Source organism: Musca autumnalis, unplaced genomic scaffold, assembly GCF_047663935.1.
Source record: "Musca autumnalis isolate F117 unplaced genomic scaffold, ASM4766393v1 scaffold_1, whole genome shotgun sequence".
NCBI lineage: Eukaryota > Metazoa > Arthropoda > Insecta > Diptera > Muscidae > Musca > Musca autumnalis.
In genome coordinates, this window is record NW_027411644.1 from 6,477,133 (window position 1) to 7,630,565 (window position 1,153,433).

Consider the following 1,153,433-nt stretch of genomic DNA (forward strand, 5'->3'; position numbering starts at 1 on the left):
GTGTATATATATATATATAAAATTGAAATTTGTTTGTCTGTTTGTTTGTTTGTGCCTTATAGACTCGAAACCCGCTGAACAGATCTTACTTAAATGTTTAGGGTACATTGCCACATGGCCTGGAATGAAAATAGGCTATATATTTTTTTGAAATTTCGCGTTGATCTGGAGATATAACATCAAAACCGGAGGTACCTCCAAAAAATTTAGATTTTTTATGCAAATATCTTTAGAACTGTTACAGATACAATCTCCAAATTTTGTATGCGTGACGAAGTTTGATGTAGAAATAAATTTACCAAATTATATTCAAATCGGTTCAGCTCCCAATACATGTATTTTCGGCCGACTTCCTTATTTTATGCACCAAACACGCTATATATGTCCAATTACGCTGAAATTTTGGATTTCTCAGGGAAATTGTTCTAGAAATAAATGTGCCAGATTATATTGAGATCGGTTCAGATTTGAATATAGCTCCCATATAAATTTTCGGCCGATTTTCTGTAGTTTATGCACCAAGCACGCTATATATGTCCAATTTCGCTGAAATTTGGAATGTGTTACAGAATTTGGTCTAGAAATAAATGTGCCAAATTATATCGAAATCGGTTCAGATTTGGATATAGCTCATGTATATATTTTCGGCCGATTTCCTGTATTTTATGAACCAAGCTCGCTATTTATGTCCAATTTCTGTGAAATTTGGAATGCGTAACGGGATTTAGTCTAGACATAAATGTGCCAAATCATATCGAAATCGGTTCAGATTTGGATATTGCTCCTATCTATATTTTAGGCCGATTTTCTGTATTTGATGCTCTAAACACGCTATATGTGTCCAATGTCGCTGAAATTTGGGATGTCTGACGGAATTTGTTCTAAATATAAATGTGCCGGTTCAGATTTGGACACACTACATATGTCCAATTTCACTGAAATTTGGAAAGCGTGACGCAATTCGTTCTAGAAATAAATGGGACAAATTATACCGAAATCGGTTCAGACTGATTCAGGCTGATTTTCCGCATTTTATGCACAAAATGTGAATGTAAGACGGGATTTGGTTTAAAAATAAATATGACAAATTATATCGAGAGCGGTTCGTATAGGAATATAGCTACCCATACATATATTTTCGGTCGATTTAATATATTTTCGGTACTTTAGGGGGAAGTAATTCTTTCTTACTTTTTCCATCTATTATTTCCATGGGTTTACGTCATCGATCGTTCCCACACCCTTTCTCAACCGGGCTTGGTACCGGCTATGAAGTTAATACAATACCGATACTCACCGTCAACAGAGATGGGACCACAGCTTTTTATATGAATTGTCTCCTACTTCTCGCGCAAGTATCCAGGTTTCGAAAGAACCAGCTTGGGCTTATCTCCGTTTAATGCCAAAGCCGCATTAGCAGATCCTCCTTCCATTTTTCCTTTAGTGATCGACCCATGATGGCTATTTTATGTTGTTGTTGTGCCATTTTGTCTGTCCAAAAGAGCGTTGGTACTAAACTGTTCGGACATATTACATTCTGATAACGGGTCGGTATCATCTTACAAAACCGAATGAGCTTTGCGAGAAATCAAATTAAGATACAGCTTAAAATACCTTTGAACGTATAGGTATGTCGAAGGCAACTTTATAATAGGCAAAATTATGGTAAGTGTTGATCCATATATCTGGCCTTTTCCAGGATTTGTTCAAGGTAAACGTCTGATCAATGGTGGATTTCTAAAGTTCTACAGCCGTATTGGTATGGCCCAATTATTTCATTGACCATAGGCGTAAGTCTTTAGCAGAATATCCCAGACACTATTTTATATGCAATAGGGAGTAGAGTCGTATCTCCTTTCGTGTGGATGGATGGATCATAGGGTAAATGTTCTTTCCATCTCTCTCATTTTTCTCCAGATGCCTTTCTCTTGCGCTACGTGTAATGACTGTTAGCCCTATATGCAACATTCTTCTCTTCAGTAGCAGCACAGCAGTCCTGGTCATACCTCGGGTTACTTGGTTGAGTATTGATTTTGCGACTGTTTTCATGGACTGGGAGCGAGGAGTGCTATCGTTAAGCAATTAGACAAGTTTAGTAGAATATTCTCTGGTTGTCTACTGTTATTGCGACTTACCAACTTCCATGTTGTATCTGTTCGTACTTTATTTGCTACTTATAATCGGGTGCGTTCCTTAGCTACAAGAAGGTATTGAACCGATTCGATGGTTTCTTTAATAGTAGGATGGTAGAGGCGGGCAGTGTCTACTTGAGCAAAAAGAATGGGCAAAATAATTGGAAGACTTTGCAATGTTAAAGCCGGTCAGGGTCATTTCTTTTATCTTTCATACTCTACGTCACCCATATGGTAGTTTCGTGGAGTTTATTGGTTAAAACGCTAAAAAATACATAAATTTCAAAATGAACAATGACTTCATAAGCAGGTAACCATGAAAACTATCTTAGTTTGAATTGTATACAGTGAGTAAAATAATTAATTTCATATCGCAATTGAAATTCGTCAGCTTTAAATTTTTTGACAAGCCACAAAATGTTTTAAATGATTGACCTTAGAAATATCGCTAGTTTGACGCCGGTTTTTTAGTTTCATATTCTTGTTGTTGTTGAAAGTAAACAAATTGAATTTGCATGGGTGCATTGTAAAAATAACAAAACTCTTAAGTATTCTATAATTAATTTTGTTATTTTTGAATATAGTTGTATTCATACCTAAATTACACCTAATAGCAATATAGGTATTTGTATTCCTTTTTGGGCTAAAGGTGAATGGCTGTGCTCCGACGAAATTCTTTTAATTTTATTGAACAACAAAACCAGAGCTTAAATTATATTAACAACAATAACAAAGATAAATAGAAACGCGATTATCATCAGTAAAAAGTATTAAGTAAACAATTTGAATAATAATGCAAACGTAAACACATAAACCTTTCCCAGCAACAATCTCCTTTGTACAGAAACCAAGAAACATTCACTGAATGAATACAATAGACAGCATTCACAACAAAGCCTAAATTACTAAACTATGCCACGGTGCGCTTTAACTAACTTTAAATGAAAGGTGAACTTTGACCGCGATTTATTTGAAAAATCCCTCCGGCGATTTTTTTATTTTTCGATTTTTCTCTTCTATGAACAGTGTAGTTTCAGAATCCGCAAAAACTTCCCAGGTGTAAGCACCTTTCATTTAAAGTTCGTTAAGGTGCAACCTGCATGTCATTGTTTTATAAGGAGGCGATACAGTCAGTACATTGTCCGAATTTGAACTTCTATATCTCAAAAATGGTAAAACCTACGAAAATACCATTAAGGTCAATCTTGCAGAGAATTTTCACTGCTACAACATTTTTGCTAATCCCATTTTGATAGGGCTTGCGGTTCTAAGCAAAATCGTGAAAACCTAAAAAAATGACAACTTTGACATTTGAAAATCCGCCCGGCGATTTTTTTTGTTTTTTCGGTTTTTCACATCTATGAAGATTGTAGTTTCAGAAACAGCAAAAACGTCATGTAAAATTAGTTAAGGCGCACCGTACTTTCCCTTTTAATTTGTTATCAAAAGCAATAGGTGTTGTTATTCGGTGTAGGTGTAGTTGGAGGTGGTGTATAGAATATCAGCCAATAATGAGACTTCATAAACGAAAATCTGTGTGCGAATATATGAATGTGCATGCGTGTGTGTTTAACTCTATAAACATACACATGTTTCATTACAGAACATATTGTTGTACTTAGCGCACGGATTATAATGAATGTGGGTTTCTCTTGCCTTGGTTTCGCAAAGGAAATTCCCCTAGTAGCGGTTAAGCATTGCCTCATTCATATTGTTGTCCTTGTTGTTCATACTATCATTGCTTTATTCGTACACTCTTTACCGGCCTGTTTCACTAAGACGGTTCGAATTCAATTTAGTTCGAACTACTTACTACATAACTCCTCCTATTGTAGTACTTTTTGTTTGAAAACAAAAATGAATCAAATATTTTTCAAAAAAACAGAAATTATGTAGATGTTCGAAAAAATTTCGATGACGACAACATTTAAAGCTCATGGGGTAGTAATCTGACACTCTGTGACATTTGGCAATTCCTTGCCATAAAAACAGGTTCTTTTAAAAATGTTAAACTCCTTGTTTTCAGCAGACTGGGCAAAAAAATAATTACAAATTTATATACAAAATGAAAAAAGAGGATATCAGCCGTTTATAAGTTATGAACTCCGTACATATCTAAAAGAAATGTAAATTTCCACAATGAAAGTCGAATTTATAAAAAGTCAAGTATGAATTAACACTTGGTCACTTGGTTTGAGTTCTACATGTATATGTGTTTTTCTCATATTTTTTACCAGCGGTCATTGAATAATTGAGTTGTTGTATTGAGTCTCTGGCCACATCCCACCATTATTTTTTATTTTTCCCTAGTCAAGTCTTGAAATAAGTTTTGTTTGATATTTCCCAACAACATATAGTCCGTTTAATAAATAGGTTTTATCTCTGAGATATCTATAGATATGACTACTCAAATCTGTGTAAAATATTATTAATAGGCAAGCAGTGAAGTAAGCAATAATAAAATCATTGGGCCGTCGCCATAAAATATGTATGTGTGCCTGTTGCACGACATTGTTTAGCCAGCAAAATGCTTGTAGCCGAAGAAGTAAATGAATCATGAGTGCAAATGATTTCAGAAAGTCGTGCTTTTTACAAGAACATGGTGTAGCGAGAATGCAGTCAATTTTGTTTCCACAACACACGTCTAGGAAGCACCACTTTTTCGATCCACGGCACGTCTTTTGATTGAGTGCTTTGGATTGAATTTATATACATTCATCGGAATGTGTTTTTAATGTATGAATGTAAAGTGAATACGCAATAAAAAGAGTAAAAAAGAACTTTATTATATTAATACAAATTATAAAAAGTATCAATTAACTTCAATCTCTATTGTGTTTACTTCCTCTGCTCTCCATCATCATGTTTCGCTCATCCAAAATGTGTTTTTATATTGTCTTTTCATCGCCAGTTTAGCTTTCGGCATGCTCCATAGAACAACTTTAAATACATTTTGCTGGGTATTTGTATTTTTATGTTTTGTAGCTTTGCCATTTAAAAAATAACGAATTGAGCGTATGAGTAACACCGAAAGTTAAAACATTCCTAATACGCTCTGGTATCCTGGGAATTGAAAATATTATGGGTGAAGCGAATGTTTGGTAGTGAGATCTTGTCAAATAGGATTTTCACTTTAATGACTCAACCAAATTGGTGAGCCAAAAAAATATGCATATTTTTGGTATATTAACGGAAAATAATGTCTAAAGCATATTATTAGAGATTATAGTATTACTTCTGCCCCTTAAAGGACTTGCGGTGGGGATAAAGCATAAATTCAGTGGAATACACTATAAACTAACTAATACGAGCTATTCTTGTATAAAAATGTACATCAATTAACCTTAAAGTTCATTTAACTACTAATTTCAATAATTAGCAGGCCAGGCTAATATGGACCATTTTTAGAAAAGGGGGTTGTACTTCCCCCACATATGGAGAATTTCCGTACATTTTGACATCACTCGATAGTGCTTATACCAATACCTTATATGCAAAATTTATTTCATCAAAATCTTCACATTTTTAATGTAGTCGAGTAATCTATTAAACTGAATTTATTGTCCCTAATTAGCTGGACGCAACTGCATATGCATATCTAATTTGGTTTAAAGAAGGTATTAAGCCACGTTGGCATAATACATATTTAAAATTCATATTTGAAGGCAACACCATGGTGCCATCTTATGCAGCAAACCTTTGTCTTGAATGTTAATGTATTGAAGTGTTTCTTTGGTGCTATTTCGTTCTGATTATATAATTATTCATACTCAGCAAAAATCGCTTCGGTGTGTCTTGCAGAAATCAAAATTATTACGATTCGTTTGCAACTTTTTAAGATGGAATTATCTCTCAATTCTTATCTATTCAGATTATTTTTTAGGTTATTTTTTTTAGTTTTTCTATTATGCCATAAATAAAAATATAAAGCCGTTAATATTTTCCATCTAAAAGGGTATTTTTTAATTTTGTTACAGGTAACTATTTTTCGTAATAAAAAAACTTCCCATATTTGTATACCTTGTTTACCCCATTCTCTGAAAGTCTTTTTATACCCTCAGCATTTATGCAAACGAGGGTATATAAACTTTCATAAGGGCAAAATGTGCCTCATCGAAATAATGGTTTTAGACCCCAAGTATGTTTGGACGAAATGTGTTTCAGACAATTTGGAGTTCATTGAGCAATGTCCGTCCGTCTGTCTGTCTGTCTGTCTGGCTGGCAGGAGCGCACGATAACTCTCGAACGGATAAACCGAATCGGTTTAAATTTTGGCTTTCGCAATATTTTACCCAACTTAGTTTAAGTTCGAAGATGGGCTATATCGGTCCACACCTTCCGGTACCTCCCCCACAAAAGTTCGAAAATGTTCGGAAAATTTGTGCGCACGATAACTCCTGAAGGGAGTAACCGATCTGGTCCATACTTTGCCCATCATGAAATGTGTACCAGACTTAAATAAGGTTTCAATATAAACTCAATCGGTCCACTCCTTCGGTTACCTCCCACACCAAAGTTCAAAAATGTTCGAAAAAATTGTGGCCACGATAACTCTTGAAGGGAGTGGCCGAATTGGTATATACTTTACACATCCTAATATATCTACTGGATATAGACCAGGTTCAAATATGGACTATATTTGTCCACTCCATCCGGTACCTCCCACACAAAATTTCGGATAAGTTCACCTTAAAACCTGATATCGAATCACTTTGATTTTTGTTGAGGCAACTTGCATTCGCTGCCTCAATTACGATGGTTAAAGTTTTGTTAGGGGCAAGTCCATACTTCTTGAGCAAACAGCCCGAAGAGTGCAAAAACCCCCTATGGCACCATATGTTGTGGCTGGAGATCCACTTCCTTAACGGTCAATGTCGATCCATTCCTTTTAGTATCTCCTCCGCAAAACTTTTGTTCTTTAATCCTAATCAAGATTTTTCGGTTCAAACGCCCAACGTTTTTAAAACCCCCTAAATACATATGTACGTATTTTGGGAAAAAATTGTTTCAATATACACAGGCTGAGGGTATATCTCTGTCGGCAAAGCCGACTCATACTTTTTTACTTGTTTATTTTTAACAAACAAAACGGAACCCTTTGTGGTTGTGAAGCTCTATCAAAGTTATAAACATGTGTGTTAACAGAGACTTGACTAGTTTGCTAGCTTACAAAAGGACAACAACAAAACGTATATTTGGCAAAAAATTACACAGATATTTTGCACAACGATTCCTTCATTGACACAAAATGAAGGCAAAAACTATAAAATGTTCATTCTATAAAGTATTAGAGTTACATAGATTTTGAGCAAATGAAAAACAGGCAATACATGGTATAAGATCTACATCTAGATGAAAACAATTTATAAAACCCTGGTGTTTTTATGAATTCTTATGACTTCAAAATCAGTAAACACAGAAGCAACTGGTGGGTTTGTTTATATATTATTAAATACGTTTTTTGGGCATTTTATAAAAAAACTCGACAAATGAATGAACTGCCAAAGTTTCTCCACATAATCGGATAGTGGATATGATGAAATGATTGTTTCAATGCAAATAGAAGAATTTCTTCCATACAATTTTATGGAATCGACTGTTTTGAACATTTTTTGTTTACCAGTTAAGGAGATCATTTTTTTTTTAATTTTGTTATTTTTCTCCTTCGAGACGAGCTGCTTCATCAGAAGGTTTTGTAAATGAAAATAATGTCAGAGAAATTGTCATCGTAAACCGCTACACTACATGTTTCGCACTTTGGTGAGAAGTGCTCATCAGGTGTATATTGTGCTGTAATCTGACTATGACCCTAAATTTTTCGTTCTATATATACTGAATTTATTGCGAAATTGCAATTAGGAATTCAATACAACGGATTTTTAAGGCAGATGGCATTGCCAACTCTAACAATCTTATTCATTTACTTCTCACCAAAGTGCGAAACATGTAGTGGTCTGTGATGACAATTTCTCTGACATTCTTTTTCATTTAAAAAACCTTCTGATAAATCAGCTCGTCTCGAAAGTTTTTAAAATAGTTTGGCATATTATTCAAACAGCACACACACATACGCAGATTGTGTATATAATTTTGAAGTTGTAGGAACACTCGAAAGAAAAGATTTAAACTGACAGAGAGCTTCAGCCAATCTTTCTAATTAAACCATGAGATAATATTTTTTCCCTTTTTTCCTCTCCATAACAATGGACAGTTTGAGTTCCGCATTACAAAACTAATAAAAAACATGAAAATATGTCAATCAATAAATAAAGTAATTTCGGACACGAAACGTAATTTTTCTCTCTCTTGTATAACATTGAAAAGGTAAAAAATAAACTTTTAAAGTTTTGACTTTTCCTATGCCAAAAGGAAATGGAAATGCTGGACCCGTACTTTATGATTTTTATACGTTCCGCCATAAAAAAGCATTTCCGTTGAAATGACAAAGAAATAAGAAACATTGGATTTTTATTTTTGAATACAATCACGTATGAACATGTGTACGTTTGTTATACCTACGTTGTGGCAAAGAAGTAGGCAAATAGCTGATGTTCTTGTGCCTCGTCGTCGTAACATTGGTTATTACACAAATTTACAGCCCGACTAGAAGTATGCTGTGGCAATATAAATTACGGCAACATTTCCATTCGTTTTTGCCCATTTCTAAATTCAGTGTGACAGACCGACAGAAGCATGCAAATATTTTATGTATGCCTAAGCGAGCAAGTGTGGAAAAGCGTAATATTGTTCATTTATGGTGCATTCCAAATTGCTGGACATTACGGAAGCATTACAGAAATTGATTACGACTCATTTCAATGTAATGCCATCAGTTATACTGGTCATATACATATTGTATATCAGATTATTACATTCTGTAAAGGCACGGGAAGGTGTTTTGCAATTGCAAGAAATTTGTAGACAGTGAATTTCCACATGTAATTCGAAGAACTTCAGTTGTAATTTGAATAGAAAACTAAATCCAAACGAAAAAAGTTCAAACTACAAATGGAAAAATTCGAATTACAAATGAAATAATTCAAATTACAAATGAAAAAATTCAAATAGCAAATGAAATAATTCGAATATCAAATGGAATTCTCAAACTTCAAATGAAATAATTCAAAATTCAATTGGAATTCTCAAATTGCAAGTGAAATGTTTCTAATTACTGCTAAACCTAAATAACAATGGGACGTACACAAATATTTCACCAACCCACAGTGGATCCACTTGTATGGAGAAAGTGGCCAAAAATATTTAGAGTAGAAAAATCAAGCCAATGCGCCGACTACAGCTTTGTGCTGCTGCGAAGAGTGTTTTAAGAAACCACGAGCGTAACATTCTCCCCCCTTTCCCCTCTGGAGGGGGTATACGGTGAGAATTGTTTTATGCTGTTAATACAAAATGACATGAACAAAGGTCGCGATTATGTTATGATGCAAAAATAGGCTTGGGGAAACAAAACAATCTCCAATACAACATAAAATCCAACCAATTTAGCGACTTAAAAAAATCAACATTTTTGTCTGAAAATTGGTAAGCTTTTTAATATAGATCTTCCTGGAAGGCACGTACCGCCAACGTAAGACAAATTTGGAAGAAGATTTCTTCATCTTGCCACTGATACCAATTATGTTTATATATGTGGTCAGATAACAGAGTTATACGCTATTATTTCCCACCATTTATAATCTGGCACTAGATGGCAGCTAATTTTAATACTGAATAATATTAAACCCATGACCTACTTTGGAAAATTATTGCCGAGGTGGGCACTGGTGGGCATCATGACTAAAACCTTAGGTCAAATGTAAGTATATGATCGAATTGACATTAGAAAATACACTAAGAAAATATGCAGCTAACTAGAATTCCACAACACGCTAAAACAATATTTTTTAATGAAAATTAGGCTGTTACCTCCTCCTTAAGAATCCACTATAATATTTTGATATACGTATTAGTTTCGCGATATTTTGAATATATTTACTTGCACTTAAAATATAGGTTGTACTCCCAACAAAAAAATATTAGTCAAATGTTCCGACTTTTGAAGCTATTCTTAAGAAGATCGCGTTCGAATGAAATAAAAAAATAATATGTTTTTAAAAAGGTCCATGTCATAGCTGTCAGATTTGTCAGATGTTGTACCAAAATATTGACATTAATTTTTTAATTTTTGGTCAATGCACGGTGGTCGAAAGCACTGATCTTGCGGCGCGAAATTCATAACTTGCAAACGAATTGAGATACGTCATTGAAATTTTGCACAAACTCAGCTTGTACCTGTGGGTAATAATGGGCCAAATATGAACAATATCGGCTAATGTTTTGGTATAGCCCCCATATAACGGTACCTTCCGATTTTCGGTATTTTGAGGATTTAAGCCGCAATTTCGTAGCAAATTAGCTGTAATTTGGTACTTAGGGTTCCTAGTGGTCACAAAATATTTCCACCAAAAATTATGAACATAGGTCCACGTTTTGATATAGCCCCCATGTAACCGTACCTCCCAATTTAAGGTATTTTGAATAGCATGACCACATTTTTAATTCAACGTGGCTGTAATTTTGCATTTCGTGTTCTCACTGCGTATAAAATCTTCTTGCAAAACATTTTCAATACGGATTCATGTTTCAATGTAGCCCCTTTTATGGTACCCCCGATTCATTGATTTTTTACTTGTTAAACCATATTTAATAACATATTTAGCTATAATATGGTATTATAGTGCCTCCGGGGGTAGAACTCCTCCTTGCAAACATTTCTCAAGATAGGTCCATATTTTGATTTAGCTCCCATACAAATGCACAGCTAATTTTGTATGAATTTCATGAAAAATCCCTTATATTAAAAGTGCAGTCATCAAAAGATTTGCAAATATTTGCAGCCCGAATGTGGTTATTCAGTATCCAGAGAGTCCAATTTCCTTCCCCAAAATATAATCGGACCTAAGTTCGGCCAAGTTTACAAGATGCACTCTATGGAACAAGCGCGTACAACACATAAAAACACTAAAAAATTTAATTTTTTAAAAATTTATTGCTATATTACTAAGTACCTCCAGACCCCAAACTAATTTTTATAATTTTAATCACACCCTCTGCTATTAATTAAAAATATATCTTGTCCATTTTCATTACGAATTTATTTAACTTTTAAACAAATATGAAGTTAATTTTTTGCAACAATTTTTTAAAATCTGATGCAGCAAAAACTCTTGTATTTGATAGTGAATAACTGAGTGAATATTTACAACAACAAAAATGAAAAAACAAAATCTTTGTCTGCAAAGTTTCTGTAATCGATACAATGGAAAATATTTCGCAATTTTATAGTTCGATTTTTTGACTTTTGCGCCGCTAGATCAGTGGTTTCGACCAGTGTGCAATGGGTGGATCCAATGAGCTTTGGAAAGACTTTATGAACACTATTCCTATAATACAGTACATTTTTTTTCTGTGTAGACATCATTGAAATAACGGAAACAAAATTAAACCTTCTAAACTAAGCTAAAGTGCACGCAAAGAAGAGATATTGCAGGAGCAATCATATTCTAATAACAAAATAGTAGGTATATTTTAAAAAACTGAAAAAAATCTATTGTTGGTGCAGCAATACATTTTGTCTCATTATGGTACCTGACACAAAATATATGGTTAAAACAACAATATATATTTTTAGATTTTTAAAATACACTATTTTGTTCTTAGAATATGATTGCCCCTACAATATATCTTCTTTGCGTGTGACCGGGGGCCATATAGTCGATGTTGTTGTCGATGTAGTTAGCATTCCCTCCATTTAAATATTTTTACGGCTTGGCATGCCACGCACAAAATAGACATGTCGTTGCTGATACAGCCATACTCGAGGACAATAAGGTCGGGACACTTTGAGGTTAACAACAAAATTTGTTTATTTTGAAATGCATGTCGTTCGTTACCGAAATGTGCGGGTGCAAGTGCCAGCATTGTAATTGTGTGTGTGTATTTTTCGAGTTATGCTTAGTATAAATGGTGTCGGTTCACAGACTTATAACCATTTGGTTGGTCGTTTGTTTGGTGTAAAATTGAGTGACACATTTGGGTGTGAGGTTAAATGTCATGACTCAACTTGTTGGGACATGTGTGGTCTAATTGTAAAATATTATTTTACACCAGTTGACACATCCACAAAATAACATAATCTAAATAACACTGTACAACACTGAAAATACAAACACCTTCTAAGGGACATTTGGATTTTACAGCTTTATTTCAGAAGCTAAAACGAATTTTGCTTTGTGGTCTTCAGTAATATTTTAGCCCTTAGGTAGTAGAACTTACGTGTCAAACAGAAGAACTAAGAAAAGATCCATTTAGCGCATCAAAATCGATAAAATATACGAAAGTTTACCTAATTTCTGGCATTATGATTAGTAGCACCTACATTATTCGGAGTTGAACCAAGTAACTTTTCGCAAAAGTTTTCCGAAACTCTAAAATACTTACTTCATGGTGCTTAGGCGGTATTTTGTATCATACTTTCTACAAAACATATTTCAAATACTCATATTTGGAATTTTTATGCATTGTTAATAAATTCATCAAATTGTCTTGGAAAAATTAGCTGGAAAAGGCATTTTACAAGAATGGAATGTTCTGAAGACTTGTGAATTACATCCCAGTTGATATTTTTTTAGGGAAAGTCAACGAAATATGTAAAATTTTGGAGATATGGTGCGAAATATACAAAATAATGACATTTTTAGATATGTTATTCATCTTGCGGCAATAAATCCAGATTTTCGAGTTGATTGTTTCTCCAAATATGTTCTTCATGTCATTTTCAGAGATATTGCCTTGGATTGCACTAAAGCCATGTTTAGATTGGACCATAATATCTTAACCCGATCTAACAAAACCAAAGTAGGATTATTGTCGATTGGGTCTGTACTTTCATAAAATCCGCAGTAGAAGTTTTTTGCACACAATTACCTTGAAAATGTTGCACAGTGTAATATACCGAGATATACTTGTATCTTTGTTTTAATAGGGTTATTTTAAAATTACTTGGGATTTGGAAACACACATGGCATTTTTATAATATAATCATATCGCAGATGTGGTCTGTTTTAGCTGGCGACTACTAAAGAATCCACGGAAGTTGAATCCACGAATACTTCAATAGCAGCAGAAAGTTGAAACATGCTGACCAGAGTTGTGCCAAGCCAGTTGAACGATCTAGTTCACTACCTAGTTCCCATCGTTTGCATAAAAAACTACGTATGACTGATTTCATACTTCTGTTTGTATGAAAACATTCATACGTTTAGGATCTAGAACAGTGAACAGCCATTCCCAGAATATCGTTTATACACACCCTATTGTTTATACACCCCCTAGCCCAAATAAGTTCAAGATGATAGGACGACTGTGAGTTCCAACACTCCTATTCGTGTTGTTATATACATTAAAAGAGTTAGTATTTACGAAATCGGACAAGGCAATACTTTGAAAAATCTAAAGACCGAACTGCATAAACAAAGAATATCGAGGAGCATAGTTTTCAGTTTAAGCGGAAAATCAAGTAAAAAAATAATTCTAGGCACTTTCGTTACGGCTCCAATTATAACCCTACCTTGACTGATAAACAGCACCATTAAATTGTGTTGCCCCAACATGTAATGAATTCCATATACACACATTTAAATGTCATGTGAAAACTCAACCGGATGTGATGTCTAGAATTCGATTATTTTCATTGGCAACATGTTGAATATCAACTTTTGCATGCGAGGTTATGCGAGGCAACAGCAACAAACGCCTAAACTGACAAACATAATTATTGACCGAGAATAATCTCTATTGGTTGTATGAAGGATACATACATATGTGCCTGACTTCATTTTAACAGAGATAACCATGGACAATGGACAACTGTGTTTGCTTATCGAATTATTTTCGTATATATGTGTGACTGTGTAAATAGTATTCATTGGATGCTTATAATTGATTGGTATTGTGACTTGTAGGATTTAATTAAATATGCAAATTTATAAAATTAAGCAATGTGATTGTAAAATGTTTCATCGATGTTGGCATGTCTATATGGCTGGTTATCAATTATTTCTAAAATTGAGCTAAAAGAATATAGATATAGTTGTCAAATGTTCAATACAGAAAACAGTATGCATCTAATAATGAATAATGATGAAAACATTAAAATATACTTTTTGTTTTACAAGTTTTTTTTTGGATTCTGAAAATTTTTGACAAACTTTATTAAAATTTGTAATGAAGCCAATTTCAATAATACATGTTTCAGAAGAGTATTAATAACTAAGATAATGTAAATAAAATAATCTTATTATTGCTTTTTTATGGTCACAGAAGATAGCACTCACTCAACTTAATAAATCGTCATTTTGTCTTTTAATATCGGTTTAACTAAAGGATTATTCTTAGTTTAAAACTTTATAAATAGACTTCGTACTTCCGATTGTTTGATATTGTTTCTACTATCACCCTGTGTTCAATTAATAGTTTCATAAATCAAACCCATCATTTGCGACTAAAAATTTGTTATGTTTTCTAAAAATAAACAAATCAGTATTTTTTTGTTTCAAAAACAAACAAAATCATTATTCTAAGCAAATCGATTCACAGCCATGCACAGATGTTGGTTGCTGCTGGAATTGATAAAATGTTGCTGACAGCTTCTCTGTTGATTTATGATTTGAAAACCATTACAAGACATGATTGGATAAAATACATGTTCGTCAATCCTTTTCAATTTGAATAGAAATGACTGCTAATCCTTTGGGGCAGTTGACCAAGTATACTAGACGAGTGCATATGTACATACATAACTATGCACACATATGAAGACGAAGTAGTCATTTTTTGTATTTGTATAAACGTAATAACAATGCAAATATTTCAAATGAGAGATATATATGTACATTATAATGAATATATCATGTAATCTATATATATAAAATTGAAATTTGTTTGTCTGTTTGTTTGTTTGTGCCTTATAGACTCCAAAATCGCTGAACAGATCTTACTGAAATGTTTAGGGTATATTGCTACATGGCCTGGAATGAAAATAGGCTATATCATATTTTGAAATTCCGCGTTGTTCTGGAGATATAGCATCAAAACCGGAGGTACCTCCAAAAAAATGTAGATTTTGTATGCAAATATCATTAGAACTGTTTCAAATACAATCTCCAAATATTGTATGTGTGACGGAATTTGATGTAGAAATACATTTACCAAATAATGTTCAAATCGGTGCAGATTTGGATATAGCTCCCACATACTTATATTTTCGGCCGATTTCCTTATTTTATGTACCAAACATGCTATTTATGTCCAATTTCAATGAAATTTGGAATGTGTGACGGAACTTGATCTGGAAATAAACGTGCCAAATTATATCAAAATCGGTTCAGATTTGGATATATCTCCCATACACATATATTTTCGGCCGACTTATTTATTTTATGCACCAAACACGCTGTCCAATTTCGCTGAAATTTTGAATGTCTGACGGAATTTGTTCTAGAAATAAATGTGCCAAATTATATCGAGATTGGTTCAGATTTGGATATAGGTCCATGTACATATATTTTCGGCCACTTTCCTTATTTTATGCACCAAACACGCTATATATGTACAATTTCGCTGAAATTTAGAATGTGTGATGGATATAGCCCTAGAAGTATATGTGCCAATTTATATCGAAATCGGTTCAGATTTGGATATAGCTCCTATATATATTTTCTGCCGATTTCATGTATTTGAGGCTCCAAACACGCTATTTATAATCAATTTCAATAAAATGTGGAACGTGTGACTGAACTTGGTCTAGAAATACATGTGCCAAATTATATCGAAATCGGTTCAGATTTGGATGTTGCTCCCATATATATTTTCGGCCGATTTTCAGAATTTTATGCACCAAACACGCTATATATGTCCAAATTCGCTGAAATTTAGAATGTGTAACGGAATTTTGTCTAGACATAAATGTGCCGAATTATATCGAAATCGGTTCAGATTTGGATATAGCTCCTATATATATTTTCTGCCGATTTCATGTATTTGAGGCACCAAACACGCTATTTATAATAAATTTCAATAAAATTTGGAACGTGTGACTGAACTTGGTCTAGAAATTAATGTGCCAAACTATATCGAAATCGGTCCAGATTTGGATATATCTCCCATATATATTTTCGGCCGATTTTCCGCATTTGATGCACCAAACCCGCTATATATGTCCAATTTCGCTGAAATTTGGAATGTGTAACGGAATTTGGTCTAGACATAAATGTGCCGAATTATATCGAAATCGGTTCAGATTTGGATATAGCTCCCATATATATTTTCGGCCGATTTTCGGCATTTGATGCACCAAAAACGCTATATATGTCCAAATTCGCTGAAATTTGGAATGTGTTACAGAACTTGGTCTAGAAATAAATGTGCCAAATTATATCGAAATCGGTTCAGATTTGGATGTAGCTCCATTATATTTTTCCGACCGATTTGCTGTATTTTATGCACCAAACACGCTATTTATGTCCATTTCAATGAAGTTTGGAATGTGTGACGGAATTTGGTCTAGAAATAAATGTGCCAAATTATATCGAAATCGGTCCATATTTGGATATTGACCCTATATATATTTTCGGCCTATTTCCTGTAATTTATGCACCAAATACGCTATGTATGTCCAATTTCGCTGAAATTTGGAATGTCTGAAGGAATTTAATGTAGACATAAATGTGCCAAATTATATCGAAATCGGTTCAGATTTGGATATTGACCCTATATATATATTTTCGGCCTATTTCCTGTAATTTATGCACCAAACACTCTATGTATGTCCAATTTCAATGAAATTTGGAATGTGTGACGGAATTTGGTCTATAAACAAATGTGCCAAATTATATCGAAATCGGTTCAGATTTAAATATAGCTCCCATACATATTTTCGGCCGATTTCCTGCATTTTGTGCACCAAACACGTTATGTATGTTCAATTTCATTGCAATTTGGAATGTGAGACGGGATTTGGTGTAAAAATAAATGTGCAAAATGATATCGAGATTTGTTCAGATCGGAATATAGCTCCCATATATATTTTCATGTTTTTGTTACGTATGTCCAATTTCAATGAAATTTTGAAGATACTTAGAAGTCATAATTATATACACAAGTACTTATAGTTGAGAAGGAATTGACCAAGGCTACAGCTTCAAAAATTATATCTTAGAGAGACTTCTTAAGAATAATGTTTTAATATGATATAACTAAATCATTATTTGAGTAAAAATTATTAATACGAGTGGGAGTTATCCCAAAAGTAATTTATGATATCACAATATGTTAATATGTATATGACCTGGAAATAATAAATCCCATTTATAAAATAAATTACAACTATCCTCAAACCTAAGGTTCTCAAACCTGATTCTATTCTTAATTTTATTCTCTCCAAATCCAATCTGTACAAATAAAGAGAAATTAATACTGTAAGAGTATATAACTACCGTAGCAATACTTATAGTCGAAAAGGCTTCAGGAGGAGTGTTACCTCCTGAAACATACAAAAATATCATATTAGCTCCAAAACAGCCCTGAATGGGTAGAGAACGCCTTCATATCTCCTATATTTTTACGTTAACATATTAAAAAGAATTCCATTATATTTTATCTAAGTCGGGGTAGCAAAGCGCACCGGGTTCAGCTAGTGTAATAATAAATGTAATATTGTTCCTAAAAATAAATTCAAATAAAATAGAAATCCTCAGCGGCTTGGAAATAAAATAGGAATAAAGACATACATTGGCACACTTATGTCGGCGACACACAGTGTTGCCGCTTCCATACAAATGTGGACAAAAATAGAAGGCGTTGACCTAGGTTGATGAATTTTTGCACAAGTGCTTATGAGTGCACAGGAATGAAAAATATGAACTTTGGTCCATATCGGTTCAGGTTTGGATATAGCCCCCATATATATCTTTCCCCGATTTTGCTATAACTCGGTCAATTTTAATCGAATAGCCTTCAAAATTAATATGTGATATTTTCCTTTGAAGGCTATTCGATCAAAATTGAACGAGTTGTAGCAAAATCAGGAAAAGATATATATAGGGGCTATATAAAATCTGAACCGATATATCTCAGAAGGTTGCAGAGATGGGCAGAATGTTTTTACACATTTTGATTTGGAAGAGATGTCCAATTAACGGAAAACAGGAGCCAAGGTGGCAATAGGTGGCAATCAAAAGATCTGCTCTACTAAATATTAAGAACTTTGAATATTTTTTATCAAATTTAAATTTGGATTTCTTGATAACGGTACATTGCCCATGTGCAGTTAATGTCAACTTTTTGTACTAAAACGTTATATTTATAGTCCACTCATCAAATCCCCATCCAAAACTTTTAGTATTATCAACAAATTTTTCAGAAAATGTTATTTTAAATGTCGCCTTATTTTCATATGATTATCGCCTTAGATTACCTGGGAAAATTGTTTTCATATTTGAAGAGCTATAACTTCATTACGGATGCACATATCGACAAAATTCTTTCAGATTCCTTGTTTTGCATGTGTTTACTGTAAGAAAAAAACATAAACATATGTAAAAGTTAACATCACATTTTTTGATTTTTGTCCACGCGGCAACACTGTGCGACACCAGTATCATTGTTGATGTAGTAACGCAAACGTTTAGCTTAAAGATGCAGCGTGGCGGACGGTGTTGGATATCATACTCCTAATTTAGGTCCAATACGAATTGACGCGGTTGTATCGTCAGGATCTTAATTGAGCTAAATCCACTCGTGCTTGCATAGGTAGCTGGCGTTCTTCTACTGCGAAGGATAGAGGATGGTCTCCGAGTGCTACATTCAAACTATACCTTTGAACAGCCTGTGCAACTGCATCAGTGTGAATGATATTCAAGCCTGCCTAAGAGGTTGATTTAGAGGTTTTCGTTTGAACCTCTCCCTCTAGTTCATGAAGATCACCCTTAACGTGCCATAGCATTCTGCCAGGTTTGTATATTCTTCCACTGGCTAGAGATAACATTAGCATACCAAACTGGCACCGCTTAGCTTACTACAGACCGGTAATATTGCTTTATAAAAGGTCAACAATATTTCTTAGTCAGCTCCCCATATGCTTGAGGGACCCTATTCCTACATCTGATCTTGTCGCAAATAGCCTTGGCATGTGCGGACAAATAAAACAGGCTATTAAACGTTACGAGTACATACAATATATTTGGATAGTTAGTGGCCGAAGTCGAAATGCGATCGACCAATGTGTCCAGGGGGAGCCATATTTCAGCCATCCACGTGGTGCACAACATGGCAGTAAATTTAGTGGCAGGTATATTCATATTAATAAATGGAAGAACTGCATTAATCTTTTTAATCTATTACATACATATGTATGTATGTCATCGACGATAGGAACCGACGCAACCGATACCGTATAAACATCGGCATACATTACGATCTGCATCCCGGCTGGAGGGTGTCGATTTTCAGAAATAGTTTCTCAGATATCACCCTTGGGGCACCCCTTTTTTCACTCTACGAGCTTTCGATTTCTTATTCGTGAATTTCTCAAACGACTGGTACCCACACATATAGTTGATTATCAAACGTTTCAAACACGTCTGGAGGAAAGTACTGCATGTCGTCGAACAGATTGACATGTTTGACGATATCGAAGGCCTTCGTTAAAACAGTACGCTCCATACTAGTATTATGTATGTGATGGTAGGATAAACGGGCATAGTATACATAGGTTCCAATCATCGGATATGCATCCTCTATTGTATACAACATATCGTCATGTCGCATCCGACCCCTAACAATACGACAGGTATCCTGGTTCATCATTATTCATTATCTTAGCCTCATTCTGACTGCATACATTTATATGAAATGCCCAATAACAGCTTGAAAAAGTATATTTTCCATAAACTTACCCTCTTCCGTCTTTCAAGCAAGACAAAAGTCAAGAGTTTGATGTTCTTCAATCTCACTTCAGTGCATCTGCATTTTTTCCACACAACAGTTTTTAAATTTGTTAGGTGCGGAAAAGTGTTTTCTTTCTACCTTTTCTCGATAGCTGCTTCGTGAATATGTTGTGCTATTGATATCGTAAAATACCATTCTCACCATTTCGGTAAAAGCAGGACACTCCTTGTAGTACAAGGATTAATGGATGTTGCGTATGTATGGAGTTGAAGCAATTGGATAATTTAATAGGTGTTTACCTCAGCTTTCCATTGTGATTGCAACTTTCCTATTAGGTTGTATAATTGCGTTCATTATTCGTTATCTTAAATTGAATTCAAAACTATGCAGCAAATACATAGTTATTAGAAATATTGTTTGCTCTTCGAATGTGCTTTATGAATGCCTTTTCCTACAGTAGCATAATCATTATGACTTCTTGCTAGTAGATTTGGAGGCATCCAGAAGGCCTTATGTGTTTTTTTAATTCTGAAACTGGTGTACTACTAACAATCACTTTTGGCACCTCGAAGTCTATCAGCAGCAGCCCATTGTCGAAAGTTTTATTGTGCTGGCAAAATTTTTTGACATTTTAGTTAAATAAAATTCAAACTATTAAAGATTTTAACTGACGAATTGTAGCACTTCTTTCATCCGCCGGGGATGAATCTGAAGACTATACCACAAACAAACAACTCCTCTAGTTCCATGTTAGTTAAAATACTTTAAGGCGCTGTAAAGATGTTGAAGATTGAGGGCATTCCAGCTGCAGCTGGGACTTCCTTCACCACTTTCTTCGTCTTCGTAGTAAAGCAGTTTTTATAAATGTAATAAATGAAGGTGCAAGAGTTTCTCAACGCTTAGCCCGTATCCTATTGTTTTCAGGTGATTAAAAATAACTATTTTTTGCTGTGTTCCCTCATCATTTTTCATCATCTTCAAAGTAGAGTTAAAAAATCAATGTTATTTATAACAACAACTGCATTTATTTTGTCGAATAATTAATTTTAAGTTAGAATTTCCATAAACAAATCCAACAAGTAAGCCAAGGCTATAGTCGGACGGGGCCGACCATGCAATACCCTACACCTTTACCCTTGGGAATTAGCTTTCCACATATCAACATTTCTAACAAAATAATTGTTTCGCTTTATTGCAATTTTCATCAGGGGGAAGATCAGTAGTTCTATTTCATATGTAGTATACTTTGCCGGTATATGCCCTCCAGGAAATAAAATATAGACCAAAAATTTTTTTTTTATTTTTCATACAAAAGTAGTGGTCCATTTCACCCGCTAAATAATATAAGATCATCATCCAAAATTATAGGCATCTTCCTCTACCTAACTCCCAACCTCGTGCAAAATTTCGTGATTATTGGGCTATAATTGCTACCTCTAGTGTGTTTATCATTACACTACAAACAAATAACAGGGTATATTAGGCTGTAACTCTGTTATCTTATCATGTACACCAACACAATTGACATCAATAGAAAGGTCAAGCGTTCCTCTTCCAAGTATAGCTTACTTGCCCGGAATGTCTCTTCCAAGAATAAAGATTTAAGCTGTATACTAAAATTTTTCACAATTTTCACACAAAAGTTTTGGTTCATTTAACCCTCTAAATATTATCTGATCGCAATCTCCAATTGCAAGCTACTTCTTCGTTATATAATCTTACCTTACTTCGAGGCGATCTGACTATTATTGCGACCTACAGAACATCTACAAAATCGGATAAAATTATGTTTTTGGTCCATTTCACCCGCTAAATATTTCACGATCATCACCAATTAAAATAGCGATCTATTCTGATGTGAAACAGACCTCCATACCAAATTTCGTGACGATCGGTCCGTAATTGCGGCCTGGACTTTGATTACAATTTATAATGGACAGACGGACACGCGGACGGACGGACGGACACACATCTCAAAATCGCTTTATCTCGCCGAGATATGAAGATTGGTATACCACATTGGGGGTCTCCGACGAATATTTCGCGGTGTTACATGAATTTTTACCAAAACAAACTTATAATACCCTTTCCACATTGTGGTGTAGGTTATAAAAACACCAAAACCAAATCAAATCATTGAAAAAATCTGAACCCTCCACAATGTGGATTAACCAAACAAGAATTATATGATGCTTAAATCTCTATAAGATGTCGGCCATGATTAATGAAGTGTTGTAAATAAATATGTTTATACGTTTGTTTATCTTGTTAAGTCTTCATAAAAACAATGTATAAATAGACATAAATAACTTTGTATCTTTGTTTTTATGGGTAATGAATGTGTCTGTCCTCGCACGATATAATGGATATGAGAGGGAGTATTTACATTTTGACTTCAACCACTCTGGTGGTTGTGGCAACTGATGAAATTTCATGTAAATGTAAAAGTTTTCCATTTCGATTGTAATCTAATTATATTCTGCCCGGAAGAATTTCATGTGGTGTCCATACGAACAATCTCTGCAACATCCAAGGAAGTGAGAAAGTGTCTTGTTTTTAGGAAATATTTACAAGTGCTTTCTTAAAGAATTTCTGCTATATAATTTTTAGTAGAGGAATTTCTTTGTAAAATCTAATAATAAACTTCAGTGCTTTAAGTGAACTTAATAAGCTTTTGGCGAACTTGGCAAAATGGTTTGAATCATTACTACATTCAATTAATACTTTAAAAGCTTTTTTCTCAGTTTAACCCATGCTGCTGGAATAATTTGAAGTAAAAAGCTCCATGTTTAAGGAAATAATTTTTTTGCTGAATAAGTTTTTCAGTTTACAAGACATATGAAGGAGCTTTAATATGTAGCGTATACATAACATATTTCAATCTTATATTATATTCGTTATACGTTGAGGTGTTTTGTTAAGTGTTGACAAAGTTGACAAAAGAAGACGTAAACGAAGGAAATTACATTAAGAAAAACAAAAGGTTGTATATTTTCGTTATTGTTATGACGTATATTTTAGTGTAGTTTTTCTTTGAAATTTTTGTTAATAGTCTTTAAATAGTCGTAGTGTTGAAAGGGAGCTGTATTGAAAAGTCTATCCAGCGACGTTTTGTGGTAAATCTTTGACGCGAAATAAGGACCTACAACCCAATGGGCATTTGCTTTCGAAAAGATTTCGCAAATAATTCCAAATGTTTATTTTAGTTTTGGTATCAAACCCATTATCTGTCGGTCAGAACCGATTGAAATCAAATTTGGTAAAGGTACTTCGTATGATTCTGCTTAAATACCTTTGAAACAACATAGGTTGAACTAACTCTTGATCATATAACACCATTGCAGCTTTTGTGTTGGTTAATGGAAAAACGGAAGGAACTTATGCACATATGTATGAGTCTCCCCAATATATGAATCGATATTAAAAACAAGTAGGAAAAGCGTTAAGTTCAGTCGGGCCGAACTTTTTATACCCTCCACCACAAATTTCAGCCATTTCGGTGGATTAATGTGGCCACAACCTTCAAACTACCGAAAATCGGTAGGTACCGTTTTATGGGGGCTATATGATGGCGTGGACCTATACCTACCAATTTCTGGGGGAAAGTTCTATACCCCCAAGGAAGACTAAATACCAAATTTCAGCCATCACGGTGTGATTCAATACATCACATTCAAAATATATTAAAATGACGCGTACTTTATATGGGGCGTTATATGGGGGGTACTTTTCATGAAAAAATATAAAAATATTAGCATGTTTTATGGTTCACCAGGATAGAATTAAGAATTTAAACAAATAAAGGTAGAGAGTAACGACTGCCAACCAATATTGAGCAAAAAATGTTTATTAAGGTCCTGGAATATGATGCAAATCGATTTTTAGAACTCCAAAAACTATTCTTGAGGAAATATCAAAATTTACAAAAATGCGTGTTCAAAAATTACAAGACCCCAACAAAATTACAAAAAGTCACATTTGATGGATTTAAAGTCCGAAATAGAGGAAATATTTTAAAGATAAGTCAAATTTCTGACTTTTCTATTCAAAGTTTGATATTTTTCTGGAAAATGAATGCAAATCGATAGGTTCCATGCAGTTTCGATAGCGGTGGACATCTACAGCTCCGAAAAATAACAAAAATCCCACCGCTGAACGCATTCCGAACGTTCTTTCGGACTTATAAACCGAAATACATAATACCATTTACCGTGTGGTATAGGATATAAAACAAGTATCAGTCGGCTTTGCCGACATAGATATACCCTCAGCCTGTGTGAATTAAAACTTTAATCTATTGACAATATCGATTCTAATACCGGCTAAGCAGATTTTGTGGCCGTTTTTGGAAGTATCAACTTCCCGACAACTCAAACGTATTGCGGAGGAAGTACTTGAAGGAATGAACCGATATAGTCCATTTTGGAAGTGGGTCATATTTTAGGAGGCATTGATCATATTTAGGACTTTCCCACGAAAAACATAACTTTACTTAAACACGACCATACAGAGTAGCATCGACATAATTTTCCAAAGGTTCTTAAACAGGATCTTAAACAGCACTTAAACAGAAATGTTGAACTTTTGTGGGGGAGGTACCCTAAGGAGAAACCCGACATTGACCATTTGCAGTAAAACTATATTTGGACAAAATTGTAGGAGATCCAAAATTTAAACGGTTGCTCCGTACCACGTACCATTTTAGTGACATATTTTTAACTTTTGGGGGGAGGTACCGAAAGTTGCGCACCATCCATAGTGTCCACCTTCGAACGAATTATCGTGCGCTCCATCCACTACATGTGGTGTTATAGGGGTTTTTACAGTCTGGGGGCAATTTTCTCAGGAAGTATGGGCTTGTCCCTGAAAAACCTTGTATCGTCGTTCTGGGGACAGCGAATACCAGTTGTTACAACAAAGATCAAAGCAATTCGAGAGTAGATCTTATATTGGATTTTTGTCCAAATGTTTGTGTGGGAGATACGTGAAGGGGTTGACATATCGTCGGTGTCATGCTTAAGTGTTCCATACGCCTTTTTTGACTTTTTCGGATGCAGGTCGTTTCTAGGGTTTTCCGGTATACTCTTTCTGAATTTTTGGTCGGCTTTCTCCTATCTGCTCTAGTCTACGAGATATCCACGCCTCGACGTGAAAACTTTTTTCAGTTATGAAATTAAAGTTTAAAAACACATTTCAAAAATCAGAACTTTAATTTTCGATTACTTACTTACTTAGCTGGCCCATTACATAACATTTGTTCCATAGGCCGAACTAAGAAAAGATCTCCATTCCTCTCTATTTGTTGCTTCGCACTCTAGAATACCGCGCCTTTTCATCTCATCATCCACTTGTTTGCTTCATCTATTCCTTGGCCTGCTAATTCTGCGCGCACCGCCAAGTGGTCCGTATTTATACGCCTTTTTAGCGGGTTCATCATCGCTCATTCTTATGATATGGCCTAGCCAACGCAATCGCTGCATCTCGATACGTTTAACAATATTGATGTCGTTGTATAGCAGATACAGCTCGTGGTTCACGCGACGTCGATATTCGCCGTCAACGCAGATTGGTCCGTAGATCTTTCGAAGAATTTTTCTCTCAAACACACCAAGCACTGCCATGTCTGCTTGCGCAAGTACCCAGGCTTCGGAGCCATACATCAGCCCGGGTAGTATCAGTGTTTTGTAGAGCGTTATTTTTGTTTGACGAGATGTGGCTTTGTTTTTAAACTGCTTACTTAAACCAAAGTAGCATCTGTTGGCCAATACAGTTCTTCTTTTTATTTCACAACTGATGTCGTTTGTTGTGTTTACGGAGGTGCCGAGGTAGACGAAGTCTTTTACTACCTCAATATTATAGGAACCAACTTCCACAGTCGGCCCGAGCTCAATGGACGCATTGCGCGTCGACACCATCAACTTGGTCTTCTCACAGTTTACCGCCAGATTCTCCTTCGACCTTTATAAAGGTATCAGTTACTTCTTTTACTGATCGGCCCATGATGTCTATATCATCAGCATAAGCAAGTAACATGTGACTATTGGTGTAGATTGTGCCACTTCTTTTGACGTTTGCATCTCGTATAACCTTTTCCAGCAGGATGTTGAAGAGATCACACGAAAGGCTGTCTCCTTGTCTGAAACCTCTTTTGGTACCAAACTCTTCTGAGAGGTTCTTTCCTATTTTAACTGAGGACCTCGTGTCAGTTAAAGTCATTTTACAAAGCCGGATGAGCTTTACCGGGATACCAAATTCAGACATGGCTTGGAATACCTTTGAACGCAGCGGGCTGTCGAAGTCGGTTTTATAATCGACAAAAAGGTGTCTCTTGGGTCTTCTCCAGTATTTGCTGCAGGGTAAATATCTGGTCAATGGTGGACTTGCCAGGTCTAAAGCCGCATTGGTATGGTCCAATTATCTCGTTGACCATAGGCGTTAGTCGTTCGCAGAATATCCCTGACACGATCTTATAGGCAATATGGAGTAGATTTATGCCCCTATAGTAAGAGCATACAGTCTTATCTCCCTTCTTGTGGACGGAGCACAGGATACTCAGGTTCTAATCGTCGGGTTCTCGTTCTTCCTGCCAGATGGTGAAAACACTTTATCAGCGTGTCGCCTCTGGTTTTGAACAGCTCGGCTGGTAAGCCATCGGCCCCTACTGCCTTATTATTCTTCAGCCGATTTATTGCTGTCCTTTCCTCATCTTGGCAGGGCGGTATACATTCAATACCATCTTCTGGGATTGGGACTGTGGTATCTTCGTCGTCTTCGCTGTATCCAATGATACCAACAGTTTTGAAAAATGTTCTTTCCATATCCTGAGTACACTATCTGTATCAGTTACCAAATTACCTTGCTGGTCTCTACAGGAGGATGTGCCTGTACCAAAGCCATCGGTTTGATGCTTGACTCTTTGGTAGAATTTTCGGACTTCATTCTGGCTCCTGTACATCTCGATTTTTTCACACTCTCGCTTTTCCATCTCTCTCTTTTTCCTGCGGAAAAGACGTTTCTCCTCTCTCCTTTTCTCCCTGTATCTCTCTCGTGCGCTACGCGTTGCTACGGATTGTAAAGTAGACTTATATGCCGCATTTTTCTCTTCGGTGGCAACACGACACTCCTGATCATACCATGGATTCCTTGGTGGAGGTCTCTGGTACCCAAGTATGGATTTTGCGGCTGTTTGCATGGAGTGGGCAATACTTTGCCATTGCGGTGATATGTTATCGGGATGAGGAGTGTTTTGATTAAGCAATTGGGCTAGTTGAGTGCTGTGGCTATCTGTTGTGATTGCAGCTTACCGATGTCTAACTTTCGTGTTGTGTCTGTTCGTACTTTGTTTGCTATGTTTAAGCGGGTGCGTACCTTTGCTGCAACCAGGTAGTGATCTGAATCAATGTTTGCGCCTCGGAACGATCGTACATCCAACACGCTCGATGAATGTCTTCCATCTATCACAACATGATCAATTTGGTTTCTTGTTTGCTGATCTGGAGACAGCCAGGTGCCCTTATGAATATCGAGATGATTAAATCTGGTGCTGCTAACTACCATGTTTTTTGCAGCTGCAAAGTCTATCAGCCTCATACCATTGTCAGATGTTTCACTGTGGAGACTGAATTTTCCGACTGTTGGGCCAAAGATATTCTCTTTTCCAATTTTGGCATTAAAATCGCCTAGAATGATTTTAATGTCATAGGCAGGGCAACGGTCATTTGTTTCTTCTAAGCGCTCGTAAAATATATCTTTGGTCTGTTCGTCCTTTACTTCAGTGGGAGCATGAGCGCAAATAAAGCTGATGTTGAAGAATTTAGCTTTTATTCGAATTGCAGCAGCAAGTCTTTCATTCATTGGGTGAAGATGTTTTAGCCTCCGACTAACTACGAATCCGCAACCAAACTCATGCTTTTTGTCATGGTAGCTATAATACAGTGCGTCACCTTTAGGTGTTGTTGTGACGCCTTTCCCAATCCATCGTATTTCCTGTATGACAGTAATATCGGCCTTGTACTTTTCAAGTACATCTGCCAATGGGAAGACTGCACCTTCTCTATAAAGAGTGCGAACATTCCAGGTGCAGATTCGCAGATCATGGTCCTTAAAACGTTTGCGGGGTTCGTCAACTTTAGAAGGGGTTGTTTTTCTTTTCTTTCGTTTTTTCATAGTATGCTGTTTTTTCTAGGGGAGGGTTACTAGCCCGACGCCCAAACCCAAGTTTTTAACGTTCTTATGGGAGAACGCGCAGCACATGTTAGCTCACTACCTTTAACGGGTGTTAAAGGCAGTTCCCCAGGTGACACCACGGGGAGGTCAGTGTCCACTTGGACTGAAAGAGGGACCAAGATAAATCCTGGGCTTTGCCATGTTAAAATCGGTCAGGACCGTTGCTTGGTATCTTCCATCCCCTACGTCACCCTATCCTATAATTTTCGAAGTGTTTAATTTATTGAGGCAAATATTGAAAATGTTTTTATCACTTTGTTCGATATGGTGTACAATATTTCACATTTGTGTCATAAGTGTGGATATGGAACAACTCGACAATAAATCTATTTTTAAAATATTCTCTATAACTATATTTTTGCAAATATGTTTATTTACTATTATAAATAATTGAAGTCAAAAATATAAGTATTTTCTTTAGTCAGCAAAACATTAAAATGCGATTATATCAAAACGGAAAAATGGCGTATGGAACACTTAAGCATGACACCGACGATATGTAATCCATATTCAAACCTGATCTATATCTCGTAGAAATATTACGATTTGCTTTGCTACTTAAAAATATTGGTAGTTTCCTTGACAAAAATTCATGGCCCGTTAGGGCCATTATCTCAGGACTTAAATACAAAATCTTATCGTTTTAATCAGTACCAAGAGTACTACTTTTTGGTAATACAGTACAACATTTTACAGTTTTTTGAACAATTTTATAATTTTACAAAAATGGGATATCACGCATTTCATAGTTCATTTAATAAATTGAGTTCATACACACACAAAATATTTCAAAGCTTAAAACTACTACCACAATTTTAACTCATCTGTCCATGTCCTTTAAATTTGTCAATTGCAGGTAAATGTTTTGAATGTGTCATTGGATACCACCAGCTAGCAAGGCCATTATTCTTCCTTTGAACGACATTTTTGCTCTCTTCATTTTAAGAGCTGTCAAGGTGTATCATCCTCAGTAACGTACTTGCCCTCTTACTAATGTTTACTGTTATTAGATACCTTTAAAGTGTCGAGGGAGGATTGGCTTGAGTGCTATGCTGTTGTTATTGGGCAGATTGACGAAGTGTTCCACAACCTCAAGCAGATATTTCATTTCAACAAAAAAAAGTATTTTGTAATAATATTTAAACTATGAACTTGATTGCTTGCTGGCGACAAGAGGAGACGGAAGTTTGTTTACGCAGGGACAATTACTGTTCTAGACTTTCCGAAAAGAAGACAAAAGTTGTTTATTCTTGTGGTCTGATGCAATGATGTCTGAGCTTGTGGGTCATTTTTGGTCAATCAATCAATTTTTCTCTCTTTTTATGAAATCAAATTTGCTGTTGTTCGGACATTATGCAGATAGTTAAGCAAATGCCTATGTCGGAGTAGTAAAAAAGGCAAAGCCGTTTATGGCCAATGCGGCCACTCCTTGTAGTCAATGTAAGGAAATACTATTAACAAATATTTCGCGTAGCCTAGAGGAGAAAAAAGAGTAGCTTGTGTTTTGTAAATATGTTTTATATTTCTCGACAAAAGTAGATGCGTGTGTTTGAAAGAAAGTGTTCAGCCGACCTCAAACTCATAAACATTTCTGACATGGAAAAATACAAATGAAAGCGTCCATCATGAAGAAAGAGTATAGTATATTATGAAACTATTTTACTTTAAGAAACAAATAAAAGTCTTCTGGAAAGTAGTCTATCGCAGATTGTCAATACTAGGAATTCCATTTACGCAGGCATTTGAAACAATTATGGTAGCAGACCTTATAAAACTGTGCACTATAGGATATGGATCTATTTTAAATACTATGTTAAGTTTGGGCTTTTGTATTCCAACATAAATTTTAAATTGAACTCATTCTGAGTTTTGAAAGGGTTTCCAAAACACATTCTTTGCTTTGTAACATCTTCTGGCAGAAACATTTTTTGAATAGTTTCTACAGTAAGACACGCCTCTGACACTGGCGGTAATTAAAATTTTGGTTCTGTAGTATCCTCAATTTCTTCGTTACAATTTCATTCAACTAATACTTCCAATACTACGTTGTCGTCGTTATACATGGCAAATGTGAAAACATTGTCATTGATGCCAACTAATTCATCTTTATCTTCTACGAGTTGGGAGAAATGAGAATGAAGTAAATGTCTTCAGAATTGTTCAAAGGACCATTAACAAATCCCGCATGATGAAAACAATTAGCAATGACAGAAGACATTACATTTTTCACGTTTCTGCTAAGAATAACACGTCGTCCAACACATTTTATTTTTTACTTTGATCCTTTTCTATTCTTGCCAAGATAGTGGATATTTTCCGATTCCGTCAATGCGATTTTAATGACTTTATTACACCTTGGTACATGGGTTGTAAAACAGATGTGACATTGGGTGGCAAATATTCAAGCTTAATTAAATATTTAAGACCGCCTACATGTAAATCGTAATTTAGTTGTCCAACCACATCTTCAAAAAATGTAGTGCGAGTGTTTGGTATTTTGTTGTATACTTACAACAAAATATTGAAATAAATTTTCTTCTTAGTATGGTTCGACGTTATAACCGATAGTAAAATTCAAATATTTCACCAAACACCGACGTTACAACCCATATGAAGTTATAAGGGAGAAACTCAGGACTTTTGGATTTCGTAGTTACGAGTATAGGGTGACGTAGGGGATGGATGATACCAAGCAACGGTCCTGACCGGTTTTAACATGGCAAAGCCCAGGATTTATCTTGGTCCCTCTTTCATCTCAAGTGGACACTGACCTCCCCGTGGTGTCACCTGGGGAACTGCCTTTAACACCCGTTAAAGGTAGTGAGCTAACATGTGCCGCGCGTTCTCCCATAAGAACGTTAAAAACTTGGGTTTGGGCGTCGGGCTAGTAACCCTCCCCTAGAAAAAACAGCATACTATGAAAAAACGAAAGAAAAGAAAAACAACCCCCTCTAAAGTTGACGAACCCCGCAAACGTTTTAAGGACCATGATCTGCGAATCTGCACCTGGAATGTTCGCACTCTCTATAGAGAAGGTGCAGTCTTCGCATTGGCAGACGTACTTGAAAAGTACAAGGCCGATATTACTGCCATACAGGAAATACGATGGATTGGGAAAGGCGTCACAACAACACCTAAAGGTGACGCACTGTATTATAGCTGCCATGACGTAAAGCATGAGTTTGGTTGCGGATTCTTAGTTAGTCGGAGACTAAAACATCTGGTATCCAGCTTCACTCCAGTGAATGAAAGACTTGCTGCAATTCGAATAACCCTAAAATCATTCTAGGCGATTTTAATGCCAAAATTGGAAAGGAGAATATCTTTGGCCCAACAGTCGGGAAATTCAGCCTCCACAGTGTAACATCTGACAATGGTATGAGGCTGATAGACTTTGCAGCTGCAAAAAACATGGTAGTTAGCAGTACCGGATTTAATCATCTCGATATTCATAAGGGCACCTGGCTGTCTCCAGATCAGCAAACAAGAAACCAAATTGATCATGTTGTGATAGATGGAAGACATTCATCGAGCGTGTTTGATGTACGATCGTTCCGAGGCGCAAACATTGATTCGGACCACTACCTTGTTGCAGCAAAGGTACGCACCCGCTTTAACATAGCAAACAAAGTACGAACAGACACAACACGAAAGTTAGACATCGGTAAGCTGCAATCACAACAGATAGCCACAGCATATTCCACTCAACTAGCCCAATTGCTTAATCAAAGCACTCCTCATCCCGATAACATATCAGCGCAATGGCAAAGCATTACCCACTCCATGCAAACAGCCGCAAAATCCATACTTGGATACCAGAGGCCTCCACCAAGGAATCCATGGTATGAACAGGAGTGTCGTGCTGCCACCGAAGAGAAAAATGCGGCATATAGGGCAACTTTACAATCCGTAGCAACGCGTAGCGCACGAGAGAGATACAGGGAGAAAAGGAGAGAGGAGAAACGTCTTTTCCGCAGGAAAAAGAGAGAGATGGAAAAGCGGGAGTGTGAAAAACTCGAGATGTACAGGAGCCAGAATGAAGTCCGAAAATTCTACCAAAGAGTCAAGCATCAAACCGATGGCTTTGGTACAGGCACATCCTCCTGTAGAGACCAGCAAGGTAATTTGGTAACTGATACAGATAGTGTACTCAGGATATGGAAAGAACATTTTTCAAAACTGTTGGTATCATTGGATACAGCGAAGACGACGAAGATACCACAGTCCCAATCCCAGAAGATGGTATTGAATGTATACCGCCCAGCCAAGATGAGGTAAAGACAGCAATAAATCGGCTGAAGAATAATAAGGCAGCAGGAGCCGATGGCTTACCAGCCGAGCTGTTCAAAACCGGAGGCGACACGCTGATAAGGTGTATTCATCAGCTAGTTAGCACCATCTGGCAGGAAGAACGAGTACCCGACGATTGGAACCGGAGTATCCTGTGCCCCGTCCACAAGAAGGGAGATAAGACTGTATGCTCTAACTATAGGGGCATAAGTCAGCTCCCTATTGCCTACAAGATCGTGTCAGGGATATTGTGCGAACGACTAAAGCCAATGGTCAACGAAATAATTGGACCATACCAATGGGGCTTTAGACCTGGCAAGTCCACCATTGACCAGATATTTACCCTGCGGCAAATCCTGGAGAAGACCCAAGAGATGCAGATCGACACATACCACCTTTTTGTCGATTATAAAGCAGCCTTCGACAGCCCGCTGCGTTCAAAGGTATTCCAAGCCATGTCTGAATTTGGTATCCCCGCAAAGCTCATCCGGCTTTGCAAAATGACTTTAACTGACACGAGGTCCTCAGTTAAAATAGGAAAGAACCTCTCCGAAGAGTTTGGTACCAAAAGAGGTTTCAGACAAGGAGACAGCCTTTCGTGTGATCTCTTTAACATCCTGCTGGAAAAGGTTATACGAGAGGCAAACGTCAAAATAAGTGGCACAATCTACACCAATAGTCACATGTTACTTGCTTATGCAGATGATATAGACATCATAGGCCGATCAGTAAAAGAAGTAACTGATACCTTTATGAAGGTCGAAGGAGAATCTGCTAAAGTGGGTCTGGCGGTAAACGGTGAAAAGACCAAGTTGATGGTGTCGACGCGCAATGCGTCCATTGAGCTCGGACCGACTGTGGAAGTTGGTTCCTATAATATTGAGGTAGTAAAAGACTTCGTCTACCTCGGCACCTCCGTAAACACAACAAACGACATCAGTTGTGAAATAAAAAGAAGAATTGTATTGGCCAACAGATGCTACTTTGGTTTAAGTAAGTAGTTTAAAAACAAAGCCACATCTCGTCAAACAAAAATAACGCTCTAAAAAACACTGATACTACCCGTGCTGATGTATGGCTCCGAAGCCTGGGTACTTGCGCAAGCAGACATGGCAGTGCTTGGTGTGTTTGAGAGAAAAATTCTTCGAAAGATCTATGGACCAATCTGCGTTGACGGTGAATATCGACGTCGCATGAACCACGAGCTGTACCTGCTGTACAACGACATCATTATTGTTAAACGTATCGAGATGCAGCGATTGCGTTGGCTAGGCCATATCATAAGAATGAGCGATGATGACCCCGCTAAAAAGGTGTATAAACACGGACCGCTTGGCGGTTCACGCAGAATTGGCAGGCCAAGGAATAGATGGCGCAAACAAGTGGATGATGAGATGAAAAGGCGAGGTATTCCAGAAAGCGAAGCAACAAATAGAGAGAATTGGAGATCTTTTCTTAGTTCGGCCTATAGATCAAATGTTCTGTAATGTTCCAGCTAAGTAATAGTACGTTTATATATAACCGGATTTAACAAACCCACTGGGTTTCAAATGTCAATTCCTTTGTGTATACGTCAAATAAATCCTCATTCAGAAGGTTAACCCTGTAAAGGCTATAATATAAACATAGCCTAAGTAAGTAAGTTACGAGTATAAGCGATATGACGTTATAAGCGATTTCGACTGTATTGGTTTCTAAATAGAAGGAACAAATAATGGTGAACAATTTAAGTTATATTGTTTCGATATTTTTTCCGGAAGGTTTATACGTCCAAAAAAGGTCACGAAATTCTGAAACTCCTGACTACAAACTCTTAGGAAAATATTTTGGTTATGGAGCACGTACGTGATACCACTGACCGTCGATAGCTCAAGGATAGGTGTGTGCAATAGGTGTGTGACTCCTTCGAAAGTTAAATAGCAAGTGTCGTTGCCAGTGAGCATAATAGCGCTAACAAGGTCGTGATTAACAACGACGATCGCAGCATTGGAAAGTGCCCCTCTGCATCCGAACTGAGCGAATGTGACTTTTAGGAGAGAGTGTGGGAAAGAATGAATATTCCTCCCAGCATCCGAACCAGGCGAATACGACTCCTAAAAGAAAGGTAGAGAAGATTTCCCCATTGAGCTCGAAAGAGCGGCAAATTAATGCGGTTAATTGTAATGCTGCGGAAGGGGAAAACAATGTATCGAACGTATACATTGGCGTAACCAATGAATCGAACTTAAACACACTGTATATCTCTATTCGGCATATTCGCGAATGCAATACCCTTATTCAAGCGTGGATCTTTCAATCCAAGATCCAAAAGGAATTCCAAAACCCATATTACAGACAATATTTTTAAAAATTAGCCTAAATGTTGAAAATCCTTTTTTCTCTACGGGAATTTGCCAATATTAACTCTTATTTGGCATTTTGGGTTTGTGGTTGAAAATTCTGGCATACACCAATTAGGAAACATAACTGCGTCAATTCTGTTGGAGAATCTGGTTAAAAACTTCAAAATTCATGGCGGAACTTTTGTATGGAGACTATACCGAACGTGGTCTGATATGGTTAATTTTCAATTCTATATACATATATATACTAGCTGACCCGGTCCGCGTTGCTGGCCCGTTTTTAGTTTTCCGTGTAAACATTTATAACCCATCTACATATTTATATATCTACACCTTTTCAGATTCAATTCGAATCATTTTAGTTGTAATTCGAGAATTCCATTTTTAATTCGTAACATTTTATTTGTAATTCGAGAATTGCATTTGTAATTCGAAACATTTCAATTGTAATTCGAATTATTCCATTTGAATATTTGAATTTATCTGTTTGTAATTTGAATTATTATATTTGTAATTCGATTTATTCCATTTGTAATTCGACTTATTTTACTTGTAATTCGAACTATTTTATTTCTAATCCGAATTATTCCATTTGTTCCTTTTTGTTCCTTTCCTTTTTATAAATGGAATAATTTTATAAATGGAATAATTCCAATTACAAATGGAATAATTTGAATTACAAATAGAATAGTCGAATTGCAAATAGAATAATTTGAATTACAAATAGAATAATCGAATTACAAATGAAATGTTGCGATTTTCGAACCCAATTGATGTAACTATGCATTCTTCTTGAAACTTCATAAAATAAAATTTTTAGCAAAACTCTCATGTAATTGTATCTCCAGATTTAAAATAGAAAATTCTTTTAATTATTATAAAGGGTATAACTAACTTTTGGTTTCTGTTTGTAACACTTCGAATTTTTTTTTTTTTTTTTTTTTGATCAAAATAAACGTGATTTAATGTAACGATGTAGCGAACATTGAACTTTGTAATGAATTTCCCCTAGGATGTTTGGTATTGGAAATGGGTTATACCGGTCCACGTTTTGATATAATTCCCATGGAACTGTACCACCGATTTTCGGTATTCGTCATTAAATGGTATTTAGTCTTCCTTGGGGTATAAGCATTCCCATTCTGTGTCCAGTTTTTGATAAAGCACCCGACGTTGGGTATTTTAAAGATTTTACCTAAATTATTAAACTGAAATGGATATAATTTTGTTTGTTGGTGTCCGTTTTGGGTCGTAAATACTCCTGCAGAGAATTGTCGCTACAGGTCCACTTTTTGATAAAGCTCGGGGGTCGTTAACATACCTGCAGAGACTTGTCGGTATAAGTCCACGTTCTGATATAGCTACAATAGAACAGTTTGAATGTTTCCCACCGTCATGGCTACAATTTTGTATTTAGTCTTCGTTGTGGGTAGAAGACATTCCCACATAGACTATTCGGTACATGTTTACGTTTTTATATAGACTACATAGAACGGTACCTCCCGATTTTCAGGTTTTAGTCGCATTACTCAACCGATATGGCTATATTTGGTATTTAGTCGCACTTGGAGGTTTAGCCACATTATCCAACCGAAATGGCTAAAATCTGGTTTCAATATAAATTGTGGTGAATGGTAAAAAAGTTCGGCGCGGTCGAACTTAACGCCGTTTTTACTTCTTGTTAAGAAAGTGCTGATCCACTGAATACGTTATTATTTTAAGATCCTAAACATGTAAACATCAGTGATTCATGAAAAATGAATTTAAAATGCTAGTTGAATTTATCTAGACTTTGCTGTATAAAAAACCTGATCGTGATCGAGTTATTCCAAGCACTGAAGTCGAAGTTCATGGCGTGTTTGCATTAAGAATAAAGTTTTCAAAAATTGAACGTAATCGCGGCATTCTGCTTCCAAAACACCCATTAATGGCAGAGGCCACCATTGCTGATGTATTTGTTAAAACGCGATGTGGTGGAGGTCCCCCCCACCCACTACATTTTCGGTATTCTCGCATTGTTGGTCCGTCGTTTTAGTGTCCAATGCTAATTTTTTACACGTTCTTGTTATTTAACCATCTTTAAAATTAGGTTTTGCATGCTTTCTCAATCGATTTTTTTGAAACTTCGGTCAAGCGACATTTGTACTGTATACCAAAATGTGGTATACCTTCTGTATACCAGTGCTCATAGCGTTTTTGTAGTCACGCTTACTAAAATTAAGTATATTATCTATAATTATACAATTTTGAAAAATTGGGCTGACCGCGATATTCCACTTCCGAGATGACCACTCAGGATCAAGACAGTTATTACCATAGTATTGCAATAAATTTTTAAACAATACGTTCAAAAATATCTTTGATTTCACGTTTTCTGAAAAAAATTTGTGGGGAAGGTACCCTAGTCACTCATCTGACCAGTATAAAATATAGCTAAAAACCTATTCTCAGACCTAAAAACTCCACATACAAAATTTCGTGGTATTCGGTCCAGCCGTTTCGGAGGAGTTTAATTTCGAACATCATGGCATACTCAAAGAATTTTATATATATATAGATATATATATATATATATATATGAATATATATATATATATATATATATATATATATATATATATATATATATATATATATATATATATATATATTCTCGGTTCCAAATTTCGAATTTGTATCTAAAATACTGTGGATACTCTATATTGAATTTATTTACTTTGTGTCAATATTGCATATAAATCAACTAAGAGCCTAAAAATAGCTTTACGTAAAGTTACAAAACATTTTTAAATTTCATGATTTTTGGCCAAGGTGTAATTTTGCGTTTTAATGTTAACGGTTTTTGTCGGTAAATCAAAAAATTATTTGCGGAATTCCACTACAGATCTCGAGCTCCAATTTTTGTTAGTGTGTTATAAATACGAAAATTTTTAAACTTATATTTAGGAATAGCTTGTAAAAATTTTGTAGAGGCCCTATGCTCCTACCAGTTAATTGGAAGTAAAGAAGAGAACAAATTCGGCTGATAGGTTCAGGAGAAGCACTGTTTATTCAACTAGGCATTAAGTATTTTTAACTACGTAGATATCATTACCGGTGGCAGTAATATACAGTGCCAAGAAAAGAAATGAGGAAGTTACGGGGAAAATCTATTTATTATTTCAAGAGGATCATTAAAGCATCATCAAAAACCCACAACATCTCCAAAGGGACAAGTGAGACTACTCTCATATCAATGAGTGCACGGCAATTCGCATTGGCTCAAAGATATGAAATCTACTTTTAAATAAATCGGTCAATGTTTGATAACCGATTTTTATCAAAATCGGTAAAACTAGACAGGGGCCTAGGAAAATATCCCATGTTAAATTTAAAGGCTATTCATCGAAAATTTACCGATTTATAGCTAAATCGGTGAAAGATATATATGGGAGCTATATACAAATCTGAACCGGTGTGGACCCAAAGTTTTAATTTTTCATTCCTCGTGAACCTAGGTAAACTCCCTTTATGAAATATGAATAATTTATATTTTTTATCAAATTTAGTTTTTTAATTCTTGTTAACGGTATTTTGCCCATGTCTAGTGGATGTCAAATTATTGTACTAAATTTTTATATTTATAGACCACCCAAAAACCCACTTAACAAAATTTTCGGAAATAGTTATTTTAAAGGTCGTCTGAGTTTCATATGAGTATCGCTTTAAATTATCTAGGAAATATTTTTCATATTTAAATAGCTATAACTTCCCAGCAAAATGTTCGATGCCAAGGATGCCATTGAATCATGGGTGCAAGTGATCTGGCATGTCATCTTTTTAGCATTTTCACTCATGAATTTTATATGAGCGTGACCACCATAAGATGACATTCATTTTCGGATCTTAAGATGACATTCATTGTCGGATCCTAAGCATGTCATTTTGACAAATGCTTTGACATGTAATTTTCACCAACCCTTTGCATAACATTTTCATGTCTTGTTTGGAAAATGGAAAATTCTGTATTGAAATATGATTTTCATGACAAACCAAACTCTTTATTAATTCAAATTAATTCATGAAATAACTAGAACTAATTTATCAGCATAAAGTTTACACTCAAAATTTCAATTTAATCACCGCCGCTGCATCGCAACAGAGTTTACTTCGTCCACTCTCAGCCACTGATTTTGTTTCATCTTACAAAAGGTTTTCTATTATCTACTCATCACCAGTTCAGATTTCGACATGGACTCCAACAGCACTCCTTTAAGAATTTCTAGTTCGTGAACCTACATTTAATTTGTAATTTTGTAATTTTATAACAACAACTTTGGAAATGTATACTCTTTTGTTTTGATGTCGCTACATGTAGGGATGTACAAATCGACTTGTTTGTTTATAGTGATATGTACAAATGATTCAAATGCTGATGAAAAGATCGGATCTTTCACGACTTCCTTTGCATGGGTTTAAATGCTAATGAAAAGATCGGATCTTTCACGACTTGCTTTGAACCAATGCAAAATATGCCATGAAATCACGTCATCGCATAGAACCCCTTCCTTCAAATTTTGCTGGGTTCATTATGGATGAACATATCGACATAATTCTTTGAGATATGACGTACCTGTAGTGGAATTCTGTAACTCATTTCTTGACTTACCGACAAAACTCGGTAAAATTGAAATGCTTTTATTTTTTTGGTAATTAACAAAATTTTTTGGTAAATTAACAATCAAAATAAAGCGGTCGCTAAATCTTACCAATGGCAACAGTGTTGTTAACTTTTATTAATACTTTTCATTCATAATTTTGCGTTTTTATTTAACGATTTTTGTCAGTAACTCAAAAAATGTGTTACAGAATTCCACTACTGATCTGTCTACTTTAGCATCACATTTTTCGATTTTTATCTACTGCTGCAACACTGTGCGGCGTGTATCACGGCTCCACTTATAGAGAAGTATTTCATGACTGAAATACTCAGGACATGCAAGGCAGCATTACGCTGAGGGGATTTGATACCGCTGAGAATTTTGATGTTTTGATCAGGGTTTGAACCACAGACCTTCTGAGTACAAGGCGAACGTGTTAACCACTGCACCAATGTAGCATTTACGGTCTTAGAGAAGTATAAGGAGGGTAGATCTAAAGGGTAGTATCTCTAATAGGAAACCAGTATTTAATATTGTATTTGTGATTTACTGTTAAAGGGATAGGTCTTCTATGCTAGTACAAGGAATGGTGATAAGTTACCATTTTTATACTCTTCACCAAAGTGTAATAAAGAGTATTATGTCCTTAAGCATTTGTATGTCACATACATAAGGTATATATAAGCGAGATAGTCCTATAATTCCTTTCAGGGTTATACATACTGAGTCGATTTATGCATGTCTGTCCGTCTGTCCATGTAAGGTCCGTCAAAGTAGAGGTCGCATTTATTATAATATCAGAGTGAAACTTGAGTATGGTAATTTTTTATCCAAAGTACGAACGCTACTACTTTTACTGAGAATCGGTTTAGATTTGAATATATAGCTCCCAAATATATTTTCGTCCAATTTTATGTACAGTGATGGCTAATGCATTTGCAACAAAATTGCTGCTTTTAGGAATTTTTTTTTTTTTTGCTGGCCCGTCGTAATGAGTTATAATGACAACTTTTTATCGATTTTATGCTTGACAATCCAAAAAAAGATATATTCTACCTCACTTCTTCGGTCTATTGTCAAACCGAGGAGGATTTTTTATTTATCATCAGATCTGGTCTGTAAGCTTTCTTTTCTCTTACGGATTTTGCCAGTTTTTTCTCCAATTTATGCTGGTTAGGATTTATTATCGTCCATATTCCTGTCTTTATACTAAAGAAATCTAATTATAAAAGTTAAAAAAATGGTTAAGTCGAATTCTCCCGCTTATTGAGACTTATACATATATTTTAGTTGTTCATGGCTCACCTCACAATTTAAGGAAATTTGTGAATGTATAGTTTTTCTTGGTCGGGGGCGCAGCCACCGTTGTCTCGAAAATTAATTTGTAACCCGATGCCCTCATAAGTTTAGGAAATATAGCGATTATAAAACAATAGGCCCCGAAATTCGTCTACAAATATATAGCATTTTGGACCACGGGACATTCCTCAACATTTTCTGAAAATTAGGTTCAGTAGTTTTGGAAAAATAATGTTTTGAAAAGAGTGGGCGTGGTCATCAGTTTTCAAGATATAACATATTAAAAAAGTGGGCGTGGTCCGGCATTTGCATTTTAAATTGCTATTTTTATTTTCAAATTTCATTTTACAAAAGGTGCTTAATAGCTAAAGCAATACATAAATAATAAATAAACATTCTCTTACTTTTTCCAAGTTTATAGAGACTACTAAATAATGGTATAAATGTGCTGCACTATGTGCTAGCAGACGTTCATTTAATCTTGTTTTATTACAAATTAAATCAATTAATTCAAGGCCCGCAAAAATTTAGAAAAAACAGGCTAACAAGGTAACATATGATGGTATTAAAAAGGTAGAAAATTACAAACTAATATATAATAACTTACATACTAAACTTAAAAATAACTATATACAATATTTACAAAGTTTCATTGATCAATCTTATAAACAGGATTTGATGCCCAATCAAATTGGTCATATCTTCTGTTATAGTACATGAGGCGCCCATCATTATCGAACAGCAGGCCCTCCGAATCAAGCTTAGTTAAAGCCGAGGGAGGTAAGTGCTTTCTGTTAAGTAGAGTTGGAAGTTCGTCTTCCAATTCTAGAAAATTCTTAATAATGCCATTATCGATATCACTACATCTATGTAGGAATCTTAAGGCACAATTTGTCATGAAGACATCGATTCGGCTAAACTCAATGGAGTCATATAGTGTTTTGTTTGCTGGTAGCAAAGGAATTCCTTCATTATTAAGTCTCCGCCCTTGGCCTAGGCAAGAGCATAATATCATCCTCTCCCATTTCCTTATTCTTTCCATCTGGGCAGACGAAAGGTCAGCCCAGGCAGCAAAAGAATATGTAACCACTGGTCGTATAACGTGTTGGTATATCATTAATTTAACATCTTGGGTTAACCTCCACCCCCCCCCCCCCCCCCCTTATGGCAAAAAGACGTTGGTACCCAAAATTTATTGGCTTAAGACATTTATGTAGTCTACATGTCTACAAAAGTCGAAATTATCGTGAAATACTACACCCAAATATTTCATCCTGTCTGATCTTTTAATTACGTTGTTTCCCACTTTAATGGCTGGTATAAATTTTCTCATATTGGGCAGTGATGTTTTACCCTTGCCTTTAAAGACCACAGCCTCGCATTTATTTGTATTTAGATTTAGTCCCCATTTCAGAAAGTACTGACGTAGTTTCTCCATGTACAGGTTTAGTCTATTTTCTGCGCTTTTAGCATATTTGCCACGTGATGCAAGCAAAATGTCATCTGCATAAATGAGTAGCAGGCCCCCTTCCGGCGGCCCAGGGATATCGCAGACGAAAAGGTTAAAGATAACCGGTCCTAGTAAAGAGCCTTGCGGCACTCCATCCAGGATCTGCCGTTGCTCCGAAATCCTCCCACCTACTTTAACCCTGAAAGCTCTACCATCCAGGAAGCTCGCTACCATTCTGCACGACTGCTCATCAAACCCAAACGATTGAATCTTATATAGAATACCCTCCTGCCATACGGTATCGAAAGCCTTAGAAAAGTCTAAGCTGACGCCTATGGTACCCATTTTTCGCTTAAATCCCTTAGAGACATAATCAGAAAATGCCGTTAATGCATGCGTAGTATAATGTCTTGTCTTAAAGCCGAATTGACAATCTCTAAGTATATTTCTGCTATCTATAAATTTCCATAACTTATCTAAAATTACGCTTTCTAATATCTTTCCAGAAGAAAACAAAGAAATGGGCCTATAACTGGCACAATCCTTAGCATCACCATTGGGCTTTTTAATTGGAACAACCAGTGCTTCCTTCCAGGAGGATGGGAAGTACCCGATGTTCAAACATTGGTTGATCAAAATCGCAAGGAATATTGATATTATATCACCCACTTTTTTCATGGCAATATCGGGGACTTTATCAACGCCAGACGACTTACGGGGAGGTCTTTTGTCTATAATTCCCTCTATAGTTTGGGGTTTAACAAACCCAACTTCATTCCAGCGAGATGCATCCCCGATGATGGAGGCATCTGCGCGAAAATCATCCGAAAAATTAACTAGAGGATCCCGATTGGCTATCCCTTCCACTGCCTCGGGAACGAGATTGCGAAAGGGAACACCATCCGGGTTGTCCTCTTGATGATAAATATTTTGCATGTAGTCAGCAATTAGCTCGGCTTTCTCGACATCATCGGATATTTGCATCCCGCTGTCATTAGTTAGAGTCTTTATGGGTTCTTGAAAAGAGATGCCCGCAGCCCTTTTGACCTTCCCATAAGTACGTGGGTTTACTTCCAAATTTTATATCTTTGCCTTTCAAAGTTTGTTATTAATTCTTTAATAATAGTGCTAATATTCCGAATATCAGCCTTAAGAGTGTTGTACCTGCCAGGATCGGAAGTTCTTCTAAGCGCTAGTTTCATTCGCTTACGTTCTCTAATAAAACGGAGTATATTATTGGGTAACTCACCCAATAGGGAACTTTTACATTTTCTTTTAGGTACACATGCCTCAATAGAATCTGTAAACACCGTGCTTAGATTATCCACACAGCTATCTATTTCTGAGACAGAGGAGTTTCTGTCAATAGGTAAAGTATAACTTACAAGATCATCTTGAATTTTTCTTCTAAATCGACGCAAATTCATTCTATTGAAGTTATAGAAGACCTGCTCTTCGACGGTTTGTATGTTGCCAACACATAACCTTATCTCAACCGCTCTATGATCCGATGATCATAGTAATGTGTTGGCAATAAATCTTCACTTTCCAGAACTATACCTGGTGTTTTAAAAAATAATCAATAAACTAGTCGTTCCCAACATTAAGCCTCGTGGGCTCTGCCGTGGGATATAATACTAGGGTTAGACAATCTGTCAAATACCCGTGAAGCTCCGTCCCTCTCCTGTTAGTAACTCGACCTCCCCAGTCCGGATGTTTCGCGTTCAGGTCGCAACCAATGATAACTTCATTGGCAGAACCCAAACGTGCGAGTTCATCCATACCGGAGAAGTCGAGTGGTGTAGCAGGAGGGAGGTATAATGAAACAAAAACTATTGAACTACCATCTTGTCGGTAAATTCTGGCACAGCAAGATTCTATACTGCCTGTGTTTATCATTATTTGTTCTGATTTGTATGAGCTTTTAACTAAAATGGCAGTTCCGCCACCTAATCTTCCACTCACCTTCACTGTTTATAAAGTGCATACTCATCAATGCTTAGTTTGTGTCTGTTATTTAGTTTATGTTCTGCAATAAGCAGAACATCAGGCTTATGCTTTTTTAGAAATAATTGTAAATAGTGTATTTTTTCTATAGACACCATTGAGTTCACATTAACAAATATACACTTAATCATTATAATTTTTTATGTACATTAAGAGTCCCATTAAGGCATCAGGTGCCCCTTGAGACTCTTAAATTCTACGATATTCCCGTGGTAGTCGTCTAAATCTTTGAGGAGTTGAGTCAACCCTTTGCCGAAATAAGTTTGACTATCCTCCCCAATTTGTTTGGCCACATTCAAAGGGCCCTGTTGGGGTTTTATTGTTGATGGTTTCGGACTATTTGAACCTAAATTTTTTGTTGATGAGGAGCTTGTGGCTGAAGCAAACGAAATGCCTGCCTTTAAACCAGCCCAGCGATCTGATTTGGTTTTTTTAATGGCCTCCTTTTCTTCAAGACGTTCAGTCTTTTTTAAGAGGATAGCATTGCGCCGGGGGCAATCCGGCGACGCAGCTGTATGACCGTCAACATTACAATTTACGCAACGAACTGTATACGTAGGTGCATCTTTTGGCAGATTTTCCAATTGTTCTTTAGAGGGAATGGCGCAGTTACCTGGGCCATGGTCTTTTCCACATTTAACACAGCGGTATGGCATACCACAATTAAATGAAATATGTCCATACCGCTGACAATTTCTACATTGGACGATTCTGCGTCCCTTATCTTTCTCGTAAAATACATCACAATGAATGATTTTCTTCACTCGATATAGTTTGCGCATTTCTGTGGACCTACCAAGTTTAATTAACCACTTGTCCTCAGCTATACATATTAAATCGATAATATCGATTTTAAATCCTTGATTTTTAAGAAAATCTTCTATAGTTTTTTCGTATAGAGATGTGATAATCTATGAATCACAACTGAAAACGGCACCAAAGGCTTTGGAGTATGCGTGTGAAACTTGTAACATCTTTCTTTCAACATTTTTGTTACTATTTCAAAGTTATTTAGTCCTACTACTCTAAGGGAAAGCAAGTTCTTTTTTAAAGGTCTTAAAGAGAAATTTTGTCTACCAATAAATACTATTATCTAATATATTGGCTATTTCCGATAGGCTTGTGTCATTAATGGTAATGGCTGGCAAATGTTTACCTTTATTTCCTGAATTTGTTGTTGCATCTTTGGCTGATGTTGTTGTTGTAGCTGCTGCTGATATGCGTGGTCCGGTATTTTATGTACCAAATATGTACCTAGGGTGCACAACTTCATTGCATACCAAAACGTATGCTGAAACCGATATAATCATAAGTTTGGCTTATACATATAGCGTTTAAAAAAAACGCATGGGAAGGTACTCCACCTCTTCCGAAATTCATAAAATATACATAACAACGGCAAACACTGAGCTTTTGCTGCAAATTTTATGGAAATCCCTTCAGTAGTATTGGAGTTATGGCATATTAAAAAAAAACAAACAGGCGTGGTCAGCTCTTTAGGCCCTAAAGAAGTACGTAGATTGTAGATTTATCCGTAAATTTTTAAACCGATACATGTATAATTTTTGCAAATATAAAGTTTTTGTTTTAAAATATCGCCTTGGGGAAGTATCCCGCCCCTCTGGAATTCAATGAAATATGTAGCCTGTTTTCGGGGGCCATCCCTGTACATTCCCTGACAATTTCAGTGCTTTTTGCAGAAAAGATTAAAATTGAAAATTGAAAAAAGTGGGCGTGGTAAACTTTTCTTCCATAAAAACCTAAGTTGGGTTATGACAGCATTTGATTTTTATTCAAAAATATAAGGCGTTTTTTAAATATGCCCCATTCATACATTGATGGTCCCCGGTGAAAATAGTATGCATATTTTCTTGAATTTTGAATGGGGCATATTTCCTGAAATTTTCAGGAAAATCGGTTCAGTAGTTTTGTAGATGTAACATATTTTAAAAAGTGGGTGTGGTCAAGTCTTTGGGTCCTAACAAAGTGAGTAAGGTCGGAGACACAACCCCAATTGTCTCTAAATTAACTTTAAATAGGGTATAGGGGAAGTAACCCGCCCCTTCTAAAATTCAACTAAATTTGTAGCCCATATTTTACGGGGGGGGGGGGGGGGACATCCCTGCACATTCATTGGAAATTTTAGGAAAATCGGTTCAGTAGTTTTTGTAGAAATTATAAAAATTGAAGAAAGTGGGCGTGGTCAAATTTTCTTTGCATAAAAACCCAAGTCGTGTTTTGGCGCACATTTTACAGAAAAATATCGAAATCGGTCCAGCCGTTCTCAATTGATGCCATTACCAACGAACAACATTTGGTTTTTATTTTAATAAATATTTTTTGAATGTAAAATTAAGTATTTTTTGAACTAAAATATAATTTTTTATATGTTTCAAATCATTTGTTTTTGTTTTGGGAAGATTAAAAGTGAATACAATTTTGGCGGGTCGTACGGGAGAAGCATGGACATGGGACCAAGAGTCAAAAACTACAAACGTAATGGAAATCTCTTTACATTTCAGTTGTCAATTTAATAAAATTCTAAGTTTAGAGTGCACTTGCATCATTTATTAGCAAAAGTCAGAAGTCTGAGTCTCGAAAAACGCAGGATCGTAGGGTTGGGTCCATATGACTGATATCAGTTTCAAAATTTATTCATTTTTAATCTCTCCAAAACAAAAACAAATGATTTGACAAAATGATATTTTACAAAATATTGAAGATTTTTCCATGGGATTTGGTTCAGTTGCATATGTTTTGACCATTAAATTTCAAGGCGTGTTATGTATTTTCATATTTTTTCACAATTTGTGTCGTATAACGTGTCAAAACCTTTTTATTTTCTTATACTGAAGCAATAAGCTATAAATAATTGCAAAAAATACTTAATTGTACTTACAAAAAACTATTTTAAATAAAATTTTCTAAAACGGTCAATTTTGTTGGAAATGTATTGGCCACCACTGAATTTGACGCACCAAACACAAAATTAGACAGACATTTGGGTAGACAAATTTCTCCAAATTATATTGAAAACGTGGTGGGGTAGTGTATCATATAGTCGGCCCGACCGATTTTATCCTTTACCTACTGTTTCTTTTTTAATTTTAAACATTAATTTAATTTATTAAAAATGTATTCTTTTATTGTAAGTATGTATGTATCTTATTCCTCGATTTTGTTTCAAAATTCATTAAAGTTATTGTAACTCCCTTCTCATTTAATGGGGAATTCTATTTGAATTATCCCTCCCTTCTTGTCTAGAAAGAGTTAAAAATGGTAAAAATTATTATGACAATCATCCGATTTGTTTGGAAAATATTTGCCAAATGTAAACAAACACGAAATCCTATTCAAACAAACACCAACATTTTGCCACAGACAAGGATACATTTACAATTTGGTAATAACCGAAGCTGCAAAACAAGTCAAAGAAAACAAAACAAAAGTAGGCGAAAAATGTCAAAAACAAATTTTGTTAAACGCAACCTCCTGAAAATTGTTTTCTGCCAGTGTTGTTGTTTTTTGTTTTTGCCTTTGTTAATGTAAATATTGTCAACCGAGTCATTATAGGTAAAGGATAAAGCTTTGCTCCTCGCGTGCTCCAATGTTCTTGTTTTTGTATGAAAAGCTCTATATTCGCCGTAAAAAGCTTACGACTCGAACATTCATGAATGACTGGCTGCCTGACTGCTGGTAAATTCATTCAATACAGTTTACGAGTAACTTTCAAACCGTTTAGACAGCATCCCGGAAAAGTTGAGAGGTGTAACCAAAACAACTCCACCTCTAAGTGTTGTTTTGCAAAATAATGGAGATGTCATAAATTGTGGATTTCCGTTAATGTAAAACCGTGAATTGTGAAGGAATTTCGGTGCGACATTTTCCACAAAAATTGTGTGTCTTTTGTTCGTGTCCAACAGAAATAATTAAAATACCGACAAATACGCATTCATTCCGCTAACAAAATTGCCAAGTCGAAATACTTTTGCATAAATATGTCGGCACCTACTACCTCCCTCTCGGTTGGTCAATAAACAAAACAAGTGCGGGTCTGTGACTGTATGGGGTGGTAGTGCGTGTCTTCCTTACATTTGACAAACCAAATGAGAAGAGTGAAAGAGGAGTGATTACGAAAATCTATTTTCACTTTTATCGGCGTCGGTGTCTTGTTGTGCCACCTTCTCTTTCCGTTTTGTTGTGTTGTGTGCTAAAGTGTTTGTTATCTATCGTCACGCCGAACTGAAACTCCTCTTTGTGGCCAAGATCCTTATATAAACTTCAAAGGATTAAATAGACATATCACTACGTGTGTGTGTGCATTTGAGTATTAGGGAGAGTATCTCCTCAATGTATGTGTATGTGCGGATGCTTGCTGGGAAGATACCCATATGTACGTTTGTACACTCGGATGTCTGCATGCGAGAAATATATGTTGTCTTCAAGAATATTAATAACAACAACAATACCAGCACAAATAGTTGTTGATAATAAAAGGCAACAACACCATCCAAGTGATTTTAGTCTCTAACTTAAACACAAAACAAAAAGTGAAAAAAACGTGGAAAATAATAAAAAACGGAAATAAACCACAATAATATTATGGTTTTTGCCAAAGTTCCATTTTTTTGTTTACTTTCATAAATTGAATCTACAAAGTAATTGAAGTTACCACGTTCCAAAGTTTAGTTAGTCAGTGTGTGAGTGAGTGAATATGTACTGGTTTCTTGGCGCACAACGCACACGATTACATTGCTATGGAAAATAACATAAATTAAAAACAAACAGCAAAAGAAAAATAAAATGTTTTTCAATTGAAAACCAACAAAGTTATTTATGCTGCTTTATCTTCACCCTCCAACAAAAATACCTGGTTTAAGGATTTACTCAAGCTGTACTAAAAGATAATGGTATGTGTTTTTTTGACCAAGTTTATTTATTTACAACTTTATAATACTTTGAAGTTGGTTTTATATTAAAAAAAAAATACTAAAAGATATTCCAACCATCACCATAAACTTGTTGGATGGAAGTAAATGCTGAAATATCCTTTGAAGCATAAGGCTTTTATTGTGAGATAACTTTGGTCATAAGATTGGTGAACAACGATATTATGGTCATATAAAAAAGTGAAAGATGTTGGATTTTTAAAAATATTTAGGAACAAAATATAATATTCTGTTCGCAAATTGTACATAAAAGGCATGAACATTGTTTACAATATATTTTCCCAAGAAAAAATTGTATTTCTTAAGATCTGATAGATAATTTCTCTCCTAATTCCTAATAATTCTTGCACAAACATCCCAGAAGGGACTTCTCTCATATCAATGAGTGCCCCCCGATTCATATTAGTTCAATGATATGGGACCAACTGTTTACCGCCGCGTCCCACAGTAGGAAAAATACCGATCTAGCTTGCAGAAAATCAAAAAATTGACTTGAAAGAAGACATGAAACATTAAACTAGAGTGTCAAGTGTATTTAACGGCATATATAACAATTGGAATTAATTGGTCAAAACGCAACTTTAACATAGATATTTTTTTGCAGTGTTCACGATGATGTTTTTCAGTTGTGATAGACGTGGGCAGTCTGTAAATACATTATTGTCGAATCTTTTGCATTTTGGAATTATCGTAAAGGTATTTAATTTAATTAAATAGTTTCATAAGCCATAAGTTATTTTAATTTAGATGTTACGGGCTAATTATATGTAACTTCCATTTTATTCCATTCCGGCGATTGAAATAGGGGTTTAGTATGGATATTAGTCGAGTTTAGCTTCCATATTTGTTTTAATTTTTTATATATCTTGTCTAGAATAACGTCTGAAATTATTTCCTGCGACTTTTTGCGATTTTAATTTTTTTTTTTTTTTGATTACATACACATGTTCCCACACACATCCCCGAAGGGGCACGGGAGACTTCTCACATATCTATAACTGAACGCCGTTTCATATTAGTTTACAGATATGGGATCTATTTGTTAACGCCGAGACCGAACGGTGTGTCTTACGACACCACTTATAGAGAAGTTTTACATGGCTGGAATACTTGGAATTATCTCCAGTATGATTTATAAACTTCTTCATGCGCTCAAACCACTTCGATTCCACTTCGATTGAGACACCTCCAAGATATGGATTTTGAACTCTTTAACAGCATCTTCAGAAGACGAAAATCGTTCACGACGCCTTTTCTCTTGATATGCTGGAATCAAATGAAGTAATTGGATCCCCAATTAGGGATGTACGGCGGATGACCCATCAATTCCACGTTTTGTCTGGTCAAACAGGCGCTTTGAATCGATTTTTGATTCGTCTTCTCCTATTCGTTTTTCGAATTTCTCAGGAGACTTCAGGCAAACAAATTGTAGTGTACAACTCAGTCAGTTTTGCCGAAGAAAAAGACGAACATTTGCTTCGAAGGGCTTCTTAAATTAACAACTTTCGTTGGATTTGGGTAGTTCCACAATTCCACAATTTCTTCTTCAGATATGTTTCGACCACTAGGAATCCTAAATACCAAATTGCAGCTTATTCAGTCTTCAAATTTGGCTAAATTCCTCAAAATACCATTATATGGGGCAATACAAAAACATGGACTTATGTTAAAAATTTTTATACCCTCAGCATTTATGGGTAATCGAAATAATGGTTGTAGACCCCAAGTATGTTTGGACGAAATGTGTTTCAGACAATTTGGAGTCGATTTAGCAATGTCCGTCCGTCTGTCCGTCTGTCTGGCTTGTGCGCACGATAACTGTCGAACGAAGCAACCGGTCGGGCCCAAAGTTCGACAATGTTCAGAAAATTTGGGCGCATGATAACTCTTGAAGGGAGTAACCGATGACATTTTACCAGACTTAGATGAGGTTCCAATATGAACTCAATCGGCTCACTCCTTCGGGTACCTCCCACACAAAATTTCGGAAAAGTTCCACTTAGGACCTACTCTCGAATCGCTTTGATTTTTGTTTTAACCACAGGTATTCACTGCGTTCATCAATTATTTTTAGTAACAGTGACAATGTGGATACATTTTTGCAAAAAATTAAAAAAAAAATTTCAGCGAGCTGATCCTAAACAGCACTTTTGTGAAAATTTTTGAAAAGTTGTCCATTATACAACCTAGGTTTAAATTATGTTTCTATGAAATTGTGAAATGAAAAATTTTATAAAGGAAATAAATGTCAAATAAAAAATATTATAAAGAAAATATTTTTCATTTCAAATTTTCATAGAACTAGAATCCAGGTCCTGATCTATGTATGGTAGAAATATTACGATTTGTGAATTATGAACCAAGTAGGTTACTCTTTTTCGAAGAAAATTTAACTTTTGTGGGGTAGGTACCCTTAGGTGTTGACCGATATGACCCATATTCTAACTTGTGGGTACCAGACATCCAGACAGAGAGACGAAGAGCACTAAATCAACTCCAAAAATACTTGGAATCTAATCATGGTATACTACAAGAAAATTTTTTAATCGTTTGAGGATACAACTAAGAAAACCAAAGACCAAACGAATCAACACGCAATAACACAGAAATTGGACCTGTGAATTTTCAAATTCTCAACAAGAACGCACGATCTTTCTTTTGCCCAAAATTTGTTAAAAAAAAAACTTAGCACCTCTGAAAATAAAGACTTTGACATTGTTTTCTTATCGAAGGTCATGTTAAACAACAATAAAAACCAACATCTTTTTCATCCCCAAACGCTTTTAGAAGGTAAATTAATGAAATCATTTAAAAAACACGGTATAGACAGCGTAGCCCTTTTACACAAATTTTTGTTAAAGAATTTATAATTAAAAATAAACAAAGAATATGGCGTGTAACCCCATGTTTACCACAAGTGTGGCTTTGCCGACTTGTGTGTATGAATGTAACCCCATGGCATCGAGACAATAAAAAACACTTTATATCCCATCAACACAACTTCATTAACATGCAGCTGTGGCAAAGACCTTTTTTCAATATCCTACCGCAACACGAACGAGAATGTGGGCCACAATGTCATCTATGTCAGGCAAGGGCGGTGGGGGATAAATAAAAGAACAACATCATTTTAATTTTAATTGACAAAAGAGAAAATACAAAGCAAAAAGAAAGTAATGCAAATATGAGATGACAACTTTACGGCAAAAAGATTTAGCAATTTACTTTGCAAAATAAAACAAACACAACAACAAGAAGAAGTTTAGCATATTTTTCTTTCAACATCAAAAGAGGAAACTTGCTTCGTCGTACACTAACGTTTTTTAGCTATGACAAACATTTCTGCTTTTCTGTTTTGCCCGTATTAATCATAACAATAGACAATCAATGTATCAACAATTCTTCTTTTGCAATGTTTTCTCTTTGGAAAAAGTTATCCTTTTTCGTTTTTATTGTATTTCATGAAATTTCCATTACTGTCAATTCTAACAACAGAAGAAGCCTGCAACCTGACAATGTGATTGAACTGGATATAATGAACAATTGTTGGCATTGAAAGGACTTGCTGAACAGAATTCTATAGAACTTTCATTGATGTTCACAGGCCAAACAATAATGTTGGCATTCATTGGATTTTTTAAGAGTTCGCAATTGCTGTCAATAACAATTAAGGTGCATACATTGGTCAGCAAATAATGCTGATTGTCTTTAATACTAATTTAAATCTCTTCACAAGTGTATAAACGCATTTTAGACAAATTCGCATAAAGAACTATTTCCATAAAAATTTACGAAATAATAAAGCAAAATGATAACAGGTGTCAAACGTTTGGCCTGATAACTAAGACCGCTTAAAATATCGCAGGGTCAAGGTCTGGGGAAGGAAATTCTAGGTTGAGGTGGTGGTTTTTTGGTAGGTTGTCAAAACCACATCTACCAACCAAAAACCACCACTTTACCTGTAATTTTCTGTCCCAGGCCATGATTCTTTAATATTTTGAACTTGATACAAAAAGAGGCTGACCTAACCGAAATTTAAGGGGTTGTCTGAAAGAAGTGAGTCGATCTAAAAATAAGTATGACTATGTAAAATATGTCGAAATGTATGTATTTTGATAAGAATTGCCCTTTTTTACCGTATCAAATTGTATATACCCCTTTTGGCCATAAGTCGTAGTATCGCATAATTATACATCTGTTAATGCTACTTCATCTCTTAAAGCTAAATAACATTATAGCACTCTTAGATTTTTCATATAAATTCAACTATAAAATGTAAAATGTTTTCAATTTTTCATGACATGTCACACAAAACAACTTAACTTTTATTAAAAGCGAATCTTTCAAGTCATAAAAAGAAAGACAACAGGAGACAGCTGCACAGTGGTCGCTGCCATTGGACAAGTACAGACAGAGATATACCCTCAGCCTATGTGAATTGAAACTTTCATCTACGGGCAGATCAAATGTATTTAGCGTCTTTTCAGAATTTGCTGATTCTTTTCGGACATTTGAAGTTCAAAAGTGTTGAGGAGAAGGTACTTAAAGGAATGGACCGACATAGTCCATTATGGAAGAGCATCTTATTTTGGGAATCAAATCTTTTCGATAGATATCGCGCCACCTAGTCATTTCAGTGGGTCATAACCTTTGGAGCAGTATGCCAGGAAGCATGTACATGTCCACGGAAAACATAATATCGCTATAAACAGGACCACAACGAACAGTATACATTTCCAAATGATCTTTGAACAGACCCTAAACTGCACTTAGACACAAATGTTGAACTTTTGTGGGGGAAGGACCCTAAGGAGAGGCTCGATGTGGGCCATTTTGGAAGTTAAACTAAATTGGGACAAAATATTAGGAAATTTCTTAATTATTGGGGGAAGTACCGGAAGTTGTGGGCCGAACTGAAACTAAGTTTGGACAAAATATGACGAGGGCCTAATTTTGGACCAAATCGGTTGATCAGTTCGAGAGTTATCGTGCTCTCCAGCCACACATATGGTGCCATAGGGGTTTTTTACACCTTTCGGGCTGTTTTCTCCAGAAGTTTGGACTTGCCTCTGATAAAACTTTCACCGTCTTAATGGAGGCAGTGAATGCAAGTTGCTTCAACAAAACTTAAAGTGATTCGAGAGCAGGTCTTAAGGGGTTATTCCTATTTGTGCTGGCCAAAAAAAAAAAAAATTTCATAATTATTTCTGAGAAAACTACCAATATTTTTAGGTAAATCTTTTATTATTATTATCTTAAACTACCTTTGGAATTTTTGTTGTTGAAAAATATTGCACAGTTTTGTGGTCCAACGCGTTTTGCTGTCCAACGCTTGCTCGAAAACGAATGGGCCGATGTTCATATATTTTGGTGCGTATTAAGAACCTAATAATCTTGTCTTTAAGCGAGACAGAATTTTCAAAAATCTATTTTAACAAAAAAAGTGACCAGTGAAAGTCAAAATTTCGATTTAAAAAAAAAATCTGAACCGCTTAAAGACAAGCTTTTTATATATTTAATAAGCTCACCAAAATATACGACGATCGGTCCACCCGTTTTCGAGCTATCGTTGGCACCGACTTCAAACGTGGCATTTCGAGAAAAACGCGTTTTATGTTTTTATTTCGGTATACATGAATAAAAAATATATTTTTGGTAAAATTACAAGGAGTCATCTATTCCTGGTCCATACAGGAGCTCTTCCGCCGACGATGCAGCTTGTAAAATGGAAATTTGGTGTTGCCTTCGCAACATTCTTCCTTCACGAATGTACTCGGTCGCACGTCTCAATTCGTGCTTGGTCGATTTTTTTAGCATATTCGTGTGCGTTTTGTCCACAGCTCACTCCGATCGAGCTAAAATAAAAGAACAATGATTTTGTACCTTCGTTAAAAAGACCAATCGCAATGTAAGCTGCACGAGTGCTTCACTTGAAAGGGTTTTGGGGCAAATTTTCCAAATAAGTTGATTGAAGCTTTCGTTGCTATTTTGATTGAAGCCGCCGACGCATATTTCGAGTAGACTCTTTATTTAGATCGTTGTATATAGGTCTAATAACATCCAAAACAATTGATGGACGTGATCTGTAATCGTGCATGAAAGTCTATTTTCTTGCCAACAGGTAGTCATTGTGAGTTGCATTAAAATTATGCAAAAAGAAGTGGTACAGTAAACCAATAAAGTACACCTTAACACACAAACCACTACGGGTTCTCCATATTGAAAGGTCATATCTCAGCCAATTTTACTCCGATCGACTTTTTTGCGGCACACTTTATACTACCTGTACTTCAAAATAAGCCAATATTTTTTCGACTTTTTGAAATTGACAAGTAGGAATAACCCCTTAAAGTTAACTTATTCGAAATTTTGTGTGGGAGGTACCCAAAGGAGTGGACAAATATAGTCCATATTAGAACCAGTATCTGATAGATATATTAGAATGTGTAAAGTATGGACCAAATCGGTCACTCCCTTCAAGAGTTATCGTGAGCACAATTTTCCAATTTTTTTGGGGGAAGCACCCGAAGGAGTGCGCCGATATGGTTTTTCTTCGAACTTAAACTAAGTTTGGACTAAATATTACGAACGCCAAATTATCTTGCGCTCAAACCACTACACAAGGCGTCATAGAGGTTTTTTTCAACTTTCAGGCTATTTTTTCAGGAAGTATGGACTTGCGCCTGAAGAAACTGGTACCGTCGTGTGGGGGGCAGTGAATGCAGGTCCCAAACTGAACTTACCGAAATATTGTGTGGGAGGTACCCGAAGAAATGGACTGATTGAGTCCATATTGGAGCCTCATATAAGTCTAGTAGAAATGTCACGATGTTCAAAGTATGGAGCAATTTTCCGAACATTTTCGAAATTTTGTGGGGGAGGGACAGGAAGGAGTGGGCCGATGTAACCCATAATCGAACTTAAACTAAGTTTGGATAAAGTATTACATGCGCCCCAGCCAGCCTGACAGACGGACATGGCTGAAACGGATTTGTCTGAAACGGATTTGTCTGAAACGGATTTCGTCCAAATATACTTGAGATCTAAAACCATTATTTCGATGAGGTACATTTTGCCCGTATGAGTGTGCATACCCTCTTTAGCATAAATACTGAGGTTATAAAAATAAAATTCAAGTGCATAACGTGTTGCTATCATATAAAATAAAGTCAGTGGAAAAGTAGTGCCCAGATGAAGTGATGTAGGGTATCACATGGTCGGCCCCGTCCTACAACAGCCCTCTCTTACAAGTTTTGTAATATTTTTGATGTACTTAAAATGTGTGCAAAATTTTCCTCAAAAGGCAAGTAATCAAAAGATCTGTGATTAGTAGACAGATCTCTTGATTACTTGCCTTTTGAGGAACATTTTGCACACATTTTAAGTACATCAAAAATATTACAAAACTTGTAAGAGAGGGCTGTTGTAGGACGGGGCCGACCATGTGATACCCTACATCACTTCATCTGGGCACTACTTTTCCACTGACTTTATTTTATATGATAGCAACACGTTATGCTATTGATATAATTAATAGATATTTTTGTATCATTTAGGAGAGGTCAAGAGTTGGTTTTCAAGTTTCGAGTTCGTAATTCGTCAAGATATGCCGCAATAATTTAAATTTTGGTTATTTTTTCCACAGTGGTCAAACCTAGTTGGTCAAACCCACGATCATTTTTCAAAGTTATTGGCATTTTCTCGTGCAAAAATTTGCCAGTATTAGAATATAACTGCTACCTCTAGCGTGATTAGGTTACACTACAGACATTTAAAACTGTGAGATCCCTGTATATACTAGGCTATCTAACTATGTTGTTGTCCGTACATCAGCACAATTACCATCGATGGAAAGATTAAGAGTTCCTCTTCCAAATTTAACTTACGGGGGTGAAAGATATCTTTCATAAATAACAGTCATTGCCACCGTGGTGCAATGGTATGCACACCCCCGACTAGGCAACATCAAATTTCCAACTGTGGCAAATACCCCTCAGTAATGTTAGCGATATTTCCTGAGTATTTCAGCCATGTAAAACTTCTGACTCGGCAATAAACTTTAGGTCCCATATCATTGAGCTAATATGAATCGGGGTGCACTCATTGATTTGAGAGAAGTCTCCCTTGTCCCGTATGGGATGTTGTGGAACAATGTTTCATTATACTAAAAATTTTACCAAGTTTTACACACAAGTTTTGCTCTATTTCACTTATAATACCCTTTCGACATTGTGGTGGTTTTTGAACAGAACTGGAATGAATTTTAAAGTAAATTGAAGTTTAATAGATTTCTTTTCGGGAAAGTCTGAGAAGAACACAGTTTCCTATGGTCTATATCGCGCGTGTCCTTTGTTCGTCAATTTACACGCACACTACCCTAATGCAAGAAAGGGCCAGCATCGATGTGTTGACTACATTCACATTTCTGTCTGGTCTATATAGTAGATTATAGTACATTTACAATGAATTTTGACCCTTGGTAACACAACATTTCGAGGTATAGAATAAATGTAACGAAAACATGTAAAATTGTTCGAACTAAAACATTACGTTGTGAATCATCTATACATAAACATGGACCAACCACAGACATTATTATTATTACTCTCTTATAATTTTGTTATCTGCACGGAAATTATTTTGACAGTTGTTTGTACTACGAGATCACTGTGTCAGTAGTTCACTGCATCTTTCAAAACAATTTGTTTTTCTTAGCACTCACTTTGCTTGAAGACGTGACTTTTGACAAGTTTTGTGACATTTTTGTTATTTTGTTATATCGACTCCATTTGTGACCGAATACCACCACTACTATAACAATGCTCCTTTGATATGGGTATTTAAAATGCATTGTGTGTATAAAAATTCATTACAACAAAATTCGGTTTATGTGAAATAACATTTTTCAGTGAAATATACGTATATTAAATAAGTAACAGTAGCGACAAAATAACTTCGTAAAGAAAATACACATTGGTCTCCTACTTTTAACCAACTAAATCCAACAATATGGTATTGTAATGTATTTCCATTGACAAGGAATGTAATTAAGCTTTTTGCGAACGAATTATATAAACATTATTTACTTTAGAATTTAGTATCAAGATAAATTGTTCTACTTTTATATTTGTTATGTAAATTATTATGTAAATGAGCGTTCATATAACTATAGCTTTAATTCGTGATAAAACTAAGAGTTACGGCCACGCCAATATTCACAATAGAACGAACACATACACACACATTAGCATATGTATGTATGTAATTTCTTTTGTATGCCGGCACGTGTAACACTTCCGCCACAATCCGAATCAGTCTTCCAATAATTACCCAAAATTTTATCAGGCCACTTATTTTCATTGTCCAAATAGTAACATGCACTTTTGCAACAATCAAAATCGACCAAATATTAATTCTTTGGAAATTTACCTTTTTGCAATTGCCCAATATTCACATATAAAATTCTTAATATGCAAATGCAGTTCTTTTTCGCAACCAAAGTTGATCCAATAATTCATTGGAATTACTTTGTATCACTTTGATCATGGTTGGCTATAATTTGTCAATGTGAATATTGAACTATCAGCTATTTAACAAATAAACAATTCCCGGTATTTTGTCTGGCCGAATGAGCCCATTTCCTCTTTTCCATTCTATGATTATTGATATAAATAAGAGACACTAAAATAAGTAGTTTTAGTTATCATCTTGGTTATAATTGTGCATTACCACAATTTAATAAAGAGTTACTCGTGAAATAAAATAATGTTGTTTTATTTTTCCTAAAAAATAATAACAACATCATATCTACTAAGCACGTGAATGCTAGTGTGGGATAATTACATATGTATATCGCACATGTTTAAAAAATTTTTGTTTTTCAGCAGAGACAAAACACAGTTGACACACAATTCGATAGTCTTTGGAAAGTCAATTGTCTCTTCATTGCATTACCAGTAACTAGTCAATTCAATAGTGTTGGAAAACCGACTTGTCCCTTCATTACATTACCTGTAACCAGATAATTCGGTTGTCAGAATTGATAGCCAAAATCAATAGGAAGTTATAATCAATATAGCAGTTTAAACAATATAATTATGACAGTTAATCTGTATATTTTGTATTTGCGCTAACCACACTTTATTTAATTACATTATGTGTAGATGTTGTGTGAGAATCCTTATATTTGAACTTCTACTTATTTGGTTCTGGGAATGTTCATCTCAATTATCCCTCAGATCATTAAGAAGTCCCTGAAATGAAATGTGTAAAAGTTTAATGATAATGGGCTAATTGTATTATCCCAAAATTAATTATGAATACTTACCTGTCCCGCCTGGGATGTTTGTGGAACAATTATAATTATTACTTACCAGCAAAATTTGAAGGAAGGGGTTCCATGCGATGACATGGTTTCATGGCATCTTTTGCATTGGTTCAAATGAAGTCGTAAAAGATCCGATTTTTTCACTAGCATTTGAACCAATGCAAAGGAAGTCGTGAAATATCTGATCTTTTCATCAGCATTTGAACCCATTCCATCGATCTATTATTTACACACAATTTCTAAATATATAAGATTAATTACACTGTGCAACAATGAAAATTTACAGGGGTTCTGATGCATAAATTCGGTATTGTGGGAGTCTATGGAAGAAGAAAATACCTTTGGTTTCTTTGGGTCACTTCGTTTTTTGATTTTATAACGGTAAATGTAGTGAAAAACGGGGCTTCTTGGATTTTCAACTTAAAACAGACATAACTTCTTTTTTCTACAACGGACTTTTACAGTTTATTTTTTATTTGAAAGGTGAAAATCATGTATTTCGAACAAGCCATAATTTTCATTGGGTTTCTTCATTTTGTAAAGCTAACTAAATTTCCTTTTCTATAAAAATAAATAATTACGCAGTTTGTAGTGTTGGGCAATCTCGTTCATTGAGCGGATCGATCTTTTTCATTCCGTTCACCAAAAAGATCCGGGTCAAAAAGATCCGGGTCATTTACTTACTGTGTTATTTTCTTTTGAAGTCGTTCGTTCTCTGCTGAATATGACTCCGTCGTTCTTTTCACCGAATCGTTCTTTTGAAAATGTTCGTTCACGAATGACACAACTGTTGTGTTACTTGCTTGTTTGTGTGCTAATGGGGGTGGTTTTGTTTCTGAACGTAGTGGTGGTGGTTTTGATATAAAAGAACCAGATGAACGAATGATGCAAAAGAAAGATATGACCGAAATGTGCTACTGAATGAGGTGAGTTACTGAGCGAGAGTAGCTCTCTGAATCATTGTTTGTTTTGTGTGGAAATTTGTGCTGCTTCCGCTAACGCAGCGTTTGTTTAGAGTTTGACTGCAAAACCAATGCTGCTAATTTTGTAAGCAGCAATGACTCGTCCATCGGGGATCTAAATGAACGATATAAAAGAATGAGCTGGATACGGATCCGTTCGTTCTTTTCACGGAATCGTTCCTTTGAGCCGGTTCGTTCATGAACGACGCAACTCTAGCAGTTTGGTGTCTTTTACGCAGCCCAGAGCACGAGGAAAAGCATTTTCCTGTTTTTAATGAGTTTTTGTCACACTTAAATCACTATAACTTAACCATTTGTTACCATTTGTTAAAAATTATGGCTTGTTCGAAAGACATGATTTTCACCTTTTAAGTAAAAAATAAGCTGTAAAAGTCCGTTGTGGAAAAAAGAAGTTATGTCCGTTTTAATTTGAAAATCCAAGAACACCGTTTTTCACTACATTTACCGTTATAAAATCAAAAAACGAAGTGACCCAAAAAAATAAAGGTATTTTCGTCTTCCGTGGACTCTCACAAAACTGAATACATACATCAGAACCACTGCAAAAAAAATTTTGTCAACTTTTGTAGCACAGTGTTATTTACAATAGGCTTGATGTTGTTGGAGACTCGAAATCGTTAAAACTTTCGTCGTATTGGTAATGTCATTGCAAAGGGATGGTGAAAATGACATGTCATAGCATTGGTGTAAATGACATGTTTTGGATCCAAAAATGAATAGCATCTTTAGGGGTCCACGTTCATATAAAATTCAATCTTTGGCATCGAACATTTTGCTGGGTATCTGTGTAATAAATATTCTTCTGAAAATATTCATCCTACTGATAAATTTGGTCAATAGCATGCTCGTTTACTTGCACTTCTATGTAACAATACATTCTCTCATAACAAACACATTAAAATAAGTTTTTTTTTATAAATTTTGAGTGAAAAATAGATGCTAAACAAAATGATACAATATTTTTTTCTATTTTTTCAAAAAAGAGAAATAATTTCGAAAAAAAAATGTCAAAAGAGAAACACGCTATCCATCAGTAGTCAATAAAATGGTCAATATATTACAGGCCGCATTACTTGTAACTATAAAACTACTTACTTCACTACTTACTAAGTAATGAGTATGGTGACACAGTGCGTATGTGTCCGACCACAAACCCGAGGGTTGTTTGCTCAATGCTCACCATCGGTTGTTAGTGCACGTGTAAGCGTTTAAACAACCTTAATGTTCGTACGAGTAACACAGTGTGCAGTGTGTTCTGCTACAAATCTGAAGTTCGCATGATCAAATCTAGCAGAGAGCAAAAGTAAATAAGATAAAAATATAAAGTGTGTTGAATTCCACCCCAACTGTTCTAGATAAATATAATATGTTTTTTAGCTTATTTTTAAAATTCTAGAGGTTATAAAATATCCAGTTATTCTAGTGGTTATAGAATAACAATTATTCAGAGCGACATGCCCTTGTTAAAATATTGTACTAACACATTTTGTAAGTAGTTACGACTACCAAAAAAGTACTATACAAACCCATAATTTGGTAATGATTTTTTCTGGGTCAGTGTGTTAGCTTTTGACAGATTGCTAAATTGCAGCTGTTGAATATCGTCAACGATGATACATATTACCTCAAAAAGGTCATAACTGGTGACGAATTATGGTTTCATGGCTATGACATTGAAACGAAACCCCAATCAAACCAATCGAAACGTCCAGGAGATCCAAGACAGAAAAAATCACGTCAAGTTTGGTCAAATATGAAGGTTTTGCTCACAGTTTTCTTCGAATGCAATGGCGTGCTGCATCATGAATTCCTGTCACAAGGTCGTACGGTCAATAAGGAATACTACCTTGAAGTTAATCGCAGTTTACGCGAAGCAATTTGTGTGAAACGCACAAAATTTTTGGAAACAACAATCATGGATTTTGCACCATGATAACCCATCAACGCACACATCGATGCTTGTTTTTTCCTCTTCCGAGAACTAAAGACACTGATGAAAGGAAAGCTACGATTGAGGAAATAAAAGAAAGCTCTTGAATATACATACCAAAAAGCGCGTTTCTGACGTATTATAATGATTCGAAAAAATGCTGGCATAAGTGTATTATATCAAAGGGGAATTATTAACAAGGGGACAAGATAGTTATGAATTAAATTTTACATTAAATGACTTTTTTAAAATTAATTGTCTTATAAAGTGCTAAATAATTGATATAATTAAAGTAAACGTTTCATACCTACACAAATGCATGCATGTATGCATGTACATATGTACATACAAACGCAAATAACAAGACCCGTTATACCAATGTTTCAATTAAAATGTACCATTAAAGCAATTTTATTAATTAAATTCCTTTAAAGTTCTCCGTTTGCGCCATGAAGCCTGCTCGGTTTCTGTTTTTAGACAACCAATCATTAGAGAAGTTTCTGGGTTTCCAATCTAAAATGAAATATTAAAGAAATTCGTCAAACAAGTTTTCTTGGAAATAAAATTACATATAAATGTAGAAATAAACTACAAATACAGTCTCAAAACCTACATACACATTTACACACGCTTTTGAATAGTAATTTGTTTTTCTTTCATAATTGAATCATTTCAACTTTGCCCTTAGGTATAAACTTAATAAACGTATGGTAAAGGTAGGGTTTAGTTGTTTTAATTAAAAACTTCCACTAAATGAATGTTCGTTCTTTAATTTTAGAAATAATATAATGTTTATTTTTCTATTTCAAGTATCACTCCTAGATATGTATGTATATTACTTTATAAAGTGCATACATTTTGGTTTGTTTAGAAGCTCACACACACACTCATAATCTGCGTAGGTTTATTTGTGTTGCGATATTTGGGCAAATCAAAGCTGTGGCATCTTTTTTGATTTACAATACCCTGTAACGTTGTATTTGTGGTATTTATATGGCTTATAAATCGTGAGGTATCCGTTGGCTTGTGGGCTCATTGCGAAAACAATGAGCTGGTATCGTTGTAGGCCACATTTATGGACCGACCAACAATGTTTGTTTATGCAATGTTCAACGTTGTGTAAAACACATGGATTGCGCTATTCATTCAACTTAAAGCCATTCATGTAAAAATATTTTTGGTTGAATGGATTTTATTTGAAATTATTCCGTATCAACGTGCAAGCGAGTAACCATATATTTGAAATGTCATACAGCCTTGTCCGGATGGCCTTGAATTAAACTAAAATTGGACACCAACTAAAAAGTGACACAATATGTTCAGCCATTTTGTTTGAGGTGTGCGCCAAGGTTTTAAAATGAAATATTCAAATTATTCATGGGGGACTATATCCACACCTTTTAAAATAAACGAGACTCTGAAAACACCTACCTGCTAGAATAATATTAAGAACCAGTAAGGAAAGGATCAAAGTCGGGCGGGGCCGACTATATGATACCCTACACCACTGTGAATATGTAAAATATAAATCGGAGCTATATCCAGATCTAAACCGATTTTGATATAATTTGGCACATTTATTTCCAGACCGAATTCAGTCACACATTCCAAATATCATTGAAATCCGACTTATATAGCGTGTTTGGAGCAGCAAATACGCGAAATCGGCCGAAAATATATATGGGTGCTATATCCAAATCTGAACCGATTTCGATATAATTTGGCACATTTATTTCTAGACTGAATTTAGTCACACATTCCAAATTTCATCGAAATCGGAAATATACAGCGTGTTTGGTACAGAAAATACGTGAAATCGGCCGAAAATATATATGGGAGCTATATCCAAATCTGAACCGATTTCTACATAATTTGGCACACTTATTTCTATACCAAATTCAGTCAAACATTCTAAATTTCATTAAAATCGGACGTATATAGCGTGATTGGTACATCGCATACGTGAAATCGGGCGAACATATATATGGGAGCTATATCCAAATCTGAACCGATTTCGATATAATTTGGCACATTTATTTTTAGACCAAATTCAGTCACACATTCCAAATTTCATCGAAATCGGACATATATAGCGTGTATGTTACAGAAAATACGTGAAATCGGCCGAAAATATATATGGGGGCTATACCAAAACTTGGACCGATATAGCCCATCTTCGAACTTGATCTTCCGACGGCTAAAAAAATGGTATTCCCCAATTTTCAGCGAAATCGGTCAACAAATGCGACCTGTATGTTGCGAACGGACGGACGGACGGACGGACGGACGGACGGACGGACGGACGGACATGCATAAATCGACTCAGAAAGTGATTCTATGTATATCCCTAAAAGGAACTATGGGTCTATCTCGCTTCCTTTTGTATGTTACATACAAATGCACTAACACATAATACCCCTTACCACATAGTGGTGTAGGGTATAAAAATACAATCGTTTTTGGCCAAAATTAAAGTCATATTCCAAAGACAAGCACGTTTGTATTACTGTTTTGAGCGATCCATCATTTTTTAGTGAGCTGAACTGAACAGAGTCATGTACTCGCTTCGTTACATGCATTCTTTGTCAATGAAAACATGCAATCTAACAACAACAATGTTGTGTCCTCCAATACAATCAAAATGGAATTTATTTATTGGTTTTTATTCCAAAATCCAATTTAGTTTACAAGATTGAAATAAAAACACATCGTTTTTCATGATAACAAAATAAAAAATACATATTTTTATGAAGTGTATAGGAAGTGAATTTGAAATGGTTGGCTTTAATATACCAATAGCAAGAACATTTGCACACTTTTATATCATTTGTAAATAAATACATTTAATATTGATCAATATGACATCTCAATGAAAAGTCCTTGCAAATTGTATATTAAAGCAAACCCATTCAACATTCACTTACTGCGAATTCCACATAAACATATATTTTTATTTTTTATTAAAAAATAACTATGTGTTTTATTCCAATATTGTAAACGAAATTGGATTTGGATTTCGCAACAAAACCCAATAAAAATTTTCATTTTTATTGCGTTATATGCACAATATTGTTGTTAGATTTCACTTTTCATGAGAGAGCTTAAAACGATTTTTTTCAATGTTACGTATTTATTTCGCGCCTCGTTTCATTGAAAGCTTTATAACTGTTTAGACCTTACATCACCTGGTGGGTAGGTTATTAATAATAACATATTATATACATACGTATGTAGGTTTTAGGTGTAGCTCAGATGTGTATAAGATTTTGAAATAATTTTAATAGACCTCCATCTAAACATTGTAGTCAAATTGGCGCTATGGGGGTGATAGAGTCTATTCATTTTGGTGATGGTCAAATAAAATGTTGATGGCGAAATCGCCAAAAAAAAACTTTCAATTTTATTGGGATAGCTGTTACAATGTTGATTTTTCTAAAATTGTCTCGCTTAATCCCATTGTTGTTTTTTTAATATTTAAAACAACTAATTTATTAGAGGAGAAGGTTTGGCATTGTTCGCTAAGGGGTCAGGAATCGAAGACTAGTTTCGATCCTCTCCACAGGATTTCATCAAATGCCAAACCTTCTCCACTTATAAATTAGTTGTCTTAAATATGAAAACAACAACAATGGGATTAATTTTTTGTACACATAAGAACGAATTTCCGAAATCTGTCTCAATCCTCAAAAGTAATCATAATTCCAAATTTCACGATACTTTTCGTACACATAAATACGAATTTCCAAAACTACCTCAATCCTGTACTCCAACAATAATTATTATTACAAATTCTAGGTTCCCAGCTCTATCCGTTCACCCGAATCTAAATTGTACCAAATTTATTACCATTTAATACTTTTCGTACACATAAGTACAATTTTCCAAAGCCATTTCCATGACTCAATCCTCCCCTACAACAGTAATCGTAATTCCAAATTTCCGGTTTGCAGCTCTATCTGTTCACCCAAATCCAAATTGAACCAAATTTAGAACAGTTTAGTACTTTTCGTACACATAAGTACGAATTTCCAAAACTACCACAATCCTATACTCCAACAGTAATCACTATTCCAAATTTTAGGATTCCGCCTCTATCCATTAATCCAAATCCATATTGTACCAAATTTAGTACACTTTAGTACTTTTCGTATACATATGTAAGTACAAATTTCCAAAGCTACCTACATAATTCAATCCTACACTTCAACAGTAATCCTAATTCCAAATTTCAGGTTTCCAGCTCTATCCGTTCACCCAAATCCAAATTGTACCAAATTTAGAACAGTTTAGTACTTTTTGTACACATAAGTACGAATTTCCAAAACTACCACAATCCTACACTCCAACAGTAATTATTACTCCAAATTTTAGGATTCCGCCTCTATCCATTTATCTAAATCTAAATTGTACCAAATTTAGTACCATTTAGTACTTTTCGTACACATAAGTACGAATTTCCAAAGCTACCTCAATAATCCACATTTCAGGTTTGCAGCTCTAGCTGTTTACCCAACTCCAAGTTGTACCAAATTTAGTACCATTTAGTACTTTTCGTGGACATAAGTACGAATTTACAAAACTACACCCATATCTCATTCTTATACTTTAACAATAATCATAGTTCCAAATTTCTGGTTTCCAGCTCTATCCGTTCACCCAAATCCAAATTGTACTAAATTTAGTACCATTTAGAACTTTTCGTGCACATGAGTACGAATTTCCAAAACCATTTCCTTTTATAAACACCACTTCCCAACATTGATTACTATACCAAATTCCAGGATTCAGTTGAAAATATACAACTGGTACTAAATTTAGTAACTTTTAGTACACTTATAGGTCGAATTTGCAGAAACCCTTTGGTCCATTTTTCTAACTCTCCATCAGTGACCCACATTCCAAATTTCAGAATTCCCGCTCTATCCGTTCACCCAAATCCAAATTGTACTAAATTTAGTACCATTTAGAACATTTCGTACACATGACTACTAATTTCCAAAACCACTTCCTTTTATAAACACCACTTTCCAACCTTGATTTCCATACCAAATTCCAAGTTTCTAGCTAAATCCCTACAAAATATACAATTCGTACAAAATTTAGTACTTTCCGTACACTTAGAGGTCGAGTTTCCAAAAATCCGTTGGTACATCTTTCTAACTCTCCATCAGTTACCCTCATTCCAAATTTCAGAATTCTAGCTCTTCCCGTTTGCCTAATACAAAGGGTACCATATTTAGTACTTTTCGTAACCTTCTAGGTCGAATTTCCAAAAACCTTATCAGCCTTATCTCACCCCTACACACCGACAGCAACCCACAGTCAAAATTTCAGCTTTCTAGCTTCAGCGGTTTCGTCTGGGCGATGATATCCATGTCACTCACTCACTTATCACTAAGCTCAATTTACAAGATTTACACCATATCGCTCCACCTTATTGGAACCCACACAAAATGTCAAAGTTTATTGGACATTGTTGCAGCGGTATGTTCCGGCAGCTCTTATTACACGTTACAAATGTTTGAGGGCAAGTCCATACTTCTTGAGATACTGGCCCAAAAAGCACTGACAACCCTAAACGGCAACAACGGCAATGCCTGATAAACACGATTGCTTACAAATTGATCATCCAATGGAGTATTGGTCAAAATTGTGCACATATTTAATATTTATGCTTCTGGACATAATAGTCCAAAAACCCAAAAAGATGACAGCTGGAGGATGACAATACTTCATGAGATATGGGCGCCGAAATTACAAAATATTTAGGGCCACTCCACCATACACTCGCACTATATTTTTAGTAGTATTTATTTTGAATCCCAGCATATTTTTTTCGAAATTTCTTGCACCGATCAACACGGGATCCAACGAGAAAAATCCCACATTTGCGGCCAGGTGATTTTGCAATATCAAATGTTAGTTGGTAGAATAAATGCCAAAGGATGCCTTTATCTCACGATTTTTGGACAGCCCTAATGATCTTCGTTTTTTAGCGAGTGTCGGCCACGATTGAATTCACTATAGCAGCTTTTCATAGAGCTATTTGATGGTCCTTAATCATGTTCTTCTGTTATCCTTCACTCCCTGTGGAGGATAGGGCCTGAACCATCCCTCTAAATCGAAATTTGTTGTGTGGTGCTTGACCGACATCGTTCTAGAATAGTTTGCTGCTTGTAGTTCTGCGTCGATTGACCTTCTATACGTTTTAGCTGGTGCACCAACACGCCGAACTCTATCCTGGGGATTCCAACAAATCGCTTGAGGAGCAATGTTTTCTGCAGGTCTCCATAGCGTGTGGCCTATCCGACGCCATTTCCGTTTACAGACCTCAACAGCATTCAGCATTCCGTATGCGGTTCGGCCACCATCTGTTTAAAATTTGCCTCAGATATTTATTTGTTAAGGCGTCTATTGAACTCGTGGGTTTCCAGGTTTTGCATCCGTAAAAGTGGACAGATTTAACATTCGAATTATATATACGAAGGGGATCTCCAAATAGGCTGAAGCATGTCGAAAGTATCCTTTGCTTTATTTAATCGAACGTTGATGTCTTCATCAGCCAAGGTAATTGAATTTGTCCACCCATTCGATGTCAACATTGTCAATGCGGATGTGTGAATCAAAGTTAGCTCCATAGCCTCTCGGCTATGGACTTCGACCCCGACTGAACGCGACTCATTTTGGAGTTGAGTTTTTTTCTGCAGGTGACTAGTTATTTGGCTCAGTAGACATACGTCATCAGCTTATTCCAAGTCATCCAGGTGTTTAAACGGTGTCCACTGGATTCTACGTCTGTCATTCAAAGCTGAACGCATTAGGTCGTGGATGACAAGGATGAAAAGTATTGGTGGCAGAATACATACTTGTCTCACCTCTGTTTTGACCTCAAGAGGACCTGATAAATTACCATTATGAACAACTCGGCCTTCATTCAATTGAGAATTTTTGGCGGTATACGTCTTACTAGGATATTCCATAAAGAGAGTCGGTTAATACTATCAAAAGTTTTCATGAGACCCCCATACCAGATGCGGATATTATTCGAATGTCCGGCACAACTTTCGGAAACGATATCACATTCGAAGGATTGGCAAATGTTTTCGGGTGTACACAAGCACGTTGTTCTTTTGTTCGTCAAATGTTTAAAACGATATTATTTTCGAACATTTGGCGAATGTTTTTTCTTTACAAGAAAAATTGTTTCGAGAAACATTTTGTAATTCGGAAATTTGTTTGTTTTAAAAAAGTATTTTATGTAGTTCGTATAAAATTCCCATTTGCTTTTTTCAAATAGTTTCGATATAAATGCTACGTATCATATAAACAAGAAGTGTTGATAAACACAACATATGCCTGTGTTATAAAATACAAAACAACAATGTTTATAAACAGTTACCGCACATCGTATCGCAAATATTACAAAGAAGAAAAAGGTACATAACAAAAATATCAAGAGACGTCAGATAAAGTTAAACACGTCATAACACCGAAACTCCGCCAAAAATTCGTTTTCGGCACTATCGTAAAAACTATCATCTTTCATTCGCTAATAATATTATTAACGATATTCGAATTCGAGGGTTTTCCTGCCACAAACTGAGCGACGAATGAATCGTTTTTAATTCGTTCTCGTGTGTCGTTCTCGAACAAAATATCCGCAAAACTATCGAAAAACATTCGTAAACGAATCGTTTGCGTTAGCGATGGTATGGGGGGAGTCTATAAATGTCAAGTATACTGGTGTGCAAAACTCATAGCACTGCTCCAATACTATTCTTACAGTGTTAATAAGGCCAACACAGGAACGATTCTCTCTGAATCCAAATTGATTCTCTCGGAGTGTATCAGATATTCGGGTCAGAATAATGCGACTTAATATTTTGCTTGGGATTGGCAGTAAGGTAATACCGCTGTAATTGCTGCAATTTTTGGGGTCCTCCTTTTTTGGTATTTTTATCAGGATGCCTTCATTCCAAAATTTAATATATTCGGGTGCCATAATGTTGCTGATTGTTCAGCATCACAGAGAAACATTTCCGTAGAGATATTATGCATGCCTGGGGCCTTGATATTTTTAAGGTTTTTTATTGCAATTTGTATCTCCTGTTTAGTTGGCGGGTTATCCACAATTCCGGTAAATGTTATATAGCGGTTAGCGACAAAGTGCGTCTCATTGGCGTTATTAGTCCAATTTGGTTATTTAGTGTTGACTTGAAATGTTGGCGTGATTATCCACAAAGAAAGTTGTGAAAACTTATCGATGATTGATGTTCACAAATAAATTGCATTTTTTAGCAAAGTGATTTTTTCAGTCACTGTAAACAACAAAACACATGGTCGTTTGTTAAACTTATATATACCAAAATTATTGTCCTGACGAGCTGAGTCGATCTGGGGGGAAAACATGGTTTGTGAAAAAGCAAAGCCTGCCAATGGAAGAAGAAAAGTTCACATTTACAAAGATGCAAAGTCGATAATACATTCAGTTTTACCATTCCAGAGAGAAAGAAAGCTATTGATTTTGGTGATGGTCGGGAAATATTGAGGAGTCAGAATTGGCAATAAACTTACATATGTGGAGTAAAACTCAACGTTTGATTCTTATGCTAATATCTTCGGTTCTAACAGGGGTATTCCAAAAGAAAAGCCCGTCAATGGAAAACGAAAAGAGCACCTTACAGTAGCGAAATAGGATGGCATACATACCACTTTTCCATTTTTTATTTGAATTGTACTGACGAATATTCCAGCTATTTTTGGGTGGGTGTACTTCAATAAAAATGACATTCTGAGCTTTAAATTGATCCCAGCTGCGTTACAAAAACTGGTAAAATAATAGAAATATAGAAAAAGATGTCCAGATGTCCAAATTTCTGGAATTTTATTTCCAATGCGGATATCTCTGCTTCTGTTGGACATATTATTAGGGGAGAGCTTGATAGTGAAATTAGACCATCTGAGCTGGAAATTAATACCAACTATTTTGCCATTGATTAAAATTTCAGAGTTATTGCAAAATGTGTTAAACTATCTCAATTTTTTATTTTATTCATTTATTTAACAATAATGCCCAGTCTTAAGACCAAAGGGCTGTAAACTACAGTACGATTAATATAACATGATTTATATAAAGTATGTATAATTCCTTATGTATCTAATATCAAAATGTGTAATCATAAATCATATTGTTACAAACAAATATTATTATTAAGTAGAAAAGGAAAATTAAATTTCCTAAACTCTTTATATGTATGTATGTATATATCTGATAAAACCCGAAATGTCATAAAAATAAAGAAATGAAATGAAATATAAAGTATAAATAAAAGGGATCGCTTACTACTCAAACAGAAATACAATAATATAATAATATTATGGTTAAAAATGTTTCTTTAAAAAAATATTAAAGGGTTGAAACTACCCATAAAAAGCAGTTGAGAACTGTACAAAATGTATTCTAAGAATCGGAAAAAAATTAATGATAAATACCTCAGCTTCTTTTCTTTTTCTCTTCTGTAAAGCGTTTAATCAGCACCAAGAACATTGTCGACAATAGTCAAATATTAAATTATTAATTATTTTGGTTCCTTTAGAACTAAGTCACCTGATATAAAAGCCAGTATGGTGAAAACTTAAGTCACTACCTAAAAAAAATATTTAACACTGAAAAGCCTATGCGCAGGGATAGTGGTGTAGGGTATCACATAGTCGGCCCGTCCTGACTATAGTCTTTGCTAACTTGTTTTTACATAATTTGTTGCCATAAATTAACAATTAATATGAACAGTTTTACAATATTGTTTTTTGCAATTATTTAGTTGTCAAACTGTATGTATGCATCCTCATTAACATCACATTGAACATTTGCCCTTGTTTAACAATTATTTAATTTACTTTTAATTAATTATTCTGAAAATGTCTATCAAGATTGTCATTGCAACCAATTAATCAGTAGAAGATAAGTATGTATGTCTGTGTAAATATTATTTATTAATTTTTGTGTTTTTATTTGATACGTCAAATAGTAGACATATTATGTGGTTAGCAACAATTATTGCTGATTTTCAATAATAAAATAATAATGAACTTGTGTTTGTTTACAATCACATAACGCCACAAGGCATTGACCATTTAAGAAGTTTATATGTGTGAGGAAAAATAAAATCCTCAAAGGACTCACATGGAATGAAAAAAATACATATAAACGTTATGGTTATAAAATGGTTGCTTTTGAAATCAAATACTCTGTTGTCTGGCGATATTACAAAACAATATTGAAAATTAATTATCATTAAAGTTCAGGGCTTTCCAAGCTAGATTGTTGTCGTGAAAATAATAAATACTTTACACAGGGAATTCAAATTGGACCTGTAGTGCTTTTCTGTATCATAATTTCAACCATTAACTTGCTACAACTTTCATTGCTTGGAAAAGTTTATCCAAACATCAAATTTTTCAATAACATTAGCGTCCATTAAGACACTTCTTTTAAATAATTAAATGATAATAATAAGCTGATTTTCTCTCAATTCTACTTAAAAGTAATGTATAATAAAAAATGTTCTACTTAAATTTTTCTTTATATTCCAACAATTACTAGAACCATCAATCATCATCAATATGTTCAGCTATTTATTTAAGATCAGCATTAAGCAGAAGCTATTCATATAATATACTTAACAAAGTTTGTGTCAAGCATATTTAAAGTTCAGTGAACCAAAAGATGTTCCCAATAATCGGAATCATCATCACTTAGACCACAAAATTCATTCACAACTAGGCATTAAGGACTTGTTAATTGATAGTCATCTCTTACGTTTATTGACTTTGCCAATTACACCCAATTCACACCAGCAACTGCCTGCCAACACGCCTCCCTAACTTTCAACTTCTTCATCATCACTTGACGTATTTACAATGCTGAACTGATGACAAGACCAAACAAGAACCAAATATCATTATAATTTTCCTGTTAATTAGTTGGCCATTATTGCCGTTTCTGCATTAATAGACTATTTACGGCGCTTTTTTGTAGAGGCGCGCCATAGTGGCTGCAGCAATTCAATTCAACAAAATTAAAACAACAAAAAAAACTAATACCTGAATTTTAGCCCATAATGTTGTCTGTTGAGTAAGAAGAAGAAAGAAAAAAAGAAGAAATCTAAATTATTGTGGAATATATATTTTGTGCTGATTAATCAGATTAAATAAATTTGTTCACAAAAATTAAAAACAAATACGCAAACAACGACGTTGATAATCATAATTGTAAATAACCTCAGGGGAGGTAAGACCAGACAACACTCAATGATCTGAATGTAAAAGTTTTTTGTTCGGTCAGCAAAACTTTGTTGCTCGATAAATAATTAAGGCCATAATTAGAATGTTGAGGAGGATAATTGAATGACTATTTTCATATTGTTCTATAAATCAAACAATAATTAAATATGATAATTGAAAATAATTTCGGTACTAAATGTTAGCATTCATAATTGGATGTTGGATGATTTATGACCTTAACAGTGTTGAACATTTGCAAAGGGTTATCATTGTGTGCACCGGAATCTGTTGTCATGAGCATGTGACATTTTTATTAAAATATGTGGGAACAGATCATTGCAAATTTACAAGAAATATTTTAGCTTTTTCCGTAGATCTTACGGAGAAATTTTTTTATCAAATGTACATAATACTGCTTCTTCTGTATGCGCCAAATCTTGTTGCCTTTTATAATTATGTACATTATTCCCACGAAGCTTCAATAAATTATTAATACTTCTAACTAACTTGTTATAATTTTATTTTGAAACGTTGTTTCGTGGATGATCCTAAACATATGATACGCACTGTTAAATAAATTCTTTCGTTTAATATATACAAATGACATTCTCCTTTCCGTATTGCCTAAGGACTTTGGCACAGATTAGTTTTTCTTCTCATTTGGCTTCTTCGTCCCTCTAGTAATATGAAGTTGGTGTGCAATAGTGGTCTGGGTACATGGTGAAAAATTAGTCAAAATAAATAGCATCATGATTAGTGATGGTAGTTACCGGCATTTATACCTAATTATTTTTTATACCGAATTCCACTATAACAAGTTAGTGACAAAATTACAAACAATGGCGGGAATATATTTCGAATTAAAGATACATATAGCTACGACTTGCCGCTTATGAGGATTTATTTGGCGTATACGCAAAGGAATTAGCAGTGTGTTTGTTAAATCCGGTTATATATAAACGTACTATAACAGTGTGTTAAAATACTACATTAGGTAAAATAATATTTTAGCCTATGCACATTCTCATGACGATATACAAACACACTCATATTACTTCTGACTTTTACAAAATTAAATCTGAGTTCTTCTACAAATTTTACACAACGAAGCCATCATTTTTAAGGTGTACCAAGAATTTCAAATTATTTCCATTAAATCTAAAAACACACAATGAAAACTACGCCCACACCGCTTTTATGGCGAACATAATATTTCTCCTCCAAATTTAACCGCTAATGTGCTCCAGGCAATGAATTCTATTCGCGTACACGCTGCTGTATGCCCTTTCTTTGTCCTGTACACCGTGGATGCTGTTTATGCTTTCATGCATCATAAAAGCAAATGAAACTGGCAGTTTGACTTAATTATAGGTCGACGGAAGTTAGTTGGCTCGTCAGTCAGTATGTCGGTGGTGTTGCCTTTGCTTTGCTCAATCACGGTTCGTTAAATTTTGTGTTTGTTGCGACGTTGATGGTTTACGGTTTTACGGTAAAATGCTAATGTTTAGCTGGCTACCGCTACTGCTGCTATAGAATACTACAAAGGACGCTTAGAATATTTGAAAACATAACATAAACGGAAATTAGTAAAGAAAAGAGAGTGAGAGGAATGGATTGGGGTGATTTGCATTTGTTAAAATATGGAAAATATTTAAGTTATCAATATAAAATATTTACTATATAAACAAATTTGCCTTCATATCATCGACCCACTAAAGATCGTCAAATACAGTTTCTGATAGGACAATATGCTGTTTTAGTATGATCCTGATACAATCGAAATAGACCTTGTTGGTTGTTATTCACATTGGTTAATGTGTAGATATAAAGAGTATTCAAATTGTTTATTTGTCGCTATTAATTATTATTTTATATATTCGTTAATTTATTATTATGCCTTGAAATCGATATCAAAGTTTTGTTATATATTTTCTATTGATATTCAAACCAAATATAATATTAAAGATATACAGTATCGGACAAAACATTTGCAACTGGCACATAACATTTAGTTTTAGCGCTATAATATTTGCAAACGAAAAACAAATTTTTATTCAGTTTTTCAGCATTAAAATGTTCTTCATACTGCGAAAAAACACCCACCATTACATTTTATACCTTATAACAGTGTTTCACTTTTAATAGTATATTTAAAAAATATCCCATATTTTAGCAAGACAAAACAATTGCAGCTCTATCCGTCGCTATATAAATAAGGCTCAAAACTATGATATTTATACCCTACACCACTATGTGGTAAGGGGTAATATGTGTTAGTGCATTTGTATGTAACATACAAAAGGAAGCGAGATAGACCCATAGTTCCTTCTAGGGATATACATAGAATCACTTTCTGAGTCGATTTATGCATGTCCGTCCGTCCGTCCGTTCGCAACATACAGGTCGCATTTGCTGACCGATTTCGCTGAAAATTGGGGAATACCATTTTTTTAGCCGTCGGAAGATCAAGTTCGAAGATGGGCTATATCGGTCCAAGTTTTGGTATAGCCCCCATATAACGGTACCTCCCGATTTAAGGTATTTTAAGGATCTTAGCCGCATTTGTTGACCAAACCAGCTGAAATTTTACATTTGAGGTTCTCAATGGCCGCGAAATTGCTCCACTAAAATTGTCAAGATAGGTCCACCGTTCGGTATAGTCCCCATATAACGATACCTCCCGATTTAAGGTATTTTAGGGATCTTAGCCACATTTTTTGCTTGAACTAGCTGAAATTTTACATATGTGGTTCCCAGTGGCCACGAAATTTCGCCACTTAAATTGAGCCAAATTATATCGAAATCGGTTCAGATTTGGATATAGCTCCCATATATATGTTCGCCCGATTTCACGTATTTGCTGCACCAAACACGCTAAATACGTCCGATTTTGATGAAATTTGGAATGTTTGACTGAATTCGGTCTAGAAATAAGTGTGCCAAATTATATCGAAATCGGTTCCGATTTGGATATAGCTCCCATATATATTTTCGGCCGATTTCACGTATTTTCTGTACCAAACACGCTATATATTTCCGATTTCGATGAAATTTGGAATGTGTGACCGAATTCAGTCTAGAAATAAATGTGCCAAATTATATCGAAATCGGTTCAGATTTGGATATATCACCCATATATATTTTCGGCCGATTTCGTGTATTTTCAGCTCCAAACACGATATATAAGTCCGATTTCAATGATATTTAGAATGAGTGACTGAATTCGGTCTGGAAATAAATGTGCCAAATATACATATTCACAGTGGTGTAGGGTATTATATAGTCGGCCCCGCCCGACTTTGATCCTTTCCTTACTGGTTTTACATTATTTTTGTGTAATATCCAGATTTTTATTAGTTAACGGTCTCTTTGAATACATCAATATATGAAACTAGAAAGGTTACACAATGAAAAAGAACAGAATATTTGAATCTATTTTTTATTAGGCAATTGATAAGTTTTTAAATGGCTTAGAAAACCGTATAACGTGAGAATATAATCTAGAATCGTCCTCAGAATTAGCTTGTAGTTGAATACGAAGCCCATACAACATAAATTAAATGAATTTTTTCACTTTTTTGAGTGACTTAGTGTGCTGAAGTTCATAAAACGAGGGTCTGCTGTGAATAACGGGCCCATGCCGGACACATTTATGGAGGTTCCTTAAAACGACAGAAATGAAAAATGTTAGTTTTGTATCGGAATTAACCTTACAAAAAATATTACGATTATATAAAACAACTTGAACAATATACGGTCGCCCCTCTTACCATATGCTCAAACTTATTAGCGAGTAAAGGCCCTGACACATAACAAGCATGGCATTCTTGCTTAAGTCATATCTGGTAAATGACTAAAGACCAAGTTCGACCTTATTCAAATGTGATTCTGAAATCTTTTTATTAGGTCGAACTTGGTCTTTAGTCATTTACCAGATATGACTAAAGCAAGAATGTCATTCTTCTAATGTGTCGAGGCCTTAAGGCCCAACGACGCATAATGTAACAAATTATTAAGTTGGTAATGGTAAGACGGGGTCTATATTAGAGTTGGCCAATCTGGTTCATAGTACCAAAAAGTATGCATAATGTCATTCACAATAACGTACGAAATTACATATACGCAGTTCTTTCATACAAACTATCCTCCGATTGGAACCGCGTAGTGAACTAGATCGTTCAATTCAACTAGATTGGCACACCTCTAGTCTGTATACAGTCCAAGTGTTATTATATAATCGTAATATTTTTCTAAGGTTAAATCGGATGCAAAACTAACATTCTTCACTTTTGTCGTTTCAAGGAACCTCCATAAAGTGGTCCGGTATAGGGCCGTTATTCACAGCAGACCCTCGTTTTATGGACTTCAGCAGACTACTGTTGTATGGGCTTCGTATTGAACTATATATTCTCCTAATTAAAATTAGATTAAAATATTCAGTTTCCTATTCATGTAACTTTTCCAGCTTTATAAATTGATGTATTCAGTCTTAAAGAGACTGTTAACTAATAAAAATCAGGATATGACAAAAACTAATATAACTAATGTAACGGAGTGAGTTACTATTGTTATGTCTATCTCTAATATGGGATATCTTTTTAAGTACGCCATTAAAAGTGGAACACCGTTATAAGGTACAAAAACTTTTTGTGGGTGTTTTCTTTGGAATATGAAGAAAATTTTAATGTTGAAAAACTGAACAAAACTTTGGTTTCTACGAATATTATAGCACTTAAACTAAATGCTATGTGTCAGTTGTAAATGTTTTGTCCGATACTGTATATACAGCTGCGAAAAAAATAATAGCACCAACTCCTAAAAAAATGGTTTTCATGTGCAAATTTTGTCGACCGTTTCATGCGATTTTAGAACAAAACGACTCTAAGGAATATAAAAGTAACAACAATCGCAATTATTTTCGACGCTCTTAAAAAAATAAACCAAATTTTACAAAAACTCCAAAAAGTGGGCGAAAAAAATAATAGCACCACCATTGAAAATTGTCTTAAAATGATAGAAGTTTTACAAATGTTTTCACTTTATTGCTCAAGAATAGTAGTACATCAAGAGAAACTAGTGCCTACTGATTTATTGTACAGTTGAATTCGATAGTAACGCCTCGGGATAGGCTTGGTATCGAACAAGCGGATTCTGGTATTTTTCGCAGGATTATTCTTAATGACCTCTAAATAACTATCCAAAATATTTTTTTGATCTTTGGTTTTGATGCCGTAGTTGCCTTATTGACCTTAGCTAACACTTTGTTGATTTGTCATAGCTCAGGGACAACACGGTGTGCCTTAACCAAATTTAAATGGAAGGTGCTTACACCTGGGAAGTTTTTGCAGATTCTAAAACTACAATGTTGATAGATGAGAAATATCAAGATACAAAAAAAATCGCCGGAGGGGTTTTCAAATAAATCGAGATTTAAGTTCGCATTTTTAGGGGTTTTTTAGGTATTCACGATTTTGCTTCGAAACCGCGAGTCCTATATGATGGGCATAAAAATATGTTGTAGCCGTGAAAATTCTCCACAAGATTGGCCTTTATGATATTTTCGTAGGTTTTACAGGTTTTGAGATATAGAAGTCCAAATTGAGACAATGCACTTACTGTATCGCCCCCTTATAAAACAATATCATGCTCAGTGCGCCTTAACTAAATTTTATTGAAATCCGCTTACACATTGGAAGATTTCGCGGATTCTGAAACAGCAATGTTCATAAATAAGAAAAATAAAAAAAACAGAAAATATCGCCGGAGGGATTTTTAAATAAATCGCGGTCAAAATTCACAATTTTAGGGTTTTTTTAGGTTTTCACGATTTTGCTTGGAAACTGCAAGTCGTATCGAAATGAGTCTGTTGTAGCTGTGAAAATTCTCTACATGACTGAACCTTAGGTTTTATCGTAGGTTTTAAAATTTTTGAGATACAGAGGTTCAGTTCAAATTTTTAGGTTTTTATCTTAAGTCTTCGAGATTTTGCTTGGAAACCGCAAGTCGTATCAAAATGGGACTAAAGAAAAAGTTGAATCTGTGAAAATTCTCTACAAGATAGGATGATTTATTTCCTAGCTTGTACCATTTTCCAGACATATAAGTTTAATTTGGGAAATTGCAGTAATGACATTGTTTTATAAGGAGGCGATACAGTCAGTGCATTGTCTCAATTTGAACTTCTATACCTCAAAAACGGTAAAACCTACGAAAATATCATAAAGGTCAATCTTGTGGAGAATTTTCACAGATACTACATTTCCTTTAGGCCCATTTACAAAGGACCCGCGGTTTCCAAGCAAAATTGTAAAAACTTAAAGAACCCCTAAAAATGTGAATTTTAATCGCGATTTATTTGAAAATCCCTCCGGCGATTTGTTTGTTTCTTGGTATTTCTCATCTATGAGCATTATAGTCTCAGAATCTGCAAAAACTTTCCAGGTGTAAGCACCTTCCATTTAAAATTAGTTAAGGCGCACCGTGACAACGCACAACCTTAGAGAATGGCCAAGGAACTTCTAAAAGACAATTTCTTTGACTTTCTTCCAGATTATAACCCAGTTTATTACTGTTCATAGCCTTTTGGAAGGACCAAACTAGTGGCATTTAATTTTCTATATGAAATAGAGTCTTATTTTTTAGGATTTTAACGTTAATAAGTAAATTCATTACAGTTTTCTTGCCATGTATAGGGCTCAGTCTCTAACGACAAAATCAGCTCTATACTATTACGGTTAAACAATCCTTTCATAATGGTTTTGCTATATATTTTTTTTGTTCTATTCAGAGTTTTTTGAGAACATGTAACTGAAAAAAGAAATTATTTTCCTGCAAACATAAATATTTAGAGCCACAACTACATAAAATATTGCCCCACAGTTGGTCTTGCAAATGTAAAATTTCATTGCGACTATTATTCGGCTCTGTATCGTGTAATCCGTTAAATTATGGGGTCTTCAGGCACTGTGTGCTTTGAAATAATGTTCTCTGAGATATTTGCGAACTTTGTGTACTGTTTCCGATACAATATGGTCCTTTTGTAGCCTATTAAGATGATGTTATGTCAGGGATCAATTAATTCCACTACTTTACGCATTTTCTTTACAGTTAATAGCGTGATGAATCATTTTCTTAGATTTTCAAACAAATCTGCCATATTATCTGTAAAAATTTGCTATAAACAGAGGTGTTGTTCATTATTTTGGGCTTCTCTGTACTGTAGGCCCTTTTATGACCTGTTTTAATTTAAAACATCGTTTTTTTTAATGTGGTAAGTCAGAAATTTTGAATTTATATTTGATAAGTAAAACAAGTGTTTAAATGCAAGAAAATGTCCCGAAAGTAATATATTTTCAATAGTAAATGTAAGTGTTGCTATTATTTTGTTCGCCTCTTTCTTTTGATATTTTTTGGTTAAAGCTGCAAAAAACAAATATTTATAATAATTTATAATAATATTCATAATATCCACCGATTGGACTTGCTCACGAAAAACATTATGCCATTATCATACTGCAAACAGGACCATAAGAGGTACTTTCGGGATAAATTAGCGAAATATACACGGAGAGATTTTAAGGTGTGACCAACTTGTAAAGCCAAAAAACGCGATTTTTTCATGATTTTTTCTAAGAAACCAACCGAACTTTTTTGGTAGATTTTACTGAAAATGTGAACAAAAATTTCAAAGTTTCAATTTTTGGCTTAAAAAACTGATGTTTTCTGGTCATAAAACGGACAAAAACTTAAGGTAAAATCGATCGATGAAGGACTAGATTTTGATGTCCTTGAAACCCCCACAAAACCCCCTTCCAAAGCTCATATCTCGGGAAATATTTTCCGATCGACTTGATTTTTTACCACATATTCTATGCTACTTCTACTTTAAAATAAGCCGATAAAATTTTTTTCGATTTTCTGAAATGTATAATTTGTTGAACTTTTGTGAGGGAACTTGATGTACGGATTCATCGTGTACGATCAATTCGTGTACGATGAGTTCCATAGATCGACTAAATCACCGAACATCGAGTACTAGTATGCTCGTCAAATCCTGCTAAAAAAGACGATATGAGGTTTCACTTTAGTCACTTTATTGAGAGGAGTGAGGTCCATTTTGTAAAGTTTGAGCAGATCCCGCTGGAACTCTCGTGCCATTTTTGCTCTTCTTACGTTTATTCGGATGCCTGAAATCCGGGAAAGGTTGTATAAAATCGTCTCATTAATTTCATACTATTCGGTTGATCTCTGGTTCAGTAGTAAATTTTTCCTTGAAGAATGTCGGGAATGATGATGAAACTTTAATCAGTATTACCCGAAGCAACCAGTGCTGTGAGTGTGCGATCAGAGTTATAAAAGGTTTACATAACTCCTTCCTCAAACAAAAAATAGCCACTCACTGAGGTGCATCCTCTCCAATGACAACCTGAATATGTAACTTTTGTGCTTTATGATCTTATGTAATGCTATATATACATATGTATATAGTTCTACTTACATATGTTCAGTTATATATGTGCTAACAGTGACTATAAAAAATTGACCTAAAATATAAATAACAAATTTAAGATCATTTTGTGCGTGAGGTTTTTTATCGAATCACCTTATATGTACGGCTTTATCTAATCTTTATAAAAAAATCAAATGTCGTTCATTGGTAATTACATCAATAAGACAAATTTTTGAAATGTTCGTCATAGTCCAAGTTAGGTTTTTTCGGAAAGAAAAATTGACCAAGTCCACTTTTTTGAATATGTTATATCTACAAAACTACTGAACCGATTTTTCTGAAATTTTCAGGGAGTGTACATGGTTGTCCCCTGGTGAAAATAGTATACATACTTTGATGAATTTATGCCCTATTTTTTAAAAAGCTATATACGCTGACTTCATTTATTTATGTCAAGAAATAAATTTGTCAAATTATATTGAAATCGGTTCAGATTTGGATATAGCTCCAATATATATTTTTGCCCATGTATTCGACGAACCAAACACAAAAGACGGCAAACATTTAAATGAAATTAGGCTAATTTGACGAAATTTGAATCGTGGCGAACCCGGTCTGCTAGTATTAAATAAAAACTCTTCAATATATGGTACAGGGTTATGAGGGTGTAATAAAGTCATCACCCTAGTATATAGATTTTGATACGATCAAAAAAGATGCCTCATCAAAAAAATGATCTGTTGATCATAGAGACAAACGGACGAACAGGCCTAAATCGTCACCAAATTTTCTAAAACTGTTTAGACCTGCCTGCCCTCTGTCTGCATGATCAACTGATATGGGCCAAACTTTGGATATTTTAATACTTCTTCTAGATATATACCAAATTCGAAGTTGAACCAAATCGGTCTACTCATTCGGTCAGTTTAAGACCAACTCTTTGATCCTTCTGAATATTCTTGCAATAGGTTGTCCTAGCGGCCCCTATTACAACGGGATAAGTTTTTTTGGACAAAATGACGCAAACGCCGTAACCAACCGCATCGAGTGAAGCGGCTGGCACGGACGAAAGAAGCAACCGAATTGGTCCAAATTTTGCCACCAGTACTATTTTGTATACAGTCCAACATCTCTACAATGAATAGTTTTATTAACGATTATTTGAATTCTCAACAAAATGGAACCTCTTTATTACAAAAATTTCATATAACGTACTAATTCTTCGTCCTCAGCTACGTTATAGAAAATTTCGATTGTAATTTTTTTTCGTGGGAATGATCGTACTTCCTGGATTAATGCTTCGAAAGGTCAAAGTCCATGCTGTGAATAACAAAAATGGCTACGGCTTTTGTAATATTTGTACAAAGCTTGGATTCTGTCCAATGCACAGTGGTCCCACTTGCATGGAAAGGAGTGCCCAAAAATAGTTCTAATCGAGCTACCGCCTTGAAATGTTAAACATATGGTTATAACGAGGCAAAAAGATAGAAAAAACATATAAGTGGATGTAGGTCCACATTTACGTATAGCCCCCATATAAAGGTACCGCCCGATTTTTGGTATTTTGGCAAATTTAGACATAGTTTCCAAGCTATTTGGTTGAAATTTTGCATTTTGAGTTCTGACTGAACAAAATACATACATCCTCGCAAAAAATGTTCAATATAGGTTTAGGTTTAGGTATAGCCCCCATATGAAGGTACCGCTCGATTTTTCGGTACATAAAATACCTCCGTGCAAAAAATTTTGAATATACGTAAAGCTCCCATATAAATGTACCTCCCGAATTTCGGAATTTTGATTTTACGGGCGTGTTATAAGGCGACCTGACTGGAGACTTTCCCCTGTATTTAAAAAAAAAATACAGAGTCCCCCAAATATACCAGAAAAAGTCATTTAAAAAGGATTTATTTTTAAGGAAGTTAGACAACTTAATATGTTTTTCGCAGAAACATTGTCAATACCATCAACTATATGTTTCATTCAGGAAATTTTACATTTACCTCTTTAATATTTTATAATTTTATCCATAAGCTGCGAATACTTTGCGGATGTATTTTAAAAATTTTACACAAATTTCAACTTTTTCAACTTAACTTATTATATTACCGCCGTAAATTGGCAAAAATTGTATACTAACAATTAGATGTGTTTATAGATTATTTATTTCAATCGCAATCAAATTTGTTGCCATAAATTTTTCGATTTTTGACCACGGGCGGAACCACAGTGCAATGGTGGACTAAATCGGAGCAGTCTTTATGGGAGCTTTCTCGGATCGTTCCTAAATGTTTTCCGTACGTATTTTTGTGGTACTGAATACTTCTATCCAAAATAGGTCAAGTTTGAGAATTAACTATATCAGTTTACGGCTCGGGGTACCTCCTCTCAAAAAGATTAAATTTAGTTTGCATAAATCCAAAAACTTTTAAAACTTGTCCCTTTTTAAATTTAAAATAACAAAACTGAAATTAAGAAGGGTTGCAGGCATTTCACTAAACATAGGATTTGTTCCTTCACAAAATATCACCGGATAGAAGTTTGAAGCTTATTCATCTGCATTACCTATTGTCGAGAATATGTATAAGAATTAAAATCTGTATTTATAACCATTACGAAATGGATAATTTTCTCTTGGTTCAAGTATTGAAACACTATTCGGAATTAATGTACACTGACCTTGCATTTGTTTCAATCAAAATCCTCTTAAAGGATACAACATCAGAGGAAAATTCCAGAATTCAAGCATTTTCAATACTTATATATTCTACAACATTTTCAATTCAATTCCCTTTAATCATTCAGAAAAATCGTACTAAAGAAAAAATAATAATGATTGAATTTCCTTTGGAAATGAATAAACAAAAGATGGCCATGAATGTTGTTCGGTGACATTACCTGTAAATGCTACAACTTGCGGTTAAATACTATACGGATGTACACAAATATGTACAAATTTGTATGCATACGACAATGAACAAATGTGAAGGAATGATAATGTATTCGTTTCGATGTATGTTTGTATTTATGCATGTGGTTCATCATCTACATGTGTGAAAATAGGCGTTAGTACCGGATGTGCACTTGAATGCCTTGTGTGGGGGGCGAGCGGAAATGGAAATGCAATTTGTACACAACTAACATTGTTGTAGACAACTAACGACTTTGGCTCAGTTCATTTCTAATGCTCATTTTTGCTTCTTCTTCTATGGTTAGCCGTTGAATGTGTGAAGGTACTACCACAATCGAACTATATGCAGACTTACATATATATTTTACGAAAAACGAAAGTGAAAGAGAATTTAAACCAACCATAACCAACAGCAGGATTGTCTGGCAATAACCATGAAATACAGCAAACATCTTCTTAAATACGAAAATGAATTTCATGCAAAACTAAAATGTTACTCTTCCATTGCCGGAATGTTGTTTGCTATCTCTTTCTTGTTTTCATTACAACATTTCTTGTTGTTTCACTGTGAATTTATTATGTTTGTTTTCCTGTCTCTGGGGGGTGTAAGTGTATATATGTATATTCGAGTATGACAGAATATTTCACAGTCTTAACTATACTTACTAATAGGGAGCGTTAAGGTTGACAACAATGGGTTACTATGTTTGGTAACTAAGCAAATTAGATTATTGGAACCTAGGAAAATGTTGGTGCTAAGAGAGAGGTCCAGCATAAAGGAATCTCGTTTTTTGGGTGCTAGTGCTACGTGCGCAAATTAGTTTCAACATGGCTCATCAAGATATGAATTAAATGCGAGTGTCACCCAATTAAAAATCTCTTAAAAAGAAACACAGTAATATGTTTATGTAAACGTGTAGCCCATTCTAACAGCAAACTGATAAAAATATTTTTAAAATTCCTCCCAAATTTGTGCTCTATGAAATATTTTAAAAATGTTTTAACTTAAGAGATAAGTTCTTGCAAATTTAAACTGGTTATAATTTGTGGAAATTGTGTAATATTTGTGTAATTATTTTCCCTTTTTAGCTTTTTGTTGTAACTAAATGACACAAGCGTTGTTCATATATATTATGGGACTTTTACATAAATTGTTTTCCCTACTAGAAGAAAAAAAGAACAGAAAATAAATGTGTGCCTAGAATTTATACGTACTGGTACATTAGAGTGGCGCAATGAAAAAAATTATGCCTCATGAAAAATAAAACCTTTCATTTGTTTCTTGATTCTGGCATGATATTGTGTGAAACTTGTACAACATTTTGTGATCGTTTTCAAAAATGACTCGGTCGATTTATGTCCTTCATATTGAATTTCTTGTCAGGTTAGACTATACGGTTTATACTCTCTGATTTTATCGAAATAATTTGCCATACGAGGGGTTCTAAAAAACCTTCTGGCCTAGGCAACTCGCAGTGTCGACAGGTGTCATTTGAATTTTTTTTTTTTTTTTTTTGAAAGTTTGACAGTTTTTAGCCTAAGCGTACTCAGGTCAGTTTGGCATATGACCATATCGACACCTCCAAATAATAGTATGCTAAGTCTAAAAAGTGAGTTTTGCAGGAGAAGCTCTCAAAGTGTGGAAATTTTTTTGAACTTTAGTACTATGCTAAGTCAATATTCGTTTATAACTTCTGTTCGGATTGACCGATCGTTACCAAAATTTGACAGAATTTAAGTTAAAGGACGTTCGACACCTCCAAGTAATAGTTTGCTAATTCTGAACAGTGAGTTTTGCAGGACAAGCTCTAAAAGTTTGGAAATTTCTTTGACCTTCAGTACTATGCTAAGTAAATATTTGTTTATAACTTCTGTTCGGATTGTCCGATTATTACCAAAATTTGACAGAATATAAGTTAAAAGACGTTAAATATAAAAATGTAAAGAACTTGAAAACATGCTAAGTCGACTTAGCATACTATTGTTTGGATGCGTCGATATGTTGGGTTGTTTACAGTGGCTTGATTGAGACACCTCCAAAACATGGTTTTTGAACGCATTTACAACATCTTCTGGCGACGAAAATCGTTGACCACGCCTTTTTTTCTTGATTTGCTGGAATCAAATCATTGGATCCCCAGTCAAGGCTGTATGGCGTATGACCCATCAATTCCACGTTTTTTCCGGTCAAACAGGCACTGGTTTGAATCGATCGATGTGTGAGAGCTCGCATTGTCATGATGCAGAACAATTCGTCTTATCTTGTTCGTTTTTCGAATCTCTCAAGAGACTTCAGGCAAACAAATTGTAGAGAAAAATCCATTTTTGCGGCCAGGTGTTCATGCAATATTGAATGTTAGTTGGTGGAATAAGTACCCAAGGATGTCTCTATCTGGCGGTATTTAACATGGCGATCTTGTATTATCAGTTCACGCACGGCTTAATTGTTTTCTGGCACAACGGCCGTTTTTGGACCACTTCCCGACCTTCGTCTTTTGGCGAGTGTCCGCCACGATTGAATTCATTGAACCAGTTTTTCATAGTCCTATAGGATGGTCCTTTATCGACACACAAAGATTTAGTTTGATCGATGCACTCTTGCCTTGATTACCTACGTCGAAATTTGTGAAAATTTTTCCGACGTAAATGTTCACAAGTAAATTCCATTTTTTTCGCAAAGTAATTTTTTCAAGACACTGTAAAGAACCCAACACATGGTCATATGTCAAACTGACCTGAGTACGCATAGGATAAAAACTGTCAAACTTTCCAAAAAAATGTGAAATGACACCTGGCGACGATGCGATTTGCCTAGGCCAGAAGGTTTTTAGTGCCCCTCGTATAAGTAAGTATGTAGTATAACCATATGTATGTTCCAGAACCTGCAAGAATCTACAAATTTTTAATACGATAACAATTTTTCCTTTATGATATCGAAAAATTTTAAAAATTAGTAGTTCTGGAACAATCTACATATGGTAAAAACCAAATATCCTTTACAATTCCAATTGAAAAAAATTAAAAAATTTTTTTGTGAGCACATCTTCGATTTTTGGTATAAAGGTTAAGGAAAAAATTCTGGTTTCAAATCTGTTCGCGTTCACGAAATTGGCCGATGCGCCCAAAACTTATAGCGGTCTTTATTCTCTTATAAAGCAAAAACCTTTTAAAATTTCTTATTTGTTTCTTAAATGTACGCATATATCAGTAACAGCATTTGATATCCATCCGCAGATGCACCATAATTTCTAAAATTTGTTTTATTTTCGCGAAAAATCAAGAAAATTAAAAAAATCTGGGAACAAATCTAAATTGTACTACATCAGAGTCCGTATAAACCTCCAAAAAAAAAATAAATTGAAAATACGTACAGAATCTAGACAACGCGTAAAAAAATATGAAACCAATATTATAAACATTGGCTTTATAAATTGCATATTATAACAACAACAAAACAGAAAAAATATATTGTTAAAATATTATTGCAAATACATTTTTTGGTTCGATTAGAAAAATTAGAAGAAAATACTTGCGAGTTCTCCAACTATTTCCCTAAAATCCCACACAATAAATAGTGTATACTGCTAAAACTTCATCAAAAAATATGGTTTGCCATCGCGAAAGCTTAACTGCTTACTGTGATAACTTAAAAGGATAGAAAATTAGGAGTAATATTGAAATTACAATCATTCAAAAAATATGAAAATTAAAAAGCCTGTTATTCACGAATTAGTTAAAGTCGTTTAATGCGCATCCGACTTTCGATACAGCGAATCAATCTCATTCAATACCTATTTATATTTCGATGTTTCATTTGGCGGGCATTGTGTGACGTCAGTTGCATCTTACAATGCCAAAAACTTTAAAGTGGGTAAAAGTCGCGAAATGTGCATACGATTTCATTAGTGCAGATCAAAAATACGTCAATATACACCTATTTCAAATAGATTCTTCAAGAACCGCGGATGTGCCTCCACAATATGGGTTTTGGTAAGATACTCATATCTCTGTAATTTATGACACGGGTTTTCGCAAATATAAATGATTCCATTTATCTAAAACTTTTTAAAGAAAATCGCGGTTTAGTTCGCCGATTTGTCAAAATATATTTCTGCTGATTTTTCGTTTTCCAAGGTATCTATATCCGCGGTTTTAGTGAATGGATTCGATCGCGGAAGGTCTCATTAGATCCGTCGAATAAAAAAAACTAAATTGACGAGGGGTTCAAAGGAAATTGAATGACAGTTGTAAATTTTAAACGCAAAAAATAGATTTTTAAGAAAATTCACGCATCAAATTTTGACCTTTAGACTCCAATTACAATTACTAGGATATTATAAGTTTGAAATATCATCCTTTTGTGCGTCCGGATTATAAAAAAAATTAAAAAAACCCAAATTTCGGCTTCAAAATGTCTGCATCAATTTTAGGTGGATGCAGGGGATATATCAAATATCCATACACGAGTGGCATGTTGCTCATGGAGTATTCTGTAATTCCTTCTTTGGGCATAGGTCTATAAACTGTAAGGTTAAGCCAGAAATCGGAAGGGAACATAAAAAAAAACTTGTTGGCTCCAACCCGTTTTTACCTATTTTTCTACATTTATGTCAACACAGCTTCCACGAACATTAATTTTTATGGTCGATATTATGGGATCCCTCCTAAAGCACTTCATTTTAACGATTTTCAGTCATACTATATAGAATATGTTAACAGGTCCAAATTCTGAATGGGAAAAACTCGGATTCATCGATTGTAAAATAGTTTTGGGTTTTACCATATGTATATTATTGTGAATAAATTTCCTTTAGTTTTCCAAGACATCCCAATATTTGTGCTTGGGTTCACATGAACATTTGCCTGAATTCGAATAAACTTACATCTTAATCATGTAGGATTCCACACATACACACACAAAGAAATAAGTATGAGTGTGCTCCGTGTCTGTTTGCCTGAGTAAAAACAACCAAATATTTACAGTTGTTCGGAACTCTTCTCCCCTTCTTTGCTTGCTATGTGTGTGTTTGCCTTCTACTTCAGCAAATGTTGGCTTGCAAATTTTTACTAATAGACTCTAATAATGCTCTCAAGAAAAATAACGAAATTTCTTTGGACGATGATTATTACTTATACAGAGGAGGAAGAAGAAGATGAAGAACTAGCTTAAATTGTCTAAACGAAAAGCAAATGGCTTGGATAGAAGGAAACTTTTAAGGCTTCTTATTGCTTTGGCCAATTCTCAAGGAAACTTGTAATGCCATCATCGTATCAAGTTGTCACGATAAACAGTTGAGTTCTTAATTGGCCTTAAATAAAATCCTGAAAATGAATGTTGGTTTGATTTCCAAGGGCAGTTAGAACGGATTTTTTTGCTAGCATAATAAAGAGAATGAATGAAGTAATGATGTACATATGTATGTATGTTTGTTGATTAGTATGTACATCAGAAACATATTTTTAAATACTATGTTAGCTATGTTTTTTGAATATTAAAAAGTTTGTTCGAATTTATCAAATATGTTGCACATAAATGCATTTTGTTATACCTAAAACCAGTAAATTCGTAGGGACAAGTCTGTCGGAATCGCACCCCTCTCTGTGAAGGGACGGAAGACACGAACTTCATAGACGGTGGAAGAAGAACTTCATGTCGTCCCTCCAGCACATTTTTTATATCAGTTTTACCATTGCGGAAGGTAATTGCCCATAATTGCTCATGAAATCCATGGATGCGATCTTCCATGACAAAGCAAAGAACGCCATATTGCGGCAACTTTGATGGCTACTGACTAAGTTGGTGTGCATGCTCTACTTCTCCACACAACTACTCCTTCACCCGAACAGCTTCGTTGAAGATAGCCTTATGGATTCCTGACTGACATGTGGTTGGGATTTCAGTCCCCTCCGAGAAAAGCTAGTGGAACACCGTTACTGCTTTGTGGGACGACAGATTTGAGTTTATAACAAATAATCTTTTGCTTGTTGGTGCGGTATTGGCTTCCTCCCAAAGACTTTAGAAACAATCAGGTATCGCTGAGCTGTTAAGCGTAGACACAGTCGCTTCCATTGCACAGTGGTTGCTGCCATTGGCCAAAATTAAAAAAATGAAAGTCCATTTTTTGGTACTAAATGTGTTCATATCTACTCCTAACATTTTAAATTTCACTAAAATAAATTTGATATGGATTACTTCTTACTGTATTCTTTAAGAATAGCATCAAAAAAGAAAAAAATGTAACAGGTTGGATTTCGAGGTGAATTCAGTGCAAAAGTTAGGGGAAAGTAAAATATTAATATCAAAATACATGAACTCTATACTGACCAAACTTATCTCGAATATTGACAAGAAATGTATTACCTTAATTTTTATGCAGTTTTGTGTTTGTCATTTCTTCAGTATAATTAAAATTCATTTAAAGTTTTAGTTATGTTCCCCCTCTTTCCTCCTAACGATTTTTTTTTTAAAGATTAGTAGTAGTCCAAGTATTCTGTTTTCAAAATATCAGCTGCATCTTTTCGCATCTTTGGAACTTGTTCCCAAAATACTAAGGATACCTTTCAGGGTGTGTTTGTCATTTTTTCAAATGTGCAGGTGATACATTTCAGATTTTTTAATATATACATTGTGACATTGTGCGGTTCAGTTATATGAAAGATACGTCAAAATGTTTTCCCTCAATGTAAAATTTCGATAATTCAGCCATTTTCGGTAAAAATACCGAATATTGGGCGGTACCGATTTACGGGGACAACATCAAACGGGGACAACCTACATTGATCGACAATTTTCTGGTTAGCCTACCTCCAGGAAAGATTAAGTGGCATTTCAGCCATTTCGATTTAATAATTTATATAAAACCTTTAAAATTCCGAAAATCGGGCGGTACCATTATATAGGGAAACCAATTCAAAAAAATGTTTGCAAAAAGGGTTTCTAACACTAGGGAGTACCGATAGCCAACTTTTAGCCAATTTCATTGAAAGATCTGGTCAAGACCCCCAAAATGCCAGAAATCAGGTGGTACCGTTCTATGGGGGCTATACCTAAAGTTGGACCTATGTTGATTTTTTTTTTTTTTTTGCTTTTTTGTTTGTGTTGCTAAACCAAAATTTGCTGAAATTTTCGTATTGATACCTGCACAAGAAGGATTTTTGGCCGCTTTTCCCATACAAGTTCTACCACAGTGCATTGTCCTCTGCCAGTTTGAGAATTGGCAAGCAATTCCTTAAATGAATGACAATATTCTCGGGAAAATATTTGTTGCACCAAAGAAGACTAAATACCAATCTTTTGCCATTTCGAACTGATAATGAGGCAAAAATCTTTAAAATACCTAAAATCGGGAGGTACCATTCTATGGGGGCTATATCAAAACATGGAACTGTGCCGACAAATTTTTAAGGGGAAAGATTTGTAGTCCCAAAGAAGACTTAATGCAACAGTTCAGCCATTTCGGTGTGATAATGAGGCTAAAACCCACAAAATACAGAAAATTCGTGAGGAACCTTTGTATGGAGGATATATTAAAACGTTAACCTATAAAGCTCATTTTCAATATCAAACATCTTAGGAGTAATAGAAACTTTTGGACCAAATTATAAAGCTCTATATTAAATATTGCGGGTTGTATTTTGATTTAAACAGACGGACTGATAGACGGTCATTGTTATATCGAATTAGAATTTTAAGCTGATCAGGAATATATACTTTATAGGGTCTTCTATAATAGAGGATATTAAAAATGCACTTTTCTCTTCTCCCCTCAAGTTAAATGTAAACGAAGTAGCTGTCATAAAAGAATCAGAAGAGCAATTCAGCATAAATATAGGAAAGCGTTAAGTTTTACCGAAAAGCGTTAAGTTCTACCGGGTTGAATTTGTTATACCCTTCACCACGGAATATTTTGAGCTTATACGGAATAATGTATTTTCTTTCTGTTACGTCCACTATACCAATGCCCACAATTTTAGGTAGAAAATACTTTTTTACCACTGGGAACCTAAAATACCCAATTTTAGTTAGGCCAGCCACAAACTTGAAAATACCTAAGGGCTATACACCTACGTAGGCTTATATCCACAATTTGTGATGGAGAAGTTTTTAACCACTGGGAACCATAAATACCGAAGGACATCCAATCATGCCCGAAAATGTAGATAAAAACTAAAAAACAAGTAAAAAATTGTCAGTCGGCTTTGCCGACAGAGATATACACTCAGCCTGTGTATATTGAAACAAATTTTTTCCAAAAAACGTATATTTAAAATATTGTGGGCGTTTGAACCGAGAAAAATGTTGATTAGGATTAAAGATCAAAAGTTTTGTGGAGGAGATACTAAAAATAATGGATCGACATTGACCATTATGAAAGTATATCTCCAGCCGCTACATATGGTGCCATAGGGGGTTTTTACACCCTTCGGGCTGTATGCTCATGAAGTATGGACTTGCCCCTGAAAAAAACTTTTACCATCGTAATTGAAAATCAAAGTGATTCGATAGCAGGTCTTAAAGTGAACTTATCCGAAATTTTGTGTGGGAGGTACCGGATGGAGTGGACAAATATAGTCCATATTTGAACCTGATCTATATCTGGTAGATATATTAGGATGTGTAAAGTATGGACCAATTCGGCAACTCCCTTCAATAGTTACCGTACGAACAATTTTCCCGAATATTTTTGAACTTTTGTGTGGGAGGTTCCTGAAGGAGTGGACCGATATGGCTTATTTTCGAACTTAAAGTATGTTTGGACAAAATATTACTAAGGCCAAATTTTGGACCGAATCGGCAGATCCGTTCTAAAGTTATCTTGCGCTCCAACCACCTCACACGGTGTCATAGGGGTTTTTGAAACTTTCATGCTACTTTCTCAGGAAGTATGGACTTGCCGCTAATGAAACTTGTACCGTCGTATGGGGGGCAGTGAATGCAAGTTACTAAAACAAAAATCAAAGCGATTCGAGAGATGGCCCTAAACTGAACTTTTCCGAAATTTTGTGTCGGAGGTACCCGAAGGAGTGGATCGATTGAGTCCATATTGAAACCTTATCTAAGTCTGGTACAAATTTCACGATGTGCAAAGTATGGACCCCATCGGTTACTTCCTTCAAGAGTTATCGTGCGAACAAATTTTCCGAACATTTTCGAAATTTTGTGTGGGAGGTACCGGAAGGAGTGGACCGATATAGCCCATCTTCGAACTTAAACTAAGTTTGGGCAAAATATTACGAAAGCCAACATTTGAACATTTGAATCGGTTCATCCCTTCGAGATTTATCGTGCGCTCCAGCCAGACGGACGGACATTGCTCAATCGACTCCAAATTGTCTGAAACGCATTTCGTCCAAACATACTTGGGGTCTAAAACCATTATTTCGATGAGGCACATTTTGCCAGGTATTTCGACAATAAACTGTAGCTAATATCTTTGAAATACATACAATCGGGAGGTACCGTTATATGAGGCTATTCCAAAATATGCACCTATGTTGATTATTTTATCTGGAGAAGTTTTGTGACCTTTTGAAAAATGTAGCAAAAATTACACCTTGTTCGTTTAAAAACTGTAGCTAAAATCCACAAAATATCGAAAATCGGGAGGTACTATGTCAAAAATTGTTGGTGGATTTGTCTTGTGACCGCTAAGAACCGCAAATGGTATATTACAGTTAGTTCGGTTAAAAATTTTCGCTACAATCCTCAAAATACCGAAATTATTGCGACGCTAGAGTGATTGCGACAGACGGACATGGCTAGATCCATGCTGGGTTGGCATCCGTTGGCCGAAACGCTTTTGTTTTCGGATCAACCCTGTTCAAAAAATCCAAGTGCCGTGATATTTTTTCATAGGTGATGTGGCTCTTCGTGAAAGTTATAAAACTTGTCCGATGATTATTTTTTCCATAAATATAATTTCAAAGTGATTTGCGCTCAAAATGTTTCCATATTTTAATCCTTATTTTTATACCCTCCACCATAATATGGAGGGTATAATTACATTTGTCATTCCATTTGTAAAACATCGAAATATTCATCGGAGACTCTTGATCAGGATAAAATTCTAAGTCGATATAACCATGTCCGTCTAAAATCAAGTTTCTATTAATCCTAGGTTGTTTGGTATTGCAAATGGGCTATATCGGTCCACGTTTTGATATATCCCCTATAGAACGGTACCACCCGATTTTCGGTATTTTGAAGGTTTTAGCTTCATTATCACACCGAAACGGCTGAATTTTGATACTTAGTCTTCGTTAAGGGTACAAACATGTTCCCCAGAATTTTGTCAGTACAGGTTCACGCCTTCATATAGCTCATATAAAACGGTACCTCCCGATTTGCGGTATTTTAAAGGTTATAGCCTCAATATTCCACCGAATAACAACGGTGGTATAACAACTTCGGCCGGCCCGAAGTTAACGTCGTTCTTAATTGTTTTTTTATTATTATTTGTTTTTCGCTTGTGCCGAGGTTGGTCGACTATCCGTAGTAATCATAGTTCACTACTGTTTCGGTTATTAGTCTTTAATAGGCAAAAATTCATTAATTCGTTCAGCAGCAAATATTTTTTTAAAAAAAGAGGTCGAAAAGTCATCACTCTAACTTTCTCATCTTTTGATTTATTTACATTTGTCATAAATTAATTTTTATCCACAGAAAGGCAATGTCTAAAAGTAGTGCTGTGCGTAATGTATTTTTTATATCTTCAAATTTGTTTTTTAGTGCGATAAATCGTCATGGACCAAAGAAATTTCTCAATTTTAACATTGATGAAATAGTGATATCCCATTTGTTTTTTTTTTTTAAAGAACGGAAATAAAATGATGAAAAATGCATATTTGTATGTATCTACTAGCAAAATGCCCGCTACTTCGTATGCGGAAAGGGAATAATATACAAATAAACAATATTTCATATGAAAATGGTGGACACTGAAAATTTTGATGTACTAATACCTATTTTAATTGATATTTAATTTCTTTTAAGTATTGTTCATATATCTATAGTTTGAATTTCCAAAAAAAATACCCATTTCAAATTCCAGTCCTTTTTTTTATTAGAACGGTAGGGGTAGTTTTAAGATTTTATTCACATTTTCTAACCGAAGTATCTGCAATTTCGGCATTTGTAATATCAACATGTAGAAAACCTTTATTCAAAAAATGTTACTTAATGCGCACGCTTTGTTTGACATGGCCCCTATATAACAGTTATTTTTTTACACATTTTTATTTACACTTTTTTGTTCACAGGGTATAAAAACCTTATTGCAAAACAATAGTTGTATTTTCTAAAACGTCCAGAATAAAAAAAAACAATTTTGTTCAAAAGATATGTTTGACTGTTTGATTTCAGTGGAAAATTTAGAAACCACCTTAGCGTTAACATTAAAGCATTAGCACACTATTCGATACAATTTTAAAACTCCATGGTATTACATGCAGAAACATTGCATACATTTTAAATGCGGATTTTTATAGACATTCTCAATACCAGTGCTTCAATATTTAGTACTATTTAATACTTCTAGTACACTTATTGTACTAACACCTCTAACAGTGAAACTGACAACTTCTCCTTAGCCCAATATACAATTTATTGCACTTTCGTACTCTGCGCACACTAACTATAAAATTCCAGCATCACCCAACACCAAATTTCGTACTATTTTGTATTTTTTGTATTTCCAATACCAACCCAATAATTCAGTCCTTAGCAACCTCCATACCTAATTTCAGATTTTGTATGCATTTCAAAAACTCCTTATCTGAACACCAACAAACAACCAAATTTTGTACTTATAATAGGTTTCGTTTCAAAAATAACATCGCGATGTCCCAAATTATATCCCAATCGCGATACTTATTTACAATTTAATCTGAATATTTTAACCAAATTTTGTAGCGTTTAGTAATTTTCGTTCACTTATCTCAACCCTACAATCAACAGCGACTATAATACCAAATTTCAGAATTCCACCGTTATTCGTATACCATTTAATACGAAAGTTCGAATTTCAATAACTATCTCAATCCTCCACTCCAAATAGTACCATATTGTACCCATATCCAAATGGTACCAAATTTAGTACCATTCGAATATTCGTACTTATGTGTACAAAAAGTATTTTGTACACATAAGAACGAATTTCCGAAATCTACCTCAATCCTACACGCAAAAGTAATAATAATTCCAAATTTCATGATACTTTTCGTACACATAAGTACGAAGTTCCAAACCTACCTCAATCCTGTACTCCAACAGTAAATATTATTACAAATTCTATGTTCCCAGCTCTATCCGTTAACCCGAATCCAAATTGTACCAAATTTATTACCATTTAATACTTTTCGTACACATAAGTACAATTTTCCAAAGCTATTTCCATGACTCAATCCTACCCTACAACAGTAATCGTAGTTCCAAATTTCCGGTTTGCAGCTCTATCCGTTCACCCAAATCCAAATTGTACCAAATTTAGAACAGCTTAGTACTTTTTGTACCCATAAGTACGAATTTCCAAAACTACTAACAATCCAACAGTAATCACTACTCCTAATTATAGGATTCCGCCTCTATCCATTTATCCAAATCTAAATTGTACCAAATTTAGTACCATTTAGTACTTTTCGTACACATAAGTACGAATTTCCAAAGCTACCTCAATAACCCACATTTCAGGTTTGCAGCTCTATCTTTTTACCCAACTCCAAGTTGTACCAAATTTAGTACCATTTAGTACTTTTCGTGGACATAAGTACGAATTTACAAAACTACACCCATATCTCATTCTTGCACTTTAACAATCACCCAAATCAAAATTGTACTAAATTTAGTACCATTTAGAACTTTTCGTGCACATGAGTACGAATTTCCAAAACCATTTCCTTATATTAACACTACTTCCCAACCTTGACTTCTATACCAAATTCCAGGATTCTAGATATATCAGTGGAAAATATACAACTGGTACTAAATTTAGTAACTTTTAGTACACTTATAGGTCGAATTTGCAAAAACCCTTTGGTACATCTTTCTAACTCTCCATCAGTGATCCACATTCCAAATTTCAGAATTCCCGCTCTATCCGTTCACCCAAATCCAAATTGTACTAAATTTAGTACCATTTAGAACTTTTCGTACACATGAGTACTAATTTCCAAAACCATTTCCTTTTATAAACACCACTTTCCAACCTTGATTTCCATACCAAATTCCAAGTTTCTAGCTAAATCCCTTCAAAATGTACAATTCGTACAAAATTTAGTACGTTTCGTACACTTAGAGGTCGAGTTTCCAAAAACCCTTTGGTACATCTTTCTAACTCTCCACCAGTTACCTTCATTCCAAATTTCAGAATTCTAGCTCTTCCCGTTTGCCTAATACAAAGGGTACCATATTTAGTACTTTTCGTACCCTTCTAGGTCGAATTTCCAAAAACCCAGCCTTATCTCACCCCTACACACCGACAGCAACCCACAGTCAAAATTTCAGCTTTCTAGCTTCAGCGGTTTCGTCTGGGCGATGATATACATGTCACTCACTCACTCACTCACTTATCACTAAGCTCTTTTATATATATAGATGTACAAATAGAGCGTATATGGAAGATACATATATCATTTTTTGAAATTCATTCATATTTTTGTACATAAACATTGTATATTTTGTATTGTATTATTGCCTTGCCTTCTCTTCACAAATAACAGCCTATCGGACCCACAATCATAAACATGACAAATCAAATTTAACAATTTATTTGACATAAATTGATTATATTTCGCAATCAAAGATCCAATTGAATGTTCATGACATTTCACATTTCGACATAAATATGTTGTGAGCATTTTATGATATAACAATAATGTTTCTCTTTCATGGAAGTAAAAACATGTCATTCTCCATACCCTACATCAATATGATTTATTAAGTTCTTTGAAGTCTTTTCGAAACTAATGTGAATAGCATTTGAGAAATGTGGATATGTAATAATTGGAATTACCAGGGATTGTTGGTTGCCTAGTTTCAATTTGATTTTTTATTTGATTTAGTTTTGAGAAATATACAATATATTAGTCTAAAAATTATTGACTTTACTATATATTTGTTTTTAATTTTAATTAAAAAATTGTTGTCTATGATTAGTATATTCCTGTATCAATAAAACTCATATTTGTAGATGTTTATGGGTAACTTGTATTTATAGAAAATCAATTGAAAATCGTTTCAGCAAGAAAGTTGGTGTAGGTAACCACATTGTCGCTTCCGTCGAATAAAACGTCTCTATTTGTTTTGTATTTTACACGTTTTCATCCATCACAATTCAAAACCGCCCCCTCCCCCATTTCAATTTTCTATGGAATCCTTCATAAATTGATTATTACAGGGCATTTATGCATGAATACGCCGAAATGTCAGCAATTCAACCGTGCTTGTCACAAACAAAGAATATTTATTTAAAACTCTAACGAACACTGTTCCATCCAAACGGCTTTATAGCGTTTATTTGTTGTTCTGGTGAATCGACCAACAGTAAAAACAAACAAAAAATACAAGGAATAAAAAAACAATGGAGTTGTAGAAGGGCAAAAAACGAAAATATAGCGGCGATAGCATATTGTCCAAGGTGCAATCAATTTTATGACAAAAACCAAAATTTATGACCAACTCCCAATCAGAGTGATTTTTCCAAAGGTATTAAAGTGAGATTTTTTTTCTGTTGTGCTGTCTAACTGAGAGTTTTTTTTTTTTTTTTTGCTCTGTTGAAGAGCGACAATTTGGAACTTCATTACAATTTTATTACGCTAATTGATAATAGGATTCTTTACGATAGGGAAAATGGAGAAATTGGGAGAAAGTAAATAGCTTAATAAAGTATAGTAGTAAAAGTTATGTATAGCTTAAAAATAAAGGCTAGCAGAACTTTGTATGCCCCCTAGAGATTTAACACTCATCAGAATATGTTGGAATTAAATAATATTGATATAAGTAAACAAATATCGGTCAACATTGCCGACAGAGATATACCCTCATCCTGCGACTTTACAAAAACAAAAAACAACAACATCAGTTTTAAGAATAAATAGCATTTTTGTAAGAAATAAAATAAGTTGTGGAAGTTTTTAGCGTAAATCTTTTACCGTTTGTGACGTAGGTATGTATCATAATCAGTGGGCCAACTTTCTCACAATAGAAATTATAGCAGTGTAACTTTAGAGCGAGAGAGATATAAAACAGTAACCCTAAATATTCATTTCGGGGATCATATCTCAGGAAGTACTCATTATACAAAGACTATTCGCTAGTGCAATTTCCACAAGCAGTAGTAAACCTTACTCACGAAAAAAATTATATCGATGTAAACAAAATCACATGTACTACCTTCGATGAAAATGAAAAAATCCCCCGATTTTGAACTTTGGTGAGGGGGGTAACCGAAGGTGTTGTCCGATATCAACATTATTGGAACTTGATGTAGGTTTAAGAGAAATATTACGATGTGCACTTACACTTTACGCTATAATCTATCTTCTACCAATATATATAAAATTCGACTGTAAACTCCTCCTAAACGGCTGGACCGAATTTGATGAAATTTTGTGTGTAGGACCGTTTATTGTGAGAATAGGTTTTTACCTATTTTTTATACGAAAAATGGAGGTTCAAGGGTCCCCCCACAACGGGATTTCCAAAAACGAGAAATCAAGGAGATTATTATACGTACTGGTATATCAGTTTGGAAATAACAAACTGTTAAAAACTCAAAGAATTTAAAAGGTTTTTTATTTACGGACCTGAACAGGAAAGAATGATCTAAAATAATATAATTTTGAGCTTGAAGAGTCGTTCCAAAATCTTCATATGTTTTAAAAAGTTGTTTACTGAAATCTTAGCTACATTTTTGTGGTTGACGGTATCCCTAATTTTTGGGCGGTTGGGTATCTTTGAACCAGAATCGGAGAAAAAGTGTAAAAATTGAATATTTTCAAATGTTTTTTTGTTTTTTCACCTTTAACTTCATTGATGTCTTCGCTACATCATTCCAGTTGGTTGTTTTCTTGAATATTGAATATTTGTGGATCAGAACCAGAGAAAACAGGATAAAAATCCCATTTGCTTTGTTATTTTGACCTTTAAGAACCGAATATTCAGAGTTCATATGTTCTAGAAAGATGTTTATTGGGATCTGAGGTACAATTTTGTAGTTGGTTGTTTGCTTTAAATTTGATCGGTTTGATAACTGCAGACCAAAACCCGAGAAATATTTTTAAATTAAATTTGACCTTGGCGATTTTGACCTTGCATATGAAGTTTGATGTATTATATGTGTTCACAATTTTTGTGTCTTAAGACAAGATCTACAACTTTGCCTCTGAGATAAATTCAAAACTCCTAACGGTTTGGAAGATATAGTCTTGAACAATGACCCCTTTTTACATCAAAGCCTCAAACCTTTGGAGGCCTACAACCGCGAATGTTGATGAGATAGGGAAAAACGGCGAGACACGTGTCTTCTATTTTTTGGTCTTCTATCACGCTGCGGTGTCAGAATAAGGTTAATAATTTTCGTGTTGCACAGTGGTATTCAATACAATAGTAATTGTGGCCTTTATCATTAATTGGTGTATTGGAACAAAAACAAAGAGATCGCGACCAATAGTTTTTTCATAAATAATTTCATAATTAGTGGGACTATGAAAACGAAATTTACATTGATTTCAATGCTTGAAATAACACGATGAAGATCACATTTTTGAATACAGTAAAGCCCCGATAATTGCAACTCTCATTTAAAAGTTATTCTTTGTAAATTATTGAGGTTTTTATCTTAACGAGTTTAAAGTGATAAGGTGTTCAATGAAACAATAATATGATTTTTTATTTAATTTTCTATTATAAATCTGGAGAAACGATTGTATGAGGGTTATGCCAAAGTGCTTATTTATGGTAAATTCGGTTCGAAGACTTTACTGAAAATTAAAAATAAATAAATTCTGAAAGTACCAATACGTGGGCCCTTCTTAAAATAGGAAACATATTTGTAAGGGAAGCTTTTGTATACTGAAAGAGATCCGCAAAACGCCAGAAATACTAAATTTTATAGATAGATACGTTTGAGAGGACCAATTGAGTTAAGATGGAGGTTAATAGCTACAGTATATTATGTGCAAGTGACGTACGTGTCTCCTGTCTTCAGCGAGAATATTGCAAGAAGCATGCAACTGCGTAATCATGTGCGATAAGAGTCATATCTGCATATAACAACTTCAACACCTTCTGTGCTGGCCGGATTCACCTAACCCTACGTGAAATGGTTTTATATACGATAAATGAAAGTAACTTCCAAACGGACACACAAAAAGGGAGGTATCAACATGCACGTTGACATAACGAAAGCCGAAAAGGCTCTTCCAAGAATGGCGATGTTCATGAATGACTCAACTTCCATTTAACTCCAGTCTTCAGCATTCATGGAAATTTCGGCAGTCACCCGTTGAGATTCCATTGAAAAGATAATGTAGTATTCGAACTATGCAACAGTGTGGAGCATATCCTAATTCAGTGCAAAATGTGGGAGGATTAAAGAGTGCAATATGAAATATCTAAGCAGATTATTAAAGATATGCTAGAGACAAAGGAGGTATGGAAGAAATAAGTTACATTTTTACGAGCAATTATGGTGGAGAAAAAAAATATTGCTAAGACTGCAGCCGAACCCCTAACTTCAATTCACAATGGATGGGAAAGTGGATACAACCAGTCTATGAACCCCCTAAATCCCCTTCGAAGTAATGAGTAAGCGGTTTCGGAGTGGTTGTTCTATTACGCTTATTAAAAGAAAAAAGATATATACATATATATAGACATACATATAGACAACTAGATAGAATACTAATATTAGCACGGAGAACCCAAACAACGGGCCAGCAAAGCGGAAAGCCAGTATAATATATAATTGTTCCACAACCATCCCATGCGGGACAAGGGACACTTCTCTTATAACAATGAGTGCACCACGTTTCATATTAGCTCAACAATTTGGGACCTAATGTTTATAGCCAAGTCCGAAAGGAGCATCTAAAGACATCACTTGTAGAGAAATTTTATATGGCTGATTGTCTGTCCGGGGAATCGAACCCACGATCTTGTGCGTGCAAGGCGGATGTGCATACCATTGCACCACGGTGGTACCCACGTTTAACACTATAAACTGTAAACGCTGTAAACGGGACCACAAGGAGTACCTTCGGTAAAAATTTAAAAACTACCTCAAACAGATTTCAAAAAATCAGTTTATGTCCTGTCTGAGCATAATTTTAAATTTTTTACAGAAGGTACTCCTTGTAATCCTAGTTTCATGAAGGTCCATATCGAACAAAACACCTTCATGAAACTAGGATTACAAGGAGTACCTTCTGTAAAAAATTTAAAATTATGCTCAGACAGCCCATAAACTGATTTTTTGAAATTTTGCTGAGGGTGTTATCCGATAGGGACCGTCTTGAAACTAGATGTAAGTTCGTAAGAAATTTTACGATATACAAAGTTTCAGCCAAATCGGATACTCACGTTTTAAGTAGTCGTGCTCATAAGTCCTTTTAATTGGTGCCGATAGGGTGTTTTAGAGCTTTGGGCCATTATTTCAGACATTCATTTCAGACGTTCTGCAAAAAAATTGAAAATATTACGGGACATGTCCTTTAAGAGTTTAAATCCCCTTATTGAATACCATAAAAGCCATTTTTCATGAACTTTTTACAAGAAATCTACCTTTTTTTGAAGATTGTTTTTTGTGGAAGGTCACGTCGTGAACTATAGACCTTTTTGTTTTGATTGAAACTCCCATCCCCTATTTTTTCCATTGTTATATATGAAATTGTATGACGTTCGGTTAACGTTAACCCGTTTGTTTTGTATGGGGTCAAAGGTGCATTTTCACGAAAATGATCAAAAACCCACATTCTTGGTCCAGTCGATGAAAATTTTCCACCAGTTCATTGTTCTGGCTAAGAAACGAATCGTACAAAAATTGGGAAAATCGGATCAGATTTCGATATAGCTATATAGGGCCCAATGCAGACGGGTTTAAGCGATCGCCATAAAATGGATCAAGTGGAAAACAAATAAACCGATCAGCATATATTTGTGTGGGATCAAAAAGAAACTAAAATGTTGTTCTTAAACGATTTTATTAAAAAAAAAAACAAGTAAGAAAAGTCTATAGTCGTACGGAGCCGACCATGGCATACCCTATACCACTATCCATGGACAATCGCTCTCCACTGAACTTGTATTCACTTATTGTGAAAATTTAATTATCAAATATCAGAGATGTAATGTATAATACTTATGGCCAAAACCAAAAAGTTATCTAGCATGACAAAGACATTTTTGTAGCAGGAAAGGAAAATTTAGTTCACACAAACTAAAATGTAATGAAACCCACTTATGCAGTACTACTACTTCCGTTGTTTAACCGCTACGTTATTGAAATTTTTACCAATTTCACACAAAAGTTGCAGTCCATTTAACCCGCTAAGTATTATCTGATCTTAACTTTGGTTTGTACGCTTCTTCTTTATCATTAACTCAAACTTTGTTTAAAATTTTGCGGGTTATTATTCTGACCTACAGAGCCGCTACACAATTGGTTAAAATTTTGTTTTTGGTACATTTTATCCCCTGAACATTTCACGATCATCACCAAAAACCAATCATTTCTATTCTGGCCCGAACCCAACCTCCTTAAAAAATTCTTTACAATCGGTCCATAACTGCGGCCTTAAGCTTGTTTACAATTTTTTATGGACGGACACACATCGCTAAATCGCTTTATCTTGTCGAGATATGAATTTTGGCATACCAAATAAGGGGTCTAGGACGAATATTTCGTGGTGTTACATAAACTTTTGGAGAGACAATATGTAGCATGGGATAAAAATGTGTTTCTCTACACAGAACCCATTATATGTTAGGCAGTAGGCCCGTTATCTAGCAAACACTTTATTGTAATTTACATCAGAGGAAAGGTCAGTAGTTTTTTTCCTTATGTAGGCTACTTTGAGAAATATATATGTCCCCAAGGAATTAAAATATCGACCAAAACTAAAATTTGTATATTTTTCATACAAAAGTAATGGTCCATTTCACACTCTAAAGAATATCAGATCATCATTCAAAATTGTAGGCATCTTTTTCGTCCTATACTCTTACCCGGTGCAAAATTTCGCGACTATTGATGTATAATTGCGACTTCTAGCGTGTTTATGATAACACTACAAACAAATAACGGAATATATTAGGCTGTAACTCTGTTATCTGATCATGCACACCAACATAATTGGCAACAATTGAAAGGTCAAGCGTTCCACTTTCAAGTATATCTCACTTGTCCGGAATGTCACTTCCAGGAATTAAGATATAAGCTGTATATTAAAATTTTTACAATTTTCACACAAAAGTTTTGGTCCATTTAACCCTCTAATATTATCCGATCGCCATCTCAAATTGCAAGCTTCTCCTTTGTGATATACTCTTACCTTATTTAAAATTACGCGTTGATCGGACTATTATTGAGACCCAAATAGCCGCTAGAAAATTGGATAAATATTATGTTTTTGGTCCATTTCATCCGCTAAATATTTCACTATCATCACCAATAAGAATAGGGATCTATTCTGATCTGAACCCGACCTCCATACAAAATTTCGTGACGATCGGTCCATAATTGCGGCCTGGAGCGTGTTTACAATTTATAATGGACAGACGGACGGACGGACGGACACACATCTCAAAATCGCTTTATCTCGTCGAGATATGAAGATTGGTATACCACATTGAGGGTCTCCGACGAATATTTCCCGGTGTTACATGAATTTTTACCAAAACAAACTTATAATACCCTTTTCCACATTGTGGTATAGGGTATAATAATAGAAAAGTTAGCTTTTTCACCATAAATCCGTCCAAAAATTAAAAGAAAAGTCAAGAAGTGCTATACTTGAGGTGGTTTAAGATTGATTTTATAAATAAGTTGATTGTAGTTTTCGTTACTATTTTGACAGAAACTATCGGTTGTAGATTCTTTATATAAATTTGATGGCATCCAATACATCTGATGGAAGTGGTCTGTAATCCTTAGTATAATATAATACAAATAAGCTGTGCCTCTACGTACAGGGTTATAGCCATTTGCCATTATGTGTGGGAGGTACCCAAAAAAGAAGACCGATATATTCCATATGCGAACCAGATCTATTTCTAGAAGAAATTTACAAGGAACAAATTTTGGACCAAATCGATTAAGTTATAGATTTATTAAGGTACCAAAAAGACAGAAATGGACAGATAGGTTTGGACCAAATATAACGAGGACCATATTATTGACCAAACCGGTTGATCCGTTCTAGAGTCAAGGTGAACGGACTGAGCTAAATCGACTCCAAATTGTCTAAAACGGATTTCGTTCAGCTTGTTTCATAGCTTGTTTCCTACAAAAAATCATTCTGAACTACTAACAAAAAGCATTCGCTAACAAACACTTGTAAACATTTCAGGTTGCTTTGAACTACACTGCAATGCAGAACACGTTTAAAGCCTGTTTAATGTTTACCTGCATTGCCTTCTCAATTTTTGTGTGAAATATTTATGCGAAAAATGAGCTTGTACTGAGATTTTGAATCTTTGTCCAATGGGAATGTTTACTTCACTACTTTTTCATTTCATTTTCCAAAATACACACGAATGCATATTTGACGACAATGACTGCGATACGTGCACATTTTGAACAAACATATACGAATGGCGTTGAATGTTGCTGCAAAGCGAAATAAATGACAGACATACAGACAAATGAAACGATGTACGTGATTTGAACGCTTTCGTTTTATCTTTTGTCTACCTATAAAGGGGGGTTTCTAGTCTGCTTTTTCACGTGAGAATTAAAATGAAAAAGAAAATTGGGGCAAATGATTTTGGAAGAAAGTTGTTGTATTTTTTAAGTTTTGTATAAATTTTGTCTCGTATTTAGAATTTTAGATAAAGTAAGAATACTTAACAAATTCTTAAGCTATATTTAAAGCTAATGTGTAAAATCGTAAATGAGCTTATAGATTGTATAAGAAAACTTATTTTAAGCACTTTAATTACAATTTGCTAGAAATGATTGCTTATATCCTTCTTACTGTTGTTTAAAGACTTAATATATCGAAATTCTCAGCGTTAAAGCAAAAAAATCAGTGCCCTTAATAAAGTGAATAATATATTGGGAGTGAACAAAAATTCCTTGAATCTTTTTCAGGACTGATAAAAATATTTGTGTTTTGTTCCACCCTTATTTTATTACGGATATTGCTCCTTTTGATATTTCTCCTTTTGTTTTTCCTTGAAACTCAATACACTTAATATGGTTTGAATAGCTTCAATGAGTAAAGCTCCCATAGTCTTTTGTTTATTATGTCTTTTTTGTTCATGTAAAAAGGCTGCCATTGGTGACATGGGGTCGTATGAGCATCATCAATGAGATCAATGGGTCGTATAATTTATCACAACGCATAATGAATAATTCGATACAAGCATTTCGTAGAAAACTGTGATTATATGTATTTCATCTAAGGTTTAATGTTCAATTACTAAAAAATTTTAAGCTAAGCAATTATTTAGGAATACATGGAAAAGGAAATGATGCGTATCAAGGATACCACAAAATTCGTTACTTCTCCAATCATCTAACAGAAAACATATAGTTTGTAAGGAAACGTCTGACTAATTTTTTGAACTTCTTCAATAAAATATTAATACTAATTAATGTTTATTTTCGTTACAGAAAAATACTCCGGTGACCTCCTTAAAATTTTTAACACGAAATCAAAAACAAAAATCTTCCACAAACAAAAAATTGCAAATACAAAAAAAAAAAAGAGAAATTCTGAACGAAAATGAAATTCGCAATATTGGACAAATTGCCCACAAACAAAATACGAATGCACTCTAAAAGTCGAACGAGAAATCTACAAATGTTGGCCAAATGAGTAAAACGGAATTCAATTCATCGAGCTACAATCAATTAACTGCTTGGCATTTCTTCTGTTTGACACTTTGCCTTCGTTAAACGGGATACTGAAGATTAATATCCGAAACTTTCCCGCATAACAAGCAACAGAAAATAAAACCAGTACCAAACTTAAAAGGTAGCTGCGTCTAAATGAAGTTTCACATCTGTCAATTTCGTAAATTGTTTCTGCTGCTGACAGCCTCTTTCGTCGCTAGAAAATCTGTGAAAACTCTACTTGTTGTTCTTCTCCTCATTGCTGGCAATGTTGCTGTCGAAGGCGTCATTGAGCGGAAATTTGAACAAAGCCATCAACAAAAAAATCGATCAGAATCACAGGAAAATAAACAACAACATCAGGCACATGTAACAACACGATTGGAAGGACACTATCTTCATCCAATTGTCCAGGTTAAAATTCCCATAAATAATACATTCAACTTGACTTTTAGCGATAGCAACTTGAAGCAAATCAAAACTGGCCAAGTGCAAACGAGTGGAAATGATCCAAGCAAACACATTGACGTGGAAACGCCTTTAGATGTGACTTTAACAAATATCACAGTTAACAATGTTTTGGAAATGGAACCACAACTACACTCTGTCAATGTCAATGCAACTGCGACTGCAACTACTACAATTGCACCATTGTCGACCGACAGCATATCTGAACCAGAAATGCTTGCCTCAGCACACGTGATAAGTTTAATGAAAAGAGGACGGCAAAGAGTCACTGTGAACAATGACTTTGAATTACCACTAAAAAAGAAACGTTCCAGCAGCAGCAGCAGGGGCATGAAGCAAACAGCAACAATGGAGCCAATGACTGACAAGCCATCAAGCCCACATTTACCTCAACCGCAATTACAGACATTATCACCATCATCATCATCGTTGTCGTCGTCATATTCGTCTCAAACATTATCATTCTCATCAGCATCGACGACATCTTCATTGTCGTTGTCGCCATCATTGCTATCCTTAAAATCCCAACACTATCAACAGTCAGTGCAGCAACCAAAAGCGCAATCACACGACAACAAGGACAGTTCTCCACTTCCATCAAATCATCATAGCCAGACGTTGTTGCCAAAGAAACAAAAGCAACAGCCCTCCATTGCTGCCACCACAACAAAGCACAATGGCCGTGTGGCCATCCTTGTACCCTCCCAATTATTCTACAAAATGCATGTGCAACAGGGCTTTTACGATTTTGTGGAATTCTTCCAAGTGAACTTGAACAATGTCATTGTTGATTTTATACCAGATGATGGTAAGTTTAGGTTTTCTTTTATTTTGCATTTCTCTTGCTTTTGAGACTTTATTTTCAGATGTTGTTTAAATTTCTGAAAAATGGAAAGTTTTAGGAATTCCTACTTCATATTAGGTGACAACTTTCAACTGCAACGTTTTTCGGATCAAAGAGACAGACTGCTAAGTTGAAGTTGTTTTTACTTCAATGACTGCAGAAATATTATCCAGCCTTTGATAGTCACTTTGAAAGTGATGTAAAACTTGAAAACATTTTTCCTTAATTATACAATTTCCAAAGTTTTCCCGAGTGTGGATAATTATTTATGAAAGCCACTTAAATTAATATTCTCTTGAAAGAATCTCCTTTGTCACATAAAATTAGATTTATAACAACTTTTTAAGTTTTCATAAAATATGTTCTCTCATTTGGAAAAAAACAAAACAAAAAAGAACGAAAACAACAGAAATCACAACAAGAAAACTTCTTTGTAAATATGCAAATTTATGGGGAAGCAAAGAAGATAAACGAAAACAAAAAAAGAAAAACAAACACACACAAAAATATAAATAAGTAAACATAAAATAGATTTCCATTTTAATTCTTACGGCTGCGAATTTCAATTTCCTCCATAAAATTCTATTACCAAACATAAACAAATGAAATAGAAATTGTCGAATGGCAAGGACATTCTCAGTCTATTCCATTTTGCTTTGCTATTTCCATAGAGAATTTATTTTGGATTTCATAAATTCAGATGTCAGTTTTTGTATTTTGCTTCTCTCTTAAGTTAAATAATTTGCAAATATTTATGGAATTATCAAAGCAAGAAAACAAAGCATTTTCTATAAGTTATTGTTATTCTGGCAATTGTAATCAAAGGAATGTTTACGGATTCTGGTAATAAGAAGTAGTTTTCAGGAAAAATACATATAATAAATTTCTTGAGAAAAATTCTGCGTGCAGATTTTTTGGGGGTTCCAATCATATCGCTAAGTAACCGAGAAACTATCCTCACATATGGTAAAACCAAAAAATGTTATCGCGGCGTGTTAACGTTCAAAGCCAAACTCATAACTTCAAAGGCAGCTCAAAAAAGCGTTTGTCATGAAGAAATACAATTCAACGGCCAAATATCCGTGAATGTATAAAAACACATTTGCATTTGAAAAACCAAAAGTTCTAGGACAGAGAAGCCATCCCGCAGTCGATACGTCTGAAGAGCTACTCAACTAATAGCGAAACCAGGTCACGTAAATTGGTGACTGTGTCGGTTCGAATCCCTGGCTTTCCTTTTTCACTTGCAAAACATTTTCGATCATCAAGCTTAACTCTAAACGAGAAAATGAATAAAAATCATTAAAACAATTAAAAAAGTATCCGTCGGCTTTGCCGACAGAGATATACCCTCAGCCTATGTGAATTGGAACTTTCATCTACGGACAGATCGAATGTATTTAGGGTCTTTTGAGAATTTTGTGACCCTTTTTGGACATTTGCACTTGCAGACAAAAATGTGGTTTAGGATTAAAATTCAAAAATGTTGGGGAGGAGGTACTTAAAGGAATGGACCGACACAGTCCATTACAAACGTTGATCTTATTTTTGATAGATTTCGCGCCCACTAGACATTTCAGTGGGTCATCGCATAAATTTTGGACCGGAAAATCGATATCGGTCATTTTGGAAGTTAAACTAAATTTGGACAACATATTAGGAGATCCAAAGTTTTGAACAAATCGGTTGCCCCTTCCATGAGACATCGTGCATTCCATTTTGCATATTTAGTGAAATTTTTTAAATATTGAGGGGGAAGTACCAGAAGTCGTTGCCCATCTTCGAACTGATACTAAGTTTGGACAAAATATGACGAAAGCCAAATTTTGGAGCAAATCGGTTGATCAGTTCGAGAGTTAAGTGCTCTTCACCGACTACTTATGGTGTTATGGGGTTTTTACACCTTTCGGGCTGTTTTATCAAGAAGAATGGACTTGTCCCTGAAAAACTATTACCGTCGTAATTGAGGCAGCGAAAGCATATGGCTTCAACAGAAATAAAAGTGATTCGACAGCAGGTCTTAAAGTGAACTTATAGGAAATTTTGTGTGGGAGGTACTCAAAGGAGTGGGCAAATATAATCCATATTCAAAACTGATATACATCTGGTAGATATATAAGGGTTGTAATGTATGGACCACATTGGTCACACCCTTCAAGACTTATCGTGCACATATTTTTTTCGAAGATTTTTGAATTTTTGTGGGGAGGTACCTGAAGGAGTGGACCGACATGGTTTATCTTTGAACTTAAACTATGTTTGAAAAAATATTACGAAGGCCAAATTTTGGACCGAATTGGCAGATTCGTTCGAGATTTATCTTGCGCTCCAACCACTACACACGGTGTCATAGGGGTTTTTTGCACCTTTCAGGCTATTTTCTCAGGAAGTATGGACTTGCCCCTTATGAAACTTGTACCGTCGTATGGGGGACAGCGTATACAAGTTGCTACAACAAAAATCAAAGCGATTCGAGAGCAGGTCCTAAACTGAACTTTTCCGAAATTTTGTGTGGGAGGTACCCGAAGGAGTGGACCGATTGAGTCCATATTTAAACTTCATCTAAGTCTGGTAGAACTTTCACGATGTACAAAGTGTGGGCCAAATTGGTTACTCCCATCTAGAGTTATCGTGCGCACAAATTTTCCGAACATTTTCGAACTTTTGTGGGGGAGGTACCGGAAGGAGTGGACCGATATAACCCATCTTCGAACTTAAACTAAGTTTGGGCAAAATATTACGAACGACAAATTTTGAACCGAATCGGTTGCTCCGTTCGAGAGTTATCGTGCGCTCCAGCCAGCAGGACACACAGACAGACAGACGGACGGACATGGCTAGATCGACTCCAAATTGTCTGAAACACATTTCGTCCAAACATACTTGGGGTCTAAAACCATTATTTCGGTGAGGCACATTTTCATCGTATCAAAGTGTATATACTAGGGTGGGGCGATTTGTGTGGAACGAAAAAAAAACCTTAATGGGCTCTTCGCGTTTCTGATTCCTGGGATTGAACTGAGCAAAAAAGTCCACTGGACCATATATCTACCGTAAAAATCGAGCCTCCCGATTTTGACTTTAAGTTTTTTATTGACGTTTTTTGGAAATTTTGCCATATAACAGCCAAGCCATTTAGATTTTCGATCCACCACAAAGACATAAATTGTAGCCAAGACAGTAATTAAAAACTCTCTAGTACATCTCAAAAGCATTGGAACGCTCCTACAGGCAGTTTTGGCCTTGAGAATGTGCAAACTCTTCGGAAAATGAATATATTTTTACACAATAAGATTGAATATGACACAGACAACCTAGACGGATACAATCGCGTTCTTCGGATGCTGATAACATGGAACATTTTCAAAATAATTATGAAAAACGTCAAAATTTCTTATAAAAACCTTGATGTTTTGTTTAATAAAATGATTTTTCGGCGAACAAGTCTGCCGTTGAAAGGTTTGGAAATATGCTCCAGATTTGGGGGAAGATAATCTGATACGAAAACAACCGTTATTTCAATACACTGAGGGAAATTTTAGTGATTTTTAAATCAACATAGGAAACCTAAAATCTCAATTTCTATGACCGCGTTTTCCGCGAAAACGGGGCTTTTAGATTTGCGAGTTCAGTTAAAAAAACTACTAATTCGTAAAATCCGGTATGGAGAGCATAACTTGGTCCATTTATATTGGAACATGAAGCTGTTGAGAACAGTCGAGGACACCAAAATAAGAACACATATAAAATTCAAAGTCCAAAGGGTGTATTCAATTTGAAACATGCGCTAAAATTTCCCTCAGTGTATTAAAATAGCAGATATTTTCATATCAGATTATCTTCCTCTAAATGTGGAGCATATTTCCAAACTTTTAAAAGGCATCAAGGTTTTTATAAGAAATTTTGATGTTTTTCATAATTATTTTGAATATGTTCCATCTTATCAGCATCCGAAGCACTCGATTGTATCATATTCTATTGTGTCATATTGTGTCATATTCTGTCTTATTGTGAAGAAATATGTCAGCCTGGTTTTATCGTCGTTAATATTTCAAAAATTCACGAAAATAAAGTGACTGCTCTATCCTGAGACCAAAAATAAATATCTATTTTTCATAGTACTATCGGAAAATTGATCAGAAAATCAATTCGCGAAGAGCTAGAAACATGATTTTTTTGTGTTTGATACGGAACATCATTGACTTTAAATTCCCACAAGATTAAAAACGTACATTTATTCGTTTTGGGATAAATAGGTTAACATTAACAAAAATTTAGGTGTTCTATTCTACTGACGTGGAGTGTATATGTAGCTCCGATATGCATTTTGGTCGAGTTTGGTATTTGCGGCCTTTAGAGCAATTTCGTGAAAATGCGCCTTTGGCCTCCATACAAATTACTATGGCAACAAACATCGGTCGTGGGTCACGGGTTAATGTTAACCGATCGCCATAAAAGTTCATACTTAAAATTTTGTATCAAATGGAAAAAATAGAGGATAAGCCTTTCACAAATATCCTTTTTAGGTCACCTTAATATACATACCCTTGATATGAGCTAGAACGGTATATTTTTGCACCAGAGTGTCATATGCAGTTCAAGTTGGAATATGGAATATATCGGCCCACGTTTTGGTATAACCTCCATATAATCGTACCTTCCGATTTTCGGTATTTTGAGGATTTAAGCTACAATGTTTAACCAAACTAGCTGTAATTTGACATTTTAAGTTCTAATTGGTTCCACGACTTCTCAACCAAACATTTGAAAACCAAATTATATAAAACACTGTAAAACAGTGTAAAAATGGACCAATATTGGTTTTGATTTCATAATAACGTATTGTCATCCAAATCTGAAAAGTGTGCAAAGTTTTAGTCCGATTGGTCAACTGCAACTGTGTCATAATTGAGTCACCAGATTTGAAATGCAATTTAAATAAAACACCGTTTAAACACTATAAACATGGACCAATATTGGTTTTGAATCCATATTCATGTATTGTCATCTAAATCTGAAAAGTGTGCAAAGTTTCAGTTCGATTCGTCAACTGCAACTATGTTAAAAAGTTACCAGATTTAAACTAAACGGACACCAAAGCAAGTTAAATAAAACACTGTAAAAACGTCAAAATTTTTTATAAAAACCTTGATGTTTTGTTCAATAAAAAGATTTTTCCGCGAACAAGTCTGCCGCTTAAAGGTTTGGAAATACGCTCCACATTTAGAGGGAAATTTTAGTAAGTTTTAAAAGCAACATGCGAAACCTTATTTCTCGCTCTCCATGACTGTGCTTTCCCGCGAAAAAGGGGCTTTTACATATGCGAGTTCAGTTGAAAAACTAAAAACTAACAAAACATCAAGGTTTTTATAAGAAATTTTGACGTTTTTCATAATTATTTTGAATATATTCCACGTTATCGGCATCCGAAGCACTCGGTTGTATTCGTCGAGGTTGTCTGTGTCATATTCTATCTTATTGTCAAGAAATATGACATAACTGCGCGACTGCTCTTGATATTCCGAGATGTTTCAATTATGTGTTAATTTAAACCCTTTTCCGCTGTTATTTCGGTGTTCACGGAATTATTTATACGTTTCTTTGGTGAAAAACAGAGATATTCCCTCAGCCTGTGAATATTGAAACAATTTTTTCCCCAAAAAACGTATGTATTTAGGTGGGTTTAAACATTTTCGGCGTATGAACCGACAAAAATGTTGATTAGGATTAAAAATCAAAAATTTTGCGGAGGAGATATTTAAATGAATGGATTGACCATTAAGGAAGTGTGTCTCCAGCCACTACATATGGTGCCATAGGGGGTTTTTACACCCTTCGGTCTGTTTGCTCAAGAAGTATGAACTAGTCCCTAAAAAAAAACTTTTACCATCGTAATTGAGGCAGCATATGCAAGTAGCTTCAACAAAAATCAAAGTGATTCGATAGCAGGTCTTAAAGTGAACTTATCCGAAATTTTGTGTGGGAGGTACTGGATGAGTGGACAAAAATAGTCCATATTTTAACCTGATCTATATCTGGTGGATATATTAGGATGTGTGAAGTTTGGACCAGTTGGACCCTTCAAGAGTTACCGTACGAACAATATTTCCGAAAATTTTTGAACTTTTGTGGGGAGGTACCTGAAGGAGTAGACCGATATGGCTTATCTTCAAAATTAAACTACGTTTGGACAAAATATTACTAAGGCCAAATTTTGGACCGAATCGCAGATCCGTTCGAGAGTTACACGGTGTCATAGGGGTTTTTTGCAACTTTCAGGCTATTTTCTCAGGAAGTATGGACTTGCCCCTGATGAAACTTTTACCGTCGTGTAGGGGGCGGTGAATACAAGTTGCTAAAACAATCAATTAAAGCGATTCGAGAGCAGGTCCTAAACAGAACTTATCCCAAATTTTGTGTGGGAGGTACCAGAAGGAGTTGACCGATTGAGTCCATATTGGAACCACATCTAAGTCTGGTAGACATTTAACGATTTGCAAAGTATGGACCAAATCGGTTACTCCTTTCAATAATTATCGTACGTAAAAATTTTCCGAACATTTTCGAACTTTTGTGGGGGAGGTGCCGGAAGGAGTGGACAGACAGACGGACAGACATTGCTCAATCGACTCGAAATTGTCTGAAACACATTTCGTCCAAACATACTGGGGGTCTATAACCATTATTTTGATGAGGCATATACCCTCGTTAGCATAAATGCTGAGGGTATAATGATTAGAAAGACTTGTTTTATCGACGTTAATATTTCAAAAATTCTCGAAAATACAGTGACTGTTCTATCCTGAGACCAAAAATAAATGCCTATTTTTCATAGTACTATCGGAAAATTGATCAGAAAATCATTTCGCGAAGAGGTAGACACATAATTTTTTTTTGTGTTTGATACGGAACATCATTGAATTTAAATCCCTACAAGATTAAGAACGTAGATTTATTGTTTTGGGATAAATAAGCTAACATTAACAAAAATTTAGGTGTTCTTTTCTACAGACGTGGAGTGTATATGTAGCTCCGATATGCATTTTGGTCGAGTTAGGACCTTTAGAGCAATTTCGTCAAAATGCGCCTTCGGCCTACATACAAATTACTATGGAAACAAACATCGGTCGTGGGTAACGAGTTAATGTTTACCGATCGCCACAAAAGTTCATACTTAAAATTTTGTATCAAATGGAAAACATAGAGGGTAAGCCTTTCACAAATATCCTTTTTAGGTCACCTTAACTGTATATTTTTGCACCAGAGTGTCATATGCAGTTCAAGTTGGAATATGGAATATATCGGCCCACGTTTTGGTATAACCTCCATATAATAGTACCTTCCGATTTTCGGTATTTTGAGGATTTAAGCTACAATGTTTAACCAAACTAGCTGTAATTTGACATTTTAAGTTCTAATTGGTTCCACGACTTCTCAACCAAAAATTTGCAACATAGGACCATGTTGTGGTATAGCCCCCATATAACGGTACCTACCGATTTTCCGTATTTTGAGCATTTTACTTACTATTTTTAACTTGCTGTATTTTGATATTTTAGGTTCTCAGTGGGCGCGAAACTTCACTAAAAATCGTCAACATAGGTCCATGTTTTGGTATAGTCCCCACATAACGTTACCTCTCGATTTTCTGTATTTTGAGGGTTTCAGCTACAATTTCTAACCGAACTAGATGTAAATTGACATTTGAGGTTCTCTCTTGTCACGAAATTCATCCACTAAAAACATAGATCCACGTTTTGATATAGCGCCCATAAATCGGTACTTCCCATTTGTCGGTATTTTGAGGATTTTAGCTAAACATTTTTAACCGAACTAGCTGAAATTTCAGATTTGAAAATTTTGATTAAAAGCTTTATCACCATATTTTTGTCGAATGGCGATAAAATATTACGAATATATAGGGAAAATGTTTATCAAACATGAAAATGTTACTAGAAAGCGATCGATAAATGATTTCAAACAAAAAATTTATTGAAATTTGTTTATGGTTATTAATGAATTTCTGTTGTTAAAATGGTTTTCAACGTTTGTCGCATGTTCTAGCTCTCAAGAGCGAGAGAAAAAAAACTTTACGGCATAGAGAGAGAGAGAGCGCTACAACAATTTGCTGTGTGTTTTCTTGAGATGTGAGTGTCGTTGCTATGTTTATGGGCATTTTTGGCATAGAGCGATGATGCGTTTGTTAGGCATTTGGGTTGTTTATCTACTTGTGCTCGGGTGAAGGCTTGTATATATACAATAAGTTTCTTACTGTTTTTTATGAACCTATCAAACGAAGAGGGAAGGAAAAAAATGTATGAGTTCTCATGTTTTGTTATGTTTGGTGGTTAAGTTAGGCAGATAATATTTTTTAACCGTCGCACGATGGGGCCAATAGCAGGTTTTCGAGGCAAAAAGTCAATTTTTGAAGTGAACAATTTGAAAAAAATAATAACGGATTTCGATTGCCAACACTCTGAATCACTAAAAATAAAAAAAAATAAATCAATCTGGTAACATCACATAGCGACATACTGATCTGGCAATGGTGACATATTGTCTTATGCATAATTTTCCGACATTCATTATAAATAAGTAGTGAAAGCATTTTAGGCGCCAAAAAGAACATTTCAACATTTTTATATTTTTTAAACATGGAAAGTTCTTGAATGGGTATGTAAAATAAGATAGTGTTAACAAATAATAAAAATGTTATGTGTGGTAAATGTATTTTTGAGTTAAGATGTCTTTTTTGGAGTATTTTGCTTTGTTATCCATGTGTTCTCTGGAGTATAACTTTTGAGATCTAGGTAGATCTAGGATATTATATATATGTGGTGAAAGGTATTAATGTGTACTATCATTTTGTGGAAAAATTAGCTGCGCCCAGCTGCGCCTTTTCATAAAAATCTGATTTCAGATGTCGTAATAGTAAAAAATATGGACATTTTTATGTTTTGGTTGTAGATTAATCGGAAACCCATTAATGTTATCAGTTGGATTTCGGAAAAATTTAATAGATGTATATAATAATATATAATCTCCAAGATATCGCAGACAAACTTTGTCTTTTGTGACGGAATCTTAGTCGATTTTTACTAAATTTGGAACCTTGTTTTATTAACTTATAACAAACCACAGACAAAACCATGAAATTTGAACATATGTATATAGGGGAGCTATTTCTATATCTGAACCGATTTCAATATAACTTGAAAAACTTATTTGTTGTCCGAATTCCGTAACATTTTCCAAATTTTATTGTAATTTGATGGAATTTGCATGCTTGGTCAATCATTTGCCTAAAATCGGGCGAACATATATATGGGAGCTATATCCAATTATGAACCGATTTCAATATGATTTGCCAAAAATGTTTCTATACAAAAATCCGTCACAAATTTCCAATTTCATCAAGATTGGACATACAAAGCGGGATTGGTGACCAAATACCTAAAATCGGGCGAAAATATATATGGGAGCAATATCAAAATCTGAACCGATTTCAATATAACTTGGCAAACTTATTTGTAGTCCTAATTCCTTGGTATTTCCCAAATCGCATAAAAATTGGGCAGAATTTGCGTGTTTGGTCCATCAATTGCTTGAAATCGGACGAACATATATACGGGAGCTATATGTATATATGAACCGATATGAACCAAATTTGGCATATTAGTTTCTAAGCCCATTATAAACATCTGTACAATTAAATAAAAAATTTGGAAGGTCTAGCTTGCCCCAGTGATTTGTTGCCTCGAAAACCTGTCATTGGCCCCATCGTGCGTCGGTTTGGTTAATTTTGGCAGTCTCTTTAAAGAAGTCGTTGTGTGTGGATCGGTAGTGCAGAAATAAATCAGTGTTTCTGTGTTTTCCTAAAGTAAAGGTGTCTTTCAAATAAATTAAATGCCCAATACATTTTATAATTGAATTCACGTATCTGAAAAAGGAGAATAAAAATATTTTATTGGACAAAGAAGAAACCGCATGTGATATTGGTAATAACGTCAATACATTTTATATATTTGAAATATGTATATAATATATTATGTAATTACAGATATCCATTTTTCCGCTGATGATTTTCAATGTGGCAGAAGAATGGGTTTTATTTCACAACTACCGAGAAGCGTTCAACGATGTTCCCTGTATTTTATATTTAAAAGTGATTTTTTTGTTTGCTTTTATTAAAATTGAAGTGTGGCACTAAATAATTATTTACTTCTGTTACCACGGTGCCACCGTGGTGCAATGGTATGCACGCCTGCCTTGCACGCAGAAGGTAGGGGGTTCGATTCCCCGGCCAAGCAACATCAAACATTTTCCAACGGTGGCAAAATACCCCTCAGTAATGTTGGCGACATTTTCTGAGTATTTCAGCCTTGAAAAACTTCTCCACAAGTGGTGTCTTAAGACACGCCGTTCGGACTCGGCGATAAACAGTAGGTCCCATATCATTGAGCTAAATATGAATCGGGGTGCACTCATTGATATGAGAGAAGTCTCCCTTGTCCCGTATGGGATGTTGTGGAACAATGTTTTTGTTTGTTATTTATTATTCCATTCCGTTTTTATTTCTTTCATCAGTTATTTTTTGTATCTGTGTGTGTGCTGTTGCTTTTTGTTTGGCATTTTTATGCGTTTTAATTAAATAAATAACCACCTCCACCATTTATAAATGTGTGTATGTACCTTTTTTGTTGCTTTTGGGTTTGTATTTAACAAATAACAACGAAAAAATTGTAAATATGAACAATTTTTTATCGATTGAAAAATGCATTCAAAAATTTTTTAATCAAGAAAATATTTTGTTTTTATCAAGCAAAATGTGGAATATTTTGATAAATATTTTTGTCAATATGTGAAATATTTTAACAGTTCATGATAAAAAAATTCGATAAATATTTTAGTCAATAAAAGAAAGAGTTTTTTTCGAGCTTGAGGTCTTTTTGTAATTTTTTCCTTTATTTTCCAATATTTCGGAATTCCTTGAATTCCATCTTCAGGGATTTTTATTGCATCTACAAAAATATAAATAATAAAGTACGACTTAATCTATATCACAGCATTTTGTTACAAACTAAATAAATTGTATAAATAAATAAAAATTGTATAATCACAGAAAAATAACAAGATCGCTTACGTGTAAATAATATGAATAATAAAAACTTAAAAAACTAGCGTAGCATGTCTACCGTCGTCAAGAGTTTTTATTGCACTGAATATTATTTTCTAATTTCGCGATCTCTCTTCTGTGTAAGTTGTCTGTAACCATAGGCTGTGTTGTCAGTATCTGTTTTGCTATTTATTCTTTTTGTTGTTGTTAAGCTATTTATGTGTAACATCTCTAGTGTGAGTCTCTTGTTGTAATTGTTTTCTGTTTGTAATATTCTCACTTCGTCAATGTTTGGTACGTGGTTGTTCTGCTTGCACCAATTCGAAAATCACAGTGCTCTTGAACCAAATTTAAATGAAAGGAGCTTACACCTGGGAAGTTTTTGTTCTGAAACTACAATGTTCATAGATGAGAAAAATCAAAAAACAGAAAGAAATCGCCGGAGAAATCGCGGTAAAAATTCACATTTTAAGTGTTTTTTAGGTTTTCACGATTTTGCTTGGAAACCGCAAGCCCTATTGAAATGGGATCAGAGAAAATATTGTAGCTGTGAAAATTCTCTACAAGATTGCCCTTTATGATATTTTGAGATATAGAAGTTCTAATTGGGACAAGCAAAATCATGAAAACCTAAAAAAACTCTAAAAATGTAAACTTTTACCGCGATTTATTTAAAAAGCGCTTCGGCTTTTTTTTTTTTTTTTTTTTTTTATTGATTTTTCTTATCTATGAACATTGTAGTTTCAGAATCCGTAAAAACTTCCCAGCAGTTCCATTTAAAGTTGGTTCAGCAGCACCTTTAGGTGGATTTGTTAGTTTCCGATTATTCGCTTTGTTTAGACCAAGGCTTCGGAGTCGAGCCATTTTTGGGCAGACTCCGACTCTAGTCCAATTTTTTTCTCGACTCCGACTCCAACTCCGGAGTCGACTCCGAAAATAGATAAAATAAAATTTACAAATTACAGTTATTTCAGTTTGAACTTTCAATATACATTACATTGGGAGGATACCAAAACATAGTTGTTCGTTTTTTTTTTCGTTGACAATACAGAATACAAAGTAACAAGCACTTCAGTATACTTCACACTTCAGAACATGTAGCAAACCCCTTCAAAGCAACTGCAATCAGACGGTATCGTTACAAGGTTTCTCTACCTAAACACCAACATACGAGTATATTTACAATTTTTCGAATTTGACTTATGTACCCAATGAACCTCGAAATATCAAATTACCATAATTACTGTCCGGTAACACTCTTTGTAATTTTTTGAGTTATGAAAAATTAACGATATTTTAACACGGCATCGTGATAGAAGACCAAAATAGCCTATTTCCCCTTAACATTTCGTGGTTAAGGTTACTTGAAGTTTACATTTTTAGGGGTTTTTTATTTTTTCACGATTTTGCTTGAAAACGGTAAGTCCTATCGAAATACGGCTAAAGAAAATATTGATTCTGCAAAAATTCACTAGAGGATTGACCTTCACAATTTCGTAGGTTTTACCATTTTTGAGATATAGAAGTTTAGGTTTTTATTATTAGGTTTTCACCATTTTGCTTGGGAACGGCAAGTTTTATCGAAATGGGACTGGAGAAAATCATATAGCTGTGGAAATTCTCTACAATACTGACTTTTGCAATAATTTCCTAGGTTCTACTATTTATACCTTATACCACAATGTGGAAAAGGATATTATAAGTTTGTTTTGGTAAGAATTCATGTAACACCGCGAAATATTCGTCGGAGACCCCCAATGTGGTATACCAATCTTCATATCTCGACGAGATAAAGCGATTTTGAGATGTGTGTCCGTCCGTCCGTCTGTCTATTATAAATTGTAAACACGCTCCAGGCCGCAATTATGGACCGATCGTCGCGATTTTTTGTATGGAGGTCGGGTTCAGATCAGAATAGATCCCTATTCTTATTGGTGATGATCGTGAAATATTTAGCGGGTAAAATGGACCAAAAACATAATATTTATCCAATTTTCTAGCGGCTCTGTAGGTCTCAATAATAGTCCGATCAACGCGTAATTTTAAATAAGGTAAGAGTATGTCACAAAGGAGAAGCTTGCAATTTGAGATGGCGATCGGATAATATTTAGAGGGTTAAATGGACCAAACTTTTGTGTGAAAATTGTGAAAATTTTTATATACAGCTTATATCTTAATTCCTGGAAGTGACATTCCGGACAAGTGAGATATACTTGAAAGTGGAACGCTTGACCTTTCAATTGATGCCAATTATATTGGTGTGCATGATCAGATAACAGAGTTACAGCCTAATATATTCCGTTATTTGTTTGTAGTGTAATAATAAACTCGCTAGAAGTCGCAATTATACATCAATAGTCACGAAATTTTGCACCGGGTAAGAGTATAGGTCGAAAAAGATGCCTACAATTTTGAATGATGATCTGATATTCTTTAGCGGGTGAAATGGACCATAACTTTTGTATGAAAAATATAAAAATTTTATTTTTGGTCGATATTTTAATTCCTAGAGAACATATATATTTCACAAAGTAGCCTACATATGGAAAAAAACTACTGACCTTTCCTCTGATGTAAATTGCAATAAAGTGTTTGCTAGATAACGAGCCTACTGCCTAATATATAATGGGTTCTGTGCAGAGAACCACATTTTTATCCCATGCTACATATTGTCTCTCCAAAATTTTATGTAACACCACGAAATATTCGTTCTAGACCCCTTATTTGGTATACAAAATTCATATCTTGACGAGATAAAGCGATTAAGCGATGTGTGTCCGTCCATTAAAAATTGTAAACAAGCTTAAGGTCGCAATTATGGACCGATTGTAACGAATTTTTTAAGGAGGTTGGGTTCGGGCCAGAATAGAAATGCTTAGTTTTTGGTGATGATCGTGAAATGTTCAGGGGATGAAATGGACCAAAACAAACTTTTAACCAATTTTGTAGCGGCTCTTTAGGTCAAAATAATAACCCGCAAATTTTTAAACAAAGTTTTAGTTTATGATGAAGAAGAAGCGTACAACGTGAAGATCAGATAATACTTAGCGGGTTAAAAGACTTAAACTTTTGTGTGAAATAGGTAAAATTTCAATAACGTAGCGGTTAAACAACGGAAGGAGTAGCACTACATAAGTTGGTTTTCCAACATTTTAGTTTGTGTGAACTAAATTTTCCTTTCCTGCTACAAAAATGTCTTTGTCATGTTTTGGTTTTGGTCTTAAGTATTATACATTACATCTCTGATATTTGATAATTAAATGTTCACAATCATTGAAAAGAAGTTCCGTGGAGAGCGATTGTCCAGGGATAGTTGTATAGGGTATCCCATGGTCGGCTCCGTCCGACTATAGACTTTTCTTACTTGTTTTCAGATATATAAGTTTAAGTTGGTAAATTGTAGTCATGACATAGTTTTATAAAGAGGCGATACAGTCAGTGCAGAGAAAATTTTCACTGCTACAACATTTTCTTTACATCATTTCCATAGGACTTGCGGTTTTCAAGCAAAATCGTGAAAATTTAAAAAACCCCTATAAGTGTGAAGTTTGACCGCGATTTATTTAAAAAGCCCTCCGGCCATTGCAGTTTCAGAATCCGCAAAAACTTCTCATTCCATTTAAATTTGGTTAAGGGGCACAGTGGTAAGTCTTTCGTATGATTTCCCTTAAAGTACTACAAGGTCTTTCATAGAAGTCCAACAGGTTCTTTTACAGCAGACCGACTCCAACTCCGACTCCGAAGCCCTGGTTTAGACATATGATCACCTAACTAAACGGCACCACAACAAAAGCCCGAGACAAAACTTCAATCGACTTATTTAGTGATGCTACTTAATTGATTCGAGGCCATTCAGAGGTCTTTAAAATATAATATTATACAAAGTTGGAAATTAAAGTATTGAACAATATTTTCTTAAATTCTCTAATGCCACAGGCAATCTATTCTGCATATTGTCTGTGGCTGCTGTTGTTGTTGTTATTTTCTCATTTCTATTTTCGTTTTCCCAACTTTGTAATAAACCTTTTGGGTCTGCTTTTGAGTTTCAATTTAAAGTTTTCTATTCTTTTTCGTCATGAATGCTTGTTCTGCTACAGTTTAACAGGGCATGCAAGATTTTGTCTCCCTCTCAATGCTGTGGGGATGTATAGACGATACATGCTGGTAGTTGTGATAAATTGATAACAATCAATAAAAGATGTATCCCGCAGACATTAAATCTTTTGCCAACTAAAATAGTCAAAGTAAGATTTCTGTTCCTTCATCTGTAAAGATTGTTGCAAAGATTTGCTGTCTTCTTCGAGGAGAATTTTAAAATTGTTCTACCAGTGACCAATGGAATACTTTCGTTTTCTTTTTGCTGACGAAATGAAAGTCTAAATAAATGTTAGTGAAAATTATATGGAACACAAATAAATCAGAATAAAAATCACATAAATATGCAACCACATAAAACAACTATTACCAAGATTTTTAATGACATTTTTATTACTATTTATTAATAAATCCTTCTTTAGGTGAGGTTTAAGCCATATCTGCAAAGCTATTGCTTCCTCCTTCATTCCGTTTTATTACCATCTAATTATTCATTTCCCAAAAAATATCTTCACTTAACTTATTAACATTCTAACTTGGCCTTATCTATGCCACAATTATTCGCAATTATTTGGGTACAGACAAAGCCATTAAAATCACTAGCCAAAGCATTTTAAAACACCATCTTGGCCAGAATATATATTTATGGAAATTAATCCAACGACCCAAGACCCAAAAGTAGCAGAGGTCTTTGGATAATTAAAGGCAGCGGTAAAACAGCAAATTAAATCATTTTATTTCTCAACATATTTTGTAACGGAAAATTAGAAATATCTTGGGCATGTTAAGCAGATCAAAAGGTTATGGCGCCCACAAAGAATGTTATTAAAAAAAGAAAAAATCAACAAAAAACCCCTTGTGCATGATAAAGAGGCGCATGGCAGAGGGAAAAAGCTTGTGTAATTAAAACGTATTTTAGGATAAATACGAAGAAGAAGAATAAATCCTTTGAAATAAGATTTCATAGTAAATTTGCCAGAGATAAAAAACTGCTGAGTTTGAGATATTTTATCATTATTTTTACTGTTTCCAACGACTTTCCTAATTCATTTCACTGTTGTTGTTTTCTTTTCTTCTTTTTTTCCTTCCTTCTCTTACTTTGTAATAGATTTAACAACGTTCATCAAGTTATTAGAGCAACCAAATTATACAACGGTGGTGAAGACCTTAAATGCCGGTATTAATCTTGACGATGATGACCTTCATGAAGGAGTTTTTGCCAAGATGGGACAAACGCAGGATGGCAGCAACCTGACCTCAAATCTCATAAAGGAAAAAGAAAATGAAGAAATGAAAGGGAATAAAATAATGCACGAAACTGGTACGAACGATAATGTCGGTAAAAGTTCAGAGGATTTGCTAAGTGATAAGGAACAAATCCTACAAAGACGTTTTAAGCAACATCAACAATCTTTGAATATTGGTTATTGTCACATGGCAAAAGCTCTGCAGTATGATTTCAATAAAACTGTTTTACTTTGGCCATGTCCTAACATGAAGGTAAGTAAAGAATTGAATATTTTTTTCATTTCTAATAGTGACTAAGAGTCTAACATTAAAAAATTACCGACCGACCGCTTTATAGTACTTATTAAAGCATATGTATTGATATGTATGTACTTTGCAGACCCTTTCATACCCATTCTAACCACTAAGATCTGGACCATTCTCCTCAGGATCAATGAATTACTTAGGAAATGAATGAATACGAAGCCTACAATTGTTGTCTAAAAATAAACTAAAATGTCACAAGCAAAACACCAAAACAAAAATAAAGTCATGAATATCCTTTACAATATATTACAACAACCAAGATAAAATCCGAACAATAAATTCAAAAACAAAAGTAGGGACAAAACTTGCGTCACCATCGAGAAAAAAAAACAACAGATAAACTAAGAAAGTATACACCTTAATCAAAGCGTGACTCCTTTATTTGTGCGTCAAGACACAAATGGGACAAGATGGCCCTTGTATATGGTAATGGTCTGGCTTTTAATCCCCAAAACTAACAATGGCACCAAAGCACACAACGTTTTCTATATCTTCATACTTATGTGTACTTAAATGTCTATATGTTCATCACTTGTTGGAATGGGGGATGGGGCTGTGGGTATGTAAGACTTATCTTTGCTGAATATCTCTCACATCAAGTGTGTGGATACTTGGCTCCCCATACAATCTGGTTTTTCTTCTAGTCATTTATTTGTTCATCCGTTTCTTGTCATTCTTGACTATTTCCTTACAAACGAGTTAAAGTTCAGCTGAGATTTAGAGGTAACCTTTTCAATTTGTTCATCCTCCATTTTTTTTGTGTTGCTTTCCCTTACTTATCTATGTAAGTATGTGTGTACATTAGGGTTATGACTTGTTTACAACCTCGTTTCCCTGTATGATATTTTGATGATTTTTACATAAAATTACATAAAATGTTAATTATAATGTGTTTCAATAAAATATCTTCCGCACAAAATGCTTTTAAAATTATGATTTATCAGAACCTTGGACAATTACTAACTGTTTGTTTCTCACTAATTCATCATATCATTACATATATATAATTTTATTCTATATATAACTTTATAACATATATAATCTCAATTAAAAGTGGTTTGTGCGTGACCTTTTTCAATAACTAATTGGAATTAAAATTATTTTAGTCATTAATAGACAGAAGGTCATTCATTCGAGCAACAGGAAATATATATTTTTTTTTTTGAGAATTTTTGTTTTCATTTTATAGTATATAATACTTAAATAAAATGTACGTTATTTTATGGGAAAATCCATTCGCTCTCGCTACAAGAAATAATTTTTTGAGAAAAAGATGTCAAAAAGTCCTAGCCCTAATGTACATGCGTAGATATTCTCCATCTATGGTTACGTTGCTTGTTGAAATGAACGATAAGAAAATCCATTCAATTTGCTATCATTCAGGCAAATGAAAGACTAATGAGAGGGATAAACTAACCCGTTCACATTGATATCTCTGTAGGATGGAGATTGTTTTCCAAGTTGAAAAAAACATATCAGAAAATTGATTCAAAGGTTAGAGATTTAAACATATGTATTTTAATTGATTTTGTGATGTATTTATAACGCTATAATATTTCAATATATTTATTGGGAATGCTTTTGCTTTCATTAGTTTATTTGTAAAGTAACATTTAACGATATGGGGGGTTTAAACTTTAGTTTGTTTTTTAAGCTAGGTATTTTATTCATCTAATCCCCATTTTGAAGGCTTGATATAGTCGACTGTAAATAGACATTTTGTGTTAAAAAATCGTAGAAAATATCATTATGAAAATTTTCAGGATCACGTTTTGGTATTATGCTACTGCCCGATTTTAGGAGTTTCGAAGGTTTATGACATATTTCACTGTGAACACAAATTTTTTGGCAGAGATAATTCCTTTTGGAAATGAAAGCCCTCGGTGAGTATATTAGGAATCACAAAGGATAGATCCGCCTTGAGTCGAACTTCCGCGTTATGGCGTGATGAAGTTTTTGCTAAGTAAGGCGTAAGGAATTAGCGTTATATCTTTGTTCATTGTTGTTTTAGCTTATTTTTGAGACGACCTGTCTTCAGTGGAATCGAATGAGGATTATACTCGTAGAGCACTTCGACCTTCTAACTCGCTTCCTTCAATGCCCTTTTCGTCCTTTATTTTAAGAGCCGCTATAAAAGTTCCACAAGATGACGTTTCGAAGACATGTCATCTCAAAAATAAGCTAAAACAACAGTGAACAAAGATGTTTTAAAATATTAAAACAACAACAATGGGATTAAGCCAGACTATTTTGAAATAACAAAATCAAAAATTTTCGATAAAATGGTGCGCACAATAACTGTCGAAGATAGTAACCGAATTGGCACAGAAGTTTGAATGTGGATTAAACCGGTATACTCCTTCGTCAACATTCCATACAAAATTTGGAAAATTCGCAGTTTAACAGCTCGTCTCGGATCGCTTTGAAAGTTTTTGGAACAAGTTCTTCTTGCTGGTCTGCACAGTGGATGCGCCCAACGACAAAAATCAAAAACTTTAGGTCATAATTTCAAAAATTTAAAAATGCAAATCGCTTCTAAACACATGCCTTACAAACATGACTAATTTTGGAAAAAAAATGTATTTAATAGTTATAATATAAGCGAGATTTTGAAACAAAGAACTTTTCGCTCATTTACTCAAAGAGTGGCATAACTCAAGCAATGAGTTAGCAATCTCTATTTTTTCTACGTCTTCTACTTTATCTTGTGTCAAATTTTCATGCTGATATCTCCAAAACTCATCGAGTTACATCTCATTTATCATGCTTGATATTGCACAGAAATTTAGCACTGATATCTGTCTAGCTGTTTGCAAAATATGGACTTTAGAAAAATTGGCCACATCGTACCACTATAACCCTCGAAGAGAGGATCCACACGTTGTATCGTATTGTTTCTTACAGTCTCGGATTATGTTAAAATATTAACTAAGCCGAAACACAATTTCGGGTATCACCCACACAAAGTTTAAGGACTCGTCAGGAATCGTTTCCAAAATTGTTAGCAACATGTTGTGTATACGCACTAGTATACGCTAAAATTGTTCGGCGGAAAGTTTACTTCTTTTCTTAAGGTCCGAGACTGAAGGTATATCTCTTTCGGCACAGCTGACTATCGCGTTTAGATTTCATGGACTCATTTAAACCGGGCTAAAACTACCCTTTTTGCACTGAGTCGGAACGAATAGGAATTTTGATTTGCAGTCTTTAGCAATATCGTAGCCCTTAAGTAGTAGAACTTATGTGACCAAACTTAGATCAAGTTATAAAAATGGGCCATACGGACCACTTCTTCGTGTGCCTCCCTTACAAACATTTTTGATAAATGGCGCTCACGATAACTTTCAAAGGGAGTAACCAATCCGGCCCAAACTTTGCACTCTGTAATATTTCTTCCAGGTAGAGATCAGAATCATATATGGATTATACCCTATCAGGGTACCTCCAACACAAAATTTAAAACTATTTGCACAAGTACAGTCTAAATATGTCGGCCCCTATTACAATGGATAATTTTTTTCGGGTGCATGCCCATACTTCCTGTTATAATGTCCCAAAGCTCTAAAACATCGTAAAATGTGACCAGCTAAAATGGCTTATTGGCAAGATTATAATAGAGCGAATGTCTCCCAAAATAAGATTCACTTCCAAGATGGATTATGTCGTTCCATTTCTTCAGGTACCTCCTCTCCAAGAGTTAAAAATGTTTACGCTTTACTGCAAATCAAGTTTTAGGTCGTATTTGTTCGGAACGTCCACAATAGTAAAGATAATTACCCCAATAGTTCCCAAAACCCATATTCCATGTTCATACTTCCTTCTCTAAAAGGCCACCGTTTTATTACCTATTTAGGGAAAATGATGGCGGCTATTCGATTCAATTCACACAGATTTAGAGTATATCTCCGTCGGTAAAGTCCATTTCGGACCTCCAGTATATCAAACTACCAACCTTTGCATGTCGCTATTTGTCCACTTTTTGATAAAGGCATTCTTAAAAAATAGTATCTCATAAAATTTACCGACGTTGACAATTTTTTGCACGGAGAATTTCTACCCTGGAGACACTAACATACGAAATTGTTGTTAAATTATATGAAAATGAAGGCATAACAAGTAAACATTCAACAAATTGGCGTACCATATATGAAGGTTATATAAAAAGTAAGAAGATATCATGGAATGAAAATTGCAGCCAAGTCTTTTGGAATATGACAATAAAAATAGCATACATCGGGGTACGATTACATGGAGACTATTTTAAAATGTTAACATATATTTAACGTTTTTGGTGAGATGGCTTTTACTCCCTGAGAAGCTAAACCAAGAGATTAAACTCAATGTGGTTGAACAATGAAGCCAAGACCCAAAAATAAAACTTAAATTTGATTAAAGAATTTAATTGGTGGTTGTGGAAATAAAAATTCTTCAAAAAAATGAATAGACCAATTTGGTTTCAAATTTAATATTCACAGCGAATAAACCACGACCTGTACTATCTATGCACGCGATAATTTATTCGATAGGTCATGTAATGTAGAGGAATAGAAAAAAGCCATATGAGCACGAGTCTTTTCACGGTATACCTTGTAGGAGAAGTTCAGTGGACTGAACAAAATTTCAATCCAACCAAGCATAGTCTCTTTAATATATTTGTTTGAATCGTAAAAATCTAAAACTATTTTAATAAAGTGAAATTTATTATTTGAAAATTATCATAATTTGTCTATAGTCTAACCACAATAAATCCAACCAAGTATGCAAATTGGTCATAGTTCATTAAAGGCAAATCCGTCAGGCCACAATTCATTCGAACTGTAATTGACCAGTCCAAAATTGTCATCAACAACCAATAGTTTATAATTTACAACGTTGGCAGTCTGCAATCACAGAGGACAAAAAGAGAAATTCATCACTTCAAAATGTCAAAACTAGTAAATTCACAATACTCCCAAACTCTTCAACTTGTCACTCAGCTACTGGAGCCATTGTTTTTATTGTTGTTTCTTCTTCAGACGAAAAGGAGAATAACACAAAAGAGAATGTCGCCAACAAACTTGTTTCATAAAATATGGCAAACACAATTGTTGCCCCACCTTTGACTCAATTTCAAAAAACATTCCTCGATGTATTCACTCCTACGAATGTTGAGTCATTTTTGGAAAGAAGACACTTAAATGGCTGTTTGTAATTGAGGTATTAACTTTTGCTTTCACCCTTGGTCCTGCTGTTTTACAGAAATTATCTTTTAATAAGTGGAATGGGGGTGGGGGAGTATAGGTTGTAACTGTGTGTTAATGTGTCACAGAGGTGAGAGTAAATGTTGTAAAGTTTTCATTTTTGTGTCTTTACTGGGAAAGTGTAACATTAACACTTTTTTGGTGTTCGTGTCAATAAGAAACGAGACCATGTAGAAAGTAAAAAGTTCAGCGTGAAGTTCAATGTTCACCGAAAAGGAAAATTTTATTTTTTATCGTCATGAAACATGAAGCGATAAATGCTTGGTTTGTTATTTATAGAATAGACACTAAAATAATGAATAGAATTCGGATTTTAGCATGTTTTTATTTCTTATTCGATTGGACTCAAATTCGATATTTTGGTTCATATCAAAAACATGCAAAATATATTTGCAAAAAATATGCAAATTATACAAAAAATATGCTAAATATGCAATTGGTTTTTGACGAAAATCTTCAATTAAAGTGTTCTAAATTAAGTTTTTTACCGTATAACGTCGATTTTTTGTTATTGAGACTCTCCAGATAATCCGCCACAGCAATAAATCTGGACTAATAAGTCTTAAATCAGTTTTCACAATTTACAAATTTCGGTAAAGGAAATTTACAAAAATTTCAACAAAAAAAAACTCAATCAAAAATGTCAAAATCAACGAATCCAAATGTGGTGATTGTTTGTGGTGTTCTTCGGCCAAAATTGTCTAGCAGAAAAACAAAAGACGTCAACAATCGTGGAATTGCCTTTAATACGGCAAAACCACTCACATATTTCTGCTGGAAAAGCATTTAGAATGCAAAAAAAAATATAGATTCAAATAGGTTTCTTCGTGACCTCTCTTATATTTAAAAAGAATAACCGTTATTTTAATCAATAATATTCAAAAGTTCATTCATTCCTGCTACAGGAAAACAATTTTGATAACACAGTCGAATAGTCGTAACCCTTTTGTACACACAATTAATTAATTTATGACACATTAGTCTTGCTGTATAGGATATAAATAAATGTATTAAGAAAAATATTCACAACAATCTTGTCAGTTGTAACGACAGGAGTTTCCTCTGATTGCTGGGAGAGCTTTCGGGGGGACAGAGTCTGCCACAGAAATGTATAAAAGTGACCGAGAGAGAGAGAGAAAACTCGTTTTGTTTAGGTTTTAACCAATTTGTGGCTTTATTTTTGGATTGATTGGTGGATTTCCGATTATATATACACAAACTGCTAAGTTAATGTGTGTCAGCTACGTCTTCTAAGTCCGCACTAACGGGGCGACCTGGATAAGTACGCCCAGCGGATTATTCTCCCGTTGGTCGCTGTAGGAGAATTGGATAAGTACTCCGGTAGGCCTGGGTAAGTACTCCTTGCCAAGACGTTATCTTTGCTGGCCCTGATGGAGACCTGAATAAGTACTCCCTTCTGTACCTGGTTCTGGTTCCGGTGGTTGATCTGGGGTTGAGATTTGCTGGAGACCCACGGCCGACCCTAAGGTCAGACGAGGGTTGACGAAGGGGAACCCGAGAGTTACGGACACTACCCATGTTGACAAGAGGAGAATCCGAGAGTTACGGTCACTACTCAGTTTGGCACGAGGGAACTCCGAGAGTTACGGACACTACTCAAATTGGCACGAGGTAAGTCCGAGAGTTACGGACACTACTCAGATTGGCACGAGGGAAGACCGAGAGTTACGGACACTACTCAGATTGGCACGAGGGAAGCCCGAGAGTTACGGACACCACTCAGGTTGATACGAGGGAAGTTAAAGAGATACGCACACAATACTTAGATTGGCACGAGGGAAGCCCGAGAGTTACTGACACTACTCAGATTGGCACGAGGAAAGCCCGAAAGTTATGGACACTACTCAGATTTGCACGAGGGAAGCCCAAGAGTTACGCACACCACTCAGGTTGACACGAGGGAAGTCCGAGGGTTACGAACACTACTCAGATTGGCACGAGGGAAGCCCGAGAGTTACGGACACTACTCAAATTGACACGAGGGAAGTGGTGTAAGTATTAAAATATGGTTATGTTTTTTATATGTTATATGTTTTTATAAAATATAAAAGATTTTATGTAAAATACAATATTTTCTTAGTCCTAATGTCAACCTCATTTGTTTTTCTGCTAGACAATTTTGGCGGAATATCTGGAAAAAATCGACGTTAAACGGCAATAAACTTAATTTAGAACACTTTTTGATGATTTTCCAAATTTAATTGACGATTTCCGTCCAAAAGAGCTTGCATATTTTGCATATTTTTTGCATACATTTGAAATTTTTTTCAGTTTTGAAAAAATTTTCAGTATGTTCCCTTTACTGCTCCCTTTACGACGGTACAATTTTCTTCTTGCGCAAGTCCATACTAAAAATGTTTGGTATAGCCCCACATTTCGGTACCTACAGATTTTAAAGCAAACTCGTTATATAAAATAAATTAATTTTATATATGGCATAACTAATTTGTTTGGTTTAGTTTTGTTGTTGTTTTTTTTTTCTTTTTGTAAATGGCTGAGAGTATATCTCCGTTAACACACCTGACTGATACTTTCTTACTTGATATTGTACTGGTCAGTTCTTATTTTCCTTGAAGACATTAAGAATCAATGTTAGGTATTATATAAACGCAATATACATCAGAATCAAATATTTTTCCATGTACATACATACTCCTTCAATTACCATTATCCTTAATAACATCAAACATATAATACAAAGTCAAAAACGTCTAAATGTCATCTACCCAGCAAAAAAAGTCCTCCCAAAATCATGGGTTTCGTAAGGGATTTTTGGCAGCCGTAACTACTCTCAAACCCCCTTTCTTCCCCATTATTTTTACAAGAGCATGTCGCACTCAGTTTGTAGTTATTTTATGACCACTAGAATAACTAGTTATTCTGTGGCCACTAGAAGTTGAAAAGTAAGGTGAAAAAAGTCTATTTTTAGACAGTTGATGTAGAGAATTTGTTTTTAATTTCATCACACATCTTACTTTTATTTTACTTCATTTTATTTGGCCGTCTGCCCGAATTGGACCCACGAACCCTCTGATTTCTAGCCAAAGACACTACACGCACACGAATATTAAGGGTTGCTTAAGAACTTAAATGTGCAGTGCACATGTGCACCACGAACTGTTATTTTTAATTAAAAAAAACTCGCGTGTCGACGGTGAGCGTTGAACACACAACCCTAGGATTTATAGTCGGACACACACTCACTGGGCCACCGTCGTCATTACTTAGTGAGGAGTAAAGTAAGTAGGTTTACCTTGTAAATTTTTTAAGAAGTAACCCATTACTTTTCAGATTACTTGTAATGCGAGAAGAAGCTTGTTTACATTACTTTGTAAAGGGTTATGTAATGACTACCGGATCCAAATTTTTGCTGGGTATACATATAAAAGAGCTTAGTGAGTGAGTGAGTGCCTGCAAATCATCGCCCAGGCGAAACCGCTGAAGCTAGAAAGTTGAAATTTTGACTGTAGGTTGCTGTTGGTGTGTAGGGGTGAGATAAGGCTGGGTTTTTGGAAATTCGAACTAGAAGGGTACGAAAAGTACTAAAATGTTCTAAATATGGTATCCTTTGAATTAGGCCAACGGGAAGAGCTAGAATTCTGAAATTTGAAATGAAGGTCACTGATAGAGAGTTAGAAAGATGCACTAATGGTTTTTTGGAAATTCAACCTCTAACTGTACGAAAAGTACTAAATTGTGTACGAATTGTGTATTTTGAAGGGATTTAGCTAGAAACTTGAAATTTGGTATGAAAATCAATGTTGGAAAGTGGTGTTTATAAAAGGAAATGGTTTTGGAAATTAGTACTCAAGTGTACGAAAAGTTCTAAATGGTACTAAATTCAGTACAATTTGGATTTGGGTTAACCGATAAGCGGGAATTCTAAAATTTGGAATGAAGGTCACTAAAGGAGAGTTAGAAAAATGTACAAAGGGTTTTTGGAAATTCGACCTATAAGTGTATTGAAAGTTACTAAATTTAGTACCAGTTGTATATTTTCAACGGATATAGCTAGAATCTTAGAATTTGGTATGGAAATGGTTTTGGAAATTCGTACTCATGTGAACGAAAAATTCTAAATTGTACTAAATTTAGTACAATTTGGATTTGTGTGAACGGATAGAGCTGGAAACCAGAAATTTTGAACTATTATCATTGTTAAAGTGTAAGAATGAGATATGGGGGTAGTTTTGTAAATTCGTACTCATGTGTACGAAACGTACTAAATGGTACTAAATTTGGTACAACTTGGAGTTGGGTAAACATATAGAGTTGCAAACCTGAAATGTGGATTATTGAGGTAGCTTTGGAAATTCGTACTTATGTGTACGAAAAGTACTAAACGGTACTAAATTTGGTACAATTTGGATTTCGGTGAACGGATAGAGCTGGAAACCTGAAATTTGAAATAATGATTACTGTTGAAGTGTAGGATTGAGATATGTAGCTATTTTTGCAAATTCGTACTTAAAAGGTATTAAATTTGGTACTATTTGGATTTGATTGAACGGATAGAGATGAAATTCTAAATTTTGGAAATAAGATTACTGTTGAAGTATAGGATTGAGGTAGTTTTGGATATTCGTACTTATTGCGTACGAAAAGTACTAAGTGGTACTAAAGTTAATACAATTTGGTTTTGGTGAAGGGATAGAGCTGGGATCCTGAATTTAATATTACTGTTAAGATTTATGACCGCGCTATGGAGACAGCTTTGGAAAATAGGACTTATGTGTACAGAAAATACTAAATGGTACTATAATAATTGTTCAACAAACATCCCTGAAGGGATAAGGGAGACTTCTCTCATATCAATAAGTGCACCCCGATTCAAATTAGCTCAATGATATGGGACCTACTGTTTATCGCCGAGTCCGAACGGCGTGCCTTAAGACACCAGTTTGTACAGAAGTTTTACTAAATGGTACTATATTGGGCACAATTTGGATTTGGGTGAAAAGATAGAGCTGAAAACTTGAAATTTGGAATTAAGATTACTGTTGAAGTGTAGGATTGGGATATGGAAAACTATTAAAGTGTGCTAAATTTTCGTGAATGGATAGAGCCTGAATTGTGAAATTTGGAATTATGATCACTTTTGCGTGGAGGATTGAGACAGATTTCGGAAATTCGTTCTTATGTATACAAAATACTTTTGTACACATAAGTATGAATTTCCAAATGGTACTAAATTTGGTACAAATTGGATTTGGGTACAATATGGTACAATTTTGTGTGGAGGATTGAGATAGTTATAGAAATTCGAACTTTCGTACGAAAAGTATTAAATGGTAAACGAATAACGGTGGAGTTGTGAAATTTGGTATTATAGTCGCTGTTGGTGTGTAAGGTTGAGATAAGTGAACGAGAATTACTAAAATTACAAAATTTGGTTAAAATTGTTCTGATGAAGTTTTAATAAAGTATCGCTGTTAGGATATAATTTTGGATATCGCGAAATTTTAACTTTTATAAGTACTGAATTTGTTTGTTTGTTGGTGTTCAGATAAGGAGTTCTTGATATATACAAATTCTGAAATTAGATATGGAGGACGCTAACGACTGAATTATTGGGTTGGTATTGGAAATATGCAATACATTTTGTATTGGCTATGGAGAAGTTGTCAGGTTCACTGTTAGAGGTGGTAGTACAATAAGTGTACTAGAAGTATTAAATATGTACTACTGTACTAGTACTAAATATTGAAGCACTGGTATTGAGTATGTCTATAAAAATCTGCCTTTAAAGTGTATGGAATGTTTCTGCATGTAATACAATGGAGTTTTAAACTTGTATCGAAAAGTGTGCTAATGCTTTCATGTTAACGCGAAGGCGGTTTCTAAATATTGCACTGAAATCAAACAGTCAAACGTATCTTTTCAACAAAATTGTTTTTTTTTATTCTGAACGTTTTAATAAGTACTTTCGTAGATCTATGCGACTATTGCTTTAAAAGAAGAAGAATTTTTTGAATACAGCTTTGCTTTATGTTGATATCACAAATGCCGAAATTACAGATACTTCGGTTGGAAATTTCAATAAAAATCTCCGTTCTAAAAAACATGGACTGGAATTTAAAATGGGTATTTTTGCGAAATTCCAACTAAAGGTATATTAACGGTACTTAAAAGAAATTAAATATCAATTAAAATAGGTATTAGTACATCAAAAATGTCATTGTCATATTAAATATTGTTTATTTGCTTAGTATTCCCTTTCCGCATACGAAGTAGCGGGCATTTTGCTAGTGTATTACAAAACGCCTCTATTTAAGCGTTCCAGTCTCAATTTTTCAAATATTAAAAACGTTTTATTGATAAATTGCCTAAACGTGTCATTCGTGACCAAATTGGTCACCATCTGGTGTTACATTTTAGTACATAAATAACCTGCAATTTTTCATTTTTAGAATTTTTGACTAATTGTTAGTCATGATGGCGGAAACAATTCGCACACAAAAACACTCCAATAACCATTAATAAAAGTAAACGGCTTTTTCATTTTAAAATTTAAAACTACAAAAACTATTGTATTTTTTATATACTACGAACATGTATGAGAGGCAATTATACATATATCGAACTAACAACAAGAGCTCGTCAATTGTCCATTACACTTTACAAAGCAGGATCCTGTACATAATATTACACTTTCATCAGCCAATTCAAACAATAACAAAGTGTGCATATTTTATGTCGCTCTCTGCAAATGCTAACATTAACATTAACAAAGCACTTCACGTTCTTTGTTGCTGAGGATGATGGTGTTCATGTTGCCGTTACTGTTCGTACGTACATTGAAATGAACACAGCTACACACGATATGGTAGATGGTGGCTTGAAGTTGCTGTTGAATCCCATATAAGTTTGTTGGCAGAGTGGAGGGTTAACAACTCTTTGTGAATGACCGACGACCATTCACATTAAAGCACCTCTCTCTGCCAGTTGGCAGTGGTGGCGTGTGATGTGATGTGGATTAGCTAATGTTGAATAATTTACAAAGTATATTATGGGACTGGCAGATTGCTGGGTAGGTGCTTAAGTACATTTTTACTACATGAATTGTTGGCAAATTTAATTAAAAAATTCAAATGAAAAGGATAATAAAAGAGTTGTTTGATGGCATAAAGAGCAGATTTCATGGCGTATGATCAACGAATTCTACTTAATGGACTATAGGGCGTATACGTTATGTGTTAAGCAATAATCAGAAAATAGTTGGAAGTAGTGGAATATAGATTTGTAACTTTATCCATGTTATGAGATATAAAACAGGTGCGGCGGAAACAAAATGAACTTCATCATAAGCGAGCACCTCCTGGTAAAGACCATGAGTAATTTGTGGAAAAATAATCATTCAGAAGCACGTGCGCTGGGGATTTGTCTGCATTTTGGATGCCAACTTTTTACTGCGTAGTACATTAAATTTGTCTGCGAAATCAAAAAATCAAGAAGAAAGTATTAGTCAGCTTTGTCGACAGACACTATAATTTTGAGGTCTATAGGAATTTTTGAGTTTTGGGTTAATTTCTGAGGAAGTCTGGATTCGTTTTGGAATAAATAGTACCGTTTTAAAAAACGGTAAAAACAACCCCAAAGGAATCCTTAAACTGCACTCTTTCTAAACTTTGTGTGTGAGGTACCCGAAAGAGTTTTCCAATAGTCGATATTCGGACATTATTCGAGGCTGTTATGTGTTACCCAGTTTAGTTGGCGCCGACAGGTTTTTTTTTGAGCTTTTCGGTCATTATCTCAGGAAGTATTAACCTGCTACAGAACAAAATGTGCCATCGTAGCAGGGCCAGCAAGAAGAACTTTTTGGAAAAAAATTTCAAAACGATCCGATCCGTGTACCCTAAGGATGAGACCGATAAAATCCATATTCCAACCTAAGACATGACTTGATGAAATAATAAGATGTGCAAAGTTTGGACTAAACAGAAACTCCCTGCGAGAGTTATCTTGCGGATTTGCCATTTTAGTTTGTGCCGTCAATGTTTCTTGGAGCTTTTAGTCTATTACCTCAAGAAGTATTGATATTCCCCATCGTAAGTGGGCTGCTATGACAATTTGCTAGAAAAAAAAAAATAACAAAACGATCCGAGGGGAAATCTTAAATTACACTTTTTCTGAATTCTGTGTGGGAGGTACACGAAGGAGTGCATCGATATAGCCCATATTCGAACCCGATCTATGCCTGAAAATAATATTAACATATGCTAATTTTTGACCAATTCGGTTACTCCCTTCGAAAGTGATCGTGCGCATCATTTTAGCAAACAATTTTGAACTTTTGTGGGGGAGGTACCGGAAGGATGAGGTCAAATCAAAGTGTATATACCCTCTTTAGCCTAAAGGCTGAGGGTATAAAAATACTTACAAACGTCTTACTCACTTCCACAGAGTTATGCACAAAAAACGATGACCAATGACTAGGTGGTCAAATTAATGAAGTTTGTTATTCTTTTCCTTCAGCATTTGCAACCTAAATTTTTTAATTTTAAACATAAGATGGCTAAAGTTGCGCTTAACATGTTGGAACATCATGTTTAAAGATTTTTAAGAGATGAAGTAGGGGCCAAGTACCTATCTGACATTGTCATGTTAAAGTAATTAATACGTTTTCTTGGTATCTGCCACCCATGGTACAATGTCAAAAAATAACGTCCAAATACGATTTCGGTAACTGTTGCTACCCAGTAAAAATTTAGAAGCCACAAAAGCAACTGGTTTTCTGCACTACCAGTAAACTGGAAAATAATAGGTTATTTCCTAAAAATTTCACTAGGCAAAACTACTTACCTTACTAAGTAATGAGTGCGGAAGCACAGTGTGTGTGTGTGTACGAATGCAAATCCGAGGGGTTGTGTGTTAAACGCTCACGGTCGGCACGCGATTTTTTGTAAAAAAAAGTAAAAAGTAACGAACAGTTGGTGGTGCACATTAAATTGTTTAAATAACCCTTAAAGTTCGTACGATAGCACAGTGTGTAGTGTATTTGGATACAAATCATAAAATCCAGCACAGAGCAAAATAAAACAAAATAAAACAAGTAAAAAAGGATCAGTCGGCTATGCCGGCAGAGACATATCCTCAGCCTGTGTGAATTGAAACACTTTTTCCCAAAAAACGTATATATTAACAGGGTTTGAACATTTTGGGCGTATGAACCGACAAAAATATGGATTTGGATAGAATCTCAAAAAGTTTTGCGAGGAAGGTATCGAAAGGAATGGACCCGACATATTCCACTTTGAAAGTGGGTGTTATTTTGGGTGTCATTCCCCTCGATAGACATCGCTACCACCTGTCGTTTCAGTTGGTCACCATATAATTCACAGGTTTTGGACCATTATATCAGGAAGCATGTACTTGCCTACAAAAACCTTATATCGCTGTAAACAGGACCATTAGGTTAAAATTTTCAAGGGATCTTCGCACAGACCCTTAACCGGGTTGCTCTGTTTATGAGATACTGTTTTAGCTAATATTTTCGAATTTTTGTGGGAAGGAGTGAATCTACAAGCACCACCTTCGAATTTCATCTAATATTCGAAGAAATATTATGATATGAAAAGTGTGGATCAACTCAGTTATTGGTTCGAGAGTTGTCGTGCTCTCCACTACATGGTGCCATAGAGGGTTTTTACACTATTCGGGCTGTTTTCTCAAGAAGTATGGACTTGCCCCTGAAAAAACTTTTGCCGTCGTAATTAAGGCAGCGAATGAAAGTTGCTTCAACAAAAGTCAAAGTGATACCAGAGCAGTACTTAAAATGAATAGTCCATATTCGAACCGGACATATATTTGGTAGATATATTGGGGTGTGTAAAAAAAGCGCACAATTTTTGAACTCATGGGGGGAGGTACCTGAAGGAGTGGACTGATATGGCTTATCTTCGAACTTAAAGTAAGTTTGGACAAAATATTACGAAGACCCTACACCACTATGTGGGGAGGGTATTATAAGTTGGTTTTGACCAAAAAGTTTGTAACGCATCGAAATAATGGTTGTAGACCCATATTTATATATATACCAAAATGAATGTCTCGACAAGCTGAGTCGATCAGGCTATGTGTGACCGTCCGTCTGTCCATCTAAACCTTGTAATCACGATACAGATCGCAATTTTGATCGGATCGTCACGACATTTTGGGGGTTAATGGGGGTACCACAGAGGAAGAAGACTATTGATTTTGATGATGGTCGGATAATATTCAGGGGCCGGAATGGACAAAAACTTGTTTGGAGAAATGTCAACGTTTTATTTCAAAGCCAATATCTCTGTTTCTTTAAGAGGTATATCAAAAGCAAATCCTGACAAGGAAAGTAGAAAATATCACCTTTACAACGATATAAAGTAGGTAGTCGTAGGTGGTCAAACAACAGAGATATCGCAAAAGTCGGTAATGCATCCCATTTTCCGATTTTTTTTGTAATCACGCTACAGGTCGCAATTTTGATCGGATCGTCACGAATGTTTTGGGAGTTGATGTGAGTCCCACAGAGGAAGAAGCCTATTAAGTTTGGTGATAGTCGGATAATATTCAGAAGTTGGAATAAGCAAACAGCTAATGTGGAGAAAAGTCAACGTTTTTTCTGTTGGCGTAAGTGGGCAAACAACCGAGATATCGCAAAATTCAGTAATATATCCAATTTTTCCATTTTTTGTAATCACACTGCAGGTTGAAATTTGTTGATCGGATAGTCACGAAATGTTAGGGGTAGATGGGGGCCCCACAGACTAAGAAGCCTATTGATTTTGGTAATAGTCGGATAATATTTAGGGGTCGGAATGGGGAAAACTCATGTGAAGACAAATTCAAAGTTTTTTTCTTTGTGAATGTATCGGCTTCTAGTAGGGGTATTCCAACGGCAAAGCCTGTCAATGGAAGAAGAAAATATTACCTTTACATTGGTGTAAAGTAGGTTGGCGAAGGTGGTCAAAGAAGGGAGATACCACAATAGTCGGTAATGCATCCAATTCTTCCATTTTTTGCAATCCCGCTATAGATCGTAATTTTTATCGGATGGTCACGAGAGGGCCAGAGAGAAAAAGGCATATTATGTTTGGTGGTAGTCGGATTATATTCCCTAAAAGAAATGTTTACCAGTGAATAGCTTATGTACAGGGGTAGTGGTGTAGGGTATCACATGGTCGGTCCCGTCCCGACTATAGCCTTTGCTCACTTGTTTTAGCTTATTTTTAACATCTAGTGGACATAGAATAACAAGTTATTGAGTGCGACATGCCCTTGTTAAAATAATGGGTTAGTATGGTGTTTTTTGTAAGTAGTTACGACTACCCAAATTCATTATAAATACCCCTTATTTGGTATATTTATATTACTATTTCAGTACATATATTAATATTATAGCTACAAATTTCGTACAAGTTTCTCATCCGTTTATATTGAATTTTACTTTCCAAAAATGTTTTAATATCTGTTTAATATTAACACATGACAGCTGCTCTTTAAGCAGAGTGGATAAAAATTACCCAACACATATAGTAATCATACTCCACTTCACTGCAATTGACTTGGTTTCACAGACATAAATCTCTCGCCGTGACAACAATCAAATAAACCATCCACGAAGCAGGAATCATAACTCATACAAGAGGAAAACAGATGAGTCCGTAAACCACAAGTCGATTTATTTCAAAAGATATCATTAATCTTTTCGGTCATGTTTATGATGTTATAACATTCAGCAAATTGTATGTTGTTACTTACATATCATTGTGTTTAGGGTTACCATACTTTATAAAAGTAAAATATAATCAAGCCAATTTTGAGAGTGTTTCTTGGCGAGATGGAAGTTAGAATCAAGTCAAATCAAAAGACATACATAAATATGTATAATAAGAAGAGACATTTCACTGTTATTATATATGTATGTGTATGCACTCCTGTAGGTGTTGTTGGAATTTAACATTATGTAATGTAACGATATTGCCACGGTAGTTTAATTTATTAATTAATTTTAAAATATTAATACGTATTTAACCGATTTTAATGATACAATGTACCAGAAATTGTTCTGAAATACACCCTAGAATTGATATACTTTATTGCAGACTAACTATAGCTATTTTTAATTAACATATAGCTGTAATGTTTCTGTTGTGCTCTGCTTTGGTTTCTGTTAAATGTTAAGTAGCAAAATTAAACTTGCATGTCAATGTTGTCTAATCTATACTATTTTATGTCTTTGCCTTAGTATCCACATGCTATCGAAAATACATATTTTGCAAGGTAGAAAACGATAAAATATCATTAACAAATTGTACATTTAAACGTTGTATAGTTTTGGAAATATTTGCTATTTATTTGTAATCAACACTATTATTGTTCATTGCACCATTGAGCGAATATTAAGAATATTATAACAAAAGAAAAGGAATTTGCTATATACTTTTAGAATATTCACAAAAGTATAATGAAGAATAAGTTAATTATATTCGCAGTCTCATATATGTATGTGCATTAGGGTTATGCATTTTTGAACTTTTTTCTCAAAAATGATTCCCTGTAGCGGGAAAGAATGAAATTTTGCCTATTAGTGACTAAAATAATGTTTATTCTATTTAAATATTGAAAAGGTCCCACGCAAACCACTTTTATGATATATTATATGATATATGAAATAAAATTATATATGATATAAAAACAAAAGATTATGCCATTGTGGTTATGTCGTGTACCTTATTTTTAGTTATATATCTGGTTATAATGACTTTAAATGTTTATCAAACAAGTAAAAAAGTATCAGTCGGCTTTGCCGACAGAGTTATACCCTCAGCCTGTGCAAATTGAAACACTTTTTTCACAAAAAAACGTATGTATTTAGGGTGTTTCAAAATTTCGGTCGTATGAACCGACAAAAATGTTGATTAGGATTAAAGTTCAAAAATTTTGCGGAAAAGGTACTCAAAGGAATGGACCGACATAGACCATGGGGTGCCATAGGGGGTTTTTACAACCTTCGGGCGAATGTAAGTTGCTTCAACAAAAATCAAAGTGATTCAATAGCAGGTCTTAAAGTGAACTTATCCAAAATTTTGTGTGGGAGGTACGGGATGGAGTGGACAAATATAGTCCATATTCGAACCTGATCTATATCTGGTAGATATTATGAGAATGTGTAAAGTATGGACCAAATTGGTCACTCCCATCAAGAGTTATCGTGCGCACAATTTTTCCGAATATTTTTGAACTTTTGTGGGGTTGGTACCTGAAGAAGTGGACCGATATAGCTTATCTACGAACTTAAAGTATGTTTGGAAACAATATTACGAAGGTCAAGTTTTGGCCGGAATCGGTATTTCCGTTCGAGAATTATCTTGCGCTTCCACCCATAAAACATGGTGTCATAGGGTTTGTTTTTCAACTTTCAGGCTATTTTTTCAGGAAGTAAGGAGTTGCCTCTGAGGAAACTTGTACCTTCGTATAGGGGACAGTGAATACAAGATGCTACAACAAAAACCAAGGCGATTGGAGAGCAGGTCCTAAACTGAACTTTTCCGAAATTTTGTGTGGGAGGTACTCGAAGGAGTTTACCGATTGAGTCCATATTGGAACCTCATCTAAGTCTGGTAGAAATTACACGATGTGCAAAGTATGGACCAAATCGGTTACTCCCTTCAAGAGTTATCGTACGCACAAATTTTCCGAACATTTTCGAACTTTTGTGGGGGAGATACCGGAAGGAGTGGACCAATATAATCCATCTTTGAACTTGAACTAAGTTTGGACAAAATATTACGAAAGCCAAATTTTGGACCGAATCGGCAGATCCGTTCGAGAGTTATCTTGCGCTCCAACCACTACACACGGTGTCATAGGGTTTTTTGTAACTTTCAGGCTATTTTCTCAAGAAGTATGGACTTGCCCCTAATGAAACTTACAGCGTCGTATAGAGGACAGCGAATACAACTTGCGTAAAGAAAAATCAAAGCGATTCGAGACCAGGTCCTAAACTGAACTTTTCCGAAATTTTGTGTGGGAGGTACCCAAGGAGTGCACCGATTGAGTCCATATTGGAACCTCATATAAGTTTGGTAGAAATTACACAATGTGCAAAGTATGGACCAAATCGGTTATTCCCTGCAAGAGTAATCGTGCGCACAAGTTTTGCGACAATTTTTGAACATATGTGGGGGAGGTACCTGAAGGAGTGGACCTATATGGCCCATCTTCGAACTTAAATCGAATCTGGACAAAATATTTCGATACCCAAAATTTGAACCGAATCGATTGATCCGTTCGAGAGTTATCGTGCGCACCAGCCAGCCAGACAGACGGACAGACAGACGGACGGACATAGCCAGATCTACTCAAAATTGTCTGAAACGGATATCGTACAAACATACTTGGGGTCTAAAACCATTATTTCGATGAGGCACATTTTTGGTCGTATCAAAGTGTAAATACCCTCTTTAGCCTAAAGGCTGAGGGTATAAAAAGATCATACAGAAAAGTGTTCAAATGACTTTGTGCATTTAACACGGTGCTCTTGAATTAAGTTTAAATGGAAGGTGCTTACACCTGGGAAGTTTTTGCTGATTGTGAAACTACAATGTTCATAGACGAGAAAAATCAAAAAACTAAAAAAATCGTCGGAGCTTTTTAAATAAATTTGAAATGGGGCTAAAAAAAATACTGTAGCTATGAAAAATCTCTACAACATTGATTCTTATGATATCTTCGTAGTTTTTACCGTTATTGAGATAGAAGTTCAAATTAGGAAAATGGATTGACTGTATCGCCTCCTTATAAAACAATGTCATGACTGCAATTTCCCAACATAAACCTATATATCTCAAAAACGGTACAACCTATGAAACAATTGCGAAAGCCAATCTTGTAGAGAATTTTTACAGCACCATCATATTCTTTAGTCCCATTTCGAAAGGATTTGCAGCGTTCAAGCTAAATCCTGAAGAAATATGAACAAATCTGAAAGTTTGATCTGAACCTCAATATCTCAAAAATGGCAAAACCTAGGAAAATATCAATCAGCCAATCTTGTACAGAATTTTCATTGCTACGACATTTTCTTTAGTCCCATAGGACTTGCGGTTTCCAAGCTAAATCGTGAAAACCTAAATAAAATTTAAAAATGTGAACTTTGATCGCGATTTAATAGAAAATCCCTCAAGCGATTTTTTCTTGCTTTTGGAGTTTTTTCATCTATAAACATAGCTGTTTCAAAATCCGCAAAAACTTCCCTAGTGTAAGCGGTTTTCACTTAAAGTTAGTTAAGGTTCACTGTGTATAACATTGTTTTATAAGGAGGCGATACAGTCAATCCATTGTCCTAATTTGAACTTCTATATCTCAATAACGGTAAAAACTACGAAGATATCACAAAGCCAATCTTGTAGAGAATTTTCATATCTACAACATTTTCGTTAGACCCATTTACATAGGACTTGCGGTTTCCAAGCAAAATCGTGAAAACCTAAAAAACCCTTAAAAATGCCAACTTGAATCCCGATTTATTTAAAAAGCGCTCCGGCGATTTTTCTATTTTTTTTTTAATTTTTTTCATCTATGAATATTGTAGTTTCTGAATCCGCAAAAACTTCCCAGTTGTAAGCACCTTCTATTTAAATTTGATTCAAGAGCACCGTGTTAAGTATTAAAAAATGTCACGCACAAAAAAAAAACTTTAAAAAAATTTAAAGATATTAAAAAATAAAAAAAATAAAATGGTTTTTAAAAAAAAAATATTTACTGTTGCATGAATGAATGGCATTTTGCCTATTATTGACTATAATAACTTTTATTACCGAATCACTTTATAATTAAAACTTTATCTAATCTTAGGTAAAAACTTATCAAAATATGATACAGCCTAATGTAAACAAGTCATAACCCTAGCAGACCATACCTGCATATGTATGTATGCAAATGATTATGCCTGAAATGCACACGCTTCTTGTCTTTGTATGTGCAAATTGAATATCTTGCAATTCTTTGGTAGTCTTTTCCAAATATTTTAATGCAAATACTGCAGCAAAAGTTCATGAATATTTCCGTCCTAATAAAAATGCTGTTTGGGAATTCGTTTGTCAAAACAGTGCATATGCACACACATGTTCAAGAATACAAATTAATTTTTATCAATTTTCTTAAGTACAGTTGTATAGAAGTATATATCATAAAATCATAAAATTATCATAAAATTATCATAAAATTATCATAAAATTTTAAATTATTTTAATATTATTCATTGCGGTATTCGTTATTAAATTAATATGTTTTTATTTGCTTCCCGGTTCAATTTCCTTAAAATCAGTTCTCATTAACAACTAATCGATTTTGTCGCGTTTTTATAGTAATTTTTGAAATTTACCCCTGTTTGCTCAGAAAAATACAGTGTTTTGTGTTTTTGTATGTTCTGTAACGAATATACAAAAAAATATAGTCTTTTTCGGAACAAATACAGGGTAAATGCATAAAACGACCACGAAAACGCGACAAAATCGATTAGTTGTCAATGAGAGCCGTACCTAAAATTTTATGAGCGACATTTTTGCAGATCATTTCGAAGCTGAAAAACGTCATATTGTGGTACTTTTATAGCTGCTCTTAAAATAAAGGACGAAAAGGACATTGAAGGAAGCAAGTTAGAAGGTCGAAGTGCTCTACGAAAATAATCCTCATTTTATTTGATTGAAGACATGTCATCTCAAAAATAAGCTAGATCAACAGTGAACAAAGCTATAACGCTAATTTCTGACGGCTTACATGGTCTCTAGTAAAAACTTCATCACGCCATAACGCGGAAGTTCGACACACGGCGGATCTGTCCTTTGGGATTCTTAGTATACTCACCAAGGGCTTTTATCTCCAAAAGGAATTATCTCTGCCCCAAAATTTGTGTTCACAGTGTAATAAATCTACGCAATAAAAGTCCATTCTATTAATTAATTTTGAAACAAATGTAATACAAAAATATCTACATTTTGGAATGAATATAATTGATATTTAAATTGATGGACAGCATCTTATAATATGTTCTATTACAACTATTAAACATGTCAATTAAATAATCGTAAACTAATATTATTCCTAGTCTTCCATTCGTGTTGGTGACATTTGAAACCTTTTTCATTTCAATATACCAGCACCAGATACAAACATAAAGTCAATATCATTAGCGTAATGCTAATGTTCTGGTAATCGTTCTCATTAATCGTCAACCATTGTCATACCACTACTACCACCACCACCACGAAATGCGAAGTGTCCGAAACTCAAATATCTTGCATTCACATTAAATTTTATGTTGTAATTGTTGTTGTGGTGTTTACGGCAGTTGGTTGGAGCTGTTGGTCCACTTTATGTTTTATGACTATGCATGCTGGAGTGTTCGCCCGCTTGATTCTCTGCGTGAGTAATTGTATTTTATTCACTTCCCAGTCAACAACAACAAATGTCAAACTGCAACGTGATGCTGTTTCATTGTTATTTTGTTCAAGTGTTTCTTCTAACCATAAACGATGTGTTTTTTCTACATGGGATTATGTATAAGATGGGGTTGTAAATATAGTATATTTGAATTGAAATATGTATAGTGTTAAAACCCGACACATATAAATTTACGTAAAATCTTAACAGAATCTATTCTGTACTTCGTAACATTATATTTTGCTTCATATGGCATTTATGTTTTACTCAAAAAAAAAAGGAATTTATTCAACGGAGTGTAACCACATTAATATTCCTACGAACACATGGAGATTTGATGGTCAAGTGACCATATTTTTCTATATATTTATCCCTTCAGCATTGCTTGTTTCCTTACCAAACCATTACAAGGCGGGTAAATAACAACATGAAATACAACGAAACTGACGAATGAAGAGCGGAAGGGATTGAGATACACAATAAACATTTCACATGGTTTATAAAGCTATGTTCTAAAGGATTCGAATAAAATATTTTGACACATTAATGGGATAATAAATAATCTTATAAGGGAAGTCAAGTTGAACTTTTTTGGCAAGGCTGGCCAGTCCCAATTCTTATCCTACTTATTGGATGATATATACAAATTATAGGTTGTGCCATTCCAGTACAAAATGTATATAATATGTATTATTCAATTAAAATATTAAACTCAATGGTAGTTTACTCCATACTTAGGTGGCCTCATGAAGCAGATTGTGTGTGGTATAAGATGAACGTAAAATATTCCTGTCATTCTAATGAGATGGCCTAAGCAATGCAATCGTTATAAGTCGTACGTTTAGCTATGCTGATGTAGTTGTATAGGCGATGCAGCTCGTCGTACATATCACACACAGTGCACGATGGGGCCAATGACAGGTTTTCGAGGCAACAAATCACTGGGGCAAGCTAGACCTTCCAAATTTTGTACAGATGTTTATAATGGGCTTAGAAACTAATATGCCAAATTTTGTTCATATCGGCTCATATATACATATAGCTGCCGTATATATGTTCGCCCGATTTCAAGCAATTGATGGACCAAACACGCCAATTCTGTCCAATTTTTATGCGATTTGGAAAATACCACGGAATAAGGACTACAAATAAGTTTGCCAAGTTATATTGAAATCGGTTCAGATTTTGATATTGCTCCCATATATATTTTCGCCCGATTTTAGGTATTTGGAGCACCACTCCCGCTATGTATGTCCAATCTTGATGAAATTTGAAATGTGTGACGGATTTTGGTCTAGAAACAATTTTTGGCAAATCATATTGAAATCGGCTCAGAATTGGATATAGCTCCCATATATATGTTCGCCCGATTTCAGGAAAATGATTGACCAAGCATGCAAATTCCATCAAATTACAATAAAATTTGGAAAATGTTACGGAATTCGGACTACAAATAAATTTGTCAAGTTATATTGAAGTCGGTTCAAATATAGAAATAGCTCCCCTATATACATATGTTCAAATTTCATGATTTTGTCTGTGCTTTGTTATAAGTTAATAAAAAAAGGTTCCAAATTTAGTAAAAATCGGCTAAGATTCCGCCACAAAAGCCAAAGTTTGCGATATCTTTGAAATTATATATTATTATTATTATATACGTCTATTAAATTTTTCCGAAATCCAATTGGTAACATTAATGGGTTTCGCCAACCAAAACATAAAAATGTCGTATATTTTTAAGTATTACGACATTTGAAATCAGATTTTTATGAAAAGGCGCAGATAGGCGCAGCTAATTTTTTCACAAAATGATAGTACACATTAATACCTTTCACCACATATATATAATATCCTAGATCTACCTAGATCTCAAAAGTTATACTCCAGAGAACACATGGATAACAAAGCAAAATACTCCAAAAAAGACATAACATCTTAACTCAAAAATACATTTACCACACATAACATTTTTATTATTTGTTAACACTATCTTATTTTACATACCCATTGAAGAGCTTTCCATGTTTAAAAAATATAAAAATGTTGAAATGTTCTTTTTGGTGCCTAAAATGCTTTCACTACTTATTTATAATGAATGTCGGAAAATTATGCATAAGAAAATATGTCACCATTGCCAGATCAGTATGTCGCTGTGTGATGTTACCAGATTGATTTATTTTTTATTTTTAGTGAATCAGAGTGTTGGCAATCGAAATCCGTTATTATTTTTTTCAAATTGTTCACTTCAAAAATTGACTTTTTGCCTCGAAAACCTGCTATTGGCCCCATCGTGCAGTGGTTCAGAATCGTTTTTTTTTCTAGTCGAAATTCTGTAACTTTTGAACGGATGGAGATATTTTCATAATTCTTTTTTTGTTAGACTGATAACTTTCAATTTAGTCTGGTAGTTGCAGAGGAATTGAAGGTCAAATTTAAACTTTTGATTTTTTTACTAATTTGCATCAAAATATGAGTGTTTTTATGTTTTTTATATCTTCCTATATATTAAAGATGGTCAAACACCGATAAATAAACAATAAAAATACCATTTTTCAAAAAAAAATCTCAAATTTTTCAAAAATTAAAAAAATTATATAAAATTTATTTTTTTTCCAAAATTAAAGAAAATACTCCTTGAGTTTTCATAAAAGTTATAAAACTCATATACTCCAAAAAAATTTAATTTGTGTAAAGAAGCTGTAATTCATATGGGAAATGGTATAGAAAAACACACATTTTTACCCATGTAATTTCAATAAATTTAAAAAAGTGTTAAACGGACGGAACGGCACTGGTACAAAAGTATATATGGGCTCAAAGAGGAGACTCTCGGGTATCTTTCTGTGAAATCAGAACATTGTTCCATTTTGTTCCACAAAAGTTCTAGTACAGTAAATTTGGAATTGCAAAAAATGTAGTAACTGAGGAAAAATAAAATAGCTCATCTAGTGTAAATGCTACGGTAATTTTTTAAAGGCCACAATCCTACCTACCTAACAAAAAATCAATGAACACAATATCTGTTATAGTTTCCGAGAAATAGCTATTTCTTTCTCCAGAAGTTTGCAAAAATTACGTATTTCTCAAACATGGCCAAAATGTTCGTCTTCAGGGGCACCCCACGCCCGCACCTTCCAATATTTTGACCAAATTTCTTGGTTTCCTTAGTTTCAATATGTTTACTATCGAATTCCATATAGAAGTTAAATATCTGTGACAAAACAAAATTTTGATTTTTGGCCAGGAAAATGATTTCTTGAAACATTGTGCGACGTCGATATTCTCGTCAACCCATATTGTACCGTAGATCTTTCGAAGATCTTTTTTCTCTCTAACAAACCAAGCACTGGCTTATCTGCTTGGGCAAGTACCCAGACTTCGGGGCAATACATTTGCAGGAATAGAATCAGTGTTTTCAAAACACTGTTTTGTGAAGTCTTTTTTTTGGCTTAATGTGGCTTGGTTTTCAAACTACTTACTTGGTCCAAAGTATCATCTGTGGTCCAGTAGTACTATTCTTCTTATTTCATAACTTATGTTGTCTGACTAAATCTTTAACTACCTCAAAATGTTAAATACCAACTTGCACAGTTGGACCGAATCTTCTGTATCCGATGAGCGTCGATATTGTCTTCTTTGTCTTATCGCCAATAACGGTCAGACTCACTTTAGAAGAATCCCTTTTGCCTTTTTTAATATCATGGGTAAGAAAGGCAGTGGTCATATATTTTCTCTGAGAGCTTTTAAAATATTTGTTTACTCTGCTCGTCCTAGTCTTCGGTGTGGGCATGGGAGCAATAATACAAAGCCTTTACCTTTAGTTGTTGTTGTGACGTCTTTCTCAATCCATCGTATTTCCAGAATGGCAGTAATATCCGTTTGTACATTTGTTATTGCGTTTTCCGTGTGCAGATTCCTAAATCATGATTCTGAAAATCTTCGCCGTGGCCGTCTATTTTAGATGTTTGTTGTTGTTTTCTTTTTCTTTGTTTTTGCATAGGGGTGGGTTATTACGCCTTATGGATGAAACGGTGTTAAAGGCAGTTCCCCAGGTGACATCACTTGTGATAAAAGAGGGACCCAGAACAGTCCTGTACTTTTAAAGCCGGTCAGGACGGTTTGTTGATATCATACATCCCTTACATAATCCGAATGAGCTACCTCTATCGTGGTCATTTTTCATCCCCTACAGCTACGTTATAGCAGTGTTCGAAAAGAAACAGTACACTAAAATAACGTACCGCTCCAGGTACGGTATCACTAAAAAATATTTTAGTGTACCGTACCGGTACACAACGAAAACCGTAGTGAACCGCAATCGGTACACTAAAAAATCGTAGCGTACCGCAGTCGGTACACTAAAATATCGTAGTGTACCACTGTTCGGTTCACTAAAAAAATAACGTACCGGTAATGTACCACACATGTGTTTTTTATTTATGAGGAAATATGAATTGCTATATGCAAGTATAATAAACAAATTCAATATTATATAAATTAATTACATTTTAATCGTTTGTAAATATTGAGAAAATTACTAGAAAATATAATGTTGTTAACCAAGTTAGGCACTAAGACATTTATGATATGTAAAAAGGGTGAAAATTCATGAATTATAAAATCATGTTTAGCCGATAGCCTTAGATGCTAGTGCTATTTTTTATATAATTTTATTGTAATTTTTTATTATAATAAATATTTGAAATAAAAAAAATAAAAAAAAAAATAAAATCATGCGAAATAGATTATTCAAAAAATTTAATATTTGCACATTAATATTACCTGTACCAACAAATAATACCCATGTATTTTGTTTGTAGTGAACAGTATTCCCTTTTTAAACCCTCCACCATAATATGGATGGTATAATTAAATTTGTCATTCCGTTTGTAACAAATCGAAATATTCATCGGAGACCCCACAAAGTATATATATTCTTGATCAGGGTAAAATTCTAAGTCGATATAACTTTTTTTCGTCTGTCCGTCCGTCCGTCTGAGAATCAAGACACATCTCGCAATTTTTAAGATAGAGCGTTGTAATTTTGTATAGAAATTTCTATTACTCCTAGGATGTTTGGTATTGCAAATTTGCTATATCGGTCCACGTTTTGATATAGCCCCATAGAACGGTACCACCCGATTTTCGGTATTTTGAAGGTTTTAGCAAAATTATCACACCGAAATGGCTGAAATTTTATATTTAGTCTTCGTTGGGGGTAAAAAACTTTCGTCCAGAAATTTGTCGGTATAGGTCCACTCCTTCATATAGCCCCCATAGAACGGTACCTCCCAATTTTCGGTATTTTGAAGGTTGTGGCCTCAATATTACACCGAAATGGCTGAAATTTGGTCTTCATTTGGGGTATTAAACGTTCCATATAAAGTTTTTCGGTATACGTTCACGCCTTAGTAAAGCCCCCACAGAACGGTATCACCATATTTCCGTATTTTGAAGGATTTAGCATCATTATCTCAACGAAATGGCTGAAATTTTGTACTTATTCTTCGCTGGGGATATAAAACGTTTTACCAGAAATTTGTCGGTACAGGTCCACGCCTTAGTATAGCCCTCATAGAACGCTACCTCCAATTTTCTGTATTTTTAAGGTTGTGGCCGCAGCAATCCACCGAAATGGCTGAAATTTGGTATTTAGTCTTTGTTGGAGGAAAAGGCCTTTCTGACTGAAATTCGTCGATATAGGTGCATAGAACGGTTTGATTCTGAAGGTTGTGACGTCATTATTCCACCGAAAGAGTGAAATTCGTTATTTAGTCTTCCGTGGGGTTATTTAATATTCCAGAAAAGAATATTTTGAAGGTTTGACCGGATTATTGGAAATTTGGTATTTAGTCTTCTTTGAGTCTAAAAACTTTCCGCCTAAAATTTGTAGTTATAGATCGACTTTTTGATATAGGCCCAAGGAACGGTATCTCCCGAATTTCGGTATTTTTAAGGTTATCCACGTTGTTTTACCGAACTTGCTGAAATTTTGTATTTAGTCTTCTTCATAAACGAAAGGAAACTAATAGTTCCATTTTGCTTCAATACAACTCGTATTGGAGGGTATAACAAGTTCGGCCTGGCCGAACTTAACGACGTTCTAACTTGTTACTTGTAAAAATTGTCGAATTATTTAACTAAGGAACAAACAATATTTTAAAAACAAGTAAGAGAGAACTATAGTCGGATGGGGCCGAACATGCGATGCCCTACACTACTTGCACTGGGCATTAGTTTTCCACGATTTTTTTTTATATTATTGCGACACGTTATATGTTATTTTAGAATGTGTATTAAGAAAAAATGTGATATCACAAGTTTTCTTCAAAATTAGTGGAATAATAATACTAAATCATTGGCATATGCCAACAATTTTAATTAGCAAACATCTGCTTCAAACTTCTGTTGAAAAAAATTCAAAACGATCCCAGAGGAGCTCTTAAACTTCACTTTCTCCAAATTAAGTGTAGAAGGTACTCGAAAGAGTGGATCGATAAAGTCTATATTCGAACCCGATGTATGTATATGTAGGAGGAATAACATAATGTACTGGACCAAATAGAGTGCTCCCTTCGAAAGTTATCGTTCACAACATTTTTTGGAAATTTTTTGAACTTTTGTGGGGAAGGAGTGACCCGATATGGCGCATCTTTGAACTTGAACGTAGTTTGGGAAAAATATTACGAAGTTCAAAATTTTGTTCGAAAGCAGACGGACAGGCCTAAATCGACGGACACACGTCTCAAGATCGCTTTATCTCGCCGAGTTATGAATTTTGGTATACCTCATATTTCGCGGTGTTACATGAATTTCTCGAAAAACAAATTTATAATACCCTTTCCACATTTTCTAAACGAATCCCCTCCAAACATACTTGGTCTAAAACCGTCATTTCTATTAGGCACATATTTGGTCGAGATAAAAGAAGACTAAACAATATATCGAGGTATTGCATCGCTTTTTACCAAAGGTTATACACAAACTTCAGACCCCGCACAGCATTGCAATTTGCATAAAAAAAAAATATATATAAATTTCTCTATCATGGTTTAAAAACATTTCTATAATGATTGCGACATTTTGTAGCATGAGGTAAATGTAGTTGTTTGCAAACAAACCTTAACGACAAGCAACCCACTTATATGTTCTACAGTAGTTCTGTTATTCAACCACTATATTGCTATAATTTACATGGGGGAGAGGTCAAGAGTTAGTTTTCAAGTTTCGCGTTCCGATTTTGTCGGAATATGTCCCCTAGAACTCAAAATATGGAACAAAAACTAAATGTAAATATTTTCACAAAAAAATGATGACCGATTTCACCCGCTAAATACTGTCTTGTTATTATCCAAGATGATTGGTATTTTTTTTTTTACCAAAACCCTAACCTCGTGAAAAATTTTTCCAGTATTGAACTATAACTACGACAACTATGTTGATTATGATTACACTGCACAATTGAAACCGAGGGATCTATGCATAAACTATGCTGTAACTCTGTTATCTGACCACGTACTTCAACATAATTAGTATAGAGAGTTCCTCTTAAATATAACTTACGAGGAAGGAACATGCCTTCCAGCAATAAAGAGATAGTCATTTTATTAAAAATTGTAGTAAATTTCACACAAAAGTTTTGGTTCATTTTACCCGCTTAATATTATCTGATCATCACGTTAAATCGCAAGCTACTTCTCTGTCGTATACCCAAAACCAACTTAAAATGTCGCGTCTCTCAGACTGCCATTGCGACCTACAGAGCCGCTACAAATATGGATACAAATTATGTTTTTTGTCCATTTCACCCCATAAATATTTCATCGCCAACTATAGAGGTCTATTCTGGTCTGAACCCGACCTCCATATACAATTTCGTGACGATTGGTTCATAATTGCGGCCTGTAGCGTGATTACAATTTTTAGTGGACGGACGAACACACGTCTCAAAATCGCTTTATCTCGCCGAGTTATGAATTTTGGTATATTTCGCGGTGTTACATGAATTTCTCGAAAAACAAATTTATAATACCCTTTCCACATTGTTGTGTAGGGTATGATAATGTTTTGATATGTACATTGACTTCAAGGACCCTAATGAGCCCACAATAAAAAATTCTCAAAGGAGTAAATAGAAATACATACATTAATAATTTGGATTTCAACCCATATGCCAAAATAGGAAGTGGTTCACTTAAAACTTCTTATAGAATTAATTAAAAATATGTATTGATTGGCAATTTTAGCTATCTTCATATTTCACAATAATTTTCGCAAAATTCGTAACCGACCGAATTTACCACATTCGTGCTTTTAATTTATATAATCTTGAATTGTATTTACTATTCTTACTCTTATTATCAAAAACATCAACATACATTTTTTCATCACAATTCACAAACCACACATGTACGGTACATTACCGGTACGCTATGTTTTAGTGAACCAACCAGCGGTACATTACGATCATCGTACTGTACCGCAGTCGGTTCACTAAAATATTTTTTAGTGTTTGTGTACCGGTACAGTACATTATCGTAGTGTACCTATCCACCTTGGTACGGTACAGAATGGTACGGTACGATACCATAGTGTTTATTTTCGAACACTGCGTTATAGAGATGTTCAACTTTAACCCACTTAGTGCCGAGATCTTTTTTTTGCGGGAAAACTTAAAATTGTATATGAAAATGGTATTTTTGCACCTTTTTAAGCCTTTAAAAAAATTCTCTAAAACGTATAGTTTTCCTGCAATCGGGCTTTGTTTTAAAAATGCCGAAAACTTCGGAGGGTAATATACTCATACATGCCAATTCCTTAGGTTTTGATTGAAAAAATACTCTTACTACATTCCTAATAAATCCCTGACTTTATATGAATCTAACATTAATGATTAAACTTTTATCGCATATTTAAATTGTTCTTCAAAGGTCGAAAATTACAAAAAAGTAATTTTTTAATAGCTTGGGGGTTTAAGTGCAATTGCTTGGAAATAAATAGGTCGACTGAAGCTTTATAAGTATGAAATGACAGATAACAGACAATACTATAACAAAATGCAAATTATTTATTTGATCATTTTGCATAATTAATTTCTCGTTGGAGTCGAGCTTTATGACCTAACATTTTTTGTAAGCGAAAAAGGAAAGCCGAAGATTCGAACCCACACAACCACCATTATGCTACCGGTTTCGCTGTTGATAGCAGCTTATCAGACATATCGACTGTGGAGTGGCTTCTCTGTCATCGAACTTTTCATTTCTCAAATGCAAATTGTTTTTTACAGTGATGAGCTTTTCTCTCATTCAATCGGTATGGCTTCCACGACAAACGCTTTTATTGCATCCTTCCATGGCACAATTACCCAGGTAGTGGCATCGTAAAATTTTGAATATGTTATGTCAAAACTTTCTTTATGTTGTTGGGGAAATTACAACAAAAATAATTTTTTTATAAAGGGATTTGACTTTTCATATTCGATCAGCTGGTGTGATACCACTACCTGGTAGTTTTGCCATGCATCCTTCGAAAGTTATGAGTTTGGCTCTTAACGCAAACACGCCATGATAACACTTTTTTCATAAGTTTTTTTAAGGACGTGGGTTCAAACCCCAGCCTGGCTCAAGCTAATTATACCCAACACCACATAGGAAAATATTGTTTTTCGAAAATTCATGTAACACCGCGAAATATTCATCGTAGACCCCCAGTGTGGCACACCAAAATTCATATCTCAACGAGATAAAGCCATTTTGAGATGTGTGTCCGTCAGTCCATTAAAAATTGTAATCAAACAGGCCGCAGTTATGGACCAATCGTTACGAAATTTTTCATGGAGGTCGTGTTCCGACCAGAATAGACTCCTATAGTTATTGGTGATGATGGGAAACTATTTAGTGGGAGAAATGGACCAAAAACATAAATTTTAGCCGATTTTGTAACTGCTCTGTATGTCGCAATTATAGTCCGATCCGTGCGATATTTTCAGTAATGTTTGAGCTAATGACAAAGAAGGTTACATGATGATCACATCATATTTAGCCGCTTAAATGGAGCAAAACCTTTGTGTGCAAATTGGTAAATTGACCTTTCCATTGATGTCAATTATGTTGATGTATATGATCAGATAACTGAGTTACAGCCTAGAATATACAAGAATTTCACAGTTTTAATTATGTGTAGTGTCAGCGTAATCACGCTAGTGGTCGCAGGTATCGATCAATACCGACAAAATTTTGCACGAGGTAATAGATTTGGCCAAGGAAAATGCCAAGATTTTTGGATAATGATCGGTATATTTTGCGGGCGAAATTGTCCATATTTAATGTGGGAAAATTATCCAAAATTTAATAATTTGGTCCACGTTTTAAATTCTGGAGCATATTTCGACAAATTACGGAAACAAAATTTGAAAACCAACTGTTTACCTCTCCTTTGACCCTAATTATATCAATGTAGCGGTTAGAATACGAAACTACTGCCTAACATATCAGTGGGTTGCTTTATCGTTTTGTTTTGTTTGTAAAGAACTACATTTGCCTTCCATGCTACAAAATGTCGGAATCATGACAGAAGAGTTTTCAAATCATGATAGAGAAATTCTACCTTTTTTAATTGATGCAAATTACAACGCCGAAAGTCATCTTGAAGTGGGTAACAACACATTGAGATCCTATCCACAGAATTGGAAAAATAAATTTTTGGGTTAGCTTAACATTATAATTACTTTTGTTACACAGTTAAATTAAATACAAATGTCAACGGCATGTATGAAATAACTCTATCTAAGCATTGTTACGTGATATAGAATTACGGAAAAAGTTCTCCGTTACAATACTCATAAAGATTGTACAAACAAAATTATATTATTTTACTCATTGACATAATCCTTCATTATACTCATAAGACAACTCGTTAACCAAAAGTTCAACACAAGAAGTTAAGTAATATGCCTCCAAGGAATCATTCCGGAATTACCTCTTTAACGCAGAGCATACGTATGTACATACGCGTCTACATAAAACGGAAGGTCTCAGCAGGACCTTTGTTTGCCTTTTCCCATGTCTGTACTTGCGTTTTAGCATATCCCAATCAGCTATTGCTTCCTGTCTTTGCTTTCTGTTCATTGCTCCCATACGCATTGCCTGAAGTTATCGAATATTTTACTCACGTGTTATGAACTTTTATTTGTGGCAAAAGGGGGAGTGAACGAGAAAAAAAAAAACAAATCATCCAACGTTAACGACAGTAGAAAATGGAGAAAAATTGTTGCTCTTCATGTGTGCGTGCTCTGCATAAAAACATTCGGGCTCCTTTTGCTGTTGTGTTCTTTTTAATGACTACGTGCGTACCACTCTTGCAACGAGGATTTGGTTGAGGATGTGTACTGAAAATGCAAAGTGTTTCAACGCTTTAAAAGTAATGCCACTAATACATTCCAAGTTGCTTGAATTGTTTCCCTTTTTATTTTATTTTTGTTAACAGAAATTAAATTTTCTAAATTGAGATTAACTTTTAAGACCCTACTTCTGATTACCTACACACAGTTTATTGGAAGCTCACCGCAGTGGATGACAAACATACACCCAAGAGCAAGTTAAATACAACATCGAAATAAGATCCTTTAGAAACGTTTTAACGAAAATTTGTTATTTTATTTGAAGTAAATTGCTACAATTTAAAATTGATAAGAGTGTTCAGAAACATTTAAGGGATTTGCAAGCTAATTACAACCGTTTATATTCAACGTCTGTGTATTGCTTTACGTATCTGTAACAAAGCACGGTTATCAGACAGAAGAATTTCTTGGATAATTCTGTAAAATTAATTTTTGTTTTTTTTTTTTATACCCTCAGCCTTTAGGCTAAAGAGGGTATTTACACTTTGATACGACCAAAAATGTGCCTCATCGAAATAATGGTTTTAGACCCCAAGTATGTTTGTACGATATCCGTTTCAGACAATTTTGAGTAGATCTAGCAATGTCCGTCCGTCTGTCTGTCGGTCTGTCTGGCTGGTGCGCACGATAACTCCCGAACGGATCAATCGATTCAGTTCAAATTTTGGGTATCGAAATATTTTGTCCAGATTCGATTTAAGTTCGAAGATGGGCCATATAGGTCCACTCCTTCAGGTACCTCCCCCACAAATGTTCAAAAATTGTCGCAAAACTTGTGCGCACGATAACTCTTGTAGGGAATAACCGATTTGGTCCATACTTTGCACATCGTGTAATTTCTACCAAACTTAGATTAGGTTCCAATATGGACTCAATCGGTCCACTCCTACAGGTACCTCCCACACAAAATTTCAGAAAAGTTTAGTTTAGGACCTGGTCTCGAATCGCGAAAGTTCGAAAATGTTCGGAAAATTTGTGCGTACGATAACTCTTGAAGGGAGTAACCGATTTGGTCCATACTTTGCACATTATGAAATTTCTACCAGACTTAGATGAGGTTCCAATATGGCAAACCAATCGGTAAACTCCTTCGTGTACCTCCCACACAAAATTTCGGAAAAGTTCAGTTTAGGACCTGCTCTCGAATCGCCTTGGTTTTTGGTGTACCATCTTGTATTCACTGTCCCCTATACGAAGGTACAAGTTTCCTCAGGGGCAAGTCCATACTTCCTGAAAAAATAGCCTGAAAGTTGAAAAACAAACCCTATGACACCATGTTTATGGGTGGAAGCGCAAGATAATTCTCGAACGGAAATGCCGGTTCCGGCAAAAATTTGGCCTCCGTAATATTGTTTCCAAACTTAGTTTAAGTTCGTAGATAAGCCATATCGGTCCACTCCTTCAGGTACTTACCCCATAAAAGTTCAAAAATATTCGGAAAAATTGTGGGCACGATAACTCTTGATGGGAGTGACCGATTTAGCCCATACTTTACACATTCTCATAATATCTACCAGATATAGATCAGGTTCGAATATGGACTATATTTGTCCACTCCATCCCGTACCTCCCACACAAAATTTTGGATAAGATCTGCTATTGAATCATTTTGATTTTTGTTGAAGCAACTTACATTCGCTGACTCAATTACGATGGTAAAAGTTGTTTCAGAGGCAAGTCCATACTTCTTGAGAAAACAGCCCGAAGGGTGTAAAAACCCCTATGGCACCCCCATGGTCTATGTCGGTCCATTCCTTTAAGTACCTTTTCAGCAAAATTTTTTAACTTTAATCCTAATCAACATTTTTGTCGGTTTATACGAGACCAAAATTTTGAAACCCCCTAAATACATAAGTTTTTTGTGAAAAATGTTTCAATTTGCACAGGCTGAGGGTATATCTCTGTCGGCAAAGCCGACTGATACTTTTTTACTTGTTTTTTTTTTTTTGCTTCAAAAATTTGTAATGCTTAATATGGGCATGGATAGCCAATTTTGAAGGGTTTTGGTTTTGTTAACTCCCTGGTGCAATGGTAAGCACGTCCGCCTTGCACTCTGACGGACTGCGCTTCAATCCCTGACCAGAACATCAAAGCGCATAGTGGTTCAGACCAAAACCCTAATTTGTCATCACAGATTGTTAATTTCTATATGGGACTCGATAATAAACATATTAAAACTAAGGAAACCAAAAAATAGGTCAACATTTTGAAAAATAGGTCAACCAAAAAAATAGGTCAACATTTTGAAAGGTGTGGGCATGGTTCAAATTTCTAGAGAAAGATATAGCTATTTCCTGGAAACTATAACAGATATTGTGTTCATTGGATTTTTGTAAGGTAGATAGGACTGTTGCCTTTAAAAACCGTTTTAATAAATTACCATAGCGTTTACACGAAGTGAGCTATTTTATTTTTCATCATGTACTAAATGTTAGTGAAATTCCCAATTTAGGATACTAGAACATTTTGGGAACAACATGGAAAAAAGTTTCATTTTCCCGGGAGTGTCCTATTGCACCCCATATATACTCTTGTACCCGCATCGTTCCCTACGTTTAACATTTTCTTAAATTTTTTGAAATTACATAGGTAAACATGTTTCTTTTTTTCTTAAAAATTTACAAAAATTAAATATTCTTTTGTATTTTTATGGTTTGTTTATTGGCGTTTGATTTTTATATTTTCTACAATGTTTTTTTTTTCGAAAATACAGGTAACACCGCGAAATATTCATCGTATACCCCCAATGTGGTATACCAAAATGCATATCTCGCCGAGATAAAGCGATTTTGAGACTTGTGTCTGTTCGTCATTTAAAAATTATAAGCAAACTACAGGCCGCAATTATGGACCAATCGTCACGAAATTTTGGGTAGAGGCCAGGTTCGGGCCAGAATAGACACGTACAGGTGTCTATTGGTGATGATCAGAATATATTTAGTGGGTGAGATGCACCAAAAACAAAAAATTTAATGCTTTTGTATAGGCTCTGTCGGTCGCAATTATGGTCTGATCGGCGCGAAATTTTGAGTAATGTTTCAGTGTTTGATAATGAAGGAGGTTGCAATTTGACATGATGGTCAGATAATATTTGATATTTGTGTGAAAATTGGTAAAATGTTCAATATGTTTCTCATATGTATTTCTGGAAGACACATTCCACCCAATTGAGTTATATTTAGAAGAGGAAACTTTGACCTTTCCACTGATGTCAATTATGTTGATGTACGTGATCAGATAACAGAGTTACAAGGATTCCACAGTTTCAATTGTGTGTACCCAGCAAAAATTCGGATCCGTTAGTCATTACGTAACCCATTACAAAGTAATGTAAACAAGCTTCTTTTCGCATTACAAGTAATCTGAAAAATTTACAAGGCAAACCTACTTACTTTACTCCTCACTAAGTAATGAGGACTGTGGCACAGTGTGTGTGTGTCCGACTATAAATCCTAGGGTGGTGTGTTCAACGCTCACCGTCGGCACACGAGTTTTTGTTAATCACAAAATAACAGTTCGTGGTGCACATGTGCACTGCACATTTAAGTTCTTAAGCAACCCTTAATATTAGTGTGCGTGGCACAGTGTGTAGTGTCTTTGGCTAGAAAACAGAGGGTTTGTGGGTTCAATTCGGGCAGACAGCAAAATAAAATAAAAGTAAGAAGTGTGATGAAATTAAAAAAAATCTCTACATAAACTTGGTCCAAACGTTGCACATCGTATTATATAGACGTCGGAAGTATTGGGTGTCACTTCTTTTCTTTAGGTCCGAGGCTGAGGAAGACCTTGTGTGGAAGAAAAATAAATATAACTTACGATAACTGCCAACACTGGCAATGACTTGAAATCAATTGTTGAATTTCATTTAACACCATGAAATGCTTCAGTGCATAACGTGAGAACAAACGGGATTAAGATCTATTAAAAAAACATATCCTGGATAAAAATCTTCAATTTTATCACATCAACATTAAATTGTCATTTGATCGTTGTTAAGAGGATGGCAAGTTTTTGTCCCATTTTCTCTTTGGTGACAACATCACAAAATGGTTTTTAATTTTAGTGACAGATTTTCCAATGGCATGGCTTGCATAGTTGCCACAACCATTTGGACATCACATTCGAACAACAGCGCTTATGTTGTCAGAAAGTACTTTCAATTTCATGAGTACTAAAGCACCAATGGATACACTCGTCTAGATGTGTATTAGGGTGAGGACCTAAAAATAATCTTTAAATCATTCAATGAATTAAGTTTTATCATCAATTTTTAATAATCTCAGTTCAAAACACCAAATAAATTGACATGTGTACTATTTAACATGTTGTAGATTTGTCTTGTATTATGTTCATCACATTCGATCGAACTAGGGTTTTTTGTTCATTACTTGTTTTGTTGTTCATGAATGTTCTTCCTTGGTAGGAAATAGCAAAAACTGCACCCCTATGTACATGCTATCTCACCTACCATCTTCCCTCACCTCATTTTGATATGTGATGTGTGTACGTTAAATGAAGTTTAACCGCAAAATGCATAAAATTTCCCCACGCAACCATTGCACACTCACACACACACAAAATACACTTGCCACACCACACAATGCAATACACTTGCCACAAAGTGCGATGATTGTTGCACCCCTTAAAGTGTCTGAAATGAATAAGTGACTGAATGATGATCATGACGATGACGATGCATCAAAACCAAAAACAAAACCATTTATATTTCACACACCCACACACACACTTCATTCCTGCTCAAACAAGGACAAGTTGTCGTAAAAAACGGCAATTTAAATATTTATTAAAACATTCATAAAATTCAAACCAGCAAACCATACATTTTCAGGAAGTGAATTACTGGTATTCAAGTTGTTGACTTTAAGTGTGCATGTGCGTGTGTGTGTGTGTGTTTTGAGTGGTATTATTGATTGAACTAAAGTAGAGATTTAATCGAAAACACCAGTTGATTGTGGATAATCGTTCGGATGAAGGTAATAAATACTTATTTTGGTTTTTTGGTTACAAAATTGGCATGGTGTCAAATAATTTCGTTACACTTTACTTAATCATGGTGCAACATTGATATTCGATGAGGATTAATGTGCTGTAATGCCACTAATTTGCATATCGACAATCAGCATTTTGAATATGAATAATAAAATGAATAATAATAAAAAAAAGTCTTAACTAAATAGAAGTTTCTTAGGCATATATTTTCGGGCGTTGGTGTGGTAGGTGTCAAAAATTGTGGGCTTAAACAGATTGAAAGTATTTAATAATTTATTCAATATAACATGTATAACAAAGCCAATAGGCCAAATAATGAAATACAATATGCTTAAACCAGTGACTCACTACTCCAACAAAAGGACAAACGTCCACACTAAATGCAATTACTAACGTAATGAAGAAAAAACTAAATAAATAATAATATTAATTACTAAAAAAATGAAAATTAAACACGTATATCATAAATGAAAAACACTATGCATCACACAGTGAGGTACTACTCTAACAAAAGGACATATTCAGCATGTCCAAAGTAAGTAAGGGAAAATACTACAATCAATATGAGATAAAAAAACTCGTGATAAAAGAAAACATTCCTACCTTCACCAATAAGTGCAACCTGAAGCATAATATAGAACATTAGTATATATTATATACATTCATACAGAACATTACACAAGGTGACGAATAAGATGTTTATAGAATGTGCTAGGGGTAATGCTAAAATTCTTGAGTGCAGAGGGTCCCAGCAAAATTAAATGGAAGTGATTCCATGTGAAATCATGATTTCACTGGTTCTTTTGCATGAGTGCGAAAGGAGTCGTGAAAGATCCGATCTTTTTCATCGAATTTTCATGAGTGCAATTGAAGCCGTGAAAGATCCGATCTTTTTCATCGAATTTTCATGAGTGAATTGAAGTGGTGAAAGATCCTATCTTTGTCATAATATTGTCGTGAGTTTGAATAAATTGATAAGTATCCGCACAATAAATTATCAAATACTCGTACCCGAATAATTGTATACTTGCAAAAGTAATTGTTAAAATGAAAATAAAAGTCAGATGAAAGTGATCGATAGTGGCAAAATTTATATACTTTAATTAAAAATACAATGTAAATTGATATAAAACAAAAGAAAAATATATTTTGTGTTTGGAAACCTGTTTCGTTTTGTGGATATTAAAAAGAAGTATTAAAAAGACCCGGTCCATAAACCACGAGCTCCACCAGCCGAACAACACCGATATATTAAAACATATCGAGCTGCAATTATTGGGTTGGCTGGGCTATATCAACAGGATGGATAAAGATGCCACCGGTATATTAATACGAGCCATTTGAAGTTATGCGACCCGAGGGAAGAACAAAACTCCAATGGAAAGATCAAGTTCGATATGATATCACAAAACATGACATCCAAAGTTAGAGAAGCAAAGTAGAAGATCGGTAAAATAAGTAAAAAAGAGACCATAACATTGTAACTATTACATGATAAGTTTTTTCTTTTGAAATAACATAACAGAATTAAAATTTATACTATATTTCCCAAATGATGAGCTTGGTTCAGAGATTGACATATAATTAATCGAATATTGGAAGAACGGAAACCCCCAAGTTGAAAAAAATATCTTGCAGCCATCGGAAGAGTTAAATATGATATTCCAGATTAATATAATATATAATTTTGAAAATTATGCAAAATGCTATGACAATGAATTGGTGAAAATGTGTGTCACTCCCTTGAAAATGTCATCGGTGATTCACCTAAATTTTCACCTATGATGTGTCACTTGCACCCATGATTAAACCCATGATTTGTCATCGAACATTTTGCTGGGGTAGCATGTTGTACAACAGTGCCACACGAACCAGAAACGAATCATCCATCAGATGGTGGACAATTGGGATAAGAATTTGATTGCGCCTAGTATACGAGCCAAACACAAATCCGTTTACTAAAAATAAAGAACATTGAAACCTTAGAACTTTAAAAAATCTCAGAAGCAAACGCGAATCAATATAGGACTGAAAAGAACAGCCAAAAAAAATTAAACACATAAGGTGTCATATGAACACGGGGATTTAGCCTATATACAAAACGCAAAACTCAGTTGACTGCTAAATGAATCAGATGTTGATGTAGCATAATTACTGAGACCACTTAAAACTGTAGCGCGAAATATGTATGAACAAGTAAAAAAGTAGACATACCCTCAGCCTGTGTGGATTGGAATCCTTTTTTTTCACAAAAAAAAACCCTTATGTATTTTGGGGGGTGAGGGGGGATATCGATAGATAGACCTTTTGTACCATACTAGCCTACGAAAAACATAATATAGCTGCAAACTGGGTCACTAGGAAACCCCCGGTAAAAATATCCAAAGGATTCTCGAACGGACCCTTACCAAACACAAATGTTGAACATTTGTGTGGTTGGTAAGCAAGGATTGGACCGAAATAAATTAAAATTGAAAATGAACTAAGTTTACACAAAATATTTCGATATCCAAAGTTTGGACCAAATCGGTTGCTCCGTTTGTGAGATATTGCAAATATTTTCGAACTTTTGTGGGGGAGGTACCGGAAGGAGTGGACCTATAAGCACCACCTTCGAATTTCATCTAACATTCGAAGAAATATTAAGATATCCAACGTGCGGACGAACGCAGTATTCGGTTCAAGCCACTACATATGGTGTCATAGGGGTTTTTCACCTTTTGGACTGTTTTCTCAAGAGTTTTCGTGCGCACAAATTTTCGAACATTTTTGAACTTTTGTGGAGGAGGTACCTGAAGGAGTGGGCCGATATGACTTATCTTCAAACTTAAACTAAGTTTGCACAAAATATTACGAAAGCCAACTTTTGGACCGAATCGGTTGATCCGTTCGAGAGTTATCGTGCGCTCCAGCCAGACAGACGGACATAGCTAAATCAACTCCAAATTGTCTAAAACACATTTCGTCCAAACATACTTGGGGTCTAAAACCATTATTTCGATGAGGCACATTTTGCCCGTATGAAAGTCTATATACCCTCGTTAGCATAAATGCTGAGTCTATAAAAAGTGGCCGTAATGTTGTAGTCATGATTGCAATGACTACATTCTGTTAAAATGTCCATCTTGGAAATTGATATAATTGTGGGAGTCATTCCTTTCGGTAGCCAAGCATCTATTTTAGTTGGTCACCGTAAGATTTTTTTGAACTTTTGGATCATTACGTCTGGAAGTATGGACTTACCAACAAAAAAGTGTTTTATTATAATCAGAATCACATGGACTACCTTCCATGAACATTTCAAAACCACCCTCGGACAGCCCAAAGACTTCATTAAAGTAAAGATATTAATAATTTCATGGGGAAGTTATCCGAAGATATTCTATATAGATAGACCGTCTTAGAAATTATAAGATGTGCATAGGTTCGACCAATGCCAGGCACTACTCTTGATTATCGTGGCCGCCAACAATTAAGGTTGGTCCCCGCTGTAAATTTTTAGAGCTCGTTACGTCTAGAAACATGATCTTCGTCACGAGACATATTATGTCACTGTAAATAGGGTCGCAGGGAGTTCTTTCTAAAAAAAATTTCTAAAATATCGTCGAACAGCACTTAAACTACACCTAAGAGAAAATGTTAACCTTTTTCAAGGGAGGTCCCGTAAGAAGGAAAAAACTACGTTGTGCAAAGTTTTCTTTGAAATCGGGTAGTCAATCATTTTAGTTGGTCCCGGGAGATTTTTATGAGTCTTGAACCATTATCGCAGGAAGTATGAACTTGTCCACTACCAAAATTTACCGTTGCGGCCCCAATTGCGAACACAACCTACTGCATCAATATTTAAAACGATCCGAGGCATGTGCTTAAAGTGCACTTGTGCAAAAAATTTTGAGATTTTGGTAGGAAAATGTTAGGAGAAACAAATTTTGGACCAAATCCAGATATATCCAGACCGATATACTTCATCTTCGGTAGGTCGTTAAAATGTTGTAGTGAGCTCCAGCCAGCAAGACTGGCAGACGGACGAATAATGCTAAATCAACATCAAATTTTCTAAAACGGATTACATCCAAACAATGATGCTCATTTTCATCGTATTAAAATGGCTGAAGGTATAAAAATGAACATGTTAAATTTTTAAGCCGAACCGAACATTAGACCAAAAACGCAGATAGCAAGTAAAAAAGTATAAGTCAGCTCTACCGACAGAGATATACATACCATCAGCTCGGACCTAAAGAAAAAAAGCAAACACAATACTTGTGACGTCTATAGGGATTTTTCAGTTTTTAAGCAAATTTCTCTGGAAGTATGGATGTTGCTGTATTAACTAGGGCCGCATACACAACATGTTTCTAAAAATTTATAAAGGATCCCAGACGAGTCCTTAAACTACCCGTTTCCCAAATTTTGTGTGCGAGGTACCTGAAGGACGGGACCGATATAAGCCATATGCTTGTTGAAAAAATGTCAAAACGATCTGAGGGGAGATCAAAAACATCACTTCTTCCGAATTTTGGGTGGGAGGTACCCAAAGGCGTGGACCGATATAGTCCATACTCAAACCCGATCTATGTCTGGAATTAAAATTACCATATGCAAATTCGGTTACACCCTTCCAGTGTTATCGTGCGCACAATTTTAGAGACAAATTTTGAACTTTTGTGCGGGAGTTACCTGAAGGAATGGACCGATAGGGCTATATTCGAATTTTGGACATGATCCGTTGCTTCGTTCGAGAGTTATCGTGTGGACCATCCAGACAGACAGTCGAGCGGACGAATATTGTTTAATCGACTCCAAATTGTCTGAAACAGATTTCGTCCATACATACTTGGGGTATAATCCCATTAATAACACTGTACAACACAAATATTTATCAATATTTTCCCTATATATATTCACCATAGATATTCAAAAAAAAAAACAGTTTGAATTGAGCACATATAATCTTCTGAAAGATTTTATTATGAAAAACATTAATAAAATATATTTTGTGACCGCAGATAACGAAAATATGAATAAAAACGGTAGAATATGGTCCTAAATCATATATAAAAAGCGAAAGCTTTTGGAGATGTTAAATATTATAGCTACAAATTTCTTTTATTCAGAGACTCATAATGAAATTTGATTTGAAACATTTCTTCTTTTGGCACAATCCCCAAAAAGTGAAGTATTTTAGGAGATTTTGACTCAGTATGGAATAAATTTTAATTTAGAGTCTAAAAGTTTAATATATAATTTCTACATATAATATCTAATTTTGTAACGTCATTTTCTTAACAAAGTATGTTACTTAGATATATAGTTTGTTCTGGGACTTACAGTGAAATTTTGTGTGGAATATTTCTACTTTTAACACCTTTCGTCTAAAACTAAATTTCATGTTACTTTCATGCATCAACTCTAAAAAAGAACAAACCAAATTTATTCAAAAAATATTTGAGTATTTTGTTGGCAAACTTGATGTATGTATATATTTTCTTGATATATATGTTGTAAATACATATTTCATTTATTCGTCGACTTATATTAAAATTTGATGGAGAATATTTTTGTCTTTGATGTCTTCTATCTAAAATGAAGTTTTGTGGGACAAAACTTAATAAACTCAGATAAAGTACAACATTAACCCTAAAACGTGATTTTACTTTTGGCAGATTCCTGGCCTTTAGGTACGATATAGTAAAATTTTATGACAAATAATTTTGTAGAATATTTTGATTTGATACGATCACATTTTAAAGGAGTTTTTAATCGTTTTTGAAAAGAGGGACCAAAAAGACCCCTTTAGTGACTCACATGAGGGTTAAATTTTTTCATAAAAAGATACCCCGCGTTGTTGTCAGTAATATTGCCAAAGACACCTTATACCTAAAATGCAAGGATTCCAAGGAATCTGATGTCGAATATTTCAAAACCTGTAGAAATGGGCGGAACTTGCAACGCCTATTTAGGTTACTTACCGACCTAATACACGTTTCTTCTTTTTTTCGGCCCTCTTTCATAAACTGTGCGGGATTTCTTGTAATTTTAAAACAAGTTCAATTTTGTTGTACAGTGTAATATGGGAAATGTTGCCAACCCTTTCGTATTCCAATTCCAAAAAAATTAAATTTTTGTTTTCGCGCTACAGCAACGATTTTTGGTACATAGGTTAAGAAAAAATTATTATAAAAACGCTAATTATTTTAATGAGCTCAATTGTCATTAAAAAGTTACCATGAAGGGACATCAGTAAGCAGATTTAATAATATTTGTAAAATGTTACTCAGCATTCGCGGACTTTAAAAAAAATGGACAAAATTTAAAATGTAATCCGACTTCCTTTCAAAACATAGGTCCATTTACCCGTCACAAGTTACAAAAAATAGTTTTAAATCTAAAATGAGACCAAAATTATAATGATCGGGATAATAGTTTGGATGTTATATCTAAATATGCACATATTTGCGTAAAAAAATAAATGTTGGCTTAAAAAATAGTAATATTCCAAAAACTGGACCTATGTCCACCATTGATGGAGACGGTTTTTGTGCCGAAGTTCCGTTATATGGGGAATATTCTAAAATCTGGACCCACATATGTCCACAATTTTTTATAGGAAGTTTTTTGATCACTACAAACCCTATATACCAAATGGCATACAATTTGTGCCGAAAATCGCGATAAACACTTCAAAATTTCTGAAATTGAAAGGTACCGCAACATGGTAACTGTTCCAAAACGTGGACCTAAACGTTCCAAATGTAAAAACAAACTTAATATATCCTCCATACTATGGTGGGGGGTATAAAAACAAAGGCACAGATAACGATACAGAATTACACTCCCTAATCAGTTTATTTCTTTAAATATTAAAAAAATATATTTCAAATATCATCTTAATAAATAATAAGATGATTTAAAAGAGATTTATGAATGTATTCGCAATGTCGAAATCCATTTTTAGTGGATCTCTGTGAATTTTGAAGACTTCGTGTCAGCTTAAATGTCAAGCATCATTGACATTACTTGTGTGCTTTGTGTTTGTCGAATTGTTTTTTTTTTTTTTTTTTTTTTGGTTTTGTAGGTGAAACATTCATTCGGTCGTGAATTTAAATAGGATGTTTTGATTCCTGTAACGTTGTCTTCTTCTTTCCTCTTCTTGTTTGCTTCTTATTTAACTTGATATTGCATCCACAAGCGGAAGTACGAAACAAATTTCAGATGTATATTTATGTCGTTGTTGTTGTCGTTGTCGTAGTTATTTTATGATGCTTACTTGGATGACTGTTCTATGTAAATATGAATTATTAACGATTCAATAAATTTCTATGGGAATCTGAAGAAAATAAATTCACACAAACAAATACTTTCTTACATATGTGGTTATTAGAGTGGCTAGAACAACATATGATATGGTGTTCATTTGCTTCTGTTAAATTTCATTTCCAAAGGAAGCCCTTGATAATGAAAGTAGACCATATGAGCTTTAAATCAGTACCACATGTGTTGGTGTTGAGGGCCGTATGCCACAGTTATTGCAAAACCACATTCTTAGATAAGTTTTTTCTCTGAGCCATATTTCAGTTTCTTATTTTTAGTAAATTAGCATTTCTTTCCACCACACTAGTGTACATAGATGCACACCAATCCCTTCTTTCCACTTCCTGGCACTTCTATACCACATAAGAAATCTTGAAACAGCATAAACATAATCACGAAGAAAGCTTCAATGGAAATAAATGAATGAATGTGGAAAGTTAAGAAACCCAACAAAAGAGAAAAGAAAATAAAAACACAACAACAAGAAACTTTTCCAATCTAAATACGTTCACTTACATACATATATTTTTCTTTTATAAAAATCATGGGATTCTAAAGTAGTGGGACAAGGAGTACCATCATCACGATGATGATGAGATGATGATGACGACATGGAGAAGATAAGCTTGAAGGACTTTACACAAAAATATGTAGAGGACCTGTTTTCTTTTTCTAATGGTATCGTTGCTTTTGTGTTCATTCCATGAGTCTCGGTTGCTTTCTTCTACCTTATACATCGTATCCAGTACTACATCCTACAAAAGGGCACCATCAGCAGCGGCAGCAACAATGTCAAATATTTGTTGAATTGTAAATTAAATTAAATTTGTATAAACACAATTTGTTGAAATTGTTAGGGATCAAGATTTCGCAAATATTTTAATAATTTACAGTTACATTGATTGCATGAAAATAAACGAAGAGGACGACAACAACAAATGACAAAGTAAGGTGCTGATATGTCGGATGCTCGTTTAGATATTCTTCATTAATGTTTTACGTGGACTTTTGCCATTTGAAAAAGAAAAGAGAAATGTAGGAAAACAAGAAAGCAAAAGATGAAAATGTTGGACATTTAAAATGCAAATTTAATAAGTTATTAAATGTGATGTATTTAGGGCAATCTAAGGAATATTAAATTTTCAGCTAAAAACGCATACAATGCCTATCACTTGAATAGAAACCCCCTCAGATTTAATATTTATATTCAATTTACTGCTCAAAATCAAACGGTTATTAAGGCGATAGAGAACCAAAAAAGAAAAGACAATATCTCATCAACTTTCCCGGTTATAGGCCTCCAAAGATTTTATGACTTGATGTCGAAAGGGATCATTTCGTCAGACCCATATCCTCTAAACCGCTAAGAAATTTAAGTTACTCTCGGAAGCAAAGTTTTAGCTCTTGTCATAGGGAAACTTGTAAACACATAAAATCCATCACACTTAATCTTTAAGGTCAAAAAGGTCAAGGTCAAATTTTCTTTATAATTTTTTGTCTACAGATATCACAGCGAATAAAATTCAAGCAAACAACAACAAGAAAAATTTACCTTAGATCTCAATAAAGAATTTTCTAGAACATACGAACCCTGAACAGTTTTGTATGTATGAACCAAAATCGGAGAAAAAAGGATAAATATCGAATATTTTCTAAAGTTATTTGCTATTTTTATCTCTATGAACAGTTTATAGACAGTGTATTGTTCATTTATTCAGGTTCAGTTATCAGGTTCTGGTTCCTTCGTACCCAGACTTAAAAATTCTGAAACTTGGACTGGTTACGTCCATAAAAAATCACGTGACAGGTGAGTGGGGTTAGCTGGGCAGCTAAACAAATGCAGCGTGTCGTGTGGTACCAATCTCCATGACGGGCATAAGTTGGGTATCGTGGCATCAATTCTGGCCCGATACGAATTTAGGCGGCTTGATCGTCCGGATCTTAACTGGGCTAAAACAACTCGTGTTTGCCTTGGCAGCTGGCGTTCTTCTGGGGTGTGGACCCCAAGAACGGCATTCACATTGTATCTGTGCATTGCCTGCGCGAATGCATCAGTGTGAATGATATTCAAGCGTGTTTGATAGGCTCGTTGGTCTAAAGGTTATCGTTAAAACTTTTGGACCTTTCTCTAGATCATGAAGATCTCACCTGACGTCACTGGATGGAGGAAAGCCTGTCTATTAAATTGTGACAGGGATGCTCTTTGCGATAACACAAAAGCAGGTACTGCATCAACAACATCCTCTTGTGTTAATGTACCGTTAAAACCAAGGCCTATAGAAGGTCGGCCATTCAGAGTTCTGTTAACAACTTTTGACAACAAACATAATAGATTTTACATTATTGTGATTTGAGTTTCTTTGTATTTTAAATCACAATAATGTTTTTGACAACAAATATAACAATCATGTGGGTTTAGTGTCCAACTGTATCAACTGTGGTTAAAACCTTCGTCTCCTTATGACGATCCCTGTTACATTCCTCAGGGTGGCATTCTGGCAGGTTTGAATATTCTTCCATTGCATAGACCTAACATACCACGCTTGCGCCGCATAGCTTACCACAGACCGGCCTATTACTTTGTAGGTGGTCAACAAGGGTTCTTTGTCAGCTGCACGGTCGGCTTAAACATGTTATATGCGTTACACCCAATACTTTGGGGTAGTTAGTGGTCGAAATCAGTACACCATCGACCACTATGTTCAGTGCGAGCCTCATATCAGCAGTCCAAGTTGTGAACAGTGTGGCAGTGGATTTTGTGGCGGATATATATGTTCATCATATTATAAAATGCAAACACGAGAAACAATTGACATGAAATAAACCAAAATTAAAAATAACAAAATAACAATAATGCCAATGGTCATTAATGGGTTAAAAAGGCCTCTCTATAAGGGACTGACAGGAGTCCCCCATAAAAACTGCAAGGTCGTGTCTATTGACGGTTGAAAAACGTCTCTATATACAACTTAAAAGGTGTCTCAATATTCGACTGAAAAGGTCACTCTATTGACGACTGAAAAGGCGTCTCTATAGGCGAGTCGGCTGCAAATGCGTCGCTATAGACAAATACAAAGGAAGACGACTGAAAGACGTCTCTATAGACGACTGAAAAGTTGCCTCCGTAGACTACTGAACAGGACTTTCAATAGGCAACTGAAAGGAGTCCCTATAACAAATACAAGTCGTCTCTATTGACAACAGAAAATGTGTATCAACAGACGACTGCAAAGTTCTCTCTATGGGTGACAGAAAGGAGTCCCTATAAGGACTGCAAAGGCGTCTTCATTGACGATTGAAAAGGTTACTATAGACGACTGATAAGGCCTCTCTATAAGCGACTGACTGGAGTCCCCAAAAGGACTGTAAAGACGTCTCTATTGACGGCCGAAAAACGTCTCTATAGACGACTGAAAGGTGTCTCTATAGGCGGCTGAAAAGGCTTCTGCTTAGGCGACTGAAAGGAGTCTCTATTAACGATTGCAATGGCGTCTCTATTGGAGACTGAAAAGGTGTCTCAATAGACAATTGAAAATGCCTTTATATAGGCGACTGAAAAGAGACTCTAGAGGTGGCTGAATAGCTTCTCTATTGACTACTGAATGAAGTCTCTATTGACGCCCGAAAAGGCGTTTTTATTGAGGAGCCCCTACAAGGACTCCAACGGCGTCTCTATTGACGACTAAAAATATTATTCTACAGAATAATGCTGACTGAAAATGCCTTTCTATAGACGACTTAACGGGGGTCCACTCTGTTGACGACTGAAAAGGTCTCTGTAAAGGTGAGACGGCTGCAAAGGAGGATGACTGAATGAAGGTCTGGGTACATAAGCTGCCTAGCCTGCTTGCCTTGATTGCTTCTGAAAAAAGAATAAAAAAGAAAAGGGAAAACTAGTTCGAAAATTTGCTCGGCCTTCTTCGTTCTTTTATCAGAAGCAACCAAGGTAAGGATGCGAGGCAGCTTACGTACTCAGGCCTAGAGGTCTCTATAGACGCCTGAAAAGGCCTCTATAGCCGACTGAAAAAGTATATCCATATGCGACTGAATGAATCTCAATAAACGAATAAAAAGAGTCTCTATAGGCGACTAAAGGTTTTTCTATAGACGCCTGAAAGAAGTCTCCACAGACGAGAGCAAAGGCGTTTTTATAGGCGAGTGAAAGGGCATCTATGTAGACATTTAACCAATCTCATATGTCGTCGACGATATGGACAGACTGCAAGATCGTACAATCATCCGCATACATTACGATCTCTTGCCGTCTTGAGGCCAACGTGAACGTGGTTATGTCGTGGTGGTGTTAAACCTCTTAGCTGAGCAAGACATGGACCAAGAAGGCAAAATGGAACTTAATTTTAAAAAAAATTTTTTTTTATTCCTTTTTTATTCCTCTTGGGAACATAGGACTTCTACAAAGTTATTCCATCTTAATCTGTCATGACATAATACTTTAATTTCATCGAATGATTTGTTTGCCTTCTTCAGGTCTGCATGCACTGTTCTCCGCCAAGTATTCTTTGGTCGGCCAGTGCGCCTTGCTCCTTGGGGGTTCCATTCTAGGGCTGCCCTTGGAATAGCTTCTGGGGGCTTTCGGAGGGTATGTCCAATCCATTTCCATTTCCGCCTCATGATTTGCTTTTCAATCTTCTCTTCATTAGTCAAGGTAAGCAGATCAACATTGGAAATTGTTCTTGGCCAAAATATTCCACATATTATCCATTTGTTGACAAAAGTTTGCAGCCGTTGGGATATGCTCTTAGACATGAAAAAATAGTAAAAAAGAATCGGTCAGCTTTGCCGACAGAGATATACCCTCAGTCTGTGTGAATTGGAGCTTTCATCTATTAAAAATATCGAATCAAATACCGCCTACGCAACCGAAATCCTTTTTCCCAACAATTATGTATTATAGGGTTTTCAAATTGTGTGGACCTTGCCGACAAAACAATATATAAATTTGGATTATAGCTCAAAAGTGTTGCGGAGGAGGTATCTTAAGGAATGGATCCACATAATCCATATTTAAAGTGGATCTTATTTTGATATCGCGCCCACCAGTAATTTCAGTTATTCACCGTAAAATTTAGAGCTTATTGATAACTATGTCAGGAACCATGGACATGTCCTGTAAACACACAAGGAGAAGCAAGGACCACAAGGAGAAGCAACGATACAAAATCGCATAGGATCTTCGAGCAGAGCCTAAACTGCACTTACACAAAAATATTGAAATTTTGTTGGGGAGGTACACTAACGAGAAGACCGATGCGGACAATTTTCGAAGTTAAACTAAATTTTGACAAAATGCTCTGTTCAAGATTTAAGTGAAATTGTATTGCCCATCTGTGAACATAAACTTTATTTGGACAAAATATTTCAATGGTCCACTTTTAGACTAAATAGGGTTTTTGTTACAACTTTTGAGCTATTTTCTCAGTAAGTCTAAAATCATTATTTCAAAGAAGCACATTTTGTTCGTATGAAAGTGTATATGGTAAAAACTAAATTTCCTTTACAATTCCATTTGAAAAAAATATTTTTTTTGCGAGCACATCTACGATTTTTGGTATAGAGGTTAAGGAAAAATTCTGGTTTCAAATCTGTTCGCGTTCACAAAATTGGCCGATGCGTCCTAAAGTTATAGCGGTTTTTATTCTCTTATAAAGAAAAAAATATTTTAAAATGTTTTATTTGTTGTATTGAGAAAATGTATGCATATGGTAATATTCAAAAATGTTTTACAATCGTTGAAGTTGAGGTTCACCATTTAATAAGTCGCGAACTGTCAATATATTTTATACAATATGAATATATTTATATTAATTGAAGTGTTTTAGCCACGATCTCATAATATGGACCATAACAAATAATTTTCGTGGAAGCTGCGTTGGTGGTAATATTAAAAAATGGGTAAAAATGTGTTGAAGTTTACAAGTTTTTTTGTGTTCTTTCTTGATTTCTGGTCAAACCACGGAAAATTCAGACATAAGCTAAAAGAAAGAATTGAGGAATACCCCTCGGGCAACATGGTTCTAATGTATGACTTTTCGATATATACACTGCATCCCCCTAAAATCGATGCTGACATTTTGAAGTTTTGAAATCTGGGTTTTTTGAATTTTTCTTACAATTGGAGGGCGCAACCAGATAATTACCCAAACTATTTACTGGATTGTAGAACTCGTGATTCCACGTCGTTTGATGTATATCTCATGAATGTGCTTCATACAGCTTCCTAGTAATAGAAGTCCAAAGTCGAGATTTTGGTGTGTAAATTTTCTTTAAAAACCTATTTTTTGGTTTCAAAATTTACAACTGTGACTTAGGTACCCTTGAACCCCGCGTGATTTTAGTTTTTTTACGCGCCGGATCTAATGAACCCTTCCGCTTTCAAATCCATCCACTAAAACGGCGGTTATAGATACCTTGAAAGTAGGAAATTCTGCAAAATTATATTTTGATGATTCCGCGCATTGAACCGCGATTTTCTTTGGTTATTTTTACATAAATGGAACCTTTTATTCGCGATGATATTATTTTCCAAAACCGTGGGGCATAAATTACCGAGATTCTGGAGTAATATTCGTATTTCATATAAAATAGAATTTGGTAGCACATCCGCGGTTCTTGAAGAATTTGTTTAAAATTTGTTATAATGACGTATTTTTTATAGGCGGTCACTGAAATCAGATGCGCCTTATAATCTTATGTAGATCGCGCAATTTTTACCCACATTAAGGTTTTTTGAACAGTAAGATGCAGCTGACAGCACATTTTGGCCGCTGAATGAAAAGTGGAAAAATCGCTACATATTGACAGAGATGCACTAGCTGTATCTGAAAAGCGCATGCGCCTTAACTGATTTTAACGAATTCGCGAATTATACGTTTTTTAACTTTTATGTTTTTTCTTTGGATGTAATTTCAATATCACTTACTATTTCATAATCCTATTGTTTATCAAAGTAAGCAAATACACTTTCGGGTTTATCATCGCATTTTCCCTGAAGAAGTTTCAGCAAAGTCCGTCAGTCCTTGCATCGAAATTTAGCGAAGTAGTAGAATAACTCCCAAAAATGTTTTTTCTATTTTTCGTATTGAACAAAAAATATATTTTTGAAATAATATTCCAACAATAAGTTTTCGTCTTTTGTTGTTGCTGTAATATGGCAGTTATAAATCCTATCTTTAAAATTTTGGTCTCATATTTTTCTACGCGTTGTCCAGAATCTGTACGTATTTTTAATTTATTTTTTCGAGTTTTATTTGGACTCTAAATTAGAATAAATTAAATTTACTCCAAGATTTTTTCAGTATTTCTTGATTTTCCGCGAAAATAGAAATATATTTAGTAAATATTTAGGCATCTACGGATAGATATTAAATGCTGTTAACGCTTTATATATAAATTTTCTTATTACAACACAAAGGGAATTTTTAAAAATTTTTTTCTTTATAAGGGAATAAAATCCCCCTAACTTTTGGGCGCAGCATCCGATTTTGTGAACGCGAACAGATTTGAAACCACGATTCTTTTCTTAACCCATGTACCAAAAATCGTGAATGTGCTTGTACAAAATTTTTTTAATTTTTTTTCGATGGAATTGTAAAGGAAATTTGAAATTTACCATATATCAACAAAACTGAACAAAAACAGGGTAAATTGACAAAACGACCACGAAAACGCAACAAAATCGATTAGTTGTCAATGAGAGCCGTACCTAAAATTTTCTGAGCGACATTTTTGCAGAACTTTTCGAAGCTGAAAAACGTCATCTTGTGGTACTTTTATAGTGGCTCTTAAAATAAAGGACGAAAAGGACATTGAACGAAGCGAGTTAGAAAGTCGAAGTGCTCTACAAAAATAATCCTCATTCGATTTGACTGCAGACATGTAATCTCAAAAATAAGCTAAAACAACAGTGAACAAAGATATAACGCTAATTCCAGATGCCTTAGAGGTAGAGTTTGGGAATTCCCGACTTTTTTCATTCCCGGGAAATCGGGAATGAAAATTTCTCATTCCCGGAAACCCGGGAATTCCCGGGACTATGGCAAATCGAATTCTTGGGGCATAGACGTGACAGAGAGTAAGCAAACATGAAATATCTACTCCCTTTATGTGCAGTTGTGTCATTAGTTATCTCTTTGGAACAATATTAAAGGTAAACAAGTTAAAAAGTATCAGTCGGCTTTGCCGACAGAGATATACCCTCAGCCTGTGCAAATTGAAACACTTTTTTCACAAAAAAAAAAAAAAAAACTTATGAATTTAGGGGGTTTCAAAATTTTGGTCGTGTGAACCGACAAAAATGTTGATTAGGATTAAAGTTCAAAAATTTTGCGGAAAAGGTACTTAAAGGAATGGACCGACATAGACCATGGGGGTGCCATAGGGGGTTTTTACACCCTTCGGACTGTTTTCTCAAGAAGTATGGGCTTGCCCCTGAAACAACTTTTACCATCGTAATTGAGGAAGCGAATGTAAGTTGCTTCAAGAAAAATCAAAGTGATTTAATAGCAGGTCTTAAAGTGAACTTATCCAAAATTTTGTGTGGGAGGTACGGGATGGAGTGGATATTTGTCCACTCCATATTCCATATTCGAACCTGATCTATATCTGGTAGATATTATGAGAATGTGTAAAGTATGGACCAAATCGGTCACTCCCATCAAGACTTATCGTGCGCACAATTTTTCCGAATATTTGTGAACTTTTGTGGGGTAGGTACCTGAAGGAGTGGACCGATATGGCTTATCTACGAACTTAAAGTAAGTTTGGAAACAATATTACCAAATTTTGGCCGGAATCGGCGTTTCCGTTCGAGAATTATCTTGCGCTTCCACTCATAAACATGGTGTCATAGGGTTTGTTTTTCAACTTTCAGGCTATTTTTTCAGGAAGTATGGACTTGCCCCTGAGGTAACTTGGACCTTCGTATAGGGGACAATGAATACAAAATGTTACAACAAAAACCAAGGCGATTCGAGAGCAGGTCCTAAACTGAACTTTTCCGAAATTTTGTGTGGGAGGTACTCGAAGGAGTTTACCGATTGAGTCCATATTGGAACCTCATCTAAGTCTGGTAGAAATTTCATAATGTGCAATGTATGGCCCAAATCGGTTACTTCCTTCAAGAGTCATCGCACGCACAAATTTTCCGAACTTTTTCGAACTTTTGTGGGGGAGGTACCGGAAGGAGTGGACCGATATAATCCATCTTTAAACTTAAACTAAGTTTGGACAAAATATTACGAAAGCCAAATTTTGGACCGAATCGGCAGGTCCGTTCGAGAGTTATCATACGCTCCAACCACTACACACGGTGTCATAGGGTTTTTTGTAACTTTCAGGCTATTTTCTGAGGAAGTATGGACTTGCCCCTAATGAAACTTACAGCGTCGTATAGAGGACATCGAATACAACTTGAGTAAACAAAAATCAAAGCGATTCGAGGTCAGGTCCTAAACTGAACTTTTCCGAAATTTTTGTGTGGGAGGTACCCGAAGGAGTGGACCGATTGAGTCCATATTGGAACCTCATCTAAGTTTGGTAGAAATTACACGATGTGCAAAGTATGGACCAAATCGGTTATTCCCTACAAGAGTTATCGTGCGCACAAGTTTTGCGACAATTTTTGAACATTTGTGGGGGAGGTACCTGAAGGAATGGACCTATATGGTCCATCTTCGAACTTAAATCGAATCTGGACAAAATATTTGGATACCCAAAATTTGAACCGAATCGATTGATCCGTTCGAGAGTTATCGTGCGCACCAGCCAGCCAGACAGACGGACAGACAGACAGACAGACGGACGGACATTGCTAAATCTACTCAAAATTGTCTGAAACGGATATCGTACAAACATACTTGGGGTCTAAAACCATTATTTCGATGAGGCACATTTTTGGTCGTATCAAAGTGTAAATACCCTCTTTAGCCTAAAGGCTGAGGGTATAAATAGCAATAGGGTCAAAAAGCAATATCAAACATCTTAAACGACGTTGTGCCAAAATCTTGAAAGAAACAATAAATCATATATGACATATGGCAGCTGCTCAAGAATATCTATATGTATGCGGTCAAAATCCAATTATTCCTGACTAATTAGCGGAGGTTATATAAAATATCTTTTTCCAACAACCTAGCAAAGCTTCCTTGATATCAAGAGTGCTGTCCGATTATATTTTTAAAGTCAACGATATCGTATGTTCTTCTTATGGTTCGAAATGCGCGTTGATCATATTGCAAATCCGTTTATAACGAATTTTTACAAGAATTCACAATGGCAACACGGTGGCACCAATGGTATAGAGTCGTACTTACATATATGAATATACATACCATTGTTATTACTGGTTTCCAATCCTGATATGCTCTATTTGCCACACATTATACAGTGTTTTATATTACAAACAATAATTTTGGAGAAAACAACAATTCGAATTGATCACAGCTTTTATATCTTAGCAAGTTAATGTCCTTCAAGTATGCCACCAATAAAAATTTACACTAGAACAACCGTGATAAACTAAAAATTAAGAATTATGTGAGGTTATACAGACTTAGAATTCCAGAAAAAAAAACCAATTATCGAGAGGACCAATGGGCCCGCAATTACGAATAATCGGGGCACGAATTATCGCCATTCTACTATATTTCCAATATGAAATAACTATAAGGCAAATAATATATGACTTATACATGAAAATACAAATACCCGTATTCCCGGGAATTTCAAAAAATTTTCCCGGGAAATCCCGTTCAAAAAATTTCGGGAATTCCCGGGAAATCCCGGGCCGGGAATTCCCGACCAGAAACTCTACTTACAGGGTCTCTAGCAAAAACTTCATCACGCCATAACGTGGAAGTTCGACTCACGGCGGATCTGTCCTTTGGGATTCTTAATATACCCACCAAAGGCTTTCATCTCCAAAAGGAATTATCTCTGCCCCAAAATTTGTGTTCACTGTGTTGTAGCAACAACAAAAGAGAAAAAACTTATTGTTAAAATATTATTCCAAATATATTTTTTGGTTCGATTAGAAAAATTAGAAAAACATATTTCGCTAAAATCCCATACAATAATTAATGTACTCTACTAAAACTTCATCAAGAAATATGGTTTATCATCGCGAAACCTTAACTTCTTGCTGTGATAATTTATAGCGATAGGAAATTAAAAGTAAAATTACAATCATTCAAAAAATATGAAAATGAAAAGCCTGTTATTAGCGAATTAGTTAAAGTCGGTTGATGCGCATACGATTTTAGATTCTTCAATTAAAAAATTAGGGCCCCGTTTATGATCCTACCTACACAAACGTCTTAAAATTCAAGAATTCAAGAAAAATCACGGTGCTCTTGAATCAAAGTTAAACGGAAGGTGCTTACACCTAGGATGTTTTTGCGGATTCTGAAACTACAATGTTCATAGATGATAAAAATCAAAAAACAAAAAAAATCGCCGGAGCGCTTTTTAAATAAATCGCGATTCAAGTTGACATTTTTAGGGGCTGTTTAGGTTTTCACGATTTTGCTTAGAAATCGCAAGTCCTATCAAAATAAGACCGAAGAAAATGTTGTAGGCATGAAAATTCTCTACAAGATTGATCTTTACGGTATTTTCGTAGGTTTTACCATTTTTGAGATATTGAAGTTTAAATTGGGACAATGCACTGACTGTATCGCCTCCTTATAAAACAATGTCATGAAGGGTGCGTCTTAACTAACTTTTAATGAAAACCGCTTACACAGGGGAAGTTTTTATGAATTCTGAAAGAGCAATGTTCATAGATGAGAAAAATTTAAAAACAAGAAAAAATCGCTGTAGGGATTTTTAAATAAATCGCGGTCAAAATTCAAATTTTTAGGTGTTTTTTAGATTTTACCGATTTTGCTTGGAAACCGCAAGTCCAATCGAAATGGAGCTAAAGAAAATGTTGTAGCTGTGAAAATTCTCTACAGGATTGACCGATATGATTTGTTTTCAGGCTGTACCATTTTTGAGATAAAGAAGCTCAGTTTATATTTTTAGGTTTTTTTTGTTAGGGTTTCGCGATTTTGCTTGAATAGGGCAAGTCCTATCGGCATGGGACCTGAGAAAATCTTATAGCTGTGAAAATTCTCTACAAGACTGGCTTATGTAATTTTTCCTAGGTTGTACCATTTTTTTAGATATATAAGTTTAAGTTGGGAAATTGCCGTCATGACATCGTTTTATAAGGAGACGATACAGAATTGAATTGAATTTGAATTGTCCCAATTTCAACTTTTATATCTCAAAAGTTGTAAAACCTACGAAAATATGAGTAAGGTCAATCTTGTAGAGAATTTTGATAGCTACAAATCGCGCTCCGGCGATTTTTTTGTTTTTTGATTTTTCTCATCTATGAACATTGTAGTTTCAGAATCCGCAAAAACTTCCCAGGTGTAAGCACCTTCCATTTAAATTTGATTCAAGAGCACCGTGAAATATTTGGCTCATTTAAACGTAATTAGAATTATTCGAATTACATGTAGTTTTTTCCAATATTTTCGTAACAAATTGTATTTCAAAGCTTTACACATTTACAAAGCCTTAAAATATAAAAAAATGTTTAATTTCCCTTCATTTGTTTTACAAGCAATATTAACAAAATTTTTGTTTATTTATGAGCATTTCATTTTAAAGGTAAGCTGGTGACAAGAATTAATGGACTTTAACTAAACAATATTTATGATTGATGAGATCCTATGCCATATACACCTACACATGCAATAAATCAAATAAAAGTCATTCTTAGACTTGGTATCCTTTAAATCTCAATTTATGCAAAGTTAAGACCTATAAAGCTTAATTAATTTTCCATCAACAATAGATGATATAATTAAACGATATCGTTTAAAAGAGTGTGGGTATGTGTGTATACAAGCATTTGAATATAAGCAACTACAAATCACATTTTCACAGAGTTCATATGTTCGCATAGTTTTAAATGCCTTCAATTGTTTCGACTGCTGTTCCTGCTGAAAATCACGAGTTTCATATCTCTTTAAATTGAAATCATTTAAAAGGCAGAATTAGCATAAATTATGAACATTTTCTACGAACTATTTTTAAGGTGCGATAGATACATTTAAGATAAAAAAAAAACGTTTTTTTTCGGATAATTAGTTTGTGATAACTGACTAATAGTGTATCTGAAAAAGAGACCATGAAAGTTAATGGAGATATTGCAAATCAAAGTATTAGTGTATTAATACCGTACCAACTTATCCCGGTTGCCAAGGAACATACTTACACACATTTCATTATGTTAAATTGAAGAACAGCAATAAAATTCAAGGTAAATCTATTGCTGTTTCGCTTATGGTAAGATTTTCACCTACAGTCGTTCCTTATTTTAATTTGTCAACGTACAAATCACTCACAGCCCATAACAATGCCACAAACTTGACACTTACGGGCGTTTTTTTTTTAATATACTTCTCGCGCATGGATGGGCGTTAACGTGTAAGGGGAACATTTACATTGCAATAAAATACTCGTCAGTCAGTCCTTTTATCACTCAGTCATTGTACCTGTGACATTCGCGTTATTTATCCATTCGTTTGCATTTTTCAAGATGTAAAACTTCCCATCTTCATTCACCATTAAGCTTTTAATACCCACATATCCGGATTGTCAGACAGTTGTTGAATTTGTTTATAGGCATGTGTGTATATTTAAATGTATGCAGTGTATGTAATTGTTAGTGTGCTCATGTAAGTGTTTATAGCCCAGAATGGCAAAGCAGATGTGACAACGCATCCTTATCCATATCAATGGTATTAGTTAAGCACTAACTACAGGTTGTTAAGCGACACACTTTATTTCGTTTCATTAGTAATGACTTAAAGTACACATCGGTATTAAAAAATTGTGTGTATGTATGTATGTATGTATGTCCGGGTATATGAGATTGAAACGAATAATTGTTTATTCGCTCATGGCATGTGGAACATCAGGTGGTATGGTTAATACACAAGTAAATGTGTATGTTACGTATCCGCATTAGCTTTCGTTGAGCTGATGAAAAATATGCATTTAAATAAAAGTCTAATACAATTGAAATCTCCCAAGCAATTTCGTTACACTCTATTGATGTGACATAGTGTGCTCATTTAATACCTCATAAATTTACAGAAGAGTGGCACGTAAATAAAATCTACTCATTTACAATTTGTGTAAACGTTTATGTTACGGAGCTCAGGATTTTGTATCCCCAAACCATTATTATTTCCGGTAACGAGCCAAATTATCGCTTATATTTCTTAGATAATGAATCAATGCACGGTGCGCCTTAACTAATTTTACATGAAAGGTGCTTACACTTGGGAAGTTTTTGGGGATCCTGAAACTACAATGTTCATAGATGAGAAAAATCAGAAAACCAAACAAAAATCACCGGAGGGACTTTCAAATAAATCGCGGTTAAAGTTCACATTTTTATGGTTTTTTTAGGTTTTCACGATTTTGCTTAGAAACCGCAAGTCGCATCAAAATGGAATTAGAGAAAATGTTATAGCAGTGGAAATTCCCTATAAGATTGACCTTAATGGTATTTTCGTAGGTTTTACCATTTTTGCGATATAGAAGTTCAAATTGGTACAACACACTGACTGTATCGCATCCTTATAAAACAATGACATGCAGGGTACACCATGACTAACTTTAAATGAAAACCGCTTACACCTGGGAAGTTTTTGCGGATTCTGAAACAGCACAGTTCATAGCTAAAAAAATCCAAAAACAAGAGGAAATCGCTGAAGGGATTTTTAAATAAATCGCGGTCAAAGTTCATATTTTTAGGTTTATTTTAGGTTTTTGAGATTTTGCTTAGAAACCTTACGTCCTATCGACATGGAACTCAAGAAAATGTTGTAGCTGTGAAAATTCTCTAGAGGATTGACTGTTATGACTTGTTCCCAGGTTGTACCATTTTTTAGATAAAGAAGCTCAGTTTAAATTTTTAGATTTTTTTGTTAGGGTTTCGCGCTTTTGCTTAAATACGGCAGGTCTTATCGAATGGGACCTGAGAAAATCTTATAGCTGTGACTTCTCTACAAGACTGGCTTATGTAATTTTTCCAAGGTTGTACTATTTTTTAGATGTATAAGTTTAAGTTCGGAAATTGCAGTCATGAAATTGTTTTATAAGGAGACGATACAGTCAGTGAATTGTCCCAATTTGAACTTCTACATCTCAAAAATGGTAAAGCCTACGAAAATATCATTAAGGTCATTCTTGCAGGACATTTTCACTGCTATAACATTTTCTCTAATCCAATCTCGATAGGACTTGCGGTTTCTAAGCAAAATCGTAAAAATCTACAAAGTCATAAAAATGTGAACTTTAAACGCGATTTATTTAAAAATCCCTCCGGCGATTTTTGTTGTTTTCCGATTTTTCTCATCTATGAACATTGTAGTTTCAGAATCCGCAAAAAATGCCCAAGCCCAATTTCAAATTAGTTAAGGCGCACCGTAAATGAAATAAAATTGTTTTTTTTTTTTTTTGTGGCATCTTTAATTCTTGTTAGGTAATCAAAGTCAGTACTAGTTAGAAAATATATCTACTCCCAGCAGATTAGAGCACACGTGTGCACAATACACATACATACATAGATTATTGTATGAACATACATATGAGAGGAACAATTTTTAATAAGGAAGTAAAACAAAACAAGCAAAACAAGAATCATTCGACTTAGCAGACCGCTAAATACCCTCAGCCTATAACTGTACAAAAAAAAATAATTGAAATGTTGTACTTAAAGGGACTATCGACAAATTCCTAATTTTAAAAATAAAGAGAGTTTTCGTATATTAGACAAAATTTGCAAGAAAACCACTAGTTCAGGGTTTTTATGAACATTCGGCCATTATCACGAATAAATAAAAATTAACTCCTTTCGATAGTTGTTGTGATCACCAGTCATTTTTGTTGGTCACCGGTGGACTTTTTAGGCAACATTGTCTTGTCCACGAAGAATATTTTTTAGCTGTTATCAGTATCACCAGGAGTATGTGTGGTAAAGATTTAAAAAACTATCTTCGAACAGCCCTAAATCTGTCCATAAGCTTTGAACTTTGGGATGTAGTTACCCCCAGGTGTTGTTCGATGCATGATTTTTAGTTACCATCTGTCACTTTCTGTGTCAACTATGCCCCCTACTTGACTCTTCTCCACCTAGCTGATGAGTTCCAATGTCAGTATTCGAATGTAAGAGATATTATTCGTAACTTCGTGTATGTAGATTGTGTGTTTTTCTGTGCATTTTCGATACCTACTACAATTAATTTCAAAAATGAGGTCAAATTGAATCTAGATTGGCTTAGTTTTTGCCTTTAGAAAAGGACAAACAACTTTTTTCACAAAGACTTTTTGAACGTCGATGACTAAAGCACGGCCAAAACGTTGGAAATTCGGCGGAACTAAGTTCTGAGTCATTCTTCTTTTCAAGAACACCGTTCTCTTTTACATCTTCATATACATAGAGGGAGATTTTTTTCAGACCTCCACGCTACTTGATCCCACAGGCTGGCTTTGTGGTTAAAATTCTAATGCAAAACATTTGGTTGGATGGTATTGTTTGGAGGTCATTAATTCCACCACATTCAACTTTTAACTTTGTCGGCTGAAATTCTCTACCTCTACACCTGACATATTCCAAGACAAGAGTTGTTCATGTAAAAACACTATGCATTCTATGCTTAGAGTTATGTGCAGCTGTTCCTCTTATAGAATAGTACGATACCTTACTATCAATACATAATATTTTTAAATTCTGTGCATTCTGCTAGACCGACTTCATTATCGTTCTGTCCAACATTTCCCGAACTGTCGGTCATTGGCAAACATTCGTTGCCCACAGAGTCACTAATATCATTCAAGTAGTCGACCCTTCAAGATTTCACCGTGACAGACAAACTTTTTACAGGGCAAGTAATGAATAGGTTTTTTAGATTCCTTAGCACTTGGAGTAACCTTTGGCAACCGAATGGTTAATAATTTAATCTTCCATCTCCTACGTCAGCCATCAATTATTGACAAAAAATTCCCATTTCAATTCCCTCCATTTATTTTATTTTATTTTATTTAGGAATTGTGCAAGTAATCACGGAATTCTTTTTCTGTTTGTTTTAAGGATTTATTTTCTCCGCCAAACAAACATCAACACAAGCAATTTCCTCCGGCCACTCAAGAAAACAGTTACATGTGAAATTGTTAACATTTAATGACCCATTAAAAGACCAATCAGAAAAAATAGGTCGAACTTTTGTTGTTCAATAAATGACATTTGTTAAAACGTGGCAGCAGAGGCTGTTTCATTTGATGTGTTTTAAAACACCATTAGCTCACAGTTCAGTTCATGTTCATGATTTATTCTCATCTTTCAAATCACATGTCAAGCACAAATGTTGTACATATTGTTCAGAGGTTGGAGGAGGCGGAGGCGGAGAAGGGGATCTAAGAGGCGCCAACGACCAAACGACACTTTAAATGCTCTGGCATTTGGTTTGACTTTGAAAGTAAATATTTTCTCAACATTTGTCAAGAGTTTAAGTTTCACAGGAATTTCTTTGCAAAATGTTTAGATTTTTTATACTGGCATGTGGAGTTCCCCTAAGTAAGCCAGCTTCCGTGACAATACCCGTAGGCAGCACATGTGGCAAATCACACGTGCTGTCCTTTTTTACCTTTTTGGGGGGTTCGTTTTACATTTTTTTTTTTTTAATTTCTAGGAATAAATAATTTGAGAATTTAAGGATTTCCGCGTAAATTCCTTTGGGTTGTATTCCAGTTTTTAAATTTATTTTAAAAAATATTTTATGAAAATTTATAAGCAACAAAAAATTTGAGGTTATTTTTTAAATACTGATACATTCCACCTATAGGATAATGTTAATTATACCTAATGTATTTCGAGCAGAGACAATTTTTAACTGTGTCTAGAGGCACAGACCTCTTTGTCAATTAGAAAAAAATCTACTTCGACTCTACAGCTTGGGTTTCAGCACAAGGTTAATGTCTATATAAATAAAAATCAAATGTCGTTGGTTGGTAATGGCATCAGTTTAGAACGGCTGGGCCGAATTGGATAACTCTTTTTTTGAAATGTTCGTCATAACCCAACATGGGTTTTTATGCAAAGAAATTTGATCACACCCAATTTCTTCAATTTTTTCTACAAAGACTACTGAACTGATTTTCCTGAAATTGTCATTGAATGTACAGGGATGGCCCCGGTGATATTAGGCTACATCATTTGTTGCACTTCCCCTCAACCCTATTTTTTTAAAATGCTACATTTACAATAATTACGAGTGTATCGGTTTGGAAAATAATTTGAGAGACAATTGTGGTTGTGTTTCCGTTTTTACTTTCTCTTTGCCATATTTAAAAATCCGATATCTTTATGAATAAAAATCAAATGCCGTCAAAACCCAACAAAGTCAATATATATATATTAGGCAATTTTCTTTGAGGCAATTGTCAGTTTGATGGAGAGAGAGGTGAGGCTACCATATGCCTTTGCCTCTAAACACCCTCTCTCACAGACAGACTGAAAATTGCCGCAAAGAAAATTGCCTAATGTAAATATGGACTAAGGCCTCTATGGAAAGAAAAGTGTGCGTTTTCAATTTCCAATTTAACATTTTTCTACAAAAAACACTGAACCTATTTTCCTGAAATTGTCAGGGAATGTACGGGGATGCCCTCCGAAAACAGACTACATATTTTATTGAATTCCAGAGATGGCGAGATACCTTTCCTATGCGATATTTTTAAAAACGCTATATTTACAAAAAATACGAATGTATCGATTTAAAAATTTACGGATTAATCTACAATCTAGGTACTTTTTTGGGGCCTAAAGACCCGACCACCCCTGCTATTATTAAATATGTTATATCTCCAATTCTACTGAACCGATTTCCGTTAAATTGGCAGCAACAGCTCAAGGTTTGCCGTTGTTATGCATAGTTTATGAATTTCGGAGGAGGTGAGGTACCTTCCCCTCGCCTTTCTTTTAAACGCTATATGTATAAGACATATGCATATTATAATTGAACAGTCGGCTGAATGGAGATCCCCTCTTTACTTGGTATTCGTCGACTTCAAAAAGGCATTTGACTCTGTACGGCGAAGTGCAATTTGGTCGGTATTAAAGAAGAAGGGAGTACCTCAGAAAATAATAAACATTATACAAGCTATGTATACAAACAACAAGCTACATGTGCGTCACAACGGAACCACCAGCGATATATTTGAAACAAATACAGGAGTCAAACAAGGGCGTCCGTTATCCCCACTCTTGTTCGCCGTAAAGTTTGATCAAATTATGCTACAACTTGAAATGAATTTCCCTTTGCATCGAAAACTAGAGGACCTTGATTTCGCAGATGACATCTGCTTATTGTCGCCGATATGCAAGGAAAACTCAACGAGCTTGTCGAACTGGCCAAAAATGTGGGTCTAGAAATAAACATAGGCAAGACAGAAGCAATGCGGATAAACAACACAAGGTAAATATGCATATACATATTGGAAACCAACAGATTGAATACGTATCGGTTTTTTGTTACCTTGGTAGCGTAATGGCAGAGGATGAAGGAATCGATGATGATTTAAAAAACAGTCTCAATAAAGCGCATGCCGCTTTCGGCCGACTTAACAAAATATGGCGATCAACACAAATTTCAATGAAGACAAAATAACGAATTTTTAACGCGTGTGTAAAATCCACCCTGCTTTATGGTAGAAAAACGTGGAAAACTTCTTCATATGTAATCCAAAGATTTCAAGATTTAATATGTCGCATATTCTGGCCAAACCGAATCACAAATTATAATCTATGGACAATGACAAACGAGGAACCCATAATCCGCCAAGTAACAAGAAGAAAATTGAAATGTATAGGTCATACGTTACGGAAGCCACATTACAGTATAGCTAGAATTACCTTGGAATGGACCCTCAAGGTAGCGGACGTCCTGGACGACCTAGAAACACGTGGAGAAGAACAATCCTGCAAGAAATTGAAAAGCAAAAAACAAACTTTGAAAATTTAAAACATATCTGTAATGATAAAGTAAGATGTAATTCTTTTGTAGAAGCCCTATGTTCCCAAGTGGAATAAATAACTACTTACTTACTTAGCTGGCCCGTTACAGAACATTTGTTCCATAGACCGAACTAAGAAAAGACCTCCAATCCTCTCTGTTTTTCGCTTCGCTTTTTGGAATACCGCACTTTTTCATTTCTTCATCCACTTGTATGCTCCATCGAAGCTTAGGCCTCCCGATTCTGCGTGCACCGCCATGAGACATGTACTCATAGCGGGTTCATCATCGTTCATTCTTATGATATGGCCTAGCCAACGCAATCGTTGCATCTCGATACGTTTGACTATATTCATGTCTTTGTATAGATGACATAGCTCGTGGTTCATACGACGTCGATATTCACTCTCAACGCAGATTGCCCCGTAGATCTTTCGAAGAATTTTCCTGTCAAATACACCAAGCACTGCCTTATCTGCTTGCGCAAGTACCCATGCTTCGGAGCCATCCATTAGCACGGGTAGTATCAGCGTTTTGTATAGTGTTATTTTTGTTTGACGAGATGCGGCTTTGTTTTTAAATTGCTTACTTAAACCATAGTAGCATCTGTTGGCCAATACAATTGTTCTTTTTAATTCACAACTGATGTTGTTTGTTGTGTATGGTAGTGCCGAGGTAGACGAAGTCTTTAACTACCTCAAAATTATAGGTACCAACTTCCACAGTTGGTCCGAGCTCTATGGCGAGCCCACTTTCGCAGATTCTCCTTCGACCTTCCTAAAGGTATCAGTTACTTCCTTCACTGATGGTCCTATGATGTCAATGTCATCATCATAAGCAGGTAACATGTGGCTATTGGTGTAAATTGTGCCATTTCTTTTGACATTTGAATCTCGTCTTACCTTTTCCAGCAAAATGTTGAATAGGTCACACGAAAGGCAGTCTCCTTGTCTGAAACCTCTTTTGGTACTGAACTGTTCGGAGAGGTTCTTTCCAATTTTTACTGAGGACCTAGTATCAGTTAAAGTCATCTTACAAAGCCGGATGAGCTTTGCGGGGATACCAAATTCAGACATTACATGGAATACCTTTGATCGGAGGGGGCTGTCGAATGCTGCTTTATAATCGGCAAAAAGGTGATATGTGTCGATCTGCATTACTTGGGTCTTCTCCATGATTTGCCGCAGGGTAAATATCTGGTCAATGGTGGACTTGCCAGGTCTAAAGCCACATTGGTATGGTCCAATTATTTCGTTGACCATTGGCTTTAGTCGTTCGCACAATATCCCTGACACTATCTTATAGGCAATAGGGAGAAGACTTATGCCCCTAAGTTGGAGCATAAAGTCTTATCTCCTTTCTTGTGGACGGGACACAGGATGCTCAGGTTCCAATCGTCGGGTACGCGTTCTTCCTGCCAGATGGTGCTAACTAGCTGATGCATACACCTTATCAGCGCGTCGCCTCCGGTTTTAAACAGCTCGGCTGGTAAGCCATCGGCTCCTGCTGCTTTATTATTCTTCAGCCGGTTGATTGCTGCTTTTACCTCATCTTGGCCGGGCGGTATACATTCTATACCATCTTCTGGGATTGGATCTGTGGTATCATCGTCTTCGCTACTATTGGATACCAACAGATTGGAGAAATGTTCCTTCCATATCCTGAGCACGCTATTTGTATCTGTTACCAGATTACCTTGCTTGTCTCTACAAGAGGATGTGCCTGTACCAAAGCCATCTGTCTGATGTTTTACTGTTTGGTAGAATTTTCGGAATTCATTCTGGCTCCTGTATATCTCGATTTTTTCACACCCGCTTTTCCATTTCTCTCTTTTTCTTGCGGAAAAGACGTTTCTCCTCTCTCCTTTTCTCCCGATATCTCTCTCGTGCGCTACCCGTTGCTACTGATTGTAAAGTAGTTCTATATGCCGCATTTTTTTCTTCAGTAGCAGCACGACAGGGTGCCACCGTGGTGCAATGGTATGCATACCCGCCTTGCACGCTAAAGGTCGTGGGTTCAATTCCCCGGCCAGTCAACATCAAACTCTTTTCAACGGTGGCAAAATACCCCTCAGTAATGTTGGCGACATTTTCTGAGTATTTCAGCCTTGTATAACTTCTCTACAAGTGGTGTCTCAGACACGCCGTTCGGACTCGGCGATAAACAGTAGGTCCCATATCATTGAGCTAATATGAATCGGGGTGCACTCATTGATATGTGAGAAGTCTCCCCTGTCCCGCCTGGGATGTTTGTGGAACAATTATTAGCAGCACGACACTCCTGGTCATACCATGAATTCCTTTGTGGAGGTCTCTGGAATCCAAGTATGGATTGCTATTGTGTTGTTATGTTATCGGGACAAGGAGTGCTCGCATTAAGCAATTTGGCTAGTTGAGTAGAATATGCTGTGGCTATCTGTTGTGTTTGCAGCCTATCAATGTCCAACTTCCGCGTTGTGTCTGTTCGTGCTTTATTTGCAACGTTTAGACGGGTATGTACCTTTGCTGCAACAAGGTAGTGGTCCGAATCAATGTTTGCGCCTCGGAACATCCAACACGCTCGATGAATGTCTTCCACCTATCACAACATGATCAATTTGATTACTTGTTCTTTGATCTGGAGACAGCCAGGTGCCCTTATGAATATCGAAATGATTAAATCTGGTACTGCTAACTACCATGTTTTTTGCAGCTGCAAAGTCTATCAGCCTCATACCATTGTCAGATGTTTCACTGTGGAGACTGAATTTCCCGACTGTTGGGCCAAAGATATATTCCTTTCCAATTTTGGCGTTAAAATCGCCTAGAATAATTAATGTCATGGGCAGGGAAACGGTCATATTTTTCTTCTAAGCGCTCGTAAAATATATCTACGGTCTGTTCATCCTTTTCTTCAGTGGGAGCATGAGAGCAAATAAAGCTGATGTTGAAGAATTTAGCTTTTATTCGAATTGCAGCAAGTCTTTCATTCACTGGGGTGAAGCTGGATACCAGATGTTTTAGCCTCCGACTAACTACGAATCCTCAACCAAACTCATGCTTTACGTCATGGCAGCTATAATACAGTGCGTCACCTTTAGGTCCATCGTATTTCCTGTATGGCAGTAATATCGGCCTTGTACTTTTCAAGTACATCTGCCAATGTGAAGACTGCACCTTCTCTATAAACAGCGCGAACATTCCAGGTGCAGATTCGCAGATCATGGTCCTTAAAACGTTTGCGGGGTTCGTCAACTTTAAAGGGGTTCGTTTTTCTTTTCTTTCGTTTTTTCATAGTAGGCTATTTTTTCTAGGGGAGGGTTACTAACCCGACGCCCAAACCCAAGTTTTTAACGTTCTTATGGGTGAACGCGCGGCACATGTTAGCTCACTACCTTTAACGGTTGTTAAAGGCAGTTCCCCAGGTGACACCACGGGGAGGTAAGTGTCCACTTGAGATGAAAGAGGGACCAAAATAAATCCTGGGTTTTGCCATGTTAAAACCGGTCAGGACCGTTCCGTGGTATCTTCCATCCCCCTACGTCAGTGGAAACAATAAAGGATACAAAAATTATAAGACAAACTTATGATTATATCGGTTTCAGCATAAATTTAAGAGGCAATGGTGCCCTAAGTACATATTTGGAGCCAAAATACCGGACCACGTCCACTTTTTTAAATATGTTATATCTTGAAAATTGATTACTACGCCCACTCTTTTCAATACATTATTTTTCCAAAACTACTGAACCTAATTTCATGCAATTTTCAGAAAATGTTAAGGAATGTCTGGTGGTCCAAAATGATATATGTTTGTGAACGATTTTCGGGGGCCTATTGTTTTATAATCGCTATATTTGCTAAACTTATGAGTGCATCGGCTTGCAACTTAATTTTTGAGACAACCGTCGTTGCGACCCCGATCAAGAAAAACGACATATTTACTAATTTCCTTAAATAGTGAGGTTCAACGGTCCATCAGTCATGAAAAACAAAAAGATGTAAGCCTAAATAAGCGGGAGAATTCGACTTAATATTTTTTTACAATTAGATCGCTTTAGGATAAAGACAGGGGACATGGACGATCATAAATCCTAAACACCATTAATGGACAAACAAATCCGATAAAGTCCGTAAGAGAAAAAAAAATTTACAGATTAATTTAAAATCCTCCTCGGTTTGACAATGAACCGAAGAAGTGAGGTAGAAAATACATATTTTTGAATTGTCAAGCATAAAGTCCATAAAAAGTTATCATTAAAACTGAGTATAACAGACCAGCAAGGCGGACCGGGGTCTGCTAGTTATAAATTAAGGATTTTGTAGAACTTCAATATTAATTTCTTAATTTAACCAACTTCATACTTGTAATTTTCCTTCCTAGTGCCCCACAAATGATTTGACATTCCCATTTCATGCACTTCTATGTAAACATTGATGACAAAGTGCCAACAATGAGAATAAAAAATGGAATTCTTTTTTTCTATCATTTAACACATTTCCATTAAAAATCATCAATTCTCTATAATTAACATTGGCAAATAAAAAACATGATTTCATTAATTTGCTTCTTTTTTAACTATTTTTCTTTTCACAGTAATTCTCTCTGTTCACAGTCATGAATAAATTGCATTATAATTTTGCAATTGCATTTTCATTCATGCACTTCCTGCCAACGGCAATCTTTTTTCAATCCCTTTCGAAATTATCAGCAATCGTTGGTAATCAATTTTTATCGATATCACTTTTTTCTGTTTTTCTCTTCAGTTTTGTACTCACCCACCCTTATTTTTGTTGTTTCTGCATGTTAAAAATGAAAGAAGGAGTGAAAGTTGTGTTAAGCTCAAGACAATTAATTACTCTGAATTTTTTTGCTATGTTTCATTTCTTCTTCGTTATTAGTTTATAGTTTTGGATAAATATGTGCAGAAATAAATTAAAAAAAATCGAATGATATGGAAATTAAAAAAAGATAAACTAGGGAACCTATTAACATGTTATATTCTTCAAAATATTCTGGATATGTGAAATTAGTTTACTGTGATGAAATCAAACAAGTAAGAACGCCGTTAAGTTCTACCAGGCCGAATTTGTTATACCACGAATTGTATTGAAATAAAATGGAAGAATTAGGTTCCTTTCGTTTATGAACAAAGACTAAATACCAAATTTCAGCAAGTCCGGTAAAACAATGTGGCTAACCTTCTAAGTACCGAAATTCGGGAGGTACCGTTCCTTGGGACTACATATATCAAAACGTCGATCTATACCTACAATTTTCTGGCGGAAAGTTGTTAGACTCAAAGAAGACTAAATACCAAATTTCCGATATTCCGGTAAAACCTTCAAAATACCAAAAATCAAGAGGTATGCTTCTATGGGTGATATAAGAACCCGCGGACCTATACAGATAATTTTCTTCTGAAATATTTGATAGCCCCATGGAAGACTAAATAACAAACTGTGGGATATTGACGACACAACCTTCAAAATTTCGAAAATCGGAAGGTCCCGTTCTATGGGGGCTATATCGAAACGTGGATCTATACCAACGAATTTCAGTCAGAAAAGCTTTTGACTTCAACAAAGACTAAATACCAAATTTCAGCAATTTCGGTGGGTTGCTGTGGCCACAACCTTAAAAATACCGAAAATACCTGTATGAAGGCGTGCACCCATACCGACAAATTTCTGGGGGAAAGTTTTATACCCCCAACGAAGTCTAAATACCAATTTTCAGCGATTTCTGAGGAATATTAAGGACACAACCTTCAAAATACCGAAAATCGGGAGGTACAGTTGTAGGGGGGTATATGAAGGTGTGGACCTATACCGACAATTTTCTGGCAGAAACTTTTTAAGGGGGTATAAGAACCCGCGGACCTATACAGATAATTCTTCTCTGGAATATTTGATAACCCCATGGAAGACTAAATAAGAAATTTTCTGTGGGATATTGACGTCACAACCTTAAAAATTTCCGCGATTTCTGAGGAATATTGATGCCACAACCTTGAAAATACCGAAAATCGGGAGGTACCGTTCTATGGGGGGTATATGAATGCGTGGACTTATACCGACAAATTTCTAGGGGAAAGTTTTGTACCCCCTACGAAGACCATGTTTCAGCCATTTCGATGTGTTACAAACGGAATGACAAATTTAATTATACCCTACATATTATGGTGGAGGAGATAAGGACTTAACAACTAATCAATATTTTAAGAGTACGAAAATATACATCGAATTTCCTTAGGTGTATTGTTCAGATGCAAAAGAAAAAGTGCTGTTATGTTTTCGGCGGAACACTGTCACATTTTATACATATGGTTGTGTGATTCAATGTTCCCATAGTATGCAAAGAAAATAAAATCCCCCTCAATGTAACATTCCCAGCATTGTGGGAAGAAGGCTTATGCATCCTGTTCTCTATGCTCTTTGACAATCTAATGAAAATGTTGTTCCTTTCATACACAAAAATCATTCATGTGACACATTTGTGTTGAGAAAATTTCAACAGTATCTATTATTTTAAATGTCACAAACTCTGTTGCTGTTGATTTCCTGTAACCTTCGCCATTTACGATGAGTTTGATGGTGCTGTGTGTCATTTTGTTTATTTTTGTTGGATGCGAATGTGTATTTAAATCACTTTCCGTTTTCTGGAAAAACAGGTTGCCTCCAGGCTCTTTGTTTTCTATTTATGAATATTATTATTTGATTTGGTTTTACTCTGACTGACGGATTTGCCTTGAATGGGTTGTTGACTGATTTGCATCTATTTTTATTTCATTATTTATTTATGCACGCAAGCATAAAAATATGATTTACATAACATCAATATATTCAAATTAATTCAGTTTTTTTGTCGTCCTTTCAATTAAACGGTCATTTTCTATTTTCGTGGAATTCGTTGCATCGTAAAGTAAATTAATATTGTAATGAACAGATATAAAAATAAAAATAAATACAATTTTGAAATAAAATACAATTACGACAATAGTAATGAAGTTTGTCTGAAGATCAGTTGGAATTTATTCAGAATTACAAATGGAAACTAAAATATTACAAAAAGGTATTTTAATGGAAAATTAGAGGGAACAATGAGACCTGGTTCTACGGCCTCCTTAAGGAAAAATTGTTAAGACTTCAAGGCTTCGAGAAGTATCGCATCCGCAATTATGTCTTTAACAAAAACAACAAACGTTTGGGCTGCAATTTCCTAAATATTTTCATTTAAAAAATATTTAAAAAAATTGCGCAATCAGTCTGGGACAACTTAACAGTGTACGGTAAGCTAAAATAATGAAAACCTTTGGATAGCGTAAGGGATTTTCGAACATACTCTAGAGGTAAAATCTTGGCATTTATCACGTTCTTCGATCCCTACTTGTAGTACTTAAATATAGGAACAGTTCAACAGAAGAGGTTGTCTCTAGGTGTTGTTATTATTTTATAATCATAAGAGCGTACAGTCATCAATTAGGTACTTATTAAAAACGGTGCCGTGACATAACTCCCAAATCTATTTTGGGAGTTATCTCAAGGTTTTCGAAAAAAATAACTCGACTCCGACTCCAGGCACAATTTTTTCCCACATATTCGGTTTATTTTATTCTTATGTGAAATATATTTTGCCATGTCAGTATGTTTGTTAAGTTATATATTTTAAATTCGTCAGAGAATTCTTATCAAGATTTTTTTTTTTTTTTTTTTGCCTTATTAAGGCGAAGGTCATTTATAGTGATATTTAATTAATTCTCTTTCGAGTTGAGCTTATTAGACCTATTCTATACATTGAAAAATTAGGAGTCTACCGAAGTCCCACACATTCAACCATTACGCTACGTTTCACGGGTGGTTAAGCCGATCTTCAGGCGTATTGAATGTTGTTTTTGTGGCAGACGAAGGCAAAGCTTGGGAACTAGTATACATATCGCACTTCATTAGATAAATGCATATGCGAAATTATGTCAGTTAATTGAAACTCCAAACTTTTCCTATAGTCCTGCTTAGTAATCCCATTTTTCAATGTTCACAAATACTATGGTAAGTTTTATTCCTACGTCATTAGTATTGCTCTCCTATATCAGAAGATTTTTGATCATCAATTATTGTCTACTAAAGTTTTGACAAGTTGATGGTGGCTCAGAACGCTAAGACGCCGGCAACCTTGACACGCAGTTGTCGGAGACCCAGGTTCGAATCCCAGCCTGGCTCATGCTGAAATTATTTTTTTTTTTTTTTTTTGCCTTATTAAGGCGAATGTCATTTATAGTGATATTTAATTAATTCTCTTTCGAGTTGAGCTTATTAGACCTATTCTATACATTGAGGAGAGCAATACTAATGACGTAGGAATAAAACTTACCATAGTAAGCTCAACTCGACAGAGAATTAATTAAAAAATTGTTTTATTTTCAAATATTGTGTCTTATATTGGTCAAAATTTTTATAGTCCCTTCAAGCTGACAATGTTCAAGCTTAAATATTTTATCAAGGGGAAGTGTGCCAGTGGAACATAATTTCGGTTTTATTGAGTTTTCTTTCAATGGGATAAGTTCAGGATTTATATGCAAGTTTTGTAGTTAAGTATTATATTAGAACGAATACTCGCTCAAGGAATATTATATGAAGAAGCCAACATATAGGAAAAAATTGGAAACTTTTACATATTTAATATTTTTGAGTGGTATTGAAAATTACGGTAGGAGTCTGGAGTCGTGAAAAAGTCGACTCCAGAGTCGGAGTCGAAATAAAAATGGCTCGACTCCGAAAGCCTGGTTATGTCCGGATTTAATGTCGGAAATAACTCCCAAAAATGTTGGATCCAATATCCGATGTTATGTGGCGACATACGTATTCTTTGTGAATTTAAATAATTTGTTAAAATTTGAGGAAGGCAAACAAACAACCCTCGGCCGGAATTTAAGAAATTCAGCCGCTGGGCAGATACAAAATTCGACCACGCGAACAAAATCTTATTTGCTTCATTGACTTTTTCAGCAATATTAGATGAAGTAGACGGTCAGCTTTCGGCCGGTATTTGAGAGTTCAACCCTTGCCAACACCGGCAACACATGCTAAATTTTCTTCGAAATGTTTTGGGTGTTAATTCTGCAATTTTCTTGAGAGTTTTGTCTGGGAAATTCCAAAAAATCGGAGTTATGTCCGAACCCAGCAAAAATTGGGATCCGTTAGTCATTATGTAATCTATTACAAAGTAATGTAAACAAAAATAACTACTTATATTACTCCGTACTAAGTTATGAGTATGGTGGCACAGAGACTACAAGTCCTAGGGTTGTGTGTTCAACGCTCACCGTCGACCGGTAATTTTTGTTAGCAACAAAAAGAACAATTGGTGGTGCACATGTAAGCATTTAAACAACTCTTAATGTTCGTAGGCGTGGCGTAGTGTGTTCGGTTACAAAACAGAAGTTCGTGTGTTCAAATCCAGCAAGGAGCGAAATAAAAATATGAAGTGTGTTGAAATTGAAAACAAATTACATTTCAACTGTTCTTAATATAGAAAATATTTATTTTAGCTTATAGCTTATTTTTCAAATTCCAGTGGCCATAGAATAACTACTTATTCTAGTGGTCATAGAATAACTAGTAATTCAGTGCGGCATGTCCTTGTTAAAATAATGGGTTAGTAGGCTGTTGGTAAGTAGTTACGTATACAATTATATAAAAACCCATTATTTTTTGCTGGGAATTAATTGATGAACATAAGTCCCAAAATCATTTTGGAAGTTATGCCCGTGGGAATGAATGAATATTTTTAAAACTGAAGGAATATCTTTAAAAAACGTTTTGTTTTTTATTGAAAAAATATCTTACGGGCCTTTTTGAAACTTTTAAAATCACCCCAAACATGGACTCATTTCATATTTGTTTGAGTAAATAGCATTTTCGAAGGAGACAAAAAAAGTTTGGGAAGTTTCCAGTGTACATTTGTTTTGGGGTAGGTATCCTGCATATCCACAGACAGAACCAGTCAACACAATCTACCCAAAAAAATCGTAATCCTTCTAATTTTGCAGGAATGCCACTTGGATGAGGTTTTCTAACATTTTGACTTACATATAGAGAAGTAAAACTTTAGTACGAGAGGTGCATGAAGGAGTGACGTTAAATACGGAGCTCACATCTTTCTCTAGAAAAATATAATGTTGTAGAAACGATCACAATGGGGTAGTAGAAAAAATCCTATACGAGTAGTGGAATTAAATTGGATTAAAGCGCAAAAGGAATGGTCTGCCATATTCCACCTTAGAAAGGTAACTTCCATTGGAAGTCATTCCTTTGGATAGGTATCGTACCAACCAGACATTTTAATTGGTCGCAGTAGGATGTTTTAGAGCTTCTGGATACATTTATCATAAAACATGAACTTTCCCTTAAACTGACCTTATATAATAAATCCAAAAGAAGTCGATAGTTATCGTTCACAACAATCACACATGGCCATTCGGTTATAATTGGAAAACGGTCCTCAAACAGCCTTTAAACTGCAAATAAGCGACATTTTTGAACTTTTATGAAGGACATATTCGAAAGTGTTGTCCGATTTAAACCTTCTTGGGACTTAATATATGTTTGGAAGAAAACTCAGTTCGTACTCAGACAATTTAGTTGGTGCGGCCCGACATGGTTTTTTATAGCACTTTGGCTATTATCTCAAGAAATATGAACCTTACCCTTTGCTGCAACAGAGGGGGTAGACAGACTTAGTTCATATTCGAACCTGATCTAGTTTACAAGGCATATTACAAGGAACTTAACTGTGGTAGAGACTATTTATTGTGCGTTCAAGATTTATATATTTTTGTTTTGGTAACTATTTATTAGTGTATTTTTTCACACTTGTATATTTTTTTGATATATGATTTATAGAAAATCAAAATGAAAAACAAGGAAAAATGTTAAGTTCGGCCGGACCTATCTTTTTTATACTCCCCACCATGAAATATTCTGACCTCAAATGCAATAATTATTTCATATCCATATTATCAGGCGGAGACGTTTTTTCACCACTGAGAACCCTATAACCAAATTACAGACGATTTAGGTCGAAAATGTAGATAAAAATTTCAAAAAACCTGAAATCTGACAGTACCGTTATATGGGGCTATACCAAAACCTAAAACCTATATCTTTGTCCACACTCTTAGATGGAAAAGTTTCCAGATCAATGAGAACTCTAAATACCAAATTGTAGCCAATTCGGGCCGAAAATGTAGATAAAAACTTCAAAGTACCTGAAACTTTATATGAGGCCTATACCAAAACCTGGACCTATGTCCACAATTTTTCCTGCAAAACGTTTCTGACTACGGGGAACTCCAAATATCACATTACAGTCAATTCGAGTCGAAAATGTAAATAAAAGCTTCAAAACACCTGAAGTCGGGGGGTACAACTTTTGGGGGCTATAGGAAAACTAGACCCATATTGATGATTTTTTGGCTAAAGTATTTTTTACTTATTTTAAGAATTTACTGAAAAAATCAGATCGATCCGACGATTAGAAATGTTTTTGTCGCACCTTGCCATACCTTCTTATATCAACCATATATAACAACCGCGATTCTCATTTCCATCTCTATATTATACTCCAAAACCAATTATAGTACTTAACATATAAATTCATAAGTACAAATTTCCGAAACCTCCTCCTAATATTTCAAAATTCCTGCTAACTCCCATATACAATAACAAATTATGTACCATTTAGTCCTTTTCATAGAAGCATTTCCAAATCCATCTTAACCCACATACCAACAGTGATTCTGTTCCTACAGTGACAGCTCTGTTCATACACCGGATACACAATTTAGACCGATTTAGTAACTTTCGTAAAGTTATGGTACATATTTCTTAAAACCAGTGTTTCGGAGTCTACGAGTCGGAGTATGAGTCGAAAATAAAAATAACTCGACTCCGACACCAGGCTAAAATTTTTAAATTTATCAAATGAATGAATGAAACTTTTTACTTTGTTAGCTTTGGCTACTTCTCAGTATTAAGTATCAGTACTAAGTATTATATTCGAATAAAAATATAGGAGAAAAAACAAAAACTTATGCATATTTTATTCATTATGGGAGATATTGGAAATAACCCTCGGAGTCGCCTCCGAAGTCGGAGTCGAGAAAAAACGACTCTGGAGTCGGAGTCGAATCAACAAAGGTTAAACTCCGAAATCCTGCTTAAAACACGTCGGTATACCAACGTTACAACCCAGTACTCACTTTAACTCCAAAAAATACAGATCTGTGCCTACATCCAATAACAAATTGAGTACCATTTAATAATTTTCTTAGTAATTTCGTCGCTCAACGCCAAAACAGCATAACCCACTTGTTCAAAAAAATCAAACAGGCTATTAAGATCTATCCGAAACCTTTTGAAATAAATACTAAAAAACTCCCTATTGCATTGTATATCACTAGGTTAAACAATGCACCATGGAAGTTTTTATACCCTCAGCATTTATGCTACCGAGGGTATATACACTTTCATACGAGCAAAATGTGTCTCATCGAAATAATGGTCTTAGACCCCAAGTATGTTTGGACGAAATGTGTTTCAGACAATTTGGAGTCGATTTGGCAATGTCCGTCCGTCTGTCTGTCTGGCTGGCTGGTGCGCACGATAGCCGATTGGGTCTAAAGTTTGGCTTTCGTAATATTTTGTCCAAACTTAGTTTAAGTTCGAAGATGGGTTATATCGGTCCACTACTTCCGGTACCTAATTTGTGCACATGATAACTATAAAAGGGAGTAACCGATGTGGTCCATACTTAGCATATCGTGAAATTTCTACCAGACTTAGATGAGGTTCCAATAAGGACTCAATCGGTGCACTCCTTCGCGTACCTCCAACACAAAATTTCGGAAATGTTCAGTTTAGGACCAGCTCCCCCATTCCTTTTAGTACCTCCTCCGCAAAACGTTTGAACTTTAATCCTAATCAACATTTTTGTCGGTTCATACTTCCAAAATTTTGAAACCCCCTAAATACATAAGTTTTTTGGGAAAAAAGTGTTACAATTTACACAGGCTGAGGGTATATCTCCGTCGGCAAAGCCGACTGATACTTTTTTACTTGTTTAGTATCTATTTCAGAAAAGTCCCACTAAATTTTATAGTTAGTTTGATTTTTTTGAACATGTGGCCATTTTGGTGTTGATCGCCTCATATCTCATACCTCAGGATTCCTGCCGTATCCGATCCTCTAAATCCAAATTGTTCAAAATTGAGTACCATTTAGAATTTTTCGTTAACATAAGCACGCATTTTAAAAACCTCAATCCTACACTCCAACAGAAATCTAAATTACAAATTTCGGGGTTTTAGCGCTACCCGTTCACCCAAATCCAAATTGTACCAAATTTAGTACCATTTAGCACTTTTCGTAAACATAAGTACGAATTTAGAAAGCTACCTCAATCCTAGACTTCAATAGATCAATCAATCCTAGACTAGATTGGTAATCGTTCGTTCTTTAATCGTTCTTCGAATAGGTCCGACACGAGTCCTCAAACTGCACTTTCTCAAACTTTGTGCGGGGGTATTCTTACGGTGACCAACCGTACTCTATTATAGAGTACAGTACTCTATTTAAGGCGTCCGTACTATATTTTTTAAACGTACTTTATTTGTCTTTTATTTTTATTGGACGTACTCTATGTCCTCTATTTTTGATTTGTTTTGTGACTACATACGTAATCCAATCCGAAATTAAACAAAACGATCGAAAACGAATAAACCGATCAGCAACGCCAAACAAAATCCATTTTTTTTTAATTTGCAAGTGTATAAGCTCTTAAAATTAGTTGAATTTTTTGTTGAAGTATTACAAAATTCCAGTCCTCTGTTTTGGCCTGTAACTTTTCTTCAATCTGAAATCCATTTTTTTTTAATTTGCAAGTGTATAAGCTCTTAAAATTAGTTGAATTTTTTGTTGAAGTATTACAAAATTCCAGTCCTCTGTTTTGGCCTGTAACTTTTCTTCAATCTGTATATGTACTCTATTTGCATCCAAAAGTGTTGCTCACCGTAATAATAGGCCACTTCTTCACTCCATATTCTAAGAAAGGGTGTTTCATTTTTGTGGTAGTCACTGTATCAACTAATGATTAAAGATTTTGACAACAGTTATTATCACCAAGTATTAATTTTTAAATATATATATCTTCTCTATTAAATACCATTTTCACTTTATTAAACTTTAATAAAAGCATTTCTTTTTATGAAATTCAAACCAAAAACATAAAACCATTCCAAAAAACGATTATAATAATGCGGTTTACCTCAAAATTTGGCATTAAATTAAACTGTATTTTGTTGTTCATTTCATTCATTTAATTTTTTCATTCGTTTGGAGAAAATAAACAAAAAATGCCATGCCGCTCCGCAGTATTTTTCCCCACAATCATCTCATTAAATGTTTCCCCCAAAACCCGAAAAATTCCCACAAACCAATTAAGCTGCAATAAAGGAGGCAAAAAAGAAATTTATATGAAAAAATGGCGTATAAAATATAATTGCATTTCGACTATTATGGTCGTCGAATCTATACGCAAAATTGCAATAATTTATAGTCACACTGAACTGTGATATGAAAAATGAAAGGGCGAACGAATGAAATGAAAATACCAACATTCAACTCAATAAACTTGGTCATAAAATTATTTAAATTTCATTTCATTTATGGCCAACAAATGGTGATGGGTGTTTGACTCAATGGAAATTTAAAAATGCAAATGGACTAACTCACACATACACATGTATCGCACGCACATGCACTTGACCACCTTCAACTATCTCCAAAGTATGTTCGTTTTATTCTCCTTCTGTCTAATAGAAGATGGTATAATGTTGATGGTAAAACATGACTGCATTACACTTTTTTTGTGTTCATGTGGAAGGTTATTGGACCTAATATGAGTGCGTGTGTGCTTGATGAGATGTTTATGTATTAAATTCCATTTCAAATGACTTTTAAGAAAATCCTTTAATTCTACTGTTATGCGATCTTTTTTATTTCATTTGGTATTCTGCCGATTCTATTATTTTTTATTCATTTTAATGGCAATTTTATTAATCTGTCTTTCATGCATAAAATTAGGTAATGCCCACTTAAGAATCTAATTTAATCCAGAAACCCAAACTCATTGAGCTGCAAATCAAAATTCTTAATAAAATATAACAAAAAAAAAGGTTGAATAAAAAGGGCTAAACAAGTGATGGACAATGTCATGATAAAGCCTTCTTTTTTCACTTCTCATTTAAAATCCTTTCTTTATTCAACATAGAAAAAAAGAAACTGTTAACAGGCAGGCAACAGTTATTGAATTGTCAGCATTGATGAACTGAAAGTCTATCAATCGGACTACTGTATTTGCGTTGCTCTCTACAATGGGCCTGTTGAAAAAGTGAATTGCTTTTAATGGAAATGTAACAAATCGTCTGTAGATTTTTGTATCTTTTGGTATATAGAAATAGTTTTAAATTGTAAGGCACTTCTTATATTTAAGCCTATGGTATTCGTATATTCTAGTATTTAACTTTATGCTATTTTTTATTTTATTGGTAACACAATGGACTACTTCATAGCCACATTCTTAAAAAAGTGCCTAGCTCATTTTTGGGAAGGGCTGATAGATAAATTAACAAACTTTCAATAGGCGATTAACAGATTTCAACCTTATAAACAGGCTGTAACGGGTGGCATGATACCAACTATGCATCAGAACGTAGTGGAGCCGGTGTTCAGGATCCTGGCGAGATTTTATGGCCTATCTGTGTTCGTCCAACATACCTGGAATATGGAAAGCGGAGAAGCTTTAAAGCCTATACACCAATTAGCGTTTCTTCCTCTCTTTTAAATATGATGTCTTTTGATGGATCCAGTAACCTGACCATGAAATTACGACACAAGTATCACATAGATATCAGCAGAACGCTTACTTCAAGGGCAAGTCACTAGCAACAGCCTTGAGGTTGTTCACGACGCACAGTGCGAAATTGGGGAAGTTTAGTGGAACTTTAAGGGATTTTCAAAGTACATGAAATTAATTAACTTTTATTGAATTCGTTAGCTAAGTACTCCACTGCAAATGGTCCATACTCAGTTTGCCGATTTACTCCACGAAACGACTAAAAAATGCACTTAAAGTTGCACTTTTGTTTAATTTTTTTTTTTTTTTTTTTTTTTTGTAAGAAATATATTTTTGATTCATTAAAAAAATGGAGTAGCGCGGACAAATGGTAAGTCAGTATGCCATGATTTATTTTTCTTAATATTTTACAAAACTATTATGATATTTTACACCTTTAAAAAATGCAAAAAACCCTTATTGTTTTCGTGCAATTTTAGTCGGAAAGAACTGATTTTTTGAAGTTTTCAAAATTATAATTTTTTATTTTCCGTGGACATTTCAAAAGTGAGTTCCGTACATTCACGTGTTAAGATATATATAATCTGAAAGATTGGATTCTCCTCTGTTCGCAAAGCTATAAAACTGCTGCGGTATCGCGCGGTCTTTGGAGATATTCAGGATTTTCTAAAAAGACTTCGGGAATTTCAATCAGTTGCATTTTCCAAAAGTGGAAGGTAATCGCGACAATGAACGCTATTGTTGACTGTGTTTTGAAGAAATGGACTCACTAATTCTAACATTGATAATGTCTGTAAAATTAAGAAACCTCTAGCAGTTTTTCATAGTCTTGACCTCTAAATGTTGGTGATTTACATATAGTGCAACATATTTAGATGCTGCGGTGCAAATACCTAAATACGTTAAAAATTGTAATGCAGTGCAGACCTGAACTTGATCTGAAAGACATTATTAACAAAATTAATGGTACAGACCTACTGAATGGACCAATAAACTTTATAGATACAAATGAAAACAAAAAATATTGACATTTTAGTCCTTAATAGATGTGTAGGGTTGTGGGGCTTCACCCAGAAGTGGACCTATGTTGACAGCTTTTGTGTGAGGAGGTTTTTTTATTCGCTATCATCTTAAAATTTACATTTGCATCAAAATCGGCTGCAATTTTTGTCTTTAACCTTTAAAATACCCAATATGAGGGAACCCGGCATGTGGGGGCTATTCCAAAACGCGAACCTATATTGAAAATATTTTGTACATAAGTTTTCTATCCGCTGAAAACTCAATATACCAATTTGCATCAAAATCAATTGAAAAATGAATGTAAAACCTAAAAACGGCAGCCACCGTTACATGAGCGCTACAGGAAACCGCGGGTCTATGTGGCCCAATTTGAGCCCCACACTGTCCACTAACATAAGAAACATTTGTACAAAATTTTAGGGATCTACACCTTTTCCTTTAAAAGTTATTAGTAAAGTTCCGCAAAAGTACTCATATTTTGCACTATGCGACGTTAAGAAGAATATGGAAATTCAAATTTTCAATAATTATTGAGATTTTTCAGTGAGATCTTAGGTTCATTTTTGTAGTTGATCGTTTCCTTGAATTTTCAACTGCTAAAATTTTGAACCCGAGGTTCATTTTCCATAGGCAGGTCAAGTTCTAAGGGGGGTATATAGATCCACGTTTTGGTATAGTACCACACAATTTAAGGTAGTTTGAGGATTTTAGCTAAATTTTTGACCGAACTCGGTGAAATCTGACATTTGAGCTTCCCAATGCCCAATGAATTTCTCCACTAAAAGTTGTCAAGATGGGTCCACGTTTTGGTGTAGCCCCCATATAACGGACCTTCCGATTTAAGGTATTTTCCGCCCAAATTAGCTCCAATGTGGAACTTGGAGTTTTAAGGGATCAAAAATCTTCTGCACCAAAAATGGTGGACATAGGTCCACGTTTTGGTATAGGCCCCATATAACGATTTAAAATATTTTGAAGCTTTTAGCTACATTTTTTGACCGAATTAGCTGAACTTTGACATTTGATGTTCTCAGTGACCAAACAACTTTTCCACTAGAAAATACCAAGATAGGTCCACGTTTTGGTATAGCCCCATATAACAATACTTCCCGATTTAAAGTGTTTTGGAGATTTTAGTCAAATTTTTTTACTAAACTATCTGTAATTTGACATCTGAGGTTCACAGTGGTCGCGAAACTTCTCCATCAAAAATCGTCAATATGGGTCCATGTTTTGGAAGAGCCCCCACATAACGGTACCCTCTCCCCATTTTCGGTATTTTGAGGATTTTAGGTACAACTGTTCAACCGAACCAACTGAAATTTGATACTTGAGGTTTTCAGCGGACACGAAACTTCACAGTTAAAAATGGTCCATGTTTTGGTTTAGCTACCATAAAGCGATACCCCCTTATAATCTGGTATTTTGAGGATTTTAGCTACAATTTTTAACCGAACTAGCTGTAATTTGACACTTGAGGTTTTCAGCGGTCCCGAAACTTCTCCACCAAAATTCGTCAGCATCTGTTCATGTTTTGGTATAGCCCCCATATAACGGTACCCCAGATTTTCAGTATTTTGAGGATTTTAGGTACAATTTTTTACCGAACCAGCTTAAATTTGACATTTGAAACGTGTCTTCTTATTTTTGGTCCTCTCTCATGCTGCGGTGTCAGAATATGGTAAATATTTTTGGAGTCGCATAGTGGAATGTAAAGCTGGAATCCATCCGTAATGCTCTCAACAACACAAGAATTTCGTCCATACTAGTGGAATGGATTGATGAGATGCTGGAAAACAGGACTATCAATTCGCACATGGCACAGTGTCCGATTTTCCGAAAAACCTGGCCAAAACTCTAAAAATGAATGGATTTTGACGTAACCTTTGGTTCTTATGTTTTTCTGGCCGCTGATTTCATTTTTGATATTATTTAAACCTCAGGCGGTCATTTAAGGGGTCTTTTTGGTCCCTCCTCCTATAAAATATGATCTTATCGGATCAAAATATTCTACAAATTTGTTCGCCCTCAATTTTTAATATGGGTCCTAGAATACACCAAAACTCTATACCTTACCTAAACTCCAGAAATATGCAAAATTATAAACACCTTTTAGGGTTAAGGGCGTACTTCATGTGAGTTTTGGCAAAATTGTCAAACAAACACTTTAGGTGTATAATGTCTTTGGTAACTATACTGACAAGAATGCGAGGAATATTTTTCGTAAAAATATTAACCCTCGTGCGAGTCATAAAAGGGGCCCTTTTGGTCCCTTTTTCCACAAATCTTTAAAATCTCCTATAAAATGTGATCGGATCAGATCAAAATATTCTAGAAATTTTTTCGCCATAAAATTTTACAATAGGTCTTAGAATATACCAAAACTCCAAATTATACCCAAACGCCAGAAAGTGACCCTATACTATACTATGACATTCTGAATGAAAGAAAATCTGTACATACCTGCAAGACAAAATATCACATAAAAACAAAAAGTGCAAATATGTGCAGGATGTTTCGATGGAAATTGGTAAAAAACCCTTCCTTTTTTTATGAAATGATAAATTACACGGTCCAACTCGAAAAAAATTAACAAGTACGGACATCAATTACACTGTGCGACAACAAAAAAATTACAAGGAAAACGAGTAGATTATGAAAGTATAGCTAAAAATATGAGACACGTATATCGGCGTTTTTAAAGTTTACGTCGGAAAGTAACCAAAATAGGCGGGGCAAGTACCGCCCATTTTAAAATTTTTCGAAATATTCGAGTTTAGATATCTTGGAATCCTTGCATTTCATGTATATAGTGTCTTTGGCTACTTTACTTAGGAGGGTGTGAGAAATAATACCCCTCATGCGGTTCATCAAAGGGGTCTTTTTTGTCCTTTTTTCGAAAATCTTTCAAAAACTCATTAAAAATGTGTTCGTATCAAATCCGAATATTCTACAAAATTGTTTGCACTAAAATTTTACTATAGGTCTTAGAATACACCAAATCTGTAACTCATTTCTAATCGCCAGGAATCTCTAAAAATGAAAAACACGTTTTAGGGTTAAAGTCGGACTTCATCTGAGTTTATTCAAAATTGTCCCACAAAACATAATTTTAGAGAGATGATGTCAGAGACAAAAATATTCTCCGTCAAATTTCACCATAGATTGCCAAAGAAATGAAATGTCTATTTACATTATATAGCATAAAAAAATATTAGTATCTATTTTGCTGAAAGAACATGAAAATATTTCCCAATTTTTTGATGAAAATGTTTTCCTTCTTTTTTCTAGTTGATACATGGAAGTAATATAAAACTTGGTTATAGGTGAAAAGTGTCAAAGGATGAACAATTCTACACAAAATTTCAATATACGAACCCAGTTATGATATAGTCATTTATGTCATTTTATAAGGTTTATTCCGTAAATGCCACCAAAGTAGGAGTGAGTTCCATCATTATAGTTTTTTGGACCACACCAAATTGTGCATGTTAGAGTCCATATGACACCTATATTTTCACTGGACTATAGCCGTAGACCTCTAATGTATTTTCGCATGCAATATAAGTAACCAATGGCTTATCCTAACTACGGAATTTAAGTTGAAAGTATTAAAAATACGCAATTTTGGCAGGTCCGATCTGGGTTTTTTATATTTTTCAAATATATATTCACCACAAATGTTTTAAAGCTGTTTAAAATGAACGCACAACATCTTATGTATGAATTTATAACGAAAAACCATCAATAAGATATTTATATTTTTCAATCACAACGACAATCTGTATGAAAATTGGAAAATATGGCCCTAAAACCTATATATCAAAAACAAGTGCTGCTAAGAATGTTATTTAAAACATTTCTTTCTTTAACAATATTCCCAAAAAGTAAAGGATTTTGCTAAATTTTGATCCAGTATGGAATTGTGTAAAATTAACAGTCCAAAATTAAAACATATAAGATCTGTTCCTTTACGTGCAAGAATCTTCAAGTTTTACCACTTTTTACTTGAAAAGCGTTCCTTTACTTCAGACACCTTACAATTCATATGAGGGCAGTTTGCAACGTTTACTACTTTTGCCAGTTTTACTATTTTTAAAAGTAAAGGAACAGAACAATAATTTCATCCTAATATATATAAATTTGTAATCAAATTTTTTAAGGAAATAGTGTACATAATTTATAGTTTATTTTGAAACTCATAGTGAAATTTTGTGTAGAATTTTTCATCCTTTGACACTTTTCACCTATAACCAAGTTTTATATTACTTCCATGTATCAACTAGAAAAAAGAAGGAAAACATTTTCATCAAAAAATTGGGAAATATTTTCATGTTCTTTCAGCAAAATAGATACTAATATTTTTTTATGCTATATAATGTAAATAGACATTTCATTTCTTTGGCAATCTATGGTGAAATTTGACGGAGAATATTTTTGTCTCTGACATCATCTCTCTAAAATTATGTTTTGTGGGACAATTTTGAGTAAACTCAGATGAAGTCCGACTTTAACCCTAAAACTTGTTTTTTCGATAAAAGGACAAAAAAGACCCCTTTGATGAAACGCATGAGGGTTAAGATTTTTAACAAAAATATTTCCCACATCCTCCTAAGTAAAGTAGCCAAAGACACTATATACCTGAAATGCAAGGATTCCAAGATATCTAAACTCGAATATTTCGAAAAATTTAAAAATGGGCGGTACTTGCCCCGCCTATTTTGGTTACTTTCCGACGTAAACTTTAAAAACGCCGATATACGTGTCTCATATTTTTAGCTCTACTTTCAGAATGTATTCGGTTTTTCCCATCATTTTGAAAAAAATTGAATTTTGTTGCACAGTGTTATTAAAGAACGCACAATTCATTGGCGACACTGAACATCTTAAACACGTTTCACATACCTTTCATTACAATTACGAAAAGAAAATATTTAATAACCGTTGTTTATTTTGCATATTATCATAGATTTATAAACAACTTAAATATTAAAAAAAAATCCAAATAGGGTTACTTCGACCCGCATTTATACCCACTTATTAACAAGAAATGTATATATTTTTAATAACTACACGCACTATAAACAATATCTGACCCTTTTTAGTGTAAATTGATAATTTTTTTTCCGATTTTTGGCCAGGTTTTTTGGAAAATCGGACACTGTGCATGGGTGAGAATTCCGTGAGAAAACTATTAAAAAAGGTAAACCGCAAGGATTTAAAAAATATTTACTTTAAAAACGCTTTAAAAAAATAAGACACGTGTTCCGACATTTTTCGGCACTTTCGCGGTTATTGGCCCCCAAATACTTGACACCTAATAACTGTTCTTAGAAAATGCGTGTGTTTCAAAAAACTGTTTACATATATCTACAGTATTGTAGTTGTTTTCTTTAATTTTGAACCAAAACCCGAGAAAAAATGATAAATGAAATTTGAACTTGACGATTTTGACATTGAAGATGAAGCTTGATGGATTTTATGTGTTATGAGAAGGGCTAAAACTTTGCCTCCTAAATTCTTAACGGCTTGGCAGATGTGAACCTGACAAAATGGTCCCTTTTGACATCAAGGACTCAAGTGCTTTGAGGGCCCATAACCTTTTTTTGGTCTTCTATCACACAGCGGTATCGGAATATGTTTAACAGTGAAAACTCTTTTAAAACTTTACAACACACTTACGTTTAAACTAAATATGGAATTGTACTGAACAAAAATAATACACATACCTAACCATAAACACCAAGAACCCCTAATCAATCCGGATATTGAATTACTTATCGAAACTTTACAAGAAAATTTAATAATAAGTTATATAAGTTAAATAATAAAAATCTTATTAATACAAATCACATTTTCCCAAGCAGGGTGTATCTGTATCAACTTGATGGATCCCATATCACACAAATCCAATCTCAACAATTCAAAATATTCACACAATTCTATAAATATTATCTGGCATATGAGACTCTGCATGTGTGGGCGTGATTACAGTGAAGAGGATTTGCCACTCTTTGTCTCTGTCGACGTAACTTAATGAAATGCAATTCAATTTTCCCACATTGATGGGCCACCACCATATGTGTGCCATGTATTACTGAAAAAGGATTTATTTGTTTCCGATTTTGCCACAACTTTTTCTGCTATCCGCCTCTTTCACATCCTGTGATGTGTGATGATAGAAGTACTTCAGACCACAACGAGGATAAACAAAAAGAAAACTTTTATTAGATTGCTTTCTAATAACATCGTTTGCATCGAACACAAACAATCTTGAAAAAAGGTCAGAAGAATGTATCGCAGCGAGAAGTAACAACAAAAAGATACCACAAAGCAAAATTTTATTAAGGCACAGGAATATATCCATCATGCTCAAGGATTGTCCATAACTGGGCAGTGTTTTAATCAACACACAGTTGCAACTGTTTCCTTTTGTAATCAAAACTACGCACACACAGATGCACTGATTCTCACAAAGGTACTGTCTTTGTGCCATGCTTCTAATCAAAGTCCATTGAAATCCAAAAGACAAACAGAAGCCGATCAATGGTCGTAACTTTCACATTGTCTTTTCTTTTTCTTGATGGCACGTTGCTATCATGGCTATCATGGCCAAGCCCAATAGGTTTAAACTGTTCACTGAATTCACATTCCCAATAACGTTATTCTTGTTTTTCACATTCCAAAATCCAATTGTTCCAAGGTTCCGCCCTGCTTTTTACCATAGGCAGACAGGTGATAAACCTCAAACAGGTACTGCCATTAAAAGTGGCAAAATGTTGTTGTCGATTGTAAATAAAGTGGCATGTTGGGTGGGGTAGCATCAGGAAATCGAAAAATCGAAATTCACATAAGCCAACATGTTGTGCTGCTTGATTGGGTGCATGGTGAGAATGGTGGGCAATCCCATTGGGCGATTGTTACAGGAGCATTTACATAAAATTGTATGTTAAGATATACTGTATAAACAAACAAAATATAAGTCAAGGATTGCAAATGAAAATTCGATTTTTATTAACAACACGACCTAGGAGCAGAAATATATTTTTAAAGTCATAATACCACGATTACAATTGTAAATACGAAAAGAATTTTAATAACAGAATTTTTTCTTAACTTGGTTCCAATTATGTGCATTCTTCTGCCCTTAGCCATAATATTGAGGGTATTTTTGTTATTCTTTTGTTTAGAGCCCATTACGTACATATCGCTCATTGACTCAAAGAGTGACACATCTCAAAAATCCAGTTTCGAGAAAAACACGTTTTAAGTTGGCGATTGAAATTTGACTTCCTCACTTAAAAATATTATTAAACAAAAACTAAAATAAATACTTGGACCATATTTTGTAAGCAGCTATGCAGATATCAGTGCTAAATTTCTGTGCAAGATCAAGCATGATTTGAAGTGTTTTAGTGCTTCATAAACTCAAAAAAAAACTCAAAAAACTCGTTGAATTATTCCAAACTCGTAGCAAATGAGCTGTAAGCTCGTTGAGTTTTAGGGATATCAGCATAAAAACTTAACACAAGAAAAAATAGATGTCGTAGAAAAAATAGAAATTACTAACTCAAACAAGTAATAAAGTATCGGTCGGCTTTGCCGACAGAGATATACCCTCAGCCTATGTGAATTGAAACTTTCAATATTTTGTGGCCTTTTTTGAACATTTAAACTTGCCGACGAAAATATTGATTAGGATTAAAGTTCAAAAGTGTTGCAGAGAAGGTACTTAAAGGAATGGACCGACATAGTCCATTAGGGAAGTGCATCTTATTTTGGGAGTAATATCTTTTCGATAGATATCGCGCTCACTTGTCATTTCAGTGGGTCATCGTATAAATTATGGACCATTATGCTAGGAAGCATGGACTTGTCAACGGAAAACATAATACCGCTGTAAGCAGGACAACAACGAACAGCATCGGCATATATTTCCAAAGGATCTTCGAACAGACCTTAAACTGCACTTGGACACAAATGTTGAACTTTTGTGAAGGAGTTACCCTAAAGTACCTCCATTTTAGAAGTTAAACTAAATTTGGACAAAATACTAGGAGATCCAAAGTTTGTACCAACTTTGTTCAAGCGATATCGTGCATACCATTTTAGTGGCATATTGGGGGGAAATGCCGGAAGTTGTGGACCGGTATTGCCCATCTTCGAACTGAAACTAAGTTTCTATAAAATATGACAAATCCCAAATTTTGAACCAAATCGGTTGATTAGTTCTAAAGTTATCGTGCTCTCGAGCCACTACATATGGTGCCATAGGAGTTTTTTTACACATTTCGGGCTCTTTTCTCAAAAAGTATGGACTTGCTCCTGAAAAAGCTTTTACCGTCGTAATTGAGGCAGCGAATGGAAGTTGCTTCAAAAATATCAAAGTGATTCGAGAGCAGGTCTTAAAGTGAACTTATCCGTAATTTTGTGTGATAGGTACCCGAAGGAGTGGACAAACATAGTCCATATTTGAACCTGATCTATATCTGCTAGATATAATAGGATGTGTAAGGTATGGACCAAATCGGTCACTCTCTTAAAGAGTTATATTGCGAACAATTTTTAGAATATTTTTGAAATTTTGGGGGGGATGTACCTGTAGGAGTGGTCCGATATGGCTTATGTTCGTATTTAAACTATGAAGGCCAAATTTTGGACCGAATTGGTTGGTTTTGTGTGGAAAGTACACAAAGGAGTGGACCGATTGAGTCCATATTAGAACCTCATCTAAGGCTGGTAGAAATTTCACGATGTTACTCCCTTCAAGAGTTATAGTTCCACAAATTTTCCGAACATTTCCGAACTTTTGTGGGGGAGGTACCGGAAGGAGTGGACCGATATAACCCATCTTCGAACGTAAACTAAGTTTGGACGAGATATTACGAATGCCAAATATTGGACCAAATCGGTTCATTCAGACAGACAAACGGACGGACATTGCTAAATCGACTCCAAATTGTCTGAAACGGATTTCGTCCAAACATTCTTAGGGTCTAAAACCATTACATATTTCAATGATGCACATTTGCCCGTATGGTAAATAACAAAAATGTTTTGCAATCGATGAATCCGAGTTTCACCCTTTCAGAATTCGCGAACTGTTAACATATTCTATAAAGTATGACTACAATTCTTTAAAATGAAGTGTTTTAGGAGGGATCCCATAATGTCGACCATTAAAATTAATTTTCGTGGAAGCTGTGTTGGCATCAATGTAGAAAAATGGGTTGAATCCAACAAGTTTTTTTATGTTCTCATGCGATTTCTGGCTTAACCTTACATTTTATAGATCTATTCCCAAACAATAAATCACAGAATACTCCATGGGCAATAAGATTTTTCGATATATCCACTGCATCCACCTAAAATTGAAGCTGACATTTTGAAGCCGGAATTTCGGGGTTTTTTGAATTTTTTTAATAATCCGGACGCGCAAGAAGATAGTATTCCAAACTCATACCACGATTATAGAACTCGTGATTTTACGTCGTTTGGTGCATATCTCATGAGTGTGCTCCTTACAGCATCCTAGTAATTGGAGTCGAAAGGCCAAAATTTCATGCTTGAATTTTCTTACAAAACATATTTTTTGCGTGTAAAATTTACAACTGTCATTCAATTTCCTTTGAAATACGCGTGAATTTAGTTTTTTACGCGACGGTTCTAATGAAGCCTTCCGCGATCGAATTCATCTACTGAAACCGCGGATATAGATACCTTGAAAATCGGAAAATCATCAAAAATATATTTTGACAAATCCGCGTACTAAACCGCGATTTTCTTTAAAATTTTTTACATGAATGGAATCCTTTACTGGCGATTATAATATTTGCGAAAACACGTATCATAAAAAAACAGTTATATGGGTATTTCGCCAAAAATTGAATGTGGAGGCACATCCGCGGTTTTTGAAGAATCTATTTAAAATAGGTGTATATTGACGTATTTTTGATGGGCGCTGATGAAACCGGATGCGCATCAAAATCGTATGCACATTGCGCGACTTTTACCAACTTTAAAGTTTTTTGCAGTGCATGATGCAACTGGCGGCACACAATGGCCGCTGAGTGAAACATCGAAATATGCACAAATATTGAAAGAGATTGATTCGCTTTATCCAAAATCGGATGCGCATCAACCGACTTTACCTAATTCGCGAATTACAGGCTTTTTAATTTTCATATCTTTTATATGATAGTAATTTCAATATTACTCTTAATTTCCTATCCTTATAAGTTATCACAGTAAGCAGTTAAGCTTTCACGATGGTAAACCATATATTTTGATACAGTGTTAGCAGAATACTTTAATTTATGTATTAGATTTTAGCGAAATAGTTGGATAACTCTCAAATATTTTTTTCTAATTTTTCGAAACAAACCAAAAAATATATTTGTAACAATATTTTCCAACAATGAGTTCTTTCTCTTTTGTTGTTGTTATAATATGCAATTTATAAAGCCAATGTTTATAATTTTGGTTTCACATTTTTTTACGCGTTGTTTAGTTTCTGTACGTATTTTTAATTTAGTTTTTAGAGGTTTATACGGACTCTGAGTTAGTATAATTTGAATTTATTGCCAGATTTTTTTAATTTTTTTGATTTTCCGCGAAAATAAAAACATATTTTTGAAATTTTGGTGCATCTACGGATGGATATCAAATGCTGTTACTGATATATGCTTACATTTTCTTAATACAAAAAATAAAAAATTTTAAAATATTTTTTCTTTATAAGAGGATAAATACCGCTATAACTTTTGCACGCATCGGCCAATTTCGTGAACGAGAGCAGTTTTGAAACCATTTTTTTTTTTTTCAAATGGAATTGCAAAGCAATTTTGTTATTTGCCATATACCCTCGTTAGCATAAATGCTGAGGGTATAAAAACAAATTTTTTGAGTTATGTCACTGTTTGAGTAAATGCGCGATATATGTTGTGGAACAGAGTAAAGTCCATTTAATTTATCTAGATGTATCCAAATGCTTCTGTCTGTTGTAATTATCGAGCCAATATTTTCGATATTATCTAAAAGAGTAACTTCCAGACAGGTAAAGTTCGCAACGTTTTAAGATTAATATATATATTTTTTTTGCTTTTCTTCAAATTCAACATCAAATTGATATTTAGGTTGTTCTTATCTCAGCTATATTAGGTCCATTTGGATATAGCACCTATATAAGTGCACATATTTGCTTATAAACACACAGAATGACCCAAAATCGACAGCGATTTTCATGATTCACATTAACATTAAACACCAACACCAAAATTTTCAGTATGAATCAATATTAGAATTCAATCTGTTTTGCATTCAATTTCGTATAGATTTTAACAATCACTGTCAACATAAATAACGAACATGATTTCCAATACATGGATCTATTGCAATGATTTCAATATTGAAAAACAAAAACAAATAATAAACAATGATGACATTTCGATTAGCTGCGAAACCTTTTATTGTAGTCGTTGATAACAACATCAAAAGCAACAACACATTAAATCAATATTGTTTTTCATTTAAAAATAAACAATGTTGGCGAACTTTTTGTCAGCAAAATAGGCTACAGGTGAGCTGCAGATGACAAGATATGTTGATGCAAAATATATATATATATATATTATGTCAAGGAAAAAAGAACTATAGTAGGATGGACAGTGGGATGATGTCTTTTTTTACAACTTCATATTTTGATGATTTTTTATTTAAGACTAGAAAATATTAGTTAAATCACTGTAAGCAGATACATAATTGAACACAAGGTTTAGACCACATCTTTATAAATAAAAATCAAATGTCGTTCGTTGGAAATTGCATCTGCTGGGAACGGCTGGACCGATTTGGATTTCTTTCCAAATGTTCGTTATATTCCAACATAGGTCCCCACTTTTACGCTCACTTTTTGAAAAAATTTCAAGACCATGGTGGTTGTGTCTCCGACTTTACGTACGTATTTAGGCGGGTCACGCCCACTTTTAAAATATGTTATATCTACAAAACTACTGAGGGGATTTTCATGACATTTGCATTTTAAGTTGTCCCATGGTGAAAATAGAAAATATATTTTTATCAATTTTGTAGGTGGTTGGGGAAATTCCTCTCTGCCCTATTTTGTAAAATTTTATATTTGGAAAAAGTATAGATGTATCGGCTTAAATATTAATTTGCGGAAAACATGTTTGTTATATCTAAGACTCTCGGTATTTCTTTGGGGCAGCAAGAGCCGACCACGCCTACTTTTTTAAAATTGTATATCTCTTTAAATATATTTTATCTTGAAACCTGATGACCACGCCTACTCTTTATAATGTGATGATTATGCTTTAAAAACTACTGAAGTTAATTTCATGAAATTTTCATAAAATATTCAGGAATGTCCCTAGGGAAAACTAGGCTACATATTTGTTAATGAATTTCGTAGGGCCCTATTGTCACAGTGGTGCAATGGTATGTACACCCGCCTTGCACGCTGAAAGTCATGGGTTCAATTCCCCGGCCAGGCAATATCAAATTTTCAACGGTGGCAAAATCTTCTCAGTAATGTTGGCGACATTTCCTGAGTATTTCAGCCGTGTAAAACTTCTCTACAAGTGGTGTCTTAGGACAACCATTCGGACTCGACGATAAACTGCAGGTCCCATATCATTGAGCTAATATGAATCGGGGTGCACTCATTGCTATAAGAGAAGTCTCCCTTGTCCGTTCTGGGATATTTGTGGAACAATTGTTATACTTATACTTTATACTTCATTGAAATAGAAAATATACAATATTTTTGGGAACAATTATTATTATATTGTTTTTAAATCGCTATATTTGCTAAACGTATCAACGACAACGATGTATGTGCCCCAGATGAAATGTTCTTAGTTGGGGCCCGAAGTCACGAAAACTAATGAACCGATTTTCACATTCTTAACTATAATGGAATAATTGGTTTCCTTTCCTGCCAACAATTTTAGATGCAAAAATTTTGCAATCACTGATACCCCGAATGTCTATATTATCTAATCTAAAAAATGTTTTCAACCAATACCTTTACATGGGGGCTATATCAAAGTGTGGACCTATCTTGACAATTTTAGATGGAAAAGTTTTTTTTAACTGCAGGGAACCTCAAATGTCAAATTACTGGTATTTCTGACAAACAATGTAGCTAAGACTCATACAATGCCGAAAATCGGGAGGTACCGTTATATGGGGGCTATACCAAAATATGAACCTATGTCCACAATTTTTGGAATATAAGTTTTTTGGTCACTAGGAACAAATATAGTCAAATTATAGCTAATCCGGGCTGAAAATGTGACTAAAAACGTCAAAATACCTGAAATGGGGCGGTACTGTTATATGGGGGCTATACCAAAACAACCAAAAGACGCATCTTCCCAAAATATCAGCGTCCTATCTCAATTTTAGAGGATTCTAGAGTGATTGCAACAGACGGACGGACATGCATAGATCGATACAGAATTTTACCCTAATGAGGAATATACATATGCGGATTTCTGAGTGAAATCGGAGATTTCAGCGTGAAATGAGATTTTTGGTTTTCATCAGAAAAACATTTTAGTATATTTTCGTTTTTTTTTTTCTTTACTAAAAGTTCCAGAAAATCGTGCCTTGAAAAACTCGAATTCTGTAAAAATTGTATGGAAATAAATACTCATAACTTCTTTAATATTGGTTCAAAAAAAATTTATTTTTATACCCTCAGCCTTTAGGCACTTTCATACGGGCAAAATGTGCCTCATCGAAATAATGGTCTTAGACCCCAAGTATGTTTGGACGAAATGTGTTTCAGACAATTTGGAGTCGATTGAGCAATGTCCGTCCGTCTGTCTGTCTGTCTGTCTGGCTGGAGCGCACGATAACTCTCGAAGGGATGAACCGATTCGGTTCAAATTTTGGCTTTCGTAATATTTTGTCCAAACTTAGTTTAAGTTCGAAGATGAGCTATATCGGTCCACTCCTTCCAGTACCTCCCCCACAAAAGTTCGAAAATGTTCGGAAAATTTGTACGCACGATAACTCCTGAAGGGTGTAACCGATTTGGTCCATACTTTGCCCATCGTGGAGCGTGTACCAGAGTTAGATCAGGTTTTAATATGGACTCAATCGGTCCACTCCGTCGGGTACCTCCCACACAAAATTTTGGAAACGTTCAGATTAGGAACATCTCTCGAATCGCTTTAATTTTTGCTTTAGCAACTTGTATTCACTGCCCTCCATACGACGGTATAAGTTTCATCAGGGGCAAGTCCATACTTCCTGAGAAAATAGCCTGAAAGTTGCAAAAAACCCCTGTGACACCGTGTGAGGAGGTTGGAGGGCAAAATAACTCTCGAACAGGTCTGCCGATTCGGTCCAAAGTTTGGCCTTAGTAGTATTTTGTCCAAACATAGTTTAAGTTCGAAGATAAGCCATATCGGTCAACTCCTTCAGGTACCTCCCCCACAAAAGTTCAAAAATGTTCGGAAAAATTGTGCGTACGGTAACTCTTGAAGGGAGTGTCCGAATTGGTCCATACTTTACACATCCTAATATATCTACCAGATATAGATCAGGTTCAAATATGGACTATATTTGTCCACTCCATCCGGTACCTCCCACACAAAATTTCGGATACATGTTCACTTTAAGACCAGCTTTCGAATCACTTTGATTTTTTTTGAAGCAACTTGCATTCGCTGCCTCAATTGCGATGGTAAAAGTTGTTTCAGGGGCAAGTCCACACTTCTTGAGCAAACATCCCTGAAGTTATAAAAAACCCCTATGGTACCATATGTAGTGGCTGGAGATCCATTCTATTTAGTATCTCCTCCGCAAAACTTTAGATCTTTAATCCTAATCAACATTTTTGTCAGTTCAAACGCCCAAAATTTTTAAAATTCCCTAAATAAAAGCGTTTTTTGGGAAAAAATTCTTCCAATATACACAGGCTGAGGGTATATCTCTGTCGGCAAAGCCGACTGATACTTTTTTACTTGTTTTTTTATTTTTTATCAACTATCTAAGAAATAATAGAAACAATTTTTGTGGGCTTGGATGCAATTTTCGCGATTTAATATTTTAAATAAATTTTTATCAATTATTGTACTCTTCGAATTTCTTGAAATTGTTTTGACCTACGATTAGCTACAAATATTTTAAGTCCTATTTGGTAGTATGATTCGAATAATTATTATTTTTCCTAATTACTATTTTTCGTTTTTATTTTTAAAATATTTTATTATTTTATTTTCATTTTCAAATAAATCGCGGTCAAAGTTCAAATTTTTAGGGCTTTATTATGTTTTCACGATTTTGCCCAGAAACCGCAAGCTCTATCGAAATCGGATTAGAGCGGATATTGTAGTAGTGAAAATTCTCTATAAGATTGACCTTAATGTTATTTTCGTATGATTTACCGTTTTTGAGATGTAGAAGTTCAAATTGGGACAATGCACTGACTGTATCGTCTCCTTATAAAACAATGTCATGTACGGTGCGCCTTACCTAACTTTTAATGAAAACCGCTTACACCTGGAAAGTTTTTGCGGATTCTGAGACTGCAATGTTCATAAATAAGAATAAACCAAAAACAAGAAAAAATCGCTGGAGGGATTTTGAAATAAATCGCTGTAAATATTCACATTTTTAGGTTTATATTCGATTTTCAGGATTTTGCTTGGAAGCGGCAAGTCGTTTCGCAATGGGACTAAAGAAAATGTTGTAGCAGAAATTAACAAATTTTAAAAAATTAGAAAAAATATTAATTATTCGAATCCCACTACCAAATAGGACTTAATATTTTTGTAATTAATCGTAGTTTAATACAAAAGAAAATCAAAAAAATCGAAAAGTACAATCATTGATTAAAATTGATTTTAAATAATAAATAGTGAAAATTGTATCCAAGCCCACTGTGCAACCATTTTTTCTATTTTTATTAGATAACTGATAAAACAACAAAAAATACCAAAAAAATTCTATTTGGATCAATATTAGGAAGTTATGAGTATCTTTGGAATACAAGGGACTTTCTCACTAATCGGAGGGCAAATGAACTAATTCCTTTAGTGGAAAGTAACACGCCACATCGAATTTTCAGGGAACAGTAGTGGAATTCTCTAACTCATTTTTTGAGTTACCGACAAAAATCTGTAAAATTAGAACCCAAAATTATGAATGAAAAGTATCATTAAAAGTTAACAACTCTTTTGCTATCGGTAGGACTTAGCGACAGCTTTATTTTGGTTGTTAACTTACCAACAAATTGTTAATTACCGAAATTAAAAGCATTTTAATTTTACCGATATTTGTTTACCCAACACTATGTTTTAAATATTGTTGTTTATCATAGCCAGTCATCAATGATTGAACGGTAAGAAAATCATTTGACAGATTAAAATAGTTAATTCCATATTCCAATGAAATAAATAAGAATGTAATGTGCTGTATAAAAAAAATATTGATGTCCAGATTATCGAGGTAAGAAAAATATGTGATGTCCGGATTACAGAGTCTACAATGTAAAAAATTTTGTAGTCCGGATTACCGCGTTGTCCGGACTAACGAGTGTCCGGATTATCGAGACTATACTGTATTTCTCTGTCTATAGGTTTTACAGAATTCGATATTTTTCAAGGCACAATATCTCTGCAACTTTCAGTACAAAAAAAATATATATATATATATGTATATCGTAAATGATTATTTCAAAGTGTTACAAACGGAAAAACAAAGTTAATACACCCTGCATACTATGGTGGAGGGTATAAAAGCGATATATTTAAAAATTTCCTTAAATGGTGAGGTTCAACGGTAAAACAAGCGTAGATCTGTCCACTAGCGATTATGCTAAAGAAAGCAACAGAATTCAACTATAACACTTTTTTCAAAACTTTTAAAAATAGATCGCGTTATTATAAAGATAGGGAACAGAGACGATTATCAATCCTAAACAGCATCATTGGGCGGAAAATCCGACAAAGTCCTTTAAAGAAAGGAATGATTACAGATAAATATATTGATAAATTGAAAATCCTCAGTGATCCGTTTGACAATGGAAACGAGATAGACACATACATACATAAAATCACTTTAAGAGTCGCAACGTACAGTACGCATTTATTGCCCGATGCATTTAAGAATTGATGAAGATCTTTTTTAGCCATCGGAAGAACGCTATTGCTTGTGATGAAAATCAGTTCAGATTTGGACAAAGCTCCCATATATATTTCTCTAAGTATGCCCAATTTTGATGAAATTAGAAATTTATGAATTTGCTTTAGAAAAAAGTTTGCCAAATTATATTGAAATCGGTTCAAATTTGGATATATGTAGCTCCCATATATACGTTCGGCCGATTTGAGGCATTTAACGCTCCAAGAACACTATGTCTATCTAATTTTGAAGAAACTTAGAAAATGTAACGCAATTTGGGCCAAAATAATTTCGCCAAATTATATTGAAATTGTGGTGGAGTAGGGTATCATATAGTCAGCCCCGCCCGACTTTGATCCTTTCCTTACTGGCTTTAAACTGAAAAGAATAAAAGGCAAAAAAGGTTGACATTTAAAAACAAAACTACGGGACAGCAGTACATATATGTGGGTCCGCTAGTACATATATGTATGTGTAATCGGATGTATCTGCTGTACCGTAGCTTACATGAAATATGAGTGCGATTCACGTTTTCTCTGACAATCACCATTACCTACAAATCAATATGGAAATATTTACATATGTTCATAATTTAGACTGACATAAATTTGTATATACATACATACATACATATATACACTTTCATATACATAATCAAAATCTGTGTGTTTTTTGTCTGATTTTTTGTTTGTTTTATCTATTTCCAGGAATCGAGCAATTTTCTACCATCATACGAGGCAATTTCCTTTGCCGTTAAAAGTATTGCGACAAAACTTAATTGGACACAAGTTGACATCTTTGTTGGTGGTAAGTAAATGGAAATGGAGGAGGAAAGCAACAAAAAATAATAGAAAAAGCGTGAAAACGCAAAACGGCAACTGATAAACACCCACTTAAACAAGAAACAGAAACACAAACATAACAGCTTGGTAAACAGAGATTTCTTTCTTGCTGTGAGAACCATTACCTAGTTTCAGTTTTCTTCTGTTGCTGCCTTAAGGAAATTTCAACAAGATATATTTACATACATCTAAGCAAATTGTATATCACTTGTTGTTGTTGGTGTTGGCGAAAACGAAAGACTAACTTTATTTGGGACAGATTCTCCTAGACTCCGTTGCCATCTTGTTTCCATCTTAATTGTATTATGTCGGCTATTTATTTCTGGTAGTTGTGTTAGTGAAATGATAAGACAAACATTGGCTGACTGGTTGACTGACTGACTGACGGACGGGCTATGTAGTTGGCAGGTGGGAGTAGAAATTTTAAGAAAAATTTACATTTAAATTTAAATTGAGACAATGTTCGCCAGTGAAAGTGGATCTTTTAGCGAAAATTGTCTGGCTAAAGGTGTTAAACGTTTTGCGTCTCCTTTTTCTTCTTTGGAAGATTTATGGGGGTTATTGCTAAAGACACTTTTGCTTAGAATTCCTTATCTATTCGAAATATCGTTGGCAACTGTTTTCTTTTTGACAAAAGAATGCTTTGTTGAGGGGACAAAAAAACTTTCCTTTTAGAATTTCATAAATAAAATTTTAAGCAAGGGAATAGTCGGCAGCTTCTGTTTTGTGCTGCACTATACAATTGAAACTCAATTATTCTTAAGGCAATGTGTTGTTTTTTTACAAATCGAGTTTTAAAATTCTGCTATGGAAATGATTTTTTAGAGATATATAACACGAAAATAAGTCCATGGAAAAGTCCAGTGGAAAATAATACAATAAAAAAAGCTGTATTCCTGTCCTTGAGAAACTATAACCCCTTTCCATGTATCACTTCAAGCGTCTCGACAGTGTGTATATTGCAAACAAACTTTTATACATAAACCATCTCAAAGTGTGTTGTCGTGTAGGGTATAAACATCTCCAACCACCTGTTTATGGCCAATTCCATTATGTAGTTTTCTTTTAGCTAAAGCTATTACCTAAATTTGAATTTCCTTCCTTTGAATAGGATGGAGGGTGTATGTGTGTGAGTTGTTCTTATGTCTTCCTTGGACGAGAATGCTTTTTAAACAAAGCAACCAACATAACAATATATTCACAAAGAACATCATCCTCGAAGTAGAGATTTGACATTCCGTAATGACCTTTAATAATATTCAGGTTCTTTGAAGACTGGTATCGTGAAAAACTTTGAGGCGAAATTCAGCCAAAGACACTATAAATGAGTCACTTTTGTGATGGTGGCATAACAAAATTGTTTCCAAGTTATTAGAGCGGGAAATTGAAAAAAAACAACAACAACAAAATCTTACACATGACTAAACATTTTATTTCTCTCCCTCCACAACTGCTAACATTCATAAGTATAAACAATGAGGTAAATTTTTGAAATAACCTTTAAAAGCTATTTAAACTTTTTTTATGATATCCCTTACCTAAGCAGATAACAACGGAAAATTAAAAGAGAGGTGGTATCTTATCGTAACATTTGGTTTGAATCTGCCTGAATTATATGACATTTATTATGTTAAAAATGTCTATTTTAAAAAAATGTCTATGATCTAAGAAATCCTAAGATGGAATACATTCTTCGATTATGTACGTGTGTGTAGGTATTTTGTATGTCATTTTCAAAGGAATTTTGCTACACATTCAAAGTCATATCTTACAGCCTGTTTCTGTATGTCGAAAGAAGAATGTGTGCGAATGAAACACGCCCAAACTTTACTTTTCGAAATAATTTTACCTTTGCTTTTGCTTCAAAACAAAAAAAAAAATTAAAAAACACACAAGAGTTTGGACGTGTTTCATTCGCACACATTTTTCTTTCGACATACAGAAACTGGCTGTTAGAAGTATTTTCAAAAGCATCATAAACGAGTATTAGTATTTAGTTGTAAACAAAAGCATTCTTAAAGCCAAGAGTAAAGATATTTTCACATTCTTAATTACTTATTTAATTAATCATAATCGGATAAATTACAGATTCATTCAGGCGAACCAACGGCCATAAGACCGAACAAAAATGTTGGGCTTTATGACAATTCAGACCACGATTGTCACAAAGAAAAAAAATTATTCCATTTAAGTATTGAAAATCGTCACGCACTAACTACTTTGAAATTACAATTATTTTTTTTTTATTTATTAAATACAAGACGGATGTGTGTTTAAAAAAAAAAGTTGACACTTTTTTATGATTCTGAGAAAAAAAGGATATATCATTTTTATGGTTGTGTTAGGAAACTAATAAACTCGCTTAAATCTATGCTGAATTGCTTTTTGGGTTCTTTTATGGGAGCAACTCAGTTTACATTAAGTTGAGGGGAAGAGCTATCATGTACTAGAAAGTGGGTCCTCCAAACATCGAGTACTTTTTTTTTTAGAATAGGATATGACAGTTATGATAAATAAAAACAGCCTTCAGCAATGGTAAAAACGAGATTAAGGAAACTGCTGGCCGGAGAGGCGACATTAAGATTCTCTTCCACTTGATTCGTGTCTTTCGTCACTTCACTAAGAAGAGTGACCCCTTTTGTACGACCTATACAACTCCTGCATCTTAAATACAGATTGGTACGTGGAAAAAGCCCCAGCCTTCGCAACGAATCCTTACAGAAAAGCTCGTAGCATCAGTGTCTTGTAGAGTGAGATTTTTTAAGCAACAGCGGACATTGTTTTTATACCCTCAGCCTTTACACTAAAGAGGATATATATATGTATGTACACTTTAATACGATCAAAAATGTGCGTGATCGGAATAATGGTTTTAGACCCCAAGTACGTTTCAGACAATTTGGAGTCGATTTAGCCATGTCCGTCCGTCTGGCTGGTTAGTGGGCACGATAACTCAACCGATTTGGTAAAAATTTTGAGTATCGTAATATCGTCGGTGTCATGCTTTAGTGTTCCATACGCCATTTTTGACTTGAGATACTGGTGGTTTTTATGGTTTTCCGGTGTGCTTTTTCTGAATTTTTGGTCGGCTTTCTCCCATCTGTCCTAGTTATATATACGCTTTGAGATATATACGCTTTGACGCTAAACCATACATATTTTCAGTTATGAAAAAACGTACAAGTTTAAAAACACATTTCAAAAATCAGAACATTAATTTTCGATTAAAAAGTTTTTAATTTATTGAGGCAAAGACGCGATTTTTTTTTTACTTCAAGATATTTCACATTTGTGTCATAAGTCAAAAGTTTGTCCCAATTTGAACTTCTATGTCTCAAAAATGGTAAAACCTACGAAAATACCATTAAGGTCAATCTTGTAGAGAATTTTCACTGCTACAACATTTTCTCCAATCCCATTTCGATAGGACATGCGGTTTCCAAGCAAAATCGTGAAAACCTAAAAAAGCCCAAAAAATGTGAACTTTGACAGCGATTTATTTGAAAATCCCTCCGGTGATTTTTTTGTTTTTCGATTTTTCTCATATATGAACCTTGTAGTTTCAGAATCCTCAAAAAGTTCCCTGGTGTAAGCACCTTTCATTTAAAATTAGTTAAGGCGCACCGTTACATCGCAAACTTTTTGCTTTTTATGACATATGTAACACATAAGCCCGCCACCGACAATGTGAGCTTCATATCACAGATAATGCAATTGTTTCACACTGATGTTCACATTCACAAGTGTGTTAATCGTTTACTGTCATGATTTCATACACATGTCAAACATGTTTGGCGGCATAAACTACATAAATTATTTGTTAATCTGTCATTTGATTCTGATGACATCCGCACATTAACACAGCGTGAAATTTGTATTAATATTTAATTTATAAACATCAACACACTTCCTTCCGCAGGGTACATATGTACATACAAATATATATCCTCTTTGGTAGAGGTGTGGTTTCACCTGATTGGTGGCATTAAGTTGGAAATGTTAATCATGTTACAAAAACAATTAACAATTTTTCCAACGAATATGGTAAACTGGAAGACATCCGTACATATTTAAATAGTTACATATGTATGTGCATATACATATGACTGAATTTGACCACAATGGATAGGCATTTAATGTAATTAATTAATGTAATTATACAGCTAATTTAATTATACACAATTAAATACATTTTTCTTTGACACAGAAATAGAGAAATAAAAGTACAGTTGATTTTATCAATAACCTCGAATTGAGGACAAACGAAATTATGGGTGTGAATGAAGATGTTGTCACTTTTTTAACAACTACTGAGGAAAGAAACAATATAATATGCAGATTTTTTCGACAGTATCATGTTTCCCATGTTTCTACTTTGATATATTTTTTGATGAAGTCTTCATTTAAAATCTTCAAAACTATATCTCAAATCTAAATACACATTGAAATTAATTTAACGTCCCAAGGCATATACATCATTAAAGCTACCTCGCTAAGCTCACAAAAGGCAATGCCTTTAGATACATTAGCTCTTGATGCAACAACTATCTATGACTCATTTGACACCCAATCGCTAGGGGGCAACGAAACAATACACCATAAAAACAATAGACTTACATGAAACCTCTGGGAATATAAATTGGCACAAGCGGCATAATGATAATATACACAAAACGTACATACATACATATAAAAGAAAATAAAGAAGAAAAGCTCGCTTCCTCAATTACAAAAAATTGCCTAGAGAAAAAAATAAAAGTACATATGTACTTTGCCAAATAAACATTCATACGCACACCGAGGTATTCACATAAAATCATTTAGGCATGACACAATGTCCTCTGAGTATGGAAAATATAATAGGAGATCCACTTGAAATATCTGTCATCATCATCATATAATTTCATCTCACTCATCATGGATTTTTTGTAACTAAATACATATGTATGTTTATTTACAAGTAAAACATGGTGTATATACATACAAATGAATATAAATGCTGCATAATTTTATATAAAATTTAAATGTGAAATGTTATCATTTCCTTGCTTGGCTTTTCTACACTCACAAACATACAAAAATATATATAAAAAAGTACTGAAAGCAATTCCCATATACAACAATACGTATCACAGGGATATCGAAAACATCCGTGTGTCGCCAATTTTATCGATGTGACTGGTAAACATACTACATATCACCAATGCCAATGTCCTCCACAACAGCAGATATGGGATAATTCCAACAGTAACTACTAGTATTAATTTGATTTGCAAGGATCTGTTGGCAAATATGTGTAAAACAAGTAAAAACGGGATAGGGATATCGTTTGTGGGATAGGTATAATAAACGGGGCCCTAATTGTTCCACTGACAGTTCTTACCAACACATTCTACACAGAATAAAAAAAGGAAGTCGTGTAAAGATGTATTATTACTTTGGATCCTATATTTCAGGAAGTATTATCTTCCCCTAGTTTAATGCTGTAGTCATGATTAATTACAAAGCCTACACTTTATTAAAATTTCTACACGCCATAGTTCATCTTGGAAATGGATCTAGTTTTGGGAGACATTACTTTAGAGAGTTATCGTTCCAAATATCCATTTTAGTTGATCACAAGAGTTGGACAGTATCGGAACTACCTAGCTCCTCCACCAAAAATCTAAATTTTCTATGTATCAACTCCGAAGATCAGAACTATGAAGAAGCATGAAAAAACGACAAAAGAACGGTTAATGAAAAGATTAATTTTATTATATCGGCCTGGGAAGTATTTAGAAGGAAAGAAAAACGAACATTGTATCGGTGTTGGAAATATTTGGAACTATATTTGCTCAACTCAATTAATCCCCGTAGGATTTTTTTGAGCTTTTGAATCATTTCGTCTGGAATCATGAAATTACCCACGAAAAAATATTTAGTTGTAATCAAAGTCATTTGGACTACCTTCTATGAAAACTTCAAAACTATCCTTGAACAGTCCTTAAATGCACGTAAGCGAAATATTTCAACTTTTGTGAGTCAGGTACTCGAAGCTGCTATCCGATGTGAACTTTATGGCCACTAGCCATTTAAGTTATTCAGCGTAGGATTTTTTTGAGTCTGTAAGCATAGACTCACGCTTGAAACATAAAAACTGTAAAGAGGACCACAAAGAATACCTTGTGAAAAAAACGAACGACCATTCAAACGTTTATTCAAAATGTTGGAATTTTTTACGGAAGGAACCCAACTTGATCTTCTTGGAACTTGATATACGTTTGGAAAAAATTTTACGATATGCAAAGTTTCAGCCAAATCGTGCCGTCATGGATTTTTATTTGCGAACATTTTTCTTTTTAATTTTATATGGGAGGTACCCGAAGGAGTGGAGCGATATAGTCTGTATTTGAGCCTGATCTATGTCTGGAAAAAATATTACGAGCACCATATTTTGGACCAAATCAATTGATCAATTCGAGAGTTATCCTTTCAATAGATATCGCACCCACCAGTCATTTCAGTTGGTTACCGTAGAATTTAAAGCTTTTGGACCATTATGGCAGGTAGCATGGGCATGCCAACGAAGAACATAATATCGCTGAAAACAGGGCCACAAGTAGTATTGTCGAAAAAAAAAATTCCAAACAAATCCACGAACAGGCAAGGAGGCCCCCAAACACGTTGTCCTATATAGATCCTCTTGGAACTTCATTTACATTTGGAATAATTATTTTTATTTTTGTACAAAGTTTCGGCTAAATCGAATACTAATTTCGAAAGTTATCGTGCTCATCAGTCATTTATATTGCTGCCGACGGCAGTCGCGTGGGGCAGGCATGTCATATTGTTATTAAGATTGAAATTTTGTGTGGGAGGTACCTGAAGTATAGAAAAAGGTTGTAGTATGAACCAAATCTGTTACAACTTCACCTGCGTTCCAACGCAGTATCCTGCCCAAAAGTTTTCGTGCGCACCAGTCACTAAACATGGTGGCCGTATGGGCTTTTTGAGCTTTTGGGCTATTTTTTCAGCAGTGTCCGCTTTGCTTTGCGGACATAACTCCCAAAATTCGCTCAAATATGCCCGCAAATCAAGGCGGACATAACTCCCAAAATCGTTTTGGGTGTTGTATCCGTTGCCGTTATCACGGCACCTCCTATTGTTATTAAGATTGAAATTTTGTGTGGGAGGTACCTGAAGTATAGAAAAAGGTTGTAGTATGAACCAAATCTGTTACAACTTCACCTGCGTTCCAACGCAGTATCCTGCCCAAAAGTTTTCGTGCGCACCAGTCACTAAACATGGTGGTCGTATGGGCTTTTTGAGCTTTTGGGCTATTTTTTCAGCAGTGTCCGCTTTGCTTTGCGTACATAACTCCCAAAATTCGCTCAAATATGCCCGCAAATCAAGGCGGACATAACTCCCAAAATCGTTTTGGGTGTTGTATCCGTTGCCGTTATCACGGCACCTCTCAAGAAGTATGGGCTATTCTCCGAAAAAAAAAAACTTGTAACGTCATATTAGGGTCTGCCAGGAAAGGATGTTGCAAAAAATGAAAATCATTCGAGAGGTTGTCTTTAAATGCACTTTTTCAAAAAAATTTAATTTTGTGTGGGAGGTACCCGAAGTACTGAACCGATATATGTCATCTCAAACCAGATCTATGTCTGGTAGAAATATTACGACGTGCAATGTATAGGCCAAATCGGTTTCTCCTTTCGAGAGTTATCGTGCACCCAATTTTAGCGAACAATTTAGAAATTTTATTGTAGATGTCCCCGATTGTGTGGACGGAATCGGTTAATCCGTGGTCAAGAGTCGTCGTGTGATCCATCCAGATAGACAGACTGGGGGACGGACAGTTTTAATCGATTTCAAAGTGTCTAAAACCGATTTCGACACGCTTGAGGTCTCAATCTATTGTCTTTATGAGGTCCATGTCTTATAAAACTGTATATACCCTCGTCAGTCTAAAGGCTAATGGTAAAAAAACTTGGTATACCTGCGCTCTGAAGAGTCATAGGGACTTCTCTCATATCCATCGTACAATGGATTTCTAGATGGAGGCTTCTGGTACCCAAATAATGCAAAATATTAATAAAAACCAAAACAAAATTTAAAATTTATGAAACATATTTTGTTGTTTTCTTCTGTTTAGCAATTGAACAGTGGGAAGACTAAGGCTTGAATTCGCTTTCAGTGTCACCTTAATAAACTCGCATTACTTACCCAGCAAAATAAATTGGAAGTAGTGCAATGTGGACTAGTTCTGTCACGGCATGTTTTGAGGAGTCGTGAAAAAGGCACTCCAGTCCTCACATTTTAACTGCATTTGAATGCAATCCAAAGAATCACATCCACTTGTCACATTTTAACAACATCCGGATGCAGTTCAGCGGAGTCGTGAAAAAGGCACTCCAATTCCTCACTATTTAACAGCATCCGGATGCAGTCCAAACGGAGTCGTGAAAAAGGCACTCCGTTCGCTACATTTTATTAGCAGTGGTTAGAGATCCCTACATGTACATAAATCAGTTTGTACATCTCTACAGGCAGCGTCATACATTTTCCAATAAGAGATAAGCGTGTTAACATTTGTTAATACAAACTAAATAATATTTCATTTGTGAACATTTTTGCGGTAACTCAAGAGAAGAAAATTTCCGAATGGAGTGCTGTTGGAGTACATGTCGAAATCTTAACTGGTGATGGGAAGACAACCCATTTAGCAAATGAAGCAAAAACAGTTCAGCTTGGAACAAATGGAGAGCGGAGGAAACACACATGTTTGCGATTGAATTCAATGGAGAATTTTCATAATTTGTGTTAATGTAATAAAGTTCTTAATATTTTTGTTTTACACAAATAATGCATTTTATTTGTTCTGGCATATTTTGTAATGGCTTGCACAATTTCCGCAGAATACCTGTATCAAAACACGTGCTTTGGACTGCCTCCTATTCTACCCCAAAGGGTTAGTTAAAATGCAATGCCAAAGGGTCAGTTAAAATGCTGTGCCAGAGGGTCAGTTAAAATGCAGTGCCAAAGGGTCAGTTAAAACGTAGTGCAATGGAGTGCCTCTTTCCGTAGTCACGCTCTTGTAAAAATCATGAGTGAAAATGCATAATTTGATGCACTTCCAGATCACTTGTACATATCATTTAACTGCCTCTTTGGAGGCAAACTTTTTGCTGGGTTACTTACTTAGCTGGCCCATTACAGAACATTTGTTCCATAGACCGAACTAAGAAAAAATCTCCAATTCTCTCTGTTTTTCGCTTCGCTTTCTGGAATACCGCGCCTTGTCATCTCTTCATCAACTTGTTTGCGCCATCTATTATTTGGCCTGCCAATTCTGCGTGCACCGCCATGTGGCATGTATTCATACACCTTTTTAGCGGGTTCATCATCGTTCATTCTTATGATATGGCCTAGCCAACGCAATCGTTGCATCTTGAAATGTTTAACTATATTCATGTCTTTGTATAGCTTATATAGCTCGTGGTTCATACGACGTCGATATTCACCGTCAACGCAAATCGGCCCGTAGATCTTTCGAAGAATTTTCCTCTCAAACACACCAAGCACTGCCTTATCTGCTTGCGCAAGAACCCATGCTTTGGAGCCATACATTAGCATATGTATCAGCGTTCTGTATAGTGTTATTTTTGTTTGACGAGATGTGGCTTTGTTTTTAAATTGCTTACTTAAACCATAGTACCATCTGTTGGCCAATACAATTCTTCTTCTTATTTCACAACTGATACTGAGCTTTGCGGGGATACAAAATTCAGAAATTGCATGGAATACCTTTGATCGGAGGGGACTGTCGAATGCTGCTTTATAATCGACAAAAAGGTGATATGTGTCGATCTGCATCTCTTTGTCTTCTCCAGGATTTGCCGCAGGGTAAATGTCTGGTCAACGGTGGACTTGCCAGGTCTAAAGCCACATTGGTATGGTCCAATTATTTCGTTGACCATTGGCTTTAGTCGTTCGCACAATATCCCTAACACAATCTTATAGGCAATAGGGAGAAGACTTATGCCCCTATAGTCGGGTACGCGTTCTTCCTGCCAGATGGTGTTAACTAGCTTATGCATACACCTTATCAGCGCGTCGCCTCCGGTTTTAAACAGCTCGGCTGGGGGCCATCGGCTCCTGCTGCTTTATTATTCTTCAGCCGGTTGATTGCTCTTTTTACCTCATCTTGACCGGGCGGTATACATTCTATACCATCTTCCGGGATTGGATCTGTGGTATTATCGTCCTCGCTACTATTGGATACCAGCAGATTGGAGAAATGTTCCGAATCAATGTTTGCGCCTCGGAACGATCGTACATCCAACACGCTCGATGAATGTCTTCCATCTATCACAACATGATCAATTTGATTACTTGTACTTTGATCTGGAGACAGCTCGGTGCGCTTATGAATATCGAGATGATTAAATCTGGTACTGCTAATGTTGTGTTTTTAGCAGCTGCAAAGTCATGTCAGATGTTTCTCTGTGGAGCCTGAATATTCCCACCGGTGGGCCAAAGATATTCTCCTTCTTTCCGATTTTGGCATTAAAATCGCCTAGAATGATTTCAATGTCATGGGCAGGACAACGGTCATATATTTCTTCTTCTTTCTTCGTAAAATATATCTTTGGTCTGTTCGTCCTTTCTTCAGTGGGAGCATGAGCGCAGATAAAGCTGATGTTGAAGAATTTAGCTTTTATTCGAATTGCAGCAAGTCTTTCATTCACTGGGGTGAAGCTGGATACCAGATGTTTAAGTCTCCGACTCACTACAAATCCGCAACCAAACTCATGCTTTACGTCATGGCAGCTATAATACAGTGCGTCACCTTTAGGTGTTGTTGTGACGCCTTTCCCAATCCATCGTATTTCCTGTATGGCAGTAATATCTGCCTTGTACTTTTCAAGTACGTCTGCCAATGCGAAGACTGCACCTTCTCTATAAAGAGTGCGATAATTCCAGGTGCAGATTCACAGATCATGGTCCTTAAAACATTTGCGGGGTTCGTCAACTTTAGAGGGGTTTGTTTTTCTTTTCTTTCGTTTTTTTTATAGTAGGCTGTCTTTTCTAGGGGAGGGTTACTAACCCGACGCCCAAACCCAAGTTTTGAACGTTCTTATGGGTGAACGCGCGGCACATGTTAGCTCACTACCTTTAACGGGTGTTAAAGGCAGTTCCCCAGGTGACACCACGGGGAGGTCAATGTCCACTTGAGATGAAGGAGGGCCCAAGATAAATCCTGGGCTTTGCCATGTTAAAACTGGTCAGGACCGTTCCTTGGTATCTTCCATCACCTACGTCACCCAACACATTTATTATCAAGTTGATAAATTTTTTGAAAACTTTACATGATATCAAAACTGGTTGTCATTTTTTTTTCTTATCACTACCCTTTTTTGTAATTACCACATTGGAAAAGATTTACATGACAAACTGTAGAAGGACTGCTAAGAACGTGAAACAGAATCGTCCCTGCAGTGGGGGATGTTATGAAAAATTCCAAACACTTAACAGGCAGAAATGAAAAAACGTCGGTATTAACGTTAGGAGATAATATGTAAATAAAAGAATTTACATTTCTCCCATTCACACTTTTGAACGGCAACTCTGCAAAAGTGTGAGTGAAAATATAAATATGAATGAAATAAAGAAACCTTTAAATAAATCACAAGAAACTTTAGAAAAAAAAACAGAAAAATCGATTGGCATTTGTGGCAGTGGGTGTTCTTTTCCAGTTTTTATTTTCTCTTTAGTTTTATCCGTTGAATATTACGAAGGTAAACAAAATAATTACTTTAAAATAAAAAAAAAAGTTGTTTTCCGTTCTTTTACAAAATATGATCAAAATTTAAGAAAAAAGTGTCACCAATAATAAAAATGCGGGTTTCAAATGTCAATGATACAGTTCGTTAACTTCGTTATTGGACATGGTGTTGGACTTTGTATTTTTTTCTAAATCATTGTCACAAGGCATCGATTGTAAATTGTGAGGCCAAAATACAGCATTTGTGCGTCAAATTTCGTTTGTTTTAATTGAGTAATGAAGTATTAATTATCGTTTAAAAGCTTACAATAGCTTTTTTGCTTCACGTTTATTACTTTTATTTTTTAACTGCGTTTATATCGAACATTAGTTGTTTGTTCATCTTTATCTACATCGGTTGGCATATTTATTGTGCATCGCACTGTCCCTGTTATAAACGAAAATAACGTTTTGTTGCTGCAATTCTTTGAAATGCCATTCGTCGTCTCACTATTCAAAGTCATTGAACTTGGTCCAGACGCGCTTTTTATAATTGAAGTTTTTCCATAACCTCCATTCTGTTACATCAGTAAGCATTTGCATTGTTTTCATTTACTGACTGACATGATAACTTTATGACTCCAAAGAATTTTTATGTCCCTGTTTGACAAAAGACACTGATACGTTTTTATTACAATTTTATGAATATTAAAAGGAAGAGTAAATTATTAAAGTTATGGATAAAACGGCTGTTACACTAGTAAAACATTGAGTAAAAAAACTTTTAATGTAAAAATTAGTTATGATGGTATGGCAAATAAAGATAATAATAAGAAGTTATTGTTTTTGCTTACACGGCCACTAGGGAACTTTCAAATCAGTAAATTCACCTCTTTTTGGGTTTGAATCGATATAAAGTTGGGGAAGAATATTTTGTTTTATTACAAAAACCTAAGAAATCTGATGATCATGTGTCCGAATTTTAAAGCCAATCAACTTTAACTACATCTGAGATTAAGCTAATATAAAGATACTAGCTATAAATTTCCACGTTCAAGGTGTAGAATGGATCTTAACATTCTTTTGTATTAAATTATTCTTCAACAAATATAAACTGTCATTATAATTCGGAATAAGTTGCCTGGTGGAACTAAAAAACATATTTAGTATAATATATACTTTTTATTCTGCACCACAAAGAAAGAATCACCCGTCAAAATTCACCAACATACATTTTCAACACAACATTGGAAAAAAGATATTGTCAATGTGATTAATGATCCCACAAACATCCCCGAGGAGACAAAGGAGACTTCCCACCCATTCATATAAATTCAATGAGATGATACCTTTAAATTACCTAGTCCGAACAGAGCCAAACTCTTTAATTCCAAAGGCAGCGCTAAGCATTTTTCATGAAAGCACAACTAAATGGGAAACTCCCCATTGTTGTTGTAAAAACAAAACAAAATGCATTTGAAAGAAGAAAAGTTAGAGGACAGCGAAGCCGCTCCACATCAGATATGTCTGAAGAGCCTTTACCGAAGGCGGCTTTCCTTTTTCAGATGTATTATTGATCAGTAAGCTCGATTCAAAGGAGAAATTAATTAAAAACTTGAAGAGAAGTTTTACATAACTTATACTTACTTACTTAGCTGGCCCTCTACAGAGCATTTGTTTCATAAACCGAACTAAGAAAATATCTTCATTCCTCTCTGTTTGTTGTTTTATTTTTCCAATCTGGGATATTGAGTTCCCTGATTCGACATTTCACTTGGTCGCCACATCGAAGCCTTGACCTTCCAGTTCTGTGTGTGCCGCCATTCGGCCCGTACTTATACGCCTTTTTAGCGGGTTTATCATTACTCATTCATATGACATGGCCCAGCCAACGCAATCGTTGTATCTCGATTCGTTTAACTATACTGTAGTCGTTGTACAGTTGATATAGCTCATTGTTCACACGACGTCGATATTCACCGACAACGCAGATTGGACTTATCTGCTTCCGTAAGTACCCATACTTGGGACACATACAGTAGCACGGGTAGTACCAGTGTTTTGTAAAGTGTTATTTTTGATTGACAAGATGTGACATTTATTCAAACTGCTTACTTAAGCTAAAGTAGCATCTGTTGGCCAACACAATTCTTCATATTATTTCACAACTGATGTTATTTGTTGTGTTTATGGTGGTGCCGAAGTAGACAAAGTCATTAACTGCTTCAAAATTATAGGAAACAACTTCCACAGGTATCAGTTACTTCATCTACAGATCGAGCCATGATTTCAATATCGTTCGCATAAGCATGTAACATGTCGCTATTGGCATATATTGTGCCATGTCTTTTGACATCTGCATCTCGTGTAACCTTTTCCAGCAGTATGTTGAATAAATCAGCCGCAGGGTAAATATATTGTCAATGGTGGATTTGCCAGGTCTAAAGCCGCATTGATATGGCCCAATTATTTCATTCCCTGACACTATCTTGTAGGTAATAGGGAGCAGACTTATGCCCCTGTAGTTAGAGCACACAGTCTTCTTGTGGACGGGATACAAGATACCAACTATCAGGAACGTGTTCTTCCTGCCAGATGGTGCTAACTAACCACCACCTTATCATCGCGTAGTCTCCGGATTTGAACAGCCCGGCTGGTATGCCATCTGCTCCATCCATCCATATCCCGAGCACATTATCTGTATCAGTTACCAAATTACCTTGCTGGTCTCTACAAGAGGCCATCAGTTTGATGTTTCACTCTTTGGTAGAATTTTCAGACTTCATTCCGGCTCCAGTACATCTCGATTTTTTCACACTCCTGCTTTTCCATTTCTCTCTTTATCCTGCGGAAAAAAAAGTTTCTACTCTCTCTTTTTCTTCCGATATATCTCTCCCGCGCTACATATTGCTACTAATTGTTAAGCCCCATATGCCGTAGTTTTCTCTTCGGTAGTACGACACTGCTGGTTATACCATGGGTTCCTTGGAGGAAGTCTCTGGTATCTGAGTATGGATTTTGCGGCTGTTTGCATGGAGTGGACAATATTTTGCCATTGTGTTGATATCTTATCGGGACGAGGAGTGCTTTGATTAAGCAATGAAGCTAGTTGAGTGGAATATGCTGCGGATATCTGTTGTGAATGCAGCTTACTTTATTTACTACGTTTGACCTGGTACGTAACTTTCGTACCTACCTTCTTCCATCTATCACAACGTAATCAATTTGATTTCCTCTTTTTATACCCTCAGCATTTATGCTAACGAGGGTATATACACTTTCATACGGGCAAAATGTGCCTCATCTAAATAACGGTTTTAGATCCCAAGTATGTTTGGATGAAATCCGTTTAAGACAATTTGGAGTTGATTTAGCCATGTCCGTCCGTCAGTCTGTCTGGCTGGCTGGAGCGCACTATAACTCTCGAACGGATCAACCGATTCGGTCCAAAATTTGGCTTTCGCAATATTTTGACCAAACTTAGTTTAAGTTCGATAATGGGTTATATCGGTTCTCGCCTTCCAGTACCTCCCCCACAAAAGTTCGAAAATGTTCGGAAAATTTGTGCGCACGAAAGCTCTTGAAGGGAGTAACCGATTCGGTCCATACTTTGCACATCGTGAACTTTCTACCAGACTTAAATAAAATGCCAATATGGGCCCAATCGGTCCATTGCTTCTGGTACCTCCCACACAAAATTTCGGAAAAGTTCAGTTTAGGAGCTGCTGTCGAATCGCTTTGATTTTTGCTGGACAATCGCTTTGATTTCTGTTGTATCACTTTTATTTTTGATGAAGCTACTTGAATTTTCTGCCTCAATTATGACGGTAAAAGTTTTTTTTCAGAGGCAAGTCCATACTTCTTTAGAAAATAGCCCCAAAGATGTAAAAACCACTATGGAATCATATGTAGTGGGTGGAGAACACGATAACTTCCAAACCAATCAACCAATTTGGGCCAAACAATTACCCAATATTATGTCCAAATTTAGTTTAACTTCTGAAATAGCCCATTTAGGTCCTCTTCTAAGGGTACCTCTCCCATAAAAGTTCAATGTTTGTTCCTAAGTGCAATTAAGGCTCTGTTCGAAGATCGTTTGTAAATATTCGTTGTGGTCATGTCTAGAACGATATTATGTTTTGCGTGGACAAGTCCATGTTTGCTGGCATACTGGTCCGAAATTGATACGATGACTAGTGGGGGCGATTTGTATCGGAAAGATATGACTCCCTAAATAAGATCCACTTCCATTCTTCTAGGTGCTTGTATCTTTGGCCTTTTCGTCCTCCTCTTCTGTGGGAGCATGAGCGCATATAAAGCTGATATTAAAGGATTTTGCTTTTATCCGTATTGTAGCAAGTCTTTCATTCACTGGGCTGAAGGTGGAGACCAGATACTTTAACCTCCGAGCAACTACAAATCCGCAACCAAACTAATGTTTTGTGTCATGGCAGTTATATGGCCTTGTACTTTTCAAGTACACCTGCCAGTGCGTAAACTGCACTCCAAAGCTTATATAAACAGGAAATGTTGCAAACATTTCGCCTAGAAATATTTCTTTGAAAATCCGACGTCGTCTGACCTGGAAATAGAACCCGGGTATTCAGTATGTAAAGCGGGTGGGTGTTCTTACCATTGCACCACGGTGACATCCCCTTTTTAATTTTCGTATACAATTTATCTCTACATTTTTTAAACAATTAATACTTTCTGACACAACACACCTTCTTGGCATTTGATTATTATGTTTCCTGTGTACTGATAAATTTACAAGGAAATAACTAATGACAACTTGCTTTATAATCTTTTTCTCACAAACAATTACAAGCACCGAAGACAAGCCAGTGCACAGTCCTTCGGATTCCTTTTGTTTTTCTCTTAACAAATGTCACACTAAATATATTCACTAAGGATGTTTCTGATGAAAAAACCAACCTCATAATGTAGCATTTTACAGCATCCATTGCCACTGGGGGTGATAGTAGTAGCATTCAAAGCCTTCACAACCCGGACAACTGATTACTTTACAAATCTGATTAGTGTTGGTTTGTTTAGCCACGGTTTCAGTGGTAATTAACTTTGATGCATGGTTTATTGTTGTTATTTTTCTTTTTTGCTTTCTTTAGATCTTCTTTGGAAACCCAACAAAAAAGTATTTGTATAGCTGCCACGCTAGTGGTATAGAAAAGAACACTAGTTTTTACACAGACATCCCACACACACAGATAAATAACCAAGGCAACCCGGACATGGTTGTGGCATCCTTGTGGTACCCTAATTTGTAGAAACAATTCTGTTTGCTGTGGCCGTATTGATAAGTTCTAAAGGAGATTTTCACAAAAACAGAAGCAAGCACACATACATACATACTACTTCTTAACTTTTACTTTAGTAATGATTATTGGCTGGTAGTGTGTGTGTGCGTGGGTCTCAGAACATTCTGTTGAAAAACAACAGAGCAAGACATATCCTTTCAAAGAGTAGAGTAGAAACTTCTTCTATTTAAATTAATTTCTGCATAGCTTTGCTAAATGTTTTCGTTCGTTCGTTCGCTCACCCGTTTGTATTTTCATATTTCTTAAAAGACAAATTAAAACTAAAATGTTTATGTTTTATATCTGGAAAATATTTCAATTCGGTCAGCATAAGAAAACAAAAAAACGAGAAACAAAAACAAAGATAAACATTCCAGCATTCTTAAGTAAATAGAAATTGTTCGATGAAACTTCCAGTAGCATTTTATGATATTTGCAAGAATGGGAATTAGAATAAGTAGTTCGGCTTGTTGAAAACGAACAAACATTGCTACAAGTTGATAACAAACAAATAGACTCTGGGTAAAGAATATGAAAAACCATTGTCGACAATTATGCGGGAGTGCTTAAGAAGCATTGGGTGGATAAAAATCATTAGAATCCTTCGATTTCCACACGATTTAAAGTGTTTTGTTTAAATATTTAAACATTTATATCTATTTAGTTTGTTTATGTATTGCGGAGCTAAAAATTAGAATATTTGCGGTATCGGCATATTGGGTTTGTTGTAGATTGTAAACATATACACAGTCGCATGTACATCCCCGCATTTCAACTTGTACAAATATATTAGCTACTTTTTCCCATACCCAATGTTCTCTGTAAAATAATTTCAAATACGAAACTAGCACGCCATAAATGTAAATGGGTTTAATAGGTGTATATGTGTATATGTGTTTGTATGTATATGTAAACTAATTGCACACTAATTGAGTTTGTTAAGAAATTTGTGGAGCCACACACACACCCAGTCAGACGAACACTCCCCCAGTAAAAGAGTACTCTTTGGAGAAAGATCTAACTATTGTAAGAGATATTATTTGGGTTGTCATCTGCAAGGAAACTTTTCCTCACAACAACATCTGGGGCTAAGTGCGCTACAAGAGCAGCTTAAGAAATTTTTGTGACATCATCATGGCAATACTACTGCACACTGCTGCTGCCTGCCATCGTGAATGGCAGCCACTTGTTTTTCATTATTTTGAGATGCCTTCAGGTTTAATGGTAAAATTACCTTTCAACTCATCTTCAAGGATATGCACCAAGGAGATATCCATTCAAACTTACAGACATAGCTAGAAATATTGTAGTATGAACGCGTTCTTTATGTTTTTGCAAGAAAATGCAGCAATTCGTCCAATGCACACACAGACAGGCAAAGACAACACATGTTAATCAAGCGATTTATCTTTTTTTAACGGAAAGTGTTAGGGAGTGTGTGCGCGCACACACATAACATGTATTTTCACTTAATATTCCCACACGGAAACATGCATCGCTTATGGTGGTAGCTAACAGACAAAAATTGTTTCAAGTTTCATTATCAGCTTTGATGTCCTTGTTTCCGTTTTTGAGCAGCGGCAAAGGATTTGTAAACATTTTAACGGATTGCTTTCCGTTTATAATGCATTTATTGCCTTCCACGTGTGGGTCTCACACATTTCACTCTCTCACTTTCTGTCAGATTCGAACTTTTTAACATATTCTATGCATCTGTTGAAGAATTTTGAAGGTTTTTATCTTGTGTGAAATTCATGTGGGTTATGAAAAATAATTTCTGGAAAAACAATTTAATTATGGACGTAATGGAAGTGATAAGATATTAAATGTCAACCGTTGGATGATTCAATAGATAGAAAAAATTTCTGTCAAGTAAACGAAGTTTAAGAAGAAAAAGTACTATAATATTGCATCAAAATTATATAATTAGAAAATGGAAAATATGTAAACAGAATTACTGCAGACAGATAATCATAGCTACCAAACGTGTCCATATGTTGTGAATTGTGAGAGGCCCCTTCGATTTATTGGGTGGATACAAATCAAAGTATATGTGGGATATGGATACAAATACTAATGAACTCCTCTAATGTAGTCCACCCTCTCAAGTGTTTCAAATCTAATTCTTTGCAAATCTGCAAAAGGGAATGACGAAGATACCACAAATCCAATCCCAGAAGATGGTATGGAATGTATACCACCCAGCCAAGACAGCAATAAACCGGCTGAAGAATAATAAGTAGAGCTGATAGTCTACCAGCCGAACTGTTCAAAACCGTAGGCGACACGCTGATAAGGTCTATGCGTCAGCTAGTTAGCACCATCTGACAGGAAGAACGCGTGTCCGATGATTGGTATCCTGTGTTCCGTCCACAAGAAGGGAAATAATACTGTGTGCTCTAACTTCAGGGACATATGTATGTAAGTCTGCACCCTATTGCCTACAAGATGGTGTCAGGAATATTGCGCGAACGACTAGAGCCTATGGTCAACGAAATAATTAGGCCATACCAATTGTGCTTTAGACCTGGCAAATCCTAGAGAAGACCCAAGAGATGCAGATCGACATATATCGCCTTTATGTCGATTATAGAGCAGCCTTCGACAGTCCCCTACGTTCGAAGGTATTCGAAGCCACGTCTGAATTTGGCTTAGTAAAATTACTTTAATTGACACTCGATCATCAGCTAAAATAGGAAAGAACTTCTCCGAACATGTTTGTACCAAAATAGGTTTTAGACAAGGAGACAGCCTTTCGTGTGACTTATTAAACATTCTGCTGGAAAAGTTTATACGAGATGCAGATGTTAAAAGGAATGGCACAATTTACACCAATAGCCACCTGTTGCTTGCTCATGCTGACTATATAGACATCATAGGACGATCAGTAAAAGAAGTAACTGATACCTTTGTGAAGATCGAAGAAGAATCTGCTAATGTGGGTCTGGCGGTAAACGGCGAGAATACCAAGTGTCAACGCGCACTGCGTCCATAGAGCTCGGACCAATTGTTGAAGTTGGCTCCTATAATTTTGAGGTAGTAAAAGACTTCGTCTACTTCGGCACCGCAATAAACAAAACAAACAACATCAGTTGTAAAATAAGATGAAGAATTGTATTGACCAACATATGCTACTTTGGCTTACGTAAGCAGTTTAAAAACAAAGCCACATCTCGTCAAACAAAAACAACGCTTTACAAAACACTGATACTACCCGTGCGAATATATGGTTCCGAAGCCTGGGTACTTGCGCAAGCAGATAAGGCAGTGCTTGGTGTGTTTCAGAGAAAATTTCTTCGAAAGATATACGGGCCAATCTGCGTTGACAGTGAATATCGACGTCGTATGAACCACGAGCTGTATCTGCTATACAACGACATCATCTGCTATACAACGACTATCGAGATGCAACGACTGCGTCGGCTAGGCTATATCATAAGAATGAACAAAGCAACAGACAGAGAAGAAAGGAAATCTTTCGTTCGGCTTATAGGACAAATGTTCTGTAATAGGTAAACAAAAAAAAAACATTGTTCCACAACATCCCATACGGGACAAGGGAGACTTCTCTCATATCAATGAGTGCACCCCGATTCATATTAGCTCAATGATATGGGACCTACTGTTTATCGCCGAGTCCGAACGGCGTGCCTTAAGACACCACTTGTAGAGAAGTTTTTCAAGGCTGATATACTCAGGAAATGTCGCCAACATTACTGAGGGGTATTTTGCCACTGTTGAAAAATGTTTGATGTTGCCTGGCCGGGGAATCGAACCACTGACCTTCTGCGTGCAAGGCGAGTGTGCATACCATTGCACCACGGTGGCAACCATAGGAAAACTAAGTAAGTAAGTAAAAATAAATGTTCTCACTTGTTAAAGCAGTTGCACTTTACGGAGGCGAAGTTACGTGAAATGTAGAAGAGTTACATCCCCGCATTTACAGAAAGACGTAACACGACACATTATATTATAGCTGCAATGAATGTGGACATGATATATAATTTTCTTCTCCAGGTTTGGAATGGTGAATGAAAGACGAAATTTAAATTCGTCGATATGATCACCAACAGGGTGAAGGAAAGTGAATTTTTTAAGGATGATTTTGTTCAAAGAGACACTTTTATAAGGATTCTTTATTCAAAGGTCTTGCAGCCCAAATTGTTCAAAATTAAAAACACTTCCGTAAGAGTACGAGTGGTGCAGAAAAAACTAAAAGTTCATTAAATGAAGTACAGTTGTGTAGTTCCGAAACGAACTAGTTACAAGGAACTATTCCGCACTAGGAAATATTGAACTATATCAAGCTCTTGCGTTTATATAGTTCCTTTAGTTCATATAGTGCCTTTAGTTGTTCTAGTTCCTTTAATTTAAACCCAATTTATTTATTGACATAAAATTCATCCTCCAAACATTGAAAAGATTTCGGTCTCGGAACTATTTGAAACGAAGGAACGAAAAGAACGATGAAAGATTCGTTGAACTTTTGGAAAAAAAGAACAACTCTAAAATTAAGGAAATGCTTGGCAGCACCAAGGTAAAAGGATAATGGATGTGCAAAGAAGGAAAAACATGAAACATACTGAAAATTGGGAACAAAATCAGCATTGGTTACAAATTTCGTTAATTACCGTAATTATAAGTATTTTAATTTTTACGAATTTTATCGGTAACCAAAAAATGCGTAAGCAAATCCCACCACAGAATGTATTAGATAAGCTCAACCTGTGGTCATCAGTTGAAATTACTGTTGCCAATGCAAAAATCGTTGTAGTTCTACTGCAGCAAATGTTCGAAGATAAAGATTACCCCACACCTAAGTTCATCAGTTGCCAGCATCGTGTGCTGGATCACGTTGTCATTGAAGATTAGCTCCATGGGTCATATAAATCACAAAAACATCTACTACTTCCCGCCTCCCTTAGGATTGCAACAGGGTCCCTCCTCATGACACCAGTGGACCATCTTCATGAGGATACGAAGGTTTTACCGGTGGTGCATCAACACAACAAAATGTTGTCGATGCAGTAACTGCTGGGGTGTTATCCCCGTGAACATCCCTGCCACGATCCAATGGCAATGTTGATATGGAGACAGAGTTCCAAAGATACAAGCGAGAATCTCTAGACAAATAAACTATCAGACATGCTTGGATAACATTCACACTGACGCAGTCGCGCAGGCAGTAGAGATACAGTGTGAATGCCGTACTTGGGGACCACCATCGCAGCAAAAGTACGCCAGCATCCAAGGCAAACACTAGTGGTTTTAGCCCAGTTAAGATCCGAAGTATTGCCATGATGCCACCGCATGTGAATTGGGGCCACACAACATGCTGCCTTTGTTTAGCTGCCCAGCTAACCCCGCTCAGCTGTCTCCTAATTCTTTATGGACGCAACCAGTCCAAGTTGCATAATTTTTGAGTCTGGATTCAGAGGAACCAGAACCTGATATATGAAATAATACACATAAGGAAACATGTGGCTGCAGAGACAACATGAAGTTTGGACCAATACTTCGGAAAACATGGACTTGGCACGAAAAACATAATCAGGGAAATTCCGTGCAGAATTTGTTCCCTTTCCCCAATTTCACAATTTTTTATTTCCGTATTTATGACCAAAAAAGAATATTTTGTCGATTAGGCAAGAATTCTACAAAATTAGGTGATTCTTCCGAGGGAAATATTCATGATTGGCCAGAATGTCGCTGTAAACAGGAGAACAAGAAGTGCTATCGGTAAAAATATCCAAAGGACCTTAAATTGCATTTAAACAAAAATGTTGTACTTTAGTGAGTGGGTTCAATAAAGGAGTGGAAAATATTGCACATTTTCGGACTTAAACCAAGTTTGGACCAAATTGGTTGCTCCGCTCAAGATTTCGCGCGTGCCATTTTAACGTATTGCGGCCATAGAGGTGTTGTACAGCTTTCGGGTAACTTTCTCTAAAAGTATGGACCTGCCCCCGAGAACAACCTTTCGCAAAAAAAACTATTCGAGAGCAGGTCTTAAACTACATTTTTCCAGCAATTTTTGAAATTGTGTATGGAATCTAACCAAAGAAGTGATCCGATGCAGTTCATTTTCGAACCTGATATATGTCTTGCAGAATTATTGCGACGATCATATTATGGACCAAATCGTTTACTCTTTCGAGAGTTGTCTTGCGCACCATTTTTGCCAAAAATGTTTAACTATTGTGGAGGTGGTTCCCGAGGGAGTGAATTCATCTTCAAATTTTATCTAATTTTTACCAAATATTATTAGGGCCATTCGGTTGATCTGTTCAAAAGTAAGCGTGCGCACCAGTCAGCTGTACAGACAGACGGACGGACATGGCAACATCGATATCAAATTGTCTGAAACGGATTTCGTCGAAACATTTTTGAGGTGTAGGAACATTATTTCGATGAGGCACATTTTGGTCGCAGATTGAGGGTATAAAAAGTCATCACCCTACTGTATAACCGTTATGCTGACCAAGTCGAGCCATTTTTTGCTCGGCAATTTAACTGCCGACTTGAAGTAAATACGCTCTTTTAGAACCACCGGAATAAGTCTGTAAAAACTTAATGTTCACAATAAAATTTAAGTCCCATCATTTTCCTTTTTAAATGTTAATTTTAAGCTGTAAAGTTACCCAGCAAAATTTGAAGGAAGGGGTTCCATGCGATGACGTGATTTCATGGCATCTTTTGCGTTGGTTCAAACGAAGTCCTGAAAGATCCGATCTATTCATTAGCATTTGAACCAATGCAAAGGAAGTTGTGAAAGATCCGATCTTTTCATCAGCATTTGAACCCATGCTAAGGAAGTCGTGCAAGATCCGATCTTTTCTTCAGCATTTGAACCTATTCCATCGATGCAATAGAGATGAATTTTGTGTTTTTATTTATACACATTTTTCTAAATATATAAGATTAATTATTTACAATAGGCTTGATGTTGTCGGAGACTCGAAATCACAACCAACGCTGTTAAAACTCTCGTCGTAATGATGTCATTGCAAAGGGTTGGTGAAAATGACATGCCAAAGCATTGGTGTAAATGACATGCTTTGGATCCAGAAATGAATAGCATCTTTTGGGGTCCACGCTCATATAAAATTCATCGATGAAGATGCTAAAAAGATGACATGCCAGATCACTTTCACCCATGATTGAATGGCATCTTTGGCATCGAACATTTTGCTGGGTAGCCGACATAAATCCCATTTTATTAATATGAAAACAACATGTTTTCTAAACTAGGCCATAATCAAATTATTTACTTTCGGGGAAGACAACAGATTTCACCATAAATAAGTTTTATTACAGGTCATTTACCAATATCAAGGATGTAAGAATGTACAATCCAACTTGAACCACCCTTCAACTGTGATTAATATACTCAGTAATTTCATAATCACATTTTCAAATTATTTGCGCAAATAACATCATTAAATTTACTCAGCCATTGCACAGTGTGTCAAAAATGTTTTTTTGTGTCAAAAATCTGTATTTTCTAAACGGATGAAGATAGAGCTATGAAATTTAGAGGAGATGTTTATCAAATGGAACCCTTTTAGTTTACCTATTAAAAAAATATAAAATCAAAGCGGCGGTACCGTTATATAGTGGCTACATCAAAACGTGGACATATATTAAAACTTCTGTGCAGGGATGCTTCTTACTCGCTAAGGTGCCACAATGTCAATTGTCATCCATTGGTTCAAAAATGTGCCAGAAATCTTAAAAACCCCTTAAATGGCATGTACCGTTGTAGGAGAGGGTGCCACCGTGGTGCAATGGTATGCACACCCGCCTTGCACACATAAGGTCGTGGCCAGGCAACATCAAAACACTTTTCAACGGTGGCAAAACACCCCTAAGTAATGTTGGCGACATTTCCTGAGTATTTCAGCCATGTAAAACTTCTCTACAAAAGTGGTGTCTAAGACACGCCGTTCATTGAACTAATATGAATCGGGATGCACTCATTGATAAGAGAAAAGTCTACCTTGTCCCTTATGGGATGTTTGTGGAACAATTATTATTACCGTTGTAGGAGATATATATATCAGGATGTGGACCTATATCGTTTACTCTCAGAAAAATCTATATTTCAATTTTTAGGTAATTTGTTTGATTATTGTCGGTAAAATCCTGAAAATACATAAAACTGGCGGTACCGTTATAGGTGATCTATAACGCGACGTCGCACGTGGTCGCAGCTAATATATTGAGAAATTTACAGTTCGAGACCTCCTCTAAATTCGTGTACCATTAGAACAGCGGGACACCGTGAGACTTTTTAGATATATATAACGGAAAAAAGACTAAAAATATTCACTAAAAAAGTTCCCAAAACAAATCCGGTGGCTCTATAGAACTGTAACGCAAATACAATTACTTCTAAACAGCTTTTAATACGCCAGACTTCATACTATCGGATTTAATTTCAAAATTTCCAACAACTCTTGATAATATCTTTTTACATCAAAGTACCAATGTGTCTTTTTTACTAATTAGCATTCGCTACATTTTTAGTAACTGTCATTTTGCTTACTAGTTACAATCTTTGTTCACTTCGATTTCAACCATCAACCAGATTGACTCCATTTTTAATCTTAATCTTTAATAATTAAAGTATTTTATTTAAACTTTCCCCATCAAAACTATAAATCAACTGCTGAAACATGCAAAGTCTAGCAAAACTCAGAATACAGAACCAAAACAAGAAAAAATATATAAAAGGTCCACATACGTCCTTGGCTTTCCTGAACGTTTTTCTAAATCAAACCTTTACAATTCGGACCAATATCAACTAGCTTTAAAGAATAATAACACCAATAACAATTTCTTCAGCCGGACAAAATCAAAAATTCCTATTGACGACAAATCAAATGTTGTTTATAAAATCAGCTGTAATGGTGACGAGTCCAATATTAGCCACAAGGCATATGTTGGTACTACAAAAAGCAAACTAAAGACTAGGCTAAGTGGCCATAAATCCGACCAGAGAGCCAAAAATAAACCTATGGAACAAAAAACTGCTTTATCAGCTCACTGTTCCTTAACTGGACACACGCCCAACTTAAAAGAAGTTCAAATCCTACCGCAGGAACATAATTATAAGCGGAGATATATGTTAGAAATGCTACATATCATAAATATTCCTGCAGAAAAGCGCATCAATTACAAAACGGACACCGAACACTGTGCGCAGATATACAGAAGCATAATTAAAAAACATCAAAGAGTTAGTTAGTTGTATTCTGAACTCGAACAAGATCGAGACATAGAATGTAGTGCAAGAAAGAAAACAACAAAAGTAATTATTCTACAGTGTACAAATTTGTATCTTTGTTTTTCTTTTAAAATCAAAACACCCTGATGATGACCATAGATTATGGTCGAAATATTGGCAAAATAATAAAAAAAAATCTTAAAAATAAAAACAAAAATTTAGTTTTTATTTCTCTCTGACCTCGAGCCAAAAAAGTAAGAAAAAGATAATTTTATTTAAACATTATTTTCTATCACTTCATATAAAATGTTTGAAAAAAATATTTTAGCATTTTTGGCACAAAATAATGGATTTGGACACACTGTGCATTGCTGCAGTTTATTTGTGTCATTGTGTTTTACAGTCGATTAGTCTTAGAAATAATAATCATCAGAAATTCATTTAATTGCGCTATGGTTTTATTCCGAACTACAAAAGAAGATGCAATTAATTTTCTTGTCATTATAATAAGTAATAAATATTATTATTAACACATCCTAATACGTATTTTCTTTCCTTTGGATGACCACAAAACTGGTTGGCAGTATTTAAACTAATTAAAAATTTAATTATGTTGATATTATAAACATACATATGTATAAAGTGCAAGAAAGGCTATAACACACACTCTTAACTGTCCACATTTACATTTTATAATAATCACATAAACACAAACATACATGCATATGTATATCCCTCCACATTTCTCTTACCAAAGTAAACAGAGACGTTATTGCAGTGCAAAAATCCAAGAACAAGAACAAAAATAATGATTTACAATACCTCGGTGACACATTTATGATGGTAATGACTCCACAAGCCATAACATTATTTTATTATGATTTGTATGCGTCCGCCATCGGGATATTCGAGTGCCGATGTGTATACAGAACTTGGGTAAATGGTATTTTACCACTTTATGGTCATGGCCAGCAGCAGCAGCAGCTTTACCAAACAGCAATAACAATGCTATAGAAGTATGTACGAATATCTCAACCCTTACGGGTTTTATGTTGGTCAGCAAATAAAGTAGACGAATGTGCAAGAGTTTTTTTTTTGTAATGAGCAATTTAACTTTAACATTTTTGATGAAGTCCATAAAAGTTTTGTACAATGTTGAGAGATTTGCTACTTAGAAATATTTATGTAATTAACTTAATAATATAATTATAAATATAAAAACATAGTTTATAATATAATATGAATAGTAAATTTGTTTCATTACAATTAAGAAGATAAGGTGGAAAGAATTTAAAAATGTAATATCTACAATTCATGATTTCTTTTACATTTTGTACGGAATTCTCTTCTTTTGAATCATCATTAAAACATTTGAAATATTCTATGGGTTACATTTTAAAAGATTCGCAAAAATGGTATGTGTGGCGTATGACTAATGTATTTGAGTTTTCATACGCCACACATGTATGCCTTCTTATACATATTTAGAAACTCCGACTAAATTGCCAGCTAAGCACCTCAATAGGCAATTACGTCTGAGCCTATGTTAGGTCCATACACAGTTTTAAATGTACATATGTGTCAGAATTATGACTTTTTGACCTTATTTCTCAAAAATTATTTCCTGTATCAATGAACTTTTGCTATTAATGTCTAAAATAAAATTTATTCTATTTAAGTATTAAAAAAGCGGCTCATTTTGAAAAAAAAAATGAAAAATTACTATGAAGTGAAAAAAAATCTCAAAAAATTATTTCCTCTTGCACAATCCACTTTTAATTGATATTATATATTAAATAAAATTATATATGATATAAAATGATATATATTTAATGATATGATGATAAATTTAGTGAGAAACAAATGATTATGGCATTTTGCTTATGTCGTGTGGCTCCAAAGCCTATTTTCAGTCATATATCTGCTTATAGAGAATTCAAAAGTTTACCAAAAAAGATAATATAGAACAAATTTTCAAATGATTTTTGCTTGAGTTTTTTATCGAAGATTTTATATAATCTTAAGTAACAACTATCTTTACACAGCCCTTAAACTGCACTTAAGAAAAATTGAACTTTTGTTGTTGTTGTAACCCCTGCAGGTAAATATTGTATCGGTAGAAAAGAAAGAGAAGAAACATCCACATCCAGTCCCAGAAAGCGGGCACATTCAACTGGATGTATCCAAAGTGACTCCGGCGTCAGGTCGGCCGTATGTGCAGGACACGCGAGGAGGTGCCGTTTGATGTGCGGAGATTGGCCACATTTTGGGCATGCGTCTGCTATCTCAGGATTCGGGAGGGAGAGGTAACTGTTTCGGTACCTAGAGATGCCAGACCGAAGTTGAGATAGTATTGATCTGGTCTCTCTAGGTAGTATCCTCTTATCCTTGCCTATGGGTGGGGGTTTCCCACCGAGCACAACACAGCTTGAGTATGAGGAGATATGGTTCTCCACAATCATTGTATGTACCTGTTTGAGGGCGTTGGATTATGGGGAATTGGGGGAATGTTAGAAAGTTCCTTGCGAAAATCGTGTCTGATTGGCTCGCTTCTTTCGGAGGGGGATCTGCTGCAGCTCACATGTTTAGGGTGGTTCAGTTTGTTCCTTTTTGTGTGTTGCCTCGTTAAAAGGGTACAGTGTGATTTCACCGGGAGAAGCTTAGCTTCATGGTGTAGGTGGTCTTCGGGTGCCTTGGAGTGGCACCCTGCGTGTGGTTTGGACCGTTTGGATGTTCTTGCGTATCACTGATACCTTGTGATCATATAGGAGCTGCATAGTCTAGGAAGGGACGACCTATGGCTTTTATGTGGTCAGGATGGTCTCCTTGTCTTTCCCCCATGTGCTACCTGAAAGTGCTTTAAGGATTTGTTCCTTTTCCCCACGTTCCCAGCCACAATCTCAACATGTTTACAAAAGAGGAACATATTGTCAAAGGTTACGCCCAGTATTTTGGGTTCTTGATTGTTGGGATGGCTTATCCGCGCGTATGGATATCTAGTTTTGTGTTGACCTCTTTTGTCTACGATGTCAAGATGGTTGCTAAGTGACTACTTGGGGCGGATAGCTGTAGGTTACGATCTTCGAAGAAATCTGTGAAGGTTGGGAGGTAGTTATTTATATGTGCCTCTATGTTTTTAACGTTCCTTCCAGTGGACATTACCGTACAGTCATCAGCACACGATATTAGGTGGAGGTTATCGGATGGGTTTGGGGCCTTAGAGTCATAAAAATTGAAGAGTAGCAGGGATATTACGCCCCTTGGGGTACTCCTTGCTTTTTCTTCCTTGGTGGGGATTTGTGTCCACGAAATTCCACGTAGGACTGTCTACCCGCCATATAGTTAACCAGCCATCTCTTGAGGTAGTTTGGGAGTGATGTTTCCATCACGTCTCCCAGGAGAGTGTCATGCTTTTGACAGGTCCAGAGCCACTAGTATATTTCATTTATGTGGTCTCTTGCTATTCAGTCCTTCTGTTATCCTTGAAGTGACTTCTCTGAGAGCTGTGTAGTGCTTCTTCCAGATCTGAATCCGTGCTGATGGAAGTGTTCAGTGAAGCACGGTAAGATAAGAGTCGTAAGATTGAGTTTTAGAGGTGCTTTCCCCGAATGTTTACGCCATATTTTTTATGGTTAGATACCATTTCATTTTTTTCATTATTGAGGTTCTGTACTCTGGTGTCAGACGGATTGACTTTCCTGATGGAATATCTAAGATCGGCAAGCTTCGCGGCTTCCGTCGGGAATTTTGGTCTGATGTTTTTTATTCGCCCGGTCGGTATGTATCTTTTGCATGCTTGCAGTAGAGTCGTTCTAAAGAATTTTTCACCTGCAGGTGCCGAGAGAACTCGGCTTCCGTTAATCTGTTAAACAGAACCCAGTCAGCCATATAAGGTAGTCGTTTCTGCCGTGATAAGCTTTATTGTGATGGCGATGTGGTCTGATTTTAGCGCGATATTAACATGCCAGGTGACATACGCGACTAGACTTGTACTGACTAGTGTGATGTCAATGGAACTATGGCAGGAAGCTGTGATTCGGGTTGGAAGCTCCTCATTTATAGGGCAGTAATTTGGATCATCTACCTGTTTCGCTATGCTGTTCCCTCTGGCATCACAGCCTAGTTCTGAATGCCAACTGTCGTGATGCGCATCGATGACTTGTATCCTGATTGACAAACAGAATCTGAGGGTATGTATATGTTTATGATATTGATGTCGTTTCCCCCCGATGGGATGGATTTCTATATGGGGATTTGATGTGGATACTGGGAGCGGTCGGTATGATAAAGAGTCATGGATCCAATCCAATTCACCGCCTATATCTCTATCTTGTCTGAGTATAGAGTATGATGATGATCTCGTCAAGTTGTTTCTGTTGGACAACTCTCCTGGATTGCAGAGAGTGGAATGCCCTTCCTATCCATGTAATCTATGATTTCGGTTAGTTTTCTGCTCAGACCATTGGAGTTCCATTGTAGGATTTTGAAGCCTTGTATATTGACGCCCTGTATATTGGTGCTGTTTGCCGAGGTGGTGTTGGTTAGGATTATGTTGTTCCCAGGGGAACTGGTAGTGGTTGATTGGGTTGTTACTGTGGCGTGGTAGGATGGAGTGTGTGGCAGAGCCTGCTGGGTTCGACGATAACAGGGGTCAACAAAGTCGGGAGAGTGTTGTGTAGTGTTCCTGAGGCCTGAGCATATGAGATGTGTCTCAGTGTTGCACACGGAACTTTTAACTGGGCGTGTAACTCGGTTTAATGCTCTTCTGCACATCCTTCAGTTTAGTCTGTCATTGTTGGTACTGTTTGTATTATATGGTTGATTAATTGTTATTTGGGGTGTTATTTGGGGGCATGCAGTTTGGTTTGGGGTGGTATTAGTTGAGAGTGGCGGAAGGGTTAGGGATGAATTCTGAGCTGGAGGTATTGGTAGTGGGTGTGTAGTGGTGTTATGTGTTTTCGGGGTATGTTGGGTGTTCGGGAAGCCTGGTTGGTACATGGAGGACACCAGTATATACTGGTGTAGTCACGGGCCCTCCTGAGTCCTGAGCATTTGAGGTGTGTCCATTTTTTACACAAGTTTCACATCACTGAGCATCCTCGAGTGACCTGCCTCAAGCAGACCGGGCACACGTATTGCACTGGACCTGGATTGCATTCGATGTCACCGGCGCAGAGGAGAAGGAGGCTGAACAGACAGGCCGGTGTTTTCTGCTCAGTTAGAGGAAAAATGATTGAGATAGGTGTAGGAGAAGGTAGGAAAGTGAAAGGGGATAGAGAAACATACTTTGGTTCCTGTATTGGGGAGGTAGCAGACCTTGGGCAAGGGGTTCCTTGCATCGGTCCCCGAACATAGATCCAACTGATGTGAGGACCGAACTATTGTTGTTGTGGTTGTTGTTGTAGTAGCATATACTTACCTACGTAGTTACCGTGTGTTCCAGCCAGCAAGACAGACCGACGAACGGACGGACAGGGCTAAATCCAAACTATCTGATTTCGTCTAGATTATTTCGATTAGGCTCATTTTAATCGTATAAAAGTTAGCTTAAGGCTGAGGGTATAAAAAGGCACTAACTGAATTGAGATGCAATTGTTTGAACTTTAGAGGGAACGGTACTGGAAGGAGTATACCGATATACACCATTTTCGAACTTTATTAATAAGCAAAATATTACGATATGCAAAAATTGGAGCAACGAAGTAAACGAAAGTTGCGTACCGGTCTTAAATGTTGGCCGTGGGGGGTTTTGCAGCTTTCGGGCAATTTTCTCAGGAAGTATGGACTTGAACCTAAAAACTTGTACCGTCGTAATGGGGGCCTCGAATACAAGTTGTTACAAAAAAAAAGTCCAAGCTATTCGGGAGCTGGAATTTTTCCGACATTTTCTGTGTGATGTTCCTGAAGGAGTGCACCGATATAATCCATATTCGAGCCTGATCTATATCTGGTAGAAATTTTACGATGTATGAAGTATGAACCAAAGTTGTTACGGCCGAACTGGCCTTTCTTCGAACTTGATCTAACTTTGGACAAAAAATGTCGATGCCAAATTTTGGACTTAATTGTTAAATTCGTTAAAGAGTGTTCGTGAGCTACAGCCAGTCAGACAGACGGACGGACGGGTGGGGCTAATTTGACACCAAATTTTCTGAGACAGATTTAATCCAAACATACTTGGAGGCTAAAACCATAATTTCGATAAGGCGCATTTGGTCGTAGCCTTGTTAGCCTAAAGGCTGAGGGTATAAAAATTTGGTTTTTCTGACGATTTTGTAAGTTAGGTGGCCTATTGTTAATATACCCTGGTACTTTATTAGTCGACCTGACAACTCTCCTAATCGAATTATTATTATTAGTTGATATTTATCATAATATATTGCAGTCCACCCTCACAAACTAAAAACTATTAGTTTTGAGAACTATAATTGTAACCTGGTACTTCATCGTCATCTTAATGGGGTTATTCTATACCTAATCTTGTTGATCTTTTATCTTATCTTGATCATTGTTCCTTTAGCGGTGGTACTTAAATCCTTCTTTGAACATATTAAAACAATCTCAATAAAACTAAACATGTTTTGCTTTGCCATCTTTACAGATGAAAATTGGGCATTACCAATGGCCATAGCTGCCAACATGCATATCCCATACAAAATTGAAATCGGAGAAGATGATATACGTGACCTGCATGCGGAAGATCATTTTGGTAAAGGTAAGTACGCAGTCAAAATACGCCGTATTTCACACACATTTAACGCACACAAACAATATGTATGTGGCCATTATTTGTTTCTGTATAAGTTTCACTTTCAACCAAGCAAATGATGCTACAGTCTGTATGTATTTGTTTGTTACGATGTGTGTTCAAGCGCTTAGCTTGTTTGCATGGCGTTGTTAATGAATCTGTTGTTTTTGACTTTTTTCTCTCTTTGTTACGTTTTGCGACTGTCATTGCAGCAATTATCATTACGGCACCCATGAACGACGACAGCACTCTAAGACTGTTAAGCCGATTGGAGCCCTTAACACACACCAAGGTGTTGCTCATTGACATTGTGGCGACATCATTTAATGCCGAGAATCGTTTCTACAAATATCTGACACGTATTAATCCTGAATCGGCTTTAATGTCCAATCTGCTGCTGTTAACCGTGTTAAGTGACAACTATCGGCATTTCCTTAATGTGGCTTTCGATGACAATGGCATTAACTTGGTACAGAATTTTCGCCAGAATCGCAAACGCAAGGAAATCCATCGACCGGCCCAGTTAGCAGCCCAGCAAGAAGCTGCTAATAGTGATTGGCCCATTCATTTGGACAAATCGGTAACAAAGGTTTTGCATTTAAGGGAAAGTGAAAATAATGACACCGTTAGGGAGAGGGGAGAAGGAGAATCATCATTAGCAGATGGTCATGAAACAGCTGCAAATTCCACTCATCATCACCACCACGAAGAAAACAAATTACAGCTGTTGTACGAATGGCTATTACCTTGTCCATACATAAACAAATCTCATCACGATTTAAATGAAATTTGCCAAAACTATCAACAATGCCTGGACACAGTGGGGGCGAAAAATGAAAGCCTAGTCAATGTCATAGCAAAATTGTGCCACGAACATTTCAGGGAATTCGATGAACAGCGCCTAATAGAGAAACTTCGTAGTTTTATAGATTTTTTCAACTTTTACGATTTTCTAATTGCCAACCTAGTGCCAGTGCCAGCAACGCCATCAAAGGATGAAGCATCAGCGTTGGCAAATGGCACGGCAAAAACTTTTGCTAAACCCTTAATTAATGAATCCGAACATGTGCCAAAATACGACTTCATTGTACTCGATGTGGTACGAAAAGGGGCGGCTTTAACAAGTCCTATATCCGTTGTGTCAAAAGCCACAGGCAGCAACAGCAATAACGGCGGAAGTGAAAAAAGTTTTAATACCACCAACGCAGCAGCAAACACCAGCAATGCCAGCAACAATGACAGGAAGCGTTTGAAAAGTTTATCACCAACTAGCATCGATGTCAATGCAACAATGCCCAGGGAAAGATCTGCGGCCGCCTTTAAATGGCGACCCCTACTGATATTGGAACAACACGAAATCCACTTGAAGACATACATCACCCACTCAATACGACCTGGCTACGATGATTGGCTTTTGGTTAGCACAGCACAACTTTGGCAATGTGGTTCGATTTGTTGGACGATTATTGCCATTTCAGCCTCTCTATTGATAGCAATAATCGTGGCTAGTGTGGCTGCTGGTATTGCCATGAGGTAAGTATCACAACAATAACAATAATAAAAACAACAACAACGACAAGATTAAGTACAAACACCAGCCATGGAATCATAGATCACAAAACTTTGGTAATATTAAGAAGAAAAAAAACAGGCACAAACTTTTACTCAGGTACACTTGAGGAAAAAAAAATTGAGTACGATGAATGAAGAAAACTTGTGCCAAATGGTATGAATACATATTGGAGGAATATTCTGTAATTGGTTTTGTAGATTCCAAGAGCTCCATATTAAAAACGAAAGAAAATAAATGCTGAACTGGAAGAGATAATAACTAAAAGGAATTAAGGAGATTTTTTTTGCTTATTAAATTATTCTCTTCTAAATAATAAAGCCAATTCGGTTTAGCAGGAGATGCAATGAAAAGCCATGAAATGTATGTTGTTGTATCACTTGCTTGAAATGGTACGACAAAAACATTTCTAATTAAAATATGGGGGCGGACAAGATTTAGCATAGTCCTCATATAATGTCATCGAGAGATTTTCGATATTTTAACGGTTCTGCCAATATTCGTCTTGGGTTCTGCAAAAATGAACGGCATACAACCCATATAAATATATCGTCTGTTTTTAGTTATTTTAACGGGTTGGGATACTTGCTATAAGGAACATTTATAACTTATCAGGTGGAATCTGATGCTCAATCTTTTTTGGTCGTAAACTGGAGACTTCTTCCTAATTTAATAAATCTCAGCATCATTTAATAATATATAAAAACTACCAAACAAAAGCTTTGCCGACAGAGATATACCCTCAGCCAGGGAGTCACTCCCTTCGATAGTCTTCATGCCAATCAGGCATTTTAGTTTGTTTTTTATGTTTCCACAAACATCTATAACTAGTGTTTTTATCTACGGCTGAGGTAAGCAAAGTCGCGAAGTAGTAGTGGTCGGTTTATTGATACTAGTATATAGCATGTATATAGTTTGTACTCGGTTTGGTGCAAACGTGTTGATGGCCTTCTGTTTGTTAAGATCGGGTTGATGATACTCGCCTTCGATTAGTTCTGTTAAATCCTCACAGCAAACGAACGAATCAAAGGAGTCCACCAAACTAATCCGACTGGAGCTTTTGGATCATTATGTCAGGAAGCATGTACTGACCCACGAAAAACATTTTATCGCTGTAACTAGATCCACAAGGAATATCTACGGTAAAAAATGCAATACTCTCCTCGAACAGGCCTTAAATTGCACTTAATCGATAATGTTAAACGTTTTAGAAAGAGGTACCGAAAGAAGTATTCCTGTATAGACCTTCTGGAACCTGAAGTACATTTGGAAGACGTTTCACGATGTTCAAAATTTCGACCAAATTGGGTACTCAATTCGTAAGTTATCGTGCACGTCAGTCATTATACCCTCAGCCTTAAGGCTAAGGATGATACGACCAAAAATGTGCCTCATCCAGATAATGGTTTTCGACACCAAGTATGTTTGGACGAAATCTGTTTCAGACAATTTGGGGTCGATTAAGCCATTCCGTCCGTCTGTCTGGCTGGGTATCTCCACAACAAAAGTTTAAAATTTTCCACTAAAATTATGCACACGATAACTCTTGAAGGGAATAACCGACCATACTTTGCACATCGTTAAATTTCTACCAAACAAAGATGAGGTTCCAATATTGACCCTATTGGTATACTCCTTCGGGTACCTACATAAATTCTCGGAAAAGTTCAGTTTAATACCCGCTTTTGATTTTTGTTGTAAAAGCTGGTATTTGCTGCTCTCATTACGACGGTAATTTTTTTTGAGCAAGCCCATATTTCCTGCACGATAACTCTCGAACCGATAAACCGATTTGATTCAAAATTTGTCCAAACTTAATTTAAGTTCAAAGATGAGCCATATCGATCCCCAACAAAACCTTAGTCGACATGATATCCAAAACTTCAAAAACTGAAGGCATTACAATTCATGAAGAAAACCCCCCTTCGATTGTATATGTGTATGTATTGAGAAAATGATTCCTAGACAAGACACTAGGGTGACTTGATAAAGAAACAAGTAAGAACGGCGTTAAGTTCGGCCGGGCCAAACTTGTTATACCCTCCACCACAAGTTGTATTGAAGTAAAATGGAATAATTAGTTTCCTTTCGTGTATGAAGAAGACTTAATACTAAATTTTAGCAACATGGGTAAAACAATGTGGGGCACCATTCTATGGGGGCTATTTCAAAACGTCGATCTATACCGACAAATTTCCGACGGAAAGTTTTTAGGCTCAAAGAAGACTAAATACCAAATTTCCTATATTTTGGGTAAGTTAATGTGGCTAAAACTTAAAAAATACCGAAAATCAAGAAGTACGCTTCTATGGGGATATAGAAGACGTGGACCTATACTAATAATACTCTTCTGTAATATTTTATAACTCTTGGAAGACGAAATAACGAATTTCAGCCATTTCGGTTGGATATTGACGTCAAAATCTTCAGTATTACGAAAATCGGGAGGTACCGTTCTATGGGGACTATATCAAAACGTGGACATATACCGACGAATTTTAGTCAGAAATGGGGCAATATGAAAGCGGACCAGTACAGACATATTTCTGGCGAACAGTTTTATATCACATTGAAGACTAAATACCAAAATTCAGCCATTTTGGTGGAATATTAAAGACACAACCTTCAAAATACGAAAAATCGGAAGGTACCTTTCCATGGGGACTATATGAAGGCGTGGACCTATACCGACAAATTTAAATGGTCAGTTTGAGTACCCCCAACGAAGTCTAAATACGAAATTTCAGCCATTTCGGTGGAATATTGAGGCCACAACGTTCAAAACACAGAAAATCGGGAGGTACCGTTCTATGGGGGCTATATGAAGGCATGGACCGATACCGACAAAGTTCTGGGGGAAAGTTTTATACCACTAACGTGGACTAAGTACCAAATTTCAGCCATTTCGGTGTGATAATGAAGCTAAAACCTTCAAAATACCGAAAATCGGGAGGTACCATTCTATGGGGGCTATATGAAGGTGTGGACCGATACCGACAAAATTCTGGGGGAAAGTTTTATACTCCTAAAGAAGACCACGTACCAAATTTCAGCCATTTTGGTAGGATAATGAAGCTAAAACCTTAAAAATACCGAAAATCGGGAGGTACCGTTCTATGGGGCCTATATCAAAACGTGGACCGATATATCCCATTTTCAATACTTATGTACCAAATTTTGACTCTCTATCTTTAAAATTGCGAGCTGTATCTTGATTTCAACAGACAGACGGACAGACAGACGGACGGATAGACGGACATGGTCAAATCGACATAGAATTTTATGCTGATCAATAATATATATACTTTACAGGGTCTCCGACGAATACTTCGATGTGTTAAAAAAGGAATGACAAATTTAATTATACCCTCCATATGGTGGAGGGTATAAAAAGACTTCAATAAATACTTCATAATTACAAATTTGTAAAAATGTTTGTACAAATAGAAGTTATCAAAATCAACCTTTGTCTTCTAACCATTAGCATTCAAATACGCCTGATGAGCCTGGCTTAAACCACCAGGCGAAACGATCGTAGCGTAATGGTTGAGTGTGTGGTATTTCGCTAGAATTCATTTTTCAATACAAAACTCCTTAGGCCATGCTAGCTCGATTAATCCAATTAATTAATTAAAAACCTTAAAACGTTTCACTAAAATGGTGGGCACGATAACTTTAGTAGGGATATAGATCAGGTTCGACTATGGACTATACCGGTCAACTCCTTTGGCTAACACTCAAAACAAATTTCGGAAAAGTACAGTTTAAGAATTCCTTTTGAATCATTTTGATTTTCTTGCAACACGCTGTATTCGAGGTCCCTATTACGATGGTATACGCTTTTTAAGGCGCAAGTCCTTACTTCCTGAATAAATTACCCGATAGCTGTAAAAAATCCGTAGTGGTTGGTGCGCACGATAACTCTCGAACCGAATACTGCGTTGGTTCTACTTTGCATGTTGTAATTTTCTTCGAATATTAAATGAAATTCGAAGATGTTGCTTACCGGTCCACTACTTACGGTACCTGCTCCACAAAAGTTAAACAAAACTAAAAATCGCCTAAAAAGGCAAACATTTCAAATAAATAAAATCAGCTGAGCCAGGCTGGGGTTTGAACCAACGTCCTTGAAAAACACAAGGAAAAAAGTGTTGTCACGGCATGTTACTGTTCAGAGCCAAACACATAACTTTCAAAGACTACGCTAAGCGTTTGTCATGAAAGCCAAACTGCATTTGAAAGAGTAAAAGTTAGATGATAGCGAAGCCATCCCACATCCGATATGTCTGAGGAGCCTTCTGTACCAAAGGCGAAACATGTCATGTCATCTAGTGGTGGGTGTGTGGGTTCGAGTCGTCGGCTTTCCTTTTTCAGATGCATTATTGATTAATAAGCTCGATTTCCAACGAGAAATTAATTAAAAATTAATAATAAAAATGATCTTCGCCTAAAAAGGCAAAATTTTCAAATAAAGTTAAACATTTTTGTTTAAGTGTAGTTTTAGGTCTGTTCGATGATTCTTTGTAGGTACATATTGTGGTCCAAAGCTCCATCCCCATGCTTTCTGATACTTATAATGGTTCAAGAGCTCTTAATTATATGGAAAACAACTGTAATGACTGGTGGGTGCCCTATCCATCGAAAGGAATGACTCCCAAAAAAAGGTCCACTTCCAATATAGACAATGTGGTCCATTCCTTCAGGTATCACCTTCGCAACACTTTTGAGCGTTATTCCAAAAAGAGCCACGGCAAAGCCGACTGATACTTGTTTTAGTCTGTGTCACCAGGGTTTTTTTTAACTTTTGGAACATAACCTCACGAATTATGGACTTGACTATTACACTTATGCGGTGAAGGTATTTGAAGCAGTGGACCGACATGACTCATCTTCGAACTTGAACTAAGTTTGGACAAAACATTACGAGGCGTGAAGTGTGGGCCAATTCGTTAATTCAAGGCTTAATTAACTCCAAATTGTCTAAAACGGATTTCGTCCAAACGTATTTAGGGCCCAAAACCTTTATTTCGATTAGGAATATTTTTCTGGTATTATTGAGATTTTTCAACAATTTACACACATATTCCCGGATTGCCTAGAAAAGGCGTAAGAGAGAGAACAAATGATTTGATTTTGATTTGCTTCTGTTTATGTCCAACGTCTGTAGCTACTGCTAACCCTAATACCTTAAAAAATACTTAATATCGATTATAAAGGCATAGGACTATATCAGACTTCTTTAATATATCCAAGAAACAAACAAAATGGTTTTAACACATTTCAAAGCTCTATCTTAAATATTGCAAGTCTAGCGTATATACATACATATATATACGCACTAGAGGCACTAAATGAATCAAATATTCCAAAAGCGATACAAGACCACGCATCAAGCTGAACCAAATCATCACAGTGAACAACTGTTAAATTTTAAAAAGATTATTTAAATGTGTGTAAATCAGGAGTCGTCTCATTTTAGTCACTTATATCTTAAGAACTAATTTTAAATCAGTCAAGATCACCCATATACGTTAACGTGACTACAACAAAAACATATGTTCTCTTTATTCTCATCTGTCCTTGTATAGCAAAGGAAAGACTCGCTCAGAGAGACTAATGCACCAAATTTTTGAGCACCACCGTTTTAAAGTGACAAGGAAACACTATTCGAAGCATTTCAATATAACCATGGAAAGAAATTCCCTTTAAATGTCGTTTAGTTGACCAAAAAGTCATATAATAATGTCCATTAAATGTGACTGTCGACATTGTGGTTGAAATAAATGTCTTCATAAATACTTTATTACCGCTTTGGTACATACATACATATTTCATGTACACATGTATGTAATGCACCATGTACATATTTACAAACATGCATACTTCCGACACTTTCATTGTTAAGCCATAACTGTCTGTTACATCGTCGGTTATTCTTTGCATGATACGATGTTCTGACACTATACATATATCTACTCTAGAAGCCATGCGAAACAAACACACAACAACTGTATAGTAAACCCCCTATGCGTACTTACCATTAAACAACAAATATATGTGTTTGGCTGGGTTTGAACACACTCTTCATTGTATATGAGGATAATTGCTGTTGTTGTTTTATGTTTCCACTTAAAGAGGCTCTTTTGTCTTAACTTAATTTTTATGGGCCTTTTGTTATGTTTATGTTGTTATTCTGTCATATCACAATGTGGGGGGGGATATACTTCCCACACACACCACCAACACAACGCTGCAGATGAGTACCAATATACATGCATATATAGTTTTCTTTTTACCATGCCATGATAACAGCTCATGAGTTGAAGTAAAGTTTTTACAGCCATCGTAATGTGGGAACCTTTCACAGAGTTTTAAAGGATATAATTAGTAACAGAATTATGCTTGGCATAGTGGTTGAAACGGAAATCCTAGAAAAGGCTAATCGCAATAACATAGAGCATAAAAAGGTCATGTCATAAATATATTTTACACCTCTACGGTGAGAAAGTAGCATAACTTAAACTGAGATTAAGCTGAATTACTTTACAAATAATAAATAATGTGACACCACCTTTAACATTTTAATTTGTTTGTTTGAAATAAAGTTTAGACAATCCCTTGTTGGATTTCTTACATTAGTGAGTTAACTTGTGATTTTGCGCTATTCCAACTCACACCAAATTTCGATGTGACTTTATTCACTTGAGGTTTTATAATGACGTTTTTGTCTTTCTTTTTATTTTGTCTTTAACTTCCGTATAAAACGTGAGTTTGCCTGGCCGGTGGGAGAAAATCGATGTCGAATTTATTTAGGCGACACGCCCCAAAGAGTTTTGTTTTGTAAAATTTTAAGATTGCCAAACTTTGAGTATATTTGGAATATCTTAACACGGGCCACTGGGTCCTCAAAGTTTCCATAGTAATTTGTATTGGGCCAAAGTTGAATTTTAACGAAATTGCTTTAAAAGCTGAAATTATTGTCCAATAGATGAGAAAATTTACCAGTTCATTTGTGTGGCCCTAGTGGACCTGCTAACTATTGCACCACAGTGACAATTAATTCATTTGGGTTGTATTTATTTTTTCAGATTTATTTTTATTTTTTGCTTCATTCAATACTCACAATGTTATGTAGGGTTCCTACAAAATGTTAACAAATCCCTTTTAGGGACCTCCTAATTCATGTCGATTGTCTTGTTTCTTTCAAATTTATTTTCATTTTTGCCGCAATATCACACTCTCACAACGGCTTCAACTCAACAGAGAATATATTTTTGGTTTGTTGTTACCTTGACACTTTCACAATAGATAGAAGATACCTGCAGGGATGATGTGACATAAAACTAAGGCACACGAACAAAACGTTACGTTGTTTGTTCTGTTTATATTTATCTGACCCCCAGAGAGATTGTCTCGACGCGTGACAATAATTCGATGAACTTAGTTGACATCTTTTTTCACATGTTGAAATACTTTATATCGTTCTATGCTTACTTGTGTAAGTAAAACACATACACTACACACACGTAGTATATGGTATATGGATATGCATTTTGCTCAAGAATAAAGTTACATTAAGTAGAAATGATCAGTATCTAAAAATATATTTAACAATTAGTCTTGCGAAAGCCTCACATCAGTTCTGTGGGAAGGTGTCAATGATTATAAACATTTGAACATTTTGATTCACAAATTTGGGTTTTTTGTTGGCGACGCACAGTGGTTCAGGAATCGATTTTCCTGGCCAAAACCCCAAATTTTTGTCGCCTGCGATTGTTAATTTCTATACGGGATTCGATAGTAATCATATTGAAACTAAGGAAACCAAAAAAGTAGATCAAAATATTGGAAGGTGTGTACTCCTAAAGGCGGCAAGTTTTTCCAATTTTGGAAATAGGTAATATTTGGAAATTTCTGGAGAAAGAAATATTTATTTCGCGAAAACTATAACTAATTTTGTGTTAATTTTTTTAGGTAGGTAAGATTGTTGCCTTTATTGTTTCTATTTTATTCTTCCTCAGGTATTAAATTTTAGCGAAATTCCAACTTTAGTGGACTAGAACTTTTAGGGAACAGCATTGAACAAGGTTTTCAGCCCATATATACTTTTGTGCCCGTCCCGGTCCGTCCGTTTAACACTTTTTTTTAAATTTATTGGAATTGCTTGGGAAACAATTTGTTTTTTTTTCATACTGTTCCCCATATAAATTACAGCTTTTTTTACACAAATTTACATTTTTAACATATATACGTTTTATGAAAACCCAAGGAGTATTTTTAATTTTTTAACAAAATTTAATTTTTTTTATTTTTTGTATTTTTATAACATATTTATTGAGATTTAGTTTAGTTTAAGTTCGAAGATGGGCCATATCGGTCCACTACCTAGGATACCTCCCCCACAAAAGTTCGAAATGTTTCCAAAAAAATTATGCGCATGATAACTCTCGAAGGGATTAACCGATTTGGTCCATACTTTGCACATCGTTATATTTCTACCAGTCATAGATTAAGTTCGAATATGGACTATATCGTTTTATTCCTTCGGGTACCTCTCACACAAATTTTCGGAAAAGTGCAGTTTAAGAGCTGTCCTCGAATCGTTTTGATTTTTGTTGTAACAACTGGTTTTTCGCTTCGCCCATTACAACCGTACAAGTTCTTTCAGAGCCAAGTACATACATCCTGAGAAACTGGCCCGAAAGCTGTAAAATCTCCAACCGATAAACCAAATTCTATCCAAAATTTGGCAGTCGTAATATTTTGCTCAAAATTAAATCAAGTTCTAGGATGATGTCCACTCCTTTGGGTACTTCCTCCACAACAGTTCAAAACTTTTCGCTAAAATGGTGCACAACATAACTCTCAAAGGCAGTAACCGATTTGGTCCATACTGTGCACATCGTGATATTTCTACAAGACATCGATCAAGTTATAATATGGACTACGTCAACTCCTTCGGGCACCTCCCACACAAAAAATCGGAAAAGTGCAGTGCAGGAACGGTACCTCCCGATTTTCGGTATTTTGAAGGTTGTGGCATCAATAAAACTTTCCATATGAAATTTGTCGGTATAGCCCCCAAAGAACGGTATCTCCCGATTTTCGGTATTTTGAAGGTTGTGGCCTCAACATTCCAACAAAATGGCTGAAATTTGGTATTTAGACATTATTTGGGATAAAATATTTCCATATGAAATTTGTCGTTATAGGTACACGCCTTCATATAGGCCCCATAGAACAGTACCTCCCGATTTTCGGTATTTTGAAGGTTGTAGCCTCAATATTCCTCCAAAATGGCTAGACTTTTTTATTAGCTCTTCTTTACCCTGAAATGTGTCGGTACAGGTCCACGCCTTATTATAGCCCCATAAAACGGTACCTCCCGATTTTCGGTATTTTGAAGGTTGTGGCATCAATAAAACTTTCCATATGAAATTTGTCGGTATAGCCCCCAAAGAACGGTATCTCCCGATTTTCGGTATTTTGAAGGTTGTGGCCTCAACATTCCAACAAAATGGCTGAAATTTGGTATTTAGACATTATTTGGGATAAAATATTTCCATATGAAATTTGTCGTTATAGGTACACGCCTTCATATAGCCCCCATAGAACAGTACCTCCCGATTTTCGGTATTTTGAAGGTTGTGGCCTCAATATTCCTCCAAAATGGCTAGACTTTTTTATTAGCTCTTCTTTACCCTGAAATGTGTCGGTACAGGTGCACGCCTTATTATAACCCTCCGATTTTCGGTATTTTCAAGGTTATGGCCACAATATTCCATCGAAATGGCTGAAATTTGGTATTTAGTCTTCGTTGGGGGTGCAAAACTTTCCTTCTGAAATTTAGAAGTGTACCTCCCGATTTTCGGTATTTTGAAGGATGTGGCCTCAATTTTCCTCCGAAATAACAAAAATTTGGTATTTAGTCTTCATTTGGGGTAAAAAACTTTATATATGAAATTTGTCAGTATACGTCCACGCCTTCACATAGCCCCCATAGAAGGTAGCTCCCGATTTTCGGTATTTTGAAGGTTGTGGCTGAAACTTGGTGTTTAGTCTTCATTTTGGGTATAAAACTTTCCATATGAAATTTGTCGGTATAAGTCCACGCCTTCATATTGCCCCCATAGAACGGTACCTCACGATTTTCGGTATTTTGAAGGTTGTGGCCTCAATATTGTTCCGAAATGGCTGAAATTTTTTATTTAGTCTTCGTTGATGGTATACAACTGCTGCCCTAATAGAACCGTACCTCCCGGTTTTCGGTATTTTAATGGTTGTGGCTTCAATATTATACCGAAATGGCTGAAATTTGTCGGTATAGGTCCACCTCTTCATATAGCGCCCATAGAACAGTACCGCCCAATTATCGGTATTTTGAAAGTTAGCAACATTTTTTTACCGAAATTGCTGGAATTTGGTATTTAGTCTTCTCCATAAACTAAAAGAAAATAAATTGTTCAGCTTTACTTCAATACAGCTTGTGGTGGAGGGTATAACAAGTTCGGCCGGGCCGTTCTTACTTGTTTAAATATATGAGTGTTTTATATGACTTATATGATTTTTTTAAAACACAAGGAACATTTTTTTTAATTTTTGAAAAGATTTAAATTAAAAACATTAGACAAATGCGAACATTGATTGAAAACCACAAAAACACTCATATTTTGATGCAACATATGAAAAAATCAACATTTTAAGAATACATAGATATGTCTCTCTGTACTTTCAAAAGTTACAGAGTTTTGACCAGGAAAAGAACGATTCTGAACCACTGTGCGACGTTCTTTTTATACCTTCACGCAATGTACACAAATATTCATTTCGGGGGTGCCCCTAGGTCAAATATAAATATTTGGAAGCAAAATGTGCCATGCAACTGGGCTCCTTACATGGACCACCAACGTGTACAGAAATTCATTTTTGGGGAGACCCCCAAAGATTAAATTTGACTTTTTGGGGGCAAAGTCGTTCTCAACATCTCCGATTTTTGTTTTGTTAATACTCCTAACGTTCAACCTCCTTACTTTCAACCTAATATTAAACATTTGTTAATTTCATTTTACAGAAATTATTTACTACGCAAACGATTGTCCAAGGGACCCAATAAAATTGTGTTGTCATCAAATGATTTCGTATTTCCTGTGGATTCGAGAAGGGTAAGTGTTTGGTTTTCCTCAATTGAACTAAAATATACCAACTAAATAAACTAACTCTATATCATTTATCCAATTTCTCAATTTCAGGTCGATGAAGGCATTGAGGCAATGCTCTGCTGTTGGCTTCAACAATTGCAAGAATTTGGTGGCCCTGAAGTGGATAAACCGGATTTACTGAAAGGTTCCATTGGTTCATTGAAAAACCTGGGCTTCCTTATACCCGGAGCATCAGGAGCTACACAAATTAATGGTCTCAATGGCAAGACCAGCTCAGGATCGGCCAGTTTGGCTCGTCATAACCCGGCCCTATTAGATATGAGGGCACGCTATAATGGTGATTTGGTGCAGCTCAAAGAAATACCACTCAATGGCTCCACGGAACTTAAATCCAAAGCCATGGACTTATTGGTTATGGCCCATGGCCTTAGGCATGAAAACATTAATCCACTCATTGGTTGGCTCTCAGATCCCAATCGTACTGCCATGGTATTCGATTATTGTTCACGCGGTTCATTGCAAGATGTCCTAATTATGGACGAAATCAAATTGGATTGGTCTTTTCGTTTGAGTCTGCTCACCGATTTGGTGCGTGGCATGCGTTATTTGCACACCTCGCCGCTGCGTGTTCACGGCACATTAACGTCACGTAATTGTGTGGTCGATGCACGTTGGGTACTCAAAATAACCGATTATGGTTTGCCTCAATTCTATGAGGCTCAGGGCTTGCAACCGACACCAAGGACAGCAAAAGAAATGCTGTGGTGTGCACCCGAACTGTTGAGGGCAATAAAACCACATTCACACCACAACCACCATCATTCACGTATGGTGGCCACTCAAGCGGCTGATGTCTATTCATTTGGCATTATTATGCAGGAGGTTGTGGTTAGAGGTGAACCCTATTGTATGCTCTCACTATCGGCTGAGGAAATAATAGCGAAAATTAAAAAGCCACCACCACTTATAAGGCCATCGGTTTCGAAGGGTGCAGCACCGCCAGAGGCCATAAATATTATGCGTCAATGTTGGGCTGAGCAGCCGGAAATGCGTCCAGATTTTAATTCGTAAGTATTGGTTGTATGTAAGGGTGTAAAGTAAAAGCAAATATACACAAATGAAAACTTGAAACTACAATCGTAAATTTATCGAAAAAATTTAAATTTTGAAGTTGTATAAAAAGAAATGAGGAAAGCATTCTATAAAAGTATTTAACAGACGCAATGTTGGCTACAAGTTTGGAACCTACTTGACCTTATAATCAATTTGAATGAAAAAATGACCTTATAATCAATTTGAATGAGAATCGCACTACTGCTTAAGTTTTTTTTTTTTTTTTTTTTTTTTTTTTTTTTTTTTTTTGTTAAAAGCGGACTCAACATTCAATGGGCATTTTGAACTAAATTTTGCTCATCATCGCGGTCTGGACGGCCAAAACCTCTAAGATTAATTTTTGCTTTATGTATATTAGCCGTTATGTCAGGCCGCCAACGGCACACAGGGGTCACAAGCCAAAATAATATTCATGCTATGGCTACAAAGTTTGACTTGACGCTAATTTTAATTTATGGGTCTTTGGCCTCAATTATTGTTCTTTGAAAACGTGAAATAAAAATGTCTAAGATCTATCAAATGGAATATTATGAAGAAAATTTGATGATGAATGTTTTTGAAAATTCTTGTTTTTCTACCATTACACCCTCATACACTTGCATAAAAATTAAAAACCTTAATTTTGCTTTTGATGGACATTTCTTATTGTTTTCCCTGTTTATTGTCCATTTTCCATTTCCTTTTTTAACTATGTACTTACCCGCATGCATTCATTCAATGTTGTTGCGAAATTTGTCCTGGACACTTTTACAACATTGATTGACGATGCCACTGTCGCCGCTATAAATGACAAACAATGATGATGCTTATATGTATTAACAATTATGATCCTGATGCCCCTATAAATAATGACTTCGATTATAACCTAACAATCACCCAATCAATCAATCGAAACAGAGTTTATGAACGTTTCAAGTTATTAAATCATGGACGGAAAGTCAATTTTGTTGATACAATGTTTCAAATGCTCGAAAAATATTCTAACAATTTGGAGGAATTGATACGTGAACGCACCGAACAATTGGATATGGAACGTAAAAAGACTGAGCAACTTTTAAATCGAATGTTACCAAGGTGAGAATCTTTGCGCAAAAATAGCAAAGAATGCAGAGACACATTCATCCTTTTATTTTTTTTTAATTTCCAGTTCTGTGGCGGAAAAACTGAAAATGGGTCTGGCCGTTGAACCAGAAGAATTTTCCGATGTGACAATTTATTTCAGTGACATCGTTGGTTTTACAACGATTGCTGCCCACTGTACACCAGTCCAAGTTGTGGATCTACTCAATGATCTTTATACGATTTTCGATGCCACCATTAATGCTTATAATGTTTATAAGGTAAGTTCGAGGAAGAGGTACCTCTTCTGAAACAGGACCGAGAGAAATCTTAAAAAAATTTCTGTGTGAAACTTTAACGTGAAAACTTGATTTTTAAAAGACGAAAGACTGTAGGAAAATTCTAGTCGAAATCGCTTCTTTTAATAAAATTACCGTCAAATTCGCTTATAGCAACCGTTAATAGACCTATGAATTTTGGTCGCCAAAAGAGAGTTAGTTATAAGCGATATTAGAGGTACAATAGATTCATGACTTTTAGATTTCGTCATCATAAACAATATGTCGTTATAAGCGATTTCGACTACACTTTAGAGCTACTTATGGAGGATCTTTTTCATTTTAAGTTCTAAACAAGTAATAAAAGCGTTAAGTTCGGCTGGGCCGAACTTTTTATACCCTCCACCACGAACTGTATTGAAGTGAATTCAAATATTCCGAAAATTGGGAGATATCGTCCTATGGGGGCTATATGTGGGCGTTGACCTATACCGAAGACTTACTGCAAAATTTCAGTCACTTCGGTGGGATATTGAGGTCACAAGCTTCAAAATACCGAAAATCAGGAGGTACCGTTCTATGTGGGCTATACTAAGGCGTGGACCTGTACCGACAAATTTCTGGGGGAAAGTTTTGTACCCCCAACGAAGACTAAATACCAAATTTCAGCCATTTCGGAGTGATAATGAGGCTAAAACCTTCAAAATACCGAAAATCGGGAGGTATCATCCTATAGGAACTATATCAAAACGTGGACCTATGTAAACATTATATGGTAGAAATGTTTCTTAGCCTCTGAAAACACAAAATACAAAGTTACAACCGATTCTGTGGTCAAATGGGACTTATACATTCAAAATATCGTAAAGTGACGCGTACTATATACGGGGTGTTATATGGGGGCTATACCAAAACGTGGACCTATATAAACAAACTTTGGTAGAAATATCTTTCTCTTCTTCTTTATTTGCGGATCCGTTATTCGGATATAAGCGATCATACAATACTATATGTATTACAAATTAATATATTTTAATGTTTTATGTTATGAAATTATTGACAGCTCTCGATTCTTCGCAGCATATATTAGATTCGTTTCATCCCAGTATCCTGTCCATTCTTGGATGTTCCTTAACCAGTACGTCTCTCTTCTGCCTCTTGTTCTGTGTCCTTCTATATTACATTTAATAATGGCTTGTATAAATTTATATTTATGGTTCCTCATCAGGTGCCCCAGGTATGCGATTTTCCTTGATTTTGCGGTGCGTAAAAGTTGCCTATCGAGGTTCATTCGTCTTAGAATTTCTTGATTCGTAATATGCGATGTATAGGGTATCTTCAGTATTCTTCGGTATACCCACATTTCAAATGCTTCAATTTTTTTCTCATCTGCACTTTTTAGGGTCCAGGTTTCTACTGCATATAGTAGTATAGACCAAATGTAGCATTTGACAAATCTTGCCTTCGTTTTGAGACCAATTTCATGGTTTGTAAGTGTTTTTTTGTATTTAAAAAAGGCATTTCTGGCCATCTCCACTCGACGCTTAATTTCGTTTGATGTGTTCCATTGGTCGTTAATTAAAACGCCGAGGTATGTAAAAGATTTTACGCGTTCGATGTTTTCGTTTTTGATATTTAGTGACGTTTCACAACTGACATATTTTCGACTTACAATCATATATTTTGTCTTCTTTATATTTATTTTGAGGCCATATGATTCGCTTACGTACGTGAGTTTGTCTAAGAGTTGTTGCAGCCCAGATATACTGCTAGCAATAATTGTGGAATCATCAGCATAGCGTATATTATTTATAATTTTACCCTGAACTCTTATTCCAATTCGTTCTCCTTCAATTGACTCATTAAATATCTTTTGGGAGTATATATTAAAAAGAAGCGGCGATAGTATGCATCCTTGCCTGACTCCTTTTGATATGGGAATTTCGTCAGTCAGATCACCATTTATTTCAATTCTTGCAGTTTGGTTCCAATATAAATTGCGTATGCATCTAATTTCTTTTTCTTGTATTCCAATTTCCCTTAGTATATTTATCAATTTGTCGTGTTGGACGTTATCGAATGCCTTTTCATAATCAATGAAACATATATAAACATCTTTTTGAACTTCGCGGCATTTCTGTACCAGTACTTGGATGGATAATATGGCTTCTCTGGTGCCCATACCCTCCTTGAAGCCGAACTGGGACTCTCCCATAGCACGTTCGCATTTCGTGTAAATTCGTTTGTGGATTATTCTCAAAAAAATTTTTAATATGTGGCACATAAGGCTAATAAGCCTGTAGTCACAACACTTTTTTGCATTAGATTTCTTTGGTATCGCAATAAAAGTTGATTTCAGCCATTCGTTTGGATATTGGCCAGTATCATACACATGATTGAAAAGTCTTACAATGAGTGAGATGTTATCACCATCTATTAATTTTAAGACTTCAGAAGGAATTTCGTCGGGTCCGGTTGATTTCCTATCTTTTAGTGATTGAATTGCATATTCTACTTCGGATTTGGTAATTGGGTTTCCCGTTAAAGATGTATTTATGTTGTTATCATATCTTGACCGTTGGTCGTCAGTGAATAATTGTTCAATATAGTTTTTCCATCGTTTCTTTATGTGTAATGGCTCAAAGATTGGTCGATTGTTGTCATCCATTAGTACTGATGGTGATGCTCTCTTATACACTCCTGCGGATTCTTTTAGTTTTTTATGAAGATTGTAATCATCGTGAATATTTTGTAGATGTTCAATTTCTCTACACTTTTCATTCAATAGAGCATTTTTTGCAGCACGCGTAGCGGTGCGGATTTCCTTGTTGATTTCCCAGTAACGTTCATAGTCAACATTCCTATATTTGCTTCGTTCCACACGAAGTTCCATAATTTCATTATTCATCCATTCATTTTGGGGTCTTCTTGTACAGTTTCCAAGATATTTTTAGCCTCTGAAAAGACATAATACCAATTTATAAGCGGTTCGGTGGTCAAATGGGACAAATATCTTAAAAATTCCTTAAAACGACGACGCGTCACGCATCACTTTGTATGGGGGCTATACGAAAACGTGGACCTACATAGCCAGCTTTCAATACCAAAAGTCCTACGTACATATAATAGATTTTACCAAAATGTCATCCACCTACTTCAATCCGTTCGGACGCTAGAGTAATTTACAAAGACGAACAGTTAGACAGACGGACAGACGGACGGACATGGCTATATCGATGTAGAATTGCACGCTGATCAATGGTCATTTCGAGTAGTTACAAACGGAGTGACAAACTTAATATACACCCCATCTTATGGTGGAGGGTATAAAAATCTTAAATCATTCTCGAAAGAAGAAAAGTTTCAATTCATGTTTTGATAAAATATGTAATTACCCTACCATTTGTTTTTTGTTCAGGTTGAAACAATTGGTGATGCTTATATGGTTGTGAGTGGACTTCCAGTGCGAATACCAGATCATGCCGAACAAATTGCTACGATGGCCCTAGATCTACTGCATCAAAGTGGACGTTTCAATGTGAAACATTTACCAGGTGTTCCATTGCAATTGAGAATTGGCTTACACACAGGACCCTGCTGTGCAGGGGTGGTAGGTTTAACCATGCCACGATATTGTCTTTTTGGTGATACAGTCAATACCGCCTCACGCATGGAATCAACAGGTAAATTACATACATATATCGATTTTTCATATTAATTCATTTAATTATTAAAAACTCCCCTTGAAGGTTCCTCATGGCGCATACACATGTCCCAGGAGACACGCAATCGCCTGGAGGCCCGTGGTGGTTACATGATTGAGCCCAGAGGGCTAATCGACATCAAAGGCAAAGGCATGATGAACACATTTTGGTTGTTAGGCAAAAAGGGCTTTGACAAACCCCTGCCAAATCCCCCACCGATCGGGTAAGTAAATGGGCTTTTGTACTAACCTTTTTATTCTACTAACATTACTAGTCTCTTACTAAATGCTGCGGAAAAATTCTTATAAAACAATAGAGAATCACATGGGTAGGTTTGTTAGACCAATAACTACTATTGTAATATATACTCTGTTCCAGAACCTGCAAGAATCTAAAAATGTTACTACGATAACAACTTTTTCATTTAAATAAATTTTCTTTCGAGTTAAGCTGCATTGAAAAATTAGGAGCCCAGGAAGTCCCACACATTCAACCATTACGCAACGTTTCACGGATGGTTAAGTCCGACCATCAGGCATATTAGAATGTTATTTTAATGGTTCTGTGAAGGCTAAGCTCGAAAATTAGTATTTATACGTAAATCATTCAAAAATTTTATATACAAATTAATGTCAGTTATTTAATTTCAAACTTTTGCTTTAGTCCGACTTTCAATTAATGGTAACAAAAAATAGTAAAATTAGTAGATTCTTGCAGTTTTTGGAACATAGCAACAAATAAACACACATTTAATCATTCCTTTGTGTGCTTGTTTCGTTGCAGTTTGGATGAATCATTGATACGCAACTCCATTACCCTAAAGGCCCAGGCCAACAAATCACGCAATAGTACAAATCCCTCGTCCAGCCAATCATCTTCCCTGGCCGGTGAGTCAGTCGAGGTGAAAGTAGAAATAACACCGCCCACAAATGTCGAAGTATCATCACCCAACTTACCGAATTCATATTCATTGGATTCCAATTCTACCACAACCATCAGCCCCAACATGACTCTGTGTCCTGAGTTTCCCATTAAAACACCCACAACATCACCACAACCCAGAAAAATAACCGATCTGGCCACAGATAATCTCTTGAATCCCAACAATTTCAATCGTTTGCCATCCTCCACAGCGGGTTCTTCGTCTCGCCTCTATAAGAAATTGGAAGAAATGATGGACCTTAGCTCGCCCTATAATCATTATAAATGTCTCAGTCCCAGTGAGAGTAATCTTACGCAATTTTATGATGGCAAATATGTGTATTGTGGTGGTACTGGTGGTCTTGGTCCTGTAGGCACTATTCAAAGCACTAGCGGCGGCAATTTACCAATCCATTCAAATCGTTTTGAAAATCCCGGCTCCTCACGTTTGTTACGACGTCAATTTAGCTTGGATCGTGATGACCCACACTCCAAATCGGAACACCACCACCATCAGCAACATCACCAGTCTTCCTTACAATCGAACCACACCATGTCATTATCGAACAAGTCTTCAATGCTCGAGATTCCTATAATACATGATACCTCAAGAAGTCCCAAGGGGACTATAAATCGTATCCACAAACAAAACTCCAATTCCATAGCACAAGATTTGGAGAAAATCGAGGAGATACCCTTATCACCAGCCTCGTCCCAGCAGCACAGTAGTTTAGATAGTAACATGAATCGTAGTCCACCGTCCACAGTGGATGCCCAATCGCCTCCGCCGCCAAAACAAGCAACACTGGCTAGAAGATCGCCGAGAAGAATGACTGGTGGCTATTTGTCATCGACATCGCCACCAACATTGCTGTCAGCACCGACATCACCTGCCCCATCAAGATCTTTGAACGGAAATGTGCCGCTGCAAAATAGTGTTATCATGGAGAGTCCCACCACAGATGTTTCCTCGACGGCAACAACAATATCGGCTTCAACCAATTCAAATAACATAGTTCCCATTGAAGATCACAGCAATATTAAGAAACCTGAAATTACTCTCAATGTTGAGGCTTTGCTAAGTAGGTAGGATACGGTTTAAATTCTTCCACTTTTGATGGAAGAATAACAAACAGAGAAATACAAATTGAAATTATTTGTCAGATATCAGAAATGAGCTTTGGAAATTGCTAAAATAAGTACATAATACATAATGGCTGTTAGAAGATCCTCTCTCACAACTAGAAAAAGAAAAGAAAATCTTAACTTTGAAACTGAAGATATTGAAAAAAATTATTTTCTAAGTAAATATTACACAACATCAATATACGGCACCTGACATAACGCCCAACCGAAGTAACGCCCGAAATGAATTTTGGGAGTTTGGCCGACACAATGCCTGTCATATAGCCCATTGGGCGTTTAGTTCGTTTTTAAAAAAAAAAAATTACTAAAGTAAGGAGAATTTTTAATGCGAACTAATCATTTTCGACCATCGAACTAATCATTTTCGACCATATATAGTATATATATTCTTGATCAGGATAAAATTCTAAGATGATCTGGCAATGTTGTAATCACTCTAGCGTCTGCAATAATTGAGATAGAACGCTAAAATTTTGCACCCATGTGTCTTTATTCATAGTCAGGTCAAGTTCGATGATGGGCTATATAGGAACTAATCATTTACGACCATATATAGTATATATATTCTTGATCAGGATAAAATTCTAAGACGATCTGGCAATGTCCGTCTGTTGTATTCACTCTAGCGTCTGCAATTATTGAGATAGAACGCTAAAATTTTGCACCCGAGTGTCTTTATTCATAGTCAGGTCAAGTTCGAAGATGGGCTATATAGGTCCACGTTTTCGTATAGCCCCCATATAACGGTACCACCCGATTTAAAATATTTTAGCTAAACTTTTTCACCGAATTAGCTTCAATTTGGCATTTGAGGTTCGCAAAAGCTCAAAAGTTTTGCGGGGGAGATACCTTAAGAGAATGAACCGACATTCCTTTTAGTACCTCCCCTCATTATTCTCGATAGATATCGGGCCCACCAGTCATTTCAGTTGGCCACCATATAATTTAGACCTTTGGATCATTATATCAGGAAACATATTATCGCTGAAAACAGGGACACTAAACGTACCTTCGGTAAACATTTCCAAAGGATCCTCGAACAGAAGTGGACCGATAGGCCCAATTTTTGAACCTAAAGTTTGAACACAACATTTCGAGATCCAAAGTTTGGACCAAATCGGTTGCACCTTTTATGAGATATCACGCGCACTATTTTGGGGAATATTGTCGAACTTTTCTGGGTGAAGAAGTGGACCTATAAGCACCACCTTCGAATTTTATCTAATATTCGAAGAAATGTTACAATATGCAAAGTGCGGACCAACGCAGTATTCGGTTCGAGAGTTGTCGTGCGCACCAGCCACTAGACTTGCTGACCGTAGGGTTTTTTTTTTACGGCTTTCGGGTCATTTTATCAAGAAGTACGGACTTGCCATTCAAAAAATGTGTACCATCGTAAAAGGGGCTTTTAGTGCAACCTTTTGCAAGAAAAATCAAAACGATTTAAGAGGAGGTCCTAATCTGCTCTTTTCCGAAATTTTGTGTGGCCGGTACCCGAAGGAGTTGACATAATATTATAATCTGATCTATGTCTCGTAGAAATATCACGATGTGCAAAGTATGGACCAAATCGGTTATTGTCTTCGAGAGTTGCCGTGCGCACAATTTTATCGAAAAGTTCTGAACTGTTGTGGGGGATGTACCCAAAGGAGTGGACCCATATTTCCCATCATAATACTTGATTTAAGTTTGCCCAAAATATTACGACTGCAAAATTTTGGATCAGATTGGTTTATACGTTGCAGAGTTATTGCGCGCTGCATTACTACACATGGTGCCTTAGCAGGTTTTTACAGCTTTCGGCCCATTTTCTCAAGAAGTATGGACTTGCCCCTGAAAATATTTGTACCGTCGTAATGAGGGCAGCGAATACAAGTTGTTACAATAAAAACCAAAACGATTCGAGAGCAGGTCTTAAACTGCACTTTTCCAAAATTTTGAGTGTGAGTTATTCGAAGAAGTCTGGTAGAAATATTATGATGGGCAAAGGATGGACTAAATCAGTTTGTCCCTTCGAAAGTTATCGTGCGCATAATTTTTACGACAAAAAATTAAGTTTTGAGAGGGAGGTACCTGTGAGAGTGGACCGATATGACCCATCTTCGAACTTAAACTAAGTTTGAACAGAATATTAAGAAACCAAATTTTTGAACAAATCGGTTAATCCGTTTGAGAGTTATCGTGTGCTCCAGCCAGACAGACGGACGCACGGACATTGTCTGAAACGGATTTCGTAAAGCATACTTGGGGTCTAAAACCATTATTTCGATGAAGCACATTTTGCCCGTATGAAAGTGTATATACCCTCGTTAGCATATATGCTGAGGGTATAAACAATTATCAAGATAGGTCCTTGTTTTGTATAGCCCGCATATATATCGGTACCCCCGATTTTCGGTCTTTTGAGGATTTTAGCTAAAATTTTTAACCGAACTAGCTGTATTTTTACACTTGAGGTTTTCAGCAGTCACGAAACTTCTCCACCACATACATAGGTCCATTATTGGTATACCCCCTATAAAGGTATCAACAGATTGAAGGAATTTTTAGATAATTTTTTGACCATTTTTAGATAATTTTTTGAATTTAGGCATTTGGGGTATCCTTGGTCAAACAAATTTTGTACCTAACAGGAAACTAATTATTCCATTTTAGTTTAGAATATTTTATGGTGGAGGTTATAAAAAGTTCGGCCCGGCATTGGGCGTAATGTCAGGTCGCCTCAATATTCATACATCGTATGTATGTAGGGTAATTTATGACCCTTCCAACAAGCAACCATAAATACATCCATGTATGTATGTAGTTTTCATTCCTGTTATTGAAAGAATCAACTCTGTATCAGTCTTGCCGCAAATTATGACACTATGAGTATGGTGGCCTTGGACTAAATATTACGACTTTAATTTAAATTTGAAAAGCTTTATTATAGAAAACAAAAATAGAACGAAGTGATAAAATCAAATGAAAATATGAAGGTACCTCAAGTAACAGACAAATCTTTGATTTATTTTTTTCCAAAAAAAAAAAATAATATTTACGACATTTGTTAAGAATTATTAAAATAGTATGTATGTTGGAACTTTAATTATGTTATATTTATATTTATAAACATTTAAGCCATTTGCAATAAGTAAAAAGAGGATAATTCATCGTTTTTCCATATTGTCCATTCCGAGATCCTCGCCTTTCAAACGAACAGAAATGTACAAAATTAATACTTTATTAAAATTTGCAGCTTGCTGGATTTGATAACTCGCAAAATAAACAAATTTGGAGGATTAAAAAACATAATTTTCACGCCGGCGCCACTTTCCAGACAACAACAAACATTTTTTAGTTTAATGTTTACTCGCATTTTTTCATGAGTACTTAGAGCCATGTAAATTGTCTCAACAATTGGTGCCGTTAGACACGACATTCTATATCGACCATAAAAGCAGGTCCTGTAGCATTCAGCTTACAATAAAATTGGGCTACAAGAAACCTTCCCTTATCCTTTGAAAAATTTTCGTGTGAAATATATTTTTATTTTGTATTAAAAGAAAACGGTAGCAATGTACTCTGTTTTCATTTAATAATTACTTTGAACTTTAAGATAATCAAAAGGCTATAAATCTGTGCGAACAATACAACACATAACAGAAAGAAAATGAAATTGTCGTAATTATGTTTTCGGGGTCCGCTGTGTTCCTTTATTTATTTTGACAATGTCAGATTCATACTAAAATTCCCATTGAGATCTCAGCAATAATCTCTCCCATAACAGTGTAGCTCAGGCTGCTCTCGTAATTGTTATCTAGTCCATGTCTAATCAGAAGTCTGGATGAAAACTAAAATACCAGGCATCCATCAAACAGTTAGCCATAAAAAAGTAGTAAAAGAAGAGTGCGTTTCTTAAACTCACATGACAATCGTTAACAAAAACACTCCACGTAAAATCGTATTAGATTATAAAAATATAAAAATACCAACCTTTATCATGTTCATCCTGACCATTGATCACTAAAAACCTTCTATAAAAACCCATCCATAAAAATAAAAAAATAAACATATATAGTCAATGTTACTTGTTAAGATTAAAATTGTTAAGACTAAAAATAGTTTCTTTATTCTCTAGACCTCCTCCTTTAGCATGTATCCGCATATAAATATGGATATACGCACAAATTACATACAAATCGTACTCATACTCACCCTGGTGGGTATCTACATATGTATCTTTGTAAGATCCTAGTAAAACAAAAGGTATGCCTGTTTTTAAAACTACCATTTATAACAAAATAAAATTTAGTTAACATAAATATGTGTGTATGAAATCAAAAGTTAAAATAAAGACAAAAACTAAATCCTAAATAAATTAATATGAGTTTTTTGTATTGAAAACAAAAACAACAACTATAACTAAAACTTAACTTTTTATATATATTTCAAATATAAGCCAAAGAATTGTTAAACAAATAAAACTAATGTTTTCTATTTATTAAGTTATTGGAAACCAACAAACAGCCAAAGAAATTCCTAATGTAATGAAGAAATTAACCTTTTACCGATTAAACATAACAAAACTCCACCCACCCAACAACCAACCTTTCTCAACACTTCAGACCTGAAAACTAAACCCAAACCAAACTATCAAAGCCATAGATTAATTTCCATAATTGTTCTTCAATTTTAGAGTTAGTTAACCCAATCCCTAAACAAATGCTAAAAAAAAATTAAAGTGAATTCCTAAAAACGAAAATTATAAACTGTTTAGATTAAAAAGAAAATTGTAAACCGTATATAAACTGAAAATTTAAAAAATAAAAATTATAACACTAAACATCGTAGATGAATCAATAATTAACTTTTATATATTTTTTATGTTTACAGAATCGTTACAATTTTTAATGGTCCTCCGACCAAAGACCCAAGGCTGAATAAAAATGACACCATCACTTTTCAAGGCAACTAAATAATCGACAGGACTGCTATTTAAATGAATTAGGGACTGCGAAGTCACATTCGAATTAGCTCATCGTTTCCTACTTCATTTTACATGACATAGGCTATTGACTTGCTTTACTCGTATGTATTTCAGCCTTAAATTTTTTTTTTTTTAAATTCTGAGAGGCAAGAAAATAAATTATCACGACCTAATTGGAACAAAATGATGGAGTTCCTTTGGGAAGGTATATGCTAATGTAGGAAGAAGAATTTGGGGTACAAAAACAAAGTTTTATCTCGACTTTCAGAGACAGGTGATGACTCAGATTCCGGAGGCGATAGCAACAGCAATGTCCGGATTACCGAGCAGTAAAAAAACATATAACTTTGTAAGTTTAAGTCATTAGAAGCGGGCGTCTGAGAAATAATAACCTCACATCTAAGGTAAACGAATTGATTTTAAGCAAACATCATGGGCTGTCAACATTTTGAGACTGGGAGCCACTTTCCTAGCTACCAGATTATTTTTTGCTTACCTGCACATCCAAAAATTGCAAGACTTTGCAGGAATCTTTAATATCGCTTACGTGGCTATGAGGTGCAGCTATAAGCAATGTTGAAATAATAAAGTGAGAGTCATTTCATGCTCGAGAGAAAACGTTATATTTTTACTTTGAATTCTCTTTTCTTGTGCTGTCCTTTGTTCTGCACACTTCTTGTCAGGGGTGCCAAGTTGGTGGTTTTCCCGCTACTTGTGGTGATTTTTGACGTACAAAAACCACTGTTTGAGCAGAAATATCAACTGTTTTAAGGTAAAAATCGCTAAAGACCTATGGTGCGTATGTGGCTGTAGCGGTTTTTACTTCGGAACAGTTGGCATCCCTGCTTCTTGTCAATACAAAATCAGAGTGGTTGAATTTTGTGCCTGTTTTGAGTTCGCAAAAAAAATTTTAAAAATTGTTCCCCAAAATGTTGATGCAGCTACGCTCAAAATGCATATATTTGTATATACTTATTGTTATCCGCTTACTCGTTATTTGCCGGTACCATATGAAACCACCGCAGGGACTCCTTATAAAACAAAGAGTTTAATTGATAAAAATAAAAAAATAATATAGTTTATGTACAAATGTTTGAGTTCAAAGATTTTTCAAATTAAACAAGGAGGAAAAACGAATTTTACGTTTTCCAATCAATTTTGTTGGCTGAAAATGTGATATTTTTCGAAACATGGATAAATTTATAAGGCCACATCGCATTTTTGGCACCTTGTACGTGAACGATGTATGCAAGTTTAGTTTTGATATTTTTTTGTTCAAATCTTTTTTGTTTAAATAAGAAATGACCCTAATTGCTGCAATCCCTAAAGCTTGCGTCTGGAAAATAGAAATGCAGACTTGGACCATTTGAATTGGCCCTTCAAGTTTGGCATATTTGACGAAATATTTATTTATTTCTTTACTTCGATGGAAGATGTGATATATTGGAATTTTCGACTTTAGGCATTTCTTCGTCGATTCCCTCTTCCAACATCGATTGGACTATAAATACGGCCTTTAGAAAATTTTTGTGAAAATTCACCTTTGGACCAATACAAATTACTATGTTGCACGGGTTTGCAATATTCGATCGGAAAAAATTTCATATATAAGGTTTTCGGATCAAATAGAAAAAAATTTTGTAATTATTTTGGGGCAGGCCTACTGTACATAAACATAAATAAACGTCAACGATTTCTTCATCTATACAATCCTCGTCACTCAAAGCATCTAAAAATTCTTGTATATCATACCGACACCTCCAAATAATAGTATGCTAAGTCTATAAAGTGAGTTTTGCAGGAGAAACTGTCAAAGTGTGGAACTTTTTTTGAACTTCAGTACTATGTTAAGTCAATATTTGTTTATAACTTCTGTTCGGATTGACCGATCATTACCAAAATTTGACGTAATTTAAGTTAAAGGACGTTGGACACCTATTTCTGAACAGTGAGTTTTGCAGGACAAGCTCTAAAAGTTTGGAAATTTCTTTGACCTTCAGTACTATGCTAAGTAAATATTTGTTTATAACTTCTGTTCGGATTGCCCGATTATTACCAAAATTTGACAGAATTTAAGTTAAAGGACGTTAAATATAAAAATGTAAAGAACTTGAAAACATGCTAAGTCGACTTAGCATACTATTGTTTGAAGGCGTCGATATAGTGTCATGCTTAAAATAAACCATACTAAATACAAATTAAATAAAATCCTTATAAGTGTCTGAAAATGCCAAACTCTGGATTTTCCTAGAAAAGCTAGGATGGTTAATTGTTGCGATGAAATGGAAAAACTTTCTTCGAATTAGAAAGAATTTCCCCTCAGGATAGTATGAAAATGAAAAGAAAAAGAAAAACACAAGATTTTTTCAGCGAAGAAAGTGAACAATATTGGATTTTATTGAAGCAAATTAGAAATTTTTGGAACTAGTCTTACCACGAAATATGCGTTTGCAGGTTAAACAAGAAGTGACGTTTTAATTATCAGAAAGAAAAAGGGATACCAGTAGGAAAAGAGAACATTTGCATTAAGTACCAAGAGAGAGATGCAAATTTAGAACGAATGAAATAAAAATTAGAAATTGGAAATTGGGTGACCAGAACAATTAACTTTGACGTTAACATTTTAAAAAATATATAAACAATCCTTTTTATATACTTAAAATCTGAAAAAATAGGAATATTATTGCTTTGACCGTTTTATAGTGCGTCCCTGCGGTGATTCCATATGAAACCACTTTTTTTGGACACATTTTTTAAAAATAATGAATGAATATTAATGTTTTGCTTGAAAAATATATACCTAGAAATATGTTTAATTTTCACTTGCCACTTGCGAGAACTTTTTTCACTTTTTTGTTCAATTCTTTTTTAAACACTTACACTTTAACTTGCTTCTAGAACTGCACCTGTAACTGGAATGCCCGAAACGTACGAGACAAAGTAAGCTGCATGTGTTTACTGTTAGAAAAATTTGCCAAAATATCAAAATATTATGCTTGTAGTGTTTTTTTCGCTGAATCGAAAAACACTAAAAGTGGTTCCATATGGAACCAGCGGAGTGATTGAGTTATGTGTTTTCTCGTAACTCATGTGTATACATTGATTTCACGTGTCCATGGGACATGATACATTGTTTTACATAAATGTTATAGCCTACGAATAAGATAAACCGCACTTTAAATTTACTGGTTTTAAAATTGCGCCAGTACAATACAACGACTTTTTAATTTTATAAAAAAGTGCCAACTTTGACAGTGCACCAACTAACGGCATCTATCGGTATTTACAAATACTAATTATTTTCGTTTGAATTGAAGTGTTTTTTATTATACTGCGCAAAAAAAAATACAATTTTAAAACCTCCAAAAATTTGTTTTGGACAAAAATTTCCCGATTGAAACCATTTGGTAATAAAGAAAAACTTTATTGACAAATATTAAAAAATAGAACAAATAGTTATTTTATTATTCGAAATCCACTACCAAATAAGACTTTAAATTTTTGTAACGAATCGTAGTTTAACACAAAAAAATTAAGAAAATCGAAGAGAACCATCATTGATAAAAATTGATTTTTTATATTAAATTGCGAAAAATGCATCCAAGCCCTTTGTGCAATTTTTATTTATTTTCTATTAGATAGCTGATAAAACAACAAAAAATACTGAAAAAGAATTTTTCAATTTGGACCAACATTAAACAAGTTATGAATACTTCCTTGCATTTAGTTTTCAGAGAAGTCGACTTTTCCAAGGCGCGGTATCTCTGGAGCCGTTAGTCAACAAAATCTAAAATGTTAAATAATGGAAATCAAAAACCACTTTTTGAAAAAGTGTCCGATTTCACTCGGAAATCCCCGTATACAAACATAATATCACACGATGGTAGATGAAGTGAGCGGGAGCTTGCAAAGTGCACACTAAAAGCATTCAAATTCTACGGCTCTGAACACTGCCCCCATGAAAGCAGAATACAGCGAACTATTTATCGCGATCGTTAAGCTTTGGCATAAAGTATGAAGCATACATTAATTCAACTCTTCGTGTTCATTATTGGATAAAGTGTTGGGTGAAAAAGAGTTTCCACTCTCCTTCAAACACTCTCGCAAGTACTACGAGGTACTAGGACTCGAAATCAAGTGAAAAACTTTTACATCTGTCAATGAAGGTACCTGTAAAATTTTCAATTATTATTATTTGCAATATAGACGATAACGACAATCCACAGTTTATATCGTCGTAATTTCTCTCTCGACTATTCTCCTTCAATTTGTTTCCTGCTACAACTGTGACGTGGTAAGTATTTATCAATTATGACATTTATTTAGGATTTGTTAACTAGTCTGTTATGGTCATCGAATGAATATTTACCTCAAATCAACAAAGAATAGATTTGTTCGTTTAAGTTGCCACACCCCTCGGAAACGCTGACGCTAACAAATAATAGTTTATTTGCCCAAAGGAATGATTTGTCCTTTTAAGTGTTGGAGTGTCGATTTGATTGTTAACCTCAGACAATTATTAGGAAGTAAATATGCATACATATATTAGGGTGGCTGTCAGTTTGAACATCAATCATAATAAGGGAGACTATATTTACCAGAATGCAAAATTCATTACAAAACTCATTCTGTCAAAGTATGTTTATTTTGTTTGTTTTCAACTTAATTTGTTGAATCTTTTTTAGTGAATACACGAACAAATACTAATCGAAATTGAATCAATTTTGACACTTGGTTAATAATTTTGAACAATTGATTGTGCCATGGTCCTAAAGTACCATGCAAAAACCATGCTTTGGTATTAAATGTCTACGATAGATAAGGCCGGAATCCGCTTAATCTTGACTACATTTTCAGAGTATTAAGTTCTATATTCTATAAAGACGCGATGTTAATAAAAGGATCGCATATTATTGAGGTAAATTATGATTTCAGAGAAGTGATTTCACGAAAAATATTTGTTTGATCGTGTTTAAAAACGTTCAAATTTCCACTAAAATTGAAATATATTTTTGTTAAAATAACCACCCTAACATATGTATGTAGCTCACCCATCGAAATCATACTGTGCGACTTGGTGGTCATATAATTGGTCAATAAAAGGCGTAACACTTAAACATTTGATTTGATTTGCATATCATTTGTGCCAACTCATCGTCCTTTGACATGACCTGTCAATTGTATCGAATGTATTGGCGGTTAACGAAAACCAAGTGATAAACAAACATTAAATCAGACAACTTGCGAAGCGCAGTAACATCAATATGTGACTGGCTATAAATATTCTAACTTGGAATAGAGGACATTTCAGTTTTACCCAGAAGATGACACATAAAAGACAAACTACTGGATTGGAAGAATATCGTTTAACGGATATGGATTTATCACCGCAAAAGTTGTTACTTTGCCAGGTGTGTGGAGATCAAAGTTCGGGCAAACACTATGGAGTCATTTGTTGCGATGGCTGCTCGTGCTTTTTTAAACGCAGTGTTCGTAAGGGTAACATAAACGCCTACAGCTGTATAGCCGGAAAGGGAAACTGTATTATCGATAAGGCCAGAAGGAATTGGTGTCCGTTTTGCCGTTTTCAACAGTGTCTTAAAGTGGGTATGAATGTTCAAGCCGTACAGGAAGAACGAGGACCTAGACAACAAAATGCACCATCTTTAAATTGTTCCCCTGAATCTTCAAAGGCCATTTTGAAGTCGACCGCCTCAAAACGTTTAAACTATTCATCCAGTTTAATGTATTGCTATTCGGTATCATCACCCCTCCCATCGCCTTCCACTAGGCGGCTAAGCAGCTCAACAACATTGTCATCACAAACAAACGAAAGTGCCTTAAATTTTCAAATGTTGGCTCAAATTCTGGTAACGTGTTTACGTCAGGCCAAGAGCAATGAACAATTTCGTACCCTGTCTCGTTGTCAACAAGATGCCATTCTACACTTGGTTTGGAGTGAATGTTTTGTGCTGAGGGCATCGCATTGGACACTTGACATCTCGGCCGTATTTGAAGCCTGTGGTGATGTGACCTTGCAACGCATCATCAACGAAGCAAAAGAAATCAACGCCGATGTAATGGAATTAAATTTTCTTGAGACACTTATTCTATGTCGCAGGGGTAAGGGGAAGGAAAAAATTGCAGTGTTATAAAAATAATAATTTATTTTTTTATTTCTTCAGAATATGCTTTAAGCGCAGAGTATGCATCTCTATTGGAATCGTACAGCAATAATGCCCTCTTGGCACTAGCCCGCTACACCGCCCAACAGTCAAATTGGTTGCGTTTTGGTTCTTTATTGTTGGCCCTGCGTCAATTGTCACTGAGACGTTATGAATGCACATTGAACAGCCTTTTTCGTACTATTGTCAAGGATATTATTAAGACATTGTAAGAAATAAATAAGTCCCTGGATTAATTAAGGAATGAAAGGAAATGTTGGTGTTATCTTTAAACATAGAAATGCAATTTTGGTGCATATTTCATAAGAATACATAGATTTTCTCCATAAACAAAACTCAACTGGAAGGAGTTGGGAAGTTATTCTATATTTATTTTTTCTGATTGTTACCCTAGGTGTTGGTGCAGAGCAGAGCAGCAGTCGAGCATGTGGCTTAAGCTTTATTGAAAATAGGTTAGATTTAGGAAACGATGATGGGTATAATAAAGTTATGGTAGACAATAGAGAAACTAATGAAAGCACAAACGAAAAAGTTCAATTTTTACAAGCGGCCGGCATTTTCCCCGGTGAAGATGCAAGTAAAGAGAGTATTGATTTCTCACTCGTCATTGTAAATGAGTCGTCCGGTTCGCACACATCTGGTCAAATAGATGTTGTGCAACATTTATTCCTTCTTTCGAGGGATAAATATGAATACATGATAAATTTATTCGGGTTCCCTGTCCTGGACTGATCGCGTTCGAAGTTGGCGAACGAACACAACTCTTGTGGGATTTGACAATAAGGTATTGGGTTTTAGCGTAGGGACATAGAGAAGAGGACTTTACAGCAACGTACGTGAGGTCTACAGTTTGATCAGCTTAACGTGACGGACGGACTAGTAGTAGGGTATGTATTAACACCAATATATTCTTTATCAGGTCTGGACTACATACTTAAGGCCTGCGTACATAAGCTGCCTTGCCTGCTTACCTTGCTTACTTCTGATAAAAGAAGAAAAAAGAAAAGGGCAACCCAGTTCGAAATTTCCTCGACCTTCTTTATTCTTTTATGTCAAAAATGAAGCAGGAAAGCAAGGCAACCAGGCAAAGCAGCTTATGTACGCAAGCCTTTAGGGAAGTATGTAGAAAACTACAATAACTATAGGTTAATTTAACTGTTTACATTTGAGATAGACATCAAGTTCATGTCAAATTTGTTGAGCATTACCGTGATTACAGTGGTCAAAATAGTCTGCGATTTCCACCAGATTCAAACGACATTTGAAGTTGTATGTACGACATTCCCCACCTGCATACAAATTTCATTAAAAGTTTTTTGAACAACAATATGACTTTTCCAAAACCTGCAAGAATCTACACATTTTTAATACGATAACAATTTTTCCTTTAAGTTATCAAAAAAGTAGTAAAAAGTTGTAATTTGTTGAGAGATTGTTTTCAAAGGCAGGTTGCGCCAACAAATAGATTACGTTCATCCCGCAGTAAATTTCAACTTTTTTTAGTCGGAATCCCACTTATATATATTTTTTCTCCGATTCTGGGCCATAGATACCGAACCGTTCAACATTCAACAATACAAACAACTACAAAAATTTACCTAAGATCTTAGTAAACAACTTTCTATAACATATGAACACTCTGGGAACGGTCCTTCAAGTTCAAAATTAAATAAATTTTACCCATTCTTTCCTGTCCAGTAGTGCGTTTCTGTAACTTTTTTAAAATAACGAACCGACATCGGTAGTTAACAAAAATATTCGGTTGAATTAACGATTGTGCTATTCTGTAACTTTATGTTACCGATTGTAGAAATCGTTAACTAATACCGACGAATATCAATGTGAAGAAAAATGTCAATTAATATTTTAATATTAATTAAAATATATTTTGAAGCTGAAAACATTATTTCATCGCGAATACAAAACATAAAGCTTTCAAGAAGGAAACAATTCAGATTTTTGAAGGAATGTGGCTCAAATGTGTGTCTTTTGGATGACTACGGATGCCAGTAAAGAAGCATTTCTTAAGATGTTTTTATTGTGTGTGTGATTTAAAAGTAATAAAAGTGATAAAACCATCATTAATCTTTTTTAAAAGCGCAGTTGTATTTTTTAATTAAAAGTTGGGATCATATTTTGGGTTGTGGCGCTCTGTATGGAAATTCAGAACAGTGTAAAAAGAGCTAGTTTCCCCATATGATGATTGAGCTTTGATATTTGACATGACTTAAGTCCCTTCATTTATTGTGGATCCACGTTACCGTCATTTGAGTTTATATGTTCACATTAAATGAAATTTCTCATAGCGGAGAGTATGAAAAGTTCTAAAATCCAAGCTTATACGTCATTTTTAACATTCTGATTGTTAGTGATGCTGAGTTTAAATCTATAAGATTACCACAGAACAAAGTAAAGTAATACTATTCACGTGTTGACCTCAATGCTAAATTAAAGCCAACGAAATCCTCCTAGAAAGATAGTGTTAAGGTCATTGGTATATGTCTTACATAGCAGTACTAGGGATACGTAAAATCGATTTCGGTTAATCGATTATTAACCGTAAAAATAGAAAAGTCGTAGTCGACTATTGACTGTGCGAAAACCGAATAATCGATTATTCTTAATCGACTTTCGGAAGACGGAGTCAACTATTATTCGTAGGCAACCATTAGTCGTAGTCGGCTATTAATCGTGGTCGACTATTAGTCGTAGTTGACTATTGGTTGTGCTAAAACCGCATAATTGACGGTACTTTTTTTATAAATATAACCATCACGGATCGTATCAACGAAAATGGTCGATTATATTCGATTATAATCGGTTTTTGGCGGTTAACGATTAATCGAAAGTCGACTTTTAGAACACTCACAAATAATCGACTAACCGAAAATCGAGTTTTAAGTTTTTCACGAAAACCGAATAATCGAAAAACCGATTATTGCAATTCACTGCGTATCCCTAAGCAGTACCACACTTGAGTTCTTTTGAAGCATTAGCTAACGTTTTTCCTCTTTAATAAGTAAAACAAAGGTTAGCGCAGTCTTCATACGTAGGGTAGCATGGGGCAGGTTCGCCACTGTTGTGCCAGCGCCGATTTAATTGATGCTACATAAAGATGGTCCAAGGGAATCTTATGAGTTAATCGAAGATCTAAAAGTTCTCTTTGATGATCTTTATGCAGCTTCAATAAAATCGGCGCTGTCGAAAGCACAACAGTGGCGAACCTGCCCCATGTTATTCTACACCAGTGGAAGGCATTGTGACTCACAAGAGAGCCCATTGCTTATCGCTCACAGCCTGTGTAGATGCTAACACGTTGCGAACAACAACAAATTTACGCTCATTGAGAGCACAAGGGAGATCCAAAAAAATTCTCTGCCTCACTCTGTTCTACACATTTCCATAGCATTAAGAAGATTTTTCTCAATAAGGCGGAATTTACCTTGTGTACCATCCTTATTAACATAACATATGTTCATATAAAAACGGCGTTGTTAAAAGAAATCAGCGAAATATTGTAATAATGTACCGTCGTTTACACTTAACGACTACATTTTTTGGTTGTTAACTTAACAATAATTTTCGGTAATTAACGACAAAATTTACCGACAAAAATCGTTAAAACTGGTATACAGAATAGCACTTACCGAACATTGTCGTTAACTACAGACATTTGTCGTTAATTCTGTCGTTAAGGAGTTACAGAATCGCACTACAGATTTTTCTTCCTCTTTCTTTCGGACTTTTTGTACAAATTTCGAGAAGCGAGATTTGATTGATTTCATTCTATGTCAGATTTGGAACCATTGTACCATGACATGATTTGGAACAGACAACGGAACTTTTAAAGTACCAAAGAGTGCAGTACGATTCTATTTGTAGCTCCATGATTGGGACTTCCTTTTTATTGCAGAGTCTGAACGACGTTTCGAACTAGGTACAACACCAATTGTTTGGAAGTTGTACTTGTCTGATGTACAGAAAATGAAGCGGCCCATACACTATCAAATTGGACTGTCCAGCCGATGAACCCCTTACGTTCGTGAGTGCTTCATAAGTGTGTAGCAAAGCATTTAATCAGCCTTCAATCTGCAATCGAAATCTTAAAATTTTCCTCTAAAAGTTAATGAACTTAACATTTTTTTATTTTTGTTTCAGAATTGCTTTTTGAGAATTTGAATTGAAAATAAACCACATTCATCGGATTGACTGGGTTTCATTTCGAAAATCAAAACTATTTTGATTTTCCTCAAACCATTAAATTCACACACACATTCTCATATTAAATTAAATGACATTGAATGACACAGTTTATATTATAGATTTTTGGCGGGTTAATACCCCGGTTACACTATTGAAGGTTAACCCACTGGGTTTAATAGATCCAGTGGGTTAATCTTTGCTGGTTACACTTAGCTTTTCGAGGATATAAACTGTCAGCTGATGTTTGTTTACGTATACATACAAAATAACTAATAAAGTCGTGTTTTACACTTTTACAATTTCTCGTATGACAATTTCTCATATTGGTATATTTTACACACAGGGATACATTTTTGTATCATGGTATCAAGCGTACTTTTTGTTTAAAATAGTGTCTAAAGTAAAAAAATAAATAATTTTATGATTTTCAAATAACTTTAGATTTATTAACTCCATAAAATCTCATGCGACCAATCGTAAACGTGTAAAACACGACTAACTCTGTTGCAAAAACAGTTGCAACTTTTGGTACTTTTTGAGTAGAGTTGGATTTTTTTGCACAAATACCGAATACAACACTGTATTTTTGGTGGATTTGTGCCGGATTTAAAATAAACCCAGTCATAAGAGGATTTAATTTTTGTATGGCAAATCTGGTCAGATTTGACCAGATTAAGCAATAAATCCTCATGAAGTGGGTTAACCCGGCAAAAAGCTGTAGTGTAACCGTGCTATAACCTTCTTTATGAGGTTTTATTTCATGTATACGAAATGGAATTGACATCTGAAACCCAGTGGGTTTATTAAATCTGGTTACATGTAAACGTACTACAAAACTTAGTTAACCATTCCAATCGGACGATACGATGTGAACCTACTTACAACTAAGTTCCAATTTACATTGGGCGAGTTTACTTGCGGCAATTGTCATTTTGTAGGAGAGAGGGGTGAGGCATATGGTAACCCTTTGCCTCTCATCACCCTCTCTCACCTACAAACTGACAATTGCCGCAAGTAAACTCGCCTAATGTAAATTGGGACTAACATTTGGCTATTTGTACTCTAAATCAGCTGTTAAGCCATGTTGTCTCTTCCCCCATTCGTCAACATTGTTGTGTCAGCTGTCTTGGTTTTGTTCTTTATCGTCCATTTTGCCATTCTCCTGTGTTTATTCTTTTACGACGGTAAGTTTTTGAGGTTGGCTTTGTTGTTATCATAGTTCGGTGTTTTGCTTCATAGTTCGAGCAACTCTTTTGTTTTTAATTGAAAAATACTAATTAAATTAATTTTGTTGGCTGTTTTGGTGATTTCCTTGTCGTGCATATATTGAAGAAATTAATAATCAATGTGGAAGTAGGTATGATAGGGAATGACATTCCTATACTACTATAACATGAAAAGTTTTTCTTGAACACGTTTTTCGTCTGTGTTTTTTCTTTTAGTTGATCTCCCTTTTAATTTCAAATCATTTTCGCCCGTGGATCCTTTATTAATCCCCGATATGACAAATTTATCCCAAATCAGTCACTCTTATAGAGAGGATGTGTGTGAATTGGAGTTCCAAGTTAGAAAAGCAAAAGGAAATGCTGGTGGTGATGGTGTCGTAGGAAGATTTGTGGAGAATGTAAGGAATTGTGATATCTTCATAGAAGACTATCATGTTCTTGTCTATTTAGACGTCCAGCTCTATAAGTAAGTATGAGGTTCATTTGTTTGTGATAAAATTATTAAGATAATGATTCTGCTCCAGGTTTCGTTCTTCACGCCGTTTTGATATGAAAGATTTGAAGAACATTTACTTTACATATGACACCAAAGACAGTGCACTAAGAGTTTCGCTACCATGCTTACCCCATAGTGAGGAGGAACGTCCTGAGAAAAATTCTCAAGAAAACAAAACCAAGAATGCGGATGCGAATAAAAACATGTGAGTATATTATTTTTATTCGCCGCGGCGAATTTTTTTCAATTTTTATTCGCCGCGGCGAATAAAAACATGTGAGTATATTATTTTTATTCGCCGCGGCGAATTTTTTCCAATTTTTATTCGCCGCGGCGAATTTTTTTCAATTATTATTCGCCGCGGCGAATAAAAACATGTCTGTACATTATTTTTATTCGCCGCGGCTAATTTTTTTTCTATTAAGATTCCTTATCCCTTTTAAATAAAATATTTTAATTTTTCTATTCAAAAATTTTTATTATAGTTGATTAATAAGTAAGTAATAATAGCATGAACATGAAGTAATAATAGTAAGTAATGAAGTAATAATAATATCATGAAAGGTAAAGGTAAGTAAAGTAATAATAGCATGTAATAATGGTAAGTAAAGTAATAATAGCATGAATAATTATAATAATATTAATTTTAATCCTACTGCAAATTTACATTTGCCATTTCTGCTGGCAAATCCACGTGATTTTGTTGCTGTTGCAGTTGCATTTGTTGATGTTGTTGCTGTTGCAGTTGCAGTTGTTGCAGTTGCATTTGTAATTGTTCAATTTGATGCTGTTTTTGCTGCATCTGTTGCACAAACTCTTGCTGTTGCTGCTTGCAGCTGCTTCTCCACCTGCCATAGGTGCTCTTCCTGTGGCAGCAGCTCTTCCACGTCGTCCTCCCCTGTCAAATCGATGGAAGCCACCACCACCCCCACCTCTCGTTCTTCCCTTCTCTCTCTCTTAATACGGCGCTCCACCTTCACTGTTGGAGCACATAGGCGACATCCACACTCGAAATCTTGTTCCGTGGTGTTTCTGGTGGTCGACTGGGACTGGCTGCCATTTATGCACGTTTTTATGTGTGTTTTTATTTCCTGTATGGTTCCCTAAAAAAAAAGAAAAAACAAATATATTTAAATAAAAAATAAAATAAAAAAAAAAATAATAAAATATATACTTACATTTCTCGGCATTTGTCGTTTTCGGTACATGGTGGTTTCTTCCTGAAAATGAAAAATGAAAATGAATTTAGGAAATGTATGAAAAATAATCATGTAAAATTACAAATTTACAATTACAATTTTTAATGGATGGACGGACGGACGGACGGACACCCATCGATAAATCGCTTTAATATGAAGTTTGGAACACATACTTACTGCGCTGATTTGATTTGCTTCGCTTTGATTTGCTTCGCTTTGATTTGCTTCCTTTGATTAAAATCCTGCTGTTTTTCAGGCTGCTTCCAATCCAATTCGGCTGTGATTGTGAAATGAAAATTATTTTTCAGGCTGCTTCCAATCCAATTCGGCTGTGATTGTGAAATGAAAATTATTTTTCTTGTCACAATGAAATGACATTATTTTCAAAATCATTGGTTGCTCGGTCGCAAGGTATTTTCCAAAGTAATGATTTTGAAAATTATGTCATTTCATTGTGCAGCGATCATTTTACGTATAACGATGATTGCGGGGGTAATAGGGTATTCACCTCATCGGTACCAAGCCGAAACTTACCCTTGCCACAAAGACCAATCATTGTTAACGTAGACGTTTTAGCAAATGTACAACCCAACGCCCCACAAAATAATAATCTTCCCGCAGATAATGCGGAACCAGTTGTGGAGGAAATTCTTCAAGATAATGCGGAAGCAGTCTTGGAAGACATTCACCAAATTATAGAGGGCATACAACCCAACGCCCCACAAAATAATAATCTTCCCGCAGATAATGCGGAAGCAGTTTTGGAGGACATTCTCCAAGATAATGCGGAAGCAGTCTTGGAAGACATTGACCAAATTATAGAGGGCATAGAGCCAAACCCCCTAAATAATAATAATAATAATAACGAAGATAATGGGGAAGCAGTTTTGGAGGACATTCTCCAAGATAATGCGGAAGCAGTCTTCGAAGACGCTCTTCAAGATCATGTTGATAACGTGAATGTTCCCCAACATGATGCGGAAGCAGCCTTCGAAAACGTTGCTGATAGAGTTATTTTCGCTGGGCTTATTAGTGGTCAATATGTACAACCCTACAATGTAAGGCAAATGAGAATACTTCATACTTACTTACTGAAGTCTAGAACAATGTATGAATCATTGAGAATAGACGAAAATGCTCCCATTCCACCAGCATCATTTCTAGAAGCGCAGCTCTCCAAAAGAGATGTAGGTTTTGATGAAGAAACCACAATTTTTTTAAGAGATTCCTTCAATGAAATGCCTGAAAATGAAAGGCTATGTGTACTAACACTCGATGGAATGGAAGTAGAATTGTTTGAAGATGTAATACGTATAGCATACATTTTCCAAATACATGGCCTTCATTCTGACTGGGAACTTATATTAGGCCTTAGAGTTTTTTATAACAAAGCATGAAGTATTACATATCGCCAATAGCATAAACGCTATAATTGTGTTGAACGTTTTAGATTTCGCGCCATCACATTCTAAATTTTTGCGTAGCACATTAAACCAAATGTTTAATGAAATTGTGCCAGGCTATATAATACCCATTGCAATTGATTTGATGCATATCGTATGCTCAATAACAATAAACTTCGCTAAAAACAACATAATTTTCAATGGTATTGCGATATCTATGCGATTTATCATACTTCCACGTAAAATTCCAAACATCACTTGTACACTCCACTAGACGTAGATATCGTGAAACAAGAAACTTTGTAACAGGCATGATAGGAGTTAATTGAACATGAAGATTCTTATTCTATAGAACAGAAAATAATAAAACTTGAAAGATTCATACTATTTTTACGGAATATTGAGGAAGATACAGCTTTGCCTTGGATACAAACAATGAAGAATATCCTTCTCATATGGCAAACATATGGTGATATTCCGCTAAAAAAATTAACTACACATTTCAAACCAACTGATACACAAGTATTAGCTTTCAAGTGTAGATCAGATGCTGTCATAAAGTACACACGTACTTTGGATAGACAAATACTGTGGTCTCATATATTTGATAACACATTGCCATCTCGCAGGCTTTTAGGAAATTAATTTTGCATAAGTTTGTAATTTCAGATTTTATTTTGCGGAAAAGACAAGCAAATACCTTTGCTTTACTTAAAGAAAATAAAGAAAGGAAAAGAAAACAAGATTAAGGTCAGTGAGATACAGGTAAGTATACTACGGTAAGTAAAAGCAAAGACGTCTTTACACAAGCCATCAATAGCTGTGTCTTTTTACCTAATAATTTGTAATAATTATTACTGAAAAAGTAAAGAGACGAAACTAATGTCGACTGACATGTCAAATTTGCTACCTGCGACCACAAAAATTATGTGGCAACTCATATGACAGCTGTTTTTGTTGGCAGCCGGCAGACGTAAATTTGTCAAAAATGAATGAAAAAGTGACATGTAATTCGACATTGATGACTTTGTACGTCGTCTGGCATAAGACTAAATACGTAATGCTAGCTGTGTCTTTTTACGTGATAATTTGTCCCAATTATTACAAAATGTTACTAAATGCTGCATTTTTACTTTCCGTATAAAAGAAAAAATCTTTTTTACTCTCTGAAAATAAATTACTGAATAATTATTACTGAAAAAGTAAAAAGACGCAACTACTATAGTATACACTAGCTGTTGAAGAATTCTTCTGTAACTGGTATTCAATGCAAACTTTTATCCCATCATGCTCCGGATCATGATGTGTACGCGATCCCTACGTAATGGGGAGGTCGCCCCCGCGGTCGGAAGGGGTGGGAAAGAGTGGCGTTGGGAACGTTCGAACATGATCTTGATATTTCCAGGCGATGAACAATGTTGCCTACTAATTTTGGTTGTCATACGTACCATTCAATACAATATGCTGAAAATGCGCGACAAATATTTGCATACAAATTGTTTGGCGGCATTGTTTGAGTTTAGTGTTTAATTATTAATTAAGAGGCGCTAAAGGAAATTTAAGCCTCCATTTATAATGCAATGACCAGAAAATTGTTGACAGAAACTTGGCTTAATTTTGAAATCTTGCAGAGGTACAATAATAAGAAGAAAGAACTGATTAATTTTTTAGTGTGATAATCATTATGCTTATTTTCATTTCACTTTTTTTATTTCATTCAATTAATTCATCAGTATAACACACACACAAAATGAATCTTCCAGTCGGTGCAGGCGGAGCTCCTCGGTTTGTACGTGGCAGAGGACGTGGAGGCGGCGTTGGTGGTTATAGACCATATTTCTTTTTTAAACGGAATGGACGAAATATACCCGCTTGTGGGCGCGGTGGTGTTAATCGCGGAGGACGTGGTAGAGGTAGTGGTGCTCCTGTTCCGCCTCTAGTATGTAATACCCAAAATCCAATTTGCAGTAGCTTTCTGCGTCCCCATTTCTACGCTGCTCCAGATGATGCCGAACAAAATGTCTCCTCTATGGCCATCGATACACCAAATTCTTGTGCTGGTTGGCGTTTGTATTTCTATGGAGAAACATATGATGACAATAGTGAAATTGCAAATCCTATGGATTTCAGATGAGTTTTCTTTTGACTTATACGCAAAAGAATTGACAGTTGAAATCGTATGCATAAACAAAAATCAGCTGATTGCCATTTAAATCCTCCGAAAGGTGTAAAATCTTTATAATGATTCAAATCCACTGGAGGATTTATTAGTAGCATAAATGAGGCATTATTCGTTCTATGTCACCTATGTAGACAATTATCTGCAGGGATTAAATGACATTTAATGACACAGTTTATATTATAGCATTTTGCAGGGATAACCTTCTTTATGATGTTTTATTTCATGTATACGAAATGGAATTGACATTTGAAAGCCAGTGGGTTTATTATATCTGGTTACATGTAAACGTACTACAAGACATAATTAACCATTCCAATCGGACGATACGATGTGAACCTACTTACAACTAACATTTGGCTACGTGTACTCTAAATCAGCTGTTATGCCTTGTTGTCTTTTCCCCCATTCGTCAACATTGTTGTGTCAGCTGTCTTGGTTTTGTTCTTTATCGTCCATTTTACCATTCTCCTGTGTTTCTTCTCTTACGGCGGTAGGTTTTTGAGGTTGGCTTTGTTTTTATCATAGTTCGGTGTTTTGCTTCATCGACTCTTCTGTTTTTAATTGAAAAATACTAATTAAATTAATTTTGTTGGCTGTTTTGGAGATCCTTGTCGTGCATATATTGAGGAAATTAATAATCAATGTGGAAGTAAGTAAGATAGGGAATGACATTCCTATACTACTATAATATGAAAAGTTTTTCTTGAACACGTTTTTCATCTGTGTTTTTTCTTTTAGTTGATCTCCGTTTTTTAATTTCAAATCATTTTCGCCCGTGGATCCTTTATTAATCCCCGATATGACAAATTTATCCCAAATCAGTCACTCTTATAGAGAGGATGTGTGTGAATTGGAGTTCCAAGTTAGAAAAGCAAAAGGAAATACTGGTGGTGATGGTGTCGTAGGAAGATTTGTGGAGAATGTAAGGAATTGTGATATCTTCATAGAAGACTATCATGTTCTTGTCTATTTAGACGTCCAGCTCTATAAGTAAGTATGAGGTTCATTTGTTTGTGACAAAATTATTAAGATAATGATTCTGCTTCAGGTTTCGTTCTTCACGCCGTTTTGATATGAAAGATTTGAAGAACATTTACTTTACATATGACACCAAAGACAGTGTACTAAGAGTTTCGCTACCATGCTTACCCCATAGTGAGGAGGAACGTCCTGAGAAAAATTCCCAAGAAAACAAAACCAAGAATGCGGAACGTCCCTTAGATTTGTGGAAATTAAAAAGAATTACAGAAAATTGCCTGCTAAAAATTGATAACAATGCTGAACTATTGCGACCTGAAGGATCATTCGCCTATGGATTTGCCAGTAAATTCCGTGGAAAAATAAAAAGTTGTGACGTAAGTTTTACCCAAAATTACAATTATTCAAGTATTTTTAATCATATAGGTATTTACAGTGTGATTTAGATACAATTACCCGCATGCCAGAACCCGATAGAGTTAGTCCGTTGCAACGTCTTATAGATCGAGATGTTGATGAAATGAAAAACTTTTGCCGTGATCAATACAAATTGAATTTCGTAGAGTTACAAGTACCTGATGGTTTGGACAATCCCATGCATTTCACATTCAATTTCAAAGGTATGTATAGCAACATTTTTAACAGATTCTATTGGTTTTTAAAAAGAAAGGGATAAGAATATGTTGTTAAGTCAGAATTCATGGTATTGAAAACGGGACATACGGGTTTTTGTATAGCTTCTTTATAGCGGCACCGGCCGTCTTACGGTAGTATGTGGGATTTAGCCATATTTCCAAATGAAATTTTTGTAAATTGAAGTGTATTGAAAGTTTTAACTACTTTCGCAAATAATCACAACCGAATTGGTTGAAAATTGGCACTTTGTTTTGCCAAAAGGTAAAAAGATTTGGGATGCATTTTCAGAACCAACTGTCTGTAAATAGTATTTTTTTGGAGAAAATATTTACAATAATAGCTCACCATACTATTGCTATCGAACACGATATCGTTTTCGAATGTTTCTCGATAGTTTTGCGGACATTTTGTTCGAGAATGAAATGAAAACGATTCATTCGTCGCTCAGTTTGGTGCAGGAAAACCTTCAATTTGGAATATCGGCACTAATATTATTACCGAATGAATGACGATAGTTTCTACGATAGTGGCGAAAATTTTTTTTTGAGTTTCTTAATGTTTCTATTATGTACCTTTTCCGTTTTTATTTCTTTGTTTGCGACTCGATATGTAACTGTTGATAAACATTGCTGTCTTGTATTTTGTGTCTTTACCAACATTTAGTACCAATTTTCATTAGGCAAGTTTACTTGCGGTAAGTCTCAGTTTGGTTAGGGGAATGGAAATGGAAAAAAATTGCTCGTACCGGCAATTTTCAGGCAATTCCTTTTATATTTTTCGTTTTTATACCCTCAGCCTTTAGGCTAGGGAGGACATATACACTTTGATACGATGAAAATGTGCCTCATCGAAATAATGGTTTTAGACCCCAACAAGTATGTTTGGACGAAATGTGTTTCAGGCAATTTGGAGTCGATCTAGCCATGTCCGTCCGTCTGTCTGTCTATCCTGCTGGCTGGAGCGCACGATAACTCTCGAACGGATGAACCGATTCCGTTAAAATTTTGGCTTTCGTAATATTTTGCCCAAACTTAGTTTAAGTTCGAAGATGAGCTACATCGGTCCACTCTTTCCGGTACCTCCCCCACAAAAGTTCGAAAATGTTCGGAAAGTTTGTGCGCACGATAACTCTTGAAGGGAGTGACCAATTTGGTCCATACTTTGTATAGCGTAAACTTTCTACCAGAGTAATATGAGGTTCCCATATGGTCTCAATAGGTCCACTCCTTCGGGTACCTCCCACACAAAATTTCAGAAAAATCCAGTTTAGGGCCATCTCTCGAATCGCTCTGATTTTTGTTTTAGCAACTTGTATTCACTGCCCTCCATACGACGGTACAAGTTACATCAGGGGCAAGTCCATACTTCCTGAGAAAATAGCATGAAAGTTGCAAACAACCCCTATGACACCGTGTGAGGTGGTTGGAGCGCAAGATAACTCTCGAACGGATCTGCCGATTCGGTCCACAATATGGCCTTAGTAATATTTTGTCCAAACATAGTTTATGTTTGAAGAAAAGCCATATCGGTCCACTCCTTCAGGTACCTCCCCCACAAAAGTTCAAAAATGTTCGGAAAATTTGTTCGTACGGTAACTCTTGAATGGAGTGACCGAATTGGTCTATACTTTACACATCCTAATATATTTACTAGATATAGATCAGGTTCAAATATGGACTATATTTGTCCACTCCATCCGGTACCTCCCACACAAAATTTCGGATAAGTTCACTTTAAGACCTGACATCGAATCATTTTGATTTTTGTTGAAGCAACTTGCATTCGCTGCCTCATTTACGATGGTAAAAGTTTTTTTAGGGGCAAGTCCATACTTCTTGAGCAAATAGCCCGAAGAGTGTAAAACCCCCTATGGCACCATATGTTGTGGTTGGAGATCCACTTCCATAACGGTCAATGTCGATCCATTCCTTTTAGTATCTCCTCCACAAAACTTTTGATCTTTAATCCTAATCAACAATTTTGTCTGTTCAAACGCCCAAAATTTTTAAAACCCCCTAAATACATACGTATTTTGGGAAAAATGGTTGAGGGTATATCTCTGTCGGCAAAGCCGACTGATACTTTTTTACTTGTTAATATTAATTCCAATGTTTTGAAAACAAAACTTGCGAAACAGAATTGCCTGTATAAACGCAAGAGATAATTTTAAAAAGGAACGAGAAAATTTGCCACAAGTAAAGTCGCCTAATGTAAATCGGGACTTACGCGATTTTCATTGTGGCAATTTTTCTCGTTCTCTTTTTAACTTGCCTCTTGCGTTTATATAGGCAATTCTGTTTCGGAAAAAACCATTGGAATTAATGTAAAAACGAAAAATATAGAAGGAATTGCCTGAAAATTGCCGGTACGAGCAATTTTATTCCATTTCCATTCCCCTAACGTGTCTCTTCCACAAACTGTGACTTGCCGCAAGTAAACTTGCCTAATGTAAATTGGGACCAAATGGAAAATAAACGAAACCGGATTCTCTTAAAAATATTGAATGCATATGCTAACTATTAGCTTATCCGTGTAATTGTAGAACGTGTTTATACAAGTTATTTTTCGTAAATTTTATAAAATCCGACTGGACGATAGTTGGGAAACCATCAAAATGTTTGTGTTTGAAAACCAGCACAACATGGTACAATTATCCTACCATGCCAACACAATAACAAAATATATTTTTATTTGTATGAGCAGGCCTGTTGTAGAGCCCAAGTATGTGTGAACGAAATTCGTTTCGGACAAAATTGGAGTCGATTTAGGCATGTCCGTCCGACTTAAAACTTTTAATTGGTTTTTTACTTATTTTTGCAAATTTTCAGATAATACACTTGACCGTGATGAAGAATACTTATTACATAACCTGACTTCTAAGCCAGAACTAATGGAAATGCCAGATCAATATGATCCAATGGAAATTGATTGTGGTCTCATAAGTATATTGCTGGCCATATGTTATGATGTTAGGTAAGTTATTTGATAAGCATAGTTTTTCATTTAGAGTTTCATTTTATTTTTAATTCATTTCAGATTCACATCGAATGAACCCAATTGTGAATCGGCCTGGACTCGTAGCATTCTATCGGCCACGTTAACCTATTTCGAACCGTTCACATCACTTAAAGATGTGGTTATTAGTTTCATGAGGCGATCCCTTATCTATCCCCTGTATCGTAATTATGAATTGAGTAGACAATGTGTGGAAGATTGTATTGCGGCATTACAAAACAATTCCCAATGGATTCTGAAACAACTACTGATTACACACGACTGCTTCAGTCTAAACGAGCGAGCGGTATTCAATTATTACTACATTGAGGATTACATTAGATATGTTGCAAATCAAGCCATTTGTCCCAGTTCACATTTACAAATGTTGGCACACAATTTGAAAAATGTTCTATTTGATGTTTTCAAAAAGAATTTGGGATTGGGATTACAAGAACTGGAAACGGAATTGTTAAAAGAACTAATAACTGATATTCATATTGCTGCCAATTCGACTAGTGAAGATGAATCTGTTGAAACTGAGTCCGATACATCGTCGGACAGCAGCAGCAGTGACGATAGTGACAGTGATGATGACAGTGTAATAGAACAAAAAATGGAAAATTTAAAATTGTAGGATCACATTAATGAAGGTGGGTGATTGTTTTCTACATACAATTGAAAATCAATCGATGTATATCAATGAGAATATATAAGAAAAATTAATATTAATGAATTTTTTATAAATAAAAATCTATTGTTGTTTTCAATGAAACCATGAGGTTTGTAGTTGATTTTCAATTGATATATGTACATATCGTCACTATAAATGCCCGAAGACGTAACACACAAAATCAAAACTTTACAGAAGAAGCAAAAAACGTTATAAAATGAAAATCTGTTTTATGGTATATAATTCTTATGCGGACGAGTATTCCGGATATTATCAATCCTATACGAATGTGAGTAATAAATGAAATGAAATGGGATAAATGAATGGGATCCGTCATTACAACAAAATCTGCAATATTATCCCATTTTCCGAAATGCCATTTCTTGAATAGCATCGTTGTTTTTGAACGTAGAAGCTTGAAATTTTGCCAGAGCATGTATTTTAACTTTATGTATCAGATCCCATCAAAAAACGATTTGCGTGTTGTTTTCGTCTTCGGGCATTTTTGGTGACGATATGTATTATTTATATCTTTATTTTATTATTACATTAATTTTGCCAAGAAAAAGCTTCGACGCAATTATGTTTGTACTATTGTTACACGAACACAAACACATAATTGTTGAGGTGCATAGAACCGTGGACTTGTGTACTATTTTTGGACACCTCGAACCACAACATTCAGAAAATTTGCTTAAAAGTTCCTTGCGGGTTTTAGCCACCACCTAAAAGTTGTGGAAGTTTTGAACTCACGACTTCTGCATCACTATTCCCATCTAAAAACACAATTTGATTAATTTTTGGAGGTTTTTATTATTATTTCGAACTTAGATTTAATTATCGTTTGCACGTGTAAAACTAAGCAAAAGTAAAGCTAAAAATTATACAATGCCTTTCATGTGTGGTTAAAAATAAAATATAAAAAAGGAAGGAGTTATACCATGGTTGGAATAAATACATGATTTCGTTTTGATTTTTGGGAAGACAAATAGATTAATAGACGTACAAAAAATAATACAGATTACATAGTTTTATATACAAAATATTATAGAAAAAACAAAGACATGTAACTGGAAATGAGTACTATACTTAAGACTATTTTGAAAATTATTTTTCATTTTTTTTTTCTAAATAATGGCTTTTAAGTTAATTTTCGTTTTTAGGAAAAACATACAGTACACATTATTTGGGCCAATTTAGATAACATTCTCGTTCACTGTTCACTTTGTTTTCTCGTTTTAATTACATTCTGGCACTTTACTACAGCTATTATTTTTATATTTTATTCACTCATTTTTATTAGTCGTTCATTGCTTGGATTGTTTTTTTTGGGAAATGGTTTAACCAATTTTTGTTTCATTGTTTTTGAATATCGAATTACAAAAATATATATATTGCTACATATGTATTTAGTATTATAGTATATATGTATGTGTTGTATATATGTATAATGGGAATTCGTTTTGTTTCATTTTAAATATTTACATAAAATTTGTTTTTCAAACCTATTTACTAAGACACAACTAGGATTTCATGTTTTGATTTTGAGTAGAAATTAGAGAAAATGTACGATGACAAAGGATTTCCAAGAAATCCAATAGGTAATCGTTTAAAACCGCTACAGATCTGTAAAGACATTTTTTTTTAATAATAGAATATTTATTGTAATCTTTTTAAAGAGGACTTACTCATTGTTTCTTGTTGTATATCAACTTTGTACGATGGATTATCGTAGGCGGCATCACTCTTACGGGGTGGTGTTATCGATGCAGTTTGATGAACACGCCTTCTGGTCAGTATCAGCAATAGAACTAATGTTGACATAATAGCTAAAGCTGCAACAACTGAAACAACTACCAATGGTCCATAGTAATCTCCCACGGGTTGGTCAACACCAGCATGCAATAGTTTACCTAGGAGAAAATATAAGATCAGGATTAAAGTAAAGTTTGGTTTCAAAACAAAATTTCAATGTAAATTCAAAATTCTATAGCGAATTAAGTCAATAATTGTCTGCTTGCGCTATGTTTATTATTCCAGTTTTTTTTAAGGATTCCTCATTCAAGTTTTCTATTGAGTACATCCTCTGTTGTAAAGACAAGTTAAAAGGGCGTTAAGTTTGCGGTGGACAATATTTGGTAGAAATAATTGTTAACCTCTGGAAACAAAATCCCATATTACAACCAATTAGGAGAGCAAATAGGACTAATACCTAATTCCTTAAAGCGACTCTTCGCATTATATAGGCGCTATACGAAACGTGGACCTACACTGGTGTGCGAAATAATAGAGCCACAGTAGTCGCAATATATTTAAACGTTTCTAGAACACTTCCGCGCAGTGTGTTATGGCGGATTTTGCATTTTTGTAATAAAATAACAGCCCATAAATAAAATTAAGTCAACATTTGTCCAATTTCGGGTTCGATGTTGTATTCGGCAGGGAAGTGATAAGATTGGGCCTATAGGGAGGTGTGAAAAATAATATCGAAAATTATTTTTTTTTGCATTTATTATTTAATGGGTCGAGTCGTGTCGCGTTGCCAGATGCAATTTTTACATTTTCATTTCTTTAATATTATTATTTAATATTATATACCATACTATTTGGAGGGTATAAAAATATGCATTCTCACACAAATTTGGTTCTTTCTAAAGACATTTTCTCTAGAGAAGTTCAAGGCTTACTTCCGTATCGTCAGTTGCTTGGCAAATGACTGGAAATGTGTGAAGTATTATGTTTCTTAACGCCGTAGTACTTAAAAACTGCGAAGCTACGTATTTCAAAACGTCAAATATACGTATTTTTAACACAGCTAAAAGCAAACATATATCATTTTTATTTCTGGTGCATTTAGTAACATTTTCGAGGAACAATGCATAAATGTGCAACTGAGATATTTTGACGAAGTTTAAACAACACAAAGCAACTGACGATACGGAAGTCAGCCCAACTGTATATCGCAAACAATTTCTCAATATTAAACAGAAGTATAAAATCGTGACAATATTTTCAAAATAACTTCAATATTACCAATATCTCCAAAGAAGGCTTGCATCCTTTGGTAAGCAGTTAAAACTTTAGAAAATTTTGCGAAATTAATTGTTAATCAAAGTTCTTGATATTGAATTTCTGTTTAAATAAATCCAACTTACCAGTTTTACCGGGAGCAGCATTGCCACCTGGCTTGGTGATAAAGTTCACAACATTACTCTTCTTAATCTTGCCGTTGGTCATGTACATCTCCAGCCATAGGCGATATTTGGTGCCAGGTTTCAAGTCCATAATCAATGTGCCTGTTGAGCTGTCTCTCTTCGCCACCTTGAATACACTTGAATCCTCCTTACCCGAATCACTTTGGTAAATCGCCCTATAGATGTTGACATATTTATCTTCAGGATATGGTACTCCACTCCATGTGACTTCCACACTTTGAGCCTTAATCTTGGTAACATTAACGGTAACATCGAAAGCAAACACATCAACCTTGGGACTGGTGCGAACCTTAATCATGTGGCCAGCTCTTAACTCAGCACCATGACCGGGGAATGGTATGTAGTAGAGTCCAATTTCATATCCGGTGTCAGGTTGCAAATTCTCAATGGTATATGAAGTGAGTGAACGGTGTATCAGTGGTGAGGAAGAGTAAATCATTCCCGTTAATTCCTTGTATCTCAATTGTATACCATCAACATAATCCAAATGGTCATCAGACAACTTCTTCCAGGTCAAATGCAACCACGTCGAGTTACTTTCACTGACATTCAATTCTGGATCTTCAACAGTCTTGAAGATGTCTTGGAAGTCGGGACGATAATCGGATGGTGGTGGAGGTGGTGTAATGGTTCTTTCCGCGGGTGTCTTCACCGTGTATATAGAACTTGTGGGTTGTGAGTTCAAATCTCTTAAAATGAGAGTGATTTTAATTTTATACAAAGAGTTTGGTTCCAGACTGGGTAAATCGAATTCCATTTGTGAGGTGGCAATTAAATCTTCTGGTGGGGCAAATATTTGTTGATCCCACTTGGATGTATCATTGCCAGGTCCATTGGTATAACGTAATTCCACGCGACCATGTAAGTTAACATAAACTTGAGGAACGGTAAAGACAATGCGTACTGTACGGGCATCAATGGCCTCCAGGGTGTGGACTTCAATGTCAGGTTGTAAATTATTGAAACCTGAGAGTATGAAAAAAGGTTTTGAATAAATATATAAATAATATAGATTGATTACTGGTGGGGTTTGATTCCAAACTAAAAGCTTTTCTACAGGCAAATATTGGAGGAATATTTGGGAGTGGCTAACCACTTCCCTTGTACGTTTTCAGTTGTGTATTTACAAATGTTAATTGTGTGCTGTGCTGTGATCTTGAGTTGTGTTTGTGCATAAATGAAAAAGTGTCTGACAATGACCACAACCTATTTTTAATGGAATTGTAGACTTAATAGTTTTTTTTTTGTTTGGGATTAGTAACAACTATTCAATGGGAGAATGCAATGGAAATGTGGTAGATTAATGCGAAATATGGAGACAGACAGAGAATAAGAGACAGAAAGAGATATTAGGGTTTTAAAATCAACCTGTTTTTTGGGTCTTCGTTACAGCACCATGCTCGGAAGATTGCGTCTGCAAACCGTTGGCCGATGTTGTTGATGTATGTCCGGCATTGTGGCCGAGATGTGCGGGTGCTGGTCCCACACCAGGTATTACAGGATAACCACCGTATGAAACAGGCTGACCATCAACAATGGCAATGCCATGTCCTGGTGGTGGCGGTGGTAGGCCACTATGAACTATGGGTACATATTGTGGAGCCTGTCCACCCGCTCCACTTGTGTTCACATGTACAAAAGGTCCCTGTGGTGGAGCTCCATTCTGTGCTCCCGCATTGACATTTTGTTGCAAATGTTGGAGGATATGTTCTATTCTAACATGTGGTGGTAAATTAGACTGCCCCAACTTTCCGCCACCTGGAACTCCGGCTCCTATTATATTAAATAGATCCGATTGACTTGTGGGTGCTGGTGGTTTTCCTTGGGGTATACCGTTTGGATTTAGATCATATTGTTCATAGGGATTAAAGGCTTCATTGTGGTAGAAGGGTCCATAAGGTCCCTGGCCTGGATGTTGTGGTGCCAAATTTTGATTATAATTAACACTGTCATAAGGTGAAATGGCCACCCCGCCGGGTGTTAAATGAACGGGAACATATCCTGGTCCCAGACCGGGATGTTGATGCACAGGTATATCATCTTCTTGTGGCTCGTGGACATCATATTTGACATCGTTCTGTTGAGGTTTAACCGGAATTGGTGGTTTCTTGGCATGCTTGTCGTGCTTTTCATGTTTCTCATGCTTTTCAGTTTTATAATCGAACCCAAATGGCGTCGAAGGGGCACCACCTTTTGGTGGTTTACCATCCAAAGTCGGATAAAATGCATTTCCGGTTGGTTTCTTTTCTGCCTCGGCTTTGTTAATGCCACCCATAGAGAAGTCAGGTTTTTTGGTGGCATTCTCCATTTTTGCTGTTTCTGAAGGTGTGGCGGTGAAGATTTGTTTTTTATATTTTTGTATGTACAAATGCAAATTAATTTAATGAAGCGTTTTATTATTATGTGAGTGCATAATTAAATAGAACAAAGCCAAGGATGACTGAAACACCATTGAGGATTATTTATTTTTTAGGCCTGTATTTTACTTACTATGGCGGAACTTGTTTTCTTCTTCGTGAATATAAGGAAATTCAAATCAAAAACATATCAAAAGACATTTAAATATATATTTTTGAAATCCATATATTTAATTTCTAGTCATTAGTCATCCTTGGCTTTAAACCAATAATTAAAAAATATATATGTAAATTAAAAATAATAAGAAAGGAAACCATAATAGGAGAGAGGAGGTTTTATCAATCAATTGGTTATTTTAAGTTATAGAAAAGAAGTTAATGAATTTTTATTTTGAAGAAAAGGTAGAGAAGGAGAGATGGTTATAGAGCAAGAGCATGATTTACATACGAAAATGACCTGATGGATGCTTGACATTTAATGGAGCTACAAAAGAAGTTATTTTACGGCGTTATCATGCTTATTTCGCTTTTATATCCAGGCGGACAGTTTTTTCTGATGATAAGAAACTTGTATGGATTTAGGTTCATTTTTCGTCTTTTTCATAAGACACACTTAAATTTGTACCCACAACAATAACAACATCATTGCTCTACTCAAACAAAGCATATCCAATTTAGGTCCATGGATGGACCCTTTTGGTAAATTAGTGAGAAAAACAAAACATAGAAAAACACATTCAAAGTGAGAAGAAGCATCATTCATTTCATGCACCCTTTAAAAGAAAAGCTTTGAATTTTGTTTTCGTAACTCGTATATTTACCATTGTGTCCCAAGTGTTCCTGTGAGGCCTCCTCCTCTTCTTCATCCTCTTCGTGTTGTTGGCCACCATGATATGGTCTTTCTGTTTGATTTGGTATAGGAGCACAAGCCCAATGTTTGCAACATTCATCATCGGGTATGGGTACTAGACGGGCTTGGGCTGGGTGACAAGGCAAATCGGCAGGTGGCAATGCCAAAACGGGGGGACAGGCTGGGCGGCACTCTACCTTACCATTTTCACAATAACAATGTTGGTCACAACCTGTGGCAATGTTATGTAGGGGGGCAATTGCATATGGAAGTTGAGGGTTAGTAATTGTTCGAACTCAAATACATTGTATATGATTAGCATAAGCATAAGACAGCCAATGAAAGCTTCGAGTATTATTACTTACCAGTCAGATTGGTGGGTATTTGAGACCAATTTTCAAATTCTTCACCATGATATTCACAGGTACCATTGTCTACACAACGCATACTATCTGGACAACAATTGGGTGCAATGGGTTGGAAGTTGGCTGGCTCCGGTTCCCAACGTAAACAGTGTGGATTCAAAACATCCAAACCAAATGAAGTGGGACACTGCAATTTGGCACAATGTACTCCTTCGGAAGTACACAAACACAATTGCTCACAACCATCATGGAATTGTTTGCCCTCAGCATAGACCTGGCCCTTATATTCGCATGAGCCCTGTCCAGCAGCACCATCGATATCTCGTGCCTCTTGGAAACCATAACCATCATCTCCTATCGAGTTATGGGCGGCCGATGGTGGTGGTCGCTGTTCATGATCGTCCAATGTGACATCACAGAATTCCAACTGACAGCAAACATCTTTGGGATCTTTGACAAAGACACATTTGTCGGGACGAGTGTGGTTGCGTTCGGGGCAACGTGGTCTACAGTTCATAATGCCTCCCTCATCACAATGGCAAATTTGTTCACAGCCAATTTCCAGACGTTCACGGAATTTATAAATACCACCATTGAAATAGCAATCGGGACGTGTTTTATGTATGGATGCTGCATTTGTGTGTGTATTGTTGTTGTTGTTCGTATTTAGAAGCAATGCAAATGATGACATGAAATGAAAATTACACACATACAAATAAGGAATGAATGAATGGATCTAAGTGGATCTATGTTGTATAAACTAAACTGCAGTTCATCAGTACAACTACATACTCTCACTGTTTGTTGGTAGAAGATGTTAAAGGCATCTAATGTAAAACCCCTCTCTTCTAACTATGTATGTATGTAAGTATTCTGACTAGTATTGTTTTTGTTATTGTACCTACCATTCATAGCTTCATCAGTATGCATTGTAGATTGTGTGGGCAGGAAGGTTTCTTCATTCGAAGAACATTCCATTCGGCTGCAACATTCATCATCTTCGACAGCAATTTCACGGCATTTCGTTGTTTCTCCTTCTTCTCCGCTAGATATCTGCTCCAACATGGTGCCACGTTTAAAGGTTTTGCCCTGACAGCGAGGTGAACAAATCCATTCTCCACGATTACAAGTACAACGTTCATCACAGCCACGTTCCATATTCTCGCCATTCTAAATTGAGCAAAGACAGACAAAGAAACCAAAAAAAACAAAACAATCAGAAAATAAATTTCAAAAATTGAACTCGTTACAGTTGTTTGGCTTTCTAAAGAATTGCATTAGACGCTGGTGTTTACTTCTTTTTTTTGGTTGTGTGTGTTTGAATGTCTGCAAATTGCTAAAAAAAAGTATTCCATTATGCTTAAAACAAAATGGAAAGAAAATTTCCAGAGCATGGCATTTTGTAGCCTGAAACAATCATTGTTATCTAAATAGAACTTACCAACCAGAATGGTCTAGGCTATGCGACAAAAACAGAAATTCTATCATCCATCCATAAAATTATGGCATTTTTAGTACTACAAATTGTCATGGTAATTTTCATTAAGTTACCATTACAATCTTCAATGTCTTGCTAATGAGAGAAATTCAACAGAAAGTAAAAGAAGAACGCTAAGTACAAGGTACAAGCGAAATGGAGTAACATTTAAGGTAGATAACTTATACACTTGTTTATGTAGATTACACTACTCGAACATATCGCTCATTTACTAAAAGAGTGACACATCTTAAAAAATCCATTTTCGAGAAAAACGCGTTTTAAGTTAGCGATTGAAAGTGGTTTATTGAATTATGCCAAACTCGTTGTAAATAAGCTGCAATTCTTTTCGAGATATTAGCATGAAAATTTGACACAAGATTAAGAAGAAGTCGTAGTAAAAATGGGAATTGCTAACGCATTTTTTTGCCATTCTTGGAGTAAATGAGAGATATGTAAATATCTTTTCTTATCACTTTCAATATTATTGTTGAAATTCTAACGAATTTATTACCTTAAAATACAGGTCTTGATATTTTAAGTATTCATCAGATTTCAGGGATAGTAGTTAGAAGAAGTTATTAGGCCCGCAAGCAACATCAAAATCTCAACAAGAAAAACTTTCAAATCAAAAGAGGATGTTTCTTCTTTTATGTAATCAATAATCAATTGGTTCAAATTCTTCGTAATATTTATTCTAGACGTAGATCAATTTCGTATACGGACTATATCGGTCCACTCCTTGGGATAATCGGCACAAAAAATTTCAAAAGCTGCCGCAAAAGTGCAGTTTAAGGACACGTCTCAGATCGTCTTGATTATTTTCAGCAAATTTTTCTCCCGGCCCCTATGACGATGGTACAATTTTTGCGGAGCAAGTCCATACATTCTGAGATACCCAGAAGCTTTAAAAAATCCGGCTCCAACTAAAATGACTGATGAAACGACTACATAGGAATTACGTAACCGATTTGCCTGAAACTTTACACATCGTCAAATTTCTTCCCAAAGTACACCTATCAAGTTTTAAGAAGTTTCATATCGGACAACACCTTTGGGTACCTTGCTCACAAAAGTTCGAAATTATCGCTTTAAGGGTTTTTAGTGGATCTTTTTAAAATATTTACCGAAGGGCAAGTCCACATTTATTGACATAATTATCCAAAAAGCTATAAAAATCTTACGGTGACGTACTAAAATTACTGTTGGACACGATAAGTCTCGAAAGGGGTGACTAACATTGGTCCAACTTTTCCACATCGGAATTTATCTCTAAAACTTAAAACAAATTCGAAGATGGATTATCATCATTGACACGACAACTCTCGAAAGGAATGACTCCAAAATTAGATCTAGTCCCTAGATGGACTATTTTTTATACCCTCAGCTAACGAGGGTATATAAACTTTCATAGGGCAAAATCTGCCTTATCGAAATAATGATTTTAGACCCCAAGTATGTTTGAACGAAATCCGTTTCAGACAATTGGGAGTCGATTTAGCAATGTCCGTCCGTCTGTATGGAGCGCACGATAAGTCTCGAATGGATTAACCGATTTCGTCCAAGATTTCAGGTACCCCCAGACAAATGTTAATTTTTTTGTAAAATTTATCAGCACAATAAGCCTCGGAGGGACTAACCGATTTGGTCCATACTTTGCACATCGATCAAGTTAGAATAGGGACTAAATCGGTCCACTCTTTCGGGTACCTCTAGCGAAGAAATGGTGTTCGCTACCCTCATTACGACGGCGCAAGTTTTTCAGGGGCAAGTGCATACTTCCTGAGAAAATGGCCCGAAAGCTGTAAAACCCCACTAAGGCACCATGTTTAGTGTATGCAGCGCACAATAACTCTCCAACGGACAAACCAAAATTTGGCATTCGTAATATTTACACCACCACCGTGGTGCAATGGTATGCACACCCGCCTTGCATACATAAGGTCTTGGGTTCAATTCCTCGGCCAGGCAACATCAAAACACTTTTCAACGCTGGAAAAATACCCCTCAGTAATGTTGGCGACATTTCCTGAGTATTTCAGCCATGTAAAACTTCTCTACAAAAGTGGTGTCTTAGACACGCCGTTCGGACTCGGCGATAAACTGTAGGTCCCATATCATTGAGCTAATATGAATCGGCGTGCACTCATTGGTATGAGAGAAGTCTCCCTTATCCCGTATGGGATGTTTGTGGAACAATTATTAATATTTACATCAAGTTCTAAGATGGGCCATATCGGCCCACTCCTTCGGGTACATCCCCCACAACAGTTCAAAAATTTTCCCTAAAATGGTGCGCACGATAACTCTGGAAGGCAGTAACCAATTGGGTCCATACTGTGCACATCGTGATATTTCTACGAGTCATAGGTCAGGTTATAATATGGACTATATATGTATGCCACCTCTTTCGGGTACCTCCCACACCAAATTTCGGAAAAGTGCAGGTTAGGACCTCCTCTCGAATAGTTTTGATTTTTCTTGCAACAGGTTGTACTCAAAGCCCTATTACGATGGTATAAGTTTTTTTGGGTTGCAAGTCCATACTTCTTGAGAAAATTACACAAAAGCTGAAAAAACCCATACGGCCAGTAAGTGCAGTGGCTGGTGCGCACGACCATACTTTACATATCGTAATATTTCTACGAATGTTAGATACAATCCGAAGGTGGTGCTTATAGGTCCACTTCTTCCTGTACCTCCCTCCCAACAGTTCGAAAGTATTCGCTAAACTGTAACGCGTGATACGGAGTAGCCGCAAAAATGTTGAGCTTTAATCAAAATCCATATTTTTGTCGGCAAGTTCATACGCCCAAAATTCTGAAAACCCCCTAACTTTTCTATTACTCCTAAGATGTTTAGCATTGAAAAACTAGCATCGGTCCACGTTTTGATATAGCCCCCATTAAATCACCGAATTTGGAATTTGGTCTTAATTGAAGGTATAATACATTTCCGCAGAGGATGGTTGTTACAGGACAACGTTTTTATATAGCCCCCATAGAACGGGACTTGCCGATTTCGGGAATTTTGAAGGTTTTAACCACATTATCCAACCGAACTAGCTGAAATTTGGTATTTAGTCTCTGTTGAGGGCTGAGAATTATCTGTACAGATCCACATTTTGATATACCCCCAATGGGGCGCTTGGGCCCATTTTTGGTATTTTTAAGTTTCAGCCACACCATCCAATCGTATGTGTGTATGTATGTCAAACAATGTAGAACCATTACCATGATACTAAAAGAAACTTTAGTTAAGGTATTTTTGAAAACTTTCCGCAAATGTTTGGTATTAAACGAAATATTGTTGGTGTTTCGTTCTAAATTCAACCTGTTTCCCCTATTTGGTAATTTGAAATACCATTCTAGCCAATATGCCAGTAGTTAACAATAAACAACTTCAGAACCATTTTTAAGTGCATTCAACAATCGCTTATAAGACCCACAATCACTCATTATGAACAATCAATGACAAATGACATAAACCGCTTTCCTAAATCATATGACAAAATATTTAAACACAGCTTTAATTGCCATGGCTAATTTATGTTATGAATGCAGTCAAATGATTATAATTTCAAACATGTAACTTTGAAAACCTATAACCTAGTGAACCCCTTTTTCTGGGTACACTGTGTCGAAAGATAACAACCTAAGGTCATCTGCACACATCATCTCCAACACCAACGAGTAGACATGCAACAATTTTCAGGCCATCTTTCATTAGCTGTTGTAATTGTTGTTACACATTTCGGTATATGGTATCTTCGACTGCCTCTAATTAGCTCTTGGTTTAATGATAACATTAACTTTTGAAAATTTGAGCATGCAATCGTGTAATTAAGTTGAACACAAAGGCTATTACAAAAAAAAAAAAGAAAACACAGCAACAAAAACTACTTCAACAACCAATAGATAGATACATAAATGGTCATTTTGTTGCTCTTGTTGTTGGGTTTTGTTGTCTAATCTTAAAAAGGCCGGTTAATGTACGTCAGTCTAAGATTGCACGTGTGGCATGGTATAACACCAGCACACCAGCTATACAGTCTGTGCTGCCTTACTCACATGACAACGACAATTCATGTGTAATGTGTGGGATATTGCATGGCAGTGCGAGTGTGTTTGTGTATTGACCATTTTACAAAGAAAATTACAACGTCTCTCCCATTGCAAAAGTGAAAGTAATTTTGTGTTGGCTTGTTTTTTTCATTTTTTTGCAAAAAGCCCAAAAAATAAGAAAACGCTTAGTAATATCACATCACTGCAAATATGCATGCACTGACTGCTTGGCATTTTTTTCTTTGTTATTTGGTCAGTGGTAATATTTGTGTTTTTTATGCAACGTATTTTTGTTTTGCATTCCATTGAATGAAACTGACGTCGATATTAATATTTAAGTTCCAGTCATGCGGTTTATGGCAAATAATTTTTTCATTGCAACTCAATTTGTTTGCACTGGCTGATGTTGGAGGAGCAATCTCTCAGGGTAATTAACCTAAATGTAAGACAATGTGAAATGCCAGTAGAAAAGTGAAAAGTATTGGCAAAAGGCTTTCTTGAAAAAAAGGAACAGATGCTGGTTAATGTTGACCCACGTGATTGCAATTGTTCTTTGCGTTGGACGTTTGTTTGACCTTTAACGTTTTACCTCCGCCTCATCTTTAGAGTTGTCATTTTTTTGCAATTTTCAAAAAACAAAAAAAAAAAAATTGCACATTGCCACGAAAAACCTGAAATGATTAAAAATGTGGTGTCACTTTTTTCTCAATTCAGTTTTTAGTAATGCCAGAGGGTCTTAAAGATCACCCCAGCAGAATTTTTCGCCCCTGTACTTATTTCTTTATACACTCAGCCTTTAAATTTGGATCATATGGAATATGGTTTTAGACCACAAGTATGTTTAGACGAAATCTTTTTCAGACTATTTGTCGGTCTGTCTAGATGCCAGCTGCGCCCGAAAACTATCCAAGGGATCAACTGATTTCAGCACGAAACCCCACGAAAAATCAACCGCATTGTTCCAAAAATTGACCCTAGTAATATTGTGTTCAAACCAGGGTTTCGGAGCCGAGACATTTTTGGGTTGTCTCCAACTCTGGCTCCGGAGTCTGTTATTTATCAATACTACTCAAAATGAAAACAAGTGAGAACGGCGTTAAGTTCGGCCGGGCCGAACTTGTTATACCCTCCACCACAAGTTGTATTTAAGTAAAGTGGAATAATTAGTTTCCTTTCGTGTATGAAGAAGACTTAATACTAAATTTCGGTAAAACAATGTGAGGCACCGTTCTATGGGGGCTATTTCAAAACGTCGATCCATTCCGACAAATTTCTGACGGAAAGTTTTTAGACTCAAAGAAGACTAAATACCAAATTTCCTATATTTCGGTAAGAGAATGTGGCTAAAACTTAAAAAATACCGAAAATCAGGAAGTACGCTTCTATGGGGATATAGGAAGACGTGGACCTATACTGATAATACTCCTATGGAATATTTTATAACTCTTGGAAGACTAAATAACGAATTTCAGCCATTTCGGTGGAATATTGACGTCACAATCTTCAGTATTACGAAAATCGGGAGGTACCGTTCTAAAGGGGCTATATCGAAACGTGGACCTATACCGACGAATTTTAGTCGGAAATGGGGCAATATGAAAGCGTGGACCTGTACAGATTTCTGGCGAACAGTTTTATATCACATTGAAATTTAAGCCATTTTGGTTGAATATTGAAGCCACAACCTTCAAAATACGGAAAATCGGGAGGTACCTTTCCCTGGGGACTATATGAAGGCGTGGACCTATACCGACAAATTTAAAGGGGAGGTTTGAGTACCCCCAATGAAGTCTAAGTACCAAATTTCAGCCATTTCGGTGGAATATTGAGGCCACAACTTTCAAAATACCGAAAATCGGGAGGTACCGATCTATGGGGGCTATATGAAGGCATTGACTGACACCGACAAAGTTCTGGGGGAAAGTTTTATACCACCAACGTAGACTAAGTACCAAATTTCAGCCATTTCGGTGTGATAATAAAGCTAAAACCTTCAAAATACCGAAAATCGGGAGGTACTGTTTTATGGGGACTATATGAAGGCGTGGACCGATACCGACAAAATTTTGGGGGAAAGTTTTATACCCCTAAAGAATACTACGTACCAAATTTCAGCCATTTTTGTGGGATAATGAAGCTAAAAGCTTAAAAATACAGAAAATCGGAAGGTACCGTTCTATGGGGACTATATCAAAACGTGGACCGATATATCCCATTTTCAATACCAACCATCCTGCAAGTAATAAAAACTTCTGTACCAAATATCTTTAAAATTGGGAGCTGTATCTTGATTTCAACAGACAGACGGACGGACGGACATGGTTAAATCGACATAGAATTTTATGTTGATCAATAATATATATACTTTATAGAGTCTCCGACGAATATTTCGATGTGTTACAAACGGAATGACAATTTTAATTATACCCTCCATATGGTGGAGGGTATAAAAATAAACATATTTTTTACCATTTTTTGGTTACAAGTTCTCTCATAGTTTTGTTATAATATGAATAAACGGGCCATCGAAATCATTGCTCATATCTCTATCATATAAGAACAAAATAAAGATTGTATTTATAAATGTACAAAGAATTTTGCCCGGAGTCGGAGTCGAATTATTTTTTCGACTCAGACTCCGGCTCCAGCAAAATTGCTCGACTCCCACTCGTAGACTCCGGCTCCGAAACCCTGGTCCAAACTTCTCCCACAAAAGTACGCTCGAAGGGAGTAACCGATTTGGTCCATACTTTGCCAACGTAATATTTTACCAGACATAGATCAGGTTAGAATATGGACTATATCGGTCCACTCTTTCTGGTGCCCACACAACATTTTAAAACATTTCGCAAAAGTGAAGGTTAAGTCCAGCTTTTGGATCGTTCTACTCGCTGACCTATTACAACGGTATATTGTATTGGGGCCAAGTCCATACTTCCTAAGATATTGGCCCAAAAACTCTATAAAAATCTGCCGGCATCAACTAAAATGACTGATGGGCACGATAACTTACGAATTAAGTATCCGATTTGGCCGAAACTTTGCACATAGTAAAATTTCTTCCAAACGTACATCATGGGTAGGGTGACGTAGGGGATGGAAGATACCAAGCAACGGTCCTGACCGGTTTTAACATGGCAAAGCCCAGGATTTATTTTGGTCCATCTTTCATCCCAAGTGGACACTGACCTCCCCGTTGTGTCACCTGGGGAACTGCCTTTAACACCCGTTAAAGGTAGTGAGCTAACATGTGCCGCGCGTTCACCCATAAGAACGTTAAAAACTTGGGTTTGGGCGTCGGGTTAGTAACCCTGCCCTAGAAAAAACAGCCTACTATGAAAAAACAAAAGAAAAGAAAAACAAACTCCTCTAAAGTTGACGAACCCCGCAAACGTCTAAGGACCATGATCTGCGAATCTGCAGTGCAGTCTTCGCATTGGCAGACGAACTTGAAAAGTACAAGGTCGATATTACTGCCATACAGGAAATACGATGGATTGGGAAAGGCGTCACAACAACCTAAAGGTGACGCACTGTATTATAGCTGCCATGACGTAAAGCATGAGTTTGGTAGCGGATTTGTAGTTAGTCGGAAACTAAAACATCTGGTATCCAGCTTCAACAAAGTGAATGAAAGACTTGCTGCAATTCGAATAAAAGCTAAATTCTTCAACATCAGCTTTATTTGCGCTCATGCTCCCACTGAAGGAAAGGACGAACAGACCAAAGATATATTTTACGAGCGCTTAGAAGAAACATATGACCGTTACCTTGCCCATGACATTAAAATCATTCTAGGCGATTTTAATGCCAAAATTGGAAAGGAGAATATATTTGGCCCAACAGTCGGGAAATTCAGACTCCACAGTGAAACATCTGACAATGGTATGAGGCTGATAGACTTTGCAGCTGCAAAAAACATGGTAGTTAGCAGTACCAGATTTAATCATCTCGATATTCATAAGGGCACCTGGCTGTGTCCAGATCAGAAAACAAGAAATCGAATTGAAAAACAAACAACAAAAGAAAAACAGCCGCAAAATCCATAGTTGGATACCAAAGACCTCCACCAAGGAATCCATGGTATGATCAGGAGTGTCGTGCTGCCACCGAAGAGAAAAATTCGGCATATAGGGCTACTTTACAATCCGTAGCAACGCGTAGCGCACTTGAGAGATACAGGGAGAAAAGAAGAGAGGAGAAACGTCTTTTCCGCAGGAAAAAGAGAGAGATGGAAAAGCGGGAGTGTGAAAAAATCGAGATGTACAGGAACCAGAATGAAGTCCAAAGATTCTACCAAAGAGTCAAGCATCAAACTGATAACTTTGGTACAGGCACATCCTCCTGTAGAGACCAGCAAGGTAATTTGGTAACTGATACAGATAGTGTACTCAGGATATGGAAGGAACATTTCTCCAATATGCTGGTATCCAATAGCAGCGAAGACGACGAAGATACCACAGTCCCAATCCCAGAAGATGGTATTGAATTTATACCGCCCAGCCAAGATGAGGTAAGGACAGCAATAAATCGGCTGAAGAATAATAAGGCAGCAGGGGCCGATGGCTTACCAGCCGAACTGTTCAAACCCTGAGGCGACACGCTGATAAGGTGTATTCATCAGCTAGTTAGCACCATCTGGCAGGAAGAACGAGTACCCGACGATTGGAACCTGAGTATCCTGTGCCCCGTCCACAAGAAGGGAGATCAGACTGTATGCTCTAACTATAGGGGCATAAGTCTACTCCCTATTGCCCACAAGATCGTGTCAGGGATATTGTGCGAACGACTAAAGCCTATTGACAACGAGATAATTGGACCATACCAATGCGGCTTTAGACCAGGCAAGTCCACCATCGACCAGATATTTACCCTGCGGCAAATCCTGGAGAAGACCCAAGACACCTACCACCTTTTTGTCGATTATAAAGCAGCCTTCGACAGCCCGCTGCGTTCAAAGGTATTCCAAGCCATGTCTGAATTTGGTATCCCCGCAAAGCTCATCCGGCTTTGTAAAATGACTTTAACTGACACGAGGTCCTCAGTTAAAATATGATAGAACATCTCCGAAGAGCTTGGTACCAAAAGAGGTTTCAGACAAGGAGAAACCTTCAACATCCTGCTGGAAAAGGTTATACGAGAGGCAAACGTCAAAAGAAGTGGCACAATCTACACCAATAGTCACATGTTACTTGCTTATGCTGATGATATAGACATCATGGGCCGATCAGTAAAAGAAGTAACTGTTACCTTTATAAAGGTCGATGGAGAATCTGCTAAAGTGGGTCTGGCGGTAAACGGTGAGAAGAACAAGTTGACGGTGTCGGCGCGCAATGCGTCCATTGAGCTCGGGCCGACTGTGGAAGTTGGTTCCTATAATATTGTGGTAGTAAAAGACTTCGTTTACCTCGGCACCTCCGTAAACACAACAAACGACATCAGTTGTGAAATAAAAAGAAGAATTGTATTGGCCAACAGATGCTACTTTGGTTTAAGTAAGCAGTTTAAAAACAAAGCCACATCTTGTCAAACAAAAATAACGCTCTATAAACACTGATACTACCCGTGCTGATGTATGGCTCCGAAGCCTGGGTACTTGCGCAAGCAGACATGGCAGTGCTTGGTGTGTTTGAGAGAAAAATTCTTCGAAAGATCTACGGACCAATCTGCGTTGACGGTGAATATCGACGTCGCATGAACCACGAGCTGTATCTGTTATACAACGACATCAATATTGTTAAACGTATCGAGATGCAGCGATTGCGTTGGCCAGGCCATATCATAAGAATGAGCGATGATGAACCCGATAAAAAGGCGTATAAATACGGACCGCTTGGCGGTGCACGCAGAATTGGCAGGCCAAGGAATAGATGGCGCAAACAAGTGGATGATGACATGAAAAGACGCGGTATTCCAGAGTGCGAAGCAACAAATAGAGAAGAATGGAGATCTTTTCTTAGTTCGGCCTATGGAACAAATGATCTGTAATGGGCCAGCTAAGTAAGTAAGTACATCATGCTCCAATAAGCTGTATATCGGACATCATCGAATGCCGACTTCAAGAAAGTTAAAAATTGTCGCTTATGTGTAGTTTAAGCGCGGTTTGTGGGTGAATCCAAGCTTCCTGACATAATGGTCTAAAAGCTTAAAAACCCAACAAAAATGGTTGGCGGCATTCGTTATGACATGACACATCGTAATATTTCCCTTAAAGTTAAATCAAGTCTAAGGTGGACTATATCGGACAACCTCTCACACACAAACGTTCAAAATTTTGCACTGAAGTGCAGTTTAAGGGCTGTTTTGAAATATGCATACAAGGTAGTTCTTGTGATTCTAATTGCAACGATATAATTTAGTTTTTCGTGGCAAGTTCCTTACTTTTTCACATAAAATCATACGGTGACCAACTAAAATGATTGGTTGGCACGGTAACTATTGATTGATTCCCAAAATTAGACCCACTTCCAAAATCGCCTATATTGGTCCATTCCTTTAGGTCCCTCCTTCTCAAAAATTCAAAACTTTTGCGCTTTAAGCGAAATTAAAAAATATTCGTATTTATTCGGAACGTCAACAGTCGGCAAAGCCTACCATACTTTTTTACTTGTTTTTTTTTTTTTTTTTTTTTTTAACAGTTATATGCCGATCGCTCCTAACATTGCGGTATTGGTTATAAAGTTTTTATAGTCCTTGAATGCTTATGTAGCAAACATCTGACAGAATTAATTTGTTATAAAAAAGTATCTGTCATTGGTTCCTTCAATTTACATATGTATGTGTTAGACGAACAGTTTTCTTTGTGATTTATTTCTTAACGAAAACAAAACAATACGTCCTTGCATGAAATATGTGTAAATCTTTGAAAATTTATTAAACATAGATTTTATCGCTGAAGAGTCAGACAAAAACTAAGATTTCAAAAATTAAACACCTACCTACAAAAACCTGCTGAAATATTGGCACCCTACAAAGACGACCGGTTATGAGAACGATGAGGAGAGTATTAGTTTGATTGTTTCACTACATATTTGGCGCTAGTATGGGGTTTCATTGTTTGTGATTTTATTTTATTGTTAAAACAACAAAAGGCCGACGATTGTTGCATTAGAGTCGTAGTAACCTAAGCAAATGCCTACATTACAATTTGAAATAAAGCTGAATTAGGAAAGCAAAAAAGCAACAAAAAGAAACATTAACAGCTAAACAGCAAGTGGAACAAAAAAGCCGCACTCATTTTTCTTACAACAGTTCAGACAGCCAGTGTCTGAGTTGTTGTTGTTACTATGGAGGCAGAGATTAAGCAGACCAAACTAAAAAAATAAAAACAATTCCACCAGGGACTGTTACCATCTCGATGTTTTTCGTTTTTTTTTGTTTTGCTTCCTAAATAAGAAAACTAAAACAGCAACAATTTAAACTTTAAATAGAAATAGTGCACCATAATCAGTTTAGTTTAAAACAAAAGTTATGCCATTCACAAATCAAAAGCAAACGAATGCATTCACTTTTTTGGCTGGTGGTGTCTCCCAAAACTTGTTGAACTGTTTGCACCATTAGATATTGGTTTATGTTTTTTCTTCTTTTATTAATGCTTCGAAAATCAAAAGATTTTGATATTCATATACATATGTACGTAAATGTATCTCATTATGAATGATTGTGGACACACCCATTTCTATTTCGAAATTTACAATTTTAATCACTTCTTGTCTAAGAATGTCTATACTCGTAGGTATTTTTTACATATACTATATATGAATGTATCTATGTATATACCGTAGAATCCAGAGAATTGACAAGCATCTGTGTTTGTGAAGTACGGGATATTAATTCAACGAATTGACATTGGATCAAAATTCAGAATAGCAATCATTGTAAGTAGGTTCTGTTTTTAAGAAAAATAAATATAAATGTTCCCTCAAACATCCTAGAAAAGAAAAAGAAACTTCATATCATTTTTGAAAAACGTCAAAATACTGGTGTTCATTCTTCGGTCATGCTTCTTCAAATACAACTTTTTGTTCCGTTAAAAGAATACCACGTTGGGGAAGTATAAAAACAAAACCAAATTTAATGAATAACAATTGCAAAAGCTCAACACTTTTTTACACAATTGTTTTATAACACGTTAATTGTTAATGTTTAATACGGAAACGCAAAAATTTGTTTACTTATTGCAAAAAAAACCTGTTGCCCACAATAAAAGTGTTAAATTTGGCAAATAATATCGTGTCATTATACAAATAGGATATTTTAAACATAAAATCAACTTTGAATTCCTGCTACAGCTCAACAGGGAAATGTGTTGGACATGGTGCAAGACTGATATTAGGATCATGTGATTTCCCTCGCCTCTGTCATTGTACATGGTCTATTTCCATTTTCATTTCCATTTTATCCATAATTCATAACATCATCAACACGTTTTACAACCTCGGCATATAAAAATAAAATAAAAAACACAACTGGTGGTGTCTGCAAAACAGACAAAAACTAGCTTAACAAGGAAACGCTTTTTCAGATGCAGTGTAAATGAAAAATTCAATAAAAACAAGAAATCAAAGACATACATACATATATTACCAAAAAAATGTAAAAGCTATGAAACCAAACACAAGAAAATATAAAAAATTATCATATAAATACTTTATGTTTACATACCCAGCAAAAATTTGGTAGGCACATGTCATTACTTTCTGCATTACCAGGTAATGAGTACTCATTACCCTCCGCATTATCAGACAGTACATATATAACAGTTAACATATAACTAGTTACATCCTTACTTACTACTTACATACAAAGGAATAAGTTCGGTGGCACAGGGCTAGTGTGTCTGACTACAAATCCTAGGTTTGTGTGTTCAAAGCTCACCGTCAGCATGGGAGTTTTTTGTTGACAAAATTACGAAGAAATCTTAATGTACATGGATGTTTTTAAACAACCCTTACTATTTGTACGAGTGGTCTAGTGTGTAGTGTGTTTGGCTAGAAATCAGAAGTTCATGGGTTCGACACCGGGAGGGACCGGAATAAAAGAAAAAGAAGAAATAAAAACGACAAATAATAGGAGTGTTGAATTTGAATATAATTTCACCACAATTGTTCTAAAAATAGAACATATGCTTTTTAGCTTTTTTTTGACTACTGGTAAGTGGTTAAATATGTACTTAAAAAACACATTTAAGGAAGTACTTCCTCCCTATGACATCCCCATGTAAAAATAATGACTTTTACGGTCAATTAGTAAGTAGTTACAACTGCAAAAATTTACTGAATAAAGTCATTATTTGGTAATGACATTTTTTGCTGGGTATGTATGTATATGCAATGCCATATTATGGTTATTTGTAAGCAGGAAAATTTAAAAAAAATAAAGTCATTTAAGGCATTCGAAAACAAATTTGTTATTTGTGTACATTTACCTTGAGCCTGTTGCTTGCATATGGAGATTAATGATTAATTGTAATCAATATTGTATTAGTAAAACTCCAATCGGTTATTTATTCGATTTTATAAATCTTTAATAACAACATTTATTTAACAAACAGAAACCTCATTAATAAATTATCATGACGTCAAAGTGTTTGTGCCTTGAGTCTTTCGATTTTTTATACCTTCCACCATAATATGGAGGGTATAATTAAATTTGTCATTTCGTTTGTAACACATCGAAATATTCATCGGAGACCCTTTAAAGTATATATTCTTGATCAGGGTAAAATTCTAAGTCGATATAACCATGTCCGTATGTCCGTCCGTCTGTTGAAATCAAGATACAGCCCGCAACTTTTAAGATAGAGCTTTGTAGAGCTTTTTTGAAGTTTCTATTACTCCTAGGATGTTTGGTATCGCAAATGGGCTATATCGATCCACGTTTTGATATAGCTCCCATAGAACGGTACCACCCGATTTTCGGTATTTTGAAGGTTTTAGCTTCATTATCACACCGAAATGGCTGAAATTTGGTACTTAGTCTTCGTTGGGGGTATACAACTTTTCCCCAGGCTCAATATTCCACCGAAATGACTGAATTTCGGATTTAGACTTCATTTGGGGTATAAGACTTTCCATATGAAATTTGTCGGTACAGGTCACCGCCTTGGTATAGCCCCCAAAGAACGGTACCTGCCGACTTTCGGTATTTTGAAGATTGTGGCCTCAATATTCCACCAAAATGTCTGAAATTTGGTATTATTTGGTATTTTGAAGGTTGTGGCCTCAATATTCCTCCGAAATTGTTGAAACTTGGTATTTAGTCTTCATTTGGGGTATAAAACTTTACATGGTGTGGAAAACTTTCATTCATCTCCGATGAACTTTCTATACGAAAAGTCATTCATCTCCGATGAACTTTTCTATACAAAAAGTCATTAATCTCCGATGAACTTTTCTATACGAAAAGTCATTCATCTCCGATGAACTTTTCTATACGAAAAGTAATTCATCTCCGATGAACTTTTCTATACGAAAAGTCATTCATCTACGATGAACTTTTCTATACGAAAAATCATTCATCTCCGATGAACTTTTCTATACGAAAAGTAATTCATCTCCGATGAACTTTTCTATACGAAAAGTCATTCATCTCTCATGAATTTTTCTATACGAAAAGTCATTCATCTCCGATGAACTTTTCTATACGAAAAGTCATTCATCTCCGATGACCTTTTCTATACGAAAACACATTCATCACCGATGAACTTTTCTATACGAAAAGTCATTCATCTCCGATGAACTTTTCTTTACGAAAAGTCATTCATCTCCGATGAACTTTTCTTTACGAAAAGTCATCTCCGATGAACTTTTCTATACGAAAAGTCATTCATCTCCGATGAACTCTTCTATACGAAAAGTCATTCATCTCCGATGAACTTTTCTATACGAAAAGTCATTCATCTCCGATGAACTTTTCTATATGAAAAGTCATTCATCTCCGATGAACTTTTCTATACGAAAAGTCATTCATCTCCGATGAACTTTTCTTTACGAAAAGTCATTCATCTCCGATGAACTTTTCTTTACGAAAAGTCATTCATCTACGATGAACTTTTCTATACGAAAAGTCATCTACGATGAACTTTTCTATACGAAAAGTCATCTACGATGAACTTTTCTATACGAAAAGTCATCTACGATGAACTTTTCTATACGAAAAGTCATCTACGATGAACTTTTCTATACGAAAAGTCATCTACGATGAACTTTTCTATACGAAAAGTCATCTACGATGAACTTTTCTATACGAAAAGTCATCTACGATGAACTTCTCTATACGAAAAGTCATCACTGATGAACTTTTCTATACGAAAAGTCATCACTGATGAACTTTTCTATACGAAAAGTCATCACTGATGAACTTTTCTATACGAAAAGTCATTCATCTCCGATGAACTTTTCTATACGAAAAGTCATTCATCTACGATGAACTTTTCTATACGAAAAGTCATTCATCTCCGATGAACTTTTCTTTACGAAAAGTCATTCATCTACGATGAACTTTTCTATACGAAAAGTCATTCATCTCCGATGAACTTTTCTATACGAAAAGTCATCTACGATGAACTTTTCTATACGAAAAGTCATCTACGATGAACTTTTCTATACGAAAAGTCATCTACGATGAACTTTTCTATACGAAAAGTCATCTACGATGAACTTTTCTATACGAAAAGTCATCTACGATGAACTTTTCTATACGAAAAGTCATCTACGATGAACTTCTCTATACGAAAAGTCATCTACGATGAACTTTTCTATACGAAAAGTCATCTCCGATGAACTTTTCTATACGAAAAGTCATCTACGATGAACTTTTCTATACGAAAAGTCATCTCCGATGAACTTTTCTATACGAAAAGTCATCTCCGATGAACTTTTCTATACGAAAAGTCATCTCCGATGAACTTCTCTATACGAAAAGTCATCTCCGATGAACTTCTCTATACGAAAAGTCATCTCCGATGAACTTTTCTATACGAAAAGTCATCTCCGATGAACTTCTCTATACGAAAAGTCATCACTGATGAACTTTTCTATACGAAAAGTCATCTCCGATGAACTTTTCTATACGAAAAGTCATCTCCGATGAACTTTTCTATACGAAAAGTCATCTCCGATGAACTTTTCTATACGAAAAGTCATCTCCGATGAACTTTTCTATACGAAAAGTCATCTCCGATGAACTTTTCTATACGAAAAGTCATCTCCGATGAACTTCTCTATACGAAAAGTCATCTCCGATGAACTTCTCTATACGAAAAGTAATCTCCGATGAACTTCTCTATACGAAAAGTCATCTCCGATGAACTTTTCTATACGACAAGTAATCTCCGATGAACTTTTCTATACGAAAAGTCATCTCCGATGAACTCTTCTATACGAAAAGTCATCTCCGATGAACTTTTCTATACGAAAAGTCATCTCCGATGAACTCTTCTATACGAAAAGTCATCTCCGATGAACTTTTCTATACGAAAAGTCATCTCCGATGAACTCTTCTATACGAAAAGTCATCTCCGATGAACTTTTCTATACGAAAAGTCATCTCCGATGAACTCTTCTATACGAAAAGTCATCTCCGATGAACTTTTCTATACGAAAAGTCATCTCCGATGAACTCTTCTATACGAAAAGTCATCTCCGATGAACTTTTCTATACGAAAAGTCATCTCCGATGAACTCTTCTATACGAAAAGTCATCTCCGATGAACTTTTCTATACGAAAAGTCATCTCCGATGAACTTTTCTATACGAAAAGTCATCTCCGATGAACTTTTCTATACGAAAAGTCATCTCCGATGAACTTTTCTATACGAAAAGTCATCTCCGATGAACTTTTCTATACGAAAAGTCATCTCCGATGAACTTTTCTATACGAAAAGTCATCTCCGATGAACTTTTCTATACGAAAAGTCATCTCCGATGAACTTTTCTATACGAAAAGTCATCTCCGATGAACTTTTCTATACGAAAAGTCATCTCCGATGAACTTTTCTATACGAAAAGTCATCTCCGATGAACTTTTCTATACGAAAAGTCATCTCCGATGAACTTTTCTATACGAAAAGTCATCTCCGATGAACTTTTCTATACGAAAAGTCATCTCCGATGAACTTTTCTATACGAAAAGTCATCTCCGATGAACTTTTCTATACGAAAAGTCATCTCCGATGAACTTTTCTATACGAAAAGTCATCTCCGATGAACTTTTCTATACGAAAAGTCATCTCCGATGAACTTTTCTATACGAAAAGTCATCTCCGATGAACTTTTCTATACGAAAAGTCATCTCCGATGAACTTTTCTATACGAAAAGTCATCTCCGATGAACTTTTCTATACGAAAAGTCATCTCCGATGAACTTTTCTATACGAAAAGTCATCTCCGATGAACTTTTCTATACGAAAAGTCATCTCCGATGAACTTTTCTATACGAAAAGTCATCTCCGATGAACTTTTCTATACGAAAAGTCATCTCCGATGAACTTTTCTATACGAAAAGTCATCTCCGATGAACTTTTCTATACGAAAAGTCATCTCCGATGAACTTTTCTATACGAAAAGTCATCTCCGATGAACTTTTCTATACGAAAAGTCATCTCCGATGAACTTTTCTATACGAAAAGTCATCTCCGATGAACTTTTCTATACGAAAAGTCATCTCCGATGAACTTTTCTATACGAAAAGTCATCTCCGATGAACTTTTCTATACGAAAAGTCATCTCCGATGAACTTTTCTATACGAAAAGTCATCTCCGATGAACTTTTCTATACGAAAAGTCATCTCCGATGAACTTTTCTATACGAAAAGTCATCTCCGATGAACTTTTCTATACGAAAAGTCATCTCCGATGAACTTTTCTATACGAAAAGTCATCTCCGATGAACTTTTCTATACGAAAAGTCATCTCCGATGAACTTTTCTATACGAAAAGTCATCTCCGATGAACTTTTCTATACGAAAAGTCATCTCCGATGAACTTTTCTATACGAAAAGTCATCTCCGATGAACTTTTCTATACGAAAAGTCATCTCCGATGAACTTTTCTATACGAAAAGTCATCTCCGATGAACTTTTCTATACGAAAAGTCATCTCCGATGAACTTTTCTATACGAAAAGTCATCTCCGATGAACTTTTCTATACGAAAAGTCATCTCCGATGAACTTTTCTATACGAAAAGTCATCTCCGATGAACTTTTCTATACGAAAAGTCATCTCCGATGAACTTTTCTATACGAAAAGTCATCTCCGATGAACTTTTCTATACGAAAAGTCATCTCCGATGAACTTTTCTATACGAAAAGTCATCTCCGATGAACTTTTCTATACGAAAAGTCATCTCCGATGAACTTTTCTATACGAAAAGTCATCTCCGATGAACTTTTCTATACGAAAAGTCATCTCCGATGAACTTTTCTATACGAAAAGTCATCTCCGATGAACTTTTCTATACGAAAAGTCATCTCCGATGAACTTTTCTATACGAAAAGTCATCTCCGATGAACTTTTCTATACGAAAAGTCATCTCCGATGAACTTTTCTATACGAAAAGTCATCTCCGATGAACTTTTCTATACGAAAAGTCATCTCCGATGAACTTTTCTATACGAAAAGTCATCTCCGATGAACTTTTCTATACGAAAAGTCATCTCCGATGAACTTTTCTATACGAAAAGTCATCTCCGATGAACTTTTCTATACGAAAAGTCATCTCCGATGAACTTTTCTATACGAAAAGTCATCTCCGATGAACTTTTCTATACGAAAAGTCATCTCCGATGAACTTTTCTATACGAAAAGTCATCTCCGATGAACTTTTCTATACGAAAAGTCATCTCCGATGAACTTTTCTATACGAAAAGTCATCTCCGATGAACTTTTCTATACGAAAAGTCATCTCCGATGAACTTTTCTATACGAAAAGTCATCTCCGATGAACTTTTCTATACGAAAAGTCATCTCCGATGAACTTTTCTATACGAAAAGTCATCTCCGATGAACTTTTCTATACGAAAAGTCATCTCCGATGAACTTTTCTATACGAAAAGTCATCTCCGATGAACTTTTCTATACGAAAAGTCATCTCCGATGAACTTTTCTATACGAAAAGTCATCTCCGATGAACTTTTCTATACGAAAAGTCATCTCCGATGAACTTTTCTATACGAAAAGTCATCTCCGATGAACTTTTCTATACGAAAAGTCATCTCCGATGAACTTTTCTATACGAAAAGTCATCTCCGATGAACTTTTCTATACGAAAAGTCATCTCCGATGAACTTTTCTATACGAAAAGTCATCTCCGATGAACTTTTCTATACGAAAAGTCATCTCCGATGAACTTTTCTATACGAAAAGTCATCTCCGATGAACTTTTCTATACGAAAAGTCATCTCCGATGAACTTTTCTATACGAAAAGTCATCTCCGATGAACTTTTCTATACGAAAAGTCATCTCCGATGAACTTTTCTATACGAAAAGTCATCTCCGATGAACTTTTCTATACGAAAAGTCATCTCCGATGAACTTTTCTATACGAAAAGTCATCTCCGATGAACTTTTCTATACGAAAAGTCATCTCCGATGAACTTTTCTATACGAAAAGTCATCTCCGATGAACTTTTCTATACGAAAAGTCATCTCCGATGAACTTTTCTATACGAAAAGTCATCTCCGATGAACTTTTCTATACGAAAAGTCATCTCCGATGAACTTTTCTATACGAAAAGTCATCTCCGATGAACTTTTCTATACGAAAAGTCATCTCCGATGAACTTTTCTATACGAAAAGTCATCTCCGATGAACTTTTCTATACGAAAAGTCATCTCCGATGAACTTTTCTATACGAAAAGTCATCTCCGATGAACTTTTCTATACGAAAAGTCATCTCCGATGAACTTTTCTATACGAAAAGTCATCTCCGATGAACTTTTCTATACGAAAAGTCATCTCCGATGAACTTTTCTATACGAAAAGTCATCTCCGATGAACTTTTCTATACGAAAAGTCATCTCCGATGAACTTTTCTATACGAAAAGTCATCTCCGATGAACTTTTCTATACGAAAAGTCATCTCCGATGAACTTTTCTATACGAAAAGTCATCTCCGATTAACCTTTTGATACGAAAAGTCATCACTGATGAATTTTTCTATTCGAAAAGTCATCACTGATGAATTTTTCTATACGAAAAGTCATCACTGGTGAACTTTTCTGTACGAAAAGTCATCCCTATTGATTTTCTCTAAACGAAAAGTCATCAATGATGAACTATTCTATACGAAAAGTCATCAATGATGAACTATTCTATACGAAAAGTCATCACTGATAAAGTTTTCTAAACAAAAAGTCATAAGTGATGAACTTTTCTATAGGAAATGTCATCAAGGATGAAATTTTCTATATCGAACTTTTCTAAACGAAATGTCATTAGCGATGAACTTTTATATACGCAAAATCATCACTGATGAACTTTTCGAAAATACCTCACTGATGAATTTTACTTTACGAAATAGCATCAATGATAAAATTGCTGTATAAAAATTCATCAATGATGAACTTTTCTATACGAAAAATTGTCAATGATGAACTTGAATGTTCTATGAATTTTTCCCTGTTTTTTATAGAAACATTCATAAGCGATAAATTTTCCAATAGAAAATGTCATCGTTAGTAACTTGTGTAGCGTGTTAAAACTATGAATTAATAAATTATCATGACGACAGGGAGCTTGTGTCGTAAGTCTTTTGTTTTCACCTTAACTAATCTGAACAAATGAAAAAACAAAACGACTACAAAAGCAAAAGTTTTAACATCCATCCAATCGTTTATCGATGAATAATTAATTTCCCTCTTATCATTGTAAATTCCATAAAAACAAAATGCACCACCAGGGTCAATGTGTTGTGGTGGACGTCATTGAATGATGAACATTTTGCTAACTTCTCTAAAAGGAAAAACTTTACTTACACAGACACTCATAGACATACAATCATTTATAAATGTGTCGCTTTTTCAGCTTACCTTATAACTTTGACCATCTGCTAAACATTCACGATGCATCACATCGCCGGCTGCAGTAATTTCTGTTATTTTCATATGAGGTTCCAGTGTCGAATCGGCTGAGGGTGTTGTAGTGACGGGGGCAGCAGTTGTTGTGGTACTAGCCATGGTATCCACCATTGATGGGCTTGTTGGTGTTGTGGTGGTGGTGGTGACCATCATGTGATCTTCCTTATGATCTTCTGAGACTGCAAACAGATTATGCTGTTGATGTTGTTGGTGTTGGTGTTGTTCCTGACTTTTGTTTTCTTGTTCATCATCCTCCATGCTAACATTGCTCAAGTCATTGATGGCGGCATTTTTCTGCTCACTTTGCGGGTCATGTACCCTTTCGGTGGTGACAAAGTTATAATGATAATTCAGATGCGACAAATCGTCTTCGGCCGAAATGGAGGAGTCAACGGAACGACCCTCACCATTGAACACATAAACAGATGGCATTTCACGGGCCTTTTCAGCGCTGTCAGCAGTTGTGGTAGTGGAGGTCATATCGTCGTCATGGAAATTGTGGCTATGGTGATCGTGTGCAGCATGATCATGTGTATGCTCAGGTTGATGTTCATGAATATGTTGTTGTAATCCTTCAACTATGCTAATAATTGGTCCCGCAGGTGTGGTGCTGGTTGTTGTCGTCGAATCCATGGTTGTGGGTGCCATTGCATCTTCGGAGCTTAAGTTTATGGCTCTGGCCCTGCCTTCATTAGTTTCGTTGTGTATCATGGCTGCATCGACTTCCATTACAGGTTTGGCTGTGGCTTCATTCTCATGGCTGACAACAATTTCATCGGTATGAGTTTCTTCAAATGCTTTGGGTTTGTCAGAAGATTGAGTGGTTGCCAACGATGACACATCCATGGAATCTTCTGTGCTAGAAATCATTTGATAATCTTCATGTTCGGCCAAACGATCATGACTTTCGGACAGTATGTGGGCATGGTAGGGATCTTCCGATTCCTCTAAGGATTTCATGGAACTTTCATTGTCTTTGTCTGTTGTTTCCTCACTTTGACTGGCAGTTATTAATGTAACGGGATGGCGAATATTATTCAAATCTTTGGCATTATCTGCATCATCGTGTTCTTGGGAGATTTGATTGAAATGCTCTTGAGTGTTTGAAGAGGTTGTCATCATGTGCATTGGTGGTATATCGGTGGCAGTGACATCCATCATTTCTTCAGTCTTGTGTTCTACATCAATGTGTTGAATATGATCTATTCCACCAATTTCATGGTGATGACCGTGATCATGTGCATGCTCATGATGATCGTGATGATGTTGATGACTTTGTTCATCTTCCATCACCATTTTATTGGAGTCGGTGACTTCTTCCATTGATTTCTTTTCGCTGGTTGTCATTTCAACCTTGCTTTCGATTTCATTAAAGCCATTGTGCGCACCTAAGTTTGTGGGCGTTGTGGTGGGTTCCGTTGTTGTAATCGGTTCAATGGTTGTCATTGGCAATGAAGTTTCTCCTTCATTAGTGGTCTCAATTAGATGATTTGTTTCCGTTGTGCTTGTGGATGAGATGGAGGTGGGGGCAGAAGAAGAAGACGACGACGAAGATGTCTCTGCCTCTAACACAGATGTTGAGTGTTCATGCTGTGGTGGTGTCATTGTGGTTTCTTCCATTGCCATTTGTGGGGGCATTGTTGTTTCAAATGACTTTGGTGATGAATCTGTAAATGATGAAGAAAACAAAAACAATATTAATATTGGGTGTGTGTTTTGTAAATTGAAATTAATATTTAAATGTTTGGAATGAAAGAAACGAATTGGGGGTTTATACAGAAATGCTGAGAGGTATATAACTTGATTTGTTAGTCTTGCCCAACAAACAATTGGTAGCCACATGTTATTATTTAATACATTACAATGTAATGAAGTAATATGCATCGGGGTGTACTCATTGATATGAGAGAAGTCGCCCTTGTCTCTTCTTGGATGTTTGTGGAACAATTTTTAATTATTACAAGGTAATGAGCATTCATCAGGAGCCAACCATTACATTAAAAAATACCATTTGAAGTAGTTGTGGTCCATATTGAATTTTTGAGAATGAAAGTGGGCCATAGACCGGAGCTTTCTTTGGTGACAAATTCATGATTTGACGAATAGAATATATGGTTCCCAGTAAAATAGCTTTCAATAAGATTTCTCGATCAGCCTTTAAGAAGCTTATTCAACGTTGTGAAATAGAAGTTCCTACACTCTTGGACGGTATAGTCCAAACTGTTGCAAATGGGTCAATAGTTTATTATAATGATTTTAACGAGATTTCAAAAGAATTTCTAGATTTGTTTTTAAAAAATATAGTCAAGTCTTAGGTCTGGTCTGGTCTCGAATCAAACCAAATCTAAATATTCAAAGAAGGATAGACTTTGGTCTGACTTTACATGGGGGATATACCAAAACATAGACACATTTCCTGGTACCTGGGAAGTCGTAATAAAACTGATTTAGTTGGTAAATATGGCCATACTTACTTACTTAGCTGGCCCATTACAGAACATTTGTTCCATATACCGAACTAAGAAAAGATCTCAAATTCTCTCTGTTTTTCGCTTCGCTATCTGGTATACCGCGCCTTGTCATCTCTTCATCAACTTGTTTGCGCCATCTATTCTTTGGCCTGCCAATTCTGCGTGCACCGCCATGTGGCATGTATTCATACGCCTTTTTAGCGGGTTCATCATCGCTCATTCTTATGATATGGCCTAGCCAACGCAATCGTTGCATCTCGATACGTTTAACTATATTCATGTCTTTGTATAGCTGATATAGCTCGTGGTTCATACGACGTCGATATTCACCGTCAACGCAAATCGGCCCGTAGATCTTTCGAAGAATTTTCCTCTCAAACACTCCAAGCACTGACTTATCTGCTTGCGTAAGTACCCATGCTTCGGAGCCATACATTAGCACAGGTAGTATCAGCGATTTGTAGTGTTATTTTTGTTTGACGAGATGTGGCTTTGTTTTTAAATTGCTTACTTAAACCAAAGTAGCATCTGTTGGCCAATACAATTCTTCTTATTCCACAACTGATGTTGTTTGTTGTGTTTATGGCAGTGCCGAGGTAGACGAAGTCTTTAACTACCTCAAAATTATAGGTACCAACTTCCACAGTTGGTCCCAGCTCTAAAGACGCTTTGCGCGTCGACACCATCAATTTGGTCTTTTCGCCGTTTACCGCCAGACCCACTTTCGCAGATTCTGCTTCGACCTTCATAAAGGTATCAGTTACTTCCTTTACTGATCGTCCCATGATGTCTATGTCATTAGCATAAGGAAGTAACATGTGGCTATTGGTGTAAATTGTGCCATTTCTTTTGACATTTGCATCTCGTATTACCTTTTCCAGCAAAATGTTGAATAGGTCACACGAAAGGCTGTCTCCTTGTCTGAAACCTCTTTTGGTACTGAACTGTTCGGAGAGGTTCTTTCCAACTTTAACTGAGGACCTAGTATCAGTTAAAGTCATCTTACAAAGTCGGATGAGCTTTGCGGGGATACCAAATTCAGACATTGCATGGAATACCTTTGATCGGAGGGGACTGCATCTCTTGGGTCTTCTCCAGGATTTGCAGTAGGGTAAATATCTGGTCGATGGTGGACTTGCCAGGTCTAAAGCCACATTGGTATGGTCCAATTATTTCGTTGACCATTGGCTTTAGTCGTTCGCACAATATCCCTGACACTATCTTATAGGCAATAGGGAGAAGACTTTTGCCCCTATAGTTGGAACAGTCTTATCTTCTTTCTTGTGGACGGGACACAGGATGCTCAGGTTCCAATCGTCGGGTACGCGTTCTTCCTGCCAGATGGTGCTAACTAGCTGATGCATACACCTTATCAGCGCGTCGCCTCCGGTTTTAAACAGCTCGGCTGGTAAGCCATCGGCTCCTGCTGCTTTATTATTCTTCAGTCGTTTGATTGCTGTTTTTACCTTATCTTGGCCGGGCGGTATACATTCTATACCATCTTTTGGGATTGGATCTGTGGTATCATCGTCTTCGCTACTATTGGATACCAGCAGATTGGAGAAATGTTCCTTCCATATCCTGAGCACGCTATCTGTATCTGTTTCCAGATTACCTTGCTGAAAAGAGAAAAGACGTTTCTCTTCTCTCCTTTTCTCCCGATATCTCTCTCGTGCGCTACGCGTTGCTACTGATTGTAAGGTAGCTCTATATGCCCCATTTTTTTCTTCGCTAGCAGCACGACACTCCTGGTCATACCATGAATTCCTTTGTGGAGATCTCTGGTATCCAAGTATTGATTTTGCGGCTGTTTGCATGGAGTGGGCAATATTTTGCCATTGTGTTGTTATGTTACCGGGACAAGGAGTGCTCTCATTAAGCAATTGGGCTAGTTGAGTGGAATATGCTGTGGCTATTGTCCAATTTGGGCGTTGTGTCTGTTCGTGCTTTATTTGCAACGTTTAGACGGGTACGTACCTTTGCTGCAACAAGGTAGTGGTCCGAATCAATGTTTGCGCCTCGGAACGATCGTACATTCAACACGCTCGATGAATGTCTTCCATCTATCACAACATGATCAATTTGATTACTTGTTCTTTGATCTGGAGACAGCCAGGTGCCCTTATGAATATCGAGATGATTAAATCTGGTACTGCTAACTTCCATGTTTTTTGCAGCTGCAAAGTCTATCAGCCTCATACCATTGTCAGATGCTTCACTGTGGAGACTGAAATTCCCGACTGTTTGGCCAAAGATATTCTCCTTTCCAATTGTGGCATTAAAATAGCCTAGAATAATTTTAATGTTATAGGCAGGGCAACGGTCATATGTTTCTTCTAAGCGCTCGTAAAATATGTCTTTGGTCTGTTCGTCCTTTTCTTCAGTGGGAGCATGAGCGCAAATAAAGCTGATGTTGAAGAATTTAACTTTTATTCGAACTCCAGCAAGTCTTTCATTCACTGGGGTGAAGCTGGATACCAGATGTTTTAGTCTCCGACTAACTACAAATCCGCAACCAAACTCATGCTTTACGTCATGGCAGCTATAATACAGTGCGTCACCTTTAGGTGTTGTTGTGACGCCTTTCCCAATCCATCGTATTTCCTGTATGGAGGTAATGTCGGCCTTGTACCTTTCAAGTACATCTGCCAATTCGTAAACTGCACCTTCTCTATAAAGAGTGCGAACATTCCAGGTGCAGATTCGCTGATCATGGTCCTTAAAACGTTTGCGGGGTTCGTCAACTTTAGAGGGGTTTGTTTTTCTTTTCTTTCGTTTGTTCATAGTAGGCTGCTTTTTCTAGGGGAGGGTTACTAACCCGACGCCCAAACCCAAGTTTTTAACGTTCTTATGGGTGAACGCGCGGCACATATTAGCTCACTATCTTTAACGGGTGTTTAAAGGCAGTTCCCCAGGTGACACCACGGGGAGGTCAGTGTCCACTTGAGATGAAAGAGGGACCAAGATAAATACTGGGCTTTGCCATGTTAAAACCGGTCAGGAACGTTCCTTGGTATCTTCCATACCCTACGTCATGGCCATAACCTTATATAATAAGGGTGGTCCGGTATGAGCATGGCTAAATTTAGTCCAAATTGTCTGAAACGTATTTGTCATTTTTATGTGGGGTCTAAAAGCATTATTTCGATGAGATACAGTTTTAGTCGTGTCAAAATTTAAATAAGGATGACTTTGTATTTTGTATAGGTGAAAACATGTATTAATCCATCTTCCCTATAATCTTAGTTTGAGCCTCTAATGGCCAACTCAGCAGAGAATTACCTTTTTTTCAAGATTTATGGACTCCAGTACATCACCCGATAGCATGTTAAAAAATAATCTTTGGAGTACGTGTCTTAAGTCTTTCGTTTATATTTATCGAAGGCTCTTTTTACTATTTTTTATTCATTTGATTTACAATTCATTGGTGTGTTAATATTTTTGTTTGTTTTTACACATCAAGTCAATAACCTTTTCTGCGCTGTACATTAAACGCACATGTGTGTGTCTGTCTGCCTTATGTGTTCGGCTAATGTGTGAAGTAATATCACATAACTGCCATAATAATAAATAGCCCACGTACAGTTATTATTCGATTTATCACTACCTTCTCCAAAAAAGGCATTCGACCTATAATGTGCGACATCATTTCACAACAAATTTTATGGATTTTAAACAAAACGAAAGAAAACAGTTAATTCATTTAATTGTGCGAATATCAAACGGCAAAATAGAAGTGGGGAAAATTGTGATTCGCAATTTGTGTGTCATTGATAATAATTTGCGCGCCTAGTAAAGAATGTGGCTAAGTCTAGAGCAACAGTTATGTGTGTTATTTTGCCAACCCCATATAATAATTGCCTTATCAGATTGAAATAAGAATACTAGGTAATGAATGTGTGTTAGTTGTGATGTGCGGAGATTGCTGAAAGAATGAGAAAAAAACCAAACAACATAATTACACAATTCTGCAGAAGTTTGATCTGCTAGATATATGACGGACTGTAATATTGTTAAAAAAAAAAACAGTTTAATAATATTAAAATTAAAAAACCCCATGGACAGTAAAGAATTTTATATCTTATATTTTATAATTTTATCTTGAAATAAGATTCTTAAATATGAAATGTTCCCTATAAAAATTAAGCTTGTAAAACCAGGTTAAACATCCTGTAAGGCATGGTAGTTAAGCTTTTAATTCAAACAAATTAATTAATTAATTTAATATGCTGTGGTTTAGTGTGAATGTTTTCGCACACTCACATCACATCAATTGTGCCATAGGAGAAAAGTCATTATGTCATTATGATACTCTGCCATGTTTTTATAACATTTTCTGTGTGCTTTTTTATTTTGTTTTTCTATACAGCAACAATAACAACAACACATACTACATGTGAACATAATCATGATTAGAGGTAGTGAGGCTGGTCTGCTTGGCTGCCAGGTTTACTGTCTTGTTTCTTATGTTATTGTGGCCCCTTAAGCTTATTTTGAAAAAATAAAGATGAAGGCGAAGAAAAAAAAAACAAAAATCTCCAAAGAATTCTTAAGAAACACCCAATGGAAACAAGTCTGCAATGAGTGTTGAGCAAAAACATAAAAGAATGAGTGAGAACAACAACAGCAAGAAGATGTCTTGCTTTTGGCCATTCATCCACAAAATTGTTTTGGAATATTCCCAGGCTGTTCAGTTTTGCGCCATAACAAACATACCAAACTGAATCATATGAAATTCTTGGAACTTAGGCAGGGTTATTTTATTTTGTTTGGGTTTTTTCTCCTCCAGTCAAAATCAAAACAACTCAAAGGAAAAAAAAGACAAATCATCATATATACAATGTTGTTTTGAAAAGAATGGATGATGCTATTATGTTTAGTTTTTTTTTAAGAAATGCTGAAAATTGGAGGGGTTTCAATTTATAGATGCTGTTATTTAATAAAGAATTTAAAAATTTTGGTAGTGTAAGATCAAATACTTTTTGTTAGAACTGTGGCAGTATTATTCGGAATGTAAGCAATAGACTTTTCTATGTTTCGTTGTCAGTCAAAACCGTCCCCACTCTATAACGATCCTAAAACTTTTTTATTGTAATTACAGTCAAAAATTAATACGTTATAGAAAATTTCGTTGCTATTGTGTGAAAATTCTTATTTTTTGATCTATAAAAATCTTCCGATATTTTGTTTTGATATTCTCAGGAAATTCTATAGAATTTTCAATAATACTTAAAAGGTTGACTCTTCATCGCAATCACTGCTAAAAAGCAGTGGCCCCTATTTGTATGCTATTTCTTTACAATCCAGACGGGATGTTCTCTCATGGGAGTCTTCTCTCATAACAATAAGTGCACCCCGATTCAATGATATGGGACCTACTGTTTATCGCCGATTCCAAACGCCGTGTCTTAAACACCACTTGTAGAGGAGTTTTACATGGCTTAGGTACTCAGGAAATATCCCCAACATTATTGAGGGGTATTTTGCAACCGGTAAAAATTTGATGTTTTGTTTATAGTTCCAAACCGCCATATTAGTTGGTCACCATAGGATTGTTGAGCTTTTGGGTCATTATGCCAGGAAGCATAATGATATTGTTCAGAATTGTGCCAAATGAACTATATGGAACTATCTAGTTCACTACGCAGTTCTAATGGCTCACATAATTTATAAGAACAAACTGCGTATACTTAATATAAACGATAGATTTTATGACGTTACTCATACGTTTTGGAACTACTACAGTGAACTAGGGACTAGATTACTCAACTCAAATATTGTTGTAATCAGAATCATGGACTACCTTCGATGACAACGTCAACAAACTTCTCAAACAGTACTTAAGCGATTTTAAACTTTTGAAAGGGAGGCATGTTTGGAAGAAATTTTACGATGTGTAGACGTTGAACCAATGTTAGTCACTCCTTTTGATTATCGTGAGAGAACAATTTTAAAGCTATTCCCGATTAGCCCTTAAATTACTATTAAGCGAAAAATTTTGAATTTTTGTGAGAGAGGTGCCCCCAGGTATCGTCCGGTATAGGCATTCTCGGAGCTTGATGTATGTTAGGAAGAAATTTTACGATGTGTAAAGTTTCGGCCGAATGGGAGCCTCAATTCGTAGGGACTTGTGGCAAAAATAAAGTTATAACCATTTCTTTTTAAATTTTTTTGTCTGTTGGGACAAAGATTATTTTAATATTAATTTTTATTAGTTTCTCGTTGGAGTTAAGATTTATGATCAAAGGAATGCCAAACATTCGAACCCACACAACCACGAAATTATGTGACCTGGTTTCGCTGTTGGTTTAGACAGCTCTTTAAACATATCGGCGGTGGAGTGGCTTTTCTGGTAATGCTTCGAAGTACTGAAGTTATTGCTTAGGCTTATTTTGAAACACAGGTAGTATAGAGTGTGCCGCAAAAAAATCAAGTTGATCGGAACAGTATTTTGTCTGAGGTATGAGCATTAAAAACTCGAAAACGAATTGATCGATCTTCATATGGTTTGGTGAGCTAATTAAATACATAAAAAGCTTGTCTTTAAGCTAGACAGATTTAAAAAAAAAATTTGAACGATTTTTCGACAGAATACCCCCAACATTTATGCTAACGATGGTATATGCACTTTCATACGGGCAAAATGTGCCTCATCGAAATAATGGTTTTAGACCCAAACTATGTTTGGACGAAATCCGTTTCAGACAATTTGAAGTCGATTTAGCATTGTTCGTCCGTTTGGCTGGCTGGCTGGAGCGCACGATAACTCTCGAACGGATTAACCGATTCGGTCCAAAATATCGCTTTCGTAATATTTTGTCCAAACATAGTTGAGCTTCGAAGATGGTCCACTCCTTTCGGTACCTCCCACACAAAAGTTCAAAAATGTTTGGATCTTTTTACCGAAATAACCAATTTTGCACATCGTTAAATTTCTACCAGACTTATATGGGTTTCCAATATGCACCCAATCGGTCCACTCCTTCGGGTACCACCCACACAAAAGTTCCGAAAAGTTTAGTTTAGGACCTGCTCTCGAATCCCTTTGATTTTTGTTGTAACAACTTGTATTCACCGCCCCTCACACGACAGTAAAAGTTTCATCTGTGGCAAGTCCATACTTCCTGAGGAAATAGCCTGAAATGTGCAAAAAACCCTCTATGAAACCGTGTGCAGTGGTTGGAGCGCAAGATAACTCTTGAAAGGATCTGCCAATTCGGTCCAAAATTGTGGCCTTCTTAATACTTTGTCCAAACTTAATTTAAGTTCGAAGATAAGCCATATCGGTCCACTCCTTCAGGTACCTGCCCCACAAAAGTTCAAAAATGTTCGGAAAAATTGTGCGCACGATAACACTTGAAGAGAGTTACCGATTTGTTCCATACTTTACACATCCTAATATATCTACGATATGTATAAAAGGTTTGAATATGGACTATATTTGTCCACTCCTTCGGGTACTCCCACACAAAATTTCGGATAAGTTCACTTTAAGACCTGCTCTCGAATCACTTTGATTTCTGTTGAAGCAACTTACATTCGCTGTCTCAATTACGACGGTAAATACGTTTTCAGGGGCAAGTCTATACTTCTTGAGAAAACACCTTTTGCTCCAAAACTTAGTTTCTGTTCGAAGATTGGCAAGAACTTCCTGTACTTTCCTCCAATATTTAAAAATGTCACTAAAATGGTATGTACGATATCCCTTGAACGGGGTAACAAAATTGGTCCAAACCTTGGATCTCCTAATATATTGTCCAAATTTAGTGCAACTTCTAAAATGGCCGATATCGATCTTCTCCTTATGGTACCTCCCCACAAAAGTTCAACAATTGTGTCGATATGCCCGTAGATGAAAGTTTCTATTCACATAGGCTGAGGGTATATCTCTGTCGGCAAAACCGACTGAAATTTTCTTTTACTTGTTTTAGTTAAAATCGAAATTTTGATTTTGACAGTTCACAATTTTTTTTAATATTTTTTTTAATTCTTTTACGCTTAAAGACACGATTATTAGGTTCTTAAAACGCCCACAAAAAATATACGAAGATCGGCCCATCCGTTTTCGAGCTATCATTGATACCGCAAAACGCTTTTATAAAAAGGGTTCCGCAGGAAGCCATTTACTACAAGTAATGAACGTAAACAAACAAAACGATTCCCGTACTTATCACACAAAGCCACAAACTTTTCAGTTTCTCTGAATCGTTTCGTTCTCACAACCAAAACAAAACCACAAACTTTTCAATACAAAAAGATGAAAACGTACGATTGCTGAAATGTACTTCGGCTATGCTGTGCCGAGTGGTTGCATTCACCTGCATGGCTTCCATGACAAACGCTTTTTAGCGCAGCATTCAGAAGTTATGAGTTTGGCTTTGCACGCGAAGATCACTTTAATATTAACTTTAATTAATTTCTGCCGTTCTTGAAATATTGAAAGTAATGTTTCTCTACTATCTTTTTTGGAGATGATCGGATAATATAAGGAGGAGAAAAATTTGTGGAGAAAGTCCACATTTTATTCTTATTGGAATATCTCCTCTTTTATTTGGGATATTCCAAAAGCAATAAAAGAAGAAAATATCACCTTTACAATGATGCAAGGTAGGTTGGCGTAGGTAGTTAAAAATAAATATATCGCATTAATACATCCATTTTTGTTAATTTTTTGTTTGAATTGTAATAACGAATATCCCAGCTTGACGAATATTAAAGAAGGCATTCTGAGCTTTAAATAGATTCCAATTGCGTGGACAAATACTTGAGGTATAGAAAAAGACAACGGCGACCACTGTGCAACCAATGGTATGGTAACAAAAAGTGAATATTAGAGCCATTGGTTTTTGAATGAATACAGGAAGTGGTATGAAGTTAAGTGAACGGCGTACTTTCCCAGACTTCACAAAATCAGCTTTCCACAAGGAAAAAAATAGGAGAGGAACACCAATATAAGTACAATTACGGTGTTTGTTTTTTTAAATAAATCATCAAACATTTCCTCAGCTTGAATGAAAGTCGCAATTTTCTAAAATATTGAATTCCAAGAAGCGAACAAGTGGGCCAATCAATTCTGTTATTTAAGTGAGAAGTTTCCTAACCTGGTTTGATTGTTTAAATAGTACTTAAACTAAACTTAAACTACATATGTAGGTCAAAGATAACCTCTTAAAAGAGATGAAGACAACAGTTCCTGGGGTTTCAATAAAATTACAAAGTAACTAAATTCTCTACTGAATTTTTGTAGTGATTAACACTTTATTACAAAATTAATTTTCTGTTTTATCGGTTAACAGGTTTGTGTCTTAAGTCTTTTGCTTAATCAACAAATTAATGCGTCAACTTTTTATATCAACTCATTGGTATTGCTTCGCTTGAAATATCTGGAAATCTTTTAATCGTGCATCTAAGCATTGTTACTAACATAGTGGCGGTATTTTTCTGATCAATCTTCTCTTTTGAAGTCCCCCCATCAATTCTGGTTGACCATGAACGCAACAACAGGCAATCATTTGAAAAATGCAGTATTGACATTTATTTCGCCTTGTTGTTGTTGTTGGTCTGGCAATAACAAAAAAACAACAAGTTTTTTATTGCAATAAAACAATGGAGGTCGATACAATTAATAGAAATTGAACCGAAAGACCTTGAACAGCAATGTAAACTGCGGTGATATGCGAGCAAAAATAAACTGATTTTGGTTTGCCATGAAATTAATTTACAAGTTTGTGGCTTAAGTCTTTGTCTTGTATTAAGTTCATGTAGGAGTTTAGTCTCCATTCTGCCATGAGGAACTTAAATAAAGTATCTCTTTGTCATAAAGTTCTATGCAATGTTATGGCATATGGATGGCATTATGCAAAACATTCATCGCTTGAAACACTTCAGTTCCACAAGTCGTATGCCAAGCACGTTCTTAGTTAGCATTAATAGCAATAATGGAGGAGAAAAAAAATCAACAACGACAACTAAGTTTAAAACATGAAAACATAAAATGCAAAACTTCATATGCATGTTTGAACATATGTAAAACCTAATAGAGCGCAGCAGAACAAAAAACACCAAGCTGTTGAGAACAAAGAAAGCCACAAGGCGGATGTATAAATATGCCGCCAAATAAGACACTCAAACATACACAAAGAAAAAAGAAGATGGTAACTATTTTAACGGAAATCCATGGTTGATTAAATGCTAGTAATTATTATTGTGTACAGCAAACATGCAGACTCAAACACGGAACCAACAACCACTAGACCCTCAATCGCATAAAGAAAACAAGAAAGACACAATTACGGCTGACCTAACCACAAAAACCACGTGGTTTTGTTTTGTCAAAAACCTATAGTCCGGAGGACGTCTGACTCATTTGTATATTTTTAAACCTCTATCTCTAAATCAATTTGATTGATTGTTGACTGATATTTTTGTTTTTGTCAATGATCACTTTTTTCTACATTTAACTATTGGTCAAGTTTTGAGTTTTGTGTTTTTGTTTACACACGGTGGCGTTAATGAATTCAGGGTTTGGGCAATGTTGACACTTTGCGTGCTTGGAAATATTAATCGATGACTATAATTAAAATGATGTAACCACGGCAAGTTGTGTTGATTTGTTGTGGACAGTTTATAAAAACAATAACAACAAAATATTATCTGTGACATTTAAAACATGATCACTGTGTGTTTTTTTATTTATGGAATATTGAGAATCAGGAACTTAGTTTTTGAAAACGTAATTGAAATTTAACAGTTGACAAGGCTAACTTTAACATGCTACAAAGACCTTTATTATAAGATAATTTTCATGTCCGTTACCCTTTATATCCAAACTTAAATCATGTTCGAATATGGACTAAAATTTTGAACCAAGTGCAGTTAAAAGGGGTCATTTTGAAATTTTTTGCAGCAGTTTATACTCGAGGCAAGAAACAAGGTGGACAGGACAAGATGAGCTGATAAATGAAAACACTTTCTTTCTTTACTCCGGTCGACCAGAAGGGGAAGAACATAGTAGAGGTTTTGGGCTGTTGATGGCCAAGTCCGTGGTAACATGGTACCCTATTAATGAGAGACTGATAGCAGTGATACTTAAAACCAGATCACGCAATCTTATCATCATAAATACCTACGCTCCTACAGAAACACAGCCTATTGCGGAGAAAGAAAACTTCTATGATGCACTCAGCAGTTGGATGAATAGCAATACCCACGATTGTGACATAACAATCTTAGAAAACATTGGCTTTGAACGCTACATGGGGAAACATGGCACCGGGCTAAGAAACGACAATGGATGCCGATTATTAGAGTTATGCTGTGATAAGAAGCTTTTGGTGGGGGGGCACTGTCTTTCCTCACAAACTTCAGCATAAGATAACATGGGTTTCTCCTGGAATTGTGGATAACCCGCGAACTAAACAAGAGGTACAAATGACAATAAAAAGCCTGAAAAATAACAAGGCCCCAGACAATGAAAATATCTCTGCGGAAATGCTTCTTTGTGATGCAGAACAATCAGCAACATTATGGCTCTCGTATATTTTAAAAATTTGGGAAGAAGAACTAATTCCTTCCTCTTGGAATAAAGGTATCCTGATAAAAATACCAAAAAAGAGGGGGATCCCAAATATTGCAATAACTACAGGAGAATTACATTACTACCAATCCCAAGCAAAATATTAAGCCGCATAATTCTAAACCGAATATCTGACTCGGTCATTGATACACTCCGAGAGAATCAGTTTGGATTCAGAGAGAATCGTTCCTGTGTTGACCTTGTTAACACTGCAAGAATAGTATTGGAGCAGTGCTATAAGTTTCGCACACCAGTATACTTGGCATTCATAGACTTCATGAATGCTTTTGATAGTATTAACCGACTCTCTCTATGGAATATTCTGGAACGACGTAACATACCATCTAAAATTCTCAATTTAATCAAGGCCATGTATACCGACTTCAGATGCCGAGTTCTTCATAATGGTAAATTATTAGATCCTTTTGAAGTCAAAACAGGGGTAAGACAATGATGTTTTCTGTCACCTATACTTTTCATTCTTGTAATCGATGATATAATGCGTTCAGCTTTGATTGACAGACGAGGAATCCAGTGGAGGCCGTTTAAACACCTGGAAAACTTCGAATACGCTGATGACGTATGTCTACTGAGCCAAGTAACTAGTCACCTGCAGGAAAATGTCGACTCCATTAATAATGAATCGCTTTCAGTCGGGCTCGAAATCAACATCTCAAAAACTAAGTCCATGCCTGGGGGCTATGGAGCGAACTCGGATTCACACATCCGCATTGACAATGTTGACATCGAATGGGTGGAAAAATTCAATTACCTTGGTAGCCAAATAACGATAAAGGGTGGAGTTGAAGAAGACATCAACGCTCGATTAAATAAAGCAAAGGCTGCTTTCGGCATGCTTCAGCCTATTTGGACATCTCGACAAATCCCAACACACACCAAGCTTTGCATATATAATTCGAATGTGAAAGCTGTCCTTTTTTACGGATGCGAAACCTGGAAACGTACAAGTTCAATAGACGGCCGTATACAAAGTTTTAAAAACAAATGTCTGCGGCAAATTTTAAACATTTGGTGGCCAAGCCGAATACGAAATGCAGAACCATTGCCAATCAAATTGCAGCTCCCGTTGAGGTTTGTCAACGGAAATGGCGCTGGATAGGCCACACGCTAGGAAGACCTGCCGAAAACATTGCCCGTCAAGCGCTTCGCTGGAATCGCCAGGGTAGAGGCCGGCGTGTTGCTGCACCAGCTAAAACTTGGAGAAGGTCGATCGACGCAGAACTACAAGCTGCAAACTATTCATGGAACGACGTCAATCAAGCATCACACAACAGAGTTCGATACAAAAGAATGGTTGAGGTCCTATGCTCCACAGGGAGTAAAGGATAACAGAAGAAGTAGAAGATACTCGAGGCCCCTAAGGGGTCCATACTAACTGAAATAAAGGTCCATCTTCCCTTATTAAAGGATCTCTCAAAGCAACTAAACATTTTTGGACAAAAATACGTACATATCTTTGTACAATTTATATACCTATACTCGCTTATATATCGTAGAATCTTTACGAAACACTGTGTAATGCTTAGGGGTTTACTTGTCTCGTTATCCTGATGTTAGTTTCCTGTAATGCTTAGGGGTTTACTTGTCTCGTTATCCTGATGTTAGTTTCCTTCTGCAACTTTTGCTGGAGGAATACTTTTTCTGTTTTTCTTTTGCTTTCAAAATAAGCAAGAAAAATTATACAAGAGTGTTTGTTAAGTTTTGGCCGTAAACCACGAATTTAAACATTTGTTATTGTTGTTGTCATCGTTGTCTGGAACTGCCTTCTCTGTATATTTTGTTGGTTGTGCTGCTATTCTTCTCCTTTGGGCCATTAATGTTGAATGAGTCTCTTCTTTTTTTATTGTATTTTAGTAAAGGGTTACTGACATGAACCTTGAGTCGACACCAAATTGGCAAAACAGAGTAGTGAGAGAGAGAGGAAAAGAGAAATAACAAAAACCACAGATGGTAGATAACATTAGGTGGCCCATAAAAATTGCATACATTAGGGAAGTAAACCGATTTTCGAGGATCATTATGACATATTTGTACCCTACAACACTACGAGAAAGGATTATTTATTTGGCAAGCAATTAGATTTGGTCTCGCTAAAAGAACTGCGGTACTGCACACCATAAAATTTTCTGTTCTGTGTCTATTTAAATCATACAATCTTTAGATTTCTACCAAAAATGACGCATTCGGGCGGCACTCATGGTGTTGCCACACAACACATATGGCGAAATTAAACAAGTGTTAAAATGTGACATTGGGTTGGGTTTGTCTCCTCATGAGGCCTCATAAATTAACTTAAAAACCAATGCTATTATTTTAAAATAACATATTTTTATGTTGGGCTAAAAAATTTTATTAAGAATCCTAAAATATATTTTTGGTTTTGAATAAGTCTTCTTGACTATCGTATCCCACGGTGTGCCTTAACCAAATTTAAATGGAATGTGCTTACACTTGGGAAGTTTTTGCAGATTCTGAAACTACAATGCTCATAGATGAGAAATATCAAGAAACAAAAAAATCGCCGGAGGGATTTTCAAATAAATCTCGATTTAAGTTCACATTTTAGGGGTTCTTTAAGTTTTCACTATTTTGCTTGGAAACCGCGAGTCCTATGTGAATAGGCCTAAAGAAAATGTTGTAGCTGTGAAAGTTGTCCACAAGATTGACCTTTATGATATTTTCGTAGGTTTTACCGTTTTTGAGATATAGAAGTTTAAATTGAGACAATGCACTGACTGTATCGCCTCCTTATAAAACAATATCATGCTCAGTGCGCCTTAACAAACTTTTAATGAAAACCGCTTACACATGAGAAGATTTCGCGGATTCTGAAACACCAATGTTCATAGATAAGAAAAATAAAAAAATAAAAAAAATCGCCGGGGGGATTTTTAAATAAATCGCGATCAAAATTCACAATTTTAGGGTTTTTTAGGTTTTCACGATTTTACTTGGAAACCGCAAGTCGTATCGAAATAAGTCTAAAGAAAATGTTGTAGCTGTGAAAATTCTCTACAAGATTGGATGATTGGACGAAAATACCATGAAGATCAATCTTGTGGAGAATTTTAAGAGCTATAACATTTCCCTTAGGCCCATTTACATAGGACTCGCGGTTTCCAACCAAAATCGTGAAAACCTAAAGAACCCCTAAAAATGTGAACTTAAATCGCCATTTATTTGAAAATCCCTCCGACAATTTTTTTGTTTCTTCATATTTCTCATCTATGAGCATTGTAGTTTCAGGATCAGCAAAAACTTCCCAGGTGTAAGCACCTTCCATATCTGAATCTGAAAGGACTCAAACTCTCACCAAATTCAAAGCGCTTCATTACAAATTATTAACAAAACAATGTCAACAACACAAGGTGTTCGACATATCTTCGGTGTCATGTTTAAGTGTTCCATACGACATTTGCGTCACAATTGCGTGGAGCGGACTAAAGCAAATATTTATAATTTTGACTTGAATTGTTAATAATAGCATATAGAACATATTTGCAAAAATATAGAGGAATATGTATTGGAATATAAAAGTTATAGAGAATTAAAAAAGCAGAATTTTTGTCGATTTGTTCCATATCGACACTTATGACACAAATGTGAAATATTGTACACCATATGGAACAAAGTGACAACAATATGGAAAATATATGGAAAACTAGCGGACCCGGCGAACTTCGTCTCGCTATTAAGGTATAAAATTTCATACAAAAACTCAATTTTCGATTTTTCCAGTTTTCCGACTTTTCCAGAGAGATTTTCCAAAGTTTTCTTCCGTAAAGACCTTCTCCTCGAAAATACGAATAACTGACAAAAAATTTTACAGAAATGGGCCTAGCCGTTCTCATTTTATGAATTACTATACATTTTTTACACCATTTTTATATATATAGATTAAAGTTCTGATTTTTGAAATGTGTTTTTAAACTCAAAATTTTTTAAAATATTAATGTAATAACTGAAAAAAGTTTAAACTTTTGCGTCGAAGGGTGGATATCTCGGAAACTAGAGCAGATAGGAGAAAGTTAACCAGAAATTCAGGAAGAGCGTATCGAAAAACACTGGAAACCACCTGTATCTCAAAAAGTCAAAAATGGCGTATGGAACACTTAAGCATGACGCCGACGATATGTGTGTGCATACACTCATACTTAGAGCCTATTCATCGTCATGCCAAAAATATTTCTTGACAAAAATTAACATTTGCCATTTAAAACTAATTCTATGCCGGCAGAGAGTGAAAGTATTTGGATGTAGGTCTGTCTCAGTTTTTTGCTTTGTTTGTTCATTAGTATATATCTTTCAAATCTAAAACAAGAATAACTTAGCGTTGCAAATCTTTCGTACCAAAAAAAAATAAGACAGAAGGTTTGTTTGTTTTCTCTTCTTCGCATTATTTTCGGTTGTTTTCCATTAACAAAAAAAGAGTTCTTCGTAATTGCTATTGTTGTTGGTTTGTTTTAATGTTCATTCATTAAAAAATTTCCTCTACAAAAGACCGGATTTGATGATGGTGTTGGTAGTTGTTGTGACGGCGGCGACGGGTATTTCTGGTATGTGTTAGCCCCTCCACTCTTCACTCTTGATATCAGCCTGGATATCGATGAAATATTTTTTCCATTTCACTGACATTTCTTTTGGCATGCCAAAAAACATGAACAACAAAAACAAATGTATTTGCACTAAGAAAGTCATCATTGTTATGGTCGCTGTTGTGGACATGCCACACAGAACAGGTTGAGATGTTGATAACATGCAAGAAGAAGCCAGTCGAGCAAGCAACCTGCAGGCGACAGTCGCAACAAGTGGTTGTTAGGAGGGTCGTGTTATGTGCCACAAAATCACCTGCAAACGTACATACATATATTAAAAAAAAGCAAATGACCACCGCAAGGGGGAACCATCTTTAGACATAGTCATTCAGTTACATATTTCGGTTGTTGCATTTTAACTACCGCCTTTGCACTGAAAATTACTGAAGCATAAAAATGTAGTCGGAAATCAAGCAAGACAAATAATTAACGTATGAGTGATTGTGGTAGTTACATATATGTGTATGTATGTTGTATATTTATATAATACATAAGTATCAATTTCTTTCTAATTCTTGAATAGGAACATAAAGTGTGCAGTTTTAAATGTTCTCAATAGAGATAATATTTCTAAAGTTGGCAACAGGTTACATCGAAAATGAAAACGAGAGAAAAATACCCTAACAAAAATATAGGAACAGGTTAATAATTGTCAAAGAAATAACCACGGCACAGGTAAGAAATTTCGGAAATCCCTATAACCTTCAAACTTTTGAACGCCCTACAGTGGTTCAGAAATTGGTTTTCCTGGCCAAAACAACATTTTTTTTTGTCGTCACCGATTTGTAATTTCTATATGGAAGTCGATAGTAATCATATTGAAACGAAGGAAACTAAAAAATTAGTTCAAAATATTGGAAGGTGTGTCCTAACAACGATTTTTTTTCCCAATTTTGGAAAATATATGATTTTTGCAAATTTCTGGAGAAAGAAATAGCTATTTCTCAGAAAATATATCAAATATTGAGTTCATTGTTTTTGCTAGGTATTTAGGATTGTTGCCTTTAAGGACTGTTTTCACTAATTTCACGAAGTGAAATATTTTATTTTTTCTCAGGTACTAAATTTTAGTGAAATTCCAAATTTAGTGGACAAGAAGTTTTAGGGAACAACACATAAAGTTTCGTTTTCGCAGAATGATGCATGCGAGTGTCCTCTATCAGCCCATATATACTTTTGTACCAGTACTGTTCGGTCCGTTTAACACTTTTTTAAATTTATTGGGTAAAAATGTGTGTGTTTTTCCATACCGTTTCCCATATTACGAGGGCTGCACGATAATTTCTTGGCCTAACAATGAAAACGCGAATATTAATCCAATTTTTGCGGCCAGGTGTTCATGTAATATCAAATGTTAGTGGGTGGATGAAATGTCCAAGCCGTTTTTGGACGACCCACACCACATTCGTTTTTTGGCGAATATCGGTCGAATTCATTAAACCAGTTTTTCATAGTGCTACAGTATGGCCCTTTATCGGCATACTGGCCGTCGATAATTGTGAACAAATATTGGACGAAAATGTTCACAAGTAAATTCCATTTTTTTGAAAGTGATTTTTTCAAGTTACTGTTAACAACACAGCACATGGTCGTATCTCAAACTGTCCTAAGTAGGCCAAAAACAGTCAAACATTCCAAAAATAAAGTCAAATGGCGCCTGGGAATTAAAACAAATACAACCCTTTTTTTCCTGAAAAAAATATGAAAAAAACGCAACTTTTTAACGTTGTACTTGAATTCCTCTGGAACTACTAGACCGAGTTTGATTGTTCCTAATTCAAAATTATGAAAAAATCTCTATCCCTTCAAAAGTTACAGAGTTTTTACCAGAAAAAAAAAACAATTCTGAACCACTGTGCGTTATGGGAAGTTTACCATAACGAAATTATACAATTTTATTAGCTCAATCATGGATATTCAATTTCCATGGAAAATATTTCAATCATGAATGACTTGGGAGAAATAAATTGAAATAAATTCTTACACAATGTTTTAAATGTCTAAAGCATAACCCTGCGTTTACAAAAGACAGGACAGTTGACTTCATGTATTGATTGTCAAAAACCCAAAACTTGCCTCTGTGACGTAGGCGTCCAGACAACTGCAAAAACAGTTGTAAAATTATGAATGAAAATCATAGATTTCTTTTTGTTTTCCGTTCACATATTTTGTTTTTGTACCTATTATTTTGTTTTCAACACATTTAAATTATCATTTCACTTCTTTTTTCACAAAATGTCAAACAAATTATGGACAGCTGGGAGACAAACGACAAATGTAACAGCAATACCTAGCTGACTGAACTGTGTTATAATAGGTTTGTCTGGTTAGCCTAAAATTTGTAGCAATTTGTACCAATTGTTGCTGGAAGTCGTCTGTGAACGCAAAAGTCCAGCAAAAGAGAGCGATTCGAGGGAGACATTTTCACAGTTCTTTTACTGAAAATTTGCAAATTCTTGCAAGCACTTGCAACTCTTCTTCTTCCTGCAAACAATAAATCAGCTGTTTTTAATTATTCGGTGATTTGTGTTTGTGCATACGAGTATTGATAACAATTTTATTGTGGAAATAAGCAACACGGTGCTCTTGAAGCAAATTTAAATGGAAGGTGCTTAAACCTAGGAAGTGTTTGCGGATTCTGAAACTACAATGTTCATAGATGAGAAACATCAAAAAAAAAAAAAACTAAAAAAATCGCCGGAGCGATTATAGATGAGAAAAATAAAAAAAACTAAAAAATCGCCGGAGCGCTTTTTTAAATAAATCGCGAGTTGGCATTTTTAAGGGTTGTTTAGGTTTTCACGATTTTACTTGGAAACCGCAAATCCAATTGAAATCGGACTAAAGAAGGTGTTGTAGCCAAGAAAATTCTCTACAAGATTGACCTTTCTGGTATTTTCGTAGGTTTTACCGTTATTGAGATATATAAGTTCAAATTGGGTCAATAAATTGACTCTATCGCTTCCTTATAAAACAATGTCATACATTGTGCGCCTTAACTAACTTTAAGTGAAAACCGCATACACCTGGGAAGTTTTTGCTGATTTTGAAACAGCAATGTTCATAGGTGAGAAAAATCCAAAAACAAGAAAAAATCGTTGGAGAGATTTTTTAAATAAATCGCGATCAAAATTCACATTTTTATACCCTCCACCATATGGAGGGTACAATTAAATTTGTCATTCCGTTTGTAACACATCGAAATATTCGTCGGAGACCCTATACAGTATATATATATATATATATATATATATATATATATATATATATATATATAATTGATCAGCATAAAATTCTATGTCGATTTAACCATGTCCGTCTGTCCGTCCGTCCTTCTGTCTTTTGAAATCAAGATACCGCTCGCAATTTTAAAGATGGAGAGTCAATATTTGGAACCGAAGTTTTTATTTCTTGCAGGATGGTTGGTATTGAAAACGGGATATATCGGTCCACGTTTTGATATAGCCCCCATAGAACGGTACCTCCCGATTTTCGGTATTTTTAAGGTTTTAGCTTCATTATCCTATCAAAATGGCTGAAATTTGGTACTTAGTCTACGTTGGTGGTATAAAACTTTCCCCCAGAATTTTGTCGGTATCGGTCCATGCCTTCAATAGCCCCCATAGAACGGTACCTCCCGATTTTCGGTATTTTGAAGGTTTTAGCTTCATTCTTCTTCTTTATTTGCCAATTCGGTTTTCGAATTATAGGCGACCAAAACAATATTGCAAAAATTAATTATGTGCTTAAGATATTATAATTTCATGTGTTTTTCAGGATCTCTGCAAAGGCATCCCTGTCTTTAGCATCACTTAGAAGTCTTACAGAATCCCGAATTCCAGTCCATGTTTGGATATTGTCTAGCCATATAGTTTCTTTTCTTCCTCTTTCCGGTCGGCCAGCAATAGTTGTCCGTAGTATATTTTGTAGCAATTTGTATTTGGGGTTTCTCATAATATGTCCTAGGTATGCTGTCTTCCTTCTCTTTATCAAATCGATCAACTCCCTCTCGCAGTGCATTTTTCTCAGTATTTCGGCATTTGGTATGAAATCAGTCCATGATATTCTCAGTACACGCCTATATATCCAGATTTCGAATGCCTCCAATCTTTTTATGTCTGCTGATTTTAAAGTCCATGTCTCAACGGCATATAGCAGAACTGACCAAACATACGTTTTTATAAATCGTCGCTTTGTTGTGAGATTAATATCATGACTTGACAAATTTTTGTTTGTATTTATAAAAAGCGTCTCTTGCCATTTCTGTGCGACTTCTAATTTCTCCTGAGCAATCCCATTTCTCGTTGATATTAAATCCAAGATATTTAAAGCTCTTTACTCTTTCGATGCAGGCGTCTTGTACTTGCAGCGTGATATCATTGTAACTGTTGTTTTTGCTGATTATCATGTATTTCGTTTTTCGCATATTAATTTTTAGCCCGTAAGATTGGCTGTATGTGGATAGTTGATGCATTAGATATTTCAGTCCAAGCATGCTATCAGACAGTATTGTTGTGTCATCCGCATATCTTATATTATTAAGGAACATTCCGTTTAAATATATACCTTTTCGAACGTTGCTAAAAGCCTCTTGAAATATTTTTTCAGAGTAGATGTTAAAGAGTAAAGGGGAAAGAATACATCCTTGCCTGACACCTTTAGATATAATGATGGTTTCCGTCAGTTCTCCGCTTATTTCTATTTGTGCTGATTGGTGCCAGTACAAGCTTTTTATACATTGGATCTCTTTTTGGTCTATATCAATGGATGCAAGAATTTCCATCAGTTTATCATGCTGCACTGTATCAAAGGCTTTCTCGTAATCAACAAAGCATAAGAAAACATCCTTTTTTGCGTTTCGGCATTTTTGAACTAGTGTCTGTATAGAGAAAAGTGCTTCACGTGTTCCCATGCATTGTTTGAAGCCAAATTGCGTTATGCCCATGACGCTTTCACATTTTTTATAAATTCGTGAGTGAATTATTCTGAGGAATATTTTTAAAGCGTGACTCATTAGACTTATTAGTCTGTAATCACTGCAATATTTTGGATGACTTTTCTTGGGGATAGTTATGAATGTTGATTTTAGCCAGTCTCGAGGATATTGGCCCGTATCGTAAATTCGGTTGAACAGTACTGTTAGAATGTCCATGTTGTCGTCTATTAACTTCAGAATTTCCGAAGGAATTTCATCTGGACCGCAAGCTTTTCTGTCTTTTAAGGACGTTATTGCAGACTCCACTTCTTGCTTTGTAATTGAGGTTCCTGTGAGTGGTGGGGAAATGGATTCGTAAGTGGATCTGTTGTCGTCTGTGAATAGCTGTTTTATATATTCAATCCATATTAGCTTCTTCTCTTCAGTGCTAAACACAACTTCATTATTGCTGTTATATAAGATTTTTGAATTTGTTTTCCGGTGAACTCCCGATGCTTCTTTTAATTTTTTATGGAGATTGAAGTCGTCATGTAGCTTTTGTAGTCTTTCTATCTCCTTGCATTGGTTTATGAGATGGTTGTTTTTTGCAGCGCGTACTGATATTCGTATTTCTTTGTTTAATTCCCAGTACCTTTCATAATTTATGTTTTTATATTTACGACGTTCATTTATTAGTTGCAGTATTTCGTCTGACATCCATTCTTTCTGTTTTTGTGGTCGATTGCAGCATCCTAGACCATTGTCTGCTATAGATATTAAAGTTACCTTAATGGACTTCCACATATTTTCAACATCCTCTGTGTTGATCTTACTTAGCTCCGAATTGACGCGCTCTTTTATATTTGTCTTAATATTTTCATCTTTCAGTTTTTCAATATTTAATTTCTTTCGTTGTGCTCTTTTCTTTGCTGTTTTAATTTTGGTACATATGCTCGTCATTAGGAGGTTGTGGTCTGATGGTACATCTGCCCCTGGATAGGTTGACGTTTTTGTAATGGCTGTGCCGTACCTCTTGTTTATAAGAATATAATCTATTTGATTTCTGACTATATTTCCCTCTCTGTCCTGGGGGGATTTCCAGGTATAAAGCCTTCTTTTAGGTAGGCAAAACATTGTGTTTGTTATCAGCATGTTATATTCTTGGCAGAAATTAATTAGCCGGTCACCTCTATCGTTCCTTTCACCCAGTCCATATTGTCCAGTAACACCACATACTAAATCATTACCCACTTTGGCATTGAAATCGCCCTGTATTAACGTAAGTTCATGGTGTTTTGTCATTTTCATTAAGTCCTCAATTTCTGCATAGAAGGCTTCTATATCTTCATTACTTTTATCTGCTGTGGGTGCATATACTTGAATGATATTGATGTTTATTGGCTTGGCTTCTATTTTTAATAGCATTGTTCTGTCAGATTTCGGGACAAAACCACATATAAACTTCGTTATGCTATTTTTTACTATTACGCCTACTCCATTTCTATGATTCTTGTTGTTATTTCCGGAGTAAAATATTTTTGTGTTTTGGGAGCAGAATTCACCATTATCTGGCCACCATGTTTCACTAATCCCAAGAATGTCAATATTTAGTCTGTTCATTTCCGAAATTGCATTGGCTAGTTTTCCTGATTCATATAGGCTGCGGACATTCCATGTTCCTACGTTGAGTTTTTGTTTTCTTTTACCTCCGGGGATTCTTAGCACCCTCTTATTACCGGAGATTGAGGGCCATGTTTCGTTGTTTTCATTCATATTGTATGGTTTACAAGGGATAATACTTCAGTGGTTTCCCGTTGCCTTCTGAAGGGTTTAAGTTTTCCGTCTATATATTCAGCCGCTCCAATGGAGTACAGACGCTGTTTGCTGCCGCCAATTGTTGGTCAGACGCTGCCTTTTTCCTTTTTTTTTTTTTTTGGTTCGCCCCGCATATTTTATTTTTGCGGTACCCGTCATATCTGATGGGCTTTCCCCTATCCACCACCTGGGGAGGCGCCCGATGGGAGAAAGAAATATAAGGAAAAAAAAACTCCGCACGGGCTTAGCTTCATTATCGCACCGAAATGTCTGAAATTTGGTACTTAGTCTACGTTGGTGGTATAAAACTTTCCCAAAGAATTTTGTCGGTATCGGTCCATGCCTTCATATAGCCCCCATAGAACGGTACCTCCCGATTTTCGTAATACTGAAAATTGTGACGTCAATATCCCACTGAAATGGCTGAAATTCGTTATTTAGTCTTCCAAGAGTTATAAAATATTCCAGAAGAGTATTATCAGTATAGGTCCACGTCTTCCTATATCCCCATAGAAGCGTACTTCTTGATTTTCGGTATTTTTTTTTTAAGTTTTAGCCACATTCTCTTACCGAAATATAGGAAATTTGGTATTTAGTCTTCTTTGAGTCTAAAAACATTCCGTCAGAAATTTGTCGGTATAGATCGACGTTTGGAAATAGCCACCATAGAACGGTGCCTCACATTGTTTTACCGAAATTGCTGAAATTTAGTATTAAGTCTTCTTCATACACGAAAGGAAACTAATTATTCCATTTTACTTTTTCAAAATAGTCAGGTTTAATCCCATAGTCGTTGTTTTAATATTTTATTAAAACAAATTTAATTTATTAGTGGGAAAAAATTGGCGATGTTTACCAAGGGGTAAGGCAAGGAATACTATAGTTTCAGATCTCGCCACAGATCTTCATCAGTTGCCTTATTTCTTGTTTTTCAGCAAGAAACTTTTTATACCCAAGTGTCAATTGCTAGCTCAAATAGATACGTGCGTAAAGAAACACTCTGATCGAGAATTTCTTTGGCACTACCTAAACTCTAGCAAATTCACTTGGAAACAAAACCAAATCTTTCCCACTGCTATGCGTTCGTCGATTCTCGACGAAAAAACACATAACTAATTTGTTGGTATTGCATACTACAGCAACTGATGAAGATCTGTGGCGAGATCTGAAACTATAGTATTCCCTGCCTTACCCTTTGGTAAACATCGCCAATTTTTTTCCCACTAATAAATTAAATTTGTTTTAATAAAATATTAAAACAACGACTATGGGATTAAGCCTGACTATTTTGAAAAACAAAATAGAAGTCGTCATCCCAAACAAAAAACGCCAACCCTCCTTATTCCATTTTACTTTAATACAACTTGTGGTGGAGGGTATAACAAGTTCGGCCCGCCGAACTTAACGCCGTTCTTACTTGTTAAGGGTTTTTAGGTTTTCGCGATTTTGCTTGGAAACCGCAAGTCCTATCGAAATGAGGCTAAGAAATAAAATACAAATTTGTTGCTTGTTTGGTTCCTAATTGTTCTCTTTTGGGAAATCAGCTGATTGCTTGCAGGTTTTTGTAGGGAAGGTGTCTGTTTACTTTTTGCATTTTTCTTGCAAAAGAGAATAAAAACTCCTTACTCTCGGAGAAAGTTCTTGCAGGACAATTCTTGCTGGGAAAGTTACCAGACAGACCTAATGTTAGTGTCAAATTCCATACGTCATTTTAAATTTTTGTTTCTATTTTCAATGTATATTAGGGATATATTTTTTTGAGGAAAAACCTCCTTCAAGTCCGAACGACGTGCCGCACACTATGACACCGCATATAGAGGCGGTACAACACTTACTAGGCGTTTACACGCAGACAATACTGGAAATACAATTGCAAAGTTACAAACCATTTTCACCAATACATTCATACTTTTCTCTACATATTTAAAAATTTATAAATGTATTTGTGAAAAAGGTCTGTATTTTTGCTATTGTCTTGCCAATACTGGCTTTTGTAAACGCAGGGATATTAATTTTATTAAATTTTAAAAAAATAAAAAGTAAAACATGTGCTTTTTCCTTTTCAAAAGCAAAAGTTTAGAACAGTTTCACCTTTTTCATTGATTTTTTAGCCACACCAAACATTTTTGCAAGTATTCTACTTTCTCCAAAAAAAATATCCATTTATTGGAATTATATGGAAACATTCAAACTGAAAACGTAAGTAACTTTCATTCATGTTTTTCAAAATATTCAATCAAATGTAAAAAAATATTAGTTTTTCAAATTCCAATAATTTATAGATATTCCCTTGTTTTGTATACCGTGACACTAAGATTACAAACAAAAACAAATTTCTATGTCATTGCTGTTGAGTTGTATTTGTTGTAGTATTTTTTCTTTACCTTATATTGTTGTACTATGAGCTAGCTCTAGACCTAATCTCTCATTTCACGAAGTAAATATTTGCTCACCGTTATTTCCAAATTAGTATATAAAGAAATAAAAAAATATAAATTAATGAAATTCAAACAATAACTTCCAAAAAAGTTTACTACATGGAGAACAAGGTGAGGTATTGCCACCGTTCTTTGAGTCAGCTAAACAAATATTAGCAAATGTTTCAACTGGCAGCAAATTCTCGACTCGATTTTTTAAACCGAAGAGAGAGCGAAAAAATAAAAATATGAATCATTCACACCCTTTAGATTTTCGGTTCACAAAAATTCCAAATAAATTTTGTATCATTGTAATATATTTCTTTTGGAATAGTTTGAAGGCCATTTACTAACAATGTTCCGCCCAAAAAACAAACCGAATTGCAGTTATTTATTTCGCATGCAAAACGTTACCCAAACTAGAGCCATGTTTGAACGATTTTTTCCTCCAATTGATGCGTGGTTAATTGCTTTTTATTGTCGAATTTAAATGTTGAATAATAAATGCCATTTTTTGTTTTGTTTTGCAAATATTTCTGTGTCTGCCTTAGAGGCAAAAAAAAAAACTAATTGCGTAAAGGCTATGTTTTGTTGTTCAATACATATTTCGTGCAATTCATTTCATTTGAATTGTTATGTGAATAGTACAAGAAATGCAATGTGAAGTGAATGTTGAGTTTGTTTCCATAAAATGCATAAGCCAAATATGATTTTGTTTTTCCAATTTACAACCAAAGATTTATGGAAATAAAGGGTATTGAGTAAACGTGATTATTAATGAAGGTCTGAATTTTTGGCAATAAATAACAAAAATTTTTTTGCCAAAATTTACAACCTTGCATAACCGAGTTTGGATTTTTATTTTGTCTCAATTGGGCCCACTGTGGTACAATAGCTACAATGCACACGTAGGACGAAGTGGAGGATGACATTTACCAACAAGCAACTGTCATAATTGGATTTGACATGACAAAGCTCAGGCTAGGGATAGGTAATGGAAAGCAACAATCGATTTTTTTCGTCTTTTCAATTTTGGTCTAAAACTAAAAATGCGATTTTTCGATTATTTCAGTTATCTTTAAACGACTTTTTCATAATCGCAGAAAATCGATTATAATTGACTGTTCGTCGATTTTTGAGTTTTCTTTTGAAACTGTAAAACCGCAAAGTCAAACTCGAAAATCGAACACAAAATAATCAATTATACGATTTTCCCTCCAGACAAAAGTCGACTACGATTTTTAGACTTTCGAAAATCGACTTACCTATCCCTAGCTCAGGCCTATTCTGTGTCCTCCTTTCATTCATATAGATAAATGTTAACACCCGAAAAGGACTGATAGACAAAAACAAAAATATTTAAAATAGTTAGAAATATCACATAGAATGTCATTCACCCTCATAAGGCAACAGTAAATAAAATTTAGCATGAGCCATGAATGAGCTGAGAACATCTGTTTTAACACGCTCTGAAATAAAACATGACAAGCGTTTATTTATATTACACAAATTCCTCTTGAGCCTTCTAAGGTGTTCAGGGAAAATAGGATATCAATGTTGTGGATTTCACTGAATACCTGGCATTCCACATTAAATAGCCATGTGAAATTTTCTATTACCAGTAACATTTAAATTTCATTTGAAAGTATAGAAAAAATTAAAACGTAACGTATTGATTTTGTAAAAAAAAACCATTGCTAATTTGTTGTTAGCAAGAAAATTGTTTTGGCACACATAATGAATGATACGTAATAAAATTTAACGGTTATTTGGCTGCTGCCACTGTTTTTATTTCTCCTATTTTGAAAATATTCGTTAATAACAGGTCGGCGCCACCGTATTTGCTTAACATTTAATTTGAAATCGTTTAACAAGCCATGAAAAACCAAACGAAAATTAAATCAAATATTTCACAACGATGAGTTGTATAAGATTTTACTCGAGTGTCTTACGTTTACTTTATTCTCCATATATGAAATGATGTGAAGAAATAAATTAAAAAAAAAACAACGAAATAGATCAATAGCGGAATATAACCAAAAACAGTTATTAAAAGGCGCTTAACAAAATAGTAAAATAAAACAACACTGTAAAAACTATGAAATTTGAAATATTTTTTATGAGCGTGGAAGTCAAATTCAGTTATTTTGATATTAACTGGTCTAAAGCCGATTATGGTTTAATATCAATTTAGCAAATAATATTTTGTTGTTAAGTCATAATTGACGTAATATGCCTAAAGACCTATTTTTAGATAGAGAGAGAGAGAGTGAGAAAAGAGAAAAGGAAAGGAGTGCCCAACATTGTTCTAATAGAGCAACATTTTAAACATAAGCTTATAACGAACCAAAAAGAGAACAAATACATTTAGTGGATGTAGGCCGATATTTGGGTATAGCCCCCATATAAAGGTACCGCCCGATTTACGGAATTTTGACGATTTTACAGGCATGGTATAAGGGGAATAACATACCAGGCGGCAGATGGGGGCAGCTGGATTTTTTTGTTGTAAACAAGAGACTTTCCTCCGTATGTTAAAAAAATATGGAGTTGCCCTAACGCTTCCAACTCAACATAAGTTAATACGAGGAAAACTAAAGAAGTTTCTGGCCTAACAATGAAAACCCGAATATTTACCATCAAAAATAGCAATGAACGGAAACAAACAAAACGATTCACGTACCAATCACACAAAGCCACAAACTTTTCAGCTTCTCTGAATCGTTTCATTCTCACAACCAAAACAAAATCACAACCTTTTAATGTAAAAAGATTGAAACCGTACGATTGCTGAAATGTAACTTCGGCTATGCTTTGCCGAGTTGTTTCATTCACCACCCAAACAAAAATAATTTTTGGCAAACGTTTGCTGTGCGTTTTGGTCAATGACACACTCAGGCACGCACACACACACATGTGATTGCTTAACAACCCTATAAGTTAGCATCAACATACCACAGTGAATTTTATCAACTACCAAATGTTTTTGATTTATTCACATTTTTTTAACTCTTTAACAGCTTTTTGACGATGAAAATCGTTGACGACGCCTTTTTTGTGATGAATCGTCTTCTCATGTTCGTTTTTCGAATTTCTCGGGAGACTTCAGTGAAACAAATTGTAGTGTACAAATCAGAACTAACCGTCCTACGTTCCGTTTAGCCGAAGAAGCAGGCGACCATTTGACCTCCAAGGTCGATTGCTGTTTTTTCGGCTTCATACGCATACAGTGTTGGTCACACAATTAGCACACCCCACTACCAACATTTATTTTGCCTAAAAATACCTTCAATAGTAGTTGTATTTAATAAAGTATTTGTACTAATATATTCTTAGTAGTATGCTTAAAGAATACAACGCAATACAGAAACTGAATCATAACTGTCAATTTGAATAACCTTAAAAGAATCACTAATATTGTGAATAGTTTCAATATTTTAGTCCATATTCAGTTTTAAATCCCTTTCGTTTGGGAATAAGTTCCAGTCTGCTAGTTATACTCTCCACCAGTCTCCAAAATTTCAATGGATGGAAATTTAATTTTTTTAGTGTTTTTTATCGATTTTCTCACATGTAAACAAGTTCATTGAGTCAAGTAGTTCATAGAAACATCAAATAAAACATCATATTCTTGTTCATCTTTGTAAATTTTGCGAATAGTGGGATGTACCCACCAGCAGTTTGCATCTGCAAAGTCCGTTTGACACAAAAATTTTCATTAAAAAACTGGAATATGATGCTTTGAGCTATTGATTTTATAAATACTTATCCATCTGGACTGAATTTTACCGATATGTTGTGGTGTATGCCACGATAAACCTATGTTCATCTCTATGGTACCTACGCAAATTTCAATAATTTTCTAAACAAAAGGCAAATGGGAGATAGTCTAGTGAGACCGCAAGAAAATATGTTTCCCGGAGCTTAAACCGATTAAATTTAAAATCAATAATCCAGAAAACATTTATCTTGAATAGTATATGCCTACTTTCAGGGATTTTAACCAATTTCAGCAAACCTCAAAATCCTTTATGGTCAGAAAGGGGTTATACCATTAAACATACACATGTGCTACGTGTTCATCTAGTGCTTGGTGTTATTCAGACGTCTAATTTTGAATTACAAATGGTGTTATAAGTCGATCCTTCTTCACATAAGGGTGCATTTTATTGATCTTTTTTCTATAAACCCCATACAAATCGAAAATTTTCTTGAATGAATCATCGACCTTAAACACTTTTTGAAAGGTTTTTGTACTTTATATTTAAATTTCGGTAATCGGTTAACAATTCCAATAATTTCAGATCCAATTGTACATTTGTTTTTAAAGTTTCGGCGACTTTCTGACGTTTAAGTGTTCATTACGAAAAATGGTCCGGTATTGGGATATATTTTGAGATTCCGGGGTGATAAATTATTTTTTCATTCAAAAAATGATTTGTTCAATACGTTTTGAATATGAAATAAGTTCAATATAAATTAATTTTTGTATATTAATTGAATTAAATTAAAAATCGAAGGGTGTGCTAATTATATGTCCCCTTGATAATTTGGGCGTCTTCACAAAACATTTATTTTCAAAAACCACTGATAATACTATCCACTTATATCATTAAATGTGTTAAATACATTATAGAAAAGGATTTTGTTTACGAAAATATTTCAATTTGCCCTATCAAAACTCTTAGCCGACTGAAATCATTTTGCCCCAACGGGGTGTGCTAATTCTGTGACCAACACTGTAGATCCAAGATTCGTTGTCTTTGACGATCTTATAAACGTCGCACAGTGGTTCAGAAGATATTTTCGTCAATAGCCTTTGAGAGGAGTCCTGAACGATAAAATTCGATTCAGTTGAACATTTTTCCAATATTAAAAAAACTCCTCGGGTTTTCATAAAACTCATATAACTCTTATAAATATTAATATATTACACAGTGCAACATTTTTAAGGTGATCTTGTGCAAACAATTCGAACTGAGGATTTTTTGAAACGACAAGAAACCCTTGTTGGGTTTTGTTGTGTCAGATCCAGCTCGGATATTATGGCCCCATCTAAACATGGTTAAATATTGAGTTTTTAAAGAAATTCGGGGCTATATCTCTGAAACCAATGCGAATCTTCTTCTGACCTCTAAAGCAAATTTGTAGATAAGAACAAGAATAAAATATTTCGAGAAACAATGAACTCGAAAAACTACATTTATTGCCTCAAATTTCAAAATATATGCAAAAATTCCACATTTTTTATACATTTCGCACCGTATCTCGAAAACCGTTAATTTTTTCTGAATATTTTCTTTTGGAAAAATATTCCCTGGAATGTAATATACAACTCTTCAGAACATGTCGTTGTTGTAAAATGTCTCTGTGCCGTTGTTTTCAGTACATTTTTCAACAACGATTTAATAAAAATGTCAATAATGTAGTGAAATCCGAAATGCGAGAATAAACTGTTGGTGTGAACTGTGTTTGAAATACGTGTTGTAAAAGATATGATGCAAAATACCGCTGAAACAACATGAAGTAAGTATTTTAGAGTTTCAGAATGTTCTAAAGAATTGTTGAGAACTTTATTTGGAAGATTTACGAAAAGGTTACTTGGTTCAACTCCCAATAGTTTAGCCGATACTGATCAGCATCTTAGCAATTATGTAAAATTTTCTATATTTTATAGATTTTTATGCCCTAGATGGAGTTTTTCTTTTTCAAAAGATAAGTTCTACTAGTTTAGGGCTACAATATTGCTAAAGACAGCAAGGCCAAAATCCTATTCGTTTCTGAGATAAAGGCCTGATAAATGTAAAAAAGTGTAGATTTAGCCCGGTTTAGATGAGGCCATAAAATCCGAACTGGATCTGACAGGACAAAACCCTACTACACAATGCCTGTTATAGTTTCCGAGAAATAGCTGCTTCTTTGCAAAAATTACGTATTTCCCAAAAGTTGGAAAATTTTCGACGGCCACAACTTCCTATATTTTTTTGACCTAATTTTTGGTTTCCTTAGTTTCAATGTGTTTATTATCGAATCCCATATAGAAACTAAATGTCTGTGACAATACAAAATTTTGATTTTTGGGCAGGAAAATCGTTTCTTGAGCCATTGTGCGTCGTTTGAAGCACCGCAATCGTATTTCGACGCCTCCAAACAATAGTATGCTAAGTCGACTTAGCATGTTTTCAAGTTCTTTACATTTTTATATTTAACGTCCTTTAACTTAAATTCTGTCAAATTTTGGTAATGATCGGACAATCCGAACAGAAGTTATAAACAAATATTTACTTAGCATAGTACTGAAGGTCAAAGAAATTTCCAAACTTTTAGAGCTTGTCCTGCAAAACTCGCTTTTCAGAATTAGCAAACTATTATTTGGAGGTGTCGAACGTCCTTTAACTTAAATTCTGTCTAATTTTCGTAATGATCGGTCAATCCGAACAGAAGTTATAAGCAAATATTGACTTAGCATAGTACTGAAGTTCAAAAAAATTTCCAAACTTTGAGAGCTTGTCCTGCAAAACTTACTTTTTAGACTTAGCATACTATTATTTGGAGGTGTCGATTTATTCACAATTTCTTCGCTCAAATCGACAATAGCCTTTTTTGGCACAAGGGCTGTTTTTGAACGACCCTCACGACCTTGATTTTGTTTTGTTCGAAAGTTGTGAAAAATTATATTCCATTTTTTGCAAAGTTATTATGCATTTCACTCTTCAATTTTTTATAATTTCACTCTGAAACTTCGAATGCTTTGCGGATGTATTTTATGTTTTTAATGAACCACATACAAATTTCAACTTCTTCGACTTAAATTGGCTTATTACCGCTGTAAATTGACAAAACTAATACTGGATATTAGGTTTAAGACTTCTCTACAAGTGGTGTCTTAGGACACGCCGTTCGGACTTGGCGATAAACTGTAGGTTCCATATCATTGAGCTAATGTGAATCGGGGTGCACTCATTGATATGAGAGAAGTCTCCCTTGTCCCGCTTGGGATGTTTCTGGAACAATTATTATAATACTGGATATTAAAAATTTCATGTGTTTATAGAATATTAATTTCAATCACAATCAAATTTGTTGCCATAAATTTTTCGATTTTTGTCCACGGACTTTGTTAACTTGGCATTATTTCGTTAGATTGAAATTTATTATTTATTACTATTTCTAATTTGTTTAGAAGTATGAAGAAGAACATAAAAATGATGCCAATAATTTTATACACTTTGCAAATTTCCTAATTTTAATAAAATACTAAAATTAAACATTGCCTTCATAACCTAAATGGCATAACAAAAATTATTCATTTCCATTCAATTGGAAATAATTAACGGGGTATTTAACAATTAAAGCGAACTTTTTTTGCTACTTGTTGATTGACTTTGGCTAAGCTGTTTACTTTGTGGTGGAGCGTTTGGTTTTTTCGTTCGTTCTCCATTTAAAGTAAATCCGCTTTGAGTTTATTAACATAGAACAATGTCTGTCTGGCATATAAGTTATGGGTAAATAGACATAGATATTTATTTCTATACAATTATGGCGGCGATATGTACATTATACATACATATTGTATATACAAAATAAAAATATTTCAAGTGAATGGCTTTAAAGTTCAATAACAATTAAAGCCATACTTTTGAGTTTCTTTTAAAAACTAAAGCAATTAATGACGCATTCTAATAACCACCTTAACCACAGGTACACTGAGAGAGGTTTGAACAAATACGTTGTAAGCATTTTAAATCTAATGTATAATAAACGAATTGGAGAAATATGTGCAAATTCGAGACACCTCTAGAGCAATGTCGTGGGTCGCGTGTGTGTGGATTGCCGAAAAACTTCGTAACTTCAACAATACCAAAGAACGGCATTGCTCTAGAGTTAACATATTTTAAAAATGTATATATTTAAATATCTTAACTATTATGTAGCACGTTATATTATGTTATTAAGTTGACAAGATTTATGCAAGTTATACGGATATGTGCTATGCTAATATTTCCTCAGTATTAAAATGAAAATGATGCTGTCACTCGCTCATAGATTGATTTCCTTGCTCCTCTAACTATTTAATTTTATGACAGTATCATCAATCTCGTTCGCTTTTTTGCACATTTAGAATAAGAAATCAGATTTATAATCATTCCATTTGATTGGTAAAGCCCACATTAGTGAACCGAATGCTGATTGTCTTCATGAAACAAGTTTGTGGTCATTTGTTGCTAGTTTTTATGAGCAGCTATCAACCACAAAATGCAATCCAAAGGCCAAAGTAACAAATATGAATATCACTTACTCCGCGTGACTATAAAAATAAAAAAATAATATTAAATATAAAAAAAAAAAATAATTTAAGTTGCTTTGAACGAGACTTGTCTTAGTTGGTTGTAATGGCACACAATAATCACCGGCAACCGGCATCATTCACACATTTAAATTAAATGTTCTTAAGAAAAACAAAATAAAAATCTCTGGTTAATAAAAGTGTGGTAAGCACACTCACACACACATTAAGATTTAATTGAACATTAACTTTGAACTTCAAATGCAAATTAAATCTGCCTGTATATGCCTTACATTTCGAACAACAAGTAATGGCTTTGAAATTATTACAAATCATTAAAAACCTGGTATTTGTTTGTAGGCCACTTTAGTTGAGTTGCAATATGAAATGATTTCAATTATTTTGTCTGAGTGCGACTTTGTTTTGCAAAATTAATTTTGAAATGTGTTTACTCTAGTTTATGACTAATAACCATGGCTGTTAAAAGGTTTATTTTTTGTTTTTAGTTTGCTGTGGAGTGGAGATCTTGAACTACTTTCAGGTTAATTACACCCAGCAGCAACCTACGATGGGTATGTGCACACAAGAGTTCAATAAAGTCAAATGTTATATTCAAATGTAATTATCCGAAAAATATACACATATGTATATCCATAAATCAAATGTTTAAAAACATATATAATTTTTAAACTTGGTACAGAAGTCAAATTTATTATGTTTATAAGCCGTAATCACTCATTTAAAAGAGTTCCAAAACTGTTACCATTTTTTCCATGGACCATTGTTAACAGAGAAAATTGTTTCATATACAAAAAAGTATTTCTTTTATAAACAGATTTGCATATAATTAATTTACACATTTATGGAAATTAAATGTGTTTATAATTGTTCACCTGTGTAGGTGTTTCTTGTATACGGAAACATACTCCCAACGTTTTAACATTGAATTGCTACAACTTTTTTGCTTATTTTTTTTTAATAATTTCTTATGCAAATGAATGAACTTTAGAGTCAATGTATTTCAATTTGATGTGTAAATTAATTGTAAGCAATATGTCAAGATATGAATGTGGGTTTAAAAACATCCCTGTCTTATAGTGAATCTCAGGGTCAAACGTATATAAAACAATAATTATTAAAAAATATGCTTAACAAAATTTGTCTATATAAATAACATTTACTGTGCAATATTGAGAACCCTTCGTTTTCACTCAAGATTATACATAAAGGGTAATAATAATAGATAATAGAATTCAAACATCTATGAACAGATCTAATATCGGCTACACAGTCGGTATCCTTTTGCCGGAAAAATTATGTATTTAGGAATTATTTGTGGCCTTGTTTGGACCTATGAACGTGTCGACAAAAATATCGAGGTTTTTGTTGGTATTCATCTTAACGATTTCTTAACTTTTGCTAATAAAAGTGTATAATTTTTGCGGAGTAGGTACCTAATGGAATGGGCTAGCATAATAAAAGTGGATCTAAATATCGCAGTGCTCTTGAAACAATTTTAAATGGAAGGTGCTTACACCTGAGAAGTTTTTGCATATTCTGAAATGTTCATATATGAGAAAAATCAAAAAACAAAAAAAAATCGCCGAAGCGCTTTTTAAAAAAATCGCGATTTAAGTTGACATTTTTAGAAGTTTTTTAGATTTTTTACGATTTTGCTTGGAAACCACAAGTGCTATCGAAATGAAACAAAAGAAAATGTTTTAGCTATGAAAATTCTCTATAAGATTGGCCCTTATGAAATTTTCGTAGGTTCTACCGTTATTGAGATATAGAAGTTCAAATTTGGACAATGCATTGACTGTATCGTCTCCCTATAAAACAATGTCATGACTGCAATTTCCCAACATAAACTTATATATCTCAAAAATTGTACAACCTATAAAAAAATTACGAAAGCCAATCTTGTAGAGAATTTTCACAGCTATAAGATTTTCTCTAGTCGCATTTCCATAAAACTTACCGTTTTCAAGCGATACATTGACCCAATTTGAACTTCTATATCTCAATAACGGTAAAACCTACGAAAATATCATAAAGGCCAATCCTGTAGATAGCTAAAACAGTTTCTTTAGTTCCATTTCGATAGCAGCTGCGGTTTCCAAGCAATATCGTGTTGTCCGATATAGATCCTCTGAGAAGTTGAAGTACATTTGAAAGAAATTTTGCAATGTGAAAAGTTTCGGTGAAATCGTATACCGTGTTCATCAGTCATTTAATTGGTGCTGATTTTAGTCCTTTTTTCAGGAAGTATGGACTTGCCCCGAAAAAAAAACTCTACCGTCATAATAGGAAATGTTGTGTAGGAGGTACCTGAAGGAGTGGACCGATATAGTCCATATTCCATCCTGATATACATTTCGTTTTTTTTTTTTTGTGAAAAGTTTTCACCAAATCGGTTACTACCTTCGATAACTATAGCAATATTTTAGCTAACATTTTTGAAATTTTGTGGGGATATAGCCGATGTAGTGGACCAATATAATCCATATTCGAGCCTAATTAATGTCTGATAGAAAGTAAATATGGTTATGGTTCAAGAGTTATCGTGCCCAACATTTAAAGAAAAAGTTTTGAACTTTTGTAAGGGAATATTGATTTTATCGATTCAGGTACCTCCCACACAAAATTTAAACAAAATTTAAAATGGTAAAAACATATCATCGATTGGGCAATAAATGTGGTCTTCAGGTCAATTTCGTGAAAATTCATCTTTGGCCCCATACAAATTACTATGGAAACTTTGAGGCCGCAGTGGAACGTGTTAACATATTCCGTGCTCAAACTTTGGCAATCTTAAAATGTAATAAAACTAAACACTTTAGGGGGAGCATAACAAAATCCGGCATTGATTTATTTAAAACCACCCTAATAAGCACGATAACATACGAAAACATGGTAGTTAGCAGCACCAGATTTAAACATCTCGACATCCATAAGGGCACCTGGCTGTCTCCAGATCAGAAAAGAAGAAATCATATTGATCACGTTGTGATAGATGGAAGACATTCATCTAGCGTGTTGGATGTGCGCTCGTTCCGAGGAGCAAACATAGGAACAACTACCTAGTTGCAACATCGGACCAGTACGAACAGACACAACGCGAAAGTTAGACATCGGTAAGCTGCAATCACAACAGATAGCCACAGAATATTCCACTCAACTAGCCCAATTGCTTAATCAAAGCACTCCTCATCCCGATAATATATCAGCGCAATGACAAAGTATTGCCCACTCCATGCAAACAGCCGCAAAATCCATACTTGGATACCAGAGACTTCCACCAAGGAATCCATGGTATGATCAGGAGTGTCGTGCTGCTACCGAAGAGAAAAATGCGACATATAGGGCTACTTTACAATCCGTAGCAACGCGTAGCGCACGAGAGAGATATCGGGAGAAAAGGAGAGAGGAGAAACGTCTTTTCCGCAGGAAAAAGAGAGAGATGGAAAAGCGGTGTGAAAAAATCGAGATGTACAGGAGACAGAATGAAATCTGAAAATTCTACCAAAGAGTGAAACATCAAACTGATGGCTTTGGAACGGGCACATCCTCCTGTAAAGACCAGCAAGGTAATCTGGTAACTGATACAGATAGTGTGCTAAGGATATGGAAAGAACATTTTTCCAAACTGTTGGTATCCAGCGAAGACGACGAAGATACCACAGATCCAATCGCAGAAGATGGTATTGAATGTATACCGCCCAGCCAAGATGAGGTAAAGACAGCAATAAACCGGCTGAAGAATAATAAGGCAGCAGGAGCCGATGGCTTACCAGCCGAGCTGTTCAAAACCGGAGGCGACACGCTGATAAGGTGTATTCATCAGCTAGTTAGCACCATCTGGCAGGAAGAACGAGTACCCGACGATTGGAACCTGATTATCCTGTGCCCCGTCCATAAGAAAGGGGACAAGACTGTATGCTCTAACTATAGGGGCATAAGTCTACTCCCGATTGCCTACAAGATCGTGTCAGGGATATTGTGCGAACGACTAAAGCCTATGGTCAACGAGATAATTGGGCCAATGCGCCTTAAGACCTGGCAAGTCCTCCATTGACCAGATATTTACCCTGCGGCAAATCCTGGAGAAGATCCAAGAGATGCAGATCGATACCTACCACCTTGTGTCGATTATAAAGCAGCCTTCGACAGCCCACTACGTTCAAAGGTATTCCAGGCCATGTCTGAATTTGGTATCCCCGCAAAGCTTATTCGGCTTTGTAAAATGACTTTAACTGACACGAGATCCTGAGTTAAAATAGGAAAGAACCTCTCCGAAGAATATTGTACCAAAAGAGGATGCAGACAAGGAGACAAGGAATTAGTAAAAGACTTCGTCTACCTCCGCACCGCCGTAAAAACAACAAACGACATCAGTTGTGTTGTAAAAAGGCGTATAAATATGAGCCGCTTGGCGGTGCACGCAGAATTGGCAGGCCAAAGAATAGATGGCGCAAACAAGTGGATGAAGAGATGACAAGGCGCGGTATTCCAGAGAGAGCAGCAATAAACAGAGAGAAATGGAGATATTTTCTTAGTTCGGCCTATAGAAAAAATGTTCTGTAATGGGCCAGCTAAGTAAGTGAGTACTTGCGGAAGCATTACGCATAATCGATTTTCCCGGATAATGGAGTAACAATGTTTCTCATATACTTTTAATAAAAAAAAACATGCGTTCAAAAGATTAAAACTGTTCTAAAACAATTCATTTGCGCATTGTTTTGGTCCACTGAAATTTGGTCGAATGAGTTATAATCCCGGATCATAAAGATTTTCGCTGTTTATCGGTGTAAAATGAACAAAAAATTCTGTGTTTTCCTTTCCCGGATAATGGAGGTTTAAGGACAATCGAGGTTCAACTGTATTTGGGATTTGACCGAAACATTGAACATCGTAAAATGCCTACCAAACGTCCAAAAAATTCCTTATCGGAGAACAACTTCTAAAACCTCTCTCACATAAACCTCCCTCGCTTAAGCGCAGTTTAAAGGCTGTTAGAATTTTGGGCTTAAATGTCGTTTAGGGGCACCTCTCGGATCGGGCTGAAATTTTTAAAGTAGGTAGCCCTTGGCATCCTGAATACAACGATATATAATTTTCCGGGGGGAAGTCCATACTTCCCGAGATATGGGTCTTGACATTTCGGAAATTTCGTACTTTCACACCTTTAGGTTGTTTAGGGGCACTTCTCGGATCGGGCTGAAATTTTTACAGTAGACAGCCCTTGGCATCCTGAATACAACGATATATAATTTTCCGGGGGGATCCGAGAGGTGCCCCTAAACGACACTTGTTCCGAATTTTGTACAGAATTACTCCATGTGGTCCTGTTTACAGCGATAAAATGTTTTTCATGGGCAATTCCATGCTTCCAGGCATAATGGTCAGAAAGCTGTGAAAAACCCTACGATGACCAATTTAAATAGTCACAACAATCGAAAATAATGGCTTCTAAAATAAGATCGATATCAATATAAATACCTAATAAGTTCGTTCTTTAACTGGTTTTAGACCAAATTTATCGTGACTAATAAAGGAGTGTGTAATAAGAAACTCTTTTTGTTTCAAAAAGTTCAACATACCTCAAAAAAAATATAAAAAAGCGCGGTGCTGTACAATGAACTTCCCCATGAAAGTCAGATACTGAAGAATTTTTTGTCAAAATGTTTGTATTTAGGCGTTAAATTACAGGAAATAACAACAAAATAGAATTAAAAGAATATATATACTTTTCTTAAAAATACATCTTCTTTTTGTGACAGCTTCCTGGTTATTTTAATTGTAAGCTGCATCAAGTTTTCTCTACGCTCTTTGATCTTACTTAGTATTTATTGATCTTTCTAATTATGCCGAATTATTATTATAAAAATTAAAACGATGAGTCATTTCTTATGAAGAAGAATACCTGATTCATTCAAAATCTTTTGAATATTATCGATTCAAGTTTTTTTTAATTAATGAGGTTGGTACTTTATTTCTTTAAAATTTCTTAATAAAAAACCTGTTCATAATTCTAATTAAGGTTTTTTTTCCTGTTCATAATTCTAATTAAGGTTTTCAAAGGGGGTTCTTGAAGATTCACCTACAATTTTTAAGGTAAAGCCTATTAAATAAACGGAAATGTTTATTGTTAATAATATTAAAGAATTGGATGTAGAACGCCTCCCAAATTGAAAAAAATAATGTTCCATAAGTAGTAATTAATCTTTAATCGAAAAACTATTTTTTACAAAACAAAGCGAAGCATTGTGAAAGAACTTTTAAATTTCCATTTTTTCTACTTTCATGCAACAATCTACCAATTTCGATTCGCTGTAATCATCTTCGTTTTGTTAGTTTCACATGCAGCCATGCCATTACTTTATTGTTTTTGAGATTTTTCATTATTGTTCCACTTCTAATGACGTTGGAACGACCCTCATTTGTTGAATATGATTAGCGTGAAGAGGCAACAAACTAAAACCGAAGAAGTCCGAAAAAATAGAAAACGAATACCATTCTATAGAAAATGTATTTATGATGGATGAAATATCCAATGCAAACATAAATTCTATTGGATTTTGGTTTTTGTTCAAGAAGAAAAAGAAGAAGAAGCGGAAAACTAATTGGATTGTTTTGAAGTTGCATGAGTGTGTGTCAGTAATTGTTTTTAGGTATTCAAAAAATAGAAAGGTATTTTGGAAAAAACCAAGAGAAACAGTGGGGAAGATATCTAGACATATTGGACAGAGGAAATGTTAAAAAAATAATCGCCATTAAAGGACTTGACAATACTTATTTTTAAACCAGCTCAAAATAAACTATTTGAAAACAGAGATAATAACTTACATTCCTATGGGAATGGTTGCGTATACGATAAACATTTCGGCGCAAGGAGTGCCCGAGTTCGATTCCCAGAACAGGCAACATCACATTTTCGACAGTCTCAAAAATATACCCCAGCGTAATGTAGGTGGTAAGATGAGAATTCTCTAATCCAGATTTGATGTTTGGCTCAAACGTTTTGTCAAAGGTATTTTGAGCCCTATGTTCCTATAATAAAATTTGGGACGATTTTCACAAATTTTTGTAGCATTCCCCATTCGTCTTCGTCGATCGGACAATAAATGTGGCCTATAGATCGGCTTGTAGAGCGATATTGTCCAATACATAAATTTATTGAAATCTGCTCAGATTTTGACACAGGTATAACTAAATCCGAGCTGATTTTCACAAATGTTTGTAGGATTCAATTTTTTAGCCACAACAATTAACTGACATTATTCACCGATCAATAAGAAGATGGTGGTTATATTTTAGGAAAGGTTATTATAAAATTTCACTCCTTACTGGAAGTATCCTAACATATCTCTGAAAAACTATTTAATTTTCGCAGCTCATATTTGTCAATCTTTAAGCATACATGCAGTGACTTCTTAAAATCATTAAAATATGTTTTTGCCTTGATACTACCCACTGTTCCCTGACATACAAAAGCTATGCACAAGAAAACATTTTACAAAAAACACCACTAAAGAATAAAATTACAAATCTATTGTTTTGCTAGGCAGAACAACAACAACAATGGACATGTAAATGGAAAACCCCAAAAATGCAAAGGCAGGGTGGGGAGGGTAAAAAAAGGAAACTTACCAGAATTTGACTCAGTTTTAGTTAAAGTGTCTGCGGATGCTGTGGTTGTAATTGTTGGTGGCAGTGGCGATGATGATGATGGCGATGACGACGACGATAAATCCAAAGAAACAGCGGACATGGTTGTGGATGAGGATGGCAGTGTTGTTGTGGTTGTTGTTGAAGATGATGTTGATGTCGCTGACGAATCTGTTGTTATTTCAAATGGAGTCATTGAACTAGCATTGTTTGCTGCTGAAAGATTCATTGTTGTTGTTGTTTGTATCGCCTTAGCCTCAACATCCATCTCGGAGCTATTCATGTTGGTGGTGCTGCTGCTGTCAGAGCTGGTGTTGGTGTTTTCATGATGATCGTTGTGTTGATGGATGTTGTTGTTGTTATTTTGCAATTCAGCAACCATCATCGTTGGCATCATGGTTGTTGCTGTAACATCACCAACATCTGCATTTGTTGCAGTCAACGATGATGGATCGGTAACGGCAGCATCATTTGGCATTGTTGTTGCTGCTGCCACCATGAACGAATTCACATTAGGCATTACATTTGCATCATCCATTGAATTACTATCGGCTGGTGCTGCCTGAGTTTGAATGCCAGCACACAAAAAAACCAAGCCACAAATTAAGGCAGCCATTAGACATGAAGTTGAAGATGCTGCTGCTGTCGCTCTCAAAGCTGGAGATTTTCTTCGTTTACTTGTTAACATTTTCGTAAATTTGATTTAAAGGTTTTTGTTTGTTTGCCACTCTATTTGTTGTTGTTGTTTTTCCCAAACGAATTTCCACTTTATTGTTGGGTTGTTGGTTGTAGTTTTTATTGTACAATTTTATTAATTTAATTTGATTTGATTTTTGTTTTTGGCTTTTTCTCTCCCTTCGTTTGATGTTAGATAACGAGGAAGTTTAAATGCGATGTTTTTCTTCTTTGTTTTTTTTGTTCACTTCTTTGTCGAGTATTTATTTTTGATTTTCTTACGAAATTTAATTACAATTTGGAAATCGAACAGCCGAAACCGTGTGATTCAATATTTTTTTGTATTACTTTGCATATAAATTATTTGATTAAAGGCCACATGATGCTGGAAATAATATTTCGGAAAATCAATAAAATAAAAAAAATTAAATAGTGAAGAAAACAAATTACATACAGCTATGATTTCAAATTCAGTTTTGAATTTATATTTTAATGAAGGAACATATAAGTGGTGTGTTCAGGAAAATTTGGATTTTGAAAAATCTTTTTACAAATGTGATTTATATATAGAAACTTAGGGAATCTTCAATACATCAACATAAGTTTGAGAAACGTCTCTGAGATGAACATTGATTTCCCATAACTATACAGATGATCAGAATATTGTTTTATGTGGGAAAAGCAATACATTTTGTCATTAGGGATTGATAATTTTGTAAAACAAATATTTAATTCTTATACGTAGCCATAGATAAGAATAAAGTACGATTTGAAAATTTTTCTTTCCTAATGAAAATATAAAAATTGAAATTGAAATATGAACCTAAAGTTACTAGTTTGTTTATTTCAGCCAAACACATTACGGTCCTGATCGAGACAATCTAGAAGAGAGAGATAGGTACACTGTGAGAACATCAGGGACGTAACAAAGTGAATCATTTTCATAAACTTTTTGAAACGTTTCTTTCCAAAAAGAAATATTTGGTCTAGTGGCTCTCCCCGAAATGAATGTCTGGGCACACTGCACGTTGAATTAAAACTCAAAAGTGTTGCGGTGGGGTACCAATTTGTAAGTAACTTATTTTTTGGGAGTCATTTCTTTTCGATAGATATCGCGGCCCACCAGTCACTTCAGTTGGTCACCGTATAATTTAGATGTTTTGGGCCACTAGTCAGGATGCATGGACTTACGCAGAAAAACGTAATATAACAGTAAACAGGTACATAAGGAGTACCTTCGGTTTAAATTTCCAAAAGATCTTCCAACAGATTGTAAACTGCACTTAATCAAAAATTATGAAATTTTGTGGTAGAGGTAACCTAAGGAGAAAACCGATATGGCTAATTTTTGAAGTATTGAAGGCCAAATCTTGGATCCAATAGGCTAATCCGTTCGAGAGTTATCGTGCGCTCCAGCCACTATACTTGGAGTCATAGGGGTTTTTACAGGTTTCGGGCTATTTTCTCAGGACGTATGGACTTGCCCCTGAAATAAATTGTACCGTTTTAATGGGCAGCGAATACAAGTTATTACAACAAAAATCAAAGTTATTCGAGGAGAGGTCTTAAACTGCACTTTTTTTGAAATTTTGTGTGGGAGGTATCTGAAGGAAAGGACCGATAGAGTCCATATTTAAACCTCATCTAAGTCTGGCAGAAATTTTACGATGTGCAAAGTTTGAACCAAATCTATTGCTGCCTTCGAGAGTTATCGTTCACAACACTTTACAGAAAAATGTTGAACTTTTGTGGCGGAAGTACCCGAAGAAGTGGTCCGATATGGCCTATCTTCGAACTTAACCAAATTTTGGTCAAAATATTACTATGTGCAAAATTTGGTTCGAATCGGTTGATCCGTATGAGAAACGAATTCCGTCCAAACATACTTGGGGTCAAAACCATTACTTCGATGAGGTACATTTGTGGTCGTATCAAAGTGTATATACTCTCTTTAGCCTAAAGTCTGATGTTATAAAAATGGTTGTTGTTAGCAATTTAGAACTGTATTGGCTCTGAATTAACTACTTTGGAGTTATCTAGGATTTTGTTTGTGCTATCCAGAATTTAAGCTACCAACAATACCAAAAAATCTTAAGAGCAAATCTTAGCAGGATTGTTTGTATATTCTTATGAGAGTTGCTGAAATTTTCTACGATACTACTCTGATGTATTAAAAAAACGCTATTGTAATATAATTAGAATGGATTTTTGATGCGATAAATCCATTTTTATTAATCGGTAATTGCTTCGAGATTTCGAGCTTCCAAAATCAGGGTAGATATACTCTCCTTTACCTAAAATATTGGCACATATCCATATGCATGTCTCATGACATCCTGCAGACGAAGTCGTTCCTCTATTATAAATGAAATTTTATGATGGACCGATTTCTACAAACAATTGCCGCAATTGTCCGCATTCTATTATTTATGCGTGTTATTTTTAGCACCACAAATTAGCAGCATATTATGATTTGACCTCATTTAAATGTAATTGATTAACACATTTTGATTGGTGGTATAAAAATATAAAAATGATTTATTTCTTAATTTCATTCACAACCTGATAGATATCTTTTAGTTCCATCTAACAATTTTTATGGAAATTAATATAGCATAATAAAAAAGATTTCTCCATTTACATATTAATTTTTTCATTAACCTCTTGTAATTGTTCTTTTGTGAATAACTCTTTTTTATGAAATTAACAATAGTTGAATTCCTTTTTTGTGCACTCTTAGCTGTATGTAAATTGTTTTCTAGTTTCCTGTTTATCCACAATTCTTGTCAAGATCTTTTCTCCGTTTGGCCAATAAATCTTTGGTTGGCATTAAAGAAAACAAGTTTGTGGCTTAAGTCTTTCGTTTTCACTGTTAATTATTTTTTCTTTTCTTTCATTTTTTTACTGAACTTTATTATCATTTCATGTTCTTTAGAAATCTCAAAATCAACACAAATACCAAATCATTTTAATTCTATTCATTTTTTGTATTTTAAATACATATTTTTTATGTTAATAAGCAAAATAGATATTCTCTCTTTGACTATTTGTAAAAGTCACAAGAAGAACCGGTTTTCCTGTGGACCAAAACTAAAAAAACACACACAACAGTCACTCGTAACTCGAAAAGAAAATAAAACCAAGAATAAATGCCGCCACACTCAAAAACTTAGCTCTATGCATTTTTTGGGATTTTTCCCTCAACATGGAGTTATGCGAAATTTTGTCATAAAAAATTGGCAGTCAGGCAGCTGCACATAAAAAAAAATCACAGACACACCAACGCCACGACAAGACAAGGCAAGTTTCTTTGGCAGCCGTTGTCATGCAAGTTAAGAGTATTAAGTAATCGCATAAAACAACAGCAAAATTCCAAATAAATGCGAAATGAAAGTGAGGGCATATTTGTGGTGACAACACTTGAATATTCACACAACTTGAAGGTGCTCTTGTCGTTTTTTTTAATTAAATTAATTTTCATAGTTTTATTTTTTTCTTCTTTCAATAATCATTTTTTTATTATGGATCCATAAAAATTGAACACTTTATTTTATTATTTTCTTTTTTTTCTGTCTCCTTAACTAAAAAAACCAGAGAGCTTTTATTTCGTTAAACGTTACCACTTTAATGTTACGCGTTCAACACCCGTTACCAAACAATCTCTATAACCAACTAAAGTTAGTTGGTAGCAGTCAGGTTTGTTAACCGTACGATTATGAGTTTTCTCTATCGTTGGCTTGTGTCAACTCACCACTGTGAATTGAATATAGGCATGGCTTAAATCACCTCAAGTTGTTTCTCGGAGACTTCTTTGTTGTTACGGCTAGCCACGTTTTATCGTGTCTTTTGTTTAGTTGAGAGAGTAAATTCGGTTTTTTTTGGTGATCAATGTCCACGAAGAGTCGTTAGAAGAATTAAAACAGTGTGGAGACTGAAGCGGTTTTACAAATCTTCTATTTTAACATGGGCATGTCGCCAGAAATTAGTAATTTTTGGGGCAATAAAAGTCGACAGTCTTCAGTAGCCAAAGATTAATACTTTTTGTACTAATTTATGGCGACATGCCCTTGTAAAAATAATTGGCTAATAAGGAGATTTGTAATGAGATGTTGTTCTGAATTCTCTTTCACAAGTTTTGGAAGGATTACAAATTATATCGCTTGATCTATGTATTATCCAGTACGAGGGATGCTCGAAAACTACCTGGCCTACTACCTACGCGTAAAAATTAAAACAAATTGAAATTTTTTTTGGAAAGTTTGAAAGTTTTTAGCCTTGACTTACTCAGGACAGTTTGTCGTACGACCATGTTATGTGTTTTTAACAGTGACTTGAAAAAAATACTTTGCACAAAAATGGAATTAACTTGTGAAAATTTTCGTCCATTAATTTGTCACAACTTTCGACTTGGATAATCACCGCAAGAGTGTATCGATCAAATTAAATCTGTGTATGTCGATAAAGGGCCATCCTATAGGACTATGAACAAATGGTTTATTGAATTCAAACGTGGTCGGCATTCGCCAAAAACGAAGGTCGTGAGGGTCGACAAAAATAGGTAGTTGTGCCAGAAAAAAAATATGCCGTGCATGAATGGATAATGCGAGATCGCCAGGTTAAATACCGTGAGATAGAGGCATCCTTGGGCATTTCTTCCACCAACTAACATTTGATATTATATAAACACCTGGCCCCAAAAATGGATTTTTCTCTTTAGATCCAGCAAAATTGGATAACGTTCAATTGGTTCAAACAAATTGTTCATAAAATAGGCCGCGGTTCTTCAAACGACGTTTCTAAGATCGTCACAGACGACGAATCTAAGATCTATGCTTAGAAGCCTGAAACAAAACAGGAATCGGCTGTTTGTGTATTCGAAAGCGAACCAAATCAAACGAAGGTTGATCATGTTAAAAGTATGTTTCTTAAGAAAAACTGACCGTGTGGCGACTATACAGCTTGAGAAATATAGGACGGTTAATTCTGAGTGGTACACTATAGTTTGTTTGCCTGAAGTCTCCTGATAAGTTCGAAAAAGAAGTTCAAACCAGCGCCTGTTTGACCGGACAAAACGTGGAATTGATGGGTCATCCTTCGTACAGCCCTGACTGGGGATCTATTGATTTCATTTGATTCCAGCACATCAAGAAAAAAACGTGGTCAGCGATTTATGTCGCCAGAAGATGCTGTGAAAGTTTTCAAACACGATGTTTTGGAGGTGTCTTAATCGGAGTGGAAAAAGTGCTTCTCCAATAGGTTTGAGCGCACGAAAAGTGTATAAATCATGCTGGAGACTACTTAAGAAAACAATAAAACCGTTTTTGATGGTAGATATTCGCATTTTCATTGTTAGGCCAGATAGTTATCGTTCAGTCCACGTATTGTTTTTTATACCCTCCACCATAATATGGAGGACATAATTAACATTGTCATCCCATAAATGCCCGAAGACGTAACCGACATGAACATCGAAATTCGTTTTTTGACGTAATCTGATACATAAAGCTAAAAGACATGCTCTGGCAATTTCAAGCTTCTACGTTCAAAAACAACGATGCTATTCAAGAAATTGCATTTCGGAAAATGGGATAATATTGCAGATTTTGCTGTAATGGAGGGTCTCAAAACTAAGCACTTCAGCGGTTTAGGCTTCACTACTAATTCCCCTTCGTATTTGATCGATAATATCCCATATACTCGCCTTCCTAAGAAGGTGGTGACGATATTCTTGAGCAGCATAAGTCAATATAAAAGTGTCCGTCCGTTCATATGTTGAAATCAAGATACAGCTGGCAATATTTAGGATAGAGCTTTATAATTTGGTACAGACATTTTTACTACTCCTAGGATATTTGGTATTGAAAATAGGCCACATTGGTCCAGGTTTTGATATAGCCCGCATAGAACGATAACTTCCGATTTTCGGTATTTTGAAGGTTTTAGTGACATTCTCTCACCGAAATGGATGGAATTTGGTACTTAGTCTTCTTTATCCCAGAAATTTAGGTCCCAGTATAGGTCCACGTATTGATATAGCCCCCATAGAATGGTACATCCCGATTATTGGTATTTTGAAGGATAGGTTAGGTTAAAGGACGCGCAGCTGTCGTAATAGACAGCTTCTCACTCAGACACCTTATGGTCCATTGTGTTCATCCTGTTAGAATGCTGAAAGATAAATTACGGAAAAGATAATTGTAGTGGACAGACAGAGTATATATAAAGGTTAGAAATTTGATTAGAGTTATTAAGGTATGTAGGCTTACGTACGGTGGGTATTTTTTACGTTTCCTACCCGTTGGAGCCATCCCAGGCCTGAGATGACTTGTCGGCTAAGTTTTGCAGAAGGCTGTTGGAGATTGGATAGTGTGTTCACCCGTGGTACGTAATCTTCTAGACATAAGCATTGAACAGCGACATAATAGGTGCTCGATTGTCTCTATCCCTTCTTCATCTTAGCACAGCATGCAATAGTCAGCAGTTACATATCTTTCCCATTTGCTGGCTTTGGCGAGACTGACCAGATTGTCCTAGATATATCTGCATCATATTGAAGTTCAGCCGTAGCCGCCTTGCAGTGATGCAGGTTTATCTGCTGCTTACGCTCCTTTACTACCCTAAGTGCAGTTTGGCCTCACAAGTCCGCAGATACTCCTGTCCTTGGATATCTATTGACACCCTAATGACAAGACCCCCATTCTACGGACTGTGGCTGACGAGTTTCCAAGAGCGAGTCTGTAGATTGGGGTTTTGTCTACTGAGTATTGTCAGTATGAGTGTAGGATCCACGGTGGTCGATGGTACCAATTACCCTTCTGCTGAGTAACTCCTTCATACACGAGAATTGAGACATCTTTCAAAGTTCACAAAGAATATCTATTGTGTTGACAAGGAAATCTAAAGATTCCTTATTTTCAGCAGCAGGTGACCTTAGTCAAGCTTCCCAGACCTCCGCTTCCATGGTTTTCTATGGGGCTGATTCACTTTGCTATACACAACTCCTTCGCCATTAAGGGATGATCAGCCTGTGTATTGACAGAGTATCCCCTTGAAGAAGGCGTCGAAGTCAGGTATGGTAAGTCTGTAGGACTCTGAGTCAAAAAAACAGCGCTTCTGTTTTGTCCTTTTGTGGGCTACAGGAGTCAATGTTGGTGTTGAAGTCAGCTTAGCTTCCTCGGTCATCTAGGTGTGACTTCAGGATTTCTTTTGGGTATGTGAGGTTATCTCTTTTCAAACTTCTTCGCCACCATGAGATTCATCTTGATCAATTTGAACTTTCTCATCGGGATGGTCGATGGGTTCTCTGCCAATGCACTTCTTAGGGTAATACATTGACCTACGATAAGCCCTCTTATCCTTAGTCAGCCGATTTACAGTGCTGTCCGAGGTGGTGGGAGCCTTATTGCCATGACTTTGGTGGAAACTCCATCCTCAATGGCTTCCTTCTTCTGGAGACTATTTTCATCGGTTTCGGCCGATAAACAGTCCTCCCCGACACTAGACGATCCTGGGTCCACAGGATTGGTGGTGCCCACTGGGTTCGAGGCCAGTTCATTGGCGACAACAGTCGTTGGAACTACTGTTGTATAGAGTTCTTAGTCCGATAAACTGACCTCGGCCCCAGCAAAAACACCATCCAGATCGAGACTCAGGGCCAACATTCGATCCACGACGTATTTTGAAGGTTTTTGCCATTTAGTATTCCTTGGGACTACACAACTTTCCCACAGAAAATTGTCTGTATAAGTCCAAGTTTTGGTATAGCCCCCATATAAGGGAACCTTCTGATTTTTGGTATTTTGGAGGTTTTAGCCAGAATATCTCACCTAAATGACTGAAATTGGCTTGTTAGTCATCTTTGGAGCTACAAAACTGTCCCCAGAAAAATTTTAGTATAGGTCCACGTTTTGATATAGCACCCATAGAACGTCCCTCCCGATTTTCGGTATTTTGAAGGTTTTTTCCACATTTTCCTACCGAAATGATTGAAATTTTGTGTTTAGTATTCGATATGGGTATAAAACATGTCTATAAATAATTGTTGGTATAGATCCATGTTTTAATACAGCCCATGTAGAAGACGTATTGCGGGTTGTCAGATTGGAAGGTATTACGATACCGTTCGATGTGAAGTCTTTTAAATGATTTGTCTACTGTACTGACTGTAACATTGTATTTCAGTTTCTCAACGGATAGAAAGGTCCACGAAGAAAATGATCAATATAGGTTCATATTTTGGTATATTTCCAATATGTCAAATTGGCGATCTCCTCTTTATCTTGAATATTCTGCGTTTATATCTACCCTTGAAAATTGTTTCTGAAAGTTTAAACACATTCACGATTTTTACGGCTTCTTTCCCGCGAGAATTATAAAAATATCGCTAAAATGTCCAAATACTCTAAGGTCATCGCGATCATGATCGTCCGAATGTTCGAACCGACAGCACGTGTCTTTTCTGTCTTCAAAGAAGAAGTGAGAAAACGCAACATCTTTAGCTGTCTCTATCCTGCAGCAGTAGGATTTTGGATGAAGAAAACTTGTTTACTCCTTGCGATACTATTGGTCGGCGAATACAGGAGAAATACATTACATGAGCATTTACGAGTATACCTGGCAGATTGCATGATGGTCATGACCACGTCATGACTTTTGTTGACCATCGACATATTGGCCTAGAACACCCATTATGAACTGGCATTTCCAGGATATGCTACAGCCACATACCAAAGTCTACTATTTAAAACCGTGGCACTTTTTATTAAGTCTGAAAAATGTTGCAAACATTTTATGTGATTTTTAAACTCCTCAATGGGCCACACTGCCATGAACCAAACTTTATGGCCGAACACAAAAAAATGAAAATCACGCAAGAGCTCAGCGCCAATTAAAATCACTGCAGACATAACTAAAGGCGATTTTTTATAAACAGCAACAGGTTTAAGCTGAGCTTAAACTTAAAAGTATTGTTGAGAGCACTGACTGAGAATGAGGGAGGGTGTGGGAAGTTGAACTCACCACCCAAAAGCAAGAGAAAAGGTGAATATTTTTGAAAACAGCTGAGTAAATTGTTGATAATTCCAATTGGGAGAAATATTTGTAAAAGCCGACGAATCGCTCAGAATGAGAATGACAGTTTCTCTCTCATGTTCTCTCACAAAAAGGCGTTAGAATTTGAATGCGGTTAAATTGTGTGATTAATACTTTGGTGTTTCAGGCGTTGCCACCGACGACGGAGACAATGCGATTAAAGTTCATTAACTGTGTTGGTGGTTTAGTTTCTGTAGTGTGTGCGGCGGCGGTATTCATTCATAGCCAAGTTTTAATTGCACCCTCCTTCATGAGATTTTGATAAATAACTGGCATCAATGGTCTGTCGGTCTGTCTGGTAGAAGTCAGTGGTCACAATGGAAGAGTTTTGCATGGCTTTTTTCGGAAAACATCTTCCAAAAACAGTGATTGACAATCACTTTAAGTCTGTTATGTGAGTGGTGTTGGTGGTTTTGTGTTGCACACTGCAAGAAATAAATGGTATGTCACACAAGCACACACATACACACACTAATCAAACGCTCACGCCATTCACAGATTTTAGGTGAAAAATACTTCATTGTTGTTGCTGTTATTGTTGTGATTGCTTTATTTATTTTTATTTTTTATATTCGTCGGTTTGTTGTTACTTTTGTTGCGGTTACCACAGACAGTTGATTGCTGTTGTTGTTGTAGTATATTGCCATGTTATTCATATGAAACCAGTTGCATATGAAAGTAAAAGTGATATAATGTGTAAATAATAAATTGACGGACGTCGGCTATTTTCGTTACTTTTTAATTTCGTTGAACATGCATTGAATGTTTTTCTTTATTTTTATACTTTTTTGTGGATATAAAAAACGACAAAATATGACAATTAAATTGTTAAAATATACAAAATAAATGTTAAACGCTTTTCAGGCGTTAAATTTTAAATTTGTCAATTACAATGGAAAATCCATTAGCAGGGAAAACAACACAAACCACTTTGACATAATGTCAAAAAAGATACAGCATTTATCCATCTATCAATTTTGTTTTCAATTAAGTTAAGAATTTTGTAATAATTTAACCTTTTTTCCTAATGACCACGTCATGACGCAGGTCATTTAATTTTAAAGAAATGAATAACAAAAATTCTCCATAAATTCCAGATGTTTATCTTGGAATTGCTTTGATTTTTTTTTGAAGAAAAAAAGGCTTAATTAAAAATATTCAAATCATAAAAAAAGATATGTATGTATAAAGTTGAAACTTATGCGAGAGCTTTTAACAAAGACATACATTTGTTTCTTGTCTGCTTGAACCGTTTGTTGCCTTAGTCTTTTGATTTGTTTGTCCTGTTTGTCTTTCACATAATAAATAAAAAACGCAAACAAAATGTGTGAACTTCTAAGAAAAACTCATATTTGGCGATTGCATTGAGAACAATGCGGTTTGTTAGTTGGAAACAAAATCATAACCCCTTCGATTATTTTCTGAAGAATTCAAAATATTGCAATAATGTTCTATACGAAGGATTGAGACAGAAAGTAAATTTGGTTTAAAAATGTGACCATGTATCATACAATTACACCAGAATGGGGTTTGTGTAACTTAACATGTTTTTAGCATCCTTGTACATCGTAATATTTCTGCCAAACTTAGATCAAGTTCAATGATTGACTACATTGGCCCACAATTTGACTACCTCCTGCACACATTCAAAGCCTGTTCCAGGATTGTTTTGAAATTTTTATCGGTGGTAGTTTTTGTGGTCTTGATTATAACGATATATCGCACCTGTTCAACAAAAGGGTAGTCACTCAAAATGTTGAAATTTTCACTTTTTATTGAAAAATGATACATAGTGTTCAACTCCATCTGTAAAAATCTTCAACTATTTCGCCTACTCTTTCGTCAAAAAATACAAGTATGCCATTCTTCATGTCTTCAAAGTTACTAGTAATGTATCAACAGTTTTTTTTTTGTCTCTACTGACAAATAAGAAATTTTGAGTTACTACCCTTTTGTTTAGTGGTTAAGTCCATACATTCAGACGCTTTAGAAATAACACTACCATATTGATCTGAATAAGTGTGGAAGTTCGAATCGAGGACTACTTTAAAAGCTATAGTTGGTTCCCGTAGGGTTTTTACAGTTAAGTAAATTATTTCCGTCAGTATGGGCTTAATTCCGTTAAAAATTATGTACGAATTTCAAAACGACCTAGATATGTATCTAAACTGACACTTGCGAACAAGTTTGAAATTTTGGATGGGACGTACCAGAAAGATTGGACTGATTTGAATATGATTCAAGTGTGAAAAAGGCCAAATCGGATACTCAATTCGTATGTTTTCGTGCTCATCATTCAATTGTGTTTGTGGAGACAGAGTAATTTAGGGCTTTTGGGCCATTTTCCCTGAAAAACTGTACCGTCGTACACAACCTACTGCGAAAAATTTCATAACGATTCGATAAGAGTTCCTCAACTGTGCTTGTGCCACAAATATAGAAATTTCGTGTGGGAGATACCTGAAACATTGAATCGATCGAAGCTCATCTATGTTTTTTTTGTTTGTTTATTTATTCTTCAATTTATATACATATACATACATCATACTGTTATAAACATTAGTCAATATAATTAATTACATTATACAACGGTCCTAAAACGGACTCTGAAGTAATATTTTTATGAATGCTCATCTATGTCTGGGAGAAATATTATGAGAGTTATCGTTCGCACCATTTTAGCGAAACACTTTGAACTTTTGTGGGTACAGACGAACGGACCTGGCTAAATCGACCCTAAATTGTTTGGATCTAAAATCGTTACTTCGATGAGGTAACAAAAGGCTGACGGTAAAAAAGAAGTCGCGGACAGATGTGCGGATCTGTTGACGAGTCTTCAAATTAATGTCCAAAGTGAATCGTTGGCGCCCCAATAAATAAATAGTACGACGTTTACATTCTAAAACATCATTCGGCTAGACCGCTGTAGTCTTATTTACAGATCTCAACATAAGCGGCACTTCTGCTTTCATATCGTGATAGGCCAAAGACACTCACCCAATGTGTTGGACGTTCGATAAACCCGGGAGCAAATATCGATTCTAAACATTTTCTAGCAACAGTCAAGTCTCGCAAGAGTCTTGAAGTAGCGCAAAAGTACGTTATAACACAGGACGGAAAATCCAACATTCTCGCACTTCCCCTTTTTCAAAAATGTTGAAGCGCGATGACACTTTCTTTCCAAACTGCCGTAAAATCAGTACATGGGTACAAAACTATAACCAGTGATGGTGAGATCACGTGTCGACGTGGCATTTAGGGCGATATTGCGGCCAGTAGCATCACAAAAAATATTCAGACAAAAGGAGAGAGAAGAAGTGGAAAAGTAGGAACAACAAGTAAGCCAAGGCTATAGCACCACTACCCCTGGGAATTACCTTTCCACAAATCAAAATTTCTTTGTGGAACAAATAAACTTATTGTAAGAAATAACTTTGTGGATTCTGGCACCGTATCACACCAAGCTTAAACAATAATATAATAATTGTTTTACAAACATCCCAGAAAGGACAAGGGAGACTTCTTTCATATCAATGATATGGGACCCACAGCTTATCTCCGAGTACGAACGGCGTGTCCTAAGACACCGCTTGTGGAGAAGTTTTACATGGCTGAAATACTCAGAAAATGTCGACAACATTACTAAAGGGCTGGTGAATCGTTTGCAAAAAAGGTTTCAAAGCGACCCATGCTGCAAAGTATGCATAAAAATCCAACTGGACAATTAATACGCCAGAGCACCATATAATTTGCAATAATGCAAAACCTGCGAATAGGAAAATACGGTTCTCAACACAAAACCCATTATATATTATGTAGTAGGCCCGTTATCAAGCTCACACGCTATAGCAATTTGCATCAGGGGGAAATATCAGTAGTTCTTTTTCCATATGTAGGCTACTTTATCGGTATATGCCCTCCAGGAAATAAAATATATAGTCCGGTCAAAATAGACATGCGTATAAGGGGGAAATAGAAAAATTCCCACAAAGCTGAATTTTGGTGGACAGCTATGGTTGGCCATTAGAAGCAACGTCATAAAAGTCCCCATCGATCCCATGTGTGCAAAACAAGTTATTCGGGGTCAAAGGTCATTTTTGGAGGCATTATTCAGTTTTTTTTTAATTTTTCTCAAAAACGGTAAGACTTAGCAATAGCCGGCTAAAGTAATAGTTGTAGATTTAATAATTGTCTACAAGAGTGGTCTTTATGATTTTTAAAAAAGACTTACCATTTTCGAGATATCGCGATCTAAAGGTCAAATAAAAAATTAGCCGCGTAAGTACATTATGAGGCGAACCGGTTAAAGTAATGACACTATGTGTTAGATACTTTCATAAGCTTTCAAACGATATCCACTTTGCAGTAATCGGTTCAGTAGAACCGTATCTAACCCGGTTTTTAAATTTGGCCTTTCGGGTCGAATAACCGGCGACCCGGATCCGCAACCGTTAAAAATTATATATTTCCGTAATCAGCGCAACAAACCCTACCTTCTGACAAAACTTGAAACAAATCGGAGAGTTTTCGTTGGGGTCGTTCCCGTTGGGCTTTCGATTATACATGTGGGTTAAATGGGCTATTTTTGCATAAAATGACTCTAACATTGAATAACTCTATTAAACTTGCTCCGATTTTGTTGGAATTTTTTTTAGAAGATAGCTACAATTTCGCTCTTCAAGAAAATATATATTTTTTTGGGGGACAGACCCGATTACTTCGCTTATTTTAGCCGGTTCGTCTGAATATGTGCATATTTTCCTTATAAGTGCATAAAAATCATGTGTTTTTTAGAACAGCTGTATCTCAAGAATGGTTCCTTCTAGGAAAAAATTATAAAGATAAAACTTGTAGATAATTTTTCTGTCTACAATATTTACTTTAGTCACTTTGTGATTAGATCAACCGTTTTCAAAAAATAAATCCGAGAACCTAAAAACCATTAAAATTTGACCTTTGACCCCGAATAACTTTTTTTGCACACATGGGATCGATGGGGACTTTTAGGACGTTGCTTCTAATGGCAAACCCCAGCTCTCCACCAAAATTCAGCCCTGTGGGAATTTTTGCTATTTCAATGTCTATTTTGACCAGACTAATAGACCAAAAATATTTATACCCTCAGCCTTTAGGCTAAAGAGAGTATATACACTTTGATACGATGAAAATGTGCCTCATCGAAATGTTTGGACGAAATGTGTTTCAGACAATTTGGAGTCGATCTAGCCATGTCCGTTCGTCTGTCTGTCTGTCCTGATGGCTGAAGCGCACGATAACTCTCGAACGGATGAACCGATTCGGTTCAAATTATGGCTTTCGTAATATTTTGCCCAAACTTAATTTAAGTTCGAAGATGAGCTACATCGGTCCACTCCTTCCGATACCTCCCCCACAAAATTTCGAAAATGTTCGGAGAGTTTGTGCGCACGCTAACTCTTGAAGGGAGTGACCGATTTGGTCCATACTTAGTATAGCGTAAACTTTCTACCAGAGTAATATGAGGTTCAAATATGGACTCAATCGGTCCACCCCTTCGGGTACCTCCCACACAAAATTTCGAAAAGTTCAGTTTAGGATCTGCTCTCGAATCGAATTTTTGTTGTAGCAACCATACGACGGTACAAGTTTCATCAGGGGCAAGTCCACACTTCCTGAGAAACTAGCCTTAAAGGTGCAAAAAACCCCTATGACACCGTGTGTAGTGGTTGGAGCGCAAGATAACTGTCGAACGGATCTACTGAGTCGGTCCAAAATGTGGCCATCGTAATAGTTTGTGCAAACTTAGTTTAAGTTCGAAGATAAGCAATATCGGTCCACACCTTTAGGTACCTCCCCCAAAATAGTTCAAAAATGTGCGGAAAAATTGTGCGCACGATAACTCTGGATGGGAGTGAGCGATTTGGTCCATACTTTACACATCCTAATATATTTACCAGATATAAATCAGCTTCGAATATGGACTATATTTTTTGTTCAGTCCTTCGGGAACCTCCCACACAAAATTTAGGATAACTTCACTTTAAGACCTGTTCTCGAATCACTTTGATTTTTGTTGACGCATCTTGGATTTTCTGTCTGAATTACGACAGGGGCAAGTCCATACTTCTTGAGAAAACAGCCCGAAAGTTGTAAAAAACCCCCTATGGCACCATATGTAGTGGCTGTAGAGCTCGAACCGAATACTGCGTTCGTGCACACTTTGGATATCGTAATATTTCTTCAAATATTAGATGAAATTCGAAGGCATCTAATATTCGAATTTCAGATGCTTATAGGTCCACTTTTTTCCTTACCTCCCCCACAAAAGTTCGAAAATATTCGCTAAAATGGTACGCGCAATTTCTCATTGACGTAACAACCGATTTGGTCCAAACTTTGGATCTCTAAAGATTGTCGAAACTTAGTTTATGTTCAAATTTGGGCCCTATCTGTCCAATCCTTGTGGTAGCACCCACACAAAATTTTTGTGTGGTTAAGGGTCTGTTCGAGGATCCGTTTTTGCCGAAGGTTTTCCTAGTGGCCATGTTTTTCGTAGTCTAGTGTGATAAAAAAGATATATCTATCGATATCCCCGCAAATTTTTGAGCTTTAATTCTATCCATACTTTTGTCGGTTTATACGCCCAACATTTTGAAAACCCCCTAAATATATAAGTTTTTTTTGGGAAAAAAGTATTTCAATCAACACAGGCTGAGGGTATATCTCTGTCGGCAAAGCCGATTGATACTTTTTTACTTGTTAAAGTGTATAAGTCATACATATAGATGATGCCAGAAAAACAGATCGACAAATGTCGGTTGGACAGATGCCACATTGAGCAACCCAATAAGATCAAAGACATTCCAAGTCATGTCTAAGTTGAGTATTCATGTGAAATTGATGTGATTATGTAGAATTAAATTAACCGATTCAGGAACAGTATATACAATAGGGAGGAACGTCTCCGAGCCTTTCAGTACGAAACAAGATGTCACACAATGTTATAACATATCGTGTACCCTATGTAGTACCATCCTGTCAGCGTTGTTCCTACAAACATCCCAGAAGGGAAAAAGGGCTGAATGGTCGGCCTTAAGACATCACTTGTGAAAAAAAAATCGTTGCGGAAATGGTCAGGAAATGTCATCTGCATCACGCTGAGGCGTATTATGATGTATGTCCTTAAAATTGAACCAAGACATTCAGTGTTGTATGCAAGGGTTGGAAATTTACTCGCAGTTTGTCTTACGGGACACACATTTAGAAGATAGCCTTAAGTAAGTAGGTAGACAGACCTTCATCAGTACTCTTTCACCCATCACGGTGCTCTTGAATCAAATTTAAATGGAAGGTTTTTAAACCTGGGAAATTTTTGCGGATTCTGAAACTACAATGTTCATAGACGACAATCAAAAAACTAAAAAATCCCCGGAGCGCTTTTTAAATAAATCGCGATTCAAGTTTAAGGATTTTCTTAGGTTTTCACGTGTTGCTTGGAAAATGCAAGTCCTATCGAAATGGGACTAGAGAAAATGTTGTAGCTATGAAAATTGAACATTGTAGTTTCAGAATCCGCAAAAACTTCCCAGGTGTAAGCACCTTCCATTTAAATTTGATTCAAGAGCATTTTGAACAGACTCATTGTCTTATACCAAGCCAATAAACTTTTGATTTGCTTTCAGAATTGAAATATAAATATCTATAAAATCCTAAATTTTTTCAAATATTCATGTAAATAAAACGCTGCCTGTTTTGGATTGCCCCACCAACCTCATGAATACCCCACAACTGATAAGGACGTCTTCTGATGACAAATATTAGGGTAATTAGTTATGAAAACCATATCAACCATTTGTAACTTATCTCTATTTACAATGATTTACTCTTGGGCCCTAATTAGTAATTATTTTGCTATATTTTCTGTCAACTGCAGAATTAGTCATATCTTTCAAAATATTATCACCAAAAGAAAAAAACCAAACTGTTTTTCAGTTGACTAATTTGCAACAAATTCCTTTCAAGATTGTCTTGAACAGCTGTCGAAAAATATAAAAATTCTTTAAACGTTTTCATTGGTTTCTTTTTGTTTTTTTTTTGTGCTTACAGCAGCAAGCAAATAATGCCGAAACTAGTTTCAACCACAAAAAAGGTGAAACCAAGCCAAAGCCAAACTAAGAAATTCCCTCCCAAACAAAGGCAGACAACGCGAAAAACGTCAACTATTATTTCAAACGGCCTCTTGGCAATTTTAACACACACATGTGGACAACAACAATGTTACCACAATATTAGATGGCAAGACCAAAAACAGCTACGCTTTTTTTTCTTGTCGCTTACATTTACATGGATTTTGTTCTTCTAATGGTGAGGAGAACTTTATAATTTTGGATTTTGAACAAACCAAAAACACAAACATACACACACACACACACACAAACTCTCAAGAACTCCATGGAACCAAGCAACAACAACAAGAATGTCAACCAGATTTGAAGGTAGACTACTTTTTTGTGCTTCGCCGCCACCAACAAGAATTAGAATCAGAATCATTTGAAAACGTAAGAGTGTTTATTTGCAGTTGTTTGTGCCTTTAGCCGGTTAGAGGCTGGCCATAACTTGCGTGGACTTGTTTGAGTTAACAAAAAAAGAAGTGAACAGCAAACATGAATATGCCTTGTGTTAATTTCGCAAATAAATTCTAATAAAAATAATGTTTTAGCGACACCCGAGAGTGTTGATGTTCGGCAAACAAAAGACTTAAGTCACAAACTTGTTTGACATTTTGCCACAGAAATTGTCATTTAATGAGGATTTGGGTTCGCGGCAATTAAACAAAATACTCATTTAACAAAAAAATGAATTTCTGATGTTATTTACTCGGAGTGTGTGGGCCAGCCCACTGAAGAAATAAATATTTGTCTTCAACTTCAATGAATCGATTTTTTAGCATTTTAAACAGCAAATATGCATGTCTGAAAATTCCGTTTTTATTTTTTCCGTTTCGTCGCTTTGCATTTCGTCAGTCATTGACATTTTGATGTTTAACATTTTGTCATCTGAGTGCTAACAAATGTTAATGGCAAATATTTGGAAATTTGTTCATCATTTTTTCTTCTTCTTCTCCTTCATTACTTTATAATTGTTTGTCTTGTGTCTATATGTTTTGGGGGAGCCGTTAACATTTGAACAAATTGTCGTTGTATATTTTTTAACATTTGATGTGAAGAAGTTTTTTGTGTTTTGTTTATAAGAAATTTCACTTTTATCAACCGCAAAAGCAATGGACAATGTCTTTGAGGAAAACACAGCCCATCTTTACAAAGGCTTATTCACAAAGAAAGTCATGGGAAGAAAGTTTCACACCACAAAAAAACCTTCCACAAGTGTTTAACTCATAGATGCATTAAACAAAGATATTCTACTTATTATCTTATTTTTTATTTCCATCCCCTTCACTACATCATAAAGTAGCAAATGAAGAAAAAAGAAACATAATTGCTGAAAATAAAAAATATTAGAAATTCTCAGCACTTAAAATAATAAATTTGCCCATTATTCTTCTTCGTGTGGCTTCCAAATAATAACCACAAGACTTAAAAGACAAATACTTATTAAGATTAAAACAAAATACAAATACTATTATGCTGATGAGTAATCCCAGTAGACTATGAGAGTAAAAAGAAATGCATAGCAAAATTGTTTTGTTTTCCATCCAACCAAAGTAAAAGGTTTCTTTGGGAAATATTTTTTGTTTAAGTATAATACTTAAAATCTAAATTGTTAATTATAATTTAAACTGATCTTATAATTAGCAAGCTTTTTGGAATTATGTTGTACTGAGTGTCCATTTACAAATGAACAGTAATTGGTCCTATCTATTAAGAGAAAAACTGTATGCAAATGTGTTAGTGTCAAGAAATTCAAAGTATGGATTTTTGAAATATCAACAACCACTATACCTATAGTCATGACGACTTCGGGCAAAATGTGCCACCCGTCGACTGAAATGTAAATGGACAAATTTCCGGAACCTGCATAAATGGATCAGACTAGACAATTGCTACCCGTTTCGCAAAAACGGTAGCACTGTGTCTCAATCAGTAGAGTAACAACTGAAGACGTAGGTGATATTAGTATAAATTCTACGGCATAAGTAAAAGGCGATCTTATTCCCAAAATTTTGTGTCTGAAGTACCCGAATGAGTGGACAAATATAGTCCACATTCAAAACTGATATACATATGGCAGATGTATTAGGATGTGTAAAGTATGAACCAAAGCGGTCACTCAGCGGGAAGGCACTTGAAGGTGTGGACCGATGTGGCTTATTTTCGAACTTATACTAAGTTTGGACAAAATATTACGAAAGCCAAATTTTGAACCGAGTCTGCAGATCCGTTCAAGAGTTATCTTGCGCTCCAACCTCATCCAAGCCTAGTAGAAATTTCACGATGTGCAAAGTATGGGCGAGCTAACATGTGCTGCGCATTCACCCATAAGAACGTTAAAAACTTGGGTTTGGGCGTCGGGTTAGTAACCCTCCCCTAGAAAAAACAGCCTAGTATGAAAAAACGAAAGAAAGTTGACGAACCCCGCAAACGTTTTAAGGACCATGATCTGCGAATCTGCCACTGGAATGTTCTCTTTATAGAGAAGGTGCAGTCTTCGCATTGGCAGACGTACTTGAAAAGTACAAGGCCGATATTACTGTCATATAGGAAATACGATGGATTGGGAAAGGCGTCACAACAACACCTAAAGGTGACGCACTGTATTATAGCTGTCATGACGTAAAGCATGAGATTGGTTGCGGATTTGTAGTTAGTCGGAGACTAAAACATCTGGTATCCAACTTCACCCCAGTGAATGAAAGACTTGCTGCAATTCGAATAAAAACTAAATTCTTCAACATCAGCTTTATTTGCGCTCATGCTCCCACTGAAGAAAAGGACGAATAGACCAAAGATATATTTTACGAGCGCTTGGAAGAAACATATGACCGTTGCCCAGCCCATGACATTAAAATTATACTAGGCGATTTTAATGCCAAAATTGGAAAGGAGAATATCTTTGGCCCAACAGTCGGGGAATTCAGTCTCCACAGTGAAACATCTGACAATGGTATGAGGCTGATAGACTTTGCAGCTGCAAGAAACATGGTAGTTAGCAGTACCAGATTTAATCATATCGATATTCATAAGGGCACCTGTCGCTGTCGCCAGATCAAAGAACAAGAAATTAAATTGATCACGTTGTGATAGATGGAAGACATGCATCAAGCGTGTTGGATGTACGATCGTTCCTAGGTGCAAACATAGACTCGGACCACTACCTTGTTGCAGCAAAGGTACGTACCAGATTAAACGTAGCAAACAAAGTGCGAACAGACACAACACGAAAGTTAGACATCGGTAAGCTGCAATCGCAACAGCATATTCCACTCAACTGGCCCAACTGGTTAATCAAAGCAATCCTCGTCCCGATAACATATCAGGAAAATGGTAAAACGTTGCCCACTCCATGCAAACAGCCGCAAAATCAGTACTTGGATACCAGAGACCTCCACCAAGGAATCCATGGTTTGACCAGGAGTGTCGTGTTGCTACCGAAGAGAAAAATGCGGCATATAGAGCTACTTTACAATCAGTAGAAACGCGTGGCGCACGAGAGAGGTATCGGGAGAAAAGGAGAGAGGAGAAACGTCTTTTCCGCAGGCAAAAGAGAGAGATGGAAAAGCGGAAGTGTGAACAAATCGAGATGTACAGGAGACAGAATGAAGTCCTAAAAATCTACCAAAGAGTGAAACATCCCAGAAGATAGTATTGAATGTATACCACCCGGCCAAGTTGAGGTAAAGACATCAATAATCCGACTGAAGAATAATAAGGCAGCAGGAGCTAATGGTCTACCAGTCGAGCTGTTTAAAACCGGAGGCGACACGCTGATAAGGTGTATGCATCAGCTAGTTAGCTCCATCTGGCAAGAAGAACGAGTACACGACGATTGGAACCTGAGCATCCTGTGTCCCGTCCATAAGAAAGGAGATAAGACTTTATGCTCCAAGTATAGGGGCATAAGTCTTCTCCCCATCGCCTACAAGATAGTGTCAGGGATATTGTGCGAACGACTAAAGCCCATGGTCAACGAAATAATTGGACCATACCAATGCGGCTTTAGACCTGGCAAGTCCACCATTGACCAGATATTTACCCTGCGGAAAATCCTGGAGAAGACCCAAGTGATGCAGATCGACACCTACCACCTTTTTGTCGATTATAAAGCAGCCTTCGACAGCCCGCTACGTTCAAAGGTATTCAAGCAATGTCTGAATTTGGTATCCCCGAAAAGCTCATTCGGTAAACTGACTCTATCTGACACAAGATCTTCAGTTAAAATAGAAAAGAACCTCTCCGAAGAGTATTGTACCAAAAGAGGTTTCAGACAAGGAGACAGCCTTACGTGTGATCTTTTCAACATCCTGCTAGAAAAGGATATACGAGAGGCAAAAGAAGTGGCACAATCTACACCAATAGCCACATGTTACTTGCTTATGCTGATGATATAGACATCATGGGACGATCAGTAAAAGAAGTAGCCGATACCTTTATGAAGGTCGAAGGAGAATCTGCTTAAGCGGGTCTGGCGTTAAACGGCGAGAAGACCAAGCTGATGGTGTCGACGCGCAATGCGTCCATTGAGATCGGACCAACTGTTGAAGTTGGTTCCTACAATATTGAGGTAGTAAAAGAATTCGTATACCTCGGCACCGCCGCACAGTGGATCCACTTGTATGGAGAAAGTGGCCAAAAATATTTAGAGTGTAAAAATCAAGCCAATGCGCCGGTTTTAGCTTTGTGATGCCGCGAAGAGTGTTTTAAGAAACCACGAGCGTAACATACTCCCCCCTTTCCCCTCTGGAGGGTGTATACGGTAAGAATTGTTTTATTATGTTAATACAAAATGACATGAGCAAAGGTCCCGATTATCTTATTATGGCAAAATAGGCTTGGGGAAACAAAACAATCTCCAAAACAACATAAAATCCAACCAATTTAGCGGATTAAAAAAATCAACTTTTTTGTCTGAAAATTGGTAAAATGTTTAATGTATATCTTATAGCGTTCTTCCTGGAAGGCACGTACCGCCAACCTACGACAAATTTGGAAGAATATTTCTTCATCTTGCCACTGATGCCAATTATGTTAATGTATGTGGTCAGATAACAGAGTTATACGCTAATATATCCATAGGAACCCTGTTCTAGGGCAGCTTTAGTTAGCGACCCACCATTTATAGTCTGGCACTATATGGCAGCTGATTTTAATACTGAACAATCTTAAACCCATGATCTACTTTGGAAAATTATTCCCGAGGTGGGCACTGGTGGGCATCATGACTAAAACCTTAGGTCAAATTTAAATATATAATCGAATTGGCATTACAAAATACACTAAGAAAATATGCGGCTAACTAGAATTACACAACACGCTAAAACACTATTTTTTAATGAAAATTAAGCTATTACCTCCTCCTTCAAAATCCACTATAATATTTTGCTATAAGTATCAGTTTCGCGATATTTTGAATATATTTACTTGCTCTTAAAATATAGGTTGTACTCACAACAAAAAATATTAGTAAAATTTTCCGACTTTTGAAGCTATTCTTAAGAAGATCGTGTTCGAATGAAACAAAAACTAATATATTTTTAAAAAGGTCCATGTCATAGCTGTTAGAGTTGCCAGAAGTTGTACAAAAATTTTGACATTATTTTTTTTATTTTTGGCCAATGGGTGGATCCACTGTGCGCCGTAAACACCACAAACGACATCAGTTGTGAAATAAAAAGAAGAATTGTATTGACTGACCAACAGATACTACTTTGGCTTAAGTAAGCACTTTAAAAACAAAGCCACAACTCGTTAAACAAAAATAACGCTTTACAAAACACTGATATTACCCGTGCTGATGTATGGTTCCGAAGCCTGGGTACTTGCGCAAGCAGATAAGGCAGTGCTTGGCGTGTTTGAGAGAAAAATTCTTCGAAAGATCTATGGACGGATCTGAGTTGACGGTGAATATCGACGTCGCATGAACCACGAGCTGTATCTGCTATACATCGACATCAATATAGTTAAACGTATCGAGATGCAGCGATTGCGTTGGCTAGGCCATATAATAAGAATGAGCGATGATGAACCCGCTAAAAAGGCGTATAAATTCGAGCCACATGGCGGTGCACACAGAATTGGCAGGCCAAAAAATTGATTGCGCAAATAAGTGGATGAAGAGATGACAAGGCGCGGTATTCCAAAAAGCGAAGCACTAAACAGAGAGAACTGGAGATCTTTTCTTAGTTTGGTCTATGGAACAAATGTTCTGTAATGGGCCAGCTAAGTAAATAAGCATGTTTAAGTCGTCCGCGCAAGCCACAGCTTTTTGTGACTGGATCAGAAGTAGGCAGCTCTTGGGATGCTGACAAAAAACCTTGGACTGGAATAAATTTGTGGACTAACGTCTTCAAAACTACTCGTTCTTATATACCCTTCACCATAATATGTAGGGTATATTAAGTTAGTCGTTCCGTTTGTAACTCATCGAAGTAATCATTTGCGACCCTATAAAGTGTATATTGCTTGGTTTACATTTACGAAATCCACTCGATTTCAACTGTCAATTCCATAAGTTAAACGTCAAATGAAATCCAGATGAGATTTCATTTGACGTTTGAGCTATGGAATTGACAGTTGAAATCGAGTGGATTTCGTAAATGTAAACTTAGCATATCGCTCATTCACTCAAAGAGTGACACATTTCAAAAAATCCAGTTTCGAGAAAAACGCGTTTTAATTTGGCGATTGAAATTTGACTTCCCAACTTAAAAATATTCATACACAAAACCTAAAACAACTACTTGGACCATATTTTGCAAACAGCAAGCCAGATATCAGTGCTAAATTTATGTGCAGGAATAAGCATGTTTTGCAGCGTTTTAGCGATTCATAAACTCAAAAACTTTTTTTTTTTGAATTATGTCATATCCGTAGTAAATGAGCTGTAACTCGTTGAGTTTTGAAGATATGATCATGAAAATTTGACACATGATAAAGTAGAAGTCGTAGAAAAACATAGAAATTGCTAACTCAGAAAACGCAATTTTTTGAGTTATGGAACTCTTTGAATGAATGAGCGATATGATTCTCAATCAGCTTAAAATTCTAAGTCGATTTAGCCATAACCGTCTGTCTGTTGTAATCACGCTATCTTCCGAATTATTTGAGATAGAGGAATGACATTTTATACACATGTGTCATTGGTCTGAACATAGATCAAGTTCGTTTTGGTATAGCCCCCACATAACGGTACCGCCCGATTTCAGGTATTTTGACGTTTTTAGCTACATTTTCAGAGCGAATTAGCTATAAATTGGCATTTAGGATTCGAAGTGGTCCAAAAGCTTCCCCACTAAAACTTGTGGACATAGTTTCACTTTTTGGAATTACCCCAGTGTAACGGCACCAGCCGATTTCCTGTATTTTGAGTATTTTAGCTACATTTTTTGGCCGAATAAGCTATAATTTGGCACTTAGATTTCCAGTGGCAAAAATTATGGGCATAGGTTCACGTTTTGCTACAGCCCCCATATAAGACCGAATTAGCTATCATTTGGCATTTAGGGTTCCCAATCATCAAGAAACTTCTCCACCTAAATTTTGGACATAGATAGTTTCGCAAAAAAAAAACTTATTATTCCATGTTAGGTCGAACTTAACGCTTTTTACTTGTTTAATTCTCAAAATTCTAAGACAAAAGTTTTTGTTTCTAAATAATGATCAAATATGCATCTTAACACAAGAAAACAGAAACCCCCCACAACATTGATTCACTTGTTCTATTGCCAGTTTTTCGCCGACAGTAGACAAGTCATTTCCGTTTAATAGTTGATACTTAATTACGGCATTAAACATGAATTTCTCTGTTAACTCTTCAAATACCAATCAAACGACCTCTACGCCACGAAATATATGCGGAACATCCAAAAGTTTATTTCAAATTGATATGCACGAATGTATTCCCACATTAAGGGGTCATTTTGTGGGTAGGAAATATTTTGTTTTGAATTATTTTAATTTTTCTACACAAGCCATGGTGAATAAAGTTCACAGTGCCAGCGTTAGTGTGTCAAGTTCGCCGACGACAGAAAAAGTGATTTAATAAAATAAAAAAACAAGGGATAAATACTGTTGTTGAAAATATTAAACAAAAACGTCAAATCAGACACCAATTTTTTTTCAATATTGGGAAGGAAACACTTCATGATTTATTGATTCGAAGCGAAACAAACAAAAAATGCCAAAACTCAAATACTCCATGCTTCTTAGTGCTGCAGATTTAAAAATTTATTCAAAAAGTCATAAATCGCGAAACAAAACTTTATGAAAAAAAACTGAAAAGAAAGAGTAAAACAACAAAGAGACGTTTTCAAGGCCACTGCAAAGTGTTGTATGACGATTTGTTCGTTTCTTTTGAAAACGAAATGATGATGACGAGTCTTCTTGTTCAATACTTAAAGATATGTTTGTTTTGCTATGAATAATAAATTTGTCTTGTTGTACATACCAACGTACCAGCACAAATATAAAATAATTTTATTTACACTTTTGCTAAATTAAATAAGTTTTTGTTTTAATAAAATATATTATAATTTGGTTTTAAAATTAAAATTCGGTTATTTTTCGATTCTCTGAATAATTTGTATTAATAATAATTTCGAAAGTGAGACTCAAATTATTTTAGCATTATTATCATAAGGCATGCTCTGTCAATAAGCCGGTCTAATATTTTTTTAATCCTCTTAAAAAAAAAGGTAAAAATATGCAGTTTTAAAATTGTCAAAACTATCCGATAAATTTCTTTAAACTGTATTTTTGCGTAAAAATTTTGAAATTTGGTATGGGAGGCACCCGAAGCAATAAACCGATATAGTCCATAATCGAACTTAATATAAGTGTGAGAGAAATATTATATTGTACAAAGGTTGGACCAAGTCAATCACTCCTTTTGATAGTGATAGTGCCCACCAAGTTCGTCAGTAGTGGAATTCTGTAACTCATTTTTCGAGTTACCGACAAAAATCGCTAAAATTAAAATGCCTATAATTTCGATAATTTACGATATTGTTCGGAAAGTTAGCGACCAATAAAAATTAGTCGTAATGACATACCGATTGCAACAGTGTTGTCAACTCTTATTTGAACTTTTCGTTCATAATTTTGCGTTTTAATGTTACCGATTTTTGTCGGTAACTCAAAAAATAAGTTAGAGACGCACACTACAGATGTGATATTAGGATCTTTGGAGTTTTTAAACTATTACGTGAGGAAGCATGGACCAGTATGAATTGCTCACAAAAATATCACAAGAATACCTTTGAAAACATTTCCAAACAATATTCGCACTGATCTTAAAGTGAACATAAGCGTTTTAACCTATGTATGTTGCTCGATATACATACTTCTTGGAACTTGGAAATAATTTTACCCTTCGAATTGTTCTTTTTTTAACTTTTGTGAGAGAGGGACCCAAACGATATGACCCACCTTGACCCATCTTTAAAATGTATCTATGTTTGGATAAAATATTACGAGGTGCTAAGTTTCGACCAAATCGGATGAACTGTTCGAGAGTTATCGTGGGCCAGCCAACCACATCGACAGACAGACAAACAGATGGACGGACATGGCTAAATTGACTCCAAATTGTCTGAAAGGGATTTCGTCCAAACATACTATTTCTATTCTATTTTTTGGATGAGGCACATTCAGTCTTGATATAAGATCCTTAAGGCCTGGGTACATAAGCTGCGTCGCCTGCTTCCTTGCATTGCTGCTTCATTTCTGATATAACAAAAATAAAAGAATAAAGAAGTTCGATCCAAACTACATTGCCCTTTTCTTATTTATTCTTTTTTATGCCAGAAATGAAGCAGGAAAGCAAGGTAAGCTGGCGAGGCAGCATATGTACCCAGGCCTTTAAAACAAAATAAAAAATCATATTTATGGAATTTTTACAAAACGAAAATATTTTACCCGTAGCCTGTGTTGGATCTGTCCTGGTCAAAGTGAAGACAGGTAAATAAATGCCTTTACTTGGAGAAGTGTATTATTTTCATTTATTCGAACAACGAATTCTGGTACCTCTGTATATTTCAGTCTATCATAGGCTGGGCACTACCGTACGACAGTGGTAAGAATGGCCGTCTTGCGAACAGAAGGCCAGTGGTTCAATCACTGAGAAGAATATTACATTATTTGAAAACAACGGCAATGAAAAGCGTATCTATAAGTTTCGTACTATGTGGTCACGCCGTTCGTGGTAGCCGTTACAATGAAGGTAAACGAGTAAAAAATCCTTCAGTTCTGCCGGGCCGAACTTTTTGCACCCTCTACAATAAAATATTCTGGACTAAAATGGATAATTAGTTTTCTTTACAGTTCACAATTTTAGGTGGAATAGTTTTACGACCTCGAATACCCCAAATAGGTCAGAAAATGTGTCCTTTATATGGGGGCTATATCAAAGATCCAGCCTATGCACTATAGGTAATTTGGCCTGTTTTTGAGGCAAAAATTAATAGCGGTCGATATGTGGGCTTTTTATACATTTTTATTGCTTTATATGCAAAAGTAAGATAAAACAAAGAATTACAACGTAAAATTCGGATATAGCGAACATCGGTTATAAGAAACTAAGTTTATAGAGAACAAAGTTTTATGTTTCCAAAGAATTTTTGTTAATATTTGTACACACATTCAACTTCTTAAAACGACCTCGATTATTACAAACAAAAATTGTTACCCCGCGAGTAGAAAATTTTACAATTTGTTAGGATTTTCAGGCCCGCTTTAAAGCACAAGCGGATAGCGACGAATTTAAGCACTGTTTCAAATATTTTAACATATGATATTTAATAGTAGGCTTTAATAAGAATTTTACAGACGAAAACGTTTATAACGAACGCCAGATATAACGAACAACTTTTCTTTTTCCTATTCCTTATTCTCATGTTACCTATTTTATTCGTTCCAACCCAATGAACGCGGTTAAAACAAAAGTAAAACGGTTACAATGAATTTAAGTACTGATCCGCCAAAAGATTTTTATTAACATTGATATGTTTAAAATATTGATTCGCGAAAATATCTTTATAAATATTATTTTTTTAAAGGACCAAATAAATCACGCAATCATGATCCCTAGTTAGAACATATTACGGCTATAATTAACAAAAATATTCACCACAATACGTCTGTACATATTTAGAACACATGGTGAATATTTATTTAAAAAATGTCTTTTTAGGTCAAATCGGATGCTTTTTTGAGTTTAATATATCCTTCACCAAACAAAAAATTAAAACAAAATATTTTTTTTAACATTTTTTGTTTTGTCTTCGAAATTTTGATTTTAACTTCGAATTATACCGCGAGTTTTGAATATTGTTGAAAACAAATTGCACATCCATAGAATTTGACATGTTCTTTCTTCGAATCAAATTAGAAAACTCACGTTATTAAAAGTTCAAAAATCGACGTTTCGTCAAAATCGAAGTGGTAGTGGTGGGTGTGTGGGTTCGAATCGTCGGCTTTACTTTTTCACTTGCATTATTGATCATAAAGCTCCATTCCAACGAGAAATTTATTAAAAATTAATACTAACAAATAAGAAAGTGTCAGTCGGCTTTGCCGACAGATATATACCCTCAGCCAATGTGAAGTGAAACTTTCACCTGCGGACAGATTGAATGTATTTAAGCTCTCTTCGGAATTTTGTGGCCCTTTTTGTACATTTGAACTTGCCGACAAAAATGTGGATTAGGAATTAACTGCACTAAGACACAAATGTTGAACTTTTGTAGGGCAGGTAACTTTAGGGAGGACCGATATGGGCCATTTTAGAAGTTAAACTAAATTTTCATAAAATATTATGAGATCCATAGTTTGGCCAAATTGGTTGCCCCATTCAAGTGATAACGTCCAAGCATTTTAGTGACATTTTTTAAATATTGCGGAGAAGTACCGAAAGTTGTGAACCGGAAATGTTGGACCAAATCGGACCGAAAATGTTGGACCAAATCGGTTGAACAGTTCGAGAGTTATCGTGCTCTCCGACCGCCACATATGTGTGACATAAGGGTTTTTACACCTTTCGGGCTGTTTTCCCAAGAAATATGGACTTGCCCCTGAAAAAACTTTTACCGTCGTAATGGAGGTAGCGAATGCAAATAGCTTCAACAAAAATCAAAGTGATTCGAGAGCAGGTCTTTAAGTAAACTTATCCGAAATACCACACAAGGTGTCATAGGGTCTTTTTGCACCTTTTCGGCCATTTTCTCAGGAAGTATGGACTTGCCCCTGATGAAACTTGTACCGTCGTATGGGGGGAAAGTTGCTGCAACAAAAATCAAAGCGATTCGAGAGCAGGACCTAAACTGAACTTATCCGAAATTTTGTGTGGGAGGTACCCGAAGGAGTTTGCCGATTGAGTCCATATTGGAACCTCATCTAAGTCTGGTAGAAATTTCACGATGTGCAAAGTATGGACCAAATCGGTTACTCCCTTCAAGAGTTATCGTGCCCACAAATTTTCCGAACATTTTGGAACTTTTGTGGGGGAGGTACCGGAAGGAGTCGTCCGATATAGCTCATCTTCGAACTTAAACTAAGTTTGGACAAAATATTACGAAAGCCAAAATTTGATCCGAATCGGTTCATCCGTTCGAGACTTATCGTGCGCACCAGCCAGACATACGGACGGACATTGCTAAATCAACTCCAAATTGTCTGAAACACATTTCGTCCAAACATACTTGGGGTCTAAAAACATTATTTCGATGAGGCACATTTTGCCCGTATGAAAGTGTATATACCCTTTCTAGCCTAAAGGCTGAGGGTATAAAAATGATCTTCGCCTAAAAAGGCAAAATTTTCAAATGAAAATGAAGCAGATTTTATGACTGACACTTGCATGTGTAATAGAGTGGGGCGATTTGAACACCATCACGGGCGCCTGGAGTTTCTGATTCTTGGGATTGTACTGAGCAAAAAAGTCAACTAGACCATATGTCTACGGTGAAAATCGAGCCCCCGGATTTTGACTTGAAGTTTTTGTTTCAAGGATTTTTGGATATTTTGGCATATAACAACCAAACCACTGAGATTTTCGATCCAACACAAAGACAACAATTGTAGCCAAGCCAATAATAAAGAACTCTCTAGTATATCGCAAAAACATTGGAACGCTCCTTCAGGTAGTTATGGCCTCGAGAAGGTGCACATTTTTCGGAAAATATCGATAAACGACACTGTGCTGCAAAATGCAACTCAAAGTCAGTGGGTGGAAAATTTCTTTTGGAGATGAAAGGCCTTGGTGAGTGTAATGAGAACCCTAAAGGACATTTTCACCATAGGTCAAGTTTCCGTGATATTGCGTGATTAATGGTTTAATTTTGGCCCCTTAATTTGTGATCAAATAGCTTTATATATCTCTAAAGCGTTATTGTAGCTTTATTTTGACATTACATGTCTTCAGTCAAATCAAATGGTGAATCTTTTTGTAGAATATTTCATCCCTCTAACTCAATTCCTTTCATGTCCTTTTCGTCCTTTATTTTTTGAACCGCAGTAAAAGTACCACAAGGCGAGATTTTACAGTATCCAAATATTCTACAAAAATGTTGTTCAGAAGATTTTAGGTACGGTTCTCATTGATGATCAATCGATATTTCCCCGTTTTCATGGTCCTTTTTGACATTTTACCGGTTTTTGTTCAGAAAACTATGTTTTGTTTTTATGTATATTCGTTATTGGCTGTGGTGCTTCTGAAATACTTACCATAAATAGCTCTTGTAATGACGAACACGTTAATAACAAATTTTATTGGAGGAACAATCCGGTTATCTAAATTTTTGAACCGGATATTCTGATATCTAAACCGATTTTGGAACCGGTTTTAAGTAACCGATCAACCGAATATGTATATCATTAGAAAGCTAATAAAATGGTCAATCAAATGACAGCAAGTAGTAATCAGTAGACATCGGATTTTGCATATTTGCATATTTTTTATTAATAAAGATACGAAAATTCTGATTGGACCAAAATTCGTTTCGAAGAAAACTGAATGCAATGACAGGCTCATATTTTTTATTTTTTTGCATATTTGCATATTTTGCATATGCACAAAATATGCAAAAAATATGCAAAATATGCAAAAAATATGCAAAATATGCAAAAAATATGCAAAATATGCAAGTAATTTTTTTGACAAAAATCATCAAATTAAATTTGGAAAGTCATCAAAAAGTGTTCTATATTAAGTTTATTGCCGTTAAACGTCGATTTCTTAGCAGATTATCATGTTACTAGTTATTATTCCGCCACAGCAATAAATCTGGACTAAAAGACTTAGAAAATTTCCTATAACACAGCCTTCTTATTACAACATAAGTTGCTTTCTAATACAAATTGTTCAAAAACTCAATCAGAAATGTCAAAATGTATGTATCCAAATATGTTGATAGGTTCTGCTCGGCCAAAATTGTCTGACAGAATAGCAAATGAGCTAGAAATTAAGACTAAGGAAATATTGAATATTACATAAAATCTTTCATATTTAATTAAAAACATATAACAAATATATACGGTGCCATCATGAATATTTCCCTCTGAATTTTCCACACGGAAAATAATTTTTAAAAGTGAAATTCTTTTAAAATCAATATTTGTTAAAAGTTGAAAAGTACTAGATTCGCTTCATTATGGCGTATACTAGTCGAATCGACAAAAATATTGCCTTTTTGAGCATAAATACGGAAATTAAAAATTGTGAAATTGGGGAAAGGAAACAAATTCTGCAAGGAATTTTTATTCATGATTGCACTGATAACTATATTTTAATACCGTAAGGGTATTATGTCTTAGTGAATGAGTTTGCAACATGCAAAATGAAACGAAATAGACCCACAGTTCCTTTTGATGATCTGCATAGATTCGCACTTATCCATCTCGCCATGTCTTTTTGAAAATAAAGCACAGGTCACATTTATAGACCACTTCGCATAAAAATTGGGGATTTTTTGGCCCTAGGGCGATCCCTATTTTGGTAAGAATTGATTCAGATTTGGATATTGCTCCCATATATACAGTTGATTCGCGATAATCCCTACAACACAGGTTTCGGCGGTGTCCGAATTATCAAAATGTTCGGACTAACGAATTGTAAGGAAAATAAATTATTTTATATGATTAAATCACTCGTGGAAGTTATATAATAATACTTTTTTAAATTGTAACTGCTAATTACGAACACTTAAATGAAACTGCTCTACGTGTAAAAACTAGTGAGATTTTTCTACTCGAAAATCCGGAAAAAGAAAAAGCCAATCAGATTGTGAAAGTAGTGCTAGAAATATGGCGTTTTTAAAGTTAACATCAGGATGTAAGCAAACCTAGAGACAGATGCATAATTTCATCGTTTTGTAAATTAATATTCCTTAAAATCTTTGCCTTTTAGGTGTATAGTGCATTTGGCAACTTTAATGACAATATTGCGCGAATATTTTTCTTAATATATTTATTTATATCCTATACAACAAGACTAATGTGTCATGAAAGGTTTGTCCTTGTACTCGATAATTTTTACTAAATGTTGCTGAAACAATTTTTTTACCAACTTCTCCATTAAACAACTGTCAAAATTCAAAGCATTGGTAATAATACAAAAGGGTTATGACTTTTCGACTGTGTTATCAAAATTGTTTTCCTGTAGCAGGAATGAATGAACTATATTTTTAGCATTCCAAATACTTTTCTAGCAGAAATATGTGAGTGGTTTTGCCATTTTAAAGACAATTCCAAGGTTTTTGACTTATTTTACCACTACCACTCTTTTGTGTGGTTTTTCTAAGTGATGTCATATTGCACTAATCATTGGACGTTCTTCATTTTTCTTATTATTCATCGTGGATGGGTATAACAATAATGCATTACTTTTCGCCGAGGAGTGAACATTTTCCAATTCTGCATTATGCGTACAATATAGACCGAAATTATAAAATTATGTATTTTTAGTGCATTAAACTAAAACCATGTCATCAATATTAAAGCGGCAGTTAGAGCATTTTTCCAAAGAAGCTTTTTGACCATAAAGAACAAAAATTGACAATTTATGTCTGTATAAACTGAATAAATGACTAAACACTATAAATATATTAAAATCTAATATGTGGATATTCAAAACGTATACTTCTAATTATAGTTATATTCCAGAACCTGGAATCGTAAATGGTACTTTAGTACTTTTTCCCATTTTTCGCTAAAAAACGAACCCTTTTTCCAAAAACTAGAAAAAATTGCGCTTTTATCTAAACAAAAATAGCGATGACTAACTCTAGCTCCTTTGTTTTTCTGCTAGACAATTTTGGCCGATTAGAAACTATCACCATATTTGGACACGTTGATTTTGACATTTCTGATTGAGTTTTTGAAATTTTTCCATTATCTATCTACATTTGTATAGGAAGCAAATTATGTTGTAATAGGAATGCTGGGTTATTTGACATTTTCTTATGTTGTGAAAACTGATTTAAGTCTTGTTAGTCTAGATTTTTTGCTGTGGCGGAATATCTGGAGAGTCTCAATAACATAATAATCTGCAAAAACTATGTTAAACGTCAAAAAACTTAATTTAGAATGCTTTTTTGATGATTTTCCAAGTTTAATTGACGATTTTTGTCAAAAAAACACTTGCATATTTAGCATATTTTTTGCATATTTTGCATATTTTTTGCATATATTTTGCATATTTTTTGCATATATTTTGCATATTTTTTGCATATTTTTTGCATATTTTTGATATGACCCCAAATATCGAAAAATTGACCCTCAAAACGCCTAGATCCAAAATTTGAGTCCAATCGGATAAGAAATAAAAAACATGCTAAAATCCGATGTCTAGTAATCAGCTACTTGTTGGTTACGAACGGGTTCGTCATTACAAGAGCTATTTATGGTAAGTATTTCAGAAGCACCACAGACCAATAACGAATATACATAAAAACAAAACATAGTTTTCTGAACAAAAACCGGTAAAATGTCAAAAAGGACCATGAAAACGGGGAAATATCGATTGATCATCAATGAGAACCGTACCTAAAATCTTCTGAACAACATTTTTGTAGAATTTTTGGATACTGTAAAATCTCGCCTTGTGTTACTTTTACTGCGGTTCAAAAAATAAAGGACATGAAAGGAATTGAGTTAGAGGGATGAAATATTCTACAAAAAGATTCACCATTTGATTTGACTGAAGACATGTAATGTCAAAATAAAGCTACAATAACGCTTTAGAGATATATAAAGCTATTTGATCACAAATTAAGGGGCCAAAATTAAACCATTAATCACGCAATATCTCGGAAACTTGACCTATGGTGAAAATTTCCTTTTGGGTTCTCAGTACACTCACCAAGGCCTTTCATCTCCAAAAGAAATTTTCCAACCACTGACTTTGAGTTCCATTTTGTAGCACAGTGTCGTTTATCGATATTTTCCGAAAAATTTGCACCTTCTCGAGGCCATAACTACCTGAAGGAGCGTTCCAATGCTTTTGCAATGTACTAGAGAGTTCTTTATTATTGTCTTTGCTACAATTGTTGTCTTTGTGTTGGATCGAAAATCTCAGTGGTTTGGTTGTTATATGCCAAAATATCCACAAACCCTTGAAAAAAAACTTCAAGTCAAAATCCGGGGGCTCGATTTTCACCGTAGACATATGGTCTAGTTGACTTTTTTGCTCAGTACAATCCCAAAAATCAGAATCTCCAGGCGCCCGATAACAGTTTTTTCCTTCCATACAAATCGCCCCGGCCTAATGTGTAAACGTTCGCAAAAAATTTAAGTTACTTTCAAAGCACCTGGAATTTTTTTCGGCAGTGAGGTTGGTTGATTGTGTCAGTAAACATGTGTGAGTGTATTGGTATTTTTTGAACTGCCACTTGCATGTGTAAAAGGGGGGTAAAAGTACAAAACATTGTTAAAAAATTTATATTTTTTTGTTTTGTTCATGACACAATTACCCAAGTAGTGGCATCGTAAAATATTGAATACGTTATGTCAAAACTTTATTTATGTTGTTGGGGAAATTACAAAAAAAATAATTTTTTATAAAGGGATTTAACTTTTCATATTCGTTCAGCTGGTGCGATACCATTACCTGGGTAATTGTACCAGGGTTTTGTTAAAATAACAAATATTTCACATAAAAAGGAAAAGTTTTATTGTCAAATTTTACCCGATGATTACACATGCAAGTTACTTGCATACATATTATAGTCGAAACTTACAAGCACTTGCATTGATTACTGACAAGCAAATTTTCTCGGCAGTTGAGTTGAAAGTTGGTGTGACAGTAAATATGTGTGAGTGTATTGGTGTTTTCTGAACTGTCACTTGCATGTGAAAACGGGGGTCTAAAAAATTTAGAAAAAATTGTAATTATTCGAATCCCACAACCAAAAAAAATTAAGGGAATCGAAGAGTACAAACATTGATTAAAAGTGATTTTAAATATTAAATTGCTCCCAAGCCTACTGTGCAAAATTTTTCTACTTTTTATTAGATATCTGATAAAAAAAATAAAAAATACAAAACGTAATTTTTTCCTATTTGGACCAATATTAAAAATGTTATAAGTATTTATTTGCATATAGTTTTGACAGAATTCGACTTTTGCAAGGCGCGATATCTCCGGAACTTTTAGTCAAAAATAATCTAATAATCTAATCTAAATATACTAAAATGTTTTACTGAGGAGCATAGAGTCCACAGGGTCACAAATAGTTATTTCAATGCGTTACACACAAAAAAAAAACTTAATATACCACTATACTACGAGGTATGGTGGAGGTTATAAAAATAGAATCGCGTTGCACAGATATGATAGACGTTTCCCTTTTCTCTTAGGAAAGATACTATGTATCTCTGAATGATACTTTTGGGAAAATCATGGTCCAACCAAGACCGGCTAGGAAGTCTAGCTGAATTTTAAGCTTAAATGTAATGGAAATTAGGATCGGAACTAAATAATAATGTTGTAAAGTAATATGTTTATTATCAAAAGAAATCTTTATGAGTGACACCAGACTGGTAATAGAACCCCCTACTATTCCCAGGCCAGACAACATAACATTTTCAATGGTGTAAAAATACCCTTTATCGTAATATATGCAATATTTCCTGAATATTTCAGCCATGTACAACTTCTCTACAAGTGGTGTCTCAAGACAAGACGTTCGGAATCGGGTATAAAAAGTAGGTGCCATATCATTAAGTAAAATGAATGGTATTATAGAAGTCTACCTAGTCCCTTCAGAAAAGTTTTTGGGAACTCGTATATGGTCGACCTTATTTAGACTTTGAAAAACAAATGTTTACTTTTTATCCTGTACCTATCATAATATACATCACTGTATGTGCTAATAAGTATGCAATGAACTTTTTGACGATTGTTTGCATGAGTACCCCCACTCATAGTCAAGTACAGCAACGTGCATATCCTTAAGAGGCTTTAAGCAGTATTCCGCCTTAAACAAAAAATTTATTTTTTAAAGATGATGAAATATGTGGTGTTAATGGATTTTTTATAACGCTAAAAACAAATTGTATAGAATTTTAATAGAATTCAAATTTTTGTGAAATATGAAAAATGTTATGTTCATAGAATTATCAAACGAAATTGTTCTTTTGCGTGAAGAACAAGAACTATTTTCAATACTTCTCTTTGAAATGCATTGCAATTTTTTCCAAAAGTTCACAACTCACCATTAATGCATACCACACAATTTTTTATGAATGCATACCATTAGAAAATTGTCATCGAAACGTGATAATTTTTTAATCGTAGCCCAATGCCGATGATTCATACACTTTAGCAAATAAACCGGCTTATTTAGTTATCAATGGAATTAAAATTTGTTAACGATGTTTTTGTTTCTTTTTTGTGGATTTGCAATAAACGGCAGTATCTACGTACGTTGTTTGTTGAAGGGAATTCCACAATGACACTTTAGCTCACTACGAAAGGGAAATAGACCCAACACACATACCTATATTGTGAGTAAACCGGGCCAAATTGCAATTAAACTTGAAATTATTTTTAGAAACGTGACGAATAATTAAAAAAAAACTATTTACTACGAAATGTTTTTACTTGGAATGAATGAAAAAACACTGTTATAATTAATTATAAATTATATAAAAATAATTTGTTAGCTGTAAAAGGTACTGACATTTACGTTATAAATCACGTTTCGCTTAGACAATTTCTTCAAAAGTAAGCTAGACATTGTATTAATTTTCGTCAATTATTGACATTATGTGGCTAGCTTCGATGCGAATCTATTTTATATTTAATTACCAAAAATTCCAAGCCATTTCATAACGTATTGTTTCAATAGCATCCAAATGTCATGACATTTCACCCCGAGGGTATTTACCGTTGAAATATTTCATATTTACTCTACTATTTGACATGCAGTTAATTTCATATTTCTTTTTGCTTTTAAGGCCTTCTTCTATTCGTTATTTGCAGTTTAAAAGCGTTATGCTTGTTATGTTTGCATATTAGGGGAGCATTGGCAAAACAAATTATATGTTTAAGTGATTTACAAAAAATTCATGGTCACAGACCCTTAAAACAGTTGACTGAAGACACACATAAAACTGTGAAAAAAATTTCCTAATTTCTCTTATAATTAAAGATATTTGAGTAAATTAATTTTATTGTTAAATATGGAACATAGTAATTACTTAAAAAATGGCTAAATCACGAAACATTTGTAACCTTCAATATGGACATTTGTCCAATAAAATGTGCAACCTATTTACATTAATGACCCAAGGCTCACAAAACCTATCTAAGCAACATATTCGTAAAATACTACTTTATCAAAAGGAGTTGCCCTTTTTACTCCATTTTCAAATATTAAACATAGACTAATATTAACATAGACTCTGTGAGTTGAAATCTAGGCAGTGGTGATAACGCACTTTCGACTTGCAAATCAAAATACGGATATACAAAAGACACATTTTTTAACAGAGCATCATTTGTAACATCAGCCGAAGTGGCAGTTATATTATTTCCACTTCCTAAACTTTCGTTTTTTTTTTTTTTGTTATTTTAGTGTATGTATGTATGTTGCCGGTACCAATAACAAAAACACAAAAACGTTTAGTAAACATATCACTTTTCCGTAATATCTCATCTTTCAACAAACACCAAACTCAGAGATAGGCATGCAAAAAAAAAAAACACGGCGTAAAGCGTATGGAAGTGTCTCACTATAGAGAGGTATGTTTTATGCTGCTATTTTTTATATAGTGTCTACATGCGAAAAAGAAAAACCAGGCAGACACACAGGGAGACAGTCACAAAATGTCAACAAACTACTTTACACTCATACACACAAAATTGGCAAAAAAAAAAATAATAAAGACAAATTAACCGCATTGTAAAAAAAATTGAAAGTTGGAAGTAGAAAAAAAGATGTGCGATTTTATACAACAATATTATCGTTGTGTTTGTGTGCGTAAACAAATACATACATATGTAGATTTACCTAATTGTCATAAGACATGTAATTAAAACTTCGATGAATTGTTGTATCTGAAAACTGCAAGCGAAATCGTAAAAGAAAACCCCCGAACAACAACACTTTGGCTTACAAAGAAGAAAAGTAAACAACGCAACAAACAGTAGCAACTTTGTCTCGTAATACACCAATACATACCTATATACATACTTTGAGAGGAAGATGTTACACAAATAACAATCAAATTAAACCTGTCGGAACTAAACAGATCGACCATTCGTAAAAAATGATTAAACTACCATTTAGTTAATCGAAATTTTTATGTCTAGTATTTAAATAACAAATTGGTGAATGTTAATTATTGTATTTTGAAAAATAACAAATAATTTGTAATTATCTAAATGGTAAATTGACATAATGTTAATTTGGAAATTAGGTTATGTATACATAATTGTATAAAGGCTGAGGCATACACGTAGCATGCCATTCACATTCAAGTCATCGACCGGCTTAAAATGTAAAAGATTAAAGTCACAATACAATACAAGCCCGATCGTATTATTAATCTGTATAATTTCTGACAATGTCATCAACACAACAAGATCGGGTGATGCAAGATATCAAGCAATGGCTCTGAACTACTTTAAGAACACATTATAGGTGGTGAGATTCTATAAACCGCGCAACTCTTTCATTTATCAAAACAATGAAGTTCATTGGTTAAGAGTAGGGACATACGCAGTTTATCTGCCTTCGTTTGAGGCATGGACGAAAATACCAACAATAGCTAAGTACCTTTACGATCAAAAATTTTAAAGTTTTACCACATTTGTATACCTTCCACCATAGTATGGAGGGCATTTTAAGTTTGTTTTTTCCATTTGTAACGCATTGAAATACTCATTTGCGATCCTATAAAGTATATACATTCTTGATCATGTTCATATATGCAGGTTCATCCGTCCGTCCGTGGTAAGCACTCTAGCATCCACAAAAATGGAGATAGGAAGCGGAAATTTAAAATAAATCCGTATTTTGTTTGCAGGCAGGTCAAGTTCAATCGGTCCACGTTTGGGTACAGTCCCCCATTAACGGTACCCCCCGATTTGTGGTATTTTAACGTTTTTAACTACATTTTCAGACCGAATGCGCTATAATTTGACATTTAGGGTTCTAAAGTATCAAGAAACTTATATAACAAAACTTGTGTGTCACTTTTTTACATCGAATTAGCTATAATATGACATTAAGGGTTCCTAGTGACCACAAAACTTATATCCAAAAAATTCTGGACATAGGACCATGTTTTGGTATAGCCCCAATAAAACGATAACTTCCTATTTTCGGTATTTTGAGAATTGTATTTACATTTTCTTTGGTCGCAAAACTTCTACACCAAAAATTGTCAACGTAGGTCCATGTTTTAATATAGCCCCTATATAAACCTCCCGATTTTCGGTATTTTGAGGATTTAGCTTCATTTGTTGGCCGAACTGTTTGTCGTTTGAAATTTGAGAGCTAACGAAAATTCTATAACAAGAATTGTTAATTTAGGTCGATATTTTCGTATTGCCCACATATAGCGGTACCTCCCGATTTTCGGTATTGTGAGAATTCTAGTCACAATTTTTAACCGAACTAGCTTTTATTTAACATTTGAAGTTCCCATTGATCACAATCCACTAGAAATATTCATCATAGGTCTAAGTTTTGGTATATCCTCTATATAACGTTACATACCCATTTGTGTTCGCAAAACTTCAATGCCAACAGTAGCACGAAATCATTCGACACAAATATTTTTTTTAAAAGATTACAACGCAGCATCAACCAGCAAATTCAAACATAATCCAACAGGCATTGCAAAACGCTTTGTTATAAGCTTAAAACTGCCGTCCCACAGCAACCTACAAGCTAAGAAGCTGCTCGGGTGAAGGAGTACTTGCACTTTGATTGCAAACGCCTTGATACCATGGTCTTCGAGAATATATTTACAGAAAGTAAGTGAGCTGCGCTCAAATTGGGATAGGTCAAAAAGGACTCCAGAATGTGTTAGATGAGTTCAGTCCGTGGGAATCAATTGTGGTGATTTTTGCCGGTACAACAACACATGAATATCAGCTAATATTCGATGAGAAAAGTAACCCCACACTCAAGTTCAGCACCTTGTGCTGAATCTAGTTCTTCGTGTTGTCATGGACGATCCATGGGTCGACTAAATTACTAAACATCGAGTACTTCATTGTGCAGAATTTCAGGAGCAATTGAAAACTGTCCGCCACCAATGACTGAAAGGAATGAGATCCCTTTTGTAAAGTTTAAGCAGATCCCAAACAACAACAATCTGTTCATCCATTTCTTAATCATACGATGATCATTGATTCAATAGTCCGCGCTGAAGATTTCGAAGAACTATCTGTAAATCTTAATGACTACCTAAAAGTTCCCAAGTGTTTGAATGCCCACAGGAAAAGGATGACTCTACAATCAGCATTGACCAATCCAACCAGTGCTGACAGCATCCGATTAAAGTTATGCATATTTTCATATTTTTATTTTATTTTGTTCCCGCTGGATTTGATCATGCGAATTTCTGATTTCTATCCGAACACATTACACACTGTGCCACGCGTACGAACATTTAGGGTTGTATAAACGCTTACATGTGCACCACCAACTGTTCTTTATTTTATTAATTCTCTTTCGAGTTGAGCTTATTAGACCAATTATATTAGTCCGGTCAAAATAGACATTGAAATAACAAAAATTCCCACAAAGCTGAATTTTGGTGGAGAGCTAGGGTTTGCCATTAGAAGCAACGTCCTACAAGTCCCCATCGATCCCATGTGTGCAAAATAAATTATTCGGGGTCAAAGGTCAAAATTAAAGGGTTTTAAGGTTTTCGGATTTATTTTTGGAAAACGGTTGATCTAATCAAAAAGTGACTAAAGTAAATATTGTAGACAGAAAAATTACCTACAAGTTTGACCCTTATAATTTTTTTCTTAGAAGGAACCATTCTTGAGATGTTGCTGTTCTAAAAAACACATGATTTTTATGCACTTATAAGGGAAATATGCACATATTCAGACGAACCGGCTAAAATAAGCGAAGTAATCGGGTCTGTCCCCCCAAAAAATATATATTTTCTTGAAGAGCGAAATTATAGCTATCTTCTAAAAAAATTCCAACAAAATCGGAGTGTGTTTAGTAGAGTTATTCAATGTTAGTGTCATTTTATGCAAAAATAGCCCATTTATACATGTGGGTATAATCGAAAGCCCAACGGGAACGACCCCAACGAAAACTCCCCGATTTTTTTCAAGTTTTGTCCAAAGGTAGGGTTTGTTGCGCTGATTACGGAGATGTATAATTTTCAGCGGTTGCGGGGTCCGGTTCGCCGGTTATTAGACCCGAAAGGCCAAATTTAAAAACCGGGTTAGACCCGGTTCTTCTGAACGGATTACTGCAAAGTGGATATCGTTTGAAAGCTTACAGAAGTATCTAACACATAGTGTCGTTACTTTAACCGGTTCGCCTCACAATGTACTTACGCGGCTAATTTTTTATTTGACCTTTAGATCGAGATATCTCGAAAATGGTAAGTCTTTTTTAAGAATTATAAAGACCAATCTTGTAGACAATTATTGAATGTACAACTTTTACTTTAGCGAGCTTTTGCTTAGTATTACCGTTTTTGAGAAAAATTAAAAAACTGAATAATGCCTCCAAAAATGACCTTTGACCCCGAATAATTTTTTTTTGCACACGGGATCGATGGGGACTTTTAGGACGTTGCTTCTAATGGCCAACCCTAGCTCTCCACCAAAATTCAGCTTTGTGGGAATTTTTGCTATTTCCCCCTTATACGCATGTCTATTTTGACCGGACTATATATGTACACTGAAAAAGTAGGAGTCTACCGAAGTCCCACGCTTCAACCATTACGCTACGTTTCACGGGTGGTTAAGCCGATCTTCAGGCGTATTGAATGTTGTTTTTGTGGCAGACGAAGGCAAAGCTTGGGAACTAGTATATATATCGCACTTCATTAGATAAATGCACATGCGAAATTATGTCAGTTAATTGAAACTCCAATGTTCACAAATACTTCCTATATCAGAAGATTTTTGATTATCAATTATTGTCTACAAAAGTTTTGACAAGTTGATGGTGGCTCAGAACGCTAAGACGCCGACAACCTTGACACTCAGTTGTCGGAGACCCAGGTTCGAATCCCAGCCTGGCTCATGCTGAAATTATTTTTTTTATTTTTGCCTTATTAAGGCGAAGATCATTTATAGTGATATTTAATTAATTCTCTTTCGAGTTGATTATTTTGTTAACAAAAACTACCGCGTCGACAGTAAGCGTTGAACAATCGGATTTGTAGTCGGACACACACTCGATGTGCCACCGTACTCATTACTTAGTAAGGAGTAAAGTAAGTAGTTATTTTTGTTTACATTGCTTTGTAGTGGGTTACATAATGACTAACGGATCCGAATTGCATTGTGTGTTCATATACTAAGTGGTTCTTAAACTTGTGTTCAACTACACTGTTCTACAGTGAAAATTTGCAGGGATTCTGATGCATAAATTCGGTATTGTGGGAGTCCATGGAAGACGAAAATACCTTTGGTTTCTTTGGGTCACTTCGCTTTTTGATTTTATAACGGTAAATGTAGTGAAAATAGGGGTTTCTTGGATTTTCAACTTAAAACGGACATTACTTTTTTTCCGTAACGGACTTTTACAGCTTAATTTTTAGTTTAAATGCGAAAATCATGTCTTTCGACAAGGCATAATTTGTAAAGAATCGGGTAACAAATGATTAAGTTATAGTGATTAAAGGGTGACAAAAACGCATTAAAAAACAGGAAAATGCTTTTCCGAGTGCTCTCGGCTGCTTAGAAGACACTGCGTAATTATATACTTTCATCAAAAATTTAGTTAGCTTTACAAAATGGTGAAAACCAATGAAATCGGTTGAAAAATAGATGAGTTATGGTATTTTTTGTGTTTTAACTTTGTGGGTTTTCCTTTATAAAATTTGGATGGAACACAGTGTTATAAATCTGCTTGCAGCTACTTCAAAAAATTATCCAAAAATATAAATAAAAATTTTAAATTCATTTTGTAAGTGAGTTTTTTCGAATCACCTTATATGTAAGATGTTATCTAATCTTAAATAAGAACGCATCGAAATGTGATACAGGGATATGAAGTAGTATAAAAATCATCAACCTAATATTTACCCATCAATAGAGACGATAAAGGTAATCTAGTAACAGGTACAAACGTTTCAAGTCTATTGCCAACGAAATACATAGCTTGACGTCTACAGTGGGACTGACAGTTATCGACAATACCAACTTGATGGTATCAATTCCAGTGGAATCGGACAAACTGTGGAAGTTAAATATTAAATGATACATACAACATCAGATCTGAAATAAAATCATCTGGCTAGATTCGGGTGAATCACCGATGACATTTACAAGGGAGTGACACACGCTTTCACCAATTCATTGTCATGGCATTTTTCACTAATTCAGTGTCATGGCATCTTGCACCAGTTCTTTGGCATGGCATTTTGCACCAATGCTTTGGATCCGGATGTTCACCATTCAGGAATAAAATTTTTAGTTCAATTATGTAATATGTTGAACTAATAAGAATACAATGCACAGATGATTTCTATCACCAGATGTTATATTATACTCTCAGCATTTATGCTAACGAGGATATATACACTTTCACACGGGCAAAATGTGCCTCATCGAAATAACGGTTTTAGACCACAAGTATGTTTGGACGAAATGTGTTTCAGACAATTTGGAGTCCTTTTAGCAATATCTGTCCGTCTGTCTGTCTGGCTGGCTGGTGCGCACGATAACTCTCGAACGGATGAGCCGATTTGGTTCAAAACTTGGCTTTCGTAATATTTTGTCCAAACTTAGTTTAAGTTCGAAGATGGGTTACATCGGTCCACTCCTTCAGGTACCTCCCCCATAAAAGTTCGAAAATGTTCGGAGAATTTGTGCGTACGAGAACTCTTGAATGGAGTAACCGATTTGGTCCATACTTTGCAAATCGTGAAATGTCTACCAGGCTTAGAAAAGGTTACAATATGGACTCAATCGGTCCACTCCTTCGGGTATCTCCCACACAAAATTTCGGATAAGTTCAGTTTGGGGCATGCTCTAGAATCGCTTTGATTTTTGTTGTAGCAATTTGTATTCACTGCCCCCCATACGGCGGTAGAAGTTTCATCAGGGGCAAGTCTATACTTCTTAAGAAAACCTGAAAGTTGCAAAAAATCCCTTTGACACCGTGTGTAATGGTTGGAGCGCAAGAGAACTCTCGAACGGATCTGTCGATTCGGTCCAAAATTGGGCTTTCGTAATATTTTGTCCAAACTTAGTATAAGTTCGAAGATGGTTTATATCGGTCCACTACTTCCGGTACCTTCCCCACAAAAGTTCAAAAATGTTCGGAAAACTTGTGCGCACGATAACTCTGGAGGAGAGTATCCGTGTTGGTCCGTACTTTGAACATCGTAATATTTCTACAATACATAGATCAGGTTCGAATATGGAATGCATATGTCAACTCGTTCGGGAACCTCCCGCACAAAATTTCAAAAAAAAAATGCAGTTTACGGTCTTCTCTCGAATCACTTTGATCTTTTTATACCCTCCACCGTAGGATGGGGGTATATTAAGTTTGTCACTACGTGTGTAACTACTCGAAATAATCATTGTAGACCCCACAAACTACATATATTCTTGATCAGCGTGCAATTCTACATCGATATAGCCTTGTCCGTCCGTCTGTGGAAATCACTCTAGCGTCCGAACGGTTTGATGTAGATGGATGAAATTTTGGGAAATCTATTATATCGAGCCCTTCCCGCGAAAAAGGTGTAAGCGACAAAAAGCTAATTTTACAGGAGACGGTTTTTATTGAATAACTTTAGACATAACCATAATTGTTTATTCAAATTTGGTATAGTTCTGTTATTAAATCCTACTTACTGAAAAAATAAAAAAATTGTGGAATATCTTCAATATAACGGTAGTTTGTGTCGCTTACATCTTTTTCGCTGTCACGCAATCAGGCTTTTACTTTGAGAAGTGGCGGTTACATCAAAAAAAATTATTTGAAACAAATCATTTTTAGAGTAATTCTTATCTACAATTTAAAAACAAAGCATACTAATTTTATAGCAAGTATTTATTCGAAGAATTATAAGATTAAAACGCATTTCTTGTAATATAGTTGAATAACGACATGGTGTGTAAATGTGCAATTTGATGTAAGCGACAATTCGCTGTCACAAACAAATGTACACAAAAAGCAAAAATGGCGCTTACATCAAAATTGTTTTTGCTCTAATTTCGTAACGGTACATGGCTGAGTTCTAAAAATTTGGGAGATGGTGTGTTGGAATATTCTTCATAGATTTCCGTAAAAAAACGAAAATCGAAAAAATGTCGCTTACATCATTTTCGCGGGAAGGGCTCGATATGTACGTAGGACTTTTGGTATTGAAAGCGGGATATGTAGGTCCACGCTTTCGTATAGCCCCCATACAAAATGACGCGTCGTCATTTTAAGGAATTTTCAAGATATTTGTCCCATTTTACCACCGATTTGGTTGTATTTTGTATTTTGTGTCTCCAGAGTCCAAAAAACATTCCTACCAAAGTTGGTTTATATAGGTCCACGTTTTGGTATTACCCCCATATAACGCCCCATATAAAGTACGGGTCATTTTAATATATTTTGAATGTATTAGGCCCACTCGACAACAGAATCGGTTGTAACTTTGTATTTTGCATTTCCAGGGGCTAAGAAACATTTCTACCATAAAATGTTTACATAGGTCCACGTTTTGATATAGCCCCCATAGGACGATATCTCCCTATTTTCGGTATTTTGAAGGTTTTGGCCTCATTATCAAACCGTTTGGGGTATAAAACTTTCCCCTAGAAATTCGTAGGTATAGGTCCACGCCATCATATAGCCCCCATAGAACAGTACCTTCCGATTTTCGGTATTTTGAAGGTTGTTGCCACATTAATCCACCGAAATGACTGAAATTTGTAGTGGTATACCCTCCAAAGTTCGGCCCGACCGAACTTAACGCTTTTCCTACTTGTTTGTAATAAATTGCATTCGCTGCCGGGTGCAAATCCATTCGTCCTGAGAAAATAGCCCTAAAGTTATAAAAGCAATGTTTCTCAAGGTTAAAGTATAAATTATTGACAAAAAGTGGACTTTTGCTCTGTTGCAGTACCTGCAATAAGCTACTACTTATTACTACGATAACATGTTTTCCTTTATGTTATCGAAAAATATTGTAGCAAGTAAGAAAGTACCAGTCAGCTGAGCCGACAGAGATATACCCTCAGCCTGTGCAAATTAAAACACTTTTTTCGCAAACAAACTTATGTATTTAGGGGGTTTCAAAATTTTGGTCGTATGAACCGACAAAAATGTTGATTAGGATTTAAGTTCAAAAATTTTGAGGAAAAGGTACTTAAAGGAATGGAGCGACATAGACCATGGGGAGTCATAGCGAGTTTTTACACCCTACGGGCTGTTTTCTCAAGAAGTATGGACTTGCCCCTGAAACAACTTTTACCATCGTGATTGAGGCAGCTTCAACAAAAATCAAAGTGATTCAATAGCAGGACTTAAAGTGAACTTATCAAAAATCTTGTGTGGGTGGTAAGGGGTGGAGTGGACAAATATAGTCGATATTCGAACCTGATCTATATCTGGTAGACATTATGATAATGTGTAAAGTATAGACCAAATCGGTCACTCCCATCAAGAGCTATCGTGCGCACAATTTTTCCGAATATTTTTGAACTTTTGTGGGGTAGGTACCTGAAGGAGTGGACCGATATGGCTTATCTACAAACTTAAACTAAGTTTGGAAACAATATTACGAAGGCCAAATTTTGGCCGGAAATGGCATTCCCGTTCGAGAATTATCTTGAGCTTCCACCCATAAACATGGTGTCATAGGGTTTGTTTTTCAACTTTCAGGCTATTTTTTCAGGAAGTATGGACTTGCCCCTGAGGAAACTTGTACATTCGTATAGGGGACAGTGAATACAAGATGTTACAACAAAAACCATGGCGATTCGAGAGCAGGTCCTAAACTGAACTTTTCCGAAATTTTGTGTGGGAGGTACTCGAAGGAGTTTAGCGATTGAGTCCATATTGGAACCTCATCTAAGTCTGGTAGAAATTTCATAATGTGCAAAGTATGGACCAAATCGGTTACTCCCTTCAAGAGTTATCGTACGCACAAATTTTCCGAACATTTTCGAACTTTTGTGGGGGAGGTACCGGAAGGAGTGGACCGATATAATCCATCTTTGAACTTGAACTAAGTTTGGACAAAATATTACGAAAGCCAAATTTTGGACCGAATCGGCAGATTCGTTCGAGAGTTATCTTGCGCTCCAACCACTACACACGGTGTCATAGGGTTTTTTTGTAACTTTCAGGCTATTTTCTCAGGAAGTATGGACTTGCCCCTAATGAAACTTACAGCGTCGTATATAGGACGGCGAATACAACTTGCGTAAACAAAAATCAAAGCGATTCGAGACCAGGTCCTAAACTGAACTTTTCCGAAATTTTGTGTAGGAGGTACCCGAAGGAGTGGACCGATGGAGTCCATATTGGAACCTCATCTACGTTTGGTAGAAATTACACGATGTGCAAAGTATGGACCAAATCGGTTATTCCCTACAAGAGTTATCGTGCGCACAAGTTTTGCGAAAATTTTTGAACATTTGTGGGGGAGGTACCTGAAGGAGTGGACCTATATGGCCCATCTTCGAACTTAAATCGAATATGGACAAAATATTTCGATACCCAAAATTTGAACCGAATCGATTGATCCGTTCGAGAGTTATCGTGCGCACCAGCCAGCCAGACAGACCGACAGACAGACAGACGGACGGACATTGCTAGATCTACTCAAAATTGTCTGAAACGGATATCGTACAAACATACTTGGGGTCTAAAACCATTATTTCTATGAGGCACATTTTTGGTCGTATCAAAGTGTAAATACCCTCTTTAGCCTAAAGGCTGAGGGTATAAAATAGTAGATTCTTGCAGTACTGGAACATACCATTTGTCACCATAATAGTAGACAAAGTGGTGACATGTCGACACGAGACCCCATGCTTCCTATAGGGTAGCTTCGCCCAGAAATTACCAACTACACCAACACATTGGCATACATATATAGGACATTTTTTTAAAAAAAGGTTTTGTAACGCTAGTTGAGAACAAATGCCAACATTTCAGCAAATTCGGTTGGATAATGTAATTAAATCCTGGTGATATCAATCTATGGAGGCTAAGTAAAAACCTGACCCATATAACCCATATCAATACAAAACATTCCATGAGTAATACAAACTATATATACCAAATATAAAATTTATCTCTTGATTTCAACACACCGACTGGCCGATTGCGGACATCATTAAATTGACTTATAATTTCAAGCTGCCATGGTGTTATAAAGGCAATGACAAGTTTAATATGTCCTCTATCTTATGGTGAAGGGTATAACAAAGCCACATCTCGCCGAACAAAAATCACACTTTAACAAGCACTGATCAGACACATGAATACTTGAAAATATTAACAACAATGAAGTATCGTAAGTTAGAAAGCCATAGAATCGATCACAGTTCTTGCAAATATTATTAGACCTTTACGAGTTAAATACAAATAAGAGCAATTGAGATGGTCACTAAACAATTACAGAGAATGTAACTGTATAATTTTGATTGCGTTCACCTCATTATTGAATTGTTGAATTTCGTAACAAGACTCTATCTTGATCAAATATTTGTATTGTCATAAATTTAGTTTTTCTTTACGCTTCACATAAAGTGTATATTTTGTTCAGGGATGCCAAAACCCCCAAACTAATAACTTTTAAAAATTCCACAGTATTTATAGAACTTTAATTAACAGTTTTTAATTAATTCCAAGAATGTTATTTCGTGCACTTTAATGGTCTAACTAAGCAATTAATTTTCTTCAAACACTGAACAAACACTTGATGAGTATTATAAACGCATATTTTCATTTATTATCTTTGTTTTTGTTTTTAACACATTTGGTTTTTCTGTTGTTTTATTTTATTAAAGCTTGTGGCTTTTAGCAAGGCCAATAGACATTTTCCAACGTTTTTTACAATTTACACTCATTTCCTTAGACGCGAGTTCCGGTTGATGGTGTTTCGTGGCCGGTATCTGTCTGCGGTGGTTATGGATATCGCGGAAAAGATTTCCTTGAATTATTCAAGGTAGTAAAGAGCTGCATTGACGCGTTTTTGGCCAAGGCGTGGCATGACTAGCGATGGTAATTCAATATTGGTAACTTGGTATAAGTAAGGCAACAAAGAAAGGAAGACAGACAAGCCAAATAACTTTTAAATGCAATCACACCCTTCCATACTCGTGCTTGCGACAGAAGTAGTTGCTTCTTTTTCGTTTTTCTTATTTTAATTCAAATAACCGTTTATTTCGATATTTGCCGAAATAAGAGCAACTCGTTGAAATCAAATATAAACATTGCTAGGTATTGTACGTGTTGAAAATCGCTACTAAACTGACAGTCAGTCTGTTGTCATTCCACAAACTTGGAATATAAGCAACAAAAATCCTCACTTTGCTGGTGGCAAAAAGGAAACGAATCATCACCATTTTCATGTAAATGAAAATTCACTTAAAACAACAACAAGAAGAATATCGCACAAAAAACATCTACACAAGAATGGTCATACTGACAAACGTAGTTGTATGCCAGAGCCCATATAAAGTCGTTTATCTTTAGGGTGTGCTAAAATTCAAATCAACCTAAATCAATTTTATTAAATAATGGGACCATAATCGGCGAATGAGTTTTTTGATTTTTAAAGAGTTTAATGGAAGTCTACTACCGAAGACAATGACGAACACACCGAATATACATTTTACAAGCCCCTAGAAAAAGTATGTGACCCCTCCCCCAACCAGGACACTAAACTTATTCTTGGCAATTTTAATGCAAACAACTAAGAAGGTACCAGTCAACTTTGCCGTCAGACATATACCCGCAGTCTGTGCCTCTACAACAAACAACACAAAAAACAGGAGCAGGGAATCTTATTTTAACAAGTAAAAAATTATCAGTCGGCAGAGATATACTTTCAGCCTGTGTGAATTAAAACCTTCTTCTACAGACAGATCGAACGTATTTAGGATGTTTTCAGAATTTTGTGGCTCTTTTTGGATATTTGTTGCGGAGGAGGTACTTAAAGGAATGGACCGACATTGTCCATTATGGAAGTGGATCTTATTTTAGAGTCATACCTTTTCGATAGATATCGCGCCCACTAGTCATTGCAGTGGGTCATCGTATAACTTTTGGATCACGAAAACACAATATGGCTGTAAACAGGACCACAACGAACAGCATCGGTATACATTTCCAAAGGAACTTCGAACAGACACTAAACTGCACTTAGACACAAATGTTGAACTTTGAACCCATAGGAGAAATTGATATCAGCCATTTTAGAAGTTAAAATAAATTTCGACAAAATATTAGGAGATCCAAAGTTTGGACCAAATTGGTTGCCCCGTTCAAGAGGTATCGTGTATAACATTTTAGTGATTTTTTTTTAATTTTAGGGGGAAGTACTGGAAGTTGTGTACCGGTATTGCCCATCTTCGAACTGAAACTAAGTTTGGACAAAATATGACGAAGGCCAAATTTTGGATCAAGTCAGTTGATCACTTGGAGATTTATCGTGCTCTCCAGCCACTACATACGAAGCCATAGGGGTTTCTACACCTTTCGGGCTGTTTTCTCAAGAATTATGGACTTGCCCCTGAAAAAATTTTACCATCGTAATTGAGGCAGCGAATTCAAGTTGCTTCAACAGAAATCAAAATAATTCTTAAAGTGAACTTATCCGAAATTTTGTGTGGGAGATACCCGAAGGAGTTGACAAATATAGTCCATATTCAAACCTGACATGCATCTGGTATATATCAGGATGTGTAAAGTACGGACCAAATCGGTCACTCCCTTCAAGAGTTATCGTGTAAACAGTTTTTCCGAACATTTTTGAACTTTTGTGGGGGAGTTACTTGAAGGTGTGGACCGATATGGCTTATCTTCGAACTTAAACTAAGTTTGGACAACATGTTACGAAGGTCAAATTTTTGACCGAATCGACAGATCCGTTCGAGAGTTAACTTGCGCTCCAACCACTACACACGGTGTCATACGAGTTTTTTGCACCTTTCAGACAAATTTCTAAGGAAGTATGGACTTGCTCCTAATTAAACTTGTACCATCGTATAGGGGATAGTGAATAGAAGTTGCTACAACAAAAATCAAAGTGATTCGAGAGGAGCTCCTAAACTGAATCCATATTGGAAACTCATCTAAGTCTGGTAGAAATTTCACGATGTGCAAAGTATGGACCACATCGGTTCCTGCCTTCAATAGTTATCGTGCGCACAAATTTTTGAACATTATCGAACTTTTGTGGGGGAGGTATCGGAAGGAGTGGACCGATTAACCCATCTTCAAACTTAAACTAAGTTTTGACAGAATATTACGAAAGCCAAATCGGTTCATCCGTTCAAGAGTTATCGTGGGCACTAGCCAGACAGACGGACGGGCATTCTAAATCGACTCCAACTTGTCTGAAAGGGATTTCGTCCAAACATACTTGAGGTCTAAAACCATCCCAGCAAAATTTGAAGGAAGGGGTTCTATGCGATGACGTGATTTCATGTCATCTTCTTGCATTGGTTCAAAGGAAGTCATGAAAGATCCAATCTTTTCATCAGCATTTGAACCCATGCAAAGGAAGTGGTGAAAGATCCGGTCTTTTCATCAACATTTGAACCCATCCCAGCAAAATGTTCGATGCCATTCAATGCAAGTGATCTAGCATGTCATCTTTTCAGCATCTTCATCGATGAATTTTATATGAGCGTGGACCCCAAAAGATCCAATTCATTTTTGGATTCTAAGCATGTCATTTATACCAATGCTTTGACATGTCATTTTCACCAATGCTTTGGCATGTCATTTCCACCAATGCTTTGGCTTGTCATTTTCACCAACCCTTTGCAATGACATTATCATTACGACGAGAGTTTTAACAACGGTGGTTGTGATTTCGAGTCTCCGACAACATCAAACCTATTGCAATTTTTAATTAAAATGTGTATAAATAAAAACACAAAATTCATCTCTATTGGATCAATGGAATGGGTTCAAATGTTGATGAAAAGATCGGATCGTTCACGACTTTCTTTGCATGGGTTCAAATGCTGATGAAAAGATAGGATCTTTCAAGACTTCCTTTGCATTGGTTTAAATGCTAATGAAAAGATCGGATCATTCACGACTTCGTTTAAACCAATGCAAAAGATGCCATGAATTCACGTCATCGCATGGAACCCCTTCCTTCAAATTTTGCTGGGATCTTCTGGGGTCCACGCTCATATAAAATTCATCGATGAAGATGCTAAAAAGATGACATGCCAGTTCACTTTCACCCATGATTGAATAGCATCTTTGGCATCGAACATTTTGCAGGGATTATTTCGATGAGGCACATTTTGCCCGTATGAAAGTGTATATACCCTCGTTAGCATAAATGCTGAGGGTATAAAAATTAACAGCAATTTCGTAGGTGAGCGTAATTTCTCCACTGACAGACCTAATTCTCACAGTTTACACAGAATAAAATTTCACTATTTGTACTATCATTCTTTTTGATAATTATCGTGCCAAACAGTCCTTTTACCTGGTAACCGTAGGATTTAATTGGAGCTTTTGGGCATTTTGTTGTTGTAATGAGAATCACATGAAGCACCCTTAAACATAATTACACTGTAAGCAGGATCTTTCAAACCAATCCTCGAACAACCCTTAAACTGCACTTAAGTAAAAATATTGAACTTTTGTAAGGGAAGGAAATTACCGTGCTCATCAAACATTTTATTTGGTGAAGAGTTTTTTGGGCTTTTGGTCCATTATCTCTGGAAGTATGGTCTTACCCGGTAAAAAATAACATTTCGTTGTGCAAAGTTTGAACCAAATCGTTTACTCCCAAAAACAAATATGTTACTCGAGAGACATAATCCGCACCATTTCAGCGAAAAAAAATTAATTATTCTGGGAGGGATACCCGGTTGCTCAAATCCGGTTGATCTGTTCGAGAATTATCGTGCATTCAGGGCGAAACCGACCAAGTCGTCTAAAAACGGGTTCAAACATACTTGGATAAACCCCAAACAATTTTTTTTTTTGAAAAACCTTATATCGTCCTAATGGAGGCCGCGAAAACAAGTGTTACAAACAATTTTTGAGTTACCGACAAAAATCGATAACATTAAAATGCTTATAATTTCGGTAATTAACGATATTATTCGGTAAGTTTGCAGCAATAAAAAGTAGTTGTAAAGTTCTGCCGATAGCAACAGTGTTGTCAACTTTTACAAATATTACGAAGACCAAAATTTTGGAACAAATCGCTTGATCCGTTCGAGAGTGGGGCCTGGCCCCTTATCTACGGCCCTGTATGTTTTATAATAGCCACCAATGTGGTTTTTACTACATATTGTAAAATTATAAATTTGTTTTTGTACCTTCCAAATAATTTGAAAAAATTGAAACCAATAATAGTCATTCTTAAAAGTTAAGATTTCGGTAATAACTGGAAGTGGTTTACTGTTTTCAGTAAATTAGTAAGTAGTATTTTTCTAAAAAAAACTTATATTTCAAATAATTTGTTTAATAAATTTGCCAACAAATACAACTTAGCCCATCTTGCATTTTTGCTTAGCATGACATTGTATTACAAAATATAATTGTCTGTTGTTTCTTATAACAATCATAGAGCGACTTTAAAAATAGTTTTTTTTTTTCATAGTAAAGGCATTTGGGTTGTTTACTATATGCCATATGAAAAAAAAGTGTAAGTAAATTGTATTTAATAGACCAAAGCAATAAAATCTCATTTAGGTCTTAAACCACAAAAAAAAACAAATAAAACATTATTAAAATGATGGCATGTAGCAATTTTAGATTTGATATACATATGAATATATTATTAAGTGATGATGCCTTTTAAACATACAATTTCAAAACCACATACTTATGTACATACAAATCACTTCTAGGTGTCCACATTTCTGTTATGAATATATTCTAAATATGTGTCAGCTTTCTTCATAAGTGCTTTAGCTGGAAATCCAAATGAATCTTGAAGTTTATTGCAATGGAATAAAATATCTAACATTAGAAAATGTCTTCTGGTGTGTTGGGATAGTCCGCGGCTATTTCATGTTTAATGGGTTCTCTCTCCTGCCTGCCTGATGACAGTTTTTCACTTTTTTAACACTTTACGTTTTTGTAACCCAGATATACATTTGCGTATAGTACAACATTGCAAAAATACATACACACGTTTTTAAAGTGCACTACATACATGTATGTAGTATGTTTTTTAGACAAACATACAAGTGTATATATACGTACGTAAATAAGTGCCGGCGAATACAACACGCCCAAGTGAACACATGTATCCCGCCACAGGCTCGCTAAAAAGAAATACAGAAAAAATGATTCACTAGAAATATGTAAAGCCTTTAAAGGTTCACATCACATATATGGCCTTGTGTTGATATCCTTGCATGTGGATGGTCGCACATTAGCACTGCCATACGATTGGCTGTGTAGGTTAGTAAATCTCATGTACGCTCATGAATGTATGAGACAACTTACATGCGATTCTCTTAGAATAAAATACACCATAAACTACAATTTCCCACAAGCATTTCAGAATAAAGTGTCCAATAGAAAATTCCCCCAACTGTATAGTAGATTGACTTTAGCGAAATGAATATATATATTTACATAGATAATATATATTTATTTATGAAACCACAACTTTAAAGTACCACCACAAACTTGAAAAATTCTATTATATTATTTTACCATTTCCACATTCATAAATACATGGAATATCCCACATATTCTAACGGCTATTACATTTCGTGTTCTTATACCATTTTCAACATTTTCTTATTTTTTAAAGTGCCGTAATTGAGCATTTCTCTTTAAGGCATCAGACTTTGTCTTCATTGAAGGCCACTCTGCCAAAGGTTAATGTTAAGAGTTTCTTTTAATTTGTGTCAAATGCAACAAAAAGGACTTTCTCTAAACTGTGTCATGATGAAATCTACAAAGTGGATATTTATCAAATCAGTGCAATATTAGTGCTGAGGTCTAGCGGTTGAAATGCTAGTCAAAATGTATTTAAACTTCCTAACTCAAGTTTATTCAATGTCCACCATTTTACCACACCATCCATCATAAGATGGAGCATTTTTTTTTTTTTGAGCATTTTTTTCATTTCATAATTTTTTTCAAAAAATGTATGAAATGAAAAAATCCTCAAAAATTATTTCCTGTTGCACGAATGAAGAACCTTAAGCCTACTAATAACTAGAAAAACGTTTATTCCATTCAAATATTGGAAAAGGTCAAGGTCACAAACCACTTTGAAAAAAAAATGGAATTTTAAATTATATTTTTGAAAAAAAAATCGTTTACGACATTTTTATGATTCTCAGAATTAAAGAAAATTAGTTAGAAACAAATATTATGTCAGTTTGGCTATCTCATATGGCTCTAAATTTTATTTTTAATTATATATCTGCTTACAGTGATTTCAAAAAATTGCACATAATTCTGACAAATTCAAACTTTTAAAATCATTAAAATCACCTTATAATTAAGATTTTATGTAATGTAATGTAGAAACCCATCACGCTATGATACATGAATATGAGGTTATAAAAAAGCTAGAACCCTAATATACATACATATGTATTTTTGTCATCCATTGAAAACACCTCAAGGATATTTGAAAATGAAACCCGTCGATGCACGTTTTTATATTTGAGGTTTAAGTCACATGATTCTGGTGAGACGTTTGTCTGTTATTGTCGCACATTCCGGTACTATGGAATGAAGTTACCGATAGACTATAGATTAGACTCAAAATTGTCTAAAACCATTATTTCGATGAGGTACAATGTTGGTCGTAACAAACACGGTGCTCTTGAATCAAATTTAAATGGAAGGTGCTTAAACCTGAGAAGTTTTTGCGGATTCTGAAACTACAATGTTCATAGATGAAAAAAATCAAAAAACTAAAAAAATCCCCGGAGCGCTTTTTAAATAAATCGCGATTCAAGTTGACATTTTTAAGGATTTTTTAGGTTTTCCCGATTTTGCTTGGAAACTGCAAGTCCTATTGAAATGGGGCTAAAAAAAATGTTTCTCATCTATAAGCATAGCTGTTTCAAAATCCGCAAAAACTAACCTGGTGTAAGCGGTTTTCATTTAAAGTTAGTTAAGGTGCACTGTGTATAACATTGTTTTATAAGGAGGCGATACAGTCAATCCATTGCACTATAGGTAATTTGCCCTGTTTTTGAGACAAAAATTAATAACGCCGGAATTAAAGGATGTTTTAACTTTTTAAATTATTTATGTGTAAAAGTGAGATAAAACAAAGATTTTCACAGATAAATTCGGATATAACGAACAACGGTTATAAGCAACTACGTATATAACGAACAAAGCTATTTTTTCCAATGCAATTTTCATTAGTTTTCTTATACACCACAAACTTTTGAAAACGATCACGGTAGTAAGTAACAAAATTTTTGTCCCCTCGAGTAGATTTTCCAATTAATTGTTACTAAAGTTTTGTATATTTTTTGAATATACGCTAATAAAGACGAGTTTATTACTCCCTTAAACCGTTTATAGAAAACCACGGATATACCGAACAATTTGTCGCCATTACTTATTTTACTTGCAATGAAATTGTAATCAACAATATTTTTACATTTATTGTTTTTTTTCCTCAAACCAAACTTCCAAAATTTTAGGACTTTTTATTGAGAAGTAACCTAATATAATCTCATAAATATCAAAAAACGGGCAATACTGGGTTTTGAAACCTATTAATACCAATGCAGAAGACTTTCAGTAATGTGTTCTAGGTGGCAAAATCACGGCCAAACACGGCCAATTTAGTATAAGTCTATATGAAGTGAGTTTAAGAAAAATAAAATATTTATTTCTAACTTTTTGTGTTTTTTGGTCGCTACCCAAAATGTTTAACCTATCTATATATATAAAAGAGTAGTGAGGTGAGTGACTGACTGATTCATCAGCGCCCAGACGAAACCGCTGAAGCTAGAAAGTTGAACTTTTGGGTGTAGGTTGCTGTTGGTGTGTAGGGGTGAGATAAGGCTGGGTTTTTGGAAATTCGATCTAGAAGTGTACGAAAAGTACTAAAAGGTACTAAATATGGTACCCTTTGTATTAGGCAAACGGTAGGAGCTAGACCTCTGAAATTTGGAATGAGAGTAACTGATGGAGAGCTAGAAATTTGGAATTTCTTAGAAATTTGGAAATTCGAACTATAAGTGTACGAAAAGTACAAAAGGGTACTAAATTTAGTACAATTTGGATTTGGGTGGACAGATAGAGCAGGAATCCTGAAATTTGGAATGAAGGTCACTGATGAAGAGTAACGATGAAATGTTTTTGGAAATTCGAACTATAAGGGTACTGAAAGTACTAAATGGTACTAAATTTAGTACAATTTGGATTTCGGTAAACGGATAGAGATGGAATCCTGAAATTTGGAATGAGGGGTCACTGATGGAGAGTAACAAAGAAAGGTTTTTGGAAATTCGAACTATAAGCATACGAAAAGTACTAAATGGTACTAAATTTAGTACAATTTGGATTTGGGTGAACGGATAGAGCAGGAATCTTGGAATTTTGAATAAGGGTCACTGATGGAGAGTAACAAAGACAGCTTTTTGGAAATTCGAACTAAAAGTGTACGAAAAGTACTAAATATAGTACAATTTGTGAAATACAATAGTGTACAATAGTGCTGAAATTTGGAATAAGGGTCACTGATAAAGAGTAAGAAAGGTGTACCAAAGGTCGAAAAGTCCTAAATGGTAGTGAGTTTAGTATGATTTGGATTTGGGTGAAGATAGAGCTGGAATCGTGAAACTTGGGATTAAGATTACTGTTAGAATATAGAATTGAGATATGGAGGTAACTTTAGAAAATCATACTAATGTGCACGAAGCAGTACTAAATGGAACTAAGTTCGATACAATTTGTATTTGCGTGAACAGATTACTGTTGGAGTGTAGGATTGCGGTTACTTTGGAAATTCGTACTTATAAAAAAGTGCTAAATAAAAGTACATTGGCTATAATTTGGATTTAGGTGAACGAAAGAACTGAGTTATGCAAGTAGTTTTTTGGAAAGTCGTGTACGATAAGTGGTGAATGGTACAAAATTTGGTACCTTTTGGTATTTGCTATATGGTACAGAATTTTGTACAATTTTTGATTTTGTAAAGGGGTAGAACTGGAATTTTTAAATTTTAAATTCGGTATTAGAATAGCAATTGTTGTTTAGAGTGGAGGTAGGGATGAAGTTTTGAAAATTTGCACTTATTTATACAAAAAGTACGAAATAGTAATATAATTTCTTTCAGCGGAACATATAAAGCTGGAAAAGTGAATTGCGGTCGGGATATATGTTGAGCATAAGGAAGTAAGCTTTGAAACGTTTAATTATGTATACGAAAAGTTTGTTAACATGTTGGTACCAGAACCATTTTGGTATTGTGTAAACGGTTAAAGTGAGAAATACCTACTATAGGTGAACGAAAAGTACTAAATGGTACTACATTTGGTGTTGGGTGTAGGAACAAAGCTTGGATTATATAATTTGGACAAAAAATACGAAATGGAAAAATATTTGTTATGAAGATCACTCTGAACTTTGAGATAAAGTTCGGAGTTCGGTTGGAAAATATGCATAAAATCTTCAAAATACTCTAAGTCTTCAAAATACCTCTTCTAATAAAAGTGGATTGAAGTAGACGGGTTCTTGGCGAAACCGCTGAATCTAGAACCTTGAATTGTGAATGTGCGTTATTGTTGTTGTGAAGGGGTGAGATAAAGTTTAGTAAGAGTAAAACCAGAAGTCAAGTCTGAAATTTGCAATATGAACGCTGTTGGTGTATGTCTTTGATATGAGGTCTAATTTTTGGAAATCCGAAATAAAAAATATGGTAGCAGTGTAGGGGTGCCATACGGCAGATGTGTTTTTTGGAATTAAATCGATTAAATGTTGGTATTAAAAATAGGTTTTAATACAACAGAATCGTCAGTATTCACCACTTCCACATTAAATATTTTATGCCCTTTCCGCATACGAAGTAGCGGGCATTTGCTAGTATTATATATTAAATAAATTCCTCTCGCAATTGCCAATCTATTCCATTTACCATATATTTATATTTTGTTTATTTTTACGCGGTTTTAAATACATTGAAATATGCCTTACAATATATATTTTTTTAGTTCTTCTTCGAAATTCTCACTTTGACTGCAATTTAAACCGCGATAATGACGCTATTTTGAAAAATATCATTCATATTAATAAATTTTGACATGTTATTTTTTCAATGCCAATTAAAAAATTATTATTATTAAAAGTTGCAAAATCGACTTTTTGCCTCAAAAACAGGGCAAATTACCTATAGTGCATTGTCCTAATTTGAACCTCTTTATCTCAATAACGGTAAAAACTACGAAGATATCATAAAAGTCAATCTTGTAGAGAACATTTTTTTAGTCCCATTTCAATAGGACTTGCAGTTTCCAAGAAAAATCATGAAACCCTAAAAACCCTTAAAAATGTCAACATGAATCGCGATTTATTTAAAAAGCGCTCCGGCGATTTTTTTTTTTTTTTGTTTATCGATATTTCTCATCTATGAACATTGTAGTTTCAGAATCCGAAAAAACTTCCCAGGTGTAAGCACCTTCCATTTAAATTTGATTCAAGGGCACCGTGCAAAGTGTATATAAAGGCTGAGGATATGAAAATATTGCTGACTTCGTGCCGCCAATACTGGATGGTGTACAGCAACTGAACCTTTATAGGAAAACGAAGTACAATTGTGTGGTGCTCGACCATCGACTAGGATAAAAAAGGAACAGCTATGAAAACACGAAGAGAGGCTTGATTGCGATATATTCCTGTAGGAACTTCATAGGTATAGATGGGATTCTACCCTGTATTTACCCAAAACTTCGATAAATACCTGGTAAATTCCCGATAAATACCTTTTTCGGGTGTTTATTTGGGTTTATTATTTTGAAATGAACATTTTGTTTTTCTGTCAGACAGAAAATCAAAAAGAAACCAAAAAAAGCTGTGTAACCTCGCGGACTATACTTTTGTATACCCTCCACCATAGGATGGGGGGGGGTATATTAAGTTTGTCATTCCGTTTGTAACTACTCGAAATAATCATTGTAGACCCCACAAACTATATACATACATATATCCTTGTTCCGAACGGATTGATGTACATATGTAGGTGGATGAAATTTTGGTAAAATCTATTATATGTATGTAGGACTTTTGGTATTGAAAGCGGGCTATGTAGATCCACGTTTCCGTATAGCTCCCATACAAAGTGACGCGTGACGCGTCGTCGTTTTAAGAAAATTTTAGGATATTTGTCCCATTTGACCACCGAATTGGTTGTAATTTGGTATTCTGTGTCTCCAGAGGCTAAAAAATATTTCTACCAAATTTTTTTTTATATAGGTCCACGTTTTGGTATAGCCCCAATATAACGCCCCATATATAGTACGCGTCATTTTAAGATATTTTGAATGTATTAGTCCCATTTGACCACAGAATCGGTTGTACGTTTGTAGCTTTGCATTTTGCGTTTCAAGAGGCTAAGAAACATATCTACCATAAAATGTTTATATAGGTCCACGTTTTGGTATAGCCCCAATATAACGCCCCATATATAGTACGCGTCATTTTAAGATATTTTGAATGTAGTCCCATTTGAGCACCGAATTGGTTGTAATTTGTTATTTTGTGTCTCCAGAGGCTAAAAAACGGTGCCCGGACATAACTCCCACGGACATAACTCCCAAAATGATTTTGGGCGTTATGTCCGCTGCGCTTTGCGGACATAACACCCAAAAAAATTGCGGACATAACTCCCAACGATTTTTTTTCTTAATTTATAAATTATTTCTTTGGTTAATTTTGAAATTTATAGTTATACATTCTTTAAAATTTTAGGTAGAGGTGTTAGTAGAAGTTAGAATGTAAGCGGAATTATACATTTGAGAAGGCCTAAGTGCCAACCAATATCGAAGTATCCACAAAATACTCCTGATTTCATAAAATTATTAAAAACGAAATTTTGCCCGAAATTATGTACGAAGCAGTTAGGAGAAGTTTTAAATTGTCAAAATATTTGCTAAGAAAATCGCGCTATTTTTTCAAAAATATTTTCGTTTTTCAGAAAGTATTTGAATATTTGTACAAACACTTTTTATCTTCTTTAATTGTGAAAATATTTTTGAATACTTTTCAAAAACTTTTTATCTTCTTAAATTGTGAAAATATTTTTGTAAAAAATCGCTTTTCGTTTTTCAGAAAGTATTTGAACATTTTTTTACAAAAACTTTTTTCTTCTTAAATTGTGAAAATATTGTTGTAAAAAACTGCGGCGCTTTTAATTTTTCAGAATGTATTTGAATATTTTTATAAAAACTTTTTATCTTCTGAAATTGTGAAAATATTTTTGTAAAAAATCGCGCGATTTTTTCAAAATTATTTTCGCCTGTGGCGCTTTTCGTTATTCAGAAAGTATTTGAATATGTTTACAAAAAATTTTATTTTCTTGAATTGTGAAAATATTGTTGTAAAAAATTGCGCGATTTTTTCAAAAATATTTTCGACTGCTGCGCTTTTAATTTTTCAGAATGTATTTGAATATTTTTATAAAAACTTTTTATCTTCTGAAATTGTGAAAATATTTTTGTAAAAAATCGCGCGATTTTTTTAAAATTATTTTCGCCTTCGGCAGCATTTTTCGTTTAAAATAGGTTTGAAGACAAATTTTGAATATAGTTCGATTGATGGCTATTACTTATTTTGTACTTAAATTTCTTGAAAATTTTAAATCAAATATTAATTTTTTTCTGAAATGAAAAATGCATATGAACTTAAAGTTAATTTTTAATTTTTTTCTTTTACATTTGAAATAAAAATTGTATTTAAATAAAAATCACTTAAATTTTAAAAACTCCCATTGGGCCTCAATATTCCACCGAAATAGCTGAAATTTGGTGGTTAGTCTTCATTTGGGGTATAAAATATTCCATATGAAATTTGTCGGTATAGGTCTACGCCTTCATATAGCCCCCATAGAACGAATTCGGAAAATTGTAAATATTGGTCCATGTTTTGAAAATAACAAAAATTTCGCCCCAAATTAACTGTTTTGAAGGGAGTATTATCAGTTGAGATATATGTACTACTCTTGCAATAAAAAGGAGAGTTTAGTACTTTCATAAACGAAAGAAAACTAATTGGTCGAACTTAACGCTTTTCTTACTTGTTTATATGTAAAATCGAGCGTTGGGGTTGTATTTATGTAGGAAGAAAATCAATGCAGACCGCAGCAAATATAGCTTTGTCGAAGAGGACCAAAATCTCAAGATTATCAGCTGAAATCAAAAGTTAAGCCATCAAATATATGAAAAAAATATTTTTTTTTTGGTCCAAAGGTCAACAAAAACTACATTCGACAAAAAATAATATATGAAAGAATAAGAATATCGGTCCAGCATATACGTTTTTCCGCAAGAAGGACTTCAACAAACCGTTCTAAATGCCCTCATACGTCAAAAATTACGCTGTATATGAGAGATTTACCAACAATATGGACCAAAATTGGTAAAATTTAAATAGTCACATTTCCAAAAAAGGTAATTTTTTTCATAGTCAGTTAAAATTTGTTAAAATACTGCGTTTTCGCGTCCAATTGGATGATTTTAGTTTCTGTAGTTTTTATCCACATATTGGGTAAATACGTGGGTATTTACCCATTTGTACCCAATTTACCCATTTTAATCGGTATTTACCATTTGGGTATTTACCCATTTCCCATCTCTATTCATAGGCAATAGCTGGGATCTCAGACCACACATGTAATACACTGGATATCCAGGACTGTGGTCTGATAACATACTCTAAGCAATAATTCCCCAGCAAAATTTGATGGAAGGGGTTCTATGCGATGACGTGATTTCATGGCATATTTTGCATTGGTTCAAAGCAAGTCGTGAAAGATCCGATCTTTTCATCAGCATTTGTACAGATCACTAGAAACAAACAAGTCGATTTGTACATCCCTACATGTAGCGACATCAAAACAAAAGAGTATACATTTCCAAAATTGTTGTTATAAAATTACAAAATTACAAATTAAATGTAGGTTCGCGAACTAGAAATTCTTAAAGGAGTGCTGTTGGAGTCCATGCCGAAATCTGAACTGGTGATGAGAAGATAATAGGAAAGTTTTTGTAAGATGAAACAAAATCAGTGGCTGAGAGTGGACGAAGTAAACTCTGTAGCGGTGCAGCGGCGGTGATAAAATTGAAATTTTGGGTATAAACTTTATGCTGATAAATTAGTTCTAGTTATTTCATGAATTAGTTTGAATTAATAAAGAGTTTGGTTTGTCATGAAAATCATATTTCAATACAGAATTTTCCATTTTCCAAACAAGACATGAAAATGTTATGCCAAAGGGTAGGCGAAAATGACATGTCAAAGCATTGGTCAAAATGACATGCTTAGGATCCGACAATGAATGTCATCTTAAGATCCGAAAATGAATGTCATCTTATGGTGGTCACGCTCATATAAAATTGATGAGTGAAAATGCTAAAAAGATGACATGCCAGATCACTTGCACCCATGATTCAATAGCATCCTTGGCATTGAAGATTTTGCTGGGTCTAAACTATTGAAGCCAGCTACTGTACACTGAGCTGCATCAGGCGCATCAGGCGGCCGAAATGCTGTACCGAATAGACTGGCACTGGATATTCGGCATCCAGAGCTCCTTTGATGCTCAGGGAGTATTATATGTGGCGATGTTAACAGCTGTGGATAGAAAGCCCGGTTGTCGCTTTTCACTGATGGTTCGAAGGGTAAAAAAGGAACGGGATGTGTACTGTGAAGAACTGAAAGGTTTAGAACTGTTAGTGGGAATGACATATTTTACAGGTAGTAAAACAGTCTCTTCCAAACAGTATCATGCTTAATACGAGTGGATTGATGTACTACTTAATCAGCTATAAACTTAATATAATTAAATTTATTTGCTTATAAAATTATTTTAATATAGAAAACTTAAATCAATCAACATCATCATCGCAACATTTTCAAATACGACGTAACAGGTAACTCAATAGCAATGGCCGTAATAAGTGACACAAAATAGCCCGCGACAAAACTAAATACAACGAACATAAACTGCAAATGAAATAATTGATTAAAAATGTGTAATACGATTCGAATAAAAAACTCTCACAACTTACCATAAAACCGGATCCATAATAAATAGGATAACGGATGGTGCCTATTACGACCCTGGAAATTAGGACATGACTTAAATATGCACCATATGTTAGGCGACCTAAAATGCGAAATATGGGTAGGCAACAGAATCTTCGAAAAACCCCTAAAAGGAAAACGGAATACAAGATGGAATGGTTAGTGGTGAAATAGTATAATATAGGACTGGAGAGGTAATTTCAGTTGCAAATATTGAATAACTTATAAAACGCGAATGTATTTTTGAAACAAATAAGCCCGATCTAATCTCAAAATTTGTATTTATTTATTTTATTTTCTTATCTAGGAAATTGTACATAATAAATATTTTCATATACTTACAACCACATTTTGCTGTCATGCCAATAATAAAAATAGCCGTTCCGAGGCCCCATACATTCCTATGAAAGGCAGCATAAATACTGGACCATAGACGTAATCCATCGTCGTTATAAGTTTGTAAAAAGAAATGACCCGATAAGATCCAAAATATGGCTGCAGGTATTAAAGCTAAGTGGAATATATTAAAATATGTATGTTTCCTTAAATTCAAATTTCGGGAAGAGATATGGTCGTAAACCAATGCTGCCATAACTCCAAAGAAATATGAACCAAAATTCATGTGAAATGGGGCATACGATTCATTTAATTGTTGATTGTGCATAAACGAATCGCGTTGGGCTCTGCAAAAAAATAAACAAAAATAATTTAGAGTATAGGTATCTAAAACCAATAGATATGTCGGAAATTCACTTACTGTGGTGTGGGTATAGTTAATGCATATAATTTATTTTTATATGTTACGACGCCATAGATGGTCTGTCGGAAATTATGACGTATATGACATACATTTCCGACGTATATTACATACGTCAGAAACGTCGTAAACCTTGCCAAAAAACAAGGTTTTTTACAGCATAAACAATATAATTTTATAACCAAAAATCGTTGTTTTTATAATAACAAAACTCAGTTTATTATTTTGAGATCCCGTTTTAGTAAAAAAGAAACGAACATAAAAAGAGTTAATTAAAAAATTATACATTTTATATATATTTTTTATATTATTTGAGCATTATCACACGTAGTGTTCAGAATGTATTGTAGATGGCGTGCTAAAGGCCTGGGTACATAAGCTACCTCGCACGGTTGCCTTGCTTTCCTGCTTCATTTCTAACATAACATAAAATAAAAGAATTATGTCAGAAATGAAGCAGGAAAACAAGGCAACTATTTGAGGCAGCTTATGTACCCAGGCCTTAAGTGCCCCATCCAATTTCTTGTTCAATCAATTCTGTTATTTTAAAAAATAAAATATTAATAATAATGTCTTTAAATTTCCAAAAAAGGTACGTAGGCTCTGCAATAAAAAATACAGGCTTTTAGAATTAGTATTAGTTGAAAAATGTGGTGGTAACATAAATTTTTAGAGGTTTATGACGTTTTCTACTTTTTATACGTTTTCTACGGGTATATGACGTTTTCGACGTTTACAACTTTCTGACCGTCGAAAACCTAAAAAATCGTCATACAGACCATCTCTGTACGACGCCAGGTATAACAGTAAATATGGCCACAGTGGCAGCATATATCCATTTTCTTAAGTTGGAAAATCTATTATTTTGGAAAAAAAAAATTATGAATATTTTTGCCTACTGTTCACTGTACTGAAGCTTACCTGTGGGCCAGAATTAATATAATCAAACTTAGAATAAAGGAATGGGTATCTGAAGCCAAGTACCAACCTTGCAGGACACACTACAAAATACAATGAAAATAACATCTGTTAATAGATAAGTAAACTAGGAAACAATTTAAAAACTATCCGTCGACTTTGCCGACAGAGATATACCCTCAGCCTGTGTGAATTAAACAACTTTTTTTCACAAAAAAAAATGTTTGTATTTAGAGTGTTTTCAGAATTTTGGGTGAAGGACCTTGCCGACAAAAATATGGATTTGGATTAAAGCTAAAAAGTTTTGCGGAGGAGATAACTACAGAAATGAACCGACATGGTTCAGTGAATCTTATTTTGGGAGTCATTCCTCCCGAAAGATATCGCGCCCATCAGTTCATTTGGTCACCATATAATTTAGAGCTTTTGGAGCATTATATCAGAAAACATGGCGCACAAACACGTGCCCAAGATAACATAATATCGCTGTAATCGGGATACCTACATTTTCTCAAGAAGGATGGACTTGCCACTCAAAAAAACTTGTACATCGTAATAGGGGTTTGACTGAAACCTGTTGCAAGAAAAATCAAAACAAGGAGGTCCTAAACTGCACTGTTTCGAAATTTTGTGTGGAAGGTACCCAAAGGGGGTGACGTAGGGGATGGAAGATACAAAGGAACGGTCCTGACCGGTTTTAACATGGCAAAGCCCAGGATTTATCTTGGTCCCTCTTTCATCTCAAGTGAACACTGACCTCCCCGTGGTGTCACCTGGGGAACTGCCTTTAACACCCGTTAAAGGTAGTGAGCTAACATGTGCCGCGCGTTCACCCATAAGAACGTTAAAAACTTGGGTTTGGGCGTCGGGTTAGTAACCCTCCCCTAGAAAAAACAGCCTACTATGAAAAAACGAAAGAAAAGAAAAAAAACCCCTCTAAAGTTGAAGAACCTCGCAAACGTTTTAAGGACCATGATCTGCGAATCTGCACCTGAACTGTTCGCAGTCTTCGCATTGGCAGACGTACTTGAAAAGTACAAGGCCGATATTACTGCCATACAAGAAATACGATGGATTGGGAAAGGCGTCACAACAACACCTAAAGGTGACGCACTGTATTATAGCTGCCATGACGTAAACCATGAGTTTGGTTGCGGATTCGTAGTTAGTCGGAGGCTAAAACATCTGGTATCAAGCTTCACCCCAGTGAATGAAAGACTTGCTGCAATTCGAATAAAAGCTAAATTCTTCAACATCAGCTTTATTTGCGCTCATGCTCCCACTGAAGAAAAGGACGAACAGACCAAAGATATATTTTACGAGCGCTTAGAAGAAACGTATGACCGTTGCCCTGCCCATGACATTAAAATCATTCTAGTCGATTTTAATGCCAAAATTGGAAAGGAGAATATCTTTGGCCCAACAGTCGGGAATTTCAGTCTCCACAGTGAAGCATCTGACAATGGTATGAGGCTGATAGACTTTGCAGCTGCAAAAAACATGGTAGTTAGCAGTACCAGATTTACGAGTAATCATCTCGATATTCATAAAGGCACCTGACTGTCTCCAGATCAAAGAACAAGTAATCAAATTGATCATGTTGTGATAGATGGAAGACATTCATCGAGCGTGTTGGATATACGATCGTTCCGAGGCGCAAACATTGATTCGGACCACTAGCTTGTTGCAGCAAAGGTACGCACCCGCTTAAACGTAGCAAACAAAGTACGAACAGACACAACACGAAAGTTAGACATTGGTAAGCTGCAATCACAACAGATAGCCACAGCATGTTCCACTCAACTAGCCCAATTGCTTAATCAAAGCACTCCTCATCCCGATAACATTTCAGCGCAATGGCAAAGCATTGCCCACTCCATGCAAACAGCCGCAAAATCCATACTTGGATACCAGAGACCTCCACCAAGGAATCCATGGTATGATCAGGAGTATCGTGCTGCCACCTAAGAGAAAAATGCGGCATATAGGGCTACTTTACAATCCGTAGCAACGCGTAGCGCACGAGAGAGATACAGGGAGAAAAGGAGAGAGGAGAAACGTCTTTTCCGCAGGAAGAAGAGAGATGGAAAAGCGGGAGTTTGAAAAAATCGAGATGTACAGGAGCCAGAATGAAGTCCGAAAATTCTACCAAAGAGTCAAGCATCAAACTGATGGCTTTGGTACAGGCACATCCTCCTGTAGAGACCAGCAAGGTAATTTGGTAACTAATACAGATAGTGTACTCAGGATATGGAAAGAACATTTTTCAAAACTGTTGGTATCCAATAGCAGCGAAGACGACGAAGATACCACAGTCCCAATCCCAGAAGATGGTATTGAATGTATACCGCCCAGCCAAGATGAGGTAAAGACAGCAATAAATCGGCTGAAGAATAATAAGGCAGCAGGGGCCGATGGCTTACCAGCCGAGCTGTTCAAAACCGGAGGCGACACGCTGATAAGGTGTATTCATCAGCTAGTTAGCACCATCTGGCAGGAAGAACGAGTACCCGACGATTGGAACCTGAGTATCCTGTGCCCCGTCCACAAGAAGGGAGATAAGACTGTATGCTCTAACTATAGGGGCATAAGTCTACTCCCTATTGCCTACAAGATCGTGTCAGGGATATTGTGCGAACGACTAAAGCCAATGGTCAACGAGATTATTGGACCATACCAATGCGGCTTTAGACCTGGCAAGTCCACCATTGACCAGATATTTACCCTGCGGCAAATCCTGGAGAAGACCCAAGAGATGAAGATCGACACTACTACTACTACTACCTTTTTGTCGATTATAAAGCAGCCGTCGACAGACCGCTGCGTTCAAAGGTATTCCAAGCCATGTCTGAATTTGGTATACCCGCAAAGCTCATCCGGCTTTGTAAAATGACTTTAACTGACACGAGGTCCTCAGTTAAAATAGGAAAGAACCTCTCCGAAGAGTTTGGTACCAAAAGAGGTTTCGGACAAGGAGACAGCCTTTCGTGTGATCTCTTCAACATCCTGCTGGAAAAGGTTATACGAGAGGCAAACGTCAAAAGAAGTGGCAAAATCTACACCAATAGCCACATGTTACTTGCTTATGCTAATGATATAGACATCATGGGACGATCAGTAAAAGAAGTAACTGATACCCTTATAAAGGTCGAAGGAGAATCTGCTAAAGTGGGTCTGGCGGTAAACAGTGAGAAGACCAAGTTGATGGTGTCGACGCGCAATGCGTCCATTGAGCTCGGACCAACTGTGGAAGTTGGTTCCTATAATATTGAGGTAGTAAAAGACTTCGTCTACCGTGAACACAACAAACGACATCAGTTGTGAAATAAAAAGAAGAATTGTATTGGCCAACAGATGCTACTTTGGTTTAAGTAAGCAGTTTAAAAACAAAGCCACATCTCGTCAAACAAAAATAACGCTCTACAAAACACTGATACTACCCGTGCTGATGTATGGCTCCGAAGCCTGGGTACTTGCGCAAGCACACATGGCAGTGCTTGGTGTGTTTGAGAGAAAAATTCTTCGAAAGATCTACGGACCAATCTGCGTTGACGGTGAATATCGACGTCGTTGTTAAACGTATCGAGATGCAGCGATTGCGTTGGCTAGGCCATATCATTAGAATGAGCGATGATGAACCCGCTAAAAAGGCGTATAAATACGGACCGCTTGGCGGTGCACGCAGAATTGGCAGGCCAAGGAATAGATGGCGCAAACAAGTAGATGATGAGATGAAAAGGCGCGGTATTCCAGAGTGCGAAGCAACAAATAGAGAGAATTGGAGATCTTTTCATATACATGTAGCCCATATTCTAACCGTAGAAATATTACGATGTGCAAAGTATGGAGCAATTCGGTTACTGCCTTCGAGAGATATCGTGCGCACCATTTTAACGAAAAGTTCAAAACTTTTGATTTAAATTTGCACAATACATTACGACTGCCAAATTTTGGATCGATTCAATTTATCCCTTGGAGAGTTATTGTGCGCTCCATCCAATGCACATGGTGTATAGCTGGTTTTTACAGCTTTCGGGCAATTTTCTCAGGAAGTATGGGCTGGACTTGTCCCTGAAATAACTTGTACCGTCGTAATGGGGGCAATGTATGTATGTATGTATGTATGTATGTATATTTATTGTGTGTATAAATTCATAGTGTACAATAATTTAACATTTCTATGTAAGAGTTTAGTTTTTACAAACTTTTCTACTTAATCATATAAACGAATAATAATAAAAAAAAATACATTAGTATAACAATTACAGTTAAAGGGAAAAATTTACAAAAAAAAAACCCGTAAATTACCTAACACTAGAGTTGTCTTTTTTAAAAAACGTAAATCCTAAGGATATAGATTACGAATATGTTCAAAGGATGAATTGGAACATTTATCAATAAATTTTTCGGTTATAAAATTAACTTTATCTTTAACTAAAGGTAACATAAAGAGCAAGTGTAAACGTGATGTTGAAAAGCGATACGGCAAATTACCCATCATTTTCAAAACTTTATTTTGTTTAGTTTGCAGACGTTTGATATGTGAATTTGCAACTTCGTGCCAGACCGGAGCGGCATAAAACATAATTGCTTGAAAAATTACTTTAAAGAGGATTAATTTATTATCCATGTTTAGTTCCGATTTCCTATTGATAAAAGGATATAACATTTTGGTGGTAATATTGACTTTGTTTATGATATAACTAATGTGCATTAGGGCTATAACCAAAAAAATACCACCACATAGCCGTGTAGAGCATGGAAAACTATTATGAAATACGGCGTCAATTTTTCTCTATCGCGAAAAAAGTTTCCGCACCAAATGCATTGAAGTTCAGTAATGCATTTTTTAATTTTAGCTGTTATGACAACATATTTGCTTTTAATTAAAATTTTTATTTTTTTGTAATCTAATTTAAAATCATTATCAAAGCGTTCTGGACCAATTTTTTCTCAAATCGCGCCATTTCGGAGCATTTTATGAATTTTTGACACTATTGCAGTTTTTGCTTTTTCTTTATAAACTCGTGAATTTTATGTTTATATTTTTTGTACCTACCGGACAAAAGAATATGGGGTCATTTGCAACGAAGTCGCGAAAGTTACAGGCTGTTTTTGATGACTTTGCCTGTGAGAATCGGATATGTTTTTTACAAAAATACAACACCAGTACCACTTGGGGAACTTTGTCCTAATAATGAAAACGCGTTTCTAAGATCGATTCGGTGAAAAAAGTTTCCGCGCCGACTGTAATTACTAAAACCCTTTTGATATTTTTTCTACTTATAATTTTAAATTTGCTTTGTTTGAATAAATATTCATAGAAAAAATACAATTCTCACAGGCAAAGTCATTAAAAGCTGTCTGTAACTTTCGCGAATATGTTGCAAATGACACCATATTCTCTTGTCCGATAGGTACAATAAATATAAACATAAAATTCACGAGTTTATAAAGAAAAAGTAAAAACTGCAATAGTGTCAAAAATTCATAAAATGCTCCGAAATGGCGCGATTTGAGAAAAAATTGGTCCAGAACGCTTTGATAATGATTTTAAATTAGATTACAAAAAAATAAAAATTTTAATTAAAAGCAAATATGTTGTCATAACAGCTAAAATTAAAAGATGCATTACTGAACTTCAATGCATTTGGTGCGGAAACTTTTTTCGCGATAGAGAAAAAATTATACCTTTTTTCATAATAGTTTTTCATGCTCTACACGGCTATTTGCAAAAAAGTGCAAAAAGTTATATCCCTAATGTGCATATTAAAAAGCATTTTTTTGTCGAGTATAACACCCAAATATTTTACGTTTTCCTCCCAAGGAATACTCACGCCGTTAAATATTAAATTTGATGATGGTAAGAAACATTGTTTGCGCTTTCTGGAAAAGTAGATGGCTTGTGTTTTGTTAGAGTTTATTAAAATTTTCCACTTCACGAAATAATTAAGTACAACATCCAAAGAGTGTTGAAGATTGGAAATAACATTTTGTGAAACTGTATGAGTACTTAATATAGCTGTGTCATCCGCGAAAATTGAAGAATCACAACCCTCTAAAATTGGAAAATCATAAGTGTAAATGTTATACAATATAGGTGACAGGCATGAGCCTTGGGGACAGCCTGCTGGTATGTTGAAAATATTAGAGACAGCTTGACCAACATGAACACGGTATGTTCTGTTTGACAAAAAACTGTTTATTAATTTAACTGTTGCAGTATCTAAGCCAATAGTAACTAATTTATATATAAGTCCCTTATGCCAAACGGAATCGAACGCGGATTTGACATCTAACAAAACCATAGCAGTAGATTTGCCCTCGTCAAAGCACTTTTTAACCAAATTCTTTATGCGAATGAGAGGCTGTACAGTATTATGTTCGGCACGAAAACCGAATTGCTGGATCGGTAATATGTTTTTATCATTAATGTAGGTAACGACTTTGTCCTTAATTACTTTTTCTAATACTTTACTCATGCTACACAATAAGCTAATTGGCCTATAAGAACATGGATCTGAAGGATCCTTTCCCGGTTTTGATATTGGAATAATTTTAGAACTTTTCCAAGACAATGGAAAATAACAGAATTTAATGCATGCATTGTAAATATTAGTTAATAACTGTAAACCAACTTGGGGGAGGGCTTTTAAGCATTTATTAGATATTTTGTCAGGGCCAGAACTCTTTTTATTCTTTAGTGACATTATTATTGATTTAACATTTTCGAAAGTTGTCAATTGCGAAGTAAATTGCTGTTCATTGCTGAAAGAATCGTACACACCAGAAACTAAATCCAGTGTGTGCTGATCACTTAAATTGTTGGATAAGTGGTGGTTTGCATAAAATTTCTGACTCAGTAACTCAGCTTTTTCAACATTTGAAGTAAATAGCTTGTCGTTTTCTTTAAGACATGGGATATGATTCTTCTTTTTCTTCAAAATTTTAGAAATATTCCAAAAAGTTGAAGAAGATTTTCTTAAAGACTTTAAAGTATTAGACCAAGTTTTGTTTCTATGTTTTGTTTCAATGAATACAAGTTGTTACAACAAAAATCGAGAGAAGTTCTTAATTGCACTTTTCCGAAATGTTGTGTGGAGGTACCTGAAAGAGAATACCAATATATATAGAAATATTACGATGTGCCTGTAGGTTAATCCGTTCCAGAGTTATCGTGCGTTCTAGCCAGATATACGGTCGGGCATTGCTATATCGGCTCCAAATTATCTGAAACGGATTTCGTCCTAACATTCTTGGTTAGACCCCAACCATTATTTGGATGATACACGTTTTGCCCGTATGAAAATGTATGTATATACACTCGTTATCAGAAATGCTGAGGGTATAAAAAGGAGTATGTTTATACCCTCTGCTGTGAGATATTGTGAACTAATTTGACCACTGTGAACCTCAAATACCTAATGTTAGTTAATTGAGTCAGCTAAAAATATGAAAATACCTGAAATCGATCGGTATCGTTATGTGGGGGCTATACCAAAACATGTCCATTTATTATTGGTAGATAAGTTTTGTGACCGATAGGAACCCTAAATGCTAAATTATAGATAGTTAAATGAAATCGGACAGAACGGTTATATGGGGAGCTTCGCCAAAACATGCATCTACATATGTCCATAATTATTGGTAAATAAGTTTTTTCCACTGTGAACCCTAATGTTGCTACAGACATGAAAATACCTCATATCGGAAGGTATCGTTATATGGAGGTTATTCCAAAACACGGGCCTATGCCCATTTGGTAGATTAGGTGACACTGCCCTACTTCTTTTATTGTACACCTCCCTAGAAATCTAATCAAATTACTTACCCTTTCATCAATATTAATATGATTATTTAAATATAAAATGTTTATCCACCAATTTTTGCGACAAGCCAATGTCTCACGTTCCACAAGATGACGATACATAGGGCCACCCGGATTGGGAAAATAAACACCGCTCAACAATACAATGAAGCCATACAAAATAGTTAATCTGAAATATAAAAACAAAATAAAAGTTAATTTTAAATTAAATCCATGGGTCATTCTAAAAAAAATTATAATTTTTGATTGGTTGGATTACAGATGACCGAATGAGATGTCGAAACCTTTGTTCTCCTATGAAAAAATCAAAACAAAATAACGTATATTTTTAAATCCTTACCTTAAATAACGAAAAACATTAAATTTCAAAAATAAGAATATTCTCCGCCCGACATTTGTTTTCGATTTCTGGTCTCCGCTAACCAGTTCAGCGTTAACAGGAATCCACTTATCACAAAAAATGCAAGCACTATTAATAAACCACCCACCAATACACTGCCGGCTGCGGTGTGCAAGACCTCTTCTTCATCTTGAGGATCATTCAGAGCGCTTTCAAATGCTATCCAATTGGTGTGGGCAAACACGACCAAAAACATGGCAAAGAATTTAATACAGTCCATAGATCGTAAATCTCGTCCAATTTTTCCATTCGGCTCTTGTCTTAAACGATACCAATTTCGCGCCAATGAAAAGCCAACACCAAGTTTTTGAACTAAAAGTAAAGGAAATTATTTGGTCTGTTCCACAACCTGCAAGAATCTACACATTTTTACTACGATAACAATTTTTCCTTTATGTTATCGAAAAAAATTGTAAAAAGTTGTAGATTCTTGGAGTTCTGGAACAGACCCATTATTTAAAAAAAAAAAACAGTTTACTCTCAACACTTGTTGTGAACGGTTGACTTCTCTCGCACAGCGCATACTGTTTATTTTTTCAATCTTAAACAACTGCTACCTTTTGTTAATATCGTCTGCGTACAAAAAGACATTATTGTAAATCGTTAATTTTCTTTGCAATGGCATCCTCCTCAGGAGGAAATTATTATAAGGATCTGGATCCCGACGGCGGATCCAGTTCCTCCCCCAAGAGGAAAAAACAAAAAACTGGAAACCTAGCTCTGGGAAATTCTTTAGATTTCCCATCATTAATAACACCAAAAGCCAAGAATCAATCCTGTCCAAAATACATCATCATGAAGAGTAAACACCCGGATAAAACACTGAAATCATTCAACATTTTTCTAATTTCTAAAGCAATCCAAGGAATATCTGCTGAACCTACACTAAAAACAATATTCACCAGAGATGGTAATCTTCTCATCTTGACCAAAAATGAATTTCAAGCCAATCGTTTCATAAGAACTAAAAATCTTGCTGGTATTTGCCCCATCGAGTGCTACTACCATCCAACATTAAACATTGTAAAAGGTTTTGTTCGTTGTGATTTACTCACTGATTTATCTGCAGAAGAAATAGTGGACGGTTTGAAAACACAAGGAGTAGTTAATTGCCAAAAAATAACCACATTTAAAGATGGTAAAGTATTTAACACTCCCTCACACATACTCAGTTTTAATATGTACGAAGTGCCAAAACTAATTGATATTGGTATTATAAGCTGCATTGTAAAAGAATATATACCCAATCCAATTCAATGTAAGAATTGTTTTAAATTGGGTCACATCAAAAAATTCTGCCAAAACACCCCTATGTGTGAAGTATGTGCATCTGTAGTACACGATCCAACACCCTGTACTCACGTCAAATGCATCAACTGCGAACACGAACATAGAGCCACAAATAAAGATTGCCCTGAATATCAACAGCGAAAAACGGTACTTAAACACAAAACACTCAACAAATGTTCATTTAAAGAAGCAAAAATCAATGCCCCCAAACTTACTCCATCCAACATACCAGTTGAGAAGCTCTCAAATGCAATAGAAGAGCGCAAGAAGAGATTGAACATTTCAAAAAGCCACTCCATCGTTGATCCACAAACAACCAACAACAATAACAATTCTCTCACAACACCTACCGAACTAACACAGCAAAGCACAGATGCTACAACAAAAGTAACTATCACAGAGACAGTAAACTCAAATAAAACTCAACACACACCCCTCACAACGACAAATACTACAAACCAAAAGAAAACGAATACAAAAACAGAAACAATAAATAAAGTGGAACTACTCAACAAATTCCAAAAGAAATTAGAAGACATCAACAAAAATAACACAGATACCTCAGATTCAGTAAATGTATCTGAAAAAAATCCCACTCAAGGAAAAAAGAAAATCGCACCAGCAAAAATAACATCTAGAAGATCTGCAATTAGCGATCTTGAAGATACGGATATGAAAGAGTAATGTTCATTTTGAGGCGGATTGAGGCAGTGGGTCTCCCTTGTGTTCCCGGTGTGCGTAGATCTGTTCACGCTCTCAGGCTGTTAGATTCTACACAGGTTGCGGGCGGGAATAGATGTCGCTCGCTGGGATCACAGGGGAGATCCATTGCCTTACTCTGTTTTAAACATGATCTCATACTTTTATATCCATATCTATGATCAATTTTAAAATAATCCAATGGAATATAAAAGGGCTAATAAATAATTACGTTGACCTGCAATTACTTATTCAAGATCATAGCCCACATTTCATCTCCCTACAAGAAACTCATCTACCATATTCATCTCACCCCATAGCACCCAGTTCATTTTGTTCTTACTCTGTGAACCATCCATCCAACACGAATGCTAAAAATGGCCTAGCTGTGTTTATTAAGAACCACATCCCACATAAAAGAATCTGCAACTCGTCTAAACTCCTCAATATAGTGGTAGAAATTACGTTAAATATAAAATTAACAATAATATCTGTTTATATACATCCAAACGAAATGTTCACAGCAAGCGACATTTCGGCACTTTTTGAAAACGTTCAGACTCCTGTGTTATTAATTGGTGACGTTAACGCTTGGAATGTTTTATGGGGCTCCATTAAAAACAATCCAAGGGGTATTGTTTTAGAAAATGCATTAAATATGCATAACATGTGTATACTAAACGATGGACATCCTACTCACCTTTCCACTCTCAACACACTAACGCACATAGATATTGCTTGCTGCTCTACGGCCCTATTACCTGTCGTGTCTAGTGAGACTATTGATAACCTTTACAGCAGCGACCACTTTCCTATCATAACTAAGGTCAATACAAGTTCTTCCTGGTCGACATCAAAACGGACTCCAAGCTATAATTTCAAAAACGCAAAATGGTCACAGTATAGTTCTGCTGTAGACATGGCGTTGGCGGGTAAATCATTCGTAGGCAATCCAAATAAAATAAATGCAACCATCACCAAAGCAATACGCACTGCAGCCAATAAATTTATTCCATTGAAAAAGAATAACAGAAAACACTACGTCCCCTGGTGGAACAAAAACTTACATCTTTACCGTCTAAATAAAATCAAAACCTATCGAACTTTTCGTAGATGCCCCACAACAAGCAACTTAATCCTTTACAAAAAGGCTAATGCTAAGTTCAGATATGAATGCAAGCAAGCAAAAATCGCTTGTTTTATAAAATTTACAAACACCATTAGCAGAGATTCTCCCCTCTCTAACATATGGAGCAAGGTCAATAGAATGTCAAACCGCAACACGTCACACACATTTACAGCCATAGAGACAAACAATGCAATACTATCTGATCCGTCAGATATTGCAAACTTTTTTGGGCAGCAATGGTCATCTGAATCCTCGGATACAAATTTTTCGGCAGAGTTTTGCGCAGCAAAAGATAACATTCCCAACCATTTTAATAACCCTGCAACCAATAAGTGCGCCTCTTGTATTGAAAATGCAATTAATTTTTCGGAATTGTCCATGGCTTTAAAAAAAGTAAAAGGTAATACGCCTGGTCATGACCGTATTCCCTATTTGATGCTGCAAAATATCTCCAGAGATAGCAAGGAAAAGCTTCTTTCTTTATATAATCGTGTCTTTGATTCCGGAGTAATTCCTTTTTCATGGAAGTCAGCAATAGTCGTTGCTCTTCCAAAACCAAATAAGAGCAAAACTGATTTTTCTGGTTATAGGCCAATTTCATTATTACCATGTCTCTCAAAATTAATGGAGCGTATTATCTCTAATCGATTGGCTTGGTTTATAAAAACGAAAAAACTAATTACACCAAACCAAGTGGCCTTTAAAGCTAAACAAGGTTGTGATGATGCACTTTTACATATCGATTACTACGCCTCCAAAGCTATTTCTACCAAAAACCATATATCGATACTTGCGATAGATTTTGAAAAAGCCTTCGACCGTATTGGGGCCCATGTAATTATGGATTCCTTAAAATCTTGGGGCTGTGGTAGCAAAATATTAAACTACATTAAATCTTTCTTAACTGGACGAAGCTTCCGAGTGAAAATTAACAACATCTACTCCAATAGCTTTACCTTGCAAAATGGGATACCCCAAGGATCACCACTCTCCGTAACTCTCTTTCAAATCGCCTTCAATCAAATAAGCAATATTATCAACAGATACAACAAAATATATCACTGTCTTTACGCAGATGACGTCTATATTTTAAGCCAACAAAAGGACAACAACATTACAAATGACACGTTTACTAAAATAATTGCAGAAATTCATAACTGGTGCAAAATATCAGGATCTAAAATATCTTCTTCAAAATCATCTATACTACATATCTGCCGAAAACAACAATGTAAACCGAATGGTTTCGTAGTCAATAATATAACTTTCCCTTATGTTAGCGAATTGAAAATCCTCGGCATAACGTTTGAAAAAAATTACAGATGGAAAAATCATATACTGAGATTAAAAAAAGAACTAACTGCCAGATCAAACATTATTAAATACCTATGCAGTAAAAGTTACTCCCATATAAATACAAATATTTATTTGATAAGAACACTCGTGCTGAGTAAAATAGATTATGGCTTTTACTTGTTTGGTAACAGTCCCAATTCTACCTTAAAATACATCAAATCCATCTACCATGATTGCGTGAGATCAAGCATTTATGCTTATCGAACAACGCCATTAAAAATATTGTTTATTGAATCTGGCTTACCTTCTCTAGAGGAGAGATTTAATGTATGCAAAAATAGGCTATTGCCAAAAATCCTTGCTATGTATTCTTCAGTTATAGATGAAGACGTGTCCAAAGTAATCTCATCAAAACGAATACCCAGAACACCTTCTGTCATATACCAATGTATCCACAACAACATTTTAAACTTCAAGGACAAAGTAACAACGTACACTTCAAAACATCCTGTTTGGTTCTTCTCGGAGAACTCATGTGACGTATCTTTATCTTCATACAAGAAAGATAATACCCCTAACGAAGTTTTTATCGCACATTATAATGAACTCATTGCCAGGCACAACAACTGGAAAACGCTATATACGGATGCCTCAAAAAACAACAGTGCCACCGCATATGCAGTGGTAAATAATGCTGGTGATATATTAGCCTCCAAAGTTTTGTCACAATATTGTTCAATTTTCACCGGCGAAGTGGCGGGAATTTTGGAAGCCATATCCATCGCCACACATACCAATGGCAGAACCGTAATTTTAACTGATAGTTTGTCTGCAGTCAAATCCATCGCAAACATATCAAATACAAAATGGGCTGGAATAAATGAAATAAGGGATCTTCTTATATCTAACAAAAACAAAATCAAAATAGTTTGGATTCCTGGTCATGTAGGCTTACCAGGGAACGTTTTAGCAGACAATGCCGCAAAACATGCATGCAACGCGCCAATGATAACAGATACAATTATTGAAAGCCTCGATCTTAAATCACACATCTCTAGTAGTATGCAGCAGCTACTCTCACACAACAGAAACAACTTCAAACATTATCATTACAGCGCTATAAATCCACATTACCAGGCTCCAGCATACCCAACAAACGTTGAAAAAAAGAAAATCAAAACATTCTCTAGATTACGGATGGGTCATAGTATCTTAACTCATCAATACCTAATTAATAAAAAGACTGACAACAAATGTCCCAAATGTGGTGCTATCGTCGACGTCAAACATATTCTCCAGTCATGCAGATTATTATCTCAACAACAACAATCATTTTTTCAAAATAATGGATTTAACTTGTTAAAAACTGTCAATATAAGCAATATTGATCTCATCTTCAATTTTATTAAAAGTAATAATTTTATCATATAAGTAAAATAATAACCTTCACTCTAATCATTTATATAAATGTATAAGCTGATGGCCTTTGTAGCTAATGCTTTTACCGCACTTGTAATTATCCTTATATTCACTATAAGTATAATTGTTAATAAATAAATAAATAAAAAAAAAATCTATTGTTGTTAAACATTTGGTCTATTCCAGAACTCCAAGAATCTACTAATTTTTACTATTTTTTTCGATAACAAAAGGGAAAAAATTTTATCGTAGTAAAAAAATAGTAGCTTCTTGCAGATTCTGGAACAGAGTAAAAGTTTACTCGAGAATGATGAAGAAAAACTTCAAAAACATTTTTGGTCTGTTCCAGTACTGCAAGAATCTACTAATTTTTACTATTTTCTTCTCAAATTTAATTCCTTCATCATTTTATCTTCAAAATAAATCATGCATACCTATACCAGCAGGAGATTTTTTATAATGATCCACATCGGTGGGGAATTGCTCAGTACTTTTATGTTTCAAATACAAATCATAAAAGCTACTGCATGTTATCAATAGTATTAGAACACAAACAACAACATAGAATGTAATATTCCAACGATCCGAGCTTAATGCTGCAATAAATAAAGAAAATAGTCTTACTTTATGTGGTAAGCATTCTTTCATCGTACATTACTTACCTCGTTCATTATTATTGCTTTTATAACTATCACAATACTCAATAACACTTTCCGCTGTCAAATTGAACTTCTTCAAACGTAAATTGACACATTTATTCATTAGCTCATTGTAAAGTTGACGATTATTCTCCTCGGACTTGAATAGATTTAAATAGGTATTTACCTAAAAATAAAGTAACGGATAAGAATATAGGTATATGTTTCTGAACGAAAGGCAAGGAAAGCAAAGGAAAAGAAGAACAAGTAAACATGTATCGGTCAGCTGTGTCGACAGAGATATACCCTCAGCCTCGGACCTAAAGAAATGTAGCCAATACAAAACTTCTGACATCTATAGGGGTTTTTTTGAGTTTTTGCGCCAATTTCTCAGGAAGTATGGACTCTCCCCCCAATAAAATTGTACCGTCGTTAAGGTGGCCGCAACGACAATCCACTGAAAAAAAATCAAAACTATCCGAGAGGAGCTCCTAAACATCACATTTTCCGAATTTTGTGTTGTAGGTACCCGAAGGAGTGGACCGATATAGTCCATATTCGATCCCGATCTATATCATATGAAAAGTTATGACCAATTCGGTTACACTCTTCGTGAGTTATCGTGCATACCGTTTTAGTAATTTTTCTTATTTTTTGTGGGGAAGGTACCGAACATAAACTAAAGCTGTGTTCCTTTACTTACCTGAGGTTACCATTTTTAACCTGCAAAGCGTTCCTTACCCCAAAAAGTGGTAAAATTGGCAGCAATTTTTAAGAGAGTGAGAGAGGAGAGAGAGCACATATGCCTTTCTCTTGTACCACAGGCTACCAGACAAATTTCTGCAGGTAAAAATGGTAGAACTGATTTTTCGACATATGTTAGACGATTATTTCACAATGATGAAAAATATGAACGAAGAACAGAAGAAAAAGGCGAACGCTGACAAAACAAAATTAAAAACTGTGAAATAAAAGAAGAAAATTGAATTTTTATGTTTCTATTTGACATTGCTACCAGATCTACAATTTTTTCGTTCCTTTACTTTTCTGGCAAAACTCATCATGAGAGAGCAATTTTGACAGTTTTCTCTTTTACCACTTATACCATTAAAAAAGTAAAGGAACAAACCCTAAATTTGGACAGAAAGTAGTAAAAGAGAAAGCCATTTTGGCATGCTCTCTCTTAATTTTTGCTTCAAGTTTTACTACTTTTTGGGTTTAAGGAACGCTCTACGAGTTAAATATGGTAAAACCGGTAAAACTTTAACAAACTTCAACGTAAAGGAACAAAGCTAGTACGCTTACATTTACGAAATGCAGTTGATTTCAACTATTCATTAAATTAATCGTGGTAAATATCGTTATTTTCGAACTTGGTCCTGATAATGTGTATCGGTAAAGGACAGCGAAAGAGCCATCAGGACGATTGAATTCTTTACAAATATTTTTGAATTTTTATATCTTTAATAAACAATTTTTCCTTAATTAATTTGTATTTCTAGTTAAGTTGCCCCCATTGAATGTGATTAAATTGGACAACGACAGGATTTCGCATAGAATCCTGAAAAGTTTGATAATTTTGAATACTTACGACTTTATTATTCTTAAGAATTCCCTTGTAAAGATCGCGAACATCATCATTGGGCAATGCATCGATTTGTGATTGACACCATTCCAAACAAATACCGAAATACAAGTGGGAATGATTAAAATGATGTTTAACACATTGAGAAACATTTCTTATAACCTGCCAAGCTTCAACATTAGGTTGGGCTATAATATCGGCACGTACAAAACAATACAACGACTCATCATTAAACTCTTGTAGGCAGCGATCATAATCATCCAAGTCATTCAGCGGAGGCATTTTATAATACTGAGTCACTGCAAATAGATATAGAATTAATGTTAGTTGACAAAATTCCTAATCAATACAACTTGCAATTTTCCAAAAAATAAAAAATACAAACATACATATATACATAATATGTATGTTTTATTTTAGTGGAATAATAAAAGCGATAAACATTTATATTGATAAGCTATAGAAGTTTACCCAATTGACATAGTGAGAAATACTTAAATCCATGGACAGATATACATTGTCTGAGAGTTTTAATACCTATATGTATTTTGCTAGATGCATTTATTTGAAGTATATTTTATAACTTTGACTGTAAGTGTAGTGTATATAAGGTATCTGACACCTTTTATACAATTAATTATTGTACACAATCGTCGCTTTATTAAAACTAGTCCGTAACTCTGTTTTTTATTTTTTTTTTTACTTTAACTTTTCGTTCAAGATGACACTTGATTTACATAGTGCATCCTTAATAATTACACTCACTATTCATTTTAAATCCATTAATGTTCAACACCATTACTCCGAATATTAGCACAGCACATATTTGCTTTTTGCGTATCATTACAACTGTTTGTAAATAAATCTTTTACTTGTCTCGTTTTCAGGAATATTCCAAGACAAGACCCGATCTTCCGATGTTTAGTAATGAACACAATGATGTGAATTAAATAAAGAAATTCCTAACTGCAGTCGTATTTATCTTTTTAAAATTTTGTAATGATATGTAAAGTGTTATATTTTACGATGATGATTATACCAGTTGCATGTATATTGGAGGCTAATATGTACATCGGCATCAAATCAATGAACTGGATTTGTATTGTTTTGATTTGTGTTACATTCCCTTTATAATGTTAAATCAATTTATCATACAAAACAATTCGAAAATAAAATTGACAGTCGTGCCATTAATTTTTATATAATACAGAATCTTATTTCGTGACATCATATACATTTTTTATATTTTGGGGGATTGCCTTACAAACAATTCAAAACTAGTAGAATCCTGATTACTCTTCTAGTTACATATGGTCTGTTCCAGAACTGCAAGAATCTACTAATTTTTACTATTTTTCCGATAACATAAGAAAGAAATGTTATCGTAGTAAAAAATAGTAGCTTCTTGCAGGTTCTGGAACAAAGCAATAATTTTTCAAAGAGTAAGATAGTTTTGTAAAACCTAGCTATTTATACGAACAGGAAACAAATAGTGCTTATCAATAATAACGATTTTTTGTTTTTGTTGGAGACGAAAAATTATTCGTTGTAGTGAAATTCCACTGTCTAACGTAATACGTAATACAAAAAATCTATCGTAATACACTAATACCTCGATTTGCGTTTATAATTGGTTTATACGAAATTCAACGCAGTGCGAAATAAACACATTTCCTAATGCATTTGAATGAAGAAGTCTTTAATTAGTTCCAACAATAATATTTTGTAATATCATATTAAAAATGTGAGTGCTAGGGTTATGACTTTTTAACTTTTCTCTCAAAAATAATTTCCTCTAGCAAGAATGAATGAACTCTGGCCTATTTAAATAACGTTTATTATATAAAAGTCTTAAAAAAGGTCATGTACAAACAACTTTGAAAAAAAAAAAATACTATAAAATGAAAAAAAGGTTTTTTCAAAAAATTATTTCATTTGCACGAATGAATGACCTTTTGCCTATTATTGCCATTAATAACTTTAATTTCATTGAAAAAAGTCCCCGCAACCTATTTTTTTCTGTGTATAAGAAGGATCTGGTTTTTTTTCTTTATAGTATGTTGGCTCAGACCCAAAGCAATAAAAATCACCTGATATTTTAAGGATCAACTTATCTTAATGCCAACATTGGACCCCATTATGGAATAGGAGTCATAGCAATTTGACGTTTCACGAAGAACTGTATCAAAATTTCAGTATAACTTCAATTTTATTTTGCACTATCTCTCTTCTATCATTCGTTTTTCATTAGTTCTTTATACATTTAACAAGAAACTGTCAGCTTATGCCAAATGTTTAACGTATTATATACAATTTAAGGCCACATTTTCTCAACAATTGATCTGGTACATGCTTATAATCAAATTCCAATTGCCCCTGAAGATGTCCAAAAGACCGCTATCATAACGCCCTTTGGACTCTTCGAGTTCAATTACATGACATTTGGCTTATGTAATGCGGGACAAACATTTCAAAGGTTCATGCATAAAGTGTTACGCGATCTGGAGTTTTGCTTCCCATACCTCGATGACATTTTGGTTGCATCCGAAAACGAAGAACAGCATTTACTACACCTCAAAAATATTATTCACTCGACTGGAAGAATACGGGCTAGTAATAAATCTGTGAAAGTGCAAGTTTGGTCAACAATCAGTCTCATTTCCTGGGCATCTTGTCGAACCAGAAGTTATACGCCCATTACCGGAAAAAGTTGAAGCTAAGCCAACTATCCCCAACCGAAAAATGTGAGGGAACTTCGTCGATTTGTTGCTATGGTAAATTTTTATCGTTGATTCATTCCTGGAGCTGCGGCTAACCAACTTCCACTAATAGCTTGCCAAAAGGGTAACAAGAAAAACGACAAAACTCCAATTGTCTGGACCGAAGACATCAAAACCAGTTTCGAAAAATGTAAGTCCGATATATCCAATGCTATGATTTGATCGTATCCTAGCGAAGACTTGCCGATCTGCATGATGGTCGACGCTTCTGATGTGGCCATTGGTGGAGTTCTGCAGCAGCAGACAACTAATGGCTGGATGCCTCAAAGTTTTTATTCGAAGAAACTCTCAGATACGCAGAAAAAATACAGCACGTACGATCGTGAACTGCTTACTGCCTATTCAGTTGTCAAATATTACCGCCACATGCTCGAAGGGCGCAAATTTATAATCTTTACGGATCACAAACCTTTAACGTTTGCGTTCAAACAAAATCCCGATAAGGCTACACCTCGACAGTTTTGTCAACTCGACTACTTGTCTCAATTTTCCACCGACATACGTCACATCAGCGGATCTGATAACGTCGTCGCCGACGCACTCCCACGCATTTCCACTATTTCAATGCCAACATCGATCGATTATAATGAATTAGCTGAATCTCAGAAGTCTGACGCTGATTTACAGTCACTATTAAACAAAACCGAATCGTCATCGATGATTCTGAAATTGGCCCAGATATCACCCGAAACTCAGCCTGTTTACTGTGATATTTCAACGGAAATTGCTCGACCTTTCATTCCATCAAATATGCGAAAATGTGTATTTGAGTCATTGCACAATTTGATCAGTAGCAGGATGCGAACCGATTTCACTGTGTGTGTGCCTATGGATCTTGGAACGTTGACACATCAGGCATTGTTGAGTCCACATCTTAATATCTTTCTTCATGTTTGGCCATGCAAAGCGCTTTTGTATTAGTTTCCACCATGTGGAGTAACAGCTTCGACGAAACTACTACAAAAGCGCTTTGTATGGCCAAACATGAAGAAAGATATTAATATGTGGACTCAACAATGCCTGATGTGTCAACGTTCCAAGATCCATAGGCACACACAGAGTGAAATCGGTTCTTATCCTGCTAATGTTCAACGTTTTCATCACGTAAATATTGATATTGTTGGTCCTCTACTGCCAAGCAAAGGCTATACCTACCTTCTAACCTGTAGTGATCGCTTTACACGGTGGCCCGAAGCGATACCAATAGAAGACATGCGAGCATCTACAGTTGCTGAAGCTTTTTATAGCGGCTGGATTACACGTTTTGGCGTACCAGCACAAATATCATCCGACCAAGGACGACAATTTGAGTCACAACTTTTTACTGAATTGGCTCGTATTCTTGGAGCTCCTCGCATCAGAACTACCTCATATCATCCCTGTGCAAATGGAATAATAGAACGGTGGCATCGATCTTTAAAAACTGTCATAATGAACCATCAATCGCCAAATTGGATGGACGTTCTGCCAACGGTAATGCTGTGTCTAAGAGCTAGCATTCGTGAAGATAGTAACACATCCCCGTTAACGTACGGAACATCAGTTCGATTGCCAGGCGATATGATAGCTAAATCCAAGGATCAACAACCAACTGAAGATTTCGTTATATCCCTCAAGGCGAAAATGCAAGCATTGAAACCCGTTCCTGCAAATCACAAAAAAATCGCTCAATATTTATATAAAAACACCTCGAAAACTGCAGTCATGTTTTTGTTCGTCACGGTGCAGTTAGAAAATCTTTGCAACCTCCCTACGATGAACCATTTAGAGTACTTCGCAGATCTGATAAACTACTTACATTGGATGTTAACGGCAAAGAAAAGGTTATTTCAATCGATCGAGTAAAGCCGTCATTTATATTCAACACGGATATTACCGAGGACCCAAAAGTAATAACAATTCCTATTTCAACTCCTACTCCTATAAACGAATCTACCCATTCGCAAGAACCCAGTAGAATTCTACGAAGAAGTGTTCGCATACGGACGCGTAATGTTACATTTCGATAAAGATCCTGTTGTCCACAGAATCTCTAGGGGGAGTATATGTAGGAGTATACTTTAGTCAAGAATGTATACTTTTATATATGTACATACTTTTGCCAAACATACTTTACAACTAACATACAATATAAATATAAATTAATTTAGTAGGTTTTGATTTAATAATAGAAGTTTTGTGAAAATAAAATAAAGTCAATTCATATTCAGTTTTAGAAATTATCGGTTGTGTTTTAATTCCCTCACCGACACTTTCTTTAAAATCAGTAAATAAAAAGTATAAACATATGAATTATGTTGCTATGAATTGTGTACCTTGTCGTGTACGTAAGTATGAGAACGAACAACGTGATTCAAATGCTGGTATGAACATGGCATAAAATGAAGTAATGTGTGGTTTACATTCGGCGTCGTTTCGTGATTTCGAAGGCGTTTCGTGATTTCGAGCGGAATCAAGCAAAATTTATCATGATTTCGCATACAAAAATGAAATCATCTCATTTCGTGATTTCAGCGAAATCAACATCGAAATCACAATGTTCATGATATACAACCCTGTCTTTGCTTAAAAAAGTACCAAAAGTTGCAACACTTTTCACGTATCACAATAAACAAGGTAGATGGTCAATTGCTGTAACAAAAAATGTTATTATAAAAATGTGTAAACAATGTAAAAAAATATTAAGTTACTTTGTTACAATGATATTTTTCATTGTGTTCCAGTACTTTTTTAACGGTAATGTTAGAAAAAAGAGCAAATTGTCAAAAATTGCTTTCCCATACAAATTTCTTAAAAAATACGGGAAAGGAAAACTGACGGAAATTGCAATAACTCCAGAAATGTCAAATCAACGTATCAGCTATCATATTCAGGTGCTAATAAACATGCTGCTGCTTTCTACTATGCCAAATTTGTGTAGCAGAAAACAGGAGCAGATGGTGTTTGTTATTCAGCGCCATTTTCGTTTAAAGAGAAGTGCAAGTCTTGCTAAATTTCGGAGTACGGTAACGCATTTGTAGCACTAAACGGGAAAACTACAGCAAGTAGTAATATTTTGCAGGTTCTGAACACAACTTTTATCTACAAAAATTTATTATTATGATGTCTCAACGATAAAATCATTTTTTATTTTTTCATTTGTTAGTATAATACACAATTAATACGATATATTGATAATTTTACTATAATTTTCGAAATAAAGCTTTAAAGTTCTATATTGTCGTATTTTTTTGATGACTAATTCAATTTACAACAGCTTGTTTTGAAAATTCATGTTCGATCAGCTGCATATACATATGCATCTACCTTGATAATTGTGATATGTTTGAAATCAACAAAAAAATAAGTATAAACACCGGGGTGTATTTCAGGATTTCGTGAAATCCAGTGGATTTTGGAGCGTAAGTGTAAACTTGACATAACAAATAAAAATGTGAAATTAAACCAATGGTGGGCAAATTGCCAGAGACTCATGTATTTTTTACACTTTTGTGTATGAGGCCGAGCATTTCTGTCCAACAGTGAATTAAACGGAGGGTATAGTTATATAATCTTATCTGTGTCTTTTTACGTGATAATTTGTAATAATTATTACGAAATGTTACTAAATGCTGTCTTTTTACACAAAAGCTTAGTAAAAAAGAGCGAAGTGAGAGAACAATTTTGACAGTTGTTTGCTGAGAAATTGCTGAAAGAATTTTTCCCAGCAACATTTAGCAAGTTCGATCAGCTATTTTTTTCTGTAATCTGCTAATGTTTATCTGACTTTTGTGGAAAAATACTATAAATATTACGATTTAGCTATATATTGATTATTTTATTAATATATTAATTATTTTTTATTTATTTTGCTTAAAATTTAAGAAACTTTTCATAGCTTAGGAGTTACATAGTTTTTCTTTCACACATTGGCGCCAATGTTTTTGTTTTGGGAATCAGATTATATCCCGCACAGTGTATTTAATGGACGGCGCATATCGAGGTATTCGTGTAACGGGTTTTTGTTAAGCAATGCTAAGCATACTTTTAGGAATATACTTAAATCGAAATAACTAGATTCGGCGCCATCTGTCGGTAAGTAGCGGGAAACTATTTTTGTTTGATATGTCTCATTCAAAAGCCAATTCACGAACCCCCCTTATTAACCCAGTTTTACCCCCTATTTCGTTCGTATCGTATTTAAAACTCCCTATTTTTATTTTTGTTTTGATTATTTTTCGTTTGTTGAACTCCTTATTCACCATTGTGAACTTAATACTTTTATAGTCTGTTTGGCGGTACATAAAATTTTTTTGAGTTTAGTGTTTAATTAAGGCTTTCTTCTATAGAACAGGTTCTAATTTCGGGCACGAAAACAAAAAATCGTTTAAATTTTTCTCTAAAATAGATATGGGAGCTATATCCAAATTTCAACCGATTTCAATATAACAGGCAAATTTATTTCTAGACCAAATTCATTCACACCTCCGGGACAAAAAGTATACATGAAACAAGACGGGGAATACGAGCGCACACCCGACTTTTTTGAAATTTTTACCACAGGTAGGTCTAGTGCCCTGATCACAAAAATATATATCGTCTAGATGTAGTCCATACTTCCCGAGATATAGGTCATTAAAGTTCGGGCGTGCGCGTGTAAACCCGTCTTAAGCCTCCATTTATAATGCAATGACCAGACAATTGTTGACAGAAACTTGGCTTAATTTTGAAATCTTGCTGAGGTACAATAAGAAGAAGGAAGAACTGATCAATTTTTAGTGTGATAATCATTATGCTTATTTTCATTTCACTTTTTTATTTCATTCAATTAATTCATCAGTCTAACACACACACACACAAAATGAATCCTCCATTCGGTGCAGGCGGAGCTCCCCGGTTTGTACGTGGCAGAGGACGTGGAGGCGGCGTTGGTGGTTATAGACCATATTTCTTTTTTAAACGGAATGGACGAACTATACCCGCTTGTGGGCGCGGTGGTGGTGGTGTTAATCGCGGAGGACGTGGTAGAGGTCGTGGTGCTCCTGTTCCGCCTCTAGTATGTAATACCCAAAATCCAATTAGCAGTAGCTTTCTGCGTCCCCATTTCTACGCTGCTCCAGATGATGCCGAACAAAATGTCTCCTCTATGGCCATCGATACACCAAATTCTTGTGCTGGTTGGCGTTTGTATTTCTATGGAGAAACATATGATGACAATAGTGAAATTGCAAGACGTCTACGTATTTTGGAAAGACATTTCCATGGTAATGCTGCCAGTTATGATTTATTGACGATCCAAAAGCAGGGATATTTCATGATAAATGCTAATGTTTTGAGAAATGACAAAGAGTTATATCAACAATGGCCTACATTAATGGAAGATATGTTGCACCGGCCCAGAAAAACCTTAGCAACCGTGGCATTGGCAATGCATTCTGCAGCTACACTTGCTGCATTGGATGCTTCTCTTAGCCAGCAGGAATGTACAAAGAAGTATTATGTACCCAAAGTAATCAAACCGCGTAAGATATATGCCCGCCCAGTGGCTTTTATGGAGGAACGACCAATGAACGCAATTGGAAAATTTGAACTTGATCAGTTATATTGTGTTAGGGGTATTGTGACATCAATAGGACCTGTAGATGCTTCCGCAACTTGGGTAGCATATAGATGTGGTCGATGCAAACAGGAGCAGTCCATGAAACAAAGTGGTAAGCATAAAAACCAATTTTTTCTTTCAATACTAAATACCTTATGACTTCTTAAGGACCGCAAATTGTTAGGCCATACTCATGTAAAAGAGATGGTTGTCTTGCCAAGGCAGGATTTGTCGAACTAAGATCTTCACCATTTACCCGCATTACTCCAAGGCAAATGATACGGCTTACAGAATCAGGGTTAGAAGTATCATCATCACCTGAAATACAAACTAAAGCTAGCCTTAGCATAGAATTACGCCATGATTTAGTAGATACAATCTATGTGGGCCAAGAAATTGTTGTAACCGGCATATTGTGCATACGACCTCTGCAAGAGCAAAATCAGTTTGATAAATATTCCGTCTTTGGAAATCAAATGGAAATCTATATGAAAGGAACTACAATAGTCGATGGCAAAAATGTCAAATATAAGTTTTCGGAAGAAGACATTGAGGCAATAACTACGATTAATAGTGAAATTGATACATTCAAGTTGTTGGTACATTCACTGGCGCCTGAGGTACATGGACACGAAATGGCAAAGGCTGGGGTCCTTTTGTCTCTTTTTGGAGGATCAGGTTCTCAGGAACATGATGAAGAGGAAATAAATATTTTGCTAGTTGGTGACCCTGGAGTTGGAAAATCCAATATAGTTGATATGTGTTCCAAGATATCACAAAAAGGTAAAATAACTTAAAAGGGAATATGAAGCTTAGTGTTCATTTCAACTCCTGTTATTTCAGGATCTATGGTTCAGGCAAAACGTGGTCCTTTTACCAATAGCAAAAAACTCACAGTTAACGTAAAGGGGCGCACCAACTACATTATGGAATGTGGAGAACTTTTGGCCGCCAGAAATGGACACTGTTCCATTGATGATATTGACAGACTAACTACACAAATGGAAGTTTTTATGAACGTTCTTCAAGCTCAAATGACTAGTTTAACATTTCCAGCATTATTTTCCTCATTTTATGCGCCAACATCAATCATAGCCACTGCAAACTCTATACGTGGTCATTATGATCAGTCCAAAACATTAACGGAAAATATACGCATAGCACCTCATTTGTTAAGTGAATTCCATTTAGTATTTGTTCTTTTGGATAAGCCGAACAAAGGAATGGATACATCGTTGTCGGAGCATATTAAGGCTGTACATGCTGGAGCAAAGAAGAATGCAGCCATTGCGAAAAGATTTGAAATAAGATCGAACAATACCATGAATATGACTATTGATGAACATGACACCACTGAGTGTGGGGAATATGATTTGTCTGAAAAACTGAAATTAAAGCCAGACGAGGAAGTGGATATGAATCTATTACCAATTGCCCTGATGAAGAAATTCATAGGTATGTAAAATGTGTGTATTGATTTTGAATATAAAATGTTATAGTTTAAATTGTTTTATTTTCCAGTATATTCTCGCCAACAACTGAAACCTTTATTCGTAGACGCTGCCAGCGAAGAGTTAAAGAAATTCTATCTGGAATTAAGGGAACAAGCTGAGGGTTCTCAGTTTTCTATATCTTCGGGGTAAGTGAGAATTGTAAATGCATGTTTTATTTCTTATTTTAAAAAGTAATATTAAAAAAGTAATAAACGTAAGTACAATATATCAGTCATATTTGTTCGAGGAATCACCGTAATAGCTTTAGAATTGACGACACCGGTAATTCAAGTATAATGGCCAACATAAATGACACCACATAAGATGCTGACATAGTAAATACTATAAAGGCAAACTGCAAAGAAAATGGACATTATTCCAAGAAGTTGGTTGCTATGATGAGTGTATGGCTTACCATCATTCCAGTTCCAATGTAGATGGGATCTCTTAGCGTAGCAATCACCACTCTACATATTATGAGATGAACCATAAAGGCACCGTATGTTAGACGTCCCAAAGTGCGAAAAATCGGTAGGCAACAGAATTTTCTGAGAACCCCTAAAAAGAAAACATATGCTTTAGAAACTTGATCTTTTGGGGAAATTTGTTCCTTGAAATTATACGATTTGGCATTTTATTTTTCTGATATCCATCAAAGCAAGGTGAATTATGTTCGTTCGCTCGAACTACTGCCAAACTTCTGTTATTTTAAAAATTATTTGATTCAATTTAAAGCAAAATTCAAAAAACAAACAAACATTTTCTGCAACAACAGGAGTTTAGTAGTAGTTCGAACGAACAAAGAAATGAATCGTCTTACTGAAACAGTCCATTAGTTTTTTATTTCAAAACTTTTTGTACCGAGGAATGCACAAAAAAATAAAAATATTTGGTCTGTTCCAGAACTGCAAGAATTTACTAATTTTTACTATTTTTCCGATAACATAAAAGAAAAAATGTTATCGTAGTAAAAAATAGCAGCTTCTTGCAGGTTCTGGAGCAGAGAAATTATTAGAAAAATTTAAAAAGAAGTTGTACAAGTATGTATACTTTTGGCTGAACTCAAATATTTTTATTATTCTTTAAAACAAAGATGTATTTTGACAGCTAGAGTATGCATACAGGGGCAACTTGTAATTGCATCATGCATCAAAGTTTTTAATAATAACCAATAAGACTTTAAAGGCCAAACAAGATTACAGAGATTTATATATGACACGATAATATATTCATATAAATTAAAAATTTGTCAATTTAAACTAACTAAAAAAATTAATAGCAATAACAATCGCACAACCAATCCTACAATAACAATGACAACCTGCCTAGTCCTGTATTAGTGAAAGCTTTGATGCCATCCAAAATGATTAGTGATTACAGATTTAAAAGTATTAGGAGAATAAGGAAACCGCCTTTCATTATAAGGAATTGACTTGTTCCATATCCCCTTAAACTTTCTAATATTCTGTGTTGATATTTGAAGGTATCTTTGCAAGAGAACTGAAATCATTTCTTAATACTTACATCCACATTTCGCTGACATTCCCACAATGAAAGCACCCAAACCAAAGCCCCACATATTTCGCTGAACAGCAGCATATACACTGCACATACGCATATCCTCATTGTACTCTTGTACAAATTCGTGACCAGAGAACAGCCATAAAACACCAATTGGAATTAAAGCATAGAATGTTGTATGAAGCCAAATGTTTTCCCGAATTTTAATACGATTTGAAGATACATAATCGTAAAGTAATGCCGATAAGACTCCAAAGAAATAGCAAGCGAAATTCATGTGAAACGGTACATAGGACTCGTTAAATTGTCGACTTTCTATAAACGAATCTCGTTGAACTCTGAAAAATTTTTTAAAGTCAAAAAATCGAATAATTGTTATAAAATAATCTTGTACTAATTTATTTAGTTTGGCTTAGGTTTTTATTTATTTTTTTTACTATTATTCTAATAATTCGCTCTTATCCGAAAGTTGCCATAAACGGCAATTGATTTCAATTATTTTTAACAAAAATATTATAATTATACAAAAAAATTAAAATAAAAACATTCTGTCCTAAAGCCAAACAAAATAAAGTAGTTAATTTGAATACTTTAATCGTTCTACTTACTGAGGTGAGGCTATCATCATGGCTTGGTAATTATTTGCATAAGTCAAGATTCCTGGTAATAGCACAAACAATCCTATTGTAATTCCAAATATCCATTTGCTTTGTTTTGGAAACCTTGCGGAACATTAAAATATATAAGAAATTATTTGGAATATAGCTGTAATGAAATCGAAAACATACCTATGAGCCAAAATTAGGACAATTAAACTGAGAACAAAGCACTGAGTATCGGATGCCAAATACCAAGCTTGTAGCATACACTATAAGAAAAATAAAGTTTATATAATAAATACACATTTTTGTTCGAGCTTGAGGTCTTGATGTTTTCTTTATTCTTTTATGATTTTTCCAATATTTCGGAATTAATTAAATTCCATCTTCAGGGAGTATTGATCTACAAATAAAAACAATGTACGACTTATAATCTATATCACAGCATTTGTTACAAATAAATAAAATTGTATAATTACAGAAAAATAAATAAAATTGTATAATCACAGAAAAATATAAATAAATCTTACGTGTAAATAATAATAAAGCAAACTTAAAAACTAGCGTAGTATGTCTACCATCGTCAAAATTTAGTATTGCACTGATTATTATTTACGAATTGCTCGATCGTTTTTCTGTGTTAGGTATCTGTAACAGTATGCTGTATTGTCGGTGTCTGTTTTGCTGTTTATTCGTTTTGTTGTTGGTAAGCTGTTTATGTGGAGCATCTCAAGTGTAAGTCTTTTGTTGTAATGACTCTCTGCTTGTAGCACTCTCACTCCATCGATGTTGGGTATGTGATTATGATGTTTGCAGTGTTCGGCAAGCGCTGTTTTTTGTGTTACATTTGTATTCCTTAGCTTAATGTCGGACTTGTGTGCCGACATGCGTGTTTTAAGCTTATTTTTGGTCGTACCAACATATAGCTTACCACAATTTTCTTCAGTATTACCTCCACACTCAATTTGATAGATCACATTGTTTCTTTCCATTTTTGGTATCTTACTTTTTACTTGGCTGAATATTGTTTTAGTTGTATTGTTTGAAGTATGGGCTATTGTATATTTGTTGTTGTCATATATATTCGATTTTTCTAATCTTTCTGATATATTAGGTATATATATCAGTGATTTGTAAATTTTTGGTGATTTTTCTTCTGTAGGTTCTTTTGTATTCTTCGGTTTATATTTATTCAATAAAGAGTTGGTTAATTGGAGTGGAAAATCATTCTGAGTAAGTATTTTTCTAATTTTGTTCTTATTTTCATCGTGGAATTGTTTATCGCTTATATTCATTACTCTATTTATTAGATTATTTGCCGTATTGATAATGGTTCTTTTTGTATGTTTTGAGTGGAAGTTTATAAGCCTCCCTGAGGCTGTGGGTTTCTGGTACCAATTTAAGTTTATTTTGTTGTCGAAATTTCTTATAATTAATGTGTCCAAATATGGAATTTTCCCGTCAATTTCTTTTTCCAGCGTAAATTTTATGTTTTTATTAAAGTTATTCAGCTTAGTCAATGTTTCATCTATTGCATCTTCCCTTACTATTGCAAAAATGTCATCCACGTATTTCGTCAGTATTTTTGGTTTTGTTGAAAGTGATCCCAATGAAGTATCAAGTAATGATTCCATCACTAAATCTGCTATAATGGGGGACGCAGGGGAACCCATAGGTAGTCCAACTTTCTGTTTATACAATTTCTCTTCATATTTGAAGTATCTGTTCTCTTTAATACAGAATTTCACAATGCTCAGGAACAAGTTTTTTGGTATTTTTGTATATTGTTGAATGTCATTCCATCTATTTTCTATTATTTGTAATCCTAAATCTACAGGTATGCTAGGAAACAACGAGACCACGTCAAAGGAAACCATTTTTTCATTCTCGCAAATCGTCATATTCTTAATCTTATCTCTAAATTGCACCGAATCTCTTATGTTATAAGCTGAGTTTTTTGTCAGGTTTTTAAGTATATTTACTACGTATTTGCATAACTTGATTGATGGCGAGTTTATCGATGAGCAAATTGGTCTGAGGGGGAAACCGTCTTTGTGGATTTTTGGTAATCCATATATCCTTGGCGCGGTTGCTACGTCTATCTTCAATCGTTTTCTCTCCATTGTTGTGATAATTTCGTTTTTGAACAATTCTTCCACTAATTCGTTATTTTTCTTTTGTAAACTCGATGTTGGATCTTTAGTGATGCGCTGATATGTCATCATATCTGATAATAATATTTTCATTCTCTCTTGATAATCCTTTTTCTCCATAGCTACAGTGACGTTGCCTTTATCTGCATTTAATATTAGAATGTCTTTGTTGTGCCTAAGGAATTTTCGTGTGCGTTCCACTGTGTTTATAATAAATTTGTCTCTTGTGACAAAATGAGAGAAATCACAAGAGACAAATTTATTATAAACACAGTGGAACGCACACGAAAATTCCTTAGGCACAACAAAGACATTCTAATATTAAATGCAGATAAAGGCAACGTCACTGTAGCTATGGAGAAAAAGGATTATCAAGAGAGAATGAAAATATTATTATCAGATATGATGACATATCAGCGCATCACTAAAGATCCAACATCGAGTTTACAAAAGAAAAATAACGAATTAGTGGAAGAATTGTTCAAAAACGAAATTATCACAACAATGGAGAGAAAACGATTGAAGATAGACGTAGCAACCGCGCCAAGGATATATGGATTACCAAAAATCCACAAAGACGGTTTCCCCCTCAGACCAATTTGCTCATCGATAAACTCGCCATCAATCAAGTTATGCAAATACGTAGTAAATATACTTAAAAACCTGACAAAAAACTCAGCTTATAACATAAGAGATTCGGTGCAATTTAGAGATAAGATTAAGAATATGACGATTTGCGAGAATGAAAAAATGGTTTCCTTTGACGTGGTCTCGTTGTTTCCTAGCATACCTGTAGATTTAGGATTACAAATAATAGAAAATAGATGGAATGACATTCAACAATATACAAAAATACCAAAAAACTTGTTCCTGAGCATTGTGAAATTCTGTATTAAAGAGAACAGATACTTCAAATATGAAGAGAAATTGTATAAACAGAAAGTTGGACTACCTATGGGTTCCCCTGCGTCCCCCATTATAGCAGATTTAGTGATGGAATCATTACTTGATACTTCATTGGGATCACTTTCAACAAAACCAAAAATACTGACGAAATACGTGGATGACATTTTTGCAATAGTAAGGGAAGATGCAATAGATGAAACATTGACTAAGCTGAATAACTTTAATAAAAACATAAAATTTACGCTGGAAAAAGAAATTGACGGGAAAATTCCATATTTGGACACATTAATTATAAGAAATTTCGACAACAAAATAAACTTAAATTGGTACCAGAAACCCACAGCCTCAGGGAGGCTTATAAACTTCCACTCAAAACATACAAAAAGAACCATTATCAATACGGCAAATAATCTAATAAATAGAGTAATGAATATAAGCGATAAACAATTCCACGATGAAAATAAGAACAAAATTAGAAAAATACTTACTCAGAATGATTTTCCACTCCAATTAACCAACTCTTTATTGAATAAATATAAACCGAAGAATACAAAAGAACCTACAGAAGAAAAATCACCAAAAATTTACAAATCACTGATATATATACCTAATATATCAGAAAGATTAGAAAAATCGAATATATATGACAACAACAAATATACAATAGCCCATACTTCAAACAATACAACTAAAACAATATTCAGCCAAGTAAAAAGTAAGATACCAAAAATGGAAAGAAACAATGTGATCTATCAAATTGAGTGTGGAGGTAATACTGAAGAAAATTGTGGTAAGCTATATGTTGGTACGACCAAAAATAAGCTTAAAACACGCATGTCGGCACACAAGTCCGACATTAAGCTAAGGAATACAAATGTAACACAAAAAACAGCGCTTGCCGAACACTGCAAACATCATAATCACATACCCAACATCGATGGAGTGAGAGTGCTACAAGCAGAGAGTCATTACAACAAAAGACTTACACTTGAGATGCTCCACATAAACAGCTTACCAACAACAAAACGAATAAACAGCAAAACAGACACCGACAATACAGCATACTGTTACAGATACCTAACACAGAAAAACGATCGAGCAATTCGTAAATAATAATCAGTGCAATACTAAATTTTGACGATGGTAGACATACTACGCTAGTTTTTAAGTTTGCTTTATTATTATTTACACGTAAGATTTATTTATATTTTTCTGTGATTATACAATTTTATTTATTTTTCTGTAATTATACAATTTTATTTATTTGTAACAAATGCTGTGATATAGATTATAAGTCGTACATTGTTTTTATTTGTAGATCAATACTCCCTGAAGATGGAATTTAATTAATTCCGAAATATTGGAAAAATCATAAAAGAATAAAGAAAACATCAAGACCTCAAGCTCGAACAAAAATGTGTATTTATTAAGAAATTGGAAAGGTCGATAAAATCAAGAAACACATAAAGTTTATATATATAATAAATTATATACATGTCAATTGATTTCATTGAATCTACCCGTTCATTAACATTGATATAATTATTGAGATATAACAGATTAATCCACCAATTTTTGCGACAGGATAGCTGTTCTCGGCCAAATATATGACGAAACATAGGTCCACCAGCATTTTCAAAATAAACTCCACTCCATAACACAACAAATGCATATGGTATGGTCAATCTGCACAAGAGAAAATGTTCAATTTTATGCAAACTAATATTTTTAAAACATACCTTAAATACCGAAACAAATTGAATTTTAGAAAAGTCATTATATACTGCCCTGTGGTTACTTCTTTGTTTGCCTTGGCAAATACCAACCAATTTAGCATTAATAAAAATCCTCCAATTACAAAGAATGTTACCGTTATCAAATTTCCAGCCATTAATAGTGTGCCGGTCGACGTGTGCAAAAGACGTTCTGGATCTTGGGGATTACTGATAGCACCTTCATATAGCACCCAATTTGTATGGGCAAATATAACCAAAAACATGGCAAAAAATTTAAAACAATCCAAAAATCTCAACTCTCTGCCCACTTTTCCCGAGGCTTCTTGATTTAAGCGATACCAATTGCGGGCCATAGAAAAGGCTACACCAATTTTTGAAGCTGAGGAAAGATTTATATGTAAATAAATATACATTTTGAGAAATTACAATTATTGTTTACCTGTATCTCCAGGTGGCGTCTTATAATGATCACGATCAGTAAGCAATTTGTCATTATTTTGATGTTTCAAATATAAATCGAATAGACTGCTGGCAGCTACCAATAATACCAATGTAAACAATACAATGTAGAATGAAAAGTTCCAAAGATCTGTGGAGGAATTATAGATTTTTCATAAATAGAAACCATCTGTACAAACGTTTCTAATATACTTCCAATATTTACCATTTTCTACGACTTCATTATTTTTATAACAATATTCAATGGCACTTTCAGCTCTTAGTCCATATTTTTTAAGGCGCAGATTTACACATTGATTCATGAGAGGATTCCATACTTGACGATTTGATTCCTCAGATTGAAATAATTTCAAATAGGTATTAAACTGTTGGAATTAATGCATAAATTTAATAATATATGTCTAAAATAATGATATTAATGTCAATAGTTTCATAATATAAAATATTAAAACATATTAAGATGTAATAATATACTATATATAAAGCCATGGGAACATCCCACTTTGGATTCAAGGAAGGTATGGGAACCCGAGAAGCACTTTTTTCAATACAAACATTGGTTCAGAAATGTAAAAACGCACAAAAAGACCTATATCTATGCTTCATTGATTACGAAAAAGCTTTCGACACAGTGTTACACGATAAGTTGATTGACATCCTCATCTCCATTGGCCTAGATCAGAAAGAAGTACAATGTATTAACAGTCTATATTGGAATCAAAATGCACAAATAGAAGTGAACGGGGAAATGACAAATAGTATTGATATATCCAAGGGAGTCAGACAGGGGTTCATATTATCACCTTTGCTATTCATTTCATTTCATTTATTTATCAATTGTAATATAAAAAAGCCAACATGGCCAATAACTTATATTATCTTACTACAAAGAAAGAATTTTTCAAGAATCGACAAACAAAATTCCAATCGGCGTTCCTTTAAATGGAACATTTCTGAACAACATACGATATGCTGATGATACAACCTTACTGTCGCATAGCCTATCTGGACTCCAGAATCTTGTGAATAAGCTCACAACACACAGCGAGAAATATGGTATGACAATTAACATCAGTAAAACAAAATTCATGGTTGTAAGCAAAAAGAATGACCACAATAATGCAATATTGAAAATTCACAACACCAATGTGGAGAGGGTTAAAAGTTTCAAATATCTAGGAATTACAATAACCGAACAGTGGGACTGTTCAAAACAAATACGATGCAGAATTGAACTGGCCAGAGAAGCATTTTCAAAATACAGACGAGTGTTTACGAGTCATGACATTAATCTTGAAACAAAGATTCGTTTTATCAAAACCTATATATGGTCAGTGCTATTGTACGCAATGGAAGTATGGACCATAAAAACTGCTGATATAAGAAGACTTGATGCTTTTGAAATGTGGATTTCTAGGAGAGTTCTGAAAATTCCTTGGACAGCCCATGTGACAAATGCCGATGTTCTAAGAAGGATGCACTGCGAAAGAGAACTTATCTCAGTTGTAAAAATACGAAAAACAGCGTATTTGGGACATATAATGCGAAATCAAAAATGTAAATTACTGCAAATTGTAATCCGCACAAGGATAGAAGGAAACCCTGCTAGAGGTGGAAAGGAGACAACATGGATCGATAACATCACAGAATGGACTGGCATCCGAGACATTACAACCCTATTGTTTAAGGCTAGAGATAGAGAGGCGTTTGCAGATATACTAAGAAATCTATAAACAAAAATATTACAAATATTGTATCCATATGTATTTATAAAAAAAAATATTTGTATTGTATTGGTCGCTAACATTCGGAAAACGAATTGGCAAATAAAGAAGAATATACTATTGTATGTATGATCGCTTTATATCAGAAAAACGGATCCGCAAATAAAGAAGAAGAAAATTATGATGTAATCAATAAATAAGTGAACCAAACCATCCAGTACTTCTCGGGTAAAAGCGGCATTAAATATGAACTTTTTAGCCAGTTCCAGTATGAACGAAGTAAACAACAGTTTTTTTTCGCTGACAATGCTTATTTAATGAAAGTCTTAATGTTTTTCACCACGCACTTCAAATATGTTTGTGAAACATTAGTATCTACAGGCTGACGTAGTTGTGGACGATTCCAAGCAACGGTCCTGATTAGCTTTAACATTGGATATTGAGTCCTCTATCATATTAAATTATTTCTGATATTCCCTTGGTGTTACCTTACCTGGGGGACTAACTTTTACATCCAGTAAAAGTAGTGAGCTAACATATCGTCGGTGTCATGCTTAAGTGTTCCATACGCCATTTGCCCGATTCGAGAAAAACTCAAGTTAGGGCCATTATTATATGTGTTCTTTAAATATCTGATGGATTTGAAAACGCAAAATAAACCAATTTGGAGCCACTAAAAATACAGTTTTTACATTGAATGTTAATGCCACGAAGCTCCTCCTTGAAATTCAATCATCATTTTTAACTTTAAGTTAACCAAAACACTATAAATCTGTTCGGTAAATCCAAACTTTAACAAAAGAAGACTTATAATAATGGGGGTTAATGTTTGAGTCCATACAGGCTAGAGGTGGTGCAAAAATCCAACACTTTAAGAGCTCAGTTCTGCTTAACTAAACTCAAAGAATATATCAGGAGGTCTAGAAGTTATGGGCAATTTTTATAATTGGAAAAGGTTTCTGAATTGTTCTATGGGATCTTTTTTTCATGTTTTTGTCAGTTTGTGTCACATGTAACACGTTTGGTCACATTTCAACCAAGTCACTTTTTATCAATTGTGTTCCATCTCCCTTATTTGAAGCGCTACTGTGGAGTTTAAAGTTCAGGGCTTTAAATTAAACATTTATATGAGAAACTAAATACATTAAGGATCATTATTATAGGTCTCCTTAACATTTATTTAAAGGGTTACCTCCACTTATCACTATTTTTTGCTTATTTTGAAATATATAGGGTGGGTAGAATATGTGGTAAAAATTTCGATCGGAACAAAACGGACTGATTTTTTGCATTTCTAATGTAACATAAAAGCTTTTCTCAATATTCGATGTTTGTAGTCGGTGTCCACACTAGATTCAAGACGAATGAACGTATCTGCGTGTGTTTTTGTGGGCCTACATCAAAATTTTGTCTTTAAACGAAGGAATTTTTTGTTTCACCGATTTTTTGCCTGTGGTATTAAGTAGAAGGCGTTAAACTTAAGCGAGAATAAATTGTGTTTTTCATATAACAATACAATATTCAAATACAGTACAATATTCAAATATATTTAGATTTAAAAACTATTATTCGTCAGTTTTTTTTAAAACCAGTCCTTTAAAAGAAGTTGTTCAATGCGCCACATTCTTCGTAACTTGACAACATTGGGCAATTTTTTGTTCCAAACGCCATGATTTTTGGTGTGGAACGGTTCGTCGATAGGAAACAAACATGTTCACAGTTGTTTTGTTACATACGCCAGGCAAACCAAACCAAATGGGAGATAGAAGAAAAGGGCATAGCTTTAAACATTGTAAGGTACCTTTATCTCAAAATGTCAAATATGGCGTATGGAATACTTGACACCGACGACATGTCGCTCCTTTTCCCATGAAAAAACTTACTATAAAAGAATATAGATGGGATTCTACTCAGTATTTACCTAAAATATGGGTAACTGTACATATATGTACATATATTGAAATGAACATTTTGTTTTTCTCTCATATAGAAAATCAAATATGCAACAAAAAAGACTAGAAAATCGTTTTAAATCCGCTCTCTTGACATTTTCTATGTTTTATATAGAGCGTTAAAGTTGTATGTGAGGGGAAAAAACATGTAGGCTGCAAAAATCACAATTTTACAGAAAATTACTAATTCTCAAGATAATCAACTGAAATCGATGATAAAATCAGTTGATATATGGAATATGATAAAGCGTGCTTCAACATTGGTGTTTTAATCTAATGTAGCAAAAATAATGTTGTTACTATTTTTGGGAGTTTTATCAAAATATGGGCCAAAATATGTCATATTTAAACTGTTTTCTTATGTAAATAAGATAATCTTAATTATATTGAATCTAAAATTTGTTAATATAACGCGTGTCCTGCCCTAATTTGAGCATTATTGGTTGCATAGTTTCTACTCGTATCTACCTTTTGGCAAATTTCTTGGTATTTACCCAATTTACCAATTTTAATGGGTATTTACCCATTTCCCATTTCAATGAAAGGAAAGAAAAATATATACTAGTTAATCCAATGCATTTATGGTTAGGATAATCGCAGAGAAAATCTGATTAGACAGAAACTCGTTTTATCACAAAATAAAACGAATTAGGCGCAGAAATGTTTGCATATTTTTACATATTTGCATAAAATGAGCATATGCAAAACTATATACAAGGATTTGTGGTCTAAACATCCCACCGAAATGACTGAAATGTGGTATTAAGTCTTCGTTAGGGGTATGAAACTTTACACCTGAAATTTGTCCGCATGGGTCCACATCTTCATACAGCCCTCATAGAACGGTATCTCCCGATTTCCGATATTTTGAAGGTTGTGGCCTCAACATCACCCCGAAATGACTGAAATTTGGTATTTAGTCTTCGTTGGAGGTATACAAATTTTCACCTAAAATTTCTCGGTATAGGTCCACGCCTTCATATAGCCCCCATAGAACGATACCTCCCCATTTTCGGTATTTTGAAGGTTGTGGTCACAGTAATCCACAGAAATGGCTGAAATCTGGTATTTGGTCTTCATTTGGGGTATTAAACTTTCCATAAGAAATTTGTCGGTACAGGTTCACGTCTTCATATAGCCCCCATAGAACGGTACCTCCGGATTTCTGGTATTTTCAAGGTTGTGGCCTCAATATCCAACCGAAATGGCTGAAATTTGGTATTAAGTCTTGCTTGGGGGTAAACAACTTTCCACCTAAAATTTGTCGGTTTAGGTTCAAGCCTTCATATAGCTCCCATAGAACCATACACGCAAAAAAAATCGGCCTCTCTAACATATGTCCCAAACATATTTTGCAGCAAACATATATATGTTTGCAACAGTCCCAAACATAATATATGTTTGGGTCTGCAAACATATATATGTTTGGGTGCAAACATATATATGTTTGGGTGCAAAGATATTTATGTTTGGGTGCAAAGATATATATGTTTGGGTGCAAACAAAGATATGTTTGGGTGGAAACAATTTTATGTTTGGGTGCAAACATTTTATATGTTTGGGTGCCAAAAAATACAAACCCAAACGGCACAAAAAAAAACAAACACATGCACCAGTGGGCGCTTACTGAGAGCAAGGGAGCGTAAAATTCAATGTAAAACACTTTAAAATGTGTGCTCACTTGCTCTCAGTAAGAGCTCACTGGCTATCTCTATAGTATACACACAAATGTTGAGGTTTTTTATTAAAAGGCAAAAGAACAAAAAACACATAGGTACATACAAAATTCCAAAGAAATACATAACACACTTTAATGAAAGAAAAACTGATTGAAATAATTTGTAGTCACACTTTTAAAAAGGAAAAATATATAGAAACGTAGTTGATCGCTTCTCCTTAGTTGTGAAATAAAACAAATTGTCCTCTTAGTTGAAATCATCAGCGGGGAATCGGCATTTAGAATCAAATGATTATGTAATGTAATAAATAAATATGGATATGCCATATTTCAAACATACATAAGTATGTATGTAGTTACCAATATTAAATACGATTTCTTCCTTGTCCAATAAAATATTTCCATTCAACTTTCCGATTCAATTATAAAATGTATTGGGCATTTAATTTACTAAAAACACAATTTCTTTAAGAAAACACAAAACACTGATTTATTCATTCACTTTACCGTCTTGACTCTACAAAGGTAACTAAAACACTGAAGAAAGAAAAAAAAAATATAATTCATATCATTTCTCCTTTTCTTCTTCGTTGGTTAACAACAACAAAACAAGAAACACACGAGTTTGACGCATACATGCCACCAAAGCCCCCTTCTTCGCTTCTACGTCTTCTATTATACAATACACACAACTCTTTATTATAAAGCAGCTTCCACAGCCGCGAGAGCACTGTTATTACTCTCGTTGACAAACATCCTCTCTCCACCCATGAAAAAAATGTTCTAACATAAAAAGTATGTTTTACCCAAACATATCAAATTGAGATATGTTACAAAATGTTGCAAACATAAATTTGTTTGGACCCAAACATATTATGTTTGGATCCAAACATATATTTGTTTGCAACCGGTCCCAAACATATATTTGTTTGGATCCAAACATATTTCTAACATAAATTTTTCTGCGTGTACCTTCTGATTTTCGGTATTTTGAAGGTTGAGGCTGTGGTTATACATTTCACTATTTTATTGACTTGTCTTAAAAGTATTTTAAACAGAAAAATTGTATATACAAACATTTTTATACTTATTATTGAAATATTTGTTGCATAAGTCATATGTTTCGATTGCAATTTAATCAGAAGCCAAAAATATGCCAATCCCAAAAAGAGTCGGACCAAAAATAGGGGTTGTATAAAATTTCGCTGTCTAGTTATTACAGAAAGAACAAAACAATTTACACACTGTGTTTGAGCTATTATGAAAAGAGATATCCACTCTTTTGGGTCTATGAAAGATCCGTGAAAGATATTATATCTAGATTCAATCGGGTGGATGAAAGAAATGGAATAGAATAACCCGTGTAAACACAAGGTTTTTTATCATCCGCTGCCCTGGACCTTTCTAGAGGTTGTGTATATTACTCTGTGAACCGAAATTTTGGGGGGGGGGGGGGGGGGGTGGAAAATTCCTATTGGAGATGAAAGCCCTTGGTGAGTATATACAGAACCCCGAAGGACAGATTCGCCGTGAGTCGTTCTTTCGTGATATGGCGTGATGAAGTTTTTGCTAGAGACCCTGTAAGCTATCAGGAATTAGCGTTATATCTTTGTCTACTGTTGCTTTAGCTTATTTTTGATGTGACATGTCTTCAGTCAAATCGAATGAGGATTATTTTCGTAGAGCACTTCGACATTCTAACTCGCTTCCTTCAATGTCCTTTTCGTCCTTTATTTTAAGAGCCGCTATAAAAGTACCACAAGATGACGTTTTTCAACTTCGAAATGTTCACCAAAAATGTCGGCCAGAAAATTTTAGGTACGGCTCTCATTGACAACAAATCGATGTTGTCGCGTTTTCGTGGTCGTTTTGTGCACAAGGCACATGCAAAATAGATCGACATATTCCATACAGTCCTCAACTATAAGACCGCCTTCGAAAGCTCAATATGATCAAATGGATTCTAAGCTTTGTCTTAATTGAGCATTCTTGCAAAATTGATACTATAATATAGGATGACCTTAACTGATACAAGATCAGTAGTTAATATATGAAAGAAGATTCCCGATCGATGTTTCAGACAAGGTGACTTTTATTCGGGATTTACTGAATAAATCGGACGAGATGTCAAAGAATCATGTTCTTATTGATCTTTGCAGATGACGTTGATTTAATAGACAGGTCAAAGCGAGCCGAGCACCATTAAAAAAACTTGGAAAGAGTCTGCCAAAATAAAATAAGAAGCTTGTGTTATTGATCTGTAAGACGTAGACTCGGATCTTAGAATATGAAAATCACAATTCGGAGGTACATACACGCAGAGAAAAAAATATGTTTGATCCAACAATATTCCAAGAGCAAAATATGTATTGTTAACATATTGTTGGATTCCTCATGTAGTATTGTAAATCCAAAAATAGTTTGTGTCAAATGAACAATATTTCTCTCTTTTCTTCGAAAATTTGTTTCTCTTCTCTCGCTATTCGATGCCGTTTTGAAAAAACAATTTTGGTGAGTTGTGGTGTGTTTGTATGACATGCTGCCTTTGCCTTTGTTTTTGTGTGTATGTACTTGCGAGACTCTTGTTTTTATTTGTTTCATTCTTCTTTCCTTTTCATGTTTGTTATGGTGTGTTTAATTATTCCTTATGTTGTGGTGGGTTCTTGTGGCTTTTTGTTTGTCTTTGTTGTCAGCCAATGCAGCAAACCATGTATTGTGTTCATCAAAGATTGCAATATTATACGCGACATTTATAGCCAAGTTATGCGAAAAGTGTATATGAGAAGTATATGCACTCAAATCAAAAATTTCTGGGCTGGTTTTCTGTATTGACAATAGTTTTTGTAAACAAAATTAGATTATGATAGTTCCTACAATCGGTATTGTTAACGATTTTAACAATATTGCGGAAATTCGAAAGTTGTTTTTGTTTTCTATGTTTGAAACAAAAGATGGTATTTTTGGATTTGGATTACAATGTTTGAAAAAAACAAATACATTTTTGGAACCAAAACATATATTTTTGTTCCAACAAAAGCGAAAAATATTTTTTCTCTGCGTGTAGTTATTCGCTATATCTACCTCAGTTTGGAAATAAAGAGAAGAATAATATTTGCAGAATGGCTAGTACTTGGTGTGCTTAAGCGCAAAATTCTTCAAAAGATCTACAACTATGGCGTTGGCTAAATCGTGCCATGAGAATAATAATGGAACCACTACAAAGACAAATGGGCAATAGCTTAAATCACTGTATCCTGAATTGAAAAAAATAGGAAATCGACGCGATAAGAAATCTATTCTTAGAACAGCTTATAGGGAAAAACTTATAGACTGATTTCAATAGACTGTTAGGCCATGTTTATATTATAGCCTTTTGCAGGGTTAACCTTCTTAATGAGGATTTATTTGAAGTATACGCAAAGGAATTGACATTTGAAACCCAGTGGGTTTGTTAAGTCCGGTTATATATAAACGTACCATAAATCATTAAATGTACGACGATGCGATCAAAATTGACAATCAACAGATTCCTTACGGTGAATAATTCTGCTATTTAGGAAGCATTGTGACCATATGAGGATGTCTCAAATAGACTTAATAAGGCAAGAATCGCATTTGGACGGCTAAGAAAAACATGGAAAAACACCCTGATAACAAGAGCTACGAAGTAATTACGAAGTACGAAGCATTGAAAATTCGATGCTTGTGTAAAATCTACATTGTTATATGGCAGCAGAACTTGGTTATATAGCGAACTAATTATACAAAGACTTCAGACTTTCATCAACAAATGTCTACGAATCATATGTGGTATATTCTTTCCAAGTATATCTCTAATGAATGCTTAGGGAAATTAGCCGGAGAAACACCTATTGCAAGGCAAATAAAGAGAAAGAAATGGAAATGGATTGGTCACACCTTGCGGAAGCCGTACAATAAAATCTCGAGAATGGCTCAAAAAGGTCCTAGAGAAAAACAGTACTCAAGGAATTGGCAAATATCAATAAATCATGGGGTTATATAAAAACAATTGTGCATAATATATCATAGTATTAAATTATTGTTGATGCCCTATGTTCCCCCGAGGAAAGGAAAAGCCATTCTTAATGGAATACAAGGAAAGCTTTTCTGTTCATGATTAAGTTTTTCACGAATACTTACAATACTATAAACCAAATGTTGATTTTCTGTTGCCGAATTAATTAATTTACAACATTTGCAGAAGAATTTTTTTTAATTTCTGTTATAGAACCTGCAATACGATACTAATTTTTACTACAACAACATTTTTTCTCTATAATATCGACAAAAAATAAAAAATTGTAGATTCTTGCCGTTCTAGAAAAGACCAAATATTGGCAATTGTTTAACTTGCTTATTAGCCTACAATTCATCAAATAAAAAATACAATTTAAACCATAATTTGTTTTGGCTTTTCTCGCTACAATTGAAATATCACTCTTGTGCCTTAAGTCTTTTGTTTCTTTGCATGTTATAACACTCACTACCATATTATTATTTATATACATACCTTTGAATTACTCTCTAATATTCCAACATATAAATCCCTCGCATCTTCCTTTCGCAATAAATTCATTTGTGATTGGCACCATTTCAAGCACATGCCAAAATACAAATGGGAATGATTCAAATGATGTTTGTAATATTTTGAAATATTTTCAATTGCTTGCCAAGCTTCAGCCTGAGGTTCTGGCAAAACATCTGCACGCACAAAACAATACATCGATTGATCATCAGTGAACTCTTGCAAGCAACGATCATAGTTATCGAAGTCATACAAGGGTGGCATTTTGTAATATTGCGTCACTGTAAAAATACCCAAAATAAAACGGAAATTAAAGTTATATAAGTAAATTAATATAAAAAAGATCATCTGAAAAAAATTAAGATGAATCAGCATTGTTTTAACATCCTTGGGAACTTTATGGCATTCTGTAGAAATGAAACCTAATTAGGCACGTTTGTGGCTTTGTTGGCATTAAACGGAAAGTGAAAGGGAAACTTGTTTCTTTTTTATCGTTGTTCTTATTTTGCTTTGTGGTGGGTAACTTCTTAACATTGATGTGTTCCTCTAGAACATCCTTTTGTTTTGTTCGTTTCTTTTTTTTTTTGTAGTAGTAATGGAATAATACCTGCATTTGTTCACACTTGGTGTATTACAAAACAAGTTTAGTACGGCAATTGTTGTTGATTTGAGAAGGCCTGAAGTAAATTTGTTATCTAGAAATTAGTTCCACTTCCGTGCGCGTATTTTATGCAAATCATATAGCAACATGATATCTGATTTATATTTTAAAATAGATTTAGATGATATTTAACTGAATGGTAAACAATTTTTTCCTATTCAAAATAGAATTTTCTCTAGAAGAGATACATAAGAGTTTCCTTTTGGCAAGAAAACACTGCGAAATGTATAACAGGCTGTGCAAGATCTAAGAGAATATAGGGAATAATAGAAAAAATATATAATAATATTCTAATTATATTAATTAAAACGAGCTCGAGGTCTTGATGTTGTTGTTTTTATTTATTTATTATTTTATTCAATATTTCGTCTTTCTTCGAAAGACATCATCAGGATAAATAATATTTAAAGCTATTACAACAATAACAATATTTTTGCAAAGCGTCGATCTAGTGTCGCTGCCATCGTCACAGTGACGAACGTACTATAACATTAAAATAAATAAATAATTCGAATATAAAATTTTCGAATGATTTGTGGTATAAATACTAGTTTCCAAGCTTAACCTTCGTCCACCCACTAAAATAACATTCTAATATACCTGATGATCGGTCTAACCACCCGTGAAACGTAGCATACTAGTTGAATGTGTGGGATTACGGTGGATTCCTAATTTTTCAATGTACCTCTTAGATCATAAACAGCTCAACTCGAAAAGAGATTTAATTCAAATATCACTCTAAAAATGACCTTCGCCTTAATAAGGCAAAACAAAAAAAAGTTTATTTGTTTCAATACAAAGAACTAGGAGAACTGATGAGTCCAAGTGTTGTTGGACGAAACCAGTCTTCTTTTCCTTTCCCGAAATTAAATCAATTTTAACTACACGAACTTTAAAAAATTGTTGTTTTTATACCCTCAGCATTTATGCTAACGACGGGCAAAATGTGTCTAATCGAAATAATGGTTTTAGACCCCAAGTATGTTTGGACGAAATGTGTTTCAGACAATTTGGAGGCGATTGAGCAATGTCCGTCCGTCTGTCTGGCTGGCTGGAGCGCACGATAACTCTCGAACGGATAAACCGATTCGGTTCAAATTTTGGCTTTCGTAATATTTTGCCCAAACTTAGTTTAAGTTCGAAGATGGGCTTTATCGGTCCACTCCTTCCGGTACCTCCCCCACAAAAGTTCGAAAATGTTCGGAAAATTTGTGCGCACGATAACTCTTGAAGGGAGTAACCGATTTGGTCCATACTTTGCACATCCTGAAATGTGTACCAGACTTAGATAAGGTTTCAATATGGACTCAATCGGTCCGCTCCTTCGGGTACCTCCCACACAAAATTTCGGAAAAGTTCAGTTTAGGGCCATCTCTCGAATCGCTTTGATTTTTGTTTTAGCAACTTGTATTCACTGCCCTTCATACGACGGTACAAGTTTCATTAGGGGCAAGTCCATACTTCCTGAGAAAAAAGCATGAAAGATGCAAAAAACTCCTATGACACCGTGCGAGGTGGTTGGAGCGCAAGACAGCTCTAGATCGGATCTGCCGATTCGGTCCAACATTTGGCCTTAGTAATATTTTGTCCAAACATAGTTTAAGTTCGAAGATAAGCCATATCGATTCACTCCTTCAGGTACCTCCCCCACAAGAGTTCAAAAATGTTCGGAAAAATTGTTCGTACGATAACTCTTGAAGGGAGTGCCCGAATTGGTCCATACTTTACACATCCTAATATATCTACCAGAAATAGATCAGGTTCAAATATGGACTATATTTGTCTACTCCATCCGGTACCTCCCACACAAAATATCGGATAAGTTCACTTTAAGACCTGATATAAAATCACTTTGATTTTTGTTGAAGCAACTTGCATTCGCTGCCTTAATTACGATGGTAAAAGTTTTTTTTTCAGGGGCAAGTCCATACTTCTTGAGCAAACAGCCCGAAGGGTGTAAAAACCCCATTGGCACCATATGTAGTGGCTGGAGATCAACTTCCATAATGGTCAATGTCGATCCATTCCTTTTAGTATCTCCTCCGCAAACCTTTTGATCTTTAATCCTAATCAACATTTTTGTCGGTTCAAACGCCCAACATTTTTAAAACCCCCTAAATACATACGTATTTTGGGAAAAAATTGTTTCAATATACACAGGCTGAGGGTATATCTCTGTCGGCAAAGACTGACACTTTTTTATTTAACTTATAAAAAACAAATATGAGATTAAGCCGACTTACTTTAAAAATAAAAAAATTGCAACAGATTTTTGTAGCCGGCATAGCTCCATGAACACATTATGTTTTTATACCCTACACCACTATGTGGAGAGGGTATTATAAGTTGGTTTTGGGCAAAAAGTTTGTAACGCATCGAAATAATGGTCGTAGACCCATACTTATATATACCAAAATGAATGTCTCGACGAGCTGAGTCGATCTGGCTATGTGTGTCCGTCCGTCAGTCCGTCCGTCCGTCTGTCCGTCTGTCCATCTAAACCTTGTAATCACGCTACAGGTCGCAATTTTGATCTGATCGTCACGAAATTTTGGATGTTGATGGGGGTCCCGGAGGGGAAGAAGCCTATTGATTTTGGTGATGGTCGGATAATATTTAGGGGTCGGAAAGGGCAAAAAACTTAGGTGGTTAAAAAGACAATGTTTTTTTTTAAAGCGAATATCTCAGCTTCTGTTTGGGGTATACCAAAAGCAAAACCTGGCAATAAAAGTAGAAAATATCGCCTTTCTAATGATGTAAAGTAGGTGGTCGTAGGTAATCAAACAACGAAGATATCACAATAGTCGCAAATAAAACCCCAATTTGCATTTTTGCGATGTTCATTATATTGACGAATATCACAGCTTTGATTGAAAATTTTCAAAAAGCAAAGCCTGAATATGGAAGTAGAAGATCCCATCTTTACAATGATGCAAACTAGGTCTGCGTAGGTAACCAAATAACGGAGATATCGCAATAGTCGGTAATACATCCCATTTTTCTATTTTTTGGAAATCACGCTACAGGTCGCAATTTTGATCGGAACGTCACGAAAATTTGAGGGTTAATGGGGGTCTCACAGATTAAGAAGCCTATTGATTTTGGTGATGGTCGGATAATATTTAGGGGTCGGAATGGGCAAACACTTATTTGGAGAAAAGTCAACATTTTATTTCAAAGCCAATATATCTGTTTCTTTAAGAGGTATATCAAAAGCAAAACCTGGCAAGGAAAGTAGAAAATATCACCTTTACAACGATGTAAAGTAAGTTGTCGTAGGTGGTCAAATAGCAGAGATATGACAATAGTCGATAATGCAACCCATTTCCGATTTTTTTGTAATCACGCCACAGGTCGCAATTTTGATCGGATCGTTACGAAATGTTGGGGGTTAATGGGGGTTCCAAAGAGAAAGAAGCCTATTGATTTTGATGATGGTCAATTAATATTCAGGGGTCGGAATGGGCAAACACTTATTTGGAGAACGGTCAACGTTTTATTTCAAAGCCAATATCGCTATTTCTTTAAGAGGTATATCTAAAGCAAAACCTGACAAGGTAAGTAGAAAATATCACCTTTACAACGATGTAATGTAAGTTGTCGTAGGTGGTCAAATAGCAGAGATATGACAATAGTCGATAATGCAACCCATTTCCGATTTTTTGTAATCATGCTACAGGAAGAAGCCTATTTAGTTTGGTGATGGTCCGATAATATTCAGGAGTCGGAATAAGCGAAAAGCTTATGTGGGAAAAGTCAACGTTTATTTCTTATCCGACTATCTCCGCTTCTGGTTGGAGTATTCCAAAAGGAATACCCGTCAATGGAAGAAGAAAAGATCTCGTTTATATTGATGCAAAGTATGTTGGCGTAAGTGAGCAAACCGAGATATTGCAAAATTCAGTAATATATCCAATTTTCCATTTTTTGTAATCACGCTACAAGTTGGAATTTTGACCGGATAGTGACGAAATTTTGGGGGTAGGTGGGGGTCCCAAATGGAAAGAAGCCTATTGATTTTGATGATGGTCGGATAATATTCAGGGATCGGAATGGGCAAAAACTTATTTGGAGAAAAGGTCTACGTTTTATTTCAAGGCCCATATCTCTGTTTCTTTAAGAGGTATATCAAAAGCAAAACCTGGAAAGGAAAGTTGAATATCACCTTTACAACGATGTAAAGTAGGTTGTCGTAGCTGCTCAAACAACAGAGATATCGCAATAGTCGGTAATGCATCCCATTTTCCGATTTGTTTGTAATCACGCTACAGGTAGCAATTTTAATCGGATCGTCACGAATTTTTTGGGAGTTTATGCGGGTCCCACATAGGAAGAAGCCTATTGATTTTGGTGATAGCCGGATAATATTTAGGGGTCGGAATGGGGAAAAACTCATTTGGAGACAAATTCAAAGTTTTATTCTTTGTGAATATATTGGCTTCTAGTAGGGGTATTCCAACGGCAAACCCTGTCAATGGGAGAAGAAAATATTACCTTTACATTGGTGTAAAGCAGGTTGGCGAATGTGGTCAAACAAGGGAGATACCACAATAGTCGGTAATGCATCCAATTCTTCCATTTTTTGCAATCAGGTCGTAATTTTGATCGGATGGTCACGAAATTTTAGTTGCTTATGGGGGTCCCAGAGAGAAAGAGGCATGTTATTTTCGGTGGTAGTCGGATTATATTCCCTAAAAGAAATGTTTACCAGTGGAAAGCTTATGCACAGGGATAGTGGTGTAGGGTATCACATGGTCGGCCCCGTCCCGACTATAGCCGTTGCTCACTTGTTTTTAATTGGAATTGGTGTAATTTTTTCTTGATTTCCATTATAAAGTACAAAATAGAATTTACAAAAAAATCGTCGATTTTCCACCCAACATGTCTACAGATGACGTCTATTTTTGTTATTGCAGTATTATTTCTATTGGACCTAATCAGACAATAATGTTTACACTAAAAATGATTACGATCACACTTGAGTGCGTTTTTAAAAATGTTTATAAACAAAATATACTAAGCTCATAGCTTTGGCGATTTTTAATAAACGCCCTGTCCCCTTTCTGCTTATGCATCACTCATCACTTACTGTTCATTTGAAATCCTTGAACTTTTATTCCACCAATAATTAGCAAAATACTTAGGTATAAAATTATTTTGGTAAACATGGTTTGCCCAATATTTTTAACACTTTTTATTTGTTAAAGGTATTATGAATTATCTTGTTAGCTCTGCACTTCTATTCAATTGTTATCAAAATTTCCAATTCTTAAATAATTTACAAAATAAATTCAAGCGAATGAAACGACTCAAAAACTTTTATCCAATGCAAACCGTACGCGACAAAAGCTATGAAACGAATAAACCTAATAAGGGCTGCTAAACCCATAGTCAGCAATAAATGCAGCCTAGTTAAGTTTAACGCACACACACATTTGCTGCTTATCATCTTGGTGCATCAAGTTGCAATGCAACTCAAACTTATTATGCTTGCTTTGTATGAAACAAAACTTAACGCTAGTATCGCACACAACAGGCAAAGTTATGAATGAATATCTGAATAAAATCATATTCTTTGTTCTAAAGAAATTGTCAATGAAACAATAAATGTGTAACAAATTATTAATTATAGTTTTTATAATGTTATTAGTCGCTTTGTTAATTAGGTATGGATGTACAGGCATGGACACATCAATGACTAGTTATAAAGCTAAAAATACATTTAATTTATTTTCCAACTAAAATCTATTAAAATGTATGCTCTATAATTTTTGGTTCTTGCTACATTGCTGAGTTTAGATTGGCATATGACAATTTATTTAAATTGCATGAATCTGTGTTAATTTCGTTTAAATAACAAGCGTTATATGTAGCAATTTGGAAATTGAGAAAATAAGATTTAATTTTACCGGGGTGGCAAAATATTCTTAACGATTAAAAATAACACAAAACCTCTGGAATTCCATTATACTGTAAAAGATGAATTTTCTAGCAAAAAAATCGTCAGTTTTTCGGTCATAAAGCGGTCAAAAAAGTAAAGAATCCTCGTTTAAAGACAAGATTTTGATGAATGTACTTAATAAGCCGTTTTCGAGTTATACCAGACACCGATTTCAAATATGCTATTTCGGAAAAGCGTGTTTAAAATTTCCATGTTACATACCGTCACCATAAATGCCGGAAGACGTAACCCACAAAAATAAAACTTTACAGGAGAAGCAAAAAACGTTATAAAAAAAAACTGTTTTTTGGAATATTAATCTTATGAAGGCGAGTATATGGGATATTATCGATCATATGCGAAGGGGAATTAGTAGTGAAACCAAAACCGATGAAGTGCTTAGTTTTGAGATCCTTCATTACAACAAAATCGGCAATATTATCCAATTTTCCGAAATGCCATTTCTTGTATAGCATCGTTGTTTTTGAACGTAGAAGCTTGAAAGCATGTATTTTAGCTTTATGTATCAGATTCCACCAAAAAAACGAATTTCGATTTTCATGTCGGTTACGTCTTCCGGCATTTATGGTGACGATACAAAACACAATGAATTTTTTTAATGAACGACCCGAAACACACCCTCAAAGTCCACTTTTTAGAAAAATTTTGAAAATTTTGAGTGGGAGTGGCGGGGCACCCTTATTTCTTCCTAATTTTTCGACAAAAAATTTATATTTTTTCCTTAAAATAAATTCTGTTTCGTTTAAACACAGGATTATTGAAAAGAAAGAAAGAAGATAGACCCATTGGTTTTCGAGCTATCGTTGGAACCCCAAAACGCTTTCTCAAAAAAGGGTTTCGCAGGTAGCCATTTACCACAAAACTATGCAATACTTTTCAACAACAAAATTTCCAAAAGTAGTTTAAGTTGTGCTCTTTCATATGAAAGAAAAATCAACTTAAAACAGGGCCGACAATACGATACCCTACACCACTACCCTGCGAGTTAGCTTTCAGCAAATCAAAGTTTCTTTTGGACAAATAAGCTCGTTGTAAGAAATAAATTTGTGGAGTCTGCAACCTTATCACATTAAGCAATAGTATGGGGCCTACTGTTTATCGCCGAGTCCAAAAGGCATGTCTTAAAACACCACCTGTAGAGAAGTTGTACATGGTTGAAATACTCAGAAAATGTCGCCAACTTTACTGAGGGGTATTTTGCCATCGTTGGAAATTTGATGTTTGCTGGCCGGGAATCGAACGCCCGACCTTCAGCGTGCAAGGCGGGTGTGCAAACAATTGTACCATCGAATTGGCTGAAAGTTCGTATTAAATATTCGTTCATCACAATTTTCGACCTGAAATTTATCGGTATAGGTCCAGGTCTTAATACAGCTCCCATAGAACCGTACCTCCCGATATCCGGTATTTTGAAGGTTGTGGCCTCAATATCAAATAGAAATGGCTGACATTTTGTATTCACTCTTCGTTGGAGGTAAAAAAACGTTCCACCTGAAATTTGTCGTTATATGTCCACGTCTTCATATAGCTCCCATAAACAGAACCTATACCAATATCCCTCCGAAATGGCTAAAATTTGGTATTAAGTCTTCATTGGGGGTACTAAACTTTCCATCTGAAATTTGTCGGTATAGGTCTAGGCGTTCATATAGCTCCATACAACGAACGCTCCCCATTTTCGACATTTTGAAGGCTGTGGCTCTGGTTACAGATTTCTCTATTTTATTGCCTTGTCTGAAGTGAATTTCAAACAGATAAATGTACACATAAACATTTTAGAAGATATTATTGAAATATATGTAGCATACGAAAATATGTGAAATGCAGAAATTTTCCATATGCAAAAATAATATTTGCATATGCATAATTTATACATTTCGCATATTTTTGCATATGTGATATATTTCGATTGAAATTGAATTTGAAGCCAAAAATATGCAAATTTGACAAAAATAGGTGTTGCATAAAATTCCGCTATCTGATATTAATCGGGGTGCTCTCATTGATATGAGAGAAGACTCCCTTGTCCCTAATGGGATGTTTGTGGAACAATTATATACAGTACATTTTAAGAAATATTCTTAAATTTGAAAATTGGCGTTGTTTAGCAATTTCTGCTACATCTTTAAATTTTGGACAATTGGACAGGTAATATGTTAGGGTTCCACGCAATTTGTAAAAACTGGGAATTTGTCTGTCATGATAGAGACAATTTGTAGCATGGGAGGAAGATGTGGTTCTCTTCACAAAACTCATTATATCTTAGGTAGTAGGTCCGTTACCAAGCACACATATTATTGCAATTTTCATCAGAGGAAAGATCGGTAGTTAATTTTTCATATATAGGCGACTTTGCTTGTATAAATAAAATGTTTTTATTTAGCATACAAAAGTAATGGTCCATTGCACCCGCTAAATAATATCAGATCATCATCAAAAATTGTAGGCATCTTCTTCGACCTAAACCCCTACCTCGTGCAAAATTTCGTGACTATTGATCTATAATTGCGACCTCTAGTACGCATTTGATTACATTACAAGCAAAACACTGGATATAATATTAGGCTGTAACTCTGTTATCTGACCACATAAATCAACATAATTGGCATTAATTGAAAGGGCAAGAGTTGTCCTTCCAAATATTATTTATGTGGGCGGAATGTGTGGTCCAGGAATAAAGATATTAATGGTATATTAACAATTTTCACAATTTTCACACAAAATTTGTGGTCTATTTAACCCTCTAAACATCATCCGACCACCATCTCAAATTGCAAGCTTCTTCTTTGTCATATAATCTTACATTATTTAAAATTTCGAGGCGATCGAACTATAATTGTGACATAAAGAGCCGCTACAAAATCGGATAAAAATTTTGTTTTTGGTCCATTTCACCCGCTAAATATTTCTCGATCATCACCAATAAGAATAGGGATCTATTCTGGCCTGAACCCGACCTCCATACAAAATTTCGTAACGATCGGTCCATAATTGCGCCCTGGAGCGTGTTTACAATTTATAATGGACAGACGGACGGACGGGCACACATCTCAAAATCGCTTTATCTCGTCGAGATATGAAGATTTGTATACCACATTGGGGGTCTCCGACGAATATTTCGCGGTGTTACATGAATTTTTACCAAAACAAACTTATAATACCCTTTCCACATTGTGGTGTAGGGTATAAATATTGGTAGTTTCTTTGAAAAAAATAAAAATGAAAAAAATATTTTTTGACCTGCCCAACTAGGGATAACTACACACACAGGGATAACCACAGTGGACCGATATAGTGGACTATATTCGAATCTGTTCTATGTCTGAAAATATAATAGATAGAGAATGATAAGATTGGATAGAGAATGATAAGATTGTTTTTCTAAACATTTATGTAACACCGCGAAATATATCTCGTAGAACTCCTTTGTGTCCGTCCGTTCATTAAAAATTGCAGTCAAACTGCAGGCTGCAATTATGGACGAATTGTTAATGGGCCAAAAACAAAATTTTTATCCGATTTTTTAGCGGCTCTGTAGATCCCAGTGATAGTGTGATGCTATTTTTTAACTAAGGTTTGGGTTTACGACAAAGAAGAAGCTTGCAATATAACATGATGACCACATAATATCTGGAGGGTTAATTAACCAAAACTTGTTTTTGAAAATTGTTAAAAATTTTAGTCATTATACTAAACTGTTATTCCTGGAACATAGTATATTGTGTGTAATGTAACCATTATCAAGCTAAAGGTCACAGTTATAGTTCAATACAGACAAATTTTTTTCACGAATTAAGAGTTTTGGTCAATGGAAATGTCATTCAGGTATGTTCTGAGACACACTTCACATTTCACTTCACTCGTCAAGCATTTTGTTCACCCCATTTACTCCTATTTTGCGAATTTCTTGTGGGTAAGATTAATTAGTGTATATAAAGAAGAGTAGAAGAGTCCGTCCATAAAATACTCGAAAAATAAGCGTAGATGGGGTGAACAAAATTCTTGAGGCCTGAAGTGAGAGGTGAAGTGTGTCTTAGAACATACCCGACTAATTTTGGATAATGGTTGGATAGTATTTAGCAGTTGAAATTGGCCATAATTTTTGTGGGATTATAACCAAATTTAATTACGAAAACGGAACTTGAAAACTTTTTACCTGACCTACTTTGATGCAAATTATATCAATGTAGAGGTTATATAACGAAACTCCTATCTAACATATAAGTGGGTTTTTATTATTTTGATTTTTTTGTGAAGAACTATATTTTCATCCTATGCAAAATGTCGCAATCATAATAGAAAAGTTTTCAAATCATGGTAGGGAAATTCCCAGTTGATTTATTGATGTAAATTTCAATGATTTACGGGGTCTTGAAGTTTTTGTGCCACCTTTGGTAAATAGTAATGAAATACCTCGAAATATTCGTATTTTTTATTGATCGACTCGGTAAAAATCGCCAAAAGAAAATGAACTCGTATGTATATGTAGCCAAAACGGCATATCTGCCCATTGTAAAATAAAGAAAACAAGTGTCGCAATCGTATAAAAAACTGGAAAATTTGTACCGGGAGGAAGTCGGCACGTCCTACTATGGCCCTCTCTTACTTGTTTAATATCCATTTATTCCATTTTCTTGGCCCTAATAAAGTTTCTGTAATGTCTTATGCAATTCCCGTCATCTTTTATTCTTTCCAGGCATTTAGCTGGTTTAATGCGTTTGTGCCAGGCTCGTGCCCGCGCCGATTTTTCTAGTGAAGTAACGCCAGTTCATGTTCGTGATGTTGTGTGCATCGTTAAACAGAGTAATAATGATATGGCATTGGGTGATTATATTGACACAAATCCAGCCACAGCAGCAGCTATATCAACGACAACTCAAAGAGGTACCGGAACTCAGGCAAATGTACGAAAATTTCATCAAATATTGCAAATGCGTTCGAGTGCCATATCAAGACGTATGTTCGAATTTGATGAATTAAAAGACATGGCACGGCGTGTTGGCATTTCGTGTGGTGTCACCAATATTGTGGACATTTTAAATCTTCAAGGAATTTTATTGAAAAAGGGGCCCAACATGTATGAATTTATGTCTGATTAAAAATTCGTTTAGGTTAGTTTTATCATTTTGTTGTACTTTAAAATAAGTACATATAACTTTGAAGATTTTCTTTTTATTTTTGTTACTTTAATATTTTGTTAATTCATTAAAAAATAAAGTCGTTGAATTCTTTAACCATTACATTTTAATTTTACTGCCAATTAGGAGAGGTCTGGAAGAAGTAAGTATTCCATAAACATAAAAGATTTATTAGTTCATCGTTTTTTTCCTTTTTTAATAAAATAGACAATCATATTTTGTAGGTTAAGTGTAATTCAATAGTACGTAACTACATATCGTCACAATAAATGCCCGAAATCGTATCTCCAAAAAAGTCAAAATTAGTTTTTTGATTGAATCTAATACATAAGACCAAAATACATGCTCTTGCAAAATTTGAAGCTTCTACGTTAAAAAATAACGACCCTATTCAAGAAAAGGCATTTCGGAAAATGGGATAACAAATTTTGTTGTAATGACGGATCCCAAAACCAAGATTTCATTACTTACTCCCATTCGTATATTATTGATAATATCCCATATACTCGTCTTCATAAGATTAATATTCCATTTTATAACGTTTTTTGCTTCTCCTGTAAAACTATTATTTTGTTGGTTACGACTTTTAACATTTATGGTGACGATATATTTTATTATAGTAAAACACAATATCAGTTTTTTGAATATACATTTTATTATTTAAACTTCGTTTTCTGATTTCTCTTTACCTGTTATTTTGTTATATGTATCATCATGTAAAGTATGTATTTTTAAAATGTACCTAAAACTTAATTTTAAAAATATCAATTAGTATATAGATTTTTTTTAATATTATATTAAAGGTTTAAGAACTATGGTGTCTTTTGTTGTTGTTTTCATTCCTACACTTTTTAATGTGTGAGAGGGTTTCTCGTTCAGATTTTTATACTGATAAACGTTGTTTTAATATATATGTATATGTCATGTTAATATTTTACTCGAGGCTTTATTTAATTAGTAACTATGGTAGGTATTTAAATACTTTCAAGGGTCTTTTTTTATTTATAACGTTTTGTGGCGCTATATATAAAAACGTTTTTGCCGTTACGATATCATTGTGAAAAAAACTCTGTTTTTACTGATATTTACAATTTGGTTGCTTGTGGTGTTCATTTCATTCTTGTTTTGTTCTAAAATGGCGTGCAAATTTGAATGTATTTAAATTTGGTATTATTTCCTAATTATCTTGGCTTCTAGTAACCAAAATGTAAAATGTTTTGAACAAAAATTTTTCTAATATGCAATTTCAAAAACAAAATAAATTTCCAACTAATTGTTTTAATAAGAAAATTCGGTTTGAATTTAATTTGGTTATATTAATTTTTGCTAAAAAAGGCAAGTGTTACATTTTTTACTTAAAAAATAGCCATAACTAAGTAATAAATATATTGTTTTAAAAAAATATACATATACTACATATATAAATATAATAATCAGTCATTAAATAAATATTTTGGTTTAAAATATTTGTTCTAGAAAATAACAACAAGCTAAATGAAACTTGAGTCTATGAATGAATATATTGGTAACACAATTTAAATAGCAATAATTGTGGCGAGAATTTGTCTAAACAAGTAACCAAGAGTTTGATTCGACATTATAGAAAAGTTACATAAAATACTATAAAGAAGAAAACGGAATACAAATTTATTGACATCGCTTTTTTCTTCCAATCAGAGACTATAGTCAACAGATACTGGTATTTTCCGAAACCGAGTTATAGTTTACTGATTTTGAAAAATATATGTAGGTACATATTATAAATTCTGTGTGATCGCATACCACAAACAGCATCGTTGGATGTCTTATGAGTAGCAACCAGGGACGTACTGCTGAATCAACATGATAATGATTTTAGAATTTGTTTGCATTTTTAGTGTTACTCAGTGTAATTGTACCCTCAGCCTTTAGTGCCTTTAGCACAATCCGTCTGTCTGTATCTTTGTTTATCTGGCAGGATGGAGCGCATGATAATTGTCGAACGGATTAACTAATTTGGTGAAAGTTTTGGATCTCGTGATATTTTAAGTTTAAGTCATGTCGGTACGAGGGTCACTAAAAAACTTCGGGCTAAGCAACAAGCAGAGTCATTGCGCAAATTCGCACAGGCTGATGTCACATATCTTTCGGCAAATTTTTCAGAAATCAAAATTCAGGAGTTTTTTAATTCGTTTCCAACCGATTACAAGTTATGACAAATATAAAACTCTTTTGGACACAAGTGGTCCTTCTTGATTATTATGCTTATTATTAGCGAATAATTATGTGGGGTTCTTTAAGGATCGACTGTTATATTAAATTAAGAAATATATAAATTATAGTTCAGCAAAGTGTTTAATATCATTGGGTCCAAAAACGTCCCTTCGTATTTAATTAATTAATGCTTCTTCTGTAATATTATACCGAAAGTAGAGAAAACATCCGGAACAGCAAGCATGGAATTTTTCGACTTAAAGTGTTTTGTCACGATTCAGCTAAGAGTTTGCCGATTGATTTCTGATATTGGTTTCTGAGATATTTGTTCGACCATGCTTTGGCATAGCCCAAACATGAGTTTTGTAGTCTTAAACAGTACTGCGAGAAGGGTTCGGAGTCTATGAGTCGTAGTCTGTATCGTCCGATTTAAAATTTCTGAAGTTTTTAATTGTCTTGTACAGACTCTATCACTTCTAGTAAAGAAGCAAATATGGCGTTTTATGACATAAAATAATATTTTATTCTTAAGCTATCGACAGAATATCTAGATATAGAAGTCTAAGCTGCACCCGCGGATTCGAGTTATTCTTCTTTTTCGAGGTATTTAATTCATAGAAGTCGGAAAAGGGGTTATGTTCGGGTCAAACTACACCCTCTAACACATTAAACCCGTGTATAACTTAATTCGTCGTACTAGCGAATAGCGTTATATAGGGATTGGATCAAAAGGAATTCCAAAATCTAATCTAAGATCTTCGAAATACTGAAAATCTTGTGATAGCAAAAAAATTGCAATTCTCTTCGGTTGTTAAATTCTGGGATATGCCATAACGTGGACCTACATGATTAAAAACTTCGATATAGTTTATTTTCAATTCTACATATACGATAACATATATTTTATACTCTTTAAAAAATTAAAATTGTACCTTAAATACTACTGAATTGATATACTTTGTGTCAATATTTCATATAAAAGTCAACTAACAAACCCTTTAAAATAGCTTTACGTAACGCTACACAACATTTCAAATTTTCATGATTTTTGGTCAAGTTCGTACGCGGTGGGTTTACTTTTGTTCATATTTTTTGATTGCAACAAGAGAACGGCTGTAAATAATAGTCAATTCTGGACAATATATAACTATCCTTAAACAAAATTTACATTAGGTAATTGTCAGTTTATGGTAGAGAGAAATGGGACATTAAACCTTTTGCCCGAAACGAGTGAATTTATTTTTAGATGTGATGGGATTCGCATCGAATTTCCATTCCACCCCAGCAAAAATTCGGATCCGGTAGTCATTACGTAACCCATTACAAAGTAATGTAAACAAACTTCTTTTCCCATTACAAGTAATCTGAAAAGTAATGGGATACTTCTTAAAAAAATTACAAGGCAAACCTACTTACTTTGCTCCTCACTAAGTAATGAGACGGTGGCACAGTGAGTGTGTGTCCGACTATAAATCCTAGGGTTGTGTGTTCAACGCTCACTGTCAGCACGCGAGTTTTTTTTAAATTAAAAAATAACAGTTCGTGGTGCACATGTGCGCTGTACATTTAAGTTCTTAAGCAACCCTTAATGTTTGTGTGCGTGGCATAGTATGTACCCAGCAAACCAAAATCGGAAGAAACATCAGAGTTCGGACCGAATTCGGTCCGAAAGTCGGATGAAACGTCCGAGTTCGGATCCGAATTCGGTCCGAACTCTGTCCGAAAGTCATATGGCGTGGTTGACGTGTTCTCTGACCGAAATTCGGATGAAAATCGGATGTTTAAGCCGACTTTCGGACCGAATTCGGTCCGAACTCTGATGAACTGTCGTATAAATTTCTGATTTATTTACCGACTATCGGACAGATATCGTTCCGAATTCGGAAGTAAAATCTTATGACATTCGAAAGTGTTTGTCGACTTTCGGACCGAATTTGGTCCGAAGTCAGATGAACTATCGTATGAACTTCTGATTTATTTACCAAATTTGTTCTCCGATACAAAAATTAAAACCTGAGCACTCAATTTTTCGTTCGTACTGCATCAACAATTACACTTTATTTTCTCTCTGCTTATTTACACTTAATTTTGCCAAAGCATCACAAGAGAAAATAGAAAAATTCCCTTCAGAGAGGGAGAGAGAGGACGGGAAAAGTTCGTTAGACTAGTCGGACAGAGTTCGGACCGAAGTCGGTCAGACGCGTCGGAAAAAACTTCCGACTTTGAGCAGACGCGTCGGACGTCCGACATTGTGTTTGCTGGGTAGTGTCTTTGGCTAGAAATCAGAGGGTTCGTGTGTTCAACTCACACAGCAAGCGAAATAAAATAAAGTAAAATAAAAGTAAGAAGTGTGATGAAATTAAAAAAATCTCTACATCAACTGTTCTAAAAATAGATTTTTTTCAACTTAGTTTTCAATTTCTAGTGGCCACAGAATAACTAGTTATTCTAGTGGTCATAAAATAACTACAAACTGAGTGCGACATGCCCTTGTAAAAATAATGGGGAAGAAAGGGGGTTTGCGAGTAGTTACGGCTGCCAAAAATCCCTTACAAAACCCATGATTTTGGGAGGTCTTTTTTTGCTGGGACGTTGTTTCAATTGAAAGAAGAAAAATAGAAATAAAAAGACACTTTTTTAGTTTTGGCGATGGCAAAAGCCGAAAAAATGTTATAACAAATTAAATACATTTGTGTTTTTGTTTAAATTGGCCTATATGGAAGTTTAGTGTGGAAATCCTTGTCCAATTACATGAGGACTTTACAAACAGTGCAAACAACATATTAAGCGGATGTTTTCACTCATCCAGAGGAAAGAAACATGTTCAAAGTAGATTTTTTGATCCGTGTCAAATACTTTCTTAACAAAATATATTAAATATAAGGCAAATAAATGTAAATTTATGTATTCTAAATCCGTGTTTAAATTTCAAGTTTTTTCCTAAAAATATCAAAATTCATTACATCGTTTATAAATCGACCACAGAAATATGACCGTTTTCAAAACGAGAAAAATAAACGGTTATCGAATTGCATAACAACACGTCTTTTTGATCAATTTTTCCATAGAACAAAATGGAATATGAAACCGATATCGAAAACAATTCGATGTCGGAAAATGTACATGCATCGAAATCGATTTCCATCACATACCTGTATGTATTTAGATATATATGTCAATATATTAGGAAACCGTTCTTCTAATACTGTGGAAAATGTTTTGGAATGATATGGCCTGTTTCACTAAGGCGATTCGAATTCAAATTCGATAGAACTACGACCAAACTTCTGTTTTTTTTAAATATTTGATTTGATTTTGTTTTGTTTTAAATCAAACAAAAAAATGTTCACAAAAAAAGGTGTTTTGCAGTTCTTCGGACGAAATTGAATTCGAATCGTTTTAGAGAAACAGGCTATAATTGTTATTTTTAATTATTATTATCTTCAAACAATGAGTGATAAAGCTAGGCAATAAGAACAACAATAAGGTCAATCCCACGGTAACGGGTTCTTACCATGGTGGAATAATATAAGGTGTAACGCCAAAAAAATCTGATTTTCATACCAGTTGTCAAAATGCGTTATTGTGAATAAAATCGCATACAAAATGTAAACAAGCAATTCACAGTAATGCATTATTGTGACCATTTGACGTTTGAAATGATTTGATGTAACACCTTCTTATTCCACCATGGTTCTTACGTACCGGATTGACCCGAAATTAAAGAATACTTCCACGTAGGTTTCGTGCTGTTACAACAACAACAATAAGGTGGAAGGAACTAAGATGGATTGTATTTGGTATTAGAAATTTGGAAAGTCTTTACTGAAAATTATTTGTTCCTCCTTCATTACTCTCGTCAATATTTTATAGCTATTTCATGTGTCACCATATCCATTAAATGTTATTTTCTTTGTTGTAACATTATTATATCTAAAACTTTAAATAAAAAATATATGCAATTAAAAATATTATTGTGATGCTTAATAATTTTTTTTAATATTAAATAAATATTTTGAATTGCTTGTATGTTGTAACGATTTTTCTTGTGTGTCAATATGCTGTATTTCGGTTTTCTATATAATTGTTGTTTTGCTATATAATGCCTGAGAAAAATAAACCTTTATTTAAAAAGATGTAATAAGAATATGAAAAGTATATTTAATTAAACGTATTTTTTTCCTTTTTTAACGATTTATTATAAAATCTGGTCTAGTTCAAGAGAAAAGGTACATCTATACATATAACATGTACTCTGTGTGTGTGTAAGTTACAGTAAAGTTTTTTTACTTTGTAAATATATATTTTTCATAAATAAATATCATTTGAATCTAGTTTCTATATAATGATGAAGGACAAAAAGAGGACGTCTTGGCATATATTGCACTTCTTTGATTATATCTAGAACAAAAATACATTAAGGGTCAAATGCAAAATTTGACTCTGATTCCATTGGAAATAACACAAAATTTACAATTCATGTGATATTTCACAAAGTTTACCTGCCTAAAAAAAGGATTTGAACTATTACTGGCCTACATTTTAAACTAAAAAACTAATTTACGTTTGAAAATAAATCGATTTAAAAATAATGTGTACTTTTTGCTTTGTATAGAAATAAATATAAAGAGGTATGATGTTCGTAATAGAAAACTATGTATGTATATTGAAAAAAGAACACTCTTCCAACAAACATTTTGTTTCATTGGAATATTGTAGTCATTGGATTAAACGAACGATGTTTAAGATTGGAATGATTGAACAAAATGTCAGAGAGAGGAAGAATATTAATATGTAACATTTTATGAATTTTTAAAAAAATTGTTTGTTTGAACGGAAAATGTTAAAGTGTTTTCTTTCAAAACATATGAACTATAACGTAGGAAATATAAAATTCTTTAAGAAATTCAGTCATTTGGTAAAAGTGTTAGGTAGGTTGTCAATTTAAAATTAAAGCAAAACTAAATTCAGTCAATTGAATGTTTGTTGTTTGTGTGTGTGTAATGTATGATTGGTTGTCTTGAGATTCTTGGAAATAAAAACTAAATAAATAAAAATCTTAAAACTATTTCCTTACATACTGGTTCTTTTTGCCTGTTTTTGTTTCTGGATAGCCCATTTAATTCTAAGTCTTAAATGTGACATTAAATGTTAATAACTCCATTGGTTCTATGGTGATGTCATTGAAACTTTTCAGTGGCTTACGTCTATTTTCTGGCAGCATGCCAGTTAAACTGGTGGTTTCTAAAGAAGTTAAATGCAATTTATTAAATTTAACATTACCCAGGCCTTGATGTTTGAAGGGACACACACTGGAAAGCAAATCTATATCCTGCTTATTGTATACAGAACAATCAAAGCCCTGCCTTTGTAGTATCAATAAAGCTGATGATGATGGGAATAGCTGCAATTGTTCCTCTGACAGGGTACGGAAGTTAATTAAATGCACATCGCATGACCAGGCACCATTATCCAAAAGTAGGGCTTTATTCCTTAGCATAGGAGGATTCTCAAAGTTCTCCACAAAATAAATGGTGGGAGGATAACGTAGACCATTAGCCAAGTAGTTGGTTAGCAGGCTGGGTACTTGGTATTTTTTGGGTTTAGTTGACACAGGCATATCTTCAATGACAACCCAGAATTTGTGACGTGTTAAACGACTATCCACAATACCCTCACCCATACCACGATAATCATCGTACAATGTACGACGATCCAGCATCACTTCCAATTGGCCAGGTTCATAACTGGCCGCACCTTGGGCATGGGTTGTTAATAATGAAAATCGTACTTTGTCATCTTGCATAAATGCAGCCGTTGTAATGGGGAAATAATTGCCTTCAATACCAATTGAAGGAACCTTGACACGCCTAAAAATATAAATTGAAAATTAGTTTACCTTTCCATGTTGAATGTGATTCCATCCAAAAGCTTACCTATGAAATTGGAAACCATTTTGATCAGTGTAAAATTCTGGCAGTTCCGGTATGGTATCTCCATCTTTTAAGATATCCTTATTTACCGGGGCAATATTATCGATATCGGTTATAAAACGCATAAACAGTTCGGTTTCCCGATTCTTTGGTGGTGGCTCGAAATCAATATCATTTTCTATATATATTGCTGCATCCAAATGAGTTTTTGTATTGAAAATCCTAACTGTATGTGCCAAGAAAGGTCCATATATAACAGTTACATCACTGGCTATCAATCCCGATGTAATAATAATACGTTTATCCTCATATTGCTCCAAAACATCTTTTTCCGCCTCACTTTGTTCGGGATCTGTTTTAAATAGATATGCCCCAGAATGAAATTGGGCACTGCGATAGGCGGCAAATTTAATGGCGCATTGCATTGGGTTCAATAGCTGCTGATTAAGCCCTTTACGGGTGTTTGTCTTCAAGAAACCAGTCTTTTCGTCAAACAGCAAACGCATAAAATTGTTTTCCAGTTGGATATCACCTGAAGATGAAAACATAACGTTACATTATTAATAAGGTAAAAAGAACGTGGCAATAAAGTTACTTACCCGGTGGTTTAGATTTCACTACAAACTCCTCCTTAGTCAAAGGTGTTTCGGTCGTGCTTCCATCCATTTGATCGGTACATTCGTCACAATAGATTGTTGACATCAAACGCTTAGCATTCACCTCATCCACAGCTACCGTATACGAAGTCAATGACAGAGGATCCAATTCAGCAATAAACATTACCTCATATTGTCGTCTTGAAATACGAATGCGAGACGTTGTAGAAGACCCCATCATATTCATGCCCATCTCATATGGATCACTAATATTCCAAACGGGATTAATTTGTACATTCCTCAATTCCTCACCAGCATCATTGAGAATTTTCACATAGGGTGTGGTAGTTCTTATGGTAAGTGCATCCACTCGTTTTTGCGTCAATGGGTTGAACACAACAAAATTTGCCGATTTGCCATCAGAGGAAGATGACGTGAACTCAATGGAGAAATCGCTGTTTGGAGAAGAAGTAGCCAATGGTATGGGCGTCTTACGGGGCAATTTACTGAAATTATCCCTTTCCAATTCGCTTAAAAGGAAGTTATGCCTCTCTGTGCCATTTTGTATTAGCAATTCGATAGCAGATTGTTGCATGCGAACTACATCCTGAATACTTTCAAATAAACGCATACCATAATCACGCATAACAGCTGCCTTTGAGGTTCCCGTTATGGCATCATGATGTTGAAACAAGCCCAGATTGCGTCTAGCATGTATCATTTTCTCATAGTTCTTCTCAAATATTTTTATCGCATTCTCATGATGTCTCTGACGAGCTGTATTATATGCCAAGGTAAAGAGAATTTCTCCAGCACGAAGATTTTGTTCCAAATCAGCACTAAGAATTTTGTATGAAGGTCGTGTTGTAAAGTATCCCGACCAATAAGCTGGTCTTCCTTCAGAGAAAATATCAGAATATACAAAGAAATCTCCTTTAAATGTGGGAAATTCTTTCGACCTCTTCTTGATTTCATTAAAATAGTCCTTGGGTGTACCAAACGAGATGTCCACATTGTATAACCTTTTATTGGCCATTATGTGATCTATGAGCTTCTTGTAATTTGTATACTGTTGATCAACTTCTCGCTCTTTGTTGTAACGAAAATCATCACCTACTGGAATCAGGGCTACATTATGGGGAAATAGTGAAGCTGTGCGTGAATACTGTTCCAATAATAACTGGGCCTTTTCCTCAACATTTTCTTCGGTTATAAATTGAGCTTTAATTGAATATTCTGTGTATTCACCGGGAATTTTACGGAAATCGAAATTTAAACAGATAAATGGATGGGGTCCGCACGAACCCTTTATCGAATATATATCAAAAGGCATATTATGGGTAAGTAAACTACCCTTGCGATGTTGCTGTTGTTCTTCATCTGCTGCTCCACTTCCATGTTTATTCCAATAGGGTGTCCATATAAAATCTCCCTTTTGATGTCTGGCGAACCATTGTTTCCAGGCATAATGTATACGTTGTATAATGGCGCCCTCAAAATTACTTCCAGACAGTAAATAAGGTACAGTACTACCATGGCCAAAGGGATCAATAGACCAGCCCACAGTAGGTGTTACATTCAAATTATTCTTTAACCACTGATGTCCTTCAATCAATTGATCCAGCATGGCATAGAGATGAACGTTAGCCTCATCTGTCATAACCCAACCTCCTGTGGTAATTTCAAATCTGCCCGAATTAATAAGCCTCTTCAAGGCTCTTTGCTTGGTGGGATGAGCTTGATCCCACCACAATTGTAGAAAACTTATTTCGGACCATATAAATGTCATGTCTGTATATTCTTGCATTTTTGTGACCATTAGATTTAGAATCTGTCTCGAATCACTTTGGAAGTAATTGAGAAAGGTCTTCAACCAGCCGGGATCATTATGTGAATGTGGAACAACAATAACCTGGCGACACAGGGATGGAGAAAGGGAAAATAAATTAGTGTGCTAATTGATTAGTAGTGTAAAGTTTAATTCATACCTTTAGTGGTGGCCTTTGTTTGTCTTTTTTCTGAGCTTCGAAACGTTCTTCAAAGCCTCGATCCCAATATTCCTTGGTACGTACCCATTCCGGCTAAGAATATGCAATGAAAAAGAAATACATATTATGGTATTATATATAGAACTAGAACAAAGGAATCTTGGAGCATGCGGGACCATGTAAATGTTGTTTTGAGCAATACTTCCAGTTTATACGCTTTGTTAAAATACGTTTTAAGTTCATAGGAAGCAATTGTTATATAGATGGGATTCTACCCGGTATTTACCCAAAACATGGGTAAATACCCGATAATTTTTTTGTGGGTGTTTATTTGGGTAAATAAAATTTTTATTTTGAAATCAAAATTTTGTTTTTCTGTCAAACGATGAATGCAAAAATTATAGTTTTGTCGAGGAGGACTTAAATCTCAAGATTATCCACTGAAACCGTGGGTTAATCCATTTGATATATTATAAAGTTTGGATCTCGATCCAGCTTTTATGTTTTTCTGCATGGAGAACTACAACAAACCGCTCTAAAAGCTCTCAAATATCAAAATTATGCTGTCACAATATATGAGAGATTTACCAAAATATGGACCAAAATTGGTTATATTTTAACTTGCCCCGTATCCAAAAAAGGTAATTTTATTCATAGTCAGTTAGCAAATTTGTTACAACACTGCGTTTTCGCATATGATTGTATGATTTTAGTTTCTGTAGTTTATACCCACATACATATTTGGTAAATACCTGTGTATTTACCCATTTGTACCCAATTTACCCATTTTAATGGGTATTTCCCCATTTCCCATCTCTATCTGTATGCTCATCCAATTGTTTCGTCATTACCATGGACATTTCGCACACTGAAACATCTTAATGGTATCCTACAGAGTATATGTGGCTTTAACGTAGATACGGTAGTAGGTAGAATAGACGTGTCTTTAGAGTAGGAGTGATTTAGAGCGGGCGTGCCTTTTTAGCAAGTGTGTCCTTATAGTAGCTGTGGCTTAAAGAGTGCGTACCTTTAGAGTAGGCGAGGGTTTAGAGCAGGCGTGAATTAGAATTGGCATGACTTACAGAAGACGTGTCCAAAGGATCCTCGAACAGACCATTAACTATATAAATATGTTGAACATTTGTATGGGTGGTACCCCAAGGATTGGGCCCAAATTGGAACATAAACTAAGCTTGTACAGCATATTTCGAGATCGAAAATTTGGACCAAATCGGTTCTACGTTTGTGAGATATTGCGCTTATCATTTTGGCGAATATTTTCGAACTTTTGTGGGAGAGGTACCGAAAGCAGTGGACGTATAAGCACTACCTTCGAATTTCATCTAATATTCGAAGAAATATTACGATATCCAAAATGTGGACGAACGCAGTATTCGGTTCGAGCTCTACAGCCACTTCATATGGTGCCATAAGAGCTTTTTACTCCTTTCGGGCTGTTTTCTCAAGAAGTATGGACTTGCCCCTTGAAAAAACTTTTACTGTCGTACTTGAGGCAGAGAATGCAAGTTGCTTCAACCAAAATCGAAGTGATTCGATAGCAGGTCTTAAATTGAATTTATTCAAAATGTTGTGTGGGAGGTAGCCGAAGGAGTGGACAAATATAGTCCATATTCGAACCTGATCTATATCTGGTAAATATATTAGGATGTGAAAGTATGGACCAAATCGGTCACTTCCATTCAGAGTTATCGTGCGCACAATTTTTCCGAACATTTTTGAAGTTTTTTTGGGGAGGTACGTGAAGGAGTGGACCGATATGGCTTATCTTCGAACTTAAACTAAGTTTGCACAAAATATTACGAAGGCCACATTTTGGACCGAATCGGTAGATCCGTTCAAGAGTTATCTTGCGCTCCTACCACTACACACGGTGTCATAGGGGCTTTTTGCACCTTTAAGGCTATTTTCTCAGGAAGTATGGACTTGCCCCTGATGAAACTTGTACCGTCGTACAAGTTGCTACAACAAAAATCAAAGTGATTCGAGAGCAGGTCTTAAAGTGAATTTATCCAAAAATTTTGTGTGGGAGGTACCCGAAGTAGTGGACCGATTGAGTTTATATTGGAACCTAATCTAAATCCGGTAGGAATTTCACGATATGCAAAGTATGGACCAAATTCGTTACCCCTTAAGAGTGCGCGCAAATGTTCCGAACATTTTCAAACTTTTATGGGGGAGGTACCGGAAGGAGTGGACCGATATAACCCATCTTCGAACTTAAACTAAGTTTGGACAAAATATTACGAAAGCCAAATTTTGGACTGAATCGGTTGATCCGTTCGAGAGTTATCGGGCGCTCCAGCCAGACAGACGGACGGACATGGCTAAATCAACTCCAAATTGTCTGAAACACATTTCGTCCAAACGTACTTGGGGTCTAAAACCATTATTTCGATGAGGCACATTTTGCCCGTATGAAAGTGTGAAAGCGAAAAATAGAGGAAATGGAAAACAGATCAAAATTTCTTTTCTATCCCGAATAATAGAGGTTCCTGGATAATCGATTCACGAAAAATCGAGGTTCAACTGTATTGGCTTTATTTACTAATATTGTGCTTATGTGGAATCTTGGTCTAAGCCCTTTATAAAGATAAAAAAGATTGTAATACGCAATTTGTCCTTCTTTTTAGCATTTAAAATAAAATATATATATAATAATATTCTGTTTAAACAAAAGTGTACGTTCATCGTCTTATTAAACAAACTATATAGCTTTTTGATCTATAAAAAGTTTTAAATGGGCCAAGCAACTTAGTAGTGAAAATCTGGTACTAATGTGTCCATATAACCCTTTATGTACTATTGACTCAGTACCTCCAATGTCTCTATTGACTCACTACTTCCAATGTCTCTACTGACTTACTACCTCCAATGTCTATACTGACTCACTACCTCCAATGTAATCACATGGACCCTCAGCAACTACTGACACACTAGTTCCAATGTCACTGCTGACTTTCGAATGATACGTTCATACAAAATGTCTATAGGAAATTACCTGAGTTGTCTACAGTTTGTCAGTAGTATTGTTGACAATGCCAGTAGTAAGTTAGTATAGATTCACTTTTGACATTTCCTACAGGGTACTTTTAAACTGGTTACTTAGTCCAAAGTAGCATCTGTTGACCAATATTATTCTTCTCCAAATTTCAAAACTAATGTTTGTTTTCTTTATGGCTGTGCCGGATAAAGGATGTTATATAAACCGTGTATTAATGGAAGTATGTATTACTCAAAACAAAAATTTATGCTTTACATATTTTTGGGTCAAAACAAAATATATTTTATGGTGGATCACAGTAACAATGACTATGGTACTTTTTCATTGTTGTTTTTCTTTCCTTACCTGAAAATCAAATTTTGCATATTCATCTTGTGACGTTATGTTCGTATCGCTTTCCTCTAAAATATAACATTTATCGCCCCATTGAGGATTATTGACATACATATTGCCGCTGCCAAATGAACCATCAACGTCAATACTACCAACTGCAGCAGCAACACCATAATCTACTGCATCATCACCGGCTGTATTCCGTCTTGGTCCATATACTGCAGATTTTGCCATCATTTGGTGTTGTTTCAATGGTGGGGCATTCTCATCTTCATTGCTGCCGTGTCTTACTTTACTGCCATAAATTCGTAGTTGTTGAGGCACAGCGATGCCGGCACCATTTTCTGCCAGTAGATTATTGTTGCCTTGCCCTACTGCTGCCGCACCACTACCACCACTTCCAACATTGCTAGCAAACAAACTAGCAATGGGTTCTTTGGGTTGTATGTTTGAGGGCTGTCCCATGGAAATATAGTAAAGGCATAGTAGAATTGTTATAAAGGCCGATAACAAGCCAATACAACGTGCGGAGCCACGTCTAAAAATCTTAACAGTCATGGTGAATTTGTTGTTGCGGCGGTTTTGGTAGTCTCCTCCTCACTGCTAACAAATCGATGGATATAAACGTTGCCAAGTATTAATTTAAATAAAAGGATTAAATTTCAGCTCCTTTTCTATCTATGGTGGTTAGCTTTTTCTTACTCGGTATTTCGTAGTTGTCGTTAAATTGCGATTTCGTTGTTTTTCAGGTTCTATATTGTTTTTTCTGCTATATATAATTGAATATATATGTACGTTCGAGTGTGTGTTTTTGTTTTCAATCTGTTTCTTTGTTGTGCCCCCTATATTTTGTGGTTCGATTGCAGCAGCAGCTGCAGCACAAAAGGGCTGTGTCTGTGTCAATCTTAAAACTAATTTAACTGCTTGTCAGCCATATCCATGTCCACCATGATCTCCGCCGTCCTTAGCAGTAAAACAACAACTGTCGTCCAGTTGTTGAGGTTTTATTTTTTATGTTCGGTTGTTGCGACGTTGATGCCTTGTTTTTGTCTTGTTATTTTTGTGGTTGGTGGTGGTGGTCGTTGTCGGTCAGCTACCGCCGTCGCATCTTTAGAAGTCGTTGATTTGCAATACAATCTAAAATGAGAATATAATGAAAAAAGGATAAGAAATCATTAAATATAATTCGGCTGTTGTTTTGTCCAATTTATTCGTATCGAATAAAAAATGTCTTGAAAGAAGAATTTTGTAAAGATGAACATGCGTATGTACATAATTTGTTTTAAGTATCTCAAAGAAATGATCAAACTTTTATAGAGAAAAATTTGGAAAGATTATAAGCTGAATGAACTGAATTTTAGAAACCTTACAACAAAAGTGCAAATAACAAACGGACTTAAATTTACCGACCTTTTGAATTTATCGCTATTACAATCAATTAAATCTCGAAAACGGGAGGCCCTCCTCCGAACTTGTTTAAATGTAACATGCAAACCGTATTTAAAAAATAACCTTGTATTCAGTTTACAATTGCCAATAACTAGAGGGCAATTGTTACAAAAAATATTTTTATTATATTGTGAGCCAAATCCCCCAGAGATACATTTTAGATAAAGTTTATCACTTATTGTTTACTATACATTCCCGAAGTCGACGCTAGATAAATTCACCACAATAATGATTTTGTATATGACAACCAACAAATTGATAATAAATAACAATTGCAACTGAACTGCAAATTGTCACCCATTACCCTTGAGACCATTCATCATCAACTTTTAAATGGAGTTTCGTGCCTAATGACCGGAAAGATATCTACCGAAATAATTGCATAAAATTAAAGCACGTCCTCACAACAACACAACGGAGAATGAGAGAAAACTACATTTAACGGGAATATCTTCCAAACAATTAAGCTTTTTAATGTTAGTCAGCAAAATGGTAATGGAAATGGAAACATTCACATTGCGTTCAATGAAGTATGTGCGTGTGTGTGACTTTAATGTCAAAAACAGTACCTATATCCAGAATCATTATGCTCGCAGTAATGTATCATCAATATGAAGGAAAACTTTTTTCTTACAATTTTATTGGGAAAGATGGCATATGGAGTAAAGCTGGCAAACTATCGGTAGTCGGACTATCGTTTTGATCACTGTCGTAAAGCTTTGTTTATAACGGACTCGGATGCAAATATATTTTAAATAATTCGCGATAGATAACCCAAATAGCTTGTTTTAGTGACCGCCCTAACCTTTGTTTTACGACAGCAATCAAACCGATAGTCGGACTATCGATAGTTTGCCAGCTCTAATATGGAGATTACATACAACTAAACATTTAGGGCTCAACATATCAGATGTACATGTACAGGCAAGGATGCCAGCAAAAGTAAATCGTACAGGCCGATTTCGCTTTTGTCACCTGTAGCAAAGACTCTTGAGGCCTTAGTCCTCCCCAGCGTCAGAAATAGCTATCTAGTTGCCGATCATCAGCATGGATTCCGTAAGCAGCACATCACAACAACAGCGCTGCACGCCATCTCCACTTATAACTGTCGAGGACTCACCAGGAAAGGCTGTGTGATAGAACGGTGATGGTGGCGCTTGGTGAAACGTTGGATAATCAATTATATGTGTGGACGCCAGTCGTACGTTGAATTCAGGAACAAGAAGTCCAAATCTCAAGGTGGGGTAATATATCCGGTACAGTTTAACTTCTACCTTTCCTGTATTACGCCCGCTCCAGGCGGCATTGAGATCGTAACGTATGCGGATGATTGTACGATCCTGGCGTCAGGTACCTACCCTGACATCTATGAGATCTATGAGAGACTGAACTCCTATTTAGCCGATCTTTCAATTTTATCCAATTTTTTTAATATGCAGATATCCGCCACTAAATCTAGGCCCACTCTGTTCACCACTGGACGGCGCATTATAGAAGACAGTTGAATGTCGATGGTAGCAGAATTCCGACCATAAACTGCCCCAAAATTCTAGGGGTCACATTCGACACTACGTTCACGTCGTCCGCGCATGCCGCAGCTATCGGCGACAAACTGAAATGCAGAAACGAGGTCCTCAAGTCCATAGCCGGCAGTACTTGGGGTGCAGATAAAGAAACCTTGTTGACCACATATAACGCGGTAGGTCGGTCTGTGGTAAGGTATGCGGCGCCAGTTTTGTCCCCGAATTTAGTTGATACTCATTGGAAAGAGATGCAAACATGTCAGAATGCCGCCCTGAGAACAGCAACAGGGTGCCTCCTCAAGTCTTCAGTGGACCACTACATGAGGAGGCAAAGATACTTCCAGTACAGCAACACAATGAGATGCTACCGTTGCACTACTTACTCGGGTGTTACAGTGAGTGCCATCCCAATCACCATCTGCTGGTTAGGCCCGACACACCCAGGTATATCAGGAATGATATTCATGCTCTAGAGAGGGAAGTCCAACTACATAGGAGAGAACCCCTAGATCAGGCAGGTCTAAATAGCATTCACACTGACGCAGTTGCTAAGGCCATAAGCAAATACAGTGTGAATAAAATACTCGGAGTACATTCCCCATCTATCGCAGCTGAGGAGCGTCAGCTGTCACGAGAAGCGGACTACACTCAGGATATTGCAGTCGCTTAAATTCCTATTGGGCAAGTATCTATGGAACCGTGCAAAACATCTGCCCAGTAAGCGGCAAGGGCCCACAAGACACAATGCACCTTTTCAACTGCCCTGCCAAAACTACTAATCTAACTCCAGTGGATATGGGGATACATCCCATCGAAGCAACCGATTGAGCAGAAGAACGAACACGCAAACACACAATAATAAACACTGTCGCAACAACAACATATCAGATTCAGATTATAGTAAAGTCCAAATCGGGTGAGATAATTATATATTGATTTGGATTGCATTGGCCATTTCGGAAGCGAGGTCTTATTTTGTAAGCCGTTCCTTTCGATAAATATCGAGCACACCATTCACTTCATTTGTTCATTAAGAGCTATTGGACAATTACTTCAGGAAGCATGGGCTAGCCCAGGAAAAACATAATATACTGCTGTAAACAGGACCAAACAGAGTACCTTCGTACAGACCTTAACTGCATTAAAGGAAAAAGGTTGAAGTTCTGTGAGAAAGTTACGTACCCCCGAGAGTGGACCAAACTTAACTATGTTTGGACAAAATACTACGCGATCCAAGTTTAGACAAAATAGGTTGGTCTATTCGACAGTTAATCTGTTCTCCACCCTACCAAACTGATGATCATGGCTACATCGACTCTGAATGGTCTGAAACGGATTTTGTCCAAACATACTAGGGACTGAGGTATAAACAATAACAGATTCTCCACTGAAACTTGAGTAGAATATGTAAAATCGGAGGATATGTGTCTGTCTGTACTTCAGTTTGTCCGTAATACATTTTTATCATGCTTTAGGCCTTAACTATGCTCCGATTGTCCGAAAATTGTCCATGAACATTAAGTTCTCACCAGAATAGATACTTATTTTGTTGTTCTTGTAGTAGACATACTTTTTGCTACAGAAAGGACAATAGTTAGCCGAGAGAAATTCGGATAATAAATTTCCATTGTCACGGAATGAAAAATCACTGATGATCAAAAAAAAAAAAACTCAGCGGATGAAATGGACCAAAAACATATTTTTAATTTGTTGCTGGTCTCCCATTAAAATATATTCGGGACTGTAGTATATCAAGCCGATACTGTGTGTGTTCACACAGAATGGTCAGGTTGTCGGAATGAATTCCATGTCATGTTGTGGAATTTTTTGTTGTTAATGTTAAGCAATTCTACAAGTGAATTATAGAAATCAAATGGACCCAGCCAACAATAATAACAACAACCCATAACAGTGAGACAATATGAATAAATTTAGTGCTAAATGTAACCTGTGGCCCGTCCGACGGTTGAGCGTTTAAAATGGTTTTCGTGACAAAAAATAACAACAACAAATAGAACAATGAAACGACAAAAACATCAATGGTGTAATTTTCAATTTTACACGCAATCGAATAAAGTAGTTAGTAAAGGGGGGAATAGAAAAGAAGAGAAGACTAACAAACATAGAGGATGGCCAGGAGACATGCACATTTTTTTGATTCTAGCATAAAGTTCGTGTTGTTGTTCAGTTGCAACTTTAAATGTTATTGGTTATGGTAACAATTTATGTGGGCAATTAGATGATAGGTGGTGTTGTCCTTAATGGATTCCAAACTACAATTGGTGACTGCTGTATTACCATGAACAACATTAGCAGGATAGGTATATCAAGTTTAACAGAACATTTAAATTTTTTGATTTAAATTTTCGCACTATGTAGCCAGAAGGTTAAGTAAGAGGTTGAAGCCTAATCAACATTAAAAAATCGTAAGGAATTTCATATGGCTCATTTGCTCAAAGAAGGACATGCCTCAAAAAATCGATTTTTCAGAAAATACTTTTAACTGGACCCAACCAAAAGCATCCTGCTGTTAAAATAAAGAAAAATAGAAAAAAATTAAATAACTGCATACTCTTTCTTTTGCATCGGGCTAACCAGATATCAGTGCTAAATGTTAGTGCACGATTAAGTTTGATTTAAATTTTCTTACTGGTTCGTAAACTCAAATAACTTTTTTGATGATTTTCGCCAAACTTCTATGAAGTAAAATATGTTGAAAAAAGCAAACATTCAAAATCTTTCAAAAACATAATGACTTGAATCTATGTATATCAAAGACCTATAACATACATACAGTTATGTGAAAAATAATAAGGACAGTGACATTCACTGTCTTTGGTGGCTCCTAAAACGTGTAAATTGGAAAAAATGGCGATGGAAATTTCTTTTTGAAAATGAACATGTATTGCAATAAGAAATCCCGTTACGAGTTGGATTTCTTTTTGTTTCGTTTTTATACAAAACAAACATTTTTCGTAAAATGGGCGATTTCTGCTGTGAAAAATAATAAGGACAGTTTTTCGTTTTAGTGAAAATCAAATAATTTTATTTTTTTGTGATTACTTCCTGTAAGTAAAAGTTTAAAATGAATTAATTTCTATTCATTAAATGTGATATTTGCCGATATTTGTAGGGTATAAAAATATGCAACAAATAATAAAGATTGCTAGAAATCACATCGCTTGGACTAAGAAAATGTCGTAGAATTCTTTAGTCTGATGAAACGAAAGTTACTTTTTTTGTTCCGATAGAAGAGTTCATCATGGTAGAAGCCTTAAATATCAATAATATAACCCAAAATATACTCTGAAGGCGTTAAAATATGGCAGAGGTAACATCATTGTGCGGGACTCATTTTCTTACTAAGGCGTGGAGTCTCTATACCGTATTCAAAGTTTTATAAAATCACCAGATTACATTGAAATAATGAAAAAATATAATGATACCGTATGCTGAAGAGGATATGCCTCTCAAATGAATCTTTCAGCCGGATAATGACCCAAAGGTTACGGCAACACGAAGAAAGGGGTTCCAGGACAATTAAGTTAAGTTGCTAGTATGGCCAGCACAGTCCCTCCATTTGAATGATTGAAAATCGATTCGATTGAAAATTTGTAGAATAAAGTTAAAAGATCGATCAGGGAAAAGCGTCCATCAAACTACGACGGGCTTTGGCAACTCATACAAGATGGATAGGAAGCGATACCGGTACAGGAGTGCCAAAATTTGGTTGACTCAATGCCCAGACGATGTGCTGCCGTTTTAGAAAACAAAGGATAGTCTACAAATTACTAATGAAACTGAAACGCATGATCTATTATAATTTTGTAAAAACCTGCATTCATTTCTTTCAAATTTGGTCCTTATTAAAATATGTCATGAAGTGTCCTTATTATTTTTCACATACCAATCTACGAGGGCGGTTCGGAAACTTCTTAGCCTATCAATGAAAGAGAATAGTTAGTCCAACGCTTTTCTAGCAATTCTATCCCTTGATTAAAATAGTTTTCCTCAAGGTCTTTTGAAGACATAGTGGTTTACAACTGTAATTGCATCTTCATTTGAGGTAAAACGCTTGCCAGCAAGGATTTTTTTAGATTTGGGAACAAGTAAAAGTCACTGGGAGCTAAATCAGGAGAATAAGGTGGGTGGTCAAGCAACTCGTACTTTAATTCGTTGATTTTAGCCATTGTTAAAACACTCTTGTGCGCTGGTTCGTTGTCTTGATGAAAAATTATTTTTTTGTGTTGTAAGCCAGGACGTTTTTCTCGAATTTGTACATTTAATTGATCCAAAAGGTTGCAATAGTACTCTGAATTTATTGTTTTACCCTTTTGCAGATAGCCAATCAATAAAATACCTTTGAAGTCCCAAAAAACCGTTGCCATAACCTTACCAGCCGATTGAATTGTTTTTGCCTTCTTTGGGGCACTTCCTCCAGCTTCAGTCCATTGTTTGGATTGTTCTTTTGTCTCTGGAGTATAGTGGTGGATCCAGGTCTCATCAACAGTTATGAAACGACGCTTAAAATCCATTTTATTTCGCTTAAAACGATCCAAACAAGCTTGAGAAATGTTCATTCTTATGCGTTTTTGATCGGCTGTTAACAAATGCGGCACCCATCTTGCAGAAAGCTTTTTCATCTGTAGTTCTTCATGCAAAATTAAATGGACTCGATCATTTTTCCATTGTAAAAAAATTGCGGATGCGTATTTTTTGAACACCTGTTTCTATACGAAGGAGTTGCCAGATCGAAACAAAATTTAACATGTGTTCATAACAGAGATGGAAGTTTCCAAAACACTTAACTTTTTTTCTGTTTATACCGCGCTTTTTGTGCTAGGCTAAGAAGTTTCCGAAGTGCCCTCGTACACCAATTCGCATAAAATATAAAAGGTAAATAAAATATGATTACAAACAAAAATAAAATATGATTTTCACACAACTGTATATATGTATGTACTGTGCAATGGGCTGAATAGGTCATATCACAAAATGTATAATAATAGGTATGTACGATAACCCAACAATTTGTACAAAGAGAAGATGCCGAAACTTGCTGAGTAATTATTGTTGGGAAAGTTATCGTACAGACCTAATGCCGGTTATATTATCGATGTTGGGCGCCTTTAATGGAATCACGGTTGCCACCGGGCAAAAAAATTGCCTACCAAAATTTTCCGAAAATGTTACCAAAAAGTTACCAACAAATTAAATTTGCCATTTCGTTTGTTATAGTACGTTTATATATAACCGGATCTAACAAACCCACTGGATTTCAAATGTCAATTCCTTTGTGTATACGTCAAATAAATCCTCATTAAGAAGGTTAACCCTGCAAAAGGCTATAATATAAATATGGCCTAACACATCGAACCATGGTAGAATAAGAAAAGGTAACAGCAATACCCAATATGTTCGATGTATATTAGGGATATATATTTTTTGAAGAAAAAATTTATTCATCAGAAAAAAACTATTTCCCATAAAGACTTCTTCATATCATTGACATGTTACCTCCTCCAAGTGCAAACGACGTGCCGCACACTAAAACACCGCTTATAGAGGCGGTACAATATTTGTTAATATGTGTGGTAGGTATTTTGTTTAACTTGAAAAGAATAATGCCCTAATAAACGTGTGCTATTTTGTTTTCGATGAATTGCCAGCGACCCCAAACATTTTTGCAAGAATTCTACTTTCTGCGAGAAATTATGCATTTAGTGGAATGATATGGAAACATTCAAATTGAAAATCTAACGAGTTTTTATTCATGTTTTTGAAATATTCAATCAAATGTGAAAAAATATTAGTTTTTTAAATTCCAATTATTTATAGACATTTTCATTGTTTACATTTACCGATGACAGTAACATTACAAACAAAAACAAATTTCTATGTAGTTGTTGTTGAGTTGTATTTGTTGTAGTATTTACTCCACCTTCTTTGTTCTACCATGATTGCAAATCGAATATTTTTGACTGTAACCCCATAGAACGTACCTCCCGTTTTTCTTCATTTTAAGGTTATAGCCACAGTATCTATACGAAATGGCTGAAATTTAGTAATTGGCCTCTGTTAGGTATACAAACAAAACGTTTTTAGATCCAGAATTTCAGAAAATCCGCGAAATATTCGTTGTAGACCCACTTTAGTATACCAAAATTCATATCTCGACGAGATAAAGCGATTTTGAGATGTGTTTCCGTCCACTAAAAATTTTAACCAAACTGCAGGGACATAGTGGACCAATCTTCACGAATTGTCTCCCACCAGAATAAAAACGATTAGTTTTTGGGGGTGATCATGAAATATTTAGGGACCAAAAACAAGCTTTCAATCCGACTTTGTTGCGGCTATGTAGGTCGCAATGTTGGTCTGATCGACGCGAAATTTTAAGTATGGTTTGGGTTTAGGACGTAGAAGAAGCCCGCCTTAACTTGATGATCCGATAATATTTAGCGGGAAAATTGGTAAAATTTTTAGTATAATGACTATATCTTTATTACTGGAAGATATGTTCCCCCGAAAGTTATATTTAGAACAGAAACTCATGACCTTTTCATTGGTAATTTGGTAATTAGTTTTCGCTTTTGTTTTAAATTAGTCAAATATTGAAGGCTTTAGCCACATTATCCAACTGACGTTGATCAAATTTGGTAGTTATAATAATAATAATTGTTCCACAAACATCCCATAAGGGACAAGGGAGACTTCTCTCATATCAATGAGTGCACCCCGATTCATATTAGCTCAATGATATGGGACCTACAGTTTATCGCCGAGTCCGAACGGCGTGTCTAGGACACCACTTTTGTAGAGAAGTTTTTCATGGCTGAAATACTCAGGAAATGTCGCCAACATTACTGAGGGGTATTTTGCCACCGTTGAAAAGTGTTTTGATGTTGCCTGGCCGTGGAATCGAACCCACGACCTTATGTGTGCAAGGCGGGTGTGCTTACCATTGCACCACGGTGGCGGTGGTAGTTACTGTGTATAAAACATTTCTTCCGAGAATCGTTTGATATTGCACCCTTAGAAGGATACCGCCCAACTTTCGGTACATATATTTTACCAATTATCGAACCGACATGGCTTACATTTGTAGTTTCTCTTCGTTAGGGGTATAAAATATTCCTAAAGGTAATTGTATAATTTCACTATTTTAGCTATTCTTAAGGTTTTAGCCGGGTGATTCCTATCATCAGGTAGAATAGGTGCATACCGATGTGAAGAAAGGCCCTTACTATGATATTTGCATTTCTCACCGTTGGCCAATTTGACGCACATTTACATGCGGAAAATAATAAAAGAAAAGCAAAAATATTTGGTCTGTTCCAGTACTGCAAGAACTACTAATTTTTACTGTTTTTTCGCTAACATAAAGGAAAAAATGTTATCGTAGTAAAAAATAGTAGCTTCTAGCAGGTTCTGGAACAGAGCATTTATAGTTTGTACCAAGACCTATAGAAGGTCGGCCATTCAGAGTTCTGTTAACAATTTTTGACAACAAACATAATAGATTTTATATTATTGTGATTTGAGTTTCTTCGTATTTTAAATCAAAATACTGTTTTTGACAACAAACATAAAATCAGATGGGCTTAGTGCCCAACTATATAAACTGTGGTTTGTACAATCAAGCCTTAAAAAGTTACCAAACCAAAAACGAAGTTACCTAGTTACCAACCGTATAAAAAGTTACCAAATTTGGTAATATTCTACCAACTGTGGCAACCGTGAATGGAATAACAGAATAATTAATGTTGTCACAACAAACCACAAAGTAAAATCAAAAACAAAAGCTACATCTGTTGTTGTTCTTCTTGTTCAAATTGCTTTGCACTTTCTCGTTGAAAATTTTTGACTGAAAACAAAAACGATTATTTAAACAACACCTGTGCATGTGTTGTTGTGTTGCCAGCGATGAAACGAATCTGTGTGACTTGCTCGTTAACATGTACATTTGTAATTTTATGTATTCACCCACCCAGCACCTCTCTTTGCTTCACACACTCGTTGTCCACTTCCCTCTGTTCGGCATTAACTACTCCAAAGTTAACGACGGCTAAACAACAAGATTTTAGTAAATTGTTGCAAAAATATAAACTGTAGAACGCCCCCATCGACCCAGCCAGCACCTGCCTGCAGTCACAGAAACAATCTGTCACAACTAATGTTGTTATGGCATGGCATCTCATCCACATGAATACATCATCATTATCATCGAGGTATGAACATGTAAACATTAGAGATGGAACTGTGAACCGAGTTTTGTCAGAACGACTCTAATATATACATATTTGCTTGGCACATTGTATACAATGCTTATTATATTCATTATTCACGTTGATCATATTGTTTGGGCGAGCATATACAACAGCAGACAGCATCACTTTATTAAAGCGTCACAACTACACCATTGTCCGTATTTACAAACACGTGCTGCTGCCACAAAAAAAAGCTAATGTAATGGATAAATGATATTTTGTTGGTTAGCGTGTGAATTCATGGAATTTATACAAATTGATATGATTGTGTTGAAAAATACAACATGCTCAGCTAATAAGAAATTGTTAACAATTTTTACGCTTCTTTAAAAAATAATAATTTTTATACCAATATTCCTAACAAATAGTAAACAACCCAATAGTTGAAGTGTTAGAAAAAAATCTACGAAGTATGTATGGACCAGTCTACGTAAACGGAGAATATCGGCGTCTCATGCATTTTCTTAACTTTTAGCGGTAAGAAGACGTAGAGTAATTTTCACACCACTTATTTTTTACTAAAAATATAAAGCAGAATGTGTTTACAGTGTTTTATTTTTTACGATTTTATTGATATTAATATATTACAAATATTCAATACATTGATTTATGAATTTCTTCAGAAGATTTTTTAAGTGCAGCAAAAACTTAAATATTAGTGGAGTAGTATAGTGGTCAGATAAATTTAAAAGTTTTAAGTGATTTAAGAGTAATTTTTAAAAGTTTTCTCCAAATATGTGTGTGTTAATTTTACCATTAAATTGATAAACATCAACATTAAATATGTATGCACTGCTTTTTTTAATAAACAATGATTCAGCAAAATAACTACATCGTATTGTTCGGATGTCACTGCAGCTAACCGTCATATGAATAATGACGACAAACAGAAAAAAACTTTTTCCTCATTTGCATTAAATGTTTACACATTTACGAAAATACACTACCGTAAATACATACAGAACACGTTCGGTAATAGATTTGCGATATTCAATATCAGTGGACGATATAAGAGCAAAACGTATCTATATTAACAAAATACTTCTTTTGGACAGCAACATTTTTGTTTTGGAATATAAGTAAAGATATATATGAACCCTCATAATGCGATCTGTTTCTCTAAATCGATTCAAGATTCAAATTCATGTTGTCGTAGAACATTTTTGCTTGATTGGAAACAAGAAGGAATGAATGTTTTCCAAAAACAGAATTTTGATAAGAATTCGAACGAATTTGGTTTCGAATCGTCTTAGATAAATAGGCATATAAACTTTAAAATCCATACAGTATGCTAAATTCACATTCGTACACCTCTGAAAAATTAATAAAATCTAAAAAAACTAATTTTGAATTTATTCCATCAATAAGGTATAAATTTCGAATGCGATGGTGGCAAAGTTTGTATTCGTAAATTTAAAGCACTATATATTTGAGGTATTAAAGGGGTTTAAAGAAGGAATGGGCACAAGAGAAGCATTATACTGAATCCAAATTATCACACATAAATGTAGGGATACCCAGAAAGATGTATTTACGAAAAAGCGTTCGATACCGCCAAACATGATAAATTAATGGGCATCTTACATTCCATAGGAATACAAGACAACGAACTTCGATGCATAAAAAATCTTTTATCTCCCCTGTTATTCAAAGTGTATTCAGAGAAAATATTCCAAGAAATACTCGAAGGAGGAAACATCGGAATCAGAATTCATGGGCAACTAATCAATACCTTATGCGGACGACGTTACGTTACTGGCAGGAAGCATATCCGATCTACAAAAACTAGTAGAGAAACTGACACGTATAAGTGAAATCAACATGAAGAAGACGAAATTCATGAGCAGAAAAAATCCCCATGCCGAGGTGAACTTAAAAGTATAAGGTACAGAAATAGAAAGTGTTGGAACATTTAAATATCTTGGGATGTTAATAAACGGCCAATGGGATCCCTCGAAAGAGATAAAAAGTCGAATAGACATGGCGCTAGATGCTTTCTGTAAATATAGCAAAACTCTTAAAAGTCGTGATGTAAACGTAACAACAAAAATACCTTTTATAAAATGCTATGTTTGGTTGGTGTTGCCATATGGATCAGAAGTTTGGACGCTCAAATCATCTGGTGAAAGAAAATTTGAAGCCTTCGAAATATGGATTTACGGGTGAGTACTGAAAATACCATAAACTGCAAAAATGTCTAATGACGAATGTAAGCCTGCAATTAATAACAACAATAAAATGTGCAAAATACCGTACCGTAAGGAACAACATATACAACATTTTACAAGCAATTTAAAAAAAATTGAAGGAAGGCTTGCTAGAGGAAGAAAAGCAGCATGTTGGCTCAAAAACATTATGGCCTGGAAAGGTTATAACAATGAAACTGATCTGCTGAATGCTGCAAGACACAGAGAGCTGACAACCATTATACACTATGCTAACTATAATGCGCTAAATAAAAGAACAAGTGAGCAAAGGATATAGTCGGGACGTGGCCGACCATGTGATACCCTTCACCACCACCCCTGTGCATAAGCTTTTCACTGGTAAACATTTTTTTAGGGAATACAACCCGACTACCACTAAACATAATATGCCTCTTTCCCTCCGGACCCCCATAAGCAATCAAAATTTCGTGACCATCTGATCAAAATTGCGACCTGTAGCGTGATTGCAATAAAATGGAAGAATTGGATGCATTTCCGACTTTTGTGGTATCTCCCTTGTTTGACCACCTTCGCCAACCTACTTTACACCAATGTAAAGGTAATATTTTCTTCTTCCTTTGACGTTGGAATATCCCTACTAGAAGCCGATATATGAACAAATAATAAAACTTTGAATTTGTCTCCACATGAGTTTTTCCCCACTCCGACCCCTAAAGATTGGGGGCCCCATCAACCCCCAAAATTTCGTGACTATCCCATCAGAATTCCAACCTGTAGCGTGATGACAAAAAATTAGAGTTGGGTAATCTAGTTCCTAGTTCCTTGTACTAGTTCCAAAACGTATGAGTAACATCATGAAATATAACGTTTGATATTAAGTATACGCAGTTTGTCCAAAGAAAAATTGTGGGCCATTGGAACTGCGAAGTGAACGAGATAGTTCCATATAGTTCCTTTGGCACAACTCTACAAAAAATGGAACAATTGGATATATTACTGACTATTGCGATATCTCGGTTGTTAGCCCACTTACGCCAACATACTTTGCATCAGTATAAAGGAGATATTTTCTTCTTCCATTGACGGGCTTTCCTTTTGGAATACTCCAACCAGAAGAAAAACCGTTGACTTTTCTCCACATAAGCTTTTTGCTTATTCCGACTACTGAATATTATCCGACCATCACCAAACTTAGTTGTTGTTGTAGCAGCATATAATGCAGGGTTGGCAGCCGCTGGCCGAAACACTTTGGTTTCGGGTCAATCCGGTACGTAAGAACCCGCTGCCGTGGGATTGCCCAAACTTAGTAGGCGTCTTTCTCTGTGGGACCCGCATCAGCTCCCAAAAAATTCGTGACGTTCCGATCAAAATTGCGATCTGTAGCGTGATTACGAAAAAAACGGAAAATGGGATGCATTACCGACTATTGCGATATCTGTGTTGTTTGACCACCTACGACAACCTACTTTACATAGTTGTAAAGGTGATATTTTCAACTTTCCTTGCCAGGTTTTGATTCTATATCCCTTTTACAGAAACAGAGATATTGGCTTTGAAATAAAACGTTTACCTTTTCTCCAAATAAGTGTTTGCCCATTCCGACCCCTGAATATTGTCCGACCATAATCAAAATCAATAGGCTTCTTCCTCTGTGGGACCCCCATTAACTCACAAAATTTCGTGATGATCCGATCAAAATTGTGACCTGTAGCGCGATTTGGAAAAAAATTGAAAAATGAGATGTATTACCGACTATTGCTATATCTCCGTTATTTGAAGCCGTCAAAGAAGCCGTTCTCTGGATCGTCTCTTAGTTAGGAAGAAGTAGTAGACAACGTCGATCATAAACATTCCCTTAATTTTCTTTTTTTTTTTTTTTTTTTGATTCAAAGTTTTGCTCTCAACTGTTGTTGTTGTCAAACATTGTACCTGTATCTTGTATAATACTTTCACATCGCAAAAAAAACTGTTGAATGAATGGGCGAGGCATGTGAATGAGTGAGTGCCGACTGAAAGAACGAAATGTTGAACAATATCGATTAGCAATCATAGATATGTATGTAGTTCGCTTGTTGTGGTCGTCATCGTATGTATCGTAAGTAAGTCAAGTGCTGAAGACGAACTAATACACTACATACACATACCCACACGAAGCATGGCAAATTAGCATACTAAAAATGCCTGTTTTAGGTCAAGTACAGAAAGTTCTATTGTTTATGTTATTGTCGGCGAAATCGACCAAACAAACAACCGGGCAAGAAAAGCACGAGTAAAACAATAATGACCTTCCTATGTTGTTCTTAGACCTTAAAAGAAAACTATTTGCTGTGTTTATATTTTGTTGGCCACAACATTTTTTTTTTTTTCAGTGTCATATTTAAATGTTACAAAGTTAAATGAGTATTTAAATTTCCACTTTCACATAGACACGTTCGCATCATCACTCAACCATAACGAGCACAATTACATTTATTTTGTGTTATGGGGGGAGGAAGGGGAGGTGACATTAAAAGCGTATCAAAATCATTTGTGGCAATAAATGCTTGTCATATTTTTAAGTTATCTCTCTCACATATCACTGAACGGTGTGGAGTGGACCACTAATTAGTGTCAATGCATGGATGCCTCTATAATGATAGTCAATTATTATTTGTGTATTTATTTGTTGTTGTTGTAGTGGCCTGGTGATCAATAAACTCAAGTACTGGAAAGATAATTACAGGAAAATGTCGTAATTGGATATACATACTCGTAAGTATGTGGTGTGTGATAAAAGTAATTAGAATAAAACAGCTACCCTGCCAGCAATTGGAATTGAGTTTCGCACTCCCTCGCCTAAGAGGTCACTCCGGAGACACGCCAAGGAAGATCGTTGGTGAATTACACAAACAATTTCTATAGCCTTATTGTGATTACGTTTTATCGCGTATGCTGACACTTCGGAGTGACTTCTGAGTGACTTCCAAGGCGATTGTTTACATTTATTTAATGATTTAACACATTTGAACAAATATAGAACATTTTCTATCTGATGATTATATGAGGCGGTGGTGCAGTTGTAAGGATACTCGCATTGCACTCTGAAGGTCCGGGTTCGCTTCACAAGTCAGGCAACAAAACATAACATTTTTAAAAAGACAAAAGTAATGTAGGCAGAAATTGCAAAGAATAATTTCTCTAAAAGAGAAGAAAAATAAAAAACTAAATAAAAATAAAAAATAAATAATAAAAAATTGAAAAAAATCAAATAGAAATAAATAGAAAAAAAATATATTTTTTTAATTTCTAGAACTATCGCGGAAATGATCTTCTAGAAGTGTCGCTGGAGTGACTTCCAAGACGACACGCCGGCGTGGTTCATTTCTTCACAACGGAGGTCACTTCAGGGTGACTTCTGCGACTATCGCCGCGACTGTTTTCATCGCGCTGGGCGACACGCCTAAGTCACTTCCGCGTTAGTTTTTGCTTGCAGGGTATAACTTTGTCAACACCGATGGAAGGTTGTCTTGCTTCCATTAAATATTACAAACTTAAAGCATTATTAAAGAAACATTGGGTGGATTACAGGAAAATGAAATTTGCAATATGAAGAAGTCACGTTTTGAACTATTAGTTCTAATTTTTATTAAGAGAGAGAGAGAGAGAGAGAGAGAAAAAATGAGTGTTTTTTATTTTATTAAAAACAACTTATCTTATACATAAAAGACGAAGTGTGTATGTTAGTATCACGGTTGCCACAGTTGGTAGAATATTACCAAATTTGGTAACTTTTTATATGGTTGGTAACTTGGTAACTTCGTTTTTGGTTTGGTAACTTTTTTAATAGCCCGTTTTCACGGTACGTCGTTCGTTCTCTATTCGTTGTTCGACCCATAACTACGTATAAATTACTTATTTCCCCACACAAAACTACGATTTTTCTACGTTGTTCGATTAGAAATACTCTTTGAACGACGAATAAATATGTCCCATCCCTAACAAATGAGAGAATTTATCGAAAAAAATAATTATGACATGTTTAAATTCAAAATTGAAAAAATTTGTTGAAAACACAAAATTTTTTAGAAAAAAGGAAAAAGATAAATGGAAATTAATGTACTAAACTTTTTCTAAAGATGGTTGTGTTTCCTTCTTAATTCTACACACATTTTTTGTCCATTAGTTCAAGATCGCGTAAAAAAATCAGGAACAAAAAGGAAACAAATAACTGAAAGTCTTTATACACAAATATAGAAGATACATTTGAAGGAAAGTCCATTGCTTTTTCTATTCATTTAATGTATATTTTATGAGTTTTCGGTTTAGATTTTCGTGAAAACAAGGAAACAAAAATTAAGGGAATTGTTTTTATGTTTCTGTTAATTACGAATGGTGTCGTGGAAACGGGTTAATTCGTGTACGTCGTTCGACAGGCGAACAACGTAATTGAAACGCTCGTGTGAACATGACATTAGGTTTTATTGAACAAACTATAAATGTTCTGTTCCAGAACCTGCAAGAAGCTACTATTTTGTACTACGATAAAATTTTTGCCTTTATGTTATCAAAAAATAGTAAAAATTAGTAGATTCTTGCAGTACTGGAACATACCATTGGTTTTCAAAATTCAATAGGGTCTACTCATGAAATTTGAAACATCGAAATTTGCTACCATAATATACTTCTTTTCACCGTAAAGGTGTAAAAACAATGACCAGCGACAGTTTCGCATGCTTTATATTTGCATTTTTATTAAAATTTGTTCTATTTTGGAGGATTTTCAAAATGTATTTATGTTTTTCCTGAACGACCCCATTATTCAATATTTTATTTGACATAAAATTTTCAATAACAACAATGTTGTTTTTGTAAATTTGTTAGTTGTTGTAATTCATGCATTTACCTTATATAAATGTGCTTGATCTAGAATATATACATTTTACAGGGTTTCCGATGCATAGTTCGATGTGTAGCAACGAAATGGCAAATTTAATTTGTTGGTAACTTTTTGGTAACATTTTCGGAAAATTTTGGTAGACAATTCTTTTACCCAGTGGCAACCGTGGTTAGTATGTTCCGTACAGGGATGGAAAAATGAAAATTTCAAAAAGTACTAAGATGGTACTTTTTTCAATGAAAAGGTACTTTTTATTATTTTTAAGGAAAAAAAAAATTTTATTCAGTAAAAAAGAACAACTAAGGCTTAAATCTATGAAATCAGAAGAATGTTCCAAAATGGTATATTTTTGTATACCATACTGGAGGGTATAATTAACTTTGTCATTCTGTTTGTAACACATCGAAATATTCGTGGGAGACCCTATAAAGTATATAACCAGGTCCGTCCGTCTTTTGAATTCTATATACAGCTCTCAATATTTAATATGGAGCTTTTTTATTTGGTACAGAAGCTTTAATTTCTCCTAGGAAGTTTGGTATTACAAATGGGCTCTATCGGTTCACGTTTTGATATAGCTCCCATACAACGGTACCTCCCGATTTTCGGTATTTTTAAGGTTTGAGCCACATTATCATACCAAATTTGTTGAAATTTAGTATTTTGTCTTGGGCCACAAAACTCTCCCCCAGAAATTTGTCAGTGCGGGTAAACGTTCTGATATCGCTCTAATAGAACGGTATTTTAAAAGATTTAGCCTCAGTATCCCATCGAAATTACTGAAATTAAATACTTTGTTTTCGTTTTAAATAGCCTGGAGCTGGCAAACTATCGATAGTCAGACTATCGTTTTGATCGCTGTCGTAAACCCTTATTTATATTGAACTCTGCACAAATGATTTTCTTTTTAAATAATTTGTGACAGATAGTCCAAAAAATGTTTTGGTGGCCAATGTAAACTTTTTTTTTCGTCAGTAATCAAAACGATAGTTAGACTGTCGATAGTTTTCCAGCACTAATATGTATAGCCCCCATAAAAGAGGTATTGCAGATTCTCATATTGGAATGTACTTCGATACCGCTCGATGTGAATATTTTAAATGATTAGTCTACCGTAGTGACTGTAACTTAATATTACGGATTCTCAAAGGGTGGAAGAGCTCCACGAAGAAAATGATCAGCATAGGTTCATATTTTGGTATATTCCCATATATCCAGATTTATAAAATTTCTAGAAATTTTAATTTTTAATTTTTGCATTTTTAGTTCCAAATACAATTTTTCTAGACTAGAGTATGGAAATGGTACTGAATTGGCCGCGGGGGTACTTCAGTACTTTTTATAGTGAAATGGTACTGAAAAAAGTACTATTCTACTGAATTTTCCATCCCTGGTTCCGTATAGCAGGGGTGCTCAGAATAGTTCGTGTATTAGTAGTGGTAAGACACTCTCCCCATTACTAAGCAATGGCAAATGAGAAATAAAGAGAGAATACGTGTGGTTTGTTTTTACCATTGATGCTCAAAATAAAAAAGAGAGTAAAGTAGTGAGAGAATCACAAGAAAGTTTGTATCAGCATTCCGTGGTTGCTAGACCTGTGACCGGTAAACATGTGGCGGGTGTGTGCGGTTTTGTTCAGTGTCCCCACTAAAATTATGCGTATATCCATGCACATGTTTACTTGTCGGCTGCTCAACGACGACTGATTGTTATTCTCACATACGTTAACGTATATGGATGATCTTGGCTGGTTTTTACGCTACCGTAGGGAAGTGATCACCAATGCCGTATAGACTATTAAACGGCAGAACCGATTTTCTTGAGAATATCATTTTTTAAATACGCTATTTTAGCAAAAGTGACGAATATATCGGTGAGAAAGTAAATTTGCGAGGCACTGGTGGTTGTGTCTCCGACCCTAGGTACTCATTTTGGGGCCTGAAGACCCGACATGCCCACTTTTTATACCCTACACCACCCTGTGGTAAGGGTATTATGTGATAGTGCATTTGTATGTAACATGCCTAAATAAAAGAGATGGACCTATAGTTCCTTTAAAGGATATGCATAGAATCACTTTCTTAGTCGATTTATGCATGTCCGTCCGTCCGTTCGCAACGTACAGGTCGCATTTATTGTTCGATTTGGCTGAAAATTGGGGAAGATCATTTTTTTAGCCTAATGAAGAACGCTATTGCTTTTGGTGAAAATCGGTTCAGATTTGGATATAGCTCCCTTATATATTTTCGGCCGATTTGAGGTATTTGATGTACCAAACACGCTGTATCTGTCCAATTTTGATGAAATTTGGAATGTGTTACTGAAATAGGTCTATAGATAAATGTGCCAAATTATATCCAAATCGGTATCGGCCGATTTTTGGTATTTGGTGCACGAAAGACGTTATATATGTCCGATCTCAATGAAATATGGAATGTGTGACGGAATTTGGTCTAGAAATAAGAGTGCCAAATTTTATCGAAATCGGTTCGGATTTGGATATAGCTCCCATATATATTTTCGCCCGATTTAAGGTATTTGATGCACCAAAGACGCTATGTATGTCTAATTTTGATGAAATTTGGAATGTGTGACGGTGTTTGGTCTAGAAATATATGTGCCAAATTATATCGTAATCTGTTCACATTTGGATTTAGCTCCCATATATATTTTACCTATTCACAGTGGTGTAGGGTATCATATAGTCGGCCCGCCCGACATTGATCCTTTCCTTACTGGTGTTCGTTGCTTCATCTAAAGATAGTATACTAACTTAAGTTATTTGCCATATTATTTGAGTTTTACATGTCAAACGTTATTGTCATTCATTTTGGATAAGTTTGCATGTACAATGTTATAAGTTTTTATTACAAAAAGTTTTGACATGGTCTGCAAATTGACAAATAAGAAAATGAACAAGAAAAGTTTTAAAACCAAAGAAAGAACAGAAGGCAACCCCTTCAGGCGTTGACTTCTTACATCAAAAGACATGTTGTGGTACTTATTATTTAAGGAAAACCGAAACAGAAGTCTACTTTATTAAAGTAAAGAGGTATAGAATGATTTGATTGGTAACAAGTAACTAAAAGCTGGAGAGGTAAATACCAACGAAGCGTCGGATTAAACAATTATATTTCTTTTTATTGACACATTAAGGACTTCAAAGCCCGAAAAGACAAAGTTAACAAAATAAAGTTCATTTTCTTGGTTATTCTGAACTTAAATTCCCCGTTAGTTTCCCCACTTTCTCCTATAAGTTGAAACGACGGAAAGAAAAAACTAAAGGAAAATTTTCGTTCAGAATAACCCCTATTAACAAGCATTTGTCTAAAAACCCCTATGTTACTATGAATGTCTAAACTGCAAACTTAAGTAATGTTTGAAGCTGTTTAAGTTATTAGTAGTATTTTTTTCAACAATAAATAATTCATAACAAATAAATTTACCTCTAAGTTCTTAAAATTTCTCATGAAAACAATTCCATTCGCCAGTAAATAAACACAACAATTGAAATTGCGTGCAATATGAAACAATTGCTGACATGCAATTACTTCTATGAAGCAGCAGTAGAAATGCACATTCAAAACCAATTCAAATAAAACTGAAAGTTGTTTTTGAACTTTTCCAAATGCTTCATGATATAATGTTAACTTTCAGTATTTTTTCATTTTTTGAGTTACCGACAAAAATCGGTAAAATTAAAATGCCTATAATTTCGGTAATTAACGAAATTTTTCGGTAAGTTAACAACCGAAGTAAAGTTGTCGTTAAGTTATACCGATAGCAACAGTGTTGTCAACTTTTATTGATATTTTTCATTCATAATTTTGTGTTTTAATTTTACCGAGTTTTTCAGTAACTCGAAAAATGAGTACTTTTTGAAAGAAATTGTATGTCGAACGCTTTTTTGATAGGGAAAGGAGCTTATATTTTCTTATTAAGAACACTGTTCAACACTGAAAATGCAAACAACATTTGGTTGGCACTGTCTAAAGTACTCATTAAAAAGTTTGGATTTCATAGTCTCATCTAAAACGGTCTAAAACGACACATGTTTGCACTGACCGAGCCTTTATATTAGAAAGTAATTGAATTATTATTGAAGAGCTTATTTCAACGGATAGCCAGTCGCTGAAGCAATGAATAAGAATTTTGCTTTGCCGTCTTCAGCAATAGTATAGCCCTAAAACAGCAGGACATTAAATTGAATAAGATATGGAAAATTGTACATAATTTCTGGAATTCTGGTCCGTAACAACTAAACTATTGGGAGTTGAACTAAGTAACCTTGTGTAAAAATCTTCCAAATATTTTACTCATAAATTTTTCAGAACTTTTTTGAAAATCTGAACTACTAAGTTAATGTTGTTCTACAGCATCCCATACGGGACAATGGAGACTTCTCTAATATCAATGAGAGCACCCCGATTCAGATTAGCTCAATGATATGGGACCTACTGTTTATTGCCGTGTCCGAACGACGTGTCTTAAGACACCACTTTTAGAGAAGTTTTACATGGCTGAAATACTCAACCGGAATCGAACCCACGACCTTCTGTGTGCAAGGCGGGTATGCATACCATTGCACCACGGTGGCACCCAACCTTTTGTATACTTTCTTCAAATTTTTTTTTCAAAAATCGTTCACGGGCAGTTTATTCTCATATTTGGAATTTGATTGCATTGTTAAATATGCTAGAAAAAACGAGATAGAGGCATTTCAAAAAACTGGAATGTTCAGAATACTCGTAGTTGTTTTTTACATTTCATGGAATATATTTTACAATGAAAACACTACGAAAAATTAAAAAGTTATGAAGAAATGAAATATATATAAATTATGGAGTTATATACTTTTAGGCAAAAAATTTAGATTTTGGGTTGGGTTGATTATTGTTTAAACAAGATTCGAATTGGTTTCCGAGATATAGCCCCGATTTGCTCTAAAGATTCAATATTTAGCTATGCTCAAACTCCATCTGACAACACAAAACCTGAGTCTATATTTTCATAAAATCCTGAGTAGAACGTGTTTACACACAAGTAATTTAAAAATGCTGAACAGTGCAATGCTGAATGTACATAACTAACTGAGGGGATAATTTCAATTCTCAGAAAATTAAGCAAAGCATTCACAATCAAATTAAAAAAGGCATCACCCTCCAACAACTAAAGCAAGCAACAACAACAACTTAGCTTTCTCTCACCCACCTCAAAGCAAAAGAAACCTTAAATGCGATTTATGTGTTCATTATGAAAAATGTATTCGCATAAATGAAAACTTACTGGAAAAACAGACAGAATTGCATTTCATTTGCCAAAATGTCATTAACAGCCGCCACTGTCACTACAGAAAACGTTACGTTAAAGGGATGAACGTTTCACAGAATCAAAAAAGAAAGACACCGAATACACAGACACATCAACAAGGAACCCACAAAAATAAAAATGATTGCAAAACACAAATGGAACTTTAGCCCGAAATGAAAATGGATAGCATAGCTCATTTGCAATTCCAAGTGCGTGATGATGCAAGTGGAGTCCCTTACGACGCAGCTCCTAGCATCCTTGTCTGGAGCACTCGCCCCCTTGCAACCTCATTTAATAAACCGGAAAAAATAACAAATTTTACACGAGGCAACCAACCACAGATGGAGTAGTGGTGGCGTATACTATAAACTCATCCAGAGGGTCTGCTCATATTCCACGAGCAAGTTAATATTTCATATAGTCGTTTCTTTATTTTATTCCCAGCAGAGCTCTGTTTTTGACACACAACAACATTTACTGGATTCTTCTCACTCTGAACTCCCTCCCCATCCCCTAAAAAGAAATACCACTTGTCAGAGGAATTTAGTTTTTCACTTAGCAAAAGAAATAGAAAAATGATTTTCTAGTTTTGTCGGGAAACAATTGGATCAGCTGTAGAATTTCCAAATTAAAAAATAATACAAACCTCCTCATCTCCTTTGCCTGTTCTCCTTAATGGAGGGGAAATTAAAAAGAGGGATATAAAAAACAAATAGTAGGTATTTCACTTCCTATTTCCTTGTAGTCGGAAAGCAGGAAGATACGTTTTCATGCCAACTGACTGCCACATTAACGTAAATTTAAAACCAATGGGTTATTTCTTCAGTTGTAATTTAGTAGTACACTCTAAGCCAAACATACATACATATTGTAGTATTAATAGTTAGAGTAGTGCTATTTTAATTGATAGCTAGTGTAAGTAGAATTATCTTGTAAGCAATTAGTATCTAAGATAATTCAGATAATTATGTTACTCTCTTGTACATAAGAGAGTGGGGCGTTGTTGTTATTATGTGTGGGGGCATTGGTGATAGCGATTGACCAACGAGGTTATTAAAACCAGTTATTACAACTAGTTCCAATAGAGACACACATAAGAACAAACGCACCCCGCTCGCTTGCAATAAATAATTGTGAATAGAAAATAATAAAGAAGACGAAATAAACAATTTTAAACAAACAGTGTTCCCCTTTAATAAACGCAAGGCTACTACATTTTCAGAAGTGGGATAGGGAAAAATCGCCTACAAAGTGAAAAAAAATAGACATTTTTTTTTTTCTGTTTCCTGACACCAATAAATTTGTTTTACCTAAAAAACAAAATAGAACGAAATAGAGAAAACCTGTTTGCAATGAATAGCGTCACAGCTAAGCAACAACAAACATCGTGGATGGCCACTAAAGTGCCAACAACAACGTCAACATGCAGAAAGATCGAAATGCAGAAAACAAATACAGAAAATATAACGGCGCAACACAAAAAAATAATTTTGCCATCAGACAGTGAAGAAGAGGAGAGCGGGGTCGAGTGCGAAAAAGTACGAAATAATGTTAAACAAAAAGTGGAGAAAATACATGATATTGAAGAACATGCAGAAATACACTTTAAGGCGCGACTTGTTAGTGGCGCACACACAAACAAATTGCCGATACAAAAAATTAGAGACACCCACGAATTTTTGAACAAAATTGCCGAAAATGAGGAGAAAGCTACGGCGATCAAACTGAAGAACAAAGAAATAGAGTTATTGAATAATGAAAATGAACTTCTGAGACGAGAAAAAGACATTTTAGCGAAAGAAAATATACTGCTGAAGCAAAATTTCAACACCAACAACAACAAAACTACAGATGACCACATTTTTATGAAATTATTAAGCAATTTTATTCCGAATTTTGACGGAAGCACAGACGCAAATTTTTGGGTACAACAATTACGAGGTTTGCAGCAGCTTTACAACCTTTCGGACGACAAGTTGCGTGTGTTGTTCGCTATGAATCTTACTGGCAAACCATTGCGTTGGCTGCATTCCAGCCGCATCACAATGTTAGACGAGATGTTTAGTCAATTTTGCCTGATGTTTGGCTCAAACCACAGTAAGCTAGAGACCAGAAGGAAGTTTGAACGCCGCGTGTGGCAATTTGGAGAAAACTTTGCTAATTACTGCGATGAAAAGATACAGTTGGCCGAAAAATTAAATCTTGAGGAAGATGAACTGGTGGAGTATATAATCGACGGCATTCCTAATGTGCAGCTCCGACGTCAAACCATCATGCGGCGAATTAACAACGTCAACGAATTATGTAAATCCTTGGCTGCGATCAAATTGCCGAGAGGGAACGAGTTAAAACGGGAGCCACGGAAGGCGGGCGATGTAAAGAGAGGTATTGTCACCGACAAAGCAAATCGTGTGGTGGCTACGTGCGGAAAAAATAGAAAGAAAGTCGCAGCAATGAGTAACAATGATTATGTAAGATATTTTAATTATAGTTTTAGTGCTCCATGTAAAATTTATTTTCCTTTGGAAACGTTAATTGATACCGGTAGTCCAATTAGCTTAATTAGAAGAGACGCGTTGCCAGTCGGAACACAAATTTTTCCATTACCACAAACGAATTATTATGGCTTGAATTTTTCACATTTGATAACATTTGGAATTTCTTTTTGTTTTTTACAATATAACAATAAAAGTGTTGAAGTAAAATTAGTGGTAGTTGATAACGGTTCTATGAAATATTCGGTGTTGTTGGGACGAGATTTTTTGAAAGAAACTCACAGTAAATTATTGTTGTTTGGTTGTGAATCCGATGTAGAGCCAGAACAGAATATTATGAACGAATTCGAATTAGGTGACAAATCGATAGCCACTGAATCTAATTTAGATCAAGAATGTGCAAAATTTGAGAACGACATATTAGCGATAGATGTATCTTCAAATTCTACAGACTTCAACTTGAAAGTCGGTGATGATGTGAACCATCATATTTTGCGGGAATTAAATGTTTTATTTAAGGAAACTTATGTAGATATGAAACGTCCTGAATTACCAGAAATACATTACGAAATGAAATTAATATTAGAAAATTCCAAACCTTTCAACTGTCCTCCGAGACGACTTTCCTATGCTGAAAAACAAGAATTACAGAAAATTTTAGATGATTACTTGGAAAAAGGAACAATAAGGTCGAGTGAATCTGAATATGCCTCACCCATAGTGTTAGTGAAGAAAAAAACTGGAGACCTCCGAATGTGTGTAGATTTTAGAAAATTAAACAAAATTACAGTTAAACACAACTACCCAATTCCTTTAATCGACGATCTTTTAGAAAGCTTAGCAAATAAAAAAATTTTTACTAAACTAGACCTCAAGAATGGTTTCCATCACGTTTTTATGAGTGAAGATTCCATAAAATATACAGCGTTCACTACGCCGCTAGGACAATATGAATTCCTGCGTATGCCTTTTGGACTAAAAAATGCTCCGTCAGTTTTTCAAATGTTCATAAACAATGTCTTCAAAGACCTAATTAGAACAGGAGATGTCGTGATATATTTAGACGACATTATGGTCGCCACATGTGACCTTAAACGACATTTAGAAATATTAAGAGAAGTTATGTTGAGACTGGTACAAAACAAACTGGAGTTGCGTTTAGATAAATGTGAATTTTTGCGAGATAAAATCAAATACTTAGGATATACGATTGACCAAGTAGGTATACGAGCTGATGATAAAGGTTTAGAAGCCATAACAAATTTTCCTGTGCCTGATAAAGTACGCTCAGTACAAAGTTTCCTTGGCCTTTGTTCATATTTCCGACGCTTTATTAAAGATTTTTCAATTCTCGCTAAACCACTTTATGACCTAACCAGGAAAGATAAAAGGTTTAGTTTTGGGAAACTTGAGCTCGAAACTTTTGAATTGTTAAAGGGTAAACTTTTAGAATCCCCAGTTTTAACACTCTATGACCCTTCCGCAGAGACAGAACTACATTGCGATGCGAGTGCGTTAGGTTTCGGGGCTATCCTTATGCAAAAACGAGAAGATAAAAAATGGCACCCCGTATTTTATTTTTCAAAGAGAGCTTCGGATGCTGAGTCTAAGTTTCACAGTTACGAATTAGAAACCTTGGCGATAGTTTATGCTCTTAGAAGATTTCGCGTCTATTTATATGGCAAAACTTTCAAAATAATTACTGATTGCAACTCCTTGACTTTAACCTTAAATAAGAAAGAGTTAAATCCAAGAATTGCTAGATGGGCATTAGAATTACAGAATTTCGACTATGTCGTCGAACATAGAGAAGGAAAGCGTATGCAACATGTAGATGCATTAAGTCGTTCGTTAGACATTATGATTGTAGACACCAATACTTTTGAAGAAAATTTAATCATCGCTCAAAACAAAGATACCGAAATTGTAAAAATTAAAGAAATGTTACAGACAACTGACCATAAATATTACGAGATGAGGAATGGCGTACTATATAGAAAACTTAAGACCGGAAAATTGCTTTTTGTTGTCCCTGCTCAAATGGAATCCCATGTTTTGTTTAGGTACCACGACGAAATGGGACATGTCGGTATTAACAAAGTTACAGAATTAATAAATAAAACTTACTGGTTTCCTCATATAAACAACAAGGTTAAAGATCACGTTCAAAACTGTTTAAAATGCATAGTATTTTCCCCTAAAAGCGGTCCTGTTGAGGGATTTTTACACAATATTCCAAAACCGACGAAACCTTTCGAAATGATACACATAGATCATTATGGACCCGTAGATAGAGACAGTTCAATGAAACACATATTCGTCGTTATCGATTCTTGCTCCAAATTTGTCAAGTTATATCCCACGAAAACTACAGCTACCAAAGAAGTAATAAATGCTTTACGTGAATACTTTAGGTATTACAGCCGACCGCGATACATCGTTTCTGATAGAGGGTCTTGTTTTACTTCGAATGATTTCAAAAAATTTGTTGAAGACAACGACATCCAACATATTAAAATAGCTACGTTTTCACCAGAAGCAAATGGTCAAGTAGAACGGGTTAACAGAAATTTAGGCCCAATGATCGCAAAACTCATAGATACAGAAACTAATACTACTTGGGTAAAAACATTAGAAACCGTAGAATTTGCGTTAAACAATTCCTGCCACAGGATGATTAATGAACATCCTAGTGTAATGTTGTTTGGTGTAAATCAACGAGGAAAAATTTCAGATCAGATTAAGGAAAATATTATGAACGAAGATGTTAGAGATTTAAATTCAATAAGACAAAGTGCAGATGATAGACAACGTGTCGCACAACAATACAATAAAAATTATATAGACCCCAAAAGAAAACAACCGGTACTGTACAAACGTGGTGATTATGTCGTAATAAAAAATATTGACGCTACTATTGGTACGTCTAAGAAATTTATGCCAAAATTTAAGGGCCCGTTTGTAATAACAGAAATACTGGAGAATGATCGTTATGTTTTACAAGATGTAGAAGGTTTCCAGCAAAGCAGAATACCCTATAAAGGAGTATGGGCAGCACACAATATGAAGCATTGGCATAGGGGATCTGGTCAGTTAGTTCAACATAATTTACAATGTTCACAGCAAACCGAATTATCTCCTAGTCCAGTTACAGAACAACATTCAGAACTACCTATTACAAATAATGATAACGTTCCATAAGGCAACCGTAGCAGAAAGAGTCAGGTGATCTTTATAGTCAGGATTGGCCGAATGTAGTATTAATAGTTAGAGTAGTGCTATTTTAATTGATAGCTAGTGTAAGTAGAATTATCTTGTAAGCAATTAGTATCTAAGATAATTCAGATAATTATGTTACTCTCTTGTACATAAGAGAGTGGGGCGTTGTTGTTATTATGTGTGGGGGCATTGGTGATAGCGATTGACCAACGAGGTTATTAAAACCAGTTATTACAACTAGTTCCAATAGAGACACACATAAGAACAAACGCACCCCGCTCGCTTGCAATAAATAATTGTGAATAGAAAATAATAAAGAAGACGAAATAAACAATTTTAAACAAACAGTGTTCCCCTTTAATAAACGCAAGGCTACTACAATATGTACATAGAAACACAATAAACACACTCCAAAATGATGATGATGTATGCTAAAGAGAGCGTAATATTTTGTTGTTGATGTTGCCTCAAAAATAAAATAGTTTTTCATATTAAACGCTTCAATAGAGCATTAAAGTGGAGTTTTCATTGTTCCTCGCAAGTTGTTATGCTGAAATAATTATTAGTTTACATTGTTAACAAATAGTTAGGTTATGTTACACAAGCCGATGATAATAATAATTATTGGTTGCACCCATTACTACTCAGTGAAATCCATTGTCATGAAACAAAAATTGGAAATTAATTGAATTAATCGAGCTAACATGACCTAAGGAATTTTGTATTGAAAAAGTGAATTCTAGCGAAGTCCGATGAATTCTAGCGAAGTGCTACGATCGTTTCGCTGGTGGTTTAATTCAGCTCATCAGGCATATCGGATGTGAATGGGGCCCGGCTGTCCCGGTTGAGGTTTGAACCTGCGTCCTCTCCAACAAGCGGACCTATCAAACAATCTATCAAACTTCCGAAATGGAAGGCATTACAATTCATGAAGGAAACCCCCTTCGATTGTACATGTGTATGTATTGAGAAATGATTCTAGACAGGACTCTAGGTTGACTTATAAAAAAGCTACAAAAATACTTCATATCTGCAAATTTGCAATAATGTTTGCATAAATAGAAGTTATCAAACTCAGCCTTTGTCTTCTAGCCATGAGCTGAATTAAACTGCCAACGAAACGATCGTAGCATATTGGTTGGGGGTGTGGGACTTCGATAGGTCATGTTAACTCGATAAATTTAATTAATTAAAATCCTTCATAAACAACGACCTTCGTCATACTAAGGCAACAATAAATAAAAAATTGAAAAGGATACTATGTTTAGCCCCACAATGAAATAAAATAAAGCCGCGCTCCTTGACATCAAAAAAGTCTCTCCATGTTCGTGGAAAATAGTTTTGAAATTAACTTACTGAAAATTATAAAGTACGAGTAGTAGGATCCAGCCGATTCCCCTTCACTCACCTATAAGTAAGGAATAATATAAGTAAGGGATAAGAAGAATAAAAATAATGGGACTTATTACGGTGTATCTTGCTTAACACAGCAAGACACCGACTACTGGGTACATTCGAGGTAGATACTCTCACCTTCATATCGACATAGACACCATTATCCCATCTAAATATGTCAAATACCTACAATGGCTTGGTATAAACAGTCAAGCAACTACACAGCAGCGAAGACTTCGTCGTCGTTATGGCTGTGGGCTGGTCTTCCCAAATCCAGTTACGTTCAGTTTATTTCTCCTCCTCCTAATTGGAACTAATCTCTTCTTTATCGCTCCACGTCTGTTCTATCCACACGCCACTTCTACTTTCCCGTTTCCCCCATTTCTTTCCTTTTTCTATCTATTTTCACAATGAATGCTGGTCACCGATTAGTATATAAAGACGGGAGCTGCGCCGTCTGAATTCTACAAACGACTGGCGACTGGTCTCGGTATGATATCTCCGGAACTGCTTACGCTCTATCTTTCTGAAATCCACACCCTCCAGACGGCAAAGTGATCGATATGTATGCGGATGCTTGTACGATCTTGACATAGGGTCCTATCATCGATGACATATGTGATAGGTTCCCAGCAAACCAAATCGTACCGACATCGTAACGAAATCGGTACTAAATTCGGACCCTTCGTCCCCTTACGGATCCGAAATCGTAACGATATCTTAACAAAAGTTGTATGAAGTGGTTGACATAATACCAGAACGAAATGTCGGAGCGAAATCGGATCGATTTCGGAACGAAATCGGAAGAAAATCCTTGGGAAATTCGGAAAGCGAATTTTTTCTTCCCATTTATATTTAAAATATTTAAAAATTGTATATGCGAATTTTATAACCAACTACATTGTTTTTCGACAACAAACTAAAATGAAATGTGGTTGTTGATCGAAGGCAAATTTGTTTCTGACATTTCGTACCGAAATCGGAAGAAAAACATTGGTATATTCGAAAGAAAATTTACTTCCGACATTCTCTCCGAAATAGGAAGGAAATCTGAACGAATTCCCTTACGAAAAATCGTATAGAAATCAGTTATAACATTTGAGAATATGAAAATATCCGCCGTTAAATCCATTGCCACACTCTTAACCATCTAGACGGCTGAAATAAGGCTCTCCATGAACATATTGGCGTATGGGTCGGCCGACAGCATGTTGAAGTCGTTCGCGCAAGACACAGCTACATATTTGCTACAATATCAGAAGTAGGAACAAGGTTCTAAAGTCGCTGACCGGAAGCACTTGGGTGCTGACAAAGAAATCTTGTGGGCCTGATATAATGCAATAGGCCGGATGAAAATGTTAGCACTACGCAGTGGTGCCTGAAAAACACTACAATTGTCATTAAGCTTATACGAGTTCCTGATATTTAGTTCTTCACAAAACACACCAGATCCCGTGCCTTCTTCCATCTTCGACCCATCGGTGAAAATTGATAGGCTATCGGGAAGTGGTCTGCCTTGCTCCCATTCACTTCTATTTCATCCGCTATGTCAAAACCCAGGCTTGGTGAAATGTAGTCAGTCTCACCTCCCCCGTCTCTTAACCTAAACTGAATAACTATCCGCTGCAAAACGTTTGCATGTCCAAGGCGTGAGCAACGCCAAAGATTTAGCTCCTTAAGCATCAAGGCAGATCATCCTGCTTGATACTGTACAAGAATATCCATGGTTTGGACGTTCAGTATGGCATACAATGCTGCCTGAGGGGTGCTTCTTGCTGCCCCAGTAATGAGAATTGACGCAGCTCGTTGCACAGTAGCTAACTTAGACAGATTGGAATTATTGCTTAGGGCATGCCACCAGACGAGACAACCATAGGTCAAAATGCGACAGACCACTGTCCTATACAGCCAGTGTATTACATGTGGTCTGAAACCCCAGATCTTGCCTATGGAGTTCTTGCGGGAGTAGAGCGCAATCAGACCTCTCTTGGTTCGCTCCTCCGTGTTCCTTTTCCATCTTAGCCGATGGTCCAGGACCACTCCCAGGTGTTTCACCTCCGTAGAGAGATCGAACCGCACACCATCAGGCATTGGCGGCACACAGTGTCACGACCGTGGCCAAAAATGGTAAAAACTAAATACTTCGTTGAACAAATTTATTGATGGAGAGTGAGAGAAAACATATTAATTAAGGAGAATCTGAAGTTTGGTACTGATACGTGAAGTAGTTTTTGCTATATGAGGATTTAAATCCGACAATTTTAGTTAATACGTATTTTTGTGTTTTTTTTTCTGAAATTAATAAATTATATTATGCGGGGGCCACCGTGGTGCAATGGTTAGCACGTCCGCCTTGCACTCAGAAGGTCTGCGGTTCGAATCCCAGGCCAAGCAACATCAAATTTTCAACGGTTGCAAAATTCCCCCTCAGTAATGCTGGCGACATTTCCTGAGTATTTAAGCCATGAAAAACTTCTCTACAAGTGGTGTCGTAAGACACGCCGTTCGGACTCGGCAATAAAAAGTAGGTCCCATATCATTGAGCCAATATGAATCGGCGTGCACTCATTGGTATGAGAGAAGTCTCCCTTGTCCCTTCGGGGATGTTGTGGGAACATATGTATGTATGTATGTATATTATGCGTTAATATTTAAAATTTAAAAGTAACGGTCGCTGCAAAAATTGTTTCTAAGTTCTCTTGGGATGTAATAAACTTGGCTACACTTTTGTTTGCATGTAAATATTAATCATATGGTGTTTACATTTACCCAAACATGTATTACTAAGTTTATTAATTTTCTGAAGCAAATTTTAAATTGAGTGGAGTGGGAAAAAAATTTTATAAAAGTGTATATCGGTATTTTTTGCTATATGAATAGTAAGAAGTGAGTACTTCAAATATAAAGGTCCCAGCTGCAGAGGTTTGCATATGAATGTGTCATTTCTCTTTTTCAGCGACCACCTCACTGAGAGGATACCCCCTTTTTTAACAAATCGTTTTGCGGTGTTGGCTATAGCGCGAAAACGAATGAACCGATCATCATATATTTTTATGGGCTTATTAAGTACCTAATAGTCTTGCTTTACAACGAGAGAATTTTAAAAATATCAATTTTTAAAAAAATTGTGAACAGCGAAAGTCAGAATTCGATTTTTTACAAAAAATTTACCCTTTTTTGACCACTAATCGGACAAAACAAATTGTTAAATGAAATTTCTCATATATAAAGACAAGAGTTTGATATATGCAATATGCTCACAAAACAATATGAAGACTAAACACCAAATTTCAGTCATATCGGGTGGATATTGGGGCCACAACACTCAAAATACCGAAAATGAGGAGGCATGGTTCTATGGGGGCTATAGGAAGACGAGGACCTATACCGACATATTTCTGGTGGAAGGTTATAAGTCCCCCAACGGAGACTTAATACCAATTTTCAGCCATTTCGGTGTGTTAATCAGGCTAAAACCTCCAAAATACCGAAAATCGGGAGGTACCGTCCTATGGGGGCTATATGAAGGCGTGGACTTATGCAGACAAATTTCAAGGTGAAGGTATAATGCCCCCTACGAAGACTAATTACCAAATTTCAGCAATTTCGGTGTAATAATGAGGCTAAAATCCTCAAAATACCGATAATCGGGAGGTACCGTTGTATGGGGGCTATACCAAAACGTGGACCTAAGCCCACAATTCTCTGTTGGAATGTTTGATACCTCTGCCGAAGACTAACCACAAAATTTGAATACTTTCGGTTGGTCATTGTGTCTAAAACATTAAAAATACCGAAAATCGGGAGGTACGGTTCTATGGGGGCTATATCAAATCGTGGACCGACCAACCCAATTTTTTGTCCTGAAGATTGTAAGTCAATAATAGGTACGTGTACCAAAATTGATGCACCTACGACAACTCCTATTTTTGGCCACAGTTAATATGAACTCGCGACAATGTGCGGCACAAATTCGGCAATATTTCTTTTTCTGGTGAATAGTACCAGCTCAGTCTTAGCAGGATTCACCCCAAGACCATTGTGGTGATCCCAGCGAGAGAGCTTTACCAGCGCAGCCTGCATCAGTTCCGACAGCGTCGACAAGAATTTTCCACTGATTAAAAGGACAACGTCGTCAGCATATGCTACTACTTTAGTCCCCAGTCTGTCGAAGTCCTTGAGTATCCCATTCACCCCTAGAAGCCACAATAGTGGAAATAGTGACTGACTTCCCCTAGTGACTGACTTCCTTACGGAATTGATCAGTCTGCTTCCAATTGATCAGTCTGCTCTCCAGCATTCTGTCAATCCAGTTAATTAGGATAGTGGGGACACTCAATAGCTCTAGAGAAGAATGAATTCAAGTTTCACATTATTGAACGCTCATTATATGTCTAGAAAAGCGGCCAATGTGTGATCCATGTTATACATGTTCTTCCCAGTTAAGATCGGGACGTTGCAGTCGCCTCAATTCATATTGGGCCCTCCAGCCAGTCCAGGTTGCAGAATTGAATCTGAACACAGAGGATGCAGAACCAGATAACTGAATAAATTATATGAACGAACATATTTGTATTGCTAACAACTTAACCTGAGAGAGTGATTTTCTCTACCTCAGAAGCATCATCAAATAACAGGTAAAACCAGTTCTGATATAAAAATAGGAAACATATTGATCAATAGATCCTATTTTGGACTGAAGAATTTTGGACCAGACAAAGTTCGCTGTATATAAAGCGCTGATAATACCAATGACCTTTACCCTCTCAGAAGCATGGGTACTTGTGGGAGAAAGGAAAAGGGCCATTTCATTCCAAAAAATTGCAAGTAAATGCATAAAAAGAGTGGGTGATTCTGATCACTTGCACCGATGACTTCGCACATTACTGTTTTCGAACATTTTGATGGATCATTTCTTCGGCTATTTTCGTAGATGACTACATTTTCCGTTAGGATACAATTTTGTCTTGGTAAAAATATCCTTAATGGAGTGCTTACCTTTTTAGCTGCATTTGATTGAAAAACGCATTTTTCACACATATTCCTAATGAAAATTTACCTGAAATAAACAAACGGAAAATATTATTAAATGCTTTTATCTTAAAATAAAAGATTGGTAACAAAACAATTTAGATTTGAACAAGTTAAAAAATCGTTTATTTATAGGCATAATTATACCCTACACCACTATGGGGAAAGGGTATTATAAGTTTGTTTTGGGGAAAATTCATGTAACACCGCGAAATATTCGTCGGAGACCCCCAATGTTGTATACCATTTTTCATATCTCGACTAGATAAAGCGATATAGCGATGTGTGTCCGTAAAAATTGTAATCAAACTCCAGGCCGCAATTATGGACCGATCTTCACGAAATTTTGTATGGAGGTCAGTTTCACATCAGAATAGATCGCTATTTTAATTGATGATGATCGTAAAATATTTAGCGGGTAAAATGTACCAAAAACAACATTTTTACCCGATTTTGTAGGTCGCAATAATAGCCCGATCGTCGTGAATTTTTAAATAAGGTAAGAGTATATGACAAAGAAGAAGCTTGCATTTTGAGATGGTGATCAGATAATATTTAGATGGTTAAATGGACCACAACTTTTGTGTGAAAATGTTTAATATACAGCTTATATCCTTACTCTCTTAAGACACATCCCGCCTCTGTAAATAATATTTGAAAGGCCAACTCTTGATCTTTCCATTGATGCCAATTATGTTGATTTACGTGGTCAGATAACAGAGATACAGCCTAATATATCCAGTTATTGGTTTGTAGTGTTGTCATTAGCACGCTAAAGGTCGCAATTATTGCTCAATAGTCACGACATTTTGCGTGAGGTAAGAGTTTAGGTGGAAGAAGATGTCTACAATTTTGAATGATGATCTGATATTATTTAGCGGGTGAAATGGACCTTTAGTTTTGTATGAAAAATATAAAAATTTTATTTTGGTCCATATTTTAATTCCTGGAGGGCATATACCGGCAAAGTAGCCTACATATGAAAAAAGAACTACTGACCTTCCCCCCTGATGCAAATTGCAATAACGTGTCTGCTAGATAACGGGCCTACTGCCTAATATATAATGGGTTTTGTGTATAGAAACACATTTTCCCATTCCCAGTTTTTGCATTATTGCAAATTACATGGTGCCCTAGCGTATTAATTGCCCAATTGGATTTTTATAAAGAAATTTTGATTTGTGGAACGCTAATTCCCATTGGTAGTGGTGTAGGGTATCACATGGTCGGCCACGCTCGACTATAACCTTGGCTTACTTGTTATTTTATAATTCATTGCTGCCCTGTGTAAATGCTGAGAAAACTTTGAAAGTGCTTCTTACACTCATACACATTTTAAATATATTTTTATCGCAAAATTTAATAAAGCCCTCTGCAATTTATTAAAGTGCATTTTTATTGATATTATCAAGAAGATTAAAAAAAGAATAACACTTTACAGGTTTCCACATTTTACGAAAGAAGGCAATATTCGCACAGTTGAACACACCTCTGACAAGAAAAACAATCGCTTCTTGCTTTACCAAAATCCCCTGAGAGAATAATTTTAGATATAAATCTTAGATGAAGAGGAGTGAATGAAAAATAAAACGAATGGTATTGAACAGCAAGTTTTCATAATTTATAAGAAATAAAAATACACGTCTCCTGCTGCCATGTAAACTGGCCCTTAGCCCTTGATATGAGTGGTCAGTCAAAGCAGCTGCATTATGGCAATTTTTCATTCGGTTTTTTTTTTTTAAACACTTACATGATGGCCGGGGATAAAATAACAAAAAAGTCTGAAAAACAAATGCACAAACCACAACGAATGTTGGTTGCCTGGAAAAGTGATAAAAGAAAACAAGACAATTTTAACAAATATAAACAATTGCTAATTGTACAATGTTTGCACCTTTGAATTAAATATAATACTTTTTCAATCTTTTTTTTTGGTTCCCTTTTTTTACTTACATACAAACATATTGTAAAATAATTTTCCACGAAGAAAATACTCATACGTGTAGATTTGTCTTTTTGAATTTATAACAAGAAATAGGAAACAAGAGCAATAATTGACAAGAACCAGACCAGGAAACAGTATTTTTTTATTTTAGTCTTGTGCAAGACTATGAAAATTTTCATGAAAATGTTTTGAGCTTATGGGTAAGAAGGGAGAAAGGGAGCTCCTTCACCTCCGCCCTCTCCTACTAAAAGCTAAAATATCTTCATGTGTTATTTTTAGTGTCTGGCACAAGAGTTACTTAAACTGCATATTGCCCACTCCCCAGTAATGGTTTTGAAATTATTTTTTATCGAATAGATTTATTCAAGGCAAATTTATATACCCAGAAAAATGTTTGTTTGTAGCCAAAGAAGTAGTTAAATCATGAGTGCAAGTAATTTCGGACTACATCTTTTTACGTGAAAGAAGTCATGATTTTTACAAGGGCATGGTGCAGTGAGGATACTGTCTAATTTACTTCTTAAGCACACATTTTGCATTAGTTCTTTGTAGTAAATAAATCACAACAACATATGATTCAACTACTTCTTTGGCTACAAACAAAGATGTAGTTCGAAATCACTTTTATTATTTTTTGTACACAAATTACTTTTTATGGATGCAAACATATTGCTGTTATTATTAAGCGGGCCATAGACTATCAAATTGGCTTGTCCATCCGATGTACTCCTTCTGTACGTGTGTGCTTGATAAGTGTGTAGCAAAGCATTCAATCAGCATTCAATCAGCCTTCAATCTGCAACCGAAATCTTCAAATTGTCCTCTAAAAAACGAATGAACTTAATTTTTTTATTTCTTTCCAAACACAATTTTTTTTCTTTTTTCAAAATTTCTTTTTGACAATTTTGAAAATAAACCCTATTCATCGGATTGATTGGGTTTCATTTTGAAAATCAAAACTATTTTGATTTTCCTCAATCCATAAAATACACACACACATTCTCATATTTTCAAAAATGTACACATACTAATACAAATGTTGACATCAAAATTTGATAGTGTATGGGGCGCTTTAGAATTAACAAGAAACAAATTATGTTCTTTGTCTTTTTAAGTTTTTTTTACAAAATTTTGAAATTTCTAAAATGTGAAAATTTTATGAAATGGATTCAAATCGGACATTGTCAAAATGTGAAGAACGGGCTGCATTTTTCATGACTCTGCGTGGACTGCTTCAAAAAAGCTATTCAATCACTACTTCACAAGGAACAACTTCAAATAAATTTTGCTGGGTAAGGAATATGCATGAATTACAACAACTAACAAATCTACAAAAGCAACATTGTTTTTATTGAAAATCAATTGTCAAAGAAAATATTGAATAATAGGGTCGTTCCAAAAATTCTTCAGGAAAACATAAAAACATTTCGAAAATCCTTTAAAATAGAACAAATTTGAATCAAAATTTAAATATAAAGCATTCAGAACTGTCGTAGGTCATTTTTATTACACGTTTAGAATGAAAAACAGTATTTTATGGTAACAAATTTCGAAGTTTCAAATTTACAAAAAAGTAAGAATGCAGCTAAATGTCACTTCTACCTTATATAAATATGCCTTGGATTTATTTATGTTGCTAATAATTACGGTTTTTAACATATTAAGGAATATATACGGATACGGTGTTGGCTTTACTTGAACTGGGTCATCGACTGGCTTTTTTATATCAAAATTTAATATTTTCCCATTTACCGTTTCTCAGCTGTACTTGAAACAATATCATCTGAATTGTTAGAGAATAAAATTCAGCCATGCACAGCACATCAACAAGACATTACACTTGTTGGAGTTTATTGTTCCGCTCATTCAAAAATGAGCACAAAACGATAATTCGACTTGTTTACAAGCGTATCCAACCAAAGAAACGCAGTATGTTTCAGTTTGTGTTATTTCGTCTCAACATAATCCTTATTAAGAAAACAGAAATCAAGCAATGTTATTTCTACATTCGTTCGGTAGTCGACCAACCAACCGGTAAATAACAAAAAACTAAATTGCAGAAAAAGAGTAATGAAAAAGAAATGAAAAAAGAAACAAAAACCGACATCAATGACTTGGCACAAGTTCACCAACGGGATGGGCTTTAAAAATATTCTTCTCATGCTTATGGAATGAAGAACTGAAATAAGAGCCCCAATTTAGCTGAAAAAATGGATTGATCACCTCTACAAAGGTTTATTCGTTTTTTTTTTCTTTTAGCTGGAATGTGGCGGCAGCACACAAGGTATAAACTAAATTGAAAACGTTTATCTGCTTTTTCACACACAGACAAATTTAATGGGATATATGCTTAGCATTGTGGTAAAATATTCGCAACTGCTCCTGAAATTCCAGCTGGTGTTTAATTTGTGTCTGGTATCTACATTTTTTTGTGTAACATGAAAGTATTTTAAAACTGATTGCCTTCGTTGTAGGGATTAACATTTTGCATGAAAATCAAAGGCTTCAAATCGAATAGTTAAGATCATTAAAAATTTGTAAATTTAATGTTCCATATTATTTGTAAAATTACACTGTGTGTAATTTTTTGAGTCCTAGAATCTTCACTTGTTCTAGAAACTTGTTTGTTGAAATCTATGGTACATTTTTGTAGTTGACTGTATCCTTAATTTTTGGGCGGTTGCGTATCTTTGGACCAGAGTCGGAGAAAAAAGTATAAAAATTTGATATTTTCAAAAGATTTTTGCTATTTTTACCATTAAGAACCGTTCATAGACATTTGGCATATTCCAGAAAGTTGTTTATTGACGCCTTTGCTACGCTATTGTGGTTGATTGTTTTCTTGAATTTTGAACGGTTTGATATCTATGGAGCAGAATCCTAGAAAAGATTATAAAAATCGCAATTGTTTTGCTATTTTGACCATTAAGATCCGTTTCTACAGAGTTCGTATATTCTAGAAAGATGTTAATTGAGATCTGAGGTACATTTTTGTAGTTAGTTGTTTGCTTCAAATTTGATCGGTTTGAAAGCTGTATAACAAAGTTTGAGAAAAATTTTAAATGAAATTTGACCATGGCGATTTTGACCTTGCAGATGAAGCTTGATGGATTATATGTGTTCACAATTTTTGTCCTTAAGACAAGAGCTACAACTTTTCCTGCGAGATAAATTCAAATTTCCTAACGGTTTGGAAGATATAGTCCTGACTAAATGACCCCTTTTACATCAAAGCCTCAAACCTTTGGAGGCCTATAACCGCGAAAGTTGATGAGATGCGGAAAAACGGCGAGACACGTGTCTTCTCATTTTTGGTGTTCTATCACACTGCGGTGTCAGAATATGGTTAATAATTATCGTGTTGCACCGTGTTAATAAATGAAAAGGATTTGTTACTTCGTGATTCTTTCAACTAAGCTTTTTGAATCTAGTCAGTCACTAAAAATCTACACGATAGCTCTTGAAACAACTTTAAATGGAAGTTGCTTACACCTGGGAAGTTTTTGCAGATTCTGAAACTACAATGAGACAAATCTAAAAACAAAAAAATAGCAGGAGCGCTTTTAAAATAAATCGCGATTCAAGTTGACATTTTTAGGGTTTTTTTAGGTTTTCACGATTTCGCTTGGAAACCGCAAGTCCTATCAAAATGGGACTAAAGAAAATGTAGTAATGAAAATTCTCTACAAGATTGACATTTATGATAATTTCATAGGTTTTACCGTTATTGAGATATAGAATCGGAACAATGCATTGACTGTTACGCTACCTTATAAAACAGGTTCATACATGGTCCGTCTTAACTAACTTTAAGTGAAAACCGCATACACCTGGGAAGTTTTTGCGGATTTTGAAAAAGCAATGTTCATAGGTGAGAAAAATCCAAAAACAAGAAAAAACCACTGGAGGGATTTCTAAATAAATCGCGGTCAAAATTCACATTTTTAGGTTTATTTTAGGTTTTCGCGATTTTGCTTGGAAACCACAAGTCCTATCGAAATGGGGCTAAAGAAAATGTTGTAACTGTGAAAATTCTCTAGAGGATTGACCGTTATGATTTGATCATAGGTTTCAACATTTTTGAAATATATAGAATTTCAGGTCACATGTTTAGCTTTTCTGTTAGGTTTTCGCGATTTCGCTTGAAAACGGTAAGTCTAATCGAAATGGGAAAATCTTTCATCTATGAAAATTCTCTACAAGATTGGCTTTTGTAATTTTTACCTAGGTTGTACCATTTTCGAGATATATAAGTTTAAGTTGTGATATTGCTGTCATGATATTGTTTTATAAGGAGGCGATACAGTCAATGCATTGTCCCAATTTGAACTTCTATATCTCAATAACGGTAAAACCTACGAAATTATCATAAAGGTCAATCATGTAAAGAATCTTCATAGCTACAACATTTTCTTTAGTCCCATTACGATTGGACTTGCGGTTTCCAAGCAAAATCGTGAAAACCTAAAAAACGCCTAAATCTGTCAACTTGAATCGCGATTTATTTAGAAAGCGCTCCGACGATTTTTTGTTTTTTTGATTTTTCTCATCTATGAACATTGTAGTTTCAGAATCCGCAAAAACTTCCCAGGTGTACGCATCTTCCATTTAAAGTTGCTTCAAGAGCACTGTGTCTACACTTAGTACAGTACAATTTATCAAAAACGCAGTTTAAAACCAGTTTTGAAATTTCGCAGTATGTTACGCGCGGTTCCTATTACGAAAATACACATAGCTCTTAAAACCCTGCAGACACCAACAAGAATAATTGATGATCACGAATTGAGTATCCGATTTGGCCGAATTTGTGGACATCGTAAAATGTTCACCAAGTACATCGAGTTGGGGAGTTTCTATATAGGACAACATCTTCGGGAGGTACACTAAAGTTCAATATTTTTGAATACGTTCAGTTTAAGACCTCTTCGAGCATCCTATGGCAATTTTTACCCAAGGTACTCCTTGTGGTCCTTTTTACACCGATATTATAGAGACGGTAGTCGTGATAATTATCGAAGGGAATGACTTCCAAAACAAGATACAGTTTCAAAATGTACTATATGTCGGTCCATTCCTTCAGATTTAATCCAAATCAAATTTATTGGCAAAACGTAAGCATTTATTCGGAATGTCCACAATCGGTGACATTACTTACTTACTTAGCTGGCCCATTAGAGAACATTTATTCCATAGACCGAACTAAGAAAAGATCTCCAATTCTCTCTGTTTAGTGCTTCGCTTTTTGGAATACCGCGCCTTGTCATCTCTTCATCCACTTGTTTGTTGCTCCATCTATTCTTTGGGCTGCCAATTCTGCGTGCACCGCCATGTGGCTCGAATTTATACGCCTTTTTAGCGGGTTCATCATCGCTCATTCTTATTATATGGCCTAGCCAACGCAATCGCTGCATCTCGATGCGTTTAACTATATTGATGTCGTTGTATAGCAGATACAGCTCGTGGATCATACGACGTCGATATTCACCGTCAACGCAGATTGTTCCGTAGATCTTTGGAAGAATTTTTCTCTCAAACACGCCAAACACTGCTTGCGCAAGTACCCAGGCTTCGGAGCCATACATCAGCACGGATAGTATCAGTGTTCTGTAGAGCGTTATTTTTGTTTGACGAGATGTGGCTTTGTTTTTAAACTGCTTACTTAAACCAAAGTAGCATCTGTTGGCCAATACAATTCTTCTTTTTATTTCACAACTGATCGACACCATCAACTTGGTCTTCTCGCCGTTTACCGCCAGACCCACTTTCTCAGATTCTCCTTCGACCTTAATAAAGGTATCGGTTATTTCTTTTACTGATCGTCCCATGATGCCTATATCATCAGCATAAGCAAGTAACATGTGGCTATTGGTGTAAATTGTGCCATTTCTTTTGACATTTGCATCTCGTATTACCTTTTCCAGCAAAATGTTGAATAGGTCACACGAAAGGCTGTCTCCTTTTCTGAAACCTCTTTTGGTACAATTTCCAATTTTAACTGAAGATCTTGTGTCAGTTAGAGCCATTTTAGAAAGCCGTATGAGCTTTGCGGGGATACCAAATTCAGATATTGCTTGGAATACCTTTGAACGTTGCGGGCTGTCGAAGGCCGCTTTACAATCGGCAAAAAGGTGGTAGGTGTCGATCTGCATCTCTTGGGTGTTCTCCAGGATTTGCCGCAGGGTTAATATCTGGTCAATGGTGGACTTGCCAGGTCTAAAGCCGCATTGATATGGCTTTAGACCTGGCAAGTCCACCATTCGCTTATTTCGTTGACCATGGGCTTTAGTCGTTCGCACAATATCCCTGACACTATCTTGTAGGCGATAGGGAGAAGATTTATGCCCCTATAGTTGGAGCATAAAGTCTTGTCTTCTTTCTTATGGACGGGACACAGGATGCTCAGGTTCTAATCGTCGGGTACGCGTTATTCCTGCCAGATGGAGCTAACTAGCTGATGCATACACCTTATCAGCGTGTCGCCTCCGGTTTTAAACAGCTCGGCTGGTAGGCCAACAGCTCCTGCTGCCTTATTATTCTTCAGCCGGTTTATTGCTGTCTTTACCTCATCTTGGGCGGGTGGTATACATTTAATACCATCGGTGACATAAATACCATAAAAGTTTCGATATTTTTTTCGACAAGTTCATAAGGCAAAAATTGTTGGGGGGAAGGATATCAGTTGTGTGGCCGGTATTCGATCTATCCATATATGAGAGTCTTAATTGCCATAGGCTCATACTTCCTTTACTTGTTTATAAAAACATCTACCATTATTATTCAAGGAAAAAACAACACCCTCTCCAGCAGAAATTTCCACTTTAGAGAATTTCATTTTACGAATAAAAGAAACGTAAATCTGTAAATACGTACACATGAATGTATGTCCGCATCGTCCGTATGCGTTGAGCGGTTGGTCACCATCTTTGCCTTCATATGGCTTGGATCAAAACTGGATTTTTTGCTGCTGTAAACAGATGTGTAATTTATCATTTACAGCCAACGACAACGACGAAGCCATACCAGCCCAAAGCAACAACACAAAGAATAACAACATCAGTTATGACAATTTGCCAAACCAAAATACAATGCTATGATATTAACAACAATGCAAACTGACTTACTACATACGAACAATGTGTGTGTGTATATGGTATGTTGAAAACATGGAAATTCAGATTGTCATAATTTCCCCCCAAAAAAGGAAAAACGACCTAAAAATATAAATCTTTGTTTGCGAAGGTAAGCGAATGAGTGAATGAATGAATATTTGTGTCAGAAAGACAACACAGGCTCAGATCATGATGGTAGCAAGCAGCATAACTGCTGACTACTGACCTTAACGGTCTTTGAATTTTGTACACCTAAAACATAAATAAAATTCAATGATTATCAGGCAGGTCTCAAGAAGATTACATGATCATACATCTAGTAGCATTTGTTGACAGTTATTATTTTGATATATTGTTTAATGGCAAAAGAAACGCCTGGGAAACTTGTGATTGTTAAACAGACGGAAATTCCCAGCACTAATAATGTTTCAAGGTCCGTTTTCTTGATGCGGACATGAAAACGGAAACGAGGAAGAAATAAATATGTGTTTTTTTCATTTTTAGATTTCCAGTCAGTATGAAAATCTCAACAATAACTGTTATACGATACTAGAAAATTCGAAATTGTTAGTTTGTAGTATTTAGCAATTATGATAGCAATATGCAAGCTACACTGTAATTGTTGTGTTATTCTCTTATTTTCTTAAAAATATCAATTGCATTTTTTTACGTTACAATTCCTTTTTTAACCTCAATTTTAAAAGAATATTTTTTGCATAATAAAAAAAGGAATTTGTTTGTACTCGAGTAACTAAAAAATTTTGCACAGTGTAAATTAAATAGCCCTAAAAGTTATCCTTTATTCAACGGATATTGGGCATCATAACAAAGAAACCACTTTAGCATCCTCTTCATTAACAATTCATTTCGAACAAAACAAAATGTTAGCGCCCAATTACAACAAAACAAATATACTTTACAACATTACATAGCATTTTATCGGTACTTCCAGCTCTTTGATCTTTTGACCTTGCTACCACCACCACACAATCACCAACAAACGAAACCATTAATACACAATGATACACCATTAACTGAAAATATAACCCTACAACTTCAGCAATACAGAACCGTACTCATTGAGCAAATACAATAATGTGGGCCTAACAAAGAACCAGTTAATATATTGTTCCTTTAAACCAAAACAACTACAGCAACACTATCCGACCACAGCAATATAAAGAACATCCCAAACATCCATTGAAGCGAACAATACATAAGAAGGCAGGGCACAGCAGTGGAAACAGAAAATAGAAAACAACTCTACAATAGATTCGTTGGCTTTGGCAAAATGTGACGAGGGATTTACGTATGTAATTGACCGCAATAACTTGTAAAAATATTGTTGCCTAGTGTGGTTTCTTGCTCTAGAAGATGTAAGTGGAATTTAGCTGCTCTGCTCTTTACCTCCTAACCATTTGGAAACGTCTTGCTTCTTTTGCTTATCCATTGCTCTGAAAGATGCATCACATGCTAAGAGTGATTGTTGGTCGCCTTTTTTCCTCGAGAGTTGTTGAGTTGAAGCTTTCAAGTAACAGAGCAAATCAAAGCAGGAAAATAAATGTAAAGGGGAACAGGCAAGTTGCAAGCCACACATGTGCCTATAATTCTTCTTGTCCAGCAACATCACTGCATGCTGCTGCCTAAATCATGCAGTAGTAGAGCGCATTTAAGCTTTTATGGTAAATATATAGCTAGTTTCTTTAACCATTTAGCTTATCTTAATGTTGACCTAATGAGGATGTTGAGAAAACGGATTTACGAATCTAATCGATCATCAATAAGTCGAAATATGTAAAAAAACTACAGATTTTTGTAGACAAATTCAAAACCATTCATACAATTATCTTAAATCGATAATGGGTGAAGATTTGTCGTTTGTTATACGAAATCATAAAATCTCAAAAGTTAAACTCTTACAACTTTTGAAAGGAACAGACTTCGGTGTATTTGAATAGACGTTATTTGAAAAATTACCTTTCGGGAAAAATATATTCGAGTTCATCAGGCACCTAAAAGCTTATTGGCAATATCAAAACCATTCATGCAATTTCCTTAAATTGATAATGGGTGAAGAATTGTCGTTTTATATGCGAAATCATAAAATCTCAAAAGTTAAATTCTTACAACTTTCGAAAGGAACTGATTTCGGTGTAAAGATTCGAGTATTTTTTCTATCCTTCTCTTCTCCACGAGGGGAACTAAAAAATGTTCTGGATTATCAGTGTTGCCAGAGCCATTTGACATTTTTTGAAAAGTTTGACAGTTTTTAGTTTAAAAGTACTCAGGACAGTTTGACTGACATACGATCATATGTTGTGTTATAGTGGCTTGATTGAGACACCTCCAAAACATGGTGTTTACAGCATTCCCTGGTAATGGCTGCAATTTTTCGGGCTGATACGCATAGTTTCATGATTCGCCACCTGTATCCATCTTATAAACGTGCTTTGAAGAACAGCGATTGTATTTTTTCGAAATTTCTTGCACCGATCAACACGGGATCCAACGAGAAAAATCCCATTTTCCCGCCATGTCTTCATGCAATATCAAATGTATGTTGGTGGAATAAATGCCCAAGGATGCCTTATATAACATGGCGATCTTGCATAATCCGTTCACTCACGGCTTAAATACGGCGACGGCCGTTTTTGGACGAACCTCACGACCTTCGATTTTTAGCGAGTGTAGGCCTCGAATGAATTCTTTAAACCACTTTTTCGTAGTGCTTACGATGGTCCTTTATCGACATACAAAGATTTAATTTAATCGATGTACTCTTGTCGTGATTATCCACGCCGAAAGTTGTGAAAAATGATCGGACAAAAATGTTCACAAGTAAATTCCATTTTTTGCAAAGTGATTTTTCTAAGTCAATGTAAACAACTCAATGCGTGGTCGTACGTCAAACATTACCGAGAATTGTTATGTTAAAAAATTTCAAAATTTTCAATGGAAATGTAAAATGGCGTCTGGCAACTCTGCGTATTGCCTAGGCCAGAAGCTTGTTTAGATTCCATCGTATACGCACCGGAAATGCACAAAAAATGAATAAACAGCGAAGCAATTGATCGCATATATCAAAGAGAATGAATATCTAAAAATATATCCCCTAAGATTTATCTGTTAATTTTAGCTGTCTGCATTTGTCTGGTTTATTTTGGCACATTATAAGTATTTGATGTAAATAAACTTTATACAAATGTGTCTCACAATTGTCAAGGTGGACAATGCCAAAAGTAAAAAATACTTTATTTTTTATACAAAATCTCGGTAAGTGGAACTATCGCAGTGAATGACGAAATTCGTAGTATTTGTACATACAAATATATGTATGTACATACATTCTTGTAAGTTTAATAAACTTGTACTTATTTGAGGCATCTTTTTTAGCTAATTTCATACAAAAACTTTGTATTTTCGGAACTGTCGGAGACAAGCCAACAAAAGTGTGCTACGACTAACAATTGTTGCCAATTTGTCTGCTGTCTGCAATTATGTCAAAAAATTAGAAATGAAGTAGACTTGTTGTTTATAAAATATTTTTCATTTTGTTAATTGATTAAAACACAATATACATACATACATAAGTCACACAGAAACATTTATATTTGCACATTAATGTGCGTAAAAGTGTATCGTCGAGAGGTTTCTTATATGTAAATAATAAATCAATTAATAAAAGCCAACAAAGTGGTAGAAAAGGTAATTAATTAGCCCAAATATGAATTTTTGCAGAGATAGTTTCAAATTATCAATCATGCAACTCGGAATGCCAACAAGAGTCACGCGGTGACGTCAACCTACTAACACTTTCAAGTGCCTAGGTCTACTCCACATATTTACTTAGATGGACCTCTACAGGACATTTGTCCTATAGGCCGAACTGAGAAAATATTTCCATTCGTTTCTATTTATTGCTTTATTTCTCCAATTTCTAACACCAAATACGAGGGCTGCACGTTTTGCCAGGCGCCATTTAAAATTTTTTGGGTAACGAACCATATTTTTCGGTAAGTTAGTGAGCAATAAAAATCAGTAGTAAAGTTCTACCGATAGCAAGATTGCTGTCAACTTTGATTTGAACTTTTCATTTATAATTTTGCGTTTTAATTTTACCGATTTTTGTCGGTAACTCAAAAAATGGGTTAGAGAATAGCACTACTGGTGTTGAGTTGTTTAAAGTGAATTGAAAAATCCCTTTGCAAAAAAAACTGTAATTTATTTGTGAACATTTTCGTCCGATCATTTTTCACAACTTTCAACGTGGATAATCAAGAAAAAAGTGCATCCATCAAATTAAATCTTTGTATTTCGATAAACGACCATCCAATAACAGTATGAAAAACTGGTTTAATGAATTCAATCGTGGCCGACACTCGCCAAAAACTGAAGGTAGTGAGTGTCGTACCAAAACGACCGTTGTGCCACAAAAAATTAAGCCGTGCGTGAACGGATAATGCAAGATCGCCATTTTATGTACCGAGAGAGGCATACTTGCACATTTCTTTCACCAAGTAACATTTGATATTACATGAATAGGTATTAAGATTACAAAACCCCTGTTGGGTTTCGTGTTTTTAGATCGGGTTTGGATTTTATGGCCACATCTATGCAGGGCTAAAACGACCCTTTTTTAAATTGATCCGTGCTTTATTTCAGAAGCTAATAAGAATTTCGCTTTGCAGTCTTCAGCAATATTGTAGTCCTAAAGTAGTAGAACTTATATGCCAAACAGACGAACTACGAAAAACCGCATATAGCACATCAAAATTTATAAAATATAGGAAAGATTACATAATTTCTGGAATTATGGTCAGTAACTGCCAAACTATTGAGATTTGAACCAAGTAGCCTTTAGCAAAAAATTTCCAAATTATGTCCTCAGCAATTCTTCAGAACATTCTGAAACTGTAAAACACTTATTTGATGTTGTTTAGGCGGTATTTCATATCATACTTTCTACAAAACATATTTCAAACAACGTTCACACAGGCTATTTATTCTCATATTTGAAATTTCAATGTATTGTTGATATAAATATTTATCAAAATGTCGTTGAAAATATGATAGAAACAACGCGATAGAGAAATTTTACAACAATGATATGTTCTGAAGAACATTGTATTACATTATTACAGCGAATATTTTCCCAAAGATAACATTAAGAAAAACTTGACGATGTTCGAGATACACTGCGAAATAAATATAAATCACGGAACTTTTAGATATATTATAAAATTTGAGGCAATAAATGAGGTTATTCGTGTTCATTATTTGCTGCGGATGTCATGGAAAGATTAGTATTGGTTTCAAAGGTATAGCACCGATTTTCTTTAAAAAGTCAATATTTAGACAAAACAAAACCCAAAAAGGGTTTTTGTCTATTGCATCTGTACTTTCATAAAAACCGCATTTGAAATTGTTTGCACAACATTACCTCGAAAATTTTGCACAGTGTTATTAAGTCTGAAATTTATTTATTTATTATTTTCAAAACTTGTTACCAGGCTTATTTGCCCATATATTTAGGTTACGAGCAAACTGCATTATAAAAACATACCATCATAATAAGATTAAATCATTGGTTTGTTCCAGGACTGTAAGAATCTACTAATTTGTACTATTTTCTTCGATAACATAAAGGAAAAATTGTTATGGTAGTAAAAATTTGTAGATTCTTGCAGGTTCTGGAACAGGCATCATATGAATACATAAACCTAAAATAGAATTAAAAAATAATATAAAAGTTAGTAAAAATTAAAATAGAAATAGTAAAGTTAAAATTTCGATTATTGCTGACATTTTTCCCCGCTCAGGGCTGTACATAACAAACTGTTCAAAATTCCAGGAACTTTGAACGGTATTTACGGACCTGAATTTTGAGTTTCAAGAACCGTTTCTACAAGGTTCATATGTTGCAGAAGGTTTTTTATTGAGATCTTATTTACATTTTTGTAGTTGATTGATTCCTTGAATTTTAAACGGCTTTGTAAAAGAATAGTTGGAACAAGTAAAAAAGTATCAGTCTTTGCCGACAGAGATATACCCTCAGTCTGTGCAAATTGAAACACTTTTTTCACAAAAAAACTTATGTATTTAGGGACTTTCAAAATTTTGGTCGTATGAACCGACAACAATTTTGATTAGGATAAAAGTTCAAAAATGTTGCGGAAAAGGTACTTAAAGGAATAGACCGACATAGACCAATGGGGGTGCCATACGGGGTTTTTACACCATTCGGGCTATTTTCTCAAGAGGTATGGACTTGCCCCTGAAACAACTTTTACCATCGTAATTGAGGCAGCGAATGTAAGTTGCTTCAATAAAAATCAAAGTGATTCAATAGCAGGTCTTAAAGTGAACTTATCCAAAATTTTGTGTGGGAGGTACCAGAAGGAGTAGACAAATATATTCCATATTCGAACCTGATCTATATCTGGTACATATATTAGGATGTGCAAAGTATGGAATACATCGGTCACTCCCTTCAAGAGTCATCGCCCGCACAAGTTTTCCGAACATTTTTGAACTTTTGTGGGGTAGGTACCTGAAGGAGTGGACCGATATGGTTTATCTACGAACTTAAACTAAGTTTGGAAACAATATTACGAAGGCCAAATTTTGGCCGGAATCGGCATATCCGTTCGAGAATTATCGTGCGCTTCCACCCATAAACATGGTCTCATAGGGTTTGTTTTTCAACTTTCAGGCTATTTTCTCAGGAAGTATGGACTTGTCCCTGAGGAAACTTGTATCTTCGTATAGGGGACAGTGAATGCACGATGCTACAACAAAAACCAACGCGATTCGAGAGCAGGTCCTAAACTGAACTTTTCCGAAATTTTGTGTGGGAGGTACTCGACGGAGTTTACCGATTGAGTCCATATTGGAACCTCATCTAAGTCTTGTAGAAATTTCATACTGTGCAAAGTATGGACTAAATCGGTTACTCCACACAAGAGTAATCGTACGCACAAATTTTCCGAACATTTTCGAACTTTTGTGGGGGAGGTACGGGAAAGAGTGGACCGATATAATCCATCTTTGAACTTGAACTAAGTTTGCACAAAATATTACGAAAGCCAAATTTTGGACCGAATCGGCCGATCCGTTCGAGAGTTATCTTGCGCTCCAACCACTACACACCGTGTCATAGGGTTTTTTGTAACATTCAGGGTATTTTCTCAGGAAGTATGGACTTGCTCCTAATGAAACTTACAGCGTCGTATAGAGGACAGCGAATACAACTTGCGTAAACAAAAATCAAAGCGATTCGAGACCAGGTCCTAAACTGAACTTTTACGAAATTTTGTGTGGGAGGTACCCGAAGGAGTGGACCGATTGAGTCCATACTAGAACCTCACCTAAGTTTGGTAGAAATTACACGATGTGTAAAGTATGGACCAAATCGGTTATTCCCTTCAAGAGTTATCGTGCGCACAAGTTTTGCGACAATTTTTGAACATTTGTGAGGGAGGTACCTGAAGGAGTGGACCTATATGGCCCATCTTCGATCTTAAATCAAATCAAATCGAACTTAAATGAAATCTGAACAAAATATTTCGATACCCAAAATTTGCGAGGGTATAAAAAGGGTTAAAAATCATATTTTGCTATTTTGACATTTAAGAACACAGCACATAGACAGTTCGCATGTTCCAGAAATTTGTTTACTGATATCTTTATTATTATCGATTATCGCAGTTGATATGGACCAGAACCACAGAAAAGGGATACAAATCGCATTTGTTTAAACTTTTGTTATTATGACCTACCTTCTACAGAGATCGTATGATCTAAAAAGTTGTTTATTTAAATATAAATCTACAGACCAAAACGGGAGAAAAAAATAACAAAATATGACCTTGACGATTTTGAGCTTGAAGATCAATTTTGTTGGATTTTATGTGTTCAGACTTTTTGTTATTTGTGACAAGAGCTACAACTTTGCCTCCGAGAATAAATTAAAGTTCATAACGGCTTAGAAGATATGAGCCTGACAAGATGATACCTTTTTTATCAAGGCCCCAAACCTTTGGCCATTTTTTGCCCAGTATTATTATTCCTCTTTATCTCAAGACTGATGATTCTTTGTTGCTGACAGTTCCAGGATAATTAAAATATCTCACTACCACAAAGTTTCAGTTTTCAACATGCACTGTCCATCCGAGTCTACTCGTGTTGTTTTTTGTGAACGAGGCTTCAAATGATTTCAACTAGCTTTTGTTAGTGGTACACTTTCAATCCCAGCAAAATGTTCGATGCCAAGGATGCTATTGAATCATGAGTGCAAGTGATCTGGCATGTCATCTTTTTAGCATTTTCACTCATGAATTTGATATGAGCGTGACCACCATAAGATGTCATTCATTTTCGGATCTTAAGATGACATTCATTGTCGGATCCTAAGCATGTCATTTTGACTAATGCTTTAACATGTCATTTTCACCAACCTTTGGCATGACATTTTCATGTCTTGTTTGGAAAATGGAAAATTCTGTATTGAAATATGATTTTCATGACAAACCAAAATCTTTATTAATTCAAACTAATTCATAAAATAACTAGAACTAATTTATCAGCATAAAGTTTACACCCAAAATTTCAATTTAATCACCGCCGCTGCACCGCAACAGAGTTTACATCGTCCACTCTCAGTCACTGATTTTGTTTCATCTTACAAAAGCTTTTCTATTATCTTCTCATCACCAGTACAGATTTCGACATGGACTCCAACAGCACTTCTTTAAGAATTTCTAGTTCGTGAACCTACATTTAATTTGTAATTTTATAACAAAAATGTTGGAAATGTATACTCTTTTGTTTTGATTTCGCTACTTCTAGGGATGTACAAATCGACTTGTTTGTTTATAGTGATCTGTACAAATGATTCAAATGCCGATGAAAAGATCGGATCTTTCACGACTTCCCTTGCATGGGTTTAAATGCTAATGAAAAGATCGGATCTTTCATGACTTGCTTTGAACCAATGCAAAATATGCCATGAAATCACGTCATCGCATAGAACCCCTTCCTTCAAATTTTGCTGGGATATCATATACGGATTTAATCTGTAGCATTTCCGTTTTTTACTTCAGATTTTTTCACACACGATTTACATTTTTCCTTATCCTTGAGAATAAATAATTTTCCCCTGATTGCAGAGTAGTTCTATATACGCAGCATGACAAGATTCTTTGGTTGTTGTTGTTTTAGTAGCATAGTTTTGAAGTACAAAGAAACCTTTGCCCTTTGGTTGTTATTGTAACAATATTTATATATTCATTTTCCTAATTAATCTCGATCCGAGTCTATCTCCAGTTCTAGGAATGTAGGTGTTTCGATGGGATAGAACCAAAGATCTACTGGAGATAATTGAGTAAGTTTGGCAGCGCATGCGGGCCTGTGTCGCGTGCTGGGCAGGTGTTATGCTATAGGAATTCAGCCGGCTGCATCATCCCCAGCATAGTTGAACCAAAACTACTCTGGTTTGTCGCGTAGCTGACGCTTCTCAGCTGCGATAGATGGGGGATGTTTTCCGTGGACCGCATTCACACGATAGTTGTTTATGCCATTGGCGACTGCGTCCATGTGAATGCTATTTATACCAGCTTGAAAGGCTTGTTTATCTAGGGGTTCCCTCTTGTAGCGTACGAACTTTTTCTCCATCATCATCTCTCCTGACATGACTTGTGGTCCCAGCTTTGCCATTTCGCTATGATAAGGTTTTATGTGAGGATTATAAATCCGTAAGTAACCCTGATATTATTTATTTTCTGCCAACTAAAGCAATAAGGATATTCAGAGTGGCTGAAAATTTCTGTTAAAGTAACTCGACATCATATAGGTACCTATCCTATCACAGTTTCTAACAATGAAAGGGATTTTGTTCTGGAAATCATTCAAAATAGTATTTTTCTTAGTTCCATCAATATATCAATATGCAGAAAATAAATGTTTGGCAAACGTAAGGCACTGTCATATAGCCAACGTCCCGTCCCGTCTTTATGCATCATTGAAACCAACAACAAAAATAAGTAATAAGAACAACGACCACTAACTACGGCTCGGCTATGTCTTATTTTCTTTTGCTCATTCGTTCCTTTCTCCTTTCACTCCAACAACTGAAATGTTGTTTTTGTTTTCTTTGGTTGATTTGTTGTGTTTTGCACCCCCTGCAAAGGAAACCCACATAAAAAAAAAAACATACGATACAACCCAGGCAGACCACTTCGATTCCTTTTGTGTGGTCCGGGTGGCGGGTGGTAATGGTGGTGTCTTCTCGTAGGACCTTTTTGCGTTTGTCAGTATATTACTATAATCGTATATTAGTATAATCAAACGATGAAGCCAACAAATTATTACAACATTATTGGTTTTTTTACAATAAAAACTTCACTTGAAACAACTTTCAATACATAGTACTTGCTCACGTATCTTCGCCTCCTTTTAAAATGCACATTCCAAGCTAAGCATTACATGAAAAAACGCGAGCATAAAATTGTATTCAACTTTTACATATTTGCTGATTTTTTTAATATAGCTTGTATTGTTTTTGGTGTGTACTTTCTTTTCTTTTTGTATGTGTATTTTTTATGATCCGAATGCTCTTCTTCATTTATTTACCTTTCTTTTGTTGGATTTAATTCATGTTTTCAAGGTTGTTTGCACATTTTCTTTTTCCCAGCTTAGTTTTGGGGTTGCTGCATTATTTTCTTTTGTTAATTCAATGTGAGATTTTTTTTCTTGTTTTAATTCACTTTTTACACTTTTTTAGTAAACATATTTTGTCGGCTTATTTTGCTATAACTATAATTCACCAAATAACAAACAAATTATTTTGTTCTAAACACAAACAACATTTTATTCTGTTTTAATTAAAACAGAATCCAAATTTTTTAGCTTTTCTAGTTTTTGTTTTCTTCCGCTCAACATCCACCCGCTTTGAAAGTTTCAATAAATTTGAAATTTTTGTTTCTCGTTTTTCTACTCTCCCACCGACGTTCACCACTCTCAGAGCGTTTTCAGACAATAGGTTTTGACTGCTCAAAAACGCGTTTTCCGTTTTGATTGTCATTCGTAAATTGTGTCAGTGTTGAAACAAAATGTGGAAGTAATTGAACGAAATCGTACTAAACGAACTTTTTTGATAAATTCGTTCATGAAATATTTTTTTTTATATTTATTTTGTAGTATTATACAAAAAATTTTTCATGTAAATGTTATGATTTTTTATTTTTTAATTTTTGCGATTGAAATTATTTATTTTATTTGAAATAAAAAATGAGAAGAAATTTCCTTATTTCATAAATTTACGCCGGTAACATCTTTTTTCTAAAATATTATAATTATATTCTCTATTAACAATTTTAACTCATTCGTTTTACCAGCTTTTATGGAATTAAAAAAAATTATTTTTTTTAATGTTTAAATACAATACGCACATGAAAATTTTAGGTACCTTTATGTAAAACCTATTTCTTTTTCTACAAAAAGTACTTTTGTATATAATGACTTCAAAAACGCAACACTGGTCATGAAAATTACGAATGACAATCAAAACGGACAACGCGTTTTTGAGCAGTCAAAACCTCTCTCTCTCTCCCACCGATTCGATATTTATTTAATTTCGATAATAATCGCAAAATCTAAATCGATTATGGACAGAGGGAATCTGTAGATCGAAATTAATCAATGTATGAGTACACACACTAACAGCCAGTTTCTGTATGTCGAAAGAAGAATGTGTGCGAATGAAACACGCCCGAACTTTAGTTTTCAAAATAATTTTACCTTTGCTTTTGCTTCAAAACAAAAAACAAATTTGAAAAACACACAAGAGCTCGGACGTGTTTCTTTCGCACACATTCTTCTTTCGACATACAGAAACAGGCTGTAAAGTAGAGCTGGCAAACTATCGATATTCCCAACATTCGATATTTTCGACATAATGTTTTAAAATATCGATAGCTATCGATATTATCGTTAAGTTGTCGTCGCCATTAAATTGGAGATGAAAATGGCGGAAATATCAATGATTTTCTTGAAATTATGCAAAAGTTGTTCACAGAAATGTAAAAGAGAAAAAAACAACTGTTTTTATTTTATTAAAAATTTAAAAAAATAAATTTTATTTTACCGACAAATGTGTATGTGTGACTATGGACTTACTTTCTTAGACACACATTACCGAAAAGCAGCGAAATTTCTATCTATTTTAATGGATTTCAGGTTAGGGATTTTTATTCCAATAATATCGATAAGCAAAACTATCTATCGATACTGAATTTTTAAATAATAATCGATGGCACTATCGATAATATCGATTATTATTTAAAAATTCAATATCGATAGATAGTTTTGCCTATCGATATTATCGGAATAAAAACCCCTAACTTGAAATCCATTGAAATAAGTAGAAATTTCGCTGCCTTCCGGTTATGTGTGTGTAAGAAAGCAAGTCCGTAGTCACACGTATACATTTTTCGGTAAAATAAAATGTATTTTTTACATATTTTATAAAATAAAAGCAGTTGTATATTCTCCTTTACATTTCTGTGAACTACTTCTGCATAATTTCAAGAAAATCATTGACATTTCCGCCATTTTCATCTCCAAATTAATGGTGATGACAACTTAACCATAATATCGATAGCAATCGATATTTTAAAACATTATACCGAAAATATTTAATGTTGGGAATATCGATGGTTTGCCAGCTCTAAATATGTTTTAACCATGGTTGTTATTTACATTTGTCGAGAAATATTAACAAATATTTGTAGCTGTTTCAATATTTTTTTCACAATAATTTTGGTTTAACAAGAATACATGTATTCAGCAATCATAACATGTATGTAAAATCGTACGTGTTTGTCACAAAAATTACGCTTCTTCCAATATTACGAAAAAATGCAACCCTACAAGTACGAAAATGGTGATGCATGCATCAAAAGACGGAGTGTGTGAATCGAATGAAATTCTTTGAAACTAAATTTTCCATCGATTGATTATTCTCCCTCTCTTTATTACTCCCGATTTTGTACCAACACCGACGATTACCAAAAGTCGATTTTTTTACATCGATTATTGATATCGGAGTTATCGTTACATTCACAATAGAATAACGTATTGTGAATGTGTAATTTGAAAACAATATAGCTGTGTTCCTTTACTCACCTGAGGTTACCATTTTAACCATTTGTTACCATTTTTAACCTGCAAAGCGTTCCTTAACCCCGAAAAGTGGCAAAACTGGAAGCTATTTTTAAGAGAGTGAGAGGGGAGAGAGAGCGAAAATGGCTTTCTCTTTTACCACAGGCTACCAGCAAAATTTCTGCAGGTAGAAAATGGCAGAACTGATTTTTCGACTTTTGTTTGACGATTATTTCGCAAAATGGACGAAAAACCGAAGAAAAAGTCGAACACTGACAACACTAAATTAAAAACTGCGAAATAAAAGACGAAAATTGATTTTTTATGTTTTTTTCTGACATTGCTGCCGGTCTACCATTTTTCCGTTCCTTTACTTTTCTGGTAAAAATGTTCATGAGAGAGCAATTTTGAACAATTTTGACACTTTTCTCTTTTACCACTCTTACCATTAAAAAAGTAAAGGAACAAAGCTTATGCCTGTTCCAGTTCCACAAAGAAATAGTAAAAATTAATTGATTCTTGCAGTTCTAGAACAGACCAAATGAGAAGAGGTTACACTAGGGAGGTTTCATAAAAACCACAGAAAAAAATTTTGGAAGTTGTGCATGTAGAGTTATGATTTCACAACATCCTTCGATGCAGTCCACACGGAGTTATGAAAAATGCACTCCGTTTGATACAATTTATAATCAGTTGCTATAGAGATCCATACAAAAAAAAAAAAACAGTTGGTTGATCCCTACCCGCCACTGGCGAAATAGTTTATTCTAAAAATAAGAGGGACTGTATACATTTCAAAGAATTTGTTATAAAATAAAGAAATAAAAACTTAAGTTGCGAACATTTTTGCGGTAGTTCACGAGACGGAAATTTTTAATGGAGTGGAGTGCAGTTGAAGTCCATGTCGTAAGCTGAACTAGTGATGCGAAGGCAACATAAAAAACCTCTAGGATGATGAAGCAAAATCAGATGCGCTTGGATTAATTGGAGAACGGAGAAAGTAAACTCAAATGTGGTTTCCTGTAGGCATCTCTACAGCAACTCCTTTTTTGCATTTTTCATAACTCTGTTGGACTACATCGAAAGATGTTGTGAAATCATAACTCCAATTGCACAACTTCTGAAAATTTTTGCTGGGTATAAGTGTATAATGTCAACAACAGTAAAAATTGTCAACCCTGCTTTTGACAGAATAGGCCATAACAAGAAAAAATTGTAATCAGCTGTTAGCTGTGGCCTACCTTATACTTTATGGTACATGATACAAACATTAAAAAATGTAAAACAAGTTGGAGAAAAAAACGACTGAATAAAGGCCAGAACAGAATCAAACGTCGCTTGCTTTGCTTGCTTCCCCAAATGTCAAATTATAAAGGAATCCGCCTGCGTTCTCCTTTAGGATGCTCTGGCATTCCTTTATAATTTGACATTTGGGAAGCAAGCAAAGCAAGCGACGTTTGATTCTGTTCTGGCCTTAAAGGCCGCTGCACATACGGCGCGTTGAGCTACAACAACCCCATGAAAACTTAAAGAACAAACTTGGCATCACTTACACATTTTTCATGTGGTTGTTGTTCTCAACGCCCAACGCGTAACAAAACGGACCGTATGTATTTGGCCCATAAAGCTGTAAGCACAGCCACGTTTGGGTAAAATTTTGCGTTTGGCATTGACGTCCGAAAATTACTCTTGTTCTATTTCTCTTTGTGTTGCACACAACAACGCTCAGTTTTGGACCTTATGGCCCCGGCACATACGGTACGTTGTGCGTCGCGTTACAACAATTGTAATCAGCTGTTAGCTGTGGCCTACCTTATACTTTATGGTACATGATACAAACATTAAAAAATGTAAAACAAGTTGGAGAAAAACACGACTGAATAAAGGCCAGAACAGAATCAAACGTCGCTTGCTTTGCTTGCTTCCCCAAATGTCAAATTATAAAGGAATCCGCCTGCGTTCTCCTTTAGGATGCTCTGGCATTCCTTTATAATTTGACATTTGGGAAGCAAGCGACGTTTGATTCTGTTCTGGCCTTAAAGGCCGCTGCACATACGGCGCGCTGAGCTACAACAACCCCATGAAAACTTAAAGAACAAACTTGGCATCACTTACACATTTTTCATGTGGTTGTTGTTCTCAACGCCCAACGCGTAACAAAACGGACCGTATGTATTTGGCCCATAAAGCTGTAAGCACAGCCACGTTTGGGTAAAATTTTGCGTTTGGCATTGACGTCCGAAAATTACTCTTGTTCTATTTCTCTTTGTGTTGCACACAACAACGCTCAGTTTTGGACCTTATGGCCCCGGCACATACGGTACGTTGTGCGTCGCGTTACAACAACCACATGAAAACTTCAAGAACAAACTTGGCATCACTTAATTTTTTTTCATGTGGTTGTTGTTTTTAACGCGTGACGCAACGCACAACGTACCGTATGTGCCGGGGCCATTAAAGTTAAACATTTTTGAATTTGACGTCGGTGTCAGTTTTGTTATTTTTACATTTTATTGTTTACATGTTATACAAACACATTTGCTCTGTTCCAGAACCTGCAATAAGCTACTATTTTTTACTACGATAACATTTTTTCCTTTATGTTATCGGAAAAAATAGTAAAAATTTGTAGATTCTTGCAGTACTGGAACAGACCAATTGACTCATTTTTGAAGTTATTATTAGCTCTGTTCCAGAACCTGCAATAAGCTACTATTTTTTACTACGATAACATATATTTCCTTTATGTTATCGAAAAAAATAGTAAAAATTAGTAGATTCTTGCAGTACTGAAACAGGCCATATATTTGTTTGTCAAGTAATTGTTTTCGAACCTGTAAAAGTAACATTTTTCTGCATTAATTTATGAAAAATGACTGGCAATTGTGATAAAAATGACGTGTTTTTTTTTTTTTGCAAAAATTAGTCTAGTTTTTAAAGTAAGTACAAACAATTGCATTGTGTAATTATTGGTTTGTTCCAGTCAGGGCTGCGGAGTCGGAGTCGGAGTCTGGAGTCGGAGTCTAGCAAATTTTGCTGGAGTCGGAGTCGGAGTCTGGAGTCGTGAAAAAAAGCTCGACTCCGACTCCGGGCAAAATGTTTTTTTTTTACATTTATCAAAAGAGTTTTTATTTTTTTATGATAGAGAGATTAACTTTATCAACATTTTGATAAATCGTTTATTCATTTTATAGGAAATCTATGAGTAAACTTGTAAGCAAAGGATTTATTATATTTAGTAATGTTCCATGACATAAGAATTATAATTGCATCTTTCAATATGAATCGATTTCTTAATATACCATCACATTTATGACAAAACTTATATACACTCTGGAATACCAGTTTTAGATCTCGCATATTTATACTTCACAATATAATGTGGAAAAAGTATTATAAGTTTATTTTGTCCACAATTAATTAATCTACCATTTTTTTCCAAAAGATATTGTTTTCATCTGATTTATAATACCTTGAGCTACTTTCAGATTTTTTTTTTTTTGAAAAATATTGCACAGTTTTCTGACAAATGGCCACCTACGAAACACTGTTTTTACTAAAGCAGTTTGCGGTGACCACTGAAGCTCGAAAACGAATAAACCGATCAGCATATGTTTTTGTGGGATCATTAAGAACATAATAATCGTGTATTTAAGCGAAACGGATTAAAAAATATGCATTTAAAAAAAGGGAACTGTAGAAGTCAAAATTTCGCTTTCGTAAAATCTGTAAGTAACAAATTACTGTTGGCATACCCATCTTCATATTTCGACAAAATAAAACGAAAAATATATGTGACCCGTCCCACAGAGGGGAAATTTGTGTTAAAAGTTGATTAAAAGTCCTAGAAAGCTCATTTATACTTCGATTGATATAATATTTTGCACAAAGCATATCTTCTGCACAAGGATTAATCCTATAGAAAATAATGAAAATCGGTCCAGATTTGAATGCAGCTTCCATATATATTCGCATCTGATATGAGATAAAAATGCACCAAGATCACTGAAATTTGACACATGCAACCTGAACTAGCCTTAAAAAACATTGAGCCAATTTTCAAACAAATCAGTACAGATGTATATGAGTAAAAGTCAAAATTTTTTAGTTTCCATGAAGCCACTATTATAATACGCGAACTATTGTAGTTTACCAGTAACTATGACTATTGCTGGATTAATTTAGATGTTTTTTTACAAAGCTCAAAAATTTAGCAAAAAAATTTAATTTACGTGGTAGTTACGACCGCGTAAAGGAAAAAACATAGGTAAAAACACGTTGACGCTAAACAGGTTTTTTACATTGCTATTCGATTTCTGATTAAACCATTCAAATGACGGACATCTGTCCAAAGTAAAAGTAGGAGAATACAAAATGAAGATTACACTTCTAATGTATCACTTTCCAAAATTTCCACTGCATCCACCTTTTATGGATGCTGACATTTTGAAGCCGGATTTCAGGTGTTTTTTTTTTATTTTTTATGTAACTGGGACGCGCATTCGGATATTACGAAAAACCAATTATAAGATTAAAGAACTCGCGATTTCTCATAATCTGATGTGTATATTGAGTATGTAGCCCACACAGCAGCAGATGCTGGCCAAAATTTAGTGCGATATTTTTTCTAAAAAACTTATTTTTTGGGTACAGTATTTACAATATCGTTTTGAGTGTGCTGGTACCCCGCGATTTTTTAGTTTTCCGACGATCCGGATCATATGAATCACAGATCGTAAAAACCATCTACTAGAACGGCGGAAATGGCTACTGCAAAAATTGAAAAATTTGTGAAAAATGTTTTTCAAAATATCGCTGACTAATTCGCGTTTTATGTGGATCGTTTCCATTTCAATGAAGAAAGTGAATCATCACTCGCGTTTATGCGAAAACAGAGGTTTGAAAAAAATACTGTGTGATGCTACATCCACGGTTCTTGATGGATTTTATTGAAATATGTTTAGATCGATGTATTTTTTCACGGTTAATAGTGAAATCGGATGCGCATAAATAGTATATGCACTTTGTGCAAAATATAAGCGTTATACAATTCGTTGCACACTAAACTGCAGACGATGCTACATCTTAGCGGCCAAAGTAAATCCTGGCAAATGTGTACAAATTAAAAGAGAAGAATTCGCTGTATTGGTAAACCGCATGCGCATAAAGTGATTTTGAGGAATTCGCGATTTACACGCATTTCAAAATGAACATTACCCGATACAATTTTATTTCAAGATTATACCCCATTTAAAGGAACCCAACATTTATTTGAAAGATATCCATATCTTCTGCTAGATGTTAGCGTGTTTTCGAGAAGTGATTAGAATAAAAAATGTGATTTATTGCGTGAAATTTAACTAAAATAGAAGAAAAACTCCGACCTATTTTTCTTACATTTTGTTCAACTAACTCACAAAATAAATTTTAATAAATATTTTCTCTTAGAAAAATATTATAAATTTCCTCAATATATTTTTTGTTTTTTGCTATAATATGCAAACCGCTAAACGGATTTGAATAGTTTTGGTTTCATTTGAATCTTCGCGATGTTTAGATTACGTACATATTTTTTATATATTCTTCAGATGCATAAACAGCTTGAATTTTATTAGAACAAGTTGTAAACTACCAATTGTTTTGAATGCTTTCCTAATTTCCGCGAAAATTTACAACTTTTTCACTAAAGTTATGGGACCTCAGTAAACATATAGTATGTAGGGAGCCCCTAAACAATATAATGATTAGAGTCTTTTAAAGATTTTTTCTTTTTAGCAGAATTGAAACCGCCATAACTTTTGCGCGCAACAACCAAAATTAGTATCTCGAACAGATTTAAGAATGGGATTTTTTCCTAATCTATGTACCAAAAATCTTTCATGTAGCTTAAAAAAAATTTTTAATTTTTTTTTTTATGGAAAACTAAAAAATTTTGTCTTTTCTTCATATATAGTCCCATATACATACATATATTTCATTCCAAATTTTATTTTTTGAAATTTACTTAAATAAATTTTTTCTCAATTCACATGAGAAAAGCCGTGAATGTTTCTGAATAATGCAAACATATTTGATAGGCGTTGGTTTAGTTTGATAAATTAGATAAATTAGAGCCCCGGTTATAACGCGGAGTAAACCTTTCAATTCCATATAAAAATATTTCATATTTTAGTTGAGAAAAATTAGATTTTTTCGGAATGGCGCAAATATGTGCAATTTTTTATAATTGAATCTGATATTTGAGGCTCAATCGCATAAAACATTAGAAGAAACTATGGTCGGAAAACGACGGGGAATAGACTTTTTCACTATTGAAATTGTAGTCATCTTTGATCATAAACAATTTTCATAAAGAGGATATGTATTACCATTATTAAAGAGCAAAGATGTAAAATCAATCTGAAAATTTTAAACGCTAATCTTGTTCGGAGACTGTACAATAAATCTTGAAAAATATTAGTTTTCGCGAAAATAATGTAATTTTAATGTTCACCTAATTTAGTTATGCTAAGTTTACATTTACGAAATCCACTTGATTTCATCTGTCAATTCCATAGCTCAAACGTCAAATGAAATCTCATCTGAAATCCATTGGATTTCGTTTGACATTTAACCTATGGATTTGACAGATGAAATCGAGTGGATTTCGTAAATGTAAACATAGCATTAGTTTTCGAAAATTTACTTTTTGTTTTCAGTAAGGCTGAGTTCAATCGACTGCTGCATTGGATTGGTTAATCTTACAAAGTCGAGGATGCTTATAGCAAATGTAGAAAAGAGTCTGGTTGCCGTTTATCAACATTTTTTCATAAAAAACGATTTTCATATTTTGAGTTTTGAGCAACTTTATGCCTATGTTTCCCCTCTGTGTGTCCGTACAAAAAAAATTTAATCAAACTCGTCAGTTCTACTTGTTTTTGTTTTAAATTGATAATCGGAGGGTATACTCGTACATATATTTCGACAAAATCTACTGAAACTTTCTAAATTCTTTCTGTTGTCGTTGTTCTTTTTGATATAAGATACAGCAGATTCAATACGGAACATCAATTTTACATCGCATTGCATTACAAATTGTCTTAGAGAAAAGAACACATAAGCATATATAGGGTCCTAGTATAGGAAAAGTTGAAAAATTTAGCAAATTTTATTAATTTTTAGTGGTATAGAAAATTACCCACGGAGTCGACTCCGGAGTCGGAGTCGTGACAAAATACTGGTCTTGAGTCGGAGTCGGAGTCGAAGGAAAAATGGCTCGACTCCGAAACCCTGGTTCCAGTACTGCAAGAATCTACTAATTTTTACTATTTTTTCCGATAACATAAAGGAAAAACTGTTATCGTAGTAAAAAATAGTAGCTTCTTGCAGGTTCTGGAACAGAGCAAATATAAGGTTTAAGTGACAATCATACGGATTGGAACTTTGTTTATAAACTGAATTGTCAGAATATATTAGGATCTACCCCGAAAATTCCAAAATTTAATAAATAGATGTCCAATCTGTTCTATTCAGTGCCGCACAATAAATATATCACATTATATATAGAGTAATTTCGATGCCAATTAAAATTAAATTTTAAATCTTTTTATTTATTTCTTGTACATTTTTCTGAACTATTTTGGAAAGACCCTAGTATTCAAACGTTGCCATTGACATTTATTTCCCATAAAAGTATGTTGTTATTGTAAAATTGTTAGTTGTTGTAATTATATTTGATAAGTCCATGATATTTTGAAAGTCCTGTATCAGCCAGGCTTGCCCCATATTAGACTAGCCTTTAACAGCATTGACCTGATAGAGGAAAAAATTAGGGCATAAAGCAAAGTTTTCACACTTTTCTTTGAAAATAGGTTTTAAAAACATTGTTAGCAATGTCGGGATCATGTTTCATTTATAAAAACAAAAATTTCAACGCCCATTAAAGCAAACCAATACTACTCTCTTCGACGAGTTTCATAGAATCACTCCAATTCTTTTTTTGCGGGTTTTTTCAAGTTATATCGTATTTTTGCGGGCATTGTGTGGTATAAAATTCATAGTTCGGATGAAAGTCAGCATATCTGTCATAAAATCGATATTTAACTTGTGGAAGAAGCCAACACACACCTGACTTTAAATGAATAAACTGTCACTATCAAAACGCTTTGTCAGAAGTATTATTGTGTGACTTGTATGGCAACAATGGGCGTTGAAATTTTTGTTTTTAAAAAAGTAACATGGTCAAGACATTTGCTCTGTTCCAGAACCTCCAAGAAGCTACTATTTTTTACTACGATAACATTTTTTCCTTTATGTTATCGGAAAAAATAGTTAAAATTAGTAAATTCTTGCAGTTCTGGAACAGACCAATTGCTAACAATGTTTCTAAAAACTATTTTCAAAGAAAAGTGCAAAAACTTTTGTTCTATGTCCTAATTTTTTCCTCTATCAGGGCAATGCCGTTAAAGGCTAGTCTAATATGGGGCTAGCCTTTTTGATACAGGACTTTCCAAATATCATTAAATTGTTTGTACGTACTCTAGACCCAATCTTTAATAATTTTTCATAGGTATATGTTGGAAAAAACCTTCAAAAATTAGAAATTTCTAGCCAAATTGCCTACAAATTACAATCATGCCCAAATTACGTCAGGAACATAATTTTTTCTATCGGAATAAATGGCAAAACTAATGAAAACGATAGGAAACCAATTATTGTAACATTATGATTACCAATTATTCCAACATAAAACGCGAAAAATTTGGAAATTATTAATCGATTATTGTGATGCATCATTTTCAATGCTCAGTTTAAAAATGCCCATTTTTTGGTTTCCGGTAAAATTTTAGTATAACGGCACTGTGAACGGGATATTTTTGTTTTTTGAATTGTTAAAAATCTTAACTCGTTTCCAAGTTATCAACGTTTACATTTTTATTTCAGTTTGCATTTTCAGTGACAGTCACTGTATATAAAATAAAAAAAAATATGTTTGTACGTTTGTTTGTTTGTGCATTAATTACTCAAAAACCGTTGAGTAATCCTGAAAATGTCAGAATATATTGTAACATCACCTGACATTGTATATTGTAACATAGACTATATCAATTTTGGAAATTCCGCGTTGTTCTGTAGGTATAGCTTCAGAATCGGAGGTACCTCTAAAAATGTTAGATTTCGTATCCAAATATCTTTGAACGGTTACAGATACAGTCTCCAACTTTTAAATGTGTGACGGAATTATGCCTAGAAATACATTTGCCTTATTTTATTGAAATCGGTTCAGATGAAAAATAAAGAAAAATTTATCGTAGTAAAAATTAGTATCTTCTTGCAGCTTCTGGAACAGAACATCTACGTGGTTGTTGTTCAATTATACCAAATATTTGTTGTGGTTTTTTTAATTGTACCATGATCAATTGTATGTTTTCTGAAGTAAGGGTAAGCTTTTCAATTAAAACAATTGTAAAACTTTAACAGCCTGCTTCTGTATGTCGAAAGAAGAATGTGTGCGAATGAAACACGCCCAAACTTTAGTTTTCGAAATAATTATACCTTTGCTTTTGCTTCAAAACAAAAAACAAAATTGAAAAACACACAAGAGTTTGGTCTTGTTTCATTCGCACACATTCTTCTTTCGATATACAGAAACTGGCTGTTAGACTCCTAGTAATATAGTGTAAACACCTTCAAATCTTGACTATTTTGAACATATATGATGTGAACTGAATAGTATTAAAATCTAGTAAGTAAGTCCCAATTTACATTAGGCGAGTTTACTTGCGGCAATTTTCTGACTCTTCTTCACACTCATTTTCTCGTTTGATCATGCAAAGGCAATACTAAGGCGATATTGTTTATAGAAATTAAATTAAAGTTCATTAAAAATTAAATAAATACATACATGTATGTTTACTATTAATTTTTACAGATAATTTTTTGTTCAATTCATTTTTCATCACAAAAGTTTTTAATTCAAATGTATGCGTTGTTGCTTATTTTCCGGCGGAGAAAATAAAATGAAAGAAAATGCAAAAGAAATCTGCAAAGAATAAAGAAACAAAACAGAAATTGCGAGTACAGGGATGTGAGTACCCCCTCTTATTCCTCTCTACTCCCTCGCCCATAAACTCAATTTTATTTCCCATTAACTTTGAACGTCTAAACATCGACTTAGGATAGCTTTTTTTCTACCACCGCTTTATATTCAACACACCACATGCTAACAATGATGTCAACCAACGGAATAACAAAATAAAGTAATTTCCGTGAAGAAACATTAGCACCACCGACCACCGTTCATTTGTATTCATTTTTCCAACCACTCCTCGCTGTGTGTTTGTTGAAAAAGCCCAACAAATTTACCAAGAGCTGAGTGCAAAATTTTCAGTCGTGTTCGTGTAATCGTCGTGATAAGTTGTTAAAAAATAATTCAAAAATACTTGTCGAACCACCAACGAGCGCGTCCAACAAATAGAAAATTATTGGATTTTTCCTCTTTGAAAAGAAAAATTTCCATAGCAAGAAAAAGTTTGTTGTTATTGCTTCGAGCAAGAGAAAAAAACGCAAATACAGAAGAAGAGAAAAAAGAAAGAAAAAATAATTACTTGACCTTAAGCACAAGAAATTAATTTTTTTAACACAAATTAAACGAAAAGCTATCGAAGAAGACGAAGTGACAAACATAACGGTACATACATGAATTAACGGTGTGTTGTTGGTGTATGTGTATTGTATGTATATGTGTGTATGTGTGCGTATTAACTGTTAATTGAACAATTTCTTATGGCTTATCCCTGCGAATGACAAAAAGAAAAACCATACACACATCTGTATTAAAGCATACTTTTAGGATGGAAACTTTGAAATTTTGTTAATGTCTGCTTTTACGCTTTGATTTTCTTTTTGAATACGAAAAGAGGCTTCCTTCTTTGCCTTCTCCGTAAGTATGTAGTATACCACGAGAAGTGAAAATTTTCCACATTATATTTTTCATTGTGTGAGATCACCACTTTTCCTGGTGTATGCTTTTCACAAACCCACACATGCACAACATCAATGTTGAATACATGTGTTCGTGTGCATGTGTGTGTTTGTAGTGTAAGGCAAAGTTGAAGCCATCATATATTCGTTGTACTCTAAGTTTCACTGTTCTCTGTACGTACGGAGTGTGGCAATACGGCCCGGAGTAAAACATTTAGAGCACTTCGGCTACGAATGAATTTTTGACTTCCTCAGAATTCCGTGCCGTATGTTTTTTTTTTGCTCCAACGAACGGAGTGAACAGAAACCGAATAAGAAGCAAAGAGACAACGAAAACGACCACAAAGAGTAAGAGGAACACTTAATTTGACATTTACGCTATGCTCCTTAAAGTATGCTAAAGTATTGCTAATTTTCAAAGTCCTTAAAATATGTTTTGTAATTTATTGTTAATACTTCTTGTTTGTTTGTTTTTTTTTTCTACCTCAAAGCTTCCTGTAGATGAAAGTTATTGTTTTTAATACCTCAGCCCAGCCATGTGTGTTAAAATACATGAACGTTAACCTATAAAAAAAATATATATAACTACGTGTTATCTCCTCCCTTCGCCTCCTCTCTACATGTATATATATTGCTAAGAAGAGTAAAAAAGAAGATTACGTGTCTGAAAACCCCGAGTTAATTAATGTTGTTAATTGTTCGTTGTTTAATCCTCTAACAAAGCAAAGCGTACCGCCAGCGTACCATTTGCAGAACTTACCGAATTCGATCATATTTGAATTGTTATTGTATTGTGTTTTTATCTTTCAATTGATTAGTTCTTCGTTAAACAATAAAACACTTCCTTATGATCGGCTCATTTTGGAATTTGTGTAGAGCGTGCCCATCAATGCCGGTTGACAAGGTAAGTACCCTTTAAAAATGACAAAAAGCAAAATTCAAACATACATAAAATACGACATACCCCACCTGACTGACATCCCCAACATACTACTAATACTGGTCGTGATGATGATATTCAGTGTAGTTTTTGTTTTAAGCAGGCCAATGGGTCATATTACGACAAAGCAAAACCCATTCAAGTGATTTCATACTGCAGTATTTTGCAGTGCAACACTAAAACAGAACTCAACTACAACGATGACGAGCTGCATGTACAAACGCACGCACACACACACAACACACTCGCCCTGGCAATAAACCTGTACAAAATACAACAAATGCAGTCCTTTGGTTAGACATGTCTTTGCTGGGGTTTTGTTGCTATTGCCGTACGCTGTTGTTTTTTCGTCTTCGTCCTTTTTAGATCGTTACTCACCCCCTTGCTCCTTGCTGTATGGTGTTTTGGCCACCACACAGCAAATGGATTTATCGCTAAGGATAATAAGGTCATTATATAAAGTTGCCAATAACAAAAAAAAAAAAAAAAAATGAAAAAATAATGTGTTTCTATAGATGTGTTGTGCCTTGCAAATACAAACGCTCACAGAAATACTTGCGGTGAAGGCAATGAATGATGACGAATTAGCTCTCTATTTTCAAAATATTTTTATAATTCCATAAACATTGGGTGCGGAAGGATAGTGACGGTATATGTTAATCTGAATACATGTTTGTAATTCTTACTTTTTAGATAAGCAATTTTATTTCCCATTTGCCATGTCCGAAATGAACTTCTCTGGTGTCCCAATAAGTTCCTAGTACATATGAAAAACTAGTAAGGAAAGGATCAAAGTCGGGCGGGGCCGACTGTATAATACCCTAAATCCAAATCAGAACAGATTTTGATATAATTTTTCACATTTATTTGTACACCAAATTCCGTCACATAGTCCAAATTTCATCAAAATTGGACATATATAGCGTGTTTCGTGCATCAAATACCTCATATCGGTCGAAAGTATATATGGGAGCTATATCCAAATCTGAATCGATTTCTATATGATTTGCCACACTTATTTCTAGGCCAAATCCCGGCGAACATTCCAAATTTTATTGAAATCGTACATATATAGCGCGTTTCGTGCTTCAAATACCTAAAATCGGCCGAGCTATAGGCAAATTTGAACCGACTTCTAAATAATTTGGCACACTTATTTCTAGACTAAATACCGTCGCGCATTCCAAATTTAATTGAAATCGGACATATATAGCGTGTTTCGTGCACCAAATTCTTTAAATCGGGCGAAAATATATGTTGTGGCTATATCCAAATCTGAACCGATTTCTATATAATTTAGCACACTTATTTCTAGACTAAATTCCATCGCACATTCCAAATTTCATTGAAATCGGACATGATATATATGGGGGCTATATCCAAATCTGAACTGATTTTTAACAAAATAGCGTTCGTCCTTTGGCCAAAAAACTATCTTCCCCAATTTTAATGCGAATCGGACAATAAATGCTACCTGTACGTTGTTTCCAAAAATACATGGTCAGACGGACATGCATAAATCGACTCAGAAAGTGATTCTATGTATATCCCTAAAATGAACTATGGTACATACGCAAGCATATTGCAAATTCCATAAAGAAATATCAGAATGAAGCAATGACAGACCACATCTAATGCAAGTTAAGCTTCGGAACAATACATAAGCCACTGGTTTACAACAATATGAAAGAACATCGACTGAAGAGGGTGATCAAATTGAAATTGTGACTTGCGAGTTCAAAGGCTGATGTTGACGAAAAAGTGTCAGCAATACTCCTGAAAAAGGCCTCCAGCTTAAGTACCGTTTAGGAACAAACAAATTTTCTAGAATGACTAAAAACTACCTCTCCATTGCTGTAGTGGGATTCCTAGGGCATTTTTTGGTTACAGACAAAAATCGGTCAAATTAAAACGCAAAATTATGAATGAAAAGTTCAAATAAAAGTTGACATCAATGTTACTATCGGTAGAACTTTGCGACTACGTTTTATTGGTCGCTAACTTACCGAATAATATCGTTAATTACCGAAATTATCCGCATTTTAATTTTAAAAAATGTTGTCGATAACCAAAAAATGCGTTAGAGAATCCCACTACTGCTCTGACAAAGACTATGGGAATGAACTTCCATAACATGACTGCTGGAATATGTTTCAAAGTTGAAATACAAATATCGGTAAAGGCAAATCGTAGGTGCCAAAGGAGAAGTATGACCGCCAAGCAACATCAGTAATTTAGGTAGAGATGAGCCCTCATAGGATTTATTTGGATAAATTCTTCTTATTTAAGCCAATAAAACCTGTCTCAAATAACGTTTCTCTAACCACAATGACAGCTCCCCAAAGTATGCTAAAGAAAAGATCTCTGCACTCCACATTTCTGATGTAATTCGAATCATTTCAGTTGTAATTCGTAACGTTACATTTGAAATTTGATTATTCCATATTTAATTCGGAACAATTCAATTTTTATTCGAGAATTCCATTTGTAATTCGAATTATTTCGTTTGCATTTCGAATTATTCCATTTGTAATTCGAATTATTCCATTTGAAAATCGAATTATTATATTTGTAATTCGAATTATTTCATTTGTAGTTCTCATTACAAATAAATTCGCATTACAACTGAAAATTTTCGAATTACAAATGGAATTCTCGTATTACAACTAAAATGATTCGAATTACATTATTTCATTTGTAATTCGCATTACAAATAGAATTATTCGTATTTCAAATGGAATAATTTGAATTACAAATGGAATAATTCGAATTACAAACTGAAAGTTTTCGAGTTAAAAATGGAATTCTCGAATTACAAATAAAATTTTACGAATTACAAATGGTGTTCTTGAACTACAACTAAAATGATTCGAAATTACATCTGAAAAAGGTGTAGATACGATTTTGTGCGTTATACCCCGTTTGCACTTAACCGGATTAAAGAAAACACGATTTTCATAGATTGTTTGGCCGATTCACTCTCTCTCAGCAAACAATTTTGGAAGTTGTGCAATTGGAGCTATGATTTCACAACATCTTTCGATGTAGTCCAACAGAGATAAGAAAAATGCACTCCGTTCGATACATTTTATAAGCAGTTGCTGTAGAGATCCCTACAGAAAAAAACGGTTGGTTGATCCCTACACATTTCTTCAAAAGATAAGCAAGAGTGTATACATTTCGAAGAATTTGTTATAAAATAAAGAAATAACAACTTAAGTTGCGAACATTTTTGCGGTAATTCACAAGACGGAAAATTTTAATGGAGTGGAATTGGAGTCCATGTCGAAAGCTGAATTAGTGATGGGAAGGCAACATAAAAAACTTTAGAATGTTGAAGGAAAATCAGATGCGCTTGGATTAAATCGAGAACGGAGAAAATAAGCGCAAATGTGATTGAATTTAATGGAAACTTTTTTTAATTTGTGTGGATATAATAAAGTTCTTTGTGTTCTTGTTTTACACAAATAACATTTTATTTATTTTGGGATATTTCGTAATGGCTTGCATTTTAATTGCATCTTTAGACTAATTAAAAATGCAAACCGAAGAATGCATATAAATTCAATCCGAAGCACTGCATCTTAAGCCGTGATTTGGATCGAAAATGGAGTGCATCCTAGCTGTGTGCTGTGGTAGCATAATGGAGTGCATCCTAGCTGCGCGCTCTCTTGTAAAATTTATAAGTGATTTCATAGGAAAAGATGTACTCCAACGGCAAATGTACCGTACACTTCTAGTGATTCAACTGCATCCGCAGATGCAAACTTTTTGCGGATGATGCTCTGCTATCAGTTTCAACTACTTAAGGAAGCACTGAGGTTGATGTACAGTACAATTTTATTCTACTTAGCTTCACTTTTGAGAAGCGACAAAGTCGTTTAGTAGTACATAGTTGCTTAAAGTAGTAGTATTAAATATATCTACAGAGGTGTATTTTTAGCTGTTAAATTTAAAAATGTAAAGATCAATCACAATAGAAAATATGAAAGGATATAAAATCACAATGACAAAAGTACAAAAGCTTAAAAGTGTTATTATTGATTATTAAAATGTTGATTGCTTCAGGATTTAATAAACTGGATTTCAATTGCCAATTCCATAGCGCAAATGTCAAATAAATCCTCATAAAGAAGGTTAACCCGACAGAAAGCTCTAATGCAAACTCCATTTTAGTTCCTTTTTCGTTTTATTTCTGCTTGTCTTAAGGTAACATTTTAGTGATGGTATGAAATCAAAATCGTCATAAATTCAGTGGATTTTATTTGACGTATGCGCTAAGGAATAGACATTTAAAAGCCAGTGGATTTCGTAAATCTAAACGTACTATTTGAATCATGAATGTACCTTTGAAAAAATTATATCGTTGTAATCAGAATCGCGATGAAATTTTCAAAACAAATTTCGAAAAGCCCTAAAGGCCTGCGTACATAAGCCGCTCGGCTTTCTTGCTTAATTCTTTCCTTAAAGGCCTGCGTACATAAGATTTCAGAATCACATTTGAATTAGGTCGAACTTGGTCTTTAGTCATTTACCAGATATGACTTAAGCAATAATGCCATGCTTCTTATGTATCGGGGCCTTTACGCTGCACCGCAGAAATTTTAAACTTTTGTGAACTTGATTTGATTTAAGTTTGAGAGAAATATTGCAATGTGCAAAGTTTGGACTAATGTGAATCACTTTTTATTGCGCATATTTTCGTTAGTCACCGCAGGATTTTTTTTGAAGTTTTAGGATCATCACCAACAAAAAAATCAATCAAATAAGAACACTCGCATGCCGACGGTGAGCGTTCAACACTCAACCCTAAGATTTATAGTCGGACACACACGCTCTGTGCTCGTTACTTAGTAAGTAGTCAAATAAGTAGTTTTGCCTTGTTACATTACTTGGTAATGGGTTATATAATGGCTAACGGATCCGAATTTTCGCTGGGTTATGTCAAAAAGCATGAATTTGCCCACAGTAAATCGCTGTAAGCAGGATCAAAAGGAGTGTCATTTGTACAAATTTTAAAACGGTATCCAAAAGTCCTTTAAATTGCACTTGAGCAACAACTATTGTGAGGGAGTTACCCGAAGGTGTTGTCCAATATAGACCTTCTTGGGACTTGTATAATTTTAGAAGACATTTTACGATGTATAAAGTTTCAGCCAATTTGATATTCAATTGCAAATGCATGAAAATGATTTATTCCATCGAAAAAATATCTTGATTGATGAGGCCCATTGGGAAGCCTCTCCATCCTTAAAGTCTCACTGTTTGGTTCGGTTTATGGTCCGAGGGGTTATTAGAACATATTTTTTGAAATGAGCTTGGAGCAACAGTTCCGATGAATGGATTGCATTTTCGAGAAACGATTAATGATTTTTATGGTCGAAGTTGGATGGTATTGATCTGAACAATGTTTACTTTCAAAAACGGTATATAAGCAACGTAACCATTCCTCTTTTACGGGAACTGTTTCCGAACTGTGTTATCTCATGGAGCGGTGATGACAATTGCCCCCTGAGATCTTGTGATTTAACATCTAGCGACTTTTTTCCTTGCCCAGCTAAAACAATCCTCCCAAAATAATGGGTGTTATAAGGGATTTTTGGCAGCCTTAACTACTTACAAATCCCCCTTCTAACCCATTATTTTAACAAGAGCATGTCGCACTGAGTTACTAGTTATTCTATGGCCACTGGAGGCTGAAAAATAAGCTATAAGCTAAAAAAAAATCTACTTTTAAAACAGTTGAGGTGGAATTTGTTTTCAATTTCAACACACTTCATATTTTTTTATTTTATGTTTTTATTTCGCTACCTGCTGGAGTTGATTTTGCGAACTTCTGATTTGTAGCCGAACACACTAGGCCACGCACACGAACATTAAGGGTTGCTTAAGCGCTTGCATGTGCACCACCAAATGTTCTTTGTTTTTTGAACAAAAAGTACTCGGACGGCGGTGAGCGTTGAACACACAATCCTCTGATTTATAGTGGGACACACACGATGTGTCACCGTACTCATAACTTAGTAAGGGGTAATATAAGTAGTTATTTTTGTTTACATCACTTAGTAATGCATTACACAATGACTAACGGATCCGAATTTTTGCTGGGTGGGAGAGATCACGTGAAAGCGTCGATTCAAAACCTCAAAAATGAGGCTATTGAGGACGAAGTACGGGCATGTGTATGGTTTATGACAGAAAACATACTGAGGAAACTGCATGCGTTAATTTACAGATGCCTACGTAGAATTTTAATTATATTTTGACCACACAGAATATCTAACGAACAACTGTGGATGAAGGCAAATTTGGTTGAGATAAATATCGAAATCCGTAGAAGAAATTTTGGCTGGATTGGTCACACCCTTCGCAAAATACCTGAAGATGTATGTAACCGCGCATGGAAGATCCTACAACAATATTCCAGTGAAGGCTATACAACAGCTTTAAATTAATAAACCAAATTGTACTGGAGAGTAAATAAGATTATTCCTCAACCTGGACGTACATGTGTATATATAAAATTGTAAGATTAGGTTCGTGCCAACTTTTCAAGATCTATTTAAAATTTTGTAATTTGAAGAAACATTAAATACTTAAAATCCTGCTAGACTAGCGGTTTTATATGATAAAATGAAAGTCCGGTGTCATTATTTTTTAAAACCCGTAAAAAAAACTAAATTTACCTATAACAAGTAAAAAAGTATCAGTCGGCTTTGCCGACAGAGATATACCCTCAGCCTGTGTATATTGAAACAATTTTTTCCCAAAATACGTATGTATTTATGGGGTTTTAAAAATGTTGGGCGTTTGAACCGACAAAAATGTTGATTAGGATTAAAGATCAAAAGTTTTGTGGATGAGATACTAAAAGGAATGGATCGACATTGACCGTTATGGAAGTGGATCTCCAGCCACAACATATGGGCCCATAGGGGGTTTTTACACTCTTCGGGCTGTTTGCTCAAGAAGTATGGACTTGCCCCTAAAAAAACTTTTCCCTTCGTAATTGAGGCAGCGAATGCAAGTTGCTTCAACAAAAATCAAAGTGATTCTATATTAGGTCTTAAAGTGAATTTATCCGAAATTTTGTGTGGGAGGTACAAATACAGTCCATATTTGAACCTGATCTATATCTGGTAGATATACATATTAGGATGTGTAAAGTATAGACCAATTCGGCCACTCCCTTCAATAGTTACCGTACGAAAAAATTTTCCGAACATTTTTGAACTTTTGTGGGGGAGGTACCTGAAGGAGTAGACCGATATGGCTTATCTGCAAACTTAAACTATGTTTGGACAAAATATAAATTTGAACCGAATCGGTTCATCCGTTCGAGAGTTATCGTGCGCTCCAGCCAGCAGGACAGACAGACGGACATGGCTAGATCGATTCCAAATTGTCTGAAACACATTTCGTCCAAACATACTTGGGGTCTAAAACCATTATTTCGATGAGGCGCATTTTCATCGTATCAAAGTGTATATACCCTCCATAGCCTAAAGGCTGAGGGTATAAATATCGGATCTGTTAGTTATTATGTAACCCCATGATCCAAATAGAAGGTCATCCAAAAAGACAAGCTGATACCTCCATTTCCTGACAAAATATATTGTCGTAGTTTGAAATTGTAGTTTGAATTTCCGTTTTTCCGTTCCCGAACTATTTCAAAAAACTTGTGTGTGAGAACAATTTTTTTTGTAGTTCTCTCTTTTACGATTTTTACTATTAAAAAGTACGGGAACGAAGCTATAGTTACCCATAACAAAATTATTATTATTATTTGAACTAAATGTTAAAAAATGTTTAATTTCTTTTAAAAAATATTGCGAATAAAAAATTTGTCTACAATTATCTTTTTGTTTTGTGGCGCTTATTGTTGTGTGGTATAATAGAAATAAAAAATAAATAAACATTTTTAATAATAACAAAATCAAGTCGAAATAATTTTTATTCGCAGCAACAACAACTTTTGACAACAAATGAAGGTGCAGAGTTGTATTTTTTGGTAAATTTGTCGATTGGATGACCTTCTTTATTGGGCCATGATGTAACCCATTACAAAGTAAAGTAAAAAAACTCTTTTTTAAGTAATCACTCCTTACTAAGTAATGAGTACAGTGGCAAAGAGTGCGTGTGTTCGTCTAAAAATTCTAGGGTTGTGTGTTCAACGTTCACCGTCGGTACGCGAGTTTTTGTTAACAACCCCAAAGTTAGTACGGGTAGTACAGTGGGTAGTGTGTTCGGCTACAAATCAGAAGTTTGCAGAACCAAATCCAGCAGAGAGCAAAATAAAATAAAAGTATGAAGTATGTTGAAATTTAAATCAAAATCCACCTCAACTCTTCTACAAATAGAACATTGGTCTGTTCCCGTACCTTATAAAGTGGTAAAAGTCGTAAAAGTTGTAAAAGTCGTAAACGATTTTCATATAAATTTTGTGTACGGGAACGCAAAATGTGTAAAAGTGGTCAAAATTTTTAAAACTTTTTAGTACTGGAACAGAGCTCATATGTTTTTTTACTTATTTTTCAACTTCTAGTGGTCGTAGAATAACTAGTAATTCAGTGCGACATGTCCCTGTTAAAAAAATGGGTTGGTAGGGGGTATTGTAATGTTAGGGTAATGTTTATTCGCGTGTAGTTTGGCTTTGACGTTTGTAGCTAATTTTTTGAGGAGAGAAATTCAAACAAAACTAATCTCCTAAGAGGAGTTCCATCATAAACTGAATATTAAAACCCAATACTCAAAACAAACACTTTATAGGTTAAAGTTTTCCAAATGTTTGGTTATGTAAATATTGAAGCAATAACTAAGCAGCAAACAGCAATGCAGCATATTTTTTTCGATAGACGAAATGAAGCCACATACTAATGTGAAAGGATTAAAAATGTCACACGCACCGGAAGAAGACATTCGCACGGAACCACATGAAAATTGGCACTAAATGTCAAATGCATTTACACGCACACAAACCTGAATATATACACGGTGTAGAAGAAAACTTCCACAACACATATTTTTTACGCAATTGTTTTCACGGTGAAGAAGTCATAAAATACAATGACATTTCACTCAATACAAGCAAAAGCAAAATATAATATCAGTCAACACCGAACTAAAATAGCTGGTTGTGTATGGAAAACCGAGAAGAACAAGAAGAGGAGGAAGAAGAAGAAAATCAATACCATATGATACGATACGAGGAGTGAGTGTCATTCAATTGCGAAAAAAGTAAGAACAACAACATTGTAATACATGACGAAGGAATAGAAAGAAAAGAACACACATACATACGCTGGCACGGACACAGAGAAATAAAACTGACGTATAAAATACAACAGCAATAATAACAACAAGAAGAATGTCGAAAGAATATAAAACGGAAGAAAGCAAAAACCTGCGACAAGTAAATTTGAGCTTAAAACAGTCCTCAAACCAGCTGGCGGGGTAGTGGGCAAGTGAGAGAGAGCGAGAGTAGAGATAAATTGCTTTGTATGAAAACCCCCAGAAGTATGCAATGAACCTAAACAGCTGGAAACTTTTGCTGGCTAGCAAGAGAGTGATAAAAGTGTAAGAATGAGAATATGTATCAACTTTCCAGTGATATGAAAATGAACCCAAATTTTATTTTACGTTCGCCGCATGTGCTTTCAGCAGAAAAAGAGTGAGCAACAACAACAGCTGTGTAGTATTAGCGCACAACAGACATTAATATTTTCTCACCGTATGACTGGAGCCGGCTTTTGACGATTTGCTGTTTGCCCCCTATCAGAGGATGACACACAAGATACGAACAAACATGTATGGCCGTTTGAACGATAGACGGACTCACGCCAGACACAGACAGACCAAACCAAATCTAACCGACCAGAATTTTGATATAACATTGTAGAGAACAACAAAACAGAAGGATAAAAGAAGGACAACAAAGTACGAACATTGCTTTTGCTTCACATGACTACGCTGATGATGGTGTGCTTTGGTGCGGTTTCCTTTAAATAGTAAAGTTATTACTATTACATCAGCAAGAAGAAGAAGAAGAACAAGCAGCACTGTTGGCAACTTCCATTACTTAACTTACGCGAATGAGTGTACATCCCTCACCCCTAGCAAATTTGTTAAGTGGGTTGTTGGCTCTTCCTTTGGTCAAAGGGGTGGTGGGTGGTGCATGGTTTACATTTTCTTTAAAAAAGGCAAAATAATCAAGCCATGCATTTTAATTCCATTACAAAATGCCGGCTATAAATCGGAAAACATTCATTCATATATGTATATGTATGTATGTATGTCTGAATTTTTGAAATTGCTGATTCGGTCAAATATTGTTTGTCTTCTTGAAGCTTTTCTTTCTTTGGAAAAAGGAAAAAGGAAGGATGAGGTTTTTGTTGAGTTTTTCTTCAACTACATCATGCAAACGGAATAAGAAGTTTTTCCATGTGGTCGGATGAGTCATCCACCCAGAAAAACAAACAGATGAAAAATCTGAAAAAAAACACAAATGAAATCTTTAAAAGAAAAACATAAAAAAGAGGATTACAAATTTAAATAGAAAATTAAAATTTGTCTGCGGATGGGGATAATAATTTAAAGAAGTTAGGCTATTAATTTGAACAAAGACGTGGGTGACATTCTTTTTACGTTTTTTTTATAGGAGTATTATTATATGTGGTTGAAGGGATAGATTTAAAAAGAAAATATAAACAAAATAAATAAAAAAGGTAACTCATAAAAAATGACCCTCGGTTTAACTAGAGGACTAGAAATATGTTGAAAAAGCTGACTCTTAATAACAGGAAAAGAATGAAATATTTATTAATTATTATTTTTCTATATTTTTGAAATTATCTGTCTTCATTTGTACATTTGACACTATTTAAAAAAAAATACGGTGAAACTCTCATGGTACAATAATACAGGTAGCATTATCATGCCAGCTGATGGTAATATAATGTGTCAATTGCATTCAATTGATGTCAAATTTTGACATCTTATATTACCAACAATTGCCGATGCGGCTACCTGTGTATTTGTACCATGGAAACTCTATAAAAGAAATGTTGCCGAAGCAAAATCTGCAGCCGGAAAAAAGACCATCAGACCTTTAATTAATTCATCTTTAATCCGTTAACAGAAGAACAAAATTCTTTCCAAACTTTGGAAACTCGTTTTCTGAAAGCCATAATTTCAGGACTTATTGTGGTATATGTATATTTATAAGGGTATAGGTGCCACCGTGGTGCAATGGCATGCACTCCTTTCACGATGAATGTCCGGGTTCGATTTCCAGACCGGACAACATGAACGGTGGCAAAAATACCCCTCAGCGCACAGTGTGTCCAAATTCAATATTTTGTGACACAAATTTAATTTTTTATCAAATATTCCCAAAATTTTTACATGAAGTGATAGAAAACAAGCTAGTTAAGGGAGGAGAAACTATCGTTGGTTGTACGTACCGTTATATTTGAAGAAATGGTACCTATAACATGACGTTATTTCTTAAACACAAGTAAAAAAGTGTATATACCCTCAGCCAATGTGAAGTGAAACTTTCACCTACCGACAGATCGAATGTATTTAAGGTCTCTTCTGAATTTTGTGGCCCTTTTTGGACATTTGAACTTGCGAACAAAAATGTGGATTAGGAATTAACTGCTCTAAGACACAAATGTTGAACTTTTGTGGGGGAGGTACCCTTAGGGAGAACCGATATGGGCCATTTTAGAAGTTAAACTAAATTTTGACAAAATATAAGGAGATCTAAAGTTTGGGCCAAATTGGTTGCCCCATTCAAGTGATATCGTCCTAGCGTTTTAGTGACATTTTTTAAGTATTGGGGAGAAGTACCGGAAGTTGTGGACCGGTATTGCCCCATGAAACTAAGTTTGGATATAATATGACGAAGACCAAATGTTGGACCAAATCGGTTGAACAGTTCGAGAGTTATCGTTCTCTCCGACCGCCACATATGGTGACATAGGGGGTTTTTACGCCTTTCGGGCTGTTTTCCGAAGAAATATGGCTCGCCTCTGAAAAAACGTTTACCGTCTAATGGAGGTAGCGAATGCAAATCGCTTCAACACAAATCAAAGAGATTCGAGAGCAGGTCTTAAAGTGAACTTATCCGAAATGTTGTGTGAGAGGTACCAGAAGGAGGAGACAAATATAGTCCATATTCGAACCTGATCTATATCTGGCAAATATATTAGGATGTGCAAAGTATGGATTACATCGGTCACTCCCTTCAAAAGTTATCGTGCGCACAATTTTTCCGAACATTTTTCAACTTTTGTGGGGGAGGTACCTGAAGGAGTGGACCGATATGGCTTATCTTCGAATTAAAACTTTGTTTGGACAAAATATTACGAAGGCCAAATTTTTGACCGAATCGGCGGATCCGTTTGAGAGTTATCGTGCGCTCCAACCACTACACACGGTGTCATAGGGGCTTTATGCAACTTTTAGGCTATTTTCTCAGGAAGTACGGACTTGCCCCTGACGAAACTTGTACCGGCGTATCGGGGGCAGTGAATACAAGTTGTTGCAAATCAAAGCGATTCAAGAGCAGGTCCTAAACTGAACTTTTCCGAAATTTTGTGTGGGAAGTACCCGAAGGCGTGGACCGATTGATTCCATATTGGAACCTCACCTAAGTTTGGTAGAAATATCACTATGTCCAACGTATGGACCAAGTCGGTTATTCCCTTCAAGATTTATCGTGCGCACAAATTTTCCGAACATTTTCGAACTTTTGTGGGGGAGGTACCGGAAGGAGTGGACCGATATAAGCCATCTTCGAACTTAAACTAAGTTTGGACGTGCGCACCAGCCAGCCAGACAGACAGATGGACGGACATTGCTAAATCGACCCCAAATTGTCTGAAACACATTTCGTCCAAACATACTTGGGGTCTAAATCCATTATTTCGATGAGGCACATTTTGCCCGTATGAAAGTGTATATACCCTCGTTAGCATAAATGCGAGGGTATAAAAAACCTTAAACTTTACATGTTCCAAATTTTGTGCGGTACGATGTACGTTCCATATTTGGACGTAATCCAAGTATGTACGCAAGTGTTATGTTAGGCACAACCAAGGTAAGTTAGTGCCGGCAGATTTTTTGGAGCTCCAAGGACATTATCTCAAAAGGTATGGGCTTGTCCCCGAAAAAGAATACACCGTCAAGGAAAAGAATACAAAGTCAAAATTTCGATTTTTAACAAAAAATGTGCATTAATCGGTCAAAAATTTTTTAAGGAAAATTCTCATGGTGTAATGGATAATATGGCTAATATGGCTAAAATCTTAAAACCCCGAAAATTGGGCGGTACCGTTCCACGGGGGTTATATCAAAACGTGAACCAATACCAACAATTCTCTGTAAAAATATTTCGCAAGACCTGGCGATGACTAAATACCAAATATCAGCTACATTGGTTGTTTAATGTGGCTAAAACCTTGAAAATACCGAAAATCGGGCGATACCGTTCTATTGGAGCTATATCAAAACGTGGACCTATGTACATAATTTTTATCAGAAAAGTTTTTTGGTCCATTGGGAACCCTCAATGCAAAATTACGGCGTATTTGGGCGTGAAACATATGTAAAATCTCCAAAATTCCGAAAATCGGGAGGTACCGTTATATGGGGTCTATATCAAAACATGGACCTATGTCCATAATTTTTATCGGAAAAGTTTTTTGTAAAGTGAAAACCCCGCATCTCAAAATTCAACCAATTTTGTTGATAAGTTTAGCTAAAATATTCAAAATACCGAAACATTAAGAAGTACCGTTGCATGGGGACTATCCCAAAACGTGGACCTACCTTCCCAATTTTTTGCTCTCGACATTGTCAGTAAACTATAAGAATTTTATATTTGGCCACCGTTTATTTGAACTCGTGACATAGTGCACCGTTTTTTTGAGGTTATGCGCCATTATCTCGGGAACTATGGACTTGCCCTCGAAAAAAAATTACAATGACGTAACGGGGGCCGCACGAACATCCTGTTACAAAAATTTTCACAACGATTCGTGAGTTGTGGAGTAGCACAGTTCCATTTATCGACATTTTTCAAAAAGGTTTGCACCTTCTCAAGGCCAAAACTGCCTGAAGGATCGTTCCAATGCTTTTGCGATGTATTAGAGAGTTCTTAACTACTGTCATGGCTACAATTGTTGTCCTTGTGTTCGATCGAAAATCTCAATGGTTTGGCTGTTATATGCCAAAATGTCCAAAAACGTGGATAAAAAACTTAAAGTCAAAATCGGGAGGCTCGATTTTCACGATAGACCTATGGTCTAGTAGACTTTTTGCTCAGTTCAATCCCAGGAATAAGAAACGCGAAGGGCCCATTAAAGTTTTCAAATCGCCCCGGCCTAGCCTACATGCCAGTAAGAGTACTTCTTCAACATTTCAAAATTCAGTGTATTTAAATTTTTATTTATTTTATTTATTGCTTTGTAATTAAAAGCAAATTATTTTGTGGCCAATTTATATAATTACAAAGAATCGACTTAAATATCATAGCTACTCTAAAAATAATTTCTTATAAATAAATTCGTCTTAATTCTGCAAACTGGAGATATAATTATTGTAATTACAATCATGCAAATAATTTTTTTTAGAAAATTCTTCATTGCATCATGGCTACTCCAATTGCCACATTCATTGAATATACGCCAAATAAATTCACAGAGTTTTATGATAAATGGAACTGACAATTTGAATCCTCTGGATTTATTAAATCCCGTGCAATGTGAATGTACTCTAAGGCGAACATTCAACATCATAATGCAAACTAATATTTCAAACCACACAACATTGTTACCGTTCGAGGTAATTACAATACCGGTGGCAAAGTGAAACCTCACTTTAATGTTACCTTACTTATGGCTTGGTCTATTTAAATTTAATGCCATCTTAATGGGCCTTTTTTTACAAAACAAAACAACAGAAAAACTAAAAACTAATTGCAATAAAAAACGGAGTAAAATTGAAATGAAAAAAATGCAAATTTCTTGCAATGTGCATGTCTTGTGTTACATGTTCAGCAACAAAAAGAAGAAGAAGAAGAAACAACTACAAGCAAATGCCAGAAAGTTGCTGTTTTTCTTTTGTTTAATAGCTGTTGTTGTTGTTGTTGCAGCTACTTTGGTTGTCTTATTTTTCATGAGACATACACCTGGCCCTGGGTAGTACGCCTGGCTGGATAGTTGGTTGGCGGGTTGTTGTTTTCTGAAAGCTTTAGTGTTGATTGTTGGTGGTGCATGAACTGTAACCAACAAAACTAAGCAGAAGAAAAAACCGCAGAAAATCTACCGACAAAAAGCAAACCAACAGCAACAACAACAATAGAAATTATCAACATTGAACATATAATATTAACAGTGCAAAGAAACCAAACACTAGGACACTTGTTTTAATCTGGCTATATGAAGTACACAACTAGCAAATTTTGTATGTTTTAGGCATGCAAATCTTTAATGGGTATTGCAGATTCACAAATTCCCCCTAACTTTTCATATGTGAATTAATGCAAAAAATCTTTATTAAGCTTAATTTTATAAAAAAAATTGTACTCTTATTTTTACTTATGGATATTTACTCGCCCCATTGCACCTTCACACACGTGTGTATCTTATTCTACCGCTATTTGTATCAAGTTACTCATGTATTTGAATGTTGATGATGGCAGCATCGTATGATGCTTCCATTTCAAATAATGATTTGATGTTCATAATGAATAATTCTATGCATATAACATCAACGTAACCTAATTAGGAAAAACTATAGATACTCTCTTGTGAACTGAACTTTGCTAAAAGTACCTTAACTACATGGGTATGTACGTGTGGATGTGTGTACATTAGGGTTATGACTATTTGGCATTTTTTCGTAAACATGATTTCCTGTAGCAAGAATGAATGAACTTTTGCCTATTAATGACTAAAATAACATTTCTTCTAATAAAGTATTTATTAATAAGGGTCAATCACAAAACAATTTTTTTTTAAAAACACTATAAAAAATTCTTAAAAATTATTTCCAGCTATTATAGTGAAATAATAATATATATATGATATACATACATATATGAAATGATATGAGATAAATTTACTGAGAAACAAAAGGTTATGTCATTTTGGTCTCCAAAGCCTATTTTCAGTTATATATCTGCTTATTGTGACTTCAAAAAGCTCATATAGAAAATATTTTCAAATTTCTTTTATGCGTGACCTTTTTATCGAATCACCTTATACTTAAGATTTTAGCTAATCTTTACCTAAGATCGTCAAAATATGATACAGATGTTCGATGTTGTAAAAAAGTCATAAACCTAGTGTACATCTTACCCACACTATGTCATTCATAATGCCTTGCTGAACACATTAAGTTTGTAAAAATACACGAGTACATTATTTGTTGTTTTTGTTATGTGTCAGGATCCGGGATAATTACCTTAATGAGCTGTATTGTCATGAAAAGTGATTTGTATTTTATTTTTGGAACTTTAATTTGAATAAGAAATGAAATATTAAAAAGTTATACATGAAAAATATTTAGGGCACGAGAGAATATATTTTTCCAGTGATTACGAAGCTAATCAAGGCTCACCAAAATGGAAAAACACCAATGGGAAGCACAAATACAGGAAATCCTAAATCTTTGAAATCCCTATTAGAGAAGCCGAAATTGTAGGCAGGTGTATATATCTACATCATAATCATGTTAATAGTATTAATACCATGTAAAAACTTTTCTACACTAAATAGCCCAAATAAAATCAACCTGGCATAAGAGAAGTCTGTCCTCGTCCCTTTCAAGAAATATATTTTTATACCCTCCCCCACAAGATGGAAGAAATAATTAACTTTGTCATTCAGTTTGAAATATCTATTGAAATGAAGATACAACTCGCAATATTTAAGAATGAGCTTTATAATGTGGCACAGTGGTTTATATTACTCCTAGGATGTTTGGTATTGAAAATGGACTATATCGGTCCACGTTTGATATAGCCTCCATAGATTGGTACATCCCGACTTTTGGTATTTCAAAGGATTTAGCCACATTATCCTACCTCAATGAGTGGAATTTGGTATTTAGTATTCGTTAGGAGTATAAAGCATGCCTATAGAGAATTGTGGGTATAGATGCACGTTTTTATGTATCCTCCCAAAAAATAGGTATTGTGGGTACTCAGATTGGAAGGTACAACGATACCGCTCGATGTGGAGTCTTTAAAAGGATTAGTCCACTGTAGTGACAGTAACATAGTATTTCGGTATTTCCTCAAATTTAAATATTTGTTTATATTTAGGTATATCGCTCACTCTAACAATTTTGAGTCGATTTATCAAGGTGGTACCGGTTCGGTTCAAAAATTGTCTTTCACAATATTTTGCCCAAAATTAGTTTAAGTACGAAGATGGGCGATATCGGTCCACTTCTTCGGGTACCTCCTCCACAAAAGTTCAAACCTTTTCGCTTAAATGGTGTGCATGTTAACTCTCGAAGGCAGTGACCAATTTGGTCCATACGTTGTCCATTTCACCCCACATAAAGTTCAACACTTAATCCAAATCAAATTTATTAGCTAAAGGTAAGCATTAATTCGGAACATCCGCAATCGTAAAGTGTTCCACATAGTCACTACTGCCACAACTGCGGAATCGTGTTCGAATATATACTAAACGGTCCATTTCCTAGGGTATCTCTTATACAAAAATTTGAAAAAGCGCAGTTTAAGGCCTGCTCTCGAATCGCATTGATTTTTTTTGTAATAACTTGTATTCGCTGCAACCATTACGACAGTACAAGTTTTTCAGGGACAAGTTAATATTTCCTGAGAAAATAGTTCGATAGCTGTAAAATACCCAACGGCCACCATGATGTTGTTGTTGGTTGGACCGATTGCCAATCCACATCCTAATATTTTCACCACATTTAGCTTAAGTGCGAAGATGGCCTACATCTGCCCAATCCATCGGTTACCTCCTCCACAAAAGTTTAAAAAATGTCGGTTAAAATGATCCGTTTTGGTCCAAATCTGCAAATCTGAAGCTCCCACAAAAGTTTGCTATTACGACGATACAGTTTTATCAGGGCAAGCTCATACTTTCTGATATGATGGATCCTATTTCAAAATGGACTATGTTGATTCATTCCTTCATGTACCCCACAAAAAGTTTAGCACTTTTGCGCTTTAATCCAAATCAATTTTATTCACTAGAGGTAAGCATTTTTGCAGAACGTCCACAAACGTAAAGTGTTCCACACAGTCACTACTGCCACAGCTGCGGAAACGAAGAAGAGGAGGAAATGGTTGAGCAACTCCCCTTTTTCTGCCCTGCACAAATGCTCATCTAGCTGAGACAACCGTATTAGGTCTACGAGACATTGTTTAATTCTTCAGGATGGATATAATTGCCAACATACTATAAAGGAATTAGCAATCAATATCCGAACGGTATGGTTTTGAAAACGAATATACATCACAAACGATCAAAATTTGCTCATGAATGCAGTTCAAGGTTTGTTTTTGGATGGTATTGAAAGTCCGTACTTCCACCAACTAAATTAACTGGTAAGCACGATAACTTTCAAAGGTAATATCCGGTTTCGTCAACGCTTTGGACATCATTTTATTTATTCCAAACTTTCATAAGGTTTGAAGAACTTCAAAATATTGGGCTACGATGCAGTTTAAGGCCTGGTCTTGTATTTCGATTACATTTTTATTCCATCAAGAAGTTGGCATGCACAGTGCTCTTGAAATAAATTTAAATGGAAGGTGCTTGCACCTGGGAAGTTTTTGCGTATTCTGAAACTACAATGATCATAGATGAAAAAAAATCAAAAAACAAAAAATCGCGATTCAAATTGACAATTTTAAGGGTTTTTTAGGTTTTAACGATTTTGCTTAGAAACCGCAAGTCCTATGGAAATGGGACTAAACAAAATATTGTAGCTATGAAAATTCTCTACAAGATTGGTTTTCTTGATATCTTCGTAGTTTTTACCGCTATTGAGATATAGAAGTTCAAATATAGACAATGGATTGACTGTTTCGCCTCCTTATATTACAATGTTATGCACAGTGCACCTTAACTAACTTTAAATGAAAACCGCTTACACCAGGGAAGGTTAGATGAGAGAAATTCAAAAACAAGAAAAAATCGCAGGATGAATCGCGTCCAAAGTTTACATTTTTAGTTTTTTGGGTTTTCACGATTTTGCTTGGAAACCGCACGATCAGATTTTTTCTTAGGTCTTCAGGATTTAGCTTGAAAACTGCAAATCATTTCGAAATGGGACTAAAGAATATGTTGTAGCTGTGAAAATTCTCTACAAGATTGGCTTTCGTAATTTTTTCCTAGGTTGTACCATTTTTGAGATATATAAGTATAAGTTGGGAAATTGCCGTCATAACATTGTTTTATAAGGAGGCGATACAGTCAATCCATTGTCCTAATTTGAACTTCTATATCTCAATAACGGTAAAAACTACGAAGATATCATAAAAGACAATCTTGTAGAGAATTTTCAAAGCTAAAACATTTTTTAGTACCATTTCGATAGGACTTCCAGTTTCCAAGCAAAATCGTAAAGACCTAAAAACCCCTTAAAAAGTAAATTTGAATCGCAATTTAATTAAAAAGCGCTCCGGCGATTGTTTTTGTTTTTTTTTTATTTTTCTCATCTATAAACTTTGTACTTTCAGAATCCGCAAAAACTTCTCAGGTGTAAGCACCTACCATTTAAATTTGTTTCAAGAGCACCGTGTATGTTTTTGGGAGACAAGAGTATATTTTCCATAATAAGGGACTTGAAAGTTCCGAAAAAAGCTATACCACAAACCAAAAATTTGATTGTATTCATGGCACAATTACCAAGGCAGGAAGGTAGTGGTATCACACCAGCTGTTCGAATATGAAGTGTCAAATCCCTTTATAAAAAAGTTATTTTTGTTGTAATTTCCCCAACAACATAAAGAAAGTTTTGACATAACATATTCAAAATTTTACGATACCACTACCTTGTAATTGAGACATGATTGTATTTAAGGATTTTGAGGAAGAGAAAATTGTGTTCACCTTGCCAAGCCAGTCGTAGTTTTGTTCATAGTGCGAATTTAGAAGACGGGCCATCTACAAGTATAACCCACACATTTGACCAATATGCTACGGCCGTTTTGCTGATGGTTATTTCGCTCATCAGGCATTTCGAATATTATTATCAAATATGATCTAGTGTCTATTTGAATTTTCAAATATATGTATATGGGAAGTTCTGAGTGAAATTGAAATTTTTTGCCGATATTGCTTGCTCCTTAGCAAAACATTTCAGTACATTTTCAGATTTTTTTTTTGGCTAACGGTTGCTGAAATGTCGCATTTATTGTATCTTAATAAGCTACCAAAAAACAAAAAAATGATGCAATGTTCGGGATTTAATATTTCAAATCAATTTTTATTAATGATTGTACTCTTCGATTTTCTTGAATTTTAATATTAAATCAACAATCAATTATAACAATTTTAAGAAGCATTTCATTAAGGGATTCGAATAAATACTATCATAAATATGCATATATGATAAATATATACACTTAGCTACAAAAATACAACAAATAAAATGTTTGCATAGTTGTATATAAAACAAATTCTTGACAAATTTTAAAAAATTTATAAAATATAGTATTTACAAGAATCACTCTACCAAATGGGTCTTCAAATTTTTGTAATTGATCGTTCATTTAATATAAAAAATGGAAGAAAATCGAAGTCTACAATCATTGATTAAAATTGATTTAAAGTATTAAATCACACTGTGCAAATTTTATTCTATTTTTTATTAGATAGCTGATAAGAAAAAACAAAAACAAAAAATATAAAAACCATTTAAATTTTGAACAATATTAAAGAAGTTATGAATATTTGTTTGCATATAGCTTTTATATAATTCAATTTTTTCAAAGATCAATATCTCCGAAACCGTTGGCCAAAAATAATCTGAAAATGTACTACACTATTTTGATGAGGAGCAGCATCAATCAACGCGGCAAAAATAAAGAAAATCAAAACTGCTGTCCAATTTCACTTAGAATTACTCATATATCCTATTTCTTTATCAATTATATTATGTTTTCCAGTTCGGAAGATTGACAAGTGTATGATGGCAGGGGGTAAATCTTAGCAAGGCTCGTACTAATTTTAATATTGTATTTTGACTTAGTAGTAGACAGCGGAATTTGCATGATTTTTAATTTTTGTAAATAATACATATGTATAAAAAAGTTTATTAAAATTTTGAAAATACTTTCAAAATAATTTAAGAACATTAGAATTTGTCGACTTGAATTTTTAAAAAATATACAAATTCCGCAGTCTACTTAGTGGGACGGTATTTGGAGTTATTTTTCAAAGTAAATATTTGTTAAATAGTATTTTTTTATTATAATGAATTTGATTATAAATAATCATTAGTTCTTTTGTTAAAATAATTGATTCATTAATATGTATCTATTTATATGTGTTATACACAGTAAAAGCGTCTTTCAAACTTAATTGATATCATCAGAAATTAAATGAAAATAAGTCCATTTTTACATTAGGCAATTTTCCTTGCGGCAATTGTCAGTTTGTCGGTGAGCGAGGGTGTCGAGGGTTGCCGTATTCCTCACCCCTCTCTCCATCAAACTGACAAATGCCGCAAAAAATTGCTTAATATAAATATGGACTAACTTTAATTCGTATTTTTGATGATCACTTGGCCAACACTGGCCATACCACATGTTTGCATATTACAATACATTTTAAATGCATACTATTTTTCTAAACATGCAAGCCTACTTTGAATTATTATTATGACTTGGGCTTATACAATTTTAACCCTCATTCCGTGTGTGTATATATGGCGACATTAGTTGGTTTTAATGATAGAAACACACACCTACACACCTTTTAAATAAAAATTCTCTGGAAACTCATGGAATATCCTTTCCTTAAAGTGAATTTTAACACGCAATCTTTGTTGGCTTGCATGTTCATTATAGAACAGCTGTTTCCGAAGAGCATTAACATGCCGGTTTTGTTGGTAGGTGGTTGGTTGGTTGTTTGACGGCTGGTCGCTTTTATTCCTAAAACAAAAAAAGCAAAACAAACAAAAACAAGAAAGATTGTAACACATGTCTCGCACCGTCATATGATTGGCATACATTGTTGGAATGGATAATGAAATGTTCTGTTCTCGTGTCTAAGTCAGCCGGCGGAAAAAAACACTATTAAACACTATTCTTTTGGTTTTGGCCCCGAACGTCTACTTATGTACATACTAAGAGTATTGATTTAATGCCGAAAGTGTCAAACATATGATTGGCAGACACATCGATATGTTGCACAATGGCACCCACAAAGGTACATATGTACATATGTAGGTGGTGGGTCGAAGTTAGTGGCCTTACAATAAAGAACTTAAACACATTGAGCGGCAGAAAAGTGGGATTCTTATCCAGCCCCTCCTCCCTTAAACCAATTACGTTGCACAAAATTCACAATGTGACGTCTTAGGGACTTAATTTGTAAATTGTTCTTTTTTTCTTTTGTGTTTTTGCAAACACTAAGAAGGTGGTTGATTTTGAAATGGGTTAAGTAAATATCGACTAAAAACCTTATAAAATGTCAGCTGTTTTAAGCCATGTACACGATATTATGTGGGTAAGGGTGCCCGGACAAGAAAAAAAAAACATAATATTGGGCCCTTTAGGGCGAAGATTATTTAATGTCAATTTTTGTTAATTTTCTCGTTGGAGTTGAGCTGAATAATCGAAGATTTCTTTGTAAGTGAAAAAAGAAAAAACGAGTTTCGTCTCTTAATTACAATAACGTCGGTAGAAGTCAGAGAAGCCATTCCACAGCCGATATGTCTGATGAGCTGTTTGTGGTTGTGTTCGTTCGAATCTAGGGCTTTCCTTTTTCACTTGCAAAAAAACTGTTCTTCCATATATTTCAAATCGCACTTTATTTTATTCCAATAGTAATTGGACTCTCGAAGATTTTTTTTTCAAATGACAATGCTATCTTTTTTTAGTTTTGGCGCAAAGTTTTTAACACATGGAAAGAATGGACTTAGAGTCTAGGGCCTTGACCAGCGATAAGCAAAATGGCGCGCACCCACACAATTCAATTGAAAAACCATGCACTCACACAATGACAACTCCCTAAAGTTTGCAAAAGAAAATATGGTGCCTATCCCTGTTCTAGACCAGCGTCGCACAATAGGGCGAACATGTGCCTAAAACTATTCTCTCTCCACACAAACAATTCAACTAATTAATGCAATAGAAACAAGTAAGAACGGCGTTAAGTTCGGCCGGGCCGAACATGTTATACCCTCCACCACAAGTTGTATTGAAGTAAAATGGAATAATTTGTTTCCTTTCGTGTATGAAGAAGACTTAATACTAAATTTTAGCAACTTGGGTAAAACAATGTGGGGCACCATTCTATGGGGGCTATTTCAAAACGTCGATCTATACCGACAAATTTCTGATGGAAAGTTTTTAGGCTCAAAGAAGACTAAATACCAAATTTCCTATATTTCGGTAAGAGAATGTGGCTAAAATTAAAAAAATACCGAAAATCAAGAAGTACGCTTCTATGGGGATATAGGAAGACGAGGACCTATACTGATAATACTCTTCTAGAATATTTTATAACTCTTGGAAGACGAAATAACGAATTTCAGCCATTTCGGTTGGATATTGACATCACAATCTTCAGTATTACGAAAATCGGGACGTACCGTTCTATGGGGGCTATATCGAAACGTGGACCTATACCGACGAATTTTAGTCAGAAATGGGGCAATATGAAAGCGTGGACCTGTACAGACATATTTCTGGCGAACAGTTTTATATCACATTGAAGACTAAATACCAAATTTCAGCCATTTTGGTGGAATATTGAAGACACAACCTTCAAAATACCAAAAATCGGGAGGTACCTTTTCATGGGGGCTATATGAAGGCGTGGACCTATACCGACAAATTTAAAGGGGAAGTTTGAGTACCCCCAACGAAGTCAAAATAACAAATTTCAGCCATTTCGGTGGAATATTGAGGCCAAAACGTTCAAAATACCGAAAATTGGGAGGTACCGTTCTATGGGGGTATATGAAGGCATGGACCGATACCGACAAAGTTCTGGGGAAATGTTTTTTACCACCAACGTAGCCTAAGTACCAAATTTCAGCCATTTCGGTGTGATAATGAAGCTAAACCCTTCAAAATACCGAAAATCGGGAGGTACCGTTCTATGGGGGCTATATGAAGGTGTGGACCGATACCGACAAAATTCTGGGGGAAAGTTTTATACCCCTGAAGAAGACTAAGTACCAAATTTCAGCCATTTTGGTAGGATAATGAAGCTAAAACCTTCAAAATACCGAAAATCGGGGGTTACCGTTCTATGGGGGCTATATGAAGGGGTGGACCGATACCGATAAAATTCTGGGGGAAAGTTTTATACCCCTAAAGAAGACTAGGTACAAAATTTCAGGCATTTTGGTAGGATAATGAAGCTAAAACCTTAAAAATACCGAAAATCGGAAGGTACCGTTCTATGGGGGCTATATCAAAACGTGGACCGATATATCCCATTTTCAATACCAACCATCCTGCAAGTAATAACAACTTCTGCACCAAATTTTGACTCTCTATCTTTAAAATTGCGAGTTGTATCTTGATTTCAACAGACAGACGGACGGACGGACATGGTCAAATCGACATAGAATTTTATGCTGATCAATAATATATATGTACTTTATAGGGTCTCCGACGAATATTTCGATGTGTTACAAATGGAATGACAAATTTAATATACCCTCCATATGTTTGAGGGTATAAAAAAAATGATGGGTATCCCTGTTCTAGACCAGCGATAGGCACCATATTTTTCTATTACATACTTTAGGGGGCTTCAATTGCTTTATTTGTGTGCGTGGTGAGAGAAACGCTCATTGAGCGCAAGTGGACTCTCTCTTGCTTGACGCTGTACTAGACCCATCTTATATTATGCCAAAAAGTAATGTTTCAAGGAGATGTTTCAATCTGGCTATGTGTGTCCTCCCATCCAAACATTGTAATCACTCTATAGGTCGGATCGTTACAATTTTTTGTTTTGGGATATCGAAAGTGAAGTCTAAATGATCCTTTCTTCAGGATTAGATTCACACAAATACACATGTATTTCGTATATGTTAAATGGTGTAAACGCCCACTAAACAATTTTTGCCGATGGCTCTGATATTAGATTATTTTACGAGGTTTTCGAAAGTTTGGTCAGACATTTTACGGATTTCTCAAAATATCCCTTAAAAATTGAACTGATTTTCAGCAAGATTTCTTTTAAGAATTTCTACACACTTTCCTGAGCTTGTTTTCGAAAATGTTCCGAGCAATCTGTACATACTCTAATGGGAAATTTTGATGCGTTTCTCTCTCTCGCGAACAAAAATTATGAACTTTCGTTGAGAGTAGATTTAAAGGCAAGGAAGAGTTTTTGTTGTGTCTTCACGCTGTTGTTTGTTTTTTAGTTTTTTTCACAGCTGTTAAGTGAAAAAGACGTAAGGGAACAATTTCTTTTGTGATGAAATTGGCACATGTTTTACAATAAATGAAAGTGTAAAATTGTATACACATTTTTCTAAAGCGTTTGGTCTGTTTCAGAACTGCAAGAATCTACTAATTTTTACTATTTTGTCGATAACATAAAGGAAAAAATGTTATCGTAGTAAAAATTAGTAGCTTCTTGCAGGTTCTGGAACAGAGCAGTTGTTTATAATATTGTCACTTCTATTTTAGATAAATTTAAATAAAGTTCCGATTTAATTGGTGAGAAATTCAAATCATATCCGAATAAACATTGAGAATTTTGGGAGAAAATGTACAGAATATGTAATAAAACATAAGAATAGTTTCCGATTTTCGAATAAAACATCTGGATATTTTTTAGAATTTATTCCGAAATTTTCCAGAATCTCGATACAAATCTTCAAAAAGAATTTCATTATCTGCATGTTTTCGAATATTTTTTCAGAGTTCTGTCCAAAAATGTTACGAAAATCAAAACTTCCCTCAGAATTTTTCACAAAATTTCTTTCGAATTCTAAGCTAATTCTTGTGGAAACACGAATGTTCTTTTCGAATTTCCCTCGAAAAAAAACGTTCCGAATTCTGCGACCCGCTTCACACAAAAAAGTAGATTTTTGCGTGCGAATACGGATTTCGTTCGAATTCGGTACGATCTCGTCCAAAAATCCCTTAGTGGGCGTTGACCCGTGCAGTTTAAAAGAACCACACAATCTTCTTCAGATTTATGACAATAATAAAATGATTCATACTCGTAATATTCCCACCATGCCTGACTAACAAAGTCAGTGAAGTAATTTGTTTAAGTTGCACACAACCTTAGTGGAACAATAAAAAAATGTTTATTACAGCTAAACTCTGACATATCGTGTCATATTCTGAAGGTTATATGGTTACATTTGTTGTAATTAGTTAGGTATTTTTAGAATGTTATGTACATAGCCCCATACGCTCTCTCTCTCTCTTCCCACACACCGCTGTCTATTCAATAAACATTAGTACCGAGTCGTCAATGTAAGTGCAAGCATGCAAGCGAAAAAGGATATTAGAGAAGTAGTAGAACGGCTAAAAGGATATTGATTTTTAACTAACAATCAAAGAACCACAACCAGCACCAACAAAAACAACAACGAATCATCTTCCGACAACAAGAACCACCATTGGGATGTGATAATCCTTTAAAATTATCAAAACATTGGTGGATTGCGTTTTGGTTTCATAAGGAAACGTGTTTGTTTGTGTGTTTGTAACACATGTGACATAGATGAAAGAAAAAAAAAACAACAACAAAATTGTAACATCAGACATGTGTGTTAGGGGCGAAATCCAAAGCTCAGGATTTCTTTGTAATATATTTGTATATATGTACATATACATATGTATGTATATAAGAGAGATGTGATCCACTACACGTTTGTGTTTAAATTGTATATTATAATATTGATTACTTTTTTCTTTAGAAAATCACTTTAATTAGGTGCCACCCTAGGGTACTCGATTCTCCATAATTGTAAATATGTGGGGGATATTTTAAAAATCACATCAGGTTATGGCAAATGTACCACAAGTAGATGAGTGCGAATGAATTGTGCTCGCGGTTAATGTGCAAACAGCATTTTATGGTGACGATGGCTGGCTGTCACAGTGGGTGGAAAAGTAAAAAGGACATACAAGGCAAATTTAAACCTAATCCCACCATAGTGGAGCTCAAGGTCTGGGGTAGAATATTGATTTTGGGTCGACGAAAATCGTTGACCACATACTTTTTTCTTGATGGGCGGGAATAAAAGAAGTCAGTGCTGTATAGCAAATGACCTTCTTGGTCAAAACTCTGTAACTTTTGAACGGCTAGAGATATTTGCATAATTTTTTTGTTGTTCGACAGATAAAACAATCAGCTTTATAATGAACCAATATCAAAAATCGGTCTAGTATTTGCAGAGGAATTCATGGTCAAATTTAAAATGTTCAGTTTTTTCAAGTAAAAAAGTATCAGTCGGCTTTGCCGACAGAGATATACCCTCAGCCTGTGAATATTGAAACAATTTTTTCCTAAAATACGTATGTATTTAGGGGGTTTTAAAAATTTTGGGCGTTTGAACCGACAAAAATGTTGATTAGGATTAAAGATCAAACGTTTTACGGAGGAGATACTAAAAGGAATGGATCGACATTGACCGTTATGGAAGTGGATCTCCAGCCACAACATATGGTGCCATAGGGGGTTTTTACTCTCTTCGGGCTGATTGCTCAAGAAGTATGGACTTGCCCCTAAAAAAAACGTTTACCATCGTAATTGAGCCAGCGAATACAAGTTGCTGCAACAAAATGATTCGATATCAAGTCTTAAAGTGAACTTATCCGAAATTTTGTGTGGGAGGTACCCGAAGGAGTGGACAAATATAGTCCATAGTTGATCCTGATCTATATCTGGTAGATATATTAGAAAGTGTAAAGTATGGATCAATTCGATCACTCCCTTCAAGTTAATGTGCCCACAATTTTTCCGCACATATTTTAACTTTTGTGGGGGAGGTACCTGAAGGAGTGGACCAATATGGCTTATCTTCAAACATAAACTAAGTTTGGACAAAATATTACGAATGCCAAATTTTGGATCGGTTCGGCAGATCCGTTGGAGAGTTGTCTTTCGCTCCAACCACTGCACATGGTGTCATAGGGTTTTTTTTGCACCTTTAAGTCTATTTTCTCAGGAAGTATGGACTTGCCCCTAATAAAACTTATATTCCCGTAATGGGGGCAGCAAATACAAGTTGGTACAACAAAAATCAAAGCGACTCGAGAGCAGGTCCTAAACTGAACTTTCCCGAAATTTTGTGTGGGAGGTACACGAAGGAGTGGACCGATAAAGTCCATAGTGGAACTGCATCTATGTCTGACAGAAGTTTCACGATGTGTAAAGTATGGCACAATTTTTCCGAACATTTTCGAACTTTTGTGGGGGAGGTACCTGAAGGAGTGGACCGATATGACCCTTCTTCGAACTTAAACTAAGTTTGGACAAAATATTTGTAATGCCAAATCGATTCATCCGTTCGAGAGTTATCGTGCGCACCAGCCAGACAGACAGACGGACGGACATTGCTAAATTGACTCCAAATTGTCTGAAACAGATTTCGTCCAAACATACTTGGGGTATAAAACCATTATTTCGATGAGGCACATTTTGCCCGTATGAATGTATATGTATATACCCTCGTTAGCATAAATGCTGAGGGTATAAAAAGTAGTAGATTTTTGCAGTACTGGAACAGACTATTAATTTCATTGTAATATTTATATTGTTTTCAAGTTCTATATAAGGTCGGACAGTAATGGTTTTTGTACGAGGCTTTAAGTAACGGTAATCTCTTCATATGTCTATATATTTTAACATCCATACCTCATTAATATTTTAAAAATGTTACATTTTGTATTCAATAAATGAGAAATTTCCTCCACTGTGTCAACTATGGCCATAACAACAACAGCAACAGCAACAAGAACAACTGTGTGACACTTTTGAAATGTTACGTGTTCTATTTGTAATCCTTGGTATTTTAGTGTCCTTACATTAATGTCTCTTCACTGCACAAATAACCAAACAAACCCTCACTCACAACGGTTGTACATTCAGGCAAAGTGAACACCGATACCCATACACACACATCACCTGAAAACGTCACTTGCACATGTACGGGGGGACTTTAAGAGGCACATACATATATTGTATTGAAATATGTTTCTGTGTTTTTAGTAGCAGTGGAGGCGAACAGCTACCAACAACAACTATGAAGAGTTAGTTCTTTTTTTTTGTAAGGCTTTGAAACCTTTGTATGCGTTTGTGTGGGGGCGCTGGTGGCGCTGGTAAGGTTGTGGTTGGTTAGGGATCGCTTAGGTTGCTTGTAGTTGGTGTCAGTTTCGCCCAGACTATGTCGGAGGGTGTTGGAAAGCATGTTAGTGATAGTGCCTGTGGTTATATTGATGTTGAAAAGTCGTGTGGCATTAAATTGCCCACATAAATTTGTCATTCGTGCTGGAGTAATAAAAATGTTAGAAGAAAATTAAAAAAAATCTGCTAAGCAATATATTTTGTTTTTTTGCGCTATGTTTCTTGTCTGTCGGACGATTTTGTTTTGCAATTTATGGTTGAAAGCAGGTTAAAGTGAAGCACCTGTTTAATGAGTAAAATCTGGCTTAATTAAATATCGTAACGTAACAATAAATAAAACATTTGTGTGACATGGGCAAATGAATATTGATGAATGCTTATTCAAGAATGAAAGCTGTAGGTTCTTAGAAGACTTGTGAAATTTAAATCTTAAGTCTCAGAAGTATTTCAGTCACTGATAATACAACGTAACAGTTAATCTGAGAATTTTAAGTCTTGGAATTTTAAAAAAGGGGAGTAGGGCACAATAACATACTTTTTTCCGTGAATTGTCCTACATATAGATTCCTGGATAGATTTCCGCGATTCAGAAAAATATTCTCTAATAACACTATGCAACACTGAAAATGCAAACAACTTCTAGTATGAATTTTTTGAAAGTAAATATTTAGACTACAAAGATCCTAGTAGGGTTTTATCCTGTCAGATCCAGTTCGGATTCTATGGCCTCATCTAAACCGGGCTAAATCTACACTTTTTTGCATTTATCAGGCCTTTACCTCAGAAACGAATAGGAATTTGGCCTTGCTGTCTTTGGCAATATTGTAGCACTAAACTAGTAGAACTTATCTTTTCAACAGACCACACAAGAAAAACTCCATCTAGGGTATCAAAATCGATAAAATATAGACAATTTTACATAATTGCTGAAATTCTGGTCAGTATCACCTAAACTATTGGGAGTTGAACCAAGTAATCTTGTGCAAAAATCTTCCAACTAAAGTTCTCAACAATTCTTTAGAATATTCTGAAACTCTAAAATGCATACTTCATGTTGTTTCAGCGGTATTTTGCATCATATCTTTTACAACACGTATTTCAAACACAGTTCACACCAAGAGTTTATTCTCGCATTTCGGATTTGACATTTTATTAAATCGTCGTTGAAAAATGTACTGAAAACAACGGCATAGAGGCATTTTACAACAATGACATGTTCTGAAGAGTTGTGTATTATATTCCAGGGAATATTTTTCCAAAAGAAAATATTCAGAAAAAATAACAGTTTTGGAGATACGGTGCGAAATGTATAAAAATTGTGGAATTTTTGCAGATATTTTGACATTTGAGGCAATAAATGTAGTTTTTCGATTTCATTATTTCTCCAAATATTTTGTTCTTGTCCTTATCTACAAATTTGCTTCAGAGGTCATAAGAAGATTCGCATTGGTTTCAGAGATATAGCCCCGAATTTCTTTAAAAACTCAATATTTAACCATGTTTAGATAGGACCATAAAATCCGAGCTGGATCTGACACAACAAAACCCAACTAGGGTCTCTTGTCGTTTGGGTCTGTACTTTCAAAAAATCCTCAATTCGAATTGTTTGCATAAAATCACCTTAAAAATTTTGCACAGTGTAATCCGACACTATGTACCTATTTGAAACAATAACATTTTTATACCCTACACCACTATGTGGGGAGGGTATTATAAGTTGGTTTTGGCCAAAAAGTTTGTAACACATCGAAATAATGGTCGTAGACCCATACTTATATATACCAAAATGAATGTCTCGACGAGCTGAGTCGATCTGGCTATGTGTGTCCGTCCGTCAGTCCGTCCGTCCGTCCGTCTGTCCGTCTGTCCGTCTGTCCATCTAAACCTTGTAATCACGCTACAGGTCGCAATTTTGATCAGATCGTCACGCAATTTTGGATGTTGATGGGGGTCCCGGAGGGGAAGAAGCCTATTGATTTTGGTGATGGTCGGATAATATTTAGGGGTCGGAATGGGCAAAAAACTTATGTGGATAAAAAGACAACGTTGTTTTCCAAAGCGAATATCTCAGCTTCTATACGGGGTATACCAAAAGCAAAACCTGACCATGAAAGTAGAAAATATCGCCTTTCTAATGATGTAAAGTAGGTTCTCGTAGGTGATCAAACAACGAATATACCGCAATAGTTGCTAATAGAACCCAACTTTTTATTTTTGCGATTTTAATTATAATGACGAATATCAAAGCTTTGGTTGGGGACTTTCCAAAAGCAAAGCAAAGCTATGAAAGTAGAATATCCCATCTTTACAATGATGTAAACTAGGTCGGCGTTGGTGACCAAATAACGGAGATATCGCAATTGTCGGTAATACATCCCATTTTTCCACTTTCTTGGAAATCACGCTACAGGTCGCAATTTTGATCGGATCGTCACGAAATTTTGAGGGTTAATGGGGGTCACACAGATGAAGAAGCCTATTGATTTTGGTGAGGGTCGGATAATATTTAGGGGTCGTAATGGGCAAAAAACTTATTTGGAGAAAAAGACAACGTTTTTTCCTAAGCGAATATCTCAGCTCCAATATGGGGTATACCAAAAGCTGAACCTGACCATGAAAGTAGAAAATATCGCCTTTCTAATGATGTAAAGTAGGTTCTCGTAGGTGATCAAACAACGAATATACCGCAATAGTTGCTAATAGAACCCAACTTTTTATTTTTGCGATTTTAATAATAATGGCAAATATCACAGCTTCGGTTGGGGATCTTCCAAAAACAAAGTCCGACTATGAATGTGGAAAATCCCATCTTTACAGTGATGCAAAGTAGGTTGGCGTAGGTGGCTACATAACGGAGATATCACAATAGTCGGCAATACATCCCATTTTTTCATTTTTTTGTAATAACGGTACAGGTCGCAATTTTGATCGGATCGTCACGAAATTTTGGGGGCTAATGGGGATCCTACAGAGAAAGAAGCCTATTGATTTTGGTGATGGTCGGATAATATTCAGGGGTCGGAATGGGAAAAAACTTATTTGGAGAAAAAGTCAACGTTTTATTTCAAAGCGAATATCTCCGCTTCTAAAAGGGTATATCAAAAGCAAAACCTGCTAATGAAAGTAGAAAATATCACCTTTGCAACGATGTTACGTAGGCTGTCGTAGGTTATCAAACAACGAAGATATCGCAATAGCCGCTAGTAGAACACAAATTTTCATTTTTGCGATTTTAATAATAATGACGAATATCACAGCTTTGGTTCGGGACCTTCCAAACGCAAAGTCTGACAATGAAAGTAAAAAATCCCATCATTACAATGATGTAAAGCAGGTTGGCGTAGGTATCCAAATAACGGAGATATCGCAATAGTCGGTAATACATCCCATTTTTCCACTTTTTTGGAAATCACGCTACAGGTCGCAATTTTAATTGGATCGTCACGTAATTTTGGGTGTTATTGGGGGTTCCACAGAGGAAAAAACCATTTGATTTTTGATAATGGTCGGATATTATTCAGGGGTCGGAATGTGGAAAAAAATAATATTAGTCAAAAAAAAATATTAGTCAAAAGCTTATGAACATGGGTAGTGGTGTAGGGTATCACATAGTCGGCCCCGACCCGACTATAGCCTTGGCTCACTTGTTTATAATGTTCAGAAAAAATTGGAGATATTTATTAACAGTGTTGGCCACACTATCACCTTTGCACATAGTGTCCACTGTAAAAATCTCAGCTATTCATGGTCATAGGCAATTGTGTGCAATATGTGGGCGGGGACAGTAAACATTCTTTGAAAAAAATTTAATGAGGCTTTTGTTAGGTCTTTCTGTGAGTAGAGTTTGAGAGCAATAAGAAGAAGATCTATATCGGCCATTTCAGAAGTTAAACTAAATTTAGAGAAACTATTAAGAGATCCAACGTTTGGACCAATTTGGTTGTCCCGTTCAAGGGATATCGTGCATACCATTTTAGTGAAATTGTTTAAATAATGGAGGGATTTTGTTGCCAATCTTCGAACTGAAACTAAATTTGGAGACCTTTTGGGCAGTTTTCTCAAAAAGTATGGACTTGCCCCTGAAAAAGCATTTACCGTCGTAATTGAGGCAGCGAATGCAAGCTGCTTCAACAGAAATCAAAGTGATTCGAGAGCATGTCTTAAAGTGAACTTATCCGAAATTTTGTGTGGGAGGTACCCCAAAGAGTGGACAATTATAGTCCATGTTCTAACCTGATATACACATGGTAGATATATTAGGATGTGTAAAGTATGGACCACTCCCTTTTTTGGGGAAGGTACCTGAAGGGGACAACCGATATGGCTTATCTTCGAACTTATACTAAGTTTGGACAAAATATTACGAATGCCAAATTTTGGATCGAATCGGCAGATCCGTTCAAGAGTTATCTTGCGCTCCAACCACTACACAAGGTGTCATAGGGGCTTCTTGCACCTTTCCGGTCATTTTCTCAGGAAATATGGACTTGCCCCTGATAAAACTTGAACCGTCGTATGGGGCGAAGTGAATAAAAGTTGCTGCAACAAAAATCAGCGTGATTCGAGAGCAGGTCCTAAACTGAACTTATCCGAAATTGGGTGTGGGAGGTTTCCGAAGGAGTGGAGCGATTGAGTCCATATTGGAACCTCATCTAAGTCTGGTAGAAATTTCACCAAATCGGTTACTCCCTTCAAGAGTTATCGCGCGCACAAATTTTCCGAACATTTCGAACTTTTGTGGGGGAGGTACCGGAAGGAGTGGACAAATATAATCCATCTTTGAACTTACACTAAGTTTGGACAAAATATTACGAATGCCAAATTTTGGATCGAATCGGTTCATCCATTCGAGAGTTGTCAGACAGACAGACGGACGGACGGACATAGCAAAATCGACTCAAAATTGTCTGAAACGGATTTCGTCCAAACATACTTGGGGTCTAAAACCATTATTTCGATGAGGCACATTTTGCCCGTATGAAAGTGTATATACCCTCGTTAGCATAAATGCGGAGGGTATAAAAATGTATCATTTTTTTGGGCCGGACATACAATCCACTCTATGACAACCTTCTGTCAAGCCGATCCAAGAGGCCTGCATCTTCTTTCCAAGAGTCTCAAGTGATTGCAGCGAAAATGAACTAACGCACCACACAATTCATAAAGAATCAAACTCTCTTTCTCCTTCGCTCTCTCTCTCCTAAGCATCTTCTTCAATATAGTAAATATCTTTTACTGTTTTTCTTAAAATCTCTGTGATCTCTTCCTTCTGTCCAGAATTATCTATTTTCTTTAACTTCACATTTCAGTAGGCCTATTCTGTAACTTTTTAACAACTTTACTCATTGTTTATTTTACAACAATTTCATTTGTTTGTTTTGTAGTTGTTACAAAAACAAAAGAAATTTTAACAACTTTTCAATCGATAAAAGTTACAGAATAGGCCTACTGCACTCTATTAAGATTAAAACCATGGGCCATAAGGTCTCTTTGTGAAGTTGGTGTCTAATGCGACGTCTATCCGTCCTTTAACCTAACCTTCTTCTTTAAATGTGATTATCGTCCTGTCATTCTTTTTTCTTCGATAGTTACTTAAGGGGTTATACCTAGTTGTGCAGACAAAAAAACTAATTTTTGATAATTTTTTTCCAAGAAACTACCAATATTTTTAAGTCGTTCTTTCTTTCATCTGGAAGTTTTTGGAATTTTTGTTGTTGAAAAATATTGCATAGTCTTGTGGTAAATGGGTGCCAGCGAAACCCTTTTTCTGTAAAAGCGTTTTACGGTGCCAATGATAGCCCGGAAACGGATGGGCCGATCTTGTTATATTTTTGTGGGCGTTTTAAGAACCTATTAACCTTGTCTTTAAGCGAAACAGGATTTAAAAAAAAATCGATTTTTTAAAAAATTGTCATGTGTCAAAATCAAAATTTCGATTTTAATGAAAAAATCCAAAAATCGGACAACATTTTCTTAAAAATATCTGTCTCGCTTACTAGGCGTTTACACCAGACAGTTTGTCTTCAAATACAACTCTGTTTTATTAACACATACATACATTTGTCGGCTGTTTTCCAGCTGACCATCATTTTTTCACAGACAGTAGGGTTAACAAATGTTTGACATTTTTGTAAAAAAGAAGTGATATGATAATTGAAAAGTGTTGAAAACAAAAGAATATGAACAAAAACAATATATGTATGTGAAAACAAAACAAAAACAAATCGACGATTTTCATTAATAATTTTACAATTGTTTTTGCAGTTGTCGGGACGCCTACGTCGCACAGGCAAGTTATGGGTTTTTGACAATCAATACATGAATTAAACTGTCCTGGCATGTGTAAACGCAGGGTTAAAGACAAGCTTGGCACCGACTTCAAAAATACCATTTCGAGAAACACGCGTTTAAAGTTTCTTTGCTACGTACAAATCCCAATAAATTGTTCCCTTCCAATGCCCATATCTCAGCCAATTTTGCCCCGATTGACTTGAATTTTGTTGCGGCATACTCTTTACTACCTGTACTTCAAAATAAGCCAATATTTTTTTAAACTGACAAGTAGAGGTAACCCATTTAAAGTTGCATACAGTTTACTCATTCCGGTACCAATATCAGTTCTGGTAAAAATCTTAAGGATAAATAAGAATAAACTGAGTAGCTCTTTGAAACTGTTATCGGCAAACTATTTGAAATCTTATGAGAGAAGATGATCCTTATACTTGTGTAACGTACTCCTTTAGAGTGCAAAGATGGATAAAAAATCTCACATGTTATTGACTCTCAAAAGTGGCCTTTATTATATATCACATATACAGCGAGGAACGGCGAGGTCGTTGGTGCTATAACCAAAAAATACCACGCCAGTTCCATGTGCTTTCGCATTTTCCCGTTTTTTAGTTCGATTCGTTGGAAAAAGTTCCTGCACCGACAAGGACTTTTAAGGGCTTTTGGATCATTTTTTCCTTTTAAAAATATTGATTTTAATTGTTTGAACAAACATTTATGTGCGTAGATATGATTTATTTAATTTAAAAAAACGCTTAATTAACACAATTTGGTCGAAATTCTGTATTAGACTTATAGAGAATAGTCCGATATTGAAGATTATATTCAATTTTAATATGAACCAGTAAGGAAAGGATTAAAGTCGGTCGGGGCCGACTATATGATACTCTACACCACTGTGAATATGTAAAATATATATTGCGAGCTATACAAAAATCTGAACCAATTCTAGAATAATATGGCACACTTATTTCTCGACCAAATTCCGTCACACATTCGAAATTTCATCAAAATCGGACATATATAGCGTGTTTTTTGGAGCAAATACGTAAAATCCGGCGAAAATATATATGGGAACTATATCCAAATCTAGACCGATTTCGATATAATTTGACACATTTATTTCTTGACCGAATTCGGTGACACATTCCAAATTTCATTGAAATCGGTCGTATATATAGCGTGCTTTGTGCAGAAAATAGTAAAATCGGGCGAAAATATATATGGGAGCTATATCCAAATCTGAAGCGATTTCAATATAATTTGGCACATTTATTTCTAGACCTAATACAGTCTCAAATTCAAAATTTTATCGAAATCGGACATATATAACGTGTGTGGTGCAGCAAATACTTGAAATCGGCCGAAAATATATATGGGAGCTATATCCAAATCTAAACCGATTTCGATATAATTTGGCACATTTATTTTTAGACCGACTTCAGTCACACATTCCAAATTTCATCGAAATCGGACTTATATTGCGTGTTTTGTGCAGGAAATACTTGAAATCGGCCGAAAATATATATGGGAGCTATATCCAAATCTAAACTGATTTCGATATAATTTGGCAAATTTATTCCTTGACCGAATTCAGTGAGACACTCCAAATTTCATTGAAATCGGTCATATGTAGCGTGTTTGGTACAGCAAATACGCGAAATCGGCCGAAAATATATATGGGACTTATATCGAAATCTGAACCGATTTTCACCAAAAGCAATAGCGTTCTTCCTATGGATAAAAAAATAATGTTCCCCAATTTTCAGCTGAATCGGACAATGAATGCAACCTGCATGTTGCGAACAAAAATGCATGGGCAGACGGACGGACGGATATGCATAAATCGACTCAGAAAGTTATTATATGTATATCCCCAAAAGGAACTATGCTACTTAAGCACCTCTAACTCGAAATTTTCACATTACACTAAACATTTCATTTATGCTAAAAGTATCTAAAGTAAGACAGGCCTGGGCACAGTTGTGTCCGCTTCTTGATCTTTCCTTCGACAAAACGTTGTAAATATCGACATTTTCAAAGCTGCTACGGGGTTATTTGAATGTCTAACTAGTCAATAAAAATTGTGTAAAATTAGTTTCCCATATTTCTGAAGTCTCTGTGTCTGACAAGAGTAAAGTTATTATATTTTATTTCCTCCTACTAATCGAAGCCCATGCATACATTTTTCCTTTCATTTAAACACATTTATTCTTTCCTCCTACTTCCTTCCTTCCTTCCCAAAACATACCCATCAAAACGACAAGTCACAACAATTTATCTTCAATTTACATAATCAAATAATAATGTCATCATCAACTCGTAAATGTCATAAGTCAAGTGTGAATATCTATTAGTGGCACTAATGGAAGTTCACCCCTTTCTTGCTTTTCCACCATCTGCCAAATCTGCCAAAAACATAAATTATGGCAGGGTTAACGTCAAATCACATTTTACAGAAATTTAATAAAGGTGGCTGAACTCGTTTCATTCTCATCCTTAAAGCAAATCAAAAATTTAAGCCTTCTGCAGGCATCAACTGTCTGTTATTTTGTACAAATTCGGTGCTCAGGGTGCTGCTGCGGCTGCTGATGATGACGACAAGCAGCTCCTCGATGGAAGAAGAGGAAATTATTGTAATTACATTATGCCACAGGATGAATGAGAATGGCAACAGGACTTTTGATACTGCAAAATTGTCAGCGACAACAGTTTTTCTGTTGCAATCACCCTTTACCACCATGGGATGGGTAACTGCTGAGCAAGTGCCGGCAAAATAATCATCATTTATCCTTCCTTAGTTGGCAGGATAGATACTATATTTTCACAATTCTATTTTTTTTTTTTTCCAAAAAATGAGATTATGATTTTGATGTATGTAGCAACATTTTGTTGCAACATTCATTATGACATGTTGCATTTAATCAAATAGCTGTATTCGGAGCAACTTATGTATGTATATACATATGTATGTAAATCGATTTCCCATGTACTACGTTGAATCACAGTGTTTTGAATACATTATATATTCTCTAACTTAAATATGTTTTTTGGACATGGTGCAATCCCACGCTTCAGAATAGGTTGTCATTCCTTTAAAGCTTTCTGTTTTTTATACCCTCAGCATTTATGCTAACGAGGGTATACATATACACTTTCATACGGGCAAAATTTGCCTCATCGAAATAATTGTTTTAGACCCCAAGTATGTTTGGAAGAAATGTGTTTCAGACAATTTGGAACGGTTTAACCGATTTGGTCCAAAATTTGGCTTTCTCAATATTTTGTCCAAACTTTAAATTCGAAGATGGGTTATATCGGTCCACTCCTTCCGGTACCTCCCCCACAAAAGTTCGAAAATGTTCGGAAAATTGTGCGCACGATAACTCTTGAAGGGAGTAACCGATTTGGTCCAAAGTTTGCACATCGTGAATTTTCTACCAAACTTAGGTGAGGTTCTAATATGGACTTAATCGGTCCACGACTTCGGGTACTTCCCCCGCAAAATTTCGGAAAAGTTCAGTTTAGGACCTGCTCTCGAATCGTTTTGATTTTTGTTGTAGCATCTGGTATTCGCGGCCTCCCATACGGCGGTACAAGTTTCATCAGGGGCAAAACGCTACTTCCTGAGAAAATAGCTTGAAAGGTTTAAAAAATCCCTATGACACCGTGTGTATTTGTTGGAGCACAAGATAACTCTCGAACGGATCTGCCGGTTCGATCCAAAATTTGGCCGTCATAATATTTTGTCCAAACTTAGTTTAAGTTCGAAGATAAGCCATATCGGTTCACTCCTTCAGGTAACTCCCCCATAAAAGTTAAAAAATGGTTGGAAAAATTGTGCGCCCGATAACTCTTGAAGGGACGGACCGATTTGGTCCATACTTTACGCATCCTAATATATCTACCAGATATAGATCAGGTTTGAATATGGACTATATTTGTCAATTCCTTCCGGTACCTTTCACACAAAATTTCGGATAAGTTCACTTTAAGACCTGCTCTTGACTAACTTTGATTTCTGTTGAAGTAACTTGCAATCGCTGTCTCCATTACAACGGTAAACGTTTTTTCAGTGGCAAGTCCATACTTCTTGGGAAAACCGCCCGAAAGTTGTAAAAAACCCCTATGGCACCATATGTAGTACTTGGAGATCACTAATAGACCGATTTGGTCCAAAATTTGGCCTTCGTCATATTTTGTCCAAACTTAGTTTAACTTTTAAGTAGGGTCTGTTCGGAGATACTTTAGAAATTTATACCGATGATGTACAGCCATATTATGTTTACCGTGGACAAGTTCATGCTTCCTGCCATACTGGTCCAACAGGTGTATGATAACCCACAGAAATGTCTAGTGGGCGCGATATCTATCAAAAAGATATGACTCTCAAAATAAGACCCACTTCCGTAATGCACTATGTCGGTCCATTCCCTTCTCCGCAAAATTTTTGAACTTTAATCCTAATCCACATTTTTGTCGGCAAGTTCAAATGTCCAAAAAGTGCCACAAAATTCTGAAAAGACCCTAAATACATTCGATCTGTCCGTAGATGAAAGTTTCAATTTACATTGGCTGAGGGTATATATCTGTCGGCAAAGCCGACTGATACTTTTTTTACTTGTTTAATTCATTATTGGGCTGTGGCCCTGCTATATATTTTTCAACGTTTGCAAAATAATAAAAATATTTTTTTTTAAATTAAAATTAAAAAAATTAAATTAAAATGATCTTCGCCCTGACAGGCAAAATTTCAAAAATAAAAATGTTGCCTTTTATAATATAAGTGTGATGGCAAATAGACTGACAAGACATTAGAAAATATGGAATTTTTGTGAGATTTCGATCTTTACTGTTAGAATTTCAGATCATGATGCGTACAACATTTCTCAAAATGTATTGTATATTGTCAATTCTTCTGCTCTAAAATCGGCAAAATACGACTTGTGGGTTTGCCTAGACGAATGACAAGCTAAATTGGCTAATGTCCAAATTCCTGGGACACCCAGATCATTTGTAATTTTCGACGGGTTTTATGATGGAAGTTACCTTAAGGGACCGATATTTTTTTACCAACTATTGATGTTTTCAAATTACAAGGATTCCACTGTAGTATTTCAAATGACATCAAGTTACATAGAATCTTGTAAATAAAATAATTTGTTCCACTTCAAAAAATTACTGTGCATTGGTGTATGCAAAAATGTTTTGAGATATAGACAAGTGTGTCTGTGTGTGAGTGTGTCTTTATTTTGGAAATTTATTTTACGCCTTTCACATGACAACAGCGGGGAAGGGGTTGGCGAGAGGCCTGTAGAAGGAGGGGGAATTGCAATTTAATTACTGTGTTCTAATGTGTTATGTTGTTATTGTTACTTTCGTTGCCGTTGTTGTTGTTGAGGCTGATGTTGATGTTTCTGGTGCTGATTTTCTGGGCTTTTATCATTGCCGTTGTCATTGCTGTTGTTGGCAAGGATATGCCATACAATGCGGCTTCTCATCATGTTGCCATTGCTGGCTGATGTTGAATTGCGACGGCATGGCATGTAACTCGGCTTGTTTGTTGAGCAGAAAATTGAAATTTAATTGAAAAAAAGAAGAAAACTGCAACAGCAAACATTAAACAAACCAACACAACATTGATTTATGCTTGTTTACATAAGAATTTACATGATACATGACACATGGAGGGAAAGTCCTTGTACACACACATAGATAAACACAACTGGATAGATTTGTTTATCTTTCGCATGTAAATATAATTCGTTTAATCAATGAAATGGATGGAAACATAATTATTTTTTTTTTTTCGTTTTCAAATGTACAATCTATAATTGAAATGCTGACAAAAAAGACAACAACAGAATATGAATGGAAGTTATTGCATTTTATTTATAGGAATTGGAAGTGAAATGAAGGCGTAACTCTATTTTTGAGATGGGCGTAATAACATATTGAAATCCTGAAAAGGAACTAAAGGATATGAATGGTAGTTATTTGTATCAATTGAAAAAAGTAGGTGTAACTCTATTTACAGAGAGGCGTGAAAACATATTGCGATTTTTTTAAATCAACATTTTATATACACATACATATGTATGTACAGTGCATAATATTTTGTGTCTCACAATAACATACATATTTCCTGATACACATTGTAGTAAGAATAAAGCGAGACTCGTATGAGTGAGTGAATATCGAGCTCCTTCTAATCGTTGAGTCCAAATGGTATGTCAAGCCAAAAATACTCCGAAAATGTGTCTAGTCTTCACTGGGGTGTGAAATTTTGTTGGTGGGTTATATGTGGGCAATACAAAGAAGTAGACGACATATCTCGATATTTTTGCGTTAGTAGCTTTTTAGCCACAGAAAATCACAGATATACGCACAGAAGCCCTATTAGCCCAGTCAAACTAGACATTGAAATAGCAAAAATTTTAACAAAGCACAATTTTGGTGGAGACCTACGGTTTGCCATTAGAAGCAATGTTATAAAAGTCCACATCGATCCCATTAACAGCCCTGAATAACTTTTTTTGCTTACATGGGATCGATGGGGACTTTTAGGACATTACTAATAACGGTAAACCATTCAGCTTTGTGGGAATTATTGCTATTTTACAAAGTTATACTGTTCGACATACACGGTGCGCCATAACTAAATTTAAATGAAAGGTGCTTACACCTGGAAAGTTTTTGCGGATTCTGAAACTACGATGTTCATATATGAGATAAATCAAAAAACAAAAAAAAAAAAAAAAAAAATCGCCAGAGGGATTTTCAAATAAATCTCATTTTTAAGACTTTTTTAGGATTTCGCGATTTTGCTTGAAAACCGCAAGAGCTATCGAAATGGGATTGAAAAAATTATGTAGCCGTGTAAATTTTCTACAAGATTGACCTTTACGACTTTTTCGTAGGTTTTGCAATTTTTGAGATATTGAAGTTCAAATTGGGACAATACACTGACTGTATCGCCTCCTTATAAAACACTGTCATGCAGGGTGCACCTTATATATATGTCCTTTATTTATATCTGTATGTCTTACATAATATAAGTTCATTAATTACATAAATACAAAACAGATGTAAAAAGTTCAGGTTGAACATAGGACATCGACAAGCTCTCTCCATCTTGTTCTATCGTTGGCCAGGTATTTTGCTTGACCCCAGGTTATATGGACTGACTCAAGTTCTTTTTTGGTACAGCGAATCCAGGTGTTTCTTGGACGTCCTCTATTTCGTTGTCCTTGCGGATTCCAGTCTAGCACGGTTCTGGCAATGTCACTGTGTGGCCTGCGTAAGATATGGCCTAACCAGACCCATTTTCTCCTGCGGATTTCTATTTCAATAGGGCTACAATTAGTTCGGAGCAGTAGTTCTGAATTTGATATTTTGTTCGGCCAGAAGATTCTTAGGTATAATAGTTTGCCGTAGGCAGCGGTTGATAAACACTTGAAGTTTCCGAGTCGTCGCTTGCGTGAAACTCCAAGTCGTACAGCTGTACAGTACAATACATTTTACGCTGCTGTTAAATATCCTGGCTTATGTTGAGGTTGATATGGCGTTACATCTCCAGACTTTGTTGAGCGAACGGAAAGCATTTCTTGCCTTGTTTATGCGGTCGCTGATGTCTACTTTTGATCCTCCGTCTTTAGTAATTTTGCTTCCCAAGTAACAAAAGTTCTCTACGTCTTCAATGGTATGCCCGTTTATTGTGAGTGGTGTTTGACATGTTGAGCCTATTCTCATAAGCTTGGTCGTTTTTGTGTTTATTTTTAGACCGACTTTGGAGGAGTTACGCGTTAGCGATTCCAGGGTGCACCTTAACTAACTTTAAATGAAGACCGTTACACCTGGGAAGTTTTTGCAGATTCTGAAACAGCAGTGTTCATAGATGAGAAATATCGAAAAACAAGAAAAAATCGCTGGAGGGATTTTTAAATAAATCGCGTTCAAAGTTCACATTTTTAGGGTTTTGTTAGGTTTGCACGATTTTGCTTGAAAAAGGCAAGCTCAATCGAACTGGGGCTAAAGAAAATATTGTAGCTGTGACAATTCTCTAGAGGATTGATTTTTATGATTTGTTCGTGGGTTTCACTATTTTTTTGAGATATAGAAGTTTATATCACATTTTTAGGTTTTGTTGTTAGGTTTTCACGATTTTGCTTGAGAACGGCACGCTCTATCGAAGTGAGACTAGAGAATGTCATATAGCTGTAAAAATTCTCTACAAGATTGACTCTTATAACGCTTTCCTAGGTTGTACCATTTTGGAGATATATAAATTTGAGATGGGAAATTGGTGTCATGGCATTGTTCTATAAGGAGGCGATACCGTCAGTGTTTTGTCCCAATTTGAACTTCTATATCTCAAAAACGGTAAAACCTACGAAAATATCATGAATGTCAGACTTCCAGAGAATTTTCAATGCTACAATATTTTCTTTAGTTCAATTTGCATAGAGCTTGCGGTATCCAAGCAAAATCGTGAAAACCAAAAAAAACCCCTTGCCATAATACCGTCAATATCTTTGGATTTTTAACTTTGTGGACATTTCATCCAAGACATTGGTGCCGAGATTAATATTGAAGGCCAGATAAATTTTTAGAAGCGGCCAGGAAGGATCTTCGCTATTTTCTATACCCTCAGCATTTATGCTAACTTTCATACGGGCAAAATGTGCCTAATCGAAATAATGGTTTTAGACCCCAAGTATGTTTGGACGAAATGTGTTTCAGACAATTTGGAGTCGATTTAGCAATGTCCGTCCGTCTGTCTGGGTGGAGCGCACGATGACTCTCGAACTGATGAACCGATTCGGTTCAAATTTTGGCTTTCGTAATATTTTGCCCAAACTTAGTTTAAGTTCGAAGATGGGTTATATCGGTCCACTCCTTCCGGTACCTCCCCCACCAAAGTTCGAAAATGTTCGGAAAATTTGTGCGCACGATAACTCTTGAAGGGAGTAACCGATGTGACCCATACTTTGCACATCGTGAAATTACTACCAGACTTAGATGAGGTCCCAATAAGGACTCAATCGGTCCCGGGTACCTCCCACACAAAATTTCGGAAAAGTTCGGCTTGGGACCAGCTCTCGAATCGCTTCGGTTTTTGTTGTAACATCTTGTATTCACCGCCCTTCATACGACGGTACAAGTTTTATCTGGGGCAAGTCCATACTTCCCGAGAAAATAGCCCTATGACACCGTGTGTAGTGGTTGGAGCTCGAGATAACTATCGAAAGCATTTGCCGATTCGGTCCAAAATTTGGCCTTCGTAATATTTTGTCCAAACATAGTTTAAATTCGAACATAAGCCATATCGGCCCAATTCTTCAGGTACCTCCCCCACAAAAACTTCAAAAATGTTCAGGAAATTTGTGCCAACGATAACTTTGAAGGGAGTGACCGATGTTATCCATACTTTGCACATCCTATGGACTATACTTGTCTACTCCTGCTGGTACCTCTCACACAAAATTTCGGATAAGCTCACATTAAGACCTGCTCTCGAATCACTTTGATTTTTGTTGAAGCGATTTGCATTCGCTACCTTCATTACGACGGTAAACGTTTTTTCCATATTTCATGGGAAAACAGCCCGAAAGGTGTAAAAACCCCTATGTCACCGTATGTGGCGGTCGGAGAGCACGATAACTCTTGATCTGTTCAACCGATTTGGTCCAACATTTGGTCTTCGTCATATTTTATCCAAACTTAGTTTCATGGGCAATACCGGTTCACAACTTCCGGTACTTCTCCCCAATATTTAAAATGTCACTAAAATGCTAGGACGATATCACCTGAATGGGCAACCAATTTGGTCCAAACTTTGGATCTCCTAATATTTTGTCAAAATGTAGTTTAACTTCTAAAATGGCCCACATCGGTCCTACCTAAGGGTACCTCCCACACAAAAGTTCAACATTTATGCCTCTGTGCAGTTAATTCCTAATCCACATTTTTGTCGGCAAGTTCAAATGTCCAAAAAGGCCCCAAAATTCTGAAGAGATCTTAAATACATTCGATCTGTCCGTAGGTGAAAGATTCACTTCACATTGGCTGAGGGTATATATCTGTCGGCAAAGCCGACTGACGCTGACCACTAATTTGATGGTTTTAAGCGAATTTATTGAATTTTTTCTAAAGGGCAAAATACTTAATTGACTCACTGTATATGTATGTCTAGTGTTGTAATGCTTTACAATATGGACTCTGTGGAGGAGGAGGGAACATCGTAGTTAGATACTTGAAATATTACTATGTGGTTCATACCATTTAACTATCTGACAAAAATTAATCCCTTACTGCCAGAATAAGAGTAAAATTCAATATATTAAACAAATTTGGAAAGACAAGAGGCTATGCCTTTAAAATTGGTTTAAATTCGTGGTTGTTGTTGTACACACAAATTTGTAAAAACACATTGCCAACGGAAAATTGTAAAAATTAACATTTTGTAGACTCTCCCAAGTATGGGGCTGGATCATGGCACAATTACCAGGTAGTGGTATCACACCAGCTGTTCGAATATGAAGCGTCAAAGGCCTTAATACAAAAATTATTTTTGTTGTAATTTCCCCCACAACATAAAGAACATTTTGACATAACATATTCAAAATTTTACGAAGCCACTACCTTGGTAATTGTGCCATGGCACAGTGGATGCGCCCAACGAGAAAAATCAAAAAAATCATGTCATCGTTTTAAAAATTTAAAGATGCAAATCGCTTCAAACCCTTCCAAATTTTTCGAAACTCAACTCATTTTTTCCATTTTTCGCGGTTCGTAAGGAGAAAAGGCTTCACAAACATGACTAATTTTAAAGAAAAAATGGATTTAAAAATGAGAAAAAATAGTTATGTTCTAAGCGAAGTTATGAAACAGAGGACTATCTTTAACGCCTTAACTTAAGTTGAATCATTTAGTAAATTGTCTGAGCTTAATTTTTCTAGTTATGAACATTCCTCTAAATTGCTAGGGTTAACAAATATTTTAGTAACAATATTGGTCAAAATTAAAATATGTAATATAAATGTTTGGATTCCTTCAAAGTTTTAGTTACTTTCCAAAAATGTGCACAAATGGCCACTAGTACCAAATTATAGCCTAGCGCCCGTAGATTTTAAAACTGTATAGACTTTTTGCGGAAATTTGCGTTTTTGTCAGTTATGACCAAAAGTTTAACTCCCTTTTTTAGTTGCTGAATTTATGTTTTTTGCATTTTTTAAATTATTTTTATTATCCTTTCTTATATTTATGTTCAATATAATGTTTTTGTACTATTAGAGATTTCTATTGTCATGGTAACGTAGAGCGGCATTGAAAACTCGTGAAAGAAAAATACAACGATTTGGGCGTGTTCGTTTCAACAAATAGTTTTTCTTTTTTGGGACACCCTAATGTTGGGCCACGGCAAAAGTGGAGATTTTTCCTGCACGGAGGACTAAAAATACATTATTACAAGTAATTCTGCAGAAAAAGGTGATTAAAGCTTATAAAGTACCGAAAAAGTATGGCAACCCTATATGGAGGCTGTAGTCAAAAGTGGACCGATATAAAATTTCTTTATAAGGCGGTGTTCTGAACTCTGAGTTCATCATTAAAACCTATTCGGTTAGAATATTTGGTTGACATATGACCAAATAAATCGATATATAAATCATATGGGGAGTAAACTAAATCGTGGACCAATACTGACAATTTTTCGTTGGGATCCTTACTATGCAATTATAACTCCTGGTTCCGGATTACAGCAAATTTGTTTGAACAATGTCTTGGTAACAGTAAAATACTTAAATTCAAGATGATTGTTACATGGGGACCACGCGAAATCTTGGACGTAGGACTGCAATATTTTTGTAGGAGTGTTTTTTGGCCACGAGGATCCATTGATAAAAATTTCAGTTCGATATGTTATCTAGAAGTATTTTTGTCACACCTTCCCATGTAAGTGCCACCACTATGCATGGGCTGGATTCTTGTTCTATGAACATTTGAATTGAAAAATATTTTCTTTAAATTTTTTTATTTGACATTTACATATGTATGTATGTACATCCATATGTATTTCCTTTATAATTTTTTAATTTCACATTTTCATAGAAACAGAATTGAGCCCATGGTCCTGGAATACTGCTTTTTTCTCATGCTTGATGATATCTGAGACTGAATGTTTAATAAATTAAAGCGAAAAAGAAAGCGGCACTAATTACAGGGGGTGTTAATTTCTTTGGTTTTATGGCTTTTCTAATTTAATTTTTATTTTATTTTGTTTTCACTATTTCGTCTTAATAATCCTTAAGAGTCCTGATCCGATTATCGTCAATTTGTAACGATTGTGATAATAAATGCCACAATCCATGGCATTTAAAAGAAGATTTCAGTGATTGCAACCATACGATTTCTCATTACTTCTTCCAGCCATTGCTAATGACTTTCGCTCATTTGTAATATTAAAATGTCATCTGTAGTTGGTTGGCAAGCTAAGCAGCAGCAGCTGAACGATACGACAATTATAGAATATTGAGTGGTTTCCGCTTTCGGTTGCTTTTCTATTTCTATTGTGATTAATGGATGACTTTAAGGATGTTACAGTGGTTCCTTTTTTGTTGTCTCGTATTTGTCATTCTGTGATATGGCACTCTGCCGTCATTAAGAATGTTAGATGCATGTGTGTGTGTGATTTTTTCATATTTTGTATAATAGCGTCTATGATTTGGCGCAGCAAGGTTTGTTGCTGCTTAGACGGTTGGATGAATGGCAGTCTGACTGACTGAATGCTTTTAAATCCCACTGAGTTGTCTTGCTATAGCGCTCATCTCTAAGAACTGAACTGTAGAATGCGCTGTGAAGGTTTTTTTATCTTAAAACTTGGAGAATTTTTGCTTGAGAAAAAAAGTCTTAAGTAAACATGCACAGGAATCTTTGATGTTGGCAAATAATGTGCCTTTTTATTGACGTCAGTCCTTTGCCACGCCGTTGCAATACCCCAAACACCGTGCTAGTTTTGTCAGTTGTTGTCCTGTTTATTTTGCTCTAACTTAGTGTGTCCTTCTGAGGGGCTGGCTGCAAAAAACAAACTCATTATTAAGGATTATCCTTGGTGGTTTATTTTTAAGTGACACGTTTTTTTTTTCTTTCGTTAAAAGATGAAAAATTTGTTGGTTTAAGGATAATATTCCAAATACAAATTTTGATGACCAAGAAGAAAAGATGTCTTGGAAAAAACTGTCGTAATTTATTTTTCGTTTACAATATTTTCGATAGTTATTATGTTTCTTTTTTTGGCTATGGCCTGTATTTGGTATTTCGAAAAAAATTATAGGGTTTGTTAGATGAAATACCCGCTTATATTTCGATAAGAGACATGGATACTTGATCTGTTTGAAAGTAAAAAATCTTCGAAAGATCTTCCGACCAATATGCGTTGATTGTGAACATCGGCGTCGTATCGATAACGAGCTGTACTGTACCATTGTTAAACATATAGACGTAATTTAACCTGACAAATAAGAACGATTACCTCTTACGTAAGTAAGACATCTGTGCAGTAAACATGTGACCGATGAGACCGAAAAACTTTTTATTAAATTAGGAAAAACAAAGTAAAGGATAAAGGCGTTATTTTAGCTTATGCAATAAATGTTCTTTATCAAGACACCTCCATAAGTGATATTTCCTATAAGACATCTTATAAAATCTAGAATTACCTTGTTAAACCTCTTCCACATTAAATGAGATTCATTCGACTTTGATCTCTTCATAAAATAAACTACCAGCACTACGGCAAATAAATCACTGAAGGACAATCAATAGAACCTTAATTTGGCCAACAACTAATTCAATTTATTTCCGTTTTATCTCTCTGACTCTGTATATTCATCAAGTCGTTTTATTGAAACATTTTGGGTAAATAATAAATTTTAATTGCCTCTGTAACATTCCATGTAAATAGAAAAAAAATCACGCATTGCAGTTGTAGTTTGCCAAAATTTCGTCGTCCTTCTTCAGTACTTATGTATGTATCCGTATCTCTGTGTGTGTTTTATTAGTTATAGATTAAACAAAAAAAAAAAAAAAAAAAAAAACAGAAAACATCATCAAACAAACAACCACCGAGTCTATCTGTGATGACATTAAATTACAGTCAACCCAGAAAAAATAGAAGTACTTCTCCTGAACTGCAAATTTATTATCTACGAACTGGAAAAGACTAAATTTATGCATAAATCATGCCAGCCATCCAGTCAGGCCCAAAACAACAACACCAACAACAAAAACAAGCGGTGCCACTGCAATCGCAATGACCCTCCCCATTGTTGCTCTCTTATGGGCTTGCCAACAGCTCAACTATTTGTTCGCTGACTAGCTGCATGGTTTGTTGGTTGGCCACAGGAAAAATAAGAAACGAAGAAAAAACGACGAAAAGCCAAAGTTTGTGGCAAGAAATAAAAAAGGCTGAGAGTACAATCAATTCCTGACACTCCCTGAGTTGTGGAGAGTAAATAGTGTTTCGTTGTAGTTTTTTTTTGTATAAAGCTTTAAGGAAGGCGTATAAAATTTCTGAATTTATGCCTATTTCTTAAATAAGCACCTAAGCATGGCTCCGCGGCAGGGATGGGAAGTCAAAATGAAAAATCATACATTAGCTGCAAGGAGTTAATATTATATTATTCCTTACATAAAGAAAATACCTATTTATTTATTTTTTATCGCATTAAGAGTTCTTATGAGGATCTGTGACGAGATCCGAAATAATAATCATACCGCCAAACTTTCACCCTCATAAGTAAAAGAATAGTACAAAAGTATTTTGAAAAAAAAGTAAGAAAGTATCAGTCGACTGTGCTGGCAGAGATATATTTTCAGCCTCGAACCTAAAGAAAATAATCAAACACAATACTTCTAACGTCTATAGGGGTTTTTGAGTTTTTGGGTCAGTTTCTCAGGAATTATGGATCTGCCCCCAAAAAATTGTAAGGTCTTAACTAAGGCAGTATGCACAACATGTTGCCAAAAATTTAAAAACGATCCCAGACGAGTCCTTAAACTGCACCCTTTCAAAACTGACAGAGTGCTCCGATGTAGTCAATATTCGGACATAATTCGAGGCCGTAAGAAATAATACAACGTTTAGACCAAATCTGGTTCTCCCTTCGAAGGTGCTGTCAGGCTTTCTTTGAGCTTTTGGGCAATTATCTCAAGAAGTATGGACTTGCCCTCGAAAAAATTGCGCCATCGTAACAAGGCCTACAAGAAGAACTTTTTGGAACACAGTTCAAAACGATCCGACATTAGCTGTTTAACTGAACTATTCCCCCATTCTTTTCCTGAAGGACGGGATCGATATAATCCGTTTTCCAACCTGATACATGACTAGATGAAATAATACGATTTGCAGAGTTTGAACCAATCATAAACTTCCTGCGAGATTTATCTTGCAGATTTGACATTTATGTTTGTGCAGTCAAGGCATGTGGGAGCTTTTAGGCTATTATCTCAGGAAGTTTGGACTTGCTCCCGAAAAAATCGTTCCCTCGTAAAGAGGGCCACAAGGACAAGCTGCTGAAAGAAATTTCAAAACGATCCGAGAGGAGCTCTTTAACTTCACTTAATCCAAATTTTGTGTGAGAGGTTCCCCACGGAGTGGACTGATATATGATGAATGATGAATTTTGCATTGACAAACATAAGTCAGCCACCAGCTGGGAGCTCTGTAATACCTACTTATTGTACCGAGCTTTATATAGTTTTTTTTTAACACTTTTTATACCCTCAGCATTTATGCTAACGAGGCTTTATACACTTTCATACGGGCAAAATGTGCCTCATCGAAATAATGATTTTAGACCCCAAGTATGTTTGGACGAAATGTGTTTCAGACAATTTGGAGTTGATTTAGCCATGTCCGTCCGTCTGTCTGGCTGGCTGGTGCGCACGATAACTCTCGAACGGAGCAACCGATTTGGTTCAAAATTTGGCTTTCGTAATATTTTGCCCAAACTTAGTTTAAGTTCGAAGATGGGTTATATCGGACCACTCCTTCCGGTACCTCCCCCACAAAAGTTCGAAAATGTTCGGAAAATTTGTGCGCACGATAATTCTTGAAGGGAGTAACCGATTTGGCCCATACTTTGTGCATCGTGAAAGTTCTACCAGACATAGATGAAGTAAAAATATGGACTCAATCGGTGCACTCCTTCGGGTACCTCCCACACAAAATTTCGGAAAAGTTCAGTTTAGGACCTGTTCTCGAATCGCTTTGATTTTTGTTGTAGCAACTTGTATTCGCTGTCCCCCATACGACGGTACAAGTTTCATAAGGGGCAAGTCCATACTTCCTGAGAAAATAGCCTGAAAGTTGCAAAAAACCCCTATGACACCGCATGTAGTGGTTGGAGCGCAAGATAACTCTCGAACGGATCTGCCGATTCGGTCCAAAATTTGGCCTTCGTAATATTTTGTCCAAACATAGTTTAAGTTCGAAGATAAACCATGTCGGTCCACTCCTTCAGGTACCTCCCTCACAAAAATTCAAAAATCTTCTAAAAAAATATGCGCACTATAACTCTTGAAGGGAGTGACTGATGTAATCCATACTCTGCACATCCTAATATTTTTTTTCCTTTATTTATTTATTCCACTTGGGAACATAGTGCTTCTACAAGATTATTCCAACCTATCCTATCATTACATATCATTTTTATATCATCATAAGATTTATTTATGGTTTTTAGTTCATTCAAAATAGTTCTTCGCCACGTCATTTTCGGTCGACCTGGCCTCCTGCTTCCTTGGGGATTCCATTCAAGAGCCATTCTTGGGATACTCCCCTCGTTCTTTCTGAGGGTGTGGCCAATCCAATTCCATTTTCGTCTGCATATTTGTCGCGCCATCGGTTCTTGTCTAGTTATCCTGAGCAGGTCCTCGTTTGATATGGTCTTTGGCCAAAATATTCTGCATATTATTCGTAGACATTTGTTCACAAATACTTGTATCCGCTGGTTTATGTTGTTGTTCATAAGCCACGTTTCGCTTCCATACAAGAGGGTAGATTTCACACAGGAGTTGAAAATTCGAAGTTTCGTGTTTTTTGAGATTTGCGTTGAGCGCCAGGTTTTGCTCAGGCGTCCGAATGCAGATCTTGCCTTTTTTAGTCTGTTGCAGACATCGTCTTCTACTCCATTTGTTACTGACATTATACAGCCCAAATAGCAGAAGCTTTCCACGTATCTTACATTTTTATTACAAATTTTGAACGGTGCATCTGTGCTGTAGTTAATTCTCATCGCAAGAGTCTTTTCTATGTTGATTCCAAGACCTGCTTTCGCTGCCAGTGCGACTAATTCGTCCAGTTTTCCTTGCATATCATGGAAATTATGCGAAAGTAGGCATATGTCGTCCGCAAAATCCAAATCTTCCAATCTTTTTTTGAAACTCCAGACGATACCGCGTTTTTTCTTTTCTAACTTTAGCATAATTTCGTCCAATACCACCGCGAATAACAATGGAGATAGTGGACATCCTTGTTTTACGCCAGCATTTGTGGTAAAGGGTTCACTCTTTAAGCCCTTGTGACGTACATGTAAATATGCGTTGGAATACATTGCCTTTATTATTGATATAATCTTTTCTGGCACCCCTTTAGTTTTTAGTGCATTCCATATGGCACTACGGGAGATTGTGTCAAAGGCTTTTCTAAAGTCTATGAACACTAGGTACAATGGCGTTCGGAACTCAATGGACTGTTCGATAATTATTCTTAAAGTGTTAGTTTGGTCCAGGCAGTTTCTATGTGGGCGGAATCCAGCTTGCTCATCTCTTAAAAGTTTTTCGATGGGATCTAATCTATTGTTTATGACCAGTGCTAAAATCTTATATATGGTGTTAAGGAGAGTTATACCTCTCCAATTGTCGCAATTGGTCAGATCAGTTTTTTTCGGCAGTTTTATTATCGCACCTTCGGTCCATGAGATTGGGAGACTTTCGTTTGTCCATGCAGCTTGAAGATGGGGATGTAAAATTGCTGCTGCTGCTGCTGCTGGGTTTGTTTGTAGCAGTTCTGGAGGAATTCCGTCCTCTCCAGGTGCCTTGTTCCTTTTTAGTTTGACAATAGAGTGTATCACCTCTTCAATGCTTGGAGTTTCGGTTGATATGCCAGAGTTAGGAGCGGTTTCTATTTGACTTTGTTCAATATTTTCTTGTGACTCTGGTGTATCCACATTACTTACACGTATAAAGTGCTCGCGCCATCTTTTTGTTTGGCCTTCGACGCATGTGATTAGATTGCCGCCGTCATCTTTAACTATTGCTGTACGGGGTGTATAAGTGTTCGCCAAACGCCCAATGAGTTGGTGTAATGATCGCATGTTGTTAGAGCCTGCAGCGGCTTCTGCATCTTCCGCAAGGTTTTTAAAATATTTTCTTTTGTCTCTCCTGGCTGAGGTTTTGACTGCTTTGGCAACGTTTTTATATTGTGTTGATAATGACGGGTTGTGTAATTTCTTTTCCTTAAGCGAGTTTCTCTCTTTGATAAGTTGCCATGTCTCGTTTGTTATCCAGATCTTTCGTTTTTCTTTTTGTTTTATTCCGATTTCTTCATCGGCTATATCCTTTAAGGTTTTGTGGGTGTCTTCCCATGACCTCGGGTTTGGTGTGATGCTTTCTCTTAACAGATTTGCTACTCTATTTCTTTTTGGTATATCCCTCAGTTGTTCTACATCTAATCGTTTGTTCTTTTTTTCAGTTACTTTTCGGTAGTTCTTTTTTAGTTTTAGTCTAACTGTTGCCACCACAAGTTCATGGTCACTATCTATATCTGCGCCCCTTTTTGAGCGCACGTCATTTAAGGACCCTCTCCATTTTCTTCGGATACAAATATGATCTATTTGATTTTTTGTACTACCATTCAGATGTCCATGTATACTTATGAATTTCTTTATGTGGAAATAATGAACCTCCAATCACCATGTCGAATGTTTGGCAGAATTCTATCAATCTTTCTCCATTGTCGTTTTTTATGCCCATTCCGTGTTTGCCCATAATATGAGATAGGCCTGTATTGTCGCTACCGATTTTAGCATTAAAATCACCCATCAATAGAAGAATATCGCGGTTTGGAACATTCCGTATTGTTGCGGTTAGTTGGTCATAAAAGTCATTTTTCAGAGTGGGTTCAGCATCTTCCGTTGGGGCGTAGCATTGTATTATGTGTAGACACTTTCTTATTTTTGTAAAAAATCTTGCTGTTATGATGCGTTCTGAAATTGTTTTCCACTCTTTTAGAGATTGCTTCATGTCTTTCGATATTATGAAGCCAACGCCATGTTCGCTCCTCTCTTTCTTGCCACTGTGCAATATCAGATTTCCATTTGCTGATGTTGTTTCATCTTTTCCACACCATCGCATCTCGCTGATTCCCAAGATGACTAGATTTAATTTTTGGAATTGGTCTTCTAATTGAGCCAATCTTGAGGTTTCTCGAAGCGTTCTAACATTCCATTGTCCAATTCTAATCCTTGTTCGTGGTCCAAAAGTCTTCAACGGGTTGGGGGGATTATAGTTCGTTTTCGTTCTTGTATTAGTTTCTGTAATCGATTTTGTTTAAGACGTGCGGCTGATTGGGCTACAGCGTCCGATCCTAGCGTTAGGATTGCCAACAAACCCTCTAGGCAGGGTCGCACATCCTAATATATCTACCAGATATAGATCAGGTTCGAATATGGACTATATTTGTGCACTCCTTTGGGTACCTCCCACACAAAATTTCGGATAAGTTCACTTTAAGACCTGCTCTCGAATCAGTTTGATTTTTGTTGAAGCAATTTGCATTCGCTACCTCCATTACGACGGTAAAAGTTTTTTCAGGAGCAGGTCCATATTTTTTGGAAAAACATCCCGAAAGGTGTAAAAAGCCCTATGTCACCCAACTTCCGGTACTTCTCCCTAATATTTAAAAAAAATGCCACTAAAATGTTAGGACGATATCACTTGAATGGTGCAACCAATTTGGTCCAAACTTTGGATCTCCTAATATTTTGTCAAAATTTAGTTTAACTTCTAAAATGGCCCATATCGGTCCTCCCACAAAAGTTCAACATGTGTGTTAATTCCTAATCCACATTTTTGTCGGCAACTTCAAATGTTAAAAAAGCGCCACAAAATTCTGAAGAGACGCTAAATACATTCTATCTGTCCGTAAATGAAAGTTTCAATTCACATTGGCTGAGGGTATACCTCTGTCGGCAAAGCCGACTGACACTTTTTTACTTGTTTTCTGTTTCAGAACCTGCAAGAATCAACTATTCTCGATATTTTTTGACAAATCAAAACAAAATGTCTAAATATTAGAATAGGACTGAATTTCCCATCTCTGGCCTTTTTGTTATAAAACTTGCCATTTGGAGTGCTGACATGTTTGTCAACGTTTAAGGAAACCATAAAAAGTAAATAATGTGCACATGCACTGACCCACACACACACTCACCAATCCATTCACAAAAGGTGTCATTATATAAATAGCGTCAGAAAGAGAGTAAAGGAAACGGAAAACACGACCTGAATAGACCTACAGCAATGTCGTTAGTAAATTATGCTGAAAATTTATGAAACAATTTTTTTTGTTTCATTATTTTGGAATCCATTGAAAAGGATTACCGACCGGTTGGCTCAAAAGTGTTGCAACGGCTGAGTCATTTCCTTTTCTTTTGACACAAAAAGGATTCAAATTAATCAGATTTTCTGCTTGAACACTTTTGACACAAAAGAGAAACAACAGATTGCAAAAAAGAAATTTTAATTCATTCATTCTTTGGAAAACTGTCTGTCTGTGTGACGGCTTCTTGAGTTACTGTTTTTCATTATGCAAAATAATTTTGCAACTTGTGAATAATTTACGTTTGCAACAAAGTGTTTGGGAAATTTATAAAGAATAACTTTAGGGGGTATTGTTTTTTAATCGTTATATAAGTGATTTAGAAATGACAGATCTTTACAAAAAATAATATTATTGCCGGCCTGAGCTTAAATGATTCTTATGGCAAAATTTATTCAATGGATTATTTTGTTGGATTTTTGTTCTTCCTTCGTTTGTCTGAATTAAAAATGTTTTTCATTGATGTGCTCCATTGCTGCTTCGAATTCAATGAAATGTCTAAAATGCATTTGGATTTCAGATAAAATTCCAATAGTCTAACGACTTCCATTGACAAAACAGACACTTGAACTTTATTGCAAAGGTTAATGCTTCCTTCGTTGCTTTATTTTGCCCCCCACGATAATCTGGGGTGAATGTATGCTGCATTATTGTGGTGCGGTTTTTTCTCTCCGGAAATACAAAAGGAAATGCATTATAAAAAATATATATGTACGTATGGAGAAAAAAACAACGAACACTGTTTATATAAAAGTTTATTGTGTATGTTTATACATAGGCTATGTATTTTTCACACACATAAAAAGTATATTGTTGAATTGTTAACCCAGCGATTTTCTTCATAGCAGGAGTTTAACAATCGAAAAAATTACACAGTAATGATAAACATGTATGTATATACATATGTATATGTGATAAAGACATTTACGTTTTTTATTTTTCGCAAATATTTGTATTTATTTTGTCTAAATTGGCAATAATCTTAAATATACATACATGAGTTCACATGTATTTATGTACACAAAAATCTTCACATCGATAGAAATCTGCAATAAAATCAATCATTGTTCACAATAAATACGATTTTGACATAAAATTGATATGTCAACATTATTTTTTGTGGCAAAGCTTTACTATTACAAGATTATCTTTTACTTGTAAGAGGAAAATATATTAAAAAAGATAATGTTATAATAATTTTGAGAGAAAGAGGAGGATATGTAATAAAAGTAATCCTCCTATCAGAAAATGCTATAAATTTTGCGATTGGTCCCTAATGTCAGTTCGGTTTTGACATTTGTGTAGTAAATACATACGAAATACACGTTAATAAACAATTGGTTTGTCTTTTTACGTACTGAACTTTACTGAACATTTTTTCTTCAGTAAAGTTTTGACAATTGTATAATTGAAATGTTGCTAAACATTACTGAAGAAACAATGTTCAGTAAAGTTCAGTACGTAAAAGGACAAACCTAATGTTACGCTACACTGTTCCAGAACGCTGAATATTGGTGGCTATTTATTATAGATGATTTTTCATCAAAAATAATCATGAGTTATGAGGCGCATTTCCATCTTAGCGAGTACGTAAATAAGTAAAATTTACGCTTCTGGGGCACTGAAAATCCGCGTGTAACCCATGAAGAGCTCTTAAAGACAATATCCGTCAAGAATATGAGGACCTATCGCCGGAAGTTTGTTTGCGAAATGATTCTAGCCATTCATATTTGCAAATTTGCAATAATGTCGACATAAATGAAGGTTGTCAAACTCCACATTTGTCTTCTAGACAGTCACATCCGATATGCCAGATGAACTGAATTAGCAAAAAGAAAAAAAAAAAAAAAACACAAAATTCTAATTGAATGGGAAATGTTTATTATCATTTGAAAGAACATTTATTTTTATACCCTCAGCATTTATGCTAACGCGAGTATATACACTTTCATACCGGCAAAATGTGCCTCATCGAAAGAATGGTTTTAGACCCCAAGTATGTTTGGACGAAATGTGTTTCAGACAATTTGGAGTCGATTTAGTAATTTCCGTCTGCTTGTCTGGCTGGCTGGTGCGCACGATAACTCTCGAACCGATGAACCGATTTGGTCCAAAATATGGCTTTCGCAATATTTTGTCCAAACTTAGTTTAAGTTCGAAGATGGGTTATATCGGTCCACTCCTTCCGGTACCTCCCCCACAAAAGTTCGAAAATTTTCGGAAAATTTGTGCGCACGATAACTCTTGAAGAGCGTAACCGATTTGGTCCATACTTTGCACATCGTGAAATTTCTACCAAATTTAGATGAGGTTCCAATATGGACTCAATCGGTCCACGCCTTTGGGTACCTCCCACACAAAATTTCGAAAAAAGTTCAGTTTAGGACCTGCTCTCGAATCGCTTTGATTTTGGTTGTAAAAACTTGTATTCACGGTACATCATACGGCGGTACAAGTTTCATCAAGGGCAAAACCATACTTTCTGCGAAAATAACCTGAAATATTCAAAAAACCCGTATGACACCGTGTGTAGTGGTTGGAGCGTAGGGTAACTCTCGAACGGATCTGCTGATTCGATCCAAAATTTGGCCTTAACAATATTTTGTCCAAAATTAGTTTAAGTTTGAAGATAAGCCATATCGGTCCACTCCTTCAGGTACCTCCCCACAAAAGTTCAAAAATGTTCGGAAAAATTGTGCGCACGATAACTCTTGAAGGGAAGGATCGATTTGGTCCATACTTGCACATCCTAATATATCTATCAGATATAGGTCAGGTTTCAATATGGACTATATTTGCCCATTTTTTTGGGTACCACTCACACAAAATTTCGGTTAAGTTCACTTTAAGACCTGCTCTTGACTAACTTTGATTTCTGTTGAAGCAACTTGCAATCGCTGTCTCAATTACAACGGTAAAAGTTTTTTCAGTGGCAAGTTCATACTTCTTGGGAAAACAGCCCGAAAGTTGTAAAAAACCCCTATGGCACCATATGTAGTAGCTGGAGAGCACAATAACTCTCGAACTGATAAAACCGATTTGGTCCAAAATTTGGCCTTCGTCATATTTTGTCCAAACTTAATTTAACTTCTTAAATGGCCCATATCGGTCCTCTTCTTAGGATACCTCCTCCACCTCCCCCAGTTCAACATTAGTGTCCAAGTGTAGTTTAGGGTCTGTTCGGAGATCCTTTGGTAATGTATACCGATGATGTTCTTTGTGGTCCTGTTTACAGCCATATTATGTTTTCCGTGGACAAGTCCATGCTTCCTGGCATACTGGTCCAAGAGGTGTACGATAACCCACTGAAATGACTAGTGGGCGCGATATCTATCGAAAAGATATGACTCTCAAACTAAGATCCACTTCCGTAATGCACTCTGTCGGTCCATTCCCTCCTCCCTTTTGAACTTTAATCCTAATCCACATATTTGTCGGCAAGTACAAATGTCCAAAAAGTGCCACAAAATTCTGAAAAGACCCTAAATACATTCGATCTGTCCGTAGATGAAAGTTCCAATTCACATAGGCTGAGGGTATATCTGTCGGCAAAACCGACTGATACTTTTTTACTTGTTTATGTTTATGTCTATCAAATGTTGGCCGCGTCTACGTCTTAGGCGGTCTGCCCTTAGAGTCCAATTTTCGCTGAATCGTTCGAACATTTCGACTGGTAACAGACGAATAACACGATTGTTTTTTTGGCCCCCAGGGCCTGAACTTAAGCGGGGTTGTCACAGGAAAAATCCTAACGTTGTGATATCACACGATCTTGGTGGCCAATCGAGCGTCACAAAACCTTAAATTGTCTGCTCATCGAGGTTTTCTCTTAATAAATCCATTTATTGATGTCATGGTGGGAAGAAGCGTCGTCTTGTTGAATCCAAAATGTAGCCGAGATCACGAGCTTCATTTTCAAGACAGGTGTTAAAAAAATTAGCTTTTATACGAATTGTAGCATATTTTTAATCCACCGGTGTGAAATTGGAGACCAGATGTTTTTATGTCGACTGATTACCAAATACGCAACCATACTCATATATATTGTTGTGATGTCTTTCTCAATCCATCCATCGTATTTTCAGTATGGCAATAATATCGGCCTTGTATTTTGCCAGTGCTTAAACTGTTCCTTCTCTAAAAATAGTCTGAACCTTCCAGGTGCATATTGGCAGATCATTGTGTTTAAAACCTTTTCTGGTGTCGCCAACATTTTGGGGTTTTTCTCATTTTTTTGTTTTTCAAAGGATGCGTGTTGGTAACCTCTTTTTACAAGGAAGGATAACCCATACATCGCTTAAACCCTCATCCCTTCTCATCCGGCCTTGGGACTGGCAATATCGGTGTTTTTAATTGTATTAAAGTATATATACTCTCTTTAACCTAAAGTCGAGGATGTAAATAGAAATTAGTATACTACCTAACATACTGGATTACTGGATAAATCAAATTACGTATCGTTAGAGAGTTACCTGTGCCATTGTCCAAGTTTCGTAAAGCTCATATCCCAGTTATATTTCTAAGGGCCATTATAATAAGTCACCGTTTGTTACTCGTTGGATTTTAAAGGGTAAAATACAAAAGTGAAGGCATTAAAAACCTAAATATCATATCAATATTTAATTTTTGGAAGGACCTACAATTAAATTAGTAGTCAATTCTAATTTTAAAATAAGCAGAAGGCTATACTCGTACATCTCGTCGAACCAATAACAAAAGAATATTTATAATAAGGGGGATAAGTCTTACAATACTGTCGTACTGTTTTTTAATCCTATCTATGTCTATCCTATTTCTTTTTTATTGTATGAAAAGTAATTATAAATCTCTCTTAGTCACTCTCTCGTATTGTGGCGGATAATTAATTTCATCACCCCACGAAACATCAATCATACGACACTGGGGATTCTCATTAAATGGGGATTTTATTTTAATTTTGTTTTGTATAAAAAATGTATATTCACTGAAATTTTAATTTCAGCTAAACATACATATGTACGTAGACATCGCTCATTTACTCAAAGAGTGGCATAACTCGAAAAATGAGTTTTTTGAAGTAAGCAATTTATTTTTTCTACGACTTTTACTTTATCTTGTGTAAAATTTGCATGCTGATGTATTTAAAACTAAACGAGTTACAGCTCATTTAATAGGAGTTTGGCATAAATCAACCAAAAAGTTTTTTGAGTTTATGAAGCACTAAAACACTTTAAATCAGGCTTGATCTTGCATAGCAATTTAGCATTGATATCTGGCTTGCTCTTTGCAAAATATGGTCCAAGTAGTTATTTTATTTTTTGTGTAATAATCTTTTTAAGTTGAGAAGTTAAATTTCAATCGCCAACTTAAAACGCGTTCTTTCTCGAAACTGAGATGTGTCACTCTTTGAGTAAATGAGCGATATGTTAAGTGGAATGGAATATGCAAATAGTTCAAAATACTTCAAATCTTTTCGCAAACAGCAACAACATTTGTCATGTTGTCTGCGATTAATGGACTTTTACTGTACAATTTCCAAACATGAATTTTTATGTTGAATTTCCATTGGATAAGGAGCAATAAACTTAAAGCAAAAGTGGAATAAATGCTTGTTGAATATGCAAATATTCAAAACTGAAATGATAATACAATTATAATTGCAAATGAAGACAAGGAAAAACAAGACATTGTGATAATCAAACAAAACGCGATGAATAAAATGCGGTCATGTGTATATTTGTACAGTATTTTGCTTGTAATGCGTGCTACATAAATAAAATTTTCTTTGGGCTTCCGACACTCTCTTCAATATTCCAAATTACTTTTATGTTTCATAATTTTTGAGGTCAATGAACCATACAATTTTGTAAATGTTAATGAGACCAATGTTTGCAATGCTTTGTATGATAGCTCATAGAGCCGATGAATAATGCCTAACCAAGGATTCTATTGACAGTTTGTATTTACAGAAGGAGTATATACACATATAATAAATATGTAATTAAAATGTATTTTAACCTACCTACATGCAGATCATAAGTATATTTTGGCAAAATTTCACAGTCATGTTCTGTACTTTATAGTTTGGGGTGTTATTATATAAGGTATATAGTTTAAACCAAATCGACTTTGCTTTTGACAAATAGAATGCCTATGTGATTCTTAAGACTTCAATGTACTTTTGATAAAAGTTCAAAGTTAAAGTTTTGTTTAAAAATTTTGCCTATTAGAAGATCATTTTAGTGGCAACTACTTACTTACTTACTTAGCTGGCCCATTTCAGAACATTTGTTCCATAGGCCGAACTAAGAAATGATCTCCATTTCTCTCTATTTGTTGCTTCGCACTCTGGAATACCGGGCCTTTTCATCTCTTCATCCACTTGTTTGCGCCATCTATTCCTTGGCCTGCCAATTCTGCATGCACCGCCAAGCGGTCCGTATTTATACGCCTTTTTAGCGGGTTCATTTTCGCTCATTCTTATGATATGGCCTAGCCAACGCAATCGCTGCATCTCGATACGTTTAACTATATTGATGTCGTTGTATAGCAGATACAGCTCGTGATTCATGAGACGTCGATATTCATCGTCAACGCAGATTGGTCCGTAGATCTTTCGAAGAATTTTTCCATGTCTGCTTGCGCAAGTACCCAGGCTTCGGGGCCATACATCAGCACGGGTAGTATCAGTGTTTTGTAGGGCGTTATTTTCGTTTGACGAGCTGTGGCTTTGCTTTTAAACTGCTTACTTAAGCCAAAGTAGCATCTGTTGGCCAATACAATTGTTCTTTTTATTTCACAACTGATGTCGTTTGTTGTGTTTACGGAGGCGCCGAGGTGGACGAAGTCTTTTACTACCTCAAAATTATAGGAACCAACTTCCACAGTTGGTGGTAGGTGTCAATGTGCATCTCTTGGGTCTTCTCCAGGATTTGCCGCAGGGTAAATATCTGGTCAATGGTGGACTTGCCAGGTCTAAAGCCGCATTGGTATGGTCCAATTATCTCGTTGACCATAGGCTTTAGTCGTTCGCACAATATCCCTGACAGGATCTTGTAGGCAATAAGGAGTAGACTTATGTCCCTATAATTAGAGCATACAGTCTTATCTCCCTTCTTGTGGACGGGGCACAGGATACTCAGGCCAATCGTCGAGTACTCGTTCTTCCTGCCAGATGGTGCTAACTAGCTGATGCATACACCTTATCAGCGCGTCGCCTCCGGTTTTAAACAGCTCGGCTGGTAAGCCATCGGCTCCTGCTGCTTTATTATTCTTCAGCCGATTTATTGTTCTCTTTACCTCATCTTGGCTGGGCGGTATACATTCAATACCATCTTCTGGGAGTGGGTCTGTGGTATCTTCGTCGTCTTCGCTGATATTGGATACCAACAGTTTTGAAAAATGTTCTTTCCATATCCTGAGCACACTATCTGTATCAGTTACCAAAATACCTTGCTGGTCTCTACAGGAGAATGTGCCTGTACCAAAGCCATCAGTTTGATGCTTGACTCTTTGGTAGAATTTTCCGACTTCATTCTGGTTCCTGTACATCTCGATTTTTTCACACTCCCGCTTTTCCATCTCTCTCTTTTTCCTGCGGGAAGACGTTTCTCCTCTCTCCTTTTCTCCCGATATCTCTCTCGTGCGCTACGCGTTGCTACGGATTGTAAAGTAGCCCTATATGCCGCATCTTTTTCTTCGGTAGCAGCACGACACTCCTGATCATACCATGGATTCCTTGGTGGATGTCTCTGGTATCCAAGTATGGATTTGGCGGCTGTTTGCATGGAGTGGGCAATGCTATTGCGCTGAAATGTTATCGGGATGAGGAGTGCTTTGATTAAGCAATTGGGTTAGTTGAGTGGAATATGCTGTGGTTATCTGTTGTGATTGCAGCTTACCGATGTCTAACTTTCGTGTTGTGTCTGTTCGTACTTTGTTTGCTACGTTTAAGCGGGTGCGTACCTTTGCTGCAACAAGGTAGTGGTCCGAATCAATTTTTGCGCCTCGGAACGATCGTACATCCAACACGCTCGATGAATGTCTTCCATCTATCACAACATGATCAATTCGATTACTTGTTCTTTGATCTGGAGACAGTCATGTGCCCTTATGAATATCGAGATGATGAAATCTGGTACTGCTAACTACCATATTTTTTGCAGCTGCAAAGTCTATCAGCCTCATACCATTATCAGATGTTTCACTGTGGAGAATGAATTTCCCGACTGTTGGGCCAAAGATATTCTCCTTTCCAATTTTGGCATTAAAATCGCGTAGAATAATTTAAATGTCATGGTCAGGACAACGGTCATATGTTTCTTCTAAGCCCTCATAAAATATATCTTTGGTCAGTTCGTCCTTGTCTTCAGTGGGTGCATGAGCGCAAATAGAGCTGATTTTGAAGAATTTAGCTTTTATTCGAATTATAGCAAGTCTTTCATTCACTGGTGTGAAGCTGGAGACCAGGTGTTTTAAACTCCGACCAACTACAAATCCGCAACCAAACTCATGCTTTATGTCATGGCAGCGTGCGTCACCTTTAAGTGTTGCTGTGACGCCTTTCCCATTCCATCGTATTTCCTGTATGGCAGTAATGTCGGCTTTGTACTTTTGCAGTACATCTGCCAATGCGTAAACTGCACCTTCTCTATAAAGAGCGAGAATATTATATGTGCAGATTCGCAGATCATGGTCCTTAAAACGTTTGCGGGGGTCGTCAACTTTAGAGGGATTTGTTTTTCTTTTCTTTTGTTTTTTCATAGTAGGCTGCTTTTTCTGGGGAGGGTTACTAACCCTGCGCCCAAACCCAAGTTTTTAAAGTTCTTATGGGTGAACGCGCGGCACATTTTAGCTCGCTACCTTTAACGGGTGTTAAAGGCAGCTCCCCATGTGACACCACGGGGAGGTCAGTGTCCACTTGAGATGAAAGAGGAACCAAGATAAATCCTGGACTTTGCCATGTTTAAGCCGGTTAGAACCGTTCCTTGGTATCTTTCATCCCCTACGTAGCAATTGCTACCAACAGAGAAACCAGGTCCTATGATGGTGTTTGTGTGGTTCACTTGCAAACAATCTGCGATCATTAAGCTTGACTCCAACGAGAAATTAATTAAAATTAATGTTTTATAATAATATAAAACCCAGTTGATTTTTAAGCAAAACTAGAGTCGTCCTTCTTTTGATTAGTGGAGGGGGAAACCTACACGACAAAATATTTTGCATCCACTTCCATCAATCATTGTGTAATTCCACTTTTGTAAGGATTTTATTGACGAAGGAAATCAAATCTGCACAAAGTGCCCACTCAATCATGGGAAGTTGACAGTAAGATATGTTATCAAAGAATTATTTATTCTTAATTCTAATAATCCAACTAGCAGCTGAAACATGTGTACACATACATACATACATATGTGTGTAAATGCCAAGTTTAGTTCTATCAACAATCAATGCAGAAAAAATTACAAAACTTAAAACGACACAAGACCATAAATACAATATGACCTCCTCCTTGAAGGCATCACAACATGGCATCACACAACTGAAGGCTGTAAACTTTAAATTCTTTTGATATTGATGTCCTTAAAATATTGAAATGGTATTGGACTCAATGTCAAACAGAAGTAGTAGAAATGGTGGCGCTAATAAACCGGGTACCATCACCACATTTCTAGTCATTTGGCTGTTTACCAAAAATTAAATTGTTGTTTTGTCATTAATTTCGTTTTTTTTTCCCTTAGAAAGGAAAATATTTAACATGGTAACATAGATGCTCTCAGTGAATCTCTCCGCTCCCCCCATGAAATTCCCAAAATCCTTATAAATATTCATTGATTTCCATACTTCAAAGTAGAACAATGGCGTGAACTAAATGCTACCAATAAAAAACCAAACTCACTAAGGATGGCTCAATGGTAGCTGTTGTCAATATTTATGTGACCATGTGGACACTTTATCGTATGATGGCTAAATTCCGTTGTCCATTGAAAGCCGCACAGACATATGCAAATGGATTTTGGACAAATACTCCCACGCAAGAGCACACATGTTACACAGGCTAACAATAATTGTGGTTTGTTGGCAAAAATTAGGATGTACCAACATAATCGCAATTACATGAAGAGGAGATATGAGGACAAGTTATTTTTGTATGTAATTTCTGTTGACTCCCCCAGAACTTGATTAATAAATCTGAATTAGCAAAAACTGAAGAACACATGATAGAGCTTAAATTTGCAATGTTAATAAACAAACATTTACCATTTTCCACTACAAACATTTGCAGACCATTACCTGTAGTTTTCCATTTTCATTTTTATTTGTTTTTTGCCTTTTTATTAGCATTTCTGATGACCTCATCGGTTAGTGTAGCTGTAAATCATAAATACAGCAGAGGACAATTGCTCAGCAGTAGTACAAGGCAGTGCGAAGAACTCAAATGAACAGCTCTAACGATTATGGTGCCAATACACCACACCGCCACCTCCACCACCTCTACTTCAATTGGCTGGCAATTGCTGCTGCAAATAATGACATTTACAGTATTTATATTGATTTTGCTTTTAGCTTCCAGAGTAGTTTCGGTATGCCGTAGAGCGGGATAACAAATCATAAAAAATCGAGTAAACAAATAAATGTGCCAATAAAAATATTTGATGACTTGTTTTGTTGCAGTGATTTATTGGATCTAAAATTAAGGTTTACTCACACAATATTAGATGAAATTAAAGAAATGTGTTAAGGGATGATCCCCAATTTTATTGGCTTATTTTAAAGTAAAAGTAGCTCAGAATATATGGTAAAATTTTCAAGTCGGTCGGAACAATATTGCCTGAGATACTCGTATGAGCTTTAGAAGAGAACAATTTATTGTGTTTTGTCTGCAACATAGAAACTAAAAACTTTTTTTCTCGAAATGACATTTTAAAAGCGGTGCCAACTCTAGCTCTAAAACTAAAAAACCGATTGTCATATACATTTGTGAGCTTATCACGGACATTAAAATTAAGTCCTTCATCGATCATTTTTATTTTAAAATTTTTTTTGTCCGTTTTATGACCAAACCACAATTTTTTTGAACTTATCAAGGACACAAAAAAATGTCCTTCATCGCTCTTTTTAATTTTTTTTTTGAATTTTATGACCAAAAAATTCAATTTTTCACTATTTGCAAAAATAAAAAAAACCTAATATATATGTATATATTTTCTAAATCGATCGATGAAGGACTAGATCTTTATGCTCTAAATAATCCCACAAAAGGCCGTTCACCACAAAACTATGTAATATCTTTCAACAAAAAAAATCAGAAAGTAGATTAAGATGTACTCTTTCAGATAAAAAAAAATAATTTACCTAAAACATTGCGTAGTTTTCTTGAAAAAAAAATCATGAAAAATTAGTTTTATTGGGCCTTACAACTGGGGGTCGCCCCTTAAGATTGTTAGGTTAGATATAGAGGTAAAATATGTGTTTAAAAGAGTTTAATTTTAAGTGTCAATATTTGGTGAGGTATTGGATGATTTCGGATTGTTGTATAGAAGAAATAAACATATTTATATTTATTTATATAGAAGCTACATGAAGGAAGCTACATCAGCACTTGAAGCTCAGTAGGAATTTTTGTAGACAGTCAATCGGTTCTGCTAGCATTAAAATCAAGCTATTTAAAATATCTGAAGAAGATATTAGGCCATCTGATTAGATTAGTTCTTACATGGTCATAAGGGACTTATGGGGAACGAAAAATCAGACGAACTAGTCATAGCAGGATCTTCCTCTAACGAAATCCCCAAGAATTTTGGAACTTTTGCGAGGGAGGTACCCCAAGGTGTTGTCCGATTACGATGTGCAAAGCTTGAATAAATGTCAGTCACTCCTCTAGATTATTGCGACCACCAACTATTTATATTGGTCATCGCAAGATCTTTTAAATCTTCTGGCAGACGCCATTTGAATTTTTTTGAAAGTTTTGACAGTTTTTAGCCTAAATATACTAAGGACAGCTTGATATATGAAAAAGTGTTGTGTTGTTTACAATGACTTGAAAAAATCATTTTGCAATAAAAATAAAAAAAAAAACGATCAAATTAAATATTTGTATATCGATAAATGACCTCATCCGATATATGAAAAACTGGTTTCTTGAATTCAATCGTGGACGACACTCGTTAAACAAGTAAAAAACTATCAGTCGGCTTTGCCGACAGAGATATATCCTCAGCCTGTATATATTGAAAAAAAAAATTCCCAAAAAACGTATGTATTTAGGTGTTTTTAAAAATTTTGGGAATTTGAACCGACAAAACTTTCATTAGGATTAGATATCAAAAGTTTTGCGGAGGAGATACTAAAAGGAATGGATCTACATTGACCATTATGAAAGTGGATCTCCAGCCACTACATATGGTGCCATAGGGGGTTTTTACACCCTTCGGGATGTTTGCTCAAGAAGTATGGACTTACCCCTGAAAAAACGTTTACCATCGTAATTGAGGCAGCGAATGCAAGTTGCTTCAACAAAAATCAAAGTGATTCGATAGCAGGTCTTAAAGTGAACTTATCCGTACCGGATGGAGTGGACAAATATAGTCCATATTTGAACCTGATCTATATCTAGTAGATATATTATGATGTGTAATGTATTGACCAATTCGGGCACTCCCTTCAAGAGTTACCGTATGAACAAATTTTCCGAACATTTTTGAACTTTTGTGGGGGAGGTACCTGAAGGAGTGGACCGATATAGCTTATCCTCATATTTAAACTATGTTTGGATCCGTTCTAGAGTTATCTTGCGCTCCTACCAACTCACACTGTGTCATAGGGGTTTTTTTTGTGCATCTTTCAGCCTATTTTCTCAGGAAGTATGAACTTGCCCCTAATGAAACTTGTACCGTCGTATGGAGGGCAGTAAATACAAGTTGCTAAAACAAAAATCAGAGCGATTCGAGAGATGGCCCTAAACTGAACTTTTCCGAAATTTTGTGTGGGAGGTGTCCGAAGGAGTGGGCCGATTAAGTCTATATTAAAACATTATCTAAGTTTGGTACACATTTTACGATGGGCAAAGTATGGACCAAATTGGTTACTCCCTGCAAGAGTTTTCGTGCGCGCAAATTTTCCGACCATTTTGGAACTTTTGTGGGGAGGTACCGGAAGGAGTGGACCGATATAGCCCATCTTCAAACTTCAACTAAGTTTGGGCAAAATATTACGAAAGCGAAATTTTGGACCGAATCGGTTCATCCGTTCGAGAGTTATCGTGCGCTCCAGCCAGCCAGACGGACGGACATTGCTCAATCGACTCCAAATTGTCTGAAACACATTTCGTCCAAACATACTTGGGGTCTAAGACCATTATTTCGATGAGGCACATTTTGTCCGTATGAAATTGTATATACTCCGTTAGCATAAATGCTGAGGTTATAAAAACGAAGGTCGTGAGGGTCGTCCAAAAACGGCTGTATTGCCGGAAAAAAGAAGGTGTGCGTGAACGGATAATGCAAGGTCGCCATTTTATATACCGTGAAATAGTGGTATCCTTGGGCATTTTTTAAACCAACTAACATTTGACATTGCATTTTTTTCAAAAACCTATTGTCTATTTCTGCACGGAAATGAATTAATACGATCACTGTGCTGCAAACGACGTATGTAAGATCGTCGTAGACCACGAATCTTGGATCTATGCGTATGAGCCCGTAACAAAACAGCAATCAACCGTGGGGGTCTTCGAAGGTGAGCCAAATCGAAGTTGAGCAAATCCGTCGCCCGTTTTTTCGGGTTTGAGGAACATTGATTGGTAGACTACAATTTATTTGCCTGAAGTCGCCTTAGAGATTCGAAAAACGAACAGGAGAGGACGAATCATTGTTCAGAGGACGAGTCATTGTGCACCATGACAATGTGAGCTCCAACACATCGACTCAAACCAGTGTTTTTTGACCGGACCAAACGTGGAATTGATGGGTCATCCGCAGTGCAGCCCTGACTTGGAATCTAATGACTTCATTTGATTCCCGCACATCAAGAAAACAAGGCGTGGTCAACTATTTTCGACGCCATGCTGTTGAAGCGTTCAAAAAAAATGTTTTGGCTTCAACAACTGCATAAAAAAGTGTATAAATCCTCCAGTCTGATTTATACACTCTTTTATGCGCTCAAACCAAACTTTGAAAAACAGTAATATTCGATAAATATTCGCGTTTGAAAAACAGTAATATTCGATAAATATTCGCGTTTTCGTTATTAGGACAAAAACGTTTCTAGTTCCCCTCGCATTTTTTTTTTTTTGTAAACTGGGTCATAAGGTACTCCTTCAGTATAAATTCAAAACGATCCTCGAACAACCCTTATTATTTATACTGCACTTAAGCGAACATTTTTAACATTTGTGAGAAAGGTAGCCGTATGATTTTTTCGATATAGAATTCTTGGAACTTGATGTATGTTTTGAAGAAATAGTACTATATGTAAAGTATCGCCCAAATCCGATACGACATTCGTAAGCAATCGTGCTCGTTAGTCACCGTAAGTGGTGGCTACAGGGTTTTATGTGGGTTAAACTGCACTTGTCCGAAAAATTTTGAAATATTGTATGTGAGGTTCCCAAAGAAGTGGACCGGTATAGTCTAGTGTTGGGCAATCTCGTTCATTGAGCGGATCGATCTTTTTCATTCTATTCACCAAAAAGATCCGGATCTTTCATTTCGTTCTTTGGCTCTTTTTCATTCAATAAAACATTTCAGTCTATCATTTTTGTGAATATCGTTAGTTATCTGCATCAATATTCAATAGTCGTTTTATCAGTCTTAAAAATAAGCCAAAAATGTTTCTTTCCATTCAATATAGAAAAACTAATTTTTCCTTTGCTTTTGCTTCAAAACAAAAAACAAATTTGAAAAATACACAAGAGTTTGGACGTGTTTCTTTCGCACGCATTCTTCTTTCGACATACAGAAACAGGCTGTTATTTTTTAATTCACCAACGCGTAATGATGTTAACAAGAAAAAAAACTAAATGTTTTCATCGTAAGGGATAGATAAAGCAAAAATTTACACACGTTCAACATAAAAACTAGAAAAAAAACAAGAGCTTTAAGAACGAGAACAGTAAAAAGAATGAGATAAGCAAAAAAGAACGAGCGGAGCCAACTGAACGAGATGATTCAGCTCAAAATTTAAACGTACGATGTAAAAGAACGACACAACTCTGCAACCATATGCATTTGTTTTTCTTGCTTGTGTGTACAAAGCTAATGGTGGTGGTTTTGTGTCTTGACCATCAGCGATCTAAATCCGTGGAAGGCATTGTGACTCACAAGAGAGACCATTTGCTCTAAGTGAGCGTAAATTGGTTATCGCTCACAGCCTGTGTAGATGCTAACACGTTGTGAGCATCAACAAATTTACGCTCATTGAGAGCACAAGGGAGACCTAAAAATTTCTCTGCCTTACTCTGATCTAAAATTTGGCACCGCCGTGCCAAAGAAGAACACATTTGATCTAAATGAACGATATAAACGAATGAGCTGGATACGAATCCGTTCGTTCTTTTCACGGAGTCGTTCCTTTGAGCCGGTTCGTTCATGAACGACACAACTCTAGTATAGTCCATATTATATTTTCATCTATGTCGGGGAGAAATATTACGAAGACAAAATTTTGGGCCTTATCGTTCAATAGTTGTCATACGAATCATTTTGGCGTTAGGAGTGGACCGATATGACCTTTCTATGAATTTGATCTAAGTTTGGCCGAAATATTACGAGTAACGTTTTGACCAAATCAGTTAATCCGTTTGAAAGTTATTGTCCAGCCAGCCAGACAGACGAACGGACATGGTTAACTCAACTCCAAATTGTCCGAAATTGAATTCGTACAAACATGCTTGCGTTATAAAACCATTAATTTGATAAGGCACATTTTAGCCTTATGAAAGTGTATGTTCCCTCGTCAGTCCAAAGGCTGAGGGTATAAAAAATATGTAAGTCGCTAATTTTATCATTTTTTATAGACATCGTTCAAGAACGGATATTCAAGAGTTAGTAACTTTTTTATTTACCAGCTTTCGTGTGAGGCAGACCTTCGTCTATGGGCTTATGGAGCACCGGATACACAAGCGATTTTTTTTTTCAAAAGTTATTTGTTCAGGACTTTTTTTCAAGAAGTATAAACTTGACGAAAATTATATTTGTAGACGGTTCGAATAATATACGTGATATGGGTAGGACGTTATGTGATGACTATACCAAAACATTACGCGTATGCCCATTTTTAGTAAGGTTTCCATAAAAAGTTGTACTGATGTAATAAAAACAGCGAACTCTATTAGACATAAAACTTAAAACTTGTCCCCTAACAGGTCTTCGCGGAGACCGATGTAGCGCAATTTAAATTTGATGTGAGTTGGAAGAACATTACGATGTGCAAAGTTTGGACCAAATCGGGTACTCCCTTTAAGTGTTATCTTGCAAGCTAGATATGTATTTTATTTAGTTGTCGTATGTCGTTTGCAACTATTGCATAATTTTTGCATGAAGTATGAAATTGTCACTGAAAAAAATTTACCGTAGTAGTAGGAACCGCGAGGTATACATTTAAAACGAGCCGGGAGGTCGTCTTATACTACCCGATATACAGTGGTTCCGCCCGTGGACAAAAATCGAAAAATTTATGGCGACAATTTTTATTGCGATTGAAATAAATATTCTCTAAACATATAAAATTTTTTACATCCAGTCTTATTTTTGTAAATTTACAGCGGTTATACGCCAAGTTAACTCGAAGAAGTTGTGATTTGTATGTGAGGTCTTAAAAACGAAAAATATATCCGCAAAGTATTCGTAGGTTATGAGTAAAATTATAAAAAAAATTGGAGAGGTAAATGTGCAACTTTCAAAATGAAGCTTATAGGTGATGGCATTGGCAATGTTTTTACGAAAAAACAAATTCATAACTCGTTTTCTAACTTCATTAAAAATAAATTCTTAATAAATGACTTTTTCTGCTATTTTTAATATAATTACTATTAATTTGTTTTGAGTTTTACTAATGTTGTGAGCATTTGTGAGTCTCGAATTTTTTTTTAGAATGCAGATGAAAGTCTCTAGTTTGCGATTAAAAAAAAACCAGCTGCCCCCATCTGCCACCCTCTAATTTATTCATCTTACACCGCGCCCGTAAAATCGTCAAAATTCCGAAAATCGGAAGGTACGTTTATATGGGAGCTATAACTAAACATAGACGATTTTTTGCATGGAGGTATTTGGTTCACTCAGAACTCAAAATGCCAAATTACAGCCAAATCAGTTGGAAAATTTCGCTAAAATTGTCAAAATACCGAAAACCTGAGGGTACATTTATATGGGAGCTATACCTAAACGTGGACTTGTATTGAATATTTTTTGCAAGGAGGTAGTTTATTCACTCAGAACTCAAAATGCGAAATAACATCCAAATCGGTTTGTTAATTTGGCCAAAATCTATGTCTATGGGAGCTATACCCAAATATGGACCTGCATCCACGAAAATTGGGTTTCTATCTTCTTGGCTTGTTATAAACCTACGTTTAAAATTTGGAGCCGGTAGCTCGATTTGAACTATTTTTGGCACTCTTTTTCATACAAGTGGGACCACTGTGCGATATGGACTATCCATACATATTCGGACCTGACCTATATGTACAAGATATAAGTATCGTGCGAAGTCAGCCAGACATATGGACAACGCTTAATCGACTACAAACGTCTGAAACGGGTTTCGTCCAAATATTCTTGGGATCCCAAATCATTATTTTGATGAGGCACAACTTTGATTGTATCAAAGTGGATATTCCCTCGTTAGACGAAAGCCTGAGGGTATAAAAACAATATAAAATTTGGAAGAAATACGATTCTAAATTGTTGACATCTGAAACATCTGAATATAGAAAAATAAAATTTTATGGTTTTATTACAGATTTCTTAAACGAAATTTAAATACATTTTACATTATATTTAAGAATACAAAATCCAATTCTATTTGTGGTTGTGACTTATATGATACCTGCAATAGTAGAACCAATTATCTAATACAGTTTAGAGTAATTTAAAATTTCCATGGTATTGCATTACCCAGGTGATTTAAAAACAATTTCAAATCATATTTGTTGCTATAATAAGACAATAAGAAATTATTAACATATCTATAGTATAAGTGGATGTTTGGTTTGTGACATGGACAAAATAAGTTAACCTATTCTCAAAGGAGTTGTTGGAAGACATATATATTTAATTGCGTAGTTCATTTGTTGTACAGCAAGTCAAATACATACATATGTGTAAACGTAAGCGAATGAAATTTGTCTATTATTTTATTTCAGTATAAAAACTGTTCACTTATGTGAAAGAATCTTCAAGTTTTACCGGTTTTTACCCGCCACACCTACCACTTTTACCATTTTAAAAACTAATTGGTATGTTCCAATTATTATTAAGAATTAATAACCAAAATTATTCTCTTCATCAAAACAAAAACTAATCAATATAAAAAACTTACATATCAATTCCATTTCGATTACTTGTTTTCATTTTCTTCTCCATATCCATTTTAATTTTCTTCATATCCGCTCAAGGTTTTCCTCTGACTTTATCACGATTCATTCATTCATATGCATCGCAGTGTAACCACTCACACAAACATGTCGTAATTAATACTTAGTGTCCTTCATGACCACTTTGTTGAACGGTCTCGGGAGAAGTGTGTTATAAAAACACATACATTCATACATGAGCGCAAACATATGTAAATCCACTCTTTTATTCTAATAAAAGGCCATCAACAACAATCATAATCCTCGGAATACTAATTCGATGTTTGAATCTAGATTTGAATGGTGATTTGTATGACTCAGCAATAAGCAACGAGCAAAATTATAAATGAACCACGACAATGTATTGTAGATTTTGTCAGAATAAAGAAAAGAGATAAAATGGATGATTTTTTCCAAAAGAAAAATCATCAAAGTAATAAGCGAATTAAAAACATAACAAAATTTACAAGAATATTTTTTTAACATGTGATTAATATTTTCTGATTTAAAAAGTTTTATAACAGTTTGAGTTTTCTGAAAGTAAAGTCATGTTTAGGATAAAATGCTTACAAGAGAATTCATCAAGGATAATGGCGTGAATTTTGAAATTTGTTCCCAACAATGTAGTTGAAATACTTTTTTATGGTTTATGTAAACACTTTTGTTTATCTATGTTCTGAAAAGGGTCTTTCAAGTAGTAATTTAGTCTTCAACATAACCCATTATGATGCCAATATTCAAATACTCAATCTACATGTTTCAGTATAAACAAATATACTTATGACCCCTAGTGTCGATATTTATTAGAAACAATATTCCCCCTTTTTCAATTTATAGAAAAATAACTGTCATTTTCAGCCCTGAGGTTTGCAAAAGAGGCTGATGTCTGCTTTTATTGATTATTTTTTCTTTTAAAGTTTTGCCCACATTTAAAAAGAAAAGGGATATTCAACTATTTAAATGGCGTTTCTTTTTTGGTTTTTTTTTCAACTATGTATTGTTCGCATTGCCTATTCTGAGAGAGCAAGGAAGTGTCTGTTCATGTAGACTATTATAAATATAAATAAAAGGATATAGGATAGGATTTAAAATATCATTGTATTGTGTGACAAAATAGGAATGACACTCACAAACCAGCACATAGACAAGGCGACAGAAAATCAAGCCGACATTTATTCCAGTTTGCACATTCATCCATAGGAGGTGCGTGTGAGTGTGTGTAGGAAAGTTTCTGGTGAATTCCTTTTGCGACGCCCTTTGATAGCTTGCCAAATAACTTGAGGCAAGAAACTGGCTTTTCTCATAGTTTTCTTTTTTATTTTTATATTTTGTGTGATTTTCGTTCATGCCATTTCTTTGGCCTTTCATTGGCTCTGCGTCTGTGAGTGTTGTGTAATGGTTGAAGAAATTCGAAACAAATAGATGTAGACAACAGCAGTCGTGTGAAAATATTTCATTGCAAGAGTTGGCAAGTAGGCATCTTTTACTAGGAATCAGTAATAAAAATATCATAAATTTATGCAAGCATTTAATTCCATTCCAATATGAAATATTTTTGATTTCACTCAAATCGAATTGATTTGTTATGTGTACGGCATTTTAACCACAAAGGGGGTTAATTTCACCAGTAACACCATAGCCCACAAAACGCCTGGGTGTAAAGTTATTTATGTAATAAATTATTCAAGTAGAAGAGTAGGTGAAGTACTGCTAAACTAAATTGTTTTTATTATTAAAACAGCTTTGTTAGTTAACATGGTTAAAATAATACAACAACAGCTAAAAAAGCAAAGTAAGTCACGCAACATTTACGTACAGCGGGGAGGTTATAGTCAAAGAAAAATATTAGTAATAAAATACCAAAATCACCATTTAAACTTCCAGCTATTTTTTCAAGGATAACAAATACAAAGGTTACATAAAACCATTATTTGGGCATAGACAATGCAATTTATCAATTGAGAGATTATATTGTAGATTCAAAAAAAAAATTATAAAAAAAGTTCATCAGTTATGAATTTTCTTATAGAAAAGTTCTGAGGATGATGATAGTTCATCGCCGATGATTTTTCTTTTATGAAGGTACTTCGGAGATGACTTTTCTCCAAGAAAATTAATCGGAGATTACTTTTTTGGAGAAAAGTTTACCAGTGTTGAAACTTCTTGAATAAAAGTTCATCAGTGAACATTTTTCTTATAGAGAAGATAATCAGTGATGACTTTTCTTGTAGAAAATTCCATAGGTGATGACTTTTCTTGATGAAAAGATCATTGGTGATGATTTTTCTTATATACTTTTCATGGGGAAAAGTTAATCAGTGATGACTTTTCTTCTACAAAAGTTCATCGGAGATGACTTTTCTTCTAGAAAAGTTCATCGGAGATGACTTTTCTTCTAGAAAAGTTCATCGGAGATGACTTTTCTTCTAGAAAAGTTCATCGGAGATGACTTTTCTTCTAGAAAAGTTCATCGGAGATGACTTTTCTTCTAGAAAAGTTCATCGGAGATGACTTTTCTTCTAGAAAAATTCATCGGAGATGACTTTTCTTCTAGAAAAGTTCATCGGAGATGACTTTTCTTCTAGAAAAGTTCAGCGGAGATGACTTTTCTTCTAGAAAAGTTCAGCGGAGATGACTTTTCTTCTAGAAAAGTTCAGCGGAGATGACTTTTCTTCTAGAAAAGTTCATCGGAGATGACTTTTCTTCTAGAAAAGTTCATCGGAGACGAATTTTCGTATAGAAAAGTTCATCGGAGATGAATTTTCGTATAGAAAAGTTCATCGGAGATGACTTTTCGTATAGAAAAGTTCATCGGAGATGACTTTTCGTATAGAAAAGTTCATCGGAGATGACTTTTCGTATAGAAAAGTTCATCGGAGATGACTTTTCGTATAGAAAAGTTCATCGGAGATGACTTTTCGTATAGAAAAGTTCATCGGAGATGACTTTTCGTATAGAAAAGTTCATCGGAGATGACTTTTCGTATAGAAAAGTTCATCGGAGATGACTTTTCGTATAGAAAAGTTCATCGGAGATGACTTTTCGTATAGAAAAGTTCATCGGAGATGACTTTTCGTATAGAAAAGTTCATCGGAGATGACTTTTCGTATAGAAAAGTTCATCGGAGATGACTTTTCGTATAGAAAAGTTCATCGGAGATGACTTTTCGTATAGAAAAGTTCATCGGAGATGACTTTTCGTATAGAAAAGTTCATCGGAGATGACTTTTCGTATGGAAAAGTTCCTTGGAGATGACTTTTCGTATAGAAAATTTCATCGGAGATGACTTTTCGTATAGAAAATTTCATCGGAGATGACTTTTCGTATAGAAAATTTCATCGGAGATGACTTTTCGTATAGAAAAGTTCATAGTAGATGACTTTTCGTATAGAAAAGTTCATCGGAGATGACTTTTCGTATAGAAATGTTCATCAGAGATGACTTTTCGTATGGAAAAGTTCATCGGAGATGACTTTTCGTATAGAAAAGTTCATCTGAGAAAAGTTCATCGGAGATGACTTTTCGTATAGAAAAGTTCATCGGAGATGACTTTTCGTATAGAAAAGTTCATCGGAGATGACTTTTCGTATAGAAAAGTTCATCGGAGATGACTTTTCGTATAGAAAAGTTCATCGGAGATGACTTTTCGTATAGAAAAGTTCATCGGAGATGACTTTTCGTATAGAAAAGTTCATCAGAGATGACTTTTCGTATGGAAAAGTTCATCAGAGATGACTTTTCGCATGGAAAAGTTCATCGGAGATGACTTTTCGCATGGAAAAGTTCATCGGAGATGACTTTTCGCATGGAAAATTTCATCGGAGATGACTTTTTGTATGGAAAAGTTTATCGGAGATGACTTTTCGTATAGAGAAGTTCATCTGAGATGACTTTTCGTATGGAAAAGTTCATCGGAGATGAATTTTCGTATGGAAAAGTTCATCTGAGAAAAGTTCATCGGAGATGACTTTTCGTATAGAAAAGTTCATCGGAGATGACTTTTCGTATAGAAAAGTTCATCAGAGATGACTTTTCGTATGGAAAAGTTCATCAGAGATGACTTTTCGTATGGAAAAGTTCATCAGAGATGACTTTTCGCATGGAAAAGTTCATCGGAGATGACTTTTCGCATGGAAAATTTCATCGGAGATGACTTTTCGTATGGAAAAGTTCATCTGAGATGACTTTTCGTATGGAAAAGTTCATCGGAGATGACTTTTCGTATAGAAAAGTTCATCGGAGATGACTTTTCGTATAGAAAAGTTCATCTGAGAAAAGTTCAGGATGAGGAGATGACTTTTCGTATAGAAAAGTTCATCGGAGATGACTTTTTGTATAGAAAAGTTCATCGGAGATGACTTTTCGTATAGAAAAGTTCATCGGAGATGACTTTTCGTATAGAAAAGTTCATCGGAGATGACTTTTCGTATAGAAAAGTTCATCGGAGATGTCTTTTCGTATAGAAAAGTTCATCTGAGAAAAGTTCATCAGAGATGACTTTTCGTATAGAAAAGTTCATCGTAGATTACTTTTTGTATAGAAAATTTTATCTTCAATGACTTTTCTTATAGAAAAGTTCATCATTGATGACTGAACTTATAGAAAAGTTCATCGGAGATGACTTTTCGTATAGAAAAGTTCATCGGAGATGACTTTTCGTATAGAAAAGTTCATCGGAGATGACTTTTCGTATAGAAAAGTTCATCGGAGATGACTTTTCGTATAGAAAAGTTCATCGGAGATGACTTTTCGTATAGAAAAGTTCATCGGAGATGACTTTTCGTATAGAAAAGTTCATCGGAGATGACTTTTCGTATAGAAAAGTTCATCGGAGATGACTTTTCGTATAGAAAAGTTCATCGGAGATGTCTTTTCGTATAGAAAAGTTCATCGGAGATGTCTTTTCGTATAGAAAAGTTCATCGGAGATGTCTTTTCGTATAGAAAAGTTCATCGGCGATGACTTTTCGTATAGAAAAGTTCATCGGAGATGACTTTTCGTATAGAAAAGTTCATCCGAGATGACTTTTAGTATAGAAAAGTTCATCGGAGATGACTTTTCGTATAGAAAAGTTCATCGGAGATGACTTTTCGTATAGAAAAGTTCATCGGAGATGACTTTTCGTATAGAAAAGTTCATCGGAGATGACTTTTCGTATAGAAAAGTTCATCGGAGATGACTTTTCGTATAGAAAAGTTCATCGGAGATGACTTTTCGTATAGAAAAGTTAATCGGAGATGACTTTCCGTATAGAAAAGTTAATCGGAGATGACTTTCCGTATAGAAAAGTTCATCGGAGATGACTTTTCGTATAGAAAAGTTCATCGGAGATTACTTTTTGTATAGAAAATTTCATCTTCGATGACTTTTTTTATAGAAAAGTTCATCATTGAAGACTGAACTTATAGAAAAGTTCATCGGAGATGTCTTTTCGTATAGAAAAGTTCATCGGAGATGACTTTCCGTATAAAAAAGTTCATTGGAGATGTCTTTTCGTATAGAAAAGTTCATCGGAGATTACTTTTTGTATAGAAAATTTCATCTTCGATGACTTTTTTATAGAAAAGTTCATCATTGAAGACTGAACTTATAGAAAAGTTCATCGGAGATGTCTTTTCGTATAGAAAAGTTCATCGGAGATGACTTTCCGTATAAAAAAGTTCATTGGAGATGTCTTTTCGTATAGAAAAGTTCATCGGAGATGACTTTTCGTATAGAAAAGTTCATCGGCGATGACTTTTCGTATAGAAAAGTTCATCGGAGATGACTTTTCGTATAGAAAAGTTCATCGGCGATGACTTTTCGTATAGAAAAGTTCATCGGAGATGACTTTTCGTATAGAAAAGTTCATCGGAGATGACTTTTCGTATAGAAAAGTTCATCGGAGATGACTTTTCGTATAGAAAAGTTCATCGGAGATGACTTTTCGTATAGAAAATTTCATCGGAGATGACTTTTCGTATAGAAAAGTTCATCGGAGATGACTTTTCGTATAGAAAAGTTCATCGGAGATGACTTTTCGTATAGAAAAGTTCATCGGAGATGACTTTTCGTATAGAAAAGTTCATCGGTGATGACTTTTCGTATAGAAAAGTTCATCGGTGATGACTTTTCGTATAGAAAAGTTCATCGGTGATGACTTTTCGTATAGAAAAGTTCATCGGTGATGACTTTTCGTATAGAAAAGTTCATCGGTGATGACTTTTCGTATAGAAAAGTTCATCGGTGATGACTTTTCGAATAGAAAAGTTCATCGGTGATGACTTTTCGTATAGAAAAGTTCATCGGTGATGACTTTTCGTATAGAAAAGTTCATCGGTGATGACTTTTCGTATAGAAAAATTCATCGGTGATGACTTTTCGTATAGAAAAGTTCATCGGTGATGACTTTTCGTATAGAAAAGTTCATCGGTGATGACTTTTCGTATAGAAAAGTTCATCGGTGATGACTTTTCGTATAGAAAAGTTCATCGGAGATGTCTTTTCGTATAGAAAAGTTCATCGGAGATGACTTTCCGTATAAAAAAGTTCATTGGAGATGTCTTTTCGTATAGAAAAGTTCATCGGAGATTACTTTTTGTATAGAAAATTTCATCTTCGATGACTTTTTTATAGAAAAGTTCATCATTGAAGACTGAACTTATAGAAAAGTTCATCGGAGATGTCTTTTCGTATAGAAAAGTTCATCGGAGATGACTTTCCGTATAGAAAAGTTCATCGGAGATGACTTTTCGCATAGAAAAGTTCATCGGAGATGACTTTTCGTATAGAAAAGTTCATCGGAGATGACTTTTCGTATAGAAAAGTTCATCGGAGATGACTTTTCGTATAGAAAAGTTCATCGGAGATGACTTTTCGTATAGAAAAGTTCATCGGAGATGACTTTTCGTATAGAAAAGTTCATCGGAGATGACTTTTCGTATAGAAAAGTTCATCGGAGATGACTTTTCGTATAGAAAAGTTCATCGGAGATGACTTTTCGTATAGAAAAGTTCATCGGAGATGACTTTTCGTATAGAAAAGTTCATCGGAGATGACTTTTCGTATAGAAAAGTTCATCGGAGATGACTTTTCGTATAGAAAAGTTCATCGGAGATGACTTTTCGTATAGAAAAGTTCATCGGAGATGACTTTTCGTATAGAAAAGTTCATCGGAGATGACTTTTCGTATAGAAAAGTTCATCGGAGATGACTTTTCGTATAGAAAAGTTCATCGGAGATGACTTTTCGTATAGAAAAGTTCATCGGAGATGACTTTTCGTATAGAAAAGTTCATCGGAGATGACTTTTCGTATAGAAAAGTTCATCCATACATACATACATACATATGTTCCCACAACATCCCCGAAGGGACAAGGGAGACTTCTCTCATATCAATGTGTGCACGCCACTTCATATTGGCTCAATGATATGGGACCTACTTTTTATTGCCGAGTCCGAACGGCGTGTCTTACGACACCACTTGTAGAGAAGTTTTTTCATGGCTTAAATACTCAGGAAATGTCGCCACATTACTGAGGGGGGAATTTTGCCACAGTTGAAAATTTTGATGTTGCTTGGCCTGGGATTCGAACCGCAGACCTTCTGAGTGCAAGGCGGACGTGCTAACAATTGTACCACGGTGGCCCCCATCCATCCATCAGCCCTGAGATTTGTTGCAGTTGTTCGCGATCGGAACATATATTTTTTTTAGAAAGATTAAATTAATGATTGAAACTTTTTCTCTGGCTAGTAACTGTAAAGGTTACTACTATTTTCCCAAATGTTGTCTGTAATTACATTACGATGCAATTGTTATGAATTTCCTTTATTAGGTTGAAATCAATTTATATATTATTGTATCTCCCAATGCAATAATAATGTATATTTGTATATATGAGTGTTCCTTTTTATAACCTCATTAGTATTTCCTTGAGTTATTTTTGTGTAATTTCATGAAATTGCGCCGTTTGTTTATTTATGTATACCTTACCTCAATTTTTCGGGTTCGCTGACGTTGCTTATTTCATAAGAGAAATATACCAAATAATTTATTTTTCTCCCTGTATTATACAGCGGGTAGTTGGTGTTGAAATTGTAATATCTTTAACGGTTATGTATGGCATTATGTGTAAAGCAAGGCAATTTAATGAATTTACGTTATTAAATAATGCGTATTCGCATTACCGGGAAATTATATCGTTAAGCATGAAGTTCAAGGTTAACAGTCTTTGTGGAGGGAATTTTTGATAAGATTAATAAATTTTCATTACTTATGTATGTGAAAAAAGAAGAATGTGTTTATGTTTGAGGACTGAAGAAGGTATTTCGATTAAAAAAATTATTTATAATTTCTCTTTTTGCAGTATTTGTTCACATTACTTTGAATTGTCTGTTCACTTTGACTTCAATAATCCATTTTTGGCATGTTTACTGAATTTTGTTGCAATTATTTTGCAATTGAAAAGTTTTACCCTCCTAATGACGCCATGGTGTTGAGTTGCTTTGAATTGATAGTTATTTGCATCGTCTTTGAAGAACCAACAAACAAGTGATTTGTAAAACCAACTCCCAAAGTTATAATGAATGGCCTTTAGTTTTTGCCCAACAATTGCTTGGACTCCAAGTCAAATATAAAAAAGGAAACCTTAACTTTTCGACCCTTGGTGTTTTTGTTTCGCTTAAACTACACTGAAGACGAGACCAAGACTAAAACACTTTTAATACAAAGAAAATAAAAACGTCCTTTTATACATCAACACAACCACCACCACACATAGTTTGTAGAAATAAGTTTTCTTATTTTCTTTCTTTCATTTCCACACCTTGTTTTTGTAAGAACGAACGGTGGTGTCCATGAACAATTTTTTTTTTGTGAGAAAAATAAATATAGATTTATATTGCATTGTTTTCATGTATTTTTGTTTCTTTTCTTCTTGTTATTCTCGTTTCATATGACTGGATCCAGCAGCTCCACTCGGAGTATAGGAGCACTTATCGTTGGCATGAGTTCACTGGTAATTCAAGGCCAGAAGTGGTACGGCGAGCACCAGCGCCAAATCCAAGTCAATTTGTGGGTAAGTTCAAGATCATCCATCCCTTGTCCAATTACATTAATACAGAATTAGATGAGTCGACAGAAGATGATGTTGGCTTCATTAATTTACAAGAAATCGAGTGTTGAGTTTTTGTGAATTTGAGATTTGGGCACATTAGATAGAACATATCAAAAATGTGGGTAAAAATAGACATAGAGGTCACTTGTATGTTTGTCGAATTAAATTTTATATAATACAAAAATGCCATTTTTTACAGTAGAAACTTTTTCCGATGGTAAAAATTAAATTAAAAAGGAATATGTTCTTTTTCACTTATCCGATGTACATATATGTACAGTGAAAGTTCTCTCAAATATGAGTATCCATTATTATGACGAACTTAAAAGAAAAAAGTCACATATACGCACCTCCTTCCAAAGAACAAAGAAATAATTGTTGTGAATTTCAAATGCCACTTTGAGACAGGCTTGACTGTAGATTGATTGATTGATCCAGTTTTTATAAGACTTTCGTGCAAAATAAAATACACGTGTTCTTCGTCTCATTTTCTTTGGATGTATGTACTATGTGTGCATATTTTTTATATTTCAGGCCATTTGTCATGTTTCCTTTTCTTTTATTACACTTCTCTTTTTTTCTTTTGTTCTGCTTTTTCTCATTTCAGGTACAACGAACGAACCACCATTACCACGTAGAAAAAAATGCCCAGAACTGGCCTACAAATCGCATGAGTTCATTATAGGTTCCGAATACACAGATGCGCGTAACAATGCCGCAAATCGTATGCCCAGAGTAAGTATTTCCATGCATTTGTTCATAGATAATTAAATAGTCATACAAGGGCATATACAAATCTGTATGTATTTATATTCATATCTGTGTAAGTATATACTTGTTGGTCCATTCACTCAAGCTATTATTGCCACGGGGATTTGTTAGTTACACCACTCGTCATTGGCATGGGAATGAAATTTTAGGATATTGTATTTTAGGATATTGTTTTTTACTTTCGGAAATGAGGAAATCTTCTGGGAATTAAGATCGTAACAGTAAGGATAGAATCTAATTCAGGCGGGCCGACGAATTTTTTCTTGGCCCGAATTGCGTCACATTTTCCAAATTCCATCAGAATGTATGTCCAATTTTGTGTTTGGTGCGTCCAATACATGAAATCGGCCAAACTTATCCAAATCTGAACAGTCCGAATTCCATCACACAATTAAAAGTTTATTGTAATGGGTCATGTAATGTAATCGGCCGAAAATATTTACGTGAGCTATAGTCAAATCTGATCTTCCCCAATTTTAAGGTGAATCTGGCTATAAATGTCACCTGTACTGTGGTAACGAACGGACGGACATGCATTAACCGACCCAATAAGTGATACTATGTATATTAAGTTGGGCGATTTAAACATCATAAGAGGCGCTTCGAGTTTCTCATTCCTGGTATTGTACTAAGAAAAAAAGTCCATATGTCTACGGTGAAAATCGAGCCTCCCGATTTTGACTTGAAATTTTTACGGTGAAAATGGAGCCTCCCGATTTTGACTTGAAATTTTTTATCCATATGGCCAAAATTGCGTGAAGGAGCTTTCCAATGCTTTTGCGATGTACTAAAGAGTTCTTAATTATTGTCTTGACTACAATTTTTGTCTTAGTGTTAAATCGAAAATCTCAATGGTTTGGCTGCTATATACCACAATATCCAAAAAAAAGAAAAAAACGTGAATAAAAACTTCTAAATCGGGAGGCTCGATTTTCACCGCTTCCTTGTCCTATACAAATTTAGACGGTTGTGTCATCCTAAACGTAGTTGATCCAAATCTACTCTGGCTTGTCGTGGAAGTTGACGTACTTCAGCTGCAACGTATGGGGTATGCATCTGCAATTGCAACTGTGTGAATGCTTAACTTGCTTTATATGTCTACTGATCTAGGTGATCCCTCTTATATTGTTGGATTTCTCTCTAGATCATGAAGATCTCTGCGGACATGCCGGGGTAGGAAGTCCTATCTACCACGCGTTGATTGGGACGACTCTCAAGGTAACACCCGAGCAAGTACTGGAAGAATCTTCAAGCACAGATGATATGAGGAGGCACCCTGTTGCAGTTCACAGGACGGTGTTCTGACAGATTTGAATACTGTTCCATCGCGTTGATCATATGTTCGAGGGCCGACCTATGGCGTTATATGTGACGAACGAGCATGCTTTTTCGGCACCCCAAGTGCTGCTGGGCAGGGACTTGAGAACCTTCTTCCTACACCTCAGGTTGTCGCAGATAGATATAGATGACTTCCGCGAATGGCGTGTCGAATTTTACCCCAAGAATCTTGGTGGGAAGTTAGTCATCGGAATTCGACTACTATCGACCAGGACATTCAGCTTTATCTTCGTCTTCGCAGTCCGTCTGATGGACAGAGTTGTCGTAAACTTTGTGGTAGATATTTGCATATTTCTCAAGCGAGATACCCGACGCCAATATCGTACCATCATCCGCATACATAACGGTCCCAATGCCGTATGAATTGGTGAAACTAGGCCAATTAGCTTCCCCATGATGAAAGTGCGGCGTTCAGAAGTTATGAAGTCGGTCGGTCTGCTGTTGGCGACGATTATATGTAGGAAGATGGTTCTACCCAAGAGAAACGAAAAGTTTCCAGGTGATGTCATTTGTCAGACCAGGTGACACAGTGGTAATGTCTGGCAAACTAAGCAACCCTCCTCTAATTCTGGTAGGGACATCTTCATTGACCCTGCAATATGTAGATCTATAAATTTGCTCAACCAGCGCTATACCCTTCTGGGCTAATGTTTGATCTTTATCCTGTATAAGCAACTCTATCTCAGCAGTTCCACACCTGACACATTACATGTATTGAAAGTTATGCAGCTGTAAGTTGCAGTTGTTGTTGAGCTTGGTTTCCGCTACTATGATATTCTTCTATAATTGTCGAAGTACGTTTTAATATTGATCCTTTTTACCCTTCCCTATTTTATGGGTTTTTTCATATTTCCGAATCGAAATTGCGGTAATTTGGTATTGCTGGTCTCAGTAGGCACAAAAGTTTAATGCGAAAAATTGTAAATATGTATAGATATATGTTTTGGTACTGACACCGTTCAACGATACCGGATTCTCAATGGATACTTACTTACATAGTTGGCCCATTACAGAACATTTGTTCCATAGACCGAACTAAGAAAAGATCTCCAATTCTCTCTGTTTTTCGCTTTCTGGAATACCACGCTTTGTCATCTCTTCATCCACTTGTTTGCGCCATCTATTCTTTGGCCTGCCTGCACCGCCATGTGGCATGTATTCATACGCTTTTTAGCGGGTTCATCATCGCTCATTCTTATGATATGGCCTAGCCAACGTTGCATCTCGATACGTTTAACTATATTCATGTCTTTGTATAGCTGATATAGCTCGTGGTTCACACGACGTCGATATTCACCGTCAACGGAAGTCGGCCCGTACATCTTTCGAAGAATTTTCCTCTCAAATACACCAAGCACTCCCTTATCTGCTTGCGCAAGTACCCATGCTTCGGAGCCATACATTAGCACGGGTAGTATCAGCGTTTTGTATAGTGTTATTTTTGTTTGACGAGATGTGGCTTTGTTTTTAAATTGCTTACTTAAACCATAGTAGCATCTGTTGGCCAATACAATTCTTCTTCTTATTTCACAACTGATGTTGTTTGTTGTGTTTATGGCAGTGTCGAGGTAGACGAAGTCTTTAACTACCTCAAAATTATAGGTACCAACTTCCACAGTTGGTCCGAGCTCTATAGACGCTTTTCGCGTCGACACCATCAATTTGGTCTTTTCGCCGTTTACCACCAGACACACTTTCGCAGATTCTGCTTCGATCTTCCTAAAGGTATCATTTACTTCCTTTACTGATCGTCCCATGATGTCTATGTCATCAGCATTAACAAGTAACATGTGGCTATTGGTGTAAATTGTGCCATTTCTTTTGACATTTGCATCTCGTATTACCTTTTCCAGCAAAATGTTGAATAGGTCAAACGAAAGTCTGTCTCCTTGTCTGAAACCTCTTTTGTTACTGAACTGTTCGGAGAGATTCTTTCCAATTTTAACTGATGGCCTAGTGTCAGTTAAAGTCATCTTACAAAGCCGGATGAGCTTTGCGGGGATTCCAAATTCAGACATTGCATGGAAACCTTTATTCGGAGGGGACTGTCGAAAGCTGCTTTATAATCGACCAAAAGGTGATATGTGTCGATCTGCATCTCTTGGGGATTCTCCAGGATTTGCCGCAGGGTAAATATCTGGTCAATTGTGGACTTGCCAGGTCTAAAGCCACATTGGTATGGTCCAATTATTTCGTTGACCATTGGTTTTAGTCGTTCGCACTATATCCCTGACGCTATCTTATAGGCAATAGGGAGAAGACTTATGCCCCTATAGTTGGAGCATACAGTCTTATCTCCTTTCTTGTGGACAGGACACAGGATGCTCATATTCCAATCGTCGGGTACGCGTTCTTCCTGCCAGATGGTCTCTAGAATCCAAGTATGGATTTTGCGGCTGTTTGCATGGAGTGGGCAATATTTTGTCATTGTGTTGTTATGTTATCGGGACAAGGAGTGCTCTCATTAAGCAATTGGGCTAGTTAAGTGGAATATGCTGTGTCTATCTGTTGTGTTTGCAGCATATCGATGTCCAACTTCCGCGTTGTGTCTGTTCGTGCTTTATTTGCAACGTTTAGACGGGTACGTATCTATGCTGCAACAAGGTAGTGGTCCGAATCAATGTTTGCGCCTCGGAACGATCGTACATCCAACACGCTCGATGAATGTCTTCCATCTATCACAACATGATCAATTTGATTACTTGTTCTTTGATCAGGAGACAGCCAAGTGCCCTTATGAATATCGAGATGCTTAAATCTGGTACTGCTAACTACCATGTTTTTTTTTTGCAGCTGCAAAGTCTATCAGCCTCATACCATTGTCAGATGTTTCACTGTGGAGACTGAAATTCCCGACTGTTGGGCCAAAGATATTCTCCTTTCCAATTTTGGCATTAAAATCGCCTAGAATAATTTTAATGTCATGGGCAGGGCAACGGTCATTTGTTTCTTCTAAGCGCTCGTAAAATATATCTTTGGTCTGTTCGTCCTTTTCTTCAGTGGGAGCATGAGCGCAAATAAAGCTGATGTTGAAGAATTTAGCATTTATTCGAATTGCAGCAAGTCTTTCATTCACTGGGGTGAAGCTGGATACCAGATGTTTTAGTCTCCGACTAACTACAAATCCGCAACCAAACTCATGCTTTACGTCATGACAGCTATAATATAGTGCGTCACCTTTAGGTGTTGTTGTGACGCCTTTCCCAATCCATCGTACTTCCTGTATGGCAGTAATATCGGCCTTGTACTTTTCAAGTACGTCTGCCAATGCGAAGACTGTACCTCCTCTATAAAGAGGTGCAGATTCGCAGATCATGCTCCTTAAAACGTTTGCGGGGTTCGTCAACTTTAGAGGGGTTCGTTTTTCTTTTCTTCCGTTTTTTCATAGTAGGCTGTTTTTTTCTAGGGGAGGGTTACTAACCCGACGCCCAAACCCAAGTTTTTAACGTTCTTATGGGTGAACGCGCGGCACATGTTAGCTCACTACCTTTAACGGGTGTTAAAGGCAGTTCCTCAGGTGACACCACGGGGAGGTCAGTGTCCACTTGAGATGAAAGAGGGACCAAGATAAATCCTGGGCTTTGCCATGTTAAAACCGGTCAGGACTTGGTATCTTCCATCCCCTACGTCACCCATTCAGGGATCATGGGCACCCAAAAATTACTCCAAGATTCTTCTCCAGATCCGCAGAATTGTCCATGCTTTGTTTAATTCACAGTAACCAAATAGTATAACTACTGGGAATTTAATTTCTTACCCAAGAGGCGGTAGCAAACAGAAATCTAAATCTAATTTGTATTTGTACTTATAGAAATTTGCAACAGTGTTCTCTCCCACCGGTAATCTCTTCTTAAGGCATCGTCCTAGTCATCTTCTTACTCTGTTACTGTGTTGGCATTGTGTTGTTAAGAAATTTAAATTCTAATATTTTCCCATAGCACACTGGTCGTTGTTATGTGGAAACAGCGGTCAAAAATACTTCCAGTACAGATATCGATTAGAAACTTTGGTTGTAGCACCATATGGGCGTAAAAATAACTATGCAACAAAATGGCCGCGACCGGTCCATTTTTGGGTATAGCTCCCATATAACGTACCTCCCAAATTTTATATATTTTGCGAGTTTTCATCGCATTTCCCGACTGATTGTGCTGTACTTTGACATTTGGGGTTCTTGGAGGACAAAGAATAATCTCACCAAAATAGTTCCACCGTTAAGGGTAGTCCACTTGTAAAGGTACCTCCCAAAACAAGTATATATAAATCAATACCTCCGAAGTTGTACTATTTTAGATTCTCAGTACAAATCATATAATAATCGTTTGCCTTGTATATAAAACACATACATATGTCTCCTTTTCTTTCTACACGAAGACTCTAATTTCATTGGTTTCCCCCATTTTGTAAAGCTAATTAAATTTCCTTCGAGATAAGAGTAAATAATTTCGCAAATAAGCGTCTTCTGCGCAGCCTAGAGCACGAGGAAAAACATTTTCCTTTTTTTAATGCTTTTTTGTCACACTTAAATCACTATAACTTAACAATTTGCTATCCGATTTTTAAAGATTATGGCTTGTTCGAAAGACATGATTTTCACCTTTTAAATAAAAAAAGCTGTAAAAGTCCGTGGTGGAAAAAAGAAGTTATGTCCGTTTTTGAAAATCCAAGAAACCCCGTTTTTCACTACATTTACTGTTAGAAAATCAATAAACGAAGTGACTCAAAGAAACCAAAGGAATTTTAGTCTTCCATAGACTTCCACAATTCCGAATTTATGCGTCAGAACCCCTGCAAATTTTCACTGTAGCACAGTGATATCAAATATATAACTTCTAGAAATTTCTCATTTGCAAGTTGAGCCTATAACCAAATTAATATTAAAAAATAAAATTATACAAATTTGATCGCATATAAAGGGTTAAAAAATAAAACTGTAACATTAAAACACATAAATAAAACAACACCACATATTATATGTCACTGGTACAATAAAAAGCAGAACAAATTGCAACGAGGTCACTTTAGTTTTTTGCATCTAACAGGAAAAGTTGCAAAAAGTTGCAGGTCATCTTTTGGTTTTAAGAATCTTGAGACCATCAAGATTAATATAAAAAATATCCCGTTGGAGGATTCAGGGGGGAATGTAGTTAAAACTCTACTTGAAATTCAATTTTACTTACGAATTAGCACTATTAAAGCCACTGGGAAAACACACATTTTTCATATCATACACAACAACTTAGTATAAAAACTACTGCACAAAAAATAAGTTAGTATCTTGCTTTTCAATTTTTACACCGAGATTTGCCATTATAAAATGTACATATCTTTGTTTTAATTTGTAGTTTTCACTTAAGATTTGCACTGTACTCACAAAAGAAAGCAACTACTTACATTGTCTCTTGTTCGACGCTATTCTCGAAGCGTACCGTTAGAATTAAGAGGTGACAATTATAATTTTTAAAAAGCTTAACCCCTTAAGAGTTAATGGGTACACATTATACTCAAAATAAATTACTTCCGTTTTTTGAATTTTGGCCAATGGCAGCGACCACTGTGCATAGCAAAGAAACCGTAGATTATTCAGTCATTCAACCGCTCAGTCATCCAACAACGACGTTTCGTTTATCCTTCACCAGAGACTGTAGCATCATCTATTCCGACTAACTTTCACTGATTGTAATGTGAGAATTTTAATGAATTTAAGAATGAGTGAGTGTTTGTGTGTTTACGCTACACGGAGGATAATAAGACAACGCAGAGATATCATGTAGGCTACATCTCTGTATACGTTTGAAAAATTGAAATCTTGTGCTCAAGATTTCATTTGTTGCTGTTTTTTTGCATTTTTAATGCCGTCGGTAGTGCAGCCTAATTTTTTTTGCAACAACTACTGCCGCATTTATGTCTGTTTTCGTTATTTTCATTCCAAAGAAATGTTCAACAATGGTTATTTTTAATTCGTTTCACTTTAGAGAAGAGAGGTGGTATACTAAGGTTGCCGTTGCACATGTAACTTGAACAAATTTAATGTCAGCGTATTTCGCTCTTAACGAATACAATATTGGATTGGGAAATTTGAGTAAAGGATAGATACAGATCAGAGCTGCTCTTTTTTGCAAAGACAGTATACTCAGCGATCCCACTGAATTGTCTTTGCATTTGCTTTTCTTTCTCAGGTGAACAAAACCAAAGAAAAAACATCATTTGGTTTGTGCTTTTTTCACTCATACATTCACACATGCATTCGTTTTGTTTGTATTGCTATGGACGGCACTGATATAGGTTTTATAGTGGTTTGCACACATACACAGTATAATCGCGATAATTCGTACCCCGTTAAATAAAAAATTTCAATAACTTGTTATATACAGCAGGTCCCTTAAAGCGGGTTCTTCGCATTCTAACAGCCATACTTCGTAAAAATGGCCTGTCCTTAGATTGCGAATTATCCGGCATTCTACTAGCCTTGTAAAGCGGCTATAAAATTCGGCCTAAATTTACCCTATTCAGACTTGTTTTTATTACAAATATTTTTTTGCGCTTATGATTTATTTCTGTTGCTGTTTGTTGTCATATTTTTGTTATTGTTGTTGTTGCTACTTTACTTTGTTTCTTTTCATATTGTTGTTTTATTTCTCTTATTTTTTGTGTGTTTTTGTCTTTTTAGCTGTTGGCAATTCAAGAACTTTTAGCATTCACTCTTCAAGAATGCATCTCATTTTACAGGAAAGTCTAGGTTTCTTTATTTTGTTTTCTTTTTTTGTATTGTTGCTTTTGTTGTTGTTTTTCATAATTTATGAGGAGAGTGTTATTTTGGCTTGAGGTCTTTTCAACTGCAGCAAAGTTGTCAAATACAAAAAAGTTTGAATGAGATATTATACTGCCATCATTATCAGTATCAACATTACCTTTAACTGTCATTCTCGTTGAGAATAGTTTGAAAAGAATTTGAATGTTGCAGCAGAGAAAAGTAACTGAAGGTGTTTTTTGTTTGTTTTGACGACGACATTTCTAATGAATGTAATTTGTGTAAGAAATTTTAATTATGCATGTAAATATGGAGGCATTTTAAATGAGGAGCGTTATTTACTTTGTTGCCTCAAGGAGGTGTTGTTTGCTAATTGGAGGGGTAAATGTCTAAAGAATACCAATAACCTGCATTCTTTAGACATTGATAAAATTTCAAAAGTATGTGTTTGTCAGACAAAAATATCGATCTTTAGAATAGAAAGATATTGGGGAATGTCCTTTCTATAAATGGGAAAATATAATAACCGTATACTCATTGTTCATATCTTTAAAAACAAGTGGTATATAAAGTATGCCAAGACTTACTAGAATCCATTAACTTCTAACCTCACCCAATTCCACAAACAAACACATCTCAACTGATCTGAATTGTGGCATAGATTGTAAATGTGGTTATTTTATTGAAATGTCATTTTTTCTGCTTTAGTGAATTTGTTGTTTTCTCAAACAAAAAGTTTTAGTTTAAACATAAAAGTTTATATATTAAAACTAAATTTCACTTAGTGTAAATCATGCAATATTGTGTTTGTTCATGATGGAAACTTTGCAAAACAAAAATGAAAGCCATACCTGAGTACTAGATGTGGATGGAATATGTTGTTTTTATTTTTGTTAATAAGGGGACCAAGGAGTTTCGAAATTCAGCAAAATGATGAATAGGTTGACATACATGTACACACATACTATGTACCATGGTAATTTGTTATGGTTCGGTGGCTCTTGGGTTTGTCTCATTATGGGCATCTCTGCAATGGCCTCAAGCCTATATCTCTGTGTTTATTGCCCATCATGGCATAAAGGCACGTCCGTCTGGAACACCACGTCAATGGTTTGCGTGCCTGGTTCTGCAACTCTCACACACACACTCCCACAAATTTGCCTTTTCATAAACAGAATTGGAATTTTCGTTGATGTTCGCAATTTGTTGTGAAATTTATGCCTTGTTAACACTTAAAGGACACGGCTTTTTAAATGTGCAAAAAGTTGAAGCCGGGCTTTTCTCGTTTTTTTTATTACATCGCAAATTTAAATGCCTGCCATACTTAACATGTGTGTGCATGGTTTTTATTTCTTGTGAAAAGGCTAATTTTGAAAAGTACAAAAAATGAAAATGCCAAATGCGACTGAGTGGCGCGTGTGTGTGTGTGCACGGCATGCATGATGTTTCCTTTTTATATGATGATGATGATGTTAATGTGAATTTTTATCCTTTTTTATTCATTTCCCTACAGTCGGAAGAACGAAATGGCACACCTTCACGGCGCAGCAAATCTGAGGGTCCCCCAGCTGTGCCCAATGGACGGGCGTTTGCTATACCAACGGAAGTGGATGGACCGGAAACTAAACAGGTATGTTAACGTACAATCCTTACGTTTGCCTCATAAAAGTGCGAACAAACCCCAAAAACAAAAAAAAGAATATTTACAAAAAGAAATAAAAAAACTCGTACACTACCCAAGTATACAACTGTGTAAGTGTGTGTATGTAAAGTGAGTGTGCGTTAGACAGAAAATTTGAATTATCCCGCTCTACCCATCATCGATATCCCCAAAGAATATCCTCTTTTCTGCTTTAGTTTCCATTTGAATTCTAAGAAACCATTTTATTTGTTAAAGCCAACAACCATTTTAGATGTGGAAATTTAACAGAATTATGTAAATTGTTATTGGAAAAGTAAAGAGAACATGAACAACAACAACGTAACATGAATTTAGAATGTAAATTGGTTTAGCTTTTTGGTAATAAAAGAGATGTTGTATTTTGACCTTTGGTGGAAAGAAAAATTGGATTTTATTTTTGTCAAAACTAAATTAGCTGTAGAGGACCTTTAGAGGTAACCTAGAGGAATAATAAATATTTCCTTTGCAAGAAAAAATATATTAGAAAACCTTTGCCTGCGGCTGTTTGATTTCACAGTTTACTAAAGGAAAAAAGAAGTATGTATTGACAATGGAAGGGGAGTCTTCAAAGATCATGAAATTTCTTTCCTACTTTGATGGGAGAATTCATGGATACAAAAAAAAAAAAAACAATAACAAATTAACCCCCTGGATTCCTGAACTTTAGTCTTATCTGCGCCCATGGCCAAACCGAACACCAGGATGAACAGATCATTAGTCTCCCTGAAATTAAACATCCGGCAACGGATTGAGGCTTCGCAGAGGTGAGGTACATGGTAGCAGGCATCGTCACATATTTGGTCTGTTCCAGAACTCCAAGTATCTACTAATTTTTACTATTTTTTCCGATAACATAAAGGAAAAAAATGTTATCGTAGTAAAATTTAGTAGCTTCTTGAAGGTTCTGGAACATACCAACTACCTACCATATAGACAAGGCCACATGGTTATCGAAAAAATCGATAACGTTGTAATATATCACGGTGCACCTTAACCAACTTTTAATAAAAGGAGCTTACACCTGGGAAGTTTTTGCTGATTCTGAAACTATAATGTTCATAGGTGAGAAAAATCAAAAACCTAAAACGCCGAAGGGTTTTTAAATAAATCAAAGCTCACATTTTTGGGATTTTTTTACTTTTTCACGATTTTGCTTGAAAACGGCAAGTCCTATCAAAATGGGGCTAATGAAAATGTTACAGCAGTGAAAATGCTCTACAAGATTGACTTTTGTGATATCTTCGTAGTTTTTACCGTTATTGAGATATATACATAAGTTCAAATTAGGACAATGGATTTACTGTATAGCCTTTTTATAAAACAATGTCATGACTGGTATTTCCCACCTTAAACTTATATATCTCAAAAATTGTACATCCTAGGAAAGAATTACAAAATTTTGTAGACAATTTTTACAGCTACAACATTTTCATTAGCCCCGTTTCAATAGATATTGCCGTTTTCAAGCAAAATCGTGAAAACCAAAAAAAAAAACCTAAAAATTTATTTAAATATCCCACCAGCGATTTGTTCCAGTTTTTTGATTTTCTCATCTATGAACATTGCTGTTTCAGAATCCGCAAAAACTTCCCAGGTGTAAGCACCTTTCATTTAAATTTAGTTCAGGCGCACTGTGATAAGGAAGGCACTCATCGAGTATGTTGGACATAGAAAAACAGCAAAGAATACTTTCCAAGCTCTTGGCATCCAGTAGTACCGATAATGAACATACCACCGAACCAATGATTATGGTATTGAATCTGTATAGACCGGGCAGAATGATGATGAAACATAATAAGGAAGCAGGAACCAATGGTTTGTCAGTTGAGATGTTCTAGATCTCTCACTAGCTAGGTAGCACCAGTTGGCAAGAGGAAGTCCCGACCACAAAAAATGAGAAAAGTGCATAAAAATCATCCAACTTATTTACAGAAGAGACTAAAGTTTATAAAAACAATTAAAAAAGTAGCAGTCGGCTTTGTCGATAGAGATAACCTCAGCCACACGATCCGAGTGACCTTAGACTGGATTAAAGCATAAAAGCGTTTAATATTGTACCTGAAGCAATACAGCGACAGAGTCGATCTTGGACTTGGATATAATTTTCGAAATTATACCTTCGATAGTTATAGTGCCAACCAGACATTGTGGTTGGTCAACATAAGATTTTTGGAAGTTGTGACCGAAAGCATATACTTGCAAATGAAAAAATATATCGTTGTAATGTAAATCAATGGACTACCTTCGATAAAAATTTCAAAACAAATCATAAACTGCTCTTAAGCGGAAATGTTGAACTTTTGTGGAAGAGGTAACCGAAGATGTCGTCCGATATAGACCTTCTTGGGACTTTATGTATGTTTGGAAAATTTGTTATGATGTGTAAAGATTCGGCCAAATCAGGTACTCATTTAATTAGTTGTCGCGCTCATCAATCATCAGTTAGTTGGTGCCTGTAAGTTTTTTGTTTTGGGCTATTATCTCAGGAAGAATGGGCTTACCCCAGTGTCCAACGTCCTTAAACTGCACTTGTGCGAAAAGAAGAAGTGTACCGATATTGTACATTTTTGTGAGGGTTATACCGGAAGGATCCGGATCCGAAGCGTTGGCACTTGCGAAAGCAAATGATTTACAACTTGGTGTGTTTTAAATTATTCGAAAGATTTATGGATGAACCACAAGCTGTGCCAGCAGACTGACATCGGTCTAGTGAAACGTATCGAGCTACAACGATTGGATTGGATGGGCCATGTCAACAAGATGGATAAAATGCAAGGCATATGAATTCGAGCCATTTGTCCGTATAAGCCCCAAGGGAAGACCAAATCTACGATAGAAACACCAAGTTAAAACGATATCATTACAAAACATACCGGAAGGTGTGGTCCGATATGACCCGTCTTCGAACTTGATCTATGTTTGGACAAACAAGTAAGAAAGTATCAGTCGGACTTGCTGACGAAAATCATAATATCGCTGTAAACAGGACCAAAAGAAATAGCTTCAGTATACATTCCCAACGGATCTTCCAAGAGCAAAAATCAAAGCGATTCTACACTAAAAAAATTTGAACTTTTAGGAGAGAGGTAACTAAGGAGAAGACCCATATGGACCATATTGACCCCAGGAGAAGACCCATATTCACAAAATATTACGAAGGCCAAATTTTGGACCGAATCGGCTGATCCGTTCGAGAGTTATGGTGCCATAGGCGCTTTTTACAACTTTCGGTCTATTTTCTCAGGAAGTATGGACTTGCCCCTGAAACAATTTGTACCCTCGTAATTGAGGCAGGGAATACAAGTTATTACAACAAAAATCAAAGCGATTCTAGAGCAGGTCTTAAACTGAACTTTTCCGAAATTTTGTGTGGGAGGTACCCGAAGGATTGGACCGATAGAGTCCATATTCGAACCTCATCTACATATGTGTGGTAGAAACTTCACGATATGCAAAGTTTGGCCGAATCGAATTTTCACATTACAGAAAAATGTTGAACTTTTGTGGGGGAGGTACCCGAAGGAGTGGACCGATTTCCTGCTGACATGTGACGACGACATTGGCATCAAGGGTCGAACACATACTTACTTCCTTCTTTACTTAGCTGGCCCATTAAAGAACATTTATTCCATAGACCGAACTAAGAAAAGATCTCCAATTCTCTCTGTTTAGTGCTTCGCTTTCTGGAATACCGCGTCTTGCCATCTCTTCATCCACTTGTTTGCGCCATCTATTCTTTGGTCTGCCAATTCTGCGTGCACCGCCATGTGGCTCGAATTTATACGCCTTTTTGACGTTTGCCTCTCGTATAACATTTTCTAGCAGATCACACAAAAGGCTGTCTCCTTGCCTGAAACCTCTTTTGGTACAAAACTCTTCGTAGAGGTTCTTTCCTATTTTAACTGAAGATCTTGTGTCAGTTAGAGTCATTTTACAAAGCAGAAAGAGCTTTGCGGGCATACCAAATTCAGACATGGCTTGGCGGGTTGTCGAAGGCTGCTTTATTATCGACAAAAAGGTGGTAGGTGTCAATCTGCGTCTCTGGGGTCTTCTCTAGGATTTGCCGCAGGGTAAATATCTGGTCAATGGTGGACTTACCAGGTCTAAAGCCGCATTGCTATGGTCCAATTATTTCGTTGACCATGGGCTTTAGACGTTCGCACAATATCCCTGACACTATCTTGTAGGCGATAGGGAGAAGACTTATGCCCCTATGGTTGGAGCATAAAGTCTTATCTCCTTTCTTATGGACGGGACACAGAATGCTCAGGTTCCAATCGTCGGGTACGCGTTCTTCTTGCCAAATGTAGCCAGCTAGCTGATGCATACACCTTATCAGCGTGTCACCTCTGGTTTTAAACAGCTCGGCTGGTAGGCCATCAGCTCCTGCTGCCTTATTATTCTTCAGCTGGTTTCTTGCTGTCTTTACCTCATCTTGGCCGGGTGGTATACATTCAATACCATCTTCTGGGATTGGATCTGTGGTATCTTCGTCGACTTCACTACTATTGGATACCAACAGTTTGGAAAAATGCTCTTTCCATATCCTGAGCACACTATCTGTATCAGTTACCAGATTACCTTACTGGTCTCTGCAGTTTCATGTTTCACTCTTTGGTGGAATTTTCGGACTTCATTCTGTCTCCTGTACATCTCGATGTTCACACTCCCGCTTTTCCATCTCTCTCTTTTTCCTGCGGAAAAGACGTTTCTCCTCTCTCCTTTTCTCCCGATACCTCTCTCGTTTGCTACGCGTTGCCACTGATTGTAAAGTAGCGCTATATGGTTTTTTTTCTCTTCGGTAGCAGCACGACACTCCTGGTCATACCATGGGTTCCTTGGTGGAGGTCTCTGGTATCCAAGTACTGATTTTGCGGTTGTTTGCATGGAGTGGGCAATGTTTTGCCATTGTCCTGATATGTTATCGGGACGAGCAGTGCTTTAATTAAGCAGTTGAGCCAGTTGAGTGGAATATGCTGTGGCTATCTGTTTTAATTGCAGCTAACCGATGTCCAACTTCCGTGTTGTGTCTGTTCGCACTTTGTTTGCTATGTTTGGACCTCGGAACGATCGTACATCCAACACGCTTGATGCATGTCTTCCATCTATCACAACGTGATCAATTTGATTTCTTGTTCTTTGATCTGGCGATAGCCAGGTGCCGTTATGAATATCGAGATGCTTAAAACTGGTGCTACTAATTGCCATGTTTCTTGCAGCTGCAAAGTCTATCAGCCTCATACCATTGCCAGATGTTTCACTGTGGATACTGAATTTCCCGACTGTTGAGCCAAAGATAATCTCCTTTCCAATTTTGGCATTAAAATCGCCTTGTATAAATTTAATGCCATTGACAGGGCAACGGTCATAAGTTTCTTCTAGGCGCTCGTAAAATATATCTTTGGTCTGTTCGTCCTTGTCATCAGTGAGAGCATGAGTGCAAATAAAGCTGATGTTGAAGAATTTAGTTTTTTAAATATCTGCAGCAAGTCTTTCATTCACTGGGGTGAAGCTGGAGACCAGATGTTTATACCTCCGACCAACTACAAATCAGCAACCAAACTCATGCTTTGTGCCATGGCAGATATAATACAGTGCGTCACCTTTAGGTGTTGTTGTGACCCCTTTCCCAATCCATCGTATTTCCTGTATGGCGGTAATGTCGGCCTTGTACTTTTCAAGTACATCTACCAATGCGTAAACTGCACCTTCTCTATAAAGACTGCGAACATTCCAGGTGCAGATTCGCAGATCATGGTCCTTAAAACGTTTGCGGGGTTTGTCAACTTTAGAGGGGTTTTCTTTTCTTTCGTTTTTTCATAGTAGGCTGTTTTTTCTAGGGGAGGCTTACTAACCCTACGCCCAAACCCAAGTTTTCAACGTTCTTATAGGAGAACGCGCGGCACATGTTAGCTCACTACCTTTAACGGGTGTTAAAGGCAGTTCCTCAGGTGACACCACGGGGAGGTCAGTGTCCACTTGAGATGAAAGAGGCACCAAGATAAATCCTGGGCTTTGCCATGTTAATGCCGGTCAGGACCGTTCCTTGGTATCTTCCATCCCCTACGGGGTCGAACACATCTCTTTGAAAAAGTCGAGAAAGAATTTTCTTGTAAACCAACCTGTTAACCTCGTGGGGTAAATATTATTAATTGGTACTAAATGTAGATGTTGGAAGCTACAATTTGAGGATTGTTAATGAATTAGTTCGAAACACGCTTCTCTAATATGGAACGCTATATTTTCAAGTATACCATTGGTGTGTTCATGAGGGATATGTTTTTTTCAGAACGAGCCTCCTTGAAATCTTATTTATATAACTTTGCGGAGACTTTGCAAGCGTAATAATATGTTACGTTGCGTAATAACACCTCACGTCTTTCATATCGTAATCAGTTTTTAGGAGATACTGATCGTGCCTCATTAATCGCCAATATTTACCGCAGATCTTAAGAATAACTGGTGTAAGCATCCATGCCTTCGCAAGTGACGCAATGTCTCCAGTAGTATAGGGGTTTTGTAAATTTTGGGATGTTAGTTTTGGTAGACATGGTTATGTTTAAAAATCTCTTAAAGTAACATAAGTTGGCCAATATTAATTTTCTTATGTCTAAACCGATATTAACTGTCTTTAAAGGATTACGAAGGTGGTTGTAGTCATTAAATAAATTTCCAATAACAATTTGTCACAGTTGAATTTCAATTTGAAGTGGTTTTTGTGCCATCTTTCATTCACTTATTCATTCATTATTTTTCCTCATGGGTTTTGAGTAGCATTACAGAGCGTTCGTTTAATGATGCATGCATGCATGGATAGATAGAATGACCATGAAGCCTTGTTTGGAAGCAAGTATTTATTGATTAGTTTCTTTTTTTTTTGTTTGATGTTTCTTCTATTTTATTGTATTTTTCGACACGTTTCTTTTGTGACACTCTTTGATTTTCACTTATCTTATTTTCCTTTGTAAAGTAAAGAAGTAATTTTACCGCATTACTCGTTTTAGTAATTCGATTTTTGTTTTCGTACCTCACCAATTTCATGCCCTCCTCCTCTTTATTCTTTTTTGTTTCTTCGTCAACAATTGATGTTGTATGTAGCGTTTATCGATTAAGTGTATCTCGCCAATGTTCTTGTGTACATAAGTATGTATGTATGTTGTTTATATGTAATGTCTAAGAATTGTAGTATATAAGTATGTTTAAAGTGTTTTTCTTTTTTTGTTGGTTCTGTAATGGGTATTTCGTATTTATAGGATGTCTGTTCTCTATGTGGCTGATTATAGATTATAAGGGGCTTATATTTTTCAAGTGGTTTTGCTGGACTGTCCATCCGTCCGTCTGTCATTGCTTATGAAGCTCTATCTAGCCCTGTTTGAGGTTTTCAGTCTTTGCAATCTGTTCCATGTCTGGCTGGGCAAATAAATTCAAGAGCTACATTGTTGGGCGAGGTTCGTTTTTCATACCACTTGTCCCAGCCACTTGCAAATGCCTTGTAATGTGAATTTGTTGTCAATTTGTAGAATATTACAGTTACAAGATTGTGTATGTGTATGCATATATTTGTACCTAAGTGATGTTGGCGTATGTTTGTTGCAAACATTTGTTACTCTTTTACGGCTCTGCACATGGCAACGAAGACATCGTCATCAATCTTATTTTTCCTTTTCGCATCCTTGTTTGTGCCAGGCCAACCGTTGCAGCCGGTTGCTTGACTGCCTGTCAAACCAAATACTTGACCGAGATGTTTGTTAATGTCGACAAGCCTCGACATAGAAACAGAGAAAAAAAACTGAAATCCACAAAGGAAAATAAAATGTCCATTTGTCACATCTGACATTAGGCTCGATTATAGACGGCTGGATAATTTAATGAGAATTTATTGTTTTGTATATTAAATGTTATTGGTTTTGTTGTTGTTCCTTTGCTGCATTCAACAATTCACATTTCAAATTGCTTCAGTTTTTTTTCAATCAAATAAATCACAGTACTAGTGGAAGGGACACTTGATGGCCGTTTGTAAATTGAGTGACAGTTTAGAATGTTGAGGTAATGGAAGATGTAATAATTTGCGATATCCGAAGAAATGCAATAAATTTTTCTGTCATTACCAGATACAAACATCCATATGTATATAATTTGATTGTCATAATAAATAAACATTGAATGAAGCTGTCGTTTAGTGGGATGTTTGTGTATTGAAATTTGTTTCTCCATCTAAACAAAAATAAGATCATATGCGAAAACATTGAGGAGGGACACCCATTTTTCAGAAAAAAATTTTCCAAGAAAACTACTAATCATTTTTAGTAGACAACTTCTTCGTGCAAAAGGGCAAATTTTAAGCAACGGTCGGTCGGTAATTTTCCTTAAACTGCACTTCTCGAGAAAACCTTTATCGAACTTAAAAAATATTACAAGATCTAAAGTGTGGACCAAATTGTCATAGTTTGAAGAAGAATAGTCATAGTTTGAAACAAAGCTGTATCCGGTTCGAAAGTTGTCATGCGCACCAGCCACTACACATGGTGGCCGTAGGGGTTTTTCAGGGTCCAGGTCATTTTCACTGGAAGTATGGACTTGCCCCTTTGTAATATAGGCCAAAACAATCGGAGGTCCTAAACTTCACTGAACTGAAATTTTATGTAGGAGGTACCCTATAGAGTAGATTGATATAGTCCATAAGCGGGGCTGTATTAAGTTTGGATAAAATATTACAAATGCCGAATTTTTGGACCCAATTCCAGAGTTAGCTCAGTTGCGTCCAGGACTCCATAAGGACCCACTTACTTACTTATCTGGCCCATTACAGAACATTTGTTCCATAGACCGAATTAAGAAAAGATCTCCAATTCTCTCTGTTTAGTGCTTCGGTTTCTGGAATACGGCGCCTTGTCAGATACAGCTCGTGGTTCATACGAAGTCGATATTCACGGTCAACGCAGATTGGTCCGTATATCTTTCGAAGAATTTTTCTCTCAAACACGCCAAGCACTGCCTTATCTGCTTGCGCTAGTAACCAGGCTTCGGAACCATACATCAGCACGGGTAGTATCAGTGTTTTGTAAAGCGTTATTTTTGTTTGACGAGTTGTGGCTTTGTTTTTGAAGTGCTTACTTAAGCCAAAGTAGCATCTGTTGGCCAATACAATTCTTCTTTTTATTTCACAACTGATATCGTTTGTTCTGTTTACGGCGGTGCCGAGGTATACGAAGTCTTTTACTACCTCAAAATTATAGGAACCAACTTCAACAGTTGGTCCGAGCTCAATGCACGCATTGCGTGTCGACACCATCAGCTTGGTCTTCTCGCCGTTTACCGCCAGATCCACTTTAGCAGATTCTCCTTCGACCTTCATAATGGTATCGGTTACTTCTTTTACTGATCATCCCATGATGTCTATATCATCAGCATAAACAAGTAACATGTGACTATTTGTGTAGATTGTGCCACTTCTTTTGACGTTTGCCTCTCGTATAACCTTTTCTAGCAGGATGTTGAAAAGATCACACGAAAGGCAGTCTCCTTGCCTGAAACCTCTTTTGGTACAAAACTCTTCGGAGAGGTTCTTTCCTATTTCAACTGAAGATCTTGTGTCAGTTATAGTCATTTTACAAAGCCGAATGAGCTTTGCGGGGATACCAAATTCAGACATGGCTTGGAATACCTTTGAACGTAGCGGGCTTTCGAAGACTGCTTTATAATCGACAAAAAGGTGGTAGGTGTCGATCTGCATCTCTTGGGTCTTCTCCAGGATTTGCCGCAGTGTAATGGTGGACTTGCCAGGTCTATAGTCGCATTGGTATGATCCAATTATTTCGTTGACCGTGGGCTTTAGTCGTTCGCACAATATCCCTGACACTATCTTGTCGGCGATAGGGAGAAGACTTATGCCCCTATAGTTGGAGCATAAAGTCTTATCTCCTTTCTTATGGACGGGACACAGGATGCTCAGGTTCCAATCGTCGGGTACGCGTTCTTCCTGCCAGATGGAGCTAACTAGCTGATGTATACACCTTATCAGCGTGTCGCCTCCGGTTTTAAACAGCTCGGCTGGTAGGCCATACGCTCCTGCTGCCTTAGTATTCTTCAGCCGGTTTATTGCTGTCTTTACCTCATCTTGGCCGGGTGGTATACATTCAACACCATCTTCTGGGATTGGATCTGTGGTATCTTCGTCGACTTCGCTACTATTGGATACCAACAGTTAGGAAAGAAGTTATTTCCATATCCTTAGCACACTATCTGTATCTGTTACCAGATTACCTTGCTGGTCTCTACAGGAGGATGTGCCAGTTCCAAAGCCATCAGTTTGATGTTTTACTCTTTGGGCAATGTTTTGCCATTGTCCTGATATGTTATCGGGACGAGGAGTGCTTTGCTTAAGCAGTTGGGCCAGTTTAGTGGAATATACTGTGGCTATCTGTTGTGATTGCAGCTTACCGATGTCCAACTTCCGTGTTGTGTCTGTTCGCACTTTGTTTGCTACGTTTAATCTGGTACGTACCTTTGCTGCAACAAGGTAGTGGTCCGAGTCTATGTTTGCACCTCGGAACGATCTTACATCCAACACGCTTGATGCATGTCTTTAATCTATCACAACGTGATCAATTTGATTTATTGTTCTTTGGTCTGGAGACAGCCAAGTGCCCTTATGAATATCGAGATGCTTAAATCTGGTACTGCTAACTACCATGTTTCTTGCAGCTGCAAAGTCTATCAGCCTTATACCATTGTCAGATGTTTCACTGTGGAGACTGAATTTTCCGACTTTTGGGCCAAAGATATTTTCCTTTCCAATTTTGGCATTAAAATCGCCTAGTATAATTTTAATGTCATGGGCAAGGCAACGGTCATAAGTTTCTTCTAAGCGCTCGTAAAATATATCTTTGGTCTGTTCGTCCTTGTCTTCAGTGGGAGCATGAGCGCAAATAAAGCTGATGTTGAAGAATTTTGCTTTTAATCGAATTGCTGCAAGTCTTTCATTCACTGGGATGAAGCTGGAGACCAGATGTTTTAATCTCAGACCAACTACAAATCCGAAACCAAACTCATGCTTTGTGTCATGACAGTAGGCTGTTTTTTCTAGGGGAGAGTTACTAACCCGACGCCCAAACCCAAGTTTTTAACGTTCTTATGGGTGAACGTGCGGCACATGTTAGCTCACTACCTTTAACGGGTGTTAAAGGCAGTTCCCCAGGTGACACCACGGGGAGGTCAGTGTCCACTTGAGATGAAAGAGGGACCAAGATAAATCCTGGGCAATACCATGTTAAAGCCGGTCACGACCGTTCCTTGGTATCTTCCATCCCCTACGTCACCCCATAAGGACCCACTAACCTTAGGAAATGAGAAGACTTTCTGGAGTTTTCTTCAGGAGTTAATGCCTGAGTACATAAGCTGCCTCGCCTCCTTGCATTGCTTGCTTCTGATCAAACAAAAAAAGAGAAAAGGGCATAATAGCTCAAAATTGTTTCGGCCTTCTTCATTCTTTTATTTTTGTAATGTCAGAAATGAAGCAGGAAAGCAAGGCAAGCAGGCGGGACAGCTTATGTACCCATGCCTTTAGGCTTACTCTAGCTACTCGGGAATTTGAGTAGTTGTTGAACGACTGGTATATAATCCGGAACTTGACGACGGTTCGCAGATAATGGTTCGCCGAAGGTCAGCCGACGTGATGTGTATGTGGCGATAGTGGGATCGGCGTTCGGTGGGAATTGGTATATACGGTATTCGGGAGTGAGTAGGTGGGAACACGATACGCTCGTTGCTCTGGTGTGAATGATCGGAATTACCGGGTATGTTCTGAGACACACTTCACCTCTCACTTCACGCTACAAGCATTTTGTTTACCCCATTTACTCCAATTTTTTGCGAATTTCTTGGAGCTTAGATTCATTACGATATTTTAAAACGAGTGTTCATCCTAGTCCGTTCATAAAATACTCGAAAAATAAGCGTTAATGTGGTGAACAAAATGCTTGAGGCGTGAAGTGAGAGGTGAAGTGTGTCTCAGAACATACCCATACGATGTATCTGGTGTTCGGCTGTTGATGTTCGGGAACGCGATTTATTCGGTGTTCAGCTGTTAATGCTCGGGGACACGATGGGTTCGGAATTCGGCTGTTGTTGTTCGGGAACACGATGTATTCGGTGTTCGGTTGTATATGCTGGAAACACGGCTGTTGATGCTCGAGAACACGATGGGTGTGGCTGTTGAGGCTCGGGAACATGATGGTTTCGGTATTAGTCTAGTCTTGTGGTCTAATTTCTACCATGCGCTGCTACTGGTTTCTAACTACGAAACAGCTGACCTGAGGACCCTTTGGAACTGCTGACCCGAAGTCCCAGTGGATGTATTAGCCACCACAATTTCATGGGTAGCCCTCAAAAGTATTGCCAACGCTTTAACACCGAGGTATATGTCGGCGAATTTAGAACAGTATTTGGTAGTAAGCTCACCATTCTCCACCATTTTTGAAGTACTTCAGTAACTTGAAATATAAAGTAAATGAGATTTATTAGTCGTAAGCACTGACGACGATTGTTGTAAAGGTACACTGGAATTCAATTCCCCTTGCATTACATGTTATCTTACAGCGGATGGGTAGTAATGATGCAGTGCATGCGGCTTACTGGATGGCTGGGTAGTTGTTGTTGTATTGTGTACGTGAACAGACAGCTAGGCAGACGGACGCACATGGCTAAATCGCTTCCAAATTGTCTGAAATGGATTTCGTCCAAACATACTTGGGTTCTAAACCATTAGTTTGGCCGTATGAAATGAAAATAAAGGCTGAGAATATATAGAAATGGTGTAGAGTCAATTTCAAAATTTATCGATTCGATTTAAAAAAATTGGCTGTTTTAAACCCTTCACCATCTAATGGAGGGTATATTAAGTTTGTCATTCCCCTTGTAACACCTCAAAATAATTATTTTAGATTCCACAAAGTTTATACTAGATTATTCTGGATCAGCGTGTAATTCTACATTGATATAGCCATGCACTTTTGTCCGTCTGTGGAAATCCCCCTACGTCCGAACGGATTTGGTTAAATGTAATTGTAGGTCCGTAGAATTTTTGATATTGAAAATGAGCTACACAAATAATAGGTGACCAAGAAGAGGATAGACAAACATGTGAACGTGTTAAAAATATAATTTTATGACACGTCTGATATAGGTCCACATTTTGGAATAGGACCCATATAACGGTACCTCCAGGTATTGTAACTTATTTTTCTACATTTTGGTCTTAATTGGATGTTATTTGGCATAGGCAAACATTTCTCCACCAACAATTGTAGACATAGGTCCACGTTTTCGTATAGTCCCCATATAACAGTATCACCCGATTTCGGGTATTTTAAAGATTGTAGCTACCTATTGTGACCAAATTAGCTATAAATAGGTAATTGTACATAGTAAGTCCACAAAAATATATGAAGATTGGTCATTCGTTTTCGAGCTAAACTGGGCTCCGACTTCAAAAATTCTAGTTCGAGTAGAATACGTTGAAAGTTGTTACAAGCAAAACACGACGCTCTCAAACAATTTTGTTCCGATTGAGTTGAATTTTTTAAACGACTTTCCTTCCTTCACTTTTAGTTTTAGAAAGATTACAACTTTTTATATGTCGTTCTTAAATTGAAAGATATTTCCTCTAACTGCAGCATTACTATTTCGGATTTCCATACGTTGACTTAGTTTGTATGAAATCGAATTGCGAACAATGAAATTTACGACATGACTTTTTGGAGGAAAGTTAACAATTGTTTTCCAGTTTCATTGTTGATTGTTGCGAAGTTAAATAAATTCATTTATTGTTTCCAAACGCATGTTTACAGTTTTCCCTTTTGTGTTTTATATTCAATGTTTTTATTTTAAAAATATAAATATATATGTTTATTTTTAAAACCATGCACTGTGTAAATAGTAAGGTATTTGATATTTTGTTCTCAAAATTCAAAACTATGTAAGATAATTAATAATATATTTAAAAAATTAAAAATATCAAATTATAGTTCCCCTTAAAAATAATCTATAAATTTATCAAAAAATACTTGTATTTTGTCTGTCTCTCTTCTCTCTTTTTTCTATATTTTTTTCATTTTTCTTTTTTGAATGTCCCAAAATATCGAAATCTGGCCCTAACTGGATACAAATGCTAATGTGATGATGATGGATATGGATGGATATTTTTAACAATTATCATTTTTATATTCCAAAATTTTGCTTGTGTGTTGGTTGGTCTGTCTGTCTAACTGTGTGCGTGCCTGCGTGCGTGTGTGTGTGTGGCTGTTTGGAATATTTTGACACTGCCAATATTTTGTCTCTTTCTCGTTTCTTTCTTTTTTTGTATATTCTCTTTGTGTTTCTTTGCAGGCGGGTGAGTCGAATGGCCTATTCAAAAAGACCATCTCAAAGTTGAGCACAGAGTATCGTTTGCAATTCGTTTGGCCCAATGTACGTAGAATACGAGATCAATCTGGGCCAAGCGTCCAAAGAACAACAGCAACAACAACAGCCAAAGAACAGCAACAGCAAGATTTCCAACCGAAAAAATCGATATCGTTGGGTGCGATTCGAGGCCAACATGGCTATCAACACAACCATCCACTGCACCAACCAGATTTTTCCCGGCTGGCTACAATGCCATCTGTTCACAAAAAACGTACAACCAACCAAAAAGAAGGTGCGACCAAAACATTTCATTTAGTTTTGTCGCTTTTTTTTAAGAACATTTTTATCTAAACCAAAAAAAAGAACGAAGAAATTAAAGTTTTGAGATAATGTTTTCGTTTTTTAAATTTTGTTTCTTAACTTTGTTTAAATTATGTTTTTTTTTCAATTCTTTAAAATACCATAGAACTATTTGCAGTTTGCCATAAGTAAATACAAAAACATTTAGCAGTAATTTTGCTTCTATTTCTGGATTAATCCAAACTCAAAACAAATTAACTTTAAAAATGCGGTAATTCCACAATAAGGACTAGGATTTTCTTTTAATATAACTTTTTAATAATACATTTTGTTCTCTAGACATTAGTAGTTTTGATTTTTAGGTGAAATTTTGTCTGCTTTTTTATATTAGAGATGTAGTTGATCATCATAGAGAACTGCTTATTTGAATAGAGAACAATTGTCATAGTCTCATGTTAGGTTGTATAGCTAAAGTCTTAAGGATTATCGTTTAGAAATGAAACATTTTTAGAAATATTTTTTATAAATTTTTTAAAAATTTTTAAATATTACAGTCTAGCCTAGTCTCTGAAATTTTTTGAATTAAAAATTTAATAACCAGCAAATAACAAATCTTATCGATCAGATTTACTTGAAGGTTAAAATTTACCCAAAACTGAAGGGACGACCTTTTCAGAATTCAATTTTAATGTGAAAATTATATTACACTGTCAACACAAAATTTGGGGAAGAGATAATTCCTTTTTGGGATGATGAAAGTATATTAAGAATCCCGAAGGACAGATCCGCCGTGAGTCGAACTTCCGAGTTATGGCGTGATGAAGTTTCTGCTGAAGACCCTGTAATGCATCTGAAATTAGGTTTATAATTTTGTTAACTGTTGTTTTAGCTTATTTATGAGATGCAGTCAAATCGAATGAGGATTATTTTCGTCCTTCTTCTTCACTTCGACCTTCTAACTTGCTTCCTTCAATGTCCTTTTCGTCCTTTATTTTAAGAGCCGCTATAAAAGTACCACAAGATGCCGTTTTTCAGCTTCGAAATGTTCTGCAAAAATGTCGCTCAGAAAATTTAGGTACGACCCTCATTGACAACTAATCGATTTTGTCGCGTTTTCATAGTCATTTTTTACATTTACCCCTGTATGCTCAGAAAGAACTGTGTTTTGAGTTGTTGTATGTTCTGTAACGAATATACAAAAAAAAAAACAAAATATAGTATTTTTCTGAAGAAAAACAGGGTAAATGCACAAAACGACCACGAAACCGTGACAAAATTGATTAGCTGTCAATGAGAGCCGTACATTGGCAGAACATTTCGAAGCTGAAAAACTTCATCTTGTGGTACTTGTATACTTACTTACTTAGATGGCTTTTATATTAAACAGAACGTCTTGTTCTATAAGCCGAACTAAGAATAGATTTCCAAACGCACCGATCTTTTACTTTACTTATCCAATTTTGGATGCCATGTTTTGTGATATCTTCTTCAACTTGGTCCTTCCATCGGAGTTTTGGCCTTCCCTTGGGGCGTATACCGTCGAGTGGCTCGTATTCAAATGCCTTTTTGGCGGGGGCATCTTTATCCATCCTGCTGACATGTCCAAGCCAACGCAATCGTTGTAGTTCGATACGTTTTACTATATCGATGTCGGTCGGCTGGTATAGCTCGTGGTTCATACGACGTCGGTATTCACCGTCAACGCATATTGGTCCATAAATCTTTCGAAGAATTTTTCTCTCAAACACACCAAGTTCTGCCTCATCTGCTTTCGCAAGTACCCATGCTACAGATCCATACATAAGTACGGGTAGTATCAGTGTCTGGGAGGGCGTAAGTTTTGTTTGACGAGAGGTGGTTTTACTTTTAAACTGTTTACTTAGACCAAAGTAGCATCTGTTGGCCAATAATATTATTCTTCTTTTGATTTCAAAACTGATGTTGTTCGTTTTATTTATGGCGGTGCCGAGGTAAATAAAGTCATTTACTACCTCAAAATTGTAGTTCTGAACATCAACAGTTGGTCCGAGTCTACTGGACGTCTTGCGTGTTGATACCATAAACTTTGTCTTATCGCCGTTTACTGCCAGACCCACTTTGGCAGACTCTTTTTCAATTTTCGCAAAGGTGGCTGTTACGGATCGAGTTGATCGACCTATTATATCAATATCGACTGCGTAGGCCAGTAACATTATATCCTTATTGTATATAGTGCTATTTTTATCTCTATCGGTATATACATTCGATTCTCGTATGACCTTTTCCAATAGAATGTTAAATAGGTCACACGATAGGCTGTCACCTTGCCTGAAACCTCGTTTCGTTTCAAAAGTTTCCGAGAGGTTCTTTCCTACTTTAACAGCTGATCTTGTATTAGCCAATGTCATCCTGCATAATCGTATAAGTTTTGCGGAGATACCAAAATCAGACATGGCTTGAAACACCTTTGATCTAACTGGGCTGTCGAAGGCGGCCTTATAGTCGACGAACAGGTGGTATGTGTCGATCTGTCTTTCGTGGGTCTTCTCCAGTATTTGGCGCAGTGTGAAGATTTGGTCAATTGTCGATTTACCAGGTTTAAAACCGCATTGGTATGACCCGATTATGTTATTGACCATGGGTTTTAAACGACAGCTGATTAATTGCTGTCATGACCTCGCTTTGGTTAGGTGGAAGACATTCAACGTCGCCGTTTGCGATTGGTTCTGGTGTATCTTCATCGCCGCCCATATTCGATACTAAGAGCTTCATGAAATGCTTTTTCCAGATCCTCAGTACGCTATCTGTATCAGTACGCTATCTGTATCAGTTTTACACTCTGGTAAAATTTGCGGACTTCATTCTGACTCCTGAACATCTCGAGTTTCTCACGCTCACGTTTTTCTTGCTCTTTCTTTTTTCTTCTGAAAATACGCTTCTCCTCTCTCCTCTTCTCCCGATATTTTTCTTTCGCGCTTCGTGTTGCTACTGAATGCAGGGTTGCTCTGTATGTCGCGTTCTTTTCTTCAGTAGCCTTACGGCACTACTGATCGTACCATAGATTTTTAGGTGATGGTTTTTAATACCCAAGCACAGATTTTGCGGCAGTTTGAAGTGAGTGGGCTATTCTTTGCCACCGCGCTTCCACATTATCGGGACAAGCAGTTCCGTCTTCTAGCATGTGAGTCAGTTGAGCGGAATAGGCTTGTGCTATCTGTTGTGTTTGCAGCTTCTCGACATCCAGCTTCCGTCCTGTGTTAGATCGCACTTTTGCTGCAACATTAAGGCGAGTGTGTACCTTTGCTGCTACAAGGAAATGGTCCGAATCGATGTTCGCTCCTCGAATCGATCGGACATCTAACACACTGGACGAGTGTCTTCCATCTATCACATCATGATCAATCTGATTTTTTTGTTTTCCCATCCGGGGATATCCACGTAGCCTTGTGTATGTTGAGGTGTGGGAATCTGGTGCTGCTCACTAGTGTTGGGCAATCTCGTTCATTGAGCGGATCGATCTTTTTCATTCCGTTCACCAAAAAGATCCGGGTCGTTTACTTCGTTCGTTGGCTCTTTTTCGTTCAACAATACATTTGACTTTATTATTTTCTTTTGAAGTCGTTCGTTCTCTGCTGCATATGACTCTGTCGTTCTTTTCACCGAATCGTTCTTTTGAAAATGTTCGTTCACGAATGACACATTGTGTGCTAATGGGGGTGGTTTTGTTTCTGAACGTAGTGGTGGTGGTTTTGACATGAAAGAACCAGATGAACGAATGATGCAAAAGAAAGATATGACCGAGATGTGCTACTGAACGAGGTGAGTTACTGAGCGAGAGTAGCTCTCTGAATCATTGTTTGTTTTGTGTGGAAATTTGCGCTGTTTGCGCTAACGCAGCGTTTGTTTAGAGTTTGACTGCAAAACCAATGCTGCTAATTTTGTAAGCAGCAATGACTCGTCCATCGGGGATCTAAATGAACGATATAAAAGAATGGGCTGGATACGGATCCGTTCGTTCTTTTCACGGAATCGTTCCTTTGAGCCGGTTCGTTCATGAACGACGCAACTCTTCTGCTCACTACCATGTTGTTTGCCGCTGCAAAATCAATCAGCCTCATTCCGTTGTCGGATGTTACCTCATGAAGGCTGAATTTGCCGACCGTGGGACCGAATATATTTTCCCTTCCAATTTTAGCATTAAAATCTCCTAGAACAATCTTAATGTCATGGCCAGGGCAGCGGTCATACGCTCTCTCTAGGCGCTCGTAAAATATATATCCTTGGTCTGTTCATCTTTCTCTTCGGTCGGGGCATGGGCGCAAATAAGACTGATGTTAAAAAACTTTGCTTTTATTCGGATTGTGGCAATTCTCTCATCAACAGGAGTGAAGCTGGAGACGAGATTTTTGAGCCTCCTATTTACCATAAATCCAACACGTAGCTCATGTTTCGTTTCATGGCAGCTATAATACAGTGCATAATCGTTTGCCCGGTTCCATCGCACTTCCTGTAAGGCGACAATATCAGCTTTGTACTTGCCAAGTATATCCGCCAGTGCGCAAATTGCACCTGCTCTGTAGAGAGTCCTGACATTCCAGGTGCAGATTCGCAGATCATGGTCCCTAAAACGTTTGCGGGGTTCGTCAACTTTAGAGGGGTTTGTTTTTCTTCTTTTTCTTTGTTTTTTCATAGTAGGCGGTGTTTTGACGGGGTGAGTTACTAGCCCAACGCCCAACCCAAGTTTTTAACGTTCTTATGGGAGAACGCGCGGCACATGTTAGCTCACTACCTTCGACGGATGTTAAAGGCAGCTCCCCAGGTGATACCACGGGGAGGTCAGTGTCCACTTGAGATGAAAGAGGGACCAAGATAAATCCTGGGCTTTGCCGGTCAAGACCGTTGCTTGGTATCATTCATCCCCTACGTCACATTTACTTTTATAGCGAAAAGGACGAAAAGGATATTGAAGGAAGCGTTTTAGAAGGTCGAAGTGCTCTACAAAAATAATCCTCATTCGATTTGACTGAAGATATGTCATCTAAATAGTAAGCTAAAGCAACAGTGAACAAAGATATAACTCTAATTCCTGATGGCTTACAGGGTCTCTAGCAAAAACTTCATCACGCCATAAGGCGGAAGTTCGACTCACGGTGAATCTGTCCTTCGGGGTTCTTAATATACTGACCAAGGCCTGCCTTTCTTTCCCAAGAGGGATTTTCCGTGCCCCAGATTTTCACCTCCATTTTGTTGCACAGTGTTATTAAACCTCTAAATTCGTTTATTTCGCATTTTAGAATCCATTCAATAGCAAAAGGAAATATATAATATGGGCCCATAGTCTTTTGAAATATTTGAATTATTGGAAAATTTTGAATATTTTGATTTTCCATATCTGTTATTATAATCTTAGAGAGTGTGCTTACCAGAGCTCCAAAAACTCGCTCTAATTCGCTCGAATTCCACTCGCGAGCGAAACTTTTCTTGAATTTGAGCAAGTTGAGGGGGGCAAATTGTCCCCTTCCCCCACCCAAACAAAAAGTTACCGCAATTTCAAAAAAAAATTGCCCCACCCCCACCAAAAAACTTACAACCTCCCACCAAATTTTCACTCGCGATTAAATCGGAGCTCTGGTGCTGAAGAAGGATATAGTTCTTGGTTATCCCTAGTTGTACAGACCAAAAAACATATTTTTTCATAATTTTTTCAAAGAAACTGCCAATATTTTTAAGCTGTTCTTTCTTTTGTCTGAAAGAGCATATCCTAAAATACTTTTTGAATTTTTATTGTTGAAAAATATAGCATAGTTTTGTGGTAAATGTTTCATAAGTAACCCCTATTTTTTCTAAAAGGGTTTTGCATTTTAAGAACCTAGTAATCCTGTCGTTTAGCGTAACAGAATTCAAAATAAAATCTTGTTAAAAAAATTGAGCTGCCTAAGGCAAAACTTCGATTTTAGCGAAAAAATTACCATATTTGTTCAAAAATCGGACAAGAAAATTGAAAAAATGTATCGCTTAAGGACAAGATTTTTTCTAGCTATTGTTGGCACCGACTTAAAAAAGCTATTTTGAGAAAACTGCGTTTTAAGTTGCGCCTTTACGCACAAAACACAACAGGTTCTTCAATCTGAACGATTACATCTCAGAGAGTTTTGCTCCGATCGACTTGAACATTTTTGCGGCACACTCTGTACTACTTCAGAATAAGCCAATATTTTTTTCGATTTTTTGAAAATGATAAGTATAGGTAACCCCTTAACATATTCTAAAATATTTCCTAATAGTTCCCGATGAAATATATAGTAAATTATCCAACTTTCTGAAGATTTTCGAATACTATTTCTAAAGTTTGCTATTTATCGATGTGATTCTTCGGAATTCTACAAAACTATTCTTAAAAGCTGCAGCATAAAATACAAAACAATTATTTTAAAACAACCCTTTAAAATTTCGTTCACTGATCCAATAGTACTCGCTCACGTACATAGATGGCCCTAAACAGAACCTTTGTTCCACTAGCTGAACTTTGATAGCCTCAACTAACACTTATTAACGGAAAATCCAAAATAACCTTTGAACTGGCAGAACTTTGATAGCCTCAACAAACACTTATTCACGAAAAAAAACCATAATAACCTTTGAACTGCCTTTTTTCAAGAAAGAAAGTCGAAGAATTTACTTTCATAACTTATATGATTTTTTAATAACGTCTAAATAACCGTTTTATAGACGAACTCTGCTTTAGAGGAAACAACAGAGTTTTGCCATATATGAGTTCTGAACTCATATATCACATATTAATTGTCAAAGAACCAACATTTGTTTTTGTGACGTAGGCGTTCGGATCATGATAAGTTTTGTTTCAGGTTAGGGAAGAGCAGAGTAAGTGAATGAATATCAAAGTTTTCATAGCGAGTTATAAATGATTACAAACAGTGCTATGAGTACAACTATGATTTTGACAATATTTATATACATATGTGTGTGTACACATAAATAAAACCGGACGCTTTCCTTCTTAAAAATGAACACGTTAGAGCATAGTTTCTTGTGCATTAGTATCAAAAAATATTAACTTTAGTTTATTGTAAAACCAAATTGAAATCTATTGTCCCCTAAGGGAGGGAATACAACTATGTTGCTTTCATACTCAGGAAATTTAATTTCAATTTACTATCCCTGTGCTGTTCGTTCAATCCCTTTGGAATTGATCATCCTTTTGTTTCTTTTTCTGTTTGCTTTACGAATTGATTTAGTTGTCTCTCTGTGTGTGTGTGTTCTTGTATTTGTGTTCGTCTTATTCCTTTTATATTCTTCAAAAATTCTGTATTTTTATGTTCACAATCACAGTTTCTTTCCCTCATATAGAACGAAATTTTTGAAAAGAAAATTCCCATCCAAACTGAAGATAATGAAAAACGAAATACAAAACTGTTCTAAATTTTCGTTTTAGTTTTTAATGAAATTTGCTTTTTAATCGAATATAAATGCTTTTTAGCCATGTTTGACCACGTTTAGGCGATTCAAGTAAGTGCTGTTGTTGTTGAAGCTAAGAAAAAAACATGAAACGAATACATTTTTTACAATACATCTACACAAACACATCGGAAGGGTCCAAAATAAAAAACTGGTGGTATTAACAATTATTTATTAGTAAAAAAAGTAAAATTAATTATCGACAAATTGTTTAAAGTGTTTGTTTAGCGTGGACTCTGTAATTGAGGCGTCAACGAGTAGTCAATGTTGGGTTATTTCATTTAGTTTTGTTCCGTTTCTTGTTGTTTTATGGTTTCCTTTAGAGATGTTTTGCCATAGCGGGAGCATGCTACAATTTTGTGTTTCGGTTTATGATTTGAATTGAGCGGTTCTAAATTTGTCGTTTAGTTGTTTATTATAATTGTGAAGTAGTTTTGTTTTGGTTTTTCTCTTATTCATCTCATTATGGAATTTCATGACAATTTGTTTCATCATATTTCTCTAATTGGGGGGATCATTTGGAAAAAATAAGATTAGGATTATTATATTTAAATGTAATTTAGGAAAAGGTCAATTTTTTAAGGAACTTTCTTCAGTGATCAAGATAATTTTTAAAGCGCCATTACACGAGGTATTAGACTTTTAAAGAAAAATTATAAAAAAGAAGTAAAAAAGTATCAGTCGGCTTTGCCGACAGAGGTATACCCTCAGCCTATGTGAATTGGAACTTTCATCTACGGACAGATCGAATGTATTTAGGGTCTTTTCTAAATTTTGTGGCACTTTTTGGACATTTAAACTTACCGACAAAAATGTGTATTAGGATTAAAGTTCCAAAGTTTTGCGGAGGATTTGGCTGTAAACAGGACCACAAAGAACATCATCGGTATAAATTTCCAAAGGATCTCCGAACAGACCCTAAACTGCACTTGGACACAAATGTAGAACTTTTTTGGGGAGGTATCTTATGGAGAGGACCGATATGGGCCATTTTTGAAGTTAAATTAAGTTTGAACAAAATATGACGAAGGCCAAATTTTGGACCAAATCGGTTTATCAGTTCGAGAGTTGTTGTGCTCTCCAGCTACTACATATGGTAAAATAGGGGTTTTTTACAACTTTCGGGCTGTTTTCCCAAGAAGTATGGACTTGCCTTTTACCGTCGTAATTGAGACAGCGTTTGCAAGTTTCTTCAACAGAATTCAAAGTTAGTCAAGAGCAGGTCTTAAAGTGAACGTATCTTAAATTTTGTGTGGGAGGTACCCGAAGGAATGGATAAATATAGTCCATATTCAAACCTGATCTATATCTGTTAGATATATTAGGACGCGTAAAGTATGGACTAAATTGGTCCTTCCGCTGCAAACAATTTTCCGAACATTTTTTTTAACTTTTGTGGGGGAGGTACCTGAAGGAGTGAACCGATCTGACTTATCTTCCAACTTAAACTTAGTTTGGACAAAATATTATGAAGGTCAAATTTTGGGTGGAATCGGCAGATCCGTTCGAGAGTTATCTTGCGCTCCAACCATAGGGGTTTTTTTGAACCTTTCAGCCTATTTTCTCAAGAAGTATGGTTCTGCCCCTGATGAAACTTGTACCACCGTACGCGGGGCCGTAAATATAAGTTGTTACAACAAAAATCAAAACATTTCAAGAGCAGGTCCTAAACTGAACTTTTACGAAATTTTGTATGAGAGGTACCCGAAGGCTTACACCGATTGAGTCCATATTGGAACCTCATCTAAGTCTGATAGAAATTTCATAATGTGCAAAGTATGGACCAAATCGGCTACTCCCTTCAAGAGTTATCGTACGCACAAATTTTCCGAACATTTTCGAACTTTTGTGGGGGAGGTACCGGAAGGAGTGGACCGATATAATCCATCTTTGAACTTGAACTAAGTTTGGACAAAATATTACGAAAGCCAAATTTTGGACCGAATTGTCAGATTCGTTCGAGAGTTATCTTGTGCTCCAACCACTACACACGGTGCCATAGGGTTTTTTGTAACTTTCAGGCTATTTTCTCAGTAAGTATGGACTTGCCCCTAATGAAAATTACAGCGTCGTATAGAGGACAGTGAATACAACTTGCGTAAACAAAAATCAAAGCGATTCGAGACCAGGTCCTAAATTGAACTTTTCCGAAATTTTGTGTGGGAGGTACCCGAAGGAGTGAACCGATTGAGTCCATATTGAAACCTCATCTAAGTTTGGTGGAAATTACACGATGTGCAAAGTATGGACCAAATCGGTTATTCCCTTCAAGAGTTATCGTGCGCACAAGTTTTGCGACAATTTTTGAACATTTGTGGGGGAGGTACCGGAAGGAGTGGACGGATATAACCCATCTTCGAACTTAAATCAAATCTGGACAAAATATTTCGATACCCAACATTTGAACCGAATCGATTGATCCGTTCGAGAGTTATCGTGCGCACCAGCCAGACAGACGGACAGACAGACAGACGGACGGACGGACATTGCTAGATCTACTCAAAATTGTCTGAAACGGATATCGTACAAACATACTTGGGGTCTAAAACCATTATTTCGATGACGCACATTTTTGGTCGTATCAAAGTGTATATACCCTCTTTAGCCTAAAGACAACTTTCTCCCAGAACTTTGTCGGTATAGGTCCATGAAGGCCCTCATAGAACGGTACCTCCCGATTTTTGGTATTTTGAAGTTTGTGACCACTGCATGCCACCAAAATTTGGTATTTAGTCTTTGTTGGAGGTAAAAGCCTTTCTGACTGAAATTCGTTGGTATAGGTCCACGTTTCAATATAGATTTAGTTTCGATATAGAACGGTACCTCCCTATTTTCGTAATTCTGAAAGTTGTGACGTCAATATCTCACCGAAATACTGAAATTTTTTATTAAGTCTTCCATGTCGTTACAAAAATATTCTAGAAGAAAATTATCACTTTAGGTCCGTGGGTTCCTATATCCCCCATAGAAGCATACCTCTTGATTTCCGGTATTTTGAAGGTTTTACCGAAATATCGGAAATTCGGTATTTAGTCTTCTTTGAGTCTAAAAACTTTCCGCCAGAAAATTGTAGGTATAGAACGACGTTTTGGTATAGCCCCTATGGAACGGTACCTCCGAATTTCAATATTTTGGAGGTTAGCCACATTGTTTACTGAACTTGCTGAAATTTGGTTTTTAGTCTCCTTCATAAACGAAAGGAAACTATTTGTTTCATTTTACTTCAAGTTCGACCTTCAACAAGTTTGACCTGGCCGAACTTAACGCCGTTCTTACTTGTTTCATTTCTTCCTTTTTCCTGGGGAAAAGATGTTTCTTCTCTTTCCTCCCGATACTACATTGGTGCGCTACATGTTGCTACTGATTGTCGAGTAGCCTGATATGAAGCATTTTTGTCTTCGGTAGCATAACGACACTCCTGATCATACGTCGGCGGAGGCCCCTGGTATCCAAATATAGATTTTGCGGCTGTCTGCATAGAGTGGGAAATACCTTACCACTGTGCTGACATGTTGTCGGAACGAGGAATGTTTTCCTTAATATTTGTATGAAAGTCAAGCTTAATCTCATATTTGTTGTTTTCAAATTTAAAAACAACAAGTTTAAAGTGGGATGTAGTTAAAATTGATTACTTTTGGGGATGGCAGAGAAGACTAGTTTTGTCCAGCGACACTTGGACTCATCAGTTCTCTTAGTTCTTTGTATTGAAATGTTTTCGTTAAGTGGAATATGTTGTGGCTATCTGTTGCGATTGTATCGGACACGAACCTTTGCTGATAGTGATAGCAGCAGTGCCCTTATGAATGCCGAGATGTTTATATCTGGTGCTGCTAACTACCATTTTTTGTTCGCTGTGAAGTCTATCAGCTTCATTTCGTTGTCTAATGTTTTATTGTGGAGACTAAATGTCCCTATTGTTGGGGGAAAGATGTTCACCTTTATAATTTTGGCATTTAAATCACCTACCATAAATTTAATGTCATGGGCGGTCAAATGTTTCGTAAAATATATCGTTGGTCTGCTCGTCTTTGTCTTCTGTTAGGGCATGGGCTCAAATTAGACGTATGTTGCAAATGTTGCTTTTATTAGAATTATAGCAAGTCTTTCATCCTTCGTGGTGAAACTAGAGTCCAAATGTTTAAATAAAAAAATTCGTAAGCAAGCTCATGCTTTATATCGTAGAAACTTTAATACAGGGCGTGAACTTTGGGTGTTGTTGTGACGTCTCACTCAGTCCATCGCATTTCCTGTATGGCAATAATATCGGTTTTGCACTTTGCAGGTATATCTGACAGTGCGTAAACAGCACTTCCTCTGTAAAGGGTACGAATATTCCAGATGCATATTCGCAGATCATGGTCCTTAAAATGTTTATGGGAGTCGTCAACGTTATAGGGATTTGCTTTTCTTTTTCCTTGTTTTTCATAGTGGGATGTTTGTTGCTAACCCAACCCATGTTTTATAGTCTTATAGGCGCGGTTCATGATAGCTCACTACCTCAGCAGGTGTTAAAGCCAGTTCCCAACTACGGGGAGAAATGTGACCACTGGAGATGAAGAAGGGCCGTTCAGGACATTTCCTTGGTATCTTTCATCCTATACGCCACCAATTGGCAAACAGTTAGAAAAAACTTAAGTCGAATGTATTAAAAAACTTAGGGTCATATGAATCAGTCTCTAAAATATATATAATCGAACTTATCTAAAACGAAGCACTTAGGGACCCATGAATTACCACGTTATAGAGAAAACTCGTTATAGACAGATTATTTTGTGTGAGAATTTCCATTTGGGCTCTAACAACTACTTCGTTACAATGAAGTATTCGTTACAGGGAAATTCGCTATAAAGAAGTTCGACTGTAAAATTAATGATTAAAAACAAAGCTAGCTTACCTTAACGAAGCGAAAATGAAATAGTTACATATTCAAGAAATGACAGGGAAACCTAATTTCCTCAAGTTGAAAAAAACATATTTTTACTAAATCATTTTCCATGTTTTATCATAGAAATGTTAAAAATCTGCAAAACATGTACTTGGGTTACATCACCAATCACGCATTTATTATTTTTTCTTTTTTTACTTTTAAAGAAAATTTTCAAATCATTTTCGTTTTGCATAACACATTGTGTATTAATTACTACTAACACCAACATGGAAAATTAATATTAATTGGTTCCAATTTCGTTCTATATTGTTCAATAATTTGTTGTTCTGTTGATTTATTTTTTGCTCTTGGAGGTCTCTGACCTCTCTCTGTAAACTTCTGTACTAACTAACCTAACCTAGATGAAGAAAATTTTATTTGATTTGAGTTTTGTCTGCTCTATTTTCCGTACTGTCTGACTGTCTGTCTCCTATTACTACTATGACTGCCTATCTTTCCTAATTACTACTATTCCTAGTTGTTGAATTTCGATTTTTTCTCCTTAGTTTTTGTCGTTTTCATTTTGTGTGTGTCAATTAACATTACAAAAATAACCCAAAAAAAAGAATTTCTTTAGTTTTTATTTTATTTTACCTCTTTTCTGTAAAAATTGAACTATGAAAATTAATGATAGAAAAAAACGACACCCAAAAACCCAAATGATGATAAAAATTCAGACAGAAAAAAACAAAAAACTAAAGAATAAAGAAATACAATTTGCTGTTGTTGTTAATTTGTTTACTAATCAAACAAATTTGAATTCGACAAAACTATAATTAAAAACTGAGAAATGTTGTAACTTGTATTGCAAACATACTAAGTACTTCTACTAAATCGTTTATTACTATTGATTATTCATTATTATTCTTATTATTAGTATGGTATTCGTATTCGTATCTAAAGTATTGTTTGTCATACTGTCATCCTTCATACATATTTGCCATACATTTATTCATTTTTGTTTGAAGAAAGTCAAATAGTAATAGTCAATCAAGTAAATCAAATAATAAAAAAAGAAAAAGAATAATACAATTAACAATGAAAACCAACTCAAATTCGGTTGGAGTTAAACACAAAATGAATGAATGATGAATTATGTTTGACTTGAACAATTATAAGAAATCAATTTAAATGTTGAATATATTTATATTTTAGCCACGCTACATGAGTTGGAGCCGCTGGTTAGCGATGCCGAAGATAGAAAACCGGTTGAAAAGTATGCAAATTATTCTTAAGCTTCTATTTATGTTTCATTTTTAGTTTCATACAAATTTCCATATCAAACCCTTTTTTTGTTTTAAACTCTAATCAAAAAGTGTTGAAAGAAGTACACTAAGTAATATCTACAAGAAACTATGGGAGGTAGGCGTTGAGAGTGAAAACATTGCCCAACAATTATTGAAACCAATATTCCACAACTAATTTGCCAAGAAGAACATGGAAAAGTTTTGTCTCGGCACAACCTTCGAATATATGTAGTAGCTGTGACTTCTGATCCGATAGTAAAAACAATAAATGTAATCGTAATAAAATTAACGTGACCTCTGGGCTTCTTCTTTTGCCAACAGAAGATCTCTTGAGGTCTATAACGAGAGGATTTAGCTCAGCCCTTTTCAAGGTGGACTTAAGGTTCCACAAACCTTATGTAAGGAAAACGATAAATTGTACCTCACTGATTTATTGATACAATTCAGTAAATATGACGATTATATGTGTTTGCAATTAGGTGGAGTTGTTGTGTGGGTTGCGGTGTTAGTCAGGGAACAACCTTGGGTAGGTGCTGTCGGCTCGATGGTGATAGAGTTGATATAATCGTCTCGATGGTAGTCGGGTGGTTGCTGCCGGCTCGATGGCGATCGGATTGTTAGGATCGGTTCGATGGCAATCGTATTATTGCTATCGTGTGTGGGGCTCGACTTAAATATTAGGGTGGATGTATATCTTTGGTCTGTTCGTCCTTGTCTTCTTTTTCTAGGGGAGGGTTACTGACCCGGCGCCCAAACTCAAGTTGTTAACGTTCTTATGGGTGAACGCGCGGCAAATGTTAGCTCACTACCTTTAACGGGTGTTAAAGGCCGCTCCCCAGGTGACACCACGGGGAGGTCAGTGTCCACTTGAGATAAAAGAGGGACCAAGATAAATCCTGGACTTTGCCATGTTAAACCCGGTCAGGACCGTTTCTTGGTATCTCTCATCCCCTATTTCACCCGAGGTTTTCTATTTACAACAATGAAACTCTTGAGTTGTTTCTACAAGCAACAGAAGACCTCTTGAGGCATTGTAGTTATATTTGGACAACAGAAGACCAATTCAGGTCTTCTATAGACAACAGACGACGTCTGGAGGTCTCCAGTAGACACCAACGACTTCGAGAGTTCTTCTATAGTTACAGAGTAACTCTTGAAATCTTTCAAAAACAATTGAAGATCTTTTGAGGTCTTCTGTAGACTTTAGAAGACCTGTTCAGGACTTTCATTAAAAACAGAAGACCTTTGGAGGACTTTTATTGAAAACAAGGAAAATTTTGAGTTTTTTCTACAAACAACAGAATACCTCTTAAGGCATTATAGTATTATTTGGACAACAGACGACTTATTCAAGTATTCTATAGACAACAGACCACGTCTGAAGGTCATCAGAAGACACCATCGGTTTCGAGTGCCGTTCTATAGTAACAGAGTAACTCTTGAAATCTTTCAAAGACAACTGAAGTTTGTTGCTGCTGTTCAAACTTCCATTAAAAACAGAAGACCTCTTGAATTCTTCTATTGACAACAAAGAAACTGTTAAGATCCTTCTACAAGCAACAGAAGACCTCTTGAGGCATTATAGTCTTGTTTGGACAACAGACGACCAATTCAAGTCTTCTAAAGACAACACACCACGTCTGAAGATCATCAGAAGACACCAACGATTTTTATAGTTCTTCTATAGCAACAGAGTAACTATTGAGATTTTTCAAAGGCAAACTAAGACTTGTTGAGGTCTTCTATAGACAAGACAACACGTTTTTTACCTCTTGAGATCTTCTTATGACATCAGATGACTTCTGGAGTTCTTCTATAGATAACAGGAGATCTCTTGGGTGGCTCTGAACACTTCCTCTTCAGGGGTGGGACATAGGGAAGATCCCGAAACGCAGTTTCCAGCTTTATAATTCATTGAGAAGTCCGTGAAAAGTACCTTAAAATGTAGACTGTTCCAAGAACCATCTAGGACACGTTTGGGGGATTCTAAAAAGAAATTAAAAGACAATTGGTCTTTATACGTAAAGTGGTTGCAGTGATGTAGTTCATTGAATAAATATATACTTTTAAGAACTATGTATAACAGTAACCGGTTGGAGGTGACTGCTTTTTGAGTCAGATTTCATTTACGATGCATTCCAAAAATAGAATACTAAAATACAACGCAAACTAATTTTTTACGATAGAATGTAATCAGTATTCCCTGTGTAATCAAACTCATACATTTCTGACTCTGCTTTGTAAAATTATTACATTGTGATTCATGCCGACTGCGTTTGGAGTATGTATGAGTATATGACTAGCGTGAACAGAAACATCGCAAAACACTTAAAAAATGTATGTCAACAATAGAGAAACAGTGTGTGTAATCGAATGTAACATGACTCATTTATTTCAGACTACTGGTATACTTCTTCAACGCCAACATTTTTTTTTTGTTAAATTATTGTAAAATATTTAGTCGATTTTTATTTGCATCACCTAGAAAAGTTTTCTTTTTAAACTTCATTGTGTATATAACATAACAAGACAAGTTTAGAGGGATACGTTTTTGCCACTAGAATCTCATCACACCAATTCCAAAATTCTTAATGCACCCTTAATCAGTAGTTGTTCATGATCATGAAACATTGTGTCTTTTTTCAAAGTCAATTAATAAACTTACATGAAATTTTATTTTTGTTTTATTTTTTTGTGATTTATTCTCTCACCGTACAAAACCAAAAACAAAAAATGAAATCCCCTAAAAACAAATGGTTTTTAAAAAAATCCTTGAAAAACAAAAAACATGTGCCAACACAACTGTACGGATGCTTGCGAATGCCAAAATAAAAACCAAAAAAATTTTAACATGACGCTTTAAACCAAAAAAACAAATCAAATCAAATAATAACTACTCGCTTTATTTCCCTCATCATCTGTTAATAAAATATAATTATCAAAAAAAACAAATCATCAACTTTCAAACGATGGCCTCACTGTATTTTGCAATTGTTCAAATAACACTACCTTTGATCCCCCATCAACCTAACAAAAATCTCTTTAAAAATGGCTTAAAATAACTGCACTGGCTTTTCAAACCATGAAAAACCCCATCAACATGACAACTCAACTCAACTTTGTACAAAAAATATTTTTGAAACCAATTGCACTGAAATTTCAAATAACCAACCTAAACCACCAATTGAACAACCAACCAAACCTCGAAACATTAGACATGTGACCATCCAGGAGAGGAAGGTTACAACCCGACCCTTCTCCCAGTTGATTGATCAAGAGCGACCCAATTACTTCATGACGAAGAGGGAGAACTTTGGTTTCGAAGAGTCAACCGACAATAGGCGACATCACGTCAAGCCGGCTGAGATAATAATGAATGGTTCGGCTCCACCACATTCGAAACCGAATTTGGATCTGTGGTTCAAAGAGGTAGTAGAAATACGCAAAAAGGCTGGAGAATATAAGGTCAGTGAAAAGTCCTCTTGATCCTTAAGAGAAAGACAAATTATTACAACTCTGTTTTAACTTTATTTTCTTCTTTTGGCTAAAGTCTCGTGGTTGGGGTACTGAAATTGATCCTGAAATGTATAACAAGCAAAAGGATCTGTGGGATCAGGTGTCGAAACGTAGCTCACTATCATCACTTTGTTTGGCCACTACCATGCAAAGGTAAGCAAACTTACGCCCATAAGTTGTTGTTTTAAATATTAAATGATTTTTTGTCCTCCATCAGACCCATAACCAAGGAGGAAAAGGAACAGGAAAACAATAAGAAAACCACTCCTGTATCAAAACCCCAAAAGCCTAGAGTTCCTGGACAGGCTTACATTTTGGATAACAAAGATGAACCCAATGCACTGCCAGCACGTTTCAGTCACATACGTCATCATTTGGAACGCACCACAGGACCAGGTTACATGCAATTTTTTAAGCGAAAAAATCGCTATAAAACCCATACTAACATTTGCCTTCGGTTTAAATTTTCACAGATGTTGAAGAGGGCGCCCTACTGCCTTCCCCCACCAGGGAGAAATTGATGCCTGCTATAACTAAACGTGAATCTGAATCTCAAAGGGGTAGCCCTAAGAAAACAGCAGCCTCTCGTCATGGTTCTCCCCAAAAAGGCAGCCCACAAAAGGGCAGTCCCAAAAAAGTGTTGAAAAGTAAGTACCAAACTAATCAACCGTATTACCAAATTACCCAAATGAGTTAGTGAAACACAGTAAAACTTTTTCTCACAATTTGATTTTGATATAAAAAAAAAACACAAAACTTCCAATTAAACACTTACCAACAACAGTATTCAATTAAACACAATAAAGCACTCTTTAATAATTAATTACCCAAATCAAGGAAGGTGTGGAATTCTATCTGCGACACAAAGAAACACCTACCACACTGACCCCCCAGTAACCACAACCACTACCTCCACCACCACAGACCACAAAACAAACAAGAAACCTCCTCAATACAAATTAAAATAATTTCCTCATTTTCCTAGTTTTTGATTTCAATTAAATAATTTACAAAAATGTTCCATTTAGTTTCAACTCTTCTATTCTATCCTGATTTTCCGTTTTTTGGTTCAGTTTGCTTTTCACTTGCAAGCGAGAAAATTGTTTGTCTTGCTCTACTTATCTCTGGAATGGTGGATGTGGAGTGAAATGAAATAAGTTTTGTTTTTGCCTGTTTTGAGTTGCAAGTTTTGTTCTTTATTTGATTAGCTTTTTTGGCCGTTTATATTTGTTTTGGTTAAAAGCGTTTTTGAGTGCAGTTTTCAAATGTTTCTAAACAATTTTTGTTATTAAGCGTTGTTTGTTGAATGTCTGGCAAAACGACAAATGATGAACAGAACTGTGATGATCAGCTGTTCGGTGTTTTTTTATGGGTATATGGGATAAACATATATGTACATGTATGTGCGTCATATTGTATGATACTTATAGGGGTTTCAAGGTATGAACAGTGCCGCAAAATATGAAAATATGTTAACATATCAGAATTTTACTGTATTTGTGTTAAATTCAAGAATGAGAAGTCTGACACAGTTATTGTATTCATTTATTTTGGTGTACAGAAAACTTTCAACAAGTGTTCAATGGGAAAGCTGTAAATGGGCTTAAAATAATTACTTAATAACAAATTAGTAAACGAAAATTACCTTATTCACATCTCAACGAAGGAGATGCTCCGCACGATATGTTTCAGGTATTCGACAGCTGTTATCAGTATAAACCTGTCTTAAACAATCAAAATACATAAATAATTAGAAGATTATGTTCATTCTAGCGTCAAATTGCAACCTTATGTAGAAAAAATCGGATGGCACAGAGTGTTATTGTATTATGTGCAAATGTAGCTCGCAGGAAGAGAAACCATATGTCCATAAGCTAAACCAAAAACCAGACCAAATTGCTCGAAATATTGAAATATGTAAACTTATGTATTTATAAACCTCTAAGAATCTTTGAACTAGTTCAATGTGGTGTCTAGACAAATGCATTGGAATTGTTAAAGCTTCAGTAGAGAATATGATTACAATATAGGGTCTTACGAAGCTGTTCACATAGTCATTGGAGAACTATCGAAAAAGAAATTCAACGAATAACTACGACCAACCTATTTTATTGTCAGTTGTATACGAGGGCTGCACGATAACTATCTGTCCTAACAATGAACTACTCTATAACGTAGTACTTGGGGACCGCAGAATTACTACGTTATAGAGAAACCAAAGCAAAATTGTTACATACATGACTAAGAAAGCAACAAACGTGTGTATATGAAAAAACATAATTTGAATTTTTATTTAGGAGTGAAATAAGAAGTGATCTTCAATTTGTTTTTGATTTTGCCACTCACATTGTTTCTAGACTCCAAATGGGGATAATTCATAGTCACAGAAATATTATTTTTTTCAATATCAGCAGCTTATATAGTTGTAATAGGAACACAGGCCTTTTTAAAACAACGGTCAGTTGTTTACTTATAGGTGTCTACTTTCCGATTAACTAAACACTCTAGTCAACAAAAATTTACAGCCTGTTCATGTACGTCGACCGAAAGGTGTTTTGCGCTTCGGAAGTGGAAAAAAATCATTTTCTGTTCATGTAAACGCCATCCAAACGAAAATCTATGCGACCGACAAGCCATACGAAATAACACGTAAACGTACTCTTTTCCATTAAATTTTGGTTTATGTATTTAGAAAGTACTGTCTTTAATAGAAAGTGAATGTCGAAATCACTCACTTGCTTTGTAGCTGTCGAGTAGAACGTAAAATCGCGAATAACACCGAAAATCTAAAAACAAATTTATGCAACACATTCTTGAAACAAAATAAAAATTTTATAGACACGTTTTAAAGGCGGCTTCATTCACTATTTTGAAGAAATCAACTAAATAAAATAATTCAAAATACCGACACGTTTTATTTTCTCAAACAAAACAAATCACACATATTCCAATGTTTGTATGTATATGTGGATTTAGTTTTTATTTCTCATTTGACTCTCATTAATGGAACATAGTTGTACAAATGTACATTCAAATTAGTAGTATTTCGCATAGGATACGTAACGGCAGTCGCACGATAGTTTGCGAAATACATGAACGCATTTTTAGACGGAAGTGAGTGACTGCTTTTCATTCGTACAGTTTTTCGTGCGACATACATGAACAGGCGGTTAACTTATTTTGAAGCAATTCTATTCTAAAAGACCTGATAAATGACTTTGCTTCTCTTTTTTAGTGTGCACTTAATAAAACGCCTTATGGATGTGTTTTGTTTCTCATTTATTGTGTAAACATCAATGGGAAAAAGTTTGGCAAAAATTTGTTAAAGAGAGGTTATTTTGGGTGAGAATTCCCACTTGTGCAATAAAAACACTTTGTTATATAGACGTATTCGTTATGGGGAAGTTCGTTATAGAGAGGTTAAAATAGGTGAACATGGCATTAAAAAACTGTGTTTTAAGTTTTTCTTCCTTATAGAGAAAAATTCGTTATAGGGAAGTTCGTTATTGAGGAGTTCGACTGTATTTACCATCAAAAATAGTTTTATTGTTTTCTTAAATAGTCTCCAGCATGACTAATGCACTTTTTGATGCGCTCAACCCAACTGTTCAAGCACTTGTTCCACTCCGATTGAAAATCCAAACCTCCAAAATATGGTGTTTGAACACTTCAACAGCATCTTCTGGCGACGAAAATCGTTGACCACGACTTTTTTCTTGATATGCTGGAATTAAATGAAGTCATTGGTTCCCCAGTCAGGCGTTGGTTTGAATCGATGTGTGAGAGCTCGCATTGCCATGAATCAGAATGATTCGTCTTCTAATGATCATTTTTTGAATTTCTCAGGAGACTTCAGGCAAACAAATTGTAGTGCACCACTCACTCCTACATTTCTCAAACCGTATAGTCGCCACACGGTCAGTTGTGCCGAAGAAACAGGTGACCATTTGCTTCGAAGTGCTTCTTACCTGAGCAACTTTCGTTGGATTTGACTTGCTTTCGAAGAGCTAAACGGTCGATTCCTGTTGTGTTCCGAGCTCCTAAGCATAGATCCATGATTCGTTTGTGACGATTTTATAAACGTCGTTTGAATATATCGCGATAGTTTTTATTCCCAATTTCTTTGCACCAATCCACACGAGCCTTTTTTGAGCGATATTTCAATTCTGTGTTCATGCCATAGTAAATGTTAGTTGGTGGAAGGAATGCCACGGTATATAGCATGACGTTCTTGCATTATCCGTTCACGCACGGCAATTTTTTCTCTAACCCAACGGTAGTTTTTGGACGACCCCCATCACCTTCCTTTTTTGGCGAGTGTCGACCACGAGTGAATTTATTAAACCAGTTTTTCATAGTGCTGAATAGTGGCCCTTTTATAGACATATAAAGATTTGATTTTATCGATGCACTCTCGCCGTGATTATCCACACTGAAAGTCAAAAATGATCGGACGAAAATATTCACAAGTAAATTCCATTTTTTGCAAAGTGATTTTTTCAAGTCACTGTAAACAACATAACACATGGTCGTATCACAAACTGTCCTGAGTAGGTTTAGGCTAAAAATTGTCAAACTGTCCAAAAAAGTTTTTAAATGGCGCCTGGCAACAAACTATGTTGCCAAGGCCAGATAGCTTTCGTGCATCCCTCGTATGAGTATACAATAAAGGCAAAGACTATCTCTCAAAGGACAATTCCGAATAAAAAACAAATTCCCATTTGATTTCAGAAATGGGTACGAGATGGTTTATGTTACAATTCTACCGAATATAGTTGTGTTTCGTCGATAGTCGTTACTCACATCGGTGTCCCTATACATAACTGAACCAAGATAATATTTTCAATAGTTCAATATTTTCTTCAACTGTTTAGAATACCATGCTTATTGCTCATCCAATCCGAGTCCAACCACGATAGAAACTAGTGAGCATCTTTATATATTCTGTCCTATTCTAAAATTATTCAAGGGTCTGGCAGACGAAAACACATGTGGCTTTTTAGGTGACTTCATTAAGTGATTTTATTATGGTAAATCTAGATAATAACGCGGTTTCATTGATTTTCAAATTTAAACGAACATAATTTTTTTTTCACAACGGATTTCTATTTTTTTTCTTTGCGATGATTGCACGATAACTTTCTGCCCTAACAATGATAACTTTATTGTTTTTGTTGGCATGATACCGATGAGAGTCGATAGCTCAGGATGAAAATGAAAAACATAAAAAGACCAGTGTATCAGTTCAAATATTTGCTGTGTATATTGTTGGTATAGGATTTCTTAGTATAAGAAACATTACATTTTCCTTTGAGCGTTAGAAACGTAGTTGCAGGTGGACAGAATAGCGAAACAAAGACCGTGACAGTCAACTACGAACGCAGCATTGGAAAGCGCCCCTCTGCATCCAAACTATGCGAATAAGGCTTCAACCATATATTTTTGTCAGGCACTATAAAGAGACAAAATGTATTGTTGCACCAACAATAGATATTTTCCGATTTTTAAAATATACTATTTTGTTCTTAGAATATGATTGCTCCTACAATATCTCTTCTCTGCGTGTAGAAAAGAGCGAAACTCTCTCCTACAATCCGAACTAGGCGAATACGATAAGATTTACCCAGTGAGCTCGAAGCAGCGGACAATTAGCGTGGGAACTTGGAATACTGCAGAAGAGGAAACAATGTATCGATCTTATACAGTTTTCTTAAGTAGTCTCCAGCATGATTTATACACTTTTTCATGCGCTCAAACCAATTTTTAAAGCCCTTTTTCCACTCCGATTAAGACACCTCCAGAATATGGTTTTTAAATTCTTCAACAGCATCGTTGACCACGCATTTTTTCTTAATACGTGGCAATCAAATATAATCATTGGGTTCCAATACAGGAACTTGGGTCCAAGTTTTGTCCGATCTCGGATCTCGCATTGTCATGATGCACAATGATCCATCTTCTCTTGTTCGTTTATCGAATTTCTCAGGAGACTTCAGTCAAACAAATTGTAGTGTATCACTCAGAATTAACCGTCCTTCGTTACTCAAGCCATATAGTCGCCAAATGGTCAGTTTTGCAGAAGAAACAGGCGACCATTTGTGTCGAAGTGCTTCTTCCATGAACAACATTCGTTGGATCTGCCTCGCCTTCGAAGATCCACATGGCCGATTGCTGTTTTGTTTCGGGCTCGTTGTCGTTTGAACCGCCTCGATCGTATTTATTCACAATTTCTTTACACCAATCGATAAGAGCCTTCTTCTAGCGATTATCAAATTGTGGTGGATCTAACGAGAAAAATCCATTTTTGCGGCCAGGTGTTCATGTAATATCAAATGTTAGCTGGTGGAAGAAATGTCCAAGGATGCCTCTATCTCACGGTATATGCCATGACGATCTTTCATTATCCGTTCACGCACGGCTTTTTTCTTTGACTCAAAGGCCGTTTTTTATCGAGAAAGGTTTAATTTGATCTATGCACTCTTGCCGTAATAATCCATGTCGAAATTTGAAAAGTGAATAATGATCGGAGGAAAATGTTCCCAAGTAAATTTAATTTTTTTTTGCAAAGTGAATTTTTTCAATTCGATGGAAATGTAGAGTGGCATCTTGCAACACTGCGTGTTGCCTAGACCAAAGATGTAAATACATTAAGATTGGAAAACTCAATTGTTAACATTTGTCAATAGATGTCAATTCTATGTCTTTGCCTAGGCTTGAAACTTTTCTACTTCCCCTAGCATGATTTAATGACATCGAATATTGACTCGACACTATTGTTAGTGTCCTTACTACCACATTGGAAATTGTGGGCATTAGCGGCGCATCCCAAAATTACGTTACATGTTCCCCATCTTCTCGTTAAGCATATTGTGTACATTGTCAGAAGTGTAGCTTTCTCAGTGCCGACCAGAGCTTATTGCAGAAATTATAGTCACGTAGATATATGGCTCTTAAGCAACTTCGGGCTTCGCGAGGAACAAGATTAGTTCGGCGGCCTTGCAATGGTGCCGATTAACCTGCACGATAAGCACCACTGACGCTTCTCACCCCTTATTCAACCCTGTGAGATGGATTCAGACGAAAAGGAATCCATTTAAAACTGAAATAAAAATTTCCCCAGCGCCTGTTCAAATAACACTGTGCAACACTGAAAATGCAAATAACTTCTAATGGGCATTTTCTGAAAGTACATATTGAGTCTAGAAGGACCCTAGTTAGGTTTTGTGTTTTTAGATCGGGTTTGGATTTTATAGCCTCAACTAAACAGGACTAAATCGACCATTTTTCCAATTGATCGGAGTTTTATATCAGAATCTATTAAGAATTTTGATTCGTTGTCTTCAGCAATATTGTAGCTCTAAAGCAGTAGAACTTATGCTTTAAACAGATCAACTATGAAAAACTGCGTCTACCGCATCAAAGTCGGTAAAATATAGGAAAGTTTACATAATTTTTGGGATTATGGTCAGTAGCAGCTAAACTATTGAGCGCTGAACCATGTAACCTTTCGCAAAAATTGTCCAGATAATGTGCTCAGCAATTCTTCAGAACATTCTGAAACTCTAAAATACTTATTTCATGTTGTTTAGGCGGTATTTCAGATCATACTTTCTACAAAACATATTTCAAACAATGTTCACACAGACTTTTTATTCTCATATTTTAGATTTCAATGCATTCTTGATATATTTATCAAATTGTCTTTGAAAAATATGCTAGCATTTGACAAGAATTGAATGTTCTGAAGAGTTGTGTATTACAATCCGGCGGATATTTTTTTTCAAAGAAAAGTCCACGAAATCCTTAACAGTTTTTGAGATATGGTGCGTATATATTTCATCTATGGAATTTTTAGATATATTATGCATTTCGAGGCAATAAATGCAGTTTTTTGAGTTCACTATTTCACCAAATATTTTCTTCATGTTCTTATCTACGAGATTGCTTCAGAGGTTTAAACAAGATTCGAATTAGTTGCAGAGATATTGTCCCGATTTGCCCTAAAAACGCAATATTTAGCTATGTTTAGATGAGACGATAGAATCTAAACTCTATCTAACAAAACAAAACCCAAATAGTTTTTTTTTGTCGGTTGGGTCTGTAATAATAATATATAATTGTTCCACAAACATCCCAGGCGGGACAGGGGAGACTTCTCTCATATCAATGAGTGCACCCCGATTCATATTAGCTCAATGATATAAGACCTACTGTTTATCGCCGAGTCCGAACGGCGTGTCTAAGACACCACTTGTAGAGAAGTTTTGCAAGGCTGAAATACTCAGAAAATGTCGCCAACATTACTGAGGGGTATTTTGCCACCGTTGAAAAGTGTTTGATGTTGACTGGCCGGGAAATCGAACCCACGACCTTCAGCGTGCATGGCGGGCGTGCATACCATTGCACCCCGTTTGGGTCTGTACATTCATAAAAAACACATTAGAAGTTGTTTGCACAAAATTGAAAAACTGGCTACGCGAACTAAATTATCTTTTCTTATAATATGGTTAATTCGGCCAAGGTTAAAGTTTTAACGTTTGGGCATATAACAAATGCGGCTACGGGTATGAAATCATGTTACAGAAAATCTGAGAACAAAAAGTTTAGCAGACGGCAGGCCTTCGTCCAAGATATAATACTTAGATCTTTGGAAATCACCTTTGCTTATTTTTAATTCTTGTATTTGAATTATTTTCTTGTGCTCCTGGACAGTCTTCGGACATAACTCCCAACAAATTTTCAGAATTAGGACCAATTTCATTGACGAACGAATGTCCGACAATCATTATAAATAACACTGCACCATAATTTGTTGTAGTTCCACCGGTCTTAAAAAATGTGTTCCTCCACTCTCACGGTAAATCAACCGTTTTATTGCTGCTCTGGCCTCACTTTCGCTAACTGGTAGCTAAACTGTCAGTACCGTTATATGGAATTGTTTCTGGTGTATCTTCATCGCCAAAAAAGTTTGATTTCAACCAAATTATTTTCTGATTTTCAACATCAATTACGAGAATCCTCTTATTAAATTTGAAGGATTATGTACCTGCATTAGAACCCCCTCATCACCGATATTTTTATCATGATTGTTAATGACATTAGCGTTGCCTGTATTTTTATTTTCCGCAAACGAATATTCATTACCGTTGTCTATTCTCAAATGGTTTTAAGCGGTAACCTCTAGTTGTGCAGACAAAAAAAAAAAATAATTTTTCATATTTTTTTTTCAAAGAAACTAAAATATTTTTAAGAAGATCTGTGTTCTACCTGAAAGAGCACTTCTTAAACTACTACTGGAATTTTTGTTGTTGAAAAATATTGCATAGTTTTCTGGTAAATGGCTACTTGCGAAACCCTTTTTTGCAAAAGCGTTTTGCTGTGCCAACGATGTCTCAGAAACGGATGGGCCGATCTTCGTATATTTTTGTAGGCGTTTTAAGAACATAATAGTCTTGTCTTTAAGCGAAACAGGATACTAAAAAAATACATTTCAATAAAATTGTGAGCTGCCAAAATCAAAATTTCGATTTTAACGAAAAAATTTACAGTTTTTTGTCAAAAAATCGGACAAAAATCTGTCTCGCTTAAAGACAAGCTTTTAATGTATTTTATAACCTCACAAAATATAATCACAATAAATTGTTCTCTTCCAATGCTCATGTCTCAACCAATTTTGCTCCGATCAACGTACTACCTGTACATACTCTGTACTACCTGTATTTCAAAATAAGCCAATAATTTTTTTTCGAGTTTTTGAAAGTGACAAGTAGAGGTAACCCCTTAAGATGTTTTTCTGCTTTCCTTAAACAAACGAAATTCGGTCTCCATTCCGAGATGTTTGGATATTCCATATTAGAGCTGCATGACCCATTTCATTTGCTGGTATTCTCAGGGATTTTCTACTACAATTGTCTGTTTAGCTAGATACTAGCAGGAAACATAAATATAATATAGCAAGGCCATAAGCCAGAATCAGGATTTGTAAATTTTTTCTAATACAGGATGAGATTTGGACAACCAGAATCGTTGTGCTTGGTACTTATCTTCCCTTGCATTACACTATTTTTTCGCAGGTCGCTTTATTTAAGGACTCTTATGATTAAAATTTGTTGGTAATAGATAGGAGTTATTCTTCTTTTGGATTTTAACTTCATATTTAGTTTCGATAATCAACTTTTCTCAGGCGTCTATTATAGCAAAAATTTCCCTAGTCGTTTTCTATGTGAATATGGAAAGGTTTGTCATAAGGAACGTCGTGGAATACAATTTTTTGATATATGTATTTAAAATAATTGTTTCTTTCCTCTATTTATAAAATGTAAGAATATTTTATGAATAGAGAAGAAAATCTCTAAATTTTAATATTTCTTCAACATGACTAAATAATAAACAATATCATTCCTCCTGTCAACATCATTAAAACAAATTTCAAACTCTTTCATTCAAATTTCAAAAATTGTTTAGTGTGAATAACAATCACCCATATCAGATAATAGCAAAAGTGGGCTAAACTTTAGACTAGGTATACTCGTATAAATATTAACTACTGTATCAAAAACGTCTAAACGTCTACTTATGTCTGTGTACGTGTGTAATTTACTTTACAATTTAGAATTATCTGTGTTAATATTAGTACTTAAGTATATACATTTTTTTGTGTTTTCACCACCTTAGATGAATTGTACAATCCATTTAAAAGAAGACAACAAAATTTGTTTCATTCAAATTCACCCTTCTTTAGTTTTAAACAAGTTAAGAAAACATACAAAACAAAATTTCTATCATGCCATTTTCATTAACATACAAATTCAAATTTCTTCTTCAACGCATATGAAAACAAAAAAACGCCATGAATTACAAAAACAATTTCGAATTTGAACGTGCCACATTATTTCAAAACGAATAAAAATGCGACTATCGTTAATGTTCGTTCGTTCGTTGTGTAACAAAAGCACGCTCACAATCGGTTGGCCCAGAACATGAATCGCCTAAACGACAATTACGCTCTGCTAGCACAGCGCCCACAAATCGATCAGCTGGCAAGAAAACTCCCACAGCTGCCACCGGAACGGCCACAGTCGCTGAGCGTAAAGCACGACCATGTAAGTAAAATCCAGAAAAAAATCCACCCAAATCAAAATCAAAGAAAAGTAGCTACGTTCTCACACTCACACCCCAAAACAACATATGTACGTACTCCTCTCTCTCTATCCAACTAACTTTCTGTCTATGTAACTGTTCCAAGTACTTGAAACTCATTAACAAAATCTCATGAAAATCGTTAATGGCATTTAGTTAATAGAATTTGCTACTAACATATTTTTGGTTTTTTTTTTCTAATCAGTTTTAGATTTGGTTATTTCAATTATTGGTCTAACAAAATACATAACCTCATTCAAGTACTAACTGACTGTGTTGAAATACAATACGTTAAAAAAACAACATATTTGTTCATATATTCATTAACCGTTTAGCTGATTTAGTAGTAGCTCCTTTAAGTGTGGTTGCAGTTACAAACATTTACTAACATCCACTCATTCATCCATCCATTCATTCAATCATCAATTCTTACTTAGTTCAGTAATTATAAATAAGATTATTCTAATTATTTATTTTGTGTACAAATATTTTCATTATGGAAATTGTGTTACAATTATTCTCATAATGATGTATTGAACTTTTGTAATTTTATTTCCAAGGGATTTCTGTTAATCCGCCATAGCATGTTTGTTTTAGAGTTAATGTGTGATCTGACCTTATTGCAGATTGTAATTATTCAATGTTTTGAAATAACAATTAGAGGTTATGTTGTTTAGAGTTACAAGTTATCATAAGTATAAGTATTTATCAAAGAAAGAGATAGCCGTAATTCAAATCATTCTTCATTCTTCGCTGTGTGTGTGCATTTAGGAATAACATCGTTAAAACTTAAATAGCCACCTAACTCGGTTAGACGAAATATTTAAACGTTGAGAAAACATGAAATAAATGTATTTTGATATATTCCATTTATAATGTGGCAAATTAGTTTATGATCAAAACACAGATTAAGGCATTATGTTGGAGTAAATTGGGAATTTTATTAAAAAATTAAATAGTGAGACATTGCTGAGAGACAAATACTTATAATAGGGGGGGACGAATTCTTACAATGTAAAAATGCTGTGTCAACATCAATGTACATATTTTCGAGTATGATGACAGATTACTCTAAGACGATTTGAATTCAAATTCGTTTTAATTACTACCAAAATCCTGTAAGTCCCATTAGGCAAGTTGAAAGAAATTGCTCGGACTAGCAATTTTCAAGCAGTTTCCTTTAAATTTTTTGTAATTGGCATTATTTTTATTGTTTTGAAAATGAGAATGCAGCAACAAAATTGCCAGGAGGCCATTTTAAAAGGGAACAAGACAACAGGAAAATCGTGTATATCGGGACTTATTTTAGAATTTTTGGTTCGATGGAAAACGAAAATGAATTAAATGTATGTTTTAATTTAAATTCGAATTGTCTTAGTGAAACAAGCCATAAATATTGTAAATCTTTGAGAAAACCCCAACCCAGACGACGAAATATCTATCCTCTAAAAGTATAAGTGGATCGAATATTCCATACTGCAGATGCTCTTAATAGGGAATCCTGTGCAGCTACACGAATAAAATCTTCCACCCGTGTCTAAAAAAAATATGCTTTAAGTTTTACAAAACATACTCATTAGAGAATGCAATATTTAAAAAAAATAGTGTACTTAATTTGACAGATGTTGTGCGCATAATCTTGGCAGATTTTTTAAGTCGGCATCGAGTTGTCTAATTGGATTGTTGGTTTATTAATTGCCTGTTTCGCTAAAACGATTCGAATACAAATTCGTTCAAACTTCTGTTTTTTTAAATATTTGATTTATTTGTGTTTTCAATCAAACAAACATTTTCTACAAACACAGGAGTTTGGTAGTAAATCGAACGTATTTGAATTCGAATCGTCTTAGAGAAACACGCCATAACACTTTAAATTGGTTGTCGGAACGGATTTACCGATTCGTTCTCTGTGGAGGTATAAATAGGAAATATTATAGTTGCTATAACACTGTGCGACAACAAAAAAATGACAAGGAAAATCGAGTAGATTATGAAAGTAGAGCTAAAAATATGAGACACTTGTATCGTCGTTTTTAAAGTTTACGTCGGAAAGTAACCAAAATAGGCGGGGCAAGTTCCGCCATTTTTAAAATTTTCGAAATATTAGAGTTAAGATATCTAGGAATCCTTGCATTTCAGGTATATAGTGTCTTTGGCAACTTTACTTAGGAGTGTGTGGGAAATATTTTTGTTAAAAATTTTAACCCTCATGTGGTGCAACAAAGGGTTTTTTTCCTTTTTTCCAAAATCTTTCAAAAACTCATTAAAAATGTGATCGTATCAAATCCGAATATTCTACAAACTTGTTCGCCATAAAATTTTACTATAGGTCTCAGAATACACCAAATCTGTATCTTTTGTCTAATCGCCAGGAATCTCTAAAAATGAAGAGCACGTTTTAGGGTTAAAGTCGGACTTCATCTGAGTTTATTCAAAATTGTCCCACAAAACATAATTTATGAGATATGATGTCAGTGACAAGAATATTCTTCGTCAAATTTCACCATAGGTCACCAAAGAAATGAAATGTCTATTTACATTTTATAGCATGAAAATATCAGTATTAATTTTGCTGAAAAAACATGAAAATATTTCCCAATTTTTTTGATGAATATTTTTTCCTTCTTTTTTCTAGTTGATGCATGGAAGTAATATAAAACTTGGTTATAGGTGAAAAGTGTCAAAGGATGAAAAATTCTACACAAAATTTCATTATGAGTTTCAGAATAAACCATAAATCTATGTACACTATTTCCTTAAAAAATTAGATTACAAATTTATATATATTAGGATGAAATTATATGTTTTAATTTTGGACTGTTAATTTTACATAATTCCATACTGGATCAAAATCTAGCAAAATCCTTTACTTTTTGGGAATATTGTTAAAGAAAGAAATGTTCCAAATGAAATTTCATTGTGAGTCTCTGAATAAAAGAAATCTGTAACCATAACATATAACACTCTTAGCAGAACTTGTTTTTCATACAGATTGTCGTTGTGATTGAAAAATATAAATATCTTATTGATGGTTTTTCGTTATAAATTCATACAGAAGATGTTGTGCGTTCAATTTAAACAGCTTTAGAAACATTTGTGGTGAATATATATTTGAAAAATATAAAAAACCCAGAGAGGACCTGCCAAAATTACATATTTTTAATACTTTCAACTTTAATTCCGTAGTTAGGATAAGAAATAGATTTATGGTTTATTTTGAAACTCATAGTGAAATTTTGTGTAGAATTTTTCATCTTTTGACACTTTTTACCTATAACCAAGTTTTATATTACTTCCATGCATCAACTAAAAAAAAGAAGGAAAAAAATTTCATCAAAAAAATTGGGAAATATTTTCATGTTTTTTCAGCAAAATTGATACTGATATTTTCATGCTATAGAATGTAAATAGACATTTCATTTCTTTGGTGACCTATGATGAAATTTGATGAAAAATATTTTTGTCTCTGACATCATCTCTCTAAAATTATGTTTTGTGGGACAATTTTGAATAAACTCAGATGAAGTCCGACTTTAACCCTAAAACGTGTTCTTCATTTTTAGAGATTCCTGGCGATTAGACAAAAGTTACAGATTTGGTGTATTCTGAGACCTATAGTAAAATTTTATAGCGAACAATTTTGTAGAATATTCGGATTTGATACGATCACATTTTTAATGAGTTTTTGAAAGATTTTCGAAAAAAGGACAAAAAAGGCCCCTTTGTTGAACCGCATGAGGGTTAAAATTTTTAACAAAAATATTTCCCATACCCTCCTAAGATATCTAAACTCAAATATTTCGAAAAACTTAAAAGTGGGCGGAACTTTCCCTGCCTATTTTGGTTACTTTCCGACGTAAACTCTAAAAACGCCGATATACGTGTCTCATATTTTTAGCTCTACTTTCATAATGCACTCGGTTTTTTCCATAATTTTGAAAAAAAAATTGAATTTTGTTGCACAGTGTAATTAGAGTTTGTTACAAATCCCTAAAATATTCAAAACAAAATTTCTAATATATCCTTAAATGGTTTGTGGATTTTGGGACATTAGGTACGTTGTGGACCAAAATATTTCATGGGCAGCTTCAACAAACATTACTTGACACGTATTAAACACACTTTCCTATTCCTATCAGCCGGGTTTGACGACAGAAAACTTGTGAGTTATCCTGCTCATCAGGTGTTGTTGTAGCAACTCAAATTTGTTCGTTCCTATGTCTTTCAGTTATCTGGTTCTTCAAAAATATTGCAGTTGCGTTCATAACGAATCAGGAGGGGGTTTAGCTAGACAATTATCCAAATGCAGATTATCGTGCGGTCCCAATCTACATGCATGGATTATGTTGGATATCGCGCCATCAATTCGGATCCAAGACGAATTGAGGCGGTTGTATCGTCCGGATCCTTACTGAGCTTGTGTTTGCATTAGAGTTGTACAATCTAGTTCATTTAAAAGATCTAGTTCAATAGTTCAGCTCTTTTAACTGAACTAGTTCAGTAATCTAGTTCATAGTTCAATATCCAGTTCAATCATTCGAATCCACTACCTTGATCCAAAACACAAACAAACACATCAGATTACGAGGGCATCACATAACACAGACGACGGCATCACTTTATGCATTTGTGAACGACATGTTGAACTAGAATTTTCTTCGTGGATCTTTCGGTTGGCGCTCAGTGAATTATTGAACTATAATGAACTATATTGACTGATCTAGTTCATACGCCCTTTTCGATGAATCGTTCAATTGAACTGTTCGTTCATGAACTATACAACTCTAGTTTGCATTGGTTCATTGATCTACAGGTTCTTGATTGTACCTTTTGACCTCTCTTTCTCATGATCATGAATATCTCTCCTGCCGTGCCTGGGTTGATGGAACCAATTCTACTAGATCGTGGCAGAGATGCTCACAGTGGTAACACACAAGCAGTTATTGATTTGACAACATTTTTTGTGCTGAGGTATCAATAAAATCTTCGTCTTTCATGAGGATGGTGCCCTGATGTCATAAGGAGACACCCTGCAGTCCTCAGAGAGGAATTCTGGCAGGTGTGAATATTCTTTCAATGCCTAGCGCTAACATTTGCATACCACAAGATTTATTTTTCGGCACCCCTAAAGCAGCTGGCTAGCGATATGAGGAAATAGTTCCTTCTTTTGATCTTGTCGCAAATAGCTGTGGCTTGCGCGGACCTTTTTAAAGATGCTATCGAACGTCCACGCAATATCTTGCGGTAGTTTGTGTTCGAAATCGGGACCAATATGGCAGTAGATTTAGGGGTGGATATTTTTGGCATTCCGTAGATGGGAGAACTGCAATAAGATTGTTATGTAGACATTTAAGCTATCACATTTGCTGGCTGGAGGTTGTGAAATTTCACGAAGGTAACGGTTAAAGAGTTTCGGTTAACACCCACACATATAGTTGACTATCCAACGTTTAAATACGTCTTGATGAAAGTCTTTTCTCCGTACTCGAACAGCTTGGCATTGTTGTTAGTATTGAAGGCCGTCCATAGATCAAAAGCTACCGTAACTGTTCGTCGCACGGACTGTTCTGGTTCAGTCCTCGACTAATATGTCGGACGTTGTGTTGTTTATTCGGTATTTAATTCAAGTAATACATTTTAAATATACACATAGGAATATATATCAAGAATATAATAAGTAATACTATATATTACACATTACTTTTTGATGCCTCAGCGCCTTAAGGCATTGAATTTTTCGGAATCCATGTTGATGTTGCGCAAATGGGAATCAGCTTCTTATCATGCGTAGGAGTAGTGCTTCTACAATCATCGCCACTGGTTGGATAACAATATATTGAAGACACTTGTCAAATCTGGGTTCATCCAGTTGCTTAGGTCGTGAGGGCTCTTATACGGCGTAGCACACTCCTCTTTCCTATATTACTCTCGGGTATGTACGCGCACCATTTCGGGTATGTTACTGTCACGCCGTTGAAAGTATCAGCCATTCTATTATCCATCTTTCCCGATGCTTCAGGTGGAGCGTCTTCGTTTTCCGTGTAAAATGTTGAGCTATCTATTTGCTCGGCCAGAACTATACCATTCTGGTCATTGATTCGGACGGAAAGCCAGAGCTTATGATGAGAATTTAAGTCCAATAGCACCAGACGGTCATTGCCCACTAAAAGCGAACTAATATCTCGAATATAAGGCAGGGCACAACTATTCGTTGGTGGTATGTACACATTAACCAACTCCACCTCGGCCGTCTTACACTTCACATTACTGCTACCATCATGCATTCCATGTATTGTTGTTTAGGTTTTTGCGATTTTGCTTGGAAACCGCTAGTCCTATCAAAAAGGGAATAAAAAATGTTGTAGCTATCAAAATTTTCTACAAGATTGACCTTAATGATATTTTCGTAGGTTTTACAACTTTTGAGATATAGTAGTTGAATTTGGGACAATTCAAATTTAATTCAATTCTGTATCGTCTCCTTATAAAACAAAGTCATTACTGTAATTTCCCAACTTAAACTTATATATCTAAAAAAATGGTACAACCTAAGAAAAATTACATTAGCCAGTCTTGTAGAGAATTTTCACAGATATAAGATTTTCTCAGATCCCATGCCGATAAGACTAGCCGTATTCAAGCAAAATCGCGAAACCCTAACAAAGAAAAAACCTAAAAATGTAAACTGAGCTTCTTTATCCCAAAAATGGTACAGCCTGAGAACAAATCATAAACGTCAATCCTGTAGAGAATTTTCACAGCTACAACATTTTCTTTAGCTCCATTTCCAAGCAAAATCGCGAAAACCTAAAAAACACCTAAAAATGTGAATTTTGACCGCGATTTATTTAAAAATCCCTACAAAGATTTTTTCTTGTTTTTTGATTTTTCTCATCTATGAACATTGCTGTTTCAGAATTCACAAAAACTTCCCTTGTGTAAGCGGTTTTTATTAAAAGTTAGTTAAGGCGCACCCTTCATGACATTGTTTTATGAGGGGGCGATACAGTCAGTGCATTGTTCCAATTTGAACTTCAATATCTCAAAAATGCTTAAACCTACGAAAATACCGTAAAGGTCACTCTTGTAGAGAATTTGCATAGCTACAACATTTTCTTCAGTCTCATTTTGATAGGACTTGCGGTTTCTAAGCAACATCGTGAAAACCTAAACAACCCCATAAACATGACAACTTGAATCGCGATTTATTTAAAAATCCCTACATCAATTTTTTGTTGTGTTTGGATTTTTATCATCTATGAACATTGTAGTTTCAGAATCCGCAAAAACTTCCCAGGTGTAAGCACCTTCCATTTAAATTTGATTCAAGAGCACCGTGCGTTGTAACCTCCACGTTTAAAAAAAATATTTAGAATGTATTAGAGGGGGATATTGAACAACCTAAACTGTGTGATCCAAGAAAAATATTGTTTATTGCCATCACACAGAATATTTCTCATATGTATGTATATTCACACGATTACTTTTCTTATTACATTAAATTAGTTTAAAATGTAGAGTAGTTGAGAGTTAGATTAAATTTGCACACAAAATATTTGCTTAGCAGGGAGACACACACATTTGATTTTCACTTCAACATTCATAACATTGACAAAGTCATCTATTGATTTGAGATGTTATCTAATATGTATTTCCAATGAAAGGCTTTTGTACAATAAGAATAGAATTTGATTTTATTTTAATTTTAATTAAATGCCTTATCAAGTTGTTAACGATTCAATTCTTAAAACTACACTGAATTGAAAACATTCTCTCTGAAGGAAGTCAAGAAATAAGTTCTGAGACTAGCTCCTGTACAATGCTTAAGCTTTTGTTAATCTATGGAATTAATTTAATTAATTCTTAAAACTACACTGAATTGAAAACATTCTCTCTGAAGGAAGTCAAGAAATAAGTTCTGAGACTAGCTCCTGTACAATGCTTAAGCTTTTGTTAATCTATGGAATTAATTTAATTAAGGATCTACTATTAATTTCTTTTTCATCAACTCTTTAATATTATTTGTGATATGAAAATAAAAAAAGAGAGAACCATAAAGAATTTTGAACTGTTAATGTGGTTTCCACTTCGTTTTTGTTGTGCAGAAAGAAAAAAAGGCTTTTATTTGATTTGTTATCTGTCTTCTCGAATCTTAAGCTACAACTGTTTGTTTAATTTGTTTGAATTTCTTACTTATGAATAAATTTAATTTATTTTCTTTTTGTTTTTCCCCTCCACATATTTGCCCACATTTTCTTTTGTGTTCTTGGAAATCTAGCTACCCTTTCCACTACATTTCATAATCGTACGAAAAGTAGTTCATTACCTCCTCCTAGCGGTAGAGTTCATGCAAATAATGCCGCTAATGCTGCTGTTACTGCAAGTGCTGCTGCTGCTAACGCTGTTGCTAATAGCGCTAATAACCAATCACAGCAATCAAGCAAATCACCACAACTGGCTCAAATGCGCAAAAGTGAAAAAGACAAAAGCAATGCTGCCAAGCCACGCTCGAAATCGTCTACTCCTGCTAAAGCGAAATCGCCTCATTGTGTAGATATGACTCAAAGCTCAAAACGCTCACCGATGCCATCGCCGCGCATGGTAAATGGCCACATTGCTGGTGATAGAGACATGGGTAGTGGTAATCATGATCATGACGATGATGTTGTTGTTGTTGGCCACAAGCCCAATTTATTGGCATTAAATCAATTAGCTGTACCAGGTCGGGATAAGAAATTGGCTGAAAGTGAGTAGTGAAGAAGGTCGTTAACGTCAAATGATCTGTTGTGACATTTGAACAAAAGGAATGAAATGATTTTCTTTAAAAAAACTAAATTGGTTACAACAAAAAACACTGTAATTATTTTTGTTTGATTACTTTCATTTGGCAAATATAACAATAAAACAACAACAAAACAAACAATCAAGCAAGTCAATGTCTGCCTAACAATAGTCACCTTTGATAAAGCAAAAAAAGAAACTCACGAATGTTTTCAAACATTCTGACCTTATCACATTAACAGTCCATCCAGTTCCAAACTAAGATGTATTGAAAAATACTAAAATTGAAAATACTGTAAATTAAAGCTGTAAATGTGGCAAGGTTTTTCGTTGCTTTACATTGTAACTCCTTTGAAGCAAGCCTTGTAACGATAAAAGTGTTCTTTATTTAAATTTTCAAAACAAAATAAAAGCCTTCAATGTTATCCAGCTATTTTACATTCCGGTAACTTGTAAAGCAATCGATCTTGACATTGGATATTTTTTTGTTGGTGATTTTGAAGAATGTTTATATGGATATTTTGCCTATGTTCAGAATTCCAAAACATTGACCGAAATCAAAAGATACAAATATCCATGCGGCTTGGTTGTGTTTGCAGTTACCCACTCATTCCTCCAAAATTGTACATAAATTACGCTGCTATAAATTCCTATGAAAAAAATAATAAAATGTAGTATTTAATGTTTATGTAGAACTAACTATCTATTTGCCTCTAATTGTCTTTATGTGCGTGTGTGTGCGTATGTTAAGTAGTGAATTTATACAAATTTATGTTGCGTTTTCTCTATATATAACTCTCTATCTCTCTCCTTCTTATATACCAATCTCAGTGTCCACTATTCACAGGACTTTTTACTCCGTTTACACAGCTACAGCTACATAGAAACTAACAGAAATGTTAAAACTAACTCTCAGAGAAAAAATGAAAACAACAAACTCTACAATTAACATGTTTACATCACTCTCTCTCTCTAACAAATTCACACTGCCCATTAAAATATTTTATTCTCCCCTTTCTTTGATTATCACACATCTTAACTCTTTCATATCCCATGTTTTATTGAGATTTGATTTTAATGCTTTCTTTTGTTTAATGATAATTGTTAATTAATTGTTGTTAAGCTGCTACTTTAGAGCATGTACTTTGTTTTTGATTGTAATTTAATTTATAAGTTTTATAAAAATGTTTTTAGCATTTGAAATGATTTATGGAAATGTTGAGTTTTAATATTTACAACCAACAAAAATCAGCTTTTATTGAAACTTCCTTTTCTTCTTTTTTTACATAATTAAGTTTAACAGGTCTATTTGTTTTTGTTGTTCCTACGATCTCTTGAAACTCGTAACATAACAACTTATTTGGTTAATAATTCTACTTCTATTACTAATAATACTAACATAATTAATTTAATTTCAAACTTAAAGTATGCTTTTGAAAGATGAACGAAAAAAAAAAACAAAATACTTAAATAAAAAATAAAACTTATTAACAAAATATACCCTAACAAATATGAATTGAATTTTTCTACTTATGTTTTGTTTTCTTTGGATAATTTTTAATTTACTTTCCAAATTTTTATATACACAGATGAAGGCGAAGATGGTCGTGACACTGCCATTTCTGTATCCAGCTGCAGTCCTCAACCAGCACCTGAGATTCCCGATGAACCTATTGTTAAATCGCCACCCGAGCCTACTCGTGTCAAGAGTCCTGAACAGATCATAATGCGTTCACCAGATCCAGTAAACTGGACTGTACCACTGGACACAGGGAAAACATTTACTGTCACACAAAACGTCAAAGAAGGTGGGTTTTAAATAAACAAGTAAAAAGTATCAGTCGGCTTTGCCGACAAAGATATACCCTCAGCTTGGATTAAAATAATTTTTTCCAAAAAATAAAAACGTATGTATTTAGGGGGGCGTTCAAAATTTTGGACCTATGGGCCGACAAAAATTTGGATTGGATTAAAGCTCAAAAATTTGCGGTGAAATCGATAGGGCTTTTATACCATACTATCCTACGGAAAACATAATATCGCTGCAAACAGGGCCACTAGGAAAACCTTCGGTAAAAATGTCCAAAGGATCCTCGAATAGACCCTTAACCAGGATTGGAGGTACCGGAAGGATTGGACCTATAAGCACCACCTTCGAATTCCGTCCAATATTCGAAGAAATATTACGATATCCAAATGTGGATGAACGCAGTATTCGGTTCTTGCTCTCCAGTCACTACGTTTGGTGCCATAGAGGTTTTTACAACTTTCAGGCTGTTTTCTCAAGAAGTATGGACTTGTCCCCGAAAAAAAAACTTTTACTGTCCTAATTAAGGCAGCGAATGCAAGTTCCTTCAACAAAAATCTAAGTGATTCGAGAGCTGGTCTTAAATTGAATTTATCCAAAATTTTGTGTGGGAGGTACCCGAAGGAGTGGACAAATATTCATGTTCGAACCTTATCTATATCTGATAGATTTATTAGGATGTTTAAAGTATGGACCAAATCGGTCACTCCCTTCAAGAGTTATCGTGCACACAATTTTTCCGAACATTTTTGAACTGTTGTGGGGTAGGTACCTGAAGGAGTGGACCGATATAGCTTATCTTCGAACTTAAACTAAGTTTACACAAAATATTACGAATGCCACATTTTGGACCGAATCGACAAATCCGTTCGAGAGTTATCTTGCGCTCCAACCACTACACACGGTGTCATAGGGCTTTTTTGCAACTTTGAGGCAAATTTCTCAGGAAGTATGGACTTGCCCCTGATGAAACTTGTACCGTCGTATGGAGGACAGTGAATACAAGTTGGCACAAGAAAAATCAAAGCAATTCAAGAGCACGTCCTAAACTGAACTTTTCCGAAATTTTATGTGGGAGGTACCCGAAGGAGGAAAGTCCATATTGGAAGCACATCTAAGACCGGTAGAAATTTGGTGTGGACCGATATAACCCATCTTCGAACTTAAACTAAGTTTGGAGAAACTATTACGAAAGCCAAATTTTGAACCGATTAGGTTGATCCGTTCGTGAGTTATCGTGCGCTCCAGCCAGCCGGACAGACGGTCGGACATGGCTAAATCAACTCCAAATTGTCTGAAACACATTTCGTCCAAACATACTTGGGGTCTAAAACCATTATTTCGATGAGGCACTTTTTCCAATATAACCGATATAACCCATCTTCGAACTTAAAGTAAGTTTGGGCGAAATATTTCGAAGTACAAAATGTGTTTCGAATTAGTTGATTCATTCGAGAGTTATCGTGCGCACCTGCCAGACAGACTGACGGACGGACATGTTAAATCGACTCCAAATTGTCTGAAACGAATTTCGACCAAACATACTCGTGGTCTAAAACCATTATTTCGATGAGGCACATTTTTAGTCATATCAAATTGGATATACCCTGCTTAGCCTAAATGCTTAGGGTATAAAAATTTTCCTCATCGAAATAATGGTTTTAGACCCCAAGCATGTTTAGACAAAATCCGTTTTAGAAAATTTGGTGTTTGCTTAACATTGTCTGTCTCTCCTCCGCAGTCTCCCCAATAACATCAAACGCAGCATATAACACCAAATGTTATTGTTCAGAGTCCCGTAAATTCATCATTTGTGCAATTCAATTGCAACCGTGTTCGACACAAAATTAGCGAAATCGTAGATTTTATGAGTCAAAAGAACATCATGTCCGCCGCGATTCGGGAAACAAAGCTTACCGTCACCTGTGGCGTTTTGCGGAAAGATCGTGCAAGATGCGGAGGAGGAGGACTTGCATTCATTATACATCTTTCCGTCCAGTTTTGACCTATCTCGCTTGAGTTAGACTCTAGTGACCCATACATAGAATATATGGGAAGCAGTAAAGGCTACCGCCCATGAAAAGCTGTACCTTGCATTATGTGCCCGACATTGGTTTGCTTTTGTAGGGCAATAACCGCCTTGTGCTAGTAGGGACTTCTATGCTCATCACGAGCTTTGGCATTCCGTTCTAGACAATGACCAGAGGGAGGTGAATGAAGACGCTCACAGGATGAGAGGAAATTGCCACAGCTCACATCACCATTGTGGTATCCGGTCTAATAAATGACGTGTCATGGCAAAACGTTATTTCTCTTGGTTCATCTACCGATTTTTGTCTCCGTTAACAGGCCACACGACTTCAAAACCTCCGACTTCAAGGTTCCAGAGAATTTACTAATGACCACTTCTGAGAGCTGCACAGATATATCGTTAGAAACTTATGTATATTGGACCAGAAGCCTGGAAAGTTCGAAGGGTGATCCCGCTACTGAAGCCAGGCGAGGATGCCAGCAGAGGTGATTCGTACAGGAAGATATCCCTCTTGTCGCCAGTAGCATAATACTCGTGCCCACTATGAGAAGAAGTTTCCCAGTTGTCTAACATAAGCATGGATTCCGGAAAATGCATAGCACCACATAGCATAAAACGGCCCGAAGGCGCAATAATACGAGTATCTCCGGATCACTTTAACCTCGACCTTTTTGAAATTCCATACCACTGCATGCAGATGATTGTATGATCTTGGCGTCCGGTCCTATTGTCGATAACATATGTATGTGATAGTGCATTTCCATGTAAGGAATTCAAAATTATCCGGCGCTAAATCCACTGCTCCACTGTTCACATCCTGGACGGCTGAAATCCTCCTGGGCGTAATGTCGTACAGCATGTTTGATTCGTCTGTGTAAGTCACAGCTATTTTTGACAAGAACAAAGATAAGAACAAGCAAAAGGCCGATCTGTGGTGAGCTATGCGGTGTCTCCTCTTGTCACGAGTGGACAATGTTTATGAGGAGACGAAGATTTTACCGGTGAGCATCCCTGCCCCACCCAGGTACGTAAGAAGAGATCTACATGATCCGGTGAGAGAGGTCCAAAGTAGAAACGAAAATCTCTAGATCAATTTGCCTATCAGACAGGCTTGAATGGCATTCACACTGATGCAGTTGCGCAGGCAGTACAAAGGTACAATGTGAATACCGTTATCGGAGGTAATCCCATTCACCTGTTTCTTGATTCTTTATGGACGCAGCCAGTCCAGGTTGCAGAATTTGTGAGACTGAACACAAAGGAACCATGACCATATAACTGAATAAAATATACGGAGGAACATATTTTCGCTATGCAACAAAATGGAGGTGACATTTTGGGGAAGAGATAATTCTTTTTGGGAATGGATGTCCTTGGTGAGTATATTAGGAACCCAGAAGGACAGATCCGCCGTGAGTCGAACATTCGAGTTATAGCGTGATGAATATTTTGCTGGAGACCCTATAAGCCCTCAGGAATTAGGGTTATATCTTTGTTAGCTGTTGCTTTAGCTTATTTTTGAGATTACATGTCTTTAGTCAAATCGAATGAGGATTATTTTCGTAGAACATTTCGATCTTCTAACTTGGTTCCTTCAATGTCCTTTTCGTCCTTTATTTCAACAACCGCATTGAAAGTCCCACAAGATGACATTTTTCAGCTTCTGCAAAAATGTCGCTCAGAAAATTTTAGGTACGACTCTCATTGACAACTAATCGATTTTGTCGCGTTTTTGACATTTACCCTGTTTTGGCTCAGAAAAATACTATATTTTGTTTTTTTGTATATTCGTTACAGAACATACAAAAACACACACACTGAGCAAACAGGGGTAAATGTCAAAACTGACTACGAAAACGCTACAAAATCGATTAGTTGTCAATTAGAGCCATACCTGAAATTTTCTGAGCGGAATTTTTGCAGAACATTTCGAAGCTGAAAACGTCATCTTGCGGTACTTTTATAGCGGCTCTTAAAATAAAGGACGAAAAGTACATTGAAGGAAGCGAGTTAAAAGGTCGAAGTGCTCTACGAAAATAATCCTCATTCGATTTGACTGAAGACATGTCATCTCAAAAATAAGCTAAAACAACAGTAAACAAAGATGTATCACTAATTCCTGATGCCTTACAGGGTCTCTAGAAAAAACCTAATCACACCATAACACGGAAGTTCGACTCACGGCGGATCTGTCCTTCGGGGTTCTTAATATACTCACCAAGTGCTTTCATCTCCAAAAGGAATTATCTCTTCCCCAAAAGTTGTGTTCACAGTGTTATTTACTTACGAATTGAATCCGATTTCGTTGGAGTTGAGCTAGAGATCGAAGATTTTTGTATATGGAAAAGAAAAACAGAAAAGAAACCCAACCACCACCAAATTATGCTACCGGTTTCGCTGTTAGTTACACAGTTCATCAGGTATATCGATTGCTGTAGGTAGTGACTTCTTTTTGCAAATACTTCGAATCATATACTTATACCGAAGTTATTGTAATAATGTAATTGCGAATATTGTAATTAAGAGACTAAGATTGCCATCGAACTTTGATTTTTTAAATGCTATATGTTTTTCGCCTAAAATTTACACATCGTGAAAGTTCTTCCAAGAAGGCCTATATCGGACAACACCTTCGGATACTTTCCTCACAAAAGTTTAAAAGGGCAGTTCGATGATCGCTGAAGGTGCTTTTTGTGGTCCTATTTACCGCGATATAATGTGTTTCAAGGTCAAGTCCATGCCCGACATAATTATCCAATGCTTATAAAAGTCTTACAGTTACCAAATTTGGCATTAACGACTTTGACCTTGAAAACGAAGTCTTATTATTATGTGTTCAAAATTTTATTTTATATTACAAGGGACCAATTTTTTGCATTCCGAGTATTCCGTTTCCATTCTTTTTCATTAATCCACATTTCAATTTGTTTACAGGTGAAAATTACAGCAGACCACAAAGTGAAATAAAAGCTTCTACGCCCGTTGAAAAGCCACCACCTCCACCTCAGTCGGCTCCACCAGAATTGACTGAACAAGTCAAAATGGACGGTAAGCTTTAAAGCACGCTTGTTCTTCGTAACATCCATATCCAATAAAAAACCAAAAAAAACCAAAAATGCTTTTTCAATACTAATTCGCTATTCATCATTATCATCATTAAAACCCGTATTTAATAACTAATAAAAAAACTCAAAAAAAGCTTAAAGCCTATCAAGAAAGAAGCACTTTTTTCGTAACACATCTTCTTCTTCGTAATTTAATCCCTTAATTACTCACGTTTGCAAAAAAATCCACATTTACATCAACCACAACTACATCCATAACAACAACAACCACAACTACAACAACAAAACGCAGCCTGGAAGAATAAAAAGCCCAGCAACAACAACAACAACGAAGCAAAATCGCCACAGAGCGCACTTAGTCCCACATCATCGTCGTTGTCATCGTCGACTGTGAATAAGAAACCATTGCCTGGTTCATCCATTCGCGTCCTGGAGGATCCATTGTTTGACGTCGATGTCATAATGGCTTCCAGTGCTGCGGCCGCGGCTGCTGGCACAAGCGCTACTGCTGGTGCTGCCAATTTGTCATCATCTTCGAATTCAACAACAACAACCACAGCTTCAACAGCTCGTTCAACAGCTACCGAAGTTCTAGAAAAGGCTCGTGACCGTTTTGATCGCTTCTGGGGCGGCAACGTAACAAAAGAGGAAAGTGTCTAAGCGTGTAGTTAGTTAAGTGTCATTTTATTGATTTTGTTCTTTTCGAGAGAAAAAGAAAGCAATTTGTAAACCGAGCTAAGAAAAAACAACTAGAGAAAATGAAAGAAAAACAAAAACCACAAGAAAGCAGTGAGAAAACAAGTAAAGTAAAAAGAACTTTACTTCAATTCCAATGGTTTTTTAGATTTATTTATGTTTTTTATATAAGCGACTGAGTTATCTTGGCAAAGACTAAGGGAGAATAATTTCTTCAAGTGAAGAAGTTACAGCTAATTTGGTTCATTCGATCCCTAATGACGATACTCAGTCGTCAGCAAGACCTCAGTCATGTTCTTAGACTATAGGAATACAACAATGCTTTTACACTGGATGTATGGATGTATCTACATCCAATGCTGTGCCCCGCCCCGCCCCAAATCCCCACAAAACATTTTATTTTTAGCTTTAGGCTATTAAAGAGCTTAAAGCCATTGCGTGTTAGAAGTTTCAAGAAATCATTTCTATTCTAAGAAATTAGTCAATAAAGAAAAAAAAAAAACCTTTCATCAAAAGATTAGACGTGAGATTTATTAGTTCAGTCATTTAACATTCATTTAACTCCATTCGTGTAATATAAGAGAGGTATATGAGGAAATATGGTCGAGGACAGTCAGCAGCTATGCAAGGTATTATATAAGAAGAAAAATGTTTCATGAAGGAGGGATGGTGCAAATACAGCTGAAGCCCACCACTTTTCGCACAGAAGATAGAAATTGTGATAATCTGAGAGGGTCCCTTTTATCGAATGTATCGTAAACTCTCAATATTATTCTGGGCAAATTTCCTGAATATTTCGGGTTTGCCTTTAGTGAGGGTACAGCGAGCATTTTGCAGCACATATGAGTATAATGCGGGAATGGTTCGTTAACGTCGAACACAGGTTAAATGTTATCTTTTGCCGATAATTACCTCAATGGATATTTGGTAATCAGAATTTGGGAATATTTGGGAGTAGGTGACATCTGTTAGAGGCCATTAATGTTACAGATTATTCCACATAGTTTCAGCCTTTGTCAGAGGTCATTAATGTTACAGATTATCCCACATAGTTTTAGCCTTTGTCAGAGGCCATTAATGTTACAGATTATCCCACATAGTTTCAGCCTTTGTATTTTGTGTACAAATAGCTTAACTTAAGTAGCTTTTTATGGAATACGAATTTAATCATGTCTTCGCCTCAGTGGGATGTGAAGAAGTCTACCATATGAACCAGCTATGATCACCCATATACTTCAAAGAGAATGTGTGTTTTCTTTATGTTTATATGTCATGATATAGCAGTGGAAAGACTCTCTGAGAGAGACTAATGCACAACATATTTTGTGCAACACTGATATGGAGCAATTTGAGATAAATTAAAGAGCAGCTTGTGTTGTTTGAAAGAGGGTACATCGACAGCAGAGATTCGGATATACGTCTTTTCTGTAATAAACGACATATTGGGAATAAAATTGAATATATTTCTTGAAATAAAATTCACATTCAATAGAACTTTTTTGAAAGTATGAACCAAAGTTATCGATTATCAATGAGTGACCATTTTCTTTAAAAACTTCCCCAACTAACCTCTATTATATTAAAATGGAGTAACATTTTTCACATAAAATTCCATTACATCAAACCAAAGACACGAAGACCCGTCCAAAAAAACACAAACAAATAAAAAGCAAATTTTTAGGTAAAAGAAAAAAATGAATAAACACAGACACAAACATAATATACACATATACATACACAAGATAGGTGAAGAGAGAAACAAAAAACAAAAACTAAAAATCATGTTTTAGATATTTAGGCCAAACTAAATACACATTCAGGCATAGAAGTTTCCGTCATGAAGTTTATACAAGCAAAATTTATTTTTCTAAAATCGCAAGTCATCTCAAACGGCAGTCAGGCAGTCAAAAACGATTATTTTCGAAGGCTAATATTGATGACGATTTTAAATTTTTTAATATATAAGAAAATATAAAGTCTTTTTTAAATAATAACAACTAAGACAACAACAGACACACACACAAACATACTAATACACACTCAACGAAAAAATATGGCTTAATTTCTTTGTGTTTCGAATATCTAAAAGCAAAACAATATTCTTTCAAGTGCTTATTTCAAATGGGACAAAACAAAAAAATTAAAATTTTTTCCAAAGATTCTCTATCAAATTCTTAATTTGTTTTCTTAAAATTTCTGTTTCAACGAAAATTAAATCTAAATTTAAACAATTAATAATTATACTCGAAATAAAAGACAAAGTATTGAAACATTTTTTAATTGAATTAAATCGATCGATGAAAAACAAGTATTATTGGATTATGATAAGAAAAAACAAAACAAAACATAATAATTATAATTATTAAAAAACCAACAAATAAATAATACATCAACAATGATACACAGAAAAACAAGGATTACAAATAATACCTTAAAAATGCATGTTACATTATATTACTCGGTGGTTATATAATCACACCACCTACATACTTATTATTATATATTTAACATTATTATTATTATAATTAATTAATTATTATTATTACGATTCACAAAACAATCAAAACATAACAAGAAGCTTATCATTGAATGTTTTTTGTTTATGACATGTTAAGCTTTACTTAGTTTATATGAAAAAAATGCCTAATCCAGTAAAAAATGCAATGAATGGTTGAGATTTCCTTTGTTCACAAATTAAATTGTCAGCATTTTCGAATCATAGATTCAAAATGATGTTCTGACTTAAAGCCTAAAATTAAAAAAAAAAAAATGTTATATTGTAATAACTAATGTAATACAGATTGAAGATATTAGCAATTGTATTCGATTCTTCAAAAAGAGGAACAAATATTTCTAAATTCATTTAGGAAATGTAAATAACATGTCACTCTGTTTCTTGGTGTAAATTCGATGAGGAATGTCTTATGTCAGACCATGAAAATTTTCATTAACATGAAAATGAGTTTATAGGGAAGAGATGTGAAGAGGGTGAAACTCTGTACACAAGGTTCTGTAATCTGAAATTATTCTTGGTGTTTAAATTCGTAACTCTCAAACCAATGCAAAGCAATGAAAATATCAAAATTTTCATATGGTTTCATATATGTGTGTGGACGTCAATGAAAATTTAAAAGAGAATAACAAAAAATTTTCTAATGAAAATTTTCATAGTCTGGCATAAGACAATACGAACAAATTAACTATGTTCATATTTATATTAGGAAATTTTCCTTGCGGCAAATGTCAGTTTGAAGGAGAGAGAGGTGAAGCATATGGTAACTCTTTACCTCTCAACACCCTCTCTCACCTACAACCTTACAATTGCCGCATAGAAAATTGCCTAATGTAAATATGGACTATGAAACAAAGGTGTTTGTTATTTTTTTTTTTTTAATTTGTTATTTATCAGAAGCAAAAAGCAAGAAAATAATAGAACGTAAAGTAGCTTTTGGGAGTTTTTCACTCGTTTAGATTTGTATCAATGGCATCAAGAAGCAGACACTGAAATTAATAAAATTTAAAATTTACTGAGTTGACGTATGACTACTATGATGCAATTAATAAGGTGAGCCAGAAACTACAACAACAACACTATTTTGAATGAGATTCCTTCAAGCTTTCAACATTTTTGTTAACGTTTTTACACGATTAATACACAATTGTAATGAAGATTAGGTGAAATCAGTTGGTCTTGCTGTTCAACCTTATATAATACAACATTATGTATGCCGACCACATTTTATTAGAAGTAACTACCATGGATAGATAAGTCGACTTTCCTTTAAAGGAATAGTCGACTTTTTTGTTGCATAGTCTTAAAACCAAAGCCGACTTTTTATTGTGGAAATTTTTCATAGGCACTTTTCTGATAATAATCGGCTTTGAGTTGACTGGAAATATCAAAAATCGACTTTAAGTGATTTGTCAAAATCAAAAATCTGACATTAGACTTCTACTTTCGTTTAAGTATCTCTTGTTTTTACTAGAAATTCATGGACATTTAAAATATGTATGTATATGAAAGTATATTAAGATCGGGTGACGTATGATGAATAAATGCTTAGTATGTATTATCCGCATCAGCACTGCTCCGCTTGATGAAATGACTTAATATACTTGTGTGGTAGAGTTGGGTAATCTAGTTCCTAGTTCCTTGTACTAGTTCCAAAACGTATGAGTAACATCATGAAATATAACGTGTGATGTTAAGTATACGTAGTTTGTTGAAAGAAAATATGTGGACCATTGGAACTGCGAAGTGAACTAGATAGTTCCATATAGTTCCTTTGGCACAACTCTATTGTGTGGACTTGTGAAATCTCGTATTTTAGAGTCTAGCCGTTGTTTTGGGCAGCACATTAATTTCTCTACCCTTCCAAAGGATTGAACTATTTATATTTTTGAACCATAAATTTAACTGCTAAACTGTTCGGTTTGTCCCAATTTGATGGCAAAATAAAAATATGAGTCAGAATATTGGTGCTTTTTTTTTTTTGTGGGGAATGCTGTTGCAATTTATTTCTTTTTTTTGCAAAACAGTCTGGCCTTATCCCATTTTTTTAATATTAAGAAAAAAACTAAATAATTTATTAGTGGAGAAAGTCTGACATTGTTCGGCAAGGGGTAAGACAGGGAAGACTAGTTTCGATCCTCGCCGCGGGATCATCAGTACCCTTGTTTCTTGTTTGTGGACATTCTCCACTGCAATTATTTTTCAATAACTTCTTCAGCAAAAAATTTTTTATAACCAAACCTCAATCGTCGGTTCGAAATATGGGAGTGACCAAAGAAAAAATCTCAATGAGAAGTTTTTCCTTGGCAACCCATTATAACCCGAATGAAAGTGCTTGCAAAACAAGACAAATGGATATATGGAACTTATTAGAATGTTCCAATGAAAATAGCGAAAAATAAATCAAGGATCAGTTTGTTTGTATCCCTGTGCTCTATAGATCATAATTATAATTGGATTATGGCGAAAATAGACGTTTGTACGAATCAGCATGATCAAGCAAAGCAACGAGTTTAAGATATATTCATTGACTATTTCTCGAACTGACTCATCATTAGTCTGTCGGTTAAGCGAAAGAAAACATTATTCTTTCTAGAATTTATAGAAAATATAAATCTTTCTTTCAAAAAGACGCATTACTTAACGAACGTCGAATAAATTTAGAAACTTGTACTTTTCACCATTTTCAGACACCATTTTATTTGATTCTATCTACATGGCATGGAATATGACATGACATATCATGACATTGAACTGTGTCTGTGTCTATGAAAAACTAAAACATCTTGCGGATCTCTAGACTCGAACACCACACGGATATGTTGTTATGTTATGGATGTCAAGAACGGCATTGCCTATATTGAACGTCATTGCCTATATCGTAGTACCCTACCCACAGCGCCCAAGGTGATACAAGTCGTTCGGATTAAATAACGAGACTACTATACAGTGCTTAAATAGCCCAGAGGGAAAGTTTTGCGGTCACATCCCTTCAAACACAACTATTGAGACCTAAGTATTGGCTTTCTGTGAAAAGCATCCATCGATCTCTCACCGTCTCTGACTTTATCTACATTATCGGAGTACATAGTGGATCATCACAGTTATGACATACACACACTGACAGAAAAAGCTACGTAATATGAATGAAATCCTACGTTGTATCAATGAAACTTGTCATTGATTTTGAGCCAACGTAGAGCTTCATTGAATAAATGAAAAAGTTTCATTGAAGTAAAATTAACGAAATTGCTCATTAATGCAATGAAACTCCTTCATTTATGCAATGAAACTTTTTCGTTAATGCAATGAAACTTTTTCATTAATGCAATGAAACTCCTTCATTTATGCAATGAAACTCCTTCATTGATGCTATTAAACTTTTCCGTTAATGCAATGAAACTTTTTCATTAATGCAATGAAACTCCTTCATTGATGCAATGAAACTTCTTCATTAATGCAATAAAATACTTTCATTGCTGTAATGACACGTTTTATTTATGCAATGAAGCCTTACGCTGGTTCAAAATCATTGACAAATTTCATTGATACAACGAAGCATTTTTCTTTTAGTGCACATTGATGACAGATTTACAGGAATTCGAAGGAGTTTTATCACTTGATTTACTACAGAGGTGCCCCATTAAATGGATCAATGTGACCCAAATTATATAATAAAGCCTCTCCTTATCTCGAGAGTGCATCGACGACAGACACGCAAAGTAAAGAGAATATATTTTAAAGATCAGATAAACATTGTTTTAATATTTTTATATCCTCAGCTTTAAGGCTAACGAAGTTATATACACTCTGTTACGATAAAAATGTGCCTCGCCGAAATAATGGTTTTAGACCCCAAGTGTCTTTGAACAACAAATTGGAGTTAATCCAAACTTAGTTTACATTCGAAGATGGGTTACTTAGGGTACCCCACAAAAGTTAAAAAAAAACGATAAAATGGTGAGAGCGATAACACTCGAACGGAAAACCGATTTGCTGGAAAACTTCGTGCTCGTAATATCTTGTCTAAACATAGTTTAAGTTCAAAGATTGGCTATATCGGTCCACTATTTCGGATACCTTACAAATAAAATTTAAAAATGTTCGCTTAAATGGTTAGCACAATAATTTCCCAGCGGATCAATCGATTTTGTAAAAAATTTCTTTCTCTTAATATTTTATTGAGACATAGAATATGTCCAATATGGACTCCTTCGGGTACCTCCTACACAAATTTTACTAAAGTGCAGTTAAAGGATACGTCTCGGATCGTTTTGAAATAGTTTGTAAAGGGTTGTCCTTGGTATGTCCATACTTCCATATCCATTTTGGCTGAAACTTTACACATCGTAAAATTTCTTCCAAAATTGTACAAGTTCCAAGAAGGTCTATATCGGGCAACAGCTTCGGAATCTTCCTCACAAAATATACACTTTTAATGGGCATTTCGAAGACTGGCAATTTTTACCGCACTTTTGCACCTTGTGGTCCTGTTTTCAGCAATATAAAAATCCTAAAGTGACCAACAAAAATGGCTGTGTGCGCGATTAGGAGTGCACGTCGTAATATATATCTGAAAATATAAATCAAGTTGGAGTATAGACTATATCGGATAACTACTTCCGCTACCTCCCTCACAAATGTGTAAAATTTTCGCCTAAGTGCAGCTTAAGATCTGTTCGAGGATTGTTTTGAAATGTTCATCAAAGGCAGCCGATGTGATTCTGATTCAAATTATATATAATTTTTTGAAGACAATTCCATGCTTCCAAGAGCACTAAAAAATCCTGCGGTGACCAACTAAAATATCTGGTTGTCACGAAAAAATCGATGGGATGACCTTCTCTTCCGTTCATTCCTTCAAGTACATCGACTGCAAGCGTTCAGCAATTTTGTGCTTTAATAAAAATCTAATTTACTATGCAAAATGTCCGCATTTTTTCAGAACATCCACAATCGGTAAGATTTATGCCTCAAAAGTTTCCATTTATTTTTCGCTCAAAGAAAGCCTTCCAGTTTTCAGTTGTCACTGTCTGTCCATCATCAAATTAGTATTTTTGTAGTTTATTACCAGACCCACTATGGTACATTGTTTCGGATTTTCAAAGGTCTTTTGCAACAGAAAATCCGGATTTTCAAAGGTCTTTTGCAGCAGAAAAACCATGTCTGGTACTGAACTGTTCGATTAGGTTATTTCCTATTTAAATACGCAAAAGTCTTTCTAATGCAGCCGAATGTGGAGAAAAAGGTATGCTATCGATACAATCTTCGTGCATTAATTTTTTCAACCGTTCGTCAGCAATTCGAAAAAGCGCTCGTCCTAGGTGTTTTTGCCACACAAAGACCTGAACATGCCTGGTAAATAGCAACCCAAATATGGAATTACTATATTCAGTATTATACTCATTCTCTCTCTCTTTTTCTGATGGCTTGTGTTGCAAACTGAGATGAATTATTAGAAGAAATCTTCAGACGATATTTAAAAATATTGTACATTTTTAAAATTAATAGACAACTCAAAAACCGTCTCCGATATAAATATTTGTGTCATTTCTATATTTACAAAACAAATATAATGAGAATGAGAAAAAGTGAAAGAAAAGAGAATATGTTCCTCTTTAACTTGCAATAAATCTTTGATTATTCAACTCAACTCTAATGAGAAAATTAATAAAAATTGCCATTAAATGATCTTGGCCCTAAAGGCTAAAATTCCAAAGAGAATATGTGTTATTTGTTGTCCCGTGAAGGTACAAAGAATATCTTTCCATTCAAAAATTAAAAACAATCCCTAATTTAAAAAAGTGCCCATATTCTATTAGAATATAAAATTAAATTGTTAAATTATTAAAGAAATTAAACCTTATAAAATTAACCGATATTCTCAACTGGAAATTGCATTTAAAAACTGGATATGTTTGTTAGCGTTAGCCTTTACCCCATTAAACAAAAAACCCAACCCTCGTATATTGAAAATAAAATCATATAAATGTGTCTTTATGCAAAACAAATACAACAACAAATCAAATATTTAATGTTATTTTGTACAATTACAAATAAGTTGCAAATGATCATGTTGTCGTAATGAAAATGCGAAAGAAGAAGATGAAGAAGAATGTGAAGCGGAGCAAGCAAGACAAGTTGAGTTTATTTATGAATGAATTTATTGATTATTTAATAAAAAACTAAAAACAAATCCAAATGGAACTAAACAAAAAACCAAAACAATTCTTTAACTAAATCTAAGTAAGTAAAAATAAATGTTTAGCCTTCTTAAATGAAAAATGAATGAAAAGAAAAGAAATGAAACGAAATGAAATGAAACACAAAACAACCCTCAACAAATATTTACTCTCAGATCCAATATTGAATTGAATTAACAATAAAAAAGTATTAATTTGCATCATTTATCTACAAACAAACAATAAATCAAATATACAAAATTCCTCTGATCCCTCAACTAAATGAGAAAAAAGAAACCATTTAAAACAAAACACTTATTGACAATTTACACAAACTAAACTCAAAACTTCCCCATAACAGAAAGAAACATTTTTAAACTAAACTCAAAATTTAGTTAGTTTTAACAAAACTAGAATCGCAATAAATAAATTAAATAGACAAAAGGCATTTTTTGGATTTGTGGGGATTTCAGTTAAGATTTGTAATTAACTGGAATCCCTTCTCCAAAAAATTAAACAAATAATTAAATCTCAAAGCAGCAAAAATCATAATAGCAGGAAGAAGCACATACATACACACATATATAAACAACTTGCATAACTACATATAAACGAAATCTAAAAAAAAAAAAAACAAAAACAACATACAACTTCAATTTATATGAATGTCTCTTTCAAAAAACCAAACAAAATAACAAAACTAAAACACAAAATAAACTTTTTTAGTTTTTAATTAACAAAAAATAGGAATTTAATAAATTGACACTTGAAAAAGATACTTTTTAGCTTGGTAAACTCAAGAGTAACAAAGAAACAACTGAAATGTATAATCACAACTTCAGAAAACAAAACAAACACCAAACAAAAACAAACCATTTTAGTATTTACCACAGCTTAAATAAGAAAACCCAATTCCCCAAAAATAAAATCCAATTCATATAAAACAAAAAAACAAAAACACATTTTAATACTTTATAGCCACTAAGCCCACAAAAAACAGAATTTGAAATTCCCCTTTGAAAACAACAAAAATTAATACACAGACACAAAACCAAAAAAATGAAAATGAATTTACTTAAATAGTGAGCTTTTTTTAACAAAACAAAATCCCTAATCCAGAATGAGAAAAAAAATCCTAACAAATTTGACAACATCCTCTCAATGAAACGTGGACACTCTCCAAAAAAATAAATCTACTTAAAAAATAATGAAATCGAACTAAGCCTTCAGGACATTCAAGAAAAAAAGGCTTTTTTATTACTAGTCATAACTAAATGTGAGCTGATCGATCAATGAAGATCACTAATTAAAAGAAAAACAAAATTAATTAAAATAATAACAACAACTTCAAGTGACATCTAATAAGCTATAAAAAGTAATGAAAAAAAAACAAACAACAAAAAAAATTATATATTTAAATAAAGAAATGCATATAAACGTTTCAATAAATATTTAAATTGTGTTTTCATTTTGAGATAATGCGGGTGGGGAATGTATAAAATTAAAGCAAAAGGTATGTACTAAATAAATATTAATTTGTTGGGGTCGAAAGCAAAAAAGTGGCAGTAAGAGACAGATATGTACCATCAGAGTTAACAAAAAACAAGTAAGAAAGTATCAGTCAGCTGAGCCGACAGAGATATACCCTCAGTCACGTACCCCCGAAGAAAAAAAGTTAACACAATACTTCTGTAGGGTTTTTAGCTGTTGGGAACAGGATGGAAAGGGCCGCAAAAAACTACATGTTGCAACAAAATTCAGAATAATCCAAGACGAGTGCATTTTTTCCAAACTTTGGGTAGGGTGTACCCATAGGAGTGATCCGATGTAGTACATATTCGGACCTAATACAAATCTGTAGGAAATATTTTTTTTTCTTTATTAGTCTATGGATATTTTCCTTACAGACTATATAATTGAATATGTTGTACTTAATTTTCTGAATTTAAATATATTACAATTTTACTTTTCAATTTACAAAGTTTGAGCTTAATCGATTTCTCTTTTAAAGGGTTATTTTACAAATTAGTTTAGGTGGTGCCGGTAGGATTTTCTGGACCTTTTTGGATCATTATCTCAGGAAGTATGGACTTTCCCACGAAAAAAATTACAACGTCGTTGTCGCAAGTGCAAACTGCTGCGTCACAAATTAATAAGATCAGAGAGGAGTTGTTACAATATACTTTTTCCAAATTTTGTGTGGGAGGTACTCAAATGAGTGGACCTATATAGTCCATATTAGAACTCGATCTATGCCTGAAAGTAATATTACCAATAACAAAGTTTGGCTCAATTCGGTTATTCCCTCCTAGAGTTATCATGCCCACAATCTTGGCGAAAAATTTTTAACCTTTGTGGGGGAGGTACCGGAAGGAGTGGACCGATATGGTCTATCTTCGAATTTAAACTAAGTTTGGACAAAATATTGAAAGACCCAAAATTATAATCAAATATGTTGATCCGTTCGAGAGTTATCGTGCACTCCAACTACGACACATGGTATTATATGGGTTGTTTGCAGTTTTCGTGCTGATTTCTGAGGATATATGGACTTGCTCCTGAAAAAAATTATATCGTCGTAATGGGGGTAGTGAATACAAGTGGCTGCAACAAAAATCAAAGCGATTCGAGAGCAGGCCTTAAACTGCACTTAAGCAAAATTTTGTGTGGGAGGTACCCAAAAGAGTGAACCAATAGGGTCCATATTGGAACCTCAAAAAAGTATGGACTAATTCCGTTACTCCCTTCAAGAGTTTTCGTGCGGACAATTTTTCCGAACATTTTTGAACTTTTGTGGGGGAGGTACCTGAAGGAGTGGACCGATATGACCCATCTTCGAACTTAAATCAAATCTGGACAAAATATTTCGATACCCAAAATTTTAACCGAATCGATTGATCCGTTCGAGAGTTATCGTGCGCACCAGCCAGCCAGACAGACGGACAGACAGACAGACGGACGGACATTGCTAGATCGACTCAAAATTGTCTGATACGGATATCGTACAAACATACTTGGGTCTAAAACCATTATTTCGATGAGGCACATTTTTGGCCGTATCAAAGTGTAAATACCCTCTTTAGCCTAAAGGCTGAGGGTATAACAAGTGAGCAAAGGCTATAGTCGGGACGGGGGCGACTATGTGATACCATACACCACTATCCCTAGCAGTTGAAAATAAACAAGTAAAAAAGCGTTAAGTTCGGCCGGGCCGAACTTTTCATACCCTCCACCATAAAATATTCTGAACTAAAATGGAATAATTAGTTTTCATTCCTGTCCACAACTTTAAGTGGGTACGTTAAAATGTCAGATAGTGTACATGAAATGTTTCTTTCGTAGGCCCTTTTTTGTGGTGCCTATATCTAACTATGTATGCTGACAATTTTTGGTGGGCTAGAAATTGGGAGGTACCGTTATATAGGGGTTATAATAAAACATGGACCTATGTTGACAGTTTTTGATGGGTGCCTTTAATGTCAAATAACTCCTAATTCGGTTAAAAATTGTAGCTAGAATCCTCAAAATACCGAAAATGGATACATAACGTGGAACTTCAAATACCATTAACAGCTAGTTCGGAGGTATGTGGGCTATACGAAAATATGAATTTAAATGAACAATTTTTGTTGGCTTTTAAATTTCAAATTACAGAAAGTTCGTCCAAAAAATAAGGCTACGGTACGGAAAATTGGGAGGCTTGTTTTGGGGCTATACCAAAACATGGACCTACGTTCGGTTAAACATTTTAAGTAAAATCCTCAAAGTACCAAAAATCGGGAAGTATCGTTATATTGGGGCTATGTTGAAAATTGTTGATGCAGATGTGTGGTGATCACTACAACCTTCAAATGTCAAATTACTGCTAGTTCGGTTTAATATTGTAGTTAAAATCATCAAATTACTGAAAATCGGGAGGTGCTTTTATATGAGAGCTTTATCAATACATCGACCTTTCTTGACAATTTTTGGTGGAGAGGTGTGGTGACCACTAAGAATTTCAAGTGTCAAATGTTCAAATTACAGATAATTCGGTTAAAACTTGTAGGTAAAATTCTCAAAATACCGAAAATCCGTTATATGGAGATACCGAAATCCGTTATACCGAGGTACCGTTATATGGGGCTATACCAAAACATGGACCTACGTTCATAATTATTTCGAATATAAGTTTTTTGGTCACTAAGAACCCTAAATATCAAATTATAGCTAATTCGGTCTAGAAATGTGAATTTAAACGTCAAAATACCTGAAATCTGGCGGTAACGTTATACGGGGGCTATTCCAAAACATGGAGATATAACCACTAGTTATATAAGTTTATTGACATTTAAGAACCCTAAATGTCAATTTATAGCTAAATCGGTCTGTAAATGTAACTAAAAACGTCAAAATGCCATAAATCGGGGGTACCGTTATGGGGGCTATACCAAAACGTGGACCTATGTCCACAAGTTTTGTTATATACGTTTAGTGACGCTTAAGAGCCCTAAATGTCAAATTAGAGCTAAATCGGTCTGAAAATGTAGCTAAAAACGTCAAAATACCGTTAATCGGGGGGTACCGTTATATGGGGGCTATACCAAAACGTGGACCTATGTCCACAACTTTTGTTATATAAGTTTATTGACACTTAAGAACCCTTAATGTCAAATTATAGCTACATCGGTCTGAAAATGTAGCTAAAAACGTCAAAATACCGTAAATCGGGGGTACCGTTATATGGGGCCTATACCAAAACGTGGACCTATGTCCACAAGTTTTCTTATATAAGTTTATTGGCACTTAGGAACCCTAAATGTCAAATTATAGCTAAATCGGTCTGAAAATGTAGCTAAAAACGTCAAAATACCGTAAATCGGGGGGTTCCGTTATATGGGGGCTATACCAAAACGTGGACCTATGTCCACAACTTTTGTTATATAAGTTTATTGACACTTAAGAACCCTAAATGTCAAATTATAGTTACATCGGTCTGAAAATGTAGCTTAAAACCGTCAAAATACCGTAAATCGGGGGGTACCGTTATATGGGGGCTATACCAAAACGTGGACCTATGTCCACAAGTTTTGTTATATAAGTTTATTGACACTTAGGAACCCTAAATGTCAAATTATAGCTAAATCGGTCTTAAAATGTAGCTAAAAACGTCAAAATACCGTAAATCGGGGGGTACCGTTATATGGGGGCTATACCAAAACGTGGACCGATATAGCCCATCATCGAACTTGACCTGCCTGCAAACAAAAGACGCATTTTCCCAAAATTTCAGCGTCCTATCTCAATTTTTGTGGATGCTAGAGTGATTACCACAGACGGACGGACGTGCACAGATCGACTCAGAATTTTACCCTGATCAAGAATATATATACTTTATAGGGTCGCAAATGAGTATTTCAATGCGTTACAAACGGAAAAACAAACTTAATATACCCTCCATACTATGGTGGAGGGTATAAAAAGTGATTAAAATAAAAGTCCAAACATCAAATATTGGTAGGTATAACTTGTCGTATTGTGATATATGTTTTACATTTGATCACTGTCGACAGATATTGCAATAACTATGATATTTGACCATCAACTCAACACATTTGGTATTGATTTGAATCTCAGACGGTCTACTTTCTACCCCTGAAAAAATTACACCTTTATAATGGGGTAGCGAATACAAGTTGTTACAACAAAAATCAAAACGATTCGTGAGGAGTTATTAAACTGCAGTTTTCCATATTCCAACTGGATCTATGTCTCGTAGAAATATTACGATGTCCAAAGATATGACCAATTAGGTTACTCCCTTCGAGAGTTATCGTGCGTACAATTTTAGCGAAAAAATTTGAACTTTTGTGGAGGAGGTACCTGAAGTAGTGCACCGATAGGGCCCATCTTCGAACTTAAACTAAGTTTTGACAACATATTACGAATTTTTGGACCCAGCCAGGCAGACGGATGGACTGACGAACATGGCTAAATCGACACAACAACACATTTTGCCCAAACATACTTGTAGTCCAAAACCATTATTTCGATGAGGCACATTTTGTATACACCCTCGTTAGCATAAATGCTGAAGGTATAAGAACAGGAAAGGTGAAAAAAGATGTTTTCAAAGTTTTCGGCGTACATTCTTAAGCGTTTGTAGGGTAGATATCAAAAAACGAGGGGCCTACGTTGTTCACTGACATACCTAATCAATACAGTCTACAAAGAATAATATTTTAACATTCTAACAATAACTCTAAAAACCTTAGAGCGAGAGATGAACGAAGGAACATTAGATCATTTCGAGTCCAATGTCTGAGAAAATATGTACTGTCTTCCCCTAAAAACATTAATAAATGCTACTAAAATTGCCATAAGACATAGTCCATCTAGGAAATGGATCTAATTTTGGGAGTGATTGATTTTTATTCGATACAAACATTTCATACAATCGATGAACATTTCAACATTTTTTATTTGCGGATGTAGATCCGGCCAATATTACCCACATATTTTCTTTTACCATCATAAATATTTTAAAAATGCATAGTTATTGCCATTTTAGAATTGAGTATCTCGTCAACTGACTCAATTCTCACTCAATGCGAGAATTTGACTGAGAGGTTTTCTTTGTCTATATACATTTCAAACAATCCTCGAACTGCCCCTTAACAGAACTTATGCAAAGTTTTGAACTTTGGTAAGGGAGGTACACGAAGGTGTTGTCCTATATAGATCTGCTTAAAACTATATGTATGTTTGAAAGAACAGAGGAATAAAATTAATAAAAATATGAATTGTGTTGAAATTGAAAACAAATTCCACCTCAAAAATTCCAAAAATAGAACGCTCATTTACGCAAAGAGTGACATATCTGAAAACTTTCCGTCCGTCTGTCTGGCTGCAGCGCACGATAACTCTCGAACGGATCTACCGATTCGGTTCAAAATTTGGAAAATTTGTGTGCACGATAACTCTTGAAGGGATTTGGCCCATACTTTGCACATCGTGAATTTTCTACCAGACTTAGATGAGGTTCCAATATGGACTAAATCAGTCCACTTCTTCAAATACCTCTCACACCAAAATTCGAAAAGTTCAGTTTAGGACCTGCTCTCGAATCGCTTTGATTTTTGTTGTAACAACTTGTATTCACCGCCTCCCATACGACGGTACAAGTTTCATCTGAGGCAAGTGTAAAAAAACCTTGAACGGATCTGCAGACTCGGTTCAAAATTTGGCCTTCGTAATATTTTGTCCAAACTCAGTTATAGTTTGAAGGTAAGCCATATCGGTACACACCTTCCACACACATTCTTAGTCATTCATTCATTCGAGGTACCCGTACCCGTACTAAATTTTGGATAAATTCACTTTAAGACCTGCATTCGCTGCCTCAATTACGACGGTAAATGCTTTTCAGGGGCAAGTCTATACTTCTTGAGAAAATAGCCCAAAAGGTGTCCAAACTTAGTTTCAGTTCGAAGATTGGCAACAACTTCCTGTACATCCCTCCAATATTTAAAAAATTTCACTAAAATGGTATGCACGATATCCCTTGAACGGGGAACCAAATTTATCCAAACGTTGGATCTCTTAATATTTTGTCCAAATTTAGTTTAACTCTTCTTCTGCTTATTTGGCTTGAGGTCAGTAAAATTGAAAAGACATGAATTTTTGTTTTTCAATTTTGTTTTTTATTACCAATATTTCGACTATCATCGATAGTCATCATCAGGGATTTGTGTTACTTAAAAAGAACAAAACATTTCGTTACATAAATATATAAAACAATAATATAACAATTTTTACATTGGATTATAAATCTTTCTTGTAGGTAACCGCGAGTTCCATCCTCTCCTCTTGACAAAGAATTTCCAACTAATGCTTTTTGTGTTTTTCAATTATGTTCCTATAAATTTGAGCACAATTTTCCGTATCGGTTTTATAATTTATTCGGTTTTCTGTAGGGACATTTACAATATGTAGCATTTCCAAAAAATATCTTCTTTTGTAATTGTTTTCTTGTGCTAAAATAGCTACATTTTTGAAGTTTGGTGTGTGTCCTTCTTTCGAACAATGAGCTGCGAGGGCAGTTTTTTGCTCCAATGGCTTATTTTTGGCTTTTTGGTCCGATTTGTGGGCGCTGAGTCTGGTCTTAAGTTTTGATTTCGTTGTGCCAACATATGTCTTCTGACATATGTTGGACCCGTCACCATCGCATTTAATCTCATATACAACATTAGATTTGTCTTCATGCGGTATTTTTGATTTTGTTCTTCTAAAAAAGTTGTTGTTAGTGTTGCTGCTTTTAAAGGCCAGTTGGTATTTTCCTTATTGTAGATATTAGAAGCGGCGAATCTTTCGGAAAATCCTGGAATGTACGTCGATCTTTTGTATGTTTTTTCAACCTTTGTAGTGGTTTTATCTGTATGTTTGTTCTCCACATGTCTTATCAAGTCATCTATTAATCTTGTAGGGAAATCATTCATTTTTAGAGCTGTTTTTATTTTCTTTTTGTTTTTGGTATGAAATTTACTATCACTTATGTTCATTACTCTGTGGATGAAATTTGTGGCCGTATTAATTTTTATTCTGCGGGGGTGTTTAGAGTAGTAATTAATTATTCTGCCCGAGGCCGTAGGTTTTTGGTACCAATCCAATAACAGCAGATTATTTTGCCTATATATAATGGAATCGAGGTATGGTAATCGGTTGTCGTTTTCACATTCCATTGTGAAACGCAACTGTTTGTTGTACATATTTAAAGTTTGAAGTGTTGTTTCAACTTCGGTTTTCTTTATAATACAAAATATGTCGTCTACATATTTTGTTAATGTCCTCGGTTTCAGCGTCAGTTTTGTCATGGTTTCGTCAAGGAGTTTTTCCATTACGACGTCTGCGATGATTGGCGATATTGGCGACCCCATTGGCGTTCCCTTTAACTGTTCGAATACCTTGTCCTTATATTGAAAATACCTTGCATCCTTTATGCACATTGCCAGCATTTCAATGAATAAGTCCATTGGAATGTCGGTGTGTTCCTTGATGATTGTCCAATTTTCCTTAATGATGTTGATAGCCAAGTTAACAGGGACACTTGGGAACAATGAAACTACATCAAACGATATCAGCATCTCGTCGTCTTCAATATGTTGCCTGTTAATTCTCGATTTAAATTCTACAGCGTCTTTGATATTATATTTTGAATCAGCCGTTAAAACCTTTAGGATGTTTGCCAAGTACCTTGATAGTTCGTAGGTAGGGGAATTTACAAATGAACATATCGGACGCAAAGGAGTTCCATCTTTATGGATTTTGGGAAGTCCATATATTTTCGGCGGTAATGAAGTTCGACTTATTAACTTGTTTTTCTCCCCCTCGTTTATTATTTTTAGATTAAACAGTTTCATGACTAATTTATTGTTCTTTTCTTGTAGCCCGAATGTCGGATCTTTTCTTAACCGTTTATACGTGCACATGTCATATAATATTTCATTCATCTTGTTTTCGTAGTCGATTTTTGACAAGGCTACTGTTTTTCCACCTTTGTCGGCATTAAGTATCAAAATGTCCTTATTCTGTTGTAAGAACTTTGCAGTTTGGCCCACTGTACTTAATATAAAGCGATCTCTTTTTCCCAATGCTATATTTCGCGTGTGTTCATTTATAAGAGTAATGAGGTTTATTCTTGCATTCTCTTGTTGTTCTCTGTTCTCCAACGTTTGGATACAATCTTCTCCCTCTGCTATAACGTTAAACAAAGGGAACGTTGTTTTTGTTGTTGGCAGAGAGAACTTTGGCCCAAGATGTTGTTGGGGACGTCAGTGTGGGTTTTGTTTACGAACCATTCCTTATTATGCTGCAAATCGAGTTGACAGTGTTGTTGCTGTTTGAGTGCGTTTAGCTTGTTTATGTTTTTGTTTTGTGGTTTGTGATTGGAGGATGGCATTTTCACTTTCCAGCAACAATGTTAGATCGTCTCTTTCTAATATCTCAGTGAGACGATATTTTGTGTTATTGAGAATATCTCTTGTGATGTTACTCTGTTTGTGTTTTTGTTGTATTAAAAGTTTGAGTAACTTCGTATGAAAATTATAAATAAGTTGAGTTGTTAACTTTAAATATGTTGTCTATATTTTTCGTTGTATTGGAAATAAAGTTCGGTATTATACCTGTTTCTCTGCACTTGATGAAAAAAAATTTAGTTTAACTTCTAAAATGACCGATATCGATCTTCTTTTTATGTTACCTCCCCTTAGATGAAAGTTTTAATTCACATAGGCTGAGGGTATATCTCTTGTTTCTACGTTTTCTACTTTATCTTGTGTCCAGTTTTCTGGTTGATATCTCTAAAACTCAACGAGTTACAGCTCATTTATTATGGGTTTAGCATAATTCAACTAAAAAGTTTTTTTTTTAGTTTATGATGCACTAAAACACGTCAAATCATGACTGATCTTGCACAGAAATTTAGCACTGGTATCTGGCTAGCTGTTTGCAAAACAGGTTCCAAGTAGTTATTTTATGTTTTGGATAATAATCTTTCTCGAAACTGCATTATTTGAGATGTTTTTAGCTTATTTTTCAACTTCTAGTGGCCATAGAATAACTAGTTATTCTAGTGGTGTAGAATAACTAGTTATTAAGTGCGGCATGCCCTTGTTAGCATAATGGGTTAGTTGGCGGTTTTGTAAGTAGTTACGACTACCAAAAAGTTCTAAAAAATCCATTGTTTTGGGAGGATTTTTATACCCTCCAGCATAGGTTAGAGGGTATATTAAGTTTGTTTCTCTGTTTGTAACACATCAGACTAATCATTTGCGTATATATATTCTTGATCAGTATAAAATTCTCAAACGATCTAGCCATGTCCGTCTGTCTGTCCGTCTGTTGTAATCACTCTAGCGTATAATTGAGTTAGAGCGCTATATTTTTGCACAGTACACAATTTAATGGCAATGTACATACAAAGAGGTAAGATCGAGTAAATAGTCACTTTATTAGTCAGCGGTCTAGCAAAGCCATCAACAATTGTAGTTTACATCATTGTGATGGTTACAATGCATTGAGGAAAAATCGCTCCAAAAGTAGAGGTGGGGACTAGCATTCCTATCGCAAAATGTTCAAAACGTAGTCCAGTCAAAATAGACATGCTTAAAAGGGTCAGGGTTTGCCATTACAAGTAATGTCCGAAAAGTCCCCACCTGTGCAAAAAAGATTTTCAGAGTCAAATGTCTTTTTGTTGGAGAATTCATTTATTTTTTTCTCAAAAACGACAAGACTTATCAAAAACCGCATATATTAAAAGTTGTATTTTTAAAAATTGGTCTTTACGGTTCTTAAAAAGGAGTCAACATTCTTATGATATCGCGATCTAATAGTCAAAGAGAAATAAGCCGACTAGATACATTATGAGGCCAACAAGTCAACACCATGTTATAGGTAGTTCCATAAGCTTTCAAACGATACCCAATCTCCAAACGATACCCAGCACTGGATATTCATTTTTTCAGGTGAATAATTTAGGTCTACAGATAGTTCTTCAAAATATTCAGCACGAAACAACTGACCACTGAATATACGCTAGAAGAGCTAGAATGGCAGTAGAGTTCACTTTTTCCAGTGAAGGGACGGAGGACACGATTGAGGCGGGAGAGAAACTTCATGTTGTCTCCCAAGCTGCCTGTTTCCTAATCTCAGTTTTACCATTGCTTGCATGGCTGCTCTTAGTTGGTCGTAATTGCACATCAATCGGGTTGAATCGGTTTGATTTTTGTTGTAACTACTTGTATTTGTTGCCCACATTACGACCATAAAAGTTTTTTAGGGCAAGTTTATACTTCCTGAGAAAATAGCAGATCAAAGAACATGAAATCAAATTGATCATGTTGTGATAGATGGAAGGCATGCATCAAGCGTGTTGGATGTACCATATTTCCGCAAACATAGACTCGGTCCACTACCTTGTTGCAGCAAAGGTACATACGTACCAGATTAAACGTAGCAAACAAAGTGCGAATAGACACAACACGGAAGTTGGACATCGGTAAGCTGCAATCACAACAGATAGCCACAGCATATTCCACTCAACTGGCACAACTGCTTAATCAAAGCACTACTCGTCCCGATAACATATCAGGACAATGGCAAAACATTGCCCACTCCATGCAAACAGCCGCAAAATCAGTACGTGGATACCAGAGACCTCCACCAAGGAATCCATGGTATGACCAGGAGTGTCGTGCTGCTACCGAAGAGAAAAATGCTGCATATAGGGCTACTTTACAATCAGTAGCAACGCGTAGCGCACGAGAGAGGTATCGGGAGAAAAGGAGAGAGAAGAAACGTATTTTCCGCAGGAAAAAGAGAGAGAGAGAGAGATGGAAAAGCGGGAGTGTGAACAAATCGAGATGTACAGGAGACAAAATGAAGTCCGAAAATTTTACCAAAGAGTGAAACATCAAACTGATGGCTTTGGAACTGGCACATTCTCCTGTAGAGACCAGAAAGGTAATCTGCTAACTGATACAGATAGTGTGCTAAGGATATGGAAAGAGCATTTTTCCAAACTGCTGGTATCCAATAGTAGCGAAGTCGACGAAGATACCACAGATCCAATCCCAGAAGATGGTATTGAATACCACCCGGCCAAGATGATGTAAAGACAGCAATAATCCGGATGAAGAATAATAAGGCAGCAGGAGCTAATGGCCTACCAGCCGAGCTGTTTAAAACCGGAGGCGACACGCTGATAAGGTGTATGCATCAGCTAGTTAGCTCCATATGGCAGGAAGAACGCGTACCCGACGATTGGAACCTGAGCATCCTGTGTCCCGTCCATAAGAAAGGAGATAAGACTTTATGCTCCAACTATAGGGGCATAAGTCCTCTCCCTATCGCCTACAAGATAGTGTCAGGCATATTGTGCGAACGACTAAAGCCCGTGGTGAACGAAATAATTGGACCATACCAATGCGGCTTTAGGCCTGGCAGGTCCACCATTGACCAGATATTTACCCTGCGGCAAATCCTGGAGAAGACCCAAGAGATGCAGATCGACAGCTACAACCTTTTTGTCGATTATAAAACAGCCTTCGACAGCCCGCTACGTTCAAAGGTATTCCAAGCCATGTCTGAATTTGGTATCCCCGCAAAGCTCATTCGGCTTTGTGAAATGAATCTAACTGACACAAGATCTTCAGTTAAAATAGGAAAAAACCTCTCCGAAGAGTTTTGTACCAAAAGAGGTTTCAGGCAAGGAGACAGCCTTTCATGTGATCTTTTCAACATCCTGCTAGAAAAGTTTATACGTGAGGCAAACGTCAAAAGAAGTAGCACAATCTACACCAATAGCCACATGTTACCTGCTTATGGGACGATCAGTAAAAGAAGTAACCGATACCTTTATGAAGGTCGAAGGACAATCTGCGAGAAGACCAAGCTGATGGTGTCGATGCGCAATGCGTCCATTGAGATCGGACCAACTGTTGAAGTTGGTATTAAAAGACTTCGTATACCTGGGCACCACCGTAAACACAACAAACAACAACAGTTGTGAAATAAAAAGAAGAATTATATTGGCTAACAGATGCTACTTTGGTTTAAGCAAAAATTTAAAAACAAAGCCACAACTCGTCAAACAAAAATAACTCTTTACCAAACACTACCCGTGCTGATGTATGGTTCCAAAGCCTGGGTACTTGCGCAAGCAGATAAGGCAGTGCTTGGCGTGTTTGAGAGAAAAATTCGTCGAAAGATCTACGGACCAATCTGCGTTGACGGTGAATATCGACGTCGTATGAACCACGAGCTGTATCTGGTATACAACGACATCAATATAGTTAAACGTATCGAGATGCAGCGTTTGCGTTGGCTAGGCCATGTAATAAGAATGAGCGATGATGAACCCGCTAAAAAGGCGTATAAATTCGACCCACATGGCGGTGCACGCAGAATTGGCAGGCCAACGAATAGATGGCGCAAACAAGTGGATGAAGAGATGACAAGGCGCGGTTTTCCAAAAAGCGAAGCACTAAACAGAACAAATGTTCTGTCATAGACCAGCTAAGTAAGAGAAAATAGCCCGAAAGTTGTATAAAACCCCCTATGCACAGTCTGTAGTGGCTGGAGTGCAATATATGTAACTCTCTAACTGATCAACCGATTTGATCCAAAATTTGATCTTCGTAATATTTTGTCCAAACTTCGTTTAAGTTGCATGAGCCATATTGGACTACTCCTTAAAGCACCTTCCCCACAAAACTTCTTGTACCTACCTTCCGGCCAAAAATTAAAATTGTCACTAAAATGATCCAAACTTTGGATCTCCTAATATTTAGGGCACCGCCGAAAAGAAGTGTCTCCCAAATAAGATCCACAACCAAAACGGACTATATCGATCAATTCTTTTAAGTACCTCCTCCGCAACATTTATGAGCCTTAATCCTATTCCACATTTTTGTCGGGAAGGTCAAAAGTCCTAAAAGTGCCACAAAATACTTAAACCTTCCTTAATACCTAATATTGGGGAAAAGGATTTTGGGTCTGTAGCCGGTATTCGATATATCCGTAGATGAAAGTTTCAATTCACATAGGCGACTCATAATTTTTTACTTGTTTTTATAAAACTTACCATTGACCTTAGTCCCATCGCTTTAATAAAACAAACATTGTTTTTGGTTTTTGGGTTTTTTGTAAAGATTTAAAGAAATAAACAAAAAATATTAAACTTTATTTTGTGTGTTTGAGGATTGTTAAAAAGACATTTCGGCTTTGTTGTCATCAAAAAGTTAACATTTCTTTTTCTTAATATCAAGGATATTGGTTTTTGCACCACAAGTCTGTTAAATAAACTATCAAATAAAGAAAACAACCGAATTTTATGGCATAAGATTAACATGAATTGAGCTGCTCATTCCTCTCTTTCACTATCTTTCTTATGGGTATTGCATACAGCATGGGCGTGTTTAAAGTTATTAAGATTGTTATTGGGTAGGAGGTTATGATTATGTTGATTTAAGACTTCATGTTTAGGGAAAGGATGGGCGGGCAGTTTTTGGGTAGGGGAAACAATAGATAATATAGTAGGTATAATATTTAATGGACTGCTTTTATATCACAGTTTTTATGTTTATATAGCAAGTCCAAATAGTCAGTTGTTTTAAAACATTTCTTCTTGGAAATGTTTCATGTGCCGGGTTTAGAATGCAAGTTAATTTTGGTTAGGGTGTTTTTTATAAGTTATTGGGAAATTTAGAGTTTTTTTGCTTTAAATTGCTTTTAAGTTTAAATTTTTTTCTTTAATACATATATAATCTAAAAAAAGATTTAATGATTAAATTTTATATATAAATGTATGTTTTTTAAATATTTTTTTTTGTATTCATTAAATATACGTTTACGAAAAAAGTTATAATAAAAAGGGAAAAATAAGTAAATTAAAAAATATGACTCACGAAAAAAGTTTCGTTTTTGTTAAGCGTATTTCGAATTTGTTTTCAAGACTTTTAGGGTTTTTCAAGTGTGTAAATGTACAAATACATACATATACATATAAATAGATTATGATGGTGTGTGTGTGTGTGCGAGTATAAATGTGTGAGAAAAGGAAATGTCCTGTATTTAACTGGGCTCTATTTTTAACAAATGGACTTAAATGTCACGGGGCTAACAAAAATTATTTTCATCATGGTTTTTTTTCTTTTGGATTTTCAGAAAGATCTATATTGAAATTGAGTTTATTGCGACTCTCATATCAAAGAGTACCGCAAAATTTGTTAGTTCATCAATATATACACTTGCTCACACTGAAAGTGAACCACCTTCATTACTAAAAATGGTTTGCGTTTAAAGTATCCTGTAGAAGATATTTTATGTGCTTTATATTTCTAAGTTTGATCCGTTAAGACTACACTTTGATCCCAATATATTATCCATATAATATCATTGTTATATAGGATGATACGTAACGAAAACTAATAAAGCACAAATTTTAGAGGTCACGGTCAATATGAACCATTTTAACAAAAGCTCAAACTTGTTACTATTAAGCGTTCGACAGAACAAATATATGTTGAACATATAGGCTCCATAGCCTAGTCAGGACGACGTATCGACCATAGTGAACAAGCGTAAGACACACTTGTTTCCACTTAATTCAGGTTGTAATACAAACACCGAAAAAATAAATTCAGTAAAAAATATGACAAAAGATTTCATGAAATTTTTGACTAACGTGGGTGGAATTTTTACCGAATATGGATCATAATCAAGCAGCGTACGTGAAAATACTCTTTGAAACATTTCCAATTGTGTCGTATTTTCCATAGGAACAATACAAAACGAAAAATAGCCCACTTTCACCGAACTCGCTGTTTAGTTTCGTTTTGTTTACATTCGGGGGTGCGAACAAAACAAATAGCGAAAAGTTCTCAATTCCAAAACAACAGATAGGAAACGAAAAAGTTCAAAACACATGAAGGATTCAATCAATAATGTTGTTGATGTTAGCTAATAGGGTTGTTAAGCAATTAAATGTGTGTGTGTCTGAGTGTGGCATTGATCATTTCGCACAGCAAATGTTTGCCAAAATTTCTTTTTGTTTTGGTGGTGAATGAAACAACTCGGCAAAGCGTAGCCGAAGTACATTTCAGTAATCGAACGATTTTCGTATTTTTGCATTGAAAAGTGTGTGGTTTTGTTTTGAGAGCGAAACGAGTCAGAGAAGCTGAAAAGTTTGTGACTTTGTGTGATTGGTACGGGAATCGTTTTGTTTGTTTGCGTTCATTGTAATCAAGCATAAAATTCTATATACTCAATCTGGAAGAAGTCTATATACTCAATCTGGAAGAAGTCTCGTATATGGAAATGTTTGGAATGTTATGGAATACTATTTTAATACAAAAATATATTCTTTCCACCTGCAATATTTTTCCTCTTTTGTGTAATATTTTTGATATCTCCAATTTACCGTTGCAGAATTAGGTTATAAATGTTCTAGGAGGATACAATAACTCTTCGCAAAATTGTCGATTTAAGGCTGCCAAGGTGAATTGAAGATTTGTTTACGTTTATGAAGTACTTATTAAATCTTCGGCTCTTTCCGAGCGAAATACTTTCAATATTTTACATTGAGATTTATTAAGCCCGGGACTTTTGAGTCCATGTGTTAACAAGATAAATACATAAGATTCTCTTTTATAATGAAATTGTTGTGTACTGTAGTAGTGTAAGTTATTGAGATTGAAGTATGGTATTTGTTTTTGTGTAACCTTTTTTTTTGTAACAACTAACATTTTGTTTTTAATTTCTTAAAGGAAAAATACTTAAAATATATATCAATATGTTCGTTATACTGTATAAATGTTTGAATTTGTATGTGTGTGTGTAACGTTGATTTCTTGGGGTTATTTTCTTTCGTCATTCAGATTCGTTTATGGTTGTATATGTGTGGGGTGTGATGATTTGTATTGGCTTAAATTTTAGCTTTTGTTTATCATTGTTTGTTTTTTTTTACTTTTTTTGTAAGTACAAAGGTAGTGTACATAAATTAATTTATTTGTTTTTAAATTTGGAATTGAATTGCTTTTAAAATTTAGAATGCATCTGTTGGTTTAATGGGTTTTTGTTTTATTATATAATTTTAATTAATAATAACATTAAGAATAGTTTCTTTTTCATATTTTCATTTTTCTGCGGGAATTGTTTCGTTTGTAATTTTTTTAAGGAAATATTTGTAAGTGAAATTAAATTCGTAATTTATTCCATTTCAAATATAAATATGTATTCGTTATTTTTCATTGTTGTTTCATTAAAAACAAATCGTAAACTTAATATTAAATTTTAAATTTTTTAATGTTACATTTAAAGGATTTCTGAAAAAATTCTTAAACATAATTTTTGTTTGCTTTTTATTGTAATTTTTAACTTATTTTGGGAAGAAGTTTTGCTTTTTTATGAAAATATTTGATTTACCTTAACTAATATTCGTTTTGGGTTTTGTGGTATTTATTTAATGGTTTGTAGAAATGATTGATTTTGGAAAAGAGTTACATTTAGAATTATGAATTAAACATTCAAAATGAAACAAAAATATATATATTATATATTATATATAAAATATTATATATTATATATATTATATACTATATTTTATATATTGTATATATTAACTATAAGACAACAGTGGCACCATAACCATTTTTATTAGGTCAGTCCGGTTATCTAAAATTTTGTAAAAATTTGTACGAAATGTTTGTTTATTTTTGTTTAAAGTTCCTCACTGAAAACTTGCAAGTTTTTACTGTAGAAAGTTCTGTTTACATTAGGGTGACCAAAAAAAAAAAAAAAACAAAATTATCGTTTACGTTAACCGATCGCCATAAAATTTCATATATACGATTTTTGCATCAAATGGAAAAAATTTGGGGGTAGGAAATCAAAAAAAAAAAAAAAAAATGTTTTTTTGGGTCACCCTAATGAACATATATCTGTTCACTTTTTGTGCGTATGTTCCTCGCATAAATTTTTGGCATAAACTCAGTTAAATTTAAACTTCAAGGATCGTTTTAAATTCTTTGTAGTTTGTCTTTCTTTTAATTCTAGGGGAAATTTTAAAATGTTAAAAAAGCTAAAAAAAATTGCCCTCACAATAAATAAATCGCCGAGCGATGTACAATTTATTAAAAAAAAACATTGTAAGGCATTTTTGTAACTCTTTCCCTTCGGATAGTTTCAATAATATGGATTTGTTGATTTTTTTTTGTCAGTTTGTTGATTAGCTTTGCTAGATTTTCGTTTTTGCATATTCATCGTTAATCATTATATAAATGTGTGTGTATAAAGAGTTTTAGTATTGTTTTTTTTTTCGAGTAGATCTATGATTGTTTTAAGCAATTTTTTAATTTTAAAAAATCCTTCTTAACTTTTCCTTCGGGGAAGTTGATTTAATTCTCATTCATGTCCTTGATGGCCTGCAAGATACGTTTAACATGGCCAACTTTAATGACACCCAAATCTTTGAGATCTCTACGACCGAGAGTTAGCAATTCCTTGCCGCGTATATCGTTGCGTAGGAAACTGTCAACATATTCGGAGAGTTGCATTGTCTCCAACCAGGTGACCACTTCGTTGACACTCCAATTGCTAACAGCTTCACGGGTATTTGTTAAAGGTGCCTTGAATTGATTTTGACCAGCTGTGGAACCGGAACGAAGCCGGGTCCAAAAGGCTCGTGATTTACGGCGGCCATCACCCTAAAATAATAACATGAAATTAAACTCTGCATGTGAAGACACACTCGTATCATTTAAAATATTACCTCTTCATTGGGAGCCAAAACATTGAAATAGGCCCTTAGCTTGCCATCTACACATTTTTGTACCGAACACTTCTTCAATTCCATTTCCATATTGGCCAAGGCAGCACTTAGCTTACTCTCAAGATCTTCTCTCAAAATCAAGCTGTGACCACGATCTCGCAACAAATTACAGGCATCATCATAAAGTTGCCGCGACGAATCAATCACCTCAACCAATTTGGTGCGCAGTGATGGACCCTCCAATAGTTTGCCTTGAGGATGTATACTCTCCAAGGCATCTTGAGCACGACAGGCCACCGAATACAAATCATGCCTCAATGTGGGATGAGATATAATCAAGAATTTCACCCACTTAATAAGCGAACTAACTGCCTCGATAAAGTTCAGCAAAACATAACATTCACGTTCAGAAATAACTTCCTCTGTTGAGATGGCATGTTCCGAAGCTGTAGATGAATGATCTCGTTGTATGGAAATGCTATGTTGTCGTTGTTTTTCTTGCCATGTTTTAAGCGAGGCTTCTAGATTACGATTACGGCATAACATTTGCACACGATTTTTGTGTAGGATGCGTATCATGCCGGGAGGTTGTAGCCAGGCTTCACCATCCACTTGTATGGGTATTTCTTCATCACCCAAAATATTAATTTGTACACTTTGGCATTGGGCAATGCGATGATGTTGCAGATTGATGAGTCGGGAAGCGGCCATTTGAACGGAACCAAAGACGGCGACAACCTCAAGTATGCGATCATCAAAGCTGGGTGATAGGAATATGTCATCCTTTTTGGAGTTACCCCAGAAGTTGGTGCCACCCATGAAGCTAAAATGTGGAAGAAACAATTAGTACCAATCAACAAATTAATGTTAGGTTGAAATCTCTAAAATTTATCATATTATAGATGTTGTCGGAAACGTGGACGCATTGTTGGTAATCCAGAAGGAAATAGTAAATATGGTCAACCGTGTGCCCCAATGTCATTTCCCAACAAAAATCCAGTTGTAACTTCTTACAAATTAGAAAGTACCAAATCAAATTTGGTATATAACACAACACAAACCTAGCTGATGGCCACAGCAGCCAATGCTATATCTTGCCTTTACTAACTCTGTATTTACTACACTGTTAATAATAAATAAATAAATATTTCTCTACCAACCTACTTACTTACTTAGCTGGCCCATTACAGAACATTTGTTCCATAGGCCGAACTAAGAAAAGATCTCCATTCCTCTCTATTTGTTGCTTCGCACTCTGGAATACCGCGCCTTTTCATCTCATCATCCACTTGCTTGCGCCATCTATTCCTTGGCCTGCCAATTCTGCGTGCACCGCCAAGCGGTCCGTATTTATACGCCTTTTTAGCAGGTTCATCATGGCTCATTCTTATGATATGGCCTAGCCAACGCAATCACTACACCTCGATACGTTTAACAATATTGATGTCGTTGTGCAGCAGATGCAGCTCGTTTTTCACGCGACGTCGATATTCACCGTCAACGCAGATTGGTCCGTCGATCTTTTGAAGAATTTTTCTCTCAAACACACCAAGCACTTCCATGTCTGTTTACGCAAGAACCCAGGCTTCGGAGCCATACATCAGCACGGGTAGTATCAGTGTTTTGTAGAGCGTTATTTTTGTTTGACGAGATGTGGCTTTGTTTTTAAACTGCTTACTTAAACCAAAGTAGCATCTGTTGGCCAATACAATTCTTCTTTTTATTTCACAACTGATGTCGTTTGTTGTGTTTACGGAGGTGCCGAGGTAGACGAAGTCTTTTACTACCTCAATATTATAGTAACCAACGTCCACAGTTGGTCCGAGCTCAATGGACGCTTTGCGCGTCGACACCATCAACTTGGTCTTCTCACCGTTTACCGCCAGACCCACTTTAGCAGATTCTCCTTCGACCTTCATAAAGGTATCAGTTACTTCTTTTACTGATCGGCCCATGATGTCTATATAATCAGCATAAGCAAGTCACATGTGACTATTGGTGTAGATTGTGCCACATCTTTTGACGTTTGCCTCTCGTATAGCCTTTTCCAGCAGGATGTTGAAGAGATCACACGAAAGGCTGTATCCTTGTCTGAGACCTCTTTTGGTACCAAACTCTTCGGAGAGGTTCTTTCCTATTTTAACTGAGGACCTCGTGTCAGTTAAAGTCATTTTACAAAGCCGGATGAGCTTTGCGGGGATAGCAAATTCAGACATGGCTTGGAATAACATTGAACCTAGGGGGCTGTCGAAGGCTGCTTTGTAATCAACAAAAAGGTGGTAAGTGTCGATCTGCATCTCTTGGGTCTTCTCCAGAATTTGCCGCAGGGTAAATATCTGGTCAATGGTGGATTTGCCAGGTCTAAAGCCGTATGGCCCAATTATTTCATTGACTATAGGCTTAATTCGTTCGCATATTATCCCTGATACTATCTTGTAGGCAATAGGGAGAAGACTTATGCCCCTATAGTTAGAGCATACAGTCCTATCTCCCTTCTTGTCAGGTTCCAATCGTCGGGTACTCGTTCTTCCAACCAGATGGTGCTAACTAGCTGATGAATACACCTTCACTATCTGTATCAGTTACCAAATTACCTTGCTGGTCTCTACAGGAGAATGTGCCTGTACCAAAGCCATCTGTTTGATGTTTCACTCTTTGGTAGAATTTTCGGACTTCATTCTGGCTCCTGTACATCTCGATTTTTTCACACTCCCGCTTTTCCATCTCTCTCTTTTTCCTGCGGAAAAGACGTTTCTCCACTCTCCTTTTCCCCCTGTATCTCTCTCGTGCGCTACGCGTTGCTACGGATTGTAAAGTAGCCCTATATGCCGAATTTTTCTCTTCAGTAGCAGCATGACACTCCTGATCATACCATGGATTCCTTGGTGGAGGTCTCTGGTACCCAAGTATGGATTTTGCGGCTGTTTGTAAGGAGTGGGCAGTGCTTTGCCATTGCGCTGATATGTTATCGGGATGAGGAGTGCCTTGATTAAGCAATTGGGATAGTTGAGTGGAATATGCTGTGGCTATCTGTTATGATTGCAGCTTACCGATGTCTAACTTTCGTGTTGTGTCTGTTCGTCCTTTGTTTACTACGTTTAACCGGGTGCGTACCTTTGCTGCAACAAGGTAGTGGTCCGAATCAATGTTTGCGCCTCGGAACGATCGTACATCCAACACGCTCGATGAATGTCTTCCATCTATCACAACATGATCAGTTTGATTACTTGTCCTTTGATCTGGAGACAGCCAGGTGCCCTTATGAATATCAAGATGATTAAATGTGGTACTGCTAACTACCATGTTTTTTTTTGCAGCTGCAAAGTCTATCAGCCTCATACCATTATCAGATGTTTCACTGTGGAGACTGAATTTCCCGACTGTTGGGCCAAAGATATTCCTATTTCCAATTTTGGCATTAAAATCGCCTAGAATGATTTTAATGTCACGGGCAGGGCAATGGTCATATGTTTCTTCTAAGCGCTCGTAAAATATATCTTTGATCTGTTGGTCCTTTTCTTCAGTGGGCGCATGAGCGCAAATAAAGCTGATGTTGAAGACTTTATCTTTTATTCGAATTGCAGCAAGTCTTTCATTCACTGGGGTGAAGTTGGATACCAGATGTTTTAGTCTCCGACTAACTACGAATCCGCAACCAAACTCATGCTTTACGTCATGGCAGCTATAATACAGTGCGTCACCTTTAGGTGTTGTTGTGACGCCTTTCCCAATCCATCGTATGTCCTGTATGGTAGTAATATCGGCCTTGTACTTTTCAAGTACGTCTGCACCTTCTCTATAAAGAGTGAGAACATTCCAGGTGCAGATTCGCAGATCATGGTCCTTAAAACGTTTGCGGGGTTCGTTAACTTTAGAGGGGTTAGTTTTTTTTTCTTTCGTTTTTTTCATAGTAGGCAGGTTTTTCTAGGGGAGGGTTACTAACCCGACGCCCAAACCCAAGTTTTTAACGTTCTTATGGGTGAACGCGCGGCACATGTTAGCTCACTACCTTTAACGGGTGTTAAAGGCAGTTCTCCAGGTGACACCACGGGGAGGTCAGTGTCCACTTGAGATGAAAGAGGGACCAAGATAATTCCTGGGCTTTGTCATGTTAAAAGCGGTCAGGACCGTTCCTTTGTATCTTCCATCCCCTACGTCACCTTCTCTACCAATCACTTACTGAAAAAGTAGGTTATAAATAAGTAGTTATTACACTGAGGCACAAAATGGAGGTGAAAGTCTCCAGTCCGTAAGTCGAACTTCCGCTTTGTGGCGTGATGAAGTTTTTGCTAGAGGCCCTGTAAGGCATCTGAAATTAGCGTTATATCATTGTTAACTGTTGTTTAGCTTATTTATGAGATGACAAAATCGATTAGTTGTCAATGAAGTCGTACCTAAAATTTTCTGAGCGACATTTTTGCAGAACATTTTGAAGCTGAAAAACGTCATCTTGTGGTACTTTTATAGCGGCTCTTAAAATAAAGGACGATAAAGGATAATGAGTTGTCATTGTTGTCTATTGCATTAAATAATAACCACAGGGTCTGAATTATGCTTGAGAATGATTATTTAGCGCCATACATAATCGTATTTTTCGTTTGTCTGCTGGCAGTGAGCTTCGAACTGACAATCTTAGGTTTATAGTCGCACATGCACTCTTTTTGTGCCACCAGTTATCAGTACTTTGCAAACAGCGTTAAGTTATTGCCGAACCTTTTGTAAACTTCACCATGAATTATATTGAAAACAAACAAACTTTAGAAATGACGAAAATCGTGAGTCACTGGGAGTCATATCAAAACGTGAGCTTATACCTACAATTTTCGACAGAAATCCTTTTTTACCCACAACGAAAATTAAATACCAAATTTCAAATATTAGGGTTGGATAATGTGGTTAAAACCTAAAAAATACCGAACATCGGTACATATATCTCTCCCGAAGACAAGTAGCAAATGGTCCACATACTACACTAATATTGCTTCTACATAATTTATGTGGCAAATTTAAAGTCAAATTGACTCATTCCTTATTCGAAACACTGCGCATCCTCTCCAAATTATACTCACCTTGGTATATTCAAAATGACAATACCCTGTAACGAGGGCAATGGTATCCTCTGGCCATCACATTCCAATTGGACACGTTGCTCCAAATTCTTGCAAGTTTTCTGCAATAGTTGCTTGGAACCCAACACTCCATACCACATATAATTCTTGGCCCTCGAACGGCATTTTTCCGGATGTTCTTCTCTCTTATTGTGGAAGTCCAATGAGATTTTAGCATCAATGCCAATGCCAAAGTAATTGTTCATAACACACTTCTCGTGGTAGCCGGCCAAGAGAGTTTCATCGGGATCCATAAGAGGACTGACTGCAGCACAAAGGGTATCGGCATTGGCCAAAAGACATTTGGATATAAATCCAGAACCGCCACCAGTGAGATCTGTGGGAAATTAAAAGAAATCTCAAAATCTTTAGTTCATGTACACAAAACGGGCACAACTTACTTGGCCAATTGGGTAACTTGACAATTGGATTTATAATGGGCAGTTTGCGATTCTCCTCCGTTGGTGTTTTATCCTTTTCTTTTTTATCCTTTTCCTCCTTCTCGGGAGTTGCACCAAAATGATCAAATCCAAAAATACTCGAACCAGTAAACAGACTTGTTTTGGATCCCTTGAGATTCTGCAGATTGGGCAGGGCTTCATTGGGCTAAAAGAACCACACAACAACAATAACGACATTAGCTTGACTTACTAGCCGCACAAACACACACACTTCTAGACTCTAGACAAGGAACTGAGACTAACTACTTGAGATTTGGCAGGATACGAGTATAAAATGTTTATATACAGATCAGTAGTAGATTATAGAGTTTGAATTTTGAGTACAGAACACAAGTTTAGGAGGAAATCACAAACGATAGCAGCTATAGAGCAGAGTTGCAGATAGATAATTTTGCTACAAAAGCCAGGATAATACGTTATTGCTTCGTTGATAGTTCAAACCTGGGTAATGAGTGGAGATGGTGATGGTTATGATAATGAGAAGGTTTGTTGTTGGTGGTTGTGAATGGTGGCAGTGGATGGAGTGGATCAAAGGATGCATCTGTCGGCTAATCATTGAGCTGGAAGGGGACAGCTTGGATCTGGTTCTTATCGCTGTTGCAGAATTGCATTTTCTTACCAATTGTATTAACGGTCTGATTAGGGCCAAAGTGGCCAGTCGTATATCTGGTTCGGCTACAACAAAAAGTCTTAAGCCCAGCAAGCCATAAACACGTTCCGACAAAATACCCTTCGTTCTTTTCTTCTACAAACAGACGACAGTCAGTCAAGAGCCACCACGCCAGACAGATACCATGTTAAGTGAGAGTGTGCATTTGCGTGTCGTTGTGTGTATAGTAGATAGTGAGAGTGCGCGCGAGCGTGTGTAGGAAAGGAAAATACGGGTTTTCCCAAGAAGTTAGAACAAGTAAATACCAACTCCCACATCTGGGTGGGTGGTCATTGGCATTTGCTTACTCCCCTCTCCATGGCAAACCCTGGCATTATTATATTCGATAAAAGAGTATTGAGTATTGTTTTGATTGATATTTACAAATTAACCACATTATATAATGTCTGTGTATTGGTAAAAAGCAAACAATTTTGAAATACATACCAATTGTGTTAATATTTTATGTTGCTAAATCAAATCAAAGCATGTCAAAAGCGATTTTCAAAATATTTGTTGGTTTAAACTTTGGCGTACATACAGTGAGTGGCCGCCCCCACAAAAGGGGCAGAGGAAGAGACCATCTCTCTCGCTCTCTTAGTTTACTTAGTTGGTGTGTGTATGGTGTTGTGTTGGCTCACCATAGTTTTACTGAATTAGTTAGTCGTCCATTTGGGTGTGGGTGGACACTAGTGTTGGAGAGTTCAACCCTAACTCTCTCTCTCTTTCACTATGGACTATGTCGACCCAGCCCAAAGTCGTGCACTTGTTCCAGTGTTTTCATGTAGATGATGGTGGGAGAGCGACGACAACGACGACCAGAACAAAAACTAAAGCAAAATAAAGTTAAAACTTACCTTGAAAAGACTGCCACAGCTTATTCTACGACTGGCGGCTGGTGAGGAATTCAAAAAGCGATTGTGTTCCGGATCCAAGCTCAAATAATTGGGATTGAAGCCAGAATGACGCCGATCCTTGTCCTTGTCAAATTCACGCACCGTCAATGATGTAGCGTGGCTTGAATGTCTTCGTATTTCAGAAGGCAGACGTAGGGCCAGCAAACCGCTACAAGCATCGGGATTCAGGGGCCGTATGGCATCTCCTCTCATGGGGGTAGGTGGCCGGACAACAACACTTATCTGTGGATGATGAGGAGTAACATCATCAAATGATTCTTTTTTACAGGAGTCATCAAAAGTAATGCGCTTTACATCTTGTCCTGGTATGGATTTCTTTGGTGATGTCTTCAGACAGGAGGTACTGGTGACGGTGGTTGTGTCGCTCACTTCAATCCTTATGGCTGTGGCTGTTGACAGATCATCTTCGGACTGTTGATGGCCGCTCGTCGTAGTCAGGGTATTGGCACTGCTGCTAGCCATTGTCGTTGTTAGGGTATTGGTCTCATCTAAAGATAGCTGCTGTTGGGATACAAGTTTCGAAGTGTTGGGTTTATTGGTTTGTTTAAGAGAAGATCGTTTTTTTGGTCGCTTTATTTTCGATTGCAAAACGAGGTAGAGGAAAAAACCATCAAATTAAACAAATAAAAAAACGAAATAGTTATAAATTAACTTAAACACAATAGCAGAACATCTCATATGAGCCATTCTAGGGCAATTTGGGCAAGGTGATTTTGTCGCTAACGTGTTTTATTGAGTTTGGAAGGGATACGGACATGGATGTAGCCTAATATTATATAATGCATTAACGCAAATGGTCCTCAATAGCATTTTATTATCCATCATGTAGTTGAAAGTTTTAGTCAAGTAGCGACCAAAAAAATTGCTAAATCTCTAGATCTACAGGTCGGCCAGTTATACTACGTTTAACAATAAACTTTAAATATTGTCACGAATATAACAAGTAAATTTAAATTAATTTACATGTATTTATGTTAATTTCAGAATTTGAATTCTAACGCAATTTTTATTTATTTTATTTATATCAGTTTTGCAACAACAACCACGGTGTGGAGTTTACTGAAATCATGAATTCATCGCTTAGCCTTAATTTACACTTTTTATGCTTCTACATTGTGGCGTCATTCATTCTAACCCCTTCTATTTTGACAAAATTTCATTTGACATTATATTTGGGAAAGTCTGAAAGTTTTTTACCTAAGCCTACTCTAGACAGTTTGATATACGACCATGTGTTCGGTTGTTTACAGTGACTTGAAAAATCACTTTGCAAAAAAAACATGGAATGTACTTGTGAACATTTTCGTCCGATAATTTTTCACAACTTTCGACGTGGATAATCACGCCATCAAAGCAAATTATCAAATTATTATTACATCGATCAAATTAAATCTTTGTATGTCGATAAAGAACCATCCTATAGCACTATGAAAAACTGCTTCAATGAATGCAACCATGGCCAGCACTCGCCAAAACACGAAGGTCGTGAGGGTCGCCTAAAATCGGACGTTGTGCCAGAAAAAATAAAGCCGTGCTGAAACGGATAATGCAAGATCGTCATGTTATACAGAGCTGTTCAATTACATGTGGAACTCGAATGACTACTTCACTTTTTATGTAGTTCTGTGGTAATTTATGGATTTGAAATGCAGATATTTTTGTAGGTTGATTGTTTTTTGACCCCTTTTTAAAGATGTAGAAAATAATTTGCAATAATTGAACTTATTTAACAAAAAATATATAAAAAACAAAGCATGGACTCACTTTTGGTACTGCTCAAAACATTTGCAACTGAGAAAATTTGATTCAAAATCTGAGGAAATCATTTTTGTTTTGATAACACTGTGCAACATTTTTAAGGTGATCTTGTGCAACCATTCCGAAATGAGGATTGTTTGAAAGTACAGACCCAAACGACAAGAAACCCTAGTTTTGTTGTGTCAGATCCAGCTCGGATTTTTTGGCCCCATCTAAACATAGATAAATATTGAGTTTTTAAAGAAATTCTTGGCTATATCTCTGAAACCAATGCGAATCTTCTTCTGACCTCTGAAGCAAATTTGTAGATAAGGACAAGAATAAAATATTTGGAGAAAAACTACATTTATTGCCTCAAATTTCAAATTATGTACATATGTACATATATGCAAAAATGCCACAATTTTTATACATTTATTTTTTGAATATTTTCTTTTGGAAAAATATTCCCTGGGGCTCAATTCTGTTTCTATGAAAATGTGAAATGAAAACTTTTATAAAGGAGAAAACTGTCAAATGAAAAAAATTATAAAGGAAATATTTTTCATTTCAAATTTTCATAGAACAAGAATCCAGACCCTGGAATGTAATACACAACTCTTCAGAACATGTCATTGTTGTAAAATGTCTCTATCCCGTAGTTTTCAGTACAATTTTCAACGACGATTTAATAAAAATGTCAATAATGTGTTGAAATCCAAAATGCGAGAATAAACTGTTGGTGTGAACTGTGTTTGAAATACGCGTAGTAAAAGATATGATGCAAAATACCGCTGAAACAACATGAAGTAATCATTTTAGAGTTTCAGAATGTTCTAAAGAGTTGTTGAGAACTTTATTTGGAAGATTTTTGCAAAACGTTACTTGGTTCAACTCCCAATAGTTTAGCCGATTCTGACCAGAATTTCAGCAATTATGAAAAATTTTCTATATTTTATAGATTTTGATGCCCTAGATGGAGTTTTTCTTATGTGTTTTTTTTTCCAAAAGATAAGTTCTACTAGTATAGGGCTACAATATTGCTAAAGACAGCAAGGCCAAATTCCTATTCGTTTCTGAGATAAAGGTCTGATAAGTGGAAAAAAGTGTAGATTTAGCCCGGTTTAGATGAGGCCATAAAATCCGAACTGGATCTGACAGGACGAACTCTACTACTCCTAAGGATTTATTCGATATTTTAAGGTGTAGAGTCCATTTTAGGGGCCCGGACCCTCCTATATGGATTTAGATCACTTAAGCTGATCTGGTCCGATAAGAACATAAACAATATTTGCAAAATATTACCTGTTTTAAGTTTTTATACCCTCTTATGCGACATCTGCAGTGTTCACATGGTGCGATTACGACATGTTATATGGCCGGTTAGTTTTTATACCCTCAACCATAGGATGGGGGGTATATTAAGTTTGTCATTCCGTTTGTAACTACTCGAAATAATCATTGTAGACCCCACAAACAATATATATTCTTGATCAGCGTGCAATTCTACATCGATATAGCCGTCTGTCTATCTGTGGAAATCACTCTAGCTTCCGAACGGATTGAAGTAGGTGGATGGAATTTTGGTAAAATCTTTTATATATATGTAGGACTTTTGATATTGAAAGCGGGCTATGTAGGTCCACGTTTTGGTATAGCCCCCATATAAGGCCCCATATATAGTACGCGTCATTTTAAGGTATTTTGAATGTATTGGTCCCATTTGACCAAAGAATCAGTGGTAATTTGGTATTTTGTGTCTCCAAAGCTAGCAAACATTTCTACCAAAGTTTGTTTATATAGGTCCACGTTTTGGTAGAGCCCCCATATAACGCCCCATATATAGTACGCGTCATTTTAAGGTATTTTGAATGTATTAGTCCCATTTGACCACAGAATCGGTTGTAAGTTTGTATTTTGTGTTTCCACAGGCTGAGAAATATTTCTACCATAAAATGTCAAAGTTTTTATATGGACCCATAGGACGATATCTCCCGATTTTCGGCATATTGAAGGGTTTAGCATCATTATAGCACGGAAGTGGCTGCAAGATGGTACTTAGTCTTCGTTGAGGGTATAAAACTTTCCACCTGAAGTTTGTCGGTATAGGTCCATGTCTTCATATAGCCCCCATAGAACGGTACCTCCCGATTTTCTACATAAAGCTCGTTCTCCACCAAAATTGCTGATATTTGGTATTAAGTTTTTGATAGGGGTATGAACCCGAAATGTGCTTGTATAGGTCGACGTCCTCAAATACCCCCATAGGACCGTTCCTTCCGATTTTCGGTATTTTGAAAGTTGTAGCCTCAATATACCACCGATATGACTGAAATTTAGTATTTAAATTGCCATGGGTGTATAAAATATTGCAGAAGAGAATTATCAGTATAAGCCCTTTTCTACAAATAACCCCATAAAAATGTACTTACTCCGTTGGTGGTATAAACTTCCCACCTGAAAATTTCCGGTATTGTTCCATGTTTTAATATACCCCCATAGAAAGATCCCTCCCAATTTTCGGTATTTTGAAAGTTTTAGCCACAATATTCAATGGGAATAGCTGAAATTTGGTATTTAGTCTTCGCTGGAGTTACAAAACGTTCCTCCAGAAATTTATCGGTATAGGTTAACGCTTTATACAGGCTCCATTGAACGGCGCTTCCGCTGTTGTTAACTATCCAAATTCAGAATATCCAGGTTTAGGTATAGTCGGTTTTGCCCAATTTTATGTATTTCGCTTAATTCGGAAAATTGTAAATATTGGTCCATGCTTTGGAAAGAACAAAAATGTCGCCCCATATTAACTGTTTTGAAGGGAGTATTATCAGTTGAGATATATGTACTACTGCAATAAAAGGAAGAGTTTAGTACTTTCATAAACGAAATAAAACTAATTGTTCCTATTCACTTCAATACAGTTCGTGGTGGAGGGTATACAAAGTTCGGCCCGGCCGAACTTAACGCTTTTCTTACTTGTTTAATCTAATTAATATTTCGAACTCATGCTTTCAGTACCATCTCTTTCCATAAAAATACCACCTTCTACGTTTTGGGTAAACTTTTTTGTATTAGAGGACACATTCGATTATCAGTTGACCTGGTGATCAAGTACATTTTTTCAAGTAATATAACTCAAATATTGAATTAAGTCAACGAAAAAAACTTGATTTTGCAACTTCGAAAACAATACCAAACAGTTTTGCAAATTTTATATGAAAAAATGATTTTTTCCTGGAAATTATTATTTTCCGAAAATGTGCCTATATTGGTAGATCGGTATCTAGGGTATGTGTTGGAGGGTTTTGTGTAGATTTATCGATGTAAATTCTTTAAATAACGTCTGTTGATGACCTCTGAGAGATCTGCTTAATAATTTACATAATTATATGATTATCCACAGCAGTAGATATTGTTGTTCATTCATGTGTTTTCATTCATATGTTTATTTTTGGACTGCGTTGGATCCAGAATTTTCAGAAATAAACATTTTTGCAAATCTTTGATACTAATTTCGGGCCACAACTTTCTTACAAAATTAGACATGTCTTGTTTTCGACATTATTGTCTGTCAAAATTAAACATAGACGGGATAAAATGTATTTCGCATAAAGGCTTTTTGCCCCCTTCCGCTGATTAAATACAATCGTATGCCAATCAGTACAAAAAACTCAAAAATCGCTAAAACACGTGATCATCCGATATTTCACACATTTTTGTAACATAAGTGTTAAAAACTGATTAATTAATTTTTAAATCTTGTGAGTAGGGTCAATAATGAATCAATATACAAAAATAAATATATTTCCAAACATAAAATGTCCCTAAAAATAATTAAAATATGATATAGGCATCTGAGTTGCAAATGTTTTGAGCAGCACTGTACACCGCGAGATAGAGACACTCTTGGGCATTTCTTCCACCAACTAACATTTGATATTGCATGAACCTCAAAAATGGATTTTTCTCGCTAGATCCGGCAAAATTGGTCAATCGTTTAAAAAATGGCTCTAGTGGATTGGTTCAAAGTAATTGTGAATAAAAACAATAGCGATGCTTCAAACGACATTTATAAGATCGTCACAAACGAATCTTGGATCTATGCTTAGGAGCCCGAAACGAAACAGGAATCGACCGTTTAGGTCTTCGAAAGCGAGCCAAATCCAATGAAAGTAGTTCATGGAAAACCGACCGTGTGGTGACTATACGGCTTGAGAAATGTAGGACGGTTAATTCTGAGTGTTACACTACAATTTGTTTGCCTGAAGTCTTCTGAAAAATTCGAAAAATGAACAAGAGAAGACAAATCGTTCTGCATCTAACAATGCGAGCTCTCAGAAAGTTTTTAGTGTCCCTCGTACATTAAATGCTATCTTGGGTTTAGTAGCCGGTGAAGACAAAACATTGTCCATGACGTCTTGTTCTGGTCATCATTATTTTCTGTATCTCATTATGCCCCCCTCAATATTGCTTTTTGTCAAATTTGTCATAGAATGACTCATTGCATTTTCAAAATAGACTGCTCTTCATTTGTACTTACCTTGAAACTTTGCCTTGCTATGTCACTGCCTTCCACAAATTGTGCCAGAGAGCAATAGCGTGGCGGTTCTCGAATCTTTTGATCGTCACAACGATTGTCAATTTCAAAAACAATATTTTCAAAACCAAATTGTTGGGGATTGTCATCGCTGTCCATGCGGGCCAGGCAAGGCATGCGCGGTGGTGCGTTAGTTGCATTGTTTACGTTGATTGCAACTTGTTTGGCCCTAGCCGGCTTAGGTGGTGGTATCATAGATCTCTCCGAGCACATTAGTGTCGTGTCATCGGTGATGGTATTATCCTGCAAAGCATAGGTTATGTCATGACCCAATACTGAACTTATATCATCCATAAGACTTTCGCCGGGTATATTTTCTGTTTCATCACTCGTCTCGGGTGAGTCAATGTGGGTAAACTCATTCGAGTCGAGATTCTGCAAAAAGATCAAAGCAATGCATGTCATATGCATGGATTGTGAAAATCTCTACCTACCTGTAAAATATCTCCCAACTGATAACCCGGAACGGTTGATTCTTTTCCATCGAATATCTCGGAAGCCACACTGCATTCCTCATTGCTGATGGCCGAAAGAACATCACTAGGCTCTCCTTGGAATTCCTCTTCCGATGATTGTTCCTAATGCCATAGGGGAATATTACAGAAAAAAGAAAGGAAAGAAAAAGAATAGAAAATCAAACAAACTATCTTCGGGAATGTCTGGGAAACATACGGTATTCCCATCTGTATCAATTATTGTTATGTTTTCGCCCATATAGACATTACAGGCATCTTTTTGGGTTACTACAACGCTGGGTACCTGCAGATCGCATGTGTGCACCAATGCTTCGCCTGTAACCTTATTAGCATTCTGCTCCGATTCCGTGTCCTTGTGTAGTTGTTTGCTCATATAATAGTTACGTTCAAATACCTCGATTGGTCGAAATTCGGAGAGTGGATCAACCATGTGATCACTGGTTAAAATCGGTACCGTTAGGAAGTTTCTCTCCCCGGGAGTGGAAGCCCCTTCGCTGCCAGGCGATAGACGATTACCAGCATCATCAATATTGGCACCTCCACTCAAAGAAAGACGTGTCCTACGATACGTTATCTCACCGTTGGTACTCTCTTCCTGTTCCTCTATCACTTCGGGTACACCAGAACTACGGCGGCTATCGGCAAATTGCCGTGGCACTGGTAAACTTATCGTATTGAAAAAATGTTCATCCATGGATTCACGCCTCGTATCCGGTAATGGTGATATGCAAGTGAGACGAGACGATTCCATGGTGGGTGATATTACATTGATGGGTGGTATAATGGGTAGGGGTGAAGTACAGGGTGTTGAATCACTGGAGGTGGTTGTTGGTATTTTCAGAGCTTCGAATGGTGTTACCGACAAGCGGCGCTGATAACGTTTTGGTCGTCCCGGCTCTGAGTGTTCGACGACATTGTACATGGCCCGTTTAACGCTATTGGCACGGCTTTGTAGGGCCTCGCGTTCACTGCCTCGCAGGGAGCGACTGTTGCGTCTTTCCTTTAAGTTTAATTGATCCTTTTCATTTTTTTCAATTGATATGTTAGGATTTCTGAAAGGGAGCAAAATGCAAAACGAAGTTTAGATAACAAATAGGAGGACAAATGGATTTCCGATCAGATCCTTATTAATGATAACTTGAATAAATTTCAGCTAATGCAGATCTAATCGAAAATTCCATCCACCACTATCATCACTTACAATAAATTAGATGAAGATGTCGATAGTATGGGTGAATTGGGTGCCGATTTGGCTATAATTGTATTAATAGCCGACAGCAATTCATCTCCGTTGTGTGAGCCATTTTCTTCCTCCTTTAAGGCATCCAGCAGCATGTTGACCTTTTGTCTTAATATGTCACATTTGACAGTAAGCTGGTCGTCTTCTTTGTGATTATCACACATACGTTCCAAGAGATCATCAATAGTTTCACAGAGTGTCTTCGTGGCCGACATCAGTGTGGGCAAATCATCGGTTTCAACAATCGATCGGAGATTTTCATTGGCCGATGTGATCATGCCCGTGAGCAGGGCTTCCTGCTCCGAGGACAAAGACATTTTAGGCATTTTCGGCTGCACAGCAATGGCCTTCTCAAAGACCATAATACTCCAACGATCTAGCATTTTGGTGCTGGCAGTTTCATAACGTTCCAATATCTGAGGCAAATGGGCATCATCATCACATGACGAGCCCCAACCTAAAACACGGGCCAAATCATTGCCCGTACCAAGAGGCAAGACGGCAACTTGACATTGTTTCTATTGGGAGGAGGAGGAGTGGAAAAATTTAAATTAGTCACACACCGTACAAATTGCTATGACAAACACACACTTACATGCATATTGAAACGGTCTATTTCACTTAGTACCCATCCAACGGAACCATCTCCGGAACACACCAATATGCGAAACATTTCAAAATGTCGAAACAGTCTTAGGCCCAGGCCAGGTCCAGTTGATATTAAATCGAATACTTGAGCTGGATTTAATAGCTGCTTAAATCTTCGCAAGAACTTGACACCTTGATTGTCCCCTGACTTGGAGTTCACAAACACCAGCAATGGAGAGAAGTTACCCTTGGGACTGGCAACATCCCATGAATCATCATTGCCAATCGAATGTACACATGTCGGTGGCACTACAGACAATTTGGCCGGTCCCAAAGGACAAGCAATGGCAACATGAGGGCGACATGCCACGTGTACTGTTGTTCTGCACCACAAACAACGCCAATCCTGCAGCCGCAATACCGAACCACAGGTTTTCTTGCAAACGGCACAGGTGGCCGATACCGGCAAATTCCCCTCCATCCACTGATGTGGCATAACAATGCTGCCATTTTGGTCTTCAATGATATCCTTTCCCACCGTGGCCAAGGTGGTCCATTTACAGTTGGCTATGGCTTTGGCGGCACACCGCTTGTGTACCTTACATTTGCATACCTCACACGACAGGCCATGCGACGTGACTCCCGACAAAGCATCACGGCAAACATTGCAGTAAGTGGGGCGTGCGTGTGACGTGGCATACCAGTGATGGTGATTGGCAAAGATGTCGTGCTGTTCAATGAAAAAACTGTCTCCACGTGAGCGAGGCGGTATGGAGGCCGATTTCAGTGAGCCTAACCAATCCTCCATTTCGCGTCTGGATTCCGCACACAATACTAACGAACGAGTGGGGGTAATAACCTGAAATGGAACATGAGAAAAGAAAGAGAACACACATACACGTGTTGTTATTTATTACAGTCGTATTTAAATAAAGACATTTTTTGTGGTGGAAAATTACTCTTTCCGTTATTGTTGCTGTTGTTTATGAGAAAACAAAAGAAAAACCAACTAATGTCATGAACCTTGACAGTCATTCACATTTACCCGTACACACATTAATGTATCTACATACACACATCTATCAGTGTCTGCAATTCGTTTGTCCGTCCGTTTTGGCGTATTGCTCATTTGTGCTGTCCGAACACATAAAACAGCTCGTTAATCAGTCAAAATGATGTTATGATATTCTGGCTGATGGTCATTTGTTTTTGTTATGGCTGTTCTTTTTTCTCTTCTTCTCCTTCATTATCCTTAGCCAATGTGCATGCAAGGTTGGTTGCATGCTGGCTCCTTTGCTTGTTGGCCAACTAAAGAATAAAGGATGTACATTCGTTCATGTGGTCTAAAGTGGTGTAAAGCGAACAACTAGTTACCGTAGCAAGGATATCAGAATGCAATTAAGCCAATAAATGTTAACTAATGTACATAACTTGCAGTGGTGGCCTTTGGTGTTGCAAATGGATATCAAGGTGAGATATATTTCCAACCTCCGTTAACATAGAAGTTAATGGGGATTACTTGAAAGAATGCTAATGAGCATCATTGGTATCAGGATGATATTTAAAGTTTGCATATTTTTTATGACCTCTGCTCCGTGGCTTAAAGTGGCAATTAGCAGTTATATAACGCTTGATTGGCAATACGTAAAGAATGGGATGGGGGAAACTTTTTTTATTCAAAGGACATGCCCTAAGACTAAGTGGGGTGTAATGTTCTTACTCATAGAGAACTCGAGATATTAAATTACTTTCAACAAAGTTTGGAAAAGAAATTGAAAAAGTTTGAGAGTTAGTTGTGCCGGCAGGGTTTTGGGAGCTGTTAAGCATTTATTTCAGGAAGTATGGAATTGAAAAAAAATTACCATCGTAAAAGGGGAAGCAAGGACTACCTTCCGAAAAAAAAATTCAAAACGATCCGAGAGGAGCTTTTAGACTACACTTTTTCTGTATTTGGTGTGGGAGTTACCTAAAAAAGTAGACCTGTATAGTCCATATATAAACCCGATCTATATCTGGAAGGAATAATACGATGTGCAAAGTTTGGATCGATTGCACCCTTCAAGAGTTATGGTTCACACCACTTTATAGAAAAAATTTTAAACTTCTGTGAGGGAGGTACCGACATGGCCCCATATGGAAGGAGTGGAACAATATGGCACATCTTCGAACTTGAACTAAGTTTGGACAAAATATTATGAAGTGCAAAATTTTGTTCGAATCGGATGATCCGTTCGAGAGTTATCATGCCAGCCAGCCATTCTGGTTGGATAATTTGGCTAATACAAAAACTCGGACGGAAGCGTTCCAACAAAACGTGGACCTGTACCGAATTTTTAATACCAACAATGAAAACAAAATACCAAATTTCATCTATTTCGGATTGATAATGTAGCTAAAACCTTTAAAATCAAAATGTAGACCTACAGTTATAGTTCTCAAGCAGGAATATTTCTTTCCCCTAAGGAAGACAATTTACTGTTGGAGAATGTGACTGTCAGAATATCGACAATCCGGAAAAAAACGTCGACCTGCAACGAAGAATGATTATCAAATTTAAGCCATTTGGTTGGATAAAATCTAGAAAATGCCGAAACTCTGACGGTATCATTCTATGGGGGCTATAAAAACGACATATCTTGCGTATTTCGAGCTGTATCTTAATTCCATCAGACGGAGAAATCATACTGATCAAGAATATGCCCATATTCTTTCAAAAAGTGGTTTGTGATATTATTTTTTTTTTTTGCTAAGTTGATGCTGCTTCTCAGGAAAACATTTCAGTATATTTTCAGATTTTTTGACTAACGGTTCCAGAGGTATCGCGCCTTAAAAAGTCGAATTCTGTAAAAACTATATGCAAAGAAATACTCATAACTTCTTTAATATAGGTACTATAATTTTTTTTAGTTTTTTTTTTAACCTCTAACTAATAAAACATTTCGCACAGTGGGCTTGGATGAAATTTTCGCGATTTAATATTTAAATCAATTTTAATAATTGATTGTAATTTTCAATTTTTTAAATTATTTGTATTAAACTACGATTAATAAAACAATTTTATGTGCTATTTGGTAGTGTGATTCTAATAATTACTTTTTCTAAATTTGTTTTTAAAATTGTTAATTTTTTGGTAAAATTACAAATCTTGCACACTGATATAAAGAAAAATTGTATTGACAAAATTTTTAGAAATTTAGAAAAAGAGTAATTATTCGAATCCCACTACCAAAAAGGACTTAATATTTTTGTAATTAATTGTAGTTTAATACAAAACAAGTAAAAAAGAGTTAAGTTCGGCCGGGCCGAACTAAAATGGAATAATTAGTTTTCATTCTTGTCCCCAACTTTAAATGGGTACGTTAAAATGTCAGATAATGTACATAAAATGCTTCATTCGGGAGGCCCTTTTTTATGGTGCCTATATCTAACTATGTACATATGTTGAAAATTTTTGGTGGGCTAGAAATTGGGAGGTACCGTTATATAGGGGTTATAATAAAACATGGACCTTTTTTGACAGTTTTTGATGGGAGCCTTTAATGTCAAATAACTCCTAATTCGGTTAAAAATTGTAGCTAGAATCCTCAAAATACCGAAAATCGGTACATAACGTGGGAACTTCAAATGTCATTAACAACTAGTTCGGAGGTATGTGGGCTATACGAAAATATGAACTTAAATGAAAAAATTTCAAATTACGGAAAGTTCGTCCAAAAAAAAGCTAAGGTACGAAAAATCGGGAGGTTTGTTTTGGGGCTATACCAAAACATGGACCTACGTTCGGTTAAAAATTTTAAGTAAAATATTGGGGCTATGTTGATAATTTTTGATGCAGATGTGTGGTGACCACTACAGCCTTCAAATGTCAAATTACAGTTAGCTAAAATTGCCAAATTACTGAAAATTGGGAGGTACCGTTATATGGGAGCTATATCCGAACATGGTCCTATGTTGACAATTTTTGATGGAGAGGTGTTGTGACCACTAAGAACTTCAAATGTCAAATTACTGCTAGTTCGGTTTAATATTGTAGCTAAAATTATCAAATTACAGAAAATCGGGAGGTACTTTTATATGGGGGCTTTATCAATACATCGACATTCCTTGAAAATTTTTGGTGGAGAGGTGTGGTGACCACTAAGAATTTCAAATGTCAAATGTTCAAATTACAGATAATTCGGTTAAAACTTGTAAACATGGACATATGTTCATAATTTTTTCGAATATAAGTTTTTTAGGCACTAAGAACCCTAAATATCAAATTATATCTAATTCGGTCTAGGAATGTGACTTAAATGGGATGGGGGCTATTCCAAAACATGGACCTATGTCCATTAGTTATATAAGTTTATTGACATTTAAGAACCCTAAATGTCAAATTATAGCTAAATAGGTGTGAAAATGTAGCTAAAAACGTTAAAATCGGGGGTACCGTTATATGGGGGCTATACCAAAACTTGGACCTATGTCCACAAATTTTGCTATATATGTTTATTGACATTTAAGAACCCTAAATGTCAAACTATAGGTAAATCGGTCTGAAAATGTAGCTAAAAACGTCAAAATACCGTAAATCGGGGTCACCGTTATATGGGGGCTATACCAAAACGTGGACCTATGTCCACAAGTTTTGTTATATAGGTTTATTGACATTTAAGAACCATAAATGTCAAATTATAGCTACATCAGTCTGAAAATGTAGCTAAAAACGTGAAAATACCGTAAATCGGGGTGTACCGTTATATGTGGGCTGTACCAAAACGTGGATCGATATAGCCCATCATCGAACTTGACCTACCTGCAAACAAAAGACGCATTTTTCCCAAATTTCAGACAATTTTGGTGGAGAGGTGTAGTGACCACTAAGAACTTCAAAATTCAAATGTTCAAATTACAGCTAATTCAGTTATACCAAAACATGTACGTATGTTCATAATTTTTTTCGAATATAAGTTTTTTGGTCACATAGATCCCTAAATATCATATTATAGCTAACTCGGTCTAGAAATGTGACTTAAAACGTCAAAATACCTGAAATCGGGCCTATGTCCACAACTTTTGTTATATAAGTCTATTGACACTTAAGAACCCTAAATGTCAAATTATAGCTAAATCGGTCTGAAAATGTAGCTAAAAACGTCAAAATACCGTAAATCCGGAGGTACCGTTATATGGGGGCTATACCAAAACGTGGACCTATGTCCACAACTTTTGTTATATAAATTTATTGACACATAACAACCCTAAATGTCAAATTATAGCTAAATCGATTTGAAAATGTAGCTAAAAACGGCAAAATACCGTAAATCGGGGGGTACCGTTATATGGGGGCTATACCAAAACTTGGACCGATATAGCCCATCATCGAACTTGACCTGCCTGCAAACAAAAGACGCATTTTCCCAAAATTTACGCGTTCTATCTCCATTTTTGTGGATGCTAGAGTGATTACCACAGACGGACGGACGGGCGGACGTGCACAGATCGACTCAGAATTTTACCCTGATCAAGAATATATACTTTATAGGGTCGCAAATGAGTATTTCAATGCGTTACAAACGGAAAAACAAACTTAATATACACTCCATACTATGGTGGAGGGTATAAAAAATCAAGAAAATCGAAGAGTACAATCATTTATAAAAATTGATTTTAAATATAAATCGTGAAAATTGCATCCAAGCCCACTATGCGATTTCTTCTAATTTTTATTAGATAACTGATAAAAAAAAAACAAAAAATAAAAAAAATGTTTGGACCTATATTAAAGATGTTATGAGTATTTCTTTGCACATAGTTTTTACAGAATTCGGTTTTTAAGGCGTGACATCTGTGGAACTGTTTGTCAAAAAAAATCTTAAAATATACTGAAATGTTTTGCAAAAACCATTCTCGTTTCCTTCTCTATCGGGTCCCCCTAAACCAGTTACAGTACGTGACATATAAAATCACATATCTCACGAATACATTGACATTAATACAAAATAATAACACTAATCTTAATGGGAATCTCAGGATTCCAGCTGTATCCGTTCGTCCAATACCAAATCGTACCAAACTTATAACATTTAGTAATCTTCGTACCCATAAGCACGATTTTCCCAAACTACCTCAATCCTTCACTTTAACAGTAATCTTAATTCCCAAATTCTGGATTCCAGCACTATGGAGTATATATACTAAAGGAGTATATATAGTACTTTTCGTACCCATAAGTACGAATTTCCAAAACTTCCTCAATCCTATACTCCAAAAGTAATCTTAATTCTAAATTTCAAGATTCCAGCATTCACATTTAGTATTATTTAGTAGTTTCCGCGGCAATAAGTACGAATTTCTAACAGCAATCTTAATTCCGTATTTCAGGATTCCAGCTCTGTCCATTGACCCAAATCCAAATTATACCAAATTTAGTACAATTTAGTGCTTTCTATGACCACAAGTACGCATTTCCAAGGCTATCTTAATCCTACACTCCAACAGTAATCTTAATTCCAAACTTCAGGATTCCAGCTCTATCTCTTCAAACAAATCCAAATTGTACCAAATTGAATAGCATTTACCACGTTTCTTACTATCTATCAGCTCTATCAGAATTGTGCCAAATTTAGTACTCTTCGTACACATAGGCAAGAATTTCTAAAAACCTTGCCTTTCATCAAAACCACTTTCCAACCTTGATTCCATACCAAATTTCAAGATTCTAGCTCTATCCATTCAATATACATATATAATTGGTACTAAATTTAGTAACTTTTAGTGCACTTATAGTTTGATTTTCAAAAAACTCTTTGGTACATCTTTCTAACTCTCCATCAGTGACTCTCATTCCAAATTTCAGAATCCTGGCTCTTCCCGTTTGTCTAATACAAAGGGTACCATATTTAGTACCTTTTAGTACTTTTCGTACCGTTCTAGTTCGAATTTTCAAAAACCCAGCTTTGTCTCATCCCTACACACCAAGAGTGACCCTCAATCAAAAATTCAAACTTCTAGCTTCAGCGGTTTCGTCTGGGCCGATGATATGTCAGTCACTGACTCACTCACTAAGCTCTTTTATATATTAAAATATAATAAACGTTATTTTAGTCATTAATAGACAAAAGTTCATTCATTCCCGCAACAAGAAATCATTTTTGAGAAAAAATGCCAAAAAGTCATAACCTTAATGTACGTAGGTATGTGTATACTTTATTGTTTATAATACAAATTACAAATACCATTGTTACATTCTTTGTGAATATTTCATTCATTGTTTTAATTTCTATTTTCTTATTTGCTTTTTTGGCATTCCATCAAATTTATTTTCGCCTACTGTCAAAAGTTGAAATGACAGCTACATATTTCTTCAAATATTTAACTACAATTTCATTCTCTCTTTTGTAAATTATAGCAACCTTACTATAGAATTATTTTGTAAATGTAAATTTATTCTTTGAATTGATTCAAACTTTTCCAGCTTTAGGCAATTCACATTGTAAAAAGTTTGAAATTTTCTTTAAGAATTTCTTTAACTCACAACATCGGTGAAGAAATGAAAGAATGTTATTTCATTCATAAATATGCGGACAATAATATTAATTCAAAATAATAATATTCGAAACTTTGTTTGGAAAGCGTAAACAATGGATAGAAATGGGAAAAAGGGGATTCTATACTCATATTGTGTATAAATTAACTAAATAAAGAACATTGGCGAATAAAGGGGGAGGAATTTATGAACTTTTACAATCGCAAAAAAAAAAAACAAAAAAATACCAAGAAAATTGTGATTCATAGACCTAAATAAATCTTTGTATCAAAACAAAAAAGTTAAGAACGGCAATACACATATAAAACGGATCGGACCAACATACATTTTTAAGGCCACCTCCATTTCTTATTCATCCGTTGTAAATACCTTTGTCTAACGGATTGTCAGCATTTGTATAAATTTCTTATTGTTGAAAGTTGTTCGACGGTTATCGTCGTCTCTCTCCTTGGTGACAAGTATTTAAAAAATTCAATTTGCTTTCTAATTACAATACAGCAGTTGTTTCGGCAATTCACAGTCCAATTTAAAGGATGCCATTTAATTAATAAGGGTATTTGACGTTTTATTGATGTTATTTTGTCATACATATAAAAAGTTAATAATTGCAAATTAAATGTTGTGAAATCTGTTAGCACTACATCAATAAGTGTTTGTTTTTTTTGTCAATTTCATAATTGTCAAAAATTTATTATGGCATACATTAAGTGGTGGGCTATACATATGCCCAACCAAACCTTTCAGCCAGTAACTAGAATTATTGGTGAGTACTATTAATCTCGAAATATGTTCGTTGTTTGCTTCAAACACTGTGCATCGTAATATTTATTCCAATGTTGGACTATATCAATCCAAACCTTTTAGTACATTACCCACAAAGGATTAAAACTTGTTCCTTAACTTCAGTTTAGGGACTGCATTGCCTGATATGGGGTATTATGCCTTTGTGCATTTGTATGCAACGTGTAAAATGAAACGAGCTAGTCCTATAGCTGCTTTTACGAATATGTGTACTATTATACATCACCGTATCACCGTCCGTCCGTCAGTTCGTATAGGTCGCGTTTATTTTCCAATTCGAATGAAAATGTTCGGGAAATATTTTTTACCCATGAGGTGAACGACATTGGTCAGTATTGTTTCAAATACTTTCGACCGGTTTCATGTATTTATTTAGTCGACAAAATGCTTCATATGTATCCAATTTCGATGATATTTGGAACGTTTCACATTGGGGCAGGGTTCCAAAAAAACCGAGATTAATTCAGGGAAGCATTTGGGTGATCTAATGTTAATATTTTTCGAATGTTTACACTTCAATCAATATAACGGAACACAGTTTTGGTGCAAATTAATGGATTAGGGAGGTATATGCGAAGACCTCATAAATGGGTACCATAAAAACTATAAAGTGTTTTTACGGTTTTGCCTACACTTCTTATTTGATTAATCTAAAACTTTTAACTTCTAAAAACTTCTAATGGGTGCCACCGTGGTGCAATGGTATGCACCCCCGCCTTACACACTAAAGGTCGTCGGTTCGATTCCCAGGCCAGGCAACATCAAATTTTCAACGATGAAAAAATGCCCCTCAGTGATGTTGGCGACATTTCCTGAGTATTTCAGCCTTGTAAAACTCAACTGGAAGTGGTGTCTTAGGACACGCCGTTCGGACTCGGCAATAAACAGTAGGTCCCATATCATTGAGCTAATATGAATCGGGGTGCACTCATTGATATGAGAGAAGTCCCCCTTGTCCCATCTGGGATGGTTGTGGAACAATTATATTAAAAACTTCTAATATGATTTATTATTGGTTAAGCTAATATTTAGCAAAAAATTATAAAGTAAGGTCAATATTTTATTGTAGCACCCATACTAGAGTATCTCCCGATTCTATGTATTTCAAGGGTCTCGACCGTATATTTATCTGTGAATTAGGATGTATAGTTCTGAATGCCTAAAATTTCATCGTGCGAAAATTTTTCAATATAGGTCAATATTTTGGTATAGCTCCCATATAGAGGTACAGTCAAATTTAGGGTTTTTTTTTTCGAAAATTTAAGGCATATATTGCAACTAAACTGGCTCAAATTGTGATCTGTGCATTTTGAAGGGATTGAAAACATTTTTTTGCGAACATCATCTCCATATTTTCTCGTTTTGGAATAACCTCCATATAAAATATTCTGCTACTTTTTAACTCTAAATATTCAAAAATAGGAAAAAATGGGTACATTCTAAAATAATTTTTAATATGTTTCTAAACTTATTTTGACATAAATATATTTTTCTTAAATTTTGATATCTACCTGATGTTGACGATTCCATTCTAAAATGTTCACTTTTGATGCGTAAAAAATATTACACTTTATACACCAAAATATTTAATTATTTATGGTGCTCTTCAAATTATTAATAATTCTTTAGCTTTATCACAGTGTGACTGTAGAAGTAAACAATATATGATCTTGACATTTTGTTTAGAGACTTAGAAGTTTGTATCATATTACCACGTAGCGACAGTTATACAAAAAACAGAATTTAATTTTTTGAATAAAACTCCATTTTTCGCGATTTCAACCCTTGTGCATCGCCATAATTTCATATAAATCATTATATATGGTACCTATAGCATAATGGTGGACGTGTACACATTGTCTTATGTAAGGTGAACATAGACATTAAACCAAAACACATACTGTACAACAATAACAGGGAAAATTAAAACAAAAACCACAAAATGCAAAAAATTTACACAATGCTATTTCCACCATTTTTGACATAACTCAAAATGCGCAAGTAAGACGCAAGTTTTGTTTGCGCAATATCAAAGACAACAATCAAGAGAAAAATACAAAAAATTTTCTCACGACCTTCTGGGCACTCTTTTTTGTTATACTCCAATATATTTCAAAACAAGTAAAAAAGTATCAGTCGGCTTTGCCGACAGAGAAATACCCTCAGCCTGTGTATATTAAAAAAAATGTTCCCAAAATACGTATGTATTTAGGGGGTTTTAAAAATTATGGACGTTTGAACAACAGAGAAATACCCTCAGCCTGTGTATATTAAAAAAAATGTTCCCAAAATACGTATGTATTTAGGGGGTTTTAAAAATTATGGACGTTTGAACAAAAATGTTGATTAGGAGGATATATAAAAGGAATGGATAGACATTGACCGTTATGGAAGTGGATCTCCAGCCACAACATATGGTGCCATAGGGGGTTTTACACTCTTCGGGCTGTTTGCTCAGGAAGTATGCACTTGCCCCTAAAAAAACTTTTACCATCGTAATTGAGGCAGCGAATGCAAGTTGTTTCAAAAAATCAAAGTGATTCGATAGCAGGTCTTAAAGTCACCTCATCCGAAATTTTATGTGGGAGGTACCGGATGGAGTGGATAAATATAGTCCATATTTGAACCTGATCTATATCTGGTAGATATATAAGGATGTGTAAAGTATAGACCAATTCGGCCACTCCCTTCAAGAGTTACCGTACGAACAATTTTTCCGAACATTTTTGAACTTTTGTGGGGGAGGTACCTGAAGGAGTGGACCGATATGGCGTATCTTCAAACTTAAATTATGTTTGGACAAAATATTACTAAGCCCATATTTTGGACCGAATCGCCAGATCCGTTCGAGAGTTATCTTGCGCTCCAACCACCTTACACGGTGTCATAGCGGTTTTTTGCAACTTTCATGCTATTTTCTCAGGAAGTATGGACTTGCCCCTGATGAAACTTGTATCGTCGTATGGAGGGCAGTGAATACAAGTTGCTAAAACAAAAATTAAAGCGATTCGAGAGATGGCCCTAAACTGAACTTTTCCGAAATTTTGTGCGGGATGTACCCGAAGGAGTGGACCTATTGAGACCATATTGGAACCTCATATTACTTTGCTAGAAAGTTTACGTGTACAAAGTATGGACCAAATCGGTCATTCCGTTCAAGAGTTATCGTGCGCACAAACTTTCCGAACATTTTCGAACTTTTGTGGGGGAGGTACCAGAAGGGGTGGACCCAAATAGCTCATCTTCGAACTTAAACTAAGTTTGGGCAAAATATTACGAAAGCCAAAATTTGAACCGAATCGGTTCATCCGTTCGAGAGTTATCGTGCGCTCCAGCCAGCAGGACAGACATACAGACAGACAGACAGACGGACGGACATGGCTAGATCGACTCCAAATTGTCTGAAACACATTTCGTCCAAACATACTTGGCGTCTAAAACCATTATTTCGATGAGGCACATTTTCATCGTATCAAAGTGTATATACCCTCTCTAGCCTAAAGGCTGAGGGTATAATTATGAGAAATCTGGACACATTTTGACGATTTTTTAAACGGATTTCTATAACACTTTTGCTACAACAATTTTGTTCTAAAATATTGAGAACTACTTTTACTAGATATATCCATACTAAAAATCGCAATTTTATATAATCAAACTACGTTATCACTGTTCAAAACCAACCAAATTTAGGTTTTTTCACATGCCGACAGAAACTTGAAAAAATTCTCAACTTTAACACAGTGCAACAAGAAAAGTAAGCAACATACGACATTGCTATTTTGGATACTGAGGTAGAATTTTGTACCCTTTAAACCTGTCAAGACAGTTTATGAAAAAAAATATGTTTGATTTTTCAATTAAGCGCCGTTCTTTTTTTTGAATTTGGCCCCTTTGTGCGTTAAATGGAATTTGGTCTCGAAATAAGTCGAGATAATGGAATTGGTTTAGATTCTACGTTGGATTTGGATCCAAAGTTTGTAACACATCGCAATTTTCATCGTATATTTACGAACTTTTTGGTAGAAATGGTGATTGTCACATAATACGAGGGTTGCACGATATCTTTCTGGCCTAACGATGAAAACGCGAATATTTGCCATCAAAAATAGTTTTATTATTTTCTAAAGTAGTCTTAAACATGATTCATATACTTTTTCATGCGCTCAAACCAAATGTGGAGGCACATTTCCATTTCGAGACACCTCAAAAACATGGTTTTTGAACGCTAGAACAGCATTTTCTGGCGAAGAAAATCGTTGATCATGCTTTTTTTCTTGATGTACGGAAATCATATGAAATTATTGGGGTTTGTACCGCGGATGAACCATCAATTCCACGTTTTGGCCGGTCAAAAAGGCGCTAGTTCGAATCGATGTATTAGACCTCGCATTTTCATGGTGCACAACGATTCGTGTTATCTTGTTCGTTTTTAGAAACAAACAAATTGTATTGTACCACTCAGAATTAACCGTCCCACGTTGCTCAAGCCGTAGGGTTAGTTTTGCCGAAGAAACTGGCGACCATTTGCTTCTTCCATGTCAAATTGTGCCGGATCTAACGAGAAAACCTCATTATTCTGGCCAGGTGTTCATGCAATATAAAATGTTAGTTGGTGGAAGAAATACCCAAGGATGCCTCTATCTTACTGTATATTACATGACGATCTTGCATTATCCGTTCACGCAAAGCATAATATTTTTCAGGTACAACGGCCGTTTTTGGACAACCATCATGACCTTCATTATTTGGCGAGTGTCGGCCACGATTGAATTCATTAAACCAGTTTTTCATAGTGCTATAGGATGGTGCTTTATCGACATACAAAGATTTAATTTGATCGATGTACTCTTCCCATGATTAGCAACTTCGAAAGTTGTGAAAAATTATCGGACGACATTCCATTATGTTTGCACATTGTGTTTTTCAAGTCATTGTAAACAACACAACGCATGGCGTATGTCAAACTGCTACGTTTAGTCTAAACAGTGTTAAACTTTCCAAAAAAAATCTCAAATTCTGGCCAGAAACTTTTCTAGTTTCTCTTGTAAAATAACGGAGCCGTCTGGAGTAAAGGGTGCGTACGTTGAATCATTGGAACCTACATCACAACAGTAACAATCAGTTTTTTTAATTGCTTATCCTGCTACAGCCATGAAGCTAGACTATATATAACTATGCCGTTCTGCTGAAGATTAGTTGCTAACTAGGTACCTCAATAGAAGTTTTTATATTATTTTATTAGTAAAACCTTCTCCCATAACAACAATAAACATTTAAAAAGTTTAGCTCACGGCTCGAAAAGGTGTTTCGATGAGATAAAAGAAGAAGCAAGATATATGTGTATGGGAATTTGACATTTTTATATTCATCTCCATTTTGTGTTAAACAATACTAAAGCTTTTAATACCATACCTCACTGTGCAACATATAAATAATTCGACCAACGTCCTGATTATTTGTGTGGCCTATTTTAACATTTTAATTTGATAATGTACAATATTGAGATAAACTCTCTTTGACGTCATTCAATATACAAAATGATACAAAAAATGTTTTATTTAATTCTTGTTTGTATCGACCACTTCTGACTTGTAAGGTGGCGCAAAAGTAACCTTCCGATGTTTTTTGGCTGTAATTAAAAAAAAAGAAAAACTTTGATTCTTCTTGTGGATTATTTTTATTTGGTCTTTTAATTTTTTTACATCAAGTCGAGAATATGATGTCAGATAAATGGCCGCCGCCACAGTTTTTTGTCATTTGAGCCCTTTTTATGGCATTTGTTGTGATGGACACTTTGGCCAAAACTTCCGGCGATAGGTCCTCACATTCTTGTCTTTAAGAGATGAAAGAGTCTGAGGCTTGTTGACTTAAACCCGCGACTTAAAAAAGCCACACAAAAAGAAGTCTGGAGCGGTCAAATCAGGCGATCTTCACAAAATTCACGTTGTGCCAAAGTCACCGACCGTTTATTGGTCAAATAAATAGCCACCAATATTTCGCGTTCTGGAGCAGTGTAGCGTAACATTGTTTATTAACGTGTATTTCGCATGTGTCTACTACACAAGTGTCGAAACAGAACTGACATTAGGGGCCAATCGCAAAATTTATAGCTGATAGGAGGATTACTTTTGCGCCACCTGTTATATGTTCTTTATATTGTATACGATTTTGTCTCTCGTTATAGCTGTTGGTAATACAATATCATAATTTTGTATTGCCACAAATACGATTTAATGTTTTACATTAATCAGCGTACAATAAATTCTCCACTCGACAATCAACAACTTATCAATGGTAAAAACAAGTTCATTTGTTGGAAACATATGTATAGTCGATATATGTATACATACATAGTTCTTAATGTCATTGACTGGTGACCAAAATCCCTCTAAGAGTAATAATCAGTGATGCCAGATTTGCCGATTTATCGTCATTTTAACGATTTTTAGACAAAAAAATCAAAAATGACGAATTGACAATTTTTTCACATAAAATCTGAAAGACAACTATACATAAATCTATCACCTTTTTATAGTACGTTTATATATAACCGAATTTAATAAAGCCACTGGGTTTTAAATGTCAATTACATTGTGTATACATCATAAAGAATGTTAACCCAAAAAAAATGATATAAACAAGCTATTAATTAACCTCTTAAAACTATATTTGTATTAGTTTCGTTTAAAGGATCACACCTAGCATCTCAAAAAACATAATTTTTTATGATTTTTTTCAAAGAACAGTACCTGTCTTTTTAAACAGATTTTTTATGTGCAAAGGCACATTTTGATCTCGAAAACGACTGGACGGATAATCACATATCTATTGGCTTATTTGGTACCTAATAATCTAGTCTTTAGACGACGGAATTTAAAAATATTAATTTTTAAAAAATGGTGGACTAAGTCAATCTTTGTTAAAAAATTGGGTAGTTTTTTCTTGGCAAAAAAAAAAAACGTTCGAAATTATCAATAATCGCTTCTTTAAAGAAAATATTTTTATGCACTAAATAAAATTGTATAATTGTTTCACAAACATTCCAAAAGCGGCAAGTGAGGGTTGGAGTGGTGTTGTACTTAATAAGCCCACAAAAATATATGATGTTCGGTACAGTCCATCTCGCCCTACAGCGAACACCGCTTTAAAAAAACAGTGTTTCGTAGGTGGTCATTTGTCACAAAACTGTTTTGTTTTATGAATTGGTAATTGTTTTCTTTATTAAACATTTTATTTTTTAACTTATATAGTAATAATTTGAGCTGAAATACAAGTTATTGTCTTTGCTGATTTTTTTTACTTTTTGAAATACTATTTTGCCCATTTCACGATTTTGGCTCCCGAAAATTGCAATTTTCGACCAAACTTACCTGACCCCACTGGTAATAACATGAAAATGTGTTGGTGTTGATAGTGAAATTTCCGAGGTATTACAAAAGGAGTTAAGCTATCCAAATTTAAATGTTCTCTGCTCCTACAGGTTTATTATTATATCGGCTTCTATTATTATATATCGAAGCATTAACCTGCTACCTAAAGAAGACTAGCAGAGCTTAAAATTAATACGAAGAAGGTTGTATACAGCGCTCCTAAAAATCGTACTGTCACAAACACAAACCCTCATAGTATTTACCACTATTTATTTTAATTAAAGAGAATTTAGGGTCGGGAATTCATAGATCGAAGTTTTTACTGTCATAGGCTGAGGCAAAGCCGTCTAATACTTTTCACTTGTTGTGACAATCTTTTGTATTTGCTTTATCTGTCCCAAATCACGCCAACGAAACAACACTTTAGTATAACTCAGATCTCACATTTCGCAGTATAATTCCATGCTAAGTTCGTATTTCACATCACTTCAGTGAATCATTACCTTGAGTCTGGCATTAATTTATTTCAAATGCGCATTAAATTTTCCTATGTGATTAATTGGAATAGAAATTTGAATCAAGTACTTCCGTTGTCAACAGCACGATGATGAACAACAGCATTCCTCTCATAACGATGACGTTGTTATCCTTGAGGTTAAATGTCAAGTAGCACTTGAAACAAAAATGAACTTTAATTAAAAGTCAAACAATGGCCGTGCTTCTATCCAAAACGCACTCCGTTAGGGAACCCTTCCATACATGCGGCCCAGATACTTAATTAACATTTAAACAAAATAAATAAACAAAAGAATTTGTAGAATGGTGTTGAAAAGTTGCAACATCTTCAGATAAGATTTGAACTTGGAAATGAAACAAATGAAAAAAGACATTTTCCTATTTTGTCCTCTTCTTGCCTTGACAACATTTCGTAACAACAATGCCTTGTTGTTAATTTAGTTCAGACATTAATTGGCAAAGTTTTTCTCTGTCATTATAATAATGTAAACGTTAATAACTAATTTCATTGTTTTCTTCTTAAACGAGGACCTTGCCCAGTGGCATTTGTAGTTTTTATGCCTGCTTATCATCCACAGTTGTGTGTTTGGACAACATTGAAGACAATGTTGATTTTAATAATGCATTAACGCTTGTTATTTACAATACGAACAACAAAATACAAAACACAATAACATAATATTTTATGGCTTGGGCCCGTTTCCGCCATCTGCAAGGGCATTGATGAACAAACACCTATACATTAACAGTTAAAGGATGGGTTATGGGAAAGTGTATTATGCCTTCGCCATGTTAAAATCTATAAATGATGCGACACCATCATCCGGAATGGTCGAATGCCACAAGCAATAATACATTTGGTGTGAGATATTTTTCAATAATCCCCTGCTAGTGTCACCATATCCATGGCAATTTGAATTCAATGGCAGTAACTGAACAGTGGTTTTTGTATGGAAGTAGTAAATGTTTGTAAATGGTTTTATAAAAAATGGATTTGACGGCAATGTACAAAATCGAAAATGTCAAGTTCAAATATGCTTTGATAAAAACACTTAAAGAACGACGTTAAGTTCAGCCGAACTTTTATACTTTTTATACCCTCCACTACGAACTGTATTGAAATGAATAGGAACAGTACAATTTCGTTTATGAAAGTACTACGCTCTTCCTCTTCTTCCTACGCTCTTCCTCTTCTTCCTACGCTCTTCCTCAATTCCAATTAACTACCAATTCGGAAGAAAAATGTGACTAAGATCAAAAAATCTTCAATGGGGCATTCTTGTATGAGGGGTAAACCAAAACGTGTATTTCGTCTGACTTTGCAAGGGATGTTTTGTACCTGCAAAATGTTTTGTACCTAAATACCAAATTTCAGTTATTCCGGTAGAATATTGTGGCTTATGGGGGCTATATAGATAGGAGGAGCTATACCGAACAATTTCAGGCGGAAAGTTGTCTAACCCCAAATTTCAGCCGGTGTGATTTTGATGCCACAGTCTTTAAAATAGCGATACTCTATGGACCTATACTGCAAAATTTCAGGTGGAAAGTTTTGCACCTACAACATAGACTAAATGCCAAATTTCAACTTTTTCGCTGTTTTAATGAGGCTAAAACCATCTGAATACCGAAAATCGAAAGGTACTGTTCTATGGGGGCTATACGAAGGCATGGAGCTATACCGACAAATTTCAGGTGTAAAGTCTTATACACGCAACGAAATTTAAATACCATTTCGGTGTGATAATGAGGCTAAAACCTTCAAAATACCGAAAATCGTGAGTTACCGTTCTATGGGGGCTATATTAAAACATGAGCCGATATAGCTCATTATACCCTCAGCATTTATGGTAACGAGCATACGGGCAAAATGTGCCTCATCGAAATAATGGTTTTAGACCCCAAGTATGTTTGGACGAAATGTGTTTCAGACAATTTGGAGTTGATTTAGCCATGTCCGTCCGTCTGTCTAGCTGGCTGGTGCGCACGATAACTCTCGAACGGAGCAACCGATTCGGTCCAAAAGTTGGCTTTCGTAATATTTTGCCCAAACTTAGTTTAAATTCGAAGATGGGTTATATCGGTCCACTCCTTTCGGTACCTCCCCCCACAAAAGTTCGAAAATGTTCGGAAAATTTGTGCGCACGATAACTCTTCAAGGGAGTTACACTTTGTACATTGTGAAAGTTCTACCAGACTTAGAGGAGTTTCCAATATGGACTCAATCGGTCCACTCCTTCGGGTACCTCCCACACAAAATTTCAGAAAAGTTCAGTTTAGGACCTGCTCTCGAATCGCTTTGATTTTTTTTGTAACAACTTGTATTCGCTATCCCCCATACGACGGTACAAATTTTATAAGGGGCAAGTCTATACTTCCTGAGAGAATAGCCTGAAAGGTGCAAAAAAATCCCTTTGACACCGTGTGTAGTGGTTGGAGCGCAAGATAGACCAATTCGGTCCAAAATTTGGCCTTTGTAATATTTTGTCCAAACATAGTTGAAGTTCGAATATAAACCATATCGGTCCACTCCTTCAGGTACCTCCCTCACAAAAGTTCAAAAATGTTCGGAAAAATTATGCGCACGATAACTTTTGAAGCGAGTGACTGATGTAATCCCAACTCTGCTCATCCTAATTTATCTACCAGATATAGATCAGGTTCGAATATGAACTATATTTGTCTACTCCTTCGGGTACCTCCCACACAAAATTTCGGATAAGTTCACTTTAAGACCTGCTCTCGAATCACTTTGTTTTTTTTTTTTGAAGCGATTTGCATTCGCTACCTCCATTACGACAGTAAAAGTTTTTCCATATCCATCCATATTTCTTGGGAAAGCAATCCGAAAGGTGTAAAAACCCCTATGTCACCATATGTGGCTATCGAACTGTTCTACCGATTTGGTGCAACATTTTGTCTTCGTCATATTTTATCCAAACTTAGTTTCATGGGGCAATACCGGTCCCCAACTCCCGGTACTTCTCCCAAATTTTTAAAAAAATATCACTAAAATGTTAGGACGATATCACTTGAATGGTGCAACCAATTTGGTCCAAACTTTGGATCTCCTAATATTTTGTCAAAATTTAGTTTAACTTCAAAAAAGGCCCATATCGGTCCTCCCTAAGGGTACCTTCCCCACAAAAGTTCAACATTTGTGTTAATTCCTGATTCACATTTTTGTCGGTAATTCCAAATATTCAAAAAGGGGCACAAAATTCTGAAGAGACGCTAAATACATTCTGTCTGCCCGTAGATGAAAGTTTCAATTCACATTGGCTGAGAGTATATCTCTGTCGGCAAAGCCGACTGACACTTTTTTAATTGTTTTCAATACCATCCTAGAATTAGTAGAAACTTTTATACATAATTATAAAATATATCTTAAAAATTCCGAGCTGTATATTGATTTCAACAGACACACGGACGGACACGGTTATATTGACTTAGAATGTTATGCTTTTTAGGGTTAACGACGAATATATTGATGTATTGCAAAGGGAATGACAAATTTAATTATACCTTCTATATTATGGTGGAGGGTATACAAATGTGTGAATATCAATCATCGGCCGTGGCTAAAAATAACTGAAAATGTACAATGAATTCTAATTCATTTTTATTTTTATGACCTAAGATAAGAATATCTACAATTAAATCGAATTTATACATACATATGTATTTTGTTCATATGTTTGCTTTCATGATTTTCGAATATAAAATCTTGCCAAGCCAAAGAGCTTGCAAAGAACTATTCTCTTTCAGACCACTGTGATATGAACATTTATTTCCCTACCTTGTTTTTCAATGTGTTACGATTGGTCCTTGAGAAGAAAAACAAAAAACAGTAGAATATTCATAACATCACTATTTACTTATAGTATAAATGACATATGTTTCCCCATGACAATTATTTTATTTGCTATCCATAAAAGTGTTGTTCATGTTCATACATGTTTCAATTAGGCTATGTATGTTTCGTTCGGCAGCACTTACACTGTGCAACAAGGTTTCTGTGCGGTGGAAAATTCCTTTTGGAGATGAAAGCCCTTAGTGAGTATATTAAGAACCCAAAAGGAAATTTTCCCCATAGGTCAAGTTTCTGAGATATCGCGCTATGAATTTTTTGAATTTTCACCTATGATGCTTGAGAAAATAGCTTTATATCTCTGTTTGCCGTTATTGTAGCTTCGTTTTGAGATTACAAGTCTTCAGTCAAATCGAATGGCGAATCTTTTTGTAGAACATTTTATTCTTCTAACTCAATTCCTTTCATGTCCTTTTCGTCCTTTCTTTCTTGAACCGTAGTAAAAGTACCACAAGATGAGATTTTACAGCATCCAAATATTCCACAAAAATGTTGCTCAGAGAATTTTAGGTACGGTTCTCATTGACAACTAATCGATATTGTCACGTTTTCATTGTCTTTTTTGACATTTACCCGGTTTTTGTTCAGAAAAAACCTATGTTTTGTTTTTCTGTATATTCGTTATTTGTTATGTATTGGTAGGTAGACATATCCATTGGTTATCGCTTATATTGACATCTGGGATGTATCTGAAATATTTACCATATATAGCTCCCGATATGCTGAACACATTAATGACAAATTTTCTTGGAAATAGATCCGGTTATCTAATATTTTGAACCGGATATAGCGATATAAAACCCGGATTTTTACCGATTTTAAGTAACCGATTAAGCTTATATGTATACCATTAGAAAGCTAATAAAATTGCCAATCAGGGAAAATACATTTTTTGACAGCATCTTACCTGAGTTCGGTGCTAAAACAAAAAACCCGTATTCTTGGACCGTTTTTAAGGAAAAATATCACTGCGCGTAAATATGAAGATAAAAGCTTGGTGGGTGAAATATTCTTTTTGCCGATGAAAGTCGATGAAGTTAATATTATGAACCCGGAAGGACAGTTATGCCATAGGTCAAACTTCTGAGTTATAGCGAAATGGAATTTATGTTACGGGTTTATTGTCGTTCTCTTAAAGTTCATCAAGAATGTATGCATCACGCCATAACTCAGAAGTTTGACCTATGGCATAACTGTCCTTCCGGGTTTATAATATTAACTTCATCGACTTTCATCGGCAAAAAGAATATTTCACCCACCAAGCTTTTATCTTCATATTTACGCGCAGTGATATTTTTCCTTAAAAACGGTCCAAGAATACGGGTTTTTTGTTTTAGCACCGAACTCAGGTAAGATGCTGTCAAAAAATGTATTTTCCCTGATTGGCAATTTTATTAGCTTTCTAATGGTATACATATAAGCTTAATCGGTTACCTAAAATCGGTAAAAATCCGGGTTTTATATCGCTATATCCGGTTCAAAATATTAGATAACCGGATCTATTTCCAAGAAAATTTGTCATTAACGTGTTCAGCATATCGGGAGCTATATATGGTAAATATTTCAGATACATCCCAGATGTCAATATAAGCGATAACCAATGGATATGTCTACCTACCAATACATAACAAATAACGAATATACAGAAAAACAAAACATAGGTTTTTTCTGAACAAAAACCGGGTAAATGTCAAAAAAGACAATGAAAACGTGACAATATCGATTAGTTGTCAATGAGAACCGTACCTAAAATTCTCTGAGCAACATTTTTGTGGAATATTTGGATGCTGTAAAATCTCATCTTGTGGTACTTTTACTACGGTTCAAGAAAGAAAGGACGAAAAGGACATGAAAGGAATTGAGTTAGAAGAATGAAATGTTCTACAGAAAGATTCGCCATTCGATTTGACTGAAGACATGTAATCTCAAAACGAAGCTACAATAACGGCAAACAGAGATATAAAGCTATTATCTCAAGCATCATAGGTGAAAATTCAAAAAATTCATAGCGCGATATCTCAGAAACTTGACCTATGGGGAAAATTTCCTTTTGGGTTCTTAATATACTCACTAAGGGCTTTCATCTCCAAAAATAATTTTCCACCGCACAGACCTTGAGTTCCAATTTGTGGCACAGTGTTATTTACAGACGTTTTATCATTTTATGGGAATTTATTTTTATATTCATAAAAGGCTGTCTGCAAATGAATATTTTGAAAAATATTTATAAGTTTGTCCTGGCATGTTACCTAGGTGACAAATAACGAACGAAAAGTTCGATAGTTAAATATAAAACTTTTTATTTTGCTCTTAATTCTTTCTTTATATGAAAATGTGAAAAACATTAAAGTTATTATGGAGCTGAAAGACTAGGGAAAAACCAAATGATTTCAAAGTATCGTATTTAAGAAAGAAAACATTAAACTTATCAAGAAAAACTTTACACATACAACTTTACATAACAACAATTGTAATCTTATAAAGCAATAAACGTTTTATATTAAAAGTTCTATGATTTAATAACTATTTTATAGCCTATTTTGTAATATATAGTCCAATTAAAATTTAATTTTCAAAACTTTAATATTTGGTTTTATTTTTTCTCATTTAACGAATCATTACCTTCCCCTATATTCATTTGGCCACATCACAATGTGATATAGCCACAGGCATCATCCCCATTATCCACTTGGAGTCAAGACCAAATGTTATTACTCTTAGTGGGATTTTTATTGCCAGTCAATGACATTAAGAACTATGTATGTATGTACTCGTATGTATCGTCTATATGTTTTCCACAAATGGACTTGTTTTTGTCATTGATTAGTCGTTGATAGTCGAGTGGAGAATTAATTGTTCACTGTTTACGAGCAATTCGCTGATTAATGTAAAACATTAAGTCGTAGTTGTGGCAATACCAAATGATGATATTGTATTACCAACAGCTATAACGAGAGAAAAAATTGTATAAAATATAAAGGAGAAAATATTCTAGTCATTGACCTCTGAGGCACAGACAAGAATTGAATAAAACACTTTTTTGTATAAAATATGCAGAATGACGTCAATGATTAGAGCTTATGCCAATATTGCGCGTTATGAAATTAAAATGTTAAATTAGGCCACAAAAGTAATGCAGACCTTAAGTTTGGTTTGGTCGAACATTTGTATATGTTGCACAGTGAGGTAAGCTATTGAAAGCTTTAGTAATATTTAACACAAAATCGAGATGAATGTAAAAATGCCAAACTCACACGTCTATATTGTTTCTTAGCTTTATTTTACAAGTAAAATAAAAAATGGAAAAGATGGATGTACGCCAACCATCAATAGGATTCTTTCTCTGCGAGACCCCCATCAACCCCCACAATTTCAACAAAATTCCGACCTGTAGTGTGATTCCAAAAAAAAAAAAAAAATGGAAAAAGGGATGTATTACCGACTATTGCGATATCTCCGTTATTTGGCCACCTACGCCAACCTACTTTGCATCATTGTTAAGATGGGATTTTCTACTTTCATAGTCAGGCTCTGTTTTTGGAAGGTCCCAACCAAAGCTGTGTGTTCGTCATTATTATTAAAATCGCAAAAATGAAAAGGGTTCAATTGCGATATCTTCGTTGTTTGCCCACCTACGGCAACCTACGTTACATTGTTGCAAAGGTGACATCTTCTACTTTCATTAGCATTGACTTTTTCTCCATATAAGTTTTTTGTCCATTCCGAACTCTGAATATTATGCGACCATCACCAAAATCAATAGGCTTCTTTCCCTCCGGGACCTTCATCAACACCCAAAATTTGGTGACGATAGGATTAAATTTATGGGTCTACAACCATTATTTCGTTTTTATTTTTTACAGAATTCGTAACTTTCAAGGAGTGATATTTCCGGAACCGTTAGTCAAACAAGTAAAAAAGCCTATGTGAATTAAAACTTTCATCTACGGTCAGATCGAATGTATTTATGGTCTTTTCATTATTTTGTGGCCTTTTTGGGCATTTGAACTTGCCGACGAAAATATGAATTAGGATTAAAGTTAAAAAGTCTTGCAGAGGAGGTACTTAAAGGAATGGACCGACATAGCCCATTATGGAAGTGACTCTTATTTTGGGGTCATATATTTTCGATAGATATCGCTCCCACTAGTCATTTAAGTGGGTCATCATATAACTTATAGACCAGTATGCCAGGAAGCATGAACTTGTCCACGGAAACATTATACCGTTGTAAGCAGGACAACAACGTACAACATCGGTATACATTTCCAAAGGATTTTCGAACAGACCTTAAACTGCACTTAGACACTAGTATTGAACTTTTGTGGAAGTTAAACTAAATTTGGACAATATATTAGCAGATCCAAAGTTTTGACCAAATTTGTTCAAGAGATATCGTGCATACCATTTAAGTGACACTTTTTAAATATTCGGGGGAAGTACCGGAAGTTGTGGACCCGTATTGCCTATCTTCGAACTGAAAATATGACAAAATATGAGGAAGGCCAAATTTTGCACCATATCGGTTAGTTCGGGAGTTATCGTGCTCTCCAGTCACTACATGTGGTGCCATAGGGTTTTTGCACCTTTCGGGCTGTTTTCTCAAGAAGTACTTGAGGCAGCGAATGCAAGTTGCTTCAAAAAAAAAAAAAAAAAAAAAAAATCAAAGTGATTCGAGAGCAGGGGCTCAATACTGTTTCTATGAAAAAGTGAAATAAAAACTTTTATAAAGGAGAAAACTGTTAAATGAAAAAAATTATAAAGGAAATATTTTTCATTTCAAATTTTCATAGAATAAGAATCCAGCCCCATGCACAGAGGATCCACCCATTGGCCAAAAATAAAAAAATGAATGTCAAAATGTTGGTACAATATCTGGCAATACTGACAGCTATGACATGGACCTTTTTAAAAATAAATTAGTTTTTGTTTCATTCGAACGCGATCTTCTTAAGAATAGCTTTAAAAGACAGAACATTTTACTAATATTTTTTGTTGTGAGTACAACCTATATTTTAAATGCAAGTAAATATGTTCAAAATATCTCGAAACTAATACGTATAGCAAAATATTATAGTGGATTTCAAAGGAGGAGGTAATAGCTTAATTTTCATTAAAAAATAGTGTTTTAGCGTATTGTGGAATTCTAGTTAGCTGCATATTTTCTTAGTGTATTTTATAATGTCAATTCGATCATATACTTAAATTTTACCTAAGGTTTTAGTCATGATGCCCACCAGTGCCCACCTCGGGAATAATTTTCCAAAGTAGGTCATGGGTTTAAGATTATTTAGTATTAAAATTAGCTGCCATCTAGTGCCAGACTATAAATGGTGGGCCGCTGACTAAAGCTGCCCTATAATAGGGTTTCTATGGATATATTAGCGTATAACTCTGTTATTTGACCACGTACATAAACATAATTGGCATCAGTGGCAAGATGAAGAAATCTTCTTCCAAGTTAGTCTTACGTTGGCGGTACGTGCTTTCCAGGAAGAACGCTATAGGATCTATATTAAAAATTTTGCCAATTTTCAAAGACAAAAATTGATTTTTTAATCCGCTAAATTGGTTGGATTTTATGTTGTTTTGGTGATTGTTTTGTTTCCCTAAGCGCATTTTTGCATCATAAGATAATCGGGACTTTTGTTCATGTCATTTTGTATTACCAGCATAAAACAATTTTTACAGTATACCCCCTCCAGAGGGGAAAGGGGGGAGAATGTTACGCTCGTGGTTTCTTAAAACACTCTTCGCAGCAGCACAAAGCTGTAACCGGCGCATTGGCTTGATTTTTACACTCTAAGTATTTTTGGCCACTTTCTCCATACAAGTGGATCCACTGTGCCATGTCTTAAAGTAAACTTATCCGTAATTTTGTGTGATAGGTACCCGAAGGATCGGTCAAACATAGTCCATATTCGAACCTGGCCTATATCTAGTAGATATATTAAGAAGTGTAAAATATGCACCAAATCGGTCACTCCTTGCAAGAGTTATCGTGCGAACAATTTTTCCGAACATTTTTGAACTTTTGTGGGGGAGGTACCTGAAGGAGTGGACCGATATGGCTTATGTTCAAACTTAAACTATGTTTGGACAAAATATTACGAAGGCCAAATTTTGGACCAAATCGGTTCATCCGTTCGATAGTTATCTTGCGCTCCAACCACTACACACGGCGTCATAGGGGCTTTTTGTATCTTTCAGGCTATTTTCTCAGAAAGTATGGACTTGCCCCTAATGAGACATGTACAGTCGTAAGTGGGGCAGTGAATACAAGTTGCTACAGCAAAAATCAAGGAGATTTGAGAACAGGTCCTAAACTGAACTTTTCCGAAATTTTGTGTGGGAGGTACCAGAAGGAGTGGACCGATTGAGTCCAAATTAAAACCTCATCTAAGTCTGGTAGAAATATCACTATGTGCAAAGTATGGACCACATCGGTTTTTCCCTTTAAGAGTTATAGTGCTCACAAAATTTCCGAACATTTCCGAACTTTTGTGGGGGAGGTACTGGAAGGAGTGGACCGATATAACACTTCTTCGAACTTAAACTAAGTTTGGACAAAATATTATGAAAGCCAAATTTTGGACCAAATCGGTTCATCCGTTCGATAGTTATCTTGCGCTCCAACCACTACACACGGCGTCATAGGGGCTTTTTGTATCTTTCAGGCTATTTTCTCAGAAAGTATGGACTTGCCCCTAATGAGACATGTACAGTCGTAAGTGGGGCAGTGAATACAAGTTGCTACAGCAAAAATTAAGGAGATTTGAGAACAGGTCCTAAACTGAACTTTTCCGAAATTTTGTGTCGGAGGTACCAGAAGGAGTGGACCGATTAAGTCCAAATTAAAACCTCATCTAAGTCTGGTAGAAATATCACGATGTGCAAAGTATGGACCACATCGGTTTTTCGCTTTAAGAGTTATAGTGCTCACAAATTTTCCGAACATTTCCGAACTTTTGTGGGGGAGGTACTGGAAGGAGTGGACCGATATAACCCATCTTCGAACTTAAACTAAGTTTGGACAAAATATTACGAAAGCCAAATTTTGGACCAAATCGGTTCATCCGTTCGAGAGTTATCGTGCGCACCACCCAGACATACGGACGTACATTGCTAAATCGACTCCAAATTGTCTGAAACGGATTTCGTCCAAACATACTTGGGGTCTAAAACCATTATTTCGATGAGGCCCGTATGAAAGTGTATATACCCACTTTGGAAAGTGTATATACCCATTTCACTCAGAAATCCCCATATATTCTTGATCTGTATAAAATCCGTCTGTTCGTCTGTTGAAACCAAGATACAGCTCGCAATTTTAAAATAAAAACCTTTGTAATTCGGTATGGAAGTTGATATTACTCTTTGTATTGCTATTGAAAATGATCTACATTAGATCTTTTAAAGGAGTTATATCAGTTAAGATATTCTGCTCCTGCAAGGAATAAGAAGGAGAGCTTAGTACTTTCGTAAACGGATGGATACTAATTGTTCCTATTCACTTCAATACAGTTCGTGGTGGGGGGTATAAAAAGCTCGGCCCGGCCGAACATACCGCCGTTCTTACTTATTGGAAATGTTATTTGTTTGAGGACACATTCTACATTTTCTATTTTTCTATTTTTTTTAAAAGTATGTAAGATTTTCATGTGATGCAAAATCACTTTCCTATTTTTCACTATATTTCCACTCTTCGTTTCGTTTAGTCTCATCGTCTCACTATCACATTGACACTCGTCTCACCATCAAATTGAGACTTTATAAATATATTTATAAAACAAAAACTCGCCAAAATTGTTTCTTTAATCTCTCAGAAAAACCAGTATTTTTTTTTGCTTTATGAAAGGCGTTCTTGAAATGCACAAATTTGATTCTTGGCAAGACTATATGAACGCTATTCCTGAAATACCGTACTTTTTTTTCTGTGTAATCTCAAAAGACTTTCATCCCCAAGTTTGTGTTTCATTTTGTGTCACAGTGTAATAAGATATTGAAAACATTTTTAATTGCTGTAATCCATGCATTCGCCTTACTTCATAAGCCAAGGCTTTAATTAGAAATTCTTTTCTAATTCCATTGAACTACAAACGAATACGTAATTATATTAAAATGCCATTGTATATGGTTTCATGCCACTTTTGTAATGAGCCGATTAGGTTTTATGTTAATTTTAAAGGTGTATCAAAGTCAATTGCCAACACAGTATTCAAACGGAAACACAACATGAAAATTAATATGGGCTGAAAAATTTTATTAAAAATTCTTTAGGTTTAGACACAACAAGCTGATGTATCACAACATATATACATACATACACATTTCATTGAAAGTGATTGATTGCTGTTAGTGTGTTTGTACATATTCCATTCGCCTCCTATGTGTTTAGGAAAAGTACATAGAAGGCGGGTAGAATCTGTGAGCGTATAGAATGACAAGAGAAAAGTCTCAAATAATGTCCAACAATTATCCAACCCACTGTTATTTGGGGCGGGTAACAATAAATTGTTGATGGACTGAAAATGGACACGAAAGAAGACAGAGAGATAAATGACAAAGCATCTGAGGCAATTGGTGATGGGTCATTAAATATTCGCAATAAATATTTAATTGTGTATCAATGAATTGACTAATGTGATAATTTCGAAATAGATTTATTTAATCTTTTGGAAGCAATAGATTATGGCAAACATGTAAATGTAGATGTGTTTGCATATGTAATTGTTAATTGTTATACCCTCAGCATTTATGCTAACGATATGATAACGAGTATATCACCAATATTTTTGAAAACTTAACATAGCTGAAGCCAAGGTTTACCCTTTTAGAACACGCGACTTGTGATTGTATATTATACAAATTAAATATTTTTGGATAAAATGAAATGTTTTTGTACGTGGCAACAAATATTGGCCTTAAAAGATAATTTGCGTGGAAGCTGTAGCTATGTTTATGTTAAAAAATGGGTAAAAATAGGTTGAAGCCAACATGTCTTTTTTTGTTTTCTCTCGATTTGTGAGTAAACCACACTTCTCTCGATTTTCTTGTCAAAGTAAAAGTCGAAGCAAACTAAATAAGGATCATCTCACTAATGTATTACTTTTCAAAATTTTAACTGCTTCTACCATTAAATGATGCTGACATTTTGAAGCCAGATTTGCAGTGTTTTTTTGAAATTTTCTTCTAATTTCATTCCGCTAACAGGTTTTTCAAAAAATCATATATAGGATAGTTATTTGATACGTATATTGTGAATGTAGTCTGCACAGCTTCATTGAAATCTGTATCCAAATGCGGAAATTTTGTGCGAACATTTTTCAAAAAATCATATTTTTCGGGCCTAATTTTTACAATTGTCATTCGATTTCCTCGTACTCTATTGCACATTTTAGTTTTTTACGTTCCGGATCCAATAAATCATTCCTCGTGAAAATCCATCTAATAAAACGCGAGTTACGAGAAATTCCATAGTAGAAAAATCACCTAAAATTGTTTTTGAAAATATCGCGTATTTTATCGCGTTTTCTGCGGATTGTTTCCACTGCAAAGAAAAAACTAGTGCAGCATCTTCGTTTTAGCGGAAACAGAGATTTGAAAACTTCACTGATAAGGAAGCTACATTCATTTTATCCTAAAAAATAGTGTGTGATGCTACATCCACGGTTCTTGATTGATCGCCTTCAAACTGATATATATCGATGTAGATTTTCATGGTGGATACTGAAATCGGATGCGGACAAAAATTTTATGCACTTTATGCAAATTAGCGATATTTTATAGGTTTTTTAGTGCTAAGATGCAGCCGATGCTACATCTTAGCCTCCAAATTAAATTTCGAAAAATATATACAACTTAATAGATATGGGCTGTACATGAAAATCACATGCGGACAAAATGATTTTGATAATTACGCGATTTACACGTATTTTAAAATGCATATAAATTAAAATAGGTTATTTGACCTATATTTCCATTTCAGAAGCTTTGAGATATATCGTCATCAACCCAATTACCTTCCCTAATGGGAAAGCTTTAATATGAATGTCAATATGGCAAAATCCGTCTATTTTATTGGGAGATTTAAGCAAAATGAAGGAAGTATTCCTATAGATTTTTACAATATTTTCTACTACATAATGCATGTGAAAAAATATTTTTTTCAAACAAAAAATTATTTTTTTGACCAAAATATGTGCTTATTTTGGCTGTAACATCCAAACTATAACACCAATTTGTATGATTGTAGTCTCATTTGATTCGCCGTGAAGTTTTGATCCACAACAAATGTTTATGTAATTTTGTGACCACTAAATGGGTCTTAATTTTAAAAAAACTGACTTATATTTAATAATTTATCAATTTTATGTACATTCCGCGAATTCTGTGTAACATTTTGCAGGTATTATGCAATCTACTCGCTTAACCCAGATAAAGCCACTGGCCGTTTAAACGCCACAAAAAATGGTTGCAAAAATTGACGTAAAACTCTGATTTTTTCGAATATTTTTGTGGTTTTTTTTGCATTTTGTTATAGTACTGTCTGTTATCTGTAATTTCACGCTGATAACGCTTCATTTGACCTACGCATTTCCACACAATTGGACAAAAACCCAAGCTATTCAAAAAAATCGACTTTTATGTAATTTTCGACTTTTGATGAAAAATTTAAATATGCGATAAAAAATTAATCAAAAATGTTAGAGTCATATAAAGTCAGGGATTTGTTAGGAATATAGTAAGAGTATTTTCTCAATCAAAAACCAAGGGATTGGCATGTAAAGATACACCTATATTACCCTCCAAAGTTTTTGGAACTTTTAAAAGAAGGCCCGATTGCAGGAAAACTATTCGTTTTAGAGAAAAAAGTTATTTTTTAAAAAATGCAAAAATATAATTTTCATAAAAAATTTTAAGTTTTCTCGCAAAAAAAATTCTCGGATCTAAGTGGGTTGTCACTTCGAGAGAACTTTTTTGTAATAATTGTGCTCATTAAAATAATTAGCGTTTTTATAATATTTTCTTTCTTAAAAAGCGATATAAAAGCGCCATATCTTTTGTCCGCAACAACCAAAAATTGGCTCGCGACCAGATTCGTACTGGGAATTTTTTTCTTAACCTACATATCAAAAATCGTTGATGTACCGCTAAAAAAATTTATCATTTTTTTCTGAAATGGAATATGAAATAATTGACAATATTCGTGATATACACTTTCATACGGGCAAAATGTGCCTCATCGAAATAATGGTTTTAGACCCCAAGTATGTTTGGACGAAATGGGTTTCAGACACTTTGGATTTGATTTAGCAATGTCCGTACGTCTGTCTGTCTGGCTGGTGCGCACGATAACTCTCGAACGGATGAGCCGATTGCCTCCAAAATTTGGCTTTCGTAATATTTTGTCCAAACGTAGTTTAAGTTCGAAGATATCGGTCCCCTTCTTCAGGTAGCTCCCCCACAAAAGTTCGAAAATGTTCGGAAAATTTGTGCACACGATAACTCTTGAAGGAAGTAACCGATATGGTCCATACTTTGCACATCGTGAAATTTCTACCAGACTTAGATGAGGTTCCAATAAGGACTCAATCGGTCCACTCCTTCGGGTACCTCCCACACAAAATTTCGGAAAAGTTCAGTTTAGGACCAGCTCTCGAATCGCTTCGGTTTTTGTTGTAACATCTTGTATTCACCGCTTCCCATACGACAGTACACGTTTTATCTGGGTCAAGTCCACACTTCCTGAGAAAATAGTCTGAAAAGTACAAAAAACCCCTATAACAGCGTGTGTAGTGGTTTCAGCGCAAGATAACCGTTCGATCTGTTTTGCCGATTCGGCCAAAAATGTGGCCTTCGTCATATTTTGTCCAAACTTAGCTTAAGTTCGAAGATAACCCATATCGGTATACTCCTTCAGCTACCTCCCCCACAAAAGTTCAAAAGTAATCGGAAAAACTGTGCGCATGATAAGTCTTGAAGGGAATGACCGATGTGGTCCATAAATTACACACCCTAATATATCTACCAAATGTATATCAGTTTTGAATATGGATTATATTTGTCCACTCCTTTGTGTACGTCCCACACAAAATTTAGAAAAGCTTTTTCTGGGGCAAGTCCATTCTTCTTGATAAAACTGCCCGAAAGGTGTAAAAACCCCATAGCACCATATGTAGTCGCTGGAGAGCACTATAACTCTCGAACTGGTCAACCGAGTTGGTCATATTGGCTTTCGTCATATTTTGTCAGTTCGAAGATGGGCAACAACTTCTGGTACTTCCCCCTCAATATTTAAAACAATTCACTAAAAATGCAAAATGGAATGTACGATGTCTCTTGAACGGGGCAACCAATTTGTTCAAAACTTTGGATCTCCTAATATGTTGTCCAAATTTAATTTAACTTCCAAAATGACCGATATCGATTTTCTGGTCCAAAATGTATGCGATGACCCACTGATATGACTAGTGGGCGCGATATCTATCTAAGATCAACTTTCGTAATGGACTATGTCAGTCCATGCCTTTAAGTACCTTCTCCGCAACACTTTTGAATTTTAATCCTAATCCACATTTTTGTCGGCAAGTTCAAATGTCCAAAAAGGGCCACAAAATTCTGAAAAGATCCTAAATACATTCGATCTGTCCGTAGATGATAGTTTAAATAAGGATAGGCTGAGGGTATATCTCTGTCGGCAAAGCCGACGGATACTTTTTTACTTGTGTATACCCAGATTTTAGACAGTTTAATAAGGTTGATTAGGATGGCTCTCACGGTAACACCCGAGCAAGTACTGCAATGAGAGCATGCCATTGTGTTGCTGTACTGGAATTCTGACAGGTTTAAATACACTTACACTTATACACAATTATAATCGCTGACCACATTGACGCCGCATAGCATACCACAGACTAACCTATCGCGTTATATGTGGTCAACAAGAATTCTTTGTCTGCATCCAAAGTGGTGCCACCTAGGGACTTGAGGGCCTTTATCCTACATATCAGCTTGTCGCAGATAGCTGTGGCATGCGCCGACGAAGTGAACATGTTATCGATTATAACCCCTAGCATCTTGGTAGTTAGCTACTATCGAGCATGACATTCAAATAAGTGTTCACCTCTGCAGACCATGTGGTGAACAGAGTGGCCGTAGATTTGGTAGCGAATATTTGCATATTCCTCCAAAGAAAAAGGTGGTAAGATCAGTCAATTAGGAGTTCAGCCTTTAACATAGGACATGAAGGAAGGTACCAGACGCCAAGATCGTACAATTTATTCTTAAACAGTTAAGTAGCACAAAGTAGCGTCTGTTGGCCAACACAATTATTCTTCGTATTTCATAACTGATGTTGTCTGTTGTGTTTATGGCGGTGGCGTGGTAGTCGAAGCCTTTTACTACCTCCAAATTGTAGATACCAAAATTCACACTTGGTCCGAGGGGCAGCTGCCCTCCCTAGATCCTACAAAACAGTTTCGGGTTTGAATAGCTCAACTGGGAAGCCATCGGCTTCAGCTGCCTTATTATTCTTTAGCCGGTTTATTGTTGTCTTTTTTCCATTTTGGACGCGCGGTATACATTCAATACAATCTTCTGGGATTGGATCTGTAGTATCTTCGTCGTCTCTTCGTCGTCGCTAGTAATATACCTTTGGTCTATTCTTCCTTGCCTTCGGTTGGAGCATGAGCGCGAATAAAGCTAATGTCGAAAACCATTGCTCTTATCCACATTTTCTTTTTGTTTCTTTTCCTTTGTTCTTTCATAATTTATTGATTTTGGTGGGATGGGTTACTAGTCCAACGTCCAATCCATGTTTTTAACGTTATTATGGGTGAACGCGCGGCACATGTTAGCTCATTGCCTTCAATGGGCGTTACAGGCAACTCGGCAGGTGACACTACGAGTATGTCAGTGTCCACTTGAGATGAAATGGAACAAGATAAATCCTGAATTTTGTCATGTTAAAGCCGGTCAAGACCGTTACTTGGTACCTTTCACCCCCTACGACACGATCCTCAAACAATCCTTAAACTGCACTTAAGCAAAAATGTAGAAGTTTTCTGAAGGAGATATCAGAAGGTGTTGTCCGATATAGACTTTCTTGCAAATGCACAATGGTCCCAAATCCAAATTTTCTGGCCAAAACTATTTCAACGTACATTTTGTATTGAAATTAATTATTATTTTTATTAAATGTGTACAAACAGCAATTCTTACGTTTTATCGACCAAAATGACCAAAAACTGCCAAAATTTGTTGAACAGGGTTGTCCCGTTGTGTGGGGTCTAAACCAAAACATTGACCTATGTTAACTATTTTTGGTACAAAGGATTCATATCTTGCAAGAGTTCGAAATACCAAATTTCAGCCGAATCGGTCAAAAAGTGTCGCTAAAATTCACAAAATATCTAAAATCGGACGGTACTTTTATGTGGGGACTATGACAAAAAATGGACCTATTTTCAAAAAACATACACGTACTTGTTTTCTACACTCTGAAACCCTTAAATATGAATTTTAAGAAAAATCGGTTGATAGATGTAGGTATTACCGTTCTATTTCAATTGGATACTACGTACAGTCACAACAGGTATTTACAAAAAATTCTCCCATCTTAAAATAGAAAAATCCACTTTATTTTAACTGTGGCAAATTTGAGCAGGAATTTATTTCTCAGTTTATTAGTTCAGACCCCCAGCTATCTTCCAAAATCAATTTGGAGGTGGACAAACTTGGACATTTTTTTAAAAGTTTAAATATATTTTAAAAATATTTGTAAAAAATAATTTTTAATATATATATAAAAATTGATTTTATTACGCTAATTTTACAAATTTCATCGCCCTTTTTGTAAATATTATGAAAGTACTCATTAACAGCTTCCCGATTCATAATAACTTTGGTCTCACTTCTGTATATTTATCAGCGACGCAATACAACAAAAATTGTATATTTTACAGCACAAAGTCCGTTTTATTTTTACATAAAAAAGTGTCAACTTTGGTACTGCGCCAATCAACGAATACTAACGTTATTTACAAAAACTAATTATTTTCAGATGACTTGAGGTGTTTTTTATTATTCTGTGCAAAAAAAAGTTAAAATTTCGAAACTTCAAAAATAGGGTTTTGGCCAAAAATTTCCTGATTGAAACCTATGTGCAATGGTATGATGTGTAAAGTTTCGACCAAATTGGATACTCAATTCCTCAATACTTTCATCATTTCAGAAAGTATGGACTTGCAAAAGAAAACAAAAATGTACGCTTTTCGACTGAGGCTATTTGATTAGATTTGCCGTTAAGCTATATATAGAGACGGATGTTCGTGAGAAGCTGTTTGTTTTGTTTATAGGTTAGAAAACAAAAATATTGCGTTTCATGTATACTGAAAAAACAATTCTTGTTATTTAAGTTTATTAAAAGTCTCTCATCAGACTAAATGAATCGAATCGAATTAATTACATATTTAAGTCAAGCCGTTTATATAAAAATTCAAATTGAAATTTCGATTTGTTTTCACATCTTTATTTGAAAATAAATTACAAAAACATATGCAAATTACATATAAATTGTAATTTCATATGTGAGGCCAAATGTGAACAAAACATTAATTTAATATTTATGAAAGCACGAAAGCACGCTGCAGCCATAAACTCTACATCAAATATCAAATGGTATTCTATTGAAGCTCTTTGTAATTTTGTATATACCATGGCAAAGCGGTAGACATACAATTTACAAACATCTTTCTTCATTAATGTTCTTGCTTAGATACCAGATGCTTACAGATACGAACACCTGAGTGTATTTTCAGCAGCAGCACCTATGGGATCTTTGCAAGCCTTATTAGATATTATGGAATATTAACTTTGAGTGTTTATTCCCCGTTGTTGTTATTCTTTCAACCTCAAAAAAAAATTGCTTTCAATTTGGCTGAAATTCCATTAAACAAATTATGTTTCCCCATGCCCATTTTCCGAGATAACCTATTTCCGTCGCATATCTATACACAACACTCATTCGCCCCAATATTCAATGGAAAATATTAACGCGATTTTGAGAGTTTATAAAAAAGTAGAATATAGACGAATTTTAATAAATTGTTTTATTACCACATATACTGCATGTGGTGGCGTTGGTGTTGGTGGTGTAACGCAGCAGGAATACAATTTTCTCATTTGACTGTTCCTCGTTTTTACACACGACTTCATTTTAGCTCAAGCACGAAATTAAGATGGAAAAAATCAAAGAGCAGCGACAACAAGATAACATTTGCTTAGGAAAAAGTTTTTTTTTATTGGCAGGCATATATTTAATGATGTTGTCTGTGCTTTAGACCTTAGTTCTAATATCAAACAGCAGGTAAAAACTCATTGTACAGCATAAATATAATTTCGATATTTATCTAGCAGAATCCACAATGTATGTGAACGTTGCGTGAATATCCTTATAAATAAAAATCAAATAGTGGTGGTTGTGTGGGTTCAAATCATCGGCTTTCCTTTTTTAATTGTATCATTGATCATTAAGCTCGATCCCTACGAGTAATTAATTAAAAATTTATATTAAAAATGATCTAAAAAGGCAAAATTTTCAAATAAATAAAATCAGCTGAGCCAGGCAGGGGTTTGAACCCACGTCCTTGAAAAACACAAGAAAAAAGGCCGTGACAAGCGTGTTAGCGTTCAGAGCCGTACTCATTACTTTCAAAGGCAGCGCTAAGCGTTTGTCATGAACAACAACTAAATGGGCAAATACCCATTGTTGTTGTAAAAAACAAAAAATGAATTTTAAAGAAGAAAATTTCGATGACAGCGAAGCCGCTCCACAGCCGATATGTCTGAAGAGCCTTCTCCAAAGGCGAAACATGCATGTCGCATAGTGGTGGTTGTGTGGGTTCGAATCGTCGGCTTGCCTTTTTCACCTGCATCATTAATCTTTAAGCTCGATTCCAACGAGAAATTAATTTAAAAATAACAAGTAAAAAAGTATCAGTCGACTTTGCCGACAGAGGTATACCCTCAGCATGTGTATATTGAAACATTTTTTCCCAAAATACGTATGTATGTATGTTTTAAAAAATTTGGGCGTTTGAACCGACAAAAATGTTGGTTAGGATTAAAGATCAAAAGTTTTGCGGAGGAGTTACTAAAAGGAATGGATCGACATTGACCGTTATGGAAGTGGATCTCCAGCCGCAACATATGGTGTCATAGGGGTTTTTTACACTCTTCGGGCAATTGAGGCAGCGAATGCAAGTTGCTTCAACAAAAATCAAAGTTAGACGATATTAGGTTTTAAAGTGAATTTATCCGAAATTTTGTGTGGGAGGTACCGGATGGAGTGGACAAGCATAGTCCATATTTGAACCTGATCTATATCTGGTAGATATATTAGGATGTGTAAAGTATAGACCAATTCGGCCACTCCCTTCAAGAGTTACCGTACGAACAATTTTTTCAAACATTTTTGAACTTTTGTGGGGGAGGTACCTGAAGGAGTGGACCGATATTGCTTATCTTCAAACTTATACTATGTTTGAACAAAATATTACTAAGGCCATATTTTGGACCGAATCGGCAGATCCGTTCGAGAGTTATCTTGCGCTCCAACCACCTCACAGGGTGTCATAGGGGTTTTTTGCAACTTTCATGCTATTTTCTCAGGAAGTATGGAATTGCCCCTGATGAAACTTGTACCGTCTTCTGGAGGGCAGTGAATACAAGTTGCTTAAACAAAAATTAAAGATATTCGAGAGATGGCCCTAAACTGAACTTTTCCGAAATTTTGTGTGGGAGGTACCCGAAGGAGTGGACCTATTGAGACCATATTGGAACCTGATATTACTCTGGTAGAAAGTTTACGCTAGACAAAGTATGGACCATATCGGTAACTCCCTTCAAGAGTTATTGTGCGCACAAACTTTCCGAACATTTTCGAACTTTTGTGGGGGAGGTACAGGAAGGAGTGGACCGATGTAGCTCATCTTCGAACTAAAACTAAGTTTGGGCAAAATATTACTAAAGCCAAAATTTGAACCGCATCAGTTCATCCGTTCGAGAGTTATCGTGCGCTCCAGCCAGCAGGACAGACAGACAGATGGACGGACGGACATGGCTAGATCGACTAAAAATTGTCTGAAACACATTTCGTCCAAACATACTTGGGGTCTAAAACCATTATTTCGATGAGGCACATTTTCATCGTATCAAAGTGTATACACCTTCCTTAGCCTAAAGGCTGAGGGTATAAAAATCAAATGTCGTTCGCTGGTAATGGCATCAGTTGAGAACGGCTGAACCGATTTGGATAATTCTTTCCTTCAAATGTTCGTCATAATCCGATTTAGGGTTTTATGCACAGAAAATTTGACCATGCCCACTTTTTCAATTTTAATCTTTTCTACAAAAACTACTAAACTGGTTTTCCTGAAATAGTCAAGTAATGTACAGGGATGACCTTCGGTGAAAATAGGCTACATATTTTATTGAATTTCGGAGGGACCGGGGTTCCTCCCCTATGCGATATTAACCCAACTTAGGTTTTTATGAAAAGAAAATGTAACCACGCCCACTTTTTTCAATTTAAATTTTTTCTACAAAAACTACAAAGCTGATTTTCCTGAAATTGTCAGGGAATGTACAGGGATGGCGCCCGAAAACAGGCTACATATTATATTGATTTCCAGAGAGACCGGGGTTCCTCCCCTATGCCATATTTTTAAAAAACGCTACATTTGCAACAATTACGAATATATTTGTTTAAATATGTACGAATTAATCTACAAGCAGGTACTTTTGTGGGGCCTAAAGATCCGACCCCTCCTGCTCTTTTCATACCCTCAGCATTTATGCTAACGAGGGTATATACACTTTCATACGGGCAAAATGTGCCCCATCGAAATAATGGTTTTAGACCCCAAGTATGTTTCAGACAATTTGGAGTCGATTTAGCAATGTATGTCCGTGTGTCTGTCTGTCTGGCTGGCTGGTGCGAACGATAACTCTCGAACGGATGAACCGATTAGGTCCAAAATTTGGCTTTCACAATATTTTGTCCATACTTAGTTTAAGTTCGAAGACGGGTTATATCGGTCCACTCCTTCTGGTACCTCCACAACAAAAGTTCGGAAATGTAACCGATTTGGTCCATACTTTGCACATCGTGAAATTTCTTCCAGACTTAGATGAAGTTCCAATATGGACTCAATCGGTCAATTAATTCGGGTACCTCCCACACAAAATCTCGGAAAAGTTCAGTTTGGAACCTGTTCAGGAATCGCTTTGATTTTTGTTGTAGCAACTTGCATTCACTGCCCATCATATAACGATATAAGCTTCATCAGGGGCAAGTCCATACTTCCTGAGAAAATAGCCTGAAAGGTACAAAAAAGCCCTAAGACACCGTGTGTCTTAGTTGGAGCGCAAGATAACTCTCGAACGGACCTGTCAATTCGGTCCACAATTTGGTGTTTGTGATAATTTATGCAAACTAAGTTTAACTTCGAAGATAAGTCATATCTATCGGTCCACTCCTTCAGGTACCTCTTCCACAAAAGTTCAAAAATGTTCGAAAAATTTGTGCACACGATAACTCTTGATGGGAGTGACCAATTTGGTCCACACTTTACACATCCTAAAATATTTACCATATATAGATCAGGTTCAAATATGGACTATATTTGTCCACTCCTTCGGGAATCTCCCACACAACATTTTGGATAAATTCACTTTAAGTCCTGCTCTCGAATCACTTTGATTTTTGTTGAAGCATCTTGTATTCGCTGCCTCAATTACGGCAGTAAAATTCAGGGGCAAGTCCATACTTCTTGAAAAAACAGCCCGAAAGTTGTAAAAAACCCCTATGGCACCATATGCAGTGTCTGGATGGCTCGAACCGAATATATTTCCGAATATAGCTATATTATGTTTTTCGAGGCTAGTGTGATAAAAAAGCCCTATCTATCGATATCCCCTCAAATTTTTGAGCTTTAATCCTATCCATACTTTTGTCGGTGCATACTGCCAAAATTTTGAAAAACCCCCTAAATACATTTTTTTTTTGGGAAAAAAGTATATCTATCACACAGGCTGAGGGTATATCTTTGTCGGCAAAGCCGACTGATACTTTTTTACTTGTTATCTCCAATATCACTGAACCGATTTCCATGAAATTTGCAGCAAAAGCTCAAGGTTTACCGTTGTTATGTATATTTTATGCATTTTGTAGGAGGTGGGATACCCTCCCCACGCCTTTCTCTTAAACGCTATATGTATAAACTAACTATATGTATAAAGCAAAAATTTTGGGAGGCAATGGGGTTGTGTGTACCCTAGGTACATATTTGGAGCCAAACTTCCGTACCACGCCCACTCTTTTCTATACATTATTTTTCCAAAACTACGGAACTTAATTTCCTGTAATTTTCAGAAAATGTTCAGGAATGTCCCGTGGTCCAAAATGCTATATGTTTATAGACGAATTTCGGGGGCCTATTTGTAAAAACTCGCTATATTTGCAAAACTTATCAGTGCAGCGGCTTGCAAATTAGTTTTCGAGACAACGGTGGTTGCGCCCTCGATCAAGAAAAACGATATCTTAAAAAATGTCCTTAAATAGTGCGGTTCAACGGTCCATCAGCTATGAAAAACTGAAACATATAAGTCTCAATAAGCGGGATAATTCGACTTAACAATTTTTTTAACTTTTATAATTAGATCGCTTTAGGATAACGGCAGGGGACCTTGACGATAATAAATCAATGGGCGAAAAAATCCGACAAAGTCCGTAAGAGAAAAAAAGGTTACAGACAAAATCTGATAAATTTATAATCGTCCTCAGTTTGACAATGGACCGAAGAATTGTCAAGCACAAAGATCGTTAAAAGTTCTCATTAAATTTCATTGTTATAAATTAAAATTTAGGAAAATCCCTATAAAAACAATTTAAATTCATTGGACTCAATCATCCATGATTTCGATTTGTAAAGTCATAAAATTGGCTTTATTTTACCATTAACAATTATTTGTATATTTTATGTTCTATAATCCACACTCACAAATACCTATACCATATGTGTAAATCATTCAAATTTACGGGCTTACATTAAACATCGAACAATCCCATTTAACTCATGTAAGTCATAAAATAACTTTTTTTGGACTGTCGTTTTCGATAATAATAACCCTAACAAACTATTACCATTACAGTCTCTCCAATAAATGTGAACATTTCCTTATTTCGCTATGGTCTCTTGGGTATAGCATGGTTTTGTTGTTGCTGTTTGCTTTTAAAGCCATTTTATTGGCAGTAATGTTGTTGGTAATTGTGTATCCCAATTCATATCCCTGTTTGCTATGGTAGAGTGCTTATTTTCCCTTTTTTTGTGGTATGATGTAAACACCTTTTACCTTGCTGATGGAAGGAGACCCAAACACTCTAACGGAAAACATTTTAGTTGTCTTGGTTCTTGGGGCTAATGCGTAGATGCTTTCGTTCCATGGATGGAATAATATTATTACGAGTAAACATACAAAATTTGATGGCAGAGACCCCGTTCTCCCGCACATAAAATGAACATTATATTGCTCGGTTGACTGGTAAAATGTTAACCTAAACTCACGCAATTACCATGACCCCGAAATTGTGGTAATTTCCAACGATAGATTTTATAAGACTTCAAATGCTGTAGGATAACAACAACAATAACTTATTAAAAGGCCATAAAGATAAGTTAGATAATGATGGGATTACTTTTGCCAGGCATAAGACTGTTTAAGGTAAAGGTTAAATAATTCATAATTTGATGAAGTTTGTTATAAATAAATAACGATTATATGTTATCTTTAACGTTCACTTTTGTCATCTTTCATGCTAGTGCTATTCTTCTAATTTATCGTAGGTTAAAGATAAATCTTATAAAAAAAAATTATTTATAATTCATTAAAATCTGATTTGTTTAATCCAATTTTTGTAATATATGACTATGTAGTAGTCTGATTATGTAACTAGGTAATGAGAGAATTAACGAAAATCCTCCTTAAAGTAACTCAGTACCAATGAAAAAGTAAATAGAAATATAGAAAATATACTTCTATTTTAAATATCATAATTTAGATGGAAATGAAACGATGATTTTTAACTTTGTTTCTTTTTATACCCTCAGCATTTATGCTAACGAGGGTATATACACTTTCATACGGGCAAAACGTGCCTCATCGAAATAATGGTTTTAGACCCCAAAGTATGTTTGGACGAAATCCGTTTCAGACAATTTGGAGTCGATTTAGCAATGTCCGTCCGTCTGTCTGGCTGGCTGGCTGGTGTGCACGATAACTCTCGAACGGATCAACCGATTCGAACCAAATTTTGGGTATCGTAATATTTGTGCGCACGATAACTCTTGAAGGAAGTAACCGATTTCGTCCATACCTTGGACATCGTGAAATTTCTACCAGACTTAGATGAGGTTCCAATATGGGCTTAATCGGTCCACTCCTTCGCGTACCTCCTACACAACATTTTTGGAAAGTTCAGTTTAGGACCAGCTTTGATTTTTGTTGTAACAATTCGTATTCACTGCCCCCCATACGACGGTACAAGTTTCATCAGCGGCAAGTAAATACTTCCTGACAAAATAGCCTGAAATTTGCAAAAAAAATCCTATGACACCGTGTATAGTTGTTGGAGCGCAAGATAACTCTCGAACGTATCTGCTGATTCGGTCCAACATTTTGTCCGAACTTTGTTTCAATTCGAAGATAAGCCCTATCTGCCTACTCCTTCAGGTGCCTCCCCCACAAAAGTCCGGAAATGTTCGGTAAAATTGTGCGCACGATGACTCTTGAAGGGGATGACCGATTTGATCTATATTTTACACATAATAATATACCTACCAGGTATAGATCATGTTCAAATATGGTCTATATTTGTCCACTCCTTCATGTACCTCGCACATTAAATTTCGGATAAGTTCACTTTAATACCGGCTCTCGAATCTCTTTGATTTTGATTGAAGTACCTTGCATTCACTGCCTCAATTACGACGGCAAAAGTTTTTCCAGCCGCAAGTCCATACTTCTTGAGAAAACAGCTGGAGAGCACGATAACTCTGGAAGTGATCAACTGATTTGATCCAAAATTCGCCTTCGTGATATTTTATCCAAACTTAGTTTCAGTTCGAAAATGGCCAATACCGGCCCACAACTTCCGGTACTTCCCCCCAATATTAAAAAAATGTCACTAAAATGGTATGTCCGATATCTCTTGAACGGGGCAACCATTTTGGTCCTAACTTTGGATCTATATATTTTGTATAAATTTAGTTTATCGGTCCTCTCTTTAGGGCATCTCCCCCAAAAATGTCCAATATTTGTGTATAAGTGAAGTTTAGGTTCTGTTCGAAGATACTTTAGAAATGTATACCGATGCTGTTCGTTGTGGCCTGTTTACAGCAATATTATGTTTTCGTGGACAAGTCCAAGCGTCCATCCGTAGATGAAAGTTTCAATTCACATAGACATAGGGTATATCTCTGTCGGCAAAGCCGATTGATACTTTTTTACTTGTTCATTTAGATTTCCCACATATTCGTCATATTTAGGGGTCTTCTTATAAGGTTTAATTTGACTAATGTAAACTCAAAACCAAATTCTGTATTGGTCCGAACTCTTCTGTTATTATTGAGGTGACAGCCGCTTTCCAAATGAGATTCGGATGGTCTTGAATGTGGTTTGTATAGTTTGCAAGGGGTCTTTAAATAATCGAACCGACTAACTTACCTGAAAACTATGATTTACGTTTTTAATACTGCATTCGGCTGTACATAAATCGGATAAGTCGATTTCATCGAAGACATCACTCTGAAAATATATAAATTTATAAATATGACTTATTAATGAAATTCTTACAATATTTTTTAGCAATTGTGAGCTAGAATTTTTTATTAAAAATATTGAATAGTAGGTTGTTTTTGAAGGGGTGACCCCCACTTGTAAATTTCAGAAAATAGAAAAAAATTTTGTTGGCCTATTTTAAAGAATAACTAGCATATAATATTTGGTAAAACTTACAAATCGATCGGAACAAAAATGACTGAGATATGAGTATTGGAAGTATAGATTTGGAGTATAGTATTGGAGTATAGAAACTTAAAACGTGTTTTTCTCGAAATGACATTTTGAAAACGGTGCCAACTCTAGCTCAAAAACTAATAAACCGATTGTCAAATAATTTTGCTAGATTATCAAGAACATCAAAAACCATCCTTTCATCGATCGATTTAATTTTTAAATTTGCCCGCTTAATGACAAAAACACATTAGTTTTTTTAAGCCAAAAAATGGAATTTTGACTTTTTGGTTTCAACATTTTGGTAAAAACTAATATTTTTTTAAAAATTCGATCGATGAAGGACTAGATCTTCATGTTCTTAATTATCATACAAAAATATATGACGATCGGTTTATTAGTTTTCGAGCTATAGTTGGTACCGCAAAACGCTTTAATAAAAACAGGATTTGGTAGACGGCCAATTACCACAAATCCGCATAATATTTTCAACAAGAAAAATTCAGAAAGTAGATTAAGATGTGCTCTTTTAGATGAAAAAAAAAACATTTACTAAAAAGTTGCATAGTTTTTTGGAAAAAAATTTATGAAATATGCTACTGAATGAATATCGCGAAACCCGAATGCAGTCATTATCGCAGTAAGTCAGCTGAAAAATAAACCGGCAGCAAGGGCCGATTGCAAAGGCATCAGCTGAACCATAAGCGGAACATAAATATTCTATCCCTCCCCCATTGAGTAAACATAAAACTTTAACATAAGTCGAAACAAGTAAGAGAGGGCTACACTACTATAGGCTACTACCTCTGGGCACTAGTTCTCCACGGAATTTCTAGGTGAGTTTTCAAGTTTGGTTTTTGTAATTTGCCGGAATATATCTCCTAGAATTTAAAATATAGACCAAAAATTAAATTTGGAAATTTCTTCCACAAATGTTACGGTCGATTTCACCAGCTAAACACTATTCAATCATTATCCAAAATTATTTGCATCTACCTTGACCAAAGCTCTTGCTTCGTGCAAAAAGATGCCGGTAATGAACTATAACTGTGTGCTTATGGTTACATTACACACAATTAAAATTGTGGGAACCCTATATACAAAAGGCTGTAACTTTGTTATCTGACCACAGTTTCCAACATTGACTATTTCAGTCCCGCCCTTCAGGAACCTCCAAACGAAATTTCAAAAATGTTCGCTATAGTGCAGTTTAAAGTCATGTCTCAGGTTTTTTGCATCAGTTTGTCCCCGCGGCCTATTTTATGACAGTAAAATTTTTTTAGGTGACAAGTCCATACCTCTTTTGATTTGGCCAAAATAGTCTAGAAAAATCCTGCCGACACCAACTGAAATTACTGATGAGTACGATAACACACTAACTATGAATACCTCCATCTTAAAACTTCAGTTCAAATTTTTGGGGATTGTTTTAAAAATTTCTTCGGAGATAGTCTATGTGATTCTGATTATGATATATGATATATTTTGACATAATGACCAAAAAATGCCAACGGTGACCCATCTAAAAGACTCTTTGGTACGAATCCCACAATTCAGTCCATTTCCATGTGTCGTGTCGTGTCGTGTCGTTTTTTTTTAATCTTGACTAAAACATTATATATTTGTTTTTGCTTGGGAAAGATAATACTTAGCACATTTGTACAGTCAGATGCTTTAGTAGAAATAACTACTTACCAACCACCCAATTTTTATACACTCAGTCTTTAGGCTAATGAGGGTATATACACATTGGTATGATCAAAAATATGCCTCATCGAAAAAATGGCAAGTACGTTTGGACAAAATCCGTTTCAGACAATTTGAAGTCGATTTAGCCATGTCCGTCCGTCTGTGTGGCTAGCTGGGGCGCGCAATAACTCTCGATTCGAACCAAATTTTGCTCTTCGTACAATGTTAGTTTAAGTTAGAAGATGTGCCATATCGGTCCACTCCTTCAAAAAAATTGTGTGTTCGATAACTCTTGAAGGGAGTAACTGACTTGTCCACACTTTGTACATCGTGAAATTTTTACCGGACATAGATGAGGTTACAGTATGTTCTTTATCGGTCCACTCCTTCGGGTATCTCCCACAAAAAATTTCGAATAAGTTCAGTCTAAGACCTGCTCTCGAATCGCTTTCATTTTTTTTTTTTTTGTAAAAACTTGCATTCTCTACCCCCATTACGACGCACAGTGTCACGACCGTGGCCAAAAATGGTAAAAAATTGTATAAAAGTGTATATCGATATTTTTTGCTGTATGAATAGTAAGAAGTGAGTACTTCAAATATAAAGGTCCCAGCTGCAGAAGTTTTCATATGAATGTGTCATTTCTCTTTTTCAGCGACCACCTCACTGAGAGGATACCTCCTTTTTTAACAAATCGTTTTGCGGTGTTGGCTATAGCGCGAAAACGAATGAACCGATCATCATATATTTTTATGGGCTTATTAAGTACCTAATAATCTTGCTTTAAAACGAGAGAATTTTAAAAATATCAATTTTTAAAAAAATTGTGAACAGCGAAAGTCAAAATTCGATTTTTTACAAAAAATTTACCGTTTTTTGACCACTAATCGGTCAAAAATTTTTTTAAAGGAAATTTCTCATATATAAAGACAAGAGTTTGATATATTCAATATGCTCACAAACAATATGAAGACTAAACACCAAATTTCAGTCATATCGGGTGGATATTGAGGCCACAACACTCAAAACACCGAAAATGAGGAGCCACGGTTCTATGGGGGCTATAGGAAGACGAGGACCTATACCGATATATTTCTGGTGGAATGTTATAAGTCCCCCAACGGAGACTTAATACCAATTTTCAGCCATTTCGGTGTGATAGTCAGGCTAAAACCAGTGGAGGTACCGGCCTATGGGGGCTATATGAAGGCGTGGACCTATGCAGATAAATTTCAAGGTGAAGGTATAATGCCCCCTACGAAGACTAAATACCAAATTTCAGCAATTTCGGTGTAATAATGAGGCTAAAATCTTCAAAATACCGACAATCGGGAGGTACCGTTTTATAGGGGCTATATCTGTTGAAATGTTTGATATCTCTGCCGAAGACTAACCACAAAATTTGAATACTTTCGGTTGGTCATTGTGTCTAAAACATTCAAAATACCGAAAATCAGGAGGTACGGCTTTTTGGGGGCTATATCGAAACGTGAACCGACCAACCCAATTGTTTGTCTTGAAGATTGTAAGTCAATAATAGGTAGGTGTACCAAAATTGATGCACCTACGACAACTCCTTCTATTTTTGGCCACAGTTAATATGAACTCGCGACATTGTGCGACGGTACAAAATTTTTCAGGGGCTATTCCATAATTCCTGAGAAAATAGTCTGAAAGTTGTTAAACACCCCTATGACACTATGTGTATTCGCAGGAGCGCACTATAACTCTCGAACTGATCAACCGATTTGGTCCAAAATATGGCCTTCGTAATATGTTGTCCAAATTTAATTTATGTTTGAAGATGAGCCATAACGGTCCACTCCTTCAGATACCCGCCACGCAAATGTTCAAATATGTTCGGAAAAATTGTGCGCACGATAACTTTCGATGGGTGTAACCGATTTGGTCCATACTTTGCACATCGTGAAATTTCTACCAGACAAAGATGAGGTTCCAATATGGATCTAGTACAGTGATGGCCATCAACAACAACTTTCCTATGCCCGCGTGCATACGACACACACGTACACTATAAACACATTCGTTCGATTAACGCATTGTTTACGTTTCCATTCACACTAGCGCAAGTTATAATCTGCAAATGTGTGATTTTGGCCATCACTGATCTAGTACCTCCCGTTTATCCACTTACGACAATTTAATTTTTTTTAGGCGAAAGTCCATAGTTCCTGAGAGAATAGCCCGATAATTGTAAAAAACCCCTATTGCACCATGTGTAGTGGTTGCAGTGCACTATAACTCTCGAACTGGCTTTCCTAATATTTATTTATTTAATGTTTATAATATTAATCCAACTGAAATGGCTTGTGGACGTGATATATATCGAAAAGAAGTGACTCTCAAAATAAAATCCTCTTCCAAAATGAACTATGTCGATCAGTTCCTTTAAGCACATCCTCCGCAACACTTTTGAGCATTAACCCTATTCCACATCTTTGTCGGCAAGGTCTAATGTCCAAAAAGGGACTGAAACCCTCTATAATACCTGATGTTTGAGGAAAAAGGATTTGGGTTATGTAGCCGATATTGGATCTGTCCGTTGATGCAAGTTTCAATTCACATAGGCTGATGGTACAAGGTGGCGCAAAAGTAATCTTCCGAAGTTTTTTGGCTGTAATTTAAAAAAAATGAAAAACTTTGATTTTTCTTGTGGATTATTTTTATTTGGTCTTTTAATTTTTTTACATCAAGTCGAGAATATGATATCAATTAAATGGCCGCCGCCACAGGTTATTGTCATTTGAGCCCTTTTTATGGCATTTTACATCACTTTGGCCAAAACTTCCGGCGATAGGTCCTAACATTCTTGGCGGATATTGTCTTTAAGAGCTGAAAGAGTCTGAGGCTTGTTGACATAAACCCGCGACTTCAAAAAGCCCCACAAAAAGAAGTCTGGAGCGCCTCATCACTCATGATTATTTTTGATAAAAAATCATCTTCCTCTTGGTGGTGATTAAGGATGGATTGATCGTATGTTAGACGCGATTGGCGGTCAGCGTTTAACAGCTGATGCACCGTCTGGACTTTGTACGAAAACATCTTCTAATATCGTATCAAAATTCGCTGTAAAGGCCGTCAACTGATACCCATTTGCTTGGCACGTCGTCTGGTCTATATCGAAGGCGCTTCCGTGACATCCTCGGCTACAGCAGCAATATTCTCGGCAGAACGGATATTCCGGGGTCTGCCATGCCTGGCAGCATCTCCTGTTGTGCCAGTCTCTTCGAAGCGAGCGGCTAAACGTCTGCGACGAAATTCACGTTGTGCCAAAGTCACCGACCGATTATTGGTCAAATAAATAGTCACCAATATTCCGCGTTCTGGAGCAGTGTAGCGTAACATTGTTTATTAACGTATATTTCGCATGTGTTTACTACACAAATGTCAAATGTCGGCAAAGCCGACTGATACCTTTTTAATTTTTCAAGAACAATTTATTATAATATTCCCTAGTGTAAAAGTCGACTTAGTTGCAGGATGATTATTTCATTAGAATGACCCCGTCTTTTGATATCACTAGAATTTATAGATAGGGAAAATGTATTCTCTGAAGTTTTAAAATTCTAGTTATATGCTTACTCTTAACTTCATGCAAAATTTCATAACGATTCGGAAAAATGCAAAGTGTAGCGTGGTAACAACGTTGAATTGGGCAAAATTATAGCCGGACGACTTGATTTTGTTTCAATAAGCACTTATTTCTTATTATTCATGAGTCTCAACGTCTATAGACACTACGTTGTGTTTACTCCGCAAATAAATTTGATGTTATCTCGTCCTAGTTTCAAGTACAATTCGTATTACATGCAATTCGTATTACATTACATGCAAGTTGAAACTTATTAATTCAACTTATTATGTATGTGAGTTTGGTGTGGTCTTTTAAATTGAATAAAAAATATTTGAAGGATTATATTTAATATCATTTCATATAATAGAACAATTACAATTCAATAGAATTTCATAGCAGGAGAAAGTTTCCTTTGCGGAAGCATTACGATCAATTACTTTAAACGTTTTCAATGAGTTCCTACAGACGAATGTATTTCAGGAGGAGGGAAAGAAATGTTCTGTTTGAAATTTTTGGCATTCTAAAGTATTTCCTTTGTGTCATCACAGCACTACCTCTGGCTTAATAAAATGACTTTGTTAGAAATGAATAGAAAAATTGTTTTTTATGTGGAAGTCTTTTCTATATAGTTTTGTACAACAGATATATTTTTAGAAAAATTTAGGGAATTTGGTTGGAGAACATAAGAAGAAATGTACGTAAATAGAGATTTCACTTGTAATATTTAAACTCTATTAAATGACACTTTTATTATTTTTAATTTAAAATATTCTAAAAGTTGATAAAAATACTTCAAACATAAATCGTAATCAATGCAATATTGCAACGATTTCTTAAAATATCAGTGCTTAGTATGTTCTTCTACAATATTATCCAAACCTATTCTCTCAGTACTAATCGATTCAACATAATCACATTTTCATTCCTCTCATGCATTCTATCTACGTGGTCATACGAACATTAGTTTTCGTCTCGATATTTGTAGAGTTATAGGCTTTTTCCTAGTTAAGGTCAATAACACTATGCAACACGAAAATTATTAACCATATTCTGACACAGCAGCGTGATAGAAGACCAAAAATAAGAAGACACGTTTCCCGGCGTTTTGCCCTATCACATCCACTTTCGCGGCTATGGGCACCCAAAGACCTCAGGCCTTGATGTAAAAACAGATCATTTTATCAGGCTCATATCTTCTACACCGCTGACAATTTGAGTTTACTCGTTGAAACAAAGATGTAGCTCTCGACTTAAAGAATAATAATTGAGAACACATATCTATGGAGCAGAAACCGAGAAAAGAGGATAAAAATCGCAATTGTATTGCTATATTGGCCATTAAGAACCGTTTCTACAGAGTTCGTATGTTCTAGAAAGTTGTTTATTGAGACCTAAGGTATATTTTTTTATAGGTGGTTGTTTGCTTCAATTCTGATCGGTTTGATATCTGTAGCCTAAAATCCGAGCAAAAATTATAAGGCAAATTTGACCTTGAAGGTGAGGTTGAATAGATTTTATGTGTTCACAATAATTATTCTTTACGACGAGAGCTACATCAGTAAACCCAGATTCTCAGCGATTTAGAGGATATGAGCCCCTCAATGATCCCTTTTGACATCAATGCCTCAGGCCTTTGTGGGCCCATAACCGTGAAAGTTGAAGTGATAGGAAAAATCGCCGGTTTGGTCTTCTATCACTCTGCGGTGTCAGAATGTGGTTAATAAACCATGACTCCAAAAATGACACACAGGGTAAGCAGACGTTTGAAACTGGTTTCGACAAAAATACTTCAAGCCGCTGTGGTATATTCCATATAAAATATTATATTTAATGAACGTTATTTATTTAATAAACGTTATTTTATATTAAAAGATATCAAAAATACAACACTGTACATTTATCATAACAATGTTTTGAATTGTCCATACATTTATAAACTTGGTAATTAATTTGATGACATTTTTCATTAACTGAAAACATGAGACTCACAATCAAATGAATAAAAAACTATTTCAAATAGTGAAAATGAACAGATAATTGACATTTACTTTATTTAATTGTGCTGGTGCCAACGTTACAACATCAATTTGTATTTTTTTGAAAATTTTTGTTTGTCCTATGTCAAGTCATCTGTCGTGTCCTTTATAAACTCAGTGTTGTTATTATTATTGCTAAGTGAAAAGTTACGCTATAGTTTACCATCATTCATTATTGTGCAGAAAATATTTTCCTTTTAATTCAATTTCATCAAATATTTTGTATAGATATTTCGTGTTTTTCTTTTTGTAATTTCCCTTTGTCATTTGCATTGAAAGGAAAAGTAAGAAAGCACTGCTTACACGTGCCAATGACTACAAAAAGGCAGTACAGTACAGCGAAAAACAACAGCAACAAATTGATTTTTTATACAAAAAAAAATATCCAATTCACTTAGACACCATTAATTTGTCAGATTATGTGATTGAGTTGAACGCAATGTTTGTTTTTGTATTTGTATACAGGAAAACTGTATTGATTTTTGGCCGAAAAGGATTATTTGCACTTGACCTTTTTTGTATTTACAAATCAAATCAATGGAAAATTTGTTATTATTTGTTCATTTATTTGAAATTCAGAGCGTGAATTTTCTTTACAAAATAACTTTTAATTGTAGATTTGAAGGGAGCAACATTTTAAACATTTTCCATTCACTGAATTAAATGGTTGATATGACTGAAAGGTATTACCTAGTCGGTAAAAATACATTTTGGAAAAAAAAACAACAAGAAGCATGGTTACAATGACAAATTCCATTAATTTCTAATGGATTTTGTCCTTTTTCTGTTTTTACAAAGAATATTGAATTCAATAAACTTTTTAATTTCTTATTGGGGATTTCGGCAAAATGACATTAACATTGCTGTCAACTTCTAATTCCATTTTGTGGAAGGAAATGCCGTGAAATGGAAGTAAATGATTTATTTTACAAATATTAGTAGACAATTAGTACGGTATAGACTGCAGAAAAGGCTGTCAATACTTAAAAGAAAGGCCTAAATGGGCAATATTTAGTCCTTTCGAATTGTATAACAACAATTTTAAGTGGTATCTGTTGCAAGACATGTTTGGCCGTTTGGTTTTTATACCAATCACAATGTTATTAGTTTGAACTAAAATCTGGTAAAAGCTTTCTTCTGTTTCTATTATGAAAGTACCTATGTTCACAACATGGAACTGGAAACCACAATTACAGCAATTTTTGACCAAAATGAAGCTAAAATCTTTCAATTTCTTAAAATCGGGCAGTACTGAACTAGAGGCTTAGGAGAAACAATATATGGTGACAAAGTTTGTTGACCCCTAGGAATCCTAAACACCGAAACAGTTGTCAATTTGGGCCAAGCTTGTTGATAAAATACCTGAAATCGGGAATTACCGTTATATGTCGATGATTCCTACACGCAATCCTTGTTCACAATTCTAGTGAGAAATATCTTGACCACTGGGAACCTTAAATGTATAAAACACAAAAAAATTGTTCCACAACATCTCATACGGGACAAGGGAGACTTCTCTCATATCAATGAGTGCACCCCGATTCATATTAGCTCAATGATATGGGACCTTATATTTACGGCTAATTTGGTCAGAAAATGTAGCTTAACAATTAAACAAGTAAAAAAGCCTGTGTGAATTGAAACTTTCACCTATTGACAATATCGAATCTAATAGCGGCTACGCACAGTGGTTTAGGAATCGATTTAGGTCAAAATATTAGAGGGTATGGGCGTGGTGTGCTCCTAAAAACGACATTTTTCGCAACTTTGGAAATTCCTGGACAAAGAAATAGCTTTTTATCGGAAACTATAACAGATATTGTGTCCATTTTTATAACCTCCACCATATGGAGGGTATAATTAAATTTGTCATTCCGTTTGTAACACATCGAAATATTCGTCGGAGACCCTATAAAGTATACATATATATTATTGATCAGCATAAAATTCTATGTCGATTTGACCGTGTCCATCTGTCCGTCCGTCCGTCTGTCTGTTGAAATCAAGATACAGCTCGCAATTTTAAAGATAGAGAGTCAAAATTTGGTACAGAAGTTTTTATTACTTGCAGGATGGTTGGTATTGAAAATGGGATATATCGGTCCACGTTTTGATATAGCCCCCATAGAACGGTACCTCCCGATTTTCGGTATTTTTAAGGTTTTAGCTTCATTATCCTACCAAAATGGCTGAAATTTGGTACGTAGTCTTCTTTAGGGGTATAAAACTTTCCCCCAGAATTTTGTCGGTATCGGTACACACCTTTATATAGCCTCGTTATATAGCCCCGATTTTCGGTATTTTTAAGGGTTTAGCTTCATTATCACAACGAAATGGCTGAAATTTGGTACTTAGTCTACGTTGGTGGTATTAAAATTTCACCCAGAACTTTGTCGGTATCGGTCCATGCCTTCATAAAGCCCCATAGAACGGAACCTCTCAATTTTCGGTACTTTGAACGTTGTGGCCTCAGTATTCCACCGAAATGGCTGAAATTTGGTATTTAGGGTACTCAAACTTCCCCATTTAATTTGCCGGTATAGGTCCACGCCTTTATATAGCCCCCATGGAAAGGTACCTCCCGATTTTTCGTATTTTGCCCCATTTCATATTGCCCCATTTCTGACTAAACTTCGTCGGTATAGGTTCACGTTTCGATATAGCCCCCATAGAACGGTACCTCCCGATTTTCGTAATACTAAAGATTGTGACGTCAATATCCAACCGAAATGGGTGAAATTCGTCATTTCGTCTTCCAAGAATTATAAAATATTCCAGAAGAGTATTATCAGTATAGGTCCACGTCTTCCTATATCCCCATAGAAGCGTACTTCTTGATTTTCGGTATTTTTTTAAGTTTTAGCCACATTCTCTTACCGAAATATAGGAAATTTGGTATTTAGTCTTCTTTGAGCCTAAAAACTTTCCGTCAGAAATTTGTCGGTATAGATCGACGTTTTGAAATAGCCCCCATAGAATGGTGCCTCACATTGTTTTACCCAAATTGCTGAAATTTAGTATTAAGTCTTCTTCATTCACAAAAGGAAACTAATTATTCCATTTTACTTCAATACAACTTGTGGTGGAGGGTATAACAATTTCGGCCCGGCTGAACTTACGCCGTTCTTACTTGTTTTTTATACCCTCAGCATTTATGCTAACGAGGGTATATACACTTTCATACGGGCAAAATGTGCCTCATCGAAATAATGGTTTTAGACCCCAAGTATGTTTGGACGAAATGTGTTTCAGACAATTTGGAGTCGATTTAGCAATGTCCGTCCGTCTGTCTGTCTGGCTGGCTGGCTGGTGCGTCCAAAATTTGGCTTTCGCAATATTTTGTCCAAACTTAGTTTAAGTTCGGAGATGGGTTACATCGGTCCACTCCTTCCGGTACCTCTTCCACAAAACTTCGGAATTGTTCGGAAAATTTGTGCGCGCGATAACTCTTGAAGGGAGTAACCGGTTTGCACATCGTGAACTAGAGTTAGATGAGGTTCCAATATGGGGCCAATCCGTCCACTCCTTCGGGTACCTACCACACAAAATTTGGGAAAAGTTCAGTTTAGGACCTGCTCTCGAATAGCTTTGAGTTTTGTTGTCTCAACTTCTATTCACTGTCCTCTATACGACAGTACAAGTCTCATACTTCCTGAGAAATTAGCCTGAAAGTTGCAAAAAACCCTATGACACGGTGTGTAGTGGTTGGAGCGCAAGATAACTCTTGAACGGATCTGCCGATTCGGTCCAAAATTTGGCCTTCGTAATATTTTGTCCAAACTTATTATAAGTTCAAAGATAAGCCATAGCATATCATACCCACTCCTTCAGGTACCTCCCCCACTCAAGATTTCAAAAAATTTCGGAAAAATTGTGCGAATGATAACTCTTGATGGTTGTGATCGATTTGTTCCATACTTTACACATTTCAATATATCTACCAAATATATATCAGGTTCGAATATGGACTATATTCGTCCATCGGGTATCTATTCGGGTATCTCCCACACAAAATTTTGGATAAGTTCACTTTAAGAACTACTCTGGAATCACTTTGATTTTTGTTGAAGCAACTTTTATTCGGTTCCTCAATTACGACGATAAAAGTTTTTTTAGGGGCAAGTCCATACTTATTGAGAAAACAGCCGGAAAAGTGTTAAAACACCTCTATTTCACCATGTAGTGGCTGGAGAGCACGACACCTCTCGAACCAAATACTGAGTTGATACACATTTCCATATCGTAATATTTCTTCGAATATTAGATGAATTTTGAAGGTGGTGCTTGTAGGTCCACTCCTTCCGGTACATCCACCACAAAAATTCAAAAATATTAGCTAAAATAGTACGCGCGATATCTCATAAACAGAGCAAAACGGTTAAGTGTCTGTGCGAGGATCCCTTGAAAATGTTTACCTAATGGTCCTGTTTACAGCGATATCATGTTTTTCGTAGGCATGTACAAGCTTCCTGATATAATAGTCCAAAACCCCTGAATTATATGGTGACCAACTGAAAAGGCAGGTGATCGCGATTTCTATCGAAGGGAATGACACCCAAAATAAGACCCACTTTCAAAATGGAATATGTCGGTCCATTCCTTTAGATACCTTCCCCGAAAAACTTTTTGAGCTTCTATCCAAATCCATATTTTTGTCGGTTCAAAATTTTCAAAATCCCTTAAATATATAAAAAGTGTTTCAATTCGCACAGGCTGATGGTATATATCAGTCGGCTTTGCCGATCCTTTTTTACTTGTTTTTACACAAATTGACATTTTTGAATGAGTATGAGTTTTTATAAGAGTTATATAAGTTTTATGAAAACCCAAAGAGTATTTTTTTAATTAAAACAAAATTAATTTCCAAAATTTTTTTTTCAAAACTATCCTGATCTATGTCTCGTAGAAATATTACCATGTGGAAAGTATGAACAAAATCGGTTACTGCCTTCGTGAGTTATCATTGCCACTATTTTTGTGAAAACTATTAAACTTTTGTGGGGGAGGTACCTAAGGGAATTGGACTGATATGGCTCATCTTTGGGCTTAAACTAAGTTTGGTTAAATATGAAGAGGGCCAAATTTTGAACAGAATCGGCAAATCCGTTAGAGAGTTATCGTGACTCAAAAAATGACTCACAGTGTTACACAAAAGCTTTATAAAACACAATTGCTCACGAACATCCCACAATGAACAATCGAGGACTTGTCTGAGCACGAGGAGTGTTAACTATTTCATTTTAGTTTAATGATATGAAAGCATCTTTGTATCGTCAAGTTTAAATGGAGTGTCGAACATACATATAACCACTTGTAGAAAAGTTCGACATTGTAATGCAGCTAAGATTACGCGAACGGGTTTATTATGCGCGGGCAAATTTGATTGGCAAACTACTTCTAAACGGATCTCGTAGTTATTTGAAAATTAATAAAAGAGCCATTAAAGAAAATAATAATAATGGTCGAAATGTTACTTAAACTGTACCACGATTTAAAAATAAATTATTTTATTATTTAAAGGTAAAAATGTCAGTGGTTACATCTGTATAATTGTTGGCCCACAACCTCTGTCCATCGCATTATGTTGGCTTCACTTGTTTTTTCTGTTTCTTTTTAAAACATGAATACACCTACAATTTATGTATAGTAGGTATTAACATACAACTCAATTAAAAACTTTGTTGCTTTCTTTAAAAGGCAAAAAAGCAGAAACGTTGGTGGAAAACTCTAATTAAGTACAATTTATGAGAAACTTTTTTGTGCGAGCTAAGAATCATTAGGCCCCTGTCATGTTTATTAATTAGCACCTTTAGGAGCTGCTGCCATTTATGATTTAAACAATTGGCTAACAAGAAGAAAAAACAGGCAACATCAATTACCACAGCTGGTCGTGGCTCGGTAAATTATTTTGAAAAACAATATCAGGGTTTTAATATTTATAGCACGTTGGTGAATAATTTATGTAAACCTAAAAAAAATATTAAAATCACCTGCTGATACAGCCACTTTGATGTAAAATTATTTATGAATTCTGCAATGAATGTATGATTTGAAATTTGGTATTTTTTCTTTAATGCAAATTTAATTTACTTCTATAAGCATTAAGGCCAAGGCGGCTAAGGTCTTTTTCTTTTTCATATTTCTTATTATTTCACTGTTTTAAATGAATATTCCTCTTGCATTGCTAGTAATTTCCTCCATTGAAGACCCACAGCGATTCTAAATATTTCAAAAGAAAAAAATATTTCACTTCCCTCCCTGTTGAATACATTCCTTTATGTTCATTATGATGGCTGTTGGGGTTCGATTGAAATAACCATGTAAAGGATAAGGGAAGCACACGGAAAAATAACCCAACAAAGAAGAAAAATCCCAACTTCTAGGATTTCATTTTATTTCGATAAATAGCTAAAACGTTTAACACCAAATATCTGCTAAAGGAAGTCTCTTGAACTAAGTTCAAATTCAATTCGATTTAATATCTTAGCTATGAGAAAACTGTGCAATGACAAGGATACGAACAGCAACAATATTTAGCATTCCAGTCATTGAGCGTAAAGGTCAATAAGTTCTATGTAGTATGAAAATTTAATATTCAGTTGAATTGAGTGATTTCATTGGATTTTCTTTTCGACAAAGGATGACTGTGAAATGTACACGTTTGACATTTATACTACGTTCCGTGTGTGTGTGCGTGTACGAAAAAGTACATATTACATTTCATTAGGTTTTATTTGTCAAAAGTAGAATGATACATATGTATGAGCAATATTAGGTGGCGTATGATTACCATGTGCTTTCGTCAAATGTTATACATACGTCATGGTGTATAGTGACTTGTTAATTCAATACGAATTTAATCAAAAGTGTTAGTTATGTAGAATTCAATAAACGCAATAAATGAGATTAAACGAGTAAGAGAGTATCAGTCAGCTGCGCTGACGGAGAAGTACCATCAGCCACTGAAAAAAAAACAAAACCAAATCAAACTAAACGCGATATAAAACATATCGATTTACTTTAAAATCTGCAGGTGCCGTAATGTGGGCCTATACCACCAATCATTGACATATACCACACATTTTTAGTAATCAAACTTATTCCTAAAGGACGCGAAATATTTACTTACGTTAAACTAAGTTTTGAAGAAATTTTTGAAAAAGTTTTAGAGTTATCTTGCACAATAGTCATTTTAGTGTGTGCCGGCAGGGTTTTGGAGTTTTTGGGCCATTATCTCAGGAAGTATTAACCCACTCTGGAAAAAATTGTACCGTTGTAAATGAGGCCGCTAGAACAACCTGCTGAAAAGAGAATCAAAACGATGCGAGAGAAGCCCTTAAACTTCACTTTGATACATGACTGAACGTAAAGGATGACGTAGGGGATGGAAGATACCAAGGAACGGTCCTGACCTGTTTTAACATGGCAAAGCCCAGGATTTATCTTGGTCCCTCTTTCATCTCAAGTGGACACTGACCTCCCCGTGGTGTCACCTGGGGAACTGCCTTTAACATCCGTTAAAAGTAGTGAGCTAACATGTGCGAGCGTTCACCCATAAGAACGTTAAAAACTTGGGTTTGGGCGTCGGGTTAGTAACCCTCCCCTAGAAAAAACAGCCTACTATGAAAAAACAAAAGAAAAGAGAAACAAACCCATCTAAAGTTGACGAACCCCACAAACGTTTTAAGGACCATGATCTGCGAATCTGCACCTGGAATGTTCGCACTCTTTATAGAGAAGGTGCAGTCTTCGCATTGGCAGACGTACTTGAAAAGTACAAGGCCGATATTACTGCCATACAGGAAATACGATGGATTGGAAAAGGCGTCACAACAACACCTAAAGGTGACGCACTGTATTATAGCTGCCATGACGTAAAGCATGAGTTTGGTTGCGGATTTGTAGTTGGTCGGAGGTTAAAACATCTGGTCTCCAGCTTCACACCAGTGAATGAAAACTCGCTACAATTTGAATAAAAGCTAAATTCTTCAACATCAGCTTTATTTGCGCTCATGCTCCCACTGAAGAAAAGGACGAACAGACCAAAGATATATTTTACGAGCGCTTAGAAGAAACATATGACCGTTGCCCTGCCCATGACATTAAAATCATTCTAGGTGATTTTAATGCCAATATTGGAAAGGAGAATATCTTTGGCCCAACAGTCGGGATATTCAGTCTCCACAGTGAAACATTTGACAATGGTATGAGGCTGAAAGACTTTGCAGCTGCAAAAAACATGGTAGTTAGCAGTACCAGATTTAATCATCTCGATATTCATAAGGGCACCTGGCTCTCTACAGATCAAAGAACAAGTAATGAAATTAATCATGTTGTGATAGATGGAAGACATTCATCGAGCGTGTTGGATGTACGATCGTTCCGAGGCGCAAACATTGATTCGGACCACTAACTTGTTGCAGCAAAGGTACGCACCCGTCTAAACGTTGCAAATAAAGCACGAACAGACACAACGCGGAAGTTGGACATCGATAGGCTGCAAACACAACAGATAGCCACAGCATATTCCACTCAACTAGCCCAATTGCTTAATGAGAGCACTCTTTGTCCCGGTAACATAACAACATGATGGCAACATATTGCCCATTCCATGCAAACAGCCGCAAAATCCGTATTGGATTCCAGAGACCTCCACAAAGGAATTCATGGTATGACCAGGAGTGTCGTGCTGCTACCGAAAAGAAAAATGCGGCATATAGAGCTACTTTACAATCAGTAGCAACGCGTAGCGCACGAGAGAGATATCGGGAGAAAAGGAGAGAAGAGAAACGTCTTTTCCGCAAGAAAAAGAGAGAAATGGAAAAGCGGGAGTGTGAAAAAATCGAGATGTACAGGAGCCAGAATGAAGTCCGAAAATTCTACCAAAGAGAGAAACATCAAACAGATGGCTTTGGTACAGGCACATCCACCTGCAGAGACCAGCAAAGTAATCTGGTATCAGATACAAATAGCGTGCTCAGGATATGGAAGGAACATTTCTCCAATCTGCTGGTATCTAATAGTAGCGGAGACGATGATACCTCAGATCCAATCCCAGAAGATGGTATAGAATGTATACGGCCCGGCCAAGATGAGGTAAAGCAGCAATCAACCGGCTGAAGAATAATAAAGCAGCAGGAGCCGATGGCTTACCAGCCGAGCTGTTTAAAACCGGAGGCGACGCGCTGATAAGGTGTATGCATCAGCTAGTTAGCACCATCTGGCAGGAAGAACGCGTACCCGACGATTGGAACCTGAGCATCCTGTTTCCCGTCCACAAGAAAGGAGATAAGACTTCATGCTCCACCTATAGGGGCATAAGTCTTCTCCCTATTGCCTATAAAATAGTGTCGGGGATATTGTGCGAACGACTAAAGCCAATGGTCAACGAAATAATTGGACCATACCAATGTGGCTTTAGACCTGGCAAGTCCACCATTGACCAGATATTTACCCTGCGGCAAATCCTGTAGAAGACCCAAGAGATGCAGATCGACACATATCACCTTTTTGTCGATTATAAAGCAGCTTTCGACAGTCCCCTCCGATCAAAGGTATTCCAAGCCATGTCTGAATTTGGTATCCCCGCAAAGCTCATCCGGCTTTGTAAGATGACTTTAGCTGATACTAGGTCCACAGTTAAAATTGGAAGGAACCTCTCCGAACAGTTCAGTACCAAAAGAGGTTTCAGACAAGGAGACAGCCTTTCGTGTGACCTATTCAACAGTTTGCTGGAAAAGGTAATACGAAATGCAAATGTCAAAAGAAATGGCACAATTTACACCAATAGCCACATCTTACTTGCTTATGCTGATGACATAGACATCATGGGACGATCAGAAAAGGAAGTAACTGATACCTTTAGGAAGGTCGAAGCAGAATCTGCGAAAGTGGATCAGGCGGTAAACGGCGAAAAGACCAAATTGATGGTGTGGACCAACCGTGAAAGTTGGTACCTATAATTTTGAGGTAGTTAAAGACTTCGTCTACCTAGGCACTGCCATAAACACAACAAACAACATCAGTTGTGAAATAAGAAGAAGAATTGTATTGGCCAACAGGTGCTACTATGGTTTAAGTAAGCAATTTAAAAACAAAGCCACATCTCGTCAAACAAAAATAACACTATACAAAACGCTGATACTACCCGTGCTAATGTATGGCTCCGAAGCATGGGTACTTGCGCAAGCAGATAAGGCAGTGCTTGGTGTGTTTGAGAGGAAAATTCTTCGAAAGATCTACGGCCGATTTGCGTTGACGGTGAATATCGACGTCGTATGAACCACGAGCTATATGAGCTATACAAAGACATGAATATAGTTAAACGTATCGAGATGCAACGATTGCTTAGGCTAGGCCATATCAATAGTTATCGTTCCGACCATTTTACAGAAAAATGGTGAACTTAAACTTCGTTTGGGCAAAATATTACGATACCCAAAATCTGGATTTGGATTAAAGCTCAAAAGTTTTGCGCCGGAGGTACATAAAGGAATGAACCAATATAGTTCATTTTGGATATGGGTCTTAGTTCGGGAGTCATTCCCCCCGATAGATATCGCGCTCACCAGTCACTTCAGTTGGTCACCATATAATTTAGACCTTTGGAGCTTTAGATCAGGAAACATGGACTTTCGCGCGATAAACATATTATGGCTGTAAACAGGGACACAAAGTGTACATTCGGTGAAAATTTCCAAAGGATCCTCGAACAGACCTTTAACCGGACTTAAACAAGAATGTTGAACGTTTGTGTGGGTGGTACCCCAAGGAGTGGACCGAAAGGACCCACTTTTGACCAAATCGGTCGCTCCGTTAGAAGATATCGCGCATAACATTTTAGGAAATATTTTAGAACTTTTGTGGGCGAGGTACTGGAAGAAGTGGACCTATAAGCACCACCTTCGAATTTTATCTAATATTCGAAGAAATATTACGATGTGCAATGTGTGGACCAACGCAGTATTCGGTTCGAGAGTTGTCGTGCACACCAGCCACTACACTTGCTGGTCGTAGGGTTTTTTTTCAGCTTTTGGGTCATTTTCTCAGTAAGTATGGACTTCCCATACTTGCAACCTGTTGCAAAAAAAATCAAAAGGATTAGAGATGAGATCCTAAACTGCTCTTTTCCGAAAATTTGTGCAAAGTATGGATCAAATCGGTTAGTCTTTCGAGAGTTATCGTGCGCATAATTTTGCGCACAAATTTGAACATTTGTGGGGGAGGTACTCGAGGGAGTGGACTAAACTTAAACTAAGTTTGGACATAAAAGTACGAAAGACAAATTTTGGACCATTGCATAAATGTTGAGGTTATAGAAATTTTTTTGAACATTTCACCGAAGATACTTCTGGTGATCCTGTTTTCAGCGATATTACGTTTTTGGTGAACAATTCCATGCATCCTGGCATAATGACACAATAGCTTTAAATCCTACGATGATCAACTAGAACGGCTGACGGTGCTATAAATAAGAAGGGAATGATTCCTAAAATAATATCGACTTTAAAAATCGAATATGTTGGCCCATTCCATCAGCTACCTACTATGTAAAAGTTAAACACTTACATACTTCCAAATAGATGTCTTAATTCACAAAGACTGAGTCGGCAAAGCCGACTGAATCTTTTTTACTGGTTTTAACAAAAATCGCATAACCCGAAAACAGATGATTGCATTTTTAACGGCAAAAGATCACTCACTGAGTTCGTCTTTGAATGATCCGCACCATTAACTTAAAACAAATCCCATGCTATTTGTAAGAAAATAATTAATAAACAAAAAAAGTGAGACCTTTAAGTAATTTTTTCTTGTTTCGCGGAATTAATTGCCAAATTAAGTGATAAAAGTATTTTTTGGCTCATGTACTTTAAAATTTGCATAAAATTCCACTAAAACTCCCATATTCCACATTCTGCAGAGTGGCAATTATCAATTCCTATTATAAGTGTACCGCCCTCCACCAAAATTAATCCATTGAAATGTCTCGTCTTTGCTGCTTATTTATGCGCAAACAACCGTTTGTGATGGGATTTATTACATTTATTTATTAACTTGATACGCCCTAATGAGAATAAGAAGAAAGAAAGCACAAAAAAAGATAATTTCATTTACTTTTGTATTTATTTAATTTGGACTTAATAAAATATTTATTGTTATAATAGGACACGAACGCACGCTCTTAAAAGACAAAAAAAAAGAGAAAAGAAACAACCTTTGTTTTGCCCACAAAATTCTCATAAATCCAAGGTTTTGAAAATGAACATAATCGCAATACTAATACCACTACAATAGCCTAAACTTTTAATCAAATGGATGTATTGTAGTTGTATTCCGAACACATACATGCATACAAACACTTATGCACGCCATAAAAGTGACAAACGTCATCCAAATGAATGTCAGGCTTTGTCATATGTATGTAATATTCATATTGTATGTATGTCCTTCCTTTCTTTTTTCCTAAGCATTCGTGTGAATGAACAAAGAGAAAAAACATTTGTTTGCATTATTCTCGTTAAGAATATTGTAACGTTTCATGCTTTACTTCTTTGTTTTGTCAACATCTAAACATTGAATGCCGGACAGAATGCCTTGGTTTTTGTTTTATTTCATTCTATGAAAATCATGCACAGCCGCCAGGCTTTCTAAAATGATTGAGGTGGGGATTTATTTGGAGGGTGGTCTATTCTATGTTAGAGCGGGTTTTGTGCACGACATGAATAAAGAATACGACATGATAAAAGAATATTATCCGGGCTAAATATTGATAATCGTTATCTTGATGTATTGAAATCTTGACCAAACAAAATCATCTTCTTGGGGCCATATCTTATATGCAAGGGTCCTTTTCCTAATTACAGGATATACAAATATCACTGTGCAACAAAATGGAGGTGAAAGTCTGGGGCACGGAAAATTCCTTTTGGGGAAGAAAAGCCTTGGTGAGTATATTAAGTACCCCGAAGGACAGATCCGTCGTGAGTCGAGCTTCCACGTTATGGCGTGATGAAGTGTTTGCTAGAGACCCTGTAAGCCATCAGGAATTAGCGTTATTCCTTTATTCACTGTTATTTTAGATTATTTTTGAGATGACATGTCTTCAGTCAAATCCAATGAGGATTATTTTCGTAGAGCACTTCGACCTTCTAACACGCTTCCTGCAATGTCCTTTTCGTCCTTTATTTTAAGAGCCGCTATAAAAGTACCACTACATGACGTTTTTCAGCTTCGGAATGTTCTACAAAAATTTTAGGTACGGCTCTCATTGACAACTAATCGATTTTGTCGCGTTTTCGTGGTCGTTTTGTGCATTTACCTTGTTTTTGTTCAGAAAAAGACTATAATTTGTTTTTTATACCCTCAGCATTTATGCTAACGAGGGTATATACACTTTCATACGGGCAAAATGTGCCTCATCGAAATAATGGTTTTAGACCCCCAAGTATGTTTGGACGAAATGTGTTTCAGACAATTTGGAGTCGATTGAGCAATGTCCGTCCGTATGTCTGTCTGTCTGGCTGGAGCGCACGATAACTCTCGAACCGATGAACCGATTCAAATTTAGGCTTTCGTAATATTTTGCCCAAACTTAATTTAAGTTCGAAGATGGGCTATATCGGTCCACTCCTTCCGGTACCTCCCCCACAAAAGTTCGAAAATGTTCGGAAAATTTGTTCATACGGTAACTCTTGAAGGGAGTGGCCGAATTGGTCCATACTTTACACATCCTAATATATCTACTAAATATAGATCAGGTTGAAATATGGACTATATTTGTCCACTCCATCCGGTACCTCCCACACAAAATTTCGGATAAGTTCACTTTAAGACCTGCTATCGAATCACTTTTTGAACTTTTGTTGAAGCAACTTGCATTCGCTGCCATAATTACGATGGTAAATCTTTTTTCAGGGGCAAGTCCATACTTCTTGAGCAAACATCCCGAAGGTTGTAAAACCCCCTATGGCACCATATGTAGTGACTGGAGATCCACATTCATAATGGTCAATGTAGATCCATTCCTTTTAGTATCTCCTCCGCAAATCTTTTGATCTCTAATCCTAATGATTATGCCCAAAATTTTTAAAACCCTCTAAATACATACGTTTTTTGGGAAACATTTTTTTTTTCAATATATACCGGCTGAGGGTATATCTCTGTCGGCAAAGCCGACTGATACTTTTTTACTTGTTGTATATTCGTTACAGAACATACAAAAACACAAAAGACAGTTTTCGATTAGTTGTCAATGAGAGCCGTACCTAAAATTTTCTGAGCGATATTTTTGCAATAAGGTACTCATATTAGAGCGGTTCCCAATAAGGTACTCATATTATTTCAAAAGTTATGACCTCTATAAACAGATTGAATGAGCGACCATGTCTTAGTATATGTATGTCTTAGTAAAGGGCATTGTTGTGGGCATTATACGTTCTTTTCTCAAAATAATATAAATTAAAAACCATGTCTACATTTTTACCAGAAAAGTAAAGGAACGAAAATATGGTATATCTGGTAGCAATGTCAAAAAGAAACATACAAATGCAATTATCTTCTTTTACATCACAGTTTTTAATTTTGTTTTGTCAGTGTTCGCATTTTTCTTCTGTTTTTCGTTCATTTTTTCTTCATTGTGACATAATCTTCAAACAAATGTCGAAAAATCAGTTCTACCATTTTTTACCTGCAGAAATTTGTCTGGTAGCCTGTGGTAGAAGAGAAAGGAATTTGTGCTCTCTCTCCCCTCTCACTCTCTTAAAAATTGCTGCCAGTTTTACCACTGGGGTTAAGGAACGTTTTGCAAGTTAAAAATGTTAACAAATGGTAAAAATGGTAACCTCAGGTAAGTAAAGGAACACAACTATAGTTTTGCCTAAATGTTTTCATAGTTTTCTTATAATATGAATAAACCGGCGAACAAAATTTTTTGTTCGAATATTTTTCATATAAGAATAAAATAAACAATGTGTTAATAACTGTAGGAAAAAAATTTGCCCGGAGTCGGAGTCGAGTTATTTTTTTCGACTCAGACTCCGACTATAGTAAAATTGCTCGACTCCGACTCGAAGACTCCGGCTCCGACTTCGACTCCAAAACTCTGGTCACACCAAACAAAAACACAAATAAAAGCGTTCGGTCGAGGTCCTATGACAATGCAAAGATTCGAGATATATTTTTCATTAAAAGATAAGTCATATCAGGACAGAATTTATCCTGATACTTTATCTTAAAGCGAAGGAGCTTTTCTTTCAAACACTGCCATTTACATTGCGATACTCAGTCAGGGCAATAAATATATGACCTATAGTTGAGCCATCGCCGTACAGCCGAGATCGTATGAAAATGCAACGTTTCGAGACAATTTTTTGTGACATTTTCGAAACGGGTCGAAATGGGAAAATTTATACATCGTTGTAGAGATAATAATCCACTATTTAGAAATTAAGTAGTTTTACAAAGATATACCTGTTACTTTAGGAGTTATGGCCTTTAGAAAATAGTTGTCCAAAAAATGATATTTCTTATAAATCTTGTCACCTGTCTTCATTAGGACATATCTCGAATTTGTGTGTAGCTAAACCAAAACCTTTAGTATCAGCGTAAAGTATTCTCTGCTTTAAAAATAAAGCAATTTCGTCCGAAAACCCTGTCTAGGACTAAATATATTCCTCATAGTGCAAAAGTTCCCGAATCCCATACAAAAAATCTTAGTCAATTTTTGCCCCTAAATATTTTTCAATCTTGGAGCGATATCACTAAAATTGCGACCTCTACAGTGATTGCAAGTTTTAGATAGACACCGGCAGAACGGTTAGACGGACGGATAAAACAGGTCTAAATCGACTCAGAATGGGAAACAAGTCGATCATGTTGAGTAAAATTTTCATTTTTGTTGACTTTGAAATCTGAAACCAAAGTCACTCATTTTTCACTTTGTGTTATTATATCACAAAACGGAACGTTTAGTATTGCAATACGTTTGCTATAAAGAAGAATGACCCTTCAAGATTATCGCATTGAAACCGACACATTCGGTGAATTGAAAGTACTCAGCGATAAATATTATGGTGCCCAAAAAATGCGCTCTAAAATCAACTTCCCCATTGGAACCCACCGAACGCATGCCAAAACCTGTGGTCCAAGTCATGGGTATCTTGAAGAAGGCTGCTGCCGAAGTTAACAAGGAATTCGCTTTGGATCCCAAGATAAGTGAAGCTATTTCAAAGGCTGCTGATGATGTGACCTCAGGAAAGCTTTATGATGATCATTTTCCATTGGATATTTAGCAAACCGGTTCCGGTACTCAAAGTAACATGAACGTCAATGAGGTCATTAGCAATCGCGCTATTGAATTGTTGTGGGGAAAATTGGGTTCAAAGGATCCGGTCCATCCAAATGACCACGTCAACAAATTCCAAAGTTCCAATGATACATTCCCCACCGCTATTCACATCTCGGTTGCCTTGGAATTGAACAACAACCTCAAGTCTGCCATTAAAATTTTTCACGATGCCCTGAATGCCAAATCTGAAGAATTCAAGGATATTATTAAGATTGGCCGTACCCACACCATGGATGCTGTCCCTTTGACATTGGGCCAGAAATTCAGTGGTTATGCCCAACAAATGGCCTATGCCTTGGATGGCATTGATGCCTGCTTGCCACGTATATATGAATTGGCCTTGGGTGTTACTGCCGTGGGTACTGGTCTCAACACCCGCATTGGTTTTGCCGAAAAGTGTGCCGCAAAAATTGCCCAATTGACCGGCTTGGCTTTTGTCAACGCCCCCAATAAATTTGAAGCTTTAGCAGCTCGTGATGACATGGTGGAAGTCCACGGTGTGTTGAACACCATTGCCGTTAGTTTAATGAAAATTGCCAACGATATTCGTTTCTTGGGCTCCGGTCCCAGATGTGTCGTTTGTTATCTGATGGAAGCCGCACCTTCACTGCCAATTGCGTCCAAGGCATCCAAGCCCATAGAGACCGCATTAACAAGATCATGAACGAATCCCTTATGTTGGTTACCGCCTTGAATCCCCACATTGGTTACGATAAGGCTGCAAAGATTGCCAAGACTGCCCACAAAAACGGAACAACCCTTTAGGAGGAAGCAATTAAATTGGGCTATCTAACCGAAGAACAATGCGATCAATGGGTCAGATCACAAGATAAATTTTGTTTATAAAATAAAAAACTGCTAATTTATTTCTATTTCTCAAAACTTAAGATTTAATGTTTTCAGTTTTTGCTAAATAAAATTTATGCAAAAAATGAAATGAAAAAATTGCACTAATAACTTTAGCAATTTTCTCACAAAAGTTTTGGTCCATTTAACCCGTTAAATATTACTTAAAATTTCGAGCCGCTTCAAAATCGGACAAACATTTTATTGTTGGTCCATTTCACCACTTAAATATTTTACGATCATTACCAAAAACTAATCGTTTCTATTGTGGTCAGAGTCCGACCTCCATACAAAATTTAATAATTGCGGCCTGTAGTTTGATTACAATCTCAAAATCGTTTTATCTCGTCGGTATATGAATTTTGGTATACCACATGGAGAATCTACGATGAATACTTCGCGGTGTTGCATGAAAAATGTAAACTGTCAAAGTCAAAATTTTGATTTTAACGGATAAAAATTACCGTTTTTGTCCAATGAGAAGAATTTTATGTATTTGAAAAGCTCACCAAAATATATGAAGATCAGTCCATTCGTTTTCAAGTTATCGTTGGCGCCGACACCAAAAATGCCAGTTCGAGAAAAACGCGTTTTAAGTTGCGCCTCTACACACAAAACACACGGTTTCTTCATATTGGACGGTCATATCTCAGCCAATTTTGCTCCGATCGACTTGAAATTGTTAGCGTCTTACCCTATTTTTTGACAGTGATACACCTTGATTTTAGAGAGTTAATTGGAGTAGATATATCTTGAAAAAATACCACCGATCATAATTAGGAGTTCATATCAAATCAAGGGTCGATAACGTACGGATTAATCATCATTTCTACAACCGTGGTTGGAAGATCAATATCGTATTAGTTCAATAAAGCAAATATCATAAGGGTATTCAATTATGATTTCTCTTGAATTACATTTATAGTGTGTCCTCAAACATATACATTTTCAGCAAAAGTGGCATTGAATCCTAAAACATCCTTAAGGTAGTTGTTTGGTTTTTTTTTAATAAAGTTTCCATAAACATAAAATAAAACACACATGCATTTTGTGTGTTATTGTCTTGAAATACAACTTGGCATTTTGTTTTCAAATATATTTGAAAAATGCTAAAGTTTTTACCAAACTCCAATATATAAACATGTACGAGTAAGTCTGTTATCATGGTTTGTGGTCGTATTCCCCCCAGGAGATAAAACCATTCGGTTTGTTTGAAAAAGTTTCTTGTTTTTGTTTAGCATTTCTATAATTTCTGAGGACAGACAGACAGCCATACATAAATATCAATTAATGTTTAAAAGCCTTCAAAGCTACGGGCAACACACTTTATTATTATAGACACCTCCACACTCTACCGTTACAGGCCATGATGCATGGCGGTTGATTAAAAAGTCAAAAGCCATAGGTTATCAACGAGAGTGTTTTTAGGCAGAAGAGAACACATTTCATATTTTTCATGTTGCCAATAACAGATGTTACCACAATTTAAATTAAAATACTTTTAGAAAATGTAATATAAAAATTCCATGGTGTTTTACATTAGTATACATATAATTAAATATGTATACTCGTATATGCTTGGTTCTTTTATTTATGTGGTGGTGGGAAAATTTAGATTATGGTTTTAATATAAAACTAAATATGAAGCGTGCTACATAGAAGTTAGTCCTGGTGATTCTGATGGCAGGTATACATTTTTTTCAGGGCAAGTCTAAGCTTCCCGATATAATAACCCAAAATCTGATATAATGGTCTGGTTGGCACGAAAAGAATGATTCCCGAAACTAGATCCTGTTCTAAGATGGTATGAAACTTCTAATAGCATTTAGACACTGTAATCCCGACTAAAATGCTATATTATTTTTTTGCTGCGCTGTTGGACCCGACATTTTATGACTACTCCTTCATACCTCTCGCATTAAAATTATAATTATTCTTCATTAAAAGTCTATAATTTATTCTATGTAGACTCTCTGGATAAGGTCTGTCAGTGGAATAATTGGACCCACTGGTTATGAAAAATATACCCTGAAAACATTTAAAACTTCTATTGCCACCTACGAAAATGTTATTATACTCTTCACTATATAATGGAGGGTATATTAAGTTTGTCATTTATATGGTATAGCCCATATACAAAGTGACGCTTTAAGGAATTTTGAAGGTATTAGTCCCAATTGGCCACCGAATTGGTTGTTTTTTAATATTTTGCGTTTCAGAGGCTTTAAAACAGTTCTTTAGTCCATACATATCGATCCGCTTTCAGGTATTTTAAAGTTTTTATCTACATTTTCCGTTTTAATTGGTTGTGGTGACGATCCGATCAAAATTGCGACCTGTACGAGGGCAGTTCGGAAACTTCTTAGCCTAGCACAAAAAGCGCGGTATAAACAGAAAAAAGTGTTTTGAAAACTTCCATCTCTGTTATGAACACATGTTAAATTTTGTTTCGATCTGGCAACTCCTTCATATAGAAATAGGTGTTCAAAAAAAAAAACGCATCCGCAATTTTTTTTACAATGGAAAAATTAGAAATGCCTGCTGTCATTAAATATTTACATAAAAAAGGTTTATCGGGACAAGAAATTCATAATGATATGGTGAATGTGTTAGGTGAAAGTGCTCCTTCATATGCAACAGTAAAAAATTGGGTTGCTGAATTTAAACGTGGTCGTACAAGCATTGAAGGTGAACCACGTAGTGGACGTCCAAAAACAGCAATAACAACAGAAATTATAGCCAAAGTGCATGATATGGTATTAAATGATCGACGAATAAAAGTGCGTGAAATTGCTAATATCATGGGCATCTCAAATGATCGTGTCCATTTAATTTTGCATGAAGAACTACAGATGAAAAAGCTTTCTGCAAAATGGGTGCCGCATTTGTTAACAGTCGATCAAAAACGCATAAGGATGAACATTTCTCAAGCTTGTTTGGATCGTTTTAAGCGAAATAAAATGGATTTTAAGCGTCGTTTCATAACTGTTGATGAGACATGGATCCACCACTATACTCCAGAGACAAAAGAACAATCCAAACAATGGACTGAAGCTGGAGGAAGTGCCCCAAAGAAGGCAAAAACAATTCAATCGGCTGGCAAGGTTATGGCAACGGTTTTTTGGGACTTCAAAGGTATTTTATTGATTGACTATCTGCAAATGGGTAAAACAATAAATTCAGAGTACTATTGCAACCTTTTGGATCAATTAAATGTACAAATTCGAGAAAAACGTCCTGGCTTACAACACAAAAAAATAATTTTTCATCAAGACAACGCACCAGCGCACAAGAGTGTTTTAACAATGGCTAAAATCAACGAATTAAAGTACGAGTTGCTTGACCACCCACCTTGTTCTCCTGATTTAGCTCCCAGTGACTTTTACTTTTACCCAAATCTAAAAAATTCCTTGCTGGCTAGCTTTTTACCTCAAATGAAGATGCAATTACAGTTGTAAACCACTATTTTGAAGACCTTGAGGAAAACTATTTTAATCAAGGGATAGAATTGCTAGAAAAGCGTTGGACTAAGTGTATTGAAGTTTCAGGAGATTATATTGAAAAAATAAAAAAATTTTTGAAAAACTAACTATTCTCTTTCATTGATAGGCTAAAAAGAACCGAACCGCCCTCGTAGCATGATTACAAGGTTTAGATGGACAGACGGACGGTCTGACGAAGGGACGGATACACAGATCCAGATCGAATCAGTTCGTCGAACCATTCCATTTGTTATATATAAGTATGGGTCTATGACCATTATTTCGATGCGTTACAAACTTTTTGGCCAAAACCAACTTATAATACCATCCGCACATAGTGGTGTAGGGTATAGACAAGTAAAAAGGTGTTAAGTCTGGCGGGTCGAACTTTTAATACCCTCTACCATGAAATACCCTGAACTAAAATGGAATAATCAGTTAAGTACCTACCTATGCCTGCAATTTTAGGGGGAAAAGTTATTCCATCACTAGAAAATGTATATGCCAAATTATAGCTAATTCGGCCTGAAAACGTAGCTAAAAATTATAGCAAATTTTGTCCGAAAATGTGACTACAAACGGCAAAATAGCTGAAATCAGGTGGTACCGTTGTAAGGGGCTGTACCAAAACATGGCTATACTTATATAGCCCATCTTCGAACTTGATCTATGTTCAGACCAAAGACACATGTATACAGAATTTCAGCCCTCTATGTCTACTCATTCGAAATATAGCGTCATTACAACAGACGGACGGACATGGCTAAATCGACTTAGACTTTTACGCTGATCAGGAATATATCAGCGTAAAAGTCTAAGTCGATTTAGCCATGTCCGTCCGTCTGTTGTAATGACGCTATATTTCGAATGAGTAGACATAGAGGGCTGAAATTCTGTATACATGTGTCTTTGGTCAAGTTAGAAGATGGGCTATATATATATATATTTTATAGGGAAACGGAATGACAAACTTAAGATAACCTTCATATTATGGTGGGTATAAAAAATATTTTCCAAAGTGGGTCTGATATAAACGACGCACAATGGTTTCAAAAAACGATTTTCTGACACAAACCTCAAATTTTTTCGTCACCGTTTGTTAATTTCTGTATAGGATTCAATGGCAAACATATTAAAACTAAGGAAACAAAAAAATTAGGTCAACATATTGGAAGTTGTGGGCGTGGCGAGCTCCTAAAGACGACAGTTTTGTTTCCCAATTTTGGAAATGTAAAGATTAGAAATTTCTTGAGAAAGAAATAGCTATTTCTCGGAAACAATAACAGATATTGTATTCATTGTTTTTTGTTAGGCCGGTAGAATTGTTGCCTATAAGAAACGTTTTAATAAATTATCGTAGCGTTTACACGTAGTGAACTATTTTATTTTTCTTTTTTGAAATTTTGCCAGTGAGGGCGAAGATCATTTTTAATGATTTTTATTAATTTTCTCGTTTAGAGTTAAGCTTGATGATCGAATTTTTTTCGTAAAGAACTATTTTTTTTTAAATTCTAACTTTAGTGGTCCGAAAGTGTCCTCTTTCAGCCCATATATAATTTTGTACCCGTCCCGTTCCGTCCGTTTAACACTTTTTTAAATTAATGGGTAAGAATTAATTACAGTGTTATTACACAAATAGGTATTTTTAAGTATATAAGTTTTTATATATTGATGAAAAATAGTAAAAAAACTCAAAAGTTTCAGAATTTTTACCAGGAAAAAAGGATACTGTGCAACGATAAGACCATGTTGTATACTCGGAATAAGTTGAAGTTAAAATAATAATTTTTAATTTTAAAATAGAGACGACATTACCACTGTATGAAAATTTATTATATGTGGTTTCACTGTATGAAGGAAGTGGCCAAAGCAAGCTAATGCGCTGGTTAAAGCTTTTCACTGCTGCGAAGATTATTTTAAGAACCAATGGACGTAGCATTATCCCTTCTGCTCTGAAGAAGATTTTCGGTATGACACTTTTTATGATGTTAATATAAAATTCCCCCTCAGTAATGCTGGCGACATTTCCTGAGTATTTAAGCCATGAAAAAACTTCTCTACAAGTGGTGTCGTAAGACACGCCGTTCGGACTCGGCAATAAAAAGTAGGTCCCATATCATTGAGCCAATATGAATCGGCGTGCACTCATTGATATGAGAGAAGTCTCCCTTGTCCCATCTGGGATGTTTGTGGAACAATTATTATATATAATATAAAATGTCATCAACTAAAGTACCGACTATCCATGATGCAAAAATAGGAATGACAATGGACCTAAGTTTAATTGTTGCATGAAAATGTACAAAAAAACTGTCTAAAACTGTCTTCGGTGGTTCCCGGCTAGCCGATATTTAAACTCAGGCATTAATCTCTTAAATCCATCGTATTTAAACTCAGGCATTAATCTCTTAAATCCATCGTCTACATTGGAAAAATATTCACGAGGTGGACACTTTTGATTATTAGCAATTAAGTTATAAGTAACATGTTCTGACATTTGGAGCTATTTCTAAGAAGTACCGCTGGAATGAAACATATACACTTTTGCAAAGTTCAATCTCATATCAGTCAGAGATGCCCGATGTTGTAAAAAATTTGACATTCAATGTTTTTAGTTTTGGCTAATGGCAGAAACCAATTACAATTGCTATTATTCGTGTCTTCAAGTCATAACATTTCCAAACGTAAAATAGACGCACATAATAGCATCAGACTTCGTTACCAAATCAAATTAATAAACCTTTTAGATAAAATTGAATTGTGACGTCTACAAAATATTATATTGTTGTATTTTTCAACATTTGGCGTTTCAAACTAAATTCATTATTGAGTAAAAGTTCCTATCATGAGGTAATTTAATTTTACTCATTTCCCGGAAATGGATGCAATGGATTTTTATTATTAGAAAATAATGAATGTTCTAATTGGCCACAAAACGCCAATAAATTTTAACAGGTACATTGGTTTATTACTAAAATTTATATTGGATTTAATAATAGTTTACACAGGTTGGGGTTTTGTTGCACTATTATATATCAACTGAACATGACGTGTGGCAAAATAACCTTTCAATGGCAATGCGCTGTGTTATTTTGACTTCAACTAATTGGAAATGTTGTTAAATGTTAAAGTTGTTTGCGCTTGAAAGGATTATGAGAATTGTTTAGAAAAGTTTGTACTGTTCGGTATTTCGTTGTATTATCGTTTGTCTGTTGGCAATTGTAACATCAAGCTTGTGATCCAATTTGGATTTATGCTTGATTAAATAATAGCGACCTTGAATTTGGCAAAATGTTATTATAAGCTATCACAAAATAAGCAAAAAAGCGCAGGTAATTTGCGTCATAACTTTGTTGAGAACTTGTGTTAAAAAATATAAACTATATATTTGACCTTTATTGCAATATGATTTATATTTTAATATGTATATAACTGAAAAATAAACCAAAACAACAAATACTGTTATACATACATATTAGGGTGGGGCGATCTTAACACCTTAATGGGCCATCCGCGTTTTTGATTCCTGGGATTGTATTGAGCAAAAAAGTCCACTCGACCAAAACTGCCTAGGCCAAAACTGCCTAAAGGAGCGTTCCAAGGCTTTTGCGATGTACCAGAGAGTTCATAATTTTTTTTATCGGCTACAATTTTTGTCTTAGCGTTGGATTGAATAGCTCAATACTTTGGCTGTTATATGCCAAAATGTCCAAAAAATTAGATAAAAAACTTCAAAATCGGGAGGCTCGATTTTCACAGTAGACATATGGTTTTGTGGACTTTTTTGCTCAGTACAACCCCTGGTTGCTTTTTGAGGTCTCTAGAAATATCTTTGGAAAATCCACGCCTTGTGGCCTTTTGAGGTATCTAGAAATTTCTTTGGAAAATCCACGCCTTGTGGCCTTTTGAGGTCTCTAGAAATTTCTTTGGAAAATCCACGCCTTGTGGCCTTTTGAGGTCTCTAGAAATTTCTTTGGAAAATCCACGACTTGTGGCCTTTTGAGGTCTCTAGAAATTTCTTTGGAAAATCCACGCCTTGTGGCCTTTTGAGGTCTCTAGAAATTTCTTTGGAAAATCCACGCCTTGTGGCCTTTTGAGGTCTCTAGAAATTTCTTTGGAAAATCCACGCCTTGTGGCCTTTTGAGGTCTCTAGAAATTTCTTTGGAAAATCCACGCCTTGTGGCCTTTTGAGGTCTCTAGAAATTTCTTTGGAAAATCCACGCCTTGTGGCCTTTTGAGGTCTCTAGAAATTTCTTTGGAAAATCCACGCCTTGTGGCCTTTTGAGGTCTCTAGAAATTTCTTTGGAAAATCCACGCCTTGTGGCCTTTTGAGGTCTCTAGAAATTTCTTTGGAAAATCCACGCCTTGTGGCCTTTTGAGGTCTCTAGAAATTTCTTTGGAAAATCCACGCCTTGTGGCCTTTTGAGGTCTCTAGAAATTTCTTTGGAAAATCCACGCCTTGTGGCCTTTTGAGGTCTCTAGAAATTTCTTTGGAAAATCCACGCCTTGTGGCCTTTTGAGGTCTCTAGAAATTTCTTTGGAAAATCCACGCCTTGTGGCCTTTTGAGGTCTCTAGAAATTTCTTTGGAAAATCCACGCCTTGTGGCCTTTTGAGGTCTCTAGAAATTTCTTTGGAAAATCCACGCCTTGTGGCCTTTTGAGGTCTCTAGAAATTTCTTTGGAAAATCCACGTCTTGTGGCCTTTTGAGGTCTCTAGAAATTTCTTTGGAAAATCCACGTCTTGTGGCCTTTTGAGGTCTCTAGAAATTTCTTTGGAAAATCCACGTCTTGTGGCCTTTTGAGGTCTCTAGAAATTTCTTTGGAAAATCCACGCCTTGTGGCCTTTTAAGGTCTCTAGAAATTTCTTTGGAAAATCCACGCCTTGTGGCCTTTTGAGGTCTCTAGAAATTTCTTTGGAAAATCCACGCCTTGTGGCCTTTTGAGGTCTCTAGAAATTTCTTTGGAAAATCCACGCCTTGTGGCCTTTTGAGGTCTCTAGAAATTTCTTTGGAAAATCCACGCCTTGTGGCCTTTTGAGGTCTCTAGAAATTTCTTTGGAAAATCCACGCCTTGTGGCCTTTTGAGGTCTCTAGAAATTTCTTTGGAAAATCCACGCCTTGTGGCCTTTTGAGGTCTCTAGAAATTTCTTTGGAAAATCCACGCCTTGTGGCCTTTTGAGGTCTCTAGAAATTTCTTTGGAAAATCCACGCCTTGTGGCCTTTTGAGGTCTCTAGAAATTTCTTTGGAAAATCCACGCCTTGTGGCCTTTTGAGGTCTCTAGAAATTTCTTTGGAAAATCCACGCCTTGTGGCCTTTTGAGGTCTCTAGAAATTTCTTTGGAAAATCCACGCCTTGTGGCCTTTTGAGGTCTCTAGAAATTTCTTTGGAAAATCCACGCCTTGTGGCCTTTTGAGGTCTCTAGAAATTTCTTTGGAAAATCCACGCCTTGTGGCCTTTTGAGGTCTCTAGAAATTTCTTTGGAAAATCCACGCCTTGTGGCCTTTTGAGGTCTCTAGAAATTTCTTTGGAAAATCCACGCCTTGTGGCCTTTTGAGGTCTCTAGAAATTTCTTTGGAAAATCCACGCCTTGTGGCCTTTTGAGGTCTCTAGAAATTTCTTTGGAAAATCCACGCCTTGTGGCCTTTTGAGGTCTCTAGAAATTTCTTTGGAAAATCCACGCCTTGTGGCCTTTTGAGGTCTCTAGAAATTTCTTTGGAAAATCCACGCCTTGTGGCCTTTTGAGGTCTCTAGAAATTTCTTTGGAAAATCCACGCCTTGTGGCCTTTTGAGGTCTCTAGAAATTTCTTTGGAAAATCCACGCCTTGTGGCCTTTTGAGGTCTCTAGAAATTTCTTTGGAAAATCCACGCCTTGTGGCCTTTTGAGGTCTCTAGAAATTTCTTTGGAAAATCCACGCCTTGTGGCCTTTTGAGGTCTCTAGAAATTTCTTTGGAAAATCCACGCCTTGTGGCCTTTTGAGGTCTCTAGAAATTTCTTTGGAAAATCCACGCCTTGTGGCCTTTTGAGGTCTCTAGAAATTTCTTTGGAAAATCCACGCCTTGTGGCCTTTTGAGGTCTCTAGAAATTTCTTTGGAAAATCCACGCCTTGTGGCCTTTTGAGGTCTCTAGAAATTTCTTTGGAAAATCCACGCCTTGTGGCCTTTTGAGGTCTCTAGAAATTTCTTTGGAAAATCCACGCCTTGTGGCCTTTTGAGGTCTCTAGAAATTTCTTTGGAAAATCCACGCCTTGTGGCCTTTTGAGGTCTCTAGAAATTTCTTTGGAAAATCCACGCCTTGTGGCCTTTTGAGGTCTCTAGAAATTTCTTTGGAAAATCCACGCCTTGTGGCCTTTTGAGGTCTCTAGAAATTTCTTTGGAAAATCCACGCCTTGTGGCCTTTTGAGGTCTCTAGAAATTTCTTTGGAAAATCCACGCCTTGTGGCCTTTTGAGGTCTCTAGAAATTTCTTTGGAAAATCCACGCCTTGTGGCCTTTTGAGGTCTCTAGAAATTTCTTTGGAAAATCCACGCCTTGTGGCCTTTTGAGGTCTCTAGAAATTTCTTTGGAAAATCCACGCCTTGTGGCCTTCTGAGGTCTCTAGAATTTTTTTTAGAAAATCCAAGCCTTGTGTCCTTTTGAGGTCTCTAGAAATTTCTTTAGAAAATCCACGACTTGTGGCCTTTTGAGGTCTCTAGAAATTTCAACAAAAATGTTTTTTTGAGTTTATGAAGCACTAAAACACTTCAAATCATGCTTGATCTTGCATAGAAATTTAGCAGTGAAATACTTGACTAGCTGTTTACAAAATATGGCCGTAATAGTTATTTTAGGTTTTGTGTAATAATCTTTTTAACTTGGGATCTCAATCGACAACTTAAAAAAATGCAGTTTTCTCGAAACTGGATTTTTTGAAATGTGTCACTCTTTGAGTAAATGAGCCATATGTATTTAATGGCTATGTAACCAATATAGCTTTCGATTTTGTTATTGTTGAAATATATTTTTCTGATTTTGGCTAAATACATAAATATAATGGTTTTACCTAGCTTGATAAACAAACTTATATAAAAATAATTGAAATCCTACATAAAAAAATGTGGATGTCATTGAGGTTTTTTCTTGATGTTGTTGTTGGTGTGTTCTTATTACTGAAATGCATGTCAATTTAAATAATCCCTACATTCGATACAAAAAAACTCAACATCAGATTTACTATTGAGGCTTATGGAAAAAGGTCATGATGGATGAATATTACAACCGCTTTCCTGCTGCAGCAAACATGTTCCGTACTGCGTGCACATTCATACACACATACGTATAGTATTCATTTTGGGCGTTCATTTAATCGTGTTAGCCTTGGCTATGGCCAAATGTTTACTACAGTTTCGTAGTTTCATTTTGTAGCCATGCTTTTAAAAAATTCTTTTCTGCTGTGGTCTTTATGGTCGTTTTGTTCAGCTTTAGTGTTTATAAATTTTGTTGCTACATTTACGAGTGTTAACTTAACATTTCCTTTAGTTGGAATCACCTTGTACAGTAATTACACGTGAATGTGTAACGTAACAAAAAAAACATAAACACAGTACCCACGTTTTTAACATTAACAACTATATTGTGCAGCACATACGTGTCGCCTCGCATACTACATGAATGTCCTTGAGTTGTTTAGTTTGTTGGTTAGCCGGTTGGCTTGTTGGATGGTTGGTTGTTGGATAAAGTTTACATTTGTCTTGTTAACCCATCTGTTTGCTATTTCACAATAATCACTTGCATCATCATCATCATATGCTTCAATTCGCATAGAAGTGATAGAATGATTTGTAAGTTGACTGAACATGTACACACAGTGGAGGCGTAAAGTAAGAAGAAGATTTGGGATTTGTTGATGATCTCAAATGTCAATTAAACTACTAAAAGGACATGTTGAACATCAGTTATGTCAATGTTATTTTAATGTACTCAAACTTTGTATATTTTCCAGATTTGGATGACAATACGTGAATATGAAACCCCCATGAAGAAGCCCCCATATAGCGTTACCACCCGATTTAAAGTATTTTAAGGATTTTTTCTTCATCTTTAGCCCGAATGGGCTGTAACTTGACATTTAGAGTTCCCAATGATACAGAAACGTCCCCATTAAAAATTGCGGTCATATGCCCAGGTTTTGGTATAGCCCCCATATATAGCGGTACCACCCGATTTCAGGTATTTTGAAGATCTTATCTACATTTTCGGCCTAAAGTGGTTGTAATTTGGTTATGGAGTTCCATTAAAGGTGGAAAGGGTAAGTTGAAAGGGGGAAGTTCGGAGAAGGTAGTTCAGAAGTTGGGTGGAGGTTGTTCGGAAATTTTGAGAAGATTGTTTCAAGGTTCTGTGGAGGTTGTTCAGAAGTTCAGAGGATGTTGTTCGGAATAGTAAAATCTATTTACTAAAAAATTAAAAGTAAAAAAATAATTAAAAAATTAGGATACAGTGTTTTATTTATAAATGCACTAAAAACTAGAAAATATTTTTTCTCTTAGCCTCTATAAGTATCACGATGGGATCTCCCAAATAATACGATTGCATTTTAATTATAAATGCTGAAAAAACTACCAAAATAAAAAACAGCAAGAGTTTTATTTGAGAGATCCCATCATGAAGAATATACTTATTGAGGCTAAGAGAAAAAATATTTCCTAGTTTTTAGTGCATTTATACGAAAATTATTAACCATATTCTGACACTGCAGCGTGATAGAATACCAAAAAGTAGAATACACGTGTTTCGCCATTTTTCCCTATCTCATCAACTTTCGCGGTTATAGGCCTCCAAAGGTTTGAGGCTTTGATGTCAAAAGGGGTCATTTTGAACAAAAATTGTGAACACATAAAATCCATCAAGCTTCATCTTCTAGGTCATAATCGTCGTTGTGGTCTAAAGATATCAAACCAATCAAATGTGAAGCAAACAATCAACGACAAAAATATACCTCAGATCTCAATAAACATATTTATAGAACAAAAGAACTCTGTAAAACGGTTCTTAAAGGTCAAAATAGCAAAGCAAATGGAATTCATATCCCGTTATCTCTGGTTGTGGTCCACAGATACTAAACCGTTCAATATTCAAGACAACAATCAACCACAATAATGTAGCAAAGATATCAGTAAACAACTTTCAGGAACATACGAATTGTCTGCGAAAGGTTCTTAAAGGTCAAAATTTTTCTCCGATTCTGGTCCATAATTACCAAACCCTCCAAAATTTAAAAATACAGTCAACTACAAAAATGTACCTAAGATTTCAATAAACAACTTTTCAGAACATATGAATACTCTCGGAATGACGCTTTAAGCTGAAATGCAACAACCAAATCAATTATTGTTAACAATTTCCCCTACTCAGGTCTGTAAATAACAAACTCTTCAAAATTCAAGAAAAAATTTTTGTAGTTGAATTCTATTTTGAATCTATTTTTGCAGACAGTTCATATGTTCCAGAAAGTTGTTTACTGATATATTTTTTACATTATTGTGGTTGATTGTTTTCTTGAATATTGAACGGTTTATTATCTGTGGACCAGAACCAGGGCAAACCTTTAAGGACAGTTTCTACATACTTCGTATTCTCTAGAAAGTTGTTTATTGATATCTAAGCTACATTTTTGTAGTTGATTGTTTGCTTCAATTCTGATTGGTTTAATATCTGTAGACCACAACCCGAGAAAAAATGTTTGATGGATTTTATGTCTTCACAAGTTTTGTTCTTTAGGACAAGGGCTATAGCTTTGCTTCTGAGAGTAAATCAAATTTCTTAGCGGTTTGGAAGATATAATCCTGACTAAATGATGCCTTTTGACATCAAAGCCTCAAACCTTTGGAGGCCTATAACCGCGAATGTTGATGAGATAGAGTCTTCTCTTTTTTGGCCTTTTATCAAACTACGGCGTCAGAATATGATTAATAAAACATGACTCAAAACATTACACACAGTGTAAATAAAATACTGTATTTTAATTGTTCCAATTATTTTTTATTATAGAAACTACTTCCAAATCAACTTACTAACCCATTATTACAAATTATTCTTTGGTCACTAGGAGTCTAAAAATAAGCTAAAAAACATATGTTCTATTTTTACACACAGTTGAGGTGAATTTGTCTTCAATTTCAACACACTCCACATTTTTATTGTGCTCTCTGCTGGATTTGAAAATATGAACTTCTGAGTTGAAGCCAAACAGACCACAATGTGCACCAACAACAAAATAATTTGCCGGCAGTGAGCGTTGAACACACAACTCTCGAGTTTGCAGCCAGACACACACGCTCTGTGCCACCGTACTCATTACTTAGAACCTATTATTTTTCAAGTATCTAGTAATGCAGGAAGTATCTTGATTACATAACTTTGTAATGTGTTATTCGGCAGGGTAGGAATTCACCGAATTGGAAAAATGCTAACGAAATCCTTTCACACATTTTAACGTGTCGTCATCTTGGCGTTAAAAACCCTCCCTAACTACATAAATAATTGTGATAATGTTTTCCTATATCAACTATATAACGGTACTTCCCATGTTCATAGATTTTTTGCCGAAATTTACTTGCAACCTGCTTTTAATTTTGTTTTCCAAACATGCTCTCAACTTTCGAGAATGAAATTGGTATCCTGAGTAGACCGTCCAACGACAGTTTGTAGCTAGACTTTTCCTTGATTGGGACACACATTGCTTAATAAATCTTTCACGCCTCCGGCTGGATTCGTAAAATGACATGGAACCAAAAAATAATCTCAAAAAATCACCATGTAAACTCGAGAGAGCTTTTCTTTTGACGTTCTTTTGTCGGAAAAAAAACTTCAGAATTTAATAAGAGTTTTTTTTTTTTAATTCTGTCTGAAAAGTCTGCAAAAAAAGTAAACAAGTATCAGCCGGCTTTGCCGACAAAGATATACCCCCAGCCTGTGTGAATTGAAACTTTAATCTATCTACAGATAGAATACCGGCTATACACCCAACATCCTTTTGCCCAAAACTTATATATTCAGGTGATTTTCAGAATTTCGTGGCCCTTTTTGGACGCATGAACTTGCCAACAAAAATGTGGTTTCGGAATTAAGCTCAAAAGTGTGGCGTAGGTGGTACCTGAAGGAATTGACCGCATTGTCTATATGGGAAGTGGATCTTATTTTGGGAGTCATTTCTGTCAATAGATAGGGCGCCCACCATTCAGTACAGATAGTCTTCGACATATGTAGAGCTTTTGGACCATTACAAGTAGAAGGAATCATTGAGATGGACCTTCGGACCACAAGATGTACCTATAAAGGATCTTCGAACAAACCTAAAACTGCACTTAAACGAAAATGTTTAAGGAGTGCAACGATAAGCAACATCTTAGAATTTCATCTAATATTGGAAGACATATCGTCGGTGTCATGCTTAAGTGTTCCATACGCCATTTGCCTGTTTCGAGAAAAACTCAAGTTAATGTTTAAGGTCATACAGGATAAAAATGGTACAATAATCCAATACTTTAAGAGCTCAGTTCTACTTAACTAAACTCATAGAATATATCAGTAGTTTATTTTAGTCAGATATCTGTGATAGTCTAGAAGTTATGGCAAATTTTTATAATTGCAAAAAGTTGCTGAATTGTTCCATGGAATCTTTTTTTCATGTTTTTGGCAGTTTGTGTCACATGGAACACGTTTTGTCACATTTCAACCAAAACACTTTTTATCAATCGTGTTCCACCTCCCTTATATGAAGTGCTGCGGTAGAGTTTAAAAATCAGGACTTTAAATAAAACATTTATTTTTATCATATAAATACAATAGGGACCATTATTATAGGTTTCCTTAACATTTTTTAAGGGATTTCCTCCACTTATCACTATTTTTTGTGGTAAAAATTTCGATCGGACAAAACGGATTGATATTTTGCATTTCTAAGTTAACATAAAACATTTAAACGCAACATAAAACAAACATAACATAAAATTATAAACTATTATTCTTCAGTTTTTAAACCAAGTCCTTTAAAACAATTTGTTCCATACGCCACACTTTTCCGTAACTTGGCAAAAATGGACAATTTTTTGTTCCAAACGCCATCATTTTTGGTGCGGAACAATTCGTTTTTGTCTCTTTTTGTTCCATACGCCAAATGACATGGATAAAAAAACACCGACGATATTACAACAAGCAAAGTTACGAAAAACGCAGTATCCGCTTCGAGAGTTGTCGTGTGCACCAACCAATACACATGGTGGCCGCAGGGATTTCATCAGGAAGTAAGGACTTGCCCCTCAAAGAAAAAAAAATTGTACTTCGTAATAAGGAACTCGATTACAACGTATTGCAAGAAAATTCAAAACGATTCAAGAGGAGGTCTAAAACTGCACTTTTCTGCAATTTTGTGTGTGATGTAGCGGAAGGAGTGGACCGATAAAGTCCATATTCGAACCTGATCTATGTCTCGTAGAAAATTCACGATGTGTAAAGTATGGACCAAATCGACTACTTCCTTCGAGAGTTATCTTGCGCACCCTTTTAGTGAAATGTTTTCAACTTTTGTGGGGGAGGCACATGAAAAAGCTCATCTTCGAACTTAAACAAAGTTTGGACGAAATATGACATAGTCTAAATTTTCGATCAAATAGGTTCATCGAGAGTTATCGTGCGCTGCAAACACTGGTATCATAGGGGTTTTTTACACCTTTCGGGCTATTTTCTCAGTAAGAATGGACTTGCCCCTGAAAAAATTGTACCGTCGTAATGGGGGCGGTCAAATCAAACTGTTACAACAAAAATTTTGTGTGGGAGGTACCCAAAGGAGTGGACCGATAGAGTCTATATTTGAACCTCATCTATGTCTGGCATACATTTTACGATGTGCATAGTATGGACCAGTTCGATTACTCCCTCGATTACTCGTGCGCTGAATTTCTTCGAACATTTTTGAACTTTTTTTAGGGAGGTACATGATGTATTGGATCGATACAGCTCATCTTCGAACTTAAACCAAGTTTGGACAAAATATTACGAAGACCAAATTTTGGACCAAATCGGTTCATCTGTTCAACAGTTATCGTTCGCTCCAACCAGACGGACATTGTCTGTAACGGATTTCGCCCAAACATATTTGGTGCAAACGAGTGACCAATTTTCTGCATGACTTATACAACTCCAACCCTCCAATACAACTCAACCTCCCACATGACAAGGTGTATAGTTTACTTTTTTGTGTGTTTGATGATCCTATATAATGTTACATGTAAATTAGGGTTATGACTTTTTGTCCTTTTTTCTCAAAAATAATTTAATTTAATAATATTAATCACTAAAATAATGTTTATTCTTTCATACTTAAACAACTTCACTTTGATTTTTTTTTTTTGGAAAAAAAGTATTAAATGGAAAAAATTTTAAAAAAATTATTTCCTATTGCACAACACGGTGTGCCTAAACCAAATTTAAATGGAAGGTGCTTACACCTGGGAAGTTTTTGCATATTCTGAAACTACAATGCTCATAGATAAGAAATATCAAGAAACAAAAAAAATCGCCGGAGGGATTTTCAAATAAATCGCGATTTAAATTCACATTTTTAGAGGTTCTTTAGGTTTTAACGATTTTGCTTGGAAACCGCGAGCCTTATGTAAATGGCCCTAAAAAAAATGTTGTAGCTGTGAAAATTCTCCCTAAGATTGACCTTTATGATATTTTCGTAGGCTTTACCGTTTTTGAGATATAGAGGTTCAGTTCAAATTTTTAGGTTTTTATCTTAAGTCTTCAAGATTTAGCTTGAAAACCGTAAGTCATATCAAAATGGGACTAAAGAAAATGTAGAAGCTGTGAAAATTCTCTACAAGATTGGATGATTTATTTTTCCTAGGTTGTACCATTTTCAAGATATATAAGTTTAATTTGGGAAATTGCAGTAATGACATTGTTTTATAAGGAGACGATACAGTCAGTGCATTGTCTCAATTTGAACTTCTATATCGCAAAAACGGTAAAACCTACGAAAATATCATAAAGGTCAAACCTGTGGAGAATTTTTACAGCTACAACATTTTATTTAGGCCCATTTACATAGGACTCGCGGTTTCCAAGCAAAATCGTGAAAACCTAAAGAACCCCTAAAGACGTGAACTTAAATCGTGATTTATTTGAAAATCCCTCCGGCGGTTTTTTTGTTTCTTGATGCTTCTCATCTATGAGCATTGTAGTCTCAGAATCTGCAAAAACTTCCCAGGTGTAAGCACCTTCCATTTAAATTTGGTTAAGGCACACCGTGACAAATGAATGACTTTTGCCTATTATTGCATATAATAATATTGAAAAGGTCACGAACAAACCACTTTTAATTGATATGTTATATGAAATAAAATTATATATGATGTAAAACGATCTGTATGCAATGATATGATGAAACATTAAGTGAGAAAAAATGTTGTGCCATTTTGGTTATATCGTGAGGCTCCAACGCTTATTTTCAATTATATATCACTTACGTATGTAAGTGGTTCTTAAAATTGTGTTTATTTATGACTTCAAATTATTGGCAAAAATGTGTGAGGTTTTCTTTATCGAATAACCACATATATTTAAGATTTTATCTAATCTTAAATAAATACTCATCAAAGTATCATACAGGTATATAATGTTGTAAAAAAGTCATCACTCTAATGTATAAATCACTTCAACCTTTGACAGTTCAAAACATCACACCAATGACCTTTCGTTATTGCAATAACCTAAAATTCACAATTCCTTCTTCTGAATATGGTACCGTCTTATATTTTACGTCATTCAATACGCTGTTTATGACGTCAAACTCCCTTTCAAAATGTGATTACGAAAAATTGTCAACTTCGAACAGACATTTGGAAAAAAAATAAAAACGAATCTTCAAGTGACACAACAAAACAAATTAACTTAAAAGGTTTTATGCTAATGTAAACGTCTATTTCTCTCCCTGCCAAAAAAGTTGTTGTTGTTGTATCTTTGACTGAGTTCACTTTACAAAATTGTTGTTAAAAGTGATTGCTGTCAGACCATATCACCAGATGTCAACAATAATAGAAACACAATAACAAAAAAAGGTAAACTTGCTCTATAAGATGAATGTAAGCTTTTTCGGAAGGCGAATACGACAAACAATCGTTATTTTAAGAAATACAAATCCAAACTTTTATAATATAATGGTTTTATAATTGCGGATTTATTTTCAAAAGCAACCTGGCTTTGCATAAAATCGCATAGGAAAGGAATTGAAAGTGAGCAACCTGCCACATATCATCAAAAAATATATTATTATTGTCACTTACATGGTTTTTATTTTATTCCATTCACAAGTTGTCTACATGTGTACTCTTCTTTAAATGTTTTATTTATAAGTTTAGGATCCAAGATCCGAAGAAACACATTTGCATTACACACATTTGGTTGTTGCTTTCATCACCAAGAGAACATCTGATCCATTTTACATGACAATATCACAGAAGCCGTCATGTGTGTGTGTCTTGATGTGGATGACCAAATGTTGTTTCGTTTCTAGATGTGTTTGTGCGTTTGTGTGTAAAATGTTGTTTAACGTAAACTACGTAACATATGTTAAAATTTTAAGCAAAAAATGTTATATTTCGAGTTCACTATTTCTCCAAATATTTTAATCTTGCCCTTATCCACAAATTTGCTTCAGAGGTCAAACGAAGATTCGCATTGGTTTCAGAGATATAGCTCCGAAGGTCATTATTATTATATTTCTTGGGGTAGTGGATTATCTGCGCGAAAGTATGTATGTCTGTGTGTTGCGGTCTAAGTATCCTCATATGTCAGTGTTATTATGCCTTTATCTCTCATCACAGTGAAGTGGTGTTGGAAAACATCCTAAGCGGAAATAGATTGTTTCAAAGCTTAATGAAGTTCTGTTCTGTTGCACGTGAATGAAATAAATAAATAATGCAGTGAACTAAGCTATACATACATAAATATAAATTACTCAATGCTTTTGGCCAAGATAAACATTTATTTAAATGAGTTTTAAGTTAAACTGAGTTGGTTTCTTAAAGAGCAAGAGCTGTCAAGTTGAATGAAGTGCGTAAAATTTATTCACCACAAAAGTTAAATAAATTTCAATATATGTATTTGGAAGAACATTAAGAATTTATTTCAAAGTGAAAGTGGATATATGATCATAGATAATGGCATGATTATAAAAGATACATGACATCATACTACAGTTTTGTGCTCCATCAGAAAATCGTGATGATACTAAGAAAAAATGTTTTCGCCGGAAATTTGGTAGTCTGACAAATCGAATATGTATCACTAAAAATAATGAAAAGCACAGCAGGAATCACTAAGAAACACATAAAAAAACCTTGCCAATGCTTTGTTATGCGGTGCACCTTCACTAAAAAAACAACAAAGCATTGGGAAGAGATGGTTTACTGAATTCTATATACCTTCATATAAGATATGCAGCCAAAATTAGAATACCTGGAGAGACTGGTTCGCGGTGCTGGTTGACAGTACACATCTAGTTACAAGGCAAATCAGTTGATAATGTTGTACGTTTCTATCTCAGAAGGAGCTTAAACACAAATTGTGGCGCAGAAACAAAAGTATTCAATATACTAAATAAAGCGAGAACAGTATTCGGATGACTGCCAGCAGTATGAAGAAGTTCAAACATATTCCAAGCTAAAAAACTCGAAGCATGCCATACACCAATTCTGCTACATGATAGTGAAACCTATCTTTTGTCAAACACAATTATTCGAAAGTTGTAGATATTCACAAACAACTGCCTAAGGATCATATAATGTATATTCTGGCCAAACATCATAACAAAGATCTTGGGGAACTATCATGAAACATATAAGATGGAGGCGGATAGACTTAAACGAAACTTCCCATAACAAAACCAGGATGACGCTTATTTGGAATCCTCAAATATTACACTATGCAACACTGAAAATGCAAACAACTTCTAGTATGCATTTTTTGAAAGTAAATATTGAGACTACAAAAACCCTAGTAGGGTTTTGTCATGTCAGATCCAGTTCGGATTTTATGGCATTTATCGGGCCTTTATCTCAGAAACGATTAGGAATTTGGCCTTGCTGTCTTTGACAATATTGTAGCCCTAAACTAGTAGAATTTATTTTTTGGACAGACCTCATAAGAAAAACTCCATCTAAGGCATCAAAATCGATAAAATGTAGAAAATTTAAAATAATTGCTAAACTATTGGAAGTTGAACCACGTAACCTTTTGCAAAAATCTTCCAAATAAAGTTCTCAGCAATTCTTCAGAACATTCTGAAACTCTAAAATGCTTACTTCATGTTGTTTCAACGGTATTTTTGCATCATATCTTTTACAATACGTATTTCAAACACATTCACACCAACAGTTTATTTAAATCGTCGTTAAAAAATGTACTGAAAACAAAGTGATAGAGGCATTTTACAACAATGTCAATGTTCTGAAGAGTTGTGTATTACATTCCAGCGAATATTTTTCTAAAAGAAAATATTCAGAAAAAATTAACGGTTTTGGAGATATGGTGCGAAATGTATACTAATTAGGGAAATTTTCGATATTTTGTAAAATTTTAAGCAAAAAATGTTATATTTCGAGTTCACTATTTCTCCAAATATTTTAATCTTGCCCTTATCCACAAATTTGCTTCAGAGGTCAAACGAAGATTCGCATTGGTTTCAGAGATATAGCTCCGAATTCCTTTAAAAAGTCAGTATTTAACCATGTTTAGATGGGGCCATAAAATCCAGGCTGGATCTGACACAACAAAACCCAGCTAGGGTTTTTGGCGTTTGGGTATATACTTTCAAAAAATCCTCAGCTCAAATTGTTTGCACAAGATAACCTTAAAAATGTTGCACAGTGGTATTCAATATACTAACCAAAGCGAGAACAGTATTCGGACGAATGTCAGTAGTATGAAGAAGCTCAAACATATTCTGGCAAACCAAGCTAAAAAACTCGAAGCATGCCATAACCAACAATTATTCGAACGTTGTTGTATATTCCGGCTAAGCATCATAACAAAGCTCTTGGGAAACTATCATGAAACATAGAAGACCGAGGTGGATAGACCATACCTAAAGGAATATGTCCATAAAACAACAAGGATGACGCTTGTGAAATCGAAGTAGACCAGAAGAGCACTCGACCAAATGGACGAAAAATAAAACCAAACGAAAACAGCAGCAAACCAAAGGAAATAAAATTGTAGAGGTATACCAACTAAAATTGTAAGCCTAATTTATGATCTGTACATTACTGCGGAAATTTCAGTCCGAAGTGGCTTGAAATTGCTGCTTCAAGAAATACAAAATATTAATAAACAAGTAAAAAAGTATCAATCGGCTTTGCCGACAGAGATATACCCTCAGCCTGTGTATATTGAAACCATTTTTTTCCCAAAAAACGAATGTATTTAGGAGGTTTTAATAATTTTGGGAGTTTGAACCGACAAACATGTTGATTAGGATTAAAGATCAAAAGTTTAGAGAAGGAGATACTAAAAAGAATGGATCTCCAGCCACTACACTGTTTGCTCAAAAAGTATGGACTTGCCCCTGAAAAAACTTTTACCACCGCAATTGAGGCAGCGAATGCAAGTAGCTTCAACAAAAATCAAAGTGATTCCATATCAGGTTTTAAAGTGAACTTATCCGAAATTTTTTGTGGGAGGTACCGGATGGAGTGGACAAATATAGTCCATATTTGAACATAATCTGTATCTGATAGATATATTAGGATGTGTAAAGTATGGACCAATTCAGCCACTCCCTTCAAGAGTTACCGTACGAACAATTTACCAAACATTTTTTAACTTTTGTGGGGAAGGCACCTGAGGGAGTGGGCCGATATGGCTTATCTTGGAACTTAAACTATGTTTGGACAAAATATTACTAAGGCCAAATATTAGACCGAATCGGCAGACCCGTTCGAGAGTTATCTTGCGCTCCAACCACCTCACACGGTGTCATAGGTGTTTTTCTTGCAACGTTCAGGCTATTTTCTCAGGAAGTATGGACTTGCCCCTGATGAAATTTGTACCGTCGTATGAAGGGCAGTGAATACAAGTTGTTAAAACAAAAATCAAAGCGATTCAGGAGATGGTCCTAAACTGAACTTTTCCGAAATTTTGTGTGGGAGGTACCCGAAGGAGTGGACCGATTGAGTCCATATTGAAACCTTATTTAAGTATGGTACACATTTTACGATGTGCAAAGTATTAACCAAATCGGTTACTCCTTCAAGAGTTATCGTGCGCACAAATTTTCCGAATATTTTCGAACTTTTGTGGGGGAGGTACCGGAAGGAGTGGACCGATGTAGCTCATCTTCGAACTTAAACTAAGTTTGGGCAAAATATTACGAAAGCCAAAATTTGAACTGAATCGGTTCATCCGTTCGAGAGTTATCGTGCGCTCCAGCCAGCAGGACAGACAGACAGACAGACGGACGGACATGGCTAGATCGACTCAAAATTGTCTGAAACCCATTTCGCCCAAACATACTTGGGGTCTAAAACCATTATTTCGATGAGGCACATTTTCATCGTATCAAAGTGTATATACCCTCATTATCCTAAAGGCTGAGGGTATAAAAAAGCAAGTCAGAGAGGACTATAGTCGTACGGAACCGACCATTTGATAGCCTGCACCACTACCATGGAAACTAGTCGTCCACAGAATTTCGTCACAACCATATAGCGACATATTTTAGCCATCTGGTCAAATATATAGAAGATGATATACACGATAACGGACCTTTTGACTACATACACATATGAATATACACGCTTCTTCAAAATTAAAATTTCTATAAACAATTAAAAAAGTATCAGTCGGCTTTGCCGACAGAGATATACCCTCAGCCTAAGTGAATTAAAATACATCTTTTTCAAAAAAAAGTATTTAGGAGGTTTTCAGAATTTTGATTAAAGCTGAAATGTTTTGTAGGGGAATTACCTAAAGGAATAGACCGACATAGTCCATTTTGGAAGTGTGTCTTATTTTTGGAGTCATTTCAGTTGGTCACCACATAATTTAGACCCACAAAAACGTATTATCGCTGTAAACAGGGACACTAGGAGTATCTTCTGTAAAAATTTCCAAAGGATCCTCGAACAGACCCTTAAACAAAAATGTTGAACATTTGTGTGGGTGGTACCCCAAGCAGTGGGCCGTTAGGTCCCACTTATGAACATAAACTAAGTTTGGACACAATATTTCGAGATCTAAAGTTTGGACCAGCCACTATACTTGCTGTCCCTAGGATTTTTACGTCTTTCGGGTCATTTTCTCAAGAAGTGTCGACATGCCACTCAAAAAACTTGTAACATCGTAATAAGGATCTTGAGTGCAACATGTTGCAAGAAAAATCAGTACGATTCGAGAGGAGGTACCCGGACGAGTTGACGTATATAGTCCATATTAGAAAATACAAGTTGCTACAACAAAGCTATTCGATTCCATAAATTATATCAAATGTTCTATATTTTATCAATTTTGATGCCCTAGCTGGAGTTTCTTTTATGTGGTTTGTTTAACAGATAAGTTCTACTACTTTAGGGCTACAATATTGCTTAAGAAAGCAAGACCAACTTCCTAAACGTTTCTGAGATAAAGGACCGATAAATGCAAAAAAATTTAGTTTTAGCCCGGTTAGATAAGGCCATAAAATACGAACTCGATCCGACAGGACAAAACCCTACAAGGGTTTTTTAGTCTCAATATTTACTATAAAAAATGCATGCATTTTTAGTGTTACATAGTGTACTTCACGATCATCACCAAAAACTTATCGATTCTATTCTGGTCAGAACCCGAACTCCGTACAAAATTTCGTGAAGATTTTGCCATAATTGTGGCCTGGAGTTTGATTACAATTTTTAATGGATGGACAGACAAATGGACACACATCTCAACATCGCTTTATATTGTCGGGATATGAATTTTTGTATACCGCAATGGGGGTCTACGACGAATATTTTGCCGTATTGCATTAATCCAATTTGCCTTGTTTTAAACCTTTATTCGTTTCGTAGTTTGGGTTAATAAATAAAAGTGTAAAACAAGGATGGGTGATGGAGAGGAAAAGTTGGGAACTTATGACATACAATAGGGGTCCCTTAAAATCTTGTTCTACCCACAATTGTATGGCTATAGAGAGTATATAATAGGGTGATGACTTAATGTATTTTTGGAGATTTTTATGATTCTCAAAATTGAAGGAAATTAGTGGAAAACAAAAGGATTTGACATTTATTACGATTGTGGTAAGAAACCAATAAACTCTCCTAAATTTATACTAAATTGCTCTTCGGGTTATTTATCTTAAAATTCAATTTGATGTGTGTTTTCCGTTGGCTAACTGTTAGGATATGTAAAGCTTAAGCGAGGCGCTCATATTCACTTCATTCTCTTAGAATCGGTACTTGAATAATTTTTTAGCGTTTTGGTTTTCTTATTTTGTATTCCTTCACATTGTAGTCAATGTGCGTATGATTGTTTTAATTAGAAAGATTATGATAACAATCATACGCACTGGTGTTACAATGTTAAGACATACAAAGCCATACATATTAATAAAAACAACCAAAAAATTAAAACACAAAAATGCATAGCTCATGTTCTTTTTAAGCGATTTCATTGATTATTTCCCATTTTCGAAAGCTTACATAAATGTTTGGTATATTCTATGCACCTTTTTCCCACACTACAGCCACTATAGCATAGCCATTTCTTAACAGATTTAAAATAGATATGGTTTGCTTGAATGATATTTGACTATCCTAAAGAAAAAACTGATATTTAAGAAAAAAAAGAGTTTTTTGAGCTTGAGGTCATTCTAGTTCTTTCTTTAATTTATTCATTTTCTACCCAAAATTTCGCAAATTTTTAATTGCATTATCAGGGTCAAATCTACAAAAATATATATGTACATAGGTATATGTTTATACTCTCAGCATTTATGCCAATGAGGGTGTATACACTTTCATACGGGCAAAATGTGCCTCATCGAAATAATGGTTTTAGACCCCAAGTATGTTTGGACGAAATCCGTTTTAGACAATATGAACTCGATTTAGCAATGTCCGTCCGTCTGTTCCCTAAAAAAAAACAAAGGTATTTTCGTCTTCATGGACTCCAACAAAACCGAAATCCTACATATTTTTTCTAGTTCTGTATTACAGTGTTATCTGCAACGATATTCTTTTGTAGCACTACAACTGTATTTGATTGCCAGTTCAAAATATTAACAAGTTGATATTGGCTTAGGATTTTAAGACATCGAAAACATTTTCTGCGACAACGTAGGCTCGAATCCCCAGTGGATACTAAAAATATTTAATGTTCCTTTTCCAAGCCGACTAAACTTTGTGAATGGAAAAAATAAGTTAAATGGAGTTTCTTGTATTTGGACTTGGCTTCTTAGCTCATAAAAAGTCGAAAAAGAAACTTTGCAACAAATCATATATAAATTAAGGTTTCCTGTAATATTTTCTCGGAAAATAAATCGAAAAAGTTTCTTTGATAACATTTAGGATATAATTCTTGTAATTGTTGCGACGTGACAGATATGTACGGTAATAAAAGAAAGCAAATTCTATTTGTAATCAAAAAAAGTTTGCAATATTTTTGGTTGCAAAAAGTACAAACACACATACACAAAATTGTAATAATGGTACGAGTCAGTAAATGTCGGTGTGTGTGTGTGTGTAAGAGAATGTAGTGTCAATGTCTGTACAAATAAAATAACACCCCAAGGGAAATTGGAACTCACGCACATTTACGATTGTATAGTCATCTAACACCTGCCTTAGAGGATAACAAAACCCTAAGCAAACAGACACACGCACATAACAGCAGGCAGTGGCTGTAAAACAACTCCTGCTGTTTGTGTGTTGTTGTTGCTCGCCCATAGTTATGATTCCAATGCGTGTCAAGTATGGCTCTTGGCATTTTTATTTTCATTTACATCAACATCTTTATGAACCAAACCGAAGAGACTAGAAAATGCTTCTAATGGAACCGACAAGGTTGTAAATACACTCACAGACACACATACGTATATACCTATATATCGTTATCTTATCTTAGGTCGACAAGGGAGGAATGGATTTCTTAACGTCTATCTCTTAATGCGTTTAAAGGTTGGAATTATCATTCGGAGTTTACTCGAAGTTTATGTATACATCCTCACACTGCAGCCGGTATTTGGTTGACACAATTAAGACAAATATTATGCCTCGGCATGCATAAGGACACCTTAGGTGTACACACACACACAGAAAATTTTTTAGAAAATGTCAAAATTCATTCATTCATTCAGTAATTATAGACGAAATTATCATAATAAGTGCTAAACATCTTTTAAGTGCCAACATAATAAGTGGAGAGGGTGATAAACGGTAGTTAACAACAGGGAAATGTATATTTAGAGTGAAACTTAAGAGGCTATGAAATTCTGGTCCTTTTTTTATTTCATTATTACATTTTGTAAAACTAAGCACCTGGAAAATATATAATTATGTATTTACACGAAATTTTGAAACACACTTTTTTAGTTCAGTTAGATATAAAATAATGGTGTTTTAGCGTGGCATTCAATGACAACTAAGAGAACACTCTATACTCTATAGTTCCAAGTGGTTCGCCTAGAATAACATTCATTATGTTTAAATGTTGAAACCGCTTTGCAATTATATTTTTGTGGAAAAAATACATAAAATTTGATGTGTGTTCCGTTGGCTAGTTGTTAGGGTGTTTTAGGCTTCCCAGCAAAAATTTGGAAGCCACATGAGCAGAATAACCCATTAGGAAGCTATGCAAACAGAATAACCCATTAGAAAGCTATGCAAACAAGCTACTTTCTACATTTTCAGTAAGCTGAAAAATAATGGGTTATTTCTTAAAGGAGTGCAATGCAAAACTACTTACTTTACTCATTACTAAGTAATGAGTACGGTGGCACTGAGCGTGTGTATACGACAACAAATATGTGGGTTGTGTTTTTGTTAACAAAATAACGAACAATTGGTGGTGCACATGTAAGCGCTTAAAGAACCCTTAATGTTTGTACGTACGCGTGGCTACAAATCAGAAGTTCGCAATATCAAATTCAGCAGAGAGCAAAATAAAACAAAACAAGAAAGAAAGTATCAGTCAGCTGAGCCGACAGAGATATACCCTCAGCCACGTACCCGAAGAAAAAAAGTTAACACAATAATTCTGTAGGTTTTTTAGCTGTTGGGAAAATTTTCCAGGATGGAAAGGGCCTCAAAATCTACATGTTGCAACAAAATTCAGAATGATCCAAGACGAGTGCATTTTTTCCAAACTTTGGGTAGGGTGTACCCGTAGGAGTGATCCGATGTAGTACATATACGGACCTAATACAAATCTGTAGGAAATAATTTTTTTATTTACTAGTCTATGGATATTTTCCTTACAGACTATATAATTAAAAATGTTGCACTTCATTTTCTGAATTTAAATGTATTACAATTTTACTTTTCAATTTACAAAGTTTGAGCTAAATCGATTTCTCTCTTAAAGGGTTATTTGACACATTAGCCAGTTTAGGTGGTGCCGGTAGGATTTTCTAGACCTTTTTGGGTCATTATCTCAGGAAGTACGGACTTGCCCACGAAAAAAAAATTACAACGTCGTAACAGGGGCCGCAAGTGCTACCTGCTGCATCACAAATTAATTCGGTTACTCCCTCCTAGAGTTATCATGCCCACAATCTTGGCGACAAATTTTGAACCTTTGTGGGGGAGGTACAGGAAGGAGTGGACCGATATGGTCTATCTTCGAACTTAAACTAAGTTTGGACAAAATATTGAAAGACCCAAAATTTGAACCAAATATGTTGATCCGTTCGAGGGTTATCGTGCGCTCCAACTACGACACATGGTATTATATGGGTTGTTTGCAGCTTTCGTGCTGATTTCTGAGGAAGTATGGACTTGCTCCTGAAAAAAATTATATCGTCGTAATGGGGGTAGTGAATACAAGTGGCTGCAGTGAGAGCAGGCCATAAACTGCACTTAAGCAAAATTTTGTGTGGGAGGTGCCCGAAAGAGTGGACCAATAGGGTCCATATTGGAACCTCATCTATATCTGGTAGAAATGTCACGATGTGCAAAGTATGGACTAATTCGGTTACTCCCTTCATTTTTGAACTACGAACTTAAATCAAATCTGGATAAAATATTTCGATACCCACAATTTGAACCGAATCGATTGATTCGTTCGAGAGTTATCGTGCGCACCAGCCAGCCAGACAGACGGACGGACATTGCTGGATCGACTCAAGATTGTCTGAAACGGATATCGTACAAACATACTTGGGGTCAAAAACCATTATTTCGATGAGGCACATTTTTGGTCGTATCAAAGTGTATATACCCTCTTTAGCCTAAAGGCTGAGGGTATAAAAACTCATCACATTTCTACGTCAACAATTCTTTATCGCGTCAAACTTGTTTTATATCTTAATCACTATCGTACTAAGCATATCTTTCCACGTATTTTCCATTTAAAAAAGCGTTTATTATGTTAACTGTGTTTATTTTTCGAGCGAAACAATTTTGTTCTTTTTTTGATTGAATACTATAAAATTGTACAATGTTAGATGTAATATCTTTGACATCCCGATATTTGATCACGAAGCGTTGTCAGGTTGAAATGTTTTTCCTATTAAGTGGCCCAAAGTGCCAGGAATCTAATCCCGTTACTACTTTATTCAAATATATGACTTGAAAAATAGACTTTTTGCCTCAGAAACTTGTTGTTGGGCCTATAGTGGAACGGTTTGACATCACCAAGTTAACATGCGAATGGATGTGCTAAGAAGAAATAACATCTACAAACTGTAAATTGAGAGCTCAACCTTTGGTTACTCCAATACCATCCACCAATGTTCATGGAAAAAGCACTCCGAAGCAAATGGTCGACTGTGACCGGACAAAACGTGGAACTGATGGGTCATCTGCCGTACAGCGCTGACTTGGAACCCAATGACTTCACTTGATTCCCCCAACATCAAGAAAAAAGGCGTGGTCAACGACTTTCGTCGCCAAGAGATGCTGTTTAATCGTCGAAAAACCATGTTTTGGAGTGAAAAAGTGCTCCAACAATTGGTTCGAGAGCCCGAAAAAGTGTATAAATCATACAGAAAACAATAAAACTATTATTAATGGTAAATATTCGCGTTTTCATTGTTAGGCCAGACATTTTTCTAGTTACTCACGTACTTAATATAGTCTTAAATGAAAACTCCTCAAAATATGATAAAGGCATATGAGGTTGGTTAAAATACATCACCCTATTATACACTCTACATAAAATATAAATATGTATGTTTTTTTATTGAGGTGTGAACCCTACAATTTTTGTCTTTTGATCAAAAAACCCTAAATATGATATTTAATGGCGATCGGTAAACGTTAACACCCGCTTCCTGAGCATCGTTTGGACAATAACTGCTGGTTGACATTCAAATGAAAATTACTATGGAAATAAAGATCCATCAGGGGTCACGTGTGAACATTAACCGATCGCCATAAAACTTCATATTTAGGAGTTGTAGCATTTGTTGTTTGCATTTCAATAAAACATTCGGAGAAAATTTTTCGCGTGAAGTATTGACTGCGATAGCTACTACATACAAAGAAGCTACCAACCCTATTGGTGGTATTATAAAATAAATAACAGCCTGTTTCACTATGTCGAACGAAAATGAAAACGAAAGAAAAACAAGTAAAAAAGACCCTAAACTGCACTTGGACACAAATGTTGAACCTTTGTGGTGGAGGTATCCTAAGGAGAGGGCCGATATAGGCCATTTTAGAAGTTAAACTAAGTTTGGACAGGAGGCCAAATTTTGGACCAAATCGGTTAATCAGTTCGAGAGTTTTTGTGCCCTTCAGCTACTACATATGGTGTCATAGAGGTTTTTTACAACTTTCGGACTATTTTCCCAAGAAGTATGGACTTGCCACTGAAGAAACGTTTACTGTCGTAATTGAAACAGCGATTGCAAGTTGCTTCAACAGAAAACAAAGCTAGTCAAGAGCGGGTCTTAAAGTGAACTTATCTGAAATTTTGTGTGGGAGGTACCCGAAGGAATTGACTAATATAGTCCATATTCAAACCTGATCTATATCTGGTAGATATATTAGTATGCGTAAAGTATGGACTAAATCGGTCCCTCCCTTCAAGTGTTATCGTGTGCACAATTTTTCCGAACATTTTTGAACTTTTGTGGGGGAGGTACCTGAAGGAGTGAACCGATATGACTTATTTTCGAACATAAATTAAGTTTGGACAAAATATTATGAAGGCCAAATTTTGGATCGAATCGGCAGATCCGTTCGAGAGTTATCTTGCGCTCCAAACACTACACACGGTGTCATAGGGGTTTTTTGAAACTTTCAGGCTATTTTCTCAGGAAGTATGGTTTTGCCCCTGATGAAACTTGTACCGCCGTATGGGGGGCCGTGAATACAAGTTGTAACAACAAAATTCAAAAGAATTCGAGAGCAGGTCCTAAACTGAACTTTTCCGAAATTTTGTGTGGGAGGTACCCGAAGGCGTGGACCGATTGAGTCCATATTGGAACCTCATCTATGCTTTGTAGAAATTTCACGATGTGCAAAGTATGGACGAAATCGATTACTCCCTTCAGGAGTTATCGTGCGCACAAATTTTCCCAAGATTTTCAAACTTTTGTGAGGGAGGTAACGGAAGGAGTGGACCGATATAACCCATCTTCGAACTTAAACTAAGTTTGGACAAAATATTGCGAAAGCCTAATTTTGGACCAAATCGGTTAATCCGTTCGAGAGTTATAGTGCGCATCAGCCAGCCAGACAGACGGACGGACATTTCTAAATCGACTCCAAATTGTCTGAAACACATTTCGTCCAAACATACTTGGGGTCTAAAACCATTATTTTGATGAGGCACATTTTGCCCTTATGAAAGTGCTTATACCCTCGTTAGCATAAATGCTGAGGGTATAAAAAACTAAACTCGTGTATGATTTTTAAATTTTGTAGTTGTTATAAAGAAAACACATAGCCAATATTGCCATGAAAACCAAAGTTTAGGGGTTTTTCGTTCGCAATCATTTTCTTTTGACATAGTGCAACATGTCCTTAATAAAATATTCCTCAATTCAAGTAGCATATGTTGGATTTGTTAGTAAAATATTCAGATTCCCCCCTTCTGCTATATTTTCCAATAGTTTCAAATTTTATGCTAAGATATTGTTATGTCTGTTCTCGGATCCTTTTTTGAACAAAAATACATATAAATATTTTAATCGGACGACAAATATCCAAATATTAAATTGAATTCTTGGAATCATTTCGACACCACTGAAAACTGTAATTATTTTTCATTTTGTATTTTTTTATTTTCGTAAACACACACACTCTGATAATGTCAATAATGGGCTTCATAATACTATGGTTTTTGACTATTTTTTCGTTTGAATGTGCAGTAAACTCTTATCTTCACTCCTTTTTAAATTTCCCAGAAGTAGTCCTTGTTGTCGCCATTAAAACAGAAACAGTTTTCTAGAGAAATTGGCCCAAAAAAATTCCAATAATTTCTGACGAAGCGAGGATCTTTATACCCTCAGCCTTTAGGCTAAAGAGGGTATTTACAATTTGATACGACCAAAAATGTGCCTCATCGAAATAATGGTTTTAGACCCCAAGTATGTTTGTACGATATCCGTTTCAGACAATTTTGATTAGATCTAGCAATGTCCGTCCGTCTGTCTGTCTGGCAGGCTGGTGCGCACGATAACTCTCGAACGGATCAATCGATTCGGTTCAAATTTTGGGTATCGAAATATTTTGTCCAGATTCGATGTAAGTTCGAAGATGGGCCATATAGGTCCACTCCTTCAGGTACCTCCCCCACAAATGTTCAAAAATTTTCGCAAAACTTGTGCGCACGATAACTCTTGTAGGGAATAACCGATATGGTCTATACTTTGCACATCGTGTAATTTCTACCAAACTTAGATGAGGTTCCAATATGGACTCAATCGGTCCACTCCTTCGGGTACCTCCCACACAAAATTTCGGAAAAGTTCAGTATAGGACCTGGTCTCGAATCGCTTTGATTTTTGTTTACGCAAGTTGTATCCGCTGTCCTCTATACGACGCTGTAATTTTCATTAGGGGCAAGTCCATACTTCCTGAGAAAATAGCCTGAAAGTTACAAAAAACCCTATGACACCGTGTGTAGTGGTTGGAGCGCAAGATAACTCTCGAACGGATCTGCCGACTCGGTCCAAAATTTGGCTTTCGTAATATTTTGTCCAAACGTAGTTCAAGTTCAAATATGGATTATATCGGTCCACTCCTTCCGGTACCTCCCCCACAGACGTTCGAAAATGTTCGGAAAATTTGTGCGTACGATAACTCTTAATGGGAGTGACCGATTTGGTCCATACTTTACATATTCTCATAATACCTACCAGATATAGATCAGGTTCGAATATGGACTATATTTGTCCACTCCATCCCGTACCTCCCACACAGAATTTTGGATAAGTTCACTTTAAAACATGCTATTGAATCACTTTGATTTTTGTTGAAGCAACTTACATTCGCTGCCTCAATTACAATGGTAAAAGTTGTTTCAGGGGCAAGTCCATACTTCTTGAGAAAACAGCCAGAAGGGTGTAAAAACCCGCAATGTCACCTCCATGGTCTATGTCGGTCCATTACTTTTAGTACCTGGTATAGGAGATCTGATATGTGAAGCAATCCTAAGTATACTTTAAAATCTAAGGAAAATAATCAGAATTTGTTTTTAATTTCATAGGCTGAAACTTGTTCTTTTTGTAACTAACAGAATTTAGAAGAAAAATTAAGTAAAACATCGGAACACACTCTATCTTCGTCATAATTATTTCATCGTATAGGCCAAGGGTATATGTGGCAAAACTGGTTCATACTTTTTAACTTGTTAGAGGATAAATTTCTACTTTGTGGTATTGTCTTTACGGTTGTCTGCTTCCACAAGTTGGGCATTAAAAATTTAAAATAATGTTTTTGTTTCAGTACTGCTCATGTATAGAGATATCATGTTCAACTAAAATCCTTTAAGTGATGAAACACTACAGCTTATAAACTTTTATACTTAAATATTTAACAGGTATAAAACATGTACACAAAACAACTCATAACACAGCATGTAGCCACCATAGTCATTTGCATATGTATGTGTAATGGTTTACGTGAGAAAAGATCACAAACATGTATGTATATTTTATGAATTCAATTTATGGTTGTGTCCTTAAAACTTACACACATATGTACATTAGGTTTATGACTTTTCGATATTTTTTCTTAAAAATGATTTCCTGTAGCAAGGATAAATAAAAATTTGCATTTTAATCACTAAAACAATATTGATATTTTATAATAATAATTTTTCCACAAACATCCCAGAAGGGACAAGGGAGACTTCTCTCATATGCAGCCCAATTCATATTAGCTCAATGATATGGGGCCACTGTTTATCGCCGAGTCCGAACGGCATGTTCTAAGACACCACTTATAGAGAAGTTTTACATTGCTGAAATACTCAACCGTTGAAAATTTTTTGATGTTGCCTGGCCAGGGAATCGAACCCACGACCATCTGGGTGCAAGGCAAGGGTGTGCATACCATTGCATGGATGTCAGATTGTAAAAAAGTCATAACCCTGATGTACATACATACAAAGTATCCAACGTTTTCAATGTGTTCAGCCATATTCGTCTTAATGATACCTGGTTGTTGGTCTGTGTGACATTTTGGTTAGTTTCGTATGGGGTCAACTTTAGTAAATATTTTAACAGGTTTATGTCAACATCAAACTGAAAATGTGTTCTTGGCGTGCTGAATACGCTTCTCCGCAAAAGGTTAAGGTAGAAATAATTCAATGCCAATGTTGAAAATTGTAGTTGAATCTTTGTTTTACTTTCAAGGAAATTTTAACGAGGAGACTTTAAATATTTATTTATTATCCTCTCTTTTATTGAAATAATAAAAATATATACGCATATGTAAATGTTTACCGAAAATAAGTATGAATAAAGAATGGTATTAAAGTTAAAATATTTCTGCAATTGAAAGGAGAATTTAGTCGTCTGAGACAAAATTTGATTGCCCACTCACAAATTATAAAATCCGTTTTAGAAAAGAGGGAAACGGTTTTTTTTTGGTAATAATGTTACAAAAATAGGTGACTTTCAGGATATTTAATTTGCATTTGGCAGAATTATGAATCAAAATGTAAAAGGGAAGGGCAAGGGAAGACTTTTCTCATTGATATGAGAGTGCATGCAGATTCTGCATATATATATGTATATCTCAATGACACTGGAGTCCAAAACGCGTTTTTAACGACACGAGTTGTGCATAAATTCTACATGCAAACCCATTTATTCAGCGTGTAAAGCGGGCATTCTCCACCTCGATTTATTTAATGTATCATGTGTTAAAGCATTTTTCAGTTAAAATCAGCTATTTTCATAACACTAAGCACCAATTTAAGTACCACCTGACGTCACAAGAAATTTATGTTCGATTTGTTTGAAAATTCTCATTAAATTTCTATAAAAATGTACAATGTTTGTCATATACCATTCATTCATTCTCGTTATTACAAAGTTCATTCAAAATACGTAATTGCTTTTCAAGTTTTGGTGCAGACAATTTAACATATGACATGCGGGTTTTAGTAGACAAAATGATTTCACAGACCATAATTGAAATTCACACAATTAATCTTTGTATATGATGGGCGTTTAAAATTTTTTAATTAATTTTGGGAAACTTTTTGAAGAATTTTTTAATTGTTTAAGGATAATTAGATTAACACTTTGCTATTAGAAAGTATGTAGAACATGTTATTGTCAAGAAATATAAAATGTTTGTGACAACATTGTCTGGTAACCTAACCATTTGAGCCTTGCAACATTCATCAAAAACAGAAACGTTCATATAAAAAGGGAGATTGCAAAAAGGAAAAAAAAATAATATATTATCCTTCAACATCTGGTCCTTAAAGGACAAAAGTGTGGTTTGAACTTTTTGGAGAATAAAAGGGTTTTTGGCAATTGTTGTGGTCTGGACAAAAAAGTGAAAAATGTTATTTATCCATAACAATATCGGTACAAACCTTGCGCCTCCTCGCCCACAAATAGTATTCACGATAACTCTCAGATCAATTTAGTCCAAAATTAGATTCTCGTATTATTTCGAATATTTTTAATATTAAAAAAAAACAATATTTGTAAACAAACAAGTAAAAAAGTATCAGTCGGCTTTGCCGACTGGGATATACCCTCAGTGAATTGAAACTTTCATCTACGGAGAGATCGAATTTATTTAGGGTATTTTCAGAATTTTTTAGCCTTTTGGGACATTTGAACTTGCCGCCAAAATGTGTATTAAGTTTAAAGTTCAAAAGTGTTGTGGAGGATGTGGAGGAATGAACCGACATAGTTCATTATGGAGTGGATATTATTTTGAGTCATATTTTACGATAGATATCGTTTCAGTGGGTCATTGTATAACTTTTGGGACAGTATTCCAGAAAGCATGGATTTTTCCCCAGAAAACAAAATATGGCTGTAAACAGGACCACAACGAACTACATCGGTATACATTTGCAAAGGATCTTCGGAAAGACCCTAAACTGAACTTAGTCACAAATGTTGAACTTTTGGGGGGGAGGTACCCTAAGGAGAGGACCAATATGGGCAATTTTAGAAGTTAAACTAAATTTGGACAAATATTAGGATATCCAAAGTTTGGACCAAATTGGTTGCCCCGTTCAAGAGATATCGTGTATACCATTTTAGTGACATTTTTAAATATTGGGGAGAAGTACCGGAAGTTGTGGACCGGTATTGCCCATCTTCGAACTTAAACGAAATTTGGACAAAATATTACGAAAGCCAAACTTTGGATCAAATCGCTTCATCTGTTCGAGAATTATCGTGCACTCCAGCCAGCCAGGCAGACGGACGTACATTGCTAAATCGACTCCAAATTGTCTGGAACGGATTTCGTCAAAACATATTTAGGGTCTAAACCATTATTTCGATAAGGCACATTTTGCACGTATGAAAGTGTATATACATACTATCGTTAGCATAAATGCTGAGGGTATAAAAACAATATTTTTAACAATTTTTTTAAACAAATTAATAATAATAATAATAATAATAATAATAACAACTTTTGATACATATTAAGTGAACATTGACATCTCATTAAAAACCCTGCCGATACCAACCAAAATGACTGATCAATCGTGACAGATTGACCTGAAACCATTAAAAAATAACTCCCATGAGGCAACATAAAACAAGAAACAATCCCACGGCAGAGGGTTCTTTCGTACCGGATTGACCCGGAACCACACAACATTAACGTTCCGGCCAGCGGCTGCCACCTCAGTGTACATATGTTTGTATTTGTTTCGTTTTTCCGTGTTGGGAGCAACATATCCCGGAATGCCAGCTCAGAATTCTTTTGGTCCGTGTCGGGACGGAGGAAACCCCAGGACCAATATATTTGTGCTCGGTTTGCCACATCCGCATCTTCACCCACATTCATCCTTCGGTGAGATGCAATAAATGTCAGGAGTGGGTGCATCTAAGGGGATGCTCTGGACTTGTCCACGTGAGGGACAACGACAGGGACTATGTTGCTGCATGCTGCGTGAATACAGTCCCCAGTGAATTGCCATCGGATTACGAAACTCCCTCGTCGTCTGATTATGAGACTCCCCCGCAGCCCCCACGACAACAACCGCACATGCTTTTAGAAGGTCATAATCAGCAGGTCCTTGGGGACTTTAATGCGCATCATGAGATATGGCATTCGGCCCTCGGAAACGACCAGAGGGGTACAGCGCTGGCTGAGCAGCTTGATAGCTCTACGTTTTGCAGGTCAATGAGGACGCACCTACCAGAATTAGAGGAGAGTGTCACAGTTCGCCAGACATAACCATCGTGTCATCTGTAGACCTATTCTGTAACTTTTTAACAACTTGAATCATTGTTTGTTTCATTTGTTTGTTTTGTAGTTGTTACAAAAACAAAAGAAATTTTAACAGCTTTTGAATCGATAAAAGTTACAGAATTCCTATACAGGTCTGACAAATGACGTTTCCTGGCAACCCGTCATTTCCCTTGGATCAGACCATCTCCATTAGCAGACCACCCGATTTCATCACCTCTGAACGCCGCACATTCGTCAATCATAAGAAAGCTGTTTGGCCGAATTTCAGAGAGTTCACCAATCACCGCTTCAGAGAACTGCCCAATCCTTCTGATGTTCGGGTAGCGGTAAGGACGTTCCGAGACATCATCACTGGTGCAGCCGCTCGCCATATCCCCGCTGGTCGAATACCGGAAGTAAGACCAAACTTCCTAGCAGAGGCGACGGGGTTAGCAAATGAGCGTGATGAGCTTCGTCGAGCCAACCCCAATGACCCCAGAGTACCTTCGCTGATGGCATCTGTGAGCGACTGAACACCTACTTAGCCGATCTTACCACCTTTTTCCACACGAGGAATATGCAGATTTCCGCCACAAAATCTACAGCCACTCTGTCATTTCCCTTGGATCAGACCATATCCATTACCACATGGACAGCGCAGTTTGGACGAGAGTTGAATGTCATGGTCGACGGTAGCAGAATTCCGACCACAAACTGCCCCAAAATTTTAGGGGTCACACTTGACACGCACACGCCACAACTATCTGCGACAAACTGAAAAAACAGGAACAAAGTCCTCAAGGCCCTAGCCGGCAGCACTTGGGGTGCATATAAATAAACCTTGTTAACCACATATAACGCGATAGGTCGGTCTGTGGTAATCTATGCGGCTTCAGTTTGGTCCCCGTGATTATGGGATACGAATTGGAAAAAGATTCAAACCTGTCAGAATGTCGCCCTGAGAACAGCAACAGGGTGCCTCCTCAAGTCTTCAATGGACCATCTACATGAGGATGCAAAGATTCTTCCAGTAAAGCAACGTAATGAGATGCTTTCGTTGCAGTACTTGCTTCGATGTTACCGTGAGAGCCATCCCAATCACCATCTGCTGGCTAGGAATGTATCGGGCCTAGGCATATAAAGAAGGATATTCATGCTCTAGAGAGGGAGGTCCAACAATATAGGAAAGAACCCCTAGATCAACAGGCATATCAAGCAGGTTTAAATAGTATTCCCACGGATGCAGATGCTAAGGCCATAAGCAAATATAGTGTGAATAAAGATCTCGGAGTACATCCTCCATCTATCGCGGCTGAGGAGCGTCAGCTGCCACGACAAACAAGAGTAGTTTTGGCTCAGCAACACTCAGGTTATTGCAGTCGCCTAAATTCATCTGTCCAGTATGCGGCATGGGACCGCACGACACAAAGCACCTTTTCAACTGCCCCGCCAAACCTACTCATTTCACTCCAGTGGATCTGTGGCTACATCCCATCGAAGCAGCTATTTTCCTGGAACTGGAGATAGACCCAGAGTCAGATTGAACAGAAGAACGAACATACAAACATAACATAATAAACACTGTTACAACAACAAGAGAGTATCGGTCAGCTGTGCCGACAGACTTATACCCTCAGTGTCGGACCTAAAGAACAGAAGAAAACACAGTAGTTTTGAGTCTTGGCCAACTCCTCAGGAAGTATGGATTTGCACCCAAAAAATTGTACCATATCAAGTAGGGTCGCATACACAACATGTTGCCGAAAATTTAAAAATGTCCCAGACGAGACCTTTAACTGCACTCTTTTCCAAACTTTGTGTCAACATTTAGCACATAATTCAACATTAGCACATAATTCGAGGCGGTAAGAAATAATACGATGTACAACTTTTGTCCCAAAAAAAACTTGCGTCGTCGTGAATTGTAATATTTCATACAAAATGTGGCAGAGTGAATACAACTTATCCATTGTTTCCCAAACTTTTAAACCAATTAGGCAAAACAAATATGATTAATGCAAAAAAAGCTATTCAAATAATGATTAGTGACGTTTTCAAAACTACACATATATCTCTTTCATTTCTGTGACGTTATTACCTGGACGAATTTAATGGTTGTTAATTGGAATCTAAAAATGAAACAATAACGTAAACTACAACAACATACACGCTGATGATTATCATGCATTTTTTGTCATCAATGTGGGAGAATTGTTGTTCTCCGTCTGTTTTACGTGGATACCTCTTTTTGAGTAGTCATAAATGTCTGTGTCTATCTTTTTCGTCCGTTTACTCCTCCGCATTTGCGGAAAATGTTGAAATGGATTGTTTTGTAACGTTTAGTTATGCGATTCATGAGGGTTTCCATTACGTTCGCTTGGCATTTGCACATTTGCTTTACACAATTGTCCTTTAATTGCTTCCTTGGTATATTGGAAATGCCTCAGATAGGACAGTGGTTAACAATAGAAGAATATTTTATTTCTTTTTTCGACTTTTGTCTGTTTTTAATGGTTGAGAGCACTCCTTGGCTAATATCCGTTTTTCGAAAAAATAGGTCATTACTGAAACAGTTTCTTTCTTTTTTGTGAAACGAACTAATGCATAATTTTAATAATGTATGTATAATATATTATATTTGTCAATATTCAAATATTTAATCTTTTACCAAAATCTATAGATTTAAAGTAAAATAAGAGCTATACAAAATCGTTGAAATGTTGCAGATTATAGAAAATATTTTAAAGTCATATTTTGTGTTTCTGAAAAAAAAGAAGATAAGCTTCTTTGATACAGAATAAACATGTTTTCGATTAAAATTTATTTTGTCATAACAGAACTGATAATAATCTGTTTTATGAACAATTGCTTCCCTGAAGCAAAAAATTTCCAATGAATTTTCGGTTGTCGTGTTCTAATTTTACTCTCCTCCTGACACGAATGATTACATCATTAATTAAGGGTGATACTATACAAATATGACACTGTCGTTTGTATGACGTTATGGTCACAGTTGCATTCATCCGCAACGCGTATCCTTGAATGACATAAACTGAATTTATGTATTCTGCGATAGCCTTGTTTGTGTAAGCGAGGTTTATTGAGGTGTTTATACTGTCCCCCAGCTAAATCACCTTATAAAGAGAATATTTGAATCTAAAGCAAGCGCAAAGTGTTCTCAAATGGGCAAGGTAAAATGTTTGCATGTGTAATGTGTGTAATGATGGTATACTACCCCAAACTAAATTGATGATGCATTTATTAAACGCCAATTTGAAATGCAGTAAACACACAAACACACATGTGCATGCACATGCATGTATTTAACTAAATATATTTGCATTATAAAAGGATACTGTTTTGTAAATATATCAACATTGTATTCGATTTGAATTTAAAATGCAATTAATATTTAAATTGCTGTATGCACTCATAAGGTCATGGCAAGCAGTATCAGACAGAGAGAATCACGGGGTGTAATGCGTTCATAATATTTGTCGCATTTATTTAGTTGTATGACAGAGTGAGGGGTGATGGCATTTACATAAACTTCGACGGAAATCAACAACAAATACCAACATCCCATTATACACAATAATAATATAATCCCTGCTAAACTTAAATGGGTAACACCTACTTGGTATGATAAATTATACTTATAAAATAAATAAAAGTAAGAAATTCTTGCAGCGGTAGAGGTTTGAATGTACAACTTGGAACTAAATATTCACTAGAAATTATAATAAATACTTTGTGTAAAACATAACACAGTATTCAAGTGCAACACATCTATATGAATAAAAAAGAAAAGGCGAAAAGAACGGAAGAAAGTCTAGGGAAACAGTTTTATGCAAACAAATATTTAATACTTGAAAATAGCGAGAAGGACGAACGTATGATATAACAGAAAATATTGCCTCAAATCCTAAAGTATCTGCATAATTAAAATCCCAAAAATAGGCGTTTTATTTCCTATAAATGACCTGTTCATTTTTTTAATTACCGTCAAAAATCGGTACAATAAATACATAAACAAACATAAATATGTAAGTGAAAATTACAAATAAAAGTTGTCAATACTTTGTTCATTATCGAATTAGGTTTGCCTCTCTTTTTTACTGTGAACTTCAATCAAAAAGTATTGATGAATGTGTTTTGTTTCTCATTTGTTGTGTAAACTTCGTTAAAAATAATAAGTTTGGCAAAAATGTGCATTAAAAACAATTCGTTATGGAAAAGTAGTCGTTATAGGGAAGTTCGTTGTAGAAAGGTAAAAAGGTGAAAATGGGTGGAAAAAATATGTGTTTTAAATTTTTATTCGTTATAGAGAATAATTCGCTATAGAGAAGTTCGTTATAGAGAAGTTCGACTGTAAATAAATAAATAAATAAATAACAAGAGCGGCGAATGTAAATGTTTTCAGCTTAAATTTTTAGGCATTTGTGGAACTGGTGTCATTAACAATGGACCTAATTTTTCCATTGGCAGACCCAATCAACACAGAATAAAATAATAACTTTGTTACATAGACTTCTAAGAACTTGCGGTGCGAAAGATGGGTCATTTTAGAGAAATAAATTTTAATGCTTAAAAAGTCTCAAAAATATTTTTTTCATTTAAAATTTAAGTTTTCCACGCGCAGGCGTGGTCAGGTCCATAGGCCCTAAAGAAGTACCTAGATTCTGGACAAATCCGTAAATTTTTAAACCGATACATGCATATTTTTTGCAAATATGGAATCCAATAAAATATGTAGCCTGTTTTCGGGGGCCATCCCTGTACATTCCCTGACAATGTCAGTAGTTTTTGCATAAAAGATTTAAATTGAAAATTGGAAAATGTGGGGGTTGAAAACTTTTCTTTCCATAAAAACTTAAGTTAGGTCATGACAGCATTTGATTTTTATTCATAAAGATAAGGCGTTTTTTTTAATATGTCCCCTTCAAAATTCAAGAAATTATGCATACTATTTTTACCGGGGGCCATCTCTGTACATTCCCTGAAATGTTCAGGAAAATCGGTTCAGTAGTTTTGTAGATGTAACATATTTTAAAAAGGGGGTGTGGTCAAGTATTTGGGTCCTAAAATAGTGGGTAAGGTCGGAGACACAACCACAATTGTCTCGCAAATTAACTTCCAAATAGATACATTCGTAATTATTGTAAATATAAATTTTTTAGAAAAATAGGGTATAGGGGAAGTACCCCGCCACTTCCAAAATTCAACTGAATTTGTAGCCTATTTTAACCGGGGACCATAATTGTACATTCCCTGGCAATTTCAAAAAAATCAGTTCAGTAGTTTTTGTAGAAAATATAAAAATTTAAAAATGAAAAAAGTGGGCGTAAAAGTGGGTGTGATAATTTTTTTCTTTGCATAAAAATCTAAGTCGGGTTACAGAAAGAATTATCGAAATCGGTTTAGCCGTTATCAACTGATGTCATTACCAACGAACGACATTTGATTGTTAAGCTGGGCACTCACCTATCAGTCTGCCCGACAGCATTTGTGATAGTATGTGTAACTTTTCGAACATTTGTGAATGTATGTGTGAGTTTTTCAAGACTGAAGAAAATCAAAATAGTTTTGATTTCAAAATGAACCCCCAACGCACAGTGTCCGATTTTCCAAACAACCTGGCCAAAAATCGAAAAAAATGATCAATTTACACTAAAAAGGGTCAGATATTGTTTATAAGATCCCAGTGCGTGTAGTTATGAAAAAATATATTCATTTCTTGTCGAAGTGACCCTATTTGGACAATATGCAAAATAAACAACGGTTATTAAATATTTTCTTTTTGTAATTGTAGTGAAAGGTATGTGAAACGTATTTAGGATGTTCAGAGTCGCCAATGAATTGTGCGCTGTTTAATAATTGATGTCCGTACTTGTTAATTATACCCTCAGCCTTTAGGCTAAAGAGGGTATTTACACTTTGATACGACCAAAAATGTGCCTCATCGAAATAATGGTTTTAGACCCCAAGTATGTTTGTACGATATCCGTTTCAGACAATTTTGAGTAGATCTAGCAATGTCCGTCCGTCTGTCTGTCTGTCTGGCTGGCTGGTGCGCACGATAACTCTCGAACGGATCAATCGATTGGGTTCAAATTTTGGGTATCGAAATATTTTGTCGAGATTCGATTTAAGTTCGAAGATGGGCCATATAGGTCCACTCCTTCAGGTACCTCCCCCACAAAAGTTCAAAAATTGTCGCAAAATTTGAGCGCACGATAAATCTTGTAGGGAATAACCGATTTGGTCCATACTTTGCACATCGTGTAATTTCTAACAAATTTAGATGAGGTTCCAATATGGACTCAATCGGTCCACTCCTTCGGGTACCTTCCACACAAAATTTCGGAAAAGTTCAGTTTAGGACCTGGTCTCGAATCGCTTTGATTTTTGTTTACGCAAGTTGTATTCGTTGTCCTCTATACGATGCTGTTAGTTTCATTAGGGGCAAGTCCATACTTCCTGAGAAAATAGCCTGAATAGCCTGAAAGTTACAAAAAACCCTATGACACCGTGTGTAGTGATTGGAGCGCAAGATAACTCTCGAACGGATCTACCGATTCGGTCCAAAATTTGGCTATCGTTATATTTTGTCCAACATTAGTTCAAGTTCAAAGATGGATTATATCGGTCCACTCCTTCCGGTACCTCCCCCACAAAAGTTCGAAAATATTCGGAAAATTTGTGCGTATAATAACTCTTGAAGGAAGTAACCGATTTGGTCCATACTTTGCACATTATGAAATTTCTACCAGACTTAGATGAGGTTCATAGATGGACTCAATCGGTAAACTCCTTCGAGTACCTCCCACACAAAATTTCGGAAAAGTTCAGTTTAGGACCTGCTCTCGAATCGCCTTGCTTTTTGTTATAACATCTTGTATTCACTGTCCCCTATACGAAGGTACAAGTTTCCTCGGGGGCAAGGCCATACTTCCTGAAAAAATAGTCTGAAGGTTGAAAAACAAACCCTATGCCACAATTTTTATGGGTGGAAGCGCGAGATAATTCTCGAACGGAAATGCCGATTTTGGCCTTCGTAATATTGTTTCCAACCTTAGTTTAAGTTCGTAGATAAGCCATATCGGTCCATTCCTTCAGGTACCTACCCCACAAAAGTTAACAAATATTCGAAAAAATTGTGCGCACGATAACTCTTGAAGTGACGGATCGATATGATCCATACTTTACGCATCCTAATATATCTACCCTATATAGATCGGGTTTGAATGTGGACTATATTTGCCCATTCCTTCGGGTACCTCCCACACACAATTTTGGATAAGTTCACTTTAAGACCTGCTATTGAATCACTTTAAGTACCTTTTCCACAAAATTTTTGAACTTTAATCCTAATCAACATTTTTGTCGGTTCATACGACCAAAATTTTGAAACCCCCTATATACATAAGTTTTTTTGTGAAAAAAGTGTTTCAATTTGCACAGGCTGAGGGCATATCTCTGTCGGCAAAGCCGACTGATACTTTTTTACTTGTTTTTTTCAAGATCAATTTTCACAATAAATTATGAAAATAGTTGTGAGTAAGATCGAGTTGGGCCGTGTAATTTATCATTTCATAAAATAGGAAAGGGTTTTTAACAATTTCATATTTGCACTTTTTGTTTTTATGTGATATTTTGCTTTGCAGGTATGTACAGATTTTCTTTCATTCAGAATGTCAGAATATAGTATAGGGTCACTTTCTGGCGTTTGGGTATAATTTGTTTTTTTTTTGTTTTGGTATATTCTAAGACCTATAGTAAAATTTTATGGCGAACAAATTTCTAGAATATTTTGGTCTGATCCGATCACATTTTATAGGAGATTTTAAAGATTTGTGGAAAAAGGGACCAAAAGGACCCCTTTTATGACCCGCACGAGGGTTAATTTTTTTAAGAAAAATATTCCTCGCATTCTTGTCAGTATAGTTACCAAAGACATTATACACCTAAGGTGCAAGGAATCCAATGGATCTTAACTTAAATATTTCCAAGACTGTAGAAATGGTGGAAGCTTGCAACCCTATTTTAGTTTCTTGGTTTTTTGGCAAAATTGATACCGATATTTTCTTAATATGTAATGCAAATAGAGATTTCTTTTCTTTGGTAACTTATAGTGAAATTTAGCAGAGAACATTTTTGTCTTTGACGGCATTCTTCTAAAATGATGCTTTGTATGACGATTTTGCCAAAACTCACATGAAGTACGCCCTTAACCCTAAAATGTGTTTATAATTTTGCATATTTCTGGAGTTTAGGTAAGGTATAGAGTTTTGGTGTATTCTAGGACCCATAGTAAAAATTGATGGCGAACAAATTTGTAGAATATGTTGATCCGATAAGATCACATTTTATAGGAGGAGGGACCAGGAAGACCCCTTAAATGACCGCCAGAGGGTTAAATAATATCAAAAATGTAATCAGCGGCCGGAAAAACATAAGAACCAAAGGTTAGGTCAAAATCTATTCATATTTAGAGTTTTAGCCAGGTTTTTCGGAAAATCGGACACTGTGCATCGGTCTGGGTGAATTATTTTCAAATTGTCAAAAAACAATTTTGAAAAACAGAAAATGATGTTGGAGGAGAAGTTCAAGATTTTTAGACTTGACTGATGGTTCGTGCTACACACTTGTCAGTCACATATACAGAAAGGGTTGATCGGACTGACGGCACAGACTGATAAATGAGTGGGGGCCTTTATTTATATAGATATAGCATTTTTTAAAGAAAGAGGGTATAGGGGAAGTACCCCCCCCCCTCTTCCGAAATTCAACTAAATTTGTAGCCTATTTTAACCAGAGCCATCCCTGTACATTCCCTGGCAATTTCAGGAAAATCGGTTCAGTAGTTTTTGTAGAAATGATAAAAATTGAAAATTGAAAAATGTGGGTATAAAAGTGGGCGTGGTCAAATTTTCTTTGCATAAAAACCCAAGTCGGGTTATGGCGCACATTATCGAAATCGGCACAGCCGTTCTCAACCGATGCCATTACCAACGAACGACATTTGTTTTTATTTATATATGGCCTGTTCCCGTACTTTATAAAGTGGTAAAAGTTGTAAAAGTCGTAAAGGATTTTCATATAAATTTTGTGTACGGGAACGCAAAATGTGTAAAAGTGTTAAAAATTGTAAAAACTTTTTAGTTCTGGAACAGAGCTATAGATATCATATCAATCAAAAATGATTTGTGGGGGACCTTTTCAAATATTTCAATGCAATAAAATTTATTATAGTCAATGATAGGAAACCGTAAATAATTTTTTGAAACAAAAATGTATTTCATAGTATTTTTTCTAAAAAAATTCAAAGTGGTTTGTGCGTTACTTTTTTAATACTAAAATAAAATAAACCTTATTTTAGTCGTTGATAGCAAAATAATTTTTGAGAAAAAATGTAAAAAAGTCTTAACCCTATTATACATAACCCTATATTATACTATTAAGGTGCCATGAACAAGAGATGCTGATGGCCCCGGCGGATGAAAAACTGGTGACACTTCAGCTAAAAGCGAAATTCTTCAAGATCAGTACAATGAGGATGAGAAGACCATTCCTGCCGAAATTTCACATACAAAATTGGAAAGGAAGAAATCATTGGCTTAACAACGGGGGAAAATGGGCAAAAAACATGGTAGTTGGCTGCACCAGATTCGAACACCTTGATATGCATAGGGACACGTGGCTGTCACCAGTTCACTTGGGATCACTACCTTTTTGCATCAAAGGTTCGCATCCGATTTAACGTAACATATTAAATACGAACTGGCACAACACCAGACCTGGACATGCTCCAACTACAACAGACTACCGCAGAATACTCGACTCAATGTATCTATTTGCTTTATGAGAACACTCTACTCCCGATAATATACTATCCTTAGTTCCGTTCATGAAACAAATGCTATGTTAGGTCTGATTAAGATGGTTGCATGGACGGATTTAGACGTGGCATTGCTATGATATTGTTACGCATGTATCTGATATATGGAGTTTACTGCATTCATTAAATTATCGCTTAGTCTTAATTTACACTGTTTACTTAGCTAATTGTTTTTGTACTCGCTCTCTCATTTACTTGACGTCACATTTATTGCCTCTGCCCTATTGATGCGTTGTTTACATTCATTCAACTGTTTGTATACGAGTTTGTGCATCTGGATCTAGTATCAACATTAGAGAACTTCCCATATGAAGGATACCAGAACAGTCTATTTATACGCAAGCGGGTATAAATATGGGAGAGAGATGGCTAGGCGATTGAGTGATGTAATGCGTAAACTAAGTGAAGTCTTGTGTGAATAACTAAAGTGAAAATAATATAGCGTTGTGAAATCGTAATCTAAAAAGAACCCTCGTGTTATTTGGTACAAATCGTATCGGTGAATAGAACAACGTCTACAGGGAGCTATGTAAAATAAACCTTAATTTCTTAACAATATTTTTACAAACAATACCAACAAATTGAGATATCATGAAAAGTGATATCACTTTTTCAATACAAACTCCTTAGGTCATAATAGCTCAATTAATTCAACTGATCAAAAACTTCCATAAATAATGACAGTAATACCAAAAAATTGCTTCTTTCAAATAATGTCAAATATACAATTTTTTGGTATAAAAAATCCTTCTTAAATGTTGTGGAGTATGAAAAAGAGTGGTGTTCACATAACAACCAAATTTAATATTAGTCCCATCGTAGGTTGTTTGCAATTATTTCAATTTACCAATTAATTAAATATGTTTCCTGATTTATTACAAAATATTTAACTTTTTCGAAAATCAATGACGTTAAACTCATGATGTAATACTTTTGAGTTGCTATGGGTATCAGTATTATGATTATTAATGAGAAAAAGTGTTTGACTGTTTCTCAAGGAAACGTCAATAAATTAGATGCCAGATGCAGTTAATGTTTTGTTTCCTTTTAATCGAATGCTGTTATCGCATATTTTTCAATAATACAAACACATACATATTCCAGTGGGTGAGAATTTAAATACGAGCAGAATTAATGAAATTGAAATATTTCACAACACAAAAAATAATTACAAGATAATTCGGCCAGATTGCGAAAGAGGACCGAAAAAAAGAAGACACGTGTATCGGCGTTTTGAAAGTTTACTTCGGGAAATAACCTAAATAGGCGTGGCAAATTCCGCCCATTTCTACAAGTTTTGAAATATTCGACATCAGACTCCTTGGAATCCTTGCATTTTAGGTATATAGTGTCTTTGGCAATATTACTGACAACAATGCGGGATATCTTTTTATGAAAAAATTAACCCTCATGCGAGTCACTAAACGGGTCTTTTCGGTCCCTTTTTTCAGGAACGTCTAAAAACTCCTTTAAAATGTGATCGTATCAGATCAAAATATTGTACAAAATTATTTGGCATAAAATGCGAATAAATAAAATATGTATTTGCAATATATATCAAGAAAATATATACACCAAGTTTGCCAACAAAACACCCAAATATTTTTTGAATAAATTTGTTTTGTTCTTTTTTCGAGTTGATGCATGAAAGTCACATGAAATTATGTTTTAGACGAAAGATTTTAAAAGAAGAAATATTCTACACAAAATTTCACAGTAAGTCCCGGAACAAACTAGATATCTAAGTAAAATACTTTGTTCAGAAAATGACGTTACAAAATTAGATATTATAGGTAGAAATTATTTGTAACACTTTTAGACTCTTTTGTATGGAATAAATTTTATTTAGGAGTCTAAAAGTTTAACAAATAATTTCTACCTATAATATCTAATTTTGAAACGTCATTTTCTTAACAAAGTATTTTACTTGGATATCTAGCTTGTGTCACTTTCTGGCATTTGGTTATAATTTAGAGTTTTGAGGTATTCTAGGACATTGGTAAAATTTTACGACAAACATTTTTGTAGAATATTTTGATCTCATACGACCAATTTTTAAAGGTTTTTTTAGACGTTTTTGAAAACAGGGACCAAAAAGACAAGTTTAGTGACTCGCATGAGGGTTAATTTTTTCAAATAAAAAGATACCCTGCATTGTTGTTAGTAATATTGCAAAAGACACTTCATACCTAAAATGCAAGGATTCCAAGGAATTAAAGCCAATATGGATACAACATCTTATGCCAAGACTCAAAGATGTTAAAAACCTTTGATAAAATTACACTATGCAACACTGAAAGTGCAAACAACTTCTAGTATGCATTTTTTTAAAGTACATAATTAGACTATAAAATCCCTAGTAGGGTTTTGTCCTGTCAGATACAGTTCGGATTTTATGGCCTCATCTAAACCGGGCTTAATCTACACTTTTTTGCATTTATCAGGCCTTTATCTCAGAAACGGATAGGAATTTGGCCTTGCTGTCTTTAGCAATATTGTAGCCCTAAACTAGTAGAACTTATATTTTGAAACACCACATAAGAAAAACTCCATCTAGGGAATCAAAATCTATAAAATATAGAAAATTTTACATAATTGCTGAAATTCTGGTCAGTATCGGCTAAACTATTGGGAGTTGAAACAAGTAACCTTTTGTAAAAATCTTCCAAATAAAGTTCTCAACAATTCTCTAGAACATTCTGAAACTCTAAAATGCTTACTTCATGTTGTTTCAGCGATATTTCGCATCATATCTTTTACAACACGTTGAAATACACAGTTCACACCAACCCTTTATTCTGGCATTTCGGATTTCACTACATTATTGACATTTTTATTAAATGTACTGAAAAAAACAGGATAGAGGCATTTTTCAACAATGACATGTTCTGAAGAGTTGTGTATTACATTCCAGGGAATATTTTTTCAAAAGAAAATATTCAGAAAAAATTAACGGTTTTGAAAATACGGTGCGAAATGTATAAAAATTGTGGCATTTTTGCATATATTTTGAAATTTGAGGCAATAAATGTATTTTTTCGAGTTCATTATTTCTCCAAATATTTTATTCTTGTCCTTACCTACAAATTTGCTTCAGAGGTCAGAAGAAGATTCGCATTGGTTTTAGAGATATAGTCCCGAATTTCTTTAAAAACTCAATATTTAACTATGTTTAGATGGGGCCATAAAATCCGAGCTGGATCTGACACAACAAAACGCAACTAGGGTATCTTGTCGTTTGGGTCTGTACTTTTAAAAAAATCCTCAGTTCGAATTGTTTGCACAAGATCACCTTAAAAATGTTGCACAGTGTTATAGTACGTTTACATATACAATGCGCAACGACATACATCCATACATACTTTCCTATGTTCATGCGCATAGGAAAGACAAACAGGGTTAATTCAGTTCAGTAGATATAGATTGTCGAATCCAGTGAGTATGAGTAGGATAACTTCTCATAAATTAGTTTAACCCGACAAAGCTCTGATGTGTTATTATTACTTATTAACGTAGTTTCTATACTATATACTATCTACATCGATTTCGTCAAATTGTTGGAAAATAGGCTGGGTTTTTTCCTATCCACTCAAAGCTAATTAAAATATTTTGTGTACATAAAATCTACTTGTGTATCCCTAATGCAATGATTGCACAGTGTAGTTGCAAATAACTTAATGACTTTTCTCCCCCCGTTTGCTTATAACAAATCTTTGAAACTGCTCATCAAAAGTACATGTGTGAGAACATGATGTCGATTTTAACTTTATTGTAACGGTATGCGTGTATACAAAGTACGTGCTTGGAATAGCTCAATATCTAATAATTCCGGTTGTCAGTTTTTCAGTTTTACAGTTGCTTGGTGGAAGACGAAGAGGAAGAATGGAACTTTTACCAAACATTTAGCAATGAAAACGACAATTTCGCTTTTCATTGAGCAATCAACACGACAGCAGCAACAACTGCAAAAACAAGGTTTCATACAACAACATGTAATAATTTCACACTTTTTCTTGTGTCCCTTGGGTGTGTGTGTGTGCCTGTGTGGATGTATCATTAGTCACTTGTGAAGGTTTTTCCAAGAAATGTAGTCTGAACCCACAAAGACCTGCATATGAGAATGTGGATATATCTCAAATGTAAATATGTAAGCATAGTTTTTGTTATTTTTTTTAATATCTTTGTTAAGTCGACATGCGTATGTATGTAAATGTATGTCAGTATTTCTCTTTATTCTTATGGTAGGGAAAAATAATCTTTTGTTATTGGAATTCTCTTTGCATTGTATTGCGTGTTCGTTCATTTCATATAAATTTCAAAATTTCTAACCATCGGCACAACATGTGTTCGTCTTTTTTTCTTAACGCATCATTATTATTGCTATTGTTGATTTGCTTGTTCTTCTTATTTGCATTTAAAGCGTAGTTATGGTTACGCATATCAATCGATGAATGTGCATAACATTAAAAAGAAATGCTTCTTTAATGTTTATGTTTATATCCATTACAAATGCAAGAATCCTTTTGTTATACATAAAGATGTATTGGTTACTTGGTATTTCTAAGGAATGAATATGTAAATGCAGACAACTCATGCCATATTCAATGGAAATTCCACAATTTATTGTACCATTCCAACAAAATAATGTTGTTTTGCATTTTTTTACAAGATCTGATCCTTTATCAAATGTCATAATTGTGTAAAATAAACCATTCATAACATTACACAAAAGAATTCATAAAAAAAACAACATAAACATATTGTTTTGTATGAAATTAAGAAGAATAGAATATTATAGAGTACTTTTTTAGTTGAGTTTTATTGCATGCTGAAACATATATCATAACTAGAAAGCGGAATTCTATGCAAATGCATATATGGTTAGGATGGTCGTAGAGAAAATCTGATTAAACAGAAACTCGTTGTATCACAAAATAAAACGAATTATTCCCAGAAATTGTTGCATATTTTGCATATCGTGCATATTTTGACATATTTTTACATATCTGCATAAATTAGCACATACAAAATCATATGCAAAAATATATACAAAGATTTGTGGTCTAAATTTCCCATCGAAATGACTGAAATGTGGTATTTAAACTTCGTTGGGGGTAAGAACAACCGAAATTTGTCAGCATAAGTTTACGTCTTCATATAGCCCCCATAGAACGGTACCGCCCGATGTTCGGTATTTTGAAGGTTGTGGCCTCAATATCCCACCAAAATGACTGAAATTTGGTATTTAGTCTTCGTTGAGGTATAAAACTTTCCACCTGAAATTTGTCGGTATAGGTCCACGTCTTCATATAGCCCCCATAGAACGGTACCTCTGGTATTTTGAAGGTTATGGCTTCAATATTCGGCTCCGCGAAAAATGGCCCCAGGAAATATGGCCCCAGGAAATATGGCCCCAAAAGGCATTGTGAAAAATGGCCCCAAATTTGGGCTGAAACTGTATAATGAATTTTAACCCCAATATACCTCGAACAATTTCCCCCCAAAATAATGCAATATTGCCCCAACAATAAAATGAAAAATTGCCCCAAGTTTGGGGTAATTTTGCCTAATGAAGTTTTACCCCAAAATAAAAAATGCAATTTCGCCCCAAAAATTTTATAATTTTTATTGGTAATACAAAAACAGCCAACCATAGTATCGTTTACATTTTCTATGCAGTAATGACAAATAAAATGTTTCGATTTACCTAATATTGAACAACACTTTAACTGTTTGCAAGGAAGCATCACAACAATTTAAAAATTGCCCTTCCATAATACATATTCACACCATTTCTTCTAACTTTCTGATATAAATCTAAATATATCGACACAATTAAAACAGATACAATACAAGTAACTTGTATGATATTGTAAACTAGAATCAGGAGGGTTGGCGTTTTTTGTTTGGGATGACGACTTCTATTTTGTTTTTCAAAATAGTCAGGCTTAATCCCATAGTTGTTGTTTTAATATTTTATTAAAACTAGAATCTATTTTAATATATAATAATTAAGCGTGGGAAAGATTGTATGATTAATAAATCGGAGAAGCCACTAGAGAAAATTAAAAAATAGCGCGATTTTTTAAGTTTCTCTAGTGGCTTCTCCGATTTATTAATCATACAATCTTTCCCCCGCATAGCTATTTCACATAAAAACAGATTTTATAAACTGTGTGAAATCGATTTTTATTTGTAATACTTGTGAAGGAGCATAGGTGAGATTGTTTTAAAAATCGCGCGATTTTTAAAACAATCTCACCAATGCTCATTCACAAATTTGAAATCAATTTTTAAAACAAAAAACAGATATTATGAACTGTTTGAAATCGATTTTTATTTGTAATACTTGTGAAGGAGTATTGGTGAGAATGTTTTAAAATCGCGCGATTTTTAAAACAATCTCACCAATGCTCCTTCACAAGTATTACAAATAAAACACCGATTTCAAGCTGTTCATAATATCTGTTTTTTTATTATAATATTTCAGTTATCTTATAAACATACTAACATCAAATGCTCTCCAATACGCACTCTATACTTTTCGTTCATTTTTTTAATTACAAATTCACACTTCTTACGACTTCCACAGAACATCTAAGAATAAATGGTTTGCAAAGTTGATATATTTTACAACGGAGTAAAACGTAAATTGCTATTGTACGATTATAAATATAAAACAAATTTTTGTAAAATTTAATTTTCATTTTTGAAAAATATCTCAGAAACGCAAAAGGCCCCAAACATCGATAGAAAATTATTTTGGGGCCTTTTTGCATTTTTAACGTTTGGGGTTATATTTCATTTTTATTGAAATGCAATTATGCCCCAATTTTTTGGTGCAAAAATACCCCAAAAAGTTGTGAAAAACTGCCCCAAGTTGTGTGTTGTTGTAATGTACACAATATTTTGGGGTCATTTTGCACTTTTGCTTTGGGGCAATTTTGCACTGGGGCCATTTTTCGCGGAACCCAATATTCCACCGAAATGGTTGAAATTTGGTATTTAGACTTCGTTGGGGGTATAAAACTTTCCACCTGAAACTTGTCGGTATTGGTTCAGCTCTTCATATAGCCCTCAGCCCCAAAGTTTGTCATGAATCCGACCAAAAATGCTTTCAAACACAATGGTCCCAAATCTACAGTAAAAGGTTGATTTTAACCATGATGCAAGAAAGAAGGTGATAAAATAATAACAACTGATGTCTTCATTTGCTGTCAAAACATATTTTTAATCAAAAATAAATAGCAAATATTTCGCTTCTATTAAGAATACCTGTGTACAACCCCTTTTTTAAGTGAAATATTTTTGAATAAAAATCAGTGCCTTACGAGCACTCACTAAGAATAGACCAACGTGTTTTTTCTTCCTTACACCTGCTGAAAAATAATAAAGTAACAGGAGCCGATGGCTTACCAGCCGAGCTGTTCAAAAGCGGAGACTAAACGCTGATATGGTGTATACATCAGCTGGATAGCACCATCTGGTAGAAAGAACGCGTACCAGACGACTGGAATCTGAGCATCCTGTGAACCGTCCACGAAAAAGGAGATACGACTACTTGGTCTAATTATAGGGGCATAAGTCTTCTCCCATTGCCTACAAGATAGTGCCAGGGATATTTTGCGAACGACTAAAGCATATGTTTTACGAAATAATTGGGACATACCAATGTGGTTTTAGACCTCGCAAATCCACCATTGACCAGATAATTACCCTGCGGCAAGACCCCAAAAATGCAGATCGACATTTACCATATTTTTGTCGATTATGAAGCAGACTTCGACAGTCATCAAAGTTATTCCAAGCTATGTCTGAATTTGGTATTACCGATAAGCTCATTCGGCTTTGTATGATGACACGAACTGATATCCGAAAATAACCTATCTGAACAGTTTACTACCAAAAGAGTTTTCAGACAAAGAGCTGTCTCTTGGGTGTGACCTATTCAACATGCTGCTGGAAAAGGTTATACGACATGCAAAGGTTAAAAGAATTAACACAATATACGCCAATAACAACATGTTATTTGCTTATGTCGACGAAATCGGCATCATGGGTCGTTCAGTAAAAGAGTTAGTAGATACTTTTAAACGTCGAAAGAAAATCTGCCACAGGAACAATTTGCTCGTCGATACCAGCAATGTGTCCACAGCACTCGAAACAACTGTGAAAGTTGGTTCCTATAAGTTTGAGGTAGTAGTAGACTTCGTCTACTTCGGCACCGCCATAAACACAACAATATACCTCAGTTGTGAAATGAGAAGAATAATAGTTTTGGTGCCACTTTGGCTTAAGTAAGCAGATTAACAACAAAGCCACATCTCATCAAACGAAAATAACCCTTTACAAAATACTGATACTATTTCTGCTAATTTATGGATCCAAAGCCTGGTTATATGCACAAGCAGATAAGGCAGTGTTTGGTGTGTTTGAGAGGAAAATGCTTCGAAATATGCGAATGAATATCGACATCGTATGAACCACGAGCTGTATCGACTATACAACGAGATCGGTATACAAATAAGGGTTGTTATTAGCACATTTAGATTCCCCCCCCCCCCCCTGTAATTTATTTTCTTGTTTCTTTTTTTTTTTTTTTTTTGTATAGTAAAAACTGAGGTTATATCTCTGTCTACATAGCTGACTGATATTTTATTACTTGTTTCAAATTTAGTTCTCTATTTAATTTTCTCGAATTTATAGCCATCGATCCGAGTTTTTGTGGAGGTTTTCAGACTTAAACCACTATAACATAGTCATTTGTTAACCGATTAAAAAAAAAACTTGTTCGAAAGATATTATTCAACAGAAATCCGTTGTGAAAAAAGAAGATATATCCATTTAAATTTGAAAATGTACGAAACCCAGATTTTCACTTCTCTTACCTTTATAAAGAAATAAAACGAAGTGACCCAAACGAACTAAAGGCATTGTCGTTGTCCATAGACCCCAGAGGTCCGCAAAATGCATATAAAAGGCACACTCTATTGCTTTTTCCCAAAAGCGAATAGTGCAGTGCCTTGCATATAAAAAATATGAATGTGCAAAAAGCAGATTCACCCCAAAAAATGATTCACTGCTTTAGTGCATGCTTGCTTGCTTTTACATTTGTATTCACACGATTCGCAAATGCAGTATGCACAATACTGCATACCAGCACACAGTATCGTAACATCTTCTGTTTGAATAAATGAATACATTTGCCAAATTTCGCTTTTTCTTTGAGTTTCTTTAATAATAGGATAAACTAAACTAGTAATTGTTTTTATTGTCTCAACATTAATTTTTTATGTTTATTAACATGTAAATTTGACCAGAAATATCTACTGCTTTTTGTAATGCAACGTGCTTTTTCGAAGGCAGCGTGCAAAAAAAAGGCAACGAGCTCTTGTAGTGTGTTGTGTGTGTGCAATTGGCACACACTCATGAAAGTAAAGGCAAAGCAAGCAATAGCATTAAACAGAGATGGCAATAGCAAGCAATGAAAAAAGCACGAAATCGCGAATATGCATTAAAAGCGAGTGTCATTTTGCGGACCTCTGATAGACCCCAACACGATATAATTTTGCATCAGAACGCTTGAATATTTTTCTGGTCAACTTTTGTAGCACAGTGCCATTTATCGACATTTTTTGAAAAGTTTCCACCTTCTCAAGGCCAAAACTGCCTGAAGGAGCGTTCCGATGCTTTCGCGATGTATTAGAGAGTTCTTAACTACTGTCTTGGCTACAATTTTTGCCCTTGTGTTTGATCGAGAATCTCAATGGTTTGGCTGTTATATGTCAAAATGTCCAAAAAAACGTGGATAAAAAAACTTAAAGTCAAATTCGGGAGGCTCGATTTTTACCGTAGACCAATGCTCTAGTGGACTTTTTTGTTCAATCCCAGGAATAAGAAACGCGAAGGGCCCATTAAGGTTTTCAAATCGCCCCGGCCTAATGCACACCCTTCGAGAATTATCGTTCACATGACGTAGACGGATCAATACGATTAAATCGTTTTAAATTGTTCTGAAACTGAATTATTAAGCTAGCAGTAGACGAAAACTTTGTACCAATTAGTGTAATATTGATTTGAACCAAATTTATATTGTCTGGCAGCATATCATTTATTGCTTTTTTTTTAACAACAACATTTATAGTAATCTGTGCTATGACCTGCAACATTTTTAATATCTGCCCAAATCATTCTGCCCTCTTGCTTATTGGTTTCCATAAAACTGACCTTGACATCTGTTTTTGAATTATTGATAATAAAAATGTGTGTTTCATAACACAATAAACAAGGACCAAGTTTGACCTTTAGTTTTATATTCAATTAAGTCCGTAACTGGACACACGCTGAAAAGAAGAAAGTCCTAAATGCAATTATTGATTTCCATTAAATTTGTGTGGCTATCACAAAAGACGTCAGTGATACATTTTGCCTGTGTTCGTAATGAAATAAATCTCAATTTACAGTAATTGGCATACATTTACTTCACCAACACCAATTAAAGTCGTTAGCCATTCGACACCAGAGTAAAAGAGAGAGAGACCGAAACCCCAGAGAAATGAAAAAATACCAAACAACCCCAAAAATACATTAATAAATTTGTTAATTTGTATAAATGTAGGTGTGTATGTATATTGAGAGGATATTTCCAACCCCCCCAAATGTGCCATGACAAATGGCCAAGGTAAATAACAACGGACAGCAGTGAAAAGGCCATAGCCATTGAACATAAAACAAGATTAACGATGACCATGAAATTGATATTAATCATACCATCACAAAATATTAATCACACAAACAAAAACAGATGGGTAAAATGAAAATGAAAAGAGCGAGAAATGGAAAGTAATACTCAAAATTGTATATCACAAGAAGTTTCAAGCAATGGCTTGTAATAAGTAAATTTTTTTTTCGACCTCACCTTAATATTCATGTGTTCTTTGGAAATACTTTTCATGCCATTTTATGGTGAATACCCACAGAATCTAAATTCTTAAAAGAGAACACATGCACAAAAATACACAAAAAATGAATTTTTCCTGGTAATGGTAAAAATAACCACCCAATTAAATATCTGCTGATTTCAGCGAAATTCAGATTTGTCGACAAGCCACAAAAAACATCACCTTGAACTCCGCCAACCAGATAAAAAAGCCATAATGTGAAAAATAAAGTCGTTAATACGAAACGTAAGCAAATGTTAATACATTAAATTAATGGTTAATTGGCAACATTTGCATTGATTCCTTTAAAGCTGTGTTTTTTTTTTTTAATAAGAAGACAGATAAATAGACATAAAGATTCAACGCAGATTAATGGATTAACAAAGAAATTAATGGACGCTAACGAACGATAAGTAGGTGTATACTGTTCACAAGGCAAAGCTAATGAACCTGAACTCAGATTGAAATTGTATATCTACAATTAGCGATGGCATTTAAAAAAACATAACGAAGTGAAATCGACGGGAAAGATTAATTCATATCAATGTCTATATGAAAAAAATAATTGGTGAATCATCTGTAAATAATTGAAACCCAGTAGAAAAAAAATTATAACTACGAAAAATTAGCCTTTCAACAGAGTTGGCTAAGCGGCAATTAGGCGTCAATGCGGTCAATCATACCAAGCTGCTCTTGACATAAAGAAGATTACCTCCCTGTCAAATTTGGAAGGTCAGCATTTCAATCCCTCACAAGAACATCACACTTTTTTGCGATGACAAATCCTCTCAGCAAAATGGTGGCCACAATTTCTGAGCATTTAAAAAACGCGTGGCTCCGTTTTCGGGCTCAGCGATAAAAATGAGGTCCCATATCAAGGAGATAAATATAATCGGCTAGCACTCCTGCATATGAGGGAAGTCTCTCTTTGTTTTAACGCGATTTGTCAGCACTATACTTAACGCATGTTTATGCAAGATATACTGGGAAAACACAGCAAGCTGTCTCGCTTCAAAAGTCAGTTTAAAGATAGACTTTAATCGAATTCCGAAACAATTTTTTAAATAACTCGCGACATATAACTCAGACAAAAACATGATTTGAAGGCCGAATAAACGCAGCTTTTCGACAGCAATCAAAACGATAATCAGACTAACGATAGTTTGCCAGCTCTACTTGGGGAATGAAAGATACCAAGTAACGACCTTGAACGGCTTTAACGTGACAAAGAACAGGACTTATCTCGGACCCTCTTTTTGCTTAAGTGAGTTAACCGTGGAACCACCTGTAGAGCTGCCTTTAACACCCGTTTAAGGTAGTAAGGTAACATGTGCCTTGCGTTCACCCATAAGGCGTTTGATAGATGTACGATCGTTCCGAGGAGCAAACATCGACTCGGATCACCACCAAATAAAATACGAACAGATACAACACGAAAAATGATGTGGATAGCACAACAGATATCCACAACCTATTCCACTCAACTGGCTCAATCGCTTAATGAAATCGCTTCTCTTTCCTGTAACATAACGACACAGTTCTAAGATATCACCCACTCCATGCAAACTAATACTAATTTAGCTGGGCATTTGTATGTGAGCTATATCAAAATATGGACCTATCATGAAAACTTTTTGCAAGGAGGAGTTCTACCCCCGGTGTCCCTAAAATACCATATTATAGCTAATGATATTCAAAATACCTAAAATCGGGAGGTACGGTTACATGGTGACTATATAAAAACGTGCACAAACACAGCCTGTGTCTGTGGGTAATAATGAACAATATCGGCTAATGTTTTGTTATAGCCGCCATATAACGGTACCTTCCGATTTTCCGTATTTGTCAGATTTTCGTTGCAAATTAGATGTAATTTTGTAATTAGGGTTCCTAGTGGTCACAAAACATTCCCACCAAAAATTATGGACATAGGTGCACGTTTTTATATAGTCACCATGTAACCGTACCTCCCGATTTTAGGTATTTTGAATATCATTAGCTATAATATGGTATTTTAGGGACCCCGGGGTAGAACTCCTCCTTGCAAAAATTGTTCATGATAGGTCTATATTTTGACAAAGCTCACATACAAATGCCCAGCTAAATTAGTAATAATTTCAAGTAAAATCCCATATTTTAAAAGTGCAGTTATCAGAAGATTTGCAAATATTTGCAGCCCTAATGTGGTTATTCCGTATCCAAAGAGTCCAATTTAATTCCCCAAAAAATAATCGAACCCAAGTTCGGCCAAGTTTACAGATGCACTTAAGATTTTTTGAAAATTTATTGTTATATAACTCCTGACACAAAACTATTTTTTATAATATAAGTCACACCGTCCGCTATCAATTAAAAATAAATTATGTTCAGTTTTATTATGAACTTATTTAACATTTAAACAAATACGAAGACAATTTTTTAGCAACAAATTTTTTAAAATCTGATGCAGCAAAATTTCTTGTATTTGATAGTGAATAACTGAGTGAGTATTTACAACAACAAAAATTAAAAAAACAATTTTTTGTCAGCAAAGTGTCTGTAATCGACACAATGGAATATATTTGGCAATTTTATAGTTTGATTTTTGGACTTTCGCGCCGCTAGATCAGTGGTTTCGACCAGTGTGCGATGTAGACATCGGAATTTTTTTTAGCCATTTTTTTATATTTTACTTGCAAACGTTCAAATTTTGTTTTTAATTTTTATACCCTACACCACACTGTGGTAAGGGGTATTCTGTCTTTGTGCATTTGTCTGTAACATACAAAAGGAAACGAGGTAGACTCATAGTTCCTTATAGGCATGTATATCGAAATCGGTGCAGATTTGAATATAGCTTACTTACTTACTTAGTTGGCCCATTACAGAACATTTGTTCCATAGACCGAACTAAGAAAAGATCTCCACTTCTCTCTGTTAGTGCTTCGCTTTTTGGAATACCGAACCTTGTCTTCTCTTCACCCACTTGTTTGATTTGAATATAGCTCCCATATATATTTACGCCCGATTTCACGTATTTGCTACACCAAACACCCTATATCTGTCCAATTTTGATGAAACTTGGAATGTCTGACTGAATTTGGTCTAGTAATTAGGGGTAGTTTACACTATATGTAAATGTCATATGACATGAAATTTCCCATCGTTATATATTCGCTAATATGTGTAATATTGGAGATTTTCCTTACGCCATTTACTCTGTGCGTCCACACCAGCAAAAATTTAAAAAAACTACGTCTCCACATTGCTTCCGTGGGTAAATATGGAATGTTTTTATTTCGTGTCATATGACATTGATACATAGTGTAAACTACCTCTTAGTGTACCATATTATATCGAAATCAGTTCAGATTTTTATTTATCTCCCATATATATTTTACATATTCAAAGTCGGCCCCGCCCCGCGGCTGTGATTTGGTACAGATGCTACTTATTTGTATAGGTATGATTACACTGAGTAACAGTACCTCGTAACAGTACCTCCGCATATAAGGTATTTTGGGTATGTGGGCCACATTTCACTGTTAATTTTGCTGTATTTTGGTATTTAGGATCTTCAGGGGGTACATAACATTAGTTCCAATGATGGGGGTCTTAGGTCCACGTTTTGGTCTATCCCCGAGATTATCTTTATTTTGAATGTATTCTTCATATTTTCGAATAAAATTGGCTGTACTTTGGTATTTCGGGTTCTAAGTACACACAAAACCTCCGTACCAAAAATGTTCGACCTAGATCAACGTTTTGATATAGTGCCCATACATATATAGGTATCTCCCGATATCCAGAATTGAGAAGGTTTTAGCAAAAATTTCCAACGGAAATGGCTGCAAATTTTGTTTTCGGGTTTTTAATAGACAAAACATCTACACACCAAACATTATTCACTTAGGTTCACGTTTTGGTATATCCCCCATACAAATGTCCTACTTTATATTACGTATTTTCATGTAAAAATGGGTTTATAAAATTGTTGATAACATGAAAAAGGCAAAAAAAAGGCAGACGAAATTTTGGGAGTAGATACCTCGGAGTATGTAATTATACCCTACACCACACAGTGGTAAGGGGTATTATGTCTTTGTGCATTTGTATGTAACATACAAAAGGAAACGAAATAGACCCATAGTTCCTTTTGGGGATATACATATAATCACTTTCTGAGTCGATTTATGCATGTCCGTCAGTCTGTCCGTCTGTCCATGTATTTTTGTTCGCAACGTACAGGTCGCATTTTTTGTCCGATTCAGCTAAAACTTGGAGACTATAATTTTTTAGCCATAGGAAGGACGCTATTGCTTTTGGTGAAAATCGGTTCAGATTTGGATATAGCTCCCATATATATTTTCGGCCTGATATCGGTCTAGAAATAAGTGTGCCAAATAATATCGAAATCGGTTCAGATTTGGATATAGCTCCCATATATATTTTCGCCCGATTTCACTTATTTGCGGCACCAAACACGCTATATATACGTCCAATTTTGATGAAATTTGGAATGTTTGACTGAATTCGGTCTAGAAATAAGTGTCCCAAATTATGTCGAAATCGATTCAGATTTGGATATAGCTCCCATATATTTTTTCTGCCTATTTCGCGTATTTGCTGCACCAAACACGCTATATACTCGTAAGTCCGATTTCAATGTAATTTTGAATGTGTGACTGAACTCTGGAAATAAATGTGCCAAATTATATCGAAATCGGTTAAGATTGGGATATAGCTCCCATATATATTTTACATATTCACAGTGGTGTAGGGTATCATATAGTCGGCCCCGCCCGACTTTGATCCTTTCCTTACTGGTTTTATATTAAAAAAGTCCTGTAGTGTTTCCGTGTGTTTCCCATAAGTTTCACTTTACTCAAAATGCTCTAAGTAGAAAAAATCGCATATAAATATTTACAGATTTTTTTCAGAATATTTACAACATCAAATAATGCTACAATTATTTTTTTAATAAACACTAATTCCAAACTATCTGAAAAAATTCAATTACGGTCATATTTATTTTCATTTGTCCATATTACTTGTCAATATACAAATCATCAAAAAATGTCGATTTTATCACTTGCAAAAAAACTCCTAGTAAATGTACCGTTATAACGGCCAATAACCATTAAATGCAATACTGATTGTTATTTTTAGGTCTACCAGTATGTTTGGAAAAATACTGCATTAATGATTTTTACTTAGCTCTTGGTCAGTTTTCGGACTTTTTCCCCGCTAGATTTGACTTTCGCCCACAGTGCGTCGGGTGGAAAATGATATAAAATCTTAGTTTTTATTATCATTAAATCAAAACTGACCAAAAAGCCCATCAACAATAATACAACCTAAATTAGGATATCGTAGTAAACACTTTCCTATAAAAATTAAAAAAAAAAAGTTTTATATGCGACATCTGTTGGAGAGCTATTTTTTAAAGTTTCACAATTAAAAATACACCTAAAATTTGAAATTAATTGTGAAATTTTATATTATAACAACAATTCATTAAATTGGAAGATATTCGCTACAAAACTACACAAATACAAATATAAGGATACATTTATTTATTTTATGTCCTTCGAATTTCCTGCCTTATCCCTTCGCACCAATATTGACCAAGTTCCTAGCTTCACTCGTTTTGTCTGGGCGTTGATGATGAGTCAGTTTTAACACCCACCTTTTTATATTGGCATAAAATTCCTTGCAATGACCTAAGCTATGCTAAGCAACTGTTCTTGGAAAAACAACAATTAATTAACTAATTCACAAAAATCTTCTGTTGATCTTAAAATGTGGTCCTTAATCCTTTGAATTGGTAAATTTGTTATCATTTATTATTCTCTCACAATTATTTATACAAACAAATTAATTTGCAATGAAACATTCATTCGCTCCCGAAAATACTTCCCGTCTCTTCGAAATGCTTGGCGTAAAAATTGTACATTGAAATCTAAATTTCACCTAATTAATTTAACGCTTTTATAAAGAATTCCCATTAAATGCTCAAGTTTCATGGCCAAGCCTACCTATCAACTGGCCAACCAACAAACTGGCAATTACGGCGCTTAGACATTTCCGTTTCCCGTGTTAGTCGGCCGGGAGAATTCCACCCCAAAGTGTTTTTTTTTTGCATTGCCTAAATAAATTGCTCTTGCTCGCCCCTATTCTAATTTTATGTATGTATATATACAGGGCAATGTGTAAATGTTGAAACTTACTTTAAGAAAATGGATACCAAGAAAATGAAAAACTCCATGAGTTCGGTAATGAAAAGGAAATTTGTTAAGAATACAGCTGCAGGCTGAAATAAATGTCTTTCGTTCTTAATCCTTGTTGTGTATACCTGCCGGCCAAATTATTAACACCTCATACCGATAATTTGGGACAGATACATATGTATGTATGTCGCTTAATTAAGTTTTGCCTAAATCTATTCACAAGCCTAGCAACCTGCCTGTATGTCTTTAATATTGTATTTGAGTCATTGAATATGATGTCGTATTTGCAGTTATGTGGGTGTGTGGAAATGTATTATATTATGCTGGGGGTTTCCCAGTTCCCTGAGTTTAATATGTGTATGTAAGTATGTGTGTGTGTGTGTGAATGCGTTAAACACCGGAATAAGCTGTCAATCACCAAAGGCTAGTTTGATTGTGTTCACATTGTCTGCTGTTTTCAAAAGTACGCATACATAAACAAACATCCGGCACACACAATTTCATGTGCATATATGAGTTCGTTTCTTTATACGTATCAATATGCACAGTAGTCGGCATATATGTAAAATTGTCTTTTGATATATTATCAGAGCATAATAACAAATTCTTGTTCTATGAAAATTTGAAATGAATAATATTTCCTTTTTAATTTTTTTCATTTGACCTTTTCTTTCCTTTATAAAAATTTTCATTTCACATTTTCATAGAAACAGAATTGAGCCGCTGCATAGCAATTGTCTGTTAAAATACCATGCTAAACTTGAAATAACACGAACATAAAAACTTATTAACTGAAAACCCTATCGATTTGGCCAAAATAAACCATTTAAAATATTTTCCATGAAGATTTCATTAAAAATTATGTTTCCACTTTTTATTTAACTCCTCATGCCATGTTTCCGTAAGCCGACCACTGTATACATGATTGTATAGAATACAACTGTACAAATAACTACGCAGATGTGCGAAAATCGGATATTACGGCTGCTGAATTGTTTTCTTTATTGTCATATCAAACTATGCCAAGGACCATGGGAGGATGCCAATGTTCGTCGATTGTATTGAAAACAAGCTCTGTTTGTGATAGGTAAGCAATGAACAAAGAAGCCTCAACGAGCTTAAATTGCACTTCATCAACTTGTATGCCAGGAACATGGGCATTATGAAATCAATAGGGATCGTATAACAAATATTTTGATTAAATTTTCAAAAATTAGAATTTGATTAAATTATGTAAAGTCTCACGATTAAAAAAATATATGACCAAGCAAAAACTCGGATCCGTTAGTCATTATGTAACCAATTACAAAGTAATGTAAACAAAAATTACCACGCATATTACTCCTTACTAAGTTATGAGTACCGTGGCACAGAGCGTGTGTTTCCGACTACTAATCCTCGGGTTTGTGTGTTCAACGCTCAACGTCTTCCGGGTAATTTTTGTTAACAACACAAAGAACAGTTGGTGGTGCACATGTAAGCGTTTAAACAACCCTTAATGTTCGTACGCGTGGCATAGTGTGTATTGTGTTCGACAAGTTCGTGTGTTCAAATCCAGCAAGGAGCGAAATAAAATAAAAATATAAAGTGTGTTAAAATTAAAAACAAATTCCACAGCTTATAGCTTATTTTCCAACTTGCAGAGGCCATAGAATAACTAGCTATTGCAATGGACGTAGAATAACCAGTAATTCAGTGCGACATTCCCTTGTTAAAATAATGGGTTAGTAAGTACAGTGTCGGCCAAAACTAAAGCGCCCACTCAGTACATTTTTTTAAAATGATAATTTTTTTAAGAAAACAAAGTATAAATTTATTTTTTTATTTGTCTTTTTATTTATTTATATCTTTATTATTGGAAAACGCAAAAATAAGAAACTCAGAATTTAATAAACAAAAGTTAAAATTCAAGAAACATTTTACGTCGCAAATATAAGCGGATGAAACTAAAGCACCCCCCAATTTGAGGTACAACAAAAACTATTGAAATCAATATTTCGTTGCGTATACTCTATTCAGGATGAAACAAGCACATCTTTTAGGCATAGAGGATATTTAATTATTAATTATTGCAGGCGAAATAATTGATTTTCGTAAAATTTAGCTTAAAAATAATGCTACAGCATCCTCTGATCAAATACAAAATCGTTTATATTTAAAAATTAACAAAAGAACGATTCACAGAAGAACGGTAGACGCCGGCTTATTCAGTCGACGACCAGCAAAAAAAAAACTTTCATATCGACAAAAAAATTAAGGAGCCAGTCTGGAATTCGCCAAGACCCATATGAACTGGATTGTAAAAAAAAATGGAGGACTGTGCTTTTTTCCGATAAATCTATGTTTAATTTAGAGTATTCAGATGATAAAAGGCGTGGACCAAAGGTTAAATCCTAAATATTGCAAAGACACTGTAAAACATGGATGCGGAACATATTGGCCTGAGATTTTTTTCTCGGGCCAAGGGATTGGACCAATTTATAAAATTAATGGAATTATGGATCGTTTCAAGTATCGTAATGTATTAAAGCGCGCGATGTTGCCTTATGCCGAAGAAGATATGCCACTTAGATGGATCTTCCAGGAAGATAACGAGCCAAATCGTGTATCGAAAGTGGTTAAGGAGTGATTCCAAAACAATTCGACAGAAGTTATCCATTGGCCAGCCCAATACCCTCAACTTAGCTCCCGATTGGGACGTGTGCGAGATCGTTAACTCAAAAATCAACCGAAAAAAATTGCAAAACCAAAGAAAATTTATTTGAAGCCGAAAAAGTAGCGCGGGAAGCAATATCGCCAGCAATAATAATGTAATATCCTCTATGCCTAAAGACGTGTTTGTGTCATCCAGGATAGAGGATTCACAACGAAATATTGATTTCAATAGTTTTTGTTGTACTTCAAATTAGGGGGTGCTTTAGTTTTGACCGCTCATAGTCGTAAATATGAGCGGTTGTTTTTTGAATTTTAACTTTTGTTTATTAAATTCTGATTTCCTTATTTTTGTGTATAAATAAAAATATAAATAAATTAAAAGAAAAATAAAAAATTAATTTATAACTTTGTTTTCTTAAAAAAATATCATTTTAAAAAATGTACTGAGGGGGTGCTTCAGTTTTGGCGGACACTGTAGGTATAAGTAGTAGAGTTTCTGGTCGGGAATTCCCGGCCCGGGATTTCCCGGGAATTCCCGAAATTTTTTGAACGGGATTTCCCGGGAAATTTTTTTGAAATTCCCGGGAATACGGGTATTTGTATTTTCATGTATAAGTCATGTTTATTTGTATACTTCCCACCAAAATATGGATGGTATAATTAAATATGTCATTCCGTTTATAACAAATCGAAATATTCATCGGGGACCCTATAAAGTATATATATTCTTGATCAGGGTAAAATACTATGTCGATATAACCATGTCCGTCAGTCCGTCCGTCCGCCCGTCTGTTGAAATCAAGATACAGCTCGCAATATGTTGAAGGTTGTGGCCTCAATATTGCTCCGAAATGGCTGAAATTTAATAATTAATCTTCGTTGGTGGTATAAAACTTTCCCCCAGATTTTCGGTATTTTGAAGGTAGTGGCCTCAATATTCCTCCGAAATGACTAATCTTCGTTGGTGGTATAAAACTTTCCCCCAGAAATTTGTCGGTACAGGTCCACGCCTTAATATAACCCCCATAGAACGGTACCTGCCGATTTTCCGTATTTTGAAGGTTGTGGTCTTAATAATCCTCCGAAATGGCTGAAATTTGGTATTTGGTTTTTGTTGGTGGTATAAGACTTTCCGCCAGAAATTTGTCGGTACAGGTCTACGCCTTCATTTAGCCCCCATAGAACGGTACCTCCGGATTTCTGGTATTTTGAAAGTTGTGACATCAATATCCCACCGAAATGACTGACATTTGTTATTTAGCCTAACATTGGCAATATAGTGGAGTCGCGATAATTCGTGCCCCGATTATTCGTAATTGCGGGTCCATTGTAAAAATCGCGGTAATTCGTATAAAATATATACATTTTGCTCCTCTCCATAATTGGTGTTTTTCTCTGAAATTCGAACCTCCCATAATTCTATATTTTTAGTTGATTACGGCAAAGAATAGAAGCACTTTTTGAAGCCATTTCCTTGTTGTTCTAGTCTATATTTTTATTGATGGCGTTCTTGAAGGATATTAATTTGGTAAGATATAAAAGCTGGGATCTTTTCGAATTGTTGTATTCTCCAAAATTATTGTTTGCAATATTAAAAACTGTATAATGTTAAGTGGCAAATGGAGTATATTAGGATTGGAAGCCAGTAACAACTATGGTATGAATGAATGTTCATATAAGTACGCCTCTAATCATTGGTGCCACCGTGTTGCAATTGTGAAGTCGTGTACTCAAAAGGTCAGCCGTATAAAAATTCGCTATAAACGGATTTGTTCTATGATTAACACGCTCTTCAAACCATAAGAACAACATACCATATCGTTGACTTTAAAAATATAATCGGACAGCACTCTTTGATATCAAGGAAGCTTTGCTAGGATAATCGTGCGAAACATATATTTTATATAAACTCCGCAAATTAGTCAGGAATAATTGGATACATACATATAGATATTCTTGAACAGCTGCCATATGCCGTATATGATTTATTGGTTCTTCCAAGATTTTGGCGCAAAGTCTTTTAAGATGTTTGTTATTGCTTTCCGACCCTTTCGTATTTTACCCTTAATATTGTTCCAAAGAGATAACTGACGACACAACTACACATAAAGGGAGTAAGTACTTCATGTTTGCTTACTCTCTGTCACGTGTATGCCCCACGGATTCGATTTCCCATAGTCCCGGGAATTCCCGATTTCCCGGGAATGAAAAAAAGTCGGGAATTCCCAAACTCTAATAAGTAGTTACGACTACCAAAAAGTACTATAAAAACCTATTATTTAGTAAGGATTTCTTTTGCTGGGGTGTTATGCATATTTGTGTTTTAGCTTTCTTGTTTTTATTAATATTTGTTGTATTTCTTAACATAGGAATACCAGTGCGTATGATTGTTATTAAAACACTTCTTATTAATAACAATCATACGCACTGAAGTATGGTATGGCTTGTTTGAAAAATAAATTCGACTCTCCTAAACCGCGCTGTCCATGTGGTGAACAGAGTGGCTGTAGATTTTGTGGCGAAAATCTGGATATTCCTCGCGTGGGAAAATGTGGTAAGATCGGTTCAATAGGAGTTCAGTCTCTCACAGATGTCATCAGGGAAGGTACCTGTACCTATTACATTGTGGGGCAGAGATAATTCCTTTTGGGAATGAAAGCCGTTGGTGAGTATATTAAAAATCCCGAAGGACAGATCCGCCGTGAGTCGAACTCCCGAGTTATGGCGTGATTAAGTTTCTGCTGAAGACCCTGTAAGGCATCAGAAATTAGCGTTATATCTTTGTTAACTGTTATTTTAGCTTATTTAAGAGGTGAGATGTCTTCTGTCAACTCGAATGAGGATTATTTTCGTAGAGCATTTGGTCCTTCTGACTCGTTCCCTTCAATGTCTTTTGCGTCCTTTATTTTAAGAACCGCTATAAAAGTACCACAAGATGACGTTTTTCAGCTTCGAAATGTTCTGCAAAGATGTCGTTCAGAAAATTTAAGGTACGGTTCTCATTGACAACTTATCTATATTTTTACCTGCATTTTGTGTCACAGTGTTATTAATCATAATTTCCGATATGTCTTGACATAACATGATTTTCAATACTGTATTCTAAAATTACAATTAATTTTAGACCAAATATAGAACGAAATTTTCGATTTTTACGACGTATAAACCAAAAATGTAGTTATGTTGCTTAAGCCCGGAGTACGTTTTGTTGCAATTCCAAACGCTGGCAATATTTATTTTCATTAGAGACCACGAATATTGTTGCAGGAGGACTGCTATTACCTATTATCGTCCAAAGTTTGGGAATAAATTTCCATAGTTAATCATATATATTATATTTTTCTTAAATATTTCGAATGTTCGTCCGACTTTTTATTCGTGCAAATTTTTAAATAAAAATATATTTATTTTTATATTTTTCTACAGCACAGACATTGAAAAAGCCGAAAAGAACAACAATTAGTGGTATATGGTGCTTCTACCTAGAATACGAATACGAACTTTGCCACACTCACAGGTGTCATGTATACATAAACTACGGAATAAATTCAAAATATGTTTCGATATTTTTAAATCTTTTTTCATTATAGCAATTTCCATCAATTGTTTCATATTTGCATAAAAATATGGAATTAATAACGATTTTATTCATTTTTGAGGGGTGTACGAATATGAACTTTGAATACTGGATGTACGTACCTTCAGAATTTGTGTATTTATCAGCCGCCGAGTTAAAGAGTTAGGCAACTAAATGTTTGCGCACAACTAAATACACATATTCTCAATTAAAATTACAACAACAAACAGCGTATGGAATTTCTTAGATGTCTGTTCACCAATTAGGCTATCTTCAAAGTCTTCTTTTTAAACAAACATATTACTAATGAACATCCTTTTACATAATTTATAACGTTTTTCATAAACGGAAGGCAATCATCATCAACATCAAATAGGATTGGCATATGTATGTATGTCATATTCTTATTTTCCTCCATGCGTGTGTGTCGTTTTTTAGAATAAGTGAAGCAATTCTAATATAATCATAAACACAATTTGTAAATGTCAAAATATGTTGCTAAAATGATGTAAAAAGCATATATGTATGTATGGACACTAGGACTATAAACAACAAATGCAACGAATGTACAATGTGGGGAATATTGTCTTTATAACGAAAACACTTTTTAGGTAGATTTGTAGAAAGAAGTTCCCGCATGGAAACCGCTTTCTGAAGGCCTTTTCTTATTTTTTATATAATTTTTTATTAAATTTTATTAACATTTATTTATTTAAATATATGCATACAAATGATTTATGTAAGTTAAAATAAACACTTAATATATATCGATGTATGTATTAGACTCATGTTGAATATCCAATATTTAAGATGATTTTCAATTTCAATAAAGCATAGACAATTTTTATCTGCAATAGGTTCGTAAACTTTATAAACGGTATTTTTAGGTTTTGCTCTACACGACTGTGTGGTGGTACTTTTGATATTTTGACAAAAAATGCACAAAAGGTGTTATCCCTAATGTACACATACCCATCGGCACATACATTCATTCATACACATGATTATCAGCCATACTTAAAACTTGAAAAGAAAACGCTCACTCACAACAAACAGAATAAAACGACTCACGACTGTTTTCTTATTCATCGCTTCTCAGCCAAAAGGAAAACTTCCTTTGGTGCTTGGCCTTATTACGCCGGTAAATTGTCTGCTTGTCAAGGACACCATTGTCTAAAGTGGAATTTTAGATGAGTTTGGAAAATATTATGACAAATGCCAATGGTAAATAAAATAGTATTCCACGAAAAAAACATAAAGGCACACAAAATGGGAAAGAAGAAATTGTAGGCAAACAGAGGGTAAACAGAATGCCTATGGGCGAAATGCCTTTTTTGGATGTTGAAAAAGAAAACCAAAGTTTTTTGGAAACTAAATAATACAGATGGTGTTCACACCTTTAAAAATTAAAATTACAATTTTTATTTTATGTCAGCTTTTCGAGTGTTCTATGGCAAATGAAACAAACAAACATTGTTTTTTCTGCCAAGTAAAGGCACTGTTTAATGTTCGATATCAATGATTCAGGCGGCTTTTGATTGAAAAATCAAAACATATTTTTTTGATAATCTGCTTTTATTACACCCTTAAAGAAAATAAAACTTTGCATCTGTGCCGAAAAATATAAATATCGTTTGTTGTCTACGTTTCCATATGCAAATGTTTCTAAAGTCTTTTTTTTTTTAAAAAAGTGCTGTTTTACTCATGTATAAATCAGATACAAGTAATTATTTGCTGTCGAGGTTAAAAAATAATTTTGTATTTTCACTTGAGTGTTTTCTCAAAAATGTCCCAAAAACCCCATTCCTCTTTTAGATACATATGTTAAAAATGATGGAATATCTCAATTAAAACGCTTGCCGTTTAATTTTGCCACCATTTTAAATTTAAATGCAAGCGTTTTATTTGAGAGATTGCATCATGAGGAAGAATATACTTATTGAGGCTAAGCGATAAATTATTTTCTAGTTTTAAGTGCATTTCTACATAAAACACTGAAACTTAATTTTTTTTAATTATTTTTTATTTTTAACTTTTTAGTAAATACTTTTTTTTGACCACTGAGAACAAAACTATAGTCAATTTAGGCCGAAAATTTAGATAACAACTTTAAATAGAAATCGTGTAGTACCGTTATATAAAGGCTATACCAAAACCTGGACCTATGTCCAAAAGTTTTCTTGAGGAAGTTTCAATACCACTGGGATCCCTAAATGCCAAATAACAGCCTATTCGGGTTAAAAATGAAGATAAAATCCTTAAAACACCTGAAATCAGGTGGTACCGCTATATGGGGGCTACACCAAAACCTGTACCTATGTCCATCATTTTTATACCCTCCACCTTAGGATGGGGGTATATTAAGTTTGTCACTACGTTTGTCACTACGTTTGTAACTACTCGAAATAATAATTGTAGACCCCACAAACTATATATATTCTTGATCAGCGTGCAATTCTACATCGCTATAGCCATGTCCGTCCGTCTGTCTGCTGTGGAAATGGTATTGAATTGAAAGTGGTATTGAAAGCGGGTAATGTAGGTCCACGCTTTCGTATAGCCCCCATACAAAATGACGCGTGACGCGTCGTCGTTTTAAGGAATTTTTAAGATATTTGTCCCATTTTACCACCGAATTGATTGTAATTTGGTATTTTGTGTCTACAGAGGCCAAAAAACATTCCTACCAAAGTTGGTTTATATAGATCCACGTTTTGGTATAGCCCCCATATAACGCCCCATATAAAGTACGCGTCATTTTAATATATTTTGAATGTATTAATCCCATTTGACAACAGAATCGGTTGCAACTTTGTATTTTGTGTTTCCAGAGGCTAAGAAACATTTCTACCATAAAATGTTTATATAGGTCCACGTTTTGATATAGCCCCCATAGGACGATATCTGCCGATTTTTCGGTATTATCACACAGAGATGGCTGAAATTTGGTATTTAGTCTTCGTTGGGGGTATAAAACTCCCCCCCAGAAATTTGTAGGTATAGGTCCGCGCCATCATAAAGCCCCCATTGGACGGTAACTTCCGATTTTCGATATTTTGAAGGTTGTGGCCACAATAATCCACCGAAATGGCTGAAATTTGTGGTGGAGGGTACAAAAAGTTCGGCCCGACCGAACTTAACGCTTTTCCCACTTGTTATGTGATTAAGTTTATGTACTATTGGGTGGTCCCATTGGCAAGTTACAGCCAATTCGGCCTAAAAATGAAGATAAATCGCCATAAGCGGTGGCACCGTTATAAGGGGGCTATACAAAAACCTGGACCAATGTTCACAATTTTTGGTGGGGAAATGTCTGTATCATTGGAAATCCCAAAAGCCAAATGACAGGTAATTCGGGCAAAAATGAAGATAAAATCTTCAAAATACCTGAAATCGGGTGGTACCGCTATATGGGGGCTGTAGGAAAAATTGGGCCCATATTCATGTATTGTCATCCAAATCTGAAAAGTTTGCAAAGTTGGTCAACTGCAACTGTGTGGAAAATGAGTTACCAGAGTTGAAATGCAAGTTAAATAAAACACCGTTAAAACACTGTAAAATTGACCAATCTTTGTTTTAATTTCATATTCATGTATTGTCATCCAAATCTAAAAAAATTGCAAAGGTTTAGTCCGATTGGTCAACATACAAAGCATCATTTTAGAAAAATGGTGTCAAAGACAAAAATGTTCTCCGCTAAATTTCACTATAAGTTACCAAAGAAATGAAATCTCTATTTGCATTACATACCAAGGAAATATCGTTATCAATTTTGCCACAAAAACAAGAAACTAAAATGGGGTTGCAAGCTCCAACCATTTCTACAGTTTTAGAAATATTTGAGTTAAGATCACTTGGAATCCTTGCACTTTAAGTATGTGGTGTCCTTGGCAACTTTACGGAAAAGGAAAAAGGAATATTGTTCTTAAAAAAATCAACGATCGTGCGAGTCATAAGGAGGTCTTTTTGGTCTCTTTTTCCACAAATCTTTAAAATCACCTATAAAATGTGATGGAATCAGATAAAATAAATCTATAAAATTGTTCGCAACAATTTTACTACACGTCATAGAATACATCAAAACTCTAAATTATACCCAAACGCCAGAAAGTGACACTATACTATATTCTGGCATTTTGGATCAAAGAAAATCTGTACATATCTGCAAGACAAAATATCACGTAAAAACGAAAAGTGCAAATATGTGCAGGATGTTTCGATGAAAATTGTTAAAAAAAAACTATTCCCTTTTTCACTCTTCCCTTACTCACAACTTTTTTCTTAATTTGTTGTGAAAATTTACATTGAAAAAATCAACAAGTACGGACATCAATTTTTAAAAAAAACGCGCACTTCATTGGCAATACTGAACATTTTAAATACGTTTCACATACCTTTCATTACAATTACAAGAAAATATTTAAAACCCGCTGTTTATTTTGGATATTATCATAAATAGGGTCACTTTGACCTGGTTTTATGTCCACTTACTAAACAAAAAACGTATATATTTTTTCATAACTACACGCAGTGGGATCCTATAAATAATATTTGATATTTAGTGTACATTTATGAATTTATTTCAGTGATTTTTGGCCAGGTTTTTCTGAAAATTGGCCACTGTGCTATGTGGCAATTTATCTGAAATCAAATATTTAGGATAATAATTAAATTGGTTTTGAAATAACAAGTAACAAAGTATCACATGGTGCGCCTTAACTAAATTTAAATGAAAGGTGCTTACACATCCAATGTTCATAAATGAGAAAAAACAAAAAAAAAATCGCCTGAGGGATCTTCAAATAAATCGCGGTCAAAGTTCACATTTTTAGGGCTTTTTTGGATTTTCAACACTTTGCTTGGAAACCGCAAGCCCTATCGAAGTGGGATTAAAGAAAATTTTGTAGAAGTGAAAATTCTCTACAAGATTGACCTCATGTTTATTTTCGTAGTTTGTACCATTTTTAAGATATAGAAGTTCAAATTGGCACAATGTACTGACTGTATGTCCCCTTATAAAACAATGTCATGCAGGGTGCACCTTAACTAACTTTGAATGAAAACCGCTTACACCTGGTATGTTTTCGCGGATACTGAAACAGCAATGTTCATTGATGAGAAAAATCGAAAAACAAGAAAAAAATCGCTGGAGGGATTTTTGAAAATATTGCGGTCAAAGTTCACATTTGTAGGTTTATTTTAGATATTTACATGGAAACCGCAAGTTCTATCGAAATAGGGCTAAAGAAAATGTTGTAGCTGTGAAAATTTTCTAGAAGATTGACCTTTATGATTTGTTCCTAGGTTTTACCATTTTTATACCCTCAGCATTTATGCTAACGAGGGTATATACACTCTCATACGGGCAAATGTGCCTCATCGAAATAATGGTTTTAGACAATTTGGAGTCGATTGAGCAATGTCCGTCCATCTGCCTGTCTGCCTAGCTGGCTGGTGCGCACGATAACTCTCGAATGGATGAACCGATTAGGTTCAAATTTTGGCTTTCGTAATATTTTGCCCAAACTTAGTTTAAGTTCGAAGATGGGCTATATCGGTCCACTCCGTTCGGTATCTCCCCCACAAAAGTTCGAAAATGTTAGTAAAATTTGTGCGCACGATAACACTTGAAGGGAGTAATCGATTTGGTCCATACTTTGCCCATCGTAAAATGTGTACCAGACTTAGATAATGTTTCAATTTAGACTCAATCGGCCCATTCCACAGTGAATGCACCCATTGGCCAAAAATAAAAAAATGAATTTCAAAATTTTGGTACAACATCTGACAACTCTGACAGCTATGACATTGACCTTTTTAAAAATGTATTAATTTTTATTTCATTCGAACGCGATCTTCTTAAAAATAGCTTCAAAAGTCGGAACATTTGACTAATATTTTTTGTTGTGAGTACAACCTATATTTTAAATGCAATATATTTAAATATATTCAAAATATCGCGAAACTAATACGTAGACCAAAATATTATAGTGGATTTTGAAGGGGGAGGTAATAGCTTAATTTTCATTAAAAATTAGTGTTTTAGCGTGTTGTCGAATTCTAGTTAGCTGCATATTTTCTTAGTGTATTTTGTAATGTCAATTCGATCATATACTTAAATTTGACCTAAGGTTTTAGTCATGATGCCCACCAGTGCCCACCTCGAGAATAATTTTCCAAAGTAGGTCATGGCTTTAAGATTATTCAGTATTAAGATCAGCTGCCATCTAGTGCCAGACTATAAATGGTGCGTCGCTGACTCAAGCTGCCCTAGAATAGGGTTTCTATGGATATATTAGCGTATAATCAGTTATCTGACCACGTACATTAACATAATTGGTATCAGTGGCAAGATGAAGAAATCTTCTTCCAGATTTGTCTTACGTTGGCGGTACGTGCCTTCCAGGAAGAACGCTAAAAGATCTATATTAAAAATTTTACCAATTTTCAGACAAAAATATTGATTTTTTTAATCCGCTAAATTGGTTGGATTTTATGTGGTTTTGGAGATTGCTTTGTTTCCCCAAGCCTATTTTTGCATCATAAGATAATCAGGACCTTTGTTCATGTCATTTTGTATTAACAGCCTAAAACAATTTTTACCGTATACCCCTCCAGAGGGGAAAGGGGGAGATGTTACGCTCGTGGTTTCTTAAAACACTCTTTGCAGTAGCACAAAGCTGTAACCAGCGCATTACCTTGATATTTACACGGGAAATATTTTTGGCCACTTTCTCCATACAAGTGGATCCACTGTGCATTCCTTCGGGAACCTCCACACAAAATTTCAGAAAAGTTCAGTTTAGGGCCATCTCTCGAATCGCTCTCATTTTTGTTTTAGCAGCTTGTATTCACTGCCCCCCATACGACGGTACAAGTTTCATCAGGGGCGAGTCCACATTTCCTGAGAAAATAGCCTGAAAGTTGCAAAAAAAAACCCCTATGACACCGTGTGAGGTGGTTGGAGCGCAAGATAACTCTAGAACGGATGTGCCGATTCTGTCCAAAATTTGGCTTTAGTAATATTTTGTCAAAACATAGTTTACGTTTAAAGATAAGCAATATCGGTCCACTCCTTCAGGTACTTCCCCCACAAAAGTTCAAAAATGTTCGGAAAATTTGTTCATACGGTAACTCTTGAAGAGAGAGGCGGAATTGGTCTATACTTTACACATCTTAATATATATACTAGATATAGATCAGGTTCAAATAGGGACTATATTTGTCCACTCTATCCGGTACCTCCAACACAAAATTTCGGATAAGTTCACTTTAAGACCTGCTATCGAATCACTTTGATTTTTGTTGAAACAACTTGAATTCGCTGCCTCAACGAACGAAAGTAAACGTTTTTTAGGGGCAAGTCCATACTTCTTGGGCAAACAGAGCGAAGGGTGTAAAAACCCCCTATAGCACCATATGTAGTGTCTGGAGATCCACTTAATGGTCAATGTAAATCCATTCCTTTTAGTATATCCTCCGCAAAACTTTCGATCTCTATTCCTAATGAACATTTTTGTCGGTTCAAATTCCCAAAATTTTTAAAAATCCTTAAATACATACTTTTTTGAAAAAAAAAAATGTTTCAATATATACAGGCTGAGGGTATATCTCTGTCGGCAAAGCCGACTGATACTTTTTTACTTGTTGAGATATATAAATTCAGGTCAAATTTTTATGTTTTATTGTTATGTTTTCGCGATTTTGCTTAAAAACGGAAAGTCTTATCGAAATGGCACTGGAGAATATTTTATAGCTATAAAATACACGTACAGGGGTAGGTATATAAGCTTCTCACAAGTAAACATTTCTTGTAGGGAGATACTAACGTTTTCACCTATCTGGCTCTTATACTAAATGACTTAAGGCGAACTGAACAAAAAAAATTAATATTTATTTTTTAATTTGACTACAGTTGACATATACTTGGGAGCATTTTAAAACTCAGAATGTCTTCATTGTTGATACGCATCCAACCAAAGCTGAGATACTCGTCAGTACAATTCAAATAGAAAATACGAAAATGGGATGTGCGCCAACCTATTTTGCATCATAATAAAGGTGATATATCATCCATTGTCGTCATTTCCTTTGGAATACGACTACTAAGCGGAAAATCTTTGAATTTTTTTCCACATAAGTTTGTTTTTGCTAATTCCGACTCTTGAATATTATCCGACCATCACCAAAACCAACAGGCTTCCTATATGGGACCCCCACTTAACCCTCAAAATTTCGTGACGATCCGATCAACATTGCGACCTTTAGCGTGGTTAAAAAATGGAAAAGTGGGATGTATTACGGATTATCTTGATATCTCATTGTAAAGATGGGATTTTCTACTTTCATAGTCAGGCTTTGCTTATGGAAGGTCCACAACTAGAGCTGTGTTATTCGTCATTATAATTAAAAGAGCATAAATGAAAATTTGGGTTTCATTAGCGACTATTGTGATATATTCGTTGTTTGACCACCTACGATAGCCTACTTTATATCGTTAGAAAGGTAATATTTTCTACTTTCATTGTCAGGTTTTGCATTCGGTATTGCCCTTAAAGACGCTGAGATATTTGCTTTGAAATAAAACGTTGACTTGTTCTCCAAATCAATCTCCATCACCAAAATCAGTAGTCTTCTTCCCCTCCGGGACCTCCATTACCCACCAATTTAGTAACGATCCGATCAACATAGTGCCCTGTAGCGTGAATTTAAAAAATGGAAAAATTTGATGTATTACCGACTATTGCGATATCTCCGTTATTTGGTCACCTACATACATCAACCTATTTGTATGATTGTAAAGATGGTATACCCCTTATGGAAGTTGAGATATTCGCTTTGGAAAAAAAGTTCTCTTTTTATCCAAATAAGTTTTTTGCCCAATCCGACCCCTAAATATTATCGGACCATCACCAAAATCTAGGGCTTCTTCCTCTGTGAGACCCTCATTATCCCACAAAATTTCGTGACGATCCGATCTAAATTGCGGCCTGTAGTGTGATTTCCCAACAAAAAAATTGATAAATGGGATGTATTACCGACTATTGCGATATCTCCGTTATTTGGCACCTACGCCGACCTAGTTTGCACCATTGTAAGGATGGAATCTTCTACTTTCATAGTCAGGCTTTGTTTTTGGAAAGTCCCCAACCAAAGCTGTGATATTTGTCATTATAATTAAAATCGCAAAATTTAAAATTAGTTTTTTATTTGCGACTATTGTGATATCTTCGTTGTTTGATCAGGTTCTCGTAACCTACTTTACATCATACAGAAGCTGAGATTATCGCTTTGAAAAAAAACGTTGTCTTTTTATCCATAAAGTTTTTTGCCCATTCCGACCCCTTAATATTATCCGACCATCACCGAAATCAATAGGCTTCTTCCCCTCCGGGACCCCATCAAATCCAAAATTTCGTGACGATCCGATCAAAATTGCGACCTGTAGCGTGATTACAAGCTTTAGATGGACAGACGGAGGGACACACATAGCCAGATCGACTCAGCTCGTCGAGACATTCATTTTGGTATATATAAGTATGGGTCTACGACCATTATTTCGATGCGTTACAAACTTTTTGGCCAAAACCAACTTATAATATTCTCCCCACATAGTGGTGTAGGGTATAAAAAATCATACATTAGAAACATTATCTTTAAAGTGTATTCTTCAAATTCATCTTTAAACATTGAGCTCTACATTTTGTTGTAAAGCCACTAATTGGGAATTAACTTTAAAAAAACTCGTTTCCTTCAACGATTTTTCCTGTTTTTTTTTTTACATAAGACCGACCACAGCTTTCACTCAAATTATTATTTTAGGAAACCCATCAATTGAATCCGGCTTAAGCAGTTTATTTTACCGAAATTCGTTTAAAAGTTCTGGTATAGTACAAGTGCTCGCTAGTTGCAATACCCCATACCTCAGTTTCAACATAAATAAAGGATATGTACGTATGTAATTATTAAATGGCAAATCTATTTTCAATTCCTTCAAGGGTTTTTACGCTTGACGAGTTTTAAAATCTGTTACAATGATTACGGTATTAATAGGGATTTAAATTCCTTCATGATGCTTGATGAAAAACTGACTTGTAATTGGATACGCTGTGAATATATATTTATTTCCTGTAAGATTTTTCCAAAGGAAATCATTATGGCCTATTTACTTAACATTATTGAAAGGGGACCAAACTCTAATCTTTCTACGATAAGTTTTAACCGCATTTTTCTCAACATTTCAACAACATAATACCCAATACAAATTAAAGAAATACAAATTTTACATACAAAGAACATTGAATTCATTGTATCCACAAAAACTTCAAGAAGAAAAGATTTTGTAAGATTTAGTAATGCCAAACAAATGCTGACATTAATGTTCTGGGAGGAGTTGTTTACCCTTCTGCATGAGTCGTTTAAATATTTTTCCACAATCAACACACACAAAAGGTTTCATGCGGTGTTGTGCGGTGCGGTACGGTATTTGTTTGTTTTTTTCTTAAAAACAAAAAGGACCCAGAGTCATGTGCGGACAAACTTTGCAACATACACTTTCATACATACATACATAAACACATTCACTGGGGAGTAATGTTGCCTGTGCGTGTGTGTGTGTTTGTTTGCATTTTCAGCAGTTAAATATTTACTTAGTAAAGCTGGAGGCAAAAGTAAAAAAAGAAACCAAAAAAAAAAACTTAACTAACATGTAAAAACAAATTTTAAAGTTTAGAAAACGTGAGCAAGCCATGAAAAAGAATTTTGTTTTCGCAAACGGAGGCCAGAACACACTTTGACCTTTTTCACAACACAAACAAACATCAGCGAAAGAAACAATGGCCCACCAATGGGAGAAAAGGTTTTTACTTAGTAAACAACGCCTGGTATGGCTCTTTGTTTAAATGTGGCACATTTCCGGTACCATTTCTCCTGTCAATGCGTATTTGCCAATGTGTGTGTGTTGCTGGCTTTCGTATTGAATTTTAGTAGTATTTAAGTTCATAGTAAGCCAAAAAATGCACTTGTCCCATCATCTTACCCGTATTGTTAAGGATGCTACAAATTGCTAAGGGTTTCTTTGCTGAGGTTGGTTGGAGGTTGGCACGTTGCTATAGAATTGGATTTCTTAAGAACAAAGCTACAATTAACACTTATTTAAATGTGTATTTTTTATTTTTTAACACAACAATAAATTTAACACTTAAATTAGGCTATTGTATTTCTTTGTTTTTTTTTTAACGAAATTTTTTTGTTTAATTTCTTTTTGTTTTATTTCTATTTATTTTTGTTTAAACTGTAAGCATTTTGTTTAGGGACTTTTTTTGTAGATAAGGTACTGTTTTTTTTTTTTGCTTTAGTTAATGTGTATATTTGTTTAAAAGCGCTTTTGATCCTTTTTTATTTGGTCCATTTGTGATTTTTATGAGTTTTACTTTGTGGTCTATTCTTTTTATTTTTTTCAACATTTTTTTCTTTGTTGGTCACTTTCGGTTGCCATGATTGTGTATTAACCGTTGCTCAACTTCGTAAAGACTGAACATTTTCGCATCAGCATCTATCCTTATAAGCTGCATAGGCCTTCGATTTGTTGTTCAGTTTGTATTTTCACCACAGACCGCATGTCTCCCCAAAGGACTAAAGTATAAAATGAAAAAAGCTTAAAGCTTTCAAGAGAGTAATTTGAGTAGTTGTGAGCGAAATATTGGTAGAAGGATAACAAAAAAGGTTGCCAACATTAATGTGGGATTTTTAAGCCAGAAAACAAAGAAAGTCATGGAATGTCGAATGATAATGAGATAGTGAAATAGGATAGTTATAAATACAAAGTAAGTATAAGTTCGCTTATGAGCAATACTAATCCTTGTACAAAACACAAAAATGTGGCTATAAGGGGTTATAGCCCCTTATTGAGCACGAACATTTTTGTTTCATGAATTTTATGCAAGAAATCTACCAAACTTTTCTTAGAAAATTACTATACCCTCACCAATTATGCTAACGAGGGTGTATACTAGGCCGGGGCGTAATGTATGGAAGGAAAAAAACCTTAACGGGCCATTCGCGTTTCTGATTCCTGGGATTGAACTGAGCGGAAAAGTCCAATGCACATATGTCTACGATGAAAATCGAGCCTCCCGCGTTTGACTTAAAGTTTTTTATTGACGTTTTTGGATATTTTGGCATATAACAGCCAAACCATTGAGATTTTCTATCTAATACAAATACAAACTGAATTTCTCATAATTTTGAAAATAAATATTGAACAAAACAAAAAAAAAACATCATATTTTTGAAAATTATGAGAAATTCAGTTATAGTTTTTTGTGGGGGGTTTCAGACTTAAACCACTATAACTTAGCCATTTCTTAACCGATTTAAATAAATAATAACTTGTTCGAAAGATATTATTCACCCCTTTAAAAGGAAAAGAAATCCTTTATAAAAAAAGATATGCCCAGATTTTCACTACTTTTACCGTTATAAAAAATAAAACGAAGTGACCCAAACGAACTAATAGCATTTTCGTTGTCCATGGATCCCAACACGATATAATTTTGCATCAGAACACTTGAATATTTTTCTGATCAACTTTTGTAGCACAGTGTCATTAATCGACATTTTTCGAAAAGTTTGCACCTTCTCAAGGTGCCTGAAGGAGCGTTCCAATGCTTTCGCGATGTATTAGAAAATTCTTAACTATTGTCTTGGCTACAATTTTTGTCCTTGTGTTCGATCGAAAATCTCAATGGTTTGGCTGTTATATTGCAAAATGTCCAAAAACGTAGATAAAAAAACTTAAAGTCAAAATCGGGAGGCTCCATTTTCACCGTAGACCTATGGTCTAGTGGACTTTTTTGCTCAGTTCAATCCCAGGAATAAGAAACGCGAAGGGCCCATGAAGGTTTTCAAATCGCCCCGGCCTAGTGTATACACTTTCATACGGGCAAAATGTGCCTCTTCGAAATAATGGTTTTAGACCCAAAGTATGTTTGTACGAAATCCGTTTCAGACAATTTGGAGTCGATTTAGCAATGTCCGTCCATCTGTCTGTCTGGCTGGTTGGTTGGAGCGCACGATAACTCTCGAACGGATGAACCGATTTTGTCCAAAGTTTGGCCTTTGTCATATTTTGTCCAAACTTAGTTTAAGTTAGAAGATGGGCCATATCGGTCTACTCCTTCATGTACCTTCCCACAAAAGTTAGAAAATGTTCGGAAAAATTGTGCGAAAGATAACTTTTAAAGGTAGTTACCGATTTGGTAAATTGCTTAGACATCTTGAAACTTCTACCAGACATAAATGAAGTACCTCCCACACAAAATTTCGGAAAAGTTTAGTTTAGGACCTGCTCTCGAATCGCTTTAATTTTTGTTGTTACAACTTGTATTTCCTACCCCCATTACGGCAGTACACGTTTTATCAGGGGTAAGTGCATACTTCATGAGAAAATAGCGCGTAGTTGTAAAAACCCTTATTGTACCAAGTGTAGTGGTTGGAGCGCACTATAACTCTCGAACGGATCTGCAGATAGGGTCTAAAATTTGGTCATCGTAATATTTTGTCCGAACTTAGCTTAAGTTCGAAGAAGAGTCACTCCTTTAGGTATCTCCCCCACAAAACGTACGTACGTACTTTGCACAACGTTAAATTTCTACGAGACGTAGATCTGGTGCGAAAATCGCCTGTATATGTCAACTCCTTTAAGTACCTCTCACACGAAATTTCGTAAAATGCAGTTTTAGGCCTGCTATCTAATCGCTTTGATCTTTGTTGTAACAATTTTTATTCTATTCTATTACGACGGTACATGTTTTTTTCAGGGGCAGGTCCATACTTCCTGAGAAAATATCCCAAAAGCTGTCAAAACCGCTAGATATTATGTTTTTCGTGGGCAAGTCCATGCTTTCAGACTAACTGAAATGGCAAGTGGACACAATATCTGTCAAATGGAATGACCCCCAAAATAAGATCCACATCCAAAAAGAGACTACGTCGGCCTATTCTTTAAAGAACATCCTTCGCAACACTTTTGAGCTTCAAACCAAATATATTTTATGTCGGCAAATTCCAAAAAGAGCCACAAAATCCGTAATCCGTAGATCCGATATTGTCAATAGATGGACGTTTCAATTTACATAGGCTGAGGGTGTATCACTGTCGTCAAAGCCTGCTGATACTTTTTTACTTGTTTTTTTATATATGAAAAGTCACAGGTATTTGTATATTGCATATTTTACTGAAAAATTCCCGCCTACAAAACACTGTCGCTGGAAAACCAATAAATCGATCAGCATATGTTTTTGTGAGATCATTAGGAACCTAATAATCATGTCCTTAAGCGAAACAGAATTAAAACAATATCCATTGAGAAAAATAGTGAAAACAAGTCAAAAAGCGTTATGTTCGGCCGGGCCGAACTTTTCATGCCCATTACCATAAAATATTTTCAACATAAATGGAGTAAGTAGTTTTCATTCTTGTCCATTTTCATTAGGTGGATATATTTTATAACCACGGGTACCCCAAATGCCAAAATTAGTCAGAAAATATTCCTAAAAATGTCTTCATTCGGGCGGCAACTTTATATGGTGCCTATATCAAGGTTTGGATCTATGTTGAGCATGTTTAGTGGAGAAGCTTTGTGACAATTAGGAACCGCAAATGACAATTTACTGCGAGTTTAGAAGAAGGTGTAGCTAAAACCCTCAAAGCACCACAAATCGGGAGATATCGTTGTATAAAAACATGCACAATTTTTGTGGAATTTTCGAATCTTTAAATATTAAATTACAGGGAGTTCGAACAAAAAATTTAGCTTAAATCCTGAAAATACCTAGTTCGGTTAAAAATTGTAACTAAAATCCTGATAAGATTGAAAATTAGGAGGTACCGTTATTTGGAGGCTATAACAAAACATGGACAAATGTTGAACATTTTTTGTGGAGAAGTTTTGTGACCACTTGGATCCTCAAATATCACTTTAGAAATAGTTCGGTCATCAAATGTAGCTAAGATCATCAAAATACCGAAAATCTGGAGGTATACCAAAACATTGACCTATATCGAAATGGGGGCTATACCAAAACATTGACCTATGTCGAAAATTTTTAGTGGAGATGTTTGTGATCACTCGGAACCACAAATGTTAAATTACAGGTAGTTCGGTTAAAAATTGTGGTTAGAATACCCACAATACCAAAAACAATTATATACATATGCACGGTGCTCTTGAACCAAATTTAAATGGAAGGTGCTTACACCTGGGAAGTTTTTGCGGATTCTGAAACTACAATGTTCATAGATAAGAAAAATCAAAAAATAAAAAAATCGCCGGAGCGCTTTTTAAATAAATCGATTTGGCTTGGAAACCGCAAGTCCTATCAAAATGGGAATAAAGAAAATGTTGTAGCTATCAAAATTCTCTACAAGATTGACCTTATTGATATTTTCGTAGGTTTTACAACTTTTGAGATATAGAAGTTGAAATTGGGACAAGACTGGCTTATGTAATTTTTCCTAGGTTGTACCATTTTTTTTGATATATAAGTTTATGTTGGGAAATTGCAGTCATGGCATTGCACGGTGCTCTTGAATCAAATTTAAATGGAAGGTACTTACATCCGGGAAGTTTTTGCGGATTCAGAAACTACAATGTTCATATATGAGAAAAATCAAAAACAAAAAAAAATCGCCGGAGCGTTTTTTAAATAAATCGCGATTCACGTTGACATTTTTAGGGGTTGTTTAGGTTTTCACGATTTTGCTTAGAATCCGCAAGTCCTATCAAAATGAGACTAAGGAAAATGTTGTAGGTATGAACATTTTCTACAAGATTGACCTTTACGGTACTTTCGTAGGTTTTACTATTTTTGAGATATTGAAGTTAAAATTGGGACAATGCACTAACTGTATCGCCCCCTTATAAAACAATGTCATGAAGGGTGCGCCTTAACTAACTTTTTATGAAAACCGCTTACACAGGGGAAGTTTCGCTATAGGGATGTTTAAATAAATCGCGGTCAAAATTCACATTTTTAGGTGTTTTTTTAGGTTTTCACGATTTTGCTTGGAAACCGCAAGTCCAAACCAAATGGAGCTAAAGAAAATGTTGTAGCTGTGAAAATTCTCTTGACGTTTATGATTTGTTCTCAGGCTGTACCATTTTTGAGATAAAGAAGCTCAGTTTACATTTTTAGTTTTTTTGTTAGGGTTTCGCGATTTTGCTTGAATACGGCAAGTCTTATCGGCATGGGACCAGAGAAAATCTTATAGCTGTGAAAATGTTCTACAAGACTGGCTTATGTAATTTTTCCTAGGTTGTACCATTTTTGTAGATATATTAATTGAAGTTGGAAAATTACAGTCATGATATTGTTTTATATTGAATTGAATTTGAATTGTCCCAATTTCAACTTCTATACCTCAAAAGTTGTAAAACCTACAAAAATATCATTAATGTCAATCTTGTAGAGAATTTTGATAGCTACAACTTTTTCTTTATTCCCATTTTGATAGGACTTGCAGTTTCCAAGCAAAATTGCAAAAACCTAAACAACCCCTAAAAATGTCAACTTGAATCGCGATTTATTTAAAAAGCGCTCCGGCATTTTTTTTTTTTTTTTGTTTTTTGATTTTTCTCATCTATGAACATTGTAGTTTCAGAATCCGCAAAAACTTCCCAGGTGTAAGCACTTTCCATTTAAATTTGATTCAAGAGCACCGTGAAGGTTGTAAGTCACAACAAACATTCCAAACCATACGAGGAAAAGGTCGTAAGTCCAAAGATATCCAATTATCCCCCAAACGCGATGGAATTTCATCAAATAAGCGGAAAAAATAAACGAAGAATATTGTTTTTACTTCAATAACAAAATTTTTAATACAGAAAGCGGTACAATGTTTTTCTTTCCTCCTGAAAAAATTCTAAAAATGGACTTACGACCTTTTCGTGCGTAGCAGACGATGTACTTTATATGGTCGCAAATTAATATCTTAGTGCGTTACAAACTGAAAAACAAACTTAACATGCCCTCCATACTATAGTAGAGTGTATAAAAATTAAAAGTTTTTCACTATAATTCTGTACGCTTTCAAGAATGCCATTTCGAGAAGACCACGCTTACAACTTCCTAATGCTCCGATCGACTCGCACATATTCTTTCTTCCAACGTATTCTATTCTATCTGTATATTAAAATGAACCAATATTTTTTTTTAATTGTAAGTGGCAAAAAAAACCCTTAAGTAAGTCTCTAAATCGAATTCTCAATGAAGAGTACCAAAGTCCATTGTTATACAAAACCCATGAACCTGCAAGACTCTATTCTACTATTTTAAACTATTTTAAAATTTTTACCGTACTAAAAAGTTATATATTTTTGCAGGTTCTGGAACAGAGCACATGACATTAGCCGAAAGCTTTTATTGCTAGTGCCTTTATAATAATGTTTATTATAATTGGTTTGTAATGTGTAAACACAAATAATTTGTAATTATAATGGATAATTTTTGAATAAATAAATAAAATCATAAATAACAATCGAAAACTCGTTGCAACTTTTACTATTTCATAAAGTAAAGGAAAATGCCAATAAACTCCAATATGGCAACATTAAAAGTACTCTCTTAGCTTTTATACAAATGCCTCTTCTTCTGCGGTCTCTCACTCATTGCCATTGCTATATATATATGTATGTATAAGTGTCGTCCTTTTGTTTTCCCCGGCAAAACACTCACGTGTCTATTTAATTTTTGTTTGTATTCTCTATCCTGAATTTCTGTTTCAGGTAAACTTACGTTGTCGCATGGTGAGTAGAGGTGAAAAACGTAGTAAACATAAAACACGCGCTAAAATACTACGACTAACCAACACATGGATGTGTTGTGATACACTCAAAGAAACTGTTTGAAAAACTTACGATATTCCATTGCAACTAAAGGTTTATTGATTGGGCACACACACTCATACAAACACAAAAACAAATGCCTTGCAAAACTTCTGAAAATGATGACTTTATAAATAAACAATCATAAGCAGGTATTAGTTTTGTCAAGAGTTCAATTTGCCATGTTCAAGGGGTTTCTGCCGACATCTTTTTCTGCTGGTGTTGCTACCTTTTGTGAGGGGATTATAACTTTTAATCCTTAAGCGCAACGGAGTTGGAGAAAACTCAGGTGTGCTTTCAAATTTAAATTGGTTTTCTTTTACACTTTGACACCACACAAACACTCAAAATTTATTTGAACACATATAGACACACACACTCAATCATAAAAAAAACGATAATTTCCTTTATTGGCTCAATGGAACGGAAAGAAAGTGTAAAACAAACAAAATTCCGTAAAAGAAATATTATGATTTTTTTTCTTGCCTCTGCCAACAATAATAGCTTATTTGAAGCTTATTATATTGTAATTTTAATACCCATCATCGTGAGTAGAATGTTGCCGCATGACATGCTACCAAACAGGAAATTTGTATGAGTCCTCGGTGGCAGCATGAAAATGTTATTATTTTGTCATGCTATACTTGGAAATGGTGAGTAGAGGGGTGTCAAAGGACATTCAGTGAGATGGGTAGTTGACAAAAATAAATAAACAATTAGGTTCAGAAATGTAATCACTCCAAAATGTTCAGCCACATAAATATATACATATGTACACACACAGACGTACACATACCCATCAAATGTAAATACCAACGAGACAAGAACCAGAGAAAGTTGAGTTTGAAGGATATCCTTGATATCCGGCAGATATTTTAAATGTTATCATAATGTTACCAAGTGTTTGGTATTTGAAATAGCTGTGTCAATACGAGTGGCACGTAAACGAGTGCGTGATAAATACATCATCATATTTATGAGGAAAAAGGATGCATATTAATGATCATCACAAGGGAAGGGAAGATGTGCAAAAATATCCTTTGTTGTCATGTGTGTATTTAAAGGTTTGAAGACTTTTATGGTAATATTAGGTGTTTCTACAAATGAATCTGAAATCTTTATTTAATACAGTAATTTTAAAGATTCTTAATGATAGCAATTGTTAGATAAAATATATGTACATACTGAAAGTTAACTTTATGTAACATAAATTGTTTTAATTTATTATTTTTAGGCTGTGAATCTGTAAATCTATCAATCAATGACAAAGAATATTATCTCCCTTGAAATTTATACTTGGGTTCCACAAGGCTTCAATGACAACCTGCAGTCAGTAGCAGCATGAAGACATCGAGAATAATATGGCAAAAAAGAGAGTGGAGAATCGTTTTTCCAACAAAAAAAAAGAAAGATTTCGAAATGGAAGTAGTAAAAAGGAAGTCCGAAATATTATCAGCAAGTAAAACACCAAACTGATATTCCCCTGCAAAGCTGAAAAAAGTTAGGTAATTGATACAGATACAGCGCTAAGGATTAAGAGTCAGTTCTTTGCTAAGATTTTGTCATCAAGCTAACCCGGTGACGAAACTCCAAAACCTCTTATATACGATGGTATTAAATGTATAAAGTGTGTACAGCAAAATTCTGAGGGACTATCAGCAGAACTATTGAAGTCAAAGGTACATAATTCGATCTCTATTCCTTGCTCAATACCCAACTACAATTGAAATGTTTCACAAACCTTTCACAGTGGCTTAAATGAGGAGATTCCATTATACAGAGGCTTTTACAAAACGTTCACCTATGTCATTGATGACCAAAAACACACATTTGCAGATTATACATTGCGCTTGTGTGAGTATACAAAATCCGAACGACCAACATTAGTTTTACACTAACAAACCAACGTTCTTCTCATCGACTGATTTGCAAAATGTAAACAACAGGCCAACCTAACAAAGCCATACGAAGATGTCTACTCTATATGTGTGAGTACGATCGCTTTGCCTATGCCCGCGGGCATAGGAAATTTGTTGTTGCTGGCCATCTCTCACCTATGTTGACATTTTCCACCATGCATAAAAAACTGCTAAATTCGTTCCCACGACAATTGGAATTTGTTTTCACAGGTGAGCAAAATGTGTTGGGAACTTTGCTCGTCACCCTCCTATTTCGAGCCGTCATTAAACAAAACCCCGGTCCTAGCAACAAACTACTAAGTTCATTCACACGACAATTGGGTCTTCGCTCGGGACAGATCCTAATCTCCAAAAGATTATTAACACAGCGGCAGCTGTATCAATCTGAAGTTTTTTTTTCACAGTGAGAACTTTGCTCGTCATCCCCTAATTCGAACAAACCCCTTTATCGTATCATCTGGATGGTTTCAGTGTGCAGTAGACTTATTGCGGCAAATGCTTGTCTAAAGTATAGTACACATTGACAAGCAGAACTGACAGTCATCGAGATCTATTTCGTGAATATCAAAGCCTAACTGAAAAATGTCTTTTGTAATCTCTAAATAATACCGTAAATATTGTATTTCAAACGTTTTTAGCTAAATAAAAGTTGTTATTTGCCGGAAAATTGTCCTAAAAGTACGTTAACTGTCAGTTTTGACTGTTAGTGTGTACTCCCCTTAAGTAAGAAGCAACGTTTGCAATTACTATTGTCACCTGAGGAGGTGCTCAGGTCTCATCTCACAGCGCGACAACATCAATCACGTCGTCTCCTACACCACCGAGCAATTTCAACTGCTCGTGGCAAACTGTTTAGCCTATTTCTTCGTATTGTTCTGTTCAGTTGCAGAGGTGTAATCCGGAGAATTATAACATCCATTCTACACAATGGATGCAAAAATTGGTGCCATTGCACACTGGTCCCAACCTGCGACAAAAATCGAAAAATCGATATCAGCAAATCTCTGCGACAATTCAGCAAATTGTCTCTAAACATATTATATTTTAATATTCCAGCACTGTTTTTGTAATTTATAACGGTATTTAACAAAACAAAACATAAAAAGTTGACATTTACGTATGATCTCTTAAAAACTTTAAAAACATCAGTAAGGTTGTGACTTCTTACAAGGCAAGTAACTCAAAATTGAAAAGATAAAATTATTTTTTTTCGAAATGGAAGTTTTCCAGGTTTTCTAATTACTTTTACATACAAATTTTTACACATTATTCGCATAAAATGTGCTGCAAATCTCATTTTTTATAAAACTTTTTTGTGGATTTGTTTTCCAAGTCCTAAAATTTGAAGTTGAGTTTTACTAACATCGCCATCCTTCGCTACTCTCCAAATTGTTTGAAGAATGTTCAAAATAGAGTCAAGTTTACAAACAAATTGGTTCCAGCTGCATATATTTGCATTTCCGTGTGTGACATTAAAAATACTGACGATGCCTCTGGTCGTTTCAGTAAATATGCCGTATTACTGTTTTCTCAGTTTCTTCTTTGTTTTGTGTTTTAATTGTTTGTTTTGGTTTTTTTTCTTTAAAGATTTAGACATTTTTGTTTTGTGATCTACTTATGAGTGTATTTTTTACATTCGTATATTTTTGATATATGTATGATGCTGCATATAATTGCTTTGTTCCCGTACTTTTTTTATAGTAAAACTCGTCAAAGAGAGAAAGAGCAAAAAATTTTTGTTACACAAACATTTTTTCAAAAAGTTCGGGAACGCAAATATGAAAAAAACGTCAAAAAGGCTGGAACAAATGTCAAAGTCGGCGTACCCGCCAATCAGACGCCGGCATCCATGTTACTATTTTTTACACGCTCAAATTTGTCGAGCAAAAAGTTTTTAAAGAGAGCGTCATTCAGCGCCATTTTTGTTTAAAGAGAACAACTTTTTTGTGTACGGGAACGGGTTTTCGTGTAAAATGTGTAAAAGTCGTAAAAATTGTAAAAGCTTTTTAGTTCTGGAACAAAGCTAATATGAAACCGAACTTTACCTACCATGAAATATTCTGACCTCAAATGGAATAATTTGTTTCCTTTCCTGTCCACGATACCAGTCGGAGACTTTTTTGACCACTAAGAACTCCAAATAGCAAATTACAACCAATTCGAACCGAAAATGTAGATAAAAACCTCAAAATAACTGAAATAGGGAGGTACCGTAATATGAGAGCTATACCGAAACCCTGACCTAATACCACAATTTTTGGCGCAGAAGGTTTTTGACCATTGGGAACCCCAAATGCCAAAGTACAACCAATTCGTGTCGAAAATGTTGATAAAACCCTCAAAATAACTGAAAGAGGGAGGTACCGTAATATGAGAGCTATACCGAAACCTGGACCTAAGACCACAATTTTTGGCGCGGAAGGTTTTTGACCATTGGGAACCCCAAATACCAAAGTACAACCAATTCGTGTCGAAAATGTTGATAAAAACCTCAAAATAACTGAAATAGGGAGGTATCGTAATATGAGACCTATACCGAAACCTGGACCTAATACCACAATTTTTGGCGCAGAAGGTTTTTCACCATTGGGAACCCCAAATGCCAAAGTACAACCAATTCGTGTCGAAAATGTTGATAAAAACCTCAAAATAACTGAAATAGGGAGGTAACGTAATATGAGAGCTATACCGAAACCTGAACCTAAGACCATAATTTTTGGCGCAGAAGGTTTTTGATCATTGAGAACTCCAAATGGGAAATTACAACCAATTCGGGCCGAACATGTTGATAAATCTTCAAAATACCTGAAATCGGGAGGTATCGAAATATGAGACCTATACCGAAACCTGGGCCTAATACCACAATTTTTGGCGCAGAAGGTTTTTGACCATTGGGAACCCCAAATGCCAAAGTACAGCCAATTAGGACCGAAAATGTAGATAAAAGCTGCGAAATACCTGAAATCGGGTGGTACCGCTACGTGGGGGCTATAGGAAAAACTGGAACCATATTGATGATTTTTTGGCTAAAGTATTTTTTACTTATTTTTAGCATATACTGAAAAAATCAGATTGATCCGACGATTACAAATATTTTTGTCGCACCTTCCCATACAAGTGAGACCACTGTGCATTGGTGTCTTGCACTCCCACAGAGACAGTAGTCCCAGTTACCTAGCCGCACTTGCACTTCTGCTAGCAATGCATCTGGGACTAGCCAAATCTTGAATTCCATCCAACAGTACTCGTACTAGTATCCAAATTAGTAGGATAGCTATTATTATAGCCTCCACCATAGTCTGGATGGTTTTTCCGTTTGTAACGGATTGAAATATATATTTGTGACCGTATAAAGTAAATATATATTTTTGATCAGTTGTAATCACACTAGCGTCCACCAAAATTGAGCTTGAGCGCTATATTTTTGCACCCGAGTGCCTTTCTCATATATAGGTCAAGCCAAGTTCGAACATGGGCTATATTGGCACACGTTTTTGCATAGCTCCCATATAACAGTACCTCCCGATTTTCGGTATTTTGGGGATTTTAGCTACATTTTTTGACATAACTACCTGTAATTTAACATTTGAGGTCCGTGGTCCCAAAACGTCTTCATCAAAAACTGTCAATATAGGGCCACTTTTTTGATACAGCCCTTTATAACGGTACCTCCCGATTTTCCGTATTTATACCCTCAGCATTTATGCTAACGAGGGTATATATACTTTCATACGGGCAAAATGTGCCTCATCGAAATAATGGTTTTAGACCCCAAGTATGTTTGGACGAAATGTGTTTCAGAAAATTTGGAGTCGAATGAGAAATGTCCGTCCGTCTGTCTGTCTATATCAGTCCACACCTTCCGGTACCTCCCCCACAAAAGTTCGAAAATGTTCGGAAAATTTGTGCGCACAATAACTCTTGAAGGGAGTGATCGATTTGGTCCATACTTTGCCCATCCTGAATTCTGTACCAGACTTAGATAAGGTTTCAATATAGACTCAATCGGTCCACTCCTTCGGGTACCTTCCACACAAAATTTCGGAAAGTTCAGTTTAGGGTCACCTCTCGAATCGCTTCAATTTTTATTTTAGCAACTTGTATTCACTGCCCCCCTTATGACGGTACAAGTTTCATCAGGGGCAAGTCCATACTTCCTGAGAAAATAGCCTGAAAGTTGCAAAAAAAAAACCCCTAGATACCGTGTGAGGTGGTTGGAGCGCAAGATTACTCTCGAGATGAAAAAGTTGGTGCTTCCACTCCTTCCGGTACCCCCCATAAAAGTTCGAAAATATTCGCTAAAATGGTTCTCACGATATTTCATGGACGTAGCAACCGATAAAGTCCAAACTTTGGATCTCTAAATATTTTGGCAACTTATGCTTGGTTTACATTTACGAAATCCACTCGATTTCAACTGTCAATTCCATTGCATAAACGTCAAATGAAATCCAATGGATTTCGGATGAGTTTTCATTTGACGTATACGGAAAGGAATTGACAGTTCAAATCGAATGGATTTCGTAAATGTAAACCAAGCATTAGTTTATGTTCAAATTTCAGACCTATCTGTCCGATCCTTTGGGTAACCACACAAATGTTCATCGTTATTGTGTGGTTAAGGGTCTGTTCAAGGATCCTTTGGACATTTTTACCGAAGGTTTTCCTGGTGGCCCTGTTTACACCGATATTATGTTTTTCGTAGGGTAGTATGGTAAAAAGTCCTATCTATCGATATCCCCGCAAATTTTCAGCTTTAATCCTATCCATATTTTTTTCGATTCATACGCCCAACGTTTTGAAAACCCCACTAAGTATATAAGTTTTGTTTTTGGAAAAAAGTATTTCAATCCACACAGGCTGAGGGTATATCTCTGTAGGCAAAGCCGACTGATACTTTTTACTTGTTTTACCTCATTTAGGTATTATTGGTCACAAAATATCTCCGCCTAAAATTGTGGACAGGAAAGAAAATAATTATACCGTTTTAGTTTAGAACATTTTATGGTGGAGGACATAAAAATTTTGGCCAGGCCGAGTATAACGGTTTTGTACATGTGTCTACTTCATTCCTACAGTGTCACAATTCCATCCAGTGGTACTTTTACTAGTTTCCTATTTAGTGGTGCAGCTATTTATTCTATATACAGGTCCTCAACTCCAGGTCTTTTAGGCTCAGTGCACAATGCTTATTATCTCCATTAAAGGCAACAGCAAATCAATGATAAATCTATACATCAGTCTCGACAAAGCAACGAACAATCCGCACGATATTCTTATTGCAAACCAGATAGATGAATCCTACTTCGCTTCCATCAATGAGGAATCCTCCAAAAAAAACTTACAGACAGATGTTCGACACTTCGATCGTCAGTCCATCCTTCCTTAGATTCAAAATAATGTTTACCATTTTGCCACGGGCTGTGACCAGATGACAAGCGTGGATCATATTCACGAGGAGATCATGGACACACCATAATGTGTTGCTGACTAGACAATTTCCGATTCACGAATCACAACTGGCCGTCCGCCCCCACGAATGCAACTTCTATCGTTTTGTGGTTACATCCCACTGAAGTGCACAAATACTTCAGTTGCCCAAACCCATTTTTATTCATATAACCAAATTGATATATTTATACATACATTTTTCTCTTCTTTTTTCCATTCTATGACAACTTCCACGAAAGAGCTTCCGAATACAAAAAATTATCTTACTTACATTTTAAAAGAACATCTATTATTTTTACTATCTTCCCTGTTGCATAATCGGACAATTAGTACTCACCTCCATTTAAGATGACATTCGACATTGTAACGTGATTAAAAACAAGAATTACTTATCAAAAAGCTTACATTTGCAATTAGTCTTTCGAGGATACATCGAATGAGTGGGTGAATGAATACCTGCAATAGCGGATGTTCTCTTAATTACCCTCATTTCATTACATCTGTCATAAGAGATAGACATAATCAGTGTAAATGCCGATGTGACATTTATCTCATGGATGAAAAGCATTCATGAACTGACCGCAACCAATAACTGCATTTATTGTTGCTTTTTTCTTCTTGGTTATTTCCCTACATTCCTTTTGATGATAGATGGACGTCATGAGTTATGTTAAAGCACGTCAAAGGATGCCTTGATCAAAGCAACTAAAAACAATGGCCAACTAACTTTCATGGGAAGCCAGTTAAAGTTCTATCGAGAAACATAAGAAATACATTAAAAAAGTTTACAGTTAAGGGGTGAGGAGCACCTAGAGGCTAGTTATTGCACAACAAAATAATAAAGCAAAACCGTTTTTTTTTTTTTTTTTAACTCGGCCAACCTCTACTTTGGCAAAGGAAACCAACCAAATAGACTGCAGGTTTTTTGTTCAGTTGTTTAACGTTTGGATGTTCGTGTGCATTATACTGACCTTGGGATCTTTGGCATAATAAAGTTTATTACGTTTCAGGCGAAAAAACCGTCGACGCCAACGCTGGAAAGACCACGTTTGTTTCAGCAGGAAACCCTCCTTGATGGCAACCTAAAACCAGCGGAAGAAGATAAGCAAATAAAAAATTAAATTAATAAACCACAATTTTATTTGGATAGAAAAAATAAATGAAATGTGAAAATTGATTGCAATGTAATTGGGAAATGGTCTAAAAGCATATCTTTTTATCTTGTGATAGACATCAGCAACAAAAAATATCAACATGGATAAACCTATTAAAAATAACGAAATCATTTTTTTTTTCAATTTCCACCAATGACGACGATGACCTGTTGTCAAGACTTATGTCGACCTTTCAAATGGATTTTCTTATTTATTGCCTTCGTTAGGTATGGATTTCGTGTTTACAATTTGAAGACTTTTCCTTGTCTAGGTCATAAAATGGTTGACTGTGTAAACGGCGCTTTGTGTTCCAATTATGTGAAAAATATTCATTTTCACCTTTAAACGTTTTCACTTGTTACGGTAAATAAAGGTTCGTAAGAATGTTTAGGTAGTTTAGCACAATGGAATGGTTCGACTATGTTTACATTTACGAAATCCACTCGATTTCAACTGTCAACTCCTTTGCGTATACGTCAAATGAGAACTCATCTGAAATCGAGTGGATTTCATTTGACGTTTGAGCAATGGAATTGACAGTTGAAATCGAGTGGATTTCGCAAATGTATTCCTTGCTCTGATTGAGCAAGGAAGGTCAAAGTCAGTAAAAAAAACAGTAAGGAAAGGATACACCACCGCGATTTCAATAAAAAATTAAAAAATAATCATGGGGAATTATTGCCATTATATGTACGAGGCCTACACTATAACTATCTGGCCTAAACGCGAATATTTACCATCAAAAATAGTTTTATTGTTTTCTTAAATAGTCTCCCGCGTGATTTATACACTTCTTCATGCGCTCAAATCAATTGTTGAAAAAGTTTTTTTTTCACTCCGATTTAGACACCTCCAAAACATGGTTTTTGAACGCTTTTACAGAATCTTTTGGCGACGAAAATCGTTCACAACCACCGCTTTTCTCATGTGAGGGAATCACGTGAAGTCACTGGGTTCCAAGTCAGGACTGTGCGGCGGATGACCCATCAATTCCACGTTTTGTCCGGTCAAACATATGCTATTTTGAATCATTGTGTGAGAGCTCGCATTGCCAAGTTGGACAATGATTCGTCTTTTCTAGTTCATTTTTCGAATTTTCACGACACTTTAGGTCAACAAATTGTAGTGTACCACTCAGAAGTAATCGTCTTACGTACCTCAAGTCGTATAGTAGCCATATGGTCAGCTTAGTCGACGAAACAGGCGATCATTTGCTTCGAAGTATTTCTTCCATGCATAACTTTCGCTGGATTTTGGCTCATCTTCCAAGACCCCCACGGTCGATTGCTGTTTTGTTTCGGGCTCATATACATGGATCCAAGATTCGTTATCAGTGACGATCTTATAAACGTCGTTTGAAGCACCGCGTTCGTATTTATTCACAATTTCTTTGCACCAATCGACAAGAATCTTTTTGAGCGATTGACAAATTATGCTGGTTCTTATGAGAAAAACCATCCAATATCAAATGTTTTTTTGGTGGAAGATATATAACATGGCGATCTTGCATTATCCGTTAGCGCACGTTTTTTCTTCTAGCACAACGGCCGTTTTTGGAAGACCCACGCGACCTTCGTGTTTTAGCGAGTGTCGGCCACTATTGAGATCATTAAACCAGTTTTTCATAGTGCTATAGGATGGTCCTTTATCGACATACAAAGACATCATTTGATCGATGCACTCTTACCGTGATGATCCACTTCGTAAGTTGTGAAAAATGTTCACAAGTAAAGTGATTTTTTCAAGTCGCTGTCGACAACACAACCCATGGTCATGGATGACAAAAAATGTCAAAATGCCAATGTCAAATTCTCCAAAAAAATTCAAATGGCATCTGTCAAAACGCGGCGTTGTCTAGGCCAGGGAATTTTCGTACATGCGCAAGCGTGACTTTATATATAAGCCAAATTTACTGTTCCAAATTTCAAACACCAGAGCCTAACCTATACTTCGGTGGCTATATCAAAACGTAGAAATGAACAGACAAATTGTGGGGAAAAGTTATTTTAGCCCCATAGAGGACTAAATACTAAATTTCAGTCATTTCTGTAGAATAGCGTGGCTAAAACCCTGAAAACCCTAAAATCGGGCGGGTACAGTTCTACAGAGGCTATATAAAACGTGGACCTGTACTAACAAATTTCTGGAGAAAAGTTTAGTAGCCCCAAAGAAGACTAAATATGTATTAAATTACAGCCATTTCAATAGGATAATGCGGCTAAATCCCTGAAAATCGGGCTGTACGGCCTGTTCTATAAGAGGTAATCCAGAACGTGCACCAGTACTGACATATTTCTGAGGAAAAGTTTTGTAGGCCCAAAGAAGACTCAATACCAATCTTCAACCATTTTTTTTTCAAAAATGATAATATAAATTAATAAAACAGAAAATAAATCAATTTTTGACTGCCATACAAAGTTGGCATACATATTATTAACCCTTTGTGGCACGATGTAGCCTGTGGGCAATTTCGCATCTTTGTGAATGCGCATTTCCCACACGGTTTGAGATATTTATATATACTAAGTGGGTGTCGGTAGGTTGATTTCAGAAGAATAAAAACATGGAAATTACTTTTAAATAAATAGCTAGATGGACGAAGTTGTGCATGTTTAAGTATAAGTAGTCGAGTAAAAGTTTGGGCATAAAATATTTTAGTGATTTTTTAAAATGCCGTTAAATGTCAAACAAATTAAATATCTGCAGCCAACCTTTATGGAAAAATCTTACTGAGATGTTGATCTAATAAAGTAAAAAAAAAAAAAACAAATATACAATTTACAGTTCCAATCAGTTGTTGTAACAGTGTTTTATTATTATGTTTGTATGTTCGTTCTCCTGTTCAATCTGGCTCTGGGTCTATCTCCAGTTCCAGAAAGATGGCTACTTCACTGGGATGTAACCACAGATCCACTGGAGTCAGATGAGTAGGCTTGGCGAGGCAGTTGAATAGGTGCTTAGTACCGTGCGGGCCCATGCCGCATACTGGGCAGATGTCTTGCACGGTGCGATCGATTCCCGCCCAATAGGAATTTAGGCGACTGCAATATCCAGAGCGTAATTGAGCCAAAACTACTCTGGTTTGTCGTGGCAGCTGACGCTCTTCAGCTGCGATAGATGGGGGATGTGATCCGATGACTGCATTCACACAATAATTGCTTATGGTCTTAGCAACTGTGTCCGTGTGAATGCTGTACAAAACCTGCCTGATATGCCTGTTGATGTTGAGGTTCTCTCCTATATTGTTGGACCGTCGTCTCTAGAGCATGAATATCCTTCTTGATATGCCTGGGTGTATCGGTGGCCAGCAGATGGTGATTGGGATGGCTCTCACGGTAACACCCGAGCAAGTACTGCAACGATAGCATCTCATTATGTTGCCGTACTGGAAGAATCTTTGCCTCCTCATGTAGATGGTCAACTGTAGATTTGAGGAGGCACCCTGTTGCTGTTCTCAGGGCGGCGTTCTGACAAATTTGAATCTTATCCCACTGCGTGTCACATAAATTCGGGGACCAAACTGGCGCCGCATAGCTTACCACAGACCGGACATATCGCTTTATACGTGGTCAACAAGGTTTCTTTATCTGCACCCCAAGTGCTGCCGGCTAGGGACTTGAGGACCTTGTTCCTACATTTCAGTTTATCGCAGATAGCTGTGGCATGCGCGGACGACGTGAAAGTGATGTCGAATGTGACCCCTAGAATTTTGGGGCAATTTGTGGTCGGAATTCTGTTACCATCGACCCTGATATTCAACTCTCTTCTATACTGCGCCGTCCATGTTGTGAACAGAGTGGCGTGGAAAAAGGTGGTAAGATCGGTTAAATAGGAGTTCAGTCTCTCACAGATGTCATCAGGGTAGGTACCTGACGCCAGGATCGTACAATCTTTCGCATACGTTACGATCTCAATGCCGTCTGGAGGGGGCGGAATACAGGAAAGGTAGAGGTTAAACAGTTCCGGAGATATCACCCCTCCTTGGGGAACTCCCTTTTTCACTCTGCGGGGTTTGGACTTCTTGTTCCTGAATTCCACGTACGACTGGCGACCACATATATATTTGATTATCCAACGTTTCTGAATTGACCGGAGGGTTATCTGCTCGATGTCCTCGAACAGCGTGGAGTGCTTTTGATAAGTCAAGCGCCACCATCACTGTTCTATCACACGGCCGCTCCTGGTTGAGTCCTCGACAAATATGTGTGGAGATGGCGTGCAGCGCTGTTGCCGTGCTGTGCTGCTTACGGAATCCATGTTGATGATCGGCAACTTGATAGCTATTTCTAATGCTGGGGACGACTAAGGCCTCAAGGGTCTTCGCTACAGGTGAGAAAAGCGAAATCGGCTTCAGTAGCTTCAGTAGCGGAACCACCCTGCCCATTTTCCAGACTTCGGGAACAATAAGGGTGGCTAGCGACAGGTTGAGAACTTTAGTGAGATACTCCACTCCCGGCTCATCCAGCTGTTTCAACATTACCATGAAAATTCCGTCAGGGCCCAACGCTTTGGATGATTTAGCGTTCCTGATGGCATTCGCAACATCATCCATTGTAAACTGGGGTGGTTCATCCTCGGCAGGAAGAGATCTAATGTGACGTAACACTCTTCTCTTCGCCCTGTCACTCTAGGGGTGCTCGACAAACAGTTGATTGAAGTACCTTGCACACCTCTTCTGGTCAGTCAAGGTAACGTCTCCAAACGTGACTGAGGTCCTGCCATCCCTCCTTCCGGGGTTCGAGAGTGACTTAACCGTTATCCACAATTTGCTTATACCGGCTCCAATGTTGCAACTCTTCAGATGATTTAACCACTTGTTCCGCTTATGTTCGCCGACCAGCCTGTTTACTTCCAGTGTCAGCTCCCTGACTCTGGGGTCGTCGGGGTTGGTTCGACGAAGCTCATCACGCTCATTTGCTAATCCCGTCGCCTCTGCTGGGAAATTTGGTCATACTTCGGGTATTCGACCAGCAGGTATATGGCGAGCGGCTGCAGCATTGATGATGTCTCGGAACGTCCTTTCCGCTACCCGAACATCAGAAGGATTGGGCAGTTCTCTGAAGGGGTGATTGGTGAACTCTTTGAAACTCGGCCAATCAGCTTTCCCATGATTGACGAATGTGAGGCGTTCAGAGTTGATGAAATCGGGTGGTCTGCTGATGGAGACAATTATGGGGAGATGGTCTGATCCAAGGGAAATGAAGGGTTGCCAGGTGACGTCATTTGTCAGACCAGGTGACACGATGGTTATGTCTGGCGAACTGTGACACGCTCCTCTAATTCTGGTACGGGCGTCCTCATTGACCGAGCAAAACGTAGAGCTATCAATCTGCTCAGCCAGCGCTATACCTCTCTGGTCGTTTCCGAGGGCCGAATGCCACATCTCATGATGCGCATTAAAGTCCCCCAGGACCAGACGATTATGACCTTCCAAAAGCGGGCTAATGTCAGGCTTATAATCTGAGATACAGCTATTTCGGCGGGATGTATACGTTGAGCAACTCTATCTCGGCAGTTCCATACCTGACTGCTACCCCCATACATTCCATGTACGGATCATTAGAGGCAGGCTCAAGCGAGATATGTCTGTATTGAACAGACTGGTGCAAAAGGAAAGCTAATCCCCCACCTCCACATTTGGTGCGATCCTTCCTTATTACGTTGTAACCATTACAACGTACTGAGCTGTGTTCGTTCAGCATGGTTTCCTGCACCGCCACGACCTTGATCTTCTTCCGATTCATAAAGTCCACTATTTCATGGATCTTACCTCGGAGTTCGTTGCAATTAAATTGCAAAAGGATGCATTTTCTGGGATTGGAACAACGGCTGGTGTTAAATGCTGCGCATGCGGCTGCTGTTGGATGGACTGCGGGGGAGTTTCGTAACCAATCAGTAGTCGAAAATGCTGGTTAGTGGTATTCAATGAAATACAAAAGGTCATTGGAAATTCGGGCTTGTGAAAAATTTTGTATTTATATTATTATTCGAAGATTGGACTAAGAGGAGATTGACACATTTTTTGGTGAATACACATATTACATATTAGGAATTTGTAAGATATCAAGCGAATATCTGTTCAAATATCGATGATGATAATTTTATGTATTGGATGAAGGCCAATTTTATCATGTATAGAGTCTGTACACAAAATAGAAAATATCTTTCAAACGCTTCTACTCTGACAAATGTCAATATGAGCATTTCAAATTATATGAACAACACAATATACGTCAAAATTGGCTAATTCGTGAACTATATATATAATAAATAAATACCAATTTTCCATTCCATTTCCATAAATTTTCCTCTAGAATTAAACTAACTCATCAGTTTATGCTTTTCCACATCATTAGTAATAAAAATATAACGATAATACAAAGACTTAAGAAACAAACTTTGTTAATTTTTATAACCACAAAGGCCCAATGTTTGATGTTGACTGGCCGGGGATCGAACCCACGACCTCACGTGTGCAAGGCGGGTGTGCATACCATTGCACCACGGTGGCACCCAAATATGAAAAATATTTTTATCTCTACGAAAAAAATGCCGGGTTCAAAGGGTTAATCAGCCCCAGTGTTCGACATTTCGCACACCATTTTCCGGGAAAACGAAAAATCGTATATTTTTTGAGTAGATTTTTGACTTCAGTTGGTCCTAATTACTCTAAAAACTATTTTTCCTTAAAAAAATAAATAAAAATTGGTCTCGGGATGAATTGGGTTAATTTCCTTCTTCGAATAGTAAATACTTATATTTTTTGGTATCTTCTAAAGAGCTTAGAGGCCGAGGAAAAACTTTTTTTCCATGGACTCCAACCAAAACCGAATTGATACATCAGAACCCTTGCCAAGAAGAATATCTTTGAATGACTGAAATAAAAAATAATACACATATGCAATACATCTATGTAATGAAAAATCGTGATATTCAAAATTACAATGTACGGACCTTGGAACAAATATTCTGCATCGAGCCACCTAAGCAGCATATAGCAATAATCTCTTTTTACTTCCTACAAAGCCATTGTGCAAACAAAATAGAATATTGACTTCATTGTTTACCCAAGAAAAACGCCTCAGAGTCACTAACGAAGGCTGTTCTTCGACTTGCCATGAAATGGAATTGAGTATTTGAATCCTCGTGGTTACCCCGTTTAAACAATAATAAATACCCTCCTTCCATTTCATTGATGGTGCTGCAAAGTCTCATTGTACTGTGGTAAACAAAAACAAGGCTAACAATTGATTTGTATCAATAGAAGTTTTTTACTTCGATTTCTCTTCCCCACTTTTCTCCATTGATTCGTCGTCACGTGTAGCTGAGGCACCACAACCTTTTTTGTGTTGTAGAATATTTTCCATTTCCATTATTTATTGATTTGAAATGTTGTTTTTTCTTACGACTGTGGTAGTCAAACGAAACATTTACACAGTAATGTTATGGTGTTTGTTTTTCTAGTTTGCTTCGGTATTGTATTTCCGTTTTGTCTAAGATTTTCAAAGACAACAATATGAAAAAATAAACAAATAACTGACAATGAATGCCAAATAAACAAGAGAAAGAAATCATAACACCTACTGTGTGATACACGAGCATATCAATATTTATTTTTGGGATCTTTGATTCGTTCAAGTGTCATTATGACATTTCCAATCAAAGTTAAATTAGCTGTTTAAAGTGTTGTTGTCTGCCTGTTGTTGAAGGCTATTTGCGGTTGAAACTTTTATGTGAGAGTTTTATAATTGTGACAGTGAAAACCCCCCGCTCTTATGTTTGGAATAGGATTTCGTAGTACTTATTGTTTAATTCGGAACATGCATATTGATCAAATAAAAAAAAAACAATTTATAAGAAATGTTTAGCGAGCATAAAGGAAACGTATTATAATAAATATAATGGGGCATACATGGCGTATGAACTGTTGGTATATGTAACTAATACGTCACAATGTATTGGCACCATCCAGCAAAATCAAAAGAATGTTATTGCAGGTGGTATTAACCTTTCTCTAACAATCTTGAAAAAAATTAACGGCCTTTTTTATCTTTCTCATAAAATTTATTTTTATTTGTGAAACCGAGTGAAAAATAAGTAAATTTTAATAAGCAATTAATATGAAAAAAATCATTAGATATACATGCTTTAAACGGTCCATTTACTTCAAGCATGCTTGACAGTATTGTACGGTATGTGTATTTTTTATATGAGACAACAAAGCGTTGATTTTCAAAATTATATATCTTAAATCCAATGTATAAATTGCAAATATTTCCAAATTTATTAATCACACAATTTTCAAACAATCTATACTCATTGTAAAGCTTTTATTGAGATAGAGATTTAGAAAACTTTTTTGAAGGGAAATATTCAATATTTAGAATATTGATTGAATATTTTACTGGACATTTATAGGAAGAGTTCATCGACTGGACATTTATATGTGTTTGAAATATCCCCATGGGCATTATCTCCATTACAAAAAGAAAAGAAAGAATATAAAGAGAAAAAACAACAGTTTTGGACATTGTTGAAATTTTTGGCCAGTCAGACTGTCAGCGCCTTGCTGAGTTGGCAATTTTTTTCTTTGCCTACAAACGGAAATGAGTATGAGACAAGTGACCTACATAGCTTAAGTTGCCAACAATGTGAAAAATAGAAAACTATTTCCATTTCCAATTTCCAGAAGAGATTCTTTGTGGATGTGATTTAGCTTGACATAAATAATGTCATAATGTGTGTATAGTGGACCGGAAAGATATTCGATAAACATATTTCCATAACGGATGCTAATACATTTCAATATTCATAAATATTTATTAAATGTAATATTGAACCAAAGAAAATTATATTTATGTAGTCTTCATTACATGTTGGTAATAGTCATAGTCATCAGGTTTCGTTAATAAAGAGCCTACCAAAGATATATTATAAAAGCCAATTGAAAGTCAATATAACGTAGTATTTGAAGTATTTTGTAGTACCCAGTAAATAGCTTAAATTATGTAAAAATTTTCAACGCAGGTCTAGAATTCATTATGGTATTTTGAAGACAAGATCTCGAATGTAATGCTCTTTTTACATCTTTATTTTTACTGGAAGATATCCGTAGATGTCCCAGGCATTTTGGCATGCAATATAAGATATCTCCGGCTTGTCCTGATGACGTAATTCCACTTTAAAGTAAACAAAATACGCAATTTTTACAAATTGGTCTTTTAAAATTTCCATGGTATAGTTACAATTTGTAGCAATTTGTATAGTCCGTTTACATTGAGCACACGAGATCTCCTTAACAAACTCATGTTTAAATAAATAATGTGTTGACAATGGATAACGAAAATTATGGTAAAAATCGTACAAATGACTCTGAGCTATATGTAAAAAATGAGAGCTGGTGGAGATGTGAAAATCTCTTGCCTATTTGAGAAAGAAATGTAAAAACACAAGTAAAAAAGTATCAGTTGGCTTTGTCGACAGAGGTATACCCTCAGCCTATGTGAATTGAAACACCTTTTTCCCAAAAAAACGTATGTGTTATGTATTCAGAATTTTGGGTCAAAAGTTTTGGAGGTACTTAAAAGCATGGACCGACATAGTGTGTCTTATTTTGGGAGTCATTCTTCTCGATAGGACCATTATATCAGGAAACATAGACTTGTCCACGAAAAACATCACATCGCTGTAAACAAGGCTACTAGGTATAGATTCAGTAAACTTTTCCAAAAGATTCTCGCACAGACACTTGACCACACATAAAGAAAAATGTTGATCATTTGTGTGGTTAGTACCCTCGTTAGTATAGTTGCTGAGTGTATAATTAGGATGTAACAGACACAGTAACATTTTGTTGACCAGTGATATCTCTCCAATTTATGTCAAGCTAAATCTCATCCACACTGAATCTCTTCTCGGATCGTGTGGCTGAGGGTATATCCCTGTCGGCAAAATTTACTGATATTTTTGACGTGTTATTTTTGCGAAAATGCCTCTGGCTTCTTTGGGTAACTTCGTTTTTCTTTTACCCTCTCATCTACCGATTCGAACCAAATTTTACACTTTGTAATATTTTGCCCTAACTTTTTTGTCTTTTCGGTCCACTCCTTCGGGTACTTACTTACTTAGCTGGCCCATTACAGAACATTTGTTCTATAGGCCGAACTAAGAAGAGATCTCCATTCCTCTCTATTTGTTGCTTTGCACTCTGGAATACCGCGCCATTTCATCTCATCATCCACTTGTTTGCGCCATCTATTCCTTGGCCTGCCAATTCTGCGTGCACCGCCATGTGGCATGTATTCATACGCCTTTTTAGCGGGTTCATCATCGCTCATTCTTATGATATGGCCTAGCCAACGCAATCGCTGCATCTCGATACGTTTAACAATATTGATGTCGTTGTATAGCAGATACAGCTCGTGGTTCATGCGACGTCGATATTCACCGTCAACGCAGATTGGTCCGTAGATCTTTCGAAGAATTTTTCTCTCAAACACACCAAGCACTGCCATGTCTGCTTGCGCAAGTACCCAGGCTTCGGAGCCATACATCAGCACGGGTAGTATCAGTGTTTTGTAGAGCGTTATTTTTGTTTGACGAGATGTGGCTTTGTTTTTAAACTGCTTACTTAATCCAAAGTAGCATCTGTTGGCCAATACAATTCTTCTTTTTATTTCACAACTGATGTCGTTTGTTGTGTTGACGGAGGTGCCGAGGTAGACGAAGTCTTTTACTACCTCAATATTATAGGAACCAACTTCCACAGTCGGTCCGAGCTCAATGGACGCATTGCGCGTCGACACCATCAACTTGGTCTTCTCACCGTTTACCGCCAGACCCACTTTAGCAGATTCTCCTTCGACCTTTATAAAGGTATCAGTTACTTCTTTTACTGATCGACCCATGATGTCTATATCATCAGCATAAGCAAGTAACATGTGACTATTGGTGTAGATTGTGCCACTTCTTTTGACGTTTGCCTCTCGTATAACCTTTTCTAGCAGGATGTTGAAGAGGTCACACGAAAGGCTGTCTCCTTGTCTGAAACCTCTTTTGGTACCAAACTCTTCGGAGAGGTTCTTTCCTATTTTAACTGAGGACCTCGTGTCAGTTAAAGTCATTTTACAAAGCCGGATGAGCTTTGCGGGAATACCAAATTCAGACATGGCTTGGAATACCTTTGAGCGCAGCGGACTGTCGAAGGCTGCTTTATAATCGACAAAAAGGTGGTAGGTGTCGATCTGCATCTCTTGGGTCTTCTCCAGGATTTGCCGCAGGGTAAATATCTGGTCAATGGTGGACTTGCCAGATCTAAAGCCGCATTGGTATGGTCCAATAATCTCGTTGACCATTGGCTTTAGTCGTTCGCACAATATCCCTGATACGATCTTGTAGGCGTAGGGGGTGGAAGATACCAAGGAACGGTCCTGACCGGTTTTAACATGGCAAAGCCCAGGATTTATCTTGGTCCCTCTTTCATCCCAAGTGGACACTGACCTCCCCGTGGTGTCACCTGGGGAACTGCCTTTAACACCCGTTAAAGGTAGTGAGCTAACATGTGCCGCGCGTTCACCCATAAGAACGTTAAAAACTTGGGTTTGGGCGTCGGGTTAGTAACCCTCCCCTAGAAAAAACAGCCTACTATGAAAAAAACGAAAGAAAAGAAAAAAACAAACCCCTTCGGGTACCTCTCCCACAAAAGTTGAAATTTTTTCTGTAAAATGGAAAAGATGAAGCATAGGTGCTCCTCTCGGATCGTTTTGAATTTTTTCAGCAGGTTGTCCTTGCATCCCCTTTACGGCGCACAATGGTTTCAAATCGATTTTTCGTGGCCAAAAGTATTTCTTATGGGAAAAGTTCATATTTTTGTGTGTAAATATATTTGTTTTTGTGTTTTATTTAGTATTTATTTAGAATTCAAAAATAAATATTTTAATTCTTTTCGTAGAGTAGCAATGTAAAATTATATTTATGTTATGTTATAAACGCTCCCGCCCATCTGAATAGGACGGACATTTTTTTTTCATTTTATATGTTAAGGTCGCTTATCTTGTATTTGGATTACAGGTCCATACTATATTGTTTTTGAGAATCCTATAATATACCAACAAAAACGGACTCATTTTTTGGGTCATCAAAATAAGTTTTAGTCAAATAAAATTAAAAAAATGTATATTGTAATCATTCTCATAACTCCACCGTAGTTTACCATATGTATAAATGCTAGAAAATTTGTGAGGAAAAACTCTTCTTCGATGAAAATTGTTATTCAAATTTAAAACAACTTTTTATACTGCTGTAGCCCCATAAAGGCTTGAGATTGCTTCCTTAAGCACTACTGACAAACATAAACTTTTTATCTGACCGACGTCGATCCCGCACGATCTAATAAATTTGAGCCATTTTGTTGCTGTTGCTGCTTTTTATTTATTTACTTGTTATTTATTTTATTTACTTGTCTAGAGTGAGAGACTTGGGGTTCTGTCGATTCTCGATTTTCTTCGATAATAGTCAACTTTCTGTGAAATTTGTCCAGTTTCGACACAACTTTTCATAAACTATGCGATATCTTAGCCTTATACTACTTAGGCGAGTATCTGTTAAGAAATCGTTGGATTCTATTTTATCTTCAGAAAATTTTCTTTATTTGATATTCTGTTTATTGTTCCAGCCAAAAATCAAAAATTTGTGAATTTAGTACACTAATGTATCCTATAAAAAATTATCTCTCGTAAAGAGCACCAAAGAGCAACCTGCCCTTTTAAATTTATTAACTACAGACGTCAAAGTAATTTCGATTTTTTTATAGAGGTGTCACTAGTTAACAAAATTATTTAGGACTAGAGCGAAATTTGAATTAAAAAAAAATTAATTAAAATATAATAAGGTCTCAAAAAGCATTTATAAAATACCATTTGTAAACATTTATTGTTCAAAATTTTTTTAAAATTTAAACCTCACACTACCACCTTTCTTTTCCATATTTTACTTTAATATTTTTTATTTTTGTTTTCGCGATATTTTTAAACAGAACCTGTAAAAAATACTGCGCACGTGACTTTGATATCAACTGAGTAAACAAATGTTAATTTTGACAGCATTTATTTATAACGGTAAATAAAAATTTCTAAAAAACAAGCATTATTGTCATTGTTTAAGAGTGTTTACTTGCATATGACAACGAAAAAAACAATAAAACGAAATTTCAAAAGTTTGACTTTTGGCCAAAGAATTCGCATTTGGAACTTTAGTGCGGCGGTACAATAATGACCTAAAAGCTCCACAGAAACAATGACGTCACCAAAAAAATATCTAATCAGCAAGGTAACTCTCGCAGGGAGTTTCTGATTGGTCCAAGTTATGCACATCGTAATATTTCATCCAGCCATGTGTCGGTTGGAATATGGACTATATCGGTCCCGTCGTTCGGGTATCTCCCACACAAAATTTGGAAAAAGTGCAGTTTGAGCACTTGTCTCGGATCTATTTGAAATTTTTTGTAGAAGGTTGTTTTCACGGTCCCCATTTGAAATATAAAATTTTTCGTAGGACTAAGTCCATAATTCCAGAGATAATGGCCCAAACAAAGGCTTCAAAAAATCGGCGCATACGATGGCTGCACGATAACTTTGTCATTTGAATTTTTTTTTGGGAAATTTGACAGTTCTGAGCCTAAACGTAATCAGGACAGTTTGACATAGGACCATGTGTTGTGTTGTTTACAGTGACTTGAAAAAATCACTTTGTAAAAATTAAATGGAATTTACTTGTGAACATGTTCGTCCCATCATTTTTCACAACTTTCGACATGGATAATCAAGGCAAGAGTGCATCGATGAAATAAGTCATCGTATGTCGATGAAGGAACATCCTATAGCACTATGAACAACTGTCTTAATGAATTCAATCGTGGCCGACAGTCCCTAAAGCGCGAAGGTCGTGAGAATCGTCCATAAATGGGCGTTGTGCCACAAAACAATTAAGCCGTGCGTGAACGAACAATACAAGATCGCCATGTTATATACCATGAAAAAGAGGCATCCATGGGCATTTCTTTTACCAACTAACATTTTATACTGCATGGACACCTGGCCGCAAAAATGTTTTTTCTCGTTAGATCCACCACAATTTGACAATCGCTCAAAAAAAGGTTCATTTCGATTGGTGCAAAGAAATTGTGAATAAATACAATCGCGTTGCTTCAAACGACGTTTATAAGATTGCCACAGACGATGAATCTTGGATCTATGCGTATGCGCCCGAAACAAAACAGCAATCGACCGTGGAGGTCTTCGAAGATGAACCAAATCCAACGAAAGTTGTTCACGGAAAAAGCACTTTGAGGCAAATGGCCGCCTGTTCCTTCGGCTAAACTGACCATGTTGCTACCATACGACTTGAGGAACGTATGACAGTTAATTCTGAGTGGTACACTACAATTTGTTTGCCTGAAGTCTCCAGAGAAATTCGAAAAAAAAAAAAACAAACAAGAGAAGACGAATCATTGTGCACCATGACAATGTGAGCTCTCACAGATTGATTCGAACCAGTGCACAGTGGTCCCACTTGTATGAAAATGAGTGCCAAAAATAGTTATAATCGAGCTACCACCTCGAAATTTTTATCATAGTTTTATAACGAGTCCAAAAGAGAGAAAAAACAATTTTAATGAATGTAGGTCCACGTTTAGGTATAGCTCCCATATAAACGTACCTCCCGATATTCGGTATTTTGACGATTTTAGCCAAATTTTCTAACCGAGTTGGCTGTAATTTTGTATTTTGACTTCGGAGGGAACACCATACCTCCGTGCAAAAAAATGTTCAATATAGGTACACGTTTAGGTATAGCTCCCATATAAACGTACCTCCCGATATTCGGTATTTTGACGATTTTAGCCAACTTTTTCAACCGATTTGGCTTTAATTTTGCATTTTGAGTTCTGAGGGAACAACATACCTCCTTGCAAAAAAAATTTTGGCGATTTTACAGGCGTGGTATAAGGGGAATAACTTACAGGGTGGCCGCTGGGGGCAGCTGGATCTCGTTTTATCGTAAACTAGAGACTTTCCCCTGTATTTTAAAAGAAATATGGACTTGCCCTTACGGGGCCAACATTAGCAAAACTCAACATAAATTCATAGTAATGATATTAAAAATAGCACAAAAAGTAATTTATGTACAAAGAATTTATTTTTAAGGAAGTTAGAAAACGAATTTTCAAAATGTTTTTTCATAAAAGCATAGTCAATGCATTCAACTATAAGCTTCATTTTGAAAATTGTACAATTACTTGTTCAATCTTTTTTAATTTCACTCATAAACTACGAATGCTTTGCGGATCTATTTTTCGTTTTTAAGGCACCGCATACAAGTCTCAACTTCTTCGACTTAACTTGACATATTACCGCTGTAAATTGGCAAAAATAATATTGGATATTAAAAATTTAATGTGTTTAGAGAATATTTCTTTCAATCCCAATCAAATTTGTCGCCATAAAATTTTCGATTTTTGTCCACGGGCGGAACCACAGTGCATTTTTGATCGGACAAAACGTGGAATTGTTGGGTCACCTGCCGTACAGCCCTGACTTGACACGCAATGATTCATTTGATTTCGGCACATTAAGAAAAAAGGCGTGGTGAACGACTTTCGTCGCCAGAAGCTGTTGAAGCGTTCAAAAACCATGTTTTGGAGGTGTCTCAATCGGAGTAGAAAAGTGCTTCAACAATTTGACTACTTAAAAAACAATCAAACTATTTTAGATGGTATATGTCAATGATTTGGTATAGCCCCACATTACGGTATCTATAGATTTACATATTTTGAAGCAAACTCGTGGTACAAAATCAATGAATAGACTGCGTATACGTAATTTCACACATTAGTTTGTATGTCGTTACTCATACCTTTTGGAACTAAGACAGTGAACTAGGGATTGGATTGCCCAATTATACTTATACCTTCAAAATTTCGTGCAGATGTTTATAATCGACCTAGAAACTAATCTGCCAAATTTAATTGATATCGGTTCATATAAAGATATAGCTCTCATATATATGTTCGCCCGATTTCGAGTAATTGATGGACCAAACACAAACATTTTGTACAATTATGATGATATTTGGAATACGTGGCGGAATTCGGACTGGAAATAAATTTGCCAAGTTATTTTGAAATTGGTTCAGATTTGGATATAGCTCCCATATATATTTTTACCCGATTTTAGGTATTTCGTGCAGCAATCACACTATATTTGTCCAATTGTGATGAGATTTAAATTGTCTGACGGAATCTAGAAAACATTATTGAGACATCATATTGAAATAGGTTCAGATTTGGGTATATCGTTCATAAATTTACTCTGTCGGAGTTAATTGTTTTCTCATTTTAGTTGGTTGATACCAAACTTCCTTGAGAAAATAGTTTGTATATTTTTCTTTTGACAAATTGGCCGAAACAGAGGCGGCATGCATCAAGAGCTTGGTATTGTTGCCGTGTTCATAGGAGACTTCCGAAACAAGTTTTCTTCCTTCACTATTATCCACATTAGGACGCCCTCTTTTCTTTGTATTATAACCTTGTTCTAGCGTAAATACTGTGTCGCTAGCTACCCATAAGCTTTCAAATTGTAATACACGATTTTTTGACCTCCAATTTTTTATCCATTTTTAGTTAAGGCGTGCACAAATGTTATAAACTTATTTTTTATCTCCCGTCACGAAGTTGTCTTTGACACCTCGATTAAATTTCGCAGAAATCCAGTCTATAACGTGTTTAGGTTTTCGCTGATTTTTCAACCAAAAATTAAAAATATCCAATTTTTTAAGTTTTACGAAATCTGGAAATTGATAATTTTTTTATTCGCAAGTATACGCAAAATTTCTCTTCAAAATCTGTTAGCCGGCATTGTCACCTTTCACCAGATACATATTTTTACGAGAATACACCCCGATACCGAAAGTTCTACTCCAAAGAACACATGGACGATACCACAGACTACATCAAAAAACATCACTTACTGACACAACAAATTATTGACCACATCTAATATTACATTTACATTTTTAATAATAATCTTAATTTACATACTATTACCCGTATTTTCCATTTTTAAAAAAATATATAATATCAACAGATCAGATTTTGGCGCCAAAATACTTAAATTGTTTAATTACGACTGAATGCCAGAAATAAACGGAATGAAAATTATGACATCTTTGGCAGCTTGGCATGTCGCCGGGAGCCGTTGCCAGATTGTAATTTTTTGGGTTTGGAGGTTTGAAAGTGCTAAGAATATAATTCCGTTATTATTTGATTTCAATCACTAACTTGAAAAATGACTTTTTGCCTCAAAAACCTGCCATTGGCTAGAGTTGGGCAATTGAACGACGTAGTTCATTGTCCTAGTTCAAAAACGTATGAGTAACATCATACAAACTAACGTAAAATAATAAGTATACGCATTTCGTTCAAAGAAACGACCGGTGTCCATTGACTAGATTGTGAACTAGGTAGTTCAATATAGTTCAATTTGCACAACTCTACCCGTGGCCCCATCGTGCATTGGTACATTGGTGCGTATGACTGTAATCGTAATTTGCCTACCTAATAACCAGAATACGCACCAATAAAAATATTACAAAAAAAGTGAAAACTCAAAAAATCCATAACTCATCTATTTTTTAAAAGACTGTACAATTTTTTTTCTCATTTTCGAAAATTCACAACTGTGTTAACCGATTTAAAAGTATATATTCGACTCTTCTACAGCTTCCACGTCAAATATTTTGTGGTATCTATTTGTGGTCTACATTTATATTAAAAAGAATATATTTACCATTCACGTGCTATTAAATGATGAACCTCATCCTAAAAATGCAAATATTCCCTTCAAATGAATAATTTTATAGCCTGTAATAAAGCATTAATTAACTGGTCATAACTATGAAATGTTTTCTTTTTCAGCTCTACGGGGATAGAATTACGAAAATAAAGTAAGCCAAATATTTGCAATGCTTCTTTTATACATTTGTATACTGGTCACGTTTGATATACATTTCCTATTTAGTAAAGTTGGTTGTAAACCCAGGACATTGAATTAATACTGGAACACAAAGTAAATCATACATTTTTACTACGAAAAAATATTTAAATCACAACGATAGTTTTAAATAATTAACTCACTGTTTTTATACCCTCAGCTTTTATGCTAACGAGGGTATATACACTTTCATACGGGCAAAATGCGCCTCATCGAAATAACGGTTTTAGACCCCAAGTATGTTTGGACGAAATCCGTTTCAGACAACTTGGAGTCGATTTAGCAATGTCCGTCCGTCTGTCTGTCTCTCGATAACCGATATTGTCCAAAATTTGGCTTTCGTAATATTTAGTCGAAACATAGTTTAAGTTCGAAGATGGGTTATATCGGTCCACTCCTTATGGTACCTCCCCTACAAAAGTTCGGAAATTTTCGGAATATTTGTGCGCACAATAACTCTTGAAGGGAGTAACTGATTTGGTCCATACTTTGTACATCGTGAAATGTCTACCAGACTTAGATGAGGTCCATGTATAGTTAAGAATTATCATTTACAAATCAGCGCTCTACATTTTTGCGCTAAGGCGAGTAAATAAATAAATTTGACAACTCGGTTGAAACGAATAACTTTTTCTTTAAGAAAACAGGGGGTATATTTAAATAGGAAAAATAGCCCTCAGAAAAAGTAAAACTCATTTCCATATATTCAGCCACAGCAGTCGTAATTATGCACAAGACATAGATTTCTAATGGTTAAGTGCATAATCAAACATTTTAGGTGAGAAGGACTGGAAAAGAGACAACTTTTGGTTCTTACTCTTTAACTCAAACATACAAACAATTTTTCTAAAGGAGAGAGAAATTATTTTTGTTCAACAGGTTAACAAAATAACGTCTTAATACACAAAACAACGGCTATAAAGCAGTTGTAGACATAACGGACCACAACACACACACACACAATAAATAGTATCCTAAGCTGTCCACACAACGTTTGTCACATGGAACAACTCGATTTATGTATTTTTCTTCGTACTTTACATCTTCTTCGTCTTCTTTGTTTTGTTACTACGGTTGGCTAGCCGTAAAAAATAATTCTCTTTTTCTCTGGTTTGAAATAGTAAACAATTGTAAAGGTGTCTGTCTTGTCTGTCTACATTTTATCTTCTCATGGACCGAACTTCTTGTCTGGTTAGATGGAATTTTGCCGTGTATTCGTTTATACTTTTTGTCCAGTCATGTTTTTTTTCGTAAAGTAGATTACTATTGTAAACTGGAACGAAAGAGAACATTAGCGGAAAAGATACACAGGAAATCCCTCAAATAAATGCGAAAGCTCTTTCGAAAGTTACTACAAACCAAAGCTCTTCGAATGCCGGTACTTTGGCCTTTTAATGCCAGTGCATTATGGAGTAGAATACACTGATTTGTTTCATTATGAACAGTAATGCGAGAAGAAGACGTATTTATTTTTCATCAAAAAAAATATGTACACTAGGTTCGAGACATTAGGGAAGTGAAAAAAAAACCGAATGGGTTGCAAATTTCATTTAAACCCAAAATGTTGAGGAAGAAGCTGGTCTAAACATTTACAACGGAAATACTTGTTTCCAATTTTTTTTTTACATTTCGGGAAAAATAAATGACCAGTTTCTCAAAGACGATTCGAAAAGAACCCAATTTTATAACCTCAGCCTTTAAGCTAACGAAGGTATACACATTTGATACGACCAAAAATGTGCCTCGAACGGATCAACCGATTCGAACCAATCTTGGTTTAAGTACCCAATCTTGATTGAAGTTCGAAGATGACCCATATCGATCCACTCCTTTTGGTACCCACCACAAAAGTAAATTTTTTCCGTAAAATGGTGTGAAAGATAACCATCGAAGGGAGCAATCGATATGGTCCAAAATGCACATTGTGTTTTTCCTTCCAGTATTGCGATTCTATAACTCATTTTTTGAGTTACCGATAAAAATCGGTAAAATGAAAACGCGCATGAAATCATTCGAATTTCAAATGGAATAATTCGAATTACAAATGGAAAAATACGAATTACAAATGGAATAATTCAAATTTTAAATGGAATAATTCGAATTACAAATGGAATATTTCGAATTACAAATGGAATAATTCGAATTACAAATGGAATAATTCGAATTACAAATGGAATTCTCGAATTACAAATGAAATGTTACAAATTACAAATAGAATTCTCGAATTACAATTAAAATAATTCGAATTACATCTGAAAAAGGTGTAGTCCCGTTAATGTTTTCAAGCAAATCGTGAGAAAAAAACTAACAAAAAAAACCTAATAATGTGACCTGAACTACTCTATCTCAAAAATGGTAAATTTCAGGAACAAAACATAACGGTCCATCATCTAGAGAATTTTCGCAGCTACAACCTTTTTTAGCCCCATTTCGATAGGACTTGCGGTTTCCAAGAAAAATCATGAAAACCTAAAAACCCTAAAAATGTGAACCTTGATCGCGGTTTATTTAAAAAGCGCTCCGGCGAATTTTTTTTCGTTTTTTTTTTAATTTTTCTGATGTATGAACATTGCAGTGTCAGAATCCGCAAAAAATGTCTCAAATGTAAGCTCCTTTCATATAAAGTTGGTTCAAGATCACCGTGCTATATCGTTCATGTCCTTCGGGTACCTTACACAAAAAATTAAAGAACAGTGGAGATTGAAGACTCGTCTTATATCTGTTTGATTTTTTCTATCGAAATGGGACTGAAGAAAATGCTGTAGCAGTGAACATTTTCTACAATATTTTCCTTAGTTTCATTTCGATAGGACTTGCCGTTTCCAAGGAAAATCGTGAAAACCTAAAAACCCCTAAAAATGTGAACATGGACCGCGATTTATTTCAAAATCCCTCCGGCGATTTTTTGTTTTATTTTTTTTTTCTTATCTATGAACATTGTAGTTTCAGAATCCGCAAAAACTTCCCAGGTGTAAGCACCTTTCATTTGAAGTTAGTTTAGGCGCACAGTGATAAGAGTGTGGACGTCAATGAAATTTTAAAAGAAAATGGCAAAGAGTTTTCAATGAAAATTGTCTTAGTCTGGCACAAATGAAGTTGTCGGTAATCCAAAATGAAGTTGTCGGTAATCCCTAACACTTGCGGTTGTCAACTTTCCAACTTTGGGTCTAGGTTCTTCAAAAATGGGTTTCGGAACGAACCAAATTGCACTGTCTCAAGGCCAAAACTGCCTGAAGGAGCGTTCAAATGCTTTTGCAATGTACAAGAGAGAAAAAACGAAAGAAAAGAAAAACAACCCCCTCTAAAGTTGACGAACCCCGCAAACGTTTTAAGGACCATGATCTGCGAATCTGCACCTGCAATGTTCGCACTCTTTATAGAGAACGTGCAGTCTTCGCATTGGCAGACGTACTTGGAAAGTACAAGGCCGATATTACTGCCATACAGGAAATACGATGCATTGGGAAAGGCGTCACAACAACACCTAAAGGTGACGCACTGTATTATAGCTGCCATGACGTAAAGCATGAGTTTGGTTGCGGATTTGTAGTTAGTCGGAGACTAAAACATCTGGTATCCAGCTTCACCCCAGTGAATGAAAGACTTGCTGCAATTCGAATTAAAGCTAAATTCTTCAACATCAGCTTTATTTGCGCTCACTGAAGAAAAGGACGAACAGACCAAAGATATATTTTACGCTTAGAAGAAACATATGACCGTTGCCCTGCCCAAGACATTAAAATTATTCTAGGCGATTTTAATGCCAAAATTGGAAAGGAGAATATCTTTGGCCCAACAGTCGGAAAATCCAGTCTCCACAGTGAAACATCTGACAATGGTATGAGGCTGATAGACTTTGCAGCGGCAAAAAACATGGTAGTTAGCAGTACCAGATTTAATCATGCGGCATATAGAGTTACTTTACAATCAGTAGCTACGCGTAGAACACAAGAGAGATATCGGGAGAAAAGGAGAGAAGAGAAACGTCTTTTCCACAAGAAAAAGAGAGAAATGGAAAAGCGGGAGTGTGAACAAATCGAGATGTACAGGAGCCAGAATGAAGTCCGAATATTCTACCAAAGAGTCAAACATCAAACAGATGGCTTTGGTACAGGCACATCCTCCTGTACAAACCAGCAAGTTAATCTGGTAACAGATACAGATAGCGTGCTCAGGATATGGAAGGAACATTTCTACAATCTGCTGGTATGCAATAGTAGCGAAGACGATGATACCACAGATCCAATCCCAGAAGATGGTATTGAATGTATACCGGCCAGCCAAGATGAGGTAAAGACAGCAATAAATCTGCTGAAGAATAATAAGGCAGCAGGAGCCGATGGCTTACCAGCCAATCTGTTCAAAACCGGAGGCGACGCGCTGATAAGGTGTATGCATCAGTTAGTTAGCACCATCTGGCAGGAAGAACGAGTACCCGACGATTGGAACCTGAGTATCCTGTGCCCCGTCCGCAAGAAGGGAGATAAGACTGTATGCTCTAACTATAGGGGCATAAGTCTTCTCCCTATTGCCTATAAGATAGTGTCAGGGATATTGTGCGAACGACTAAAGCCAATGGTCAACGAAATAATTGGACCATACCAATGTGGCTTTAGACCTGGCAAGTCCACCATTAACCAGATATTTACCCTGCGGCAAATCCTGGAGAAGACCCAAGAGATGCAGATCGACACATATCACCTTTTTGTCGATTATAAAGCAGCATTCGACAGTCCCCTCCGACCAAAGGTATTCCATGCAATGTCTGAATTTGGTATACCCGCAAAGCTCATCCGGCTTTGTAATATGACTTTAACTGATACTAGGTCCTCAGTTAAAATTGGAAAGAACCTCTCCGAAGAATTTTGTACCAAAAGAGGTTTCAGACAAGGAGACAGCCTTTCGTGTGACCTATTCAACATTTTGCTGTAAAAGGTAATACGAGATGCAAATGTCAAAAGAAATGGCACAATTTACACCAATAGCCACATGTTACTTGCCTATGCTGATGACATAGACATCATGGGACGATCAGTAAAGGAAGTAACTGATACCTTTAGGAAAGTCGAAGCAGAATCTGTGAAAGTGGGTCTGGCGGTAAACGGCGAAAAGACCAAATTGATGGTGTCGACGCGCAAAGCGTCCATAGAACTCGGACCAACTCTGGAAGTTGGAACCTATAATTTTGAGGTAGTTAAAGACTTCGTCTTCCTCGGCACTGCCATAAACACAACAAACAACATCAGTTGTGAAATAAGAAGAAGAATTGTATTGGCCAACAGATGCTACTATGGTTTAAGTAAGCAATTTAAAAACAAAGCCACATCTGGTCAAACAAAAATAACACTATACAAAACGCTGATACTACCCGTACTAATGTATGGCTCTGAAGCATGGGTACTTGCGCAAGCAGATTTGCGCCGATTTGTGTTGACGGTGAATATCGACGTCGTATGAACCACGAGCTATATCAGCTATACAAAGACATGAATATACGGGCATGTTCTGTCATTCACCTCTGCACCTCACGTGTATCGAATACACCTAAAGCTGTTCTGCAACACACTTTACACCTAATTGGGGTGTATTCCTCACACTGTAATTTTGATGGCGAGAGCTGAGTGAATCCTTATTTTTTAAAGAAACTAATTGCAAATTCCTACAAAAAGCTGCCTAGGACTAAAATTTAATGTGTTTTCTATGAGTATTTAAAAAAAATATTTAATTTTCTTAACACAATATGATTTAAAAATATATTTTTCTTAAAGTACCAAATTCAACATGTACGCGCTCTTGTAGAAGTTCGTTTCCTTGTTTACCCTGTTTCGTAAACAATCAAACGAACAAAGCGTACATACCCACACACGCATGTGTATTCGTTGATGCGCCAACGCAGACTGATATGTTTTTCATTGTAAATCAGTGTTCACCAGCGAGCCCTTACTGAGAGGAAGTGAGCATACATTACTGTGTGTTTTACATTGAAAGTTACGCTCACTTGTTCTCAGTAAGAGCTCGCTGGTGAACACTGTTGTAAATGATAAAGTTTGAAAGCTGTAATAAAGCTTTCCAAAGTTCTTTCGTGAAATATGAAAGCTCTTTTCACGTGAAACACAGAACATCAATTGCTTTCACAGGTGAAGTGCATGTGTGATGTGAAATGGATACACCGTGAATTCCGGAACATGTCCGATAGTTAAACGTATCGAGATGCAACGATTGCGTTGGCTAGTCCACATCATAAGAATGAGGATGATAAACCCACTAAAAAGGCGTATGAATACATGCCGCATGGTGGTGCACGCAGAATCGGCAGGCCTAAGCCTCGATGGAGCATACAAGCGAAAAAAGAGAGAATTGGAGATCTTTTCTTAGTTCGGTCTATGGAACAAATGTTCTGTAATGGGCCAGCTAAGTAAGTAAGTTGGATCGAAAATCTCAATGGTTTGGTTGTTATATGCCAAAATATCCAAAAGATTTCAAGTCAAAACCGGTGTCTCCAGAGGCCAAAAAGCATTCCTACCAAAGTTGGTTTATATAGGTCCACGTTTTGGTATTACCCCCATATAACGCCCCATATAAAGTACGCGTCATTTTAATATATTTTTAATGTATTAGTCCCATTTGACAACAGAATCGGTTGTAACTTTGTATTTTGCATTTCCAGAGGCTAAGAAACATTTCTACCATAAAATGTTTATATAGGTCCACGTGTTGATATAGCCCCCATAGGACGATATCTGCCAATTTTCGGTATTTTGAAGGTTTTGGCCTCATTATCACACCGAGATGGCTGAAATTTGGTATTTAGTCTTAGTTTGGGGTATAAAACTTTCCCCCAGAAATTCGTAGGTATAGGTCTACGCCATCATATAGCCCCCATAGAACAGTACCTTCCGATTTTCGGTAGTTTGAAAGTTGTGGCCACATTAATCCACCGAAATGACTGAAACTTGTGGTGGAGGGTATAACAAGTTCGGCCCGACCGAACTTAAGTCTTTTCCTACTTGTTGTCATTTAATTTTGTCACCATTTTTAATTTAATCATGAAGAAGAATATACTTATTGAGGCTAAGAGAAAAATTGTTTTCTAGTTTGTAGTGTATTTATAAATAAAACACTGCAACTTATTTTTTATTTTTATTTTTTTATCTTTGAATTTTGTAATAAATAGATTCTACTACGAAGAAAACAATCCTCTGATCTTCCGAACAACCTCCTCCGAAATTCCGGACCACCTTCTCCAAACTTCCACCTCTCAACTTGCCCTTACCACCTTTAAAGGAACCCCATAACTAAATCACAGCCAATTTAGGCCAAAAATGTAGATAAAAACTTCAAAATACCTGAAATCGGGTGGTAACGCTATATGGAGGCTATAGAAAAAATGGACCCATATTGGTCTTGGTATCATATTTAGGTATTGTCATGCAAATCTAAGAAGTGTGCAAATTTTTAGTTACTAGATTTGAACTAAAACAGACAACAAATCAAGCTAAATAACTACTGTAAAATTAGTAGATTCTTGGTGTTCTGAAGAAGACGTAAAGTTTCCTTTTTTTAAATTTTTATGTAACAAGTAAAAAAGTATCAGTCGGCTTTGCCGACAGAGATATACCCTCAGCCTGTGCAAATTGAAACACTTTTTTTTCTCAAAAAACTTATGTATTTAGGGGGTTTCAAAATTTTGGTCTCGTATGAACCGACAAAAATGTTGATTAGGATTAAAGTTCAAAAAATTTGCTGAAAAGGTAATTAAAGGAATGGACCGACATAGACCATGGGGGTGCCATAGGGGGTTTTTACACTCTTCGGGCTGTTTTCTCAAGAAGTATGGACTTGCCCCTGAAACAACTTTTACCATCGTAACTGAGGCAGCGAATGTAAGTTGCTTCAACAAAATCAAAGTGATTCAATAGCAGGTCTTAAAGTGAACTTATCCAAAATTTTGTGTGGGAGTTACGGGATGGAGTGGACAAATATAGTCCATATTCGAACCTGATCTATGTCTGGTAGATATTATGAGAATGTGTAAAGTATGGACCAAATCGGTCACTCCCATCAAGAGTTATCGTGCGCACAATTTTTCCGAATATTTTTGAACTTTTGTGGGGTAGGTACCTGAAGGAGTGGACCGATATGGCTTATTTACGAACTTAAACTAAGTTTGGAAACAATATTACGAAGGCCAAATTTTGGCCGGAACCGGCATTTCCGTTCGAGAATTACCATAAACATGGTGTCATAGAGTTTGTTTTTCCACTTTCAGGTTATTTTTTCAGTAAGTATGGACTTGCCCCTGAGGAAACTTTTACCTTCGTATAGGGGACAGTGAATACAAGATGGTACAACAAAAACCAAGGCGATTCGAGAGCAGGTCCTAAATTGAAATTTTCCGAAATTTTGTGTGGGAGGTACTCGAAGGAGATTACCGATTGAGTCCATATTGGAACTTCATCTAAGTCTGGTAGAAATTTCATAATGTGCAAATTATGGACCAAATCGGTTACTTCCTTCAAGAGTTATCGTTCGCACAAATTTTCCGAACATTTTCGAACTTCTGTGGGGGAGGTACCGTAAGGAGGGGACCGATATAATCCATCTTTGAACTTGAACTAAGTTTGGACAAAATATTACGAAAGCTAAATTTTGGACCGAATCGCCAGATCCGTTCGAGAGTTATCTTGCGCTCCAACCACTACACACGGTGTCATAGGGGTTTTTGTAACTTTCAGGCTATTTTCTCAGGAAGTATGGACTTGCCCCTAATGAAACTTACAGCGTCGTATAGAGGACAGCGTATACAACTTGCGTAAATAAAAATCAAAGCGATTCGAGACCAGGTCCTAAACTGAACTTTTCCGAAATTTTGTATGGGAGGTACCCGAAGGAGTGGACCGATTGAGTCCATATTGGAACCTCATTTAAGTTTGGTAGAAATTACACGATGTGCAAAGTATGGACCAAATCGGTTATTCCCTACAAGAGTTATCGTGCGCACAAATTTTGCGACAATTTTTGAACATTTGTGGGGGAGGTACCTGAAGGAATGGACCTATATGGCCCATCTTCGAACTTAAATCGAATCTGGACAATATATTTCGATACCCAAAATTTGAACCGAATCGATTGATCCGTTCGAGAGTTATCGTGCGCACCAGCCAGCCAGACAGACCGACAGACAGACAGACGGACGGACATTGCTAGATCTACTCAAAATTGTCTGAAACGGATATCGTACAAATATACTTGGGATCTAAAACCATTATTTCGATGAGGCACATTTTTGGTCGTATCAAAGTGTAAATACCCTCTTTAGCCTAAAGGCTGAGGGTATAAACATTACTCTCTATAATAGAGATATGCGATTGAATCAAACACATTTTTTACAAAGTGAATATTGTTTACTAATTATACCTCAATTTGCTTTTTCGAAAATTATTACAAACTTCAAAATATTTACCAGCCGGTATGCTTTTTCTCTCTACCATAATTAATATTCATAAAATTTGGAATTCTGACAAAATGTTTGGAGAACATTTTAACACTGTTTGTTCCATTAAATGCGATATAAAATATTTTATACCAGCTCACGTCCACAAATCAATTAAAATCTTAAGCAAAGATAAAACACAGTGAATGGAAAAGTTTTGTAGAAGAATAGAAAAAAACACAATTCTTACCGAGCTGTTAACATTGCGTTTGGTTGAAACACGTCGGTGAAAAATTTTTGCTGGCTCAGCTTCTATTTCCGACTCAGAGGATTCATCTCCAGGACTAATGGCAATTACCGGTATGGGTATTGGTGATACGCTGCCTGAGCTGCACGCACTACTACCACCACTGCTGCCACGTATTGCTGAGTTGGTTGCAGCAACACGTAGAAGTCCCTGATTAGGCATTCTTTAGATGTTGTTGCTGTTGTTCTTCTCGCTCGTTACAGTTATTGTTGTTGGGTCACGTTGTTTGGGGTAGCTATTGTTGTAGTTGCTTTTATTCAATCTCCTCGTTCCTTTGTTGCAGGAGCAAACAATTAAATTGTAAATGATTTATGGCATAATTTTGGGAGGCTCACACAGATTTTTGTATACACACAGGCAGGCAGCATTTAACCAACCAATTAGTGTATATATTTCCTCAAACACATAATATTATTAACATTTTTATTGTAGTTTTATATTTGTTTACTAAAAGGCAGTTATTTTGTGTGTTTAAAAAGGTATTCTCAACAAACACTTTGACATTAATATCGAAGAGAATTTAGAGACTTTTTTATACTGTTTGGTTGGTTTTCTTTTATCGATGGAATTTTATTTTTCTTTTATTTAATTTTATTTCACAAAAAAATCACATGTCTTAACAGGTATGTACCATATAATTAATAAATAAAAAACACTCACACATATACATGTACATATACACGTCGAGCTATACTTATTTTTTAGATTATACTTTTAGGTTTCACTGCCACGGATGATGATGGTAATACTGAAACGCCCGTTTGTTTAATTTTTTTTTTTTGTTTTTCTGAATGTTGGTAAATGTTTGTTTCTAATATGTAAATCTTTTGTATATTTCTAACTACAATTTAATTGAAACATTCACAAAAATATGTATGCAGTTTACGTATAAAAATTGTAAAAAACTTTGTTTTGGTTTATCCACTTAAATCGATATGATTAATAAAGTTTAATTTATTTAAACAGAGGGAAAAGTTTCTTAATTGAAAATATATTCTTTGCTTTGGTTAATTTGCTGTCGGTTGGAAGTTGTTTTATTTTATTAATTACACTATTTTTTATATATTTTTTTTTTTGCTCCAAAATAATCTTAAGTCTGCTCACACACAATTTCAAGACCGCAACCCTCACTGAGCTTTTTCCATTTGCCAGTGAGTGGTTGTTTGCTTGGTGTACAGTGGAAAAATGGCATTTTCCTTTTGGCCAAAGCGAAAGAGCAGTGCGAAATGGTTCTATTTGATAGATGTGAGTGTGTGTTTGTGTGTCCTATTTGTGCTCTTCATACTCACATTGAGATGAAATTTCTCGGGTATTGCTTTATTCCCGGTTTGTTGTTGGTTTCTTAGATGTCTGAGAAAGTTAATTATTGTGTGTTTGTATGAGTGTTTGCATACAAATAAAAGTCAAAAAGAAGTTATTATATGATTACCATGATGTTTTCAAAAAAAAACTGTAATAATTTCAAAAATTATATTTCATATTGTACCGAAGTATGATGCAGATCATCAAGAAATGCAAAAGCCATTCTTCTGTGCTTTTTACGCATTCTGTCAACAAACCTAGTGAGTTCAAAAACTTCAATTTTCATACAACCCTATCAAAAAGGTATTAGGAAATATGGCGTGGCTAAGAATTAAAAAAGAAACTGTTTCCACACTACCAATCTCAAAGGGAAGGGACTTCTGTCTTATCATTAAGTGCAGCCCAATTCTATTAAGAATCGAACGTCGTGTTCTACACAGCACGACACCCATTTAGTTAAATGAAATGAAATTCGAACTCAGGCATTCAGTTTGCACGACGGGTATGATAACGTTTTAAAGTTCATCGACATACATATTCAGAATAATTATTTTTAAAAGAAGCATTTGCACTCTTCACTCAACTTCATAATGTCAACCATAATACCAAAATATTAAGGGAATTTAAACATTTAAGGGAATCTTAAATGTTATACTTTTTCACAAATGATTTGATTTTTCCATTTGGCAACTCTAGTCACATTTCCCTATTCTAATATTCTCTTTTTTCTCACAACAATGGGTGTAATAGGGAATGTCTGTAACACAAAGAAGAAATATACGAAATAGTTGTACACAAGAAGAAACACAAATAACAAGTGACTCCCAAAGTTCAAAAACCCTTAAAGTCGTAACATTGCGACTTTCGGCATTTATTGATGCATGTATGTGGCACTCTCTTCTTTAGTGAACCGGTAAGGCAGAACTTTGTTGAACATGTGCTACGATGGGAACCACCCTTACACGAAGCCATGCCATCACACACACACACACATATTAGTATTTTTGTAAAAAGGATAACAAAATCAAAACAAAGAAAGAAAAATAAAAACAAATAAACAACAACCTGTCAACATGTTACTACTTACAAGGACTCTACAGTCGACCAAGCAACAACACACCCATCCCATTTAATGCAATTATTTTGCTCACTTTGCAGGAGTCGCTCACATGTCACCACACTTTGTTAATTATCCTTATTAAGGGAGATAACTTTATTTTAAATTATTCAAGAGTTATAGTAACTCGGCAACCAATCCTTATGTTACCCAACAAAGAGTTTGCATCCAAAGATGCAGTTCAATCGCTAGTGCATGTACCGCTGTGACTTTTTGTCTGTCTTGCTTCCCCAGTACGCACAGTGTCACGACCGTGGCCAAAAATGGTAAAACCCCAAGTATTTCGGAATACAAATTTATTGATGGGAATCGAAAGAAAACATTTCAATTTGAATGGATTTAAATTATGTCAATGTGAATGTACAAATGTTTTTTTGTATTTTTTGTCCTGATTTTACTAAAATTACTTACTTTACTTATTCCCAATTTACATTAGGCGAGTTTACTTGAGGCAATTGTCAGTTTGTAGGTGAGAGAGGGGGCAGAGAGGCAAAGGGTTACCATATGCCTCACCTCTCTCTCCATCAAACTGACAATTGCCGCAAGTAAACTCGCCTAATGTAAATTGGGACTTACTTAGCTGGCCCATTACAGAACATTTGTTCCATAGGCCGAACTAAGAAAAGATCACCAATACTCTCTATTTGTTGCTTCGCACTCTGGAATACCGCGCCTTTTCTTTTCATCCACTTGTTTGCGCCATCTATTCCTTGGCCTGCCAATTCTGCGTGCACCGCCAAGCGATTCGTATTTATACGCCTTTTTAGCGGGCTCATCTTCGCCCATTCTTATGATATGGCCTAGCCAACGCAATCGCTGCATCTCGATACGTTTAACAATATTGATGTCGTTGTACAGCAGATACAGCTCGTGGTTCATGCGACATCGATATTCACCGTCAACGCAGATTGGTCCGTAGACCTTTCGAAGAATTTTTCTCTCAAACACACCAAAAACTGCCTTGCCTGCTTGCGCAATTACCCAGGCTTCGGAACCACACATCAGCACGGGTAGTATCAGTGTTTTGTAAAGCGTTATTTTTGTTTGACGAGATGTGACTTTGTTTTTAAATTGCTTACCTTAACCAAAGTAGCATTTTCTTCTTTTTATTTCACAACTGATGTCGTTTGTTGTGTTTACGGAGGTGCCGAGGTAGACGAAGTATTTTACTACCTCAAAATTATAGGAACCAAATTCCACAGTTGGTCCGAGCTCAATGGACGCATTGCTCGTCGACACCATCAACTTGGTCTTCTCACCGTTTACCGCCAGACCCACTTTAGCAGATTCTCCTTCGACCTTCATAAAGTTATCAGTTACTTCTTTTACTGATCGGCCCATGATGTCTATATCATCAGCATAAGCAAGTAACATGTGACTATTGGTGTAGATTGTGCCACTTCTTTTGACGTTTGCCTCTCGTATAACCTTTTCCAGCAGGATGTTGAAGATATCACACGAAAGGCTGTCTCCTTGCCTGAAACCTCTTTTGGTACAAAACTCTTCGGAGAGGTTCTTTCCTATTTTAACTGAGGATCTCGTGTCAGTTAAAGTCATTTTACAAAGCCGGATGAGCTTTGCGGGGATACCAAATTCAGACATGGCTTGGAATACCTTTGAACGCAGCGGGCTGTCGAAGGATGCTTTATAATCGACAAAAAGGTGGTAGGTGTCGATCTGCATGTCTTGGGTCTTCTCCAGGATTTGCCGCAAGGTAAATATCTGGTCAATGGTGGACTTGCTAGGTCTAAAGCCGCATTGGTATGGTCCAATTATCTCGTTGACCATAGGCTTTAGTCGTTCGCAAACTATCCCTGACACGATCTTGTAGACAATAGGGAGTAGACTTATGTCCCTATAGTTAGAGCATACAGTCTTATCTCCTTTCTTGTGGACGGGCCACAGGATACTCAGGTTCCAATCGTCGGGTACTCGTTCTTCCTGCCAGATGGTGCTAAATAGCTGATAAATACACCTTATCAGCGTGTCGCCTCCGGTTTTGAACAGCTCAGCTGGTAAGCCATCGGCTCCTGCTGCCTTATTATTCTTCAGCCGATTTATTGCTGCCTTTATCTTATCTTGTCTGGGCGGTATACATTCAGTACCATCTTCTGGGGTTGGGTCTGTGGTGTCTTCGTCGTCTTCGCTGCTATTAGATACCAACAGTTTTGAAAAATGCTCTTTCCATACCCTGAGCACACTATCTGTATCAGTTACCAAATTACCATGCTGGTCTCTACAGGAAGAGGTGCCTGTACCAAAGCCATCAGTTTGATGCTTCACTCTTTGGTAGAATTTTCGGACTTCATTCTGATTCCTAAACATATCGATTTTTTTTACACTCCCGCTTATCCATCTCCCTCTTTTTCCTACGGAAAAGACGTTTCTCCTCTCTCCTTTTCTCCCTGTATCTCTCTCGTGCGCTACGCGTTGCTACGGATTGTAAAGTAGCCCTATATGCCGCATTTTTCTCTACGGTGGCAGCACGACACTCCTGATCATACCATGGATTCCTTGGTGGAGGTCTCTGGTATCCAAGTATGTTAGCATGGAGTGGGCAATAATTTACCATTGCGCTGATATGTTATCGGGATGAGGAGTGCTTTGATTAAGCAATTGGGCTAGTTGAGTGGAATATGCTGTGGCTATCTGTTGTGATTGCAGCTTACCGATGTCTAACTTTCGTGTCGTGTCTGTTCGTACTTTGTTTGCTACGTTTAACCGGGTGCGTACCTTTGCTGCAACAAGGTAGTGGTCCAAGTCTATGTTTGCACCTCGGAACGATCGTACATCCAACACGCTTGATGCATGTCTTCTAACTATCACAACGTGATCAATTTGATTTCTTGTTCTTTGATCTGGAGACAGCCAGGTGCCCTTATGGATGTCGAAATGTTGAAATCTGGTGCTGATAATGATAATGCGGCTAAAACTTCAAACTACCGAAAATCGGGCGGTACCGTTCCATGGGGGCTATACCAAAATGTGGACCAATACTCACAATTATCTGTAGGAATATTTCGCAGCCCTGGCGAAGACTAATGGGCCGATTCCGTACAGCGAGGCGAGTCATGTCGCGTCGTCTATCGTCTCTGCGACAAAATTTATGGGCCGATTCCGTACAGCGAGGCGAGTCATGTCGCGTCGTCTATCGTCTCTGTGACAAAATTTAAAAAATGCACTACGTACAGCGATAGAAAATAATCGTCGATAACAAGTTATTTTTAATTTTTTTTATTTTATTTTTATTCGTTAGTAAAAATGTATGGCGACAGCTAATTTGTTGTCGCCGGAAAATGAACATTTCGGCGACAAAATTTGACGACGTCAGGCGATATTGCCATACGGAATCGAAAAATTGCATTTGACAACGCGACACGACTCGCCTCGCTGTACGGAATCGGCCCATTAAAAAATGCACTACGTACAGCGATAGAAAATAATCGTCGATAACAAGTTATTTTTATTTTTTTTTATTTTATTTTTATTTGTTAGTAAAAATGAACGGCGACAGCTAATTTGTTGTCGCCGGAAAATGAACATTACGGCGACAAAATTTGACGTCGTCGTGCGACTTTTGCCATACGTAATGGAAAAATTGCAACTGGCAACGCGACACGACTCGCCTCGCTGTACGGAATCGGCCCATAAATATCAAAATATCAGGTACTTCGGTTACATAATGTGACTAAAACCTTCAAAATGCTGAAAATCGGGCGGTACCGTTATATGGGTGCTATATCAAAACGAGGCGCTATGCTCATAATTTTTATCAGAACATTTTGTTGTCCTCTGGGAACCCTCAATGCAAAAATTCAGCCAATTTGGTCGATAAACATAGGTAAAATCTTCAAAATATCGAATATCGGGCGGTACCGTTCTATGGGGGCTATATGAAAACGCGGATCTATGCTCATAATTTTAATCAGAACATGTTGTATCCTCTGGAAACCCTCTATGCAAAAATTCAGCCAATTTGGTCGAGAAACTTAGGTAAAATCCTCAAAATATCGAAAATCGGGAGGGACCGTTATAAATATGGGGGTTATACTCAAACGTTGACCGACCTTCCCAATTTTTGCCCTCGACATTGTCAGGCAACAATAAGTACTTGTGCCAAAATTCATCCACCTACGCCAACTCCTTCTATTTTTGACCACCAAAGGCATTTCTTAGTAAATCAGTTTTATGTTCTAAAGAAAAACAGTAGTAAAACATTTTTGTATTTTAATAAATAATTAAATTATTTTCACTTTATTTTAGTTTATTGAAACAAAATAATTTTTTTAGTCCAATAGTGTGTATTTGGTCAGCCAGTTTTACGAATCCAATCTAGCCGCATTGAAACATGCAGTTAAATCCATAACCCCACATAGCACGCCTTCCGATTTTTTTTGCTGGGTATGAATGTGCATTTGTTGTCCCGTAAGCATATATATATGTAACACATCATGATAAACGAAACATGTCCAGTGTATTGTTCTTTATTATTAGTTGATGAGACACATAGACCGAGTCATTGGCGAAGGATATTGTGTTCATGGAATTTTATTCTATTTGTGTCCTTCTCTTGTAAAGTGCAAAACGGTGTTTTACACAGCAGAAAATAAAAAGAATATTGTGGGTTTACGATATATGTGTATATTAGAGTGTACAATCAGCAACAATTTGTTTTAGTAACATGAAAATTTGAACTTGTACTCTTACTTGATTGATGGATTTGATTCTAAAGAGAACTTTTTTGTTAAGTCGAACTAAGAATAATTTTCAAATTCTTCGATTTTCTACTTGGTCTTTTCATCGGAGTTTTCGCCTTCTCTTAAGGAGTATACTGTTAGATGACTTGTATTCATATGCCTTTCTGATGGGGCATCTTTATCCATTCTGTTGACATGGCCCAAGTATTCGCCGTCAAGCATATATCTCCATAAATCTTTCGAAGAATTTTTCTACCAAACACACCAAATTCTGCCCATCTGCTTTTGCAAGTACCCATGCTCCGAATCCTCACATAAGAACGTAGTGTAGTATCAATGTATTGCAGAGTGTGCTTTTTGTTTGGCGAGAGGTGGTTTTGCTTTAAAACTGTTTACTGGGACTAAAGTAGCATCTGTTGGCCAATGTTATTTTATGTATGGCAGTGCCAAGGTAAATAAAGACATTAACTATGTACTTCTAATTTGTAGATTTTTACGTAAAATTGGGTCTGGCAGACTCTTTATCAATTTTTCCTGTTACCGCTTGTTTTGATCTACCTGCGTAGGTCAGAAGCATTATTTATTTATTTTTATTGTATATAGTGCTATTTTTTGCAATTTCATAAATTACTCTAGTATAGAACTCAATTTACGAACCCCTAGCTTCATGCACGAATACAAAGCAACTGACAATACGGAAGTCAGCCATACATTTACATCTCGTATGACCTTTCCCAGCAAGATGTTAAAAAGGTCACACGATAGACTCTCACTTTGTTTGAAACCTCGTTTGGTATTAAATGTCTAGAAGAGGTTCTTTTCCGCGCACCTTTGATCATATTGGGCTGTCGATCCGATTTTTATGCATCTTCTCTAGGATTCGGGGAAGAGAGATGATTTGGTATACTGTAGATTCCCCAGGTCTAAAACCGCAATGGTATGATCAAATTATTCCATCTACAATAGGTTTTAAACGCTCACATAATATGACGACAGCACTTAATATGAGATGCCCACCGTACCATTGCTATCGAAAATGATATCGTTCTCGAATGTTTCTCGGTAGTTTTGTCGATGTTTTGTTTGAGAACGACACACGAGGATGAATTGAAAACGATTCATCCGTCGCTCAGCGAATGAATTGGCGATAGTTTTTACGATATAGGCGAAAAACATTTTTGGTGAAGTTCTTGATGTTTCTGTTTTGTACCTTTCTCGTATTTATTTCTTTGGGAATATGAAACCAAAATGACCCATATAGCCCCCATATAGCGGTACCGCCCGATTCAATTCAAATCTAGTAACTCATTTTTAACACAGTTGCATTTGACCAATCGAACTGAAACTTTTTAAAATTTGGATGAAAATACATGAATATGAAACCAAAACCAATATGGGTCCATTTTTTCCAATAACCCCGACATAGAGTCACCACCCGATTTCAGGTGTTTTGAGGATTTTGTCGTCATTTCTTGTACGAATTGGCTGTAACTTGGCATTTTGAGTTACCAACTGTACAGAAACTCCCCCACCAAAAATTGTGGACATGGGTCAGATTTTGGTGTAGCCCATATAAAGGTACCACTCGATTTCAGGCAATTCAAATTTTTTATCTACATTTTTGGCCTAAATTGACTGTAATTTGGTTATAGACTTCTCAGTGGTCAAAAAATGTATTTACTAAAATGATTTTTTCCACTAATAAATTAAAGTTGTTTTAATAAAATATTGAAACAACGACTATAGGATAAAGCCGGACTATTTTGAAAAACAAAATACAAGTCCTCATCCCAAATAAAAAAACGCCAACACTCCTAATTAAAATGATAAAAATTAAAAAATAATTAAAAAAACAAGTTTCAGTGCTTTATTTATAAATGCACTTAAAACTAGAAAATAATTTGTCGCTTAGCCTCAATAAGTATATCCACCATGAGGAAGGAGGAATCTCTCAAATAAAACGCTTGCATTTAAATTAAAAATTGTGGCCAAATTAAACGGCAAGCGTTTTATTTGAGAGATTCCATCATGAGGAAGAATATACTTATTGAGCTTAAGTGACAAATTATTTTCTAGTTTTAAGTACATTTATAACTAAAACACTGAAACTTAATTTTTTTTTATTTATTAAAAGCTTAAAAATTCTCATGAATGTAATGTTCAAATAACATTCTTGCAAAAAGTGGATTAAAATAGAAAAAATGTATAGCCCTGTCAAATTAGACATAAGGAAGAAATAGTCCAATATTAATATTTATTTACCAATAATTTTTTGTGATATTGGCATTTCGTTGTTTACACAACAATCAAAACAGGAAAATATGAGGTCGTCTTAGTCATAAACCCGCATGATTTGTATATAAAAAATGCTTTGTTCTACAACGTATTACGTTTTATTTCTCTAATTATGTGCGATATGCTAATATTTTTAACAAAGACAATGTACATTTTTTTCTCAAAGCTATGTTATAACAGCGTAACAAAAAAAAAAACAATATCAACAAAAATTTTGACATACATTGTTATTGTTATTATATAATTGTTATTATATAACCAACTGGTTCATAAATGCATACACCAATTTTGTTTAGGGAGCAAGGCGCTCATAAACCCAACCATTTTCCGCAGGATGTACCAGCACATTATCGACTTCCTAAAAATTAATTGTTGCGAATTAATTTTGCAATAGATTTAAATGAGAAAAAAATCAACTTACCTTCTCTGCACCAGCATACTTGCGAAAAACAATGCGATCATGCAGACGATCTGTTTGACCTTGCCAAAATTCAATTAAACGTGGTCTTATCAAATAACCACCCCAATTTGGTAAAGGTACAGGCTTATCACTTCCCAACTCGTGCTTAATTTTCTTTTCGATTTCATCTAAATGCTTACGAGATGGTATTCTGGAACTTTGTTCTGAGGCTAATGCACCAATTTGACTTGCTCGTGGCCTCTCGTGGAAATATTTCAATGAATCCTCAGTGGGAATCTTTTCAGCAACACCTTCAATGCGAATTGAACGTCTTAGCGGACACCAATATAGAGTCATAGCGACATTAGGATTTGAAGCAATATCCTGAGCTTTACGACTGCCGTAATTGGTGAAAAATGTGAAACCTTCATCGGAGATGTCTTTGAGAAGAACAAAGCGATTCGATGGACAACCATTGCTGAAACGGGAAGGAGTTTAAATAACTTGCAACAAAATACTTTCAAGTTTAATTTATTTATTTCTATAAAAGAGAACCTAGCCCATAGGGCCAAGAATGGTTCCAGAAACAACAACACATTTACTACTCCAAAATATTAAAAACTAACAATAACATATCGCTCATTTACTCAAAGAGTGACACATTTCAAAAAACACAGTTTCGAGAAAAACGCGTTTTAAGTTGGCGATTGAAATTTGACTTCCCAACTTAAAAATATTATTACATAAAAACTAAAATAACTACTTGGACCATATTTTGTAAACAGCTAGCCAGATATCACTGCTAATTTTCTGTGCAAGATCAAGCATGATTTGAAGTGTTTTAGTGCTTCATAAACTCAAAAAACCTTTTTGTTGAATTATGCCAAACTCATGGTAAATTAGCTGTAACTCGCTGAGTTTTAGAGATATCGACATGAAAATTTGACACAAGATAAAATAGAAGTCGTAGAAAAAATAGAAATTGCTAACTCAGAAAACGCATTTTTTGAGTTATGCCACTCTTTGAGTAAATGAGCGATATATATTTTAATACATTTACAAATTTCCCTTTTTTTAATCTATCGTGGTTGGAACTAGTCACCTCTATTATAAGCTCAATAGGAAAAGTACATGAAACTTTTGTCACAAAACTCTATAAAATGTTCTTAAAAAAGCAATTTTAGATTAACCACCTGTTTTTATACCCTATACCACAATGTGGAAAAGGGTATTATAAGTTTGTTTTGGTAAAAATTCATGTAACACCGCGAAATATTCGTCGGAGACCCCCAATGTGGTATACCAATCTTCGTATCTCGACGAGATAAAGCGATTTTGAGATGTGTGTCTGTCCGTCCGTCCGTCTGTCCATTATAAATTGTAAACACGCTCCAGGCCACAATTATGGACCGATCGTCACGAAATTTTGTATGGAGGTCGGGTTCAGATCAGAATAGATCCCTATTCTTATTGGTGATGATCGTGAAATATTTAGCGGGTGAAATGGACCAAAAACAACCATAAATCCTACGCAATATGCCCCAAACTTTACCAGACAAAGAATCAATGTGGCTTTTGAATGAAAGATCAGAATCGATAATTACTCCCAAGCATTTATGTTGCTGTACGAAGTCAATTTTAGTGTGACCCAAGAAGATATCAATGGGTGGTAAAGAACAGTTATTATTGCAAAAAGCTAAAGCCTTGGTCTTAGAAGGATTGACTTTCAATAAGTTCCTTGTAGCCCAACGAACAAAACAATCTAAGTTTGAATTAATATTACATTCAAGCATGTTGGAAGCATCACGTGTACCACTAAAAAGCAAGAATATATCATCTGCAAAAATAAAAGTTGAACAACATGACGAATTCGTGTGAAGAGGAAGGTCATTCATGTATAAAATAAATAGAAGTGGGCCTAGAACAGACCCTTGCGGCACTCCAGAGGACAGGGGAAGGCAACTAGACTCACAACCATCCACTACAACAAACTGACTTCTACCATACAAGTAAGAAAAAATAAGTTTGCAGGCAGATTTAGAGAAGTTACAAGAGATTACAAGAGAGGAGAAATCAATAGAATTGAAGGCTTTGGACAAATCCAAAGATATAAGAACACTTAACATACCATCATTGATGGATTCACGAATAGAGTCGGTTAGCTGAAGCAACAAGTGGGTAGTGTTATGTCCCTGGCGAAAAGCAAATTGACAGTCATTTATCCGACTTGAACAGACTTCCAGCATTTGATTCTTAATGATATGTTCCGTAATCTTAGATATGGCTGGTAAAATTGAAATGGGCCTTAAGTCATCCAAATCCCTAACAGATCTGGATTTGGGAATTGGCACTACTCGAGCTATCTTCCACACAGATGGGAAGACTGAAGAAGTTAATATAGTATTCACAAGATTCAAAATAAGATCCGAGATATACGGAAAAACCAGTTTAATGAAATATATCGGTATGCCATCAATACCAACAGATTTAGATCTAACCTTACTCATTGCTTCAATGAGCTCATCTTCATTAATACATCGAAATGAAAATGAGGAATCAAAATCAATGAAGTCATTAACATTAACTAATGCACCATTAGACTCATCAGTAGCATTAGCAAAGAACTCATTAATGGTATTTACATCGATATTGATACACTCGCTCTCATTTCCCGCACAACCATGAGTCTTGAGAATCCTCCAAATCCTAGTAGAATCCATACTACCGTAAAGCTTTGTATAATGAAGTCTCCTCCCTTTGCGAATTACAGATTTAGCCTTATTCCTATATTTGCAATAGATTCGCCAGTTTTGCTGAGTTGGGTCTCTTTGGAATGATAAGAAGGACAAATCCCTCATCGAAGTAGCAAACCTGACTTCTCTAGACCCCATCCAAGGATCACCAGAATACCTTATTTCCTTCCTCACTACAGGAACAAAGGAAAAAAGGCGATCAAAGAGTGAGCCAACGTAGGAACATTTAACATCCACATCAGCATTCCCAATAATTAAGTTTTTATCAAAAGACACAAGGAAAGAAAGTAACCCATTCCAATCAATGTTCCTATAATCACGGAGTTCAATAAAATCTGGTAAAGGATTATAATTAAAAGAGAGGGAAGCAAATATAAGCGCATGGTCGGAAATCGCAGGACACTGAACTTGATTTGTGTAGTCTAAAAGAGCGCAGTCACTAACATGAAGTCAATCAGAGATGTTGTCCGATTAGCTAAATCAAAGTGTGTAGGACTCGAGTTATGAGCGATACTCAGATTCATTCTAGTGCATAGTGACCGAAACATATTCGCCCTCGAAGGATTATACAAATTGCAATTAAAGTCACCAACAGTCAATATATTAGTATATTCAGAAAAAATGTCACAATGACGGCTCTCAAAAACATCTATATTACCCGAAGGCAAATATACAACACCAAAAAGAAGTTTTGTACTAGAAAATTGCAACTCTATGAAAAGAGACTCACAATGTTGAACTGAGGTTTTAAAAACACACTTGTATTGAAGACCCTTAGAAACATATATTGCAACACCACCACCTCTAGCAGATATCTGACGGTCATTACGACACATGTTAAAGCCTGGAATAGAAACAGCAGAATTTAATATATCAGATGAAAGCCATGTCTCAGAAATTGCAAAAATATCAAAGGTATTGTCCTTTAAAATACATTTTATCTCATCCAATTTAGTAGTTGGTTTTATGCTTCTACAATTCAAGTGAGCAATTTTAAAATTATTTTTATATGGATGCAATAAACTGTTTATGTAGGAGTTACCACATACTATTGGACCGAGATTATCGTTAAAAGACATCAAAAACATAGCAGATAGGGAGCCAAGTAAAGAAATATAAATGCGAGAAATTTTTGCAAACACGATTCATTATAAACAAAAATTCAATCAATAATACAGCTCATCGCATAAATTAAAAAAAAAGAGATCCAACAATAAAATATCAACATATGCAAATGTATACAACTGTGAAAGAAATAATTGAACCCGGATCCAACTGAAAAAGAAAAAAAAACCTCATAGGGGTAAAATCGAAATTGCAAACTAGCTACAGTTGTATCCAGGTTTCACAATATGGAAAAAATACATATAGAAAAAATAGTTCAATCAATCAATTATGACTTGTGAGTAATAAAGAACAACCAGAAGCATCACGTTCAATTTGTTTACCATCAGGCAGTGTAATTTTCGCTCTAGCTTTATCTCCATTAACGATTCTGTACTTCGAAATAACATTCTGTCGACGAAGCTTATTACAGACTGCATTCAAGCTACTAGCCTCAGGAGAAAAGTGGTCATTCAAGTACACCCTTCTCGTAATATCTCCACCATCAGCTGGCAGAATGTCAGAGACCTTTAAGGATCGACTCTTAAAATATTGTCGCATGATTTCATCCCGAAGTTCTGCACAGTTAAGCTTCACTAAAATATGCTTCCTGTTATTAATGTAACAAGCTAAACCGACATCACGACGTTCCAAATTCACATTAAAAAAAGCAGCAATAGAAATCACAATTTCAACCAAATCATTTAAACCGTCAGGAAGTCCACTGATGAGAAAATCTGCCCGATTCAATCTACGATGCAAGGCATTATTCTCGGCTTTTAGGAGTTTATTCTCATCCTCCAGTGCTTTAACCGACGCTTCAACAGCAGCAACTTTCACATTGCACCTTGCAATAGCATTCTTAATTTCATTAAGGCAGGACGTCATTTGCGCACTCATGTTTTCAATCGCTTTCTTAATTGAGCCCAGCTCTCCCTGATGCACAGCAGTGAATGAATCCAGTTTCTTGTTGATATTTTGTAAGTCATCGGACGTTGCAACATGGCTATTACGGTTTTTATCGAGGTTAGATTCACAAGTGGTGCAGATAAAGGCACTGACTCTAATTGCCTTAAGTGCAGCAAGTTCCTTTTCACTTAAGTTTGCACAGGGTCCATGCACCCATTTACCACAAATGTTGCATTGAATAGAGCCTGGGGAGCCTGGGGTTCTTGTCACAGGTTCATTACATTTACCACACAATGTTTGTTTCTTTGTTGCAGGCATAATGTTTAACAACACAAACGAGAATGACAGGAAAAAAACAGCAACAACAGCAAGGCACTTCCAGTCAAAGGAAAGAGAAACAGCAGAATAGCAAAGAATGAAATAATTGCGTAACGCAGTAAAAATTAGTATTTTGAAACCAAAGTATTTGACTGAGATATTCTTTGAATTTCAATTTGCCGGTACAAAATAATCTTTCCACAAAAGTATTCGATTGTTTACAAAAGGCACAGTTGATATTTAAGATAAAAAACAATTAAGCGATCAGCTGCAAACCAAACAGACGTTTACTCAGGCATAGGGTTGCCAACTATTTCGATTTGCTATTTGCACCGGGTAAGAGTATAGGTCGAAAAAGATGCCTACAATATTGAATGATGATCTGATATTCTTTAGCGGGTAAAATGGGCCATTACTTTTGTATGAAAAATATAAAAATTTTATTTTTGGTCAATATTTTAATTCCTTGAGGACATATATATTTTGCAAACTAGCCTACATATGGGAAAAAACTACTGACCTTTCCTGTGATGTAAATTGCAATAAAGTGTTTGCTAGATAACGGGCCTACTGCCTAATATATAATGGGTTCTGTGTAGAGAACCACATTTTTATCCCATGCTACATATTGTCTATCCAAAAGTTTATGTAACACCACGAAATATTCGTCCTAGACCCCTTTTTTGGTATGCCAAAATACATATCTCGACGAGATAAAGCGATTAAGCGATGTGTGTCCGTCCATTAAAAATTGCAAACAAGCTGAAGGCCGCAATTATGGACCGATTGTAACGAATTTTTTAAGGAGGTTGGGTTCGGGCCAGAATAGAAATGATTAGTTTTTGGTGATGATCGTGAAATGTTGTGAAATGGACCAAAAACAAAATTGTAACCAATTTTGAGCGGCTCTGTAGGCCAAAATAATAACCCGCAAAATTTTAAACAAAGTTTGAGTTTATGATGAAGAAGAAGCGTACAAACCAACGTGAAGATCAGATAATACTTAGCGGGTTAAATGGACTGAAACTTTTGTGTGAAATTGGTAAAAATTTCAATAAAGTAGCGGTTAAACGACGGAAGTAGTAGTACTACATAAGTGGGTTTCATTACATTTTAGTTTGTGCGAACTAAATTTTCCTTTCCTGCTACAAAAATGTCTTTGTCATGTTAGATAACTTTTTGGTTTTGGTCATAAGTATTATACATTACATCTCTGATAAGAAGTTCCGTGGAGAGCGATTGTCCAGAAATAGTGGTATAGGGTATCCCATGGTCGGCTCCGTCCGACTATAGACTTTTCTTACTTGTTTGTAACTATTTTTTGTTCATTCGTCTATATTCGTAATAATTTAGGCATCCATAGTTCAGCCCCCAGATGACATACGCACCTAATTTTTTGTAGACGCGTCCCATATGTAGTTGAGAAACGCTCTTTTAAAAATCTGTGCTCTACATTTGCGCTGAGGCGAGTAAATCGATCTACAAAATTTGACAGTTCGTGTGAGAAGAATAAAAACTTTTAAAAAACAGGGGGTAACACCCAGTTTTTGTAACTTATTTTTGTTCGATCGGCTATATTCGTAATAATTTGGCTCAGTCCACAGATGACATACAGACTTAATTTTTAATGGATGAGTTCCATATATATTTAAGAGTTCCTCACTTAAGATTTAGCGCTCTGCGTTTGCCCTAAGGCGAGTAAACCGATCTACAAAATTTGACAGTTCGTGTAAGAATATTTTTTTTTACAAAAACAGCGGGTAAGTCTGAACACATTACGTGAAACAAAATAGAGCCAATCATGTTAGAAATTCTAAACAATTTGTCTAAAACACTTCAGGGTAGAGTGTTATAGCATACATAGATTTTTTATATCATCAGCGTTTAGGCTAACGATAAAAATGCCACATATATATTTGGACGGAATCCGTTTCAGACAATTGGGAATCTATTCAGTCCTGTACGTCGGTCTGGATCGCACGATAACTCTTGAAATGATGAACCGATTTAGTCCCCTTAATATATGCAATGTCTCCCCATAGTCCTTTCTGGGATATTCGCTAAAGCGGTTCAAACGATTAATCTGCTTGCTAAAAGCTCTAAAACCCTGCCGAACCTATGGCTGACTTCCGTATCGTAAGTTTCTTATCAAATAACGGCAAATCTGCGATTATGTTTATTAACGCCGTTGTACTCAACAACTGCGAAGCTACGTGTTTCAATCGTCAAAAATACGCATTTTTAACGCAGGTAAAAAGCAAACATGTATCATTTTTATTTCTGATGCATTTAGTTGCATTTTCGAGGAACAATGTATGAGTGTTCAACTGAAATATTTTGATGAAGTTTAAACAACACAAAGCAACAGACGATGCGGAACTCAGCCTAATAGAATAACTGAGCATGATTACTTACGAATTTGCACTTCGCAAAATTTCGTCGCACTTGGGTAACTCCCTCACAAAAAAATTCAAAATTTGCTTATGTGGAGTTTAAGGACTGTGCAAGGATTGTTTTGAATTTATCATCGAATGTAGTCCATGAGATTCTGATTACACTGTAATTTGTTTTTTTTTTTTCAAGGAAAGTCCTTGCTTCCTGACCATTATTACTCAAAAGCTTAAAAAAATCTACGGCCACCTACTTAAATCGCTGCTTAGCACGATATCTATCGAAAGGAATGACTCCTAAAATTTGACCCATGTCCACGATGGACTATGGGGAATGTAAATTTTAATAGCGTGTAGTAAGAACGTTGATGAATGGTTTTATTCCTCTATTCGATGTGAACTTCAATTATAAATAAAATAAATTATTATTGTTTTTTGTGTTAAAATTTCTAAAAAAAATCGTTACAGGAAATTTGCAATGGGTTAAAGTAGGTGAAAATTTTGCTTTTCCAAAATAGTCTGGTTTAATTACATTGTTGTTTTGATATTTTAAAATAACTAATTTATTAGTTCTTGTTGTTAATTAGTTGTCTTAAAAAATTAAAACAACCACATTGGGATTAAGCCAAACTATTAAAAAAAAAAAACAAATTGCAACAGGTACCACAATTATAAACGCAACTAATGGTCTTGTAGGTGAGCATGTTTGGAAAGAAGATGTGCATTAATTATAGAGATTAGAAGAAGTGTTCTGTTCTAATAGTGACATTAGCCTAATCAATGTGGGCCTTTAATCTACACTGCATTGCATTCATTATCTATGTACGTATGTACAGTTTGACAAGTAATTGTTTTCAAACTAAGAAAATGCGGAACAAGTCTCGTTTAGGGGCACCTCTCCGATCGGGCTGACATTTTTACCATAGGTAGTCCTTGGGACCCTGATCACAACTATATATATCTTTCCAGGGGGAAGTCCATACTTCCAACGATTTAAGTAGCCGGACTTTGGCCGGGATTTAAGACTTTCTCCTATGGACGGATCGTCTTAGTGAAACAGGCCATAAATGGCCTGGAATTCAACTTCGTTCGAAATATTACCAAGCTTCTGTTGTTTTGAGAAATATTTTATTTATTTTTGCTTTCAAACAAGCAAACATTTCTACAATAAAGGAGTTTGGTAGTAATTCGAACGAATTTGAATTCGAACCGTATTGGAAAAACAGTCCATTAATCTGGTCTTGAACAAGTCGATCAACGGATTTTTGCAAAATCACGAGTTTTTATCACATTTTTCACTAAATAATGCATGGAAAGTGTTCGTTTTCTTAGTTTGAAAACAATTACTTGTCAAACTGTATGTCATTATCAATTACAAGAACATTGGGCTTGTTTCTCCTTACCTCCCAACTGTCGCTAAACAGGCTGAATTAGGTTCTATGATTTCTTCGGTTTGCAGTGCTTGGTCCATCCATTCTCTGAACAAAGCTATAGGTTCTTTTACACGAATATTTTCCTCCAAAAATACTTGCTTCTTTTCCATGTACTTTAAACGTAAAGCTGAATTACAAAATAAATGTTAGAACATTACATGGATGGATGCAATGGATGCAATACCGACCTGACAAAGGAACATTCGACATTTTTCTCAATTGTATTAGTAGCCTCACTATAGATGAAGTTGGGAGATAAAGAATATAAATATATTAACTGGTTAAAGATATGACTAAAACTGAGCAAATAATCTAACGAGCACACAGTTTTATTAACAAAATAAACGCACTTCGTTAACCTTCGCGATTGTTATTTGTTTGACAAAAACACCGATATACAGCTCATCAGCTGATGAAAAACATCGATGTTATCAATTCACTTACTCAGCCAAAATATAGTATCAGCGCCATCTATATGTGAGAATGACAACTGAGCATTTAATTAGTAAGGAGACGTAATGTAAATCGGGATTTCCATTACGTTAGATGTTTTTCAAAAGTGTAAGTCCCGGGCCACACTAGAGTAATTTTAATAGAATTTTACATGAAACTTTGCATTTTTTTTGGAAAAATTCATAATTTCAAGAAACTAGTGTACACGGTTTCATGTGTTCTGCAATCTTGCTTTGTTGCAATATTCGTATGAAACATTATTTTAAATTTTTTTTTAATAACATGTCAAAATTTCATTGAAATTACTCTTAAGCTGAGTACACATTGCCAGTTTTGAATGACAGCTTTGTTGGTGCTTGCTAGTGTGGCCGTTCATTTTTGTCATTCATCACGCAACCACCAAATGTTTTGTGGTTGCTGGATGGTTGGACAGTTATCGATAACTGCGAAATATCGACATTCAAAACTGACAATGTGTACTGCTCTTTAGTGTGGCCCGGGACATACATATTTTGTTGTAGTTGTGGCATCTTGTTGGCACAAAATTAAAGAAGTCTTTGGAGATGAAGTGTTCTCGCCCATGAAACAACATGAAAACTCGATAAACACATCCAAACCAAATTTAACAGCCCCCAAAGACAGCTAAAATTTTTCGTTATTTTGATGGTGTAGTTTGCGAATATTATTTTAAACTGCTAATGTAACTGCCAAAACTAGAATAGAAAAAATGCATTTGGAGACTTTAAAGCCAAACATCGATAATTAAAATGCATATTATTTCGGTAATTAAAGACTTTGTCGGAAAGATGGCGACCCACTACTACTTTCGCAACAAAGTTTTTAACTTTAATTCGTATTTTTCATTCATATTTTTTCATTTTAATAGCTCTGTTCCTTTGCGTGGAAGAATCTTCAAGTTTTACCACTTTTAAATCGAAAAGCGTTCCTTTACTTCAGACGCCAACAATTCAAATGAGAGCAGTTTACAACTTTTACTACTTTTGCCGGTTATACCATTTTCAAAAGTAAAGGAACAGACCAAATATTGTCGATTGTCGATAACCAAAAATACAACTACTGTTCCCATAAAATGTTCTGCATTTCTATATAACATTAATGTTAGGTCCACCTCAAACCCCTCTTTACCCCATCTTAGTCACTTCCACAAAATTAAAGCTTTTAAAAGCTCCATTCAATCAGTTGTAGGCAATATGTCAACAAAGAGTCTAATAAATATGGCTAAAAAGCAAAGAAACGATGTTAAAAATGCGTAAAGACGACCTAACAAAGAATTATGAAAACCTACGGCAACAGAAGAAGGATAACAACAACAACAGTAAGCTCCGGGTATTTTTGCACGAATATGTGTGTCAAGTTATGAGAATAATATGTATGTATGTGTGTGTGCACTTGTTTTTGGCAGCGCTGCCAAAAAGGACAAGAACATGAAAAAATACAACAAATATGTAGCTAAGACTACATCAAATCTATACAATGGCAACAACAAACGGATATCAAATCTAGAGCACTGTTAACGTAAGAATAACTTTTAGGCCATAGAAAAACAAAGAAAACAAACGTAGATAAATTTTTGTATACATATGTAGGTATGTATATTTGTATCACTCATACAGTCGATGAATGTTGCATTAAAATGTGTGACTTCCAACTTGTTGGTTCTTATCGTACGTTTATATATAAGGAGGGTTAACCCTATCATATAAACAGCCTACAACCTGAATAAATTTGTCCAGTAAAAGCTATCTGACAGAGCAAAGAGACATTAGACGTACGACTCTGTGAATATGTTATATTAAGTAATTTGTTAGATTTTTCGAAAAGATGGCATTCAGAAAATTTTAATGTTAAACGCAATTTGCTTTAGCGCCTTTTACCGGGTTAAATGTCTTAATGAGGGTTTACTTGGCGTATACCCTATAGAATTGACATTTGAAACTCAGTGGGTTTATTAAATCCGGTCATATGCAAACGCACTATTATCTACGATAATTCAATTAAAAGAAGGATACTCTTAGGCGTAAATTTTAATAATAATAGTACATTTATATATAACCAGATTTAACAAACCCACCGGGTTTTAAATGTCAATTCCATTGGTTATATGTCAAATAAATCCTCGCAAAGAAGATTAACCCGGCAAAAAGGGTTTTGTCCCGTCAGATCCAGTTCGGATTTTATGGCCTCAACTAAACCGTGCTAAATCTACACTTTTTTGCATTTACCAGGCCTTTATCTCAGAAACGAATAGGAATTTGACCTTGCTGTCTTTAGCAATATTGTAGCCCTAAACTAGTAGAACTTATCTTTTGAAAAAACCACATAAGAAAAACTCCATCTAGGGCATCAAAATCTATAAAATATTGAAAATTTTACATAATTGCTGAAATTCTGGTCAGTATCGGCTAAACTATTGGGAGTTGAACCAAGTAAGCTTTTGCAAAAATATTCCAAATAAAGTTCTCAACAATTCTTTAGAACATTCTGAAACTCTAAAATGCTTACTTCATGTTGCTTCAGCGGTATTTTGCATCATATCTTTTACAACACGTATTTCAAACACAGTTCACACCAACAGTTTAATCTCGCATTTCGAATTTCACTACATTATTGACATTTTTATTAAATCGTCGTTGAAAAATGTACTGAAAACAACGGTATAGAGACATTCTACAACAATGACAATCCGAAGAGTTGTGTATTACATTCCAGGGAATATTTTTCCAAAAGAAAATATTCAGAAAAATTTAACAGTTTTGGAGATACGGTGGAAATATATAAAAATTGTGGAATTTTTGCATATATTTTGAAATTTGAGGCAATAAATGTAGTTTTTCGAGTTCATTATTTCTTCAAATATTTTAATCTTGTCCTTATCTACAAATTTGCTTCAGAGGTCAGAAGAAGATTCCCATTGGTTTCAGAGATATAGCCCCGGATTTCATTAAAAACTCAATATTTAACCATGGTTAGATGGGGCCATAAAATCCGAGTTGGATCTGACACAACAAAACCCAACTAGGGTTCCTTGTCGTTTGGGTCTGTACTTTCAAAAAATCCTCAGTTCGAATTGTTTGCACAAGATTATCTTAAAAATGTTGCACAGTGTATTTAACCATGTTTAGATGGGCCATAAAATCCAAACTGGATCTGACACAACACAACCCAACTAGGGTTTTTGTCGTTTGGGCTTGTACTTTCAAAAAATCCTCAGATCAAATTAGGTCTGTACGACAACTCAAAAGTTTGTACAAATTTGTACAAACTTTTACAAAATGCTGTTCGATAACTAACTTGTTCAAAAATGGAGAAATGAGAAGTAGTCCCAATTTACATTGGGCGAGTTTACATGCGGCAATTGTCATTTTGTAGGAGAGAGAGGTGAGGCATATGGTAACCCTTTGCCTCTCAGCACCCTCTCTCACCTACAAACTGACAATTGCCGCAAGTAAACTCGCCTAATGTAAATTGGGACTTACTTGGAAGTAGTTGCAAATACTTTTTACTTGCGAAGTTATCGAACAGGCCTATTGTTTGCACAAGATTACCTTAAAAATGTTGCACAGTGTAATTCTATAAAAAATTATTAAATTAGGTTCAGTAGGTTTGGAAAAATAATGTATTGAAAATAGTGGGCGTTGTAATCAGTTTTCATGATATAACATATTTAAAAAAGTTGGTCCGGTATTTTGGCTCCAAATATGTAGGTACACAAAACCCCATTGTCTCCCAAAATGTATGCTGAAACCGATATAATCATAAGTTTGGCTTATACATATAGCGTTTAAAAGAAAAGCGTGGGGATGGCACCCCACATCCTCCGACATTCATAAAATATACATAACAAGGGCAAACATTGGTTCAGTAGTATTGGAGATATAACATATTTAAAAAAAGCCTGGTCGGGTCTTTAGGCCCCAAAGAAGTGCCAGGATTGTAGATTAATTCGTAAATTTTTAAATCATTTTTTAAAAATATCGCATAGGGGAGGTACCCAAACCCCTCCAAAATTCAAGAAAATTTGTAGCCCATTTTAAACGGGGCCATTCCTGTACATTTCCTGAAAATTTCAGAAAAGATAAAAATCATTCCTACCAAAGTTGGTTTATATAGGTCCACGTTTTGGTATAGCCCCCATATAACGCCCCATATAAAGTACGCGTCATTTTAATATATTTTGAATGTATTAGTCCCATTTGACAACAGAATCGGTTGTAACTTTGTATTTTGTGTTTCAAGAGGCTAAGAAATATTTCTACCATAAAATGTTTATATAGGTCCACGTTTTGATATAGCCCCCATAGGACGATATCTCCCGATTTTCGGTATTTTGAAGGGTTTGGCCTCATTATCACACCGAGATGGCTGACATTTGGTATTTAGTCTTCGTTGGGGGTATAGAACTTTTCCCCAGAAATTTGTAGGTATAGGTCCCCGCCATCATATAGTCCCCATAGAACGGTACCTTCAGATTTTCGGTATTTTGAAGGTTGTGGCCACATTAATCCACCGAAATGACTAAAATTTGTGGTGGAGGGTATAAAAAGTTCGGACCGACCGAACTTAACGCTTTTCCTACTTGTTATTTATAAAGATTATCATAGATTGAATAATTTCAAATTTATATTGGAAATGTCCTACTCCTGTTCCTATTGTCATTACCGTGGTTAGAAAATACCCATGGTAATGAGCACACGCCAATGATGGAAACGTGAATATTCATGGATATAAATGTGCAAATCTTAATTTTTTTATAAAGTATGTATTAAGACTAAAAAATTAACATACCTATACCATCAATTTGGAAAGTATAATATAAATAACGCAAAAAATATTCACCACGGAAGGAAAGAACGTGTTCCATGCGATGAGGTGATTTCATGGCATATTTTGCATTGGTTCAAACGTAGTTGTGAAATATCCCATCTTTTCATTAGCATTTGAACCAATGCAAAGGAAGTCGTGAAAGATCCGATCTTTTCATCAGCATTTGAACCCATGCAAAGGAAGTCGTGAAAGATCCGATATTTTCATCAGCATTTCAACCCATTCCATCGATCCAATAGAGATGGATTTTGTGTTTATATTTATACACATTTTTCTAAATACATATGTACATAAGATTAGTTATTTACAATAGGCTTGATGTTGTCGGAGCCTCGAAGTCACAACCAACGTTGTTAAAACTCTCGTCGTAATGATAATGGCATTGAAAGGGTTGGTGAAAATGACATGCCAAAGCATTGGTATGCCAAAGCATTGGCGAAAATGACATGTCAAAGCATTGGTGTACATGACTTGCTTTGGATCCAAAAATGAATAGCATCTTTTGGGGTCCACGCTAAAAAGATGACATGCCAGAACACTTGCACCAATGATTGAATGGCATCTTGGGCATCGAACATTTTGCTGGGATATTTTGAAATATTAAGGAATATCATCGTTTTTTGAACACAACACGATTGGGGACACGCCATGGTAATAAGTATTTGCACTATGCGACCAATTTTTTCATATATGTATGTAAATATGTAGAATATTTTATTCTGATTTTCGAGCCTCGTTAAATGACATTTTGTTTTACATATTCCGTTTCTAAGAATTTAATTTTTTCAGTATGTTTAACCCGCACTATTCGTCCATAAATGAGAATTCGTCGAGATTAATTAAATTAAAAATTAACTCGATAATTCATTCGGTTTTCATTTTCTTTTTAATGTTGACACATTTGTCTAAAACTTATTCGTAACGTTTTGTACTCATAGGCAATTTTTATTTTAAATATCAAGCATTTTAAATAAAAACTATTGTTGAGTTTATAAACATCTTTTTGCGTTTATTTCAGCTAAAGACCATATTTTGTTCTATTTAAATAAATAGCAACAAAATGATTTACAATGGAAATGAAATTGATTAGCTACGGGCGAAGGTATTGAAGACTATAGTTTCAGTTGTCACCAAACAACTTTATCAGTTTCCTTTTTGTTTATTAACTTAAACTACCCGTCGATTAAAGCTATTAACATTTAACAGGTAACAATTTCAAGACCCATCACTGTAGACATGAAAATTCGTTCAAAAAAGAGAGAAACAAAAATTCTGACAGGACAAAAAATACAAATTTGTAATGCCGCCGACATCGGAGGACGACAGTGACGACGACGACGAGATGTTGTTGTCGACAAGTAGCAGTTCCATGGAACAAATGAAAATTATGTGAAAGCAAAAGGCTGCTGGTCGTTCGTGAGGTTAGTTGTGAATGTTCGCGCAAAAAACGCAAAAGAAAAGCTACACTTAAATTAAATGCTCGAGGAGAGAACAAAACAAGCAAGCAAACTAACTAAATATAAATGAAAAAGTGTATAATTTAATCATACCAAACGGTACCAACAACAATAACAACAGTAACATATATTTTTAGTTGCTGCCACTGATGAATAGTTTGTGTGATGATGGCGACGATGATGTAGTGTTAATCGAAATTTGAAAGGGTCTTAAATAATAGAAAAACAACAACAACAACATCAAACCATATAAAAATATAATGAATATAAAAGTAATATTTACTTAATGCCCCTACATAAAATTGAAATAAATACAAATCAAGTGGAAATTTAAGCAATATTTTACAACAAAACAAACGTGAAACGGCCTTGTCCCCATAAAAAAAAATCAAAATAATAACAAGTAGAAAAAATTGTAAATTTAATTGTGTGATTTTTGCCTTTAAAGTGTATATAGTGTATATATTAGCAAGTGCGTGTGTTGTGTCCTCCTTTTGGCTGGCTAATAATTTGTCACCGTAGTCGCCCCTATTCTCGTGTCTCTGTGTGAGTGTGCCTTCACACATATAGAAATATATGCCCATTGAGTGCCTTATATCTTTCGATAACAATACTCAAGGTGTCTATTATGCTGGCCAGGAATTATCTGGTGTTGTTGATCTCACTGTTGATACAACAAAACGTATTAAAGGTAAACAAACAAACAATCATTGGCATTTTCCTCATTTTTTGTGTTCATCGTCCATTTTCCATCTGTCCCTCTAACCCTTTCTGTACAAGACATCGGTTCACAATTCGTTGTATGTATGTGTGTGTGTGTATCTGCTGGTGAACAAAGTATGACTCAAAAGGATGTGTTGTCCCATTTCCGTGAAGTGTTGCCTCGAAGGTTTTGTGTTTTGCTAACGTTGACGTCGACGCAATATTTTTTTGTGCTGCTTGCTCTTGGTGTGTGTCGTCGTCACTGTCATTATTCGCTGTTACAGACCGTTGACCATTAAAGTTTATTAAATGTTTTGTATTCTTTTTTTGTTGTTTCTAATTGTCATTTATCAATAAACATCACAATTTGTCAATTCGCAGAAGCCATTGATGTGAATTACACGGCTAGAACCAAGCAAACCTTTTGGGAGGTTCGAAATCTAAATGTTCAATGGAAATTAAACATAAAGATTTGGTGCTTTATATCAAAGTCGAATGGCAAACTTTGCTTAACATTTTTAAATGTAGTTTATGTTCCATATAAATATTTAAATTGTAATGACCATATTTATGGGACGTGCATGATCCTTCAGCCTAAAGTGAAAAATAAAAAACTCTTGAGTATTGCAGTGGACTTTTCTGAAAAATTTTAAATTTCTTTTTACCGAGTGAAAACACAAATTTACAAATTACGACTTCTCAGAAAATTGAAATCTCAAGGACGTGTTGTTTTATCTGTAAAAATGATCTAAGAGGTTTAATTTGTTGGTCTAGACTATTGTCGTGTATTGTTGATGGAGCGCAGCAAAGAAAACAAATGCTTTGATTTGTTTTTATTTTGAACCCTGTACCTAACTCTCTACAGCCACCCTGTCATATATTGCAACTTTTATCAACATATTCACATGTTGGCCCTTTTTAGTCGAGGTATATATACCCAAATACATACATACATACATTGATGGTTCGTATGAGTATGGTAATTTGTATATATTAATCATACGCATCGGAGTAATTCAAGAAACTGTTGGGAGGAGGTGCATTAATTTATCGCTGACTTTCAATATTTACATTAATTTTGTTTTTTTCAAAATAGTCTGGCTTAATCCCATTGTTGTTGTTTTAATATTTTAAAACAACAACAATGGGATTAAGCCAGACTATTTTGAAAAAACAAAATTGCAAACGCTATCCCAATAAAAAAACGCCACAATGCTTCAAATTTACATTAATCTGTAGACGAAAATGTGGAAGATAATTTGGTAAAAATAAGTTCAGATTTGTATATTTTCTACCGATTTCATATAATTGATACACACCAATTTTGACAAAAATTTGGAGTATATAACGAAATTTTGTCTCGAAGGAAATTTTGCCTATTCTTTTGAAATAAACGGATATAATTCACATGTATTTGATCCACCAAACAATTAACGGCTTTCCAATTTTGATGCAATTTGGAACGTGTAACGGAATTAAAACTAAACATAAGTTAAAACATGTAAATCTGTTCGGAGTTAAATATGGATCAGATAGCGGTCTATAGCAATATTGACCTATTAAAATTAGTTAAGATTATTGCGATACCAATCCGTCCGATTTCATGTATATGCACATCGGCGTATTTTCGTCTTTTTGTGACCTTGTATACCCTCCACCATAATTATGGAGGGTATAATTAAATTTGTCATTCCGTTAATAACACATCGAAATATTCGTCGGAGACTCTAGATAAGCACACAATTTTAAGTCGAAATAGACATGTCCGTCTATCCGTCAGTCTGATGAAATAAAAATACAGCTTGCAATTTTAAAGATAGATTTTTATAATTTGGTACAGAAGTTTCTATTAGTCGTAGGATGTTTGGTATTGAAAATTGGTTCACGGTTCATGTTTTGATATGGCCTCTATAAAACAGTACCTCCTGATTTTCGGTATTTTGAAGATTTTAGTCTCATTATCACACCGAAAATTAAATTTGGTATTTAGTCTTCGTTGGGGGTTCAAAACATTCCACCTCAAATTTGTCGTTATAGGTCCACGTTTTCATATAGCTTCATAAAACGGTACCTCCCGATATTCGGTATTTTCAAGGTTTTAACCTCAATATCCCACCCAAAGGGCTGAAATTTGTTACTTAAACTTCTTTGGTGCTATACAAATTTCTACCTGAAATTTGTAGTTATAGGTCCACACTTTCCCCATAGAACGATACCTCCTGATTTTCGGTTGTGGTCTGAATTTCCCACCGAAATGGATGAAATGTGGTGTTCAGTCTTCGTTGAGTGTATAAAACTTTCCACCTTCCCATAGAAGGGTACCAACCTATTTTCGGTATTTTGAAGGTTGTGGCCTCAATATCCCATCGAAATAGTTGAAATTTGGTATTTAGTCTTCGTAGGTGGTATAAATCTATCCATCTGAAATTTGTCGGTATAGGTCCACGATGTACGGGGATGGAAGATACCAAGGAACGGTCCTGGCCGGCTTTAACATGGCAAAGCCCAGGATTTATCTTGGTCCCTCTTTCATCTCAAGTGGACACTGGCCTTCCCGTTGTGTCAAGGTAGTGAGGTAACATGTGCCGCGCGTTCACCCATAAGAGCGTTAAAAACTTGGGTTAGTAACCCTCCCCTAGAAAAAACAGCCTACTATGAAAAAAAGAAAGAAAAGAAAAACAAACCCCTCTAAAGTTGACGAACCCCGCAAACGTTTTAAGGACCATGATCTCCGAATCTGCACCTAGCCGAGCTGTTCAAAACAGGAGGCGGCACGCTGATAAGGTGTATGCATCAGCTAGTTAGCATCATCTGGCAGGAAAAACGCTTACCCGACGATTGGAACGTGAGCATCCTATGTCCAGTCACAAGAAGGGAGATAAGACTGTGTGCTCCAGTTACAGGGGCATAAGCCTGCTCCCTATTGCATATAAGAAAGTATCTGGCAGACTAAAGCCTATGGTCAATGAAGTTATTGGACCCTATCAGTGCGGATTTAGGTCGGGAAAATCCACCATTGACCAGATATTTGCCTTGAGACAAATCCTGGAAAAGACCCAAGAAATACCGACACCGTGCATCTTTTCGTCGATTAAAGAGCAGCCTTCGATAGCCCTATACGTTCAAGGTGTTCCAAGCGATGTCTGATTTTGGTATTCCTGCAAAGCACATTCGGCTTTGTAAAATGGCATTAACTGATACTCAGTCCTCGGTTAAAATAGGAAAGAACCTCTCCGAAGAGTTTATTATCAAAAGAGGTTTCCTTGTCTGAAACGGCCTGTCGTGTGATATTTTCAACGTCCTGTTGGAAAAGGCTATACGAGACGCGAAGGTCAAAAGAAGTAGAACAATATACACGAACAGTCATATGTTACTTGCTTATGCCGACGACATTGACATCATGGGTCGATCGGTAAAGGAAGTAACTGACACCTTTGCAAAAGTCGAAAGGCAATCTGCTAAAGTGGGTCTGGCGGTAAACGGCGAGAAGACCAAGTTGATGGTGTCGACGCGCAATGCGTCCACAGAGATCGAGCCAACTGTTGAGGTTGGTTCCTATAATTTTTAGGTAGTAAAGGACTTCGTCTACCTCGGCACGGCTGTAAACACAACCAACAATATCAGTTGTGAAATACGAAGAATAATAGTGTTGGCCAACTGATGCTACTTCGATCTGAGTAAGCAGTTTAGGAATAAGGACACATCTCGTCAAACAAAAACAACGCTTTACAAAACACTGGTACTACCCGTGCTAATGTATGGTTCCGGTACTTGCGCAAGCAGATAAGGCAGTGTTTGATGAAGAGATGAAAAGGCGCGATATTCCAGAAAGCGAAGCAGTAAACAGAGAGAATTGGAGATATTTTCTTAGTTCGGCTTATAGAACAAATGCTCTGTAATGGGTCAGCTATGTAAAGTAAGTTACTAAAGTCCACGACTTCATAGAACGGTACCTCCCGATTTTCTGAATTTTGAAAGTTATGTCCTCAATCTCCCACCTAAATGGCTTCAATTTGGTATTTAGTCTTCGTTGGGCTATACAACTTTCCATCTGAAATTTGGCGGTATAGGCCTTCATATAGCTCCCATAGAACGACGATAAATTTGGAAGTTTTAGGCAGGGGTATAAAACATTATAATAGGTACAAAACTTACATTGCAAAAAATTAAACAGTATACGTCCACGTAAGGTCTTCCCGATTTAAGATTTTTTGAAGATTTTAGTCACAATTTCCTACCTTATTGGTTTTATACTTGAATCTTGTGTTACCATATATATGAATGTAGGCTTTAGTCTAAATCCCATGGACCGGTATTGCCCAATTTTATGTATTTCGAGGGGTTTTTTGTCTAATTTTTAAACTGTGATTGCTGTAATTTGCAATTGTGTGTAGTCAGAGGATAGAAAGAAGAAGGCGGTGCCCTATACGAGCTATTTTAAAGAGTCTTGCTACATTTTCCTTCTGAAGTGGATGTAACGTGGTATTTTGGAATATAAACGGGTTGAAAGCCTTCGCACAGATAATTATCAGCATAAAGTGATTATCATCAGTTAAGATATTATTCTCCTCCAAGGAATTAGACTTAACGTTGAGGAAGAGTTTAGTAGTTACTAATTTTTCATATCGTCACCATAAATGCCCGAAGACGTAACCGACATGAAAATCGAAATTCGTTTTTTGACGTAATCTGATGCATAAAGCTAAAATACAGGCTCTGGCAAAATTTCAAGCTTCTACGTTCAAAAACAACGATCATATTCAAGAAATGGCATTTCGGAAAATGGGATAACACTGTGCAACATTTTTAAGGTGATCTTGTGCAAACAATTCGAACTGATGATTTTTTGAAAGTACAGACCCAAACGCCAATAAACCCTAGTTGGGTTTTGTTGTGTCAGATCCAGCTCGGATTTTATGGCCCCCTATAAACATGGTTAAATATTGAGTTTTTAAAGAAATTCGGGGCTATATCTATGAAACCAATGCGAATCTTCTTCTGACCTCTGAGGCAAATTTGTAGATAAGGACTAGAATAAAATATTTGGAGAAATAATGAACTCGAAAAACTACATTTATTGTCTCAAATTTCAAAATATATGCAAAAATTCCACAATTTTTATACATTTCGCACCGTATCTCGAAAACCGTTAATTTTTTCTGAATATTTTCTTCTGAAAAAATATTCCCTGGAACGTAATACACAACTCTTCAGAACACGTCATTGTTGTAAAATGCCTCTATGCCGTTGTTTTCAGTACATTTTTTAACGACGATTTAATAAAAATGTCAATAATGTATTGAAATCCGAAATGCGAGAATAAACTCTTGGTGTGAACTGTGTTTGAAATACGCGATGTAAAAGATATGATGCAAAATACCGCTGAAACAACATGGCGTAAGCATTTTAGAGTTTCAGAATGTTCTAAAGAATTGTTGAGAACTTTATTTGGAAGATTTTTGCAAGAGTTTACTTGGTTTAACTCCCAATAGTTTAGCCGATAGTGAACAGAATTTCAGCAATTGTGTAAAATTTTCTATACTTTGTAGATTTTGATGCCCTAGATGGAGTTTTTCTTATGTGGTTTTTTCAAAAGATAAGTTCTACTAGTTTAGGACTACAATATTTCTAAAGGCAGCAAGGCCAAATTCCTATTCGTTTCTGAGATAAAGGCCTGATAAATACAAAAAAGTGTAGATTTAGCCCGGTTTAGATGAGGCCATAAAATCCGAACTGGATCTGACAGGACAAAACCCTACTAGGGTTTTTGTAGTCCAAATATGTACTTTCAAAAAATGCATACTAGAAGTTGTTTGCATTTTCAGTTTTGCATAGTGTAATATTGCAGATTTGGTTGTAATGGAGGATCTCAAAACTAACCAATTCAGCGGTTTTGGTTTCACTACTTATTCCCCTTCGTATATGATCGATAAAATCCTATATACTCGCCTTCATAAGATTGATATTCCGTAAAACAGTTTTAAATTTTATAACGTTTTTTTGATTCTCCTGTAAAGTTTTGGTTTTGTGGGTTACGTCTTCGGGCATTTATGGTGACGATATATATTTCAATACAGTTCATGGTGGAGGGTATAAAAAGTTCGGTCCTGTCTAACTTTACGCCGTTCTTACTTGTTATAGTTATCACACTCAACATAACTAATTTGGTCGTAAAAATGTCGAAACGATGTGCGAAGCAATTATGCGGAAAATTATGTACTTTAGTGGGGAAGGTAGCAGACATTGTTGACCAGACTTTTGGGAAGTATGGTGTAAAAAGTTTAAACGAAATCTGTTTTCCCCTTCAGACATTGCTAGATCAATTCTAATTGTTTTGAAATGGTTTAGGTGTAAACATATGTATTTAGTGTGTAAAATTATTACATCGATGAGGCACAGAATATTTTGGAAAGTGTGATCAGTTTTAGATATACGACGAAGTACTAGAAAATGTTCAACATAGTGAATTGTGTTTAAAATGCCATAGCTGATTGTGATATATTTAAGTTGGGTATTTTTTATATAAAATATTAAAAGAGGAGATATAGTATTTACTTATATGACACAATGATTAGATGAGTATGCATTAATTCTACCTTATACTAATTCCGAGACATATCTTGATAATTAATCAGTTTTTCCATTTCCAAATAAATCACAAGGTGAAGGATAATAATGAATGAAGTCACTTAAAGACCCGAAAGATCCCGCTTTTCTGGTTGCACTCTTAGAGATATTGTATTACCAGAAGTAATTCAAAATTTTTTTTTGAAGTTCGACTTGCAGTTCTGACTATGCGAAAATTGGGCAACATTTTCTGATATTAACAAAAATTTTACCAAAACGACCTATATAATCTCCATTGTTATTTTTATCTTTCCCATATACATATGTATATTCTTCAAATGATATTTTGTCGTTGCAAGTTTATGCAAATACTATTCCATAATAAATAGGTTTGCTTTGTTATTGTCACATTTATTAATTGTTTTTCGAAATCATGTTTTGCCATCAATAAGAAGACATTGCGATGGAAATTGTCAATGTAATTTCACATTTCCTTTGGTGATTGAATGGCTGTGTGTATGACTGCTTATATCCACATGCAGGTTAGCATTTAGTACATTTCCGCACACAGACACACAAATGCATTGATAAGCGAATAAGCATGTCTTGTTGTTGTTGGCTTGGTATGTTTACCAACATACCCTCTAACATTGACATATACATATCCTGTGGAAATTGTTGTCATTTTGTTAATATTATTGTTGCTGTTGCTGATGTTGTTGTTGTTGTCTGTTATAGTAAGCACTTTTATCGGTGCTCTATATAATTATTTCCTATTTTTAGTTGATTTTCATGTTTGTGCTGCAAAACCATATTTTTTGGCACGCAGCCATTACTGTGAATAGCAGCAGTAGTCTCTGCAAAACAAAACAACAAATGACCATTTAGAGGACAATCTAAAAAAGGAGGACGGACGAACCATTAAAAGGATACCCTACATTTAGTTTGTTCAATCATGGCTATAGCAAAGCAGATAATGAAAATGGCGCCAATTAAAGCGTAAATACTTTCAGGACATTTGGTAGGGTACATAACACACATAAATCAATGCACACAAACACACGTGCATAGAAGTACATTCCACTGCTTTGCTCAGAGAATACAGCGATAAATATAACAAACAAAGGATGTATAGGAGAATGAAATTCTGTTGCAGTTGAAAATTAATTGCAATGTCAACATTAAATTGCAGAGGCAACTAATTCCTTTGCAATGGAAAAATACCCACAGATCCAGCCATATTGTCATTGAAATCTTTTTAGATAAAAATAAAGAAAATCAAATCTAATTTGCAAAAACGAGTAATATTTTTCTCTCTAATTGACTTTGTTCGGATATCATTATTTATGGTGCACGTTGCCCGTGGATGCTGTGGAATAATCAGTAATGCTTTAATTATTATATCGATTTAGCCATTAGGGTTATGACTTTTTGACATTTTTTCTCAAAAATGATTTCCTGCCTATTAATACCTAAAATAACATTCATTTCATTTTATTATAAAACAAAAAAGAGCGGAGTTAAGTTCGGCCGGGCCGAACTTTGTTATAACCTCCACCACAAGTTGTATTGAAGTAAAATGGAATAATTAGTTTCCTTTCGTGTATGAAGAAGACTTAATACTAAATTTCAGCAATTTCGGTAAAACAATGTGAGGCACCGTTCTATGGGGGCTATTTAAAAACGTCGATCTATACCGACAAATTTCTGACGGAGAGTTTTTAGACTCAAAGAAGACTAAATACCAAATTTCCTATATTTCGGTAAGAGAATGTGACTAAAACTTAAAAAATACCGAAAATCAAGAAGTACGCTTCTATGGGGATATAAGAAGACGTGGTCCTATACTGATAATACTCTTCTGGAATATTTTATAACTCTTGGAAGACTAAATAACGAATTTCAGCCATTTCGGTGGGATATTGACGTCACAATCTTCAGTATTACGAAAATCGGGAGGTACCGTTCTAAGGGGGCTATAGCGAAACGTGGACCTATACCGACGTATTTAAGTCGGAAATGTGGCAATATGAAAGCGTGGACCTGTACAGACAAATTTCTGGCGAACAGTTTTATATCACATTGAAGACTAAATACCAAATTTCAGCCATTTCGGTGGAATATTGAGGCCACAACGTTCAAAATACCGAAAATCGGGAGGTACCGTTCTATGGGGGCTATATAAAGGCATGGACCGATACCGACAATGTTCTGGGGAAAGTTTTATATCACCAAATTTCAGCCATTTCGGTGTGATAATAAAGCTAAAACCTTCAAAATACCGAAAATCAGAAGGTACCGTTCTATGGGGGCTATATGAGGGAGTGGACCGATACCGACAAAATTCTGGGGGAAAGTTTTATACCCCTAAAGAAGACTACATACCAAATTTCAGCCATTTTTGTAGGAAAATGAAGCTAAAATCTTAAAATACCGAAAATCGGGAGGTACCGTTCTATGGGGGCTATATCAAAACGTGGACCGATATATCCCATTTTCAATACCAACCATCCTGCAACTAATAAAAACTTCTGTACCAAATATAGACTGTCTATCTTTAAAATTGCGAGCTGTATCTTGATTTCAACAGACAGACAGACGGACGGACGGACGGACAGACAGACGGACATGGTTAAATCGACATAGAATTTTATGCTAATCATTAATTATACCCTCCATATGGTGGAGGATATAAAAAGGTTCCACACAAAAAACTTTGATTTTTTTTAATTTTATGAAATGAAGAAATAATGTTTCCTCAAAAAATATTTCCTGTTGCACGAATTACTGGTATATTCCCTATTAATGACTAAACTAGCTTTTATTCCATTTAAATTTTATAAAATTTTCAAAATTCTGAAAAATAAAAACTTTAAAAGCTTTTTTGTGCGGAAGCTTTTTTCATCGAATCACTTTATAATTAAGATTTTATGCAATCTTACTTGAAAACTCATTAAAATATCATACAGGGATACTAGGTTGTAAAAATGTGATACCCCTATTAGCCATATTGGTCAAATTCTAATACCTATATTTAAAAAGTAACGCTCAAAAATGTTAAGAGTTGTTGTTTTGTAGTCATATATATCATTATTCGGGGCAAAAGAGTCCTATGTTTTTCATAGCCAAATTTTTTCAAAATTGTGGATAGAGAATTGCTGAGATATATAAACCCTTCTTCAACCCTCAGTCTTTAGGCTAACGAGGGTATGTGCACTTTGATACGATAAAAATGTGCCTCATCGAAATAATAGTTTTTTTAGACCCGCAAATGTTTAGACGAAATCCGTTTTAGACTATTTGGAGTCGATTCAACCCTATCCATCCGTTTGAAGTCATCAAACGATTTGGTACAAAATTTGTTTCTCCAGACATAGGTCTGGTTCGAATATGATCTATAACGTTCCACACCTTCAGGAACCTTCCACACTGAATTTAAAATAAATGTCGCACAGGTGCGGTTTTAGAGCATGTCTCGAATTGTTATGAATTTATTTGCAGCAGGTTGCCATTTCGTTAACTTATTCACCAAAAATTGTCAACATAGGTCCATGTTTTCTTATAGCCCCCATATAACGCTACGGCCTAATTTCAGGTATTTTTCAAGTTTTTAGCTAAACGAATTAGCTAAAATGATGGTCCTTTCGGTACCTCCCCAAATAAAGCAAACATTTTCGCTAAAAGGTGCGTACGGGAACTCTCGAACTAATCAACCTATTTGGTCCAAAATTTGTTTCTCGTCATATTTCTTCCAGATATAGGATCAGGTTCGAATATGGACTATATCGGTCCTCACCATTCATCGGTACACTCCCATTCAAAATTTAACAATTTAAAAAAATTAAGATCGGCCTGGCCGATCTTTTTATACCCTCCACCATAAAATATTCTGAACTAAAATGGAATAATTAGTTTCCTGTTAGGTGCAAAAATTGTTCGGCGACGGATATCCCAAATGCCCAAAATGTATCTAAACATTTCTTCAATTTTTTCGTACATACATACATATATATAGTGGACACTGACCTCCCCGTGGTGTCACCTGGGGAACTGTCTTCAACACCCGTTAAAGGTAGTGAGCTAACATGTGCCGCGCGTTCACCGATAGGAACGTTAAAAACTTGGGTTTGGGCGTCGGGTTAGTAACCCTCCCCTAGAAAAAACAGCCTACTATGAAAAAACGAAAGAAAAACAAACCCCTCTAAAGTTGACGAACCCCGCAAATGTTTTAAGGACCATGATCTGCGAATCTGCACCTGGAATGTTCGCACTCTTTATAGAGAAGGTGCAGTCTTCGCATTGGCAGACGTACTTGAAAAGTACAAGGCCGATATTACTGCCATACAGAAAGTACGATGGATTGGAAAAGGCGCCACAACAACAGCTAATGGTGACGCACTGTATTATAGCTTCCATGACGTAAAGCATGAGTTTGATTGCTGATTCGTTGTTAGTCGGAGGCTATAATATCTGGTATCAAGCTTTACCCCAGTGAATGAAACACTTCCTGCAATTCAAATAAAAGCTAAATTCTCCAACATCAGGTTTATTTGCGCTCATGCTCCCACTGAAGAAAAGGACGAACAGACCAAAGATATATTTTACGAGCGCTAAGAAGAAACATATGACCGTTGCCCTGCCCATGACGTTAAAATCATTCTAGGCGATTTTAATGCCAGAATTGGAAAGGAGAATATCTTTGCCCCAACAGTCGGGACATTCAGTCTCCACAGTGAAACATCTGACAATGGTATGAGGCTGATAAACTTTACAGCTGCAAGAAACATGGTAGTTAGCAGTACCAGATTTAAGGATCTCGATATTCATAAGGGTACATGGCTGTCGCCAGATCAAAGAACAAGAAATCAAATTGATCACGTTGTGATAGATGGAAGACATGCATCAAGCGTGTTGCATGTACGGTCGTTCCGAGGAGCAAACATAGACTCGGACCACTACCTTCTTGCAGCAAAGGTACGTACCAGATTAAAAGTAGCAAACAAAGTGCGAACAGACACAACACGGAAGTTGGACATCGGTAAGCTGCAATCACAACAGATAGCCACAGCATATTCCACTCAACTGGCCTAACTGCTTAATCAAAGCACTCCTCGTCCCGATAACATAACAACACAATGGCAAAATATTGCCCACTCCATGCAAACAGCCGCAAAATCAGTACTTGGATACCAGAAACCTCCACCAAGGAATCCTTGGTATGGCCAGAAGTGTCATGCTGCTACCGAAGAGAAAAATGCGGCATATAAGGCTACTTTACAATCAGTAGCAACGCGTTGCGCACGAGAGAGATACAGGGAGTAAAGGAGAGAGGAGAAACGTCTTTTCCGCTGGAAAAAGAGAGAGATGGAAAAGCGGGAGTGTGAAAAAAATCGAGATGTACAGGAGCCAGAATGAAGTCCGAAAATTCTACCAAAGAGTCAATCATCAAACTGATGGCTTTGGTACATGCACATCCTCCTGTAGAGACCAGCAAGGTAATTTGTAACTGATACAAATAGTGTACTCAGGATATGGAAAGAACATTTTTCAAAACTGTTAGTATCCAATAGTAGCGAAGACGACGAAGATACCACAGTCCCAATCACAGAAGATGGTACTGAATGTATACCGCCTAGCGAAGATTAGGTAAAGACAACAATAAATCGGCTGAAGAATAATAAGGCAGCAGGAGCCGATGGCTTGCCAGCAAAGCTGTTCAAAACCGGAGGCGACACGCTGATAAGGTGTATTCATCAGCTAGTTAGCACCATCTGGCAGGAAGAACGAGTACCCGACGAATGAATCTGCTAAAGTAGGTCTGGCGGTAAAATGTGAGAAGACTAAGTTGATGGTGTCGACGCGCAATGCGTCCATTGAGCTCGGACCGACTGTGGAAGTTGGTTCCTATAATATTGAGGTAGTAAAAGACTTCGTCTACCTCGACACCTCCGTAAACACAACAAACGACGGTGCACGCAGAATTGGCAGACCAAGGAATAGATGGCGCAAACAAGTGGATGATGAGATGAAAAGACGCGGTATACCAGAGTGCGAAGCAACAAATAGAGAGAAATGAAGATCTTTTCTTAGTTCGGCCAATGGAACAAATGTTCTGTAATGGGCCAGCAAAGTAAGAAAGTAAGTACATACATAAATAATGGGGCGATATAACAAAATATGGATTTATATGGACGATTTTTGATGGAGGAGTTTTGGGACTTCTGAGAACTTAAAATGTCAAATTTCAGCTAGTTCGGTCAAAAATTTTAGGTAAAATCCTCAAAATACCGAAAATCGAGGGGTACCATTATATGGGGGCTATACCAAATCATGGAAGGTTTTTGCCGGAGAAGTTTCGTGAAAACCTGAAGTGTGAAATTACAGTTCCGTCAAAAAATTAGCTTAAATCCCCAAAATACCTTAAATCGGGAGGTACCGTTATATGGGAGCTAAAACCTGGACCTATCTTGGTAATTTTTAGTGGAGAAGTCTTTTGGTCATTGGGAACATCAAATGTCAAATTTTAACAAAAATGTCACAAAATGTAGCTAAAAGCCTCAAAATATACCTTACCTTATATCGGGAGTAGAGTTGGGCAATTGATCTCAAAAACGTATGAGTAACGTCATACAAACTAACGTATGATATTAAGTATACGCAGACTGTTCATACAAACAACCGGGGTACGTTGAACTAGGTCGTTCAATATAGTTTAATTGGCACAACTCTAATCGGGAGGTACCGTTATATAGGAGCTACACCCAAACGTGGACTTATCTTAGCAATTTGTAGTAAAGAAGATTTTTCGTAATTAAGAACCTCATATGTCAAATTTCAACTAATTCGGTAAAAAAATGTAGCTAAATGCCTCAAAACACCTTAAATCGGGAGGTACCGTTATATGAGGGCTATAACCAAACGTGGACCAATCCTCACCATTTTGATGTAATTTTGACCTCTTGAAACTCCAAGTGCCAAATTGGAGCCAATTTGGGAGGAAAATGTAGCTAAATTACCCTCCATACTATGGTAGAGGGTATACATTTGTTTCTCATTAGTGCAATTTAGGGGCATGTCTCCTTTTGCAGCAGTCCCGATTTTAGGTATTTTCAAGTTTTTAGCTGACCGAATTAGCTCAAATTGTGGGCATTGGTACCCTCGTAACAGAAAGAAAATTAATTATTCTCTACAAGTTGATAATTTTTCATGGAAATAACTGTTTCAGACAATTCTATCTGTCTGGAGTTCACGATAACTCTCGAACGAATCAATCGAGTTTGTCCTTAGATAAAGTTCGAAGATGGATCATATCGGTTCTTCCTCTCCCCACATAAGTTAACAAGTGTGTACGGTAACTCTCGAACGAATCCACCTATTTGGTCCAAAATTAGTTTCTCAATATATTAGATCAGGTTCGTATGTGGTCTATATCGGTCCTTTGCAGGTTGTTCTCGTTCCCCTTATTGAAACTGTAAAATTTTTATCGAGCTGAAATCCATAAATTAGGCTTAATGTTTATGATACCTACCCCACTGACGCCTAAAAATTAACCCTGAATACTCCCAAAACTTCTTTTGTCACCTACGGAAGGTAAGGATTTGTTCATATCAGATTTAGGTTGATCCCTTCTCTTTTTGTACAGTTACTTACTGAGTACATATCTATGTCGGAAAAGCATCCTGATACATTTCTATTTTATTTCTTATATAATTAATTTTCATTTCATCTGTGCTTCACTAAAAGCTGTTTTTTTTCTTCTTTACAGCCATACACATCACGGTCAACGGTTATGCCAAGATACGCTGGATAAAGAAGGGATATCCACGTGACAGTGAACGGGCTATGTGCCGAGCCTATCGTTCGTATTTGTCATCGCGTTCGTATGTCTTGGGCTCGTGTGGCAGCAATTCATGTCTGGATTGGACAGCTGGTGAATATTCATATACATTTCATGTTATACTGCCGGAAAATTTACCAACCTCGTTCGATGGCAAATACGGACAAATACATTATGAGATCATAACGACGATAGATAGACCAGGAAGATATCCCAAAGTATTCAAATTGCCTTTTACGGTGATACATCCAGTAGATTTAAATAGTGATGCCATCTATAGGGTGAGTTGTGAAAAAAACCGAAGAATGAATGCTTTGAATGATTTATATGTGTGTGTTTGTGTTATTTTACAGGTACCCCTAGAAATATTAGATCGTAAACGTTTTTGGAGTTTTTGCTGCCCAACTGGACCACTTACTGTTAAATTTTCCACACCCTATTGCGGCTATGCTCCCGGTCAAAAAATCCACTTCGTTTTGTACATTAACAATGAATCGTCCATTGACATCACCCAATGCGATGTGAAACTGAAACAGGAGGTCACCTATGAAACTCACGATCCGCAACATGAATATCGTTATGACAAGCATTTGATAGCGTCCAAACAATTCGGCAACGTCTTGAGATGGAGTCGTAAAGTCTATCGTGGCTACTTAGAACTGCCATCTATACCGCCCACATCGGCCAAGTTGTCATGTCCGATAACGGTTAACTATGCCATGAAAATAATTATCAAACCAACAGAATTCCATTGGAAAATGAAATTGAAAATTCCGCTGACAATTGGTAGTGTGCCCATAATGGATAGTGGTAATAGCGCCGGCCTGTTACAGGCCAATAACAATAGCATAATGCGTGCTGAATCAAGGGACGAGCCGCAGGTGACAATGTTGCCACCATTAGAAGTGGATGATGATAATGCCAATGAAAATTCAACACCTACAATAATGATTACAGATACCGATAATCCTCCTGATTATATACCGATGAGTGAGTATTTGTAAATTTGGTAGTTTCGTTAAGATTTATTGAAAGCTGTGACAGAAGATAAAATGAGTTCGAAATTAATGAGAAACGTTGTGTGTGGAACTAAGCTAAATTTCCTTAGGTCATAACAGCTCAAATCAAAAAAAACTTACATCAAAATTGCGCCCTCCTGCAGTACTATTAGTTAACTATTACACTGTGCAACATTTTTTAACTAAACAAACAACTTCTGCCGAACATTTTATGAAAGCAGAGAACCAGTAGACAAAAATCCTATTTGGGTTTTGTTTTCTTAGATCGGGTTTGGATTTTATGACTTTATAAAGCAAATCGGGGCTATATCTCTGAAATCAATACGAATCTTGCTTTGACCTCTGCACCAAACTTGTGGATAGGAGCAAGAAAAAATAATTTTGGAGGATTAATGAACTCGAAAAACTTCAATTATTGCCTCAAATTTTAAAATACATATGTATATGTATCTAAAAATTTCATAATTTGTACATATTTCGCAGCGTATCTCCAAATGTTATCTTTGTGAAAAATATTCGCTGGAATGTAATACACAACTCCTCACAACTTTTCGTTGTTGTAAAATGCCTCTATCACGTCTTTTCTAGCATATTTTTCAACGACAATTTGATAAATATGTCAACATTGCATTGAAATCCCAAATATGAGAACATAATAATATGTTTTGTAGAAGATATGACATGAAATATAGTTTAAACAACGTGAAATACGCATTTTAGAGTTTCAGAATGTTCTGAAGAATTGCTGGCCACATTATTTGGAACATTTTCCGAAAGTCTACTTGGTTCAACTCCCAAACGAAATTCCAGAAATTATGTAAAATTTTCTATATTTTAACGATTTTGTTGCGCTAGATGCAGTTTTTCCTAGTTCGTCTGTTTGACACATATGTAAGTTCTACTGCTTTTGGCACACAACATCGCTGAAGACTGCGAAGCAAAATTTTTATTAATTTCTGAGATAAAGGCCCAATAAGTAGAAAAAGGCTCGTTTTAGCCAGGTTTAGATGAGACCATAAAATGCAAATCCGATCTAACAACACAAAACCCCAACTAAGGTTTTGGTACACGCAGAGAAAAAATATTTTTCGCTTTTGTTGGAACAAAAATATCTGTTTTGCTTCCAAAAATGTATTTGTTTTGTTCAAACATTGTAATCCAAATCCAAAAATACCATCTTTTATTCCAAACATAGAAAACAAAAACAACTTTCGAATTTCCGCAATATTGTAAAAATCGTTAACAATACCGATTGTAGGAACTATCATAATCTAATTTTGTTTACAAAAAGTATTGTCAACCCAGAAAACCAGCCCAGAAATTTTTGATTTGAGTGTATATACTTCTCATATACACTTTTCACATAACTTGGATATAAATGTCGCGTATAATATTTCAATCATTAATTAACACAATACATGGTTTGCTGCATTGGCTGACAACAAAGACAAACAAAAAGCCACAAGAACCCACCACAACATAAGGAATAATTAAACACCATAACAAACTCCGGTATAACACCAAACCTCAAAGCACAATGAAGATAGAAGAATGAAACAAAACAGAAACAAATATAAAGAAGAGTCTCATTGTTGGTATACATACACACAAAAACAAAGATAAAGGCATCATGTCATACAAGCAAAACTCACCATAATTGTTTTTCAACACGGCATCGAATAGCGAGAGAAGACAAAAAATTGTCGAAGAAAACAGAGAACTATTGTCCAGTTGACAAAAACTATTTTTGGATTTAACAAAACCCAATTGTTGGAATCACAATACTACATTTGGAATTTAACAATATCTTTACAATACATATTTTGCTCTTCGAATATTGTTGGATCAATCATATTTTTTCTCTGCGTGTAGTCTCAATATGTACTTTCCGAAAATATCCACTAGAAGTTGTTTGCATTTCCAGTGTTGCACAGTGTAATTATTTGATCTAGAAGGGTTTCCGTACAAAAAGTTTAAACATGATACATTGTGTTTTATCCTTCACAATGATTCCGTTAATCTTTTGTTATTGCAATTTTATGGTTAATAATTCACATTTGAATTTATTTTAAGAATTCCACATATTTTAAAATCACATGGGACGAAATATTTTAACACGCTAGTTGTAGTAAACAAAATGTCAAGTCATTAACAAAATATATCCCCTGTGACCAGCCAAGCTTTTATATTTTAAAGTAATTGCAAAACGCTGTCAACACGAATAAATGTGCATGGCAATTGAATGAAATATGCATTTCTAATTAAGTCATGAACTGGAAACATATATACATAAGTTTTTTCATATATGAGGTTTTTGGGTCAAATGGAAAAAATTTAGGGGGTAGAAATTTAAAAAAAATATAGAGTATAAAAATTTTACTACGACAAATTTTTTCCTTTATAATATTGAAAAAAAAAAAAAAACAGTTAAAGTAGATTTTTGCAGGAATTGGAACCGAGCATTATTATTATTCTGTTTAAAACTTTTTTATTCAAAATAAAATCCGGTAATACAACTTATGACAGGTTAGGATTTTTTTTAAATCATCTGTGATTTTTATATAGAACTACACCAGTCGACTTATTTTGTTTTGGTTTAATCTAATCTACTACTTTTTACAATTTTTAATACCATACAGGAAAACAAATTGTCGTAGTAAAAATTTGTATATTACACTGTGCAACAGTGAGCAACTGAGGATTTTTTGAAAGTACAGACCCGAACGACAAGAAACCCTAGTTGGGTTTTGTTGTGTCATATCCAGCTCGGATTTTATGGCCCCATCTAAACATGGTTAAATATTGATTTTTTTAAGAAATTCGTGGCTATATCTTCTGACCTCTAAAGCAAATTTGTAGATAAGGACAAGAATAAAATATTTGCAGAAATAATGAACTCGAAAAACTACATTTATTGCCTCAAATTTCAAAATATATGCAAAAATTCCACAATTTTTATACATTTCGCACCGTATCTCCAAAATCGTTAATTTTTCCTGAATATTTTCTTTTGGAAAAATATTCCCTGGAATGTAATACACAACTCTTCAGAACATGCCATTGTTGTAAAATGCCTCTATGCCGTATGCAGTACATTTTTCAACTACGGTTTCATAAAAATGTCAATAATGTTGGTGTGAACTGTGTTTGAAATACGAATTGTAAAAGATATGATGCAAAATACTGCTGACACAACATGAAGTAAGCATTTTAGAGTTTCAGAATGTTCTAAAGAATTGTTGAGAACTTTATTTGGAAGATTTTTGCAAAAGGTTACTTGGTTCAACTTCCAATAGTTTAGCCGATACTGACCAGAATTTCAGCAATTATGTAAAATTTTCTATATTTTATAAATTTTGATGCCCTAGATGGAGTTTTTCTAATGTGGTTTTTTCAAAAGATAAGTTCTACTAGTTCAGGGCTACAATATTGCTAAAGACAGGCCAAATTCCTATTCGTTTCTGAGATAAAGTCCTAATAAATACAAAAAAGTGTAGATTTAGCCCGGTTTAGATGAGGCCATAAAATCCGAACTGAATCTGACAGGACAAAACCCTACCAGGGTTTTGTAGTCTAAATATGTACTTTCAAAAAATGCAGACTAGAAGTTGTTTGCATTTTCAGCGTTGCATAGTGTTATTACAGGTTCTGCAACAGACATTTTGAGTTTTTGGGTAACGTAGGTGATGGAAGATACCAAGGAACGGTCCTGACCGGCTTTAACATGGCAAAGTCCAGGATTAATCTTGGCCCCTCTTTCATCTCAAGTGGACACTGACCTCCCCGTGGTGTCACCTGGGGTAGCTGCCTTTAACAGCCGTTAAAGGTAGTGAGCTAAAATGTACCGCGCGTACCGTGGGAAAGGCGTCACAACAACACCTAAAGGTGATGCACTGTATTATAGCTGCCTTGACACAAAGCATGAGTTAGGTTGCGGATTTGTCGTTGGTCGGAGGTTAAAACATCTGGTCTCCAGCTTCACCCCAGTGAATGAAAGACTCGCTGCAATTCGATTAAAAGCAAAATTTTTCAACATCAGGTTTATTTGCGCTCATGCTCCCATTGAAGACAAGGACGAACAGAAAAAAGATATATTTTACAAGCGCTTAGAAGAAACTTATAACCGTTGCCCTGCCCATGACATTCAAATTATACTAGGCGATTTTAATGCCAAAATTGGAAAGGAGAATATCTTTGGCCCAACAGTCGGGAAATTCAGTCTCCACAGTGAAACATCTGACAATGGTATGAGGCTGATAGACTTTGCAGCTGCAAAAAAAAACATGGTAGTTAGCAGTACCAGATTTAAGCATCTCGATATTCATAAGGGCACCTGGCTGTCGCCAGATCAAAGAACAAGAAATCAAATTGATCATGTTGTGATAGATGGAAGACATACATCAAGCATGTTGGATGTACGATCGTTCCGAGGTGCAAACATAGACTCGGGCCACTACCTTGTTGCAGCAAAGGTACGCACCAGACTAAACGTAGCAAACAAAGTGCGAACAGACACAACACGGAAGTTGGACAGCATACTCCACTCAACTAGCCCAACTGCTTAATCAAAGCACTCCTCGTCCCGATAACATATCAGGACAATGGCAAAACATTACCCACTCCATGCAAACAGCCGCAAAATCAGTACTTGGATACCGGAGACCTCCACCAGGGAGTCCATGGTATGACCAGGAGAAAAATGCGGCATATAGGGCTACTTTACAATCAGTAGCAACGCGTAGCGCTCGAGGGACGTATCGAGAGAAAACGAGAGAGGGGAAACGTGTTTTCTGCAGGAAAAAGAGAGAGTTGGAAAAGCAAGAGTGTGAAAAAATCGAGATGTACAGGAGACAGAATGAAGTCCGAAAATTCTACCAAAGAGTGAAACATTAAACTGATGGCTTTGGTACATGCACATCCTCCTGTAGAGACCAGCAAGGTAATTTGTAACTGATACAGATAGTGTACTCAGGATATGGAAAGAATATTTTCAAAACTGTTAGTATCCAATAGCAGCGAAGACGACGTATACCGCCTAGCCAAGATGAGGTAAAGACAGCAATAAATCGGCTGAAGAATAATAAGGCAGCAGGAGCCGATGGCTTGCCAGCAAATCTGTTCAAAACCGGAGGCGACACGCTGATAAGGTGTATTCATCAGCTAGTTAGCACCATCTGGCAGGAAGAACGAGTATCCGACTATTGAATCTGCTAAAGTAGGTCTGGCGGTAAAAGGTGAAAAGACTAAGTTGATGTTGTCGACGCGCAATGCGTCCATTGAGCTCGGACCGACTGTGGAAGTTGGTTCCTAAAATATTGAGGTAGTAAAAGACTTCGTCTACCTCGGCACCTCCGTAAACACAACAAACGACATCAGTTGTGAAATAAAAAGAAGAATACAACAGATGCTACTTTGGTTTAAGTAAGCAGTTTAAAAACAAAGCCACATCTCGTCAAACAAAAATAACGCTCTACAAAACACTGATACTACCCGTTCTGATGTATTGCTCCGAAGCCTGGGTACTTGCGCAAGCAGACATGGTAGTGCTTGGTGTGTTTGAGAGAAAAATTCTTAGAAAGATCTACGGACCAATCTGCGTTGACGGTGAATATCGACGTCGCATGAACCACGAGCTGTATCTGCTATACAATGACATCAATATTGTTAAACGTATCGAGATGCCACGTTTGCGTTGGCTAGGCTATATCATAAGAATGAGCGATGATGAACCCGCTAAAAAGGCGTATAAATTCGAGCCACATGGCGGTGCACGCAGGCCAAAGAATAGATGGCGCAAACAAGTGGATGATCGGATCTTTCACGTCTTCCTTTGCAAGGGTTCCAATGCTGATGAAAAGATCGGATCTTTCACGACTTCCTTTGCATTGTTTCAAATGCTAAGGAAAAGATCGGATTTTTCACGACTTCGTTTGAACCAATTCAAAAGATGCCATGAAATCACGTCATCGCATGGAACTCCTTCCTTCAAATTTTGCTGGGTATCTTTGACAAAAATTCTCTGCTAGTCCCTGATATAATTTTTTAACAAATATTTTCAACGACTATAGATAAAACTATATATTAATCTTCAGATCTGTATTTAAAAACTCAGCTTTTGTCAGAAAAAAATAAATCACTCAAAAATAAAAATTGTAAATAATTAAAACAAGTAAAAAAACTAAAATTCGGTAGGCCGAACTTTTTTTAATAGCCTCCACGATAACATATTCTGAACATAAAATAAATATTTAGTTACCTTTCTGTAACGAAAGTGCCAATATCTCACAATGGTGATGACTGAAAATCCTAAGTACTAATCATATTAAATTTGGTCCGAAAATTTAGATAAAAACTTCAAAACCCTTAAATCGGATAGTACCGTTCCAAAACGTCGACTTATGTACAAATACCCATATTTTTGGTGGGGAAGTTTTTTTGACCTGTGGGAACTCTAAATGCCAAATTAAATCAATTTTGACCAAAAAAATTTAGAAAACTTCAGGACACCAGAAATTGGGCTGTATCAGTATATGTCAAATTACATCCTACGTCGATAAAACAACTTAAAAATACAAATAATGCAAATACTATTTGGCCACTGTGAACCCTGCATGTCACCCAACATACACCTAAGTTTGCCCGGAAATATTGATAAAAGCTTCAAAATACCAGAAAGCGGGCGGTATACAATTTTTAGTGGATCAATTTTTTGACTACAATGAGCCCTAAATGCTAAATAACAACCAATAAAGACCGAAAATTTTGATAAAAAACATACAAATTTCTGAAACGTGGACATACATATATAGACAGCTTTGTGAAAATGTTTCTAGCATCTAAAAAAAAAAAACAAAATTATAACTAATTCTGTGGTCAAATGCGAATAACACCGAATAATACCCATAACCGAAAAAATATTCTGTGAATATATATTTATATAATTATTTTAAATTATTATATTAATTATTTAAATTTTATTAAAACTCTTTATTGCATGTACGAATTAATTTTTTTCTGTACAAAAGTTGCCGTATGTAGTTTTATTTTTAGATTTGAAAATTTTTTATTGAAATTTTTCTTCAAAAGTTGAAAATTACAAAAAGTCGATTTTTCTGAATTCCAATTGCGTTGAAATGAATGGACCGAATAAAGCTTTATAAGCGTAGAGTCATAGACAACAGACAATATTATAACAAAATGCAAAAAACCACACAAAAATATGCGAAAATACCCGAGTTTTACTTCAATTTTTGCAACAATTTTTTGTGGCGCTTAAACGACCAGAGGCTTTAAGTGGGTTAAACAAGGACATAGTTTTTTACCCAAAATATCTCGGGTGTGGTTCAGTTTTTCCACATTTTTGTTATGGAAAGCTATAATAAAGTACATATATGTGGTAAAAAACTAAAAATTTGCAGAAGGCGACTTACGTAGTTTTATTTGAAAATCACAGAAATATACAAATCTTGCTTTCCTTAATTAGGCAACTGTTTGTTAGTTTTTTGCGACATACAGTGTTACATAAGTACATATGTTGACAGAAGAAATTTTTTTGTGCGGCAGTTGTTATGTGAAAACAAAAAAATTATCTAATTTTTCCGTGCGACATTATTAATAAGAATATCGTTGTGAAAACTTTCCTATAGAAATTAAAAAGACGACTTCTGTTGAAACATAAAACACAGGGTTTAGTAGTCTTGCTATTATTTAGTGTTTTAGTATCGAAAATGCGGCCTAGAAGTATGCTACAAACATTTAATGTTGTTGTTAAATACCTTAAAATTTAACAAATACGAATTTAACAACATGAAATTATAGGAACAATATCAAACTGGTATAGATTCACCAAAAAACTACACAAATGAAAGTATAAGGAAGTTTTTTACTTGGTTATTTTATGTACTTCGCATCAACCGCATCAACAGTGGCATATTGTCTGTCTACTTGTCTGGGCTTTAATGATGAATCATTCAATCAGTCCCTTATCACCCAACTCTTTTATATACATAGAGATATTTATTAAAAATACGAAAATATGTTTCCTAATGCAACATTTTTACTTTGTGCTTTATTTTTTAACTTCCAGTGCCACCATCATACGAAGATGCCATGGCCTTAAGTGAGAAATTCTTTGACGATTTGGCCTATATGGAGAATGTTAGCGTTTCCAGTGTGGTGACCAACAACAAGAATGAAAACTTTAAACCACGCTATCCCGTCTATTATTATTACGAGACACCCATAATACCACCCGGTAGTGATGATTCCGCTAATGAATCAGAATAATTGTTGTTTGTGTTTTTTTTCTATAAATTTACATACATTATTAACTATGAAAAAATCCTATCAACAAAAAAACAACAATAAGAACCCATTGATATGCATTTGTTACTTTTTATATGTCTTTCGTAATGCAAAAAAAAACCAAAAATATTTATTAAACGTATCCTTTGATGAAATTGTAGTTAGTCCTATAAAATTTCAAAACTTACCATTTTATTATTATTGTTAATATTGAAACAAATTTAATAATATTTATAAATCGACACACATACACACATCCAGAACACTTTTGCAAAGTTGTTGAACTGCAGCAACAAAATAATCAGAGAACAAAACAATCGGTATGTCTTAGATTTGATTTGAGTCCAGTAATTGTATTTTCTTTACAAAAAATATTCTTCCTTTGCTTTGTCTGTTCTTTTTAATTCTTCTATAGTAAAAAATTAAGAAAAAAAAAACAAAATCTGCACGCCTTACCACTCAACATTTTAAGTATGAATATCTTTCGAATAAATTGAATGATTCTGTTTTTATGTTCGTTCCTTTTTGGTATGGAATTTGTTATTTGGTTTGTGTATTCGTAGCTCTGGTCCTTGACTTTTATTTCGTACTTAAATTAAGTTATGTGAATTTGTATGTGTTTATTGCGCCTTACCATTGAATTGGCTTTTGTAACAAAAACAACAACAACACCACCAATTCACAACTACTCGTACTACCAAATACTACTACCTACCACAACCCACCTCCTAGAACAACTATTACAATAATAATACAAATAACAAAAACAACAGCAACAAAACACCATGTCCTTGGTTAATGGTTAATAATGAACAAACCAAATTTCTTTGTTTCTGTGTTTCTCTTTCATGTCTCGCTCTTCTTGTTTTCTTTTCTGATTTTGTTTCTCTTTTATAGAAACCCTTTATGATGCCATACCATCACGTTACCATCCAATGGTGCTGCCTATGTCGGACATGTCATCATCTCCGCTAGAATTGAGTCATGTCAAGGCATTTGGGAAATTCCAAATATTGCGTTACATTAAGAAATAGTTGGTGATGTTTCTATCCCGCATCATCAGCCTCCCCCAACCAACCACACATAGCAAGTACCGAATGAAGCATCGTCTCTTAGAGAAAATATTTTCATTATTATTTTTTATATTTTTACTAACTTCGTAATTCGTAGATAGAGCAATAAATGAAATTTAACTTTAACAACAATTTATATATGTATGAACAAATTATTATTATTATTAATATATACGATACATAAGTATGCACATATTTACACGAAAAGTGGCGACAATTTGTAGATTGGAATGGTGAAATGTCTAGATTTTACATTTGGAGAATGAATATAGGAAATGGAGGGCTGCTTTAAATTTGTAACTCACGTATATATTTAAAAAATATATCGTCTGCTCCGTCGGAAAAGGTCGTAAGTCCCTCTCAATAAAGTTTTCAGGAGGAAGAAAAAACATTCCAGCGCTTTCTGTATTAAAGATTTTATTATGGTGGTAAAGGCAGTATTTTTCGTTTATTTATTCCGCTTCAATACCTGTACTTTGTTTGATAAAATTCCGTCGCGTTTGGGAGATAATTGGATGTCTTTGGACTTACGACCTTTTCCTTGTACAGTTTTGTATTTTTGTAGGGACTTACGACATTTTCCTACAATTTACGGACGATTTTAAAATAAAATATTTATACTTTACAAAACAATGTGGAAAGGGTATTATAAGTTTGTTTTGTCCAATATTCGTGTAACATCGCGAAGTATTCGTCGTAGACCCCCTCCCCCTGCCATTTTTTCATATCTTGATGAGATAAAGCGATCTAGCTACATATGTGTGTCCGTCTATCCATTAACAATTGTAATAAAGCTCCAGGCCTTAAAATTTGGACCGATCGTCACGAAATTTTTGTGGAGAGGTCGGGTTCCGACCAGAAGTGACCCCATTAGATGGTGGTTATGAAAGGTGTGAAATGGACCAAACCCACAATTTTTACCCGACTTTGTAGCTGTCCTGTAGATCGCAGTAATATTCCGATCGAAGCGAAATTTTAAGAATGATTTCAGTTTAAGACGAAGAATAAGCTTGCAATTTAACATGGCGATGAGATAATTATTAGCGGGTTTAATGAACCAAAACTTTTGTGTGAAATCTTATATATAAAAGACAATGTGTGTATGTTTGTATGTTCCGCATAGACTCAAAAACATTAGATGTTGGTTATGAAAGGTGTGAAATGGACCAAACCCACAATTTTTACCCGACTTTGTAGCTGTCCTGTAGATCGCAGTAATATTCCGATCGGAGCGAAATTTTAAGAATGATTTCAGTTTAAGACGAAGAATAAGCTTGCAATTTAACATGGCGATGAGATAATTATTAGCGGGTTTAATGAACCAAAACTTTTGTGTGAAATCTTATATATAAAAGACAATGTGTGTATGTTTGTATGTTCCGCATAGACTCAAAAACGGCTGAACCGATTTGTTTTTTTGAAAATTTCAGAGAATATGCAAGGAACAACCGAGGTGAAAATAGGCTTTATAGTTTTTGAATTTCGGAGGGGGCGGGGGCAGGCCCTATTTTTTAAAAACGTTTTTATTTGCAAAAGTTATGAAAGTATCGGTCAGAAAATTAATTTGCGAAGCAACGGTTGCTGAATCTCCGACCCTAAGTTCCATGTAATTTTCAGATTATGCACAGGAATGTCCCTTGGTGGAAGTAGGCTATATATTTTGTTGAATTTCGGAGGAGCGGGTTGGTGCCCTATTTTTTAAATGCGCTCTATATATAAAACTTACGAACGATTCCGTTTCTCCCATCCTGGGTACATATTTTAGCAATAAGACCCGACCAGAGTAAAATTCTAAGTCGGTGTAACCATGACCGTCTGTCCGTCTTTTGAAATTAAGAGTTTCTATTACTTCTTGGATGTTTGGTATTGACATCATCAGAGCTTTCAGAATCACCGTGAAAACCATAGGGAACTAGACCCATGACACCATCGTCTAATTCCATTCCAAATTCATACTGCTCTTTGTTAGCAAAAACCATGATGACTTCTTAGTTTAATAACATTTCAATCTATTATTATTATAGAATCATTTAATAATATAAACATTGCACTTACCCGTCCGTTAGAAGGTATTACTTTATTGAATTCAGAATGCACACTAATCTCGTTATGTGAATGTCCTATGTCCTATGAATGTCCCTCGAGAAACCACAAATGACCAGTTGATAAAGTTAAGTAAGATATACGACAGTAAAAACAGTAAAATTTTTGATTTTTTTTTAAATTTTTCAATATATGAGGTATTTGAACACATACAGCATCCCAATTTGTATCAATGAAAAGGCCAGAAGTCCATCTTTCATAATCAGTTCGCTTATAGGGGAAAATAGATTTCAAATGTAGATTTTCGTTGCAATATAGAAATTATCACATTTTTGTTCAAAAGTTTGGTCCACAGGCTCCGCCAAATATCATCCGATTATCATCCAAAAGTGTAGGCTAGTTCTTTACATTGTACCCCAACCATGGATGACGTTAAACATTATATATGAACTACATTAGCTGTAGCATTCTTTTAAAGTATACATTTTCCTGTGGACTTACAACCTTTTCGTACATATAGAAAAACGCGACATACTACCATTTTCTTTGTATCATACGATGTGTTTTGACTTGTACTATCATCTTGTAACAAAAACGCGATTTCCAAAAAAGTGGACTTACGACCTTTTCCGACGGAGCCGACGATATATTCATTAACAAGCTGTTTAATACAATCTTGTGTTATGCTGAATCAATTAACGAAGGTTAATCGGGAACTCTAATGGTCAATACAATTTTCAACTTTGTGGCCTGGAGCCTCGCTTCGTTGTGGTCTGTCCTATTGAAAACAGTACAATTTCACTTTTGCGCTTTGAATCGAGGCGGAAAAAATAAGTAACAAAAATCCATTGTTCTCGCCTTAAGAGTCAAATAATCCACTTGCTAAAATCGTGGCTATCTCGAATACGTCAAAATCGAAAATATGTATACATATAGTCAGCATAAATACCCGAAGACGTAACCCACATGAAAATCGAACGATCCTATTCAATACATGGAATTGGAAAATAGGATAACATTGCGGATTTTGTTGAAACGACGGATCACAAAACCATGCGTTTTCGCGGTTTTAGTTTAATTACTTACTCCTATTCATACCTGATTGATAACACTGGTCAACAGGACTTCTGTTTCAACCGAAGTTGCAGTTGTTTCTAGATGAAATCGGCGAGTTATTTTCAAATCCGGTCCCGGTTTTTCTCCATCAGCTCTTGTTTTTGAGATATAGCTCAAAATCGGGTTTTACGTGTTTAACCCAGACTTTCGTTATTTTCGGATACAAACAAATATTTTTTGTGGGTTTTTCGAGATGTTGTACGCTCGATACAAATCGTTTTTGAAATAGTTATGGTGAGTATATATCAAAAAAATATAGAAAATATACGACGGACCTTGTAAAAATTGCATATTTTGTGTATTTTAAGCTGTAATTACGTCATCGGGGGAAGTCATAGGATCTTCATATGGTACTCCGTATATTCTTAGGGTGTATTCAAATGTATAATATAAAGTTCATAGCCCCCATGATTCGGCCATAACCTAAAAATCGCCATGAAGACTGCTAAAGGGAAATAATTTACCAGTGATATCATTACCACATAAGCCATTTACTTTTCAATGGCAGTCTTCATGATGATTTTTAGGTTATGGCCGAATCATGGGGGCTATGAACTTTATATTATATATTTAAATACTGGACTATATAATAGACACCCTAAGCATATCCGCATTGCCATATGAAGATCCTATGACTTCCCACGATGACGTAATTACAGCTTAAAGTACTCAAAATAAGCAATTTTTACAAGGTCCGTCGTATATTTTCTATATTTTTTGATATGTACTCACCATAACTATTTCAAAAACGATTTGTATCTAGCGTACAACATCTCCTTAATATATTAATGTCGAAAAACCCACAAAAAAATATTTGTTTGAATCCGAAAATAACGAAAGTCTGTGTTAAACTCGTAAAAATCGATTTTGAGCTATATCTCAAAAACAAGAGCTGATGGAGAAAAACCGGGACCGGATTTGAAAATAACTCGCCGATTTCATCTAGAAACAACTGCAACTTCGTCTGAAGCATTCAACTTTTTCAATTTTGTTGAGCAGTGTAATACTCCAAATACTCGTCCTCATAAGTTTGATATTCTATAAAACAGTTTTCCATTTTATAACGTGTTTTGCTTCTCCTGTAAACTTTTGGTTTTGTGGGTTACGTCTTCGGGCATTTATGTTGACGATATGTACAGTGAATGTCACTGAAAATGATGCAACCTAAAATAAAAAATGTATACGTGGATAACTTGGAAACGAGTTGAGAATTTTTAACAATTCAAAAAACAATTTTGTAGGCTGAAAATTTGTCTTTAAGGTGACAAAAATATTCCCTTTACAGTACCGTTCGGAAAAAGTATTATTTTTTGGGCTTGAATTGGCTTTTGAAAACTATTTTCGAAGAAAAGTGCAAAAACTAAGGACATGTTTCGAATAGTTTTGATTTTTTTTGCATCACTAAGTTGACGGATGAGCACGATTACTTACGAATTGAGTATCGCACATCGCAAAATTTCTTCCAAATATATATCAACTTCCAAGGAGGTCCAAATCTTCAGTTATTTCCCTCCCAAAAGTTCAAACTTTTCGGTTAAATACAGTTTAAGGGCTGTTCCAGGATATTTTTGAAATATTTACTGTAGCTACCCCTTGTGGTCCTGATTGCAGCGACATAATGTGTTTCGTGGGCAATTCTAAGCCCGGATACCTCCCACACAAATTTTCAAAAATTTTCGCACTTGTGCAGTTAAAGAAGGTGTCACGGATCGCGACCCCAATTACAATAAAATAATCTTTATCGGAGGCAAGTTTCTACTTCCTCATAATCTCTAAAAAAACTGACTGATGACCCCGACTACATACGAATTGATTGTCCGACTTGGCCGATGTGCACTGTACATCGTAAAATTTCAGTGCCACCTTCAGTTACCTACCTCACAAATATTAAACATTGTAGCTGATGTGCAGTTTATGGGATGTTCCAGGATAGTTTTAAAATGTTTACCGAAGATCCTGTATACAGCGGCATACTTTGTTTCGTGGGCAAGTCCATGCTGCAATACATAATTATCCAAAAGCTCAAAGACTACAGTAACCAACTCAAATGGCTAGTGGTCAGGATGATCGAAAGAAGTGACTGATATTGTTCCAACAGTTGCACAATGTAATTTTTTTCCAACGTACTCGTACATCAAGTTCCAAAAATTACTATTTAGAACAACACCTTCGGATACCTCCCTAAAACTTTGCTTAAGTGCAGTTTAAGGTTTGTTCGAGTACTGTTTTGAAATTTTCATTTGATTTTGCATACAACGATACATTTTTTTTCATGGGCAAGTCGATGCTTTCTGACATAATGACCCAAAGCTCAAAAAACCTATGGTGACCAGCTATGAAATGGTTGTTTGGTACGATCATCCAAAATTAGATCCATTTCTAAGAGTGGCGTTTGGAAATTTTAATCAGGACTTCAACATTAGTTTTTTTAAGGGAAACAATACTTGTTGAGATATGGGATTGGAAACGAACCAATATTAAGGGTCACTGCTTCACATGTCTCTCGCACAATTTTCTTAATCTTTGATACAATGTATTCTTGATTAGGTCTGGCAGTGGACAAATTTTGACCTCTGTTTCCTCTACACAACATATTTTGTGAGGGTATGTCTCTGTTGGCAAAGCTGACTAATACATTTTTTACTTTTAAAACTCAAATAAAGCCTATTTTGACCTTTTTATGCTTTTTCAATGATTTAAAATTAGATTAAAAAAAATCAAAATGGTTTTCGGTGTGGTAAATTTTTTCTCCGAACAAATCAGTAATATGGATTTTTGTTATTCCCTCCTAATACATATGCCTTTTGTTTTATACTACATGAGAAGAAAAACCAGTAAGGAAAACATCAATATAATTTTGGGAAATGTTTTCTAGAACAAATTGTGTTTTCCAAATTTCATCAAAATATCTGTATAATTTTGTGTTTTGTGGGTCAAATACATGTGTTTGGTGCCCGAAATACCTATATCCAAATCTGAACCGATTTCCGTATAATTTAGCACAGTAATTTCTAGTTTGAATTCGTTGATATTTTCCAAATCACATCATAATTGGGCAGAATTTGGGTGTTTGGTGCCCCAAATACATGAAATAGGGCAAACATATATATGAGAGCTTTATGCAGATCTGAACCGACTTCAGTATAATTTGGCACACTTATTTCTAGTTTGAATTCGGCGTCATTGAACAGAATAGGGCAAAAATATATATGGGAGCTATATGCAGATCTGAACGGATTTTGACCAAAAGAAATAGCGTTCTTCCTATGCCTAAAAATTTATCTTCCCCAATTTTCAGCTGAATCGGACAATAAATGTGGCCTGTACTTTATTCACAAAAATACAGAGATAGGCGGACGGACATACATAGATCGACTCAGAAAGTGATTCTATGTATATCCCCAAAAGGAACTATGGGTCTATCTCGTTTCCTATTGCATGTTGCATACAAATGCACAAAGATATAATAGTACGTTTATGTATAACCGGATTATAAATAAATCCTCATAAAGACGGTTAACCCTGCAAAAGGCTATAATATAAACATTAGAGCTCGCAAACCATCGATATTCCCAACATTAGATATTTTCGATATAATGTTTTAAAATATCGATTGCTATCGATATTATCTTTAAGTTGTCATCGTCATAAAAATTGCGGAAATGTCAATGATTTTCTTGAAATTATGCAAAAGTAGTTCACAGAAATGTACAGGAGAATAAACAACTGCTTCTATTTTATAAAAATTAAAAAAAAATACATTTTATTTTACCGAAAAATGTGTACGTGTGACTACGGACTTACTTTCTTACACACATATAACCGAAAAGCAGCAAAATTTCTATTTATTTCAATGGATTTCAGGTTACCGGTTTTTATTCCGATAATATCGAAAGGGAAAACTATCTATCGATATTGAATTTTTAAATAATAATCGATATTATCGATAGTGCCATCGATTTTTTGCCAGCTCTAATAAACATATCCTAATACTCCTTACCACAATGTGGTGTAGGGTATAAGAACACTGTGCGACATGAAAATTATTAAGTATATTCTTACATCATAGCGTCATAGAAGACTAAAAATTAGAAGACACGTATCCCGGCGTTTTTTTCCCTATCACTTCAACTTCCGCGGTTATGGGCCCCAAATACCTGAGGCTTTGATGTCAGAAGGGATCATTTTGTCAGGCACATATCTTCTAAACCGCTAGCAATTTGGGTTTACTCGTGGAAGCAAAGATGTAGCTCTCGTCCTAAGGAATAATAATTGTGAACACATAAAATCCATTTAACTTCTCTTCAAGGTCAAATTTTCATTAAATTTTTTTTCGGATTTTAGCCTGCAGATATCAAACCGATCAAAATTGAAGCAAACAACCAACTGGAAAAATTTTTCTTAGATCTCAATAAACAAATTTCTAGAACATACGAGTACGAACTCTGTAGAAATAGTTCTTAATGACCAAAATAGCAAAACAAATGCGATTTTAATACTTTTGTCTTTGTTTCCGCTCCATAGATACTAAACCGATCAAAAATCAAAAAAAAAAAAAAAAAAAAACAATCAATGACAATAATGTAGCAAAGATATCAGCATACAACTTTTTGAAACATACGAAATGTCCATGAACGGTTCTTAAATGCGAAAAAAGCCAAAAACTTTTGAAAATATTCGATTTTTATACTTTTTTCTCCAATTCTGGTCCAAAGATACCGAACCGCCCAAAAATTAAGGCTACTGTCAACTACAAAAATGTACATAAAATTTCAATATACAACTTTTTAGAACATATTAAGATTCTAGGAATGGTTAATCAAGCTCAAAATACGATTATTTTAAATCATTCATTCCTGTTCAAGTCCGTAAATAACAAACCTTTAAAATTTTCTTGAGCTTTGAACAGTTTATTAATTCCAGACATGAGCAGGGGGAAACATTAAATACCTACGTAAAATAATTATATGTGCAAACTAATATTGTGATATTTATCGTCGAAAACAAAATATATTTCCAATATTATTTTTACATAGTAGTTAGTGCTTACGATTGCTTTTAAAATATAAAAGAAAATTGCGTTCTTATTAATTTCATATTAGAGAAAAATAATTTATAAAAAATTCGTCATAGAAAATAATTATATGTGCTATAACGAAAATTTTTAAAAAATTCATAATAATGAACAAAATTGTTGTACATTTAACATGATATTGTTTTGTCCTTGTGGATTAGGACTTGTTGTAGCCTTCGTCTCATAGAACCGACTAGGTTTCTTAAGGTGTTAGTGGTGCTATACTCCCATTCCGCCAATATGCACATTTCAATTATTTCAGCGTCGTGCACTCCTTTGACTTCGCGAAAACTTTGGCAGATAGTATGCCCCGAAGGTCTTCAATGAGTCTGTGGCCATGAGTTATAGCTGGCCACTCCAATAACCGTACATTTCGTGCCTTTAAAAACTCCTTTGTAGGTCCAACAGGGTGATTCGGAGCAATATCCTGCTGGAAAGTCCAATTTTATCCGTACAGTTCTCCAGCAAAATCTATTAAGTTGTTCTCTAACAACTAAATTTATGTTTCGGCACTCATTTTTGTCGGAACATAACTTGAAGTAGACTTTCGTCGATGTTAAGTGTTTCCTTTATGACGTGACAGACGCGAATGTTTTATAATTCTCATGTAATTATTTTTTATTGGTTTGTAAATTAAAATCGAATGTCTCAACTAACGGGATTACAAATTAAATACAATTAAGGTATCATCACTAAGCAAAAAGTGAGAGGTTTAAAAACAAAATGTAGAAAAAAATTGAAATTTAATTTATTTGAGAACTGGGAAGTTTTCGAGGAGGATCTCTTATGGTATTCGCTGCATTCAGAGTTGGACGAAAGCCTAATTTAAGTTATGTTCCGACAAAAATGAGTGCCGAAACATAAATTTAGTTTTAAGAGATCAACTTAATAGATTTTGCTGGAGAACTGTACGGATAAAATTGGACTTTCCAGCAGGATATTGCCCCGAATCACCCTGTTGGACCTACAAAGGAGTTTTTAAAGGCACGAAATGTACGGTTATTGGAGTGGTCAGCTATAACTCATGGTCACAAACCCATTGAAGACCTTCGGGGCATACTATCCGCCAAAGTTTTCGCGAAGTCAAAGGAGTGCACGACGCTGAAATAATTGAAATGTGCAATATTGGCGGAATGCGAGTATAGCACCACTAACACCTTACGAAACCTAGTCGGTTCTATGAGACGAAGGCTACAACAAGTCTTCATCCACAAGGACAATACAATATCATGTTAAATGTACAACAATTTTGTTCATTATTATGAATTTTTTAAAAATTTTCGTTATTGCACATATAATTATTTTCTATGACAAATTTTTTATAAATTATTTTTCTCTAATATGAAATTAATAAGAAAGCAATTTTCTTTTATATTTTAAAAGCAATCGTAAGCACTAACTACAATGTAAAAATAATATTGGAAATATATTTTGTTTTCGATAATAAATATCACAATATTAGTTTGCACATATAATTATTTTACATGGGTACAATTTTATTGTTTGAAAATTTCAGCTTAAAGAATAATTCCTGGAATCTTTTTATGTTCTGGAAAGTTGTTTATTGAAATTTTAGGTACCTTTTTGTAGTCAACTGTATTCCTAATTTTTGGGCGGTTTGGCATCTGTGGACCAGAATAGGAGAACAAAGTATAAAAACGTAATATTTTCGAAAGTTTTTGCCTATTTTCGCATTTAAGAACCGTTCATTGACATTTCGTATGTTCCACAAAGTTATTTGCTGATATCTTTTCTACATTATTGTGGTTGATTGCTTTCTTGAATTTTGAACGGTTTAGTATCTATGGAGCGGAAACCAAGAAAAGAGCATAAAATTCGCATTTTTTTAGATATTTTGACCATTAGGAACCATTTTTACAGAGTTCGTATGTTCTAGAAATTTATTTATTAAGATCTATGAAACATTTGTCTAGTTGGTTGTCTGCTTCAATTTTGATCGGTTTGAAATCTACAGACTAAAATCCGAGAAAAAAACCATAATGGAAATTGGACCTTGACGATTTTGATCGAATGGATTTTATGTGTTCAAAATGATTATTCTTTAGGACGAGAGCTACAACTTTGTCTCCACCAGTAATCCCATATTCCAAGCGGTTTAAAAGATATGTGCATGACAAAATGATCCCTTCTGACATCAAAGCCTCAGGTTTTTGGGGACCCATAACCGCGAAAGTTGAAGTGATAGGGAAAAACGCCGGAACACGTGTCTTCTTATGTTTGGCCTTCTATCACGCTGTGGTGTCAGAATATGGTTAATAAACCACGACTCAGAAGGTCCTTCTTTTAAAAGTGTTGAAAAATTTGAAGGATAGTATAGGTGTGTTCTTACATACCATTCCCTTGGTTTTTGATTGAGAAAATACTCTTACTACATTTCTAACTAATCCCTGACTTAATATGAACGTAACATTTATTGTTAAATTTTTATCGCATATTTAAATTGTTCATAAAAAGTCGAAAATTACAAAAAAGTCGATTTTTTGAATTGCTTGCGTTTTAGGCCAATTGCGTAAAAATGCGTAGGCCTAATTAAGCTTTATAAGCAGATGGCAGGCAATACTATAACAAATGCAAAAAAAAAAAAAACACAAAAATGAACGAAAATATCCGAGATTTATGTAATTTTTTTTTGTGGCGTTTAAAGGATCAGTAATTTTATGTTTGTTAATTTACGACGTTTACCATTTCCAATCTATTGAAAAAGTCGCTTGATTGTGCGTTAATATAAATAAAGTGCCATTTATTTTACGTTTTTTACTCCCTTGAAACGAGATTAAACTTAACTCCATCTTTGAATTTCTAGACGAATACAAATTGTACCTTTATATAATTAAGATTTTTTTAATTAAACTAAATTTATAAGAACAAAAAACCTTAACAATTAAAAGCAAAATATAATTCTTCCTTTTTTAATTAAATGTTAAAAAAATTGCACAATTTATAAAATAAATGTATATGAACGTTAACAACAACAAAATAAAAATAAACAAAATTTAAGAAAATACTAAACCCCAAAACAAGATATATTTTTCATTTTTAGCCTTTAGCTCTTAAGCATATTTGCACAATTTTACTCTTAGCTAAGCAAACATTTTTCATATTTCGAAAAACAAAATAAAATATTAACAATTAAAAAAACCTAACCCACGCGTTTAAAACGATTACATTTTTTATAATTTCGATATAAGGTGAATACCCGGTGTTTATTTTTTAGCGCATAAGATTATAAACAAAAAACAACAAAATTCTTTGAAATTGTAAATCAAAAACTAAACCAAACAACAACAAAATATTTTTAATAAAGTTACAAATAAATTTAAAAATGGCAAGGGGGTTTCTTTTATTTAACAATAATTTGTTTATAGATAAATTTGATTTATGTACATATATATGTATATGAATGTTATTATAATAATTTAAAAAATTTCTTATAGCAATATCTCAGCGACCGTACATTGATTTGTAAATTTGCTCTCCAATAAAACCCTCCACAATGGGTAGATTTAATTTAATCTTGTGTGTGGCAGTTTCAATGTTAGTAGAACCTACATACATATAATATGTGAAAAATATTATTGTGAAAAATTTACAAAATTCCTTTTCTACTTACCATAATTTTCATAACATAGCAGATTTTCAGATTCATCCACACTCGTATTTAAGCATGGTGTTGTACCAATTGTCAACGTTATTGAAACAACAGCCAATATCTTTTTATTGCAATCGATAACTAATGCCTCCAATAAATAGTCATATTTCAAAAGTGCATCTTCTACATATTCTCCTCTCGAAATCTGACAATCTAATGGCAAATTTAAATATGACATTATCTCGCTGGCTAAGTGTTTTCTAAAGTTTATGGTTTGTTTAATCTGTTTGACTCGCCTGGAGTAAGGTGATGTTTTATTACGTCGTTCTGCTGTTATCTGGCAGTTTAATTGTACCATGATTTTATAATTCGATTTAGATGTTTTACACTTGATGAGATATGGTATCTTTTGGCCGGGCGTGAAACCTGTGCAGGGTGTTGTTAAGGCAATTTCTCCAAAAGCATCATTTTGATGTTTAGCAGTGAGAGGCTGTAATTTGGAATGAATGAATAATCGTTTTAAAAAAAACGTGTTTATTGTAGCTGTCAAAATTCTTTCAAATTAAACAAAAAATAATTATTTTGTTTTGCTCATTAATCATGAATAATGATATTTTGTTCCTGATTTCGATAAACCATAATAAATAGATAAAGGGTGTCCCCAAAGCTTTGATGTATATCACTTTGAATATAAAATATCTGTGATTTATATAGAAAACTAAATATAGCGAAATTTTTAATTTTTCATGAGTGCAAAAATATATTCCTGTTGTATAATTTTTTGTAATAGCAGCTAATATTTGATTTTATTTCATACAGATAAATGACAACTAAATCCAGTTTTATGACCGACCTATGGCGAATAATTCCTTTTGTGTTCTTGATATACTCATCAAGGTATTCCATCTCCAAAATGAATTTTTCACCCCCAGACCTTGAGTTCCTTTTTCACAGTGTTATCAAGAAGAACAAATGTAGAATGAAGTTTCTGAGAGTTTCCAATTTGCTTGTATTCGTATATGTCACTAAAATGTCATTCAAAAACATACAATTGTATAAATTGCATTGCAAATTTATTTTTTGTTTCATTTTGAAAATTTTACCTTTTAGAGAGAAGATCATTCCAATATCAATTTTAATTAATCTCTCGTTGGAGCTGAGCTTTATGGTGGAAGATTGTGAAAAAGGAAAGCCGACGATTCGAACCCACACAACCACCAAATGATGTTATCGGTTTCGCTGTTAATTTAGGAAGCCAAATTTTGCCTATTTTCAAAATAAATAAATCAATTAGATTGAGAGAGGCTGGGGTTTGAACCCACGTACTCGAAATATATGGTCTGATTATATAAAATGTACGAAAAACAATTCGTAAAAATACATTATACAATTACACGGATAAGCTAATAATTAGCACACACATTCATTATTTTCAAGAGAATCAAGTTTCGTTTATTCTCCAGTGGCTACACAAGAATTTATAATTCAAATATGACGTTTTGTTCGAGTAATGTTGGTTTGTTGGGTTATCTTGTGTAATGGAAAAAATGTGTGTATTGAAAATTTTCATTTCAAAAAGAAAGACTCTCTTTTTCAATTGTGTGAGTAAGCAAATTGACACACACCGACAGGAGAAGTGCGCCCTTTAAACAGCCTTGCTGTAAACAGCAAATTGAATTTGAAAGATCAAAGCTCGATGGCAATGCTTAATCTCTTAATTACAATATTGTAGTTACTGTATTACAATAACTTCAGTATAAGTGTGAGTTTCGAATCATTGTCAGTGAAGCCCCACCGAAACCGGTCACATAATTTGGTGGGTTCGAATCTTCGGCTTTCCTCTTTTACTTTCAAAAATCTTCAATCATAAAGCTCAACACCAACGGAAGTTTAAATAAAATTGATATTGAAATGTTCTTCACCCCAACAGGTAATAGAATTAAATATGAATTACAAAATTACAAATGTTCCTCGTTGGCTGCACAGAAAAAAGCCACCCCGAAATTTTGCTTAAAAGCTTTATCACCATATTTTTGTCGAATGACGATAAAATATTACGAAAATATTAGGAAATTTTTATCAAACATGAAAATGTTACTAGAAAGCGATCGATAAATCATTTCAAACAAATAATTTATTGAACTTTGTTTATGATTATAAATAAATTTATGTGGTTAAAATCGTTTTCAAAGTTTGTCACATGTTCTCGCTCTCAAAAGCGACAATAATTAATAAAACAGATTGTTTTTGTCAAGCAAAATGTGGAATATTTTGATAACTATTTTTGTCCATATGTGAAATATTTTATCAGTTCAAAATGAAATAATTCGATAAATATTTTATTCCATAATACAAGTTTATTTTATCTTTTTATACCCTACACCACTATGTGGAAAGGGTATTATAAGTTTGTTTTGGTAAAAATTCATGTAACACCGCGAAATACTCGTCGGAGACCCCCATTGTGGTACACTAATCTTCATATCTAGGCGAGATAAAGCGATTTTGAGATGTGTGTCCGTCCGTCCGTGTGTCCGTCTGTCCATTATAAATTGTAATCAAACTCCAGACCGCAATTATGGACCGATCGTCACGAAATTTGGTATGGAGGTCGGTTTCACATCAGAATAGATCGCTATTTTAATTGGTGATGATCGTGAAATATTTAGCGGGTGAAATGGACCACAAATTTTGTGTGAAAATTGTGAACAGTTTTAATATACAGCTTGTATCTTTTTTCCTGGAAAAGACATTCTGGGCAAGTAAGCTATACTTGGAAGAGGAACGCTTGACCTTTCTATTGATGTCAATTGTGTTGATGTACGTGATCAGATAACAGAGTTACAGTCTAAAATATCCAGTTTTTTGTTTGTAGTGTTATCATAAACACGCTAGAGGTCGCAATTACAACCCAATAGTCGCAAATGTTCAAAATTTGTCTGAAAAATTGTGTGAACGATAACTGTCGAAGTAAGCAATCGATTTGGTCCAAACTTTCCATATATTATTCCTTCCAGATATAGATCAATCCACAACTTCAAGTACCTCCCTCACAAAATTCGGAAAAGTGAAATTTAAGAGTCCCCTCGAATCGTTTGTCCTTGCGTCCCCTTTACGATGGTACAATTGTAATGGCAGTTCCATACTTCCTGAGATTATGGCCGAAAAGCTCCATAAAGCAATGAACAACAAACAAGAAACCTAACTGAAATGGCAAATCCGCAAGGTAACTATTAAGTACACCCCGATTCATATTAGCTCAATGATATGGGATCTACAGTTTATCGCCGAGTCCGAACGGCGTGTCTAAGACACCACTTTTGTAGAGAAGTTTTTCATTGCTGAAATACTCCGGAAATTTCGCCAACATTACAAAGGGGTATTTTGCCACCGTTGAAAATTTTATTTGGCCAGGTGTGGGCATCGAAACCGGGCATTCAAGGTGCAAGGCGGTTGCACATAGCTTATTCCTAGAGGTTGTGGTGTAGGGTATCACATGGTCGGCTCCGTCCGACTATAGACTTTACTTACTTGTTTAGTCAATATGACAATTTTGTTTTATCAAACTGTATTTTAACTTTGTGATCAAATAATTTTATCGAATTTTGTCAATTGCTCTGTTCCAGAACCTGCAAGAAGCTACTATTTTTACTACGATAACATTTTTTCCTTTAGGTTATCGGAAAAAATAGTAAAAACAAGTAAAAAAGCATCAGTCGGCTTTGCCGACAGAGATATACCCTCAAAAAAACTTATGTATTTAGGGGGTTTAAAAATTTTGGGCGTATGAACCGACAAAAAATGTTAAATTAGGATTAAAGTTCGAAAGTTTTGCGGAGGAGGTACTTAAAGGAATTGACCGCCATAGACCATGGTGATGCCATAGGGGGTTTTTACACCCTTCGGGATGTTTTCTTAAGAATTATGGACTTGCCCCTGAAAAAAACTTTTACTATCGTAACTGAGGCAGCGAATGTAAGTTGATTCAAAAAAATCAAAGTGATTCGATAGCAGGTGTTAAAGTGAACTTATCCGAAATTTTGTGTGGGAGGTACCTACCGGATGGAGTGGACAAATATAGTCCACATTCGAACCTGATCTAATCTGGTAGATATATTAGGATGTGTAAGGATGGACCCAATCGGCCATTCCCTTCAAGAGTTATCGTGCGCACAATTTTTCAGAACATTTTTGAACATTTTTGGGGGAGGTACCTGAAGGAGTGGACTGATATGGCTTATCTTCGAACTTAAACTAAGTTTGGACACAATATTACAAAGTTCAAATTTTGGACGGAATCGGCACATCCGTTCGAGAATTATCTACGGGAAATAGACTACTACAAATGGTGTTATAGGGGTTTTTCAACTTTCAGACTATTTTCTCAGGAAGTATGGACTTGCCACTGATGAAACTTTTATCTTCGTATGGGGGACAGTGAATACAAGTTGTTACAATAAAAACCAAGGCGGTTCGAGAGCAGGTCCTAAACTGAACTTTTTCGAAATTTTGTGTGGGAGGTACCCAAAGGAGTTTACCGATTGAGTCCATAGGTTCCAACTCATCTATGTCGGGTAGAAATTTCACGATCTGCAAACTATGGACCAAATCGGTTACTAACTTCAAGAGTTATCGTGCGCACAAATTTTCCGAACATTTCCGAACTTTTGTGCGGGAGGTACCGGAAGGAGTGGACCGACATAACCCATCTTCGAACTTAAACTAAGTTTGGACAAAATATTACGAAAGCCAAATTTTGGACCGAATCGGTTGATCCGTTCGAGAGTTATCGTGCGCACCAGCCAGACAGACAGACGTACGGACGGACATGGCTAAATCAACTTCAAATTTTCTGAAACACATTTCGTCCAAACATACTTGGGGTCTAAAATCATTATTTCGATGAGGCACATTTTGGCCGTATGAAAGTGTATATTAGGGTTATGACTTTTTGACATTTTTTCTCAAAAATGATTTCCTGTAGCAGGGATGAATGAATTTTTGCCTAATAATCACTACGCTATCGTTTATTCCATTGAAATATAAAAAAAGTTCACGCACAAATCGATTCTAAAAAAATATTTTTTTGAAAAAATGTATGGAATGAATTTTTTTTTTCAAAAATTATTTTTGTTGCACGAATGAATAAATACAAATAAGCCTACTAATAACTATAATAATGTTTATTTCATTCAAATATTGAAAAAGGTGATGCACAAACCACTTTGAAAAAATTTTAAATGTTTTGTTTTTTTTTTTTAATTAGATCTTTAAATAAAAAAGTTTACGACATTTTTACGATTCTCAGAATTGAAAAAATTAGTGAGAAATAAATGTTATGTCAGTTTAATTATCTCATGTGACTCTAAAGATTATTTTCAATTGTATATCTGCTTACAGTGACTTCAAAAAATTGTCCAAAATTTTGATAAATTCAAATTTAAAATCATTTTGTGCGTGAGGTTTTTTCAGCGAATCACTTTATAATTATGATTTTATGTGATCTTATGGCACAACTCATCACGCTATGATACAGGGATATGAGGATGTAAAAAAGTCATAACCCTAGTGTATATACCCTCGTTAGCATAAATGCTGAGGGTATAATTAGTAGATTCTTGCAGTTCTGGAACAGACCAAAATTTTTTTTTATAGTCGGATAATCGATATTTTTTTTAATGAATTAAATAGTTTGTTTTTATCAAGCAAAAGGTGGAATATGTTGATAAATATTTTTGTCCATATGTGAAATATTTTATCAGTTCAAAATAAAATAATTCAATAAATATTTTAGTCAATATGACAATTTTATTTTAACAACTGTACTTACTTTGTGATCAAATATTTTTATCGAAGTTTGTCAATATGACAATATATATTTATCGCCGGAAAATCGATAAATTTTTGATTGATTCTTTGATTTTTTTTTTATTAAATGACTAAATTTGTTTCCTGTTTGTCGTTAGTGTTGCTTTTTTTACTATGCTTAAACGAAAATTGTCTATACAAAACAGAAACCTCATCTTCCAATTAAAAGTTATTATTATTCTGTAACCAGTAACCGACAGAAATAACGACAAGAATCGGCAAGTATCTATGTGCCATTATTATATGTTTTCTTTTACTATCGGATGGATATGAAGACGCAAAATCAACCATTTTGGAGGCATTAAAAATATAATTTTCACATTAAAAGTTAATGCCAAGAAGCTCCTCCTTTAAATTCAATCATCACTTTTAACTTTAAGTTAACCGGAATGCTATACATATGTTCGGTAAATCCAAACTATAACAAAAGAAGACTTAAAACAATGTGGGTATAACTTGTATTCTTACCGAATATTTCCCGTAGAGAAGTTGTACATGGCTGAAATACTCGAAATATGTAGGTAACCTTACGTTGAGGGGTATATATGCCCCGTTATTAATCGGGGTATACTCATTGATATAAGAGAAAAAAGCTCCCATGTCCCTTCAGGGATACTTGTGGGAATATATCGTCTTCTGAAATGCCCAAAGACGTATGACGATATGTATGAATGTTTCCTGCAAGTTTGAGATCACAATAAAACTACCACTAGGAAGTGCCGAAAGCAACAGTGCTGCTAACATATATATTTTTTTAATTCAAAAATTCGGGATTCTTTGCTAAACTTGGTTTGGCTATGCTTCACAATGTCATAACTAAAGAAACGCTTAGTTTAAATTAAAGATGCAATGATCCTTTATCCTTTACATTTCTTAAATTTCAACATAAAAATGGGAACTTAAAGGAAAACTTATAATAGTGGCCCTGACAATTGCAATAATTATTGTTGTTCCATCTGCGTCAGCAACAAAAAATATATATAAATTTATTTAGTCGCAAAGCAGATCTAATAACGCTTACATTTCGTCTTGCATTTATATGGAATATAGCGGAAAATATAATTACTTGAAGATACGCTTAACAATCAAGGTGACACTTAATTTGACAAAATTTAAGTCATAATAATATATGTACATAGGTAATTCAATGTAATGTACAAGATATACATACATATATATTAAAATAGCTGCATATTAATTTTTCTTTCAAAAATATTAAAAAAGCTGTAATCGAATAATTGTTCCTGCTCACCTCATGTAATTGAATATGTCGTGACAAATCCAGTTTATTTTTGACAACAATTCTTTGGTGAAATTCTTTATTTACTTTCCTGGGATGCTGTAGAGTCAGCTGCAGACCGTATTCACATTCACCCAACGGACAACGACTTGTTGCCGCAGCATAAGCTGGTATTAGGAAACGAAACTTGTACCTGTAGTCTACATTTGGATGCAGTAGTTGTTGCTCTGCTGTGGCCAGTTGAAGTTGTTCACAAACATGTTTCTGGCTATCGTTGTAAAGTGTTTTCATGGACTTTAGCTCCTTACTGCTGAAGTCGTTGTGTACAATTTGATCTGCTGCAACAGCTGTTTTGTCCAAATCAAGCCATGCCAGCTTGGTATGGCCATAGAACTCCAAAATAATTGCTTGTAACGAAAGAAAATGTATTTGAATAGATGTGCGACTTTGTTTTTGGTTTTTTATCTAATCTGTCGTGTATAGCAATTGCCCTGAAGCTGTGCTTGTTGTTGTCATCGTTGAGGACATTGCAACATCTCAATGTCATTAGACTTGAGCAACCATAATTATTTATGGCAAAAATGCTATTTCAACACGCACCTTCAATATGCCGCTGTTTCAAGAGATTTAGTATAACACAACCCTCTACCACCTCTCCACTGTAAAAGATGTTTGAAGCGCGTGTCAATTCAAATTTACACGAAACCGACATGTTTATGACAATGTTGTTGGTTTTTTTTTTTAATTTGTTTATTTCGATTAGGAAAATTGTTTATAGTCAAGATTAAATTTCAAATTTTTGTAATATTTTTTTCACGCAAATATCCACATTGAAGCAATTTTGTGCAAAACGCCGCTACGTTGTTGGTTTGAGTGTTTACGGTTGGACGCTTGAAATGAAACTGTTACCGAAAACTAAATGAGATCTGTTTTTCCTCTCCGTTGAACTTTCTTTTGTTTATTGTTACTTTTTATTATTTTCTGTTCGAAGCAGAAGTAACATCACCAACAGTAAAAAAGCAACACTTGTTGTCCTCTTGAGTTTACAGGTACATGCATTGCATTACCAGATTGTGGGCTTTGTGTGGTGCCACCGTCCCCGGGTGCGCTGGTGGTGCATTGGCTGGATAAAATACATATGTTGTGTTTTTTGCAAGATGTATGAGAAACAGATTAAAACGCCAATGCACATTGGGTGCAATTTTATACGAAAGTGTTAAGAAATAATTTTATTATATAAAATCTAATTTTATACCCTCTCCTATATACATTGTCGTTGCATAAACATTACATTACATACTTCTGCAAAACTGCTTATATAAATTATAGTTGTGTATACGATACACAACTACAACTACACCAACACGATTTCAATCTAATTTGGCGAAATTTTGTCTAGACCAAATTGCATCAAAATTGGACAGAATTTGCCTGGTTGGTGCCCTAAAACCCCACATATACATATGAGAGCAATATCCAAATCTGAATATATTATTTTTTTTTCTAGAGCAAATTTCATCAAAATTGGAAGGGAAATATAAAATCGGGCGAAAATATATATGGGAGATATATCAAATACTGAACCGATTTTCTATGGCTAAAACAATGATATTCCCCAACTTTCATCTGAATCGGATTATAAATGCGACATGTACGTTGCGAATGGGCGGACATACATAAATCGACTCAGAAATTGATTATATACTAAAGGGAACTATCGGTCTATTTAGCGTCTTTATGCATGTTATATACAAATGCACAAAGAATAATACTAATACCCCTTACCACCGTGTGGTGTAGGTTATAAAAACTCATTACATGTCGATCTACCAAAACATTATAACACAAGGAAAAACATTAATGGCCTGTTTCAGTAAGACGATTCATTTGTTCGTTCGAACTACTATTAAACTTCTTTTTTTTGAAAATTATTTGATTCATTTTTGCTATCAATCAAACAAACATTTTCTACAACAACAGGAGTTTGGTAGTAGTTCCAATGAACAACTGAATCGTCTTAACGGAACAGGTCATAAGTTCCTTCAAAAATTTTTTTCTGAACTAAAATTGAATAATTAGTTTTCTGTTAGGCGTAAACATTGTTCGACCACGGATACACCAAATGCCTAAATCAGGTCAAAAATGTATCTAAAAATTTGTTCAATCTGTTGGTACCTTTATATGGGGGATATACAAAAACATGGACCTATGCGGACGATTTTTGGTGGAGGTTTTTCGGCACCTCTGAGATCTTCAAATGTAAAATTTCAGATATTTCAGCGGTCAAAAGTTTAGCTAAAATCGTAAAAATACCGAAAATCGAGGGTACCGTTATATGGGGGCTATACCAAAATATGGACTTATGTTGATGACTTTTGGTGGAGAAGTTTCTTGACAGCTGAAAGCCTCAAGTGTCAAATTACGGCTAGTTCGGTTAAAAATTGTTGGTAAAATCCTTAAAATACCGAAAATCGGTGGGAACCATGAAGAAGTTTCTGGACCACTAAGAACCTCAAATGTTAAGGTAACAGAATCAAAATACCTGAAATCGGTAGGTACCGCTATATGGGGCTGTACCCAAACGTGGACGGACCTATCTTGGCAGTTTTTAGTGGATAAGTTTTTGGTTATTCGGAACATCAAATTCGGTCAGAAAATATAGCTTAAAGCCTCAAAATACTTTTAATGTGGAGGTACCGTTATACGAGGGCAGTTCGGAAACTTCTTAGCCTAGCACAAAAAGCGCGGTATAAACAGAAAAAAATTTAGTGTTTTGAAAACTTCCATCTCTGTTATGAACACATAGGGTTTTGGGTAGGGAAATCCCGCATCGGGATTTCCCGGGAATTCTCGGTTTTTTGGTTACGGGATTTTCCCGGGAAACAAAATCATATTTCCCGGGAAATCGGGAAATATCTTTTTATATTTATTACAACTAATATTGAATGAATAAATAAACAATGCCCGTCAGAATTCGATTAGATTTTACAGAATCAATAAATTACAAAAGATTTGGAAATAACTTTAATCTACAAAAGTGCTTTCAGGGAAAAGTTATAAGAGCCTCTCCAAAAACATGGATTATAACGACGAATATTTTCTATTTTAAAATCCCATTTTTATAACCTCAATCATTGGGCTAAAGAGGGTCCGGCTGGCTGGCAGGTGCGCACGATAACTCTCGAACGAATGCACCGATCAGGTCAAAAATTTGGCATTCGAGATTTCTTTCAAATTTAGTTAAAGTTGGAAGATGGACCATATCAGTGGTCCACTATGTCCGGTACCTTCCCCACAAAAGTTCAATAATTATCGCTATAATGGTGCGCACGACAACTCTCGAAGGGAATAACCGAATCGGTCATAATAATATTACGTTCCATGCATAGAAGGGGTTCCACACAAAATTCGGAAAAAATTAAGTTTTAGAGCTCCTTACGGGTCGATTTGAAATTTTTCAGCAGTTTGTCTACGGCCCCCTTTATGACGTTACAAATTTTGTTGGGACAAGTCCATACTTCCTGAGATAATGTCTTAAAAGCTTCAAGAAACCTTGACGGCAACAAATAAAATTGGCAACATAACTCCCGCAGAAATTGCATCTAGTCATGTAACAGATTGGAATATGGACTATATCGGTCCAGCCCTTCGGGTACCTCCAACACAAAATTTAGGAATAGTGCAGTTTAACAGCTCATCTCGAATCGTTTTGAAATTCTTTCCAAAAAGTTCTACTTGAAGGCTCTTTTACGACGGCGCAACTTTTTTGGGAGGGCAAGTCCAATCTTCCTGAGGTAAAGGCCCAAAATCTCAAAAAAATGCTGCCAACTACATTGGGTAGTACGTAAGATAACGGTTAAAGGGAGAAATCTCTCACACTCTCTCTTTTAAATGTTTGGCAACATGTTTTGTGTGCGGCCCTAGTTTAAACGGTACTATATTTTTCGGGGCAAATCCGTACTTCCTAAAAAAGGGTAAATCTCTGTCGGCACAGCTGACTGATACTTTCTTCTTTCGAGCAATCTTAAGCATAAGAATAAAACCTACGATTTTCGAGGTCCATAAAATTGGAAAATTCTGATCAATAACTTCATTGTTTGAGCCAAATCACTTTCCATAGAACGATTTCTTTAGCTTTGAATAATGGAAATAATTGGCATATTTTTTCGTTTTTAATAGATAGAGCAAAAATGTGTCGTCCATTTTTGAACTTTGAAAATATTGAAATACGATATTTTCAAAGTTCAAATTCAATTTACTATGGGAAGATAAAAAATCACGGACATATTGATCCACTCTCGTATTTTAAAATTTCCCGGGAAATCCCGGATTCCCGGGAATGGCGATTTTATGATTCCCGTTTCCCGGGAATGATAAAATCCGGGAAAACCCAAAACCCTAGTTATATGGTATTGTATTAAAATCTGCTGTTATTTGTATTGTATATTGCGGTGCTCTTGAACCATCTTTAAATGAAAGAAGCTTAGATGAGAAAATGAAAAAACAAAAAATTGCATTTTTAGGGTTTTTTTGGTTTTGACGGTTTTGCTGGGAAACCACAAGCCCTATCAAACTGGAACTAAAGAAAATGTTGTAGCAGTGAAATTTCTCTACAATATTGTTCTTATATGCTACTTGCGCAGTTTTTACCATTTCTGAGATATAGAAGTTCAAATTTGGACTATTCACTGACTGTATCGTCTCCTTATAAAACAATGTCAGGACTACAATTTCCCAACTTAAACTTATATATCTTAAAAATGGTACAACCGAGTAAAAAAATTACGAATCCCAATCTTGTAAAGAATTTTCACAGCTATACGATTTTCTGTAGTCCCATTTTGACAAGACTTACTGAAAACCTAACAAAAAAACCTAAAAATGTGACCTGAACTTCTATATCTCAAAAATGGTAAAACCTAGGAACCAATCAAACAAATTTTCAAAGTTACAACATTTTCTTTAGCCCCATTTCGATAGGACTTGTGGTTTCTAAGCAAAATCGCGAAAACCAAAAATAAAACTGAAAATGTGAACTTATTTAAAATTCACTCCAGCGATTTTTTCTTGTTTTTGGATTTTTCTCATCTATGAACATTGTTGTTTCAGAATCCACAAAAACTTCCCAGTTGTAAGCTCCATTTATTTAACATTGCCATTAAGCTAACGATAAAAATGTACCTCATCGAAATAATGTTCTTAGACTAATCTTATGTTTTGACGAAACACGCGTCAAACAATTTGGCGTCGATTTATCCCACTTCGTCCGTCTGTCTGGCTCGTGCCCATTATAACTCTCAAACAGATCAACAGATTTGGTCCAAATTTTGGATCTCGCAATATTTTGTCCAAACTTCCTTTGGACACCAAACTTCAAAATGTTTCCCTAAAATCTTGAGCAAAGTCTAATCCGATTTTTTCGAGACCTAGAGTAGGTTCGAATATGGATTATATCGATTCAATCCTTCAGATACCTTCCTAAAATTACGCACATATCAAATTCTAAAATTTCTTGGCTATACAATTTATAGAAAAAAATTGGCTATGTAGCCCGTATTCGATCTGTCTATATATAGAAGTCTCAACTCACACAGACTGAGGGTATATCTCTGTAGGCAAACCCGACTGTTACTTTTTACTTGTTTTCCAGAAAACAAAATTTATGAATTTTCATAAGTTTGTCTCCGCTGTGCTGACAGAAGTGATTGGTCGTTGGAAAGTTTTTAAGGTCAGTCCATAAACATCTAGTCGTACAATTAAGATAAAATAAGCGGGAACAACACCCATTGATGTATCAGATGGAGTTTTTCGTCTTAAATTATTTTTTCAGGATTTAGCTAAAATGTTGCCGAGGTTTTTTTGAAAATATTTTTTCGTCCATGTGTTAGCGTAGTCTCAAACAGTACTGCGAGTTGGATTCGGAGTCTATGAGTCGTAGATTGCATCGCCCGGCTCCTGATATTTTTTCTTCTTTTTCTAATGTAATTTTCTGAATTATTAGTTGGCTTTCACGGACTCTATCCCTTCTGGTAAAATAGTAAAGTTTTGGTGTTCTTATGCACTTAAAGAATATTATTTTCTTACAACAATGCAAAACTTTTTTAATGACACTGAAGTTAGTGTGTTATAAAGAAGAAACGGCGTTATGTTCAGATCGAACTGTTTTTATCCTCCAAACAATGTATATATATATTCGACATATTCGCGAATGCATGGAAGTTCTCTCAACAAAATGATTTCCAAAATCCATATTACTGACGATATTTTTTAAAACTATGCTAATAGCCTCGAATATAGAAAATGTTTCCATAGCTATTCGCTGCGGGATTTAGAACCCAAAATGCCAAATAAGAGCTAATTTGGTTGGAAACTCTGGAATACACCACAACGTACATCTATATGGGTAATATTAATTTGAAAGACTTTATAGTTATTGCTTCATTTCTGTTGGAGAATTTGGTTAAAAACTTTTGTAAGGAGACTATGCCGAACGTGGTCTGATATGGTTCATCCAAGGACTAATATATTATAATCAGTTCTGAATTTCAATCTTGTATCTAAAATATTGTGATCTCTCTCTTCTGAATGTATATACTTTGTGGAAATACTGAATATACATAAAATCAATTAAAACCCCTTTAAAATAGTTTTACGTAACGATACACAATTTTCAATTTCAATTTTCATGATTTTTGGTCAAGTTGGGCCCCCCCCCCCGAAATGAAATCCTGCGTACGTCCCTGTGCAGGATGGTTGGTATTGAAAATGGGATATATCGGTCCACGCTTTGATATAGCCTCCATAGAACGGTGCCTCCCGATTTTCGGTATTTTTAAGGTTTTAGCTTCATTATCCTACGAAAATGGCTGAAATTTGGTACGTAGTCTTCTTTAGGGGTATAAAACTTTCCCCCAGAATTTTGTCGGTATCGGTCCACACCTTCATATAGCCCCCATAGAACGGTACCTCCCGGTTTTCGGTATTTTTAAGGTTTTAGCTTCATTATCCTACCAAAATGGCTGAAATTTGCTACGAAGTCTACGTTAGTGGTATAAAACTTTCTCCCAGAACTTTGTCGGTATCGGTCCATGCCTTCATATAGCCCCCATAGAACGGTACCTCCCGATTTTCGGTATTTTGAACGTTGTGGCCTCAATACTCCACCGAAATGGCTGAAATTTGGTATTTAGACTTCGTTGGGGGTACTCAAACTTCCCCTTTAAATTTGTCGGTATAGGTCTACGCCTTCATATAGCCCCCATGGAAAGGTACCTCCCGATTTTTCGTATTTTGAAGGTTGTGTCTTCAATATTCCACCAAAATGGCTGAAATTTTGTATTTAGTCTTCAATGTGATATAAAACTGTTCGCCAAAAAAATATGTCTGTACAGGTCCACGCTTTCATATTTCCCCATTTCTGACTAAAATTCGTCGGTATAGGTCCACGTTTCGATATAGCCCCCATAGAACCGTACCTCCGGATTTTCGTAATACTGCAGATTGTGACGTCAATATCCAACCGAAATGGCTGAAATTCGTTATTTCGTCTTCCAAGAGTTATAAAATATTCCAGAAGAGTATTATCAGTATAGGTCCACGTCTTCCTATATCCCCATAGAAGCTTACTTCTTGATTTTCGGTATTTTTTTAGTTTTAGCCACATTCTCTTACCGAAATATAGGAAATTTGGTATTTAGTCTTCTTTGAGCCTAAACACTTTCCGTCAGAAATTTGTCAGCATAGATCGACGTTTTGAAATAGCCCCCATAAAATGGTGCCTCACATTGTTTTACCGAAATTGCTGAAATGTAGTATTAAGTCTTCTTCTTCCATTTTACTTCAATACAACTTGTGGTGGAGGGTATAACAAGTTCGGCCCAGCCGAACTTAACGCCGTTCTTACTTGTTTAATAACCCATTAAACATTTTAAAGAAATAACCCATTATTTTCCGCCTACACATTATGTTGAAGGTACCTTGTTTACATTACTTTGTTAAAAATGGGTTGTTTCTGAGCTGAATCGTATATTGCAAATTTACGATAATTTAATTTTTGCAGTCCTTTTAGAGGAATGGATTGGAAACATTAGAACGAATATTAATTCATGATTTCGAAATTTATGTCATCAAATGTAAAAAATATTTATTTTTGAAATTTAAATAATGTTTAACACTTGTTATGTTGTATTTACATGTGCCTGTGACACTAGTTTTAGGTACAACAACATTTCCTGTATTTGTATTTTTATACTACGATTGCTGCCAAGTACATACTACCATTGTCATTAACCAAAAATAAACTATTAAATTTAAATGTTTGTGTTTATAAAACAAAGTCGCTACTTTAGCATTTCAACGGTACTATTTAAGAAGAGTGTCCCTACGGTTATCACATTATTTGTAACATAAAATGTATGTACTGCCAATCGAACAAATTAACATTCCTATATTTTGCATATATTGTCATATATGGAATACGTTGTATCCTTCATACAAATATCCTCATAATATTCACAAACAATTGCTTAAACATTGTTAAATATGGATTTATTGCGTTCCATTTACCTTCCATAGGCCTAAAATATTTTTAAAAATATGCCCAAAATATTCATTTATTGATTTATTATTGGACAATGGACCAAACACACACCCCTTTATAAAGGGGTGACCACAGTTTAATTTTGATATCAGCACTGGAGGCATTTTTGACCACTGTTTTCATACAACTGCCACCAGTGTGTACAGTGCTGTTTATAAATGAAAGTAAAATTAATTTTCATATTTAGTAGCTGTGAGCATTATTCAAATTTACGACGAGCAGAGACAGTTTTTGCTTTGAACAATTTCAGTTATCTTAATCGCTTAGATATCGAGATGTGATTTGTTAACACCAAACATTTACCCCGTTTTTTTTTTGCACAAAGGTGGGTAAATTACTGGCGCATGAGCTAATTATCAATTATTTTGTTGTTAAATTTAAAAAATAATTACGAAATTAATGAACAAAATATTTGTATGATTTATTGGTTTCTCTTTGTCAGTAAAATGATGAGGTTTTTGTGATAATTGTTACATCGATTTATTATTCTGCCTTTCATTAGACCTACCTAAAAACAATTACGAGATCCTCGGTATTTCGGATATTAGTTATAATTGGTTTATTGTTATATACCTCAGAGATGATTTCTTCTTGGAAACCTTAATTTGGTATAATTTCTATAGTGGATGACATCCATTAATATACGTAGGCATCTCAATAGTAGTGTGTTCAACTTTAAAAATATTTTTAAAAAATAAATGTTATAGATTTTTTAATAAACAAATTATCCAGTATATGACCTTGTCATATACGCACATTTGGCATCCGCTTTTTTTGACCACTATCGTGTACATACAAATACATACATACATATATCAATATGTATCCTTAAAGATAAACATTCGAAATGCCTAGAAATATGTGAACTCGAACTTTCTACGAAAAGGCAACAAGGAAAAGACAAATTAACAAAACTAGGATAAAGTAATATTTTTGGCTAATAGAAAACAAATCTTAACCAATTCTCTGGTTAGACTTCCTCAAATTAAAACAACCACACGGACACAGTGCTGTGTGTTAGACAGTCAATGTCTGCTGTGAATAACACAACAAAATACAATTACCATGTCTAGTGATATGAAACGCCAAAATAAATTCAAAATTCGCATCCCCACATAAGCTCTTCATCCACAAAAGGACAAAGGAAATACGGGACGACAAATATTTGTGGCGCCATAATATTGATTCGCCAAAAACGACGAAAAAAGAAGAAATAAACTAAATGAGTGAACTATAAAAGTAATATGAGCTACATAAAAGTTGGGCATGGTCGACTGTTAGTACATATGAAGAGTGTATTATATAGACAAATAAATAGTGATTGATGTAGTTTTTCAGATTCGTATGTATGTGTTGTAAGGAATACCAATTTCCTACATCACTTGGAACCAGGGTGGTTCACAGAGAACAATATACCATTTAAGAGATATTAGGAAAACGATTTTGAAAGTTTCTTTCAATGTTTCAGTAATTTGTGAACTTTATTGTAAAAATGTAGAAAAAATAATTCAAAACAATTTGTGTTTCAACAAAAACCGAAAGAGATTTTTAATGGGCAAAACTTTCATCGTTCTGAGCAGGGCTGCTGGGAACACATTTGATCGCATAGGGGTACGAAAACAGTATTTTTAAATCTTCGGCATGAGTTAATGTTATATGAAGATCTGTATAGCGATTCTGTAAAATTTTGTGCCGAGAAATATTCATAAAATTAAAATGTAAAATTTTAAATTAAAAGTATTAATCAGTAAATCTTGCATACATACGTTATTTTGTATTATACATTGATTTGTATGATTTGTATTCATTGAATATAGTCTATAGCAGTTTACACAATACGATGGGGAGTAGACTTATCCCTCTGCAGTTCGAACTTACGAAAGTTTCTTTATTCATTGCGTTGTTCTGTTGCCAGATAGCATTTTGTAAACTTTGTTTTATTTTTCTTCAGCCGTCGTACTGCGTCTTGCCAGAATGAGACGCGTCTTGCCAAAATGAGGTCAATGAAGCTGAACAACGACTAAAGAAAAATAAATGTAATTTACAGATTTACAGAACATTATATGACAAGAGAACGGCATAAATTCCTGCTTCTGTGATTGTTTCATAAACTTAAAACAATATCGGTTTCCATTTGAAATGTTGCCTGTTGGGGCAAAGATTGTTTTTTAATATTATTTTTTATTATTTTTGTGTTGGAATTGAGCTAAATGACCTAAAATTGTTTGCAAGTGCAAAAAAAAGATAGTCATCAGACCAGGGGTCTGAGAATTGTTTCTATAGAAAAAAGTCATCAGACCAGGGGTCTGAGAATTGTTTCTAAAGAAAAAAGTCATCAGACCAGGGGTCTGAGAATTTTTTCTATAGAAAAATGTCATCAGACCAGGGGTCTGAGAATTTTTTCTATAGAAAAATGTCATCAGACCAGGGGTCTTAGAATTTTTTCTATAGAAAAATGTCATCAGACCAGGGGTCTGAGAAATTTTTCTATAGAAAAAAGTCATCAGACCTGGGTTCTGAGAATTTTTTCTATAGAAAAAGTCATCAGACCTGGGGTCTGAGAATTTTTTCTATAGAAAAAAGTCATCAGACCAGGGGTCTGAGAATTTTTTCTATAGAAAAAAGTCATCAGACCAGGGCACGATGGGGCCAATAGCAGGTTTTCGAGGCAAAAAGTAAATTTTTCAAGTGAACAAATTGAAAAAAATAATAACGGATTTCGATTGCCAACACTCTGCATCACTAAAAATAAAAAAATAAATCAATCTGGTAACATCACATAGCGACATACTGATCTGGCAATGGTGACATATTTTCTTATGCATCATTTTCCGACATTCATTATAAATAAGTAGTGAAAGCATTTTAGGCGCCAAAAAGAACATTTCAACATTTTTATATTTTTTAAACATGGAAAGCTCTTCAATGGGTATGTAAAATAAGATAGTGTTAACAAATAATAAATATGTTATGTGTGGTAAATGTATTTTTGAGTTAAGATGTTATGTCTATTTTGGAGTATTTTGCTTTGTTATCCATGTGTTCTCTGGAGTATAACTTTTGAGATCTAGGTAGATCTAGGATATTATATATATGTGGTGAAAGGTATTAATTTGTACTATCATTTTGTGAAAAAATTAGCTGCGCCTATCTGCGCCTTTTCATAAAAATCTGATTTCAGATGTCTTATACTTAAAAATATGGACATTTTTATGTTTTGGTTGGCGAATAATCGGAAACCCATCAATGTTACCAATTGGATTTCGGAAAAATTTAATAGACGTATATAATAATATATAATTTCAAAGATATCGCAAACTTTGGCTTTTGTGGCGGAATCTTAGCCGATTTTTACTAAATTTGGAACATTTTTTTTATTAACTTATAACAAACCACAGACAAAACCCTGAAATTTGAACATATGTATATAGGGGAGCTATTTCTATATCGGAACCGATTTCAATATAACTTGACAAACTTATTTGTAGTCCGAATTCCGTAACATTTTCCAAATTTTATTGTAATTTGATGGAATTTGCATGCTTGGTCAATCATTTTCCTGAAATCGGGCGAACATATGTATATATGGGAGCTATATCCAATTCTGAACCGATTTCAATATGATTTGCCAAAAATGTTTCTAGACCAAAATCCGTCACACATTTCAAATTTCATCAAGATTGGACATACATAGGGGGATTGGTGCACCAAATACCTAAAATCGGGAGAAAATATATATGGGAGCAATATCAAAATCTGAACCGATTTCAATATAACTTGGCAAACTTATTTGTAGTCCTAATTCCGTGGTATTTTCCAAATCGCATATAAATTGGGCAGAATTTGCGTGTTTGGTCCATCAATTGCTTGAAATCGGGCGAACATATATACGGCAGCTATATGTATATATGAACCGATATGAACCAAATTTGGCATATTAGTTTCTAAGCCCATTATAAACATCTGTACAAAATTTGGAAGGTCTAGCTTGCCCCAGTGATTTGTTGCCTCGAAAACCTGTCATTGGCCCCATCGTGCAGGGGTCTGAGAATTTTTTCTATAGAAAAAAGTCATCAGACCAGTGGTCTGAGAATTTTTTCTATAGAAAAAAGTCATCAGACCAGGGGTCTGAGAATTTTTTCTATAGAAAAAAGTTATCAGACCAGGCGTCTGAGAATTTTTTCTATAGAAAAAGTCATCAGGCCAGGGGTATCTTTTCTTCCAAAAATTAAAAAAATTATCTCTATTTTATCCAGAATCTTACGTATAACAAATTAAAACTTAGTATTTGTATGTAAGTCAAGCTTATTCTCATATTTGTTGTTTTCAAATTGAAAAACAACAAGTTTAAAGTGGGATGTAGTAAAAATGATTACTTTTGGGGGTGGCAGAGAAGACTAGTTTCGTCCAACGCCACTTGGACTCATCAGTTCTCTTAGGTCTTTGTATTGAAACAAAGAACCCTTCCCCAATTTTATGACGACTCGAGCTCAAGAATAAGTGTGACTAATTAATTCGTTTAAATGCGAATTCAACCGAAACACCTAAAAACTCTCGTAGCCGCATATGTAAACCAAATTAACTACTCCCACCGTCATGTGTCTCCACATTGGTTTACATATACGGCTACGAAAAACTTAAATCCTTCAAACCTGTACGATTCTAAAGAAAACTCCACGGTTGAACGAAAAGACAAGAATACATCTGTTAACAACAGAAATAATCTCTAAAAAAGGGACACTCAGAGCTGTAAGTGTGGCTATAATTTTAATAATATACCTCTACAGAAAAAAATAACTTTAAATTCTTGAAACTACTCAACTATGTACTTTAATTAACGTTCTTTTCAAACGTCACGAACAACTTGATAAACTTAACATATCAGCCCAACTATTTGGCACCCTAAGGGTGAGAAAATATCATCAATTGTTATGCTTCAGACACAGACAACACAAACCTCCTCGTCCTATGTCATGACATTGTTTATGGCTGCTGGCAGCATGCTAAGCTTGGTGGTGCTTAAGAGCTGTGGTGCCTGAATTGGCACAACATTTGCCAAAGGATGCTGTAAGGAGAAGGTTGTGTCGTGTTGTTTGTTGCTAAACAAAAGAAGCAAGTGTTAAATTTATTTTCTCCTTTAAGTTAAGCGAAACGTTCGGATAAGAAATACACAAAGTCAAATACTATTTTTTATCACAATTTTACAACGAAATGCCAACTACGTGTGAATTTGAATTGGATCGTTTGAATCCAATTTATTCTTCGGGAGAATATATCAACGGTCGTATACTATTGCGTACAGAAAAGGTTAAACGTGTCAATGGTAAGTTCTGCAATTTAAACTCTTTAATTTTCCCTCTAACTCCCCACCAAACACGCTTGGATTACATCACCATCGTGCCTGTATAGCTGTCTATGTTACCCTGGAAGGTGAGGCAAAAGTTCAATGGTCGATAAGTGGCAGAGAATCCGCAAGCTATTGCGGCCATCAACAATATTTGTATTCACGTGCAAATGTTTTCGACAACTCGGAATTTGCCGCAGGTTTACATGTGTATGTATTAACATTGCGTATACCACCCGACTGCCCATCCTCCTGCAAAGGACCCTATGGGTACATAGCCTATAATATTTCATTGGTAATTGACAAACAAAGGACATTTGATGAAGTGTTTCGTAAACCAATTTGTGTTGTGCAAACGTTAGACTTGAACTTTCATCCGGAATATGCGGTAAGTGTTGGGAAATAATTACTCCACGGGGAAACAGATTGCCTACAATACTTATCTTTCCTTTTCTGCAGTTGCCTGTTAAAGCCGAAAATGTCAAATATCTATGCCAATGGCCTTGCACATCAGGTCCCTTGTGCTTCAGCCTTATGTTACCCTATGCCGGTTTCGTACCTGGACAACACATAAAATACTTTCTTGAACTAGACAATCAGTCGCCGCATTATGACATTGTAGGTGTAGAGGCATCTCTTAAGCAGCACTATGTATTTTTGGCGCGTAAACCCATGAAACGCAATTTCCATACGAAAACTCTGGTCAAAAGCAGCATCGATGAGAGCACACTGCGCCTGACCAAACGTTTGTACGAGGGTACCCTGTATGTGCCAACCGACACACCAAGGTCAACACTGAATCTCAACTACATTGTCTTCATACACTATATGCTGCAGGTCAAACTGAAAACGGGTGCCTTTCACTATGACACTGACATTTCGGTTCCAGTTATAATTGGCACCGAGCCATTGCGCCAATTTCAAGAGGAACAACAAAGGCTTCAGAGAAATTTCAATAGAAATTGCAACGTGTGCACCGGCAGTAGTAGTAATCGAAGTGAAACGGGAAGTCTGAATAGTATGGGATCTGGTAATCTGGTGACATCACAACCTACGCTGAGATTACGACGTGAATTGGAAGAACTTTTGGAATCTCAAGAACAAGAAGAGGAAGTGATTAATGGGACAAATATGAAAGAAGTACTGGAAGATGAACCGCCTTCGTATGACAGTTGTTGTAAGTGATTATTTTAATGAGAAATATTCAAAAAATATTTAGGGGAGTGTGAAAATATCTAAGTTGATGGTCACAGGTATATTGTTTCCACATTCGGCCGGGATTTGAGAGATTTTAGATTTAAATGGTTGGACAGATATAAAAACGCATTCTCTTTTTATGCTATATATAATTTATAATTATTAAAAGACAATGTATTTTGGCGGCCAAAGGTTTTAACTCCAGGATCCGCTGCGCTTAAATATTTTTTCGAACGAAATGATGTACATAGGTGTTATGTTGCGAACACATAGCGGATATAACACGCACAAATATTGAAAGTTACGCCGAGCTCATTGACGGACATACAGTTCCATATCACTGTGGGAGTTATGTCTGGGCACTTTGGAAGTTTGTGACTACCGAAAAGACTAGATGTGACACAATCAACACCTGTTTTGCTTAGTTTTTTGCATACAAAGCTTTAGGTATTGTATAATTATCTTTTAAGCCAATAGGAATCTTTCCATGACATCCGCAGCAAACGCGCAGATAAAAAAAGAAGAAAGTATTTGGAGAAATATTGAACTCGAATAACCTTATTTATTACCTCAAATTTTATTAAATTCCGTAATTTGTATATATTAAGCAGCGTATCTCCAAAACGGTTAAATTTTTCTTAATGTTATCTTTGGGAAAAATATTGGGAAACATATTCGGTGACGTCGATATTACTGTCAACACAGATTGAGTCGTACATGGTTCGAACAAATGTCTCCCAAACACATCATGTTCTGGCTTTTTCGAATGGGCAAGTACTCATGCTTCGGATCCATGCATTAGCATATGTAATCTAAATATTTTGTATAGTCCCAGCTAATATTCCCATCTGCTAGTCATTATGTAACCCATTACAAAGTAATTTAAGCACAGAACAACTTATTTCACTCCTTACTAAATAATGAGTGCGGCGACATAGAGCGTGTGTGTCTGACTACAAGTCCGAGGGTTGTGTGTACGCGTGGCACAATGTGTGGAGTATGTGGCTACAAATCAGAAGATCGCATGAGCAAATCCAATAGAGAGCAAAATAAAATAAATATATGAAATGTGTTGAAATTGAAAACAAATTTCACCTCAACTGATCTAAAACCAGAACACGTGTTTTTTAGCTTATTTGTCAATTTCTAGTGGCCATAGAATAACAAGTTATAATGGCTTAGTAGAGGGTTAGTAGGTAGTTACGACTAAAAAAAAGTACTATAAAACCCCATAATTTTGTAATGAATTTTTTGCTTTGGCGTAGTTTTTGTTTGGTAGGAGGTGGATTCGTTTTTAAATCGACACGGTGCGCCTGAACCAACTTTAAATGGAAGGTACTCACACCTGGGAAGTTTTTGCGGATTGTGAAACTACTATGTTCATATATTTTGTTTCATAAAAACAAAACAAGTAAGAAAGTATCTGAAAGTTGGTGACGGAGATATATCCTCAGCCATTGAAAAAAATCACAACAATCACGAATTTGCTTTAAAATACAAGGAATCTGTAGGTACTGTAATGTGGGGCAATACCAAATCATCGACGTATACAAACAATTTTTAGTAAGTAAACTTCTGATTCATAGAGAATTCGAATTACATATTAAATAACCTTAAACTAAGTTTGGAAGAATTTTTTAAAAAGTTCTAGAGTTATCTTGCGCAATAACTATTTTAGTATGTGCTGGCAGGGGTTTTGAAGCTTTTAGGCCATTATCTCAGGAAGTATGGACTTACTCCGGAAAATATTGTACCATTGTAAAATAATCAAAACGATCCAAGAGGAGCTTTAACTTCGCTTTTACCGAAATTTGTGCGGAAGGTACCCGAAGAGTGGATGTAGACCATATTCCAACCCGATACATGACTGAAAGAAATAATACGATGTGCAAAGTCTGCGCCAATCAAAACTCCCTGTGAGATTTATCTTTTTAGGCCAATATCTCAGGAAGTATGGACTTGGTGGACTTGGTCCCGTCAGGAACTTTTTCTTGGAGCTTCTAGGCCATTATCTCAGGAAGTATGGACCGTCGAAAATGGAGCCTCAAGGACAACCTACTGGAAACATTTCCAAAACGATCTCCGAGGTGCTCTAAACTTCACGTTATCCGAATTTTGTATGGAAGGTACCCGAAGGAGTGGACCGATATAGTCCATATTCGAACCCTTTATACGTCTGGAAGGAATAATACGATGTGCAAAGCTTGGACCAAATCGATTATTCCCTTCGAGAGTTATCGTTCACACAATTTTACAGAAAAATTTAAACCAACAAAAATAAAAATTTAGAACTTTTGTGGGGGGAGGTACCCTAAGTAGTGGACCGATATAGCCCATCTTCGAACTTAAACTATGTTTTGACAAAATATTACGATATCCAAAATGTGGTTCGTATCGGTTGATTCCTTCGAGAGTTATCGTGCGCACCAGCCAGCCAGACAAATTGTCTGAAACGAATATCGTCCAAACATACTTGGGGTCTAAAACCGTTATTTCGATGAGGCACATTCTTGGTCTTATAAAAGTGTATATACCCTTTCTAGCCTAAAGGCTGAGGGTATAAATAGGAGGACCGATTTTTAAATAAATTGCGATTTTTAACTAGTTGACACTATTGCAATACCCAAGTCTATGATCACCTGTGAAAAGATTAAAAGTCAATAGCTAATAGCCTTAAAGATATTTTAGACTTCAGTTCCAAAATTAGAAAGGGGAAGGTCTTTGTTCCAACCATAGGAAAATTTCGGGACGAATAAGGGAACGATACTGATAGACTTTACGACGACAACCATTGACCACAAGTGACTAAATCGATCCTCTTATTTTGGCTACGTTCGGTATTTTATGAAGACATTTTTGAAGGTTTTTATGCTTCACCTTTTTACATTCAAAATCATTCAAGTTCATAATCAGATCATAAGGATCATTTCTGATTACGATTGACTTAAAAAAACTTTTCAGTGATCCCAGATTTTAAAATTTCGAAAAAGAGTTTGTTTTATGTTATTCATGCTTGGAGTCGTATTATGTTTCCTCTCATGTTTCTTCGACTTTTGGGTTTTCTGTTTGTATAGTACGTTTATATATAACCGGATTTAACAAACCCACTGGGTTTAAAATCATGTCAATTCCATTGCTTATATTTCAAATAAATCCTCAAAAAGAGGGTTAACCATGCAAAAGGCTATAATATAAACATGGCCTTATACGACTATTTGTGTCTTAAGGTTGTATTTTTTCCTATAGAATTTTCCTCCCAATGTTGTTTGCCCCACATCAAGTTCCAGACTGAAAATCCCACTTCATGTTACAAAATGTATCCATATGTATTTGTACCCTTCCTGGACCGACAATTCGAATTCAAATTCTCTCGAACTACTACCAAGCTTCTGTTTCTTGAAAAAATAATGGGTTCATTTTTGTTTTTTGTCGGTCAACAATTTTTTTCTACAATAACATGAGTTTGGTAGTAATTGGAACGAATTTAAATTCGAATCCCCTTAGTGAAACAGACCATTAATTTCGTTTCGTTAAAATATTTTTTCTTACTTTCATTTCTTTGTTCAACTTTCAGTACCGCCATCATTTAGTTTTGCCACCACCATGGGAAGTCAGGCCGCCATTGAAGTATCGGAAATAAAACGTACCGAACAACAACGAATCAATATACAGTTGCCACAATTTCCCGGCTACAACACATTCAACTCTCATACCCAATCACCATGTTATCCGAATGATTCACTGCTGGAAGATGAACACTTTTATAATTCTTGTAGATCGTTGATGACAGATCGTACGGGGAGATCTTTGGATACACTGGATGTACTTAGTAACGAAGAAGAAGAAGAAGGAGAGATTGTTGATAATGAAAATCCCAATAATAAGACAAATGTGGACGATGAAGTAGAGACACGAAATATAGATGATGTTAACGATGAAATAGATGGCTATGAAGAAGAATATGAAGACAGAGATATAAATGAAGACAATTAAGTATTTTAAATACTAATGAACATTGGGAACATACTATTCTGACCATTAGCAATAGAGCAATTATGCATCAGGACTATAACTCTAAATTGTAAGCATTCCAATAGTAATAGTATAGATTTCAATTATTTATTTTTCCAAATATTTCAAATAATATTTCATAAATATTTATCTGTCTCAATTATTATATTAGTATACGATAATCATGAAAAGATATAAAATTAAAATACCACACTTGTCAGTCCTGCCAAAAATATGTTAATTAATTTAAAGTTTCGAAGTTTATGTTTGTAACAATGACTGAAAACAAAACCTAATTCCAAATTAACGTCCATTTAGATTTGCTTTAACTTGAACTGTAACAGTAACAGATGTAAGTTAACATGCCAACAATTTGCCTTTCAACAAAATGAGATACCTCTAAACGTATTGTATTTTATAAAAAACAAAATAATTAAATAACAAAACCAAAAATTCATTAAATATAAGCTTATCTTTAGAAATTTGTTATTAAGCGCCTTTACATTGACAATAAATTATTAACAATATCAACTATGAATACAATTGGGTTTGTTTTATTAATAACATTGTAGCAAAATATAATTTAACATGAACAAGTGTTATTATAATGTTAACAGTTAGAAAAGCTTTAGTACTGTAAATGAAAACAAAAACACGGTGTGCCTGAATCGACTTTAAATAGAATTTGCTTACACCTGGGAAGTTTTTGCGGATTCTGAAACTACAATATTCATAGATGAGAAAAATAAAAAAATTGCAGAAGCGCTTTTTAAATAAATCGCGATCAAAGTTTACATTTTTAGGGTTTTTTTTAGGATTTCACGATATTGCATTTTGATTAGAGCAAATTTTGTAGCTATGAAAATTTTCTACAAGATTGTGCTTATTATGACATTGTCCTAGGTTTTACGATTTTTGAGATATAGAAGTTGAAATTTGAGCAATGAGCTGACTGTATCGCATCCTTATAAAACAATGTCATGTACGGTGCGCTCTAACTAACTTTAAACTGAAACCGCTGACACCTGGGAAATTTTTGGATAGTCTGAAACAGCAATGTTCATAGATGAGAAAAATCCAAAAACAAAAAAAAATGCTGGAGCGATTTTTAAATAAATCGCGGTCAAAGTTCACATTTTCAGGTTTTTTTTTGGGTTTTCAGGATTTTGCATGTCAACCGCAAGCTCTATCGAAGTGGGACAAAATAAAATGTTGTAGAGAATTTTCATTGCTACAAAATTTTTCGATAGGACTTGCGGTTTCCAAGCAAAATCCTTAAAAACCTAAAAATCCCTAAAATCCCACCTTTATATGTATATATATTTCCTTTATTTATAAAAAGGTACAGAGTTTAAAATAAACTTGTAAATTATATAAAAGTTCACGAGGGACATATGGCGTCTACAAATTCTCTCCATCTTTGTCGATCCTTAGCTAGAATTTTTGCTTGGTTCCAGGGAAGATTGCAAGAGAGACATTCCTTCTTCACAACACGGATCCATGTATTGCGAGGCAGTTCGCCATCACGTAAAGTTGCTCATTAGTTACCCAGTTAGGGATTTGTAAAAGGCTTGAATCTTCCTAAGAGAGACCTGTGTTGTACTCCAGGTACTGCAACCATACAAAAGAACAGATTTTGTACAGCTATTGAAAATGTTTTGTTTTTTTAAAATAGTTTGTTTCGTAGACACATTCGTCGGAGTTGTGTTAGGTTGCCAAAGAAAAACTTCTCATTGAAGTTTTTTCTTTGTTCACCTTTATACTTCGAGCTGACGATTGATGTTTGGGTATAAAAAGTTTCTTGTTGAAGAAGTTATTGAAAAATAGCTTCGGTGGAGAATATCCACAAACAAGAAACAAGGGAACTGATGAGATCCAGTGGCGTGGATCGAAACTAGTCTTCCTTGCCTTACCCCTTGGCGAACAATGCCAAACCTTTTCCACTAATAAATTAGTTGTTTTAAAATAATAAAACAACAACAATGGGATTAAGCCAGACTATTTTGAAAAAACAAAATTGTATTAGCTATCCCAATAAAAACGACGCCACCAATGTTCGCTATTGAAAATGTTTAGCTTTGTTTTTGTTGATATGTTGTTTGCTCTTCAGATTTTGTGTAGAGAGTGGAAAGCTGTCCGGGCTTTGTTGATTCTGTCGGTAATATCGGCATTTGAACCCCCGTCTTTGCAGATTGTGCTTCCTAGGTAAGAGAAGCTGTCGACATCTTCGATGAGCTGCCCATAGAGCGATAACTGAGCTGTGTTATTAGAACCGATCCGCATTAGTTTGGTTTTCTTCGCATTTATCTTCAGACCAACATAATTCGCAATAGCTGACAGTCGCTCTAACTTTTGTTCGATATCGGAGAAGCGATGTGCAAAAAGTCGTTTACGGACCACCGCATACCAGTGGAGCCTCGATGTTGGTTTGTTGGAGTACACAATCCAGTAGTAGGAGAAACAGTGTGGGCGAAAGGACACATCCTTCTTGCTTCACCCCTGAGTGTAGTTCTAAGGGCAGACTTTCTTCGCCTTTAAAACGTACTCTGGATTTCGCATCTCTATATTATTCGCGAATGAGGCTTATCATTTTATCTGGGATTCCCTTGGAGCTCAGTGCATCCCATAGTGCTGGTCTGGATACTGTGTCGAAAGCTCGCTCAAAGTCCACAAAAAGAAGGTATAAACTGCTGTTAAATTCGATAGACTGCTCGATGATTATGCGTACTGTGTTGATGTGGTCAGTACAAGATCACCCTGGTCTGAAGCCTGCTTGCTCTTTCCTTAGTATGTTATCCAAGGCAGGTGAAATGCGTTGTAGAATTATCGACGCAAGAATTTTATTGACCGCATTTAAAAAGGTGATGCCTCTCCAATTACTGCATAGTCTCAGATCTCCCTTTTTTGGCATTGTTACGACTACTCCCTCCTTCCAGCAACTTGGAATAGTCTCATGATCCCAGATACTTTTAATTATCGGCGTGAGAGCTTCTGCGATGGATTCGCCACCGTATTTAAGTAATTCTGCAGGTATGCCATCTGGGCCCGGCGCTTTAGGGTTCTTCAGTTTGGATAATGTTTGAAGTACTTCTGCAAAATTAGGTGTGGCAGTGGAGATTTCTCTTCTAGGAATGCGCCTATTTTCATTCCAGGCGTAACCCTGCGTATCGGTTGAGACTGCGACAGAGCTCGGTGCGGAGAAGAAATCACGCCAGCGTAGCAGTTGCTCCTTTGTGTTGGTGAGATCATTGCCATTTCCATCTTTGAGTATGTCTGTGGTACGTGATTGTTTGCCACTCTGCTGTTTAATAGCAGCATACATCTCTTATATTGCCCAATGATGATGCGATTTCTGGTGATTCTGCGATGCTACTATAATAAGCTTCTCTATCTCACCTTGCCATATATGTAACTTTGGCGGCCGACTGGCGGTATAAGGTTCGGGCATTTATTTTATCAGTAGCAGATTTACTTCGTAATCCGTAGATTCGATATTGTCAATAGATGGACGTTTCATAACCCACAGGCTGAGGGTATATCTGATACTGTTTTACTTGTTAAATCGGATTTTAGTAGAATTTTCTCGTTATTTAAGTTTGTGATAATTCGGGATTATTACGTATATTTAAATTTTCAAAATCCTCCATAGTATTTGATTTTGGGGATTGCTGGTCAAAGGCTATAGTTTGACTTGACTTTTTGGGAAAACGTTCGTAACCTAAAAATTTTAGGTTATGTGATGGTACAATTCAACAATTCATTAAATGAATACATATGTGTTTGTATGTGATTATCTTTATGTGTATTAGATGCCATCCTCTTGCTACAATGTCATTATTCGTGGCACAAATTAATTAAGGGGACACGTTTTAATTTTATGAATATTTATTGGTTATTGGATTATATTGTTATATGTAGTTCCCAAAACCGTATCAGAATTTCCAAAATATAACGCAACGATATTCAATCGATATTCGATTCAAATTGTCCAATAAGAATATGACTTGAATAACGCTGAATGATAAGATAAAATACGCAATTGTGTACAATCATTTGTTCGGACACTAAAATTAAATATTACCAGATAGAATCGAGTGCCGATTTTTAGTTTGCGCTAGGACAGCGCCGTGAAAACATCAACATCGAATTATCCAAATGAGTTTAGTTTCGTGTTGTTTACAGTTGGAGCGTTCCAGCGATAGTTATCGGCCGGGTGAAGTGATAAAAGGTTTGGCAGTTTTCAATGTGAACGGTAGCAGTGCGATTCTAATCAAAGGTGAATAGAACGAAAGTGGCAAACACTTGATTCACGCATGACTCATTTCTCAATGGAAATAAATAAATACTCGTAATGTTCTGTTTTATCAACATTTCTTTTATTAAAGCTTTATCAATACAATTTGCCGGCTATGCCATTTGCAAATGGGAAAAAGAACAGCCAAAGAAAAAGAAAGCAAAATCAGAAACCAAACAATACTACGTTAACCGTGAGGATTATGTTTTTACCAAAAATTATTTACTGGGATCAGAAGATGCCAATCCCAGCACCCTGACACCTGGAATGTACAATTACAGTTTTATGGTTCAAGTACCCATGAATGCACCGTCTTCATTCAATGGTGCCTGGGGCTCCATTGTGTATGAGCTGCAGGTCCATGCAGATTATATTAGCAATGTGGATTGTTTGTGTTCCTCAATCATAAGAGTGGAACAGTTAAAAGATCTCCGACGTTGGGCACCAACAATGCAAAATAAAAGTGAAAATGAAAAACGTGAACGAAAACCTTGTCTGAAATTTTGGCGTAATCCTCTGCAGGTCTATGTCAGTATACCACAATGCGGTTATGTGCCAGGTGAATGTATTAGTGTTCACATCAAAGTCCGCAATCCTGGTCATTTGAAACTTAAAGATATCACCAGTAAACTGAACCGTATTGTCACCTATAGAGGTAGCTGGAGGGAGAAGAAAACGGCCCAGACTCAAGAAATCACTGCTATTGCCTGCAATATCTACAGTATGTTTGGTCAAAATTCTAGCGATATACAACATTTACAACAATTGGTGGTGCCGGCAACGGTTCCTACTTTTGAATTCTTGGAGTGTAAATGTATAAGTGTTAGTTATGAAGTGGAAGTTACTATTTGTGCCCAACGGAAGCTGAGATCGGTTTGTGCTGTTATACCCATTATTGTGGGTTCGGTTTCCCTGAGGAGTGATGTAAAACTTTTGGAAGAAAATGTGCATAGCAATAATGTATCTTCAATAACGGTGGCTAGATCAATGGATGACCTTAATTTGCCATCTAGCTGGGATATGAGGGAAGCAAATCAGAATATTCAAACTGTTGATCAAATTAGTGTTTCTATGATGTCATTAGGTAAGTTTTGCAGACATATATTTTGAATTTTCAAGGGTGTCCAATAGCCCGGGGCGATTTGAAAACCCTAATGACCGGCTCGCGTTTCTGATTCTCTGGATTGCACTGAGCAAAAAAGTCTACCAGGACATATGTATGTCTACGGTGAAAATCGATCCTCCCGTTTTTGACTTGAAATTTGTTTTCACGTTTTTTGGATAGGATTTGTAGCCAAGACAATAATGAGAAATTCTGTAGTACACCGCAATAGCACTGGAACGCTTCTTCAGGCAGTTCTGGCCTTGTGACAGTGAACATTTTTCGGAAAATGTCGATAAATGACTTTGTGCTACAAGAGTTGGCCAGAAAAATATTCAAGCATTCTGATGCAACAATTCTACCGTGTTGGAGTTCGTTTTTTGTTTTGGTAAAATTTGTGAAAATTTAAACGGGCAAAACTTCTGTTTATCACAACGGATTTCTTTTTCCTTTTAAAGATGTGAATAATAATTGTCTTAGCTTCAATTTGTGTCTTAGTGTTGTACCGAAAGTCGCAATAGTTTAGCTGTTATATGCCAAAACATCCAAAAAAACTTGGAAGAAAACGTCAAGGCAAAATCGGGAGGCTCGAATTTCACCGTATAATCCCAAGAATCAGAAACGCAACCCGCCCATTAATGTGTTTTCCTCCGGCCTAGTGTCCCATTAACCGGTTTTCGGTTGAATTTTTGAAAAATCAAGAAAATATCTAATAGGAAATTTTTCTAGAAAATAAACGTTTTTCTTTAGGCAAAAAAGTTTGAAATATTAATGTATATGTAAAGAATTATGAAATGATTGGAAAAATATTTATTCATCTACACCTATTTCAGATGTAATTCGAATCATTTTAGTTGTAATTCGAGAATTTCATATGTAATTTGTAATATTATATTTGTAATTCGAGAATTCCATTTGTAATTTGAAACGTTTCAATTGTAATTGGAATTATTCCATTTGTAATTAGAATTTATCCATTTGTAGTTCGAATTGTTCCATTTGTAATTTGAATTTAAAATGGAATAATTCGAATTTCAAATGTAATAATTCGAGTTACAAATGGAATAATTCGAATTACAAATGAAATTTTTGAATAAAAATTAAATTGTTTCGAATTATAAATGGAATAATCGAATTACAATTAAAATGTTACGAATTACAAGTGGAATGTTTCGAATTACATCTGAAAAGGGCGTAGAAGGTCTAGATGAATAATTATTTTTTTTTAAATGTAATAATTGTAAAAAATATTTTTTGATTGACTACATTAGCGACTTCTACGATAGAATTCGAAAACATATATATACTTTTACACATTACATACATGTTAGAGATATTACACTCAAAATTATAGGGAGACACCGTGGTGCAGCGGTAAACAATTTAAGCCTAACCGATTTCCTTTTTGGACACCCTTAACTTATTTTAGATCTGAATTAAAATCACTACCTAATTTTATTCTTTATAATTAACATACATTTGATTTCAGCATCTTCTTTCAAGGAAGCCGACTACATGACAGCTGTGAATTTAAATAAAAATTCAAAACATAGTCTAACTGGTGATGTTATAGATTTTAAGCCGAAATATTTATATTTTAATCTACCAGAAGAATTGCAAATCCACTTAAATGATGAAATACCAACCACTAGTCAGTCCCAGACTAGACCAACAATAATTGCCAAATCTACAGATGCTAAGTTTTAGACTGAAAAAATAATGAATAAAACATTTAGATTTATTTTTAAATAAAACAATTAAACTATAAATATTTTTATTAAATATTTATTTTTGGAAAATACATAAAAATTTCTAGAAGGACCTTTGATATATATAAACATTTATCAATATTATATTCAACAAGTAAAAAGTATCAGTCAGCTTTGCCGACAGAGAGAATAGATTCCTAATTCAAAAAAAAAAAAAAAAACAACAAAAAATGGAACAAAAGAAGTTTTGGAAGTTTTCAGAGTAAAGTTTTTGGCAAATTTTTTTTTCAAAACAATCCTCGAAATGCCCTTAATCTGTATTTAAAAAAAAAGTTTTGAACTTTTGTGAGGGAGTACCCGAATGTGTTGTCTGATATAGACTTTCTTAGGACCTTATGTAGATTTGGGAGAAATATTACCATGTGCAATGACCGATAAATAAGTTCTTATAACTTGATGTACGAGTACGTTTTGGTGGTAAGTAATCGTGTTAACTCATTTTAGTTGGCGCCGGCAGGGTTTATAGAGCGCCCAGGAAGTATAGACTTGCCGCCATTGTAATAGGAGCTTAAATTGCATTTTGTGAAATCACACCATTTGTTCGGACACTAAAGTTAAATATTACAAGAAAGAATCGAGTGTAGATTTTTAGTTTGCGCCAGGACAGCGTGAATACTTTAATTACACTATGCAGCACTGAAAATGCAAACAACTTCTTACTTACTTACTTACTTAGCTGGCCCATTACAGAACATTTGTTCTATAGGCCGAACTAAGAAGAGATCTCCATTCCTCTCTATTTGTTGCTTTGCACACTGGAATACCGCGCCTTGTCATCTCATCATCCACTTGTTTGCGCCATCTATTCCTTGGCCTGCCAATTCTGCGTGCACCGCCATGTGGCATGTATTCATACGCCTTTTTAGCGGGTTCATCATCGCTCATTCTTATGATATGGCCTAGCCAACGCAATCGCTGCATCTCGATACGTTTAACAATATTCATGTCGTTGTATAGCAGATACAGCTCGTGGTTCATGCGACGTCGATATTCACCGTCAACGCAGATTGGTCCGTAGATCTTTCGAAGAATTTTTCTCTCAAACACACCAAGCACTGCCATGTCTGCTTGCGCAAGTACCCAGGCTTCGGAGCCATACATCAGCATGGGTAGTATCAGTGTTTTGTAGAGCGTTATTTTTGTTTGACGAGATGTGGCTTTGTTTTTAAACTGCTTACTTAATCCAAAGTAGCATCTGTTGGCCAATACAATTCTTCTTTTTATTTCACAACTGATGTCGTTTGTTGTGTTGACGGAGGTGCCGAGGTAGACGAAGTCTTTTACTACCTCAATATTATAGGAACCAACTTCCACAGTCGGTCCGAGCTCAATGGACGCATTGCGCGTCGACACCATCAACTTGGTCTTCTCACCGTTTACCGCCAGACCCACTTTAGCAGATTCTCCTTCGACCTTTATAAAGGTATCAGTTACTTCTTTTACTGATCGACCCATGATGTCTATATCATCAGCATAAGCAAGTAACATGTGACTGTTGGTGTAGATTGTGCCACTTCTTTTGACGTTTGCCTCTCGTATAACCTTTTCTAGCAGGATGTTGAAGAGGTCACACGAAAGGCTGTCTCCTTGTCTGAAACCTCTTTTGGTACCAAACTCTTCGGAGAGGTTCTTTCCTATTTTAACTGAGGACCTCGTGTCAGTTAAAGTCATTTTACAAAGCCGGATGAGCTTTGCGGGAATACCAAATTCAGACATGGCTTGGAATACCTTTGAGCGCAGCGGACTGTCGAAGGCTGCTTTATAATCGACAAAAAGGTGGTAGGTGTCGATCTGCATCTCTTGGGTCTTCTCCAGGATTTGCCGCAGGGTAAATATCTGGTCAATGGTGGACTTGCCAGGTCTAAAGCCGCATTGGTATGGTCCAATAATCTCGTTGACCATTGGCTTTAGTCGTTCGCACAATATTCCTGACACGATCTTGTAGGCAATAGGGAGTAGACTTATGCCCCTATAGTTAGAGCATACAGTCTTATCTCCCTTCTTGTGGACGGGGCACAGGATACTCAGGTTCCAATCGTCGGGTACTCGTTCTTCCTGCCAGATGGTGCTAACTAGCTGATCAATACACCTTATCAGCGTGTCGCCTCCGGTTTTGAACAGCTCGGCTGGTAAGCCATCGGCCCCTGCTGCCTTATTATTCTTCAGCCGATTTATTGCTGTCTTTACCTCATCTTGGCTGGGCGGTATACATTCAATACCATCTTCTGGGATTGGGACTGTGGTATCTTCGTCGTCTTCGCTGCTATTGGATACCAACAGATTTGAAAAATGTTCTTTCCATATCCTGAGTACACTATCTGTATCAGTTACCAAATTACCTTGCTGGTCTCTACAGGAGGATGTGCCTGTACCAAAGCCATCAGTTTGATGCTTGACTCTTTGGTAGAATTTTCGGACTTCATTCTGGCTCCTGTACATCTCGATTTTTTCACACTCCCGCTTTTCCATCTCTCTCTTTTTCCTGCGGAAAAGACGTTTCTCCTCTCTCCTTTTCTCCCTGTATCTCTCTCGTGTGCTAGGCGTTGCTACGGATTGTAAAGTAGCCTTATATGCCGCATTTTTCTCTTCGGTGGCAGCACGACACTCCTCATCATACCATGGATTCCTTGGTGGAGGTCTCTGGTATCCAAGTATGGATTTTGCGGCTGTTTGCATGGAGTGGGCAATGCTATGCCATTGCGCTGATATGTTATCGGGATGAGGAGGGCTTTGATTAAGCAATTGGGCTAGTTGAGTGGAATATGCTGTGGCTATCTGTTGTGATTGCAGCTTACCGATGTCTAACTTTCGTGTTGTGTCTGTTCGTACTTTGTTTGCTACGTTTAAGCGGGTGCGTACCTTTGCTGCAACAAGGTAGTGGTCCGAATCAATGTTTGCGCCTCGGAACGATCGTACATCCAACACGCTCGATGAATGTCTTCCATCTATCACAACATGATCAATTTGGTTTCTTGTTTTCTGATCTGGAGACAGCCAGGTGCCCTTATGAATATCGAGATGATTAAATCTGGTACTGCTAACTACCATGTTTTTTGCAGCTGCAAAGTCTATCAGTCTCATACCATTGTCAGATGTTTCACTGTGGAGACTGAATTTCCCGACTGTTGGGCCAAAGATATTCTCCTTTCCAATTTTGGCATTAAAATCGCCTAGAATGATTTTAATGTCATGGGCAGGACAATGGTCATATGTTTCTTCTAAGCGCTCGTAAAATATATCTTTGGTCTGTTCATCCTTTTCTTCAGGGGGAGCATGAGCGCAGATAAAGCTGATGTTGAAGAATTTAGCTTTTATTCGAATTGCAGCAAGTCTTTCATTCACTGGAGTGAAGCTGGATACAAGATGTTTTAGTCTCCGACTAACTACGAATCCACAACCAAACTCATGCTTTACGTCATGGCAGCTATAATACAGTGCGTCACCTTTAGGTGTTGTTGTGAGGCCTTTCCCAATCCATCGTATTTCCTGTATGGCAGTAATATCGGTCTTGTACTTTTCAAGTACGTCTGCCAATGCGAAGACTGCACCTTCTCTATAAAGAGTGCGAACATTCCAGGTGCAGATGAGCAGATCATGGTCCTTAAAACGTTTGCGGGGTTCGTCAACTTTAGAGGGGTTTGTTTTTCTTTTCTTTCGTTTTTTCATAGTAGGCTGTTTTTTCTAGGGGAGGGTTACTAACCCGACGCCCAAACCCAAGTTTTTAACGTTCTTATGGGTGAACGCGCGGCACATGTTAGCTCACTACCTTTAACGGGTGTTAAAGGCAGTTCCCCAGGTGACACCACGGGGAGGTCAGTGTCCACTTGGGATGAAAGAGGGACCAAGATAAATCCTGGGCTTTGCCATGTTAAAACCGGTCAGGACCGTTCCTTGGTATCTTCCATCCCCTACGTCACCCGCAAACAACTTCTAGTATGCATTTTTTTGAAAGTACATATTTAGACTACAAAAACCCTAGTAGGGTTTTGTCCTGTCAGATCCAGTTCGGATTTTATGGTCTCATCTAAACCGGGTTAAATCTACAGTTTTTTGCATTTATCAGGCCTTTATGTCAGAAACGAATAGGAATTTGGCCTTGCTGTCTTTAGCAATATTGTAGCCCTAAACTAGTAGAACTTATCTTTGAACAAGTAAAAAGTCGTTAAGTTCGGCCGGGCCGAACTTTTTATACCCTCCACCATAAAATAGTCTTAATTAAAATGGAATAATTAGGGTCTTTCACAATTTTAGGTGTTACAACTTTTCGACGTTGGATAGATTCCTACTGCCCCCCACTATTGCTTAAATTACACTGTGAACACAAATGTTGGGGCAGAGATAATTCCTTTTGGAGATGAAAGCCCTTGGTGTATTTATATTAAAAACCCCGAAGTCGAACTTCCGCGTTATGGCGTGATGAAGTTTTTGCAAGAGACCCTGTAAGCCATCATGAATTAGCATTATATCTTTGTTTGTTGTTTTTGTAGAGCACTTAAGCAACAGTGAATAAATATATAACGCTAATTCCTGATGGCCCACAGGGTCTCTAACAAAAATTTCATCACGCCATAACGCGGAAGTTCGACTCACGGCGGATCTGTCCTTCGGGGTTCATAATATACTCACCAAGCCTTTCTTCCCCAAGGAGAATTTTCCGTGCCCCAGACTTTCACCTTCATTTTGTTGCACAGTGTTATCTAATCTAATTTAAAAAATGTGTTGAGCTAGGTGAAAGGTACCACCTACGGGGCTATATCAAAGAGTCAACCTATCTTTAAATTTTTTTGGCGGAAAAGTTTTATAGCTGCAGGGAAGAAATTTCGTGACCACTGAAAATTCCCGAAAATCGGGAGGTACAGTTATATAGGGGGATATACCAAAACATGGACCTATATTGACGACTATTTTTGAATAGACAAAATTGTAGCTAAAATTCTCAAAATACCGATCATTACAGCTAGTTCGGTTAAAAATTGCAGCTAAAATTCTCAAAATGCCGAAAATTGGGAGGTACCGTTATATGGGGGCTTAACCAAAACATGGACCTATGTTGACGATGTTTGGTGGGGATGCTTTATGACCACTGAGAACTTCAACTGTCAAATTACGGCTATTTCGGTTAAAAACTGTAGCTAAAATTGCCAAAATACCGAAAATAGGGAGGTACCGTTATATGGGGGCTATATCAAAACATGGACCTATGTTGACGATGTTTGGTGGGGATGTTTCATGACCACTGAGAACCTCAAATGGCAAATTACAGCTTGTTCGGTTAAAAATTGTAGCTAAAAATCTCAAAATAGCGAAAATCGGGAGGTACCGTTATATGGGGACTATACCAAAACATGGACCTATGCCCATATCCTTTGGGATATAAGTTTGTTGATTACTAGGAACCCTAATTGCCAAATTATAGCTAATACGGTCTGCAAATGTGGCGAAGAACGTCAAAATACCTCAAATCCGGAGGTACCGTTATATGGGGGCTATACCAAAAAGTGGACCGATATAGCCCATCTTCGAACTTGACCTGCCTATGGAAAAAAGACCCTCGGGTGCAAAATTTCAGCACTCTATCTTAATTATTGCAGACGCTAGAGTGATTACAACAGACAGACGGACAGACGGACATGGCTAGATCGTCTTAAAATTTTATCCTCATCAAGAATATATATACTTTATAGGGTCGCAAATGATTAGTTCGATGTGTTACAAACAGAATGACAAACTTAATATACCCTCCATACTATGGTGGAGGGTATAAAAAAAAACACATAAGAAAAACTTCATCTAGGGCATCAAAATCTATAAAATTTTACATAATTGCTGAAATTCTGGTCAGTATCGGCTAAACTATTAGGAGTTGAACCAAGTAACCTTTTGCAAAAATCTTCCAAATAAAATTCTCAACAATTTTTTAGAACATTCTGAAACTCTAAAATGCTTTCTTCATGTTGTTTCAGGGGTATTTTGCATCATATCTTTTACAACACGTATTTTAAACACAGTTCACACCAACAGTTTATTCTCGCATTCCGGATTTCACTACATTATTGACATTTTTATTAAATCGTCGTTGAAAAATGTACTGAAAACAACGGCATAGAGACATTTTACAACAATGTATTGAAGAGTTGTGTATTACATTCCAGGGAATATTTTTCCAAAAGAAAATATTCAGAAAAAATTAATATTGAAAAGAATGATTTCCAAAATCAGATCCATTTTTGCTAGGGGAAACAATACTTTCTGATATATGTGCCCCGAAATGATTCAATATTTATGTCCACTCATTCGTACATCTTTCGCACTAAAATTTTGTTTGTTAAAATGCTATAATTTTCTTCTGTGTTAGTTGGATCTGGTATTGGAAAACATACGCCCACTGTTTATAATACCTACCCCATAAACACCCAAAAATGTACGCTGAAAACGTCCAAGACTAGTCACCTACGAGAATGCTATTTCCGCTGGCGGTTGAACTGCTTTGGATGCAAACTTTAGGCTGGGCAGTCATAGTTGGAGCAGTGATACAAATATAAAAAAGTTTGGTAATTAAATTATATTTATTCTATATAAAGTTTTCGCTGAAAAACATTTAATATTTCAACACTTTGTCTAACGCTTTCATTAGAGAATGTCTCTTTTTCTTGTAAATAACACAACATTCTTCTTGTGTTCTTGCCTTCTCGGTTCGTAAAGTGTTATCCTTTGAAACTACAGCATCCAATTGTTTTGGCCAAGCTAATATATCTATGGGTATTTTCTGGCATAGGCAAACATCTCCATTGTGCTCAAGGACAAGCAAATTAATTTCATAATGAACATTTAGAATTCTATTCATAGTAATGTGTGTAGTAGTTGTTATATTGGCTGGAAGCTGGAAGACACTTCTTATATCTTGCTCTGAATACTTTTCTGGCACTGAAGTTTCCTCGGAATGCAAAATATACATTTGGTTAAGATGTTCATCGAAATCGTGCACCATGCCATATTTATGATGTTTACTGCTGTGATGATTATAAGTGATGTATTGTTTTAGTTGGGCAACAAACCTGTATGTTTTGTTTGAGTCTGGTATACAAATCTGGACTTGAATTTGTATTTTATCGCCCGGTTGAAAGCAGGAGTTTTCCAGGCGAGTTTGCAGTTTAAAGCCCTTTGAAGATGTTATATCATACAAAGGACGCTGTATATAGAAATAGATGGGTAAGGGATATTTTTGATAATATTCTAATGGACATACGTACCTCGATGAAATCACTTGAAAGCTGAATGATCCTTAAAGCCTGTTTGTATTCCTTTGTGCCGTGCGATGTTTTACACATAACTTTCAGTTCATAACGAACATAGCCAAATTCAAAATCACATGAAGATACACATTGATTTGATATTTTAGTTTGAAAGGGCTTTTCATAGATGTGTTTGTCAGTATAAACTAAAAGGAGAAATAAGAACGAAATTAATTTAAACTCATGTCCTGGAATATAGAGAGTTCTCATTATTTTGATTACCCACCTTCACTGTTGACAACCAAAGGTATGCGTCGAAAGGCTAGGTTGCGTTGTTCGTGATGTTCCTTAGCTATTTGTTTTCGATGATAATAAATATTTAAATCTGTTCGTCCCTTGCTCAAGTCCTTGTCATGCCACGAAATTTCACTTGTACCAATGAACTCTACAGCTAATTCTAGAAATAATATTAACAATACAGATGTGAACAGATTCAGATTTGGATTTTGCCATAAAAAGCAAAAAATATATATAATAAATTTGCGTAATATAGAGTGCATTTAATGCAATTTTATCTATATATATAAAAATGGTGTAAAAAATGTATAGTAATTCATAAAATGAGAACGGCTAGGCCGATTTCTGTAAAAATTTTTGTCAGTTATTCGTATTTTCGAGGAGAAGGTCTTTACGGAAGAAAATTTTGGAAAATCTCTCTGGAAAAGTCGGAAAATTGGAAAAATCGAAAATTGAGTTTTTGTATGAAATTTTATTCCTTAATAGCGAGACGAAGTTCGCCGGGTCCGCTAGTTTAATATATAATAATGGTTCCACAAACATCCCATAAGGGACAAGGGAGACTTCTCTCATATCAATGAGTGCACCTCGATTCAAATTAGCTCAATGATATGGGAACTACAGTTTATCGCCGAGTCCGAACGGCGTGTCTAAGACACCACTTTTGTAGAGAAGTTTTACATGGCTGAAATACTCAGGAAATGTCGCCAACATTACTGAGAGGTATTTTGCCACCGTTGAAAAGTGTTTTGATGTTGCCTGCCCGGGGAATCGAACCCACGAACTTATGTGTGCAAGGCGGGTGTGCATACCATTGCACCACGGTGGCATCCATTTTATTTAATATACGTAACACAAATTTGAGATATATGTTGGAAATGTTGCCAATTACCTTTTTAATTTTTTTAATCGAGCTTTATGATCTATTATGCAAGTGAAAAAGGAAAGCCGACGATTCGAACCCACACACCCACCACTATGTGACATGCATGTTTCGTCTTCGGTAAAGACTCTTCAGACATATCGGATGTGGAGCGGCTTCGATGTCCTCGAACTTTTTTTCTTTCAAATGCATTTTTGTTTTGTATATTACAACAACAATGAGGATTTTTCCCATCTAGTTGTTAGTTACCATTTCCAAAAAATTTAAATTTTTCATTTCGCGCTACATCAACGATTGAGAAAAACTCCCCAGTACAAATCCACTCACGAGAAAATTTTTGGTTGTTGCGGACAAAAGTTATCGCGGTTTTACTTCTACTTTTAAGAAAAAATTATTATAAAAACGCTAATTACAATGTACAACAAAATTGAACTTTTTTAAAATTACAAGAAACCCCGCACAGATAATGAAAGAGAACCGAAAAAAAGAAGACACGTGTATCGGCGTTTTGAAAGTTTACATCGAGAAGTAACCTAAATAGGCGTGACAAGTTCCGCCAATTTCTACAGGTTTTGAAATATTCGACATCAGATTTCTTGGAATCCTTGCATTTTAGGTGTAAAGTGTCTTTGGCAATATTACTGACAACAATGCGGGGTATCTTTTCATGAAAAAAATTAAATTTTTCAAAAACTTTTAAAATCTCCTTTAAAATGAGATCGTATCAGATCAAAATGTTCTACAAAATTAGTTATCATACAATTTTACTATAGGTCCCCGAATACACCAAAACTCTAAATCGTACCTAAACGCCAGTAATCTGCCAAAAGTAAAATCACGTTTTAGGGTTAATGTTGTACTTTATCTGAGTTTCTTAAGTTTTGTCCCACAAAACTTCATTCTAGATAGAAGACGTCAAAGACAAAAATATTCTCCATCAAATTTCAATATAAGTCGCCGAATAAATGAAATATGTATTTACAATATATATCATGAAAATGTATACATCATATTTGCCACCAAAACACCCAAATATTTTTTTAATAAATTAGTTTTGTTCTTTTTTCGGGTTGATGCATGAAAGTAACATGAAATTTAGTTTTAGACGAAAGTTGTTAAAAGAAGAAATATGTTACACAAAATTTCACTATAAGTCCCAGAACAAACTATATATCTAAGTAAAACACTTTGTTAAGAAAATGACGTTACAAAATTAGATATTATAGGTATAAATTATTTGTTAAACTTTTAGATTCCTAATTAAAGTTTATTCCGTACTGAGTCAAAATCTCCTAAAATACTTCACTTTTTGGGGATTGTGTCAAAAGAAGAAATATTCCAAATCTATTTTCATTATGAGTCTCTGCACAAATGAAATTTGTAGCTATAATATCTAACATCTCCCGAAGCTTTTGCTTTTTATATATGGTTTAGGACCATATTCTACCGTTTTTATTCACATTTTCGTTATCTGCGGTCACAAAATATATTTTATTGATGTTTTTTCATAATAAATTCTTTCAGAAGATTATGTGTGCTGGACCCAAACTGTTTTTGAAATATCTATGGTGCATATATATATGGAAAATATTGACAACCCAGATCGGACTTTGTAAAATTACGTATTTTAGTCAATTTTATCAGAGCAGGAGTAGCTGCCATCATTAGAGTATTTAGGACCATGCCAAAACCATGGATGTTAGGACTCGTATGTCAGATATATATTCACTGGACAATAGCCGTAGACTATCCCCGCATTTTCACATACAATATCAGGAACCTATGACTTATCCTGATGACGTTATTTTAGGTAAAATACGTAATTTTTCAAAGTCAGATCTGAGTTATCAATATTTTCCCTATATATATTCACCAAAGATATTTCAAAAACAGGTTGGATCGAGCACACATAATCTTCTGAAAGAATTTATTATGAAAAACATCAATAAAATATATTTTGTGACCGCAGATATCGAAAATGTGAATAAAAACGGTAGAATATGGCCCTAAATCGTATATAAAAAGCGAAAGCTTCTGGAGATGTTAAATATTATAGCTACAAATTTCATTTGTGCAGAGACTCATAATGAAATTTGATTTGGAATATTTCTTCTTTTGACACAATCTCCAAAAAGTGAAGTATTTTAGGAGATTTTGACTCAGTACGGAATAAACTTTAATTAGGAATCTAAAAGTTTAACAAATAATTTCTACCTATAATATCTAATTTTGTGACGTCATTTTCTTATCAAAGTGTTTTACTCAGATATCTAGTTTGTTCTAGGACTTACAATGAAATTTTGTGTAGAATATTTCTTCTTTTAACACCTTTCGTCTAGAACTAAATTTTATGTTACTTTCATGCATCAACTCGAAAAAAGAACAAAACAAATTTATCCAAAAAATATTTGGGTGTTTTGTTGGCAAACTTGATGTATATATTTTCTTGATATATATTGTAAATACATATTTCTTTTATTCAGCGACTTATATTGAAATTTGATGGAGATTATTATTGTCTTTGACGTCTTCTATCTAGAATGAAGTTTTGTGGGACAAAACTTAATAAATTCAGATAAAGTACAACATTAACACTAAAACGTGATTTTACTTTTGGCAGATTACTGGCGTTTAGGTACGATTTAGAGTTTTGGTGTATTCGGGGACCTATAGAAAAATTTTATGACAAATAATTTTGTAGAATATTCTGATCTGATACGATCACATTTTTAATGAGTTTTTAAACGTTTTTGAAAAAACGGATCAAAAAGACCCGTTTAGTGACTCGCATGAGGGTTAATTTTTTCACAAAAAGATACCCCGCATTGTTGTCAGTAATATTGCCAAAGACACTTTATACCTAAAATGCAAGGATTACACGGAATCTGATGTCGAATATTTCAAAACCTGTAGGAATGGACGGAACTTGCCACGCCTATTTAGGTTACTTTCCGACGTAAACTTTCAAAACGCCGATACATGTTCTTCTTTTTTTCGGTCCTCTTTCATAATTTGTGCGGGGTTTCTTGTAATTTTTAAAAAAGTTCAATTTTGTTGTATAGTGTTATTTTAATGAGCACAATTGTCATTAAAAAGTTATCACGAAGCGAGGTCAGTGAGTAGATTGCACAATATTTGTAAAATGTTCACAAACAATTGACAAAATTTTAAATGTAATGTGATTTTTTTTAAAGTATAAAGTATCTGTCCGTCAAAAATTACAAAAAATCAAATGATACCAAATTAATAATGATTGAAATAATTGTTTGGGTGTTATAGCCAAAATAAGCACACATTTGGGTAACAAAAAATATTTTGGTTTGATAAGGTAGTTTTCACTTGCATTCTAGAGTTGTAAGTATTGGAAAATATCTATCACATAGCAAGTTTCCCATTGAGGAAAAATATCGGGCTGTTGAGAAAATCATTAGGCTTCTTAAACGGAAATATATTTCAAATAAACCGTTTTAATTTATATACATCCCTGAAATGTGTAAATCGCGTAATTATCAAAATCACCTTGTCCGCATGTGATTTTTTACATTCAAATTTGTATAACTTTTCGAAATATAATTTGGACATCTTAGTATAATTGGCTGCATCTTAGCATTAAAAAACCACTTAAACATCGCTAATTTGCGCAATGTGCATATAATTTTTGTCCGCATCCGGTTTCAGTGTCACCATGAAAATCTACATCGATCTATTTCATATCAAGAACCTTATATGTAGCATCACACAATTTTTTTTGGGATAGAATGAATGTAGCTCCCTTATCAGTGAAGTTTTTAAATCTCTTTTCCGCAAAAATCAAGATGCTGTACTAGTTTTTTCATTGCACTGAAAACGACCCACAGAAAACGCGATAAAATCGCGATATTTTCAAAACAATATTAAGTGATTTTTCTACTTCGGAATTTCTCGCGTTTTTGTTGATAGATTTTTACAAGTAATGATTTATTAGATCCGGAACGTAAAAATCCTAAATTTGCAATCAAGTACAGGGAAATTAAATGACAATTGTAAAAATTGGGCCCGAATAATATGATGAAAATATGCATTTTCGTATTTGGATACAGATTTTAATGAAGCTGTGTAGACTATATTCACCACACATGAAAGGAAAATCGTGAAAAGTGTGGTTTATTCACAAATCGAGAGAAAAAAACACGTTGGCTTTAACCCATTTTTACCAATTTTTTAACATAAATATAGCCACAGCTTTTGCGTCCAATATTTTTGCCAAGTCTAAAAACATTTCATTTTATCCAAAATCATTTAATCATTTAATTTATAATATACGACCACACTTCGCGAGTTATAGAAGGGTAAACCTTGGTTTCACCTATGTTATATTTTCAAAACTATTGCCCATGTATCTCCGTTTGCCCTTTCTATCTTTAAACAATAGCAAAATTAAACAAAATTAAATAAATGTTTTCAAATTGCTTTCTTACCTTCAATAAAAATCTGTTCTTGGACAAAAAGTTGTACAACTCCTCTCAATACATCACTAGTGTAGAAAACATTCGAATGTGTATCCAATTTAATAGATAGATTGATATGACTAAGGCTATCGTTTGAATCTTCACGAGGTGCCATTTATTACAACAAAATTATCCGAAAAAATGTCAAAAAATGTATCGGTACTTTGTTACGTCCGATTAAAAGGGGAACTTTCTTAACGAATGCTAAAAATCCACTAACAATGAATTAATAACATTTGTATCTTATCATTTATGTATGCTTCAAAACAAAGTTTTTGTTGTGTTGATAAGCTTTTATTCTATATCTGTTTTGCAAAAATCCCATTTCAATGTTTTGCTTTTTTGCCATAAACTATTGGTTTATAATAGTTTAATGTAATGATGGTTGGTTGTTGTTCACACAAGAGTAAGTGCAATTATGTTACCAATTGGAAAAGTACTAAATCGAGTTACGCATTTTTACTCCAATTTTGTAACAACAATCAATTCTGGAAACATTTATAGTAAGGCATTATATAATAACTAAAATGCACCCAAGGCATAATTATAGAAGGTAAAAGTGACCATCATCTGTATTTTTACTTTTTTTGTAAATTGGGTTTTCAAAATGTAATAATGTCTACTCATGAAATTTGGAATTTCGAAATTTTCTACCATATAATATTTCTTTTCAACCTAAACGTGTAATAAAAAGGACCTACGACAGTTCTGAATGCTTTATATTTAAACTTACATTTTGATTCAAATTTTATATTTATTTTAGACGATTTTCAATTTTTTTTCCTGACAAAATTTTAAGTACGACCCTATTATTCAATGTTTTTTCGACATTTATTTTCATTAAAACAATGTGGTTCAGTTGTTGTAATTTATGCAGCTACCTTCCTTGAGTGCACCCATTCCCTTCATTACTATGTGCATTAGGGTTATGACTTTTCGACATTATATCTGAAAAACGAATTTTTGCCTATTAATTACTAAAATAACTTTTATTCAATTGAAATATTAAAAAAATTACGCGCAAATCGATTTAAAAAAATATCTTTTTGAAAAAATTTACAAAAAAAATCAAAAATTACTTTCTGTTAATAAAAACGTTTATTCCATTCAAATATTGAAAAAGGTCAAAAAACAAACCACTTTGAAAAAAAAATTATTTTTTTGCTTTTATTTAGAAATTGTATCTTTGATTAAAAAAAACGTTTACGACATTTTTATGATTATCAGAATTAAAGAAAATTAGTGAGAAACCAATGTTATGTCAGTTTAGTTATATTATGTGGCTCTAAAGTTTGTTTTCAATTATATATCTGCTTACAGTAAAAAATTGTCCATAATTCTGATAAATTTAAATTTTAAAACAGCAAAAATTCCCACAAAGCTGAATTTTGGTGGAGAGCTAGGGCTTGCCATTAGAAGCAACGTCCTAAAAGTCCCCATCGATCCCATGTGTGCAAAAAAAATTATTCGGGGTCAAAGGTCAAAATTTAAAGGTTTTTAGTTTTTCGGATTTATTTTTTGAAAACGGTTGATCTAATCAAAAAGTGACTAAAGTAAATATTGTAGACAGAAAAATTATCTACAAGTTTGACCCTTACAATTTTTTCTTAGAAGGAACCATTCTTGAGATATAGCTGTTCTAAAAAACACATGATTTTTATGCACTTATAAGGGAATTATGCACATATTCAGACGAACCGGCTAAAATAAGCGAAGTAATCGGGTCTGTCCCCCCAAAAAATATATATTTTCTTGAAGAGCGAAATTATAGCTATCTTCTAAACCAAATTCCAACAAAATCGGTGTGTGTTTAGTAGAGTTATTCAATGTTAGAGTCATTTTGTGCAAAAATAGCCCATTTAACCCACATGTATAATCGAAAGCCCAACGGGAACGACCCCAACGAAAACTCTCCGATTTTTTTCAAGTTTTGTCCGAAGGTAGGGTTTGTTGCACTGATTACGGAAATATATAATTTTCAACGGTTGCGGATCCGGTTCGTCGGTTATTAGACCCGAAAGACCAAATTTAAAAACCGGGTTAGACCCGGTTATACTGAACCGATTACTGCAAAGTGGATATCGTTTGAAAGCTTACGGAAGTATCTAACACATAGTGTCGTTACTTTAACCGGCTCGCCTCATAATGTACTTACGCGGCTAATTTTTTATTTGACCTTTAGATCGAGATATCTCGAAAATGGTAAGTCTTTTTTAAGAATCATAAGGACCAATCTTGTAGACAATTATTGAATCTACAACTTTTACTTTAGCGGGCTTTTGCTAAGTATTACCGTTTTTGAGAAAAATTAAAAAAACTGAATAATGCCTCCAAAAATGACCTTTGACCCCGAATAACTTGTTTTGCACACATGGGATCGATGGGGACTTTTAGGACGTTGCTTCTAATGGCCAACCCTAGCTCTCCAAAATTCAGCTTTGTGGGAATTTTTGCTATTTCCCCCTTATACGCATGTCTATTTTGACCGGACTATATAACGAATTTTTTCGTCATATCTATACTTATAAAAGAGTTCAGTAATGATGACTCACTGACTCACTGACTGACTGACTGACTGATAATCAACGCCCAGACTAAACGGCTAAAGCTAGAATCTTGAAATTTTGGGTGAGGGTCACTCTTGACCCAAAGGTGTCAGATAAGGCTGGATTTTTGGAAATTCGAACTAGAACGGTACGAAAAGTACTAAAAGGTACTAAATATGGTACCCTTTGTATTAGGCAAACGCGAAGAGCTAGAATTCTGAAATTTGGAATGAGGTTCACTGATGGAGAGTTAGAAAGGTGTATCAAAGGGTTTTTGGAAATTCGAACTATAAGTGTACGAAAAGTACTAAAAGTTACTAAATGTAGTACCATTTGGTATTACGTGAACGGATAGAGCTAAACTCTTGAAATTTGGAATAAAAATCAAGGTTTAGAAGATGAGAAGAAGGGGGTTTTGAAAATATGTACTCATGTGTAAGTTGTGATAAAGTTGGAATTCCGAAATTTGCAATTACTATTACTGTTGGAGTGTAGGTTTGAGATATAGAGGTAGTTTTCGAAATTCGTACATACTCGTATGGATACGAAAGGTACTAAATTGTACCAAATAAGGTACAATTTGGATTTGGGGGAACGGATGGAGCTGGAATCCTGAAATTTAGAATTAGGATTACTGTCGGAGTGTACGATAGAGGTATTTTGGAAATTCGTACTTTTGGGTACGAAAAGTACTAAATGGTACCAGATTTGGTACAATATGAATTTAAGTGATCGGATAGAGCTGGAATAGTTAAATTTGGAATTAAGATTACTATTGGAGTGTGGGATTGGGATACTTTTGGAAATTCGTACTTATGCAAACGAAAAGTACTAAATTCGTACTTGTGGGTACAAAAAGTACCGAGTATTACTAAATTTTGTACAATTTGGATTTGGGTGAACTGATATAGCAGGATTTCTGGAATTTGGAATTAAGATTACTGTTGGAGGGTAGGATTGAGGTAGTTTTGGAAATTTTTGGTTATGGGTACGAATAGTACTAAATGGTACCAAATCTTGTACAATTTGGATTTGAGTGATCGGATAGAGCAGGAATAGTGAAATTTGAAATTATGATTACTATTGGAGTATCGGATTGGGATACTTTTGAAAATTCGTACTTATGGCTGCGAAAAGTACTAAATGGTACCAAATTTGGTACAATTTGGATTTGGGTGATCGGATACATTTGGAATACCGAAATTCGAAATTAAGATTACTGTTGCAGTGTTGGATAGAGGTAGGTTTGGAAATTCGGACCTATGGGAACAAAAAGTACTAAATGGTACTAAATTTGGTACAATTTGGATTACGATGATCGGATGCAGCTGTAATCCTGCAATTTGGAATTAAGATTACTGTTGGCGTGTACGGTTGAGGTAGTTGTGGAAATTCGTACTCATGGGTACGAATAGTACTAAATAGTACCAAATTTGGTACAATTTGGATTTGGGTGAACGGATATAGCTGGAATCCCGAGATTTGGAATAAGGAGTACTGTTGGAGTGTAGGATTGATAAAGTTTTGGAAATTTTTAGTTATGGGTAGGAAAAGTACTAAAGGGTACTAAATTTGGTACAATTTGGATTTCAGTGATAGGATACATTTGGAATCGTGAAATTCGCAATTAAAAGTGCTGTTGGAGTGTTGATAGAGGTAGGTTTGGAAATTCGTACTTTGGATACGAATAGTACTAAATGGTACCACATTTGGATTTCAGTTATCGGATGTATTTGGAATCCTGAAATTCGGAATTAAGCTTATTGTTTGAACATAGCACTGAGGTAGTTTTGAAAATTTTTACTTATGGGTACGAAAAGTACGAAATGGTACCAAATCTGGTACAATTTGGATTTGGGTGAACGGATATAGCTAGAATCCCGAGATTCGGAATATGGATTACTGTTGGTGTGTAGGATTGATGAAGTTTTTTGAAATTTTTAGTTATGGGTACGAAAAGTACTAAATGGTACCAAATTTGGTACAATTTTAATTTTTGTGATCGGATACATTTGGAATCCTGAAATTCGGAATTACGATTACTGTTGGAGTGTTGATAGAGGTAGGTTTATAAATTCGTACTTTGGATACGAAAAGTACTAAATGGTACCAAATTTGGTACAATTTGGAATACGGTGATCAGATGCAGCTGTAATCCTGAAATTTGGAATTGAGATTACTGTTGGCGTGTGGGATTGAGGTAGTTGTGGAAATTCGTACTCATGGGTACGAATAGTACTAAATAGTACCAAGTTTGGTACAATTTGGATTTGGGTGAACGGATATAGCTGGAATCCCGAGATATGGAATAAGGAGTACTGTTGGAGTGTAGGATTGATAAAGATTTGGCAATTTTTAGTTATGGGTAGGAAAAATACTAAAGGGTACTAAATTTGGTACAATTTGGATTTCAAGGATAGGATACATTTGGAATCGTGAAATTCGGAATTAAAAGTGCTGTTGGAGTGTTGGTAGAGGTAGGTTTGGAAATTCGTACTTTGGATACGAATAGCACTAAATGGTACCACATTTGGATTTGAGTTATCGGATGTATTTGGAATCGTGAAATTCGGAATTAAGCTTATTGTTTGAACATAGCACTGAGGTAGTTTTGAAAATTTATACTTATGGGTACGAAAAGTACGAAATGATACCAAATCTGGTACAATTTAGATTTGGGCTAACGAATGGGGCTGGAATCCCGAGATTTGGAATAATGAGTACTGTTGGAGTGTAGGATTGATAAAGTTGAAATTTGTACTTATGGGTACGAAAAGTACTAAATTTGGCACAATTTGGATTTCGGTGATCTGATGCAGCTGCAATCCTCAATTTGGAATTAAAATACCTGTTGAAGTGTAGGATTGAGGTAGTTTTGGAAATTTTTGGTTATGGGTGCGAAAAGTACTAAATGGTACCAAATTTGGTACAATTTGGATTTGAGCAAACGGCTAGAGCTATAATCTTGAAATTTGGAATTGAGATTACTGTTGGAGTTTGTTTTGGAAATTCGTACTTATGTTTACAAAAAGTACTAAATTTGGTACAATTAGGACTTGGAAGTCTTACGGGTACGAAGATGTTTCAATGCATGGTACAATTTTGTATTGGACTAACGAATAGACCTGGATTCGTGAGATTTAAGATTACTGTTGTTATTTGGTAATAACGTCAGATTTAGGAAATATGTACCATAAATATACGAATTGTACAGGATTTGGTACAATTTGTTATTGTGTAAAGAGAATTTTGAAATATATAGGACTATAAATGGTTTTGGGGTAACAGATAGAGCTGGAAGTGAGGATCGCGGTTGGTGGGTTAAGCCATCTTGGCGCTGAGCACCCCTATTAAAATATCTCAACAATTATGGCTGGCTCTTGATGTGTAGGCGTGAGGCAAATCGGACTTACGTGGTACGAACAGTACTTACATGAAAATAAATATCAATTAGTACAAACATTTTTCTATGTTGACCGTTCTATATGATATATTTTTTATTTGTTTTGTATATCCTTTTCGCATACGAAGTAGCGGGTACTTTGCTAGTAATGTTATAAATCCATTTTGACTGTGTGCATTTTTTATTAGTATGTTTATTTGAGTAAGAATATTTTGCAATACAGGCGCTGTACTATTTGGTTTGTGTTTGTTTTATGCTAGCCAATAAACTGCAAACTGATCAATTTAATGATATTTATTACCTCTGCTGAACAACAGTACATATGTATAGTTATTATGGCCATATCTTTCGATCAGAAGAATAAAGTCAAATGATTCATTTTTGTTTTGATCATAAAACGAAATGTCATGCAAGTAGAACAAAATACCAATATATTAAATCTGTCATTTCCGCAGTCTGGAAATAAGAAGTGCCACATTCGAAAGCACAACTTTCAGAAAAAAAGCGAATAAAGAACCTTTTTTGGCCGGAGCTGATGCAAGAGTTCTTTTGTACGTGCAAACATTCGTTATTGGGGTCAAAAATAAAAACATTAATGAATGAAAACAAACAGGTAAAAATGCGTCAAATTTGGGGAAGCAGAGTTCTTTTACTTTCTATACCCTACACCACACTGTGGGCTTGTCTTTGTGCATTTGTATGTAAAATGCATAAGGAAACAAAGAGCGCATGCTATTGCTTTTGGTGAGAATCGGTTCAGATTTGAATATAGCTTCGATATAAATATATTTGCTTGTATTTTAGGGTCATAACACGCAATGGTTTTTAAAATTCAATGAAATTGGAAAAGTGTGGCCGAATTTGGTCGAGAAATAATTTACCCAAATTATGTTGAAATCTTTGTGGTGTGGGGTATCTATCATATAGTCGGACCCAGACAACTTTGATAATTTCTTTATTGGTTTTTACTTTTAAATACAAGTAAGAAAGTTTCAGTGCCGACAGAGATATCAAGAAAAATTTCTAAAATTGTCTTTTCCTTTTCAAAAGTCCAAGTGGTACATTTAAAAATGCGAAATTGCGAGTACTACAATTACATAATAAGCTTTTTATAAATCCGGCTGTGCGCCCCGATTAGAGCAGAAATTCAAAAAAACCCCATCTTTCAGTTTTGAAAAACTCAGCATCCGTTTGAGTTATATACGGTGGATATATTAAAAAATCATACAATAATTGGAAATTAACACAAAACAACTCTTTTCCTTCAACGCTTTTTTCCTATTTTTTACATTAGTACGACCACAGCTTCGCTCAAATTATTATTTTATGAAGCCCATCGGTGAATCGGACTAAAATAGCTTATTTTATCGAAATACGTTCAAAAGTAATGGTATAGTACAACTGTACGTTAGTTACAATACCCCATACCTCAGTTTCAACATAAGTTAATTTTGTACAAAAAGGTCGATATACTTTCAGCCTCGGACCTAAATAAAGGAGCAAACACATTACTATTGACGTCTATAGGAGGTTTTTGCCACGGAAAAGATATTACCGTGTTAACTAGGGCCGCATACACAACATGTTGCCAATCATTTAAAAAACGATCCCAGACGAGTCTTCAAACTGCACTCATTCTATAATTTGTGTCTGAGGTACACGAAAGAGTGGTCCCCGAAGAAATTGCGCAGCAGTAACAGGGTCGGAAAGAAGAACCTGATGCATGACTAGATGAAATAATACGATGCGTTAAGTTTGGACCAATCAGAAATCCCTGCGAGAGTTATATTGCGGATTTTCCATTTTAGTTGGTGTCGTCAAGGTTTCACTGATCTTTTAGGCCATTATCTCAGGAAGTATGGACTTGCCCCCGAAAAAATGTTCCGTCGTAAAGTGGCCGCAAGGACTATGTATGACAGAAAGATTTATTTTGCTCCCGAACACGAATTAAATAAAAACACTTGTTTTATTTTCAATTTAAAAAGCTTCGATTTATTGTCGGTCTAATATGCCGGTTAAATGTCAACTGACTACTTTCTTATTTTCTAATCCCTTCTTGGGCTACAAAACAAAAGGGAACATATAAAATTGAAACAAGAAGAAATGTGCAAAAACAAACGATCAACAAAGAAATTCGCACAAAGCAAAACATAAACGAAAACAAGATAAAGGGCCACAGTTATTGCTATGTATGTAACAAGCATACAAGCAGAACTAGATCTAGCAACAGTGTTGTTGTTGCCCTTCAAAACACAGAACGAACGAAGAAGACGAATAACATACAAATGCCTAAACCATGTAGGCAATGTTGTTGTTGGTTCTCGCTTAGACGAACACAGCACAAAACAACATAAAAATGACCCCTTTGCAAAACGGACAAACCCGTACCTGCACATTAGGGTGGGACGAACAAAATTAACATTAAGGTGGGCCGTATAAAAAGTTAAATTTAAATAATTTTAAATTAAATTAAAAAACAAAAGACCCAATAAATGCAACATGAATTACAACACAAATAAATAAAAATACATAAAATAATCTGCTCCAACATCCTCCGCCCGTTGAAGCATGAAGGGTTCAATCATCTTGTGGTAATGGAGATATTTTATGGATTGGGCGGCAACTGCATCCATTCTTAGTTTTTAGTTCCACAACTCGTATTTTGCCATCACGACCTGGAATACATTTGGTAATTCTTGCCAGGAGCCACTGTTGAGGGGGTGTGTTGTCTTCATGGACGACTACTAGTTGGCCTTCTACGACATTTTCTTCTTCTTTAAACCACTTGGAGCGTTGTTGGAGCGACAAGAGATAATCTCTGGACCACAGTTTCCAGAACTGTTGTTTCAAATATGATATTTGTTGCCATCGTGTAAGTAACGATGGTTTGGTGACATCTAGAGCCGGTTCGGGTACTGTCACCATCGAACAACCAATTAAAAGATGACCAGGGGTTAAGGCTTCGCCATCATTAGGGTCATCTGATAAGGGAGCTATTGGCCGAGAGTTAAGAATAGCTTCAATTTCAACAATGAGCGTTTGTAGCTCTTCAAATGTGAGATGTGCCTGAGATACATTCTTAACGAGCAACGATTTTGTAGATTTTACAGCTGCCTCCCACAATCCGCCGAAGTGTGGGGCACGAGGGGGTATGAAATTGAATTCAAGACCCATTTGGCAGCAAACAGACTTCATCTTTTGGACAACTTCATCTTTGAAAAACGATTCCTTTAGTTCTTTGAGCTTATTGTGGGCTCCAACGAAATTGGTAGCGTTGTCACAGTATATTTTCTGGGGAATACCACGTCTTCCGACAAATCGCTTGAGACACAGTATAAAGTTGTTTGCTGACAAATCCGAAACGAGTTCCAAATGGGTTGCTTTGGAACTGAAACAAACGAAAACGGCGATGTATGTTTTGTAGGGCGACTTTCCACGTATTCGGTATGACGTCATGAAAGGGCCACAAAAGTCAACTCCAGTCACCAGAAATGGACGTTGAGCTCGAAGACGATCTATTGGCAAATTTCCCATAATTTGCCCCAACAATTTTGGCTTGTAATGAAAACAATGTACGCACTTCCGAACGACTTTTCGGACAACTTCTCTGGCGTTTACGATCCAAATCTTTTGACGCAATATACCCAACAACACCTTTGGGCCTGCATGTAGATGTATACGATGTAAATATTCAACATACAACATAACGAAACGATGATCTTTGGGCAACAAGGCAGGAAAACGAGCATCAAGAGGGATTTCAGCGTTTGCTAGACGTCCGCCAACTCTAAGTATGTTAGTTTCTTTTGTTCCAATTTCCATTTTATGCAAAAATGGAGTCAATTTTTGTAGCGACGGTTGAACGACGTTGCCTTTTTCCAGTGCCTGAAGATCAGAAGCATAACAAGATTGCTGCACAAGCGAAACTGTTTTCCAAAACGCATCTTCAAGTTCAGATGGAGGTACATGAACGACATCAATGGGCTTCAACGAACGATCTACTGGGCACCTGTTGGAAATACGAAAAACATAAGCGATTATTCGAATTACTTTATAATATGAAGAATGCTTATCGAGAATGTCCGAAATGACATTCTTTCCACAGGTTGTGGCTTTGAAGACTGCAGCTTTTCTACGTTCTGGGACATCAAGAGTGAATTCTTCTTCTGTACCAGGCCAATTCGAAACATCTTCTTGAAGAAACGATGGACCACGAAACCAAATTGTATTTGAGAGCTCTTGAGCAGAACAGCCTCGAGATACGATGTCAGCTGGGTTACTTTTCGTCGGAACATGTCTCCAACAGACATTTCTTGTATCTTCTTGGAGTTTTGAGATACGATTTGCAACAAAACAATTCAAAGTCGACGAATGAAGTTTGAGCCACTGAAGGACAATTTTGGAATCTGTCCAAAAGTGCAACGACGAAACGAAATTTTTTATTTTTGGTTTGATTTTGAGCCACGTTTCACTAAGCAAAACGGCAGCACACAATTCGAGACGAGGTAGAGATTGGGCTTTGATGGGAGCTACTTTCGATTTGGCAATAAGTAGTGTTGATTTGTACATACCATTCTCCGAGACACGATAATAGATGCAACAACCATAGGCACGTTGAGAAGCATCTGCGAAACCATGGATTTCACCAAGTCGATCAGGCGAAGTGAGAACGTATCGTGGAACTTCTACTTGGTGAATGAACGACAAGTCATCTTTTATTTGGAACCACAAAGCCTTGAGATGATCACTGAGTGGATCATCCCATCCAATGTTCTGAACCCATAATTCTTGCAGCAAAATCTTACAACGAATGATGATGGGACTCAGAATTCCAAGCAAATCGTAAATCTTGGATACGAGCGACAAAATAGATCTTTTGGTAGGGTTTGTGATATCGGGCAACTCGAAACGATATAGGAAAACATCTTGCTGAGGTTTCCAGGACATACCTAAAGTTTTAGTGATGTCGTTGTCCGATGTTTTAATGACGATTTCTGTATCATCATTCGACGTGAGCGACGCATGGTTACTATTCCACTTGGCCAATTCCATACCATGCCATTTCAAAATTTGTATTAGCTCGTCCCTCTTGAGGGCTAGAGCTTCGATATTATCGGCGCCAGTTAGTACATCATCTACGTAAAGATCTTGTCGTAAGACCTCCGAACCACTAGAATGAGATGTTTTGTATTTATCTGCAATGAGAAACAAACTACGAATTGCCAAAAATGGGGCGGCCGATAAGCCATAAGTTACTGTGTTCAATTGGAATACCTGAAGTTCATCATTTTTATTTGTTCTCCACAAAACAAGTTGAAATCTTCTATCTTGACCATCAATTCGAAACTGCCGATACATCTTCGAAATATCTGCAGTGAGAGCGTATTTGTGCAAACGAAAAGAGAATAATGTGGTGATCAAATCTTGTTGAATTGTTGGACCGACCATCAATATATCATTCAAGGAATGATTCGACGAACTACAAGCTGATGCATCAAATACTACTCGAAGTTTTGTTGTACTACTATGAGGTTTGAGAACACAATGATGTGGTATAATATAGTGTGAACTATTCAACGATTTGGTGTAGAGCGACATGTGCCCGAGCGACACATATTCTTGCATGAATTCTTCATACATCGATTTCAAAGTTTGATCACGTTCAAGCCGTCTTTCGAGCGACAAAAAACGTCTACGAGCCATTTCGAATGTGTTACCAAGATAACTAGGCGATTTCTTGAATGGAAGTCGAACTACTACTCTTCCATCCGAATCAAAACGACTATTTTGGAGAAAATGTTCTTCACATGCTTGTTCTTCTTCAGTAAAGGTTGCAGGAGACTTCGAGTACTCCTCAACTTCCCAGAATCTTTTCAATAAATCATCCATATTTTGATCTTCAAGTGTACTTACAGTCAAATTGCAAGTCAACGATGTCGAATTAGGACGACTGGGCGACGAACCACCAACTATCCAGCCGAAAACAGTATTTGTGAGACACGGTAGACCATTTCCCAATGAAATTCGACCATCCAACAACAAATCAAAAAAGACCTCAGCACTTAAGAGCACATCGATACGTTGTGGCTTATAGAACAACGGATCTGCCAATTCTATATTTTGAGGAATCTTCCATTGTGAAGTATTGAGAAATTCTCCAGGCTGACGAGACGAAATAGTTTTTGTCACTGCGAAATTAGAGGACCACTGGAACGGACTACTTCTGGATTTAATGGTCGCATCGACAGAAAATTTGATTGCTGTCCGAACTTCTCCAATTCCCGATATTTCTTGAGAAAATGGTCTAAATTTGAGCTTTAGCCTCTTTGCTGTTTCCTCCGAGATGAAATTTAATTCCGAACAAGAATCTAATAATGCTCTTACCGATTGAAATGTGCCACAACTATCCTTCATCAAAATTACAGCTGTTGGAATTATCGCTCTTTTGAATGAACGAGCCACGAACGACACTGGATTAGAGCTGGTTGATGGTTGCTGTGAAATCCCATTCGAATTTGAGGTAGTAGGTTGTTCTGGGCTACTGTAGATGTGCAAAAGCGTATGATGTGCAGAATTACAAACTCTGCATCGAGATTTAGAGGGACATTTCGAGACCATATGCCCTTTTCGAAGACAATTAATACAATGTCCACTACGTTTTACGAAGTTAAAACGTTCCGAAACGACGATATTTGCGAACGACGAACAAGTTGAGATGTTATGTTCACTCGAGTTACAGTAACAACAATTCGAATTTGAGTTGACAAAAGTATGAGCCGACCGATTGAATCTAGTATTTGATTTAGGTTTATTTACAACCACTTTTTCAGTAACTTCAGTTCTCTTTCTATGGCTTTCGAGAAACTGACAACGACGACTTAAAAGTTCGTAACACAAGTCCCATGAGGGCAACGATTTGAAGTCTTGTTTTTCATCATAGTTCTCTTTTGTATCACTGTCCAATTTCGATAACACCATATGCACTAAAATTGCATTCATAACATCTGCTTCTGAACCGAGAGATAACAATGAACCACGAACTGCAGAAACCGTATCAATTAGATGACGCAGAGAAACACTGTCACTTTTCTGCATTTTTGGAACGTTAAACAACGACTCTATATGTTCCAAAAATATAAGCACTTTGTTATCGTAACGTTCTTCAAGTCTATTTAAAGCCTTTTCATAGTTTTCTTCACAAACTTGAAACGGTTCGACGACGGCTAAGGCTGGTCCCGATAGACAATTGAGCAGATAATTAAATTTTTCGATCACACTTATTGCTGGGTTATCATTCACCATATTATTAAATGCAGTAATGAATCGTTTATATTCACTGTATTTACCGTCGAATTTGGGCAACTTTAAAGAAGGTAATCGAGAACTACTTGAACCACAAGCCATGGAAGCATTCATTAAACTCATTTCCGCAGATTCTGAGCCACGACTTTTCTTTAACAATTTCATTATTTTTGCTTTTGCCACTATAAATGCTTCTTCTAATTCAACACGAACATTGTCACTAGCATTAATTGCTTCGATTTTAGATTGTACATCGCATAACTGTTTGAAATACGATTCTAAAATTTCAAGTCGACATTCTAAAATGGTCGAATCCATTTTCGAGCCATCTTTTTCCACTTTCTTTTGAATGTTGGCAATGTTTTTCTTTATTGAGCTACGTTGCAATTTAAGAGAAGCTAGTTCAGAGCTACTAGCATTCTCTTCCACAAATTCAACACCGTCTTTAGGCATTTTGAGAGCAACACAATAAAAACAAGCAAATTTAAGAAGAGAAATTAGCTTCTATTTTAAAAATAAAGCGCCAAAAATCGAAAGTTCTCACTCAATATGGTGGTTAAAATGTAAATGTGTTGATTTCTAATATCAATCACAACACGAATATTTGTATGTATGTGTGGATTTCCAAAACTTTGCACGAACGACTATTATTGTTTGTGTATGTGTCACCAAACGCGATTGCGTAACACCAATTTTTTTTCCGAGCCACAAAAACTATCTTTCTGTTTTAAAGAATAATGTTTATTCTTTTCAAAATACAAAGGAATTTATGAGCGACGGCAGCGATTAAAATCAATCGACGAAATGTTGTAAACAAAGTGTCCAAAACGATTTGATTTGTTGCCACAGCGAGTCTGTAGAGCAACAACAACGAGAACCGAAAATGCAATTCACTTTGAGAAACAATGTTCAATTAATTATTTTTAATAATTAATTTACTTTAATTTTATCACTGACCGTCCTGTCACGGTCGCCAAAATGTATGACAGAAAGATTTATTTTGCTCCCGAACACGAATTAAATAAAAACACTTGTTTTATTTTCAATTTAAAAAGCTTCGATTTATTGTCGGTCTAATATGCCGGTTAAATGTCAACTGACTACTTTCTTATTTTCTAATCCCTTCTTGGGCTACAAAACAAAAGGGAACATATAAAATTGAAACAAGAAGAAATGTGCAAAAACAAACGATCAACAAAGAAATTCGCACAAAACAAAACATAAACGAAAACAAGATAAAGGACCACAGTTATTGCTATGTATGTAACAAGCATACAAGCAGAACTAGATCTAGCAACAGTGTTGTTGTTGCCCTTCAAAACACAGAACGAACGAAGAAGACGAATAACATACAAATGCCTAAACCATGTAGGCAATGTTGTTGTTGGTTCTCGCTTAGACGAACACAGCACAAAACAACATAAAAATGACCCCTTTGCAAAACGGACAAACCCGTACCTGCACATTAGGGTGGGACGAACAAAATTAACATTAAGGTGGGCCGTATAAAAAGTTAAATTTAAATAATTTTAAATTAAATTAAAAAACAAAAGACCCAATAAATGCAACATGAATTACAACACAAATAAATAAAAATACATAAAATAATCTGCTCCAACAGACTATTTGCTGAAAAATTTTCAAAACGATCCGGGAGGAGCTCTTAAACTTCACTTTTTCTAAATTCTGTGTGGGAGGTATCCGAAGGAGTGGACCGACATAGTCTATATTCCAACCCGATATATTACCATATGCAAAGTTATGACCGATTCGGTGATTTTTTTTTAATGTTTGTGGGTGAGGTGCCTGAAAGAGTGGACCGATATCGCTCAGCTTCGCACTTAAAATAACACATACACATATCTAGGAAAAAAACAAACTACATTGTTGTACCGTAAAATCTCTCTTGAGAGTGAGAACGTGTGACAAACCATTTTAACCATACAAATTTCTTAATAATTGTAAACAAAGCCCCCATAGAACGGTACTTCCCGATTTTCGGTATTTTGAAGGTTTTGACCTCAAAATCTCACCGAAATGGCTGTAATTTGGTACTTAGTTTTCAATGGAGGTATAAAATATTCCAGAAAAAATATCAGCATCAGAGTACTTGGTCCTCTTTGGGACCAAAAAACTTTCCTCCAGAAATTTGTCAGATTAGGTTCACGTACATTCCGTTTTTCGCTATTTTGAAGGTTGTAACCACTTTTTCTCACCGAACCAACTAACCAACTTTTCTCCGGAAGTTTCTCAGTATAGGTCCACGTTTTGAAAAAGCCCACGGTACCTCCGATTTCCCGTATTTTGAAGGTTTTACCCACATTATCTCATCGAAATGACTGAAATTTGCTATTTAGTATTTTTTGGGGAAAAAAACTTTTCCGCGAAAATTTGTCTACGTTTTGATATAGCCCCCACTAAACAGTGCCTTTGGATTTTAGGTATTTTGAATGTTTTGGTCGCATTATCCTACAGAAATGAGTAAAATGAGGTATATTGTTTTCGTTGGGGATATACAGTATTCCTGTCAGGAATTGTTGTATTGGTCTATTTTTTGGTGTAACCTTATAGAAGGTAACTTTCGATTTTCAGCATTTTGAGGATTTTAGCCACATTATCTAACCGAAGTGGCTGATATGGTATATCGTCATCGTTTGGGGGTACAACATTTACCCCCTGAGAATGGTAAATATTCACGTTTTGATATAGCACCCAGAGGACGTACCCCCGAGTTTCATTATTTTGCCATTGAAGAGATATTGCGGGTTCATAAAAACGTCAAGAAAAAGAACAATTTATGTTAATATGTTGATGTGTACGCAGATGCCTCCTGATTTTACATATTTTCAGTTTGTGCACGCATCGTCAAAATTAAATGACTGGAACATCGTATTTCCGATTCTAAATGGGTATAAAATATCGATGTCTCCTTGGTATTAAACCTTGTTTAAAAGAAAGTGTTATACTCCAGTTAGCACATTCCACTTTTCCTAGGAATAAGCCTTGACATGGCGCAGAATTTAGTACTTTCATAACGAAGGGAAAAAATGTTTCCATTTGACTTCAATAAAACTCACGGTGGAGGGTATACAAAGTTCGGTCCGGCCTAGCTTGACGCTTTTCTTACTTGTTATATGCTCAAAAAAAATCAGAAACATCAGAATTTCAATTTATTTATATATTATGTTATTCGAAAGCTAATCAGAGCTGCTGTCATATTCCACATCTTCTTGGATGGTAGAAGATAAGATTAAGGCTTCGTCAAACGATGGAGGTGCTAAATTCCAAGCAAATACAAAGAAAAATAAAAGGAAAACCAGTTATAATATTAATAAAAATTTCTATTTTTCAATAACACTTAAACTCACATAAATCTCTATATAGAGGGGGGTCACTTACATCGCTCTCATCATTAAAATAGGTCGGGGCAGTTGGTGTGCAACTATTTGCTAGAGTTTCTGGCAAAACTAATTGTGTAGTTGTTTCTACATCATTGTCTACACTTTCCTGCCGCATACTCTGTACTAAGGGTACATTTCCGATAACAATCGGTAATGCTAGAGAATGGTTTATGTAATATGCTCCAGCAATAATCGATATCTGCAGTAAATATTTCAATTGTATAATACCCTGATTTCCAGAATTAGGCACCAAAGAGGGTATTATGAATGTTCCATGGTATTCTCGGTTAGAAAGACGACGACATGTGTCCATATATGATTGTTTTGTAACAACCACACGCCTTTTGCGTTCTTTATAATATGGAATTTTGGCAATATATGTTGTCAGCTGTATTAGTTCCAGTTTATGACCAATTAGTTCGATCATAGATTGATTCTGTATCTCTAGACGATACTTGAGAATTTGATTGGATGCAAATCCACCATATGGTATTGTTAACTTAAAAGTAACTATACCATATGACCAACACCAACAACCTGCTGCGTATGTTTCTTCAGCAGTAATGGGAAACTGATAGAAATCATAATTTATTTAAAGTTTTTATATAAAACGATCTAAAACTTTTACCTTTAATCTTGGAAACAAATTTAGATTGACTTTCTTTAAAATAGTCAAAAGTTTAGTAAAGGTTTCCTTTGCATGGCATTGTCTGTCCACAATTAGTTGTAGTTCATAACGTATCTCTCCATAATTTCCACTATGTGAAGAGGGGCAAGATTTGGGTATGGAAAAATTGAATTTAAATTCATGAGAACCTGCCTGCAATATTCCTCCTCCTCTGGCAATGACTGCACGATCAACACATAACTCATCGGCCCTAAATGCATAATTTTCCGATACATCTTTGCTAATACATTTACCATAGCGTCGGCTATCATTCCAATAGACTTTAGCTTTACCCACAAAACGAATGTGTATACCTACATACATATGTAGATGTTTTTATTCGGAATAATTAGTAATTATTATTTTATTAATTGGTACTTGCTTCGAATATTCTTGTCAACGGTTGTTGTTAAAATAATTGAACCACTAACTTTTTGTCCTGTAAAATAAGTTGATCTAGGACGATTTAGTTTGAATTCACATGTTGTAGCCATATCAACAATTTTAGTAGATTCATGTATTTGCCTCCTGATACAGAATAAAACGCAATTGTTCGATATCCAAAATAATACTGCTATCATATGGAAAATTTGTGCATTAAAAGTCCAAAGAGAACCGGAAAAATAAACAATTTTCATGTACTTCTTGTGGATAGAGAGCGTTTTTTTAAAGAGAATATAATAGAGTTGTGTTGCTTCGAAGCGGACTAGTTCAAAGAAACTATTCCGAGGAAATAAGGATCGGGTTTTTTTCGTTTATATAGTCCATACATTTCTTTTGTCAATCTCGTTCCCTTCGTTATTTTACTTCAATGGACTCATTGGTTCTTTTTGTCGCTATTGTCATTTTGTTTATGATAATGCTTGTGTGTGTGTGTGTGTGTGTGTGAAAGCCCAGCAAACCAAATGCCTGATGTCCGACATATCGGAACAATTTCGGAAGCAAAATCGTTGAGATTTCGTTCCGATTTCTAAACGATTTTTCGTAGAGGAATTGGTTCCGATTTCGGAGAAAATGTCGGAAGTAAATTTCTCTTCGAATATGCTAATGTTTTTCTTGCGATTTCGGTACGAATTCGGATCTATATGTCGCAAACAAATTTCCCTTCGTACAACAACCACCTTTTGTATATATCTAACAAGCAACATTTCAGTTTGTTGTCGAAAAACAAAATTGTTGGTTATAAAATTCGCACATACAATTTTTAAATATTTTAAATATAAATGCAACATATAATAATCTATGCTAGTGCTGATAGACTCAACATATTCGTACACAAGGTTTACATTGTTCTACTATAACTTCAAAATGATAACAGTGAAAATCATTAGATAAGTACAATCTTCCAATAAAAAAAGAAAAATTTATCAATAAAAAAGAGGCGTCAGAGAAAAATTTTTTCCTTCGATATTCACGACATTATTCCAAATCGTTCAGAAATCTTTATGAAGATTCGTAAGATACATCAGATTTGCATACGACATTATTCCGAAATCGTTCAGAAATCTGTACGAAAATTCGGAGGAAAAAATTCGAACTCCGAATTTCCCAAGGATTTTCTTACGAATTCTGACCGAAATCGATCCGATTTCGCTCCGACATTTCTTACCAAAATTATGTCAACCACTTCATATAACTTTCGTTAAGATATCGTTACGATTTCGGATCCGAAATCGGACGTATCGTCCGAATTCTGTTCCGATTTCGTTACGATGTCGGTACGATTGGTTTGCTGGGAGGTTGTTCAGTTAGACCTTGACATGTATGTAGGAAAATATCCAAGATATTTGCAATATAAAAATTAAGTGTATGTGTTTCCGAAAAAATACATCATTTCAAAACTTATAAAATGGTAAATAATTAATTAAAATAATATAATAAAAAAATAATAAACTAATTTTTTTTAAATGTATTTATTAATTAAAGTAGTCTTTTAATGCCTATAGATTTTATTCGTTTAACATAAAAGGAACGGCGACATTTTGCACAAAGTACCATATGAACGAACGTTTGAACTAAAGGGAGCGAAAAGAACAATTCATTTACAATGAGTGAAGGAACTACATTAAGGGGTTATCCTCGTTGTGCAGTATCCCTAGTTGTACGTAGATCTTTCTTTCATCTGAAAGAGCACATCTTAAACTTTTTTGTTGTTGAAAAATATTGTAAAAGCGTATTGAGGAGCCAACGATAACTCGAAAATTAATGGGCCGATTTTCGTATATTTTTGCGGGCGTTTTAAGAACCTAATAATCTTGTATTTAAGCGAAACAGAATTTTAAAAAATCTATTTAAAAAATTGTGAACTGTCAATTTTTGATTTTAAGGAAAAAAAACACCTTTTATGTCCAAAAATTGGGCAAAAAAAAACAGTTTGTCCGCCTAAAGACAAGCTTTTTATGTATTTACTATGGTCACCAAAAGATCGGCCCGCTTGTTTTCGAGGTATCGTTGTCACCGACTACAAAAATACCCTTTCAAGAAAAACCCGTTTTAAGTTGCGCTTCTACACACAAAACACAACGGGTTCTTCAATTTGAACTGTCATATCTCGGTCAATTTTGCTCCAATCGACTTGAAATTTGTAGAGGCATACTCTATACTACCTGTTCTTCACAATAAGTCAATAAAAGGAAGGAAAACATTGATCCTTTCAATGAACTACATTTCTCAACACTAGACAAAATTTCTTGGAACTAGTGATTGGCCATTAAAAAATGAGGCATAAGAAACCCTACAGTCAGCATATCCGATCCCTTGTTATAATATATGTTTCTATTTTATAATTAAAAATTATAAAACTATTTTATTTTAAATAAATAGTTAAATTATTATTCAAAATAGCCTCTTTGAATGTCTTTCTGATTGAGGTAAGTGATATAACTGTATTTTTTTAATTCCTTCCATTGTAGTATCGATACACTGGATATAATGGGTGAAAATCTTTGGCATTGGTATGTTCATTATCCTCTGGATCCTGAAAAGGTGAAGGGTACTTCACGGCCTCTTCAAATCCTGGTGGAGCTAAGGATAAAGAAGAAAATTGTAACATTTATTTTTAGTTCTCAAGTCGAATCTCATATGTTTGATATTTTCTTTTTTTTTCTTTTTCGAGTGGAGATGAGTTGAGTGCACATACCTACGAAGGGTATTGAAAAATCCAGTTGGTTAAATGTTAGAAACCAGATTTTGTGTTGTTCCAGTTACACCGTACATCAGTTGTATGTGCGAACTGATTTTAAACTTTTAACATTGCAAGGCCATGTGACCGAAAGTAGTTCATTTTCAATTTGAATGTTTCCATATCATTCGTCTAAACCGACCACCCGACTTTCGGTATTTTGAAGGTTTTAGCTTCATTATCACACCGAAATGGTTGAAATTTGATACTTAGTCTTCGTTGGGGGTATAGTACTTTCTCGCAGAAATTTGTCGGTATGGGTCCACGCCTTCATATAGCCACCATAGAACGGTACCTCCCGATTTTCGGTCTTGTGAAGGTTTTCGCCTCATTGTCACACCGAAATGGCTGAAATTTGGTACTTAGTCTTCCCATAGAACGGTAAATCACGATTTTCGTAATTCTGAAGGTTGTGACGTCAATATCCCATCAATAGACTGAAATTTGTTATTTAGTTTTCCATGAGGTTATAAAATATTCCAGAAGAGAACTATCAGTATAGGTCCGAGGGTTCCTATATCCCCCATAGAACTGTACCTCCCGATTTTCGTAATTCTGAAGGTTGTGACGTCAATATCCCATCGATTGACTGAATTTTGTTATTTAGTCTTCCATGGGGTTATAAAATATTCCAGAATAGACGCGTACGTCTTAATTTTCAGTATTTTGAAGGTTTTACCGAAATATCGGAAATTTGGTATTTAGTCTTCTTTGAGTCTAAACATTTTCAGCCAGAAATTTTTTGGTATAGATCAACGTTTTGAATTGGCCCCCATGGAACGGTACCTCCCGAATTTCTGTATTTGGAAAGTTAGCCACATTGTTTAACCGAACTTACTGAAATTTGGTATTTAGTTTTCTGCATAAAAGAAAGGAAACTAATTGTTCGATTATACTTCTAAACAACTCATGGTGGAGGGTATAACAAGTTGGGCCTGACCGAACTTAACGCCGTTCTTACTTGTTCCTTTGTAAATTTGTCAAAAAATTGAAAAATAGTAGTTTCTTGCAGGTTCTGGAAAAGAACAATTGTCACTAAATATCGAATTTCAGTTACTATCAACGTCTTCCGAATTTGAAGACAACTACAATTGTTGGAACAACATCTAACAACATCTTATATGGCTGGTGATTTACTTAACCAACAAGCGTAGCAGAATGTTTGGATGTTTGGGAGTTTGCTAGATATCAAAATTTTTAATGCCCTCTTAGCTCAACTCGAAAGAGAGAAATAATAAAAATTTAACAATTTACCTAAATCTCCATAGCACGGTGGATCATCCTCCTCACTTTCTTCTCCGGAATATGATGATGCTTGAATATGAGCAGGTATATTTATATCGCCACCACTTTCCTCATCTTCATCATCGGTTGCAATTTCTAAATTAGCTGCCGATGGTAGGGGTGTAGCATCTTGTAGACTCTCTTTAATTGGGATATTGCCAATAAATATTGGCACTGAAATATTCTTATTGCGATGACAGCCCTTAACTTTAAGTTCGATTTCCAAATAATGATCCAAACGTATTATGCCATCATCATCTGTGTCCGGAGGCATTGAGGGTAAATCTATTTGACCATCATATTGACGGTTCGATAGACGTCGACAAGAATCGTCATATTCTTCATCGGCGACGGTGGTGTGACTCTCCAGTTCCTTATATTCTGGTGTATTGGCCACAAATGTCATGCATTCTACGAATCGAACTTTGTATCCACCTATGTCTGTCATGGATTGGTTTTGTATATTTAGTGTGTATTCCAGTGATTGTCCTGAGGCGTACGCACCATAGGTAGAGATGGACAGTGGGTAAATACCCAATGGGTAAATACCCGGTAAATTGGGTAAATTGGGTAAATACCGGGTAAATACCCATTTGTGGGTATTTATTTGGGTATTTACTATATTGAATCGCTAATACAACATCTTAGACCCTATTTATGGGTTTAGGCTATGAAATCGATTCAAAATGGATAGTTTTACAATACTTTACACAAGTGGGTAAATACTTGGGTAAATACCCGAGTATTTACCCAAGTGTTGGGTAAAAACTCATTAACTGCCGAACCACTTGATGTAGGCTGACAAAATTTGGCTCAAATCTTATTTATGTCAAGAGAATATCTAACATTGAAAATGGGGTCTCTGGGTCCATGTTTTGATATAGCCCCCATATAACCGTACCTCCCGATTTAAGGTATTTTTTGTCTATTTGCCTCATTGTACAATCATAGTGGCTGAAATTTGGCATAGTGAGTTCTCAATATGTAGAAAATACCCTTGCAAAAACTTGTCAACATAGGTCCGCGTTTTCTAATAGGCCCCATATAAGTGTACCCCGATTTCGAGTATTTACCCAAATTTTAGGTAAAAACTCTTTAACTTCCGAACCACTTGACGTAGGCTGACAAAACTTGGCATAAATCTTTCTTATGTCAAAAGAACTTCTGGTACTGAACATGGGGTCTCTAGGTCCATGTTTTATAATAGCCCCCATATAGCCGTACCTCCCGATTTAAGGTATTTTTCATCTGTTAGCCACATTTTACAACCAAATTGGCTGTACTTTGGCACAGTGAGTCCTCAAGGAGTAGAAAATATCCTCGCAAAAATTTATCTATATAGGTCCACGTTTTCTAATAGCCCCCATATAAGGGTACCCCGATTTCGAGTATTTACCCAAATTTTGGGTAAAAACTCATTAACTGCCGAACCACTTGACGTAGGCTGACAAAATTTGGCTCAAATCTTACGTATGTCAAGGGAATATTTAGCATTGCAAATGGGGTCTCTGGGTCCATGTTTTGATATAGCCCCCATATAGCCGTACCTCCCGATTTAAGGTATTTTTCATCTATTAGCCACATTTTACAACCAAATTGGCTGTAATTTGGCACAGTGAGTCCTCAATGAGCATAAAATATCCTTGCTAATATTTGTCAACGTAGGTCCACGCTTTCTTATAGCCCCCATATATGGGTACCCCGATTTCAAGTATTTACCGAAATATTGGGTAAAAACTCTTTATCTGCCGAACCATTGGCGTAGGCTCATAAAATTTGGCTAGAAACTTTCTTATATCAATAGTATTAAAGGTATTGAAAATGGAGTCCCTGGGTCCACTTTTTGATATAGCCGTACCTCCCGATTTCAGAAACCCATATTGGGGCCACAAGAAAACGTGGACCTACGTCGACAATTTTTTGCAAGGATATTTTATACATATTGGGAACCCACTGTACCAAATTACAGTCAGTATGATTGTAAAATGTGGCTAATAGTTAAAAATACCTTAAATCGGGAGGTACGGCTATATGGGGGCTATATCAAAACATGGACCCAGAGACCCCATGTTCAGTACCAGAAGTTCTTTTGACATATGTAAGATTTATGCCAAGTTTTGTCAGCCTACGTCGAGTGGTTACGCAGTTAAAGAGTTTTTACCCAAAATTTGGGTAAATACTCGAAATCGGGGTACCCTTATATGGGGGCTATTAGAAAACGTGGACCTATGTTGACAAGTTTTTGCAGGGATATTTTCTGCTCCTTGAGGACTCACTGTGCCAAATTACAGCCAATTTGGTTGTAAAATGTGGCTAATAGATGAAAAATACCTTAAATCGGGAGGTACGGCTATATGGGGGCTATATCAAAACATGGACCCAGAGACCCCATGTTCAGTACCAGAAGTTCTTTTGACATAAGAAAGATTTATGCCACGGTTTGTCAGCCTACGTCAAGTGGTTCGGCAGTTAAAGAGTTTTTACCCAAAATTTGGGTAAATACTCGAAATCGGGGTACCCTTATATGGGGGCTATTAGAAAACGTGGACCTATGTTGACAAGTTTTTGCAGAGATATTTTCTGCTCCTTGAGGACTCACTGTGCCAAATTACAGCCAATTTGGTTGTAAAATGTGGCTAATAGATGAAAAATACCTTAAATCGGGAGGTACGACTATATGGGGGCTATATCAAAACATGGACCCAGAGACCCCATGTTCAGTACCAGAAGTTCTTTTGACATAAGAAAGATTTATGCCACGGTTTGTCAGCCTACGTCAAGTGGTTCGGCAGTTAAAGAGTTTTTACCCAAAATTTGGACAAAAACTACCTTAAATCGGGAGGTACGGTTATATGGGGGCTATATCAAAACATGGACCCAGAGTCCCCATTTTCAATGCTAGATATTCTCTTGACATAAGTAAGATTTGAGCTAAATTTCGTCAGCCTACGTCAAGTGGTTCGGCAGTTAAGGAGTTTTTACCCAAAATTTGGGTAAATACTCGAAATCGGGGTACCCTTATATGGGGCCTATTAGAAAACGTGGACCTATATTGAAAAATTTTTGCAGGAATATTTTCTGCTCCTTGAGGACTCACTGTGCCAAATAACAGCCCATTTGGTTGTAAAATGTGGTTAATAGATGAAAAATACCTTAAATCGGGAGGTACGGCTATATGGGGGCTATATCAAAACATGGACCCAGAGACCCCTTGTTCAGTACCAGAAGTTCTGTTGACATAAGAAAGATGTAAGCCAAATTTTGTCAGCCTACGTCAAGTGGTTCGGCAGTTAATGAGTTTTTACCCAACACTTGGGTAAATACTCGGGTATTTACCCAAGTATTTACCCACTAGTCTAAAGTATTGTAAAACTATCCATTTGAAACGAATTTACAACCTAAACCCAGGAATAGGGTGTAAAATGTTGTATTTCCCATTCAATATAGTAAATACCCAAATAAATACCCACAAATGGGTATTTACCCGGTATTTACCCACCGTGTGGGTATTTACCGGGTAAATACCCGGTAAAAACCATCTCTAACCATAGGGTACTTTCAAAGAGTATAAAATAGTTCCACTAGCACAAGGCCAACAGCCAATAGAGCTGGTCTCTTCCTGTTGTAGAGGTACCTATAACATAAATATTCGAATAATACGAGTAGTTCGAATTAAAATATACATTTTGTCTCTCTTACCTTAAACTCCGGATTCATATTCAAATCGACTCTCTTCAGCACAGTCAATGGTCTGGTGAATATATTATCATAACGATATGGCCTGTCTACACGCAATTCCAAAAAGTAACGGATGTGACCATGATTACCGCGACACGATGTGGGACATGATTTAGGCAAACGGAACTTGTAGGGAAACACATACGTATCCGGCGGCAATACTTCTTCATCATAAACAACAATTGTTTGATCAATGTACACCTCGTTGGCTTTGTACTGAGCTGTTCCACTATCTTTTTCGGCTTCACTCCAATGGACTTTAGCTTCACCCAACAGTCGTATGCGAATATCTAGAAATATTTACAGATTTTTATTATTAAGAAAATGTTTTTTTTTTGTTTTCTCAAATCTTACTTCGTATAGTCTTCTCTTTGGTTGTTCTTAATAGAACCGTTCCGATTATCCATTCGCCACTGAAGTAAACTCCGTTTCTCTGATTTAGACGAAATTTGCACTTTGATGGCATTTCGATCGATTAGTTCGCTATTGACTGAAAATGAATTGATAGTGTCGTCTCGTTGGTCGAATAGCATCTTTTAATCCGCAAAAAACAATGCCGCCAAAAATAGCACGAAAAACATCTCTCACACATCGCTGGAAACAACAATCAATAGGTGACCAATATGACCTAGAAAAACAGAGGAAAATAGCTAAAGAGAAATATTGTTATTATTAAGAATAGAACAATGTAAAGAGAATTTGTTTTGGGGCCCTTGGAATGCCCAGTGGTAAAATTAGAAAGCAGCACGTAAAGATCATACGAAATTTAGATTTAAGGTGAACCGAAGAAAGCATAATAGAATATCCATAATTAGTATAACAGTATAGGAATTCAATAACTTTTATCTATTGAAAATTTATTTTTTTTGTAATAACTACAAAACAGAGAAATTAATATTTTGAAAATTAAAACGTTACTTAATTGGAACTTTTACATATTTTACAGAATTTAAAGATTTTAATTTTTTAAGTAATTTAACTTACTCCCACTTTAATAACAAAAAGTTTTTATATTGTGTTATACACCTTTTCATACCCTCAGCATTTATGCTAACGAGGGTATATACACATTCATAAGATCAAAATGTGACTCATGGAAATAATGGTTTTAGACCCCATGTATGTTTGGACGAAATGTGTTTCAGACAATTTGGAGTTGATTTAGCCATGTCCGTCCGTCTGTCTGGCTGGTGCGCACGATAACTCTCGAACGGAGCACCCGATTCGGTTCAAAATTTGGCTTTCGTAATATTTTGCTCAAACTTAGTTTAAGTTCGAAGATGGGTTATATCGGTGCACTCCTTCCGGTACCTCTCCCACTCCTCTGCTCGGAAAATTTGTGCGCACGATAACTCTGGAAGGGAGTAACCGATTCAGCCCACACTTTGTACATCGTGAAAGTTCTACCAGACTTAGATAAAGTTTCAATATGGACTCAGTCGGTCCACTCCTTCGGGTACCTCCCACACAAAATTTCGGAAAAGTTCAGTTTAGGATCTGCTCTCGAATCGATTTGATTTTTGTTGTAACAACTTGTATTTGCTGTCCCCCATACGTCGGTGCAAGTTTCATAAGGGGCAAGTCCATACTTCCTGAGAAAATAGCCTGAAAGGTGCAAAAAAACCCCTATGACACCGTGTGAGGGATTGGAGCGCAAGATAACTCTCGAACGGATCTGCCAATTCGGTCCAAAATTTGGCCTTCGTAATATTTTGTCCAAACATAGTTTAAGTTCGAAGATAAACCATGTCGGTCCACTCCTTTAGGTACCTCCTCCCTCACAAAAATTCAAAAATCTTCGGAAAAAATATGCGCACGACAACTTTTGAAGGGAGTGACTGATGTAATCCATACTCTGCACATCCTAATATATCTACCAGATATAGATCCGGTTCGAATATGGACTATATTTGTCCACTCCTTTGGGTACCTCCCACACAAAACTTCGGATAAGTTCACTTTAAGACCTGCTCTCTCACTTTGATTTTTGTAACATTCGCTACCTTTATTACGACGGTAAAAGTTTTTTCTGGAGCAGGTCCATATTTCTTGGGAAAACATCCCGAAAGGTGTAAAAAGCCCTATGTAACCTTATTTGGCTCTCGAACTGTTCTACCGATTTGGTGCAACATTGGGTCTTCGTCATATTTTATCCAAACATAGTTTCATGGGGCAATACCGGTCCCCAACTTCCGGTACTTCTCCTCAATATTTAATAAATGTCACTAAAATGTTAGGACGATATCACTTGAAGGGTGCAACCAATTCGGTCCAAACTTTGGATCTCCTAATATTTTGACAATATTTAGTTTAACTTCTAAAATGGCCCAATACATTGTGTGATATACATATGTACGTACATACCCAGAAGACCATTTGCTGAAGTTTTGCGAAAGTTGGCATTGAAACGTTGTTTGATAATTTGGTGCGCCAATCTAGAAGAAAATCTCCACAAAATTATCGAGCAAAATTCGTCGGCGATATTATTTTCGATGTGAATGGTCTAGTGGGTGAGCACAAAATTATCATTATACATATCAGCTGATTGGAATTTATTTTTAGTAAGCTACATACGTGTGTATGTACATTCCACTCATGACAATAGCATAAACTTTTAATGTTGTACTACCTGTTTGTTTTCAATAGAAAACTATATATAAATTTTATTCATTGGATATTGCAGATATATTTGAAAAGTTTACTCTTCCGTAATATGGTGTTTACGCTTTAGTTTTTTTTCGGCATTCATTTTAGACCAATTTTATATAAAAATAGTTTTGTTTGTTAGGGTGGGTCAGTTTCATTTTTCTACTGTATGGACGTACGGCATCATAAAATTTGGGTCTACAATGGGTCTAAAACTAACATATATTTTAACCACTAAATGTAGGTGTATAAAGGAGCCATATCTCTGTCACTCCTTTCAATTCGCTTCATGCCCACCAGCCATTTGGTTTGTGATCGTAGGATTGACCTACCTGCAAAAAGCATTATATCGAAGTAAATAGGACCGAAAGGAGTATCTTCGTTAAAAATTAAAGCGATTCTCGAAGAGCATATAATCGAAGGTGTGGACCGATATATTCTTCTTCTTCTTTATTGCTTATTCGATTTTCGAATGTTAGCGATCATATTACAATTGTCAAAAAAATTACATATTTATGTTTTTATAAATTACTAGCAAATGCCCGTATGCGGAAAGGAAACGAAATATATATAAACAATATTTAATACGGGAATGGTGAATACTGGAGATTTTGTTGTACTAAGACCTATTTTTATTACCAATATTTTTTCGATTGTAGTCAGAATTTAAAAAAAAAAAAATTGCGGTATCGCACCCCTACACAGCTACCATATTTTTTATTTCGAATTTCCAAAACTACGTATCATATTGCAAATTTCAGATTTGACTCCTGGTTTTACCCCTTCACTAACACAGCATTCTCTTCCAGTACGAATTTCCAAACACTAAACTTTATCTCACCCCTTCACAACAAAAAGCACGCACATTCACAATTAGAGGTTCTAGTTTAGCGGTTTCGCCCAGAACCCGAATAGGTCCGTTAAATTTTCGGCCGCGTTTTCGTATATCCCCATATAACGGTACCTCTCGACTTAGTGTATTTTTAAAGAAGAACAAATGTATATTGTCCAATTTTCTTTAAATTTGGACCTTGAATACTCAGAGGATATAGAAGTTTAATTTAAAAAATCTCCACTTCAATCAACTTTTATTAGAAGAGATATTTTGAGGATTTAGAGTATTTTGAAGATCTTCTGCACATTTTCCAATCGAAATTCGGAATTTGTGGCATGACAGGTTAGAAAACTTCTTTACAAAAAATTGTACTTAATGTGCACCGGTATGTCAACAGTATATAACGGAAAATTTTTTGAAGGCATTTCAATTTAGGATTTTTTAATATCAGGGGTAAATACCTTCTAGTTAACAAAATTGTCGCATTGGACCACGTTTTCAAATTTACATACCAAAGCGGTCAGAACAAAAAACATTTTTTTGAAAATATGCTTCACGTTTGACTACTTAATTTCAGTACATTATTTAGAAACTCCTTGGCGTTAACATAAAACATATTCAGTACAATTTTTCAAACTCAGAACTTTGTCTCAAACTTTAGAGCGATCTTCATAACAAATATTTTTCAATTTCGTATTTTTTGTACAAATAGCGTATTTTTGTTCCTACACCCAACACCAAATTTAGTACCTTAACTATTTAAAATGGTTTTGGTATCAACATGTTACCCAACTTTTCCTACACATAGGTAAACGTTTCCAAAATTACCTCCTTATATTCAACATATATCCTAACCCCAATTCAGTTTTCCAGTTCCCCTGAAACCCATTTGAGGACTATTCAGTAGTTTTTGTATAAATAAGTACGAATTTTCAAAACCTCCTCCCTACCTCCACTCTAAACACCAACTGCTAATCTAATACCGAATTTCAAAATTCCAGTTCTACCCTTTACAAAATCACTAATTGTACAAAATTCTATACCATATAGCAAATACAAAAAGGTACCAAATTTTGTACCATTTAGCACTTTTCGTACACAATTTTCCAAAATGTACTTTCATATCTCAGCTCTATCCGTTCACCTAAACCCACATTATAGCCAATGTAGTTCCATTTAGCACTTTTCCGTAAGTACGAATTTCCAAAACTACCTCAATCCTACACTCCAACAATAATCTGTTCACGCAAATACAAATTATAGCGAATTTCGTACCATTTAGTACTACTTCGTGCACATTAGTACGATTTTCCAAACCTACCTCCATATCTCAATTCTATATTCTAACAGTAATCTTAATTCCAAATTTCAGGATTCCAGTTCTTCAAATCCAAATCATACTAAACTCACTACAATTTAGGACTTTTCGACGTTTGGTACATCTTTCTTACTCTTCATCAGTGACCCCCATTCCAAATTTCAGGATTCCGGCCCTATTCGTTAACCCATACCCAAATTGTATTATATTTAGTACCATTTAGTATTTTTCGTATAATTTTAATTCGAATTTCCAAAAACCTTTCTTTTTTACTCTCCATCAGTGACCTTCATTCCAAATTTCAAGATTCCAGCTCTATCCGTTCACCCAAACCCAAATTGTACTAAATTTACTACCATTTATTACTTTTCGTACACTTATAGTTCGAATTCCAAAAACCTTTCATTTTTACTATTCATCAGTGATCCTCATTCCAAATTTCAGGATTCCAGCTCTATCCGTTCACCCAAATCCAAATTGTACTAAATTTAGTACCATTTAGTACTTTTCGTGCACTTTTAGTTCTAATTTCCAAAAACCTTTCTTTTTTACTCTCCATCAGTGACCTTCATTCCAAATTTCAAGATTCCAGCTCTATCCGTTCACCCAAACCCAAATTGTACTAAATTTACTACCATTTATTACTTTTCGTACACTTATAGTTCGAATTCCAAAAACCTTTCATTTTTACTATTCATCAGTGATCCTTATTCCAAATTTCAGGATTCCAGCTCTATCCGTTCACCCAAATCCAAATTGTACTAAATTTAGTACCATTTAGTACTTTTCGTGCACTTTTAGTTCTAATTTCCAAAAACCTTTCTTTTTTACTCTCCATCAGTGACCTTCATTCCAAATTTCAAGATTCCAGCTCTATCCGTTCACCCAAACCCAAATTGTACTAAATTTACTACCATTTATTACTTTTCGTACACTTATAGTTCGAATTCCAAAAACCTTTCATTTTTACTATTCATCAGTGATCCTCATTCCAAATTTCAGGATTCCAGCTCTATCCGTTCACCCAAATCCAAATTGTACTAAATTTAGTACAATTTAGAACTTTTCCTGCACTTATAATTCGAATTTCCAAAAACCTTTCTTTCTTACTCTCCACCAGTGACCCTAATTTAAAATTTCAGGATTCTAGCTCCATCCGTTCACCCGAATCCATATTGTATTAAATTTAGTACCATTTGTTACTTTTCGTGCACTTATAGTTCGACTTTCCAAAATCCTTTCATTGTTACTCTCCATCAGTGACCCTCATTCCAAATTTCAGCATTCCAGTTAAATTCGTTCACCCAAATTAAAATTGTACTAAATTTAGTACATTTCGTACCCTTATAGTTCGACTTTCCAAAAACCTTTCATTGTTACTCTCCATCAGTGACCCTCATTTCAAATTTCAGTATTCCAGCTCTATCCGTTCACCCGAATCCATATTGTATTAAATTTAGTACCATTTAGTATTTTTCGTACAGTTATTGTTCGAATTTCCAAAAACTCTTTGGTACATCTTTCTAGCTCTCCATCAGTTACCCTCATTCCAAATTTCAGAATTCTAGCTCTTACCGTTTGCTTAATATAAAGGCTACCATATTTAGTACCTTTTAGTACTTTTCGTACCCTTCCAGTTCGAATTTCGAAAAATCCAGCCTTATCTCACCCCTACACACCAACAGCAACCCACACCAAAAATTTCAAATTTCTAGCTTCAGCCGTTTCGTCTGGGCGTTGATGAATCAGTCAGTCAGTCAGTCACTCACCTCACTACTCTTTTATATATATAGATTATATATTAAGCTTATATTAGCGACCTAAAATGTTTTTTGAATTTTAACTTTTGTTTTTAAAATTCTGAATTCCTTATGTACATTAGGGCTATAACCAAAAAAATACCACCACATAGCCGTGTAGAGCATGGAAAACTATTATGAAATACGGCGTCAATTTTTCTCTATCGCGAAAAAAGTTTCCGCACAAAATGCATTGAAGTTCTTCTTCTTTTTCTTTATTTGCGGATCCGTTATTCGGATATAAGCGATCATACACAATACTATATGTATTACAAATTAATATATTTTAATGTTTTATGTTATGAAATTATTGACAGCTCTCGATTCTTCGCAGCATGTATTAGATTCGTTTCATCCCAGTATCCTGTCCATTCTTGGATGTTCCTTAACCAGTACGTCTCTCTTCTGCCTCTTGTTCTGTGTCCTTCTATATTACATTTTATAATGGCTTTTATAAATTTATATTTATAGTTCCTCATCAGGTTCGGTATACCCACATTTCAAATGCTTCAATTTTTTTCTCATCTGCACTTTTTAGGGTCCAGGTTTCTACTGCATATAGTAGTATAGACCAAATGTAGCATTTGACAAATCTTGCCTTCGTTTTGAGACCAATTTCATGGTTTGTAAGTGTTTTTTTGTATTTAAAAAAGGCATTTCTGGCCATTTCCACTCGACGCTTAATTTCGTTTGATGTGTTCCATTGGTCGTTAATTAAAACGCCGAGGTATGTAAAAGATTTTACGCGTTCGATGTTTTCGTTTTTGATATTTAGTGACGTTTCACAACTGACATATATTTTGTCTTCTTTATATTTATTTTGAGGCCATATGATTCGCTTACGTACGTGAGTTTGTCTAGGAGTTGTTGCAGCCCAGATATGCTGCTAGCAATAATTGTGGAATCATCAGCATAGCGTATATTATTTATAATTTTACCCTGAACTCTTATTCCAATTCGTTCTCCTTCAATTGACTCATTAAATATCTTTTGGGAGTATATATTAAAAAGAAGCGGCGATAGTATGCATCCTTGCCTGACTCCTTTTGATATGGGAATTTCGTCAGTCAGATCACCATTTATTTCAATTCTTGCAGTTTGGTTCCAATATAAATTGCGTATGCATCTAATTTCTTTTTCTTGTATTCCAATTTCCCTTAGTATATTTATCAATTTGTCGTGTTGGACGTTATCGAATGCTTTTTCATAATCAATGAAACATATATAAACATCTTTTTGAACTTCGCGGCATTTTTGTACCAGTACTTGGATGGATAATATGGCTTCTCTGGTGCCCATACCCTCCTTGAAGCCGAACTGGGACTCTCCCATAGCACTTTCGCATTTCGTGTAAATTCGTTTGTGGATTATTCTCAAAAAAATTTTTAATATGTGGCACATAAGGCTAATAAGCCTGTAGTCACAACACTTTTTTGCATTAGATTTCTTTGGTATCGCAATAAAAGTTGATTTCAGCCATTCGTTTGGATATTGGCCAGTATCATACACATGATTGAAAAGTCTTACAATGAGTGAGATGTTATCACCATCTATTAACTTTAAGACTTCAGAAGGAATTTCGTCGGGTCCGGTTGATTTCCTATCTTTTAGTGATTGAATTGCATATTCTACTTCGGATTTGGTAATTGGGTTTCCCGTTAAAGATGTATTTATGTTGTTATCATATCTTGACCGGTGGTCGTCAGTGAATAATTGTTCAATATAGTTTTTCCATCGTTTCTTTATGTGTAATGGCTCAAAGATTGGTTGATTGTTGTCATCCATTAGTACTGATGGTGATGCTCTCTTATACACTCCTGCGGATTCTTTTAGTTTTTTATGAAGATTGTAATCATCGTGAATATTTTGCAGATGTTCAATTTCTCTACACTTTTCATTCAATAGAACATTTTTTGCAGCACGCGTAGCGGTGCGGATTTCCTTGTTGATTTCCCAGTAACGTTCATAGTCAACATTCCTATATTTGCTTCGTTCCACACGAAGTTCCATAATTTCATTATTCATCCATTCATTTTGGGGTCTTCTTGTACAGTTTCCAAGATATTTTTTTGTTATTTTGCACATCGTATCCTTGACATTGTTCCATATATTTTCTACATCGTTTGAATCTATGTTTTCAAGTTTATTATTGATTTGCACCTTCACTTCATTTCTGGTTGATGGGTTATTGAATATCTCAGTATTTATCTTGTGAGATTTTTTCTTCCTTTTCTTAAATCTTGCAATTTTTATTCGAACGTTGAGCATCAACAGATTGTGGTCGGATGGCACATCAGCTCCCGAGTACGTTGAGCATTTGGTCACACAAGATCTGAATCTGCTGTTGATCATTATGTAGTCAATTTGATTTCGAACGATATTTCTTCTGTTATCTAATGGTGATCTCCATGTATAGAGTCTTCTGGGGTGTAGTCGGAATATTGTATTAGTTATGTTCATCTTAAACTCTTGACAAAATTGAACTAATCTTTCTCCTCTCTCATTCCTTTCGCCAAGCCCATATCTTCCAGTTATACCATTTACTTCTTCATTCCCCACTTTGGCATTGCAGTCGCCTTGAACTATTGTTATTTCATGTGACTTCGTCATGTTTAATAATTGACTTATTTCTTCATAGAAATGTTCAACCTCGTCATTATTTCCATCACATGAAGGGGCATATACTTGGATGATATTTAAATTCAAGGGTTTTGCTGAGATTTTTATCATCATAGTCCTTTCAGACATGGGGATAAATCCAATTACACAGTCTGCAATGCTTTTTTTGACAATAATGCATACACCTCTCCTGTGTATCCCTTCCATATTTCCTGAGTGATATACTACTACATTTTGGGATTGAAAATCGCCGCATTCTGTCCACCAGGTTTCACTTACACCTAGCATATCAATATCAAGTCGGTTCATTTCATTGATGGTATTGTTTAATTTACCGATTTCGTATAAACTTCGGACGTTCCAGGTTCCAATGTTTAGCTTTTGGTTGGTTTTACCTCCGGGGATTCTTAGCACCCTCGTTTGGCCGGAGACTGAGGGCCGTTTGTTTTGATTTGTGTTGTTCATACTGTATGATTTTCAAGGGAAATTACTTCAGTTGTTTTCCGGTGCCTTCTGAAGGGTTTATAGTTTTCCTTCACGTTTTCAGCCGCTCCTCCTGGAGTTCAGACGCTGTTTGCTGCCGCTTTACGTAAGAACAGACGCAGCTACCTGTTGGTCCACGAGATGTATTTGATTTCCGTCTTACCACCCATATCTGGGAAGCATTCCCCTATCCGCCACCTGGGGACGCGCCCTATAGGGGTTACAGGTTCCCCCAAGGGCATTGAAGTTCAGTAATGCATTTTTTAACTTTAGCTGTTATGACAACATATTTGCTTTTAATTAAAATTTTTATTTTTTTTATAATCTAACTTAAAATCATTATCAAAGCGTTCTGGACCAATTTGTTCTCAAATCGCGCAATTCGGAGCATTTTAGGAATTTTTGACACTATTGCAATTTTTGCTTTTTCTTTATAAACTCGTGAATTTTATGATTATATTTTTTGTACCTACCGGAGAAAAGAATATGGGGTCATTTGCAACGAAGTCGCGAAAGTTACAGGCTGTTTTTGTTGACTTTGCCTGTGAGAATCGTATATGTTTTATACAAAAATACAACACCAGTACCACTTGGGGAATTTTGTCCTAATAATGAAAACGCTTTTCTAAGATCGATTCGGTGAAAAAAGTTTCCGCGCCGACTGTAATTACTAAAACCCTTTTGATATTTTTTCTACTTATAATTTTAAATTAGCTTTGTTTGAATAAATATTCATAGAAAAAAATACAATTCTCACAGGCAAAGTCATTAAAAACTGTCTGTAACTTTCGCGAATTTGTTGCAAATGACACCATATTCTCTTGTCCGATAGGTACAATAAATATAAACATAAAATTCACGAGTTTATAAAGAAAAAGCAAAAATTGCAATAGTGTTTATAGTTTATAAAGAAAAAACAAAAATTGCAAGTGTCAAAAATTCCTAAAATGCTCGGAAATGGCGCGATTTGAGAACAAATTGGTCCAGAACGCTTTGCTAATGATTTTAAATTAGATTACAAAAAAATAAAAAATTTAATTAAAAGCAAATATGTTGTCATAACAGCTAAAATTAAAAAATGCATTACTGAACTTCAATGCATTTGGTGCGGAAACTTTTTTCGCGATAGAGAAAAAATTACACTTTTTTTCATAATAGTTTTTCGTGCTCTACACGGCTATGTGGTGGTATTTTTGATATTTGCAAAAAAGTGCAAAAAGTTATATCCCTAATGTACATACATATATATTTTCTAATAAACAAGTAAAAAAGTATCAGTCGGCTTTGCCGACGGAGATATACCCTCAGCCTGTGCAAATTGAAACACTTTTTTTCACAAAAAACTTATGTATTTAGGGGGTTTCAAAATTTTGGTCTCGTATGAACCGACAAAAATGTTGATTAGGATTAAAGTTCAAAAATTTTGCTGAAAAGGTACTTAAAGGAATGGACCGACATAGACCATGGGGGTGCCATAGGGGGTTTTTACACCCTTCGGGCTGTTTTCTCAAGAAGTATGGACTTGCCCCTGAAACAACTTTTACCATCGTAATTGAGGCAGCGAATGTAAGTTGCTTCAACAACAATCAAAATGATTCAATAGCAGGTCTTAAAGTGAACTTATCCAAAATTTTGTGTGGGAGGTACGGGATGGAGTGGACAAATATAGTCCATATTCGAACCTGATCTATATCTGGTAGATATTATGAGAATGTGTAGATACCTGAAGGAGTGGACCGATATGGCTTATCTACGAACTTAAACTAAGTTTGAAAACAATATTACGAAGGCCAAATTTTGGCCGGAACCGGCATTTCCGTTCGAGAATTATCTTGCTCTTCCACCTATAAAAATGGTGTCATAGGGTTTGTTTTTCAACTTTCAGGCTATTTTTTCAGGAAGTATGGACTTGCCCCTGAGGAAACTGTACCTTCGTGTAGGGGACATTGAATACAACATGGTACAACAAAAACCAAGGCGATTCGAGAGCAGGTCCTAAACTGAACTTCTCCTAAATTTTGTGTGGGAAGTACTTGAAGGAGTTTACCGATTGAGTCCATATTGGAACCTCATCTAAGTCTGGTAGAAATTTCATAATGTGCAAAGTATGGACCAAATCGGTTACTCCCTTCAAGAGTTATCGTACGCACAAATTTTTCGAAGATTTTCGAACTTCTGTGGGGGAGGTACCGGAAGGAGTGGACCGATATAATCCATCTTTGAACTTGAACTAAGTTTGGACAAAATATTACGAAAGTCAAATTTTGGACCGAATCGGCAGATCCGTTCGAGAGTTATCTTGCGCTCCAATCACTACACACGGTTTCATAGGGTTTTTTGTAACTTTCCAGCTATTTTCTCAGGAAGTATGAACTTGCCCCTAATGAAACTTACAGCGTCGTATAGAGGACAGCGAATACAACTTGCGTAAACAAAAATCAAAGCGATTCGAGACCAGGTCCTAAACTGAACTTTTCCGAAATTTTGTGTGGGAGGTACCCGAGGGAGTGGACCGATTGAGTCCATATTGGAACCTCATCTAAGTTTGGTAGAAATTACACGATGTGCAAAGTATGGACCAAATCGGTTATTCCCTACAAGAGTTATCGTGCGCACAAGTTTTGGGACAATTTTTGAACATTTGTGGGGGAGGTACCTGAAGGAGTGGACCTATATGGCCCATCTTCGAACTTAAATCGAATCTGGGCAAAATATTCCGATACCCAAAATTTGAACCGAATCGATTGATCCGTTCGAGAGTTATCGTGCGCACCAGCCAGACAGACCGACAGACAGACAGACGGACGGACATTGCTAGATCTACTCAAAATTGTCTGAAACGGATATCGTACAAACATACTTGGGGTCTAAAACCATTATTTCGATGAGGCACATTTTTGGTCGTATCAAAGTGTAAATACCCTCTTTAGCCTAAAGGCTGAGGGTATAAAAATATATAAATAAATAAAAAGAAAGATAATAAAAAAATTTACAACATTGTTTTCTTAAAAAAATTACAATTAAAAAAATGTACTAAGGGTGTTTTTAGTTCTGGCCGACATTGTTTCTTGCTTGTTTTTTGCAAGATATTTTCTTATATTCGGGCATACAATATACAATGAATTCATTTGTAAAATATGGCTAAAACCATAAATTTATCTAATATCGGGTGTGGACTATATCTAATTGTGGACCCTTGTAGACAATTTTTTAACCAATAGAAACTATAAAAGGCAACTTATTGCTATTTCCGTCAGAAAATGTAACATACATACCACAAACATTAACATAATTGGCATCAGTGGAAAGGTTAATAATTCATCTTTCAGATGTGACTTACGTAGGCGGTATATGCCTTTCAAAAAACAATATAAGATCTATATTAAAAATTTTACTATTTTTCAGACAAAAATGTTGGTATATGTAACGTGCTAAATTGCTGGGTTTTTATGTTGTTTTTGAGATTGTATTGTGTCCCTATGCCTATTTTTGTATTATAATATAAACTGTACTTATGTATTAACAGCATAAAACAATTGATACCGTATAAGCCCTCCAGAGAGGAAAGCGGGGAGAACAATCTTCTCATCAGCACAACGCTGTAACCTGCGCATTAGCTTGATATTTACACTGGAAATATTTTTGGTCCCTTTCTCCATACAAGTGCATCCACCCTGCATTATATGAGGGCTATACCAACATGCTGATCAATGTCGAGTAGTTTTCTGACACATTAATTAAAAACATAACAAAAAATTGTGGCTAAAATCCTCAAAGTAGCTAAAAATCGGGGGTTATACCAAATTGTGGACATATGTTTTGTACCCCTATCAAAGACCAAATACCAAATTTCAGCCATTTCGTTTGGATAATCTGGCTATAACTTAAACAAATGACGAAAATCTTGTAGTACAGTTATATGGGGACTACATCAAAACGTTGACTCATATAACCAATTTTGAATACATCTCCATTAGGGTGATGCCTCTTTTACAACCTCGTATCTCTATTTCATATTTTGATGAGTTTTTATACCCTCAGCCTTTAGGCTAAAGAGGGTATTTACACTTTGATACGACCAAAAATGTGCCTCATCGAAATAATGGTTTTAGACCCCAAGTATGTTTGTACGATATCCGTTTCAGACAATTTTGAGTAGATCTAGCAATGTCCGTCCGTCTGTCTGTCTGTCGGTCTGTCTGGCTGGCTGGTGCGCACGATAACTCTCGAACGGATTAATCGATTCGGTTAAAATTGTGGGTATCGAAATATTTTGTCCAGATTCGATTTAAGTTTGAAGATGGGCCATATAGGTCCACTCCTTCAGGTACCTCCCCCACAAATGTTCAAAAATTGTCGCAAAATTTGTGCGCACGATAACTCTTGTAGGGAATAACCGATTTGGTCCATACTTTGCACATCGTGTAATTTCTACCAAATTTAGATGAGGTTCCAATATGGACTCAATCGGTCCACTGCCTCGGGTACCTCCCACACAAAATTTCGGAAAAGTTCAGTTTAGGACCTGGTCTTGCTTTGATTTTTGTTTACGCAAGTTGTATTCGCTGTCCTCTATACGACGCTGTAAGTTTCATTAGGGGCAAGTCCATACTTCCTGAGAAAAAAGCCTGAAAGTTACAAAAAATCCTCTGACACCGTGTGTAGTGGTTGGAGCGCAAGATAACTCTCGAACGGATCAACCGATTCGGTCCAAAATTTGGCTTTCGTAATATTTTGACCAAACTTAGTTCAAGTTCAACGATGGATTATATCGGTCCACTCCTTCCGGTACCTCCCCCACAAAAGTTCGAAAATGTTCGGAAAATTTGGGCGTACGATAACTCTTGAAGGAAGTAACCAATTTGATCCATACTTTGCACATTATGACATTTTTACCAGACTTAGATGAGGTTCCAATATGGACTCAATCGGTAAACTCCTTCGAGTACCTCCCACACAAAATTTCCGAAAAGTTCAGTTTAGGACCTGCTCTCGAATCGCCTTGGTTTTTGTTGTAACATCTTGTATTCACTGTCCCCTATACGAAGGTACAAGTTTCCTCAGGGGCAAGTCCATACTTCCTGAAAAAATAGCCTGAAAGTTGAAAAACAAACCCTATGACACCATGTTTATGGGTGGAAGCGCAAGATAATTCTCGAACGGAAATGCCGATTCCGGCCAAAATTTGGCCTTCGTAATATTGTTTCCAAGCTTAGTTTAAGTTCGTAGATAAGCCATATCGGTCCACTCCTTCAGGTACCTACCCTACAAAAGTTCAAAAATATTCGGAAAAATTGTGCGCGCGATTACTTTTGATGGGAGTTACCGATTTAGTCCATACTTTACACATTCACATAATATCTACCAGATATAGATCAGGTTCGAATATGGACTATATTTGTCCACTCCATCCCGTACATCCCACACACAATTTTGGATAAGTTCACTTTAAGACATGCTATTGAATCACTTTGATTTTTGTTGAAGCAACTTACATTTGCTGCCTCAATTACGATGGTAAAAGTTGTTTCAGGGGCAAGTCCATACTTCTTGAGAAAACAGCCCGAAGGGTGTAAAAACCGCCTATGGCACACCCATGGTCTATGTCTGTCCATTCCTTTAAGTACCTTTTCCGAAAAATTTTTGAACTTTAATCCTAATCAACATTTTTGTCGGTTCATACGACCAAAATTTTGAAAGCCCCTAAATACATAAGTTTTTTGTGAAAAAAGTGTTTCAATTTGCACAGGCTGAGGGTATACCTCTGTCGGCAAAGCTGACTGATACGTTTTTACTTGTTATTTATGATTACAGAAAATTTTAAATATTTTCTGTAATTGACTACTGAACCAGTGATCATCCCATGAGTAAGAAATGAATAAAATGAGTGCAAGTAAAACGACCGTTTTTTATCCGGTAATGTTACCTATGAGTTGAATTTATAAAATTTTGCTTACACGAGAGATATCTATGAACTCAGAGATAACAACGCGTTGAAATTACGGGCATAATCCAGAGGAAATATTGAAAACATGTTCGCTGATTATTAGATTTAAAACACTTAACTTAGATCTTGTTCCTTTGATTATAATACAAAATGTATTTGTGTATGAATAAACACACATATATACATACGATGTGATGAGATTCATGTATTGAATATTGATTTGTATACAAAGATTAAATGTGAATTACGTATACACTGTATTGTTGTTTTCTAATTCGAGTATTTTTACTGAAATTTAGTGACAAACGTACGAAGATATAAATTTGGCAAAACAATGAGGTAGTCATAATGTAAAACGACAATTAAATTCTTTGGATTAGACGACTTCGACTCGAGATTTTCAAAGTTCTTACTGCTTTTCATTGGCATTTGGATACATTGGATACAAAGGTCTAAATCCAATGACATTAGAATGATCATTCGCATCGGGATCTTCAAAGGGAGAATGACTGCGAATGGCCTCCTCAAAAGATGGTGGTTCTGCAAATATGAATCAATAAAATATTTATCATTTTATTTACTATTATTAAACTTACTGAAATCGCCATATGATGGCGGCATATCTGTACTATCACCACTGGGTAAGAGTGGTGCTGTGGGCGCAACTGCCATAAAATTGCTATCATTCGCCATACTTTCCCTTATGGGTACGGTACCAATAAAAATGGGAACGGTAATGGTTTTATTCGAATGACAGCCATCGACATATATCTCAAACTCCAGCCTATGTCTCACACGTATTATACAGCTGTCCTCAGTGTCCGGTGGTAAAGAGGGTAGCACCAAATCACCCTCAAATTGGCGATTTGTTAGACGTAAACATTGATCGGAATGTTCTTGTGTTGCCAGAGTGGTCTCTTTTGTTCGTGTCTTGTGGCGGGGTGTATGGGCCGTGAAGGTTATGTGTTCATTAAATTCCAAACTATATCCGCTAATATCAGTCATCGATTGATTTTGTATTAGCAATGTATAATGCAGTGTTTGCCCCGGTGCATATGCTCCAAACGGCACTCTTAAGATATATGTGATTTTACCACCCGCACAGGGCCAACATCCAATTGAACTCGTCTTTTCAGATTCCAGGGGTACCTAGGAAAATAAACAAAAATATAAATACATATTATAAACACCATACAAACTCTGCGATCACACAACTTACCCGATACATTGGATTCAAATTCAAATCCACAGTTCTGATGACTGTCAATGGTTTGGAGAATTCATTGTCAAAGCGAAATGACCGTTCAACTATCAACCATAAAGCATAACGTATGTGACCATATTTACCCTCACATGAAGTGGGACACGACAAGGGTAGGGGTATATTAAAATTATAGGTATGAGTACCTTTTGGCAAAACACCTTCTCCACGGACTTGGCTGCAATTATCTATATAAATTTCATTGGCACGATAATGGACTGTGCGGCTTCCTTGATGACCATGAGATTTACGATGACGTTCGGTTTCATCCCAGCTAACTTTAGCCTCGCCCACGAAACGTATACGTACATCTTTCGGAAAAGAATAAAAAAAATATTGTTTAGAAATGATTTTAGAAAACCAACAAAGCCGCTTTATTTACTTACTTCGTACATCTTTGTCACTGGTGGTCTTCAGCACAATTGAACCGCATACTATTTGGCCACTATAGAAGACTGCATTTGGACTATTCAAATTAAATTTACATGTTGAGGGCATTTCATCAAATATATGGATTTAATTCAAAACAAGAATGAAATTATTTTTCTTGTAGCTATATTTTCTTTATATAACTCTCCACAGTTTATTCAGATTTTTGCAATTCTCAACTGAGTTTCAGTTGATACTGACCAAAACACAAATATCTACGTACAATAAAAACATCAAAGTATAAAATTGACGAAAACAACAAAAACATGCATTCAGTTGATTATTATTTCTCGCTCGAATGCCCCGCCACTTCGTTTGGTCAGAGAGCGTCGTGACATCATCACTTAATGTTTTTAGCTCTTTGCTATTGCTTGCAAGCCGGTTTAGGGCACCACAACACACACATTGGGAGTGGATAGCGTTTATCGGTCAAAGATTAACTACCAATTTTATGATTCGATGTATAAAAGATTAAGTATTTTACGGTAGGACAATACTGTCTCTACAGATATTATTGAATTAAAAAGAATGCAAGTTGACGAACCTTTTTCCTAAAAAAATAATGATATGAATATAAATTAACTGTAGGCTTATCAGGGCAGGGATGGAAAATTCAGTACAATAGTACTTTTTTCAGTACCATTTCACTATAAAAAGTACCGAAGTACCCCCGCGGCCAATTCAGTACCATTTCCATACTCTAGTCTAGAAAAATTTTATTTGGAACTAAAAATGCAAAATTAATGATTAAAACTACTAGAAATTTTAAAAGTCTGGATATATGGGAATATAACAAAATATGAACCTACGAGTATGTTGATCATTTTCTTCGTGGAGCTCTTCCGCCCTTTGAGAATCCGAAATATAAAGTTACAGTAACTACGGTAGACTAACCATTTAAAAGATTCACATCGAGCAATATGAGAATCTGTAATACCTCTATTTGAGTGCTGGAAAACTATCGACAGTCTAACTATCGTTTCGATTATTGACGAAAAAAGTTTACATTGGCCACCAAAACATTTTTTTGGACTATCTGTCACGAATTATTTAAAAAGAAAATCATTTGTTCAGAGTTCAATATAAATAAGGCTTTACGACAGCGATCAAAACGATAGTCGGACTATCGAAAGTTTGCTAGCTCCAGGCTATTTAAAACGAAAACAAAGTATCTAATTTCAGTAATTTCGATGGGATACTGAGGCTAAATCTCTTAAAATACCGTTCTATTAGGGCTATATCAGAACGTTTATCCGCACTGACAAATTTCTGGCGGAGAGTTTTGTGGCCCCAACGAAGACTAAATACCAAATTTCAATCATTTTGGTATGATAATGTGGCTCAAACCTTCAAAATACCGAAAATCGGGAGGTACCGTTGTATGGGAGCTATATCAAAACGTGAACTGATAGAGCCCATTTGCAATACCAAACTTCCTAGGAGAAATTAAAGCTTCTGTACCAAATTAAAAAGCTACATATTAAGTATTGAGAGCTGTATATAGAATTCAACAGACGGACGGACCTGGTTATATACTTTATAGGGTCTCCCACGAATATTTCGATGTGTTGCAAACAGAATGACAAAGTTCATTATACCTTCCTGTATGGTATAAACAAATATACCATTTTGGAACATTCTTCTGATATCATAGATTTAAGCGATTGTTGTTGTTTTTTACTGAATAAAAAATTTTTATTTTTTTTCCTTAAAAAATAATAAAAAGTACTTTTTCATTGAAAAAAGTACCATCTTAGTACTTTTTGAAATTTTCATTTTTCCATCCCTGATGCATCGTAATCGATGGACGCCAACGACATCATTGTGTTTATTTCTTTCTCTTGTTTTGGCTGCAAAGAGTTCGTTGAGTTATTAAGTTCTCTTGTGTCTATTTTAGTATTTTCATGTATGGTGAGTATCTGTGAACTTCAATGTGTGAAAGTATTTAGCCAAAAGCGTATTCTGTTAAAACGTTCAAGTTTCGAGAGAATCAAAACATGAGTAAATTAGAGTTGTGTCGTTCATGAACGAACCGGTTCAAAGGAACGATTCCGTGAAAAGAACGAACGGATCCGTATCCAGCTCATTCTTTTATATCGTTCATTTAGATCCCCGATGACCGAGTCATTGCTGCTTACAAAACAAAACCACCACCATTAGCTTTGCATACACACAAGCACAAAAGCAAGCAAAAAAAAAACAAATGCATTGGTTTTGCAGTCAAGCAGCACAAATGTCCACACAAAACAAACAATGATTCAGAGAGCTACTCTCGCTCAGTAACAGCACATCTCGGTCATATCTCTCTTTTGCATCATTCGTTCATCTGGTTCTTTCATATCAAATCCAGAAACAAAACCACCCACATTAGCACACAATGTGTCATTCGTGAACGAACATTTTCAAAAGAACGATTCGGTGAAAAGAACGACGGAGTCATATGCAGCAGAGAACGAACGACTTCAAAAGAAAATAACACAGTCAAATGTATTGTTGAACGAAAAAGAGCCAACGAACGAAGTGAAAGATCCGGATCTTTTTGGTGAACGGAATGAAAAAGATCGATCCGCTTAATGAACGAGATTGCCCAACACTAGAGTAAATATAATAGGGTGTGCAGTATTTATGTATATGTGTCACATATGAATCAAACAAGTTGTTTTGTTTTTATTATGAAAAAGTAATAATTATTAAATTAAATTTATGTCAAATGAAAACCGGCATTTTTAAATAAGTCTGAATGTCCGTATTGAATGTGAAAATTTAAATTCATCAAGCAAAATTGTATGGAAGAGGTGAATAAATCCTCAAATTTGTTGATTTTGTACCCCCATCTATAGCATGGAGAGTATATTAAGTTTCTTTACTATTCATTAAGTTTGTTTATTATATTAAGTTTTCGATGTTTTCAGCAATAAGTGGATGTAACATGGGATTTAGAGTTTAAAGTGGTCAGAAAACTTTTCCACGGTTTCAGGTATTTTGAAGTTGTTAACGATGTTTTCGGACAGAATTGGATGTAATTTGGAACTTAAAGTTTGAAGTGGTCAGAAAACTTCTCCACAATAGATTCTGGACATAGTTGACCTCTTTTTGAAAACGACGTTGTGGGCCCAAATTGAATGTAGTTTGGCATTAAGGGTTCGAAATGTTCAAAATCTACATATGTATGTAGGTATAGCCCATATATAACGGTACCGACTAATTTCTGGTATTTTGAAGTTTTAAACTACGTTTTCGGTCGAAATTTGATATAATTGGTAATTAGTATTACCATTGGTATTATTGGTCCTCCTCTTTCGCGGAGGAGGCATTGAATTCCTCTGCGAGCATTAGATCTACTGAAAAAATATTATGAAAATATCTCTATTCGTTCAAAAGTTACAGAGTTCCGCTGTGCATACCAAGAGTGTTCCTTATACCGAAATTCACAGTTCCAGCTCTACCGGTTTAACCAATATCAAATTGAGTATGTTTCGTAGTCTTATATTACGTATTGCCTTATGTCAACCATACACACCAAATCTGTCTAAAAATAAAAAAGCCTCCAAACAATCACGTTTTTAAAAGGAAAAATGTTAGAAAGTTTTAAATGGTTCATATGAAAATAGTTAAGTTATCAAAATGTTCAAAAGCCTATATCATTTTTCATTGAATTCGAATTGAAGAAAATCTTTAGTTGTTATCTGTGGAAAAAATAATTTTTTAAATACACTCCGTTTCATTTCAATAGCACATTTCAAATGTTTATTTGTTACTTATTTTAGTTGACATTAGTCGAATATCCTGGGATATGTTTGTATATCCTCTTTCGTACACTTATGAAGTATTTTTCCACAAAAAAAGTTGCTTCGATAAAGTCCCGTTATATTTATACCCTATACCACAATGTGGAAAAGGGTATTATAAGTTTGTTTTGGTAAAAAATCATGTAACACCGCGAAATATTCGTCGGAGACCCCCAATGTGGTATACCAATCTTCATATCTCTACGAGATAAAGCGATTTTGAGATGTGTGTCCGTCCGTCTGTCCATTATAAATTGTAAACACGCTCCAGGCCGCAATTATGGACCGATCGTCACGAAATTTTGTATGGAGGTCGGGTTCAGATCAGAATAGATCCCTATTCTTATTGGTGATGATCGTGAAATATTTAGCGGGTGAAATGGACCAAAAACATAATATTTATCCAATTTTCTAGCGGCTCTGTAGATCTCAATAATAGTCCGATCAACGCGTAATTTTAAATAAGGTAAAAGTATATCACAAAGGAGAAGCTTGCAATTTGAGATGGCGATCGGATAATATTTAGAGGGTTAAATGAACCAAAACTTTTGTGTGAAAATTGTGAAAAATTTTAATATACAGCTTATATCATAATTCCTGGAAGTGACATTCCGGACAAGTGAGATATACTTGAAAGTGGAACGCTTGACCTTTCAATTGATGCCAATAATGTTGGTGTGCATGATCAGATAACAGCGTTACAGCCTTTTATATCCCGTTATTTGCTTGTAGTGTAATAATAAACTCGCTAGAAGTCGCAATTATACATCAATAGTCACGAAATTTTGCACCGGGTAAGAGTATAGGTCGAAAAAGATGCCTACAATTTTGAATGATGATCTGATATTCTTTAGCGGGTGAAATGGACCATTACTTTTGTATGAAAAATATAAAAATGTTATTTTTGGTCGATATTTTAATTCCTTGACGACATATATATTTCGCAAAGTAGCCTACATATGGAAAAAAACAACTGACCTTTCCTCTGATGTAAATTGCAATAAAGTGTTTGCTAGATAACGGGCCTACTGCCTAATATATAATGGGCTCTGTGTATAGAACCACATTTTTATCCCATGCTACATATTGTCTCTCCAAAAGTTTATGTAACACTACGAAATATTCGTCCTAGACCCCTTATTTGGTATGCCAAAATTCATAACTCGACGAGATAAAACAGTTTAGCGATGTGTGTCCGTCCATTAAAAATTGTAAACAAGTTTAAGGCCGCAATTATGGACCGATTGTAAAAAATTTTTTAAGGAGATTGGGTTCGGGCCAGAATAGAAATGATTAGTTTTGGTGGTGATCGTGAAATATTCAGGGGATGAAATGGACCAAAAACAAAATTTTAACCAATTTTGTAGCGGCTCTGTAGGTCAAAATAATAACCCGCAAAATTTTAAACAAAGTTTGAGCTTATGATGAAGAAGAAGCGTACAAACCAACGTGAAGATCAGATAATACTTAGCGGGTTAAATGGACTGAAACTTTTGTGTGAAATTGGTAAAAATTTCAATAACGTAGCGGTTAAACAACGGAAGTAGTAGTACTACATAAGTGGGTTTCATTACATTTTAGTTTGTGTGAACTAAATTTTCCTTTCCGGCTACAAAAATGTCTTTGTCATGCTAGATAACTTTTTGGTTTTGGTCATAAGTATTTATTTATTATTTATTTATTTCAAATATTTATTATAATAAAAAATTACAATAAAAAAATATATAATATAGCACTAGCATAGGTCATAAGTATTATACATTACATCTCTGATATTTGATAATTAAATTTTCCCAATCATTGAAAAGAAGTTCCGTGGAGAGCGATTGTCCAGGGATAGTGGTATAGGGTATCCCATGGTCGGCTCCGTCCGACTATAGACTTTTCTTACTTGTTTTTTTTATAATTTTCCTTCAAAAAGTCCAAAATTATGGTTTGAAGTGTTTCACTGAAAAAGCACATTCTTTAATAACTTGAGTACGACTTCAAATTTTGAATATTATTGTTAAGATTCTTTAAAATTGGAACGAATAAAAGCGATTTCAAGTTTAACACGCTAAAATTAGTTAAACTATGCCTTTGATACTGGGGAAATAAGACGTTTTAAAGGCTGTGGCATTTAATTGTCTATAGTACGTTAAAAATTTTGCATAAGTTGACAGTTTCTTGTTAGATTTATAACGAATTAATGAAAAAGTAATGATAGAAGAGAAATGGTGCAAAATAAACTTGAACTTCTACTGAAATTCGGGTACATTTCTTCGTGAAACTTCAAATTCCTATGACTCCTATTCCGCAATGGGGTCCAATGTTGGCATTAAGATAAGTTGATTGTTAAAATATCACATACACAGAAAGAAAACAGTTTGAATTTATGAAAATATTTGTAAATTTAGTACTGCAATATTTTTAATTCCATGAAGCGATAAACTCCCCAATATTGATGGTCTATTTAGTTCTTCTCTTTCCGGAGATGCAAGAAGTAATAGGTTTTGCCATCGGAAACCTGCAAATAATGATTATTTGCTTCGGGAAACTACTACTTGATTTTCTTTATAATATTCTTTATAGTTGCCTCAGAAAATTCTACCTATTTTCTTTCTGTGTATAGGAAGGATCTGTTTTTTTCTTTATAGTATTTTGGCTCAGACCCAAAGCAATAAAAATCACCTGATATTTTAACGATCAATTTATCTTAATGCCAACATTGGACCCCATTATGGAATAGGAGTCATAGGAATTTGAAGTTTCTCTCTTCTATCATTAGTTTTCAATAACTCTGTCAACTTATGCAAACTTTTTAACGTATTATAGACAATGAAAGGCCACAGCCTTCATAACGTCTTATTTCCCCAGTATTAAACTAATTTTAGCGTGTTAAACTTGAAATCGCTTTTATTTGTTCCAAATTTAAAGAATCTTAACAATAATATTCAAAATTTGCAGTCGCACTCAATTTATTAAAGAATGTGCCATTTCGGTGAAACACTTCAAACCGTACAAATTTTGGGCTTTTTGAAGGAAAATTATAAAAAATATATAATACCCCGTTTATATATAACCGGATTTAACAAACCGACTGGGTTTTAAATGTCAATTCCATTACTTATATTTCAAACAAATCCTCATAAAGAAGGTTAACCCTGCAAAAAGCTCTAATATAAACAGCATATAACGGGACTTTATCGAAGCAACACTTTTTGTGGAAATATACTTCATAAGTGTACGAAACAGGATTTTCAAACACATCCCAGGATATTCGACTTAAGTCAACTAAAATGAAGCAACACATCAAAGTTCGAAATGTGCTATTGAAATGAAACGGAGTGTATCTCTACCCGTTCAAAAGTTACACAATTTTGGGCAGTTGTAGTAGTAACATATTTTATTGATTAAATATGATCTTTTAATGTTTACAATTCATTTAAAAAATATATAAGACTATTTAACCTCCATTAAAAAGAAGTTTTAAACATTTACGACAATCTTTAAAGACACGTTTAATAAAATTAAATTAATGTTCAATTGAATTCATTTAACAGAAGTTTGGGATATTTGTACTTGCTTCCAATTTTTGGCCAGTAAAAACATGCTGAATCACTGTGCGATGTTTTGTCTCAAGTATTAGGTATGCTTATCGATATTATTTAATATTAGATAAATTTCTTTTTGTCTCTCTTTGGGTGGTGTCGTTGTGGTCCAACTTGTATATTTCTTATCAACACTTGATTTGTAATCATGATCGAAATAAAATAATAATATCAATAACATGTGTAAATAGAAAAACATATCGCTAATTTACTCAAAGAGTGACACATCTCAAAAATCGAGTTTCGAGAAAAAACGAGTTTAAAATTGGCGATTGAAATATGACTTCTCAATTTAAAAATATTATTAAATAAAAAAAAAAATAAAATAACTACTTGGACCATATTTTGCAAACAGCTAGCCAGACAACACTGCTAAATATCTGTTCAAGGTCAAGCGTGATTTGAAGTGTTTTAGTGCTTCATAAACTCAAAAAACTTTGTTGTTGAATTATGTCAAACTTGTAGTAAATGATCTGTAACTTTTTGAGTTTTAGAGATATCGACATGAAAATTTGACACAAAATTGCTAACTCAGAAAACGCATTTTTTGAGTTATGCCACTCTTTGAGTTAATGAGCGATAAGTCAACTAAATTCAAAGTTTTTTATTAGAAGCAGATTTACTCATGTTTAACATTTAGGTATCTTATTTATAATATACATATTACGAATACATTGGGTACAGTGGGCGAAAACCATCAACACGATGATGTTTATCGACGTCATGATCAACAAAGGGGGAATCACTTTGTGTAGCTTCTTGATAAGTTGGTGGCTCTGTGGAGATAAGAAATGCGATACGAAATTTACAATAATCATTAGTCATAACAAATTAAGAAATTTCATAAGAGATTGGATGTGGTCTTACTTAGGTCATGGTAGTTTGGAGGCATTTCAGACTCAGCATTTTCTTTTGATGGCGACATTTCAGGAGCTGTTGGTGTTATAGCCGTACTCTCTTCATTGCTGGACAAACTTTCTCTCAAGGGTATGTTACCAATAAATATGGGAACGGATATATCCTTAGATTTGTGACAACCGGACATAATTATTGTGATTTTCAATTTATAGTCAATAAAAATAATATTATTTGGGTCAGTTGTCGGCGCCACAGGCGGTATATAAAATTCACCATTAAATATACGATTGGTTAGGCGGCGACATATTTCAGAAGAATTCTGCTTAACCAAAGTACGCCTCTCGTAGCGATGACAGCGACTTGGTGAATGGGCTGTAAATGTCATTTTTTGTGTGAATTCCATGGTATAACCTTCTGTATCCACCATAGAATGGTTTTGTATGCTAAGCGAGTATTTAACACTTTGTCCAGGAGTATAGGCACCAAAAGGTATTTGCAGAGAATAAAATAATTTACCGCTATTGCAGGGCCAACAACAAAGACTGGCATCTTTTTCGGCTAATAGGGGAAGCTATTGCAAATCGATTATAAGGAGTTGAATACAATAGAAATCTCTACTTACTTTGAAAACAGGATTTAGATTCAAATCTACCGTTTTTAAAACAGTTAGTGGTATGTGATAGTTGTTATCGAAACGCAGTACTCGATTCAAAATCAAGGAAATTCCATACCGGATATGACCATATCTGCCTTCACATGAAGTAGGACATTCCAATGGTAACACAATTGTAAATGTATAGGTGTGCACACCCACAGGTAAGATACCATCGCCTCGTACAATTACTTCATTATTGACATAAACTTCATGGGATCTGTAGTAAGTTGTAGTTGTTGTACTGTTGCCGTTTGAATCTGTAGTTGTGGTGGACTCCTCCCATTTGACTTTACCCTCTCCAAGAAATACAATTCGAGCATCTGAATTGGAAAATAATGAGAAGTGGATTCGATTTCTATGTAACTAAGGCGCCTTACTTCTAATGTTTTTTTCGGAAGTCGTTGTTAGACTGATGGTAGCATTAATGGTCTGGCCACTATAATAAACACCATTTGGGTGGTCCAGAGAAAAAATGCATTGCGATGGCATATTTTTCACGTTCTAATAATTTATATTGTTCGGTTTGTTCGGTATCCACATTTATGACTGCCGTAATAAGCAAAGCGTCTTTGAGTACTGATTAACTTATCTTTCAATACGCATTTATAAACAAAAGAATACAATATGCTGAATACGCTCTTATTTGGCTTGGGCGTTATTTTCTCTTAACCAACACATTGTAATTTTAAGAGTATAAACCAAGGATTTCGAAAATTCAAGAGAATTTAAACTTTAAGAGGAAAGAATAATAATAAATTGACTGACAGTGCAATAACTGAATTCGAGTATTTTGATACATATAAACAAATCTGTGAGGGACTTTAATTGGTTATCATCTATGATTTCTTACAGTTAACAAATTATTGATGAACGAACTTATATGGTAAAAACCAAAAAAGAAAGAAGAATGTGCGAACTGTTAACATATTCTATATAAAATCAGGTATATTCTTTAAAATGAAGTGTTTTAAGAGGATTCTCATAATATCGACCATTACACAAACACTACATATACATAGATAAAGATTTCAATTCATTATAACCTACACCACTATGTGGTAAGGGGTATTATGTGTTAGTGCATTTGTATGTAACATACAAAAGGAAGCGAGATGGACCCATAGTTCCTTCTAGGGATATACATAGAATCACTTTCTGAGTCGATTTATGCTTTTTCCGTTCGCAACATACAGGTCGCATTTGTTGACCGATTTCGCTGAAAATTGCGGAATACCATTTTTTTAGCCGTCGGAAGATCAAGTTCGAAGATATCCCATCGGTCCACGTTTTGGTATAGCCATATAACGGTACCCCCCGATTTACGGTATTTTGACGTTTTCAGCTACATTTTCAGACCGATTTAGCTATAACTTGACATTTAGGGTTCTTAAGTATCAATAAACTTATATAACAAAAGTTGTGGACATAGGTCCACGTTTTGGTATAGCCCCCATATAACGGTACCCTCCGATTTGCGGTATTTTGACGTTTTTAGCTACATTTTCAGACCGATGTATCTATAATTTGACATTTAGGGTTCTGAAACGTCAATAAACTTATATAACAAAAGTTGTGGACATAGGTCCACGTTTCGGTATAGCCCCCATATAACGGTACCCCCCGATTTACGGTATTTTGACTGTTTTAGCTACATTTTCAGACCGATTTAGCTATATTTTGACACTTAGGGTTCTTAGGTGTCAATAAACTTATATAACAAAACTTGTGGACATAGGTCCACGTTTTGGTATAGCCCCCATATAACGGTACCCCCGATTTGCGGTGTTTTGACGTTTGTAGCTACATTTTCAGACCGATGTAGCTATAATTTGACATTTAAAGTTCTTAAATGTCAATAAACTTATATGACAAAACTTGTGGACATAGGTCCACGTTTTGGTATAGCCCCCATATAACGGTACCCCCCGATTTACGGTATTTTTACGGTTTTAGCTACATTTTCAGACCGATTTAGCTAATATTTGACATTTAGGGTTCTTAAGCATCAATAAACTTATACAACAAACATTGTAGACATAGGACCACGTTTTGGTATAGCCCCCATATAGCGGTGACCCCCGATTTACGGTATTTTGACAGTTTTGAATACATTTTCTGACCGATTTAGCTATATTTTGACACTTAGGGTTCTTAAGTGTCAATAAACTTATATAACAAAACTTGTGGACATAGGTCCACGTTTTGGTATAGCCCCCATATAACGGTACCCTCCGATTTGCGGTATTTTGACGTTTTTAGCTACATTTTCAGACCGATGTAGCTATAACTTAACATTTAGGGTTCTTAAGTGTCAATAAACTTATATAACAAAAGTTGTGGACATAGGTCCCCGTTTTGGTATAACCCCCATATAACGATGCCCCCCGATTTACGGTGTTTTGATGTTTTTAGCTACATTTTCAGACCGATTTAGCTATAATTTGACATTTAAAGTTCTTAAATGTCAATAAACTTATATGACAAAACTTGTGGACATAGGTCCAAGTTTTGGTATAGCCCCCATATAACGGTTCATTTAAGTTCATATTTTCGTATAGCCCAGATACCTCCTAACTAGCTGTTAATAACATTTGAAGTTCCCACGTTATGTACCGATTTTCGATATTTTGAAGATTCTAGCTAAATTTTTTAACCGAATTAGAAGTTATTTGACATTAAAGGCTCCCATCAAAAACTGTCAACATAGGCCCATGTTTTATTATAACCCCTATATAACAGTACCTCCCAATTTCTAGCCCACCAAAAATTGTCAACATACATAGTTAGATATAGGCACCATAAAAAAGGGCCTCCCGAATGAAGCATAAATGTACATAAACATTATCTGACATTTTAACGTACCCACTTAAAGTTGGGGACAGGAATGAAAAGTAATTATTCCATTTTAGTTCAGAATATTTTATGGTGGAGGGTATGAAAAGTTCGGCCCGGCCGAACTTAATGCTTTTTTACTTGTTTTGAAATAGGTTAGGTTAGGTTGAGAAGAGGGGTTAGTCAAAATCACCACATGTCCTTAAAAGAATGGGCATACACTTAAGCCAGAAGAAGCCTGTTGTGCGCTCTAATTTTATGTGTCCTGGAAGTTGTTGTTGTTATTTAAAATGTTTTATTAGCTTAGAAGTTCCGTCCCATTGATGTAGTTCTCAAGTATTTGAATCCGATGTCTTTGATATGATCTAGTCCTCTAATTATGTCGTTTCCCATTAGTTGAGTTCTCAAGTTTGTGAAAGCCTGGAAGTGGCAGAGATAGTGTTCCAACGTTTCGTCGTCCTCGCCACATGCCCTGCATTCACTATTCTCTGCACAGCCTATCCTGTGCAGATGCGCTTGTTGTCCTAGATGTCCTGTAAGGACACCAATCAGTCTACTGATATTCTTTTTACTCATCACTAGGAGGTCACTTGTTTTGTCCTGGTCTGGGTTTCCCCATAGGATTTTTGTAGTTTTTCCCTTTTCCTGGTTATCCCATAGGGATACATGAGCATTCTTTGCCCAAGCTTTTAGTTCTATACGCGCCGCTTTTAAAGGCTTGGCATTGTCTAGACTTACTGTAGGTAGCTCCCTGGCATGTTTTTCTAAGGAGTTTGCTACTTCGTTTCCCGTAATCCCTATGTGTCCTGGTACCCATATAATGTTTACCGAGCCATAATGGGAATAGTCGTTAATTGCATTTTTACACTCTAAGACAGTTTTCGATGTTGTTGCCTTACTTGTTATAGCTCAAATTGCTGCTTTATTATCCGTCAGGATGTTAACTGTGAGTGACCTTGTATTGTTTTAAACCACCCAGCAAAATTTTAGATGTCAAAGATGCCATACAATCATTGGTGCAAGTGATCTAGCATGTCATCTTTTTAGCATTTTCATCGATGAATTTTATATGAGCGTGGACCCCCAAAGATGCTATTCGTTTTTGAATCCAAAGCATGTCATTTACACTAATGCTTTGGCATGTCATTTTCAGCAACTCTTTGCAATGATATTATCATTATGACAAGAGTTTTAACAACGTTGGTTGCGATTTCGAGTCTCTATTTTAAGACGTATTTGGTAGTGGAATTCGAATAATTACTACTTTTTCTTAAAATTTTAAAATTTGTCCATAAAATTTTTCCTTGATACCAATGTAAACCATTTGTTATTTTCCAAAAATAAAAGATAAAATTTTTAACAATTGTTTTGTTGTTTTATTTCGAAATTTAACTTAAAAATCTTAAAAATTTATCCAGTTTTCTATTTTGAAAATTGTTCAGCAATTATTGTACCAGCATTAGTTGGTATTACTGAATGAAGTTTTTTCGTACCCTATGGTAGCAAGTAGCAAATTTCAGGAAAATGGAAGAGTAGAATCGTTTATAAAAATTGATTTTTAATATTAAATCGCGAAAATATTAAGCGAAGCCCATTGTGCAAAGTTTTTTATATTTTTTGTTACATAGCTGATAAAAAAAAAAAACAAAAAATATAAACAGTTTTTTCTATTTAAACCAATAGTAACAAAGTTATGAGTCATTCTTTGCGATATATCTGAAACCGTTAGTCAAAAAAAAAAATTTAAAATATAAAGTAATGTGTTGCGGAGGAACATCATTAACTCAGCAAAAAACAAAAAAAGAAAATCAATAACAACTTTTTGGAAAAGTGTCCGATTTCACTTAGAAATCTCCATATTGATTTGGATTAAAGCTCAAGCTTACGGAAGATGTACCTGAAGAAATTGACCGACATAGTCCATTTTGGAGGTGGGTTTTATTTTGGGAGTCATTCCTTACGAAATATATCGCGTCCACCTGTAATTTTAGTTGGTCACAGTAAAATATGGCTAAATCGATCCCAAATTATCTGAAACGATTGTTACATTGGGGTCAGTCCCTAAATCAATTTCTGTGGACGCTAGAATATATGGTTTGTTTGAAAGGTAAAATTCGAAAAACTAATAGAAGTCCTTGGTGAAATGTAGAAGTTATGCCCGTTTAAAGTTCAAAATACACGAAAGTCATTTTTATCTATAGTTACCATTATAAAATCACTTTACGAAGTGATCTGGAAAACCATAGATATTTTCGTCTTCCATGGACTCCATGGTGCATCAGTACCCCTGCATTTTTGTAGACTTTTGCCGAATCTAAGAGTTTTCTTATTCATCTTTCAACATATTTTCAATTTGTAATTTGAACTTGTTTGAGGTTTCAAAAATACATAAATTTCAACAAAAAAGTTTACACAAACATATTTAAATATTTACATAATTAATTGTATTATATTACTACTGGCGATTCCGTTGGTGGCTTTTCCTTTTCAATATTTTCCATTTGGGGATTGGCCCTCTTTTTCCTTTTCTTCTTTTTTTGTGGAGGGTTTGGTGGGGGAGTTTGGTCCATGGAGGGAATAACAACATCATCGACATCAAACACGGGATAACGTGGTGTAAACTGTGCCTGTTCACTAACGGTATTTGCATCATCATCAGCAATATTGGTGGTCATAAACATGGCTTCTTCATATGTGGGAGGAGCTAACAAAGCAGAACAATAAACATTAAATTAAATATTGTTACATACATCTCAGTCCCTGACTCTACTTACGCATTTCAAAATCAATTTCAGTTTCCTCACTCAATAGACTGTGATCGTTTCCATCGGCTCTTTGCATGGCACATGCTGATGTTGTTGGTACATCATCTATGTTGGGTTGAGCAACAGGAGCACTAGGAGCAATCAACGGTACATTACCAATTGTAATGGGTATAACGGATTTAGGGTTACGCATCAAATGATTCATTATGGCCACCACACAAATTTCATACGAAATGCGTACAACTTTACTCAGATGATCACAGGTAGGAGGGGTGGCTGGTACCCGTATAACCTCGGCATAATCGCGTTCACTATGTCGCGGCACGGTACCACAATATTTTTTCACCAAACACAATTTTTCACTGGAAGTTTTCATAGACGGCGTATCCGAGACATAGGTGGCACGAAGATTTAGGCATATCATAAGTTTCTTGACATCGACACTGGTATTGTTTTGAACGTGTGAACTGACCAAAATCATTTGGCCTGGCACATAACCTGTTTGCATTAGGTCGACACGCAAGCGCACTGTTTGCGATGTAAAGAAGCAAAAATTTTCCATACTCTCATTGTAGGCTGCACTCTGAAAGGGAGAATATACACATGAATATTTAAAATTGTCAATATAAAATTTGGGATACAAATCACGATCCTTATTTCAGTATGTAAGAAATAAATTGATAAGTATTATAACTTACCTTCAATAAGTCTGTCTCTCGATTTAGATCCATCATTTTCAATACCGTAAAACCTTTTGTATAAGTACGATTGGAAGTGCCGGATCGAATGGTTGTTACCTTAACCATATAACGCACATGTCCATAGGCTCCTTCAAACGACGATGGACAGTTCACGGGTATTGGACAGGCAAAGGAATAGGTGTGTGTACCGGAATCGATGTAAAAATTCGAACCATCTTCGGAGCCCACCAAAAATGTTGTCGAGGCAATATAGTCTTCATGGCCATGGTAAACATGTCTCCGCTTCAAATTTGATTTGTAGATGGGCTTCTTGCGTCCGTGTCGTTCACGCCATTGACACTGGGCATAACCACAAATTTGTAACTTAATACCTGGCAAATTGAAACCAAATTAACAAAATTAATGCGAAGTGTTTCTTGAACAAATATTTTTGTTTATTGTATTCTAATCTAACAATATTGGGTTATAGCTTTGCGTTTGTTGTAGTATTGTGTCATTATTAACAATCTGGGCATATGCTCTGTTACGAATTGCTTACTTATAATAATAATTGATAAGATATCAAGAGTGTATCAAATTTGTCAGCGTCATGCGTTATTATTCATTTGTATGGCTTTGGTTTCTTTCTTATTTTTCTTTTGTTTATCAAATGATAAGATAAGAAACAGTTTATAAAGATTATTTAAAATATTCCAAACATATTTACTGCACTGGCACAAATATTTGTCAGACAGAGCTTTTGTTAAAATTCTAGAATTAAGTCTTAATATCTTTATTAAGGTAAATTAACATATTTATGCATATAAAGATACACCGAGCTCAAAATAACAACAAAATATTTGAAGTATCTTAGTATATCTACATATATAAGGCTAAAGTAGTCTTGGGTTGAAAATGCAACTTATTTGGAAGAGGATACATTTTTTACTTTTTATATACATAGTATATGAAAAGCTTGGAAAGTATGTACTCATCAATAAGTCGGCTAAATAATAATAAGGCAGATAGAATTTAATGGGTTCTCTGTCAGGCGACCGAAACAAAAGAGGTGCTGACATTGACAGTGACCAAGAGCTCATCATAGGCGAAATCAAAACCGGATTGAAACACCCAAGCAGAAACACCAGATACACAAGGCAAAAACAACTACGCCTACAGCAATTAGAAGCACCCCAGCCACTGCAATGCGCGAAAAGTTACCAATAAGTCAACACCATACATATCACCAAGTTGCGGAAGAAACATTGGACGTCGTTAAAAACAGACACTTGAAACCAAGTAATTTCTGAAAGAGGCGAAGTTGAGATGCAGATGAATAACAATATCACATGAGAGTAATATCAATAATTACACTGTGCTCTTGAACCAACTTTTAATGAAAGGAGTTTACACCTGGGAAGATTTTGCGGATTCTTAAACAACAATGTTCATAGATGAGAAAAATCAAAAAACGAAAAAATTCGCCGGAGCGCAACAAAGTCACGACTGTAATTTCCCAATTAAAATTAATGTATCTCAAAAATGGTACAACCTAAAAATATGAACTTTGACCGCGATTTATTTAAAAATTTTTTCTTATTTTCGTATTTTTCTCATCTATGAACATTGCTGTTTCAGAATCCGAAAAAAGTTCCCCGGTGTAACTGGGTTTTATTTAAATTTAGTTAAGACGCACTGTACATGACATTGTTTTATAAGGAGGCGATACCGTCTATGCATTGTCCCAATTTGTACATCTATATCTCAAAAATGGTAAAACCTATGAAAATATCATAAAGATCATATTGTAGAGAAATTTGACAGCTACGATATTTTCTCTAATCCCATTTCAATACGACTTGCGGGTTCCGAACAAAATCGTGAATAACCTAAAACCCCAAATAATGTTGTGTTTTGATTTTTCTCAACTATGAACATTGTAGTTTCAGAATCTGCAAAAACTTATCAGGTGTAAGCTCCTTTCATTTAAAGTTGGTTAAGAGTACTGTGTTTAGGAAAAGAAGTGAAGAAAGCTGCAAGAAAATACAAAAGAAAGTTCCTGAAAAATCTGGCAGAAACAGCCGTGAAAGCAGCTAGCCAAAACAACTTGAGAAAGCTACACCGGACGTAAATGGTCTCACGAAGCGAAGGAGTACCAGGAGCCAAGCAAAAGAACAATGATGAACAAATTCAAAGATGTAGAGAATATTTCAAATAAATTAGTAACGACAGAAACGCCAGTGAACATAACGAAATGTACACCAGCAGTCCAATAGAAACAAAATAACAAGAACAAACTAAAAACAAAGGCAATGGAACAACTAAAAGAAACAAAGCAACAGGACAATATGTTTTATCGGCGAAATCCCTATGGGCAAACTCCAGAACAGCAGCTGAGTTACTTCGACCTCACATCATAGCAGCTTGGGAGGAAGAATTACTGCCTCAAACCCAAAAATGGTGACTTCAAAGATCGTAACAACTGGAGAGAACTAACCCTGCTCCACACCAAGCAGCCATAATACATAAAGAACTCAAAGGCAAGCAGAAAACATTTAGAGAAATGAGTAAGCTGGCTTCAGACCAAATAGAAGCCATGTAGACCAAGCCAACACCCTACGCTTCATAATAGAACAAATTATAGAATGGCGCACCACCTGTATCTACTGTTGATTGACTTCAAGAAAGTCTTCGACACCATCTGACGAACTGTCAAGCAGGAAGCATTGAGCAAAACGGGTATATCACATAAAATAGTCCGACTAATAAACGCGATGTACGAAGATGCGGAACTCTCAGTTCTCCACAACGCACTGTAGGTAATTTGCCTACTTTCCGAGGCAAAAAGTCAATTTTGATAATTTTTAGTTGGTGTTGAATAAAGAACATGTAAAATTTTTTTTCAAAATAGCGCCATTATCGCTGTTTAAATTGCAGTCAAAGTGAGAATTTCGAAGAAAAACTAAAAAAAAAATTATAAGGCATATTTCAATGTGTTCAAAACCGCGGAAAATAAACCAAATATGTACAAGTAAAAAAGTATCAGTCGGCCTTGCCGACAGAGATATACCCTCAGCCTGTATATATTGAGACACTTTTTTCCCACAAAACGTATGTATATAGGGTTTTTTTAAGTTTTGGGAATTGAACCGACAAAAATGTTCATTAGGATTAGAGATCAAAAGTTTTGCGGAGGAGATACTAAAAGGAATGGATCTACATTTACCATTATGGTGCCATAGGGGGTTTTTACACCCTTCGGGATGTTTGCTCAAGAAGTATGGACTTGCCCCTGAAAAAACGTTTACCATCGTAATTGAGGCAGCGAATGCAAGTTGCTTCAACAAAAATCAAAGTGATTCGATAGCAGGTCTTAAAGTGAACTTATCCGAAATTTTGTGTGGGAGGTATCGGATGGAGTGGACAAATGTAGTCCATATTTGAACCTGATCTATATCTAAAAGATATATTAGGATGTGTAAAGTACACAGAAAAAAATATTTCAAGAATTTTTACATATTTTCGTTTGTGATGTAGTTTTTTCATACTGTACAGGTACCCCACATAAGATACATGTGCAGTTTCTTATTTCATCCAAAAGCCACTATTTTTTTCAAAAATATGTAAGATTTTCATGAGATACAAAATCATTTTCTTATTTTCCCTATATTCCACTATTTTCTCTCATATTTCCTCTCTTGGTTGGTAAATGCTCTCAACTTTGTTCTCGTTTTCTTTTGAATGGTCTCGTCGTCTTACCATCGTGTTAACCATTGGTGTCCAAAATAAATGAGAGAGAATTGTTGGGAGAGTAATGTCCCTTTGTTAAACAACGGTTGACATGGCTCTCATTTGGATTTTTTATTCTCTGTTGTTACGACAACGTAAAGGCGTGTACATCAACGGTGTTAACAATGTATCAACAAACCACAACACAAACTCTCATCATCACATTGAGACTATATCAACAAACCACACCACACACATACCCACCACAACAACATACCTAAACTACGTAGCAACCATTTTGTTGTTAGTTAACTGACAAACCAATCAACTACAGTGCGTTTGGTGTCGAAAAACAAAGTGTTTGGAGCTCTATAGTTCGCAACTACAAATTTTTAATTTCTTTAATATAAAGCCAACATCTAATATCTCAACCTAGTGCTGATAGACAGACTCAACATGTATGTACATATGGTTCGTATTGTTCTGCTATGTTCACAAGACCATAACAACTACAGTGAAAATCCTTAGAAGGAAACGGTAAGTTACAATATTACAAAATAAAATAATTAATAAAACTAGCAAAATTTGTATATTACAAAATAAAAGAATTAATAAAACTAGCAAAATTTGTCTCTGGTTTGGTTGGTGGTGTGTGGCGGTTGTTAGTCCAATAAAAACAAAAACAACAACTCGTCAAAATTTTTTTCAATCTCTCAGAAAAAAACATTTTTTTTATTTACTTTATGAAAGGCGTTCATGAAATGCAGAAATTTGAACTTTTGCAAGACTTTATGAACACTATTCCTGAAATGCAGTAATTATTTTTTTCTGTGTATGGTCCAATTCGGCCACTCCCTTCAAGAGTTACCGTATGAACAAATTTTCGGAACATTTTTGAACTTTTGTGGACAAAATATTACTAAGGCAAAATTTTGGACCGAATCGGCAGATCCGTTCTAGAGTTATCTTGTGCTTCAACCACCTTACATGGTGCAATAGGGGTTTTTGCAACTTTCAGGCTATTTTCTCAGGAAGTATGGACTTGCCGCTAATGAAACTTGTACCGTCGTATGGAGGGCAGTGAATACAAGTTGCTAAAACAAAAATCAGAGCGATCTGAGAGATGGCCCTAAACTGAACTTTTCCGAAATGTTGTGTGGGAGTAACACGAAGGAGTGGGCCGATTGAGTCTATATTGAATCATTATTTAAGTCTGGTACACATTTTACGATGGGCAAAGTATGGACCAAATCGGTTACTCCCTTCAAGAGTTATCGGGGGAGGTACCGGAAGGAGTGGACCGATATTTCCCATCTTCGAACTTAAACTAAGTTTGGACAAAATATTACGAAAGCCAAAATTTAAACCGAATCGGTTCATCCGTTCGAGAGTTATCGTGCGCTCCACCCAGCCAGACAGACAGACAGACGGACAGACATCAATCGACTCCAAATTGTCAGAAACACATTTCGTCCAAACATACTTGGGGTCTAAAACCATTATTTCGTTAGCATAAATGCTGAGGGTATAAAATGGAATAGATTGGCAATTGCGAGTGGATTTATTTAATATATAATATAGCTTAAACATTTTGTGTAACTACGAAAAAACACAAAACGCCAGAACGCAATCAAATTCGGGTCACAATAATGCTCCAAAGAGTCAACTGTAAAGATATTAATGGATAAATGTGCCGAAACTGGGTCTGTTAGTGATGTAAAGACAACAACGCCCCTTCGACCAGTTCGATCGACCGAAAATATCGCAGCTGTAGGTGATAATGTCGCTCAATCTCTATCCACCTCAATTCGACACCGAGCTCAGCAAATTGGTGTCTCTAAATCCACTATGCATCGAATTTTGACGAAAGATTTGCATCATCATGCGTACAAAGTTCAATTGACTCAGGAACTAGAGCCAGCTGACCATGGACAGAGAAGGGACTTCGTTAATTGGGTATTGGAGAGACAACATGAAAATGCTGCTTATGCCGATAAAATCATCTTCAGTGACGACGCCAATTTCCATCTTGATGGCTTCGTCAATAGGCAGAATTGTCGCATTTGGGGTGGGGAAAATCCTCGAGTAATTCACGAGAAGAAAAATGCATCCTCAAC

General features: G+C 35.5%; 25 protein-coding genes, 1 long non-coding RNA gene and 1 pseudogene across 99 annotated transcripts in view; 12 read left to right on the plus strand and 15 right to left on the minus strand.

The window, feature by feature from the left end:
* The first annotated feature begins 48,009 nt into the window (after nucleotides 1-48,009).
* On the plus strand, nucleotides 48,010-281,879 carry LOC141390191 (uncharacterized). 2 transcript variants are annotated; one of them, XM_073962952.1, is made up of 14 exons: nucleotides 48,010-49,299; nucleotides 108,054-109,551; nucleotides 125,907-126,298; nucleotides 227,634-227,733; nucleotides 260,669-260,782; nucleotides 261,028-262,348; nucleotides 273,457-273,547; nucleotides 273,635-274,611; nucleotides 275,555-275,731; nucleotides 275,805-275,997; nucleotides 279,413-279,677; nucleotides 279,744-279,921; nucleotides 279,973-280,026; nucleotides 280,482-280,557. In XM_073962952.1, the coding sequence occupies exons 2-13, from the start codon at nucleotides 108,432-108,434 to the stop codon at nucleotides 280,004-280,006; spliced, it is 4,962 nt and encodes a 1,653-aa protein (XP_073819053.1). In that variant the 5' UTR covers nucleotides 48,010-49,299; nucleotides 108,054-108,431; the 3' UTR covers nucleotides 280,007-280,026; nucleotides 280,482-280,557. The 2 variants fall into 2 exon arrangements, with proteins under 2 accessions (XP_073819053.1, XP_073819045.1); XM_073962944.1 differs by lacking the exon at nucleotides 279,973-280,026 and having other exon boundaries at nucleotides 280,482-281,879.
* Nucleotides 281,880-292,058: 10,179 nt separating this feature from the next.
* Nucleotides 292,059-293,131, plus strand: Hr83 (nuclear hormone receptor 83). Its single transcript, XM_073964155.1, has 4 exons — nucleotides 292,059-292,391; nucleotides 292,428-292,525; nucleotides 292,571-292,857; nucleotides 292,920-293,131. Exons 1-4 carry the CDS (start codon nucleotides 292,059-292,061, stop codon nucleotides 293,129-293,131), a joined length of 930 nt encoding a protein of 309 aa, XP_073820256.1.
* Nucleotides 293,132-298,269: 5,138 nt separating this feature from the next.
* Nucleotides 298,270-308,989, plus strand: LOC141390237 (protein SHQ1 homolog). Of its 2 annotated transcripts, XM_073963037.1 has the most exons (7): nucleotides 302,476-303,079; nucleotides 303,180-304,277; nucleotides 304,367-304,618; nucleotides 304,677-304,983; nucleotides 305,043-305,226; nucleotides 308,071-308,215; nucleotides 308,279-308,989. In XM_073963037.1, the coding sequence occupies exons 3-7, from the start codon at nucleotides 304,428-304,430 to the stop codon at nucleotides 308,871-308,873; spliced, it is 1,422 nt and encodes a 473-aa protein (XP_073819138.1). In that variant the 5' UTR covers nucleotides 302,476-303,079; nucleotides 303,180-304,277; nucleotides 304,367-304,427; the 3' UTR covers nucleotides 308,874-308,989. The 2 variants fall into 2 exon arrangements, with proteins under 2 accessions (XP_073819147.1, XP_073819138.1); XM_073963046.1 differs by lacking the exons at nucleotides 302,476-303,079; nucleotides 303,180-304,277 and adding an exon at nucleotides 298,270-298,475.
* Nucleotides 298,348-300,011, plus strand: LOC141390246 (protein SHQ1 homolog). The gene is made up of 4 exons (XM_073963057.1): nucleotides 298,348-298,479; nucleotides 298,565-298,814; nucleotides 298,873-299,049; nucleotides 299,330-300,011. Exons 2-4 carry the CDS (start codon nucleotides 298,624-298,626, stop codon nucleotides 299,331-299,333), a joined length of 372 nt encoding a protein of 123 aa, XP_073819158.1. The 5' UTR covers nucleotides 298,348-298,479; nucleotides 298,565-298,623; the 3' UTR covers nucleotides 299,334-300,011.
* On the minus strand, nucleotides 299,621-302,299 carry LOC141390250 (uncharacterized). Of its 4 annotated transcripts, none has more exons than XM_073963091.1 (4): nucleotides 302,281-302,299; nucleotides 300,221-300,372; nucleotides 300,023-300,064; nucleotides 299,621-299,947 (listed from the first exon to the last, which is right to left on the minus strand). In XM_073963091.1, the coding sequence occupies exons 3-4, from the start codon at nucleotides 300,050-300,052 to the stop codon at nucleotides 299,621-299,623; spliced, it is 357 nt and encodes a 118-aa protein (XP_073819192.1). In that variant the 5' UTR covers nucleotides 300,053-300,064; nucleotides 300,221-300,372; nucleotides 302,281-302,299. The 4 variants fall into 4 exon arrangements, with proteins under 4 accessions (XP_073819192.1, XP_073819202.1, XP_073819175.1 ...); XM_073963101.1 differs by having other exon boundaries at nucleotides 300,221-300,320; nucleotides 302,281-302,293; XM_073963074.1 differs by lacking the exon at nucleotides 302,281-302,299 and adding an exon at nucleotides 301,832-301,958.
* Nucleotides 303,197-303,580, plus strand: LOC141391253 (DNA replication licensing factor REC-like). The gene has a single exon (XM_073964169.1). The coding sequence runs from the start codon at nucleotides 303,197-303,199 to the stop codon at nucleotides 303,578-303,580; it is 384 nt and encodes a 127-aa protein (XP_073820270.1).
* A 717-nt stretch (nucleotides 308,990-309,706) lies between the features above and the next one.
* Nucleotides 309,707-433,147, minus strand: sas (stranded at second transmembrane protein). 7 transcript variants are annotated; one of them, XM_073962986.1, is made up of 10 exons: nucleotides 432,993-433,147; nucleotides 382,067-383,144; nucleotides 338,270-339,984; nucleotides 316,602-316,866; nucleotides 315,697-316,326; nucleotides 315,303-315,563; nucleotides 313,493-314,443; nucleotides 312,065-313,090; nucleotides 310,598-310,822; nucleotides 309,707-310,535 (listed from the first exon to the last, which is right to left on the minus strand). In XM_073962986.1, exons 2-10 carry the CDS (start codon nucleotides 382,770-382,772, stop codon nucleotides 310,528-310,530), a joined length of 5,787 nt encoding a protein of 1,928 aa, XP_073819087.1. In that variant the 5' UTR covers nucleotides 382,773-383,144; nucleotides 432,993-433,147; the 3' UTR covers nucleotides 309,707-310,527. The 7 variants fall into 7 exon arrangements, with proteins under 7 accessions (XP_073819087.1, XP_073819079.1, XP_073819096.1 ...); XM_073962978.1 differs by lacking the exon at nucleotides 432,993-433,147 and adding an exon at nucleotides 386,380-386,513; XM_073962995.1 differs by lacking the exon at nucleotides 432,993-433,147 and adding an exon at nucleotides 384,043-384,637 and having other exon boundaries at nucleotides 382,067-383,994.
* Nucleotides 433,148-449,641: 16,494 nt separating this feature from the next.
* Nucleotides 449,642-466,918, minus strand: LOC141391271 (uncharacterized). Its single transcript, XM_073964185.1, has 9 exons — nucleotides 466,840-466,918; nucleotides 466,081-466,373; nucleotides 464,514-464,676; nucleotides 464,286-464,447; nucleotides 458,107-458,330; nucleotides 457,878-457,912; nucleotides 457,622-457,787; nucleotides 449,794-449,873; nucleotides 449,642-449,729 (listed from the first exon to the last, which is right to left on the minus strand). The coding sequence occupies exons 1-9, from the start codon at nucleotides 466,916-466,918 to the stop codon at nucleotides 449,642-449,644; spliced, it is 1,290 nt and encodes a 429-aa protein (XP_073820286.1).
* A 4,208-nt stretch (nucleotides 466,919-471,126) lies between these two features.
* LOC141390265 (DNA replication licensing factor REC-like) lies at nucleotides 471,127-505,062 on the plus strand. Of its 5 annotated transcripts, XM_073963121.1 has the most exons (7): nucleotides 473,134-473,396; nucleotides 473,465-473,575; nucleotides 473,674-474,544; nucleotides 474,601-475,215; nucleotides 475,276-475,887; nucleotides 475,954-476,071; nucleotides 504,519-505,062. In XM_073963121.1, the coding sequence occupies exons 3-7, from the start codon at nucleotides 473,695-473,697 to the stop codon at nucleotides 504,919-504,921; spliced, it is 2,598 nt and encodes an 865-aa protein (XP_073819222.1). In that variant the 5' UTR covers nucleotides 473,134-473,396; nucleotides 473,465-473,575; nucleotides 473,674-473,694; the 3' UTR covers nucleotides 504,922-505,062. The 5 variants fall into 5 exon arrangements, with proteins under 5 accessions (XP_073819211.1, XP_073819222.1, XP_073819254.1 ...); XM_073963110.1 differs by lacking the exons at nucleotides 473,134-473,396; nucleotides 473,465-473,575 and adding an exon at nucleotides 471,127-471,177; XM_073963153.1 differs by lacking the exon at nucleotides 473,465-473,575 and having other exon boundaries at nucleotides 473,190-473,285.
* LOC141390271 (nose resistant to fluoxetine protein 6) lies at nucleotides 476,055-499,222 on the minus strand. The gene is made up of 11 exons (XM_073963169.1): nucleotides 498,950-499,222; nucleotides 493,185-493,480; nucleotides 483,505-483,664; nucleotides 483,280-483,429; nucleotides 482,844-483,219; nucleotides 482,625-482,790; nucleotides 478,235-478,314; nucleotides 478,055-478,168; nucleotides 477,450-477,784; nucleotides 476,341-476,483; nucleotides 476,055-476,280 (listed from the first exon to the last, which is right to left on the minus strand). Exons 1-11 carry the CDS (start codon nucleotides 499,026-499,028, stop codon nucleotides 476,176-476,178), a joined length of 2,004 nt encoding a protein of 667 aa, XP_073819270.1. The 5' UTR covers nucleotides 499,029-499,222; the 3' UTR covers nucleotides 476,055-476,175.
* Nucleotides 505,063-511,327: 6,265 nt separating the features above from the next.
* On the minus strand, nucleotides 511,328-575,372 carry alpha-Man-IIb (alpha-Mannosidase class II b). Of its 3 annotated transcripts, none has more exons than XM_073963521.1 (6): nucleotides 574,445-575,372; nucleotides 519,038-520,162; nucleotides 515,671-515,763; nucleotides 513,686-515,594; nucleotides 513,090-513,618; nucleotides 511,328-513,023 (listed from the first exon to the last, which is right to left on the minus strand). In XM_073963521.1, exons 2-6 carry the CDS (start codon nucleotides 519,581-519,583, stop codon nucleotides 512,279-512,281), a joined length of 3,822 nt encoding a protein of 1,273 aa, XP_073819622.1. In that variant the 5' UTR covers nucleotides 519,584-520,162; nucleotides 574,445-575,372; the 3' UTR covers nucleotides 511,328-512,278. The 3 variants fall into 3 exon arrangements, with proteins under 3 accessions (XP_073819622.1, XP_073819635.1, XP_073819629.1); XM_073963534.1 differs by lacking the exon at nucleotides 574,445-575,372 and adding an exon at nucleotides 554,729-554,789; XM_073963528.1 differs by lacking the exon at nucleotides 574,445-575,372 and adding an exon at nucleotides 520,436-520,754.
* An 11,750-nt stretch (nucleotides 575,373-587,122) lies between these two features.
* LOC141390590 (uncharacterized) lies at nucleotides 587,123-745,288 on the plus strand. Of its 34 annotated transcripts, XM_073963596.1 has the most exons (17): nucleotides 587,341-587,894; nucleotides 588,052-588,283; nucleotides 588,754-588,839; nucleotides 672,890-672,995; nucleotides 673,642-673,769; nucleotides 683,408-683,524; nucleotides 697,961-698,270; nucleotides 711,816-711,876; nucleotides 715,123-715,372; nucleotides 715,458-715,576; nucleotides 715,641-715,819; nucleotides 715,897-716,070; nucleotides 726,376-726,525; nucleotides 734,841-735,308; nucleotides 736,933-737,151; nucleotides 742,117-742,230; nucleotides 742,540-745,288. In XM_073963596.1, the coding sequence occupies exons 3-17, from the start codon at nucleotides 588,783-588,785 to the stop codon at nucleotides 742,905-742,907; spliced, it is 2,820 nt and encodes a 939-aa protein (XP_073819697.1). In that variant the 5' UTR covers nucleotides 587,341-587,894; nucleotides 588,052-588,283; nucleotides 588,754-588,782; the 3' UTR covers nucleotides 742,908-745,288. The 34 variants fall into 34 exon arrangements, with proteins under 34 accessions (XP_073819775.1, XP_073819785.1, XP_073819667.1 ...); XM_073963566.1 differs by lacking the exon at nucleotides 588,052-588,283 and having other exon boundaries at nucleotides 587,276-587,661; nucleotides 588,427-588,839; XM_073963617.1 differs by lacking the exon at nucleotides 588,052-588,283 and having other exon boundaries at nucleotides 587,326-587,685; nucleotides 588,427-588,839; nucleotides 672,887-672,995.
* Nucleotides 745,289-749,065: 3,777 nt separating this feature from the next.
* LOC141390783 (uncharacterized) lies at nucleotides 749,066-753,088 on the plus strand. Its single transcript, XR_012409469.1, has 2 exons — nucleotides 749,066-750,546; nucleotides 750,611-753,088. It is a non-coding gene; the product is annotated as an uncharacterized lncRNA (long non-coding RNA).
* A 16,789-nt stretch (nucleotides 753,089-769,877) lies between these two features.
* LOC141390384 (diacylglycerol kinase eta) lies at nucleotides 769,878-983,074 on the minus strand. Of its 18 annotated transcripts, none has more exons than XM_073963356.1 (14): nucleotides 980,363-981,582; nucleotides 952,450-952,560; nucleotides 830,596-830,676; nucleotides 786,724-787,575; nucleotides 786,090-786,646; nucleotides 785,172-785,940; nucleotides 784,847-784,990; nucleotides 784,356-784,787; nucleotides 778,373-778,576; nucleotides 778,019-778,300; nucleotides 776,453-776,657; nucleotides 776,013-776,388; nucleotides 770,944-771,766; nucleotides 769,878-770,878 (listed from the first exon to the last, which is right to left on the minus strand). In XM_073963356.1, the coding sequence occupies exons 1-14, from the start codon at nucleotides 980,579-980,581 to the stop codon at nucleotides 770,570-770,572; spliced, it is 5,364 nt and encodes a 1,787-aa protein (XP_073819457.1). In that variant the 5' UTR covers nucleotides 980,582-981,582; the 3' UTR covers nucleotides 769,878-770,569. The 18 variants fall into 18 exon arrangements, with proteins under 18 accessions (XP_073819457.1, XP_073819447.1, XP_073819410.1 ...); XM_073963346.1 differs by having other exon boundaries at nucleotides 778,373-778,579; XM_073963309.1 differs by having other exon boundaries at nucleotides 778,373-778,648; nucleotides 785,085-785,940.
* LOC141390286 (fumarate hydratase, mitochondrial-like) lies at nucleotides 854,098-855,394 on the plus strand (annotated as a pseudogene).
* Nucleotides 983,075-989,905: 6,831 nt separating the features above from the next.
* Nucleotides 989,906-999,544, minus strand: sgll (sugarlethal). Its single transcript, XM_073963457.1, has 4 exons — nucleotides 999,326-999,544; nucleotides 999,108-999,264; nucleotides 990,252-990,708; nucleotides 989,906-990,188 (listed from the first exon to the last, which is right to left on the minus strand). Exons 1-4 carry the CDS (start codon nucleotides 999,345-999,347, stop codon nucleotides 990,123-990,125), a joined length of 702 nt encoding a protein of 233 aa, XP_073819558.1. The 5' UTR covers nucleotides 999,348-999,544; the 3' UTR covers nucleotides 989,906-990,122.
* Nucleotides 999,545-1,005,749: 6,205 nt separating this feature from the next.
* On the plus strand, nucleotides 1,005,750-1,039,122 carry LOC141390474 (arrestin domain-containing protein 17). Of its 3 annotated transcripts, none has more exons than XM_073963432.1 (5): nucleotides 1,005,750-1,006,583; nucleotides 1,020,927-1,021,279; nucleotides 1,021,352-1,021,988; nucleotides 1,030,104-1,030,271; nucleotides 1,031,219-1,039,122. In XM_073963432.1, the coding sequence occupies exons 1-5, from the start codon at nucleotides 1,006,469-1,006,471 to the stop codon at nucleotides 1,031,353-1,031,355; spliced, it is 1,410 nt and encodes a 469-aa protein (XP_073819533.1). In that variant the 5' UTR covers nucleotides 1,005,750-1,006,468; the 3' UTR covers nucleotides 1,031,356-1,039,122. The 3 variants fall into 3 exon arrangements, 2 of the variants coding, with proteins under 2 accessions (XP_073819533.1, XP_073819543.1); XM_073963442.1 differs by having other exon boundaries at nucleotides 1,005,782-1,005,856; XR_012409366.1 differs by having other exon boundaries at nucleotides 1,005,783-1,006,583; nucleotides 1,030,104-1,030,641; nucleotides 1,031,219-1,031,292.
* Nucleotides 1,039,123-1,042,360: 3,238 nt separating this feature from the next.
* On the minus strand, nucleotides 1,042,361-1,051,490 carry LOC141390487 (uncharacterized). The gene is made up of 4 exons (XM_073963447.1): nucleotides 1,050,946-1,051,490; nucleotides 1,050,358-1,050,752; nucleotides 1,043,259-1,043,727; nucleotides 1,042,361-1,043,193 (listed from the first exon to the last, which is right to left on the minus strand). The coding sequence occupies exons 1-4, from the start codon at nucleotides 1,051,055-1,051,057 to the stop codon at nucleotides 1,043,090-1,043,092; spliced, it is 1,080 nt and encodes a 359-aa protein (XP_073819548.1). The 5' UTR covers nucleotides 1,051,058-1,051,490; the 3' UTR covers nucleotides 1,042,361-1,043,089.
* A 7,652-nt stretch (nucleotides 1,051,491-1,059,142) lies between these two features.
* On the plus strand, nucleotides 1,059,143-1,070,031 carry LOC141390322 (arrestin domain-containing protein 3). Of its 2 annotated transcripts, XM_073963240.1 has the most exons (5): nucleotides 1,059,143-1,059,269; nucleotides 1,064,087-1,064,267; nucleotides 1,064,354-1,064,676; nucleotides 1,064,748-1,065,465; nucleotides 1,069,060-1,070,031. In XM_073963240.1, the coding sequence occupies exons 2-5, from the start codon at nucleotides 1,064,156-1,064,158 to the stop codon at nucleotides 1,069,476-1,069,478; spliced, it is 1,572 nt and encodes a 523-aa protein (XP_073819341.1). In that variant the 5' UTR covers nucleotides 1,059,143-1,059,269; nucleotides 1,064,087-1,064,155; the 3' UTR covers nucleotides 1,069,479-1,070,031. The 2 variants fall into 2 exon arrangements, with proteins under 2 accessions (XP_073819341.1, XP_073819340.1); XM_073963239.1 differs by lacking the exon at nucleotides 1,059,143-1,059,269 and having other exon boundaries at nucleotides 1,063,856-1,064,267.
* Nucleotides 1,070,032-1,073,595: 3,564 nt separating this feature from the next.
* On the plus strand, nucleotides 1,073,596-1,076,655 carry LOC141390324 (arrestin domain-containing protein 17). Its single transcript, XM_073963241.1, has 3 exons — nucleotides 1,073,596-1,073,772; nucleotides 1,073,882-1,074,874; nucleotides 1,076,382-1,076,655. Exons 1-3 carry the CDS (start codon nucleotides 1,073,652-1,073,654, stop codon nucleotides 1,076,597-1,076,599), a joined length of 1,332 nt encoding a protein of 443 aa, XP_073819342.1. The 5' UTR covers nucleotides 1,073,596-1,073,651; the 3' UTR covers nucleotides 1,076,600-1,076,655.
* Nucleotides 1,076,656-1,083,208: 6,553 nt separating this feature from the next.
* LOC141390808 (uncharacterized) lies at nucleotides 1,083,209-1,089,885 on the minus strand. Its single transcript, XM_073963772.1, has 4 exons — nucleotides 1,089,531-1,089,885; nucleotides 1,084,180-1,084,350; nucleotides 1,083,912-1,084,099; nucleotides 1,083,209-1,083,850 (listed from the first exon to the last, which is right to left on the minus strand). The coding sequence occupies exons 1-4, from the start codon at nucleotides 1,089,673-1,089,675 to the stop codon at nucleotides 1,083,260-1,083,262; spliced, it is 1,095 nt and encodes a 364-aa protein (XP_073819873.1). The 5' UTR covers nucleotides 1,089,676-1,089,885; the 3' UTR covers nucleotides 1,083,209-1,083,259.
* An 8,201-nt stretch (nucleotides 1,089,886-1,098,086) lies between these two features.
* LOC141391284 (uncharacterized) lies at nucleotides 1,098,087-1,103,264 on the minus strand. Its single transcript, XM_073964195.1, has 4 exons — nucleotides 1,102,326-1,103,264; nucleotides 1,099,975-1,101,671; nucleotides 1,099,210-1,099,518; nucleotides 1,098,087-1,098,897 (listed from the first exon to the last, which is right to left on the minus strand). Exons 1-4 carry the CDS (start codon nucleotides 1,103,262-1,103,264, stop codon nucleotides 1,098,087-1,098,089), a joined length of 3,756 nt encoding a protein of 1,251 aa, XP_073820296.1.
* Nucleotides 1,103,265-1,105,968: 2,704 nt separating this feature from the next.
* On the minus strand, nucleotides 1,105,969-1,107,449 carry LOC141390789 (arrestin domain-containing protein 17-like). 2 transcript variants are annotated; one of them, XM_073963758.1, is made up of 4 exons: nucleotides 1,107,262-1,107,449; nucleotides 1,106,841-1,107,193; nucleotides 1,106,180-1,106,783; nucleotides 1,105,969-1,106,088 (listed from the first exon to the last, which is right to left on the minus strand). In XM_073963758.1, exons 1-4 carry the CDS (start codon nucleotides 1,107,371-1,107,373, stop codon nucleotides 1,106,009-1,106,011), a joined length of 1,149 nt encoding a protein of 382 aa, XP_073819859.1. In that variant the 5' UTR covers nucleotides 1,107,374-1,107,449; the 3' UTR covers nucleotides 1,105,969-1,106,008. The 2 variants fall into 2 exon arrangements, with proteins under 2 accessions (XP_073819859.1, XP_073819863.1); XM_073963762.1 differs by having other exon boundaries at nucleotides 1,106,211-1,106,783; nucleotides 1,107,262-1,107,429.
* A 2,175-nt stretch (nucleotides 1,107,450-1,109,624) lies between these two features.
* Nucleotides 1,109,625-1,115,899, minus strand: LOC141390856 (arrestin domain-containing protein 17-like). 3 transcript variants are annotated; one of them, XM_073963806.1, is made up of 3 exons: nucleotides 1,115,044-1,115,167; nucleotides 1,111,315-1,111,785; nucleotides 1,109,625-1,109,903 (listed from the first exon to the last, which is right to left on the minus strand). In XM_073963806.1, the coding sequence occupies exons 2-3, from the start codon at nucleotides 1,111,748-1,111,750 to the stop codon at nucleotides 1,109,773-1,109,775; spliced, it is 567 nt and encodes a 188-aa protein (XP_073819907.1). In that variant the 5' UTR covers nucleotides 1,111,751-1,111,785; nucleotides 1,115,044-1,115,167; the 3' UTR covers nucleotides 1,109,625-1,109,772. The 3 variants fall into 3 exon arrangements, with proteins under 3 accessions (XP_073819907.1, XP_073819902.1, XP_073819913.1); XM_073963812.1 differs by lacking the exon at nucleotides 1,109,625-1,109,903 and adding an exon at nucleotides 1,115,437-1,115,899 and having other exon boundaries at nucleotides 1,111,702-1,111,785; nucleotides 1,115,044-1,115,372; XM_073963801.1 differs by lacking the exon at nucleotides 1,115,044-1,115,167 and having other exon boundaries at nucleotides 1,111,315-1,111,792.
* A 14,952-nt stretch (nucleotides 1,115,900-1,130,851) lies between these two features.
* On the minus strand, nucleotides 1,130,852-1,133,034 carry LOC141390874 (arrestin domain-containing protein 17-like). The gene is made up of 4 exons (XM_073963819.1): nucleotides 1,132,377-1,133,034; nucleotides 1,131,949-1,132,301; nucleotides 1,131,326-1,131,878; nucleotides 1,130,852-1,131,269 (listed from the first exon to the last, which is right to left on the minus strand). The coding sequence occupies exons 1-4, from the start codon at nucleotides 1,132,486-1,132,488 to the stop codon at nucleotides 1,131,139-1,131,141; spliced, it is 1,149 nt and encodes a 382-aa protein (XP_073819920.1). The 5' UTR covers nucleotides 1,132,489-1,133,034; the 3' UTR covers nucleotides 1,130,852-1,131,138.
* A 7,352-nt stretch (nucleotides 1,133,035-1,140,386) lies between these two features.
* On the minus strand, nucleotides 1,140,387-1,141,883 carry LOC141390325 (arrestin domain-containing protein 3-like). Its single transcript, XM_073963242.1, has 4 exons — nucleotides 1,141,688-1,141,883; nucleotides 1,141,278-1,141,630; nucleotides 1,140,665-1,141,226; nucleotides 1,140,387-1,140,573 (listed from the first exon to the last, which is right to left on the minus strand). The coding sequence occupies exons 1-4, from the start codon at nucleotides 1,141,797-1,141,799 to the stop codon at nucleotides 1,140,461-1,140,463; spliced, it is 1,140 nt and encodes a 379-aa protein (XP_073819343.1). The 5' UTR covers nucleotides 1,141,800-1,141,883; the 3' UTR covers nucleotides 1,140,387-1,140,460.
* A 3,612-nt stretch (nucleotides 1,141,884-1,145,495) lies between these two features.
* Nucleotides 1,145,496-1,153,433, minus strand: part of LOC141391159 (arrestin domain-containing protein 17) — a 10,825-nt gene continuing 2,887 nt past the window's right edge. The window contains exons 2-4 of the mRNA XM_073964071.1: nucleotides 1,147,606-1,147,979; nucleotides 1,146,917-1,147,490; nucleotides 1,145,496-1,146,846 (exon numbers count right to left, since the gene is read on the minus strand). Of these exons, the coding sequence (XP_073820172.1) occupies nucleotides 1,146,590-1,146,846; nucleotides 1,146,917-1,147,490; nucleotides 1,147,606-1,147,979 (1,205 nt within the window). The 3' untranslated portion in view covers nucleotides 1,145,496-1,146,589. The remainder of the gene's footprint in view (nucleotides 1,146,847-1,146,916; nucleotides 1,147,491-1,147,605; nucleotides 1,147,980-1,153,433) is intronic.

Coding starts and splice junctions, on each gene's coding strand:
- LOC141390384 (XM_073963421.1), bottom strand. CDS start 980,581: ATGCCTAATCAGGGACTTCTACGTGTTGCTGCAACCAACTCAGCAATA. Junction 786,647..786,723: donor TAGACCGTTTCAATATGCAT/GTAAGTGTGTGT, acceptor TCCTCCCAATAG/AAACAATGTCAAGTTGCCGT. Junction 770,879..770,943: donor TTTTGGCTCCCAATGAAGAG/GTAATATTTTAA, acceptor TTATTATTTTAG/GGTGATGGCCGCCGTAAATC.
- Hr83 (XM_073964155.1), top strand. CDS start 292,059: ATGACACATAAAAGACAAACTACTGGATTGGAAGAATATCGTTTAACG. Junction 292,526..292,570: donor CTCCCATCGCCTTCCACTAG/GCGGCTAAGCAG, acceptor AACAAACGAAAG/TGCCTTAAATTTTCAAATGT. Junction 292,858..292,919: donor ACTTATTCTATGTCGCAGGG/GTAAGGGGAAGG, acceptor TTATTTCTTCAG/AATATGCTTTAAGCGCAGAG.
- LOC141390874 (XM_073963819.1), bottom strand. CDS start 1,132,488: ATGCCCTCAACATGTAAATTTAATTTGAATAGTCCAAATGCAGTCTTC. Junction 1,132,302..1,132,376: donor CAGTGACAAAGATGTACGAA/GTAAGTAAATAA, acceptor CTTTTCCGAAAG/ATGTACGTATACGTTTCGTG. Junction 1,131,270..1,131,325: donor GCCATCATATGGCGATTTCA/GTAAGTTTAATA, acceptor TCATATTTGCAG/AACCACCATCTTTTGAGGAG.
- LOC141390265 (XM_073963110.1), top strand. CDS start 471,142: ATGAATTATGTTGCTATGAATTGTGTACCTTGTCGT. Junction 471,178..473,673: donor TGAATTGTGTACCTTGTCGT/GTACGTAAGTAT, acceptor TTAATTCATCAG/TCTAACACACACACACACAA. Junction 474,545..474,600: donor GCAGTCCATGAAACAAAGTG/GTAAGCATAAAA, acceptor TGACTTCTTAAG/GACCGCAAATTGTTAGGCCA.
- LOC141390590 (XM_073963617.1), top strand. CDS start 588,783: ATGATCGGCTCATTTTGGAATTTGTGTAGAGCGTGCCCATCAATGCCG. Junction 588,840..672,886: donor CATCAATGCCGGTTGACAAG/GTAAGTACCCTT, acceptor GACTGGATCCAG/CAGCTCCACTCGGAGTATAG. Junction 742,231..742,539: donor TGAACAAGTCAAAATGGACG/GTAAGCTTTAAA, acceptor AACAAAACGCAG/CCTGGAAGAATAAAAAGCCC.
- LOC141390324 (XM_073963241.1), top strand. CDS start 1,073,652: ATGAGTTTAGTTTCGTGTTGTTTACAGTTGGAGCGTTCCAGCGATAGT. Junction 1,073,773..1,073,881: donor CAGTGCGATTCTAATCAAAG/GTGAATAGAACG, acceptor CTTTTATTAAAG/CTTTATCAATACAATTTGCC. Junction 1,074,875..1,076,381: donor TGTTTCTATGATGTCATTAG/GTAAGTTTTGCA, acceptor ATTTGATTTCAG/CATCTTCTTTCAAGGAAGCC.
- LOC141390487 (XM_073963447.1), bottom strand. CDS start 1,051,057: ATGTCGGTTTCGTGTAAATTTGAATTGACACGCGCTTCAAACATCTTT. Junction 1,050,753..1,050,945: donor GAAACAGCGGCATATTGAAG/GTGCGTGTTGAA, acceptor TTTCGTTACAAG/CAATTATTTTGGAGTTCTAT. Junction 1,043,194..1,043,258: donor GCTATGTTATGAAAATTATG/GTAAGTAGAAAA, acceptor ATATGTATGTAG/GTTCTACTAACATTGAAACT.
- LOC141390250 (XM_073963091.1), bottom strand. CDS start 300,052: ATGTACCGAAAACGACAAATGCCGAGAAAT. Junction 299,948..300,022: donor AACGACAAATGCCGAGAAAT/GTAAGTATATAT, acceptor CTTTTTTTTTAG/GGAACCATACAGGAAATAAA.
- LOC141391271 (XM_073964185.1), bottom strand. CDS start 466,918: ATGATACGCAAAAAGCAAATATGTGCTGTGCTAATATTCGGAGTAATG. Junction 466,374..466,839: donor TAATGGATTTAAAATGAATA/GTGAGTGTAATT, acceptor ATCTATTTGCAG/TGACTCAGTATTATAAAATG. Junction 449,730..449,793: donor ATATTAATTCTGGCCCACAG/GTAAGCTTCAGT, acceptor CCAAAATAATAG/ATTTTCCAACTTAAGAAAAT.
- sgll (XM_073963457.1), bottom strand. CDS start 999,347: ATGTCGAATGTTCCTTTGTCAG. Junction 999,265..999,325: donor GTCGAATGTTCCTTTGTCAG/GTCGGTATTGCA, acceptor TTTGTAATTCAG/CTTTACGTTTAAAGTACATG. Junction 990,189..990,251: donor AGTATGCTGGTGCAGAGAAG/GTAAGTTGATTT, acceptor ATTAATTTTTAG/GAAGTCGATAATGTGCTGGT.
- LOC141391253 (XM_073964169.1), top strand. CDS start 303,197: ATGAATCTTCCAGTCGGTGCAGGCGGAGCTCCTCGGTTTGTACGTGGC.
- LOC141390237 (XM_073963046.1), top strand. CDS start 304,428: ATGACAAATTTATCCCAAATCAGTCACTCTTATAGAGAGGATGTGTGT. Junction 304,984..305,042: donor GAAAAATAAAAAGTTGTGAC/GTAAGTTTTACC, acceptor AGGTATTTACAG/TGTGATTTAGATACAATTAC. Junction 308,216..308,278: donor GCCATATGTTATGATGTTAG/GTAAGTTATTTG, acceptor AATTCATTTCAG/ATTCACATCGAATGAACCCA.
- LOC141390271 (XM_073963169.1), bottom strand. CDS start 499,028: ATGTTTACCAAAATAATTTTATACCTAAGTATTTTGCTAATTATTGGT. Junction 483,430..483,504: donor TAATGAAGTCGTAGAAAATG/GTAAATATTGGA, acceptor ATTCCTCCACAG/ATCTTTGGAACTTTTCATTC. Junction 478,315..482,624: donor ATATCAATGTTAATGAACGG/GTAGATTCAATG, acceptor TTTTTCTTATAG/TGTATGCTACAAGCTTGGTA.
- LOC141390856 (XM_073963801.1), bottom strand. CDS start 1,111,792: ATGACAGACATAGGTGGATACAAAGTTCGATTCGTAGAATGCATGACA. Junction 1,109,904..1,111,314: donor ACCGTGCTATGGAGATTTAG/GTAAATTGTTAA, acceptor CTTTATCCTTAG/CTCCACCAGGATTTGAAGAG.
- LOC141390789 (XM_073963758.1), bottom strand. CDS start 1,107,373: ATGGCTACAACATGTGAATTCAAACTAAATCGTCCTAGATCAACTTAT. Junction 1,106,784..1,106,840: donor ATTTGTTTCCAAGATTAAAG/GTAAAAGTTTTA, acceptor GATTTCTATCAG/TTTCCCATTACTGCTGAAGA. Junction 1,106,089..1,106,179: donor CCCTCTATATAGAGATTTAT/GTGAGTTTAAGT, acceptor CTTGGAATTTAG/CACCTCCATCGTTTGACGAA.
- sas (XM_073962986.1), bottom strand. CDS start 382,772: ATGTTAACAAGTAAACGAAGAAAATCTCCAGCTTTGAGAGCGACAGCA. Junction 315,564..315,696: donor AATACCCACCAATCTGACTG/GTAAGTAATAAT, acceptor ACATTGCCACAG/GTTGTGACCAACATTGTTAT. Junction 314,444..315,302: donor GGAACACTTGGGACACAATG/GTAAATATACGA, acceptor CCACACCTTCAG/AAACAGCAAAAATGGAGAAT.
- alpha-Man-IIb (XM_073963521.1), bottom strand. CDS start 519,583: ATGACTGTTAAGATTTTTAGACGTGGCTCCGCACGTTGTATTGGCTTG. Junction 515,764..519,037: donor ATGCAAAATTTGATTTTCAG/GTAAGGAAAGAA, acceptor GCATATTCTTAG/CCGGAATGGGTACGTACCAA. Junction 513,024..513,089: donor AATGGTTTCCAATTTCATAG/GTAAGCTTTTGG, acceptor TTATATTTTTAG/GCGTGTCAAGGTTCCTTCAA.
- LOC141390325 (XM_073963242.1), bottom strand. CDS start 1,141,799: ATGCCATCGCAATGCATTTTTTCTCTGGACCACCCAAATGGTGTTTAT. Junction 1,141,227..1,141,277: donor ATCTAAATCCTGTTTTCAAA/GTAAGTAGAGAT, acceptor GATTTGCAATAG/CTTCCCCTATTAGCCGAAAA. Junction 1,140,574..1,140,664: donor TCCAAACTACCATGACCTAA/GTAAGACCACAT, acceptor TTATCTCCACAG/AGCCACCAACTTATCAAGAA.
- LOC141390474 (XM_073963432.1), top strand. CDS start 1,006,469: ATGCCCATTGAGTGCCTTATATCTTTCGATAACAATACTCAAGGTGTC. Junction 1,006,584..1,020,926: donor TACAACAAAACGTATTAAAG/GTAAACAAACAA, acceptor TCTTCTTTACAG/CCATACACATCACGGTCAAC. Junction 1,030,272..1,031,218: donor GACACCCATAATACCACCCG/GTAGTGATGATT, acceptor TCTCTTTTATAG/AAACCCTTTATGATGCCATA.
- LOC141390246 (XM_073963057.1), top strand. CDS start 298,624: ATGACAAATTTATCCCAAATCAGTCACTCTTATAGAGAGGATGTGTGT. Junction 298,815..298,872: donor TTAGACGTCCAGCTCTATAA/GTAAGTATGAGG, acceptor ATTCTGCTCCAG/GTTTCGTTCTTCACGCCGTT.
- LOC141391284 (XM_073964195.1), bottom strand. CDS start 1,103,264: ATGCCTAAAGACGGTGTTGAATTTGTGGAAGAGAATGCTAGTAGCTCT. Junction 1,099,519..1,099,974: donor GCCGTTTTGCTTAGTGAAAC/GTGGCTCAAAAT, acceptor TATTTCCAACAG/GTGCCCAGTAGATCGTTCGT. Junction 1,098,898..1,099,209: donor GATCATCGTTTCGTTATGTT/GTATGTTGAATA, acceptor CGTTTGTTTCAG/TTCCAAAGCAACCCATTTGG.
- LOC141390322 (XM_073963240.1), top strand. CDS start 1,064,156: ATGCCAACTACGTGTGAATTTGAATTGGATCGTTTGAATCCAATTTAT. Junction 1,064,677..1,064,747: donor ACTTTCATCCGGAATATGCG/GTAAGTGTTGGG, acceptor CCTTTTCTGCAG/TTGCCTGTTAAAGCCGAAAA. Junction 1,065,466..1,069,059: donor GCCTTCGTATGACAGTTGTT/GTAAGTGATTAT, acceptor TTCAACTTTCAG/TACCGCCATCATTTAGTTTT.
- LOC141390808 (XM_073963772.1), bottom strand. CDS start 1,089,675: ATGGCACCTCGTGAAGATTCAAACGATAGCCTTAGTCATATCAATCTA. Junction 1,084,351..1,089,530: donor AGAACAGATTTTTATTGAAG/GTAAGAAAGCAA, acceptor TATTATTTCTAG/AATTAGCTGTAGAGTTCATT. Junction 1,083,851..1,083,911: donor TTTCAAGTGATTTCATCGAG/GTACGTATGTCC, acceptor TTCTATATACAG/CGTCCTTTGTATGATATAAC.
- LOC141390191 (XM_073962944.1), top strand. CDS start 108,432: ATGAAGTTTCACATCTGTCAATTTCGTAAATTGTTTCTGCTGCTGACA. Junction 275,732..275,804: donor TTAAATCGAATGTTACCAAG/GTGAGAATCTTT, acceptor TTTAATTTCCAG/TTCTGTGGCGGAAAAACTGA. Junction 279,678..279,743: donor CTCACGCATGGAATCAACAG/GTAAATTACATA, acceptor CTCCCCTTGAAG/GTTCCTCATGGCGCATACAC.